Source organism: Lepisosteus platostomus, chromosome 10 (genome assembly GCF_059453375.1).
Source record: "Lepisosteus platostomus isolate fLepPlt1 chromosome 10, fLepPlt1.hap1, whole genome shotgun sequence".
Taxonomy (NCBI): Eukaryota; Metazoa; Chordata; class Actinopteri; order Semionotiformes; family Lepisosteidae; genus Lepisosteus; species Lepisosteus platostomus.
In genome coordinates, this window is record NC_142620.1 from 35,618,973 (window position 1) to 36,772,405 (window position 1,153,433).

Sequence of the window (1,153,433 nt, forward strand, 5' to 3'; positions counted from 1 at the left end):
GATGTTTTCTTTTGATAAGGGACAGCTCCCAAAGGGGGATGCACTTAGCTAAGCCTGGCTATCATGATCAATGGTCATCCATTGGCGCCTATCTGTCTAGGGAGCGCCAGATGGACATCTGGACTGCATTCCTAAGTGTCAGGAGTAAGTGACTCATATCTCACCTTGATCAACCAATCAGGGACTGGTAGGGCCGAGTAACCCACGTGGGACTTCCAGGGCAGGACGGCCCAGGAGCAGAAGGCTCCCAAGGGCAGGACATTCTCGCAGCGCGCCTCCTGACCATCCTGAGACTCAGCCCGGACAACCACGGAACGGCCAGTGTGTCTGAGTGCCAGAACTTTCCTTTGTTCTAAGAGTCTAGAGCGGAGGTTGCTAGAGAGTAACCAGAGGATCCACCCGAGGTTAGCACCAGCAGCAGGCCTCGTGAACAGGTCAGAACTGTGGACAGCTGAATCACTATTTAGAACTAGCTCTTCATCAGGAACGAACCGGTCCTCTTCCTGACTTATTGGGACCCACAGTCATCTTTTCTCCTGTGCGCAAACTTTGCTAGTTAAAGCCAACACTAACTAGCCGGTCAGTAAGCATCAGCAGCGCACTGTCGCAAGCCGCACAGCACAGCCTGGCACCGAGCCAGAGAGCGCAGATTGGACAGCAACAGCCTGCAACTGTTTCTTTGAGTCCGCAGGAGATCTGAATCCCCAGAGATTGGATGAGTATTCAACTTCAATGCATTACTGCTCGAGAATTCAATTGTTATCCCAACCAGTTGATATCAATTTAATTCCTAAGAGTTATGTACTTGTTTTGAGTATCTAATGTAGAAGTTATAACCAAGTGCATTTACGAAACGGTCTAAATGAATGATATACTGAACGTATGTCCTCTTGATGTGTAACACTTCGTAACTGACTGAATATATATCTTTTGTATTCTGATAACCCTCTCGATAAGATCTGTTAGGTTTACATGCATATTCTATGTATTAATAAATGTATCCTCGTGTATTAGTACCTGTGTGTGTGCGTTGTTTGAGTTATATCGCATGGTTGGATTCTAAAGCCATCAAAAGAATCATTTTGTGATTTACTGCTACAATTAATAATTGTCCCAGTAAATGCCCAAACCCTACAGAACTGGTGCCTTCAGAGAGCACACTACACCTACTAGAAAGATTTAAATGTCTTTACTGTGCTTATTTTAGTATTGAATATTTATATGGAATTTTACCACTGAAGGGAAATCTTAGTAGCTGAGCATAAAAAGAATAGGAGCATACTGTAACGTGTGTGAAGGCCATAAACGATATTAATTTTGGAATATAAACATACAGTATATGGCTGGTCTCGGTACTTTAAAGAAAACATACACACCAGTATTCCATTTCTCCCTAAACATTTTAAGCATCAAAGTCTTTAACTAACATGTGAAATAACGTGTATAAAAAGTAATAGTTTTAAGCTTTTTTGCGAATACACTCGATACCGGATTCAACAAGCATACTTTTAGAATTTGATGAATAGGGACTATAATGTGGAATCACGTATCTAAAGAAATTATTAACTATATAAATATATTCATGTACTGCAACACAAGAATAGTATATGCTGTACAAGGTCTGTTGATACTGTTTGTGTAGGGCTGTTTCACCACTGTTCATGTGACCTTGCAGGTGGTACTGTGGTTTACTTGCCCGACTAGGTTGGGTGTTAGAATCCAGCTGGTGGACAATTAATTGACTTTTTATATTTCTAAATGTCACAACATGTTCAAATTTAAAAGTCATTTTTTTAATAACAATGAATAGATGTAAATTGTAAATATGACATTTTCATTGGCGTTAATTTTTCAGTTGAGTTTATGGAGGATTTTCAGCTGTCACTGAGAGCAGACCCTCCCTCTTAGGCTGCACAAATGATCTTTTAGATTTTTATAGAGAAATGGAGGCTGTACAGTATGCGTTACAATATAAACATTTACTGTCAAACTTGAAATCAGCAATTGATTTAAAGACGATCTGTCAAAGTGCAATGAAACCTATTACTTGATTCTTATTGACGCCCGGTCCCGCCAGGGATTAAAAAAAAACATGCAATCTCGTATCTAAAGAAATAATAGTATAACTATGTTCATGCACAAACAGTAGCATGTTACATTATTAGTTTGGGTGTCTCCTCTTGCCAGAAAGCTCTAAATTGCATTTTTATTCTGTTATTTCTTTAGATACGTGATTGCATGATTTGTTTTTAAATCCCTGGTGGGACCGGGCGTCCATAAGAATCAAGTAATAGGTTTCATTGCGCTTTGACAGATCGCTTTGACAGAAACCAAATTTCCCAAATTTAATGTGTGCTTTTCTATATTTATTGTCAATTAATTGTCCATAATATTGCTATTGTATTTTTTCAAAGAAATGTTTGTTAAAATAAAAGTCACAGCACCAGCTAGATTTGAACACCCAACCTGTGGTTTACTAGACAGGAAACCTAGACCACAGTACCACCCGCAAGGTCACATGAGGAGTGGTGAAACAGCCCTACACAAACAGTATCAACAGACATTGTACAGTGTATACTATTCTTGTGTTGCAGTACATGAATATAATTATATTGTTATTAATTTCTTTAGATTCACGATTCAAAATTATATTCCCTATTAATCAAATTCTAAAAGTGTGCTTGTTGACTGGTATTGAGCGTATTCGCAGAAAAGCTTAAAACTACCACTTTTTATACACGTTATTTCACATGTTAATTAAAGACTTCGATGCTTAAAATGTTTAGGGAGAAATGGAATACTGGTGTGTATTTTTTCTTTAAAGTACCGAGACCAGCCATATACTGTATGTTTATGTTCCAAAATTAATATAGTTTATGGTCTTCACACGCGTTATGCTCCTATTCTTTTTATGCTGAGCTACTAAGTTTTCCCTTCAGTGGTAAAATTCCATATAAATATTCAATACTTAAACGGGGAGAGTAAATACATTAAATATACATATAAATACTGTATACAGTACAGTTTGCATACAGTAATATGTTTATGTTCCTAAATCAATATCTTTTATGAGCATGTGAAAGGCATGGTGAATCGGAGATTATCAAAAATGACTGTACTTTGCATGATTGGAAACAAATGCGTGACTGGATCAACAAAATCCTGTGGTGTTACTTTTACAAAGACGGTCAATGAAAAAAAGAATGTGGACCAGGGCAATACTCTGAGTTTACAGCTTGTCCAAGGTCATTCATTATTAATACTATTAGTAATATCTTCGGTAAAGACTTTGATGGCGATAGCTCAAACATGAGAGGTTGAGCTTTATTAGCTCCACCTTGCGGAAATTCTGGATACTATTATTTTACCTGCGTTATCGTGCGGTATCATGCGGTTCTATGCGAGAATATACGGTATTAATACGTAACTTGCGGTATACCGCATCAAGCGTACCGCAAAATAATGCGGTATCGCCTGCTTGTTTGAATGGCTGCATCTGTATATATATAAATTATTTTAATGTTGATTTAAGTGTCCTTTCATTTGGATTGCATGATTATTGTTATGATTTCTCTATTATTATCGAATCCCTCAACTCATTCATTTGTGATTATTTTGGAAATATTTTGACATGTTCCTTTTAACTCGAGAGTTTGTAATGTCTTGCACTCTGAATGAATTAAGCTTCGGTGCAGTACAAATAAATGTATTCCCCACAAGCTATACTGTAGTGGCTTTAAAACTGTAACACATCATGCTGTTTGCATGTGGCATGTCTTTGTTCAAGTTTTAAAACTACATTATGAAAAATTGAGTGTTAAGAAAAAACACGACATTTGATTGCTAGTTGCCTTATGTTAAATAGGAACAATGACAACAGAGCATGCTTCTAAAAATGTAAGCCATATGAATATAATTATATCAGTATTAATTTATTTAGAAACACAATTCCATATTATATTCCCTATTAATCAAATTCTAAAAAGTATGCATTTTCACTGCAATAACAAGCGCAAGTATTCATAGAAAAGGTTAAAGCATTTTAACTTTTTATGAAGTATATAAACTTAATATAGTCAAAAGGAGCACTTAAAACTTTTCTAAAATAACCACAGTATGTAACCGAATTAAAGACTTTGATTGTTAAAATGTTTATGAAGAAAGTGAAATACTGGTGTGTATTTTGTATTTAAAGTACCAATATCAGTCATATACAGTTTACATAATATGTTTATATTCCTAAATTAATATCATTTATGATCTTCAGACACGTTATGCTCCCGTCCTTTTAATGCCCAGCTACTAAAATTTCCCTTTAGTTGTAAAATTCTATATTAATATTCAATATTAAGCAGATTAAAACATGCACAGTAAAGATTAAATGAAGCAATCGTTTCACTAACAGCCAAGGCACCACAAGTGCCAATCAATTATTGTGGTATGTGCTAAATTGTAGATAATTTTGCACGGTACTGGGTTTACTGTGCATTTTGGATGGCTGCATCTGTATATAGTGAACACTAAAATATAGGCTACAGAAAAAAGACTATGTGGATTAATTAGGAAAAATAAATAAAACTGTAGATTTAATCAAACAGCATAATTAAAGTCATGTAAAATTATTTTAAAATCTACAAAAATGAAAAATACAAACTGGATTACTTTTTAATCTCTAACTATAATTTTAGCTGTGTTATGTTTTTAAAGTATTCTGCAATGACAAAAACATTTGGATGTTTCTGTTGTCACCACATAAGCTTTCAGGCATAATACAGTATGAAGACAATAAAATAAATTAAATCATTACCTGTTGCCAACAAACATATTTTTAAAGGTTATTTTTTAAAAAAAACAACAACAGCTACTTTTGAATGACTAGTGATTTTGATTCATATTTCTAAATTACATATAACAATTATTGCACAATAAACATTATTCTTACAATGAGTACATACAGAACAGCTGAAATTTTGTGTTTCTTTTCTTTTCAGCATGGAACAAACCTTAACTTGTTCCTTCACATTCAACTTTAACAATACATAAAATCTCTACTACATTATAGAAAAGTTCTTAAGAATGTTATTGTCCTTTATCAATCCATGTAAGTGGTTTTTGCAACGGGATTTGCACAATAATAGTCAATCCAAATCCTACAACTTGTAATCCTGGCTCTAAAACTGTGATTGTACTCTGCAGGAGCTCAAAGGAACAGTTTTTTTTCCTCCATAATCCCTGTACAGGGCCCACAGTCCTTTTCAGCACTCATTTACCATAGAGAAGCCCCATTTGGTGATGTTGTGCTTCGTCCTCCATTTGAGGTTCACAAGGATCCTCTCTTCCAGCTCCCTGGCACTCCTCTGATGTTACCGGTCCTTACAAGTCCTCCCTTACCTCCTCTGACACTTTCGCCTTCTGCCTATCCAGTAAAGTATCACCTGCTTCTACCTCTATCAGAAAATAAAGCTTCCTGTAGAAGTTGGACACTGCCTCTACTTTGGTGCCCTCGTTCAACACCTCCTCTCCATCTCTCTGTCATAAGCTGTGGATCAACCACTTTTTTCTGGGCTCCCCGCATCTGATTAAAGAAATAAGAGGAACAGGTTTCATTATTTTCATAATGTTTCCTTTGTGCCTTGAACAGGAAAGCATTGGTTTTCTCAATGTATAAGACTCTCCTTCAGGTCCCTTGCTCAGGTTCCATTCGCTGAGTTGAAGTAGGCGAATGCCACCTCTACATTGGTGCCCTCGTCTAGCACCTCATCTCCATCTCTCTGTCTCGGGCTGTGGATCACCCTCTTTTGTAGCTTAGAGGAACTGAAGTCATAACTCAACCTATTAAAATTGTTTCACCTATGATAGTAAAACTATAACATCAGAGCAAAGAAAAACTGAAGAAAAAATCTGTGGTGATGAAATGCCTGGAGAAGCTGGTGTTGTCACACATCAACTCCTCCATCACAGAGTCCCTGGACCCCTTGCAGTTCGCCTAACAGAACAACAGATCAGTAGATGATGCTGTCTCCCTGGCTCTGCATACAGCCTTGGAACACCTGGACACTAAGAACTCATATGTGAGAATGCTGTTTGTGGACTACAGTTCAGCATTCAATTCCATCATACCCAGTCAACTGGTGACAAAGCTCAGGGGATTAGGTCTGTGCAACTCTGTCTGCAACTGGCTGCTGGACTTTCTTATCGAGAGACCACAGGTGGTGCGGATAGGCAATAAAACATCAACACCACTCACACTGAGCACTGGAACCCCACAAGGCTGCTGTCTGAGTCCAAGGTTGTACTCCCTATTAACTCACGACTGCACAGCAAGACACAGCAACAACCGCATCATTAGGTTTGCAGATGACACCACTATAATAGGACTGATCAGTGATGATGACGAGTCCACTTACAGGGATGAAGTTATACAGCTGCTTAGGTGGTGTCATAGCAATAACCTGGACTTGAACATAAAGAAAATGAAAGAGCTAATACTGGACTTTCGGAGACACAGGCCATACACTCACAGCCCACTCAGTATTAATGGAACGGAAGTGGAAACAGGCACCAGCTTTAGGTTTTTGGGAATTCACATCTCTAAAGATCTAACCTGGACTGTGAACACTGACTCTATCATGAAGAAGGCTCAGCAGTGCCTTTATTTCTTGAGGTGCCTCAAGCGATGGGGGATGCCAATACATGTGTTGGTGAACTTCTACCGCTGCACCATCGAGAGCGTCCTCACCAACGGGATCACCGTGTGGTATGGCAACACCTCTTCGCGAGAAAGAAAGGCACTGCAGAGAATGGTCAATATGGCCCAGAAGATCATCGGCTGCGGTCTCACCGAGATTAAACAGCTCTATGAGGACCGCTGCCGTGGTAGAATTCTGGCCATCACAGAGGACAGTCACCACCCCGGGCATGAGCTCTTCACCCCACTGCCCTCAGGCAAGAGATATAAGAGCATACGGACACTTACCACTAGATTCTTCAATAGCTTCTATCCACAAGCAGTGAGACTGGCGAACACATTTAGCCATCCCCCTCGGACCACACCTACACCATCACCATCTACCTCTTTATGATTCTTATCTATTGCACATCTCCAGTAATTGTTTACACGTCTGTATTGTTTACATTCAAACTGTCTACATGTTTACTTGCACATTGTCTATTGTTTGTTTGTACATTGTCTTAATGCACTGTTTGCACTTTGTTTCGTTTTTTACACTTGTTTTACAATCGAGAGACTTTCTGTAAGTAAGAATTCCATTGTACCAGTACCGGTTACATATGGCAATAGTTAAAGTTCAAGTTCAAAGAAAAACACAAATATTTGTAAACTTTATTGTATGGACAATTTTTAAATGAATTTGTGAAATAATTCTTACTTCTATTGCTGTGATGACACACATGTAGATCAGGTGACATGGCATGTACAAGACCTTAGGCATATGTTGATGTTTCACTTCTTACCCTCGCTCTGATAGCTCCCTTACTTTACTTTATTGTACAAATTATAGATTAATTTACACCAAGCAACTGACCCATCAGCACTATTACCTAATCCTTTAGGCAATATCTCAAGTACTTTACTTTTTTCTTCCCAGCTCATCAAGGATCTAGATTGGTTAGCAACAAAGGACTTTTTATCCTTTCCAGGACCCATTTTAAAATATTTATTGTTATTTAACACTAATGATTATCACTTTAATTTAGGAAATCACTTTCACCAACACTTCTTTGCACAAATATCAATAACTATCAAATCCCAATGCAATAATGTACACTAACCTGCACAGAACACTTTAAGAATATGAGAGAAATTGAGGACATACCTATTTAAATGGTAGGCTAACTGAAAAATAACAAGATCAGATCATGTTGTTTTTCACTCTCTCCTCTTCTTGTGAAGATAACTATTGAGCCAGCACACATCGAACTTTCACAGATGTTTCTCAAACTCGCTTATAGTCAAATTTTCGCACAGGTAAAATGGTACACAGAAAATTCCATGAAGATACTCAAAACTGTGTAAGGTAATTTAACGTATAGAAATGGATTACTGTGCCTATATTGTGACTGTTCAATAAAATGTCAATCCATCTACACAAATGTAATTTTCTTGATAGTTTTGTCAAAACTATGTAGATATAAGTGACAGTATATCTGCATTGTCAGTTTACTGTGGAATAAGGTTTTCAAAAAGTATTAGTATTTTGGCTAATGCTTCTTTGCTTCCTGTACTGGCTTTATCCCTGACCTCTACAAGCGATACATTGATGACTGCGTCGGTACTGCTACATGCTCTAATAACCAGCTAGAGCAATTCCTGCGTCAATTCAATAACTCTCACACATCCCACAAATATAAAGTCAACATATCTTCCACCACTCTTCCATTCCCAGACATACATTTATTTGTTAACCATCCACGACTCTCATCCTCGGTCTATTACAAACCCAGAGATTCACACAGCAATCTCCTGTACAGCTCTTTTCATCCCATTCATCCAAAAACTCTCCCTTTTTTCACAGTTCCTCAGGCTACATTGACTCTGCAGTGACTAAGTGGATTTCCAGAACCAAGCACTCAAAATGTATTCTTTTTTCCATCAACAGAGGATGGGTGGGGTCAATGTTATCGAAAGGGCTCTCACCTGGGCCCAAAACAGCCCTCGAATCATCAACTCGACCAGGAACTCCCGGTCTCACAACTGCATTCCTTTGGTGCCTCCCTACCACTTTAACACACTTTCTATCCCCAGGACCATTATTAACAACTACCCCATTTTACAGAGTGACCCCTCCATCGCTACCCTTTTTTCTAACCACCCAATCTACGTAAACTTCTGGTTCACAGCTCCTTTGACCGCACTCAACAATCATCTCCACCAGGCACCTTCCCCTCCAACAAAACTCACGGTATCACCTGCAAATACATATCTAACAACACGCTCATTCAGGGCCCCTCAGGTGAATTCCGGATCACCCAGATGACATCCTGTACCTCCAGTAACCTCATTTACTGTATCTCCTGCAATAAATGACCAGCCATCTACGTTGGGGAAACCATAAGGAGACTAGGAGACCACTTCAGAGAACATGTAAGGGCTGTGAAGATTAAAGATTTCTCCAAGCCCATGGTTTCCCATTTCACCTCAGACTGCCATGATCACTCTGATCTCTCTGTCTTTGTTCTCAAAGAAGGGTTTCTTAACTTCCATAGCAGAAAAACAACAGAAACGAAACTTATCCTGAAACTAGGTTCACACCCCCCCTTTTCTCAATGATTTATTTCCGGGTAATTTTCATCTATTCTCATGCAGGTTTTGATTTCACACCTTTCTTCACTCCCTTCCTACTTTACACTTCCTGTCACCATCGCTAACCCCTCCTCTTAAGGGTGCTCCAGCCCTTCCTTGTTTTCTCCCATTGTCATCACCTGTTTCCTATTGAAGTGATTTTATTATTTTATAACTAAGCTTAAATAAGTTACTTTTTGAAAACTGTTTTCCTTATTATATTTATGAATATCTTTCTCCAATGAAATTGTACAGGATAATGTTTAAGCTATTCATTTTTTTCACAGAATAAGTACCAGCATTTTGTCTGTCTCATTCTCCAAAATACGTTTCTTGAAGGTTCATTAGAACAAATGGACAACATTCAATTCTTTGCTTTGCTGACTTGAGCTCACATTTCAAAATCTTGACAAGTCTCATAAAGCTATTCTGCAAATCTGGCCCTTCAGGCCTTTTCTTATATGGCAAGTCCAATTATCAGGTTGAAATGTCTCAGATGTTTTAAATTAGTTATCTGACTTTTGATAAGATCACAAAAAAGGAACATATGTCTTTTAATTGTAATTTGTTTTCCCTTAGATGCATCAGTTGTCTGAAGAATTTCTACCTTAACAATATTTGTTTATGTTATAGGATGATTTGCACATCTTAACAGTTATATTCTTGAGCATCTGTAGAGTATTATCAAAGATATACGGTACACATTAGAGGTGAATAGGGATAAATAAATACATTATTTTATTATTAGATTTTTGTAAATAATAATCTGATGTTAAACTAATTAAAATTTCTATATTGCATCATTTTAAAACAGAGAATTGCATGCACATACAGATGCAGCCATTCAAAATGGGTGAGGTATTTCGCTGCATACCGCGGTGGGCGTGTCAGAGTATCACGCAGTATCACGCGGTGTCACGTGTGTCACGTGACTAACTATCCGGCGTCGCCTTGTAAAACCGCCAGGGGGAGCTTAACCTCTCATGTACAGCATTTGAGCCTTTAATTTTGAACGGTGTATTACAGCATGTTAATCATCAGTCATTAAAATGTTGGTATATATTATGAAAGCAAGATTGCTCAGTTGGACAGAAGTACACAACCTACCTTCATCAGAAATATTTATGCATCAAAGCCTTTACTGAAGATATTACTAATAGTATTGATAATGGATGACTTTGGACAAGCTGTATACTCAAAGTATAATTTCTTTAGCACATTTGTACAAGCACTTGGAATCTGTCCAAGCCATACTTTGTCAGGCATTTTGTTTTACTTCAACGGGGCATAAAAACTTCCTTGCTTTTAACAGGGCGTTTCATAATTTCTAGCTACGAAAATGATTTAAAATGCGACACCTATCATTCAACTAGAGCTTAAAATATCACAAGGAAAAATACACACCGGTATTCCATTTCTCCCTAAACATTGTAAGCTTCGAAGTCTTTAACTAACGTGATACCGGAGTCAACAAGCATACTTTTAGAATTTGATTAAAAGGGAATATAATATGGAATCGCGTATCTAAAGAATTTAATAACGGTATGATTATATCCGTGTACTGCGGCAGGACTGTGTAAGGCTGTTTCGCCTACCTGATCATGCGAGCTGTCTTGTAGCCTACTGGTCTAGGTGCGTGACTACCAGCTGGCAGGTTGTGTGTTCGAATCCAGCTGGTGCTGGACTTTTACTTTAACAAACATTTTTTCGAAAAAATAGGTAAGCGATATTATGGACAATCAATTGACTTTTATATTTCAAAATATCGCAACATGATCGATATTTGCGATATTTTGAACATATCTTCCCTTCTGACAGCGGTTCCTGCTTCTATTGTGTGTGTGTGTGCAACAGTAATTTTTTATAGAGAAATGGAGGCTGGACAGTATGCGTTACAATATAAACATTTATATTGATTTAAATCGTGTTCTGATTTAAATCGCAAACGCGTGTTTAATTATGTGTTTTTTAATCATGATCAGGCTAATGCATTTCTACATTTTCTGTATGAACCAGCTTAGAGGTTCATACAGAAAGACAGCTTGTGTTTAAATTGAGTGTAAGGTAATTTATGCTTCTAAAGTCATGGTCAGTATTGTTGTACTGTGCTGTACTGTGTCACATTATTTTATAGAGTTTTTATTGCGTTATTAAATCCGGTGGCGCTGTGTTAGTTTCCTGACTCACATTATTTAAACTGCGACACTGATCATTCATCTCTAAATAAACTTTATTTTATATAGCGTTTTAAGCAAATAGATAATTAGATTGCTCATAAACCTAATCACTTTTTCTACATAAACACAGCATGATTGCTCTCTGAAAATGCTTTTCCTTTATTTTTAAAGTAGGCTCAGATTTCAACTATAGATCGTATTATTATAAACTTTCTTGGAAAAATGTATTTTATGTAAACCATGTTTGCTATTAATTCATTTAGGGCTAAAATACGTTCATTGTCTTCTAATCGAGTCGAGTTGACATTGGAAGCCTGCCACACCCGGACCGTTAAACCAACGCATTAGCACGTCAAAGCCCATTGAGCCAGTATTGGCTTTAGTATCCCCCCCCTTCTCCCCTCAATTCAATTCAGTTCAAGGTGTTTTATTTGCATGACAGATGGGTACAAGCAGTGTTGGGTACTGTATGTATATTGTAACGCTTACGGCAGACAGGCACTGTGTAGGAGCCGACGCACCAGAGCAGCGCCTGCAATTTTTATATTTATAACTTAGTTTTTAAAATTAGTCAAGCAATACGAAGCATCTCCTTTTACTTAGTGCCTGAGCATACTGCAACGCGTGTGAAGCCCATAAACGATATTAATTTTGGAACTTAAACATACAGTATATGGCTGGTCTCGGTACTTTAAAGAAAACATACACACCAGTATTCCATTTCTCCCTAAACATTTTAAGCATCGAAGTCTTTAACTAACGCGATACCGGAGTCAACAAGCATACTTTTAGAATTTGATTAAAAGGGAATATAATATGGAATCGCGTATCTCCAGAATTTAAAGACCAGACAATCGCAAACTCGTTTTCAATAAAATTATTTTATTAATTCAGCAGTTTGTGAGAGGGACATCCAGCAGGGAGAGACACACACACCGGTTTTCATTGACAACATTGTTTTTTTTTCAATTCCTCTTGTCTAACAGGAATGTTTTGTTTGTGGACAGACTGTTAGACAAGAGGAAAAGACCGCCTCCTCCTACGAAGCATTTCGTTGATCCGATCACGAATTCTTTTCCAGTCGTACGCAGCAAGGGTTGAGAATCTCCGATTCACCATCGTACTAATGGTTTCCCGGAGATTGGGTTAAAAAAAAGCAAAAAACATACTAACAACTGTGCCATCCTACTCCTTAGTTAATACATTTTATTATTCATGAACAGTTAACATTGTTAGCAAAATATTTTGAATTATATTTAACCCTATTTTTTCTTTAGTTTTGTATTTAACTTATTATATGATAGTCAGACTTAATGTATATTTGAACAATGAAAATATATTTTTACAAGATTTTACATTAAGCACTTAAAATTAATATGGTTAATAATAGTAAACTGTAACATGCTGTAACAAGATCGGTTACAAGAAGAAAATGCTTTCAGAGAAAATGTTTCAACCAAACCTGTTCCCACACACCCCGCCCCCACTACCATTAGAATATACACAAACATTTTAGCGTTTCATTCTGAGCAGAAGACCCTCACACCTGAAGAGTGCTGGCTGTGACGAATTAAACCGGTTTTACAGGTTTCAATCACAGACCATGTGACATGGGACTCAGTAAACTACAGTAACACCGTATTTGATAACGCTTTAAAAACGCTATAAAATAATGTGACTTGGCACAGAACAAGTTTACAACACAGTACAAAGATAAATGCTGACCATGACTTTAGAAGCATAAATTGCCTTACACTCAATTTAAACACAAGCTGTCTTTAGCCCTCTAAGCTGGCTAGGCTCAGAACACACAGCTTCATTAGCGAATACATATGCAGGACAACTAGAGAAGACGTTTTACAGAGGATGGATTTTTAGGAACATCCCATCAGACATCCCATCATATTCACAACGTGAAATCTAGAAAATAATATTACGTAACCAAAATCCGCAATATGGAAACAGAACCTGTGTAATTGTTGATAGATGATGTACTCGTAACATTTTTTCAAGACGAACTACAACATTTAAAAAATGACTTGTATGTACTTGATATCTCTAATCAATCCACGGGTCCCAGCACAAAACGAAAGTAAAACGCATACCGTTTCTCGCTTCTTATTGCTCAAAAGTAATTTGACCGTATGAAATGCATAATATAAACCTAGAAACATATACGTGAGCAGTACTTAAGCACTGTAGTATCGGTGTTAAGACATACCTCTCAAATACTGTAAATCAAGTTAAAAATATCTCAAGACCGATTCTGGTCGTAATGAAACCATGCAAGGGAGTTTTTATGTCCGTTGCAGTTCTTTTGCAACATGAATATAATTATATCGTTATTAATTTCTTGAGTTACGCGATTCCATATTATATTCCCTTTTAATCAAATTCTAAAAGTATGCTTGTTGACTCCGGTATCACGTTAGTTAAAGATTTCGAAGCTTACAATGTTTAGGGAGAAATGGAATACCGGTGTGTATTTTTTTCTTTAAAGTACCGAGACCAGCCATATACTGTATGTTTATGTTAAGATTTCCCTTCAGTGGTAAAATTAGATATGAATATTCAATACTTAAACGGGCACAGTTAAGACATTAAATATACATATACATATTGTATACTGTACAGTTTGCATACGGTAATATGTTTATGTTACGCGATTAAAAAATAAATAAATAAAACTGGAAGGTCCAGCACCACCATTATGTTTATATGGTTGTTTTTGTTGGTTGGTTGTTATTATGGTTATTAATAATACGATCTATAGTTGAAATCTGAGCCTAAATAAAAAGAAAAAGCAAGTGATTAGGTTTATGAGCAATCTAATTACTTATTCGTTTAAAACGCTATATAAAATAAAGTTTATTATTAATTTGCTGGACAGAGCGGTGAACATTATTATGCATAAGACAAAGATAACGATCCTGATCAGTTTAGAAATCTGTGTACGCTGTAAGGTTTTTACTTCTTAAACTTTTAAAATACACGTTTTGAATAGAAAGAAATCCTCTTCCTGGTAGTGTGTATAGCACGCCAGCACGTCTTTTTTCTTCAATCAGAGGGGTGTCAGATAGTGTCAGCCAATCACCATTCTGCGTTGGGTAGCAACGGGTGACTGTTCTCAGGCGGAAGATGTAAACAGCTTAATGTTCGTGTTAAATAATTATTTTTTAATTCAATTAAACGGGCACAGTTAAGACATCAAATATACATATACATACTGTATACAGTACAGTTTGCATACGCTAATATGTTTATGTTACGCGATTAAAAAATAAATAAATAAAAATGAAAAGTCCAACACCAGCTGGATTCGAACACACAACCTGCCAGCTGGTAGTCACGCACCTAGACCAGTAGGCTACAAGACAGCTCGCATGATCAGGTAGGCGAAACAGCCTTACACAGTCCTGCCGCAGTACACGGATATAATCATACCGTTATTAAATTCTTTAGATACGTGATTCCATATTATATTCCCTTTTAATCAAATTCTAAAAGTATGCTTGTTGACTCCGGTATCACGTTAGTTAAAGACTTCGAAGCTTACAATGTTTAGGGAGAAATGGAATACTGGTGTGTATTTTTTTCTTTAAAGTACCAAGACCAGCCATATACTGTATGTTTACGTTCCAAAATTAATATCGTTTATGGCCTTCACACGCGTTACAGTATGCTCCTATTCTTTTTATGCTCAGCTACTAAGATTTCCCTTCAGTGGTAAAATTCAATATCTACAACGGGCACAGTAAAGGCGTTTACAGTAAGTCTTTCTACGACAGACCAACGGACCACGAGTGCCCCTGTCGGTCAACCAATCACGCACCGCGGTATCGCGTGTCATCTTACCTGCGGTATCTGTACTGCGGTGTCTGTACCGCGCACTTTGAATGGCTGCATCTGTATTAGTGTCTAGATTTTGTGAGTTACAAGACAAGACAAATGGCACTCACCCGTACCAAACTTGTGTACTAATACAAAATCAACTAAGTGTGTAAAGTGTACCCAACAACCTAAACTAACCTTATATACAAAAGTTCACACAAAAACATAAGTGAACCAGGAATACAAATAAGGGAAAACAAGAGTAATCAACAGGAGCAGGGTACAAAAGAACACAAAAGTTGAACATGTAACACTGGGGCAAGGTAATGGCAAAACAAGAATGAACACACAAACAAACGAAAGTACAAAGAAACTAACAAAAAAACAACGAAACAACAAAGCCGAAGCTATACAAAAATACACACACACAAAGCAAAACAAAACAAACAAAGCCTAAGCAATAACCAGAAGCGAAGCGAAGCGAAGCGATAACCAAAACCAAACGGGACTGAAGTCAAACAAAAGGCCTCTCCTTACTAAAAACCTCCATGTTATATAGTGAATAAAATGTGTTCTGATTGGCTGAGAGCTAATTGATGATGACGTCATACTGAAAGTGTGGTGTAATGGTGGGCCAATGGGGAAGGGAGAACAATCAAGGGTCAGCAGTGTGGACATAACAGAAAAAACACACACAGAACACACACTGGGACGTAACATGATTAGACAACACTTTTCATAAAATTCAAGAAATCCAATGCTACTGTGGAGAAAAATAATGCAGACTACAAATATACTGATCTTGCATTTATTATTTTAATTGTTTAGTAACATTAAAGCAGAGAATCACAAAGGGTTGATTATCTCTCTTTAAAAAACATCTGCTATACAATACTTCAGAAAAGAGGGGTTTCCAGTCGAGGGGTAATGCTGGCACATTTAGTTGCTACTCCTCTCATCCTTTTCAGATTTCTTTTTTTTTTTCCTGTAACATGTATTTTTCTTTGCGACTACTAAATATTTTCATTCACTACTAATCTTGGCTAGATACAGATGCAGCCATTCAAAACGAGCAGGCGATACCGCATTATTTTGCAAGTTACTGTAAATTCTCGTATAGTACCTCAAGAAAAATAATAGTATCCGGATTTTCCGCAAGGTGGAGCTAATAAAGCTCAACCTCTTATGTTTGAGCTGTCGCCATCAAAGTCTTTAACGAAGATATTACTAATAGTATTAATAATGAATGACCTTGGACAAGCTGTAAACTCAAAGTATTGCCCTTTTTTTCATTGACCGTCTTCGTAAAAGTAACACCACAGCATTTCGCAATCACACATTTGTTTCCAATCATGCAAAGTACAGTAATTTTTTAGAATCTCCGATTCACCATGTCTTTCACATGCTCATAAAAGAGATTGATTTAGGAACATAAACATATTACTGTATGCAAACTGTACTGTATACAGTATGTATATGTATATTTAATGTCTATACCGTGCCCGTTTTAGTATTGAATATTTATATGGAATTTTACCACTGAAGGGAAATCTTAGTAGCTGAGCATAAAAAGAATAGGAGCATACTGTAACGAGTGTGAAGGCCATAAACGATATTAATTTTGGAACATAAACATACAGTATATGGCTGGTCTCAGTACTTTACAGAAAAAATACACACCAGTATTCCATTTCTCCCTAAACATTTTAAGCATCGTCTTTAACTAACGTGATACCGGAGTCAACAAGCATACTTTTAGAATTTGATTAAAAGGGAATATAATATGGAATCGCGTATCTAAAGAAATTAATAACGATATAATTATATTCATGTACCGCAACACAAGAATTGTACACGCTGTACGATGTCTGTTGATAATGTTTGTAGGGCTTTTTCAACACTCCTTATGTGACCTTTCCGGTGGCGCTGTAGGTTAGGTCCCACATCTCACGTTGGGTGTTTGAATCCAGCTGGAGCCATGCCTTTTTTTTTAACAAACATTTCTTTGAAAAAATAAAACGTTTCCCTGGGTCAGAGATTAAATAAAACTTCACTCGCACCAAACAAATGTATATTTCTAAATATCACAACATGATCAAATTTAAGTCACTTTAATAACAATGAATAGTCACCTAGGCATTACAATATAAACATTTATATTGATTTAAATCGCGTTTAAATCGCCTCTATTTAAAACTCATAAATAAAGCTGATACTGTTTAGACTTTTAATTATTTAAAACTGTATTACAGCAGCACAATGCACAATGCAACGTAAATCGATATCTTTGTCTTCTGTGTAATAATGTTCACCTCTCTGTTCAGCAAATTAACAATAGTAATAATAATGAACTTTATTGTATATGGCGCCTTTAAAGGTGGCTCCTCAAAGCACTTTACAGGATAAAAATAATAACAACAATACTGTTAGGCTGGGCAAACAATTTTTTTTTAAAGAAATACAAAATGAGAAATAATGATATGTTTCCGGCTTAGACATTAACGAAGAGCATAACACGGGGGCCGCGTAGCGGTCGGCTCTGGCTTTCCCATCTATACCAATGCACTGCAAGTACAAGCCCCCTCTCTGCGGGAGTGCTGGCTGTGACGAATTAACCCAGTACTGTACTTACTGGGTTTTGGAGGGGGGGAGAAGTGTCTTTCGCTGGAAATCTTGCCTCCTACTACTTTGAAAATACCTGTGAAACCGGTTTAATTCCATATTGAATTCCATATTAATTCCATATTTAATTCCTTCACTTCTGCATAAGCTTTCTGGAGGAACAGTGGATGGGATGCGGCTCTTTCTGGGAATACTACAAATTCACAGGTGCCTGACTTGATGGAATTCACATTATCATATTCACATATCACCCCCCCCCCCCCCCTCTCTCTCTCTTGCTTGCCCTCCCACCTGTGTATTGTCTGTTTACGGCAAGCGAGAGAGAGTGTGTTGTCCTTTGACAAAACAAGGCTCACCAGATAATGTGAATCGAAACCTGTTTTTCTAGCTTTTAAACTCGCGCGATGTGTAAGCAGGAACACATCATTATATCTTACACATGAAAAATACATAATATAGCTCCCAAACAAACTCAAATGTGTTTTTAATAAAATTATTTTATTCACTCATAATCTGACAATTTCAGGAAGACTAAGGAAGGACTAAGGAAATTGTCATCTGTTGTTGAAGCTCTGTGAGCTCGGTGACTTTGAGACCACTTGTTATCACAAGTTGTTTGAATCGCCACAATTCAAATAGAGAAAAAAGAGCTGACTGACAAGATTTAAGATGTGGCTGTCAATGTTGGATTAAAAAAAACACGTTGCTCAACGTTAGTTGCATTGCTTGAAAAATAATTTTATTTCGAGAGACTGGATAAGAAATTCAAGTGTTTTTTAACTTCCTGAAAAACAAGTAATAATTTAACAATATGTGCAAAAGTTTTATGATATGTCGCTGTTGTGAATGTCTGTGGAGTGTATCTTATTTGCCTGTCCTGGCTGTGCTCAATTCAATTCAATTCAAGGTGCTTTATTAGCATGACAGATGGGTACAATCAGTGTTGGGTATTTACTTTGTAATCTGTGGTCCTTTTAACTGTTTTTACATCTACTGTATTGCTTTGAGATGCCACTTGGTGATATATAAAATCAAGGCTTTAACTTGCTTTAACTCCACAAGTCTGAGTTCTTGTGTCCGTCCTATCCAAACCCGAAAGTATTACAATATGTATCTTTATAGCAGGTGGTGTACAGCTTTTTAGTATAGATTACACTTTTCTAAAATGTATTGAAAAATAAAAACGATTACAATCTAATCTTTCCACGTTTGATCCCAAGATCCCAAGAAAAATAAATCTAAACGGGGAGAAAGCTATGCTGAAAGTTTATTAAGATACTTAGAAGACATAAATATCAATTTATGTTGCATTTGTCTGATTGTGAATCAAAAAACACATATATTTAAACACGTCTTTGCTATTTAAATTAAAACGTGATTTAAATCAATATAAATATTTATATTGTAATGCATAGGTGACTATTCATTGTTATTAAAATGACTTAAATTCGATCATGTTGTGATATTTAGAAATATAAATTTGTTTGGTGCGAGTAAAGTTTTATTTAATCTCTGATCCAGGGAATTTTTTTATTTTTTCAAAGAAATGTTTGTTTAAAAAAAAAAGGCATGGCTCCAGCTGGATTCAAACACCCAACATGTGATGTGGGACTCAGGAACCTAACCCACAGCACCACCGGCAAGGTCACATAAGTAGTGTTGAAAAAGTCCTACAAACATTATCAACAGACATTGTACAGCGTGTACTATTCTTGTGTTGCGGTACATTAATATAATTATATCGTTATTAATTTCTTTAGATACGCGATTCCATATTATATTCCCTTTTAATCAAATTCTAAAAGTATGCTTGTTGACTCTGGTATCACGTTAGTTAAAGACTTTGATGCTTAAAATGTTTAGGGAGAAATGGAATACTGGTGTGTATGTTTTCTTTAAAGTACCGAGACCAGCCATATACTGTATGTTTATGTTCCAAAATTAATATTGTTTATGGCCTTCCCACGCTTTACAGTATGCTCCTATTCTTTTTATGCTCAGCTACTAAGATTTCCCTTCGGTGGTAAAATTCTATATAAATATTCAATACTAAAACAGGCACAGTAAAGACATTTAAATCTTTCTACAACCGACCAATGCACCACGAGTGCCCCTGTCAGTCAACCAATCACGTACCACAGTATTTTGCGTCATCGCGCAGCAAGATGCTCGAGGCCGTAGCCAATTACCTCCGGTACGTGTCTGTACCGCACACTTTGGATGGCTCCAACTGTAAGTTTCTGCAATTGGACTACCACCACTATTGTAATTTCTACTGCTGGCTGCCTACCTGCTGTGCAGCTGATTCAAGGAGCTCTTCAAACTATTTGGAATACTCCGTTAATCTTCAGTTTTACTGTTTTTGGTCACATCCTTCCAAATTTCACTATAATGCTTGTAAGGTACACTTTGTGCCAATTAAATGCATCTTATTTTATGTTTCCTAGAGAAATCTGCCTTTTAGTATTGCCAGTGTATTTGGACTGTGCAACTTACAAAATACATCCATTATAGCTCTAGACACTGTTTTCTGCTAAAATCTTTTAGCAACGTCGCTGTTTTTTCTGCTGCTAAAACATCCTGCTCTGGGTTTGATTGGAACAATTTTCACTGCCTTCTGTGACTGGAACACACTCTGCTCTCACTACAATCCCTGACTTTACCAAGCCTGTCCTAATCAGCCTTGTTCTAATCCGTAAACAGCAAGGTACTCTTATTAAATAACTTCATCGCAGACAAATAACTCAACTTACTGTGCTTGACTGAAACACAGACATAATGACATTCTCTTGTTTAACAAGTTTGTCCATCCAGCTTATGGTTTATTTGAGCAATCTTGCCCCTCTATTCATGGTGGGATCCTGATTGTTAATTAGAATTTTCATTTCTTTGTGTGTCCAGTTACTGTACCTTTGCATTCTTCTTTGGAGTGCCTTGTTTTAAATGTCTCTGATCCCCATTTAACAATCATTGCTACAGTTTACTGACCCCCAAAGGATAATGATGACTTTTCAGGTGGGTTTGTTGATTTACTTTCTATGCTTCAAATTTAATAAGATCATTATTATTGGTGATTTTAATATTCACGTTAATACAGAGATTTCCAATATCCAAAGCCACACTTTGGATTTTTTTCATTGCAAAATGACTCTTTTGTTTTCTACTTATCTTGAACTAGGCCCATCTGTTCTCTTTGATGTAGAATTCACTGTCTCGTAGTCTTCATCCTTATGCTCTGTAGGTTTTTGCAACTCCCAAGCAGTTGACCAGACTAGGTTTGCTGATTCTGCTCTGTCTTCATTCCCTTACTTTTCTATATCTGATACTCTGGAAGACAAAGTATACATGATTCATAGCTCTCTATTAACTATTCTTAATACCTTAGCTCCCCTTAAAACTTGAACCATCTCCAGTACTCACTCTGGTATTCTGACCAATGAAGGCAGTCTCCTGCAAACTAGAACATACAGTACATGGCATACAGCCTTAGAAGGAGCATTTGATTGGATACAAGGATGCAATGGAGTCTGCTAGATCCATCTACCTCTCCCATTTCATTGAGAAAAACCATAACAATCCTAGATGCCTGTTCTCCACCATTAGTAGACTGCTAAAGCCAAACTGCCCTACTACTTTATCTGCGTCATCATCCCAACTTTATAAGACTTTCTTAGAGTTTTTTTTTACTTCTATGATTGACAACACCTAAAGACAATGATGAATTCTTGAGCACTATGAATTCAAATACACTTTTGCTCTTGAAGACTGCACTTTAGGAGCCATGGATGTGAGCATATGAATATACATAGAATGTGTGTTTGTCTTCATATTTTCTTTTGCATTGCAGTGTAGAAGGAAACCAAACCTTTTATATGGAATTTTTTCTGTCATATTTTGTACGAGATGGAAAGGAATTGTACGTTGTTATCTGCTTTTTCATTTATATTGTAAGTTGAGCATAAACTGAGCATAAACTGCTCCAAATGAGCATAAACTGTGCCAAAATCAGTGTCCTTACCTGAGGGATTGAATGATCTTGATAATCAGCACTAGGTGTTTCTGAACATCATAGAGTAACATCATAAACCCATTTTATGCTATGGGCACTGAAACACATTCTCCAGATCGCATCACAAGTATTACATTACAAGCCTAATAAATAAATATATAGCCACAGTGATTACTGGAAACGTTAAAAAAGTGCTTTTATGACTACTAGGTATCACACAGAAAACAATACAAGGCAATATTAGGGCATAGATTAAAAATATACAATATACACTAATCCCTTATCAACTCCAAGGGTTCTGTTCTTGAAAAACCTCAGTTGGTTATTCACGTTTGGTAACCTTTAAACTAAAGTCAAAAATAATCCTATTAAAATCCTTCAAATATTTTTACATCATTTCATCCATCTGTTTTCTAAACACCTAATTCAACACAAAGAGCCAGATCTTATCCTGAAAAGAGATAGGTGCAGGGCATGACACACACTGAATAGGAAGTCCAGCAATTGCAGCGTACACAAAGACAAAAACATGCACACTTAATGCCAATTAATCTACCATTATGTCTTTGGATTGTGGGAGGAAACCAAAGCACCAGAACATATGAACTGTACACAAATAACACCCCAGGTCCGGAATTACAATGCAGCATTTCTAATTACTCTCTCACCTTGCCACACTTTTTTCATTTATAATAAAGCAAAACAATAACATCAAAATAAAAAGAAACAAAATATATTTTGAAAATAATATTATATAGATAGTGTTTAAATTGATTTCTGACATAGTATGTGTAGAAAACTTTAAGAAGGTGAGGTAAATCTCAGACATGTCTACAAAGGAGGCTGAGATAAAAAAAACAAGATTATACCCCATAGCTGCTCTCTCCTCCTCTCATGTAAAGAACCATCATGCCAGCACACATTACAGCTCACAGATGTCTCTCGACCTTGAAGATACTCAAAATTTTGGGGTATTTATACAGAACATTCATAGTCAAATACTCAAATTCATGTAAGGTAAATTTTGTTAATAGAAAGTGTATGGGTTTTGTGCATTTATTGGGACAATTATTAATTGTAGCAGTAAATCACAAAATGATTCAATGGCTAACAGAAAATTGACCTTGCACATACAACACACTCAGCAACGCACATACAGATACTAATACACAAGAATGCATTTATTGATACATAAAATATGCATATAAACCTAACAGATATAATAGTGGGTTTACAGAAAATAGACGTTATTCTATTACGAAGAGTTACAAATACCAAGAGATATATACATTCAGTATACCATTCATTTATACCATTTTGTTAATGAGCTGTTTGATTATGAGCTTTTTGATTACAATTTCTACACTACTTACTCAAAAGCAAGTACATCACTTATATTAATTAAATTGATATAGTTGTAACAGAAAGCATAAGGTTCTGGACCCCTAGATGAAGTTAAACAGATTAGTTTATTGCATGCAAGGAACAATAAAGCCGAAGTCTTGTTTCCCACAAGAAACAACAAAACCGAAATATTGTTCCATGTGCCGGTACAAACTTTTAGTTTATATAGTATTTTCTTTCTGCTTCTGACGTCACTCTGTATTATGGTAAAGAGGGGGAGGGGGGGGGGGGGTCATTGCATTTGGCCAGTTAAGAGACCCTGGCCAAATGGTCAGTTTAAGATTACATCCTCAGGGGGTTCCTAGCTTGCATCTGGAATCCTTATTAGTTAACCCCCTTTCCTGCCATAAATTCCAGCTTGTTGTTTAGAAGTCTAAACCTCATACAGAAAAGGATTTAATTTAAACCTGTTTTCACATCTTTCTTCAATATCAACTGGGATTGAAGTAACAATTGAATTCTCGAGCTGCAATGTAGAATGTTGAAAACTTATCCAATTTATGTGAATTCAGATCTCCTGTGGACAACAAAGGCACAGCAACAGGCTCTGGCCCAGTGTTAGTCAGTCCAGGTGCATCTGGAAGTATGGGAGAGGGAGGGAATGATTCTTGCTGCGGTGCAATGGCAGTGCCTCTCTGAGGACCTGGCTAATTAGCCCCGGCTGAACTAGCAGAGTTTGTGTACATGAAAAGTGAATGAAGCATGTGAGATTATGGTGTGCCCAGCGAGTGGTTTGTTTTGATCATACACTCTGTTGTAACAGAAAAATAAGTTCTGGATCCCGAGATGAAGTTAAACAGATGAGTTCTATTGCATGCAAGGAACAATAAAACCGAAGTCTTCTTCCCGCAAGGAACAACAAAACCAAAGTATTGTTCAAAGTGCCGGTACAAAACTTTAAGTTTATATAGTCCTTTCCTGCCGCTTCTGATGTAGCTCATTATTATGGTAATGAGGGGAGGTCACAGTGTTTTGGACATTTCACAGACACTGGCCAAATGGTCATTGTTAGTTTTCCGTCCCTGGGGGGTTTCCTAGCTGGCATCTGGAATCCTTATCAGTTATCCTCCTTTCCTGCCATAACTCTAGCCTGTCACTTAGAAGTCTAGTCCTCATGCAGAAAGGAATCAGTTAACCCCTTCTTCACATCTTATATCTTTCTTCACTCATACTCCGGTATAAAAATGGTCGCTATACAAATTTTCACTAATCGGATCATGAAGAATTAGTACATTGTAATTTGTTATAAGCATTGAATTTCGCTAATCCCAACTTTGAAGTTTGAAAGTGACCAATTTTGGCTGAGAATATTCTGCGAATATTTGAATTCAGTGCCACCAAACAGCTGTTTGTTTCTGTTTGGGCACAAGGCATTGTGGTTAAGAACACCCTGAAGCAGCAGTCTTTTGTTTAAACAGTGAAACCTTCAAAGTGTTTTTTTGTGTTTGTTTTGTAATTGCTGTTTAATATGGGGTCTTAAGGAAGAGAAAAAGATTCTTTAGCATAATAGTTAACAATAGTTAGCACATTGTTCTTGCGGATCATTTGGATAGAAATCTATTACAAAAGAATGAAAAAATTTAAATATGATATCATTCATTATTTTACAGCTATAGTTGGCTTATTTGGGTAGAACTGCATTGTTCACTAAGCTTGCTATAATGGTCTGTATGGTATTATATGTTTAGGGTGTTTTTTTAAGTGAACGTGTCTTCGGTTCGGAATGGGGTAGAATTTTCCCCATAAGAAATAATGGACTATTTATTTTCGATTTATGATCTCCTGCCTTCTGAACAGATTTTCCAAAACAAATTAGGTTTGGATACCGGGGAGTGTACTATGAATTAGTCCCTGAGGTATACTGTCTAATGTTTTCAATTATAAAAAAGTCTGAGATTGCCGAAAAAAAGGGGTTAGTTTTGAAAAGTTGTTTACCGCTTTGCAAAGTAGCTAATTTTGACAAACATAAACAGCTCATTTTGTTTGAAGAATTTAAAATCCGTCTGCTTGAATGTATTGTAGCTTATTTCATCAAAGAGTAAGTTAGCTTGTTCTTAAATGCGGCTGTGTTAGCAGTTGAGTTTGTGTTAACTCATAGGCATTTGTTTACTACTTCTCTTCAACCCAGCACTCAGGGAAATTCAGTAGTTCTGACACCCAGTGTGATATCCAATCTAAACATAATGTATGTTTCTTTGATGGTTTTGTTATGCAAAATGTTTTAGACCCAAGTGCTAACTTATTAGATCCTGATATCCTGAATGTTGTGACTTTCTAATTTAGCTGAAATAGAAAAAGAGGATATTCTGTAGTTAGTCTTATTGGAATTCAATTTATTATACTAACATCAACACAGGAGCAGGACTGCTGCAGTTCATAACCTCTCTTTAATTTACAAATATTCTGAACTCTGGAACACTGCTCCCTTTTGGATATAACACCTGTCTCAGTCTGTCCCGAGGATGTGGGCTGGGGCTGAAGTTATTGTCTCCCTTCCTCAATTTAACATCTAATATGCTCCCAGTACAACTGTGGGTTTAAGAGATCATTAATGTAAAGTGAATATACTGTGATATATAAAATTAATAAATGTCAACATAGTATACATATAATTTCATTTAATTTAAGAGAATTTAAATTATTTTAAGATTTTAATTATAAAAAATATGTTTATGTGGATGTAACCTGAAAAAAGCACATCACATTCACAACAAGCTATAATAATAATAAACATTTTCATAAAAAAATAGATCTGTTTGTTTGTTATTGTAAAATAATCCTTCTTTCTTTTTAAAAATAAATTTATATTTAACATAATATAATACTGTAATATATTACAGTCCAGTCAAGGTTTTTACCTCAACTCCATCAAGTATCTCTGGCATGATTTGAAACACGGTCCACAAATACTGTCCAAGAAACTAGAATGAGCTTTAACAAATCTACCAAGAGGAATGGGCAAACAACACTCCTAACCAGTGCATAAAGATGGTAGACACCTATTCCAAAAGACTTAAAGCTGTTATTGTGGCAAAAGGTAGCTCTACCAAATATTAGCAGTGTAGTGATTCATAGCCGTTCAGGGACGCCAAATATGTAAGAAAACTGGCTCTCTGAAGGCACCAGTTCTGTAGGGTTTGGGCATTTACTGAGACAATTATTAATTGTAGCAGTAAATCACAAAGTTGATTCTTTTGATGGCTTTAGAATCCAACCATGCGACATAACTCAAACAACGCGCACACACAGGTACTAATACACGAGGATACATTTATTAATACATAGAATATGCATTAAACCTAACAGATCTTATCGAGAGGGTTATCAGAATGCAAAAGGTATATATTCAGTCAGTTACAAAGAGTTACACATATCAAGAGGACATACGTTCAGTATATCATTCATTTAGACCGTTTCGTAAATGAACTTGGTTATAACTTCTACATTAGATACTCGAAACAATTACATAACCCTTAGGAATTAAATTGATATCAACTGGTTGGGATAACAATTGAATTCTCGAGCTGTAATGCATTGAAGTTGAATACTCATCCAATCTCTGGGGATTCAGATCTCCTGCGGGCACAAAGAAACAGTTGCAGGCTGTTGCTGTCCAATCCGCACTCTCTGGCTCGGTGCCAGGCTGTGCTGTGCGGCTTGCGACGGTGGGCTGCTGATGCTCATTGTTGGCTTTAACTAGCAAAGTTTGTGCACAGGAGAAAAGATGACTGTGGGTCCCAGCAAGTCAGGAAGAGGACCGGTTCGTTCCTGATGAAGAGCTAGTTCTGAATAGTGATTCAGCTGTCCACAGTTCCGACCTGTTCACGAGGCCTGCTGCTGGTTACTCTCTGGCAACCTCCACTCTAGACTCTTAGAACAAAGGAAAGTTCTGGCACTCGGACACACTGGCCGTTCCGTGGTTGTCCGGGCTGAGTCTCAGGATGGTCAGGAGGCGCGCTGCGAGGATGTCCTGCCCTTGGGAGCCTTCTGCTCCTGGGCCGTCCTGCCCTGGAATTCTCCTTTGAATTCCCTTTAGAACAGTCCACAGAATCCTCTCCAGAATCCCTTCTGAATCTTGTTGAATCTGAATCTTGTTGAATCTCTGTGTTGCCTGTTTTTACCTGGAGGAACTTCAGCTCATTGATTGGCTGAAAGTTCCATGGGCATCAGAGTCCCACGTGGGTTACTCGGCCCTACCAGTCCCTGATTGGTTGATCAAGGTGAGATATGAGTCACTTACTCCTGACACTTAGGAATGCAGTCCAGATGTCCAACTGGCACTCCCTAGACAGATAGGCGCCAGTGGATGACCATTGATCATGATAGCCAGGCTTAGCTAAGTGCATCCCCCTTTGGGAGCTGGTTTCTTATCACAAGAAAACATCTTAAATCAGCTTGCATGAATTCTTTCTCTGTGGCTGCACCACAGAGATGAACAGAGAAATTAGACCTAATTTGGGAAAGCTCAGAAACACTTAATTCTGCCTTATTAATAAGCCTCACCGCTACAGCAGTATAAAATTAATAAAAGTCTAAACAGTATACAACTTAAATTCATAGACCAGGATTTGAAACATTTTTTGGTGACAGCCCAAATGCTTCCGAGTGCCATGTTAAAAATTCACTTGCCCACCTGCGGTTTTACAAAGCAGTGCAGTCCTACAATATAATTTTTTTTAAGTGCAGTGTGGTACTGCATGAACACTGCATTCTGCTGAATTATTCGTTGTGCGTTCTGAATGGCTAGATTTGTAAATGGGATTAAGTTTGCATAGGTGACCTTCTTAAGTAACTACAGTCCTTGTTTCCTTTGCATTTTATTCCAACTAGCAATTGTTATAGACTAAAAGTACAGTATAAGTTTTATTTTTAAAATATATTTCTTTTGTCAGTAATGGTGTATAGAATGGTATATCCAGGAGTTATGTAGCAAATGGGGACATAGGCTCTCTCATGTTAGAAGGCAAATCTCAATAATAAACAATATATAATGATCAATATTTTATTTATAAGTGTAATACATATTAGGAGTCCTTTGCTTCCCCACAGTCCCACAATTCCTTGTTTACAACATTATTCAGATTCATTACAATGATTCCACTTCAGTTGGAAAAAGTTTTTGAAAAAAGCAGCATTTTCTAATTAAGTAAATGAGAAAATGTCAGTAATTAGATCTTTTAATGGAGAAAAAAATTACCCGCAGGCAAATGTCTGTTTCATACACAGGGCCAGAAGACCACTGCATTTAACACCTATTGCAAATGAAAGGCCTCTGTTCTTTTCTTTGTGCCTCCTGTTTAACTTCCACTGTAAGACCTCACTCTGTATCTGCTGTCAACAAGTCCATTTAATAACTTGTTATAGGTCTCAAAGAAGGCAGTGAGCATTTTATTCTGAAGTGTTATTGTTCTTTCAAGACATTTCACCATCTGCAGATATGTTTCAAAATATTATTTTACCTTAAGCAATGAGAAATCAAACAAGTGTGTTATCATGTAGTCCACTGCTCAAATTAGATAATAAAAAGACAAATGCCTACAAACTTTCACTTTAATTTGACAAATTTTCAACAAGCATACCCTCAATCTGAGGAAACTGAACATTCCGTTTTTCAAGTAAGATGAAAAACCAAAGCTCCTATCTGGTTTCACGTTGCTTTTGTTGTACCCTGAACATGTGCAGAAGCACTGACTCACATGACCTTGAAACATTTTGAAACAAAATTGTTTTTAGAAGACAAAGGCAATAGAGATGTTTAAGACTTGTTATGTATACATGTGTATGTGTACATATTTTTAAAACCAATGTCATTTATACAATTACTTTTGATAGACAAAATGAAACAAGGTCTTTGTCATATAAACACAGAAGAGAGCCATTAAACCCCTTTTCTGCTTTTCTCCAAAAGGTCATAATTGTGGTGGTAATACATACTTTTCCAACAAAATTATTTTTGGTGTGTATCCATGAATTTAGTACATTAGTTAATCCTTTTAATGAACCACCTTTGAAAAAATGTTGATCAACAAAAATCAAAACAAACATAATAGTATGTTTGTAAACAAAAATAATATGTATATCTTCATATTTATATTGATACAAATCTAGACAAAAATACTCCTTCATGTTATACCCATAATCACACAAGAACATATACATGAATTGATCAGTTCCAATTCAGGACATTTTAGATTTAAAAATAATATTTGGTATTTTGTCTGCTTCAAAGATGGAAGAATAATATTTTCTTAAAATATCTTTATGCATTCAGTGCCATTTAAGCAGTTTTTTGACAAATGCTCAAAGGACATTGCTCAAATGCAAAGATTCTGACATCCTCAGTAATAAGGTTACTCTAAAAGGTCACAGTATAGAGTTAGGAAACACACTGAGTAAATATGTCTGTGTAACAGATATAACATTGATTCAGAACATACCACTGTCAAACTCTGCTATGAAAGATGGGTAATTTCAGATTAGAAACATAACACAATATAAGAGAATATCCCACACTACCACCACAATGAGTCATTGCTATAATTCTGGAGGCCACAGTTCATAGAGAGATGACAAGAAAATAATACTGGTAATTTCTCTCGGCTTTAATCACAAGCTGCAATGGTTGAATTTCACCACCCTCAAATATATATATATATTTAGGTGTTCTTTGGTAAGTGTATGTCAACATCTATAAAGCCAACCAGTACACCCTCATAACTTAGTCCATCAGCAAAAAAAATCAACAAGTGCTTAATGGTTCATGACGCTACAATTTCTATTCCCTGCCAGTTGCTGAAATGCAGACTTTTTTACTGAATTATAATTAGCAAACTTCACATTGCTGTCTGTTTTTTCCCCCAACTTTTACAATGTGTAAAAGGTCATTAGCAGGTGCTTGTCTGGAAGGTCACAACTGCAGGGAGCTGGTGCCATGATGAGCTGCAGCTGTTAGCCACCCATTTAAATGTGCTCAAAAGCCCTCTTTAAAAGCAGACACATTTTTTTTCTAGAAAGCTCTTCTGCAACTGTAGGAGGCAGCCTGATTAAGCTTTGGAAACTGGTGGCTAGTGTCACCAAAGAAGCGGCTTTGACAATGTACATGGAGGTATTAATATATAGTGTCTTGCAAAGGTATTTAAAAGTTTTCAAATGTTTCTGGATTACAAGTGATACTTACATATCTTTTTCCAATCATTTTTAATGCAAATTCATTTGCTCAAACAGAAAATTTGTGAAGAGAAAATTATTTGTCAGCAAATATCTTAAAGAAAGTAAAAAACTGAAATATGCCACTTGCATAAGTATTCAGACCTCTGTACTCTGGTAGCTCTAAGTTTATAGAGGTGAAAGAAATTGCCCTAACAAGGAAATTGCCTTACCATTGGCTTTACCAATGTGCACCATTGAAATGACTGTCACATTTGCAAGATAAAAAATCCAGTCTGTTTAGGGATCATTGGTTAGGAAAGACCAATCTAAAGGAAATGCACAAAAATGAAGACTAAAGAACATTCTATCGAAGTTATAGATAATGAGATAAAAAATACATAGATTAGGAAATAGGTACAAAAATATCAGTGTTTGTCTCAATAATCAAGAAGTGGAGGCTGCATTACACCACCAAGATACTGTCTAGAAAAGGCCATTGCTCAAAAGTTAGCATCTTAACAAGAAAGAGACTTGTGAGGGAAGCCAATGAAATTACTTTGAAAGACCTACAGAGTTCAATGGCTGAGAGTGAAGCAAATACGTGTCAGTCTACTATATCAAGATCTCTGAATCACACTGGTCTATAGAGGAGAGTGACAAAAAAGATGATGTTGCTTGAAAAGAACCACCTCAAAGCCCATCTAGAGTTTGCCAGAATGATCCAACCAAGGTTTTTGGTCAAATGAGATCAAGATATAGCTTTTGGATAAACTTTAAACTGCTATGTGTGGAGCAAACCTAACACTGCCCATTCCCTAAGAAACATTATCCCTACACATGAAGTACTGTGGCAGTAACATCATGCTTTGGGGATGCTTTTCATCAGCTGGGATTGGAAATCTTGTTAGAAGTGAAGGAAAAATGTGTGGAGCAAAGTACATTGAAATACTGCAAAGGAACTTTTTTCAATCTGCTGAAAAACTAAAGCCTAGTAAAATATTTGTCTTTCAGCAGACAATGATCCCTAACACAGGGCCAAAGAAACATTGGAGTGGCTCAAAAATAAAAAGGTAAATATCCTTGAGTAGTCCAGTCAAGGTTTCGACCTCAACCTCATCAAGTATCTGTGGCACAATTTGAAACTTTGAAACTTGTGGTCCACAAACACTGTCCAAGAAACTTGAATGAGCTGGAGTAAATCTATCAAGAGGAATGGGTGAATATCACTCCTAACCAGTGTGCAAAACTGGTAGACACCTACTCCAAAAGACTTAAAGCTATTATTATGGCAAAAGGTGGCTCTACCAAATATTAATGTGTGGTGTCTGAATATATATGCATGCAGTATATTTTAGTTTTAAGATATCTGCTGACAAATGGATCACTGCTGACAGTGGATATAAAAAGTTTATACACCCTTACTGAAATTGCATGTTTTTGTGATATAAAGCCAGAAATCAAGATAAATCATGTCAGACATTTTTCCATCTTTAATGTGACCTTGCAAACAATAAAATTCAAGAGAAAAACAAACAGATAATTATTATGAAATATAATTGAAATGAAAAAGCCTACAACACCCTGGTTGCATAAGTGTGCACCCCCCCCCCCCAACTAATACTTTTTGCATTTATTACAACAGTACAGATGCAGCAATTCAAAATGCGCGGGCAATACCGCATTATTTTGCGGTGCGCTTTACGCGGTCTACCGCGAGTAACCGTAAATTCTCTTATAATACAGCAATTAAAATAATAGTATCCGGAATTTCCGCAAGGTGGAGCTAATAAAGCTCAACCTCTCATGTTTGAGCTGTCGCCATCAAAGTCTTTAATGAAGATATTACTAATAGTATTAATAATGAATGACCTTGGACAAGCTGTAAACTCAAAGTATTGCCCTGGTCCACATTCTTTTTTTCATTGACCGGCTTTGTAAAAGTAACACCACAGCATTTCGCAATCACGCATTTGTTTCCAATCATGCAAAGTACAGTAATTTTTGAGAATCCATTCACCATGCCTTTCACATGCTCATAAAAGAGATTGATTTAGGAACATAAACATATTACCGTATGCAAACTGTACTGTATACAGTATGCATATGTATATTTAATGTCTTAACTGTGCCCGTTTAAGTATTGAATATTTATATGGAATTTTACCACTGAAGGGAAATCTTAGTAGCTGAGCATAAAAAGAATAGGAGCATACTGTAACGCATGTGAAGGCCATAAACGATATTAATTTTGGAACTTAAACATACAGTATATGGCTGGTCTCGGTACTTTAAAGAAAATATACACACCAGTATTCCATTTCTCCCTAAACACTTTAAGCATCGAAGTCTTTAACTAACGTGATACCGGAGTCAACAAGCATACTTTTAGAATTTGATTAAAAGGGAATATAATATGGAATCGCGTACCTAAAGAAATTAATAACGATATAATTATATTCATGTACCGCAACTCAATAAAAGTACATGCTGTACATTGTCTGTTGCAACATAAATTGCAAAAATGCACTTGGAATCTGTCCAAGCCCTACTTTTTCAGGCATTTTCTTTTACTGCAACGTACATAAAAACTCCCTTGCTTTTAACAGAGCGTTTCATAATTTCTAACTACGAAAATTATTTAAACTGCGACACTTATCATTCAACCAGAGCTCGAAATATCACAAGGATCCTCTAGAGCACAGCAAAGACTGTATTAAAAGAATCACGTAATTAAAGAAATTAATAAGATATAATTATATTCGTGTACTGCGACAGGGCTGTATAGGGCTGTTTCACCTCTCTCTTCATGTGACTCTATTCAAAAGCCATTTAGCAAAGAGGGGATGAGAAGAGTGACAAACTAGTATACTTTAGATCTTTTTTTCTGAACAGGGGGAAATCTGATCATGTTTCTCTATAACAATAATAAAAAATATTATTTTACATATCACCTTTAAAAGTGGCATCTCAAAGCAATACAGTAGATGGAAAAACAGTTAAAAGGTCCAAAGTAAATACCAGACAAACGCAAACACGTTTTTAATAAAATGCTTTTATTCATTCAGCAGAGAGTGAGAGGGACATCCAGCAGAGAGAGACACACATACCGGTTTTCATTGACAAAAAGTAATTGTTTTTTTACATTCCTCTTGTCTAACAGGAATGTTTTGTTTGTGGAAAGACTGTCAGACTAGAGGAAAAGAGCGCCTCCTTCTACGAAGCATTTTGTTGATCCGACACAAATTATTTTCCATTCGCACGAAGTAAGGGTTGAGAATCTCCGATTCACCATGCTACTAATGGTTTCCCAGAGATTGCAAGGCAAGGCACTTTTGCCTCTGGACCCATCGAAATTTACAGACGTGGTCCACCCCCAGTAAATTTCAAAACTCACAAGATTTCGAAACAAGGGGGCGGCGTGGCGGTCGGCTCTTGCTTTCTCCGAAGTCGGGAGACATTAGAGGCTTGCCACACCCGGACTGTTAAACCAACGCATTAGCACGTCAAACCCCATTGAGGAGCCAGGAGCAATAATTTTTTTGTCCCTTGATTTACTGATCTGCATTAATTACAGAACTCGAGTTCCTGCTCTTTGCAGACGACCTGGTCCTGCTGTCACCCACAGAACAGAGGCTGTGGCAGAACCTGTCACTGCTGGAGCAGCACTGTCAGACCTGGGCGCTGACAGTCAATCTGGACAAGACCAGATTTATGGTTTTCCAAAAGGATATTAGAGAGTCACCTTCTCTAAACTCCTTCAAATCCAGACTCAAAACCCTCCTTTTCAGAAAAGCCTTTACTTAACTGGTTCCATTCTTCACCCCTCTGCTCTTCTTAATACCATCTTCCACGGTCTCCTCTATTGTTATTGTTGTATTGTTGTAATTATAATTGTGTCCTGTCTTGTGAAATTGTCTTATTTATTGTTGTAGTCTTCTTATTTATTGTTATTGTCATCCTGTAAAGCGCTTTGAGAAGCTACCTTTAAAGGCGCTATATAAAATAAAGTTTATTATTATTATTATTATAAAGTATTGGCTTTAGTATTAGTGTATCTTATTTTTAGTACTATATTTTTATATTATATTCCCTATTAATCAAACTCTTAAGAGCACTCTGCCAAAGTGCAATGAAATACAATATTGTTGTTGTTGCTGTTATTGTTGTTTTTATCCTGTAAAGCGTTTTGAGAAGCCACCTTTAAAGGCGATATATAAAAGCGCTGATTCTTAAGGAATGTGTTCCGCCGGGGAACAGGTATAACCTTGTTCATGAACAAACAGTGGCATGTTACATTATTAATTTGGGTGTCTCCTCTTGCCAGAAAGCTCTAAATTGCATTTTGAGTGCGGTTTTTGACTTTTTTTAAATTGCAACCCGTAAATAAAGCTGATACTGTTTAGACTTATATTAGGATTTAGACTTATATTAGGATTATATACTTTGTGAAAAGTGATAGTCTTTTAACCTTTTCTGTGAATTCGCTTGTAATCTAACAAATGCATACTTTTAGAATTTGATTAACAGGGAATATAATATGGAATTGCGTATCTAAACAAATTAATAACGATATAATTATATTCAAGTACTGTCTGGCGGAATAAACTGAAGAGATTAGTTAATGCGACACGGAATTACTTTCCACCCCCTCTACATTCTCAGAGTAGAACAGACTAACCTTCTAATGAAAGACGGTCCACCCCCCACGGACAGGAAAAGTGCCCACAGGCACTTAAACTTAATATGGTCAGTAACAGTAAACAGTAACATGGTCAGAAGGAGCACGTACAAACGTTTTCGAAATAACCACATGTAAGACTCTGATGCTTAAAATGTTAAGGGAGAAAGTGGAATACTGGTGTGTATACCAATACCAGCCATATACAGTCTGTAACGTAGGGATTTCTATATGTCTTTATTTAGTGGTTACATTAGTGACAAAGGCTAAACTTTTAGCTTCAGTAATGCGTAAATATCTCCCCTTTTTATAAAACGACATGGTTGAAAACTGTTCCAGAGCCACTGTTGTTTCATCAATGAAAAGTACATCATGAAATGCCTCTCCCTGTTCAATCCACTGGAAAAAAGAAAAGGAGCATAAAGCGTTTGATGGTCATAAACGATATTCATTTAGGAACAGCATCAGAGATATGTTTTTAACTGCACTGCATCGGAGAGAATACCATAGTGTGTGTTTTTTTTACTCCCCGGCGGAAACTGGCTTCCATAAGAATCAGTATGGCTCAGAGATTAAATATAACTTCACTCGCACCAAACAAATGTATATTTCTAAATATCACAACATGATCGAATTTAAGTCATTTTAATAACAATGAATAGTCACCTAGGCATTACAATATAAACATGTATATTGATTTAAATCGCATTTTGATTTAAATCGCAAAAGCGGGTTTAAATATATGTGTTTTTTGATTCACAATCAGACAAATGCAACATAAATTGATATCTTTGTCTTCTAAGTATCTTAATAAACTTTCAGCATAGCTTTCTCCCCGTTTAGATTTATTTTTCTTGGGATCTTGTGATCAAACGTGGAAAGATTAGATTGTAATCATTTTTATTTTTTAAATACATTTTAGAAAAGTGTAATCTATACTAAAAAGCTGTACACCACCTGCTATAAAGATACATATTGTAATACTTTCGGGTTCGGATAGGACAGACACAAGAACTCAGACTTGCGTAGTTAAAGCAAGTTAAAGCCTTGATTTTATATATCACCTTTAAAAGTGGCATCTCAAAGCAAAGTAAATACCCAACACTGATTGTACCCATCTGTCATGCTAATAAAGCACCTTGAATTGAATTGAGATAGAGAGATTTAAACTGCGACACTTATCAGTCAACCAGAGCTCGAAATATCACAAGGATCTCAAGAGCACAGCAAAGACTGTAATAAAAGTATACTAGTGACAAACTAGTATACTTTAGATCTTTTATCAGAACCGGGGCAAAACTGATAATGTTTCTCTATAACAATAATAAAAAACATTATTTTACATATCACCTTTATGTGATATCACCTTAAGGACAGCACATACAAGGGTTAATTGTACAATGGACTGCGCAAAGAAATTTAAAATAGTCTTCTTTAGGTGTGAGGGCAGGAGTGGATCGTAGAAGGCATAATCAGCAAATTAGGAAAACAGGACAGGCGAGACGTTTATCCAGAGAGCGAGTGATCAGAAAAAGGAACAGCTGTTACGCCCAGGTTTTACGCTCTCTCTCTGCTGAATGAATAAAAACATTTTATTAAAAACTCATTTGCGTTTGTCTGGGTATTTACTTTGTAATCTGTGGTTTACATCTACTGTATTGCTTTGAGATGCCACTTTTAAAGGTGATATGTAAAATAAAGTTTTTTATTATTGTTATAGAGAAACATTATCAGATTTTCCCTGGTTCAGAAAAAAGTCGATTAAAATCTTTAATCTTCCCACTTGTATGTCATCGGAAAACACAAGAAGTTTCTGCTTTGTGTAAGGATGGTATCAAAAAGTAATCTAAGTAGTGAGAAAGCTGTGCTCCTCAAAGCGCTTTACAGGATAAAAACAATAACAACAATAGTGTTAGGCTGGGCAAACAATTTTTTAGAAATACAAAATGAGATATAATGATGTGTTCCGGCTTAGACATTAACGAGTACAACCCCCCTCTCTGCGGGAGTGCTGGCCGTGACGAATTAAACCGGTTCCACAGGTATTTTCAAAGTAGAAGGGGGCGAGATTTCCAGCGAAAGACACCTCTCCCCTCCAAAACCAAGGAAGTACAGTACTTACTAGTTAAGAAAGCTAGGCTCCTCAATGAAATCGCTTTAACATGCTAATGCATTGGTGTAACAGTCCGGGCATGGCAAGCTTCTAATGTTAACTCAACTCGATTTGAAGACAATGAACATATTCTAGCCCTAAATGAATTAATAGCAAACATGGTTTACATAAAATACATTTTTCCAAGAAAGTTTATAATAATACGATCTATAGTTAAAATCTGAGCCTAAATAAAAAGAAAAAGCATTTTCAGAGAGCAATTATGCTGTGTTTATGTAGAATAAGTGATTAGGTTTATGAGCAATCTAATTACTTATTCGTTTAAAACGCTATATAAAATAAAGTTTATTATTAATTTGCTGGACAGAGTGGTGAACATTATTATGCATAAGATAAAGATAACGATCTGGATCAGTTTAGAAATCTGTGTATGCTGTAAGGTTTTTACTTCTTAAACTTTTAAAATATACATATCGAATAGAAAGAAATGCTCTTCCTGGTACAGTATGTACGTATAGCAAACCAGCACGTCTTTTTTCTCCAATCAGAGGGGTGTCAGATGGTGTCAGTCAATCACCATTCTGAAGCCTTACCATAATCTCTGGTATGGGGAAACCCCAGAATTCTGTCCCATAGTTTAGCCAGATGATAGATACTTTTATTGATCCCGTGAGGGAATTAAAGTAAATCATTTTCATTTTAGGAAATTATTAAACGCTCGGTTAAAAGCAAAGGAGATTGTCTGTTATAGTGGACATAAAAACAAGATTTCGCTGGCATTATATCCTAGAAGACACAGACCGGCGCCAGACTGGGAGAATGCCCGCAGCGTAAAAGAAAATGCCTGATGAACTAGGGATTGGACAGTTTCCAAGTGCTTGTACAATCGATGGAAATGTTCAAATAAATGTGCAAAAGAAATAAACAAAATAATCATTTATTTCTTTATCATATTGGCTAGCTAATGTCCTCTCTTTGCTAGTTAGTGGCTGTGTTTCTGCGTTGGGTAGCAACGGGTGACTGTTCTCAGGCGGAAGACGTAAACAGCTTAATTTTCGTGTTAAATAATTTTTTAAAATTAAAATTAATTCTATACAGCAATCGCATATTTGGGTACCGTTTCATAAAACTTTCATGCTTAAAATGTTTAGGGAGAAATGGAAGACTGGTGTGTATTTTTTCTTTAAACTACCAAGACCAGCCATACACAGTACAGTTTACGTACATACAGTAATGTTTATGTTCCTAAATTAATATCGTTTATGACCTTCAGATGCATTATGCTCCTCTTCTTTTTATGCTCAGCTACTAAAATTTCCCCTTAGTGGTAAAATTCCATATAAATATTCAAAACTAAGCGGATTAAAATGTGCACAGTAAAGACATTAAATGATTAAATCTTTTCACTACCAACCAATGCACCAAGAGTGCCCCTGTCGGTCATTTTGGCCAGCCAATCACAATGGCTTGTGGGTAGGTTACCGTACCGCGGGTTTGTACCGCACATTTTGAATGGCTGCATCTGTATGTCTTTGTGAATAAGTCTCTAGCAACTTTCCACACCTCAACTTTGCAATTTTATTCCACTCTTCCTTGCAAAAAAGTTCAAGCTCCTTCACATTGCCAGGGCATCTCATGTGCACAGCCCTCTTTAGATCATTCCACAGGTTTTCTATTGGATTGAGGTCTGGGCTCTGATTGGGCCATTCCAAGACTTTGATCTTCCTTTTCTGACGCCATTCCTTGGTTGACTTGGATGTTAGCTTTGGGTCGTTATCATGTTGGAAAGTGAAATTCCTCTTCATCTTCAGCTTTCTGACAGAGGCTAGCAGGTTGTGTGCCAAAATCTCTTGATATTTGAAGCTAGTCATTATCCCATCTATCTTAACTAGAGCCCCTATCCCAGCTGAAAAGAAGCAGCCCCAAAGATTGATGCTGCCACCACCATGTTTCACAGTAGGTATGGTGTTCTTTGGATGATGGTCTGTGTTCTCTTTGTGCCAAACATATCTTTTAGAATTAAGGCCAAAAAATTCAACCTTTGTCTCATCAGACCATAAGACATTTTCCCACATGGTTTGGGGTGATTAGGTGGGCATGGTTGTTCTTTTTTGTGAAAAATGGCTTCTGTCTTGCCACCCTACCCCATAGCCCAGATGTGTACAGAATATGGAAGATTGTTGTCAGATGCAAGGAGTGACCAATATCTGCCAGAAATTCCCGCAGCTCCTTTAATGTTTCTGTAGGCCTTTTGGTAGCCTACATGATAAGTTTTCTCCTTGTCCTGTCATCAACTTTGGAGGGTTGTCCTGATCTTGGCAATGTCCATGTGTCTCCACTTATTGATGATAGTCTTCACAGTGCTGCATATCCAATGCCTTTGATATTCTTTAATACCCTTCTCCTAATTGGTACCTTGCAACAATAAGATCCCATAGATGTTTTGTCAGCTCCTTGCGGACCATGGCTATCCCAGTAGGATGCAACCCAAAGGTTTCAAGGAAATCCTACAGGAACAGCTGATTTTTATTTGGGGTTAATCAGAATCACTTTCATTGATGGTAGGTGTATGCTACTTACCTTTGGACATGATTTTGAACTCTGAACACAGCTACAGCCCCCATTATAAAAGGGTGTACACACTTATGCAACCAGGGTGTTGTAGGTTTTTTAATTTCAATTATTTTTCATAATAATTATCTATTTGTTTTTCTCTTGAATTTTGTTGTTTGCAAAGTCACATTAAAGAAGGAAAAATGTCGGACATGATTTATCTTGATTTCTGGCTTTACATCACAAAAACCTGCAATTTCAATAAGGGTGTGTAGTTTTATATCCACTGTAACTCATTTTGTCTTTATTTTTAAAATTGTATCTGTCTGTGCATCATCTGTTTTGTGAGTTTGCAATAAAAATACTGATTGGAAAAATATGTGAAAGTATAATTTGTAATCCAGCTACATTTGAAAACCTTTCAAGTGTCTTAGTACTTTTGCAAGGTCCTTTGTGTGCTATGTAAGTGTTGTGGTCTCTTGGGAGGCGGCTGGGTTGGAATGCTGTCAGCTAGAAATTCCATGCTGTTGCACAAGTTTGACACAGACTTGCATGCTTTCCCCATGTCTTTCAGGGTTTTTGTCAGTTGCTGAGAGTTCCTCTCACCCCCCAAAGACATGCTGGCTATGTTTTATTTGCTGTTCTAAATAGTTTCTTTCTCACTGAACCTGTGATGGACTGGCATCCTGTCTAGGTGAAGAGTACTCATGTGGTCACAGTCTCATATTGCACTCTTTAACACTAGGATAGGTTGTAGCCTGCTGTACCCACACATGAATATCTATCTTTTTTATTAATGGATGGATTTTGACATTAGTAGACCTTACAAAGGTGAAAAATATGAAAGTTAAGTTTTCATCCAATAAGATTTTTTAGAAAAGAACAATAAATATTAGTAACAGCAATTGAACAATTTGAGTAGTGACTTACAATATAATGCAGTTGTAAATCTTATTGAAAACCAATTGCTCCAAATTCTAGTAAATTTTTACTTATGATATTTCCATGAATATGCCACCAATATACAATATTCAATTTTCGTGCTTTAACAGAATGTACTGTCATCATCCTCACATCAGCCTAACTTGACTATGATGTGATGTGAAACAAAATCGCTATTATGTAGCTACCTGAATAAAGCTCAATAGAAATTCAGTTCCTGTTGTTTTTCTTCTGTACTGAAGTGGAATCAGATTTTTGCTGTGGTATAAAAGAAAACCTGGTTCCGATTACTTTTAACACTGCCTTCAATTACATGTGTTCTGTTGTTTAAGCCAGTAGTGTAAAAAACATGAAAGCAGTGTAAACAATAATTGAGATGGAACTTACAAATAACAGACACTTTAGTTGTCTCTCTGTAGTAATGCGGTCACATACTTCGGACTCTGAGATGGTTCTCTCAGTATCCCAATAAAAAAAAGTCAGTATCATAGGTAACATTCACACACCTGAGCAAGACATGCAAAGCAGCAAATTATAACTGTAATAAAAGTTAAACTAACTTTTTTTGCATTGAAGATAATTAATGCATGCAAAATTATTGAAGCTACCATAATGCTAGAAAGAATGAAATAGGTATTTTTTTTTGGATCCTGGTGTTTCACTGCTTAATTGTGTAATTCCTTCATTGTGGAAGCTATAGTTGACTATTTTCAATTACAAATCCACTTGTTAACCAAATTAATATCTAAGCAATGCAAATTAAGAGTGTTGCTATAATATTGTTACTTTTAAATTAATGAGATGAGAATATTTTGAAGCTGTGCTTTATTTTCCAACAGATGTATGCCATTTCTTAGAGAAGACACTCTATGGTATAAATTATCAATAACTAGTTAGTATTCTGCAAATTTCATCTGAGTCTGGAATACAAATTACACTGATTATAAAGACAGCTCAGTTCAGTCCTTTGGTTGTAATTAGATTACCATTGGATTTTTGAGACTACCTTAAATAGATTATTATTTTTAATTATTGGAAACAATATGCATCAAAAATAATGATCACATTAATAACACTTAATCTAAATATGATTATTTTTTGTCTAAGTATTTGGTTAAGAAACCATGTCAAATATTCTGATCTGACTTTTAAAACAAAGTTCTCGTTTTACTGTACTTATTATTCAAAAGCTCAAACTCAAACGAATAATACATTTATCTTCTTTATGATTATTACTTAAATACAATTTGTGTAATATATTTATGTCTTCATTGTTTAGGGAGAAGGTGGTTGACTTTCCTTGTCTGGTGTTTATAAAAGCTAATCTAATGTAAATCTCTAATGAAAGAAAATAATATAAGTTAAAGTATAATATATTACAAACAGAAAAAGGAAATTTTTCCATGAACTTGGACAAACTAATGCCCACCAAATGTTCCTTCAAAGAAATATCTTCCCTTTAATCAGAAGTTCTCTGGAATTGCCTATTTAAAGCAGAGCAACCATATAACTCTATTTACCAGGAAATTTTGATTAGCAAAGATATGAATTGGTAAATATATATGTTTCAATTTAATTAATAATTAATAATAATAATTGCTTACACTTGTATAGCGCTTTTCTGGACACGCCACTCAAAGCGCTTTACAGGTAATGGGGACTCCCCTCCACCACCACCAATGTGCAGCATCCACCTGGATGATGAGACGGCAGCCATAGGCTGATAACATCAGCTATCAGTGGGGAGGAGAGCAGAGTAATGAAGCCATTTCATAGATGGGGATTATTAGGAGGCCATGATTGGTAAGGGCCAATGGGAAATTTGGCCAGGACGCCGGGGTTACACCCCTACTCTTTTCGAGAAACACCCTGGGATTTTTAATGACCACAGAGAGTCAGGACATCTGTTTTACGTCTCATCTGAAGGACGGCGCCTGTCTACAGTATAGTGTCCCTGTCACTGTACTGGGGCATTAGGACCCACATGGACCGTAGGGTGAGCGCCCCCTGCTGCCACCACTAACACCTCTTCCAGCAGCAACCTTAGTTTTTCCCAGGAGGTCTCCCATCCAGGTACTGACATACACAAGTCACAATTTTCCCCTAATGCTGGCCATATCACCCTGCAACTTCTAATTTAAGTGCAACGTCTAAGCCCTGTTCTGTTTCAAAATGTCCCAGTGAGCAGTGTTGTACAGTGCATACAAGTGACTACCAAAATAAAGGAAACACTTGAGTAACAAAAGGATACAAAGTATACTGAAAGCAGGTTCTCTCCATGAGACGCAGGTTATAAGTTAATTAAGCTATTAACATCCCATCATGCTTAGCATTGTCACGCCCTCTGCAGCCAGAGGGCGCTCCTATTCTGTCCTGAACCTAGTTTCCTGTGCGCTGCTCTTCTTCCAGTGTCTCTCTCTCTAGGGCTATATATTTCAGGGTCACTTATTCTCCTGTGCTCAGTATTGACGTTCGGATGTCCTGAGACCCGCATAGCACCAGGTCGCCGCTCTGTCTGTGGCCTGAGGGCATAAGTTTCTGTACGGCACTCCAGAACTTTTTGCACTGCTGAGCCTGGGCTAACTCCTTGTTCCGATGCTTCACATAGGGTCTTTTCCTCTCTGCTGCCATTCCACGGTTCGTCCCTTCCGACATCCGGGACAGAATGCTGAGCCATCTCTGACCCCGCGAGCGGTGCTTTTTGTCTTGCCGCAGTTTTTTCTTTTTGCTTTGTGTTTTTTTTTCAGTTCTTCTATTCTAATCGCGGGATGCTACTCCTGACTTCCGTGTCTGTTAGCAGGTCATTCTGTGTTATGCCATTCCGACATACACTTCTGGATACCTGTCTTTCCTCGGGTTGTCTCTCCCGGCATCCGTGATTGAATGTTGAGCTGGCTTTCCTATTTTTTTTTTATTTAACCACAATTGAAAGAAGTGCCACTAGAAATGCATTTATTTCCACAATTGGTGGAGGATGCGGGCAGCTGCTGCTCGGGTCTGAGAATTGTGGAAATTAAGCTTTTTTTTGTGGATTTCATTTTGCGTGTGTGATCTCTCTAAAAAAAACAAACAAACAAACAAACAATGGAACAGTTAATACAACAATTGTCCCAAGCCACCCTCACCCAGTTTCAGGGTTTAAAAGGACAACAAGAAGCTATTCATACGCAACAGGAGGCAAATAAGATTCAAACTGAAACTAATCAACAAATTGGGCTCCAAACGATGATGGAGCTTGATGATGTGCAAGCTTATTTAACCACATGTAGCTATGACGTCCTGGCCAAATCTCCCATTGGCCCTTATCAATAATGGCCATCTGTTCTCCTCCCCACTAATAGCTGATGTGTGGTGTGCGTTCTGGCACATTATGACTGCGGTCGCATCATCCGGGTAGATGCTGCACATTGATGGTGGTGGATGGGAGTCCCCATTACCTGTAAAGCGCTTTGAGTGGAATGTCCAGAAAAGCACCATATAAGTGTAAGCAATTATTATTATTATTATTATTATTTTGGCTTCCATGGCAAGAGGAAGAGATCTCAGAAACTTTGACAGAGGGGTGATTGTTGGGGCATGTTTGGCATGTAGATCAGATGGTTTTGAAGGATTGTCTGAACCTCCAGTCAATCATTTATAATTCTGGGAGAATAGGAAATGTGACCAAGCTTTAGACCAGACCCATACCATGTGTCCTAGGTTACTGAAACACCAAGAGAAAAATATAAAAAAGGTCTTGTGACATAGTGATATTCATCACACCTACTGTAAGTGACTGTTTTCTCTAAAAACACTTCCAGGTTAATGTGATAATTAAAACAATGCTTAACAACCCAAATTCAAGATAGTGGTGAGGTTGATCTGCATTAATTTTAAATCACAATAGCTTTTTTTTATTAGAATAGATTAGTTTATTAGGAATAAAATAATACAAAAAAATGTTTATGGAAAGAGATGAGGATTTTTTTTTCAAATAGAGATTTATAAAAGTGCAAGTTGTCAAGACATAGAACAATTAATAAAGTCAGATTCAAATTCAAGGCAAAGGGCATAACATAACATTATGTTAAATTCTCATCAAAATAAAAATATGCAATCACTATCAAACACATAGCCAAAGATTAAAGTAAATGCAAACTATTTAGAAGTGTACACACTAGTATGGTGTGTATGGTGTGTTATACTCTAGTGTTATAAGGGTTCAAATGCTTGATGCCAAACTACTATAATTATAACATAAGACTATCAGCCCATTCAGACCTGGTGTCCTTTAAAATGGAGATCACAAGTTAGAATACTTGTTTTCTCATTTTACAGCACATTGCATCACTGACTTCTAATTGGTTGATAAATTGGTCCAACATACCGATCAGGATCAAGCAATCGCATGTCGGTAAAGTTTTGAGAGCAATATTTCACATTCAGCATGTTAGGACAGTGTCCTTTGTTCCTGAGAAAGGAATATATTTTATATTTTTGTATGTGAATATTAACAGTGAAACCATAATATAATGCAATAAAAACAATATTTATCCTTATATTTATCTATTCAGGCACTACATGCAACATTTAAAACTAAAATTCTATGCTTGATTTTTTTTTAAATACTGTCCATTACAATGGACATTGAGTCTCAAGAGAGGCAATACAAGCTATGACTTGGAAGTATCTCTTAACATTCCTAAAACATTTAATACATTTTAATTAATTATGAAAAATTCATATTTAAAAATTAATAATTTCACATACAGAGTACACTGCTTAACATGTCCTGGAATGTCTGTCTGATAGACATCTTTGAGAAACTGAAAATTTAAATACTGGTGATGAGACTGTAGATAGTACCATATTTGAGGCACCTGGTAAGTGCAGAGTTGTAGAGACAGTCAAAGTAAAACGCAAATAATGTGGAATAATGTGAATGTATTCTATATTTTTATTATTTATATACAGTAAATTATTTTTCTCATTCATGAACCCTACATGGAATAAAGTAATCAAAAGAGTGCAGAAGACTCGTTTCGCAGCACCATTACTAATATAGTATTTTATATTATTAGAAGTATTAGTGACATTTTCATTAACAATTAAAAACTGAGAGAAAGGTATACAGATGCAGCCATTCAAAATGCGCAGGCGATACCGCATTATTTTCCGGTACGCTGTACGCAGTCTACCGCAAGCTACCGGTAAATACCGCGAGTTACCGGTAAATACCGCTAGTTACCGTAAATTCTCCTATAATATGACAAGCAAAATAATAGTATCCGGAATTTCCGCAAGGTGGAGCTAATAAAGCTCAACCTCTCATGTTTGAGCTGTGGCCATCAGTCTTTAACGAAGATATTACTAATAGTATTAATAATGAATGACCTTGGACAAGCTGTAAGTGTAAACTCAAAGTATTGCCCTGGTCAACATTCTTTTTTTCATTGACCGTCTTTGTAAAAGTAACACCACAGCATTTCGCAATCACGCATTTGTTTCCAATCATGCAAAGTACAGTGATTCACCATGCCTTTCACATGCTCATAAAAGAGATTGATTTAGGAACATAAACATATTACCGTATGCAAACTGTATTGTATACAGTATGTATATGTATATTTAATGTCTTAACTGTGCCCGTTTAAGTATTGAATATTCATATCAAATTTTACCACTGAAGGGAAATCTTAGTAGCTGAGCATAAAAAGAATAGGAGCATACTGTAACGCGTGTGAAGGCCATAAACGATATTAATTTTGGAACATAAACATGCAGTATATAGCTGGTCTTGGTACTTTAAAGAAAAAAATACACACCAGTATTCCATTTCTCCCTAAACATTTTAAGCTTCGAAGTCTTTAACTAACGTGATACCGGAGTCAACAAGCATACTTTTAGAATTTGATTAAAAGGGAATATAATATGGAATCGCGTATCTAAAGAATTTAATAACGGTATGAATATATTCGTGTGCTGCGACAGGGCTGTGTAGGGCTGTATCGCCTGCCTGTTCATGCAAGCTGTCTTGTAGCCTACTGGTCTAGGTGCGTGACTAACAACGCACAGGTTGTGTGTTCGAATCTAGCTGGTGCTGGACTTTTCTTTTAACAAACATTTCTTCGAAAAAATAGAATAGCGATATTATGGACAATCAATTGACTTTTATATTTCAAAATATCGCAACATGATCGATTCTAAGTCATTTTTGATAACAATGAATAGTCACCTTCTTCCCTTCTGGCAGTGGTTCCTGCTTCTATTGTGTGTGTGTGTGCAACAGAGTAAATTTTTATAGAGAAATGGAGGCTGGACAGTATGCGTTACAATATAAACATTTATATTGATTTAAATCGTGTTCTGATTTAAATCGCAAACGCGTGTTTAATTATGTGTTTTTTAATCATAATCAGGCTAATGCATTTCTACATTTTCTGTATGAACCAGCTTAGAGGTTCATACAGAAAGACAGCTTGTGTTTAAATTGAGTGTAAGGTAATTTATGCTTCTAAAGTCATGGTCAGCATTTATTATTGTACTGTGCTGTAAACTTTTTCTGTGACTAGTCACATTATTTTATAGCGTTTTTATTGCGTTATTAAATCCGGTGGCGCTGTGTGTTAGTTTCCTGACTCCCATGTCACATGGTCTGTGATTGAATCCCATGGAACTATGACTTTATTTTTTAACAACCATTTCTTTGAAAAAATGAAACGTTTCCCTTGGTCAGAGATTAAATAAAACCTCACTCGCACCAAACAAATTTATATTTCTAAATATCACGACATGATCGAATTTAAGTCTTTTTAATAACAATGAATAGTCACCTATGCGTTACAAAATATACATTTATATTGATTTGAATCGCGTTTTGATTTAAATCGTAAACGCGTGTTTAAATATATGTGTTTAAAGGCGATATACTGTATAAAAGCGCTGATTCCTATGGAGTGTGTTCCGCCGGGGATTCAAAAAAATTATTTGAAATAGGCTGATAAAGCTTAGACTACTGTAACTGTATTCTAGCCTGTATTACAACAGAACATTGGACAATGCAACGTAAATTGCAAAAATGCACTTGGAATCTGTCCAAGCCCTCCTACAAAAATTATTTAAACTGCGACACTGATCATTCATCTCTAAATAAACTTTATTTTATATAGCGTTTTAAGCGAATAGGTAATTAGATTGCTCATAAACCTAATCGCTTTTTCTACATAAACACAGCGTGATTGCTCTCTGAAAATGCTTTTCCTTAAAGCGATTCTATTGAGGGAGTAGCCCAGCTACCACTTAACACTGTACTTCCTACTTTGAATACCTGTGAGACCGGTTTAATTCATCACAGCCAGCACTCCGGGAGGGAGGGGGTTGAGTAGTGGAGGCAGGCGAGATTTCCAGCGAAAGACACCCCCCCCTCAAAAACCCAGTAAGCAGTAATGCTTTAAGTCGAAAATCGAGGTAGATTTTGAGAATGATAAAGAGGGTAAACTGGAATGGGAGGAGGGTTTGGTTTTGCATAAGGGGCAGAAGATTTCCCATGTAAGGATGGTATCAAAAGCAATCTAAAGTGGTGAGAAAGCTGTGCTCAATGTATTTAAGGGAGTTAAAAGTAAAAGGAGATGCTTCATATTGCTTGACTAATTTTAAAAACTAAGTTATACATACAGATGGTGCCGTGTTAGTGGCAGCCTGCTACAGCAGCTCTGTGTCTTTTTGTTGTCTTTTTGTTTCTTTCAGTTAGTTAATGCTAGTGTGTTAGTGTTTTTTCTTCATACCTTTGCCTGCAACTAGATTTGCGATCACAACATGATGGATACTAGGAAGCTGAGAAACTTTTTCTTGTTCTTTCTGATACTCGGACCTCTGTGGCTATCGAGTTGCAATGCCGATAGCCACAGAGGCATTGTCTACACGTGGGACCAGCTGATCGCGCTAGTGCGTCCGGCTCTACTCACTGGAGAGAAGCCATCGGTGCCGGAGGAGCTGAGGAGGAGAACCCGAGGCTGTAGGGCTGGTGCGACGCGAAAGGCGAAGAGAAGGAGATTTAAACCCTACCTTCCTTCGATCATCATGGGAAATGTGCGGTCCTTAGTGAACAAGATGGACGAACTGGGAGCATTGGTGAGAAGCCAGAGGGAGTATCGTGAATGCAGTATCATGTGTTTCACCGAGACGTGGCTGCAGGAACTTATTCCGGACTCGAACGTTACCATCGGCGGCTTTCAGACGGTGCGGGCGGACAGAAACACCGAGAGCGGTAAGAGGAAAGGAGGGGGGCTCGCGGTGCTTGTAAACAACAGATGGTGTAATCCTGGACATACTCATGTTAAGGAGCGCGTCTGTAACCCGGACATCGAACTGGTAGCCGTAGGACTGTGTCTGTACTATCTGCCACGGGAGTTTACATGCGCCATCTTTGTTGTTGTTTACATTCCACCTACGGCAAATGCAGAGGTAGCGTGTGACGTCATAAACACAGTCACAGCCAGGCTACAAACAAAGCACCCAAGCGCTTTTATAGCTATTTCAGGGGACTTTAACCACGTATCTATTTCCACCACTCTGCCTACTTTCCACCAGTTTGTTAAGTGCCCGACCAGAGAAAACAAAACACTGGACTTATTATATGCCAATGCTAAGGATGCATATAGTTCCACAGCCCTTCCCCCCCTTGGCAGATCAGATCACAACCTTGTCTTGCTTACACCACTATACAAGCCTATTGTCCAGCGCCAACCTGTGACCATGAGGACTGTGAGGAGATGGTCTCAGGAGGCTATGGAGGATCTACGTGGTGCTTTGGAGGCCACCGACTGGGATGTGCTGTGCGAACCACATGGGGACGACATAGACAGTGTCACTGACTATATTAACTTCTGCGTAGACAACACCATCCCCACCAAAGACGTACACTGCTTTTCAAATAACAAACCCTGGATCACCAGCGACCTGAAGGCTCTTCTGAATGACAAGAAGAGAGCCTTTAGGAGGGGAGATAAGGAAGAGGTCAAGCGTGTAGAGAGGGAGCTAAAGCAGAAGTTAAGAGAGAGCAAGGACGCCTACAGGAGGAAGGTAGAGGACAAGCTGCAAAGGAATAGGGTGAGAGATGTATGGAGCAGCATGAGAGAGATCACTGGCTTCAGACAGGCTGGGGGTGCAACAGAAGGGAACCTGGAGATGGCCAACTAGTTGAACCAGTTCTTTAACAGGTTTGATTCTGGGTCCTCTGTGGCGCAACACCCATCCCCCCACAGCCACACGCTCCTTAACCCTTCACAGCTGCAACTGCCCAACACCTCCTTCATCCCCCCACAAACATGGCCGCCTACAACCCCCGACGGCTACTCACCCACCCATCCCCCACAGCTGCCACTCTCCAACACCTCCGCCATTAACACCTCCAGCACTGAAAGCACTATGAGCATCATCCCCCAGGCCAGGCTGACCATCACAGCTGACCAGGTGAAGAAGGAGCTGAAGAGGCTGCACGAGGGTAAGGCCACAGGACCAGATAACATCTGTCCCAGAGTTCTGAGGGCCTGTGCTGATCAGCTGAGCGGAGTGCTCCAGCGACTGTTCAACCTGAGCCTGCGCTTGGAGAGAGTCCCTGTGCTCTGGAAGACATCATGCCTGGTCCCGGTACCAAAGAAAGGGCGCCCCTCTGTCCTCAACGACTACAGACCAGTTGCACTGACTTCTCACATCATGAAGACACTGGAGAGGCTGGTCTTATCCCACCTGAGACCCCTGGTCAGCTCATCAGTGGACACCCTACAGTTTGCCTACCAGCCCAGTGTTGGTGTGGAGGATGCGATCATCTACATGCTGCAAAGGGCCTACTCACACCTGGACAGGGTTGGCAACACTGTAAGGATCATGTTTTTCAACTTCTCCAGTGCCTTCAATACCATCCAGCCCTTACTTCTAAGGAGGAAGCTGGAGGAGATGCAAGTCGATGCCTCCACGACCTCGTGGATCACTGACTACCTGACAGGCAGACCACAGTCTGTGAGACTTCAGAACTGTGTGTCTGAACAGGTAGTGAGTAACACAGGGGCACCTCAAGGGACAGTTCTTTCTCCATTCCTCTTCACCCTCTATACTTCTGACTTTAAGTACAACTCAAAGTCATGCCACCTGCAGAAGTTCTCAGATGACTCTGCAATTGTGGGATGTATCAAGGGTGAGCAGGAGGAGGAGTACAGAGGAATGGTCAGCAGCTTTGTGGAGTGGTGTGGGGTGAACCACTTGGAACTGAATGTTACAAAGACAAAGGAACTGGTGGTAGATTTCAGGAGGAAAAAGGTCAAACCTACTCCTGTCTACATCCATGGGAGTGGCGTGGAGATGGTGGACTCGTACCAGTACCTGGGAGTGCACATCGACGATAGACTGGAATGGTCTAAGAACATCGAGGCCATCTATAAGAAGGGACAGAGCTGACTTTACTTCTTGAGAAGGCTCAGGTCCTTCAATGTGTGTAGTAAGATGGTACACATGTTTTATCAGTCGGTGGTAGCGAGTGCCATTTTCTACGCAGTGGTGTGCTGGGGCTCTGGGATTAGAGCAGTAGATTCCAAAAGACTGAACAAGCTCATCAGGAGAGCAAGCTCTGTCATTGGGTCTGACCTGGACCCCTTGGAGGTAGTGGCTGAGAGGAGAATGATGTTCAAACTAGAGGCCATCATGGACAACTTCTCCCATCCCCTCTATGACAGGCTTGCAGGAATGAAGAGCACGTTCAGCAATAGACTGATTCATTCATGGTGTGACTGGGAGTGCTACAGGAGGTCATTCTTGCCGTCTGCCATAAGACTGTACAACGCATCCACCTTGCGTCTTGGCAGAGGCAACATCGACAGTGACCTGTTTCTGGACTAAACGCATATACACATCTACTGCTACATCTGTTCTCTTTCTTTTTCTTTTTCCCGTTTACAACCACTTTTGTGCAATATATGCCAGGGACCTGTGCAATACATTTACATCTATATTTATATCTATATCTATATTACATCTATATTTATATTCATATGTGTGATACGTTTTTCTGTGTACTGTTCTGTTCTAGTTTGCTCTTGTGTGTCCGGACTGTGAGTAACTCTTGTATTGTATTGTATGTATTGTACTATTATTATATAATTCGTTACACTGTGGCTGTGTTGTGTGTGTTAAGCTGCTGTTGCACTGCAATTTCCCTCACGGGATCAATAAAGTATCTATCTATCTATCTTTATAAATGCAGACGCTCCCTCGGTGCGCTGCTCTGGTATGCCGGCTCTTACACAATGCCTGTCGGCAGTAAGCGTTACAATATACATACCCAACACTGCTTGTACCCATCTGTCATGCAAATAAAACACCTTGAATTGAGGGGAGAGGGGGGGAATACTAAAGCCAATACTGGCTCAATACCCTCAATGGGCTTTGACGTGCTAATGCGTTGGTTTAACAGTCCGGGTGTGGCAAGCTTCCAATGTCAACTTGACTCGATTGGAAGACAATGAACGTATTTTAGCCCTAAATGAATTAATAGCAAACATGGTTTACATAAAATACATTTTTCCAAGAAAGTTTATAATAATACGATCTATAGTTGAAATCTGAGCCTACTGTAAATATAAAGGAAAAGCATTTTCAAAGAGCAATCACGCTGTGTTTATGTAGAAAAAGCGATTAGGTTTATGAGCAATCTAATAACCTATTCGCTTAAAACGCTATATAAAATAAAGTTTATTTAGAGATGAATGATCAGTGTCGCAGTTTAAATAATTTTTGTAGGAGGGCTTGGACAGATTCCAAGTGCATTTTTGCAATTTACGTTGCATTGTCCAATGTTCTGTTGTAATACAGGCTAGAATACAGTTACAGTAGTCTAAGCTTTATCAGCCTATTTCAAATAATTTTTTTGAATCCCCGGCGGAACACACTCCATAGGAATCAGCGCTTTTATACAGTATATCGCCTTTAAACACATATATTTAAACACGCGTTTACGATTTAAATCAAAACGCGATTCAAATCAATATAAATGTATATTTTGTAACGCATAGGTGACTATTCATTGTTATTAAAAAGACTTAAATTCGATCATGTCGTGATATTTAGAAATATTAATTTGTTTGGTGCGAGTGAGGTTTTATTTAATCTCTGACCAAGGGAAACGTTTCATTTTTTCAAAGAAATGTTTGTTAAAAAATAAAGTCATAGTTCCATGGGATTCAATCACAGACCATGTGACATGGGAGTCAGGAAACTAACACACAGCGCCACCGGATTTAATAACGCAATAAAAACGCTATAAAATAATGTGACTAGTCACAGAAAAAGTTTACAGCACAGTACAATAATAAATGCTGACCATGACTTTAGAAGCATAAATTACTTTACACTCAATTTAAACACAAGCTGTCTTTCTGTATGAACCTCTAAGCTGGTTCATACAGAAAATGTAGAAATGCATTAGCCTGATTATGATTAAAAAACACATAATTAAACACGCATTTGCGATTTAAATCAGAACACGATTTAAATCAATATAAATGTTTATATTGTAACGCATACTGTCCAGCCTCCATTTCTCTATAAAAATTTACTCTGTTGCACACACACACACAATAGAAGCAGGAACCACTGCCAGAAGGGAAGAAGGTGACTATTCATTGTTATCAAAAATGACTTAGAATCGATCATGTTGCAATATTTTGAAATATAAAAGTCAATTGATTGTCCATAATATCGCTATTCTATTTTTTCGAAGAAATGTTTGTTAAAAGAAAAGTCCAGCACCAGCTAGATTCGAACACACAACCTGTGCGTTGTTAGTCACGCACCTAGACCAGTAGGCTACAAGACAGCTCGCATGAACAGGCAGGCGAAACAGCCCTACACAGCCCTGTCGCAGCACACGAATATATTCATACCGTTATTAAATTCTTTAGATACGCGATTCCATATTATATTCCCTTTTAATCAAATTCTAAAAGTATGCTTGTTGACTCCGGTATCACGTTAGTTAAAGACTTCGAAGCTTAAAATGTTTAGGGAGAAATGGAATACTGGTGTGTATTTTTTTCTTTAAAGTACCAAGACCAGCTATATACTGTATGTTTATGTTCCAAAATTAATATCGTTTATGGCCTTCACACGCGTTACAGTATGCTCCTATTCTTTTTATGCTCAGCTACTAAGATTTCCCTTCAGTGGTAAAATTCAATATCTACAACGGGCACAGTAAAGACGTTTACAGTAAGTCTTTCTACGACAGACCAACGGACCACGAGTGCCCCTGTCGGTCAACCAATCACGAACCGCGTCATCTTGCGTCATGATACACGATACCGCAGCCAATTACCTGCGGTACGTGTCTGTACCGCGCACTTTGAATGGCTGCATCTGTATACTGTGGATAAAATTCTTACTGAGCAGATAGGGATGAAATTCCAGATAAAAATGGAGAGAGCCAGGAACAGACAGGGAGAGAGGAACTAATGAAGATAATGAGGTCTAAGAAAACAGTGGCGTGTATGGAATTTGGGAAAGACTCCTATGCTGACATTAACAGAAAATACATAATCCAGTGGTGTCATCACCCATTCAGCCCTATCACTAATCCTTGCTACCAGTTGGGATGGAAAAATTAATTAATCAAGTGGTTTGACAGCCGATCTGTCCTACTGGCTTCTAACTTCGTATTTGTGGGAGAAGAGGATGAGGTTGACAGGTGGGACAAAAAAGAGAAAAATAAATATCTAGATCAAACAACCTAAAGTTGTCAGAAAATACAATGAAGCCCTGGCTGGGGTAAATAAACTCAATTAGCCTATCAGCCTGTACTGTGTCATAGAAATAAATGTTTCAGACGCTCACCCATATCTTTGATGTGGCGGTGGTAAACAGCTTTTTGGAGTACAGAAGAGATGCTGAAAAGATTGGTATCAACAAAAAATAGGACCTGGACCAATTTTTCTTCAGGGAGAAGGTGGTAGACTGCCATGTACAACTGCCTTGTGCAACCACAGGCCATGAAGAGAAAAGGGAGGCCAGGCCGTTTCTCAATGCTAACTCCACTTATTGAGCCTCAATTAAAAATTAGACCCACTGAGAGAAGGCCCTTACCATAGATCCAGCTAGACGTGGTGGATCATATGCCAAATGTTGAAGACAATGAAAAAGAATATAAGATGCAAGCCTCCAAAGTGCACTGGCAAAACGCCTTTTGATTGTGATCAATGTATGGTACTGTATATCTTTGTTTTGTTTTTTTTTAAATATTTTATTTTATAATGATATTGTAAATGTTTTTATTTAAACATTTTAATCAAAACAATACACACATGCATCATACATCATTACCTAGGTTTCACAGTTGTCCAGTCCCAATGTCCATTGTAATAGACAAAAAAAAGTAAAGAAAATAACTGGGGTACAATAATATGAAATGTTAATACATTGTTGCATATAATATAGGAATCATAAAACTTCCTAGGATGTTACTTCATTCACAGATTCAAATCTTCCCATGACTGGATTGGTTTATCATGATCATGGACCTACTGGGTGTAGTCTCAAGTTTTTGTATTAGTTCTCGGCTCTGCTTAAGGAGATGGAGGACTATCTCTAGCAGGATGAGTTCTCCTAACCTCAGGAAATAGATAATGATGGGTAGACATTGTAGCTAAGGATCTGGTGGTCTTTTGGCTGGAGATTTAGATCTGTTAATCATACAATTTTTGTCATCATCTGCTACTTCTACCATATATAAATTCTTGTAATCCAGGAGATAATCTATATATATATATAAAGACAAGCAACCCTAAGTCATTTGACTGCAAATATCAATCTAAGGCATGAGCAAGCAGTTTCATCAAATACAGTCCCCTGAGAACTTCACAAAAAGGGATACTATGGTTGGGTTGTAGTGCATAAACCCCTTATTACACCTAAAAATTCAACTTTGCAAGTAAAGTGGTACGAAGAACACAGTCAGTGGCCTCCTGAGCAGTGGAAAAAATTCATATGGTCAGAAAAGTCATCCTTCATCCTGTTCACTGTGCTCAACCATTGGATGAGAACATGTGTGACAGATGCCAAAAGAAGCCCACAGGATTGAGTGCTTATTTCCCAAGGTGAAGGGTGCTGGCAGCTATGTTATCAATCATATGCCCTGACTATCCCAGTCACCACACCTCTATTGCATTACCAGCAATAGAATGTGATTTTCCCTTCACTATGTTTAAGGTCATGTTGTTACAAATGTGAGATTAAATGTCACTCATAGCACTACTCCATAAACATTCCTTGTAAAAATTATGCAAGTACTGAGTGGGAAACTGTAATGGACACATGCCAGCACTTTAGCAGTCATTTGTTAGCAACAGAATTACAGACACTTCAAACTATATGTTTATAACAAGTTAATGTCAACCCAGACCAGGGAAGAAATACACAGATAACCAACTTGTTAAATAAAAATAGGACATGTAAAATAATGCTGTAGTGCATCTACAGTCATACAGTGGTGTGAAAAAGTGTTTGCCCCCTTCCTGATTTCTTATTTTTTTGCATGTTTGTCACACTGAAATGTTTCAGATCATCAAACAAATTGAAATATTAGACAAAGATAACACAAGTAAACACAAAATGCAGTTTTAAAAGAAGGTTTTTATTATTAAGGGAAAAAAAATCCAAACCTACATGGCCCTGTGTGAAAAAGTGATTGCCCCCCCTGTTAAAACATAAATCAACTGTGGTTTATCACAAAGCTTTAGAAATGCCTTTATAACCATTTCCAGACTGATAAATCTCAATGACTCTGTTTCTCACTTGTTCCTGAATTTCTTTGGATCGCAGCATGATGTCTAGCTTTTGAGAATCTTTTGGTCTACTTCACTTTGTCAGGCAGGTCCTATTTAAGTGATTTCTTGATTGAGAACAGGTGTGGAAGTAATCAGGCCTGGGTGTGGCTAGAGAAATTGAACTCAGCTTTCCAAAGATGTGATAAACCACAGTTGATTTATGTTTTAACAGGGGGGGCAATCACTTTTTCACACAGGGCCATGTAGGTTTGGATTTTGTTTCCCTTAATAATAAAAACCTTCATTTAAAAACTGCATTTTGTGTTTACTTGTGTTATCTTTGTCTAATATTTCAATTTGCTTGATGATCTGAAACATTTCAGTGTGACAAACATGCAAAAAAATAAGAAATCAGGAAGGGGGCAAATACTTTTTTACACCACTGTATATAATTAGTAAGTAAGACAGTAAAATATGCACTACACTGTAGTTTTCCAACATTCCAAACAATATCATCTTTATTTTTTAATAGCATTGCTGATGGCTATCTTATATCTCTCAGGAAAGGAGGGAAGAGCTTCAAACACTTTGCTATAATCACAGCAGTAATTCCATTATTAAGTAATTTATGACAGAAATAGAATCTCTGCGCAAACTAATTTTTAAGCAATCGTCTAGATTACACTGGACATGGACATTTATCTTAAGACTGCAAGACACAGAAAACAGTCTCCCTTAAAAACAGCATAGGGTTAAAGACATGCTAAGGATGTGAAATACAATGCCATTCAGAGGGACTCAGACCCTTGCACATTATTTACATTTTGTTGCTTTACTATGTTCCATCATAACACTTTTTATATGCACAACTGTACATTCAAAGCAATTTAAAAATAACATAAATACATAAATTAATTTAGGTGCACAAAATTACCTCACTGTCACGCCCTCTGCAGCCAGAGGGCACTCCTTCTCTTTCCTGTCTCTTGTTTCCGGTGTTTCTCTCTCTCTGGGGCTATATATTTCCGGGTCTTCCATTTGCCTTTGCTCAGCATTGACGTTCGGATTTCCTGAGACCCGCCTAGCACCAGATCGCCCTACGTCCGCTACCTGAGGGCATAGGTTTCTTTATGGCATTTCCTGAACAGCTGAGCCCGGGCTAGCCCCCGTCTCGCCGCTATGCATAGGGTCTTTACACTCTCCTGTCATTCCACGGTTCGTCCTTTCCGACATCCGTGACACTCACTGAGTCACACAATCACCTGCCTCTTTGAAGTTTCTATGCGATAGGCATACTGGTGTGGGTCCAATGTGGGTGAGATAGAGGCCTTGATGTATGACTAGTCTCTCGAAGCACTTTATAATGACCGGATTGTGTGCGACGGGGCGATAGTCATTGAGGCTGGATACTGGTGATTTCTTGGGGACCAGGGCGATGATGGTAGATTTGAATTATTTTGGGACAACAGCCTGAGCCAGGGAGACAGACAGTACCTGGTCGCCTGGGGGAGGCGATGCTTTCATGGACGGGGTTGTGTTAAGTGCCTTGAACTGGACATAGAAATCATTCAGCGCATTGGGCAGGGACACATTCCCCTCATCAACACCGTTGTTTCTTCTCTTGTAGTCGGTGATGATCTGTATGCCCTGCCACATCTGTCTGGGGTCTTTGTCCACATAAATGCTCCTGAATCATCAGGGCATTGGCTGATTTGGCTTTCCTGATGCCACTGGTTAAATTGGCCCTAGCTGCTTTGAGGTTAGGTTAGGTTATGTTGAATAATGACAGACTTAGTGATCACAATGTCATCTGCATACTTGCTGATGTAGCCAATGACAAATGATGTGTACTCCTCTAAGTCCAAACAGTCCCTATATGATGCAGCAGCTTTGAACATGTTCCAGTCAGTGTGATCATTATGTGTGATCATTACAAGGATTATGACAACTTTGAAAGAGCTACAAAGTAGCATGGCTGTATACATTGTAAGATGACCAGGGGAGGGTTACCCAGGACAGATATTTCAGGAACGACCTGCTGGTGTATTTGTCTTCACTGTATTTCATGCTGCTCTCCTCAAACTTGTTGCTCAGGCATGGTGGCCAGAAGAGAATAATTCCCTCTCCAGCAATGCCATGTTTCTGAAGCAGTTCCTCAGAATTGGTGTGTGCAAAGTGATAGGACTCTCACAGGGCGCTAGCGGACTTCAGGAACTCGGCCTGAGCTGTGCTGCCACCATCAGCTAAGAAACCTATAACGCTAGCATCACGGTCTCCAATGAACTTTTCAAACTCCTCTACAGTCTTGATCTCCACTGAAGCTGGGCCAGCCTGCTTTTTCAAGTGACTCACAATCCCATCTGCTGTGCGAAGCCCATCATATGCACCAGATTCCTCTCCACCTCTGAAGATCTTCAGTGTGGGGTATCCACTCACCCCAAACTTGTTACACACATTTGAATTGGCGGTACAGTCAATCCTTTCATACACCAACCTAATTCCTCTATCACCTCCAAAATGCTTCCACGCCGGTTCGCCGCTTCTGGGGAATTTATATATTGTTTCTTGATGAGACACACCTGTGTCTTGTTGTTTTTAGGAATAAGCCCTTTCCATATGGGGGTCAGCTGGTTTCTCTTGGTGGCCATCTTGCTCAGGTCTAAGTCGAGTATTTCTAGCAGGTCGATCCTGAAATACCTATGCTGGATGACCCTTCCCCTGGTCATCTTACAACTTGTATAAGTCAACAATATACCAGTCACTCTACAAAGCTGGCCCACAAGACAGAGTGGAAAATCCATTTCAAACCTTGCATGGAGTTTGCAACAAAGTAGCTGTGCAATCCTGTAAACAAGTGACAAAAGATAATGCAGTCCGATGAGATGAGACCAAAATTGGAGCTTTTACAATCAATTCAGATAAAATTACTGTGCCTAGATGTTATGGGGAATAATAAAACCCTTAGCGATTTAAAAAAAAAAGAGAGAGTGGCATGGCAATGTCTAATTTTCAGTTTTATTACTGGGCAGTAAATATTGACAATCTTTACATTAGCATCCAGCTCTTTGGATTCAAAGCTAAATTTCAGATAAAAATTGAAATTAATTCTTGAAAATCTTCATCCCTTCCTGCCTGGTTATGTTCCTCTTTACCTATGACTATTCCTCAGTTCACCAAGAACTCTGTAGTGCAACATACTCTTTATATTTAGATTCAGTTCATAAAGTGATTTGGCTTTATTTCTCTCTGTCTGCATTCCCCTGTTAATATCAATCATGGCTTTCCCTTTACCTCAATGACCAGACATTTCTTAAACGGTATACAAATGGGGTGGAGGCAATTCAATATCTGTTTGAAAAAACATTTCCATTTCATTTGAACAACTTAGAAATATAATATACCAAAATCTAACTTTTTTGCAATATTTGCAAATCAGGCACTTCATATGCACCCAGTGTACCCGGTTCTTTGCCTCCCACCAGAATTGACATAGATTCTCTTCTTTAACTCCTTGACCTTAGGTTTAATATCTAAGATATACAGTACAATTTAGCTTGGATTTACATCTCTTCTATCTGTGCTAGGCATGGTCTCATTCAGTTTAAAATTATACACGTTTATATATCTCAAAATCCAAGCCTGCTGAGAGTTTTCCTTACTTGGACAAGCCTCTGTCACTCTCATACATGATCTTGTCCTAGGCTGGTTAATTGCTGGTCCTCCATTTTTAACACTGTCTCTCATATTGCTTATTTTAGAATCATAATTACTTTATTTACATAGTATGTTGCATGTACAATCTGGTGTGGTGTTTTGGTGCAAAAACATAGATCAAACAATCAATAATACATATACACTTCACAGAAAGAACATGCACAGGTCCACAATTATATACACACTACATCCAAATCCCATCGGTTCTGGTTCAGTAGGGTGATGGCCTCAGAGAAAAGGCTGTTCATATGCTGAGTGGTTTTGAATTTAATAGACCGGTAGCATTGCTCCGAGGCAATTTTTTTAAACAGATGGTGTCCTGGATGAGAGAAGTCATCCACAATATTTTCTGCCCACATCTGAATTTATACAGGTATTTAACAGATGGCAAATGATAGCCAATAGCTCCCTCTGCGCAGCAAATATTGCATTGCCTTTAGAATGGACAGATGTGTTGCCAAACCAGTCATAAAATGTTATGGTGTGGTCCCTGGGATCTCGGGGCCATGGTGAATGACAAGCCAAGGTCCAAGCACAGAAGTCCTTGGGAAAGGTCGGTAGGAGCAAGGCTTTATGACAGATGATGAAGTAATGCAGGCTGATTGAATGTGGAGCTGTATGAATTAATGCAAGCCAGAAAATGCTGCCTTGATAATTAACAGTCCTAAAATATTTTACACTCTTTTATACTCCTTAAATTTTAAAAATAGCACATTTATCTTATTTAATCTTACTGCCTGTTTCTTATAAGATACAGTTAAAAGACTAAATCTCCAAAAAAACAAATTTCTTATATCTATTTAATTTTTCCTTAACTCTCCAAACACCTCCCATCTTAGATAATATATCCTACCTCTCACATTCACTGTAACAACAGTGAGAATAATTAATAACCATAAAAGACCATCAATCCAATAACAGTCAGTAATAATCCAATAATACTGTCGGTGTATATAGTATACATTATACTGTATATATACAATATACATAGTGTAGGTATGTTTTGTAAATGTCTGCAAATGTTGTTGATATGCTTTTGGCAACACATTTGTTATCAAATACTGATAATCACTCATGTCCGCAGCCATAGCATGTAATCAGCACATCAGAAGTCTTGTATAGGTTAAAAGTTTAGCTAACACATTGTCACAGATGTTGGAAAGGACGAACCGTGGAATGACAGAAAAGCGAAAAGACCCTATGCGTAGCGGTGAAACGGGGGTTAGCCAAGGCTCAGCTGTTCAGGAAATGCCGTATTGAAACCAATGCCCTCAGGTAGCAGACGTGGGGCGACCTGGTGCTAGGTGGGTTTCAGGACATCTGAACGTCAATGCTGAGCGAGTAGCTGAGCAGAAGCAGGAAATAAATAGGCTACACAACAAGACACACCAGAAAGACAAGAATAATCACAGGGAACTAGGAACAGGAGGAAAATAGAGTGCCCTCTAGGTGTACTGGGCGTGACAGTACCCCCTCCTTCAAGGGAGGCTCCTGACGCCCAAAAAAGAGCTGCACAGCACTGGGGGGAGGTAAAACCTCATTTAACTGAAAGGAAACCTCCGGGAGTCCACAGCTGAGAGCTACCCCCTCCTCCGGGGTATAAACCTTTATTAAGTAAAGGAAGGGGGGGGGGGCGGACTAGGCTCCAGAAGAGCAAGACAAAAAAAAAAACAGACAGAACAGACAAAAAATCACAAACAACAAAAATAAACCCTTACAGAACAGGGGAACAATTAACACATAAGGGCATGGAAGCCCAGACCAAAGGGCATGGAAGCCCGGAGCCAGGGAGACCAGAGGGCGTGGGAGCCCGGAACACGGAAGCAGCAGGGGGCGAGGGAGCCCGGAAGAGAGACAGCAGCATGGGGCGACGCAGCCCGGGACAAAGGCAAAACACGCAACGAATATAAACCTGGGAGACCAGGGAGACAAACTACAAAAAACAGATAGGAACAAAATGTTCAGAGACACAGGGAACAGGGGGACCAAATAGAAGGGGAAACCAGGAGGAGAAGAATCAAACCATCAGGCAAAAACAAGAATAAAAACAAAAAACCCGGGGGAAAATACCGCAGACTGGGCAATAGGCATGTTAACATTCTAACACTGATATTGGAGTGGACAACCCGAGGAAAGCCAGACTGTAGTCCACTCACAGGCACGGATGTCCAGAAAGATATCCAGCTAAAAGAATGCAGGAACGGCAAAAAGCTCACCAAACTAACGCTGATATCAGAGTGGACAACCCGAGAAAAGCCAGGCACAGGACCCGCTCACAGACACGGATGACCGGAGTTATATCCAGCAATAAGGATGGGAGAGCCAGCTCAACATTCAATCACCGATGCCGGGAGAGACAACCCAAGGAAAGACAGGTATTCAGGAGTGTATGTCAGGATGGCATAACACAGAATGACCTGCTCACAGACACAAAAGCCAGGAGTAGCATCCCACGATTAGAATAGAAGAACTGAAAAAAAAAGAAAAGAGAAAAACTAGAGAAAAGAAAAAAAACTGCAGAAAAAACAAAAGACGCCGCTCGCTGGGTCGAAAATGGCTCAGCATTCTGTCAGGGATGTCGGAAGGGATGGACCGAGGAATGACAGAAGAGCGTAAAGAACCTATGCGTAGCAGTGAAAAGGGGGTTAGCCCGGGAAATGCTGTTCAGGAAATGCCATATAGAAACCTATGCCTTCAGGTAGCGGATGTGGGGCGACCTGGTGCTAGGCAGGTTTCAGGACATCCGAACGTCAATGCTGAGCGAGTAGCAGAGCAGAAGCAGGAAATAAATAGGCTATACAACAAGACACACAAGAAAGACAAGAATAATCACAGGGAACTAGGAACAGGAGGAAAGTAGAGCGCCCTCTAGGTGTACTGGGTGTGACACACATGCTTCGCTGGCATTTTAACTCTCGATACCTGTTATTAAAATAAAAAAAATCACAGTTGTGGTTTGAAAGTGTGAGAGTGTTTGTAAAGCTGTTGGAAAAGGTTGATCATTGATTGCCTGAGAAAGGAACCTGTCTTGCATAAGAAGGCTTGACATTCCTACACTTACAGTAATACTAATATAAATAAGCATTGGAATTTAGTTGAGTTTCTATTTAAAAATAATTTGAGACCCTGTACTGCAATGGCCACAGTATGGACACCAAGATATTTTGCAGGAAGAGACATGGTGTTGCAGTATCAACTGCCATGGTTTACAAAGAGCGAACGAAAAGCAAATACAGTAGTCTTCATTTGAAAAGCCTGATTAAAGTGTATATTATACAGTATTATTGCTGTCTTTATACCTTCTATTATTAATATTTTTTTACAGCCTGTTCTTCAGGAAAACAATGCACACTAAAAATGATCATCCAAGACCATCACGATGGTAAGAAAGAAAACAGTAAGACGGATGAACAATAAGTATAGCATTTTTTCTTACATGTATTCTTTTATTTTTGATAGGCTGTGGGTTTGCTCTTGGGCTTTGGCAATGGTGCTAGTCTGTCAGAACAGGACTTGTGTGGAGATATTCCGGAAAATGTATTGTTGAGAATTATCAGAGACACTCTTAAAGATGCAGAAGCCGGCGACTACATGTCCCAACAGCCAAATGTCATGCTCACTCTCTCAAAACAGATAATTTCCTGAAGAGTTACTGAGCCTGCCTTGCAGGTTGCAGTACCCAGCTGAATGCATGTCTCTGATGGGGATCCCCAGACACTGGAGCAGGCAGTGGATTTAGTGGACAGACAGCATGCCACGGAGGCCTTGATTAGGGAAGAAAAAGGGGAATTTCAAAAAGAGGAGAGGAGAAACCCCAAGAGCTTTGAAACTGAAATGAAGTATCGGCCGATAAAGTACAGTGATTATCGATGTCCCTCACAATTTAAGAAAACCCCTTTGGGAAAGGTCGGATTCAAGGCCCCGACAATGGAAAAAAACCCACCGATGCTTTAATTGTCATGAAGAAGGGCATTTAGCCAGCCATTGTCCCAGTCTGTCTGAACCCATGCAAGTAGACCCCAGAAATGAAGCCAAGTGTAACTACCTTACGGCATGTGTCCCAACCTATGAGGATCCCCACTAAAATCAAGATAGGGGGAGAACCTGTCGAGGCCTTGTTGGACTCTCGAAGTACGGTGACCCCTACAATACTTCCCAAAGAAGCGGAGATCAAGGGAACGGAGGGGATACCTATTACTTGTATCCACAGAAATACAAAGGTATATCCATTGGCAGAAATTAGCATCTCTACAGAAAAGGGAACATACCGTTCAACTGTCGGAGCGGTTGAGCAGTTGCCTTACCCTGTGGTGTTGGGACGAGACTGTCCCCACTTCCTCCAAATTAGGAACACTGTCCAGGCAGCTAAGCGAAGGTCACCCCCTGTCCTGAAGGTATGCGCGATGCCACAATCGATTTCCCTGATGAGGCAGACCAACAGGAAGGAGGATTTGAACTTGGAGATGAAATAATAAATATGGATTTACCGGACTGGGAGCCACAAGAACATCGTGGTAAGTTTGGGATGGCCCAATTAGAAGATGGAAATTTGAGACATGCGTGGGGACATGTAAGGAAAATCGATGGAAAGTGGTGGAATAATCATAGTACCCTGAGTTACCCATATTTCAGGATTAAAAAAACAATCTCCTCTATCAGGTGCAGCAGAAGGGACAAAAGAAGTGGAACAACTCCTGTTTCCCCGGGCCTACCAGATGAAGCTCCTCAACTTGGCCCTTAGCCACCTCCTGGGGGGACACCTGGGAGTGAAGAAAACAGCCGAGAGACTGCTCACTTCATTCATTTAGCCAGGAATCTATAAGGCCATCGAGAAGTATTGTCGGGAATGCCCGGAGTGTCAGAAAACTGCCCCACAATCTTATTATAGGAACCCTTTGATCCCCCTCCCAATTATTGAAACCCCTTTTGAACAGACTGGGATGGATTTGGTGGGACCCCTGATCAAAACCATCAAAGGTAAACAGTATACAGATGCAGCCATTCAAAATGGGTGAGGTATTTCGCGGCATACCGCGGTGGGCGTGTCACAGTATCACGCGGTATCACGCGTGTCACGTGTGTCACGTGACTAACTATCCGGCGTCGCCTTGTAATACCGCCAGGGGGAGCTTAACCTCTCATGTACAGCATTTGAGCCTTTAATTTTGAACTGTGTATTACAGCATGTTAATCATCAGTCATTAAAATGTTGGTATATATTATGAAAGCAAGATTGCTCAGTTGGACAGAAGTACACAACCTACCTTCATCAGAAATATTTATCCATCAAAGCCTTTACTGAAGATATTACTAATAGTATTGATAATGGATGACTTTGGACAAGCTGTATACTCAAAGTATAATTTCTTTAGCACATTTGTACAAGCACTTGGAATCTGTCCAAGCCATACTTTGTCAGGCATTTTGTTTTACTTCAACGGGGCATAAAAACTTCCTTGCTTTTAACAGGGCGTTTCATAATTTCTAGCTACGAAAATGATTTAAAATGCGACACCTATCATTCAACTAGAGCTTAAAATATCACAAGGAAAAATACACACCGGTATTCCATTTCTCCCTAAACATTGTAAGCTTCGAAGTCTTTAACTAACGTGATACCGGAGTCAATAAGCATACTTTTAGAATTTGATTAAAAGGGAATATAATATGGAATCGCGTATCTAAAGAATTTAATAACGGTATGATTATATCCGTGTACTGCGGCAGGACTGTGTAAGGCTGTTTCGCCTACCTGATCATGCGAGCTGTCTTGTAGCCTACTGGTCTAGGTGCGTGACTACCAGCTGGCAGGTTGTGTGTTCGAATCCAGCTGGTGCTGGACTTTTCATTTTTATTTATTTATTTTTTAATCGCGTAACATAAACATATTACCGTATGCAAACTGTACTGTATACAGTATGTATATGTATATTTAATGTCTTAACTGTGCCCGTTTAATTGAATTTTAAAAAAATATTTAACACGAACATTAAGCTGCTTACATCTTCCGCCTGAGAACAGTCACCCGTTGCTACCCAACGCAGAATGGTGATTGGCTGACACCATCTGACACCCCTCTGATTGGAGAAAAAAGACATGCTGGTGTGCTATACCAGGAAGAGGATTTCTTTCAATTCTAAACGTGTATTTTAAAAGTTTAAGAAGTAAAAACCTTACAGCGTACACAGATTTCTAAACTGATCAGGATCGTTATCTTTGTCTCATGCATAATAATGTTCACCGCTCTGTCCAGCAAATTAATAATAAACTTTATTTTATATAGCTTTTTAAACGAATAAGTAATTAGATTGCTCATAAACCTAATCACTTGCTTTTTCTTTTTATTTAGGCTCAGATTTCAACTATAGATCGTATTATTAATAACCATAATAACAACCAACCAACAAAAACAACCATATAAACATAATACCAACCAAAAACATAGATAACAACCACAATACAAAATCAAATAATCAAACCATTTTACACTCGCAAAGTCCTCCAATTATCATAATCCCGCCCCTTATGCAAAACCAAACCTTCCTCCCATCCCAGTTTATCCTGTTTATCATAAACAAAATCCACCTCAATTTTCAACATAAAGCATTACACAAAATCAATACCTCAACACTCCATACTCAACAACGATAATTCACAAACAGCCAGAACATGTAACTACACATTCCCAAACATACCTACTTTCCATAGCCCCGCCCCTTATGCAAAACCAACATCCCTCCCCTGTTCTCTCTCTCCCCTGGCGGTTGTAATTGTTTTTATTTTCAAATAAATTTTAGCAAAGTCATGTATTTTAAAAATCTTAAGATTTTTCTATTTATGTCTTTATTTAGTGGTTTCATTCGTGACAAAGGCTAAACTTTCTTGGAAAAATGTCTTTTATGTAAACCATGTTTGCTATTAATTCATTCAGGGCTAAAATATGTTCATTGTCTTCTAATGAAAGAAGGGTTCCTTTCGCCGTAGTCGAGAGCCTAGCCTTTAACTAGTAAGTACTGTATTTACTGGGTTTTTGAGGGAGGGGGGGGGGGTGTCTTTCACTGGAAATCTCGCCTCCTACTTTGAAAATACCCGTGAAACTGGTTCAATTCGTCACAGCCAGCACTCCTGCAGAGAGTTGGGTTGTACTTGCAGTGTATACACTACACGCGTTATGCTCTTCGTTAATGTCTGTGAAGTTTTATTTAATCTCTGAGCCATACTGATTCTTCAGGAAGCACACCAGTATTCCACTTTCTCCCTAAACATTTTTAGGATCAGAGTCTTACATGTGGTTATTTCGAAAACGTTTGTACGTGCTCCTTCTTACCATGTTACTGTTTACCGTTACTGACCATATTAAGTTTAAGTGCCTGTGGGCACTTTTCCTGTCCGTGGGGGGTGGACCGTCTTTCATTAGAAGGTTAGTCTGTTCTACTCTGAGAATGTAGGGGGGGTGGGAAGTGCCCGTGGTCATTTAATTAGTATTAAAATCTTAGTTATCTTTCTAGTTCACAGGTTTGCATGCATAATTTAATTTTGAAAGCCACTGAGACATCAGGTACTACTGTTGTATTTATGAAAAAGAAACAAAACAAAAAACATACTAACAACTGTGCCATCCTACTCCTTAGTAAATACATTTTATTATTCATAAACAGTTAACATTGTTAGCAAAATATTTTGAATTATATTTAACCCTATTTTTTCTTTAGTTTTGTATTTAACTTATTATATGATAGTCAGACTTAATGTATATTAATGTATATTTGAACAATGAAAATATATTTTACAAGAATTTACATTAAGCACTTAAAATTAATATGGTTAATAATAGTAAACTGAACATGCTGTAACAAGATCGTTTAAACTTCGAAGAAAATCCTTTCAGAGAAAATGTTTCAGGTGTGAAGAACAAACCTGTTCCCACACACCCTGCCCCCACTACCATTAGAATATACACAAACATTTTAGCGTTTCATTCTGAGCAGAAGACCCTCACACCTGAAGAGTGCTGGCTGTGACGAATTAAACCGGTTTTACAGGTTTCAATCACAGATTGGGACTCAGTAAAGTAACACACAGCGCCACTGGATTTGATAATACTGTACCTAACCAAAATCCGCAATATGGAAAGAGAACCTGTGTAATTGTTGATAGATGATGTACTCGTAACATTTTTTCAAGACGAACTACAACATTTAAAAAATGACTTGTATGTACTTGATATCTCTAATCAATCCACGGGTTCCAGCACAAAACGAAACTAAAACGCATACCGTTTAGCGCTTCTTATTAGTTGCTCAAAAGTAATTTGACCGTATGAAATGCGTAATATAAACCTAGAAACATATACGTGAGCAGTACATAAGCACTGTAGTATCGGTGTTAAGACATACCTCTCAAATACTGTAAATCAAGTTAAAAATATCTCAAGACCGATTCTGGTCGTAATGAAACCATGTTTCGTGTATGTTTTCTTTTTCATCTTGAAATAACTCATTTCTAAATACCTTTTTCACTGTTAACATCTTGTAGCAACTTTGCGACAAAATATACACTCTGACAGTTCATCCTGCTACCAACATTAAATAAAACAAATCTTAAGATTTCTATATTTATGTCTTTATTTAGTGGTTTCATTCGAAGCTTACAATGTTTAGGGAGAAATGGAATACTGGTGCGTATTTTTTTCTTTAAAGTACCGAGACCAGCCATATACTGTATGTTTATGTTAAGATTTCCCTTCAGTGGTAAAATTAGATATGAATATTCAATACTTAAACGGGCACAGTTAAGACATTAAATATACATATACATATTGTATACAGTACAGTTTGCATACGGTAATATGTTTATGTTACGCGATTAAAAAATAAATAAATAAAACTGGAAGGTCCAGCACCACCATTATGTTTATATGGTTGTTTTTGTTGGTTGGTTGTTATTATGGTTATTAATAATACGATCTATAGTTGAAATCTGAGCCTAAATAAAAAGAAAAAGAAAGTGATTAGGTTTATGAGCAATCTAATTACTTATTCGTTTAAAAAGCTATATAAAATAAAGTTTATTATTAATTTGCTGGACAGAGCGGTGAACATTATTATGCATGAGACAAAGATAACGATCCTGATCAGTTTAGAAATCTGTGTACGCTGTAAGGTTTTTACTTCTTAAACTTTTAAAATACACGTTTAGAATTGAAAGAAATCCTCTTCCTGGTATAGCACACCAGCACGTCTTTTTTCTCCAATCAGAGGGGTGTCAGATGGTGTCAGCCAATCACCATTCTGCGTTGGGTAGCAACGGGTGACTATTCTCAGGCGGAAGATGTAAACAGCTTAATGTTCGTGTTAAATATTTTTTTTAAATTCAATTAAACGGGCACAGTTAAGACATTAAATATACATATACATACTGTATACAGTACAGTTTGCATACGGTAATATGTTTATGTTACGCGATTAAAAAATAAATAAATAAAAATGAAAAGTCCAGCACCAGCTGGATTCAAACACACAACCTGCCAGCTGGTAGTCACACACCTAGACCAGTAGGCTACAAGAGAGCTCGCATGATCAGGCAGGCGAAACAGCCCTACATAGCTCTGCCGCAGTACACGGATATAATCATACCGTTATTAAATTCTTTAGATACGCGATTCCATATTATATTCCCTTTTAATCAAATTCTAAAAGTATGCTTGTTGACTCCGGTATCACGTTAGTTAAAGACTTCGAAGCTTACAATGTTTAGGGAGCAATGGAATACTGGTGCGTATTTTTTTCTTTAAAGTACCAAGACCAGCCATATACTGTATGTTTACGTTCCAAAATTAATATTGTTTATGGCCTTCACACGCGTTACAGTATGCTCCTATTCTTTTTATGCTCAGCTACTAAGATTTCCCTTCAGTGGTAAAATTCAATATCTACAACGGGCACAGTAAAGACGTTTACAGTACAGTAAGTCTTTCTACGACAGACCAACGGACCACGAGTGCCCCTGTCGGTCAACCAATCACGCACCGCGGTATCGCGTGTCATCTTACCTGCGGTATCTGTACTGCGGTGTCTGTACCGCACACTTTGAATGGCTGCATCTGTATATTAGTAATAGTGGATTATGCCACAAGGTACCCTGAAGCCATTCTGTTGAGAGCGGCCAAAGCCAAAAACATAGCTAGGGAGCTAGTACATATTTTCACTAGGGTGGGAATTAAGCTGTTTACGTTCCTCCTCCTGACAATATAGTCACTTGTTGCTACGTAACACAGAAACACAGCCACAAGTAACTAGCAAAGAGAAGACATTAGCTAGCCAATATGATAAAGGAATAAATGATTTTCTTGTTTATTTCTTTTGCACATTTATTTGAACATTTGCATCGATTGTACAAGCACTTGGAAACTGTCCAATCCCTAGTTCGTCAGGCATTTTCTTTTATGCTCCGGGCATGCTCCCACTGGCGCCAGTCTGTGTCTTCTAGGATATAACCCCAGCGATTTCTTGTTAAAGTTGGGTTTCCAATAACGCTGCAGCAAACTCTTGTTTTTATGTCGACTATAACAGACATAATCTCCCTTGCTTTTAACCGAGCGTTTCATAATTTCTTAAAATGAAAATGATTTAAACTATGCGACAGAATTCTGGGGAGTGCGTATACCAGTGATTATGGCACAGCTTCAGAATGGTGATTGGCTGACACCATCTGACACTCCTCTGATTGGGGAAAAAAGACCTGCTGATCTGTTCTACATACCAGGTAGACAACAGAATATGATTTTTTTCTATTCAAAATGTGTATTTTAAATGTTTAATTAAGAAGTAAAAGCCTTACAGCGTACACAGATTTCTAAGCTGATCAGGAGGAAGAAAAATCACCCGTGTTTCGCGCATAAAAAGTGGTTATTAACTATCGAAACCTGTTTTAATTTTGCCTGGCAATCTACCTGAATGCCCAACTACAGTATCTGAGAAGAACCACAATTGAGTCCCCGTTACCCCCATTTTGATTTAAATCGCAAACGCGTGTTTAATTAAATGTCTTTTTTGATTCACAATCAGGCAAATGCAAGCTAAATCGTTATCTTTGTCTGTTAATAAGCTTCCAGCATAGCTTTCTCCCCGTTTAGATTTATTTTTCTTGGGATTTTGGGATCAAACATGGAAAGATTAGATTGTATTCATTTTTATTTTTTAAATACATTTAGAAAAGTGTAATCTATACTAAAAAGCTGTATTTATTTAATACCACTTGATACTTATATTAATGGAGTTTTGATGATACTGTTTAAACTTTATTTTAAATTATTTTAATTATTTTAAACTGTTTTATAGCAGTGTACACATGCTTAAAAGAGAAGAGAGAAAACGCAAGCCTTCTTCAGGTGTGAGGGTCTTCTGCTCAAAATGAAATGCTGAAATGTAATGTAATAATAATAATAATAATAATAATTGCTTACACTTATATAGCGCTTTTCTGGACACTCCACTCAAAGCGCTTTACAGGTAATGGGGTCTCCCCTCCACCACCACCAATGTGCAGCATCCACCTGGATGATGCGACGGCAGCCATAGTGCGCCAGAACGCTCACCACACATCAGCTATTAGTGGGGAGGAGAGCAGAGAGTAATGAAGCCAATTCATAGATGGGGATTATTAGGAGGCCATGATTGGTTAGGACCAATGGGAAATTTGGCCAGGACGCCGAATGTAGGCTCTGAACGGGTTCAACTATGATTTGGGCTTGATTGAGGTCACTGCCTTTCATCTAAAATCCTGATTGAATCCTTCTAAACTTAAAATTAGACACAAGAAGAGAAGAGGCTCTGGTGAAATTTCTCATTTTTTTTTATTTCTCTTTTTTTCTTGGAAAAATATCTTACCCACTGCAATCCGGGCACAGAAGGGTTAAAAAAAGTCAGACAGGCAGAGGGGAGGGTGAGTTGTGAAACTGTTACCTGGATAAAGAGGTATCCAGGTAACAGTGAAACTGGCGTACAGTCTGGGGAGATCGCCCGTTTTCCATGTAAATAGTTCCGTGGTTCCAATTCCCTTGGTGTTTCTCTCTTTTCTCTCTCTCTCACTCTGTCTTTCTCTCTCTCAGGCTCGCACTCTGGCTCGCGCGCGCTCTTGGCGGGTTTGTCTTGTGTCTCTCTCTTGTCTGTGCGCGGGAGTGCTGCTGGAAGGTGTTGACGGAGAAGAAATAAAGCACAGTTTTTAACTCCACAAGTCTGAGTCTCTGTGTTCGTCCTCACCGAATCTGAATTCATTACATTGGTGTCAGAAGCGGGAGGATGGACAGTGAATGGCCGATGATGTCGGACTCGGAGTAGCGCCAGTTCCCCCAGCAGCTGAGTGACCCCCTAAAGCGCCTTTTGGGGGCGAGCAGTAGCCGCCAGGAGCCGGGACGACCCCTCAGCACCGCCAGTGGCTACAGCCCTTATCAGGGCTACCCCACGGCAACCTACTCAGCGGAAGGGGGGCCCTTTCCCGGGTCGCCTCAGGCCGTGTGGTGGGAAGGTGACACCAGGCCAGCAGGGTCCAACCCGCCACGTTATAATGGGGAGGTCCCATTGCAAATGTTTGAGGCCCAGTTCCAGATGGCAGCCTGGACAAAGGGCTGGTCTCAGGTGGTGATGGCAGGCCACCTCACCGCGGTCCCGGAGGGAAGGCCTGCCAGGCATTGCTGGATGTACCCGGGGACCAGTGGTACTACTATGCAGTGTTCGCGTCGGCCCTCCGGAGGCGTTTCGGCGGGAGAGGGGAGGCACCCGGACTACTGCGGGCGAGGTTGGCCCAACGCCGCCGCCTAGCGGGAGAGCCACTGGGTCCAGTCGCCGCAAACGTGGCCTACTTGGCCAGCCAGGGTTACCCTACTCTCCTGGAGGAGGCCCGCTGGGAGACAGCGCTCCAGGCATTCCTCCAGGCCCTGGCACCGACTGAGGTATTGCGCCACGTGATGCTGGCTGTGTCGGACCCCTTGGAGCAGGCCCTAGCTCTGGCTGAGCAGGCTGATGCCGTATTCGATGAGACCGGTGGGCACCAACGGAGAGGCACTTCCTGCCGGGCAGTGGAAGCGGTGCACCGGGAATCAGATGGGGAGGAGGAGATGGCCAGCGCAGCGACGCCAGGGGAGCGATGATGGCGGGTCATCTGCCACCTCTGTGGGGAGATGGGGCACATCGCCCAGGAGTGCTGGGCGCTGGAGCCCCGGGGACCCTGGAGGCTGTCGGGAAACGGGAGCAGGGCGGCCTAAAGGGCCACCCTTGGGCGATGCTACCCCCACTCCAGAAAGCCAGAAGGAGCGCTTCACCCCACCTGCTGCTGTGGGAAGGGTTGGCCACAGCCGGGGCTTATTTCATCCATGGCTCATCGAGGACAGACCCTGCCAGGCCCTCGACACCAGTTCAACCATCATCCTGCCAGGCCTGGTGTCCTGCCGGGCACCGAGGCAGCCGGATCCCCAGGATGGGAAACCACCAGCAATTGACGGGGCAATTGGGTTGCAGCAAGTGGGTAGTTGCCTTGACTTGGTCCGGCGAGAATTGATGGTGCAGGGGGAATGAATCAGTCTCGCGGCGGGTGGGGCGGGAGGTGTCCTGTGCACGCGGGCTGACTGGAGCGTGAAGTGGAGGCCTTCCCCCCTTTAGGCCGTCCTGCTCCCATTTCCCGATGGCCTCCGGAATTCCCGAGGCTCAAGCGCCCAGCACTCCCGGGTGATGTGCCCCCTCTCCCCACAGTGGTGGCAGATGACCCGCTGTCTTCGCACCCCTGGCGTCGCTGCGCTGGCCGTCTCCTCCTCCCCATCTGATTCATTTTGCCCGGCAGGGAGCGCCCCTTCGTTGGTCCCCACCGGTCTCCTCGAATACGGCATCAGCCCACTCATCCAGAGCCAGGGCCTGCTCCAAGGAAACCGGCGCGGCCAGCATCACGTGGCTCTGCCTCAGATAGTTGGGCATTCAGGTAGATTGCCAGGCGAAAGGATTAGTAAATGTATTTTGTTAAAGCAGGTCAGTTTTTTGCGACACATAAAAGATATTATTATATAGGACGGACCCAGTGACACAGACACTTGTTGAATACAGACATATTCCTTCCTAAGTCTTCCTAAAATTGTTTAGCGGGGTGGGGGGCATTCGGGAATGTGAGTTATGTAAGTCAGATTATGAATCAATAAAAGCATTTTATTAAAAACACGTTTGCATTTCCTGCTTAGACATTGCACGACTTTAAAAGCTATAAAAACAGGTTTCGATAGTTAATAACCACTTTTTATGCACGGAACATGGGTGATTTTTCTTCCTCCTCATCAGTTTAGAAATCTGTGTATGCTGTAAGTTTTTACTTCTTAATTAAACGTTTAAAATACACGTTTCAAATAGATAAAATCATATGCTGTTGTCTTCCTGGTATGCAGAACAGATCAGCAGGTATTTTGTCCCCAATCAGAGGCACAGCACAATTCACACTCAACCACATCATGGATCTGCCACACACGCCTCAGGACGGTGATGTCGCTGCCTTTCATATGAATCCTTTCATATGGAAACATTTTGACACTGCACTTAACAATCTTAGGAAAATCACAAAACAAGCCTCTTAGCCTGGTTTTTGCCTAAAAAAATCATGCCAGAGAAAATGAAGTACTGTAGCATTAACTAGCAAAGGTGTTTTGCAGACGTAGGCATAGAACGTAATTCAGGCTTGATGAACTCTAATAATTAATAACCCTAATTAATCAAATCCCAGGTGTAAGTTCTTTAAGCCTGAATTACGTACTATGCCTACATCTGCGAAACACCTGATCATCTGCTCGTAAGATTTCAGTGCTTTGTGTATATTCTAATCGCAGTGGGGGCAGGGTGTGTGGGAACAGGTTTGGTTGAAATTGCATTGGGGATCTGTGTTCTTCACACCTGAAACATTTTCTCTGAAAGAGTTTTCCTCCCGGTTTAGCTGATCTTGTTACAGCATGTTACTGTTTACTGTTACTGACCATATTAAGTTTAAGTGCTTAATGCAATTTTTTTGATCACGCATGAATATTCTTATGTTTATATCTTCGCAAGAGAATCAGTGCAAATTGCAATACTAATTAAAGGAGTATATTGGATGAGTATAAATTCAATATTCTACATTACCGACCTTAAGAATTCAATTAAAATCAATTTAATTTGTATAAGTAATATATTTACCTATGACCACCGGGGGGTATCCTCAATGTGCAACACAACATATTTTTTAATCTTCACATTCAAATGTGAGTGAATAATTCCCTATAGTTGCTCTTTCTGTTGCTGCTGTGGATTATCCTAATGGAAGCCCAGTCAAAAAAATGACCAATTATAATCGATTACATAATGTTTCTGAATTGCAGAAAAGAAGAGTGGGATAAGCGATCTCAAAATAGAGTACGCTACATCAAGTCATTCTAATAATGCAAAGTATGCATAATAATGTAATAATTTGAATTTAATTTGTTTTTGAGTCTGTCAGATCCATGTAAGTAGTGAACAGTAGACATGAAACATTTTCAAGCTAGACCTGCAGACTACTTGAGATGTTTTTACTAGACGTTAACAGACTCATGTTTCATGCAATTGTATATATACCGTGTGGGTCGCCTGGCTAAAAATCAGTGCTGCCCATCCAAAGTGTGAAAGCAAAGGTACAGTACAAAAGACTGTTCAGGAATTATATGCAATCATCATTAAAACACATTGTTTTCTTTGTGGTTGCTCCTGTATTTCATTGAATAAGGGTATTGTGGACTCAAGCTATAGGTCCTTTGGACTGCAATCTCTCTCCCAGTCACAGCAGCAGGAGCAGAGATTTTAAAGTAACAGGATCCCTTTTATCAATATTTATTTGTTCCTTTTCATAAGTTTCAATGTTAAAATACATGTTATCATGTGTAGCGGCAAGGGTTATTAAAATACAGGAATTAAGTTTTCTGCTCCCTTGCCAGTCCCTCTCTCCTTCATCTCAGTGGTGCTTGATACAGAGAGGCCATTCCACTTGGTTCACAATTAAGGTGTTTTTCTAGCTGATAGATTGTCCAGCAACCTTAATAAATGTTCATCTCTGGCGCCTTGGAAGTCTGAGATTCCAAGGGAAAGTGTTATTCAAAGTTGGTTTACAACTCTAAGGTCAGAGGGCATGGTTACTCATCATCAGCCAATCAGGAACTGGTAGGGCAGGTTAACCCCACATGGGTCTGTGATGCCCATGAAACTTTCAACCAATGAGCGACCTGCATTTCCTCCAGGCAAAACAGGCAACACAGAGCACCTGTAGAACAGTTACCAAGGGCAGAACAGTTCCCGAAGCAGGACATTCTCGCAGCGCGCCTGCTGGACATTCAGCCTCAGGGCTCCTCCTGAACATCCTCAGACTCAGTCCACCACGTAACGACCTGTGTGTCAGAGTGCAGGATTTTCCTTTGTTCTAAGAGTCAAGGACAGAGGTTGCCGGCGCGTAATCAAAGGATCCACCCAAGGTTAGCATCAGCAGCAAGCCTCGTGAACAGGTCGGAACTGTGGACAGCTGAATCGGTATTCAGGACTAGCGCTTCATCAGGAATGAACCGGTCTTCTTCCTGAACTGCTGGGACCCGCAGTCACTTTTCTCCTATGCACAAACTTTGCTAGTTTCAGCCAACACTAACTAGCCAGTCTTCAGAGAGCATCAGCAGCGCATCGCTGCAAGCCACACCAAGCACTGCCTGACACAGAGCCAGAGAGCGCCGATTGGACAGCAACAAGCCTATCACTGCTTCTTTGTGTCTGCAGGAGATCTGAATCCCTACAGATTGGATGAGTATTCAACATTCTGCATTACCGCTCGAGAATTCAATTGTTATCCCAACCAGTTGATATCAATTTAATTCCTATGAGTGATGTACTTGTTTTGAGTATCTAGTGTAGAAATTGTAACCAAGTTCATTTACGAAACGGTCTAAATGAATAATATACTGAATGTATGTCCTCTTGGTATTGGTAACTCTTCATGACTGAAAATATGTCTTTGGTATTCTGCTAACCCTCATGATAAGATCTGTTATGTTTATATGCACATTTTATGTATTAATAAATGTATCTCGTGTATTAGTACCTGTGTGTGTGCATTGTTTGAGTTATCCCGCAAGGTTGGATTCTAATAGCCATCAGAAGAATCATTTTTGTGTGACTTACTGCCACAATTAATTGTCCCAGTTATGCACAACCCCTACATTTACTGGTGCCTCGTGAGAGGATACCTACACATGAGTGCCTCGTTTTCTTGTTTATAAGTTATTAATTATGTGTTCTTCAAAGCTAGTTAAATGTTTTCTAGTTATATTATTAATTTATTTCTAAATAGTAAAATAAGGTTTTGTTGGGGGCTGATAATATTAGAGTATGTGCAAATCAGGATCTGGAGGGGTGCCTTGAGGCGGAACGGTGGTTTTGTGGCTAAGGATCTACACCTGTGGCTGGAAGGTTGCCCGTTCAAATTCAGCAGCCGGCAGAGGAATCCTAATCTATTGGGTCCCTGAGCAAGGCCCTAAACCCCAGCTGCCCTAGGGGCACTGTATAAATGGCTGACCCTGCGCTCTGACCCCAAGCTTCTCTCCCTGTCTGTGTGTCTCCATATTTCCATGATTTTGGAGTGAAAGTGCCTAGGGCCTATGAACACCAAAATCCAGCCCTGGCCCTAGGCACTTTCACTCCAAAATGTGCAATAAGAAGGATAAACACCTATTGAATTACGTCGATTGACATGATGCACTTTAAACTTTTCTAATGCTAAACCACGTGATAGATGGAGCGAGTCGAGTGACCATCACTTCGATACTTCTGGTTTCTAGAGCAGCCGCTAGATAGCGTATGATTATTGATTTGGAGCACCTGGAGTCGATCGCAAGCATTTTGCTTCAACTCGTTTTTCATTACTTACTAGTGTTTCCCTCCTTCGTAGGCCCTAGGCACTGTGCCTACAGTGCCTAACGGGAAATCCGGTACTGTCTAGGCCACCTCAAAAGCTTGGCCCAACCCTGTGTACCTTATTTTTTTATTTTCATCTACCACTCCCAGCTATATATACAGTATATTATATTTATATTAGTAATGTTCAGAAGCTTATTTTTAATTAAAAATAAAAATATATAGAGGAGACAATTTGTGCCTTTTCTTTCCAGTTTGTAATTAACTTTTATAGCTACTAGTACAGTATATTCCATTGCAGCTACCTTATGTACAGCAGCTCCATACTTCTCACAAAGGCTAGGACTGTCAACATCCCACTGTGTAGAACAGAATAATGCTATGTAGAACAGAATAAAACAGAACAGTTCTGGGGGATGGGAAGGAATTTCCAGTTGCATGCAATGTTGTCATTGTTAAGGAACAAGTAATAGGTTTATTCCATGCTGAATAGAGAAGAGAGAAAAAACAATGTTTCGGCTGTGAAGCCTTCATCTTGTGTTTTCTCTCTTCTCTTTTCAGCATGAAATAAACCTATTACTCGTTCCTTTGCAGACTACTCATGCTGACGCACCTACCCACCTCAACTGTTGTCATTGTTGCTGTTTAACATAAGGCAACCAGCAATCAAATGTGGAAAATACATCTGTCCTGCATCAAAGTTTAACTCATTCATAGCGCCCTATGTTACAAGCTCCAAGCGTTTTGCAAACATTCCCGATACATAACCGTGTTATGTAATCTACATTGCTCTATTTTATACCGTGACAGGAGAATACACAGTATTAATTGTTGTTGCTGCTGGGCTTCGAGCTTTGAGTCATCTGCTTACTTCTTTGACTAGCTTGCAGAGAAAGTCATTGCCCTGCTTTTTGTCTATCACTTAATAAACTTAATTAACTTAATAAGGTCAATGTAGAACACATTATTTATTACTGTATATTTATTTTAGGGCTTTACATTTACATTTACAATGGAGAGCTCCCATTACCCCCCAGCGGGCCAGTAGGTGAGAAGACATTTTCATACTATTTTCATTTATTTTTTATTAAAATCGCAAATGCATGTTTAATTAAATGCTTTTATTGATTCACAATCCGACAATGCAAGACAGAACAAAAGCATCTGTGAAATCACATTCATGAATGTCCCTCACTGCGCTCAACAATCTTAGGAAGAACACAATACAGCCTGTTAATAAAATTGTTGCAACTTGGTTCTGTTAGCTCTTCCTCCCAGAACTTGTAAATCGCTTTGATGAGTTAAATTTGGCACTCCGAGATTCTGACTGATTTAATTCCCGTCATTTAGCTGAAATGGATAAAGCAATCATGCAGTAGTTATATGTATTTGAAGGCGCTCTATTTTATTAACAGACACTCTGATTCAAACATGTGTTGCACAGTGATATACTGTAGATGAGGGTAATATCATCCCCATTAAACAATGTGCTTATCGCGCAAATCCTGCTAAACTAGAAATTAGACACAAGGGGGGTATTATTGGACAATGTTGTGTGGCTCTGGTGGAATTTCTCTGTATACTGAAGATATATATTGGAGACACCTTGTGTATTGGCTCTTTTAACATTTGGAAGAACATTCCAGTGTTAATGCGACACAGACACATATTATTAATAACCTTTTAAATCTGAAGCTGTTAACACTACTTCACACCTGCATGTCAAGATCAAGGTTTCAAAATAAAAAAAAACATCAAACCTTAGATTGGATGAGAACGCCATGATTGTTTCATAAGGATGTGAAACATGACAATTTATTACAATTACCATCAGGAGTGAAACATCAATATAAATGTCATATTTACAATTTGTTGAAAATAAATTTCAGGTGTGAAGAATACAGGATCAGGTGTTTTGCAGACGTAGGGAAAGTACGTAATTCTGGCTTTATGAACTCACTCTTAATGGGCTAATCCTTCTCTTTGATGCATTCCATATAAATATTCAATACATAAACAGGCACAGTAAACACATTAAATATACATATACATACTGTATACAGTACAGTTTGTATACAGTTATATGTTTATGTTCCTAAATCAATATCTTTTATGAGCATGTGAAAGGCATGGTGAATCGGAGATTCTCAAAAATTACTGTACTTTGCATGATTGGAAACAAATGCGTGATTGGATCAACGAAATGCTGTGGTGTTACTTTTACAAAGATGGTCAATGAAAAAAAGAATGTGGACCAGGACAATACTTTGAGTTTACAGCTTGTCCAAGGTAATTCATTATAAATACTATTAGTAATATCTTCGGTAAAGACTTTGATGGCGACAGCTCAAACATGAGAGGTTGAGCTTTATTAGCTCCACCTTGCGGAAATTCCGGATACTATTATTTTACTTGCGGTATCATGCAGTACTATACGAGAATATACAGTAACTTGGGTTACACCGCGAGAAGCGCACTGCAAAATAATGCGGTATCACCCGCTTGTTTTGAATAGCTGCATCTGTACCAGCATTGAAGAGGATGATTCTGGCATTTGTGCTCAGCATGTGAGGCACTACCCAAGGAATAATTACTACTTTTCTCCTGAAAGGGAAGCTCATTTTGCTTTTCAATTGTAATATCTTTAGAATCTTCTTTAGCAAGATTCTAGCAATGACTGTTTTAAGAACACTAGACCCCCCAAGAACCAAATGTACTGGAAGACACCCTGCCAGATCAACTTTTTCACACAAGCATACTTTATGAGCTGTGATGTATGCTGATGTTCACATTAATTTTTAAGAGGTACATGAGTATGTCATCCATTGATTTTCCTTATTTTATTTTAATCACATTGCACATGAAGTATGTGTATATGTGGATAATGGGTCTCTACCCAGTGATTTTTTTTTACACTTCTGACTTTTTTACTTTTAAAAACCTATTACCTATATATAGGTCCTATGTGGAATATGTTTTGCTCACACTTCATAAAACAGTAATGACATATTGGGACTTTTTCATTAAAAAATAACATAAATGTCTCTTCCTTTTCTTCCATTTTGAAGTTTGCTTTTTTCCTTCTCTCTGGACTTTCTGCCATCATTTTTACTGAAGTACTTTTCTTTAGCAGCTAATGATCCGCTTGAAGGAGACCTTGCCCCTTATGCTAACTGACAGGAAGGCAGACACATTTTATTGGCTTCACAGAATGTGACTTCTTTCAGCAAGGAAGATGGCTCCCTGCCACATTAGAGCCTTTATCTCTTCTTATTTCTATATATTTCTTATTTCAGTCAGTTCAGACAGTTGTTTCCCTTAGAAAAAAAAATGGAGTTACTGTTTAATATTATTTTTATCCAGCCTAGATAAGAAGCTATGGTCTCTAATGTGTATCAATTATTGTGTAAGAACTCATTGTTCTACTATTTCACTTTGTCAAGGGAACGAATAAAACTAATATAAAATATACCATGTATAAAGTGTAGTATTTTTTTACATCTATCTACTACAGTCATGTATGTTTGATGTACCTTAGTATACTAAAGCAGTAGCCTAGTATAGTAAAGAAGAAAAAACATCTTATTTTTATATAACGGAAGTGTAAGACATTGTACATTTTACGTAGTTCAGGTGGGTAGCTGCGTCAGCAAGCGTAGTCTGCAAAGGAACAAATAATAGGTTTATTCCATGCTGAAAAGAGAAGAGAGAAAACAATGTTTCAGCTGTGAAGCCTTCTTCAAGTTTGAGATAGGTTGCTCACCCTGAAGAAGGCTTCACAGCCGAAATGTTGTGTTTTTTCTCTTCTCTTTTCAGCATGGAATAAACCTATTACTTGTTCCATTGTACATTTTACTGTCATGTGCAATAAAGCTGTAATATCAGAAAATGATCCCATAATTGGAGAATAACTGCATAATGTAGTACATACTCATGAAAATGTGTACACATTGTGTTTCACAAAGGATGTAATAAACAACAATCAAGTCAACTAGCACATGTGGTAACCTGTCCTAATTACATGTTGCTGAAAATCAGCATTAAGATAAAATGTACTGTAGATTATTTTAATGTGGATGGAAGTCTAAAAAAGCACATCATGTTTACAAAACATTTTCTGTATATACAGCTAAGTAATTTTGTTTAGTAAAACAGTCCTACTTTCTTTTTCATATTAATTTAATATTTAACTACTGTAATATAGAGTATAAAATTAATCAAAGTTGAAACAGTTTACTAATTAAATTCTATAATTGGAAAAAGATTGTCCCTACGATGCTGAACATTGACCAGGCATTGTTCAGTGACAGCCGAATACTTCCACATGCCACATTAAGCATTCACTGCTCCACATAGCAGTTTTACAAAGTAGTACAGTCCAACTACTGAGTATTTTAAAAAACGTGTGCTTAAACTGCAATGTATCACATTATCCGGCTTCATATCCAGGAAAAACCCGGTTTCAAATCCCAGTTAATGCTGAGGGACAATCTTTTTCCAGTTATAGAATTTAAGTTGAATACTGTTTAGACTTGTATTAATTTTAAACTGTATACTACAGAACTTTAAATATTAAAAAAGAGAGTAGGGCTGTTTTACAAAAACAACATTACTCACTTCAATATATGAAAAATAATGTATTATTCTACTGTGGCTTGTTGTAAACCAATATGCTTCTTTCATGCTTACATCCGCATTGAGATAATCTATATTTTGCCTTAATACAAATTTCAGCAATGAGAAATTAGGATAATTTAATTTTAAATGTACTGTAGTGGCTTGAAAGCCGTATGGTCTTATACATAATATATACCTAATCTACATACAGTAGATGGTAGTGGCAGCTAAATATAAAAAAAATACAAAGTACAAACAGTATTCCACCATCTCATAATAATTGTATGCATCACAATCTTTAACTTGGTAACTTGCAGTGGTTATTTTGGAAAAGTTTTAATGTGCTTGTTCTAACTGTATAAAGTGTATATACTTCATAAAAAACTACAGATGCAGCCATTCAAAATGGGTGAGGTATTTCGCGGCATACTGCGACACGCCCACCGGGGTATCACGCGGTTCACGTGTGTCACGTGACTAACTATCCGGCGTCGCCTTGTAAAACCGCCAGGGGGAGCTTAACCTCTCATGTACAGCATTCGAGCCTTTAATTTTGAACTGTGTATTACAGCATGTTAATCATCAGTCATTAAAATGTTGGTATATTTTATGAAAGCAAGATTGCTCAGTTGGACAAAAGTACACAACCTAACTTTATCAGAAATATTTATGCATCAAAGCCTTTACTGAAGATATTACTAATTGTATTAATAATGGATGACTTTGGACAAGCTGTATACTCAAAGTATAATTTCTTTAGCACATTTGTACAAGCACTTGGAATCTGTCCAAGCCATACTTTGTCAGGCATTTCGTTTTACTTCAACGGGCATAAAAACTTCCTTGCTTTTAACAGGGCGTTTCATAATTTCTAACTACGAAAATGATTTAAAATGCGACACCTATCATGAAAAGAAAAAAATACACACCAGTATTCCATTTCTCCCTAAACATTGTAAGCTTCGAAGTCTTTAACTAACGTGATACCGGAGTCAACAAGCATACTTTTAGAATTTGATTTAAAGGGAATATAATATGGAATCGCGTATCTCAAGAATTTAATAACGGTATGATTATATCCGTGTACTGCGGGAGGGCTGTTTCGCCTGCCTGCTTATGCGAGCTGTCTTGTAGCCTACTGGTCTAGTTGCGTGACTACCAACTGGCAGGTTGTGTGTTCGAATCCAGCCGGTGCTGGACCTTTCAGTTTTATTTATTTATTTTTTAATCGCGTAACATAAACATATTACCGTATGCAAACTGTACTGTATACAATATGTATATGTATATTTAATGTCTTAACTGTGCCCGTTTAAGTATTGAATATTCATATCTAATTTTACCACTGAAGGGAAATCTTAACATAAACATACAGTATATGGCTGGTCTCGGTACTTTAAAGAAAAAAATACACACCAGTATTCCATTTCTCCCTAAACATTGTAAGCTTCGAATGAAACCACTAAATAAAGACATAAATATAGAAATCTTAAGATTTGTTTTATTTAATGTTGGTAGCAGGATGAACTGTCAGAGTGTATATTTTGTCGCAAAGTTGCTACAAGATGTTAACAGTGAAAAAGGTATTTAGAAATGAGTTATTTCAAGATGAAAAAGAAAACATACACGAAACATGGTTTCATTACGACCAGAATCGGTCTTGAGATATTTTTAACTTGATTTACAGTATTTGAGAGGTATGTCTTAACACCGATACTACAGTGCTTAAGTACTGCTCACGTATATGTTTCTAGGTTTATATTATGCATTTCATACGGTCAAATTACTTTTGAGCAACTAATAAGAAGCGCGAAACGGTATGCGTTTTAGTTTCGTTTTGTGCTGGAACCCGTGGATTGATTAGAGATATCAAGTACATACAAGTCATTTTTTAAATGTTGTAGTTCGTCTTGAAAAAATGTTACGAGTACATCATCTATCAACAATTACACAGGTTCTGTTTCCATATTGCGGATTTTGGTTAGGTACAGTATTATCAAATCCAGTGGCGCTGTGTGTTACTTTACTGATTCCCAATCTGTGATTGAAACCTGTAAAACCGGTTTAATTCGTCACAGCCAGCACTCTTCAGGTGTGAGGGTCTTCTGCTCAGAATGAAACGCTAAAATGTTTGTGTATATTCTAATGGTAGTGGGGGCAGGGTGTGTGGGAACAGGTTTGTTCTTCACACCTGAAACATTTTCTCTGAAAGGATTTTCTTAGCAGTTTAACCGATCTTGTTACAGCATGTTACAGTTTACTATTATTAACCATAATAATTTTAAAGTGCTTAATGTAAAATCTTGTAAAAATATATTTTCATTGTTCAAATATACATTAAGTCTGACTATCATATAATAAGTTAAATACAAAACTAAAGAAAAAATAGGGTTAAATATAATTCAAAATATTTTGCTAACAATGTTAACTGTTTATGAATAATAAAATGTATTAACTAAGGAGTATGATGGCACAGTTGTTAGCATGTTTTTTGTTTTGTTTCTTTTTCATAAATACAACAGTAGTACCTGATGTCTCAGCGCCTTTCAAAATTAAATTATGCATGCAAACCTGTGAACTAGAAAGATAACTAAGATATCCATCCATTTATAATGGTGGCAAAGTGGTTAGCATTCCTATCTTGGAGCACTGGGGTCCTAGATTCAATTCCTGCCATCCTGTGTGTGTGGGGTTTGCATGTTCTCTCTGGGTTACATGGTTTTTCTCCGTATGTGTGATATGACTCCCTCTCGCACTCCAAAACATACTGGTAAGTTAATTGGTTTATGGGAAAACTGGCCCTGGTGTGTGTGTGTTTGTGTCTGTCTGTCCTGTGATGGACTGGCGCTATGTCCAGGGTGTATTCTGCCTTGTGTCCGTTGCTTACTGGGATAGGCTCCAAATCCTCAGTACTGGATAAAGAGATTAGAAATAGATGGACTATACACAGTGTTAGAAACCCACTATGAAATGGCAGCATCTCACTGAGAATAAAATATTTTATAGTGCTGGCCTTTCCACCTCTCTTGCACATCAGTATCCATACCTAGTTATTTAAACAAATTACCTCTAATTATAAACATCTTAATATGCTGGCTCTGTGGATCCGCATCAGCTATGTTTGCCCATTCCTTCAATTCATGTGCATCCAACACAAAGTTCAATACTAGTAACTGCACAAAATCTAAAATACAATCCTCATTTCAGTATCTATGTAAACATATAGTCTGTTAACTTCATCATCTTCATCAAAAGTATGCCTAACCCCATTAGGAAGTGTTCTTGTTATCAGTGTATTCCTTAGCTTTCCCAAAATTATCTTCTTCTTACCAACATCTCTAGTCTTTTATCCTGCAATAACTCAGCCAACACTTAAATCCCCAAAAGCTGCTTGTGTTAATTTCTTTAAATCACAAATATCATGTGTAAATACTGGCCATTTAATACTCTGCATTGTGGGATAATAGTTTATTTTAAAGGGAACTAGAGAAACTAAGAACTAGAGAAATTAAGAAAGGCTTTTTTTTCCTAGAATTAATAAATGCACATCCTGTTCACTGGGGAAATTAAATCCACACTGAGCAATCTTCAATATGTTCAGAATATGACAGCGAGAATCCTATCAGGGATGCATTACACCTGTTTTCAAGTCCTTGCACTGGTTACCTATCAGGTTTCGAGTCAACTTCAAATTCCTCATCCTCATTCTGTACCTACAGTATATGGCTTATTATCTGTCTACTCCCCCACCTTTGTCTGTCTGACTCTGGTCTTCTAGCTGTCCTCAAGAACATCTACATTCTGTGGGTGACAGGGTCTTCTCCAGCTGCACCCCAGAGCTCTCAATTTGTATTCCCAGTGATATCAGTCACGTACCCTGAGTGCATTTAAATCTAACCTCAGAACCTTTCTTTTCAGAAGACTTAGTGTCTGTATCTGCTTCATTTTCTAATTTTGGTCGCACCTCTAACTGCTTGTCTTTCTTATATGTATTTACTTTGTAATCTGTGGTCCTTTTATCTGTTTTTACATCTACCATATTGCTTTGAGATGCCACCTTTAATGGTAATATATAAAATAAAGTTTTTTATTATTGTTATAGGGAAACATGATCAGATTTTCCCTGGTTCAGAAAAAAAGATCTAAAGTATACTAGTTTGTCACTCTTCTCATTCCCTTTGCTAAATGACTTTTCATACTAATCTGATCAATCTAACTGCCAGTTTTCTGTGCTTTCTCTATCCTGCTAGATTTGCAATTATTCTGAAAATTTTCATCTTGAAATAACTCATTTCTAAATACCCTTTTCACTGTTAACATCTTGCAGCAACCCTGCGACAAAATATACACTTAGCTCAACCTGACAGTTCATCCTGCTACCAACATTAAATAAAACAAATCTTAAGATTTCTATATTTATGTCTTTATTTAGTGGTTTCATTAGTGACAAAGGCTAAACTTTCTTGGAAAAATGTCTTTTATGTGTTGCGGAAAAAACTGACTTGCTTTAACAAAATATGTTTACAAGTCCTTTCACCTGGCAGTTTACCTAAATGCCCAACTATCTGAGAAGCCCTCCATGAAACCATAGTTGCTATTAATTCATTTAGGGCTCACTGACAGAATTGCTGTTTTTTATGCATGCTAATTTCTGATTCCTCACTCTGTTTCATGTTTATAGATAAGACTATTGATCGCGAAGGGAAATTGATGTACATGTTTACATGTTCTTTTGTAACATAGACCTTTTTGTGATTTTTTTGTATATCTAAGCAAGTGTTCCTGCATCCCTCTTCTGCACTATAGGCATGGCTTTTATTCTGTTTGCTCCATTTCTAAAACGTTTTGCTCATGTGCATTTTTGTATTTTTTTACACCTCTAGCACTTTAACGTCCTGAATTTTCATTTGCCTTAATTTGTAGAATGAATTTGAGTTTTAGCCTTAAAAATCTTAAGTTTTCACTATCTTTTGTTTCTTGTCCTACAACTGTTATTATTGATCACCATGACTTCATTCAGCCTTTCCTGAACGTCTATGACAGGCAGAGAGAGTGCTGTTTCTGGTGCGATCTTTTGCAGCTGACATTTCACTGTTTTAAACGAACAAGAAATTAGATTGCTCATAAATCACTTATTCTATATAAATACAGCGTAATTGCCCTCCGAAAATCCTCTTTTTCTTGTTCGTTTTAGAGACCTTGATCGAAACTGATTTTAGATGTCAGAAAGGATTTATTTTCTCTGTATTTCCTACATTGCTGTGTCGAGATTTTAACTTTATTTTTAGGCTCAGATTTCAACTATAAATCATACACTAATTAATAGCAGTAAATACTGATGTTTTGCTCCCTCTTACCACAAAAATATATATGTTTTGTAGCTGGGATGAACTTTATTTCGCGTAGCTAATGCGATTTGGACACGAAGCGGTTAAAGATGGCGGCAAATCAGGCACCCAGAGGGGGGGGGGGGGGGGGCGTCTTCTCGCCTCCATAACTAAAATGCCAAATAGGAGTGGGTTAAGCGACATACACAGTCGTGTAACTGACAGTTTGAGGTAGCCTATCGTGTAAATTTCGCTTTGTTGCTGATAGGTTAAGCTTTCGAAACTCTGCCCCAAAGTCATGTGACTGATTTTTCGCCCTGTTTCGTTGGTTAAACGCAATGATCACAAGCACCACCATGGTAACTGGGATGTGTAGTTTTTAATTCAGTTTGAATTATAACTGTACGTACTGTCTTCATATTTGGCCAGGGCTTTAAAGAGAAGGCGCGCCAAAAAATTTCGGTGCCGTCGTCTCCGCTTTAAAGGTACCCCCGTGCTGGAAGAATTTGACCTCGGAACGTTTGCCCAGCGTACTTAACCTTAATATGGTCAGTAACGGTAAACAGTAACATGGTAAGAAGGAGCACGTACAAACGTTTTCGAAATAACCACATGTAAGACTCTGATCCTAAAAATGTTTAGGGAGAAAGTGGAATACTGGTGTGTATTTTTTCTTTAAACTACCAATACCAGCCATATACAGTCTGTAACGTAGGGATTTCTATATGTCTTTATTTAGTGTTTACATTAGCGACAAAGGCTAAACTTTTAGCTTCAGTAACGTGTACATATCTCCCCTTTTTATAAAACGACTTGGTTGAAAACTGTTCCAGAGCCACTGTTGTTTCATCAGTGAAAAGTACATCATGAAATGCCTCTCCCTGTTCAATCCACTGGAAAAAGAAAAGGAGCATAAAGCTTCTGATGGTCATAAACGATATTCATTTAGGAGCAGCATCAGAGGTATGTTTTTAACTGCACTGCATTGGAGAGAATACCATAGTGTGTTTTTTTTTTTACTCCCTGGCGGAAACTGGCTTCCAGAAGAATCAGTATGGCTCAGAGATTAAATAAAACTTCACAGACATTAACGAAGAGCATAACGCGTGTACTGTATACACTGCAAGTACAACCCAACTCTCTGCAGGAGTGCTGGCTGTGACGAATTGAACCGGTTTCACGGGTATTTTCAAAGTAGGAGGCGAGATTTCCAGCGAAAGACACCCCCCTCAAAAACCCAGTAAATACAGTACTTACTAGTTAAAGGCTAGGCTCCCGACTACGGCGAAAGGAACCCTTCTTTCATTAGAAGACAATGAACATAATTTAGCCCTGAATGAATTAATAGCAAACATAGTTTACATAAAAGACATTTTTCCAAGAAAGTTTAGCCTTTGTCACTAATGAAACCACTAAATAAAGACATATATAGAAAAATCTTAAGATTTTTAAAATACATGACTTTGCTAAAATTTATTTGAAAATAAAAACAATTACAACCGCCAGGGGAGAGAGAGAACAGGGGAGGGATGTTGGTTTTGCATAAGGGGCGGGGCTATGGAAAGTAGGTATGTTTGGGAATGTGTAGTTACATCTTCTGGCTGTTTGTGAATTATCGTTGTTGAGTATGGAGTGTTGAGGTATTGATTTTGTGTAATGCTTTATGTTGAAAATTGAGGTGGATTTTGTTTATTTTGTTTTTATACAGGATAAACTGGGATGGGAGGAAGGTTAGGTTTTGCATAAGGGGCGGGATTATGATAATTGGAGGACTTGCGAGTGTAAAATGGTTTGATTATTTGATTTTGTATTGTGGTTGTTATCTATGTTTTTGGTTGGTATTATGTTTATATGGTTGTTTTTGTTGGTTGGTTGTTATTATGGTTATTAATAATACGATCTATAGTTGAAATCTGAGCCTAAATAAAAAGAAAAAGCAAGTGATTAGGTTTATGAGCAATCTAATTACTTATTCGTTTAAAAAGCTATATAAAATAAAGTTTATTATTAATTTGCTGGACAGAGCGGTGAACATTATTATGCATAAGACAAAGATAACGATCCTGATCAGTTTAGAAATCTGTGTACGCTGTAAGGTTTTTATTTCTTAAACTTTTAAAATACACGTTTAGAATTGAAAGAAATCCTCTTCCTGGTATAGCAAACCAGCACGTCTTTTTTCTCCAATCAGAGGGGTGTCAGATGGTGTCAGCCAATCACCATTCTGCGTTGGGTAGCAACGGGTGACTGTTCTCAGGCGGAAGATGTAAACAGCTTAATGTTCGTGTTAAATATTTTTTTTAATTAAAATTCATTCTATACAGCAATCGCATATTTGGGTACCGTTTCATAAAACTTTCATGCTTAAAATGTTTAGGGAGAAATGGAAGACTGGGGTGTATTTTTTCTTTAAACTACCAAGACCAGCCATACACAGTACAGTTTACATACATACAGTAATGTTTTAAATTAATATCGTTTATGACCTTCAGATGCGTTATGCTCCTCTTCTTTTTATGCTCAGCTACTAAAATTTCCCTTTAGTGGTAAAATCCATATAAATATTCAAAACTAAGCGGATTAAAATGTGCACAGTAAAGACATTAAATGATTCAATCTTTGCACTACCAACCAATGCACCACGAGTGCCCCTGTCGGTCATTTTGGCCAGCCAATCACTTGCCCTGCGGTATGCTCCGGTGCCCCGCGGTGGCTTGTGGGTAGGTTACCGTACCGCGGGTTTTTACCGCGCATTTTGAATGGCTGCATCTGTATAATGTTTTATCCTTTTAAAAAAAAAGGTGTAATGCTGATTTAATTCCACACAATAGGGAATAAGCCTGCTGTAAGTCCTGTTGTTATTTTGTTCAGTTTGAAATATTTTTGAGTTGTGTGGAGTTCTCTGGTTAAGTTACCGGATATGTTTAAAGGGAGAACATGACTAGGACAGGGGGAGATCAGGAAGAGAGTGGTAAGAGAACACAGAGTAGTGAAGTAGTGATATCCATCTCCATCCAGTTCCCATCCATACCAGAAGAGTGTTTGACCACCATCTGTAATTAAATTTCACACATTCTGTACTGTAGTGGCTTTAAATCCATATGTTATCACACCATATATACAGTATGTTTACACAGTATATGGTCACACTGCAGTTCATTGACATGTACACTACTGTTTTGGTACATCTGTGGATCTGACTTCATTGGATTCACGTGTGTGGAATGTTGGAAGACGAGACCCAGTGGGGGGGGGGGGGGGTTGTTTTGATTATACTGCGAATGAGTCCCTGGGGCATACCGTCCAAGTTTCAGAATTATAAAAAATACATCTTTGTTGAGTTTGCACGAGAAACAAAAGGTACTTTTTGAGAAGTTGTGTACTGCTTGCAAAGTAGCTGATTTTGACAAACAGCTCATTTGCTTGAAGAATTTAAAATCTTTCTGTATTGTAGATTTCATTTAATTGAGCAGAAAGTAACCTTGCACTTACAAGTGGCTCTGTTAGCAGAGTTTGTGTTAACACACTGCACCCTTATGAATGAATTAATAAAAGCCCATATTCAGTTTCCCTTCCCCCTACTACGAGGTGATAATGCGCTAATGACTGGCATGAAACAATCCTTCCCCAGCTCTTTCCAAGCATCCTGGAGATGGTCTGGAGGTTCATTAATGTTATAATGTTATACTTAATATTAATATTATTAATATTTTATATGTACATTTATCAGAAATGTGAATATTGTTTGCATCGTATTTTATTGTGAGAGAATCACAATTATATTTGTCATTGCACTAACAGTTACAGCAGATATTTCACACCTGAAAACACAGGGTTTTTTATTATACTGGGAGTGTGAAAATTGAGTGAGCACTGGGGCGCACAGTGAGATAAACAACTAATGTGGATTTCGGTTTCACAAGGCAAGGTAAAATTATATCCAGCTGTGAATTAGTTATGTGACAATACCCGCATGAAGTTTTTCAGGAATGGGGGTTAGTGGGCAGTGTCCCTCAGTGTGTAGTGCCCATAGAGTGTAAGTTTTAATATAACAGTTTATTACTGTGATCTTGAAGTACATTTTTAAAAAATTTGTAATCACTATTTTTGCAAATACACTTTGTATTGTTATTAAGGTTGTGCCTGCTTGTTAGTTGGTGGGCAAACTTTTGAGGTGAAAATTCTATTCGTTTAAACAGTGAAATTTTAGATTTGCAGAAGATCTCACTAAAGACAGCACTAGCTGTGCTTGCCATAGAAGTTCAAGAAAGGGTGAATTAAGCCATGTCAAGTGCAATAATTCAATGATCAGTAATAACAGATTAAAATGTGCAAAGATTAATGTAAAGATTCTGGGAACTTCACAATTATAAAGCTTTGTAGGACAAATAAGAAAAGATAGAGATAACTTAACCTTTTCAAGGCTGAAGCTAAAATTCAGTCAATTCAAGACAAATTAAAATTTTGGACGTTTAAGTGTTAGAGATGTAAATAAATGGTTTAGATGTAAAAGTAAAAAGTTTTAGAAATGAGCAAACAGAAAAAAAAGTGAATCATGACCAGATATAGTGCAGATGAGGAATGCAGGAACACCTGCAAAAGCTTAGATATACAAAAAAAGCACAGAAATCTGTGTTTTGAACATGTGAACACTGTTGTTTACATGGATACATTTAATCTCATTTCTGTATTTTGATTGAAATGTATGAAACATAAATGTATTTTATATTTTGTGTAGTTGCTAGCATTGAACTGTGTATTGGATGCAAATAAATAGAAGGAATAGGCATGCGTACAGTAGCTGATACTGATCCATGGAGACAGTATCTTAAGATGTTTATATTTAAAGGCAATTTGTTTAAACAACAAATTAGCTATGGATACTGATGTGCCAGAGAGATGGAAAAGCTGTTTCCTTAAGCCAGCACTTTATATTTTACCTTAATACAAATTTCAGCAACGAGTAAATTTTTATTTTAAACATGTTTCACATATTGTATTGTATTAGCTTTAAAACCAAACAGTATCATACTGTATACAGAGTATATTAATACGGTATACAATCATGCTACTTTGACTTGTGTACAGATGCAGCCATTCAAAATGAGCGGGGTATGCCGCAGTAAAACGCGGTGGGAGTGTCGCGGTATAACACGTCATACCGTATAATACCGCAAGTAAGATAATAGTATCCAGAATTACCGCCAGGTGGAGCTAATAAAGCTGAACCTCTCATGTACAGCGTTTGAGCCGTCATCAGAAAATTCCCTGGTTTTGACTCCCGATCACTGCTGAGGGACAATCTTTATTCGATTAAGAATTTAAGTTGCATACTCTTTAGACTTCTAAATTTAAACTGTATTACAGCATGATAATCATGATACATTAAAATTGGTATATTTTATGAAAGCAAGATTGCTCAGTTGGACAAAAGTACACAACCTACCACCTTTATCATAAATATTTCAATTATGCAGAAATATCTTATGCATCAAAGTCTTTACTGATGATATTACTAATAGTAATAATAATGAATGACCTTGGACAAGCTGTAAACTCAAAGTATTACCCTGGCCACATTCTTTGTAGCCGTCTTTGTAAACGATAAGACTTTATTTTTTCATTGACAAAAAGTAACACCAAAGCATTTTGTTGATCCAATCACGCATTTGTTTCCAATCATACAAAGTAATTCTTGAGAATCTCTGTGCCCTTCACATGCTCATAAAAGATATTAATTTAGGAACATAAACATATTACTGTATGGAAACTGTACTCTATATGGCTCGTCTTGGTATTTTAAAGAAAAAATACACACCAGTTTTCCATTTCTCCCTAAACATTTTAAGCATCAAAGTCTTACATGTTGTTATTTCGGAAACGTTTTTACGTGCTCCTTGCTCCTTCTGACCACGTTACTGTATGATTATACAGTATACAGTACTTTATGAGAAAAGTGATAGTTTTAAGCTTTTCTGCGAATACGCTCGATACCGGAGTAAACAAGCACACTTTTAGAATTTGATTAATAGGGAATATAATATGGAATCGCGTATCTAAAGAAATTAATAACAATATAATTATATTCATGTACTGTAACACAAACAGTAGTATATACACATATCTATTGATATGTGTACGGCTGTTTCACTGCTTGTCAAGTGACCGTGTTAGTGGTGTGATGGTTTAAGTGCCTGACTTATAAGCAAGAGGTCGGCTGTTCAAATCCAGCTATCGCCATGAGTTTTCTTTTAACAAACATTTCTTTGAAAAACTAAAATAGCAATATTATGGACACTCTATTGACTTTTTTATATTTCTAAATATCACAATATGTTCGGATTTAAGTCATTTTTTAAGAACAACGAATAATCACCGTCTTTCCCTCTGAATCACTCCAGTAGCAGGAACCTGTATCATGTAGATCCCTTTAGATTTCCCTTCAGATTTAAAAGGTTATTAATAATATCTTCAGTGTCGCATCTTCCCAGTTTAGCTGATCTTTTGCTGCCTACGCATGCTTACACAGCTCCCTAGGTAAATTATTATACTTGACTGAGAAAGCTTTAGAGAAGTTCACATTTTTATTATTAACAAATTGTAAATACGATGTTTACATGGGAGTTATTAATTTTTTACTTGAGTGTATGGAGGAGTGTCAGCTGTCAATGAGAGCAGACCCCCCCTCTTAGGCTGGGCAAATGCTTATTTTAATTTTTAAAAAAGAAATAGAAAATTATATATAATGATATAAACATTTACTGCAATACAATACTGCAATGTTTCGGCTGTGAATCCTTCTTCAGGTGTGAGGGTCTTCAGCTCAAAATGACACGCTTGGAGTTTGTAATGTAGGGCGCTCTGAACAGATTAAACTTTAATGCAGGAAAAATGTATTTCCCAGAAGCTAAAGTATACTGATTCTTATGGAAGCCCGTTTCCGCCAGGGAGTAAAAAAAAACATGCTATGGTATTCTCTCTGATGCAGTGCAGTTAAAAAATATCTCTGATGCCGTTCCTAAATTAATATTGTTTATGACCATCAGACGCTTTATGCTCCTTTTCTTTTTTCCAATGGATTGAACAAGGAGAGGCATTTCATGAGAGAGACACAGAGACACACATACAAACTTTTTCGTTGACAAAAAATAACACCACACTCTCTTGTTTAAAGCACCACATCTCTTCCTGTTAAAAGGAGGAGGTACTTTACACTTTAACTCTTCAGTTCACAGAAAAATTTCACCAGAGCCTCTTCTCTTCTTGTGTCTAATTTTTAGTTTTGCAGGATTCAAGCAGGATTTCAGATGAAAGTCAGTTACCTCAAGCAAGCCCAAATCATAGTTGAACCCGTTCAGAGCCTACATTATATTTTAGTGTTTAATTTTGAGCTGAAGACCCTTACACCTGAAGAAGGCTTCACAGCCAAAACATTGCGTTTTCTCTCTTCTCTTTTGAGCATGTGTACGATGATGTAATACAGTTTAAAATAATTAAAAGTCTAAACAGTATCAACTTGAATTCTTATCTCTATTAATATAACTATCAAGTAGTATTAAATAAATACAGCTTTTTAGTATAGATTACACTTTTCTAAAATGTATTAAAAAAAACAATCAAATCTTGAAAAATAAATCTAGATGGTGAGAAAGCTATGCTGAAAGTTATTAGCTTAACATTGGAATGTTCTTCCAAATGTAAAAAGAGGCGATACTCAACATGTCTCCTTCATACAGTTTCAGTTTACAGACCGTACAAGATCATTTTTTATGAATAATGTCTTCCGTATCGCATTAAAATTGGAACACCTTTCACAGGTGTAAATCCACCTGTCTTCTAACCGGTTCATCCAGGACGGGTAACAGATTCACAATCCACCCTCCCCCCTGCCTGTCTGACTTTCTTTTTAACCCTTCTGTGCCCAAATTGTTTTTCGTGCACCAAAAGTGGTCATTAACTATCAAAACCTGTTTTTATCACTTTTAAAGATATGCAATTTCTAAGTTAAGCAGGAACACATCATTACATCTCATTTTGTTGTTTTTTAAAATTAAAAAATTAGATTGCCCAGCTTAAGGGGCCTTTATAATATTGTGGCATTATTACATACAGTAGGACGGACACAGTGACTCAGACATTCGTCGAATGAAATGGCACTGTAATTTTTTGTACAGCTGGTACAGCACCCCACCGCGGCAGCCCGCCAGCAGAGAGAGAGACACACACACACACACACTTTTTCATTGACAAAAAGTAACGCCACACTTTTGTTTAACAGGAATGTTTTGTTCTGAACAGACTGTTAAACTAGAGGATAAGAGTGCCTCCTCCCTTGAAGCATTTTGTTGATCCAATCACTAATTATTTTCCAATCGCACAAAGTAAGTGTTGAGAATTTCCGATTCACCATGCTACTAACGGTTTCCCGGAGATTGCAAGGCAACGCACTTTTGCCTCTGTACCCATTGAAGTTTACTGATGTGGTCCATCCCCAGTAAATTTCAAAAGTCACAAGATTTCGAAACACGAAGGCGGCATAGCAGTCGGCTCTGGCTTTCCCATCTATACCGATGCACTGCAAGTACAACCCCCACTCCTTCTCTTGACTGATGGGCAACAGTCTGGGAGAACTGTACGTTGCACTGGCATCTGTGAATTCCGCTGTGTAAATGGTGCTTCCTGAGGGGAGATAGACAGCGGGGACAGCATCAGCCAAGTCCAGGGCGGTGGTGAGCATAGAGGCCGGGATGGAGTGTCCTGAGGCGGTGTGTGTGGGGGGGCAGAGGGCTGTCTGAAGATACACCTGTCTCCGGCTTCTGCATCTTCAGGAGTGTCTCTAACCTCCCAATCCTCCCCAGTAATGAGTCGTACTGCTCCCGCTGCTGCCGAAAAGTCTCCATACAGGTGCTGCTTCTACAGGTTGGCACCCTGGCCAGTGGCCAAGAGCAGAGACCCACAGCCTGTGGCAAAATAACTGAATCGATGTAAGAAATAAAGTCACACAGTAGTATTCATCAGTTGAGGAACAGACTTCAAAATAAACTTTTCTTTTCTTCTGTCTTACCGCTTTCTTTTTTACTGTTCTTGTAGTCTTCAAAGATCATTTCGCGTGTGCGGTGTTTTCCTGAAGAACAGGCTGCGAAGAAATATTTATAATAGAATGTATAATTCAATACAGCAATAATACCTTGTAATATGCACTATAATCGCATATTTCAGATGAAGCCTGCTGTATTTGCTTACCCTTCGCACTTTGCAAGTCGGGGCGGCATAAGCACCACGTCTCTTCCCATAAAAGGTCTTTGTCTCCATGTTGTGGTCACTGTAGTGCAGGCTCGCAGATTTTTTTGTGATGGGAACTCAACCCAATCCCTTGATGTATATATATTATATTCTCATGTACGGGTAGAATGTGTTCATTGTCTTCCAATGAAAGACGGGTTCCTTTCGCCCAAGTCAGGAGACATCAGAAGCTTGCCACACCCGGACTGTTACAGTAATGCATTAGCTAGTTAAAGCAATTCTATTGAGAAGCCGGGCATGATAATTGTTTTCTTCCTTGATTTTCTGATCTGCAAGGCCATTTGGCCACAGTGAATGTGAATTCTGTCTGGCATGAAACACACGTTTGCGATTTTAATCAAGATCAGGGTAAGGGAGTCTTCTCTATGACACTCTCCCTTATAAAATTAACGTGAAACAAAACAAAATCTAAAAATAAGATACAATCTACAGACATTCACATAAATATCATAAAACATTTACATATATTGTTAAATTATTACTTTAAATATATACTTTAAGTTACTGAAACAACCTGTTAATAAAATTGTTGCAAATTTGTTCTTGTTTGGAGGGGGAGGGGTATTCTGACAACAATTGATTATAAGACGATCTGTCAAAGTGCAATGAAATACAATATTGTTGTTGTTATTGTTGTTGTTATCCTGTGAAGCACTTTGAGAAGCCACCTTTAAAGGCGCTATATAAAATAAAGTTTATTATTATTATTATTATTATTATTATTATTATTATTATTATTATTATTATTAATAATAATAATAAGCTGGACAGAGAGATGAACATTATTATGCAGAAGACAAAGATAACAATTTCCGTTGCATTGTCAGATTGTGAATCAATTGTAGTGGTTTGATGGGTTTACTGAGACAATTATTAATTGTAGCAGTAATCACGAGGTTGTTCGTTGGGGCTTTTAGAAAATCAATCGTCAGAACAACTAACAACGCACACACACGGGTTCAATACACGGGATACATTTATTAATATAAACTGTGCACCAAACATATACTAGTCTGCCTGGATACGAGCGGCAGACCTTACGGTGAGGGTTATCAATATACAAGGTATATAATCTCGAAGAGATGCAAACACAAAGAGATACACAACAGAGAATATATGTCAATATATATCGTTCGGTTACCAAATCGCTAATCAGTGTTATTACCCACTGTTACTCTAAACTCGGAAGTAAATACATTACTCATGAATTAAATTGATAACAACTTGTGTTGAGGTACAATTGAATTCTCGAGATGCAATGTAGAACATGGGGTTTACTTATCCACTGTGTTTGGATTTGGAATTTCCCGGCACGAACACCAAACCAGCTGACAGGCTCTGTTGCAGCCTCTGTTCCAGCGGTTGTCCAATGGGCGTTGTGTCGGCGTCCTCTGGCTACCAGCCAACCAGTCGAGGTGCAGCTCGGAGTAGGACGGGCGGAGGAATCTAACTGCGGCGCGCAGGGCAGTCGTTGCTCCGAGGGGATCTACCTCACTCTTTTGCCTGGGAAGAAACTGGTTCGTTCCCGGTCCAGCGCTGCTTCTGAATAAGCTATTCAGGTTGTCGACGAGGGTCCAACTGTAGGCTGCCGTTTATCAAGCGGAGCATTCACGTTGGTAGAATTCTGAGTACGTACGGGATCCTCGGCCTCGCGCTTAGAACAAAGTCCAAGTCCTTTTGCAGACAACAGCAGTTGTCACGTGATTGTCTCTGAGGATGCGCGAAAATGGCCAAGGAGAGCTCAGAACTGAGCTTGCGCTCCCTTTTTGATCAAGACCCAGATGTGTGCTGATTGGTTGAGAGTTTGGCGGGCATTTGAGACCCACGTGGTATTCAGTCCCTGATTGGTTGGTCAAGGTGAGATATAAGTCACTTACTCTTGACACTTAGGAATGCAGTCCAGATGTCCATTTGGCACTCCCTAGACTGATAGGCGCCAATGGATGACCATTGATCATGATAGCCAGGCTAGCTAATTGCATCCCCGTCTGGGAGCTTGGTTCTTATCACAAGAAACACTCTTAAATCAGCTTGCATGAATTCTTTCTCTGTGGCTGCACCACAGAGATGGAGGGTGAGATGGGGCCTCTTTTAGGAGTATACCAACGCTTAATTCTGTCTTATTTACAAGCATTGCAGCTACACAATAAAGACATTTAATTAAAAACGCGTTTGCGATTTAAATGGAAATGGGGGTAACGGGGACTCTTATTATTCTCTTATTATCAACAATCCTTCAATTGTGGTTCTTTTGGTTTCACGGAGGGCTTCTTAGATAGTTGGGCATTCAGGTCGATTGCCAGGCTAAAGGATTAGTAAATATATTTTGTTAAAGCAAGTCAGTTTTTTGCGACACATAAAAGACATATTGTGGCATTATTATAGTATATAGGACGGACACAGTGACTCAGACACCCGTTGAATGGAAAAGGGCACTTTAATTTTCTGTACAGCTGGTACAGCACCCAAACAAACGCAAACGTGTTTTTAATAAAATGCTTTATTAATTTATAATTTGATTTACATAACTCACATTCCCAAATGCCCCCCACACCGCTCAACAATCCTAGGAAGAACACGAAACAGCCTGTTAATAAAATTGTTGCAATTTAGTTCTGTAAGTTCTTCCTCCCAGAACTTGTAAATCGCATTGGTCAGTTCTTGCTTTGTACTGGGTTTAGCAGTTTTCCGAATATAGTCTTTCAGGTAATGCCATACCATCTCTATTTGATTTATTTCTATTGAGTTTTCACCCAGTTCACTCCTTCCGCTATAAGCCTCGCCTTTGCTGCTGTGTGTTTCAGATCGTTGTCCTGAAAGAAACGGCTCTTTTTACACTTGGAAAAACATTCCAATGTTAAGCTATTAACTTTCAGCATAGCTTTCTCACAATCTAGATTAATTTTTCATACCATCGTGAAACAAAGCAGGGGTGTATTGTACTTCCTCTTGGGATCAAACGTGGAAAGATTCTATTGTTTTTTTTAATACATTTTAGAAAAGTGTAATCTATACTTAAAAGCTGTATTTATTTAATACCACTTGATAGTTATATTAATAGAGATAAGAATTCAAGTCGATACTGTTTAGACTTTTAATTATTTTAAACTGTATTACAGCATCGTACACATGCTTAAAAGAGAAGAGAGAAAATGCAACATTTCGGCTGTGAAGCCTTCTTCAGGTGTGAGGGTCTTCAGCTCAAAATGAAATGCTAAAATGTAATGTAGGCTCTGAACGGGTTCAACTATGATTTGGGCTTGCTTTAGGTCACTGACTTTCATCTAAAATCCTGCTTAAATCCTGCTAAACTAAAAATTAGACACAAGAAGAGAAGAGACTCTGGTGAAATTTCTCTGTGAACTGAAGAGTTAAAGTGTAAAGTGTCTCCTCCTTTTAACGGGAAGAGACATGGTGCTTTAAACAAGAGAGTGTGGCATTACTTTTTGTCAATGAAAATGTTTGTGCGTGTCTCTCTCTCTGTGTCTCTCTCATGAAATGCCTCTCCCTGTTCAATCCATTGGAAAAAAGAAAAGGAGCATAAAGCGTCTGATGGTTGTAGCGGCAATGCTTGTTAATAATACAGAATTAAGCGTTGCTGTGCTTTCCCAAATGAGGCCCCATCTCTCTCTTCATCTCTGTGGTGCAGCCACAGAGAAGCTATTCATGCAGGCTGATTTAAAGATGTTTTCTTTTGATAAGGGACAGCTCCCAAATGGGGATGCACTTAGCTAAGCCTGGCTATCATGATCAATGGTCATCCATTGGCACCTATCTCTCTAGGGAGTGCCAGGTGGACATCTGGACTGCATTCCTTAGTGTCAGGAGTAAGTGACTCATCTCTCACCTTGATGAACCAATCAGGGACTGGCAGGGCGTGGTAACATCTGTGTCTTGGTCAAAAAGGTAGCGCAAGCTTCGGTCGGGGCTCTCCTTGGCCATTTTCGCACGCCCTCAGAAACCATCACGTGACAACCTGTGTTGTCTTCACTGGGACTTGGACTTTGTTCTAAGTGCAAGGCCAAGGATCCCGTACGTACTCAAGAATTCTGCAACGACAAACGTGAATGCTCCGCTTGATCAACGTAAGTCTACAGTTGCACCCTCGTCGACAACCTGAATAGCTTATTCAGAAGCAGCGCTGGACCGGGAACGGACCAGTTTCTTCCCGTGTAAAAGAGTGACTTGCGAGGACCCTAAGTCACACTCTGTGCATAGAGACTTTTTACTAGTCAGCCGGACTGCTGGTAGACCCCTTTGAGCAACTACTGCCCTGCGCTCCACAGTTAGATTCCTCCGTCCGTCCTACTCCGAGCTGCACCTCGAATGGTTGGCTGGTAGCCAGAGGACGCTGGGACAACACCTATTGGACAACCGAGCCTGTCAGCTGGTTTGGTGTTCGTGGCGGGAAATCCCAAATCCATACACAGTGGATAAGAAAACCCAATTTTCTAAGTTGTTATCAATTTAATTCATGAGTAATGTATTTACTTCCGAGTCTAGTGTAACAGTGGGTAATAACACTGATTAGCAATTTGGTATAGCCGAACAATATATTGAAATATATTCTCTGTTGTGTATCTCTTTGTGTTTGCATCTCTTTGAGATTATATACCTTGTATATTGATAACCCGCACAGTAAGGTCTGCCGTCTGTATCCAGGCAGACTGGTATATGTTTGGTGCACAATTTATGTTTAATAAATGTATCTCATGTATTGAATCTGTGTTTGTGTGTTGTTAGTCGTTCTGACGATTGATTTTCTAAAAGCCACAATGAACCACCTCATCCGTGTGTGTGTGTGTGTGTGTGTGTGTGTGTGAGTGTGTGAGTGAGTGTGTGTGAGTGTGTGAGTGAGTGTGAGTGAGAGTGAGAGTGAGAGTGAGAGTGAGAGTGAGAGTGAGAGTGAGAGTGAGAGTGAGAGTGAGAGTGAGAGTGAGAGTGAGATAAAAGCTGGTGCTTAATTTTCTACTTTGTCTATTTTTCCTTTGTCCTGCACAATCCCGTAAGCGCTACATTGGTGTAAGAAGTGGGCAGAATGGACAAGTCGTGGCAAGCGAACTCTTATTAAGAGCCAGCAGACCCTTAAGCGCCGAACCCAGGGGCAGCAAACACCCAGAGCCTGAGCAACTCCTGGGTGCAACAGGTGGCCACAGCCCTTACAAGGGTTACCCAGTAGTGGTCCCACCTGTGGACTGGAACTGGAATGATCCCCAGCTACTCCCGTCCAGCAGACGCCGCAGAGAGTGGATGCCCTTCCCACAGGGGCTGGCCAGCTGTTCACGTGCCACCAGTGCAGGTATGACTCGGTTGCTACGATGGGGAAGCACCGTGGGAGACGTACGAGGCGCAGTTCCAGCCCGTGGCCTGGGCAAATGGCTAGTTCTGGGTGGAGATGGCCGGCCACCTGGCAGCAGCGCTGAAAGGAGCTGCTTGTTAGGTGCTTTTGGATGTCCCGGAGGATAGGACAGGAGTGGGGTGACTATGTGGCACTGGCGGCGGCTCTCCTACTGCTCTTCAGCCTCGGGAAAGGCTGGCCCTGCAGTGGCGCCGACCAGGGGAGTGATGTCTTGTTCCTCACCCGCCAGGGATACTCAGCCTTCCCTGGGAAGGCTCCATGCCTTTCTCAAGGCCCTCTTGCTACGCGGGTCGAGGCCGTGTTCGGGGTGGCTATAAGCACCAGCAGACAAAGCGCGCCCTGCCGGCTGACCAAGGCAAAGACAGAGGAAACCATTGGGGGGGAAGAGGAGCCAGCCCAAGCAGCGACCCCCACGGAAAAGCCCTGCAACCTGTTTTGCTGATGCTGTGGGAAGTACCTCCACTGCTGAATTGAGGACCAACCCGCCTGGCCCTGCTCGACACCAGTTCTTCAATAACTCTACTCCGGCCTGGCGTCCTATCCAAAACCAAGGGCATCAACCCCCCAGGATGGGAGGCCTCTGGCCTGCGGCTGAGGACCGTGACGGGATAGCATACCACTGTCCAGGGTAAACAGACGCTTGCCGTCTGTCTGGGTACAGCAATGGTGCGCCACCCCAGCTACCTCGACCCCATCCAGGAGGACTGCATCCTGGGGCTGGACATGCTACAGCGAGTGGGGGCCAGTTTGGACTTGGGCCAGCAGGAGTTGGTGTGGCAAGGGGAGTGACTTCACCTGGTGGAGGGCAGGCACAGCGAAGGCTGAAGGACGTGGGCTTGCCGGAGCTGGGGGAAAAAGCAGCAGTGGTGGCGGCAGTCGCCAGGGCGGACTGGGCCTGCGAGCCAGGGAACAAGCATGCCAGATCCTGCTCCTGAGTCACCCATGGGTGTTGCATAGATGCAAGGTGCGCCGTTGAGGACCCTTACCGGCTTCAGGCGCTACTCGCCCAGAACGAGGACCCCTTTGCGGCAAGGGATGAGGACAGCAGCCGCACTACCCTTGTTCAGCACAACATCTACACCGGCGATGCTCGACCCATCCGCATCCCACTCTGATGCATGGCTCATGCAATGCGAGCTGCTGCCAAGGAAAAGATCTGGGAGATGGCCACAGCGGGGGTGTTTGAACCCTCTGTGAGCCCGTGGTTGACGCCAGCTATACTGGTCCAGAAAAAAGATGGCTCATGGAGGTTCTGTGTCAACTACCACAAGCTGAATGAGGTCACCCGGAAAGACTCCTACCCCCTGCCGAGGATAGACAACGCCTTAGATTACATCACCGGGCCAACCTGGTTCAGCTCCCTTGACCTCCGCTTGCTCCCGACGCTCGCCCGAAGACGGCCTTTTCCATTGGCCAGGACCTCTGGCAGTTCACTGTCATGCCCTTTGGCCTGTGTAATGCCCCGGTGACCTTTGAGAAACTGATGGAGAGGGTGCTGGCATCGGTCCCAAGGAACCAGTGTGTGGTGTACCTGGACGACCTGCTGGTCCATGCTCCAGACTTTGACCAGGCCTTGGTGAACCTCTGGATGGTGCTGGCCTGCATCCGCTGTGCTGGCCTTCATCTGTTATCAGGTCTGGTTGTGAAAACAGGGGAGAGTGGTGGTTCTACACCGAGACAGCCTGGCACACTTCCGGGTCCAGGAGTAGGAGCCCCTTGGGGAAACTCCGGAGAAGCAGCCAGGGCCGGGGCCAGCCGACAATGGGGTGACCGCGGGTTGCCAGCCACCACCGCAACGTAGTGGCCGCTCAGCCATTAGCTGACTATGAGTACAGCCTGAGGGGGGTGTTTGATGTCGGCGGGACGCCAGACACTTCAGGTGGGGGTAGTGTAGTTCCCTCACCTGGTGGAGAGGAGGAAGTACACCTAGGCACTGAGGGTACCGCAAAGCAGGCTGAGCGTCGTAGCCGTGGGGGAGTCCGATGTACAATGACCAGCAGCTGACCCTGCTCACGTAAATAGTCCTAGGTTAATTTTAAGTGTTTTTTGAAGCTTAGTATGTGTATAGAGTCTGTTAGCGGGTTACCACCCTAAACCTGTGTATGTGTTCCGTCAGTCCCCTAATGTGTCAGTGTGTGTGTGAGAGAGAGAGAGGAAAAAGCGTAAACGCTACAATATTTACAATTGACAACATAATTTTATTTACAATTGGTTTAATTTGTCACAGCACAAGAACAGAGAGTTCAAGCAGGCCTGAAAGAGAGATAAGAGCTGCACTGACCATGGCCATAAAATCATTTGTCCATGAACAAAGGCCTGGTGATTCTCAAGTCAGGAGAAGAGATTCCCCTGCTCCAGAGACAAGATCATAAATTAGGGATTATTACTTAGCAAAGAATGCAAGAAAGGATGTTTGTTAAGCTTCAGTTTTAAGAACCTGGGCAAACACATCTTAAAACCATCCATATATATTCAATATGTACCATGAACACAATGTTTTACCTTTCTGGTGATATTAAATGGGAAATCACTTTGTTATACTCAACTGCATTCAACTTCAAGAAACAAGGGATAGCCAAGCAAACATCCAAAGATATCACTTCTTATTATAATAAAACAGATGTAACAGTCAGGATTCTGATTGCAATAAGCATTATTGAAAGGATTTAAAATTTAGAGAACAGATTATTCTGATCCATCCACATTGATTGAGGGTTCAAGTTTGAAGAACCAAGTCACTCTTCTAGTGGTAAAATGAGGTACAACGCCCTCCTATTACTTATATGGCAAATCAGTGTTTTGATCCAATAAAACAACATATTTTATTCTTTACTGGTAAAAGACTGCATGAAGTACTGGATGTGTTGTTACATCCAATACTTCATTCCCTTACAAACGCATAAATGTCACAGTGAAGTGGCCCCTTAAACTAGAATTGTTCCTGCCTCATATACGACTCCACCACCTAGAAAATACATTTGGGGTCCTAGGCACCCTCTACTTTACCAGAGGTTCTGTTCGTCTCCCAGAATCACGAATTCACACACAGACCAGAGACAAGCATTACTATCATATTTGTTTCCTTTTTATTTTCTAAGTACATAAACATTTACTATTACCCCAAGACATGAAGAAAATGACATTCACAGCAACAAAAGGTAGTTCCAAGGGGCGTAATAGATTCCTGAGGGTCTGCTATCCTGTTGGGAGATGAGGACAGGGCTTTAGAAAATCTTGGTGGTATGAAGAAGAAACAGCCACACATAGAAGAGGGATGCCACACAGTCCAGTTTTCCCAGTCTCCTTTTAGGCTATATCAGGAGTCCTTCTGTAGGCTTCACTATGTTCCCCTTGGTTTGGTATCGACTCACCAGGCTGGTTTCTTTTCTTCTTTCCTCCAAGTATCAAATGTCTCTGCACAGTGCCTTGGTTTTGCTGCTAATATCTCCCTTGATCTGCAGTTCCTAGGCCAATCTCCTGTGTGGTATCAGAGGCTGCAGCTTTACTTGTGCTGTCTGTCTTGTGTCGAGAGGCTCGTCAGGAGGAGAGAGAGCCTTCCTCTGTTCAGGCTTTGGTTAGCCAACCCCCTTTAGGGGGTTTTCCATTGTCTCTGTCAGTTGCAAGTGTGGCTAGTAAATTATCAGGAGGAAGCTTGGGTCATTTGAGAACTGTGAGTGTGCAGATCTTAGGTGTCATTGGCCCTTATTACTTCTTTATTTGCTTTCTTGCTCCCACCCCCTCTGCCCAAGGTCTGGTTCAACGTTGTTCAGCGATCCCTTACATCTCCATGCATCAGGACCTAAAGTGTGGTACTTTCTTCCTGTCTGGACTACCTGGGTCCCTAAATTGTTACTAATTGTTCCCTGCCCCACTGTCTGCAATAGAAATACCAAAATTGAAAACTTTGGGGGAGGAAAACATTGACACAATCCTGGCCATCAACACAACCCAATTAATGACGTCTGTTCCTCCTTCAACGTCCCACATTCTTTGACACAAACAGAAAATATTCACCATAATTATTTCAGGAAGGAGAAGGCTATGCTTGGTTGAAATCAAAAGAAAAGGCAAAACATAGGTAGTTCAGAAATCTAAATATCAAACCTGTGTGTATTAAGAAGTTAAGAGTTTTCAAAGATCTGGTCATTTTATTCTGTCTCTTCTGATAGAAGCAATAAAAATTCCCGAAGGTAAGATGTGCAAATTAAAGAGATTTGTACTGGCCAACCAGTTTTAGTAACTGGAGAAGTGAAGGACCAGAAGTTATACATTTTTGAGAGATACTGGTGCTGCTCAGTCTTTTATTCTTGCAAATATTTTGTTTAGATCAGACTTATTGTGCCTCCTGTCTGTTATTGGAAGTCAAAGTGATGGAGTATGTGAAAGTGCCACTATGTATTGTGCATTAACAGTCTCATTCAATTACTGGCTTTGTTAAGGTACCGTAAAGGTGTAACCTAGCCTTCCTATTAAAGGGAAAGCTTTTATTCTGGAAATGACTTTGATGGTGGGAGGGTGTTGCCTGTTTTGGAAGTTTTAGATAAACCAGAACTCATGAGTCATTCGGATGAACTAGAACACATGTTTTCTGAAATGTTTTCTGCGTGTATGGTCACACGCTCACAGAATCATACCTGTTACCTATAAGATTTTGTGTATTTACTTTATGTTTTTGTTGCTATTTCTGTTAGAGAGGATAAGATATATGACAAGCTTGACTGACTGAATGGTTATTAGTAAGTTCCTTTAACTGCACATGCCTCCAACATTTCTGCTTTTGTACAAAATTGTGAGGTATACCTGTATGATGTTGTATTGTATTTTTCCATGTTCTAGAGTACTGGCATCAGCATATACACAATTTTTGTGTGGTATTTGAAAGACTTCAGAACAATTCTTTAACACTCAACTTGGTGAAGTATGAATTTAGAAAGGCAACTGTGACTTATCTGGGTAAACAGGTGGGTGCAGATCAAGTTCATCCTTTGATTCTAAAGTGGCCGCAATTGTTAATTTTCCTGTACCCAACACTAAACATGAACTCCGCATTTTTTCAGAAATGGCTGAATACTATCAGTATTTCTTTTTTAGTATTTTTGGGGTCTATTGAGTGTCAGTGCAGTTTTGAAACTTTGTAACAGCCCTGTGCTTGCTGCCCCAGGTTATATACTACTGTTTAAATTAGAGGTAGATGTTAGACTGGAATGGTCTAAGAACACCAAGGCCATCTATAAGAAGGGTCAAGTAAAACCGACTTCACTTCTTGAGGAGGCTCAGGTCCTTCAATGTGTATAGTAAGATGCTCCATATGTTCTATCAGTCGGTTGTGGCGAGCACCATTTTCTGCGCGGTGGTGTGCTGGGGCTCTGGGATTAGAGCAGGGGATGCTAACAGGCTGAACAAGCTCATCAAAAGAGCAAGTTCTGTCATTGGGTCTGACCTGGACCCCCTGGAGGTAGTGGCTGAGAGGAGAATGGTGTCCAAACTAGAGGCCATCATGGACAACGTCTCCCATCCCCTCTATGACATGCTTGTGAGATTGAAGAGCACATTCAGCAATAGGCTGATCCAACCGTGGTGCAACAGAGAACGCTACAGAAGGTCATTCTTGCCTTCTGCCATAAGACTGTACAACTCATCCACTATGTGTCTGGGCAGGGGCAACATTGACATTGACCTGTTTTTGGACTAAACATTAAACTCTCTGCTTAAATCTGGTTTTTCCTGTTTACAACTGTTTTTTGTGCAATATATGTTAGGGACCTGTACAATATATTTTTATATTTATAATGTGCAATACAACTTTTTGTGTGCTGTTCTGATTTTTGTATATTCTGTACTGTGAGCAACATTTTTTAGTGCACTTCTCACTGACTGTATTGTATGTATTGTATTGTTGTATTATTGTATTATTTCGTTATACTGTGCCATGTTGACCGTGCTAAGCTTTTGTTGCACTGCAATTTCCCTCACAGAATCAATAAAGTATCTATCTATTTAATCTATCTAGTGGTATAGTTGCTCCACAGTTCTGATACAGGAGAATAAAATGGAATTGATCACCCTGTTTTTTTTTTTAATCAATAAAAATCAGATAAATAAATTCTACCATAGAAAAAGAAACTTTTTTTACTTCGTTATAACAATTGTTTTATTATTGAGAGTGGGGGTGTTATGTCCTGCTGTCTTTGTTAATTGGAATAGACAGTCTTTTTTTGGGTTTTGGGTGGTTTTCCTTTGCAGGACTGTCTGGGACTGGCATGGTGAATGGTTGGCAAATCACTAAGTAGAGACATTGCTCCATACCCTGTCAGCAATTGATTAACAAGGGAGACCTGCAAGTTTAAAGGACGTCACCCGATGACCAACAAGAGGAGGGGGTGGAAGTCAGCTGTTGGGTCATGGCCTGCCAAGACTTTCAGGATTATTTTAGTTGTCAGGCATTGGTGTATGTTCTTAGGAACTTTATGAGGGTGTAATGTTGGAGCACTTGTCAAGTAATTGATTTGATTTTTTATTTCTTCTAGGTTCGTTTTTTCAGTGTAGTCAGTTGGTTGTATGGAAGATTTCTTTTGGGATTACCATAGTTGTTGTTTTTCAGGAAAGGGAGTTATATTGTGATATGTGTATAATTAGTAAAGGTTTCAATGATTATATGCTATACAATCATTTTATTTATTTAAATATTGTAGAGACTTTATTTCTTAAAAGTGGTGCAATGGCTGGGAAGTGAACTTGAGACCTTCTAGCTCATAGACAGCAATGCTACCACTGAAACCCATTATCACTCAGTTTGAGCAGTTTCTTTGGACAAACTTCTCATTTTCTATCTATGGTGTAGCTCAGAAGATGATCACTTGTCCTTCCTAAACACCAGACACAGACCAAGCATTGGTTGTTTCAACTTATTTAGCTGTCATCTGACAAATTCCACACATACTGTATTTAATGGTCATCATGTAGTAGATTCATTTAAACCACTTTCTTTTAAAAAAGACATAATTAAAATGTGCGTGTTGTCACAAAAAATTATTTATAGTTATAGTTCAATGTATTTTTAGTGTTATAGCTGGTTGATTCAGTTTGCATTTGCCGCTGGATATGGAGGAGCACAATGCTGCAAAATTATTATTATTATTATTTGCAGCAACAGATTTTTGTCATATCATTCCAGACAAGCTATCATTGCAATGCCAATGTTTTTACAAGGATTATTATCTGTACTACTCGCCTTCAGAGTTTTCGTAGTAACTGATATTAAAAAGATTCATTAATGACATTCATGTCACTTAGCGGTTATCAGTTCAATGATCAATTTTGGAAGGAAGTGTCGGACAATACCAGGGGGAGAAGTGCTTGAAATATTACCATTTGAATTCAAATCTGAGCTTCTTTAATTCAGTTAAGGGAGAGATTTATAATTAACCAAAATTGACCGATAAGGTAGCAGGTCATTGTCAAATTGATCTCAAAGAAACCTGATTTATTCCCAAGATGAAATCAAGTACTAAACAAATATTTCCTGCATGAAATAGTGAAGATATTATGTTTTTTAAATGCAGGATTGATTCAGTTAGAAAAGTGCATATGACAAAGGCAATCAACCATTATATTATTATTTTTTTGATGGGAATAACCCTTTTAGCATCTCCACATTTGAAGGGTAACTCTTTAATTTTTTTCCAGGAGTTATTAGCTTTTGGGAAGTAACATCCAAATACCTTTTACACCGTACCTCTAAGTACACTTTAATCCTGCTCAGAAAAAGAAATAAAAGGCTGAAGTATATCTTGGTTTCACAGAGTCCAAATCAACCTCATTTCAGATTTTTTTAAGTCTCCTTAAAACATCCATTGTGTTTTTTTGTGATTTGTTTTTTTTTGCTTATAATACACACTGTGAGCTTCCTGATTATAATGTCCTTGTTTCTTAAACTTATTTTGGACAAATAATTCAAAACATGCAAAATATACATACAATGTTTATTTTTTTCTTCCATCTTTTGTTCATACTTTGTTTACAATTGTAGCCACTTACATTGTGCCAGCAGAGACAGGATTTAAATACAAAAACATAATTATTTCATATCTAATTTAGTTTAATTATTATAAAAAAATAATAACAGAAAAAAATAAAGTTTTAAAAAGAAATATGGTTTTATATAAATTTACTTCAGAAGGTGAAATCAGGTCTTAATGGAGACATATTTTTTTTTCTGGTTAACCAGTATTTGTTAAACTATTGTACTGTATATTGAGAGTAACTGTTATCGTCTCCATTATATAATCTCATTCAAAATATCAATCTACTGTTCAGGCATTGAAGTTCTTTATTACACATCTTGTACTTGCTTTTTTATTAGCATCTAGAAGAATTACTAATATACTTATCCAGTATTCATAATACACAGTGGATAATCCAGTGCAGCCATATCACTCTGCATCTCACACGTAGCAACCCACTGAAGCTAAGCAGGTGTGAGCCTCTTCAGTACTTGGATGGGAACCTCCTGAGAAAAACTAAGGTTGCTGCTGGAAGAGGTGTTAGTGGGGCCAGCAGGGGGTGCTCACACTGCGGTCTATAGGGGGTCTTAATGCCCCAGTATAGTGCTAGGGACATTACACTGTAAAAAGGTGCTGTCCTTCAGATGAGATGTAAAACCGAGGTCCTGACTCTCTGTGGTCATTAAAAATCCCAGGGTGTTTCTCGAAAAGAGTAGGGGTGTAACCCTGGTGTCCTGGCCAAATTTACCATTGGCCCTTACCAATCATGGCCTCCTAATAATCCCCATCTATGAATTTGCTTCATTACTCTATTCTCCTCCTCACTGATAGCTGATGTGTGGTGAGCATTCTGGTGCCCTATGGCTGTCGTCACATCATCCAAGTGGATGCTGCACATTGGTGGTGGTGCAGGGGAGTCTCCATTACCTGTAAAGTGCTGTAAGTGGAGTGTCCAGAAAAGCGCTATATAACTGTAAGCGATTATTAATTATAATTTTTATTGTGGTGGAGACGGTGCGGTGCTTGTTCTATATAAATTTTATATTCTTCTTAAAAAGCTATGATTTATCCTTTTCAAAGAATACATAAGAACACATGCCGTTGTAAAAAAAAGGTGTAATGCTAATTTAATAACAACCAGTCGGCAAAAGATGTAGAATTTATGTCTATTAAACAGATACCTTAGACATGTAAAAGTGGTCCATAATTCATCTAGAATGAAATTCTAATATACATATATCGTTATATGTCAATTATACATCTATGATTATATGTTCATTATACATAAATGGTTGGAGTTCTATTATATGGATAAATTTAGAGGACTATTATACATATATGGTTAAAGGTCTATTATACATCAAAGATAGGCTTTATAGGTGTAGAAACTAGTCAATCAAGCCAATGATTTGGTTTAGAAATTTATTCTGAAAATATACAATAATTCACACCTGAAATATATCTAGTTCAAATTATACATTATATACAATATTGTTATCAACATATGGCTAATCATCATAAAAAACACGACTAGTTAAGTTCAGCATGTTCAGCCAATGAACATGCTCATATTTAACTCAAAACCACATTTTGATTCAAATATTAGTTTTAAAATTTACAACTTCTATATTTCCAAGAAAATATTATTACAATGTGAAATTCAGATGATTTTTACTGTTCGCCATTTGCAAAGCCCTGTCTAATTGTCCTAACAGTTAGAACCAGCAACTTATCATTTTCAGTGTCAAGACTTTCTGGCCCTCTGCCTTGCATACTCATTCTTCAAAAAACGCAATGTGCTCCTTTATATCTTTTTCTGTTGCTGTTGGGTGGGACTTCAGCACCGCAGCTAGGAGAAAATTTTATAATATTAGTACTCAGATAAATGATGATTAATCTCTTCTTGAATATAATCTCAAAAAAGAACCATTAAGGTTTACTAAACTCAAAGTTTAATCAATGTATTAAGTTCAGTTTGCATCATAGTAATTGAGCAATAAAGTCTGTCCTAATTAAAGAGTACCCAAAGTTTGAAAGCACAGCATAGAATAAGAGTACGTTTAATTGCTCTAGAAAGATTTGTGTCTCCCGGGCCGCTCTTTTGTCATTGATCTTTCCAGTTTGTGCCAGCGAAGTTGAATTCCATCATCAGTTTATTTGTCTTAAGTCTGAAAACCAAATTATCACTGAGCTTAGACATTTTTCAAGCCAGTTTCCACTCAACGTTTATTTACTCAAATATTTAGGATCGAATGTACTACTGTAATCCTTATATTTTAAAAGACAATTTTGCAGTTTTACACCTTGCAAATTCAGTAGTTAACACATAGGTATCTATAAGCTTAATTTAGTGGATATTTTAACTTGATCAAATTAAAAACCGATACCTTAACAGCACTGTGAACACACTCTGACATCACTGCCACCTACTCTCCGAAGTTGGTTTATCTAGAAATAATATTTTATTAGAAATGTAGCGGCAATGCTTATTAATAAGACAGCTTATTAATAAGATGTTGCTGTGCTTTCCCAAATGAGGTAACGAGTAACCCACGTGGGACTCTGATGTCCATGGAACTTTCAGCCAATGAACGAGCTGAAGTTCTTCCAGGTAAAAACAGGCAACACAGAGGGCCTGAGAAAATTCTGTGGACTTTTCTAAAGGGAATTCAAAGGAGAATTCCAGGGCAGGACGGCCCAGGAGCAGAAGGCTCCCAAGGGCAGGACATTCTCGCAGCGCGCCTCCTGACCATCCTGAGACTCAGCCCGGACAACCACGGAACGGCCAGTGTGTCCGAGTGCCAGAACTTTCCTTTGTTCTAAGAGTCGAGAGCGGAGGTTGCCAGAGAGTAACCAGAGGATCCACCCGAGGTTAGCATCAGCAGCAAGCCTCGTGAACAGGTCAGAACTGTGGACAGCTGAATCACTATTCAGAACTAGCTCTTCATCTGGAACGAATCGGTCCTCTTCCTGACTTGCTGGGACCCACAGTCATCTTTTCTCCTGTGCACAAACTTTGCTAAAAAGTCAACACTAACTAGCTGGTCAGTGAGCATCAGCAGCGCACCGTCGCAAGCAGCACAGCACAGCCTGGCACGGAGCCAGAGAACCCGCAAGAGATCTGAATCCCCAAAGATTGGATGAGTATTCAACTTCATTGCATTACTGCTCGAGAATTCAATTGTTATCCCAACCAGTTGATATCAATTTAATTCCTAAGAGTTATGTACTTGTTTTGAGTATCAAATGTAGAAGTTATAACCAAGTTCATTTACGAAACGGTCTAAATGAATGATATACTGAACATATGTCCTCTTGATATATGTAACTCTTTGTAACTGACTGAATATATACCTTTTGTATTCTGATAACCCTCTCGATAAGATCTGTTAGGTTTATATGCATATTCTATGTATTAATAAATGTATCCTCGTGTATTAGTACCTGTGTGTGTGCATTGTTTGAGTTATATCGCATGGTTGGATTCTAAAGCCATCAAAAGAATCAATTTTGTGATTTACTGCTACAATTAATAATTGTCCGAGTAAATGCCCAAACCCTACAGAACTGGTGCCTTCAGAGAGCACACTACAGAAATAATATTAGAAGCTATTTTTACTACTGGATCTTCATTAATCAACTAATCAGACATACACATTACACTTTCATTACACATTACACATACATATTACCATTCATTGAAACGAACACATTTTCACATATTAACTGCACTTTTCTTAGAGTACAAAGTGACCATATTTCAAAGTTCAAAAGTTGTAGTAACTTTTTAGAACATGGAACTTTATGTAAAACACTTTATTTTGGCATTAAAAGATAAGCAATATTATACATTATGAACTAAAAACAAGAAAGTATGCCAGAGATGGATCCTATTAATCAGATGTAGGCTGTCAAATTATGACCTACCTGTAACCTAGGATACTAGTAGTGAATATTTTCTACACCACAGAGAGAATATAATATCATACCACTGCAAGGACCTGCTCGTGTGTATAGAACTCTTCCATTATGCTCATCCTCTTGATGTGGAATTAGGACTCCAACAGTTCTGTACACCTTCCCACACTCCTCAATTCATCTCTTGATCTCTATCAGAAGACTCAATACCCACTTCTGAAATCATTCACATTTTGTATCAGCATTTGAAAGGAATTAGGTCTGGATTTTCTTACACTATTGTTATATTAGCATTACTGTAATGTTGCTAATGTGCTACATGCAATTTATAATCTTAAAAATGTAAAAGTCCCACATTTCTAGTTGATTTTGTGTGATCTTTACCTTCACACTATTTTTATGTGCAATTTCGTGGTTATTAACATACTATTTTTAATCAAAATAATATTAAGTAAGACCTGTATGTATTCAAATAATATTATTAATATTTATACTTACTCGCCAAAGAGGATTGCTGAGATTTTTGCAGATTTCTTCGTCGTTGAAAAATGTGACAGTATTTAACCAAAATGATGACCAATGAATATCAGCAATGCATTGTGGTATATAACCAGAAAAGATGCTGTGTTAGATACAGATGCAGCCATTCAAAGCGCGCGGTACAGACACGTACCAGAGGTAATTGGTTAAGGCCTCGTGCATCTTGACGCATGATGACGCAAAATAACGCGGTACGTGATTGGTTGACCGACAGGGGCACTCGTGGTCCGTTGGTCAGTCGTAGAAAGATTTACAGTAAATGTCTTTACTATGCCCGTTTTAGTATTGAATATTTATATGGAATTTTACCACTGAAGGGAAATCTTAGTACCTGAGCGTAAAAAGAATAGGAGCATACTGTGAAGGCCATAAACGATATTAATTTTGGAACTTAAACATACAGTATATGGCTGGTCTCGGAACATAAACATTACTGTATGTAAACTGTACTGTGCATGGCTGGTCTTGGTACTTTAAAGAAAACATACACACCAGTATTCCATTTCTCCCTAAACATTTTAAGCATCAAAGTCTTTAACTAACGTGATACCGGAGTCAACAAGCATACTTTTAGAATTTGATTAAAAGGGAATATAATATGGAATCGCGTATTTAAAGAAATTAATAACTATATAATTATATTCATGTACCGCAACACAAGAATAGTATACGCTGTAAATTGTCTGTTGATAATGTTTCTGTAGTGCTTTTTCAGCACTCAGCATGTGACCTTGCCGGTGGCGCTGTGGATTAGGTTCCTGACTCCCATGGCACATGGTCTGTGATTGAATCCCACTGTGGAACCATGACCTTTTTTTTAACAAACATTTCTTTGAAAAAATGAAACATTTCCCTTGGTCAGAGATTAAATAAAACCTCACTCGCACCAAACAAATTTATATTTCTAAATATCACAACATGATCGAATTTAAGTCATTTTAATAACAATGAATAGTCACCTAGGCGTTACAATATAAACATTTATATTGATTTAAATCGCATTTTGATTTAAATCACAAACGCGGATTTAAATATATGTGTTTTTTGATTCATAATCAGACAAATGCAATATAAATTGATATCTTTGTCTTCTAAGTATCTTAATAAACTTTCAGCATAGCTTTCTCCCCATCTAGATTTATTTTTCTTGGGATCTTGGGATCAAACGTGGAAAAATTAGATTGTAATCGTTTTTATTTTTTAAATACATTGCCGAGTTAAAGCAAGTTAAAGCTTTGATTTTATATATCACCTTTAAAAGTGGAATATCAATTGAATCAATTGAATTGAGGGAGAGAGGGGGAGGGCGAGTGAGAGAGCCAGGACAGACAGGCAAATAAGATACACTCCACAGACATTCACAACAGCGACATATCATAAAATGTTTGCACATATAGTTAAGTTATTACTTGGTTTTCAAAGTGCAATGAAATACAATATTGTTGTTGCTGTTATTGTTGTTTTTATCCTGTAAAGTGTTTTGAGAATCCACCTTTAAAGGCGATATATAAAAGCGCTGAATCTTATGGGTTCCGCCGGGGATTCAAAAAATTTATTTTTTTTAATCGCGTATCTAAGGAAATAGCAGTATAACTTTGTTCATGCACAAACAGTGGCATGTTACATTATTAATTTGTGTGTCTCGTCTTGCCAGAAAGCTCTAAATTGCATTTTGAGTGCGCTTTTTGACTTTTTCTAAATTGCAACCCATAAATAAAGCTGATACAGTTTAGACTTATTTTAAACTGTATTACAGCAGCACAATGGACAATGCAACGTAAATTGCAAAAATGCACTTGGAATCTGTCCAAGCCCTACTTTGTCAGGCATTTTCTTTTACTGCAACGGACATAAAAACTCCCTTGCTTTTAACAGAGCGTTTCATAATTTCTAACTAGGAAAATTATTTAAACTGTGACACTTATCATTCATTCCATTCCATTCCATTATTAGTCTTCCATTTCTCCCTTAACATTTTAAGCATGAAAGTTTTATGAAACGGTACCCAAATATGCGATTGCTGTATGGAATGAATTTTAATTTTTAAAAATTATTTAACACGAAAATTAAGCTGTTTACATCTTCCGCCTGAGAACAGTCACCCGTTGCTACCCAACGCAGAAACACAGCCACTATCTAGCAAAGAGAGGACATTAGCTAGCCAATATGATAAAGAAATAAATGATTATTTTATTTCTTTTGCACATTTATTTGAACATTTCCATCGATTGTACAAGCACTTGGAAACTGTCCATTCCCTAGTTCATCAGGCATTTTCTTTTACGCTGAGGGGATTCTCCTGGTCTGGCGCCGATCTGTGTCTTCTAGGATATGATGCCAGCGAACTCTTGTTTTTATGTCCACTATAACAGACAATCTCCTTTGCTTTAAACCGAGCGTCTAACCCCTCTGATTGGAGAAAAAAGACGTGCTAGTTTGCTATACTGTACATACTGTACCAGGAAGATGATTTCTTTCTATTCAAACGTGTATTTTAAAAGTTTAAGAAGTAAAAACTTTACAGCGTACACAGATTTCTAAACTGATCAGGATCGTTATCTTTGTCTTATCCATTATAATGTTCACCGCTCTGTCCAGCAAATTAATAATAAACTTTATTTTATATAGCGTTTTAAACAAATAAGTAATTTGATTGCTCATAAACCTAATCGCTTTTTCTACATAAACACAGCGTGATTGCTCTATGAAAATCTTTTTTCTTTATATTTAGGCTCAGATTTCAACTTAGATCGTATTATTATAAACTTTCTTGGAAAAATGTCTTTTATGTAAACCATGTTTGCCATTAATTCATGTAGGGCTAGAATATGTTTATTGTCTTCCAATCGAGTCAATTTGACATTAGAAGCTTGCCACGCCCGGACTGCTACACCAACGCATTAGCATGTTAAAGCGATTTCATTGAGGAGCCTAGCTTTCTTAACTAGTAAGTACTGTACTTACTGGGTTTTTGAGGGAGGGAGGTGTCTTTCGCTGGAAATCTCGCCCCCTTCTAGTTTGAAAATACCTGTGAAACCATTTCGTCACAGCCAGCACTCCCGCAGAGAAGGGGGTTGTACTTGATAATGTCTTAGCCGAAACACATCATTATATCTCATTTTGTATTTCTATTAAAAAATCGTTTGCCCTTCTTAACACTATTGCTGTTGTTTTTATCCTGTAAAGCGCTTTGAGGAGGACAGCTTTCTCACCACTTAGATTACTTTTTGATACCATCCTTACACAAAGCAGAAACTTCTTGTATTTTCTGATGACATACAAGTGGAAAGATTACAGATTTTAATTGTCTTTTTTCTGAACCAGGGAAAATCTGATCATGTTTCTCTAAAACAATAATAAAAAACTTTATTTTACATATCAGCTTTAAAAGTGGCATCTCAAAGCAATACAGTAGATGTAAACCACAGATTACAAAGTAAATACCCAGACAAACGCAAACGAATTTTTAATAAAATGCTTTTATTCATTCAGCAGAGAGAGAGCTAAAACCTGGGCGTAACAGCTGTTCCTTTTTTCTGCTCACTCGCTCTCTGGATAAACGTCTCACCTGTCCTGTTCTTTGTTTTCCTAATTTGCTTGTTTATGCCTTCTGCGATCCACTCCTGCCCTCACACCTAAAGAAGACTATATTAAATTTCTTTGCGCGGTCCATTGTGCAATTAACACTTGTATGTGCTGTCCTTAAGGTGATATCACATAAAGGTGATTTGTAAAATAATGTTTTTATTATTGTTATAGAGAAACATGATCAGATTTTCCCCGGTTCAGAAACAAATATCTAAAGTATACTAGTTTGTCACTAGTATGCTTTTAATAGAGTCTTTGCTGTGCTCTTGAGGATCCTTGTGATATTTCGAGCGCTGGTTGAATGATAAGTGTCGCAGTTTAAATAAATTTCATAGTTGGCAATTATGAAACGCTCTGTTAAAAGCAAGGGCTCTTTTATGTCCGTTGCAGTTTTTTTAAACTGAATCAGCGCTGAACTTGTTTGAATTGACTGAGTTCCGTTCTGTACCACACAATGTCTGTTTTTTTTGTGCTGTCCTTTGACAAAACAAGGCTCACAAGATAATGTGAATCGAAACCTGTTTTTCTGGCTTTTAAAGTCGTGTGATGTATAAGCGGGAACACATCATTATATCTTACATATGAAAAATACATAATATAGCTCCCAAACAAACGCAAACGTGTTTTTAATAAGATGCTTTTATTCGTTCATAATCCGACGATTTCAGGAAGACTGATGGAGGTCTGGCTTTTTTTCTGGAAAACCATACAGTAACTCTGGTCTTGTCCAGATTGACTGTCAGCGCTCAGGTCTGACAGTGCTGCTCCAGCAGTGCCAGGTTCTGCGGCAGCCTCTGTTCTGTGGGCGACAGCAGGACCAGGTCGTCTGCAAAGAGCAGGAACTCGATTTCTGTAATTAATGCAGATCAGTAAATCAAGGGACAAAACAGTTATTGCGCCCGGCTCCTCAATGGGCTTTGATGTGCTAATGCATTGGTTTAACAGTCCAGGTGTGGCAATGTTTTTAATTATTGTTATAGAGAAACATGATCAGATTTTCCCCGGTTTAGAAAAAAAGATCTAAAGTACTGTATATTAGTTTGTCACTCTTCTCATCCCCTCTTTGCTAAATGGCTTTTGAATAGAGTCACATGAAGAGAGAGGTGAAACTGCCCTACACAGCCCTGTCGCGGTACACGAATATAATTATATCTTATTAATTTCTTTAGATATGCGATTCTTTTTATACAGTCTTTGCTGTGCTCTAGAGGATCCTTGTGATATTCCCAGCTCTGGTTGAATGATAAGTGTCGCAGTTTAAATAATTTTCGTAGTTAGAAATTATGGAATGCTCTGTTAAAAGCAAGGGAGTTTTTATGTCCATTGCAGTTTTTTTGCAACATGAATATAATTATATCGTCATTAATTTCTTTAGATACGCGATTCCATATTATATTCCCTTTTAATCAAATTCTAAAAGTATGCTTGTTGACTCCGGTATCACGTTAGTTAAAGACTTCGATGCTTAAAATGTTTAGGGAGAAATGGAATACTGGTGTGTATGTTTTCTTTAAAGTACCCAGACCAGCCATATACTGTATGTTTAAGTTCCAAAATTAATATCGTTTATGGCCTTCACACGCGTTACAGTATGCTCCTATTCTTTTTATGCTCAGGTACTAAGATTTCCCTTCAGTGGTAAAATTCCATATAAATATTCAATACTAAAACGGGCACAGTAAAGACATTAAATATACATATATATACTGTATACAGTACAGTTTGCATACAGTAATATGTTTATGTTCCTAAATCAATCTCTTTTATGAGCATGTGAAAGGCATGGTGAATCGATTCTCAAAAATTACTGTACTTTGCATGATTGGAAACAAATGCGTGATTGTGAAATGCTGTGGTGTTACTTTTACAAAGACGGTCAATGAAAAAAAGAATGTGGACCAGGGCAATACTTTGAGTTTACAGCTTGTCCAAGCTCATTAATTATTAATACTATTAGTAATATCTTCATTAAAGACTTTGATGGCGACAGCTCAAACATGAGAGGTGGAGCTTTATTAGCTCCACCTTGCGGAAATTCCGGATACTATTATTTTGCTTGCGGTATTATAGGAGAATTTACAGTAACTAGCGGTATTTACCGTTAACTCGCGGTAGACTGCGTAAAGCGCACCGGAAAATAATGCGGTATCGCCCGCGCATTTTGAATGGCTGCATCTGTAAATTGTTGGCTGATTACTAGCTACTAGCATTATACTGGCTATAATAGTGGACTATTTTTATGTATTTGGCTATGAAAGAAACAAACCGAAAATAATGCTCTGATCGGCCTTTGAACCGCCTGGGTGGTTCAAAATGTCAAAATGTTTCCAAAACAACTACCTTTGATATTTTAGCTGCTTAGTTACATGATTCCATGTTATTATTACTATCAAATTATATTAAATCAGTACAACTTTTTTTTTTACAATAACAGGTGTTCTTACTACTATATGTATTCTTAGAAAAGGTTAAAACATTATACAGTAACTTTTTATGAAGTACAGTATATAAACTTTATAATGTTAGAATAAACACATTAAAACCATAACCCACTCTAAGTCACCATGTTAAAGACTTTGATGCATAAAATATTTATGAAGAAGGTAGAATACTGTTGTGTATGTTTTCCTATTTAGCTATCACTACCATCTACTGTGCATACATTAGATTACTGTATGTATTACATTACAGTACTGTTTTTGTGTTCTGCTACCAAAATTTGACTTTGGATTTTCATTATGTGAATGTAAACCTGAAAAATGTACCTCAACTTTATAAGCTACAGTATAATAACAGTTTAAAATTAACATTATTCTAAAGAGTTTACAGCTTAAATTCTATAATTAGAAAAAGATAGTCCCTCAGCATTGACCGGGATTCCAAACTGAGTGCTTTCTGGTGACAGCCCAAAAGCACCACATGCTCCGTTAAGCTTTTACAGCTCCACCTAGCGGTTTTACAAAGAACTAAAGCCACGTTACTGAAAATTTCTAAAACGCTGCTGTCGCCCGCAGTCAACCGCAATCTCGCCCAGTTCCATGCAGCCACTGAACTGCCAACTACTGCAGTATCCCTCGCATATTCTGAGTGGTTGAATCTGGACCGATTCTCTGAGTTCTTTCAAAAAATGGCATAATGTGATAGATCAATTAGCTACTAACAACAAAATGAGTTTGTAACCTTTCTTATATTCTTTTTTTTTTAAGTGTCACTTTGAATACTTTTTATTCATTAAAATTAAAATTGTATTTCTTAAGATTAAGGAAAAAAATAATTAACCAAATACTAAGTTATTTTATTTTGTTATTTATACCATTATGGTGTATTTAGAAAATAATGTTTATTTTGTCATGTGGCTTTTTAAAGCATTAGACTTAGTATGTAGTTTGGTAAAATAACTGCTCAACAAAATAATATTAGGATTACACAAATCTGACTTTTATGGTATTTTATTTATATTGGGAAGTATGTTTATGAATAAAGAGAGATGGTGCACAGCTTATCATTCAGCCTTATCATGTAAGTTGTTCTGGAGATTGAGGCATAAGTAAGCAGAATACAGATAGATACCATTTTATTAATTCACTGCAGATCGTTTCAGCCCTTTGGTGGCATGGAAATTGTATCACCCTTATTTCTTCATATTTCTCAAAAAATTAATGTGTACAGTACATAAAAATGTAATTAGGTCAAATTAATTATTAAAGTCCTTTTGAAATATTCCACATTAAACTCTTCACATTCTTGTCAGCTGTACGGGTAAGAAATAATACAAATTACGCAAGAGAGTAAGCACATTTCAAAATAAAATGCGTGAGCATGCAGGTCTGAGTTATGGGGGCACTTGTAGTTTAATTTATAGATTTCAAGCTGGCATGAGGCTGCATCTTCAGGGACAATATCTCCAATCAAGCAATATCCTCCTATAATAGGTTGAGTACATTGATAATAAATAGCCATCACCTTCATTATTACCAAGTCCTTGGGAAGCATGCATTTGTATGCCATAACAAGGGTGAAGGTGACTATAAAATGATTTAATACAGCTGAGAGCAGAAGGAAATTTACATTAAAGGGCAAGTAGCAGCATATTTTGAAGGGTAGATTGGGCATTCTCCACCAGCAATGGCTAAGGTGCTAGCGTATTTAAAGCTAAATTGTATACAAACTTTTTTCTTTCTGTATTCAATATTTCCTTGATATAACTTTTTTAATTCATGCATATATAAACCCCACCAACCTACATAGCATATTATTATGAACTGATAAGGGTGCCTATTTGTTTTAATATACCCCTATTATAACTAGAATATTACATTCTGAAAAAAAAATACGACAATAACAAATGAGGTGATTCTGACTTCTGATCATGACCTGGACCTGTTCACAGGACCTGATTCTTACATGAGAGCTTAATTCTTCCTCCTGCTTTACTATTTCCAAAAACAGTTAGAACCACTGATTCATAGACACCTTCAGTATCCACCATCAGTATCGGAGTAATATATCGATTGGACCGATTTAAAGTATTAGATTAGCATACTTCAGTGATATGGCACTTCCAAATTAGGAATTATGAGAAATTTTATGTAACAGAACAACGTCACTGCCCTGCCCTAAGTTTTGCAGATATCAGTTAACAGACAAAAGAGGATGAAAAGTTCTAAGAAAAAAGACTAGCCCCAAGCTCCCCTAATTAGACAAGCACATCCTTATTTATCCCCCCTCTAATCACAATGACAGTAAGGGAGAGAGATCTTCCTATGCTTATGACCTTATGCTTATGAGCTTAATTATCCTCAGATTTACTCAAACTCACAGAACATAGACTGTCCATCAACAGTATTCTGCTACACTACCCTACACTCACATGTTAAGCCATGTGCACAGAAAAAGATAGGGAGGGAAACAGGAAAAAAACCTACAAAAAGTCTGGTATTTTGGAATTTTGTCCTATGATCATTACAGTAATATTTAAGATCATTAGAGTAAATCTGTCATAAAGTTATGATAAATAATTATTGTAGAAAAAATGCACTTATCATTAACATTTTTACATGAGGGCCCTTTCAGAATGATTCGTTCTTAAAGTCTGAACTATGTAATGCAATTTGATCATTAAAACAAGGGTATTTGTCATCCCTCCTCTACAGAGTGCTACTACCTTTTTCTGTATCATTCTTAGTTTAGTAGTTTCACCTGTGTCTCATCCCCTTTGTCTTATTTAAGCCCGGCATCCCCGCAGTTCCGGGCTCAGCTTTGGAAGACGGACGTCCAAAAGCCTGCCTATCACTGGGCTCAGGAGTAGCCCGAGGGCATAGTCTTTATCAAGGCGTCCTGACCTCTGAGTCTGGGGCTTGGAGCACCTTGCCCTGTCCGTTATGGTTTTAACCTTCCATGTTCCTAGTTACTGTTTCCTGTTTTCTTCTCGGATGACCTCCTGGTACAGATGCAGCCATTCAAAATGGGTGAGGTATTTCGCGGCATACCGCGACACGCCCACCGGGGTATCACGCGGTTCACGTGTGTCACGTGACTAACTATCCGGCGTCGCCTTGTAAAACCGCCAGGGGGAGCTTAACCTCTCATGTACAGCATTTGAGCCTTTAATTTTGAACTGTGTATTACAGCATGTTAATCATCAGTCATTAAAATGTTGGTATATTTTATGAAAGCAAGATTGCTCAGTTGGACAAAAGTACACAACCTAACTTTATCAGAAATATTTATGCATCAAAGCCTTTACTGAAGATATTACTAATTGTATTAATAATGGATGACTTTGGACAAGCTGTATACTCAAAGTATAATTTCTTTAGCACATTTGTACAAGCACTTGGAATCTGTCCAAGCCATACTTTGTCAGGCATTTCGTTTTACTTCAATGGGCATAAAAACTTCCTTGCTTTTAACAGGGCGTTTCATAATTTCTAACTACGAAAATGATTTAAAATGCGACACCTATCATGAAAAGAAAAAAATACACACCAGTATTCCATTTCTCCCTAAACATTGTAAGCTTCGAAGTCTTTAACTAACGTGATACCGGAGTCAACAAGCATACTTTTAGAATTTGATTTAAAGGGAATATAATATGGAATCGCGTATCTCAAGAATTTAATAACGGTATGATTATATCCGTGTACTGCGGGAGGGCTGTTTCGCCTGCCTGCTTATGCGAGCTGTCTTGTAGCCTACTGGTCTAGTTGCGTGACTACCAACTGGCAGGTTGTGTGTTCGAATCCAGCTGGTGCTGGACCTTTCAGTTTTATTTATTTATTTTTTAATCGCGTAACATAAACATATTACCGTATGCAAACCGTACTGTATACAATATGTATATGTATATTTAATCTCTTAACTGTGCCCGTTTAAGTATTGAATATTCATATCTAATTTTACCACTGAAGGGAAATCTTAACATAAACATACAGTATATGGCTGGTCTCGGTACTTTAAAGAAAAAAATACACACCAGTATTCCATTTCTCCCTAAACATTGTAAGCTTCGAATGAAACCACTTAATAAAGACATAAATATAGAAATCTTAAGATTTGTTTTATTTAATGTTGGTAGCAGGATGAACTGTCAGAGTGTATATTTTGTCGCAAAGTTGCTACAAGATGTTAACAGTGAAAAAGGTATTTAGAAATGAGTTATTTCAAGATGAAAAAGAAAACATACACGAAACATGGTTTCATTACGACCAGAATCGGTCTTGAGATATTTTTAACTTGATTTACAGTATTTGAGAGGTATGTCTTAACACCGATACTACAGTGCTTAAGTACTGCTCACGTATATGTTTCTAGGTTTATATTATGCATTTCATACGGTCAAATTACTTTTGAGCAACTTATAAGAAGCGCGAAACGGTATGCGTTTTAGTTTCGTTTTGTGCTGGAACCCGTGGATTGATTAGAGATATCAAGTACATACAAGTCATTTTTTAAATGTTGTAGTTCGTCTTGAAAAAATGCTACGAGTACATCATCTATCAACAATTACACAGGTTCTGTTTCCATATTGCGGATTTTGGTTAGGTACAGTATTATCAAATCCAGTGGCGCTGTGTGTTACTTTACTGATTCCCAATCTGTGATTGAAACCTGTAAAACCGGTTTAATTCGTCACAGCCAGCACTCTTCAGGTGTGAGGGTCTTCTGCTCAGAATGAAACGCTAAAATGTTTGTGTATATTCTAATGGTAGTGGGGGCAGGGTGTGTGGGAACAGGTTTGTTCTTCACACCTGAAACATTTTCTCTGAAAGGATTTTCTTAGCAGTTTAACCGATCTTGTTACAGCATGTTACAGTTTACTATTATTAACCATAATAATTTTAAGTGCTTAATGTAAAATCTTGTAAAAATATATTTTCATTGTTCAAATATACATTAAGTCTGACTATCATATAATAAGTTAAATACAAAACTAAAGAAAAAATAGGGTTAAATATAATTCAAAATATTTTGCTAACAATGTTAACTGTTTATGAATAATAAAATGTATTAACTAAGGAGTAGGATGGCACAGTTGTTAGCATGTTTTTTGTTTTGTTTCTTTTTCATAAATACAACAGTAGTACCTGATGTCTCAGCGCCTTTCAAAATTAAATTATGCATGCAAACCTGTGAACTAGAAAGATAACTAAGATATACATCCATTTATAATGGTGGCAAAGTGGTTAGCATTGCTATCTTGGAGCACTGGGGTCCTAGATTCAATTCCTGCCATCCTGTGTGTGTGGGGTTTGCATGTTCTCTCTGGGTTACATGGTTTTTCTCCGTATGTGTGATATGACTCCCTCTCGCACTCCAAAACATACTGGTAAGTTAATTGGTTTATGGGAAAACTGGCCCTGGTGTGTGTGTGTTTGTGTCTGTCTGTCCTGTGATGGACTGGCGCTATGCCCAGGGTGTATTCTGCCTTGTGTCCGTTGCTTACTGGGATAGGCTCCAAATCCTCAGTACTGGATAAAGAGATTAGAAATAGATGGACTATACACAGTGTTAGAAACCCACTATGAAATGGCAGCATCCCACTGAGAATAAAATATTTTATAGTGCTGGCCTTTCCACCTCTCTTGCACATCAGTATCCATACCTAGTTATTTAAACAAATTACCTCTAATTATAAACATCTTAATATGCTGGCTCTGTGGATCCGCATCAGCTATGTTTGCCCATTCCTTCAATTCATGTGCATCCAACACAAAGTTCAATACTAGTAACTGCACAAAATCTAAAATACAATCCTCATTTCAGTATCTATGTAAACATATAGTCTGTTAACTTCATCATCTTCATCAAAAGTATGCCTAACCCCATTAGGAAGTGTTCTTGTTATCAGTGTATTCCTTAGCTTTCCCAAAATTATCTTCTTCTTACCAACATCTCTAGTCTTTTATCCTGCAATAACTCAGCCAACACTTAAATCCCCAAAAGCTGCTTGTGTTAATTTCTTTAAATCACAAATATCATGTGTAAATACTGGCCATTTAATACTCTGCATTGTGGGATAATAGTTTATTTTAAAGGGAACTAGAGAAACTAAGAACTAAAGAAATTAAGAAAGGCTTTTTTTTCCTAGAATTAATAAATGCACATCCTGTTCACTGGGGAAATTAAATCCACACTGAGCAATCTTCAATATGTTCATAATATGACAGCAAGAATCCTATCAGGGATGCATTACACCTGTTTTCAAGTCCTTGCACTGGTTACCTATCAGGTTTCGAGTCAACTTCAAATTCCTCATCCTCATTCTGTACCTACAGTATATGGCTTATTATCTGTCTACTCCCCCACCTTTGTCTGTCTGACTCTGGTCTTCTAGCTGTCCTCAAGAACATCTACATTCTGTGGGTGACAGGGTCTTCTCCAGCTGCACCCCAGAGCTCTCAATTTGTATTCCCAGTGATATCAGTCACGTACCCTGAGTGCATTTAAATCTAACCTCAGAACCTTTCTTTTCAGAAGACTTAGTGTCTGTATCTGCTTCATTTTCAAATTTTGGTCGCACCTCTAACTGCTTGTCTTTCTTATATGTATTTACTTTGTAATCTGTGGTCCTTTTATCTGTTTTTACATCTACCATATTGCTTTGAGATGCCACCTTTAATGGTAATATATAAAATAAAGTTTTTTATTATTGTTATAGGGAAACATGATCAGATTTTCCCTGGTTCAGAAAAAAAGATCTAAAGTGTACTAGTTTGTCACTCTTCTCATTCCCTTTGCTAAATGACTTTTCATACTAATCTGATCAATCTAACTGCCAGTTTTCTGTGCTTTCTCTATCCTGCTAGATTTGCAATTATTCTGAAAATTTTCATCTTGAAAAAACTCATTTCTAAATACCCTTTTCACTGTTAACATCTTGCAGCAACCCTGCGACAAAATATACACTTAGCTCAACCTGACAGTTCATCCTGCTACCAACATTAAATAAAACAAATCTTAAGATTTCTATATTTATGTCTTTATTTAGTGGTTTCATTAGTGACAAAGGCTAAACTTTCTTGGAAAAATGTCTTTTATGTGTTGCGGAAAAAACTGACTTGCTTTAACAAAATATGTTTACAAGTCCTTTCACCTGGCAGTTTACCTAAATGCCCAACTATCTGAGAAGCCCTCCATGAAACCATAGTTGCTATTAATTCATTTAGGGCTCACTGACAGAATTGCTGTTTTTTATGCATGCTAATTTCTGATTCCTCACTCTGTTTCATGTTTATAGATAAGACTATTGATCGCGAAGGGAAATTGATGTACATGTTTACATGTTCTTTTGTAACATAGACCTTTTTGTGATTTTTTTGTATATCTAAGCAAGTGTTCCTGCATCCCTCTTCTGCACTATAGGCATGGCTTTTATTCTGTTTGCTCCATTTCTAAAACGTTTTGCTCATGTGCATTTTTGTATTTTTTTACACCTCTAGCACTTTAACGTCCTGAATTTTCATTTGCCTTAATTTGTAGAATGAATTTGAGTTTTAGCCTTAAAAATCTTAAGTTTTCACTATCTTTTGTTTCTTGTCCTACAACTGTTATTATTGATCACCATGACTTCATTCAGCCTTTCCTGAACGTCTATGACAGGCAGAGAGAGTGCTGTTTCTGGTGCGATCTTTTGCAGCTGACATTTCACTGTTTTAAACGAACAAGAAATTAGATTGCTCATAAATCACTTATTCTATATAAATACAGCGTAATTGCCCTCCGAAAATCCTCTTTTTCTTGTTCGTTTTAGAGACCTTGATCGAAACTGATTTTAGATGTCAGAAAGGATTTATTTTCTCTGTATTTCCTACATTGCTTTGTCGAGATTTTAACTTTATTTTTAGGCTCAGATTTCAACTATAAATCATACACTAATTAATAGCAGTAAATACTGATGTTTTGCTCCCTCTTACCACAAAAATATATATGTTTTGTAGCTGGGATGAACTTTATTTCGTACGCGTAGCTACTGCGATTTGGACACGAAGCGGTTAAAGATGGCGGCAAATCAGGCACCCAGAGGGGGGGGGGGGGGGGCGTCTTCTCGCCTCCATAACTAAAATGCCAAATAGGAGTGGCTTAAGCGACATACACAGTCGTGTAACTGACAGTTTGAGGTAGCCTATCGTGTAAATTTCGCTTTGTTGCTGATAGGTTAAGCTTTCGAAACTCTGCCCCAAAGTCATGTGACTGATTTTTCGCCCTGTTTCGTTGGTTAAACGCAATGATCACAAGCACCACCATGGTAACTGGGATGTGTAGTTTTTAATTCAGTTTGAATTATAACTGTACGTACTGTCTTCATATTTGGCCAGGGCTTTAAAGAGAAGGCGCGCCAAAAAATTTCGGTGCCCTCGTCTCCGCTTTAAAGGTACCCCCGTGCTGGAAGAATTTGACCTCGGAACGTTTGCCCAGCGTACTTAAACTTAATATGGTCAGTAACGGTAAACAGTAACATGGTAAGAAGGAGCACGTACAAACGTTTTCGAAATAACCACATGTAAGACTCTGATCCTAAAAATGTTTAGGGAGAAAGTGGAATACTGGTGTGTATTTTTTCTTTAAACTACCAATACCAGCCATATACAGTCTGTAACGTAGGGATTTCTATATGTCTTTATTAAGTGTTTACATTAGCGACAAAGGCTAAACTTTTAGCTTCAGTAACGTGTACATATCTCCCCTTTTTATAAAACGACTTGGTTGAAAACTGTTCCAGAGCCACTGTTGTTTCATCAGTGAAAAGTACATCATGAAATGCCTCTCCCTGTTCAATCCACTGGAAAAAGAAAAGGAGCATAAAGCTTCTGATGGTCATAAACGATATTCATTTAGGAGCAGCATCAGAGGTATGTTTTTAACTGCACTGCATTGGAGAGAATACCATAGTGTGTTTTTTTTTTTACTCCCTGGCGGAAACTGGCTTCCAGAAGAATCAGTATGGCTCAGAGATTAAATAAAACTTCACAGACATTAACGAAGAGCATAACGCGTGTACTGTATACACTGCAAGTACAACACAACTCTCTGCAGGAGTGCTGGCTGTGACGAATTGAACCGGTTTCACGGGTATTTTCAAAGTAGGAGGCGAGATTTCCAGCGAAAGACACCCCCCCCCCCTCAAAAACCCAGTAAATACAGTACTTACTAGTTAAAGGCTAGGCTCCCGACTACGGCGAAAGGAACCCTTCTTTCATTAGAAGACAATGAACATATTTTAGCCCTGAATGAATTAATAGCAAACATAGTTTACATAAAAGACATTTTTCCAAGAAAGTTTAGCCTTTGTCACTAATGAAACCACTAAATAAAGACATATATAGAAAAATCTTAAGATTTTTAAAATACATGACTTTGCTAAAATTTATTTGAAAATAAAAACAATTACAACCGCCAGGGGAGAGAGAGAACAGGGGAGGGATGTTGGTTTTGCATAAGGGGCGGGGCTATGGAAAGTAGGTATGTTTGGGAATGTGTAGTTACATGTTCTGGCTGTTTGTGAATTATCGTTGTTGAGTATGGAGTGTTGAGGTATTGATTTTGTGTAATGCTTTATGTTGAAAATTGAGGTGGATTTTGTTTATGATAAACAGGATAAACTGGGATGGGAGGAAGGTTTGGTTTTGCATAAGGGGCGGGATTATGATAATTGGAGGACTTGCGAGTGTAAAATGGTTTGATTATTTGATTTTGTATTGTGGTTGTTATCTATGTTTTTGGTTGGTATTATGTTTATATGGTTGTTTTTGTTGGTTGGTTGTTATTATGGTTATTAATAATACGATCTATAGTTGAAATCTGAGCCTAAATAAAAAGAAAAAGCAAGTGATTAGGTTTATGAGCAATCTAATTACTTATTCGTTTAAAAAGCTATATAAAATAAAGTTTATTATTAATTTGCTGGACAGAGCGGTGAACATTATTATGCATAAGACAAAGATAACGATCCTGATCAGTTTAGAAATCTGTGTACGCTGTAAGGTTTTTATTTCTTAAACTTTTAAAATACACGTTTAGAATTGAAAGAAATCCTCTTCCTGGTATAGCAAACCAGCACGTCTTTTTTCTCCAATCAGAGGGGTGTCAGATGGTGTCAGCCAATCACCATTCTGCGTTGGGTAGCAACGGGTGACTGTTCTCAGGCGGAAGATGTAAACAGCTTAATGTTCGTGTTAAATATTTTTTTTAATTAAAATTCATTCTATACAGCAATCGCATATTTGGGTACCGTTTCATAAAACTTTCATGCTTAAAATGTTTAGGGAGAAATGGAAGACTGGTGTGTATTTTTTCTTTAAACTACCAAGACCAGCCATACACAGTACAGTTTACATACATACAGTAATGTTTTAAATTAATATCGTTTATGACCTTCAGATGCGTTATGCTCCTCTTCTTTTTATGCTCAGCTACTAAAATTTCCCTTTAGTGGTAAAATCCATATAAATATTCAAAACTAAGCGGATTAAAATGTGCACAGTAAAGACATTAAATGATTAAATCTTTGCACTACCAACCAATGCACCACGAGTGCCCCTGTCGGTCATTTTGGCCAGCCAATCACTTGCCCTGCGGTATGCTCCGGTGCCCCGCGGTGGCTTGTGGGTAGGTTACCGTACCGCGGGTTTTTACCGCGCATTTTGAATGGCTGCATCTGTACATTGGATATTGGACTGCGCTCTAACTACCCTTTTAGACTTTATTGGATTTTATTTACTTGTTGGCTCGGCATTCTCCGTGCACCGAATCACCACTGTCATTGCCCCCTGTCTGTTGACCTGACCTAACTTTGCTTGTCTTCCCTGGTGTGCTTTTCCAGACACTTCCGTATTATACTGTAATGCATAGAGTCTTTAACTACACACTCTATGGGAGTCAGATTCGGCTCTCATGACAGTATTAGGTTTTTAGTGAAAACCAAACTATACTGACAGAGGTTAGATCAAGAAGAAAAAAATAAGAATTTACAGAGTTCCAAAGGAGTATAACAGAGGATCAATAATTGAGCTTGTTGAAAAAAATCATTAAATAACAGTGGGGATCTCCCCCTGCCCCCTACACTGGATTTACAAATTGAAAGATCCACACAGACCAAGGTCCACTATAATCAGGTTTTGAGATATGAGACCAAAAAAGAAATCCTGACAAAAGCATGGGAGAAAAATGAAGCACTTTATGAAAATAAAAGGATATACTTCAATCATATCTATGTTCTCAGTGTTCCACTAAAAGTTCAAGAATATAGGGAAATAAAGAAAATATTAAAAGAAAAAAAACATAAAATTCAAACCACCCTTCCCAGCCATTGAGGGTATTTTTCAATACAACATAACACAGGACTTAACTTGCAGAGGCTTGTGTCTGACCGCAAGATCGAGCTGAGGTGGTCTATGTGCAAAAGCAAATTGGTAAGGGAGCCTGGCAGAAGGCGGAAAGGATGGAGAAACAGACCACACAGAAAATAACAGAGGAGCAGTAACAGCTGCAGGCTTTCTTCCACCATACTTCACCAGATGAGTAGGACTGTACTAATACCTCTGGATTAATTAAAATGACTCATAGCTAACTTTCTGCAAAAACTGCATCAGACTGAGAAAGACTCCTCCCCTTTCTTTTTTCTCATTTGCTTAAAGATGTCTGTTTACTTTATCTGCTCAAAATGAGGGATGTGTGTGTGTTATGTGTGTGTGTTTCAGTTTTCATACTTTCACTTTAGATAAAGAAAAATGCCTAGTGTAATACTGTAGAATAAATCAATCTAATCACAATCAAAATGTATAGTATGGGGCCCTCTTCATTTAGAATAGTTTTTTTTTTCATTATCTAATTGCCCAAGACTTCTGCTTGGACACAAGAGTTGGGATATATTTTGGACCCCTCACTTTGTTTATTGTTCACTGTTTTTTTTTTCCCAAGAAAGCACCAATCAGAGAGACACAGTGTTTGATCTTTGTGTTTTGTATTGAATTTTGTTTAGAATAACAGACTGGATTGATTTCATTTTCAATGATGTGAGAGAAGTAGGTGGATCTTGTAGACTCTATCGTATCTTTACAGATGCAGCCATTCCAAATGGGTGGGGTATTTCGTGGTATACCCTGGTGGGCGTGTCGCATCAAAACGCAGTATCACGCGTCATTTGACGTCATGCCGGAAAGTATCCGGAATCACCTTGTAAAACAGCCAGAAGGAGCCAATAAAGCTTAACCTCTCAAGTACAGCATTTGAGCTTTTAAATTTCAACTGTGTATTACAGCATGTTAATCATCAGTCATTAAAAAGTTGGTATATTTTATGAAAGCAAGATTGCTCAGTTAGACAAAAGTACACAACCTACCTTTATCAGAAATATTAATGCATCAAAGCCTTTACCGAAGATATTACTAATAGTATTAATAATGAATGACTTTGGACAAGCTGTAAACTCAAAGTATTACGCTGGTCCACATTCTTTCTAACAATCATTTTAAACTAAAATACTTTTAGTTTTTTCTTTGACAAACAGGACATTAGCTAGCCAATACGATTAAGGAATGATAAAGGAATGACTTTTTTTGCTAATTTCTTAAGCACATTTGTACAAGCACTTGGAATCTGTCCAAGCCCTACTTTGTTAGGCATTTTCTTTTACTGCAACGGACATAAAAACTCTAGCAACTCCTTGTTTTTAACAGAGCGTTTCATAATTTCATAATTGATTTTTCATAAAATCAACCCTTTCTTTTTCGTATACCAGATATTATGGAACCACTTCAGAAGGGTCTCAGCCAGTCAGATTCCAGGAATCGGTACTTTAAAGAAAAAATACACACCGGCATTCCATTTCTCCCTAAACATTTTAAGCATCAAAGTCTTTAACTAACGTGAAATAGCATGTAAAAAAGTGGTAGTTTTAAGCTTTTCTGCTAATATAATATGGAATCGCGTATCTAAAGAAATTAATAACGATATGATTATATTCGTGTACTGCAACATTTCTTTGAAAAAATAGAATAGCAATATTATGGACAATTAATTGACTTTTATATTTCTAAATATCACACTTTTTTTAACAAACATTTCTTTGAAAAAATGAAATGTTTCCCTTGGTCAGAGATTAAATAAAACCTCACTCGCACCAAACAAATTTATATTTCTAAATATCACAACATGATCGAATTTAAGTCATTTTAATAACAATGAATAGTCACCTAGGCGTTACAATATAAACATTTATATTGATTTAAATCGAGTTTTTATGTGTTTTTTGATTCACAATCAGACAAATGCAACATAAATTGATATCTTTGTCTTCTAAGTATCTTAAGAAACTTTCAGCATAGTTTCTCCCCATTTAGATTTATTTTTCTTGGGATCTTGGGATCAAACATGGAAAGATTAGATTGTAATCGTTTTTATTTTTTAAATACATTTTAGAAAAGTGTAATCTATACTAAAAAGCTATACACCACCTGCTATAAAGATACATATTGTAATACTTTCGGGCTCGGATAAGACGGACACAAGAACTCAGACTTGCGGAGTTAAATCTTAAAAAAACAACAACAAATCTCAATATCTTGTAGGAGTTATTCGTAATACAAACCAAAAATTGCCCGCAAACTCTCTCAAATTCCTCCAATTATCATAATCCTGCCCCTTATTCAAAACAAAACCCTCCTCCCATCCCAGTTTATCCTGTTTATCATAAACAAAATCCACCTCAATTTTCAACATAAAGCATTACACAAAATCAATACCTCAACACTCCATACTCAACAACGATAATTCACAAACAGCCAGAACATGTAACTCCACATTCCCAAATAGACCTAATTTCCATAGCCCCGCCCCTTATGCATAACCAACATCCCTCCCCTGTTCTCTCTCTCCGCTGGCGTTTGTAATCGTTTTTATTTTTAAATAAATTTTAGCAAAGTCATGTATTTTAAAAATCTTAAGATTTCTATATTTATGTCTTTATTTAGTGGTTTCATTAGTGACAAAGGCTTGGAAAAATGTATTTTATGTAAACCATGTTTGCTATTAATTCATTTAGGGCTAGAATATGTTCATTGTCTTCCAATGAAAGAAGGGTTCCTTTCACCGTAGTCGGGTTGACACTAGAAGCTTGCCACACTCGGACTGTTACACCAACGCATTAGCATGTTAAAGCGATTTCATTGAGGAGCCTAGGTTTCTAGTTTTGGAGGGGGTGAGGTGTCTTTTGCTGGAAATCTCGCCCCCTTCTACTTTGAAAATACCTTTGAAACCGGTTTAATTCATCACAGCCAGCATTCCCACAGAATGAGGGGTTGTACTTCCAGTGCATCGGTATAGATGGGAAAGCAAGAGCAGACCGCTATGCCGCCCACGTGTTATGCTCTTCGTTAATGTCTAAGCCGGAACACATAATTATATCTCATTTCGTATTTCTATAAAAACAAAAATCGTTTGCCCAGCCTAACACTATTGTTGTTATTGTTTTTAACCTGTAATGCGCTTTGAGGACCCACCTTTAAAGGCGCCATATACAATAAAGTTAATTATTATTATTATTGTTAATTTGCTGGACAGAGAGGTGAACATTATTACGCATAAGACAAAGATAGCGATTTACGTTGCATTGTGCATTGTGCTGCTGTAATACAGTTTTAAATAATTAAAAGTCTAAACAGTATCATCTTTATTTATCGGTTTTAAATAAAGGCGATTTAAACGCCATTTAAATCAATATAAATGTTTATATTGTAATGCATAGGTGACTATTCATTGTTATTAAAATGACTTAAATTCGATCATGTTGTGATATTTAGAAATATAAATTTGTTTGGTGCGGGGTGCGGAACCAGGGAACTATTTACATGGAAAACAGGCATTTCCAAGTGCTTGTACAATCGATGGAAATGTTCAAATAAATATGCAAAAGAAATAAAGAAAATCATAATTTATTTCTTTATCATATTGGCTAGCTAATGTCCTCTCTTTGCTAGTTAGTGGCTGTGTTTCTGCGTTGGGTAGCAACGGGTGACTATGTTCTCAGGCGGAAGATGTAAACAGCTTAATTTTCATGTTAAATCATTTTTTTAAATTAAAATTCATTCTATACAGCAATCGCATATTTGGGTACCGTTTCATAAAACTTTCATTCTTAAAATGTTAAGGGAGAAATGGAAGACTGGTGTGTATTTTTTCTTTAAACTACCAAGACCAGCCATACACAGTATAGTTTACATACAGTAATGTTTATGTTCCTAAATTAATATTGTTTATGACCTTCAGATGCGTTATGCTCCTCTTCTTTTTATGCTCAGCTACTAAAATTTCCATTTAGTGGTAAAATTTCATATAAATATTCAATACTAAGCGGATTTAAATGTGTACAGTAAAGAGATTAAATGATTAAATTTTTTCACTACCGACCAATGCACCACGAGTGCCCCTGTCGGTCATTTTGGCCAGCCAATCACTTACCGTGGTGCCCTGCGGTGGCTTTCCCGTACCGCGGGTTTGTACCGTGCATTTTGAATGGCTGCATTTGTATATTCAGACAAGTAATCTTTCCAAGCCTGACAATGTATGTTTAGGGCAGAAAGACGCCACCTCTGTTCAAGTTTCCGAAATACTACCTTCATTGATGACAGATTATCAGTGTACCAGGGGGCAGAGCGAGAAAAAGAGATGGTCCTAGATTTTAGAAGAGTGAGGGTGTTGAGGGTAGATAAAAATGCACTATTAAGCAAATTTATTTTGTCCTCTAAAGCAGTGGTTCTTAAAGTTCTATGGTCCGTGGACCACTTACACCAAGTCACAGATGAGGTGGACCACCTATGCCTACGTCCACTTCTTACCATGTAAAAATCATCACTTATTAATGTACTAAACATAACTAATATTGAATTAAATTTTATGAAAAGTACTAATATTTTTACAAACAAAACTGCATATTTTGCAAATGTTTTTATTTCTTAAAAAGTTAACATGAAGAATGGAGCTGCTTTTGTTGAGTAATCAGAGAAGTGATATCTGGATTCAAGCTGGGCAACTTTAGTCTCATGTCGGGCTCCACGTTCATTCGATTTCTCTTCTTTGTTTTCTGTCCAACAAGTGTAAAAAATCCAAGGTCACAAGTATAAGTTGTTGGAAACGGTAATAGATTATTCAGAGCTATGTCACTAAGTCCAACATACTCAGATCGTACATGGAGCCAAAAGTTTAACCAGCAAATAACAACTTCAGCGATCCATCCAATGACAGCTCCACAAGATTGTCCACCTCTATTGATTGAAGCTTGAGACTGGTTGCTTCAATTCGACCAATATTTGCAAATAGATTTCTTATCCATTCAAATCAAATCTTGAGCTCTGGAAAATACATCCCAAATTGCTCATGTAGTCTTCGCAGGTTTGAAATTATCAACAATCTGCTCATCGCTTTCTTACTCAGACATAAGTAGAAAGTCGCTAAGAGTTGTGAATGAGTGAAATTCTTGGCAATCGAGACAATCGCATTATAGCTCCAACATTATGCGCAAAGCCTTGACTTTATCATGGACATTTCTACTCTGCAAGGCCAGGTCTGTTCAGAATAGTAAAGATGTCAGCCAGATATGCCAGCTGAGCAAGCCAAGAAAAGTCATGCATGCATTCTGACAAGTGACATATCTGACTTTCAAAGCGCAGTTCAAAGAGACGAGTAAGTACCCTGCCCCGTGACAACCAATGGACTTCGGTATGGAAAAGCAATTTGGTGTGCTCATTTCCCATCTCTTCACATAAAGCTTTAAATATATGTGTGTTCAGAGGACATTCTTTAATAAAGTTTACAATTTACAGCCTCATTCAGAACTATTTTAAGTCCACCCTGCATCTTTTTTGCAGCTAGTTTCTCACAATGAATGCAACAATGTGTTGCTACTGCCAATGGTGCAACTTTTCTAATACATGCAGTCAGGCCTTTCATCCTACCAGTCATTGATGCAGCGTCATCAGTACTAATACCGATTCATCGTGTCCAGTCAACTTAATTACTTACAATGAAATTGTTTAGCAATTCAAAAATGTCCTCACCGGTTGTGTTGGTTGACAGACATCGGCAAAAAAGAAATTCATCATGTACTCCTCCTAAATACTCATACCTAACATATGCAAGACAATGAGCATTGACCACTGTATTGGTGAATTCATCCAGCTGAAGTACTGACTTTGGCGCAAGTGTGATATCAACTGGCATTCCATGTTTTCAGCCATGGCTATTATTCGACATTGAACAGTATAATTTGAAAGGGGAACCTTGTCGATCGCATTTTTTGGCTTTTCCCCCAACATGACATTTACCATTATTTATCAATCTCTCTTCTACAGAATGATCTTATGATCCCAGTCCGTGCTACCAACAGCGACACTCTGTAAGAAGTCTCTGTAGCTTTAACGTTTTCTCCACCAAAAGCATACAATGCATGATCTTCTTATTCTGTATCAACTCTTTGCATTTGTTCTCAAAGAACTGAAGAGGTTTTCCAATGCATTGGCTGTGTTTGGATTCAAAATGTAGTTTAAGCTTTGAGGGCTTCATTGCTTCATTGGCCATAGTTTTGTAACATAAAACACAATGAGGGTTGGGATCTTCCTTATCACTTGTCCAAAAAAATCTCATTCTCAAGTAGTCAGTGTTATACTTTCTTTTCACTTTATTCTTGCAGTTTTGGTTTCCAAGATGACGTTTTTTGTGAGTAGCACTATTTCTGTCCGCAACTTCGCTAATACTTTCTTTGTTGTCTTTATCCTGCCTGGAAGCACACGAAGACATCACATAAACCACACCTTCTGCTTTATTGCACATCACATTTATCAAGCTGTTGGAATTAGAATTACAGAATTCCTGATGTGGTTCTCAAATTACCTCACTCGCATTTTCACTTCTATCATACTCGCACTTACCCTGTCATTATCATCACTATATTTGCATTTCAGGGTCCCAGATTTAAGCCAGTGATCTACAATAACCCTTCTGCTTTGACTGCCTTTTTAAATTACACCTTGAACTTTCAAACTCAAAGTAAGATATTCAAAAGTAAGAACAAAACGGTACAAACAATAATAAGTGCAATGGTCGAACCACACTCGCATCAAAATGCAAACAGCTTAACCACGGAATCACAACAACTAGTGATGCATTGGTTGACTCACACCAGCTGGCAGGCTCAGGTTAAAAAACAAAGATATTAGATTGGGCTGGGCGGGTGCGGGTAGACATATGACCAAAAGCAAAATATTGCAGAAAAGCGATCATTTGTATCTTAAATTAAAGTGATTTTCAGGTTTACAATTTACATTTTACCATATTTAAGCCCTAAATGGTTGTTTCACAAGGCAAAGCGGGAGAAAACATAAGCAAATAGAAAACAGTGTATTGCAAAAAAAAGAACATAATGGCAACCTCATTAGAGCACATCAGGACACAACTCCGGAACAGTGAGATAAAAATAAAGAAGAGAGAGGGACAAAAGAGCCAGGTGGGAACGTTTGGTGACCTAGTCAGCACAACAGAAGAAAAAAGCACAGGTTACGTAATCTGCAGGAATTGTGAAGCACTTTACAAAAATGAATGTCTCAAGAGTAGGCTACTTTAGTCTGTTTAAAACAAGGAATCTGGATAGGCTTTTTCAATAAATGTTGATTGAATGAATGTTGTGAACATTGTTCAGTGTAATTTCTAATGGAGCAGGTTCGGACCGGCTTCAGGTCAGAAATTTAATCATTTTAAATCGGGTCTGGCGGGTGCGGGTAAAAAAAAAGCCTACCCGTGCATCACTAATGACAATAGGTTGCTGCACGGTGGCAAGGATGTCACCGCCAAACTGACTGTCTGGTTTTCAATGTGTGACATCAGTTCATTTGTGGTGAATAAAACTAAAAGATTGAAGTGACAGGCGCTGATGGGGGGAATGAAGAGGTGAGGTGGTCCGCCATAACTCAGACTTCATTAAAACACAAAGGCTACAGAAAGGTACAGACAAGGAGAATAAATGGAAACTTTGCCCTTTCGGCAGACCCTCAAGCCAGCCAAGCCTACGACTAGGCTGGTGTTTGTCCCATTACTGACATACACAGTCCCCTTAATGGTTGGTGAAGCCCTAACGCACAAGTCCCTCCTCCCACTATTTACAGCTTGCTGTTCTTAACAGTGCTCCTAGGGGGAGCCTTTGTAGCAACCACTACAATATTCAGGTCAATACAATACAATAGATCAGCCTGTGGACCACCTGGCGCACACTCACTTTGAGACATCACTTTGAGAACCACTGCTCTAAAGGATCAGAGCTGGAGAAACAAGATAAGGAGGGCAGAACAGAATACATGAACCTAGGCTGGTCAACTGGTCACCAGTTGCGCAAACGAAAATCATCTTGAGGAGGAAGTGTTAGAAACAGGTAATTCCTGATCAAAAAGAACAGCTAAGTGGGCAGAGAGGCCTAGTTCAAGGGAAGTTCAAGAGAGGTGAGAAACAAGAGTAATTTGCAACGATTAAGTCAAGGGTGTGTCCTTTGTTATGTGTTGGGCTGAGAACAAACTCAGTTAGATCAAAGCATTCCAAAAGAGCAAGAAAATCCTTAGCTAAACTGGAAAACCATGAGTCAATATGTATATTAAAGTCCCCAAGTATAAGGATCTTCTTAAATCTGAGGCATAAAAATGAAAGTAAATTGACAAACTCACCTAAAAAGACTTTATTAGGTTTGGGTGGTCTATAAACTCTGGCAATGATAGTAGAGTGGGTAAAAGAGACATTTAAAACAAGACATTCAAAAGAAGGTAGAAGAGGTACAGTAACAGGACTGTAAAGAAGATTATAAATGACAATAATACCCCCACTTTGCCTGAAAGACAAAAGAGGTCAAACAACCTGTACCCCGGAGGGACTAGTTGGTTGACCAGGATACCATAATTTTGTCTGTACCTGTGCCAGGGTTCAGTTAAGCAAAGAAAGTAAAGTCTGTAATAAAGTCACATATGAGAAGAGCCTTATTGTTCATGGAGCAGGTATTAAGTAGTGATGATCTGGTAAGTCTCAGGGAGCTGCGAGGCAGTGGAGTGGGTTCCAGGCATGGTAGAGGGAGTAAATGTTTGAGGTCTGCGCTAGTGCAGTGCAAGGATAGAGACTCCATAGGTGGAAGGCGAGAAACAGTGCCCTCTGCTGCAGTGAATTTAACGCATTCTTTGCAGGATCCAATATTAAGGCAGTAACCATACGTGTTTTTTTCTAAGAAATAATTCCATTTAGTTGCAGTAGCAGTGAGGAGTACCTTAGAATCAAGTTAGAGAAATCCGCAACAATGCTACAAAAACTGCAGTTTGGCAGTAGAAGCAGCAATCATAGTGGAAGTCCCGTTTGTAGATTGCAATGTGGAGTGGCTAAAATGAATAAAAATGAGGGTGACAGAGAAAAAAAAATGTAGATAATAAAGAAATAAAAAATTAAAACTGGTGAGACGAGCAGCGAACAAACGCGCCAGCGCTCCCTCTCAGCCGGAACTGCAGTAACATTATATATATTATATACACTTTTGTGAGAGTGTATGCATTCCTTGCAAATCAGTCACTGTACACATTTATAATGTACCCTGGTTCAACAAGGAAATTAAAACCCTGTGGATAAAAATCCACTGGGCTTTCAAAAAAGGAGTTGATGCCCACTTTAAAGCCAGTTAATATGAATTACAATATATAGTAAAGTGGGCCAAAACTGAATATAAGAACAAACTAGAAAATAAAATTATTACCGATAACAATTAATCACTGACTACAGTGTGAAACAAACTGCACCAGTTCTGCACCCTTTCTCCCATAGAAGCTCAATGAAATCTATAGCAGGTCAATGCACAAAATAACATGCAGTGGACTCATTAACCCATTAACCACCCTTTATCATTCAGAAGCATGATATATTTTTCCACTTACAGAACAGCAGGAAAGCATCTGGGCCCCACCTCGTATCAAAAGCTACACTGAAAGTTTTACATATATTTTCAATCTATCCCTTAAGCCCGTGGTTCTCAAACTATGGTAAGGAGCGCCCCCCAGGTGGTACGCCATATGACCCTGGAAATGTTTTGTGTGCACTGAAAAATTGGGACATATTATCATATTTTATTTTTTAATAAAAATAGTTTATGTGTCAAAAATGCAGCCTATGTACTATGATACAGCGCGTGCTAATACTTGAGTGGACACAAGAGATACTATGTAATTCTATAAAATTGTATAAGAATGAGTGCTATGAATAACTGACCAATTGTATTTAAAAAAAGTTATGTCCAGCAAATAGGAAGGTAGGAGAATGTGTGTGATTTTGGAATAATGCCAATCTTGTAAGCACAGGAAAGCGTGATAGATAACACAAAAATATTTAAGAACTGTTTGAGAAAAATACACAGAGCGTCTCTATGTTTCGTTCCCATGTGCATGCAGAAACATTAAAATGTCAGAGTCTGGGTATTGGTGAAAGAAGAGCTGTTTATTTCGTGTGCACACGGGAGAGCAGCTTGCTAAAGCTAGTCTCTCAAAAAGACATTGCTCAGCCCTTTTTATACACAATGACAGACAAACTTCCTACCTTTAACATAGATTACCTAATCCCTTAAACAAACTATTAGTTTTTTAGTCAAGCTTGGGTAGAGAAAAACAACTCCTTATTAAGACTTTCGTTATTGCTTACATTCGCAAAACAAGACATTTGACTTGCCTTTTTACTACATTTAAGACATGAGCTGTATTTGTCCAATGACCTATAGATGCCCCCTGGTATGTTTTCATTTGCCAGGGTTTTAAGCAGTTAGGAAGCTAAAAGATAAGCACTTATTTTTTTTTAAATGTATAACATTCCTTCAGTCCCTCCTTTAGAACATATATGGTTTTACACCACTTTGTTCTAAACAATGAGATTCTTGTCCTCCTCATGATTATATTGATTTATCCTAACAAAGTTAGTTACTTTGGTACATACAGCTTTAAGTGACAGTGAATACATAAAATAAAAAAAATATTATTAGTATTAGACCAATAAAGTGATCCTTCCCAGGCACCGAACACAGACTGTAGCCACTTTCCCACTCCCAAATCATCAGGAATATAGTTGTGATATTTTTGTCCTTCATCATGGATGTGCTGAGCCAAATCAGTGATATGTTCAAGTACAACATTCGGCCCCAATTACGGCCCTCCTTGAGAGGCTAACAGGTAGTCTAGAACCAGTCTGTTCTGTAAAGGTACAGTCCTGATGGCAACCAGCTACTCATTAACAGCAGTTAACCTGTCTGAGGTCTCATTGGCTATTTTTTCTAGGGTTTTTCTAGTTCTGTCTCGATAATGGCTCTAGGATGGACCCGAGAGTGATCAGGAGAGAAGGGGCTATGGCTCTGTATTTGGACTTGAGGAACCACAAACCCCAAATAGAAACTTCCCTTCCATTTAGTTGTCAGCCAGGGATATGCATTATTTCCACAGATGAAATAAGTACCATTAGGAGGTCTCATGGCTGCACCTGAAAACAGGAAAGTGGCACTAAAGTTAACCTCACTACCATTCCTTTGAATGATCCCTTTCTGACGCCACTGAATGGCCTGGTGGGAAAAATTTACGTTAATGGTGTGATTACAATGGCTAACTCCTAATGTCTGTGATTCGTTCCCTCCTATGTGATTGAAACATATTGATCCATTAAACATCCCAATTAATTTCAGATAACGTGGCTTTCTATTCCACCAACTATTATTTTGCCATTATTACAACCCCACCAGCGAGTATTACTAATGTCATTCATCCGTAAGATGGCTCCTAGCTAATCTGACAATGAAGTCAATAGGGAATAGGCATGAGAGGAAATCCCACCCTCATATATCTAGGAATTGCTAGGCACACCCAACAAAAGCTTCTATTTGAGTCTTTACCCAGCTGGTAGGAAAGAGCCAGGAAGGTGTTGACATTATGTTCCCCATCGTCCAGTAGATGCTCTGAACATTGTTGCAGGATCTCCCCGTAGAGGAGCGAGAGTAGGCAGGACATCAATAGCAGAGTTTTCATTGTCTCAATTCTTTTCAGGAGGAGCTGCTCGTCGACAGTGTGAAACGTGTATCCACCGGTCTCTGTCCTTGGCCTTCACTGCTGAGTTGGTGGTAAACAGCACCTGAAAGGGACCCTCCCACCTGGGCTGGAGTGTCTAGGACAGTGTTGTCTTGATCCAGACCCTCTCCCCGGGTATCAAGTCATGTCCACTGTAACGTTGCCATAGCCAAAATGTAATGTAGTGGCTCTCTGAAGGCTTCTGTAGGGTTTGGGCATTTACTGTGACAATTATTAATTGTAGCAGTAAATCACAAAATTGATTCTTTTGATGGCTTTAGAATCCAACCATGCGACATAACTCAAACAACGCATACACACAGGTACTAATACACGAAGATACATTTATTAATACATAGAATATGCATGTAAAACTAACAGATCTGTTACACACATCAAGAGGACATACGTTCAGTATATCATTCATTTAGACCGTTTCGTAAATGAACTTGGTTATAACTTCTACATTAGATACTCAAAACAAGTACATAACTCTTAGGAATTAAATTGATATCAACTGGTTGGGATAACAATTGAATTCTCGAGCTGTAATGCATTGAAGTTGAATACTCATCCAATCTTTGGGGATTCAGATCTCCTGCGGGCACAAAGAAACAGTTGCAGGCTGTTGCTGTCCAATCCGCGCTGTCTGGCTCGGTGCCAGGCTGTGCTGTGCGGCTTGCGACGGTGCGCTGCTGATGCTCACTGACCGGCTAGTTAGTGTTGGCTTTAACTAGCACAGTTTGTGCACAGGAGAAAAGATGACTGTGGGTCCCAGCAAGTCAGGAAGAGGACCGGTTCGTTCCTGATGAAGAGCTAGTTCTGAATAGTGATTCAGCTGCCCACAGTTCCGACTTGTTCACGAGGCCTGCTGCTGGTGCTAACCTCGGGTGGATCCTCTGGTTACTCTCTGGCAACCTCCGCTCTAGACTCTTAGAACAAAGGAAAGTTCTGGCACTCGGACACACTGGCCGTTCCGTGGTTGTCCGGGCTGAGTCTCAGGATGGTCAGGAGGCGCGCTGCGAGAATGTCCTGCCCTTGGGAGCCTTCTGCTCCTGGGCCGTCCTGCCCTGGAATTCTCCTTTGAATTCCCTTTAGAATAGTCCACAGAATTCTCCAGAAATCCTCCACTGAATCTTTTCTGAATCTCTCAGGCTCCTTGTGTTGCCTGTTTTTACCTGGAGGAACTTCAGCTCTTTCATTGGCTGAAAGTTCCATGGGCATCAGAGTCCCACGTGGGTTACTCGGCCCTACCAGTCCCTGATTGGTTGATCAAGGTGAGATATGAGTCACTTACTCCTGACACTTGGGAATGCAGTCCAGATGTCCATCTGGCACTCCCTAGACAGATAGGCGCCAATGGATGACCATTGATCATGATAGCCAGGCTTAGCTAAGTGCATCCCCCTTTGGGAGCTGTCCTTTATCAAAGGAACCTTAAATCAGCCTGCATGAATAGTTTCTCTGTGGCTGCACCACAGAGATGAACAGAGAGATGAGGCCTAATTTGGGAAAGCTCAGAAACACTTAATTCTTTCTTATTAATAAGCCTCGCCGCTACACCACCTTCAACAGGCCGTGTCTGTTGTCCAGCACTTGATCCCTGGCTTGTTGGACTGCCGCCGTCAAAAGCTTTACATACTGCAAAAGAGAATCTGTTAGTAAACTCATATTCCCCTTAGTCAGATCTGGGACGCAGACAGCTCATAGAACGCCCTGTGACAATTTCAGATGGGCTTAAGCCCACCATTCGATTGGCCCCTGCCTGTATGCTGCACAAGACCGGCTGGAGCACCTCCACCCGTGACAGTCCTTTGGACTGATTGCTTAATTATGAAACGTTCAGTTAAAAGCAAGGGAGATTGTCCGTTATAGTGGACATAAAAACAAGAGTTTGCTGCGGCGTTATTGGAAACCCAATTTTAACACAAATCGCCGGCATTATATCCTAGAAGACACAGACCGGCACCAGACCGGGAGAATGCCCAGAGCATAAAAGAAAATGCAGACGAACTAGGGATTGGATAGTTTCCAAGTGCTTGTACAATCGATGGAAATGTTCAAATAAATGTGCAAAAGAAATAAAAAAATAGTTTATTCTTTTATCATATTGGCTAGCTAATGTCCTCTCTTTGCTAGTTACCTGTGGCTGTGTTCCTGCGTTGCATAGCAACGAGTGACTATATTCTCAGGAGCAGGAACGTAAACAGCTTAATTTTTGTGTTAAATAATTTTTTTAAATTAAATTTCATTCTATACAGCAATCACATATTTGGGGACCGTTTCATAAAACTTTGATGCTTAAAATGTTTAGGGAGAAATGGAAGACTGGTGTGTATTTTTTCTTTAAACTACCAAGACCAGCCATATACAGTACAGTTTACATACAGTAATATGTTTATGTTCCTAAATTAATATCGTTTATGACCTTCAGATCCATTATTCTCCTCTTCTTTTTATGCTCAGCTACTAAAATTTCCCTTTAGTGGTAAAATTCCATATAAATATTCAATACTAAGCAGATTAAAACGTGCACAGTAAAGAGATTAAATGATTAAATCTTTTCACTACCGACCAATGCACCACGAGTGCCCCAGTCGGTCATTTTGGCCAGCCAATCACCTACCACGGTAGACTGCGGTGGCTTGTGGGTAGTTGTGAACGGTACGGGTTTGTACCGTGCATTTTGAATGGCTGCATTTGTATATTGACCTGTACCTGACTGCCCTGTAACAACAATTCAGCCAGCAGCCATATCACCCTGCAACTCACAATTGGCAACCCACTGAAGCTAAGCAGGTGTGAGCCTGGTCAGTACCTGGATGGGAGACCTCCTGGGAAAAACTAAGGTTGCTGCTGGAAGAGGTGTTAGTGGGGCCAGTGGGGGGCGCTCACCCTGCGGTCCATGTGGGTCCTAATGCCCCAGTATAGTGACGGGGACACTATACTGTAAACAGGCGCCGTCCTTCGGATGAGACGTAAAACCGAGGTCCTGACTCTCTGTGGTCATTAAAAATCCCAGGGCGCTTCTCGAAAAGAGTAGGGGTGTAACCCCGGTGTCCTGGCCAAATTTCCAATTGGCCCTTACTAATCATGGCCTCCTAATAATCCCCCTCTATGAATTGGCTACATTACTCTGCTCTCCTCCCCACTGATAGCTGATGTGTGGTGAGCGTTCTGGCGCACTATGGCTGCCGTCGCATCATCCAAGTGGATGCTGCACATTGGTGGTGGTGCAGGGGAGTCTCCATTACCTGTAAAGCGCTTTGAGTGGAGTGTCCAGAAAAAGCGCTATATAAGTGTAAGCAATTATTATTATTATTAATAATGATATTCCTTGCAAATGTTGTAGCGCATCCCATCCCAGTAAGTCCAGGGTATCTCCTACTCACATGGGCAACTGAAACTGTACATCATTTCCCATACAGATAGTAAGAGCATGTGTTTCTTTTAAGCTAACCCTTTGCCCCCCTACCCCGGTGGCCTCTAAATGCCTTACTGAATATTGCACTTGACATCACTTAGCCATTCTAGTTGATAAACATGATATCTGAGTGCTGGTATCCCACAGTAATGATACTGGAACATCATTAACACCAATTCCCTTTTTTTCCAAATTCTGTGTTAAGCTGAAAGAGGACACAAGGGGGCTGTCTTGTTTAAATCAAGTACCTCCCTCAATGGTCGTTTCTCTGCTTCTGTCATATTTTTCAACTGTGGCAAAATACTTTTCTGCCCCTCCTTTTCTACAGGATTGTAAGGGGGGTATCTTTCTAGTCTTTTTTTTTTTTTTTCCAGCCTCAGCTTTTTTCTTTGGACACTGCCTTGCCATGTGTCCCGGTTGCTTATAATAGAAGCATATGATCCCGTTTACCTCAGACCCACCTTGTCCTTTATTTGTAGCAATTATATTGCCTGCTCCCATCTGTGTAGCTCACACTTTAGCGAACATGTTTCTTTCAATTCTACGGGCTTCTCTACTGAGCATGTTAAAATCGCTCATCACTCTCTTTAAGGTCAGGGCGACTTAACATAATGGTCTTAGCGATATCAGGTTTCAACCCTCCCATGTAAATCTGTTTTATAATGAATGAGGTGTCCTCAATTACTTCCTTCTAATCTGCTAACCCAGAATATTTGATCCATAAAGTGATAAGATGTTCAATAAAATCTGATACATCCTCATTCTCTTTCTGCTGACAAGCAATCACTTTCTTCCAGTCAGCCTTAGGAGGATATTAATTTTTCAAAAATCTCCATATTACCTCCCACCCTGTTGCCTTACTGTTAATTACACATATCCCAAGCAACTGCCCAACCCGTCTCTTTCCAACTCTCCTTAAAATCATCGTTGCCTCTATGGGTTTTATGCCATACATTTTTTTTTTACTTTTGGAGAGCACTCCAGGTCTGTTGCATTCCTGCTTTAAGATGGGGAACTTCTTTGGCCCATCGATCAATATCTTCCGGTTTGGCTTTATATTCGGGTATCAGGACCTTCTCCTTTTTCTTACCCTCCTCTTCTGTATCACTATCCCTTTCGGGACTTTTTTGTCTACCCTTGGCTCCCTTTGAATTCACTTACCTCTAGCAGGATAAAGGTCCACCCCTTCTCTGTCCCTTTCATACCATGTATCATCCCAATCAGATCCCCGATCCCCGTACGGCCAGTTGGGATTTTTGTCCCAAGGGTTATCATTCCCTGCTTGCATCTGGATATGATTTGGGAGGCTTATTGCCCTCCCCCTCCTTTTTCTTTTCGTTCACTTTTTGAGCGTCTTTTGTCTCTACTTTGCTTTGCAGCTTATCTCTTTCTTCAGTCAGGGTATCAACCTATTCTACCATAGCTTTTAGTTTCTCAGTTAAGGACTTCTGTACCTTCTGCCCAGGACAAGAAGCTTTTCTCTGTGAACTCTATCAAGACATTTACAGATGCAGCCATTCAAAATGGGCAGGCGATACCGCATTATTTTCCGGTGCGCTGTACGCAGTCTACCGCGAGTTAAACTACGAAAATTGAATGATAAGTGCGACACTTATCATTCAACCAGAGCTCGAAATATCACAAGGTTCCTCTAGAGCACAGCAAAGACTGTATTAAAAGAATCGCGTATCTAAAGAAATTAATAAGATATAATTATATTTGTGTACTGCAACAGGGCTGTGTAGGGCTATTTCACCTCTCTCTTCATGTGACTCTATTCAAAAGCCATTTAGCAAAGAGGGGATAAGAAGAGTGACAAACTAGTATACAGTACAGTACTTTAGATCTTTTTTCTGAACTGGGGAAAATCTGATCATGTTTCTCTATAACAATAATAAAAAACATTGCCACACCCGGACTGTCTGCATTAATTACAGAAATCGAGTTCCTGCTCTTTGCAGACGACCTGGTCCTGCTGTCGCCCACAGAACAGAGGGTGTGGCAGAACCTGGCGCTGCTGGAGCAGCACTGTAAGACCTGAGCGCTGACAATCAATCTGGACAAGACCAGAGTTATGGTTTTCCAGAAAAAAAGACAGACCCCCATTAGTCTTCCTGAGATCGTCGGATTATGAACGAATAAAAGCATTTTATTAAAAACAAGTTTGCGTTTGTTTGGGAGCTATATTATGTATTTTTCATATGTAAGATATAATGATGTGTTCCCGCTTACACATCGCACGACTTTAAAAGCTAGAAAAACAGGTTTCGATTCACATTATCTGGTGAGCCTTGTTTTGTCAAAGGACAGCACACCAAAAAACAGACATTGTGTGGTACAGCACGGAGCTCAGTCAATTCAAACAAGTTCAGTTTTAAAAAAACTGCAACGGACATAAAAACTCCCTTACTTTTAACAGAGCGTTTCATAATTGCCAACTACAAAATTTATTTAAACTGCGACACTTATCATTCAACTTTAAATAAACTTTATTTTATATAGCATTTTAAACAAATAAGTAATTAGATTGCTCATAATCCTAATCGCTTTTTCTATATAAATGTACATTATCAGGCCTGGAGAGATTACTTATCTGATTATAAGGTTACTATAGAGTCTGCTAGATCCACCTACTTTTCGCACATCATTGAAAATCACCAAAACAATCCCAGACATCTTTTCTCCACCATCAACAGACTGCTCAAGCCAAACTCCCCTACCACATTACCTGCCTTATCACAACTTTGCAACACATTCTTAGATTTCTTTATTCTAAGATTGACAACATCCGGCATCACATTCTCTCCACTACGGATATAATTTCCATACCTCCTCCCTCCTCATCCAACTCCTCTGGTTCCCGTCTCTCCAGCTTCTCTCTTCTTGACCCAGCATCCCTAAACAAACTAGTTACGCGCATGAAACCCACCACATCTATTTTAGATCCAGTTCCCACCACTTTATTCCAGTCCTGTTTCTCTTCTCTCTGTCCCATTGTCCTCAATATAATACATGAATCCTTGAGCACCGGCATTGTACCAACGGTCCTCAAAACTGCTGCTATTACCCCCGTGCCAAAGAAGCCTAACATGGCTCTCGACAGTCTTAACAACTTTCTCCCCATTTCCAACTTACCCTTTCTCTCTAAAATTCTAGAACGTGCTGTCACACTTCAGTCACATAACCACCTCATGACAAACAACCTTTTCGAACCCCTCCAATCTGGCTTCCGTCAACTTCACAGCACAGAAACCGCCCTAGTCAAAGTCACCAACGATCTCCTAATAGCTTCTGATTCTGGTTCTCTTTCCATACTCATCCTTCTTGATCTCAGTGCTGCCTTTGACACTGTTGACCATAACATCTTACTTTCTCGTCTCGAGACTGTGTTTGGAGTCTCTGACACTGCCCTCAAATGGTTTAAGTCTTACCTCACTGATCGCTTTCACTTTGTCTCTCTCAATGGGTACAGGTCTGAAATTGGTCTTGTCAAGTCTGGTGTCCCCCAGGGCTCAATACTGGGCCCCTTGCTCTTCAGCATTTACATGTTCCCACTTGGTCAGCTTTTAAGATCACATGGCCTCAGCTTTCATTCATACTCAAATATACATCCATACCAAACCCGACACTGATGTGGCTGTCTCTATTCTATCTAATTGCATCTCTGACATAAAAATGTGGATGACTCAAAACTTCCTTCATCTTAACTGTGACAAGACTGAAGTCATGCTTATTGGTACCCCCCATCAACTTCTCTTTTCATTTTTCTTTCGAATTTCATTATTTTATTTGCTTTGGCAACACTGATTGTACCCATCGGTCATGCTAATAAAGCACCTTGAATTGAATTGAGAGAGTGAGAGAGAGTGAGAGAGGGGAGGGCTAGCGAGCAAACAAGCGAGAGAGAGAGAAACACCCAGGGGTGCAGAACCAGGGAACTATTTACATATTAAAACAATTTCCCAAATTTAATATGTGCTTTTCTATATTTATTATCAATTAATTGTCCATAATATTGCTATTCTTTTTTTTCAAAGAAATGTTTGTTAAAAGAAAAGTCACGGCGCCGGCTGGATTTGAACATACAACATGCAGGTTACAAGTCAGGAAAGTAGACCACAGTACCGGCAAGGTCACATGAGCAGAGGTGAAACAGCACTACACATACAGAATCAACAGACATTGTACAGCGTGTACTACTGTGTTGCAGCATATGAATAGAATTATATCATTATTAATTTCTTTAGATACGCGATTCCATATTATATTAGCAGAAAAGTTTAAAACTACAACTTTTTATACACGCTATTTCACGTTAGTTAAAGACTTCAATGCTTAAAATGTTTAGGGAGAAATGGAATACCATTGTGTATTTTTTCTTTAAAGTAACACCATCCCTTCCAAGAAGAATGGAAGTGGCAGCATTATCTAATGGTAATGCTTTTCAGGAACTGCGACTGAATAGAATGAGACTGCAGTTCACTAGGCTCTTCATCCAACTTGACAGAGCCTGAGCAACTCTGTAAGGAAGAATGGGCAAAACTCCCCAAATCCAAATGAGCATGGCTGATACAGACATACCATACCCCAGATGACTCAAAGCTGTAAAGGTTGTTCTACAGTATTGACTGTTTGGGGGTGAATACTTCTGTAAACAAGATATTTACATTTTTTTCCTTTTTCATAAACGTTTTTACACAATAAAGATATTTTCACCTTTTGAATTGTTGCACGTTGTGTGAATCAATGAAAAACAAATAATTTCACTGCTTTCAAAATTCTGGTCGCAACACAAAAATATTTACAATTACTCACTGGGGGTGAATACTTTCCAAAGACACTGTATATTGTTACAACTATTGTAAGTTACTATTGAAGTGTCTTGAAGAATCAACGATGAGTAACAGCTGGCTAATGTCAAAATTTCCAGTTCTTGGGAGCTTCAAAGCAGGGAGATGTAGGGTGCAAGGTTTAGTGATCAAAGCAATCGTAAAGTTGACCTTGGTTTACCTTAGATAATAATAAGTTCTTGGTGAATTATTAAATGTCAAGCAACAGTCCAGGAAGCAAGCACATTTTTGTCAACTCCTATTTATAACAATATTAAGTCTCTGCTTCACATTAATTGCAAAAGAAATAACACAATGATCACAATGTGTGGTTCCATTTTATGAATAAAATTTCAAAAATGTATGTTCTTCACTTAAGGATTTCTTAAAATGTAAATAAAAAGGGGATCTGGGAAATAATCCTTCACTTAGTGTATATACTTTTTTCTCTTCATGTCTTGAGTAAACCTATGAGATATGAGAATCATAGAAAATTCTGGAGTGAGAAATGATCTTATTCTTCTTTTTTTATTCCCCTCCACCATGCCCCCAACATCAGAGGGCATCTTTGATTTTAATACATTTGTTTCCTCCTTAATACAACTCATTTTCATTTCCTTAATACACCTCTTTCTCTTCCTTTACTTCCTTTACCAAACCATTTTAATTTCCTTCCACTCCATACAGTATGTTCTACACAGCACTTGATATTTACAACTTTGTGTCTTTCTTTTTCACAGGAACAATAAATTACATTAACTGCTCATAAGTGAGTGGTGCGGTGGCTCTGTGGCTAAAAATCTGCTGGAAGGTTGACAGTTCGTATCCCGCGGCTGGCAGAGGAATCCTACTCCGTTGGGCCTCTGAGCAAACCCCTTAACCCCAACTGCTCCAGGGGTGCCATATAAATGGGTGACTCTGCGCTCTGACCCCAAGCTTCTCTCCCTGTCTGTGTGTATCATGGAGAGCAAGTTGGGGTATGCGAAAAGACAAATTCCTAATACAAGATATTGTGTATGGCCAATAAAGTGATCTTAAAAAAAAATCTTAGAAAGTGACAATTAAACAATATCCTTTCTCTATCCTTGAGATCACCAAACTGTGTGTTTTTACAGGAAACAGATATATAGAATATATTATGTAGTTGTAAGGACAAATAGACAATTTTCACATTTTCTTATAGAACACCAAAGAATACACAAAACAGATACCTACAGCTATAACAGTTAATCATTATACATAGTGGTACAGATGAGAATGGAAGCAATGACGTCCACAGAGTTAAGACAACTTGAGCTGCAGCCAACTTACTATTATCCTTCTTCCACATCCTGCTAACTGATCCAATCTGCATTCCTCTCAACTGTATAAGAGGCTGAATATCTTATTATGTCGAGGGGGGTTCCAAATGTCCCCCTCAATTAGTTTCCCCCATTAATGTTGAAGGTAATTAATATACTTTTAAGCATTTGAAATGAGTGTTTCAAGGTGCCAGTAGTGTTTTACAAACAACTTGAACCTGTTTAGGTTTAAGTTTCTTGTAGATTTTGCATTAAAGACAAAGGCTTTCCCTAACACTAACTTCATTAGCTCTCAAACAATCGTGCATTTTGTTAGTTATTTTTATGTTATATGTCACGTTATTTACTCAAAATATTGAAGCTTGCATCTCTTACTACTGGAAAACATTACTCGATATCAGAAACAACTGCAGGGATTTTTCCTTCAGTTCGCTTGACCTGGATTACATCAGCTTGTCCATCCTCGACACCGAAGGCAGAGAGCCGGGCTGAAAATAAGACTTAAAGAACAGCAGAACAGACCACCTAGACCCAGTCTGCTAATATATGGTCCCTAGACAACAAACTGAACAAAATAAAACTCAGGCTCACTACTAGCCAGGAATTAAAAGACTGCTGCACTCTTGTGTTTACGGAAACATGGCTGGATGAATTTTTAACTCTCCGCTCGAAGAGAACAGCCACATCTGGTAACAATAAAGGAGGAGGCCTGTGTATTTATGTCAACCAAGGATGGTGCAGAGATGCTACAGAAATCTCGATACACTGCTCACCTGACTGCTCACCTGATTTTTTATGGTAAAATGCCGACCCTTCTATTTACCAAGGGAATTCATGTCAATCATTATTACTGCTGTGTACATACCTCCTAACTCTAAGGAAGCAGTCCAAATGCTATCCAAGGCTATTAGTAAACAAGAATCAGCACACCCTGATGATGTTTTTATTATTGTAGGCGATTTTAATCAGGGAAATCTAAAATCAGTCATGCCTAGCTACAACCAACATGTTGACTGCCCCACCAGGGGAAACAACACACTAGACCATGTTTATACTAACGTACTCGGTGCCTACAAAGAAGTACCTCACCCCCCTCTTGGACAGTCTGACTACAGCTCTCTGTTCCTATTCCCACCCTACAAACGACTTCTCAAATGCAGCAAGGCATCACTTATAACTGTAAAAACATGGACCAAAGAGGCAGAATCAATGCTTCAGGACTGATTTGAGTGCACAGACTGGAGTGTGTTCAAAGATGCAGCCTCCCACAGATCCCACACCAATATCAACATGTATGCATCATCAGTCACCAGCTACATCAGCATATATGCCAATGATGTTGCGAGCGTAAAAATTGTACCATGGGTAATTCCGTGCTGTACGAGGTTGTACCATCCATTTTGAATGGCTGCATCTGTACTTATACCACACATTAAAGCCAGCATTGCAAAAACACTTGATCCTCTCCAGTTTGCCTATCGCACAAACTGCTCCATGGAGGATGCAATCTCCATTGCTTTACACACCACACTAACCCACACCAACCACCTGGATAAATATACAAGAATGCTGTACATTGACTTTAGCTCCGCATTTAACACCATCATTCCCATAAAACTCACTACCAAACTCAGGGCTCTGGGTCAAGATACCACCCTCTGTAGCTGGATCCTAGGCTTCCTCACCAGCAGACCATCAGGATTGGCAGCCTCACCTCCAACACGCTCAACCAGGCTGTAATTGCAAAAAGGCAAATAACCCTTTTTTAAAAACTTTATGATAAGATCTCATAAACGTACTAGAAAACCATAGTTTATTCAAATACAGTTTTGGAATCAAGATAGCTTTAAAATTAATTAACATATTGAAATATGTACTTAGTCCCCCTTGATTGTACTCATTGTATAACTGAGTTCATTTTATCTTATCTGGCTTCACCCTTCTGCACTTTGCACTTCTTGAATGGCCTCTCTCCCCTCTCCCAGCTTTTGTCATTCTGTGCTATTTAATTTTAATTTTTACATACCCTTCTTCTGATCTGTATGTTTTGTCAGAGAGCAGCAGGATCAAACAAAATGGCAGGCTTTGTCTGGAACACATTCCTCATACACCTGTGGGAAATGGGGTGCAGCCCTAAGTAACTGACCAGTTGCTGAAAGAGGTTTATGGACTGTTCTGATCTTCTATTTGAGGAACAGAGAGCAGATCCTATGTGTGTAGCCTCACCAGAGGAGGAAGGAGAAACCTACCATGGGACCTGCGAAACAGTGGAATGTTGTGATGAGAATTTTTTTGGATGTGCTTTTTGTAGAATTAAGTTCGTTTGGAAGATTTTTGAGAATATTCACAGGGAGAGACATGGATTGTTGAGAAACTGAGTTTGTTAAAAGTCAAGAAGGAGATTGTTTTTGGAAAACTGGAAAGAAATTGTAAAAGTTAGGGAATAATACGTCTGTGGGAACTAAAAAATTAGCTTACCATTTTATTTTAGTGGTGTTGTTGTTCCTACACGGCAGACAAAAAAGTGCTATTTTTGTAGTTTATGTCTGTTGGTGTTGGTGTGTTTGTTGTCCTGGATCCACCTATTTTAAACATCCTGTTACAGCACATACAACAGGGTTTTACACTTGAGAACTACTAGTTGGCACTGAAGGCGGGCAGGTGAGGTCCACCCTCTTCAGGAGACTGAGAAAAAGAAAGATAGTCCAGACTACAGTGATTAATTGATCATCAGGCCTTTATTTCAGTACTGAAGTTAAAGCTGTGGCATTACGTGAGGTGAGGTGGAGCCCTGGTAGAAGGGCAACACCTCACCTTGGTAATCACAGCTGCCCTGGCTTCTAGATGATGAGCCACAGCTGTGCAGGTCCTATAAAGTCACACTTGATACCCCCTAAAAGGACAAGCAGGGACACACCTGGAAGGGGAGTTTTATACCGACAGTCCCAGAGGGGATTGCACCCATATAAGGCATTATTTTTCTTTTTTTTTTTTGGCTGTCCCATCATGTATGTTCACTGGGGCAGGCACACCTTTTTCACACAAAGAGTTCTTATTTTGTGTTTGCCTTATGTGCCCTGCTCTACAAGACTGGGCCCCGTTAAATAGGGTAAGTCCAGTCTGGTCACTGCTGTGCTAGCTGTTCTTTTTCCTGGCTGGACCCCATTAAATAGGGTAAGCCCAGCCTGGAGGTCACAAGACACAGAGGTACAATTTCTTTTTGCCTTTTTTATTTTTTTCACCCTTCTAGTGTTATTTTTGGTCCCTGCTGACATCACACCAGTGCTTCCGTCCCCTCACTTTTAACTGGTGCTTGCCGCAGCACTTCCTACTCTGCACTGTCACAAAGCACAGTAGTAGCACACAGGAGGGCAAGAGTTTCTCTGACAGTTCTTTTTTATAGCCTGTAACAAAAAAAAAACTGTTCCAAAACAGCATCTGAGTAGCCATTTCCTCCTGCTAAATGACGTCATCCTAGGGATAGGAGCAAACCTTATCCCCCTGTCTGTTACTGTAAAGCTCACAGTCTACAGTCTGATCCTCTGTATTTAGAAAATGACACGTACAGTAACATGTTGACCACACAATTTGTTCCTGTCAGCTATCTGCACTTATTGATATCACATCACAACAACATGTTTTTATCAAAACTTGCTAGTTAGAAGCAAATTTTGTAAGCTATAGGTTTACAGTTGTTGAGAGGGTCTCTGTGAACTTATTTTGCTGAAGCTGCAGTATTCTATAACATGACATTTAGAGCTAGATTTAACTGAAATGGAAGAATGCTGGACACAAGGGCTACTATGTAATTCTATACTGTGTTATATAGGAATGCTATAAACCTAAGTAACCAATTGTGTTAAAAGAAGTTATTTGGCAAATAGGGAAGAGGAAGATGTGTGTGATTCGGGAACACTGCCAATCTGATAAGCACAGGGAAGCGTGATAAATAACAGAAAAATATTTAAGGACTGTTCTAGTACTTTGAGAAAAATATACTGAACATCTCTGTGTTTCACTCCCATGGCCATGAATTAAAAACTTATTTTAGCTTCTGACATTGAATCCTGACAAATAAGAACTTTCTCTAATACAGTGGTCTGGTTACAGTTATGATATACAAAACATAAAAGCCAATCCTTAATCACAAAGGCTATTCAGTTAATTGTGCTACTTTTCAAAGTAATTTAATGCACCGAAATTAAATTATTGTAGGTATGGCATAGCAAAAAAACAGGATTTCAAGAGGTGATTACCTAATCATAACAGTTCTTTGCAGTTTTGCCTGGCATTTCACTTTTTTTCACCAAATTATTAAAAATCCATCCATCCAAGAAATAGCTAGAACATGACAGTCAATCATCAAATTAGGTAATTGAAAGAATAGTCCTTGATACCTACCTTTGGCAATTACCCCGTGAATTCCATCAAACTGTTGGACAAATAGATCCCCAGACTGTCGATGATTTTATGGCTACACTAGAGCGATATCTGTCAGGGGAGCAGAGACCAAAGGACATAGGGTTATCCAACACAAACCTCCACGCTCGGATCTTTATCATCGTAGCCATGAGAATGAAGATTGAGACCGAGTGGAATAGAAAAAAATGGACTGTAATATAGTCCATCAATCTGTAGAAACTCCTAGCAAGAGTCTAACAGATCAGAGAATAAGCCAGTCTCTGAGATAGTACTCCTGAACAGTAAAACAATAAGAGCACTGATAGACTGGGAGAGTTCAATGTGCCTGGTGTCACCTACCACAGTGAAACCTGCTCACATAGCCCTGGATCAGGAGTTTTGTGTCACCTGCATGCATGGGGACATAAAAAATCACCTCACACATGTTTGAATCTGAGACTCAGAGGGCAGAGTTTCGCTATCTGGGCAGCAGTCTTAACACAACTTCCCCATCCTCTTGTCCTGGGAATAAATTTCCCTTGTTTCAGCAAATTTTTAGGACTGGGGATCATACCACTAAAACTCGTTTTCTTCAATCGTGAGTATTAAAATAAAACTACAACCTCCCAAAAGCCATCTGCACATATAATCTGCACACTTGGAAAGACAATCGAGAAATGGGTTTCTACTCAAACATGCATGAAAAAATATCATCGTTATCAATGGCAGCTACATAGTTGGACTTAAGAATCAACCCCTTTGTTTATTATTAAACAACATTATTATTATATCAGCTGGACGGGGAAAGTAGAGAGAGAATTCTAGTGGCTCATAAACAGCAGCAACTCATTTTTCAAATTAGCACATTCTAATTTGTTATGGAGACACCTTGGGGTTTACAAAACCTGCGACAGGGCCCTTAAAGGTTCTTCCGCCTGGAAGTATACGCTGACATCAAACATTTTACTCTGGAATGCCCTGACTGCCAGATGTCCTACTCTAAACCAAATCTGCATGCACCGTTATGCCCACTACCTATCACAGAAGAACCTTTCTCATGCATAGCTATGAATATAGTAGGCCCCTCCCTAAAACATCTAGGGGGCATGAATTCATTCTCAGAATCCTGGACTATGCTGCAAGATACCCGGTAGCTATACCCCTACTTTGGTCACTTAGCATAGCCAAGTCAAGGATCCAATAAATTTGTTGGACTTCCCAATACTCATAGACCAGGGAACCACCTCTAACTCATGGTTTATAAAATAAGTCACCAACCTCCTTAACATCAGACTTCTGAGATTTGTATTATTGTACAGAAGGCAGCCTCTGAATAATTTCCAAGAACATTTAACTCAATGAGAAACCTCTCATTGAAGAACACCTCAATAAAGGGACAGCAACACTCTTATAATCAATAAGCACAACAACAGACTTTTTGCCCTGGAGACCAAGTGATGCTGCTGCTGTCCACGCCAGGTGCAAACTATATGCTTGCTGGCAGGATCTGTAAGAACTCTGTGAACAAATTGGTCTTGTAACTGTATTTCACACTTGTGCATGTGAGGTCATGGTGTATCCAGTGGGTGTTTTGTTTTGATTATACTATGAATTTGTCCCTGAGGCATATTGTCAAAGGTTTCAAAATTCTAAAAAATCAAACCTTTGTTGAGTTTGCATGGGAGAAAGGGGTACTTTTTGAGAAGTCGGGTACTGCTTGCAAAGTAGCTGATTTTGATTAACCTAAACAGCTAATTATGCTTGAATAACTTAAAGTATGTCTGCCTGACTGTATTGTAGCTTATTTCATTAAGCAGAATGTTACCTTTCTCTTAGAAGTGGCTGTGCGAGCAGATAAGTTTCATCCCTCCTCTAGGAAATTATAATAATTCAACAGCTCTGACACTTACTGCAATATCCTATCTAAACTTAAGCCCTGTTTTTTTTACGGCCTTTTTTAAGCTGAAACAGATAAAGAAGGCATTCTGTAGTTAATCTTTGATTAACTAATTCGAATTCGATATGTTATAAAACCACTGACAGATGTACAGATGTAGCCATTCAAAATGCACGGTAAAAGCCCGTACAGAGGGTTTCTATGCGCAGGCTACCATAGTACATGATTCACTGACCAAAGATGATCGACAGGTAGCACTTGTGATGCATTAGTTGTTAGTAAAACAATCTCTCTACTGTGCATGTTTAAATCCGTTTATTATGGAATTTTACAACTAAAGGGAAATTTTGGTAGCTGAGCATTAAAATAACAGGAGAATAAGGTCTCAGAATGTCATAAACAATACTAATTTAGAAATATAAATATATTATACAAACTGTATATGACTGGTAGTGGTAGTTAAAATAAAAATACACAACAGTATCCCACTTTCTTCATAAACATTTTATGCATCAAAGTCTTTCACTCGGTAAATTACTGTTGTTATTTTGGAAAAGATTTTACATGTTTGTTCTGAAAATATTTAGTTTATATACTTTATAAAAAACTATAATGTTTTATCCTTTTTTATGAATACTTGCTATCGTTATTTCAGTAAAAACATTGTACATTTTAGAATCCACTTAATAGGGAATATAATGTGGAATTGTATATCTAGTAAATATTCTATCTAGTAAATACATTATATTGACATTTTATTTTTATATATAACAACATATTCAATAAATAAATTGAAAATATGAATGAGCAAATGTGAATAATGTCAACAGTGGGAGTAAAAAACCGGTTCAACCAGTCAATTCAATTCAAAATACTGCATCCCAACGGGGCAATTCAGGATAACCCTTTACAACAAGTCTTAAAACGAAATAGTATGTATTACAATTATAATTATAAGCCTTCAAATCACAGGCATTTTAAAGATCAGGTTTTGTGAAAATTTCCACAGCTTTTATTTAACCAATATCTACTACCTGGTTGCACTTTTAGAAACCTTAGTTTGAATAAAGCGGATCCCAGGTGTAAGCGAGTTCATAACGTGAGAATGCATTATGCTACCTTTTTATGCATTGGCTGAAGTGTTCTGAAGTCTCTCAAAAACATGAAAATGTAACATATTATTGTATGGCACGATGGGCAACTGATTCTTTTAATTTTTAAAGAAAATCAAGAATCAGAAACAATAATGTGTCCCTGTGTAAAATGGGTTTAGATTGTTAAAAACCCTTTTTATGCAAGAAACACAGGTGCTTTTTCTTCCTCGTGATCAGCTTAGAATCTTTGTGTTAGCTATAAGTTTTTTGTTTACTTCTTAATTAAACATTTAAAACACTTTAATTTTGTAAACCCAACATGCATTTCGTACACAAAAAATCACATTCTCCCCTCTATTTGTGGTGTGAACCAGATCAGCAGGTCTTTTAGTAATAAGATGAATGAATGAACCTCCAGACCATCTCCAGGATACTCGGAAAGAAGGGATTGTTTCATGCCAGCCAGCTAGAGCATTATCACCTCGCAGTAGGGGGAAAGGAAGGGGGTTGTAATTTCCCTCTCCATACATACAAATTTCTATTAGTCACTGATACAGCTTTAGCTACAGATCCAGCCATTCAAAATGTGCGACATATGCTGCACTAAAATCCTGTGCGAACTACAAAGTACCACATGCTTTTTAAAAATAGGGTGAAATACCATGTAATACCACCAGGTGGAGATGGGCTTAGCTGAGGTGAGCTTAATGTCTCATGTGCAGCATTTTGGCTGTAGGCAGAAAATGCCCAGTTTCAAATCCCAGTCAATGCTGAGGGACAATCTTTTGCCAATTACAGAATATTAAACTGTATACTGTTCAGACTTATAATAATTTTAAACTGTGTATAACAGCATGTTAAACATTAAACTGATTAAAAAGTCGGTATATTTTATAAAAGCAGGATGCTTAGTTTGACAAAAGTACACAACCTTTCACCTTCTTCATACTGTAAATATTTTAATTAAGCATAAATATTCTATTCATCAAAGTCTTTAACTTGCACTTTAACTTACATTGGGTTGTGGTTTTAACATGCTTGCTGTAACATTATAAAACATACGTACTGTACTGCATAAAAAGTTATAATGTTTTATCCTTTTCTAAGAATACATGGTAAGAACACCACTTGCTGTTATTGTTAAAGTTGTACTGATTTAACATCTCTTGATAGTAATATTAAAATGGAGTCGTGTAACTAAGCAGCTAAAATATTACAAGGGGACATGTTGGAAATGTTTTTTTTGACATTATGTTCTTTTTTTAAAATATATATATATATTATTGTCCTTATAGTGGTAATAAGCAATGGATTGTCATGTAGTGTGCTGCACCCAGGCAGTTCAAAGCCCGATCAGAGAATGACTTTGTTTCTTACATAGCCAAATATATAAAAATAGTCCACTATTATAGCTTGTTGTTGGCTACGGTGTGAGTGTGTGTATCTGGATGAATTATAAGTGATGGTTTTGTGATTTAGGATTTCATCATGGAATCCTTTAACTTAAAGGAGGGAAAAGGGTTATTTATACATGTTGTGTAATGCCTCTTATATCTGTAAAAACATTCCAATTTAAATGCAATACGGAATATATTATTAATAATATTGGAACAAATTTGGGTTCTTGGGCTAGTGCTCTCGCTGCTCCTGTCCCGTTTCACCCTTCACTGCATGGACTGTGTGGTCTTCACTGTGGTGGAACACAGGTCTCCTGTGTTGCTCAACAGACGTATTGCCGGCTGATCTACAGAAGACCATCTTCCTTCCTTCAGCACCAGCGGCCAGCAACCCTGTTATGCACAGGGGAGCAGAGGCTGTAGTGTCAACACGCTGCAACAGACTTGTACCATCTGTATGCCAGCTGTTAGTTACAATTTTTTTAATGTATGACCATGGATGAGTTGTGAACTGAAGAGTTAGAGAATACACGTTGAGTCTTGTTGTTTCAGCTTGGAATGTAACCTTTACAGCGATCCTCTTGGCTATATTTTTTTATCTTTTAGATAGCCAGATGAGTAAAAATAGATTGGATTAATTAATGGAGTAAGAAAAGATATTTCACACATACTTTGAAAACATACGGCTTTGGAACAGCGGGAGGCGAGACCCGGCTGTGGAGAGGGGAGGAATTTTGATTTTCCTGCACAAACCATATTTTTTACAATACTATAATGAGTCCCCAAGGCATACCGTTCAAATTTCAGAATTATAAAAATAATCCTTTGCTGAGTTTGCACGAGAGACAAACAGTACCTTTTGAGAAGTTGTGTACTGCTTGCAAAGTACCTGATTTTGACTACTAGCTAATTTTGCTTGAAGAATTTAAAATCTGTCTGTACTGTAGCTTTATTTAAATGAGCAGAAAGTCACCTTGCTCTTACCAGCGGCTCTGTTAAGCAGAATTTGTGTTAACATACCATACCCTTTTGAATGAATTTTAATCAACTTTGTCTGTCCGGGGGGGTTGGGCAGAGTGATGGAGAGTGAAATAAATGACCACCGGCACATGTGAGGTGTGAGGTGATAATACGGAAAAGTTTTTAAAAATTTTTTTTGTTGGGAGTGTGAACATTGAGTGAGCACTGGGGTGCACAGTGGGATTAACACAGTGAGATTAGTGAGATGGATAATTTAAGTAATTATAGTAATTTAGTAATTATCCAGTAATTTAATTTTGTTTTAGGAGAAAAGATAAAATTGTATCCAGCTGTGAATCAGCTACGTGAACTTGCCCCCGTGAACATTTTGTGAAAGAGGTTTAGTGGGCAGCATTACTCACAGTGTAATGCCCATAAAGTGTTCATTTTAATACACTGTACAGTATAACAGTGTAAAGCAAGTACATTTTTTAAATGTTTGTAATCACTATTCTTGCAAGTACATTTTGTATTTAGTTTGTTTCTGCATGTTAGCTGGTGGGCAAATGTTCGAGGTGAAACTTCTTCCACAAGGAGTGTACCTTAAAAGCAGAGAAGACTGCACCAAACTTTTTAGGCTCTGTATGTCACTTAAGCCATTCCTCTTTGACACTTTCTTTAGTCATAAAGGTGGGAAGATGCCTCCCCCTTCCCCTTTCCCTCTACCTGCCTGACCTGTCCCCATTTTTAACCATTCTGTGTCCAAATTGCAGCAGGTGAGATAGAGTACGGAGAGACAAAAAAAGTGATTTTTAAATTATATTTTACCTTCATTTTATATTTGTATTATTTTACTTATTTTCTGATAGTCAGTTTTAATGTATATTTGTAGAAAGTACAAAGCCTGACTTTCTTGTTTAGATGTATATAAAATATTGAACTTAGTGTGACATAACATCCAGAAATACAATTGAAAATTGGTATTTGTGTAGATTAAACTTTTCTAAAATTTATTAAAAAATAAAAACTATTAAAATGTATAATCTTCCCACATGTAATGTCATTAGGAAGTACAATAAGCAACTGATTTGTTTAACGATGGTTTCAGACAGGGCAGTAAGCAAATGTAGCGGGAGAACAAAAGCTGGGAGAGAGGAGGAATGAGAGGTGGGAGTAGGGGATGGAAAGGGTGTCCAATCAGGAAGTGTGAAGTCAGGATAGGTGAAGAGAGGTGTGAAATGAAACCTACAATGAATAGAGAGAATTAAGAACAAAAGTAGTCTGTCGAAGGGGGAAGGTGTGATAGCTACAGGAAATTTTTAGTTTCTGTAGTCTTTCTGATGTATGAGTTAGTATGACTTCACACTTCCTGAAACACATTGTGTTTTCTTTTCTCTTTTCAGCATGGAATAACCCTATTACTTGTTCCTTTGCAGCCATTATGCCAACAAGCTGCTTGGCAACTTAGGCTATAGCTGAAAAAAGCAGGCAAAATGTTTCCATGTAATCAGTGAGTTATTGAGTCGTTGATGCAGATGTTCACAAAGAAAGTGGACTACTGTAATAATTTGAGCTATATGAATATAATTAAATCCTTAAATATCGTTATTGATTTCTTTAGATACATGATTCCATATTATATTCCGTATTAATCAAATTCTAAAAAGTATGTGTTTTTTACTGCAATTCATACGCAAGGTTTAAACATAAATTTTTATAAAGTATATCAACTTAATATAGTAAGAAGGAGCACATAAAATGAAAGACTTTCATACTTAAAATGTTTATGAAGAAAGTGGAATACTGGTGTGTATTTTTTATTTAAGCGACCAATACCAACCATATACAGCTTACATTTTATGTTTATATTCCAAAATTAATATCATTTATGACCTTCAGACACATTATGCTCCTCTTCTTTTTATAGATAGATAGATAGATACTTTATTGATCCCGTGAGGGAAATTGCAGTGCAACAGCAGCTTAACACACACAACACAGCCACAGTGTAACGAATTATATACTAATAGTACAATACATACAATACAATACAAGAGTTACTCACAGTCCGGACACACAAGAGGAAACTAGAACAGAACAGTACACAGAAAATCGTATCACACGTATGAATATAAATATAGATGTAGCCATAGATATAAATATAAATATAAATGTATTGCACAGGTCCCTGGCATATATTGCACAAAAGTGGTTGTAAACGGGAAAAAGAAAAAGAAAAAGAAAGAGAACAGATGTAGCAGTATATGTGTATATGCGTTTAGTCCAGAAACAGGTCACTGTCGCTGTTGCCTCTGCCAAGACGCAAGGTGGATGCGTTGTACAGTCTTATGGCAGACGGCAAGAATGACCTCCTGTAGCGCTCCCTGTCGCACCGTGGGTGAATCAGTCTATTGCTGAACGTGCTCTTCATTCCTGCAAGCCTGTCATAGAGGGGATGGGAGAAGTTGTCCATGATGGCCTCCAGTTTGGACATCATTCTCCTCTCAGCCACTACCTCCAAGGGGTCCAGGTCAGACCCAATGACAGAGCTCGCTCTCTGATGAGCTTGTTCAGCCTTTTGGAATCTAATGCTCTAATCCCAGAGCCCCAGCACACCACTGCGTAGAAAATGGCACTCGCTACCACCGACTGATAAAACATGTGTAGCATCTTACTACACACATTGAAGGACCTGAGCCTCCTCAAGAAGTAAAGTCGGCTCTGTCCGTTCTTATAGATGGCCTCGATGTTCTTAGACCATTCCAGTCTAAGAACTACCATTATGCTCAACTACCAAAATTAGTTGTAAAATTCCATATTAATATTTAATATGAAGCGGATTTAACCATGCACAGTAAACAGATAGCTGTTGTTTCATTAACAACAAATGCATCACATTTTGGCCAGCCAGTCACATACTGTAGTATTCTGTGCTAATCTGCAGATAACTTTGTGCACTATGGGTTTTTACTGCACATTTTGAATGGCTGTATCTGTAAGAAATTCCTGGTTTAAATTTCTGGTTTGAAGAGAAGAATGTGATTTTTTGTGTATTTTTTATTTGTTTTGTGGAGTCCATATACAGTGCAGTCCATAACAATTTGGACAGTGACAGGCACAATTTTTGCTCTTTTGGTTCTGTACTCCAGCACATTGGATTTGAAATAAAACATTGACTATGAGGTTAAAGTGCAGAAAATCAGCTTTAATTTGGGGGTATTTATGTTTGTACCATATAGGAATCACAGCACTTTTTATACATAGTTCCCCCCCATTTCATGGGACCAAAAGTAATTGGACACATTAACATAATCTTAAATTAAATTTGGGATGTTTGTCCTGCTGTAAAGTGAAGCACCGTTCAATGCGTTTTGAAGCATTTGGTTGGATCTAAGCAGATAAGGTGCTTCTGCACACTTCAGAACTCATTCTGCTGATGCTGTCTGCAGTCACATCATCAATAAAGACAAGTGAGCCAGTTCCACTGGCTGCCATACATGCCAAAGCCATGACACTACCTTCACCATGTTTCACAGATGAGGTGGTATGCTTTGGATCATGAGCAGTTCCATTTTTTCTCCATACGTTTCTCTTTCCATCACTCTGGTACAGGTTAATCTTTGTCTCATCTGTCCATAAGGCTTTTCCCCAGAACTCTAAGAAGGGTTTTTTCTTCATGATTGAAAGTATTCTTCGGTCATACATGTTACAGATTCGGTAAGAGAAACTGAAACCAGTGTATGAACCCACTTGCAGGAGCTGACAAAGCCTAGCCGTGATCCAAAGAAAGCCATAGTCGAAGAAACGAGCCTAGAGTCCAGGGGAAGCCAGAGATCCAAATAGGGAACGAGTTACCGAAGCCAAAGCGTGATCCGAAACCGTAGACAAAAGAGCAATCCGAGAGTCCAGGGGAAGCCAGAGATCCAAAACAGAGCGTGAGTACCAAAGCCAAGCCGTGATCTGAAAAAACGTCGTCAAAGGGGAAAAACCGTAATCCGAAAACCGAGAATGACACAAGGCAGAAGAAGGAGTAGCGCAACTAGGAAGCTTGAAAGGAAAACCAATACTGAGCGAGGAGGTAGGAAAAGAAAGGTGTTTAAGTACAGGATGAGACGGGGGTGTGGTGGTGAATAAGAAAACTGATAGGTAAACTGATGGAGTAAGGCTACGCCTTCTTCTGCCTCTTCCGTTGCCGGGAGGCAGGGATCGTAACAATACATTACTGTGATCTTCCGTGCTCTGCCAGGTCGTTTGCTATTGCTAAGCTTACCAGTGTGTTCAATGTACCAAACAGTTGAGTTTGACACACCTAATGTTTTGGCTATGTCTCTGATTTATTCTGATTTTTTCACCTCATGGTGGCCCGCTTTAATGGCATTAACACTGCTTTGGTCCTCATGTTGAGAGCCAACAGCAACAGACTCCAGATGCAAATCTAAACTCAACTCTAGAACTTTTGTTAGCTCACTTGAGCAGAACTAATGATGGCTAAGAAACAACTCAGCAGCCAATTGTCTAATTACTTTTGGTCCCCTAAAATGGGAGGACTATGTATAAAAAGGTCCCAATATAGACGTAAATACCCTTGAATTAAAGATGACATTCTGCACTTTAACCTCATAGTCATTGTTTCATTTCTAATCCAATGTGCTGGAGTACAGAGCCAAAACAGCAAAAATTGTGTCACTGTCCAAATACTTACAGACTGCACTATATTTGCATGCATGCTACATTTGGGGTGTTTTAGTTTGTAGTGGTCCTTGGTATTACAAGTATTATGGTACTACAGCCTGTAATACGGGTAATTGTGGTGTCTATTGTGGCTTTCAGTTTAGAAGATTATACTCTGCGCTCGACTTTGGAGCAGTCTGAGAAATGTCGCAAGGCAGATGTTTTATCGATAGTTTTAATCTCTCTGTTTACTGGGGACGTATCAGATGTTAAACTGAGGAAGGGATACACCCCCACACCCCAGACAGACAAAGGTGACAGAAATCCATTCAAAAGGGTGCAGTGTGCTAACACAAACTCTATGAGAGCCACTTGTGAGAACAAGGTGACTTTCTGCTCAATTACGTGATAGATACAGTACAGTCAGATCGATTTAAAATTATTTAGGCAAAATTAGCTGTTTGTCAAATTCACCTACTTTGTGCAGTATAGACCTTCTGAAAAGGTACCTTTTTTGTCTCGTGCAAACTCACAACAGGTTTATTTTTTATAATTTTGAAACTTGGATATGCCTCAGGGACTCATTCATAGTATAATCAAAATAACCCACCTGCCCCACCGAATCTCACCTCCAGCAGCTCCACACACTCAAATCCCGTGAAGTAAAATCCACAGATATACCGAAACAGTAAAGCACACAGGAATGAACAGCAGTGAGTTCATATACTGTATAAATGTACTGTACATACATTATGATACCATATTGTTTCAAAGCCACTGCAGTAAAGTGTGTGTGAAATATTTTTTTCTTAATCCAAATTTAAAGTTAAATTTCTCATTGCTGAAATTTGTCATGTCATGGCATGTCATTTGCCAAACTGCTTTATACCATACCATGTCGCGGGAAGCTGGAGTCTACCCAGCAAGTAACGAGCGCAAGGCAGGGTACACCCTGGGCAGGGCCAAGCCAATCACACATGGGGACAATTTGGAGGCCGAGGGGGGAAATTTGGCCCACTGGGATAACCCCCTACTCTTATCGAGAAATGCCCAGGGATTTTTAATGACCACTGAGAGTCGGGACTTCTATTTAACGTCTTATCTGAAAGATGGCACCCACTACAGCATAGTGTCCCTGCCACTACACTGGGGCATTAAGACTCACAAAGACCACAGGGTGGGCACCCCCTACTAGTCCCAGTAACACCACTTCCAGCAGCAACCATAGCTTCCCAGGAGGTCCATCCAGATACTGACCAGGCTCAACCCTGCTTAGCTTCTGTGGGTAGCCAATTGAGAGCTGCAGGGTGATATGGCGGCTGGCTTGCTGAAATTTATATTAAGACAAAATATAGATTGTTAATGTGGATTTAAACCTGAAAGAGGCACATCACATTTGCAACAAGCTATAATAACAAACTATTTTTACACATCCAGCTATGTAAAAAATATACCCGAAAGGTTCACTCTAAAGGTTAAATTCCAAGATGAAAAGACAAGACTCGATGTGTCTCCTCTATAACTCTTTAGTTTACAGAATAATTCCCACAGAGCCACACAACATCATGTAAACGTAGTAAACAACAGTCGCTGGCTCACTTAAAGGAGTAAAATATCTTCGCTGTCATGGTACGGTTTCATCAAATTGATAAGCTGCAATCTGGTTACTGGTAATTGTAAAAATAAGCCTTCTTCCCTCCTTTGTTTAACTTAAAGAATTCTGTGAAGAAAACTTAAATCACAAAACCATCACTTATAATAATTCATCCAGATACATACTCACGCTGAAGCCAATTATGCCAGAAACAACCTCCCAGTTAGTATTTGGACTGAACAGTACTGTACAGTACAATATATTGTTTTACAATTTAAATTTAAAGTTAATTTGTTGGCTGATTACTGGTTGCTGAAATTTGGATTAAGACAAAATACAGATTTTCTTAATTCGGATGTAACAAAACAAATCGCATTCACAACAAGCTATAATAGTGAACTATTTTTTATATTTGGCTTTCAAACAATCCAAAAGTAACTCTCTGATCGGGCTTTGAACCACTTGGGTGCAGTGCACTACATTACAGTCAATGAGCGTTCCATTGCCCATTTTCACTATACCACTATAAGTCAAAATGTTTCCAAAACATCCACTTGTGATATTTTAGCTGCTTAGTTACATGATTCCATATTTATGTTACTATCAAGTGGTATTAAATCAGTGCAACTTTTTTTTTACAATAACAGGTGTTCTTACTACTCTACATATTCTTAGAAAATTATAAAACATTATACTATACAGTAACTTTTTATGAAATACAGTACATAAAGCATCAGAACAAGCACGTTAAAGCCACAACCCACTGAAGGTTACCAAGTTAAAGACTTGTATGCATAATTAAAATATTTATGATGAAAGTGGAAGGTTGTGTACTTTTGTCCAACTGAGCAATCTTGCTTTTATAAAATATACCTACTTTTTAATCAGTTTAATGTGTAACATGCTGTAATACAAAGTTTAAAAATATTAAACAGTATACAACGTAAATTCTGTAATTGGAAAAAGATTGTCCCTTAGCAGTTACCATGGTTTAAAGCTGGTTTCTGGCGACAGCCCAAATGCCTCATATGAGATGTTATGCTTTCCTATCTCCACCTGGTGGTTTTACCAGGTATTTCACCTAATTTAAAGAAAAAATTGATATTATGTGGCACTGTGATTTAATGCAGCTTCCCTCTAGCATTTTGAATGGCTGAATCTGTATTTTCTACCAAAATTTACCTCTATGTGGATGTAAACCTGAAAGAGGCACATCACATTACAAGCTACAGTATAATAATAAACTCTTTTTTGTATATCCAACTAAGAAAACCAGCTTTTATGAAATATACCTAATTTTTAATTAGTTTAATGTTTTCTGGCGACAGCCCAAATGCTCCACACCCCACTTTAAGCTCTCACTGCTCCACCTGGCAGTTTCACGAAGTAATGCAATCACTACTAATATTTTAAACTGGGCATTTTGAATAAACTGCGGGCTCCCACAGACCATGAACCACAAAGTACTGCAGCATCCATCGCTCATTCTGAATGGCTGGATCTGTACACAGGAGCAGGACTTATGGCGGCTGCAGTTCATATCCTCTCATTAGCTGGCAAATGTACTGAACTCTTGACTCATTAACTTGTCTCAATTCTCAATTTAACATTTGTTATGTCCCCAGTACCGCTGTGGATTTAAGGGATTGTGAATATGGACTGAATATTTACCATACTGTACAACATAAAATTAATAAAAGTCAGTATAGTATAAACATTTGACGACATCATTAGGTAATTATTCTATTTAAGATTTAAAGTATAAAAATATTAGACATAGTGACTTTAAAATCCTTGTATTTAAGGACAGATGAAGACAAAACTTTTTAATGGTATGAATGAATTTGTTGAGTGCTGTAACTGACCTTACAGTAAGGTCGGTGAGACATAGTCACTGCCAGGAAGTTGTCCTGTGGGGTTCCTGTGAATTTGAGTTCCTAAGCTAAGGCTGCATTGGTGACTACTGGGAAACTGTATTGAACTGTATTGTATAGTGAAAATAAAAGCCCACACCCAGTTTACTTCCCACCTTCTGTAAGGAGAGAATGCTCAGTCGAGGTACGAAACAATCTTTGAAACAAACATAATGTTTGTTAAAGAAGTTCAAATAGGGAGCTGTGCTGCAAATGTTGGCTGCAATGGAATACATGATTTCATGGAAAAAAAAAAACTAAATTGTAATTTCTGTTTAAGGCCATTTTTAAATTCTCGTGCTCTTTTGGATTGCTGGTCTGGAGTTTAATTCATATTAGTTTTTTTTTTAATTAATAATATAAAATAGTGTGTATAATATCATACATAATATGAAATATTATATATTAAAATATATACATTTAAATGTAAAAATATTATTTTATATAATGTTAAATAATAAAATATTTTATTGTTATTTCTTACTTTAGTACTTGACATACTATGATATATAAAATTATCAAAAATTGAATATAGTTTATACATTTTATAAAAAATGTAAAAGCTTTAATTCAAACCTTGGATCTACTGAGTAGCAAGCAAGCATTTTACCACTGTACCAAAGCACCATTTCGGTTAAGGCTGTAAACATTCTTTGAATTGCCTAGTTACAGTATATTTTATTTTTTTACCCAAGTCTGCATGTGTGATATGGTAGTGTTTCCAAAGTTGTTTTACAGATATGTTCTCAAACTACTTAAGTAAACCATGCATTTAAAATGGCACTGTGTAATTTACAGTGCCATTTTAAATGCATGGTTCAACAAATGGGTTGAAACTTTAAGTTTTCTTTGAATTGCCTAGTTATTTAAAAAGGATTCAATGAAAAACTAATTAGAGCCATCTTCAGTTTAAAAATATTGAGCTACAGCTACAAAGTAATATGACAGTTGCTAGTTAAAGCCTTTATCAAGAAAATGTAAATCAGCCTAAATTATTACTTCATCATCTCTCAATAGCACTTAACCTCAGGACAGCAGGATTACAGCATATGTGTGGCATATGTACAGTTATTAACTATAACATATGTACCAATTCCTGACACGCAGCACACACAAATCACATGGAGTAATATCCACAGATATGCCAAAACAATAGTGTACGTTTTGAAAGCTACTACAATACAGTATGTCTGAAATCAAAATCTAAATCAAAACCTGTATATCTTAAGGTAAAAGCAGGAGAAGCCTCACTTTCTTCAGCACATTGTGCAATTAAATATGGTCCAAATGTATTATCTTTACGAGATAGTATGGTCTCTTGGAAAAGCAAATGGAACATATTTGCTTCACAGTGTGTTTTATAATTTTAAAACGTCAGTCACATGAATTGAATACATGAACATACACGTAAATTACCAATGTGCCACACACATGCATCACGCGAAGTAATATCCACAGATATGTAAAACAATAGTTTAGGGTTTTAAAGCCACTATAGTACAGGTCATCATCAAAATCTAAAGTAAAATTGTGTCCTAATTACTTTTATGCTGGAATCAGCCTTAAGACATAATATAGATCAGTGGTTCTCAAACTATGGTGGTATCCAGTGCCGCCAGGTGGTACGCCATATGATCCTGGAACTTTGTTGTGTGCACTGAACAATTGGGACGGGTTGAGTGGACACAAGGGCTATTATGTAATTCTATACCATTCTATAGGAATGCATGCTACGAATGTAAGTGACCAATTTGTATTTAAAAAAGTTATCTCCGACAAATAGGGAGGTAGGAGAATGTGTGTGATTTTGGAACAATGCCAATGTTGTAAGCACAGGAAAGGATAGAAATGCGTACTACAAACGCTGGCAATCTTGTGAGCACAGGAAAGCGTGATAGATAATAGAAAAATATTTAAGAACTGTTCTAGGTTAATTTGAGAAAAATACACCGAGCATCTCTGTGTTTTATATTTCGCTCCTATGCGCATGAAATAAAAACTTCTTTTAACTTCTGAGAAGGACTTCTGCAACGGAAACGGGAAAAAATGCAAACTTGCGGATTGCTAAAGCAGGTAAGCTCCATACTGTTTTTGAAGAACTTTGTTTACTGTTGGCAAAAGAGCTGACGTATTATATTTGGACAAAAAGTTGCTAAACAGCTCGACCTGCTGCCCCCTCCGAAAGACACAGTCACTCATAGAATTATTGATATGGCGGATGATATAAAAAATACGCTGATAGAGTGTGTTAAGATGAGCAGATGCTTTTCACTCCAATTAAATGAGTCTGTAGATGTCGTTGATTTGGCCAATTTGCTTGTTTACGTTAGATACCAGTTTGAGGGTACGTCCCATGAGGACTTTCTGTTCTGTAAGATGCCACCAACAAGAACTATAGGAGAGCACATATTTCAGCTTCTGAATGAATTTATCAAAGAGAACTGCATCAACTGGATAAAATGAGTTTGTACAGACGGTGCTAGAGCGATGACAAGGCGACACAGTGGTGTGGTTGCACGAATTAGAGAGGCTGCTGCAGATATTAAGTGGACGCACTGCAGCAACCACCGCGAGGCCTTGCCCGGCAAGAAAATACCTGAGGATTTAAAAATCTGTTAGACTCTGTTGTGAATTGTATCACGGCTCGACCAATGAATTCACATTTCTGCTTTGCTCGACTAAACAGGCTCACCCCTCTCACTGCAATTGAGCTTTTTTATTATTTTTAATTGTTGTTCCTGTTGTCATTCTGTAAAGTGCTTTGAGAAGCCACCTTTAAAGGCACTATATCAAATAAAGTTTATTATTATAATATTTATTATGTGTATGTGAGTGTGTGTGCGTACGCATGCTCATGTTGGTCATTGAGATTTTCTGGGGTTTCTATGAGAAGAGAACTTGGATGCTTTGGTTTGATCAGGAGTGGTACTTGGTCCAAAAAGTTTGAGAACCACTGATATAGATTACTTAAATGTGAATGTAAGCCTGAAAAAAAGCAAATTATGTTCACAACATGCTATAATAATATACTATTTTTTATATGTCTGACTGAGTAATTTAGCTATGTAAACAGCCCTACTTTCATTTTGTAAAACCAGTGTTTTGACCAGGAATCGAACCTTGGACCTTCTAAGTAGCAGGCAAGCATTTTACAAACTTTGAGCATTTCATTTTCCATTGCAATAGCAAAGACAGCAAAATGTAATTTAAAAAACTGAATGTTTCTAAAATAACCACAAGTAAACAAGTTAATGAAATTGCTGAAGATGTTTATATAAAAGTGGAATATGGTATCACTACCAGCTATATAAATATATTATGTATAGATCCATAAATTAATATAATTTATAATATAATATAATAAATAATTAGTTCAGAAACTATTTTTTTTCAGGTACCAAAATTCTTTAGTTCCACAGTCCTCATAGCAAGCTTTCATAGAAAAGGATAAAACATTATAGCATTTTATAAAGAATATAATGTGTACATAGTTAGAACAAGCATTTTCTATAATAACCACAGTAAGTGACCGAGTTAAAAGCTTTCATGCAGAAAATGTTTATGAAGAAGGTGGAATATTGGTGTATATTTCCTTTTTTTTAGCTACCACTACCAGGTATATACAGCATGTATAATATATTTATAATCTCAAATTTATTTACTTATTTATATACATAAATTTCTGCAATTTCCGTCACGGGATCAATAAAGTATCTATCTATATAGATGTAATGCTTCTGTTATTTTTATAATTGTCAGCTACCACCAGTTTTGTTTAGTTACAAGATTCCATATTAATATTCAAGATTAAGTGGCTTTAAAGATGATAAACAATAGGGAAATATATTAAATGAAGCAAATGTTTCACTAACATCTTATACACCACAAATGCCACCTATTGATTGTCTTTGGCGAGTGAATCACACAATGTACTGCGCTGTGTTACAGGCAGTGCTTTCTTAAGAAATTACAGATGCAGCCATTCAAAACAAGCGGAAGATACCGCGTTATTATGCAGTGCGCTTGTCACAGTGTAACTCAAGTTACCGTATAAAACCATATTAATACCGTATATTCTCGCATAATACCGCATGGTACCGCAAGTAAAATAATAGTATCTGGAATTTCCGCAAGGTGGAGCTAATAAAGCTCAACCTCTCATGTTTGAGCTTTCACCATCAAAGTCTTTACTGAAGATATTACTAATAGTATTAATAATGAATGACCTTGGACAAGCTGTAAACTCAAAGTATTACATTGGTCCACATTCTTTGCAACCTTCATTTTAAACTAAAAGACTTTATTTTTTCATTGACTAAAAGTAACACCACAGCATTTCGTTGATCTACCTAACAAGGTATTAGCTGGCCAATATGATAAAGGAATAAATGACTTTTTTTTGTTTATTTCTTTAGCACATTTATTTGAACATTTCCATCGATTGTACAAGCACTGAAAAACTGTCCAATCCCTAGTTCATTGGGCATTTTCTTTTACTATAACAGACATAAAAACTCCCTTGCTTTTAACAGAGCGTTTCATAATTTCTAACAATGAAAATGATTTAAACTGCGACACTTATCATTCGACCAGAGCTAAAAAAATCACAAGGATCCTCAAGAGCACAACAAAGACTGCAGAGAAAAAGATGTGTGTATCAGATACATGAGAATCCAAGCTTTTTTATCTACGCTTTCTTATCTACACTAAGAAGTAGTCTTTAAAATGTATCACACAGTAAAAAGTCAAAATTCTGGGGTGTGCCTATACCAGAGATTATGGTACAGCTTCAGAATGGTGATTGGCTGACACCATCTGACACCCCTCTGATTGGGGAAAAATACCTGCTGATCTGTTCTACATATCAGGAAGACAACAGAAGATGTTTCTATTTGAAACGTGTATTTTAAATGTTTAATTAACAAGTAAAAACCTTACAGCATACAGAGATTTCTAAGCTGATCAGGAGGAAGAAAAATCACCCATGTTTCGTGCATAAAAAGTGGTTATTTACTATCAAAACCTGTTTTATTTATTTTATTTTTATTTTATTTAGTTCCCGTCACCCCCATTTCCATTGAAATCGCAAACCTGTGTTTAATTAAATGTCTGACAATGCAACGTAAATCGTTATCTTTGACTTCTGCATAATAATGTTCACCTCTCTGTCCAGCAAATTAATAATAAACTTTATTTTATATATCACCTTTAAAGGTGGCTTCTCAAAGTGCTTTACAGGATAAAAACAACAATAACAACTACAATATTGTATTTTATTGCACTTTGACAGATTGTCTTTAAATCAATTGTAGTCAGAAAATCCCCACCTCCAAACAAGACATTGTTTATATTGTATATTGACATTTTTTATATTTCAAAATAACACATGTTCGTACTATATGTACTGTACACAGCAGTACCACAGGTTGAACTGTAGGGCGCAAATCCACCTGAGCCCAAAAGCCCAACATTAATGTGCATTCGCCTGGCCCTGCGCAGTTTTCATCACTCTCTGCAGGAGTGCTGACTGTTACAAATTAAACTGGTTCCACAGGTATTTTCAAAGTAGAAGGGGGCGAGTCTTTCAGCGAAAGACACCTCCCCCCACAGAAACAAGTTTTCTTAGAAAAAGAGATTCATAGCGCGAAGCTGTGTCAGTCTTCTGTGTAAAAAAAATGGTTTAAATATCATTGGTGTTGTTTTTAATAAGCTGCTGAGTAAAAGCATGGGGAATCTTCCTGCTGTCAGCAGTTTTGTGTATATAAAATTAGACTAATGGTCTAACAAAACCTACAGTATGCTTTAGAGTTGTTAAACTGTTTTTTTATTTTTCGGCACAGACAACTTTGCCTGCTACAGCGCCACAATTCACTCAACCACATCACAGATCAAGTCCCTGTGTATGAGATATTGCTGTTTGATCTTTGATCTGAGCTTTAATAGAGAGCTTATCTCTATTAATATAACTATTAAGTGGTATTAAATGCAACTTTTTTTTGTATAAATGACACTTTTCTAAAATTTATGTAAAAAAAAAAACGATTACGTTCTTTCCACATTTGATCCCATGGGGAAGTAGTATATGCTCCTGCTTTGTTTAACGATGGTATGAAAAATAAATCTAAATAGTGAGAAAGCTATGCTTAAAGTGAATTAAGGGACTTAGAATGCAAAGATAATGATTTAATTTGCGTTGGCAGATTGTGAACCAATAAATGGAATTTTAAAGACCACCAGTTGTGAGAATATTCACAGGTTGCACATAATACTATCAGTGAGCTAATTCTCTTTTTTTAAACCTCCGGTTATTCATCAACGCGTAATTATGCACTAGCTGGAATCCGAGGGGATTGCTGTGTACACATGTTGTGATATTTAGATATTTAGAAATAATGCCACTTCGCTGCAGTCCTGGAGGGGAAGGCCTGCCAGGCGTTGGTGGATGTACCCAGGGACCAGCGGTACAACTACGCAGCATTGGCGTCGGCCCTCCGGGGCGTTTCGGCGGAAGAGGGGAGGCGCCGGGACTGCTGCAGGCAAGATTGGCCCAACGCCACCGCCTAGGAGGAGAGCCACTGGGTCCGGTCGCCGCAGATGTGGCCTATTTAGCCCACCAGGGTTACCCTACTCTCCTGGAGGAGGCCCACCGGGAGACAGCGCTCCAGGCATTCCTCCGGGCCCTGGCACGGATGCCATATTCAAGATGACCGGTGGGCACCAACAGAGGGGTGCTCCCTGCCGGGGAGCGGAGGCGGCACACGGGTAATCAGATGGGGAGAAGGTGACGGCCAGTGCGGCGATGCCGGGTGAGCGACATTGGCAGGTCATCTGCCACCGCTGTGGGGAGAAGGGGCACATCGCCTTGGAGTGCCGGGCACTGGAGCCCCTGGGACTCCAGAGGCCATCAGGAAACGGGAGCAGGGCGGCCTAAAGGGGGGAAGGCCACCATTGAGCAACGCTACCCTCGCTACGGAAAGCCAGAAGGAGCGCTTCACCCCTCCTGCTGCCGTGGGAAGGGTTGGCCACAGCTGGGGCTTATTTCTTCCCTGCCTCATAGGACGCAGGCCCTGCCAGGCCCTCAATGACACCGGTTCAACCATCACCCTACTGCAGCCTGGTGTCCTGCCGGGCACCAAGACAGCCGGACCCCCAGGATGGGAAACCACCAGCCTGCACCTGAGGACAGTGATGTAGTATGCAGAGGTCCTTGGCAAGTGGGCACACACCATGCAGTTTGGGGCTGCGAGAGTGAAACACCTCTTCTACCTCGCCCCAGTCCAAGAAGACTGTATCCTGGGGTTGGACTGGTTGCAGCAGGTGGGTAGTTGCCTTGACTTGGGCCGGCTAGAGTTGGTGGGGCAGGGGGAACGAAGCAGTCTCGCGCTGTCCCGGGCGCGTGGGTTGACTGGAGCGAGAAGCGGAGGCGGCAGCGGCGGGCATCGCCAGGGTGTCAGGGCGAGTGTGCCAGAGCTGACTCCCGGGGCAGTTGATGGGGCGGCCGCTGTGGGGAATGCTGGGGCCAAACGTAACGGTGAGATAAGCTCGCTCTCACCCCAAGTCTGTGAAGGTGCTCTGTGCACTGTGGGAGGCCTTGGAGGTGAGGGACAGGGTGCTGGGCCGGGAGTGGTGGGTGCCATCTCCACCTGAGACCAGCCGTTTGCCCAGGCCGCAAGCCCGCCAAGAGCGAGAGAGAGAGAGAGAGAGAGAGAAACACTCTCTCCAGGGTGCGGAAACAGGGAACTATTTACATGGAAAAAGGGGCGATCTCCCCAGACTGTACACCAGTTTCACTGTTACCTGGAAACCTCTTGGGGGATATCCTCCATATCGTCTTGGGGGGAATATCCTCTTGGGGGATATTCTAACAACAAGTGATTATAAGACAATCTGTCAAAGTGCAATGAAATACAATACAGATGCAACCATTCAAAATGTGCGGTACAAACCCGCGGTACGGTTATCTACCCACAACCCCTACGGTGCCCCGCGGTAAGTGATCGGCTGGCCAAAATGACGGACAGGGGCACTCGTGGTGCATTGGTTGGTAGTGAAAAGATTTAATCATTTAATGTCTTTACTGTGCACATTTTAATACGCTTAGTTTTGAATATTTATATGGAATTTTACCACTAAAGGGAAATTTTAGTGGCTGAGCATAAAAAGAAGAGGAGCATAACGCATCTGAAGGTCATAAACGATATTAATTTAGGAACATAAACATTACTGTATGTACGTAAACTGTACTGTGTATGGCTGGTCTTGGTAGTTTAAAGAAAAAATACACACCAGTCTTCCATTTCTCCCTAAACATTTTAAGCATGAAAGTTTTATGAAACGGTACCCAAATATGCGATTGCTGTATAGAATGAATTTTAATTGTAAAAAATTATTTAACACGAAAATTAAGCTGTTTACATCTTCCGCTTGAGAACAGTCACCCGTTGCTACCCAACGCAGAAACACAGCCACTAACTAGCAAAGAGAGGACATTAGCTAGCCAATATGATAAAGAAATACATGATTATTTTCTTTATTTCTTTTGCACATTTATTTGAACATTTCCATCTATTGTACAAGCACTTGGAAACTTTCCAATCCCTATTTCATCAGGCATTTTCTTTTACGCTGCAGGCATTCTCCCGGTCTGGCGCCGGTCTGTGTCTTCTAGGATATAATGCCAGTGAACTCTTTTCCACTATAACAGACAATCTCCTTTGCTTTTAACCAAGCGTCTAACCCCTCTGATTGGAGAAAAAAGACGTGCTGGTTTGCTATACATACTGTACCAGGAAGATGATTTCTTTCTATTCGAAACGTGTATTTTAAAAGTTTAAGAAGTAAAAACCTTACAGCGTACACAGATTTCTAAACTGATCAGGATCGTTATCTTTGTCTTATCCATAATAATGTTCACCGGTCTGTCCAACAAATTAATAATAAACTTTATTTTATATAGCGTTTTAAACAAATAAGTAATTAGATTGCTCATAAACCTAATCACTTTTTCTACATAAACACAGCGTAATTGCTCTCTGAAAATGCCTTTTCTTTTTATTTAGGCAATTTACTTTGCATTGTGCTGCTGTAATACAGTTTAAAATAATTAAAACTCTAAACGGTATCAACTTTATTTATGGGTTGCAATTTAAAAAAAGTTAAAAACTGCACTCAAAATGCAATTTAGAGCTTTCTGGCAAGAGGAGACACCCAAATTAATAATGTAACATGCCACTTTTTGTGCATGAACAAGGTTATACTGCTATTTCCTTAGATACGCGATTAAAAAAAATAAATACATTTTTGAATCCCTGGCGGAACACATTCCATAAGAATCAGCGCTTTTATATATCGCCTTTAAAGGTGGCTTCTCAAAATGCCTTACAGGATAAAAACAGCAATAACAGCAACAACAACAATATTGTATTTCATTGCACTTTGAAAACCAAGTAATAACTGAACTATATGTGCAAACGTTTTATGATATGTCGCTTTTGTGAATGTCTGTGGAGTGTATCTTATTTGCCTGTCTGTCCTGGCTCTCTCGCTCGCCCTCCCCCCCTCTCTCCCTCAATTCAATTCAATTCAAGGTGCTTTATTAGCATGACAGACAGGTACAATCAGTGTTGGGTATTTACTTTGCTTTGAGATGGCACTTTTAAAGGTGAAATATAAAATCAAGGCTTTAACTTGCTTTAACTCCTCAAGTCTGAGTTCTCGTGTCTGTCCTATCCAAACTCGAAAGTATTACAATATGTATCTTTATAGCAGGTGGTGTACAGCTTTTTAGTATAGATTACACTTTTCTAAAATGTATTTAAAAAATAAAAACGATTACAATCTAATCTTTCCACGTTTGATCCCAAGATCCCAAGAAAAATAAATCTAAATGGGGAGAAAGCTATGCTGAAAGTTTATTAAGATACTTAGAAGACAAAGATATCAATTTATGTTGCATTTGTCTGATTGTGAATCAAAAAACACATAAAAACTCGATTTAAATCAATATAAATGTTTATATTGTAACGCCTAGGTGACTATTCATTGTTATTAAAATGACTTAAATTCGATCATGTTGTGATATTTAGAAATATACATTTGTTTGGTGCAAGTGAGGTTTTATTTAATCTCTGACCAAGGGAAACGTTTCATTTTTTCAAAGAAATGTTTGTTAAAGGAAATTCATGGCTCCAGCGGGATTCGATCACAGACCGTGTGACGTGGGAGTCAGGAACCTAACCCACTGCGCCACCGGCAAGGTCACGTGCACGGTTCTGAAAAAGCACTACAGAAACATTATCAACAGACAATGTACAGCGTGTACTATTCTTGTGTTGCGGTACATTAATATAATTATATCGTTATTAATTTCTTTAGATACGCGATTCCATATTATATTCCCTTTTAATCAAATTCTAAGAGTATGCTTGTTGACTCTGGTATCACGTTAGTTAAAGACTTCTATGCTTAAAATGTTTAGGGAGAAATGGAATACTGGTGTGTATGTTTTCTTTAAAGTACCGAGACCAGCCGTTCTTAGAACCTGGAGTATAGGTGATCAAAAAATTAAACCTGGAAAAAAAAAGGGACCACCTAGCCTGGCGAGGACAAAGATGTTTGGCCGACTGCAGGTACTCCAGGTTTTTGTGATCTGTGTAAATCAAAAAAGGGTGATGAGCACCCTCTAACCAGTGACTCCATTCCTCCAAAGCCAGCTTAATGGCCAAGAGCTCACGGTTACCCACGTCATAGTTCATTTGGGCAGGGGATAACTTCTTAGAGAAGAAGGCGCAGGGGTGAAGAATCTGTTTTTCTCCATGACGTTGAGAGAGAACAGCCCCCACACCATGGCCAGAGGCATCCACTTCGACTACAAAAGGCAAAGTTGGATCAGGGTGTTTTAGGATGGGGGCTGTTGTGAACAGGTGTTTCAGACGCTGAAATGCTTCTTCGGCTTGAGGGGTCCATTTGCCTTGTCTTGGTCCTTTACGGGTCAAGGAGGTTATGGGAGTGACCACCGAGCTGAAGTTTCGAATAAACTTCCTGTAAAAATTAGCAAAGCCGAGAAATCGTTGAATGTGTTTGAGGTTCTTGGGTGTGGGCCAATCAGTAATCGCCGAGACTTTGCTCGAATCCATTTCCACACCCTCTGGAGAGATGACATAACCTAAAAAATGAATCCTCGAAGCATGGAAGGTACACTTCTCCAGTTTGACATATAGTTTATTCTTGATGAGCCGGGAGAGTACTTCTCTGACATGGAGAACATGATCCTGGAAGGAATCAGAAAAAATTAGAATGTCATCTAGATAGACCAAGACAAATCTTTGTAGTAGATCACGAAAGATGTCATTAATAAAAGACTGAAACACCGCTGGGGCATTAACCAAACCAAAGGGCATGACCAAATATTCGTAATGTCCATGGGTAGTCATGAAAGCCGTCTTCCACTCGTCCCCTTCCCGAATGCGGATTAGATTATAGGCCCCTCGTAAATCCAGTTTGGTGAAGACTTTGGCTCCATGCACCGACTCAAGTGCTGCTGGAATTAGAGGCAAAGGGTACCGATTCTTGATTGTGATCTCATTGAGACCACGATAGTCGATGCAGGGACGAAGCCCACCATCCTTCTTTTCCACGAAAAAAAAACTGGCACATGCTGGTGAAGTGGATGGACGTATAAGTCCAGCTTTCAGAGAATCCTGTATGTAGACTTTCAGGGCCTCAGACTCAGAACTGGAGTGCGGAAAAATACGACCTTTAGGAGGGATAGTACCTGGCAAAAGGTCAATGGCACAATCATAAGGTCGATGAGGTGGGAGGGTCAAGGCCTTCTGCTCATTAAAGGCTTCCTGTAGATCGGAATATTGAGGGGGTATGGTAGGGACCCCTGAAGGGGACGTCGCCGTGAGTGCAATTCGTACTGGTAGACGACAGCAGTCTTTAATACATCTGGGTCCCCAAGCTAAAATTTCTTTTCGGGACCAAGAAATGTTAGGGTCATGCTGTTGTAGCCAAGGAAAGCCCAACACCAGAGGATGTGTTGGGGTCTCAAGGAGATAAAACCAGATGTCTTCCACATGGGTGGCGCCAATCTGCAAGCTTATAATTTCAGTTTGACATCTAATAAGACCTGGAGATACGGGGGAGCCGTCACTCGATTGAACACGAAGTGGTGTAGTTACCGGGGTCAAGGGTAATTTCCAAGTTTGAGCGATGGAGGCATCAATAAAGTTTCCTGCCGCCCCTGAGTCTATAAAAGCTAGAAGAGGTCTCCTTTCATTACCCCAGAATAGTGTAGAACGAATAAAAAATCCAGAGGAAAACTGAGGGGATTGAGAAATCTCACTCACCTTAGGAACTTGAGAAGGTGGGCTGTGCCTCAAGGATGAGTATGAGGCAGGGCAGGCCGCTTTAAAATGTCCTAATTTCCCACAGTACATTCCGCGACCCTCTCGTTGGCGCCTCTCTCGTTCTTCAGGGGTTAACTGGGTTCGGGCTACTTCCATAGGTTGGTCTGAGTCGAAAGATCTGATAGGAGAAAGCCGAGGAGCCTTTAATATTGAGATCCGAGATCTTTCAGCACTCCTTTGACGAATTCTGATATCCAATTCCAATACTCGTGAAATTACTTCTTCCAAGGTACTGCCCAATTGCGGCATATTTACCAGACGATCCTTTATTTCTTCACTGAGTCCTTGACGGAAAAAAAAAATAAGGACCTCGTCGTTCCAGTGAGTCTCCGCTGCTGCTACTTGAAAATCTATAGCATAGTCTTGTACAGACCGGCGGCCCTGGCAGATGGAGGAGAGGCGGAAGGCAGAGTCTTGACCAACTACAGGATAACAAAAAACCCCCTTAAATTTTCCTAAAAAGAGATCATAATCCTGAATTTCAGGAGCCTCGTGATCAAGCAGAGCAGTAGCCCATTCCAAAGCGCGGCCGGTTAGCAGTGAAACTACGAAGGCGATCTTGTCCTGAGGAGAAAAAAAAGTTTCCGGATGGAGCCTGAAAACCAACGCACACTGTGCTAAGAAGCCCCGACATTTCGTAGGGTTGCCGTCAAACCTGTCAGGTGGAGTTAGTGGAAGAGGTCGAGGGGCAGGTGTAGCAGCTGGCGGGGGTGGAGCCGAAGCGGCAGCTCCAGCGTTGCTTCCTAGATTGCCGATGGGCGGCATTGCAGACAGGTGTGCAGAGATCTGTTGGACAGAAGCCTGGAACTGGAGTAAGGCTTGTCCGTGCTGATCCAAAGCTGAGCGAATCTCCTGTTGCTCCGCTGGGTCCATGTTAAACGGCTCAGTATTCTGTTAGGGGTTCAGTAATAGGGACCGAACCAGTGAGTGAACCCACTTGCAGGAGCGAACAAAGCCAAGTCGTAATCCGAAAGCAAACCGTAGTCGTAGGAACGAGCCAAGAGTCCAGGGGAAGCAAGATATCCGAAAGGGAACGAGTACCGAAGCCGAAGCGTGATCCGAAGTCGTAGTCCGTAGAGCAATCCGAGAATCCAGAGGTAGCCAGTGATCCAAAATAGAGCGAAAGTACCAATCCAAGCCGAGATCCGAAAAGCCGAAGTCAAAAGGGAAAAACCGCAAACCGAAATCCAAGACAAACACAGAGTAGATGAAGCGCAACCAGGAAGCTCGAAAGGGAAAACCAATACTGAGCAACGAGGTAGGGAAGGACAGGTGTTTAAGTAGGATGAGACGGGGGTGTGGTGGTGAATGGGAGAACTAATAGGTGCACTGATGGATAGGGGCTACGCCTACTTCTGCCTCCTCCGTTGCCGGGAGGCAGGGATCGTAACAGGTTCCTTTCGCCAAAGTCGGGAGACATTAAAAGCTTGCCACACCCGGACTGTTACACCAACACATTAGCAAGTTAAAGCAATTCCATTGAGGAGCTGGGCACGTAATTGTTTTGTTCGTTGATTTTCTGATCATATATTGTATTAAAAAATGTCAATATACAATATAAACAATGTCTTGTTTGGAGGCGGGGATATTCTGACAACAATTGATTTCAAGACAATCTGTCAAAGTGCAATGAAATACAATATTGTTGTTATTGTTGTTTTTATCCTGTAAAGCGCTTTGAGAATCCACCTTTAAAAGCGCTATATAAAATAAAGTTTATTATTAATTTGCTGGACAGAGAGGTGAATTATTATGCAGAAGACAAAGATAACGATTTACGTTGCATTGTCAGACATTTAGTTAAACACAGGTTTGCGATTTAAATGGAAATGGGGGTGATGGGAACTCTTAATCTAAATAAAAATAAATAAAACAGGTTTCGATAGTTAATAACCAATTTTTATGCACGAAACACAGGTGATTTTTCTTCCTCCTGATCAGTTTAGAAATCTGTGTATGCTGTAAGGTTTTTACTTCTTAATTAAACATTTAAAATACATGTTTCGAATAGAAAAAATCATCTTCTGTTGTCTTCCTGGTATGTAGAACAGATCAGCAGGTCTTTTTTCCCCAATCAGAGGGGTGTCAGATGGTGTCAGCCAATCACCATTCTGAAGCCATACCATAATCTCTGGTATAGGCACACCCCAGAGTTCTGTCGCATAGTTTAAATCATTTTCATTTTTGGAAATTATGAAACGCTCGGTTAAAAGCAAGGGAGATTGTCTGTTATAGTGGGCATAAAAAAACAAGAGTTTGCTATGGTGTTATTGGAGACCCAATTTTAACAACAAATTGCCGGCATTATATCCTAGAAGACACAGACCGGCGCCAGTGGGAGCATGCCTGGAATGTAAAAGAAAATACTTGATGAACCAGGGATTGGACAGTTTCCAAGTGCTTGTACAATCGATGGAAATGTTCAAATAAATGTGCAAAAGAAATAAACAAAAATATCATTTAATCCTTTAACATTTTGGCTAGCTAATGTCCTCTGTTTGCTAGTTACTTGTGGCTGTGTTTCTGCGACTATATTCTCAGGTGGAGGAACGTAAACAGCTTAATTTTCGTGTTAAATAAATGTTTTAAATTAAAATTCATTCTATACAGCAATCACATATTTGGGGACCGTTTCATAAAACTTTGATGCTTAAAATGTTTAGGGAGAAATGGAAGACTGCTGTGTATTTTTTTCTTTAAACTACCAAGACCAGCTATATACAGTACAGTTTACATACAGTAATATGTTTATGTTCCTAAATTAATATCGTTTATAACCTTCAGATGCGTTATGCTCCTCTTCTTTTTATGCTCAGCTACTAAAATTTCCCCTTAGTGGTAAAATTTCATATAAATATTCATACTAAGCGGATTAAAATGTGCACAGTAAAGAGATTAAATGATTAAATCTTTTCACTACCAACCAATGCACCACGCACCCAATGCATCCTGTCTGTCATTTTGGCCAGCCAGTCATGTACTGCTGTACCGCACGGTGGCACACGTGTAGTTGCCCACAGTATGGGTTTGTACCGTGCATTTTGAATGGCTGCATCTGTATATGCATTCAGAGTGTTTCCATCTGTAAGTCATATTCTATTTAGTTAAGAAGGCAGCTTTCTCTTCTTTTAGCCTTAATTAAATGTTTGTTTAACCCATTGTGCCTAAATTATTACTCTTTTCACCAAAGTTGGGCCAGTGAACAGGGAACTCTAATTATCCCTGTAATAATACCAACCACTCAGGTATATTCTTGGTAGAATCTTTACAATTTGGGTAAATTATTATTACAATATTCATGATCATTATAATAATCAGTAATGAATTGATAATTATTTTAATTATTGATTTATCAGCTCAGTCAATTTCTAATATTCACTTTTTTTGTTACCCCCATTTGTAACAATATATTGACATTACAACAGATTGTTAAATAGACACATTTATACTTAAAAATAATTAATGCATCTTAAAGTTTTCCTGGTGTTTGTTCTCCCAGAAAACGAAAAATGTATAAAACTTGAAGAATTTAATTATCAATTTAATTATTTGCATGGGATATATTTTATCTGTTTTAAACATAAATTCCATATGAAAATGATTTAATAACATGTAAATGTTTTAACTAACGCTTTTACTATAGTAAATCACAATTAAATAAATTAACCAAAAATGAGAAAAATACAATGTAGTATGACATAAATTTAATAATTGTATAGTATAACATAGAAAAAAGTAGATTGTACTCTTTGTAAACTTGAAAACTGTTTTGAAACTTCAAATATGGGTCAAACAGTTAAGTAACCTTCCCAACCCTTTCCATTATAATCAGGGCAGGATTTACCTACAAAATAGATTTTATATTTAAGCAAGTGTTTTGTGAAAAAAAAAACAGCTTTGTGGAAATAAAATGCAGTCTTCTTGCACAGTAAAGTCTGAAAAGCATGCTGCATGTGTTAGCTTTTTTGAATCCTCCACTTCAGCTTGTCAGGGCTTTGATTTCTTGACATTTTCCTTTGCTGTGTTTTTGCTTCAATGCTCATCTCACACCATTGTCTTGTCCTTCTTGTATCTGTCTCCTGTCTCATCCAAAATGCACTCAGAGGCAACGCACTCTGCTCAGCTCATGTCTCCCATATAGGAGGACAGCAGCAAACTGCAGGCAATGGCATTAAATGCCTTCTTGATTAGCTATGCTAAAGAGCTGTTTTTGTTCCACTAAAAGATAGTACCCCAGCAAATACAATTGAAATAAAATGCATATGATTGAAGAGAAAAAGACTGATAATAAATAAAAATATTTTTTTCATAATATCCAAAAATACAGAACACAATATTCTTTAATTGTGGTAAATCAATCAAAATTTAGCTACTGTATAAGTCAACTATTATATAAATTGTATAAAAATAATAAACTATAAGTTAGTTACAACTCACTTGTAAATCTTTAATACACTACATAAGGCTTTTTGTATTTTTCATTTAGAACAAATCATATAATCAATATTAGGAATAGGAAATAAGGAATAAGGAGTGTCTGAAAATATAAATGTCACAATTCTGTTGATTAATCATGTTATTATTAATATTTATTTCTCAAAACTTTCTGGGTTTTGCAATATGTGCAAACAAATTTTGTACACAATAAATAAACACTACAGAATTCATTCACATCAAAGATTATTTTGTCTTCACTTTACATCATTGCATACTTTTATAGTTTTTCTTCATCCACCCATCTTAATTGTGTTTCCATATCCTTCACAGTACCAATGCAAAGAGAAACAAGCATAGGATGACCATCCTCTTTTCACAACACAAGGTGTTTTTAATCAAGATAAACGTCAATCAATAACTCAATTCATTATCTCACAGTCATCTCATTCTAAGCTTGAATGGAGAAGCAACTGTGTTGCCCAAATATTTTAGATATTAAGTAAAATGTAAATATTGAAATAACACACCACTCTATACAAAACACACAATCAGAAAACATTAGTGTCACATCATAATGTGACCTACCTGTAGAATGATATATTTTCTCAATGTACAAGGATGTATTTTCCAAGTACACTGTAAAATGCAAGTGTGAAATGAACTTGGCACCTCCTTTATAACATGTTTTTCTAAAAGCCATTAAAATGTCTAATTTAAAGTGTTTAGTTTCAAATGTTTAGTTTTCTCACATGATAAATTTGGCTAGCGTTTGTGTCTAGAAAACAAAAAACACTTTAGTTAATTATTTACCTCTGTGACATTAATTTGTGACTTCACCCCACCCCTCCCCAGAGGAAGCTCTCATTAAAGCTCTTCAAGACCTTAATAACATAATTAAAACATACAGATTTACAATTGCCTATTGACTCTTAATGCTTGGAGACCTTGTTCTGCATTGTTCTACCCTATTTTGCTTTTGATCATTCCATTAAAAAATTCTGCAAATAAAAGAACAGAAGAGCATTTAATTTAAATAATAAACAATATTTTATTTGACATACTCTTGAATCAATATTATGCCTTAATATCCGTATTAATTTCTATAAAATGAATGGCTGCTAGACAAAACATCCTTCCAACTAAATCATATTGGACATAGTGTAACAGGTTTGTTTTTCTTCCAAATACAAAGAATAACCAGCATATCGTTACTTTGATTTCTATATAGCAATGCTTATAAATATATGCTACCAACTGACAATAAGTTTATTTGATATTTTGAAAAACAGACCTCAATATGTAATGCAAATGAATGCTGTTTGTCATCTGGTATACTAGTAAGGTCTTTAATTTACTATAAAGGTTTTGTTACTCACATACAGTATAAACTTCACATACAATCTCAAAATTGGAATCCATCTAGGACATGATATTATTTGGGTATTTATATGCACAAGAAACAAGGATATCCATGTACAAAGTATATTGCTTCAGTTTAACACAACTCACAAAGATGGTTTGTTATTTTGTGACTGCGGATCTTTAGCATAAACTTTTCATTCTATCCAGATTTACCTAAGCTTTGAAATTCTTGTCACTGTCTTTAATATGCATCTTCCACTGACTAAAATGCACCTAGGGGAAATAGTGGAGGGAAATAATTCAGAATAACACATCTGGGATTCCGTTACAGCCCGTTAAACATTTGCTAATAAAATGTTGTTTTCCTTTTTTTCCCCTCAACGTTACCCACAAAGGGATTACACTTGGGATCTCTATTTTGTATCTTTGGAAAATACAAAAAAGGAATGTCTACAGGCAATACTGCAACAGAGCACTACTGTTTCAGTACATAATTTAAGCTTTGTAGGTCATTGCATGTTTATTTGCATAACCATAAATTAATGCTTCTGAAAAAAGTCTTTTGTTTAACACCTTGTTTTTTGGTCTGTCTATGTTTCTGTTGATGTTAACATGGATCCTTTCCCAATTCATAGCAGCTTATGTAAAGCATAAGATAATATATTTACATATCTTTAGTTTCTGTAACCCCAGACAGTGGAAATATTTTGTATGTAATAGAAATACACTGAACACCATTAAAAGTTTGTTGTATTTGACTTATTTGTATTTGTGTATTTGTGCAATTATTCAAGTTAAGATTATTTCATTAGGTTAGAATATGACATCTGTTATTATCATATTTTTAGTAGATTTTTTCATTTAAATATTATTCCAAATTTTAAAAAATCTTGCTTAAGAATTAAGAATATCTGGAAGGTCACTTGTAGATTCCCAATTTATGACTAACAGAGTTCATGATAATCACCAAAAATACATTAATAGAAGTGATTTTCGACAATGCCAAAACAAATAAATGTTCTTATAAACTGAACAAAGCAATACAGATTAGATGGAAGGTTTTCAGAATGTATTCCTTTACATTTCTGAATTACAAATCAAACTTATTATCATTTCAGTGGAAAGCCTTTGGAATACAAAAACTTGTCCAATTGTTTGTGGTTTTTTGGGATAGGAGGTCCCACAGGATCCCAGAAACACCAGGGGATTGATTCAAGTATATGGAATTCAGCATGCCAAAATTTAAATAGAGATAAAGTAGCATTATTCTGTGGTATATTATTAAAAATTACTATGTACATACAAAAGCTTATTGATCTACTGTATATCAGCTTTTGATAAAATACTTCCATGAAAATATAATAACTAAAATGTCAAAGTATATCATACAAAATTGGATTAGAAATACAATATAAACAAAAACATTTGTAAATCTGTACCTTAATATAAAGTTCTATTTTAAAAAAGATGCTTGCTTTTGATTGTTACAAGGAAACAATTAATGTCACTTCAATTATAACATTTGATAAGACCGTCTGAAGATATAAATTAGGAGACAATATGTTAAATATTACCTTTTTGAAACTGAATTACAGTAAATAATCTGCTCTGAATTAGCATTCTTCCTTTCTTAATATCTATCACCGAGTACCGAGAACAGTGAAAAACATGAGGAACAGAAGTACCAACATTCATATGTACAGTATAGTAGAACAAACGTGATTGTCTGAATAATAGGTTTCCATTAAATTACATTTTGATTACAGATCCATTACCTGTTTAAAGATACCCATTTCTGTTTTAAGCTTTCTTATTAGGTACAAATACAAAAAATATTATAATTATTAAAGAATTATATACTGTATATGTGGAATGAAGAGAAAGAACACCAGAAGCATATTTGCCATGTTTTCTATTTTTAGTTTTTTTCAAGCATTTAACACAATTTTGCCATCTATTAGAATATGATTGTTGTTCACCTCTTTAATATTAATATATAACAATTTGAGATAACTCAACTTTTCTAGAAAAGTCCCAAACAGTAAACTTTCTAAATATAGTGGCTGAAATTGTTCCAACCTATTTTTTGTCTGAAACAAATCCTCCAAGAGATATTTGTCTCACTTTATTTCAATTAAACTGCAATTATTTAATGTCGTTATATTATATCATATATGTTATAATATTGGTCATGATTTAAATGTAAATACATGTATTTCAGGGTGTAATACCACACGTTTGCAATGTAATTACAGTGTTAATACACTGTAAATAATTAAATTCAGTTCAAACATTATTGTCCCCCGGGTGATATTTGTCAAACACAACACTACAACTAAAACAGACAATTGTCACCAACAAAGAATTTAGTACTACAAAAGTTGTTATTGTACATTGATTAAAAGTGAGATTGCTGAAAGATTTCCTGTTACTCTTCTATTGTTGTTAGAGCAAAGGACACAGAGGCCTCTCCTAGATGGGAATATTTTTATTACTGCTGTATTGCTAACTATTAAACTCCCAGCCTCTCTTACCTACGATCTGAACCCTTACAGTGCCTTCTCTGTTTATCAAAACTCAAACACACATTGAAATCTACCTCACATGTCAAGAAGTTCACTCCCCATAATTTTCTATCCTTTATTTATTTAATTCTGTTGATCTATGATTTTGCACAATTGAAGTTGTTTTGCACATTACTTATTACCTGTTGTTGTTTTGCACATTGTCTGTCTTTCTTTTCTTAATCAGTTGTATTGTTGTTGTTTTTTACTACTTACCATCTAATAGCCAACTAAATAGTATTTTGTAATATCATATACCTGTGTGTTGAACTTGTACTTGAACTTGATCTTTAACACCTGTACTTTGAAGTGTATCCAAAAATGTTTGTAATAATCATTATTATATTATGGTGTTATTATAGACAACTTCTATAGGTTTGAATTAACAATTAAAAATATCCCGAATGTTATATTTAAAAATAGTATTTTAAACATATATTAAAGGAAAATCCAACATAATTATAGCATGGCCTGGCTATCAACATTTGCTAGCTGTGCTATAATGTGCAACACAACTCCTAAGACTCGAAGGGACATTCTACTCCATAAAATCATTTGTTCTGCATCATAAAGTATTAAAGCATTTTTTTACCAGAGCTATGCACAGTATGTAAGTGGAATAAACAGGTTTTTGGATTGCTAATGCGAATGATTTTCTTTAGGATATTAATCATCTCAATATTTTCTGTGGTCCTCTTTGGTCCAGAGGAAGAAATGCAGTTACCTTTACATTGCAGTATGTGAAATATCATTCATTCCTGGGGCTATTCTAGTTTCTCTGTATATCTTTCAGTATAGTTATACCTTTTTTGTAGTGTAATGACGAGAACTTTACTGAACATTCTACCATACATCAGGGTGCACTGCTTCATCACTTTATCTACAATAGAAGGAGTAATGAAGGTATCAACATAAACATATCCTGAACCATTTCATTATGGGCTGTCTGTTTTTGTTAGACAATCTGATAGGTGTCATTTTAAAAATACAGTATAAATTCAAACAGTGATGTTAACTTCTTATAATGAACTATATCTTTTATTAAAATAAGATTTAACAACAGTGTCAAGAGGCTAACTTGTTTAAACTATGTTGAAGCTCTATCATTAAAAGACTGCCTTTAAAATCTATAACACCTGGGTTCATAACAAATGAGTCAGCATTTAACAGAAAAGACAAAGCTTTCTATACTTAAAATAGCAAACCTGAAATAAACTGAAGACAGCTTTGCTCACAACATCCTCTCAGAAGGCAGGGGAAATTACAGAAATATAAGGAAAAAGGAAAAACAAAGTCTATTCAAGAAAAAAAAATATTATGGATTAAGCCCCAAAGAGATCTAATACTGTCTTTGAAAACTGAAAAACAGCATCTGGAGTCAGTGCAAGGACAATGATGTGAAAAATTTAAAATGCCTTCTTAGAGTGACTGGACGTCAGAGATGCCCTCATTTCAGATGTCTATGAAACCACCTACAGTATGCCTTTCCCTGCTGGGAAACAGCATTTGCTGTGCTGAAGGAAACACCTGCCACACATAAACAATCAAAAAACAAAAGTAAAACGAACTGTAACAGAGCCTCATGGGAATAAAGCAGCTTTGTTTGGCTTTCTTATCAATGAGGTTTGCAAATTATTCTTTTTACAATGCCTTACTGTTATTAAGTCATATGGAAAGCACCTTAAGCAGCAAACAAAGTTATGTTGTCTCTGTCATATAAGTCACTTAATTTGTTTATTCTATTTCATAGTTTATAACTATTTATAGTCCTCTTCTGAGGAGACAGAGAAAACATTGATGCATAATTGTTGTATGTGTTTTTTTATGGCAGAAGTCAGACTTAATGTGTTTCAATGTGGGATATTACATAAATAAAGCAAAAGGCCTAAAACACCTACCCTAGTAAAGAAATAGATTAAATATACGTGAACTACTCTGGAAGATAATGACTCCTACAGGTAGAGTGTCAACTAAAATAGAACACATTTAGTTATATCCACTGAATGTGGAAGATTCTGTCCAGCTTCATGCAAAATGACCAGCAACTGATTATTACTACAGGATGGTACAAATTCAAAAGGCCTATGAAATTTTATAGTATTTAAATTGATCTGTAAGCAGGTAATAACCATGTTTGTTACTTAAATTACATTTTTATTTTACATAATACATGATGATGTAGGGGTGGCATGGTGAGACAGTGATTAGCATTACTGCCTTGCAGGGTCACAGCCCTGGGTTCAGTTCTGAACCTGGGGTGCTATCTGCATGGAGTGTGTATGTTCTCCCAATGTTTGTGTGGGTTATGTGCGGGAGCTCCAGCTTCCTCCCTAGGTCCAAAGACATAATGGTAGGTTAATTGGTTTCTGGGAAAATTGGCCCTAGTGTGAATGTGTGTGTATCTGCGTTTGTGTGTGTGTCTGCCCTGTGATGGTCTGGCATCCAGACTAGGGTGTATCCTGCATTGCACCCATTGCTTGCCAGGATAGGTTCCGGCTCCCCCCATGGCCATGTATTGGATAAAGAGGTTAGAAAATTGATGGATAGACATGATGATATATATAGAATGAAAGATAAGAGGATGAAAAGGCGACTCAGTGCTGAAATCACTTTTTTGTGAATAGTTTAAAAAAGCATGGACAAATCAGTCAATGACCTAGTAATGGAGAAATGGAGAAACAACCTCAGTGTTTTGAGTTTCATTCTCAATAGCAAACTCTGGTTTGTAGTCCAGAGCCCTAACCCCAACCACGCGTCTGCCTAATAAAACTATATATATGGTTAAATTACATTACCTAGTTCACCTAAAATATCTCCACCCAGTCATTATGAGAAAGTTTCCTATTTCCTAGAAAGGTTTCTATCCCATAGAAGACTATAGTGCGAAGTAGAACTACACACTGGGCAGAATGTCTGTCCTCAAGGAGAGAGAGTATGCAAAGCCCACACAGAGAGAATGTCAAGATCAGAACTGAACCCAGGACCAAAGGCTATGAAGCAGCAATACCCACTGTCATGCTACCATACTGCCTGAAATATATCTCTGATCTCACAATTAGGAATAATATGCTAGCATATTTCCGTAATAGCAATTTTTCAGTCCCCTCAAAAAGCATGCTTTTTGAAGTCATATTGAGATGTGATTGTTTAATTGTACCACCTGAGGTTGTTGATTTTTGATTCTGAAATATTATGCTGTTTTGTAGCATTATTTGCTTCTGAGAGCAATTTAATACCTGTATGTTCTCAAGTGGGTATTCTCATTTCAAACCTTAATTAAAAGACTGTACTGAATGGCCTACATATGCCCTTAAGTAGCAAACTACATTCTTCTAGAATCTAATAAAATACAACTTGTCAAAAATAGTCTCTTATTAATAATTTAGTATTATTGTATTTTTTTCAGGCTACTTCCTAGAAGAACAAAGAGCTTACACTGATTTTTCCTTCATAAAAAGGATAGCTAAGAAGACCTTTGTAAGATTTGCAGTTCCTAAGGGTATGCAGCTGTGAGGCAAATTTATAAATGATTCTGAGCTGAATGCATTAAATATTGGTGGAATGTTCCTCTTAATATGAAACGCTAAATTATTATAAAAACAGGCCTTTTTAAGTATACATATTACCATCCTACTGTCCTTTCATTGACTTTTAGAAAATATAGTTTATCATTTAAGAATTCATTTTGCACAAATCAAAGCCAAATTACTGACAATCCAACGTCAATTTCTGATCATAACCCGTGTTTGGTGGCCATTCACTATCTATTCTGCAGGGTGTGATGAGTACCTGAAGAAACAAAGTTTTTAAAACCAAGGAGTCTTTTTGTTTATAATATTACCCAAAGAGCTAATAAGTCTAAATATTTCCAATATGATTTAGATATCTTAAGATTAAAGATATCTTAACATTACAATATCTTTGTGGTTTATTAGTATAGTTCTGAAACCCATACAAGAAGAAAAGGTGAAACACTAAAATAATCTGATCCGAACACACTGGTAAACTATTCATTTGAGCAATTTCCAGCTACTTTCATTTAATTATGTTTTTAGAGTTAAGCATGGTAAACTATTTTAGACTATTTTTTCAGTGTTCTTTTGAAATACCTATATAAATTAAAGGAAATATTAGAGAAACTGGCTTTCATTGTTTGATTTCTTTTAAATATAATTTATCTTTGCAATTGAATAAACACACAGGCCTCTATGTACAGCATACAAATTAACACATACTGAGAGTATAAATGAATTAAATGTATATTTGTTCTTTACCATTGGTGACTTACTGCAAGTTTTCATTTAATTGAATTGAATGTCAGCATTAATTTTTATTGCCCTAGTCCAGGGTGGAGCAAACTACGGCCCACGGGCCAGATCCGGCCCGCCAGCCACTTTTAACCGGCCATTGAGGTAAGAAATAAATGAATCAATATTTGCCATATTCCTCCTTATTTGGTGCTATTTTTTCTCACATTTCATTATTCTTCCCGTTAGATGGCGCATGAACATTATACCAATTTGATTCACCAGTTAGAATGGGTCCATCATACTGTGAACATTAAGTTGCAATTAGAAATTATATTAAACTATTTTGCAAATATTGTATTGCGTTACTGGGTTGTAGATCCCAGTCGTTTGATATTTAATTATACTAAGAATGATATTTATTTCCAGTTTTTTTTTTATGTAGTCTTTCTTAGGAATAGTCAATTTCTTATTGAGTATTGTTTCGTTGTAAAAGAAAAAAACACCCCTAAACCATAGTAAAGTTAAAAAATATGCAGCAAATAGCTTTCCTAGAATAGGTATATTAAGGATTTGCAAGTTTTTTTTTTTCCTTAACATCTTGTGACAGGGATTAAATTAGATCTGAGGTAGAACAGAATATTTCTGAATTAATTTTTCAGTTTATACTCTTACCTGAATGGGTCAGCATGAAATACGCTAAACAGCCAAGGTCTAAATGATTGTCTTGATAAGAAAAAAAGGAAAAAAATATATAGATATCAGATATCAGCTCTGAAATCCTTCTCACCAAAACTGCTCAGTGGGTAGTTAATAAAGGAAAAGCTCAGTTTTAAAATAGATGCACATTCAGGTTTCAAATAGAACTGAATTTTCTACTGGCTGGTTTATTGATTTGCACTTTGATGTGTCAGGAACTGTACAGGGAAGTGTAGTTGCATAAAACAGCATTCAGCTGGAAGGTGAATTTGAGGCTACTTACTGATATATGCAAGTTTTTCTAAAATGATCTATGCACAGTTCGTAAAATATAGTGTTGAAGCAATTAAAAAAAATGTTGGTTCTATGAACAAATTACATAATGTTCAATTGTCATTACTAGCTTTTTCTCTCACATACAATTTGTTTGTATACCTATCATGCTTGTGCTTGTAATGAATGTTAGCAATGTAAAATGGCAAGTATTGCAAGCAGTACATGAAATGCCAAATGCAAAGAGGAGGGCACAAAGCTCTATTCATCGTCCTGCCTTCTTTTAAAAACTGCCAGCCTATTATTCCTTAGGAAGCTATTCGTCCTTTAGTTATTCTATTACTTGATAAAGATAATTAATTAATTATGCCCTCACTCAAGTACAACAAGAATACCACTCATTTAGGTTACAAAGGAGAAACCAAAACCTTGCCAGTTCAAATGGACCCAAAAGAATGCATTCTGACAAGTTGTTGTCCTTCTGTAGATTGAATGTGGGGTCAGCACAGCAACATTTATGGAATGCCTGAGGGATAGATATTAAATTTGATCTGTCACTTCTGAAGATTGGACTGTTGATTTCATAGTCTCCAGTTCAGATGTTCTGTTGTTAGGGAATGACCCTACAGGCTTGACATAATGAAGAAAAATTACAAGCAAGGTCTTGTAAAAAATAACACCTGAATCAGCAACTAATTGCACGATATTATATTAACATCAAACCATTTAAGGTACCATACTATAATTATGTGAATTTAAAATTAGAATATTTGTTTTCTAACACTAGATCATGCAGGGAAGTTGTTTGAAATCACTAAGTTGAGTTCATGTATATTAAGATTTGAAAGCAAGCTTACAGAGGTGAAGAGAATAAAATTAAACCTCATAAAGCATATTATATAGATTTGCATGAAATCATATTGAGTATGATATACTGTATACTGCATGTACTATATATATGCAATATATTAAAATTTGAAGTAAGTTTTTTTTTATTTTTAAAAGATCCAATATAGTATTATCCACTTCTTTACAACACTTTCCTACAGAACATACAGCACTGAGAGTGTCAGGAATGGTGGAAAATCTTGGTCACAGTTAATTAGTAACATACTGTAACCAGAGATATGTGGAGTGCAGGGCTCAGTTTATGCTACAGACAAGAGCTTTACTTATTGAGATACTCAAGGGCTTATTATTATTACATTTTACCAATGCAGCATGTATACAATGATGATGAAGATTTATAAGTATGATCATGGTAAATAATAAAGATTAACTTAACAAAGCAGAAGAAATTAAAACAAATGTTACAGATTGGTTAATTACAAGGTCATTCTTTACTTCAGTCATCTGCAAACACTTGCTTCTGATTTATTTAATTTTCAAATGTCTTTTTTTCTGAAGGGGATAAATGTTGCAAAAAAAGCTTGTGAACTTCCAGAAAATATATAATTGATGACAGGAAATATGTTTTATTTTGAATTGTTCACCTCTCTTAAGTATTCTTTCTTATTAGCCGTGACTGAAAAATTAACCATTGTCAGTCATATTATTTAATAAGATGAAATTAAAATAAAAGTCATTTGGTATAGTGGTAGAAGGTGGCAGATTTACAGTACTTGTATCCTCATCCTATCCCTGCCAGCTGCTCTGTATATCAGAGAGGAATTGGTAAAGACTGAAAAATAATTAACAAACAATGATGTATTGTAAGAGCTCAGCATGATGTGTAACAGAATGCAACTTGTCAGCATTTAAAGTGTTGGCTGGCTTTTTTGTCCTATGAGCTGGTTCTCAGAGCACCACCCTAACGGAGAATGATTCAGTTTATCTAGGTATCTTATCACTGTGCAAATCAAATTTCTTGGCCCAGTCTAGTTTCTACACGTCAAACACCAAGTATTTGCTTCTGAATCATTTGAAGCTTTTCTTCACTGGTTGGGGTTCTACATTTAAATGTTTTATAATCCATTTCCTTGCATCAATTTTCTACAGAATTAGCTTTTCTTTACATTGATTGATTTCTAAAATTATGTCTTGTATTTAGAAGTGTGCCTCTCAATAAGGAGTTTGTAATTAATTTTAAAAAGGATATGAGCAGCAAGCACATAGTTTATATGACCACTGAAATGCAGCACCCACCTGGGTGACTTGTGGCTGCCCCTATGTAAATGCAATTCCGATACACTACAAATTATGTGGATAGATGAAAAAAATATTTTATCAGCTATATTAATTGAGACGTTTAGGGAGACAGATCAAGTCCTAAATTGTATGGCCAGGACACTGGGATTAACATACTTAGACAGTCTGTTGTTCTTATCTATGTTACGATGATTGGAATGAGATAGCATCTCAGTTAAATGTTTAATTAAAAGCATTGTAGCATAAAAAGGTACAAAGTGCAGTATATAATACTGACAAAGGTGTTGGTAAACAGTTTTAGTTTCAAGTAGGTATCTGCGTCAGCATGCGTAGGCTGCAAAGGTACAAGTAAATGTTTATTCCGTGCTAAATGAGAGGAAAAGAAACACAACGTTTTGGCTGTGGAGCCTTCTTCTCTTTTCAGCATGGAATAAAGTTTTTGTTTACCAGGAAGGGGAGGGGCATACGAGTTTTGCCTTTAAACCTGTGCTTTCAAGAAGGGAAAAGGTTGTCAATTTATTCACTTCCTCCAATGTTTTCTAGGGGAAGAGGGGGTGTGGTGGGTGCAGTAAGTGGAAAATACCTTGACCTGAAGAGTGCGCTGACCTGCTTTAAGTCTATGAATCGTAAATCTGAAATTTATGGGTCAAGATCAAGTTTGACATCAAGGTCTTGTCACACATGACTGGGCTATAGCTGCCCCATAATAAAACAGCAGGACATTGCATTAACTCAATGCATGTTATTTACATTTGATTTCAGCAATGACAGTAAAGGTGAAATTTGGCATCTTTTTTCCATATTGAAATCCAGTCCAGATGCCAAGAAATTTCCCAGTATATTAGACTTCCTCGTTCCATTCTAAAATCCTTCAGTTAACACAATGAAATGGACTTTTTTTCAAGAATAACGCCATGCAATTTCAAAAAGAGTTCATTAAGTTTTACTGTAGAATAAGTTGCAAGTTAGGATTAACAATTCATCTATAATGAAAATGAAAAACCATAGTTCTAAAAACACCCTAGTCCTTTTTTGTTTTGTTGTTAATAGATCTAATACACACTTTATGAGGAAAATAAGCAGATTCAGACAAGAAATCATGCATCACATGCAGAAAATATTTGAAATGATAAATGTTGATTTTAATCAATTAAATTAATGTATTTAATGTATTAGTCATGTCTTACCATTTTAAAAAGTATTTTGAAATTATAAAAAAAATGTTAAAATTAATTTTAAAATGGCTAAACCCTGCAACTAGGTGATCTAAATTTTCATTTCTGTAGCAAGCTTATCATATCATAGCATAGACAAATCTACCTAGTGAAATTCAAATAATGAAGCATGGCACTGTATAGCATTAGCTCAAAAAGGTGTCTCAAGTTATTTGTTGATAGTATATAATAATAAAAGAAATTAGACTAATCATTTGAGATAATGTGTAGACATGTAAACATTAACTTTTAAATATGTTTAATTTAGCATAATCATATTTCCATTACAAATTAAAAATAAACACCAACATATTTATATTATACACTAACTAATTTTAAATTAATTTAAATTAAGGTGCAGCACTTTAACTTCTTGCTCATGTTGTAAATATCAATTGGGTTACTTTTGTTTTTGTCTAAAGAAATAGCTTGTAATTTACTTGTTCAGCTACTTTTTCTTGAAAGATAATAACTTTTAAAAAAAACACACTTCAGAGTTTCAGAAGAATGTTTTACTCACTCAATTAATGCTAATTGTTTCAAATTTCAGAACTGTGCCTTGAAGCAGATTCTAAATATATTAGTCTACAATGACATTCCCCCAAAAATCTTTTTTTTTCTATACAGTCTTTTCCAGTTTCATAGGATATCATGTAAAAATTATTTCTGTCCAAAATGATTTTGCAATAAAACATTAATTTTGTTAAAATGAGCTACAAAACCTAAAGGTTTATAATGTAGATGGAGATAAGGAAAGAAGAAATAAATAACTCAACAGTTTAAAACAAAACTCAACAATATCTCATGGTCTATGACACTCAAAAAGACAAGAAAGCCTTCTGTGATGGGAAAAGATAAAACATCTCTTTCTTCAATATTTGTAACTGATGTCAGGGCTCCCTCTAGTATTGTACTCAAAGTGATACTGACTAAACAACCACATGTGAACAATTTGTTGTACAAAGAAACAATACTGTAAAATGTAAAAATACAAATCCTATATACTAGTACATTTGCACCAGTACAGCTTGCATCAGTAATGCAAAATATACAGACTTATTTCCTTCCTGTAACATGATTTCATAAAATCAACATAACACTGTATGAGAGTGATTTTTCACATTTAGAGTTTCACTTTTGTCTTGCAATTAATTTAGTATGGCAGTCTGAGTGAAAGTACAGACATAAAATGCCAGCAGCCATATCACCCTGCAACTCACAACTGGTAACCCACTGAAGCTAGGAGGTGTGAGCCTGGTTAGTACCTGGTTGGGAGACCTCCTGGGAAAAACTAAGGATACTGCTGGAAGAGGTGTTATAGGGGACAATAGGGGACACTCACACTGTGGTCTGTGTGGGTCCTAATGTTCCGGTATAGTGATGGGGACACTATACTAATAAAGGGTGCTGTCCTTTGGGTGAGATGTAAAACCGAGGTCCTGACTCTCTGTTGTCATTAAAAATCCCAGTATGTTTCTCAAAAAGGGTAGGTGTGTTACCCTGGTGTCCTGTCCAAATCCCCATTGGCCTTTACCAATCATGACCTCATAATTGAATTGGCTTCATCACTCTGTTCTTCTCCCCACTGATAGCTGATGTGATGTGGGTGACTGTGCGTACTATGGCTGCTGTTTGATCATCCAGGTAGATACTGCACATTGGTGGTGGAGGGGAGTCCCCATTACCTGTAAAGCACTTTGAGTGGAGTGTACAGAAAAGTGCTATATAAAGGTAAGCAATTATTATTATTATTATTATTATTATTATTATTATTAAAAATAATAGCCTATAGACAGATATAAAGATCATTTACATGGTGCTGTGGTCTGATGTACCACTTGCTATGACTTTGAAAACAAAGAAAATATCCATGCATTTTCTAATGTTTTTTATCCAATAGAGGGTTGTGGTGGAGCCAAAGACTACTGTGGCAAACAGTGGACACAAGGCAGGATACACCCTGGACAGAATGCCAGTCCATTGCAGGACACAGAAAGATACAAACACACCCATTGTCTTTGAACTGTATTTTAAGGGGAAAAACAGGGTAAGTAAAGTAGAGAAAAGAGCACCTGGACCGTATGGGGGAACCCAGGTGGCTGTTTGGGTTGGCTGACTCGGCAGCTTCTGAGGCATGAAAACATGAACACCCGTGGCACGCAGAGAGCTGGTTGAGAAGCATTGCCTCACAACCAGGCTAGGCCCTCAGGGGATAGAAAGGGAAGAGGAAGACTCCCCTGACTCCTTGAGGGTTGCTTTGAGGGAATGTCTCACAACTGGGATAAACCCTCAGGGGACTGAGGGAACGAGAATAGTTCCTATTGACCCACTGAGAGTCGGATGAGAGGTGCTGCATCTCGACTGGGAAAGAATCCCTCAAGGGGGAAGAGAAAGCACCCCTGACTCTAGGAATCACTTAAGAGGCACTGCTTAAAAAGCTGCTAGAGGAAGAAGCAAAAGAAGAACCCCGACTCGCTGAGAGTCACTTTGAGGCAGTGCCTTGCAACTGGGAGAAACCCTCAGGGGACCGAGGGAACAAGAATTAGTAAGTTAGAGTTCCCAAGCATAATGTGGCCAGGAGTCCCCTCTGGCTCACACTTGAGAACCTCCCCAAAAAGGGTCAACGTGGCGCTGCCATCCTGAGGTTGGGGAAGTGAGCTTTACTTTACTTAACCCCCAAAGATGGACCTCGGACCAACACTTTCCCTCCCAATGCCCGTGAAGACAAACAAAGTGTGTGTCAGTTCATAATTAAAACAAACAAGAGACATGAACAAGAACAGGAGAGGAAGGTGAAGAGACTATGTGTGAGCCTGACCGCAAAGTGGAGAGGAAAAAAACCCTACATGCCAATTTGGGGAAAAACTTCTGGTGGCCCAAGTGGAACAGACACCCCCACTCCAGGCATACTAGCAATAGATAATGAGTAGCTGAAATACCTGAGAGAGTGCTGTTGATGTAAAGGTGGAGTGCAGAGGTGAACAACTGGCCCGCTGTTTAAACAAGTTGAATATCCAGGATAGCTCGGGCAGTGGAGATGGCAGCTCCAATCCTGAAGGAACGAGGAGAGTAAACTAAGGGTTGAGACCAGTGTTGGAAATTGAAACTCAAAACTGAGGAGAAAACGTGGATCTGTGTACTGAAGTATCCACAACAGAGTGAATCAGGCTAGAAGAGCATAGAAAAAATAAGAGGCTGGGATACAAATCAAGTCACTCAATTCTGGAAAATGGAATATAGACAAACTGGTGAATTGCGGCTCTTAGTATCTGCAGCAGAAACACGTTGCATCCAGAAGAGCATCCTTGAAGGAATAAAATGGCCTTTTTAAAATTGTTCTCAGGAAAACAAAAACTGAGGATGTTGGAGGAGATAGTCTTCCTTGAAAGAACTCTTAGAGGTGCTGTCTCTGGATTCCACAAAAGTGCAAGATGGAGTGCTGGAATAGAAAGCAGTGAAGACATTAAAGAGACTGAAACATGAGGCAGAACTGAACCCCAGAGGTAAGATCCTGTTGCACTTGGAAAAGAGCGGGAGGGGCGAGGTTAAAATGGAAAGAAAGGGAGCCGGTGGAATGGGGGAAAGAGAGAGCATGCAATCCTAGCAGAAGAGTAGGCTGTGTGGGCAGATGGGGATAAAGCATGCAGTAACAGGTCCATTGAAGTTGGATGGAGATTTGATTCTAGACTACAACAGAATGCTGGACTCGGAACCTGAAGAGGAAAAGAGCTGAGATGGGCATGAGGATACCGGATTAGGGTAACTGAGAACAGTAAAAAGCGTTGGTTGAGCATTGGAAAAGCCAGGGATGATCCAGATGAGATGGTGAAGGAAACTTGAAACTAGGGGAAGAGGATCTTCCTTTATTGGAAATGGAAGTAGTGGATTTGATATCCGAAATAAGACTGATCACTGGTCCTGAGGTGTCACAGACATGGATGGCAGCAAGAATAGGGTAGAGCTCTAGAAGGGCTGATGATTATAGAAGGAGAGAGAGAAAACTACTGAGCACTGAATATTACTGAAAGACTGACAGAAGCATTAAAGAAAAGGGGGAGGTCATGCAGAGTAGAACACCAATTCTTGTAGAAGAAGACAGAATAGAGATCCACAGTCTGATATCCTTCCAAGCGTCAGCTGATATAGTAACGTGGGCATTGAGAAATGATAGTTGTAGAAAGCGAGAAGATGGGAAAAAGATTTGGCTTGAGCTATAATGGGAATATCATTTATATATCTTTTTTTGGCGCTGACTAGCATACCAAGTCAAAATAGAGATCATTTCAAAATCTAAAATGAAAATAGAGACAGTTGTCAGGAGAAAGGTGAGCTGTAAATTTAACCGTATCTAAAGTGATACGCCTTTTCTGCTGGAAAGCTTACGGAAAGCAATACCAAAAACCCACTGAAGCTAAGCAAGTGTGAGCCTGGTCAGTACCTGAATTTGAGACCTCCTAGGTAAAACTAAGGCTGCTACTGGAAGAGGTGTTAGTAGGGCTCACCCTGCGGTCCATGTGGGTCCTAATGCCCCAGTATAGTGACAGGGACACTATACTGTAAACAGGGGCCATCCTTCGGATGAGACGTAAAACCGAGGTCCTGACTCTCTGTGGTCATTAAAAATCCCAGGACATTTCTCGAAAAGAGTAGGGGTGTAACCCGGCATCCTGGCCAAAAGTTCCCATTGGCCCTTACCAATCATGGCCTCCTAATAATCCCCATCTATGAATTGGCTTCATTACTCTGCTATCCTCCCCACTAATAAATGATGTGTGGTGAGTGTTCTGGCGCACTATGGCTGCCGTCGCGTCATCCAGATGGATGCTGCACATTGGGGTTGTTGCAGGGGAGTCCCCATTACCTGTAAAGCACTTTGAGTGGAGTGTCCATGAGAGCGCTATGTAAGTGTAAGCAATTATTATTATTATTATTATTATTATTATTATTATTATTATTATTATTATTATTAAAAAGGGGGTGATGCAAAATGAAAGAGGAGACTCTAGGAAGGGAAAACCTTTCGGAACTCAGCTGTTAGAAGAAAGTTAATCATTTTGGAGCAGTGGGAAGGATCAATCTACAGAGAGCGAGAAGCTATGTTATGGATATTCAAATAGGGGCATGCCTTAGAACAGGAAGAGTGGATAAATTACAAATCGGTTCAAACTGAAAATTTAATTGGACAAAATAAAGAACCACCTTAACAAACAAAGACAAGCAGTAGCAGTCCACTCTTGGCGCCGCGGAGGGTAGAAAGAACAGATGGCATCCTTGAAAATAGAGAAATTCAGAATAAATTTGCCGAGAGTTAAACTTAAGAAGACGTGGATCCTATGATCTTGAGCAACTGGTGATCTCCAGATTCCACTACTCAGTAATTGCGATCAGAACCATCTAGTATGAGAAAAATGGAATTGACATCTTTACCTTCAAGGATCTGACAGTGAAACTTAAGGTGGCCTGAGAGCTGCATAGAGTATGAGTCTGAGGGTGTAGAAAAAAAAAATACTGAAGATGGGCGGGTGAGGCCCATGGGCGGTAGAGGCGGTGGAGCTTAATAAATGAATTTCGAGCTGAGCAGACAGGAGTTAATATTTGTTACAGAGCAAGAATGTGGCTCAAGAGTTTGAGAAAGCTGCTGGGAAATCTGCAGAGAAAAAACCTGCTAGAGCTGGGTAGCTGTGGAAGAGGAGAAGGCGGAACTGGAGAGTTCAGAAAAGAGAAGGGTCTGTCTGATTTGCAGAAGATGGACCTGCTGGTACTGCTGTAGAGAAAGAAGTATGGAGGATTGGTTGAGCTGAAACAGAATCGCATAAAAGCAGAAAAAAGGGGCTAAACGGGTAGAGCGAGGAGGAATAGGAATACATCTGTCGAACACTGATTTGAGGAGCCTTGGAAGAGGCCAGTCCTTGTAAAAGGCACATCAAAGGTGGTGCGGGGACGTTTTGAACGGCGTAATGTGGAAGGTTGGATGGGAGAGGCAGAAGCATCGGCAATGGGGGAGATAAGGATTGGGTTGAAAATTAGAAGGTTGAGATGGCGAAACAGTGGAAAACTGTTTGGTGTGGAGAATCTTCATGGTGCTGGAGGAGAGAAAGGCAGTCTGGAGATGATGGAGAATTAGGCCTGTGAGCCATTATACTGTAGGTCTACCGCTCAGAATTCAGGTAAGTTGAATTAAAAAACTCTAGATATGTGCGTTAGCAGGGTTAGGGTTTAACTAGGAAAGAGATAATTGAATGATAGAGGAAAGGGCGGAGTGCTCCTCCCCTAGAGCTCCACCTATCGGTATCTATGAGGAAACGAGCTTTCCTTAAATCCTTTAAGGAAACAAGCTTTCATTAAAGGATTAACCTCACTACAACATACTTCTACCATGACTAGAAGAAAACCACTATCCTGCAACCAAACTTCAATATCAAAATATCATTTGCTATTGAAAACCAGAAAACTGTTAGCAATTGTCCTCCAATTCACTTAATTACACTTCAGAAAAAACATTTGCATTTGTCATGGAAACAGATGTGGGCTCTTTAGATTTTATATGAATACAATAAAATGTCACACATTCTTACTTAATTATTTTTACTTAATTATTTGTTTAACAATATTATATTTTAATTTTTTTTAATTATGGAGAAAATAACATATTTGATCATTAATTCTAAGGAATGCATACTTCTGACATCTTAGAAGGAGTCATGTCATTTATCTGTAAATTGCTGTTTATTTCTGCCAAGAACAAGTATATCTTAAATGTCAGTTTTATTTTAAAATATGAATTTAACGATTCTAGTAAAAAGATTGGTATGTGAAAGCATTGGTTTTGGTAGAAGGCATTTTTTTTCCTGTGAGTTTACTTTATCTCATCAATACACATTTACATTTTGCTTTTATTTTAATTATTAGTAGTATCAGAAATGTCATTTTGATTTAAAATTTAGTTTCACAATTCTTGCAAGTAAATTACTTCAGAGACTGTGTGGTTTTATTGGTACAATACAACATGCTTCAGCTGTACTAATTTAGCCATTACTATACCTCATCTCTAAGAGGACATCACAATTTGGCCAGCAGCCATATCACCCTGCAACTCACAACTGGCAACCCACTGAAGCTAAGAAGTTGTGAGCCTAGTCACTACCTGGATGAGAGACCTCCTGGGAAAAACTAAGGTTGCTGCTGGAAGAGATGTTAGTGTGGCCAGCAGGGGGCGCTCATCCTGTGGTCTATGTGGGTTCTAATGCCGTAGTATAGTGACGGGGACACTATTATGTAAAAAGGCCATCGGATGAGATGTAAAACCGAGGTCCTGACTCTCTGTGTTCATTAAAAATCCCAAGGTGGTTCTTGAAAAAAGTAGGTGTGTAACCCTGGCATCCTGGCCAAATTTCCCATTGGACCTTACCAATCATGGCCTCCTAATAATTCTGATCTGATGTGTGGTGAGTGTTCTGGTGCACTATGGCCGCCGATGCATCATCCAGGTGGATGCTGCACATTGGTGGTGCAACATCCACATAACCAGTACTGACCATATTGAGAACAACCTATCCCACTTCAATTAAGGACAATTTAGAGTAGTGCATTAAACCTTACCTGCTTGCCTTTGAAAGGAACTGGAGCATGAGACATTGCCACCTGTTCTAATATTGTATAATGAGCTTTAGACTTGCTTGTACACTTTCAATGTAGACTTTTAGGTGTAGTGGCAATGCTTGTTAATAAGACAGAATTAAGTGTTGCGGTGCTTTCCCAAATGAGGCCTCATCTCTCCCTTCTTCTCTGTGGTGCAGCCACAGAGAAGCTATTCATGCAGGCTGATTTAAAGATGTTTTCTTTTGATAAGGGACAGCTCCCAAAGGGGGATGCACTTAGCTAAGCCTGGCTATCATGATCAATGGTCATCCATTGGCGCCTATCTGTCTAGGGAGTGCCAGATGGACATCTGGACTGCATTCCTAAGTGTCAGGAGTAAGTGACTCATATCTCACCTTGATCAACCAATCAGGGACTGGTAGGGCCGAGTAACCCACGTGGGACTCTGATGCCCATGGAACTTTCAGCCAATGAACGAACGCCCTGGAATTTTTAATGAACGAACCATTTTTGTAACTCATGGGCTACGAGCCTCAGGTTTCTATTTGTATTGATCTCAAAAGCCACGGGCAAATGTTAAAATCTGTGTCAAGACCAGTTTATTATTGTATACTGTAGTATACTGACTTGTATGCCCTGCTATTTACATTGGTGAGACAGGAAGAACACTGGCAGAGTGTTTCAGGGATCATGTTCCCATTTTACATGTAATGGCCACAATCTTTCTGATGTCTTCATCTTTGTCCTCACACAGGGGTTCTAGAACTTCTATTTCAGAAAGAAATCAGAAATGAAAATTATCCTTAGACATAGGTCAACTTTTCCCTTCTCTTAATGACAGACTCATCTCCTAAATCCATGGTTTTCAAACTATGGTACGCAGAGAGCCCCCAGGTGGTATGCCAGATGACCCTGGAAATGTGTTGTGTGCACTGAAAAATAGGGAAGGGTTTTCATATTTTCTATTTTAAGAAAATTAGTTTATGTGTCAAATACACAGACTAAGTACTACGATACAGTGTGTGCTAATACTTGAGTGGACACAAGAGCTACTATGTAATCGTATACCATTGTATAGGAATGCGTGCTACAGACAAAAGCGGACAATTGTATTTAATAAAATCCAGCAAATATGGAGGTAGGAGAATGTGCGTGATTTTGGAACAATGCCAATCTTGTAAGCACAGGAAAGCATATAAATGCGTGCTACAAATGTAAGTGACAAATTGTATTTAAAAAAAAGTTATCTCCAGCAAATAGGGAGGTAGGAGAATTTGCATGGTTTTGGAACACTGGCAATCTTGTGAGCACAGGAAAGCGTGATAGATAAAAAACTATTTAAGGACTGTTCGTAGAATAATTGATATGGCAGATTATGTCAAAAGTATGCTGATAGAATGCGTTAAGATGAGCAGATGCTTTTTACTGCAAGTAGATCTCTCTGTAGATGTCGTTGATTTGGCCAATTTGCTCATTTACAGATGCAGCCATTCAAAATGCGCGGGCGATACTGCATTATTTTCCGGTGCGCTTTACGCAGTCTACCGCGAGTTACCGGTAAATACCGCTAGTTACTGTAAATTCTCCTATAATACCGCAAGCAAAATAATAGTATCCGGAATTTCTGCAAGGTGGAGCTAATAAAGCTCAACCTCTCATGTTTGAGCTGTCGCCATCAAAGTCTTTAACCAAGATATTACTAATAGTATTAATAATGAATGACCTTGGACAAGCTGTAAACTCAAAGTATTGCCCTGGTCCACATTATTTTTTTCATTGACCGTCTTTGTAAAAGTAACACCACAGCATTTCGCAATCACGCATTTGTTTCCAATCATGCAAAGTACAGTGATTCACCATGCCTTTCACATGCTCATAAAAGAGATTGATTTAGGAACATAAAAATATTACCGTATGCAAACTGTACTGTATACAGTATGTATATGTACAGATGCAGCCATTCAAAGTCCGCGGTACAGACACGTACCGGAGGTAATTGGCTACGGCGTCGCGCATTTTGACGCAAGATGACGCAAGATGACGCGGGGTACCGCGGTACGTGATTGGTTGACCGACAGGGGCATTCGTGGTCTGTTGGTCTGTCGTAGAAAGATTTACTGTAAACGTCTTTACTGTGCCCGTTGTAGTATTAAATATTCATATGGAATTTTACCACTGAAGGGAAATCTTAGTAGCTGAGCATAAAAAGAATAGGAGCATACTGTAATGCGTGTGAAGGCCTTAAACGATATTAATTTTGGAACATAAACATACAGTATATGGCTGGTCTCTGTACTTTAAAGAAAACATACACGAAACATGGTTTCATTATGACCAGAATCGGTCAGATATTTTTTAACTTGATTTACAGTATTTGAGAGGTATGTCTTGACACCGATACTACGTAAATACTGCTCACGTATATGTTTCTAGGTTTATATTATGCATTTCATACGGTCAAATTACTTTTGAGCAACTGATAAGAAGCGCGAAACGGTATGCCCAGGGCGTTTTAGTTTCGTTTTGTGCGGGGACTCTGCTTTAACTATATCGCCGTGGATTGATTAGAGATATCAAGTACATACAAGTCATTTTTTAAATGTTGTAGTTCGTCTTGTAAAAATGTTATGTGTACATCATCTGTCAACAATTACACAGGTTCTGTTTCCATATTGCGGATTTTGGTTACGTAATATTATTTTCTAATTTCACGTTGTGAATATATGATTTGGGCAAACAGTGCCGCAAAGAAGTACATTATGGGTGGTTGTTTTTTTTTTTGCAGTTTTATCTAGAACAAGCGATGCTTAAACCTTTGTCTGATTCTTGTGAAACTATCCATACGACAGTTACCTAGGAGTTGACTTCAGTGATGTCACTGATGGGATGTTTCTAAAAATCCATCCACTGTAAAACGTCTTCTCCAGTTGTCCTGCATATATATTCGTTAATGAAGCTGTGTGTTCTGAGCCTGGTTCTCTACATTTTTTCTGTACAGTTTAATACTGTAAATCAAGTTAAAAAATATCTGACAGATTCTGGTCATAATGAAACCATGTTTCGTGTATGTTTTCTTTAAAGTACCGAGACCAGCCATATACTGTATGTTTATGTTCCAAAATTAATATCGTTTATGGCCTTCACACGCGTTACAGTATGCTCCTATTCCTTTGATGCTCAGCTACTAAGATTTCCCTTCAGTGGTAAAATTCCATATAAATATTCAATACTAAAATGGGCACAGTAAAGACGTTTACTGTAAATCTTTCTACGACAGACCAACGGACCACGAGTGTCCCTGTCGGTCAACCAATCACGTACCGCGGTACCGCGCGTCATCGTGCGTCACAATGCGCGACACCGTAGCCAATTACCTCCGGTACGTGTCTGTACCGCGCACTTTGAATAGCTGCATCTGTATGTGAGATATGAGTTTGAGGGTATTGATGTCCAATGAGGACTTTCTGTTCTGTAAGCTACTGCCAACAAGAACTACAGGAGAGCACATATTTCAGCTTCTGAAGGAATTTACTCTGTTGTGAATTGTATCAAGGCTCGACTAATGAATTCACATCTGCTTTGCTCGACTAAACAAGCTCAATCTTGTCACTGAAATGGTGCTTTTTTTTAAATTGTTGTTGTTCCTGTTGTCATTCTGTAAAGTGCTTTGAGAAGTCACGTTTAAAGCCGCTATGTCAGATAAGGTTTTTTATTATTATTAATTTTATTATATGTGTATGTGAATGTGTGTACACATGCAATCATGTTGGTCATTGAGATTTTCTGTGGCTCCTATGAGAAGATGACTTGTAGGTGGTACTTGGATGCTTTAGTTTGATCAGGCGTGGTACTTGGTCCAAAACGTTTGAGAACCACTGTCCTAAATCATTTCCATTCACGTGCAGATTTCGGCTTTCCACACTTATCCTCCTGTTCTCCTTCATTTGGACTGTCATTCTCACCTGCTTTATGTTGTTTAGACACTTGTTCTCACCATATTTCCCCTTGCCCCCATCACTTCTTATCTAGTCTTATCTAGTCTGTCTTTTGTTCTACTACGCCTTATTTATTAGTTACTTTCCCTCTCTCCCTCACACCTAAGGAAGGCTACACAGCCAAAACGCAGTGTTTCTTTTCTTTACCTTTCAGCATGGAATGAACCTGCCTCACTGACCTTAGTTGTAGACTCCTGTTCCAGTTTAAGATCTGTGTCTTTGTGGAGTTTGGATGGGATTTCTCAAGGTTGTATATTTTCCTCCAAGCACCATGCTAACTACATTTGATTGACTAATTTAAATGGTCCTTTTCCCCATCACCCTGCAATAGACAGGTTTCCAATTGCAGGAAAGAGTAGTCATTAGATCTCAAGCCTTGCTCTCTGTGCTTCTGAGATAGGCTTGTATCCTGTGGCTCCCATCAGAAAAAGAGGCTTTCTAATAATGAAAAATTGGGTAATGCTATACAGGTATCTGTTTTTATCTGTTTTGTTGTTTTAATCCTCTGATTATATTGTTTGAAAATAAATTTACTTTGACCAGAATTGTGCAAAAGTACATGTAGCTCAATGCAGATTAAAGAATTAAGAAGATATGAAACAGGCATAAACCCATCATGTTCTCGATGTAAAAGGTTTTGTGATATGCGTGATTCAAGCAATGGGGGAGGAGTCTTTGATTTATTTTAGAGCTTTTATTTTGCCTGTAAATGTAATTGGTTTATATACTTGTAAAGTAGATGTTTGAACCTTACACTCAGCCAACAGACCTGGCAACCTTGACTATGCCTGATCTTGGCTTCATCCATTTTTCACTAATTAATAGTGAATTGAAAGATTCAGAGTCTTTATGGGTACATTTGAATCTTTGGTAGAGAAATTCTTGTCAGAACAGATATGCAAATGTCAGAAATGTTTCTATAGTGCAAATGAATGTATTCAGAGTGCAGAAGGAAGTCTACTAGTTATCACACCACTATTTCCTTGTTTGCAAATTACAGAAGTCCCACAAACCCATCATTATGTTTTTGTTTTCCATGCTTAAAAGCATGACCCTGAGTAAAAAGGGAGTTAGAATCCCCTTTCTAACATACCACCTGTACATGTGCATGTTACCTCTTCTGACAATAGCCAGTGAATCAGGGTTTGTTAAATTGCACGTAAATCCAAGAAACTGTTCACTGGGTAATTGGAATTCAAAACTCTTTGTGAGGAGACAGATAAAACAAAGATTGATTGATTGCTCACATACGTATAAAGTGATACAATAATGCAAAAGTCCTTTGCATGCAACAACTGCTTTGGACAATATATTTCAAATCTAGGCAAGCTCCTTGTGCATATGTACCTCAAAATAAAAGTGATGTTGCATAACACACTTGTTTAGTTTGCTGATAAAAAATATTTTTGATACTGAAGTAAACCATAATCTTTTTTTTCTCTTTTGGATAGATAAAATAATTTTATGCAGCTTTATTTTGAAACTCAGTAGTAACTGTGGTAGTAAATGTCAGTAGTAACCGATCATGCGACAGATATAACTCTTATCACATTAGAATTCAAACAAGTGAAATTCCATCTCTGTAGAAAGGTACTTCTGGGAGTTTGAAATCATAGCTATTCCAGCAGAATGGCATTAAAATCAAAGACTAAATAAATAAAATAAACAGAAAGGCATGATCAATGGGAACATGCAGAGGAAATCATCAGATGGCACTATCAAATGTCACAATGCCATTTGGGTGGCACCATGATCAAATGTTACTGTGTCAAAACAGAGCCAAAGATTGATTGCTGCTAATAATAAGGGGAATAACTCATTCACATTACCCTTCAGAATCCCCAGCGGAGCTGCAGCTTTTCTTTTTTGTTGTTTAGTGGCCTCTAATCCCAATCACTTTACACAGCAATAGCTTCCATCTCATAATCCCTATGCATTCCAAACTACTGCCATCACTCCTGCAAAAATAGACCACCCATACATTTTCTTCTTTTTATATTCTAAAAGATTTGATTTTAGGTACAGGGAACATAGAAAGTTGTTTATTCAGACTAATCCTGTGTCTGAAATATGTAAATATGTGAGTTTACATCTGCTACCATCTGTACAGAGAATACAGTAACATTTTGATAATTTATCAATTATAAACATTATCAGAAAACATTTGGGATTTTATTAATTAGAAATTGTGGAAATAAACAATAAAACTCATACTTAAAATGGCTGCATTAACACAAATACATTTTCTTAAAGTGTCCTTCATAATTTTTGCTTTTGTCTTATCAACTCTTATATTATTTTCTGCCAAAATAAAGACTGGAAGCTACAGTACAAGGGTGAAAGCTACATGGATGTCTTTTTATCCTGTTATGTACTGTATGTTTGCAGTTTTTCTACAGGAAAGCACACTTCTGAATTATCTGTGACACAGCACTCACTGCAGTTTAGTGGCCATTTCAGTTAATTCTAATCTAGTATGCATTTAAGGGCTAAATGACATGAGTTCCTGATGAGTTCCATGAGTTTAGCCAGGCTTTTGCTCAAGATTTCACAGACATTACAGGCATTTATTGGCATTTAATTTGGCAGGCTCATCTGATGAATTGATGAACAAGGACATCTGATTAATGAGCCTAACAGAGATTCAGGTTATAGTAGATTAAAGGCTGACTTGACAATGAAAACAATGAAGTCGTGTGTTTGATTTCTTTTTAACCCATAGAGCAAATGGCTGATTATGTATACAAGAAAGTGATGGCATTTTGGACATATTGTACTTATTGCACTTACTACACTTACAAGTTATTGACTTTCAGACAGAGAAAATTCTCCTAAAATGATGTTAATGCTATTCATATGAGAATGTGAAATGAAAGAGGGCTTAGTTACTCACAGACAACATTTGATCTTGGTTGCTGATTGGACATCATATTTGCAAGAGGATTTCTGCTACCAATGTGTAGATGAAGAACAACAGTACTAAACAATCCAGGAAGTATTTGAGCGACTCTTAAACTGTAAAATTATACTGCAAAATTCTAACCAAAAGGCAGGGCTATTTGCAATGTTTTCTAAGTCTGCCCTTGGTATGTCGAGTGAAATCAAGAAATTTAGTGAATTCAGTGGTGAGTGAAATAAGAATAAATAAATGACATTTGATACAATAAGAATTTTTGTTCTAATAAAATCAATATATTAAAACTAATAAATTACATTGTCATCGATTTCAGAATAATACACATGTAAAATAGATTGTAGTGATAAGGCAAAGCACAATATTTTCAATTCACAATTGTGCTGTTCTTGTGTTTCAATTTTCATTTTCCCACATTCTGGTAATTTGCATTTCTGCCTTGCAGCTAGAGCCATAGGTTAAATTCCTGGTAGAATTTGTATGTTCTTCCTGTGTTTGCTTGGGTTTCTTCTAGGTGCTCCAGTTTCCTCCTACAATCCAAAAGAGATTTTTTTTTCTATCAAAATAAACTTTATTCCAAAGTTAAACATCTAAAAAAGGAAACACTTTCATAGTCTATACACTTTTTAGCAATCTGTCACACTACCATGAAATAAAGTCTCTGAAAAGGGTGATTGTCCTTTATCAATCATTGCAAGTGGATGATGGGGCTGGATTTGCGCAATTTAAAGAGTCCCTCCAAGCCCTACCACTTGCTTTTGCCCATTAGTCCCTGTATAGGGCCCAATGTCCTTTCCAGCACTCCCTCACTATGGAGAAGCCCCATCTGGCGATGTCAAGTTTCATCCTCCTTCTGTGGTCCGCAAGGATCTTCTCCTCCAGCTCCCTTGCTCCCCACTCTGCATTGTGCCGGATGAGAGCGTTTCTCACATTCCACAGTCCTTGTTTTGTTAGATACAACAGCAGCCACAGCAGGAACTGTGTCCCCTTGTCCAATCCAGTTGGTGCCAGCCCCAGCAGGATACACTGGTAACTGAGCACCGCTCCTGCTCCCAGGAATTGCATAATTTTGTCCATTCTGCCCCACACTGCTTTGCCAAAGGGGCAGCTCCACAACAAGTGCTCCTGGTAAATTAATTGGCTTGTGAAAAAGAAACAGCCAATGTGTGTGTGTGTGTGTGTGTGTGTGTGTGTGTGTGTCTATGTCTGTATGTGCTCTGTGATGGACTGGTGGCCTGTCCAGGGTGTATCCAGGGCGTAGCTGTGTATCCTACAGCTAGAGGGTGCTCCTACTCTGTCCTGTTCCTAGTTTCCCTTTGCTTTGCTTGTCTTTCCAGTGTGTCTTTCTGTGGAGCTATATATTTCCGGGTCACCCTTTCCTCCTCGCTCATCATTGATGGTTCAGATGTCTTGAGACCCGCCTAGGACCAGGTCCTCTCCTCCACAGCCTGAGGGCATAGGTTTCTACCCGACATCATCTGACCTCCTGAGCCCGGGCTATCCCCTGTTTTGCCGCTTTGCATAGGGTCTTTATCGCTCTCCTGGCCATTCCACGGCATGCCCTTTCCAACATCCGTGACACCTGTTGTTTGCTGGGATAGACTTCAGCTCCCCCCTTATCCCCTTTTCATTATTGGATAAAGTAATTGGAAAATTAATAGATGGATAAACTCTATGGATCAGCAATACTAAATTATCATCTAAATGAAACGTTTCTACATAAACTAGTTTTTTTGAGAACCTCCATACATCATAATAATAATCAATTTTATTTTATATAGGACATTTAAAGGTGGCTTCTCAAAGCACTTTACAGAATGACAACAACAATAAATAAAAAGAATACACAAGATAAAACACAATTACAATACACAGAGGAGACCATGGGTGGTGGTACTAAGTATAGTAAGAGCAGAGAGGTAAGGAATGGAACAAGTTAAGTAAAGACTCTTCTAAAGAAGAAGGTTTTGAGTTTGGGTTTGAAGGAGTTTAGAAATAATATAGAAGAGCGAAGGCTGAGAGGTGGGGAGTAATGTGATAATAGTTCAGACAGGTACTGAGGTGCCAAGCCATGCAGAGCCTTATAGGTGAGCATGAGGGTTTTAAAGTCCCCACAGAATTTGACAGGAAGCCAGTGCAAGGATTCCAGGATGGGACTAATGTGATCACTTGCACTAGACCTAGTCAGGATTCTGGCTGCCTAATTTTGGACATACTGCGGTTTGTTCAATGTAGATTTAGATAACCCAGCGAGTAGAGCATTACAGTAGTCAATTCAGGAGAACATTGTGTTAATCAGCTTTTCAGCCACAGTTAGTGATAACATAGGGCATAGTCTAATGATGTTTCTGAGGTGAAAAAAACATGTTTTGACAATATACTGCACATGTGGGTCGAATGTTTAACCAGAATCGAAACCCCAAGGTTTTTCCAATTAGGCTGAAGCTCAAGTACAGAACCATCTACAGATAGGGTTACAGGATTGGCTTTACAAAGTTGATGGGGGGTGCCAATAAGCATGACTTCAGTCTTGTCACAGTTAAGATTAAGGACATTTTGAATCATCCAAGTTTTTTATGTCAGAGATGTGATTAGAATAGAGTGTCAGGTTTGGTATGGATGTATCTTTGAATATAATCAGCATAGAAATGATAGCTGAAGATGAACAAGTGGAAACATGTAAATGCTGAAAAGCAAGGGGCCCCGTATTGAGCCCTGAGGAACACCAGACTTAACAAGACCAATTTCAGACCTATACCCATTAAGAGAGACAAAGTGACAGTGATCAGTGAGGTAAGACTTGAACCATTTGAGAGCAGTGTCAGAAATTCCAAACATTTCCTAAGATGTCATAGTCAACAGTGTCAAAAGCAGCACTGAGATCAAGAAGGATGAGTATAGAAAGAGAACCAAAATCATAAGCTATTAGAAAATCATTAGGGACTTTGACCAGGGCAGTTTGACAGAAGCCAGATTGGAGGGGTTTGAAAAGGTTTTTTGCCATGAGGTGGTTATGTAACTAAAATGTAACAGCACGTTCTAGAATTTTTGCAAGAAAGGGTAAGTTGGAGATGGGGTGAAAACTGTTTAGATTGTCCAAAGCCATGTTAGGCTTTTTTGACACGAGGGTAATGGCACCAGTTTTGAGGATCGTTGGTATAACGGCAGTGCTCAAGGATTCATTTACAATATTGAGGACAATGGGACAGAGAGAAGAGAAACTGAAATAATAATAATGTTTCTTTATTAGCCCTATACAATTTCTTGCATTAGGAATTCATCTTTTCACATACCCCAGCTTTTCTCCATGGAGACACAGACACACAGAAAGGGAGAGCAGCTTGGGGTCAGAGCACAGGGTCTGCCATTGTACGGCACTCCTGGAGCAGTTAGGGTTAAGGGCCTTGCTCAGGGACCCAACGGAGTAGGATTCCTCTGCCAGCCACAGGATTTGAACCAGCAACCTTCCAGTCACAGGCGCAGATCCTTAGCCACAGAGCCACTGCTCGGATCCAAAATAGATGTGGTGGGTTTCATCTGTGTAACTAGTTTATTGAGGGATGCTGAGAAGTTGGAGAAAAGGGAAACAGAAAAGTTGGATAAGAAGGGAGGAGGTATGGAAATAATATGCGCAGTGGAGAGAATCTGATGCCGGATGTTGTCTATCTTGGAGCTAAAGAAATCTAAGAATGTGTTGCAAAGTTGCAATGAGGCAGGTAATGTGGTGGGGCAGTTTGGCTTTGTCTGGGGTTGTTATGGTTATTTTCAATGATGTGAGAGAAGTAGGTGGCTCTAGCAGACTATTGTAACCTTATATTTAGACAAGAAATCTCTCCAAGCCTGATAATGTACATTTAGGCCAGAAAGACACCACCTAAGTTCAAGTTTGAGGGAGACTGCCTTCATAGATCGCAGATGGTCAGTGTACCAGAGGGCAAGGGCGAGTGAAGGAGATGGTTCGAGTTTTTAAAGGAGCAAAGGTGTCAAAGTTAGATAAAATGTTGAAAGCAGACTCTTTTGTTATTCATATTGGAGAAAGTTGAACTGCCAGCTGATGAGTCTGCAGGAGATGGATTCATGCAGCTCTTGCCTTCTTTTCTAGAGATTTTAATTTTATTTGTCCCACCTATGCATGTAACCATTTTTGCCTTGTAAACAGGTACCAAAGACATTGAAGCCCAAAGTCACCAAGACCAGCACTAGGTTTTGTTGGTAGGAGTTGTCATTTGTCATTTGGGAGCAAACATACTCATCTCCAGTCCCACTCACACATTTTCTAAAAGGGTTACATGTAACAACTTACAATTTATTATTTTGCTACATACTTTGAGATAGATCTTGGTGGGGGGGGGGGGGGGTGCAGTTTAGAAAATGTAGGTCGGTCAAATTAAAGTTTGATGCGAGGCCAATCCCTACCCTCCCAAACACTTGGTCTTCTGAAAGGTGAGTAATTTGTTTATTTTTGTAGATCTATTATTATTTTTTATGAAACTTGACTGAAGCTTCTGTATACTAAAATCTTAAAAGAGAGAGAGAGATCACTTTATTGGCCATATACAATTTCTTGTAATACGAATTTGTCTTTTCACATACACCAACTTGCTCTCCATGAGACACACAGACAGGGAGAGAAGCTTGGAGTCAGAATGCAGGGTCAGCCATTTATTTAACCAGCCATAGGTGCAGATCCTTAGCCACAGAGCCACCGCACTGCCCAACGTGTGTATACAAGTTCAAAATAATACAACTTTGTGTATATAGAAAGTGTTGGAGTCAATAAGATAGATCGGTTTATGTTAGAAAACGTTTGTTTTCAACTCAGCATTGTGGCATAACAGCTGATTTTGATTAGCAAAGGTGCACTGTTTTTTTAATATTGACTTTTTACAGCTGATTTTACAATTTTTAAGTAGTTTATCTCATTTTGTTTAAAAAAAATATTAATTTATTGATCAAATACAGTATGTTGCATCCTCTTAATGTAGGGTTTAAAAGTAAAAGAACATTAATGTACTAAAACATTAATTAATCTAAAATTACAAACAAGTAGTGAAATACACTACTGTCTTGACATAAGAGACCATCTTAATGCATGCTAGCAATTTAACTATGTTTAAGAAATATAATCAATGGTGTGTAAGTATAATAAGATTAAGTATAATGAAATTGTCTACCAATTCTTCTTGATTTTAGGGTGAAAGGGCAAATTATTGACTATACAAAGTTCTTTGTAATCTGTTATTCAATCTTGTCATATAGATTTAAACGGCTGAGCATTTAATTGATTTTAAGGTGAAAGGTGTAAAAAGATGGCTTAAAAGACAAAAAATGAGAACTGACTAATTCACTTTCAGAGTAATACATTTACATAAATACAACATTTTTAGTCACAATAACCATTTCAATCAAATTATCTATTTAAATTATATAGTTATAGTTTTAAATTATTATTATAGTTTTATTAAAATGTATTAACTTTGATATTTATCTCCATTCATTTGTATTAGTTATTACTTTTTGGAAGTAACCAATTATGGACTTATCAATATATCAGAAAACAAGGTTGCAAACAAGAAGAGGTCATTCAGCCTATCTGGCACTTTTAGTTGTGATTAAATGAACTGAATGTAAATACAATATTCTAGGTTACAAAACAGGCATGCATATTTGACTGTGAGTGCAATTTGATCAGAATTTGCTTCACCTTTAGATAGCTCCAATCCTTTTCAATTAGCCTATTTACACAAAAAAATAACATAATGTAACATAATTACATAATCTTATATTAATATCTTAAAACATACTGTATGCATTTACTTTTTGCAATTTATTTTTCCAGGAAACATGTTATGCAGAAAGGAAATTTGACAGCTGTTAACATTTGTTAACACATTAATGCAAACATAACTGAAACTGCAATCATTTCATTATGTCAGACATAGACAAATGCGTTTCAAAGGCCAAATTACTGTAAATTGTCTTCTTGTCTATAGATGTCTCGTCACAATAACTCTCATGTAAAAAGCTAAAATTACACCATAGGCTCATCACTGTAACCACAAAGCAATGAAAAAGTTAAACAATGGTCTCTGGCTACTATGAACTGACAAAATAGTTGTGGCGGTCTGAGGGGAAAAAAAACAATGGTGTTTTTACACATACATTACCAGTTTCTTCGTTACAGCTCAAATGGCATAACTGACTACAGAACCATTGAAGGATCACAATCTTTGAATTTATCTGGTGACAAGAAACAAAGCTTTGACAGTGCTGCAACTCATATGGTAACCACATAATACCTACAATTTAACAGTCAAATTTGCCATGACAATTACAAACAAAACTTTTGCAACACAAATAGAGAAAATCTATAATTACATCCTTTCAAAATTATGTTTGTTTCTTATATATCACATAATGACAGAAAAGAACAGAAAATTCTTGCACTAATTATTATACAAAAACAAGCAAGGGATATAATTTCATAGAATAATAAAAACTTGGGCTTTCTGGAAAAAGGGAAATAACATGATAGCATTAATAGCTGAGATAGGTTAGTGCATTTACCAAAAAGAAAACAAAGAAATAAAAATACTATTTACAAAATCAACTTTACTTATATTTCAATAAAACATTTCCTTGTTACTACCCTTAATACTATTCATCATAGAGCCCTATACTATACTGAATATTAGTGTTAAACATGTATGCCTTTCCTCATCTTCTTTGACAGCCTTGATTGTGGAATTTGTATGTTTTTCTTTTTTATGAATTTACATTTTCTGAAAATAAAGACCGATAATGTTATTCTATACAGGAAAAGCATTTGTTACTCCAATTTGTTTTTAACTCTTTTATTTTAGGAATGACTGCCCAGATAAACTGTACAGAAAGAGTCTGGATCCTGTTTATGATAAACCAAAGGTTTGCTGCATAGTTAGTGATGTTGTGAGTATTGTTGGGGTTGAACCTTGGAAAATAATGGTCTAAAGGACCATATTTATACTGCAGAGAACCAGTGATCTGCAGGATGTGGGGTTTGGCCTTCTCCTAGACTTTTGTTAAGAATACCATATAAGAAAGATTAATTATTGCCCATGGTACATTCAAGAAAACCTCTGCTCAGGATAACCTGTGGCAACCCATGCTTTTGCATGCCCTTGGCAAACAAAGACAAGGAAAAGCTGTATATTAATTAGCAAGGAATACCTTTGGGGAGGTAATGGTTACGGCAAATATTTCCCTGTTTTGCAATATTCCACAGGACTGCTAGCTACCGCACACAAATTTGTTGTATTTAGAGAAAACATAGCATTTAATATATAAGTAACTTCACCTAATTTATCAGACCATATTTACACGTGCTAACTGTACAACTCTCACTGAAAACTTTGATCATGGAAGTAAATATATAATAAATCAGGTATTAAAATGAACAAAGAATAATGTGTTCCTTCCCAATGAAATCCACTGAAATCATTAACTGCTTCCGAAGTTTTTACACACTGTAGATATCATTTAAAGTTTTAAAGTAAATGGATAACCATTTGATACAAATAGCACTAATATACTAATATTCTTTTTTGTTAACAGTTAACTCAAATTCTCATTTGATCATTTGAACATTGGCATTATCTGAGTAGTGACAGGTCTGATATGTGACAATCTTATTGTAGAGCTAACCTAATAAAACAGAATATTTTCAGTAGTTTTCAGTAGTTAGTGTAGTGTAGCATTCATTTCCTTTAATAATTTCTGTTTAGAAGACCACAGAGAAAATAGTCCTAGAGAAAAAGTAAGGTAGAACATTCTGAAGATGCTTGTCAATTGATCATAAGCTGACAGTAAATGCTGATTCTCTGGGTTCCCTCTATTTTTTTTTCTCACACTGTTCTAACAGTGTGACAAGCTGAATGGGTTTGTTTCTTATTATTTCTTTCTTTAAATTAGTATTAATCGGCTGTAAACATAAAATTAAGTTCTATACTTCCTGCTTTTTAATTTAAAAATTCAAAAGAATCACTAAATATCTGCATCTTTTGAAGGACATTATAAATAATCTTCTACAATTTTAGATGTTGAAAAGGCAAACTGGGGTAGGCAAATATAATGTAGAAAACATGAAGCTCACAGCTGAAGAAGGCTCCATGGCCGAAACGCTGTGTTTTCTTTCTTCTCTTTTCAGCATGAAATAAACCTATTATATTAATAATAATAAACTTTATTTTATATAGCGCCTTTAAAGGTGGCTTCTCAAAGCGCTTTACAGGATGACAATAACAATAAATAAGAAGAATACAACAATAAATAAGAAGAATACACAAGATAAGACACAATTATAATATACAATTACAACAATACAACAATTACAGTAGAGTAGACCGTGGATGGTGGTACTAAGAAGAGCAGAGGGGTGAAGAATGGAACCAGTTAAGTAAAGGCTTTTCTGAAGAAGAGGGTTTTGAGTCTGGATTTGAAGGACTTTAGAGAAGGTGACTCTCTGATATCTTTGGGCAAAGAGTTCCAGAGCTTGGGGGTATAACAGGAGAAGGCCCTGTCACCCATACAATGTAGACGGGCTTGGGGGACAGTAAGGAGGGCAGAATTTGAAGACCGGAGGTTGCGAGGTGGGGAGTAGGGCGATAATAGTTCAGACAGGTACTGAGGTGCCAAGCCATGCAGAGCCTTATAGGTGAGCATGAGGATTTTAAAGTCTACACAGAATTTGACCGGAAGCCAGTGCAAGGACTCCAGGATAGGAGTAATGTGAACACTCGCACTAGACCTGGTCAGGATTCTGGCTGCCTAATTTTGGACATACAGATGCAGCCATTCAAAATGGGTGAGGTATTTCGCGGCATACCGCGGTGGGCGTGTCACAGTATCACGCAGTATCACGCGGTATGTGAAGCTTACAATGTTTAGGGAGAAATGGAATACTGGTGCGTATTTTTTTCTTTAAAGTACCGAGACCAGCCATATACTATATGTTTATGTTAAGATTTCCCTTCAGTGGTAAAATTATAATTTGAATAATATGAATATTCAATACTTAAACGGGCACAGTTAAGACATTAAATATACATATACATATTGTATACAGTACAGTTTGCATACGGTAATATGTTTATGTTACGCGATTAAAAAATAAATAAATAAAACTGGAAGGTCCAGCACCACCATTATGTTTATATGGTTGTTTTTGTTGGTTGGTTGTTATTATGGTTATTAATAATATGATCTATAGTTGAAATCTGAGCCTAAATAAAAAGAAAAAGCAAGTGATTAGGTTTATGAGCAATCTAATTACTTATTCGTTTAAAAAGCTATATAAAATAAAGTTTATTATTAATTTGCTGGACAGAGCGGTGAACATTATTATGCATGAGACAAAGATAACGATCCTGATCAGTTTAGAAATCTGTGTACGCTGTAAGGTTTTTACTTCTTAAACTTTTAAAATACACGTTTAGAATTGAAAGAAATCCTCTTCCTGGTATAGCACACCAGCACGTCTTTTTTCTCCAATCAGAGGGGTGTCAGATGGTGTCAGCCAATCACCATTCTGCGTTGGGTAGCAACGGGTGACTGTTCTCAGGCGGAACATGTAAACAGCTTAATGTTCGTGTTAAATATTTTTTTTAAATTCAATTAAACGGGCACAGTTAAGACATTAAATATACATATACATACTGTATACAGTACAGTTTGCATACGGTAATATGTTTATGTTACGCGATTAAAAAATAAATAAATAAAAATAAAGTCCAGCACCAGCTGGATTCGAACACACAACCTGTCAGCTGGTAATCAGGCACCTAGACCAGTAGGCTACAAGACAGCTCGCATGATCAGGCAGGCGAAACAGCCTTACACAGTCCTGCCGCAGTACACAGATATAATCATACCGTTATTAAATTCTTTAGATACGCGATTCCATATTATATTCCCTTTTAATCAAATTCTAAAAGTATGCTTGTTGACTCCGGCATCACGTTAGTTAAAGACTTCGAAGCTTACAATGTTTAGGGAGAAATGGAATACCGGTGTGTATTTTTCCTTGTGATATTTTAAGCTCTAGTTGAATGATAGGTGTCGCATTTTAAATCATTTTCGTAGCTAGAAATTATGAAACGCCCTGTTAAAAGCAAGGAAGTTTTTATGCCCCGTTGAAGTAAAACAAAATGCCTGACAAAGTATGGCTTGGACAGATTCCAAGTGCTTGTACAAATGTGCTAAAGAAATTATACTTTGAGTTTACAGCTTGTCCAAAGTCATCCATTATCAATACTATTAGTAATATCTTCAGTAAAGGCTTTGATGCATAAATATTTCTGATGAAGGTAGGTTGTGTACTTCTGTCCAACTGAGCAATCTTGCTTTCATAATATATACCAACATTTTAATGACTGATGATTAACATGCTGTAATACACAGTTCAAAATTAAAGGCTCAAATGCTGTACATGAGAGGTTAAGCTCCCCCTGGCGGTTTTACAAGGCGACGCCGGATGACACATGCATCTGTACTGCGGTTTGTTCAGAGTAGATTTAGATACCCCAGCGAGTAGAGCATTACAGTAGTCAATTCGAGAGAATACAAATGTGCTGATTTAGCTTTTCAACCACAGTTAATGATAGCATAGGGCATAGTCTTGCGATATTTCTAAAGTGAAAAAAAGATGTTTTGACAGTATGCTGCACATGTGGGTCGAATGTTAAGCCAGAATCGAATATAACCCCAAGGTTTTTCAATTTTGATTGAAGCTCAAGTACAAAGCCATCTACAGATAGGGTTACAGGACTGGGTTTACGAAGTTGATGGGGGGTACCAATAAGCATGACTTCAGTCTTGTCGCAGTTAAGATAAAGGAAGTTTTGAGTCATAGAAATGTTTATGTCAGAGATGCAATTAAATAGAATAGGGACAGCCACATCAGTGTCAGGTTTGGTATGGATGTATATTTGAATATCGTTAGCGTAAAAATGAAAGCTGAGGCCATGTGATCTTAAAAGCTGACCAAGTGGGAAATGCTGAAGAGCAAGGGGCCCTGTATTGAGCCCTGAGGGACACCAGACTTAACAAGACCTGTTCTTACTTATTACTTGTTCCTTTGAAGCCTACACATGCTGACGCAGCTACCCACCTGAACTGAATATAATGTAGTACAGACACAATGCAAGAGCATATTTAAAATGTCAGTGCCAAGTGAAAATCTATGCTAACATTAAGTGCAAATTATATTTTGTTCCTACCACCCAAGATTGCAATATTGTGTACAAGAGCTGTTGACAATTAAGTTTTGTACAAATTAAAAGTCTTAACATATAACTTAGTAAGGTGATATTTCTGCTGATGTTTTTCTTTTTACACTTTTTTTATTAATTTCTTAAGGTTTTTAGAAATATTGTCATTGTTACATCCCAGTGTGTGGTCCATGTGTGTTTTGCTGCTATGTTCCACACTTCCTGACCTTGATTGTTCGCCCTCCTCCATTGGTCCATCATTACATCATTGTTTCTGTGTGATGTCATCATCAATCAGCTTCTCAGCCAATCAGAGTGCAGCTTATTTAGTATATTAGTTGGGAGTTTTTCTGAATAAAGGGGACTTTTGTTTGACTTTGGCCCCACTTGGCTCAGCTTTGCTTGTGGTTTTGCTTGTGGTTTTGCTTTGGCTTTGTTTCATTTCGCTTAAGGTGTGTGTGTGTTTTCGTATAGCTTTGGCTTTTTTGATTTGTTGGTTGATGTTTGTCTCCTTGTACTTTCGTTTGTTTGTGTGTTTATCCTTGTGTCGCATTTACCTTGCCTCAGATATGTATTGTGTCAACCTCTGTGTTCTTTTGTATCCTGTTACTTGTGTCCACTCTCATTTTCCCTTTGGTATTCATTGTTCACTTGTGTAATTGTGTGATCTCTTGTGTATTGGGTTAGTTTAGGTTGTTGGGTACATTTTGCACAAGTACTTGATTTTTGTATTTGTAACACTAGTTTAGTATGGGTGAGTGCCTTTTGTCTTATATGGTTTTGGGTAGTCAGTGAAGGCTAGCTAAGGCGTTTGAAGACGCCGAAGACCATGTGTTTCGGGTTTTCTTTTGTAGTTAGGTTAGTTTTCTCTCACTTTCTTTGCCAGCTCCATTTTTTTGTTTTCTTTTCTTCGGCACCACTATAGTTCCCTTCCCCTGTGTGTTATTGCGTCCTATTACGTACCGGTCACTTATTCACCTTAAAATAATCACTTTTTGCACTAACCCTTGTTATCACACTTCCTAAGTCCCTCACCCAAACCCACATGCATCTAAAAATATCCTAAATATTACACCCCTTTACCCCTAGATACTTGGGTTCGTAACAGTCATCATAACATAGAATCTCCCAGAATGTTAACACCCTGCAGTTAAATCTCGCTCTCTGCACCCTGGATGCCACAAAATAAATGGGAGCCTATGTCCCTATCCATAAAATGCACCCTAATCAGGAAAGACGTTTCTAACTGAAGTACCAGGAAACCCAAGTTCCCTAAAAACACAGAAAAGCATGCTCTCTCTAACAAGGTACAAATACTTAGCTCCAGTCAGGTTTGATTTGGATGATCAAGAAGAAGGAGCTCTCGCCTGGCTCAAGCTTCAGGTCCCAACTCCTCTGGATTCCTCTCTCTTCTCCCTGCTCTCCTTTTCCCCGGTTCTCCTTTGTGCTCTTAAGGTGAACTTATACTGTGTCTTTCTGCCCTGCTCCTTTGCAATCAAATCCACAATCCACAATCCACAATAAGATAATCGTACTGTTGTTTCTGCTCAAGGGACCCCCCCAGACCTTAGTAAACATCCTCTCTGCTTTGAAGTTAGAAGTATTTACTCTTCTCAGTGTCACAAACTTATCTAAAATCTTAAGAGACACTTCTCAAGTCACCCAAAGCTGTAACAGTTGTAGTAAACAGAGTAATAAGGGAGGAGCTTTGTTTTCTTGAATAATCTTTGTTTAAACACTACTTTAACATATGTTGAGTAATCAAAATTAACCTGAAAACAAGTCTCAATTCAACTTGTTAACAGTCAACAGCTGATACAAATTTGAAACATAACACCAAATGTGTGCATTTCACAGTAGTTATCAAGGTTCATGGAAAATGAAAATTATACATATTCACTATCCACAGAGAAAATGCAATTTCATGGAAAAATATTTCCTTTCAAAACAAATGTATACACACTGTTTGTGAATAAACCTTTATCAGCTTGTTTCATTTCATTAGATTTTCACCTCTATCTCTTCAATTTAGAATTGGGACTGAACTTGTCAGATTTTACACCTTCATATTTCTCTAACCTGAACAAGAGTGTTGTATAAATTGATGAACATCCTTTTCTTTTTCACTTCCTCAAAAAAGGGGTATTATGGTTATATACAGTTAATTTTGAATGGTAGTTATCAATAACAAAATAACTAAACTGTTGTTGTCACAGCAAGGTTGCCAGTTAGTGCCATTTCATTATATTTCTGATTTTGTGGATAATTAAGTTTTAACAATGCTATAAGTAAACAAAAATTCTACAAAAAAGAAGAAAACACAAATACTACAGCCCTAAAGGATTACATTTAAAACCTCAAGAAAAATTTCATCTTAATATAATGTTAGTTTAACCTGGAAACCTTTTATCATCAGTAAAATTATTTTGATTATATAAAAGGGTGTGCCACACCAGCAAGCACATAAAAAATAGTGAGGACACCTCTCCTTTCCTTCTCACTCCTCGGAAAATCAATACAATATTTCCTAACAACACTGATATTTTTTTAATGATGGTCCATATAACCACTTGGGTAACACTTTTAATAATCCTTGTTTCTTGTCTCCCTAGTGTAATAAGCAATTCACTTTGCTAATCAACACCTTTTGAACACAGGCAGGTTAAGGGAGTAATTCTCTTGAGTATCTTGTATTACAACGATTGTCTATTGTACCAGTTTATTTGCAACATATTTATAATTCCTAGACATTTTAGAAAACTGAATACTTAATTGGGCTTAGTATCAATTGTAAATGGTTATTGATGTCAAGGTACAGATTAGGCATAGGTACAGATGGGTTATATATTTTTCTTATGAACACAGAATGGAAGACATCTGATTTTCATGCAGCACTATCCTTTATAATTAATAATTTCAATCAATTTAAAACACTTGAAATTTGTATTAAAATATAAGGAAGAAAAAGTTTGGAAAAAAATTGGAAATGTGACATAATTTACCTTAACTGGGGTATTCTTGAAACTTCAGATTGAATGGAGAAAAAAATCTAAACAGTCAATTGCATACAACATGCTATACACAGAGCATAAGAACATAGAACAACGTATAATGGACTTGCTTTGAGTTTGTAACTCTAATCAAGTTACAAGTTAATTGCAACAGTGGATGATGCAAAGCATTTGTGCATTTTCATGATCGCTAAATTGACAGTATTCTTCCAGTTACAAGTAAGAGTAAAAGACTGAGAATGTAAAGATCTGCTTCTCTATGTATTTATGTTTTCTTTTTAACTTTGATTCCAATGTAATGTGCTTTTGTAACTGTTTTACATGTTAGTCTTAAAGTTTAAGCTATTCAATGTTATCCTCTTTAAGAGACAGACATGATAGAGGCTGCAGGCAGTAAGCATCCTTGTGGTTATTTTCTGAAGGATTTCAAAGCAAAATGCAATAATGGCAACTCTCTTTTATAAAGGTTAATCTGCTGAGTGAGTCAATCAGTCCTTTGTCCTGGTAGAATTGGATTTCAATTTGTTGTTTTTTTTTCTGGGTTTTTGAAGAAAAGCTAAGAAAGTCTTACTTTAGGGGAGTGTGGTGTAGACCTGCCTTTCCAAAGTATGAAAATAAGAACAAAGCCAAGAAGGCTAGAGGCAACCACCTGCTGCTAAGGTGAATCCTCCCTAATAAATAAAAGGAACAAATATAAGACATGACAAAGTTTAAAGAATGTCACTTTTGTTAAACTTTTTTTACAAAGAGAAATTGCCTCTCTCAGGGCTTTGAAAATCTTTAGACCTTGGAAGGCCTTTCCATCATCTTTTATATTAATTTTAGCTTTCTTCTAGTAGAAAAAAGTTGATTGTTTTATCTTTATTTACTGATGTGATTTCATTTAGGAATAAGCTTAAATTTAATGTATCACAACAATGAAAAATAAAATAGGGATTATGATAAAGTTATGATAAAGTTCAAAATATACATAGAAAAGATGTATGTATTTCAAACTAGCACCTAGTGGCAGCATGGTAAAAGGGTTTTCAAATATATAGTATCAAACAGCATGGACATACTGTAATATAATGATAATAAGAACAGAACTGCTCTCACTGCACAGTAAAGCATCACAAACCCATAAACACATTTTATTAATTTTAGCATTTTATTATTTGCTCCTATATTCCTATCTGTATTACAATCATTTGCTAGTTCATCACCAGAAATAACATGTAAAACAATTGTTCTTTGTACCTGTCCAAGTCAAATGTTCTGCTTGGATTTGCTATTCAAAAGAAATCAGTGAGTGGTTTAGTCTACCCCTAAATGTAAATGTCCAAAAAATTACTGCAATTAATAAAATGAATTCGAGAATTAATATGAGAATCAAAGCTTAAATTGCTGTGAGATATCTCCATGAAGGTTTTGCTCCTGCCAGTTGAAGTACTTCTTTGTGATGTAAAAGCTTACTGGTATTTTTCATGCCGAATTCAACAAGTTTACGCTGCTAGCAGCACTGAGCGTTGCGTCTGCTATCCTACAGTGTGCACCGAGGAACACAGTCCCTGGAGGCTCTGTTTACCAACCAAGTCAGATTTACTCTGTACACAGACAGGCAGCTCACCTTCCCCCAGAGGTTCTGATTTAGACATACATCCAAGCTATCTCAGCACCAGCCAGGAACTGCTCACGAGCTCCCCATCCGAAGGGCTTCTATGCAAATCACTGCACCAAAGCATGGATACAAGCCTGTTTGATATTCTGACAGCCCATAAGAACACTTCAAACAGAAACCATTTAATTCTCAACCGACAACATGGAGAACATTTCAATCATTGCCTTAACCCCCTCCAGGTTCAGACTAAAGAGTTTGTTCATTAACATTGCTGTGGAAAGAAGAGGTAAGCTTCTCAAATAGTTTTTCATCAGGGTATATTATAGAGGTTTAAAATTAATTTAGATAAAATAGTTTTGAAAATAAAGAGGGGACATAGAGGACCAAAATTTAATATTACCTGTTTTATTTTTTTTATTTTTTTTTTCTATAAACTGATAATTAGATTGATGTATAGTTCAAAATATTCTCTGTGGCTGGTTCAAGACAATGAAGTGTTGACAGAGGCTTAATGGTATTTTATGGTATGATTACAAGTAGAACATGTAGCAGCCGAAAGCATCCTTCAAACAGGAAGTTTGGAGAATATCAAAAATACATATTATCTTAAAATTATTTTACAGATTGTTTATTTTAAAGCATTGTTTCAAAAGAAAATGTTAATTTTAAAAGTATCAAATGTCATATAGACAAGTAACACATTTTGTTCTTTAAGAAACATTTCTTGTCTAAATGTTTTAATCACTTTTGGAAGATTTTCATATTGTATTAGTGGTCAAGGAAAGACTAAAAACTACAATCAGGGAAAAGTGCATTTTGTTCACCACAGTGGAGCTCTTGATTAATTTAAATATGGGATTATTTAACTTTTTAAAAGGAACAGCAAAGCATATGTTCAATGTAGGAAAATCAAGGAAGAATATAATATGTCATATTTCTATTTATATAGTAATTTAGCTTTTTTGATATTAGGTGGAAGAGAAACCAGTTTCAATAAATATGAATTAATCCCAACTCTTAATTTAATATACCATTCATTAAAACTCATAAATATAGTGTACACTCAAGGCAAGAGGCTCATCAGTCTAGAACAGTGGTTCTCAAGCTTTCTGGACCAAGTACCACTCCTGATAAAACCAAAGCATCCAAGTACCACCTACAAGTCATCTTCTCATAGGAACCACAGAAAATCTCAATGACCAACATGAGTGCGCACAATTACGGAACAGAAAGTCCACGTGGGACGTGCCCTCAAACTCATATCTAACGTAAATGAGCAAGTTGGCCAAATCAATGGCATCTACAGACTCATCTTGTAGTGAAAATCTTTCAATTGCAGTGAAAAGTATCTGCTCAACTCTATCAGCGTACTTTGACATCATCTGCCATATCAATAATTCTACAAGTGACTGTGTCATTCAAAAGGGGCAGCATGTTGAGCTGTTTAGCAGGTTTTTCTCCACACATAATACGTGTTATTTTTCTACCAACGGCAAACTAAATTTTTTCACAAATATTGTGGGGCTTACCTGCTTAAGCAATCTGAAAGCTTGCATTTTCCCCTGTTTCCATTTCAGGAGTCCCTCTCAGAAGTTAAAAGAAGTTTTGGTTTCATGTGCTTGGGAGTGAAACAGAGACACTCAGTGTATTATTCTCAAATTAACCTTGAACACTCCTTAAATATTTTTCTGTTATCTATCATGCTTGCCTGTGCTCACAAGATTGTCATTGTTCCAAAATCATGCACATTCTCCTACCTCCCTATTTTCTGAAGATAACCTTTTTTAAATACAATTGATCACTTACATTCATAGCATGAATTCCTATACAATGGTATAGAATTACATGGTAGCTCTTGTGTCTACTCAAATATTAAATTATTAGCCAAGCTGTATCATAGTATGTAGGCTGCGTATTTGACACATAAACTCATTTTATTAAAATAGAAAATATGTAAACCCGTCCCGATTTTTCAGTGCACCCCGGGCCGACACTTTGCTGAAACAAGGTTCTAGTCCCCATACAGACAACAGTGGCCATCATGTGATTGTTTAAGGGTGTGAAAATGGCCAGAGAGGCAGTTTCTGAGCTGTGCAGTCTTTTTAACCAGAACCAAGACAGGTGATGATTGGTCGAAAGTTTAGAGGGCATTTCAGACCCACATGGGGTTACCACACCCTGCAGGTTCCTGATAGGTTGGTCAAGGTGAGAGATGAGTAACAATTACCTTTGACATCTAGGACCGCAGTCTAGATGTTCCCAAGAATCTCACAGACAGATAAGCGCCAGGAATGGCCATTGATCATGATAGCCAAGCATGGCTGGGCGCATCCCCATTTGGGAGCTGCTCCTTATCTGAGAGAAAACACCTTAAATCAGAACTGTATGAATAACTTCTCTGTGGCTGCACCACAGAGATGAGAAAGAGAGATGGCGCCTCATTTAGGAAAGCACAGCAACACTTCATTCTGTCTTATTAATAAGCATTGCTGCTACATACCTGTACCACAGTTTGAAAACCACGGGTCTAGAACTTATCCCAGTTTCTGTAGTGTTAAGCAAACTGTAGGATGGGACATTAATCCATTGTAAGAATGTTGACAGGAATGCTGTTCTCCAGGTATACATCTGTATGTACTGAAGTAATAGGGTAAAAGTGCCTTGCAAAAAGATACAGCAACAGTGACCATAGCAATAACTCAAAGTAGCCCTCTACCTTACAGATACATCCCCAGAGCCACAACCACTACTTCTACCTCCTTTTATTTTGTTTAAAAAGTGTTATAGTCAAGAACTGATGGTATTTATTTAAATATTTGTTTAACCAAGTTGTAAACAGCAGCTTTTTTGACAGTTCCTAAGCGAGAGAGATCTAGTCCCTATTAATAAGCACAATAGTCCTTCATCTGTCACCAGCTCCATCCAAATCTAGACATGAAATCAATAGCATATAGTTGTCTGCATTGTAAACACTTTTAGTAAAACACAATAGTTTATTTACAAAACTGCAGCTGATTGTAAGGCTTCATTTAACAGATAGCAAAATCTCCCCTGAAATGCTGCAGTTTATAAAGTCAGAATATTTTTATAGTTTCAATTAAAGCTTTAGGTAACTGTAAAGTGTTAGTGGCACACTATGGCTGCCGTCGCATCATCCAGGTGGGTACTGCACATTGGTGGTGGTGGAGGAAAGTCCTCGTTGCCTGTAAAGCACTTTGAGTGGAGTGGCCAGAAAAGCACTTTATTATAATTATTTTAAATTGGCACTTTAAATACTTTTAGCTTCAACGCAGAAATGTTTGCTGAGACTGCATGTGGAGAGACCCCTGATCAAAAACTATTGTTATGTTAACCTTAGTTACTTAGGTAATTAAGTCATGGGTTAATGATTGTTAATGAGCAGTACGTAAACATATCATATCAGATTTTACCTTATTAGGTCTCGCCACAGAGAGACAACAAGAAGGGAAAAGGGGATGGGAGAGATGAGAGGAGTCCAGAGGATTTGGAACTTGCAGTTTGCACCAGGCGAGAACCCATGCTTCATGATCATTGTTCTTAATTAATTGTTCTCTAAAATTAGTAGCCTGACAGTCCATGCAGTATATCTTTTTCTTAAAAAAAAGTTGAATGTAAAAATTTAAATAAAGAAGGAGTTGAGTTGATTGCTGTTTTGATTTTATTTCTTTCTCATTTGAAAAGAAGTATCTCAGTTCACCCAAACACAAAATCAAAGAAATGGAAAGCTGTGTTCAAGTTCTCTGATACTAGCCCAGTAAAGCATAGCAAGCATTTTGATCAAAACTAATCTGCCTCCCTGTTCCTTTGTGGATTGTGGTACACAGGGAGAAACAGAGTTCATGCAGTAAGAGCACGTCCTGTTTTTTATCTGCTAACAGCAAGGAACCCCTGCAGTTTTGAAGCCAGACTTCCAAATAACTGGAATTACAAAAGACACTACAACTTCAGGTCTTTACACAGTTAATGAGATTCTAAGGCTTCATCAAGCTGTTCCTTGGCTACTCCTGTCTTGGCATTGTACATTTCTTGTGTGTGTAGATGAGTGAACACCACTTTCACTTCTCTGTTGGAAACCAGCTCAGGATGCCAATCACCTGGATGCAGCCTTAAATAAACTGTTTTATTTCAAAACAGTTGTGATGCCCATATACCCATATCTATTTGATTCCTTTGTTTATGTGGGAACACATGCTTTGCTTTTGTAAGAAAATGTCTTCTCTTACAGACAGTGGTAAGATATTTATACAATATATTGCAGAATCAAATAAAAATAAATCAAAAGTGCACATGTAAATAACCCCTCTGCTCTTGGATTATTTCAGGAAGACATTAATGATAAGAATTAAAGCATATAAATAGCACACAAAACACATAGTATATTCTGTCTCTGAGTTGATATATGTACATTGAAGTTAAAATATATTGTCAACTAGTTTGTTTCATTATATTATTGAAGTGAAGAAACATTTTTAACTAGTTGTGACATTAGCAAAAAATACTGCTTATAATCAAGCATAAGTTCAGTCTTCAGTCAGGGTGGGGGGTAATTCAATAGTTTTGGACAATCTGTACATTTTTTCAAAGTAGAGAAAGAGGTCAGGAACAAAGTCTTTATTATTGTACATTGTCACTTCTAGCAAAAATTGTGAGATTAGGGGTAGTATTTTTGGTGCTGTTACGATAGAATCATTATTTCACCATTGTTTGTTATCTCATGAATAGTAACCTAGCTATGATATAAGTGGCAAAAGAAAATTTGGAATGTGAAATTTGCATTCAACAGCATTCTGTAAATATTATTTTGAAGTTCAAAATACAACACCCGAGGTCAGCAGGTTAGGTTAATTAAGCATCCTAGGTCTGATGTCTGAGTGATTACTCTAAACAATACAAAACATATTTGTAGTACCAGTAGTAAAAAAACTTCCAGATTCTACTCCTTCATGTATTTTCCACATATACTGTAATGTTGTTCCAAAAAAGAGAAAGAATTGTTATTTTAAAAATGTTGAACAGTGTTTTCTGTTTCTTTTTTTTTATTTGACAGTTTCTTAACAACTGTATTATCTAAAGATTATCAATTTAATAATTGGTCTCTTACATTCGTAGCATGCATTCCTATGCTTTCCTGCACTTACAAGATTGCCATTGTTATAAAAAAGGCACATTCTCCTACCACCATATTTGCTGGAGAGCACACAATCCACTCATACCGACTCTCTGGTACACTTCTGGTTGACCACCCTGACCACAATGTACACCCTTTCCTGCATCGTTCCAAGTGTGGACTGACTAGCCCTGTCCTGCACCCTGGAGTAAAACACCGCTCCAGACCTTGGTGCTCCTCCCTTTCTTCACTAGGGACTCTGCATTGGTTCTGGCCTCCAGTAAACATAATATTTGTATGCAGTTTGTATTTTCTCCCTGTGATCATGTATGATTCATCTAGGTTTCCTCCAACAGTCATAGACATGCTGGTAGGTTTATTGCCTTCTGGGAAAAATGACCATGGTGTGAGCGTGTGTGTTTTTATCTGTGTGTACCCTGCGTCCCATCTATGGTGTATGCTTCCTTGCATCTGTTGTTTGCCAGCAAAGGCGCCTGTCAGCCAGTATTGATAAAAGGGTTAGAAAATAGGTGGATAGAAGCTACAATTTCTTACTTTCATACATTCAGAAGTGAAAGATACTAGGATTAAATAGCTATGGTTTACTATCTATGGCTCATTTTCTTTGTGCCCATAGCATCATTGTAACAGGTTTCACAAAACTTTTCTCTCACCCCACAGTGTTCAATAACTTTACGTACTTTATAACTATTTGCTTTATTACAGGTATTGATTATATACTGTAAATACATATATTATTGCTCCTATAAGACTGTTTTGTTGTATATACAGTACAATTGATTAAAAGCAAATTAATCAGTTTTGTTCAGGTTATATATTAAACAACATCAGTCTCAGTCATTCTAATCGTAGCAGATACTGTCAAAGTACTAATAACTTAAGAAACACTGAAAGATTTGTAATATGAATGAGCAGACAAACTGAAAATAAATTCTACTTTATTTTAAAAACATGGTATTTAGCTGTTAAATACTACTACTACTACTACTACTACTACTACTACTAATAATAATAATAATAATAATAATAATAATAATAATAGTGTTGTCTCACAATTTTTCCATTGTTTTACAAATGTGTTCTCTTAAAGCTGTTATAATAATGTAAATGGATATTTTCTCTCACTTGACCTATCTGGTTGAAAATGGTTAAATCAAAATAGATATATATATATAATTGCTTCAACAAACTGAATTAGTTACAGTAGTACCACAGTTTATACGATATAGGTAACTTGCTATATCACAAAACCATATAAAGTGTAATAATTTGCTATCTTATGAATTGGGTACTTCTCTAACCGACATTTAAAGTGATACTGTAGATTTAAATATGTGGTCTGCCAAGTCAAGAACATTTAAGATTAATTTGACACAAATTTCTTTCTAGTGAGAACCTGATGTCCACAATCAAAGGGAATGTTTCAGAGACAGAGGGTTGAGAGTTTCAGGGATGTACACCGTGATCTTGTTTCCCATTTATAACGTAGCCAAGAATAATGAAGTGGAGAATTGGGCCATTCACATCTGACCTGAGATTATCAATAGCCCACCACAGCAATGACAAAGAAAAAGCACAAGAGGCTTGAATGATATATGAAAGATCACAGAAGTGTTTAGTGCCAGGCTAAGCAGAAAAAAAATATCACAACGGTTGTCTCAAAGCCAGAGGGACTTCAAAACAATTTAGAAAAAGGACAGCCAATTTAAAATTACAGGTAAGCCAGACAAAAAAGTTTAAAGTGGCAGTGACCCAAATTTCTGAGCTCCACAAGGTGAGACACCTGTATTAGAGACTTTAGAAGATGCTCATTATATTTTTTCTGCTTTCCATAGATGAGAATCTGCTCCTTCAAATTTTAACACTTTTATAGCAAATGAAGAATATTTGAGCAATTTGAGGTTTTAAGAATGGTGCATGAATAAAAAAGCTAATGACTTTTGACCTGGAACACAAATGATACAGTTTTTGATACAATTTAAAATGCATATTGCTGGACATATTTTTGGATACACGTTCTATTTTTAAAAATAAGGCTGAAATTGAAATAAAAGTAATGTATAAGTAAAGACTAAAACTGTATATCAATTAAAATATAAAAAAAGAATTTGCGAGTATAGGCCATTTTAAACTTTGGAGGTGAGCATTATCCATTAAGGCCACTCCTAATGCAGTTTGGTGATCAGAATAAAGGAGCCTTTAAGAGCATCAGTGGTTCTGAATCATTCAGACTGAAGGGAAAAGATTATGAAGTCAGTGCTTTACATATGGGATGTGATTCAGAAGATAGGCTGTAAACGTCTCTACAGTATATACATAAGCAAGAGTACCTTCTGTCATGTACAGTTTTTTGCCTGTTCAGTGCAACACTATTTCATACAGAAATTGGTTTTACATAAAGGTAATCAATCATTTTGTTAGAGTAAAGGTATTGATGCACTTCATTTATGAAGCTCATCCACATAAGTCATCATATACTCAGTATTAACTTTTTATACCAAAGCACAGAGACACAATGAAACCCTGAGGCTAGAGTAAATGTTTTCAAAGGTCGTGGAAACTAAGGACATAATAAAAGTAATACAAATCACAAAGTATGAGGTTTTCTTTAGAAAGCAGGCTAAAAATCAGTCTGTCATCCATACGAAAAAGAAGATGAAAGCTACGTAAACTGTATGAAAAATGAGAAAGCATAATGATGAATTTGGACAGCCTTCCAAAGGCCTCCAAATTACTGCGGAGAAACCTGACAGCTCAACAAATGATTCCAATAAGATGTCTTCAGATGGCAATTTGGGTTTGTGCAGCATTCCATTAAGCCACTGTGAAAGATGTGGAAGAACAACCACAGGATGTTTTAAAACCACAATAATTCCATTTCAAGCTAACTAGTGTGGAACTATCTCTTGACACAGATAAAGCAGCGACAGTGTTTAAAAGTGGCACTTTGGCAAACTGGTAAAAATAGGTGAGTGAGTGTCATGCAACTTTATCATACCAAGATAGGTAACATGCATATATTGTAAATATATGCACAAATATACACATAAGCACATACTTGACCGTACATGCTCATACTGCGTATATATAAAACTCACGTATATAGTAAATCATTGTATATGAATGTGAATTCTGTTACTAGTATGCTGAGAATATGACTAAATATTAAGCCATTTAAAGAACATTTGTACAATGAAAATGTTTCCAGAATTGCTTTAAGAAAGTGCTGATGTGACATTAGAAAACTGTGAATTTCAGTCATTTCAGAAAATTGTATTCACTAAAGCTAGTCATCTTTCAGCCTAATGTTGTCCCTCATTTTTGTAGATGATTTCCTCAGCATTATGCTAAAAAAACAGTTTGTTCAGTTGCATAAACTGCACATAATGTCTTTTATTTAGTCTAGACCTCAAGTTTCAACAGGAATCCTGTAATAACCAGTCAGTTTTTCTAAATATTACATGCTTTCTTAAGAATATAAGAAAGGTAACAAACAAGGAGACCATTTGCCTATCCAGGTATCAATAAGTAATTGATTGGACGATTCCATCCAGATATTTTTTTGAAGTAGCCATGGTTTCTGATTCACAAGTATGGTTGGGTTGACCATTCTATACTCCCACAACCTTTTATGTAAACATTTGCCTCCTGTTTTATGCTTTAAATTCACATAGTTCCCACTTTAGTGCTCTGGTTAATATTCTCTGCTTACTTACGAAGAAGTCCATAGGTTTTATTTTGTCAATATCTATGCAGATTTTGAATACTTGGATTAGGTTCCCTCGAAGTCTTCTATATTTAAGACTTAACAGAACATTGTCTGGAAAATTAATAAAATGTGTCTAAGTACACCTGTGGTGAGACCCTTCAGGCTCAGTGCTTCACATTTTAAATTTGTAGTTTTTGTAGTTAACTAAATGTATGCAAAATAAACTCTGCACTTATCTAAATTAAAAGTAATTTTGCAAAGTATTTCGCCAAGTCCTGTTTGTTGTCTTTTTCCTAAAATGTATTTCACAGCTTCTACAGTGTTTGCTATTTCTCCTAGTTTGGTATTGTCTGTGACAATAGACTAGTTTTCTAAATATACTAGGATCTAGGTCTTTGACATCAATCTAAAACAACACTTACACTAATATATACACCCAAGGTACTCCAATAATTACATCACCTCAATTTGAGCATTTGCCACTCTATTTCTTATTATCCAGTTCTTAATCCAAGTACATGTATTACATAGAATGTGTAGAAATGTTCTGGCAATTTTAAAATTAGTCTTTTATAATGAATTGTATTTAAAGTCCACTTTAGTAATGCAATACTAATATGGAATTATTTGGTAAAATTTGGAAAATGTTGGTAGCTGAAAATAAAAAGACTTTCTCTAATAATAAAATATAACGTATTCTATGTTGGCATTTTTATTATTATTTTATATATAATATTTTAAATATTAAAATAGTATTAATCATGAACTAAGAACATGAATGAGTTAACAAACATGAATACTGTCAGTGATGGGAGTAAAAAACAGTTTACAACAACCCTCAAACCGAAACCATAACCAAGGTTTTTAAATATGTATTTTCTTTTAAATACTAACCATTAGAATCACTATATATAATATATTTTTATAATTTTGATCTGGAATAACAAAGTGGTATTAAAAAGACAGTTAACTAAAAACATATAAGATTAATGACTTTATGAAACAATTATGTTACATTTGCAGATTAACACTGTTTATACTTGAAAAACTGTATTTTTGCTCAAATATACCAGGACGTACAGTAAATACTAATGCAATATTCAATTGCAATTATTCAACAACCAAATGAGTACAGCAGCTCTGTGTTTGAATTTGAACATGTATCAAATTATAGCGACTGTTACTTCCATTGAATAAATTATATAGATTCATACAGGGATCCTTTAGACCAGTGGTTCTCAAACAAAGCATCCAAGTACCACCTACAAGTCATCATCTCATAGGAACCCCAGAAATTCTCAATGACAAACATGAGTGTGCATGCACACACTCACACATACATATAATAAATATTATAATAATAAACTTTGATATAGCGCCTTTAAATGTGGCTTCTCAAAGTGTTTTACAGAAAAAAACAGTAACAACAACAAATAAAAATAATAAAAAAGCACCATTTCAGTGAGAGGGGTGAGCCTGTTTAGTCGAGCAAAGCAGATGTGAATTCATTTTTCGAGCCTTGATACAATTCACAACAGAGTCTAACAGATTTTAAATCGTCAGGCATGTTCTTGATGGCAAAGCTCTCGCGGTGAATGTTGCAATGCGTCCATTAATTTCTGGAGCACCCTCTTTAATTCGTGCAACTACACCGCTATGTCGGCTTGTCATCGCTCTAGCACCATCTGTACAAACTCTGACACATTTTATCCAGTCGATGCCATTCTCTTCGATAAATTAATTCAGAAGCTGAAATATGTGCTCTCCTGTAGTTCCTGTTGGTAGCGGCTTACATAACAGAAAGTCCTCATGGGACGTACCCTCAAACTTGTATCTAACTTAAACGAGTGAATTGGCCAAATTGACTACAGACTCAGCTAATTGCAGTGAAAAACATCTGCTCATCTTAACGTGCTCTATCAGCGTACTTTTGATATCATTTCAATAATTCTATGAATGACAGTGTCTTTCAGGGGGGGAGCAGGTCGAGCTGTTTAGCAGCTTTTTCTCCACACAGAATACGTGTCAGCTCTTTTGCCAACGGTAAATAAGGTTCTTCAAAAATAGTGTAAATAATTTTTCTCAAATTAACTTAGAACAGTTCTTAAATATTTTTCTGTTATCTATCACGCTTTCCTGTGCTCACAAGATTACAAGGGTTAGTAGCACGTATTTCTATGCATTCCTGTGTTTACAACATTGGCATTGTTCCAAAATCACGCACATTCTCCTACCTCCCTATTTGCTGGAGATAGTTTTTTTTTAATACAAATGGTCACTTCGTCTGTAGCACGCATTCCTATAGAGTGGTATAGAATTACAGAGTATCTCTTGTGTCCACTGAAGTATTAGCGTGCACTGTATCGCAGTACGTAGGCTGCGTATTCGACACGTATTAAAATAGAAAATATGAAAACCGTCCCGATTTTTCAGTGCACACAACAAAGTTCTATGGATCATATGGCTTACCAGCTGGCGGACCAAAGTTTAAGAACCACTGCTTTAGACGAATGAGTGAAGACATCATTGTTTTGGTTTTATGTATAGGCTGCATTTGTGTCTGCAGAAGACCTATGGACTTTCACAAGCTACATATGTTGCTCCTCATCTAAGAGTTTTTTTTAAAGTAGTGGATCTTTTCCTTTTGAGGTTGTGAGTTAGTTACAGGTATGTTGAACTGTGATTGACAAAGGTATATAATGCTTACTACTGAGTGAGTAAATAGAAAAAGCACCATCTAATGTCTAATAGTGTTAGCAACTTTTTAAAAACAAAATTAGCATTAATGTAAGATGTTGGTACATGGGAGAGGTAAAAATTTTACAAGTAAAAATATATATAAATATGTGGCTCTAAAATGTAAACTTAGACTTCTGTTATAGATCTTTTCAGGTTATTTCAGTTTATCACTGCTCCTCTTACTTTACGATCCTTCGGAATTTTAAACAGCCATCACACCTTGCTACAACAAGGTTGGATGAGCCACATGTTTCGTCTTCAAGACATTCGGCAAGCTCCTGCTGTTTCAACACTTTAATTATCGAACCACAGCCATTAACAGGTAAATGTCCGATGCAATTTTCTAGTCTCAACTCCACTTACCTCTTATTAATAAATGTTATGAACAACAACAATAAATGAAACGGACAACAAAGAGGGATGTGTCAGTTTGCATTATCATTTATCTTTAACAGTCTCTCACAGGAAAAACTTCTATTTTTATCACTATACAATGGATCAGGTTGAGAAAGGAGAAATTAAGTTTGAGAGACTCAAAAAGGGTTTTTGTGCCAGATAAAATATGCTCACATACCAACTCTGGTATCCCTGTCATGTGTTGCAAACCAATTATTCCAATATTCAAAGGTATCAGCTGGCATATGTTGAAATAACTACACAACTTTGTTTTGATTTGAGAATTTAGTTGGTTTTCATGTAATAAAACTTCATATTTATATTTATAGATAAAAGTGTTATTGTGCTTCAAATGTTGAGCAATGCAACTGTCCACCTGCTATTTGTATGGACTGTTCAATATTATGTATGAAATTAACCACTGAATAACTGGGATATTTTTGTTATGCTCCAAAATAATAAAAATGTGAACATTGTGTGCCTCCTGACATATGAAAAGGTCATATCTTGTTGTAGTTCTGAGCCACCAACAATAATTATAATGGACAATGTATCTTGTAAAATTGCAGTGGTACAATTTTTTACTATTCATCTGTCTTTTTTATTAAGACAAAGTTTTATATACAGACACATTCTAGATAAAGGTAGCTACAGTATATAGCGTTTAACATTCAAGGATAGATTGAAATTAAAGTACTGAAAATGTAATATTGCCACTGATTGACATACAGTACTTTATGAGTCAGTTTTTGCCCTGTTATTTCTAATCCAAAATATTTCTAAATGAACACTTTAGTGTATCCCACTGGTGCTACAATGGGCATGATGCACAAAAATGTACAGTACATTAACCATACTGTCCCTTTCTTTTGCTAGAGGAATGTAGGTTTTTGTGGAACAGTCAGCCAAATGGTCAAAGTTTAGGGCCGCCTGTTTATGTTTTATGAAAAACTATGTAAAATGCAATATCCTTTGAAGAGGTGAAAACAATTAAAACTTAAATCTGTAATTGGGTTATTCAAAGGTACAACTACTGTAGATAACTGAGACCTTGGCTGGAGTAAAAACATGTGCAAGCCTCCAGGATCAGGATTTGGAACCTCTGCATTAGGCTACACTGAGATTACAGATATTTTAGATTTTGTTTGAGATTGGCAATCCAGTGTTTTGTGTGATGTTTTGGAGCACACAATTATTATAAAATGATGTAATATGTTATGCACTGCAGTATGCTTTTTGGTTTACACTGGATTCCCCCATTAAGTTACAGTGTGTTTTACATAAATATGTAGCTGTGCTAATGGCATGCTCATGATTTCAGCTCCATATGCCTACCTAGGGGGCACTGAAACATATTTATTCCAATAAAATTATGTTTTCTGTTAAAATACAACATTTTTGTGAAAGAAGCCTAAAGGTGTCTACCATCATTTCCCCATCTTTTTTTGTTCTTTATATAAATCCAAATATTAAAAGTGAAAAGGGTAGTATTCTGTTCATCCTCAGAAGTCAGCTTAGTGTTCTGAAAGATCACAGAATAAAATAAAACAAATTTCTGCCCTTAATTGTATGATGTATCAAATAATAATTTTAAGATTGTTCAAAAGCAATTATTTTCAACTAAACAAAAAAAACTCAAAGCCAAGTAGGAAACATTCCAGAAAAATGCAAAAGCTTAGAACAATGGAGATATTATTGTATCTGTCAAAGTAAATTTACTTTCTTGGATCTACTTCAGCAGCTGGGCAAAGGCTAAAATAAACTGTTACCATGTACATGGAAATTTTATACAGATTTCCTTAGGACAGGATAATTCCTGAAATAACAGAAAAAGAATATTCTAGGATTTACAGCTACAATATTAAACTATTTAAACTTTGAACTTCATAGCAATATTTATCTTTAACATTTTTAAACTTTTATATACAAAATTAAGTGATTGTTTAGTCTGTTACTGAGGTTTGCAGGTGGCTGCTTTAAAATGGCATGATAGCATTTCTCCACAGTATTACACTTCAGATTCCTTTGTTCACTTTTTTCCCCCATGGCATATCTAAGAATGTGTCAAATGGACTGCAGAGTATGGTTTATTATAATGAGAACTGTGTGCATGTTGTCATAGTGAAAATTACATCTATGATTCCAAATGAACACCTTCAGACTTTAATGTACAGATGCAGCCATTCAAAATGCATGTTACAAACCCAGGGTACGGTAAACTACCCACAAGCCACCGCAGGGCACCGCGGTAAGTGATTGGCTGGCCAAAATGACCAACAGGGGCACTCGTGGTGCATTGGTTGGTAGTGAAAAGATTTAATCATTTAATGTCTTTACTGTGCACATTTTAATCCGCTTAGTTTTGAATATTTATATGGAATTTTACCACTAAAGGGAAATTTTAGTAGCTGAGCATAAAAAGAAGAGGAGCATAACGCATCTGAAGGTCATAAACGATATTCATTTAGGAACATAAACATTACTGTATGTACGTAAACTGTACTGTGTATGGCTGGTCTTGGTACTTTAAAGAAAAAATACAAACTAGTCTTCCATTTCTCCCTAAACATTTTAAGCATGAAAGTTTTATGAAACAGTACCCAAATATGCGATTGCTGTATAGAATGAATTTTAATTTTAAAAAATTATTTATCACGAAAATTAAGCTGTTTACGTCTTCCGCCTGAGAACAGTCACCCGTTGCTACTCAACGCAGAAACACAGCCACTAACTAGCAAAAAGAGGACATTAGCTGGCCAATATGATCAAGAAATAAATGATTATTTTGTTTATTTCTTTTGCACATTTATTTGAACATTTCCATCGATTGTACAAGCACTTGGAAACTGTCCAATCCCTAGTTCATCAGGCATTTTCTTTTACGCTGCGGGCATTCTCCCGGTCTGGCGCCGGTCTGTGTCTTCTAGGATATAATGCCAGCGAACTCTTGTTTTTATGTCCACTATAACAGACAATCTCCTTTGCTTTTAACCGAGCGTTTAATAATTTCCTAAAATGAAAATGATTTACTTTATTTCCCTAACTGGATCAATAAAAGTATCTATCATCTATCTACATAAACTGTCGGACAGAATTCTGGGGTCTCCCCATACTAGAGATTATGGTAGGGCTTCAGAATGGTGATTGGCTGACACCATCTGACACCCCTCTGATTGGAGAAAAGACGTGCTGGTTTGCTATACATACTGTACCAGGAAGAGGATTTCTTTCTATTCGAAATGTGTATTTTAAAAGTTTAATTAAGAAGTAAAAACACAGATTTCTAAACTGATCAGGATCATTATCTTTGTCTTATGCATAATAATGTTCACCACTCTGTCCAGCAAATTAATAATAAACTTTATTTTATATAGCGTTTTAAACGAATAAGTAATTAGATTGCGCATAAACCTAATCACTTATTCTACATAAACACAGTGTAATTGCTCTCTGAAAATGCTTTTTCTTTTTATTTAGGCTCAGATTTCAGATCGTATTATTAATAACCATAATAACGACCAACCAACAAAAACAACCATATAAACATAATACCAACCGAAAACTTAGATAACAACCACAATACAAAATCAAACCATTAAACTCTCTCAAATTCCTCCAATTATCATAATCCCGCCCCTTATGCAAAACCAAACCCTCCTCCTATCCCAGTTTATCCTCTTTAATATAAACAAAATCCACCTCAATATTCAACATAAAGCATTACACAAAATCAATACCTCAACACTCCATACTCAACAACGATAATTCACAAACAGACAGAACATGTAACTCCACATTCCCAAATAAACCACATTTCCATAGCCCCGCCCCTTATGCAAAACCAACACCCCTCCCCTGTTGTCTCTCTCCGCTGGCGTTTTTAATCGTTTTTATTTTTAAATAAATTTTAGCAAAGTCATGTATTTTAAAAATCTTAAGCTTTCTATATTTATGTCTTTATTTAGTGGTTTCATTAGTGACAAAGGCTAAACTTTCTTGGAAAAATGTCTTTTATGTAAACCATGTTTGCTATTAATTCATTTAGGGCTAGAATATGTTCATTGTCTTCCAATGAAAGAAGGGTTCCTTTCGCCGTAGTCGTGTTGACATTAGAAGCTTGCCAAGCCCCGACTGTTACACCAACGCATTAGCATGTTAAAGCAATTTCATTGAGGAGCCTAACTTTCTTAACTAGTAAGTACTGTACTTACTGGGTGGTTTTAGAGGGGGGGAGGTGTCTTTCGCTGGAAATCTCGCCCGCTTCTACTTTGAAAATACCCGTGAAACCGGTTTAATTCGTCACAGCCAGCACTCCCGCAGAGAGGGGGGTTGTACTTGCAGTGCATCGGTATAGATGGGAAAGCCAGAGCCGACTGCTACGCCGCCCCCGTGTTATGCTGTTTGTTAATGTCCAAGCAGGAACACATCATTATATCTCATTTTGTATTTCTATTTTAAAAAACAATCGTTTGCCTAGCCTTACACTATTGTTGTTATTGTTTTTATCCTGTAAAGCGCTTTGAGGAGCCACCTTTAAAGGGGCCATATACAATAAAGTTAATTATTATTATTATTGTTAATTTGCTGGACAGAGAGGTGAACATTATTACGTAAAAGACAAAGATAGCGATTTACGTTGCATTGTGCATTGTGCTGTTGTAATACAGTTTTAAATAATTAAAAGTCTAAACGGTATCAGCTTTATTTATGGGTTTTAAATAAAGGCGATTTAAACGCGAATATAAATGTTTATAATGTAACGCTTAAGTGACTATTCATTGTTATTAAAATGACTTAAATTCGATCATGTTGTGATATTTAGAAATATACATTTGTTTGGTGCGAGTGAAGATTAATTTAATCTCTGAGCCACACTGATTCTTATGGAAGCCAGTTTCCGCCAGGGAGTGAAAAAAAAACACTATGGTATTCTCTCCTATGCAGTGCAGTTAAAAACATATCTCTGATGCTGTTCCTAAATGAATATCGTTTATGACCATCAGACGCTTTATGCTCGTTTTCTTTTTTCCAGTGGATTGAACAGGGAGAGGCATTTCATGATTTCTTTTCACTGATGAAACAACAGTGGCTCTGGAACAGTTTTCAACCATATCGTTTTATAAAAAGGGGAGATATGTGAACAAGCAAAGCCCAAAACAAACATGTATGCCATATGGCGTACGCGTTACTGAAGCTAAAAGTTTAGCCTTTGTCACTAATGTAACCACTAAATAAAGACATATAGAAATCCCTACGTTACAGACTGTATATGGCTGGTATTGGTAATTAAAAGAAAAAATACACACCAGTATTCCACTTTCTCCCTAAACATTTTAAGCATCAGAGTCTTACATGTGGTTATTTCGGAAACGTTTGTACGTGCTCCTTCTGACCGTGTTACTGTTTACTGTTAAACCATATTAAGTTTAAGTGCCTGTGGGCACTTTTCCTGTCCGTGGGGGGGGTGGGGGGTGGACCGTCTTTCATTAGAAGGTTAGTCTGTTCTACTCTGAGAATGTAGAGATGGTGGAAAGTGCCCGCGGTCATTTAATTAGTATTAAAAGTCGCACTGATTCCCTTGCGAAGATACGGACATAGGAATATTCGTGCGTGGTCAAAAAAATGGGATAAAAATGACAAAGTGAAGGCTGTAAAAAAAAAACAATGTACTTTATACACAAAGCAATTGTTCTCACAACTCTAGGAGGTTTCGCGAAAATGCTACAGGCGTGCCAAAATAGTTTTTTTAAATTCAAGGTGACTTTACCGCGGTTTTCATTTTCAGATTGTGAATCAAAAAAGGCATTCAATTAAACACCCGATTGCGATTTTAATCAATTACTGTATTGATTGAAACACACATTCTGTACAGATACAGTACAGTCACATTCTCCTGTCGTCCAGTGGTGTAAAATGAATTAGCAGGTGATTGAGATAACAATGCACCGCCCACCGAGTGGAATGTTCTCATTTGTTCTCAAGTGTAAAAAGAGGTGATAATTCTTAATAATTCTGTGTCGCATTAACTAACCTCTTCAGTTTATTCCGCCAGACAGTACATGAATATAATTATATTGTTATTCATTTGTTTAGATACGCAATTCCATATTATATTCCCTGTTAATCAAATTCTAAAAGTATGCATTTGTTAGATAACAAGCGAATTCACAGAAAAGGTTAAAAGACTATCACTTTTCACAAAGTATATAATCCTAATATGGTCAGAAGGAGCACGTAAAAACGTTTCCCAAATAACAACATGTAAGACTTTGATGCTTAAAATGTTTAGGGAGAAATGGAATACTGGTGTGTATTTTTTCTTTAAACTACCAAGACCAGCAATATACAGTACAGTTTACATACAGTAATATGTTTATGTTCTTAAATTAATATAGTTTATGAGCATGTGAAAGGCATGGTGAATCGGAGATTCTCAAGAATTACATTGTATGATTGGAAACGAATGCATGATCGGATTAACTAAATGCTGTGGTGTTACTTTTTGTCAATGAAAAAATAAACTATTTTCGTTTACAAAGACGGTTACAAAGAATGTGGACCAGGGTAATACTTTGAGCTTACAGCTTGTCCAAGGTCATTGATTATTAATACTATTAGTAATATCTTCGGTAAAGACTTTGATGCATAAAATATTCCTGCATAATTAAAATATTTATGATAAAGGTGGTAGGTTGTGTACTTTTGTCCAACAGAACAATCTTGCTTTTATAAAATATACCGCCTTTTTAATGTTTAATGATTAACATGCTGTAATACACTGTTTAAATTTAAAAGTCTAAAGAGAATACAACTTAAATTCTTAATTGAATAAAGATTGTCCCTCAGCAGTGGTCGGGATTCGAAACCGACGTTTTCTGGTGACAGCTCAAATGCTGTACAGGAGAGGTTAACCTTTATTAGCTCCACCTGGCGGTTTTACAAGGTGATTCTGGATACTATTGTAGCGGCGAGGCTTATTAATAAGAAAGAATTAAGTGTTCTGAGCTTTCCCAAATGGTCCCATCTCTGTTCATCTCTGTGGTGCAGCCACAGAGAAACTATTCATGCAGGCTGATTTAAGGTTTCCTTTGATAAGGTTTCCTAGGACAGCTCCCGAAGGGGGATGCACTTAGCTAAGCCTGGCTATCATGATCAATGGTCATCCATTGGCGCCTATCTGTCTAGGGAGTGCCAGATGGACATCTGGACTGCATTCCTAAGTGTCAGGAGTAAGTGACTCATATCTCACCTTGATCAACCAATCAGGGACTGGTAGGGCCGAGTAACCCACGTGGCACTCTGATGCCCATGGAACTTTCAGCCAATGAACGAGCTGAAGTTCCTCCAGGTAAAAACAGGCAACACAGAGAGCCTGTGGGTAGGATTCTGGAGGGGATTCTGTGGACTATTCTAAAGGGAATTCAAAGGAGAATTCCAGGGCAGGACGGCCCAGGAGCAGAAGGCTCCCAAGGGCAGGACATTCTCGCACCGCGCCTCCTGACCATCCTGAGACTCAGCCCGGACAACCACGGAACAGCCAGTGTGTCCGAGTGCCAGAACTTTCCTTTGTTCTAAGAGTCTAGAGCGGAGGTTGCCAGAGAGTAACCAGAGGATCCACCCGAGGTTAGCACCAGCAGCAAGCCTCGTGAACAGGTCGGAACTGTGGACAGCTGAATCACTATTCAGAACTAGCTCTTCATCAGGAGCGAACCGGTCCTCTTCCTGACTTGCTGGGACCCACAGTCATCTTTTCTCCTATGCACAAACTTTGCTAGTTAAAGCCAACACTGACTAGCCGGTCAGTGAGCATCAGCAGCGCACCGTTGCAAGCCGCACAGCACAGCCTGGCACTGAGCCAGAGAGCGCGGATTGGACAGCAACAGCCTGCAACTGTTTCAGAGAGCCCGCAGGAGATCTGAGTCCCCAGAGATTGGATGAGTATTCAACTTCAATGCATTACTGCTCGAGAATTCAATTGTTATCCCAACCAGTTGATATCAATTTAATTCCTAAGAGTTATGTACTTGTTTTGAGTATCTAATGTAGAAGTTATAACCAAGTTCATTTATGAAACGGTCTAAATGAATGATATACTTAACGTATGTCCTCTTGATATATGTGTAACACTTTATAACTGATTGAATATATATCTTTTGTATTCTGATAACCCTCTCGATAAGATCTGTTAGGCTTATATGCATATTCTATGTATTAATAAATGTATCCTCGTGTATTAGTACCTGTGTGTGTGCGTTGTTTGAGTTATATCGCATGGTTGGATTCTAAAGCCATCAAAAGAATCAATTTTGTGATTTACTGCTACAATTAATAATTGTCCCAGTAAATGCCCAAACCCTACAGAACTGGTGCCTTCAGAGAGCACATTACACTATTAACATAATCTAATTTGCATACGGCATGATGCGGTAAACTGCGACACGCCCACTGTGTTATACTGCAGCATACCCCCGCTTGTTTTGAATGGCTGCATCTGTACCTTCTTTTACTGCTCTCAGAATATTTTACCTAATGCTTTCAAAGCTTTAATATATAATGCAATTAATTTAAAGCAATCTACCATTGATATATAATGTTTAATGTTATTTTTGATGTTTTGATTCCTTACATTCCATTACAAAATAAAAACTACAATAACAGATTATATACTTTTATTATTATTTTATGCTCCTTGTCAGTCAGAACCACACTAATTGGTTCTATGCAGTGAAAGTGAAATTGGGCAATTGAAATAAAACCTGTCAAGTACTATCTTTTCACCTGTTGAATAGACCTCAGAAACCATTCCCACAGCACACATTTTTCATTGTTACAAATTCTATTATAACTTGCTAGCTGCTGATATACACAAATTGCTGTCATACATGTACACTTCTCAAAGCATATGTGGCAAATGTGAAATGACAATTATTATTTTTATTACTGTTAAAATCAAAATATTTCAATGCATAATATATTCACAAAAGACTACCATAGAATAGTGTAGTAAAATGACATGAAGTACACTAATTCAGATGTACTTTAGTAAAACATGTTGGCCTTAGAATGAAATGAATTGCCTGAAGATAAAATAGATTTCTAGCTTGGCTGTATGCCAAAAGAAGTGCAATGTAATGCATTTGACAAACTAAAATTCCATTAAACAGTAATGCAGCTAAAAAAATGTTAATTTAATCTCAAATGAGTAAAACAATTAGATAGTAAAGTCATACAATCATTGAGAATTTTATGAGCAAGGCTAAAATGTTATATTTTGACATAAATGAAGGATTTCTGTGTAATTTCATGAACCAGCTGCAGAAATGGCAGGATTCTGATAAACTAGATATTTGACAATACTGCTATGTGGCTAAAATCATTGCAAGGATACCAGGTCTTTAACTCAAAAATATGTTTCTGTTTCTGTTAGGAAGAGGGTTTTGAAAACCTTTATAGCAACTTTCTGGGAACTCTTCTGTTATGACTATGGAATTTTGAATAGCTTTTTCCATCTCTAGAAAGCTAAGAAAAGCCTTGTATTTCAAGTGAGGAGAACTGATATTTTAAAGTGAAGTACTGTTTAGTCAATTAAGATACTACTGGTATCTTCTATATCTACCTCCTGGTATCATAATATTCTATGACTTAACAAATGCTTGGTCTTGGATAAAACAACATTTGAATTCATGTTATGTCATGATTAACAACAATGAATTTAGTATGTGATGTTATGAAGCCAATAACTTTAATAAACATATTCTGGTTTGTTAATCAGAGAAACAGATTAAAAATGAGAATTGTTGCTCCTCCTCCACTCTGACTCTTCCCATTATGTACTGATTTTCAAATTCATGTTATATTCTATTCTTGTTCCCAACTTAATGCTACCCCCTGAGTTTTTGTTTATTCCAGCCTGATATATTTGACAATTTTCTTTTCTTCCACACCCAGATCTTGTATTGTTCAAGTGTTTCAGAAAAAGTGGTCCATTGTCATTAAAATTCCCAGGGCGTTTCTCAAAAAGAGCAGAGGTGTTAATTCCTGTGTGATGGCCAAATTTCTCCTGGCCTTTATCAATCATGGCCTCCTAATAATCCCCATCTATGAATTGATTTTATTACTCTGCTCTCCTCCCCACAATGAGCTGATATGTGCTGAGTGTACTTGCGTGCTTTGGTTACTGTCACATCATCCAGGTGGGGGCTACACTTTGGTGGTGGTGAAAGGGAGTCCATATTACCTGTAAAGTGCTTTAAGTGGAGTGTCCAGATATTCTCTCATTCAGGTGTGCTGTCTGAAATAAAACCAACTGGACCTTTGAAGAAGGAAAAATTGTGCAAGTGTGATACAGCATTGTTCTGAAATGTTGCTCTTCATCATCAACTAATTAACTAGCAATGGTAGTTTACTTAGAAATAATGAGACATTAACTGATTAGCTTTGAATCGAAGTATTTTTGGCACTCATGAATAACCAATGAAACAAAATAAAAAATCAATGAGGTACTAGATATGTAGAACTCAGTTGGATGAAAACTATGAGGTACTGTTTCTGTCCCACTGCCTTCATCCTTCTGGACAATGCATTATTGGTACAAGCTGCTGCTATCTTTCCCCTGGAGTAAAGAAAAAAAATCATTTCTTGCTATCACCTGCCTAGTTCTTTTATTCATTTACCTCAGGGATCTTGGTAGATGATTTCAACATTCACCTTTCCAATTGCAACTCCTCAGTTGAGCTGTTTTCTCTTCTGCTCTCTTTCATTTGCTTCATCTCCACCTCCCCCTACTCACAAAGCTGGATATCAATTGTATATTATCTTCTTCAGGCATATGTTCCTCATTTTATTGCCATGTTGACTATTTCAATCACTATTTCATCTCTTTACCTTTCTCCTTCTTACGTAACAATACGTATTTGTTCCTCAGTTGTCTCTCATTTTCACCATTTATCACAGTCCCTGTTCCCTCAGTATTCACCCAACTTACACCTTTTGACCAGTGTTTCTTTTAATGTTTTTACACATTGAGCAAACTGGATTGTCTCATACACACAAATGTCAAATATCTGAGCAACTTAAAAGGTGTCTAAATGTGTTTAACTTCAGCAAGGCCAAAAAGTAATGTAAAAACATTACATGAATATTTGATGTACTAAAATTATAATTTAAATTATAAAGTCATCATTACTTTTTTTTTACTTTCACATTACATAATAGCTATTTAAATTAAATTAATTTGGTAATGTTTGTTTAGACCCTGCATTTATCTACTATTGGGTTTGTAGAAGAATGTATTGCTTCATATTTTTTTATATTTACCCTCTAGCATATTTAGAAAAAATGACACACCACTGAATACTATGTTCAGAAAAATACTGAAATGAGCCTTAATCATTTACAAAGCTAAACAGAAAATAATATAATATGATTCAAAAATTGAAATTTAGTAATTTAGTTTCTTCCACATATAAAAACGCATGCAGTAGTTTGAGAAACAATATTACTTGTATGTGAAATTCCTAGAAGAGATATTGTATATTTCTATTGCACAGTAAAAAGCAGCAAAAAATAAGAAATAAATATTTTATAAGTACTGTAAGTACTCCTTACATTAAAATAGAATTCTGATTTTTATGTATAAACTCAAATCTCACCAACAGTAAAGGTGAAATATATATATTAAAAAACTTAGAAATAAGAATGAGACAGTAACATGATAATTTTAAAATTCTTATTTCTGAACACATCAAATCAAGGTTATCAACTAAAATGAAAGTGAAAGTAAAACTAAAAAAATACCAGCATAATAATAATAATTGCTTACACTTATATAGCGCTTTTCTGGACACTCCACTCAAAGCGCTTTACAGGTAATGGGGTCTCCCCTCCACCACCACCAATGCATAATATCCCATTTTGATATTTAACTACTGTACTTTTGCATATACTTTAATTCAAAGATGAAGACATAATAATGTTTACCTTACTAAAATTTAAAACAGACAAAAGTATATGTTCCTAGGTACATATACCTAGGCACTAGGTATTTGCAGTATGTATGATTATCTGAAGTTATTTGGGAATTTTTGGAAAATTGTATCCATATACTATAGCTAAAACAGAAAAATGTGCTTTTTACATCATTCAAATGCACATATACCAGTTTAACTGTTTACAATTGCTTAATATGTACTGTATAACATCTGACTTAGGTTTCTAAGTTCCTCCCTTTATCCTCTGAACTGAGTTTGCAGATTTTGAGTTTTTTCCTATGTTAACTCACTATGTTCAACGATCAATTCATCTGACTGATCTAAAGACTTAGTGAATCAAATGAAAAAATGTTCTGAACAATTGTGAAATGCTTTGTTTGATTTACTGAAATGTTTTGTAAAAAAATAATCATTTGTGAACTGCACATCTCTATTTGCCAGCACAATCTGTGGTTAAGTAATACTTTTACTTCCTAATCCATTGTGTGGCTTTGAATGTTTTGTGCTGAGGACCTTTAAAGTTGTATGATCAGGCATGCAAAGTAAAGCGAACACGGCTCTAAAACTATTGAAAACTGTGTTACCTCATGTTTTGTATCCCTCTGTATACTGACTTCAATTCCTAATGACTCCTCTACCTCCCATCCCATCCTTTTTTCCTTTGTCAGAAATACACTGTGCACAGTTAAAAAGAAATTGAAAAATCTAAATTTCCTTCTGCTTTGAATCTCTACTATTGTTTTTATTTCATTTCCTCAACACAGTACCTTGTCAAATGTTTATATTTTCAATATACTATCCAGTTTTCCACTACCAATCCTTGTAGACTTTCCCCCGCCTTTTCATTTTGCATCCCTTTTCCTTTATCCAATCCAATGTGTCTTTTTCTCCTCTAAAACATCAAAGTCTTGAACACTATCCCGCACCCACCATCTTCATCCTTAGCTTACTCTCTCCATCTTCTCCTACTTCCTACTTCTTGTACTTTCTGCACTGTTCCACCCTCCTTGTCTTCCTTCATAATAGTCCCTTGCATCTTCTCCTTACTGCAGGGACATAAACATACAGATGCAGCCATTCAAAATGGGTGGGGTATTTCGCGGTATACCCCGGTGGGCGTCTCGCAGTATCACGCAGTATCACAGGGTAAATCGCGAAAGTATCCGGCATCACCTTGTAAAACCACCAGGAGGAGCCAATAAAGCTTAACCTCTCATGTACAGCATTTGAGCTTTTAAATTTAAACTGTGTATTACAGCATGTTAATCATCAGTCATTAAAAAGTTGGTATATTTTATGAAAGCAAGATTGCTCAGTTGGACAAAAGTACACAACCTACCTTTATCAGAAATATTTATGCATCAAAGCCTTTACTGAAGATATTACTAATGGTATTAATAATGAATGACTTTGAACAAGCTGTAAACTCAAAGTATAATTTCTTTAGCACATTTGTACAAGCACTTGGAATCTGTCCAAGCCCTACTTTGTCAGGCATTTTCTTTTACTGCAACGGACATAAAAACTCCCTTGCTTTTAACAGAGCGTTTCATAATTTCTAACTATGAAAATTATTTAAACTGCGACACTTCATTCAACCAGAGCTCAAAATATCACAAGGATCCTCAAGAGCACAGTGAAGACTATATTAAAAGATACTTGTATCAGATACATGAGAATCCAGGCTTTTTTATCAAAGCTTTCTTTTCCGTATACCAGATATTATGGAACCACTTCAGAAGGGTGTCAGCCAGTCAGATTCCAGGAATTAAGGGACTTAAAAGTAAAAGGAGATGCTTCATATTGCTTGACTAATTTTAAAAACTAAGTTATAAATGCAAACGCTCTATCGGTGCCGTGCCGGGTCTAAATATCTAAATATACATTCGCCCCGGGCAGAGGCCGAAGAGCGCCCGGCTGGGGTGCGCGGGGAAGAGCAGGACAGGAGTGAAAGTGGTCAGGGCGGGGTTTAGGAAGGCCGCCGATCAGTACTCTTCTTTTTGGGTAGGATTTGCATAAACCTAACACCTGTCCTTAAATTTCATTATTTATTCCGTTGAGATTAGAGGAAGATTATGTTGACGTTTATAAAAAAATAGTTGCTGTGATGTATATACTGTACCAGCTAGTAGAAGCTTCTTTAATACACTTAATTATTTTTTCTTATTCTTATTTTAAATGTTTTCCAAATAGACATTCATTTTTATGCTAGTGAAACAGTCATGTATAACCCACTGGCAAGCTTATTTTACCAAGCATTACACAAATGTCAGATTATTTTTTAATATGATCATTTGGCTTTATAACACTCATTTATGTATTACAGTGAGAAAATAGGAAGATACAGAGTCTCAAGATTTAATTGTATTACTTTAGACATTGCATTGAAATATGGAAGTAATTTATTATCAGCTGTAGTTCTACAAAAAATACTACTGTACTCATTTTATTAAGTGAGGTACAGATGCAGCCATTCAAAATGCGCGGTAAAAACCTGCGGTACAGTAACCTACCCACAAGCCACCGCGGGGCACCGTAGGGTACCGCAGGGCAAGTGATTGGCTGGCCAAAATGATCGACAGGGGCACTCGTGGTGCATTGGTTGGTAGTGCAAAGTTTTAATCATTTAATGTCTTTACTGTGCACATTTTAATCCGCTTAGTTTTGAATATTTATATGGATTTTACCACTAAAGGGAAATTTTAGTAGCTGAGCATAAAAAGAAGAGGAGCATAACGCATCTGAAGGTCATAAACGATATTAATTTAGGAACATAAACATTACTGTATGTATGTAAACTGTACTGTGTATGGCTGGTCTTGGTAGTTTAAAGAAAAAATACACACCAGTCTTCCATTTCTCCCTAAACATTTTAAGCATGAAAGTTTTATGAAACGGTACCCAAATATGCGATTGCTGTATAGAATGAATTTTAATTTAAAAAAATTACTTAACACGAACATTAAGCTGTTTACATCTTCCGCCTGAGAACAGTCACCCGTTGCTACCCAATGCAGAATGGTGATTGGCTGACACCATCTGACACCCCTCTGATTGGAGAAAAAAGACGTGCTGGTTTGCTATACATACTGTACCAGGAAGAGGATTTCTTTCTATTCAAAACGTGTATTTTAAAAGTTTAAGAAGTAAAAACCTTACAGCGTACACAGATTTCTAAACTGATCAGGATCGTTATCTTTGTCTTATGCATAATAATGTTCACCGCTCTGTCCAGCAAATTAATAATAAACTTTATTTTATATAGCTTTATATAATTTATATAATTAGATTGCTCATAAACCTAATCACTTGCTTTTTCTTTTTATTTAGGCTCAGATTTCAACTATAGATCGAATTATTAATAACCATAATAACAACCAACCAACAAAAACAACCATATAAACATAATACCAACCAAAAACATAGATAACAACCACAATACAAAATCAAATAATCAAACCATTTTACTCTCACAAAGTCCTCCAATTATCATAATCCCGCCCCTTATCCAAAACCAAACCTTCCTCCCATCCCAGTTTATCCTGTTTATCATAAAAAAAATCCACCTCAATTTTCAACATAAAGCATTACACAAAATCAATACCTCAACACTCCATACTCAACAACGATAATTCACAAACAGCCAGAACATGTAACTACACATTCCCAAACAGACCTAATTTCCATAGCCCCGCCCCTTATGCAAAACCAACATCCCTCCCCTGTTCTCTCTCTCCCCTGGCGGTTGTAATTGTTTTTATTTTCATATAAATGTTAGCAAAGTCATGTATTTTAAAAATCTTAAGATTTTTATATTTATGTCTTTATTTAGTGGTTTCATTAGTGACAAAGGCTAAACTTTCTTGGAAAAATGTCTTTTATGTAAACCATGTTTGCTATTAATTCATTCAGGGCTAAAATATGTTCATTGTCTTCTAATGAAAGAAGGGTTCCTTTGCCGTAGTCGGGAGCCTAGCCTTTAACTAGTAAGTACTTTATTTACTGGGTTTTTGAGGGGAGGGGGTGTCTTTCGCTGGAAATCTCGCCTCCTACTTTGAAAATACCCGTGAAACCGGTTCAATTCGTCACAGCCAGCACTCCTGCAGAGAGGGGGGTTGTACTTGCAGTGTATACAGTACACGCGTTATGCTCTTCGTTAATGTCTGTGAAGTTTTATTTAATCTCTGAGCCATACTGATTCTTCTGGAAGCCAGTTTCCGCCAGGGAGTAAAAAAAAAAACACACTATGGTATTGTAACGCAACGGGGGCTCGGGCGGGCGCCCTTGCCGCATTAGGTCGGCCCCTGCACCGTCCGGGGCTCGAACCCGGGACTTCCGCGTCTCTCTGCAGCGACCTAGCCCCGTGAGCCAAAGAGAGAGATCTCTTCACAGCCCAGTAGCTGTGGTCCTGCTATCACAGGGAAGGGCGGTGACGTCACCCGCTCTGGTACGCCGGCTCTTACACACACTGCTTGTCGGCCGTAGGCGTTACACTCTCCCCCGCTTAAATCGCCGTCCCCGGCGAAGGGCTATCCCGCCCCGCTTCTGACACCAATGTAACGCAACGGGGGCTCGGGCAGGCGCCCTTGCCGCATTAGGTCGGCCCCTGCACCGTCCGGGGCTCGAACCCGGGACTTCCGCGTCTCTCTGCAGCGACCTAGCCCCGTGAGCCAAAGAGAGATCTCTTCACAGCCCAGTAGCTGTGGTCCTGCTATCACAGGGAAGGGCGGTGACGTCACCCGCTCTGGTACGCCGGCTCTTACACACACTGCTTGTCGGCCGTAGGCGTTACAGTATTCTCTCCAATGCAGTGCAGTTAAAAACATACCTCTGATGCTGCTCCTAAATGAATATCGTTTATGACCATCAGAAGCTTTATGCTCCTTTTCTTTTTTCCAGTGGATTGAACAGGGAGAGGCATTTCATTATGTACTTTTCACTGATGAAACAACAGTGGCTCTGGAACAGTATTCAACCAAGTCGTTTTATAAAAAGGGGAGATATGTACACGTTACTGAAGCTAAAAGTTTAGCCTTTGTCACTAATGTAACCACTAAATAAAGACATATAGAAATCCCTACGTTACAGACTGTATATGGCTGGTATTGGTAGTTTAAAGAAAAAATACACACCAGTATTCCACTTTCTCCCTAAACATTTTAAGCATCAGAGTCTTACATGTGGTTATTTCGAAAACGTTTGTACGGGCTCCTTCTGACCATGTTACTGTTTACTGTTACTGACCATATAAAGTTTAAGTGCCTGTGGGCACTTTTCCTGTCCGTGGGGGGTGGACCGTCTTTCATTAGAAGGTTAGTCTGTTCTACTCTGAGAATGTAGAGGGGGTGGAAAGTGCCCGCGGTCATTTAATTAGTATTAAAATCTTAGTTATCTTTCTAGTTCACAGGTTTGCATGCATAATTTAATTTTGAAAGCCACTGAGACATCAGGTACTACTGTTGTATTTATGAAAAAGAAACAAAACAAAAAACATACTAACAACTGTGCCATCCTACTCCTTAGTTAATACATTTTATTATTCATAAACAGTTAACATTGTTAGCAAAATATTTTGAATTATATTTAACCCTATTTTTTCTTTAGTTTTGTATTTAACTTATTATATGATAGTCAGACTTAATGTATATTAATGTATATTTGAACAATGAAAATATATTTTTACAAGATTTTACATTAAGCACTTAAAATTAATATGGTTAATAATAGTAAACTGTAACATGCTGTAACAAGATCGGTTAAACTGCGAAGAAAATCCTTTCAGAGAAAATGTTTCAGGTGTGAAGAACATAGATCTCCAATGCAATTTCAACCAAACCTGTTCCCACACACCCTGCCCCCACTACCTTTAGAATATACACAAACATTTAGCGTTTCATTCTGAGCAGAAGACCCTCACACCTGAAGAGTGCTGGCTGTGACGAATTAAACCGGTTTTACAGGTTTCAATCACAGACCATGTGACATGGGACTCAATAAAGTAACACACAGCGCCACTGGATTTGATAATACCTAACCAAAATTCGCAATATGGAAACAGAACCTGTGTAATTGTTGATAGATGATGTACTCGTAACATTTTTTCAAGACGAACTACAACATTTAAAAAATGACTTGTATGTACTTGATAGCTCTAATCAATCCACGGGTTCCAGCACAAAACGAAACTAAAACGCATACCGTTTCGCACTTCTTATTAGTTGCTCAAAAGTAAATTGACCGTATGAAATGCATAATATAAACCTAGAAACATATACTTAAGCACTGTAGTATCGGTGTTAAGACATACCTCTCAAATACTGTAAATCAAGTTAAAAATATCTCAAGACCGATTCTGGTCGTAATGAAACCATGTTTCGTGTATGTTTTCTTTTTCATCTTGAAATAACTCATTTCTAAATACCTTTTTCACTGTTAACATCTTGTAGCAACTTTGCGACAAAATATACACTCTGACAGTTCATCCTGCTACCAACATTAAATAAAACAAATCTTAAGATTTCTATATTTATGTCTTTATTTAGTGGTTTCATTCGAAGCTTACAATGTTTAGGGAGAAATGGAATACTGGTGTGTATTTTTTTCTTTAAAGTACCGAGACCAGCCATATACTGTATGTTTATGTTAAGATTTCCCTTCAGTGGTAAAATTAGATATGAATATTCAATACTTAAACGGGCACAGTTAAGACATTAAATATACATATACATATTGTATACAGTACAGTTTGCATACGGTAATATGTTTATGTTACGCGATTAAAAAATAAATAAATAAAACTGAAAGGTCCAGCACCAGCTAGATTCGAACACACAACCTGCCAGTTGGTAGTTACGCACCTAGACCAGTAGGCTACAAGACAGCTCGCATAAGCAGGCAGCCGAAACAGCCCTACACAGCCCTGCCGCAGTACACGGATATAATCATACTGTTATTAAATTCTTGAGATACGCGATTCCATATTATATTCCCTTTTAATCAAATTCTAAAAGTATGCTTGTTGACTCCGGTATCACGTTAGTTAAAGACTTCGAAGCTTTCAATGTTTAGGGAGAAATGGAATACTGGTGTGTATTTTTTTCTTTTCATGATAGGTGTCGCATTTTAAATCATTTTCGTAGTTAGAAATTATGAAACGCCCTGTTAAAAGCAAGGAAGTTTTTATGCCCGTTGAAGTAAAACAAAATGCCTGACAAAGTATGGCTTGGACAGATTCCAAGTGCTTGTACAAATGTGCTAAAGAAATTATACTTTGAGTATACAGCTTGTCCAAAGTCATCCATTATTAATACTATTAGTAATATCTTCAGTAAAGGCTTTGATGCATAAATATTTCTGATAAAGGTAGGTTGTGTACTTTTGTCCAACTGAGCAATCTTGCTTTCATAAAATATACCAACATTTTAATGACTGATGATTAACATGCTGTAATACACAGTTCAAAATTAAAGGCTCAAATGCTGTACATGAGAGGTTAAGCTCCCCCTGGCGGTTTTACAAGGCGACGCCGGATAGTTAGTCACGTGACACACGTGAACCGCGTGATACCCCGGTGGGCGTGTCGCGGTATGCCGCGAAATACCTCACCCATTTTGAATGGCTGCATCTGTACATGAAAAATACATTACTATTGCTACTCATATCCTCAGATATGGCCGAATAACAGTGATTAAGAAGTAAATGAAGAAGTAAAGTGATTAAGAACCCTATATCATACTGTGCCATAGAAAAGTATTTGTCCCCTATCAATAATGTTCCATTTTTTAATTACCATTTAGTGACTGAATATTTGTAATATAAGCTGTTTAAATGTTACACCTTTTAATAGGTGAAAGATGTTAAATGTCAGTTAAAGCCTCAAAGAAAAATTTAAAATGTAAATATGTTTATTGCATATTACTCAGCTCCTGGTTAGTCTGATGTACACTGTTGCAGCACAGAAAAGAAACACAGAATATGTGATGAAAGGAATGTAGCTTCCTATTGTGTTGCTAATCATTGTTTAGTCTGTTCAGCTGTGCTTTTTTAGAAATCAACAGTCTTTTGCTTCAAGAACTTGTCGGGTCACTCTTAGGGGACCAAGGAGGAATTTTTCACCATTTTTGTTTTTCTCATGAGCAACGGTTTTTGTGGAAACAGGTAGCCAATAAAAATAATTACATATTTATTCACTGCACTTATTAGTGTATAGTTTGGCTATTAAATCTGCACAAATTATAACTTAATAGTTTTAAACCTTGTTCTTACTTTTTCCACAGTATCCACATAAAATATATTAGTAAAAAAATGTCAAATAACTAAATACTAAATGCCATTTCTTTTTCTCTAGGCCTTGAGACCTTGCATGATGATCTACACTAGAACTACTATTAATAGAGTTGCAGAAATCAGTTGAAATGTCCTATAGGGAGATTGTGTGCACTTTGTTGGTTACCTTCCTACCTACCTATCCTGCTCTGTCTGTTTCCATTGCATTTATTTAAGTTATCAAACCAGATGAAATGAAATTTAGCCTTTGCCTTTTTCTTTTAATAACCTATATAGTTTGTGGGAGTTTATATTTAATGAATTGTGTTTCTTAACAAAACACACGTAGAACAAGAAAAAACATTTAACTTGTTACCCTACCTGAATAAAATCTTCCAAAAGTATTCTTCCTGATCTTTATTAAAAATTTCAAACTAATGTCTGGCATTGAGCTGTTCCTGTCTCCCTCTATTAATCGTAGCATGCCAACATTTCCTTTCAAGTCAAAACTTAAGAACTGCGTATTTGAACTTGCTTTTTATCTAGCATTCTTTTATCTGACTACGGAGTGTTTTTAATAAAGCACTGAGGGAGGCTTTGGCATGAGTGGTTCTCTATAAGTGAAGACTGTAACTTGCATGAACACCCCAAGAGAGTCATACCAGATTTAACTTACACAGCTCAATTGTATCAAGCATAATGTACACAACATATATGCTGAACCAATAAATTAGTCATTAAAAACACCAGTGTGGCTCATATAAATGTTTAAATACAGTATCCTATCCAGGCAAATGCTGACATTTTCTACTTCCTGGTGCTGCCAGGATCATTGTATGGTACAGTATGTTAAAGCAAACTGTTGTGACACTCTTCTGGGAAGAAGTCACAGAATATTTCTAATTAAGAGATGTGTCAATCTTATGGCATATACTGCAACTTTCTGTGGAACATGTAGCAATACATTTGAGTTTTTTTAATCATTCATGATGTAGTACCTGTACCTCACAATTTAAACACAAGTAATCTACAATCTACAAGTAACCTTTTCTGGAGCCAATCCATCAATTTTCTAATGTATTCTTCCAATTCAGGGTAGCTGGGGAGCCAGAACCTATTCCTACATGCAATGTTACACCCTAGATGGGATGTCAGTCCATTCTCATGAAGCAATAATAATTAACAATAATTAATAATAACATAATTTATATTTCACTAATATCTAAATTAAATTTTTCAGCATATCTTATTCTGGATCAAAGTACAATATATATCTGATCAAACTATAAACATTTACCATTCTAAAATGAATTGTCATTCTATTAGGACATATATACAGGATGTAAGACATGAGCAACTGTACTGATTAAATAACAGCTAACAGGCTGAAATTAGTCCACCTGTGCTAAACATTTGATGATGTATGCCTTTTGTGATTATGTAGTCTTAAAAATGTTGCTGTGCTGAAATGTCTGTCATTGATTTAACTGAAGTATGTTTACCATAGGAGATGTAAAGGAACAAGTAGAGGTTACTTCCACTCTTAAAGTAATCTGTTACACCACAGAAAACAGAAAAAAGAATAAATATGTTCTGAAGATGTAAAAAAGACTGAAACATTGTTTCTTCTCACTGAGGTGAAAGGATACCAAATTACAAATAGTAAACCCATTAACATGGGAAAAAAAATCACAGACAAAAGCCTGGGGGCAGAAATTATGTCCTGTACAGCTTTAGGTGTCCCATAGATTTTAACTTAAGTTTGTGACACTTGGAAGAGTAAATACTTCTTACTTCAAAGCAGAGAGAATGTTTGCTAAGGTCTGGGAGGTCCCTTGAGCAGAAACAATTGTAAAGTTTACCCATGATAGATAGATAGACTATTGATCCCCTAAGGGAAATTCAACTGCAACAGCAGCTTAACACAGACATCACAGCAACTGTGTAACGAATGAAACACTAATAATAATGCAATACATACAATACAAAAGAACAGTGAGAAGTGCACTTAGAAGAGTTACTCACAGTCCAGAACACACATAGAACAAACCAGAACAGAACAGTACAGAAAAAAAGTCGTATTGCACAATATAAATATAAATATAAATATAAATGTATTGCATTTATATATGCAAGTCCCTGGCATATATTGCACAAAAACGGTTGTAAACTGAAAAAAGAAAAAGAACAGATGTAGCAGCTTACTGTTCAGTCCAGAAACAGGTCACTGTCAATGTTGCCTCTGCCCAGACGCAAAGTGGATGCGTTGTACAGTCTTATGGCAGAAGGCAAGAATGACCTCTTGTAGCGCTCCCTGTCGCACCATGGATGGAACATATTTGAACCTTAATAGAGAGAGCATGCTATTCTGTTTTTATGGGAGCTTGGGTTTCCTGGGTAAAAGATGAGAGAGAGAGAGAGAGAGAGAGAGAAAGATCACTTCATTGGCCATATACAATTTCTTGTATTAGGAATTTGTCTTTTTCACATACCCCAACTTGCTCTCCATGAGACACACAGACAAGGGAGAGAAGCTTGGGATCAGAGCACACAATCAGCCATTTATACAGTGCCCCTGGAGCACTTGGGGTTAAGGGACTTGCATAGGAGCCTAACAGAGTAGGATTCCTGTGCCGGCCACAGGAAAAGAACTAGCAACCTTCCAGCCACAGGTGCAGATCCTTAGCCACAGAGCCACCGCACTGCCTAGTTTGTATCCCGCAGCCGGCAGAGGAATCCTACTCTCCTGGGCCCCTGAGCAAGTCCTTTAACTCCAACTGCTTCAGGGGCACCATATAAATGGCTGACCATGTGCCAAGCTTCTCTCCCTGTCTGTGTGTGTCTCATGGAGAGCAGTTAGAAACGTCTTTCCTCCTTAGGGTGCATTTTTATGGATAGGGATATAGGCTCCCGTTTATTTTGTGGCATCAGGTGCAGAGAGAGAGATTTAACTGTAGGTTGCATTGTATTAGTTAGAAGGCAGCTCATCTGTAATGTAGCCTCTGTAGGCATTAAGAGTTTAATTAGTTGAAGTAGGTAGCTGCATCAGCATGTGTAGGCTGCAAAGGAACAAGTAAAGGTTTATTCCATACTGAAAAGAGAAGAAACAGAACATTTCGGCTGTGGAGCCTTCTTCAGGTGAGACACCCTGACACAGCTTCCACAGCTCCACGGAATTTAGGTCAATTCCTGATTTTTACCATTTTTGTAACACCCCATTTGTAAAAAAATTAAACAAATAATATTAAACAAAATCCTGAAACAAATATAGAACATATGTTAGAGCAAGTGCTACGATGTGCTATGTTGTTAGCACTATAATTTCACAGCATTGATCAGAAATACTACAATACCTTAACTTATTACCGCAACTGAGATTAATCATTTGTTAAACATATTTGAAAACAAATACAATTTCGATTATTAAAACTGTGACCGTTACAGTAGTTACAGTACCAATGACAATAAGGATCTCAAGCAGTAATATTTAGGTCAGTGGGCCTAATGGGCCTAATCTAATGAAATCACTCTCAATTAAGGGAATCTCTGCTCCAAACGTTGGCATCCTCACTTCCATGTATACGAGTGCTGTGCAACATAACTCCCTCACTAATGTTCTTCGGGCCTTCCTTGTTTTTACATTCAACACAGGCTGTGTATGTTATGGAATATGTTGTCAATTGGTTATTAAGAGCTCAAATACAACACACCTCTAATGATAGCCCAACAAATGTCTCAAAGGATGAGTGAACTAGAGATGCATACCTGCCCTTTCTTATTCTCTCCACACATAAGGCAGTCAATCCTGAAATCTGAGACCTAAATATGCAACTGGCAATTGCAATTGTATGGACATACAGTAAAGTAAAAAATCTGTTTTACATTGATATCCCTTTCATTTTTAAAGATGGTAGTTGGTTTCTATGAAAATAGCATATTGTTTATTATTATTATTATTATTATAATTTATTTATTTGTTTGTTTGTTTTTGTTGTTGTTGTTGTTGTTGTTGTTGTTGTTGTTGTTATACCTGAAATGAAAAACCTTTTTCTTAAAATATCCACAAAATATAAAAGGTGAAGGGGCAGGAATGTTCTATTTCATGTCTCCCTACTAAGGTAGGGTAATTATACAGCAAATAACAGAAATTAAACACAAAACAAGCTGTAGACGTGCCACAGGTTACTAATTAAGTACAATCAAGGTTAAATCACTAATTAACAAACCTTGAAAATACTTCTCCCACCTCTAATTTAAAAGTACATAAGAGTATGTACCTGACAATGACTTTTTCCATAACTAATTTATTCAGAATAAATGTAAAGAATAACATATGGGTTTTTGTGAATTCTTAGAAAGTATTTAACCTTGGGGTTTTGGGTCACCATGAACCATGAAAGTAATATCTCAAAGACACCTTTTGGTATCATTTGCGGATATATTTAAAATATATCTACTGGTGTATAGAATTTAGCTTTATTCCTATTTTTGATATTGCCAATAACAATCACATGAAACAAGCAATTGAACATAAGAATATCAATACTGAACACTGATACTATAGATTACTATAGCAATATTCCTGCTATATTCTAAGAAATTTTCCCGTGAAGCATATTTTATGAGAAAAATGTGCTATATATCCTCAAATACATACAGTACAGTATTGCTGGCTCCATAACAATATAATGTAAATATGTTATTTTGAAATGTTAATTAATCACTGTAGCAGCTTTTAATATATTGTATTATGAACCACTATCATTAAGTATCAGGAAATATGTAGGAAACTTTTATCTGGTGCAAAAATACTTATTAATCACCCTGTTATTGGAAACAGAACTTTATTTGAATTAAAGGTAAGACAGACCATAAATATATTTTAGAAGTATCAAGCGCCAGGACAAAACATTTCAAATTTAATTAAATCTAAAAATCCTTAAACCCTGATAATATTTTAATCATATTAAAAACATTTCTTTTAAAAAACAAATGCATGCACTTATTTTTCACACAATGTTTATTTTTCATTATTTAGCTATAGAGCTAACAGTATAACAATGTACAGTAAGTCAACATAGTGTAGTATCCTCTCACGAGGCACCAGTAATGTAGGGGTTGTGCATTTACTGGGACAATTCTTAATAGTAGCAGTAAGTCACAAAATTATTCTTTTCATGGTATTAGAATTCAGCCTTGCGGGATAACTCAAACAACGCACACACACAGGTACTAATACACGAGAATACATTTATTAATAGATAAAATGTGCATATAACATAACAGATCTTATTGAGGGGGTTAGCAGAATACAAAAGGTATATTAATTCAGTCACGAAGAGTTACACATATCAAGAGGGACATACGCTCAGTATATCATTCATTTAGACCATTTTATAAATGAACTTGGTTACAACTTCTGCACTAGATACTCAAAACAAGTACATAACTCTTAGGAATTAAATTGATATCAACTGGTTGGGATAACAATTGAATTCTCGAGCGGTAATGCAAAATGTTGAATACTCATCAAATCTCTGGAGATTCAGATCTCCTGCAGACACAAGCAAAGAGGCAGGCTTGTTGCTGTCCAATCCGTGCTCTCAGGCTCGGTGCCAGGCAGTGCTTGGTGCAGCTTGCGACGTGGTGGAGATTCCTGCGGCGCTGCTGATGCTCTCTGAAAACCAGCTAGTTAGTGTTGGCTGAAACGAACAAGAGTTTGTGCACAGGAGAATTGTGACTGTGGGTCCCAGCAGGTCAAGAAGAAGACCGGTACGTTCCCGATGAAGCGCTAGTCCTGAATATTGATAAAGCTGTCCACAGTTCTGACCTGTTCACGAGGCTTGGTGCTGATGCTAACCTTGGGTGGATCCTTTGGTTACGCGCTGGCAACCTCCGCTCTCGACTCTTAGAACAAAGGAAAGTTCTGCACTCGGACACACTGGCTGTTACGTGGTGGTCCTGGTTGAGTCTGAGGATACTCAGGTGGAGCCCTGAGGCTGAATGTCCAGCAGGCGCGCTGAGAGAATGTCCTGCGCTTGGGAGCTGTGTTCCCTTGGGTACTGTTCTGCCCCCCAACTGTACTGCCCTGCAAACCGTTCTAAAGGCTCTCTGTGTTGCCTGTTTTTACCTGGAGGAACTGCAGGTCCTTCATTGGTTGAAAGTTTCATGGGCATCAGAGACCAAAGTGGAGTTAACCTGCCCTACCAGTTTGTGATTGGTTGATCAAGGTGAGAGATGAGTCACTTACTCCTGACACTTAGGAATGCAGTCCAGATGTCCATCTGGCACTCCCTAGACAGATAGGCGCCAATGGATGACCATTGATCATGATAGCCAGGCTTAGCTAAGTGCATCCCCATTTGGGAGCTGTCCCTTATCAAAAGAAAACACCGTAAATCAGCCTGCATGAATAGCTTCTCTGTGGCTGCACAACAGAGATGAAGAGAGAGATGGGGCCTCATTTGGGAAATCACAGCAACACTTAATTCTGTCTTATTAACAAGCATTGCCACTACAATAGTAATGAAGAATATCTTCTTCATTAATAACACAATTTGTAAAAAATAGCCAATTTACAAATTACCCCAATCTTTAAAAATGGAGGAATCACAAACAAGTGATAAATTGAAGGAATGCATTGATTATAAAGGTGGATCACTTTGCCCTTTAAGGTTGTGCCAAAGAACTTGGAAATTGATATTTCCAGTTTTATTATCTGTTTGTTTGTTCACATTCACAATGTTTTTGTCAAAGATATTGTTAAAAATAGGGGTTATGAAATAAGATAATAAGCAGGAAATTGACTGAGCTGATTAATCAATAAGTAAATGCAATAAGCATAACCCCCAACTTGTAAAGTTTTTGCCAAGAATATACCCGAGTGGTTGATATACAGTAGTTAGAATTATTTGTTCTCTGGTACAGCTTTAGTGAAAACAGATATAATTCAGCCACAGTTGGTTAAACAAATATTTATTAACAATGACAGTGACACATACTACACTACACACAACATAAACATACAACACAGAGGTTTCCCTATGTACAGTATAAATTTACAGACAAGGTGTCCGAGAGGCCTAACTTTGAAGCAGAAAAATCCCAGAATAAGGTAAAGTTGCCTTCTAAACTAAATAGAATACAAACTGTGATGAAATCTTTCTCTCCTCAAACCCAGATATCACAGAATAAATGGGAACCTATCTCCCTATTCTAAAATACATCCACAAATCAGGAAAGGCCATTTTTAGGGATTCTTTACTCGGGAAATTTGAGATCTGTAAAAACACAGCAAGCTCTCTTAGCAAGGTTCAAATACATGGCTTCATTGTGGTCTTTTCAGATGATCTTAACAAGGACATCTCGCCTGGCACATGTTTTATGTTCTGTGTCCTGTCTCCGCTCTTCTGTCAGTGTTCTGTTCTCCCTTATTTCTCTGTCTTTTATCCTACATGTTTCACACTGTTAATCATTTACCCAGAATTGTAAAATTTAATTAACTAAGGTAAACCAGAAGATTTTTTTAAGCGTGTGTCTTATACCCAGAACAATTAAGTAAACATCCTTTGTCTTGAAGCTCTAGGAAGTGGACATGTTAACACTAGCAAGGTGTAACTTCGTGTTCATGCGTGCAGGGACTGCTAGGAGTACCTTACCGGACGTAGGGTTTGTCACATTAAATGTCCAAATGAATGGGAGTGACCTGATGGAAAAAAAACAGGTGCCACCTTTGATTTTTCACTTTTTTTTCAAAAGCTGTTTGATATGATGGATTATTACTGGTTTAATAAAGCATGGAACTGATTGTTATGTCCCAGTGTGTGGTCTATGTGTGTTTGTTGTTATGTTCCACACTGCTCACCTTTATTGTTTCCCTCCCTTACTGGCCCACCATTACATCACTGTTCCATATGACATCATCATCAATCAGCTTCTCAGCCAATCAGAGTGCATCTTATTCAGTATATAACATGGAGGTTTTCAGACAGGAGAGGCCTTTCATTTGACTTTGTTCCCACTCGGCTTTGGTTATCGCTTCGCTTCTGATTTTTGCTTCGGCTTTGTTGGTTTGTTGTTTTGCTTTGTGTTTGTGTTTTCATATAGCTTCAGCTTTGTTGGTTTGTTGGTTTCTGTTTCTCTTTGTACTTTTGTTTTTGTTTTATCCTTGTTTCGCTATTACCTTGCCCTAACGTGTTATATGTTCAACCTTTGTGTTCTTTTGTACCCTGTTCCTGTTGATTACTCTAGTTTTCCCTTATTTGTATTCCTAGTTCACTTATGTTTTTGTGTGAACTTATGTGTATAAGGTTAGTTTAGGTTGTTGGGTACATTCTACACACTTAGTTGATTTTGTATTAGTAACACTAGTTTAGTACGGGTGGGTGCCATTTGTCTTGTATGGTTTTGGGTAGTCAGTGGAGGTTAGCTAGGGTGTTGAAGACACCGAAGACTGTGTATTTCGGGTTTTCTTTTGTAGTCAGATTAGCTTTCCCTCACTTTCCTAGCCAGCTCCATTTTGTTTGTTATTTTCTCTTCTTTGGCACCACTCTAGTTCCCTTACCCCGTGTGTTATTTTGTCTTATTTCATACCAGTCACATATTCAACTTAAAATCATCATTTTTGCACCCACCCTTGTTATCACGCTTCCTAGTCCCTCACCAGAACCCACCTGCTTCCAAAAAGTACCCTAAATGTTACACCCCTTTACCCCTAGACACTTGGGGTCGTTACACTGATAATACCAAACCTGAGCTATCTTCAAAATCCTGGGAAGCTTTGAAGAAAAGAAGGAAGTCATAAAGGTGTGTAGGGGTTTTGTGCATTTACTGGGACAATTATTTATTGTAGCAGTAAATCACAAAATGATTATTCGATGGCTATTAGAAAATCAACCTTGCGAAACAACTCAACAACGCACACACAGAGATACTAATACTCAAGAATACATTCATTAATACATAAAATGTGCATATAAACATAACAGATCTTATAGTGAGGGTTAGCAGAATACAAAAGTTATATATTCAATCACAAAGAGTTACAAATACCAAGAGATACATACATTCAGTATATCATTCATTTATACTGTTTTGATTATGAGCTTTTTGATTACATCTTTCTAAACTACTCAAAAGCAAGTACATCATTCATATGAATTAAGTTTGCATCAACTGGGATTGAGGTAACAATTGAATTCTTGAGCTGCAATGTAGAATGTTGAATACTCATACAATTTATGTGGATTCAGATCTCCCGCAGATACAAAGGAACACCAACAGGTTGTTGCTGCATCCAAACGGCATCCTCTGGCTCGGTACCAGCCAGTCCTTGTGCGGCTGGAGGTGTGGGAGAAGGAAAGAGAGATTCCTGCTGCGGCGCACTGGCAGTGCCTCTCTGAGGACCTGGCTAGTTAGTCCTGGCTGAACTAGCAGAGTTTGTGCACATGAAAAGTGACTTTGGGTCCGAGCAAGTCACACTCTTTAGATGGGAAGTAGACCAGTTCATTCCCGATGTAGCGCTAGTCCTTAATACTAAGATTCAGCTGTCGACAGTTCAGACCGTAGTTCACTCGTTGATCAGGCAAGCACTCATGGTGGGTTACCGGGGGTTCACGAGGCTAGCTGCTGGGCTAACCTCAGGCGGACTCTTAGAACAAGATAAATACCTGGCACTCAGACACACTGGCCATCACTTGATTGTCCAAGCTGAGTCTGAAAACATCCTGGAGGGGGGGCACCCTCTGGGCCCTGTGCTACCTCTTTTATCTAGAGGAACTACAGTCGTTCGTTGGTTGAAAGTTTCACGGGCATTCAAGACTCACGTGGGGTTACCCCACTCTACCAGTTCCTGATTGGCTGATCAAGGTGGAGGATGAGTAACAATGTTCTCTGACCTTAGGGTTGTAAACAACTTGGGATGAGACTCTCTCTTGGAATCTCCCAGACAGAAAAGAGCCAGAGATAACCATTCATCAAGGTGGCTGGTGAATCTCAGCCCTGGGAGCTGTTCCTTACCGAAAGATTGTCAGACAGAAAAATACCTTTAATCTGAACCACATGGAATGGCCTCTCTGTATCCAGCACCACAGAGATGAGGGAGAGAGACTGGTGGGGGGGGAGAGAGCAAACTTAATTCCTGTATTATTAATAAGCATTGCTGCTACAGGTGATAGGACTTCCAGTACTGGCAATGTGGTAGAACACCAGGAGAGCGTGGGAGTTCCTTCCAGTATGTAGTGTATTTAAGCCTTGGATACTTGCATACAGTATGAATAGAATCCACTCACCACTGGGTGGAGTGCCCTGAAAGGGACCTAAATTGAGGTGGCAGCACCATCTGGGCATGACAAGCATTACTGTCCTAATCCTGTGAACACTACCAAGAATATCCTCCTCCTCTGTTAAAGTATGTGGGGCAGGACTGGAGTCCATCTAAGCCTTCTCAGGAGTGGCTGAGTTGACACCAAGGGTCCTCTGCCTGAAGAAGAGGAAGAACAAGGTTCCGAAGTCCAAATCAGTACAGCTGTTGTCAGCTGTTGACTTGAAGAAAATCCAGAAGGAGCACAACCCAAACCCATTGTACCTCAGGTCAAGGAAGGTGAGTTTGACGAATGGCGAGTGTTCCTGAAATCATAAAAAGAAAGGGAGCTGAACAGAGCTGATGTCTCCTCCAGAAGCCTAGCCAAACTAATTTGTTACTAGTTTTCAAACTGGCTAAAATTACATATAGATGGATTGTTTTTTTTTTCATAATATTAAGTACTAACATTAAGTGCCATGAATCCATGTATTTGACTTGTATTTTTTATGTATTTTTGAAACATCAAAGGAAATAAGCATTGTAAATAATGTTATTGTTGAGTATATGTATAAATGTTATATACTTAAATGAGTTACAGTGTAATTATAAACCTCTTTATAAGCCTTACAATGTAATGAAATATAAAAAAAATGTGAAATATAGCTATTTATACAGCTAAATATATACAATATACAGCTAAATAACTGTAGACAAACTTGACACAGAGTTGAGTAAAGAGGTATACAGCTTTGCGGTGTCAATATAAACTGTATGAAAGGATGCACAGTATATATATATTGTACATATACATATATGTATAGGGGTATTCAGGTACACACCTAAAGAAAGCACCACAGCCAAAACGTTGTGTTTTCTCTCTTCTCTTTTCAGCATGGAATAAACCTATTATTTGTTCCTTTGCAGTATATAAAATCTAAGGTTACAATTTATAAAATAGTTTGTTGTGAGTGCTGAGGTTTAGAGGAAGCAGGGCCAGTCTCCTAGAGACTGTTAAAGTAAACTTTAACTTCTTTAGTTTAAGTTTTCCTTAAACTTGTTTACTTGTTTACACCTGTTCTAGGGGTCTTATTCAGGGGATCACCTTAGAGACCAGTGGCTCAACAATAACTGATCCTCCAAAATAGTGTTTGGAATGTCAACAGTTTCCAGAGGTGGAACATTGTGTAGATCACCCCAGAGACATGGAGGAGAGCAAAAGAAAACTGCAGAAACAAGTATTAATCTTAAAGCAGACATTGGATAACCCTTGAATAACTCTAAAAAAGCAAACAATCAAACATATTTTCAGATCCCATCTTTTTAAAGTAGTCTTTTAAAGTAGACTGCCAATGGAATTCTAACTTAAGCACCCCTGTAAGATTTTATTTTTTTCAGTCCTGCTTTGAATTTGGCATTTGGCCTTAGTTATTTACACAATTTTGTTCCATTTTCTCTTTCAAACAAATGTTTGAATTTTGCCCAGCTGAAACAAAGCCAACACTGCACAACATGAACTTTAAACGTTAAGCTGGCTTGTTAAATTATTTAGAAGAAAAGAGAGTTTCAACAACATTGCTTCAGAAATACATTAAATTTAATATCATGTTTCTTCACTCTTGTCTTTATTTTTGTTGTTTCTTCAACAATATGAACATTTAACAAATAATTTTTCCCTTGAAATTCTTGAGCAACAGTAATAATAAATGTTAACTTGAAAAAAGTACCGTGTAGATTTTTTTAATTACATTTCATTCAAGAGAGAAAAAGCACCACCAGAAATCTTGAACAAACTTTTTCTGATGACAAATAAAGATCCATACTGTGGGACAACTACAGGACCCATTCACTCCATTCCTTACCATGACTTGGACGAACATGTAAGCCTTTTCCTCCTTCAAGTCAGGTCTTTGACTTTCCCAGGAGTTCTCATTTAGATTGGTATCTTGATGACATAAACCCCTTACTGAGGATCAATTCTATGACCTTCAAGTGTAAAGGCAATAGTGTAAACCACTCACACATTAGAAACAGCAGTCTGCCCAGACATCTTCTGCCAGTCTGACTGTTTGAGTAGAACTAAAATTGTCTTTTACCAGACAAAACACTCAGGTTTTTGGCAAATTTTCTTATATCAAACTTGCAAACAGCCAAAGCTTTGAAGCAGAAGGATTATACTTGCATTGGTGCTTTTGGTGGTATTGTTATTAATTTTGAGGAAAGCTTTATGCCTCTTTAATCTTTATCTTATAATAAATTGTTCATTTTATGCAGTACCCAGGGAAAGACTTGTGTTTTATACGTTCCCTGAAAAGAATATTTAAATAAAAAAATTAAATACAGTTTAAATGATTAAATGAAGCAATCTGCTACTGATTTCATTGACTGTCTCTGCCTTATTTGTTTGAAATGCTTCCCCTGGTGGTGACCAGAGAGCTCTTTCCCAAATGTTTCTCCATAAACAGATTATTATTGCGTTTAGACCAAATTATTCAGTGAACTCTGACTGTGAGGGAGGCCCCCAATGCTTGCCCTCATATTGTTAATGCAAGATTGAGGAGGTGTGCCTCAGTAGCTAAAATGTTCATATCTTAGGGAATGATTAAACCATTATCATAACACTGCTAAGTTAAACAAAATAAAATGCAGAGTGTAATAAAAGTGGAAGTACACTAATTGTCATCTAATAGGGACACTCCCCAGTTGCAAAAAAGAAATAACTCATCAGAACTGTTGTGACTGAAGTTTATTTACCAATGCTCACAGATGGCTTGTCTTTTACTTCAGATACCACAAGGTATATTTGTTTGCTTTAAATAGGAATTCCCTAATAACCAGTAATTAGTTTTCAAAGGGATCAACAAGTTAGGCACTGTACTCTCACTGTTTAAAGAGTTTTGTCAAATTAGAACATAACATAGCAGCAACATACTGAGGCTATTTGAAACTGAGACTGCAAGAGGGTGCAAATGATGTATCTTTGTTAAAATAAAGACAGTCTCCATAACAGGAATTTGGCTTTGTCTCCCACCAGAAACACTTATCTTATCTTCACGACTGATCAGTTTTGTAAACAGAAAGTAGCCCAGGTCTCATTTGGGTGACCTGTGTTACAATTGCATATTTGTGAACTGCTCCATAGTTGGTTGAGGTTCTTAGCTTTCTTTTTAACTATACACTGTATCTAGAGCTGGGCAAGCACAGCTACCATAGCTAGCTAGTTTAAATCTTGGGAAACCACTGTTTCATCATAGAAAACAAAACAAAAAAAATAATATTTAAACCAATATTTAAACCCATTTAAAACATAGACTATCTTAATTGTGTACTTAAGTGTTTTAATAGATTCCTAATATCCAATTTTCTTTAAAAGCAGGTTTATTGTGTTATTTAACATGAACAGTCTGTATTTTAAACTCCTGGACAATGTGGTTAAATACCTTCTGGGGTTGAGTATTAAGAACAAAGCAAGCATTAGTTTTACAGTCATGAAAAACACTAACACTGATGGATGAAAATATTTTGCAGTACCAGGAAATTGTTGTTTTCTGGGATATTGAAGACATTGTGAAAATTCAAGATATCAGGAATGACCTGAAAGCAGGGTTAAAGCATATATGGCCTTGAGGCAGATTTACACGCTTGAGTGAGGCAAGATGGGTGACACAAAAAGTAAACAAATTCCCTCTTTTGTAGTTTAAAAGCAGTGCTCTGCAGAGAGATAGAATTGAGAATTTAGAGGGAATTGTTTTGCTTTTCAGATGTCTCACCTTGTATTATTCAAGTTAGTGTAAGTGTTAAACCACTTTTAAATTCACATTTTTGTTTATTGTGTTGAGAATCCCATCCTACAACCCTCACTCCAGAGGATTGCAGAGTATTTAATGTTTGATGTTTGTAAACATGATATAATCATATTTTTCATTTAAGTAATGAAAAGTGCAAGTAATACTGGAAATAATACGAAAACATAAAGAGAAAGACATTTTGTTATAGGATAAAGACAAGAGGTGAAGAAGTGAATATGTTTGTGATAGACCTCACCAGAGGTGACAAGCCCTTCAACACAAAGTATCATTAGCACCAGAAAGAGAGAAATGCAGGACTGAACTCTTGTAGAACATGTTAAATTTTAACCCATCTCAGTCCAAGCCATGATGGTACTTAAACTCCTTTATAAGCTTGATAAAAATAGTAAGATAAGAATGACATAACTGAAATCAATGGCATATTAACTGTCACGGTCAAAAAGCACCTGAGTTGTATATTTGAATCAGATAAATAAAAACACTATGTAATGTGCATTATTTGTGCTTAAATATTAACCATTTCAGTCCTTGAAACCAATTAGTATAATAATTCATTAGTTCTCAAAAAATGCCTGCACTGGTAAGGCTTAAAGAATTTAAAATGTAGTATTTCTCCAATGTTCCTTGCTCATGGCTAAAATAGACAACTTACTAATAAGTCAGGTGGGTAGCTGCGTCAGCATGCATAGGCTGCAAAGGAACAAGTAATAGGTTTATTCCATGCTGAAAAAAAGAACAGAGAAAACACAACATTTCGGCCATGGAGCCTTCTTCAGATGTGAGAAAGACAAGACAGTAAGCAAAGGTAATGTAGCGGGAGAACAAAGGCTGGGAGAGAGGAGGAGCGAGAGGTGGGAGCACGGGCAGAAAGAGAGGCCAATCTAGAGTTGTGAAGTCAGAATAGCTGGAGAGAGGTGTGAAATGAAACCTCCAAGGAATGGAGAAAATTTAGAAGAAATGTAGTCTGTCGTTAAGAGAAGGGGGAAGGTGTGATCCTAGCTGCAGGATAATTTTGGTTTCTGTAGTCTTTCTGATGTATGAGTTCAGAAAACCGTCTTTGAGAACACAGACAGAGAGATTAGAGTGGTCATGGCCATGAGAGGTGAATTGGGAAACAATGGGCTTGGAGAGATCTTTAATCTTCTTTTTTTTAGGATGGAATAAACCTATTACTTGTTCCAATTTACTAATAAGATTTCCATCATGCAAACAAGTGGATTAGGCTATCAGTACCTTTTTTGCAACAACAGGATATATTCATTGAGCTGTCTTTGCTTATAGTTGCAATTTGCTTCATTTAATAAAGTTTGCATACTTAGCTAGAAATATCTCACCAGCACTAAACCTTGATTTACAAAATGTAGAATTTTATCATATACCTGCATTTATTCTTTACAAGCACTTTTCTTAATAGAAAAGTCTCACACTAACATTTGACAAATATATTATTTCAAATCAAATAAACAAAAAAGTAACTTTATTTCACTTCTGTCACCTTATATCTATTAGTAGCTGGGAGATGCCCCTCTCTGGGTTACTGGGTAACTTGATCAAGAAATCATGTTATTTTTGTGGTGTTTTAGTTGGTCTTCACTTTATTGTTTGGTTCCGATCCACACTCAAATCCTGCCTCTTTACGTTGTTCCCTTCCAGGGAAGATTATCAAACCTATTCCATGCTGGACTTTCCTGTTTTATTCTCACACAAGCAAAAAACAACTCAATTAACAACACACTTTTAGCTCATCCAGACACAACCCACTCTTAACTAAATATTTCACATTCCATCTCTCATCACATATTAGCAAACAAGGGAGTACATTAGACAGTAAAGTTGGCACTCCAATACTCTCTTTCTCTTACCATACACTAGCCAACTGAGTGACTTAAGCGCAACAATGCAAACCATCTCTCCTCACACACTGTTCTTTCTCTGTCTCAATTCTTCTAACTGATCCCATTTGCCCAGAAAAAGTAACTGTATTCTTTGTTTCATATTTTCCTGTATTATAAGAGCTGCATGCAGACTGTGTTATGAAGCGTTCTTTCCCTATGCAGACAACATGATCCAGAGAAAAGTGAAGAAAACACAGAGAAAAAGTCATGCAGGATACGGGAATGAAAACAGGGGGGCGTGTCCATGGAGTGCTTGTGGTCGGGGGAGGTGAGACCGAGGCAAACAATCCGGGGATGAGTCCAAAGCGGAATCCAAAGACAGGGCAAAAGTCCAAAGCCAGTCGATCCATCTGGGACTGCCGATTAAAAACTAGAGCGGGTCAAGACCGGCAGGGGAAACAATCACGGGAACAGGAACAGAAACTTATAACCATAACGGAGCCAGGCACATCCAGGTCCCGGGCTCGCATGATGCAGGAACCAACGCAGAGCCCAGATTAGCGTTAGCATCTGGCTTTTAAGGGGGAACTGAAAAGGGGCTGGAACAAGGAACAGGTGTGGGGAATGAGGCAAACAAGGAAGGGCTGGAGGGCCCTTAAGAGGAGGGGTTTGCGTACCAATGTATTCCTGATGGTGGCCACATTTCTGCTTTCTTCTCTGTGATGAGAAAGACACTGCAACCTTACCAGGGAAATCCCCTCTCTGGCAAACAGGGTTCTTGCACAATCTACAGATGCAGCCATTCAAAATGCACGGTACAAACCGTACGGTAAACTACCCACAAGCCACCACAGGGCACCGTGGTAAGTGATTGGCTGGCCAAAATGACCGACAGGGACACTCGTGGTGCATTGGTTGGTAGTGAAAAGATTTAATCATTTAATGTCTTTACTGTGCACATTTTAATCCGCTTAGTATTGAATATTTATATGGAATTTTACCACTTAAGGGAAATTTTAGTAGCTTAGCATAAAAAGAAGAGGAGCATAACACATCTGAAGGTCACAAACGATATTAATTTAGGAACATAAACATTACTGTATGTACGTAAACTGTACCGTGTATGGCTGGTCTTGGTAGTTTAAAGAAAAAATACACACCAGTCTTCCATTTCTCCCTAAACATTTTAAGCATGAAAGTTTTATGAAACGGTACCCAAATATGCGATTGATGTATAGAATGAATTTGAATTTAAAAAAATTATTTAACATGAAAATTAAGCTGTTTACATCTTCCGCCTGAGAACAGTCACACGTTGCTACCCAACACAGAAACACAGCCACTAACTAGAAAAAAGAGGACATTAGCTAGCCAATATGATAAAGAAATAAATGATTATTTTGTTTATTTCTTTTGCACATTTATTTGAATATTTCCATTGATTGTACAAGCACTTGTACAAGCCAGCGAACTCTTATTTTTATGTCCACTATAACAGACAATCTCCTTTGCTTTTAACTGAGCGTTTAATAATTTCCTAAAATGAAAATGATTTACTTTATTTAGATTAAGAGTTCCCATCACCCCTATTCCCATTTAAATCACAAACCCGTGTTTAATTAAATGTCTTTTAACATAAATCGTTATCTTTGTCTTATGCATAATAATGTTCACCACTCTGTCCAGCAAATGAATAATAAACTTTATTATATATAGCGTTTTAAACGAATAAGTAATTAGATTGCCCATAAACCTAATCACTTATTCTACATAAACACAGCGTAATTGCTCTCTGAAAATGCTTTTTCTTTTTATTTAGGCTCAGATTTCAACTATAGATCGTACACTAATTCATTGTCACTAATTCATTGCGCTTTGACAGAAAACAAATTATATTGTTATTAATTTCTTTAGATACGTGATTCCACATTATATTCCCTATTAATCAAATTCTAAAAGTATGCTTGTTGACTTAAAACTACCACTTTTTATACATGTTATTTCACCTTAGTTAAAGACTGTGATGCTTAAAACGTTTAGGGAGAAATGGAATATTTATGTATTTTTTTCTTTAAAGTACCAAGACCAGCCATATACAGTTTACATACTGTATGTTTATGTTCCAAAACTAATATCGTTTGTTATCCCAAGTTGTTTGAATCGCCACAATTCAAATAGAGAAAAAAGAGCTGACTGACAAGATTTAAGATGGGGCTGTAAATGTTGGATTAAAAAAACATGTTGCCCGACATTAGTTGCATTGCTTGAAAAAATAAATTTATTTTGAGAGACTGGATAAGTAATTCAAGTGTTTTTTTAACTTCCTGAAAAACAAGTAATAATTTAACAATATGTGCAAACGTTTTAAGATATGTCGCTGTTGTGAATGTCTGTGGCTGTATGTTATTTGCCTGTCTGTCCTGGCTGTGCTCTCTCTCTCAATTCAGTTCAATTCAAGGTGCTTTAACTTTAACTTGCTTTAACTCCGCAAGTCTGAGTTCTTGTGTCCGTCCTATCCGAACCCGAAAGTATTACAATATGTATCTTTATAGCAGTTGGTGTACAGCTTTTAAGTATAGATTATACTTTTCTAAAATGTATTTAAAAAATAAAAACGATTACAATCTAATCTTTCCACTGGCTTCTAAATCTAATCTTTCTAGAGCGGCTTCTAAACTGTGAAAACATGTGTCTGTCTTTCCGTAGGGGGATGGGAATCTGATCTGCAAGGCCCTTTGGCTACAAAAGTAAAAAGAAGGCGCTCGCTCTGTCTCTCTCTTTTGATTATTTACATCCAATAATCAAAAATGACACAATAAACATCATAACCATAATAACGACCAACCAACAAAAACAACCATATAAACATAATACCAACCAAAAACATAGATAACAACCACAACAAAATCAAATATATCAAACCATTAAAGCAAAACCGTCCTCCAATTATCAACAAATCTCAATATCTTGTACGAATTATTCGTAATACAAACCAAAAATAGCCCGCAAACTCTCTCAAATTCCTCCAGTTATCATAATCCCGCGCCTTATGCAAAACCAAACCCTCCTCCCATCCCAGTTTATCCTCTTTATCATAAACAAAATCCACCTCAATTTTCAACATAAAGCATTACACAAAATCAATACCTCAACACTCCATACTCAACAACGATAATTCACAAACAGCCAGAACATGTAACTCCACATTCCCAAATAGACCTCATTTCCATAGCCCCGCCCCCTTATGCAAAACCAACATCCCTCCCCTGTTCTCTCTCTCTGCTGGCGTTTTTAATCTTTTTTATTTTAAAATAAATTTTAGCAGTCATGTATTTTAAAAATCTTAAGATTTCTATATTTATGTCTTTATTTAGTGGTTTCATTAGTGACAAAGGCTAAACTTTCTTGGAAAAATGTATTTTATGTAAACCATGTTTGCTATTAATTCATTTAGGGCTAGAATATGTTCATTGTCTTCCAATGAAAGAAGGGTTCCTTTTGCCGTAGTAGGGTTGACATTAGAAGCTTGCCACGCCCGAATTGTTACACCAACGCATTAGCATGTTAAAGCGATTTCATTGAGGAGCCTAGCTTTCTTAACTAGTAAGTACTGTACTTACTGGGTGGTTTTGGAGGGGGGGAGGTGTCTTTCGCTGGAAATCTCGCCCCCTTCTACTTTGAAAATACCTGTGAAACCGGTTTAATTCGTCATAGCCAACACTCCTGCAGAGAGGGGGGTTGTACTTACAGTGCATCTGTATACAGTAGATGGGAAAGCCAGAGCCGACCGCTACGCCGCCCATGTGTTATGCTCTTCGTTAATGTCTAAGCCGGAACACATCATTATATCTCATTTTGTATTTCTTTTAAAAAAATTGTTTGCCCAGCCTAACAGTATTGTTGTTATTGTTTTTATCCTGTAAAGCGCTTTGAGGAGCCACCTTTAAAGGCGCCATATACAATAAAGTTCATTATTATTACTATTGTTAATTTGCTGGACAGAGAGGTGAACATACGCAGAAGACAAAGATAGCGATTTATGTTGCATTGTGCATTGTGCTGCTGTAATACAGTTTTAAATAATTAAAAGTCTAAACAATATCAGCTTTATTTATGGGTTTTAAATAAAGGCGATTTAAACGTGATTAAAATCAATATAAATGTTTATATTGTAACGCCTACTGTAGGTGACTATTCATTGTTATTAAAATGACTTAAATTCAATCATGTTGTGATATTTAGAAATATAAATTTGTTTGGTGCAAGTGAAGTTTTATTTAATCTCTGAGCCAGGGAAACTTTTTATTTTTTCAAAGAAATGTTTGTTAAAAAAAAGTCATGGCTTCGGCCGGATTCTGCAACACAATTCTTGTGTTGCGGTACATGAGTATAATTATATCATTATTAATTTCTTTAGATACGCAATTCCATATTATATTCCCTTTTAATCAAATTCTAAAAGTATGCTTGTTGACTCCGGTATCACGTTAGTTAAAGACTTCGATGCTTAACATTTTTAGGGAGAAATGGAATACTGGTGTGTATGTTTAAGTACCGAGACCAGCCATATACTGTATGTTTATGTTCCAAAATGAATATTGTTTATGGCCTTCACACGCGTTACAGTATGCTCCTATTCTTTTTATGCTCAGCTACTACGATTTCCCTTCAGTGGTAAAATTCCATATAAATATTCAATAAGGGCACAGTAAAGACATTAAATATACATATACATACTGTATACAGAACAGTTTGCATACAGTAATATGTTTATGTTCCTAAATCAATCTCTTTTATGAGCATGTGAAAGGCATGGTGAATCGGAGATTCTCAAGAATTACTGTACTTTGCATGATTGGAAACAAATGCGTGATTGCAAAATGCTGTGGTGTTACTTTTACAAAGACGGTCAATGAAAAAAAGAATGTGGACCAGGGCAATACTTTGAGTTTACAGCTTGTCCAAGGTCATTCATTATTAATACTATTAGTAATATCTTGGTTAAAGACTTTGATGGCGACAGCTCAAACATGAGAGGTTGAGCTTTATTAGCTCCACCTTGCGGAAATTCCGGATACTTGCAGTACTATAGGAGAATTTACGGTAACTCGCGGTAGACTGCGTAAAGCGCACCACAAAATAATGCGGTATCGCCCACTTGTTTTGAGTGGCTGCATCTGTACCAGTACAAGATCTGCAACACACTTCAGTATAGCATTTGCTATGTGTTCCTTGAGCTACCTTATAGCCTAATAAGCCCCACAATTCTGTTAACTATCCCAATCTCTCTTAAATTCAAAGCCCAAAAGCTTAATTGGTATGACCAATATATAGTATTACAATATTGCTAAAGCAATGACAATAATTAAAGGATTTACAAACATTTAGTATAAAAAAAATTTTTTTAAAGGCTTGCTCTGTGACAGGAGTATTGGGCTTCCATCTGTGTTTCCTCCCCTTTCTCCTACACAGGATTGAGAACTGTGTCTCGAAGATATGGGAATTCTGGGATTAGATTTGTTAGGTTAAAAAACAATGTTTGTCTGATCCCAAAGTATTTTTGCACCACAGCAGAAAGTGAATCTCTGCCTCTGGTTCTCCCTGTTGGCAGTCGGGTAGCAGCCTGTCCTCTCTGTTCAGCCAGGACTGCTTGTGTCTCCCAATTTGTATGGCCTGGCCGTTGTTGTTTAGCCTATACTTAATTGGCATTAGTTTCTCCTTGTTTGTCATCCTACTGAAATACTCTGCTAGTGTATATTTAATTTTTAAGGCCTAGCAACATTCTAATTTTTGTGTTTATGTTTGTGTCTGTTTGAAAATGGGTGTTGTTTGACATGTGCTGTGATTTTGTAGACTTTGATTTGTGGTATTTTAAGTAGTGCTGCCCTGAAGCTGGTTGATGTCAGAGTGGCTCAAGCACAAGACTCTTCTCTAGGTTGAGCTCTTGCCCTAGTAGAGCCTTGAGGTGATAGAAATTCTGGTCACTGCATTTTAGTTGTAATCAATATTTTATTGCTCTTTTCTGTATATTATGGCATAGAAAGCCCTGCATCCCTAGTCCTTGGGTGCTCTCCTTCAGTTAGCCAGGTCAAAACTACCTGATGAACTGATCTTCAATCCAAGTTATGTGTAGATGGCTGTGTATTCCAAAGCATAATTATATTCATATTATTTAAGACGATCTTCAGACACTCAAAAGATCTAGTTGAACAAATAGTTGTAAAAAACACTTTGTTAAGCTGGAGTTACAGCTACTAAGATAAGCTACATCTAATAGGAAAGGAAAGCCATTTGTCCAAATAATCTTGATGTAAAATAAGTTATAAAAATGAAATGCAAACACATTTATTTCTTTCCCATGCTGCTGTATTTTCAAAAATCCCTTTATAGAAAATTTCTAAAGGAACAAAAATATTTAAGAACAAAACTAAAAAACGTAGACACAACACTTGCAGATGTTCATTCCTTCTGTACTAATGATGAAGTGTGTTAATTTGAGCTCACCAACACAGATAAATTATATGGCTTTCTGAAATGTAAACTAACTGTACATTATGTATTTGATGTAAAAAAAATCTATTTAAATTTGCACACAGACTGGATCATACCATATAATTCCATTTAATCAAATGTCATCAAGACTTAACAAACATTTGATTAACTTGGTCAATACTTTAGCTACATACAGTAACTCTGTAAAGAAACTATTTATGTAGCTGTGAATAACAGTGACATGAGCTTTACTAGTTTTACAAACAGTGAGCCAAATTTGCTTTCTTCTTTAAAACAAAATAAAGCAGCTCAGACAAGTGGCCCAGTAACCTTTGGGCATATGGATTCTAGATAGATACATCAGAATTCTCTGTGGATTTTCTGCAGCTCCACATGTTTTCCCAGCAAACCAGCTTTCGATCATGCTTGGTTTCAGATCAAAACAAGATGTTAATGAGTATGTCTAGAGAGCTATAACTTGGCTTGCCTTACGTTCTTCCTCTAAGCATAGCAGTATGTAATGTGCCTTAGACTAAGATTACTTGCAATTCACTACAGGGATGGCATTAAAATAAAATATGTAAGATATATTTTCCTGCAGACTACTTTAAATTAGCTTGTTCCGTGATACATTTTATATCAGTACAAACTACGTGACATGTATGCCAGTACACAGAACATAACAAACACATGGAAGGTGACAAGATAGCAGTGACAGGTTTTGATAACCTTAAAACAGCTAAATGAAGGAGGTACATAGATTGCCCAAGGCAGCATTTTGCATTTTGGTGAGTTATTTTTCCTGAGGGGTAGTTTCTATGTTGTAGCAGTTGCTATGAGGAAAATAAAGCCTCAAAGGAATATTCTGTTGCTGTAGCTAAAGTGGAAGGGAAGACTCTCCCAAAATTGAATGAGTGAACTGATTCATCTGTTTTATTTCTGTCATTGACCTTATCCATTGAGTCCAGTGCTTGTCCTTTAATGCTTGCACAAAAGACTGAATTTGTGGTTTAAAAAAGGAAATGCTTTGAGCAAAAGCAAGCCTTCCAGAAGCTCACTTCTTAATGTTCCCTTTGCCATGTCTCAGAAGTGCCACAGCAGAAGAGCAGGATTATCAAAAAATTAAATCAAAAATTAAAACGTCAGGGAGTCACAATGTCTGGCCTCAGTGACAGAACACTTTGTCAATATCTATCATTTTGTATGGCTTTAGGAGATAGGTTCTCTTGTTCAGTTTATGTGTGTGACTCTTTACAAAGTGAAAAGTGAAGTTCTTTTATATATTTTCAGAACTTATATACAATACAGTTATGAAAAACACAAATATAAAGAGCACTTGAAAGCAGTGCATTCGGTTTCCTTCCCTAATTAGATAGTTTATTACACATACCTAAGACTTCAATTTAAAATCATGTCAAAAACATATTTACATGATACAATATCTGGTGGCCTTTGCAGAGTTCTTATATAAAAAATAAAGCTTTTAGATAATTTACAAAAATATCCCCACACTCTTTAATCATTAATACATTGAAATTTATATGAGCATAATTTAATTTACTATGATCATGCTAAATTAAGTAAATAAGATTATTATTTTGATTTAAGTTAGATATTTGTGCACGCAGACATCCACATCCACAGCTATTTTTACTGAAAATTAACTTGTTTACAAAGATTTATAGAAATTGTAATTAAGAATCTAGGAATAAATCTAGGAATAGGGAAAAAAACAGTTATTCATGCTGCCACAAATATTCCCTGTAGTTGTCAGAGTTTAAAATGTGTTTTGGAAAATAATTGTTTGCCAATTAAAACAAAAATATTTTCATACATATCTCTATGACAGAAAAGCAGATGTATCCTTATATTAACTGCAAGTTAGCCACAGTCTCATTCATATTGAAAATGTTCTAACTAGCACATCAGATTTCTCAGAGAAATCACTTTCCAACTTTATGCATATAAAGAGAAAGAATAAAATATTTAATTAAATGTGCATGTGTTTTATCATTTAAAATGGGAAAAACAAAACAATTTTAGCAGAGTGGAATCTTGGAATGAAATTCAGAAGTTTTACAGAAAGTAAATTTTGTCTTTGTGAACAAATTAATTTTCAAAGACTATTGAAAACAATTATAGTCCAGCACAATTAATCTTAAATCTCATACATCAACTAAAAACTGGAAAACATATCTGTGTTATGGTACAAGCAGTTATGGTGCAATGTGGTAAGTGCAGCATTACCAAGTACGACATTGCTCACAGTACTGGGGCCCTGGATTCAATTCCGGACCTGAGCTACTATCTGCATGGATTTTGTATTTTGTGTTTTCCCATGTTTGCATGGGTTTCCTTTGGATTCTCTGGTTTCCTACCACTCCAAAGGCATACTGGTAGGTTAATTGGCCCTGGTTTGAGTGTTTTCATGTTTGTATCTGTTTGTGCCTTGCCATGGACTGCAGTCCTGTCTAGCGTGCATCCTGCCTGTATTGGATAAGCTGGTTAGAAAATAGGTAGGTCCCTTTTCAAGCCATAAAGACCCATGGGGAATGGGTGGCAAAGGCCACCATTTTTCCTTGACCATTCAACACTGGAGATGGAGGTGATGTTGTCAGCATCACGCTACGATAGGCCTATTACCCCCAGAAGGATTAACCCCTGGTACTCATTTGGAAAGCAGGCTGAGTGGACCTGGGAGCTGTCTGGTGGTTAGAAAATGGATGGATGTACATCTGTGTTATGTGTGTTTAAAAGTTGTAAGATACATGAGATGAAAGATAGTATGTTGTTAAATAAATAATATGTGCTCAGAACCAAGTGAATCTATGGTATTCCATGTAATGACAGATGTCTTTATGATTGAAATATTGGCGCAACGGTATGAATATTGTTTACTAATATTATCTCATATATATAATAGAAAGGCTAGAAAGGTAGAGGATAAATGGGGTAATTTCCGCTTTCATGTTAAGTTGTACATATTATGCATTTATTTGCCCTTGCAAACCATTTACCATTCTGTCACAACACATCACAAACTCATATAAAGGAATTATCTAAGAAGACTAATTAAAAAGCTGTTTTTGCTAGCTGTTAACTCCAAAGTCATGTAACAAAAGCTGCTATTGCTTAAACATTTAAGGCTTTAAGAGCTTTAAGGAATCTGTACTGTACCTTTCCAAATAATATGGAAGGAGCATAAGGATATCAAGGTTCAGGTCATTTTACTTTAATGGTACAATTGAGAATGTTGAAGAGATGAAATGTAACACAATTATTAAAATTAAGATTTTGTTAGGTCAACTGAACTTCAAGTTCAAGTTCACATTTATTTGTAATTCCAGCCATACAGATGCAGCCATTCAAAGTGTGCGGCACAGACACGTACCGGAGGTAATTGGCTACGGCCTCATGCATCGTGAAGCGCGATGACGCAAAATACCGCGGTACATGATTGGTTGACCGACAGGGGCACTCATGGTCCATTGGTCTGTCGTAGAAAGATTTAAATGTCTTTACTGTGCCCGTTTTAGTATTGAATATTTATATGGAATTTTACCACTGAAGGGAAATCTTAGTTGCTGAGCATAAAAAGAATTGGAGCATACTGTAACGCATATGATGGCCATAAACGATTTTAATTTTGGAACATAAACATACAGTATATGGCTGGTCTCGGTAGTTTAAAGAAAAAATACACACCAGTATTCCATTTCTCCCTAAACATTTTAAGCATCGAAGTCTTTAACTAACGTGATACCGGAGTCAACAAGCATACTTTTAAATTTGATTAAAAGGGAATATAATATGGAATCGCGTATCTAAAGAAATTAATAACGATATAATTATATTCATGTACTGCAACACAAGAATAGTACACGCTGTACATTGTCTGTTGATAATGTTTCTGTAGGGCTTTTTCAGCATTCCTCATATGACCTTGCCGGTGGCGCTTTCAGTTAGCTTCCTGACTCACACATCACACCTTGGGTGTTTGAATCCAGCTGGAACCATGACTTTTTATTTAACAAACATTTATTTGAAAAAATAAAACTTTTCCCTGGGTCAGAGATTAAATAAAACTTCACTCGCACCAAACAAATTTATATTTCTAAATATCACAACAGGATCGAATTTAAGTCATTTTAATAACAATGAATAGTCACCTATGCGTTACAAAATAAACATTTATATTGATTTAAATCGCAAACGCGTGTTTAAATATATGTGTTTTTTTATTCACAATCAGACAAATGCAACATAAATTGATATCTTTGTCTTCTAAGTATCTTAATAATCTTTCAGCATAGCTTTCTCCCCGTTTAGACTTATTTTTCTTGGGATCTTGGGATCAAACGTGGAAAGATAAGATTGTAATCGTTTTTATTTTTTAAATACATTTTAGAAAAGTGTAATCTATACTAAAAAGCTGTACACCACCTGCTTTAAAGATACATATTGTAATACTTTCGGGTTCGGATAGGACGGACACAAGAACTCAGACTTGTGGAGTTAAAGCAAGTTAAAGCCTTGATTTTATACATCACCTTTAAAAGTGGCATCTCAAAGCAATACAGTACATGTAAAAACAATTAAAAGGACCACAGATTACAAAGTAAATACCCAACACTGTTTGTACCCATCTGTCATGCTAATAAAGCACCTTGAATTGAATTGAATTGAGGGGGGGGGGGGGGGCGACATTCACGACAGACATTCACAACAGCGACATATCATAAAACGTTTGCACATTGTTAAATTATTACTTGTTTTTCAGGAAGTTAAAAAAACACTTGAATTACTTATCCAGTCTCTCGAAATAACATTATTTTTCAAGCAATGCAACTAACGTCGGGCAACGTGTTTTTTTTAATCCAACATTGACAGCCACATCTTAAATCTAGTCAGTCAGCTCTTTTTTCTCTATTTGAATTGTGGCGATTCAAACAACTTGGGATAACAAGTGGTCTCAAAGTCACCGAGCTCACAGAGCTTCAACAACAGATGACAATTCCCTTAGTCCTTCCTTAGTCTTCCTGAAATTGTCAGATTATGAGTGAATAAAAGCATTTTATTAAAAACATGTTTGCGTTTGTTTGGGAGCTATATTATGTATTTTTCATATGTAAGATATAATGATGTGTTCCTGCTTACACATCGCACGACTTTAAAAGCTAGAAAAACAGGTTTCGATTCACATTATCTGGCAAGCCTTGTTTTGTCAAAGGACAGCACATACAAGGGTTAATTGCACAATGGACCGCACAAAGAAATTTAAAATAGTCTTCTTTAGGTGTGAGGGCAGGAGTGGATCGCAGCAGGCATAATCAGCAAATTAGGAAAACAAAGAACAGGACAGGTGAGACGTGTATCCAGAGCGAGTGATCAGAAAAAGGAAACAGCTGTTACGCCCAGGTTTTCGACGCAATTGTTTTAACTTGCTAATGCATCAGACAGATTTCCTGGCGTATTGTGTTTTAAATAAAATAGGTGTGTCTTTCCCTGGTATTAGCTCATCGTTATGGTGTAAGTTTTATCTGTACCATACTATACAGTATATAGGTACAGACTTCAAGCTGCACCACTGTATCGCTTTAGTAAGGAGACGGACTATGGCCAAAATCACGAAGACTCTCTCACACCAAATAATGAAGATGAAAAGAAACAGGAAGTCAACACGGGACATTGTACAGCATTTGGCTTCGATGGACATCTTCGTTTGTGAAAGCTCAGTGAGACGACATTATAAAGGGGAGAGGAGGCAAAGAGAATCTAAACCGAGGACGATTCAAAGGTAAATAACTTTCTAAAAATACTTTTCTTGCATGTAAATACAACTACGCACATTATTTTTAAAACTAACTGTTGATCTCTTTTTTTTCCAAGTCCTATTGTGCGAGCTATCGACAGACTGACTGATGAAAATGATGAGCTACCGGCGATGCAAGTCCAAAGATGGCTATGGGCTGACCTCGGTGCGACCGTTAGTCCAACATCGATAATAAGAGTGCGCAGGAGGTTTAGATGGAGATACAGAAAAATCAACACATGCCCCATGATAAGGCTATAAAACAAAGAGGAAAGACTCAAATAAGCGCTCCAATGGATTGAACAGGGGGAGGCATTTCATGATGTACGTTTCACCGACAAAACAACAGTGGCTCTGGAACAGTTTTCAACAATGTCATTTTGTAAAAAGGGGAGATATGTGCACAAGCCAAAGCCCAAACATCCACTGAAGGTTCACGTCTGGGGGGGTATATCTAGAAGAGGCCCAGGACCACTTCTTATTTTCGAAGGAATTATGGATCGTGAATTCTTCGAGGAAGCCGTGGTGAAACAGCATGCCGCCCCATATATCAGGGAGCACTTTGGATCAAGGCACCGTCTCTTTCAAGACAACGATCCGAAACACACAGCAGCAAGGGCTATATTATGTATTTTTCATATGTAAGATATAATGATGTGTTCCTGCTTACACATCGCACGACTTTAAAAGCTAGAAAAACAGGTTTCGATTCACATTATCTGGCAAGCCTTGTTTTAACTTGAGGCTTGTAGCAGAAGGAGTGAACTGGGTGAAAACTCCAGCCGAATCCCCAGATCTAAATCCGATAGAGATGGTTTGACATTCGCTGAAAGACTGAAAGGCTGAAAGACTATGTTCGGAAAACTGCTAAGCCCGTCACAAAGCAGGAACTGATCGATGCAATCTATAAATTCTGTGAGGAAGAACTGACTGAACAAAATTGTAACAATTTTATTAACAGGCTGTTTCGTGTTCTTCCTAGGATTGTTGACCAGGGCGGGGGACATTCGGGAATGTGAGTCTGAGAAAGACAGTCTCACGTTTGTGGACAGTCTGTCCACAAACAAAATATTCCTGTTAGACAAGAGGAATGTAACAAAAACAATTACTTTTTGTCAATAAGAAAAGTGTGTGTGTGTCTCTTTCTGCTGGATGTCTCTCTCTCGCTCTGCTGAATGAATAAAAGCATTTTATTAAAAACACGTTTGCGTTTGTCTGGGTATTTACTTTGTAATCTGTGGTCCTTTTAACTGTTTATACATCTACTGTATTGCTTTGAGATGCCACTTTTAAAGGTGATATGTAAAATAAAGTTTTTTTATTATTGTTATAGAGAAACATGATCAGATTTTCCCTGGTTCAGAAAAAAAAGATCTAAAGTATACTAGTTTGTCACTCTTCTCATTCACTCTTTGCTAAATGGCTTTTCATACTAATCTGATCAATCTAACTGCCTGTTTCCTGTGCTTTCTCTATCCTTTAAAATAAACTATTATTCCACAATGCAGGATATTACATAGCAGGTATCACAGGCCAGTTCACAGGTTTGCATGCATAATTTAATTTTGAAAGCCACTGAGACATCAGGTACTACTGTTGTATTTATGAAAAAGAAACAAAACAAAAAGCATACTAATAACTGTGCCATCCTACTCCTTATACAATTGATTATTTATAAACAGTTAACATTGTTAGCAAAATATTTTGAATTATATTTTACCCTGTTTTTTCTTTGGTTTTGTATTTAACTTATTATATGATAGTCAGATTTAATGTATATTTGAACAATGAAAATATATTTTTACAAGATGCGGGGGAAAGTGCAACAACTTATTACAGTGCTAAATTCAATATTATTGATTACTAATAGTTTATGCTTACACCTAACTTTCTTAATTAGATGTATTTAAAACAGTGAACTACTGTAAGTGTAACATAACATTCAGAAATACAATTGAGAATAGTTTTGTGGTGTTTGTATAGATGAAACGTTCCTAAAACGTATAACGTAACAAAGTTAAAGACGATTAAAATCTGTAATCTTTCCACTTGTATGTCATCAGAATATAAAAGTTTCTGCTTTGTCTAAGGATGTTATCAAAAAGTAATCTAAGTGGTGAGAAAGCTGTGCTTAATGATAATTAAGGGACTTAATTAAGGGACTTAGAGATGCTTCATATTGCTTGACTAATTTTAAAAACTAAGTTATAAATCCAGACGCTCTCGGTGCCGCGCCGGGTCTAAATATCTAAATAAACCAGTGCGGCTGTCCCACAGTGAAGTGGGCGTACAGTCTGGGGAGGTATCCGTTTTCCTTGTAAATAGCTCCCTGCTTCTGCACCCCTGGGTCGTACTCTCTGTCTTTTCTTTCTCTCTCGGGCACGCGGGCGGTGTGTTGGCTTGCGCTGTTGGCGGGCGGGGGCGTGGGAGAGCCGGGCTAGCAGGTGGTGACGGAGAAGAAAAATAAAGGCTTTCACTTCCTTTAACTCCGCAAGTCTGAGTTCTTGTGTCCGTCCTATCCAAACCCGAAAGTATTACAATATGTATCTGTATAGCAGGTGGTGTACAGCTTTTTAGTACAGATTACACTTTTCTAAAACGTATTTAAAAAATAAAAAATACAATCTAATCTTTCCACGTTTGATCCCAAAATCCCAAGAAAAATAAATCTAAACGGGGAGAAAGCTATGCTGAAAGTTTATTAAGATACTTAGAAGACAAAGATACTGTATCAATTTATGTTGCATTTGTCTGATTATGATAAAAAAACACATATAATTAAACATGCGTTTGCGATTTAAATCAATATAAATTTTATATTGTAACGCATACTGTACAGCCTCCATTTCTCTATAAAAATATCGTGTGCGCATCCCAAGAGGGGGGGTCCACTGTCAGTGACAGCTGACAATCCTCCATACACCCATGTAAAAAAATAATAATGCCAATGTAAACGTCGTATTTACAATTTGTTGATAATAGAAATCAAAGTTCTCTAAAGCTTTATGATAGTTGACCCAGGCAGCAAAAGATCAGCTGCACTGGTAAGATGCGACACCGAAGATATGATTAATAACCTTTTAAATCTGAAGGGAGATCTAAAGGGATCCCCCCCCCACACACACACACAATAGAAGCAGGAAGCAGAAGCAGGGACCGTTGTCAGAAGGGAAGAAGGTGACTATTCATTGTTATCAAAAATGACTTAAATTCGATCATGTTGTGATATTTAGAAATATAAAAGTCAATTAATTGTCCATAATATTGCTATTCTATTTTTTCAAATATTTTTTTGTTAAAAGAAAAGTCACAGCACTAGCTGGATTTGAACACACAACCTGCAGGTTTAGGAATCAGGCACATAGACCAGTGGGCTATTAGGGAAGTCGCATGAAGAGAGAGGCGAAACAGCCCTACACAGCCCTGTCGCAGCACACGAATATAATCATATCATTATTAATTTCTTTAGATATGCGATTCCATATTATATTAGCAGAAAAGCTTAAAACTACCACTTTTTTACATGCTATTTCACGTTAGTTAATGCTTAAAATGTTTAGGGAGAAATGGAATACCGGTGTGTATTTCTTCTTTAAAGTACCGATTCCTGGAATCTGACACCCTTCTGAAGTGGTTCCATAATATCTGGTATATGGAAAAGAAAGCGTTGATAAAAAAAGCCTGGATTCTCATGTATCTGATACAAGTATATTTTAATACAGTCTTTGATGTGCTCTTGAGGATCCTTGTGATATTTTGAGCTCTGGTTGAATGAAGTGTCGCAGTTTAAATAATTTTCATAGTTAGAAATTATGAAACGCTCTGTTAAAAGCAAGGGAGTTTTTATGTCCTTTGCAGTAAAAGAAAATGCCTGACAAAGTAGGGCTTGGACAGATTCCAAGTTCTTGTACAAATGTGCTAAAGAAATTAGCAAAAAAAGTCATTCCTTTGTCATATTGGTTAGCTAATGTCCTGTCCTCGTTAGTTAGATCAACGAAATGCTTTGGTGTTTGTCAAAGAAAAAACTAAAAGTATTTTCATTTAAAATGACGGTTAGAAAGAATGTGGACCAGCGTAATACTTTGAGTTTACAGCTTGTCCAAAGTCATTCATTATTAATACTATTAGTAATATCTTCGGTAAAGGCTTTGATGCATAAATATTTCTGATAAAGGTAGGTTGTGTACTTTTGTCCAACTGAGCAATCTTGCTTTCATAAAATATACCAACTTTTTAATGACTGATGATTAACATGCTGTAATACACAGTTTAAATTTAAAAGCTCAAATGCTGTACATGAGAGGTTAAGCTTTATTGGCTCCTCCTGGCAGTTTTAAAAGGTGATTCTGGATACTTTCCGGCATGACGTCAAATGACGCGATATATCGCATGATACTGCGTTTTGATGCGACACGCCCACCGGGGTATACCGCGAAATACCCCACCCATTTTGAATGGCTGCATCTGTATACAAGTATACAGTGGAACGAAATATCGTTCTTCCTAGTCCATGGTTCAAATACAGACAGGTCTGACAGGACACTGACATAGACATTGCAGACAGGATACACATAGTGCAAAGTGTAGATAATGCAAATTACTAAGGTACATACATAATTCAATATGAACAAAACACTGGGGGAATTTAAACCCTGTTTCTGGAATTGAAATGCGTGCAAGTAGATTCCAGGGTGTTGAGGATCCTGACACGCCTGCAGGAAAAAGCTGTGGTCCGGTGGAGCTAGCCTGTACCCTGCGATATCTTTTGTTTACAGTAAGAGATAGGTTGTTGTTTGTGCACCAGTCCACTAGTTGCTCCACCTGCTTTCTGTATGGTGACTCATCATTGTTCTTAATGAGGCCCACCACTGTCGTGTCATCGGCAAACTTGATGATGCAGTTTGAACTGTGGCAGTACAGTCATGAATCATCAATGTGAACAGCAGTGGGCTGAGCACACAGCCCTGGGGGGTTCCGGTGCTCATTGTGATGGTGCTGGAGATGTTGTTTCCAATCCGGACTGTCTGAGGTCTCTTGGTCAGAAAGTCCAGAATCCAGTTACAGAGGGAAGTGTTAAGGTTCAGCATGCTTAATTTTTCTATCAGCTTCTGGGGGATGATTGTATTAAATGCTGAACTGAAGTAAATGAAAAGCATTCTTACATAAGAGTCTTTCTTATCCAGGTGGGACAGGGCCAGGTGAAGGCCAAGAGATACGGCATCATCAGTAGACTAGTTGGGGCAGTATAGAAACTGAAGGGGATCCAGAGGGGTAGGAAGTCTGGACTTTATGTGGTTTATGAGTAGCTTCTCTAAGCACTTCATGACAATTGGTGTGAGTTCCACAGGGAGGTAATCATTGAGGTAGGACACGGCTAACTTTTTGGCACTGGTATAATAGTGGTGGATTTGAAGCATACGGGGATGACCGCCTGGCACAAAGAGATATAAAAAATATAGGGTCCAGCAGCCTTACGTGGATTAACTTTGGCTAGTGTCATCCTTCCATCAGCTGTGGACAGGCAAAGCACCCAATCATCAGGAGGAAGTGTGGTTTTCCTCGCAGGCACAACATTGCTTCAAATTGTGCATAGAAGTTGTTCAGCACATCTGGGAGGGAGGCATCACCGTCACTGGCACACGGGTTAGTCCTGTAATCAGTAATAGCCTTGATGCCCTGCCACATGCACCGCGTGTCTCTGGTGTCCAGGAATTTGCCATGGATTTTCCGTGCGCTTTGCCTCCCTGATGGCACGGGACAGGTTGGCCCTCGCAGTCCTGATCTAAATACAACATCACGGGTTCTTAGCAGTGCACAGACATTTTGACATTTCAAAAGTTTCATATTCCCAAACCTATTTAGGTACATTGTTCTGCTGGCATGCTTTATATAATTAAATTTTTGAGTACATTTTACCATTTATCATTTTTAATTGCATAAATATAATACAAGTTCATATTTTGCTTTCTTATTCTTACTGTAGGTTACGCTTCAGTTTCATGGATGTGTGTAATGTATACTAAAATTACTGCATCATTATAGCAGCATATACAGTACACAGTACCAAGCACTACAAAAGTATTACCATAGGTCAATCACAAAGAGAAAAGTCGGAAGTTATAAAAAATTGTATATAATGTAATTATGTCTTATATATGGGATTATATATTATTTATATATAAACTGCAACAGATGTAAGAGATTTGCTCATTAAAAATTTAACATTTGCTATTAGTTTTCAGTAATAGTGTTATCTGCCCTAGGAAATCCAGAGGAAAGTCAATGATTGATTGTCAGCAGCAAATTAGCAAGCTGCTCAGACTCACATTTACATTAAGCCAGATAAGTAAACTTTGTTCTTGAAAGTCAGATAAGATCTACATACTTCATCAATCCCAGATAACATTTTCAGTGATAACAAGGATTTAGTGCCATTGCAAAAAGGTTAAGGTACTGCATATAGAAATTAGTTAAGGATCTTAAGGTTTAAACCACTTTAAAAAGCAAACTCCATTTGAAAGCCACCTCTCACTCTTTACAAGCAAATTTTAATATTATTTTAAGTAACACTATAATATTTTTATTTTGCTTTTTTATTGATTAATACTTACTACTTAATAAATAGAACTTTAAGTTATCTTAATACCAAAACAGTAAAGCTTCTCCTAATTAAAAGTAGTCACTCTCCCTATGGGAATATTGTCACCAAAAGCATTTCTTTATTGTTTATGTAAACAGTCATTCCCAGAAGCAAGGGCAGAGCCACTACAAACTGGTATTCTCAAAGTACAAACTAATTTCAAGTAATGTGCAGTTTACATCCAGAGGGCATTTCCAAACTCTCCCTACTTTGATTAACTACATTTCCCTACTTTCCCTACTTTGATCATGCATGTTTTAGTCTCATCTACATATTTAATGTAACAATTCATAATTTCAACTGAACAGTTATTGTCATTGAAGCCACAAAAAATACGGAAAAAACATGTTTTTACAGATAACTCCATTGGATAAGACAGGGTTTCAAATAAGCTACAGATTTTTTCCTACTCACAACATTTACATACATCTCTATACTTATAATAATAATAATTGCTTACACTTATATGGGGCTTTTCTCCACTCAAAGTGCTTTACAGGTAATGGAGACTCTCCTCCACCACCAATGTGCAGCATCCACCTGGAAGATGCGATGGCAGCCATAGTGTGCCAGAACGCTCTCCACACACCAGCTCTCAGTGGGGAGGAGAATGGAGTGATGAAGCCAATTCATAGAGGGGGATCATTAGGAGGCCATAATTAGTAAAGGCCAATGGGAAATTTGGCCATGACACTGGGGTTACACGACTACCCTTTTCGGAACACGCCATGGGATTTTTACTTCTGTTTAACATTCACACAAATAGATATAAATAACATAAAATCTTATTTATTCAACAAAAAACACAATATTAAAACAAATATTTCCCAACATAATCATACTATATATTGTTACAGCCATGGGTGACAATGGATGTGTCTCAAAGCAATCCTAAAGTTTACCTAGGTTCACCTTAATGCCAGCTCACATCACCATATTTCCACAGAAAAAGCCTCCAGTCTGTTTATTCATCTAATGCTGTCATGACGAGATACTGTAAAGGCGATTATCGATACCACCTACATACAATTAAACTGTCACTTACCTTGTTATCACCAGGTATTAAGCGATGTGTTCGTGTAGGCTAAGTATCCTTGTTTGCTTCCAAAGTTTATCCTGTTTCTCAAATCTGCTTTGCTTTTCAGGTTTTGGATTTCCCTTATGTTTGTCTGCTCTCTCCTTGCATCAACCCTGCCTGTTTAACAACGTCCTGGGCAGTTTTCTTATACTTTGAAACTTTGCCTGTTTTTCCAACCCTCCTTTGCATTCTCCCTGACACTTCATTCAGTCCCTCTCGGCACAACCCAGCCTGGATGACTGTGGCTTTGGTTTCTAAGTGTAATTTTTAGTTTCACTTTTGCCTGCTGGCTAGTTGCTTCAAGCAGAGCCTGCATGTGGATCCAGTCTTCTGTCTCCTGGCGACTGCTATCATTAGGTCAGTGTAACAGATTTCACCATTGATATCCTTGTTTTTCTGCATGATTACTTTGAAATGATTTTGTCATTTTATACCAACCCAATTTTGAAATTGCCAATTATTTTATCTCCCAGGTTTCAGTAATGACTCCTATACTGCAATGAAAAAGAGGAAGAGCCGACAAGCTCCTCTGACTCACCTACACATTGAGTCATTCCTGTTCTGACATGCTGCCTGATCAGGTAATGTGTAACAAAAGACTCGAATTCCTCTGCCGTAGTGGGCTAGCTTTGCCAATCTTTGATATTATGTGTCAGATTCTGTGACCTGTATACTTGAAGCAAATACACAATGACTGAAAACTACAGTATTCACAACTTCAAAATTCGTATTGGCTAAAGATTATACTCCTATCATGTGACAAGTCTGACATCAGTAAGGATAGAGGTGACTCGCCACAGACTTGGAGTGGTTTAATTTTTCACTGTGAAATGAGGTTTTATTCACTATCAAGAATTTTAAGTGATTTCCAAAATATTATTGTCTGTATAATTGTACTTGAAAATTAAACAGCCAGAACATGTTATTAACATGTTATTCGCTTTTGAAAGCATCTCAGAGAAGGACTTGGTTTTGTTGTCGGTAAGCATCTTAACTGCATCTTAACTGCCTGGTTGTATAGAGAGGGCTCACAAAGAAGCCCAGTTATAAGCTCAAAGAGGACCTTAGGCTTTTGTTTGGTTTATGTGGTTTATTTTTATATACATACTTACTTTATGGCTATTTTGTGTGCCTGTTTTACCTAGATTGGCCTACCAACATTAATGTTTATCACAAAATGTTCCAGGGTCTGTCACATCTATCCATACAAACACTATAGAAATTCTTAAACTAGACTAGACTAGAGAAAGTACATTTTCTTACATATGTTAACACATGCCTCCTATAGTTGTCAGGTTGTAATGATCCTTTTACTGTAGTATTTCTGTAGTTTAATTTGGATCAAAAGGCATGGAGATTGATGAGTAGGTCCAGTAGCACACCTTGGGCTCCATGCTCAAGAACACTACAGTGAGTCCAGTTCAGCTCTGTTTTAGCTCATTGCTCCTAGCTCAAGGCCCACTTCAGTTTCATAGCACATAAAATTAAATCGACAGCTTTAGAATTACGTGATGTTGGACTGGCTCTGTGCTCCAGAGCGGAAATGCAACCCTACTCTTGGGCTCATAAAGAAAGCCACATAGAGTATGCTGTGAGAAATATACCTATTTAAACTCACTATTTGAAATGTTTCTTTCTCATAATCCCTGACCTTAGCTGAAATACAAAAAAAAAATGTTTCATTAAGTTCTTAGACAATACAGTTAAAATGTTGGGCATTCTGGAAGACTTGCTTTATTACAGCAATCCTTGGAAAAGTTGGCCTGATGTAGATCTTTCATTCTATCATTCTATAGATTTCAGTATAGAAACTATAGTATTCTGTATAGCTGTAGTAAACATCATTTGCTGACTTGGTGAAGTGAATACATTAATTTGAAGTACTGGTTTGTCCTTTTTATCTATACAGATAAAAAGATACAGTTTAATCTGTATGTTTTTTGATAATTTATAGTTTAAGGTTATTTCTGACAGAACTTCATTACAATACAGGCACTGCATTCTGAGCAATCCAAGAAGGCAAAACCAAACCACAAACTAAGTGCTTAGCCCAGAGCAGGATTTTTCTGACAAAGTAAATTTTAAAAGCCACAGAAAACTTGCATTCTTTAGCTATCATGCTGCATTAGCTACAACACTTTGTAAAATTTACAAATATACATATTTGCCAAAATATAATTGGTATTGTTGTTTCAGTACGAAAAGCTATTTAAGCCACCTTTATAATAGCTACAGTCAATAAAATTTAAGATTTTCTGTTTACAATACTTAGAGGTAGGTTCACAACTATATGTCCATAAGGACATAAGAACACTGAGCAACTGATCTGAATGTGAACACCTGAAGAAGGCTTCACAGCCGAAACATTTTCTCTCTTCTCTTTTCAGCATGGAATAAACCTATGACGTATTCTTGATCTAAAGGTTGAGCAATTGATCTGAGGTTCTCATCTAGTAATTTCATGAAAGAACATATTGGCTTCAACAAGCTATTTAGTGGTTCCAAAATTAAAACAGTAAAAAGTAAAGAGTGCATCTCTTTTTTCAATTTAAAATTCTCTATCTTGTAGTTTCCACTTGTGTAGGGCAAGCAATGATAACCTTAACAGGAACAAAAAGCAGTGTAATTAAAGGACATGTTAACGGCCTTAATGACCATTCTGGCAAATCGAATTGATTCTGAGGTTTTTGTTTTTGTTGGAAAGCCTTATGGTGACTCTTGATGTGTCTTAAGCATAGTTCTTTAGTACAATAAAGTAAATATGTCCATCATCCTTGCAGCAAATGTAGCACATATCACATGGCGTTTAGAAATCCTGTAATGTAAAATTTAGAAAAAAAAGCTTGATGAAAGTGTGCATCAGTAAACATTCTACTGACCTGGTAAAAATACCCTGCTTGGAATTTTCAAATGATAATTCTTAATTTATTTGTACAAAACATCTCAGAACTTATGTTCCTGGAGTATATTATTTCCAATATTTTCCATTCAGAAAATAGTATTAGAAAAGAAAACATACCTCTAGTTTGCACAGTGTGCTTGAAGTGAGCATTTAAATGGTTCTTAATGTTGATAACATCTTGCCTTGGCTTGATTTTGCTATGTTTTACAGAATGGCTAAGAAACACATTACAGCACTTTGAGAGGCACTTTAGCTCTGGTAAATCGCCTCACTTCAATGCAGTACTATGTAACTGAAAATATATGTTTTAAATATATAATAAATTTATATGTATATTAAATATATATATTCAATTTTCTGTACAACACAATATTACATTAACATTCTATAAACAACCAATTATGTGCCAAAAAAACACTTAGCTTAGTGTTATAAATGACGTTTGTTGCAATAAGTGAGGTTTACTTTATGACAAATTATATTGTCTGTTGAAAGTTTCACTTCAATAAAACTTTGTAATAAAGTACAGCTCTAAACTTCTAAAACTTTTTTGAATAACTACCATAGTTGTTTTTAGAAGAGCATACCCTGAAAGTACATGGGCACATGCCCAAAAAAGTAGTTACTAATTTACTATATTTTGATTGTTTCTTAATATAGAAACAATGTTTACCTGTGTAACAACACAGAATACAAAGTTTTCTTATTACTATTTTAACAAACAAAATAAATAAACGTCATATACCTTACATATAATTGTACGCTTATGCAGAATTGTATCTTTGTGATGACTTTGACAGTACTGATAAACAGGCACTTCCGCAGCAGATGACACTAGAATTAATAACAGTCACTGTTAACCAGTTACATGACCCTATCTTGAACTGTACTAGGTGAGCCGCTCATTTGCTGTAATTGTGTTATTTTTTAAACAAAGGCCTGTTTTGCTTCCTTAAACTCTTCTTTATGTAATCTGTGTGCAGGAGTAATTTGCACACCTATTGAACAATGCTTATTGTTACACACTTTTTTATACATAGTGGTAATAAAATGTATAAAGTATATACTTCTGTACATTATGCACCTCCAGGTCAAGTGTCAACAAGCTTTACACTTCAGGGAAAAAAACAGACTCATCCAACATTAATCACATGTTAAAGGTTGTCTCAGTGTTCAAAATATATAGTAGGTAAGAAGGTTGTTTGACTTTAGGCATATTTACACTCAGGCATGTAAATCATTCCCATAGCCATGAATTAATATATGAAGATGCTCTAATTACTTTTGACTCTGACAACCTGAAACCTCCAAATGCCATTTAATTTATTACCAGACGTGATTTCTGACAGAACATGTAATGCTAAAGGTAATTCCATTTGATATCCATGCTCTCGTGTTTTACACAGACTGTTCCCAATTTCTTTATTCACCATAATTTCCCATTGAAGAAAATGTCAAATAAATAATTATTTTGTCAATAGGATATATAGTTTATCTTTCAATTCTTGATGAAAACATAAAAACCTAAGTATAGCCATTGTATATACTGTTACACATGTCTCCAAGTGAAGATTATTTATAGAAATACAGTTATTCTTCTAAATTAGTGGGCTCAGTACTCAGACCATTTTATACCTTTGTACTGCTAGCACTGTTTATCCTGAAGGACTTGAACTTTCACATAAACTGCAACATTAATAAACCAAAAAAAAATAATGTTGTTTTCCGATTTTGCATTGTATTATATTCCTTTACAACAAATATTTGTAATTTGTGTTAAATGTTTTGCATACAGAGCCCTGAATGATCTCAGGTGTTCATACGCACTCTTCTGGAGTAAAATTCTAATTTACTACAGAAATGATGGTGAATAACACTAATAAAAACTTTCAAAGTTATAATTTGATGGGACTGCCAACTGGACTATATTGTCCCTAACTGCAACAATTCCAGCAGCCATACCACCCTACAACTCATAACTGGTAACCCACTGCAGGTGTGAGCCTGGTCAATACTGTACCTGGATGGCAGACCTCTTGGTAAAAATTGAGGTAGCTGCTGGTAGAGGTGTTAGTGAGGATAGTAGGGAAGGGGACAGTATACTGTAAAAAAGGCCGTCCTTTGGATGATATGTAAAACCGAGGTTCTGACTCTCTGTGGTCATTAAAAAATCCAAGGGCATTTCTCAAAAACAGTAGGAGTGTTACCCTGGCATCCTAGTGAAATTTCCCATTGGCCTTTACCAACCATGACCTCCTAATAATCCCCAACCATGAATTAGCTTCACCACTGTGTTCTCCTCCCCACTGATACCTGGTATGTGGTGTGCGTACTGTGCACACTCTGGCTGCCGTCTCATCATCCAGGTGGGTGCTGCACATCAGTGGTTGTGGAGTGGTGGTGGAATTACCTGTAAAGCTCTTTGAGTGGAGTGTCCAGAAAAGCACTATATTAGTGTAAGGAGTTATTTCACGCATGAAAAGTGGTTATTAACAATCGAAACCTGTTTTATTTATTTTATTTTTATTAAGATTAAGAGTTCCCGTCACCCCCATTTCCATTTAAATCACAAACCCGTGTTTAATTAAATGTCTTTATACACAGCTGTATGAGCTCCACCAGTCAGAACAGGAGGCTTTACTGTACACAGAGAGGGGCAGGAGGGGGGAACAAGCTGTCCAGCTGTGTGGTTGAAGCTGATACCCTGGATTCTCTCCAGACACAGCTGTATGAGCTCCACCAGTCAGGACAGGAGGCTCTACTGTACACAGAGAGGGACGGGAGAGGGGAACAAGCTGTCCAGCATTGTGGAATGCTACAGAACCCTAAACAGACAATACACAGGGGGGAGGGCGAGCGAGAGAGTTAGATAGAGAGAAGGGGGGTGGGCGAGCGAGAGAGAGAGTTTTTTGCCCTCTGTCAAAAAAACCCAAATCACTCGGGGCAGAGACTCTGGGGGGATCATTGTGTGGTACAGAGCGGAGCTCAGTCACTCCATACAAGTAGTAAAGAGAGAAGAGTCACCAATAGATTTAAGGACGATCTGTCAAAGTGCAATGAAATACAATATTGTTGTTGTTGTTATTGTTGTTTTTTTCCTGTAAAGCGTTTTGAGAAGCACCTTTAAAGGCGCTATATAAAAGCCCTGATTCTTATGGAATGTGTTTTCTTTCTTCTTTTTTTCAGCATGGAATAAACCTATTACTTGATTCTTATGGATGCCTGGTTCCGCCGGGGATTCAAAAACATTTTTTTTAAATCGCGTATCTAAGGAAATAGCAGTATAATCTTATTCATGCACAAACAGTGGCATGTTACATTATTAATTTGGGTGTCTCCTCTTGCCAGAAAGCTCTAAATTGCATTTTGAGTGCAGTTTTTGACTTTTTCTAAATTGCAACCCATAAATAAAGCTGATACAGTTTAGACTTATTTTAAACTGTATTACAGCAGCACAATGGACAATGCAACGTAAATTGCAAAAATGCACTTGGAATCTGTCCAAGTCCTACTTTGTCAGGCATTTTCTTTTACTGTAACTGACATAAAAACTCCCTTGCTTTTAACAGAGCGTTTCATAATTTCTAACTACGAAAATTATTTAAACTGCGACACTTATCATTCAACCAGAGCTCAAAATATCACAAGGATCCTCAAGAGCACAGCAAAGACTGTATTAAAAGAATCGCGTATCTAAAGAAATTAATAACGATATAATTATATTCGTGTACTGCGACAGGGCTGTGTACGGCTGTTTCACCTCTCTCTTCATGTGACTCTCTTCAAAAGCCATTTAGCAAAGAGGGAATGAGAAGAGTGACAAACTAGTATACTTTAGATCTTTTTTTTCTGAACCAGGGAAAATCTGATTATGTTTCTCTATAACAATAATAAAAAACTTTATTTTATATAACAACTTTAAAATTGGCATCTCAAAGCAATACAGTAGATGTAAAAACAATTAAAAGGACCACAGATTACAAAGTAAATACCCAGACAAAAGCAAACGCGTTTTTAATAAAATGCTTTTATTACCCGGGCGTAACAATTGTTTCCTTTTTCTGATCACCTGCTGCCATCCACTCCTGCCCTCACACCTAAAGAAGAATACATTTGCGGTCTTTTCAAAGTAGGTGCTGTCATTTGACAAAACAAGGCTCGCCAGATAATGTGAATTGAAACCTGTTTTTCTAGCTTTTAAAGTCGTGCAATGTGTAAGCAGGAACACATCATTATATCTTACATATGAAAAATACATAATATAGCTCCCAAACAAACGCAAACGTGTTTTTAATAAAATGCTTTTATTCACTCATAATCTGACAATTTCAGGAAGACTAAGGAAGGACTAAGGGAATTATCATTTGTTGTTGAAGCTCTGTGAGCTCTGTGACTTTGAGACCACTTGTTATCCCAAGTTGTTTGAATCACCACAATTCAAATAGAGAAAAAAGAGCTGACTGACAAGATTTAAGATGTGGCTGTCAATGTTGGATTAAAAAAAAAACACTTTGCCCGACGTTAGTTGCATTGCTTGAAAAATAATTTTATTTCGGGAGACTGGATAAGTAATTCAAGTGTTTTATTAACTTCCTGAAAAACAAGTAATAATTTAACAATATGTGCAAAAGTTTTATGATATGTCGCTGTTGTGAATGTCTGTCGTGAATGTCGCCCTCCCCCCTCTCTCTCAATTCAATTCAATTCAAGGTGCTTTATTAGCATGACAGATGGGTACAATCAGTGTTGGGTATTTACTTTGTAATCTGTGCTCCTTTTAATTGTTTTTACACGCGTTTGCGATTTAAATCAAAACAGGATTTAAATCAATATAAATGTTTACATTGTAATGCATAGGTGACTATTCATTGTTATTAAAATGACTTAAATTCGATCAATTAAAGATCATGTTGTGATAATTAGAAATATAAATGTGTTTGGTGCGAGTGAAGTTTTATTTAATCTCTGACCCAGGGAAAAGTTTTATTTTTTCAAAGAAATGTTTGTTAAATAAAAAGTCATGGCTCAGGCTGGATTTGATGGATGTGTTGCCATACATGAATATAATTATATCATTATTAATTTCTTTAGATACACGATTCCATATCATATTACCTTTTAATCAAATTCTAAAAGTATGTTTGTTGACTCCGGTATCACGTTAGTTAAGACTTCTATGCTTAAAATGTTTAGGGAGAAATGGAATACTGATGTGTATTTTTTCTTTAAAGTACAGAGACCAGCCATATACTGTATGTTTATGTTCCAAAATTAATATCGTTTATGGCCTTCACATGCATTACAGTATGGTCCTATTCTTTTTATGCTCAGGTACTTAGATTTCCCTATAAATATTCAATACTTAAACGGGCACATTAAATATACATATACATACTGTATACAGTACAGTTTGCATACAGTAATATGTTTATGTTCCTAAATCAATCTCTTTTATGAGCATGTGAAAGGCATGGTGAATCGGAGATTCCCAAAAATGAACGTACTTTGCATGATTGGAAACAAATGCATGATTGCGAAATGCTGTGGCGTTACTTTTACAAAGACGGTCAATGAAAAAAAGAATGTGGACCAGGGGAATACTTTGAGTTTACAGCTTGTCCAAGGTCATTCATTATTAATACTTTCAGTAATATCTTCGTTAAAGACTTTGATGGCGACAGCTCAAACATGAGAGGTTGAGCTTTTTTAGCTCCACCTTGCGGAAATTCCGGATACTATTATTTTACTTGAGGTACTATACGAGAATTTACGGTAACTCGCAGTAGAATGCGTAAAGCGCACCGCAAAATAATGCAGTATCGCCTGCTCGTTTTGAATGGCTGCATCTGTATTTTCTCCAGCTCTTACCGCATCCCATAGGGTCTACTACGAGACCTGACAAGAATCCCAGTCAGTGTCCTTAACATCTGCCTTCTATGCCTATGCAAATTAGGAAGGTTTAAAAAATAATGCAGGTGTGCCCATGAGATTTTAAATTATAGACTATTCCACCTTTGGTCTTGACATTCAAGTACAGGAGACTGGTAAAGACATTCAATAATGTCTCATCTAATACAGAATTTCCAGGAAAATTGTATAATACATGTTTATTAGGCAGCCTATGTTTCACAGATTGAAAACTCAAGGGAAGTTTTTTGTATCACCAAAAGACAGAGCATGTTAGCATACCAGTCCGTTCTGCACTTCCTGACAGATTAATGTATACAAATAATAATAATAACTAATAAAGCAACAGAGTTACATTCTCATTTACTCTTTTTATAGTAATATTCCCTCCAAATCTCTATCTTGTAACAATCAGATAACAGCATCATATCCTTAACATTATTCTGTGCCTTATTTAAGCACTCAGTTACAGTTGCAGCCAGGTTATTATGGAAAAGTCACTTGAGGTGAGATTATTTATTCTCAATCTGATAATTGCACCTTTATTCGGCATATTCTGGGCGCCAAGAAAGAGTGGAGCACAACATCACCCCATGAAAAGAAAAACTGAAAAACAGAGAGAATTCTTATACACCAATGGGACGCTTCAGATCTTGAGCACATTCTTCCACATAGCAATATAAGCAGCCCATAAATGTTATTTCAAAATGGTTATTCAAACCTTCTTGCGAATATTATTTCAACAAGGTATCCAGAGAGAATGAACTCCGTATTGTCTGAGTTGTACTGTATTGCTACAATTAGCTTCCTAGCAGTGTCTCTCTCCCTTAAACAGGCCTCAACACAAAAAAATGCTTGCATACTTTTGTTACAGATGCAGCCATTCAAAACAAGATGGTTATGCAGCGGTAGGAGTGTCACAGTATACCGCGACGACCATATGCAAATTAGATTTGAATTAGATTATGTAAATAGTATCCGGAATTTCCTTGTAAAACTGCCAGGTGGAGCTGTCACCAGAAAACACCAGGTTTCGAATCCCGATCACTGCTGAGGGACAATCTTATTCAATTAAAAATTTAAGTTGTATACTCTTTAGACTTTTAAATTTAAACTGTGCATTTCAGCATGTTAATCATCATACATTAAAACGTTGGTATATTTTATGAAAGCAAGATTGCTCAGTTGGACAAAAGTACACAACCTACCTTTATCATAAATATTTTAATTATGCAGAAATATTTTATGCATAAAAGTCTTTACCGAAGATATCACTAATAGTATTAATAATGAATGACCTTGGACAAGCTGTAAACTCAAAGTATTACCATGGTCCACATTCTTTGTAATCGTCTTTGTAAATGAAAATACTTTATTTTTTTATTGACAAAAAGTAACACCACAGCATTTAGTTGATCCAATCACGTTTTCGTTTCCAATCATACAAAGTAAGTCTTGAGAATCTCCGATTCACCATGCCTTTCACACGCTCATAAAATATATTAATTTAGGAACATAAACATTATGTAAACTTTACTGTATATTGGTGGTCTTGGTAGTTTGAAGACTGACACAGCTTTGCATTGTGAATCTGTTTTTCTAAGAAAACATGTCAGTGGGGGAAGATGGACTTGCCCGTATTCTACTTTGAAAATACCTGTGAAACCAGTTTGTTTACAAACAATGTAGACAGAGAGAGAGAGAGAGAGAGAGAGAGAGAGAGAGAGAGATGCAATAACCGCGCAGCTGTAGGCGAATGCACAACATGCTCACGTGGATTTGTGCCCTACACCCTGCGGTACCGCTGTGTACATACAGTACGAACATGTTGTGATATTTAGAAATATAAAAAATGTCAATATAATGCCAATAATATTTGCAATAAGAGTTTTTCAAAGAAACGTTTATTTGTTAAAAGAAAACTGATGACGATAGCTGGGTTTGAACACTCGACCTCAGGGTTATAAGTCAGTCACTTAAGTCATATGACAAGCACATATCAATGGAAAGTCTTATACTATACAGAATAGATGTAACTGGGGCAAGTAAAATTTAGTTGCTAGTTCAGAGAAGCAGGCAATGGTATAGTTCAAAAAAGGTTTTTTGAACAAATAATACCATTCTGTTTCCATAAACTAAAAGCAGTGTCAGATATAGAAGGATGAAAATGATGATTGTTGCAAATAGGCCCATACATAGATGAATCAACTTAAAATGTTGTCAGAATTGCATTGAAATATTATGGGGATTCTAGTGTATTTTGTGAGGGAAATGGAACAAAATGAACCGGTCTATTTAGCACCAGTCTGTAAGTCTGTAATTTGCCTATACTAAAGCATCAAATGTGAAAGACCTAGACAGCCGTATATCCTTGCACCTTGAAGAGCAGACTTCTTGTTTCTAAGAGACTTGCCTGCCCAAATAAAGGCCAGTATCAACTGATGTAAACAATAATTTTGTTAAGAAAAGAGGGAGACATTGGAAGAGATATAATAAAATATGTTAAATGTTCATTTTAATAATATAAATTCTACCAACTAAGGAGAGTGGCAAATTGTTCCATCTCTGTAGTTCTAATTTAACTTGATGAATTGTATTTATGAGGGGTGGACAAAAAGTGGCTAATATTTACCCCAAGATAACAAAAGTCAGAGGCAAATGACTTGATATTGCTAGCAGCCATATCACTCTGCAACTCACAACTGGCAGCCCACTGAAGCTAAACAGTTGTGAGCCTTGTCAGTATCTGGATGGGAGACTCCTGGGAAAAACTAAGGTTGCTGCTGGAAGAGGTGTTAGTGGAGCCAGCAGGGGGCGCTCACCCTGCAGTCCATGTGGGTCCTAATGCCCCAGTATGGTGATGGGGACACTATACTGTAAACGGGCGACGTCCTTCGGATGAGACGTAAAACCGAGGTCCTGACTCTCTGTGGTCATTAAAAATCCCAGGGCGTTTCTCGAAAAGAGTAGGGGTGTAACCCCGGCGTCCTGGCCAAAGGCCAGGTTTCTTGCCAAGGCCAGATTTCTCTAGTAAACAGATGCTCAAACCTAACATGACCAATAGTCTTTTCTGCATCATAAGAGATTACAACTGTTTTTTAGGTTGAATGAGTTAACACTATGTTAAGAAGCAAATGAATATTTGAGTGTGAATGCCGACCTCTAATAAATCCAGTTTGGTCTGCCTATACCAGGCAGGCATAGCTCAAGTTGACAGGCCAGCACTTTGGCCAGAATTTTAACATCCACTTGACATTAGAGCTTTAATAATAATAATAATAATAATAATAATAATAATAATAATAATAATTCCTTATATAGTGCTTTTCTGGACACTGCGCTCAAAGATAATGATAATGGGGACTCCATTCCATCACCACTGATGTGCAGCTGGAGCAGGAGCAGCCATAGTGCTACAGTATGCTCACCACACATCAGCTATCAGTGGGGAGGAGACCAGAGTGATGGAGCCAATTCATAGGATTATTAGGATGCTATGATTGGTAAAGGCCAATGGGATATTTGGTCAGGATGCCGGGGTAACACCCCTTCTCTTTTCGAGAAATTCCCTGGGATTTGTAATGACCACAGAAAGTCAGGACCTCAGTTTTACATTTCATCCAAAGGACAGTGCCTTTTTACAATATAGTAATAGTCATAGTAATATAGTAATAGTCACTGTACTGGGGCATTAGGACCCACATAGACCTCAGGGTGAGTGCCCCACTAACACCATTGCAAGCAGCAGCCTTATTTTTTCCTAGACGCTCTCCCATCCAGGTACTCACGCCTGCTTAGCTTCAGTAGGTTCTTAATTGTGATCTTCAGGGTTACGGAGAGAATGAAATTTTACAGATTGCTAAAACCTTTTAAGGTTTTGCTGATCATTTTTACTTGGAAGACAACATTTCAGCAGATAGGTAATACTTTACTTTCAGGATCCCTTACTACTGGAACAGAAAGAAAAAAACAAGTTAAAGAGTATAAACCCTGACATATGTAGTAAGTTCTCTCTTATACAAAATAATAGTGGAATGATAAGGAATAACAGATCTTTTCTATGTAATTCAGGCCAGGAACAGAGATGTGCAGATACTTTTTGGTGGGCAGTGGCTCAAAAGGGGAGATGGGGCACTTTCCGGGGCAGGATTTGTTACATTAGAGTATCCTGGAGTGTCAGTGAGTATTAGTGTCTACTCTAATTTCTGTGTTTTTTTAATTTTACAGGAAGTTTTGATGTGATTTCAGAGGCATTATAATAATCACAGCTTTGGCAAAAAAAAAATGGTTGTCCGTAATTGCTGATTATGTTAGATTATCAGACAAGATATTACACCCCCTCTACTGAGCATATACTTTATTTTCCTGATCTACAGTAACAAGAGGACAGAGCAAATAAAATAATTACCATCTAATTACATGCAATACCAAATGCAATCTCTTTCCATCTTAAAAACAAGATTTCACATGGTAGCACATCAAATCAAATATTTATTTTCCCCAAAAAGTGTCTATTGTGGGACAAATATTCAGGAAACTGCTAGAAATAATCATCTGCCAGCATAAATAAAAAGATACAGATCATTTACTTGTCTTAAAAGCATTATTTCTATATTATTATTATTATGTACTGGATATTGTAACGGACACGGACTGGAATCCATGTCAGATCTTATAGAAGACCCTATGCGATGCGGTAAGAGCTGGAGAAAACAGGAGGCGTGGTAAAAAGGAACACACAGGGGTTTAATAGCGCACAAAATAATAGTGACAGTCCGGGAAGACAAAACGGCATCCAAATCCAAACGGGTCCAAGGGGAGGTCAAAGCACAGTCCAAGAGTCCATCAACTAGAAATCCATCCTGGGACAAGACAAAGTTAAAATCCCCGGGAGGGGGGAGCACACGGACAGACGAGACATGGAGGTCCAAGGGTGACGGGGCGAGATCCTCCAGACCCCGGGCTCAGGAAACGGGAGGTGTTGGGGATGAGGCCTATGCCCTCAGGAGACGGACGTAGGGTTTCCTGGTGCTAGGCGGGCCTCGCGACATTTTACCCTAATGATGAGCCCCGAGGACTGGAGGAGCTGGTCTTTAAATAATAACACTAAAAGGGTACACCTGGAGAGCTAAATCACACGAACAATAATGAGAGCAGTGGAGCGCCCTATAGGGAGGGATGTCGTGTGTGACAGTACCCCCCCCCCCCCCTTCAAGGGCGGCTCCTGACACCCTACACAATTAAAAATAAGGGCAATACTATCAACAAGAATATCACAAGCACAGACTATATAAAACCAGAGAAGGAAATTCAGAATCACTATATACACAAGAGATAAAACCGGAGAATACTATATACAAAACGGCAGGGCTGTCCACTCTCAAAATAGTTCTAGCAGGGAAAGAAAAAAAACAGAGAAACAAAACGGTCCAGGAAAAAAAAAAATCAAAGAATTTCTTTAAACAAAAAAAAATCCACAAAAAATACCTTGTCCAGCGAAACAGGAATGGATCTTGACAGGAACACAGGAAGGGCATCTTGGAAAGAAAAAGGTCCAGATGAGGGTCCGGGTGTTCCAGATTACCGCTCGCGGGGTCTAGAGTTGGCTCATCATTCTGTAACGGACACGGACTGGAATCCGTGTCAGATCTTATAGAAGACCCTATGCGATGCGGAAAGAGCTGGAGAAAACAGGAGGCGTGGTAAAAAGGAACACGCAGGGGTTTAATAGCGCACAAAATAATAGTAACAGTCCGTGAGACAGTGTACAGGGGAAGACAAAAAGGCATCCAAATCCAAACGGGTCCAAGGGGAGGTCAAAGCACAGTCCAAGAGTCCATCAACTAGAAATCCATCCTGGGACACGACAAAGTTAAAATCCCCGGGAGGGGGGAGCACACGGACAGATGAGACATGGAGGTCCAAGGGTGACGGGGCGAGATCCTCCAGACCCCGGGCTCAGGAAACGGGAGGTGTCGGGGATGAGGCCTATGCCCTCAGGAGACGGACGTAGGGTTTCCTGGTGCTAGGCGGGCCTCACAACATCTTACCCTAATGATGAGCCCCGAGGACTGGAGGAGCTGGTCTTTAAATAATAACACTAAAAGGGTACACCTGGAGAGCTAAATCACACGAACAATAATGAGAGCAGTGGAGCGCCCTCTAGGGAGGGATGTCGGGCGTGACAGATATCTCTTGAAATTGCTCAGTATACACTGCTAAAAGTTTAAAAATTATTTTATACATCAACAGCAATTTTTATAATTACATATTAAGCTATAAATTGAATTCCAATAGAATTATTTATTGGTTATGTCCTAAAAAAAACTTGGAAGAGATATCCAAAAATGATAGTAATGGAATTACTAATCATATAGCCTGTATGTTTTTTGTAAATATTAATCAAAACTTAAGTCATACAACATTTACTGATGTAATTATTCTTGTGAGGCAAGACTCTTCTGTTATTGAGGTGTACATAGAATGTAGCCTAAGGAACTGGCTTTTTTTGATTACCATTTACCTGTTCGTCTGCTGCTAGTTGTGACCCAGTTATGAAGCGATGTACTCCCTTTAGCTGCCTCCCTAAATTCTTTTTTCTGTAGGCATGCTCTCCTGTTTCTGTGACTGAAACATATATATATATACACAACAAAGAATATGCATGTTTGCTGTTTATATAAAAGACAAAAAACACTGGCTTGTCTACTCAGTTAACACAATTTTCTTAAGGAAAACTCAAATCGATCTAGCTAAGTAGCCATGCAGACAATAACATGGCGAGTTTGTCGGTTTGCAAACTTAGAATAGGTGAATGAAAATATTCTTTCTTACACACAAAATGCTCCATACGACACCCTTGGTGTGTTACTTTTGTACAGTCCTGCTGAAATATCTGTGTATCTTCTTACCGTTCAATAACGTTTAACACGACCACAGGTGTAGTAGCCTATGGTGCTTATCACTGCTTTTTTCTCTGCTTTTTACAATGAACAGGAGGCGGGCACTTGTGCTTTGGAAAAAGGCTAGAGAATATTTTGCTTCAATTAGTTCATAGTGATCAAAATGGATTTGTTAAGGATAGGCAAGCATTCCACAATATTAGAAGGGTACTCAACATTGTATATGAAAAGAAAGGGGTGCCTGACAATGCAATATTATCATTAGACAGAGAAAGCATTTGATTGGATCGAACATCAGTATCTGTTTGAGGTGCTATCCAGAATGGGGATTGGAAAAGGGTTTCTCAAATGGATTAACGTCATTTATGCCAACCAATCAACTGAAATTCTAACCAATGGTTTGATATCTACCCCTTTTAATCTCAGCAGAGGAACACGACAAGGATGTTTGTCGTCTTTGTTGTTTACACTAGGCATTGAACCATTGGTCATGGCGTATTCGCAAACATACCGGCATTAATGGTATAAATATAGGTAATGAACAGATGCAGCCATTCAAAATGCGCGGGCGAAACCGCATTATTTTCCGGTGCGCTTTTCGCAGTCTACCGCGAGTTACCGGTAAATACCGCTAGTTACCGTAAATTCTCCTATAGTACCTCAAGTAAAATAATAGTATCCGGAATTTCCGCAAGGTGGAGCTAATAAAGCTCAACCTCTCATGTTTGAGCTGTCGCCATCAAAGTCTTTAACGAAGATATTACTGATAGTATTAATAATGAATGACCTTGGACAAGCTGTAAACTCAAAGTATTGCCCTGGTCCACATTCTTTTTTTCATTGACCGTCTTTGTAAAAGTAACACCACAGCATTTCGCAATCACGCATTTGTTTCCAATCATGCAAAGTACAGTGATTCACCATGCTTTTCACATGCTCATAAGAGAGATTGATTTAGGAACATAAACATATTACCGTATGCAAACTCTACTGTATACAGTATGTATATGTATATTTAATGTCTTAACTGTGCCCCTTTTAAGTATTGAATATTTATATGGAATTTTACCACTGAAGGGAAATCTTAGTAGCTGAGCATAAAAAGAATAGGAGCATACTGTAACGTGTGTGAAGGCCATAAACGATATTAATTTTGGAACTTAAACATACAGTATATGGCTGGTCTTGGTACTTTAAAGAAAACATCCACACCAGTATTCCATTTCTCCCTAAACATTTTAAGCATCGAAGTCTTTAACTAACGTGATACCAGAGTCAACAAGCATACTTTTAGAATTTGATTAAAAGGGAATATTATATGGAATCACGTATCTAAAGAAATTAATAACGATATAATTATATTCATGTTGCAAAAAAACTGCAACGGACATAAAAACTTCCTTGCTTTTAACAGAGTGTTCCATAATTTCTAACTACGGAAATTATTTAAACTGCGACACTTATCATTCAACCAGAGCTCGAAATATCACAAGGGTCCTCTAGAGCACAGCAAAGACTGTATTAAAAGAATCGCGTATCTAAAGAAATTAATAAGATATAATTATATTTGTGTACTGCGACAGGGCTGTGTAGGGCTGTTTCACCTCTCTCTTCATGTGACTCTCTTCAAAAGCCATTTAGCAAAGAGGGGATGAGAAGAGTGACAAACAAGTGTAGCGGCAATGCTTGTTAATAAGACAGAATTAAGCGTTGGTATGCTCCTAAAAGAGGCTCCATCTCACCCTCCATCTCTGTGGTGCAGCCACAGAGAAAGAATTCATGCAAGCTGATTTAAGATGTTTTCTTGTGATAAGAAACAAACTCCCAGACGGGGATGCAATTAGCTAAGCCTGGCTATCATAATCAATGGTCATCCATTGGCGCCTATCAGTCTAGGGAGTACCGAATGGACATCTGGACTGCATTCCTAAGTGTCAAGAGTAAGTAACTTATATCTCACCTTGACCAACCAATCAGGGACTGGCAGGGCATGGTAATACCACGTGGGTCTCCAATGCCCGCCAAACTCTCAACCAATCAGCACACATCTGGGTCTTGATCAAAAAGGGAGCGCAAGCTCAGTTCTGGGCTCTCCTTGGCCATTTTCGCGCATCCTCAGAGACAATCACGTGACAACTGCTGTTGTCTGCAAAAGGACTTGGACTTTGTTCTAAGCGCGAGGCCGAGGATCCCGTACGTACTCAGAATTCTACCAACGTGAATGCTCCGCTTGATAAACGGCAGCCTACAGTTGGACCCTCGTCGACAACCTGAATAGCTTATTCAGAAGCAGCGCTGGACCGGGAACGAACCAAGTTCTTCCCAGGCAAAAGAGTGACTTGTGAGGACTCGCGGTCACACTGTGCATAGAGACATTCTACTGGCCAGCCGGACTGCTGGTAGGTCCCCTCGGAGCAACAACTGCCCTGCGCGCCGCAGTTAGATTCCTCCGCCCGTCCTACTCCGAGCTGCACCTCGACTGGTTGGCCGGTAGCCAGAGGACGCCGACACAACGCCCATTGGACAACCGCTGGAACAGAGGCTGCAACAGAGCCTGTCAGCTGGTTTGGTGTTCGTGCCGGGAATTTCCAAATCCAAACACAGTGGATAAGTAAACCCCATGTTCTACATTGCGTCTCGAGAATTCAATTGTACCTCAACACAAGTTGTTATCAATTTAATTCATGAGTAATGTATTTACTTCCGAGTTTAGAGTAACAGTGGGTAATAACACTGATTAGCGATTTGGTAACCGAACGATATATATTGACATATATTCTCTGTTGTGTATCTCTTTGTGTTTGCATCTCTTCGAGATTATATACCTTGTATATTGATAACCCTCAAAGTAAGGTCTGCCGCTCGTATCCAGGCAGACTAGTATATGTTTGGTGCACAGTTTATATTAATAAATGTATCCCGTGTATTGAACCCGTGTGTGTGCGTTGTTAGTTGTTCTGACGATTGATTTTCTAAAAGCCCCAACGAACAACCTCGTGATTACTGCTACAATTAATAATTGCCTCAGTAAACCCATCAAACCACTACATTTAATGGCGTCCCTGTCGGGCGAGTTTAGGATGAAATGAGAATCAATCGCACAGAATAACTGATGTTGCTGTGAGTTCAAGTTCAGCACAGCACCGCGGCTTCTATACGCGAATACCGGGTGTGCTGATAACTGCGTAAAGAAATCCCCCTGTTTTCTAGCATTTAGTGTAATGTGTGCTGATTGGAAATCCATCTGCTCGGGTGTTTAAATTCCATACTGCATTTTGGTAAAAGAAAAAAAAAAGTAATACTCTTAAAGTTTCTCTGACGTAATGACAATGGCTGCTAAAATGTCTGAAGTGGAGTCGCTTATAAGTACTATTTCTAGCGACGACAATCCTGGTTACTGGAGCGGTATCGAAAAGTTGAACTTTGATGATATTGAGAAGCTGCAAGTAGATTTAGTAGCTAAGGTAGCGAACCAGCTTAACACAGGAGGGTCCGTGAACGCAGTTCAGGTCCTATCGAGTTTCGCCTTAAATCTAGCTAAACAGCTGGAACTGTCTTTGTCCGAGCTGACAAAGTTTCAAAAGCTTCAGGGAAAGCTAGAAAGATATAAGGCGGAGCGAGTTGAGTTGTTGGATATAATCAGAGAAAAGAGAGTGAAAAATTAGGAAAGTGAAGACAGACTCAGGGAAGTTCTAGGTAAATTAGATGACCTGTCTGCTAGAGAAACTGCGGCTGAGGTAGCTAGGAGAGACCTGGAAGCGAGCTTGAAAGAAAAAGAAAAAGAAATCGAGAGTTTAAATGAACTAGATGCTGCTGTACTTGAAGCAAAACAGGCTAGATCCCACTTGTATGCCAGCCCACCTAGCAGCCCGGAGCGCTCACCCAGCGCGCCGGGAGGAGGTTTCTCCCGGCCAGGGTCTGTGGTCGGATCGGCATGGGGGAGATCGCCGAGTCCTGCGCGAGACGCAAGGGCGATGCAGTTCAGGCAGAGGCCCCCTGCTCCTGATCACGGCTGTCCCCCTGCCCGCATAAACCGTAAAAATTAACCTCCACTCCCTTAGGCAGTTAGCCAAAGATGTAGAAAGGTTTGACCCGTCAGTGTCAGGGAATAATGTGGAAACCTACATCGATGAGCTGAGATATACTTTGCAGTTTATGCCCAGAGCGTCCGAACAGGAAAAGGCTATGTTAGTAAGGAAAACTACTAGCCGAGCGGTCCACGAGTGGATGTCTAGACAAGGACCGGAGGTCTGTAATAGCTTTGAGGAGCTGTGTCAGGCAATGATCGGAGAATTTTCGGCTTTTATCGATCCCATAGCTGCCGTGGCCGCTGCGCACCATATTAAGCAGGAAAAAGCTGAAGCCCCTCGCGACTATTATGAGAGGCTTAGGCGCACTTATTTTGCAGGGCGGAATGAAGAGGGTTGCGAAGAGAACGTGAATTTCAAAGGTTTATTCATTGCTAATCTACAGATGCAGCCATTCAAAGTGAGCGGTACAGACACGTACCGCAGGTATGATGACACGGGGTACCGCGGTGCGTGATTGGTTGACCGACAGGGGCACTCGTGGTCCGTTGGTCTGTCGTAGAAAGACTTACTGTAAACGTCTTTACTGTGCCCGTTGTAGATATTGAATTTTACCACTGAAGGGAAATCTTAGTAGCTGAGCATAAAAAGAATAGGAGCATACTGTAACGTGTGAAGGCCATAGACGATATTAATTTTGGAACGTAAACATACAGTATATAGCTGGTCTTGGTACTTTAAAGAAAAAAATACACACCAGTATTCCATTTCTCCCTAAACATTGTAAGCTTCGAAGTCTTTAACTAACGTGATACCGGAGTCAACAAGCATACTTTTAGAATTTGATTAAAAGGGAATATAATATGGAATCGCGTATCTAAAGAATTTAATAACGGTATGATTATATCCGTGTACTGCGGCAGGGCTGTGTAGGGCTGTTTCACCTGCCTGATCATGCGAGCTGTCTTGTAGCCTACTGGTCTAGGTGCGTGACTACCAACTGGCAGGTTGTGTGTTCGAATTCAGCTGGTGCTGGACTTTTATTTTAACAAACATTTCTTTGAAAAAATAGGTAAGCGATATTATGGACAATCAATTGACTTTTATATTTCAAAATATCGCAAAATGATCGATATTTGCGATATTTTGAACATATCTTCCCTTCTGACAGCAGTTCCTGCTTCTATTGTGTGTGTGTGTGCAACAGTAAATTTTTATAGAGAAATGGAGGCTGGACAGTATGCGTTACAATATAAACATTTATATTGATTTAAATCGTGTTCTGATTTAAATCGCAAACGCGTGTTTAATTATGTGTTTTTTAATCATAATCAGGCTAATGCATTTCTACATTTTCTGTATGAACCAGCTTAGAGGTTCATAAGGAAAAACAGCTTGTGTTTAAATTGAGTGTAAGGTAATTTATGCTTCTAAAGTCATGGTCAGTATTATTGTACTGTGCTGTACTGTGTCACATTATTTTATAGCGTTTTTATTGCGTTATTAAATCCAGTGGCGCTGTGTTAGTTTCCTGACTCACATTATTTAAACTGCGACACTGATCATTCATCTCTAAATAAACTTTATTTTATATAGTGTTTTAAGCGAATAGGTCATTAGATTGCTCATAAACCTAATCACTTTTTCTACATAAACACAGCATGATTGCTCTCTGAAAATGCTTTTCCTTTATTTTTAAAGTTGGCTCAGATTTCAACTATAGATCGTATTATTATAAACTTTCTTGGAAAAATGTATTTTATGTAAACCATGTTTGCTATTAATTCATTTAGGGCTAAAATACGTTCATTGTCTTCCAATCGAGTCGAGTTGACATTGGAAGCCTGCCACACCCGGACTGTTAAACCAACGCATTAGCACGTCAAAGCCCATTGATCCAGTATTGGCTTTAGTATTTAGTATTTAGTATATTGTAACGCTTACGGCAGACAGGCACTGTGTAGGAGCCGACGCACCAGAGCAGCGCATCGAGGGAGCGTCTGCATTTATAACTTAGTTTTTAAAATTAGTCAAGCAATACGAAGCATCTCCTTTTACTTAGTGCCTGAGCATACTGCAACGAGTGTGAATCCCATAAACGATATTAATTTTGGAACTTAAACATACAGTGTATGGCTGGTCTCGGTACTTTAAAGAAAACATACACACCAGTATTCCATTTCTCCCTAAACATTTTAAGCATCGAAGTCTTTAACTAACGCGATACCGGAGTCAACAAGCATACTTTTAGAATTTGATTAAAAGGGAATATAATATGGAATCACGTATCTCAAGAATTTAAAGACCAGACAATCGCAAACTCGTTTTCAATAAAATTATTTTATTCATTCAGCAGTTTGTGAGAGGGACATCCAGCAGGGAGAGACACACACACCGGTTTTCATTGACAAAATTGTTTTTTTTCAATTCCTCTTGTCTAACAGGAATGTTTTGTTTGTGGACAGACTGTTAGACAAGAGGAAAAGACCGCCTCCTCCTACGAAGCATTTCGTTGATCCGATCACGAATTCTTTTCCCGTCGTACGCAGCAAGGGTTGAGAATCTCCGATTCACCATCGTACTAATGGTTTCCCGGAGATTGCAAGGCAAGGCACTTTTGCCTCTGGACCCATCGAAATTTACAGACGTGGTCCACCCCCAGTAAATTTCAAAAGTCACAAGATTTCGAAACACGAGGGCGGCGTAGCAGTCGGCTCTTGCTTTCCCGTTTATGCCGATGCACTGCAAGTACAACCCCCCCTCCATCTCCTGGGTGATGGGTAGCAGTTGGACATCTGGGAGAATTATTCGTCCCACTGGCATCTGTGAATTCCGCTGTGCTTCCTGGGGGGAGATAGCCGGCGGGGACAGCATCAACAGATTCCTGCGCGGTGGTGAACTGAGAGGCCGGGATGGAGTGTCCTGAGGCGGTGTGTGCTCTGCGGGGGGCAGAGCTTCCGCCAGGCATTGCAGCCTGCGCGGCGGGGAGGGGCACTTTTCGGGAGACAGCTGCTCAACTGTTTGACTGCTGGAACTCTAGCCTCCCAATCCTCCCCAGTAATGCATCGTAATGCTCCCGCTGCTGCCGAAATGTCTCCATACAGGTGCTGCTTCTACAGGTTGGCACCCTGGCCAGTGGCCGAGAGCAGAGACCCACGGCCTGTGGCAAAATAACATAATTCATGTAAGAAATAAAGTCACACAGTAGTATTCATCAGTCGCGGAACAGAAGTCAAAATAAACTTTTCTTTTTTTCCGTCTTACCGCTTTCTTTTTTACTGTCCTGGTGGTAGATCGTTTCGCCCGTGCGGTGTTTTCTTGAAGAACAGGCTACGAAGAAATAATTATAATTGAATTTAAAATTCAAAACGGCAATAATACCTTGTAATATGCGCTGTAATCGCGTATTTCAGATGAAGTCTGCTGTATTTGCTTACCCTTCGCTCTTTGGAAGCTGGGGCGGCAGAAGCACCCCGTCTCTTCCCGTAAAACGCCTTGGTCTCCATACTGTACTATGGTCGCTGTAGTGCAGGTTCGCAGTTTTTTTTTTTGTGATGGGAGCTCACCCAATCCCTTGGTGTCTTTTATGCGTCACACATACTGTATTTCAGCGCCATATATTTCATGGATATTATGGAATATAATGGATGGATATCTTAGTTATCTTTCTAGTTCACAGGTTTGCATGCATAATTTAATTTTGAAAGCCACTGAGACGTCAGGTACTACTGTTGTATTTATGAAAAAGAAACAAAACAAAAAACATACTAACAACTGTGCCATCCTACTCCTTAGTTAATACATTTTATTATTCATAAACAGTTAACATTGTTAGCAAAATATTTTGAATTATATTTAACCCTATTTTTTCTTTAGTTTTGTATTTAACTTATTATATGATAGTCAAACTTAATGTATATTTGAACAATGAAAATATATTTTTACAAGATTTTACATTAAGCACTTAAAATTAATATGGTTAATAATAGTAAACTGTAACAAGCTGTAACAAGATCGGTTAAACTGCGAAGAAAATGCTTTCAGAGAAAATGTTTCAGGTGTGAAGAACATAGATCTCCAATGCAATTTCAACCAAACCTGTTCCCACACACACCGCCCCCACTACCATTAGAATATACACAAACATTTTAGCGTTTCATTCTGAGCAGAAGACCCTCACATCTGAAGAGTGCTGGCTGTGACGAATTAAACTGGTTTTACAGGTTTCAATCACAGACCATGTGACATGGGACTCAGTAAACTACAGTAACACCGTATTTGATAACGCTATAAAAACGCTATAAAATAATGTGACTTGGCACAGAACAAGTTTACAGCACAGTACAAAAATAAATGCTGACCATGACTTTAGAAGCATAAATTGCCTTACACTCAATTTAAACACAAGCTGTCTTTAGCCCTCTAAGCTGGTTCATACAGAAATGTAGAGATCCAGGCTCAGAACACACAGCTTCATTAGCGAATACATATGCAGGACAACTAGAGAAGACGTTTTACAGAGGATGGATTTTTAGAAACATCCCATCAGACATCCCATCATATTCACAACGTGAAATCTAGAAAATAATATTACGTAACCAAAATCCGCAATATGGGAACAGAACCTGTGTAATTGTTGATAGATGAAGTACTCGTAACATTTTTTCAAGACGAACTACAACATTTAAAAAATGACATGTATGTACTTGATATCTCTAATCAATCCACGGGTCCCAGCACAAAACGAAAGTAAAACGCATACCGTTTCGCGCTTCTTATTAGTTGCTCAAAAGTAATTTGACCGTATGAAATGCATAATATAAACCTAGAAACATATACGTGAGCAGTACTTAAGCACTGTAGTATCGGTGTTAAGACATACCTCTCAAAAACTGTAAATCAAGTTAAAAATATCTCAAGACCGATTCTGGTCGTAATGAAACCATGCAAGGGAGTTTTTATGTCCGTTGCAGTTCTTTTGCAACATTAATATAATTATATCGTTATTAATTTCTTGAGATACGCGATTCCATATTATATTCCCTTTTAATCAAATTCTAAAAGTATGCTTGTTGACTCCGGTATCACGTTAGTTAAAGACTTCGAAGCTTATAATGTTTAGGGAGAAATGGAATACCGGTGTGTATTTTTTTCTTTAAAGTACCGAGACCAGCCATATACTGTATGTTTATGTTAAGATTTCCCTTCAGTGGTAAAATTAGATATGAATATTCAATACTTAAACGGGCACAGTTAAGACATTAAATATACATATACATATTGTATACAGTACAGTTTGCATACGGTAATATGTTTATGTTACGCGATTAAAAAATAAATAAATAAAACTGGAAGGTCCAGCACCACCATTATGTTTATATGGTTGTTTTTGTTGGTTGGTTGTTATTATGGTTATTAATAATACGCTCTATAGTTGAAATCTGAGCCTAAATAAAAAGAAGAAGCAAGTGATTAGGTTTATGAGCAATCTAATTACTTATTCGTTTAAAACGCTATATAAAATAAAGTTTATTATTAATTTGCTGGACAGAGCGGTGAACATTATTATGCATAAGACAAAGATAACGATCCTGATCAGTTTAGAAATCTGTGTACGCTGTAAGGTTTTTACTTCTTAAACTTTTAAAATACATGTTTTGAATAGAAAGAAATCCTCTTCCTGGTACAGTATGTATAGCAAACCAGCACGTCTTTTTTCTCCAATCAGAGGGGTGTCAGATGGTGTCAGCCAATCACCATTCTGCGTTGGGTAGCAACGGGTGACTGTTCTCAGGCGGAAGATGTAAACAGCTTAATGTTCGTGTTAAATAATTTTTTTAAATTCAATTAAACGGGCACAGTTAAGACATTAAATATACATATACATACTGTATACAGTACAGTTTGCATACGGTAATATGTTTATGTTACGCGATTAAAAAATAAATAAATAAAAATGAAAAGTCCAGCACCAGCTGGATTCGAACACACAACCTGCCAGCTGGTAGTCACGCACCTAGACCAGTAGGCTACAAGACAGCTCGCATGTTCAGGCAGGCGAAACAGCCCTACACAGCCCTGCCGCAGTACACGGATATAATCATACCGTTATTAAATTCTTTAGATACGCGATTCCATATTATATTCCCTTTTAATCAAATTCTAAAAGTATGCTTGTTGACTCCGGTATCATGTTAGTTAAAGACTTCGAAGCTTACAATGTTTAGGGAGAAATGGAATACCGGTGTGTATTTTTCCTTGTGATATTTTAAGCTCTAGTTGAATGATAGGTGTCGCATTTTTAATCATTTTCGTAGCTAGAAATTATGAAATGCCCTGTTAAAAGCAAGGAAGTTTTTATGCCCGTTGAAGTAAAACAAAATGCCTGACAAAGTTTGGCTTGGAAAGATTCCAAGTGCTTGTACAAATGTGCTAAAGAAATTATACTTTGAGTATACAGCTTGTCCAAAGTCATCCATTATTAATAATATTAGTAATATCTTCAGTAAAGGCTTTGATGCATAAATATTTCTGATAAAGGTAGGTTGTGTACTTTTGTCCAACTGAGCAATCTTGCTTTCATAAAATATACCAACATTTTAATGACTGATGATTAACATGCTGCAATACACAGTTCAAAATTAAAGGCTCAAATGCTGTACATGAGAGGTTAAGCTCCCCCTGGCGGTTTTACAAGGCGACGCCGGATAGTTAGTCACGTGACACACGTGAAATGCGTGATACCGCGACACGCCCACCGGGGTATGCCGCGAAATACCTCACCCATTTTGAATAGCTGCATCTGTACATCCCTCAGTCAGGAAAATGATTGTGATGCACACTGATGCAAAAGCGATGAAAATGGCTGACATTAGAAGGTTGGCTCAAAAAGCCTGGGGAGCTGAAGTCTCTGCTTCCTCAGAGCGAAAACCTTCTAAAATGGCCGTGTTCGCCACTAAAGCCAGCAGGGTTGACGACTCGCCTCAGCTCGAGGGAGCTGAGGTTCCTGAGCCCGCTAAGCCCTGGCGCAAAATAGGCAGGCAGGACCGCACTAAGCGTCAAAGCCGGCGTGAGCGCTACGGGGAAGGCAAGGGCTCAGGCAGAGCCTATCATAAGGCTGGACGAAGGGAGTCGACTGCAGCCCGCCTGGCCAGGCTTGAACAAGCCCTGCTTGAGAGATCAGGACAGGGTAAACCTTCCGCACCGAGTGCCGGAAGCGTGAATGAGCTTAGGGGGACCACGCCCCTTCTCACTTCTCGCCTTCTCACTGGAGGAGGCGGGGATCCATCCCAAGCCCCTCCCTCAGTCTATCTGATTGGGTGGGAGGGTTCCTGCCTGGAAGAAGGCTGTGACTCTGAGTTGGGCGCTGACCCCGCCCCTGAAGTCAAAGAAAAGGCAGGCTTCCAACAATTCTTAGGGAATCTCAGGCAGAAAGGCAAAGCAAGGCGTATTTATATCAAGGTTTCTCTTGAAAACGTCTTAGATAGAGAAGCACTGATTGACACTGGGGCTGAAATTAGTTTGATGTCAGCCGATCTACTCAGCGAGCTCAAACGAGTAGCGAAAGGAAAAGGCATCAGACTTAAGGTAGAACCGTGTAAGATAGATATTTCCAGCTATACCCAGGATCATGGCAGGATCACACACCGAGTGTGGGTGGCACTTAGGTTCGGGCCAATGAATGTGGTGCATCCTGTTTACAACTCTAGGTTTAAAACAGAGCCACTACTCATTGGCCAAGACCTGCTTGACAGGCTGGAGCCTCTGGTGGATTGCCAGCGTGGAAAATTGTGGGCTCAGGTCAAAAACCCTAAGCCTGTCGTACAGCAAAAAGGGGGGTTCAGTGGTTATGCTGTGATCACACAGTGCCCACTGAACACTATAGCTGAGTTGGAGGTTCCACCTGGTTCCTCTGGACGAGAAATAAATGTCTCTTCTTGCTTTCCAAAACTACAGGGAAGTCCTGCCCAGGCCAGCACTCCCACGGTCTCCCAACTACAGGAGCAGTGCTCCGAGCAGCTGCTTGACCCGCCAGGTAAAGCACACCCCTTTTTCATCCCTGAAGAAGAGTGGATCTCCCTGTCCGGTAATGAATGGGTGTCCTTTCTGTGCGCCCTGGTACCTCAGGGGGACCAGGACTACCACCCCATGGTGGTGGGAGGGGTCCAGGTGGCAGAAGTGCAGGTTGATGATGTAATTCTCAGCCTCAGCTCTGAGAAGTCCATAATCAGTGAAGGTCTGTTCAAGGACCTGTCGCGAAGCCGTCAGGTGACCCTGGTGACGCAGTCACAGGTTCTGTGGTGGGCACCCCCACCTCATAGGTCCATTTGGAGCAAAGGAAGCTGTGTAGCTTCCATCTCCATCGGAAAAAGGAAGTTTGCTCACTACTTCCAGGTAGCACCTCAGCTGACCCATTCGGTCTGTATTGGTGCAGACCTGTTGGTTCGACTGGGCGCCCAGCTGGACACAGTAAACAGTGTGCTGTGGACACGGGTGAACCCAGATGCCCACTCTCTAAGCGGCGACCCCGAGAACATTCGGTCAGGTCAGACGATTCCTCAGGCCTGCCAGGTAGTAAACAAATCGGACCTGATCGTTCCTGCATCAACAGCAGGGTTTCTGGTACGCCTTGTCCTAAAGAAGGGACAGAGAATGGACGCTGAGATGGTTTTCTTCCAACCATCAGCTCAGTTTATCAGACTGAACCTAGCAGTCTGTGGTACCCCCAGTCTGGAACGGAATGACTGAGCCATCTGCCTGTTGGTGCAGAACATAGCAAAACAAGATGTCAAAATCCCTGCTCGCATGGGACTGGTAATTGACAATGGTTTCTATGATTTCGAACTGGCAATCCCAGTACTGGGGCAGCTCCCTGGTCCCTTGGCCAGGGAGGGGGGAACCGAGCAGGTGTACTACACCTACCCCCGGCGGATGATTGCAATTATGCCAATTGAGGGATTCTGCAACCAGGAGGTGTGCAGAGTGGACCTTAGCGATAAGGATGAGATGGTTGTGTACACAGTACACGCAGGTGTTCCGACGGACCACTCAGCCGAGAGTGTGACCCGGGATACTGCCATGCCGTCAAAAGCGGGGTTCCTAGAGCAGGTACAGAAACAGGTTGGTAAGGCAGATGCCCTGGAAACGGAAAGCCAGCGTCAGCAGCTGCGTCAGATCTTCCAGGATTTCCAGGAAGTGTTTGCACGGGATGCCTATGACTGCGGGGTGACGGATTTGCACACAGTGCGCATTCCTACGGCCCCTGGCGCCCGCCCAACCTATGTCAGGCAGTATCGCATTCCCCTCACGGCATATGAGTCCATAAAGCAGACGTTGGATGCTCTACTAGAGCGTCAGATCATAAGGGAGTGTAACTCCACTTATAACTCCCCACTGTGGCCGGTGCTGAAACCCAATGGTAAGTGGCGTCTGACCATTGACTACCGGCAGCTGAATAAACAGGTTCCTTTGTCACGATGGCCAATGATCTACCTAGATCAGGAGTTAGCCAAGGTGACAACAGCGAAATATTTTACCACAGTGGATGTGGCCAATGGGTTCTGGACCCTTAAGGTAGAACCAGCAGACCAGTACAAACTGGCCTTTTCCTTTGGAAACAGGCACTTCACCTGGAATCGATGCCCCTTTGGGTATTCCAACTCCCCAGCGGAGTTCAACATATTTCTGCACAAAGCCATGAGTGATGCAGCCGCCAGGGGCAACCTGGTCTATGTGGACGATATTCTGATGCGGAGTCAGACCTGGGAAGAACACATGGCCGAGATCAGGCATGTGTTGACCCAGCTCTCCCGTGCAGGGGCCAAACTGTCTCTGGCTAAGGGACAGTGGTGTAGGACCCAAGTGGAGTACGTGGGACTATTGGTTGGAGCCCAAGGCATACAGCCACAGTCCAGCAGAGTCCAAGCTATCCAGAATATGAAGTCGCCCACTAACCTGTCTGAACTGTGCAGCTTTCTGGGAGTATGTAATTATTCCCGGCAGTTCATTGAGGATTACGCTGAAATAGCAAGGCCCCTCCACAAGCTGTTGCAGAAAGACGTGCCCTTTGAGTGGGGACCTTCCCCAGAGCTGTGATGGAGCTGAAGCGCAGACTCGGTAGTGCGCCGTGCTTGGCCTACCCTGACAAAAATAAGGTCTTCTACCTTGAAGCACGGTTCTCAGAGCACTGCCTTGGGGCTGCTCTGAGTCAGGAATATGACCAGGAGCGAAGGGTGGTGGCGTATGCCAGTCGAGCCCTGAGCCCAGTGGAGCAAAAGTTCTTGGACTGCGAGAAGGCCCTGTTGTCTACGGTCTGGTCGGTAGAACACTTCCGTAGTTATGTTGGGGGACAAAAGATCATCATCGAAACATGCCACCAACCTGTGACATTCCTGCATAGCCAGAGACTGAAAGCGGGCAGGGTGTCAAATAGCAGGATTGTGGCATGGATGATGGCCCTACAAGGCTATGAGATAGAGGTACGTTATGCACAGAGCAAGAAAATGTACCTGGGACAGGGCCTGGCTTTGGGCCAAGTGTGTCACGGCTGTAACACTGACATGGAAGCTCCAGAAATGATTCCCGCTGCTGAGCTACCGAACAATCATCGGTACTACGATGAGAACATGGGCCAGGGCTTACCCATGGCCTATGTTGACGGCTGCTCTTTTCGCCACGAACAGCAGGTGCTAGCAGGGGTAGGAGTAGTCTGGCAAGACAATACTCCCTGTGGGCCGACCCGCTATAAGCTAGGACCAAAGACTAGTCAGTATGCGGAAGTAGCTGGGGTGCTGATCACCCTCCAGCAGGCCCTGACAAATGGCCTTAAACAATTTGTCATCTGTAGTGACTCGAACTACGCCCGACATAGCTTCGTGTCCCATCTTCCGTATTGGAAGGGTAACGGCATGAAAAATGCCCGGGGCAAGGAAATAAAGAACAAAGAGTTTTCCTGGCCAGTGACAAGCTCACGACCGAGGCTGGAATGATGGTTTACTGGAGGAAGGTGAAGGGACACTCCCAGGTGAAGGGACCCGACAAAGACGGGAATGATGAGGCCGACCGGCTGGCCAAATCTGGCGCCTTAGAGGGTGATCCCTGGCAGTTCCAGCAGGAATGGCTACCCCCAGAAACCGTGGCTGAGGTCAAAGCGGTCACCCGAAGCAGGGCTAGACAGGATGTTGGAGCTGACCCTTAATCTGTAGTGCTTGGGTCACAGGGTTTTAACACCGATCTTGCGGAAATGCAGAAACAGGACCCAGCAATTGGGCAAATGTATCAGCATATCGCTGACCCAGTGCGTCAACCTCTTTCAGAGCAGGTGCTGAGCCAGTCTCCAGAGCTGAAGGAGCTGGCAGAGGTGAAAGACAACCTAAAAATTATAAAGGGGTTGTTGGTTTGTGTACCAGTTGCACAAGGTGTCCCAAAGAGGGTAGTTCCCCGCTGTCATCGGGGGGTCATGATCCAACACGCTCATGACGAACCCTGTGGGGGTCACCGGGGATCAAGGCCACGTACGACACTATCCAGCAGGTGGCATTCTGGCCTCACATGGGCCGAGACATCACTGCGTATGTAAAGGGGTGTCTGACGTGTAGCCAGTTCCAACCATCACGGCCCTTGCACCGTGCACCACTCCAGAAAAAGGGCATGACGAGGGAACAAATATTTCCTCACTGTTACGTGTGCATTCACAAAATGGATTGAGTGCCTCCCAGCACCCAACGACACAGCAGAGACAACTGCAGTGCTGTTGGTGAACCATGTGTTCAGTCGATGGGGACTGACCGTGGACTCGGATCGCGGAACCCATTTCACAGCTACAGTAATGGCAACCCTGTGGAATATGCTTGGGGTCAAGGCCCAGTTGCATATCTCTTACCACCCTCAATCCTCGGGCCAGGCAGAAAGGGCAAACCAAACGGTGGTTAGTATGCTCAAAAAGTTTGTCTCCACCAGCAGTAGGGACTGGGACATTAAGCTGCCCCTGGTTCTGATGGCCATCCGAGCCACGCCCAATTGCTCTACGGGGGTCCCACCTTTTGAGATGATGACAGGTCAGAAGATGACTCTTCCCCTACACTGTCTTTATGGGGGTGGAGGACCTGAGCACGACGGGGGCTGCTACGGCCCATCAGTATGTGTCAGACCTGCGAGCACATCTGCAGGCAACCTTTGCTTTTGCCCAGAACAATCTGGGAAGGAGTGCAGAGGGTAGGAAAGCATACTATGACCGAAAGGCAGTTAACCAGGAACTCCAAGTAGGAGACAAGGTCCTGTACTTCCAATTTGCCAAACCCACAGGGGTGGCCCGGAAGTTCTTACCCAGTTGGACAGGACCCCATGAGATTGTCGATAAGGTATCACCGGTAGCTTATCGAATTCGGATTGAGAAAGGAAGGCAATCTCTGGTCTACAAGTGGGTGCATCGCAACCACCTCTGGTTGTATCGTCCACCTCAAATGGCGCCGGAGGACACAGAATAGGGTTAAAAGTCCAAACCCGATCAAAGAGGGGGGTGCCCCTTTGTAGTTGCAGGTAGTTAGGTACTGTAGTGTAGGTCCTGCTAGGAAAATATATTCAAAAATATAGTGGAACTGTACCATGTGCCTCATCTGTGTTCCAGAATGGGAATCCTAAAACTGCCACGGCTGGTCCTGACAGTACTGTGGATCGCCTCGACACAGCCCCTTGAAGTTGTGGAACCCGGTCCTCCTACCTGCATAGTCCTGCAGGATGCTCCCGGATTGTTGCTAACAAATTGCAGAACATATACTCAGCGAATGTATGTACGGCTGGACCCACATGATGTGTTTCGGAAGCACATCAACATGAACAGTAGGGTGTCCTATCATGGTAGGCAGTGGGCTGGGGATACTGTATGGCATGCCCAGCTAGACACTATACACATGCTCCGCCAGCTGAGGAAGGCAACAGTCACCCAGGAGGAGATGACAGGCCTCAGCCGCCCCAAAAGGTTCTTGGGGGGTCTGATTGCTGCGGCCTCCGCCGTGGGTTCGCTATTTTCAGCGGGTCTGTTTGCTGCTAACACTGTCACCCTGACCACCCTGAGAAGGCAGGTGTCTGGGTTACGTAAGGAAATGCCAGAAATTTATGACAAGCTGTATCAACAGCAGCAGCGGCTGGAAAGCCTAGGGAAAACCTTACAGGGCACAATTTTAGCAGTAAACCTTCATGCAGCAGTGTTAAATAACACCCTCCACACCGTGGGCAGGATTGTCGACGTGTTACAGTGGGACTATGCTTATGTGCAACAGGTCAGAATGCTGATGCAGGATCTGCTTAGGGAGCTTAGTGCCACGGTAACTAGCCTAGCCATGGGACAGATTCCAACCTACTTGGTTCCACTGTCCTTAGTAGAAGAAGTACTGAAGACAACCACTTCCGAGATGGTGCAGCCATTGCAAGTACATCTTGCAATCTTGCATACAGTCTAGGCAGTGCCATTCCCATACATGTCAACCCCAAAGCCAAGGAAATAGGTTTCCTGTTGAACCTTCCCATCGTGAGTAGCAAGGATATCTATAGACTCAAGTCTATATCGAACGTTGGCTTCCTGAGGGGGGACATGCATGTGAAGTTGACCACCCCACCGCTCGTAGCTTACCAGGAGGATGATCCGAATTTGTACCTTGTTCCAAACCTGGAACTGTGTATATCAACCAAGGATATCCACTGGGTATGCCCAAGTAAGCCATTCCTTAGGGACACAACTCAGAGGTTGTGTGGTATCAGAAAGGGGGCTGCCACTGAAAAGTGTAAAGCCACAGTGACGAGTAAACGTGAGGTTAAAGAACCCCAGGTTGAGCAGGTGGGAAAGAATGGCTGGTCAGCACACCACAATTAATGGTTACAATAACCTATGACAAACATGATACAGCTACCGAAGTGCAGCTACCCAACCAAACAGTTTTTCTACAAGTTCCTGAAGGAGGTATAGTGCATCTCAACGATTTAGCACTGTATCACCTGGAGTCAGAACTGTATGAAACGGAACTCGAGATTGTGGACGCTTTCAGAGGACACAGCGTTGACTTGGATGAGAGAATCCTAGAGACAGTAAGTCTTGAGGGTGTACAGGTAGTCGAATTTGTTCTCAACGACACAAACTTAAAAACTACACTGGTAGGTCCCAAGCACAGTCGTTGTGGATCCTCTGGGGCGCTAGGAACAGTAAACGTGGTCATCTTGACACTGGTGCTGGGTAGCTGGATCATGGCTGGGGTAATGTGTTGGATGCTGTTCTCTTGTATCAAAGCCTTGCGGGGTAGTTTGAATGAGACAAAGGGAGCAATGGTTTATCACCGAAATCAGGTAACCACTCCCAAACGTCTGCCTGCTGCAGAGCTATCCGATACTGATAGTTAACTGCCAGAAGTTTAAGGTCTAGGGCTAATAATGACGCCCGATGCCTCATTTCTATGTACCTTATAACTGAGAGCAGGTATACGCAATGTTCTTTCCAACACTATTTCCTGTACAAATTCTCGAGGGGTAATGTGAATATTGGGTAGTAGAATCCACCGGGGTACAACAGACATCACTTAACTCTGTTTTTTGTAGCGGCAATGCTTGTTAATAAGACAGAATTAAGCGTTGGTATGCTCCTAAAAGAGGCCCCATCTCACCCTCCATTTCTGTGGTGCAGCCACAGAGAAAGAATTCATGCAAGCTGATTTAAGATGTTTTCTTGTGATAAGAAACAAACTCCCAGACGGGGATGCAATTAGCTAAGCCTGGCTATCATGATCAATGGTCATCCATTGGCGCCTATCAGTCTAGGGAGTACCGAATGGACATCTGGACTGCATTCCTAAGTGTCAAGAGTAAGTGACTTATATCTCACCTTGACCAACCAATAGGGACTGGCAGGGCGTGGTAATACCACGTGGGTCTCCAATGCCCGCCAAACTCTCAACCAGTCAGCACACATCTGGGTCTTGATCAAAAAGGGAGCGCAAGCTCAGTTCTGGGCTCTCCTTGGCCATTTTCACGCATCCTCAGAGACAATCACGTGACAACTGCTGTTGTCTGCAAAAGGACTTGGACTTTGTTCTAAGCGCGAGGCCGAGGATCCCGTACGTACTCAGAATTCTACCAACGTGAATGCTCCGCTTGATCAACGGCAGCCTACAGTTGGACCCTCGTCGACAACCTGAATAGCTTATTCAGAAGCAGCGCTGGACCGGGAACGAACCAAGTTCTTCCCAGGCAAAAGAGTGACTTGTGAGGACTCGCGGTCACACTCTGTGCATAGAGACATTCTACTGGCCAGCCAGACTGCTGGTAGATCCCCTCGGAGCAACGACTGCCCTGCGCGCCGCAGTTAGATTCCTCCGCCCGTCCTACTCCGAGCTGCACCTCGACTGGTTGGCCGGTAGCCAGAGGACGCCAACACAACGCCCATTGGACAACCGCTGGAACAGAAGCTGCAACAGAGCCTGTCAGCTGGTTTGGTGTTCGTGCCGGGAAATTCCAAATCCAAACACAGTGGATAAGTAAACCCCATGTTCTACATTGCGTGTCAAGAATTCAATTGTACCTCAACACAAGTTGTTATCAATTTAATTCACGAGTAATGTATTTACTTCCGAGTTTAGAGTAACAGTGGGTAATAACACTGATTAGCGATTTGGTAACCGAACGATATATATTGACATATATTCTCTGTTGTGTATCTCTTTGTGTTTGCATCTCTTCGAGATTATATACCTTGTATATTGATAACCCTCACAGTAAGGTCTGCCGCTCGTATCCAGGCAGACTAGTATATGTTTGGTGCACAGTTTATATTAATAAATGTATCAAATGTATTGAACCCGTGTGTGTGCGTTGTTAGTTGTTCTGACGATTGATTTTCTAAAAGCCCCAACGAACAACCTCGTGATTACTGCTACAATTAATAATTGTCTCAGTAAACCCATCAAACCACTACACAAGTATACAGTACTTTAGATATTTTTTTCTGAACCGGGGAAAATCTGATCATGTTTCTCTATTACAATAATAAAAACATTATTTTACATATCACCTTTATGGGATATCACCTTAAGGACACCACATACAAGGGTTAATTGCACAATGGACCGTGCAAAGAAATTTAAAATAGTCTTCTTTAGGTGTGAGGGCAGGAGTGGTTCGCAGAAGGCATAATCAGCAAATTAGGAAAACAAAGAACAGGACAGGTGAGTCGTTTATCGAGAGAGCGAGTGATCAGAAAAAGGAACAGCTGTTACGCCCACGTTTTACGCACTCTCTCTGCTGAATGAATAAAAGCATTTTGTTAAAAACGCGTTTGCGTTTGTCTGGGTATTTCCTTTGTAATCTGTGGTTTACATCTACTGTATTGCTTTGAGATGCCACTTTAAAAGGTGATATGTAAAATAAAGTTTTTTATTATTGTTATAGAGAAACATGATCAGATTTTCCCTGGTTCAGAAAAAAGACAATTAAAATCTGTAATCTTTCCACTTGTATGTCATCGAGTACAAGTCATCAAGTTTCTGCTTTGCGTAAGGATGGTATCAAAAAGTAATCTAAGTGGTGAGAAAGCTGTGCTCCTCAAAGCGCTTTACAGGATAAAAACAACAGCAATAGTGTTAAGCTGGGCAAACGATTTTTTTATAGAAATACAAAATGAGATATAACGATGTGTTCCGGCTAAGACATTAACGAGTACAACCCCCCTCTCTGCGGGAGTGCTGGCTGTGACGAATTAAACCGGTTTCACAGGTATTTTCAAAGTAGAAGGGGGCGAGATTTCCAGCGAATGACACCTCCCCCTCCAAAGCCAAGGAAATTCAGTACTTATTAGTTAAGAAAGCTAGGCTCCTCAATGAAATCACTTTAACATGCTAATGCGTTGGTGTAACAGTCCGGGCGTGGCAAGCTTCTAATGTCAACTCGACTCGATTGGAAGACAATGAACATATTCTAGCCCTAAATGAATTAATAGCAAACATGGTTTACATAAAAGACATTTTTACAAGAAAGTTTATAATAATACGATCTATAGTTGAAATCTGAGCCTAAATAAAAAGAAAAAGCATTTTCAGAGAGCAATCACGCTGTGTTTATATAGAAAAAGCGATTAGGTTTATGAGCAATCTAATTACTAATTCGTTTAAAACGCTATATAAAATAAAGTTTATTATTAATTTGCTGGACAGAGCGGTGAACATTATTGTGGATAAGACAAAGATAACGATCCTAATCGGTTTAGAAATCTGTGTACGCTGTTAGGTTTTTACTTCTTATTTACATACACGTTTTGAATAGAAAGAAATAATCTTCCTGGTACAGTATGTATAGCAAACCAGCACGTCTTTTTTCTCCAATCAGAGGGGTTAGACGCTCGGTTAAAAGCAAAGGAGATTGTCTGTTATAGTGGACATAAAAACAAGAGTTCGCTGGCATTATATCCTAGAAGACACAGATCGGCGCCAGACCAGGAGAATGCCCGCAGCGTAAAAGAAAATGCCTGATGAACTAGGGATTGGACAGTTTCCAAGTGCTTGTACAATCGATGGAAATGTTCAAATAAATGTGCAAAAGAAATAAAATAATCATTTATTTCTTTATCATATTGGCTAGCTAATGTCCTCTCTTTGCTAGTTAGTGGCTGTGTTTCTGCGTTGGGTAGCAACGGGTGACTGTTCTCAAGCGGAAGATGTAAACAGCTTAATTTTCGTGTTAAATAATTTTTTTAAATTAAAATTCATTCCATACAGCAATCGCATATTTGGGTACCGTTTCATAAAATTTTCATGCTTAAAATGTTTAGGGAGAAATGGAAGACTGATAATGAAATGGAATGGAATGAATGATAAGTGTCGCAGATTAAATAATTTTCGTAGTTAGAAATTATGAAACGCTCTGTTAAAAGCAAGGGAGTTTTTATGTCCGTTGCAGTAAAAGAAAATGCCTGACAAAGTAGGGCTTGGACAGATTCCAAGTGCATTTATGCAATTTACGTTGCATTGTCCATTGTGCTGCTGTAATACAGTTTAAAATAAGTCTAAACTGTATCAGCTTTATTTATGGGTTGCAATTTAGAAAAAGTCAAAAACCGCACTCAAAATGCAATTTAGAGCTTTCTGGCAAGAGGAGACACCCAAATTAATAATGTAACATGCCACTGTTTGTGCATGAACAAAGTTATACTGCTATTTCCTTAGATATGCGATTAAAAAAATATTTTTTTTGAATCCCCGGTGGAACACATTCCATAAGATTCAGCGCTTTTATATATCACCTTTAAAGGTGGCTTCTCAAAACGCTTTACAGGATAAAAACAACAATAACAGCAACAACAACAATATTGTATTTCATTGCATCTTGAAAACCAAGTAATAACTTAACTATATGTGCAAAAGTTTTATGATATGTCGCTGTTGTGAATGTCTGTGGAGTGTATCTTATTTGCCTGTCTGTCCTGGCTCTCTCGCTCGCCCTCCCCCCTCTTTCCCTCAATTCAATTCAATTCAAGGTGCTTTATTAGCATGACAGATGGGTACAATCGGTGTTGGGTATTTACTTTGCTTTGAGATGCCACTTTTAAAGGTGATATATAAAATCAAGGCTTTAACTTGCTTTAACTCCACAAGTCTGAGTTCTTGTGTCTGTCCTATCCGAACCCGAAAGTTTTACAATATGTATGTTTATAGCAGGTGGTGTACAACTTTTTAGCATAGATTACACTTTTCTAAAATGTATTTAAAAAATAAAAACGATTACAATCTAATCTTTCCACGTTTGATCCCAAGATCCCAAGAAAAATAAATCTAAACGGGGAGAAAGCTATGCTGAAAGTTTATTAAGATACTTAGAAGACAAAGATATCAATTTATGTTGCATTTGTCTGATTGTGAATAAAAAAACACATATATTTAAACCCGCGTTTGTGATTTAAATCAAAATGCGATTTAAATCAATATAAATGTTTATATTGTAACGCCTAGGTGACTATTCATTGTTATTAAAAAGACTTAAATTCGATCATGTTGTTTGGTGCGAGTGAGGTTTTATTTAATCTCTGACCAAGGGAAGCGTTTCATTTTTTCAAAGAAATGTTTGTTAAAAAAAAAAGTCATGGTTCCACAGTGGGATTCGATCACAGACCGTGTGACATGGGAGTCAGGAACCTAACCCACAGCACCACCGGCAAGGTCACATGCAGAGTGTTGAAAAAGCACTACAGAAACATTATCAACAGACAATGTACAGCGTGTACTATTCTTGTGTTGCGGTACATGAATATAATTATATCGTTATTCATTTCTTTAGATACGTGATTCTTTTTTCTTTAAAGTACCGAGACCAGCCATATACTGTATGTTTATGTTCCAAAATTAATATCTTTTATGGCCTTCACACGCGTTACAGTATGCTCCTATTCTTTTTATGCTCAGCTACTAAGATTTCCCTTCAGTGGTAAAATTCCATATAAATATTCAATACTACAACGGGCACAGTAAAGACGTTTACTGTAAATCTTTCTACGACAGACCAACGGACCACGAGTGCCCCTGTCGGTCAACCAATCACGTACCGCGGTACCGCGCGTCATTGTCATCGTGCGTCACAATGCACGAAACCATAGCCAATTACCTCCGGTACGTGTCACTTTGAATGGCTGCATCTGTAGTACATCGGACAGCATTATATGCTGATGACATAATTTTATTTCTTTCCAATGTAAATCTTTCAATACCCTCACTTTTAGATTTAATCAAAATATATGGGCTTTTTTCAGGATATAAGACAAATAACAATAAATCAGCTCTAATTTTCTTGAGAATGAGAGAAGTCATCTACCAATTCAAACCCCTTTTGTTGTATGCAAGGAGAGTTTTGCTTATTTAGGTACTAAGATTACCCTAGAGGTCAACAAAATAATCCCAGCAAATTATAATCAATAAATAGGGGGACCAAAATGCCCTATCAATGATTGGTAGAATAAATATAATTAAAATATCAGTTTTACCAAAGTTCCTGTATCTTTTTCAGTCAATCCCTCTCCACCCACAGCCTTCCTTTTTAATTTATTGAAGAAAGCATTCACAAATTATATTTGAAATAATAAAGGTCCTAAACTCAGATTGTCTTTACTATATTTACCATATGATAGGGGAGGGCTACAATTACCAAACCTAAAAACCTACTGGGCAGCACAAATTTATTTTAACACAGTTTCACCACCTGCTTGGATGCTGATTGAATCTCAATCAACAGCTAAGATCCAACTGAATCTATATCTTTTTCGTCTGATAATAAGAAATTGAAAAAACACAAAAAATCCTTTTTAAAAAAATACATTATCTGTTTGGCATGAGACCCTTTCACATCTAAGGGAGGCTTCACGGATATCTCAGTTTACTCCTATTTTTGGTAATGAAGATTTTTGTCCTGGGAGGCCTGATCCAAGATTTAAATTATGGTCAAATCTAGGTATCAGGCAGGTTTCAGATCTTTATAAAGATGGGTACTACATAATTTTTTTAGGGTCTAAGAAACACTTACAATAGTCCAAAAACCCACTTTTTTAAGTATCTACAACTGTGAAGTTATGTCCTGTCAAAGCAGAATCACTTATTGGACCAATCTCCATTATCCACCTTAGAGAATTATACTCCTTAAAATACTCAAAAGGAAGGGGACAGGTTTCATTGGTGTACAGGGTACTAGCTGAAAAATCTAAAGAACCGCTTGATTGTAGGCTTAAATCTTGGAAGAGGAACAGTGGAGGGAAACATGTTTGAAAGATCGGACTCAGACTGTTAATACTAGCTTAAAACTCTTACTGTATAAGTGGATAGGAAGATTATATATCACACCACATAAATCTATCAATTCAATCCTAATATTCCTGACTTCTGTATTAAATCCAAACATAACAAAGGCACATTATTTCACTGCATGTGGGAATGTCCGAAAGTTCAGGGTTTTTGGAAGAAGGTATTGCATATAGTTTCACAGATTGGTAAGAAATTGCCTCTAAACCCTAAATTATGCATTCTTAATATATATCCAGAAGAACTTAGGATGACTAAGGATGTTCATTGATAACCATCTGCCCTTTTAGAAGCAAAACGAGTGTTTGGACACAGGAAGAAAGTCCTTGTGTGTCACATTGGTTGAAGAAGATGAGTTCATGCTTTGCATTGGAAAAGATTACTCATCTCCTAAAATAAAAAATGGGAGAATTCAGAGAGATACGGGATTCATTTCTAAACTTTTTAGAGAATCATAGGGGTAACATCTAGAGAGAAGGGGAGTAAAGACTTAAATTAAGGGAACTGCTTAATAAAAGGTAACACATTAAAGTCTTGTATACAACACCTAATTATGTAAAAAAAACACCTATGTGACTTAATTTTTGAATCACTGCCATTGTATGAGCTTGTAGCGGCCAGGCTTATTAAAATACAGGAATTAAGTTTTCTGCTCCCTTGCCAGTCCCTCTCTCTTTCATCTCAGTGGTGCTTGATACAGAGGCCACTCCATTTGGTTCACAATTAAGGTGTTTTTCTAGCTGATAGAGTGTCCTGATAAGGAACAGCTCCCCAGTGCTGAGATTCTCCAGCAACCTTAACAAATGGTTATCTGGCGCCTTAATGTCTGGGAGATTCCAAGGGAGTCTGATTCAAAGTTTGTTTACAACTTTGAGGTCAGAGGGCATGGTTACTCATCATCAGCCAATCAGGAACTGGTAGGGCAGGTTAACCCCACATGGGTCTCTGATGCCCATGAAACTTTCAACCAATGAACGACCTGCATTTCCTCCAGGAAAAACAGGCAACACAGAGAGCCTGTAGAACAGTTCCGAAGGGCAGAACAGTTCCCAAGGGAACACAGTTCCCGAGCGCAGGACATTCTCGCAACACGCCTGCTGGACTTTCAGCCTTAGGGCTCCACCTAAGCATCCTCAGACTCAGCCCGGACCACCACGTAACGGCCAGTGTGTCCGAGTGCAGGACTTTCCTTTGTTCTAAGAGTCGAGGACAGAGGTTGCCAGCGCGTAACCAAAGGATCCACCCGAGGTTAGCATCAGCAGCAAGCCTCATGAACAGGTTGGAACTGTGGACAGCTGAATCGGTATTCAGAACTAGCGCTTCATCAGGAAGGAACCAGTCTTCTTCCTGACCTGCTGGGACCTGCAGTCACTTTTTCTCCTCTGCACAAACTTTGCTAGGAAGCCAGAACTAACTAGCCGGTCTTCAGAGATGCCACTGCTAGAGCATCGCAGTAGAAATCTCTCTCACCACGTCTCAAGCAACCTGCCTGGCACCGAGCCAGAGAGTGCCGATTGGACAGCAACAAGCCTGACACTGCTTCTTTGTCCGCAGGAGATCTGAATCCCCACAGATTGGATGAGTATTCAACTTTCTACATTACAGCTCGAGAATTCAATTGTTACCTAAACATGAGATGATATCAATTTAATTCCTATGAGTGATGTACTTGCTTTTGAGTATCTAATGTAGAAGTTGTAACCAAGTTCATTTACGAAACGGTCTAAATGAATTATATACTGAACGTATGTCCCTCTTGGTATTTGTAACTCTTCGTGATTGAATATATACCTTTTGTATTCTGCTAACCCTCACGATAAGATCTGTTATGTTTATATGAACATTTTATGTATTAATAAATGTATTTTCGGGTATTACTACCCGTGTGCGTGCGTTGTTTGAGTTATCCCGCAAGGTTGGATTCTAATACCATCACAAGAACCGTTTTGTGACTTACTCCTACAATTAATAATTGTCCCAGTTAAGCACAAACCCCTACATTACTGGTGCCTCGTGAGAGGACACTACAAGCTATTTGTAAATATGCAAACTGTCTGGATGTTTTACCAAATTCTTCCTTTTTATTGTTGTTTTCTTTTTTGTTGTTGTTTGTACATAATTAATATTTTCTCATTTCATATTTAATATGGAAAAACCAATAAAGATAGTGTTTAAAAAAAGTACAAGTCTTACTTTAAAATATGTTGATTGTGTGCTAGAATAAGACTATACATCTGAATTCTATTTTATTTAGTTTTTTCTGTTTTAGTCTCACCACTTATTGCCTTCAATATACAATATAGGTAAAGACACTGAATACTATTACAGTGTTTTCTTTCATATATACCCAAATGCAAGATTTCCAACTCATGCTTATTAAGAGAAGTACTGTATTCTCAGCACAGCTTCTTCACAACAAGATTCATGGATGAGCTAAGGTTTCTGTTAGTTGTGAAGGAAGATGGGTTTAAATTAAATCCTTTTCTGCATGAGGTTTAGACTTCTAAACAACAAGCTGGAGTTTATGGCAGGAAAGGGGGTTAACTGATAAGGATTCCAGATGTGAGCTAAAACCCCCTGGGGACGTAATCTTAAACTGACCATTTGGCCAGGGTCTCTTAACTGGCCAAATACCATGACCCCCCCTCTTTACCATAAGAACGAATGATGTCAGAGCAGCAAGGAAGGACTATATAAACCTAAAGTTTGTACCAGCACTTTAAAGCCGAAGTCTTGTTCCCCGCAAGAAACAACAAAACCGCAGTATTGTTCATTGTTCCTTGCATGCAATAAACTCATCTGTTTAACTTCGTCTCGGGATCCAGAACCTTATTCTTTCTGTTACAACAGTTGTATAATAATAATAATAATTACTTACACTTATATAGCGCTTTTTCTGGACACTCCACTCAAAGCGCTTTACAGGTAATGGGGACTCCCCCCCACCACCAATGTGCAGCATCCAACTGGATGATGCGACGGCAACCATAGTGCACCAGAACGCTCACCGCACATCAGCTATCAGTGGGGACGAGAGCAGAGTGATGAAGCCAATTCATAGATGGGGATTATTAGGAGGCTACAGATGCAGCCATTCAAAATGGGTGAGGTATTTCGCGGCATACCCCGGTGGGCGTGTCGCGGTATCACGCGGTATCACGCAGTTCACGTGTGTCACGTGGCTAACTATCTGGCGTCGCCTTGTAAAACCGCCAGGGGGAGCTTAACCTCTCATGCACAGCATTTGAGCCTTTAATTTTGAACTGTGTATTACAGCATGTTAATCATCAGTCATTAAAATGTTGGTATATTTTATGAAAGCAAGATTGCTCAGTTGGACAAAAGTACACAACCTACCTTTATCAGAAATATTTATGCATCAAAGCCTTTACTGAAGATATTACTAATAGTATTAATAATGGATGACTTTGGACAAGCTGTATACTCAAAGTATAATTTCTTTAGCACATTTGTACAAGCACTTGGAATCTGTCCAAGCCATACTTTGTCAGGCATTTTGTTTTACTTCAACGGGGCATAAAAACTTCCTTGCTTTTAACAGGGCGTTTCATAATTTCTAGCTACGAAAATGATTTAAAATGCGACACCTATCATTCAACTAGAGCTTAAAATATCACAAGGAAAAATACACACCGGTATTCCATTTCTCCCTAAACATTGTAAGCTTCGAAGTCTTTAACTAACGTGATACCGGAGTCAACAAGCATACTTTTAGAATTTGATTAAAAGGGAATATAATATGGAATCGCGTATCTAAAGAATTTAATAAGGGTATGATTATATCCGTGTACTGCGACAGGGCTGTGTAGGGCTGTTTCGCCTGCCTGTTCATGCGAGCTGTCTTGTAGCCTACTGGTCTAGGTGCGTGACTATCAACTGGCAGGTTGTGTGTTCGAATCCAGCTGGTGCTGGACTTTTATTTTAACAAACATTTCTTCAAAAAAATAGGTAAGCGATATTATGGACAATCAATTGAATTTTATATTTCAAAATATCGCAACATGATCGATATTTGCGATATTTTGAACATATCTTCCCTTCTGACAGCGGTTCCTGCTTCTATTGTGTGTGTGTGTGCAACAGTAAATTTTTATAGAGAAATGGAGGCTGGACAGTATGCGTTACAATATAAACATTTATATTGATTTAAATCGTGTTCTGATTTAAATCGCAAACGCGTGTTTAATTATGTGTTTTTTAATCATAATCAGGCTAATGCATTTCTACATTTTCTGTATGAACCAGCTTAGAGGTTCATAAGGAAAAACAGCTTGTGTTTAAATTGAGTGTAAGGTAATTTATGCTTCTAAAGTCATGGTCAGTATTATTGTACTATGCTGTACTGTGTCACATTATTTTATAGTGTTTTTATTGCGTTATTAAATCCGGTGGTGCTGTGTTAGTTTCCTGACTCACATTATTTAAACTGCGACACTGATCATTCATCTCTAAATAAACTTTATTTTATATAGCGTTTTAAGCGAATAGGTAATTAAATTGCTCATAAACCTAATCGCTTTTTTACATAAACAGAGCGTGATTGCTCTCTGAAAATGCTTTTCCTTTATTTTTAAAGTAGGCTCAGATTTCAACTATAGATCGTATTATTATAAACTTTCTTGGAAAAATGTATTTTATGTAAACCATGTTTGCTATTAATTCATTTAGGGCTAAAATACGTTCATTGTCTTCCAATCGAGTCGAGTTGACATTGGAAGCCTGCCACACCCGGACTGTTAAACCAACGCATTAGCACGTCAAAGCCCATTGATCCAGTATTGGCTTTAGTATTTAGTATTTAGTATATTGTAACGCTTACGGCAGACAGGCACTGTGTAGGAGCCGACGCACCAGAGCAGCGCACCGAGGGAGCGTCTGCATTTATAACTTAGTTTTTAAAATTAGTCAAGCAATACGAAGCATCTCCTTTTACTTAGTGCCTGAGCATACTGCAACGCGTGTGAAGCCCATAAACGATATTAATTTTGGAACTTAAACATACAGTATATGGCTGGTCTCGGTACTTTAAAGAAAACATACACACCAGTATTCCATTTCTCCCTAAACATTTTAAGCATCGAAGTCTTTAACTAACGCGATACCGGAGTCAACAAGCATACTTTTAGAATTTGATTAAAAGGGAATATAATATGGAATCACGTATCTCAAGAATTTAAAGACCAGACAATCGCAAACTCGTTTTCAATAAAATTATTTTATTCATTCAGCAGTTTGTGACAGGGACATCCAGCAGGGAGAGACACACACACCGGTTTTCATTGACAAAATTGTTTTTTTTCAATTCCTCTTGTCTAACAGGAATGTTTTTTTGGGGACAGACTGTTAGACAAGAGGAAAAGACCGCCTCCTCCTACGAAGCATTTCGTTGATCCGATCACAAATTCTTTTCCAGTCGTACGCAGCAAGGGTTGAGAATCTCCGATTCACCATCGTACTAATGGTTTCCCGGAGATTGCAAGGCAAGGCACTTTTGCCTCTGGACCCATCGAAATTTACAGACGTGGTCCACCCCCAGTAAATTTCAAAAGTCACAAGATTTCGAAACACGAGGGCGGCGTAGCGGTCGGCTCTTGCTTTCCCGTCTATGCCGATGCACTGCAAGTACAACCCCCCCTCCATCTCCTGGGTGATGGGTAGTAGTTGGACATCTGGGAGAATAATTCGTCCCACTGGCATCTGTGAATTCCGCTGTGCTTCCTGGGGGGAGATAGCCGGCGGGGACAGCATCAACAGATTCCTGCGCGGTGGTGAACCGGGATGGAGTGTCCTGAGGCGGTGTGTGCTCTGCGGGGGGCAGAGCTTCCGCCAGGCATTGCAGCCTGCGCGGCGGGGAGAGGCACTTTTCGGGAGACAGCTGCTCAACTGTTTGACTGCTGGAACTCTAGTCTCCCAATCCTCCCCAGTAATGCATCGTAATGCTCCCGCTGCTGCCGAAATGTCTCCATACAGGTGCTGCTTCTACAGGTTGGCACCCTGGCCAGTGGCCGAGAGCAGAGACCCACGGCCTGTGGCAAAATAACATAATTCATGTAAGAAATAAAGTCACACAGTAGTATTCATCAGTCGCGGAACAGAAGTCAAAATAAACTTTTCTTTTTTTCCATCTTACCGCTTTCTTTTTTACTGTCCTGGTGGTAGATCGTTTCGCCCGTGCGGTGTTTTCTTGAAGAACAGGCTACAAAGAAATAATTATAATTGAATTTAAAATTCAAAACGGCAATAATACCTTGTAATATGCGCTGTAATCACGTATTTCAGATGAAGTCTGCTGTATTTGCTTACCCTTCGCTCTTTGGAAGCTGGGGCGGCAGAAGCACCCCGTCTCTTCCCGTAAAACGCCTTGGTCTCCATACTGTACTATGGTCGCTGTAGTGCAGGTTCGCAGTTTTTTTTTTGTGATGGGAGCTCACCCAATCCCTTGGTGTCTTTTATGCGTCACACATACTGTATTTCAGCGCCATATATTTCATGGATATTATGAAATATAATGGATGGATATCTTAGTTATCTTTCTAGTTCACAGGTTTGCATGCATAATTTAATTTTGAAAGCCACTGAGACATCAGGTACTACTGTTGTATTTATGAAAAAAAACATACTAACAACTGTGCCATCCTACTCCTTAGTTAATACATTTTATTATTCATAAACAGTTAACATTGTTAGCAAAATATTTTGAATTATATTTAACCCTATTTTTTCTTTAGTTTTGTATTTAACTTATTATATGATAGTCAGACTTAATGTATATTTGAACAATGAAAATATATTTTTACAAGATTTTACATTAAGCACTTAAAATTAATATGGTTAATAATAGTAAACTGTAGCATGCTGTAACAAGATCGGTTAAACTGCGAAGAAAATGCTTTCAGAGAAAATGTTTCAGGTGTGAAGAACATAGATCTCCAATGCAATTTCAACCAAACCTGTTCCCACACACCCCGCCCCCACTACCATTAGAATATACACAAACATTTTAGCGTTTCATTCTGAGCAGAAGACCCTCACACCTGAAGAGTGCTGGCTGTGACGAATTAAACAGGCTTTACAGGTTTCAATCACAGACCATGTGACATGGGACTCAGTAAACTAAAACACAGCGCCACTGGATTTGATAATACCTAACCAAAATCCGCAATATGGAAACAGAACCTGTGTAATTGTTGATAGATGATGTACTCGTAACATTTTTTCAAGACGAACTACAACATTTAAAAAATGACTTGTATGTACTTGATATGTCTAATCAATCCACGGGTTCCAGCACAAAATGAAACTAAAACGCATACCGTTTCGCGCTTCTTATTAGTTGCTCAAAAGTAATTTGACCGTATGAAATGCATAATATAAACCTAGAAACATATACGTGAGCAGTACTTAAGCACTGTAGTATCGGTGTTAAGACATACCTCTCAAAAACTGTAAATCAAGTTAAAAATATCTCAAGACCGATTCTGGTCGTAATGAAACCATGTTTCGTGTGTTTTCTTTTTCATCTTGAAATAACTCATTTCTAAACCCGTTGTTTATTTATCCCGTATTAATAAATAATAAATTTATTTTATTATAAATATAATAAATATAATAAATTTAATATAACGTTTATGTTTATTTATTTATCCCCCGCCAGGGGAGAGAGAGAACAGGGGAGGGATGTTGGTTTTGCATAAGGGGCGGGGCTATGGAAATTAGGTCTGTTTGGGAATGTGTAGTTACATGTGCTGGCTGTTTGTGAATTATCGTTGTTGAGTATGGAGTGTTGAGGTATTGATTTTGTGTAATGCTTTATGTTGAAAATTGAGGTGGATTTTGTTTATGATAAACAGGATAAACTGGGATGGGAGGAAGGTTTGGTTTTGCATAAGGGGCGGGATTATGATAATTGGAGGACTTTGCGAGAATAAAATGGTTTGATATATTTGATTTTGTATTGTGGTTGTTATCTATGTTTTTGGTTGGTATTATGTTTATATGGTTGTTTTTGTTGGTTGGGTGTTATTATGGTTATTAATAATACGATCTATAGTTGAAATCTGAGCCTAAATAAAAAGAAAAAGCAAGTGATTAGGTTTATGAGCAATCTAATTACTTATTCGTTTAAAACGCTATATAAAATAAAGTTTATTATTAATTTGCTGGACAGGGTGGTGAACATTATTATGCATAAGACAAAGATAACGATCCTGATCAGTTTAGAAATCTGTGTACGCTGTAAGGTTTTTACTTCTTAAACTTTTAAAATACATGTTTTGAATAGAAAGAAATCCTCTTCCTGGTACAATATGTATAGCAAACCAGCACGTCTTTTTTCTCCAATCAGAGGGGTGTCAGATGGTGTCAGCCAATCACCATTCTGCGTTGGGTAGCAACGGGTGACTGTTCTCAGGCGGAAGATGTAAACAGCTTAATGTTCGTGTTAAATATTTTTTTTAAATTCAATTAAACGGGCACAGTTAAGACATTAAATATACATATACATACTGTATACAGTACAGTTTGCATACGGTAATATGTTTATGTTACGCGATTAAAAAATAAATAAATAAAAATGAAAAGTCCAGCACCAGCTGGATTTGGACACACAACCTGCCATTTGGTAGTCACGCACCTAGACCAGTAGGCTACAAGACAGCTCGCATGAACAGGCAGGCGAAACAGCCCCACACAGCTCTGTCGCAGCACACGGATGTAATCATACCGTTATTAAATTCTTGAGATACGTGATTCCATATTATATTCCCTTTTAATCAAATTCTAAAAGTATGCTTGTTGACTCCGGTATCACGTTAGTTAAAGACTTCGAAGCTTACAATGTTTAGGGAGAAATGGAATACTGGTGTGTATTTTTTTCTTTAAAGTACTGAGACCAGCTATATACTGTATGTTTACGTTCCAAAATTAATATCGTTTTTGGCCTTCACACGCGTTACGGTATGCTCCTATTCTTTTTATGCTCAGTGGTAAAATTCAATATCTACAACGGGCACAGTAAAGACGTTTACAGTAAGTCTTTCTACGACAGACCAACGGACCACGAGTGCCCCTGTCGGTCAACCAATCACGCACCGCAGTACCCCGTGTCATCTTACCTGCGGTATGTGTCTGTACCGCACACTTTGAATGGCTGCATCTGTATGATTGGTAAGAGCCAATGGGAAATTTGGCCAGGACACCAGGGTTACACCCCTACTCTTTTTGAGAAACGCCCTGGGATTTTTAGTGACCACAGAGAGTCAGGACCTCGGTTTTACATCTCATCCGAAGGTCACGCCCGTTTACAGTTTAGTGTCCCCATCACCATACTGGGGCATTAGGACCCACATGGACCGCAGGGTGAGCGCTCCCTGCTGGCTCCACTAACACCTCTTCCAGCAGCAACCATTTTCCCAGGAGTCTCCCATCCAGGTACTGACCAGGCTCACACCTGCTTAGCTTCAGTGGGCTGCCAGTTGTGAGTTGCAGAGTGATATGGCTGCTGGCCATACGTATTGTATTATAAGGGTGAGCTGCTTAAGCTGACTGAGAACGTGATGCACTGTGAAATTGTTGTCAGTACATCTGTAAAATAGCTAATAACACTTTTCTTATTCTTTAGTTATACAAAAAGCACCTCTGTTATACCACCGAAGAACTGCAGTCTCATCACTTCTTCGGTTCAATGCTTCAGTCTTCAGTTGAATGCTAAAGACACTCAGTATCTTTACAACCTGCATGCAAACTCAGTTCTAGAAAACAACATCATATTAAGTACTGTGGGGAGGATTCACCATTTCATATGACCTGATAGAATGGCAGTTAAGGTTACATTCAAATCCAGATCTAATACCAACCTGTTTGGTAATAAACTGCTTAAGTTTCCATTTTCTGACATTGGGAAGAGCATTAGAAAGTTTACCAAAAGAGCAAGACCATGACTTATTCTATACACACATCCCACTGAGAAAAGCATTCTTCCACCTTTCTTCAGCTTGTGTCCTCCGGATCATGTTACACTGTCAATTCTGTGGAAATCTGCAGTGTTGACTTTGCCAATTCAGTTGAGAATTTTGAGTACTTTTATCGGGCCATTTTATTGTCTTTTTATTCAATACAAAAATAAAGTTCTGTTACTTTAATTTGTCCATTTGAATCGCTTGTGAAGGTACTGTGTGTCTCAATTCTTCACCTACTGTATTTGCCAAGATTTTGGAGGACCTTCACAGCTCTAATGAGTATTTAAAATTTCCTTAAAAGGATTAAATGCAGTCTCAATAAAGCACTGTCTGAAACTTTGACACAAGGTTAATAATCTTTACCACACAATTCTCCAAAACTTAACATCTTCATGATTTAACCATCAGTGTAGCATACAATTCTATATTTTCTTCTGCCTAGCAGTGACACAGATATTGTCTTATAAACAGCATGCTTGGTTGTTTTGAAGAGTGAAGAATGTTTTTGAGAATAATAAACCTTTTTATAATGAGATGTCTGTTAATGAAGTGTCCGGTTCTAAGCCTAGCCACCACCATTATCACTGCTGTCTTGTGCCTAGTTGAATGTTCTAACCTTTTCAGAAATTCATAAGTGGTTTCTTAGAAAGTTCATTTTGAGATGAACAAAATAGTGTCCTGAATTATTCATGAGGCATTTTGTGCCTTTTTTATGTTGCCTTCCAGGCTTTCAGATCCACATTTCCATAACATGCCTTGAAGAAGTTCTTCACTGACATATAGATTAAAGATACACAACAATCAAGTATTTTAAGGTATCATGCTGATGAACTGCATGACCTAATGAAAGAAAAATAATGTAAAAAGGCTTGAGGTTCGTTGTGGAGGAATGCATGCTTAAATATGTAATCTTGATTAGATAAAGACGCTAATTAGACATGCCATCTCTGTGAAAGCAATTCCCAAGCATCCACTTCTGTTTTGTTCTATTATAACAACTTTCATTGGTAATTAATACCATTTTGTTTAGGTGAGAAGAAACAAATTCAATACTTCAATACTTCTTGTGCTCAAGTTTTTGAAGTTTTGAAGCTCACTCAACTCAAAGCAACCTGTACATAAGAAACCAATAAGTGCAACAGTATCTACAGTAATTTTCACATTCGCCAAATGAAATAAACTCATTCTTAGATATTTCTTGTTAATGGCATGATTTGTTGTTCTCTTCACATCCATAAAGCTAAAATGCTACTTTTAATTCCAAAAAGATCTATAAGGAATTTCATCTTAAAATAAAATGACTAAAAGTTTATTAGAATGTCACCCTAGAATTTTGTTTTGCTTAAACAGGGAAAAACATTGAGTAAAAAGAGTATAACATTGTAAAGTGTGTAAAAATCTTTACGAAACACTGTATGATTCTATATCCTCCTTCAGAAACACCTATGCAAACACTAAACTCAAAATATCAAGTAAGACAATTGACACTGCATATTTGTGATTAAAACATTACAGTTTTTAATTTAAAAAAATTGATCTAAATTTCAGTCTTAATGTATTTGTTTAAATCCTATTACTTCTGCCTAGCCTACTCACACCTTACATCATAGCTTTCTGCAACCATGGCTGCTGAGGCTCCTGTACATGCCATTGTGTCTCTCTGTGTTGACCCACCAGGTAGATACATTTGTTCTGACTAAACTATCCTATTCTCCTCCCCACATGTCCGGATGGTGCCCGGGCTGGGTACCGTCTGAGTTGGATGTTGCATCACTGCCATGGATCCAAGAGGGACATTGTGGATATAGCTATCGTTTAGGAGGATTTTGCTGGTCTACAGAGATCTGCATGAAGTACTGACATACAGAAGACATGATGGATGGATTAATACCTTTATTCATTTTTTCAATTGTATAATGTTAGCATGCCCAAAAGGGGTTGGGCAGCCAGTTGACCTTGGACCCCTAGAGGTTTTTTTTTCTCCTTACTTAGGAGTTTTTGGTTCCTCTCCCCCATTGTCTTCTGGTCTTTTCTGTTCTGTATTCACAAAATGTATGGTCACTTGCTTTGGTAAGCGCCTTGGGGCAACCTTGTTGTGAAAAGCACTATATAAAAATAAATTGAATTGAAATCCTCATAAAAAGCATAAGCATTCAAAAAATACTTAATCTGTTGAAATAGTGAAATATATCTCTTTATTTTATGCTTTTACTTTTGTTTTATTACAACTTTCCTTTGTTTTTTTAATGAAAGGTGCTGATATACTATTGAGAATCCTTATTGAAACAAATAAAAAAAGTGATAACATTATTCAAAATATGCATTATATGGTAATGGCTTCTACATAAAAAAAAATAAATCTTACTTGAATTGACTGCGTTACTCTGCTCTCCTCCCCACTGATAGCCAATGTGTGGTGAGCGTTCTGGCATACTATGGCTGCCGTTGTATCATCCAGGTGGATGCTGCACATTGGTGGTGGTGGAGGGGAGTCCCTATTACCTGTAAAGCGCTTTGAGTGGAATGTCCAGAAAAGTGCTATATAAGTGTAAACAATTATTATTATTATTATTAATACAGTATTATGTTTACATGCTACAATGTTTTTGCAGCAGTGTTGTGGCTTAATCAAATTAAATCAAAGTTTATTTATCAAATGCACAACAATACAGCGTGCAGCATTAGTTGCTGGCAATGAAATGTCTTTTCTGTGAGCTCACAAAAATCACAAGAATCACAAAAATCACAAAATTAAGCTTACGAAAATAAGGTTACGTGATAATATATAATAATGTAATAGAAATTGAATAAAACTCAATATGAAGAGAACTGCTATGTGTCCATGGTGTATGCAATATATTCTGTCCAAGTAGTGCAGTATGCTGAATACAATTAAAACTGTATGTCCATGTAGCCATTACAGGTGATTTGCTAAAGGAGCTGCAGGTTGGCTATTTAGCAGTCTTATTGCCTGGAGGTAGCAGCTGTTCCGTAATCTGTTGGACTATGACCGAATGCTTCGGTACTGTTTACCAGACAGTAGGAGAGAAAACACTTTTTGACTGGGATGACTGGGGTCCTTGAGAATGGACCTGGCCTTTTAAAGGCATCTAGCTGAGTAGATATCCTGGATGTTTGGTAGCTCACAGTCGGTAATGAGCTCCGCTGACTTCACCACCCTCTGCAGTACTTTGCGATCCCGTGCGGTGCAGCTCCCATACCAGGCAGTGATGCAACCAGTCAGAATGCTCTCAATAGTGCACCTGTAGAAGTTGGCCTAGATATGTGATGGCATGCCGAACTTCTTTAGCCTGCGGAGAAAGAACAGGTGCTGCCGTGCTGTCTTGACCACGGTGTTGGTGTGGTGGGTCCAGGTTAAATCCTCTGAAATGTTAACTCCAAAGGAACTTAAAGCTGCTGACCCTCTCCACTGCAGTCCCATTGATGTGAATAGGTGTGTGGTCTCCATACTGATGTTTCCTAGAGTCCACAATCATCTCCTTAGTCTTACTAATGTTCAGAGAGAGGTTGTTCTCCTGGCACCATACTGCCAGGGTTTCAACCTCCTCCCTGTATGCAGACTCCTCACCATCTGTGATCAGGCCAATGACTGTTGTATCGTCCGCAAACTTGATGATGGAGTTTGAGTTATGCCTGGTGACACAGTCATGGTTAAATAAGGAGTAGAGGACAGGACTAAGCACGCAGCCTTGGGGGGCTCCAGTGTTTAGAGTCAGGGTAGAGGATATGTTGGTGCCCACCTTCACCACCTGCAGACGTTCAGTCAAGAAGTGCAGGATCCAATTACAGAGGGAGGTGTTCAGTCCCAGGTCCTGGAGCTTGATGATGAGCTTTGAGGGCACTATGGTATTGAATGCTGAGCTGTAATCAACAAACAGCATTCTCACTTATGTTCCTTTCTTATTCAGGTGTGAGAGGGAGTATGGAGGGCAGTGGCAATAGCATCTTCTGTTGACCTGTTCTGGCGGTACGCAAATTGCAGTGGGTTTAGGGTGTCAGGCAGTGAGGAGGTGATGTATGCTTTGACCAACCTTCTCGAAGCACTTCATGATAACTGATGTGAGTGCAACAGGGCGGTAGTCATTTAGGCAGCTGACTCTGGATTTTTTAGGAACAGGGACAATGGTGGTTTTCTTAAAGCAGGAAGGAACTATAGACTGAGCTAGGGAGAGATTGAATATGTCCGAGAAGACATCTGCCAGCTGGTCTGCACATGCCTTCAGAACGCAGCCAGGGATGGCATCAGGGCCAGGAGCCTTGCGTGGATTGGTCTTTTTAAAAACTTTACACACATCCGCTCTGGATATGATCAGTGGGTTTCCGTCTTGGATTTCTGGAATCTTCCTGACTGGATTTGCGTTGCTGACCTCAAACCGAGCATAGAATGAATTAAGCTCATCAGGAAGAGAGGCAGACTGTTGTGTGATATAGCTGGGTTGCGTTTTGTAGTCTGTAATGGTGCGTATACCACTCCACATGGTCCGTGTGTTGCAGCCGTGATAATATGACTCTAGTTTTACTCTTTAGTTGTATTTAGCTCTTTTGATGGCTTTCCTGAGGTCGTTTCTGGATTTTTGGTATTTACCCATATCGCCAGAATTGAAAGCAGCTGTCCTAGCTTTCAGTTTGGCGCGTATCTCACCATTTACCCAAGGTTTCTGATTTGGATATGTGCGAACAGTAATCCTGGGAACCACGTCTTCAATACATTTACTAATGTAGCCAGTAACATAGTCCGTATACAGATTGATATTATTTTCGGCAGCTTCGCGGAAGATCTGCCAGTCAGTGGTAGCAAAACAGTGATTTAGTATAAAATCTGATTCATCCGACCAACGTTGAATGATTCTTAACGCTGGCCTCTCCTGTTTAAACTTCTGCTTGTAAACGGGAAGTAGCAGAATGGAGGCGTGATCAGATTTGCCGAAAGGAGGTCGGGGGAGGGCTTTGTAACCATCCTGGAAGGGAGTGTAAACATTGTCCAACTTGTTTGTTCCGCGCGTCGGGCAGTCGATGTGTTGATGTAGATTAGGCATGTTGAACCCTATGTCTATCTCTCTTGTGTGTAGTGGTTTGATGGGTTTACTGAGACAATTATTAATTGTAGCAGTAATCACGAGGTTGTTCGTTGGGGCTTTTAGAAAATCAATCGTCAGAACAACTAACAACGCACACACACGGGTTCAATACACGAGATACATTTATTAATATAAACTGTGCACCAAACATATACTAGTCTGCCTGGATACGAGCGGCAGACCTTACTGTGATGGTTATCAATATACAAGGTATATATTGTGTCGGCGTCCTCTGGCTACCGGCCAACCAGTCGAGGTGCAGCTCGGAGGAATCTAACTGCGGCGCGCAGGGCAGTCGTTGATCCGAGGGGATCTACCAGCAGTCCGGCTGGCTAGTAGAAAGTCTCTATGCACAGAGTGTGACTGCGAGTCCTCACAAGTCACTCTTTTGCCTGGGAAGAAACTGGTTCGTTCCCGGTCCAGCGCTGCTTCTGAATAAGCTATTCAGGTTGTCGACGAGGGTCCAACTGTAGGCTGCCGTTGATCAAGCGGAGCATTCACGTTGGTAGAATTCTGAGTACGTACGGGATCCTCGGCCTCGCGCTTAGAACAAAGTCCAAGTCCTTTTGCAAACAACAGCAGTTGTCACGTGATTGTCTCTGAGGATGCGCGAAAATGGCCAAGGAGAGCTCAGAACTGAGCTTGCGCTCCCTTTTTGATCAAGACCCAGATGTGTGCTGATTGGTTGAGAGTTTGGCGGGCATTGGAGACCCACGTGGTATTACCACGCCCTGCCAGTCCCTGATTGGTTGGTCAAGGTGAGATATAAGTCACTTACACTTGACACTTAGGAATGCAGTCCAGATGTCCATTCGGCACTCCCTAGACTGATAGGCGCCAATGGATGACCATTGATCATGATAGCCAGGCTTAGCTAATTGCATCCCCGTCTGGGAGCTTGTTTCTTATCAAAAGAAAACATCTTAAATCAGCCTGCATGAATTCTTTGCATGGAGGGTGAGATGGATGTTTCCTTTAGGAGTATACCAACGCTTAATTCTGTCTTATTAACAAGCATTGCCGCTACATGTGTATAAAAAAATAATTAATCCTTGAATATACTGAATGAGGGCATGAATAATGAATGTAATTTTGCCCACTTGGATAGAAATCTCTCCAAACATCTATTATTCCCATTTCCCCTATCAGTACATTAATGCTTTTATGCAATGACTTATCTCTCTGAGAAGATATATTTGTAGAATCAAGCCTGGGGTTAAGACGCACATTCCAATCACCTCCACAAATCAGTAGTCCTTGTGGATTAACCATCAAATCGAACGTTTTTTTTATAAAAATTAAAATCACTACCAGGTGGGGCATATACATTACAGTAATGTTAGTAATTCCCCTTCCATTTTTCCCCAATACTAATACATATCTTGCCTCCTTATCTTTAACTTCTGTAAGCAACTCAAATTGAACCTTTTGAGATATCAGTATAGCCACTCCTCTCCTATGGCCAGATTTATATAAGAAGAAATATATTTTTGAGAAACCCATTCTCCTCAATTTCTCATGTTCCAATACATTCAAATGTGTTTCTTGTAAAAAAGCAATATGAGCCCCTTCTTTCTTCATTTTAGCCAAAAGTTTACTTCTCTTAATAGGGTTAAGTATGCCATTAACATTAAATAAACTATTTTAAGGTCTTGCTTGGACATATTTTATGTAAGTGGTAGAACTTTCAAACTCTCTCCCATAAGACATATGTTTCATATTGTTAAACATCTTCTTCCCATCATTTTTGTCTAATAATGCATCACAACAAAAAAACACAATAAACAAAAACATTAACCAAACAATCTTAAACAAAACTGTATCCATCTCCATCTTGTTCACAGTACTTTCTTCCAACTTTGGAGTTCTTTTCAAATGAACCCTGTATGGGCTTCTCTTTTTTTCTTTAAAAAAAAAGGAATGTCAGTTAGGGAAGTCCTCCTTCTCCTTTGGAGGAGGGCCCTTAAGCAGGCGGTGCGATGGCAAAACCAAACATTTATTATAAAAAGAAAAAAATCACTCTAGTCTTAATCACCAGATATCTATCCCGACATTTACAAATTCTCTTAAAGATTGCAGAAAACTTATTTCAAAAAGAACTAGACAATTAAATCCCGACCGACTTTTAACAACTCATTTTCCATTTTCTTCAATCTTGCAAGGGGGATCTGTAATTTCTCCTTATATTGCTTTTTCGAGGACTGGTCTTTCACAGGGGCAACCCGTCTGCCAATCTTCTGCCAAGTAAACAGTCCCTCGATTTCTTCTTCCATTATAGGCACTGGCGGTATAACTTGAAGTCCCCGCTCTGCCATGTCCTTAGTGTCTTATGCTGCCGAATGGTATAGGCAGGTGCAGTCTTCATAAAACACCCGTATCCTTGCTGGAAATGGAGTCTGAAATTTTATTTTCTGAGATTTCAACAGCTTTTTTTACTTCAGAATATTCGATACATTTTTTGAGTACTGTTGGGGGTAATCATAAAATTGTTTGTTGTTATGAAAAAGTTATTTATTTTGCCAAGCTTTACGTAACACTTCTTCTTTCATCTTGTAGCTTAAAAGCTTGGCGACAATGGGGCGCGGTTTGGCGTCAGGGCCTTTTGGTCTCGGCACTAACGCGCTATGAGCCCTTTCAATTCCCAGTTCCACATCCTTCAGTAAATCAAGTTCCCCCCTCAGCAAATTTTCAAGGAAGGTGGAGCAGCCCTCTGATTCTTCGGGGATTACGTAAATCTAAATATTTTCTCTGCGCGATCTTCCTTCCTGGTCTGTTTTGTTTCCAATGTAATTTGTCGTTGCAAGAGTTTCTTTATCACAGTTTCTGTTGTTAAGACTCTTGTTTCCACTTCTTCGATCCGTCCCTCTGCCTTATCCAGTCTCAGCTCCTGTTTAATATCCGTAAGATGCTCTTTATTGTCCCGTCTGAAGTCTCTAAGTTCGTATAATATTTTCTGAAGACTGGCGTGTGCTCCATCTTGTTCAGAACACGCTGAGCTGCTCCGACTGCGGTCAGAAGTTCCGACATCTTCCATGGTCGGTAGTTTTCCCCTGCTTCTCCTGACAGCCCCTTCAGCCATAGTTATTATTTTTTCAAACATAATGTAGAAAAAAAAAGCTTTTTCAGGGCTTAATTACAAAATTGTCGGGCGGCGATCTGTATTATGCTGCTACTCCCGTCTGCATCCTAACCGGAACTCACTTAATTTTTTTTATTGATGGAGCCTTAATTTAAAACCAGAAGAACAATTTTTTACTCAATTTCTACTCAATCTAAGTAGTAATGAAACATTGTTGAAAGCCATGAATAACAACCTCTCTTCCAGGCTTTCATTTTTTGGTGTAATTTTAATATAAAGTGTAACGACCCCAAGTGTCTAGGGGTATCGGTTTAACATTTAGGATAATTCTTTTGGAAGCAGCTGGGTTTTGGTGAGGGACTAGGAAGCGTGCTAACAAGGGTAAGGAACTAGAGTGGTGCCAAAGGAAAGAAAATAACAAACAAAATGGAGCTGGCTAGGAAAGTAAGGGAAAGCTAATCTGACTACAAAAGAAAACCCGAAACGGTCTTCGGCGTCTTCAACACCCTAGCTAACCTGCACTGACTACCCAAAACCATTCAAGACAAAACGGCACTCACCCGTACTAAGTAAGTGTACTAATACAAAATCAACTAAGTGTGTAAAGTGTACCCAACAACCTAAACTAACCTTATATACAAAAGTTCACACAAAAACACAAGTGAACCAGGAATACAAATAAGGAAAAACAAGAGTAATCAACAGGAGCAGGGTACAAAAGAACACAAAAGTTGAACATGTAACACGTTAGGGCAAGGTAATGGCAAAACAAGGATAAACACACAAACAAACGAAAGTACAAAGAAACTAACAGAAAACCAACATAACAACAAAGCCGAAGCTATACGAAAATACACACACACAAAGCAAAACAAAACAAACCAACGAAGCCGAAGCAATAACCAAAAGCGAAGCGAAGCGAAGCAATAACCAAAACCAAACAGGACAAAAGTCAAATGAAAGGCATCTCCTTGCTGAAAACCTCCATGTTATATGCTGAATAAGATGTTATTGATTGGCTGAGAGCTAATTGATGATGATGTCATACTGAAAGTGTGGTGTAATGGTGGGCCAATGGGGAAGGGAGAAAAATCAAGGGTCGGCAGTGTGGACATAACAGAAAAAAACACACACACAGAACACACACTGGGACATAACATAAAGCCTCTTCTTTTTTAAAAAAAAAAGAAAAAATGCTTCAGGGAAGACAAAATTATAGGGGGATGGTTCTACATAATTTCAAGTGTCTGGGTGTGTGCTGCTCCAGTAATCAAAAGATGCAATGAGTGATGAAGAAAATATTTGAGAATTCACAACTTAACTGTATTTATCCTCCTTCCCTCAGTTTGTATACATCACAGTATGAATGTGTGATGTTATTACTGAACAGAGTTCGTAGCAAAAAGGTGTGTCACAAGTTGTGCATCACAGTGGGACACCCTGATGGTATGGAGCCCATATAAATGTTAAAAATAAAAAAGGATGTTAAAATGTTGAAGTGTAAAATAATGAAAGAGTACATTATATGTTAGCAAAACACGTGAAAAATGGTATGAAGATGGATTTTCAAGCCTTAGGGACTAAAACTTTAGGGGCTGAGTTGGTGGTTCTACCTTAAGTCCTAACACATTTTTATCAATAAAAATATATATCAAAAGATTATAAAAAGGTATAACATTGTTAGCACAAATCTTCTTTTTTTGACTTTTCACACCAGCAGAATGTAGTTTTTAAGGTTTTTTAAATGACACTTGACAGTTATCTACAATGAACATCTACAGTATGTTCAACAACTGTTTTGAGAACATCTTGAAAACAGGATTAGAGCTATATTTTTGTACTGTGGGAGTATTACAAAAGGACATCCAACAGTAGTTGTCACGCACAGTACACTGGCGCTCTATTTTTCTCCTGTTCCTAGTTCCCTGTGATTATTCATGTCTTTCTGGTGTGTCTTGTTGTGTAGCCTATTTACTTCCTGCTTCTGCTCTGCTACTCGCTCAGCATTGAGGTCCAGATGTCCTGAGACCTGCCTAGCACAGGGTAACTCCTGTCTATGGCCTGAGGGCATACGTTTCTATACGGCATTTCCTGAACAGCTGAGCCCGGGCTAACCCCCGTCTCGCCACTACCCATAGGGTCTATTTTCGCTCTCCTGCCATTCCACGGTTCGTCCTTTCAGACATCCGTGACAGTAGTTGGACACTACTTCAAGTCTTCTGCTAAAAAATGAATAAGCACATAAACGTTGCTTATGTTCTTATGTTGGACGTTTTTCAATATTAACCTGTTGTGTAGACAAAGGCATGACACATAAAATTTGCCAACACAAGCTAAACTGATTTTCTACAGACACACACAGGTTTTCAGGAGCACATAATATTTGGACTCCTTATGTGTGCGCTGCACAAATGCAACATTCAAACAGAACATCCCTTCCCTTCCTGTCTTAACCTAACCAACCAGCCTGAGATGTGGAAGCAAGTCACATAGTCAAACGGTTTGGTGGGGTGGAGGGACTGTCTGACTCTGAAGCTTCTTCATTGCCCATTGGCCCTATATCACTTGGCTAATTTGTCAGCCCAGGGAAATAAATAGTAGTAGACAGAGGGCTATGGATGTGTGCAAGGTAGCTTAACTTTGTGTACTCACTAAGCATGCCAGTAGGAGCCATCCTGCATCCTGAAAATCGCAGGTTGCTGAGTGACTTAAAGTGGAAAAGCCCAAAAGGTAGCTTATTAATGCAATGTAATTGTCGAGCACTGAGTCACCTCAATGCGTAGGGACCATACCCTGCATTTCTTATTAAAATGTTCCTTCGTGTTCTGCTGGCTCCACCATATGGTTTCTTCAACCATAGACTTTGTTTAACATTTTCTGCATCAAAGTCTTTAACTCAGTCACTTATTGTGGTAATTTTGCAAAACTTGGAAAAGTTTTGATGTGAACCTTCTAGGTACACTTAGTTGATATACTTTAGAAAAAGTTATAATGTTTTAACCTTTTCTATGAATATTTTCTGTTGTGATTTTTGTAAAAAGAGTTGTAGTACTTTTTTAAAATCCATATATATATATATATGGAATCATGTAAGTAAAGACATTTTGGTAGCTGAAGATAATAATAGTGTCCGAACATCATTAATGATTTTCTTTTTATGGATCTGAGTATTTATTTTTATATAGATGGTAGTACCATGTTCCACTTTCTTCATAAACATCTGTCTATAGACAAGCTGAAAGTCAAATAAGTCAGAATCTTGGAGTTCAATGAGTGAGCACATGGGTCTAAAATATTTCTAGAATATTTTGCGTAACAAGATGTTTAGATTGGATATCACGGTACTGTAGGTGTCAGAATTGTTGAGTTTTTATCAATTCCAGGGTAGAACACATTTTTATGTGTTAACACAAACTCATCTGCTAACATAGATGCTTGTAACTTTCTGCTCAATGAAATAGGCTACAATACAGTCAGTCAGGTAGATTTTAAATTCTTCAAGAAAAAATAGCTGGTTAAGTTTGTGAAAATCACCTACTTTACAACCTGAACACGACTAATCAAAAGATACTTTTTTCTCTCTTGCAAACTAAACAAGGGTTTGATTTTTTATAATCATAATTTCAAAACCTTTTTAGGTATGCCTCAGGGACTGATTCATAGTACAAACAAAACACCCGCTGGGCACACCATTTCAGATTTGTTTTTTAGATTGTATGGTCAACATAATTGCTGGTTCTACTATTTATTGTATAGTATTACAATAATAATAATAATAATAATAAAAAAAATAATAATAATTCCTTACAGTTATATAGTGCTTTTCTGGACACTCCACTCAAAGCGCTTTACAGGTAATGGGGACTCCCCTCCACCACCACCAATGTGCAGCATCCACCTGGATGATGCGACAGCAGCCATAGTGCGACAGAACGCTCACCACACATCAGCTATCAATGGGGAGGAAAGCAGAGTAATGAAGCTATTTCATAGATGGAGATTATTAGGAGGCCATGATTGGTAAGGGCCAATGGGAAATTTGGCCAGGATGCCAGGGTTACCCTTTTTGAGAAACGCCCTGGAATTTTTAATGACCTCAGAGGACCTCAGTTTTACAGTACGTCTCATCCGAAGGACAGCACCTGTTGAGAGTATAGTGTCCCTGTCACTATACTGGGGCATAAGGACCCAGATGGACTGCAGAGTGAACACCCATTGCTGGCCCCAACACCTCTTCCATTAGCAACCTTAGTTTTTCCAGGAGATCTCCCATCCAGGTACTGACCAGGCTCACACCTGCTTAGTTTCAGTGGGTTGCCAGCTGTGAGGTGCAGAGTAATATGGCTGCTGGCTGTATTGTTATACAGTATATGTGTGTTGTACCAGTGATGTGGCTGTTTGGGTGACTCACAGTTTCAGTCTTAGCATTTTCACGTTGAAAAAATGCATGTGCTGTGTTGATTTTAATGGTTTTACATAAATTGAATGTGCATTTTTATTTATTCGTGGAATAGTTTGTCTTACAAACTGTTAAGTCCCACTGTTAGACTACTGTAAATAATGCAATGAGGGAAAAAATTGATACAGAGGAGTGTACCTCCCAATTAAGATTTTTTGCAGTGAGGGTGTATATGTAACAGTGTGTAATGTAGTTTTAAAACAGCAGCCACGTGAATAGAACACGAGAACTAAGACTACAATTCCCAATGTGCCACACAAACGAATCATATTAATTCATATCCATAGATATACTGTACCAAAACTATAGCATACATATCAATGAACTGTAGTGTGATTGGTATACTGTAAAATATGCTGTGTATAGTATACAGCATGATACCGTATGGTAAGCCACCACAGTACAATATGTGTGAAATATATTTCTATAATGAAAACTTAAAATAAAAGTGTTTCCTGATTACTTGTTGCTGAAATTTGCATTAATACAAAATATAGATTATTTTAATGTGGATGTAAAACTGAACGAAGCACATCACAGTCACAACAAACTATAATATTACAACATTTTTAGTTAGCCAACTGAGTAATTTTGTGTTTGTAAAATAGCCCTACTTTATTTTTTTAATTAAATTAATGCTAAACATACTGTAATATATAGAATGAAACAAATAAAAGTCTAAACAGTATACAACCTAAATTATATAATTGGAAAAAAGAATGTCCCAGGGGGCTTAGCACTGACTGGAGTTCAAAACCAGGTATTTTTTGGCGACAGCCCAAGTGCTTCCACACATTATGTTAAGCATGCACTGCATGATGTGGTGGTTTTACAAAGTAGTGTAGTCCCTCAAAAGAATAAGCATGGTGTAGAATGCTGTAGTGAGGTGTTTACACCTCAATTTGATGCATTATCTGGCCTGTATTTTGAATGGCTGTATCTGTACTTCTGCTCTGCTGGATTCAACGCACATGATGTGAAAGCCTCTGGCCATTCTGTAGCTTCCAGTGCCTGTGAGAGAATGACCTCCACTTCTAGGGCCAAGGCATCACACATAATCATAGTGTAGCTCTCGGGATCAAAGTGTCCCAGTATGGTATGGAGGTGAGCTGGTGCTTCAGATCGTGTGGAAAAACATTTCTGTATATACAATTTCTGTAAATAAGATGGTTTTATTTTTTTGTTTTTAATTGTTTAAATTTAACTGATGTTGTATGGTCTCACTACAGGCAGCTCTCCAAACCCAACATATGTCTTTCTTCAGTAACTGGTGAAATGATGATGTTGTGATAGTGTACTGTCACACAAACAAGTAAACACTGGTGTGCATCATGAATCCTGTAAGGTCCTGGCTTTTGGTGTGCAGAGGTACTTGCAAGTAGCTCTGTGTTGGGTCTAACTTGCTTAACACTATGGGGCCATGAAAGTGTGTGGTGAACTCCTCCACAGTAGGCAAAGAGTACCCATCTGATATAATCTTATCTTAATGGCTATGTTGATGGCACGTACAGTAAGTCAACACATACTTGTAGCCTGTCTGAATTTTTCTTTACAATGACTAGGCAGGTTGGAGATCCAAGGGGAAGCATTGACGAGCTCAATGATTCCTGCCTCAAACAGACACTGGATCGCCACTGACACTTCCTCTTGCAGAGCCAGGGGAATGCAGCACAGGGGCTGAACTACAGATGGCACTGCTGGATTGACTGTAGGCAGCTCCTGTTGCCACATGATATCTAAAATTTCCTGACCTTGGTTGTCAGCCACAAAGAATCCCATATCTTCAAACAGTACTAACCCTAAAATATTCACTCTATTTCATGTCATATGGAAGTTTGTCTCTGCCAGGATCTTGTAATGTGGTGCACTGGCCACGGCAGGATCAGTATGATGTCAATGTGGGCTTGTCCGTATCTCCAGAGTGTGGTAAAGTACATGAGTGCTGTAAGGGCAATGACAACAAGAATTGCTGATATGTAGCATAATTAAGCAGAAACACCTTGTCCCCAGTGTCCAGGAGGGGGGAATGCAAACATCATCAAAATACACTTCACATGTTTTAAACCCAATATTCTTATCCTCCACTGTATGAATAGCAGCCAGTTCTGTTGTGTGAGATTCATACTGGGCTGGAGCAGAGTAACAGCAGCAAGTGAAAGAATGGAGTTTATTGCAATTTCTGCAGCGTATGTCAGGCTCAAGGCATTTGGGAGCTCTAGCTGCATGTCTGTGCCCCACAGTTGCCGCAACATAGTCAAGCAGTACAGCTGTGTTTGGTTAATACTAGACTTGGGGTCGGGGGCAGAAGATTGCAGCTGTTGCACTGGTATTTGCAGCATTGCACCTGTGAGCTGAGCAGCACACTAAGTGGCAGTTTCTATAAGACAAGTCTTACAAATTGTGCTCCTTAATGTGAGATCATCAGATACCTTTAACAGACAGTCACGTACTTGACTATTAGCTGTTTTCTCAGTGAGCTAATCGTTAATCATATTGTCATGCAGGGGCCTGAAGTTATAGGGCTAGGCGAGTTCTCACAGGGCAGATACTGTATATACTGTTGCATAGATTCACCCAAGAGCTGAGTTCTCTGGTGAAATATTAAAGGCTGCATTAGGACACCTGAAGCTGTGTTGTAGTGCTCCTTCAGTAAGTGAACAGCTGCAGCATATGAATCAGTAGACTCCAGCAACCTGAATACATGTTGTCTCTCAATCCCAAGGCAGTGTAGGAGCAGTCCACATTTGGCGTCGGTCAAACTCTCCAATCCTAATAAATACGTCTCAAAACTCTCAAACCAGTGGTCCCATGGGACTGCCAGGGAGTGGAAGGAATGCAGGGAGATTGGTCAAGGTAAATTCAGCCATGTTCATTACTAAATTTTGTGTAGACAAAGGCTTGACATATAAAAATAGCCGACACAAACTGAACTAGTTTATCTTTTACAGACACGCACTCAGGCCGGCACATAATATCTGCTCTCCATATGCGTGCCCTGCAGGCACCTGTACTGCACAGTAACTGTGCAAATGCAATATTGAAGCATAATATCATCATCAGGTTCAGCATGAAAAGAGCCTTTCTCTTCAGACTTAGCTCTAACAATGCACCAGCTGAAACTTTATGAAACTCCTTGTGCAAGCAATATCATCTGCCCCCAAATACTCTTCAGCAGGGTCATATAGGACATCACTGGCTTTCATTAAGGCTCTCGTTACATTTGGAAGTGTGACCTTTTATTAGGATATCATTAGCTTTTATTCAGCCCCTCATTTCACTTGGATCCTTGACCTTGCAGCTAGTGTTAGAGCACCTAACTGGAATCTCATTGTGCTGATTTCAGAGATTTGCTTCATGCACTTTTGAGTGCATCCCTAAAGAAATAGAAAAAAAAACTCTTAAAATTTATTTGATTTTTCAAATCAAATGTTCAAATGTTATTAACAATTACTGTAGATTTGCATTACATTTTACTATCAGTACTTTTTCAGTATGCATAAAATCCCAATGCCCGCATACCGTATAATCGGCTTCACTTAATCAGTGAAGGAATATGTTGTTTTTTTTTTCTGCACGGTATGTTTTTTTTGTCTCAAAAACCTGTTATAAAAGCTTTTTAGTATCTCGACAAAAAAAGATAAAAGATAGAAAAAACTCGTTCGGCCCCACATAAAACAATCAAATAGATATCATAAGTTTCAAGACTCTTTAGTATGTCGTTTTTACAACGACCTCACACTCAAAGCATTACTAAAATGACCACTTCTCCGTACATGTGCATCAACATTTATTAGCAAAGCGAACACTGCCCCCTCTCATACACATGCGAAGTTAAACCAGCAAAAAATGCATTTCGTAGAAAGCTCTGATTAAAGCAAAGCGCTGCCACCTCCTTTTAAACAGGCGAGTATGGCTTTAAGGAAAAAATACATAATTTGTATTCTAGGCCTAGGTCCCTCCTTCGACAATGATGTCAACAGAGGAGGAGTGGCCGGCAGTACTAAGGGGCTGAGTTCATCTAACACAACTGAGAATGCTAGAGCTTTACGCACAGAACCCTTGCAACATTTAATCAACAACTTCTGAGAGTGATGATACAGCTGCACCAAGGCGCTCTCACAGCCAGCTCCATCGGACGTCGTCAGCACTAACTACTGCTCATACATTTTGAAAAAAACAACAACATATGGCGTGCATTTATGTATGAAAAGAAAATACTCAACAGAAAAAAATAAAAAATCTATAATAATTTGCAGCAATTTTGAAACAGTAATTCCTGTATAAATCGGGGATGCAATTCCGATTTGCACGAGTAAAATCAACTGTTAGTTGTACCGACCGAGGGAGAGGACTATAATGAGTGATATCACTGTCTTGAACTAATAGCAAGAATACTTGAAGTCCCCTGTACTCAGTAGCGACTTGGAACACCGGTATCATTATTTGTACTTGGAATTGCATTACGTTTTAACAGGTTACCTGAAGAGGAGATATCCGTTTTTTTTTAAAGAACATTTACAGTGATATTTTTTTTGTAATTTTGGACTATAGACTTTTTAAATTATGTTTTTTTTTCAGTAGTGGGATTTAATTTGATTTATGTTTTGCTGTTGCTAGAGAGGAACATCAATTCCTCTTTTTTCGCTTCAGTCCCATGCGTGGTACAGAATGTTTTAAAGCACTGATGCCAGTACGTGCCAGGGATTTGAAAATAATTTACCGCTTTTGGTGAAAGGAATTCAAGGTAAGTGCAGTATTTTACATTCATTATATATTCTGTATGGGCACTATTGATCATACACGTAATTTGTGTGTTAAGAATTAATAACACTGGCAGTGAACCCAAGGCAGTTTTAGAAAATTAATAGCCTCGTATAAGGAAAGTTAATGCTGTTTTGCGCATCATCTAACAAGAACTCGAAGAGATGAAGTGTGCCGATTTTGAAGGCGATGCTGTGGAGTGGAGGCACTTGCATAAACGATATATACTTTTGAGGATAACAACATTAAAAATATGTACTAAAACAAAATTCCTAATCCGTATGTTAACGGATTTCTTGATTAGTTTATGGTTTGCAGTCTATGTATAAGATATCATCTATATATATATTACAGAAAACTGCAAATCTGTCTGCTGTTCTTTAGCATATCGTTCTTGCTGTTAGCACAGACGAGTCTCAAACTGACTGATAAAAGGGAAAGGTGTTTAGCGATCATGTACAATTTATCCGATATAACGTCAAAAAACAGCAGTAATAAAACTATTACAAAATTAACTACACTTTTAATAATGCTTGAGGTAAAGTGTACATTGAACTTTGCTGAAAGGACGGGGGAAATCATCAACTATCACTTGCGAAATTGTATGATTGCAGAAAATAGCGCTCTGGAAATGGTTAGTGACAAGACCGCTGGTACCAATGGTAGCAGCGTCAGTCTACAGTCTCAGCATGGGTCTCGTCCGATACCGGAATGATGTATTTAAAATAGCCTTTTCCGGCGGTTTATGCTAATATAAATATCTCAACTCGATCGTCAAATGAAAGCAAAATGAAGCAAAGAAGATGCTAAAAAAATAAAAGGCTAAACACACGTTGAAAAAAAAAACTATATTAAAATAGTCCAGATAAAAATAATTACTATTTTATCAATTTAAACATAGGAGATTTGGCTGTTTAAGAAATAAACAGCAGCAAAACGTGACCGGTGAAGCCGTTTAGCATTGCACATCGTCTACGGCGCAGTTGCTTGCTTCCAAATTTGCTTTGGGATTTATTGTGGTAATTCGGTTAGATTAGTTTAAGTGCCGGTTAATTTGGTACACGTTTTTTTTTTACAGTTATATACACGATGCATTTCCGATTGATAGACTTAGTGACTTAGATATGTCTTCAGTAGATAAACTGTACTTCCGAAACAGCAGTTCAAATGTAGTTATTTTAATAATCAGATTAAATTTGTAACCGAGTTTTACAAAACAATTTTCCACGTGGCTTTGTCTGATAATCAAGTGTATATATTAATTTGTAGATGCACTCAAATTGATAGAAATAGTCTCTTTGATATTATTGCAAATATAATTATAAAAAATAAAAGAGCAATAGTGATTATTCCTTTATTTTATTTTCTCTTTATTTACGGGGTACAGTTACAGTACTTCACTTCTGCGCGACTTGATGCCATGTAAATGCATATCAAAAGATGATTTCAAATTTAGGAGGATGGGAAGGCTTCTTGAATATGTTCCTCTGTAGTAGAAACAGGACGTGAACATTGTTTTATAAGTTTTTGTTAACTTTCGAAACATGCCTCTTGTCTGTTAAAATTGCCGATGTTATTAAACAGAGATTAATTGAAAAAATAAGAGGTAGCAATACATTTATATTTGTATAGTTTTTCTCTGTCCATTCATGTCTTTGGCAATTGACGTGCACTGTATGCCACGAGAACAGATGCCAGACAGAGGAGAAGACTCAACAATAAGGAAATTATTTTAAATTTTCATTTTGGACGCCTTCAGTTATGTCTTTATCTCATCTTTTGTAATTGTACCTTGATGTTTCTTTTTTGTACTTTGATGAAAGATATTTAATTTTTATACATAATACATGAAGAACATTTTACTGATGGGTTTATATTACCACACTGGAATACATAAACATAGATAACCCCACTTCTAGATAACATAGGCCTTAAAAAGCTCATGAATGCATTGATATTGCTATAATATACACTTATCTTGTGAAACTTAAGCAAACAACAGTTTCAATATCGCCTTTTCAGTTTAAGTGAAGTAAGCTCTTGGCCAAAAGAATTGGCCTTAAGAATTTGATGTCACCCCACTTTATGAATAAAGCACTACTAATATCTTTTCTTGGGAAATATTAATGAATTCTTGTTATTTTCTTATCGGTATGTATAAAGCACCTATAGAAAGACCTACAGTATCCACTGGATTAACACTTCTAAAGGAAAACCATCTCTATCTGTTATTAAGTTTGTCATTCATGCAAAATAGTAAGTAAATGAATCACGACATGTGGCACTTTAGTTTTTAATTATATGTATTTTTATTAAGTAAAGCACTGGCATGCAAGTTCCTTTATTTTATCATTACTGAGGCAGTAGTACAGTAGTTTATAGTTTGCAATATTTTTAAGAAAACTGTCAAACGGATTGCATTTTGCTACGCTGACATGGTTCCTCATAGATGCGATGATTCTGACATCCTCGAGAGTAAATTTTGGAGATTACATTTATGTGGACTGGGACTAGTTTATGAAAAACGGGTATATTTTAAGAGGGTACTAACACTCATTCTGCATGTATCTAACTATATGCTTTCTATTTGTAGACATATCTGTCTTTATTTGGAAGTAGGGCTCTAAAAAGGGGAATTTATATGTTTTTGACCTAAATATCCTTTTGTCCTTAGCAAATATATCTGGCAAGTTAATCAAGGAAGAAAGTTTTTTTTATCACTTGTTGCAATTCCTTTTAAAGTGTCATCTTAAGCCTTTTTTCCTCATGTAGCCTAAAACTCAAATCACTTTGCCATAAATACAGGGATAATTTAAATGCAGTGGAACACTGTCTCCACAGATTGGTTTCATACACCACAGCCCTTGCAGAAAGGAGATCAAAGATATGAAGCAGAAGTCTTTTACGTAGTGTATGTGCTGCTTCAATCTAGATCATACAAAAGTGGGGGAAGAGTTATGAGGATCAATAATTCTTGTTCTCTGTATCAAACATTTCTGTTAAAGGGATTTGGATGAGAATTGGAATGGAGAGGGGGGTTTGTGGGAAGAACACCATCGAAATACTAGCACAGTGTTTTCTGTCCCATATGGAATCACAGATTTTAGACCTCGAGGTGAAAAACAATTCCTTTCCAGAGGTGTTCCAGGGTTCCTTAGCCTCAAATGCATCTTCCTTTTGTTTCACTGAGTCTTTCATTCAGGCTTAGAAATGTGCCTATCCTCTGAAACATTGGTAATTTATGATTACTTGCAAGCAAATGACTGGATGTTGAAACATTCACAATAAATATTTTTCATTAAGAGGATTTCTATGATATTTCAGTGAAATGTTTGTCACTCTGAATAATTGTTTAATGTATATTATCCAAGTTTTTTGTGCAGGATATGTTGGAAAATATTTAGTTACCAAGTAAAACTAGATATTTTTAAAATATATGTCCGTAATGTATGTAATATGAAATATGGTTCAATGAACTATCAACAGTAATTCTTCATTGTTGGATTATGTGCTGTTTTATGGTTCAAAGATTAAATGTGGTTGAAATTATAGGAATATATTGGCGTCATGACATTTAGTCTTCGGTAGGAATCTTTTGTGGGCTGCTTGTAATGCATTTAATCTTAAATCATAGCAGTCTTCTTTAGAATGTCAGAATTTAATCGTGATCAGTTGGCTTCATTTTTTTTTCTTCAGGACCGATTTATTTGTTATGGGTGGATAGATCATTTTATTAGACTTACATGGTCTTAATGTTTGCATAAGAGGGTATGGTTAATATTATGCAATATCCTGAGATACATATCCTGCAATTTAAAACAATGTGATGTTTTCCGATATATTGTCTTATGGTGCATAAGAATGAGCATAGAAGAGTAATGTATTACCGCAGTTCTAAACCATGCAGTACCTTTAGTATTTCTTTGCCAGGTCCTTTGGACTGCCCTCTAGGGGCTAAATAAGTATTACTCTCGTATTGTGCCACTGATTGTTTCAAGCATTAGTGTAGTTGCCTATAGTCTTCTGGCTTTGGAATTATGCAGCACGGGACTAGTTGATACTGTATACTTAAATGTATTGATTTATTTTTAACAGCAATATAATTTTATTTTTTTTTGTTTCAGTAGTCATGGGTGAGGGACGTAATGCATAAAAAAGTGCTTTAAAATCAACACAGGAGTATTATTTGCACCTCTATAAAACATTTTTATTAGCAAATAATATCTAACAATATCTAACAACAAAGCAAAATATAAATTCAGTCTTCTACTGTATGGGAATTTATTATTATTCAGTTGTAAAGAATAAAGTGTTGCTGCCTGTAGCAGCCAACTAAAAATATATGCCTGTAAAGGTAAACATAAATTGGTCCCTCTGTACCTAAAGGTCATCAGACACTATTCTCCACCCCGAAGAAAAACAAAACATAAAGCTTAAGTGATGCATTGTAACAAAGGACATTTTGTCAGGTGGAGGCTATCATGAAGCCATGAGTGTTTCATTATTACTTTGCTTTATATATACGTGATTTCTAAGAGCATAAATAGACTGTTGGTGGGAAAAAAGATACCAAGAAGAGTACAAAAAAATCTTCTTTTCATACAGTACTTCAGAACAGAAAGGTGATGATGACCCTTATAAGGTTTAGATAAGATGTAGTTAATAGTTCAGGTGGGTAGCTGTGTCAGCATGCGTAGGTGGCAAAGGAACAAGTAATAGGTTTATTCCATGGTGAAAAGAAAAGAAAGGAAACACAACATTTTGGCTGTGGAGCCTTCTTCGGGTGCCTTCTTACACCCAAGAAGGCACCACAGCCAAAACGTTGTGTTTTCTTCTTCTCTTTTCACCATGGAATAAACTTATTATTTGTTCAGATGTAGTTAATGTAGATTATATACAAGATACATTGAGGAAAGAACATTAGTGTGTTTCATGGTTAAAAATGTACATGTATAAAAGCTGCGCAAATGAGCATTACTTTCATATTAAGTGGGTTTATGGTAGCAGCTTGAAATATTGTATCTGCCTTTCTGTAGTATAATGTACTTATTTTTAGCTATTCCTACACATTTCGCCAGGGATACAGAGCCAGGGAGCACACAGTTTTCATCCCCTGCTTACATTACATTCATGTTCCATGGAAGATAATTGATTTCAATCCCATGGTACAATATGTTTTCAATTCTTAAACCCTAAACCAGAGAACAGGAGAGGTTACACTTCTGTCTGGAGGAATAAAAGATTGCTGCATTCTGAGGCACACCAGCATTGGTGACATGAGGGTTTGGCAGCATCCACTGCATTATGGTCTTTATTCATCATCAGAGTACTTTGGCATGTGATAAGTTGGCAGCAGCCTCTCCAAGGACCATTGTGAGTTTTACAAATTTAAGAAGAATCATCCACTTGTCTTTCTTGATTGGTCGATAAAGAAACTGCAAGGTGGTAGATCCTAAAGAGGAATTAATGGATAATTTTAGTGGGCCTTTCTGTCAGACTGCCCAAGATCTGCCTTTCTGTTTCAAATTCGGTATGTGCTTGATGTGCTGTGAAGCAGGGTATATTTACAGTTGCTTGCTTCGAATCCCATGCAAGTCACATCAGTGCTACATTGCGGTCTCTCTCTTTGCTAATTGCCTTGTCAGTCTGCGAATCTCTGTAAGTAGATTATACTTCACCCTCCTCTGACAATGCACAGTTTGAAGCTTCTCCAGTTCTTGCCTGTGCTGTGTATATGCAGCCTCTTTTTAAAATTTATTGCCATTCTTCCTAACTGGGTGTAAGTTCATGAGACTTGTTTTCAAATCATAATACGTTTTATATGATTTTCAGTTCTGAAAAGACAAAGGCAGCTAAAAGTGGCATACCGTTTGTACTTACAATACAAAAAAAGAAGATTCTGCATTACTCATTTAGTTTTAGCAGCATACTGTTGTTGATGGCCTTTATCTATTTATAATGTCATAACTGTGAATGGTTAGGAAAAATGTCTTTGTTCAGGCAAATTCTTTTAGATTCTATTTGTGATCTGTAGAATGACCAATACATTTCAAAATTACAAAGCATAATATTGTTTTCTTTGCAAACCCATAATTCTGTAAAAAAGGAAAAAAAAAATTAAGTATTAATGTGCATTTTGATTATTAATATTATAATAATTACTAATATAATTAATGACCCATTCACATAACTTTTTCTGTATTGGATATTTAGTATGATTTTTTATTTGATTCCTACAATTAAAAATAGCTTTGTGTGATTATTATAACATTTAATTTGGATTTTTCAAAAGGACATTTTGTTTTTGTTTTTATATATGTGTATTTTTTAAAGGGTGTCTTGCATACATAATTTGTGTATACTTTGTGCTACATAGTAAACTACACCACCTGTAAAGTAAACCTTTTTAGATTTTTAGATACTTGCCTTATGTTAGATTTCTTTTATTTTATAAAACGTAAACCTGCTGTTATTTAAAGCATGGTGTACTTATGTCATTTTTGCTAAACAAGCAAAAAAATCTGTCCAATGCATGCCAGAAATCCAAACTTAAGTATCAGAAGGAAAGGTTGATTTTCTGCTGTATGTTTTCAATAGTAAAGATGGGCAGAAATATCTGTCACATCATCATGTAAACTGATCTGTGCACAGTAAAGCTCTTAGATAATGGCTCCAGAGAAAGAGTACTTATTATGTATGCAGAACAAAATCATCACTCTGTGACTCAAAATACAAAAATACTGAAAGCAGGGATGGTGGTTTTATTTAGTAATATTTTATTTTTAGAAACAGTCTTGCATGCGAAATGTATGCACAAATGTGACTTAAATAACTTATTAAATTTGAACATAAGATAGATAAAAATAATTTATCTTCAGACCTGGAGAATATTTTTCTCTGACTGAAGTGCACAGAAACACATATCTGTTACTTTACATGGCTATGAAATACAAGTCTCGCATCTCCCTTAACATCATCCACCATGGCTTGCAGTTCGGACATTCCCCACAAATAAGACTTTTTTTTGCAGTGCAAGTAGTTCAGTAGATAATTACCTACAGGGAAGAAGTAAGGTTAGTTTGAATCATCTCATTGTTAGTAAAAGAGTACAGTTTTCTTTTTCAGCATAATGTTCAATGTTTTCATGGTGAAATGAGTTTTTTAGTAATGCAGTTTGATATCTTTGCTTTTAAAGGTGGTATAAATTATTATTGTTGTTTCAATATAATATTTGATGCCATTCATTTACTCATTAAAGTGAAGAATTCTTAAAAAGAAAAAGGGTAACTTTTATAGTAGCACCAAGGCTATAAAACTGTTGTCTTGTAAAAAACATGAGTCAATAATTTGTTTAAAGAGAATACAAGCATTTTATGTTGTTTCTAAACTTTGAGTGAGAAAAATAAGCTTAAATAAGTCTTTAGTTGTACTCTATTCAATTAAAATTACTTTTTCAATGTGATTTTGTTATTTAGAACACTCGGCAAGAGTGAATTATAGATTTTGCTGTCTTAACATGGACTTACAGCTTTGCTAAGCAGCTTATACACAGACTAAATTAAAAAGGTGAAAACTTGATTTGTTATCTGCACAGTTATACGTCTATACTTAAAGAAACGGGAAACCCATATATTGATGAATATAATGTAAATACCAAAAAATGTTTGTTACAATGAACTATAATGAGCTTCATTTTAACTTTCAAAAAATATTTATACTGAGCATCAGAAGAAAATATTACATTATTTGTATTTATTTTTATTATATGATTCATATAATTTTAATATAAATTATCATTATTAAATGTTTATGACATTACATTTATTGATTGATCATGACTGTTATACACTCCAGTGAATTTGACAATTGTATAAGTACTAAATTAGTGAGAAGAATTGAATGGCAACAGGTGATGAGTTGATTTAACTGGTTGAATATGAAGCTTGGTGAAAATCAAGATAAATAACTTGAATCTAATATTCCCTGCTTATTAAGCAAACAATGATGGAATTAATGAGTACACTTGACACCATGCATGTTCATAGCTAGAAAATTATAATCTGGAAAGATGTTAAAGCCAAACACAGCCTGTCAATGAGAGGCCATGATCGTGAAGACCGCAGGGCAGAACACCTTGCCAAGATCAATGGAGAGGTCCAAGTGTGATGGTCTTGGCAGGAGTGCCTTGATACTGCAGCTCTCCACATATATTCACAACTACACTACACTTCACTGATCAAGTTCTGGAACTTCACTTGCTGTATTTTCTGTAGACTCCTGATGAGACCACATTCCACACAAAGCATGATCCTTATATTGTTGTTGTAACAATGACTTTCTTGGAAGATGAGAATGTGACAGTTATGCTACAGATGTTGTACTCTTTAGAATTGAATCCCATTATAATTGTGTGGCATGAGCAGGGTTGATGTGGCAATTGGGGCTTAGAGATAATAAGAGGAAGTACAGATTTCCCATAAAACGGCATCTGTAATATATGTATTATTTCCAACAGTTGGCAACACACATTAGCCTATGATTTTCACAGTAAGTAGGTCCACCATTGATAATCCTGTTCAATATAATGTCAGATGTCAAAAATGACTTAGTCATTTTCCTGATAATAAATTTGTCAATTTGTTGAATTTGTGATGGCTTTATTTTATGTTCAGTATACAAAGAATTATGATATAAAATTAACTGGATTATCACAATGATTTTGAGAACAGGGTTATTGGTATTTCTTTGTCTTGTCTCATAAAAACAGCTTTAATTAATTTTTCAGGTTTTCCACCAAATCTGTTCTTCTCTTTCTGGAAGAAAGAAACTGGAATGTAGGTTTAAATTCTGTTTGAACCACTGCACTTTTACCATTGAGCAAGATACTTCTCTCAGATGCTTCAGTAAAGAAATGCAAGGCTGTATTAGTTCATGCAAATGTATGTTGTAATTAACAATATCATAGAAAAATAAAGAGATGTTCATCATACAGGATAAAAAATTTGACACTTTATGGAATGGTACAATTTTGTAACAACGTTTTTCTTAATCACATGACATAATAAATTCAGTTTGTGTCATATCTCCTGTTGCTTTCAGTACAGTATCTCATAGAAATGTACAGTATCTCTTAGAAATGTGCAGTGCATAATTTCTTAATGCTGCTTCATAACCGCATGTGAGATAATACAATATATCTGTACTTTGAAGGCCACTCCACAACACTAAAACCACAGCAAGGAAATAATTATTTCAGTTACCAATTTTATAACTAAGATTTTTTAGTGGAAAGTACTATTTTTTTCTTTTTTAAATTGGAATACAGTGTATATACATTCGGTGTGTACTGAATGTTCTAAAAGAGCCAGACTTCCTAGCACCTACATGTAACTCATGGCCTTTCAGCAACTAAACTGTATTTGCCCAGGATCTAAGAAACTGGCATCCATGCATAATGGACTGGTTAGAAATTTGTATTTAACTTAGATCTTTTATAGCCATTCTCCAATATGTAGAAGTCAGTGCTCATTTGCCTGCAGTCTTCGAAGTGCTCTCTGACCTTAATCATGATGATGTCTGCTACTACTGAATGTTTTCTGTGTGTTATCTCCTTTCCCAGAGGAACAGGAAACTTTCAGAAGCCTCTGTATGGTTCCAGAGGCTTTTCTTGCACTTCCAAAAAGTAGAATGTTACCTTAGACTTGTTTTTGTTAAATTTTATTTAAAAAATATTTACTGTATCCAAGGTGTGAATTCAGGATTTTAACTGTGACTTTACTCTGTGTAATACTATTAAGATTTCTGGATAATATATTTTAAGAATTTAAGAAACAATACCCAATTGTACATCTTTCTGTTATTTTATGTTATTATTATTATTATGGGTGTATTAATAAATTTAGACTGTATATAAACATATTTTTTTTCAAAATATCCAGAATTAAAGAAAGTAAAAATATATATTTTTTACACATTTACAGAGGAATAATAAACAGTAACAAGAATAATATGGACATTTGGCAAGAGAGAATAATAACAACCCACCAGAACATATTTAATCCCATTTTATTTTTAAGATCACCTTTATGTTCTTTTTATGACCTATATTTGTAACATCAGAACAACAGTGGCTCAAGGCACAGAGTCATACTTAAGTCCAGATTAATCTGAGCGGTTAATGGACCATTTATCTTATATTAACAAACACAGAAAACAAAAATTGAGAGATATTTAAGACAAAGTGCATTTTCAAGTTTAATTGCTGTGATAGGAAGATTGGCTAGAGGCCTCATTTAAAAAAAAAAAATCATATTATAACCTGCTAACTGTCAAAAGCATTAACTGACATAAACATAGGCAGATATTGTGACCCTACTTGTGTGAAACGTAAAAAAAAACAAATTATGAGAGCTGTCACAAAAGAAAATTATGAATAATGAGAGATCAAATGGGTTAATTTTTAGTGTTCAGAATATGAAGTACTTTCTTTCTAAGTAAGGAAACAATTAATGAGTATTTACCAGTTTGGCTAAATATACAGACTACTTAATGTAAACATTCTAAGTGTGAGGGCTGTATTGTAGTTAATTTCCAAAACGTACTCTTAGATTATTTTTGTAGATGTCTTTTGAAGAATGCATAAAGAAACAGAACCACCAGTTTTCTGGACAATTAGTATTTGGGTGCATAACTAGTATTAATACATAGCCAGAATACAGTAAAATACATTTAAAAGCAGACATTAGGTAAGGCTGTGCTAATGCATTAGATTAACGTTTTTGACAAAGGTGTCAAACAGGCATCACAAAAGGTGACAAAACTCATAAAGCAAGGTGGGAGCTGATTTTATTTCTGTGACTCATTGCCACCAAAGTCACTTTTCTGTCTAGCTCCCGACCAGATTTTGTCTTATTCAGCACAGAAACTCCTTAGGTTCTCCTTAGGTTACTGAGAAAGAAAGAATGGGTGTTTGAGGGAAGGATTGAGCTAAGAATTGAATATAGTAACGATGCAGCCGATAGTGAATAACAGAGGGCAGCTGTGAGAAGCTACAGTATGTAGCTTTGTGACAGAAGATTCTGTTCACAGAGGAATTAAGTTGATGCTAACATACATTTTTTTTATTGTTGATCAAAGAAAGAATCAAATACTTTCTGTTGTTTGAGACATATACATTGTTTTTACTTTCTTTTTGATAAACGTAATACAATATAAACTTGTATATATAAAAATGTTGTAGTAATCAGTTACAAAAAATGCTGTTTTGTGAACCACACTTGTAATACCAGTCCATTTCAGCAGTCCTGCAGGTTCTATTAGAATCAATAAATGATTACTTATTATACATTGTTTTTATTATTATCATTTTTACAGCACTGTTTAAAAATAACTAGATATTAGGAACCTTGAGAGTGTGAATGCAACAAAAAATGTGGCCCACCATGGCTATAGTTCACTAATTCTTTTTTCCCCTTCTTTAAATCAGAACTACGGCCTTACGGAGAAGGCTCTCTCCACTTATGAATATGGACTTGGTGTCCGAAGCATACCTAGTGGTTTTGCTAGCCTGCATCATCTTGCAGTCCTGGGCTCAGGAGAAAGAATATACAATACGGGAGGAAATTCCTGAAAACATGCAGATTGGCAACCTGCGAAAGGACTTGGACTTGGCATTGGACCCTAACATCAAGCTTTCCTCCCCGCTCCAGTTTAAACCTGTGTATAAAACTGGAGATGTCCCTTTGGTGCGGGTCGAAGCTGACACTGGCAGGATCTTCACCACCTCCAACCGCATAGACCGTGAGAAGCTCTGTTCGGGATTATTCACTGAGAAACGCTGCTACTATGAGATAGAGGTAGCAGTACTCCCCGATGAGATCTTCAGGCTGGTGAAGATCCGTTTCCTGATTGAAGACATCAATGACAATGCTCCACTTTTCCAGTCTACTGTCATTAACATCTCCATCCCTGAGAACACTGCCATCAATTCACGCTACCCAGTTCCCTCTGCTGTAGACCCTGATATTGGCACTAATGGTATCCAGCATTACGAACTTGTAAAGGTAAGTGTATCAGTAGTACTAAAAATATTGTCAAATATTCAACTTCATGAAAATATACCATACTAGTTTTTCCCACTGATTAGAAAAAAATGCTATATTTCTCTAATCTATCATACTGTTTTGACGTAGTTTTATTTTGCTGGATTAGACTTTTCTCTGCGTTTGATACGATTATCCAACGTATATGTTTGTAAATTAGAAACATTTTTATGAAAAAATTAAAACAGAGCAATTATGTGTTTAATAAAATGGTAATCAGTATGCTTTCTTGAGATCAAGTTTTTTATGCAGTTACTGAAGTACTATATAATTAAAGTCAAGCTAATTTCCTTGTTAATTCATGAAATCAAAAGGTTTACATCAAATGATTTTTAAAGTGTTTCTTAAAATTATTCAATATAAAATAATAAAAAACATATCAATCATTAGTATTACATCTTAATGTATTTAGAAAATAAAACCCCTTAGAACTAATCAAAATAGGTCCTAAGGTGTCACTTGGGAAGCTTTTTGAACAGACTAGTTTGATAGGTTTTGTCCCCAAAAGCCTAGATGAAATCTCTGATTAAAAGCAGCTAATCTACAGACTTCTTTTGCCTTCTGGAGATTAGCAATCATGTTCTTATGCTGGAATTCTTGATCTCACGGTGGGCCTTTCAGCAAATGATGGCTTTGTATTGGGTTGGGGAGAGGGACTCAGTAAATGCACTTACGACACTCACTGTGCTCTAACTTCAGTGATACTACACTTTTATTCTATTAAAATGTGATAACAGCTTTTGTGACATCCATAATGATGGTACTTTGGTGCAAAGTTATCAATGTTTTATTTTAAAATCTGTCCACAGCAGAATGGTAATAATAATGCATCTTATTAAGTCTTAGGAAAAAGAGGGCAGTGATAAATGGTTTAAGGTAAGGCTCTAATTGCATTAGAATGGAATGAAAAATATTAATGGGTACCTTTTGCAGCACAAAATTAAAGAAGTGCATTTCTTTTCTTGTAGACTAATTTATGTCTTATGAAAAACTAGTGCAGTATTCTCTGTGGCTTAATTTAGCCAGATATAGCCTGAAAGTAAGATAATACAGATTAAACTTATATTACATGAATACCAAAATAAGAATGGTTACAAACATATGAATACCATTTGGCCCATCAAGATAATGTAGTTGCCAGGTGCTAATTGATCTTATGATCTCTTCTTTCTTGAAAGAAGGCTGGGTAGCTTCTGCAACACTGTGTAAAATAATTTCCCTTTATTTCTTCTTCTTGTCCTCTGGTTCATGTTTCTCTATTAATCCTCTATTAAGTCAATCAAGTTGTTTTATTCATAAAAAAGTATCAATTAAAAAATCAGTTTATAAATAGATGAAGCAAGCCCCTGTATTTTCTGTTCAGCACAAAAATCAGATTATAGATAACTGAAGTGCACATTATGGTGAAACATATACAAGTGTGTTGACTTTGCAGATCCATACTGTACAGATAAAACAAAAAAAACATGACTGCATATTTGTCTTGTTTAGTGCATAAGATCTAGGTTCTTGATCAAAATTATATACTTGGTGAAGTCTTCGAACAGAATATATGATTACTAATAAGTTCTCATACCCACCACATGCCAAAACACTACAACAAATTATAATATAGCACAGAAAATTTTGTTTTTCAAAATCATTCATTGTTTCCTTATTGTAAGCTGTGATGTGAGCAGTATTTTAAAGAGCAAAAGTTCATTTTCTTTGTATCCATGTACAAAGCCACCCAATTAGTGAATGGATCTTGAAAAGGTTGCTGCAGATGTCATTCTTGTGGTTTAGGTCACACTGCGCTGCATAAAATGAAAAAAAAAAACAAGACTGCCATTCGACTCTGATTAGTAATTTGTATATTTTTGTGGGAATAAACAGAATCCATCCCTTTAAGTCAATGACTTGATTACCAATTTGCATTTTAAAAAGCATTTTTATCTCTGCCAAAGATGTAAAGATTAAAGTTTAATCAAAGATTAAAATTAAATATATTTTAATTGATGTGTGTCTGACTAGAATTATTTTTGCCATCAAAATGACCAGCCTAATGCTCTTCTGCATTAAAGTGCGTAAACATCATGTTTTTAGAACTGAGTTGGCTACCATTTTCTACTGCTATATGTCAATAGAAGTTATGTAGTGCAACTAATTTTGAGTGTCCTGAAAGAATCAAATCACATTTGCACCATTTACTTTGAAAATGTAAAGTGAGCATTTTCTAATTAATATAAAGGCAAGGGGGAAGCGGACTGCTCAAAAGAGGATCTGCTTAGGTTGATAAAACTGGGATAAATTATTTTCACAAAGACATTGAAGAAGCCTCATTCCATAGAAACAGCAGGCCTGGAATACCTAAAGCGAAAATGTTACTTTCTCACAGGTTCTCTGTGAAATTCTTGCATAGTGATAATATTTTCTTCATTTGATAACAGCAAAGGGCGAAAGCACTTATTGTGGCTTAGCATAGGAAATTCATTTATATCAACAGATTTTGACAGTAACAGCCACAACCTACAGAAAAAGTGTGACAATATAACAGTTCTTGGAAAACAGAGCAATGAACTGCTCAACCCCTTATTTATTTGCATAACCCCGGCTTACACATAGAGGACACCTCTCAAAAAACACAAGGTCATCCTTTGGAAAGTAATACCATGCATGGCTAGAGAAGATCTTTCCATTACAAGAGATTTTATCACTTAAAAGACTTGCTTTGCAGGCTGCAGTCCAAAGCATGGCTCCACGGTCAAGGTCACACACATATTTTATTGACTTTTGGTAAGTTTAGGGTTCCACTAACCCTATTCTTTTAACAGTCTGACTAATTTATTGATTTATGAGGTTTCTTGCAATACAAACTTTAAAATTCATTAACATATTTGTCACACCCAATGTCACTTTATGAGTTTATTCAGCACAGTGAGTTTATGAAAAATAAATATTATTATACAGGAATTTAAGACGCATGTAGCACCTCTAACAAAGCACTTATGGATGCCTTTTCTGAAAAACAAAAAGGTTAAACTGATTAATGGATGCATTCGCGACATAGAAATCGATTCATGTATCATCCTGTTTTTACCCCTTTCTGGATCAGAGCTTAAGAAGTGTTTCAGCATTGTGAGAAACATCAGTTATTTTATTATATTTGGTTTTTCTCTAAATAACCATATTTATATGACATCAATGTAACAGTGAAATTCACTAAATTTATCTATTGTATTTTTGTTCAACAATGTAAATCATATGGAACCATTTGTTGCTTCTGTTGCTTCTGGTTTCCATGCTTCTTGCTGTTGTAAAAGGTCACAGAATTTGCTGATAATCAGATTTGTTTAAATGTCTTATTGGTGACATTAGCAGGACCTTCTACAGGTTAGTTCAGTAGCTTAACACCATTAGCTGTAGAAGGGTACAACATTTTCTTTGTAAAAAGCAGTTCTTTTCAGTTCAAATCTAGTTCACAATGAGGTAATACCTAGCACTTTCCTCATTATAACAAAGGTATAAATCACCACTGTATGTCAGTTTCTCATGTTCTTTTTCTGCTGCTTCTCAATCTTTCAAGATAATGCCGGAGTTGTTGAAAATTTATGGATTTCTTTTTGAATGGCACTAAACAGGTCAATCATTAGCTGGACCCTACATCAGTTCTTTAGGATTCATCCAAATGAGAAAAAATATGTTTTTTAAAACTTGTATTTGTTTGAACATATCTTGGTGCTGAAAAGAAATGCAGTTTAATTACAGGAACACTTTTAAGTACAGTGCCATATTAGGATCTTTACATATGTGGGTATCAGGTAAACAGCCATCTCTAAGCTCTAAATAGACTTTTTCCAGAGTCCTCCACTGTAAGTTCTTACTGGCTTCAAAATCCTAAAGTGTCTTTGTCTTACAAATCCACAAAGTTCCCAAAACTCAAAGACTTTCCATGGACTGGTCCCTCTATCACTTCCTTACTTTCTTCTACCTCTGGTACATTGCAAAATAGAGGCTCCACCTTCTTTATAGAGCTTCCTGGTTTTAAATGCGATCCAACCAATTGTCTTCCTCTGATTGGTCATGTGACTGAAGACAGTAAGTCATTTCCCATCAGCCTCAGCACAGTGTGGCTCGGACATAAACCTCCTTCTCACCTCTACCTACAACCCTTTTACAATAAATGAAGCATTGTCAAATTATTTACCCCCTTTCAAGGTCCCACTGTTGAATTACAGATAACTTAATTTCATAGAATGAATATTTTTAACCAAAAGTGATCATGTTGGACACTGTTATGGGTGAAAGAAGTTAAATATCAGCAAAAGCTGCAAAGCTCTTGCAAAGCACTTTATAAGAGAGCACAATGATACAGCAATAAAAACTGTTAACAAATAATATTCTTTGATATCAAGGTGAATGTAATGATTCTTCTTCATATAGTGCATAGATAGAAAAATGCCAGATATAAGTTGATTAAACAGGTCTTTAAATCTTATATTTTATATCTTTGTAATTTGTAAAACCTCTATGAGTAAACCAGCATTTTCAGCTGAAATTTTTGTTTTACTATAAATATGAATTTATATAAAAAATCTTATTTAAACTTGATACTTTTTTGCAGTGTTAGTGACCTTAGCAGACTAGACTGACAAGTATGTCATGTCTTAGCTGTAATACCCAGTAGATGGTAATTGATATTAGGTGCTTGTTTTAGGGTGATGGTTATTGCGTTGAAGGCTGAAGACATTTTCCTATTGGGATTACACATATGTTTGTTTATGGCTGACCTTCATAAGAGAAAAAGATATTACTACATTTTTTAAAAACCTGTGGCAATCTTGCAGTACATTTGAAATAATACCTTAGCATTTGACTTGCTTTTCAACACACTTGCACATACAAACTGCTGTTTAAATCCCCAATAGTCTCCTCTTCATTACAAAAACAACAGTAGAAAGTGAATTCAATTTAAATCTAAATTTGGATGAAACATGGAAAAACATACTCCAAAAGGGACAGCATTGAAATCTTTAATTAAAGTGTTGTGTTTCAGAAGCCTTGTTGGTTCACCAGGATTGGTAAATACTGCATTTATTTACAGCACTATATCGCTTTAAACTGTAGTATTTAGATCATAGAACTGTGTTTTTAGATATCAGCATGGTCTATAAATTATAAATAAATAATCAAACATTAATTGAACAGTTGTATAAAAGATAAAATGATGCACTATTAAGAAAGATACTTGTGAAAAATACAGAATACTTACTAATCCTAAACTTAGCACAGAGATATTTAGGGTTTGTGGAATGCGTGTATTTATAAAGAAATAACTGATAAAGTAAAACAAAAAAATTATAAATACTGTAAATATTTGATTAGATATTTCTGGTAATGTGGTTTGTTTTGTGCTGCTTTATTCTCCATATAATATTGAAAATATTAATTAAAGTAGTTTTGGAGACAAAACTGCATTAATTTTCTTTTTGGAAACCAACACAGTAAAATCATCAGGTCCTGAAAGAATTTTTTTAATTTTGTTCACTGAGCCATGACCATGGGATCCTTAAGATCCTAGAAATGAAAAAAAAAAAATCTCAAAACAGACAGACAGCATGAACATCAGGTTGAAGCTGGTATAAGAAGAGCTACTGTATATATAATCTAGAAACAGCAATGAGTGATATAAACAATTATATTCTGAACCCAGGTTTCAATTTTGATAATTAGTGGGGATTTCGTATTAGATACATAGGTTTGGATGTGTTACCTCTATACAACTGTATATATCAATAAAGTGGTTAGAATGATTGATTTAATGCTTGAGCAAATTACATTTTTGTCTGAATTAGAAAATTATAATTTGAACAATTTCAAACAACTGTTTCTTTCCATTTAAAACTTCCTTACACTCTGCATTTTTGTTTTGTTTCCTTTCATAGAGCGTCAGGGAATTTGGACTTGACATCATTGAGACTCCAGAAGGAGACAAGTGGCCACAGCTAATTGTCCAACAAAATCTTGACCGTGAGCAGAAAGACACATTTGTAATGAAGATTAAAGTAGTTGATGGAGGGAACCCACCAAAATCCAGCACTGCTATTCTTCAAGTTACAATCTCAGATGTCAATGATAACCAGCCTGTTTTCAAGGAGAATGACATAGAAGTGAATGTTCCTGAAAATGCCCCAGTTGGCACTTCTGTCATCCAAGTTCATGCCACAGATGCTGACCTTGGTTCCAACGCTCAAATACACTTTTCCTTCAGCAGTCAAATGACCAATACAGCTAGAAGATTGTTTTCAATTGATACTAATACCGGACTGATCATGGTTAAACAACCCTTAGACAGGGAGTTTAGTCCAGTACACAAACTTATAGTGTTGGCAAGTGATGGAAGTTCCACCCCTTCCAGAGCTACAGTGACAGTCAATATTACAGATATTAATGATAATGTCCCATCGATAGACACACGCTACATAATGAACCCTATTAATGGGACTGTCCTCTTATCTGAAAATGCTCCTATAAATACTAAAATTGCTCTAATTACAGTGACAGACAGAGATGCTGACTTGAATGGAAAAGTCACCTGTTATACTGACCATGATGTTCCCTTTCGGTTAAAGCCTGTTTTTGATAGTCAGTTCTTGTTAGAAACTGCAGCGCCTTTAGATTATGAGACAACCAGGGAATATGCAATTAAAATAGTTGCATCAGATTCTGGGAAGCCTCCCTTGAACACCTCAGCTATGGTCCTGATAAAAATTAAGGATGAAAATGACAACGCTCCAGTGTTTCCTCAGCCTGACATTCCACTGTCCATTCCAGAAAACAATGACCCAGGAGCACAGCTGATAAAAATCAGTGCTACTGATGCAGACAGCGGTCGAAATGCAGAGATTTCTTATTCTCTAGGCTCCGATGCCCCTCAGAATTTCAGCATAGATAGGCGATCAGGAATCCTATCTGTTGTGAGAAGGCTAGACAGGGAAAAGCAAGACAATTACTCCTTCACTGTTATAGCTAAGGATAATGGTTCTCCTCCATTACAGAACAATGTTACTGTCAAAGTGATGGTCCAAGACATTAATGACAATAGTCCAGCCTTTACTCATAACGAATACAATTTCTATGTGTCTGAAAACCTACCACTATATGGCACAGTAGGCTTGATCACAGTTACAGATGCAGATGCTGGTGAAAATGCTGTTATCAGCCTTTCCATATTACATGATAATGGCAACTTCATCATTGAACCTAAGACAGGTGTTATCAAACCAAATATCACATTCGACAGAGAGCAACAAAGTTCTTACACCTTTGTGGTAAAGGCAACAGATGGGGGTCGACCCCAGCGTTCTTCATTTGCAAAAGTGACCATAAATGTTGTCGATATAAATGATAACCGCCCGGTGTTTGTCATCCCTTCTTCCAATTACTCTTATGATTTGGTGCAAACTACCACCAGTCCTGGCTCTGTGGTAACAAGAGTCTTTGCCATTGACAATGACACGGGCATGAATGCTGAACTGCAGTACAGTATCATTGGTGTTTCCCCTAGAGGGCTGTTTTCCATTAATAATAAAACTGGTAACATTACACTGCAGGAAAAAATTCTTACAACAGATCAGGGACTGCATAGGCTGATAGTTAAAGTCAAAGACTCGGGTCAACCTGAGTCTTTGTATGCCATCGTCCTGGTCCATTTATTTGTAAATGAAACTATTTCAAATGCTACCTTTGTGCAGGAACAAGTGCGCAAAAGCATGGAGACCCCTTTGGATCGAAATGTGGGGGACAGTGAGTTAACACCCCAAGCCAGTGGCTACGTCATCGTAGTGATTGCCATTATTGCAGGCACTATGACTGTTATCCTAGTAATTTTCGTCACTGCCCTGGTGCGCTGCCGACAGACACCAAGGCACAAGGTAGTACAGAAGGGTAAGCAAAGTGGTGAGTGGGTATCCCCAAATCAGGAAAACAGACAGATCAAAAAGAAAAAGAAGAAGAAGAAGAGGTCCCCTAAGAATCTTCTTTTGAACTTTGTTACCATTGAGGAATCTAAGCCTGATGACCCCTCCCATGAGCACATAAATGGCACCTTGGACCTCCCAGTAGAGCTGGAAGAGCAGACTATGGGGAAGTATAACTGGGCCACCACACCTTCTACCTTTAAACCTGACAGTCCAGACTTGGCCAAGCACTACAAATCAGCCTCTTCACAGCCATCTTTCCAAATCAAACCAGAGACACCAGTGCCCCCTAAGAAGCACCATGTAATTCAGGAACTGCCGTTGGATAACACCTTTGTGGTGGGTTGCGACTCACTCTCCAAGTGTTCCTCTAGCAGCTCAGACCCCTACAGCGTATCAGAGTGCAGCTGCCAAGGAGGCTTCAAGACTCCAGGGACAATTCATACACGTCAGGTAATTCAGAGCTTCTAGTTGCTTACTAAATATCTTTTATTGATTCTTCAAGCCTTTCCCTTTCTACTCTGTATTTTGTATTTGGGAAAAGATGGAGGATTAGAATAATAACTTGAATCGTCCAGTTAGGTCTTCAAGAGTCCAGATTGAGAATGTAAGCTATAGTGCTATAGATTGAGAATTATGCAACCAATTTATTTCTTTACTCATCAGCTTTACTTTAATAAGGATTTAATCAGGATCTACTTTAATCCATAGGTGGCACTGTGGCACTTTTCCCTGCCTGCAGAATAAGAGAAAGAGAGTGGATCTAGGCTGCTATGTATTTGAGCCATATGGATTGCTAAAACTAAAAAAGCAGGAGCTTGTGGCATCCTTAACCACCTTGTGTGTACAAGAATCTAAGCAATCCAGGCAGGGTGCAAAGTAATAACACCTTTCAGGATACATTAAGTGGGTTGTAATGCTAATAGTGCACAGGAAAGCAGCATTATCAAAGAAAAGAGCTCAACCTCGAGGTCTAACATAGATAGGAATATATTAGAAACATACAAGAATGCTGCATCCTGACAAGAAGATTGCACCAACATACAGGCTTTTAGATTCTTTTGATTGACACTTTAAAACCAAGAATTGAGAGATTAGAGATTTTACTTGAATGTTTTTTTTAGTTTAACTGTTGTATTAATTAATTTAATTTAATTTCTTGTCTTCAAGTTTGTGTTGGACACCACATAATACTGAACTTGTACTGTCTACAAACAGATGCTTATATCACATTAACACTTACTATAGTCCAGACATTTTGTGAGTGAGAAATTCCTTAGAATACCAAAGCAACTGTGCAATACCTAGAATACCTATGCAACTTTCCCTTTCCCAAGTGAAGTACCAAATGTAGAGTGCCTAATAAACAAATGCAGGAAAAGGAAATAAATGTAAATTAGGGCAGAAGACAGGCTGCCAGCACTGCAGAGATGCACGCTTGCTTGCTTCTGTGTTTGGCAGTAACTGAATTGTGTTTGTTGTCATAGGTCATAGGGATCAATGTAATGGGAGATCTTGTAGTTCTGTGTTTGTGTTTAATAAACAGTGCAAAACTAACTTTTGTACATAGGTGTTGAAACACTCTTTATGGTGTATGGAATGGCAACTCACTGTAGGGGTGTGTAACATGTTTAATCTTGCTTGCAATTTTGAATTTAACTTGAAGGTCCTTACACTTAATAGATTTAATTGAAAATTGAAATTGGAAAATACATTTTTCAGAGTCAGTGATAATGCTGTAAAGAACAGATCCATGGGATATCATTTTGTATGAATAATAGACAGTAAATGTATAAGAGTCTTCAGTTCATATCACAGAATTTTATTTAATGTATTGCACTTAACAGAAGTCTTTTCTGTTTCTCTGCATGATCTAAACATTACATTTCACTGTATTGAACTGTATTGTATAATTCTCTATTTACAAATGCCTTCTGCATACATGTAGCTTTTTCACTTGCACCAGCACACTCATGCAAATGCATTTATATTGATGTGAGAGTTGTATACAGTTTAGCAAATGAAGTGCCATTATGTGTGTTAGTTCCTGTGTCATCAGAGAAACACAAATTATTTTTTTTGTTTAATTTGATCTCTCTTAAACTTCAAAAGAATTTCTGGGAAGTGATTTACTTTTTTCCAAACTCTATAATCACCATTACCAGACGCATTGAAAGTGTATTTGGTTTTTTATATTCTCTTTCTTCAACCACCTTTTATTTTTAAACCCAGATAGAAGCACTGTTTCGCTATTGTGCATTACTTCTAAGACTCTACAAGCCTGGTTATTAAGGAATGCAAAATACAGTTTACAATAATTGTATCCCGTGTTATCTTGTCAGAATGGCTTACAATTCTCCTTGGTTATCCATGCTGATGGTTGCTCAGGAGAATGAAAAAGTACCTCTTTTTTCCAGAAACTAAAATATGTATATTACATGGCATTGGAAAGAGGTGACATTAGGGGGCTGTGGAAGGAGTTCTAATATCCTCTTAAAAAGGTTGTTACTATAATGTAGTTAAAATATTTAATTGCCATTTTGGTGATTTATTATTTACTTTGTATCTCCTAAAAAAGATTGAAATCCTCTAAACTTAAGCATTTATATCTAATGGTATCAGTAATTGGAATATGTATAATTAAGTCTATAATACCCTGACTCCTGTAATGCAGTTTTGTAATTTTATATCAGCATTAAATCCTTTAACTTCACAATCAGTGCACTATATATTGCAGTTGTTTCTGCAAGGGCACAACTTTTGTATATCCATGTAGAGTCTGATGGCAGTCCCATCTGCCAGCAGCTTACTTTGGGTCTTAGCATTGCTACACAGGATTAGTAGAAAAAAATAATTTTGCACTCAACATTTCATAGACTGTAGCAAACAGTACTAGTGTAATTCCTAAGCACAATCTCCTGAGAAACAGGATATTGTTCTCTCATTTAGAAAAATTAAAACTGGTGCCTTTGTAGCTCATTCCAATAGTATATTAGATTCAGGTTTTACAGCTTTTCTTCCACTTGCCCTTCTTTGCCACCTCCTCTTGCTTTCAGAGCACGAGTGCATTTTTCTCCTCTATTACTCACTTCTAGATATTTTATGTCCTCACCATTCACTGCCTGGTTTTCATTTAATTGAGACCTTTTTATTGCCAGGCAATGATTAATTTCAGGTCTACTGTGGATCTGTGACTTAACTTATCATTGCAGTTTATTAATATTACACATGAATCCAACGTCCTATAGGAGTAACAACAAGAATGTTTTCAAGCTTGTAAACTACCTATGATTTGTTGTTTTCATACCACTGGGTATCTGTGTCCTGTGACATTTCAAACTGGATTACCTTAAATCAATTAAACAGTTCTCTTTTCTGATTATGTGTGTAAATTAGGAATTTTAAAGGTAAAACAAATTATGGAATCTATGAGATTTTGTGATTGGTAATAGCTTTTCAGTTGGCAATCATTGAATGAATTTGAAGAGACTTATGAGAGTTAATTTTCAGTGGGTTATGAAGAACAGAAATCGGAAACAACGCAGTCATGAATCACCAAAACAACCTATAAATCAGGATTTTATAGTCTTTTATTTTTGGTATTTTTTATGTATTCCCTTATATTGAAAAATACATTCTTGATTAAAAGGAATAAAGTGAAATATCCATATTAAGATTAAAGACACAATGTGAATCAACCATGAGTTAACCATTATGTTCTTGTGTCATATACTAGTGTTGAAACCTTACCTGTTTAAGGATCTCTATAGCCTGGCTTAATAAGCTTGTAAAATGCCAATTATGGACCCTAAAATTAGAACAAACCTATCTGAATTTCTGAATGACTGTTTTAAAGTTTGACATATTCTATTAATCAAATTTAGCTTAAAAACAATTAAACTTTAACCAAAAACATAATTGATTTAAAGCAAAGTAAGTCAGCAGGTCATGTCAGAATTGGAACATCTTTTGAATCAAGATTATAACTATAACGTCCAGTATATAGTTCCCATGAAGAAAATCATAACTTTTTGTTACATGTTTTGCTAGTTGGAATATATTATTAGAAGGGTTAGATATTATTCTTAAATGATACTTTTTCACATTTGGAAGTAGTAGTTCTAATATGTTGCCAAATTTACCTGTTAGTCTCTTTTCTTAAAAGACAAGAAAAGGATGGGGCACTTCTATTTTTTTAATTTGTCTTAACTTCTGTAAGTAAAGAACACTTTACTTCCAACTCATTGGTTGAATTCAAGGCTTGGGTAAATATGTTTTTGATTCTTTCTGAAACCAGATAATCTTCAGTCCATCAGCTGCTAAAGTGTCCGCTTTCAAGATGTAGTGCCTTGTGGGTTCTTACCATTAAATAAGGTACTGTATCTTGCTTGATTCACACAGGAATAAGTGAATGGTTAGTGCACCTGTGTAGTTCACTGTAATGTCTCACTAGACTTTTAATAGATTTGTGTGGTGTTTTGCAATGTGGAAAAAGTTCATGTCTGCTTTTTAAATGTATCATTTTTGTGGACACATTTTACCAATAGTAATAGGATAAGCATATGTCTTTCCAGATTTCCGTCAACAACCAGCAAAGGTGATTTGAAGTAAAATGGAATGTTAACGTGGAAGGTGGGATTGGAAGGTCCTTTTCATGTGTTCAGAAACCCAAGAGAAATTTGATTCAAGTATTTGGCTCCATACAGTGAGCCAACCTCATGACTATACCACCCAAACATTTGTTTTTAAATTGACAAGCCTCTGTTGTCTAAGGTTTGATATGATCATTTTTGATTCCATCCTTTTTCCAGGAAAGAGTAAGACGTAGTACAACTATCAAGCCCTTTGTGACTTGGTATTCTTTAATACAGAATTCCCTGAGACCCTAATTTTCTGTTCTTTACATTTAATCTACAATAATTAATTACAATATTCATAATTAGTTGAGACAGGTAAAAAAAAATATGTCTCTGTGTCTGTTCAAATTAGAGATTGCCAATACCCAGAGCACACTTGATGTCAGATTTAGGAATAACAAAAACGTGTAAGTACATCAAGAGACTGGACTAATAATAATAGTTCCTTACACTTATATAGTGCTTTTTGTACACTTCACTCAAAGTGCTTTACAGGTAGTGGGGACTCCACTCCACTACTACCAATGTGCAACACCCACCTGGATGATACGACAGCAGCACATAGTGTGCAAGTACACTCAACATACACAATCTATTAGGGGAGAGGAGAACAGAATGATGAAGCGAATTCATAGATGGGGATTATTAGGAGGTCATGATGGGTAAAGGCCAATGGGAAATTTGGTCAGGACACCAGGGTTACATGCCTGCTCTTTTTGAGTATTTTTAATGACCCCAGAGAGTCAGGATCTCAGTTTTACATCTGATCCGAAGTACGGCACCTTTTTACAGTATAGTGTCCTCGTCACTGTACTGGGGCATTAGGACCCACATAGACCGCAGGGTGAGAACCCCCTACTTGCCCCACTAACACCACTTCCAGCAGCAACCTTAGTTTTTCCCAGGTTTCCCGTCCAGGTACTGACCAGGTTCATACCTGCTTAGTTTCATTGGGTTGCCAGATGTGAGCTGCAAGGTGATGTGGCTGCTGGCTAAAAGGTTTAAGTGGATCCTGAACCTATAAAAATAAAATCTTAAAGTGAAATATTCTCTTAACTCTTAAGTGAGTCCATTTGATCATTTTATTTAGTCTTTAAAGCTGTAAAGTTTTTGTCTACTTCAAATCTGAAATACAGGAAGCTTGTGTACCCTCACTTTCCTACTCTACCTATGATCATGATGATTCAGATGCTGTAGTTATAGTTGTCAAATATTAATCAAGTGCCTTTGTAATAATACCAGTATTGTATTATATTGTATTATTTTCTGTAGTTCAATTTCAATATTCCAATGCCTTGAATTGGCCACTTTTCACATTTACAATTTGCTATGTTGAGATATAACCACCCTTTTTTTCAGTAATCAGATGTTATCATATCTGGGTATTCCAACTCTTTTCTCTCAATATCTGCTGTAACTCTGCCTGAATGTACTGCTTTTTTCTCTCCAAGTACAACTTTTATTGAGTATAAGATCACTGAATTACACTGTCCAGTATAACTACTCAATCACTATACAATGCATTTCCAATAGTCAAACAAATTTCTCAGCATTTTATTTTATATGCTGCTGTCAATGAACCTGTAATCTAAAAAAATTACAGGATTTTTACAGGTGCAAGTATCCCTGTAAACCACAGTTGAATATAATTCTTTAAAAGCATATAGTCTCAGAATAAATCAGATATTAGTATTGTCAATATGGGGCAGCATGGTGTCGCAGTAGTTAGCATTGCTGCCTTGCAGCACTGAGGTCCTGTGTTAAGTTCCTTAGGTAATATCTGCATTTAGTTTTTATATTCTCCCCATGTTCAGTCGGGTTTCCTCCGGGTGCTTCATTTTTTACTCCCAGAATCCAAAGACGTACTGGTAGGATAATTGGCTTATGGTAAAAATTGATCCTGGTGTGAGTGTGTGCATTTGTGTTTGTGTTTGTCCTGTGATGGACTGGTGTCCCATCCAGGTCTTATCCTGCCTTGCACCTGTTGCCTGAAGGGGTAGGCTTTATCGGATAAAGTGCTATGAAAATAAATGGATGGATTAAAGAATAAATGCATACAAGTTTGATTCTCAGTGGAGACAAACTTTTGGCTGTTTTGAGTACTAACAGAGTCATGGTTCATAATAGCGGAATTATGGAGTTATTTACTTTTCATGTAATTGCAATTCTAAATCTACAAAAATTAATAATTATCTTTAAAAGTTAGGAAAGGACCACTTCTCTTGTTTATTTTAAGAGAAATGATTGAACAACCATTTGGTTGTAGCAGTAACACATTGCAAAGTATATTACCATATTATACATACAGTCTCTGGAAGGCTGAAGGCATGGAACACGATACTGCAGACAATACAAATATTGTGTAGTTTATTATTACTTAAATGGCAGCTGGCAATGGAATTCTAAAATACTGTGACATATATTGAATTAAAGTGATGTAAGAAAAGTAAGTGTCACGACTATAGTCCCCCCTCCTTAAGGGTGCTCCAGCCCTTTCACTAAAGACTTCATTCTCTGCACCTGTTTCCCATTCCCTGCCCACCTTATAAGCCAGGCGCTGACGCTCTTCCGGGCTCTGCATCTGATTTCCATATCGTGCGAGTCCGGGACCAGGAAGCGCCTGGTCCCGTTAAGGTTTTAACCCCCCTGTTCCTGTTCCTTGTCCCTGTCTGCCGGTTCCGACCCGGCCTTCGTGGTTTTTAATTCCTTCGTCGGATGGATCTCCTGGTTTTGGACTTACCCTTGCGTTTTGGATACTCTATGGATTACTCTTGGATCGTTCGCCTCGGCCACACCTCCCCCGTGCACCAGCGCACCTTGGACACGCCCCCTGTCTTCTGCCCCGTTTTCCTGCATGACATTTCCCCAATGTTTCCCCACTCCGTCGGACTGTGTCGTCCGCATAGGGTCCGGAAAGAACTGTTCGTTACAGAATGCAGAGCCAACACCTGGACCCCGCGGACGGCACCCTGGCAGCCTGGATTCCATCGGTTTTTTTTTTCTCCCTTTTTTTTCTTAGGGCTTCGGAGCCGCCCTGAAAAGGAGGGGCGTACTGTCACGACTATAGTCCCCCCTCCTTAAGGGTGCTCCAGCCCTTTCACTAAAGACTTCATTCTCTGCACCTGTTTCCCATTCCCTGCCCACCTTATAAGCCAGGTGCTGACGCTCTTCCGGGCTCTGCATCTGATTTCCATATCGTGCGAGTCCGGGACCAGGAAGCGCCTGGTCCCGTTAAGGTTTTAACCCCCCTGTTCCTGTTCCTTGTCCCTGTCTGCCGGTTCCGACCCGGCCTTCGTGGTTTTTAATTCCTTCGTCGGATGGATCTCCTGGTTTTGGACTTACCCTTGCGTTTTGGATACTCTATGGATTACTCTTGGATCGTTCGCCTCGGCCACACCTCCCCCGTGCACCAGCGCACCTTGGACACGCCCCCTGTCTTCTGCCCCGTTTTCCTGCATGACATTTCCCCAATGTTTCCCCACTCCGTCGGACTGTGTCGTCCGCATAGGGTCCGGAAAGAACTGTTCGTTACAGTAAGATTCTATGGTTTTACATATTAAGTCATATCTGACCTTCACCTAGTCCTCACCAAGTCCTAAAAGTAGATAAACCAAACCTTATGTGACAAATAGCATACACAGATTTTATTTTGTCATTATTTTTTTAACAAAAAAAATCACCCAGCATTTAGAAGCCTGGTTTATGATAGAAAGGTATGCCACGGATCTGATGACATTATTTAGCACTGTTGTTCATATAACATAACCGTTTTATCAAAAACAGATGTGCTTTTGAGGCTACAACAGCCATATAACATGAAATGAATATAATACTACTTCAAGTGTATTAAAAGTATCTGCAGTTTTTATTATAAAATGTCACTAGAAGGAGCTAAACCAGTTGTCTCTTGTGATATTCTTAGAAAGACATCAAAAACATTTCTGCCTTGATGTTAGGCCTCAGTAAACTAAACATTTTTCATTTCCCAGACTTACAGTAGAAGTGCATGCAAGCTACGAATCCTATATAATCCTTCAATTCATAATACTTTGGATAAGCTGTTTTATTTGTATCATGTTTTCTATGCTGCAGTTTTATAAAGGTCATTGTTTGTGTCATATTAACCTCTCATTGCTACATTTGAATATTATTTAATGTTTATATCTTCCTTCAGACAACTTTTTCATCTCTACTGTAAATGCATTTATTTATAATCTGTATTATCCATTCTTTCAAATGTTACCCTGGAAAAGCAAACAAATGTTATGCCAGATGTATTGTCACAAACTGATTTCCTGGATTGCCTTTTTTTCCTCTCTGCCATCAGTGGCCTATTTCCAACTGACTTACTGTTCAGTTCATGCGAACAGTTCATAGTATTGCATTTTTTATCCCCCCCGCAAGCACATGAAAAACACGGAAATCGCAATATGTGTGCTTCACTGCACCTAGTGAAATCACAGCAAGTGTTGGCGCAAGTGCTTAGAATCCAAAGAGTCACTTTCTTTTATGAAGCTCATTAAGTATCCTGCAGATATGCTAATTCACTTTGGTAGACAACGGTTTGCATAGAACAGAACTTGTGCTGTTTAAGCTTCCTCTGTATGTTTATAAACAACCATTGCAAATGTCTTTTAAAATGTGTTAATGAAAAATATTATTTTATTGTAATAGAATTTGTTTACTTTTATAATTAAAATTATGGTTTAAGTATACTCCATATAGGTTGCTCTGTTATTTTCTTGACCAAGCCTAAAAAATGATCACTCGTTTGGGAACTACAGCATAGAACTATGGTAATACCAGATGATATATAGTTATACTATATATTATATTCAGAGGAATTGTGCCAAAATAGAAAAAAAAACATTTTTCATGATAACTGTACATCAATTATTCCATGTAAAGACTGCTTTAAAAATCACCCTTAATATTCAAGTGAGTTATCTTGGTTTCTGCCTTTTTTGCACTCCTGTAGTGATAAAGTTATTAATGTTCTGAGTTCTGTACGAATCTAGAAAGAAAGTATAACATTTTATAAACATTAGGCAGTAATGATAGTTTAAAGCAGAAGGGTGGGTGCTGCATTAGCGTGGTGGATATACAAAATAAAATTAACATCAGCTATGCATGCTTTTGAAAGAAAAATGTATTTTAGAGGTATTTATGTAGAAACGATTCTTCAACTCAAAGATTGTATATAGTTATGTTCTTTTATTGTACACATATATAAACTTAATATTAATAAGTACTCCAAATTCCATGATAAAGTACTACAACCTACCTATATCTATCTGTCTGTCTATATTACAGGAGACGGCACTGAAACCACCACTCTATGGCACACTCTATGGCACAGGTACATCATGCTCCCACAGGATAAAAATCAATCTCTAGCTGGCAATACCTAGAAAAAGGAAGGTACTGACTGAAGAGCTGAAAATACATTAGAAAAAAGGTTCTACAGCCTCAAACAAGACTCTAGATTTAATTCCCTAAATTTGTTAAGAAACCATACTGAAATAAACATTGTCTTGCTGCCTAATTGTTAAAGCATTGTTTAAACTCTTATATTAAATTTAGGATGTGTGTGTGTGTGTGTGTGGGGGGGGGGGGTATGTCTTCTTTGTCTTGTTTTGTTTCTATAAATACAAAAGAAGAGCTTCTGTTTTGAGTCTCAGGTATGCCAGTTTCAAATGCTGCTTCAATAGAGACTAATTGATATGTTAAAATCTCAGATGACAAGAAAAAATAAACCTAAATAACAATCATGTACTGTAAGTATGTGGGTATGTGTATTCTATCACAATCATATAAGTAACTTTCTTACACCATGAATTGGACCCTTAGATTGTCTAATGGTTACTTTGGTATCTACCATTTCATTCCCATTTCCATCCTCTTTATCGTCTTGCTATGAATCAGTGACCTATTTCATTAATGCTTAAGACTTTTTGTCCACTCACTGACTATCATAATTCCCCCTTCAGTGCACTCCCACTTTAAAGCACTGCTTGAGTAATAGTATAAAGTGTGGCTGACTTAATATGCATGACCTTCACAAGGGGGTGGGAATAATTTGGGTAACTGCTTCTAGGCTATAATGCTTCGCAGCTTCACTATTGGCTTTTACAGTATGTCAAAAGATACTTACTCTAGGAAATGTTATCTAGTAATTTTCACCGAGTTGCAGTCATAAATGGGCCAAGAGTCAACTGGTAAAAAAAACAACTGACATTAGTGTACAATGTTGAAGCAGAGGACTTAGTTTTATTGTGAGAGTGGTGCTTTTTTACTTGTCAGATGTTATACAGAAGACCAAAATGAAGTGTGTTCAATAAATTATAATTATAAGTAATAAAGTCTACTTAAGTAGGTGTGACTCCAAATTAAAATTGCAGTCTCTCTTTAGTAAGGCTTCTAGTGTTTTTATAGCTAAGGACCATACTCGGATGCACTTATTTATTTATTGTTATGTACTTATTAAAAAGATCAATTAAAAAAAAAAGTTGGAACACCTAAATCTTTCCACCAGAATCCATTGAAGTGTAAGTTTGTACTTATTGATACTTACTGATATATTGAGAGATGCAGGCATACATTTGTGATTTATATATTGGATTTAGCCTTAAACTTGCTTTACTCTATAAATCTTGAATCCCCATCTAAATGTACAATTTAGAAGTGGAAAATTGGACCATATATTTGTTTTAATAATTGGTAGTTAACTGAAATGTATTCATAACATATTTGCCTAGAACCAATACCCCAATACCTAGTTGACAACTAGTAACTTACTGCTGTATTATGCAAATTATGATGATTTTAATGCTAATGAGCATTGGTTCATACATTTGTGCAATCACAAATAACAGTGGCTTAAGTTTGCTTTAATGTTCACACCCTTGATAACAGTTTAATAGTTCCCTGTCAGATAAAATGTTTGAAAAAATATTCTCCACTAAAATTCAACCATGATAATAATCCTTCTTTCAAAATCCAATATGACAAATGCAGGAAAATTTCAGTGTAAAATATCAATCATTAGAATTGCCTGTTGTTTTTAAACAACAAAAAACTTCACTAAGTAAAAGAAGACTTTTCTTTTGCTGGACTTTTACATCATGTGGAATATCAGCGTAAAGAAATATATTCTCTGTGTTATTTTAAAGGTGATTTACCAATGTGTAAAAACAATGAAGTGTAAATACTAATGTTTTATGTATTTTTGGGTTCCTGAAACTCATTAAAGTCTTTTGCATTGTAATACACACTCCAAGAGTCTTTCTTACATTTCTGATATTCCAGTACATCATAATGTCAAAACTGAAATAATAATTTACTCAATGATTCACAAACAAACACACCCTGAATGTTCTGTTCACCAAACAAAACAAAATTAACATTTTGCATATTATTTAGAGTATTGTATTAACAGATAAGTTTGTGCTTCCAAGGGAGTGGTCTAAGTAACTAAAATTTTAATAATATCCATGCTTACAATTTTTATAGTTTTCCTCTGTTTATTGGAATGCCAACAGCTACATATAGTATTACAATCACACTTACCACGAAGAAGATTCTTTACCCATTAACTAATTATAGTTGCATTAATGGATTTATTGTTCTCACATTACTATAAGATAATTGTTTTTTAAAAAAGAAATTTTATGAGCATGTTATTTTTAAGCAGTGACAATTTCAAATGTTAACATGTTTGATCATGGAGTTATGCTTTAGTCTACCTTAAAATGAAAGAACATGATGTTGCAATGGAGACATCTTGAAAGAAATCATATGAATTACTTCATATCTTCAATATCTGCAAGACCATATCAATATACTTCTAAAGATAACAGTGGTTAACTTTTATTTTACAAATAAAAGATAATCAGGAACACATCATACAAATATTTTAACCAAAGGGAAAGAGAAAAGGGGAAATAATGTAACAGTTCTAACTCTGCTTAAGAAACAGCTAAGCAATGAGGACAAATAACAGTATTCAAAGTTGCTGTTATTTGTTGTATTTATTGAATGATGCATCTGTTTGTCTTCCATTGCATTTCATTGTGCTTTAATGTGTTTAATTTCAATGCTAAACAAAACGTCTTACATTTTGCTATTTTTTAATGGAGTTACATGATTTCTTTTGACCTCAGCAAAGGTTTTCAATGGCAACATCAACTTTTATACAATTAATAAAAGACAGAATAATGTTATAAACCATTGTATGTATTATACTAATTGTTTGACACTTACTTAAATAACATGCAAAAGAGCTACCTCAAAAACACTCGCATTTTTTTTATTCAACGCTAATTTCACGTTAATACAATGGCAGTGGAAGAGTATATATTAGAGGTGTGAAAACACAAAGAAATATTGGAAATAAACTACTGGACCTACAAAGTGACTTTAGATTGCAACACTAAACAGCTGATCAGCTCCCCTGGGGGAAAATGTCCTTGGTGATTAGAATATACTCATGTTATGTACACAGATTTATATTTTCATGTGAGTATATGTTGTGAGGCTTCTATAACTGCCATATAACAAACCAATCGCTAAACCAAACCAAACTTGTATAGCATGTGATTTATCTATTATCTTTATTTATAAATACATTAATTAAATTAGATCAAGTTACTTAATTCTTACAATATTGTATCTTTCCATACATGTTAAGTTTTTTTTATTATATATTTAACATTATTGTACACACAGCTATAATAGTATACTGAGATTCTGATCCTTGCATTAAAGCTGCTAAGATGTTTTTTTCTTCTTGTAAGACATTTTACTGTTAAAGCTTATGTGTTGCATTGTAGTCAGCTTTGACAAAAAAATGATCACATACCATAGAAATACCTTACTGAGTCATGCCTGCATTTGGCTGGGATGAAAGCACTTAAACTATCATGAGAGAATATTTAAATTGGTAGAATGAATTTGACTGGGGTGTCTGGAATTCTTCTGAAATTCCTCTGGTGCTCATTTGCAGCTACACATTTGGAGCTATAATTTTTTCAAGTATAGATCCTGGAGTACATATTGATAATTTAAAGCCAGCTAGTGTAGATGAGTGTGAATTTCCCCTGACTTTCATCAGGTTAAGGATGACATTAAAAGGTCATCTGCCTGTGTTACGTTAGGATGAAAAGCAAATGAGAAAAATGGTTTTGAACATTATATTCTTGACATTTTGATTCATAATTAATGAGATTTTTGTTTTCAATTGAGCTAGTGAATGTGGTGGTGTAGTATCTACTGGCATCTTTAATTACATTAGTACATAGATATATAGTAACTATCTGCAGTATACATCTTTACATAGTAGATAGCTGCGTCAGCATACATAGGCTGCAAAGGAACAAGTAAGGTTTATTCCATGTTGAAATGAGAAGAAAGGAAACACAACATTTCGGCTGTGGAGCCTACTTTGGGTGTGAAGACATAAACACGTGTTTCTTTTCATCTCTTTCAGCATGGAATAAACCTTTACTTGTTCCTTTAAATCTTTACTTATAGTACTTTTTATCTACCTCACATTTACATAGCTAAAGGCTATTTTAGTTTCTTGGAATCAGACAGCTGATAAGCAACCGACAAATACTAAGCATTATATATATTGAAAAGATTATATTTTCTTCTAAATGTAAAACTTTATCATTGGTTCTACAGAGACTAAACAAAGTTCCATCTATGCTGGTTTACAATAACAAAATACATATTCATAAAACCCTTCCTTTACAAGTTTCCAGTGTTAGGAAAATAATGTAGCTGTGGGTGTGTGGATGATCATTAAAAATTGGATTTGGCGTCAGAACTGGAATTAAACTCCATTACGCATTCAGGCACACTCTCACTACCAGTGAAAATATGCTGCTTTGCATTAATTAAAAACAAGAGCCATTAACCTGTAGTAACACAAATGTTACTAGAATAAAACAAAATCTTTGTTATTATTCTGTTTAACTCACAGTGTACTAGATATATCCTCACTTCAGGATTTGCTCTTTTGAATTTCCTGTGTAGTGTTACACTCAGAAAATTCAAATATTGGTATTTCCGTCTCTGTATAATAAGATTCATCAATTGAATCTATTTGTAAGGAAACATTAAATGTAAAGTAGAATCTCTTTGAAAGGAAACATGATATTTAACTGTAGTTATAAATAGTATAAATTATAGTATAAATATATAGTCTACATTGGTATGCTACCACTATACAACATTTTGCTCTTATGTGTTTACTACAGATGGGATTCTGCACAGGATGCAATGTAATTAAATATAGTTTAAATAATGTTGATACCAAGGGCATTCACATTATAATGATATAGTACTAAACATAATTGAAGAGTCTATGTGAAATTAATCAATTGAAATCTTAAACATAGCTGACTGGAATTATAAACTAATCACAAACAATTGTCATGCTGCTAATTGGAATGAAAATGTCTCAGTATTTTGTCAGACAATCATGGTTCAATATCTCTTTCACAGATAGTGACACTAGCTTTGCTAAACAGTTCTAGCTTAAATAAAGATAAGGGGATATTATACATTTATAGCAAGTAACCTGAACATCTATTTTCTGGAATGGTAATTGAAATCAAATACTTTAGCTTGAATTAGTTTTAAACGAGACTCACTATAGTTTCTAAAACTTTTATACAGTCATTTTCTGAAAGACACAAGACTATACTTTTAATTACACAATATACTTTCATAATATTTTAAAAACATTTTACTTTAATAACAACATTCAGCTTTTCTAAAGCAGTTGCCTCTTTTACTGCTACAGCCCACTTTTAGAGAACATTCAGGGACAAGGGAAAAGAAAAGTCAAAGTAAGTAAAATCGTTGTGCTGGATAATCCACATGTGGATCTTCCTAACTTTAGCTGAAGGGAGAACAACATTGACAAAACACATTGGATTGTTTTCGCTTAATTTCATCCACGGAGCATCTCTGTCATTGTGTGAACATTTAGAGAAAGGCTTCCCTGCAGAGCATGTTAGTACAGAATGATTAGCAGAGCATTTAGAAGCAGCCATGGCCTGGGAATAATGTGACCAAGCCCCCTAGCTTTGCTGGCAAATTTCAGCACAATTTGTGCATGTATTATGCAATGGTGTGTGAAAAGTGAATATGCTGAATTGCTGTACTCAAGACATTTCTCATCATAGTCATTGCCAAATCACTGCTAAACTAAATAATTCAATCATTTATTATGTGTGTATTCTTACCATGATAATCAAATTAACATGAAAGCCAAAACAACAAAAAGTTATTTTAAAATATGTTCAAGTCAGGAGATTTACTACAGGGAAGCTGTATACTTGAATCTCCATCTTGCTAGATGGAACATGTCTTACCTTTGAATTATAGGTGGTAAACATTTAATAAAAAATGAGGTGTATGTATTAAATTATACATATTCCCTCATTTGCAAAAACCATGCTTAAACTTTAACTGCTGGCATTTGTAATTATTAGGAGTGCTATTTGCAATGCAAACATTTTTTATATGAATTGTGCATAATTTATTTCTCTCTTATATAAGGAAATAAAACAGTTTTCTTATGAAAGCTGTATTTTTTTAATTTTGTATAATACTATAACAGCTTGCTTTATTTATCATAAAGTGTAAATGGGATATAATGAACAAAGAAAATTAAATGGTTTGTTTTGTGGTTTTCAAACACTTCAGAATTGTTCCTAAAACAATTTACTGAGCAGTTAAGAGAAAAAAAACAAAATGTTGCTACTAATAATTTGTACTATTTCAGTGATCCTATTTGTGTATTTCTGAATTTTCTCTAAACATTAATCTTCAGATATACAAATTTATTTGTTGTGCCTTAAATTATTTTCTTTTCATGCCCTTATGCCTGTGACATTTTCTCTTAATGTTTTCTTTAGGTTTCCTGTGGTGAAATAGTGTAACCATATCTATATTAGCCCTTATTAGGTGTTTTGCAGGAGTTTTCAAAGATTTTTTTTATTTTAAACCTTCTATAGAGCAAGATATTATTGCTGTTATAAATGATTTTAACACAATTTGTAGTTGTAGCTATAACATATTTTGAGGGAGAAAAGGACTTTAAAACATTATCTTTATACAAGAACCTTGTACCAATTAGAAAGTCACCAATGTGAGATTGAAAATTGAGCACTGTTTGACAGTAATCTATACAGTCAGTATAGCTTAGAAACAATTGCAAGCATTAAAAAGAGATCACACTTTAATTTAGAATAGAAAAAAATATTATTTGCTTTTAGTATCTCATTTAACACATCATTAGAGGCCATAGCAAGATTAAATGAAACAATGAGAATTAATTTGAGAGATTTTACCCATCTATGGAGAACTTAGGTCCCCCTAGTAGCATTAAATAGTTAACTGTTTAGTTTAGTTTTTGCTTTACATATCTTAAATTATTTCATTTTTTATTTTAGATGTTATGTTTTGATTAAAAGCAATTTTCTTTCTGGTTTACTTTCCATTGGATCTGGTGTTCTGTCACACTGATACATCCTCTGAATATTCTAAAACTTTTCTCAATTCACTTTATGTTATGACACTTAATGCTACAGCTTAGGCTTTTGAAAATAAAACTGCAGATAGTTACACATAAACATTATTAAATATAAACATTTTTTAACCAGAAAGACGATATGAGAACATAATTACCTTGACCTGACCGGAGAAAAAAAAAAGATAACACAATGGAATGGGGAAATGTTAACAAGTACTTGTGTTGGGAAGAAAGGATTTAATCAATTAAAAAGTTCCAGTCGTTGGATCAAGTTGAAATAATGTTGCCCAGAGTTGGTACTTGCACTAGGAAACTTTAATGAGGAATAAATGGTGGTAGTAACAGAACACCTATGAATTATTAACATTATTAGAATTATATAGAATTATTATAGATTGTCTATTACATAGCTTGATATTGCTTACTCATATATAGTGTCCCATTTTGTAATAAACTCTTTGAAGATTTGGAAAATTATGATTTATAAATTTGTATATAATAAACTTGGCATCTTCTTATTCAAATATGCATTAATAATAGTCAATGTAGTTATAATAATGCAAAACACTACAGACCTTGAATAATTTGTTGATCGTCATTAGATACTCTACATGTATTGTAAAACCTTATTGTGTCAATTATGCCTGGGGAACATTCAGACTTTTTCAGGAAAAGTTACTTTATGAAGCTTAACAAGGACCCCAGATATATCAGCAGCCACAATAGATGGTGCTTTAAATTGTGAAGGAAAAAATGTTCATTTGGAAAATTATCAGTTTGAATAAAAAATAACCAATATGTTTGTTTTGTTGCATCTGTCAAAAAAAATATTTTATAAACAATTTAAAATTATTGATACACAGACAACATCATGCACAAACCTTTGATGCTCAAGTTCAAGTTTCAGTCAGATTCTCTAATGTCCATTTTAGATGACTAGTTTGGCCATCAATGTACTCTTATGGGAATCTGTGAATTTAAAAAAAATGTGTGACTCATAAAACATCCTTTTCCTTTTAAAGAATTAAAAACAGTTTATCTGTTCATCTGTGGCTGCTAGGGCACAACAGAAAAGAAGCCAGGATGCACAGGAGCAAAACCTTGCATTGTAGCTTGTGAAGCAAGTTACTCACCATGGATGCTGCCGACCTAATCACAGTAATCCCATACAGAATTCTTGATTTACTTTTGCAAAAGAGATTGGAAGAGGATAAGAGCCCATGCCCATCTTGAAATCGCTGGTAATCTGGTTGGGATAGAGGACTCAAGGGTATTTATCCTGTCCTGACATTTGCTGAAGCAGATGGTTGAAAGGGGGGCAAGCATAAAAGAACTTCTCAAATCATCTGCAGAAAAAAAGAACAGTGGATGATAATCAATGTTGTTTATTTCACTGCTTGACTTCTTAAGTACTTTCAGCCAGATTATAGGCTTTCCAGAGGATAATCAGAGACAGCAGACAATTGCCTTTTTTCCTGAAACAATCCCCCCCTCACCCGAACATGTAAAACCGGTGGTATAAAGTGGATGCCAATTTATAATTCCTGATTATTCCAGTTCCAAAGCCTGCTAAAATTAACTGGGCAGGGTGCTAATCAGTAGGTTTCAGAGACACTGCTCCTTCATGAAGTAGATGCCCATAGTAAAAACTACTATCTGCAGACATAAATATTTACGAGAGAAGCTTTTAAATGTTCTATTTAGAGGAGTGAATGGTCTTAACTCTTTAGAAGATGTTTCACTTTTTAGACCTAAATGTGGTTTTGATCTTAAACAGGTATTGAGAGTATCACAGTAGGAGCAAATAGGAATGTTTTTTGTGACCTGCTACTATGCCTTGCACATGGTTTATTTGCACACTCAACAATCAATAATATATACAGTAATAATTCTAAATTAAATTCATTTTTCTGTTTCATTAAAGTAAACCAAACTAATGTAAATAAATATTTTTAAAATCTTACTAATTTAAAATCACACTGTTTTTAAAATACTCAATTTGCTTGTAATACATCATACATTTAGAAACAAGTAATAGGTTTATTCCATGCTGAAAAGACAACGTTTCGGCTGTGAAACCTTCTTCAGGTGTCAATCATACATTTATACAACCACATTCACACATACTGTATAAAAGATAATCCTAGCATAAATTGCATATAGGAACTCTAAACACGACAGCTCCCTTCTCCCTCCACTTTGTCAACTAAACACAGTTGGCCCCATTTTCAATCAGGATTGGACTTTTACAACCTAGAGATTTCTTTTTAATTACCTTGCTGCATTGAGTAGTGTCTGGAGGACTGTGTGGGTAGTGGAAAAGATTATCATTTCATTGCTTTCAACTACTTCATATCTATAGTTATCTAAGAATATACTTATGTTTTGTAAACAGATATATACACATTCTTGAACACATAAATAAAATTTGAAGAAAATGTATGCCTTATTTTCTTTTTACAACTAAACTTAAATATGAATGGACCCTAAATGGAATGGGTCATCCTAAAGCAGTTTCCTATTATGTTTTCATGCCATTTTGTTTTAGTTCAGTTATTTTATCGACAGAGCGCAGAGTTTATAGAATTAGATAATATTATAGTATTTTGTAATGTAATTTATATGTTTTTTTGTTTTTTTAATGCAGATTAGATTCAACATCTGCCAGCTTCGTAACAGTACCTTTAACTTACCATCAATATTACTGTCAGATGCCAATTTAGTGATGCCATTTTAAATTTGCTTTAGGACAATATATCCCTTATGTTAGTGCACTGGTTCTGGCTTCTGTAAAATATGGTTAAGATAATCTGTAAAGCCTTTCAGCCCTTTAACTTTAAGGAAAGAAAAATATGAAATAGGTCATATAGATTTAGTAGTCTACTCTAACTCTAGTAATAAACAATGCAAAGCAAAATTAATACAATTATGTTATTGGAATGTTTTAATTTGATATTAAATAAGTCAGGATAAAGTGCTTATTAAAAGTGTCCCAAATAACAGCATACTGACCTGTCATCTTAATTCAATTTGGGAAATTGTTTGCACCTCCTTTCAAAAGCTTTATTTATAGCTCTATCACAATGCAAGGATCACACTGTTAAACTGTAAATCCCTGTAGACTCTTTCATCGAAGTAAAATGTTTTAATAGCTAATGTAGATAGCATGACACACAGCACAGATCATTTCTCAAAGAAAATATTAAGTCTAATAGTTCCTCAGAATGACATCTTGATAGGAAGAATAATGTAAAAGAAATTTTAATAGTAATATACAGTAAGTATCATTTAAAGTAGAAAATTAAAATAATGCTATTTCTTAAACACATATCTATGGTTTTATTATTATTATTATTATTATTATTATTATTATTATTATTCTGTTCATCTTCCATTGTTTTCAATGGGAAAAAATATATAATTTTAATATTCTTCTCCTTACTGTCCAAGTAGGGAGTCAGCTTTTCAAACGTCAGAGGCAAAGTGCAGATGTGTCCATTTTTATCTTCTGTCTGACTGGAATCCTTGCTAGCATTTGTCTCTTTGACAAAGTGAAGAAAACCATCCTTTTTTCCATTTTACCGAATGTTGTAGATCATTGGCTTTGGCCAATTTTGCTAAACGTGAATAAATAAATGCTAAAACCCATTATATTTTGACAGCAATGGTTTCCTGTATCATGCTTTAAGGAGTTTATGCTGGCTTTTGTGATGCACTTTACTAAAGGGAGGACACAGCTCCCAGAGGTGCCAAACACAGAAAAGCAGACATAAAGACAAATCTTGTCAGCTTTGTGGAGATGAATACATGAAGTGATCGCTTAGCTCAGCATGCTGAAGACAAATTGACACAGCAGGTGTTCAGCAAGGCTTGTTCATGTGTGTGTTTGCAAAAAGGTGATATATTTTGTTAGATACCCTGGGAGCAAATTCACCATAACAATCTATTTGTAACCTTTCAGTTTTAGAGATCTGTCTGTCTAATTCATGGGTCAATATAAATCATGGTATTGAGTAGAAAACTATATGAATCCAATAAAAAAGTAATAGTATTTTACCTGTACTAATTGTTAGTAGTTATTTAAGTAGTTAGTTATTTACTATTGCTGCAATGTTGGTTACCCCATTGAGTGCTGGTTAGTATGTAGTAAGCATTCATCTCAGGTATTATCCTGTAATATTATTGTATCTATTAACAACTTGGCGTGTAACTTACGTAATTTTGCAGTTTGCATTTTTTTAAACTATTTAATTTGTGTAGAAGAGATATGAAAATGGTTTAACCATGATCTTGAATAATATGAATGCAGACTATCCATTGAAGATTATAGTACAGCTTCATAAAAGTAGCCTTAGCTAAAGTTAATTTTGATCCTTGTTTTCAATTGTTTTGCAGTTGTTTGCAACAACTTAGTGTCTTATGTAACTTCAGTCATAGCAAGTTTGTGACAGAAGAACCCCTTTTGATTACACTGTCTAATTCATGTATCATCTGTTTTAATTAAACTGGAAAGGCGTGCATTAAGCCAGGTACTTGTTGTTATTTATTACGCATCTGAAAAATGGAGTACTGCAAAATAGTAATTTTCACAAAAGATTTTTTTTTACTGCTGGTTTTATAGCCTTCAAAGTTAATCATACAAAATATTTTTCAGAACAAAAAGAGACAGAATATCCTCACAGGGATATACAGCATTTTGAACTGCTTACTATACATTGAAAAGAAGGGACACAGGGACTTAGCACATAAACATTTTAATTTATTATTCTCATATAATTCAATTATACCTAAATTGTTCTGGAGTTCACTGTATGGTCAGAAAAAGAAAATTCCAGTGAAGTAAAATTTCCTGCTGACGAAGACTCTGCATTCATTATGAGCTAAAGGCATATACCAGATGTGTCCAGCTGTGAGGAGTTGACAACACTTCACTGGCTTGTCATAATGCAAGAGCTAACTATGCATTAGGACTTTTTTTCTTTGGATAATGACTGCTTCTTACTGTGCCTCTGTAGTGGTGACCTGAATTAAACCCCAAATGCAAAGGAGAAGAAGGCAGAACTTGAATATGATTAAAAAAATCTTCTAGACCTTATATGTTAGTTTGCCATGGTTTCAGTTCAGTCATTCTCAAGAAAGAGACATTTGAAGAACAGAATTTATGTGTCAGAGGTAACGTTTATTAGCATAGTTTCAAATTAATGTTATTAAGTGAGAGAAGAACATGTTTTAAAGTGTTGGCATTTAAATCTGGGGTGTAAAATCAAGCTCTATGTTATAAATATAGATCTTGAAAAGGAAACTGCTATTTGTAAGGAATAAGAATAAAAATACTGAATAAATAATGAAATAAATAATGAAATTACTTAATTTGAATTGGTGGTGGTGAGGGGATTTAGGGAGATCAGGTTACACAAAGCCAACATAGAACCTAGCCATAACACTGTGGATAACACCCCTAAACTTTAATAACCAAATAGTCAAGATTCCTATTGTTTCATCTAAAGGAATACACCTTTGGGACACCATTATGTGGCATTGTTTTAGAAACATTCAATCAGAGGAAGACTTCCATTTACTGATCCATCAGCACCACATGCAGTGGAATAACCAGTGCCTCCACTTTCTTCTGCCTGAAGAAATTTGACATGGGGAAGCCGATACTTGTGAACCTCAACCACAGCAGCATAGAAAGTGTCCACACTAGTGGCATTACTTTATGGTGCAGGAATACTACCATATAGAACAAAAAATGTTCTACAAAGCATTGCAGGAACGGAACAGAGGATATGACATTCTATCAGTCAATGAGATTCACACCATCTGCTATTACAGTAAAACCCAATCCATTATTCAGGATCCCAATCATCCTGGCCACTATTCTCCCCCCTGCATTCTGGCAAGTGGTACTGTACCATTAAAACATGGAATACTAGACTTAACAGCTTGTACCCTATGGCAGTAGGCATAATTTACTGCTTTGTAATGTACAGATGCAGCCATATAAAGTGCGCAGCACAGACACGTAGCGGGGGTAATTGGCTACGTCCTCGCGCAATACCGCGGTATGTGATTGGTTGACCGACAGGGGCACTCGTGGTGCGTTGGTCGGTCTTAGAAAGATTTAAATGTCTTTACTGTGCCCCTTTTAGTATTGTTGTAACAGAAAGAATAAGGTTCTGGATCCCGAGATGAAGTAAAACAGATGAGTTTATTGCATGCAAGGAACAATAAAGCCGAAGTCTTGTTTCCCGCAAGAAACAACAAAACCGAAGTATTGTTCGATGTGCCGGTACAAACTTTTAGGTTATATAGTCCTTGCTTGCTGCTTCAGACTTCATTCGGTGTTATGGTAAGGGGGAGGTGGGGGGGTCATGGTATTTGGCCAGTTAAAAGACCCTGGCCAAATGGTCAGTTTAAGATTACGCCCCCAGGGGGTTCCTAGCTCGCATCTGGAATCCTTAGCAGTTAACCCCCTTTCCTGCCATAAACCCCTGTTGCTTAGAAGTCTAATTTTCAGGCAGAACTGTTAACCCTTTTTACATCTTGTCTCTTACTTCAGTATTGAACATTTATATGGAATTTTACCACTGAAGGGAAATCTTAGTAGCTGAGCATAAAAAAACTAGGACCACAACGCGTGTGAAGGTCATAAACGAAATTAATTTTGGAACATAAACATACAGTATTACAGTATATGGCTGGTCTCGGTACTAACGTGAAAAAGCGTGTATAAAAAGTGGTAGTTTTAAGCTTTTCTGCTAATATAATATGGAATCGCGTATCTAAAGAAATTAATAACGATGTAATTATATTCATATACTGCAACACAGTAGTACCCGCTGTACAATGTCTGTTGATTCCCGACTTCTAAACCACAGGTTGGGTGTTCAAATCCAGCCGGCGCCATTACTTTTCTTTTAACAAACATTTCTTTAAAAAAATAAAATAGCAATATTATGGACAATTAATTGACTTTTTATATTTCTAAATATCAGAACATGATCGAATTTAAGTCATTTTTAATAACAATGAATAGTCACCTTCTTTCCTTCTGACAACGATCCCTGCTTCTGCTTCCTGCTTCTATCGTGTGTGTGTGTGGGGGGGGGGATCCCTTTAGATCTCCCTTCAGATTTAAAAGATTATTAATCATATCTTCGGTGTCACATCTTCCCAGTGTAGCTGATCTTTTGCTGCCTGGGTGAACTATCACAAAGCTTTAGAGAACTTAACATTTCTTTTATCAACAAATTATAAATACGACGTTTACATTGGCATTATTAATTTTTCACTTGAGTGTATGGAGGATTGTCAGCTGTCACTGAGAGCAGACCCCCCCTCTTAGGCTGCGCAAACGATCTTTTAAATTTGTATAGAGAAATGGAGGCTGTACAGTATGCGTTACAATATAAACATTTATATTGATTTAAATCGCATTTTGATTTAAAATGATTGAAAAAAGTAAATTATGAAATAAAATGTGGCACTAGTAAAATAAATCAAACTAAAGTTCTAAAATAATGAGAAATAAAATTTAAAATATACTGAAAATGCTGATTGATGATTGATTTAAATCGCAAATGCGTGTTTAATTAAATATATTTTTTGATTCACAATCAGACAAATGCAACATCAATTGTTATCTTTGTCTTCTAAGTATCTTAATAAACTTTCAGCATAGCTTTCTCCCCATTTAGATTTATTTTTCTTGGGATTTTGGGATCAAACGTGGAAAGATTAGATTCTAATCGTTTTTATTTTTTAAGTGTAATCTATACTAAAAAGCTGTATTTATTTAATACCACTCGATACTTATATTAATGGAGTTTAGTTGATAATGTTTAAACTTTTATTTTATATTTTATTACAGCATTGTACACATGCTTAAAAGAGAAGAGAATAAAACGCAAGCCTTCTTCAGGTGTGAGGGTTTTTGCTCAGAATGAAACGCTAAAGATTTCAGTGCTTTGTGTATATTCTAATGGCAGTGGGGGCAGGGTGTGTGGGAACAGGTTTGGTTGAAATTGCATGGGAGATCTATGTTCTTCACACCTGAAACATTTTCCCTGAAAGCATTTTCTTCCCAGTTTAGCTGATCTTGTTACAGCATGTTACAGTTTACTATTATTAACCATATTAATTTTAAGTGCTTAATGCCACTTTTTGACCACGGATGAATATTCTTATGTCCATATCTTCGCAAGGGAATCAGTGTGAATTGTAATACTAATTAAATGACCGCGGGCACTTTCCACCCCCTCTGACAGAAGGAACTCCTATTCTTAGCTCAGCAGCTCATTACAATATAGGGTGTTCAAACCGTTTTTTTTTACACAGTGACACAGCGTTGCGTTGTGAATCTGTTTTTCCGTGTTTACAAAGAAAGTGGAATACAGTGATACTACCTGCTATATAGATACATATGTTTAGATATTTAGACCCGGCGTGGCACCGAGAGAGGGAGGAGGCGCGGAGCTCAGCAGTACAGAACGAACGTTCTGCTGCCTGGTGCGCTTAATGGCACTAATCGCGTCTGCATTTATAATTTAGTTTTTAAAATTAATCAAGCAATATAAAGCATCTCTTTTCACTTTTAAGTCCCTTAATTATCAGTAAGCACAGCTTTCTCACCACTTAGACTACTTTTTGATACCATCCTTAGACAAAGCAGAAACTTGTTGTGCTTTCTAATGACATTACAAGTGGAAAGATTACAGATTTTAATCTTTTAATCAGATTTTAATTTTGTTACGTTATACATTTTAGAATTCTCAATTGTATTTCTGAATGTTATGTTACACTTAGTTCACTGTTTTAAATACATCTAATTAAGAAAGTTAGGTGTTAGCATAAACTATTAGTAATCAATAATATTAAATTTAGCACTGTAATAAGTTGTTGCACTTTCCCCCGCAACTTGTAAAAATATATTTTGATTGTTCAAATATACATTACATCTGACGATCATATAAGTTAAATACAAAACTAAAGAAAAATAGGGTAAAATATAATTCAAAATATTTTGCTAACAATGTTAACTGTTTATAAATAATAAAATGTATTAACTAAGGAGTAGGATGGCACAGTTGTTAGTATGCTTTTTGTTTTGTTTCTTTTTCATAAATACAACAGTAGTACCTGATGTCTCAGTGGCTTTCAAAATTAAATTATGCATGCAAACCTGTGAAATAGAAAGATAACTTAAATATCCATCCATTTCTTATGGTGGTGAAGTGGTTAGCATTGCTATCTTGCAGCACTGGGGTCCTAGGTTCAATTCCTGACATCCTGTGTGTGTGGGGTTTGCATGTTCTCTCTGGGTTACATGGTTTTTCTCCATATGTGTGATATGACTCCCTCTCGCACTCCAAAACATACTGTTAATTGGTTAATTAATAAGTTAATTGGTTTATGGGAAAACTGGCCCTGGTGCATGTGTGTTTGTGTCTGTCTGTCCTGTGATGGACTGGTACTATGTCCAGGATGTATTCTGCTTTGTGTCCGTTGCTTACTGGGATAGGCTCCAAATCCTCTGTACTGGATAAAAAGATTAGAAAATGGATGGAAGTATAGGCACTGTGTGGATGGAACTATACACAGTGTTAGAAACCCACTATGAAATGGCAGCATCTCACTGAGAATAAAATATTTTATAGTGCTGGCTTAAGGAAACAGCCTTTCCACCTCTCTTGCACATCAGTATCCATACCTAGTTATTTAAACAAATTGCCTCTAATTATAAACATCTTAATAACTCTGTGACAAAATATACACTTAGCTCAACCTGACAGTTCATCCTACTACCAACATTGAATAAAAAAATCTTAAGATTTCTATATTTATGTCTTTATTTAGTGATTTCATTACTGACAAAGGCTAAACTTTCTTGGAAAAATGTATTTTATGTGTTGCGGAAAAACTGACTTGCTTTAACAAAATATATTTACAAATCCTTTCACCTGGCAATCTACCTGAATGCCCAACTATCTGAGGAGCCCTCCATGAAACCATGTTTGCTATTAATTCATTTAGGGCTCACTGGCAGAATTGCTGTTTTTTATGCATGCCAAAAAATGTTGATGCCGTTGTCTCCGCTTTAAAGGTACCCCCGTGCTGGAAGAATTTGACCTGGGAACGTTTGCCCATTGTACTAATATAGGCACATCCCGGAATTTTGACTTCACTGTGTAATGAAGAAATTTTAAAGACTACTTCTTAGCGTAGATAAAAAAGCTTGGATTACCATGGACAGTATCTTATACACATATCTTTTTCTGTTGTCTTTGTTGATCTCTTAAGGATCCTTGTGATATTTTGAGCTCTCGTTGAATGATAAAAGTGTCGCAGTTTAAATAATTTTCGTTGTTAGAAATTATGAAATGCTCTGTTAAAAGCAAGGGAGTTTTTGTATCTATTATAGTAAAAGAAAATGCTTGACAAACTAGGGATTGGACAGTTTTTCATTGCTTGTACAATCGATGGAAATGTTCAAATAAATGTGCTAAGGAAATAAACAAAAAAGTTATTCCTTTATCATATTGGCTAGCTAATGCACATCCTTGTTAGTTAGATCAACGAAATTCTGTGGTGGGTGTTACTTTTTGTCGATTAAAAAAAAAAGTATTTTCATTTAAAATGACGGTTGCAAATAGTGTGGACCAGCGTAATACTTTGAGTTTTACTGGTGGAGCTCATACAGCTGTGTCTGGATATCTTGTTCAAATATTCGGCTAGTGTGTATTGTCTGTTTAGGGTTCTGTAGCATTGCACACGGCTGGACAGCTTGTTCCCCCCTCCCGCTGAAGACTCGACCCCTTCTACTTTGAAAATACCTGTGAAACCGGTTTAATTCGTCACAGCCAGCACTCCCACAGAGAGTGATGAAAACCACATGTAAGACTTTGGTGCTTAAAATGTTTAGGGAGAAATGGAGTATTGGTGTGTATTTTTTCTTTAAAATACCAATAACAGCAACATACAGTTTACATAATATGTTTATGTTCCTAAATTAATATCGTTTATGACCTTTATGACCTTCGTTATGCTCCTCTGCGTTTTATGCTTAGCTACTAAAATTTCCCTTTAGTGGTAAAATTCCATATAAATATTCAATACTAAGCGGATTAAAATGTGCATAGTACAGAGATGAAATGATTAAATCTTTTTACTAACGACCAATACACCACATTGTCTTCCGTGTCGCATTAACATTGGGATGTTTTTTTTACAAGTGTCAAAAGAAGCGATACACAACCTGTCTCCTCTATAACTCTTCAGTTTACAGAGAAATTCTGCCAGAGCCTCACAACATTGTCCAATAATACTCTTCTTGTGTCTAATTTTTAGTTAAGCAGGATTTGAGCTACAGACCATAACAGACCAAAAACAGAATCCACCTGCGATTTGGGTGTTAACAAAACGTGTTTACAAAGAAAGTGAAATACAGTACTACTACCAGCTATATAGATACATAGACTTAGATATTTAGATAATAATAATATCATTATTAATTTCTTTAGATACGTGATTACATATTATATTCTCGATCGTAAAACAGATAATTCCGGTCCTGGAATCTGACTGGCTGACACCCTTCTGAAGCGGTACCATAATCTCTGGTATACAGACACCCCAGAAATTTGACTTTTACTGTGTGATAAATTTTAAAGACTACTTCTTGGCGTAGATAAGAAAGTGTAGATAAAAAAGTTTGGATTCTCATGTATCTGATACAAGTATCTTTTAATACAGTCTTTGTTGTGATCTTGAGGATCCTTGTGATATTTTGAGCTCTGGTTGAATGATAAGTGTCGCAGTTTGTTAGAAATTATGAAATGCTCTGTTAAAAGCAAGGGAGTTTTTATGTCCGTTATAGTAAAAGAAAATGCCTGACAAAGTAGGGTTTGGACAGTTTCCAATGTGCTAAAGAAATGAACAAACAAAGTTATTTATTCCTTTATCATATTGGCTAGCTAATGTCCTGTCCTCGTTAGTTAGATCAACGAAATGCTGTGGTGTTTGTCAATGAAAAAATAAAAGTCTTTTCGTTTGAAATGACGGTTAGAAAGAATGTGGACCCGCGTAATACTTTGAGTTTACAGCTTGTCCAAAGTCATTCATTATTAATACTATTAGTAATATCTTCGGTAAAGGCTTTGATGCATAAAATATTTCTACATATTTAAAATATTTATAATAAAGGTAGGTTGTGTACTTTTGCCCAACTGAGCAATCTTGCTTTCATAAAATATACCAACTTTTTAATGACTGATGATTAAGATGCTGTAATACACAGTTTAAATTTAAAAGTTCAAATGCTGTACATGAGAGGTTAAGCTTTATTGGCTCCTCCTGGCGGTTTTACAAGCTGATTCCGTATGACGTCAAATGACGCGTAACACCGCGTTATACTACGTGATACTGCATTTTGATGCAACACGCCCACCGCTGTGTACCGCGAAATACCCCACACGTTCTGAATGGCTGCATCCGTACTGTCTACATTGTGTTGTGTTATCTGTTGTACTGTGTTGTCTGCTGTACCGTGCATGTTCTGAGAGAACAGTTAGTAAGTAACACTAGTAAGAAGCTCATTGTACTCCTCTATCTAACCAAGCCCAAACTTGCTTAGCTTCTGAAATCTGTTGAGATCAGCCAGATTACAGTAGTAATGCTGTTGTTGGTACATATACGCAAAGATATACAGTGTCTGAATATTTCAAGCAATGACAAATGTCTAGTACCGAAGACCATGAAAATTAAAAAAAAATATCAAACAATATCCACACAAATGTAAACATTCCTCTTTTTGTCTTGAGTAAAATCAATGCCTTGCTGATTCTGGATCTTGGTGTTTCTCCTGTTTCTCAGTTTGGTCTGCCCTGCATAAACCTGGATGTGATCTAAACTTTCTGTCAATGCTACTCTGTATATTTTCTTGTCTTTCAATACCTTTGCCATGCTCTAGCTATGACTTTTTTACTTTTTTGTTCCCTCTCTTCCAGTAAGGCTTACAATCTTTGCCATTTATCCTCCATGTGTCAGATAACTTCAACACTCACATCACTGTTGGCAGTACACATAGACAGTTCAAGCAGACATGTATCATTCACTTATTCCTGTCCTTCTTCTGTAAATCCACATTTAATATGGAATATTAATATGGAACCATATAACTGCAAATGTTTGGTAGCTGAAAATAAAAAAAAAGTTTCTGAATGTAATAAATGATATTATTTATGGATATAAATAGAATATAATGATATAGCTGTGGTATAATATTCCACTTTCTTCATAAACATCTGCATTAAATTTTGGAAGGTTTTGACGTACTTGTTTTAACTACTTATTTTCGCTGTCGTTATTTTTGTAATGGAAATGAAATACTTGTAGGTTAAGTGAAACTCTTCTAGAAAAAGAAAATGTTTCAGTGGTAGACTTTTTGCCTGCCATCTAGAAGATCCTCGATTTGATTCCCAGGCAATGCACTAGTTGTACTTTTAACAAATATTCTTTCTCTAATAATGAACTAAAATAATGTGTAAATTTATATATTGAGATTTTTGTTATTTTATCTATCACAGTATGTTAAATATTAAAATAATATTAATAATAAATGAATAACACGAGTGAACATGAAGAAATACACAAAAGTAAATACTGTCAATGGTGGGAGTAAAAACCAGAGTATTCAATAATAAGTATAAACAATAATAAACTTTATTTTATATAGGAACTTTAAAGGTGGCTTTTCAAAGCACTTTACAGAATGACAACAAGAACAAAATACACAAGATATGTACAATGAAAATACACAATGAGAGGAGACAGTAGATGGGAGTACTGAATACAGTAGGAGCAAAGGGGTAAATAACAGAACCAGTTGATTTATAAATGCTCTTAATTAGAAATTGCAACTGAAGTTTTTTATGTGCATATTTGTTTTCTTTTTTAAATAAGAAAGTGATATTAAAAAGACAAACATACCCAATTTAAAGATCAAATAGTGGAGTCATAATTATAATATAGCATTCAAATATATAATAATATAGCAAAATCACAGAGCATGCCACACCCCGAAAAATAAGATGCTTTATCTCAAGAACGAAATGTTGTGGATGCCATTGTTTGCATATTTTCTCTTTCTTGCCTCAACTTGCTTACCTCGACTCGGTTTGAAAATGCATGGACTGGTGGATTTATACTTGAAATAAATTATAATTTAAATGCAATACAGAGTATATTATTAATAATATTAATAATGGCAGTGTTAGCAAATTTGAATACTGTCAATGGCAGGAGAAAAACAAGCCTTGAAACGAATTTGTATATATGTTTTATAATTATTATTATAGAAATTATCTAGAATAACATAGTGATATTAAAAAGACCATTGAAACATGCACTGAAATGTGTGAAAGGGTCTGTGTTTGATCCCAGCCAAAATGCAAATTGTACTTTTAACAAATAACTGCTTGGAGTGTTTAGTGCTTTCTTTGCACTTTGCCTCCTTGCAGTGGGTGGGAGGGTGTGATGGGGAGAGTTTAGGCTGCAATTGCAGTTTGCACTCTCTGGTTTTTGTCTGAAGAATGCTTTGGAACAATTTTCAATCATTTTATTTTCTTTGTCATTCAAATTTGAATTGCAATGGCAAATTAAACTAACTGTAAAACAAATTGACAGCTGGGTCAGCTACGGAGATTTAATAAATAATTTGAAATGTTATGTGCATTTTGAAATGACTAATGTATTTTAATAATTAAAGTCTTAAATACAATTATTAGCTAATTATAAAATATATGTATTATGATGTTTACATTGACATTTTTATTAATTTTATATATCATGGTATATTAAATATTTACTTTACATTCATGATCACTTAAGCCCATAGCAGTACTGAGGAGAGTATCAGATATCAGGGAGACAGCCCCATTCCCCCCCACTGGACGGAATGACAAAACAATTTTGAAGCATTAACTATCCATTCATTGCAAATGGTTCAATGAACTGCAGCAGCCACAAGTAAAAAATAAAAACAAATAAATCTTTTTTTCTCTTGATCAGGATGGTGGAGAAATTATATTGATTAAAAATTATACCTGTAACAAATTATGTCAAGTTTCACTCTTGTGTAACAATCATGATGTTTCCGAAATATGAAACATCTTAATTTTTGAAGAATTTACTGCCTATAAGTTTCTGACTGTCATTAACAATATTAGTTTATGTGGCAGTAAGGTTCTGAGTGTCATTAACTATATTAATGCATATAGATTTATTTAAATCTATATGTGGTAGGGTATTCCTCTTTCTTTGTACACATCTGCATCAAATTCTTTAACTTGTTCACTTGTGGTTATTTTGGAAACAATTTAACATGTTCATGTTTAAATGTTCACCTGCTACTCAGAATGTCCAAGGTTTCTGGACACAAATTTAGGTTTTCAAAGTTTTTTTCAAAATGAATGTAAGGCTGTTTTACAGAGCTAAATTACTGTGCCAGATATATAAAAAAGAATTAAAAAACAGTTTATTATTACAGCTGATAGCTTTAAAACCATATGGCAACATGCTGTATTTACTGTATATACAGTATATTTATATTGCTTACCTTCAATTAATCGTACACTATTGGTTCATCATATCTGTGGATATGACTTCATGTAATTTGTGTGTGTGGCAAACTTAGTCTTTGCTCACGTTTTAAAACTATAGTACACACACTACAGAAAAAATAATGTTTTTATAAAACAAGCCATGTGTTTTATATGCCAGCAGCCATGTCATCCTGCAACTTACATTTGGCAACCCACTGAAGCTAAACAGGTGTGAGCCTGGTCAGTACCTGGATGGGAGACCTCCTAGGAAAAACAAAGGTTGCTGCTGTAAGAGGTTTTAGTGGGGCCAGCCGGGGGGCCCTCACCATGTGGTCTGTGTGGGTCCTAATGCCCCAGTATAGAGATGGGGACCCTATATTGTAAAAAGGTGCCATCCTTTCAGATGAGACATAAAACTGAGGTTCTGACTCCCTGTGGTTATTAAGAATCCCAGGATGTTTGTTGAAAAGAGTAGGGGTGTAACCCCGGTGGCCTGGCCAAATTTCCCATTGGCCTTTACCAGTCATGGCCTCCTTATAATTAATCCCCATCTATGAATTGGATTCTTCACTTTGTTCTCCTCCCCACTGATAGCTGATGTGTGGAGAGCGTTCTGGAGTACTGTGGCTGCCATCACATTATCCAGGTGGATGCTGCACACTGGTGGTAATGGAGTGTCCAGTAAAGCTCTATATTCGGTAGGTGTAAGGAATTATTATTATTACTTCTGTCTTCTTGGGTATGGTATGGTTTCAACGTATTGATGAGCTGTTCTCTAGTTACTGGCAATTGTAAAGATAACCCTTCCCTCCTTTGTTTAACTGAAAGAATTCCATGAAGAATTCCTTAGTCATGAAGCCACGTGTGATAATTTATCCAGTCTTTGGACTGTGCAGTACTGTGCATTATATCATACTATGCAGTAATCAACTGTAGAGTGATATAAACAGTATATAAATATGTAGTATGCTCAGTACACTATGGTACTGTATGGTTTTTAAGCACAGTAGAGTATGTGTGACATAGATTGTTATAATCAAAATTTAAGGTAAAATTGTTTCCTTGTTACTCATTATTCATAATCCCAAACTTGTAAGTGCTTTTTACAGAATATACCCAAGCGGTTCGTATTATTAGAGGCATGTGAATTTTTTGTTCTCTAGCAGAGCTTTGTTGAGAGGAGTAATAACCCAGGCATACTTGGTTAAACAAATATTTATAACAATGATAAGTCACAAACTACACTACACACAACAAAACATATAACACACAAGTTATTTTATGTACAGATGCAACCATTCAAAACACTTGGGGTAGACCACGGTACAACGCGGTGGGCGTGTCGCATCAAAATGCAGTATGACGTGGCGTCATTTGACGTCATACCGGAAAGTTTCCGGAATCACCTTGTAAAACCGCCAGGAGGAGCCAATAAAGCTTATCCTCTCATGTACAGCATTTGAACTTTTAAATTTAAACTGTGTATTAAAGCTTGTTAATCATCAGTCATTAAAAAGTTGGTGTATTTTATGAAAGCAAGATTGCTCAGTTGGGCAAAAGTATACAACCTACCTTTATCATAAATATTTTAATTATGCAGAAATATTTTATGCATCAAAGCCTTTACCGAAGATATTACTAATAGTATTAATAATGAATGACCTTGGACAAGCTGTAAACTCAAAGTATTATGCTGGTTCATTCTTTTTAAACGAAAAGACTTTATTTTTTCATCAACAAAAAGTAACACCACAGCATTTCGTTGATCTAACTAACAAGGACAGGACATTAGCTAGCCAATATGATAAAGGAATAAATGACTTTTTTTGTTTATTTCTTTAGCACATTTATTTGAACATTTCCATCGATTGTACAAGCACTTGGAAACTGTCCAATCCCTAGTTCATCAGGCATTTTCTTTTACTATAACAGACATAAAAACTCCCTTGCTTTTAACAGAGCGTTTCATAATTTCTAATAACGAAAATGATTTAAACTGCTACACTTTTATCATTCAATGAGAGCTCAAAATATCACAAGGATCATCAAGAGAACAACAAAGACAACAGAAAAAGATATGTGTATCAGATACTGTACATGAGAATCCAAGCTTTTTTTATCTATGCTAAGAAGTAGTCTTTAAAATTTCTTCATCACAAAGTGAAGTCAAAATTCTAGGGTGTGCTTATTTAGAAAATATAGGACGTCTTCGAATGTGTATCAGGCAATCAGATTTCAGGACCGGAATTTTTTGTTTTATAATGGGGAATATAGTGTAAAATCCTGGGTTCGGTAAAATGTTTCAGGCATTCATGTCAAGGACAACAGAGCTTTCACTGGCCGATTATCAAACTTTATTGATAAAACAAAAACAAAACTAGCCGACCAAGCCAGAAGAAGAAAAAAGAATCAAGAATAACCGACACAGCGCGAGCCTGCATTCTCTCCTCAACCGTCCACACCACACTTTTCCCTGGGTCAGAGAGTAAATACAACTTCACTCGCACCAAAAAAAATTACCACACACTTAACACTGAACATGTTAACCCAAATATGTCTCACAATAGTATGGAATCGCGTATCTAAAGAAATTAATAATGATATTAATTTAAGGATCTAAATATCTAAAAATATGTATCAATATAGCAGGTAGTATTACTGTATTCCACTTTCTTTGTGGAATACAGTAATACTACGGAAAAACAGATTCACAACGCGAAGCTCTGTCACTCTTCTGTGTAAAAAAACGGTTTGAACAACCTACTTTTAACCATTTTAACCATCAAAGTCTTTCATGTGGTTGTTTCGGAAATGTTTTTACGTGCTCCTTCTGAGCATGTTACTGTTTACTGTTACTGACATATTACCTGCCCTGCCTGCGGGCACTTTTCCTGTCCATGGGGGAGGGTGGACTGTCTTTAATTAGAAGGTTAGCCTATTCTACTCTGAGAATGTAGAGGGGGTGGAAAGTGCCCGCGGTCATTTAATTAGTATTACAATTCACACTGATTCCCTTGCGAAGATATAGACATAAGAATATTCGTGCGTGGTAAAAAAATGGCATTAAGCACTTAAAATTAATATGGTCAGAAACAGTAAACAGGAACATGCTGTAACAAGATCGGTTAAACTGTGAAGAAAATGCTTTCAGAGAAAATGTTTCAGGTGTGAAGCACATAGATCCCCAATGCAATTTCAACCAAACCTGTTCCCACACACCCTGCCCCCACTGCCATTAGAATATACACAAAGCACTGAAATCTTTCAAGCTGATGATCAGGTGTTTCTATCAACACCTTCCAGCAGCACTCCTGTGCCCAGACGAGAGAGTGAGCCAGAGCATATGTACATGTTTACAATGCTGTAATACAGTTTAAAATAATTAAAAGTTTAAACAGTATCAACTAAACTCCATTAATATAAGTATCGAGTGGTATTAAATAAATCAAGCTTTTTAGTAAAGATTACACTTTTCTAAAATGTATTTAAAACATAAAAATGATTACAATCTAATCTTTCCACATTTGATCCCAAAATCCCAAGAAAAATAAATCTAAATGGGGAGAAAGCTATGCTGAAAGTTTATTAAGATACTTAGAAGACAAAGATAACGATTAACGTTGCATTTGTCTGATTGTGAATCAAAAAAGACATTTAAGGGGGGCTTGGCTATGCACTTTGAGGAGAAGGACGTGTATCTGTCAAGCTCCTCGCCGAATTTAGCAAAATATACCATTATAAAAATACAGTCTTTTAACACAAAATACCAACATAACACTTTTACAGTGTAATAATGTCACTTGCTGACTATTTCGGACAAACCCCACTTGCCCAAAACCAAATAAAAGCATCAAAAAAGAAGGCGAGCAAGATGGCGAATTCACTGGGGGAGACGGTACAGTTGAGATCAACCTAATCATAGAAAAAGTAACTTCAAACATTGCCGAAATATTAGATTCAAAACGCGCAACGATTCGAGAACCTGTTGCTGCTATATTCACTAAAATGGACATAGTGATTAAAAGAATAGATGAAGTGGAACAGTGAGTTTCGGACCTGGAAGATGGCAGTGTAATGGTGGGCAACAGGATACGGGTGCTTGAGACAGACCTGCACAAGGCATTGGATCGACTTGAAGACTTCGAAAATAGAAGCCGGCGGAAAAATGTGAGAATCCTCGGCCTAAGAGAAAACATAGAAGGAAACAACCCAGTTGGGTTTTTTGAGAGATGGATCCCTGAAACCCTTGGCAAGGAAATGAAGGGGGACAAAAAAGTTGGAACGTTGCCTTCGCACGCGACCCCAGTGCAAGTCGGGGGAGGGCGGAACACCTGCACCACGGGCCGTGCTGGTGAGGCTGCACAACTACCGGGATAAGCAGAAGGTAATGGAACGGCCAGGGCCAAGAAAGAAATCATTGTGGAGGGGAAAAGAGTCTCCTTCTTTCAAGACTTGTCAGTCGAGGTACAGAAAAAAAGGGCGAAAACAGCCAAAGTGAGAAGGAGGCTGCGTGATGCTGGACTGAGGTATTCGTTCCTGTATCCAGCGGTCATTAAAGTGTTTGATGCCTCAGGGGGATCCACTACTCTTTCCAGCTTAAAAGAAGCAGAGAACTTCCTTAAAAATATTCAACAGCAATCCTCCATGTCTGAATAGAATGTGAGAGGTCTGCTGCTAAACGAGAGCCTTGGCTCTTGTTTGTAGAACTGATCGAGCAGAGAACTGAGCGGTTATGCCTGTGCTTAGAACCTTTTCTGACGTTTTAAATGTTCTCTATTTTTAAGATTCTGTTATTAATGTAAATGTTGAGATTTAGATGATACTGTTTTGTATAGCAATTTAAGACGGTAACAAATTATTTTGGCGAGAAGTAGACAGTTTTTGTTTTAGTATAATAGTTGAACCCCCTATAAATGAGCGTACTTTATTGCTGACTGCCGCAGCTGCATGACTAGCGGCAACCTTTAGTTTAACTTCTCTGTTAACTACGCAGAGAAGCTAAACAATTTTGTTGGACCTTTTCTTAGTTTAGTTTGCAGATTGAGTCTAGCAATCTTGTTCTAAGACTGCTCTTTCTGTCTTTATCACCGTTAATCAATGTTCAGAAGATTAACAAAGTTCCTTTGTTTCTTTTTTAAATACCTGACAAGTGCTGTTACCTCATGTACTGTGTGGTCACAAACTGATTTTTTTTTTCTCTCTTCAAGACATTGTTTTTTTTTCATCTTCTCTTTTCTCTTTAAAATGTATGGAACGGGTATGTGCAGCTGCTCTAATTGCTATTCAATTCATTCAATTAAAAAAAACACCATGAATAATGTTGAGATACACACTTGGAATGTAAAAGGGGTGAATGTAAAAAGCGTAGTTAAAAGGAAAAAGATTCTGAACTTCCTGAATCTTATTTGAATAAGATTCAAATAGCATTTTTACAGGAAACTCACTTGAATGATCTGGAACATAAAAAAACTTAAAAGGGAATGGGTAGGTCAAGTTTATTGCTCATCATTTTCCACCAAAGAACGAGGCGTGGTTATTCTCATTCATAAGAATCTCCCATTTACAGTCAACTCAACTTATGTGGATAATGAAGGTAGAGTGGTAATAGTTAAAGGATTATTATATGGGGAAGAAGTGGTGATAGGATGTATATATGCCCCTAATGAGCAAAATGAACAATTCTTTATTGATGTGTTTGAACAACTCACTATTACGGATTGTAGCAATATTATCCCTGCAGGAGACTTTAATTTTTCTTTCTGTCCTAGGTTAGATAAGATGCCATCTGCTAATGTACCATCATCTAAAATATCCAAAGTAGTGACGAATTTATGCAGCGAAATAGATGTTATTGATATATGGAGATTCTTCAACCCAACTGCTAGGGGCTTCACATTTTACTCCTCACCGCATCAAACAGCTTCTTGTATTGACCACATCCTCCTATCCACCCATATGGCCCATCTAGTAACAGATAAAGGTATTGATCCAATTACTATATCAGATCATGCTGCTGTGACAATGAGTATGTCCTCTCCACGACCAGTGGAGCGCTCTCTTGTGTGGAGACTAAATCCATTTAATCTGGTGGATGATGAATTCAGAAAGTTCCTTAATGAACAAACAAAGCTATATTTACAGTGCAATGACATTGAAGAAACCGATCCTAGGGCAGTATGGGAGGCTTATGAAACTGACATGAGAGGTGTGATAATTTCTTATACCAGTAAAAAGAAAAAGGAACAAATCTTTTTGCAATTAGCACTTGAGAAAAAAAATTCAAAATTGGAAGAAGTGTTTTACACTGCTAAATCTGGGAAAATTCTAATTGAAATTAAAGAAGCTAGGTCACAACTTAATAACCTAGTTACAAAAAAAGCTGAAAGAGATGTTCTATATGCAAGACAGCGTCTATTTGAAAAGGGCAATAAACCAAACCTCCTCCTTGCAAGCTTGGCAAGGATGGTACCTTCCAAAAATTTTATTTCTGCCATTAAAGATGAGAATGGCCAGCGAACACTGGAAAATAAGAAAATAAATGGCATCTTTAAGAATTTTTTGAGAAGCTATATAGCTCAGAAACAGATAAAAAACTGCTTCCAGAGAGCACTTTTTTAAAAGGCGTAGACATTCCTCAAGTCAGTAATACACAGAAGGAACTTCTAAATAAACCTATCTCCAGTAAAGAGATTAAAACAGCTATCATATCACTACAGTCATGAAAGACACCAGGACCAGATGGCTACCCTGTAGAAGTTTTAAAAATAATGAAGGATCAGATCTGTGACATTTATCTCAAGGCCATCAATAAATCTATTAAAGAATCTTCTCTACCAGACTCTATGAATATTGCCAACACAACAGTAATTCACAAAAAAGGAAAAGATCCTGAAATATGTAGCTCATATAGACCCATAAGCTTACTAAATATTTATATAAAAGTGATAGCTAAAATACTGGCAACACGCTTAGAGAGAATAATGACTAGCATTATTGACCCAGACCAGACAGGCTTTGGACAAGGAAGAAACTCATTTAATAATACCAGGAGATTGTTTAACATAATGCACCATCTTGACCAGCTACAGGTTTCAAGCCTCCTTGTGTCAATGGATGGGGAGAAAGCCTTTGATAGAGTGGAGTGGGAATATATGTTTGATGTTATGAGGAGATTTAATCTAGGTAAAGACTTTATCAAATGGACTAAGTTATTATATAGTGCACCTAAAGCCACAATGCAAACTAACGGTTTCATCTCCCCCCATTCAGGCTGCACAGGGGCACACGGCAAGGGTGCCCCTTGTCACCCTTGCTATTTGCTATAGCAATTGAGCCATTGGCTATATACAGTGCCTTGCGAAAGTATTCGGCCCCCTTGAACTTTTCAACCTTTTGCCACATTTCAGGCTTCAAACATAAAGATATAATTTTTTTATTTTATGTGAAGAATCACCAACAAGTGGGACACAATTGTGAAGTGGAACGAAATCTATTGGATTTTTGAAACTTTTTTAACTAATAAAAAAATGAAAAGTGGGGCGTGCAAAATTATTCGGCCCCCTTGCGTTAATACTTTGTAGAGCCACCTTTTGCTGCGATTACAGCTGCAAGTCGCTTGGGGTATGTCTCTATCAGTTTTGCACATCGAGAGACTGAAATTCTTGCCCATTCTTCCTTGTAAAACAGCTCGAGCTCAGTGAGGTTGGATGGAGAGCGTTTGTGAACAGCAGTTTTCAGCTCTTTCCACAGATTCTCGATTGGATTCAGGTCTGGACTTTGACTTGGCCATTCAAACACCTGGATACGTTTATTTGTGAACCATTCCTTTGTAGATTTTGCTGTATGTTTGGGATCATTGTCTTGTTGGAAGATAAATCTCCGTCCCAGTTTCAGGTCTTTTGCAGACTCCAACAGGTTTTCATCCAGAATGGTCCTGTATTTGGCTGCATCCATCTTCCCCTCAATTTTAACCATCTTCCCTGTCCCTGCTGAAGAAAAGCAGGCCCAAACCATGATGCTGCCACCACCATGTTTGACAGTGGGGATGGTGTGTTGAGGGTGATGAGCTGTGTTGCTTTTACGCCAAACATATCGTTTTGCATTGTGGCCAAAAAGTTCGATTTTGGTTTCATCTGACCAGAGCACCTTCTTCCACATGTTTGGGGTGTCTCCCAGGTGGCTTGTGGCAAACTTTAGACGAGACTTTTTATGGATATCTTTGAGAAATGGCTTTCTTCTTGCCACTCTTCCATAAAGGCCAGATTTGTGCAGTGTAAGACTGATTGTTGTCCTATGGACAGACTCTCCCACCTCAGCTGTAGTTCTCTGCAGTTCATCCAGAGTGATCATGGGCCTCTTGGCTGCATCTCTGATCAGTCTTCTCCTTGTCTGAGCTGAAAGTTTAGAGGGACGGCCAGGTCTTGGTAGATTTGCAGTGGTCTGATACTCCTTCCATTTCAAGATGATCGCTTGCACAGTGCTCCTTGGGATGTTTGAAGCTTGGGAAATCTTTTTGTATCCAAATCCGGCTTTAAACTTCTCCACAACAGTATTACGGACCTGCCTGGTGTGTTCCTTGGTCTTCATGATGCTCTCTGCGCTTTCAACAGAACCTTGAGACTATCACAGAGCAGGTGCATTTATACAGAGACTTGATTACACACAGGTGGATTCTATTTATCACCATCAGTCATTTAGGACAACATTGGATCATTCAGAGATCCTCGCTGAACTTCTGGAGTGAGTTTGCTGCACTGAAAGTAAAGGGGCCGAATAATTTTGCACGCCCCACTTTTCATTTTTTTATTAGTTAAAAAAGTTTCAAAAATCCAATAGATTTCGTTCCACTTCACAATTGTGTCCCACTTGTTGGTGATTCTTCACATAAAATAAAAAATTTATATCTTTATGTTTGAAGCCTGAAATGTGGCAAAAGGTTGAAAAGTTCAAGGGGGCCGAATACTTTCGCAAGGCACTGTATATATAAGATGTAATCCAGACATCAAGGGGGTCCAACTGGGGGGAAGACATCACAAAATTATGCTGTATGCTGATGATGTTATAATGATAGTAACGGACCCTGTTCACTCCCTACCTGAAATTATTACTGGTATAAAAATGTTCTCAACCATATCAGGCTATAAGGTAAATTTCAGTAAATCTGAGATGATGCCTTTAGGGAACATGGGAAAAGGAGAACCGTCTATATTAAACCATTTCACTGGAATCCTAAGGGTATCACATATCTTGGGATTCAGGTGACCCCCAAAATCTCACATCTGTATTCTGTAAATATAAGACCTTTACTGATACACTTAAAGGACAACATGAACCGGTGGACAAATTTACCAATATCTTTCCTAGGCAGAATTAACCTGGTAAAGATGATAATATTACCTAAACTTCTCTATCCTCTATCTATGATATTCACTCCCATGACTAAAGCTGACATTAAGGATCTGAATAAAGCAATATCAACATTTGTATGGACAGGAAAAAAAACAAAAATTAAGTATAAGACTGCAGTTACCCAGGGATTACGGTGGATGTTTAAATATTAATGTCTCTGCTGTGATATTTAATAAACAGAAAAAAAAGACATTTAATTAAACACGCGTTTGCGATTTAAATCAAAATGGGGGTAACGGGGACTCCCTCTCTCTTATTATCAACACTACTTCAATTGTGGTTCTTCTCAGATACTGTAGTTGGGCATTCAGGTAGATTGCCAGGTGAAATAAAAACAGGTTTCGATAGTTAATAACCAATTTTTATGCGTGAAACACGGGTGATTTTTCTTCCTCCTTATCATCTTAGAAATCTGTGTATGCTGTAAGGTTTTTACTTCTTAATTAAACATTTAAAATACACGTTTCGAATAGAATTTTTTTTTTCTACAATCAGAGGGGTGTCAGATGGTGTCAGCCAATCACCATTCTGAAGCCTACCATAATCTCTGGTATAGGCACACCCCAGAATTTTGTTGCATAGTTTAAATCATTTTCATTTTAGGAAATTATGAAACGCTCGGTTAAAAGCAAGGGAGATTGTCTGTTATGGTGAACATAAAAACAAGAGTTTGCTGCGGCATTATTGGAAACCGAATTTTAAAAACAAATCGCCGGCATTATATCCTAGCAGACACAGACTGGCGCCAGTGGGAGCATGCCCGGAGTGTAAAAGAAAATGGCAGACGAACTAGGGATTGGACAGTTTCCAAGTGCTTGTACAATCGATGGAAGTGTTCAAATAAATGTGCAAAAGAAATAAACAAATCATTTATTCCTTTATCATATTGGCTAGCTAATGTCTTCTCTTTGCTAGTTACTTGTGGCTGTGTTTCTGCGTTGCATAGCAACGAGTGACTATATTGTCAGATGGAGGAACGTAAACAGCTTAATTTTCGTGTTAAATAAATTTTTAAAATTAAAATTCATTCTATACGGCAATTGATATTTGGGGACCGTTTCATAACACTTTCATGCTTAAAGTGTTTAGGGAGAAATGGAAGACTGGTGTGTATTTTTTCTTTAAACTACCAAGACCAGCCATATACAGTACAGTTTACATACAGTAATATGTTTATGTTACTAAATTAATATCATTTATGACCTTCAGATGCGTTATGCTCCTCTTCTTTTTATGCTCAGCTACTAAAATTTCCCTTTAGTGGTAAAATTTCATATAAATATCCAATACTAAGCGGATTAAAATGTGCACAGTAAAGAGACTAAATGATTAAATCTTTTCACTACCAACGAATGCACCACGCACCCAATGCACCCTGTCGGACATTTTGGCCAGCCAATCACGTACCGCGGTGGCGCACGCGTAGTTGCGTGCAGTACGGGTTTGTACCGTGCATTTTGAATGACTGCATCTGTACAGAATGTACAAACAAGGGGTTTCAGAGGCCTAACATTCTGGTCATCTAGAAAACCCCAGACTACTACTAAGCATTAATAGCCTCTGAAACGTTTTAGATCCTTCTCGAGAGATTATTCTACAATGTTATCCCTGAGCTGTTTTGAAAGGTTCTTGGTCTTCATGGTTCAAATCATACTTGAAATTCACTACCTCACTATACAAATATACATATACAAATAGGTGTATTTATTCTGAAAACATGGTATCCAGTATGTCTGGCCACTTACACAACCATCACTTGACATGATAATCTGTTTTTCTTTCATATCAATGATCAGTTTCTTTCTTATTATTTTTCATTTTGAATTTATTGAGTGGACTGTGTATATAACATATTGATTGCTACTTAAAATATGCAAGCTTTAAAGCAACAAAATACTAGAAATATGCAATTCTCTGAAAACCTTTGCAAGGCACAGCAGATGTCAGAATGTTTTTTAGAAAATCACATTATTTATTATTATTCAAATTTATGAAAGGATAAATCAAACATGTTAATGTGATAATAAATTCTACCATATATATATAGTTTTACTATTCACTCATTTGTGCACAAAATAACTTTCCCAAACAGCATTTGAGGTGAATGTTTAAGGAATTCCAATTAGTAGCCACAGCTTAAGAACAAGATAAAATATATGGTCACATACTGTAACCTCATCAGCCACCTGAAATGCCTAGGTTTGATTCCCAGCCAATGCCCACTTCCTTGAGGATAATCTCTGATAATAAAAATTTAATTCGTACACTTGTATATTTTTATTGGCATTTTAAATTATTTTATATACCACAATATTTTAACAATATGTTAAAATTAAAATAGGGAAAGCAAAATTACTCAACTGGATATGTAAAAATAGTTGTCGATGCAATGTTTTTTTTCAGGTTTATATACAGATACTGTCACTCAGAATGCATAATATTTCTTCCAAATGCCTTACCTGTAACGCAGCGTGTTGCATTATGTAATTCACTGGCCAAAGACGATCGATAAGTGGCACTTGTAGTGCATTAGATGTAAGTGAAATTATTGTTTCATTTTACTGTGAATGTTTAAATACGTTTGGAATATTAATATGGAATTTCACAAGTAAAGTTTGTGACACTTGGAAGAGTGAGAGGATGTTTGCTAAGGCCTGGGGTGTCCCTTGAGCAGAAACAATTGTTAAGTTTACCTTATTATACAGATGCAGCCATTCAAAGTGCGCGGTACAGACACGTACCGGAGGTAATTGGCTACGGCGTCTCGCATCGTGACGCGCGATGACGCAAAATACCGCGGTACGTGATTGGTTGACCGACAGGGGCACTCGTGGTCCGTTGGTCGGTCGTAGAAAGATTTACAGTAAATGTCTTTACTGTGCCTGTTTTAGCATTGAATATTTATATGGAATTTTACCACTGAAGGGAAATCTTAGTAGCTGAGCATAAAAAGAATAGGAGCATACTGTAACGCGTGTGAAGGCCATAAACGATATTAATTTTGGAATATAAACATACAGTATATGGCTGGTCTCGGTACTTTAAATAAAAAATACACACCAGTATTTCATTTCTCCCTAAACATTTTAAGCTTCGAAGTCTTTAACTAACGTGATACCGGAGTCAACAAGCATACTTTTAGAATTTGATTAAAAGGGAATATAATATGGAATCGCGTATCTAAAGAATTTAATAACGGTATGATTATATTCATGTGCTGCGACAGGGCTGTGTAGGGCTGTTTCGCCTGCCTGTTCATGTGAGCTGTCTTGTAGCCTACTGGTCTAGGTGCGTGACTAACAACGCACAGGTTGTGTGTTCGAATCCAGCTGGTGCTGGACTTTTCTTTTAACAAACATTTCTTCGAAAAAGTAGAATAGCGATATTATGGACAATCAATTGACTTTTATATTTCAAAATATCGCAACATGATCGATTCTAAGTCATTTTTGATAACAATGAATAGTCACCTTCTTCCTTTCTGGCAGCGGTTCCTGCTTCTATTGTGTGTGTGTGTGCAACAGAGTACATTTTTATAGAGAAATGGAGGCTGGACAGTATGCGTTACAATATAAACATTTATATTGATTTAAATCGTGTTCTGATTTTAATCGCAAACGCGTGTTTAATTATATGTGTTTTTTAATCATAATCAGGCTAATGCATTTCTACATTTTCTGTATGAACCAGCTTAGAGGTTCATACAGAAAGACAGCTTGTGTTTAAATTGAGTGTAAGGTAATTTATGCTTCTAAAGTCATGGTCAGCATTTATTATTGTACTGTGCTGTAAACTTTTTCTGTGCCTAGTCACATTATTTTACAGCGTTTTTATTGCGTTATTAAATCCGGTGGCGCTGTGTGTTAGTTTCCTGACTCCCATTATTTAAACTGCGACACTGATCATTCATCTCTAAATAAACTTTATTTTATATAGCGTTTTAAGCGAATAGGTAATTAGATTGCTCATAAACCTAATCGCTTTTTCTACATAAACACAGCGTGATTGCTCTCTGAAAATGCTTTTCCTTTATTTTTAAAGTAGGCTCAGATTTCAACTATAGATCGTATTATTATAAACTTTCTTGGAAAAATGTATTTTATGTAAACCATGTTTGCTATTAATTCATTTAGGGCTAAAATACGTTCATTGTCTTCCAATCGAGTCGAGTTGACATTGGAAGCCTGCCACACCCGGACTGTTAAACCAACGCATTAGCACGTCAAAGCCCATTGAGCCAGTATTGGCTTTAGTATTCCCCCCCTCTCCCCTCAATTCAATTCAATTCAAGGTGTTTTATTTGCATGACAGATGGGTACAAGCAGTGTTGGGTATGTATATTGTAATGCTTACGGCAGACAGGCACTGTGTAAGAGCCGGCGCACCAGAGCAGCGTACCGAGGGAGCGTCTGCATTTATAACTTAGTTTTTAAAATTAGTCAAGCAATATGAAGCATCTCCTTTTACTTAGTGCCTGAGCATAAAAAGAATAGGAGCATAACGAGTGTGAATCCCATAAACGATATTAATTTTGGAACTTAAACATACAGTATATGGCTGGTCTCGGTACTTTAAAGAAAACATACACACCAGTATTCCATTTCTCCCTAAACATTTTAAGCATCGAAGTCTTTAACTAACGCGATACCGGAGTCAACAAGCATACTTTTAGAATTTGATTAAAAGGGAATATAATATGGAATCGCGTATCTCAAGAAATTAATAACGATATCATTATATTCATGTTGCAAAAGAACTGCAACGGACATAAAAACTCCCTTGCTTTTAACAGAGCGTTCCATAATTTCTAACTACGAAAATGCCAGGTGAAAGGATTTGTAAACATATTTTGTTAAAGCAAGTCAGTTTTTTCCGCAACACATAAAAGACATTTTTCCAAGAAAGTTTAGCCTTTGTCACTAATGAAACCACTAAATAAAGACATAAATATAGAAATCTTAAGATTTGTTTTATTTAATGTTGGTAGCAGGATGAACTGTCAAGAGTGTATATTTTGTCGCAGAGTAACAGTGAAAAAGGTATTTAGAAATGAGTTATTTCAAGATGAAAATTTTCAGAATAATTGCAAATCTAGCAGGATAGAGAAAGCACAGAAAACTGGCAGTTAGATTGATCTGATTAGTATGAAAAGTCATTTAGCAAGGGGAATGAGAAGAGTGACAAACTAGTATACTTTAGATCTTTTTTTCTGAACCAGGGAAAATCTGATCATGTTTCCCTATAACAATAATAAAAAACTTTATTTGATATATCACCATTAAAGGTAGCATCTCAAAGCAATACAGTAGATGTAAAAACAGATAAAAGGACCACAGACTACAAAGTAAATGCATATAAGAAAGACAAGCAGTTAGAGGTGCTACCACAATTAGAAAATGAAGCAGATACAGACACTAAGTCTTCTGAAAAGAAAGGTTCTGAGGTTAGATTTAAACTGGCCCTGGTGTGTGTGTGTTTGTGTCTGTCTGTCCTGTGATGGACTGGCGCTATGTCCAGGGTGTATTCTGCCTTGTGTCCATCGCTTACTGGGATAGGCTCCAAATCCTCTGTACTGGATAAAGAGATTAGAAATGGATGGAAGTAAAGGCACTGTGTGGATGGAACTATACACAGTGTTAGAAACCCACTATGAAATGGCAGCATCTCACTGAGAATAAAACATTTTATAGTGCTGGCTTAAGGAAACAGCCTTTCCACCTCTCTTGCACATCAGTATCCATACCTAGTTATTTAAACAAATTGCCTCTAATTATAAACATCTTAATATGCTGGCTCTGTGGATCCGCATCAGCTATGTTTGCCCATTCCTTCAATTCATGTGCATCCAACACACAGTTCAACGCTAGCAACTACACAAAATCTAAAATATGAGCTCTACTTGCCACTTACAATACCAACAGTACCAGCTAACTTTAGTAGTGACATTTTCATGGATCTTTTTAACAATAAAATTTACAACATCAGACTTCAGACACAATTAAACAGGCCTCAAAAAAGTCTGGTACAAACATTTTCAGCATGGAATAAACCTTTACTTTAATGGTATAAACCTTAAATGGATTCATATTCTCAATAAGATTTGGTGCTCAGTAACATGACTTAGAAAATGACAGAAGACATACGTATCATGCTTATCCTTCTATTTTTCATAATCGTAAACTCCTTAAGGCAGTTACATTTTCTCTGTTCTGACCTGGAGTTACAGAGAAATTTAAATTCTAATAAGAGATTTGTAATGAGGAAAGTCATACCAATCACTCATACCAGGATTTGCAATTACAATACAAATACTTTCTTTCTGTATGTGTTTATTTTGCAGTTTGAGTCTATGGCATTCCTTTGGGGGTCTATACTCCAAGGCATGACTTTTTTATGGGAACATGACATTTTTGAAAATATTTGGGATAATAAAAGAAGATGCTTCATATTGCTTGACTAATTTTAAAAACCAAGTTATAAATGCAGACGCTACCTCGGTGCCGCGCCGGGTGTAAATATCAAAGTATACATTCCCAACAAGAATTGTACCCATCTGTCATGCAAATAAAACACCTTGAATTGAATTGAATTGAGGGAGAGAGGGGGGTAGTGGGACAGATATACTGTAGACAGACTCAAGGCAAATAAAATACTTATGGGTACGCAGGCATTCACGAAATGGAATACTGGTGTGTATGTTTTCTTTAAAGTACCGAGACCAGCCATATACTGTATGTTTAAGTTCCAAAATTAATATCGTTTATGGACTTCACACTCCCTGCCAGTTGGTAGTCACGCACCTAGACCAGTTGGCTACAAGACAGCTCGCATGAACAATCAGGCGAAACAGCCCTACACAGCCCTGTCGCAGCACACGAATACCGTTATTAAATTCTTTAGATACGCGATTCCATATTATATTAGCAGAAAAGCTTAAAACTACCACTTTTTCACACGCTATTTCACATGCTAGTTAAATACGTCGATGCTTAAAATCGTTAGGGAGAAATTGAATACCAGTGTGTATTTTTCCTTTAAAGTGCCGATTCCTGGAATCTGACTGGCTGACACCCCTCTGAAGTGGTTCCATAAAATATGGTATACGGAAAAGAAAGCGTTGATAAATACAAGTGTCTTTTAATACACTGTTTGCTGTGCTCTTGAGGATCCTTGTGATATTTTAAGCTCTAGTTGAATGATAGGTGTCGCATTTTAAATCATTTTCGTAGTTAGAAATTATGAAACCGCCCTGTTAAAAGCAAGGAAGTTTTTATGCCCGTTGAAGTAAAACAAAATGCCTGACAAAGTATGGCTTGGACAGATTCCAAGTGCTTGTACAAATGTGCTAAAGAAATTATACTTTGAGTATACAGCTTGTCCAAAGTCATCCATTATTAATACTATTAGTAATATCTTCAGTAAAGGCTTTGATGCATAAATATTTCTGATAAAGGTAGGTTGTGTACTTTTGTCCAACTGAGCAATCTTGCTTTCATAAAATATACCAACATTTTAATGACTGATGATTAACATGCTGTAAAACACAGTCCAAAATTAAAGGCTCAAATGCTGTACATGAGAGGTTAAGCTCCCCCTGGCGGTTTTACAAGTCGACGCCGGATAGTTAGCCATGTGAGACACGTGAACTGCGTGATACCGCGACACGCCCACCGGGGTATGCCGCAAAATACCTCACCCATTTTGAATGGCTGCATCTGTACCTAGGTAAGTTGTGAATTAATGATTATCAAGGAGCAGTTCAGAAACACATAATACAAGATCACATTAAGGGAACAGATAAAGGGAGAAAGAGAAGAAGGGAACAAGGAGAGAAGAGACAAGAGTCCAGAGGATCTGGATCTTGAAGTTTGAGCCAAACGAGAGCCCCTACTTCATGATCATCCAAATAAAGCCTGACTAGAGATAAGTACTTTATCTGAACCTTGCTAGAGAGAGCGTGCCATTATGTGTTTTTAGTTAGGAAACTTGGGATCCTGGGTAAAAGATATCTCAGTTAGAGATGTCTTTCCTCCTTAGGGTGCATTTTTATGGATAGGGATATAGGCTCCCATTTATTTTGTGGCATCCGGGGTGCAGAGAGAGAGATTTAACTGCAGTTGCATTGTATTTAGTTAGAAGGCAGCTTATCTCTTACAGTATGTGGCCTTTGTAGGCATTAAGAGTTTAATCTCTTAATGTCTTTGAGCATAGTGAATTTACTCATTAAGAAGGGAAGAAACCCAAACACTGCCTAGATCAGACTATCCCTCCAAACCAAGCAGCCAGGAAAACAAGAAACCATGAAGCCAATGGCAACTGTGAAAGAGTTACAGAATAAAGTGCCAGAGAGATAAAAATGTGTCCATGAATCAATAATTTTCTAGTCCCTCCAAATGAAATGTTAGTGGAACTGAAAAAAAAAAACATCTCAAATCTCACATGGGAATTGCATGTTTTTAATTCAAAATGTTTAATGGCAAGACAAGACAAAATTGGAATATTGTGAACTAAATGCAAAGCATTCAGTCTGATGCTAACATAGCATAGTGCATCACTCAATCAACAGCATCCCTACTTCAAGCATAAAGGTTGCAGTTTTAAGTTATAGTTTTGCTTCTCCTCCGAAGGAACTGGGAAACTTGACAAGACTGATGGGAACATAGAGCAAAGTACTGGCAAGTCATACAGGAAACCTGCTTCAGACATAAAACTGGGACAAAAATTCACCTTTCAGCATAATAATGATCCTAAGCACAAGGCCAAAGCTACACTGGAGAGCCTAAAGAGTAATAAACTGAAAATCCTTGATTTGCCCTGTCAGAGTCCTGACTTGAATCTGGCATGACTTGAAAATTGCTATGCATATGCAATCCCCAAGCAACTCAAGACCTTGAATGGATCTGCAAAAAAGAATGGTGCATAAACTGCACTGGTCTGAAAATGTATGCAATCAACATATTTCAGTTGTTTGTATCTGTTGTTTTTTTCTGACATTTACTGTAATGTATCCTATCCTTAGACGTCTTCAGTTTTAGCATTCAGATTTTGAATAAAATACCAATTTCACAAAATGGGGAACCTTAGGGTATGAATATTTTTGCAAAGCACTGTATATCTGTGCTTTGTCATCCATAGTGGAAAATGCATTTTAAAAGCATAGTGCCCTCAGCATCTTATCAAAACTCGCAGCTAAATGGTTATTTGTGTTTCTTTAGGTGACAGGCAAAGTGGGAATAAACAACACTGGATGTGTGAGTAACAAGCACAAGCAGGTGTGTCAGTAGCAGGCATAGAATCCAGACTGTGACTGAAATCAGATTTAGCAAATCTATCTTGTTGATCATGCATCTTTGCCCACTATTTTCATCTACAGAAGTAATAATAAGAAATGTCAATATTATTTTTCCTAACTTTAATTTATTTTTTTCCTGATAGTGATGAAGTGTTTCATGTTTAGACCACTTCACATTGTGCTTACAGGTAATTGGAAAGCTACCTGAGAATTTCTGTTTCCTCCTTGCTATCATTTTCGATTAATCAAAGCACATGGCCATGATAGTTAGCTTTTCTTCTTGCTTTCTGCACAAGTGTAACTTGCTGCTAAAATAATTTGATTTTAATTTAATAATTTTTCAGATAATCAGATATGATATTTTCTGATGTTTGATTACCAAGCTTGCAAATAATATTAAAATATTCAAGAGGATTTAGCTAATTATATAAGTGATAAACAACAGTTAATTATTTCAGCACTCACATTACACACAATAAGATGTTCACAGTTCTCTTTGGAAAAAAATGTTTTTCTATCATAAATGAAATTTTTCTTCATCTTTTCCTTCAAACGTCAAATGTCAAATTAATTTACACCCTCCTGAGGCAAAGACACTTTAAACAAAGCTTTATGATTTAGCACAATCCAGAAGAGAGGTGGCAAAAAGAAAAGAAAAAGAACGTGGAATGTGGCATGGTGAGTTGGGAAGTGGGGAGTGGGGGATGGGGGTGTACTGAGAGAATAATTCAGTTTGACGAAGACTTTCTGCCACTTTCCATAAACTTGGTGATTGACTGTCACTTGGAAATGAATTTAAATGTGTTAATCAGCAACTAGAAAAGAAGAGGGAGACAAACTTAATGCAAAAGCTTCAAAGCAGACTGAAATTGTGATTATCAATACCCCCACATTAATTTTTTTAAATAAATAAATACTGACGTCCTGAGTAGAACAGAGGAATGTTTGATTTGGACAAGATCCATTGAACTTACAGTAGAAACACGATTGCAGCATGTGTGCTTTACTTAATAATCCTATTGCACTGAGCATCAGGAACAATTTAAATGTGGGCTGAACATCAAAGATAAAAACAAACTTCCAGAGGACAAAACCCCAAAATAAAGTGTGTTTTTCTAGGTAAATCATCTTTTTTTTAGTTACAATCAGTGCACTTAGGTATTTAAATAATTTGTATAGAAACAAAAACTCCGTAAAACATCAGAAACACTTCATGAGTGTTTTCACTTACTAAAGATAGATAATACTTTATTAATCCCGTAGGGAAATTGATGTGTTACAGCAGTCCAGCCCAAGACAAGCAAAACAGACATCAGAATAGGTATAAAACAAAAGACAACAAAATAAATAAAAATAAATACATAGGTGTGTGCAAAATGTGCTGATCATAGTCACTGTAAAAACAATAAAATATGTGCAAAATGTGCATAGGTTTATACAGACTGATTGTCCAAAAAGTACAATGGAGTAAACATGCTGTCCATAGAGGAGCAAATGAAGGCCTAACAGTCCTAGCCTAGGGCAGCGTTATACACCCTGACAGCCGCTGGGAGGAAAGACCTGCGGAAATGTTCCCTTGAACACCGTAGCTGGAGCAGTCTATTGCTAAATGTGCTCCGCTGCCCAGTAACAGTCCCATGAAGCAAATGAGAGGTGTTGTTCATGATGGCTGTGAGCTTGGTCAGCATTCTCCTCTCAGCCACCACCTCCATGGGGTCAAGGCTCATCCCTAACACAGTGCCAGCCTTCTTGATAAGTTTATTGAGCCTATTTGCATCTTTTGTCATGATGCTGCTGCCCCAGCATACAACAATGTAGAAGATGGCCGCCACCACCACTGATTCATAAAAAATGTGTAGCAGTGTTCCACACACACCAAAGGACCTGAGTCTCCTAAGAAAATAAGAGTTGGCTCTGACCTTTCTTGTACAGGGCGTCAGTGTTACCAGACCCCTAAGTACTTGTAGGAATGTACTCAATGTACTATGTCCTCACCCTGGATGGAAACAGGGTTCAGCGCAGACTTATTCCTTCGAAAGTCAAAGATCATTTATTTGGTCTTGCTGGTGGAGATGGTTAAGATGACACCACTCCACAAAATTGGTAATAAGCTCCTATATTCCTCCTCCCTCCCCTCTCTAATACACCCCACAATTGCAGAGTCATCCGAAAACTTCTGCAGATGACATGTCTCAGAGTTGTACCTGAAGTCAGAGTTGTAAAAGGTGAACAGGAATGGAGCAAGGACAGTCCCCTGTGGAGCCCCAGAACTGCTAACAATCTGTTCGGACACACAGCTTTGTAGCCATACATATTGTGGGCTGCATGTCAGATTGTCTATAATCCAGGACAGCAGGGGAGTGTCCACCTGCGCCGCCCTTAGCTTATCTCTCAGTAAAGGTGGATGGATGGTGTTAAAGGCACTGGAGAAGTCAAAGAACATAACTCTCACAATGCTCCCGGTGAGAGTTAGCTCTGTGTAGCAGATAGATGACTGCATCCTCCACTCCCAGGTGTGACCGGTAGGCGAACTGCAGGGGGTCCAGTGCTGTACTCACCAGGGTTCTGAGGTGGTCCAGTACAAGCCTTTCCAGAGTTTTCATTAGGTGTGATGTAAGATAAAATAATTAGCAATTCTGTTGGAAGGAATTTTACACTAGAATTAATTACTGACATTGTGTTCAGATAATGATCGTCACTACTGGATTTTCCTTAGGTCGGATTCTATGCCGTGAGTTTTTACTATTTTTCAAAGAAATGTACCACTGTCCTGGTCAGCTAACCTAATTTATTGTAATATGAAATACTGTAGCTAGAAGGTGTACTCTTTGCCATTTGATTTCTGAATGGCACAAATAGAATAAGAAAATACATCTTTAGTGTGCTACTGAGTCCTACAAAACTAAGCTGCTTGCTGTAACACAGCTATTGATTATAACAAAACAAAAATGTATAAAAAATTATGAATGTCCACCTATCTGCATCAGCCTCTACATTGATGATAATAGTTTACATTTTTATGTATTTATTTTTATTTTCAAGGTCCATTTCAAGTGTGATTTGCTTTATTGATATACAGAAAATACTGGATTATATTTATATAAAAATATTAATTTTTAAGTCAGTTTGAATTTCACAGTGGTCCTACTTTTCATAATATATGGAAATTAATGTGTCTTAATTTAAGGGGTAGTAAGCTGTATGTTTTGTGATGTAGTACTGTAATTTGAGTCCACTGTATTACCAATATTTGTAAATACTGCAGTATTGCAATGATAATGTTCCTTTATTAGCCCTATACAATTTCTTGCATTAGGAATTTGTCTTTTCACATACCCCAGCTTTTCTCCATGAGACACAGACACATAGACAGGGAGAGAAGCTTGGGATCAGAGCATAGGGTCAGGCAATGTATGGCACCCCTGGAGCAGTTGGGGTTAAGGGCCTTGCTCAGGGGCCCAACAGAGTAGGATTCCTCTGCGGGCCGTGGGATTTGAACTGGCAACCTTCCAGTCATAGGCGCAGGTCCTTAGCCACAGAGCCACTGCTCCGCCCCAATGGAAATATCAACAAGTTGGTATGCGTTTTTATGCATATTGTTTCATGTTTCTAGGGCTTTACTTTGAATACAAATTTGTATTTGTGTGTATTCTGCTTCCCAGTAATTCTAGTAGGATTGCAAATGCTTCAGCAATAGAAGGCTAAGATACAAAATAACCTGTTAAGGTGGATTTTTCATGTTGAACATACTTTGAGAAAACAGCATTTTGCAGCACAATGAAGCTCATGAAGTAAAAACTGAGTTATAATGTTATATTTTAGTGCTCGTAGTAGTAGCCTCCCATTTATTTTAATAAAAAAATAAAACACTTTTTTAAGAGGAAAACAGCAAAGAATAAGAGCACTTTACATATATATAATTTTGTCATTCACTTCTATTACAATGGTTCTAACCTGCTACAATTTCACTGCAATTTACTATGTTCAGTTAAAGGTCTAACTGTAAGATCACATTAGTGATTAGTTTTTTTACATGTCATAAGTTAGCAAAACCCGTGAGATCTAAACAGTGCCACCATCTGATTTTTAGTTCTTTGGACACTGATGTTGGCTCTCTTTCCCTACACTATACATATAAACATATAATTATTAATACACCTATTAATGCTATTAATGTAATTAATACATTAATTAATGTAATTAATGTACTCTACGTACAGTACTGTAATGTACTGTAAGTGTGTAATGCATATTAATTGATTCGAAAAATCACTATTGATTTTTATATGTACTTTGGTTTTCAGTAAATATTTCAGGAAATATAAAGGTTTTACAGTGATTTGTTCAGTATAAGTGTAAAGGAATCACTGTTAGCTGTCTAAGTGTTATCAGAAAAATAATCCTTAACATAAGTAAAATAAACAGTAATATTGTTATATTGCTACAACACAACACTTTTTTGCATTTCTGCAAATCCTAAAAATATATATTATTCACCTTCACATTTTTGCCATGAAATGTGAATTTGCTTGCTGTTTGGGTTTTTTTTTTAATATATATTGCTTGTGACAGGCCAAACAGGCCCAAGGCAGCTCTACAGATCATTTTTAGAACTTTAATTCCACTGCTATCTTGAATCAGTGAGACATAATGTTTGTTCATTTAGCTCTAGAAAAAAAAGAATACCATCTCTTTTTTTTTCTTCTGTGCAATGGTTGTTTTAAACTTCAGAAAACAGCCAAAAACGTTTGCTTTAGTTATAGTTTAGTTTAGTCACAATTTGGTATGTTCAAGGGTACTAATTGTCTGATACCCAGTGAAGGGCTGTAGAAATTGAATGGGAATTTAGTAGAATTTAATGGGCCGTAGGGGACACTCATCCTGTGGTCTGTGTTGGTCTTAATGCCCCAGTAAAGTGACACAGAAACTATACTGGAAAATGGCACCATCCTTCAGGTGAGATGTAAAAACGAGATCATGTGATCATTAAAAATCCCAGGTGTTTCTCTAAAAGAGAAGGGGGTTATCTGTCCTGGCCAAATTTTCCATTGACCTTTACTAATCATGCCCTCCTAATAATCCCCATCTGTCGCATTATCCAGGTGGGTGCTGCATATTGGTGGTGAAAGGAATTATTATTATTATTATTATTATTAATAATAATAATAATAATAATAAAAATAATAATGATAATAATAATAATAATAAAAAAGCATTTTATCACAATACCTGTCCTTTTTTTCCTTTAGTCTCTAGCAGGTGAAATGGAGCAGCATTAAACATGCAAGCAATTAAATATTATGAAAGGCAGTAACATTTTAAATGCCTCAATGTACAGAAGTACACACTGAAACACATTCACCTCTTGTCACTGCTCCTTCTGTAAAAGAACAGCAATTAGAACTTACTGCAATATATTGGAGAAACAGCAAAATTTAAACTATTATAGATATTGTGAATAATTAATGACTAAATCAAAGTTTTAGCGCATTATACAAGATGCCCCTTGACATTTCCTATGCCTGACCCTTGTTTTCATACAGTAAATGTGAAAGATAACAACAGATTTTTTAAAGCAACAGAATAGATCAGAAGGGGTGAAATGCAAACTTAGATATCAGCAATATAATAACTGATAATTGTAGGGTTTGTTTTGTGTAAGTAGGCTTCTTATTTGCAGACACAAATAAGAAATTATTCAATTTTTGATCCATGTCCTCAGACTCCTAATTGGTGTCTAAATGCCTTAACAGGAGTTAGACTTCCATGTAAGAGCTGTACAGATGCCAGCTCAATTTTCATGTCTGCCTCCAGTTTCCATTGGTAGAATATATGCAGAGCATGTTAACCAGCCTGGGGATATAGTGCATTCCATCCAGGAGAGGCGCAAATATTACTTGTAAATGCTGTTTATTAGATGATGTTTATCAGATTGGAAGAGAAAGCAAGGCAAAAAGGATGTTATCCCGCTTTTGCTTTTCATCCATCCATGAATATCAAATTTATCAATTGTGTTTAAAGAGGCATGCCATGCTTGAAAGTGGAGACATTATGAGCCTCGTATAATCCTTTACAAGACTTAGCTATAAGTTGCCTGGAGGGATACAAGGAGACAGTGGAATCTGTCTTCTAGTTTAATGTTATCTACATTCCCCATCCTCCTGTTTAGGCTTATCGTGAAACAATTTTTTACCTTTTCTTGATAGTGAGGTGATTCAACAGAAATAGATTAATATTCTGCTTAATATAATCAAATAATGATATGAATATTGATCAAAATGAGTCTACTGAGTTACTGATCTCTTTCTAGAGTTACATGTCAAATAATAGTTGTTTTTTTGTGTGTTTTGATATGAGGTACGTAACCAATGTTTTAAAAGTGAATACACTTAAAAAAAGTTCACTGGAACAGTGTATTTGAGTTCTACAAAATTAACATTTAGTAAAGATTGTGCATGGAAGTTTTTGTATGTTCTGGTGCTAGTACAGTGGTATCATGATAATGCCACTGAAATAATAATAACAACAGATAAATTAGTAATACTATTATTTTTTTCATTTTGCCACTTGTTAAGTAGACATTAAGATGGGACTGAAAAAAGAAAAGAAAATTCATATTTTAGAATAAAAATGTGGCTGAGGTTTATACTATTAAAATGTTAGCTGTGATCTCCAGTGTTTGTCATGTATACCTAATAATGATATGCTTTGTTGTTTGAAAAGTCACATGACCAGGTGGCTCTACAAAGTATTAACGCAAGGGGGCCGAATAATTTTGCACGCCCCACTTTTCATTTTTTTATTAGTTAAAAAAGTTTCAAAAATCCAATAGATTTCGTTCCACTTCACAATTGTGTCCCACTTGTTGGTGATTCTTCACATAAAATAAAAAATTTATATCTTTATGTTTGAAGCCTGAAATGTGGCAAAAGGTTGAAAAGTTCAAGGGGGCCGAATACTTTCGCAAGGCACTGTATAATTATATTCATGTACCGCAACACAAGAATAGTACACGCTGTACATTGTCTGTTGATAATGTTTCTGTAGTGCTTTTTCAGCACTCTGTATGTGACCTTGCCGGTGACGCTGTGGGTTAGGTTCCTGACTCCCATATCACATGGTCTGTGATTGAATCCCACTGTGGAACCATGACTGTTTTTTTTAACAAACATTTCTTTGAAAAAATGAAACGTTTCCCTTGGTCAGAGATTAAATAAAACCTCACTCGCACCAAACAAATTTATATTTCTAAATATCACAACATGATCGAATTTAAGTCATTTTAATAACAATGAATAGTCACCTAGGTGTTACAATATAAACATTTATATTGATTTAAATCACGTTTTGATTTAAATCACAAACGCGAGTTTAAATATATGTGTTTTTTTGATTCACAATCAGACAAATGCAACATAAATTGATATCTTTGTCTTCTAAGTATCTTAATAAACTTTCAGCATAGCTTTCTCCCCGTTTAGATTTATTTTTCTTGGGATCTTGGGATCAAACGTGGAAAGATTAGATTGTAATCGTTTTTATTTTTTAAATACATTGCGGAGGAATCTCAAAGCAAAGTAAATACCCAACACCGATTGTACCCATCTGTCATGCTAATAAAGCACCTTGAATTGAATTGAGGGAGAGAGGGGGGAGGGCGAGCGAGAGAGCCAGGACAGACAGGCAAATAAGATACACTCCACAGACATTCACAACAGCGACATATCATAAAACGTTTGCACATATAGTTAAGTTATTACTTGGTTTTCAAAGTGCAATGAAATACAATATTGTTGTTGTTGCTATTGTTGTTTTTATCCTGTAAAGCGTTTTGAGAAGCCACCTTTAAAGGCGATATATAAAAGCGCTGAATCTTATGGAATGTGTTCTGCCGGGGATTCAAAAAAAATATTTTTTTTAATCGCGTATCTAAGGAAATAGCAGTATAACTTTGTTCATGCACAAACAGTGACATGTTAGATTATTAATTTGGGTGTCTCCTCTTGCCAGAAAGCCCTAAATTGCATTTTGAGTGCGGTTTTTGACTTTTTCTAAATTGCAACCCATAAATAAAGCTGATACAGTTTAGACTTATTTTAAACTGTATTACAGCAGCACAATGGACAATGCAACATAAATTGCAAAAATGCACTTGGAATCTGTCCAAGCCCTACTTTGTCAGGCATTTTCTTTTACTGCAACGGGCATAAAAACTCCCTTGCTTTTAACAGAGCGTTTCATAATTTCTAACTACGAAAATTATTTAAACTGCGACACTTATCATTCATTCCATTCCATTCCATTATCAGTCTTCCATTTCTCCCTAAACATTTTAAGCATGAAAGTTTTATGAAACGGTACCCAAATATGCGATTGCTGTATGGAATGAATTTTAATTTTAAAAAATTATTTAACACGAAAATTAAGCTGTTTACATCTTCCGCCTGAGAACAGTCACCCGTTGCTACCCAATGCAGAAACACAGCCACTAACTAGCAAAGAGAGGACATTAGCTAGCCAATATGATAAAGAAATAAATGATTATTTTATTTCTTTTGCACATTTATTTGAACATTTCCATTGATTGTACAAGCACTTGGAAACTGTCCAATCCCTAGTTCATCAGGCATTTTCTTTTACGCTGCGGGCATTCTCCTGGTCTTCTAGGATATAATGCCAGCGAACTCTTGTTTTTATGTCCACTATAACAGACAATCTCCTTTGCTTTTAACCGAGCGTCTAACCCCTCTGATTGGAGAAAAAAGACGTGCTGGTTTGCTATACATACTGTACCAGGAAGATGATTTCTTTCTATTCGAAACGTGTATTTTAAAAGTTTAAGAAGTAAAAACCTTACAGCGTACACAGATTTCTAAACTGATCAGGATCGTTATCTTTGTCTTATCCATAATAATGTTCACTGCTCTGTCCAGCAAATTAATAATAAACTTTATTTTATATAGCGTTTTAAACGAATAAGTAATGAGATTGCTCATAAACCTAATTGCTTTTTCTACATAAACACAGCGTGATTGCTCTCTGAAAATGCTTTTTCTTTTTATTTAGGCTCAGATTTCCACTATAGATCGTATTATTATAAACTTTCTTGGAAAAATGTATTTTATGTAAACCATGTTTGCTATTAATTAATTTAGGGCTAGAATATGTTCATTGTCTTCCAATCGAGTCGAGTTGACATTAGATGCTTGCCACGCCCGGACTGTTACACCAACGCATTAGCATGTTAAAGCGATTTCATTGAGGAGCCTAGCTTTCTTAACTAGTAAGTATTTAACTTCCTTGGCTTTGGAGGGGGAGGTGTCTTTCGCTGGAAATCTCGCCCCCTTCTACTTTGAAAATACCTTTGAAACCGGTTTAATCCGTCACAGCCAGCACTCCCGCAGAGAGGGGGGTTGTACTAGTTAATGTCTTAGCCGGAACACATCATTATATCTCATTTTGTACTTCTATAAAAAAATCGTTTGCCCAGCTTAACACTATTACTGTTGTTTTTATCCTGTAAAGCACTTTGAGGAGCACAGCTTTCTCACCACTTAGATTACTTTTTGATACCATCCTTACACAAAGCAGAAACTTCTTGTATTTTCCGATGACATACAAGTGGAAAGATTACAGATTTTAATCATCTTTTTTCTGAACCAGGGAAAATCTGATCATGTTTCTCTAACAATAATAAAAAACTTTATTTTACATATCACCTTTAAAAGTGGCATCTCAAAACAATACAGTAGATGTAAACCACAGATTACAAAGTAAATACCCAAACAAACGCAAACGCGTTTTTAATAAAATGCTTTTATTCATTCAGCAGAGAGAGCGTAAAACCTGGGTGTAACAGCTGTTCCTTTTTCTGATCACTCGCTCTCTGGATAAACGTCTCACCTGTCCTGTTCTTTGTTTTCCTAATTTGCTGATTATGCCTTCTGCGATCCACTCCTGCCCTCACACCTAAAGAAGACTATTTTAAATTTCTTTGCGCGGTCCATTGTGCAATTAACCCTTGTATGTGCTGTCCTTAAGGTGATATCACATAAAGGTGATATGTAAAATGATGTTTTTATTATTGTTATAGAGAAACATGATCAGATTTTCCCCGGTTCAGAAAAAAATATCTAAGGTATACTAGTTTGTCACTTGTATACTTTTAATACAGTCTTTGCTGTGCTCTAGAGGATCCTTGTGATATTTCGAGCTCTGGTTGAATGATAAGTGTCACAGTTTAAATAAATTTCGTAGTTGGCAATTATGAAATGCTCTGTTAAAAGCAAGGGAGTTTTTATGTCCGTTGCAGTTTTTTTTAAACTGAATCAGCGCTGAACTTGTTTGAATTGATTGAGCTCCGTTCTGTACCACACAATGATCCTCCCAGAGTCTCTGCCCCGGGTGATTTGTTTTTTTTTGACAGAGGGTAAAAAACTCTCCCTCTCGCTTGCCCACCCCCCTGTGTATTGTCTGTTTTTTTTGTGCTGTCCTTTGACAAAACAAGGCTCACCAGATAATGTGAATCGAAACCTGTTTTTCTAGCTTTTAAAGTCGTGCGATGTGTAAGCGTTAACACATCATTATATCTTACATATGAAAAATACATAATATAGCTCCCAAACAAATGCAAACGTGTTTTTAATAAGATGCTTTTATTCATTCATAATCCGACGATTTCAGGAAGACTAATGGAGGTCTGGCTTTTTTTCTGGAAAACCATAACTCTGGTCTTGTCCAGATTGACTGTCAGCGCTCAGGTCTGATAGTGCTGCTCCAGCAGTGCCAGGTTCTGCCGCAGCCTCTGTTCTGTGGGCGACAGCAGGCCAGGTCGTTTGCAAAGAGCAGGAACTCGATTTCTGTAATTAATGCAGATCAGTAAATCAAGGGACAAAACCTGCCTCCTCAATGGGCTTTGACATGCTAATGCGTTGGTTTAACAGTCTGAATCAGTCATTTTGATATTCGTTTTTTTTAACTAAAATATTGTCCTTATAGTGGCAATGGACAGCGGAAGGCTCATGAAATGTAATATAGCGCTCTGCACCCAGACGGTTCAAAGCCCGATCAGAGCATTATTGGTTTCTTATATTTCCAAATATATTAAAATAGTCCATTATTATAGCTTGTTGTGCCTTGATTTTATATATTACCTTTAAAAGTGGAATCTCAAAGCAAAGTAAATACCCAACACTGATTGTACCCATCTGTCATGCTAATAAAACACCTTGAATTGAATTGAATTGAGGGAGAGAGGGGGGGAGGGCAAGCGAGATAACCAGGACGTAAGGCAAATAAGATACACTCCACAGGCATTCACAACAGCGACATATGAAACGTTTGCACATATAGTTAAGTTATTACTTGGTTTTCAAAGTGCAATGAAATACAATATTGTTGTTGCTGTTCTTGTTGTTTTTATCCTGTAAAGCATTTTGAGAAGCCACCTTTAAAGGCGATATATACTGTAAAAGCGCTGATTCTTATGGAATGTGTTCCGCCGGGGATTCAAAAATTTTTTATTTTTTTTAATCGCGTATCTAAGGAAATCTCAGTATAACTTTGTTCATGCACAAACAGTGGCATGTTACATTATTAATTTGGGTGTCTTAATTCGATGTATTTAAAGCAGTGAACTACTGTAGGTGTAACATAACATTCAGAAATACAATCGAGAATAGTTTTGTGGTGTTTGTTTAGATGAAACGTTCCTAAAACGTATAACAAAAATTAAAGACGATTAAAATCTGTAATCTTTCCACTTGTACTGTATGTCAACTTGTACTGTTTTGTGTAAGGATGGTATCAAAAAGTAATCTTAAGTGGTGAGAAAGCTGTGCTTAATGTATTTAAGGGACTTAAAAGTAAAAGGAGATGCTTCTTATTGCTTGACTAATTTTAAAAACTAAATTATAAATGCAGACGCGATTAGTGCCATTAAGCGCACCAGGCAGCAGAACGTTCGTTCTGTACTGCTGAGCTCCGCGCCTCCTCCCTCTCTCGGTGCCACGCCGGGTGTAAATAACAAAATATACATTCGTCCCGGGCAGAGGCCGAAGAGCGCCCGGCTGGGGTGCGCGGGGAAGAGCAGGACAGGAGTGAAAGGCGGGGTTTAGGAAGGCGTACAGTCTGGGCAGGTATAGATTACACTTTTCTTAAACGTATTTGAAAAATAAAAACGATTACAATCTAATCCTTCCACGTTTGATCCCAAAATCCCAAGAAAAATAAATCTAAATGGGTAGAAAGCTATGCTGAAAGTTTATTAAGATACTTAGAAGACAAAGATACTGTATCAATTTATGTTGCATTAGTCTGATTATGATTAAAAAAACACATATAATTAAACACGCGTTTGGGATTTAAATCAAAACACGATTTAAATCAATATAAATGTTTATATTGTAATGCATACTGTCCAGCCTCCATTTCTCTATAAAAATGTACTCTATTACACACACACACAATAGAAGCAGGAAGCAGAAGCAGGGACCGTTGTCAGAAGGGAAGAAGGTGACTATTCATTGTTATCAAAAATGACTTAGAATCGATCATGTTGTGATATTTTGAAATATAAAAGTAAATTGATTGTCCATAATATCGCTATTCTATTTTTTCAAAGAAATGTTTGTTAAAAGAAAAGTCCAGCACCAGCTGGATTTGAACACACAACCCGTGAGTTGGTAATTGGGCACGTAGACCAGTGGGCTACAAGGGAAGTCGCATGAAGAAAGAGGCGAAACAGCCCTACACAGCCCTGTCGCAGTGCACAAATATAATCATATCGTTATTAAATTTTTTAGATACGCGATTCCATATTATATTAGCAGAAAAGCTTAAAACTACCACTTTTTCACACGCTATTTCACATGTTAGTTAAATACTTCGATGCTTAAAATGTTTAGGGAGAAATGGAATACCGGTGTGTATTTTTCCTTTAAAGTACCGATTCCTGGAATCTGACTGGCTGACACCCTTCTGAAGTGGTTCCATAACATCTTGTATATGGAAAAGAAACCGTTGATTTTATGAAAAATCAATTATGAAATTATGAAACGCTCTGTTAAAAGCAAGGGAGTTTTTATGTCCGTTGCAGTAAAAGAAAATGCCTGACAAAGTAGGGCTTTGACAGATTCCAAGTGCTTGTACAAATGTCCTAAATAAATTAGCAAAAAAAGTCATTCCTTTATCATTCTTTTATCGTATTGGCTAGCTAATGTCCTGTTTGTCAAAGAAAAAACTGAAAGTATTTTCGTTTAAAATGATTGTTAGAAAGAATGTGGACCAGCGCAATACTTTGAGTTTACAGCTTGTCCAAAGTCATTCATTATTAATACTATTAGTTATATCTTCGGTAAAGGCTTTGATGCATAAATATTTCTGATAAAGGTAGGTTGTGTACTTTTGTCCAACTGAGCAATCTTGCTTTCATAAAATATACCAACTTTTTAATGACTGATGATTAACATGCTGTAATACACAGTTTAATTTTAAAAGCTCAAATGCTGTACATGAGAGGTTAAGCTTTATTGGCTCCTCCTGGCGGATTTACAAGGTGATTCCGGATACTTTCCGGCATGACGTCAAATGACGCGATATACCGTGTGATACTGCGTTTTGATGCGACACACTCACCATGGTATACCGCGTAATACCCCACCCATTTTGAAAGGCTGCATCTGTACATATATGTATTTATCTGTTTGTATCAGTGTTAATTTTATATATCACAGTATTTAATTGTCCAATTCACATTCGTGTTCTTATAGTGAGGTACTGGGAACCCCATCCCCCCCAGATAGACAAAGGTGATAAAGGTGTTAAAAATTCAGAGAGGTGCCTGTGGCAGAGTTCAGCGCATTTTTAATTAATGAGAGGCTATAAACAGCAGCAGCACTTGTGTCGATGTTAGTGGTTTTATATTTAATATAACATTTATTATTAACAATAATAGTAATAAATAATATAATCAATCGAATTAAAAAAAGTTTAACTATAGAACGTCTACTTTTTCTGTTTCAGCTTAATGGGGCAAATGTCAATGTCTAAGTTTTTTTCCTTGGTTCACATGTGCTGCACTTGGGGTTGTTTTAGTTTGTAGTGGTTCTTTGTATTGCAGGTATTACGGTATTACAGTTTGTATTAAGGGTAATTGTGGTGTCCATCTTGGCTTTAAGTTTAGAGTATTTTACTCTGCGCCTGACTCAGAGCAGTCTGAGAAATGTCACAAGGCAGATGTTTTATCGATGGCAGCTTTAATCTGTTGGTTTACTGGGGACCTATCAGATGTTAAACTGAAGAAGGGATACAACTACCACGCCCCAAACAAAGGTGATAAAAGTGAAAAAATCAATTCAAAAAGGTGCAGTGTGTTAACATAAACTCTAACAGAGCCTACCTGCTCGATAACATGAGAGCTACAGTACAGTCAGTTAGATTTTAAATTCTTAAGGCAACATTTGCTGTTTGTCAAATTCACCTACTTTTTGTAGTACATGACTTCTGAAAAGGTACCTTTTTCTCTCATGTAAACTCATCAAAGATTTATTCTTGATATAATTCCAAAACTTGGACGATATGCTTTAGAGACTCATTCTAGTATAATCAAAATACCACCACCCCCGCCGGCTTTCGCCTCCCTCACCAGGCAGGTCTAAACCGCACTCCAGCAAAATATGAACAGTGTGTCACCTTCTGCAATGCTTCTAGTTTAGCAGGATTTACGCAATAAGTACATTGTTTAATGGGGGTGACATTATACATGTCTATATCGCTGTAAGACACAGGTTTGAGTCGGAGTGTCTGTTAATAAAACAGTCGGCATCTAGACAGTGTACATTAGTAAATAACAGAGTGAGTCACTGGCTCAGTTAAAGGTGTTACATGTCTGTCTTCACTGTCATGGAACGGTTTAAGCATATTGATAAGCTGTTCTCTGGTTATTGACAATTGTAAAAATAACCCTTTTCCCTCCTTTGTTTAACTTAAAGAATGTATCCAGATACACACACTTACGTCGGGGCCAGTTGTGCCAGACACAACCTCCCAGTAAGTGTTTGGAATGCGCAGTACTGTAAAGTACAATATATGGTTTAAAGTTTTAAATTTAAAGTTAAATTGTTGGCTGATTACTGGCTGCTGAAATTTGGATTAAGACAAGATTTGTTTTTTTTCAATTCAGATGTAAACCTGAAGGAAGCACATCGAGTTCACAACAAGCTATAATAGTGAACTATTTTTAAATATTCGGCTATGAAGAAACAAACCAAAAGTAATGCTCTGATCTGGCTTTGAACTGCCTGGGTGCAACGCACTACATTACAGTCCATTTTTTTTTAAATGAACTAATGTCGATTCCATATTAATACTACTATCAAGTGGTATTAAATCAGTACAACTTTTTTTTTACAATGACAAAGTGGTTTTCTTACTATGTATTCTTAGAAAAGGATCAAACATTATAACTTTTTTATGACGTACAGTATATAAACTTCATTATGTTAGAACAAGCACGTTAAAACTATACCCCACTTTAAGTCACCAAGTTAAAGACTTTGATGCATAAAATATTCATGAAGAACGTGGAATTCTGTTGTGTACTTTTTTATTTTTAGCTACCACTACCATCTACTGTGTGTACATTAGGTATATATTACGTTATACTGCTACTTTTATTTTTCTTTGTGTGGATGTAAACCTGAAAGACGCACATCACATTCACAAGCTACAGTAGAGTAAACTCTTTTTTTATATATCCAACTGAGCAATCTTGCTTTTATAAGATATACAATCTTTTTAATTATTTTAATATTTGACATGCTGTAATACACAGTTAGGTTAAAATTAATAAAAGTCTAAACAGTATTCAACTTACATTCTATAATTGGAAAAAGATTGTCCCTCATCATCGGCTGGGATTCCAGGCATTTTCTGGTGACAGCCCAAATGATAATATCACATTAAACTTTCACTGCTCCTTCTGGTGGATTTACAAAGTAGTGCAACCACCATGCAACTTTAAAAAAGCTGCGATCTCCCGCAGACTACGAACCGCAAAGTACTGCAGTGTCCCTCGCTCATTCTGAATGGCTGGATCTGTATATCTGTATATAATTATACATATTGCATGTAAATGTATAATATATATGCAATATATACAATACACTGTATGTAGTGGAATACGTTCTGAGCTTTGAATGTATGCCTCTCCCAGTTTACCCAAGTTTAGTCCTGCAATGTGTTAAGGAGTACATTTTTACCTGCTGCTAATTCTCAAAAGAAAATAAATAATCACTGTTTTTGTGCAGAAACATTAGATGGTACATATCAGAATGTCTAAGTAAGGAGGAAAAATAAACAAATGGAATTCAACACGGGACTTTCCTGTGCTTGATTGTATTCCACTTCATTTCATCCTTGATATATGCACATTCTCATTCTACACATAAATGAGAAACATATTTCTTGATAGCTTTACGTTCAGGATAATTGCATAAAAATGTTTGGGAAATGGTCTATGCAATTAACATGAATCTACTGTAATAACATCAGTATAGTATAATTGCTTCACATTACTGAGTCCAGGCAAACTGATTTTTATTGAGTTTTTTTGTCATAGCGGCATTTTCTCTTGTTCAGATTTTCTATGTTTTTGATTTTGCAAATCAAAAACAGTAGCTTTTCATAACCTGCCTATTTGAGTACTGTCATTGGTGATTATGGTTAACTGATGAGCAATATCGAATTTGTGGTTTGAAGAGCGTTCCAATAGATTAGTGTGAGCTAATTGCATTACCTGCTGAAGACGGATGGCGCCAGTTAAAATGCTGGCTAGTTTTCAAGCTGCATAGAAGTCAAGTGCAACTTTACAGCTTTTACATTATGTCCCAGTGTGGGTTCTGTAGTTTTGTATTAAGTGATTTCTGGCATTTATGGTTTGTTTTTTTTCCTTCATTATTAACTGATGTCATATAAAATACTTTAATGAGTGATCATAACATCATCATCATCACCATCATTATTATAAACCACAGCAACTATGGCTGTGGTTAAATATATGTTATAAATATATAAAGTGTTTATTCAAAAAAGAGTAACCAAGAGTAGAAAATATTTTGAAACCTTTTTTGAGACAATCATGACAAAACACACAGAAATACAATAGCATTTCACAGAGAACATAAATCTTCTTCCTTTTCCACATATGGGCCATCATTACTGATTTGAATTCCTGCTTTATATCTGGCTGATGTCTACTGGCAATCAATTACTGAGTTAAAGCTGGCACATATTACATGAGGAACATTATTCCTTATAATTATTATATCTTTTCCTGCTATTTCTATTAATAAAAACCAATGTGGTATGAATGTGATTCTTTACTTATAGCTATCAAAAAGCAAGTAAATTACCAGTAACAATAATAAATTTTCTGACCTCTGGGCTTTGAGATGATATTTCAAGTGTTACCACTCTAATGCATTGTTTTGAATTGTCCAGGAAAAATGTTTTGTGAGATCACATCAAAGGATAAGAAATAGGTTTCCATGGTGATAGTTTTTCTATTGATTCAGATCTTTATTAACTTGGCAAGCCAATGCCAATATAAAAGGGTGAAAGATAAACAGTAGTAAGGGACTTATGCAGGAGACTAAGATATCATCTGAAACCCTAGAGAGGCAAATTATTTCACACAAAGTCCTTCATAGGCAGTCTGGCAGCTGCTTGGTTGAGCAACAACTGCTTGATCTTAAAGATGGGGCAGCTGGGACCTTACTAGGAAAGTCAGCCAAGAGACTGGTAATTGGAGTAGTGGCAGAAGAAAGAGCAGTTGGCCCAATACACTTAAAATTACCACCATGCACTTTTGTATGCAACTGTTACAACCCCAAGTGTCTAGGGGGTACAGAGGTGTAACATTTAGGATAATTCTTTTGGAACCAGGTGGGTTCTGGTGAGGGACTAGGAAGCGCGATATCAAAGGTGGGTGCAAAAGTGATGATTAAGTTGAATAAGTCACTGGTAAGACACGATAACACACAGGGGTAAGGAACTAGAGTGGTGCCAAAGGAAAAGAAAATAAACAAAATGGAGCTGGCTAGGAAAGTGAGGGAAAGCTAATCTGACTACGAAAGAAAACCCGAAACACACGGTCTTCGGCGTCTTCAACACCCTAGCTAACCTCCACTGACTACCCAAAACCATACAAGACAAATGGCACTCACCCATACTAAACTAGTGTACTAATACTAAATAAACTAAGTGAGTAGAATGTACCCAACAACCTAAACTAACCTTATACACAAAAGTTCACACAAAAACACAAGTGAACTAGGAATACAAATAAGGGAAAACAAGAGTAATCAACAGGAACAGGGTACAAAAGAACACAAAGGTTGAACATGTAACATGTTAGGGCAAGGTAATGGCAAAACAAGGATAAACACAAACAAACGAAAATACAAAGAAAGAATAGAAACCAACAAAACAACAAAGCCGAAGCTATACGAAAATACACACACAGAACAAAACAAACCAACAAATCCGAAGCAAAAGCGAAACGAAACAAAGCGATAAGCAAAGCGAAATGAAGCAAAGCAAAACCAAACAGGACCGAAGTCAAACGAAAGGCCTCTTCCTTCAGAAAACCTCCATGTTATATGCTGAATAAGATCCACTCTGATTGGCTGAGAAGCTAATTGATCATGATGTCATACGGAACAGTGGTGTAATGGTGGGCCAATGGGGGAGGGAGAACAATCAAAGGTCAGCAGCGTGGAACATTACAAAAAAACATACACAGACCACACACTGGGATGTAACAGCAACTTTTGGTCTTAAGTTTACATTCACAATACCAGATTGTCAAGACAGCACATTATCATACATACAATTAGCAACATAATGACATTTTATGGAATTATATTTTTGGGTAGGGAAGAAATATCTAAATTTTTGATGCTGGGATGTATTCTATGAGTTATTGTCCCAACTGTGTTAAATGTTACTTCACTGAACCCGCAACTTTGGAATGAAATAGTACAAATGAATGAATAATAATAATAATAATTCCTTACACTTATATAGTGCTTTTCACTCAAAGCGCTTTACAGGTAATGGGGACTCCCCTCCACCACCACCAATGTGCAGCATCCACCTGGATGATGCTACGGCAGCCATAGTGCAACAGAATGCTCACCACACATCAGCTATCAATGGGGAGGAGAGCAGAGTAATGAAGCCATTTCATAGATGGAGATTATTAGGAGGACATGATTGGTAAGGGCCAATGGGAAATTTGGCCAGGATGCCGGGGTTACCCTACTCTTTTTGAGAAACGGCCTGGGATTTTTAATGACCTCAGAGAGTCAGGACCTCGGTTTTACATCTCATCCGAAGGACGGCACCTGTTTACAGTACAGGTCCCCATCACTTTACTGGGTCATTAGGACCCACATGGACTGCAGGGTGAGCGCCTCTTCCAGCAGCAACCTTAGTTTTTTTCCCAGGAGCTCTCCCATCCAGGTACTGACCAGGCTCACACCTGCTTAGCTTCAGTGGGTTGCCAGTTGTGAGTCGCAGGGTGATATGGCTGCTGGCCATATCATATCATAGAATGATCTATGATAGAAATTCTGAGTAATGTGGGGGGTCATTTAGTAACTGAATGATCAAGTTGAACAAAAAACAGCAGTGGAAATCAAAATTAATATGAACAATTCTGATGTCCAGGAGATTGATTTGCTTTTATATGTTATTGTTTTAGAATGTGCTAAACTCCATGGCATGGCAAATATGCACAAAAATTTTAATTACTAATGCAAATATATTTATATATTTTGAGTGCGCATTGGTAATCTATGAAAAATGTGTTATCAATTAATAATGAGATGGTTTATGTGACATTAAATGCAAAAATGCAAGGAGCCTGGAGTTGACAGGATCCGGGACTGTGGGATTTCATAGAGGGAAGTTAATATTGGTATGGTGGGATTGAGAACGTAATAGAAGGTGGGCAATTCATCATCATCTGCTTCTAAATGTACTGTCTTTTCAGTGGCTGTACTGTTGCTTCTTAGTAGAGTGGATACTAGCAGTGTTTTCTGTTCAAATTGGCTCTGTGGGAATAGTACCTATTGGGATTGTTAACCTTGTGCTGTTCAGCTAAAAAGCAAGTGAGTTCCATTAAAATAAATAATACATGAAGTGCAGTGATTGTTCTCCATTGATCAGCACTTGAATAAATTGAATTGCTATCACATCAACATAAACAGAAATGCTTAAACTGAATTGTACATATATTTTCAGTATATGTAATACAGTCGTGGTTTTCTCATCCAGTAGATGAGAATTGGATAGAATGGTTATATGTGATCCTAAACTGTAACTTACTGTAGGAAGTCCCAATGTTTTTTATATTTGTATTGTTTAAAATATAAAGACTCTATTTGTATTTTTTTAAAATAATTTAAAATAATTTTCAATCAACTGAATACAAAGCAGCATGCCAATGAACGATGAATGATGGCTTCTAATGTAAATAATTCATTAAAGATTGTCACAATAAAAATTGTAAGAAAAAGTTATTAGTACTGGTATTTTTTCCCATTTGCAACAGACATCTAAGAAATATCTAGTGTTGTATTGAGAGTTAAAATTAACTGTGGGTTCTCAGGTTATATTTAATTGCTGGCTTGATCTCTCTTGTCACTAAAGTTGTTATGTACATTTACAAATGCAGACATTTGTAAATTGAAATTTATTGTATAGGATTGGTAAAAAAAAGTTTCAAAGTAGTTACACAAATATGTACAGTCCACCTTACTCTTAATGTTTTTACAGTTATAGAGATCCAGCCATTCAAAATGAGTGACAAGTAATGCACCATACACACGGCTTTATGATGATTATTTTTTATTATTCTGAGACAGGACTGTCTCAGGACTGCATTTGTAAAACTGATTTAATATTAAAAATAAAGTAGGGGTATTTTACAAAGCAAAATTACTCAGATGGATATATAAAAGTATTATATTATTAAATTTATTATGAATGTACTTTTTTCAGGTTTACATCCGCATTAATACAATCTAATTCTAAGTAGGAAACAGTTTTTCCTTTTATTTTGATTACAAAAAATGCATTTCACACATTCTGTATTGTGGCGGCTTTGAAACCAAATTTAATCATACTGTATTTACTGTATATACAATATATTTTAAACAGTATACCAATCATATGGCAGTTAATTTACTTGTACACTATTGTTTTATCATATCTGTGGATATGACTTCATGTCATGCGGGAATTATAGTCTTTGTTCACATATTCGATTAATGTGGCTGACGTTTTAAAACTACTGTACACACTTTGAATGAAATATGGGTTTTTCCTCTGACCCTAACACATGGAGGAAGTATGTTCCATTTATAGAGACCATACTATGTCATAATAATTATGGAGCTAGACCACCTTTAATCGGAAAAACATATTCACTGAGTACCTCCACCAAAGGATTTCTGGCCTCTGTTGTTCAGTGTTGATTTACTGGCAAGGCTCAGTATGTCTCTTCTGTGCTGACTTTTGGATTGGATTATAATACTGTTAATGTGGCAGAGTTGCCCCTCTGAATTTGTGTCTGATACGTTTACAAAATTGTAAAAATATCTCGTAAGTTAAACCTTGAGTTTGCATGATTGAGAGGGGTTCATTTTAAAGAGTTGTGTGCTGCTTGTAAAGTATCTGATTTTCATAAAATTTAACAGCTATTTTTTTTTATTTATTTAAAAAAATGTCTGGCTGACCATACTATAACTTATTTGAAAGAGCAAAAGGTTACCTGACTCACAACCAGCTGTTTTAGCAGATGAGTTTGTGTAAGAATATGTTTACTACTTCCGTTCGACCCTCATCTCAGTTCTTCATTTTTTTAGCAGATGCACTGATCACTTACATTACAAGGTTATCTTTGAGGAAATATTTCTGTAAGCTGAAGACTTATAGTGGAAGCATTTATCTTGTGAACTGCCTACTTAGTTTTATCAAAGCTTATGTTTGTTGTTAATGGTGAGGGTGTTACATTCCGCTGTGTTTGTTAATTGGAATAGACAGTTTTGTTTGGGTTGTGGATGTTAAATAATAAGAATTCCTTATACATTTATATAGCACTTTTCTGGACACTCCACTCAAAGCACTTTACAGGTTATGGGGACTCCCCTCCAACACCACCTATGTGCATTGCCCACCTGGATGATGTGATGGCAGCCATAGTGTGCCAGTATACACACTACATGTCAGCTGTCAGTACGGAGGAGGACAGAGTGATGTAGACAATTCAGAGATGGGGATTGTTAGGAGGCCATGATTGGTAAAGGACGATGGGAACTTTGGCCTGGACGCTGCAGTAACATCCCTAATCTTTTCGAAAAATGCCCTGGGATTTTTTAATGGCCAGAGGCCTTAATGTCCAGAACTTGGTTTTATGTCTCATCCGAAGGACATGGCCATTTTACAGTATAGTGTCACTGTCACAGGCCCCACTAACATCACTTCCACCTGCTACCTTAGCTACAGGAGGTCTCCCATTTTTTATTTGGTTTCATTTTGTGGCATCAAACAGCTGGAGATTGTTGGTTGCATTATCTTGCAAATGTCCTCATCTTTGTGATATTGCACTCTTGGATTGGATCATTATAGCCTCCAAATTGCTTTCTCATTCTGTCTGGGGGATGGGGGATGGGGATCTTACTGTCTCCTGCCCTCTTCTTAAGTTTAATATCTGATATGTCCCCAGTACTGCTATGGACTTCAGAGATTTTGAATGTAAAGTGAATATTTAATATACTGTGATATATAAAATTAATAAAAACATGTATATAAATGTAATAAGATTTTACTATTAGAGAATGAGTTTATTTAAGATTTTAATTATACATTATATTAGACATTTCAAACTGAAAAGAATATATGCAATTTTAATATTAAATTTAATCTCCATAGCTGACCTAGTAGTCATTTTAAAATGTGGTTCAGGTCTCCTTGAAGTAGAGCAACACTTTATTTACATACAATGCCTTGTAAAAGTATTTAGACCCTATTGTGTCTCATTTTATGAAATTACAGAATATTTTATTCAGAACCTCATAAAACCAAATATATCTATCAGTCAGAGAAGATACAGTAAATGTTAGCACAAAGCTAAATAGGGAGACACTGAAATATGTTGATTGCATAAGTATTCTGTGGCCTCAATATTTAGTGTATGCACCTTTCGGAGCAATTAAGATCCTTTTTGGATAAGTCTCAGCCAAAACCATCATCTGGCAGATACACTCATTCTCTCTGGAGTTGCTTGGGGATCTCTTATTGTCAGCAGCTTTCACATCTTTCCAAATATTCTCAGGACGAAGACAGAACTTGACTGGTCCACTGAATGATATTCAATTTCTTATTAGTAAGCCACTTCAGTATAGCTCTGGCTTTGTGCTTTGGATCATTGTCCTGCTGCAAGGTGATTTTTTGTCTCAGTGTTAGGTGTAAACCATACTTTTCCTCCAAGATTTAGAAGTATTTTTCTCCATCTACATTTCCATCTGTCTTGACAATCTTCCCAGTTCCAGCTGAGGAAAGGCAGAACTATGACATAAAGCTACCACCACCACCACGCTTTACAATAGTGATGGTGTTGACTGTGTATAGTACTATTTTGGATATGCTTCAGATGTACATAAAGACCAATAATTTTCACTTGGCTGACCACAAAACCTTTTGATGCATTTTTTTTTGCAAAACCCATGAGGTATTTATATTTCAAGTTTCATACAAGCCCCTTTTGGGGAGTGGTTGTGTTATTGTGAACCTATATATATTTCCCATCTCAACCACTGAAATCTTGAAGTCTCCTGAAGTTACCATCTCTAACCATGCTCCTCCCTGCCCAGCTGCCAAGTTTAGATGTAATAGTTTAATTTTGATCTAGGGAGTGTCAAGGTGTCTTTCACTTGATTGACTTCATCATGCTCAAAGAGATATTATAGGTCATTGAAATGTTTTTATACCACTCTCCTGATTTGTGCTTTTATACATCTTTAACCCTGAGTTGTTTTGAAAGCTACTGGATTTTAACAGTTGTATCTTTATTAGAAATTCATTACCTGACTAAGTGACCCTACAAAGACATGTATTTAAGAAAAGAAACACAACGTTTTTGTGGCTGTGGAACCTTCTTCGGGTATTTTGTTTCTTCTCTTTTCAGCATGGAATAAACCTTTACTTGTTCCTTTGCAGCCAACGCTTGCTGAAGCAGCTACCTACATGAACTACTGAACTAATTGTCTTTAGAAAATTTTGTAAACCAAATTAATGTAGATTTGCCTCAACAATTAATATCATATTATTATCTATTTGCTTCTTTCTTTTTTTCTTGTTTTGTGTGTGTTAAGTGGGGTGCATATATAACAAATATAAATTGCTATTTCAAAGTGTCAAATGTAGTTCAAACTGATAGCTTTAAAGTAACAAAATGTAAAAAGTTTTCAAGGGTCTGAATACGTTCACAAGGCATGCAGTCTATGGGATTTCTGAAATGTATTTGAAAATTTAATAAATTTAGCTTCAGTTTTTTTCCCTCCATAAGTATGAATTAGTCTTGATTCTTTTGATAGTTTTGGAGTATTGTTCTGCTCTGCTTCTGTATTCCCAAGGTACCAGGCAATAGACTTGCTTTGTATTAAAGCATCTAGGACCACAGGCTGCGTCTCACTGCTTTTACGCTGCCTGTGGCGCCTGACTCTTCCTGAGCCAGAGCTGTGGGATTCACTGACTGACTCACGTCCCCAGTGACTAAATTTTTTTTGCATTAAGCATTTGCATGTACTTGCATTTAAGCAATTAAAGTCTAACCTATCATTTTGACAGGTGGCCTCTCTGTCCCTAAGTAGTCATTTAAAGCTTGTGTCTGCACCAAACCATCATGGGACTGAGTCTGCAACCTTCAATGTTCTGAATCGAGAATAATTAGGACATATAATTCTGTTATATTCTAATTCACCGTCTGTGTTTTCTAAATCCTATGTGAACACTTTAGCTCTTATTGAGTATGTATTTGCCAAAGCTCTGTCTTTCTTTGACTGCTTTTTCATAGCAATAACAAGAATAAAAGGGCATAAGATGCAGCCCTATTATTACTTAAAATAATGTTAAAAATACTTTTTCATTTATGCACTACAGTGTTTATTTGATTTTGTTTTATTTTAATTTACTGCAATGTTGTCATGTCTCTGTAATACCTTTGCAACAATAGCTATAAATATACTTCCATTAACAAATAACTTATTGTCGAATATTAAAACCCCATATATACAGTAGTTCACTTTTTGGATCTAAGATATTTTTAAAGGCTCAACTTAAACATATTTTGGAACAATTAATAAGATTAGCTTGTGATAAAATGCATTACTGTTAAAATGTAATATGGCTATAGATTGTCATTAATCCTTTGCACTTTTAGTCTACCAAGATAGTTGTGCCATATGTTATTTTTGTGTGTTCATGTAAGAAAAGTATTCTGCCTCTTTTGTCCTCTGAAGTATCAGAAAACTGATGTAAATGTAAAATGTTTTGTATCTGTCAAGTGGCTAACATTTTAAGGGGCAAAAAAAGTCCAAATAAGACCATATTAAAAGCACAGGGTATTTTTATATTAACTGGAAATGTATGATGGTATAGTTTGCTTTATATAAAAAAAAATCCTGGTTTTGTTCATAGTTCATATTTTACTATTTTACATTATTAGAAATCTAAATATGAAATCACAGAAAAACCTTGAGGTTTTAATTGTCTATCTCTAGCTCTGCACAAATTGTGTCTTGGACATCATGATGTAACAATTAACAAAAGAGCACATACTACCAAAGGCCTAGTAAGAAATAATGAGATCTGACAAGTGTCAGCTGTGTCTGTGAAACTGTTAAAAAGCCAGAATAAAATGTAAAATTCAATATGTCACTTAATTGGAAGTCACTGAAATTCTCCTATGTACCGCATAGTTTTGCACAGCTAACCCTATATTAACAAAGACGAGGTCTCACTCACTTAATTTTGCTGACACCAGAGCAACATAATGTCAACCTAAACCAACTCCCATATAAATGTATCAAAAATAATCCCAGTAGAGTTTCCACTGTAGTATGTAGCCTCTACTGTACATTCTGCACAAATGTTTACTTAATGAAAACGATTTGGAGTGTGCAATCAGGAGAGACAGAAACAGTTCACTTTAACTGAAAATTTACAGATACAGCCATTCAAAACAAGCGGGGTATGCTGCGGTATAACACGGTGGGCGTGTCGCAGTATACTGCATCATACTGTATGCAAATTAGATTATGTTAATAGTATCCGGAATCACCTTGTAAAACCGCCAGGTGGAGCTAATAAAGGTTAACCTCTCTTGTACAGCATTTGAGCTGTCACCAGAAAACGTTGGTTTCAAAATCCCGATCACTGCTGAGGGACAATCTTTATTCAATTAAGAATTTAAGTTGTATTCTCTTTAGACTTTTAAATTTAAACAGTGTATTACAGCATGTTAATCATTAAACATTAAAAAGGCGGTATATTTTATAAAAGCAAGATTGTTCTGTTGGACAAAAGTACACAACCTACCACCTTTATCATAAATATTTTAATTATGCAGGAATATTTTATGCATCAAAGTCTTTACCGAAGATATTACTAATAGTATTAATAATGAATGACCTTGGACAAGCTGTAAGCTCAAAGTATTACCCTGGTCCACATTCTTTGTAACCGTCTTTGTAAACGAAAATAGTTTATTTTTTCATTGACAAAAAGTAACACCACAGCATTTAGTTGATCCGATCACGCATTCGTTTCCAATCATACAAAGTAATTCCTGAGAATCTCCGATTCACCATGCCTTTCACATGCTCATAAACTATATTAATTTAGGAACATAAACCTATTACTGTATGTAAACTGTACTGTATATTGCTGGTCTTGGTAGTTTAAAGAAAAAATACACCACCAGTATTCCATTTCTCCCTAAACATTTTAAGCATCAAAGTCTTACATGTTGTTATTTGGGAAACGTTTTTACGTGCTCCTTCTGACCATATTAGGATTATATACTTTGTGAAAAGTGATAGTCCTTTAACCTTTTCTGTGAATTTGCTTGTTATCTAACAAATGCATACTTTTAGAATTTGATTAACAGGGAATATAATATGGAATTGCGTATCTAAACAAATGAATAACAATATAATTATATTCATGTACTGTCTGACGGAATAAACTGAAGAGGTTAGTTAATGCGACACGGAATTATTAAGAATTATCACCTCTTTTTACACTTGAGAACAAATGAGAACATTCCACTCGGTGGGCGGTGCATTGTTATCTCAATCACCTGCTAATTCGTTTTACACCACTGGACGACAGGAGAATGTGACTGTACTGTATCTGTACAGAATGTGTGTTTCAATCAATACAGTAATTGATTAAAATCGCAATCGCGTGTTTAATTAAATGCCTTTTTTGATTCACAATCTGAAAATGAAAACCGCGGTAAAGTCACCTTGAATTAAAAAAAAAACGATTTTGGCACGCCTGTAGAATTTTCACGAAACCTCCTAGAGTTGTGAGAACACTTGCTTTGTGTATAAAGTACATTGTGAATGTTTTCACAGCCTTCACTTTGTCATTTTTATGCCATTTTTTTGACCACGCACGAATATTCCTATGTCCGTATCTTCGCAAGGGAATCAGTGCGAATTTTAATACTAATTAAATGATCGCGGGCACTTTCCACCCCCTCTAACATTCTCAGAGTAGAACAGACTAACCTTCTAATGAAAGACGGTCCACCCCCCACCCCACCCCACGGACAGGAAAAGTGCCCACAGGCACTTAAACTTAATATGGTCAGTAACAGTAAACAGTAACATGGTCAGAAGGAGCACGTACAAACGTTTCCGAAATAACCACATGTAAAACTCTGATGCTTAAAATGTTTAGGGAGAAAGTGGAATACTGGTGTGTATTTTTTCTTTAAACTACCAATACCAACCATATACAGTCTGTAACGTAGGGATTTCTATATGTCTTTATTTAGTGGTTACATTAGTGACAAAGGCTAAACTTTTAGCTTCAGTAATGCGTACGCCATATGGCATACATGTTTGTTTTGGGTTTTGCTTGTTCACATATCTCCCCTTTTTATAAAACGACATGGTTGAAAACTGTTCCAGAGCCACTGTTGTTTCATCACTGAAAAGTACATCATGAAATGCCTCTCCCTGTTCAATCCACTGGAAAAAAGAAAAGGAGCATAAAGCGTCTGATGGTCATAAACGATATTCATTTAGGAACAGCATCAGAGATATGTTTTTAACTGCACTGCATCGGAGAGTGCTATAGTGTGTTTTTTTTTTACTCCCTGGCGGAAACTGGCTTCCATAAGAATCAGTCTGGCTCAGAGATTAAATAAAACTTCACTCGCACCAAACAAATGTATATTTCTAAATATCACAACATGATCGAATTAAGTCATTTTAATAACAATAAATAGTCACCTATGCGTTACAATATAAACATTTATATTGATTTAAATCGCATTTAAATCGCCTTTATTTAAAACCCATAAATAAAGCTGATAATGTTTAGACTTAATTATTTAAAACTGTATGACAGCAGCACAATGCACAATGCAACATAAATCGCTATCTTTGTCTTCTGTGTAATAATGTTCACCTCTCTGTCCAGCAAATTAACAATAGTAATAATAATGAACTTTATTGTATATGGCGCCTTTAAAGGTGGCTCCTCAAAGCGCTTTACAGGATAAAAACAATAACAACAATACTGTTAGGCTGGGCAAACGATTTTTTTTTAAGAAATACAAAATGAGATATAATGATGTGTCCCGGCTTAGACATTAACGAAGAGCATAACACGTGGGTGGCGTAGCGGTCGGCTCTGGCTTTCCCATCTACTGTATACCGATGCACTGCAAATACAACCACCCTCTCTGCGGGAGTGCTGGCTGTGACGAATTAAACCGGTTTCACAGGTATTTTCAAAGTAGAAGGGGGCGAGATTTCCAGCGAAAGACACCTCCCCCCCTCAAAAACCCAGTAAGTACAGTACTTACTAGTTAAGAAAGCTAGGCTCCTCAATGAAATCGCTTTAACATGCTAATGCGTTGGTGTAACAGTCCGGGCGTGGCAAGCTTCTAATGTCAACTCGACTGCGGCGAAAGGAACCCTTCTTTCATTGGAAGACAATGAACATATTCTAGCCCTAAATTAATTAATAGCAAACATGGTTTACATAAAATACATTTTTCCAAGAGCCTTTGTCACTAATGAAACCACTAAATAAAGACATAAATATAGAAATCTTAAGATTTTTAAAATACATGACTTTGCTAAAATGTATTTAAGAATAAAAATGATTACAAATGCCAGCGGAGAGAGAGAACAGGGAAGGGATGTTCGTTTTGCATAAGGGGCGGGGCTATGGAAATGAGGTCTATTTGGGAATGTGGAGTTACATGTTCTGGCTGTTTGTGAATTATCGTTGTTGAGTATGGAGTGTTGAGGTATTGATTTTGTGTAATGCTTTATGTTGAAAATTGAGGTGGATTTTGTTTATAATAAAGAGGATAAACTGGGATGGGAGGAGGGTTTGGTTTTGCATAAGGGGCGGGATTAAGATAATTGGAGGAATTTGAGAGAGATTAATGGTTGGATATATTTGATTTTGTATTGTGGTTGTTATCTATGTTTTTGGTTGGTATTATGTTTATATGGTTGTTTTTGTTGGTTGGTCGTTATTATGGTTATTAATAATACGATTTATAGTTGAAATCTGAGCCTAAATAAAAAGAAAAAGCATTTTCAGAGAGCAGTTACGCTGTGTTTATGTAGAATAAGTGATTAGGTTTATGAGCAATCTAATTACTTATTCGTTTAAAACGCTATATAAAATAAAGTTTGTTATTAATTTGCTGGACAGAGTGGTGAACATTATTATGCATAAGACAAAGATAACGATTTACGTTAAAAGACATTAATTAAACACGGGTTTGTGATTTAAATGGGAATGCGGATGACAGGAACTCTTAATCTAAATAAAAATAAAATAAATAAAACAGGTTTCGATAGTTAATAACCACTTTTTATGAACGAAACATGGGTGATTTTTCTTCCTCCTGATCAGTTTAGAAATCTGTGTACGCTGTAAGGTTTTTACTTCTTAATTAAACTTTTAAAATACAAGTTTCGAATAGAAATAAATCATCTTCCTGGTACAGTATGTATAGCAAACCAGCACGTCTTTTTTCTCCAATCAGAGGGGTGTCAGATGGTGTCAGCCAATCACCATTCTGAAGCCCTACCATAATCTCTAGTATAGGGAGACCCCAGAATTCTGTCCGATAGTTTATGTAGATAGATGATAGATACTTTTATTGATTCCGTGAGGGAAATAAAGTAAATCATTTTCATTTTAGGAAATTATTAAACACTCAGTTAAAAACAAAGGAGATTGTCTGTTATAGTGGACATAAAAACAAGAGTTCGCTGGCATTATATCCTAGAAGCCAGATCGGGAGAATGCCCACAGCGTAAAAGAAAATGCCTGATGAACTAGGGATTGGACAGTTTCCAAGTGCTTGTACAATCGATGGAAATGTTCAAATAAATGTGCAAAAGAAATAAACAAAATAATCATTTATTTCTTTATCATATTGGCCAGCTAATGTCCTCTTTTTGCTAGTTAGTGGCTGTGTTTCTGCGTTGGGTAGCAACGGGTGACTGTTCTCAGGCGGAAGACGTAAACAGCTTAATTTTCGTGAATAATTTTTTTAAATTAAAATTCATTCTATACAGCAATCGCATATTTGGGTACCGTTTCATAAAACTTTCATGCTTAAAATGTTTAGGGAGAAATGGAAGACTGGTGTGTATTTTTTCTTTAAACTACCTAGACCAGCCATACACAGTACAGTTTACGTACATACAGTAATCTTTATGTTCCTAAATTAATATTGTTTATGACCTTCAGATGCGTTATGCTCCTCTTCTTTTTATGCTCAGCTACTAAAATTTCCCTTAAGTGGTAAAATTCCATATAAATATTCAAAACTAAGCGGATTAAAATGTGCACAGTAAAGAGATTAAATGATCAAATCTTTTCACTACCAACCAATGCACCACGAGTGCCCCTGTCAGTCATTTTGGCCAGCCAATCACTTACCGCGGTGCCCTGCGGTGGCTTGTGGGTAGTTTACCATACCGCGGGTTTGTACCGTGCATTTTGAATGGCTGCATCTGTACATTGTCTAGAAGTTGAAAAGTGACCTATCTTAAAATAAGTTTTCCCATTAAAATCAGTTATCCCTGTCCCACTTCCAAAAATCTAAAGTAGGAGGTATAGACACATTAGATCTTTATTTTAAGTCAGTGTGATCCTATAACAATAAGTTTGCTTTTATAGAGAGATTGTGTGCAAATTACAGGTCCCTATTCCATATTGAAGTCAGTGTGATCCTATAACAATAAGTTTGCCTTTATAGAGAGATTGTGTGCAAGTTACAGGTCCCAATTCCATTTAATAATCCATTATACATGATTGTTCTTGGAAGTATGGCTTGTTTATTTTGAGGAATTCCAGGCATTACATGACCCAAAACAGACATGTGCATCATAAATAATAAAATACAGTTGAGGACAAAGTTAGTTAACATTTTCTGTTTTTAATCTATCTCTTAAATACCAAACAAGAATTTAGACAAACAAAAACACCTTTAAGCCCTTCTGCTCCACTTTTTAAATGCGAAAATTAAAAAACATAAAAAGTATATATATTTTCCCATGCAGTATATTAGCACTCTATGGTGAAAGTGTCTCACCAACTAAGTGCACAGACAAAGGGTTATGTTGACAAGTCAGAATTGTGTCATATTTGTGCAGACAATGCAAAATACTAATCTCTGCAGGTTTTATTATTACTAAAACAGAACCATAGGTATAAAGAGGTTTAAACATGTTTTTGCTTGTATGAATGTTCATCTTAGAATCTAAAATTTGGTAAATGCAGAACATTAGAACCTACATTTTGTTCTTGTCTGCAAACCTTGTAAATTTCAGCACTTTGGTGGCTTTGAAATTCAGGGGAGCTTGATTTCCACAGCTTCCAAATCCCTGATTTATTTTTATCTCTAATATACACAATATACACAAATAAAAACTCCTTCCTTGGCAGCTTGAAATATGAGTGGTTGCTTTATCCCATTTTGCACTACACAGATATCAATGCATAGTTGTATTATATTTAACATATTTAACAATTGACAAAGTTATTATATTTCCCTAAATTTTGAGCCTAACCTGGAGCCTAAGATAGCCACCCCTTAATTTGTAGCTAACACTTAAATCATTATGTATTATAAAGACCTAAGACTCAATCTATTTTCTAGTATGCCTATAAGCAAACATGGAGTCTTTTAAATCAGCCAAAATACCAAGATCTCTCACTCTAGATTGACGAAGTAACCTGCAGAAAATATTGCAGAATATGATTATATATACTGATGGAAAAAAGAAACACAGCACCTTTCTACACTCTGGTCCTCCCTTCTGCATGGACCAGACTGAAGTATGACTCATCCGTGCAGAGGACCTGATTCACTGCTGACAAGTCCATCGCAGCCTCTGTCTGGCCCAACTCAGTTGGGTGTGACATCTAGGAGGTGTGAGCAGAGGGCCTCTGACAGGTCGCCTTGCTCTAAGGCCAGCAGCATGGAGCCTCACTGTCCTGTCATTAATGCGGGCATTGTGTCTGCTGGCAGTTTCAGCAGCAGTATGGGTGGCAGATCTGAATCAATCTCTCAGATAGACAAGTTTGATGTGTCGGTCCTGCTCTGGTATGGTCACTCGAGAATGACCGGATCGTGGATGGTCATCTGTCCTGCCAGTCTGTTGAAACTTTCTCTGCAGTCGGGACACAGTGGAGTAGCTTACTCCATAGTGTCTGGCAACGCTGGCACATGACATGCCTGCCTGCAGCATGCCAATGGCCCTTTCCCTTACTTCTGGTGACATTCGAGGCATTATGGAATGCACAGAAAACTGACTAAGTGTGGCCTTTTTCTTGCAGTGACCTAAGCTTTGAATTAAGGCCTTTTTAAAAGTGACCTGATCAGGCATTGTTCCACCTGGACCTCGTTGGGTAAACGTGCACCTAATGAGCTTTCGTGTGATTGGTAAGTTGCAATGCCACACTGCACAAGCTGTATTGCTGGTCAGAGGGCTTAAAACAAATTGACAACTTTTTGTGCAAGAAAATAAGCTATAACTATAGGATTCTCATTCCAGAAAATGTTGTGTTTCTTTTTTCTATCAGTATATATTCCCTCTCTGTGGTTCAAAGCCTACAGAGGTTTTGAAAAGAAAGTACATCACGATTTGTATACATCAGTATATACACTGTAGAGTACTGTATATGCATTTCCAGATTCAGAAGCCTGATATATCCGGTGCTTATGTCAAATAAGAGGAAGTACTTGAAAAAGAAATAGCACTTAATAAATCTTTACCTCCAACACTTTTCATTATTCCTTGAATGTATAACATGCTTGCCATTCCAAAGGGTCATAAAACACTTTCCATACAGTTCTGGGTTCATTTCATCTACCATTAAAGTACAGAACCCATCTGGAAATTGCTTAACCAACTGGATTAAGGGGAGAATTTTGGTAGTCTGGTATCTACAAGCCAAGAGTGGAAATTAGTTAAACGCCCCTGGTTTATATTAATTGACCACACAGTCAGGACCTTATCCTAAACAGTCAGCCTAGTATCCCCAAGTTGCTGCACTGTAGCATTGGTTTAGAAATTCTGTTCTAGAGGAACCTGCTTGCCCACCATTATCAGAAAGTAACATGTCCTAGTACAAAAAGCAGGCCAAAACCCCTGGAGAATATTCCATTTGGCTAAAGATGCAGTATAATGCCTTTACTATGCATTTGAAGAAGAGTGGCATTTGATAAAGGTAAATACCTTTGGCACCATCTCTGAGAGGACTGTTGAACTGTATACTAGAAACTGTGTAACAGTTTTGGCTTTTTTCTTTCTGTGTCAATTAGTTGTGCATAATTATTGTCTATATTTCCTGACAGCAAATGAGTCCATAAATTCTCAAAGGCAGTCTTAAAGTTCTATCTTTTCAAGAAGCCTAAGAAGAATTAAATTAATAATAATAATATAAAAAAATGCTGTGGTAAATCTCAGTGCACATTCTGCAACAAACCAAAAGGTACAGTATGGTACTGAATGCTTTTTTAAATGGGGTGAAATACCTTGTAAAACCGCCAGGTGGAGATGGGAAAGCTTAACATCTCATGTGCAGCATTTGGGCTGTTGCCAGAAAATGCCCAGTTTTGAATCCCGGTCAATGCTGCGGGACAATCTTTTTCCACTTACAGAATTTAAGTTGTATACTGTTTAGACTTAAAAATTTTAAACTGTGTATTGGAGCATGTAAAACATAAAAGCAAGATCGCTCAGTTGGACATAATTACACAACCTTTTACTTTCTTCATAAATATTTTAATTATGCATAAATATGTTATACATCAAAGACTTTAATTTGGTAACTTACAATAACATGATTGTTCTAACATTATAAAGTTTATAAACTGTACTTAAAACGTTATAACGTTTTATCTTTTTCTAAGAATATGTAGTAAGAACACCACTTGCTGTTATTGTGGAAAAAAAAGTTGTACTGATTTAATACCACTTGACAGCAATATTAATATGGAATCGTGTACCTAAGCAGCTTAAATATCACAAGTAGACTATAAATGTCCTTTTAGCGGTATTGGGCAATTGCCTGTAATGTAGCGTGTGGTACAAAGCCCAATCTGAGAATTACTTTTTTTTGTTTCTTACATAGCCAAATATATAAAAATAGTTCACTATTATAGCTTATTGTGAACATGATGTGTCTCTTTTAAGTTTACACCCAAATTGGGAAAATCTAAATTTTGTCTTAATCTGAATCTGGCCAGTAATCAGCCAACAATTTAACTTTAAATTTAAAATTGTAAACCATATATTGTACTGTACACCACTGTGCCGTCCAAAGACTTACTCTGAAAGGTTATTTCTGGCAAAATTGGCTCCGGCATTAGTGTGTGTATCTGGATAAATTATTATATGTGATGGTTTTGTGATTAAGGGTTTTTTCACAGAATTCTTTAAGTTAAACAAAGGAGTGAAGAAGGGTTATTTTTATAATTGCCAGTGACTGGAGAACAGCTTATCAATATGTTGAAACCGTAGCATAACAGTGAAGAGGGACGTGTCACACCTTTAACTGAACCAGTTACTCACTCTGTTATTTACAGATGCAGCCATTCAAAATGTGCGGGCGATACCGCATTATTTTGCGGTACGCTGTACGCAGTCTACCGCAAGCTACCGGTAAATACCGCTAGTTACCGTAAATTCTCCTATAATACGACAAGCAAAATAATAGTATCCGGAATTTACGCAAGGTGGAGCTAATAAAGCTCAACCTCTCATGTTTGAGCTGTGGCCATCAAAGACTTTAACGAAGATATTACTAATAGTATTAATAATGAATGACCTTGGACAAGCTGTAAGTGTAAACTCAAAGTATTGCCCTGGTCAACATTCTTTTTTTCATTGACTGTCTTTGTAAAAGTAACACCACAGCATTTCGCAATCACGCATTTGTTTCCAATCATGCAAAGTACAGTAATTTTTGAGAATCTCCGATTCACCATGCCTTTCACATGCTCATAAAAGAGATTGATTTAGGAACATAAACATATTACCGTAAAAACTGTACTGTATACAGTATGTATATGTATATTTAATGTCTTAACTGTGCCCGTTTAAGTATTGAATATTCATATCTAATTTTACCACTGAAGGGAAATCTTAGTAGCTGAGCATAAAAAGAATAGGAGCATACTGGAATGCGTGTGAAGGCCATAAACGATATTAATTTTGGAACATAAACATACAGTATATGGCTGGTCTCGGTACTTTAAAGAAAACATACACGAAACATGGTTTCATTATGACCAGAATCGGTCTTGAGATATTTTTAACTTGATTTACAGTATTTGAGAGGTATGTCTTAACACCGATACTACAGTGCGTAAATACTGCTCACGTATATGTTTCTAGGTTTATATTATGCATTTCATACGGTCAAATTACTTTTGAGCAACTAATAAGAAGCGCGAAACGGTATGCATTTTAGTTTCGTTTTGTGCTGGGACTCTGCTTTTAACAATGTCGCCGTGGATTGATTAGAGATATCAAGTACATACAAGTCATTTTTTAAATGTTGTAGTTCGTCTTGTAAAAATGTTACGAGTACATCATCTATCAACAATTACACAGGTTCTGTTTCCATATTGCGGATTTTGGTTACGTAATATTATTTTCTAGATTTCACGTTGTGAATATATGATTTGGGCAAACAGAGCCGCAAAGAAGTACATTATGGGTTGTTGTTTATTTTTTTTTTGCAGTTTTATCTAGAACAAGCGATGCTTAAACCTTTGTCTGATTCTTGTGAAACTATCCACACGACAGTTACAGTACCTAGGAGTTGACTTCAGTGATGTCACTGATGGGATGTTTCTAAAAATCCATCCTCTGTAAAACGTCTTCTCTAGTTGTCCTGCATATGTATTCGCTAATGAAGCTGTGTGTTCTGAGCCTGGATCTCTACATTTCTGTATGAACCAGCTTAGAGGGCTAAAGACAGCTTGTGTTTAAATTGAGTGTAAGGCAATTTATGCTTCTAAAGTCATGGTCAGCATTTATTATTGTACTGTGCTGTAAACTTGTTCTGTGCCTAGTCACATTATTTTATAGCGTTTTTATAGCGTAATTAAATCCGGTGGCGCTGTGTGTTAGTTTCCTGACTCCCATGTCACATGGTCTGTGATTGAATCCCATGGAACTATGACTTTATTTTTTAACAAACATTTCTTTGAAAAAATGAAACGTTTCCCTTGGTCAGAGATTAAGGTCGCTGCCTTTCATCTAAAACCCTACTTGAATCCTTCTAAACTAAAAATCAGTGTTAGTGAGTTCTAAATAAAGAGGTATCCAGGTAACAGTGAAACGGGCAGACAGTCTGGGGAGATCGCCCGTTTTCCATGTAAATAGTTCCCTGGTTCCGCACCCCTTGGTGTTTCTCTCGCTCTCTCTCGGGTCACCTGATCATTAGCTTGAAAGATTTGAGTGCTTTGTGTATATTCTAATGGTAGTGGGGGCAGGGTGTGTGGGAACAGGTTTGGTTGAAATTGCATTGGAGATCTATGTTCTTCACACCTGAAACATTTTCTCTGAAAGCATTTTCTTCGCAGTTTAGCCGATCTTGTTACAGCATGTTACAGTTTACTATTATTAACCATATTAATTTTAAGTGCTTAATGCCATTTTTTGACCAGGCACGAATATTCTTAAGTCCATATCTTCGCAAGGGAATCAGTGCGAATTGCAATACTAATTAAATGACCGCAGGCACTTTCCACCCCCTCTGCCAGCAGGAACATTCCTATTCTTAGCTCAGCAGCTCATTACAAACCAGGTTTTTTTACACAGCGATACAGCTTTGCGTTGTGAATCTGTTTTTCCGTGTTTACAAAGAAAGTGGAATACAGTGATACTACCTGCTATACAGATACATATGTTTAGATATTTAGACCCTTAAATTAATATCATTATTAATAATAATGATTATAATGATAATAATGATAATCGGCCAGTGAAAGCTCTGTTGTCCTTCACATCAATGCCTGAAACATTTTTTTCATAATGTCGACATACACAGTTGTGTAACTGACAGTTTGAGGAAGCCTATCGTGTAAATTTCGCTTTGTTGCTGATAGGTTAAGCTTTCGAAACTCTGCCCCAAAGTCATGTGACTGATTTTTCGCCCTGTTTCGTTGGTTAAACGTAATGATCACAAGCACCACCATGGTAACTGGGATGTGTAGTTTTTAATTCCGTTTGAATTATAACTGTACGTACTGTCTTCATATTTGGCCAGGGCTTTAAAGAGAAGGCGCGCCAAAAAATTTCGGTGCCGTCGTCTCCACTTTAAAGGTACCCCCGTGCTGGAAGAATTTGACCTCGGAACGTTTGCCCAGCGTAGTTATAGTGGACATAAAAACAAGAGTTCGCTGGCATTATATAATTATACGAATTATACGAATTACACGAATATAATTATATCTTATTAATTTCTTGAGATACGCGATTCTTTTAATACAGTCTTTGCTGTGCTCTAGAGGATCCTTGTGATATTCGAGCTCTGGTTGAATGATAAGTGTCACAGTTTAAATAAATTTTGTAGTTGGCAATTATGAAACGCTCTGTTAAAAGCAAGGGAGTTTTTATGTCCGTTGCAGTTCTTTTGAAACTGAACTTGTTTGAATTGACTGAGCTCCGTGCTGTACCACACAATGTCTGTTTTTTTTTGTGCTGTCCTACTGTACTTCCTACTTTGAAAATACCCGTGAAACCGGTTTAATTCGTCACAGCCAGCCCTCCCGCAGAGAGGGGGGTTGTACTCGTTAATGTCTTAGCACAAAGCAGAAACTTCTTGGAAAGATTACAGATTTTAATCGTCTTTTTTCTGAACCAGGGAAAATCTGATCATGTTTCTCTATAACAATAATAAAAAACTTTATTTTACATATCACCTTTAAAAGTGGCATCTCAAAACAATACAGTAGATGTAAACCACAGATTACAAAGTAAATACCTAGACAAAAGCAAACGCGTTTTTAATAAGATGCTTTTATTCGTTCATAATCCGACGATCTCAGGAAGACTAATGGGGGTCTGGCTTTTTTTCTGGAAAACCATAACTCTGGTCTTGTCCAGATTGACTGTCAGCGCCCAGGTCTGACAGTGCTGCTCCAGCTTCTGTTCTGTGGGCGACAGCAAGACCAGTTCCTCTGCAAAGAGGAGGAACTCGATTTCTGTAATTAATGCAGATCAGTAAATCAAGGGACAAAACAGTTATTGCGCCCGGCTCCTCAATGGGCTTCGACGTGCTAATGCGTTGGTTTAACAGTCCGGGTGTGGCAATGTTTTTTATTATTGTTATAGAGAAACATGATCAGATTTTCCCCGGTTCAGAAAAAAAGATCTGAAGTACTGTACCGTATACTAGTTTGTCACTCTTCTCATCCCCTCTTTGCTAAATGGCTTTTAAATCGAGTCACATGAAGACAGAGGTGAAACAGCCCTACACAGCCCTGTCGCAGTACACAAATATAATTATATCTTATTAATTTCTTGAGATACGTGATTCTTTTAATACAGTCTTTGCTGTGCTCTAGAGGATCCTTGTGATATTTCGAGCTCTTGGTGAATGATAAGTGTCGCAGTTTAAATCATTTTCGTAGTTAGAAATTATGGAACGCTCTGTCAAAAGCAAAGGAGTTTTTATGTCCATTGCAGTTTTTTTGCAACATGAATATAATTATATCGTTATTAATTTCTTGAGATACGCGATTCCATATTATATTCCCTTTTAATCAAATTCTAAAAGTATGCTTGTTGACTCCGGTATCATGTTAGTTAAAGACTTCGATGCTTAAAATGTTTAGGGAGAAATGGAATACTGGTGTGTATGTTTTCTTTAAAGTATCGAGACCAGCCATATACTGTATGTTTAAGTTCCAAAATTAATATCGTTTATGGACTTCAGATGCGTTGAAGTATGCTCCTATTCTTTTTATGCTCAGGCACTAAGATTTCCCTTCAGATGTAAAATTCCATATAAATATTAAATACTACAATTGACACAGTAAAGACGTTTACTGTAAATCTTTCTACGACAGACCAACGGACCACGAGTGCCCCTGTCGGTCAACCAATCACGTACCGCGGTACCCCGCGTCATCTTGCGTCACGATGCGCGACGCCGTAGCCAATTACCTCCGGTACGTGTCTGTACCGCGCACTTTGAATGGCTGCATCTGTACTAATGTACACTGTCTTGATGCCGACGCAAGATATTTTGGACCAAAGCGCTTGCTTATTAAACTCCGAGATCCTGATTTGACTTTGTATTTCCCTCATTTCGCTGAAACATAAAAAGAAATCATGCAGTAGTTAAATTTAATGGAGGGTGCTCTGTTTTATTACCAGACACTCTGACTCACACCTGTGCCATACAGTGAAATAGACGTGGGTAATGTCACCCCCATTAAACAATGTGCTTATCGCGCAAATTCTGTTAAACTAGAAGCAATGCAGAAGGTGATATACTGCACATTATTCACTGAATCACAGTTCAGTTCAAAGAAGGAAGTCTGTGAAGCCCCCCTGTTTATTGGTACCAAACTTTGATAAGAAAGTCACGGTTCTATACAGATTAAAGAAAAGTGAATGCTGAAACTCCACCAGACATCATATGTCCTGTTTAACCATAATCAAGGACCGATTCGCTGTTCCCTTTTGTAACAGGGTTACTTCCTGGAAATTAGACACAAGAAGAGTATTATCAGACAATGTTGTGTGGCTCTGGTGGAATTTCTCTATAAACTAAAGAGTTATAGAGGAGACACATTGTGTATCGCCTCTTTTTCCACTTGTAAGAACATTCCAAAGTTAATGCGATATAGAATATATTAATAACCTTTTGTGGTAAATATTTGTGGTTATCAAAGGAAAGCAGTGATAATGAGGAAACCCAAGCATAAGTTGAAGAAAAAAAACTTGGTATCTTGAAAGTGATTATTAATTATAGTTCACTGTCCTTTCTCTGTCCTGTGGCTGTGGTCCAATAATGACTGTGTTGAAACAGCCAGAGTGTGCTGTATGCCTTGGAGACAGAAGAGGTGGCTCATCCCAGTCAATCATAAGGTTGTCTAAGAATGCACATGACATGATAATGATGCTGGCTCTTGATGGACTGGTATGCAAACCAAATGACAGACAAGCAAAGCATTGTTTTACAATTCCAAAACCTCGTTCCATGTGGCTTCTTGCGTTTTTATGACTCCTGTTATAACACTGCTCTTGTAATGTTTTAGGATTGTGCACAGGTGTCAGAAGATACTGTTGTAAAGGATAACCACGACTTAGAAAAACAACATGCCAGCGAGCTCTTCCCTACTTTGAAAGGAAGATGTTGAAACCGACTAAAAAAGAACTTAATTAGAAATGTAAGCTCCTACTGATACAGGAGGAGAAAAAAGCTTATTTCAAGAGAAAATTAAAGTTCTGAAACGAAAAACAAAAGAAAGTATTCCCTTAAAAAATAGCAATGCTTAGAAGGTTAGAGGAACAGTAAACACTTTTTTTTGCTACAGTTATTTTGTAAGCTTAATTTCCAGTTCTGTTAAAAATAAAACCTAACTTTACTGGTCATCAGTTGGTGTCTTTTGTAATGATTTAGCAATAGCGATGTGTCTTTTTGTTCGTCTGAGTGTCTCGTTAAACTAAATTAAAGCTGCATATATACGGTAGAGGTTTCACTGTGCATTTTGAATGGCTACATCTGTACTTTTGATTATCTTATGTGAAGAGATATAAGGAGTAATTCTGGATGGCACCAAATGAATGGGAAAGTATCTACCTACTCTAAAATGCACCTACTAATCAGGAGGGGACATTTTTCAACAAGGGATTCTTCACTCAGAAAATCCTTAACAAAGACAGAATAGAAAGCTCTCTTACCAAGGTTCAAATACTAAGCTCAAACCTGGTCTTTATGAATGAACTGGATCTCTCACCTGGTACATGCTTTATGTTCTGTCTCCCTGTCTCTACTCTTTCTTTCTGTTCTGTTCTTTGTTCCTTTCTTATGTGTGTCTCTGTCTTTCTTTTGATGAATATAAACATCACTTGATTTGAAGCACAAAGAAATTGTAATGTTAACACTGGCTAGACATTACCCATTGTCTCTAGATTCTTCGAGAAACTTTCAGTCACCTACTGTATTCTGAAACTATTCTGATGTTTTCAGGGGTTGCCGGGTCACAACCGACCAGGATCTCAATGTTTTACTACCAGAGAAAAGCTATCCAGAAGGTTGCTAATTCCTCACAGTTGAGACTCTTCAGACAGGAAATGAGCAGGCCATTTCCCCAAGGTAGTCCTCCACCTCCCCTGCACAGAATAAATTACAAATTAGAGAGTAAATTAGAGACAGGTTCAAAAAGGATGGAGGCTTCTTATAATTCTAGTTCCAAAGTAAACACTATGACCCTGCATCACATTTTGTCACATAATACATATGTATATATAGCATATGGTTATTCTTCTATGGAGAGATTCCAGAGCAGCAATATCTCTTCTATAATATGGTGACCAAAATTGTACAAAATATTCTAAATAAGGACTTACTAGTGTATTATATAATTTAATATAACATTTAAGTTCTGTGTCCTACACTATATATTTTAAGATGTTGTTTTCCTTTTTATTACTTTTCTTATTAGTCTAGAAGATGTAAATAAAATGACCGTCTCTTTAGTTGCCTGACCATTTGAAGGACGACAATTGGTCAGGTGACACTTAAAATAAGGAAGTACAGCCTTAACCTTTCTTACATGTTGCACCACAGTTGGAAGGAAGTTATGAAGTACTGTAACTGTGTGATGGTATTGTGGATATGTTGTGAGTTTTTGTGTGAGAGTTTCTGCTTGAGAGACTTCTTTTTTTCTGAGGATTTGTTTGGCTTGTTTTGTGGGGAGACAGTACCTTAGCTGACCGATTGTTGCTAGAGATGAACTGAAGAAGAAATTTGGTTAGAGCTTAGAAAGTGCAACCTTTATTTCCATTTTTCCTTACTATAATTAAAAATATTGTTTTGTTTTTAAGGCTGTGTCTTGTGTGTTTTTCTGAAACCCAGGTATTTAAAAATACCTGCTATGGCCCACACATTCTTTGATGTCCTGTATCACAGTATAGTTTGTTTTAGCTACATGCATGGAAAACTGTGCAGCTGTCTTCATTAATTTGCATTGCACAGAACAAAGTAATATTTGCATTATAAATTTAAGTCTACAAAACATGTAGGCCAATGTTATTCACTCCTTCTCTGACATGGATTAGACTGACAAAATGCCTTCTGTTAAGTTTGCTAATTACTCCTACCAAAATCGCTCTAGGTCCTCCAGAACCCCAAATCTTTTGTTTCTGTTAATGAATTGCTTTCTTGAGGTCAGACCTTACATGTCTGTATGGATTAAGGTCTGGAGAGTGAGAACGTCAGTAGGTCAGAACGAGTAGATGCTTATCAATTCCAAAACAAAATATACATGATGTTTCACAGTGAGGATGAGGGTTTTCCCAATATCAGTTTCACATTTTACTGTAAACATAATGCTGATGTTTAGATGAAAACTTCCAATTTTCATTTAATCTAACCATATATCTCATAATAACACACCTCCTTCTGTGGTTCACCCACAGAAGATGCTTCCTCCTTGCAACCCAGTCATAAATGTCTCTTCCATAGCACTTCCAAAGTGCACAGTTGAATTATCTTTATTGGATCTTATATAAAAAATAATTAGAGGTGTGAATAAATGTATTTTTTTTAATTACTAGAATTCATTCAATTTGTGAGAAATGTGACTTTACTTTGTGCAATGCTATTAAAATTACATTATACCATTTTTAGAATTTGTTTTTTTAACCAAAACATACTATCCAAACTGTAGCTTATTCTGTAATATTTCAGCAGGAGTAAGAATAAATATTGAGGGCACTGTACATAATGTTTAATGATTCAAATACATTCACTTAATTTTCTTTCTAAAGTTATTTATAGACACACTGTAAAGTATACTAATCAAATTTATTATATATTTTAAAATTGTGGTAGTATTTACAGGCAGTAATTTCAGTATATGCAGTCAAGGAAAAATACAGATGCTTAAAAGCTTTTCAAATATTTATACTAAAAAACATAATTTACATGATTTATACGTACTAGAAGACTTTTTCATTTCCAGCACTTTTGCCATTTTTGGGTAATTTCAATTTTCATTATATGGTTAATCACACCAAAGATTAAGTAGTTCTGAAATTATGCTCTCTTAATTTGTATGTATTTGGTTTAACATGCCTCAAGAATATATAAAGTAAATTTCTAAATTTATTCTAAATTCTAAATGTATGATGCTGTTAATTCTCTTAGTTAATTAGTAATTAGTTATCACTTGAACATCATTAGCAATAGGACAATGTCAGAGATAATATGTGCTGTATGGATATATGCCAGGATGCATATGGACATTTTTTGTTCTTTCAGCTACCATTATCCCATGCTTACTAAATAAAATCTGTCTTGGTTGGTAACTTATGTTTATATTTGATAAAATCTATACAATTAAACAGTATACAAACAATAATATACTAAATGCCTCAAACATGTTTAAAATACTTAAAAATAAAAGTAATGTGTGAGTAATGTACACTTGTGGGTACATTACTCACACATTTTCCATACCATTCACTACTCACCACTAACAGTCTTCCCTTTTACATTTTACATGAAATTTATAAACTAACTTACTGAATGACAGGTTTTCTATTGACAGGTATTCTTAAGTGCAGTTCTTTATTTGCACAATTTTTTTTATTTATGCAGTGTTTTTCAGGAATGTATCTGGGGCATAAATTGAAATCTGTATTTCAGATTTCATTGTCATGAAATTTGCCTCATGGAATGTTGTGAGATGAAGTAGTTTAAGATATTCTTACATGGGTCTAAAACCTTACATAAGCTGTTAAAGAACCGTTTTTTTTTTCCTTTTAATTAGCATGCTGCTGTTAAGGAGAATGACATTCCTATGTCAAAGGTTAATCAGAGATCATTACAGTCTTTTCAGGGAAAATTCTTCCAACATGGAAGTGAAATCCATTGCACCAGGAAGAAAAGAACAACTGGTTTAAAAAATACCTTTTTACCCAAGATCTTTTGATCTTATATCATCATAGCTGACCTACTGACATATTCTGCAGCATGAGGTTTTTCAACTTAAGAAGGCATTCCATTTTCAGTATAGCATCTGGCATGACTTTGCCTTTTTAACTATGGACTGTTTTTTTCTCTTCTGAATCCATATGAGCTCATTTCCATTATCCAAAATTACAAGAAGAAAAAACACTTAAGAAAAACTGAATGTTTTGAAAAACAAAATTGTTAAGGTATGCTGCATTTCACACATAAAGGTGCATACATTCCTAGTACTCTGTGTACAATTAAAGCAGATAAGACATTTTATAGATACAGCCTACTGTGGTACAGATGCAGTCATTCAAAGTGCGCGGCACAGACACGTACCTGAGGTAATTGGCTACGGCCTCACGCGTCACAATGCAAAATATCGCGGTACGTGATTGGTTGACCGGCAGGGGCACTCGTGGTGCATTGGTCGGTCGTAGAAAGATTTAAATGTCTTTACTGTGCCCGTTTAAGTATTGAATATTTATATGGAATTTTACCACTGAAGGGAAATCTTAGTAGCTGAGCATAAAAAGAATAGGAGCATACTGTAACGCGTGTGAAGGCCATAAACGATATTAATTTTGGAACATAAACATACAGTATATGGCTGGTCTCGGTACTTTAAAGAAAACATTCCATTTCTCCCTAAACATTTTAAGCATCGAAGTCTTTAACTAACGTGATACCGGAGTCAACAAGTATACTTTTAGAATTTGATTAAAAGGGAATATAATATGGAATCGCGTATCTAAAGAAATTAATAACGATATAATTATACTCATGTACCGCAACACAAGAATTGTTACATAATGTTTTGTAGGGCTTTTTCACCACTCCTCATATGACCTCGCTGGTGGCGCTGTGGGTTAGGTTCCTGACTCCAGCATCACATGCTGTGTGTTTGAATCCTGGTGGAGCTGGAGACTATTTTTTAACAAACATTTCTTTGAAAAAATAAAACATTTCCCTGGCTCAGAGATTAAATAAAACTTCACACGCACCAAACTAATTTATATTTCTAAATATCACAACATGATCGAATTTAAGTCATTTTAATTACAATGAATAGTCACCTAGGCGTTACAATATAAATATTTATATTGATTTAAAATCGCGTTTAAATCGCCTTTATTTAAAACCCATAAATAAAGCTGATACTGTTTAGACTTTTAATTATTTAAAACTGTATTACAGCAGCACAATGCACAATGCAACGTAAATCGCTATCTTTGTCTTCTGCGTAATAATGTTCACCTCTCTGTCCAGCAAATTAACAATAGTAATAATAATGAGCTTTATTGTATATGGCACTTTTAAAGCTGGCTCCTCAAAGCGCTTTACAGGATAAAAACAATAACAACAATACTGGGCTGGGCAAATTATTTTTTTTTTTAAAGAAATACAAAATGAGATATAATGATGTGTTCCGGCTTAGACATTAACGAAGAGCATAACACGTGGGCGGCCAGCGGGAGTGCTGGCTGTGACGAATTAAACCGGTTTCACAGGTATTTTCAAAGTAGAAGGGGGCAAAGTAGAAGGAATACAAATATATTATACAAACTGTACATGGCTGGTAGAGGTAGTTTAAATAAAAAATACACAACAGTATTCCACTTTCTTCATAAATATTTTATGCATCAAAGTCTTTCACTCAGTCACTTACTGTGGTTATTTTGAGAAAGTTTTGACGTGCTCGTTCTGATTATATTATGTTTATATACTTTATAAAAACCTGTAATGTTTTAACCTTTTCTGTTAATACTTGCGCTCGTTATTGCATTAAAAAAACGTGTATTTTTTATAATCCTCTTAATACGAAATATAATATGGGATCACATCTCTAAAGAAATTAGTGATAATATTTAATTTAAGGATCTAAATTTAGTAATAAAGCTCAAAGTATTACCATAGTCGACTTTCTTTGTAAACATCTGCATCAATTTGACTCATTCACTCGTGATTACTTGGAAACATTTTGCCCTTTTCAGCTAGAGCTTAAGTTGCTGATTGCTGCAATGGCATAATGGCTTTGGTGTGTGACTCGCATGCTGGAAGCAGGGCTTCGAATCCTGCTCAAAGCATGAGTTTTCCTTTAACAAATAAACATTTCTTTGAAAAAAACAAAAATAGTAAATATTATAGACACTATATTGATTTTTTTAGTATTTCAAAATATCACAAGATGTTCAAAGTTAAATGATTTATTAATAACAACTAATGATTTCACACTGCTTGTATTTTTAAATTGTATTTTGTTCGGGGTGATTTGAAACTGTTTTCACTACCTTCTTACATCTTATTTGTCACAAAGACTAGGAATGTTACAACCCGCTGTGGTTATTATGTAGAATAGACAGTATTGCTTCGGGGATGGGGATGGAAAACATTCACACTCTCATAGCGGTGTACTGGGGACCTCACCCTGGACAGACAAAGGTGATAAAGGTGTTCAGTGCGTTTTAAATTACTGAGAGGCTATGAACAGCAGCAGCATCTGTGTGGATGTTAGTGGTTTTATAAAAAATAATATAATATTCACAAGTGCAAAAACATTTCAAATAACAAAACTGTGAAAGAAGCAGACCTTAAATTTAGATTGGGTTTCTCCTTAGGTGTCCAAACAGTTCAGTGAAATAAACTTCAATACAATCAGGCAGACAGATTTTAAATTCTTCAAGCAAAATAAGCTCTTTAAGGTTTGTCAAAATCAGATTCTTTACAGTCAGTACACGACTTCCCAAAAGATACTGTACCCATTTCTCTCATCCAAACAAACGTTTGATTTTTTTAAAAATATCGAAACCTTGGATGGTATGACTCAGGGATTCATAGCGTAATCCAAACAAAAGAGCTGCTGGGCACACCATGATCTTGACATGCAGATGTGAAGTAGAGTTAACATTTTCTGTTTTAAGAGATTTTGGATTTGTGTTAAGATTTGTATCTGTTGGGACTGGAAATAGAATTGCGAATATAATTGATATTCTGCTGTTTAAAGTTTAAGCTTTTAAAGTCATACAATGTCTAAGTTAGGCAGGAACATGCCATTGTTTCTTACTTTTGAATTTCTTTAAAGATGTTTTAAAAAATCAGTTTCCCACTTTCACCTTGCCGTAAGGTATAGTGGGATTGTAGCATATTTGGGGACTCGTTGCTTGTAGTGGTCCTTTGTATTACAGGTATTACGGTACTGCAGTTTGTATTATGGGTGATTGTGGTGTCCATCGTTACTTTCAGTCTAGCGGATTTTATTCTGCGCTGGGCTTTGGAGTAGTCCACTTTCGTTGTAAACATCCGCATCAATTTGACTCATACATTTTAAAGGCTGCAATTTGTGAACATTTTCTAAACAACATCTAGTACCTGGTTCCATTTTTAAAAACCTTATTTTGAATAAAGCGAATCCCAGGTGTAAGCAAGTTCATAAAGCCAGAATGACTATCCCCACGCCTTGAAACACCTTATCATATACTGTAAAGCTTTCAGTTCTTTGTTTGTGTATATCCCAATGGCAGTGTATAGGCCAAGGTTTAGGCTGCAATTGAATTGGGGCTCTCCATTCTTCACACCTGAAACATTTTTTCTCTGAAAGCCTTTTTCTTCCCTCTTTAGTTGTCCTTTTGCAGCCTACGCATGTTGACGCTGCTCCCTACTTCAATTCTCGCTTCTTGACTGAGAAGGCTTTGGAGAACAAACCATGTTTATTTTCTTAATGATGCAAGTTTGAAGTGCAATGACAAAATAAACCAATTGTAAATATGACGTTTACATTGGCGATTTTATTAATTTTATATATCACAGTATATTTACTTGACATTAAAGATCACTTAATCGTATGGAGGAGAGTCAGATGTCAAGGAGATGTAAGGAGTTTGGCAGGATTTGTGCGATAAGCACATTGTTTAAAGGGGGTGACATTACCCACTTCTATTTCACTGTATGACACAGGTGTGAGTCGGAGTGTCTGGTAATAAAATAGAGCGCCCTCCATTAAATTTAAGTACTGCATGATTTATTTTTTTGTTTCAGCTAAATGAGGGAAATACAAAGTCAAATCAGGATCTCGCAGTTTAATAAGCGACTGGCTTACTTAAAGGTGTAACACGTCTTCACTGTCATGCTACGGTTTCAACATATTGATAAGCTGTTCTCCATTTGTAAAAATAGCCCTTTTCTTCTCCTTTAACTTAAAGAATTCCGTGAAGAAATCCTTAATCACAAAATCATCAACACTCCTCCAGATACACACACTCATTCCCTACCCAACAACCAGCTATAACAGTGGGCTTTTATTTATATTTGTCTATTTAAGAAACAAACTGAAAGTAAGTCTCTGATCAGGCTCTGAAATCAGTACAACTTTATTTTTTTTACAATAACAGCAAGTGGTGTTCTTACTACATTATGTATTCTTAGAAAAGGATAAAACATTATAAATTTTTATTAAGTACAGTATATAAGCTTTATAATGTTAGAACAACCACATTAAAACCACAAACCACTGTAAGTTACCAAGTTAAAGACTTATGTATGTATATATATATTATGTATACATAATTAAAATATTTACAGTATGAAGAAGGTGGAATGTTGTGTACTTTTGTCCAACTGAGCAATCTTGCTTTTAAAAAAATATTCTACTTTTTAATCAGTTTAATGTTTAACATGCTGTTATACACAGTTTAAAAATTTTAAAAGTCTATAAAGTGTACAACTTTAATTCTGTAATTGGCAAAAGATCGGCACTCAGCATTGACCAGGATTCGAAGCCAAGTGTTTTCTGGCGACAGCCCAAATGCTGCACATGAGACGTTAAGCTTTCCAAGCTCCACCTGGTGGTTTTACAAGGTATTTCACCCTATTTAAAAAAAAATGCAGTATTTTGTAGTACCTTGCAATTCCTTGTGGAACGTGGACTGCAATTTACTGCAGCATACCTTGCGCTTTTTGAATGGCTGGATCTGTATTTTTAATGAAGAAACAAGAAACTGGTCAGGCAATAAGGTAGTATACATATTTTGCGTTATTGGGTTTGAGTAGATTTGGCTTTTTTTGTCTTAAAATTAAAGAGAGGAAAGGCCTGTCAACTTGCTTTTGAAGTCACATCATCATGGAGGGAATGAAATCTGACTTTTAAAGCAATCTGAGTTGTAAAGACATGACCTGCTGTATGTAAAATATTTAATTAATTAATAAACAGTACAAATTCGTTCTCATTCCGGGCCTGTATTTTTTTGGCTTAAATAAAACTGCATGTGGATCACACTTTCCTTATCTTGCAAGATATTGACTACATTTTTTTGTCTTTTTTTACTTGATACTTTCACAAAAAAGTTCTGGGACAGATTCACACAGGAAATAAGTCTTAGGTTCAGATGTCCACTACAGTGCCCTGCCTGTGGCCTAGACAGTATTTCATGACAGAATGAATACTTGGCATTGTAAGCTCTTTTAGGGGCTGTATTATTTGAAGTGTGAGGGTATTAAGACTCCATTGCACATGAGTGGACCTAAAGGAAATTAATAAAGCATCATGGCTGGGAACAGGGCTGGCACTCCAATATCCGGATAGATAGCTGTGGATAAAAAGTGCATTGCATTTCAAGACCAGCAAGCCCGATTGTACAGAACTGTCAAGGTGTTTGCTCTTTATTCAGTCTCTCTGAAGGGGAAGAACTCATCTAATTAGGCTATCACTATGACAAATTGGATGTGATGAAGCAGATCAAATGTCCCATGAGAGTGATGCTAATCACTTGTTGAGTTAGGGGCAGTGATGTGTGTGTTAAGTCAGCAAGGGAAGATCTGGTAGAAGCTCAATGGCATGTTTAACGTCCCGCCCAATCCCTGTTCTCTTCCTCCTTTTTTGTTCAAATCAAGTTAACAGTGGCTGCTTTAGGCAACTCTTTCCTTGGCTTTCCAGCATAGAGAAACATTTCTTGATACCAAAGGCAGGAATACTAGTGGATAAAGAACTTTTAATAAGTAATTATTAATATGTCTGAAGGTCTGATAAAATATTATATCTTCTAAATTGATCAAACAATAGACAGATTGGCTTTTTTTCTATCCATCCATTTTCATTAATCACTTTAGCTTTAGAGGTTTGTGGTTAACCAGAGCGTAAATAGAAATCACAGGGTGCAAGGCTGGACTACACTGAGCATACCCACATGGGGAACAGTTCAGAGTTATCAATTTACCTGGACTAGGTGTCTTTAGACATGTCTTTGAGACAAGATCATAGAACCTAACTTCCAGATAATACCAGAATCAAATCCATAACACAAGAGTTATTGTATAACCATCATGTCAGTATGCCACTCTGGCTTCTTTATTGCATAATCAAAAGAACATAAATTACATAGTTTTAAGTACTACATTCCATAGTCTCCTCAGACATTTTATAAATATAATATAAAAATAATATAATTTATAATTAATAATTATTAAATGACTGGTACACAGAACTGTCTTGGAGTGTGGCCGCGGTTAATCTTATGTATTCTGGTTTTAATGTCACACAGTTTTTGGATTCTTGTTGCTAGCAGATTATTTTAATTAAGAACAGCTGTTACTGGCAGAGCTATTTGCCAGTGATACTGATAATCTGTAACCCAGTCTCCTACTAGCCAAAGAGGTTATGTTTCTGGAAATTAAAATATATAAATCTTTAATTTGTCCCTTTCTTTTCTTCTACATCAGGGAATGTAAACACCATTATGTTAAGAACAAGTCTTTAAAACATATCTGCTAAATTGCTAACTTTTCTTGATTTTATTTTAAGTTAATGTGAAAGTAAATGCCAATACTCTGTGAAGTCTAAACAATTCTAAATCTTAGTTACAAAAGAGATAGATCTTGGTAAAAGTATCATCCTTCTCAACACATACTGTATTGTTACAAATGGGTGATTACAAAACTGGTGAAAATCAGGAATTGACAGAGCAGTAAATAAATATTCTACTTGCTAACCATATACCTGAGCAGCTGGTTTAACTAGAGGCACATTAATTCTTTGTTCTCTGGCACAACTTTGATAAGAGTAATAGTCCAGGAACACTTGGTTAAATTAAATATTTATTACAATAAACTACACAAGACACAAAACATACAACATTCAATGTTGCATTATATACAGTTTTTACAGACAAGATGTTTCAGAGAGGCCAAACATTCTGGTCACCCATAAAACCCCAGACTTCTACTAAGCACACAATAGATGTGCTGCATTCTAACTAAATACAAAGCAACCTACAGTTAAATCTCTACCTCTGCACCCCGGATGCCACGAAATAAAAGGGAGTATATATCCCATATAATGCACCCTAATCAGGAAAGACGTTTCTCATAATGAATAATTATTGCTTACACTTATATAGCACTTTTCTGGACACTCCACTCAAAGCGCTTTACAGGTAATGGTGTCTCCCTTCCACCACCACCACTGTGCAGCATCAACCTGGATGATGTGACAGCAGCCCATAGTGCACCGGAACGCACTGGGGGAGGATGGGGAGGAGAGCAGAGTAATGAAGCTAATTCATAGATGGGGATTATTAGGAGGTCATGATTGGTAAGGGCCAATGGGAAATTTGGTCAGGATGACCAAATTTCATCAGAAATTTGATGAAATTCTTTTTTTTTTCTTTTCGAGAAACACCCTGGGTTTTTTAATGACCTCAGAGAGTCAGGACCTCGGTTTTACATCTCATTCAAAGGACAGCGCCTGTTTACAGTATAGTATCCCCGTCACTATACTGGGGCATTAGAACCCACATGGACCACTGCTGGCCCCAATAACATCTCTTCCAGCAGCAACCTTAGTTTTTCCCAGGAGGTCTCCCATCCAGGTACTGACCAGGCTCACACCTGCTTAGCTTCAGTGGGTTGCCAGTTGAGAGTTGCAGAGTGATATGGCTGCTGGCTGTATACCTAACTGAGGTATCTTTTACCCAGGAATCCCAAGTTCCCTAAAAACACAGAATAGCACACTCAAATAAGGTTCAAATACTTACCTCCAGTCATGTTTGATTTGGTTGATCAAGAAGTAGGGGCTCTCACCTGGCACAAGCTTCAAGTCCCAACTCCTCTGGACTCCTCTCCCTGTTCTCCTTCTTTCGTCCTTCTTCTCCTTCTTTTGTCCTATCTTTGTGCTCTTAATGTGATCTTATATTGTCTCTTTCTGTGCTACTCCTTGCCAATCATTAATCCACAACCTCCCTAGGTATACTAAGGTAAACTGTACCATTGTTTCTGCTCAAGGAACCCCCAGACCTCAGCAAACATCCTCTCTCCTTTGAAGTTAGAAGTGTTTACTCCCAGTGTCACAAACTTTAGCTAAAATGTATCTAAGGATACTTCTAAGTAACCTAAAGCTGTAACAGTATTTTTGTTATTTTACCCTTAACAACATTGACATATTTAGACAATTTCCACCTGGAATTTCCTCCCCCTTAAACATTTGTTATATCTCTGCAGCAGAACATAGCAGGAGCCTGGTTCAGGTCTTAAATTGAAGCTAACCCCCTTGGCTTTGAGTGTGAATAGTCAAATGTCTTTTATTTCTTAATGTGTCCACTCAGCAGACAAACATATGAAAAAAACAGCTGGCGAACATGTTTTTTTGGTCTTCAGAGGTCAGATTTTTCAACTATATGCATGTCAAGGGCCTGGGAATGATTTGAAAACCTTGTTCTAGGTGACTACTGGCTTAGATAAAAATCTGGGACAAATTGATCAATTAGAAAAAAATTCTACATCATGTTTTGTGAAGACTGGACCTGGAATGAAATTAATAAATTAATAAAAAATCATGAAAATATTGAAAATAAGAATAATAACCATTGCAATTGCTATAAAAACTTTTAGACACTGCTAGAGAGCCTTTATCTGCTGTTATGCAATGAAAAAAAACCTCAGAGTTGCCTTCTGGTGTGGAAAAAAAGGAGCGCTGATAAGAAACTGATAAAAAACTGATTGATTACCCCTTCTGAGTCAATGATTGACAGCTAAAATTGCAGCCTGAAGCTTCTAGAAGAAGTCTCACCCCCTAAGGGCTCTGAATGGCTGAAAATACAATGAATGACAGCGGTTTTTACCAATCAAATTGCCTTATTTCTAGCGGTCGTTCTTCAAACATTTACTACGTAATCAATAACGTTTACTAGTCTCTAGCTCTTGAGATAAACTAGTCTGGGTTATTTTGGATATATATCATGCTCCAGAATAAGGTAAAAACATGGGATATATATATATATTTGCTGGTTTTTGCTTTTGCGGTTTTGTTGGTAAAAATGTATGATATTGACATGCTGTGCTGGCCGTGTGGCTGGGTGTTTTTATTGGGATTCTGCTAGTTCATTAATTTATTGGTTTATTGCATAATAGTGTCATGTCTGTGGAAACAAACTTTATGGTTTTGTTGTGGTGATATTGGAGAATACGTGCATGTGAGAAAATTTGTGGGGCGGTTTCAAACAAACGTTGTTTATCTCGAGTTTATCTTAAAAATAAAAAGTGTCATCTGGGGAGACAGGAGTACCCCTCGGTGACCGCGATACGGAATAACAGGTCTGTCATATACCTTTGAATGACATAATGACATTTTAGGTATAAGTGCTGATGCAACCACTCAAAATTGCAAGATTGCATGTTAAAGTTTGATTTTTCCATGCCACAGTATGAATTATCACACTGCCCAAACAAAGAAAGTTATAGGTAGCACATGTGGTGCATTAGATGTTAGTGAAAATATTAGCTTCATAATCTGTTTTTATACTTTAAATTCACTTAATATGGAATATTAATATGGAATAATGTAACTAAAGAGAAATTTTGGTGGCTAAAGATAATAAGTTTCTAAACATCATTAACAATATTCATTTCTAAAAATATTAATATAGCTGGTAGTGGTACTATTTTCTACTTTCCTCATAAACATCTACATCAAATTCTTTAATTTTGTCACTTGTGGTTATTTTGGAAAAGGTTTGCGTTCTCATTTTAACTAAATTTTGCTGTCATTATTATTGTAATGCTTGCAATTTAGGTTGTCAAAAGTGACACTTTTGTTCTGTGGTAGGATGCTCGTATTTTACCTGGAAGGTCCAGGTTTTGATTTCCTGTCGATGCACAAGTTGTACTTTTAACAAATACAAAGACTACTAATAGTAGTAATAAATAACATGTATAATAATAATAATAATAATAATAATAATAAACTTTATTTGATATAGCGCCTTTAAAGGTGGCTTCTCAAAGCACTTTACAGAATGACAACAACAATAAATAAAAAGAATACACAAGATAAAACACAATTACAATATATAGAGGAGACCATGGATGGTGGTACTAAGAAAAGCAGAGGGGTGAAGAATGGAACCAGTTAAGTAACTGGTAAAAGTAAAAGAAAAGAGAAGAGAAACAGGACTGAAATAAAGTGGTGGGAATGGGATCTAAAATAGATGTGGTGGGTTTCATGCATGTAAGTAGTTTATTGAGGGATGCTGAGTCAAGAAGAGAGAAGCTGGAGAGAAGGGAACCAGAGAAGTTGGATGAGGAGGGAGGAATGGAAATTATATCCATAGTGGAGAGAATGTGATGCCGGATGTTGTCAATCTAAGAACTTAAGAAATCTAAGAATGTGTTGCAAAGTTGCGATGAGGCAGGCAATGTGGTGGGGCAGTTTGGCTTGAGCAGTCTGTTGATGGTGGAGAAATGATGTCTGGGTTTTTTTTGGTGATTTTCAATGATGTGAGAGAAGTAGGTGGATCTAGCAGACTCTATAGTAACCTTATTTTCAGACAAGTAATCTCTCCAAGCCTGATAATGTACATTTAGGCCAGAAGGACACCACCTACACTCAAGTTTGCGAGAGACTGCCTTAATGGATCGCAGATGGTCGTTGTACCGGGGGCAGGGCGAGAGACGGAGATGGTTCGAGTTTTTAAAGGAGCAAAGGTGTCAAGGGTAGATGAAAGAGCACTGACAAGTAATTGTATTTTGTCCTCTAGAGGGTCAGAGAAAGAGAAACAAGATAAGGAGGACAAAACAGAATTTACAAACCTTGGGTGATCAATTGACCGCCAGTTGCGGAAATTTACAGAGTGTGTGTGTGTGGGGGGGGTGTTAGAAACAGGTAATTCCAGATTGAAAAGAATAGCTTAGTGGTCAGAGAGCCCTAGGTCAAGGGGAGAGCAGTGGAAGACAAAAGAGTCATTTGCAATAATTAAATCTAAGGTGTGTCCTTTGTTATGTGTAGGGGTACAAACAAACTGAGTAAGATCAAAACGTCCCAATAGAGAAAGGAAGTCTTTAGCCAGACTGGTATAGTATGCTAAATATAAAAAAAATGTTAATAATAAATGAATAACATGAATGAGCAAATGTGTGGATACTGTCGATGCCAGGGATAGAAAACAGTTATAACTTACACTATATATAACATATTTTTATAATTATAATTTAAAATAACAATAAACTACAATTATTTAAGATTACTGATGTCATTAAAGAGTATATTCATCTTTTCCTCCTTTAATAACGTGAATGCTGGGACCCCTTCAAGAGTGAGGACTGTGAAAACTGGACAAGGGGTACTGAAAATGAAAGGTGAAAAAAGAGGGATTTTATATTATGAGAAATTCAGTGGGGACATACTGTGTTATAAGTTATACTGACATTTACATTCTTTAGCATGAATATACATTTGCAGATTTGTACAGTTTAAACTTGAAGAGCATGATTAGCTACAAATGGTTCAAAAAATAAAAACAGTAAAAACAGCAGGATCTGGGAGGAAAATTAATTGTTAAGCTAAGTAATGTCAAAATGAGTAAGAAAAGTAATTGAATTTTGTGAAGTAATATCCACAGAAATTTCTATATCAACTATTACTGTCATTCTTGCAGACTGCCTTCATCTAGATGCAATTTTTACACTTAATATTAATGTTTCCCTGTAGCAGGTAGCAACTAGTTCACTTTGCCTGCTAGGGTGTACTGGTTAAAATCAATCAGAGAGGAGTCAGGCTATAGAAACAGACAATGATCGTTCACAGATTCTGTATTAGCTTAGAAACTCCAGTTCCCTTAAAATACACTGGGCTTCACTGTTTGTTGTTTGTTTTTGTTATTAATTGTTGTCACTGGCGCACACAAAGAATGGATTCACACAGAACCATCTTTTAAAAGTTATTTTATTTTCCTAAAAAAATGAGTACTTGAGACTTTTTTCAAATATTTTCAAATATTTAAGATCATAGTTAGAAAAATATATTATACATAGTGGCTTTAAAACTTTAGTATTTAAAAGCAAATATACATGTTAAAAGCTCAACTGTGATTTATGTTTAAGTGCATTTTAAATTCCCTTGCTCTCTGGTGGTCAAATGTTCAAGTTCAAGTTTAAGTTTATTGTCATTACACTCATATACATGGTATATGATATAACAAAATGCTATTTAGCTAGCTCTCGGACATAAGTAGTACAAAGAGAAAACAACAACAACAACAACAACAACAATACAATTGTGTAGCAAAAGAAAGACAGAGACAACAGGCAATGTGCAAAAAAACAACAACAGGCAATGTGCAAAACAACAAAAAGTTAACAGGTTATGTGCAAAAATATGCATCAACAGAATAAAATAAAGGGATAGAAATTATGGGGAGTGAGCTTTTGACATGTACAGATGCAGCCATTCAAAGTGCGCAGAACAGACACGTACCGGAGGTAATTGGCTACGGCGTCGCGCATCCTGACGCAAGATGACGCGGGGTACCGCGGTAAGTGATTGGTTGACGGACAGGGGCACTCGTGGTTCGTTGGTCTGTTGTAGAAATATTTACAGTAAACGTCTTTACTGTGCCCGTTGTAGTATGAAGGGAAATCTAAGTGCCTGACCATAAAAAGAATAGGAGCATACTGCAACGCGTGTGAAGGCCATAAACGATATTAATTTTGGAACTTAAACATACAGTATATGGCTGGTCTTGGTACTTTAAAGTAAAAAATACACACCAGTATTCCATTTCTCTCTAAACATTTTAAGCATCGAAGTCTTTAACTAAAGAGATACCGGAGTCAACAAGCATACTTTTAGAATTTGATTAATAGGGAATATAATATGGAATCGCGTATCTAAAGAATTTAATAACGATATGATTATATTCGTGTACTGCGACAGGGCTGTGTAGGGCTGTTTTGCCTCCCTCTTCATGCGTCTTCCCTTGTAGCTTACTGGTCTACGTGCCCGACTACCAACTCACGGGTTGTGTGTTCAAATCCAGCTGGTGCTGGACTTTTCTTTTAACAAACATTTCTTCGAAAAAATAGAATAGCGATATTATGGACAATCAATTGACTTTTATATTTCAAAATATCACAACATGATCGATTCTAAGTCATTTTTGATAACAATCAACAAACAAACATTTCTTTGAAAAAATGACGTTTCCCTTGGTCAGAGATATAAATATATAATATATAAATAAATTAAATTTAACTAACATGTGAAATAACATGTGAAAAAGTGGTAGTTTTAAGCTTTTCTGCTAATATAATATGGAATCGCGTATCTAAAGAATTTAATAACGATATGATTATATTCGTGTACTGCGACAGGGCTGTATAGGGCTGTTTCGCCTCTCTCTTCATGAGACTGTACCAGGAAGAGGATTTCTTTCTATTCGAAACGTGTATTTTAAAATTTTAAGAATTAAAAACCTTACAGCATACACAGATTTCTAAACTGATCAGGATCGTTATCTTTGTCTTATGCATAATAATGTTCACCGCTCTGTCCAGCAAATTAATAATAAACTTTATTTTATATAGCATTTTAAACGAATAAGTAATTAGATTGCTCATAAACCTAATCACTTGCTTTTTCTTTTTATTTAGGCTCAGATTTCAACTATAGATCGTATTATTAATAACCATAATAACAACCAACCAACAAAAACAACCATATAAACATAATACCAACCAAAAACATAGATAACGACCACAATACAAAATCAAATATATCAAACCATTATACTCTCGCAAATTCCTCCAATTATCATAATCCCGCCCCTTATGCAAAACCAAACCCTCCTCCCATCCCAGTTTATCCTCTTTATCATAAACAAAATCCACCTCAATTTTCAACATTGCTGGGTTTTTGAGGGGGGGAGGTGTCTTTCGCTGGAAATCTCGCCTGCTTCTACTTTACGTGTACAACCCCGTCTCTGCCGGAGTGCTGGCTGTGACGAATTAAACCGGTTTCACAGGTATTTTCAAAGTAGGAAGTACAGTGTTAACTGGTAGCTGGGCTCCTCAATGAAATCGCTTTAACATGCTAATGCGTTGGTTTAACAGTCCGGGAGTGGCAAGCTTCCAATGTCAACTCCACTCGATTGGAAGACAATGAATGTATTTTAGCCCTAAATGAATTCATAGCAAACATGGTTTACATAAAATACATTTTTCCAAGAAAGTTTATAATAATACGATCTATAGTTGAAATCTGAGCCTAAATATAAAGGAAAAGCATTTTCAGAGAGCAATCACGCTGTGTTTATGTAGAAAAAGCGATTAGGTTTATGAGCAATCTAATTACCTATTCGCTTAAAACGCTATATAAAATAAAGTTTATTTAGAGATGAATGATCAGTGTCACAGTTTAAATAATTTTCGTAGGAGGGCTTGGACAGATTCCAAGTGCATTTTTGCAATTTACGTTGCATTGTCCAATGTGCTGTTGTAATACAGTTTAGAATACAGATAGTCTAAGCTTTATCAGCTTTATGGGTTGCAATTTAGAAAAAGTCAAAAACCACACTCAAAATGCAATTTAGAGCTTTCTGGCAAGAGGAGACACCCAAATTATAATGTAACATGCCACTGTTTGTGCTATACTGCAATTTTCCTTAGATACGCGATTAAAAAAAATAATTTTTTTGAATCCCTGGCGGAACACACTCCATAAGAATCAACGCTTTTATACAGTATATCGCCTTTAAACACATATATTTAAACACGCGTTTACGATTTAAATCAAAACGCGATTCAAATCAATATAAATGTTTATTTTGTAACGCATAGGTGACTATTCATTGTTATTAAAAAGACTTAAATTCGATCATGTGATATTTAGAAATATAAATTTGTTTGGTGCGAGTGAGGTTTAATTTACTCTCTGACCAAGGGAAACGTTTCATTTTTTCAAAGAAATGTTTGTTAAATAATAAAGTCATAGTTCCATGGGATTCAATCACAGACCATGTGACATGGGAGTCAGGAAACTAACACACAGCGCCACCAGATTTGATAACGCTATAAAAACGCTATAAAATAATGTGACTAGGCACAGAACAAGTTTACAGCACAGTACAATAATAAATACTGACCATGACTTTAGAAGCATAAATTACCTTACACTCAACTTAAACACAAGCTGTCTTTAGCCCTCTAAGCTGGTTCATACAGAAATGTAGAGATCCAGGCTCAGAACACACAGCTTAATTAGCGAATACATATGCAGGACAACTAGAGAAGACGTTTTACAGAGGATGGATTTTTAGAAACATCCCATCAGTGACATCACTGAAGTCAACTCCTAGGTACTGTAACTGTCGTGTGGATAGTTTCACAAGAATCAGACAAAGGTTTAAGCATCGCTTGTTCTAGATAAAACTGCAAAAAAAAAAACAACAACCCATAACGTACTTCTTTGCGGCTCTGTTTGCCCAAATCATATATTCACAACGTGAAATTTAGAAAATAATATTACGTAACCAAAATCCGCAATATGGAAACAGAACCTGTGTAATTGTTGATAGATTATGTACTCGTAACATTTTTACAAGACGAACTACAACATTTAAAAAATGACTTGTATGTACTTGATATCTCTAATCAATCCACGGCGACATTGTTAAAAGCAGAGTCCCAGCACAAAACGAAACTAAAACGCCCTGGGCATACCGTTTCGCGCTTCTTATTGGTTGCTCAAAAGTAATTTGACTGTATGAAATGCATAATATAAACCTAGAAACATATACGTGAGCAGTATTTACGTAGTATCAGTGTTAAGACATACCTCTCAAATACTGTAAATCAAGTTAAAAATATCTCAAGACCGATTCTGGTCATAATGAAACCATGTTTCGTGTATGTTTTCTTTAAAGTACCGAGGCCAGCCATATGCTGTATGTTTATGTTCCAAAATTAATATCGTTTATGGCCTTCACATGCGTTGCAGTATGCTCCTATTCTTTTTATGCCCAGGCACTAAGATTTCCCTTCAGTGGTCAAATTCCATATAAATATTCAATACTTAAACGGGCACAGTTAAGACATTAAATATACATATACATACTGTATACAGTACAGTTTGCATACGGTAATATGTTTATGTTCCTAAATCAATCTCTTTTATGAGCATGTGAAAGGCATGGTGAATCGATTCTCAAAAATTACTGTACTTTGCATGATTGGAAACAAATGCGTGATTGCGAAATGCTGTGGTGTTACTTTTACAAAGAGGGTCAATGAAAAAAAGAATGTGGACCAGGGCAATACTTTGAGTTTACACTTACAGCTTGTCCAAGGTCATTCATTATTAATACTATTAGTAATATCTTCGTTAAATACTTTGATGGCGACAGCTCAAACATGAGAGGTTGAGCTTTATTAGCTCCACCTTGCGGAAATTCCGGATACTATTATTTTGCTTGTCCGATTATAGGAGAATTTACGGTAACTAGCGGTATTTACCGGTAACTCGTGGTATTTACCGGTAACTTGCGGTAGACTGCGTACAGCGTACCGGAAAATAATGTGGTATCGCCCGCGCATTTTGAATGGCTGCATCTGTATGGTAGAGGTAGATTTTCAATGTGTGTTTGGGTTTTTGGTAAGAAAGAAAGGAAGAAGGCACTGTGAGGTTCAGATCATAGGTGAGAGGTGAGGTGAGAGTGAGAGAGGCTGGGAATTTAACAGTTTGATAGTACGGGGGTAAAAACTGTCTCTGAGTCTGGTAGTCCGGGCCCGAATGCTCCGGTACCGTTTTCCAGATGGTAGCAGATCATAAAGTCTGTAGCTGGGGTGTGTGGGGCCTTTGATTATGTTTAGAGCTTTCCTCAAGCACCGTCTGTCATAAATGTCCTGGATAGATGGGAGGGTAACCCCAGTGATGGACTGGGCAGTTTTCACCACCCTCTGTAGGGCTTTGTGGTCAGCAGCACTGCAGTTGCCATACCACACTGTGATGCAGCCTGTCAGTGTGCTTTCTGTAGTGCATCTGTAAAAGTTAGTGAGGATCTGGGGACATATCTTAGGAAGTACAGGCGCTGTTGCGCTTTCTTGATCAGGTGGTGTTGAGAGACCATGTGAGGTCCTCAGTGATATGGACACCAAGGAATTTAAAGTAACTGACCCTTTCCACTTCAGTCCTGTTGATGTGGATAGGGGCATGTCCGGTTTGCAGTTTCCTGAAATCAATGATCAGCTCCTTGGTTTTGCTGACCTTGAGGGTGAGGTTGTTGTCATCACACCATGTTGTAAGGAGATTGACCTCCTCCCTGTAGGCCCTCTCATCATTGTCTGTGATCAGACCTACAACTGTTGTGTCAACTTGATGATGGAGTTGGTGTTGTGTTTGGCCTTACAGTCGTGGGTATAGAGGGAGTAGAGCAATGGACTAAGCACACACCCCTGGGGGACCCCAGTGTTCAGAGTTAGTGTGCCGGAGGTGTGGTTTCCAAGCCTGACAGCCTGAGATCTGCCTGTCAGAAAGTCCCGAATCCAGTTCCGGAGGGTGGTGTTGAGACCCAGTGCACTGAGTTTCTTGACTAGTTTCTCTGGGATGATAGTGTTAAAAGCTGAGCTGAAGTCGATGAATAGTAGTCTTGTGTATATGTTCTTTTTTTCCAGATGGGATAGGGCCGTGTGTGTGGCAATGGAGACTGCGTCATCTGTGGATCTGTTGGACCGGTAGGCAAACTGGTACGGGTCCACTGTGTTTGGGATGGTGTCCTTAATGTGCTTCATGACCAGCCTCTCGAAACACTTCATGATGACAGGTGTTAGTGCCACTGGTCGGTAGTCATTAAGACATGTCACTGTGGTTTTTTCTTTGGTATTGGGATGATTGTGGTTGTCTTGAAGCAGGTGGGGACTACGGTTTGGGCCAGAGACATGTTAAAAATGTCTGTGAATACACCAGCCAGTTGATTGGTGCAGGCTCTGAGGACGCGAATGGGTTATGCCGTTGGGTCCTGCAGCCTTGCGTGTGTTCACTTTTAGCAGAGATCTCCTCACCTCATCTGCAGACAGTGAGAGCAGCTGGTCAGCTGCGGAGGGTGCAGTTCTGATGACTGGTTCTGTGTTGTTGGCTTCAAACCGAGCATAGAAGGTGTTGAGCTCGTTAGGCAGGGAGGCATCATGGGCAGGTGCACAGATGTTCTTCCTCTTGTAGTCTGCGAGGGCCTGTATACCTTGCCACATGCACCTTGGGTCTTTAGTGGTGAAGTGTTCCTCTAATTCCTGTTTGAGCGTGTTTTTTGCATGTTTAATACCATTGTTAAGATCGATCCTGGCTGACCTTAGGTCTGATTTATTGCCCCGATTTGAATGCTGCATCCCTTGCTTTGATAAGGGTGCGAACCTCACTGTTCATCCATGGTTTCTGGTTAGGAAAGGTTCTTATTTCTTTTGGGAGTGTGACATCATCAGCACATTTCCTGATATAGCTAGTGACTGACGATGCATATTCCTGTATGTCGGTGTATGATCCCTGTGTGGCTGCCTCTTTAAACACATTCCAGTCAGTGCATTCAAAACAGTCCTGCAGGACCGATTCAGCTCCTTCAGGCCACACTTTCACTGTCCAGAGCGCTGGTTTCACGCACCTGTGCAGCTGTCTGTATGCCGGGAGTAGAAACAGAGTGATGTGGTCTGAGTTTCCACAGTGGGGGAGGGGTACTGCCTTGTAAGCGTTCTGAATCTTGGTGTAAACATGGTCCAGAGTGTTTTCTCCTCTCGTTGGGAAGGAGACATGCTGATGGTATTTTGGGAGAATGGATTTGAGATTTGTTTGATTGAAGTCACCAGCGATGATAAAGGTTGTGTCGGGATGTGCAGATTCCTGTTTGTTAATTGAAGTGTGCAGTACCTCTAGCGCTTCTTTGCCATTAGCGTCAGGGGGGATGTAGACGGCGGTGATAATAACAGTTGTAAATTCCCTCGGCAGATAGAAGGGGCGGCACTTGATCATTAAAAATTCCAGAGCAGGTGAGCAGTGTTTCGTGATTGTAGATACATTGTTGCACAGCGCGTTGTTAATAAAAATGTACACTCCCCCACCCCTGGTTTTACCGGATTCTGTAGTTCTGTCCACGTGGAAGGCAGAAAATCCATCTAGGTGTATTGCCAAGTCCGTAATACTGTCTGTTTGCCATGTTTCAGTAAAAATAAAAGCTTAGCATTCTTTAATTTTTCGTTGTGTGGAGAGTCTCAGTCTGAGATCATCAAGTTTGTTGTCGAGGGATCGGACATTGGTGAGTAAAATGGTTGGTAAAGGATGTTTGTTCTGTTCTGTCTTTAGTCTTGTTTGTAGCCCAGCTCGCTTACTGCGTTTCCGTTTTCGTTCACATCGTTTGCGACGCTTCCTGGCTTGGTTACCTTGTTCAGGTGATATCGTGGTTTCCAGGCCTTGTCGGAGAAGTCTGTGCGAGCTGATGCAGTCCAGATCTTCCAGACTAAGTGATAGTCCTGCGGATCTTGTTCCGATGTCGAAAAGTGTTTGTGGATCATAAGTTATGTACGTGAACATTGTGGAGAGGGAAAATAAGGACTAAGAACAGTAACAAAAGAAAGAACGAAGAAAAAAAAAAAATTATAAAGATCCGTTTAAGAGAGCTCGCTGGGCTGCTGCCTGCGTGGGCACCGCCTCTAGGTCCTAAAGGTCAGCAATTAAAAAAACCAGTATAACTATTTTTCTTTAATCCCTCTCTGGTTGTATTCACACATTTTCTACACTCTGAGACAAAGTTAATCCTGAAAGATTTCACACTCTCTCTTTTGAGTGCAATATAAACCACAAAAGTGAATAAAACTGTAATTGATCTGGATAAAGTGTCAATAGCACCCATGGCCCTGACCCTCTTTAGATACTGTTTTAAATTCATCAAGCCAATATAGAAAGTAATAGAAAAACTGAACAAAGCAACAACCCCTGCTCTTTTCCTTGAATATATCATAAATCAATGCATAGATTAGGTTAGTTGTTGTTACTAGACTAATAGTAAATTTGCTGAATTTATCAACATGTTTTTCTTATTTAATTTAATATGCTAAATTAAATAACTACTACTGGGAGACCCATGTTAAATGTGTAAATTTATCAGAGATGAGGTCACAGTCATTGCTGAAATGGGACCCCAATTCACAGTCCTAAATGACACCAAGTTAAAGCAGTTAAAATTATTCAAACATGCTGGAAATGATTAGCATCTATAGAAAATGTTTAAGTATTTTATTTTACTTAGTTTTAACAATGTGCTCCATTTGTGCTGTACAAAGTAGTTTTGTGCAGCTTTCTTTGTGTGCTACTTTGTCCCAAGATAAAGTAACTTTTTATCAGCTCCACTACAGCACAGCAGAACCAAACTCTTTTTTTTACTATACATGTTTATATGCTTTTAAATACAGTATGTAATTTATGATTTTAAAGCCACTACAGTATGTGTATAATATATGTATGTATTCATGGTAAAAAGAAACGCAACACCTCCTCCTCCACACTCTGGCCCTCCCGTCTGCATGAAACAGGCTGAAGAGCGACTTATCCGTGAAAATAACTTAATGCCACTGCTGACAAGTCCATCGCAGCCTCTGTCTGGCCTAAGCTAGTCAGGTGTGACATCTAGGAGGCTTGAGAAGAGGGCTTCTGACAGGTCGCCCCTGCTCTAAGGCAAGCAGCATGGAGCCTCACTGTCCTGTCATTGATGCAAGCATTGTGTCTGCCGGCAGTTTCAGCAGCAGCACAGGTGGCAGATCTGAAACGATTTTTCAGATAGACCAGTCTGATGTGTCGGTCCTGCTCTGGTGTGGTCACTCGAGCGCAACCGGATCTTGGATGGTCATCTGTCCTGCCAGCCTGCCGAAACCTTCTCTACAGTCGGGACACAGTGGAGTAGCTTACTCCATAGTGTCTGGCAACGCTGGCACATGACATGCCTGCCTCAAAACAAGTTGACAACTTTTTGTGCAAGTAAATAAGCTATCACTATATCTCATTCCAGAAAATGTTGTGTTTTCTTTTTTCCATCAGTATACTGTATATATCCTGCTGAGTAATCTTGTGTTGCAAACACTTACTTTTATTTGTAATATTATTTTAATATTTAAAATACTGTGATATATACAATTAATAAAAATGTCAATATACAGATGCAGCCATTCAAAATGCGCGGGCGATACCGCATTATTTTCCAGTGCGCTGTATGCAGTCAACCGCGAGTTACCGGTAAATACCGCTAGTTACGGTAAATTCTCTTATAATACCGCAAGCAAAATAATAGTATCCGGAATTTACGCAAGGTGGAGCTAATAAAGCTCAACCTCTCATGTTCGAGCTGTCACCATCAAAGTCTTTAACGAAGATATTACTAATAGTATTAATAATGAATGACCTTGGACAAGCTGTAATATCAAAGTATTGCCCTGGTCCACATTCTTTTTTTCATTGACCGTCTTTGTAAAAGTAACACCACAGCATTTCGCAATCACACATTTGTTTCCAATCATGCAAAGTACAGTAATTTTTGAAAATCGATTCACCATGCCTTTCACATGCTCATAAAAGAGATTGATTTAGGAACATAAACATATTACCGTATGCAAACTGTACTGTATACAGTATGTATATGTATATTTAATGTCTTAACTGTGCCCGTTTAAGTATTGAATATTTATATGGAATTTGACCACTGAAGGGAAATCTTAGTGCCTGGGCATAAAAAGAATAGGAGCATACTGCAACGCATGTGAAGGCCATAAACGATATTAATTTTGGAACATAAACATACAGTATATGGCTGGCCTCGGTACTTTAAAGAAAACATACACACCAGTATTCCATTTCTCCCTAAACATTTTAAGCATCGAAGTCTTTAACGAGATACCGGAGTCAACAAGCATACTTTTAGAATTTGATTAAAAGGGAATATAATATGTAATCGCGTATCTAAAGAAATTAATAATGATATAATTATATTCATGTACCGCAACACAAGAATAGTACACGCTGTACATTGTCTGTTGATAATGTTTCTGTAGTGCTTTTTCAGCACTCTGCATGTGACCTTACACATCGCACGACTTTAAAAGCTAGAAAAACAGGTTTCGATTCACATTATCTGGTGAGCCTTGTTTTGTCAAAGGACAGCACAAAAAAACCTGTTTTTCTAGCTTTTAAAGTCATGCAATGTGTAAGCGGGAACACATCATTATATCTTACATATGAAAAATACATAATATAGCTCCCAAACAAACGCAAACGTGTTTTTAATAAGATGCTTTTATTCGTTCATAATCCGACGATTTCAGGAAGACTACTGGAGGTCTGGCTTTTTTTCTGGAAAACCATAACTCTGGTCTTGTCCAGATTGACTGTCAGCACTCAGGTCTGACAGTGCTACTCCAGCAGTGCCAGGTTCTGCCGCAGCCTCTGTTCTGTGGGCGACAGCAGGACCAGGTCGTCTGCAAAGAGCAGGAACTCAATTTCTGTAATTAATGCAGATCAGTAAATCAAGGGACAAAACAGTTATTGTGCCCGGCTCCTCAATGGGCTTTGACGTGCTAATGCGTTGGTTTAACGGTCCGGGTGTGGCAATGTTTTTTATTATTGTTTTTATTATTATTATTTTATTAATGTTTTAAAGTACTGTATACTAGTTTGTCACTCTTCTCATCCCCTTTAAAAAAAAGTTTATAATAATACGATCTATAGTTGAAATCTGAGCCTAAATATAAAGAAAAAGCATTTTTAGAGAGCAATCACGCTGTGTTTATGTAGAAAAAGCAATTAGGTTTATGAGCAATCTAATTACTTATTCGTTTAATAATAAACTTTATTTTATATAGCGTTTTAATTTGCTGGACAGAGCGGTGAACATTATTATGGATAAGACAAAGATAACGATCCTGATCAGTTTAGAAATCTGTGTACGCTGTAAGGTTTTTACTTCTTAAACTTTTAAAATACACGTTTCGAATAGAAAGAAATCATCTTCCTGGTACAATATGTACAGTATAGCAAACCAGCACGTCTTTTTTCTCCAATCAGAGGGGTTAGACGCTGGGGTTAGATCCCCGGTGGAACACATTCCATAAGATTCAGCGCTTTTATATATCGCCTTTAAAGGTGGCTTCTCAAAATGCTTTACAGGATAAAAACAACAATAACAGCAACAACAACAATATTGTATTTCATTGCACTTTGAAAACCAAGTAATAACTTAACTATATGTGCAAACGTTTTATAATAATAATAATAATAATTGCTTACACTTATATAGCGCTTTTCTGGACACTCCACTCAAAGCGCTGTACAGGTAATGGGGACTCCCCTCCACCACCACCAATGTGTAGCATCCACCTGGATGATGCGACGGCAGCCATAGTGCGCCAGAACGCTCACCACACATCAGCTATCAGTGGGGAGGAGAGCAGAGTAATGTAGCCAATTCATAGAGGGGAAGTATTAGGAGGCCATGATTGGTAAGGACCAATTGGAAATTTGGCCAGGACACCGGGGTTACACCCCTACTCTTTTCGAGAAGCGCCCTGGGATTTTTAATGACCACAGAGAGTCAGGACCTCGGTTTTACGTCTCATCCGAAGGACGGCGCCTGTTTACAGTATAGTGTCCCCATCACTATACTGGGGCATTAGGACCCACATGGACCACAGGGTGAGCGCCCCCTGCTGGCCCCACTAACACCTCTTCCAGCAGCAACCTTAGTTTTTCCCAGGAGGTCTCCCATCCAGGTACTGACCAGGCTCACACCTGCTTAGCTTCAGTGGGTTGCCAGTTGTGAGTTGCAGGGTGATATGGTTGCTGGTTTATGATATGTCGCTGTTGTGAATGTCTGTGGAGTGTATCTTAATTGCATGTCTATCCCTCAATTCAATTCAAGGTGTTTTATTAGCATGACAGAGGGGTACAATCGGTGTTGGGTATTTACTTTTCTTTGAGATTCCACTTTTAAAGGTGATATATAAAATCAAGGCTTTAACTTGCTTTAACTCCGCAATGTATTTAAAAAATAAAAACGATTACAATCTAATCTTTCCACGTTTGATCCCAAGATCCCAAGAAAAATAAATCTAAATGGAGAGAAAGCTATGCTGAAAGTTTATTAAAATACTTAGAAGACAAAGATATCAATTTATGTTGCATTTGTCTGATTGTGAATCAAAAAACACATATATTTAAACACGCGTTAACGATTTAAATCAAAACGCGATTCAAATCAATATAAATGTTTATTTTGTAACGCATAGGTGACTATTCATTGTTATTAAAATGACTTAAATTCGATCATGTTGTGATATTTAGAAATATACATTTGTTTTATTTAATCTCTGACCAAGGGAAACGTTTCATTTTTTCAAAGAAATGTTTGTTAAAAAAAAGGTCATGGTTCCACAGTGGGATTTGATCACAGACCATGTGACATGGGAGTCAGGAACCTAACCCACAGCGCCACCAGCAAGGTCACATGCTGAGTGCTGAAAAACCACTACAGAAACATTATCAACAGACAATGTACAGCGTGTACTATTCTTGTGTTGCGGTACATGAATATAATTATATCGTTATTAATTTCTTTAGATACGCGATTCCATATTATATTCCCTTTTAATCAAATTCTAAAAGTATGCTTGTTGACTCCGGTATCACGTTAGTTAAAGACTTCGATGCTTAAAATGTTTAGGGAGAAATGGAATACTGGTGTGTATGTTTTCTTTAAAGTACCGAGACCAGCCATATACTGTATGTTTAAGTTCCAAAATTAATATCGTTTATGGCCTTCACATGCGTTACAGTATGCTCCTATTCTTTTTATGCTCAGCTACTAAGATTTCCCTTCAGTTTTAAAATTCAATATCTACAACGGGCACAGTAAAGACGTTTACAGTAAGTCTTTCTACGACAGACCAACAGACCACGAGTGCCCCTGTCGGTCAACCAATCACGTACCGCGGTACCGCGCGTCATCATGCGTCACAAGGCGCGACGCCGTAGCCAATTACCTCCGGTATGTGTGTGTACCGCGCACTTTGAATGGCTGCATTTGTAGTATGCAAATGATTTTTTGTTAATGGAAAAAAAAAAACATAGGGCAGTATTCAAATCCAGGCTTTGCACGTTTCAGGCAAGAATTATTCCAATAAACCACCAATGCCTCATTCTGCTTAGGTTGCAATATGCAACTTTTCTTTTTACCCTGGTAATTTTCTGTGTTTATTTGCTTTTATTAAAATAGTACAACAATAGTATTTTAATGCAGAAAGTTGCTCATTCTACCTTTTTTAAATGTGTGGCTTGAAAGAAACTTGAAACGTTCTTTGCATTGCCTAGTTATTGAAAAAGGATACAGTGAGAAATGGCTTAGATTACATCTTCAGTTTAAAAAACATATTGACACAGCCATGAAGTCATATGACATGCTAGTAAAAGTCATTTAAAAATACAATTGTTAATATTCCTTTTTAAGGCTAAAATGGCAACACAAATGCATCAAAAATATTGATATTCAAATATTACTCTCTCATCCAGTAATTCAGTGCCTGAACTATCCAGACTGTGTTACTAACAGTCAAGGTCTTTTTGCATAGTCAAGTGATTATCAGAAATCTAAGGCACTATATCTTGGGAAAGAAAGCATCACAAACACTACATTTAATGCCATAATCTGGCACAAAGCACTAATAAATGCATTAATTGTTTTTGCTGTTTGTAGAGGGGCCAACTGCACAAATCTAATTTCCAACTGGATACAATTTGATCTAGGTTTGTGAAACTGAACACCCAGACCTTTGTCAACATATTTATTAAGTTGTCCGGTTAAATAATTTCAGTTTAATAAACAGTACTCTGGTGCTCATTGAATTCACCCTGAGTAATCAAAACACAACACCCCCTAGTCATACCATAATCTCTCAATTTGGGTGTGAAATAGGTTTACTATTGTTACTGTTCTTAACAACATTTTCAATAATATACTCTATGCACTTATTTTAGTGTAGTGTAATCTACATTAACTAACTAATATGATAACTAATTTGATCAAATTAGTTATCTCCAAATGAAAAAGGTGGTATATTTATTAGAAGTACAAATTGCAAATTGACTGGAATCACACTTGGACCTTTCCTCATGGTTGCTTTGAATTCTACCACTGTACCACCAATCCGTCATTCTGCTTAGATGAGCTAAATTTAAACTCCAAATTATGATTTTCCCATTCCACTATAAAGAAACATTATATAGTATAAGATATATACATTAACATATATAAACATAAATAATTAAAATAATGGATGTTTTAATTGCTTACAGAAAATGTATGAAATGAAACAATATGAATAAAAAACCCTGAATGAAAACTTGCATAGAATAACTGAGAAATACATTAAAAAAACATACTTATACTTATACTTAACATTTTATCATAATTATTGTGGTGTTACTGTAGTGAAAGTGTGGTTTCCTTAAAGGAAAAAAAAAACATTTATACAGTGCAGACATAAACACAACTTATAGTATGTGACTATCAAATAACTCATTAAAGTCACTACAAACTTCTTTTGTTTTTTATGTTTATGTATACTGTATTCGATTAAAAAATGAAAAATTATTTTAGCGTTACTGTACAGTATGATTAGCGCAGGAAAGCACTAATGAATTAATATACATTCATTTTTTTATGATTGAAATAAGTTTTACTGTATGTAAGATACACAACATTAAAGATTCACTGTACCACCTGACAGTACCACCTGTCAGAGTAGTGCAGTCCTGCATCAGATTATTTGAAAAAATATAAGTTATTGGGTGTTACCTTTCAGTGTAACAGGTTCTTGTGGTGCACAAAAAGAATTGTAAAAAATGTTACTGCATGGAATTCTGAGTGAACTGTGACAAGGTTTCTAAAATCCATTTGACTTACCACAGGGATGATATTTTTTGTTTTAAAAATAGCTGGAGATAGTATGGGCTGTGGATCTAATTTCTAAATGTTTTATCCTTCTACAGTATGACAGTATAATAACAAGCTTTAGAAAAAAAAAACAGAATAAATATATAAAGAAGAAGGTGATGATGAAGAATAATCACCACATATTTTATAAAAGGAGTCCATGGTAACAACTAATCTTTCTGTTTCTGTAACAGCTCTTGATTCTTCATTTAACAACTTTGTTTCTCTGTACCTTAATGAGCACTTAAGACCTACATTGTAAATCCTCACTCTTTGTCCCTACAGAACCTTAATGAGCACTTGAGCACTCCAGTCTCAGTTCTCTGCCACTAGTGTCTATCTAAATCCCCAAGACACAAGCATAGGTACCGTTCATTTCTCTGCTCCCTGGAGTTATTCTGAAATGAGATTTGTATATGCAGGTTGTTGTCCCATCCTCCAGAGAAGAAGAACAAGTGTTCGCTCTGTATTGTGAAATTGCCTGAGAGTCCAGGTCTCAAGAAAAGAGGTGAATGTTACAGCCAGAAACAAAACCAATCCAAAAATCAAACTACAGGCCTCCAGGCAGGTGTTAGACGAATACCCTCACTGTTTTTTTCTGTTTTTATAGGAACTCAGAAGTTTAAGGCACCAGTCAAGGCAGGCTGGCTTAATATATAGTATTCACCAATGTCTGCAATATGAATTTAATAAAACACTATTGTTTAAATGATATTCAACTTTTCATTTATCTTTCATTATTTGTGCTAATGTTCTTTGATATTTTATTGTCTGTTGTTTTTTTATCAAAATTGTTTTAATTAAAATAGACTAAATGAATGAAGCAGTATAACATTAGTCCTGCATGACCAAATGTTTGGCTGGGTGGAATCATGATTGTTAATGAGTTCACCTTTTCTTCTTTTTTAAAATCTTTCCTGGCTACAAACAACCGTCTGCAACTGCCCCATTTGGGAATAAGGATTAGGGTATTATTATCTAGGGAGGATTAGGGATTTGTCTCCAACACTGAGTGGAGCACAACATAACAGAAGTAAATCAGAACATGATGCTTCTACAAAGCCTTTATTGTTCTTTTTTTACACAAAATACATCCCACAGGAATAATGTAACACACACAGTTCTGTTATTATTATGGCATGTCAAGTTTTATGGATTATATAAAAAAAAAAGAATGGCTGGTAATAAATTGCTTACTATAAAAAGCCAAGTAAAAAGTAAATGCCATGACCAATGTGTCTGTATTCTAATGATAAACCGAACAAAGGGACAGCATTATAGAAAGGATGTCACAGACTGAAAAACAGATCTTTTACCCTTTCTTGATTAAACAGTCAATTGTTTTTTAAATTAGATGACAATATAGTTCTGTACAAAAATGAAAATGTCAGGTGAAATACAATTAGTTAAAAGACAATAAAACACAATGGCATACTATGACAAACCACTGCACTAATTGTCATGAAATAAGGCTAAACTAATTTTCTATTCATCGTTATATTTTACACACTCTCTTTCCATGGTATAAACATTTCTGAACTTTGCCCTTCCATGCCTTGGAAGCAGATGAAACAGCAGTAAATCTAGTCAAAACCTCTTTTCAAACTATTGGCATTTTGTTGCAGTTAGAGGAAGCATTTGAAATTCTTTGATTCAAAACTAGTTCTTCCCAAATACCACAAAAAAATGTTTTATTTTACACTAGTATTTGGAAAAACAAATACCTATGAAGTTAAGTTTCCAAGAGAAGCAATTGCTCAAAAATATGTAATACTTCCGTATTCCACTTCCCAGTATATCTAATAGTTTTTTCAAAAAGCATTGTGTTTACATTGTCATGGTTTAACATGAATCACTGTAACTGCCCAGTCACTTTGTATTTTTTTACACATTTTTTTTGTATGAACTGTACATACAGATGCAGCCATTCAAAATGAGCGAGATACGCTGCGGTACAAAGTGGTGGGTGTGTTGCATCAAAACGTCATATCACATTATTCTGCATGCAAATTCGATTATGTTAATAGTATCCAGAATCACCTTAACCTCTCATGTACAGTATTTGAGCTTTCACCAGAAACCACCCTGTTTCAAATGCCGATCACTGCTGAGGGACAATCTTTATCCAATTAAGAATTTAAGTTGTATTCTCTTTAGACTTTTTATTTTAAACTGTGTATTACAGCATGTTAATTATTAAACATTAAAAAGTTGGTATATTTTATAAAAGCAAGATTGCTCAGTTAGACAAAAGTATACAACCTACCAACTTTATCATAAATATTTTAATTTTTATTGGATCAAAGTCTTTACGGAAGATATTACTAATAGTATTAATAATGAATGACCTTGGACAGACTGTAAGCTCAAAGTTTTACCGTGGTCCACTTTCTTTGTAACCGTCTTTGTAAACGAAAATACTTTATTTTTTCATTGACAAAAGTAAAACCACAGCATTTAGTTGATCCGATCATGTATTCGTTTCCAATCATACAAAGTATGTTTTGAGAATCTCCGATTCACCATGCCTTTCACATGCTCATAGATGATATTAATTTAGGAACATAAACATATTACTGTATGTAAACTGTACTGTATATTGCTGGTCTTGGTAGTTTAAAGAAAAAATACACACCAGTATTCCATTTCTCCCTAAACATTTTAAGCATCAAAGTCTTACATGTTGTTATTTGGGAAATGTTTTTCCGTGCTCCTTCTGACCATATTAGGATTATATACTTTGTGAAAAGTGATAGTCTTTTAACCTTTTCTGTGAATTCACTTGTTATCTAACAAATTAATACTTTTAGAATTTGATTAACAGGGAATATAATATGGATTGCGTATCTAAACAAATTAATAACGATATAATTATATTCACGTACTGTTCACGAAACCTCCTAGAGTTGTGAGAACACTTGCTTTGTGTATAAAGTACATTGTGAATGTTTTCACAGCCTTCACTTTGTCGTTTTTATACCATTTTTTTGACCACGCACAAATATTCCTATGTCCGTATCTTCTCAAGGACTCAGTGCGAATTTTAATAATAAATAAATGACCGCGGGCACTTTCCACCCCCTCTACATTCTCAGAGTAAAGCAGACTAACCTTCTAATGAAAGACGGTCCACCCCCCCCCACAGACAAGAAAAGTGCCCACAGGCACTTAAACTTAATATGGTCAGTAACAGTAAGCAGTAACATGGTCCAAAGGAGCACGTACAAACGTTTCCGAAATAACCACATGTAAGACTCTTTAGGGGTTTAGGGAGAAAGTGGAATACTGGTGTGTATTTTTTCTTTAAACTACCAATACCAACCATATACAGTCTGTAATGTAGAGATTTCTATATGTCTTTATTTAGTGGTTACATTAGTGACAAAGGCTAAACTTTTAGCTTCAGTAATGCGTACGCCGTATGGCATACATGTTTGTTTTGGGTTTTGCTTGTTCACATATCTCCCCTTTTTATAAAACGACATGGTTGAAAACTGTTCCAGAGCCACTGTTGTTTCATCAGTGAAAAGTACATCATGAAATGCCTCTCCCTGTTCAATCCATTGGAAAAAAGAAAAGGAGCATAAAGCATCTGATGGTCATAAACGATATTCATTTAGGAACAGCATCAGAGATATGTTTTTAACTGCACTGCATCTGAGAGAATACCATAGTGTTTTTTTTTTTACTCCCTGGCTAAAACTGGCTTCCATAAGAATCAGTCTGGCTCAGAGATTAAATAAAACTTCACTCGCACCAAACAAATGTATATTTCTAAATATCTCAACATGATTGAATTTAAGTCATTTTAATAACAATGAATAGTCAATGAATTGATTTAAATCGCGTTAAAATCGCCTTTATTTAAAACCCCATAAATAAAGCTGATACTGTTTAGACTTTTAATTATTTAAAACTGTATTACAGCAGCACAATGCACAATGCAATGTAAATCGCTATCTTTGTCTTCTGTGTAATAATGTTCACCTCTCTGTCCAGCAAATTAACAATAGTAATAATAATGAACTTTATTGTATATGGAGCCTTTAAAGGTGGCTCCTCAAAGCGCTTTACAGGTGAAAAACAATAACAACAATACTGTTAGGCTGGGCAAACAATTTTTTTTTAAGAAATACAAAATGAGATATAATGATGTGTTCCGGCTTAGACATTAACGAGGAGCATAACACATGTGCGGCGTAGCGGTCGGCTCTGGCTACTGTATACCGATGCACTGCAGATACAACCCCCCTCTCTGCGGGAGTGCTGGCTGTGACGGATTAAACCGGTTTCACAGGTATTTTCAAAGTAGAAGGGGGCGAGATTTCCAGTGAAAGACACCCCCCCCCTCAAAAACCCAGTAAGTACAGTACTTACTAGTTAAGAAAGCTAGGCTCCTCAATGAAATCGCTTTAACATGCTAATGCATTGGTGTAACAGTCCGGGCGTGGCGAGCTTCTAATGTCAACTCGACTATGGCGAAAGGAACCTTTCTTTCATTGGAAGACAATGAACATATTCTAGCCCTAAATGAATTAATAGCAAACATGGTTTACATAAAATACATTTATCCAAGAAAGTTTAGCCTTTGTCACTAATGAAACCACTAAATAAAGATATAGAAATATAGAAATCTTAAGATTTTTAAAATACATGACTTTGCTAAAATTTATTTAAAAATAAAAACGATAACAAACGCCAGGGAAGAGAGAGAACAGGGGAGGGATGTTGGTTTTGCATAGGGGGCGGGGTTATGGAAATGAAGTTTATTTGGAAGTGTGGAGTTACTTGTTCTGGCTGTTTGTGAATTATTGTTGTTGAGTATGGAGTATTGAGGTATTGATTTTGTGTAATACTTTATGTTGAAAATTGAGGTGGATTTTGTTTATAATAAAGAGGATAAACTGGGATGGGAGGAGGGTTTGGTTTTGCATAAGGGGTGGGATTATGGTAATTGGAGGAATTTGAGAGAGTTTAATGGTTTGATATATTTGATTTTGTATTGTGGTTGTTATCTATGTTTTTGGTTGGTATTATGTTTATATGTTTTTTTTTTTGTTGGTTGGTCGTTATTATGGTTATTATTAATACGATCTATAGTTGAAATCTGAGCCTAAATAAAAAGAAAAAGCATTTTCAGAGAGCAATTACGCTGTGTTTTAAATGAGTAATTACTTATTCGTTTAAAACGCTATATAAAATAAAGTTTATTATTAATTTGCTGGACAGAGTGGTGAACATTATTATGCATAAGACAAAGATAACGATCCTGATCAGTTTAGAAATCTGTGTACGCTGTAAGGTTTTTACTTCTTAATTAAACTTTTAAAATACACGTTTCGAATAGAAAGAAATCCTCTTCCTGGTACAATATGTATAGCAAACCTGCACGTCTTTTTTCTCCAATAAGAGGGGTGTCAGATGGTGTCAGCCAATCACCATTCTGAAGCCCTACCATAATCTCTGGTATGGGGAGACTCCAGAATTCTGTCCGATAGTTTATGTAGATAGATGATAGATACTTTTATTGATCCCATGAGAGAAATAAAGTAAATCATTTTCATTTTAGGAAATTATTAAACGCTCGGTTAAAAGCAAAGGAGATTGGACATAAAAACAAGAGTTCGCTGGCATTATATCCTAGAAGACACAGACCGGTGCCAGACCGGGAGAATGCGCACAGCGTAAAAGAAAATGCCTGATGAACTAGGGATTGGACAGTTTCCAAGTTCTTGTTCAATCGATGGAAATGTTTATGTGCAAAAGAAATAAACAAAATAATCATTCATTTCTTTATCATATTGGCTAGCTAATGTCCTCTCTTTGCTAGTTAGTGGCAACGGGTGACTGTTCTCAGGCGGAAGATTTAAACAGCTTAATTTTTGAGTTAAATAATTGTTTTAAATTAAAATTCATTCTATACAGCAATCGCATATTTGGGTACCGTTTCATAAAACTTTCATGCTTAAAATGTTTAGGGAGAAATGGAAGACTGGTGTGTATTTTTTTCTTTAAACTACCAAGACCAGCCATACACAGAACAGTTTACGTACATAAAGTAATGTTTATGTTCCTAAATTAATATTGTTTATGACCTTCAGATGCGTTATGCTCCTCTTCTTTTTATGCTCAGCTACTAAAATTTCCATTTAGTGGTAAAATTCCATATAAATATTCAAAACTAAGCGGATTAAAATGTGCACAGTAAAGAGATTAAATGATCAAATCTTTTCACTACCAACCAATGCACCATGAGTGCCCCTGTCGGTCATTTTGGCCAGCCAATCACTTACCGTGGTGCCCTGCGGTGGCTTGTGGGTAGTTTACCGTACCGCGGGTTTGTACCGTGCATTTTGAATGGCTGCATCTGTATAATCGGCTAGTGTGTATTGTCTGTTTAGGGTTCTGTAGCACTCCAGTTTATGTTGTGTTTGTACTTGCAAGAATAGCGATTACCAACATTAAAAAACATACTTGCTATATTCTGTCCAACTGAGCAATCTTGCTTTTATAAAATATACTGACTTTTTCATGTTTAATGTCTAAGATGCTGTAATACAGTTTAAAATGATTTAAAGTCTAAACAGAACTTGAATTCTTATCTCTGTTAATAAAACTATCAAGTGGTATTAAATAAATACAACTTTTTAGTATAGATGCAAAGGAACAAGTAATAGGTTTATTCCATGCTGAAAAAAAGAAGAGAGAAAACACAACGTTTTGGCCGTGGAGCCTTCTTCAGGTGTGCTATTTTTAGTATAGATTACACTTTTCTAAACTTTATTAAAAAAATAAAAACGATTACAATCTAATCTTTCCACGTTTGATCCCAAGAGGAAGGACAATACACTCCTGCTTTGTTTAACTATGGTATGAAAAATAAATCCAAATGGTGAGAAAGCTATGCTTAAAGTTAATTTAGATACTTAGGAGAAAATGATAATGATTTACATTGCATTGTTAGATTGTGAATCAATAAAGGCATTTAATTAAACACGCATTTGCGATTCAAATCAAAATGAGGGTAATGGGGACTATTATTTCTCTATTATTATCAAAACTTGTTCAATTGTGGTTCTCTTGGAAACATTTTGACATTTTCCTTGTAACTACAATGCTGTCGATATTGTAGCAATAGACAAAATGAAATACTTGGAGTGTGTAATGTAGGGATTTCTATATGTATGTCTTTATCTAGTGGTTTCATTAGTGACAAAGGCTAAACCGGCTTGCCTGCCACACACACACCTCCGGACGGTGACGTCACTGCCTCTATATGAATCCTTTCATATGGAAACATTTTGACACTGCGCTTAAGCAATGTTAACAGCCTGTTTTTTGCCTAAAAAATCACGCCCGAGAAAGTGAAGTAGCATTAACTCTCAAAGATGTTTCGTAGACGTAGGCATGGTACATAATTCAGGCTTTATGAACTCTAATATTTAATAACCCTAATGAATCAAATCCCAGGTGTGAGTTCATAAAGCCTGAATTACGTACTGTGCTTACATCTGCGAAACACCTGATCATCTACTGTAAAGCTTTCAGTGCTTTTTACTGTATATATTCTAATCATAGTAGGGGCAGGGTGTGTGGGGACAGGTTTAGGCTGAAATTTAACTGGGGATCTGTATTCTTCACACCTGAAACACTTTCTCTGAGAGTGTTTTTTTTTTCCGTTTAGCTGATCTTTTGCCGCCTACACATGCTTACAGATGCAGCCATTCAAAGTGCGCGGTACAGACACGTACCGCAGGTAATTGGCTGCGGTATCGCGTATCATGACGCGGTGCGTGATTGGTTGACCGCAGGGGCACTCGTACAACACTGTACTTCCTACTTTGAATACCTGTGAGACCGGTTTAATTCGTCACAGCCAGCACTCCGGGAGGGAGGGGGTTGAGTAGTGGAGGCAGGCGAGATTTCCAGCGAAAGACACCTCCCCCTCAAAAACCCAGTAAGCAGTAATGCTTTAAGTCGAAAATCGAGGTAGATTTTGAGGATGATAAAGAGGGTAAACTGGGATGCGAGGAGGGTTTGGTTTTGCATAAGGGGCAGAAGATTTCCCCTGTAAGGATGGTATCAAAAGCAATCTTAAGTGGTGAGAAAGCTGTGCTCAATGTATTTAAGGGAGTTAAAAGTAAAAGGAGATGCTTCATATTGCTTGACTAATTTTAAAAACTAAGTTATAAATGCAAACGCTCTCTCGGTGCGCTGCTCTGGTACGCCGGGTCTTACACAGTGCCTGTCGGCAGTAAGCGTTACAATATACATACCCAACACTGCTTGTACCCATCTGTCATGCAAATAAAACACCTTCAGCGCTTTTATACAGTATATCGCCTTTAAACACATATATTTAAACACACGTTCACGATTTAAATCAAAACGCGATTCAAATCAATATAAATGTATATTTTGTAACGCATAGGTGACTATTCATTGTTATTAAAAAGACTTAAATTCGATCATGTCGTGATATTTAGAAATATAAATTTGTTTGGTGCGAGTGAGGTTTTATTTAATCTCTGACCAAGGGAAACGTTTCATTTTTTCAAAGAAATGTTTGTTAAAAAATAAAGTCATAGTTCCATGGGTTTCAATCACAGACTATGTGACATGGGAGTCAGGAAACTAACACACAGCGCCACCGGATTTAATAACGCAATAAAAACGCTATAAAATAATGTATCTGTCCCACTCAGAATATCCTCAGATCAGTTTGCTACCAGCAATCAAACAAAAAAATGGAAAGAATTGTCTCCTCCTGATTGGAACCTTTCTTACTGTCTTATAATTTATCAGGCTACCTTTTAATTTCCACTGAGAGAAGGAAGTCACTTGTCATGCAGCTATTTTATTCTTCATTGCACAATATGCTCTAAGTTAGCATATGAAACATGAACACTTATTGAAATAAATCAAGAATACGATTAACATGAATGTATAAACATCCAAACTATACTTTATCACATTTAATTATTGTTTACATCTTCCGCCTGAGAACAGTCACCCGTTGCTACCCAACGCAGAAACACAGCCACTAACTAGCAAAGAGAGGACATTAGCTAGCCAATATGATAAAGAAATAAATGATTATTTTGTATATTTCTTTTGCACATTTATTTGAACATTTCCATCGATTGTACAAGCACTTGGAAACTGTCCAATCCCTAGTTCATCAAGCATTTACCGGTCTGGCGCCGGTCTGTGACTTCTAGGATATAATGCCAGCAAACTCTTGTTTTTATGTCCACTATAACTACGCTGGGCAAACGTTCTGAGGACAAATTCTTCCAGCATGGGGGTACCTTTAAAGCGGAGACGACGGCACCGACATTTTTTGGCGCGCCTTCTCTTTAAAGCCCTGGCCAAATATGAAGACAATAAATAATTTCCTAAGATACGCGATTAAAAAATAAATAAATAAAAATTTGAATCTCCTGCTGAACACATTCCATAAGAATCAGCGGTTTTACAGTATATATCGCCTTTAAAGGTGGCTTCTCAAAACGCTTTACGGGATAAAAACAACCAGAACAGCAGCAACAACAATATTGTATTTCGTTGCACTTTGAAAACCAAGTAATAACTTAACTATACAGTACGTGCAAAGGTTTCGTATGTTGCTGTCGTGAATGCCTGCGTACCCATAAGTATCTTATTTGCCTTGAGTCTGTCTACAGTATATCTGTCCCACTACCCCCCTCTCTCCCTCAATTCAATTCAATTCAAGGTGTTTTATTTGCATGACAGATGGGTACAATTCTTGTTGGGAATGTATACTTTGATATTTACACCCGGCGCGGCACCGAGGGAGCGTCTGCATTTATAACTTGGTTTTTAAAATTAGTCAAGCAATATGAAGCATCTCCCTTTACTTTTAAGTCCCTTAAATACATTGAGCACAGTTTTCTCACCATCATTACACAAAGCAGAAACTGTCCGATGACTCACAGTACAAGTGGAGAGATTACAGATTTTAATCGTCTTTAATTTTGTCTTTAATTTTGCCTGTGGAGTGTATCTTATTAAGCTCTAAATTGCATTTTGAGCGCGGTTTTTGACTTTTTTTTAATTGCACTTTGGGCGCGGACAGCACATACAAGGGTTAATGAACTGCGCCAAGAAATTTAAAATAGTATTCTTTAGGTGTGAGGGTAGGAGTGGACCGCAGCAGGCATAATCAGCAAACCAGGAAAACAAAGAACAGGACAGGTGAGATGTGTATCCAGAAAGCGAGTGATCAGAAAAAGGAAATGGTGTAAATGTATTTAAGGGACTTAAAAGTAAAAGGAGATGCTTCATATTGCTTGACTAATTTTAAAAACTAAGTTATAAATGCAGACGCTCCCTCGGTGCGCTGCTCTGGTGCGCCGGCTCTTACACAGTGCCTGTCTGCCGTAAGCGTTACAATATACATACCCAACACTGCTTGTACCCATCTGTCATGCAAATAAAACACCTTGAATTGAATTGAATTGAGGGGAGAGGGGGGGGATACTAAAGCCAATACTGGCTCAATACCCTCAATGGGCTTTGACGTGCTAATGCGTTGGTTTAACAGTCCGGGTGTGGCAGGCTTCCAATGTCAACTCGACTCGATTGGAAGACAATGAACGTATTTTGTGATATTTAGAAATATAAATTTGTTTGGTGCGAGTGAGATTTTATTTAATCTCTGACCAAGGGAAACGTTTCATTTTTTCAAAGAAATGTTCCATGGGATTCAATCACAGACCATGTGACATGGGAGTCAGGAAACTAACACACAGCGCCACCAGATTTAATAACGCAATAAAAACGCTATAAAATAATGTGACTAGGCACAGAAAAAGTTTACAGCACAGTACAATAATAAATGCTGACCATGACTTTAGAAGCATAAATTACCTTACACTCAATTTAAACACAAGCTGTCTTTCTGTATGAACCTCTAAGCTGGTTCATACAGAAAATGTAGAAATGCATTAGCCTGATTATGATTAAAAAACACATATAATTAAACACGCGTTTGGGATTTAAATCAGAACACGATTTAAATCAATATAAATGTTTATATTGTAACGCATACTGTCCAGCCTCCATTTCTCTATAAAAATTTACTCTGTTGCACACACACACACAAAAGAAGCAGGAACCGCTGTCAGAAGGGAAGATATGTTCAAAATATCGCAAATATCGATCATGTTGCGATATTTTGAAATATAAAAGTCAATTGATTGTCCATAATATCGCTATTCTATTTTTTCGAAGAAATGTTTGTTGAAAGAAAAGTCCAGCACAGCTGGATTCGAACACACAACCTGCCAGTTGGTAGTCACGCACCTAGACCAGTAGGCTACAAGACAGCTCGCATGAACAGGCAGGCGAAACAGCCCTACACAGCCCTGTCGCAGCACACGAATACCGTTATTAAATTCTTTAGATACGCGATTCCATATTATATTAGCAGAAAAGCTTAAAACTACGACTTTTTCACACGCTATTTCACATGCTAGTTAAATACTTCGATGCTTAAAATCGTTAGGGAGAAATGGAATACCGGTGTGTATTTTTCCTTTAAAGTGCCGATTCCTGGAATCTGACTGGCTGATACCCCTCTGAAGTGGTTCCATAAAATCTGGAATACGGAAAAGAAAGCGTTGATAAATACAAGTGTCTTTTAATACACTCTTTGCTGTGCTCTTGAGGATCCTTGTGATATTTTAAGCTCTAGTTGAATGAAAGGTGTCGCATTTTAAATCATTTTTGTAGTTAGAAATTATGAAACGCCCTGTTAAAAGCAAGGAAGTTTTTATGCCCGTTGAAGTAAAACAAAATGCCTGACAAAGTATGGCTTGGACAGATTCCAAGTGCTTGTACAAATGTGCTAAAGAAATTATACTTTGAGTATACAGCTTGTCCAAAGTCATCCATTATTAATACTATTAGTAATATCTTCAGTAAAGGCTTTGATGCATAAATATTTCTGATAAAGGTAGGTTGTGTACTTTTGTCCAACTGAGCAATCTTGCTTTCATAAAATATACCAACATTTTAATGACTGATGATTAACATGCTGTAATACACAGTTCAAAATTAAAGGCTCAAATGCTGTGCATGAGAGGTTAAGCTCCCCCTGGCGGTTTTACAAGGCGACGCCAGATAGTTAGCCACGTGACACACGTGAACTGCGTGATACCGCGACACGCCCACCGGGGTATGCCGCGAAATACCTCACCCATTTTGAATGGCTGCATCTGTACATAGCTCCCTAGGTGAATTATCATACTTGACTAAGAAAGCTTTAGAGAACGTAACATTTTTATTATCAACAAATTGTAAATATGACGTTTACATTGACGTTATTAATTTTTCACTTTAGTGTATGGAGGAGTGTCAGCTGTCAATGAGAGCAGACCACCCCCCCCACCCCCTTAGGCTGGGCAAACGATTTTTTTAAGTTTAAAAAAAGAAATCAAAAGTGAGATATAATGATGTGTTCCTGCTTAACTTATACATTGCATGACTTTAAAAGCTATAAAAGCAGGTTTTGATAGGTTTTCAATTTATGCATGGAAAACGGGTGATTTTTTTTCCTCATCATCAGATCTTTCTTGAAAAAAAGTATTTTATGTGTTGCAAAAAACTGACTTGCTTTAACAAAATATAATTAATTACGCATCGTCGAAAAACCTGAGGTTTACAAAAAGAGAATTATCTCACTGATAGTTTTATGTAGAGGCTGCGAAAAGTTTCACAAGTCGAGGTCTTTAAAATGCGTTTTGTGATATTTAGAAATACCAACAAATTCAATATAGTGTCAATAATATTTATTATCAGTAATAATATCAGTAGCAGTTTGAAATTATTTGTTGTTATTAATAAATTACATGTTGTGATATTTAGAAATATAAAGAATGTCCATATAGTGTCCATAATATTTGCTATTTTAGTTTTTGAAAGAAATGTTTATTTGTTAAAAGGAAACTCATCACGACAACAGGGCTTGAACCGCAGACCTCAGATATATAAGGCACACGTTTAAGCCATCATGCCACAGATACAGTCGCATAGAAAGCAGTGAAACAGCAATACACATATCAATAGAAAGTCTTATACTACTGTTTGTGCTACAGTATATGAATATAATTATTAATTTGTTTAGATCTTGATTCCATATTATATTCCCTGTTAATCAAATTCTAAAAGTATGCTTTTGTTTTTATGCAGATAATGAGCAAATTCACAGAAAAGGTTAAAACATTGTCACTTTTCACAAAGTATATAAACTTAATATGGTCAGAAGGAGCACATAAAAATGTTTTCAAAATAAACACATGTAAGACTTTGAAGCTTAAAATGTTTAGGGAGAAAGTGGAATACTGGTGTGTATTTTTTCTTTAAAATACCAATACCAGCCATATACAGTTTACATAATATATTTATGTTCCTAAATGAATATCGTTTATGACCATCAGATGTGTTATGCTGCTCTTCTTTTTATGCTCAGCACTAAAATTCCCTTTAGTTGAAAAATTCCATATAAATATTCAATATTAAGTAGATTAAAACGTGCACAGTAAAGAGCTTAAATGATTACATCTTTTCACTAATGACCAATGCACCACGAGTGCCCCTGTTGGTCATTTTGGCCAGCCAATCACGTACCGCGGTACGCCGTGGTGGCTTGTGGGTAGTTGCATGCGGTACAGTTTTGTACCGCGCAGATTGAATGGCCTCGTCTGTATGCTTACAGTCTAAATATATGGTACACAGAAAATATTGGAAATGGAGGAAATAGCTGACCTTTGAGGCAAATAATGATTGAACAAGTTGATGAGAACATAGATGTGTCCGATCCAATGCCTATTGTTTATCACCCTCTGCTGTACAAAAGAGCAATATTAAGCTATGGTTCATGGCCTGGCCTAAAGTGAAAAAAGTTGATTGTCATATTGGTCACCCCACAGCCTTCCTTCCCTCTATTGTCCTTCAATTTAATTATCAAAATCTCTTCTCCTTCATTAACATTTCAGTTTGGGTGATTTTATGCACCTGAATTACAGGGTTGGGACATGAAGGGCATTAAGATTAAAGAAGCATAAAGCTTAAACATTCTAGATTGATTGGAGATATAAAAAAGGAAAATGGAAACAACATGCACATTGACAAGAGAGCATGGAAACATGCTCTCTTGTCATTAGTCAAAACTTATTGAGGGGAGATGAAAACTGTAAACATTCTTTAGTGGAAAAAAATCAGAGCCTGGAAAACAGTGGACACAGGAGAATCATACAAACTGAATGTGCCACTAAACTGTAAATATAAAAACATAATTTCATATTTTGTAGCCATGGCTTGACACTCAGCTTGTATTAGTTACCAAGTAAAAACCACATTATCTATTGTACTGTGGCATGCTATGACGCAGCCACATGATGTGGTTGGTCCATATTGAGCATATATAATTTAATAAATCAGGGAAAAGTGTTATGTATGAAAGGAATTGCTTTGGACTGTGTGCATTAAAGTTATAATTTTGAAACAATAATCACAAGCTGAAGTGTATAAGAGATAGAATTTTTTTTTTCTGAATACTTCTTTGTCTGAGTGTAATTGGATGGAACACTGAATATTCACTCCTAATCACATATTTCATTATGTGTGTGCTGAAATAAGAGTGGTAGCATTTTCAAGACAGAACATGACATATTAATAGGGGGTCCTTATGTATGACTGACTGCTACTTCAACACTAAGTGTGGAAACGAATGAGACAAGGTACTTATACCACACTGAGGAGTGATAGGAGGAAATCTGACTTATAATGATGAGTGGATGTCTTTTCCTTTCAAATTTGAATGTATCAGTCTGGCCTTATTAAATCCCAAATACATTACAAAGGCAAGATATAAAAATGCAAATCAATCATTCAAAACTCTTTTTTATGTTTTGACTTAAAGAAGAGACAGCAAGTGTCTGACATGCAGTAATAAACCTGGTAAAGATTACAGAGCAGACAGCAATTTGCATATACAGTTCAGAATTTAACTTACAAATTAAGATTGTACCTTTGTTCCCTAATTTAAACCTTTGCATTTCTTTGGCTACTTTAGGGTAAAGATTTGTTCAAAAACAAAATGGGCTGAAGTGCAAAGTGCAAAATGAGTATGACAAACAAATCTATGCTTGCTGTGATCAAGGCACAGCTTTTTAAAAAGCCTTTCAGACTGAAACTTGTAAATCATTTGTTAGGAACTATGTAGCTCTTCTTTAATACAACACCTGTGAGTTCTATTTGAAGTCAATAGATTTTTTCCTTCATGCAATTAAGGTAGGAAAGAGGAATTGTTTTGCCAGTTGATTTAAGGGAAACTTTTTTTATGTTGTGCAGATGTGCTTGTCCAGAGTGGAATTTAGCCAGGATATTGTGGTTCCTCTACTTTTATTGACAGTGCTATGGGATCTTTAATGGCTAAGTTGTCAGAAGCTCGTTTTAACATTTTATCTGCAATATGGCACCATCTCCATTCTAGTGTCCATGGTCACTAGAATGGAGTATATCACTGGGTATATCGCAAACTGTATTAATTGAGTACAACAGCATCCCACTTTCATTATAAATATTTTATGCATCAGTCTTTCACTCAGTCACATACTGTGGTTATTTTGAAAAGGTTCTGACATGCTCGTTCTGACACTATTAAGTTTATATACTTTATAAAAAGCTGTAATGTTTTAACCTTTTCTATGAATACTTGCGCTCATTATCATAGTAAAAAAAAGAGGGAATATAATACAGAATCACATTTCTAAAGAAATTAATAACTATATTAATTTAAGGATCTAAATGTAATATATTTTTATAGCTCAAAGTATTACTGTATTCCACTTTCTTTGTAAACATCTGCATTGACTTTTTAAACTCATTTCCTCATGATTATGTTTCAGCACTCTCATAGAATGACTGCTTGGGAAAGTGGATTAGGCACGTACAGATGCAGCCATTCAAAATGCACGTACCGCGGGTAATTGGCTATGTCCTCACGCATCAAAATATCGCGGTACATGATTGGTTGACCGACAGGGGCACTCATGGTGCGTTGGTCACTCGTAGAAAGATTTAAATGTCTTTACTGTTCCCATTTTAGCATTGAATATTTACATGGAATTTTACCACTGAAGGGAAATCTTAGTAGCTAAGCATAAAAAGAATAGGAGCATAACGAGTGTGAAGGCCATAAATGATATTAATTTTGGAACATAAACATACAGTATTACAGTAAATGGCTGGTCTCGGTACTTTAAAGAAAAAATACACACCAGTATTCCATTTCTCCCTAAACATTTTAAGCATCGAAGTCTAACTAACATGTGAAATAGCGTGTATAAAAAGTGGTAGTTTTAAGCTTTTCTGCTAATATAATATGGAGTCGTGTATCTAAAGAAATTAATAATGATATAATTATATTTGTGTACTGCAACACAGTAATACACGCTGTACAATGTCTGTTGATTCTGTATGTGTAGGGCTGTTTCAGCTCTGCTCATGCGACCTTCCCGGTAGCCTGCTGGTCTACGTGCTGGATTAGTAACCCACACGTTGTGTATTCAAATGAAGTCGGTGCAAACAAATATTTCTTTGAAAAAATAGAATAGCAATATTATGGACAATTAATTGACAATAAATATACAAAAGCACATATTAAATTTGGGAAATTGTTTTAATATGTATATAGTTCCCTTGTTCTGCACCCCTGGTTTCTCTCTCTCTCGCTCGTTCGCTCGCTTGGCTTTCAAAATTAAATTATGCATGCAAACCTGTGAACTGGCCTGTGATACTGGCCGTGTAATACTCTGCATTGTGGAATAATAGTTTATTTTAAAGGATAGAGAAAGTACAGAAAATAGACAGTTAGATTGATCAGATTAGCATAAAAAGCCATTTAGCAAAGAGGGATTGAGAAGAGTGACAAACTAGTATACTTTAGATCTTTTTTTTCTGAACCAGGGAAAATCTGATCATGTTTCTCTATAACAATAATAAAAAACTTTATTTTATATATCACCTTTAAAAGTGGCATCTAAAAGCAATAAAGTAGAACAGTTAAAAGGACCACAGATTACAAAGTAAATACCCAGACAAACGCAAACGCGTTTTTAATAAAATGCTTTTATTCATTCAGCAGAGAGAGAGAGACACATCCAGCAGAGAGAGAGACACACACATTGGTTTTTGACAATAAATATAGAAAAGCTTCTTTAAGCTTAATAAAGCTTTGCTTTATTAGCAGGGCTCGTCGTGTGTGTCTCTCTCTGGTCAGGGCGTGGGAGAGCTCGCTGGCAGGTGGTGACGGAAAGAAAGAAAATAAAGGCAGCTTTTAACTCCGCAAGTCACACACCAACATTTTAAGCACCAAAGTCTTTCATGTGGTTTTCATCACTCTCTGCGGGAGTGCTGGCTGTGACGAATTAAACCAGTTTCACAGGTATTTTCAAGTGGTCGAGTCTTCAGCGGGAGGGGGGAACAAGCTGCCCAGCCATGTGGAATGCCACAGAACCCCAAACAGACACTAGCCGAATATTTGACCAAGATATCCAGACACAGCTGTATGAGCTCCACCAGTAAAACTCAAAGTATTACGCTGGTCCAGACTATTTGCAATCGTCATTTTAAATGAAAAGGCTTTATTTTTTCATTGACAAAAAGTAAGTATTTCTTTAGCACATTTATTTGAACATTTCCATCGATTGTACAAGCACCGAAAAACTGTTCAATACCTAGTTCGTCGGGCATTTTCTTTTACTATAACAGATATAAAAACTCCCTTGCTTTTAACAGAGTGTTTCATAATTTCTAACAATGAAAATTATTTAAACTGCGACACTTTTATCATTCAACGAGAGCTCAAAATATCACAAGGATCCTCAAGAGATCAACAAAGACAACAGAAAAAGATATGTGTATAAGATCCTGTCCATGGGAATCCAAGCTTTTTTATCTACGCTAAGTAGTCTTTAAAATTTCTTCATTACACAGTGAAGTCAAAATTCCGGGATGTGCCTATATGTACGCTGGGCAAACGTTCCGAGGTAAAATTCTTCCAGCACGGGGGAAAGTGGAGGCGACGGCACCGAAATTTAAAATACATTTTTCAAAGAAAGTTTAGCCTTTGTCACTAATGAAACTAATAAATACAGACATAAATATAGAAATCTTAAGATTTTTAAAATACATGACTTTGGTAAAATGTATTTAAAAATAAAAATGATTACAAACGCCAGCGGAGAGAGAGAGTGCTTACTTTGTCAGCCCCCAGAAAAACGCAAACGCGTTTTTAATAAAATGCTTTTATTCGTTCTTAATCAGATGGTTAGAGTAAAGGGGGAGTGATAAGATTGAAGGTTCGGAAAAAGAAGTAAAAGAGGGAGAAGCTTAATTGACTAGAACAGGGGAGGGATGTTGGTTTTGCATAAAGGGCGGGACTATGGAAATTATGTCTATTTGGGAATGTGACGTTACGTGTTCTGGCTGTTTGTGTTGAGGTCTTGATTTTGTGTAATTCTTTATATGTTGAAAATTGAGATGGATTTTGTTTATGATAAAGAGGATAAACTGGGATGGGAAGAGGGTTTGGTTTTGCATAAGGAGCGGGATTATGATAGTTGGAAGAATTTGAGAGAGTTTGCAGGCTGTTTTTGGTTTGTATTACGAATAATTCGTATAAGATATTGAGATTTGTTGATAATTGGAGGAAGGTTTTGCTTTAATGGTTTGATATATTTGATTTTGTATTGTGGTTGTTATATATGTTTTTGGTTGGTATTATGTTTTTATGGTTGTTTTTGTTGGTTGTTCGTTATTATTGTTATTATGGTTATTGTGTCATTTTTGATAATTGGATGTAATCCAATCTCGTGTCAGCAGAGAGAGAGAAACACACACACATTTGTGAATGTGAGTCTGATTAAGAATGAATAAAAGCATTTTTACACCATCTGCTAGCCGGCTCTCCTGCGCCTTGACCAGACAGAGACACACGACCAGACCCCCGAGAGAGAGAGAGATGGCGAGAGTGTACCTTCTTTTTAGTTTTGTAGCCAAAGGGCCTTGCAGATCAGATCAGATTCCCTTCCCCCCACGGAAAGACAGACACATGTTTTCACAGTTTAGAAGTCGCTATTCAGACGCAGGCGAGCAGCCCCTAGATAAAACATCAACTTTATTTAAACTCCAACGAAAGTATTAATGGTTTTTAATTATCGTACTCTTATGGAACATGCCACCAGCCATCTGCATTGAACGATTAAAAATAAAAACGATTACAATTGGCACTCCTATAGCTTTTTCACGAAACCTCCTTTTTCACGAAACCTCCAACAGAGCTGTTCCACCAGTTTTTATCGGGCATCTCATATATCAGGCGTAAGCGATAAATATACAGTATTTAGCTGAAAAGCTGTACAACGCAACTCTAGGAGTTACTCTAGGAGGTATTGTGAAAAAGCACATTGTGCTGCTGTAATAGTTTAAAATAATTAAAAGTCTAAACAGTATCAGCTTATTTATGGGTTGTAATTTAAAAAAAAGTCCAAAACCGCACTCAAAATGCAATTTAGTGCTTTCTGGCAAGAGGAGACACCCAAATTAATAATGTAACATGCTACTGTTTGTGCATGAACATAGTTACTGTATACTGTTATTTCTTTAGATACGCAATTCCATGTTTTTTTTAATCCCTGGCGGAACCAGGAGTCCATAAAAATCGAATAATAGGTTTCATTGCGCTTTGACAGATCGTCTTTAAATCAATTGTTGATTTAAAGGTTGACAGTAAATGTGTATATTGTAACGCATACTGTACTGCCTCTATTTCTCTATAAAAATTTAAAAGATCGTTTGCGCAGCCTAAGAGGGGGGCGAATGCACTACAATAGATTACCATACTGTAGAGGAAAACAGTATAGGCATCATTGATATGAGGACTTTTGAAACCAAATTTCCCAATTTTAATATGTGCTTTTCTATATTTATTGTCAATTAATTGTCCATAATATTACTATTCTATTTTTTCAAAGAAATGTTTGTTAAAAGAAAAGGCATGGCGCTGGCTGGATTTGAACACTGGAACAGTCACATGAAGAGTGGTGAAACAGCGTATACTATTCTTGTGTTGCAGTACATGAATACAATTATATCGTTATTAATTTCTTTAGATACGCGATTTGACATTATATTTCCTATTAATCAAATTCTAAAAGTATGCTTGTTGACTCCGGTATCGAGCGTATTTGCAGAAAAGCTTAAAACTACCACTTTTTATACACACATTATTTCACATGTTAATTAAAGACTACGATGCTTAAAATGTTTAGGGAGAAATGGAATACTGGTGTGTATTTTTTCTTTTAAGTACCGAGACCAGCCATATACAGTTTACATACTGTAATACTGTATGTTTATGTTCCAAAATTAATATCGTTTATGGCCTTCACACGCGTTATGCTCCTACTCTTTTTTTGCTCAGCTACTAAGATTTCCCTTCAGTGGTAAAATTCCATATAAATATTCAATACTTAAACAGGCACAGTAAAAACATTAATTATACATATACATACTGTATACAGTACACTTTACATACAGTAATATGTTTATGTTCCTAAATCAATATCTTTTATGAGCATGTGAAAGGCATGGTGAATTGGAGATTCTCAAAAAATACTGTACTTTGCGTGATTGGAAACAAATGCGTGATTGGATCAATGAAATGCTGTGGTGTTACTTTTACAAAGACGGTCAATGAAAAAAAGAATGTGGACCAGGGCAATACTTTGAGTTTACAGCTTGTCCAAGGTCATTAATTATAAATACCATCTTCGGTAAAGACTTTGATGGCGACAGCTCAAACATGAGAGGTTGAGCTTTATTAGCTCCACCTTGCAGAAATTCCGGATACTATTATTTTACTTGCGGTACCACGTGGTATTATGCGGAACTATGCGACAATTTACAGTATTAATACTGTAACTTGCGGTACACCGCGTCAAGCGCACCGCAAAATAATGCGGTATCGCCCGCTTGTTTTGAATGGCTGCATCTGTACCTTTGAACCACCTGGCCAGTGTTCAATTCCCACTCAAGGCACATGTTTCTCTTCCAGCAAAAAGGTTATTTTTTTAAAGACAGTAGTAAGTATTATGTACATTATATTTAATTTTTATTTTTATATATCACAACGTGTTCAATAAATAAATTGAAAATATGAATGAGCAAATATGAATACTCGCAACAATGGGAGTAAAAAACAGTTAAACTGGTTCAATCCAATTAAAAAATACTGCATCCCAATGGGGCAATTCAAGACAAGCCTTTACAACAAGTCTGAAAACGAAATAGTATATTGTAGCGAATGTGGGTTCTTGGGTTTGTGCCCTCGCTGCTCTCGCCCCAGTTCGTCCTTCATCGCATGGGCTCAAACATGGGTCTCCAGCAGGGGTATTGTTGGTTGAGAAAAAAAAAACCTTCTCTACCTCAGGCGGCCAACATCCCTGTTATGTGCTGGGGAGGGCAGTGACATCACCGTGCTGCACCTGGCTTGTACCACAAGTATGCTGGCTGCTTCGTTACAATATATTACAATTATAATCAAGAATAAAAAAGCAAAGAAATGGCACTGAAACTGAACAATAAAAACATATCTGATCAATATTAACTATATTAAATTATTAATAATAACAATTTCATAGTGTATTTTAATCAGGGTCATTTGTCACTATTTTCACTTCACTTTCTTAAACTCCTATTTTTGAGACGGGATGCTTAAGATGTCAATAACTCTGCCAAAAAATGACACAGAACCTTCAAACCAAGGGCATTTTAAAGATTGCAATTTCTGAACATTTTCAGAACAACATCTAGTACTTGGTTCCATTTTAAAAAACCTTATTTTGAAAAAAGCGAATCATTACATTGGCGTTTTTATTCATTTATCACTTAAGCGTATTGAGGAGGGTCAGATGTCAAGGAGAGCTCCCCCACGGACAGACTGACAAAGCAGTTAGGAAGGGTTAACCAGCCATTGCCAAATGTGCAACTGAACTGCAGCAGCCACAAATAAATAAAAAATACAAAATAAACTTTTTTTTTCTCCTGATGGTAATTGTTACAAATTGTCACGTTTCACTTCCTTGCGTAACAATCTTGACATTCTCTGATTTTTTTATTTTGAAACTGTGATCTTGACATGCAGGTGTGAAGTAGAGTTAACAGCTTCAAATTTAAAAGGTTAGTAAAAATATATTTTGTATCGCATTAACATTGGAACGTTCTTACAAGTGTAAAAAGAGGCAGTATACAACATGTCTCCACTCTTCTTGTGTCTAGTTTCCAGGGAATAACTCTGTTACAAAAGGGAACAGCTACTCGGTCCTTGATTATGGTTAAACAGTACATACAATGTCTGGTGGAGTTTCAGTGTTCACTTTTCTGTAATCTGTACAGAACTCTGATGTCTCATCAATGTTTGGTACCAATAAACAGGGGGGGCTTCACATACTTCCTTCTTTAAACTAAACTGGTCTCCAGTAAATAATGTACAGTTTATCACCTTCTGCAATTCTTCTAGTTTAGCAGGATTTGTGCGATAAGCACATTGTTTATTGGTGATGACATTACGCATGTATATATCACTGTTCAACACAGGTTTGAGTCAGAGTGTCTGGTAATAAAACAGAGCGCCTTCCAGTACATATAACTACTGCATGTTTTCTTTATCCGTTTCAGCTAAATGAGGGGAATATAGAGTCAGAATCTTGGAGTTTAATAAGCAAGAGCTTATTCTTGTTTGCATAACAAGAACATTGGCATCTAGACAGTGTACATTAGTAAACAACATAGAGAGTGAAGGTGTAACCCACCTGTCTTCACTGTTATGGTGTGGTTTCAACATATGGATAAGATGTTCTCCGGTTATTGGCAATTGTAAAAATAACCCTTCTTCCCTTTTGTTTAACTTAAAGAATTCCATGAAGAAACCCTTAATCACAAAGCCATCACTTAATTTATCCAGATACCCAAATTCAAGCCGGGGCAAACAACAAGCTATAATAATGGACTATTTTTCTGTATACACTATATAAGAAACAAACCGTAAGTAATGTTCTGATCGCCCTTTGAACCATTGGGTGTTGCGTGCTACATTACAGTGCTTTTTCCATTACCACTTCAAGGACAATAAAAGTTTTTTAAAAAAGAAACGGATGTCAAAATGTTTCTGAAATGTCCACCTGTGATATTTTAGCTGCTTAGTAGTATTTTAGCTCAAGTAGTATTAAATCAGTACAACCTTTTTTTTTTACAAAAACAGCAAGTGGTGTTCTTACTATGTATTCTTAGAAAAGGATAAAGTGTTATAAGGTTTTATGAAGTACAGCATATAAACTATGATATTAGAACTAGCACATTAGAACCATAACCCTCTGGAGGTTACTAAGTTAAAGACTTTGATGCATAAAATATTTATGAAGAAAGTAGAATACTGTACATTTTCATATTTAGCTATCACTACCATCTACTGTGCATACATTCGATTACTGTATGTACAGTATTACATTACAGTACTGTTTTAGTTTTCTGCTACCAAAATTTACCTTTGGGTTTTCTCTGTGAATGTAAAGCTGAAAAAGGCACATCATGTTCACAACCTACAGCATAATAACAGTTTAAAATTTATAAAAGTCTAAATAGTGTACAGCTTAAATTCTATAATTAGAAAAAAGATTGTTCCTCAGCTTAGACCATGATTAGAAACCTGGCGTTTTCTGTTAATAGCCCAAATGCTCCTCACGTCCCGTTAAGCTTTCACAGCCTCACCTGGCGGTTTTACAAAGAGCTCTAGTCACTTTATTGAATATTTATAAAATGCTGCAGTCTACTGCAAATACTCCCAGTCTCATTTATATGAGATCAGTTAAACATTCTGATCATTCTGCTAACATATTTGTTTCTATCTGGCTTGATACTGTATATACAGTGCCTTGCAAACTAATTCAATCCCTTCCAAAGATGTCCCATTTTAATGAATTACAAATGCACATTGCTGTATAAACGTCTATTACTGATAACTTTACTGATACTTTACTACTATACTATTACTGATAAGTAATAACTTCTATTACTGATTCTGTAGTTATTTTTATATAACTTGTTAAGCACTTTTAAAATGCTTGTGAAGAATATTAAATGTCAACAACATAAAGTGTTACCGCTTATAATTTAAAAAAAATAATTAACAGAATTTTTTGTTCTGTGATATTGCTAAATAAAGGACATCATGGTGGTGGTTAGCATTGCTGTCTCTCAGTGCTGGGTCCCTGAGTTGAATTGTTGAGGTAGTCACTGTGTGGAGTTTGTATGTTCTGTGTTTGCATGGGTGTTCTCCAGGTGCTCATACTGTATATCCTCCTACAGTCAAAAGAGGGTACTGGTAGGTTATTTGGCTTCTGGGAAAATTGTTGTGAGTAGGTGGATCCTATCTTGTGCCCTTTACTTAATCATTTAAAACGTGTCACAGAGTGACAAAAAAGAGAAATGGGCAGTGGCTTGGTGCCTATGTTTTTTGGAGCTATGCGTGTAATGGCTAGTGCTTTTTGGGGGTAGGATGTGTATTGTTTCTCTTTTGTGTCTGTGTCGCACAATGGGACACTTTCTCTTCCTATGCCTGGAAGAGACAGGTAAAACAAAACATTATTTCAAACTGTCTGGAAGGGCTTTAAAGGCAAAGTTTGCATTCTTCGGTGTGGTGGAAGCTGTTGAAGATTTTGGATTGTGAAGGAGAAAAGGGACTATGTGGCCTGTTCCCTGTGGAACAGGAGTATGAGCACTTTATTGATCAATTGCTCAGGACCTCAGTTAAACATCTTATTTAAAGATGTTACCTCTACCGCATAGTGTCTACAGTCTTCATCTTAGGAAAATAGTTTGGAAATGATGTCCAGCCCATTTTAAGAGCATTCATAGACCGCAACATTATTTCCACAAAAAAAGTATACAATTCATTGGTAAGCTTAAATGCAAGTAACGAAAATCAGATGTAAAAAATGTATGATGTTGCTAAATTGCACAAATAAAATAATGACACAATAACACAGCTAGATTCTGTTTTAATTATATAATCTTACACTGTAGTAGGAGATCTCCAAGCCTGATGATAATTTCTGGAAAACTGATTGACTTGCCCCTTGAGACCAGGGTTTGGCAGCAGGCTGAAAACCTTGTGTCATAGAGTGTAACACTAGGTCTGATATCCTGGTGCTGCCAGTACCAATGCAGCTCCCTAAGCTAATCTCAGTAGTGCTGGCAATTATTGCAAACTCTGGTTTGTAGCTGAGCCAAAGAAAGTGGCCATGTCACATTAAAAAATATAGAAAATATACTGATTAACATTAAAAACACAATAATAGTTGAGGAGCTATTGGTTTTATAGCTTATTTATTGTCTCACGGTATATTTAAATTTGAAAAGTGTTAAAAAATCCATAACAACATTTACTAGTAATGTATGCACATTGACTGAAACCTCCTCATATTGCTGATTTTCTTGGCAGACAGTGGCATCTCAATTTAATTAAATGCAGGTAACTCTTTTCTTTTAAATATGTTAATACATTTAAACTAAGGCATCCAAAAAATAAGGATTAACCAAAGTTCACATTGATGTGGTCCTGTATATGCCTGTGGAAGTGAAAACCCTTTTAAATTAGACATTAAATCTTATTCAACATAGCAATGCTGTTTTTCCTACTATTGAAGGATAAATTAGGTGTTTAACACATGCATTCAGAAAAGGGGATTGCCTTATTCACTGTCAAAAGGAAAGCTCCTTCAAATCAGTGTTTATAATAGTATAGAAATCAGTTCTCAATTGCTCCTTGCTAGTGGGTTATGACTTAATCTTAAAGATTTTCAGAAAACACTGATGAAACAGGACATTATTGTTATACACTTTGGATAAATAGATTTCGAGAAAGCTGGATGTGATTTGCAAAACAATGGAGAAGTATACTTTTCTTTATAGAGAAGAGATAAACCTTTGCTCTCAGTGCTGTACAGCTGAGTTTTTTTTGTTGAGTTTATATTTTTGGGACCCTGTTGACCTACTGTACCTACTAAACAACTCTTGTAGTAGAATTTGTTGTGTTTGTTCTTGCATTATTTAGGTATTATTAATTATTTAGGGACAGTATAATATACAGTATTTTTTGTTCCCTTGTATATTTAATTATCTCCTTGATGTGATATATGTTCATATACAAGATATAGCACATGTGAAAAAAACTTTTAAATGTAATACAGCCTGTTCTGGTATTTTTACTGTCAATAAATTTTAATGGAAAAGTGTTACAATACTGTAGCTCTATTGAAACTGAACTGAAGTAAAAACGGGAGTTAAAAACTTATAGAGTAGTATACCTCTCACAGTATTCACGTCAGAGTGAAAATTACTTTGCAACCATGTAACATACTGTATGGCAGAAATCTTAGAATCTAATGAAAGGCAATTTCAATTCTGTTACATTTTGCCGTTCTAGAATTTTAATTTCAACTGACAGCTAAGATGTATTCGTTAACATCTAAGTACTAATCTATACAGTGATATACCTTGCAGGCACAGATATGTACTTTAATGAGATGCCAACATTTTACTAATCTGTAGGATACAATCAAACAGGCATATTACTGTAAACCTTCCTTAAGGTAACCAGAATTGCTGCTTTGAAAAACTATTTTGTCCACTGCCATATTACAGGTACATTAATATCCCTAAATTTTATATATCCAAACTTTTTTTTCCCAAGGCGCTCATGAATGCGGCATCTTTCACTGTCATTTTTCACTTCATCTAAGATATTCAGAGTCCTTGTTTTTTTATTTACTCAAACAGCTTACATCTTTAAACACTATTGAAAATCAGAACTGGGATTTATCATAAATTACCAATGTATGACAATACCAATGGGGCTCCCACTCAGAAAATATTCAGTTATGACCAGGGCAAAATGCTACCATAAGTAGGCCCAGGGCAAAAAAATACATTGCCCCTCTCCTGGTTATATTCAAAATACATTTGTACATTTAACCCCCACATATTTTCAAACAGCAAAATGTTAGCAGCTAATTATATCACACTTTCAAATTGTTTTTTTTCTCAATTCTAAGTTATTATACACTTTTGATGGAGTACTAATATAGCACAGTTGTCTTTCTATCAACATAAAAGTCATTGTAACAACACCTTTAATGCTCCAAAACGTTCTCTAGCCTAACATTAGGGAAATTTAATTAGTAGTGGTACTAATGAAGAGGTAAATCTGATACACATTAAACTTTACAATAATTGCAGAACAGTTGGACTAGAATTGTTTTATTCACTAAATTTTAAAGCAACAGTTTCTTTCTTTTCTTATGGAGAACTCTTCAACAACTTCAAAATCCAAGAACACTAAAAGTTAAAAGTTGTTCTCAATAATAATGCCAGTACATTTCCCTTTTCAACAAAGAAAAATATGGTTCTGCTGATAACCTAAAGCGTTTGTGTACATTCAAAAGTAATTATCCACATGTCCATGTTTTAAGCTTGTATCATTACTGACGTCACTGATTTTCAGAACGAAGTGCTAAGTGTTCTGCAGCTACACAAATATTCAAATATTTCATCTGTATATGAAATCCATTCTTTACTTCAATTCTTTGTGAACTTTGATCTTGTGATTAGATTATCACAGATGAGATAATGGCATAGTAATAATGCATGAAAATATTTTTAATTAAACTTAAAAATTATATTTTATTAGAAATATAAAAAATAACAATTAGCATACAGCCTAAACATTTGGGCTCTAGGAAGATGTTTTGTTTATCTACGCCTTAATTCCACCCCAGTCATGACATTATCCTTATTGGGGAGCTTTCTTCTTATGTCAGCAGCTTTGAATCATATGTTGACTGGAATTTACCTTTTGAGTGATAAAAAACAAAGTAAAGCAGTTGTCCACTCCTGAGTGCTTCCTATGATCTTTTCTTGCTGAATTTCAGTGATTCTGAATGGATAGACTTGGGGTAACAATTTTGGCTGCAGTGATAAAAACAGAAAAACCTACTGTATGTGCCTTTTATGCTTGTTAACACATGCTGACTATCAAATACTGTTATGTTGACATATGAAACAATATGTTGCATTTCCAAAATGGTTTAATATAATAGCTTGTATTTGTGGGTGTATATAAAGGATATTAGTGGTTTGCATTAGCTTTTTTTATTAAGAAAGCAGTGTAGATTTGATAAATTATTCAGCAAATGTTATAATTTATGTTCTTCTGTATTAATTTGCTGAATTTACCTAATGGATTTGGCACCTCTGTTTACATGTTCAATAAGATGCAGTAATGTTACCAACTGCTTAGAGATCAGTTAAATTCACTCCATATTTTCATTGTTGTGTTTTTAATTAAAAAGAGCCTCTTAAAGTTAGAACAATGTTTGTATTTATATACTCATTATGCAACTTCACAATAATACCAACATCATGTCTTCACTACTGAAAAAAAGGAGAAAGCTTATTATGCTTGTTAGCTTTCCTTGACTAATTTACAACTTCTTCCAGCTCTACAGGTGCTGCAGCTTTAAAGACTTAGGAACCTGCAGATAGTTTCATACAGTAGATAAGCGAAACAGAGTAATACAAAGTAAAAATACATTTCTGGGTGAATAAGAATTTTGAAATGAAAATGGTTTATACTTTTATATTTACTTGTGATTAATAACTACAGCAACAAAGCTCTCAATTGATTGTTGTAAACTCCAGCTACCCCACCTTATTTGTAGATCAAACTGTACTGGGTTCTTTGAAAAAATTAGAAACTATGCTGCTGAAAATATGTCAAACAGCCAAGGACTTTCACTGCAAGGACTGAGTCCCTTGCTGATGCTGACTACAGCTACAGTAAAGAGTCCTACAAAGGTGGACATCATTCTGAGTGGCAGAGCTTTTTCCTAGTGTAAAATCTGTTAACATTGCTGTAATTGACTTATTTCCCGTTCTTTATTTTTTGGTCACTTTGTTTACCACATCAGCCTCAGGCCAATTCTGTAGACAGCTTAGTTCTCTTTTTAGTGTCCTGCAATGGCATTAACGTAATAGATAAGTTAGCACAGTAATTACTAGTTTATATGGAAATACATGGGCAGTTTTTTTTTTCTGAAGACATATTAAAAACAGTAGGCATCTATCTACTGTATTTTCTAGACATGGTAGAAATGAGAAAGAGGTAAGAGCTACTTCAGAAAGCCTTACAGATGCAGCCATTCAAAATGGGTGAGGTATTTCGCGGCATACCGCGACACGCCCACCGGGGTATCACGCAGTATCACGTGTGTCACGTGACTAACTATCTGGCGTCGCCTTGTAAAACCGCCAGGGGGAGCTTAACCTCTCATGTACAGCATTTGAGCCTTTAATTTTGAACTGTGTATTACAGCATGTTAATCATCAGTCATTAAAATGTTGGTATATTTTATGAAAGCAAGATTGCTCAGTTGGACAAAAGTACACAACCTACCTTTATCAGAAATATTTATGCATCAAAGCCTTTACTGAAGATATTACTAATAGTATTAATAATGGATGACTTTGGACAAGCTGTATACTCAAAGTATAATTTCTTTAGCACATTTGTACAAGCCCTTGGAATCTGTCCAAGCCATACTTTGTCAGGCATTTTGTTTTACTTCAACGGGCATAAAAACTTCCTTGCTTTTACCAGGGCGTTTCATAATTTCTAACTACGAAAATGATTTAAAATGCGACACCTATCATTCAACTAGAGCTTAAAATATCACAAGGAAAATAACACACCGGTATTCCATTTCTCCCTAAACATTGTAAGCTTCGAAGTCTTTAACTAACGTGATACCGGAGTCAACAAGTATACTTTTAGAATTTGATTAAAAGGGAATATAATATGGAATCTCGTATCTCAAGAATTTAATAACGGTATGATTATATCCGTGTACTGCGGCAGGGCTATGTAGGGCTGTTTCGCCTGCCTGCTCATGTGAGCTGTCTTGTAGCCTACTGGTCTAGGTGCGTGACTACCAACTGGCAGGTTGTGTGTTCGAATCCAGCTGGTGCTGGACCTTCCAGTTTTATTTATTTATTTTTTAATCGCGTAACATAAACATATTACCTTATGCAAACTGTACTGTATACAATATGTATATGTATATTTAATGTCTTAACTGTGCCCGTTTAAGTATTGAATATTCATATCTAACTTTACCACTGAAGGGAAATCTTAACATAAACATACAGTATATGGCTGGTCTCGGTACTTTAAAGAAAAAAATACACACCAGTATTCCATTTCTCCCTAAACATTGTAAGCTTCGAAGTCTTTAACTAACGTGATACCGGAGTCAACAAGCATACTTTTAGAATTTGATTAAAAGGGAATATAATATGGAATCGCGTATCTCAAGAAATTAATAACGATATAATTATATTCATGTTGCAAAAGAACTGCAACGGACATAAAAACTCCCTTGCTTTTAACAGAGCGTTCCATAATTTCTAACTACGAAAATGCCAGGTGAAAGGATTTGTAAACATATTTTGTTAAAGCAAGTCAGTTTTTTCTGCAACACATAAAATACATTTTTCCAAGAAAGTTTAGCCTTTGTCACTAATGAAACCACTAAATAAAGACATAAATATAGAAATCTTAAGATTTGTTTTATTTAATGTTGGTACCAGGATGAACTGTCAGAGTGTATATTTTGTCGCAAAGTTGCTGCAAGATGTTAACAGTGAAAAAGGTATTTAGAAATGAGTTATTTCAGGATGAAAAAGAAAACATACACGAAACATGGTTTCATTACGACCAGAATCGGTCTTGAGATATTTTTAACTTGATTTACAGTATTTGAGAGGTATGTCTTAACACCGATACTACAGTGCTTAAGTACTGCTCACGTATATGTTTCTAGGTTTATATTATGCATTTCATACGGTCAAATTACTTTTGAGCAACTAATAAGAAGCGCGAAACGGTATGCGTTTTACTTTCGTTTTGTGCTGGGACCCGTGGATTGATTAGAGATATCAAGTACATACAAGTCATTTTTTAAATGTTGTAGTTCGTCTTGAAAAAATGTTACGAGTACATCATCTATCAACAATCACCCAGGTTCTGTTTCCATATTGCGGATTTTGGTTAGGTTTTATCAAATCCAGTGGCGCTGTTAGTTTACTGAGTCCCATGTCACATGGTCTGTGATTGAAACCTGTAAAACCGGTTTAATTCGTCACAGCCAGCACTCTTCAGGTGTGAGGGTCTTCTGCTCAGAATGAAACGCTAAAATGTTTGTATATATTCTAATGGTAGTGGGGGCAGGGTGTGTGGGAACAGGTTTGGTTGAAATTGCATTGGAGATCTATGTTCTTCACGCCTGAAACATTTTCTCTGAAAGCATTTTCTTCGCAGTTTAACCAATCTTGTTACAGCATGTTACAGTTTACTATTATTAACCATATTAATTTTAAGTGCTTAATGTAAAATCTTGTAAAAATATATTTTCATTGTTCAAATATACATTAAGTCTGACTATCATATAATAAGTTAAATACAAAACTAAAGAAAAAATAGGGTTAAATATAATTCAAAATATTTTGCTAACAATGTTAACTGTTTATGAATAATAAAATGTATTAACTAAGCAGTAGGATGGCACAGTTGTTAGTATGTTTTTTGTTTTGTTTCTTTTTCATAAATACAACAGTAGTACCTGATGTCTCAGTGGCTTTCAAAATTAAATTATGCAATAAATAACCGCATGTAAGACGCTGATGCTTAAAATGTTTAGGGAGAAAGTGGAATACTGGTGTGTATTTTTTCTTTAAACTACCAATACCAGCCATATACAGTCTGTAACGCAGGGATTTCTATATGTCTTTATTTAGTGGTTACATTAGTGACAAAGGCTAAACTTTTAGCTTCAGTAACGTGTACATATCTCCCCTTTTTATAAAACGACATGGTTGAAAACTGTTCCAGAGCCACTGTTGTTTCATCAGTGAAAAGTACATCATGAAATGCCTCTCCCTGTTCAATCCACTGGAAAAAAGAAAAGGAGCATAAAGCTTCTGATGGTCATAAACGATATTCATTTAGGAGCAGCATCAGAGAAATGTTTTTAACTGCACTGCATTGGAGAGAATACCATAGTGTGTTTTTTTTTTTACTCCCTGGCGGAAACTGGCTTCCAGAAGAATCAGTATGGCTCAGAGATTAAATAAAACTTCACTCGCACCAAACAAATGTATATTTCTAAATATCACAACATGATCGAATTTAAGTCATTTTAATAACAATGAATAGTCACCTATGCGTTACAATATAAACATTTATATTGATTTAAATCGCGTTTAAATCACCTTTATTTAAAACCCATAAATAAAGCTGATACTGTTTAGACTTTCAATTATTTAAAACTGTATTAAAGCAGCACGATACACAATGCAACGTAAATCGCTATCTTTGTCTTCTGTGTAATAATGTTCACCTGCAAATTTACAATAGTAATAATAATGAACTTTATCGTATATGGCGCCTTTAAAGGTGGCTCCTCAAAGCGCTTTACAGGTTAAAAACAATACTGTTAGGCTGGGAAAACGATTTTTTTTTAAGAAATACAAAATGAGATATAATGATATGTTCCGGCTTAGACATTAACGAAGAGCATAAAGCGTGTACTGTATACACTGCAAGTACAACCCCCCTCTCTGCAGGAGTGCTGGCTGTGACGAATTGAACCGGTTTCACGGGTATTTTCAAAGTAGGAGGCGAGATTTCCAGCGAAAGACACCTCCCCCCCCTAAAAAACCCAGTAAGTACAGTACTTACTAGTTAAAGGCTAGGCTCCCGACTACGGCGAAAGGAACCCTTCTTTCATTAGAAGACAATGAACATATTTTAGCCCTGAATGAATTAATAGCAAACATGGTTTACATAAAAGACATTTTTCCAAGAAAGATTAGCCTTTGTCACTAATGAAACCACTAAATAAAGACATAAATATAAAAATCTTAAGATTTTTAAAATACATGACTTTGCTAAAATTTATTTGAATATAAAAACAATTACAACCGCCAGGGGAGAGAGAGAACAGGGGAGGGATGTTGGTTTTGCATAAGGGGCGGGGCTATGGAAATTAGGTCTGTTTGGGAATGTGTAGTTACATGTTCTGGCTGTTTGTGAATTATCGTTGTTGAGTATGGAGTGTTGAGGTATTGATTTTGTGTAATGCATTACAGATGCAGCCATTCAAAATGGGTGAGGTATTTCACGGCATACCGCGACACGCCCACCGGGGTATCACGCAGTATCACGTGTGTCACGTGACTAGCTATCCGGCGTCGCCTTGTAAAACCGCCAGGGGGAGCTTAACCTCTCATGTACAGCATTCGAGCCTTTAATTTTGAACTGTGTATTACAGCATGTTAATCATCAGTCATTCAAATGTTGGTATATTTTATGAAAGCAAGATTGCTCAGTTGGACAAAAGTACACAACCTACCTTTATCAGAAATATTTATGCATCAAAGCCTTTACTGAAGATATTACTAATAGTATTAATAATGGATGACTTTGGACAAGCTGTATACTCAAAGTATAATTTGTTTAGCACATTTGTACAAGCACTTGGAATCTGTCCAAGCCATACTTTGTCAGGCATTTTGTTTTACTTCAACGGGCATAAAAACTTCCTTGCTTTTAACAGGGCGTTTCATAATTTCTAACTACGAAAATGATTTAAAATGCGACACCTATCATGAAAAGAAAAAAATACACACCAGTATTCCATTTCTCCCTAAACATTGTAAGCTTCGAAGTCTTTAACTAACGTGATACCGGAGTCAACAAGCATACTTTTAGAATTTGATTTAAAGGGAATATAATATGGAATCGCGTATCTCAAGAATTTAATAACGGTATGATTATATCCGTGTACTGCGGCAGGGCTATGTAGGGCTGTTTCGCCTGCCTGCATATGCGAGCTGTCTTGTAGCCTACTGGTCTAGTTGCGTGACTACCAACTTGCAGGTTGTGTGTTCAAATCCAGCTGGTGCTGGACCTTTCAGTTTTATTTATTTATTTTTTAATCGCGTAACATAAACATATTACCGTATGCAAACTGTACTGTATACAATATGTATATGTATATTTAATGTCTTAACTGTGCCCGTTTAAGTATTGAATATTCATATCTAATTTTACCATTGAAGGGAAATCTTAACATAAACATACAGTATATGGCTGGTCTCGGTACTTTAAAGAAAAAAATACACACCAGTATTCCATTTCTCCCTAAACATTGTAAGCTTCGAATGAAACCACTAAATAAAGACATAAATATAGAAATCTTAAGATTTGTTTTATTTAATGTTGGTAGCAGGATGAACTGTCAGAGTGTATATTTTGTCGCAAAGTTGCTACAAGATGTTAACAGTGAAAAAGGTATTTAGAAATGAGTTATTTCAAGATGAAAAAGAAAACATACACGAAACATGGTTTCATTACGACCAGAATCGGTCTTGAGATATTTTTAACTTGATTTACAGTATTTGAGAGGTATGTCTTAACACCGATACTACAGTGCTTAAGTACTGCTCACGTATATGTTTCTAGGTTTATATTATGCATTTCATATGGTCAAATTACTTTTGAGCAACTAATAAGAAGCGCGAAACGGTATGCGTTTTAGTTTCGTTTTGTGCTGGAACCCGTGGATTGATTAGAGATATCAAGTACATACAAGTCATTTTTTAAATGTTGTAGTTCGTCTTGAAAAAATGTTACGAGTACATCATCTATCAACAATTACACAGGTTCTGTTTCCATATTGCGGATTTTGGTTAGGTACAGTATTATCAAATCCAGTGGCGCTGTGTGTTACTTTACTGAGTCCCAATCTGTGATTGAAACCTGTAAAACCGGTTTAATTCGTCACAGCCAGCACTCTTCAGGTGTGAGGGTCTTCTGCTCAGAATGAAACGCTAAAATGTTTGTGTATATTCTAATGGTAGTGGGGGCAGGGTGTGTGGGAACAGGTTTGTTCTTCACACCTGAAACATTTTCTCTGAAAGGATTTTCTTAGCAGTTTAACCGATCTTGTTACAGCATGTTACAGTTTACTATTATTAACCATATTAATTTTAAGTGCTTAATGTAAAATCTTGTAAAAATATATTTTCATTGTTCAAATATACATTAAGTCTGACTATCATATAATAAGTTAAATACAAAACTAAAGAAAAAATAGGGTTAAATATAATTCAAAATATTTTGCTAACAATGTTAACTGTTTATGAATAATAAAATGTATTAACTAAGGAGTAGGATGGCACAGTTGTTAGTATGTTTTTTGTTTTGTTTCTTTTTCATAAATACAACAGTAGTACCTGATGTCTCAGTGGCTTTCAAAATTAAATTATGCATGCAAACCTGTGAACTAGAAAGATAACTAAGATTTTAATACTAATTAAATGACCGCGGGCACTTCCCACCCCCCCCTACATTCTCAGAGTAGAACAGACTAACCTTCTAATGAAAGACGGTCCACCCCCCACGGACAGGAAAAGTGCCCACAGGCACTTAAACTTAATATGGTCAGTAACGGTAAACAGTACCATGGTAAGAAGGAGCACGTACAAACGTTTTCGAATTAACCACATGTAAGACTCTGATCCTAAAAATGTTTAGGGAGAAAGTGGAATACTGGTGTGTGTTTTTTCTTTAAACTACCAATACCAGCCATATACAGTCTGTAACGTAGGGATTTCTATATGTCTTTATTTAGTGTTTACATTAGCGACAAAGGCTAAACTTTTAGCTTCAGTAACGTGTACATATCTCCCCTTTTTATAAAACGACTTGGTTGAAAACTGTTCCAGAGCCACTGTTGTTTCATCAGTGAAAAGTACATCATGAAATGCCTCTCCCTGTTCAATCCACTGGAAAAAAGAAAAGGAGCATAAAGCTTCTGATGGTCATAAACGATATTCATTTAGGAGCAGCATCAGAGGTATGTTTTTAACTGCACTGCATTGGAGAGAATACCATAGTGTGTTTTTTTTTTTTACTCCCTGGCGGAAACTGGCTTCCAGAAGAATCAGTATGGCTCAGAGATTAAATAAAACTTCACAGACATTAACGAAGAGCATAACGCGTGTACTGTATACACTGCAAGTACAACCCAACTCACGGGTATTTTCAAAGTAGGAGGCGAGATTTCCAGCGAAAGACACCCCCCCCCTCAAAAACCCAGTTAATACAGTACTTACTAGTTAAAGGCTAGGCTCCCGACTACGGCGAAAGGAACCCTTCTTTCATTAGAAGACAATGAACATATTTTAGCCCTGAATGAATTAATAGCAAACATAGTTTACATAAAAGACATTTTTCCAAGAAAGTTTAGCCTTTGTCACTAATGAAACCACTAAATAAAGACATATATAGAAAAATCTTAAGATTTTTAAAATACATGACTTTGCTAAAATTTATTTGAAAATAAAAACAATTACAACCGCCAGGGGAGAGAGAGAACAGGGGAGGGATGTTGGTTTTGCATAAGGGGCGGGGCTATGGAAAGTAGGTATGTTTGGGAATGTGTAGTTACATGTTCTGGCTGTTTGTGAATTATCGTTGTTGAGTATGGAGTGTTGAGGTATTGATTTTGTGTAATGCTTTATGTTGAAAATTGAGGTGGATTTTGTTTATGATAAACAGGATAAACTGGGATGGGAGGAAGGTTTGGTTTTGCATGAGGGGCGGGATTATGATAATTGGAGGACTTGCGAGTGTAAAATGGTTTGATTATTTGATTTTGTATTGTGGTTGTTATCTATGTTTTTGGTTGGTATTATGTTTATATGGTTGTTTTTGTTGGTAGGTTGTTATTATGGTTATTAATAATACGATCTATAGTTGAAATCTGAGCCTAAATAAAAAGAAAAAGCAAGTGATTAGGTTTATGAGCAATCTAATTACTTATTCGTTTAAAAAGCTATATAAAATAAAGTTTATTATTAATTTGCTGGACAGAGCGGTGAACATTATTATGCATAAGACAAAGATAACGATCCTGATCAGTTTAGAAATCTGTGTACGATGTAAGGTTTTTATTTCTTAAACTTTTAAAATACACGTTTAGAATTGAAAGAAATCCTCTTCCTGGTATAGCAAACCAGCACGTCTTTTTTCTCCAATCAGAGGGGTGTCAGATGGTGTCAGCCAATCACCATTCTGCGTTGGGTAGCAACGGGTGACTGTTCTCAGGCGGAAGATGTAAACAGCTTAATGTTCGTGTTAAATATTTTTTTTTAATTAAAATTCATTCTATACAGCAATCGCATATTTGGGTACCGTTTCATAAAACTTTCATGCTTAAAATGTTTAGGGAGAAATGGAAGACTGGTGTGTATTTTTTCTTTAAACTACCAAGACCAGCCATACACAGTACAGTTTACATACATACAGTAATGTTTTAAATTAATATCGTTTATGACCTTCAGATGCGTTATGCTCCTCTTCTTTTTATGCTCAGCTACTAAAATTTCCCTTTAGTGGTAAAATCCATATAAATATTCAAAACTAAGCGGATTAAAATGTGCACAGTAAAGACATTAAATGATTAAATCTTTGCACTACCAACCAATGCACCACGAGTGCCCCTGTCGGTCATTTTGGCCAGCCAATCACTTGCCCTGCGGTATGCTCCGGTGCCCCGCGGTGGCTTGTGGGTAGGTTACCGTACCGCGGGTTTTTACCGCGCATTTTGAATGGCTGCATCTGTATGTTGAAAATTGAGGTGGATTTTGTTTATGATAAACAGGATAAATTGGGATGGGAGGAAGGTTTGTTTTTGCATAAGGGGCGGGATTATGATAATTGGAGGACTTTGCGAGAGTAAAATGGTTTGATATATTTGATTTTGTATTGTGGTTGCTATCTATGTTTTTGGTTGGTATTATGTTTATATGGTTGTTTTTGTTGGTTGGTTGTTATCATGGTTATTAATAATACGATCTATAGTTGAAATCTGAGCCTAAATAAAAAGAAAAAGCAAGTGATTAGGTTTATGAGCAATCTAATTACTTATTCGTTTAAAACGCTATATAAAATAAGGTTATTATTAATTTGCTGGACAGAGCGGTGAACATTATTATGCATAAGACAAAGATAACGATCCTGATCAGTTTAGAAATCTGTGTACGCTGTAAGGTTTTTACTTCTTAAACTTTTAAAATACACATTTTGAATAGAAAGAAATCCTCTTCCTGGTACAGTATGTATAGCAAACCAGCACGTCTTTTTTCTCCAATCAGAGGGGTGTCAGATGGTGTCAGCCAATCACCATTCTGTGTTGGGTAGCAACGGGTGACTGTTCTCAGGCGGAAGATGTAAACAGCTGAATGTTCGTGTTAAATATTTTTTTTAAATTCAATTAAACGGGCACAGTTAAGACATTAAATATACATATACATACTGTATACAGTACAGTTTGCATACGGTAATATGTTTATGTTACGCGATTAAAAAATAAATAAATAAAAGTGAAAAGTCCAGCACCAGCTGGATTTGAACACACAACCTACCAGTTGGTAGTCATGCACCTAGACCAGTAGGCTACAAGACAGCTCGCATGAACAGGTAGGCGAAACAGCCCTACACAGCCCTGTCGCAGCACACGGATGTAATCATACCGTTATTAAATTCTTGAGATACGCGATTCCATATTATATTCCATTTTAATCAAATTCTAAAAGTATGCTTGTTGACTCCGGTATCACGTTAGTTAAAGACCTTGAAGCTTACAATGTTTAGGGAGAAATGGAATACTGGTGTGTATTTTTTTCTTTAAAGTACCAAGACCAGCTATATACTGTATGTTTATGTTCCAAAATTAATATCGTTTATGGCTTTCACACGCGTTACAGTATGCTCCTATTCTTTTTATGCTCAGCTACTAAGATTTCCCTTCAGTGGTAAAATTCAATATCTACAACGGGCACAGTAAAGACGTTTACAGTAAGTCTTTCTACGACAGACCAACGGACCACGAGTGCCCCTGTCGGTCAACCAATCACGTACCGCGGTATTTTGCGTCATCGCGCGTCACGATGCACGACGCCGTAGCCAATTACCTCCGGTACGTGTCTGTACCGCGCACTTTGAATGGCTGCATCTGTATACTCTTAAAGTGTATTAAATGAAATTAACATGTGATTTTGTTCATAGACTAAAAAATATATTTTTGAATGTCTAAGATATACAGCAGTTTAAGAACCTAGCAAATCAAAAGAGTTGTCATCTGTGATGGATGCCTTCACACAAAAACAATAAAAATACACAGAAACATTTTGAGCTAGGACTCAAAGTGATATCTTTAAATCTAACTTCTCTTACTTCCATATACTACGGCACTTCTGGCTTAGAGTCTCTTAGGCCCTTAGCTGATATTATTTTTTATCAAGATCACTTCTATTTTAGGAAGACATTGAAGCTCATGGAAATGCAGTATTTATAAAGCTTGATATAAAAAATAAATTAACAGACTCCTATTATACATATTTTTGTCATTTCTTATGAAAGAAAAGGTGTTATGGGGATGTCATGGACTATATTTTGATAGTACATACAGTACCTACTGTATATAGGCCCAGAAAACAACTGCATTGTATTTTTATACAAAAATTATTTATTTACATGTACATACATAAGACATGAGATTACTTGGGTTGTGGATGTTTGTTCTGTTTCTGACATGACTTGTAAAAGATTATGATGAAAGAATGTTTGGATGTCAGGCTCAACATGGTTACTATTAAGATGATATTGAATATGCCTTTAATGATTTCTGCTTGAGAAAGGTTTCAAATAGAGCACACAAACTGAGTTTATAGCTTGAAGATGCATCCTGAAGATGTCCTTTGTTTTTTTTTTGTTGTGTTTTATTTTAGTACCATAAAGAAAGAGGAAAAATATAAAGATACAGAATAGATATAAGATGCTGCTAAATGTAAAATTCTTCAGCAGAAAGTTTAGACTAAGATATGGCATTCGAGCTGTTGCTCAAAATCAAGCTGAATTTTAGTTTTAGTGAAAATGTGTGGGTTTTGCAGTGGGCTATGCCTTTTGCTGACTTTATCACCAAAATAAAAACACAAATGTATAAAGTACATATATTGCTTATATCCAAAGGGTTTATTTGTACTACTTTGTCATTGGTGTGTTGCTTTGCAGTTTGGACCAATGTCTTTTTCCTTATATAACAAACACATAGTGGCAGCAGAGGAGACCAGTCTTCTTAAATGATTTGGAAAGTAGGTCTAACAACCTGTGGCAGTGTGTGTACTCCCAAGCTAACCCAAAGGACTTAATCTTCTCCTTCAGAGAGAAGCCCAGACTCTATCACTGTAATATCCTTGGCTTCTTCCTTTGGAAACTTTGGGTTTAATCATGTAATGGTTTCTGAGACCAATAATTTAAATGGTCTTCAGCTAAGATTATATACATTTCTCCTCAACAAAAAAAAAACAGTTATTTTTAAACACACATTTTCACTAAAGAGCTAAACACTGTACTTACCTAATTTTCTCAGGTGTACCAATTAATGACCACATTTACAATTTATAGTATCTACAGATTCATAAAAACACATACTGCAAATACTAACATGTTATTTACAAGTAATTGAAGAAATACTTAAATGTAAAGCATAAAAAGTAAAACACCAATTAATACGTGAGTATACACTGAAAAAAACTTTCACATAAAACCTTTTGTAAAATTTGAGATAGCTATTACCCTGCACTTTATGCTTGAAAATGTTGTGCATTTTCTCTATAAATGAGAATACGTTCTTAAGAAAACAACATTTTATTTATACATCAGTGTACAAATAAGCATCTCTCTCTATTCTGTTCACATCAGATGTCAACCCATTTTATGATATTATTAAATGCCACAGGCACTGTGAGTCACAAAGATCTTAAAAACCTAATCATGATGAAGACATTCAATATGCATAGGGTTTTTTTTCCCAGTGCAAGAAAAACTGTTGTATTGCATTGCAATGCAGCTAAAAGGAAAAGAAAAAAAAGCTTCTAAAAAGGGATTGGCATCATTGGGAATGCAGCTTATCAATGTCAAGCACTTTAAAGAACTGGTCAATGGGAAAGAGACAGTATAAAGTCTCCTTGTGTCTAAAAAGAATGCTGTTTGTACTGGCTGCATTTTCTCCAGTGCCAGAGGTAGATTTTACTGAGGGAGTGAATGAGCTCTTGTTTCCATACTCAATAATGAGTCCGCAGCAGCAGCAGAGAGTCTGCTCCACCTGGCATATGCTGAAGAGGAAATGTTGATGTGTTCAAGAGACCATGCCTTTATATCTTCTACTGCTATGTATGTCAGACTTTACTTTCAAATACATTTTTTTTGTGTGTGTGGATGTACTGCAGTATAATCATTGTCTAAGATATAGCCCTACACAGTAATACTAAACTTTTTTAAAGGTTTAATATTATAATTTCTACATGGATACTTGAAAACTGAAATGTACTTAATCTTAAAGAGAATAAAAGCTAATCAGTAGTTAAAATACTATAACAGTAATATATTCAATGGTTAAACAAAATATAGTACTCTTTCATTTTCTTTGTTCTATACTTTATTAATTATAATGTGGACCTTAACAAAACAATTATAAAGTGTCTTACAGACATCCTGGTTTTGTTATGTGAAGCACTCACAATGTGATATTGATGCCTCACACTCTATCAAATAAGAAACTTAATCCAATTGGAATATGAATTAAAAGTAATGATAAAAGAGTTTCTTCCACTAACACCCTAATATAAGACCTTTAAAATGACTGTTCCTTTGAAATGTTTTAATTTGTTCCCCTCACATTTGTCTAAGGTACTGTTAAAAAAGTAATCAGTATTATGTTTTTTTAGGGCAGACATTATATTATTTGCATTTCTAATATAACAATGTTATTGATATTTAAATAGATTTAAATATGTGTATGTCAGCTTTAGAAAATATTTAAAACTTTATTTTCAAGTGAACTTCACACGATAAAGTTCAGAAAGTAAATTCCGCAGTCCTTATGTCAGATTTCAGATACTAAATACTCTGCGATACTGTGTTTTATCCTTCTGTGAGGTTATAACAAATAGCTGTGTTTTTTCATACCCTTATAATTTAAAATATTGTGTCCTTTTGCCTTTTAGCTTAAGGGTGACTACAGTGAGAAGCTCTCAAACTGTTAAGGTCCTGGTGTATGTAAAGTCAGCTCTGTTTTTAGATTTTTTTTTCTAATGAGTCTTTAATGATGACTTATCACAGTCTTTACAAAATGTCACTGTGTGGCTCCATGCACATGCACAAAGCTGTCATTTCTGAGATTTCTGAGAAGAATCCCTTTGTTACTGCAACAGAATCATATTAATCTTAGTTTTATCACTGCTGGCAAAATGATGATGGCAGGTCTCTGTCTGTAGCCTGCCTTGTAGCTGCCTGATTTCATTTGATTTGAGAAACTGAGCTTTAGCAAAGTTAGTAACTACCTTATAGGGGCAATTTTCAGAGAAGATGTATTAAAATATCAATTAGTACTTGTGATACAGTATTCTTTTTCTCATTCAGGCCAAGCTCGCCAGCTGTTTTACAGATTGCTGACTTTTGTTTAATGATTACTTAAGAAAATATGTCCTCATTTACATCAAACTGTCAGACCTAAAGTCTATTTAATAATACTAACAGGATTTTGTACCCTAGTAAAAAATAGGATTTTGTTTCTGGGGCTATTCAGGATTAATACAGTTTTTACACAACCTACTACTGTTGCTTTAAGTTTGTCCCTGTGACCCAGACCTCAGTTGTGCTTCATATCTGTTAAAGACTGATGTTGGAAATGCCAATTTTTCCATCAAACGCTCTTTATAAAAGTTTAAAAAAAGTTTTGAAACAGTTTGCTCTTGCATTTCTTTAAGCATTAATCCATTATTTTTTAAATACATCCCAGGTCACAAATTACACAGCTCTTACAAGCCATATTCACAGGAGACTTCATGGCTGTTGGGAATCCTGGAAAGAGATATCAATGTAAGAGTTCCACCTTTCACAAGAGAACTTTTACACAAGTCCTGATCATACTTCACTTTGCATCTTTGTCCCTTAAGAACTGAATGACATTTCACTAAGTTTGCATGAATGTTAATTAAGATCGACATATCCATAACTTTGCATTTGACCTCAAATTGCCATGAAACCAACTGTGGAATTTGGGACATAAAAAGCAAATTAACAAACCAAGTAACCAAGTCTTTGACCACAGTCAAAATTTTCTTGGTGGGTTGGTAAGATCATTTAGTTATAGAATACAAGAGGACTTCAGTTCCTATGGAGTGTTACTGTGACTTACTGTGGTGGAGACACCAGCTGACATGTTACTGCTTAATGTCTGCTTAATTGTTTGAACAATAGAGACAAGGACAGCAATCATAGAAGTGTCTCATTGATTCCACATTGTTAAACAATTTAAATTAGATTTTGTTCCTCAATTGACTGATACTACGACATGGATTTATATTTTCTCCTGGCTGGTGTTGTAATGTTTACAATATATAATTTCAGAAAAATGCTATGCATAAATATGGGCCAAACAATCTGATTGTTGTTCAAGAAACCACAGACCTACAGGGCACATATTTGTGAGCTTTTAAAAATTTAAGGACACATATTTTTTTATATATTTCAATCATGTGTTCCATTCTTTTACATGATCTAAAATCACTATCTTCTTCTGTTACTGGATTTCTAAGTAAATTATGCTTATACCTAAAAAATACCTGAAGAGAGATACAAAAAATTAAGAAAAAGGCAGATAAATATCATTTTATGATCAAATATCATTTTATTACATCCTTCATAAAATTCTTTCAAGAAAAAAAAAGTTCCTTTTTTCTAGTATTTTTTCTTTTTAAATCAACTTAGATCAATTTCAATTTGAGATTTTGATATTTATTTCTAATTAAAGATTAGCAGACTATATAATATACAAAACTAAAACTGTGTATATCTACAATTAGATTTAAAAACACAGTCAACTAGATTTCAATTTATCCTTTAAGCCTTGAATGTCAAAATTGTTAAACCTGTGAAAAAGGTTTTCTTAGTAAACAGAATTGCAAAAGCATTTAATGTATAAAATGTTTCAATGCAAATAAGTTATAGAATTGAAAAGACTGATGTTTATTTTATCATAAAAGCTAAAATTGCAAATACGTAATGTATATTTATTATTATTATTATTATTATTATTATTATTATTGAACTGTCTTTCTTTGTGGTATTATAGTGTGAGACAGTTAATGCAACTTTAATACAAAAAAGTAATTGAATATATCCTCAGTATAACTACAGATATCATTATTTAATTTACAATTAAAAGTAGACTAAACATGTACATATTAATAGTGGCTGAGTTGCATTTGATATAGGTATGACCTGCTTACAGACCCTTAGAGACTTGCATTGTGTGGCAGAGATGTAGTAATTTGTAGGAGGCATTCATCAGACTATCTCTGGGAATCTTGTTGTGTGCCATGTCGTATGCTATTTTGTCTAGGCTCTAGGAAAAGGGATTTACAGCTCATTAATATAATGTTAAAGCCAACTTTACACCATTTATCTCTAAACAAGTGGTGATCAAGAAGCTCAGTGCAAGTATAGAGTAGTCCTGCAGTTTGTGCGTATTTTTCTTTTTGCTAAGTGGTGATGAAATATAGATGTTGAAGTCTGGACAGTTCAGTGTTTCATCTTGCTTGGCGATACCATAAGGAAGCCATTAATAATGTCAGTGAGCATTAGAGATATCAGGAGAAGATAATTGGATGTGAAGGAACGACTGGCAGCACCTGCTTGTAGTCATTGCTGTATTCCAGCCTTTTTTTCAAGAGGAAATAATACTGAGCCCTGTTTTAGATTTAAGTGCTGCAGTAGTTGGAAGTAATGTTTTATTTAGAAAGTTGTTTTGATGGGTAGTTTTTCAGCAATTGTAAGCTGCCTAAAGCCTCTGATCACACAGTGATGTAGTACCCTATTTTGTATGGACATTAAAACATTATTGCAAAGACAGACACTTTATCTGGTTATGGGCATTCATTTCCTCCTTTGTGACAGGCATTATAGGGTTAAAGTCTCTTCAATACTATTCTTTTTGACTTACAAATCTTGGTTTGTAAGATTTTACGTGTTTTTTATTTGACACCAGTAAGCTTCCACACTTAGTCACTAGAAACACTAATTTCTCAAATCGCAGCATTTTCAATAGAGACAGGTAGCCTGTTTTATTGCCTTATGTTTTTGAGGAATGTATCCATCAAAAAGTTTTAAAAGAATTAATGTTGAGGTGACTGTGAGACATTTTGTAAAATATACCACTTCAGAATACAGCCTGCACCTAAGAAGTAGAAAGCAAGTGCTAATAGGTACATCTATAGTAATCCCTTGAAAATAGGTTCAACCTGAGCAAATCCCAAATGTGAGTTAACTTTTATATGTATATAAAAAAAAATTAGAACATGAGTTATATACTCAGGAGACTGGAAATAATGCTAGCAACCACACCTTTGACCAGACTTGTCATCTCTGTCTCCTCATACAGTATCTACCTGTGAATCTAAGAGTGTGGATTAAGCACCCTAGAAATTCACAGAGTTTAGCTCTGCAAACCCTCAGGCAATATATAAACTGCACATATAACTTTCTGGTTGACAAGTAGGTCAAAAAGAGTAGCATTGGAGAGACTGGGCAAAAAAATTATGAAGAAGAGAGAAATGCCTGAGTGCCTGTCAGCAAATGGTCAACAAAAACTGCATCTCTTGATAGTTGTCAGTGCTGCCTTCCAAGGACTCAACATAAAACCAGGGTGCTCTGGGATTAGTCTGGTGTGAAGCTTCAAATCTAGTGCCATTCAGCTCAACTATATGATGTGACATAGCTGCTCTATTGTAAAATTGTAAAAATGCAATCAGCTTTGTTCTGAGCCAGTCATCACAGAAAAAAAATCTCTAATTGCTAGTGTGTCCTTCATTTGAACCTTATCAGTCCTTGTTAATATCACCTCTAATGATGTATTCCTAGCTAGGCTAGTATTGCTGGAGTTCATTGCCTAGCACCCAAGTTAGCAGATTCTTTGCCCTTGAATTTTGTAGCTCCTGTCTGATAGTCAACTCAGCTGGAAAACAATTGATCTTGATTTGCATGCAGAGGGAGTAATGTGCCAAATTTGCAATTATGTTAACATTGCCTGTTTTGTTAGAATAATTATTTGATTGCTGGCTGAGTAAAATTAATATAAAACATCTGAATTACAAATGCACAGGACATTACTGTGGTAAAGTAATTTGTTATGGGATAGAGACTTTAGAATAGAGGAGTAATATACAGGGTGCGATTAGCTTCGGAGGAGAAATGTAAGATTTTTTTTACTCATTGAAATGTTTTGTTATTATAAAGAACAGCAACAACAAATATAAAAAGAAAAATCATCATCTTCATATCTGCAATTGTACAAATCATTTTTAAAGCATTGGAACTTAAGTAAAAGTGCTTTTAAAAACTTGTGCATAACGTGTTTCTAAGAGAGTTTCTTTTTACTCAAAAGAAAATGGATTGAATATTACACCTTACACAAGCCTGAAAACATACAGTATCGGATATTGGTGAAGAAAATCTACATGAGTGAGAGAATACAAAATAAGTAAAAAAGGAAGAGGGAATGTGAAAAAATATAAATAAATTATCTTTGTAATCAAACCAGGCTTACTATGACTAAGACTCCCTTTTTACTTGGAGAGAGGGTTGAGCACAGTTCTTGTAATTATGTGAGGTGTTTCTTCATGTGGGCCTGTTTCAGACACAGCTAATCATGGCTGGATGCAAAGGGGCTGGAGTGAATATGATAAAGCAGCAGTCCAAGTGGGTTTGGAGTCTGGTCTCCTGGGAACTGGCAGTTTAGGTCTCCATAGTGATTCAACTCTAAAGGCCATACATTAAATTCACAGCTTCCCTGGGGGCTATGAATTTTTAAACTCCTCAATAATAACGCACATTACTTGCACTGTACGTTTCCTGTAGTTCATTCAAATAGTTCATTTGCCAAGGGTGTCTCAGCTCATGAATAAAATGAATGTACCTTATTCTCTCTATAAACTGTACAGTATATTGCTCCTAGTAAGTCAAAAAGGATTGACCCTTGTGCCACTGTGGGGTTGGATGGTCAGCTTTTTACATTCTTGTCCTTGGGGTGGCAATTTGTTTAGGTGGTAGTGTATCTGCCTTCTATAAAAATATGTGAGCGATATTCTTTGATAGCAGACATTAACAGGATGACTGCAGAATCTTTTCCTCCCATGGAAACACTGCATCACTTATTCTTTCTTTGACTTGATCTGTCTAAAATAAAAGAAACTGTTAAAGTGAAAATGTTATTCATTTATATCTGTTTCCTCACCTTTCCTGTCTCCAGATCACTAACCATATTCATGCTTTTAGAATGATATAAGTATTTAATGTTTATAATATAATTTAATTAAATATTTTGTATCATATTATATTAGAATAAAATATTTAATTTTAATATTTCAATTAGCTTCTGTGTATTTTTTACCACTGATGCAGATAATGGTAATACTGCTAATGAAATAATAAATCAAAACATTTAAGAACAGTGTTTTTAATTGTAAATACCTTCAGTTAATTAAGAAACGATTTCCTTGTTTATTATTGTCTACACTCAATGGCAATACCTTCTGCAACATTTTACTGTTGCTGAGCAGTATGCTGTCTTACATTTGCAAGACATTGCTCTAGAACCCTTTCTCTGTTGTGTCTGACCCTAGCTGGAGTGAGAAAATAAAACAGATGGAAGCAAGGTTGATTTTACTCTCCTTGTGAGATGCACACACTGAACTCTGAAAATTTATTACAATGAGGTCAGGAATCTGTTTTACTCTTATCTGGGATAGGATTAACTTATTATGGAAGTGAGTATGTACAATGTACAACAATGTTGAGGAACAATGTGTGCTATTAATATACCACATTACCTTTTTCCTGCAGGGGCATTAATGCAGAACAACTCATTTAGACATCAGGCACAATAGAAGAAAATCAGGAGCAAAACGGCTCTTTAGCCTGTTGATTCATATGGAATAGAAAAAAGTGATTAAAAAGTCCTCTAGCTTCAAAACAAATGGCCCTTCACATAACAATTAAGCTTAAAGCTGTGTTAAACCCAAGGTGGCAGATTCTAGGATTTGTGCTACTATGCAACCAGGGCATTCAGCTCAGTGTGATCTTGTGAGACAAGGAAGACACCACCACCACCACCCTCCATTTTTTCTTGAGGAGATGCCCAGGGTGGCAGTGTTGGGCAGCACAACTGAGGACCTGCACTTTAGTTTGGACAAACAGGTAGCGAAATAGTAGAAAGCTGAAATTTAAAAGGTCATTTGAAGCCTCTGGGCCCCATCCTATACAGCAGCTGTCACTAGTGAGCACAGCATGCCCATGTCAAACATTAAAAGGTATGCTGGGCTACCAGCCTGCAATGCCATACGGGAGGACATATGATACATAGCACCATTATTGCCTTCTTGTAACAGTAAACTTCCTTAGCAATTTTTGCTTGACTGCATATTTCTTTCATGTGGGGTATATTGTTATTTGACATTATGTTTTGTGAATCTTCCTGTCTATAATGTCAGTAGTGTTGGTTTGTGAGAATATACACAGGTTAAAAAAAAAGTTTATAAAGTAGTAACCAAATGTACTTGGACACTGTAAATTTCCTAACATTTTCTGCAACTCTATTTCCACTGAGACTTCATTTGCATCATTTTGGAAGTCTGTGGAATTGAAGAAATTGCTGGGGAAGATTCCATTTCTAGCAAAGTGAGTTCCCTTCACCGCCTCCTCATCATTTCACTCACTGATACATGAGTGATTACATAGGCTATATTTACAAACATGCTATATTTGTGGACACAGCTTGTTGTTGTTTTTATCTATGGAGATAAAATTCATCACTACCAACAAAGGATCAGAGTGAATTGTAAACAAAAATGTAATACAAATACTATTACTATGTATTCAGCCCACCCGAATTTTAGTTGAGATAAATTCCAAAAAACAAACAGAAGAAATCACTAAAACTAAGCAGAATTATGCTTCAGATTGAAGAAATAATCTTTTAGTACAGTCTTTATGCCTGAAAGAAAAGCATTAGCTGAAGGGTTTACCCAATTACTAATTTATTAGTTTAATTTTGAAAACCACAAAAAAGATAAACATAGTGCAGTAGTTTCTGTTTATGCACTTATGTGTAAGGAAAAGCAATTCTAATAAAAATATGAAGAAAATAATAAAAGATGGACAACAACTGTGTCTATAGTGTACCAATGTGTCTATGTCTTAAAGTAAGTATTGTCATTGCACATTACTAACCACACTGTGTGCTTTTGGATCAGAAAACACAAAAGTTTAACTTTGGGTAATAATATATCCAAGCCTTTTTTTTAACTTGAGGGGCAGTTTGTGTGTGTTTGGTGGATAGGGACTTGATTTATTTTCCAGCTATAGTGAACTGTCCAAAATAGTGAGTTTACATCCTCAATTTAACTGTCTCATGGCATGGTCAATTCCTTATAATAAGGAATAAAATATATTAAATCCATATAAAATATATGAAATTGTTCACTTTATCAGATACAGTGTCTTGGGAGCCAGAGCTTATCTCGGCTAGCAAATTTCATTTTATTATTATATATAATATAATCAGAAGAAATAATTTTTATACCACACTTATCTGAACAACCCCTTATTTACAACCCAAAATACAAATGTAACTAAAATAAATGTGCTTAGCAGGGGATGTACTGTATGATAAGTGATGGCAAAATTGATTAAATTTTCATATCTAATATTACAGTTGAAAAAGTGTTACCTAGGCCCTTTTTTGACATGCCAACCCTTTCCTTCCCACAGTGCAATACAAATCTTCACAATCTTTTGAAACTACATAATAATTTTGAGTTTTTTTTTAAATTAGAATTGGAAGTGTAAGTACAGGCATTGAATTTCATTTGCAAATTAATTGCCTTAAACTTAATGTGTGTGGTTCCATGGCAATATTTTCATATCTTCACATGTTTTTCTATTTTGAAACATGGAAGTTCTAAGCTTTTGAAATTTGTGTTTGACAAAGTTGTTGAAGTCCAGAAATGCTAGTACCACAATTTAGCTTTTACCATTTAGTAGAATGCTTGTACCATTACCATGGTGGGCTTTTTCTTTGCATGGTTATGAGATTGTTACAGATGAACTCTTTCTCTAGAGCAAAGTAAGCTGTTTCATTATGTATGCTAAGATTAAACGTATAGTCATGTCACTAGGCTCTTAGGAATTTATGTCACTCTCAAGGTGAATCCCAAAGCCAGGGATTTGTGCTTTCATTATTTGGTCACTATGATGCCACAAACACATCACAGTGTTACTGTAATGTAATGGACTGTTACAGTGACCTACTTTTATCTGTGGGTAGATGAGTGAGGTTGGTTTTTGTAAATGTGTCACAGAAACCTTGTGAGTCTGGTCAAGCTGAGAGGGGAAGTACCAGGGTGAGTTCTGTCATCCTTGGCTGGAAAAGCTAAGAATTTTTTTTTCTTGTTTTTATGGGGAAGTGGCAGAGTTCTACAATAGCACCACAATTCTGCTTCATCACTTGGCAGCATAATAAAAAATAAAATGGTCATTTTAAATTCTAGAAATGAAAAACTTCCAGTTCTATTCATACAAATGTCATGACTACTGATATTATTATTTGTGACCTAAAAGCAATTGATTTACATTGATTATTTAACCTTATCTGGTCGTGTTAACAAGCCATTTACCCCCATCAGATTGATTCAGCAAAGTCATTTCTTTGGGGATTTATTAAAATCCAGGGTTGACTAGAACACACTGCATTTATAAAGCTATCTCTCAAAAGGTTTTTGATCCTGCTAATGAAAACTGATTGGAATTTCAACTACATATGCATCTTAAGTCTAGTAAATTTGATCTCAGATGGCCAATAAATCTTTTTTTTTTTAATTAAAGCCGGTCAATACATTCTTATATTTTTCTATATTTAAACGCAACTTAGACCTTGTAGTCTGGCAATATATTTTACTTTCAAGATGAACAATTGATTTATGATAATTGAATCTGAAAACAATTGTAAATACTGACTGTGTTTTTAAAGAATATTTGTCTCTTCTTTTAAGTAGTTTAATGTGCTGGGATAGTGTGAGATAGCATTTATCTGCGCAATGTACCATTGATATTTTCCATTGTGAATATAGACTTTTTACTATTTTGCTACTTTATTCGAGGTTCTAGGGAGGATTTACACAGTTATAAAAACAAAAGGGAAACAAAACCATTGACAACTCCACTGTGTATCTAAATAAAAAAAACAATAACCTCTTGATATCTATCATCCATTCTTGGTCCTTAGTACAAATAATGGTCAAAGAAGTTTCAGCCTACATGGCTGCTCTCTATAGAACTCTCTCAGGGAGTCTGAAAACACCAATTTCCAGTCAGGTATATATATATATTCCATCACTATCTTGTTAAGCGTCTATGTTCATATTTTCTTTTTAAGATACCTTTAAAGTATACAAGTATTGTCTACATAACAATGCTTCACTGTGCCCTGGAACATTGTGCTTTGACTTATTCTCAACATGTTTCCAGGAATAAGTCAAATCTGTTCTTCACATTTTTATGTCAAACACAACTTGTCCTGTGGGACTGTGTGTCAAAGTAAAGCATAGTGTTAACTCTTCTAGCCTTACTGAACTTGCTTGCCTGTGGTCTTCAATCTCAGTCTTCAGGAGATGCAATGGTTGCTGTTTCTCATTGTACTTGAGCTCTTTATTATCTTTTATTATCTTTATTATCTAAAGATGCAAAGGAACAAGTTATTCCATTATTATTAAGTTATTCCATGCCGAAAGGAGAAGAAAAGAAACACAACGTTTCAGCTGTGGAAACGTTTCGGTCTTCTTCGAGCCTACCACCCGAAGAAAGCTCCACAGCCAAAACCTTGTGTTTTCTCCTTTCAGCATGGAATAAACATTTACTTCTTCCTTCGCAGCCTACGCATGCTGACACAGGTACCTACTTGAACTTCATTATATAAAGATATTAGTGATCTGCCTAATTGATCTAAATTAACCCTTTCTAAATGTCTGTAGTAAATGATTTCAAGAGAAAAAAGTTTAAAATCCAATGTTAAAAAAAAAAGATTTACACCTTGGTTGTACCAATGACTTCAGCACCTAGAAAAAACTCTTTTACAGCAGTCTTCCATCCTCCAGTAGTGATACAGGAAAGAAGCGATAAGATTCTCTCTCTCATCCTAGCATTAATCCTAGCATCCTAGCATCAGCAGGGTCCGCTTGTCGGGACGCCTTGGAGGTGAGGGACAGTGAGCTGCGCCGGGGGTGGCAGGTGTCCTCCAACGGCGAGGTCACTGCTTGGCGGCCTCCACCACAAACTGCCACCTGACCTCGCCACTGAAGGGCACCCGCAGCAGCCCGTCCCTCACGCCCAAGTCAAGGCAACCACCCACTTGCTGCAACCAGTCCAACCCCAGGATACAGTCCTCGCAGACTGGGGCAAGGTAGAAGGGGTGTTTCACCCTCCCAGCCCCAAAGTGCACGGTGAGCGCCCTGTGGGTCCAGCTGCCTTGGTGCCGGCAGTACACCAGGCCGCAGCAGGGTGATGGTCAAACTGGTGTCAACGAGGGCCTGGCAGGGTCTGCCCTCGATGAGGCAGGGAAGGAATAAGCCCCGGCTGTGGCCACCTCTTCCCACAGCAGGCGGGGTGAAGCTCTCCTTCTGGCTTTCTGGAGCGGGGGTAGTGTCGCTCAAGGGCGGCCTTACCCCCTTTAGGCTGTCCCGCTCCCGTTTCCCGACGGCCCCCGGAGTCCCCGGGGCTGGGGGAACCGGCAGTTCTCTGAGTCCGACATCATCGGCCGTTCATTGTCCATCCTCCCGCTCTGACACCAATGTAATGAATTTGGGTTCGTTGAGGACGAACACAGAGACTCAGACTTGTGGAGTTAAAAACTGCTCTTTATTTCTTCTCCGTCACCACCCGCCAGCAGCACTCCTGCACCCAGACGAGAGAGAGACACAAGACAAACCCGCCAAGAGTGCGGGCTCGAGAGAGAGACAGAGAGAGAGAGAAAGAGAGAGAGAGACACCAAAGGGTGTCAAGGGGAGACACCAAGAAAACAGGCGATCTCCCCAGAAACGCCTGTTTCACTGTTACCTGGATACCTCTTGGGGGATATCCTCTATATCCTCTTGGGGGGAATATCCTCTTGGGGGATATTCTAACAACAAGTGATTATAAGACGATCTGTCAAAGTGCAATGAAATACAATATGCTAGACATTATGCTTCTCAAAGCACTTTACAGGATAACAACAATAACAACAACAATTTTACAAGTCCTGGGAGGAAGAATATCATCAATATTAATAATAATAATAATAATAATAATAATAATAATAATAATAATAATAATAATAAACTTTATTTTATATAACGCCTTTAAAGGTGGCTTTTTAAAAAAAAACTTTTTTTAAATGCATTTGCATTTGCACACAGAGCAGTGTTTACTTGAACATGGAGATGCCATACTGAATAATTCCTGCACACAACCATTGCAGCAGAATTAGCATCGTTTGCCAGGGCTATGATTCATTCAAGTGGTGGTGGATTTGGAGACAAAATGTATTTACATTGGGTTGCTGTAAGTGGAGCACTAATAACTACAGTAGAATATAATTTATTATTAGCACAATTTATTACAGTGCTAAATTTAATATTATTGATTACTAATAGTTTATGCTAACACCTAGCTTTCTTAACACGAGAACTACTACCGTAAGTACTGTACAGTAAGTACTTACTGTACTGTACTTAAGTACTACTACTGTAAGCAAAAAAAGGGGTTTTGGAGGGGGGAGGTGTCTTTCGCTGGAAGACTCGCCCCCTTCTACTTTGAAAATACCTGTGAAACTGGTTTAACTCATCACAGCCAGCACTCCCGCAGAGAGTGATGAAAACCATGCAGCGCCAGGCGAATACACATTAATATATTGGGCTGTTGGGTGGATTTGCACCCTACAGTTCAACCTGCGGTACCGCTGTGTACTGTACATACAGTACAAATGTGTTATTTTGAAATAAAAAAATGTCAATATACTGTAGGAGAAATTGAGTATTGGTGTGTAATTTTTCTTTAAAATACCAATAACAGCAACATACAGTTTACATAATATGTTTATGTTCCTAAATTAATATCATTTATGACCTTTATGACCTTCATTATGCTCCTCTGCGTTTTATGCTTGGCTACTAAAATTAGTGGTAAAATTCCATATAAATCTTCAATACTAAGCGGATTAAAATGTGCACAGTAAAGAGATTAAATGATTAAATCTTTTCACTAACGAACAATACACCACATTATCTTCCGTGTCGCATTAGCATTGGAATGTTTTTTTTACAAGTGTCAAAAGAAGCGATACACAACTGTCTCCTCTATAACTCTTCAGTTTACAGAGAAATTCTGCCAGAGCCTCACAACATTGTCCAATAATACTCTTCTTAATTTTTAGTTAAGCAGAATTTGAGCTGCAGACCATAACAGACCAAAAAACAGAATCCACCTGCGATTCGGGTGTTAACAAAACGTGTTTACAAAGAAAGTGAAATACAGTAATGCTACCAGCTATATAGATACATAGATTTAGATATTTAGATCCTTAAATTAATATCATTATTAATTTATTTAGATACGTAATTACATATTCTCGATTATAAAACAGATAATTCCGGTCCTGGTATCTGACTGGCTGACACCCTTCTGAAGCGGTACCATAATCTCTGGTATACGTATGCCCCAGAAATTTGACTTTTTACTGTGTGATAAATTTTAAAGACTACTTCTTAGCGTAGATAAGAAAGCGTAGATAACAAAGCTTGGATTCTCATGTATCTGATACAAGTATCATTTAATACAGTCTTTGTTGTGCTCTTGAGGATCCTTGTGAAATTTTGAGCTCTGGTTGAATGATAAGTGTTACAGTTTAAATAATTTTCGTTGTTAGATATTATGAAACATGGAAAAAAGCAAGGGAGTTTTTATGTCTGTTATACTAAAAGAAAATGCCCGACGAACTAGGTATTGGACAGTTTTTCAGTGCTTGTACAATCAATGGAAATGTTCAAATAAATGTGCTAAAGAAATAAACAAAAAAAGTAATTTATTCCTTTATCCTATTGGCTAGCTAATGTCCCGTCCTTGTTAGTTAGATCAATGAAATGCTGTGGTGTTACTTTTTGTCGATGAAAAAATAAAGTCTTTTCATTTAAAATGACGGTTACAAATAATGTGGACATAATACTTTGAGTTTACAGCTTGTCCAAGGTCATTCATTATTAATACTATTAGTAATATCTTCGGTAAAGGCTTTGATGCATAAAATATTTCTGCATAATTTAAATATTTATGATAAAGGTAGGTTGTGTACTTTTGCCCAACTGAGCAATCTTGCTCTCATAAAATACACCAACTTTTTTAATGACTGATGATTAACATGCTGTAATACAGTTTAAATTTAAAAGCTCAAATGTTGTACATGAGAGGTTAAGCTTCATTGGCTCCTCCTGGCGGTTTTACAAGGTGATTCAGGATACATTCCGATATGACGTCATATGACGCGTTACACTACGTCATACCGCATTAGGATGCGACACCCCCACCACATGGTACCGTGGTGTACCTCACTCGTTTTGAATGGCTGCATCTGTATACAGATGCAGCCATTCAAAATGGGTGAGGTATTTCACGGCATACCGCGACACGCCCACCGGGGTATCACGCGGTATCACGTGTGTCACGTGACTAGCTATCTGGCGTCGCCTTGTAAAACCGCCAGGGGGAGCTTAACCTCTCATGTACAGCATTCGAGCCTTTAATTTTGAACTGTGTATTACAGCATGTTAATCATCAGTCATTCAAATGTTGGTATATTTTATGAAAGCAAGATTGCTCAGTTGGACAAAAGTACACAACCTACCTTTATCAGAAATATTTATGCATCAAAGCCTTTACTGAAGATATTACTAATAGTATTAATAATGGATGACTTTGGACAAGCTGTATACTCAAAGTATAATTTCTTTAGCACATTTGTACAAGCACTTGGAATCTGTCCAAGCCATACTTTGTCAGGCATTTTGTTTTACTTCAACGGGGCATAAAAACTTCCTTGCTTTTAACAGGGCGTTTCATAATTTCTAGCTACGAGAATGATTTAAAATGCGACACCTATCATTCAACTAGAGCTTAAAATATCACAAAGAAAAATACACACCGGTATTCCATTTCTCCCTAAACATTGTAAGCTTCGAAGTCTTTAACTAACATGATACCGGATACGTCAACAAGCATACTTTTAGAATTTGATTAAAAGGGAATATAATATGGAATCGCGTATCTCAAGAATTTAATAATGGTATGATTATATCCGTGTACTGCGGCAGAACTGTGTAGGGCTGTTTCGCCTACCTGATCATGCGAGCTGTCTTGTAGTACGCCGGGCAAACGTCCCGAGATCGAATTCTTCCGCGACGGGGGTACCTTTAAAGCGGAGACGACGGCACTGAAAATTTTTGGCGCGCCCTCTCTTTAAAGCCCTGGCCAAATACGAAGACAGTACGTACAGTTATAATTCAAACGGAATTAAAAACTACACATCCCAGTTACCATGGTGGTGCTTGTGATCATTGCGTTTAACCAACGAAACAGGGCGAAAAATCAGTCACATGACTTTGGGGCAGAGTTTCGAAAGCTTAACCTATCAGCAACAAAGCGAAATTTACACGATAGGCTACCTCAAACTGTCAGTTACACGACTGTGTATGTCGCTTAAGCCACTCCTATTTGGCATTTTAGTTATGGAGGCGAGAAGACGCCCCCCCCCTCTGGGTGTCTGATTTGCCGCCATGTTTAACCGTCCGTGTCCGAATCGCAGTAGCTACGCGTACGAAATAAAGTTCATCCCAGCTACAAAACATATATATTTTTGTGGTAAGAGGGCGCAAAACATCAGTATTTACTGCTATTAATTACTGTACGATTTATAGTTGAAATCTGAGCCTAGATATAAAGTTAGATATAAAGTTAAAATCTCGACAAAGCAATGTAGGAAATACAGAGAAAAGAAATCCTTTCTGACATCTAAAATCAGTTTCGATCAAGGTCTCTAAAACGAACAAGAAAAAGAGGATTTTCGGAGGGTAATTACGCTGTGTTTATATAGGATAAGTGATCTATGCGCAATCTAATTTCTTGTTCGTTTAAAACAGTGAAATGTCAGCTGCAAAAGATCGCACCAGAAACAGCACTCTCTCTGCCTGTCATAGACGTTCAGAAAAGGCTGAATGAAGTCATGTCAAGAACAATAATTCGGTGTTCAATAATAACAGTTGTAGGACAAGAAACAAAAGATAATGAAAACTTCTTTAGGCTAAAACTCAAGTTCATTCTACAAATTAAGGCAAATGAAAATTCAGGATGTTAAAGTGCTAGAGGTGTAAAAAATACAAAAATGCACATGAGTAAAAAGTTTAAGAAATGGAGCAGGTGTTGCTTTGAAATAAGCAAACAGAAAAAAAGCCATGACTAAAGTGCAGAAGAGGGATGCAGGAACACTTGCTTAGATATACAAAAAAAATCACAAAAAGGTGTATGTTACAAAAGAACATGCAAACATGTTCATCATGTACATCAATTTCCCTTCATGATCAATAAAGTCTTATCTATAAACATGAAACAGAGTGAGGAATCAGAAAATTAGCATGCATAAAAAACAGCAATTTTGTCAATAAGCCCTAAATGAATTAATAGCAACCATGGTTTCATGGAGGGCTTCTCAGATAGTTGGGCATTCAGGTAGATTGCCAGGTGAAAGGATTTGTAAACATAATTTGTTAAAGCAAGTCAGTTTTTTCTGCAACACATAAAAGATTTTTTTCCAACAAAGTTTAGCCTTTGTCACTAATGAAACCACTAAATAAAGACATAAATATAGAAATCTTAAGATTTTGTTATTCAATGTTGGTAGCAGGATGAACTGTGCTAAGTGTATATTTTGTCGCAGCTTTGCTGCAAGATGTTAACAGTGAAAAAAGGTATTTAGAAATGAGTTATTTCAAGAAGAAAATGTTCAGAATAATTGCAAATCTAGCAGGATAGAGAAAGCACAGAAAACAGGCAGTTAGATTGATCAGATTAGTATGAAAAGTTATTTAGCAAAGGGAATGAGAAGAGTGACAAACTAGTATGCTTTAGATCTTTTTATCTGGACCAGGGAAAACTGATCATGTTTCTCTATAACAATAATAAAAAACGTTATTTTATATATCACCTTTAAAAGTGGCATCTCAAAGCAATACAGTAGATATAAAAACAGATTAAAGGACCACAGATTACAAAGTAAATACATATAAGAAAGACAAGCAGTTAGAGGTGCTACCAAAATTAGAAAATGAAGCAGATACAGACACTAAGTCTTCTGAAAAGAAAGGTTCTGAGGTTAGATTTAAATGCACTCAGGGTACGTGACTGATATCACTGGGAATACAAATTGAGAGCTCTGGGGTGCAGCTAGAGAAGACCCTGTCACCCACAGAATGTAGATGTTCTTGAGGACAGCTAGAAGACCAGAGTCAGACGGACAAAGGTGGGGAGTAGACAGATAATAAGCCATATACTGTAGGTACTGAATGAGGATGAGGATTTTGAAGTTGACTCGAAACCTGATAGGTAACCAATGCAAGGACTTGAAAACAGGTGTAATGCATCCCTGATAGGATTCTCGCTGTCATATTCTGAACATATTGAAGATTGCTCAGTGTGGATTTAATTTCCCCAGTGAACAGGATGTGCATTTATTAATTCTAGAAAAAAAAGCCTTTCTTGATTTCTCTAGTTCTTAGTTTCTCTAGTTCCCTTTAAAATAAACTATTATTCCACAATGCAGAGAATTATATGGACAGTATTTACACATGATATTTGTGATTTAAAGAAATGAACACAAGCAGCTTTTCGAGATTTAAGTGTTGGCTGAGTTATTGCAGGATAAAAAACAAGAGATATTGGTAAGAAGATAATTTTGGGATAGCTGAGGAATACACTGATAACAAGAACACTTCCTAATGGGGTTAGGCATACTTTTGATGAAGATGATGAAGTTAACAGACTGTATGTTTACATAGATACTGAAATGAGGATTGTATTTTAGATTTTGTGTAGTTGCTAGCATTGAACTGTGTGTTGGATGCACATGAATTGAAGGAATGGGCAAACATCGCTGATGCGGATCCACAGAGCCAGCATATTAAGATGTTTATAATTAGAGGCAATTTGTTTAAATAACTAGGTATGGATACTGATGTGCAAGAGAGGTGGAAAGGCTGTTTACTTAAGCCAGCACTATAAAATATTTTATTCTCAGTGAGATGCTGCCATTTCATAGTGGGTTTCTAACACTGTGTATAGTTCAATCCACACAGTGCCTTTACTTCCATCCATTTCTAATCTCTTTATCCAGTACAGAGGATTTGGAGCCTATCCCAGTAAGCAACGGACACAAGGCAGAATACACCCTGGACATAGCGCCAGTCCATCACAGGACAGACAGACACAAACACACACAAACCAGGGCCAGTTTTCCCATAAACCAATTAACTTACCAGTATGTTTTGGAGTGCGAGAGGGAGTCATATCACACATATGGAGAAAAACCATGTAACCCAGAGAGAACATGCAAACCCCACACACACAGGATGGGACCTGGGACCCCAGTGCTCCAAGATAGCAATGCTAACCACTTTGCCACCATTATAAATGGATGGATATCTTAGTTATCTTTCTAGTTCACAGGTTTGCATGCAAAATTTAATTTTGAAAGCCACTGAGACATCAGGTACTACTGTTGTATTTATGAAAAAGAAACAAAACAAAAAGCATACTAACAACTGTGCCATCCTACTCTTTAGTTAATACAATTTATTATTTATAAACAGTTAACATTGTTAGCAAAATATTTTGAATTATATTTAACCCTATTTTTTCTTTAGTTTGTATTTAACTTATTATATGATAGTCAGATTTAATGTATATTTGAACAATGAAAATATATTTTTACAAGATGCGGGGGAAAGTGCAACAAATTATTACAGTGCTAAATTTAATATTGATTGCTAATAGTTTATGCTAACACCTAACTTTCTTAATTAGATGTATTTAAAACAGTGAACTAAGTGTAACATACCATTCAGAAATACAATCGAGAATAGTTTTGTGGTGTTTGTATGGATGAAACGTTTCTAAAATGTATAATGTAACAAAATTAAAGACGATTAAAATCTGTAATCTTTCCACTTGTAATGTCATTAGACAGAACAAGAAGTTTCTGCTTTGTCTAAGGATGGTATCAAAAAGTAGTCTAGGTGCTGAGAAAGCTGTGCTTAATGATAATTAAGTGACTTAAAAGTAAAAAGAGATGGTTCATATTGCTTGATTAATTTTAAAAACGAAGTTATAAATGCAGACGCGATCACTGCCATAAGCGCTCCAGGCAGTAGAACGTTCGTTCTGTACTGCTGCGCTCCGCGCCTCCTCCCTCTCTCGGTGCAGCGCCCCTCTCTGACAGAGCGCAGTGGGCGGTACGCTATTTTCAGAGCCTCTGATTGGGAAAAAAAGACCTGCTGATCAGTTTCACACACCAGGAAGAGAAAAGAATGGGATTTTTTCTCTTCGAAACGTGTGTTGTCTTTATGAAATTAGTGTATTTTAAACGTTTAATTAAGAAGTAAAAACCTTACAGCGTACACAAAGATTCTGAGCTGATCACGAGGAAGAAAAATCACCCATTTTTCGTGCATAAAAAGTGTTTTTTAACTCTCGAAACCTGTTTTTATATGTTTTAAAGTCGTGCAATGTCTAAGTTAAGCAGGAACACATCATTATATCTCATTATTTATTTATTTTTTAAAACATTTAAAAATCGTTTGCCCAGCCTACTTGTAGCCTACTGGTCTAGGTGCGTGACTACCAACTGGCAGGTTGTGTGTTCGAATCCAGCTGGTGCTGGGCTTTTCATTTTTATTTATTTATTTTTTAATCGCGTAACATAAACATATTACCGTATGCAAACTGTACTGTATACAGTATGTATATGTATATTTAATGTCTTAACTGTGCCCGTTTAATTGAATTAAAAAAAATTATTTAACACGAACATTAAGCTGTTTACATCTTCCGCCTGAGAACAGTCACCCGTTGCTACCCAACGCAGAATGGTGATTGGCTGACACCATCTGACACCCCTCTGATTGGAGAAAAAAGACGTCCTGGTTTGCTATACCAGGAAGAGGATTTCTTTCTATTCAAAACGTGTATTTTAAAAGTTTAAGAAGTAAAAACCTTACAGCGTACACAGATTTCTAAACTGATCAGGATCGTTATCTTTGTCTTATGCATAATAATGTTCACCGCTCTGTTCAGCAAATTAATAATAAACTTTATTTTATATAGCGTTTTAAACGAATAAGTAATTAGATTGCTCATAAACCTAATCACTTGCTTTTTTCTTTTTATTTAGGCTCAGATTTCAACTATAGATCGTATTATTAATAACCATAATAACAACCAACCAACAAAAACAACCATATAAACATAATGGTGGTGCTGGACCTTCCAGTTTTATTTATTTATTTTTTAATCGCGTAACATAAACATATTACCGTATGCAAACTGTACTGTATACAATATGTATATGTATATTTAATGTCTTAACTGTGCCCGTTTAAGTATTGAATATTCATATCTAATTTTACCACTGAAGGGAAATCTTAACATAAACATACAGTATATGGCTGGTCTCGGTACTTTAAAGAAAAAAATACACACCAGTATTCCATTTCTCCCTAAACATTGTAAGCTTCGAATGAAACCACTAAATAAAGACATAAATATAGAAATCTTAAGATTTGTTTTATTTAATGTTGGAAGCAGGATGAACTGTCAGAGTGTATATTTTGTCGCAAAGTTGCTACAAGATGTTAACAGTGAAAAAGGTATTTAGAAATGAGTTATTTCAAGATGAAAAAGAAAACATACACGAAACATGGTTTCATTACGACCAGAATCGGTCTTGAGATATTTTTAACTTGATTTACAGTATTTGAGAGGTATGTCTTAACACCGATACTACAGTGCTTAAGTACTGCTCACGTATATGTTTCTAGGTTTATATTATGCATTTCATATGGTCAAATTACTTTTGAGCAACTAATAAGAAGCGCGAAACGGTATGCGTTTTAGTTTCGTTTTGTGCTGGAACCCGTGGATTGATTAGAGATATCAAGTACATACAAGTCATTTTTTAAATGTTGTAGTTCGTCTTGAAAAAATGTTACGAGTACATCATCTATCAACAATTACACAGGTTCTGTTTCCATATTGCAGATTTTGGTTAGGTACAGTATTATCAAATCCAGTGGCGCTGTGTGTTACTTTACTGAGTCCCAATCTGTGATTGAAACCTGTAAAACCGGTTTAATTCGTCACAGCCAGCACTCTTCAGGTGTGAGGGTCTTCTGCTCAGAATGAAACGCTAAAATGTTTGTGTATATTCTAATGGTAGTGGGGGCAGGGTGTGTGGGAACAGGTTTGTTCTTCACACCTGAAACATTTTCTCTTTAAGGATTTTCTTCGAAGTTTAACCGATCTTGTTACAGCATGTTACAGTTTACTATTATTAACCATATTAATTTTAAGTGCTTAATGTAAAATCTTGTAAAAATATATTTTCATTGTTCAAATATACATTAATATACATTAAGTCTGACTATCATATAATAAGTTAAATACAAAACTAAAGAAAAAATAGGGTTAAATATAATTCAAAATATTTTGCTAACAATGTTAACTGTTTATGAATAATAAAATGTATTAACTAAGGAGTAGGATGGCACAGTTGTTAGTATGTTTTTTGTTTTGTTTCTTTTTCATAAATACAACAGTAATACCTGATGTCTCAGTGGCTTTCAAAATTAAATTATGCATGCAAACCTGTGAACTAGAAAGATAACTAAGATTTTAATACTAATTAAATGACCGCGGGCACTTCCCACCCCCTCTACATTCTCAGAGTAGAACAGACAAACCTTCTAATGAAAGACGGTCCACCCCCCACGGACAGGAAAAGTGCCCACAGGCACTTAAACTTAATATGGTCAGTAACGGTAAACAGTAACATGGTAAGAAGGAGCACGTACAAACGTTTTCGAAATAACCACATGTAAGACTCTGATCCTAAAAATGTTTAGGGAGAAAGTGGAATACTGGTGTGTATTTTTTCTTTAAACTACCAATACCAGCCATATACAGTCTGTAACGTAGGGATTTCTATATGTCTTTATTTAGTGTTTACATTAGTGACAAAGGCTAAACTTTTAGCTTCAGTAACGTGTACATATCTCCCCTTTTTATAAAACAACTTGGTTGAAAACTGTTCCAGAGCCACTGTTGTTTCATTAGTGAAAAGTACATCATGAAATGCCTCTCCCTGTTCAATCCACTGGAAAAAAGAAAAGGAGCATAAAGCTTCTGATGGTCATAAACGATATTCATTTAGGAGCAGCATCAGAGGTATGTTTTTAACTGCACTGCATTGGAGAGAATACCATAGTGTGTTTTTTTTTTTTACTCCCTGGCGGAAACTGGCTTCCAGAAGAATCAGTATGGCTCAGAGATTAAATAAAACTTCACAGACATTAACGAAGAGCATAACGCGTGTACTGTATACACTGCAAGTACAACCCCCCTCTCTGCAGGAGTGCTGGCTGTGACGAATTGAACCGGTTTCACGGGTATTTTCAAAGTAGGAGGCGAGATTTCCAGCGAAAGACACCCCCCTCAAAAACCCAGTAAATACAGTACTTACTAGTTAAAGGCTAGGCTCCCGACTACGGCGAAAGGAACCCTTCTTTCATTAGAAGACAATGAACATATTTTAGCCCTGAATGAATTAATAGCAAACATGGTTTACATAAAAGACATTTTTCCAAGAAAGTTTAGCCTTTGTCACTAATGAAACCACTAAATAAAGACATAAATAGAAAAATCTTAAGATTTTTAAAATACATGACTTTGCTAAAATTTATTTGAAAATAAAAACAATTACAACCGCCAGGGGAGAGAGAGAACAGGGGAGGGATGTTGGTTTTGCATAAGGTGCGGGGCTATGGAAAGTAGGTATGTTTGGGAATGTTTAGTTACATGTTCTGGCTGTTTGTGAATTATCGTTGTTGAGTATGGAGTGTTGAGGTATTGATTTTGTGTAATGCTTTATGTTGAAAATTGAGGTGGATTTTGTTTATGATAAACAGGATAAACTGGGATGGGTGGAAGGTTTGGTTTTGCATAAGGGGCGGGATTATGATAATTGGAGGACTTTGCGAGTGTAAAATGGTTTGATTATTTGATTTTGTATTGTGGTTGTTATCTATGTTTTTGGTTGGTATTATGTTTATATGGTTGTTTTTGTTGGTTGGTTGTTATTATGGTTATTAATAATACGATCTATAGTTGAAATCTGAGCCTAAATAAAAAGAAAAAGCAAGTGATTAGGTTTATGAGCAATCTAATTACTTATTCGTTTAAAAAGCTATATAAAATAAAGTTTATTATTAATTTGCTGGACAGAGCGGTGAACATTATTATGCATAAGACAAAGATAACGATCCTGATCAGTTTAGAAATCTGTGTACGCTGTAAGGTTTTTACTTCTTAAACTTTTAAAATACACGTTTTGAATAGAAAGAAATCCTCTTCCTGGTATAGCAAACCAGCACGTCTTTTTTCTCCAATCAGAGGGGTGTCAGATGGTGTCAGCCAATCACCATTCTGCGTTGGGTAGCAACAGGTGACTGTTCTCAGGCGGAAGATGTAAACAGCTTAATGTTCGTGTTAAATAATTTTTTTTTTAATTCAATTAAACGGGCACAGTTAAGACATTAAATATACATATACATACTGTATAAAGTACAGTTTGCATACGGTAATATGTTTATGTTACGCGATTCAAAAATAAATAAATAAAAATGAAAAGTCCAGCACCAGCTGGATTCGAACACACAACCTGCCAGCTGGTAGTCACGCACCTAGACCAGTAGGCTACAAGACAGCTCGCATGATCAGGCAGGCGAAACAGCCCTACATAGCTCTGCCGCAGTACACGGATATAATCATACCGTTATTAAATTCTTTAGATACGCGATTCCATATTATATTCCCTTTTAATCAAATTTTAAAAGTATGCTTGTTGACTCCGGTATCACGTTAGTTAAAGACTTCGAAGCTTACAATGTTTAGGGAGAAATGGAATACTGGTGTGTATTTTTTTCTTTAAAGTACCAAGACCAGCTATATATTGTATGTTTACGTTCCAAAATTAATATAGTTTATGGCCTTCACACGCGTTACAGTATGCTCCTATTCTTTTTATGCTCAGCTACTAAGATTTCCCTTCAGTGGTAAAATTCAATATCTACAACGGGCACAGTAAAGACGTTTACAGTAAGTCTTTCTACGACAGACCAACGGACCACGAGTGCTCCTTTCGGTCAACCAATCACGCACCGCGGTATCGCGTGTCATCTTACCTGCGGTACGTGTCTGTACCGCTCACTTTGAATGGCTGCATCTGTATAGGATATATATATATATCAAAATCTATAATACAATTTTATGTAATTTAAATGTTAGAGGGAATTAAAAGGATGGTATTATCACAATCTCTTGCATTTACATATAATATAAAAAATGGGAATAGTTGTTAAATTTAGAAAAAAACAATAAATTTAGTGATAATCATTAAATATCACAGAGAGTGAAATGTATACTGTTTGGACACCTACAGATCTAGCCATTCAAAATGAGGTACACTGCTGTAAAATGCATTATACTGCATACGAATTAGATTATGTTAATTGTATCCAGAAGCAACTTGTAAGACCTTGTAAAACCGCCAGGTGGAGCTAATAAAGCTTAATGTCTCATGTACAGCATGTGAGCTGTCGCCAGAAAATGCCGGATTTCGAATTCCGGTCACTGCTGAGGAATTCTCTTTTTCAAAGTAAGAATTTAAGTTGTATACTCTTTAGACTTTTAATAATTTGAAACTGTGTATTACAGCAAGTTAATCATTAAGCATTAAAAAGTCGGCATATTTTATAAAAGCAAGATTGCTCAGTTGAACAAAAGTACACAGCCTTCCACCTTCATAATAAATATTTTTAATTAAGCAGAAATATTTTATGCATCATAGTCTTTACTAATATTACTAAAAGTATTAATAATGAATGACCTTGGACAGGCTGTAAGCTCAAAGTGTTACCGTATTCTTTGTAACAGTTTAACTGTTGCAACACGAAAATACTTTATTTTTCCATTGACAAAAAGTAACACCACAGCATTTCGTTGATCCGTTCACTTATTCGTTTCCAATCATACAAAGTAAGTTTTGAGAATCTCTGATTCACCATGCCTTTCACATGCTCATAAACTATATTAATTTAGGAACATAAACATACTTTATGTATGTTTATACATAAATACATAAGCATACATACATAAAATACAGAAGCACTACATTATTAATAATATCTTCCGTTAACATTGGAATGGTTTTTTATTTATAAGTATAAAAAGAGGCGATACACAACCTCTCTAACTCTTCAGTTTACAGAGAAATTCCGCCAGAGCCTCACAACATTGTCCAATAATACTCTTCTTGTGTCTAATTTTTAGTTTAGCAGGATTTGAGCTACAGTATATGAATATAATTATATAGTTCATTTCTTTAAATACACAATTCCATATTATATTCTGTATTAATCAAATTCTAAAAATGTCAATATAGTGTCCATAATATTTGCTATTTTAGTTTTTCAAAGAAATATTTATTTGTTAAAAGAAAATTCATGGGCTCTAACACCCGACTTCCAGCACGGAAAACACATGCCTAACCCATTATGCCACAGACATAATCACATGCAAGCAAATGAAACTGAGGCAGACATTTCCAAAGAAAGTGTACTACTGTGATAAATTGAGCTACAGTATATGAATATAATTATATCGTTATTAATTTCTTTAGATACGTGATTCCATATATTATATTCCCTATTAAATTCTATGGTTTTGTTTACTGCAATAACAAGCATATTCGCAGAAAAGGTTAAAACATAACTTTTTAAAAACTTTATTAGCTTGATTTAGTCAGAAAGAGCACGTAAAACCTTTTCCAAAATAACTACAGTATGTAACCCAATGCAAGACTTTGATGCTTAAAATGTTTAGGAAGAAAGTGAAATACTGGTGTGTATTTTTTATTTAAACTACCAATACCAGCCATATTCAGTTTACATAATATGTTTATGTTCCTAAATTAATACCGTTTATGACCTTCAGACGCGTTATGCTCCTTTTCTTTTTATGCTCAGCTACTAAAATTTCCCTTTAGTTGTAAAATTCCATATAAATATTCAATACTAAACGGATTAAAACATTCACAGTAAAGAGATTAAATGATTAAATTGTTTCACTATCAACCAATGCACCACGTGTGCCCCTGTCGGGCATTTTGGCCAGCCAAATCATGTACCGCAGTACAATGCAGTAATTGAATTTTGAATTGCTGCATCTGTGCAGTATATAAATAATATTTTTTTTTTAAGTTTACATCATTTATAGTAGATAAGTGTTGTTGATAATGATCTGAAAAAAGATTGAAAAAAACACATTCACTGTATTTTTAAAGAAAACTAGTCCAATTATTTTTTTAAAAATTAAATATTGAAATCTCTTAATATTGTATAGTAACTGTTTACCAGTTATTTAACATGTTTCATTTATGATGAAGATATACTGATGCATTTTGCCATTTTCAGTCAAGGTATTAAGAAAGCAGCACTGGGGATTTCTGCTGGTTTTGTTTGTGTCACCATCAGTTGGGTGATTAGATTTATTTTGCTATTTTAAAGAAGTTGGGAAAAGAACACACCATAATAAGATGCAGAGTTAATTTGGCAGTGGATGTAGATTCAAATAAAGTTATTTAAAAAAATGGAATGATTGGCATGTTTTCAACAGTAAAATGTGTTATTCTAAAAATCATAACACAGCATATTATAGAAAGCTTGGTTGATATATTTTTAAGTTAAAACAAAAGAAAAACACAAAGCAACACACAATAAAAAGAATTTGTCCTTTCAAATTAAAAAAAAAAATCACAATCACTTGAGAATGAATTCCTATTGGAATTTAAACTGCTATCACACAATGGTATGCAGTATAGTTCAAAATGTTCATCACTTAACAATAAATTAATTCAATTATAACCAATTGTATATAATAATAACCAAGTGTATTATATAAAAATAAAGACTATAGCAAACATATATATTGCTATTTATTCTAGTTCTAGTTTATTTCACCACAAGGCCTGTTTGTGGTTTCTATGTCATATTTGCATTAAGTATGGCACATTGTTTTTATTAACACCCAGTTCCCCCGATGTGAAGTTTCAAGTCATTTGATATAGCAGTTTGAACAATGTTGAACCTTGAATTTAAAAAAAAAATGTAATCAGACTTTTCAGTTAAATTAGTAACAACACTGCAACATTTGTTAATCATATTGTCATTAGAATGGTTCTTAGTGAGTTTGGAATTAATAAGCCAGTTTTTGAAAAACAGTTTTTGCACAGGATCAGTACAGTTCTTGCAGTACAGTGTACATATTGACAAGGGAACAAATAGTGACAACAATTCTAGTTAAAGCTGGAGCTGTATTTTGCCATATTGTAATTGCATTGTCCTTGGAAAGATACCTCCCAAATTTGTAGGTCATAGGTAAATTGTGTTTTATAGAAAAGGTGATAATGTTACAGGACATGTTTCACCAAGCTTGAGAAATGTGGCTGCACTGTGGATCAACACTGAAGCAGGTTTGCGTGTCATGAAACATTTCAAGTTACCATCTTGTCTTACTTGGTGTCCTACCCCAATTATTGACATAAATGTAATGCATTAAGTGTATAAATAGTACCTAGGATGAACTTTTTCAACTGTGTGATCTTCTAACAATAGTAGTTTTGAATGTCAGTGACAAGTAACAATCCTTAAATTCACATGGGCACAAAAGCACCAAATGAAGTTCATACTTAAATTGCTTGTCATGTTTCTTCTATCAATATATTACAAGACTGGCAAGATGGACTAATTACCTCAGTTAATCTGCTTGATTTCCTATTTGTGTTAATAAAACATTAAATAAAAAGAATTGTCAAAATCTATTTAATTCTGAATTATGAGTACATAACTCCTTTATTCTATAGATTTATTTTATTGACATTTTCCATTGACACAATGAAAAGCCCTTACAGTCAGGATTTGTATTTTTAATTGTGGGGCATCATTTAAAAAAAAATAATAATAATATATTTAAAATGAGCAACTGATTCACTTACATTGCAGCTAAAGTCCATGATTCTAATGTAGTAGAGATAAGAAATATACCCATTTGAACTATTAGTGTGAATGCATGTCTTAAGGCACATCAGTGTAAAGCAACATATTAAAGTAGAGCTGACAACCATTCACTGGATTGTGGTTTACAACAAGGAATTTATATTCAGGGCTTTACATCAAAAAGACAGTGGACCTGTATTAAAACAGCAGGAATACACCAGCTTGAGTTTTCTACTCTACTAATGGGTTATTAACTATTTATTTCCTTAATGAGGCAAATGTACATTTCAAAGAAATAAAATCTTCCTAACATTAATTGTTTAAATTAAGTAAAAGCAGCAAAGCAGCAAAGGGGAGCAAGCTTTTTTATATCCATTGCATTTTTATTGCAATAATAAAAGTGCAGTATAACTGCCATTAATTAATGGCAGTTATATTGCCCTTTTCATCTTATAGGATCCCAAAGTACTTTACATACAGTATATTGTATGACTGGACAAAATCCAACCACTATTGAAGTACAGCATTCACTTTGCTGAAACAAAGCATGGAAACAAAGTCGTCACACTATGCAAAAGAAAAGGTGGAGAAGTAAGAAATTACTTTGCCACTTGAATTTAAGGGGTTGTTAAAGGAAGCAACACTGTTAAAGGAAGCCACAGTGTAGAATTTAGGCATGACTCTTGGATTAATATCCCTATTCTTTTGAACAGTGGCATACTTTTTTATATTATCCATAGGGTATTGTGCTGTTGTGCAATTTTAACTTATTCTGACGATGTGATCTATTCAAACAAATATTTCTGGGTCTGTTTACGTCCACACTTTGCGATCGGGTACATAAATGTTTGCATTTATTACAGTATTTCAGTGGGTTCAGTGATTACCTAGGGGAGAGTGCAGGAGGGAGACACCATTCAAACAATGGATTGAAAACCAATTTTTCCTTAATCAGGAAAACATAATTCTATGACTGTAGTAACTTAAATGATAGCACCTGGTCTCAGTCACAAGTGGAATTTAAAATTAATTAGTTTGATTAAATGTCTTTGCCCTGCAATTATTGTGCAGGTGTTTCTAATGTGCAGGAGAAATGGCTTGCATGGTGGGATTGTATTTCACTGCAGATGAAGATATATGGCATGGACCTATATATATTTTTCGTATGCCATGAATTATTGTCATTTATAACCTGCTGTTAAAAAACCCATTTGGTACACAAATAGGTGATTCATCTTGAATAATATGAATAATGATCATCCTCCTTGTTTTAACCTTTTCTTGTCATTTGACTGGATCTGCTACTTTCCAATTTCTCATAAAAAAGAAAGTCTACTATTTTACCACATGTTTTTTTTTTGCTTTTATAATCCATTCACAGAAGCTGATTTAATACCTAAAGTAAGATCTGGGGTTTTAATACAGGAGCCATTTTGACAGTGTTTATTGTGGGGGAAAATGTTTTTTGTAAAAACTGTTTGGAGAAACACAATAGTAGTTTTATCTCTGTATTTTCTCATCTGTTCTAGTGCAGTAGTCAAAAGTATTGTTCAATGGAGATTACTTTTTAAGAAAGAAGATGGTGATAATGGTGATGATGTTGACAGGTTTATTATTTCTGTGGTGGAACAGCAGTTTTTAAAGGGAAACAAATTATATTTTCTATAAGGAGAACAAGAGCTATGCTTGTTCATAAAATAATATGACAATAACAGGTAAATTCTTACCCTTTACACAACTGCTTAAACTCTTGTATAGATGTATAGATACTGCCCACCAGTAAAGCTCTGTATTAAGGGTATGTATTAGAGACTTGAATATTTACATAAACTGTGAAATGCTGCACACACAAGCATTACATTTCATTTTATAATAAGTCTGGAGCTATTGAGATTTCCCAACACAGTTTTTATTTTATTTGTCACATTGCTTCAAGTTTAACACTTATATATGAATTGAATTGAAAGACCCATTACCTGGTTAATAGTAATAGAAAGCAAAAATACATATACAAGACTTTCTTTTATTATTTCCTCAAAGATTCAAAACCAATTTACACAACACTTTCATTTTGTTTGGGAAATCTTGTAAGGTTCACAATAATTGATTTAGAAATAGATATTTGTTGACTTTATTTATTGTTTTATAACAGCAATCAATTTACAGTAAAGCAACTACTGCTGTCACTACTGTACCTAATATTTATAATGATAATTCATTCTCGGTGCTATAAAACATTCTCTTTTTAGTTATTTATCAATGAAGAAACTATACTATGGATTTGGTATGCCTAGCTTGTGTCCATATTTGTGTGCTGTTATGAGATACAAATACTGAATTCTCCAGCAGGCTGTTTTTTTCTCCATTTAAAATGCTGCATTTAAAATGTGTAAACTTTTGTAAATAATTGTTATTTAATTCATAAAAAACAACTTGAGTTATGATGGATTGTTTCTGTTCTGTGAATTTAAAAACATCTTAGGAGAATGACGGTTTGTGGATATGCTATGATCAAAGTCATTTTTGTTTTTTTTATTTTTCTTTACACAGAAATGTGACTGATAGTGGTTTGAACTGATTAAAATTTCATATCTTAGTCTTCTAAAAAATAAGCTTTAGAGAGCATAATCCTTATTCACACTTCAATGTGTCAGCAGGGGTTGGCTTTAAGGTTCAAAAGTTAAAAACATATTATTAGGAGAGAAGGCATTGTCAGCTTTTAATTCGGAATTTTTTAATACATATATTAACTGTTATATTATGTGATATTTCTTATAAAATTATGCATTCATTTTGAGCAACTGATTCAAATCTATTGTGATCCTCGCTTTCTTGAGACCTGGCCTAGCCAGTGTGGTCTTACTGTTAACACTTAAAGAACAATATATCTGCCTTCAGATATAAGACAAAATGACAAAACTTTACAGTATCTGGCAGATCACGTGGTGTTATAATTCAAATGTCATAGTGAGAGAGGTTTGATAACTGTCGTCAAGAGAAGAAATGACTGGGGTCCTTTTTTTCACTTTTAGAATATTATAGCTGTCTGCGACCTTTCACCTTGTCAAGGCATAGTGCCAAAGAATGTGTTGTCCTTGCTTGAGGCCCAAGTTCTTGATCCCTGGGGCTCTAGTGCACAGGTACACTGCCACACATTATATCTCACATTTGAATAGTTGAAGGGATTTTCGCAGTGTTTCACTAGGAAACTGGGCTGACACTTTCTTAACTGAATTTACTATCGCATTTAAAGTGGAATGACATGCATCTGCATGACGAGCCAGTCTAAATTGTTTTGTAAGAACGGATTTATTAAAAAAAATGTATTTTTAATTAAAAATGTGTCCAATAACTGAAAAAGGTGCATTGCTGTGCATTGTATTTTTTCAAGTTTAATTCATTGAAATATTTAAATGACCAAATTTCCACTGGAAAGAAACAGTAATGATATCAATAAAAAGCTACATGAAATATGTACAGTAGCTAAGTGGGGCTTCCAAAATCTTAAAAAACCAACCAGGGTTTATTCATGTATACTATATACATAGGGCTATAAATTACGCTATTTTAATATTCTAATATTTAGATGTTTTACTTTTTTATTATAATCAGAACCACACTGTATGATGAAAGGGATACATGCACTCGGTATATACTGTAAGCAGCATACAGTAGAAAAACACATTTCAATAATTTTTGGTTTTTAATTTTTGCAGGGATATTTACAGGATGATTTGTCTTGCTGATTTAGTTTCTGAACCTAAAATTAGAAGCTTTTGTTTCAGAAAATAAACTCTCAGGCACTTCAGCTCAACCTGGTTGCAAGGGACAGCTCCACAAAACTCACTTTTCATTCTGTTGAAAGAATTCCTAATTGAATTTGAATATATAATTAAATAAAGCAATAAACCAATTAGAACCCTACTGCTACCAAAGATCCAATGCTCCCAAGCATCAAAAAACAATTATTATAAAGTTATCAGATCTGTGAGATGTCAGAAACAGTGATAAAAAGTCTGAAAGTATCCTTACATTTAACACGATGTGACAAGCAAATCCTGGCTGATGGCAAGTTCATCACTGAAAGCGTGTTCAAATTGGTTTATTGTATTGTATTAAATTCTGCATTTCTTTAATTATAGAATAATACTTAGTCATTAAAAATAAAGATATTGACTAAACTATTTGTGTGGGTTTGTGTGGGTTTCCTCTGGGTGCTCTGGTTACCTCCACAGTCCAAAGACATACTAGCAGGTTAATTTGATTCTGGGAATATTGGCCCTGGTGTGAGTGTGTGTGTTAGTGGGTCTTGTGATGGACTGGCATCCCACCTTGTGCCTGTTGCTTCCAGGGATAGGTTTTGGTTCCCCCTTGACTCAGTATTGATAAAGTGGTTAGAAAGTGGATAAATAGATGTCTGTTTCATTTTTGACAGACTTTTAAATCTGAAAGATCTTAGAAGGTAATGTATGTTTTGAACTCTACTGAAAAAAAACATTGCAACTATTTCTAATACTGCATTTTTCCTAGTCTGATGTGACTGAGAAGCCTGGAGGTGACTTTTTAGTAATATTTCAACTGCAGCCTAAACCATAAGTAGAGTAATTTAGTTAAATTTGGACAACTAATAGTTTATACAGATGTAGCCACTCAGAATGTATGATTAGACGTGTTATATCATATATATATATAACATGTTATATCGCAATATAATTCAGCTGTTATTCATTGGCTAAAGAACTTCTGTTAACACACCTGAATATAGCAGTATTTGCATGTACTCTGTTTGTGTGTCTTTCCTCACACAGTCAGTAGAGTAATTGGTTTCTGGGAAAAATGTAAGTGTGCGCTTAGTTTGTGTTTGTGTCTATCTGTGTGCTGTGATAGACTGGCACTCCATCGAGGGTGTATCTGGGCTTGCACTCATTGCTTGCTGGATTGGCCTTTGGCTCCCCTGCGATTGGTGGATTTATAATTGTAATAACGTTCCAATCTAAATGCAATATTGAATATACTGTCTTCAAAATTAGTTTACTTACTACATACAAATATTTTCAAATACTACTGAAGTCTGTATGTGTGATATGGTATTGTTTCCAAAATTGCTTTACAGATTTGTTATTAACTACTTTTGGTAAAATTAGTACATAGTGCCCATAAAAACATACTATATAATACAATTTCCTGGTATTTATCTATGTTTATATATTCACTTTACACAAAATAGTACAACAATGGTTTTAAGGCAGTACTTGTTCATTCTAACCTTTTTAAATGTGTGGCTCAACAGAAGGGTTGAACCTTTAAACGTACTTCGAAATGCCTAGTTATTTAAATAATTAAATGAAAAACTGATTAGATTTCAAATTTGTTTTAAATTTGTTTTATTTGACTATATACAGATGCAGCCATTCAAAATGCGCGGTAAAAACCCGCGGTACGGTAACCTACCCACAAGCCACCGAGGGGCACCGGAGGGTACCGCAGGGCAAGTGATTGGCTGGCCAAAATGACCGACAGGGGCACTCGTGGTGCATTGGTTGGTAGTGCAAAGATTTAATCATTTAATGTCTTTACTGTGCACATTTTAATCCGCTTAGTTTTGAATATTTATATGGATTTTACCACTAAAGGGAAATTTTAGTAGCTGAGCATAAAAAGAAGAGGAGCATAACGCATCTGAAGGTCATAAACGATATTAATTTAGGAACATAAACATTACTGTATGTATGTAAACTGTACTGTGTATGGCTGGTCTTGGTAGTTTAAAGAAAAAATACACACCAGTCTTCCATTTCTCCCTAAACATTTTAAGCATGAAAGTTTTATGAAACGGTACCCAAATATGCGATTGCTGTATAGAATGAATTTTAATTAAAAAAAATTATTTAACACGAACATTAAGCTGTTTACATCTTCCGCCTGAGAACAGTCACCCGTTGCTACCCAACGCAGAATGGTGATTGGCTGACACCATCTGACACCCCTCTGATTGGAGAAAAAAGACGTGCTGGTTTGCTATACCAGCAGGAAGAGGATTTCTTTCTATTCAAAACGTGTATTTTAAAAGTTTAAGAAGTAAAAACCTTACAGCGTACACAGATTTCTAAACTGATCAGGATCGTTATCTTTGTCTTATGCATAATAATGTTCACCGCTCTGTCCAGCAAATTAATAATAAACTTTATTTTATATAGCTTTTTAAACGAATAAGTAATTAGATTGCTCATAAACCTAATCACTTGCTTTTTCTTTTTATTTAGGCTCAGATTTCAACTATAGATCGTATTATTAATAACCATAATAACAACCAACCAACAAAAATAACCATATAAACATAATACCAACCAAAAACATAGATAACAACCACAATACAAAATCAAATAATCAAACCATTTTACACTCGCAAAGTCCTCCAATTATCATAATCCCGCCCCTTATGCAAAACCAAACCTTCCTCCCATCCCAGTTTATCCTGTTTATCATAAACAAAATCCACCTCAATTTTCAACATAAAGCATTACACAAAATCAATACCTCAACACTCCATACTCAACAACGATAATTCACAAACAGCCAGAACATGTAACTACACATTCCCAAACATACCTAATTTCCATAGCCCCGCCCCTTATGCAAAACCAACATCCCTCCCCTGTTCTCTCTCTCCCCTGGCGGTTGTAATTGTTTTTATTTTCAAATAAATTTTAGCAAAGTCATGTATTTTAAAAATCTTAAGATTTTTATATTTATGTCTTTATTTAGTGGTTTCATTAGTGACAAAGGCTAAACTTTCTTGGAAAAATGTCTTTTATGTAAACCATGTTTGCTATTAATTCATTCAGGGCTAAAATATGTTCATTGTCTTCTAATGAAAGAAGGGTTCCTTTCGCCGTAGTCGGGAGCCTAGCCTTTAACTAGTAAGTACTGTATTTACTGGGTTTTTGAGGGGGGGGGGGGTGTCTTTCGCTGGAAATCTCGCCTCCTACTTTGAAAATACCCGTGAAACCGGTTCAATTCGTCACAGCCAGCACTCCTGCAGAGTTGGGTTGTACTTGCAGTGTATACAGTACACGCGTTAAGCTCTTCGTTAATGTCTGTGAAGTTTTATTTAATCTCTGAGCCATACTGATTCTTCTGGAAGCCAGTTTCCGCCAGGGAGTAAAAAAAAAAAAACACTATGGTATTCTCTCCAATGCAGTGCAGTTAAAAACATACCTCTGATGCTGCTCCTAAATGAATATCGTTTATGACCATCAGAAGCTTTATGCTCCTTTTCTTTTTTCCAGTGGATTGAACAGGGAGAGGCATTTCATGATGTACTTTTCACTGATGAAACAACAGTGGCTCTGGAACAGTTTTCAACAAAGTCGTTTTATAAAAAGGGGAGATATGTACACGTTACTGAAGCTAAAAGTTTAGCCTTTGTCACTAATGTAAACACTAAATAAAGACATATAGAAATCCCTACGTTACAGACTGTATATGGCTGGTATTGGTAGTTTAAAGAAAAAATACACACCAGTATTCCACTTTCTCCCTAAACATTTTAAGCATCAGAGTCTTACATGTGGTTATTTCGAAAACGTTTGTACGTGCTCCTTCTTACCATGTTACTGTTTACTGTTACTGACCATATTAAGTTTAAGTGCCTGTGGGCACTTTTCCTGTCCGTGGGGGGTGGACCGTCTTTCATTAGAAGGTTAGTCTGTTCTACTCTGAGAATGTAGAGGGGGTGGAAAGTGCCCGCGGTCATTTAATTAGTATTAAAATCTTAGTTATCTTTCTAGTTCACAGGTTTGCATGCATAATTTAATTTTGAAAGCCACTGAGACATCAGGTACTACTGTTGTATTTATGAAAAGGAAACAAAACAAAAAACATACTAACAACTGTGCCATCCTACTCCTTAGTTAATACATTTTATTATTCATAAACAGTTAACATTGTTAGCAAAATATTTTGAATTATATTTAACCCTATTTTTTCTTTAGTTTTGTATTTAACTTATTATATGATAGTCAGACTTAATGTATATTAATGTATATTTGAACAATGAAAATATATTTTTACAAGATTTTACATTAAGCACTTAAAATTAATATGGTTAATAATAGTAAACTGTAACATGCTGTAACAAGATCGGTTAAACTGCGAAGAAAATCCTTTCAGAGAAAATGTTTCAGGTGTGAAGAACAAACCTGTTCCCACACACCCTGCCCCCACTACCATTAGAATATACACAAACATTTTAGCGTTTCATTCTGAGCAGAAGACCCTCACACCTGAAGAGTGCTGGCTGTGACGAATTAAACCGGTTTTACAGGTTTCAATCACAGACCATGTGACATGGGACTCAGTAAAGTAACACACAGCGCCACTGGATTTGATAATACTGTACCTAACCAAAATCCGCAATATGGAAACAGAACCTGTGTAATTGTTGATAGATGATGTACTCGTAACATTTTTTCAAGACGAACTACAACATTTAAAAAATGACTTGTATGTACTTGATATCTCTAATCAATCCACGGGTTCCAGCACAAAACGAAACTAAAACGCATACCGTTTCGCGCTTCTTATTAGTTGCTCAAAAGTAATTTGACCGTATGAAATGCATAATATAAACCTAGAAACATATACGTGAGCAGTACTTAAGCACTGTAGTATCGGTGTTAAGACATACCTCTCAAATACTGTAAATCAAGTTAAAAATATCTCAAGACCGATTCTGGTCGTAATGAAACCATGTTTCGTGTATGTTTTCTTTTTCATCTTGAAATAACTCATTTCTAAATACCTTTTTCACTGTTAACATCTTGTAGCAACTTTGCGACAAAATATACACTCTGACAGTTCATCCTGCTTCCAACATTAAATAAAACAAATCTTAAGATTTCTATATTTATGTCTTTATTTAGTGGTTTCATTCGAAGCTTACAATGTTTAGGGAGAAATGGAATACTGTTTTTTTCTTTAAAGTACCGAGACCAGCCATATACTGTATGTTTATGTTAAGATTTCCCTTCAGTGGTAAAATTAGATATGAATATTCAATACTTAAACGGGCACAGTTAAGACATTAAATATACATATACATATTGTATACAGTACAGTTTGCATACGGTAATATGTTTATGTTACGCGATTAAAAAATAAATAAATAAAACTGAAAGGTCCAGCACCAGCTGGATTCGAACACACAACCTGCCAGTTGGTAGTCACGCACCTAGACCAGTAGGCTACAAGACAGCTCGCATACGCAGGCAGGCGAAACAGCCCTAGACAGCCCTGCCGCAGTACACGGATATAATCATACCGTTATTAAATTCTTGAGATACGCGATTCCATATTATATTCCCTTTTAATCAAATTCTAAAAGTATGCTTGTTGACTCCGGTATCACGTTAGTTAAAGACTTCGAAGCTTACAATGTTTAGGGAGAAATGGAATACTGGTGTGTATTTTTTTCTTTTCATGATAGGTGTCGCATTTTAAATCATTTTCGTAGTTAGAAATTATGAAACGCCCTGTTAAATGCAAGGAAGTTTTTATGCCCGTTGAAGTAAAACAAAATGCCTGACAAAGTATGGCTTGGACAGATTCCAAGTGCTTGTACAAATGTGCTAAAGAATATTATACTTTGAGTATACAGCTTGTCCAAAGTCATCCATTATTAATACTATTAGTAATATCTTCAGTAAAGGCTCTGATGCATAAATATTTCTGATAAAGGTAGGTTGTGTACTTTTGTCCAACTGAGCAATCTTGCTTTCATAAAATATACCAACATTTGAATGACTGATGATTAACATGCTGTAATACACAGTTCAAAATTAAAGGCTCGAATGCTGTACATGAGAGGTTAAGCTCCCCCCTGGCGGTTTTACAAGGCGACGCCGGATAGTTAGTCACGTGACACACGTGATACCGCGTGATACCCCGGTGGGCGTGTCGCGGTATGCTGCGAAATACCTCACCCATTTTGAATGGCTGCATCTGTACTGCAAAGGGGGAAAAATCATACATAGCACCTTTTTCTCCCAATCAGGATTTTTTATCTCCTAATAAGAACATCATAAACACTCACAGTATGTGGGACTTTTATTACAACTCTTGTATAGGGCAGACTTTGTGAGGCAAATATTTGTAAATAGCATAAACCCTTGTTGTTGTGGCAAGATGTTACCTTCCAAAAATATTTTGCGTACAACACAATTGCTACTATTCCTAACAATGCAAATGTAAACATTTTCAATTAAATACTGCACTTAGTTTGGTATAGTGTAATTCACATGCATTTCATCATAATAAGTTATCTCCAAATCAAAATAGTGGTATATTTTTTAGAAGAATAGCTAGACTGGAATAAAACCCTGATCTTTTAATGTGGCAGGTGAGAATTCTACCACCACCAATCTGATCACACGCCACATGCTGGTTTTACAAAGTAGTGCAGCCCTTCATCAGATTATTTGAAAAAATAAAATGGTGTTGAATATTACCATACAGTAAAATATAGCATGTATTTTGTGGTAAGGTGCATTATACCTCAAGCATTCTGAGAGGCTGAATCGGTATCAAGACACAAAGCACTGATAACCACTTAGTCTGAAGCATGGAAACTTTCCCAGTTAATTAAAGACCACAGGGTTTTAGATGTGAGGTAAGACCAAACTGGTTTTGGATTTTACAAGCAAATCTTTTATATGCATTCTTTGTGTATTGCACTGCTCTGTATAATGGCTTCTGCAAAAAGAACATTGATAAACCCTTTAATTATCCTGTCACTTTAAAATTACATGCTACAAGTGCAGAAATCATTACAGCTGGCTTCTGTGAATTGTTTGTTTAATTTGCCCAATTTGTTAACCCTAATGAAATACTGAAAGGTTAGAATGAGTAGTAATTAACAGACATATGCCTAATGAAATTGGTAGTGGATGGTACGTTTTAGGGTTTAGTACATCTCATAAAGAGATTATTGGGATGGCATCACTGAGGGAAACAAATAACCCTTTGCCAACCAGTTATTGTTTTAAATAAGATAATGAAAGGGCAACAAGAGTAAGTGCATTAAAATGAGATTTATGTGAAAATGAATGGCATTGCTCTCACTTGCACTGGGATACATTTGCACTCCCAAACAACAAATGAATGGACTGTTTAAGGTTGTTTACTGAAGAATGGCAGAGAATAGCCTTGCCCCATAAAACATGAAATTATATATTATAATTATATATAAAATTATATATTTTAACAATCCTTTCTTAATTAGATCCTGAACTTTATACAATTTATTGCTTATAAGGTTTTGTTTCAAAGTATACATTTACAAAGAGAGAAAGGCAAAAAAAAGAAAAAATGATTTTAAAGGTAATCTGAATATTTTTGTAATTTACCCATAGTTAAGGTTGTTGTTGTTTTTATTACTATAATTATGCTTTTCTTATTCTCACATTCATGTTTATATAAATATATTCAACGTATACAAATATAAATCTGTACACATACATCCCTCAAATATAATAGTGCATTAAGTTTATAAGAGCCTGAAATATTCCTTTTAATTCCTTTTTTTACTGGATGTACAATCCCAGGGTGGAAGAGAAAAGCTGATAACTGGCATCTGGCCAACATATACTGAGAAGACTTTCAAAAGCAACTGACAAAAGGTCACTTTGATACTGACAACCAAACTGTTGGAATAAGAAACTAATAATGAACTAAAATAATTGCTTTACATTTTTGGAGAGAAATGAGACCCAAATGAGACTCTCCAGAGTACAAAATAATTAATAGAATAATTGATAAAACAACATTCTGGATTTACATTTTTACTTGCTATGCTAGGGACTGTTATAAAAAAATCTTTGCTTCACTTTATACGCATAATGCTCTGTAATGAATGTAGGACTGTGAACTTTAACCATAATATGAGACAAGAAACATAGAGGGACATAATTAAAACAAACACAACTAAATGTCCATAGTTAAAATTGCTTATTGAGTCATTTGAGTCAATGTTTTCATATTTGTTTTAAGTCAGTGTCCATGAATCCAATGTAGTAGTCCTCAGCCCACTATTGAAGTTCACGCTATTACTCATTAAATATTTTCATTTTTATTTTTACACTGTATTTGGGATTCTTTTTGGAGAATAAATGAGTTCTGACTCAGCTATAAAGTCTCTGTGTGTGGCAACACCCAGCTCATGGAGAGTAGACTAGAAAAAAGAAACTGCCATACAGGCTTTTAATAGTATATTTAATAAATATGGAAGTTTAATAAATTTTAATTAATTCGATTTTTATTTATTGTGTGTTTTTGACTAAATTGTAAAAGGCTGTAAGAACTATTCAATTGATCAAAAGTGAAATGTATAATATCAAATATGTTGTAAAACTTAAATTATTGGTGAGTTTTGCTAGATCCTTAGTTATAGTGCTTGAGTAAGACCTTTTTTAGAATATTGTATACAATTTAGTCACCATGTTTGAAAAAAGATATTGATATTCTGGAACCAGTCCAGAGAAATATGACCAAATACATTCCATGACTTAAAGAACTAAATATGTTTAGTGTTGTACAGAGGTGAATACAAAGATACCTGATTGAAGTATTTAAAATCCTCAAGCATGGTGACAAAGTTATCTCATTAGACTCCTTTAGTTTGTTTTTCATTGTTCTCAAGGACACAAGTAGAAATTATGGTGGAGTGTATTTTAACCTGAAAACAAGAGGCGCTTTTTTAAGCAATGGTTTGTGGGAGTCTGGAACAAGCAACAGCCATTTTGTCAAAGTTGATGCCCTGTTTTTTTCAAGAACCAGCTGGATGAGATCCACAGATCGATTAGGCACCGACTACCTAATGAGCCAAATGATACTGATGACCTTCTCTCTTTTGTAACCTTTTTTATTAAACTTTGTGTTGTGCTAATTTGAATTATGTTTCATGGTTCAATTATTTAGACCTACAGTGCATCAAGCCATAATCAATTAGAAACCTTCAATATGTGACTCACACACTATGTGTAACATACTGAATCTGAAAATTCATTGCAAAATTATCAATAGAAGAATGGTGGGTAAACAGGTTTCTTAGAGTGGCAAAATATAAAAAAATGCAATTTGATTCCATGAATCATTTCATCCAGTTGACAATGTTGATAAAATGTCTCGCTGCTCAAATTACTCCACAGGTGAAGGTGAGGTGAAGGTAGCACTGATATTTGTCTCTAATTCACCACATTCACCACATCAAAGACTACTTGCTTCAGCATATTCTGCCAGTATAATTTCAAAATCTATGTTCAACCAATTGTTTTATGTTTCTTTATTCAGTCTTTTGGTCTAAAATTTGGTTCATAACATTCTTACATTTGAAGTCTGTATTTTGTATATCATTGCAATATTTCTTCTCATATCTGTCCTTGATGCTTTCTTCTTACCTAGCATGTATGTGTGTCTTTATTTAAGTTATTCTTATTCCTTAAGAACAATAGTACAGATTAATTATTCTTTAGTAACAGGACAAATTGTATTCACTCACAGTTCTGCTCATTCTTCTCCAACCATTTTTTTAAAAGAAAGCATTGAGGTTTTAGATCAACCTCTAATTGCCTTTCATATTCTAGAAAAAAGCTGTCAAAGAGGGATACACCAATAATAAAAAGAACAGTATGTGATCAGTACAGTGTTTATACAATGCATTCACTGTAGCATTGTGTGTAGCACAAACAGGAAAATGATTTCTCCACCCATGAAACTCAATTGATGGAACACTGAGGTGGCTGCATGCTTCTTTTCACACCTTTATTTTTCACAGACTGTCATATATACTGATGTTACTATCACAGCTAGAAGCAAAACATAGCTCAACTTGAAAACATAAAAGGTGGATTCAGTTGTACATTTTGTTGCTTCCAACATACAGATCCAGTTTGACACACTTCCCAAACATCAGCTTTAGCAAAATGTCAAAAAAGCCTTAGATATTTTTCCTTATCTTGTCTTTTTGTTGTATCCTAGTCTATTGCCCCATTGAAAAGCTTCTCAAAGGCTTTTTTGATGGTGTTGATAGTGTTTTTTAAATAGATTAAATTGCTAGATGGGTGTGCTCTTAGAATAGGTAGACAGACAATATTTAAATTGTCCATTTAGAGAAAAACCTGCAATAGCCTCCTTTATGATCCAAGAAATCTAACATACTAGGCTTTATCCTTTCATGACTTTGATTAATTAACTTTACAAAGTGATTTTATTAAATTAGAGAGAGAAAACATTTAGCCCTTTCTCCCATCTAAAAACAGAGTTATGATTTTAGTTGTTTATGGTCAGGGATTTATTTTTCAAGTATGAATCCAAGTGTATATTCTTCACATTAAAGCAGATACTATTACAACCTAGTTTGTTATTATAGGCTATACTTTCTTGACCCCTTGCAGAGTTTCCCTTGTAAATCAGCCTGAAGTAAGCCTGAAAATAGAATAAGTGATAGGGGTTAACCAGAGGTAATTTTTCTTTTTCAGACTATTATGCTTATTATATCCAGAAAAACATAATAGCCTGAAAAGTAGCAACTTTTAGAATAATACTGTCTGAGAACCACACCATATTATTTTCAGAAGTGTTTGGTAACTGACGGGGCTTTTTAAAACCTATTTAGTTTGCATTAAATGATTGTCATTCTCTCAGCCTAACAGCAATGAATAAAAACAGCTTACCCCCTGCCAACAAAAGTATAATGCACTGCCGAAAAACTTTAATGTAGGTCAGGTAGTTCAGTGATTTAAGTCCAATTAGAAGTATGATTAACACTTTTTACATTTTTTTTTGTTTTCTAACAAATATTTAATGTTGATTTCAGTCTGGCATCCATGTTGCATGGCCCATATGAGCAAAAAGGACTGATAACTCAGTCAAGAGAACCTATCAGTATCTTCTTTTCTTCTGCTAAACCTAGCCAGTTAATGTAGCTGATGTAATTGAGCCGTAGGAAAAAGGGTTCAGCTCACTTAGCCTCTATTTTTTTATTGGTTTCCATGTAGTAAGTAATTATTGTTTTGTGGTCATACAAATTCTGCTCAGCTAACCCTCATGATGAAAAACAAGCAACCAAACCTCAACTACAACTTCACAGTCATATATCACGCTCTACATTTTTTCATGATTGCAGTATTGAATGAGTCTCTAAAAAAATCCTGGTATTCTAGCCAAAACAATTAAACTTTTTTTATTTGAAAGCCAGTTTTATGTGGTTAAATATAAGTTAAATAAATATACTGTCTCTGTTAAACACTCAACACAACCCTGGCTGTGGTGACATTTTAAATACACTGAGATGTTATGACAGCCTGTTCTTGACCATCATTTCACAAAATCCCACACATTGCACCTTGTTGACCACAACTACACTCAAAACCCGAAAGGCCAATCTAAGCCTGCAGTCATGAGTGAAGTGCAGCTAACCTGTTGCTCCTGTGTTTAGAAACTGTCAGTGCTTTTTTTTTCTTCTTAAAGATAAGTCAAGAGAACAGACTGTGAAAGAGTGGAAAGTAATTTGTCTGATAAAACAGACAACAACAACCACAAAAATATTACAATTTCATTAATGAGTGCTGTTTTTAATAAACTGATATACTCAATATACTATAGCACACAGGTATTACCTGTTAAAATAGAAAACAGAATAGCACAGTTAATTCAGCTTGTACATATATGTCATTTAACCAAAATGTAAATATACAAAAAAACTACATATAAAAGATAAGTCTTAAGTATTCTTTGAAAATATTAGCAGTCTCAGAGTTGTTGTCATTGCATTCTATCACAAATCCAGTTGACCTAAATGGCAAACACATTTTTTATATCCTTACAGAAGAAAATATGGGGTTATCAACCAATACTAACTTTTGTCTATGTACTGTATAATTGTGAGACCTGAAGTTTTTGTTATATTTCTGTTATGAACATAGGGAAATGAAGCTATACTGTGTGTATCTGGGTGAGAATAGGTTTATTCTTATTTTAAGCAAATTGAATGCTTGAATATGTAGCAAAAAGAACTGTACATAAATCAAGGGGATTTATGCTCTGATTTTACAGTGCTTTAGTAAATCCTTATTTGGAATATTGTGTTCAGTTTTAGTCAACATGCCAAAAAGCGATATTGTAAAATACATAATAAAATGGATTTCTGGTCTCAGGGAATTGCCGTGTACAGACTTGCTAAATCAAATAACTAAAACTATTCTTTATAGAACAAAGGAGATTGAGAGAAAATTTAATCCAAGTATATAACATTCTAAAAGGAATGGAAAGGTCAACTCTAGTTCAGACATAGAAGTGAAAAAAGGATGACTTTTAATTTGAAGAACAGGAAATACTGTGTGACTGGAACAATGACCGAACCAATCTGTTCACTGTTTCATATTTAAATAACATGATGTATGTGAAAATTTGCACTATTGTTATAAATTTATATAGTTATATTTCTGTTATGCATCAATATAAATTATATATCACACAATACATACAATATATATCACCTTGCAACTTACAAGATATATAATGCCTGATAGATCCGTATTGTTTAAGAGCTAGACATTATGTTCCTCAATGTGTAATATCTGTTCAGGAATGTGGAACTGGTGAATATAATGAATGAAGTGGATTTAAGATCCTGGTTCCCCCTTTCTGCTCCTAGATAGGATTTCTAAACGTAAGAGTGGTTTATACATTATGCAACATTATGCATTTACAAAGGATTATGCAAGTGTATACATTTATTGGAAAACAGAGTATTAGAATGCAAAGGAACAAGTAAAGGTTTATTCCATGCTGAAAACAGAAGAAAAGAAACATAACGTTTCGGCTGTGGAGCCTTCTTCAGGTTCACATTGTGTTTCTTTTCTTCTATTTTCAGCATAGAATAAACCGATACTTGTTCATTTGCAGTCTACGCGTGTTGACGCAGCTGCCTACTTGAACTACAGTATTAGAATGTACATTGATGCCAATAGATAGCACACATCAGAAAAATAATGTTAAATAATCCTATTATTGCTATTATTAATAATAATAATAATGATGATGATGATGATAATTGAGTCTGAAATTATCAAAGCCAGTGCATTTTCTTCTCAGTTTCTATTTTATCATATATACGTAGCTGAAGAAATTTTCAAACAAATTTACTTACCTTCAAATTTCTTTGGTTTTTTAGTGGGTTTAGTGTGTGTGGAAAGGGTCAGTGACCCATTTGACAGTAATAGCTTTCACATACACTGTGAGAAGTGTTCTCACTTCACCAGATGTGCTTTGACTACTAAGGCTGGATATTGTTAAATTTGAAGTTTTGTTCTCTAATTCTCCAGTAAATACCTTGGTATTTATTATGTATACAGTTTACTTTTGTTTTCTTTATCATATCAGTCATGTAATGTAAGGATACAAGTATAAACCTAGTTACATTGTGGATAATTAAAGTATTTAAAACTATAATATAAAAATAGCTTTACATGACATTGAATGGTATGTAAGTTAAATCAATAAATGTATAATAAATTATATCTTAGTATTTATAGCATTGTTTGTTAACTATATTATGGTATATACTGCATTTGATATTGTATCTAAAATATAAAAACTACTGTATATATGATGTTATCTTTATTCCCTGTTGTGTGCCCTTCTTTAAGCCAAAACTGATCAGTTGAAAGGGGTTCATATGAGGATTATATACAATTTACATTTTAAGCTTATTGAGTTTTTTTTCTTTTGCCTATTGTGAGATCTTCACTTATCCAATTCTTGATATCACTGATTTTGAATGTTTTGGGTCTCCCTCAGTCTTAAGATTCTCCTGCAATGTTTTGTAAAATACCTGCTGAACAGTAATTATCGCAGTATGAACTGATGATTGTGCAAAAATAAAAGGCTAAACTTTTATTTAAAAAAACAGCCTGTAGTGGCTTACTAAGTTTCAGAGGTTTAATTATAACATAACTGTATATAAACTATTAATTTAAAAAAGAACAAATACATTACAAAGTGTTCCCAAGTCTCAATACTGCATCTTATTTTACTAACAGTCCTATTGTCACTGGCACATGTGCAAACACAGGTCCCCATTTTTTAATATTAATCTAACTTTTGTCATACTGTGTTGTTTAAAATTAATACAAATGTCAGTATATAGTATATAAACAAAATATTTTTATTTGAGAAAGGTTACCTCTACTGGGCTGGGCATTGGCCAGAATTTGAACCCTGGCATTTCATGTGACAGACAAGAATTCTTCCACTAAACAACCAATGCTTCACAGTGATGAAGCTCGATATGTGACAATATGTTACAAAATGTCATTCTTTGAGTCATTTACAACTGCTAACCTGTTTTGTATGTGTTTATTTGCTTTTAAATATTATATGTTTTTAAAGACAAAATGTATTATATATTTTACAATCGAAACCTAAAATAAAATAATATTTTCTAATTATTAGTTATACACAAATACTAATAATTCTGTATACTGTATAATGAAAAAAAAATATTTTAGTGCTACTGTACAGTATGACTAGCTTAGGAAAGCACTAATACATTGCTGTACAGACACATTCGATGTTAAACATTCGCTGCACCACCTGACAATTTTACAAAGTAGTGCAGTCCTACAGCAGATTATATGAAAAATAAAAAGGTGTTGAGTGTTACCTTGCTGTGTAATGCAGCATGTTCTCTGTATGTTGTTTCTGAAGAAATCATAATTAAAAATGTAATTATGTATCTATGTCTTTTCATTCAAATCATTAATATACTTTTGAAGAACAGAAAATGAGTTTAGATAACAGATGTAGAATGAACAACTACATTTTCTTCTGTACTTAAGATTGTTTTGTTTGTAGAATGTTATGGATTTCTGAGAAAAAGAGCATTAAAGACATTCATACCTTGTTGGTCCAAATTTGTAAAGAAAAGAATCTCTGTGTTACATTGTTTTTATCCCAGACATTTAATATATTATATTATATACAATTTGTAGACATGCAAATATACAATATTATTATTATTATTATTATTATTATTATTATTATTGTTATTATTATTATTATTCAAATATAAAGAATTTGTATAATTTCAGAAAATAATGGTTAATCACCAAATTTATTTTTACAGCATTTTGTTTTAATTTCACTAAATATATGCCAGTGCATGTTCACAGACTTTTAAATAATACATAAGTCTGCCACCCACACTGAAATAAAACACTAGATACACCAAGAAACGTTCAGGTTGTAACAATGGCATCTTATTGAATTAAAATGCTTACAAATATACTGGAAGGGAAATCACAGATTAACTGAAGGTTGTCATCTATTATGCATGAGAAATAAAAAAAAAGACATGGATTAAATAGAAAAGCTTGTACAGCACCTCTGAAGCTTAGAAAAACAACTCATAAAGAGGCATTTATTTGGGTGTCGAGCAGAGAGACACATAATTAGCATAATAAACTGCATGGATACATCAATATTAGCACCTAACACCTTATCTTATCAAGAGCGTCCAATGCTTATATAAAGCTAGAATGGGAATGGAGAGGTGGAAAAACACAAAAGAATTGAGAAGTCAATTGAAAATGTTTTATACTTTATCAAATTAAATTGGTTTCCCTTTAATAAAAAATATTTTTGAGATTAGTGACAAAGCTTTGTCTCATCCATCGCTACGTTCCTTGAGCTGATTCTAATATGAATTGACTAAAAACTTGAAAGAGTGCATCATTTACTCCTTATAAGATACAAGACTTCTATATGTTACTCTCCTTTTGAAAGGATTGAGCTCAGACGTTTTTTATGTGATGTGTTGATTTGTTGATATGAAGGCTGGCTTCCTCTTCCCTTGAACTTCAAAGGGCACAGCCATCAGGTCACTTCTGCAATCTTTATTATTTATTTGTCTGAAATCATGTTTTCACACTTTTTCATTACATTTCACTATGCTTTACAGTTGCTTTATTATACTGAGTACAAAGAAAACAAAATTAGTGATTAAAAATGTAATGCTGTTATTTCTTTAGGAGCTATTATCTATTCCCATTGGATCAGATGCTATTTTGCTGCCTTGTGGGTGCCTTTTGTTCCCAATTTGGAGGCTTGTCATTGTTTATTGTTATTTTTAATGCCTAATTTGATATTCTGTACTGTTTTGTTGTCTTTATAGGGTGGGTGAGTTTTGCAACCTTTAATATGCATTGAAATTTGGTGGATTATAAGGCATTTTCAGATTTTTTGTTTTGCTAATGCTACATGTTGTAGCAAAAAAAGTGTATGTAAATAAGATTTTAATTTCTCTCACAAGCAGCAAATGCTACAATTAACATTTTTCTATCTCAAGTACCTATTCCTATTGTATTATTTAATGACATTGATGGGTTGAATTTTTGTTAGATGCAAAATTATTGGCAAAATTTTGACAATTTAGACTTTAAGTTTTAAGCTTTAAGTTTTACGTTTTAAGAACAGATATAGCAGACAACTGAACTAAACATTTAAAGCTGTCTAAGGTGAAAAGAACTATGAAAAGTAAAGTATTTCACTAAAAGTTCTATGTAGCGATTTTCTTTTCACTTCAATAATGGCAAAGAGACAGATGTCAAAATATTACAAAACAAAGCAATGAGTGTAGAATATCTTCTTTAAGATCTCAGATAAATACGGTACATGCTATTCTGGTGATTTGAAATCCTTTGATTACATGAAGAACACCATGGCTGCAGTCAAAGCTTATTTGGTTCATGACATCATTTCACACATAGAGCTTTACCAATGATCCTCATATACCATGATTTGCATCATTACCTACTAAACAAAATACAACTGCCAGTTGAAATCACTCAGTATGAGGCATTTATTTCTTTAGGAATGATATACAAGATTATATATATAAAGCTAGTACTACATCATGCCAGGTAACCTCAATAGCCTAATTTCTAGCAACTGCATGCCTTTCATTGGCAGAGAAGAATAACAAGGCAGAAAGCAAATTGGCACCCAATTGATTGGTACATCATTTGGTAGAACACCTGTAATCCTCATTTCTTTTCAAAGTCATAATGCATTTTGCTCTACCTTCCTGATATATTAGAAATACACTAGTAAACTACAGACTTGGGCAATCATTTTTTTAATCAAATTCATTTCAGACTGATAGCTTGATTATAGTATTGATTTTATAGCAACTGTTTGTGTGATGTCTTGCTTTTATTCATAAAAGTAGTCAAAATTGAAAATGAGTTAGGTGTGTTTACAGGGTCTTCAGTCTTGGCATTTGCTGCTAACAGGGCTAAAATATCTAACAACATCATAGTTTTTCAGTCACCAGCAGATATTGCACAAATCATCTACAAATCTGACATATATCCAATAATTTGGTTTGCAAATACTGCAATTTAGATACATGAAAATCACAACAAATAAACCATGGACTTAAAGTCTCTGCATTTGAAATCATTGTAATATTCTGTATTCCTATGTGTTGTCTCATTCAGAACCATCCTCAAGTAGCTGTACAGAGAAGAAAGCATAGGAGTTTTACTTCCATTATTTTAACAGGAAAATTGTTGATGTCATTGGTAATATAAGACTCAAATACAGAGATATGCTGCTTCCTTTAGCAATTGTCACCTTCACTTTGGACTCCAGAAGATGTGAGCAATGTTTACAGTTTCTAATGCAAGCTGTGACAAAGATCTTGTGCACTTTGCATTGCACACTTAATGAAGCAATAGAGTTTAAATTTTTAGTGTTCCCCTGTCAACCAGTTGCAGAATTCACAAGCAATTTATGTGCAAGTTTGGCATCAAAAGCCTTTCGTTTCCAGTGACTGTCACTTCAAAATTTATTTTGACACTGTTCATTGTAATTGTGCATTAAGCCTGGAGCACTTTCCAAACAGTTCTCTCTCTAGCCCAGCAGTTCTCGTTCCCACATAGTAGATATGATATAGATATAGATTTCATTATGTTACAGACAGTAAGATAGCATTCAAACCTGTCTTCAGAAATTAAAATAGGTTAAAAAGATTATATAGAAAATATTCTGTTTTAAAGAAAATTAAGCATAATTTAGAGCCCAGCTAAGTAATACAGATGCAGCCATTCAAAGTGCGCGGTACAAACCCCTACCGCAAACAATTCACTACGTCATACCGCGTCATACCGCGGTACGTGATTGGCTGGCCAAAATGACTGACAGGGGCACTCGTGGTGAGTTGGTCGGTCGTGGAAAGATTTAATCATTTAATGTCTTTACTGTGCACGTTTTAATCCGCTTAGTATTGAATATTTATATTTTACAACTAAAGGGAAATTTTAGTAGCTGGGCATAAAAAGAAGAGGAGCTAATGCATCTGAAGGTTATAAACGATATTAATTTAGGAACATAAACATATTATGGAACAAGTAATAGGTTTATTCCATGCTGAAAAAAAGAAGAAAGAAAACACAACATTTTGGCTGTGGAGCGTTCTTCAGGTTTGAGTGAGACAAGGCAGTAGGCAAAGGTAATGTAGCGGGAGAACAAAGGCTGGGAGGAGGAGTGAGAGGCAGGAGCAGGGGACAGAAAGAGAGGCCAATCAAGAGGTGTGAAGTCAGAATAGGTGTAGAGAGGTGTGAAATGAAACTTCCAATGAATGGGGAAAATTAGAAGAAGAGTAGTCTGTCGCTAAGAGAAGGTGGAAGGTGTGATCCTAGCTGCGGGATAAGTTTGGTTTTGGTGGTCTTTCTGATGTATGAGTTTGGAAAACCATCTTTGAGAACACAGACGGAGAGATTAGAGTGCTCGTGGCCGTCAGAGGTGAAATGAGAAACAATGGGCTTGGAGAGATCTTTAATCTTCACAGCCCTGACGTGTTTTCTGAAGCGGTCTCCGAGTCTCCTTCCTGTTTCTCCAATGTAGATGGCTGGGCATTTACTGCAAGAGGTACAGTAAATAAGGTTGCTGGAGGTTCAAGATGCCATCTGGGTGATCCGGAATTGTCCTGAGGGGCCTTGAATGAGTGTGGTGTTGGATGTATACTTGCAGGTGATACAGTGAGCTCTGTTGCAAGGGAAAGTGCCTGGTGTGGATGGTTGCTGAGGGCGGTCAAGGGAGCTGTGAACAAGAAGGTTGCGCAGATTAGGTGATCGGCGATATGAGATGATGGGGGGGTCAGAAAAGAGGTCCCCAATGGAGGGATCATCCTGTAGGATGGAATAGTTGTCATTAATAGTCCTGGGGATAGGAAGTGTGTTAGGGTGGTAGGGAAGCACCAAAGGAATGCGGTTGTTACGGCGGGAGTTCCTGATTGGGTTGATGGTCCGAGGGATGTTTTTGGCTTGGGCAAGGGCCCTGTCAATAACACTGCTGGGGTATCCTCTGTTGATGAAAAAGGAGTACATTTTGAGGGCTTGGTTCTCGAAGTCGATGTTGTCACTGCATAATCGTCATAGCCGAAGGAACTGTGAAAAAGGGAGAGAGTTTTTGGTGTGTTTGGGGTGAAATGAGCTATACAGGAGATAGCTGTGTGAATCCGTGGGTTTGTAATAAACTGAAGTGGAGAGTCGGGGGTAGTTGATGGAGAAGTTGATGTCTAGAAACAGAAGAGTAGTGGAAGATATGTTAACCATATATTTGAGGGATGGGTGGAAGTTGGTGAAATGGTGCAGGAAGCACTCAAGATGATCATTGGAGCATGTGGCAGCACCGACGCAGTCATCAATATATCACTTGTAAACTGTATATTGCTGGTATTGGTATTTTAAAGAAAAAATACACACTAGTATTTCATTTCTCCCTAAACATTATAAGCATCAAAGTCTTACATGTGGTTATTTCGGGAACGTTTTTACGTGCTCCTTCTGACCATATTACTTTATTTTTATATACTTTGTGAAAAGTGATCGTTTTGACCTTTTCTGCAAATATGCTCGTTATTGGAGGAAACAAAGTATACTTTCAGAATTTGATTAATAGGGAATATAATATGGAATTTCATATCTAAAGAAATTAATAACAATATAATTATATTCATGCACTGTAACACAAACAGTAGTATATGTGTACGGCTGTTCCACTGGTTGTCATGTGACTGTGTCAGTGGCGTGATGGTTTAAGTGACTGACTTATAAGTGAGAAGTCAGGTGTTCAAATCCAGCTGTCAACACGAGTTTCCTTTTAACAAACATTTCTTTGAAAAACTTAAGTGAAAAGAACATAATGAAATGCCTCTCCCTGTTCAATCTATTGCAAAAAAGAAAAGGAGCATAAAGCGTCTGATGGTCATAAACGATATTAATTTAGGAACAGCATCAGAGATATTTTTTTAACTGCACTGTATCGGAGAGAATACCATAGCGCGTTTTTTTCTTTTACTCCCTAGCGGGTTTTTTTTTTTTGCGCCCTGGCAGAAATGGGCTTCCATAAGAATCAGTATAGCTTCTGGGAAATACATTTTTCCTGCATTAAAATTTAACTCATTCAGAGCGCCCTACATTACAAACTCCAAGCGTTTTATTTTGGCTGTGTTTGTTTAACAGGCTGTGAAAACAGTAACAATGTACTTTGTACACACAGCAAGTGTTTTCATAACTCTAGGAGGTTTTGTGGAAAAGCCACAGACGTGCCAAAATCATTCTCGAACTTCAAGCTTACTTTACTCTGGTAAACACCTGATCATCAATTCTAAAGATTTCAGTGCTTGTGTATATTCTAATCGCAGTGGGAGCACGGTCTGTGGGGACAGGTTACTGTTTTCACAGCCTTCACTGCTGTTCACAAGCCAATAGCATTTAAACCACAGCATTTAAACCACACATTTCTTTTTTAAGCCATTTTTTTTACCACACTCGAATATTCTTTTGTTCATATCTTCGGAAGGGAAACACAGAAAGCCTTAAAACCAAATGTATTTTAAAGACCTCGACTTGTGAAAATGTTCACATCTTGCACATAAAATTTTCAGTGAGCTAATTCTCTCTTTTCATCAATGCGTAATTACGCACTAGCTGGAACCCGAGGGGATTGCTGTGTACACATGTTCACAACACGAGAAATACTGCTCAATACGGCTTTGTGCGAAAAACCTTTATATCACCATAGGAAGCATAACCTCCAATTATCCAGACTAGCACAAGAATAAAGCTTTGTTTGATTTCTGAAACCCTTTATGTCTTGTTTTCATTCAGGTAAGGGTCAATTATATACACGATACTGCTGACAGCAGGAAAATCCCTATACTTTACTCAGCAGCATCTTAAAAGTAGCACCCATGGTGTTCAAACTGATTTTTTTTACACCGAAGACTGACACCGGTTTGTTTACAATGTAGACACAGACTAAGACAGTGGAGTGAAATTTGGCACAGCCAGCACACCGGGGAGGGAGAGGATGCGAAAACCGCGCAGCGCTAGGCGAATACACAATATTAATGCAGGGCTTTTGGGCACATGTCGATTTGCGCCCTACAACCTGTGGTACCGCTGTGTACATACAGTACGAACATGTTGTGATATTTAGAAATATAAAAAATGTCAATATAATGCCAATAATATTTGCTGTTTTAGTTTTTCAAAGAAATGTTTATTTGTTAAAAGAAAACTAATGGCAACAGCTGGGTTTGAACACTCGACCTCAGGGTTATAAATTAGGCACTTAAGCTGTCATACCACTAAGGCAAGTCATGAGTCAATCACACAAATAGCAATGGAAAGCCTTATACTACTGTTTGTGCAACAGTACATGGATATAGTTATACCGTTATTAATTTATTTAGATACGCAAATCCATATTATATTTCCTATTAATCAAATTCTAAAAGTATGCTTTTGTTTACTCTGATAACAAGCGTATTCGCAGAAAAGGTTAAAACGATAATTTTTCACAAAGTAAACGTACAGTAATATGGTCAGAAGGAGCATGTAAAAAAACATTTCCGAAATAACCACATGTAAGACTTTGACGCTTAAAATATTTAGGAAGAAATGGAATACTGGTGTGTATTTTTCTTTAAACTACAAAGACCAGCCATATACAGTACAGTTTACATACAGCAATATGTTTATGTTCCTAAATTAATATATTTTATGAGCATGTGAAAGGCATGGTGAATCAGAGATTCTCTAGAATTACTTTGTATGATTGGAAACGAATGTGTGATCGGATCAACGAAATGCTGTGGTGTTACTTTTTGTCAATGAAAAAATAGTCTTTTCATTTACAAAGACGGTTACAAAGAATGTGACCAGGGTAATACTTTGAGTTTACAGCTTTTCCAAGGTCATTCATTATTAATACTATTAGTAATATCTTTGGTAAAGACTTTGATGCACAAGATATTTCTGCATAATTAAAATATATATGATAAAAGTATAAACAGGGGGCTTTACAGACTTCCTTCTTTGATCTCAACTGCGCTCCAGTAAATAATGTACAGTTCATCACCTACTGCAATGCTTCTAATTTAGCAGGATTTGCGCAATAAGCACATTGTTTAATGGGGATGACATTTCCCATGTCTATATCACTGTACGACACAGGTTTATACATTACATATAATTACTGCATTATTTCTTTATCCGTTTCAGCTAAATGAAGGGAATTAAATCAGTCAGAATCTCAGACTGACAATTGTAAAAATAACCCTTCTTCCCTCCTTTTGTTTAACTTAAAGAAGTAATCTCACTTTGTTAGTCTCACTGTACGCCCAAGTGCTCACTCAATGTTCACACTCATCACACCATTAAAATAAAAATAAATAAATAAAACTTATCACCTCACATCCGGGGGGGAAGTGCCATTGACAGACAAAGTTGATTAAAACTCATTCAAAGGATATGATGTTTTAACACAAACTCTGCTTAAGAGAGCCACTTGTAAGAGCAAGGTGACTTTTTGCTCAATTAAATAAAGCTACAGTACAGACAGATTTTAAATTCTTCAAGCAAAATTATCTGTTTGTCAAAATCTGGTACTTTGCTAGCAGTACACAACTTCTGAAAAAGTACCTTTTGTCTCTTCAACAACCTCAACAAAGGTTTACTTTTTATTATTCCTAAATTTGAATGGTATGCCTCATGGACTCATTATAGTATTGTAGTGAATATGGTTCGCGCAGGAAAATCAAAATACCACCCCCCTCCCAGCCGGGTCTGGCCTCCCACTGTTCCAAAGCCATATAGTTTCAAAGTATGTGTGAAATATCTTTTCTTACTCCAGTTATTAATCCAATGTATTTTTACTCATCCAGCTATGTAGAAAATATAGCCAAAAGGATCGCTGCAAAAGTTAAATTCCAAGTTGAAAAGACAAGACTCAACATTCTCTAACTCTTCAGTTCACAGCTTGTCCATCTTCATTCATTATTAATATTGTAATGAATGGCAGGCATACAGATGGTACAAGCCAGTTGCAGCATGGTGACAGTACGGCCCTCTGCTCCCCTGCGCATAACAGGGCTGCTGGCCGCTGGTGCTGAAGGAGGTCTTCTATAGCTCAGCTGGAAAAACCTCTGTTCAGCAATAAAGGAGACCCAGGTTTGAGCCCATGTGGTGAAGGGTGAACTGGGGCAGGAGCAATGAGGGTACAAGCCCAAAAATCGGAATTTGTTACAATGTTATTAATATATTCTGTATTGTATTTAAATTGGAATGTTTTTACAAATATAAGAAGAGGCAATACATATCGTGTAAATACAGATGCAGCCATTCAAAATGGGTGGGGTATTTCGCGGCATACCCTGGTGGGTGTGTTGCGGTATCACGCGGTATCACGCAGTATCACGCGGTTAATCGCGTCATTTGACGTCATGACGGAAACTATCCGGCGTCACCTTGTAAAACCGCCAGGGGGAGCTTAACCTCTCATGTACAGTATTTGAGCTTTTAATTTTGAACTGTGTATTACAGCATGTTAATCATCAGTCATTAAAATGTTGGTATATTTTGTGAAAGCAAGATTGCTCAGTTGGACAAAAGTACACAACCTACCTTTATCAGAAATATTTATGCATCAAAGCCTTTACCGAAGATATTACTAATAGTATTAATAATGAATGACTTTGGACAAGCTGTATACTCAAAGTATAATTTCTTTAGCACATTTGTACAAGCACTTGGAATCTGTCCAAGCCATACTTTGTCAGGCATTTTGTCTTACTTCAACGGGCATAAAAACTCCCTTGCTTTTAACAGGGCGTTTCATAATTTCTAACTACGAAAATGATTTAAAATGTGACACTTATCATTCAACTAGAGCTCGAAATATCACAAGGATCCTCAAGAGCACAGCAAAGACTGTATTAAAAGATACATGTATGAGATACATGAGAATCCAGGCTTTTATATCAACGCTTTCTTTTCCGTATACCAGATTTTATGGAACCGCTTCAGAAGGGTGTCAGCCAGTCAGATTCCAGGAATCGGTACTTTAAAGGAAAAATACACACCGGTATTCCATTTCTCCCTAAGCATCGAAGTATTTAACTAGCATGTGAAATAGCGTGTGAAAAAGTGGTAGTTTTAAGCTTTTCTGCTAATATAATATGGAATCGCATATCTAAAGAATTTAAGAACGATATGATTATATTTGTGTACTGCGACAGGGCTGTGTAGGGCTGTTTCGCCTCTCTCTTCATGCCACTTCCCTTGTAGCCTACTGGTCTACGTGCCCGATTACCAACTCACGGGTTGTGTGTTCAAATCCAGCTGGTGCTGGACTTTTCTTTTAACAAACATTTCTTTGAAAAAATAGAATAGCGATATTATGGACAATCAATTGACTTTTATATTTCAAAATATCACAACATGATCGATTCTAAGTCATTTTTGATAACAATGAATAGTCACCTTCTTCCCTTCTGACAACGGTCCCTGCTTCTGCTTCCTGCTTCTATTGTGTGTGTGTGTGTGATAGAGTAAATTTTTATAGAGAAATGGAGGCTGGACAGTATGCGTTACAATATAAACATTTATATTGATTTAAATCGTGTTTTGATTTAAATCGCAAACGCGTGTTTAATTATATGTGTTTTTTATCATAATCAGGCTAATGCAACATAAATTGATACAGTATCTTTGTCTTCTAAGTATCTTAATAAACTTTCAGCATAGCTTTCTACCCGTTTAGATTTATATTTCTTGGGATTTTGGGATCAAACGTGGAAGGATTAGATTGTAATTGGTTTTATTTTTCAAATACGTTTTAGAAAAGTGTAATCTATACCTGCCCAGACTGTACGCCTTCCTAAGCCCTGCCTTTCACTAGTGTCCTGCTCTTCCCCGCGCACCCCAGCCGGGCGCTCTTCGGCCTCTGCCCGGGACGAATGTATATTTTGATATTTACACCCGGCGCGGCACCGAGGGAGCGTCTGCATTTATAACTTAGTTTTTAAAATTAGTCAAGCAATATGAAGCTTCTCCTTTTACTTTTAAGTCCCTTAAATACATTGAGCACAGCTTTCTCACCACTTAAGATTACTTTTTGATACCATCCTTACACAAAGCAGAAACTTTCCGATGACATACAGTACAAGTGGAAAGATTACAGATTTTAATCGTCTTTAATTTTGTTACGTTATACATTTTAGGAACATTTCATCTAAACAAACACCACAAAACTATTCTCGATTGTATTTCTGAATGTTATGTTACACCTACAGTAGTTCACTGCTTTAAATACATCGAATTAAGAAAGTTAGGTGTAGCACTTTAGATCTTTTTTTCTGAACCAGGGAAAATCTGATCATGTTTCTCTATAACAATAATAAAAAACTTTATTTTACATATCACCTTTAAAAGTGGCATCTCAAAGCAATACAGTAGATGGAAAAACAGTTAAAGGTTAAACATTAGAGGCTTGCCACACCCGGACTGTTAAACCAACGCATTAGCACGTCAAAGCCCATTGAGGACCCGGGCGCAATAGTTGTTTTGTCCCTTGATTTACTGATCTGCATTAATTATGGAAATCGAGTTCCTGCTCTTTGCAGACGACCTGGTCTCGCTGTCGCCCACAAAACAGAGGCTGCGCCAGAACCTGGCACTGCTGGAGCAGCACTGTCAGACCTGGGCGCCGACAGTCAATCTGGACAAGACCAGAGTTATGGTTTTCCAGAAAAAAAGCCAGACCTCAGGGAAACAGGTACAAATTCACACTTAACAACACATTAACACCTAACAACGGGAGCAGGGACGAATTAGGCCAGTACCCAGTATTGTTAAACATACAGAAAAGAATATTAAAGTATTGAAGTATTGGCTTTAGTATTAGCCGTACAGAACATTAAAGTGCCCCTTTTCCATTCAGAGGGTGCCTGAGCCGCTGTGTCCTATCTTCTGACAGTCGCCCTTGTGAATGTCTGTAGAGTGTATCTTATTTTTAGTACTATATTTTTGCATTATATTCCCTATTAATCAAACTCTTAAGAGTATGTATCGGCTTGTCCCCTCCTCCCGCCCCTCTCTGTGTACAGTAGAGCCCCCTGTCCAGCCAGCACATGTCCACAGACATTCACAACAGCGACATATCATAAAACGTTTGCACATATAGATAAATTATTAGTTGTTTTTCAGGAAGTTAAAAAAAACACTTGAATTACTTATCCAGTCTCTCGAAATAAAGTTATTTTTCAAGCAATGCAACAAACGTCGGGCAATGTGTTTTTTTTTAATCCAACATTGACAGCCACATCTTAAATCTTGTCAGTCAGCTCTTTTTTCTCTATTTGAATTGTGGCTTACACATCGCATGACTAAAAGCTAGAAAGACAGGTTTCGATTCACATTAGCTGGCGAGCCTTGTTAACAAAAAAACAGACAATACCCAGGGAGGGGGAGGTCAAGCCAGAGAGAGAGTTTTTTACCCTCTGTCTAAAAACCCAAATAACCCGGGGCAGAGACTCCGGGGGGATCATTGCGTGGTACAGAGCGGAGCTCAGTCAATTCTTATGGAATGTGTTTTCTTTCTTCTTTTTTTCAGCATGGAATAAACCTGTTACTTGATTCATATGGATGCCCGGTTCTGCCGGGGATTCAAAACATTTTTTATTTGTTTTTAATCGGGTATCAAACGGAATAGGCAGTATTCATGCAGGTAGTTCATGCACAAACTGTGGCATGTTACATTGATTTGGGTGTATCCTCTTGCCAGAAAGCTCTAAATTGCATTTTGAGCACGTTTTTTGACTTTTTTTAAATTGCATTTTGAGCGCGGACAGCACATACAAGGGTTAATTGCACAATGAACTGCATGTAAAAAAAACAATTACTTTTTGTCAATGAAAACCAGTGTGTGTGTCTCTCTGCTGGATGTCCCTCTCACTCTCTGCTGAATGAATAAAAGCATTTTATTAAAAACGCTTTGCGTTTGTCTGGTATTTACTTTGGTCCCTTTTAACTGTTTTTCGATCTACTGTATTGCTTTGAGATGCAACTTTTAAAGGTGATATGTAAAATAATGTTTTTTATTATTGTTATAGAGAAACATGATCAGATTTTCCCTGGTTCAGAAAAAAAAGATCTAAAGTGCTACACCTAACTTTCTTAATTCGATGTATTTAAAGCAGTGAACTACTGTAGGTGTAACATAACATTCAGAAATACAATCGAGAATAGTTTTGTGGTGTTTGTTGAGATGAAACGTTCCTAAAACGTATAACAAAAATTAAAGACGATTAAAATCTGTAATCTTTCCACTTGTACTGTATGTCATCGGAAAGTTTCTGCTTTGTGTAAGGATGGTATCAAAAAGTAATCTTAAGTGATGAGAAAGCTGTGCTCAATGTATTTAAGGGACTTAAAAGTAAAAGGAGATGCTTCATATTGCTTGACTAATTTTAAAAACTAAGTTATAAATGCAGACGCTCCCTCGGTGCCGCGCCGGGTGTAAATATCAAAATATACATTCGTCCCGGGCAGAGGCCGAAGAGCGCCCGGCTGGGGTGCGCGGGGAAGAGCAGGACACTAGTGAAAGGCGGGGTTTAGGAAGGCGTACAGTCTGGGCAGGTATAGATTACACTTTTCTAAAACATATTTGAAAAATAAAAACGATTACAATCTAATCCTTCCACGTTTGATCCCAAAATCCCAAGAAATATAAATCTAAACGGGTAGAAAGCTATGCTGAAAGTTTATTAAGATACTTAGAAGACAAAGATACTGTATCAATTTATGTTGCATTAGCCTGATTATGATAAAAAAACACATATAATTAAACACGCGTTTGCGATTTAAATCAAAACACGATTTAAATCAATATAAATGTTTATATTGTAACGCATACTGTCCAGCCTCCATTTCTCTATAAAAATTTACTCTATTACACACACACACACAATAGAAGCAGGAAGCAGAAGCAGGGACCGTTGTCAGAAGGGAAGAAGGTGACTATTCATTGTTATCAAAAATGACTTAGAATCGATCATGTTGTGATATTTTGAAATATAAAAGTCAATTGATTGTCCATAATATCGCTATTCTATTTTTTCGAAGAAATGTTTGTTAAAAGAAAAGTCCAGCACCAGCTGGATTTGAACACACAACCCGTGAGTTGGTAATCGGGCACGTAGACCAGTAGGCTACAAGGGAAGTCGCATGAAGAGAGAGGCGAAACAGCCCTACACAGCCCTGTCGCAGTACACGAATATAATCATATCGTTATTAAATTCTTTAGATACGCGATTCCATATATATTCCCTTTTAATCAAATTCTAAAAGTATGCTTGTTGACTCCGGTATCTCTTTAGTTAAAGACTTCGATGCTTAAAATGTTTAGGGAGAAATGGAATACTGGTGTGTATTTTTTCTTTAAAGTACCAAGACCAGCCATATACTGTATGTTTATGTTCCAAAATTAATATCGTTTATGGCCTTCACACGCGTTACAGTATGCTCCTATTCTTTTTATGCTCAGCTACTAAGATTTCCCTTCAGTGGTAAAATTCAATATCTACAACGGGCACAGTAAAGACGTTTACTGTAAGTCTTTCTACGACAGACCAACGGACCACGAGTGCCCCTGTCGGTCAACCAATCACATACCGCGGTACCCCGCGTCATCTTGCGTCACGATGCGCGACGTCGTAGCCAATTACCTCCGGTACGTGTCTGTACCGGGCACTTTGAATGGCTGCATCTGTATAACCCTTTTCCCTCCTTTTACTTAAAGAATTGTGTGAAGAAATCCTAAATCATGAAACCATCACTTATAATAATTCATCCAGATACACACACTCACTCTGTAGCCAAGAGGAAACTATAATTGTGGACTATTTTTATATATTCAGCTATGTAAGAAACAAAGTAATTCTCTGATCAGGCTTTGAACCGCCTGGGTGCAGCCCACTACATTACAGTCCATTGCTTATTACCACTATAAGGACAATAATATATATTTTTAAAAAATCGAAGGTCAAATGTTTCCAAAATGTCCCCTTGTGATATTTTAACTGCTTAATTACACGACTCCATGTTAATATTACTATCAAAAGGTATTAAATCAGTACACCTTTTATGAAATCCAAGTGTCTTAAACATTTAATTAAAATGTAAGAATCTTACAGTGTACACAAAAAGATTCAAAGATGTTCACAAGGAAGAAAAACCATCCATTTATTTACAGCTTTTAAAGTCATGCAATGTTTGAGTTAGGCAGGAACACATCATTGTATCTTATTTTTATTTTGTTTTTTAAAAATTAAAATAATCATTTGCCCATTGTGTTGATAAACTGTTCCTCAATTACTGGCAAAAATTGTAAATTGTAAAAAATAATCCTTTCCCCCTTCCTCGTTTAATTTAATTTAATTTAATTTCCATGGAGAAATCCTGAAACACAAAACCATCACGTACAGTATAATAATTAATCCATCTGGTTCCCTGTTGAATGACGCTGACGGACCAGGTTCAATTCTAGACGTTGTATTATATAGTACAGTTTAAACTTTTGTTTTAATTTCCAAGTTAAATTATAGGCTGATTACTGGCTGCTTACATTTGGATTAAGACAAAATATAGATTTTCTCAATTCGGGTGTAAACCTGACAGAGACACATCATGTTCACAATAAGCTATAATAGTGGACTATTTTTTTTATGCATTCGGCTCAATGAGAAACAAACCGAAAGTAATGCTCTGATCTCGCTTTGAACCGCCTGGGTGCAACTTGCTACATAATGGTGCCCATTACCACTACAAAGACAATAGAAGTTTTTTTTTAAAAAAGAAACACGTCAAAAGGTTTCCAAAACGTCCGCATGTGATACTTTAGCTGCTTAGTTACGATTCCATATTAATATAACTTTCAAGTGATGTTAAATCACTAAAACATATTTTTACAATAACAGCAAGTGGTGTTCTTACTACATATTCTTAGAAAAGGATACCACGTTATAACTTTTTATGAAGTACAGAACATAAGCTTAATAATAGAACAACCAAGTTAAAACCAGAACCCATGTAAGTTACCAAGTTAAAGACTTTGATGCATAAAATATATATGCATAATTAAAATATTTATGATAAAAGTGGAAGGTTGTGTACTTTTGTCCAACTGAGCAATGTATCTTTTATAAAATATACTGACTTTTTAATGTTTAATGATTAAAATGCTGTAATACACAGTTTAAAATTATTAGTCTAAAGAGTATACAACTTCAATTCTTAATTGGAAAAAGATAGTTCCTCAGCAGTGACCGGTATTCGAAACCTGGCATTTTCTGGCGACAGCTCAAATGCTGTACATGAGACGATAAGCTTTATTAGCGGTTTTACAAGGTGCTTCCAGATACTATTTTCATATTTCAATTCGAATGCGGTATAATGCGGTATATTGCTCCACATCCACCGCGTTTTAACGCAGCGTACCTCAGGCTTTTTGAATGGCTGGATCTGTAGCTAGGCTTTAGCATCTAATAAAATATAATTAATAATTAAATTAAAATCTGAGATAAGCTTTGATTAAAAATTAAATAAAGGCAAGTTAGACATATTTCAATTTGTTCAATTTGCCAATTTGCATTTCTCTTATTATCTTGGAGAATAGTGTACAGGTAGACTTCAATTATTTGGAAATTTGGAATTTTTGGAAAGTGGGTATTGTTTAAATTATATTTGTTTAATAATTATAAGTTGCGCAGCTGTATCAAAATGCTAAAACAATAAGTGCTTTTGATTAATAATATTCATTTTTAAGCACCACATAGACTATACAATTTAATTAAGGACAGATGAAAAACTGAAATCTGCCAGATTACAACATATTGTTTTAGAGAATTATCAGTGGTACAATGATTTTAAAGCTGTTACATTAGTGTTTATTAAATGTTAAAGATTAAGTACGATATATGTAATAGGTGTTACACATTGTCTAAATTAAATGGATAATATATTAGTACTTTGTTGTCTTTACAAAGATAGCACTGCATGTTAAAAAGAATCAACAAAACACCCTGGTGATTTTTTCAAGAAACTGAGATTTTTGTTTTGACACCACAACTTAAATGTCTCACTTCAAAAGTCAGTGGAAACTAAAATGTTAACAACAAAACTAGAATTTTATTATTTTATTATAAAAAAATCACAGTTACTCAGACTGATATGCTGTATTATTAAGACGTTCTTCAATATACCTTTTTTTTTTTTTTGCTGTGTCCGATTTGCAAATAAGAATGGTAAAAGAAAGCTCACTAGTTCCTGTCAAAAGATCTGTTTATCTTTGCCTGTTATCAATGGATTACAGTCAGTTGAAGTAAAGTAGCAGTAATAGAACTAAATAGCACCAAACCTCTTGGGTTGGGGAAGAATTAATGGAATCTTGTAGGCATGTTCTCAGGTAATCAATATGGTTTACTTTTGCAACACAAACAGTGATTTTTAATTTACTGTAGCTTTTTTATGGGCCTGGGGGGGAACCTAAGAATAAAAGAATAGCCTTTGAATTTAGTAAGTTAATTCCTGCCTTGAGCTGATATGCCAACAAGACTCATGTAGAGTACTGTATGTTATTTTTTGGATTCGTGAGTAAAAAGCTTATTTTAATGATTTATTTAGCTGTAATAATTACGAGCTTTGAATCACATTCAGCACTATTGCAATTGAATAATAATAGGTAAAAATGTAAAAGAGCATTATTGACATGTAAACACCAATTTATTTTACTTAAACAACTGTTTCCATATATAATTGCTAGCTGCCTATGGGACTCAATATACTGACAACCATTTGTATGTCCAGTGCATTGCAATGTATTACTGTATGTAACTTGCCATCATGCTAATAGGAACGGGTACCTTGCCTATAGTTTTACAGAATTTTCTTAGCTACGTAATCACTTGCGTTACCAAAGTTTTAGTATTTTTTTGTGTATTGTATTTTATATCATCATCAGCTGTACTGTAGATGACTAGGAAGTGTCTCTAAGATTTCAGATAATGAGTGTAACACCTGGCAATGTAAACATTTGAAGCTTCAAAGAAAATAATATGTTTGCAGAGATTTAGGGGGCCCAGTTCCTGTGATCAAAGAAATCATAAAGTTTACCCTAGTTATGTTCTGGGTAAATGATTAAGTGTCAATCAGCAGTACAGAAAGACACCATATAAGATCAGATCAAGAGAGAGAAAAAAGAAGAGAAGAGAGCACAAAAAAGAGGAGACAGAAAGAAACAGAACTTTAAGCTTGTGCCTGGCAAGAGTCCCTTCTTCATGATCATCCAAATGTTTAATGTTTAAAGCTAAGTATTTGAACCTTGATTAAGAGATCCTGGATTTCCTGAATGAGTAATACCTCGGTTAAAAACGTCCATCCATGATGGATCCAGTTTAGAATAGTTTAGAATACAAAGACAGGCTCCCATTTATGTTGTAGCATCGGGTTTGCACAGAGAGATTTAACTGCAGGTTGTATTGCATTTAGTTTAGAAAGCAGCTTATTTCTTATTTTGGCCCCTATAGGCATTATTTGTCAGCAGTCTGGGGTTTTCTGAGTGGTCTAGATGCAGATCTCTGAAATACCTTCTTTATAAACTTATCAAGAGAAACTTGTATGTTTATGTTGTGTGTAGTGTGTCACTGTCATTGTTAATAAATATTTGTTTCACCAGGGGTGCCTGAATTATTATTCTTTTTACCAAAACCTCTTGGGAAAGAAAGGAGCTGGGAGGTTACTTTCAACGACACAAACCGGCACAAACATGCACTTCTATAGCACTCCTTGTCGCACCGCGGTTGGATCAGCGTATTGCTTGAACGTGCTCTTCATTCTCACAAGCATGTCATAGAGGGGATGGAAGACGTTGTCTATGATGGCCATTAATTTGGATCCCATTCTCCTCTCAGCCACAACCTCCAAATGGTCCAGATCAGACCCAATGACAGAACATGCTCTTTTGATGAGCTTGTTCAGCCTGTTAGCATCTCCTGATCTAATCCCAGAGCCCCAGCATACCACCACGTAGAAAATGACACTCGCTACAACTGACTGATAGAACAAATGAAGCATCATTATACAAGCCTATATCCATCTTGTTCGCTAGGGACCTCACATTTCACATAATAATCAAAGGAAGAGAGGGCTTAAATTTCCTTATCTTCGCTCTTCACATCACACCAGCCCTGTAAGCCATAAAAAGCCTCTATCAGTGACTAGAGGGTTTCTATAGTAATTGCAATAGCTATTTATAGCTTTTCTTTTAATACATTTTATCAATTTTATGGGTATGCAAGCAATAGCATTCCAAGTCTTGTCTTCAGAAAAAAATACGTAGAATCTTTTACATTTGTCCAAAATGTCTCAAATTTTTATCCAAGCTAGTAGACACACAAGGCAAGGTCTACAAGTGTTTCAGCTTTTTTTCAGGGCCACAATTTGAATAATTGAAAAGACAGAAAGAATATGTCTTGGGTTTTTTTCTGCCTGGTAAATGGGCACAGTAAGACATAAAGGAAATCTGATAGTTTACACTTAATGCCCAATTGGTTTAGCTTCCATTTAAGCCAAATACTAGGCCTCTACTGTCTATAGTTTCAGAGACATTACAAAATCATTGGAAATGGAAATGGAAATCATTCCAGGTGGAAATTTCCTCTGGAGGTCTGTGACACCAAGATATACTTAATAACTGTTTATATAAGCCTAAAGTGTTAGACCACAGTAGTATTTTTTAAATAATTATAATTTTTGGCACATTAACTTTTGTGATTTGTTATCACTTCTGAGATCACTTCTCCTGTGATCATAGACTTTGTCAGATCACTCATTGAGTTCGTTTTCAGGAAGTTTGTTGTATGAACTATTTTGTCACTAATTGCTAATGCTGATTCACTTGGTTTCTCCTGTGATCATCTTTCAGAAAGTACTGGGTGTCTTGGGTGTCAGATTGTTTTATAGATAAACACAGAGAAACACAGGGCAATGACTTGTATCTAATGAAACTGATTTGTATATGAATGATGGTGTATGAATGTATGTAATGAAATTGCCACCAGCTATCAACTCTCATTTCAATTGGCAAATCTCATGGTATCTTTTTCCCTTCCTTTTTTCATTGTTTCTTTAAGCAACAGTAATTTATAATATCTTGCACTGATGTCATAAATTGAAGCACAACCTAGAAAGTTGCATAAAGGTGTACTTTTAGATGGAACAAGGGCAAGTATTTGGTTGGATGCCAGCAGGGATGGGGGGAGGAGCCCGTCTCTACCTCCTTAGTTCCTTTCCTGATGTAGCTGAGGTGCCCTGGGTATGGGTGAGATTAGGTTTTGATCTTCTTCTTAACTTTTGATTTAAACTCCATTGATCATACAGAGTCCTATTGCAAAGCCTTTCTGTGAGATATACATTCGCACTGAAACTTGCTTCTTGAACAGTACTGTAATGTCAGTTAATTTCTTTCCTTTTTCTATGGCTTCATCACATTAAACAGTATATTAGCAGCAATGAAATGAAGTCTATTTTTCAAAAAGGAAAAAAAAACTGAGATGTAAGTACATTTTTGAGAAGAGGTAGAATAATTTATATTTTCAGTTATTTAAATTTAAAGAGAATTCAATTTTATATTACAGTAGATTCAATCTTGATAATATATATATCCAGACTTGGAACAGTGGAACAGTTTTAGACAGGTAGAATGGTTTTTCTTTTCATTTCCCTACCATGAGGTTTTGATGTTATTATTTTACCTGATTAGCCTGTAGCAAAGAATGTGCAGCTTTGTCACCTTTATGAGGCTTACAGCTGACTCTTGTGATCTCATCATAGTAAGTAAATCCCGTTTGTGACACCTGACCTTTATAGTTTTTGTGTTTTCAATGTCTTTTAAGGTTTCATCTTCTGTTTCTATTTTTCTCTAGTTTTACTAGATGCATTTTAAAGACATTTTCCGATTAGCCCATTGTGAGACATCTTAAAATGTATACGATTTTTTTATGGTATATACTATTTTTTCTAATGTTTGTGAAGGTTATGTGGTTTAGGTATAAGATAAATCTAACAATGAGGATATTTGTTAGAACACTTGGTGAAAATGGCAATTGATCTTTCAATTAAACCTAACCACAATGTATTCTAAAACCACAAATGCTCTAAAACTAACATTCAACAAATCGCATATGATTCATATGTTGTTTACCTAACTCAACTGGAATAGAAGAAAAGAAAAATGTGCTCATCATCTCTTTCAAATATAGTAGCAGTTAGGAACAAGGCAGGGTTATGCAGTTCACAAAATGACAATAAAAATAGATGTTAAAAATTAAAAAATAAACTGCTAACCTGTATTTCAAAAATATATTTGAAAGACAAGGTTCAAATGTGTATTCTTTCCAGAATAATACAAAGTCATTCTTATGTAAAGATATAAAGCTATACAATATTTACAACTATGTATTATATCTCCATTATGTTATATTTTAAAGAAAATACTGTAAAATGATGATTTAGATATATGTACAACAATGTAAACAAGTTTACACAATATTTCAGACAAACTTTGGAATATAACAAATGAAGTTTGGTGATTGCAATTTGGGTTGTGTTTGTTCATTCTGATGATGAATTGGCCTTTATATACCTGGTAATGCTCATGGGACTTTTTGCTATTAACAAAGAAGATTATGACTTTTCTTGCTTACAGGTATATCGTGTTTCATAAAGTAAAAAAGCTCTACATTTCTATTAGATCAGGGAAAGCTGTTTTAGTGTGTAAGGTCAAATACAAAAATGTAAAGTTTTAACATAGAAAAGGATCCATCCTGCCTAAACAGTGATAAAAAGGTTGCCAACATCACTTAGAAATGTTTTATAAATAGAACATATTAGAGTATTTATAGAATGACATAAATTGGATACTTATATACTTGTACTGTAGGTTAATTACTTGTTAGAAAGAAAACTTTACTCCTGAGGCCTCCAGCTTCAGGTTCCAGTTATAGCACTTTCCCAAACACAGGTTAAGCTCTATGAAAATGGGTTTTGACATGGGTAATGTCACTGGCCAACTGTGACCAAGATTCCCGAAGTTGATGAAGCGTATGTCTGGGTGAGTGAGGGCAGGGCAGGGTGTGTTTCAGTTGACTGGTACTCTTTCCACTCTATGACACAGTGGCTCTTGTGGCCTTAAGGGGGCTTGCAAGCCTTCCTTCCTTGTCTTGCTGTAGGTAAAGGATGCAACTTTCCTCCAATCCCTTGTATGAGGACATGGGGTACTTAGCTTTTAAGACAAATAGATACTTCTGGAGATTTTTATATCAGACACTAGAGAGATTTGGATTTAATGATAAATTTATAAATATAATTAAAATGATTTATTCAAATCCAACAGCAGAAATCTAGATCAATGGGAATCTTTCTGACAGATTCAGTTTAAAAAGAGATACAAAACAATAATGTCCCCTGTTACCTCTCCTGTTCTCTTTATATATATAGAACCCCTGGCAGAATGGATTAAGCGAGACCCAAAAATGAAGGGGATAAAATTCAAAGGACAAGAACACAAGATAGCATTGTATGCAGATGATGTCCTTTTGTATTTGGATGATATTAACAAATCATTTGCTGGGGTTATGGATCTCCTGGAGAAATTTGGTCAGATGTCAGGGTACAAACTAAATATAGAAAAAACAGAGGTTTGTGTCATAATTATAATCCAGCAGATCTATTAAAAAAAAAGGTTAAGCTAAATTGGCTATCAACATCTGTAAAATATTTGGGAGTACATTTATCAAAAGATTTTTCCAAATTGTTTAATTGAAATAAAACCCTTTAACTAATAAAATATGGAGTTTGTTACCCCTCTCATTTGCTACCATGATTTTTATACCTTTTCACATTTTTTATACCTTATTATGCCTTTTCCAATCTCTTCCAGAAGCGCTCCCTGCAACAATTTAATGAATTGGATAAATTGATTTCAAGATTTATTTGGAATGGAAAAAAAACAAGAGTTAAATTTAAATCACTGCAACAAACCAAGGAAAAGGGTGGTTTAGCCGTGCCATGTCTAAAATCATATTACCAAGAAGCTCAATTGAGGTATCTAATCTGTTGGTGTGATCCAGATTATAGTGCAAAATGGAATCAGATGGAATCTCTGATTACAGATGAATTTCTGATACAGGCAGTTTTGGGCGATAGATCACTGGGAGATGCTGTATATAAAACAGCTACAGTGCCTTGCGAAAGTATTCGGCCCCCTTGAACTTTTCAACCTTTTGCCACATTTCAGGCTTCAAACATAAAGATATAAATTTTTTATTTTATGTGAAGAATCACCAACAAGTGGGACACAATTGTGAAGTGGAACGAAATCTATTGGATTTTTGAAACTTTTTTAACTAATAAAAAAATGAAAAGTGGGGCGTGCAAAATTATTCGGCCCCCTTGCGTTAATACTTTGTAGAGCCACCTTTTGCTGCGATTACAGCTGCAAGTCGCTTGGGGTATGTCTCTATCAGTTTTGCACATCGAGAGACTGAAATTCTTGCCCATTCTTCCTTGCAAAACAGCTCGAGCTCAGTGAGGTTGGATGGAGAGCGTTTGTGAACAGCAGTTTTCAGCTCTTTCCACAGATTCTCGATTGGATTCAGGTCTGGACTTTGACTTGGCCATTCAAACACCTGGATACGTTTATTTGTGAACCATTCCTTTGTAGATTTTGCTGTATGTTTGGGATCATTGTCTTGTTGGAAGATAAATCTCCGTCCCAGTTTCAGGTCTTTTGCAGACTCCAACAGGTTTTCATCCAGAATGGTCCTGTATTTGGCTGCATCCATCTTCCCCTCAATTTTAACCATCTTCCCTGTCCCTGCTGAAGAAAAGCAGGCCCAAACCATGATGCTGCCACCACCATGTTTGACAGTGGGGATGGTGTGTTGAGGGTGATGAGCTGTGTTGCTTTTACGCCAAACATATCGTTTTGCATTGTGGCCAAAAAGTTCGATTTTGGTTTCATCTGACCAGAGCACCTTCTTCCACATGTTGGGGGTGTCTCCCAGGTGGCTTGTGGCAAACTTTAGACGAGACTTTTTATGGATATCTTTGAGAAATGGCTTTCTTCTTGCCACTCTTCCATAAAGGCCAGATTTGTGCAGTGTAAGACTGATTGTTGTCCTATGGACAGACTCTCCCACCTCAGCTGTAGTTCTCTGCAGTTCATCCAGAGTGATCATGGGCCTCTTGGCTGCATCTCTGATCAGTCTTCTCCTTGTCTGAGCTGAAAGTTTAGAGGGACGGCCAGGTCTTGGTAGATTTGCAGTGGTCTGATACTCCTTCCATTTCAAGATGATCGCTTGCACAGTGCTCCTTGGGATGTTTGAAGCTTGGGAAATCTTTTTGTATCCAAATCCGGCTTTAAACTTCTCCACAACAGTATTACGGACCTGCCTGGTGTGTTCCTTGGTCTTCATGATGCTCTCTGCGCTTTCAACAGAACCTTGAGACTATCACAGAGCAGGTGCATTTATACAGAGACTTGATTACACACAGGTGGATTCTATTTATCACCATCAGTCATTTAGGACAACATTGGATCATTCAGAGATCCTCGCTGAACTTCTGGAGTGAGTTTGCTGCACTGAAAGTAAAGGGGCCGAATAATTTTGCACGCCCCACTTTTCATTTTTTTATTAGTTAAAAAAGTTTCAAAAATCCAATAGATTTCGTTCCACTTCACAATTGTGTCCCACTTGTTGGTGATTCTTCACATAAAATAAAAAATTTATATCTTTATGTTTGAAGCCTGAAATGTGGCAAAAGGTTGAAAAGTTCAAGGGGGCCGAATACTTTCGCAAGGCACTGTATACCCTGGGCAATAGTACCAATTAAAATTTGGTTTAAAATAATAAAAACCTGTAACTTGGAGACAGATATTAATGTATTAAGGAGGATATCTTATGATTCAGATTTCCCTTCTAGAAAATCTGATACACATTTTAAAATCTGGACTATGAGAGGGATTACAGCAATATGTACCTTGATGAAACAAAATCACCTGAAAAACTTTGAAGATTTATCACAACATATAACCTAGAAAAAAAGACTTCTACAGATACCTCCAAATTAGGCAGTGTTTAAATAACTGGGTAAAACAGCGAAATACAAAGCACAGTAATAAATTGCTTGATCATTTCATAGCTTCGTACCAGAAATGTAACCAGAAAAAAAATAATATCAAAACTGTAAAATAGCATTGAAGATATGAAAAAAATAAATAAAGTGGGAAAAAGAAAATGATAAAACAATATCTGTAGAACAGTGGAAAAACATATGCAGATTTAATCAAAGGTCCACCAGATCATAAGTCTGCAGATATTTCTGTTGAAAAATTTGACTAATTTTTCATTCATCTTAACATTCAAGCAAAACAAAAATGAAGCAGTTTTGGAGGTTAGAGAACAATTAGCAACGCATTCACACATATTCTGGTCATGCCTGAAAATACAACAATATTGGAAAATCATACATTTTACACTTACTAATATTCTTACTAATATAGTAAACCTAGAAACCATTTGAATTCTGTTATGTATTTGAGTAATTTTACGTTTGACTACATGGAATTAAAAAAATAGATACTATATACCAGGAATTTTTAAGCTGCTAGTAAGAAAACTATCACAAAAATGGTTTACTAAAGAACCCCCAACACCAGAACAGTGGATCAATGTTGTGAAGGAGATTTATATAATAAAAAAGATCACCCTTTCTCTTAGGTTACAAGCAGAGAGGATTAGCAAATACTGGCAAACCTGGATTGGGTTTGTGGCCCATTGAGACCTGATTTTGTTCTGTGAAAGAGAATGAAACTATATTTTGTCTATATTGTTAGTTATTTGTTTTTGCCGATTATATTTCTTGATGTAACCTCCCATCCATACTGGCATAAGGTAAATAGTTAATTATATACAAATAATATAATCAAAAAATGAAAGATGAAAGTTGTAAATTATTTTACTTTGGACTGTATATGTTATATTTGTAAATTCTTTCATTGTTAAATAAAACATTAAAAAAGACATAATTATAATCCTTACCATAACCTAAATCATACCCCTAAACCTAACCCCAGGTTATTGCATAATACAGCTTGATCCATATAAGATCAGTTAAAATTATTGGAAGTAACTAATAATTCATATTTTTTTTAACATATAACATTTTATTTCCTATCTTCTCAAATATTAACATTTGTTTTTCCTCAAATGTGTTTTTTGCATATTTCAATTATATTAATTCATTTTAATTAATTGGAAATTAATTAGTTATTACTGTTGTCAACTATGTTACTTTCATGTATTTGTCTAAAATAAATAGCATTTTGTTTAATTAAAATTTTAATTGTATCTGTTTTTATTCCACAAAAATAGAAATATAATCTAATTTGCTCAAATTGATAAAAAATTAATATGACTTTTGGGAGAAAAGTAGTACCACAATGGGATTTTTGTGGTTTCATATTTAATAGATGTGTAACCAAAGTTCCTCTTTAGATAAAAAAAACAAACAAAATAAAAATGGGTCAAGGGACTTAGTGCTGTGACCCAAACACTTTTCATAATTATTCAGTATGTCCGTAACAGAATTGACAACAAATATTGTTTTCATTTATGATAGTATCAAGTAAGACAATTTGATTTTCCTATTAAAATGCACCAAATGCTTTGTCTATATATTTGAAGCCATGTTATCATAAAATAAAAAGCTTTTAAAAAAATATTATTATTTACTATTTACTATTATTATATGTTTCAAAATGTACTGCTATTGTAGAATCACCCAGAAATTTGGAAAGAGGAGCAATTGCATTCATGCCGCTGTTACCACTCCAAAATGTTGCCGACAGTTGACAGAAAGCCGTTAAATTGCTAGAGAGGTATCTTTGTCATGTAAATTTAGTCATTTTTTGTCAATAGACATCAGGAAAAAATGTTGTGAAACTTTTATATAAATATGCTGACAGAAAGGTTTTCTTCTGAAATTCTGAAAAAGCTTAAGATAGAAAAAAGTTTTTAACACTTCTTAAAAGTGTTTTAAAATACTTTCTTGATGGTTTGGCAACATTGGTACTGTTAATTGTAATAGGTTTGGTCAATTAATAAAGAAAAGCAGCAAAATCACTGAAGCAAATTAAATTAGCCTTAATGTCCTAAATGCTCTTGACAAACATAGGTTCTGTATTCCCAGGTGTAAACTTTTCAGACCTTCTCTGAACTTCACTGAACATCTATGTGAAGTGGGGCATCCCAACACATTGTGAATCTGTTACAGGGAATCAATTTGTGAACTGTAGACTGCAGTTTCACTTTGTTAATTTCTGTGAAAATCTTACCTGAGGTATTGAATGTGCCTTGATAACTGAAGGTAGTCATTCTCTACAGTATGTACAAAGGACTATGACTGTATTTAAGTTTGCAACCATCTGTGCCAATTGAATTAGTATGGTGACTCATAAGACAATGAATGTATGATAATTGGCAATTTAATAGTTTGGTGAAATTCTAATGAAAAAACGGCCATAGTTTATAAAGAGATAACATACTTTGGTATTAACTCACCTGACTGACAAAATAAAAGTCATGGCTGAGGACCATAACCCCATAACTTGCAAGGACCAGAGTTTTGGGCAGCCTGGGAGCATTTATACGTAGGGGAGTATGACATCAGAATTTGACCTCCTCCTGAACATCTGTTAGATAACATCATTTGTCATGGTGCAATGTCTTATTTCCGTCCTCCATTGTTTTCGTTCTGTCTCTATAGAGCATGTTCTGAATCTCCCTGAATGGCACAGATCTTTGGTTAATTGATGTTGTTTCTTAAATTGTTGTACAGCTTAAATTGTTTCATTCAAGGTTACTTCATTTCCATGCATACACATAGCTTAGAGAAAACACTGGTGCAAGCTAATAGCATAGGAACCCTGTCATCTCTTCATCTGTACGTCCCTATTAGTATGTCTCTATTAATTTTTTGTTAATCTTACGTAGTTTTTTTTCTATATGAAACACTCCATGATAACTGCTGTCATGGAGAATAATTTGATGAGGCAACATACTGATTCCTTTACTAATTAAAATGCTGTGGACAAGGGTTCTTACTACTATTTTCTATGCCATGTAGTGCTAGCTATTATGTTTGGTCAAATGACATATTTTTATGTTCTGTTTGTGTTAAGCGTGAACAGGTTAGAAGACATTTCTAACAAGGTTAATTTCACAAGATAAGTGATTTATCATGCTCCTAAGAATAGGAAGGTAAGCATTAATAGAATTTCTTTTGGTGACCATCAAACAAGCACATATACAAAGCTAGGTAACAATATAACTGCAATTACCAAAGCTTTCAGTAGATCCTAATTTGATGTTATGGTTGATACACTTTTTCTGGCGTGTTCTTTCAAAGGTTTTAAAAGTCCAAGCAGAGCCACAAGCCTCTTTTTGGTCTGCATAGTAAAAAATGGAAACATCTTGTGATTCTATCTTCAGTGGTCACTAGCTATTATTTGAAGTGCAAGAAAATAGCCTATAGCTCTTGCATGTTTATAATGCTGTCTATCTGTGATAACAGGCTTTTTATTTTTACTGAGTAATGGATGTCTAATTAGTTTAAGCAGGACTTTTGGGCTGTATATGTTATATGATGGTCTGCAAGTGAAGGGTAGTCACTGCTTTTAATCCCTCACCATGTTAGTAGTAGTAACATAAAATCTCTTCATCTCATCTCACTGAATACACCCTTTTCTGCAGATTTTAATGATTCTGGGAAGTCTTCAACATAGGAGCTTTGGATAAAGCTGGCTTGTTATGGAACTGGGTTGATGTTTTTTTATCTCTCTGTGCATATGATTTTGATGGCAGCCTTTTATCTGGTTAGGCAGGCTTTGTTTGGTCTTGATATCTCTTATTGCAGCCTGCATTCACTTTTTAGATTATTGGCAATGTATTTTAAATAAGTGGTGAAGCTTTACAACTGTATTCTATGCTTTTAAGTTGTGAAATGCAAGAGCTGTGTCTCTTATCCTTTTTGTTTGTAGACGTACTGCAAAAGTATGAATATGACACAACATTTACCATTAGCTATAATTGTAAACTTTTACTTTGTGATATAATAATGTATGATTGTGGCATATACTTGTTAATATATTTTTCGTATTTTATAGCTCTGACTGAATTGAACAAATATAAGATGTAACATGATTCATGCTTTGTTCGACATAAAATGCTCAGGCTCCAAAGTAGAAAAAATATTCAATATTTTAGCAAAATGTTTTTTAGTAAAAACTGAAGGGGACAGAATCACTGTAGACTGAAACTGCAGATGATTTCACAGATTAAGCATAATTATAAAGTCAAATATTTATCTTTAATCTTAGGTTGTGTTTCTAAAATATATGGGTGTGTGTGAGGATATTTGGAAAACATAAGATGCCAAAAAATTAGTTTTAACTTTTTAAGCCTATAAGTAAAAAGCATATCACTATAGTATTATACAGTACTGCACACTCATAGTTATACATTAAAGGTCATGCATTTTTAGTGTTCAAATGGAAATATTTTATTGCTAAACAATATATCTGGACATTGTATTTAAGTAGCATGTCATCATGGTCTGTCTTTAGGCTACACTAGAATAGCTAAAATTTTAGCATTGTGATACTGTATGTTTGCAGCAAAAATAGGTTAACTCACCTGTTATCTTTTTATAACATGCCTTGACAGCTTATTTTTTATTTTCCTTAATAAATCTTTTTTATGGTTTTGATATTGGAAAAACTCTTCATCTTCTCTTATAGTCCAAATTGTTTATATTTTCCCCCTTTCCCCCAAACAGAGTTTTCTGTATATCTTTTTAGACACTATTTAGACAGTTGTGTTTTTGGAGCAGCTTTTAATTAATAGCATTTAGAAAAGCTTGTCTTCAGAGGGAGCTGCCAGTTCATTTCTTAAACCAAAGCCCCTGAGTTTTAATCGTGTTTGTTTTGGCCAGGTTATGTTCTGTTGTCTTCATTAGCAGTCTGACAATCCTGTGAATGATATGAGACAAAGCTTCCAACTCAAGTACTGCTGTGGATCATGAGAAAATCTTTCTTTGTTTCCTTATTAAATACGTTTGCCATTCATTTCCATACATCCAAGCATCCTTACATGAAAGTCCACCCCCTAGTATTCTATGTGCCATTCAACCTCTGTTCATCTTGATTTCATTCTCCTTAGCTCTTTAAAACTTTTAATCATTTATATTAATTTCATGCAGTTTATGATTGCCACAAGGTGATTCCAACTCACCAAAGTTTAGCTTCCGTGCTTATTTTAATAACTTTAAACTTTCATTAATCTATAGTATATATCCATCTATTTTCTAACTGCTTTTTGCAATACAGGGTTACTGGAGCCTATCCCAGCAAGCAACGGGCACATGGCAAGATACACCCTGTATGGAATGCCTGTCCATCACACAGCATGCATAGAAAAAATACACACACTCGCACCAGGGCCAGTTTTTAATTAACCAATTAACCAAGTCAATTAACCTACCAGTGTGTCTTTGGACTGTGGGAGGAAATTAGAGCGCCCAAAGGAGACCCACAGAAACATGGGATAACACGCAAACTCTGTGCAGATAGCATGACTGCAAAGACAGCAATGTTAACCACTGCACGACTGTGCTGCCCATCTGTAGTGTACAAAATCTGCAATTTTAGTTGCTATATTTTTGTGCTACAAGCATAGTGGTACAGTGGTTAGGCTTGCTGCCTGGCAGCACTGGGCCCTGGGTTCAATTTTGAACCTGTTGTGCTATCTGCATGGAGTTTGTATGTTCTCCTTGTGTCGCTTGGGTTTCCTCTGGATGGTCTGGTTTCCTCTCTGTGTCAAAAGACATTCCCAGAAATTGGCCCGAGTGTGGGCGTGGGTGTGGGTGTTTGTGCCTGTTTGAGCCATGTGATAACTGGCAACCCATCTTTGGTGTATCCTGCCTTTTGCCCGTTGCTTGCCAGGATAGGCTTTACTTCCCCCATGACACTGTATTGTCTAAAGTGGTTAGAAAATGGATGGATGGATTTCTTTATCATGTTTCATTGATTGCATATGCAGTTTTAAGTTTTAAGTGGTTTCTGAATGTTTGGGTGTTATATTTGCAGATTAAAAAAAACAAAAATCTTTAAAAAACTGCATGCAGAATTTTTAATTTTGTGACATATAATAAATTGATACAGTAGGTCACATTAAGAGTGATTTTCTTACTTAAGGCTCAAGGTATGCAGCATGATATCTCTTTTACAACAATATAAACCCATCACATGGCATATTAATTTCATATAAAAAACAAGCTCATATTTCAATGAGAATTGGCTCTGGAGCACCTCTTTTTTAAATCTGGTTTTGCTCAAACAGCTGTCCAGCATAGTAAATAAAACATTAGCTTGAAACAACAAAAAATAGCCATATTTCATAGTACATTTCAGAAAGCAATTAATAAAATAAGAAAATTAAAGAGAAATGAACAAAACATTTAAGTGTAAATCCTCAAAAAGAGCCTAGGCCAAGAACAATAAAAAAAAATAGGTTAAGGCCAACACTTTTATACTACTTAAAGTAACTCTCCAGATTCCATGCATATTGCTGTGATTTATCACATACCAGGGACTTTTGACTGCTTCTTCATTATTCCAGTAGACTGTGCAGTCAATTTAGACGTCCTTGCGGTAGTTGAAATTAACCCACCAGCATGACATCAAACATGCATCTCAGCTTTTGTGTTTGTAATAAATGTCAAATAATGAAAAGGTAACAAGGGGCTAAACATGACAGCTGCTACATAGTAAGTTACCTGGCCAGCATGCTAAGTAAATTGGCACTGACTATCTTGCAGACGTTTGCATTTGTGAATGTGGTAGTAGTGGGTAAATATTTTGGTATCATTTGTTTTTTTTTTAAATCTCTTCAGTCTTTTCATTAATAATACAGTCAACAATAAAAGAGAACAATACAGAGAAATATAACATTCTAAGCATTATTTTAGGTCTGTTTAAGATTTCTTAGGTGTACAGAAATTAGTCTAAGAATTTTTGACATTTGTTTTAGTCACCAATTGTGAGAATATTGTTACAAAAATCACATCACACAAAAGAAACATTTATATGTTTATATATATAAACAAAGAATCATTATATTTTCTTGTTTTTCAATTTTCTGGAACTCTTTTATTATATATATAGTATTTAGCATCACTTTACTTATGTTTGCAACACTTTTTTAGCAGAGAACAACAAATACTTTTTCAGTATCATTAAAATGCACAGGTGGAGCTTTTTTACAAAGCTCCAACAGGCCTTCTGATGTTCTCAACAGTACAAGTGTTAATTATGTAAATTTTATTTTTATGTTGCATATATTGTTGCTGAAGGAATTACAAGAACACCTGGGATTTGAGTTTAAAATATGCTGTTGCTTGCTAATAAATAGAATGGATTATTTGAGAGGTGCTTAATGACAAGCACTATAACACAAATATCTGTTGGTCTATTCTAACAGCCTGTTAAAAATGCTTTCTTTAAATTTAGCAGTATTCCATTAAATCAACTAAAAAGGATGTATATACTGTATCCTCTGTTTCTGTAAGAATGTATGCAGGTCAAACTAAAAGAATGGCAAGCCATTGCTGGGTGACCTTCTACTTCATGTATTTAATGGATGCATTGTACCAGTGGTTTGGTATAATTATTTAATATCTATATATTTTATTAATTTTGGAAGGTCAGAAATAGCATATCATTCTTGTTTTTTTTTAGTTTTCTCAAATTAGTTGGTACTTTATTCTGTTATTAAACACTATCTTTAATTTGAACTAGGTGAAGTTCTTTCGTGTGTGATAAGACCTTTTTTCAGCAATTAGATTGCTGTTGACCATAGCATCAGCGATTAGATTTAGAATGCCCTTATCAATATTCAGGAGAAAAGGTCTGTTTGTTCTTATACATAAGCCACAGAAATACAAATCTTATATGACTAGAAGAACATTAATTGGCAATGGTACATTTTAAAATGTAGTGATGACACATCGCCTTTCACACTGCAAAAAACAATCACATCACTTAAGGCCTTTTTTAAGGTATTAAGGTATTTAAGGTATCACTTAAGCATTTCAGTCCTGAAAACAGGATTTTGTACTTTCTTTATTTGCCGAGCTAGAAATGCTATCTGGATCAATTGTCATATTGCAGGGCTTAGTTACAGTAACTGTAGATATTTGTGAAGTGTTAACACATTAAGGCACTATCAATGAAGACCGATGGCTTTAAATTAAATTAAACACTGAAAGTAATATTGACAAGGTAGAATGTGCATTTTACAAAAAAGCAGAAAGTAGTTTTAATTCTGTCTATCTATCCTTTGACAGAAATAAAATGAAAAATGCCACAATTAGCCCTTTTATGTGTGATTTTTGCTTCTAATTTCATATGTATAATATAGTCACTATTTTATTAAATGAATATTAATATAAATTTGCCTGCAAGAAATCTTTCCTGTGGCATTTTTCTTTCAAATTCTGACAGTGTTGTTTCATGTGTCTGAAAAAGAAGGTAATCTATTTGAACATCTGTATCCCTCTTGAGAAACTGAACTGTTCCTCCTTTACAAAAAAAAAGACAGTGTTTTCCAAACTTGAAACCTGACTGATCAAAGCTTCTTCTTTTCAGACCATCCATTTTTCTCTAAATTAGACAATTGGGAACTGGATATTAAAGAGCCTGGTTAAATGGTTTTGCTTTTTAACTAAATTGTAGGCAGTTATTCCAAATTAAACTAAACTGTGGGAGCACACTATGCAAAGATCTGCGTGTTTATTGAAAATAACAAAGGGTGATAAAAATTAAACCCCAAAATGGCAAAAAAAGTACCTAAAAATGTATGTACATTAATTTATCAAATTACCAAAAAGTGAAAAAATGTCAGAGAAGCTCACAATTTCTATCTGATTAGCATATTTAAGTTACAATGTTGTATGTTTGTCTGCTAAGATGCTTGTATCTGAGTCATAGTGATAGTTAAGCAGTTTGTACCATGCAGTCCTGAAATTTAGTCAGCACAGTACTAATAAAAAGTGCCAGCACCAATCCTAATGCAAATGCTTATTCCACAAATTATTGGGATTTATGTATTTTAACACATTTATCTCTTTTTACTCTTTAACAATAAGGGAAGAAAACAATCACAGCTTTTGTGTTTGTTAGTTTCCCTACATATTTTAAATTCATACTGAATATAATTTCCAATTAAGATATTTGGAGGGTACTATGCCTGTCAGTGATTTTGACTGTTATTAATTCCACAAGTGCCATGACTAACTATATTTGAAAAAACGGGCTTGGATTTTGTGATTGTAATGATACAAGCATGTTACAATAGAGAAAAGAACTTCGTCAATTTATTACTTTTTAGTAATTTACAATAGAATTTAAAGGTTAATTTACAATGAGGTTTTCAAAAAGTATATCATACAGATAATATAAAATGATAAAAAGTGGGTATATTGAATAATTTGAAATAATTCCAATAGATTTACATTATCATTTAGTACTAGAAATTGTCTTGTCCTATGAGGCATCATCAATATGGAATAGAATGTCCATTATGCTTAGTCTGTCTTAATAGTAGAACACTTTTCCCTTTAAGTAAATATTGCTAACAGTTTTAAAGTGTGGCCAATTCTGTATTGTAACAAGGATTTTTCTTAGTTCATAGTAGCAGCAATGGGAGTCCATTGCTGTTATCATAATTTGTCATTGAAATATATTTTGCTATGGTAAATTATCATGTTTTCAGGTAACTACAGAGAACACACTAACATTGAAAAGAAAGTTGGAAAAAATGTTCAAATAACAATAAATATTTGTTTTATTACAGATGTTAAATATTTATGGACTATGCAACTACATAATATATAGTCTTCTTAATTAATTCCATACCCTTAAATAATCTTTTAAGAAATTTGAATTTAATTAAAATAAAAAAAGGCTTTACAGTTTAACTAAAATTAAAAAATAATGATTTAATTTAGGAAGTAACAGGTGTATAGTGAATACAGTGCTATACAGGGGTACAGTGACATTGAAGAAAAAAACACTAGACTGATCTTTCAGGCATGAACTCACCATTTATTGCTAATAATTATGATCAGTCAAAGACAAATGTGTTTACTTCATTTGAAAACACACAGTACAGTGTTTACTAAGCTGTAAGTATATATTTTCAAATACATTCACTGTACACCTATAGCATTCAAAATGAAATATAACTTAATTGAGTCATTCAATGATTCGGCTCATGTCCACTGTTGTATAACGTCAACATGTTCTTTAATACTTGAAGCATTTTCTGCCTAACCTGGTTGCCTGAATTGTATTCAGGGTGTAAACAGAAATGTTTTATCTTGTGTTGCAGTCACAGCGTCGAGTGACCTTCCACCTCCCTGATGGTTCTCAGGAGAGCTGCAGTGACAGTGGCCTAGGAGACCATGAGCCCACAAGTAGTACCAGCACTGCCCACCCCCTACCACTGGGCTTCCCGCAGGAAGAGTACTATGAGCAGACCTCTCCCAATAGCCGCACAGAGGGCGATGGAAACTCTGACCCAGAGTCCAGTAAGTCTTACCTGCCCCTGCCAAAAATCCCTATTAAATATTATAGGTGATAACAAGCCAACTGCCAATGCCATCAGTAGCAAAACAAAGGCCACTGATTATATTTAAAATAAGTGGGGATTTTCAATTCATTTTTTTATTTTCCTATTTCTTTTTTCATTGTGTATGCCTTATCTATTCATTTAGTAATAAGGTGATTGTTGCTTATGATCAGTATTTATAAATGTATACAATTATTTTTTTTGAAAACATATGTCCATAAAAGGAGTGGTGCATTTCTTGATTCTAAATAAACATTTTTGCCACACACATACATTAATTAATTTACATTCTATTGCTTAAGGTAAACATATTCTTTTTTAATAAATCAAAACTAAGACTTCTTTCACAGAGTAATTTCCTTAGCGTTGGCCATAGTTAATGATTTTTATTTTATTTTGAAGCTGCTTTTCTCAACTATTCTAGTGCCTTGATTTAATTAGTATGAAGATGCTTTAGGTGGGAGAGTGCATTGGTTAACTGCCATTATCACAGTATGCTTAAATTAATCAGAAAACAAATGTCTCATATACTATATGTGGGAATACTCTTCTTCTCATCTCAATTTCTACACCTTATCTTTGTGAGAAAAGTGACTGACTGTTTCAGCTGTAAAATGGCAAATTAAAATAGGAACGCATTTAAAATCTGCATCATGTTTTATCACACGTCCTTGGGTGGTATTAGTCAATCGTCTTTACCATCTAGACATGGAAAAGTGCTTGTCAATTCTGTCAGTAGTTTTGTGACCTTATAATGAAAGGGGCTTTGTATCTTTTGTTCATCCCCTTGGTATATTATAGTTTAAAGAAAAATACATTAAAGCTATGGTAGGTGCTTTGATTTAGCGTCCATTTCTGCTAGGTAATCAAAAAGCAATGAAGGTCTGTGATCAGCATAGATCTCTTTATTCTGTGAGCTCTACTGATCCATGATTTCACTACAGTATTACATAGACTGTCTTCAGGCAACAAAAGATTTGTTTTTTAAGTAACAAATTTATGGGAAATAATTGCTTACTGGATGTTCTTATAATTCCAAATTAGAAGTGTCTAGTACTGGTACCATGGATGGATGTTTGCCCATTTATGCCTTCCAGCATGTAGGGGCAGCAACATCCTGTTGCTGTTAAAGTAACATTTGTTTTTTTATGGGACAGGACTGTTAGCCTTTTGCCCAGCCACCAACATGGAGGACCTGGCACCCAACATGGGACGAACCCACTACCCTGAGATTATGAGTCTCATGCTTTACAAACAGAGCTAGTCTGGGCTCTACTGGTACCATACCTGGGTAAAAACTCAAAACGTACCATTTTATTATGTCTAAAAAAATAATGAGAACATAAGGACACAACAAAGAGTGGGTGGTCCAAGAAACATTCCATCTGTCTGTACTCCTCTGTGGCTAACATTTTTATTACCAGTTTAATAACTTCCTTTGTTGTTGGCATTTGATAGCTTTGTGCCAGTAATTAAACTTTGATTTAAGTTTCCTGGGAAAGTGCTGTTAAGATAGCCTACCAAGCATATTAAATATCATAGTATAGTAATAGTAGTTCTCATTTTTTATAGTTTTTAAACCGTAAGCAGTACAATTAGAGAAGCCCTTTTTTGCATATTATTTAAGGATTAAACTCCAACCTAAATCTTTTTGTGATAAAATTTACTTAAATATAAATGCAGTATAACAAATCTTCTACTGATATGAATAATGCACTTATTAAAGGAGATCACCCTTTTGAAGGAGTCCTATTTCCTTGTTACAACTAGATCAAATATTAATGGTCCTAGAGTCCAGCCCACTGGCTCTGTTGGCAGTTTGGAAACAATACAAACAGTATTGTGTCGCATTTGATCAAAACACTATCTCTGGGAGCTATTTCAAGCACAAAGCTTAGTGTGCATTAACAGACAGAATATTTTGAAAAGGATATAATGAAAAAGAGTTAGTCACACAAACTCAGTGTAGCAGCAGAAGGATATATTATTAAACATGTTTATGAGCTATACAGATCCAGCCATTCAGAATGCGCGAGGGATACTGTTGTAGTTCACAGTTCAGTGGCTGTGCGAGACTGCACTAGTCTGCGGTAGCCTGCGGGAGTCCACAGCATTTTAGATATTTTCAGTAATGTGACTACAGTTCTTTGTAAAACTGAAAGGTGGAGCTGTGAAAGCTTAACTGGACGTGTGGAACATTTAGGCTGTTAACAGAAAATGCCTGGTTTTGAATCCCGGTAGGATTATAGAATTTAAACTGTACACTGTTTAGACTTTTATTAATTTTAAACTGTTATTATGCTGTAGCTTGTGAACGTGATATGCCCTTTTCAGCTTTACATTCACATAGAGAAAATCCAAAGGTAAATTTATATAGCAGAAAACAAAAACAGTACTGTAATGTACCCAACAGTATTCTACCCTCTTCATAAATATTTTATGCATCAAGGTCTTTAACTTGGTAACTTACAGTGGGTTACGATTTTAACGTGCTTGTTCTAATATTATAAAGTTTGTATACTGTACTTCATAAAAAGTTATAATGTTTTATCCTTTTCTAAGAAAACTTAGTAAGAACACCAGTTGCTGTAATTGTAAAAAACAAGTTGTACTTATTTAATACCACTTCATAGTTATATTAATATAGAATCGTGTAACTAAGCAGCTAAAATATCACAAATGGACATTTCGGAAACATTTTGACATCGGTTTCTTTTTAAAAAAAACTTTTATTTTCTTGTAGTGGTAATGGACAAAGCATTGTAAGGTAGCACACTGCACCCAATGGTTCAATGGTAAAAATAGTCCACTATTATAGCTTGTTGTTGGCTCTGCCGTGAATTTGTGTATTTGGATGAATTAAGTGATGGTTTTGTGATTAAGGATTTCTTTGCAGAATTCTTTAAGTTAAACAAAGGAGGGAAGAAGGGTTATTTTTATAATTGCCAGTAACTGGAGAGCAGCGTACCCCATATGTTGAAACTGCACCATAACAGTTAAGACAGATGGGTTACACCTTCAATTGAAACAGTCACTCTCTCTGTCTAGATGCCAATGTTCTTGATATGGGAACAAGAATAAACTCTTGCTTATTACACTTTGGTTTCTGACAGATTTGACCCTATATTCCTGTCATTTAGCTGAAACAGATAAAGAAATCGTGCAGTTATTCTAACAGACACTGACTCAAACCTGTGTCGTACAGTGATATAGACATGGGAAATGTCATCCCCATTAAACAATGTGCTTATTGCGCAAATCCTGCTAAACTAGAAGCGTTACAAAAGGTGATTTACTGTACATTATTTACTGGGAGGCAGTTTAGTTCAAAGAAGGAAGTCCGTGAAGTTCCCCTGTTTATTGGTATGAAACATGAGATGTCAAAGTTCTGTACAGAATACAGAAAAGTGAACGCTGACACTCCTCCATACACTTAAGTGAAGAATTAATAAATATGCCAATGTAAACGTCATATTTACAATTGGTTGAAAATAAAAAGTGTTGGAAAGTTTTCTAAAGCCTTCTCAGTCAAGAACGAGAATTCACGTAGGGAGCTGTGTCAGCATGCCTAGGCTGAAAAAGATCAACTAAAGAGGGAAAAAAAACGCTTTCAGAGAAAACAATGTTTCAGGTGTGAATTGGTTTCATTTCTCTGCTCTTCTCCCCACTGATAGCTGATGTGTGGTGAGTGTTCTGGCGCACTATGACTGCAGTCGCATCATCCAGGTGGATGATGCACATTGGTGGTAGTGGACGAGAGTCCCCATTACCTGTAAAGCGCTTTGAGTAGAGTGTCCAGAAAAGCGTTATAAAGTGTAAGCAATTTTAAATTATTTTTATTAAATAATACAGAGCCCCGATTCAATTGCAGCCTAAATTTTCCCCACACATCCTCCCCTTGCTGCGATTGGAATAAACACAAAAAAAGCACTGAAAATTTTACAGTATATGGTCAGGTGTTTTGCAGACATAGGGATAGTAATTCTAACTTTATGAACTCGCTTACACCTACAATTCCTTTTATTCAAAATAAGGTTTTCACTGGGCAGAGTGATGGAGACTGAAATAAATGACAAAAGCACTACCAGCTTTTTTCCCTTCCCTCTGGTGCGATATGATAATGCGCTGATTGGCAAAAAAACATTCCCTTTCATTTTTAATCATTCTGTGTCTGAATCAAAGCGAGTGAGAGAGAGTAGGAAGACACGTAGGTAAAAAGTGTATCCTGTCCTAATTTCAAATTATATTTTACCTTCATTTTTTTTCTTTATAAGTTTGGATTTGACTTATTTTTCTGATAATCAGATTCAACGTATATTTGAACAAAGCCTTGTAAATTAATGTTTTTACAAAATGTGGAAGAAGTGCAACAAATTATAGCATTGCGAATTTTAATATTATTGATTACTAATAGTTTATGCTAACACCTGACTTTCTTATTTAGATGTAAATAAAATATTGAGCTAAGTGTGACATTCAGAAAAAAACAATTTAACATTTAACAATTTAAAATGTTTAATTAAAAAGTGAAAAGAACTTACATCCCTCAACTCGTTCACTTGTGATTATTTTGGAAACATTTTTTACGTTCCTTTTAACTACATTGCTGTCGATACTGTTGCAATAGACAATGAAACGCTTGGAGTTTGTAATATGACGTTCAGAGACGTTATGCTCTTCTTATTTTTATGCTCAGCTACCAAAATTTCCATTTAGTTGTAAAATTCCATATTAATATTCAATATTAAGCTGATTTAAACATGCACAGTAAAGAGATTAAATGAAGCAATCTTTTCACTAACAACCAATGCACCACAAGTGCCACCTGTTGGTCATTTTGGCCAGCCAATCACATACTGCGGTATTCCACACTTTGATAAGAGTGAGCCTCAGCAAAAAAATTAATTATTTTGCACTACATTTTCATCTCCTAAAATTACCACTCTTTCTCACTTATTTTGTTTATTTTTAGGTAGTTCTACTGATCAGTGCTTTGTTTTCCTCATCTCTATATCATTAAGACGAAAAACGTAAAATATATTTAATATTTCTAAGATATTATTGAAATACATATTTAACCATAAATCCCATCATGCTCAATGTACTGTATCCACATTTTAGATAATAGCAACTTGAACTATAGAATACAACAGGTCATCAAAAATCTGTGGTTTTACGGTAAACAATAAAAAATAAGGATATATATTTGTTTGTTTTACCTTTGTTTTCTTTTGATCAGTGTAATACAGAAGTTAGTAGTTAAGATTATATGTCTAATCAATTTTAAAACATCATATGAATTATTTTATTAAAAATTGCCTTTCCACATTGCCCTGCAATGGACTAGTATCCCATTCAGAATAAGAGTGGGTTTGTGCTCTCAATTTTGCCTTGCACCCTGTGCATCCAGAATAGGCTCCAGTTTGGAGAATTTTGGATAATGATTGGATGATGATTATAAACAATTTGTCTATAACGTGATATAAAAACATTATACAGTTCCGTGCATATGGCTGTACACTTCTAATATATAATTTCCAATAAGAACATTATTCAACTTTTAATTTTTAAATAATTAAAATTATGTTTAAAATTTACTATAATGGAACATATAAAGGCCAAGGACAGCAAGACCTCCAGCTAGCATTAGTGCCAACATTATTGTGGAGAAATACTAGTTCTGACAAAAAAGAAAATTGCCTCTATTACACTCATTGAATTACTGTGACAGTTATGTTCCAGTTCTTTGGTTTAAGTTTATATAGTGTTCTCATCTATATATATTATTTTTCTTTGTTAAACACATTTTTTCAGAGATTAAGATAATGTGGCTACAAAGGATGCCATCTATCTTTGCTTGTGTGAATTTTAATGCTTACTATACATGTAGTTTCTCAGAGCCTGACAGTAGTCTTTTGGGTAGCCTGCCCTACATTAAGATAAGATCAGAATTTGTGAAAACCGAGGCCTGCAATGTGTTTCACTGGTTAGTGTTGTAACTCCCCATTTTGTAAACACTTTTGTCGCTATTTTAATTCACAGTAATACAATATATCCTTTACTTTTGAAATACTGACAGATATTACTGTATATGTAATATTAAACTAAGAGACCTCAAGACAATGTGTACTGTGGAGTAATGGCAGCTGATGGCCTCTCAAAAAACATTTTCTGCACCCCAAAAAAGTTGAGTGATAAAGCCTGACACTGTTGTATAGAGTTGAAACAACATATGGATTTTTTTATGTAGACAGTATCAAAGATGAGTGCATAAGAGATGTCAGGAGCCCAAGACTGATGAGATATGCTTTTATCAATGGGCAGCAGGCTGTTCTGGCAATGGCAATTCCTTATCTTGTCAACTTGCTTAAAAAAATGACAAATACTGAGAGACTGTCTCCATGCAGACATTTGAAAGGTGGTGTCATAAGGTTTGGAATGTCACTTTCTTTAAATAGCTACCTTCCAAAGGCAGAGAATAGTTGGCCTTCTCCTGACAATGATTTACTCTCACCTTTTTAAAAAAATCTTTATTAGACAACCTGCTTTTGAAATAAAGTTCATATGGCATTTCTCTTTCTATTATTTATGAGATAGGAGGCAATTCAGTTTAAAATACTTAAAATAAAATGCTCTCCTTCTTCCAACTTACTTTGTCAGACCATTATGGCTCTAAATTAATCTTCTTTTTAGCAATGAAGCATTCAGATTACTCGCTTCTTACTGGAGCCCAAACTGGAGACAATGGTGACGAATTAACATTATTAGAAAGTCAGTTCGTAGTGTATGATTTTCTTTTTTTCTTGATTTATACCCTTTAAATGTTTTCAAATATTGCTGGATTACAAATATTTTTTTACGTATCCAATCAGTATTTTTATTGCAAACTCACATGCTCTAATATAATTGTTTTAAAGACAAAATTAGTTATTTGTCAGCAGATACCTAAATGAAAGTCGAAAACTGAAATATGCTGCTTGCATAAGTATTCAGACTCCATACATGCTGAGACAGTTTTAAGTCTTTTGGGGTAAGTGTCTACCAGCTTTGCTCACTTGTTAGGAGGACAGGAAACACACAGGAAATTTCCAAGTGACTGTGAAGCTTGAGGCAATGTTGAGACAGGAAGAATGGAGTATTCTTTAGTTAAGAATCCCATCAATTTGCTTTATTTAAGGAAACATTTTTTTTACAATCCATTACAATAAATTTACTTTGCCATCACTAATGTGATTTTTATGAAATGATAATTTTATTGAATTTCAGTCTGTTCATCTGGTATATTCTAAAAATATATGTCCCTCATTCCTAGAAATAAAACAATAACAGCATTTTTTATATTTTATATTTGTCATCCAAGTCATGCATCACTGTTGTTGTAGTTATGGGCTCATCCAGCTAATCTCTTTTAATTGACAATTACCCTTTATATTCTATGTGAATATGGGTCAAGTACATTATTCTGGTTTTTGAAATAGTTTCACAAAGTCTTTCAGAATAAGTGTAGCATGCACCAATAAAATAAATAGTAATGTCCAGAAAATCTCAGGCATTAGAGAAATTAAGTTCTCACTCTCATTTGCAATGTCATGATAACTATATTAAGAAATCACCTTAGAGCTTTTGTCCTGCTGGAATATGCATTACAAAGCGAATTTTACTTAATTGTGTGCTTCATAATTGCATGAGTCAAGTAGTTTTATTCTTTTTGCCAAATATTTCAAGGAATTCATTAAATAATGGATAATTATAGACAATCTATCCTAAAAAGAAACTAGTAATTTGTTGATTTACATCTATATTGAACTCTTCAGTTCGCCTGTAGACAAAAGGATGAGAATAATCGATATTGCTGTGCTGAGTCAAACCTGTATTGTTACAATAATTTGCAGTCAAGATAGAAATTGTATGTGTGTGCGCGCTCATGGGTATCTCCAGAATTATCCAGCATTTTACTACAGTATGTTTTGTAATTTCTAGGATTATTTTAACAGAAAATATAACGCTTAAAGTTAGTGTCTTTTTTTAAAACCTTGCTTAAAACATTTTTGTCTGTTTAAGAAGCATATATTGTATATTTGGACTCCAAATTATGCTGCATAAAGATCAGTAAATCCTAAATTCACATTGAATATAAGAAGGCTAATTTAAAGCGGTTAAACATCTAGAAGCATCCAAGCATTAACAGTTATGAAACAATACACTACTGTACTTGTACACCAGAGAAATGCACAACTTTCATTAGTGCATTATGTATTTTTGCATTTCTTTACTTTTAGCAAGACTTCTGGATTTTTATACTAAAAGCTTGCTGCTAAATGTTGGAGAATTAGTCATTAAGAGAGTTGGAAAGAGACCTTAATCTATTGCATATGGTCGTCAATGACCAGCTGTGCCTCACTCTCCCAAGATCTAAATATGCTATTAGAAAAGTAGATCAATCCCTTTTATATACTGTGGGAATAATAAGATTATAGACTCAGGGAACCAGACAGAGTAAGAGTTTTAATGTTCACTTTCCCTAAGTGCTTTCTTAGGTAATTATTATGATTATCATTCCCCCACTGCTTCAGAAAAGTTCCAAACAGAATACTGTAGAGTGTTTAGATGTTTGGGAACCAGAATAAAGTGCTGTGGAAAAACATTAATATGCATGTGTATTTTATTTTTAGGGAGTGTTTCAAGGACTTTAAACAAACTAGAAAATATTTTTTTGAACATTGACATGAAGATCTGTCAGTATTCAGTGTACTATAATTTTTGAAGGGTACATATAACTAGAATTTTTTATTATACTGCAATTTTTAGAGTATCCATTATTTTATGCAATTAACTCTAAATTACTGTTGAGCTTAATTGCAGTGGTTTATATAAATCTCTTTTCTCCTTTAGAACATCTCTCAGGAAGTATTCCGTGACATTGACTGATGACTTCCTTTTCATATGAAATAGAATCCTTCCAACTCACAAGAAAATATTACAGAAATTAATAAGTGTTTAAAACTCATTAGTGTTAGACAAATTTCAATCCATTTAAAGATCTAAAGACAATGCCTGTGTTCATTTATTATTATCCTAAAAGCCTTGGACTAAATCTGCTAGAAAGTTAGATCATGTGATACCATGAAAACAGATATTTAACAGAATAAATTAAGCTCCTTTGTCAGACAAGCTTTTGTCAGTTAGAAATCTACGACTGATGCTAGGCAACTACTGAACTTTCATAGTGTTTACGTATGAATTGCTTGAACATTTGAGCTGTTTTAAAGAGTATAGCGTTGTTAAAATTATCAGTTTAAATAAAATGCATTTATCAACTCTAAGTACTATATGTACAATACTATTGGCAATAAATGCAATACAAGAGCTGCACTGCTTTGATTAAGATATTTTAGCCATTTAAATGAGATCATATGAACTTTCTTGATGTATTGATCGTTCTTCTAATTTATTTGCTTTTAGAGGACATGATATACACAGTGCCTTGAAAATGTAAGATGTCTCATTTTATTGAATTACTGTCATACCCAGGCTGGGCCTGACTTGAATCCTGCAGTTGCCAGTGGCAGCACCAACATTCTCTGGAGCTCTCAACCTGCCACTCGGGACACCTTTCAATCAGACCAACAATTTCCCAATGAAGCTCTCAATCTACAGTAGATCTCAATCAGTCTAATCTTGTTCCTTATTTAAGACAGTTCAACTAGGTGTATTGTTGCTCTATCATTTGAGTTCCTAGTATTAGCTTTTATTACTGATTTGGTAGTTATTTCTGTAGTTAAACTTATAAAGTACTTATTGCTTATAAAGATTAGTGAATGTTAACATTATAAAGTGTTACCATTTATAGCTTGAAATTAAATTCTCCACTATTACATCCATCTACAGTATTTTCTAACTGCTTCATCCAATTCAATGTCATGGGGGAACTGAGCCACCTCAGCAATCAACCTGGTACAGGGCAGGATACACTGGTGATGGGATGCCGGTCCATCATAGGGCACACACAAACACACAGACACACACACAACTCACTCTAGAGCAAATTGGGACTTGGAAGATTGCTTTGAGTGTGCAGTGATTTCCTGAAGAACAGTCTATGAAGTAATAATAAAAATAGAATATACTTAAAAATATACTTCAAAATATACTGCATACTGTAATCAGGTATTTCAAATGAAGCCTACTGTATCTGCATATCTTTCCTTCTTTGCCAGCCAAGGCAGTTGGTATTGAAGCACCACATACTGCAGGTTCACAGATTTTTTTAAGACAGGATTTGGTAGTTAATTAGCTATTGCTCTGTTGATTTGTGCTTTACAAATCAAGGACAATAAACAAGGTGAGTTTTTTTGGACTATGAGTTAACAAGTTCATGGAGGTTCATCTAAGGACAAAAGTTTGTGTAGCAGTTGTAAATGCTTTAACATAAACTATCTTTAACCAAGATTGTTAACTGTATATGGAAGCCTCCTGGTGCCAGGAGGGAAAAAAAATCTCTCAATTAGGACTTTAAAATCACTTAATTAGGACTTCGTGAGCTCCAATGGAATATGTGTTTTCTCCTGTGTAGGACTATTAATATTTAACACACTCAACATTTAATATTAACATGTTAAATTTAGCATCCCCTCCTATACGGCTGACATCATCAAGGACATATTTGCTATTAGTTGTTTTTTGTCACAGGCACACCTTTTTTAAAAGTATATTTTGTAAAACTTAAGAAAAAAATATGGGAGGTTTTCTACAAGCTGATAGAGGGAACTAACTATAGCACCAGCATACATACTTCAGACCACCACCTCATCACCTGGTTACAAAGTGCAGGAAAAATTAACTCAAATGACTACTGATTTTTTTTTTTTAATCTGGCCTCTTTTTCATTTTTTACTGTTACTTATGGCAAAGGAAAAAAAAATGTTTAAAAATATTTTACATTATAATTATAAAACATAGTATACACTGTAGCTTTAACAATTTAGCATTTAAAAGCAAATATTAATGGAAAATGATCAAATTGTGATTTCTTTCTTAAGGGCATTTTTTTTAATTCCTTTGCACTCTGGAGGTCAAATGACTGGTATAACTAGGTTTCTTTAATCCCCCAATGGCAGCGTTCACAAATTTTCTACTTTCTTAGAAGAAGTTGAACCTGAAAAATTTCAATGTGATTCCAGGTTTATTCCAATGTGAAAAGAAAAGCAACATAATGTTTTGATTATGGAGCCTTCTTCAGGTGAGTGAAGAAGGTGTGTGAAGAACATCTGGAGAAGGCTCCACAACTCTTTTCAGCATAGAATAAACTTTTACTTGTTCCAGTACAAGTCATGAAAGTGCGAAAACTGCTATTGACGTACCAGTGTCCCCACTGCTTCCTTAGATAGTGTTGCTAACATAGTCAAGCCTTGACCAAGCCACTATAGAAAGCATTGGTAAAACTTGATGAAGCATTAACCTTAACCTTTTTTGAGTATTCTCTTGTATCAACTTGTGGATTAGGTTAGTTGTTATTACTAGACTAATAGTTATTCGGTGGAGTGGTGGTTCTGTGGCTAAGGATCTGTGCCTGTGGCTGGAAGGTTGCCGGTTCAAATCCCACAGCTGGCAGAGGAATCCTACTCCATTGGGCCTCTGAGCAAGGCCCTTAACCCCAACTGCTCCAGGGGTGCTATACAATAGCTGACCCTGTGCTCTGACCCCAGGCTTCTTTTGCTGTCTATGTGTCTCATGGAGAGCAAGCTGGTGTATGTGAAAAGACAAATTCCTGATGCGAGAAATTGTATAGGGCTAATAAAGTGATGTGATGTTATGTTGTCTGAATTTGTCAACAGGTTTTTCTTATTTATGATTAAACTGATTTATATCTTATGATTAAACTGAATGTTGCTTCTGGGAAACCCTTACTAAAACAAGTTAATTTATCAGAGAACAGGCCACAGGCATTGTGGGAATGAACACAGTCCAGTGCAGGATCCTAATTCACAGTCAATAAACATCACCAAGTTAATGCATTTATATAAAGAAGAACAGGCTATTTTTTAAAGAGATGCAGGAAATGATACACTGCTATAGGAAATGCTTAGTTTAAGTATTTTTTTTAACTTAGTATTAGCAATGTGCTCCATTTGTACTGTAAAAAGTAGAATTTGTGATGTATTCGTTAGTTTTTTTTATATATATCCGGCTGAGTAATCTTGCTTTGTGGAACAGCCCTGCTTTTATTTTTAATATTAATACAATATTTAATATACCATGACATATAAAGTTTTTAAATAATGTCAATATAGTATACAAATTAAATTTTATTATTAGAGAAAGATTATCCCCAAGGAGCTGGGCTATTGTTACAAATGGGGGTTTATGAAAATGGTGAATTTCAGGAAGTGACCATGAATTTAAATCAATAAGTAAAATAATTATTCATAACCCACATCTTGGAAGTGATTTCTCCAGAATATATCTGAGCGGTTGGTATAATTAGAGGCACATGAATTCTAAATTCTCTGGCACAGCTTTGGTGAAAACAGTAATAATCCAGACACACTTGGTCAAACAAATATTTCTTACAATGACAAGACACAAACTACTCTACACACAACAAAACATACAACATGTTATTCTATGTACAGACAAGGTGTTTGAGAGTGCTAACATTCTAATTACCCAGAAAACCCCCAGATTTGTACCAAGTATGAAAGTCTTAAATAATAGCTATAGAGGCCATATCACAGATAAGCTGCCTTCTATATAAATGCAGTACAACCTGCAGTTAAATCTCTCTCTCTCTCTCTCTCTCTCTCTCTCTCTCTCTCTCTCTCTCTCTCTCTCTCTCTCTCTCTCTCTCTCTCTCTCTCTGTATCCTGGATGCCACAAAATAAATGGGTGCCTATCTCTCTATTCTAAAAATGCACCATAAGCAGGAAAGACCTGCTTCAGGAACCCAGGTTCCCTAAAAACACAGAATAGCTACTGTAGTTCTCTCTAGCAAGGTTCAAATACGTAGTTCCAGGCAGGTTTTGTTTGGATGATCCTGAAGTAGGTGCTCTCGCCTGGTACAAGCTTCAAATTCCAACTCCTCCTCTTTTCTTGTCCCTCTCTCCTTGTTGTTTTTCCCTCTCTGTGCTCTATATGTACTTATATTGTGTTTTTCTGTACTGCTCATTAACAATCATTAACCCACTACTTACCTAGGAGTATCAAGGTAAACTTTACAATAGTTTCTGATCAAGGGACCCCCACATCTCAACCAACATCCTCTCTGCTTTGAAGCTAGAAGTGTTTACTCTGCCAAGTGTCACAAACTTTATCTAAAATCTAAGATTTTACTAGGTCACTTCTCTTTTCTAGGTTACCTAAAGCTGTAACAGTATTTTTATGTTTATGTAACACATAAAATAGATTATATTTTCAATACATATGATGATTAGACTAAGAGAAACACGGATTAAATGAAGCTGCCTTTTCAGTAACATCTAATGCAACACAAGTGCCACCTATCGATCTGTTTGAACAGTGAAAGGCTAATTGCGGCATATGTGCCAAAACTGCGGCATACCTCTGTTACATTTACGCCAGATATGATGTGTATTATAGATGGCTGTAACTGTAATTATGTTTTCCAAAGGTAATAATGGAACATTTCTTAAAGAACAAGTGCATCTTTTGCAGTGATATTTGTCCTTAAGCCTCTTCAGAACTTTAGGAACATTATGCAAAAAAATCCATAAATAGGCTGCAAGTACAATTTCCTAAGAACAGTTTAAATGAGATTTCAATCAGTGGGTGATGTACTGATAAGGTGCTACAGTTTGCATTTGTCATTGTGTATTACATACATTAAATTCAGACAGAAACATTGAATGTTATTATTCATTTTTGTCTTGTGAGATAAGAGACAGACCACACCAAATTGGTTGCCCCTCACTGAAGGACTGCATCATGACTATTAATGTCCTGTAAAATAAAAAAAATAGTCCAAAAGCTCCACATCTGAGTAACTAAATATTTCTGATATTGCTCCTTGTTTATAAGGCTGAAAGACAGATTTTAAATATTAGCACCATACTGTAATAGAAGCAGCTTAAAAACACAAAAAAAAGCTGACATTTTTTTTTAGTCTTGTAATTGTCCATTTATCATTAGGTGTGGTCTTTAAATTATGATGTTTCTAAATACTGACCATAATGGCCATATACAAACCACTTATCTGGTATTGATCCACATCTGAGGATTCAAAAGATATGTATTAATCTTTGAGGTCTCCCTAGGGCTTTTCCAAATTTGTTGTAGCTGAGGTTCAGTGGGCTTGTCAAAGTGGAACACTTAAAGACATTTAATTTAATTTAGAGTTCCAGTGGCTGCACTGTAGATGCCCTTTTAGTAACTAAACTTTGAATTACATTATCTCTGGCATTTTAAGTTAGCTCTTAGATTGCTATGGAAAAGCACGTTATCCTATCATTGTAATTTTAATGCTGTGTTATTTTTGTATTTTTTTAACATATAGTGGTGTCAGGTTACAGATAACCGGACTCTTTTACCTTTAACCTGTAGTGAAATAAATGAAGCAACAAACATAAGAGGAGTTTTTAAATGCAAGTGTCATGGCTTTTAATAATAATAATAATAATAATAATAATAATAATAATTACAGTGATCCTTTATTTAATCAGAAAAGTCAGCTGAACCTGAACATGGTCAAGATGCTTACATGATTTGCAAAAATAAAGTAGTGAAAGACAGAAAAGTATGATCTATAAAATGTTTATAATAGGGCATGGCAATGTTAAACATTTCTAGTTTTAGGAAGACAGTATAATCATAGACAGTACAATGTAAAAAAAGATGTCTCAGACACAATAATGGACAGTTATATTTAACTCTACAGATTGTTACAGTAATTGGCAGTGGCCAATTAAAATAACTTTAATCCAAAGTCAGCAGTTGCTCTTAGGGAGAACAGTTTGATAAAAGTACTAGATCTTAAATTGTAGTATGATAAAATGATCTAATGGCCGAATGGTACAAGGGAAGAATGGGTTTAGAGTCAGTTCTGTACACATCATCATAGACTAGGAGAGACCTAGAGGAACACATAAAACAAAATTTATTGTGATAAAGGTGTCACGGAAGCCAGGTTGGTCTCCCATGGAGGGTGGTGCTTAGACCCTATGTAAGGCATTCCGGTAAAAGGACCATAGACAGGGTTCAGGGAAGACACACAGGGTTTATTGGTGCTCACAGTGAAGTAGGGAGTTCGTGCAGGAGTGCAGAGAAAATCTGAAGGCAAACATATCCAGGGACATTCTAGGGGAAGTCAGGAAGCAGTCCAAAAGTCCACAGCCGAGAAATCCATAAGGAGACACAGACGAACTGGAACACTGATGAGACGAGACGAGAATCCAGGAAATATGGGGCTCTCTTCCAAGGCCCGGGCTCAGTGGGTTGGGGTGTGTAAACAGGTCTATGCCCTCAGGCTTCCTCCCGAAGCCTGGTGGTAGGCGGGCCATCGGACTACCGAGTACCAAAGCTGAGCCCCGTAGGCAGGAAGGAGAAAACTTAAATAGGGAAACTAAAACAAAGAACCCCACAAGGCTGCTGTCTGAGTCCAATGTTGTACTCCCTGTTCACTCACGACTGCACAGCAAGACACAGCAACAACCGCATCATTAAGTTTGTGGATGACACCGCTATAATAGGCCTGATCAGCGATGATGATGAGTTGACTTATAGGGATGAAGTTGTACAGCTGCTTAGGTGGTGTCATAATAATAACCTCGACTTGAACGTAAATAAAACGAAAGAGCTAGTAGTGGACTTTCGGAGATACAGGCCACACACTCACAGCCCACTCAATATTGATGGATCCACAAGCAGAGCAATTGGTGAACACATTTAGCCATGCCCCTCGGACCACACCTATACCATCTACCTCATTATGATTTCTTATTTATTGCACATCTCCAGTCATTGTTTACACGTCCGCATTGTTTACGTTCAAACTATTTACTTGTACATTGTCTACTGTTTGTATATTGTCTTGTTGCACTGTCTGCACTTTGTGTTTTTACAATTGTTTTCACAATCGAGAGACTTTCTGTAAGTAAGAATTCCATTGTGCCAGTACATGTACAGGTTACATATGGCAATAAAGTTCAAGTTCAAGTTCAAGTGAGGAGGTTGAAGTGCCCTCTGGAGGAGAGGATGGTGACTGTGACAAAAGGAAACGAAATTTAAACTTTACTCTAATGTACAAATTAATTAACATTAGTTAAAAAAATTAATTTAAACCAGATGCTTATACATTTATAAACCAAAGATTGCTACAACGTCCATCCATCCATTTTCTTACTGGTTTAACCAATACAGAGTTTCAGGGGAGCTGGACGCTATACAAACAAACAATAAGCCCAAGGCAAGGATATACAGTACCATGCACTGGAGCTCAGACCATCCCAAGGCACACACAGAAACAAACACACACTCACATCAGGGCCATTTCCCCCATAATTTAAATAACCTGCAAGTACTGTATGTCGTTGTACTGTGCAAATAAACCAGAGCTCCAAAAGAAAACCCACATGAACCTAGGGAAAACATACAATCTCCATTCTTCTTCATGTTTCACTGTTCACTTTACACACAGGAGTCATTTTTAATGGAGACGTTTGAATGTATTTATTGAATAGCATAAATCTATTGTTACAAATGTGGGGGGATTATGAAAATTGTGAAAATCAGTATATGAACGAGCAGTTCAGTAAATAGGTAAAATAATTATTCATAACCCCCAACTTGTATGTGATTTCTAGCAATATACCCGAGTGGTTGGTTTAATTAGAGGTGATTGAATTCTTTGTTCTCTTTGATCATGAAGTAGGGGCTCTTGCCTGGCGCAAACTTCATGTCCCAAATCCAACTCCAGACTCCTTTCTCTTCTCTGCTTCTTGTTTCTTCTCTCTTCCTTTTTCTTGCCTCCCCCTCCTTGTTCTTAATGTGATCTTATATTATATGTTTATGAACTACTCTTTGACATTCATTAATCCAAAACTTATCTAGGTATACTAAGGAAAACTTTACAATTGTTTCTACTCAAGGGACCCCTCCAGACCTCAGACCTGAAGCTGCCAATCTGCCAAGTGTCATAAACTTTATCTAAAATCCAAGAGACACTTCTCAGTCATCTAAAGCTGTAACAGTATTATTTATTTATTTTTATCAAAGTTTTGTAGAATGCTTTTGAATTTTATTGAAGATATGTTGCAAACCAGTCATTACTGATGATTAATGCGTCTACTTGAATATGAAATTGTATTGTTGGTTAAGAGTAGAATATGAAAGTTGCTTGTAGTCTGAGAAAGGAATGGAGTATAGAAGAAGATAGAAAAAATTGAAAACATTTGTCACTTGCACTTAAACATAATGTCACTTGCATAAATTTGAGTCCTTATATATAGATGATATAGAAGGAATTTAGCAAGGTTTTGCTAATAAGGCTGTGTTTATATATGAAAATATAACTACCGTGTTCTGTGAAAACTGAATTACTTCGTGGACTGATAGTATTTTTTATTTTGCCATATTTTTCTGCAAAAAGGTTGCATAGGAAGGGAAAACATTGTGCTATAATTATTCTTAACTTTGTACTTTTAGTAATAATGCACCATAAACTTAATCCTTCTGATTTATGAGAAAATATCTTTAGTCCTATTTTTACATAGGGTTACTTCAATGGTGAATTTCAGGAAGTGACCATGAATTTAAATCAATAAGTAAAATAATTATTCATAACCCACATCTTGGAAGTGATTTCTCCAGAATATATCTGAGCGGTTGGTATAATTAGAGGCACATGAATTCTAAATTCTCTGGCACAGCTTTGGTGAAAACAGTAATAATCCAGACACACTTGGTCAAACAAATATTTCTTACAATGACAAGACACAAACTACTCTACACACAACAAAACATACAACATGTTATTCTATGTACAGACAAGGTGTTTGAGAGTGCTAACATTCTAATTACCCAGAAAACCCCCAGATTTGTACCAAGTATGAAAGTCTTAAATAATAGCTATAGAGGCCATATCACAGATAAGCTGCCTTCTATATAAATGCAGTACAACCTGCAGTTAAATCTCTCTCTCTCTCTCTCTCTCTCTCTCTCTCTCTCTCTCTCTCTCTCTCTCTCTCTCTCTCTCTCTCTCTCTCTCTCTCTCTCTCTCTGTATCCTGGATGCCACAAAATAAATGGGTGCCTATCTCTCTATTCTAAAAATGCACCATAAGCAGGAAAGACCTGCTTCAGGAACCCAGGTTCCCTAAAAACACAGAATAGCTACTGTAGTTCTCTCTAGCAAGGTTCAAATACGTAGTTCCAGGCAGGTTTTGTTTGGATGATCCTGAAGTAGGTGCTCTCGCCTGGTACAAGCTTCAAATTCCAACTCCTCCTCTTTTCTTGTCCCTCTCTCCTTGTTGTTTTTCCCTCTCTGTGCTCTATATGTACTTATATTGTGTTTTTCTGTACTGCTCATTAACAATCATTAACCCACTACTTACCTAGGAGTATCAAGGTAAACTTTACAATAGTTTCTGATCAAGGGACCCCCACATCTCAACCAACATCCTCTCTGCTTTGAAGCTAGAAGTGTTTACTCTGCCAAGTGTCACAAACTTTATCTAAAATCTAAGATTTTACTAGGTCACTTCTCTTTACTAGGTTACCTAAAGCTGTAACAGTATTTTTATGTTTATGTAACACATAAAATAGATTATATTTTCAATACATATGATGATTAGACTAAGAGAAACACGGATTAAATGAAGCTGCCTTTTCAGTAACATCTAATGCAACACAAGTGCCACCTATCGATCTGTTTGAACAGTGAAAGGCTAATTGCGGCATCTGGCCAAAACTGCGGCATACCTCTGTTACATTTACGCCAGATATGATGTGCATTATAGATGGCTGTAACTGTAATTATGTTTTCCAAAGGTAATAATGGAACATTTCTTAAAGAACAAGTGCATCTTTTGCAGTGATATTTGTCCTTAAGCCTCTTCAGAACTTTAGGAACATTATGCAAAAAAATCCATAAATGGGCTACAAGTACAATTTCCTAAGAACAGTTTAAATGAGATTTCAATCAGTGGGTGATGTACTGATAAGGTGCTACAGTTTGCATTTGTCATTGTGTATTACATACATAAAATTCAGACAGAAACATTGAATGTTATTATTAATGTTACTATTTTTACATAGGGTTACTTCAATGAGTGACAGTTACATGGATAAAAAAATCAAATTGACTAGAAAAATGTCAACTAAACAAAGTTATATTTCAACCTTAGGTTATGCACTAAAGAAAAAATGACTCATTGTTAATTTCCAGACATTCATTATAGCAAAGCAGCACTTATCCATTAAAGAACTTTTCGTGACACAAAATCAGAAAGGTTTACTGTTCCTCACTTTTGAGGTTTTATAACATAAAATGAAATTATAGAACAGAAAGTAAGCAAATTCAGCAGACTGCTTTTATTTTCATTTTTCAATTTCCTGGGCAAACTTTAAGTGATACTCGCTAGCATTGTAGATCCATTGGATTTGCTGGTACAATTCACCCACCAGTGTTTTACAAATTGTTAAAATTGAATAAAAGTACCAAATGATTGATTGTGCTTTCAGTTTTCAAAGCTGCTTAAGTGACACCTTCTTTAAAGTTCAACACCACTTTATAATTATTGTTTTCATAGTGAAAGCAATTACTCTGTGGAGTGCGCAGAAACTGGGATCATTTATTTAATAGATGACAGGGGAGTATGGTTTGCAGTCATTCACTATTAAGTTGAACCAGATCTATTTCATATATTTATATATTTTAACACTTTCCCTTTCCAAGGAAAGGGCTGCCTGGACACGTGGTCTCCTACTTCTATTATCTTCAACCTTATAGATCTTTGGTACAAAACAGTACAGTATCTGCTTTGTCCTAAGGTGGATAAAGATGCCTTATGAGACTGGTAACCTTGTTAAGGCTGCAGAACTAAATAAACAACATGATGCATTAAGCTATACAGTTTCCAAGTTAAAAAATTTCAGGTATATCCATTTTATCTATATTATATTTACGTTTTCTGATCTTTGTGCACTTCACATCTGGAACAAGGAATGTTGTAAAATTCTTAGTGGTGACCTGGTGTCCAGAATTTCTCTGTTTCTAATTGCCATGGCTCTTTTCACAAGAAGAGAAGCTGTTAATCTAAAAAGTATGATCATAAGATAGATATATTTTTTGGGAGTCAAGGAATGAGGATAAAACTTATTCTAAGACTTTTGTATTCATGTTGTGGTTACATTTAGAAAAGTATTAAGATTATAACATTTTTGCTTTAGGACCAACACTGCTGCTTTAAAGCTTTTTGGTTATGCATACATGAAGACTGTGATACCTTCTATGTGTAGTTTTCTTGCTCTCCTTGTCACCATGTACACATTTTTGGGTGTTCCAGTTTTGTTTTCCCACCGCATTCTTACAATTTCAATTGGTGCCTCTAAAATGTATGTGTGCCTTGCAATGAACTGGCATCTTGTCCACAGTGTATTCTGCTTCGCATCCTGTACTTAAGGGTAGCTGCAACTCTTCTCATAAATAATTATCATTCTGTTGAAATGTGTATAGTTATAGGTAAAAACAAATTGTTAAAACACTAAAATGAGAGTAATGAAGTACCATATTGATAACAATTTAAAATGATTTAGTTGATGATAAGACCTTTGATTCTGTCATGTCTAGTGTAGGTCATAGGTTTAATTATTTCTGTGATAAGTAATATACTACATGCAACCTAAGGGCATGTTGATTTTCCCAAGTGACTTTATTGACAAGGTGTTGACATAATGTAAGCTTAGTTCAAACTGGCATTTAATAATAGTTAAATAGGTTTTGTGTATGAGTGTTTCACATATCTAAATACCTCCAACCCCTAGAGCAGTAAAATGTATATAGTGATTCCTTGGCACACAGTACAATCCAAGGCATATATTTGGAGGACTTTTTTTCCTTTGAAAGATACAGTTATTCCATTTGCGAAATAATAATTTTATTATTGCAAAATAATAAAAATATTGTAATCACTTTAATTAAATAATTTATTTAATTAAGTAATTGTTACAGAACAATTTTATACAGAATAGCTTTCTTGAATGAAAGCATGTGGGCGTGTCACAATATATACCGCATATATATCACCCTGCAACTCACAACTGGCAACCCACTGAAGCTAAGCAGGTGTGAGCCTGGTCAGTACCTGGATGGGAGACCTCCTGGGAAAAACTAAGGTTGCTGCTGGAAGAGGTGTTAGTGGGGCCAGCGGGGGGCGCTCACCCTGCGGTCCATGTGGGTCCTAATGCCCCAGTATAGTGACGGGGACACTATACTGTAAACAGGTGCCGTCCTTCGGATGAGACGTAAAACCGAGGTCCTGACTCTCTGTGGTCATTAAAAATCCCAGGGCGCTTCTCGAAAAGAGTAGGGGTGTAACCCCGGTGTCCTGGCCAAATTTCCAATTGGCCCTTACTAGTCATGGCCTCCTAATAATCCCCCTCTATGAATTGGCTACATTACTCTGCTCTCCTCCCCACTGATAGCTAATGTGTGGTGAGCGTTCTGGCGCACTATGGCTGCCGTCGCATCATCCAGGTGGATGCTGCACATTGGTGGTGGTGGAGGGGAGTCCCCATTACCTGTAAAGCGCTTTGAGTGGAGTGTCCAGAAAAGCGCTATATAAGTGTAAGCAATTATTAATTATTATTATTATATATACCGTATGCAAATTATATTATGTTAATAGTATCCAGAATCACGTTGTAAAACCCCCAGGTGGAGCTAATAAAGCTTAACCTCTCCTGTACAGCATTTGAGCTGACACCAGAAAACACCTGGTTTCGAATCCTGATCACTGCTGAGGGGCAATCTTTATTCAGTTAAGAATCTAAGTTGTATACTCTTTAGACTTTTAAATTTAACCTGTGTATTACAGCATATTAATCATTATACATTAAAAAGTTGGTATATTTTATGAAAGCAAGATTGCTCAGTTGGACAAAAGTACACAACCTACCACCTTTATCATAATTATTTTAATTATTGATAATGAATGACCTTGGACAAACTGTAAACTTATTAAAAGTTTCACCCTAGTCCAGATTCCTTGTAATCATCTTTGTAAATGAAAAAACTTTAGTTTTTATTGACAAAACGTAACACCACAGCATTTCGTTGATCCGATCACGCATTCGTTTCCAATCATAAGTATCCCTTTCACATGCTCATAAAATATATTAATTTAGGAACATAAACATATTACTCTAATATAAAAAATGTCAATATACTGTAGTGTCCATAATATTTGCTATTTTAGTTTTTCAAATACATGTTTATTTGTTAACAGAAAACTCATAGCGATTGCTGGATTTGAACATCCAACCCCATGCTTATAAGTCAGTCACTTAAGCTATCACAACACCAATGCAGTCATATGACAAGCAGTGAAAGAGCAATACACATATCAATGGAAAGTTTTATATTACTGTTTGTGCTACAGTACCTGAATATAATTATATCGTTATTAATTTCTTTTGATACGTGATTCCATATTATATTCCCTATAAATCAAATTCTAAAAGTATGCTTTTGTTTACTCCGATAATGAGCATATTCGCAGAAAAGGTTAAAACGATCACTTTTCACAAAGTATATACAGATGCAGCCATTCAAAATGCACGATACAAACCCGTACTGTGGGCAACGACGCGTGCGCCACTGCGCCATACCACGGTACGTGATTAGCTGGCCAAAATGACCGACAGGGGCACTCGTGGTGCATTGGTCGGTAGTGAAAAGATTTAATCATTTAATCTCTTTACTGTGCACATTTTAATCCGCTTAGTATTTAATATTTATATGAAATTTTACCACTAAAGGGAAATTTTAGTAGCTGAGCATAGAAAGAAGAGGAGCATAACACATCTGAAGGTCATAAACGATATTAATATAGGAACATAAACATATTACTGTATTTCTCCCTAAACATTTTAAGCATCAAAGTTTTATGAAAAGGTCCCCAAATATGCAATTGCTGTATAGAATGAATTGTAATTTAAAAAATGTATTTAACTCGAAAATTAAGCTGTTTACGTTCCTCCGCCTGAGAATATAGTCACTCGTTGCTACGCAACGCAGAAACAGAGCCACAAGTTACTAGCAAAGAGAGTACATTAGCTAGCCAATATGATAAAGGAATAAATTATGTTTTTGTTTATTTCTTTTGCACATTTATTTGAACATTTCCATCGATTGTACAAGCACTTGGAAACTGTCCAATCCCTAGTTCGTAAGGGATTTTCTTTTACACTCCAGGCATGCTCTCAGTGGCGCCGGTCTGTTTCTTCTAGGATATAATGCCGGCAATTTGTTGTTAAAATTGGTTTTCCAATAACGCTGCAGCAAACTCTTGTTTTTATGTCCACTATAACAGACAATCTCCATTGCTTTTAACTGAGCGTTTCAGAATTTCCTAAAATGAAAATGATTTAAACTATGCGACAGAATTCTGGGGTGTCCCTATACCAGAGATTATGGCACAGCATCAGAATGGTGATTGGCTGACACCATCTGACACCCCTCTGATTGGGGAAAAAAGACCTGCTGATCTGTACTACATACCAGGAAGACAACAAATTATTTTTTCTATTCAAAAGGTGTATTTTAAATGTTTAATTAAGAAGTAAAAACCTTACAGCGAACACAGATTTCTAAGATGATCAGGAGGAAGAAAAATCACCTGTGTTTCGTGCATAAAAAGTGGTTATTAACTATCGAAACCTGTTTTTATTTTGCCTGGCAATCTACCTGAATGCCCAACTACAGTATCTGAGAAGAACCACAATTGAACTAGTGTTGATAATAACAGAGAGAGAGTCCCCGTTACCCCCATTTTGATTTAAATTACAAACGCGTGTTTAATTAAATGTCTTTTTTGATTCACAATCAGACAAATGCAACATAAATCATTATCTTTGTCTGCTTAATAAACTTTCAGCATAGCTTTCTCCCCGTTTAGATGTATTTTTCTTGGGATTTTGGGATCAAATGATTAGATTGTAATTGTTTTTATTTTTTAAATACATTTTAGAAAAGTGTAATCTACACTAAAAAGCTGTATTTATTTAATACCACTCGATACTTATATTAATGGAGTTTAGTTGATATTGTTTAAACTTTTAATTATTTTAAACTGTATTACAGCATTGTACACATGCTTAAAGAAGAGAGAAAATGCAAGCCTTCTTCAGGTGTGAGGGTCTTCTGCTCAAAATGAAACGCTAAAATGTAATGTAGGCTCTGAACGGGTTCAATTATGATTTGGGCTTGATTGAAGTTGGTGCCTTTCAACTAAAATCCTGCTTGAATCCTTCTAAACTAAAAATTAGACACAAGAAGAGAAGAGGCTCTGGTGAAATTTTTTCTTTTTTTTCCTGGAAAAATATCTTGCCCGCTGCAATCCGGACACAGAAGGGTTAAAAAAAGTCAGACAGGCAGGGGGGAGGGTGAGTTGTGAAACTGTTACCTAGATAAAGAGGTATCCAGGTAACAGTGAAATGGGCGTACAGTCTAGGGAGATCGTCCGTTTTCCATGTAAATAGTTCCCTGGTTCCGCACCCCTTGGTGTTACTCTCTCTCTTTTCTCTCTCGCTCTCTCTCTCCCTCTCTCACTCTCGGGCTTGTGCTCTGGCTCACTCGCGCTCTTGTCGGGCTTGTCTTGTGTCTCTCTCTAGTCTGGGAACGGGAGTGCTGCTGGAAGGTTTTGACAGAAACACCTGATCATCTGCTTGAAAGATTTCAGTGCTTTGTGTATATTCTAATCGCAGTCGGGGCAGGGTGTGTGGGAACATGTTTGGTTGAAATTGCATTGGGGATCTATATTCTTCACACCTGAAACATTTTCTCTGAAAGCATTTTCTTCCTAGTTTAGCCAATCTTTTTACAGCATGTTACTGTTTACTGTTACTGACCATATTAATTTTAAGTGCTTAATGCCATTTTTTTGACCACGCACGAATATTCTTATGTCTATATCTTCGTAAGGGAATCAGTGTGAATTCTAATACTAACTAAATGACCGCGGGAGCTTTCCACCCCCTCTACATTTTCAGAGTAGAATAGACTAACCTTCTAATTAAAGACAGTCCACCCTCCCCCATGGACAGGAAAAGTGCCCCCAGGCAGGGCAGGTAATTTGGTCAGGAACAGTAACAGTAACATGCTCAGAAGGAGCACGTAAAAATGTTTCCGAAATAACCACATGAAAGACTTTGATGGTTTAAATGTTTAGGGAGAAATGGAATACTGGTGTGTATTATTTCTTTAAACTACCAAGACCAGCAATATACAGTACAGTTTACAAAATATGTTTATGTTAAGAATGACAGCAGGAACATTCCTATTCTTAACTCAGCAGCTTATTAAAAACAGGGTGTTCAAACCGGTTTTTTTTACACAGAAGAGTGACACAGCGTCGCGAATCTGTTTTTCCATGTTTACAAAGAAAGTGCAATACAGTAATACTACCTGATATATAGATACATATTTTTAGATATTTAGATCCTTAAATTAATATCATTATTAATTTCTTTAGATATGCGATTCCATACTATATTCCCTATTATAAAACAGATAATTCTGGTCCTGAAATCTGATTGCCAGACACACATTCGAAGAAGTCCTATATTCTCTAATATACGCACAACCCGGAATTTTGACTTCACTGTGTGATGAAGAAATTTTAAAGACGACCTCTTAGCGTTGATAAAAAAGCTTGGATTCTCATGTATCTGATGCACATATCTTTTCCTGTTGTCTTTGCTGTGCTCTTGAGGATCCTTGTGATATTTTGAGCTCTCGTTGAATGATAAAAGTGTCACAGTTTAAATCGTTTTCGTTATTAGAAATTATGAAACGCTCTGTTAAAAGCAAGGGAGTTTTTATGTCTGTAGTAAAAGAAAATGTCAGACGAACTAGGGATTGGACAATTGATGGAAATGCTCAAATAAATATGAAATAAACAAAAAAAGTCATTTATTCCTTTATCATATTGGCTAGCTAATGTCCTGTCCTTGTTAGTTAGATCAACAAAATGCTGTGGTGTTACTTTTTGTCAATGAAAAAATAAAGTATTTTCGTTTAAAATGACAGTTACAAAGAATGTGGACCAGCGTAATATTTTGAGTTTACAGCTTGTCCAAGATCATTCATATTAATATTATTAGTAATATCTTTGGTAAAGGCTTTGATGCATAAAATATTTCTGCATAATTAAAATATTTATGATAAAGGTAGGTTGTGTACTTTTGCCCAACTGAGCAATCTTGCTTTCATAAAATATGCCAACTTTTTAATGACTGATGATTAACATGCTGTAATACACAGTTTAAATTTAAAAGCAATAAATGCGTTACATGAGAGGTTAAGTTTTATTGGCTCCTCCTGGCGGTTTTACAAGGTGATTCCGGATACTTTCCGGTATGACGTCAAATGACGCGTTACACCACGTCATACCGCGTTTTGATGCAACACTCCCACCGCATTGTACTGTGGTGTACCTCACGCGTTTTGAATGGCTGTATCTGTAAACGTACAGTAATATGGTCAGAATGAGCACGTAAAAACATTTCCGAAATAACCACATGTAAGACTTTGATGCTTAAAATATTTAGGGAGTATTGGAATACTAGTGTGTATTTTTTCTTTGAACTACCAATACCAGCAATATACAGTTTACGTAATATGTTTATGTTCCTAAATTAATATCATTTATGACCTTATTATGCTCTTCTTCCTTTTATGCTCAGCTACTAAAAATTCCCTTTAGTTGTAAAATTCCATATAAATATTCAATGCTAAGCTGAATAAAATGTGCACAGTAAAGTGTTAAGTTAAATGCTTAAATCTTTTCACTACCGACCAATGCACCACGAGTGCCCCTGTCGGTCATTTTGGCCAGCCAATCACGTACAACGGTACGGCGCGGTGGCTTATGCATAGTTGCATGCAGTATGGGTCTGTACCGCGAACTTTGAATGGCTACATATGTATAAATGAAGAAAATAAGTCCTAGCAGTGAGGAGAGGACAGTTGTGACAAAACACCAGCATTATATTCTTTAGAAAAAGGTAATTATAAAATGGACTTCTGCTGAATTATTTTCAGTTTGGCATGCGTACACTTGTTATTTTGTGATGGATTTGTGACCTGCTGTCTCAATCCTACTGCTATGAGTGATGCCGATTCTTATTGTAGTGATCTACCTAATTCAAGCACTGATTAATCAGAACACTTTTTGTTGTTTATTGTCTGACAAAAAAAATAAATAAACTTTTGTCACATATGCCTATCAAAAAACAGGAAACAATGTCAAACTGTCATGATGATCCTATACTATTTGCACTATGTAAGAAGTGTAAAGTGGGATAATAATAATAGTAATAATACTTTATTACAGTTATATAGCAGCTTTTCTGGACACTCCACTCAAAATGCTTTATAGATAATCGGGACCTTCACCACCCCCAATGTACAGCACCCACCTGGATGATCCAACGACAGCCATAGTGTGCATAGTACACTCACCACACGTTTGCTTTCAGCGTAGAGAAGAATAGAGTGAAGAAGCCAATTCATAGATGGGGATTATTAGGAAGCCATGATTGTTAAAGGCCAATGGGAAATTTGGCCATTGAGAAATGCCCTGGGATTTTTAATGACCACAGAGAGTCAGGACCTCGAAGGATGATGCCTTTTTTTTTCCTTTTTATTCTGTACACACAGTAAGCAACACACAACATAAACATACAACATACAAGTTACAATATTTACAAACAAGGTATGCATCTTGAAGGAATTTGCCTTTTTACATATAGTGTCCCCATCACCATACTGAGCCATTAGAACCCACAATGACTGGCCCCACCTGGCCCCACTAACACCACTTCCAGCAGCAACCTTACATTATTTCGAGGAGGTCTCCCATCCAGGTACTGACCAGGTGTGACTTGCAGTTCCGTGCGGGCTCGTGCCCTTGCAGTTTCACCCTGCTGGTTCATCCCTGGGCAAGAACCAAGGTCTCTGGCGTAATGCAACAGGGAACCAGCGGAATGAGCTAAAGGAGACCTCCCTCAGGTCAGGCGGCTGAGGTCCCTGCTACGTACAGGGAGGACGATGACATCACTGTGCACAAACTAGCTCCACTACACAGGCTCACACCTGCTTAGCTTCAGTGGGTTGTCAGTTGTGAACTGCAGAGTGATATGGCTGCTGGTATAGCAATTTGTATCATTTGGAATACTTATTTACATTTCTCTTCCTGTTTTTGTATCATTTGAGGTCAGAGTACTTCATGTGCTTCATTTAAAATACGTCCATCAATATTAGTTGGCCTTAAATCACTTTGCATTTGAAATATTCCATAACAAAATTCAATTTCATAATCATTTTCTGCTTGCACGACACACAAGAATAAGACACCATTGCTGTAAGTACAGTATTTACTTGTAGCAGAAATGCTTATTAATAACACAGAGTTGAGTACTGCTGTGCTTTTCCCAGTGATGCCCATCTCTCTCGTCTCTGTGGTCCAAGCCAAAGAGGAGCTATTAATGTTTGTGTAACCTCTTGACCAATCACTAACTGTATGTCCTCCCGTTAAAAGGCACTGCTCAAAGATTCAAGTTTACTCTTCTGTCACTCTCGCGCTCCTCCAGACTTGCTTGAGCAACTTGGCTGTCTGATAATCACGTGACTGCCAGTGCTGTTGTCTTGAGTGTTCGGGCTTTTTCCCAAGTGCTGAGCCAGAGAGAGCCCATATGTAAAGACAGAATTATGCCCAAAGTTAAGCCTGCAGTAAGACTTCGTGAACTGCTAGCTCCACCATTGTATCCGTTTGATCACTGGAGCAATACGGTTGGACTTCTGTCGACATCTGAATACTTTTATTCAGAGGTTGCCACTACTCCAGGAGCAAACCACGTTTCTCCCCCCAAAGAGTGATTTGCTCTTACCATGCAGTCACCAGTCACTGTGCACAGACTTCCACTAGTCCAGCTGGACGCTAACTAGCAGGTCCCTGGAGAGTAACAATGATCCAGCATGAAGCTGATAGAAGAACACTCTCTCCATCTCCCCATGACTCCGAGCCACACCAGGAATGGTGGGGTATCGAGCCAGAAGACCACAGTTTGGACACTGCTTCGACAGAACCTATCAGCTGTTCCTTTGCTGTCCATGCCGGGAGATACGAATCCATATACTGGATGAGTATAAATTCAATATTCTACTTTAACGACCTCGAGAATTGTGTTTACCTATGAATATCTAATGTGGAATCTGTATTAATGAGACTGATTAATGAGATAGTATAGCCAAATGGTATACTAAATGCGAATTGCTTGTCTTGTATCTCTTCATGATAGTGATATAATGTGATATATTCTGTATCTTGGTAACCTTCACAATATGATCTGCCGTTTGTATCCAGGCATACTGTCATATGTTTTTATATGCACAATTTTATTAATAAATGTGTTTCATGTATTTGAACTCATGTGGGTATTGCTGATTATTCTGACGATTCCTAATAGCCAAAGAACCACCATGTGAATTACTGTTACAATTAGGAAATTGTTCCAGTAAATTCACCAAACTCCTACATACTCACATACTCTTTTGATGGACACACAATTATATTGTCATTAAGATCCTACAACTGAGGTAGTAGATCTCAGATCACAAAGGATACTTTAAAAGCATTGTACTAGCAATCACAATCTCCAAGAATGGCAGATACTCTTTTTCTCCAGAGTATCATTTATAACATATATAATACATATATATATATATAACACCTATATATAACACCTATTCCAGTTTCACCAATTTGTAATTACTGAAAAGGTAATAATAATTGCTTACACTTATATAGCGCTTTTCTGGACACTCCACTCAAAACACTTTACAGGTAATGGGGACTCCCCTCCACCACCACCAATGTGCAGCATCCACCTGAATGATGTGACGTCAGCCATAGTGCACCAGAACGCTCACCACACATCAGCTATCAGTGGGGAGGAGAGCAGAGTAATGAAGCCAATTCATAGATGAGGATTATTAGGAGGCCATGATTGGTAAGGGCCAATGGGAAATATGGCCAGGACGCCTGGGTTACACTGCTACTCTTTTCAAGAAACGCCCTGGGATTTTTAATGACCACAGAGAGTCAGGACTTTGGTTTTACATCTCATCTGAAGGACTGCGCCTTTTTATAGTATAGTGTCCCCATCACTATACTGGGGCATCAGGACCCACATGGACCACAGAGTGGGCACCCCCTTCTAACACTAACACCTCTTCTAGCAGCAACCTTAGTTTTTCCCAGGAGGTCTCCCATCCAAGTACTGACCAGGCTCACACCTGCTTAGCTTCAGTGGGTTGTCAATTGTGAGTTGCAGGGTGATATGGCTGCTATCAATCTGCTGAAAAGCTGAAAAGGTGCTTAAAATAAATGGTAGTAGCAAACAGGTTAATAACTAAAGAATTACATTCTACATTGTCAAAACACCCTTCTAGTTATAATATTTTGTAGGATTTTGAACAGCTATTTTTACTGGCTTTATTCTCTGTAGTAACTTTTTAATTAAACTTTGTAGAAAGGCTAAAGTCACCTGTTTAAGGAACAGCAGATCCCTATCATTGATGGAACTTCATTCATAACGTCAAATCACCAAGTAATTGTTATCATGTATTGAGATGTGTCAGAGTCTTAACAACTATTTTCCTAGAAGTCAGAGATCATTCAGAGAGCAGACAGATTGGATATTCACTTCCTAATGATATAGCAGGCTGTCATATACAAAGATTCAGCCATTCAGAATGTGCAAAGCATAATGTGCCATACAGGCTGAGTTACAATGCTTTGTAATAGTCAACACCATTTTATTTATTTAAAATAATCTGATTCAGGACTGCACTTCTTTGTAAAACCATCAGGCAGTGCAGTGAATGTTTAACGTGGAGTGTGGAAGAATTCTGTGCTGTTATATGAAACACCTGGAATCAAATCCCAGCCAACGCCCACCCCCATGGGAATTAATCTTTGTCCACTAATAAAATATACTCTATTAACATATATAATATATTAGCATGTAATATTATAATTATATACCAGTATGTTAATTATTAAATTAATATTAAAAATAAAGGTAAGGTAAGGAAACAATCATTTTATTTTAGATACTGATTATGAAATTGTATTATACACATACTGTATTGGCTTTAAAACCACACAGTATCATATTGTATTTAAGAGCAAATGAACAAAAACAAAACAGTAAAAAATAAAAAAAGCTGGTTCACCTGTGCCACTGCAGTGCATCTGTAAAAAAGGAAGGAGCTGCACAGATGAAAATTTCTACAGCAAATTAGAGCACAATTTAAATACTAAATTGAAGTAAAAGGATTTAAACATTTCCTGCTTCTCTTTATCATTTCCTCAATCAGTTTTGAATACTTTTAGCCCATTCTTCTTTAGAAAAATGCTTTAACTTAGTGATGCTTAAGGACTGTGAATTGAGGCCCTGCACTAGATTGTTTCTTTGAATGCTTGTGACCTCATCCTCATAAATTACAGTAAGTCAGTTAAAAAATTAGCAGGGGTCTCCCAGAAGCAACTTTCAGCATAATAAATAAGAAAAACCTGTGGATAAATTTGGGCAATTACAGTGCCTTGCGAAAGTATTCGGCCCCCTTGAACTTTTCAACCTTTTGCCACATTTCAGGCTTCAAACATAAAGATATAAATTTTTTATTTTATGTGAAGAATCACCAACAAGTGGGACACAATTGTGAAGTGGAACGAAATCTATTGGATTTTTGAAACTTTTTTAACTAATAAAAAAGTGAAAAGTGGGGCGTGCAAAATTATTCGGCCCCCTTGCGTTAATACTTTGTAGAGCCACCTTTTGCTGCGATTACAGCTGCAAGTCGCTTGGGGTATGTCTCTATCAGTTTTGCACATCGAGAGACTGAAATTCTTGCCCATTCTTCCTTGCAAAACAGCTCGAGCTCAGTGAGGTTGGATGGAGAGCGTTTGTGAACAGCAGTTTTCAGCTCTTTCCACAGATTCTCGATTGGATTCAGGTCTGGACTTTGACTTGGCCATTCAAACACCTGGATACGTTTATTTGTGAACCATTCCTTTGTAGATTTTGCTGTATGTTTGGGATCATTGTCTTGTTGGAAGATAAATCTCCGTCCCAGTTTCAGGTCTTTTGCAGACTCCAACAGGTTTTCATCCAGAATGGTCCTGTATTTGGCTGCATCCATCTTCCCCTCAATTTTAACCATCTTCCCTGTCCCTGCTGAAGAAAAGCAGGCCCAAACCATGATGCTGCCACCACCATGTTTGACAGTGGGGATGGTGTGTTGAGGGTGATGAGCTGTGTTGCTTTTACGCCAAACATATCGTTTTGCATTGTGGCCAAAAAGTTCGATTTTGGTTTCATCTGACCAGAGCACCTTCTTCCACATGTTTGGGGTGTCTCCCAGGTGGCTTGTGGCAAACTTTAGACGAGACTTTTTATGGATATCTTTGAGAAATGGCTTTCTTCTTGCCACTCTTCCATAAAGGCCAGATTTGTGCAGTAAGACTGATTGTTGTCCTATGGACAGACTCTCCCACCTCAGCTGTAGTTCTCTGCAGTTCATCCAGAGTGATCATGGGCCTCTTGGCTGCATCTCTGATCAGTCTTCTCCTTGTCTGAGCTGAAAGTTTAGAGGGACGGCCAGGTCTTGGTAGATTTGCAGTGGTCTGATACTCCTTCCATTTCAAGATGATCGCTTGCACAGTGCTCCTTGGGATGTTTGAAGCTTGGGAAATCTTTTTGTATCCAAATCCGGCTTTAAACTTCTCCACAACAGTATTACGGACCTGCCTGGTGTGTTCCTTGGTCTTCATGATGCTCTCTGCGCTTTCAACAGAACCTTGAGACTATCACAGAGCAGGTGCATTTATACAGAGACTTGATTACACACAGGTGGATTCTATTTATCACCATCAGTCATTTAGGACAACATTGGATCATTCAGAGATCCTCGCTGAACTTCTGGAGTGAGTTTGCTGCACTGAAAGTAAAGGGGCCGAATACTTTTGCACGCCCCACTTTTCATTTTTTTATTAGTTAAAAAAGTTTCAAAAATCCAATAGATTTCGTTCCACTTCACAATTGTGTCCCACTTGTTGGTGATTCTTCACATAAAATAAAAAATTTATATCTTTATGTTTGAAGCCTGAAATGTGGCAAAAGGTTGAAAAGTTCAAGGGGGCCGAATACTTTCGCAAGGCACTGTAACTATTAGTCTGGTAACAACGACTAACCTAACCCACATGTGGATTTATGACAGATTACTGGAATTGCTGGTGTCAAACATTAGCAACAATATTTTAAGGAGGGGTGGACCATGTGTAGGTCAATAGAACTTTTATTCTCTTTCGTGGTTCATATTTCACTCAAACCAGAGAGTGTGAAATATTTCAGTTTCAATTTCTTCACAAGTGCAGCAAAAGTGTGAAAACTGACATAGGGGGATTAAAGATGGGGATCCCCATCTATGAATTGTCTTCATTACTCTGCTCTCCTCCCCACTGACAGTTGATGTTTGGTGAGTGTACTGGGGCACTATGGCTGCCGTTGCATTATCCAGGTGGATGCTGCACATTGATGGTGGTGGAGGGAGTCCCCATTACCTGTAAAGCACTTTGAGTGGAGTGTCCAGAAAAGCGCTATATAAGTGTAAGCAATTATTAATTATTTTTATAAAGAAAACTAGTTATACAAGTCATTTGACCACCAAAGAGTAAGCCAGCAGCTACAGTATATTATCCTTTCAACTCGAAACTGGAAACCCACTGAAGCTAAGAAAGTGGGAGTCTCGCCAATTGCTGGATGGGAGAACACCGACCAACGTCAAAATGAAATATCCACATTTACAGTATTAACACTTTATTCTTTTCCTGATCTTATGTAAAATGCTCCTTTAGGTCAGTGGTTACTACTGTATGCATAAAGCAGTTAGAAAATGGATGGATTGGTGGGTGCATAATTATAAAAATGTTCCAATTCAAATACAATATGGAAAACATTCTCTTCAAATGTTATGGAAGATTGATTTAAGGAAAATGCGAAAACAATTTTTGATTTGGTTTCATAGTATCACAAACGTTAAATGTTTGTTGTTTATTGTCCTTTTAATGACACTTAACCAACTGGAGATTGTTGGTCTGATTTGGCCAGTAGAACTTAGTTTCACACTCGCCATTGTTAGCATTCACACGTTTGTTCATTCATGTTACTTTCAGAGACATTACTACTCTAGATATTACTAGACATTAGCTACTGTCACTAATTGTACTTATTACATTTGATGAAGACTTATTATAAGAAGATATTGACATCAAAATACAATGAAGTTTAGGGAATGATAGAAAATATTAAATACACACATTTAGCATATAACATTTAAAGAAGTGAATAATAATTGTACCTGTATGCATTTCTTAGGTTTCTAGTCCAGAATCAGTAGACTTTCTTAATAGAAAGTTCACTAATACTTATTGTCTGTAATTTTTTCAATACCATATCAAGTACGAGTGGCAGCTTCCAGTGTTAACAAAACCCACATGAACAATTTGCCATTTCCCATTGTATGCCTTTCTTGTATTAGTGATTTTATTCCATTAGCCATTCTGTTATATCTTGAATGCCAAATAAAGCTTTGCTGCCAAAGTCATATTCATTTATCAAACATGTTTAACAGCTAAACAGGAGACAGTTCCACTTCACAGCTAAGCACTAGGAACACTGAATCTTAAATTACTTACAAACAGTTTTAATCTTTTTTATTGCAGTCACTCACACTGAGAAATGATTGATTAACAGAGTGATATCCTGGTTATTTCTAACTGTCCTTTATATACTGTTTATACACATATATCAGAACCATAAACAAAGGTAAAGGATATCAAGTTTTCCCTCTGTGGATGGGGTCATTGTCATCCTGGATGATTCTACTCTCATCAGGAGAAAAATGCTTCACCACAGGATGAATTTGATCGCTTAGAATGGAATTGTATTTATTGGCAATAACCTTGCCCTCTAAGAGGACCTAAACCATGTTGGGAAAATGCACCTTTCACCATAACAGGGCTGCATGAACCTTTCACCAATTTCACCAATTGGAAACAAGCACTCAAGCCTGTAGCATTCTTTTGTTGTGTGCCACACATGTTCTCATCTGCTTGTGAAGAACAGGGTAAAGAATAACTCATCATATCATGCCTTTTTTCCACCACTCAGTAGACCACTGCCTATGTCCTTTGCACCACTTTCTCTGCAAAGTGCATTTTAAGATGTAATAAGGGATTTATGCACTTCAACCTGACCATAGTATGCATCTCTGTGAAGTTTTTAATGGACTATACATGATGACTGTTCATGCCTTAGATTGGCTTCCAGAGTTGTTTGTCTTTTTTGGCGTGCATCTCAAACCAACACATAAACATCACAGCCGGGGAGTATGTGCTTCCATCCAGTTTCTCCTAGTTGTTTGTCTTTTTCTCAGACTTTCATGCCAACATCACCTTAGATGTTGTTCCTTGTGAACCTTTAGCAAGCTGAACAGTCTTCATCACTGAAGCTCCTGCCAAACATCCGCCAACAATCACCTTTCTCTCAAACAAAAAAAAATGCTTCTAGCCATGTGTCACAGGGCATCCAGTTTTAATAAGTAGGAAGAGGGTTGAGCCAGCAGAGGGAATAATTAAATAATTACTTAGGAATAATATACAGTGATGTGAAAAAGAAAGTACACCCCCTCTGATTGTAAAGCGTTACATATTTCACACCCTCTACTTCCAGAAGGCTCTCCTTCTCTGTCCTGTTCCTAGTTTCCCTGTGCCTTTCTTGTCCTTTCAGTGTTTCTTTGTGTGGGGCTATTTATTTCCAGGTCACCCTTTCCTCCTGGCTCAGCACTGAGGGTAGGGATGTCTTGAGACCCGCCTAGCAGCCGGTCGTCTCTTCCGTAGCCCCTGAGCCCGGGCTACCTCCATGTTGCCCCTTTTGCTGCTACACATACAGATGCAGCCATTCAAAATGGGTGGGGTATTTCGCGGCATACCCCGGTGGGTGTGTCGCGGTATCACGCAGAATCACGCAGTATCACGCGGTTAATCGCGTCATATGACGTCATGCCGGAAAGTATCCGGCATCACCTTGTAAAACCGCCAGGGTTTGAGCTTTTAAATTTGAACTGTGTATTACAGCATGTTAATCATCAGTCATTAAAATGTTGGTATATTTTATGAAAGCAAGATTGCTCAGTTGGACAAAAGTACACAACCTACCTTTATCAGAAATATTTATGCATCAAAGCCTTTACCGAATATATTACTAATAGTATTAATAATGAATGACTTTGGACAAGCTGTATACTCAAAGTATAATTTCTTTAGCACATTTGTACAAGCACTTGGAATCTGTCCAAGCCCTACTTTGTCAGGCATTTCTTTTACTTCAACGGGCATAAAAACTCCCTTGCTTTTAACAGGGCGTTTCATAATTTCTAACTACGAAAATGATTTAAAATGCGACACTTATCATTCAACTAGAGCTCAAAATATCACAAGGATCCTCAAGAGAACAGCAAAGACTGTATTAAAAGATACTTGTATGAGATACATGAGAATCCAGGCTTTTTTATCAACACTTTCTTTTCCATATACCAGATATTATTGAACCACTTCAGAAGGGTGTCAGCCAGTCAGATTCCAGGAATTTGTACTTTAAAGGAAAAATACACACCGGTATTCCATTTTTCCCTAACGATTTTAAGCATCGAAGTATTTAACTAGCATGTGAAATAGCGTTTGAAAAAGTGGTAGTTTTAAGCTTTTCTGCTAATATAATATGGAATCGCGTATCTAAAGAATTTAATAACGATATGATTATATTCGTGTACTGCGACAGGGCTGTGTAGGGCTGTTTCGCCTCTCTACATGCGCCTTCCCTTGTAGCCTACTGGTCTACGTGCCCCATTACCAACTCACGGGTTGTGTGTTCAAATCCAGCTGGTACTGGACTTCTCTTTTAACAAACATTTCTTCGAAAAAATAGAATAGCAATATTATGGACAATCAATTGACTTTTATATTTCAAAATATCACAACATGATCGATTCTAAGTCATTTTTGATAACAATGAATAGTCACCTTCTTCCCTTCTGACAACGGTCCCTGCTTCTGCTTCCTGCTTCTATTGTGTGTGTGTGGGGGGGGATCCCTTCAGATCTCCCTTCAGATTTAAAAGGTTATTAATCATATCTTCGGTGTCGCATCTTACCAGTGCAGCTGATCTTTTGCTGCCTGGGTGGGTCAGCTATCACAAAGCTTTAGAGAACCTAACATTTCTATTATCAACAAATTGTACATTTGTAATAGAGTACATTTTTATAGAAAAATGGAGGCTGGACAGTATGCGTTACAATATAAACATTTATATCGATTTAAATCGTGTTTTGATTTAAATCGCAAATGCGTGTTTAATTATATGTGTTTTTTTAATCATAATCAGACTAATGCAACATAAATTGATACAGTATCTTTGTCTTCTAAGTATCTTAATAAACTTTCAGCATAGCTTTCTACCCGTTTAGATTTATTTTTCTTGGGATTTTGGGATCAAACGTGGAAGGATTAGATTGTTATCGTTTTTATTTTTCAAATACGTTTGAGAAAAGTGTAATCTATACCTGCCCAGACTGTACGCCTTCCTAAACCCCGCCCTGACCACTTTCACTCCTGTCCTGCTCTTCCCCGTGCACCCCAGCCGGGCGCTCTTCGGCCTCTGCCTGGGACGAATGTATATTTTGATATTTACACCCGGCGCGGCACCGAGGGAGCGTCTGCATTTATAACTTAGTTTTTAAAATTAGTCAAGCAATATGAAGCATCTCCTTTTACTTTTAAGTCCCTTAAATACATTGAGCACAGCTTTCTCACCACTTAGATTACTTTTCGATACCATCCTTAGAAAAAGCAGAAACTTCTTGTATTTTCCGATGACATACAGTACAAGTGGAAAGATTACAGATTTTAACCGTCTTTAATTTTGTTACGTTATACGTTTTAGGAACGTTTCATCTAAACAAACACCACAAAACTATTCTCGATTGTATTTCTGAATGTTATGTTACACCTACAGTAGTTCACTGCTTTAAATACATCGAATTAAGAAAGTTAGGTGTAGCACTTTAGATCTTTTTTTTCTGAACCAGGGAAAATCTGATCATGTTTCTCTATAACAATAATAAAAAACATTATTTTACATATCACCTTTAAAAGTGGCATCTCAAAGCAATACAGTAGATCGAAAACCAGTTAAAAGGGACCAAAGTAAATACCAGACAAACGCAAAGCGTTTTTAATAAAATGCTTTTATTCATTCAGCAGAGAGAGAGGGAGACATCCAGCAGAGAGAGACACACACAGGTTTTCATTGACAAAGCGTATTTGTTTTTTTTACATTTTTTTTACATGTTTTGTTTGTGGACAGACTGTCCACAAACGTGAGACTGTCTTTCTCAGACTCACATTCCCGAATGTCCCCCGCCCCGGTCAACAATCCTAGGAAGAACATGAAACAGCCTGTTAATAAAATTGTTACAATTTTGTTGGGTCAGTTCTTCCTCCCAGAATTTATAGATCACATCGATCAGTTCCTGCTTTGTGACGGGCTTAGCAGTTTTCCGAACGTAGTCTTTCAACGAATGCCAAACCATCTCTATCGGATTTAGATCTGGGGATTCGGCTGGAGTTTTCACCCAGTTCACTCCTTCTGCTACAAGCCTCGCCCCTTGCTGCTGTGTGTTTCGGATCATTGTCTTGAAAGAGACGGTGCCTTGATCCAAACTGCTCCCTGATATATGGGGCAGCATGCTGTGTGACCACGACTTCCTCGAAGAATTCACGGTCCATAATTCCTTCGAAAATAAGAAGTGGTCCCGGGCCTCTTCTAGATACAGATGTAGCCATTCAAAATGCGCGGGCGATACCGCATTATTTTCCGGTATGCTGTACGCAGTTGTAGCGGCGAGGCTTATTAATAAGGCAGAATTAAGTGTTTCTGAGCTTCCCAAATGAGGCCCCATTTCTCTGTTCATCTCTGTGGTGCAGCCACAGAGAGACTATTCCCAGGGTGATTTAAGGTCCTAGGACAGCTCCCAAAGGGGGATGCACTTAGCTAAGCCTGGCTATCATGATCAATGGTCATCCATTGGCGCCTATCTGTCTAGGGAGTGCCAGTTGGACATCTGGACTGCATTACTAAGTGTCAGGAGTAAGTGACTCATATCTCACCTTGATCAACCAATCAGGGACTGGTAGGGCCAAGTAACCCACGTGGGACTCTGATGCCCATGGAACTTTCAGCCAATCAATGAGCTGAAGTTCCTCCAGGTAAAAACAGGCAGCACAGAGATTCAACAAGATTCAGTAAGATTCTGGAGAGGATTCTGTGGACTGTTCTAAAGGGAATTCAAAGGAGAATTCCAGGGCAGGACGGCCCAGGAGCAGAAGGCTCCCAAGGGCAGGACATCCTCGCAGCGCGCCTCCTGACCATCCTGAGACTCAGCCCGGACAACCACGGAACGGCCAGTGTGTCTGAGTCCCAGAACTTTCCTTTGTTCTAAGAGTCTAGAGTGGAGGTTGCCAGAGAGTAACCAGCAGCAGGCCTCGTGAACAGGTCAGAACTGTGGACAGCTGAATCGCTATTCAGAACTAGCTCTTCATCAGGAACGAACCGGTCCTCTTCCTGACTTGCTGGGACCCACAGTCATCTTTTCTCCTGTGCACAAACTTTGCTAGTTAAAGCCAACAATGAGCATCAGCAGCGCACTGTCGCAAGCCGCACAGCACAGCCTGGCACCGAGCCAGAGAGCGCGGATTGGACAGCAACAGCCTGCAACTGTTTCTTTGTGCCCGCAGGAGATCTGAATCCCCAGAGATTGGATGAGTATTCAACTTCAATGCATTACAGCTCGAGAATTCAATTGTTATCCCAACCAGTTGATATCAATTTAATTCCTAAGGGTTATGTACTTGTTTCGAGTATCTAATGTAGAAGTTATAACCAAGTTCATTTACGAAACGGTCTAAATGAATGATATACTGAACGTATGTCCTCTTGATATGTGTAACTCTTTGTAACTGACTGAATATATACCTTTTGTATTCTGATAACCCTCTGATAAGATCTGTTAGGTTTAATGCATATTCTATGTATTAATAAATGTATCCTCTTGTATTAGTACCTGTGTGTGCGCGTTGTTTGAGTTATGTCGCATGGTTGGATTCTAAAGCCATCAAAAGAATCAACTTTGTGATTTACTGCTACAATTAATAATTGTCTCAGTAAATGCCCAAACCCTACAGAACTGGTGCCTTCAGAGAGCCAGTTTTCTTACATATTTGGCGTCCCTGAACGGCTATGAATCACTACACAGTCTACCGCAAGTTACCGGTAAATACCGCGAGTTACCGGTAAATACCGCTAGTTACAGTAAATTCTCCTATAATACGACAAGCAAAATAATAGTATCCGGAATTTCTGCAAGGTGGAGCTAATAAAGCTCAACCTCTCATGTTTGAGCTGTCGACATCAAAGTCTTTAACGAAGATATTACTAATGGTATTAATAATGAATGACCTTGGACAAGCTGTAAGTGTAAACTCAAAGTATTGCCCTGGTCAACATTCTTTTTTTCATTGACCGTCTTTGTAAAAGTAACACCACAGCATTTCGCAATCACGCATTTGTTTCCAATCATGCAAAGTACAGTAATTTTTGAGAATCGATTCACCATGCCTTTCACATGCTCATAAAAGAGATTGATTTAGGAACATAAACATATTACCATATGAAAACTGTACTGTATACAGTATGTATATGTATATTTAATGTCTTGACTGTGCCCGTTTAAGTATTGAATATTCATATGGAATTTTACCACTGAAGGGAAATCCTAGTAGCTGAGCATAAAAAGAATAGGAGCATACTGCAACGCGTGTGAAGGCCATAAACGATATTAATTCTGGAACATAAACATACAGTATATGGCTGGTCTCGGTACTTAAAAGAAAACATACACGAAACATGGTTTCATTATGACCAGTTTCGGTCTTGAGATATTTTTAACTTGATTTACAGTATTTGAGAGGTATGTCTTAACACTGATACTACAGTACGTAAATACTGCTCACGTATATGTTTCTAGGTTTATATTATGCATTTCATACGGTCAAATTACTTTTGAGCAACCAATAAGAAGCGCGAAACGGTATGCCCAGGGCGTTTTAGTTTCGTTTTGTGCTGGGACTCTGCTTTAACAATGTCTCCGTGGATTGATTAGAGATATCAAGTACATACAAGTCATTTTTTAAATGTTGTAGTTCATCTTGTAAAAATGTTACGAGTACATCATCTATCAATAATTACACAGGTTCTGTTTCCATATTGCGGATTTTGGTTACGTAATATTATTTTCTAAATTTCACGTTGTGAATATATGATTTGGGCAAACAGAGTCGCAAAGAAGTACATTATGGGTTGTTGTTTTTTTTTTGCAGTTTTATCTAGAACAAGCGATGCTTAAACCTTTGTCTGATTCTTGTGAAACTATCCACACGACAGTTACAGTACCTAGGAGTTGACTTCAGTGATGTCACTGATGGGATGTTTCTAAAAATCCATCCTCTGTAAAACATCTTCTCTAGTTGTCATGCATATGTATTCGCTAATGAAGCTGTGTGTTCTGACCCTGGATCTCTACATTTCTGTATGAACCAGCTTAGAGGGCTAAAGACAGCTTGTGTTTAAATTGAGTGTAAGGTAATTTATGCTTCTAAAGTCATGGTCAAGCATTTATTATTGTACTGTGCTGTAAACTTGTTCTGTGCCTAGTCACATTATTTTATAGCGTTATCAAATCTGGTGGCACTGTGTGTTAGTTTCCTGACTCCCATGTCACATGGTCTGTGATTGAATCCCATGGAACTATTACTTTATTTTTTAACAAACATTTCTTTGAAAAAATGAAACGTTTCCCTTGGTCAGAGATTAAATAAAACCTCACTCGCACCAAACAAATTTATATTTCTAAATATCACAACATGATCGAATTTAAGTCTTTTTAATAACAATGAATAGTCACCTATGCATTACAAAATAAACATTTATATTGATTTGAATCGCGTTTTGATTTAAATCGTAAACGCGTGTTTAAATATATGTGTTTAAAGGCGATATACTATATAAAAGCGCTGATTCTTATGGAGTGTGTTCCGCCGGGGATTCAAAAAAATTATTTTTTTTAATCGCGTATCTAAGGAAAATTGCAGTATAACTTTGTTCATGCACAAACAGTGGCATGTTACATTATAATTTGGGTGTCTCCTCTTGCCAGAAAGCTCTAAATTGCATTTTGAGTGCGGTTTTTGACTTTTTCTAAATTGCAACCCATAAATAAAGCTGATAAAGCTTAGACTAACTGTATTCTAAACTGTATTACAACAGCACATTGGACAATGCAACGTAAATTGCAAAAATGCACTTGGAATCTGTCCAAGCCCTCCTACGAAAATTATTTAAACTGCGACACTGATCATTCATCTCTAAATAAACGTTATTTTATATAGCGTTTTAAGCGAATAGGTAATTAGATTGCTCATAAACCTAATCGCTTTTTCTACATAAACACAGCGTGATTGCTCTCTGAAAATGCTTTTCCTTTATATTTAGGCTCAGATTTCAACTATAGATCGTATTATTATAAACTTTCTTGGAAAAATGTATTTTATGTAAACCATGTTTGCTATTAATTCATTTAGGGCTAAAATACGTTCATTGTCTTCCAATCGAGTCGAGCTGACATTGGAAGCTTGCCACTCCCGGACTGTTACACCAACGCATTAGCATGTTAAAGCGATTTCATTGAGGAGCCTAGCTACCAGTTAACACTGTACTTCCTACTTTGAAAATACCTGTGAAACCGGTTTAATTCGTCACAGCCAGCACTCCGGCAGAGAGGGGGTTGTACTCGTAAAGTAGAAGCAGGCGAGATTTCCAGCGAAAGACCCCTCCCCCCCCCCCCCCTCAAAAACCCAGTAAGCAGTAATGCTTTATGTTGAAAATTGAGGTGGATTTTGTTTATGATAAAGAGGATAAACTGGGATGGGAGGAGGGTTTGGTTTTGCATAAGGGGAGGAATTTGCGAGAGTATAATGGTTTGATATATTTGATTTTGTATTGTGGTCGTTATCTATGTTTTTGGTTGGTATTATGTTTATATGGTTGTTTTTGTTGGTTGGTTGTTATTATGGTTATTAATAATACGATCTATAGTTGAAATCTGAGCCTAAATAAAAAGAAAAAGCAAGTGATTAGGTTTATGAGCAATCTAATTACTTATTCATTTAAAACGCTATATAAAATAAAGTTTATTATTAATTTGCTGGACAGAGCGGTGAACATTATTATGCATAAGACAAAGATAACGATCCTGATCAGTTTAGAAATCTGTGTACGCTGTAAGGTTTTTACTTCTTAAACTTTTAAAATACACGTTTCGAATAGAAAGAAATCCTCTTCACATGAAGAGAGAGGAGAAACAGCCCTACACAGCCCTGTCGCAGTACACGAATATAATCATATCATTATTAAATTCTTTAGATACGCGATTCCATATTATATTAGCAGAAAAGCTTAAAACTACCACTTTTTCACACGCTATTTCACGTTAGTTAAATTTAATTTATTTATATATTATATATTTATATCTCTGACCAAGGGAAACGTCTCATTTTTTCAAAGAAATGTTTGTTTGTTGATTGTTATAAAAAATGACTTAGAATCGATCATGTTGTGATATTTTGAAATATAAAAGTCAATTGATTGTCCATAATATCGCTATTCTATTTTTTCGAAGAAATGTTTGTTAAAAGAAAAGTCTAGCACCAGCTGGATTTGAACACACAACCCGTGAGTTGGTAGTCGGGCACGTAGACCGGTAGGCTACAAGGGAAGTCGCATGAAGAGAGAGGCGAAACAGCCCTACACAGCCCTGTCGCAGTACACGAATATAATCATATCATTATTAAATTCTTTAGATACGCGATTCCATATTATATTCCCTATTAATCAAATTCTAAAAGTATGCTTGTTGACTCGGGTATCTCTTTAGTTAAAGACTTTGATGCTTAAAATGTTTAGGGAGAAATGGAATACTGGTGTGTATTTTTTACTTTAAAGTACCGAGACCAGCCATATACTGTATGTTTAAGTTCCAAAATTAATATCGTTTATGGCCTTCACACGCGTTGCAGTATGCTCCTATTCTTTTTATGCTCAGGCACTAAGATTTTCCTTCAGTGGTAAAATTCCATATAAATATTAAATACTACAACGGGCACAGTAAAGACATTTACTGTAAATCTTTCTACGACAGACCAACGGACCACGAGTGCCCCTGTCGGTCAACCAATCACGTACCGCGCGTCATCTTACGTCACAATGCGTGAGGCCATAGCCAATTACCTCCGGTACATGTCTATACCGCGCACTTTGAATGGCTGCATCTATAGGGTCTCTACTGCTCTCCTGGTCATTCCGCGGGGTGCCCTTTCTGACATCCGTGACACATACTGTATTAAGACATATCTGACCTTCATCTAGTCCTCATAACTGGTGACATAACTGTGAATAATCATGCGTACAGTTCAAATTGTCTCACAAAGGTGAGTGAGTGGAATAAATGGTAATGTAATGTAACACTGTTCAACTCAGTTTTGCTGCATTTTTAATTTTGTAAGCAGAACGTAACTTCTAAACATATTCTTTTACAAGAATGTACTGTATATAGTTTATTAAATAGGATGCTATCACTTTATTGGATTTTGAAGAGATAGCACAATAGAAGGTTATGCATAAAAGGGAGATCCATTAGTACAAAATAATTTGTTTTATTTATGTTTTAATGGAAAGTAATTTTCATCAATGCTGTTAAAATACCTTTCACTTCAGTTTAATTAAACTGCTTCATATAAGTCTTTGATCCTACATTATTGAGTTGTGCAAGGAAAGACTTAAAGTTTTCTGCTTTTTATGAGGACAATTAAAAACAGAGTTGCAAATTTTAAATAACATTTACATTTTTGGATTATTTAATGTATGGTCTTTATTTGTAACAGTGTTACACCTCAGTTTTCACAGAATAACCACAATTACCAAATGATTGTGCTTTCACAGTGCTAAACTACTATGAATTGTCCCGAACTTTTTAGATAAACAGCAACCTACAAACCCCAGTATCTGCACTTATTTTAACTTCTGATAGTTATATAAAATGATCTTCCAATGAGCTTAATGAAGAAGTGGTACCTGGGAGCAAAACGTCAGAAAGTCCAGACATTCCAGCAATGCTGGAATCAGCATTCACATGGCTCATACTTAATGATGAGATGGAAACAACTTTTTGCAAAAATTAAAATGCAATTGGTAGGAGCTTAATAAAGTTTTCAACAACGGAGGATTTAGCATTTATCAAGAACACATTTGACAGATCTCATCATTCAACACAAAGATTTCCAAAGCATGAACATTGGACTGTCACCACAAAATGTCTAGCTAAATAGTGTGTGTATAAAATGTGTTCTAAACATAAAAAAACATTTATGGAGATTCTGTTTCACTGGACATGGAATAGCCAGAATATAAAAGAAAGGAACACATTTTGATATTAATTATACCTTTATTAATACTAATGCTTAATGTTTTTTGTTAAAGTGTGAAGAGTATCAGATAATGTGAAAACATTTTAGGATGAGCACCCTAATAATCTGGAAAAGTTGGCACGACTGTGTTCATTTAAATACAAAAAAGTAACTTCCTGAAAAAAAGTAAAAAAAAATAACACCACATCACATAACTTAGAACTTAAATGCCAAAGAGGAAGAACAGTGGTTGTATTTTTTAAGGTGTCTTTGATCTCTGAAAATATCAGTCTCATTCATACATTGTCAGATATTGCACAATTTTGCACTGGACCCCTTTTTTTCCCTGTTTACTGGAGAACTACTGGAAAAAACAAAGTCAGAGGCTCAATTTAAAAGAACAGGTATATCAATTGATTATAATGCTCTAACTAATCCTCTTCTATCTTTAGACTTAAATAGAAAAGAGAAAAATTATAATTGTATTCTGTATCTTTTTGTGGCATTAGACACTGACCAGTTCAAAGTTAAAAGTAACCTTCACCATTGTCTGATGGAGATTACTTTTGGTTGCTTCAAGCAGTTTTTTGCAGTCAGTAGTTTTAGACACTTGGCCTCATAGTCGCATCTCTCAACCATTTCCTCCTCTCTGGTTACAAAGATTCAAATCAAATCAAATCAAATCAAAGTTTATTTATCAAATGCACAACAATACAGCGTGCAGCTGTAGTTGCTGGCAATGAAATGTCTTTTCACAAGAATCACAGAAATCACAGAAATCACAGAAATCACAAAAATCACAAAAACACAAAAATCACAAAATTGAGGTTATGAAAATAAGGTTACATAATAATAGATGTAATAGAAATTGAATAAAACTCAATATGAGTAGAGCTGCTATGTGTCCATGGTGTATGCAATATATACAGTAAAAGTAGTGCGGTTATGCTGAATACAGTGAAAACTGTGTGTCCATGTAGCCATTACAGGTGATTTGCTAAAGGAGCTGCAGGTTGGCTATTTAGCAGTCTTATTGCCTGGCGGTAGAAGCTGTTCCGTAGTCTGTTGGACTTGGACCGAATGCTTTGGTAACTTTTACCGGACAGTAGGAGGGAAAACAGTTTGTGACTGGGATGACTGGGGTCCTGGTCTTCTTCAGACATCTAGCTGAGAAGATATCCTGGATGTTTGGTAGCTCACAGCCGGTAATGAGCTGCGCTGACTTCACCACCCTCTGCAGTACTTTGCGATCCCGGGCGGAGCAGTTCCCATACCAGGCAGTGATGCAACCAGCCAGGATGCTCTCAATAGTGCACCTGTAGAAGTTGGCCTGGATATGTGATGGCATGCCAAACGTCTTTAGCCTACAGAGAAAGAATAGGCGCTGCCGTGCTGTTTTGACCACGGTGTTGGTGTGGTGGGTCCAGGTTTAGTCCTCTGAGATGTTAACTCCCAGGAACTTAAAACTGCTGACCCTCTCCACTGCAGTCCCACTGATGTAGATAGGTGTGTGATCTCCTCCCCGGTGTTTTCTATAGTCCACAATCATCTCCTTAGTCTTACTGATGTTCAGAGAAAGGTTGTTCTCCTGGCACCATGCTGCCAGGTTTTCAACCTCCTCCCTGTATGCAGACTCTTCACCATCTGTAATCAGGCCGATGACTGTTGTATCGTCTGCAAACTTAATGATGGAGTTTGAGTTATGCCTGGTGACACAATCATGAGTAAATAAGGAGTAGAGGACAGGGCTAAGCACACAGCTTTGGGGGGCTCCAGTGTTTAGAGTTATGGTAGAGGATATGTTGGTGCCCACCCTCACCATCTGCAGACGTTCTGTCAAGAAGTCCAGGATCCAGTTACAGAGGGAGGTGTTCAGTTCCAGGTCCTGGAGCTTGATGACAAGCTTTGAGGGCACTATGGTATTGAATGCTGAGCTGTAATAAAAAAACAGTATTCTCACATATGTTCCTTTCTTATCCAGGTGTGAGAGGGCAGTATGGAGGGCAGTGGCAATAGCGTCTTCTGTTGACCTGTTTTGGCAATACACAAATTGCAGTGGGTCTAGGGTGTCAGGCAGTGAGGAGGTGATGTATGCTTTGACCAACAGCTCGAAGCACTTCATGATAACTGATGTGAGTGCAACAGGGCGGTAGTCATTTAGGCAGCTGACTCTGGGTTTCTTAGGAACAGGGACAATGGTGTTTTTTCTTAAAGCAGGAAGGAACTATAGACTGAGCTATGGAGAGATTGAATATGTTCGAGAAGACATCTGCCAGCTGGTCTGCACATGCCTTCAGAATGCGGCCAGGGATGGCATCAGGGCCAGGAGCCTTGCGTGGGTTGGTCTTTTTAAAAACTTTACACATATCTGCTCTGGATATGATCAGTGGGTTTCCGTCTTGGATTTCTGGAATCTTCCTGGCTGGATCTGCATTACTGACCTCAAACCAAGCATAGAATGAATTAAGCTCATCAGGACGAGAGGCAGACTGTTGTGCAATATAGCTGGGTTGCGTTTTGTAGTCTGTAATGGTGCGTATACCACTCCACAAGGTCCGTGTTTTGCAGCCGTGATAATATGACTAATTTTACTCTGTAGTTGTATTTAGCTATTTTGATAGCTTTCCTGAGGTCGTATCTGGATTTTTTGTATATATCCATATTGCCAGAATTGATAGCAGCTGTCCTAGCTTTCAGTTTGGCGCATATCTCGCCATTTACTCACGGTTTCTGATTTGGATTTGCGCGAACAGTAATACTGGGAACCACGTCTTCAGTGCATTTACTGATGTAGCCAGTAACATAGTCTGTATACAGATTGATATTATTTTTGGCAGCTTCGCAGAAGATCTGCCAGTCAGTGGTAGCAAAACAGTGATTTAGTATAAAATCTAATTCATCCGACCAACATTGAATGGTTCTTAACACTGGCCACTCCTGTTTAAGCTTCTGCTTGTAAACAGGAAGTAGCAGAATGGAGGCGTGATCAGATTTGCCGAAAGGAGGTTGGGGGAGGGCTTTGTAACCATCCTGGAAGGGAGTGTAAACATTGTCCAACGTGTTTGTTCTGCGTGTTGGGCAGTCGATGTGTTGATGTAGATTAGGCACTGTTTTCTACGAGTTTGCACCGTTGAAATCACCCACTATGATGAATGCCCCCTTAGGATGTGTTTTCCCGTGTCTATTAAGGTGAGGAGTGTAGTTCATCCAGTGCCTTTGTAAAATTTGCCTGCGGCAGGAATATACACCACTGTGAGAACTACCGATGTGAACTCCCCCGGGAGATAGAAAGGGCGACATTTTATTGTCAAATGTTCAAGATGTATAGAGCATGATGTTGAAATAATCTCCATGTCGGTGCACCTGGAATCGTTTACCATGAAGCATACCCTGATTGGAGGACAGCCTGATCTAGGTAGTATCTAGGATGCATGAGGCACCATTCATTTCATGACAATTGAGTAGACTGTGCTAACAGGGATATTATATACTTTATGTAATTTGTACCCTTCTCCTGATCTGTATCTTTCAATGACATTATCCTTGGCTTGCTTTCAAGGCTCCTTTATCTTTATGATTGAGACTTGAAATATTCTACCTGGAACCAAGGATCCTCACATAAACTGTTGTTTTTAATCGGAAATCTTTGCACTTAAATTAATTAGGTTGACCACGGCAAAAGGTATGAATATGTATGCAAACATAATATATATATATATAAATAACAAATATTTACTACCATGACTACGTGCTTTAAATGAAGAAAAAAGTGAACCCATGCAAGTGTCTGAATATGTTTACAAAATACAGTACTCTTCTTTTGTTCTTTCCTTTTGTATCATTAGGAATAAAAACAATAACAAATTAGACAATTAAGTTTATCTTGTCTTGAACTTTAGGTTTCCACTTTTAAATCAAGTGACAGATTGTTATATTACAATCTGAATATTTTAAGTCACTATTTTCTCTCTAAATATAAAACTTAAAATTTGAAAGATAGCCCAAAATCACTTTAAAGAAAATTTAGAAAATAGTGCATAGACAGCATATTCGATATGTACACAAAGACAACTATGTCAGCTTTAGACTCCTCAGGTTGTCTTCAGATTCTTGCCTTGTTGTTTTCTCTCATGTAAAATAATTAACAGACAACTACAGATGACCTTTTCTTATAAGGTCTTAGTTCATAAAAATCTACTGCTTTTCATTATTATTATTATTATTATTATTGCATTTCTACAAAAGTCTTTAGGTTATTTAATATATGTAAGTTACAGAGAGTTTCCTACATATTTCTGCTCGGATCAATTAAATTGGGACCAATAACCTATTAGTGCTGTTTAATGATAGCATCAAATGTGTTTCAGTTGATTTTGTCTTCAATTTGAGGTATATTTAACCAAAACTGAGTACTGTGTCTTTCCAACAACTAGTTATTACTTCATATGCAGTATTTGGTATAATATACTTTTCAGTGTTTGTAGAGTGGGTCTCCAAAAGGAAAACAGGAAAAACTGCAAGCCACATTAAAGCAATGTACAGATTCAGCCATTCAAAATGCATGGTATAAACCCATACCGCGGGCATCTACGCGTGCGCCAACGTGCCCTACCGCGGTTCGTGATTGGCTGGCTAAAATGACCGACAGGGGCACTTGTTGTGCATTGGTCAGTAGTGAAAAGATTTAATCATTTAATCTCTTTACTGTGCACATTTTAATCCGCTTAGTATTGAATATTTATATGGAATTTTACAACTAAAGGGAATTTTTCGTAGCTGAGCATAAAAGGAAGAAGAGCATAATGCATCTGAAGGTCATAAATGATGTTAATTTAGGAACATAAACATATTATGTAAACTGTATATTTCTGGTCTTGGTATTTTAAAGAAAAAATACACATCAGTATTCCAGTATAATAGGGAATATAATATGGAATCGCGTATCTAAAGAAATTAATAACGATATAATTATATTCATATACCATAGCACAAACAGTAGTATGGCTGTTTCACAGCTTGTCATGTGACTGTATCAGTGGCGTGATGGTTTAAGTGCCTGACTTATAAGTGAGAGGTCAGGTGTTCAAATCCAGCTATTGCCACGTGTTTTCTTTTAACAAACAATTCTTTGAAAAAAGAAAATAGCAATATTACGGACTTGACTGTTGACTTTTTATATTTCTAAATATCACAACATGTTCAAATCTAAGTCATTAATAACAGCGAATAGTTTCAAACTGCTACTGATTACATCAATATTTGAAAAAAGTTAATCCTGTTTTTTTATGGTCTGTAGCTCAAATCCTGCTTAACTAAAAATTAGACACAAGAAGAGTATTATTGGACAATGCTGTGAGGCTAAAGAAATCAATAACTATATTAATTAAAAGATCTTAATATATTTAACGCATACGCCTGACATTAGCGGGTGTGTCTGCTCGTGGTGACGTCACCGTCTTTCCCTCTGAATTTCTAGTAGGGACCTGTACCGTGTGGATCCCTTTAGATCTCCCTTCAGATTTAAAAGGTTATTAATAATATCTTCAGTGTTGCATTAACATTGGAATGTTGGCGAATAGTGATTACAAACATTAAAATCTACTTGCTTTATACTGTTCAACTGAACAATCTTGCTTTTATAAAATATGCCACCTTGTTTAATGTATACGATGCTGTAATACGCCCCTGCTTTGTTTCACGATGGTATGAAAAATAAATCTAGATGGTGAGAAAGCTAAGCTGAAAGTTAATAGCTTAACATTGGACAGTTCTTCAAAGTGTAAAAAGAGGCGATACGCAATGTGTCTTCTTCATACATTTTCAGTTTACAGACCGTACAAGATCATTTTTTATGAATAATGTCTTCCGTATCGCATTAAAATTGGAACGCTTTTCACAGGTGTAAATCCACCTATTTTCTAACTGGTTCATCCAGGTAACAGTTTCGGAACTTACCCTCCCCCCTGCCTATCTGACTTTCTTTTTAACCCTTCTGTGCCTGAATTGTTTTTTGTGCACAAAAAGTGGTCATTAACTATCAAAACCTGTTTTTATTGCTTTTAAAGTCATGCAATTTCTAAGTTAAGCGGGAACACATCATTACATCTCATTATTTATTTATTTTAAACGCAAAAATTTGATTGCCCAGCCAATGGGGCGTTTATAATATTGTGGCATTATTATATAGGACGGACACAGGACTTCCACCAGGTATTCTATATTCTATATTGATATGTGTATTGCTGTTTCAGTGCATGTCACATGACTTGCCTTGGTGGCATGACGGTTTAAGTCACTGACTTATAACCCTGAGGTCGGGTGTTCAAACCCAGCTGTCACCGTCAGTTTTCTTTTAACAAATAAACAAAATGTGTAGGTGGATGCTACACATTGGTGGTGGTGGAGGGGAGTCCCCATTACCTGTAAAGCGCTTTGAGTGGAGTGTCCAGAAAAGCGCTATATAAGTGTAAGCAATTATTATTATTATTATTTCTTTGAAAAACTAAAATAGCAAATATTATTGGCATTTTTTATATTTCTAAATATCACATGTTCGTACACAGCAGTACCACAGGGTGTAGGGCGCAAATTCACATGCACCCGAAAGCCCTACATTAATATTTTGTTTTTCTCTCTCTCTCTGCCAAATTTCACTCCACTGTCTGAGTCTGTGTACATTGTTTGTAAACACAATTTACACTCAACCACATCAAAGATCACAAATCAGTCCCAGTATATGGGATATTGCTGTTTGATCTTTGATCTGAGCTTTAATAGAGAGCTTATCTCTATTAATATAACTATTGAGTGGTATCAAATGCAACTTTTTTGGATAAATGACACTTTTCTAAATTTTATTTGAAAAATAAAAATGATGGTATGAAAAATAAATCTAAATAGTGAGAAAGCTATGCTTAAAGTGAATTAAGGGACTTAGAATGTAAATCATTATCAATGTAAATCATTATCTTTGCATTCTAAGTGAAACAGCCATACTACTGTTTGTGCTACAGTACATGAATATAATCATATCGTTATTAATTTCTTTAGATACGCGATTCCATATTATATTTCCTATTAATCAAATTCTAAAAGTATGCTTCTGTTTACTCCAGTATCGAGCGTATTCACAGAAAAGCTTAAAACTATCACTTTTCCGAAATAACCAAATGTAAGACTTTGATGCTTAAAATGTTTAGGGAGTACTGGTGTGTCTTTTTTCTTTAAAATACCAAGACCAGCTATATACAGTACAGTTTACATACAGTAATATGTTTATGTTTCTAAATTAATATCTTTTATGAGCATGTGAAAGGCATGGTGAATTGGAGAGTCTCAAGAATTACTTTGTATGATTGGAAACAAATGCGTGATTGGATCAACGAAATGCTGTGGTGTTACTTTTTGTCAATGAAAAAATAAAGTATTTTCGTTTACAAAGACGGTTACAAAGAATGTGGACCAGGGTAATACTTTGAGTTTACAGCTTGTCCAAGGTCATTCATTATTAATACTATTAGTAATATCTTTGGTAAAGACTTTGATGCATAAGATATTTCTGCATAATTAAAATATTTATGATAAAAGTGGTAGGTTGTGTACTTTTGTCCAACTGAGCAATCTTGCTTTCATAAAATATACCAATTTTAATGTATAATGATTAACATGCTGTAATACAGTTTAAATTTAAAAGTCTAAAGAGTGTACAACTTAAATTCTCAATTGAATAAAGATTGTCCCTCAGCAGTGATCGGGGGTCGAAACCGGGTGTTTTCTGGCAACAGCTCAACTGTACAGGAGAGGTTGAGCTTTATTAGCTCCACCCGGCGGTAATTCCGGATACTGTAATCTTACTTGAGGTATTATGCGGTATTATATGGTATGACGAGTTATGACGTGTTATACCGCAACACCCCCACCGTGTTTTACCGTGGCATACCCCGCTCGTTTTGAATGGCTGCATCTGTGTATCTTTTCTTTCATTTCAAGGGTAACAGAAAATCAAATAATACATTTTTTTCTATATTTATTTTCTATCACTTTCTAACAGCATATGAATTAATATTTAGAACAGCCATATTCTGACAGTGTCATTTTTTTTTTCAGAACAATGAGAGCTGTTATGTTTATGAATTAGATTACATATGATCCTGCCTTCTTCTTCTGAAGAAACATGCTTACCTTTTTGTGGTTTCTCATTAACAGACCATGGATTAAGGGGACATAAACCTTATGCAAATAACAAAATGAGAAAGATTTTCAATAAAATGTGGAAAGATACATCAAAGTGGAAATATTTTTTTCTTCCAAATATCTCTTAATTGTGGTGTAATGCTGTCACGCCACAACAATACTGTATTAATCTCATAGCATAATAAGACCTACTTATGACTCTTTAACTGGGTCTTCCATTTCAGTGAAGACTTGTGATTTACTGAGAGTCTTAATGAAATCTCTACATAATTAGGCAAAGGTGTTGAACCACTATTAACAATGTGAGTATAATAATGCAGATAGCAGTCACACCTGCACTGATAATAAGCCTGTGTGGGATGTGACAGCAAAACTAATTATATGTCATCTCAGCTTAGCAAACACCTTAGTTTCTGCCTATTTTTCTTGATCCATATTAAATAACTGCCTACACTGGTCTACATTATGATCAGGACAAAACTTGCATTAAAATGTATGATGATTGGAGTAGAGCACCAGGGGTGTTTTGTGAAAATGCACCATATCTTTAAAATCTCATACTGAAAGCTAATTTTAGTTTGCCCTCTCACTTGCTTTTGCAGTTTTCGTTTAGAGAATGAATGCAAGTCTTGTAGGTGATGCAGATTTTTTGTGTTTTTTTAAACAAGTCTGTCTCTGAATTGAACACACAGTTTAAGTTTATGTACAGATGTCGTAAGATTACCTTAACATATTTGCTTTATTCATTTTGTGACAGGCAACACTCTTTATAGATGTTGTACTGTAAGCCATTTTCAAAAACATAAAGCATAAAGCAAGCTGCATAATCTCCATCACTTCTTATTTACAATAAAAACCTTCCTCTTTGACAAACATAAATTGATTCTACCACCTTGTTTAATCTGAAAAGCTATTTGCATTCATTGGCACCACAAGGAAGACTTTTGGCATACATTGTAGTTTCAATTTATTTTGAATAATACTTTTCCACAGCTCAGACACGTCTAGGCTAACATCTCCACTTCTGTTATCACCTTCACAATTTTATTTTTCAGCCTCTTGCAAATAAAGATATATTCCGTAATTACGAAAATACAGTAGTATTGTAATGTAGCCGTACAGTTTGAAAACATTTTTGGCTAATTTTTCCAATTTAATGGATGCTAGTTTTTCTGATACCAAAGTCATACAGAGTACATATAGAGTACATGTACAGTGCTTGTAATTTGCACAAACTCTCACTCTTGTCAATGGCAAGACCAGCCGTTAGCAACAACAATGGAAAAGATTGTTTCACAAAGTTCACAATTTTGTGCTTAATTCAAAATTTGTAAAATAACTCTATACTGTCAATACATTTTAAAAATTGGGACTGGATTTTCATTAACAAGCTGTAACAGTTCATTAGAGTTAATAGTCAACACTGGTATATCATAGATGAAAATTTAAAATTTTCTCATGTAAAAAGCAATTGAAGTCACTTTCTCTTTCTTTACTTAGTCATCCTTCTATCAGAAGTCTGTTTTAATGTAGATAACTGTATTTCCATGCCTGAGCTGGATTATTATGTGAGCAAAGTACTGATCAGTCTCTGCACTGATTATTTTATACATGTGTTCATGGGACAAATAGATCACTCGATAGTGAGTGCACACACATGTAACATAGATACAGTTGCAAGAAAAAGTTTGTGAACCCTTTGGAATTACTTTGATTTCTACATTTATTACTCATAGAAATGTGGTCTGATCTTCAACTAAGTCACAATAATAGACAAACACAATCTGCTTAACCTAATAACAATACTAACAATTGTACTTCTTCTTGTCTATATTAACATATTGTTTAAACATTCACAGTCCAGACTGGAAAAAAAAAATATGTGGACCCTTGTATTTAGTAACTGGTAGAACCTATTTTAGCAGCAATAACCTCCTCCAAATGTTTTCTGTAGCTGCTGACGAGACATGCACAACAGTTAGGAGTAATGTTCCTCCTTACATTCCTCCTTACAAAACTGTTTCAGTTCATTGATATTTCTGGGATTCCTTGCATGAACTCTTTAGGTCATGCCACAGCTTCTCAATTTGGTTGAGGTGTGGACTCTGACTTGGCCATTTCAGAACACAATTTTCTTCTGTTTAAGCCATTCTGTTGTTGATTCACTCCTGTGTTTTGGGTCATTGTCTTGTTGCATCACCCAACGTTAAGCTTCAGGTGATGGACTGCTACCCTGCTACCCTGATATTCTCCTGTAAAATTTCTTGATACAATTTTGATTCCATTGTTTCCTATATGATAGCAAGCTGTCTAGGCCCTGAGGCAGTAAAGCAGCCCCCAACCATGATGTTCCCTCCACCATGTTTCACAATTGGGATGAGGTTTTGGTGTTGATGTGCAGTGTTTTTTTTACCTCCAAACATACCATTGCATGTTTCTGCCAAAGAGTTAAACTTTTGTCTCAACCGTCCACAGGACATTGTCCCAGAGGCATTGTGGAACATCCAGGTGGTCTTTTGCAAACTTGAGACATGCAGCAATATTTTTTTGGAGAGCGGTGGTTTTCTCTGTGGTGTCCTTCCATTAACACCATTCCTGATTGTATGTGGAGCACACCCAGGTGGTATACCAGATGACCCTGGAAATGTGTTGTGTGCACTGAAAAATTGGGAATAAAAAATTGAATAATTAAACATTATGTAAATTTCTCATCTGTAATTTACTTTTAGAAAATTTGAGATGGGTTTTCATATTTTCTATTTTAATAAAATATGTGTCAAATACAAACTAACCTATGTCGATACTGTGCGTGCTAATACTTGAGTGTTCATACTCCTCTTGAGCTTTCAGAGCTCAGCTCCACATTCGCCAACAGAAAAGGTGATTGAAAATGAATCATACACGTACAGGACAAAAACTGAACGACAACGTAGGTCGCGAAGCGAACTAGAGAAGTTAAGACATTCTCTCTCTTTATATCTTTAAAACATTTTTGGATATTTGGAAATTCCCCCCAGACGGAGATATAAGGATCAAAATAGAGGACATTGCTGAGAAAATCAGGACGTATGGTAACCCTATCGGGCACCGATACTAGCTGAACTTGACACAGACAGCACTGATAGTGTTAGCAAGCGTCGGAACAAGGTAGTATGATCCAAATTAAAGTATTAAAGTACTCAGTGCTATTTTTATTATACGTGTGTGAGAGTGTGCTCCAAAGGGTATACAAACTTTTTCTTGGAATTGTAGATGGAAGCCATGGAAATAAGTGATTTGCAAAATAGAAGGATTTGAGAAGACACCAGAGAGATAATAAATAAGGGATGTCCAATTAAATATTTTGACTACAATAATGTGACAGGGCCTTCTGAGGTCTTGACATAGGACATATAAACCTGACAGATGCATTCCCGCTACACAGGCAATTGTAGCATTCATCTTGCTTGCCCTGGTCAGATTCAGAGGCCTTGCTAGTGCTAATCATCTGCAAGATCTAAAGGCAGTCTAAAGCAACAAAGCATTAGCTGCTGTCTTCCAGTGCTTCTTTGTCAGCTCTCTTATATTTATTGTCTATTGCAGCAAACCTTTTTTTTGTATTCTGAGAGAACCCATAATCCCCATTAATAAGTCTGTTGCTGCACCATTGCCTGATACTCTCATGCATGTACATACATTTCTATTCATCTTTAACTCCTATTGGATTTACTAGTCAAACATCTGTCAGGCAGTTTCCCCACATCAAATTCAAAAATTAATTTTATGTAAATGTTTGTCACAATATGAAAGACCTAGTAGCATATGTGTCAGCTACACCCACCAGAACATTTTAAAGTCTAATAAAAAGAAATATAAAGATGCAGGAAAAGGAATATTTTCCATAATGCCAATTGATTAAATATTAGCTTAACAACAAAAAATATATATTTAGCAGCCTAAAGCATGACATTTGTTTTTAAAGAAGACAATCACAAGGAAAAATGTTTATAATAGAACCTATAGTCATATAGTGTGTCATTAAAAAGCCAAAGTAAAAATAAATCCTCTTGATCTATATCATTCCATTACAACATACACATCTTTGATGCTTTGTGTATTTAGATCCTTCCCATTGTGTATCATTTTGTGAAATTGTAAAAAGATGCATACTCATTTATTTAAACTTACTAATACTACAAATCAACTGAATTCAAAATCTTTATGCTTAAATTAATTAACTCTAAGGGTAAGATAATTTACAGTAAATGTCATCAAAATTCAGATACCAAAAACTTCATGATCAAATGACACAGAGCCTTGCAAACAAATGACACAGAGCCTTCAAACTACAGGCATTTTAAAGATTGGGACTTCTATTTAAAGAACTTCTAGTACCTGGTTGCATTTTTAGAAACCTTAGTTTTAATAAAGCAGATCCCAGGTGTAAGCGAGTTCATAACATGAGAATTACTATTCAAAAGTTACTCTATGGATGTGAAACATCTGACTATACAAAGCAGAATAACACAAACTCATTGCGTTCAACCTCTCTTTAATTTGTTAAACTGTTCCTGTATTTTCTGTTTTTACTCAGATAAGAATAAACTACATATGCAGTTCTTTTTACACAAGGAAAGATGTTCTGTGCTCAATAGCTTTTTCACCACAGCACACATTATCTTACATTTTTTGTTATGTTCAGTCGAATAATTCTGAAGTCTCTCAAAAACTTTAAAAAATGTAACATAATATTGTAGGTCATATCCCTACCTGTCCTGGATAAAGTGATTAGAAAATAGCTGGACTGATGGATACCTGTAAAAACATTCCAATTTAAATGCAATACAGAATATATTATTAATAACATTAATAATGAATGAACATGAACAAGTTAGGAAAAGTGAATACTGTCAATAGGAGAACAGTAATAGGAGGAGTAAAAAGCCTTACATCAAAATTGTACATATATTTTATCATTATAATCTAGAATAACAAAGTGGTATTAAAAAGGCCACTGAAATATGCACTGAAATGTGTGAAAGGGTCTGTGTTTAATCATGGACAAAATCCAAGTTATACTTTTAACAGATAGTCCCTCAGAGTGTTCAGTGCTTTCTTGTTGTGTTGCCTAACTGCAGAGGGGGGACGGTGTCAGGAAGGCTGCAATTGAATTGGCAACTCTCTGTTCTTGTCTGCGAAGACTTTGGAGTAGTTTAACACCATTTCTATTTTCTGCGTGATGCAAATCTGAAGTGCAATGGAAGATGAAACCCACTGTAAATAAAATGATGTTTTCAATTGAAAATATTATGACATTTACATTTTATATAATGCAGTACATTAAGTATTCACTTCACATTCACGATCACTTAAGTGTACTGAGGAGTATCTGATATGAAGGAGATGGCCCTACGACTCTGGAGAAATTAGGACACTGGAGAAATTATATTGATTAAATATCATAACTGTATCAAACTGTCAAGTTTCACTCTCTTGTGTAACAATCATTACGTTTCAGAAATATGACGTTTTTTAATTTTTGAAGTATTCACTGCTAATAAGTTTCTGAGCATCATTAATGATAGTAAATAATGGATATAGATATATTTATTTAGCTCGTTGTGGCAGGGTATTTTATTAATTTTATATATCACATTATTTTCTACTTTACATTCACGGTCTCATAGCGTTACTGGGAACTTATCAGATGTTAAGTTGGGGAAGGGAAGACAATAGCATCAGCCCCAATCTCCACCCTCTGGACAGACAAGGGTGATAAAGGTATTAAAAAGTCATTCAAAGCAGTGCAGTGTCACAGAGTTAAGTGCATTTGTAAATTAATGAGAAGCTATGAACTCCAGCAGCACTTGTGTCAGGTGCTGGTTTTAAAATAAATCTTATTCCAAAAAGATTAACTACAGAACATCTTCTTTTTCTATTTCAGCTAAATGAGACAAACAGAAAGTCAAATCAGTCAAGATCTGCTGTTAAACAAGGGTCAAAAACATTTTGCATAACAAAACTGTGAAAGAAGCAGACCTTAAGTTTAGATAAGATATCTCCATATTTTTTTTATAATTTCGAAACCTTAGGTGATAAGCCTCAGGGACTAATTCATAGTATAATCAAAACAAAACACCCACAAATGTGAAACTGTGCATGGGCTCAAATACTTTTGCCTTTGTCTTCTTTATCATTGGGAATAACAACATAAATAAGATAACAAATTAGAAAATCACTTCTTACTTATCTTATACCTTTGGTAATGTATTAATTTCAAAATAAATATTACTTCTTTTAATGGGAACATAAAATGTAAAATTTTTGGAAATTAAGAAAATAAATTGTACATAGTCTATATAGCTGCAAAATGTGCTTTACATTTGTCTTGAGACACCTATGAGACACCCTTGCCAGCTTTAGACTCCTGTGGTTGTTTTCAAATTTCTACCTTATTGTTTTCTCTCATGATTATCTTTGTGAATTAAATGCAATTTATACATATTGAGAGCTTTTGAACTTTTGATATTGTGTAATACTTTCATATGATCTTTATGGCTTTTCTAGCAAGACAGTAATTTAACCTTTCTGCATAACTCTGGCACAGTTTTGTGGTGGCATAATTTGGAGTAATGGAAAAAGGAACATTTTATTATGTCCTTGCCACTGTGCTATGCATGACTTGTCAGTCTCCAGGGGAGGCAGATGTTGACTCCAGGCATGACTGTTTGTTTATGGTAGTATGTTTGTAAGTTTAATGGACCACTGATTTTTTTGGCAGGTTATCATGCTAGGGGCAACAGGTGTGGGTGAGAGGTTGACCTGTGAATTTACTGATGTATGATAATTTATCATCAGTCTCTATGTTTTAAAATAATTCAAGCTTAAGTCAATAGTTAATTCTATGCAATTATGAGTGGTTTTAAAAAATACAAACTGGTTATGGTGACTTGAATTGTAACTGCAATTAATAAATATAAGTTGACAGGTGCTGTTGAACTGACAAAGAAGAAAAAGGGGCAGAAAAGGTATTTCTGTCCTTCACATGTATGCTGCGGTACAACGTTGTGGGTGTGTCGCAATAAATAGAGTCATAACGCATCATTTCGTGTTATAAGTTGTATACTCTTTAGACTTTTAAATTCAAACTGTGTATTACAGCATTTTAATCATTACACATTAAAATGTTGGTATATTTTATGAAAGCAAGATTGCTCAGTTGGACAGAAGTACACAACCTACCACCTTTATCATAAATATTTTAATTATGCAGAAATATTTTATGCATCAAAGTCTTTACCAAAGATATTACTAATAGTATTAATAATGAATGACCTTGGACAAGCTGTAAACTCAAAGTATTACCCTGGTCCACATTCTTTATAACCGTCTTTTAAACAAAAAGACTTTATTATTTAATTGACAAAAAGTAACACCACAGCATTTCATTGATCCGATAATGCATTCGTTTGCAATCATACAAAGTAAGTCTTGAGAATCTCCGATTCACCATGCCTTTCACCTGCTCATAAAATATATTAATTTAGGAACATAAACATATTACTGTATGTAAACTGTACTGTATATGGCTGGTCTTGGTAGTTTAAAGAAAAAATACACACCAGTATTCCATTCCTCCCTAAACTTTTTAAGCATCAAAGTCTTACATGTGGTTATTTCAGAAATGTTTTTACGTGCTCCTTCTGACCATATTATTGTACAGATGCAGCCATTCAAAGTGCGCGGTACACACACGTACCGGAGGTAATTGGCTACGGCGTCGCGCATTGTGACGCACGATGACGCGTGGTACCGCGGTACGTGATTGGTTGACCGACAGGGGCACTCGTGGTCCGTTGGTCTGTTGTAGAAAGATTTACAGTATACAGATTTCCATTTCTCCCTAAACATTTTAAGCATTGAAGTCTTTAACTAACGTGATACCAGAGTCAACAAGCATACTTTTAGAATTTGATTAAAAGGGAATATAATCTGGAATCACGTATCTAAAGAATTTAATAACGATATAATTATATTCATGTTGCAAAAAAACTGCAATGGACATAAAAACTCCCTTGCTTTTAACAGAGCGTTCCAAAATTTCTAACTACGAAAATTATTTAAACTGCGACACTTATCATTCAACCAGAGCTCGAAATATCACAAGGATCCCCAAGAGCACAGCAAAGACTGTATTAAAAGAATCGCGTATCTAAAGAAATTAATAAGATATAATTATATTCGTGTACTGCGACAGGGCTGTGTAGGGCTGTTTCACCTCTCTCTTCATGTGACTCTATTCAAAAGCCATTTAGCAAAGAGGGGATGAGAAGAGTGACAAACTAGTATACAGTACTTTAAAACATTAATAAAATAATAATAATAAAAACAATAATAAAAAAACATTGCCACACCTGGACCGTTAAACCAACGCATTAGCACGTCAAAGCCCATTGAGGAGCCGGGCGCAATAACTGTTTTGTCCCTTGATTTACTGATCTGCATTAATTACAGAAATCGAGTTCCTGCTCTTTGCAGACAACTTGGTCCTGCTGTCGCCCACAAAACAGAGGCTGCGGCAGAACCTGGCACTGCTGGAGCAGCACTGTCAGACCTGAGCGCTGACAGTCAATCTGGACAAGACCAGAGTTATGGTTTTCCAGAAAAAAAGCCAGACCTCCAGTAATCTTCCTGAAATCGTCGGATTATGAACGAATAAAAGCATCTTATTAAAAACACGTTTGCGTTTGCATAATATAGCTCCCAAACAAACGCAAGCGTGTTTTTAATAAGATGCTTTTATTCGTTCATAATCCGACGATTTCAGGAAGACTACTGGAGGTCTGGCTTTTTTTCTGGAAAACCATAACTCTGGTCTTGTCCAGATTGACTGTCAGCGCTCAGGTCTGACAGTGCTGCTCCAGCAGTGCCAGGTTCTGCCGCAGCCTCTGTTTTGTGGGCGACAGCAGGACCAAGTTGTCTGCAAAGAGCAGGAACTCGATTTCTGTAATTAATGCAGATCAGTAAATCAAGGGACAAAACAGTTATTGCGCCCGGCTCCTCAATGGGCTTTGACGTGCTAATGCGTTGGTTTAACGGTCCAGGTGTGGCAATGTTTTTTATTATTGTTTTTATTATTATTATTTTATTAATGTTTTAAAGTGCTGTATACTAGTTTGTCACTCTTCTCATCCCCTCTTTGCTAAATGGCTTTTGAATAGAGTCACATGAAGAGAGAGGTGAAACAGCCCTACACAGCCCTGTCGCAGTACACGAATATAGTTATATCTTATTAATTTCTTTAGATACGTGATTCTTTTAATATAGTCTTTGCTGTGCTCTAGAGGATCCTTGTGATATTTCGAGCTCTGGTTGAATGATAAGTGTCGCAGTTTAAATAATTTTCGTAGTTAGAAATTATGGAACGCTCTGTTAAAAGCAAGGGAGTTTTTATGTCCGTTGCAGTTTTTTTGCAACATGAATATAATTATATCGTTATTAATTTCTTTAGATACGCGATTCCATATTATATTCCCTTTTAATCAAATTCTAAAAGTATGCTTGTTGACTCTGGTATCACGTTAGTTAAAGACTTCGATGCTTAAAATGTTTAGGGAGAAATGGAATACTGGTTTGTATGTTTTCTTTAAAGTACCGAGACCAGCCATATACCGTATGTTTAAGTTCCAAAATTAATATAGTTTATGGCCTTCACACGCGTTGCAGTATGCTCCTATTCTTTTTATGCTCAGGTACTAAGATTTCCCTTCAGTGGTAAAATTCCATATAAATATTCAATACTTAAACGGGCACAGTTAAGACATTAAATATACATATACATACTGTATACAGTACAGTTTGCATACGGTAATATGTTTATGTTCCTAAATCAATCTCTTTTATGAGCATGTGAAAGGCATGGTGAATCGATTCTCAAAAATTACTGTACTTTGCATGATTGGAAACAAATGCGTGATTGCGAAAGCTGTGGTGTTACTTTTACAAAGACGGTCAATGAAAAAAAGAATGTGGACCAGGGCAATACTTTGAGTTTACAGCTTGTCCAAGGTCATTCATTATTAATACTATTAGTAATATCTTCGTTAAAGACTTTGATGGCGACAGCTCAAACATGAGAGGTTGAGCTTTATTAGCTCCACCTTGCTGAAATTCCGGATACTATTCTTTTGCTTGCGGTATTATAGGAGAATTTACTGTAACTAGCGGTATTTACCGGTAACTCGCGGTAGACTGCGTACAGCGCACCGGAAAATAATGCGGTATCGCCCGCACATTTTGAATGGCTGCATCTGTATGTTTATATACTTTGTGAACATTGATCGTTTTAAATTTTTCTGCTAATATGGTCGTTATCAGAGTAAACAAAAGCATACTTTTAGAATTTGATTAATAGGGAATATAATATGGATTCGCGTATCTAAATAAATTAATAACGGTATAACTATATTCATGTACTGTTGCACAAACAGTAGTATAAGACTTTCAATTGATATGTCTATTGCTGTTTCAGTGCTTGTCACATGACTTGCCTTGGTGGCGTGATAGCTTAAGTGACTGACTTATAACCCTGAGGTCGAGTGTTCAAACCCAGCTGTCGCCATCAGTTGTCTTTTAACAAATAAACATTTCTTTGAAAAACTAAAACAGCAAATATTATTGGCATTATATTGACATTTTTATATTTCTAAATAGCACAACATGTTCGGATTGTATGTACACAGCGGTACCGCAGGGTGTAGGGCGCAAATCCACGTGAGCCCAAAAGCCATACATTAATGTTGTGCATTCACGTGGTGCTGCGTGGTTTTCACATCTCTCTCTCTCTGCAGCAGTGCTGGCTATGCTGAATTTCACTCCACAAAGTCTGAGTCTCTGTGTCTACATTGTTTGTAAACAAACTGGTTTCACAGGTATTTTCAAAGTAGAACAGGGCAAATCTTCCAATGAAAGACAGTCCACCTTCCCCCCACCAACAAATGTTTTCTTAGAAAAACAGATGCACAACGCAAAGCTGTCAGTCTTCTGTGTAAAAAAAATCGGTTTGAACACCATGGGTGTTGTTTTTAAGATGCTGCTGAGTAAAGTATAGGAATTTTCCTGCTGTCAGCAGTATTGTGTATATAGTTGACCCTTACCTGAATGAAAACAGGACATGAAGAAAAGGTTTCAGAAATCAAACAAAGCTTTATTCCCGTGCTTACAGTCTGGGTAATTGGAGGCTGCACTGTTATGCTTCCTATGGTGATATACGGGTTTTTCGCATGTAGCTGTATTGAGCACTATTTCTTACATTGTGAACGTGTGTACACAGCAGTCCCCCCGGGTTCCAGTTAGTGCGTAATTACACATCGATGAAAAACCGGTGGTTTAAAAAAAGAGAATTAGCTCACTAATAGTTTTATCTGGAGGCTGTGAACATTTTCACAAGTCGTGGTCTTTAAAATGCATTTGGTTTGAAGGCTTTCTGTGTTTCCCTTGTGAAGATATGAACAAAAGAATATTCGAGCGTGGTAAAAAAATGGCTTAAAAACGACATGTTGAAGGCTGTGAAAACAGTCACAATGTACTTTGTACACACAGCAGGTGTTTTCGTAACTCTAGGAGGTTTCGTGAAAAAGCTACAGGCGTGCCAAAATCATTTTCTAACTTCAAGCTAACTTTACCCCAGTGTGGGCACCGCATTGTTCTCAATCACCTGCTAATTCGTTTCACACAACGGGAAGACAGGAGAATGTGATTGTACTGTATCTGTACGGAACGTGTGTTGCTTTTTCCAAATTAAAGTGTTTAAAATGTATAATTAAAAATTAAAAAAAAACTTGCATCTTACTCAAAGATTCTAAGATGATCACAAGGAAGTGTATTGCATGTCTAATGGTCTAACAAAAACTACATTATGCTTAAATGTTGTTAAACCGGTTTTTATTTTTCGGTACAGCCAGCCGGCCCGAACCACACAGACACCAGCTAGCCTGCTAGGGCGCCACGATTCATACTCAACCACATCACAGATAACAGATCAGTCCCAGTGAATGAGATATTGCTGTTTGATCTTTGATCTGAGGTTTAATAGAGAGCTTATCTCTATATAATATATCTATCGAGTGGTATTAAATGCAACTTTTTTGTATAAATGACACTTTTCTTAAATGTATTTAAAAAATAAAAACGATTACCCTCTAATCTTTCCATGTTTGATCCCATGAGGAAGTAGTATATGCTCCTGCTTTGTTTAATGATGGTATGAAAAATAAATCTAAATAGTGAGAAAGCTATGCTTAAAGTGAATTAAGGGACTTAGAATGCAAAGATGACGATTTACATTGCATTGTCAGATTGTGAATCAATAAAGGCATTTAATTAAACACACGTTTGCGATTTTAATCAAAATGGAGAAAATGGGGTTAGACCATTAGACATGCAATACACTTCCTCGTGATTATTTTGAATCATTGAGTAAGCTGCAAGTTTTTTTTTTAAACATAGCATTCAGAAATACAATCGAGAATAGTTTTGTGGTGTATGCATAGATTAAACTTTTCGAAAATGTATAACAAAAAGACGATTAAGATCTGTAATCTGTAATCTTTCCACGTGTAATGTCATTGGAAAGTACAACAAGTCTCTGCTTTGTCTAACGATGGTATCAAAAAAGAAACCTGTGCTTAATGATAATTAAGGGACTTAGAAGTCAAAGACAATGATTTACGTTGTTTAATTTTAAACACTAAGTTATGAACGCAGACGAAATGGGTGCTTTACAGCCATTGTGCAATACTGAGCTCCACGCTTCCTCCTTCCCGGTGCTACCTCCCCCTCCGACGCAGCGTAGTGGGAGGCACGCTGTTTTCAGAGCCTCTAATTGGGGAAAAAAGACCTGCTGATCTGTTCTACATACCAGGAAGACAACAGAATATTATTTTTTCTATTTGAAACTTATGTTGTTTTTATAAAATGTGTGTATTTTTTACATTTAATTAAGAAGTAAAAACCTTACAACGTACACAGAGATTCTAAGATGATCATGAGGAAGAAAAATCACTCATTTTTCATGCATAAAAAGTGGTTATTAACTATCAAAACCTGTTTTTATAGCTTTTAAAGTCGTGCAATGTCTTAGCAGGAACATATCATTATATCTCATTTTTTATTTATTTTTTAAGAATTAAAAAATCATTTGCCCAGCCTAATTTTAAAGACCTCTTCTTGTGAAAGTTTTCGCAGCCTGTACATAAAACTATGTACACAATACTGCTGACAGCAGGAAAATTCCTATTCTTTACTCAGCAGCTTATTAAAAACAGCATTCATGGTGTTCAAACTGATTTTTTTTTTACACAGAAGACTGACACAGCTTAGCGCTGTGAATGTGTTTTTCTAAGAAACATTTGTCAGTGCGAGGAAGGTGGACTGTCTTTCATTGGAAGACTTGCCCTATTCTACTTTGAAAATACCTGTGAAACCGGTTTGTTTACAAACAATTTAGACACAGAGACTCAGACTTTGTGGAGTGAAATTTGGCACAGCCAGCACTCCCACAGAGAGAGAGAGAGTTGCGAAAATCGCCAGATGAATGCGCAACATTAATGTATGGCTTGCGGGTTTGCGCTCTACACCCTGCGGTACCGCTGTGTACATATAGTAAGAACATGTTGTGATATTTAAAATATAAAAAATGTCAATATAATGCCAATTATATTTGCTATTTTAGTTTTTCAAAGACATTTTTATTTGTTAAAAGAAAACTCATGGTGACATCACGCCACCAAGGCAAGTCGTGTGACAAGTACTGAAACAGCAATACACATATCAATGGAATATACTACTACTACTTGTGCAACAGTACATGAATATAGTTATATTGTTATGAATTTATTTAGATATGCGAATTCATATTATATTCCCTATTAATCTAATTCTAAAAGTATGCTTTTGTTTAATCTGATAACGAGATTATTCACAGAAAAATTTAAAATGATCAATTTTCACAAAGTATGTAAACGTACAGTAATATGGTCAGAAGAAGCACGTAAAAACATTTCGAAATAACCACATGTATAACTTAAAATGTTTAAGGAGAAATGAAATACTGGTGTGTATTTTTTCTTCAAAATACCAATACCAGCAACATACAGTTTACATAATATGTATTATGTATTCCTAAATGAATATCGTTTATGGCCTTCATACGTGTTATGCTCCTATTCTTTTTATGTTCAGCTACTAAAATTTCCCTTTAGTAGTAAAATTCCATATAAATATTCAATACTAAGCAGATTAATATGTGCATAGTGAAGAGATTAAATGATTAAATCTTTTCGCTACAGACCAATGCACCACGAGTGCCCCTGTCGGTCATTTTGGTTAATCACGTACCACGGTACGCTGCGATAGTTTGTGGGTAGATGTGTGCGGTATCGGTTTGTACCATGAACTTTGAATGGCTGCATCTTTAGTTATCTAGATACTTAAAAAGCATCAGCTCAGGAAGATCACAATTCCTTCTTACCTTAAGTAGGAACATTGCATTTTTAAATGTGAATTTTTTTCTTGGGGCAAGGAAACAATAACAGGACTTTAACACAAAAAGCACCATTTTGAATACTTATTTATTGTAAATTTATTATAGTGTAATTATTGTAATGTTACATAGCAAGAAGAAAAATAACCAAGTCTGTTATAGATATTTATTATCTATATTTGTGCATAATCTTTACTGTAATGAATCACTAATGAGGAGGTATGGATCCTGTGCAGCCACAGGAGTAGCCGGTAGTCAAGGCAATAACCAGTCCGAATCGAGAGGCGAGATTGTGGTCAATGAGAGGAAGGAAGGTTGAAATCCAGGTCAGACACAGGTGGCAAACAATCCGAATCGAGAGGCGAGGAATGAAGTCAAAAAGTAAAAGGGGTAGTCCAAAATCCAGAGTGACGCACGGTTAAGAAACGCCAGGTAGAGCTCTCAGGGAGTTAACTCAATACCGAGCAGTGGGAAGCGGGATAGGATGATTTAAATAGAGCTGCTCACTGCACGGTAGAGCGTGTGCTGATGGATTAACACATGCGGCGGTGCTTGTTATTATTAACCCGCTGCTGGTAATGGTTAGCTCTCTTGCGAGATGATCTCTGCTGGCTGGTGGTCGTGACATTTACCTAACAACAGCATTGATGTAATCCTTGTGTAGCAGTAGTTAAATGATAATGTGAAATGATTAGCCAAGATTTTATTTATTTAGTTAATTACCTTATCAAGAACATGATTCTTTGGTTTCTGCTGAGGGACCAAAAATTCCCTGCCACCAAAAACGTTTCCTTGTCCTGAGGGAAAGGCAGCTTGATTAAGAAAGAAAGGACTTTATCATTCAACTTTTAAAAAAAGTTTGATCACAGTCTAAAATCAAAGTGATGTTCATGTGCACTGCCTATTTTTTCTCATTTTAACAAAATAGAACAAAATTAAATTATCACAACACATAGCACATTAGTTATCATTATTAAATATTACGTATCTGCTCACAAGCTGTGCAACCATGAAAGCATACTTAAACTACAAACTGTCAGTATACCAAAACTATCAAAGGTACTGAATTCATGCCTGAGCACCTGTTTTGTTTTCTCTGACATTGGTTCCAGGTGAAAGCTAATTTTATCCTAAAGCAGGGCAGCAGACTGGTAAGGCCTGGCTCCAAAATTTAGGGGCACCGTTAATCATTTTATGCAGAAAACAACATAGACTCTGATCTGCTTCCTTCACTTCACTGACTTTCTTTCTTTCTCTAGACAAAGGAAATCTGTCACTGTCATTTTTCTGGGGGCTGAAACTAGGACCTGAGTTTCTGAACTCTTTGCAAAGTGCATTTCATTCTTATATTTTTTTATTATTGTTTCTATCTTGCTTTAATGCCCATGGCTGCACCATACTAAAATACATTCCATCTGTTTTACCTTCAAAGCATCTGCCATGGCTGGCAGGGATGTCAACCTTACAAGTCAGAGAAACTCGGGACATCTGTCTTAACAGATTTAAAAATAGGGATGCATGCTATAGAACAGTCTCTCTTACACTCTCTAAACATATCTTTCACTCTGCCTTCCTCTCCCTCTCTCTCACTAAAGGTAAAAAGTGAATTAGCATTATCTGACTGTGGCACTGATTTCCAATCCTTTTTTTTTTCTTTGCAAATGTTCAGTTTACTTAGCCTTTAAGCAAACTCTGTCTTTGCATTGTAATTGTGTCACTTAACTGGACTCATTTCAGTAACCAGAGCTGCTATGACAAAGGTCTTAGCATAGGTGAATTTTGAAAAAAAGATACAGATCTTTTCATTTGCTTTTTGTTGTAGCTATTTTTTTTTTCAAATTAGTGTATTCAGATCAAGTAAATCTGTATTGCTGGCTGTTTTAAAAATGAAAGCTTTGAATTGTGATCTAGCCTTAAAAGTCTAGAACAGATTTTCCTATGAAACACTCAGCATCTCAGTTGATAAATTATCCACTTCATCATCTTAAATTCATTTTGTATTCACACAACTTTGTTCAAGTGGACATTTTACAGACAACTTCTGCCAACTTTTATATTGGGGGTTTTCAAATCTATTTCAAAGTGCCTTCACATTTTTTTTAATTTTCTGTTTATTTTTAAAATTTCTTCAGAATAAAAATGAACTGTAATTGCCTGAATGAAATGTAATCGGTATGTCAAAATTTTGACATGTTCACAAATATGCAGAGTTCTTAAAATGTTTTGGTTTGTGGGCACTTTCACAGTTTTTATTTTCCCCAGTTCCTTCGGCAGGATGATCTAATACAATGTCACTTAAGAGTTTTATTTTACTGTTGACATAATCTGTTTGAAAAAAAAGTATATTTGGAAGCTAACCAAGTGTCAGCCCAGAAGAATTCACTACCATGATCCTACTCTGCTCCCCTACCTGCTTAGGGTTTAATCTGTGTCAATGTTTTTATGATTTTAAAATATGCTATCTGCATCTGTTAGGACTTTAGTGGCAATGAAACACAGGTCTCTGTGAGAGTTTCTGCTTAATCCTCATGAATAAATGAGTTTACATTCATGAATAAATAAAAACCTTCTTGCTGTGTAATTGAGGTGTCTTGCCACTAACAAATGAGGATACAAGATGTAATTGAGATGTTTCCTACATAGAACCTGGTGTGATTTATACCAAATTAAAGTACTTAGTAAAATCACAAGAGAGTGTGTATGTGGGGTGGGGGCGGGGGGACAGTGTGCTTCATAGTGACTTTTTGTCCTTCATTCCATAATTTTGCTTTGAAATTAATAATTTAGAATTTATCTTCAAATTTGCAGTTGTTTATAGTTGTATCTCACAAATTAGCAGTTCTAAATAATGTATCTTAACAACAGGTTAATATATTTAATTTAAACATTTTGAATCATTTTCTCAAGTATATGGCATCGTGTTAAATACATTTCCTATAAGTTAGCTATATTTTATTTAAAAAGTAAGAAAAACAAAGACTGTAGAGAGTTTGCTTAAATGTGTGACAGTACCTATAGATATCAGATACTAAGTTTTAAGATGCGTTTTTGTTTAATCCAGTCCTTAATGCAAAAACATTATATCTGTAATATTAACTTTTAACGCACAGTGGTCAGGATGAAATATAAACAGAGTTTTTAAATTAATTGTGCAATAAATAATTCATAGCAATAGTTTCATGAAAAAAACTAATTCAATTCAAAATGTTTTATCATCCCCAGGGGGGCAATTTAAGCAGCGAGCAGTACAACATAAAACATACAACAATAAAAAAACATTTTTAAGAACTAAAAGGATATACATCGATAAAAACAGCCAACGGACCATAGAAGTAATTGAAAATAACAGTGTGTAGTATTTAAGAAGGTATTAAAGTACGTGCACATTTCTTTGGGGGGCTCTGTTCAATAGATATCATATTGATAAGACTTCATAACAGTCATTGTTTGCATGATGGCCTCTTGAACAAAGCTAAATTTACTTTTATTTGTCTTGCACAATGGACAGCAAAAACATTTCTGATTGCAAAAGCTAAAAAAACTGATGAAGGATATGAAATGGGTCTTCAATGAGCCTTCCTCAGGATCTTCTGGAAAAATCTATGACAGGGGTCTTTAAGGCTTACCAATAATTGTAGAGCTGAACGTTACATTTTGAAGTTGTTTCTTCTCTCTTTGACTGAGTGAAGTGAACTAAAAATAAAGTTAAATATTTAATAAATAAATATAAGGTTTTCTTAGACCATATAAGCACTGCTGGAATTTCTTCCTGAATTTTTTAAGAAAGAAATATCACCTGTTTTTTGTGAATTTAATGTTTTTAACTAAACCTGTTTTTATGGGTTTTAAAACAATGCAATGTCTATTTTAGGTACACACGTTATTGTTTCCTATTTGAATTTCTATAAAATTAAAAGAATCGGTTGCCCATCATGCCACACAATATTATGTTACATTTTTGTGTTTTTGAGAGACTTGCACCTCAGATCCACTTTATTCAAACTAAGGTTTCTAAAAAATAACCAGGTACTAGATATTGTTTAAATAAAAGCTGTGAAATGTTTCACAAATCGCGATCTTTACATCTTTAAGTTGCAGGCTCTGTCATTCACCTTTTTATTTTGTTATTAATATCACTTAACATTGAATATGTTATAATATATTTAAGAAAAACTAAAAAAATGTTAATATAGTGTGCATAATATTTACTTTTTTTTAAGTCTTTGTTAGAAGAAAAGCTTGTGCCCAAACTGGGTATTAAACTTGAATCATCTGGACAGAACCCCTATTAGCAAACACAGTGTACCAAAGGGCTGCTCAGAAACACAGCTGAGATGAACAGCTTATTGTTTAGAAACAAAAATGTTTCTAAAGTAATCAACGCATGAATGACTCAAATTAAAAATAAAACATGTTTAAAAAGAAAGTGGTTTACGGTACTACCAGCTATATAAATACATATATTTAGATCCTTAAACTAATATCATTATTAATTACTTTAGATAAGCCATTCCATATTATATTCCCTATTTAGCGGAAAAAGTATTACTTTTTTTACTGCGATAATGAGCGCAAGTATTCATAGAAAAGGTTAAAACATGGAATACAGAGGGAGTTTCAGAAATTAAACAGAGGTCTGGAACACCCCGTCTCAAAAATTGATGTTTAATATATTGAAGTTTGTGAAAACAGTGACAAATCACCCCGAATGAAATACAATTTTAAAATACAAGCAGTTTGAAATTATTAGTTGTTATTAATAAATCACTCAACTTTGAATGTGTTATGATATTTGGAAATACCAACAAATTCAATATAGTGTCGATAATATTAACTATTTTAGTTTTTCAAAGAAATGTTTATTTGTTAAAAGAAAACTAATAGACGAGAGCAGGTGTACCGCCCCCGCCCTCCAGCATGCAAGGCACACGCCTAAGCCATTACACCAAAGCGCTTAACATCTTGAACTATAGCTGAAAAGGGTAGACAAAAAGTTTCTAAGTAATCGTGGGTGAATGAGTCAAATTGATGCAGATGTTTACAAAGAAAGTGCAGAACTGGAATATTTTGAGTTATATGAATATAATTATATCGTTATTAATTTATATTGATATGCAATTCTATGTTATATTCTCTATTAAGAGGATTATAAAAAATACACGTTTTTTTTACTGGGATAACGAGCATAAGTATTCACAGAAAAGGTTAAAACAATATAGCTTTTTATAAAGTATATAAACTTAATATAGTTAGAAGGAGCATGTAAAAACTTTTCCAAAATAACCACAGTATGTAACCGAATGAAAAACTTCGATGCTTAAAATGTTTATGAAGAAAGGGGAATACTGGTGTGTATTTTTTATGTAAACTACCCATACCAGACATATATAGTTTACATAATATGTTCATATTCCTAAATTAATATCATTTATGACCTTTAGATGCATTATGTTCCTCTTCTTTTTATGCTCAGGTACTAAAATTTCCCTTTAGTTGTAAAATTCCATATTAATATTCAATATTAAGCAGAGTTAAACATGCACAGTACAGATTAAATGAAGCAATCATTTCACTAACAACCAATGCACCATGAGTGCTGCCTGTCTTTTATTTTGGCCAGCCAATCACGTATTGAGGTGTCACGCGCTAAACTGTAGATAATTCTGCACAGTATGGGGTTTTACCGCGCATTTTGAATGGCTGCATCTGTAATGATCTTCACAGTTGCTTTGATATTCATCAGTATATAAGACAAAAAGGTGGGGAGCCTCCTTTTTTTCCACAGCTTTGCGCTCAACCGGTAGAAGTACAAATGGAATCAGATGCCAACCCATTAATAAGTAAATTTTGAGTTCTGTTCTACAGAATACTAATGATCCACATGATAAGTTGATGATCTAATTTGAAACTTGTGATTATTTTTTCTTCCAAAATGTGTGGCTGCATAGTATTAAATGCTGATGAGAAAAGAGCACAGAGGAATCAAGCTGAATCATTTTTTCACTCTAAATGCTTATGAAGTACATCTAATTTTAGCATCACCAATCCCCCTTCCAGGATGGTAGAAAAACTGGAGGTTATCAAGATCTGACTTGGTTGCTACCACAATATGTGACTTAACTATTTTTTCAAGAGTTTTCATCACTAATGGAGTCAGAGATATTGGTTAATGAACAGGTACAACAGTAGAGTGCCTAAAGAAAGCTGGAAAAGGTGTTGGAAAAACTCCACTCATTTCTTCAGCACAATACTCTAGTGTTCTGCCACATATTCCATCTGGGCCATCTTGTTGACCTGAATCTTTTTTAAAATAGTTTACAATCATACAAGTTGATATATGCAGTGTTTTTCTAAGAAGCTGTTGGAAATCATTGAGTTGAGCTGTAAAATTATACTTTTTGAACTGAGTAAAAAACATATTTAACCCACAAGTTCTAAGATGAAATTGTGGCCCTCTCTGATATTGACCTTGCCCATAGTTTAATGTGGAGATTGCCTTGCATAAATTGCTCCTGAAATTCTCCTGTATTGCATGTTTCACTTTTGTATTTATTTGTTTTATTTCCTTGAGTGATCCACAGTAGAATAGCATCTTCTTTTTATTCAGCGTACTCTTGAGCTGTTTGGTCACCCATTATTCGGATAAATAGTGACACTCTTAGAGAAAATTTATATATCAAAACAGAAAGTGATATAAGAAGAAATCACGTAGACTTGTTAATTGAGATCTGAGCCTGGTGCAATAAAAGCATTCCAGATGGTGCAGTCAAGGCAGCCTTTCAATGTGTCAATACTCATCTTTAACCATACATTAACTCTTTCACAACTGCCTCTGCAGTTGGCATGTGGGTGTTACTGTGAGAAATAGAAATAAAATGTGTTTAAATTAATTAAATAAAGTGTGATTGACTACTGGCTTGTAGGCAGGAGCAATCAGGATGGTACTATGATCAGACGCCACTCCCTCTCTCCTTAATGGTGCTGTCTTTATTTCTACCAAGGTAGATTGGAGTTCCAAAACCATCATTAAACAAGAAAATCTGGTTGTTTAGTCACGTCTCTTTAAAACCTAGGATAGATGCTTCCCTATACTCTTGTTAATAATTGATGTTCACTTGCAGCTCATCCAGTTTGTTTGCAACTGCACACATTACCTAAAATCACAGATGTTAGAGTCCTTCTTCTCATTGATTGTTTCAGTTTTTGTATTTACCCATTTTTCTTTCCTCTTTCTTTTTACTTATTTTGTTGGTGCATCAATACTATTTGAGTGACTAGAGCCTCTAAATTGAATTTCCAAAGGTATATTCTAATATAGGCAGATCATGCCCATGCATTATATTGAAGACTTAGAATGAAATTGCTATTCATTGTAGGTGAGTGCTGACTGTGTTATACAACAAGCAGTAAATGAAAACAAATGGTGCTTTCACAAAAGAAAAAAAGGGCATTAGAACTTTTGATTTCTAAGACTGATAGACAACATTGCAAATGAGAACATAATGGACACTTAACAAACAATAACAAAAAGGAAAGAAAAACTAAAACAAAAGTAAAACAATTCACACTCTCAAGCCAACAGGTCACCACATGAGCAGTGCGCCGGATCATTAAAACTAGAATTTAAAGATGAAATTCAAATTCAAATTCAAAATATTTTTTTTCTAACTTCTGTTTTATTCTTGCCATACTCAAAGCATTTCTGTCATGTATTGTTTTAAGTGTTGAAGGATGGCAACTTTGGTGAAAAAAAAAAACTTGTAAGACTTTTTGCTGCACAATAACATAATCTTATTAAACCTCTGCAGCCTAAACAAGTGTAAGCGCTGGTCAAAGCTATTCACAAAGCAGAAGTCTACACATAAGGCACATCTCATAAACAGTTAACTAAAATATATAAATTGTTGTGGCAACAACAATTATTCGTAAGGAAAGGAATGTCTCCTGTTCTATTATCTAAAAAGTGGTAAATGAAAACAAGAAAAAAAATTTAACATTCTCAATAAAGAGTTCAATATTCAATATTTTCTATCTGTGTTTTCCCTGCAATGGACTGGCATCCTGTCCAGGGCATATCCTGCCTTGTACCTGTGGTTTTCCAGGATACACTCTAGTTCCCCCATGACCCCGTATTAGAAAAAGCAGTTTAAAAATGGATAGATTGATGAAAAATCCATTTGTGTTAGTGGCAATAAGACTAAATTCCCAAATTCCCAAAGGCCCAAGTATCCTTACATGTATCCAACATTAAGAGACAGATCCATCTCAGCCTTGGATTTTGCAGAAATGCAACATATTGCATTATATGTTGCATTACAACATTTTTCAAAATTATTTCACAAATTATTGGACATGCAGGTGATTTCCCATATCCTCTTAATCTAACAATTAAATTTGTTTTCACAGTAGCAAAACTATTTTCTAACTAACCACAAATTAATGAGATAGCACTGATCGCAATACTACATACTGTAAGATTACTAGGGACAGAGTTTTGGAAGTATGGTATTTTTCCATTTTATAGTACAGGTGCTTAATGTTAACACTGTTAAGAAAATTATCTATCATTCATCAAGGTAATGCATCATACCTGTATACCATGCCAGACTATAAAAGTCAAGCCCTACCTCAAGAATAACACGGAAGTGGATTTAATGTAAGCAAGGAGGGCATGTGGGTTTTACTGTGAGAAATAGAAATAAAATGTGATTAAGGAACTTAATTTGGATCATGGATTGGTTTACAACCTTTGGATATTACAGTATATTGTGAATGCTCATTTGATTTCCTGGTTGCTGATCACGGACTTTCTTACAAGTTTCGGATACTGGTTTGTAAACACTTGTTGGATTTACTGGTTGTTGATCATGGGATGCTTCATGTTCCTGGTTACTGGTTTCTGAATAAACATCTGTCTTTCTGGTTTAGGAAGTCAGGCTGTCTAGATTTTAGAAAAAAAAACAGTTTACAGTTAATGATAAAACATTTGAGAGAACTGTGTTATATCTATTACGAATATGCAGGGACTTCTCGAAAAGAGTAGGGGTGTAACCCCGGTGTCCTGGCCAAATTTCCCATGCCTCCTAATAATCCCCCTCTATGAATTGGCTACATTACTCTGCTCTCCTCCCCACTGATAGCTGATGTGTGGTGAGCGTTCTGGCGCACTATGGCTGCCGTCGCATCATCCAGGTGGATGCTGCACATTGATGGTGGTGGAGGGGAGTCCAAATTACCTGTAAAGCGCTTTGAGTGGAGTGTCCAGAAAAGCGCTATATAAGTGTAAGCAATTATTATTATTATTATTACATCCCTCGACAAAACCAAAAAGATTATCGTACTAGTTGGTGGATTCAGGGTGGGGTAGACATCACTACAGGAGATTAAATTCTTGAATAGGGGATACAGTACTTAACTAAAATAAAGTACTAAATCTTGAATAAATACACGTCATCCTAACCTCTCTCAGCCCCCTGTGGCTTTACAATACGCATTCAGCACAATGTGTGAATTTCATCATATCTTACCAGCAAAATCAAAATGCAGCACCAAAACTTAATATCATTAGAAACTATCAGCTTCACAACTATTTATTTCATAACTAGATACAGTAACACAATATCTCTGGTGATGCAGTTGAGAGATGTTCTAAATTCCACTAATAATTTACAATTTTTTTAGTAAAAGTACAATAAAAAATTCACAAAAACACATATAACCAAATGTATTTACTATGTAAACAGCAAAACATTACAGATGCAGCCATTCAAAATGCGCGGGCGATACCGCATTATTTTGTGGTGCGCTTTACGCAGTCTACCGCGAGTTGCCGTAAATTCTTCTATAATACCGCAAGTAAAATAATAGTATCCGGAATTTCCGCAAGGTGGAGCTAATAAAGCTTAACCTCTCATGTTTGAGCTGTCGCCATCAAAGTCTTTAATGAAGATATTACTAATAGTTTTAATAATGAATGACCTTGGACAAGCTGTAAACTCAAAGTATTGCCCTGGTCCACATTCTTTTTCTCATTGACCATCTTTGTAAAAGTAACACCACAGCATTTCGCAATCACGCATTTGTTTCCAATCATGCAAAGTACAGTAATTTTTGAGAATCGATTCACCATGCCTTTCACATGCTCATAAAAGAGAGTGATTTAGGAACATAAACATATTACCGTATGCAAACTGTACTGTATACAGTATGTATATGTATGTTTAATGTCTTAACTGTGCCCGTTTAAGTATTGAATATTTATATGGAATTTTACCACTGAAGGAAAATCTTAGTACCTGAGCATAAAAAGAATAGGAGCATACTACAACGCGTGTGAAGGCCATAAACTATATTAATTTTGGAACTTAAACATACAGTATATGGCTGGTCTCGGTACTTTAAAGAAAACATACAAACCAGTATTCCATTTCTCCCTAAACATTTTAAGAATCGAATTCTTTAACTAACGTGATACCGGAGTCAACAAGCATACTTTTAGAATTTGATTAAAAGGGAATATAATATGGAATCGCGTATCTAAAGAAATTAATAACGACATAATTATATTAATGTACCGCAACACAAGAATAGTACACACTGTACATTGTCTGTTGATAATGTTTCTGTAGTGCTTTTTCAGTGACCTTGCCGGTGGCACTGTGGGTTAGGTTCCTGACTCCCACGTTCCACGGTCTGTGATTGAATCCCGCTGGAGCCATGAATTTCCTTTAACAAACATTTCTTTGAAAAAATGAAACGTTTCCCTGAGTCAGAGATTAAATAAAACCTCACTCACACCAAACAAATTTATATTTCTAAATATCACAACATGATCGAATTTAAGTCATTTTAATAACAATGAATAGTCACCTAGGCGTTACAATATAAACATTTATATTGATTTAAATCGCGTTTTGAATCAGGTTTAAATATATGTGTTTTTTGATTCACAATCAGACAAATGCAACATAAATTGATATCTTTGTCTTCTAAGTATCTTAATAAACTTTCAGCATAGCTTTCTCCCCATTTAGATTTATTTTTCTTGGGATCTTGGGATCAAACGTGGAAAGATTAGATTGTAATCGTTTTTATTTTTTAAATACATTTTAGAAAAGTGTAATCTATACTAAAAAGCTGTACACCACCTGCTATAAAGATACATATTGTAATACTTTCGGGTTCGGATAGGACAGACACCAGAACTCAGACTTGCGAAGTTAAAGCAAGTTAAAGCCTTGATTTTATATATCACCTTTAAAAGTGGCATCTCAAAGCAAAGTAAATACCCAACACTGATTGTAACCATCTGTCATGCTAATAAAGCACCTTGAATTGAATTGAATTGAGGGAGAGAGGGGGGGAGGGTGAGCGAGAGAGCCAGGACAGAGAGGCAAATAAGATACACTCCACAGACATTCACAACAGCAACATATCATAAAACATTTGCACATATAGTTAAGTTATTACTTGGTTTTCAAAGTGCAATGAAATACAATATTGTTGTTGTTGCTGTTTTTATCCTGTGAAGCGTTTTGAGAAGCCACCTTTAAAGGCGATATATAAAAGTGCTGATTCTTATGGAATGTGTTCCGCCGGGGATTCAACATTTTTTTTATTTTTTTTAATCGTGTATCTAAGAAAATAGCAGTATAACCTTGTTCATGCACAAACAGTGGCATGTTACATTATTAATTTGGGTGTCTCCTCTTGCCAGAAAGCTCTAAGTTGCATTTTGAGTGCGGTTTTTGACTTTTTTTAAATTGCAACCCATAAATAAAGCTGATACTGTTTAGACTTTGAATTATTTAAACTGTATTACAGCAGCACAATGGACAATGCAGCGTAAATTGCAAAAATACACTTGGAATCTGTCCAAGCCCTGCTTTGTCAGGCATTTTCTTTTACTGCAACGGACATAAAAACTCCCTTGCTTTTAACAGAGCGTTTCATAATTTCTAACTACGAAAATTATTTAAACTGCGACACTTATCATTCAACCAGAGCTCGAAATATCACAAGGATCCCAAGAGCACAGCAAAGACTGTATTAAAAGAATCGCGTATCTAAAGAAATTAATAAGATATAATTATATTTGTGTACTGCGACAGGGCTGTGTAGGGCTGTTTCACCTCTCTCTTCATGTGACTCTATTCAAAAGCCATTTAGCAAAGAGGGGATGAGAAGAGTGACAAACTAGTATACTTTAGATCTTTTTTCTGAACCGGGGAAAATCTGATCATGTTTCTCTTTAACAATAATAAAAAACATTATTTTACATATCACCTCTAAAAGTGGCATCTCAAAGCAATACAGTAGATGGAAAAACAGTTAAAAGAACCAAAGTAAATACCAGACAAACGCAAACGCGTTTTTAATAAAATGCTTTTATTCATTCAGCAGAGAGTGAGAGGGACATCCAGCAGAGAGAGACACACACACCGGTTTTCATTGACAAAAAGTAATTGTTTTTTTACATTCCTCTTGTCTAACAGGAATGTTTTGTTTGTGGACAGACTGTTAGACTAGAGGAAAAGAGTGCCTCCTTCTATGAAGCATTTCGTTGATCCGATCACAAATTATTAGATTCACCATGCTACTAATGGTTTCCCGGAGATTGCAAGGCAAGGTACTTTTGCCTCTGGACCCATCGAAATTTACAGACGTGGTCCACCCCAGTAAATTTCAAAAGTCACAAGATTTCTAAACATGAGGGTGGCGTAGCGGTCGGCTCTTGCTTTCCCGTCTATGCCGATGCACTGCAAGTACAACCCCCCCTCCTTCTTTTGAGTGATGGGTAACAGTTGGATATCTGGGAGAATTATTTGTCCCACTGGCGTCTGTGAATTCCACTCTGTAAACGGTGCTTCCTGAGGGGAGATAGACGGCGGGGACAGCATCAACCAATTCCTGCGCAATGGTGAGCGGAGAGGCCGGGATGGAGTGTCCTGAGGCGGTGTGTGCTCTGCGTGGGGCAGAGCTTCCGCCAGGCATTGCAACCTGCGTGACGGGGAGAGGCACTTATCGGGAGACACCTGCTCAACTGTTTGACTGCCGGAACATACTGTCTCCTTCCTCTGCATTTTCAGGATTGTCTCTAGCCTCCCAATCCTCCCCAGTAATGTGTCGTACTGCTCCCGCTGCTGCCGAAAAGTCTCCACATACAGATGCAGCCATTCAAAATGCGCAGTAAAAACCCGCGGTACAGTAACCTACCCACAAGCCACTGCGGGGCACCGGAGGGTACCGCAGGGCAAGTGATTGGCTGGCCAAAATGACCGACAGGGGCACTCGTGGTGCATTGGTTGGTAGTGCAAAGATTTAATCATTTAATGTCTTTACTGTGCACATTTTAATCCGCTTACTTTTGAATATTTATATGGATTTTACCACTAAATGGAAATTTTAGTAGCTGAGCATAAAAAGAAGAGGAGCATAACGCATCTGAAGGTCATAAACGATATTAATTTAGGAACATAAACATTACTGTATGTATATAAACTGTACTGTGTATGGCTGGTCTTGGTAGTTTAAAGAAAAAATACACACCAGTCTTCCATTTCTCCCTAAACATTTTAAGCATGAAAGTTTTATGAAACGGTACCCAAATATGCGATTGCTGTATAGAATGAATTTTAATTTAAAAAAATTATTTAACACGAACATTAAGCTGTTTACATCTTCCGCCTGAGAACAGTCACCCGTTGCTACCCAACGCAGAATGGTGATTGGCTGACACCATCTGACACCCCTCTGATTGGAGAAAAAAGACGTGCTGGTTTGCTATACATACTGTACCAGGAAGAGGATTTCTTTCTATTCAAAACGTGTATTTTAAAAGTTTAAGAAGTAAAAACCTTACAGCGTACACAGATTTCTAAACTGATCAGGATCGTTATCTTTGTCTTATGCATAATAATGTTCACCGCTCTGTCCAGCAAATTAATAATAAACTTTATTTTATATAGCTTTTTAAACGAATAAGTAATTAGAATGCTCATAAACCTAATCACTTGCTTTTTCTTTTTATTTAGGCTCAGATTTCAACTATAGATCGTATTATTAATAACCATAATAACAACCAACCAACAAAAACAACCATATAAACATAATACCAACCAAAAACATAGATAACAACCACAATACAAAATCAAATAATCAAACCATTTTACTCTCGCAAAGTCCTCCAATTATCATAATCCCACCCCTTATGCAAAACCAAACCTTCCTCCCATCCCAGTTTATCCTGTTTATCATAAACAAAATCCACCTCAATTTTCAACATAAAGCATTACACAAAATCAATACCTCAACACTCCATACTCAACAACGATAATTCACAAACAGCCAGAACATGTAACTACACATTCCCAAACAGACCTAATTTCCATAGCCCCGCCCCTTATGCAAAACCAACATCCCTCCCCTGTTCTCTCTCTCCCCTGGCGGTTGTAATTGTTTTTATTTTCAAATAAATTTTAGCAAAGTCATGTATTTTAAAAATCTTAAGATTTTTATATTTATGTCTTTATTTAGTGGTTTCATTAGTGACAAAGGCTAAACTTTCTTGGAAAAATGTATTTTATGTAAACCATGTTTGCTATTAATTCATTCAGGGCTAAAATATGTTCATTGTCTTCTAATGAAAGAAGGGTTCCTTTCGCCGTAGTCGGGAGCCTAGCCTTTAACTAGTAAGTACTGTATTTACTGGGGTTTTTGAGGGGGGGGGGGTGTCTTTCGCTGGAAATCTCGCCTCCTACTTTGAAAATACCCGTGAAACCGGTTCAATTCGTCACAGCCAGCACTCCTGCAGAGAGGGGGGTTGTACTTGCAGTGTATACAGTACACGCGTTATGCTCTTCGTTAATGTCTGTGAAGTTTTATTTAATCTCTGAGCCATACTGATTCTTCTGGAAGCCAGTTTCCGCCAGGGAGTAAAAAAAAAAACACACTATGGTATTCTCTCCAATGCAGTGCAGTTAAAAACATACCTCTGATGCTGCTCCTAAATGAATATCGTTTATGACCATCAGAAGCTTTATGCTCCTTTTCTTTTTTCCAGTGGCTTGAACAGGGAGAGGCATTTCATGATGTACTTTTCACTGATGAAACAACAGTGGCTCTGGAACAGTTTTCAACCAAGTCGTTTTATAAAAAGGGGATATATGTACACGTTACTGAAGCTAAAAGTTTAGCCTTTGTCACTAATGTAACCACTAAATAAAGACATATAGAAATCCCTACGTTACAGACTGTATATGGCTGGTATTGGTAGTTTAAAGAAAAAATACACACCAGTATTCCACTTTCTCCCTAAACATTTTTAGGATCAGAGTCTTACATGTGGTTATTTCGAAAACGTTTGTACGTGCTCCTTCTGACCATGTTACTGTTAACTGTTACTGACCATATTAAGTTTAAGTGCCTGTGGGCACTTTTCCTGTCCGTGGGGGGTGGACCGTCTTTCATTAGAAGGTTAGTCTGTTCTACTCTGAGAATGTAGAGGGGGTGGGAAGTGCCCGCGGTCATTTAATTAGTATTAAAATCTTAGTTATCTTTCTAGTTCACAGGTTTGCATGCATAATTTAATTTTGAAAGCCACTGAGACATCAGGTACTACTGTTGTATTTATGAAAAAGAAACAAAACAAAAAACATACTAACAACTGTGCCATCCTACTCCTTAGTTAATACATTTTATTATTCATAAACAGTTAGCAAAATATTTTGAATTATATTTAACCCTATTTTTTCTTTAGTTTTGTATTTAACTTATTATATGATAGTCAGACTTAATGTATATTAATGTATATTTGAACAATGAAAATATATTTTTACAAGATTTTACATTAAGCACTTAAAATTAATATGGTTAATAATAGTAAACTGTAACATGCTGTAACAAGATCGGTTAAACTGCGAAGAAAATCCTTTCAGAGAAAATGTTTCAGGTGTGAAGAACATAGATCTCCAATGCAATTTCAACCAAACCTGTTCCCACACACCCTGCCCCCACAACCATTAGAATATACACAAACATTTTAGCGTTTCATTCTGAGCAGAAGACCCTCACACCTGAAGAGTGCTGGCTGTGACGAATTAAACCGGTTTTACAGGTTTCAATCACAGATCATGTGACATGGGACTCAGTAAAGTAACACACAGCGCCACTGGATTTGATAATACCTAACCAAAATCTGCAATATGGAAACAGAACCTGTGTGATTGTTGATAGATGATGTACTCGTAACATTTTTTCAAGACGAACTACAACATTTAAAAAATGACTTGTATGTACTTGATATCTCTAATCAATCCACGGGTTCCAGCACAAAACGAAACTAAAACGCATACCGTTTCGCGCTTCTTATTAGTTGCTCAAAAGTAATTTGACCGTATGAAATGCATAATATAAACCTAGAAACATATACGTGAGCAGTACTTAAGCACTGTAGTATCGGTGTTAAGACATACCTCTCAAATACTGTAAATCAAGTTAAAAATATCTCAAGACCGATTCTGGTCGTAATGAAACCATGTTTCGTGTATGTTTTCTTTTTCATCTTGAAATAACTCATTTCTAAATACCTTTTTCACTGTTAACATCTTGTAGCAACTTTGCGACAAAATATACACTCTGACAGTTCATCCTGCTACCAACATTAAATAAAACAAATCTGCCCTCACGGCAGGAGTGAATCGCAGAAGGCATAATCAGCAAATTAGGAAAACAAAGAACAGGACAGGTGAGACGTTTATCCAGAGAGCGAGTGATCAGAAAAAGGAACAGCTGTTACGCCCAGGTTTTACGCTCTCTCTCTGCTGAATGAATAAAAGCATTTTATTAAAAACGCGTTTGCGTTTGTCTGGGTATTTACTTTGTAATCTGTGGTTTACATCTACTGTATTGCTTTGAGATGCCACTTTTAAAGGTGATATGTAAAATAAAGTTTTTTATTATTGTTATAGAGAAACATGATCAGATTTTCCCTGATTCAGAAAAAAGACGATTAAAATCTGTAATCTTTTCACTTGTTTGTCATCGGAAAATACAAGAAGTTTCTGCTTTGTGTAAGGATGGTATCAAAAAGTAATCTAAGTGGTGAGAAGGCTGTGCTCCTCAAAGCGCTTTACAGGATAAAAACAATAACAACAATAGTGTTAGGCTGGGCAAATGATTTTTTTATAGAAATACAAAATGAGATATAATGATGTGTTCCGGCTAAGACATTAACGAGTACAACCCCCCTCTCTGCGGGAGTGCTGGCTGTGACGAATTAAACCGTTTTCACAGGTATTTTCAAAGTAGAAGGGGGTGAGATTTCCAGCGAAAGACACCCCCCCCCCCTCCAAAACCAAGGAAGTACAGTACTTACTGGCTAAGAAAGCTAGGCTCCTCAATGAAATCGCTTTAACATGCTAATGCATTGCTGTAACAGTCCGGGCGTGGCAAGCTTCTAATGTCAACTCGACTCGATTGGAAGACAATGAACATATTCTAGCCCTAAATGAATTAATAGCAAACATGGTTTACATAAATAGAAAGAAATCATCTTCCTGGTACAGTATGTATAGCAAACCAGCACGTCTTTTTTCTCCAATCAGAGGGGTTAGACACTCGGTTAAAAGCAAAGGAGATTGTATGTTATAGTGGACATAAAAACAATAGTTCGCTGGCATTATATCCTAGAAGACACAGATCGGCGCCAGACCAGGAGAATGCCCGCAGCGTACAAGAAAATGCCTGATGAACTAGGGATTGGACAGTTTCCAAGTGCTTGTACAGTCGATGGAAATGTTCAAATAAATGTGCAAAAGAAATAAACAAATTAATAATTTATTTCTTTATCATATTGGCTAGCTAATGTCCTCTCTTTGCTAGTTAGTCACTGTGTTTCTGCGTTGGGTAGCAACGGGTGACTGTTCTCAGGCGGATGATGTAGACAGCTTAATTTTCGTGTTAAATAATTTTTTTTTAAATAAAATTCATTCTATACAGCAATCGCATATTTGGGTACCGTTTCATAAAACTTTCATGCTTAAAATGTTTAGGGAGAAATGGAAGACTGGTGTGTATTTTTTCATTAAACTACCAAGACCAGCCATACACAGTACAGTTTACGTACATACAGTAATGTTTATGTTCCTAAATTAATATCGTTTATGACCTTCAGATGCGTTATGCTCCTCTTCTTTTTATGCTCAGCTACTAAAATTTCCCTTTAGTGGTAAAATTCCATATAAATATTCAAAACTAAGCGGATTCAAATGTGCACAGTAAAGACATTAAATGATTAAATCTTTTCACTACCAATGCACCATGAGTGCCCCTGTCGGTCATTTTGGCCAGCCAATCACTTACTGCGGTGCCCTACGGTGCCCTGCGGTGGCTTGTGGGTAGATTACCGTACCGCGAGTTTGTACCACGCATTTTGAATGGCTGCATCTGTATATTGATTTTTTAAAGAATTCTCCAATAAATAATTAGCAGTATTAAGGAAATTAACATGACCATCCGTCATACAGCACTGTTGCATTAGTTCTTCATTTGTCATTCTGAATTCAGTCCACAGAAAACAAGGCAAGATTTCAATTAAATGCAGGGATAATATTCCCTAATAGTTAACTGTCAACTGTCTTACCTTTACTTCCTAAAGGCTGGGTGTCTTGTACTATTCTTTTACATTACATATCACATATTTGCTTGGGGTTTAATTATTTCTGTTAAACTCAGTTGTTTGACTTTATATTGTGTGATAGCTGCTATTATAGCATCAGCTTGTCAAAATTTATTTAGTTCACAAAACTACTGTACATATAATATCCTTTTTAGAAATAAAGTGTCTGCATCAAATTGTCTTGTCATGCTCTAGAACTATAAGATCACTTTATTAGCCATATAAAATTTCTTGCATTAGGAATTTGTCTTTTCACAAACCTCAGCTTGCTCTTCAATCTCATTTTGAGATTGAAATCATAGAAAATTCAGTCCATCTCGCTAGTGTAGATGGTAGACATTTTATTGTGTCAAGGGCTTCTTTAAACATTTCTTCTGATATGACTAGTGAATCTGTTTTATAAGAGAGTAGTTTGGGCCATAGCTTTCTAAAATGTCAACTCTTAATCCTGAATATCGTTGCTGATGGTTTGTGTTTGAGGATAACTAATTTTACCAATTTTGAGTCAGTCATTTTTTTTTTACTCTGTAGTGTTTGTCCAGTGCTTGGCATAGTATTCACGATGGATAATAAATTTATTTTAATAATTGCTTACAAACATAAACTCTATTTTTCAGGTCCAATTGAATCATGAGTTAAGATTAACTCTAAAAACTGGAAGTGTCTACTTTTGACCTACTGGTTTTTGATGACATTCTTTGTTTCTGTTTTTGCTTTAACATTATTAAATATTCTAACCTCTGTTGTCTGGAAGTTTATATATGGAATTGTGACCTTAGTTCTTAATTAGCATGAAAGATCCTATTTAAGTGATTAAACAGTAATTAATTAATACAACAGCTTGAAGTTGAGATTCCCTCTGTCCCTTAGCTTGTTTTGTCTGGCTTGCAATTAATTTAGAGATTGAGTTTTAGCTATTTCACAGGCTTCTTAAGATAAGCAAAAAAAACGATGTCTTTCTGAATCTGTTGCTGAATACCTATGATCCTTTGTGAAGAACACTGTCCAGTGGGTCTGTCAAATAATAGAATATGCATCACATGTGCAAAGGGATTGTAATCGTGAAATGTGATGCCTAAAAGTTAGTCCTCCAAGGGACAACTGGTTTGCTATCAACCGGGCTGATTTGTTTTTGTACTGAGACTAGACTCAGTGACAATACACGATGTATTTATACATATTCAGTAAAATAATACATAATGCAAGACTTAAAAAATAATACTCCAGTGCAACGCATTGGAGTATTGGAGTACATAAATCATTCTGTTTCATTCACTATGTTTCTGGACATTTTCTCAACCTTTCTGTAAAACATAATAAAGAAATAAACCATGTACACACATATACCCCTATTAATTTAACCATTATACCACGTTTAAGAGATAGATTGGATTTTGGAAGGAAAAGTTTAATAGCAAGGAATCACTGGGTATCATAATAATGCACAAAAACGGTTTATGTTGAATGGATTTTTTTCAGAGGAAGGACATGCTTATTGAAGAAAAATATTATATTTCAAAATATAAAACAGCTTTTCTTGAAGGACCAGTTTATAAACACAGCACTAGAGGAATATAAAATATATATTATTGTCAACATAAAAAATACATTTTTTGTTTTAGCTATCATTTTGTTTCAAAACTACCACTTTTATCACTGTACTGTATCACAAGCTTTTTTTTCACTATTCTGTAAAGAGAAAGTATTTGTTGTCCCAAACATCAGTCTATAATGTGTTCTGCAAAGAACTGCAGGAAACCTTGGTTTTAAGGTTATCCAAAGACTATGTGAAAACGCAGAGATTTATTTAAAGACTCTGTCCAAATTAAGTACAAAAAATAGACTAATTTATAAAAGCTGAAAATAAATGATGGGCATATTCTGTGCTTTCATTTTGCCTTCCAAAATTTCAGTATAAAATAATACAAATCCCCATGAAAAACAGTTTTAAGCCTCCATCTTCCAGCTATTGAATTAGAAAAGACAAAAGTTGAGCTGTTTGATTGATGCTTGCCTGCCAAAGAGGCAGAAAGAGGATTTGGGGAGCTTTATTAAAGCCTGGTTGTACAGGAAGGCTAAGTATTAATTCTTAATATGGTCAAATGCAAGCTCGGGGCAGGTCTGTCGAGATTTCCTCTTCCTCCTTTAGATTACTACTTTTAAGAAGCTTGCTGTAAGAAGACTGGATAAAGGTTATAACTCCAGCTGAAACAGAGAGTGTGCTAAAATATTACATTTAACATATATTTGCATATTTGTCCTTCATTTTGATTTTGTTACATTTTCAAATTAAGATGCTTTTAAATGACTTAAAATTTCAGGCTCCTTTTATTGGTGTAATTAAATGATTATTTTCATTTACGTTTAATAAACTTTTCCTATCACATTTAAACCACTTAAATGAACAAAATAATATCAGCATCACTCCTTAATGCTGTATGCATATATGAATATTCCTACTGTAAAATTTAAGTAAAGTCCTGTATCAAAGCAATGGCTCTATTTTGACATTTTTGGCCCTTTGACAGTGAAGTAAATCTATAAATCAGCTCCTGTGTTGTTCACAAGTGTGCTGTTCAGATCTGGGTGAGAGGGGAGAATCTACAGTACTCTCTTTGAATTTCTTTGAAGTACAGGCCAAGAATTGAAACATTGTCATCTCATACTTTTCTGTTTCAAGGCTGTGTGCTATGTTATAGCAAACATAAATTTTAATTCATATTTTATTTTATGTATATTTGAGAGTTTTGTAATAAAAAAAATTGCCAGTGAATTTAACTTCTTCGTGTGCCTTCTGTAGAACTGTGCATGGTTATCCTAGTTACTTCAAAGCTAATAATTACCCAGAAGGACATATCAAATTACCTTTGGGATATTTTAACTTTATCTTAACTACTTGATTATTTTGTAACTCTGATACTCAGCAACAAAACCTGAAATTATATTTCAATAAGGCATCTTACTAAGGATTTCATCTAATTTGTAACATTAGCAGTTTAAATGAGTAAAAGTTTACCAATTAGTACTGTATCTTTGTTATTTTAAAACATGACAGACTTGTCCGATAGTGATCTCAAACACTCCCGTGGTACCTAAATCTCCATACCAATCTTTCTTCTATAATATAGTTTCAATATTCTGTGAAATACAGTATGTAGTTTAAATCATAATAGAATATTAAGTAATATTAAAACTTCTGCAGTGTTGTATTCTGGTCTCACCTACTTTTTTTCTATTCCAGAAGCTCATTCCACAAAATTGTCTCTGAATGTATCTTATTATTAAAACTACTATCCACAGAAATTGTCATGGAATTTATTAAGTTTCCTTTTGTTTTGATTATTGCAATATTTTCGAAAACTAAATGTTACACATTGTTAAACATCACACATTGTATTCCATTTCTGTTTTGATTGATTTAAGGCTATATAAACCTCTTTTAAAAAACAAACTGGTATTAGATTTTTCTTAATATTACTAGAGATTACTGTAAAATTATATGATGTAATACAGATCCAGCCATTCAGAATGCACGAGGGATATTGCAGTAGTTCCTGGTTGAGCGGTTGCGCTAGATTGTGGTAAACTGCGGGAGACCTAAGCATTTTAGAAATGTTCAGTAATGTGTCTACAGTTCTTTGTAAAACCTCCAGGTGGTGCTGTAAAAGCTTAATGGGGTGTGTGGTGCTTTTGGGCTGTCACCAGAAAATGCCCGGTCAATGCTGAGGGACAATGTTTTTCTAATTATAGAATTTAAGGCGTACTCTCTTTAGGCTTTTGTTAATTTTAAACTGTTATTATACTGTACTTGTGAATGTGATGTGTCTTTTTCAGGTTAACATTCACATAATGAAAATCCAAAGGTAAATTTTGGTAGCAGAAAACAAAAGTAGTACTGTAAAGTAATACATACAGTAATTTAATGTATGTACAGTAGGTGGTAGTGATAGCTAAATAAGTAAACATATATAGTACAACAGTATTCTACCCTCTTCATAAATATTTTATGCAAAGTCTTTAACATGGTGACTTATGGTTATAACATGCTTAGTCTGCATTATACATTTTATATACTGTACTTCATAAAAAGTTACAGTATAATGTTTTATCCTTTTCTAAGAATACTGTCATGATCGCTACTCCTCCTCTTAAGGGCGCTCCAGCCCTTCCTTGTTCTGCCCCATTACCTGCACCTGTTTCTGATTTCTGTTCCCCCTTAAAAGCCAGACAAAGACGTCACCCGAGGTTCCTCATAGAATCCCGTTACATGAGAGCCTGGGGTCCTGCTGCGTCTGGCTCCATTATGGTTTTAACCTTCTGTTCCTGATTCCCCTCCCTTCGCCGGTCCAGACCCGGCTCATGGTTTTAATCCCCTGGATGGATCTCCTGGCCTTGGATTTTGCTTCTGTCTTGGATTACCCGTTTGGATTTTCTCTTGGATCGTTCGCCCCAGACTCACTCCCCCTGGACATCTGCACCTCTTGGACACGCCCCCATGTCTCCATACCCTCTCCTGCATGACTTTTCCCCAGTGTTTCCTCACAATTCCAGATCATGTCGTCTGCATAGGGGCCGGAAAGAACTGTTCGTGACAAATACGTACTGTAGTAAGAACACCAGTTGCTGTTATTGTAAAAAAAACATACTGATTTAATATCACTTGATAATAATATTAATATGGAATTGCATAACTAAGTAGCTAAAATATCACAAGTGGTTGTTTTGGAAACATTTTGACATTCATTTTTTTTTTACTTTTATTGTCCTTCTAGTGATAATGGGCAATGGACTGGAATGTAACACGCTGCACCCAGATGGTTCAAAGCACAATCAGAGCATTACTTTTGGTTTGTTTCTTACATAGCTGAATACATAAAAACAGTCCACTTATGATGAACACAATGTGTCTCTTTCATGTTTACATCCGAATTGAGAAAATCTGTATTTTGTCTTAATCCAAATTCCAATAGCCAGTAATCAGCCAATGGTTTAACTTTAAACAGTATATTGTACAGTATAATACTGCGCAGTCCAAAGATTTACTCTGGGAGGTTATTTCTGGCAAAAGTTGCTGCGGAGTGAGTGTGTCTATCTGGATGAGTTATACGAATTTACATGATGGTTTCATGATTAAGGATTTCTTCACGGAAAGGAGGGAAGAAGGGTTGTTTTTACGATAGACAGTAATCGGAGAACAGCATATCAATATGCTGTATGTGTAGAAACAGTTATTATAACTTGTTTGTGAACATGATATGCCTCATTCACTGGTTTACATCCGCATTAACAACCTCTATATTTTGTACAAATGTCTGCAACAAGTAATTTAACTTTAAATTTGGATTAAGAAACATATTACACACAACTATATATATATAAATATTATATATTATATATTCATATTTATACAGTATATGATCACACTGCCGTTCATTGCCGTGTATGCTGCTGTTTCAGTATACAATATGTGGATCTGACTTCCTGTGATTGGCGTGTGTGAAACAGCGGGACTAGAGACCTGGTGGGGGCGAGACAGAGTAGCTGAGACATACCATCCAATGAATTTGATATTTTAGAATAAACCTTTGATGAGTTTGCTCGAAAAAAAAGGTACTTGAAAGGTAGGTGAATTTGACAAACAGCTTATTTAAAATCTATCTGACCGTACTTTAGATCTCATGTAATTGAGCAGAAAGTCACCTTGCTCTCACAAGCGGCTCTATTAGAGTTCGTGTTAACACACTGCACCCTTTTAAATGGATTTTAATGACCTTTATTAACTTTGTCTTTGTGGGGGGTGGGGGTTGGATGCCTTCCTCAGTTTAACATCTGATACGTCTCCAGGAAAGCGAGAAACTAACTGCTATCGATCAAACAGCTGTCTTGCAATATTTCTCAGAATGCTCCAAAGCCCAGCACAGAATAAAATCCGCTGAAAGCCACAATGGACTCCACAATTACCCACAATACAAACTGCAGTACCTGTATTACAAAGGACCACTACGAACGAGTTCCCAAATATGCTACAATCCCACTATGGTTACGGAAAGGTGAAAGTGGGAAGTTTATTTTTTAAAAGATTGTTTTAAAGAAAATAAAAAATATGAAACAATGACATGTTCCTGCTTAATGTAGACATTGCATGCCTACTCTAAAGCTTAAACTTTAAACAGTAGAACCTCAGTTGTATTCACCATTGTATTTCCAGTTCCAGCAAATGCAAATCTTTACACAAATCCAAAACCTTTTAAAACAAAAGCTGTTAACTCACACCTGCATGTCAAGATCACAGTGTGCCCAGCAGCTCTTTTGTTTGGATTACACTATGAATGAGTCCCTGTCACATATCATCTAAGGTTTCAACATTAAAAAAAACAACATTTGTTTGGATGAGAGAAACTTTTGAGAAGTTGTGTACTGACTGCAAAGAATCTGATTTTGATAAATCTTAAAGAGCTAATTTTTCTTGAAGAATTTAAAATCTGTCTGCCTGACTGTATTGAAGTTTATTTTATTGAACTGTTTCGGACACCTATGGATAAATCCAATCTAAATTTAGGGTCTGCTTCTTTCACGGTTTTGTTATACGAAACGTTTTTAAACTTGTGATTATTATTATATTATTTTTTAGAAAACCACTAACATCGACACAGGTGCTGCTGCTGTTCATTTCCTCTCAATAATCGTTATCTAGTACACGGCTATGAGAACGTGAATGTTTTCCATCCACATCCTCCGAGCAAAACTGTCTATTCTACATAACAAACACAGTGGGGTATAACACTCCTTGACTTTGTGATAAATAAGATGTTTGTTAAAGTACGGAGCTGTGTTACATAAGATAAATAGATGTGACTTTTTTGATCCCGAAGTGAAATTGATGAAAAGTGGCTGCAATGGAATATGTAAAAGTTTATTCCAAGCTGAAGAGAAAAAAACTCAACATGTCTTCCATATAACTCTTCAGCTTACAGATCGCATTAAAAGTAGAACGTTTTTACAAGTGTAAATTAACATGTCTATCTATTTTCTAACCACCTTATCCAGGACAGATAGCAGTCTAACCTACAGTATTTGGTTAATTTTTTTTACGATTTTGACAGACTTCAGAATGCTTCGACTGATGCATAAAAATTTAACAAAATTATCCCTTTATGAAGTCGCGTACACCTGGGATCCGCTTTATTCAAACTAAGGTTTCTAAAATGCAACCAGGTACTGGATATTGTTTAAATAAAAGCTGTGAAAATGTTCACAAATCACAATCTTTAAAATGTCTGTGGTTTGATGACTCATTTTTCACAAAGTTATTGACATCTGAAATATCGTGTCTCATAAATAGGCATTTTATTAAGTGAAGGTTATGAAAATTGAAGAAAACAGATGACTCTGAAAAAGATACAAGAAGTTTGATATTATTATTATCATTATTAAATTAATAATTAATAATTTTGTTTTAAGGCTTGTTGTAAAGGCTTGTGTTAAATTGCCCCACTGAATAAAGTGTTTTGAATTTAATTGAATTAAACCGATTGAACTGGTATTTACTCCCACTGATTGACATTATTCACGTTTGCTTATTTATGTTTTTATTTCATTATTAATATCACTTAACATTGAATATGTTATAATATATATAAAACAACAAATTGTTAATATAGTGTACATGATATTTACTCTTTTATTTTTTAAAAAGGAGCTTTTGTTTATAATGCTATATAAATATATAAAGTATATATATCAGCTATATAAATAAATATATTATATTAAGATCCTTAAATTAATATTATTAATTTCTTTAGATAAGCAATTCCATATTATATTCCCTATTTAGCGAATTTTTTAACTGTGATAAAGTATTCATAGAAAAGGTTAAAAGATATAGCTTTTTATAAAGTATATAAACTTTATATAGTCAGAATGAGCACATCAAAACTTTCCCACAATAACCACAATAAGTGACTTTGATGCATAAAATGTTTATGAAGAAAGTGGAATACTGTTGTGAATTTTTTGTTTAAACTACCACAACCAGCAATATTTAGTTTATATAATATATTTATGTATATTCCTAAATTAACATGTAATGGGTTTATTCCATGTTGAAAAGAGAAGAAAAGAAACACAACTTTTCGTCTGTGGAACCTTCTTCGGATATAAGAAAGATAGGGCCGTCAGCAAAGACATTATAGTATGGGAAAACAAAAGCCAGTAGAGAGGAGGAGATGGGAGCAGGGGAGAGGCAGAGTGGCCAATCAAGTGGTATGAAGTCGAGAGAGGTGAGTGTGTGAAACAAAACCTACAAATGAATAGAGAATTAAAAGAAAAGACTTCTGTCATTGAGAGAAGGGGGAAGGTGTGAACCAAGTTTCAGGATAATTTAAGTTTCTGATGTCTTTCTGCTATAGGAGTTAAGAAACCATTCTTTGAGAACACAGACGAAGAGATCAGTTTGATCATGGCTGTCAGAGGTGAAATGAGAAACTATGGGCTTGGGGAAATCTTTCATCTTCACAGCCCTCACATGTTCTCTGAAACAGTCTCTGAGTCTCCTCCCTGTTTCCCCAATGTAAACGGCTGGACATTTACTGCAAGAGATACAGTAAATAAGGGGACTCCCCTCCTCCACCACCAATGTGCAGCATCCTCCTGGATGATGCGACGGCAGCCATAGTGCACCAGAACGCTCACCACACATTAGCTATTAGTGTGGAGGTGAACAGAGTAATTCATAGATTGGGATTATTAGGAGGCCATGATTGGCAAGGGGCAAATGAAAATTTAGCCAGGATGCCAGGGTTACACCCCTACTCTTTTTTTATTTTTAGTGACCACAAAGAGTCAGGACCTTGGTTTTACATCTCATCTAAAGGACTACGCCTTTTTATAGTATAGTGTCCCCCTCACTATCTTGGGGTATTAGGACCCACATAGACTGCAGGGTGAGTGCTTCCTGTTGGCCCCACTAAAACCTCTTCCAGTAGCAACCTTAGTTTTTCTCAGAAGGTCTCCCATCCAGGTACCAACCAAGCTCACACCTGCTTAGCTTCAGTGGGTTGCTAGTTGCGAGTTGCAGGGTAATATGGCTGCTGGCTAATGAAAACAAGACACCCCAGATGGGACACAAACCCACAATCCCTGATTTATGAGACAGGTGCCTTATTTCTTAGCTCAAAGGGTAGAACAAATCTGTATCTATAATATTGCCATTAATGGTTGGGATTGTCTCTCCTATTATGGAGCAAGTTTAAAACATTAATGTTGTATCTGATAAGTCTATTTTCAATAAATATATAAATCAAGCTTTATTTTGTTCCCTGCAACATTAGAAGGATTACAAGAATTACTAAAAAGCAAAAATGCCATAGCTTACCGCTTGTTAAATCTTTTCTCTTCCAATGTGCTTTAGTTTTCACCATGAATGCATTTGCATTCAGATAAGAAAGGGATTTGAGTAAAGAGCTTGAATGCTTTCTTTGCTAGTTAAATGTTTAAAGAAGACATGCAATCTTAGTCGCTGTAGAGCTCATCAATATTAAATTGGTGCAAAAGAAAACGAGATGTTGCCATTTTTTTAAATCCTGGATTGAATGCATTAGCAGGAGCATCCACCTGTCACAATCAGAAATTGTGTAGAAACAAAACTTAAGTTTCTCAGAGTGATGTCAGCTTTGCTTAGAAATCTGTATTAAAAAAAAGGAAATAAAAACAAGAAACTAATAAAATGTTAATCACTATGTGCAAAATCTATATGTTAGCTGGAAAGAGATAAAAAAGTAGGCAGCCTACACAATACAGATTTCAAATTGCAAATTCCTGCATTTGAAAGGACTGAATTGTGAAGAATATGTAAACCTGAAGGATACATATTGGCCCATCTAATAATATCCAATAGATCAGTGACATGGCAAAGCTCTGATCTAATAGAATATGTCAACTTGTCTCAGGAGAGTTTTCCATACAAAGCTGTAGTGTGGCACTACTGAGACTTTGGATTCTACAATCTTAAGAGATACTAGAATTTATTTTACAAACCATATATTCCTACATCCCCATTGGGACTTTATATTTAGGGATCTCCTTTAACATTTGACAAAGTCTGCACAAGATTTAACTCACTCATTTCTAGTGACATTACACTCCCTTCCCCTAAAAGGCAACATAATAATTTGGATGGAAATTTCTGCTCTTTTGATTATGTCAAATACATTAAGATGCATTTAAGCAAGTATAATTTGAAGGAATTTCAGATTATTGCTTTTATGTAGACACAGTCAGAATAGATTCTGGTTGTGTTTATGTAGAATTAGTACAAGTCTAATTCAGGAGATGCAAGAAGTCCTTCTGAAAATAAGACCATGCAACATAGGAGATAACAGGATTCTGTTGAATCCACACTGAAATTTGATTTATTTATCCTTGACCTGAAATTCAGATTTTCTTTTTGAATTTGCATTGTAAAGAAGGGTCCATATTATAGAGTTGTGGGGGTTCCAAATTATACAATATATTTGAGTGCAAGAAATATAAACAACAGGTTATGAAAACTTTTTATATAGGATTTAGTATTTGTGTTTGAAATATTAATCTGTTCTTAGTTTATATTGTTTTTTTCTTTCATGCACACTTGCACACCCTCTGTATTTGTCCAGTGATAAAAGGCTAATTGGGTATAGTATATCATATGCAGAATTTAGTATTATGAGTAATAATCCCAAACAATAATCTTACTGCAAAGCAGTCATGATATAAATGCATTACTTTTTATATATTAATTTTCGCATTAAAACCATTAGAAATCAATGTGTAAAAAGGTACCTCAAACATCAAAACCTGGGAATGTTACACATATGTATAATAATAACAGATATATAATATGAGTGCAAATTCAATTTTTAGCATATAATCTAAATTTATCATGATAGTGATCTCTTAGATAATCTTAGAAGGCACATTTATGTTACCCTTTTACATTTTAGTTTACTTCTTAATATTGTTCGTCATCTTGAGTGAACTCACCATTTCCCTTTTGCCATTTCACTGGTCTCATAAACGTTCTATGATTCTGAATTGAGCTTGGAGCATTCCAGCACTTTGTATGACATTTTCCTGATTTCTTTATCTCCTATGGTCATATGCCGGGTTGTTAACTCCCACCATCTCTTATCCACTCTTTATATGTAAATTGATATGTAATCCTCTGGGCATTAGCACCTAGGACACAGATGATACCTGCAACATGCTGAATTGCAGATAAAGAAAATAATTGCAATTGTAGGGATTCATAGCCGTTCAGGGACGCCAAATATGTAATGTTAGTGGCTCTCTGAAGGCACCAGTTCTGTAGGGTTTGGGCATTTACTGAGACAATTATTAATTGTAGCAGTAAATCACAAAGTTGATTCTTTTGATGGCTTTACAGTCCAACCATGCGACATAACTCAAACAACGCACACACACAGGTACTAATACACGAGGATACATTTATTAATACATAGAATATGCCTTAAACTAACAGATCTTATCGAGAGGGTTATCAGAATACAAAAGATATATATTCAATCAGTTACGAAGTGTTACACATCAAGAGGACATACGTTCAGTATATCATAGTATATCAGGTGTGAGCCTGGTCAGTACCTGGATGGGAGACCTCCTGGGAAAAACTAAGGTTGCTGCTGGAAGAGGTGTTAGTGGGGCCAGCGGGGGGCGCTCACCCTGCGGTCCATGTGGGTCCTAATGCCCCAGTATAGTGACGGGGACACTATAATGTAAACAGGCGCCGTCCTTCGGATGAGACGTAAAACCGAGGTCCTGACTCTCTGTGGTCATTAAAAATCCCAGGGCGCTTCTCGAAAAGAGTAGGGGTGTAACCCCGGTGTCCTGGCCAAATTTCCAATTGGCCCTTACTAATCATGGCCTCCTAATAATCCCCCTCTATGAATTGGCTACATTACTCTGCTCTCCTCCCCACTGAGAGCTGGTGTGTGGTGAGCGTTCTGGCGCACTATGGCTGCCGTCGCATCATCCAGGTGGATGCTGCACATTGGTGGTGGTGGAGGGGAGTCCCCATTACCTGTAAAGCGCTTCGAGTGGAGTGTCCAGAAAAGCGCTATATAAGTGTAAGCAATTATTATTATTATTATCATTCATTAAGACCGTTTCGTAAAGTGAACTTGGTTACAACGTCTACATTAGATACTCAAAACAAGTACATAACTCTTAGGAATTAAATTGATATCAACTGGTTGGGATAACAATTGAATTCTCGAGCTGTAATGCATTGAAGTTGAATACTCATCCAATCTTTGGGGATTCAGATCTCCTGCGGGCACAAAGAAACAGTTGCAGGCTGTTGCTGTCCAATCCGCGCTCTCTGGCTCCGTGCCAGGCTGTGCTGTGCGGCTTGCGACGGTGCGCTGCTGATGCTCATTGTTGGCTTTAACTAGCAAAGTTTGTGCACAGGAGAAAAGATGACTGTGGGTCCCAGCAAGTCAGGAAGAAGACCGGTTCGTTCCTGATGAAGAGCTAGTTCTGAATAGTGATTCAGCTGTCCACAGTTCCGACCTGTTCACGAGGCCTGCTGCTGGTTACTCTCTAGCAACCTCCACTCTAGACTCTTAGAACAAAGGAAAGTTCTGGCACTCGGACACACTGGCCGTTCCGTGGTTGTCCGGGCTGAGTCTCAGGATGGTCAGGAGGCGCGCTGCGAGAATGTCCTGCCCTTGGGAGCCTTCTGCTCCTGGGCCGTCCTGCCCTGGAATTCTCCTTTGAATTCCCTTTAGAACAGTCCACAGAATTCTCCTGAATCCCTTCTGAATTTTGTTGAATCTCCCTTCTGAATCTGAATCTGAATCTCTCAGGCTCTCTGTGTTGCCTGTTTTTACCTGGAGGAACTTCAGCTCATTGATTGGCTGAAAGTTCCATGGGCATCAGAGTCCCACGTGGGTTACTCGGCCCTACCAGTCCCTGATTGGTTGATCAAGGTGAGATATGAGTCACTTACTCCTGACACTTAGTAATGCAGTCCAGATGTCCAACTGGCACTCCCTAGACCGATAGGCGCCAATGGATGACCGTTGATCATGATAGCCAGGCTTAGCTAAGTGCATCCCCGTCTGGGAGTTTGTTTCTTATCACAAGAAAACATCTTAAATCAGCTTGCATGAATTCTTTCTCTGTGGCTGCACCACAGAGATGAACAGAGAAATGGGACCTCATTTGGGAAGGCTCAGAACACTTAATTCTTTCTTATTAATAAGCCTCGCCGCTACACAATCAAGCCCAAAAGGGATGACTTGTAGACAAAACAGATTTATAGAAAATTAGTACTGCACTTACTTTTGGTCATTCATTCTTAAATTCTTAATATGAATCTTTCTCACTTATCCACTTTCTAATAATTTTCAGGATAATTTACCAGGATATGGGGCAATGTTGTAGGTATTACAGACCCAAGAGCATGGCACAGCAGACAAGAGAGAGTGACCAGCAAACTGCACCTTGGGCATAGATGGAGTTAACATACTATGAAAAAAATCATATCTAAATAAATACAACTAAATGCTGACTACATTGTTTAACATTTAATTTTCTTCATAATTTCAATAATTGCTAAAGTCGATATGTCATATATGAGACATAATAACTTAAATAACTTTTTTTCAGTCATGTTGTTTATTGCTTTTGATTTGTACCTTGCAAATGTTAGTAGAAATTAAGTTAAAATCTGCACGTCCAAACATCAAAACCTTTCTGAAAAGAACCACAGCAAGAGACCAAGTTCAAGAATTTGATGCAGAAAATGTTTATGAAGAAGGTGAAATAATGCTTTGTACCTTTTTTATTATTATTTTCAGCTACCACTACAGCTATATAAATGTATTCTATTTATATTCATAAATACATATTTCATAATGTTCAGAAGTGTTATTATACTTTGGTTATTTTTATTTTCAGATACCAAAATGTCCCATTTACTCACATGGTTCCATATTAAGTGGATTTAAAAAAGCAAGCTTCCAGTTTATGAATGTTATAGTATTGTACTTCAAAGTACCATACAATATGTGGTGGTCTAATGAGAGAACTTTCAATGTAATGCTCCATTGTATCTATGCTCTATTCATGGTATGCAATCTGCTTAGCAGAAAAAAATGTTATGTTTATATAATGTATTTATATGAATTTTAGATGTTTATACAATATATGTTATATTTTCAAGAAATATGAATATTATTTCTTATTATGTCTAAGAAAATATTATTGATTGAAGCTACCGCTTAACTAACATCTAACGCAACACAAGTGCCTCCTATTGATCTTCTTTGAGCAGTGAAGGGCTAAGTTCAGTATGCTTAATGTTCACAGAGTTTTAACATAATTATTTTTTGCTGCAAGAGATTTTCAGTTGAGCATTTTAGTCTTTGTGTTTGACTTCAGACCTACTGTATGTGAGCCATCTACAAGGAGACGCTCTAATGTGCACATACAAGGGAATTCAGCACTGAAATTTAATAATTAAGAATTCCTTACACTTTCCTTACAGTACTTTTCTGGATAAAGCACTCAAAGTGCTTTACAGTTAATGGAGACTCCCCACCACCACCACTGTGCAGTACCTACCTGGATGATGCGATGGCAGCCATAGTGCGCCAGTATGCTCACAGGACACCAGCTATCAGTGGGGAGGAGAACAGAGTGATGAAGCCAATTCATAGATGGGGATTATTAGGAGACCATGATTGGTAAAGCCAATGGAAATTTGGCCAGGATGCTGGGGTAACACCCCTTCTCTTTTCAAGAAATGCCCTGGGATTTTCAATGACCAAAGATAGTCAGGAACTCTATTTTATGTTTTATCTGAAGAATGGCACCTTTTTACAGTATAGTGTCCCCATCACAGCTTTATGTGGTGTGTGTGTAGTTTTTCACAGGAGGTTTTCCATCCAGGTACTGACCAAGTTCACACCTGCTTAGCTTCAGTGGGCTGTCAGTTGTGATTTGCAGAGTGATATGGCTGCTGGCTTAATCTAGGGCAGACATAATAATGTAGTGGAGTCATTGGAAAAAAACCACTAAAGATCTTATGAATAACATTTGACCCATCTAGCTTGTTTGGTTTCTAGATGATATGAGGATCTCATCCAACCATTTCATAGCTGGTAGCTTGTTTTACACAATATCTTTATGCAAACAAGCATATTCTACCTTCATTACTATATACTGTATATATTGTGCTCCTTAGGGTCCAGATGTATTCAGTAGTTTGTATTTCATGCCTGTTGGTTCCAAAGCACTTTCAATTGGGTATCTGAGTATCTGAATACTTGACTTTGGTCCCCTCATATTCTTCTTTGTAAGGCTAAGGAGATTCAGGTTTTTTAGCCTGCATAATCATGCACAATTATGCAGAGTCCCTGAAAAATGTAAGATGGCGGACTGGCTGATTTCAAACTATCACTATCTTGTGAACAAAACTGATTGACTTTACGAGTTTGATCACTCTAAAACATACTTTAGACTGCATGTTGCACCAATACTTCAATGTCCACAACACACAGTTCACTCACACTTATAGAGAAAAAAAAAACTAGTACCAATTTTTGAAAGCCTCCAAAACTGTTTCAGTTTTATACTACAATATACTATATTAACCAAAACATTAGTAGGTGGAAAAATAGACCTATAATATAAGTCATTCAGTTCCAACCTTCCAGGACTGGACTCTGAGCACACTCTCTAGATTAACAGACTCCTTCTGGCTCATCTACTACTTGATTTTGAGAGCAGTTTTATCTACCTCTATGAATTAACTAACATTTTGCACTTATGTCTGATGAGTATGCCATTTTAGTCATCTCTACTCAGTGTTTCAGACTCAGAGACAATATGATGGAATAATGGTATCTTACCTTAAAAGGTAAAAAGGGGTTAAATAAATTCTGAAGACAAGAAAAAGCATCTTATAAAATCATCATTTTTAAAATAATTATAATGCATCAAAGATGTGCTTTAAATATTTATTCAATTCAGTTGTTTTCAAAGTTTTTTGACGGTAAAGATCTTTAATTAGCAAGCATGTGTCAACATCGGTTTGATGTGATAGCAAACAGCACAGTGTTTGTCAAATACACTTCTGTTTGCCATTCCCTCCCAATCACTGACTCAAATCAACAATCAACATCAATTAAAAAATCATGTACCCAAAATCATAGGAATTATGAGAAAAACAGATATGAGCCTTGATATGAAAGGAATTGGATGGTATCTTATGTCTTAGATTCTGGTGGATTGTGTTATATAAAGTTTGTGTTAGTTGATTTGTACATCATGCATTATGTTGACTTATTGTCTGTACTATTCTTGTAATTTAGTTTTTTTAAATTATTTTGATTTTAACTTTGTTAAATATATTTAAATTTGATACCAGTTAATATTATTTGCAAAGAGAATACGGAAATTTGCACAGAGAATATGGAAAGTTTTCCTACATCGATCATGTACAGCAACTTTTTTCATTGAAAGTTAATGCCTAATTTCTTCTTAAAGATTGTGATTTTTCCACAAGCTTATTTTTTAAATTGTGCAGTAATTCTGAGTATTAAATTAATACAAATTATTTTACATAAACAAAAAATAAAAATATAAATTGTTTATTGATAGACCTAGGGATTGTCAAATAGTCAGCTGGTATATGCATTTGTGAATGGATAAACATGAAAGCAAACATGCTATAAGATCAATCACTTCAGAGGAAATGTCCTAGTTATCACTATTCTTTGACAGAATATACTGAGTTCTTCACCACACGACTTTTCCTTAATCAGCACTTGATTAGAACCAGTTGATAATTTTCCAGCTCCTACCAGTTTTACAAAATGAGCATTATGGTGAATATCAAACACACAACATGGGGGCAGTCCATTATCTGAAATAATCGAACTTATTTCCATGGGATATTTTAGATGTGTTGTGTTGTTGCTTAAATCTTCTTGTTTGCAGTAATGTGTTATATTCTTATTCTTCATAAGTTAAACAGTGATATCAATACAGAAACTGTTTCTGGACAAAGAAATGCAACTAATATGTTTATATAATTTGATAATATTCTTTAGTTTTTCTTTATAATGTGTGTATATATATGAGCATTGCACATAGAGGACTCTCCATGGGATTTAGCAATGCTTTTACATTTTACATTTTTTTTAGTAGCAAAGTTGTTAATGGTATCCATGCTTTTACTGTAGATATCACCTATTTTCTGAATATATAGCACACTATTTTTACTAGTTCTTTTCAGAGGTCCATTTATATTTTGCTTACACAAAAATAGTTCCTAATAATTAACCCAAAATGCGAGCAGTCACAATTAATTCTTTTTCTTGGCCCCTAACAAGCAAAAGCTGCAATGTACACTGTGTGACAGACTGAGAGGCAGAAGGCTGCATTTTGTAGCAATGTTGATATTTGTCTTGTAAGACTAAACTCTAAATCAGTTTGCATTGAAATAGAAATTTCCTATCTTGGAAAATGGTTTTAACAAACACCCTGCACAATTTGTTTTTCCCAGTAAATACAATATTGTAAAAGTAGAAATTACTTAACCAGGTAGATTATTTTATTCTGTTTTATTTTGGTTAGGTTGAGCTCAAACACGCTTTTCTGCTCTAGTAAGCAAGTGCAGTATTTCTGATGTTCCATGTTACTATGGCAACAGCTAACAGTGATGGTTGTTACAATTCTAGAAAGAAACAAACAGCAGTACGAAGAATGCATGATTAGTGTGGATTGTCCATTAATAAGGCCCTTCTAATTCTCTGAATTGTAGTTGTCTCTAATGCTTCCTTAAATGTTGCGTTAATTAAGGTAGTTGAAATATTCAAACACATGTACCATGACAATGATGCACTTTGGAACATTTAGAAGCGCTAAATGCACAAAGAAAGAGACAGGTTTCCTTGTACAATGATGATACATATCAGAGGATTCTAATATCTCTGGGGGATGCATACAAGCGTTCACTGACTACAAAGGTTTTAACACAGAGCTTAAGCACCTTTTGTTGTTGTGACCAGTCTTCTTGTGTAGTAAAAACTATTCCATAGAGGATAGATTTTGAAAACATTTTGAACTAACCTAAAATCCAGCCTGAACCTAAACATAGGAGTAATACAAGTCAGGATACATTATTTTTGGAAAACAAAAAGACCAATTATTTTTGGTAAATATAAATTATAATAATTCTCCAGTCAGAACTTTTTGCCAAGGTAGGTCCTTATCTTGGGATGAATATTGCAATTATTTGGAATACTCATTTATTAAGATTTTGTCTTAGCTAACTTAGTTTTATCAAATTGGATCTCCAATTTACTGAATTCAAATAAGAGCATTCAAACATAAGAAAGGCTTCAAATGAGAGGAGGCCATTGAGCTTATTTTATTGCTTGTAGGAAAATTTAGAATTTAATTATTCATTGTTAATTAGTTTAATCACTAATTTCATCCCTATGGATTTTCAGTTTCCCCCCAATGTTGCAGGTTAAAGTGGGGACATGCATCAGTGTACAGGCTGTAAAGATAAAAGAAGAGGTTAATTCCATGCTGAAAAGTAAAAAAATTGAGCAGGGTTTCAAAGCCTTTTATTGGCTTTGGACTGTCCACACTGTTGAAGGCAATCCATAAACATAATATTGTTTTCTCTTTTTTTCTTTTTGCTTTTCATCTTGGGATTAGTGTTTGTCTGTCCCTGTCCTTAATTATTTGTTTGGTCATGGAAATGTGGGAATAGTGTGAGCAAAGACTTCCAAATTAGGGTAACAAACAAGACTGGAAGAATGAGGGTTGTTTTGACTTCCATTAAAGAACTCAAAACGTCATCAGTATAGGCTTAGGAAAGATCACACCAACATACAATCTTCAGACTGTCAGTTTCACCAAACAAAAACGAAAGTGTTTTTTTCTTTTAAATGTCACTGTCATTCTGCGACATGAAAAGTGAAGTTTATTGTGTCCAACCTGTCATGCTTTGTATGTAAACAGCTTATCCTTCACTTTATTTAGGAAGGAAAAGGGAAGAGCTGACATTGGATTTTTTGCAACTATAGGCTTGATTTCTGTGGTGAGATTCAGAGCCTCAATAGTAATCCATCTTTCTATCTTGCCTTCAGATGATTTGCATAATGGTATTTCACAAAATGGGATTGATCCAGTTCTGTTTTTGATTTGCTTTGGAGGATGAGGTGTAGAAATAGGTTTACAGCGTATTTTACAGATCCACAAAAAATTGTTATCGTTAGATAGTTTCAGTGGAAATGACATTATTGTGAAACTTCAGACCTCATCCTAAAGTAGCTCCCCTTGACACAGCTGAAGTTGCAGTGCAGTTAACAGGATCATTTAATTGTGAAAACCATGTTTGATACAGACAAAATGTATTTGTATTGTCTAATATATACATACAATGATGTATAGATGACTATCACAGTACAAAGCATTTCTTGGTGAATGTAAGAAACAGTTTATTGTCTTTCTGACTTGTTCATAATGGTAACTCTGCTTTTATACTCTTCGGTCAAATATAATAAACTAGAAAGGATGGGTTTATTTCATTTCACTGTAAAAACATTCTCCACTTAAAAATATAAAGGCTAGGCTCTGCAATTGACAATGTGAATACCAGCATCTAGTACAGGTTTTACAATTGAATAGCTGGTAATTTTTTCCCCTCCTCTTAAACTTTGATATACTTTAATAGCTAAAGTAGCACAAAGAACTGAACAGGTCATATTTAAAATATGTAGATCTGTTTAAATTATTGAAATAAAAATCGGATGTGAAAACCATGGCTAGTTAATTTAATATTAATTGTTCCTAATCCTATCAATTAATCACACAGTTTTCATTAATATTTAAAACATTCTGGTGTAAAACCTTCTGACATTTTAATCTAACTGATCTTACTTGCTACATCTAAATTGAGTTATGAACTGAATCCTTTTATTCAAATGTGAATATTAATTTTACAATTATTTTGGAATGAGGCTCAGCGTGGTAATGCACACTGAATTTATATGTAAAGAAGCATCCATGGCAACTAGTTCACTTGGTGGCACATTTAAATTATTTCTGCAATAAAATTTGAAAATCTATTTGTAGTGAGCATTAGTTAAGCAATATATTGAATGAACAGTATATGAATCAATAATCTATTGTCAGACAAGAAAAAAGATGTAATCATTCTTTAACAGTGATTACAACGTATGCACATATATGTCACATTTCTAAAAGTCAGAAATTGACAAGATGTTTGAATGTTAACCTTATAAATGAAACCTTATAAAGGCTATTGCACTTAGAATGACATTTTGGAAATATTAATTCAAACATAAAGGAATATGAATGAATTAATAAATACTTTAATGAAAAAAAACATAATAATGTTCTTTTTTCATGTCATGCCTCTAAATCCATTAGAATATAGAAATCTAAATGATGCAAACATTTAAATTTTAAACTAAATAGTTACATTCATTTCTTTATTTCCTGTGTACTTAGGAAAATACAAAAAAACACTAGGAAGAGTAAATAAAAAGTTTGAACTATAGCTTAAAGATATGATAGGAAGCAATAAAAATGTTGGAACTTTTATCTTAAAATCAACATATATTGACTTAAACTGTATGTTTGCTGTTCCATGAAAGTCATTCATTTTCACAGAAATGGAGAATGCAGTTAGTCTAACTCACATCAGGCTCTGCAGGCCTGAAAATGTGTTTTTTCATCACTTTTTTAGTTTATTTTTCATATCACAATCTTTTTCCGTTACAGTGGAAATAAAACTCATTGATCATGAACAGAGCAGTTGGGCTTCCCTGATAAATGTCCAGAATGCCCCATACAGTTCATCACAGAACTCAGACAGAAGGCAGATGGCTGTCATAAATTAGAAGACCACAATAACAACACCTTCAGATTGGCGCTCCACATCCTTGTTTTATAATCATTAAGATGAAGGCACAAAAGTTGAAAATAAGCAGGGGAGAGTCTGAAGGACAGCACACATTAGGACATGTTTGTGTCACTTTCTGAATGCCCCCTGTAGGAGAACCAGAAGCATGGGATTTATAATGATAAATTAAATAAATCACAATGCCAAAGTTTGCTTCCAACATATGGACAAGAGCCTTAGTAGCATTTAGCTCTGTCAAAGCCTTCAAAAGCCCACCAGGAACAGAGAGTCAGACAGAAATGCATTTAAACTTACAAAAACTTTAAGGGTGGTCTCAGCAAAATTGTTTTCCTTTTCTTAGGTCATTTGCTGTGATAATATTGTGTCATTGTGCTGCTGTTTTAATGCTCTTGTCATCATTTGTTTATGAGAATGTAACCGGTTCATATGATACCTAGTGAAACCACCTACTGTATTTGAAAAGCATTTAGTACACCATTTTCGGCTTGCTGTTTTATATGATATATTTTTATATTATTAAGATATTATTATTTTTTTAAAACATTGAAGAAAACCTGGCTCCTTTATTTTGAGAAAGACCTTTCCATTTTTGTATGTCCTAGATTTTGTCATGTCCTTTCTAATTCTCAAAATTCCCCTCAAAACTCTGTTGAAATGATGCAATGTTATCAAAACTAAGCAATAGCTAATTATATTTGAATTATTTTTTGTTGCAAATTTTAGGAAACTTTTGTGTTAAGGTTAGAGTAGTCACCTCAGGAGGTGTATAGAGCAATAATATTAAAAAGGTATGGCAAGGCTTTTAGAGCTCAATACACACATCCAAAGTTCTTACTTCCGTTTTCTAGTGCCATTTGGTGAATTCATCTGAAGACTCCACTAATACACACAAAACCATGTTATTTGTACATTTTGTAAGATATTCATATGTTTAATTATGAAGTATATTCTCTTGTCAGGTAAACCTACTTTGAAATGGTGTTTAAGAAATACTATTATTATAATAAAGGCAGTTTCATCTAATAAAGGTGATCAGAATTGCATTTATTAAATGAAAATAATAAATAAGTGTCTGCAGAGATTAATTAATATGTCAATACAATTTGATGTGGTATTAAGAGGTAAATAATCATTTTTTATTTTACAATACAGATATTGAGATAACAAAATATTCATTATTTTGCAAAAACTAATTAAATATATAAATACATTTAATACCATCCACATATACCAGATTTAATACTCATCCCTATATTAATGTATCACTACACACTAGACATTTCAAGATTTTATCATATCTTGTACTGTAAACATAAACAGTTAAATGATTAGTGTAGATTGAAGAAATGTGAAACTAGCCATAAAACTAATGCCATGTTCCACAGAACCTTTTGGTAGCTCATAAAAAAATCTGTGAAAAAGAATTGATAAATTCTCTTTTAATTTATTTTGAGAAAATATTGTATAAATTATAATAAAATCTAATATTGAATTTAGCTGGGCTTCTTTAAAGCAAGTGGGGCTATAGCAGTATTTGCTGTATGAAATGATACGTAAAAAATGTCAACTGAATTGTCATTTGCATGTTTCAGAACAATACAAAAAGTGAAATAACTGGCCTGACTCAAAAGAACAGGATAGGAGCCCTGCTAGAGAATGACAAAGCCAGTCAGCAACAAGAGATTCTTTTTGTAACTGACACAAGTCTAATAAAAACAGTTGCCTGCTATCCTGTTCAATCACCTTACCTTCTTGTTTACAGAGATCTTACATAAAAAGCCTGTCAATATGTTTAAAATAAATATACACAGAGCAATTTCAGGAATTAGAACATGTCTATGTTATTATTTTATTATATTATACGTCTATATTGTATTTTCATTCAGTTATTAGATTTTTATCTAAGACTGGAAATTGCATGTATATACTGTAATAGAAATGCTAGTGTTCTCGTACTATATACATTTCCTGTGAAACAGCCAAACTACTTGCCCAAACCATTTCTATTTCAAGTACTTTTTTAAAATCTAAACTATTTTTCTCTCTGTAAGTACTGTGGCAAGCATAGGCTTCTCCAGAAATAACAGCTGTTTGCACTTACATAACGGCACTGAGATGTCAGATGAGTTCTTTGCTGGCTGGTGAAGCTGTCACAGCCCATTAATACAAGCCCCTTTCTGAGGTTTCTGGTCATATTTTCATTATAGTGCATTATACATGGAAGGACGGGGTTAACATACTAAAGTTCGTTAAGGGAATAAGGAATGTTGATTTATCATAAGATAATTGGCTTCAGCTCCTGCATCTAAGTACAATACTTAGTGATCAGCTTATAGCTCAGTGAAAATAACTTGTTTCTACAGTACTTTTTCAATGTTTTCTATATTTTTTATAAATATCTATAAAGTTAATTTGTGGAGATAATGGGTTTTGTGCTAGAGCTGAGAAATATTTTTTTATCTAATTACAATTGCCTCCCCCCATCATTTGTGATTCCAAGCATGCATATGAACATTTCTCTCGTCTTTATACCTATTGGGTACTTAGTAATACATTTGGGATAGACTGTACCTATTCATTTCATTAACAGTTCAACAGAATTAGTATAGTACAATTGAAATAAGCAAGTGGCATCAAATAATATGCAGATTGTATTGATGTTCAGTAAACTCTGCTTGTGTGAAAGGTAAAAGAAGATAGCCCCTCAAGGCTGGGAGGACTTGAGAAATAAGTCTTGAGAATTGAGTGGCTAAATACTGTTTTGAAAACAAATGTGGATTTTAAAAAAGAGAATATATGCCCTCTACTGGTCAGTCAAAACATGAGCTTTGTTTTTTTCCTTTAGTGCATATTTCTCTTCAATGTATATCTCCAGGGAATAATATTAATATTAATTATAATAATAATGTCCTTTTTATTTCTTCAAAATAAACTGAAAAGAAAAAGAACTCCCTGAAAACTAAAATTTTGATGACAATGAAACACACAAAAACAGGCTCTTTCATAAACAGTAATTCCACTTTATCCTTTTCAAACACTGAATTAGCCATAAAATACTTATTTTGCATTCTTTGGAGAGTCTGCATTCTACTGAAAAAATATCAACCCTTATTGCAGAAATCACTTAATCACTTAATCCCCAGTACAGCCCAATGAATGTTCCAACCACGCAAAAGACATTTAGAAATTTCAGACTGCATTATGCCACATGAGACATGTATACAGGCACAAATCACGCAGAAGACAATGTAATACATTTAATGTTAAACAACTTTTTTGTGTGGTGATAGACTGATGGAGGGATCACAGAGGCACTGTAGAATTTTTAGCAATGTTTATTGTTTTCTGTCAATAAAGAAGCAAGACAATTTACAGTAAAAAAACTGAGATTGTATTCTACATTTCATTATAATGAAATCATTTATAGAGATGAAAACAAGAAAAGGATAAATTGTATATGAATAACACATACAATGTACAGTATAAACCTGAATATATAGTTCAATCAGATGTAAAGTAAACTATGTCTAAAATTAAAAGTGCCTCATATACTAGTGCTTTTAACAATAGCAGAAGATTTTAATTGGATCAGTATGGTAATAGATAAATGCTGAACAAATACAAGAGCTGCAAAGCTAGCACATGTATGGTTCCCAAATTAGCATCCAATTTTCATGAATTCAGAATTAAAGTAACATCTAATTACATAATTAAATATTAGCATCTTAGCAGAATCCTCTTCCATTTCTTTCACATCTTTAAGGGCCAGCGCTGGTGCATGTCAGTGGTTAACATGCAGAAATAGCTGAGGCAATTCAAAGCCTAGGGCCAAGCTGAAAGAGCCAAAGCTAAAAAATGAAAAGATGCCATATGATAGTGACACTGATGTTGTTTTGATGTACTGTATGCTTTCACTCAAAGTAAAATGCTGATCAAGTAGAACTTAACACTGGATCTATTACAGAATGGAAATCTGTTTTGTTAAGTCTCAGCATACTGGCATATGTACTGTATATATATATAATCCACACTTTAAATGTGTCTATTGTGTCATTTTTTTAACATTCTACATTTAAGTAATTGTAATCACTTTCAAGGTTTTTATTTTCATACCTAGAGTGTTGCTAACTGTAGTATTGATTTCCCTGTCTGAACTTAGGTAATCAATAATGAATCTATACATCTTCTCATGTGAAGGCATGGGGCATGTTCAATTTTAAATTGTACTGTTCCATTGGTAACTAAACAGTCTATTAAATAACAATTAAAAATATTAAAAGGTAAGTGAATAAAATAAGATCCATTTGTGTGAAGACAATACTTTTTGCAAACTGTATATATATATGACTTCAAAGAGACTATACCTAATGAAGCAACAATAGTGTAAAGCAACTGCTGAAAAGGATTTAGGATTCATCAATTGATTTTTAAATTCTTTGCAGGTTGCCTTAAATTTGTGACATTCCTTTTGTAATAATCTGTGTAAATCTACAAGCAAGAACCAACCCGTTTGTCAACAGGGTGAAAATTGGCATCATGATTAAAGTGACAGACAGGGAATGTGAAAACATAAGCTTAGGACCTTCAGAATCCCATATCTCAGAGGTAATGACTTTCCACTGAAATCTCGGCAAACAACTCTTGTTGGGAAGTTAATATAATCCTTGGAAAATAGTCCCTGTTTTAATTGGCTTTAAATAATTGGATTGAGAAAGAAATGAGTTATTTTTTTATATTAACAACAGATAGCATTTGAAATCTATTTGAAATCTATTCACAAATAGACTAATTTTATTTGAATATGTAATATAATTTGCATTATCTTTATTGAGATAAAGGAACCATTAAAATTGCAAAACATGCTTCCATGTAGCTCAATTAATCTGCATTTTTATTTATTCTCATGGAACTAAAATCCATTTTACTAATGTGGTCATTGAAGTCATTCAGTAATAGGCATCACTGTAATTGTGTATTTTCATGGTGTAATACTTAATCAAGCAGTGGTTCCAAGGTATTTTCTTAGAAAGTCAATGCATTGAATGCTAACAGAGATTAGTTTCTAGGAAGCACATATACTTAAGTGTTTTTTAAAGTGAATTACTCAGTGCCTTGAGTCCCCACTATGCTTATTTTATTTCTCGTATCCAGATCCAGCAAGTTACTGTAATATATGTATATCACACCTTTACAGTTCTGGCTTTTTAGAAACAGAGGAAATATACATAACATTAATCCTCTAACAGGATGTGCTGTTATGGACTGTCACATCAATGGAAAGATTTTATGTGGAAAGATTGTGATAACACAAGTAATTAAAGACTAATGGAATTTATAAAGCAGGGTATTATGTATACTACATTTTGAAATATTACACATGCCTTAATTTGAACTCATGGAAAGGGACAGTTTTTTTTATTATTATGCATGCACAAACAAGCACATAAGCTGCAATACTGTATTTGTGGGGCATACAGAAAGAGGGACTAGGAATATGCTGGTTATATTACATTAAAGAAAAAAATGAGTATGATTTTATAATTCTCTATGGAAAAATAAATTTTCACATTTTTGCCTAGCATTTCAGAGTCTTTAAAACAATCAGATGCATTCAAACCTCTCTTCATGCTTATAATAACTGTGTTTGTCATTTACATGTTAGCCCTGGAGACATTTTGAAGAAAAGAGAGAGGTTAGAAAAAAAAGGCATAACTATGGAGATAGTAATGAATACTGTATGTTCAACAACAACTGTTCATAAACAGTTCTTCTTTGTGCTCTGTATTAAATTGCCATACCCTGTTAGTGTACGGAGGAACCAACCTCAGAAGGCATTCAGAGCTATCCAGTTTTGGCTGAATAATTAATGAGTTGATTAGAAGTTCAAGAGTTGACATAAAGTGGCCTGTTGGTTTCCTAACAAGGAATATATTATGCTATTGACTTAATTAAGAGACAATGCATAATTTTGTCTGCAGAGCACCAGGCCTGGATGGATGTAGAGTGATGTAAACTTGGTACCTTGAGTCTGTTTGGTGAATAATTAATTTGTATTGCTTGACCTTTCACGTTGGTAATTGATGAACTCTTGATGGCAGTGAGATTTCATGGCTGAACAGAACAGCATGTAACTCTGATTTATATCTCCATTGATCAAACCAAGGAAGAAGGAGGCTACCTAAAGGTTGTCTTAAAGCAGGAGACCCAAGATCAATGAGCAGAACCGTGTTGTCAACATTTCTTACCTTCGAAATCGAAACATTCCAACTTTTGAACACTTCTGGATTCTGATTCTTAACTTCCTTCAGCAGCCTGGTTAAAGCCCAAGCCAAACAAATCTTGGGCACCTGTTTTTTTTCAGCTGCTACAAAAAAGGGTCCTGGCTCCTTATTGCCCCCATTAAATGCAATGGATTCAAACAGTTATACAGTAAATTAGTTTGAAATTTTTCTCCCTTGACATTAGGAGAGCTGCACATTAATATTCTGCATGAAACACTCTTGGATGTTTGTAGATTTCAAAGCTCTTTCCCCCCTTTTCTACTCTATTCATTAATATTTACACTGTTCTCAATGTATGCATATCTTTTCTTTTTCTTTCCTTGCCCTTCACAGGCAGTGTCTTTCTCCCTTATAATACTTATGTAAAAAACATCCTCTGTCCATCTGTTCAGCTAATTTTGGATTCTTGTTCAAAACTAAGAAAACATCAAAGGATTGTTGTGAGCATGAATGTAAAGTTTATACATACATGGACTGACTACTGTTATGAATTAGTATTCATTTTGAAATAAACATTTTTTTAGAATTATCTAGTCAGTGCAGGCAACACTGTACACCTTGCATTCAAATAGGCAAACAAAAAATTCATTACACATTTAAGAGCAGTGTATTTAGAATTTTACTGTCTTCCTAAATTAACACCAATAACAATAAAATCTGTATTAATAACAAAGCAATCTCTTCATATACTGTAAGTGATTTCACAGAGATATGCCAACCTGTGCTACTATTTGGAGAATTTGTACTCCATAAATGTGTCTTCCCATTTTTTAAAGTAAAAAAACAAGTTGTCATCCTTCTTGAAGATGGCGATTTTTGCAGTCTTTGCTAATAAGAGCATCGAAAAGGCATGTGAAGACATAAGATAAGAATCAGCTTTTAAACCAGTTACAGTATTTTTCTAGAAATTGATAGTTTCATATTTCTGTTTTTCCTCCTTTGAGAGGATTTTTTTCAAAAATCAATTGTTTGGGTCTTTAAAATAGCACTCATCTTGTAAGGCACAGAAAAACAACATTGCAAAGCTTTACTGTTAGTTGGGCCTGGTTCTCTTTCTTAGCATGGGGTTTCCAGAAGTGTTGAAACATGAATATGGTAGCTGTCTCAGTGTAGTGAATGTTTCTTCAACCACCATGGAAGGAAAAACATTATTTAAGACTCTTGGTTTAAATGTTCATAATTAGTTGACCTTGGAGGAATGAATTGAAAGGTCAAACTGTATCAATTGTCTTTATTTCAAGGAGTTTTGTGCTTCATAAAAAGTAATCATGCAATGAGTAGTATTGAATACTGAGACATACTGAGACATAATGACATGAGTCCCAGCTCAAAAAAAAAAAGTATCAGTTATTGAGGGTGGTGCTAATGTAAGTGAACATTTTCTTTCTAATTAATTTGCGGTAAATAGTGATATTTCAAAGCAACAGTTTTTCAATCTAAAAAGGTCTAATACATTTTGAGTGTAATTGTGTTTTATGTTATATTCTAATTAGAACTAATATTGAAGCAGTTGATGGAATAACAGGAATATAGTTTTATAGACTATAAACCATACTACAGATGCAGCCAGTCAAAACGCATGGGGTATTTTGCGGTACACCGCGTGGGCGTGTCGCTTGAAAATGCAGTATCACGCGGTATAACGTGTCATTTGACATCATGCCGGAAAGTATCCGGAATCACCTTGTAAAACCACCAGGAGGAGCCAATAAAGCTTAACCTCTCATGTACAGCATTTGAGCTTTTAAATTTAAACTGTGTATTACAGCATGTTAATCATCAGTCATCAAAAAGTTGGTATATTTTATGAAAGCAAGATTGCTCAGTTGGGCAGAAGTACACAACCTCCCTTTATCATAAATATTTTAATTATGCAGAAATATTTTATGCATCAAAGCCTTTACCGAAGATATTACTAATAGTATTAATAATGAATGACCTTGGACAAGCTGTAAACTCAAAGTATTATGCTGGTCCACATTATCTGTAACCATCATTTTAAATGAAAATACTTTATTTTTTCATCGACAAAAAGTAACACCACAGAATTTCGTTGATTTAACTAACATGGACGGGACATTAGCTAGCCAATAGGATAAAGGAATAAATTATTTTTTTTGTTTATTTCTTTAGCACATTCATTTGAACATTTCCATCGATTGTACAAGCACTGAAAAACTGTCCAATCCCTAGCTCGTTGGGCATTTTCTTTAAGTATAACAGACATAAAAACTCCTTTGCTTTTAACAGAGCGTTTCATAATTTCTAACAACAAAAATTTAAACTGCGACACTTATCATTCAACCAGAGCTCAAAATATCACAAGGATCCTCAAGAGCACAACAAAGACTGTTTTAAAAGATACTTGTACCAGATACATGAGAATCCAAGCTTTTTTATCTATGCTAAGAAGTAGTCTTTAAAATTTATCACACAGTAAAAAGTCAAATTTCAGGGGCGTCCATATACCAGAGATTATGGTACCGCTTCAGAAGGGTGTCAGCCAGTCAGATTCCAGGACCGGAATCATCTGTTTTATAATCGAGAATATGTAATCACTTTTCTAAATAAATTAATAATGATATTAATTTAAGGATCTAAATATCGAAATCTATGTATCTATATAGATGGTAGTATTACTGTATTTCACTTTCTTTGTAAACACATTTTGTTAACACCTGAATTGCAGGTGGATTCTGTTTTTTGGTCTGTAGCTCAAATCCTGCTTAACTAAAAATTACACCCGAGAAGAGTATTATTGGACGATGTTGTGAGGGTCTGGTGGAATTTCTCTGTAAACCGAAGAGTTATAGAGGAGACAGGTTGTGTATCGGTTCTTGTGACACTTGTAAAAAAAACATTCCAATGTTAATGCGACACGGAAGATAATGTGGTGTATTGGTCAGTAGTGAAAATATTTAATAATTTAATCTCTTTACTGTGCACATTTTAATCCGCTTAGTATTGAATATTTATATGGTATTTTACAACTAAAGGGAAATTTTAGTAGCTAAGCATAAAACGCAGAGGAGCATAACGAAGGTCATAAAGGTCATAAACTATATTAATTTAGGGACATAAACATATTATATAAACTGTATGTTGCTGTTATTTGTATTTTAAAGAAAAAATACACACCAATACTCAATTTCTCCTACAGTATACTGACATTTTTTATATTTCAAAATGACAGATGTTCGTACTGTATGTACAGTACACAGCGGTACTGCAGGTTGAACTGTAGGGTGCAAATCCACCCGAGCCCAAAAGCCCAACATATTAATGTGCATTCGCCTGGCGCTGCGCGGTTTTCATCACTCTCTGCGGGAGTGCTGGCTGTGATGAATTAAACCGGTTTCACAGGTATTTGGAATCAATGGAAATGTTCAAATAAATGTGCAAAAGAAATAAAAAAATCAATTCTTCCTTTATCATATTGGCTAGCTAATGTCCTCTCTTTGCTAGTTACCTGTGGCTGTGTTTCTGCATTGCGTAGCAACGAGTGACTATATTGTATTACTGTGTTGCAGTATATGAATATAATTATATCGTTATTAATTTCTTTAGATACGCGATTCCACATTATATTAGCAGAAAAGCTTAAAACTACCACTTTTTATACATGATATTTCACATGTTAGTTAAAGACTTCGATGCTTAAAATGTTTAGGGAGAAATGGAATACTGGTGTGTATTTTTTCTTTAAATTACTGAGACCAGCCATATACTGTAATACTGTATATTTATGTTCCAAAATTAATATCGTCTATGGCCTTCACACGCGTTATGCTCCTATTCTTTTTATGCTCAGCTACTAAGATTTCCCTTCAGTGGTAAAATTCCATTTTCAATACTAAAATGGGCACAGTAAAGACATTTAAATTTTTCTACCCCTGTCGGTCAACCAATCATGTACCGCGGTATTGCGCGAGGACATAGCCAATAACCCGCGGTACGTGTCTGTGCCACGCACTTTGAATGGCTGCATCTGTACATACATATTTGTGTTTTCAAGATAACATTCAGTAATACAAAAATAAGACAGCAGAAGGTGTTGGGCAAAACAAAAAATGGGAAAAAATGTAATTACTTGATGATAGAAATAGTATATATACAAACACTGATAAAATCATTACGTTAAAACATTTAAAAGTTATTTTTTACATACTGTAGCATGTATCTTGGTGAAGAGAAAACACTCTACTGATTTAATATTGAAATTTTCAGTTTATAGATGTACTCTTTCTTGCTGTACTTTAAAATGCTTCATAACTTGCAGTTGCTGTAACGAACAGTTCTTTCCGGACCCTATGCGGACGACACAGTCCGACGGAGTGGGGAAACACTAGGGAAACGTCATGCAGGAAAACGGGGCTGAAGACAGGGGGGCGTGTCCAAGGTGTGCTGGTGCACGGGGGAGGTGTGGCCGAGGCGAACAATCCAAGAGTAATCCTTAGGGAAAATCCAAAACACACGAGTAAGTCCAAAACCAGGAGATCCATCAGAACAAGAATTAAAAACCACGAAGGCCGGGTCGGAACTGGCGGACGGGGAACAGGAACGGGAACCGAGGTTAAAACCTTAACGGGACCAGGCGCTTCCTGGTCCCGGACTCGCACGATACGGAAATCAGATGCAGAGCCCGGAAGAGCGTCAGCGCCTGGCTTATAAGGTGGGCAGGGAATAGGGCGCAGGTGCATGGAATGAAGTCTTTAGTGAAAGGGCTGGAACACCCTTAAGGAGGGGGGACTATAGTCGTGACAGTTGCATTATATGTCATGCAAAATTTATATTTATAATAATTTCATTTTTAATGAAATGTTTCATAATTTGTCAGCTGTAAAATTCACTGATGTTGCAGATTGTGGGTGCAACTATAGAACTATATATTAAAAGAGAAAATAAATCATGTTCTACATATTATGATGTATTTTGAATTATTGCTGACCATTAAATATCTTAATGATGGCATGCAAGATTTTTCTCTGGGATTGACATTACTAAACTTTTGCATCTTTAATTATTAGTTCTGTTACTCAAAAACATAGTAGAATACAATGCCTATCTGTAACAAAAGAGAACCATCCTATTTAGAAAGGAATTCCCTCAACCTCTTTTCTTTCCAATTAGTTTCATGGCAACCTTTGCTTGTATTTTTGAAGAGTTACTGTCAAGATACTTAAGTCCTCTTCAAATATGTTAGTATTGCGGAAGTCTTGCATTTAGCCCAGATGAATAATTCTTCTTCTGCTCTCTTAAGGCACTGTTTGATGTCTGTTTCTGGAATTTATTTTGTTAATGGATTGTAAGTAAGCAGATGAATGATCTATATAAAAGTTTTATTTTTTTACCTTTCCTACCTTTATTAAAATGAACATTCATAAAGTGCATTCTCTGCATACATACATTTCACAGTTAGCACTCTTGGTATTCTGTGGTTCACTGTGGGTTTCAGAGAATGAGAAAGATGGGTTTCAGAGAAAGAAAAGAAAGAAACAGAATTTTAAATCAGATGGCCTCCCCCAGTTAATATATTCAAATTAAGTATTATTGAAATTATCTAAGTACTGAAATGATGAATTAACAAATTACAGTTACAGAACAAAAGCTGGAATAGTTTTCATTTGAAATTAATGTATTAAGTTTAATAAATTTGATGATAAAAATATACTTATTCATCAATGATATCTTTAGCTTTATTAAACACTGATTCTTGCAGAAGTAATTGATATTGGCAGATATCAGATAAAGTTATTGCCACCACCTGCCTGAAATTGGTCACTTTAACTGGATAAACTTAGATAAGATTCCATTGATTATTAATAGGTGAGTATAGTTTAATTTATTAGTAAATTAAATAGTTAATTCACTTAGTGAAGTGTATTTATAACTGAGAAAGGGAAAAGCAGTTCTTTTCACATAGAGTATAGAACAAACTAGAGAAATGGTTTGATGAGATCCTTGGATAAATTAGCTATGAATTACCAAATAGACAAGATGGGCTGAATGTCTTCCTCGTATTTGTAAACAAATAACATTATTAACATTAACACCAAAAGAAAAACTTTCAAAAAGCCTGAAACAGCTGTAATGTTGCCATAGCAAAACTAAATGTAGTGCACTCTCTGAAGGCACCAGTTCTGTAGGGTTTGGGCATTTACTGAGACAATTATTAATTGTAGCAGTAAATCACAAAATTGATTCTTTTGATGGCTTTAGAATCCAACCATGCGACATAACTCAAACAACGCACACACACAGGTACTAATACACGAAGATACATTTATTAATACATAGAATATGCATATAAAACTAACAGATCTTATCGAGAGGGTTATCAGAATACAAAAGATATATTCAATCAGTTACAAAGTGTTACACATATCAAGAGGACATACGTTCAGTATATCATTCATTAAGACCGTTTCGTAAATGAACTTGGTTATAACTTCTACATTAGATACTCAAAACAAGTACATAACTCTTAGGAATTAAATTGATATCAAATGGTTGGAATAGCAATTGAATTCTCAAGCTGTAATGCATTGAAGTTGAATACTCATCCAATCTCTGGGGATTCAGATCTCCTGCGGGCACAAAGAAACAGTTGCAGGCTGTTGCTGTCCAATCCGCGCTCTCTGGCTCGGTGCCAGGCTGTGCTGTGCGGTTTGCGACGATGCGCTGCAGATGCTCACTGACCGGCTAGTTAGTGTTGGCTTTAACTAGCAAAGTTTGTGCACAGGAGAAAAGATAACTGTGGGTCCCAGCAAGTCAGGAAGAGGACCTGTTCGTTCCTGATGAAGAGCTAGTTCTGAATAGTGATTCAGCTGTCCACAGTTCTGACCTGTTCACGAGGCCTGCTGCTGGTGCTAACCTCGGGTGGATCCTCTGGTTACTCTCTGGCAACCTCCGCTCTAGACTCTTAGAACAAAGGAAAGTTCTGGCACTCTGACACACTGGCCGTTCCGTGATTGTCCGGGCTGAGTCTCAGGATGGTCAGGAGGCGCGCTGCGAGAATGTCCTGCCCTTGGGAGCCTTCTGCTCCTGGGCCGTCCTGCCCTGGAATTCTCCTTTGAATTCCCTTTAGAAAAGTCTCAGAAGTCTCTTCAGAATCTCACTGAATCTCCCAGGCTCTCTGTGTTGCCTGTTTTTACCTGGAGGAACTTCAGCTCTTTGATTGGCTGAAAGTTCCATGGGCATCAGAGTCCCACGTGGGTTACTCGGCCCTACCAGTCCCTGATTGGTTGATCAAGGTGAGATATGAGTCACTTACTCCTGACACTTAGGAATGCAGTCCAGATGTCCATCTGGCACTCCCTAGACAGATAGGTGCCAATGGATGACCATTGATCATGATAGCCAGGCTTAGCTAAGTGCATCCCCCTTTGGGAGCTGTCCTTATCAAAGGAACCTTAAATCAGCCTGCATGAATAGTTTCTCTGTGGCTGCACCACAGAGATGAACAGAGAAATGGGGCCTCATTTGGGAAAGCTCAGAAACACTTAATTCTGCCTTATTAATAAGCCTCGCAGCTACACAGCTGAAGGCTATCTTGCACAGAGTATTACAGGATGGCTTACTACACAGTAGATCAGACAGATAAATGAGAAATTGCTTTAACAGTTTGCAAGTCTCTAAATGGGATTTGGTGTAACTGTCGGAGATTTTCAACAAATTTTGAATGACTAAGCACTCTCACAATCAAAGGCTCCCTGGAAGAAAATTTGTTTTCTTTTTAATTTGACAATATTTATGCTATTGTATATCAGTGTAAGTATTTCTAAACACTAATCATAGGGTGAATTGTTGTTTCTACTCTATAGCTAAACTTAAAGCACCAAATTAAACAATTAATATCTATATTTTAGTGTAATTTTCTGATAAAGTAAAAATTAAAACATAATATCAATCTAATAATATTAAAACTGATGTGTCACAACGTCACATTTTGTGTTTTTCTGTACCACAACAATAATCATACAGTGCAATGTTGTATAAATTAGCTAACAACATTTTATTCATAAAGTACTTCCATCGTATTTATTATTCTAAAACACAATGTAGTGTAACAATAATAGGCATGATGTAAGAAAACGTTGTCTGTTTGTTTAAATAGGCCCTCAAAAAACATAAAAAAAAACAAAGTTGCACTACCTTAAAAATGAGTATTTCTCAGCTAAGCAAATAAAAGGTCTTGTCTGGCCAACTGGTGCAAAAACAAAGATACACAGTACTGTCTTCACCTTTGTGTTTACCAATAAAAATGAATGTGTATTAAATATTGACCTCATTACCCTTTTGCACTTCTTTGCTTCCAGTGTATTTGATAGATTATAGGTGAAGGGAAATGTCACTAATCAACATTTTCTGCAGCTAAAAGCTATTGACAAAATACACCACATAGTTAGATTCTCCATGCACCTGCTCCACTGTGCTCAGAGAATGAAAAACAGCTACCCACAGTATGAGCATTGACCTGATTGACATCTTATTGACTTTGTGGCTGCTTTGATTACGCTGCATGTCAATAGCAGTCTAATTTTACTTGCAGTATTTACAGTTGTTTACTTATCGCTTTGTGTAAATGTGAATAGATTTCTTCATTATTTGTATGAAGCAGTTTTGGCTTGTCTTAGTGAAAAACTAATTGTTTTTGAACTGAACTGTATCATATCACTAAATTTGATGTAAACAAGAAATTCATTGAGGAAATTGATTGACACATCTAAAATGTTAATAGTTAAATTAATCATTTTGATTTAATTGCACTGCATACCCTTATCTGAAACCTATGACACATTCATAAACTCATCATCACAATAGCAGTGACCACCTCCTATATCCAACTACACCACTTAGTTATTCAAAAGGTGCTAGAACCCTTCTCTTCACTCAGGCTGTAGTATTCCCCAGAATGTCCAATGCACACACAAACCAGCACCAGACAAGTATATTAGACAACTACAGTTCTAGTAATTTATCAAGTACAAAAGAACAAAATAGTATTCATAATGTACACACAGAATACATCAATGCTATAGTTCCCAGTAATCAAAACAAAACCCCTAAGGATCCTGCCTAGAAAGGCCACACTGTCCCATTTCACTCTGTTGAAAAGAACAGGACCACTCTTTTGAATCTGTCCAGTAACCTCCTTCTATCAGACACAAGAAAGAAACTGTACATAGTCCTTCAATTATCTCTAGTATCCCACCGCAGCCCAACCATCCCAAACAGTTTGAGCCATTATGATCCACCTATCCTGCCCTGCAACAAATAAAGGGCAGGGGAAGAATCCAGTGACCCAAGCCAAGCCCCACTAGCCAAGGCTTCTATATCATTTTTGGGCAGAGCTCCAGGGTTTGAACATAGGGGTAGGCTGATAAAAACAAATAAAGGTTATTTGAGGAACTGACTATCCAGATAACCAGATGCACTGTTCTTCCTTTGTCTTTTGTCTCTACTTTCTGTTCCACCACTCCAGGCCAACTTCTAGCCTGCCAGCACCTTTACAAAACTAACATGTTGTCACTGACTACAGATGCAGCCATTCAAAACAAGCGGGCAATACCGCATTATTTTCTGGTGTGCTTGATGCAGTATACCGCAAGTTACGGTATTAATACCGTATATTCTCGCATAGCGCCACATGAAACTGCATGATACTGCAAATAAAATAATAGTATCCTGAATTTTCGCAAGGTGGAGCTAATAAAGCTCAACCTCTCATGTTTGAGCTGTTGCCATCAAAGTCTTTACCGAAGATATTACTTATAGTATTTACAGTATAATGAATGACCTTGGACAAGCTGTAAACTCAAAGTATTGGCCTGGTCCACATTCACCATGCCTTTCAAATGCTCATAGAAGATATTGATTTAGAAACGTGTATATTGTACTGTATACAGTATGTCTATGTATATTTAATGTCTTTACTGTGCCCGTTTAAGTATTGAATATTTATATGGAATTTTACCATAACGTGTGTGAAATCCATAAACGATATTAGTTTTGGAACATAAACATACAGTATGTTAACTGAATATGGCTGGTCTCGGTACTTTAAAGAAAAAATACACACCAGTATTCCATTTCTCCCTAAACATTTTAAGCATCGCAGTCTTTAACTAACGTGAAATTAATAGGGAATATAATGTGGAATCGCGTATCTAAAGAAATCAATAACGATATAATTTGGTTTCTGTCAAATCGCAATGAAACCTATAACTTGATTCTTATGGACGCCGGGTCCCGCAAGTGATTAAAGAAAAACATGGATTCGCGTATCTAAAGAAATAACAGTATACAGTAACTATGTTCATGCACAAACAGTAGCATGTTACATTATAAATTTGGGGGTCTCCTCTTGCCAGAAAGCGCTAAATTGCATTTTGAGTGCGGTTTTTGACTTTTTTTTAATTACAACCCATACATAAGCTGATACTGTTTAGACTTTTAATTATTTTAAACTGTATTACAGCAGCACAATGTGCTTTTCACAAAACCTAGAGTAACGAAATGTCTTGTGTTGTACAGCTTTTCAGCTAAATATATTTATCGCTTGCACCTGACACTTGAGGTGCTCGACAAAAACCGGTTGAACAGCTCTGTTGGAGGTTTGCAGATCAGATCAGATTCCCTTCCCCCCACAACAAGACAGACTTATTAGTCACTATTCACTGCGACTCCAATTTCAGGCGTAAGTGATATATCCCAGTTTAGCCGATCTTGTTACAGCATGTTACAGTTTACTCTTATTAACCATATTAATTTTAAGTGCTTAATGCCATTTTTTGACCACGCACAAATCTTCTTATGTCAGCAGCATAATTGGCATTACTAATTTTTCACTTGAGTGTATGGAGGATTGTCACCTGTCACTGAGAGCAGTTAATTAAATGTATTTTTTGATTCACAATCAGACAAAGGTATCCAGGTAAAAGTGAAGGTAACAGCCGCAGACGTGGCCTACTTAGCCCGCCAGGGTTACCCTACTCTCCCGGAGGAGGCCCAACGGGAGATAGCGCTCCAGGCGTTCCTCTGGGCCCTGGCGCCGACTGAGGTGCAGTGCCACGTGATGCTGGCCGCGCCGGTCCTCTTGGAGCAGGCCCTGGCTCTGGCTGAGCAGGCTGATGCCGTATTCGAGGAGACCGGTGGGCACCAACGGAGGGGTGCACAGGGAATCAGATGGGGAGGGGGAGACGCCCAGCGCAGCGATGCTGGGGGAGCGACGATGGCTGGTCATCTGCCACCGCTGTAGGGAGAGGGGAAACATCGCACGGGAGTACCGGGCGCTGGAGCCCCCGGGACTCTGGAGGCCATCGGGAAATGGGAGCGGGGTGGCCTAGAGAGGGGAAGGCCCTCTTGGGGCTGCGAGGGTGAAACACCCCTTCTACAGTACCTTGACCCAGTCCGTGAGGACTGTATCCTGGGGTTGGACTGGTTGCAGCAGGTGGGTGGTTGCCTTGACTTGGGCCGGCGAGAGCTGGTGGGGCAGGGGGAACGAATCAGTTTCGCGATGGGAGGGGCGGGACGTGTCCGGGATGTGTGGGATGACCGGAGCAGGAAGCGGAGGTAGCAGCGGCGGGCGTCGCCTGGGCCTGCTGGAGCCGCAGGTGTCGGGGCGAGCGTACCAGAGCTGACTCCCAGTACGGTGAAATAAGCTTGCCCCTACCCTGTCTGTAAGGCACTCTGTGCACTGTGGGAGGCCTTGGAGGTGAGGGACGGGGTGCTGCGCCAGGGGTGGCAGGTGCCCTACAGTGGCGAGGTTACTGCTTGGCGGCCTCGGGCTGGCTGTGCAACGCTTGGAAAACTGCCCCACAGAGCGACCGCAACACCACAAACTGCCACCTGACCTCGCCGCTGGAGGGTATCTGCCACCCCCGGCGCAGCACCCCGTCCCTCACGCCCAAGTCAAGGCAACCACCCACCTACAGTCCACATGGACTGGGGCAAGGTAGAAGGGGTGTATCACCCTCGCAGCCCCAAAGTGCACGGTGAGTGCCCTGGGGGTCCGGCTGCCTCGGTGCCCGGCAGGACACCAGGCCGCAGCAGGGTGATGGTCGAACCAGTGTCGACGAGGGCCTGGCAGGGTCTGCCCTCTGTGAAGCAGGGAAGGAATAAGCCAACTCTTCCCACAGCAGGCAGAGTGAAGCGCTCCTTGCTTGGAATAGCAATAATATGGACAATCTATTGAAAATAAATATAGAAAAGCACATATTAAATTTGGCAAATTTAGTTTCAAAAGTCCTCATACAGATGCAGCCATTCAAAGTGCGCGGTACAGACACGTACCGGAGGTAATTGGCTACGGTGTCGCGCATTGTGACGCACGATGACGCGCGGTACCGCGGTACGTTATTGGTTGACCGACAGGGGCACTCGTGGTCCGTTGGTCTGTCGTAGAAAGATTTACAGTAAACGTCTTTATTGTGCCCGTTGTAGTATTGAATATTTATATGGAATTTTACCACTGAAGGGAAATCTTAGTAGCTGTACATAAAAAGAATAGGAGCATACTGTAACGCGTGTGAAGGCCATAAACGATATTAATTTTGGAACATAAACATACAGTATATGGCTGGTCTCGGTACTTTAAAGAAAACATACACAACAGTATTCCATTTCTCCCTAAACATTTTAAGCATCGAAGTCTTTAACTAACGAGATACCGGAGTCAACAAGCATACTTTTAGAATTTTATTAAAAGGGAATATAATATGGAATCGCGTATCTAAAGAAATTAATAACGATATAATTATATTCATGTACCGCAACACAAGAATAGTACACATTGTACATTGTCTGTTGATAATGTTTCTGTAGTGCTTTTTCAGCACTCTGCATGTGACCTTGCTGGTGGCACTGTGGGTTAGGTTCCTGACTCCCATGTCACATGGTTTGTGATTGAATCCCACTGTGGAAACATGACTTTTTTTAAAAAAAAAAACATTTCTTTGAAAAAATTAAACGTTTCCCTTGGTCAGAGATTAAATAAAACCTCACTCGCACCAAACAAATTTATATTTCTAAATATCACAACATGATCGAATTTAAGTCATTTTAATAACAATGAATAGTCACCTAGGCATTACAATATAAACATTTATATTGATTTAAATCTCGTTTTGATTTAAATCGCAAATGCGGGTTTAAATATATGTGTTTTTTGATTCACAATCAGACAAATGCAACATAAATTGATATCTTTGTCTTCTAAGTATCTTAATAAACTTTCAGCATAGCTTTCTCCCCGTTTAGATTTATTTTTCTTGGGATCTTGGGATCAAACGTGGAAAGATTAGATTGTAATCGTTTTTATTTTTTAAAAACATTGCGGAGTTAAAGCAAGTTAAAGCCATGATTTTATATATCACCTTTAAAAGTGGAATCTCAAAGCAAAGTAAATACCCAACACCGATTGCACCCATCTGTCATGTTAATAAAGCACCTTGAATTGAATTGAGGGAGAGAGGGGGGGAGGGCGAGCGAGAGAGCCAGGACAGACAGGCAAATAACATACACTCCACAGACATTTACAACAGCGACATATCATAAAACGTTTGCACATATAGTTAAGTTATTACTTGGTTTTCAAAGTGCAATGAAATACAATATTGTTGTTGTTGCTGTTATTGTTTTTTATCCTGTAAAGCGTTTTGAGAAGCCACCTTTAAAGGCGGTATATAAAAGCGCTGAATCTTATGGAATGTGTTCCGCCGGGGATTCAAAAAATTTATTTTTTTTAATCGCGTATCTAACGAAATAGCAGTATAACTTTGTTCATGCACAAACAGTGCCATGTTACATTATTAATTTGGGTGTCTCCTCTTGCCAGAAAGCTCTAAATTGCATTTTGAGTGTGGTTTTCGACTTTTTCTAAATTGTAACCCATAAATAAAGCTGATACAGTTTAGACTTATTTTAAACTGTATTACAGCAGCACAATGGACAATGTAACGTAAATTGCAAAAATGCACTTGGAATCTGTCCAAGCCCTACTTTGTCAGGCATTTTCTTTTACTGCAACGGACATAAAAACTCCCTTGCTTTTAACAGAGCGTTTCATAATTTCTAACTACAAAAATTATTTAAACTGCGACACTTATCATTCATTCCATTCCATTCCATTATCAGTCTTCCATTTCTCCCTAAACATTTTAAGCATGAAAGTTTTATGAAACGGTACCCAAATATGCGATTGCTGTATGGAATGAATTTTAATTTAAAAAAAATATTTAACACGAAAATTAAGCTGTTTACATCTTCCGCCTGAAAACAGTCACCCGTTGCTACCCAACGCAGAAACACAGCCACTAACTAGCAAAGAGAGGACATTAGCTAGCCAATATGATAAAGAAATAAATGATTATTTTATTTCTTTTGCACATTTATTTAAACATTTCCATCGATTGTACAAGCACTTGGAAACTGTCCAATCCCTAGTTCATCAGGCATTTTCTTTTACGCTGCGGGCATTCTCCTGGTCTGGCGCCGATCTGCGTCTTCTAGGATAGCGAACTCTTGTTTTTATGTCCACTATAACAGACAATCTCCTTTGCTTTTAACCGAGCGTCTAACCCCTCTGATTGGAGAAAAAAGACATGCTGGTTTGCTATACATACTGTACCAGGAAGATGATTTCTTTCTATTCAAAATGTGTATTTTACAGGTTTAAGAAGTAAAAACCTTACAGCGTACACAGATTTCTAAACTGATCAGGATCGTTATCTTTGTCTTATCCATAATAATGTTCACAGCTCTGTCCAGCAAATTAATAATAAACTTTATTTTATATAGCGTTTTAAACGAATAAGTAATTAGATTGCTCATAAACCTAATCGCTTTTTCTACATAAACACAGCGTGATTGCTCCCTGAAAATGCTTTTTCTTTTTATTAGCATGTTAAAGCGATTTCATTGAGGAGCCTAGCTTTCTTAACTAGTAAGTACTGAATTTCTTGGCTTTGGAGGGGGAGGTGTCTTTCGCTGGAAATCTCGCCCCCTTCTACTTTGAAAATACCTGTGAAACCGGTTTAATTCGTCACAGCCAGCACTCCCGCAGAGAAGGGGGTTGTACTCGTTAATGTCTTAGCCGGAACACATCATTATATCTCATTTTGTATTTCTATTAAAAAAGCGTTTGCCCAGCTTAACACTATTGCTGTTGTTTTTATCCTGTAAAGCGCTTTGAGGAGCACAGCTTTCTCACCACTTAGATTACCTTTTGATACCATCCTTACACAAAGCAGAAACTTCTTGTATTTTCCGATGACATACAAGTGGAAAGATTACAGATTTTAATTGTCTTTTTTTCTGAACCTTGGAAAATCTGATCATGTTTCTCTATAACAATAATAAAAAACTTTCTTTTACATATCACCTTTAAAAGTGGCATCTCAAAGCAATACAGTAGATGTAAACCACAGATTACAAAGTAAATACCCAGACAAACGCAAACGTGTTTTTAATAAAATGCTTTTATTCATTCAGCAGAGAGAGAGCGTAAAACCTGGGCGTAACAGCTGTTCCTATTTCTGATCACCCGCTCTCTGGATAAACGTCTCACCTGTCCTGTTCTTTGTTTTCCTAATTTGCTGATTATGCCTTCTGCGATCCACTCCTGCCCTCACACCTAAAGAAGACTATTTTAAATTTCTTTGTGCGGTCCATTGTGCAATTAACCTTTGTATGTGCTGTCCTTAAGGTGATATCACATAAAGGTGATATGTAAAATAATGTTTTTATTATTGTTATAGAGAAACATGATCAGATTTGTCACTAGTATACTTTTAATACAGTCTTTGCTGTGCTCTAGATGATCCTTGTGATATTTCGAGCTCTGGTTGAATGATATGTGTCGCAGTTTAAATAAATTTCGTAGTTGGAAATTATGAAACGCTCTGTTAAAAGCAAGAGAGTTTTTATGTCCGTTGCAGTTTTTTTTAAACTGAATCAGCGCTGAACTTGTTTGAATTGACTGAGCTCCGTTCTGTACCACACAATGATCCCCCCAGAGTCTCTGCCCTGGGTGATTTAGGTTTTTTTGACAGAGGGTAAAAAACTCTCCCTCTCGCTTGCCCTCCCCCCCCTGTGTATTGTCTGTTTTTTTTGTGCTGTCCTTTGACAAAACAAGGCTTACCAGATAATGTGAATCGAAACCTGTTTTTCTAGCTTTTAAAGTCGTGCGATGTGTAAGCGGGAACACATCATTATATCTTACATTGAAAAATACATAATATAGCTCCCAAACAAACGCAAACGTGTTTTTAATAAGATGCTTGTATTCGTTCATAATCCAACAATTTCGGGAAGACTAATGGAGGTCTGGCTTTTTTTCTGGAAAACCATAACTCTGGTCTTGTCCAGATTGACTGTCAGCACTCAGGTCTGACAGTGCTACTCCAGCAGTGCCAGGTTCTGCCGCAGCCTCTGTTCTGTGGGCGACAGCAGGACCAGGTTATCTGCAAAGAGCAGGAACTGGATTTCTGTAATTAATGCAGATCAGTAAATCAAGGGACAAAACAGTTATTGCGCCCGGCTCCTCAATGGGCTTTGACGTGCTAATGCGTTGGTTTAACGGTCCGGGTGTGGCAATGTTTTTTATTATTGTTATAGAGAAACATGATCAGATTTTCCCTGGTTCAGAAAAAAAGATCTAAAGTACTGTATACTAGTTTGTCACTCTTCTCATCCCCTCTTTGCTAAATGGCTTTTGAATAGACTCACTTGAAGAGAGAGGTGAAACAGCCCTACACAGCCCTGTCGCAGTACACGAATATAATTATATCTTATTAATTTCTTTAGATACGTGATTCTTTTAATACAGTCTTTGCTGTGCTCTAGAGGATCCTTGTGATATTTCGAGCTCTGGTTGAATGATAAGTGTCGCAGTTTAAATAATTTTCGTAGTCAGAAATTATGGAACGCTCTGTTAAAAGCAAGGGAGTTTTTTTGTCCGTTGCAGTTTGTTTGCAACATGAATATAATTATTGTCACGGACGTCCAAAGGGACTAACCGTGGGGAGCAGGAGAGCAGAAAAAGACCCATATGCGTAGCGGCGAGACGGGAAAAAGGCCCGGGCTCATAGTGCAAAGAGTTCAGGAATGCCGTATAGAAACCTATGCCCTCAGGGAGCGGACGTGGGGCGCCCTGGTGCTAGGCGGGTCTCAGGACATCCGAACGTCAATGCTGAGCGAGGACAGAGTGCAAGACCCGGAAATATATAGCCCAAGGGAAAGAGAGGGACAGGAAGGACAGCAGACCGGAAACTAGGGACAGGACAGAGAAGGAGCGCCCTCTGGCTGCAGAGGGCGTGACAATTATATCGTTATTAATTTCTTTAGATACGCGATTCCATATTATATTCCCTTTTAATCAACTTCTAAAAGTATGCTTGTTGACTCCCGTATCTCGTTAGTTAAAGACTTTGATGCTTAAAATGTTTAGGGAGAAATGGAATACTGGCGTGTATGTTTTCTTTAAAGTACCGAGACCAGCCATATACTGTATGTTTAAGTTCCAAAATTAATATCGTTTATGGCCTTCACACGCGTTATAGTGTGCTCCTATTCTTTTTATGCTCAGGTACTAAGATTTCCCTTCAGTGGTAAAATTCCATATAAATATTCAAAACTTAAACGGGCACAGTTAAGACATTAAATATACATATACATACTGTATACAGTACAGTTTGCATACGGTAATATGTTTATGTTCCTAAATCAATCTCTTTTATGAGCATGTGAATGGCATGGTGAATCGATTCTCAAAAAATACTGTACTTTGCATGATTGGAAACAAATGCGTGATTGCGAAATGCTGTGGTGTTACTTTTACAAAGACGGTCAATTAAAAAAATAATGTGGACCAGGGCAATACTTTGAGTTTACAGCTTGTCCAAGGTCATTCATTATTAATACTATTAGTAATATCTTCGTTAAAGACTTTGATGGCAACAGCTCAAACATGAGAGGTTGAGCTTTATTAGCTCCACCTTGCGGAAATTTCTGGATACTATTATTTTGCTTGCGGTATTATAGGAGAATTTACGGTAACTAGCGGTATTTACCGGTAACTCACGGTAAACTGTGTAAAGCGCACCGGATTATAATGCGGTATCGCCCGCGCATTTTGAATGGCTGCATCTGTATCAACGATGCCTGTACTGTGTTCCTCTACAGTATGCTAATCTATTGTAGTGCATTTGCCCCCCTCTTAGGCTGCGCAAACGATCTTTTAGATTTTTATAGAGAAATAGAGGCTGTACAGTATGCGTTACAATATAAACATTTACTGTCAACCTTTAAATCAACAACTGATTTAAAGACGATCTGTCAAAGCGCAATGAAACCTATTACTCGATTCTTATGGACTCCCGGTCCTGCCAGGAATTAAAAAATAACATGGAATCACGTATCTAAAGAAATAACAGTATACAGTAACTATGTTCATGCACAAACAGTAGCATGTTACATTATTAATTTGGGTGTCTCCTCTTGCCAGAAAGCGCTAAATTGTATTTTGAGTGCGGTTTTGGACTTTTTTTTTTAATTACAACTCATAAATAAGCTGATACTGTTTAGACTTTTTTTAAAACTATTACAGCAGCACAATGTGCTTTTTCACGCTTTTCAGCTAAATACTTTATATTTATCGCTTACGCTTGACATAAGAGGTGCCCGATAAAAACCAGTTGAACAGCTCTGTTGGAAGTATTGTGAAAAAGGAGGTTTCATGAAAAAGCTACAGGAGTGCCAATCGTAATCGTTTTTATTTTTAATCATTCAATGCAGATGGCTGGTGGCATGTTCCATAAGAGTACGGTAATTAAAAACCATAAATACCTAATACACCGGTTTGATGTTTTATCTAGGGGCTGCTCGCCTGTGTCTGAATAGCGGCTTCTAAACTGTGAAAACATGTGTCTGTCTTTCCGTAGGGGGAAGGGAAGCTGATCTGCAAGGCCCTTTGGCTACAAAAGTAAAAAGAAGGCGCTCTCTCTCTCTCTTGATTATTACATCCAATAATCAAAAATGACACAATAAACATAATAACCATAATAACGACCAACCAACAAAAACAGCCATATAAACATAATACCAACCAAAAACATAGATAACAACCACAATACAAAATCAAATATATCAAACCATTAAAGCAAAACCGTCCTCCAATTATCAACAAATCTCAATATCTTGTACGAATTATTCGTAATACAAACCAAAAATAGCCCGCAAACTCTCTCAAATTCCTCCAATTATCATAACCCCGCCCCTTATGCAGAACCAAACCCTCCTCCCATCCCAGTTTATCCTCTTTATCATAAACAAAATCCACCTCAATTTTCAACATAAAGCATTACACAAAATCAATACCTCAACACTCCATACTCAACAACGATAATTCACAGACAGAACACGTAACTCCACATGCCCAAATAGACCTCATTTCCATAGCCCTGCCCCTTATGCAAAACCAACATCCCTCCCCTGTTCTAGTCAATTAAGCTTCCCCCTCTTTCACTTCTTTTTCCTCACCTTCAACCTTATCGCTCCCCCTTCACTCTCACCATCTGATTATTTTCATGTATTTTAAAAATCTTAAGATTTCTATATTTATCTCTTTATTTAGTGGTTTCATTAGTGACAAAGGCTAAACTTTCTTGGAAAAATGTATTTTATGTAAACCATGTTTGCTATTAATTCATTTAGGGCTAGAATATGTTCATTGTCTTCCAATGAAAGAAGGGTTCCTTTCGCTGTAGTCAGGAGACATTAGAAGCTTGCCATGCCCGGACTGTTACACCAATGCATTAGCATGTTAAAGCGATTTCATTGAGGAGCCTCGCTTTCTTAACTAGTAAGTACTGTACTTACTGGGTTTTGGAGGGGGGGAGGTGTCTTTCACTGGAAATCTCGCCCCCTTCTACTTTGAAAATACCCGTGAAACCGGTTTAATTCGTCACAGCCAGCACTCCCGCAGAGAGGGGGGTTGTACTTGCAGTGCATCGGTATAGAAAGCAAAGCCAGAGCCGACTGCTACGCCACCCACGTGTTATGCTCTTCGTTAATGTCTAAGCCGGAACACATCATTATATCTCATTTTGTATTTCTTTAAAAAAAAATAGTTTGCCCAGCCTAACAGTATTGTTGTTATTGTTTTTATCCTGTAAAGCGCTTTGAGGGGCCTCCTTTAAAGTTCATTATTATTACTATTGTTAATTTGCTGGACTGAGAGGTGAACATTATTACGCAGAAGACAAAGATAGCGATTTACGTTGCATTGTGCATTGTGCTGCTGTAATACAGTTTTAAATAATTAAAAGTCTAAACACTATCAGCTTTATTTATGGGTTTTAAATAAAGGCGATTTAAACGCGATTTAAATCAATATAAATGTTTATATTGTAAGGCATAGGTGACTATTCATTGTTATTAAAATGACTTAAATTCGATCATGTTGTGATATTTAGAAATATAAATTTGTCTGGTGCGAGTGAAGTTTTATTTAATCTCTGACCCAGGGAAACATTTTATTTTTTAAAAGAAATGTTTGTTAAAAAAAAAGTCATGGCTCCAGCTGGATTCGAATACGCAACACGTGATGTGGGAGTCAGGAACCTAACCTACAGCGCCACCAGCAAGGTCACATGAGGAGTGTTGAAAAAGCCCTACATTATCAGGCATTATAACATTATCAACAGACATCGTACAGCGTGTACTATTCTTGTGTTGTGGTACATGAATATAATTATATCGTTATTAAATTCTTTAGATACGCGATTCCATATTATATTCCCTTTTAATCAAATTCTAAAAGTATGCTTGTTTACTCCGGTATCACGTTAGTTATAGACTTTGATGCTTAAAATGTTTAGGGAGAAATGGAATACTGGTGTGTATTTTTTCTTTAAAGTACCGAGACCAGCCATATACTGGATGTTTATGTTCCAAAATTAATATCGTTTATGGCCTTCACACGCGTTACAGTATGCACCTATTCTTTTTATGCTCAGCTACTAAGATCTCCCTTCAGTGGTAAAATTCCATATATATATTCAATACTAAAACAGGCACAGTCAAGACATTTAAATCTTTCTACGACTGACCAATGCACCACGAGTGCCCCTGTCGGCCATACCAATCATGTACCACGGTATTTTGCATTGTGACCCGTGAGGCCGTAGCCAATTACCTCCGGTATGTGTCTTTGCCGCGCACTTTGAATGGCTGCATCTGTATATGATAATTCATGTGTGTCTAGGCAAACAGCTTGTGACTTAATCTGTGGCCATTGTCACCTGCTTTACTGTTTGCACTGGGTGGGCAAAAAGAACTTGATAGGAGAGAGATAGAAAATAGAAAAAAACACCAAACTCTGACAAAACCAGTAACCATTATATGAATAAGAAAATATATTCCCTGAGCTGCTGCCCTTCTCCCTCTTTAATCATAATAAGACAGCTTTGAGTCACAAAAATCACTCAATTGTCCCTGATACACACTGTTGCCAATGAAATAAAAGTGTAGAGATAAAAGCAAGTCTACAAAGGCCGTTTTCTTGATTCTAATATGACCAAAAGCAAAGCACGTTTAAATGGAAAGAGGTGAGAACACTATTAGAGCACTCTGATCATCATATGCTGTGCTTTGAAGTATATTTTAGAACCCAAAGAAAACAAAAAGAATAAAACAGGTTTTAAAAGAAGTAGAATATGGTAGATATGGTATTGTGGAGAATGGATAGAAAGACTTTTAAATATATTCTCCTTGAAGCAGAGAACAGATTCATCCCTACAGGAACACAAGGCACAAGGTCAAGACCACAATGGCCCAATCGGTTAATAAATCAATTAACAAAGAGAGACTTTACGGAATGATTATAAAGAACTTGACACAGTTAAAGAGAAGCCATAAAATAATTTGCAAGCACATTTAAAATATGTGTTTGAAAAGTTAAGACAGAGATAAAAAATTGCAGTGAAGGCTAAAATAAATAATACAATCAAAGGGTAAACAATAATTATAATAGTATCAAAAAAGTAATAATGATCAACATTTAAATGATGAAATGGAAAAGACGTATTGAACAGATTTTATTCCTCATTGGTCTAACAAAGAAGGAATCAACAGTTTAGAATCTATCTGTGACATGTTGTGTATTAAACTATGCAGGGAGTATTGTTAGAAATATGTTATAGGCTTTTAAATTCAAATTTTAATTATAATGAAATCCAATACAATAAAATCAGGAAAATAATCTTAAAAATATTTTTTAAAGATTGAAAAATACCCACAGGAAAATCCCCAGTTGAAACTGAAATAATAGACATAGCTAACAGTTTGTCAAAATTTGATAGTGTTCTTTGAACAAGAAAAAGCAATAATGGTTGCAAACAAAGCATATGAAGTGCTTCACAGAAATAATTATTTAACTGTAGGCATTAGACAGAAAGATAAAGACAGAGATAGAAGTCATACAAGACACCACATGACTTTCAATTGAGATTTGGTTAGATGATACAAATAGAGAAATAGAGTACCACAGGGATTTGTATTAGAATAATTTATCTTCCTAATGTAATGCATCCCTTTAAAATGCACAAGGTGTCAGGCAGTATATCGCCATTTTTACTTTTCAAATAATCTGATGCAAGACTGCACTACTCTGTAAAACTACCAAGTGGCACAGTGAATCCTGAATGTACCGCAGCTGCAAAGACTGTCACATAAATCTTATTTTAATAATAAAAATTAAAATGTTTATTACCTCATTAGTGCTTCCCTGTGCAGTAACATTAACAGATTTTTTAATTACATGACAAATACAGAATTATTAGTACTTGTGTATAAATAGTAATTAGAAAACTGATCATTTTATTTTAGTTAAAAATTATTAATTAATTAGTGAGGTAAGACTTAAACTATTTAAACTATTTAAGGGCAGTTTCGGAAGCTCCAAACACAGTCACAAGATGAGAAACAAAGGTATCATGGTTAACGGTGTAAAAAGCAACAGTAAGAAGAATAAGAACAGAAAGAGAACCAGGATCAGAAGCCACTATGTAGTTTAGTGTAATGACTTTAACCAGGGCAGTTTCTGTACCGTGTATTTGTCTGAAACCAGATTGGAGGGGTCCAAAGAGATTATTTGCAATGAGATAACTCCACATTCCAAAATTCATAACAGTGTTGAGTTAAGGAACTGAATATCAGGATAGGTGCTCTTCTGGAACCACTCTGTTCTAGATTTGATACATCTCAGCCTGAGGCAAGCAGCTCAAACAGAGGAAAAGCTCAGAGGCAATAGTCTTTTTCAATTTTAAATATGTTATGTACATGGAAGCAACAAATAGTACAGTAGGTCACAGCCAATTATTTTAGAAGCAGTGTGGACCACTTTATCCATTTTTCTTTCCCTGCTGAATGACTAAGTTTCCAAACCAGAAAATCATAGAATGTGCTCTCAATTGTTACCCTGTAAAAATGGACCATGGCTTCATGAGACATACCAAACATACTGAGATGTCTTAGAAAATAGGGTCTCTGATGGGCTTTCTTCACTATGTGGTGTACATTGGTCTTGCATTTTAAGGTGGAAGAGATTGTTGTGCCATGAAATTTAAAGGTGTTTGTACCTTTCCACTAGCTGACTTCAATCACAAGAAGTTGTAGTTCTTTCCTGTCACATCTGAAATTAAAGATTACCTCTTTGGGTGTTTTTCAACATTGAACTGGACTGCAACAGCTCACAAAAGCAGTTACCTCCTTCCTACAGAGATCTGTTATTACTTCAGGGTAGTATCATCTGCAATCTTGATTAATGTAACAGATTCAGTATTAGATACTTCTCATCAGTATACAAGGAGTATAGAAGTGGTGATACACAGCTGCCTAGGGGGGCACCTGCATTTAAAATCAGTGGCTATAAGAGCTTTTGGTGTTCTTTTACAATTTGCCTCTTACTTGATAAAAAATGTATAACCCATGTCAATTGGCTTACAGAAAACCTCTTGGGGACTATTGTGTTGAAGGCTGAGCTGTAGCCTACAAACAAGACTTAAGTGTCATACTAGGAACCTCAAGGTACTGTTAGATGGAGTGGAGGCACAGATAGAGTGTGTCCTTAACAGACCTGCCACTTCTGTATGCGAAATGTTCCATGTCTAGCTGGATGATGGACAGACACTTACCAACTAGCTGCTCAAGCACTTTCATAACGGCTGATATGAGTGCTACTAGCCTGTAATCATTTAAAAATGTTTCACAAAGCAAAACTACTCAGCTGGATATGTAATAAATAGTTTATCGCATATTATGTTGTGAACATGATGTGTTTTTTTTTTTACATACACAAAAAATCTTTATATAATTAAATAATTAAAACAATTAATGAATATATTTAGTCTTAATGCTAATTATACAATCTTAATGATAGAAGGAAACTGAAATAAACATGAAAAAACAGTATGTCACCCTCTTCCTCTCTCTCTTGCCCTCTCTCTGGCTCACTCTTTCTGTCTCAAATACTTTTAATTAAGCATAGTTTAACTGCTGGAAAAATTATAAAAAAACTTGATTTGTTAAAGCTGGAGGTGGGATTGGATTTCTGCTTTTGGAAGCATGAAGGCTCCTCGCCCAATCCATTTCCAACTTTGCAGCTTACCCTTGGTCACTTCTTAAACCTTAGGGGATATATCACAATTGTTAGGACCAGCTGAAATGGCATTTGTATGTGAAATACCTTTAGAAAGTAACCACTTTCAACAGGTTACCTTTTTATCACAAGGCCCAAAGTTTATACTACTTACTGGGCTGGACAAATACTGTATGTCCTTGATGAAGCCTTTCATATACAAGAAGATGTTAAATTTAGTAAAAAATAATAAATATTTAAAATCCTACATAGGAGAAAAAAACTAAAGTAGGAGTTTATGAAGTCCTAAATAGGAGATAAAAAGTCCTATTTGGTAGAAAAGTTTCTTGCATATGATGTTTATTTTTTAATTTGTGGCATCAGGATGCTGCTGTACAGAGCTAGACTGCTTAAGTTAAAGCAAGTTTATGTTGCTATAGTGAAAGAACCAACCTCTATAGTTTACATTAACTAATGTAAGCTCACAGTACAAAAAAAACACCCCTGCACCCCAATTCCTGTTCTTGATGCATGAAGAAGCACAAACCAAAAGAACGACTATTATTACAGATCTCAATGTTTTTACTGTTTTATTTGTTGAACCATACAGATGCAGCCATTTTAAACAAGCTGGGTATGCTACAGTATAACACGGTGGGCGTGTCGCAGTATACTGCATTATACCGTATGCAAATTAGATTATGTTAATAGTATCCGGAATAACCTTGTAAAACCACCAGGTGGAGCTAATAAAGGTTTACCTCTCTTGTACAGCATTTGAGCTGTCACCAGAAAATGTCGGTTTCGAATCCCGATCACTGCTGAGGGCCAATCTTTATTCAATTAAGAATTTAAGTTGTATACTCTTTAGACTTTTAAATTTAAATAGTGTATTACAGCATGTTAATCATTAAACATTAAAAAGGCGGTATATTTTATAAAAGCAAGATTGTTCTGTTGGACAAAAGTACACAACCTACCTCCTTTATCATAAATATTTTAATTATGCAGGAATATTTTATGCATCAAAGTCTTTACCGAAGATATTACTAATAGTATTAATAATGAATGACCTTGGACAAGCTGTAAGCTCAAAGTATTACCCTGGTCCACATTCTTTGTAACCGTCTTTGTAAATGAAAATAGTTTATTTTTTCATTGACAAAAATTAACACCACAGCATTTAGTTGATCCGATCACGCATTCGCTCATAAAGGATATTAATTTAGGAACATAAACATATTACTGTATGTAAACTGTACTGTATATTGCTGGTCTTGGTAGTTTAAAGAAAAAATACACACCAGTATTCCATTTCTCCCTAAACATTTTAAGCATCAAAGTCTTACATGTTATTTGGGAAACGTTTTTACGTGCTCCTTCTGATCATATTAGGATTATATACTGTGTGCAAAGTAATAGTCTTTTAACCTTTTCTGTGAATTTGCTTGTTATCTAACAAATGCATACTTTTAGAATTTGATTAACAGGGAATATAATATGTTTGCGTATCTAAACAAATTAATAACGATATAATTATATTCATGTACTGTCTGGCGGAATAAATTGAAGAGGTTAGTTAATGCGACACGGAATTATTAAGAATTATCACCTCTTTTTACACTTGATGTTGCGTCCCAGTGTGTGTTCTGTGTGTGTTTTTTCTATGTTCCACACTGCTGACCCTTGATTGTTCTACCTTCCCCATAGGCCCACCATCACTCCACTGTTTCAGTATGATGTCATCATTAATTAGCTCTCAGCCAATCAGAACACATCTTATTCACTATTTAACATGGAGGTTTTCAGCAAAGAGAGGCCTTTCGTTTGACTTCGGTCCTGTTCGGTTTTGGTTTTCGCTTCGCTTCGCTTCGCTTCTTGTTATTGCTTCAGCTTCGTTTGTTGGTTTGTTTTGCTTTGTGTGTGTTTATTTTCGTATAGCTTCGGCTTTGTTGTTTTGTTGGTTTTCTGTTAGTTTCTTTGTACTTTCGTTTGTTTGTGTGTTCATCCTTGTTTTGCCATTACCTTGCCCCAGTGTTACATGTTCAACTTTTGTGTTCTTTTGTACCCTGCTCCTGTTTATTACTCTTGTTTTCCCTTATTCGTCTTCCTGGTTCACTTGTGTTTTTGTGTGAACTTTTGTATATAAGGTTAGTTTAGGTTGTTGGGTACACTTTACACAGTTAGTTGATTTTGTATTAGTACACTAGGTTAGTACGGGTGAGTGCCGTTTGTCTTGTATGGTTTTGGGTAGTCAGTGCAGGATAGCTAGGGTGTTGAAGACGCCGAAGACCGTGTGTTTCGGGTTTTCTTTTGTAGTCAGATTAGCTTTCCCTCACTGTCATAGCCAGCTCCATTTTGTTTGTTATTTTCTTTCCTTTGGCACCACTCTAGTTCCTTACTCTTGTTATCACGCTTCCTAGTCCCTCACCAAAACCCCCCTGCTTCCAAAACAATTATCCTAAATGTTACACCCCTTTTCCCCTAGACACTTGGGGTCTTAACACTTGAGAACAAATGAGAACATTCCACTCAGTGGGCAGTGCATTGTTATCACATTCACCTGCTAATTCGTTTTACACCACTGGTCAACAGGAGAATGTGACTGTACTGTATCTGTACAGAATGTGTGTTTCAATCAATACAGTAATTGATTAAAATCGCAATCACGTGTTTAATTAAATGCCTTTTTTGATTCATAATCTGAAAATGAAAACCGCGGTACAGTCACCTTGAATTAAAAAAAAACGATTTTGGCACGCCTGTAGCATTTTCACGAAACCTCCTAGAGTTGTGAGAACACTTGCTTTGTAAATAAAGTATATTGTGAATGTTTTCACAGCCTTCACTTTGTCATTTTTATGCCATTTTTTTGACCATGCACGAATATTCCTATGTCCTTATCTTCGCAAGGGAATCAGTGCGAATTTTAATACTAATTAAATGACCGCGGGCACTTTCCACCCCCTCTACATTCTCAGAGTAGAACAGCCTAACCTTCTAATGAAAGACGGTCCACCCCCTCCCCCACGGACAGGAAAAGTGCCCACAGGCACTTAAACTTAATATGGTCAGTAACAGTAAACAGTAACATGGTCAGAAGGAGCACGTACAAACATTTCCGAAATAACCACATGTAAGACTCTGATGCTTAAAATGTTTAGGAAGAAAGTGGAATACTGGTGTGTATTTTTTTTAAACTACCAATACCAGCCATATACAGTCTGTAATGTAGGGATTTCTATATGTCTTTATTTAGTGGTTACATTAGTGACAAAGGCTAAACTTTTACCTTCAGTAACACGTACGCCGTATGGCATACATGTTTGTTTTGGGTTTTGCTTGTTCACATATCTCCCCTTTTTATAAAACGACATGGTTGAAAACTGTTCCAGAGCCACTGTTGTTTCATCAGTGAAAAGTACATAATGAAATGCCTCTCCCTGTTCAATCCACTGGAAAAAAGAAAAGGAGCATAAAGCGTCTGATAGTCATAAACGATATTCATTTAGGAACAGCATCAGAGATATGTTTTTAACTGCACTGTTCACACTGAGAGAATACCATAGTGTGTTTTTTTTTTTACTCCCTGGCGGAAACTGGCTTCCATAAGAATCAGTATGGCTCAGAGATTAAATAAAACTCCACTTGCACCAAACAAATGTATATTTCTAAATATCACAACATAATCGAATTTAAGTCATTTTAATAACAATGAATAGTCACCTAGGCGTTACAATATAAACATATATATTGATTTAAATCGCGTTTAAATTGCCTTTATTTAAAACCCCATAAATAAAGCTGATATTGTTTAGACTTTTAATTATTTAAAACTGTATTACAGCAGCACAATGCACAATGCAACGTAAATCGCTATCTTTGTCTTCTGTGTAATAATGTTCACCTCTCTGTCCAGCAAATCAACAATAGTAATAATAATGAACTTTATTGTATATGGCGCCTTTAAAGGTGGCTCCTCAAAGCGATTTACAGGTTAAAAACAATAACAACAATATTGTAAGGCTGGGCAAACGATTTTTTTTTAAGAAATACAAAATGAGATATAATGATGTGTTCTGGCTTAGACATTAACGAAGAGCATAACACGTGGGCAGCGTAGCGGTCGGCTCTGGCTTTCCCACCTATACCGATGCACTGCAAGTACAACCCCCCTCTCTGCGGGAGTACTGGCTGTGACGAATTAAACCGGTTTCACAGGTATTTTCAAAGTAGAAGGGGGCGAGATTTCCAGCGAAAGACACCTCCCCCCCTCAAAAACTCCTCCTCAATGAAATCGCTTTAACATGCTAATGCGTTGGTGTAACAGTCCGGGCATGGCAAGCTTCTAATGTCAACTCGACTATGGCAAAAGGAACCCTTTTTTCATTGGAAGACAATGAACATATTCTTGCCCTAAATGAATTAATAGCAAACATGGTTTACATAAAATACATTTTTTCCAAGAAAGTTTAGCCTTTGTCACTAATGAAACCACTAAATAAAGAGATAAATATAGAAATCTTAAGATTTTTAAAATACATGACTTTGCTAAAATTTATTAAAAAATAAAAACGATTACAAACACCAGCATCTGTAGCTATTCATGTCCTTCAAGTTTAAACTGTGCATTAAATCTGCAAATGCCTATACAGTGCCTATAGAAAGTCTACACCCCTCTTGGACTTTTTCACACTTTATTTTGTCACAGTATGGAACCATGATGTATTTAACTGAGAATGTTTGCCAATCATCAACACAAAGTACTCTATAATGTCAAAGTGAAAAAAAATCAAGACATTTTACTAAATTAATTAAAAATAAAAAAACAGAAAATAATTGAATGCATAAGTATTCACCCCCTCTCTTCTCCAAGTCACATAATTACTTGACTGGAGTCCACCTGTGTGCAGTTGAGGTGTTTCACATGATTTCAGAATAAATACACCTGTGTCTGGGAGCTTCCCCACTTAGTGCATTTCCAAGGAAACACTACATCATGAAGACCAAGGAACATTCCAAGCAGATCCTAGACAAAGTTCTTGAAAAATACCAGTCAGAGCAAGGATATAAGGAAATTTCCAAGGCATTGAATATACCCTGAAGCACAGTGAAGTCCATCATTAAAAAAGTGAGAAAATCTGGAACAACTGTGAATCTGCCCCGAACTGCCATCTTCCAAAACTAAGTTTCCAGGCAAGCAGAGCCGTAGTCAAGGAGGCCACCAAGAGGCCTACGGCAACTCTAAAGGAGTTACAGAGATAGGAGAAACTGTACACGAGACAACAATAGCACACACACTTCATAAATCTGGCTTGTAAGGAAGGGTGGCAAGAAGAAAGCCTTTGTTGAAAAACACTCATATCACATCTCGGCTGGAGTTTGCCCAAAGGCGTGTGAGAGCCACAACAATTTGGTGGAAGATTCTATGGTCTGATGAGACCTAAATTGAACTTTATGTTTGGCGCAAACCAAACACAGCACATCACACTGAGAACACCATTGCTACAATGAAGCATGGTGGTGGCAGAATCATGCTTTGGGGATGCTTCTCTGCGGCAGGGACTGAAAACACAGATAGAAGGAAAAGCCCAGACCTCAATCCAGTTGAGCATCTGTGGAATGACTTAAAAATTGCTGTTCACAAACGGTTCCCATCCAAATTGATGGAGCTTGAGCAATTTTGCCAAGAATAAATGGTAAAAATTCCAGTGTCAAGATGCGCTGATTTTTTTTTCACTTTGACATTATAGAGTACTTTGTGTTGATGAGTGTCAAAAATTCTCAAGTCAAATACATCATGGTTCCATGCTGTAACACAATAAAATGTGAAAAAGTGTAGACTTACTATAGGCACTGTACATGCTTAAAATCATGATGGTCATGTAAAGTACAGTATAACTCATACTACAGCATGACCTGCCTTATTGAATTTGTCATGATATTAAATCCCTCTTTCTTCACATTTTGTCTATTGCCTCAACCTTTGCAGCTACCCGTTTGTCACTTCTTACTGTGCTGGGGATCCTAGTCTCCTCATTCTTAAAGGGGGAAGGGGAAGGAGGGGGATTCAAAGGAGATGTGAACATAATTTTGGTCTGGTTTCTTAACATGGCTAATCTTAAATGTTTCATGTTTATTGTCTTTTTAATGACACTTTGTTATTATAGATTATAATTATAAAAATATATTATACTAAGTGGCTTTAATGATTAGTATTTAAAAGTGTACACATGAAAAGTACGCATGAAACCTGCAATTTCCACTTAAGGGCACCTTAAAATGTTAATTCCCTTAGTCTCTGTACATCTTGGAGATTGGTGGTCTGATGGTCAAGTTTGATTGAACTGGTTTTCTACACTTCTATACTACGGAGATACATTCATGCTATTGTTTAAGTTATTATGAATATTATTAATGAATATGAATATTGTACTATTTAGCAAACAATTATATATAAAATGATAAAAATGTAAATATATTTTACATATTATAGTTTTTTTTTTATTATAGAAGGAGTCTTGAATATCCCTATGGGGCAATTTGTTAAAAGTACAACTTTTAACAATTGTATTGGCCAGGAACTGAACCTGGACTGCCCACACTGAATTACTAATGCATCACTCTGCCATTTTCTACAAGTGTATCATTCTGCATTACAACAATATTGCAAGCAAGGTTTCCTGGAAAATGAAGTTAAAACAAGTACAGATGCAGCCATTCAAAATGCGCGGGCGATACCGCATTATTTTCCGGTACGCTGTACGCAGTCTACCGCAAGTTACCGGTAAATACCGCGAGTTACCGGTAAATACCGCTAGTTACCGTAAATTCTCCTATAATACGACAAGCAAAATAATAGTATCCGGAATTTCCGCAAGGTGGAGCTAATAAAGCTCAACCTCTCATGTTTGAGCTGTCGCCATCAAAGTCTTTAACGAAGATATTACTAATAGTATTAATAATGAATGACCTTGGACAAGCTGTAAGTGTAAACTCAAAGTATTGCCCTGGTCAACATTCTTTTTTTCATTGACCGTCTTTGTAAAAGTAACACCACAGCATTTCGCAATCACGCATTTGTTTCCAATCATGCAAAGTACAGTAATTTTTGAGAATCGATTCACCATGCCTTTCACATGCTCATAAAAGAGATTGATTTAGGAACATAAACATATTACCGTATGAAAACTGTACTGTATACAGTATGTATATGTATATTTAATGTCTTAACTGTGCCCATTTAAGTATTGAATATTCATATCTAATTTTACCACTGAAGGGAAATCTTAGTAGCTGAGCATAAAAAGAATAGGAGCATACTGCAACGCGTGTGAAGGCCATAAACGATATTAATTTTGGAACATAAACATACAGTATATGGCTGGTCTCGGTACTTTAAAGAAAACATACATGAAACATGGTTTCATTATGACCAGAATCGGTCTTGAGATATTTTTAACTTGATTTACAGTATTTGAGAGGTATGTCTTAACACCGATACTACAGTACGTAAATACTGCTCAAGCATATGTTTCTAGGTTTATATTATGCATTTCATACGGTCAAATTACTTTTGAGCAACTAATAAGAAGCGCAAAACGGTATGCCCAGGGAGTTTTAGTTTCGCTTTGTGCTGGGACTCTGCTTTTAACAATGTCGCCGTGGATTGATTAGAGATATCAAGTACATACAAGTCATTTTTTAAATGTTGTAGTTCGTCTTGTAAAAATGTTACGAGTACATCATCTATCAACAATTACACAGGTTCTGTTTCCATATTGCGGATTTTGGTTGCGTAATATTATTTTCTAAATATCACGATGTGAATATATGATTTGGGCAAACAGAGCCGCAAAGAAGTACATTATGGGTTGTTGTTTTTTTTTGCAGTTTTATCTAGAACAAGCGATGCTTAAACCTTTGTCTGATTCTTGTGAAACTATCCACACGACAGTTACAGTACCTAGGAGTTGACTTCAGTGATGTCACTGATAGGATGTTTCTAAAAATCCATCCTCTGTAAAATGTCTTCTCTAGTTGTCCTGCATATGTATTTGTTAATGAAGCTGTGTGTTCTGAGCCTGGATCTCTACATTTCTGTATGAACCAGCTTAGAGGGCTAAAGACAGCTTGTGTTTAAATTGAGTGTAAGGTAATTTATGCTTCTAAAGTCATGGTCAGCATTTATTATTATACTGTGCTGTAAACTTGTTCTGTGCCTAGTCACATTATTTTATAGCGTTTTTATAGCGTTATCAAATCTGGTGGCGCTGTGTGTTAGTTTCCAGACTTCTATATCACATGGTCTGTGATTGAATCCCATGGAACTATGACTTTATTTTTTAACAAACATTTCTTTGAAAATATGAAACGTTTCCCTTGGTCAGAGATTAAATAAAACCTCACTCGCACCAAACAAATTTATATTTCTAAATATCACAACATGATCGAATTTAAGTCTTTTTAATAACAGTGAAATGTCACCTATGCGTTACAAAATAAACATTTATATTGATTTGAATCGCGTTTTGATTTAAATCGTAAACGCGTGTTTAAATATATGTGTTTAAAGGCGATATACTGTATAAAAGCGCTGATTCTTATGGAGTGTGTTCCGCCGGGGCTTCAAAAAAAAACTTTTTTTTAATCGCGTATCTAAAGAAAATTGCAGTATAACTTTGTACATGCACAAACAGTGGCATGTTACATTATAATTTGGGTGTCTCCTCTTGCCAGAAAGCTCTAAATTGCATTTTGAGTGCGGTTTTTGACTTTTTCTAAATTGCAACCCATAAATAAAGCTGATAAAGCTTAGACTAACTGTATTCTAAACTGTATTACAACAGAACATTGGACAATGTAACGTAAATTGCAAAAATGCACTTGGAATCTGTCCAAGCCCTCCTACGAAAAATATTTAAACTGCGACACTGATCATTCATCTCTAAATAAACTTTATTTTATATAGCGTTTTAAGTGAATAGGTAATTAGATTGCTCATAAACCTAATTGCTTTTTCTACATAAACACAGCGTGATTGCTCTCTGAAAATGCTTTTCCTTTATATTTAGGCTCAGATTTCAACTATAGATCGTATTATTATAAACTTTCTTGGAAAAATGTATTTTATGTAAACCATGTTTGCTATTAATTCATTTAGGGCTAAAATATGTTCATTGTCTTCCAATCGAGTCGAGTTGACATTGGAAGCTTGCCACTACCGGACTGTTAAACCAACGCATTAGCATGTTGAAGCAATTCCATTGAGGAGCCCAGCTACCAGTTAACACTGTACTTCCTACTTTGAAAATACCCGTGAAACCGGTTTAATTCGTCACAGCCAGCACTCCGGCAGAGAGGGGGTTGTACTCGTAAAGTAGGTGAGATTTCCAGCGAAAGACACTCCCCCCCCCCCTCAAAAACCCAGTAAGCAGTAATGCTTTATGTTGAAAATTGAGGTGGATTTTGTTTATGATAAAGAGGATAAACTGGGATGGGAGGAGGGTTTGGTTTTGCATAAGGGGCGGGATTATGATAATTGGAGGAATTTGCGAGAGTATAATGGTTTGATATATTTGATTTTGTATTGTGGTCGTTATCTATGTTTTTGGTTGGTATTATGTTTATATGGTTGTTTTTGTTGGTTGGTTGTTATTATGGTTATTAATAATACGATCTATAGTTGAAATCTGAGCCTAAATAAAAAGAAAAAGCAAGTGATTAGGTATATGAGCAATCTAATTACTTATTTGTTTAAAACGCTATATAAAATAAAGTTTATTATTAATTTGCTGGACAGAGCGGTGAACATTATTATGCATAAGACAAAGATAACGATCCTGATCAGTTTAGAAATCTGTGTACGCTGTAAGGTTTTTACTTCTTAAACTTTTAAAATACATGTTTCGAATAGAAAGAAATCCTCTTCCTGGTACAGTCGCATGAAGAGAGAGGCGAAACAGCCCTACACAGCCCTGTTGCAGTACACGAATATAATCATATCATTATTAAATTCTTTAGATACGCGATTCCATATTATATTAGCAGAAAAGCTTAAAACTACCACTTTTTCACACGCTATTTCACGTTAGTTAAATTTAATTTATTTGTATATTATATATTTATATCTCTGACCAAGGGAAACGTCTCATTTTTTCAAAGAAATGTTTGTTTGTTGATTGTTATCAAAAATGACTTAAAATCGATCATGTTGTGATATTTTGAAATATAAAAGTCAAGTGATTGTCCATAATATCGCTATTCTATTTTTTCGAAGAAATGTTTGTTAGAAGTCCAGCACCAGCTGGATTTCAACACACAACCCGTGAGTTGCTAGTCGGGCACATAGACCAGTAGGTTACAGGGGAGGTCGCATGAAGAGGGAGGCGAAACAGCCCTACACAGCCCTGTCGCAGTACACGAATATAATCATATTGTTATTAAATTCTTTAGATACGCGATTCCATATTATATTCCCTATTAATCAAATTCTAAAAGTATGCTTGTTGACTCCGGTATCTCTTTAGTTAAAGACTTCGATGCTTAAAATGTTTAGGGAGAAATGTAATACTGGTGTGTATTTTTTGCTTTAAAGTACCAAGACCAGCCATATACAGTACTGTATGTTTATGTTCCAAAATTAATATCGTTTATGGCCTTCACACGCGTTACAGTATGCTCCTATTCTTTTTATGCTCAGCTACTAAGATTTCCCTTCAGTGGTAAAATTCAATATCTATAACGGGCACAGTAAAGACGTTTACTGTACTGTTAATCTTTCTACGACAGACCAACGGACCACAAGTGCCCCTGTCGGTCAACCAATCACGTACCGCGGTACCCCGCGTCATCTTGCGTCATGATGCGCGACGCCGCAGCCAATTATCTCCGGTACGTGTCTGTACCGCTCACTTTGAATGGCTGCATCTGTATGTCAAAACATTTCCAAAATAACTACAGCAAGTGAGAGTTAAAGAATTCAATGCAGAAAATGTGTGGTTTACCTTATTGATTTAATTTCAGCTGTACCTACCAGCTTCATAAACATATTACTTTTATTTTAATAAACAAATATTGTTAGTATTGTTAGTGACATTTAGAAATGTTATTATATTTTGGTTTTTATTTTATTTTTAGCTATTAGAATGTCCCTTTTGTTTAATCAATCCATATTGATATTCCATTTTAGATTAATTAAAAGAAGTATTACAACAGATTAAATGAAGCTACCATTTCACAAACATCTAATGCACCAGACATTCCACCTATTGATCTTTTGCAAATGAAAAGCTAAATTTGGCATGCTGAAAAATACCTCAAATTGTGACACACATTCTGAAGGGCTGCATCTATATAACATTCTGAAATGTAAACAGGTCATGTATGCAGAAAATGTATATATATATACAATAAAGGAAGATATATTTATTCAAATTGTAAGACTAACAAACATTTTTGAGGTGGTTACACATATTCACAGAAATAGACAAACTTGACCAAATAATCAAATCTTCATATTTAAAGTTGGCATGTGTAGAGTGTTACCTACAGGTAGAAAAAAAAAACAAATTTTAAATATAAGATGGTAATCACTGAGCCCAAACAAGTTAAAAAAAATACATAGGCAGAGAAGAATATGAGGGAATTACTCAAAATATGAGAGAATGTGAGGGAAGTACTCAAAATCCCTGAAGGCACTGAGATGGAATTATTCAGCAATGGGAGTAAAACATGAAAAGGAGATCAGGAGGCACTTTTGATATTGTGGTGGTGTGGATGCCTTTCCCTCTCTTCTAAGGGTCTTTCAGCTCTTTTCTGAAATAACCATTTTATGATCATCCTATCTTCATTAGTTAAATTGCTAGGTCTAGAGAAACTAATCATACGATTGAATGCTTTGGTTTTCTAATGCATCTATCCCTGTTCTTTATCAGAAACACCTTTATCGTCTTAATTTTAAAGATTGTTAACAAACAATAACAAGATTCATGGTAGAATTAATTTTAAAGCAATACATTTTTTTGTTTTGTTTTGAATTTTGCTAATTAAACGTGAGAGAATAATTGTAACCTATTGCTGCAGCCCAATGTTTTGGGACATCCAGTACATCAATTCATTCACCTTTATCTTTAAACATAAAATGTACAGCTTAATCCTTCTTGGATATTATATATTCTGCCTCTATGCTCCACAAAAATTGAGACCTTTTTTATTCCCTAAAGGCCCTTAACAATTATTATTATTAATTTTCCATTTCCTTAAAACTAGCTGAATCATACCTTGTGACTTTCTATTTGCAGTCACTAAGGTTTCATTAGATTTTTTAAAAGCATAAATGGACAGTTAACACAGGTGTCTCTTGTTTTGTCCTTAGGGTATGCAGTGGCTTTGACACTTCTAGTTATAGGACTTTCCAATGTATGAGAATTAATGAATGTTTTTTTTTTTTCTGGCATTTAACCTTTAGAATTTATGTCTTTCCATGTGACCACACTGCACTAATGATCCCTGACATCACAGCTGTGATACATCAGGCAAATAATAAAAAAACACTTTAGGCGAAAGACAGCCAATATGTTTTTGGGATAGCCCATACATAGGCCTTGTGCCTTTCAAAGAAGAGTTTGTGATGTCCTGTTGAGTACTCTTCCATCATGACTTATTTTTCATCTTCTCTTTATTTGCAAACTTTTACCTTCCAGAGGAGGCCTTGTCCTCATCCTGATAAATTAGTGACAGCATGTGAAGCTGTCATTTAGCTCATTTGAATAATATTGGCCAGATATATTGTATTACACCAGCTGTAATTTAATAGAAACTCTAAACTTTAATAGCTCTTGAATATATTTCCCTCACAGTCATCTTTTATTTAAAAATAAATTTAATTTTAATTTATTGAAGATTCAGGGCTACATAAGAAAGAATGATCTCCTTTCAAAAATAATTTGTTTATGTTACTTTAAATGTTTTGTCTTTTGTATTCCGCTATTATATTTGTAGCATTCCAAGAAAGAGGATTAACAGCTCTTAAACAAAGGATTCTACTAATATAAAACACAAGAAAATAATGTCTGATTTTAACTCCACTGAGGGTAGGCCCTTCCATAATTATCTATGCTACTTCCAAAAATGTGACAACATTTTTCATGTTTCAGGATAACTGAATATTTAACACAGATATTACAATCTGATTAGAACAAGATATGTTTGGTTGATTGGAAGCTCATTGTCCATAATTCTCTAAGAAGCAATTCATTTTGTTCAGAGCAATATCAATTAAAAAAGAAAAAAAGTCCCCATTAAGCTACAGTTCATAAAAGTTGAGATTAGATGTGTTTAGTATAGCACCTCCTTTACTTTAAATTAAATTTACAAAGGAATAAGTTCAAAGATTTATTTTTCTCTAGGGGCACTGCATATTAAGACACTTTTAGATTTAATCTATTGTATATATATTATAATTAAGGAGCAAAGCTAGCCTCCAGGTTGCACTGTATGAACTTTCTCTGCCTTCTACATGTTTAACTGTATTTTAGGGCAAGATAGCAGCTTCTGTGTATGTTGCACTATTGAAAAACATTTTGCAAACTGAAAGCTAAGAAGAACAGTGTCATCACTAACTTTATGTGTAATAAACACAATATTGGCATTTCCTAATGGGGGACTGAGGTGAGGTACTGTGTTTGATCAGAATTTTATTAGAACAAAAAATATTTCCACCAGAATATATGTGCAGTGTCCAAGCATCACTGGACAAACAAATTCACAAAGCATCTTGAACCTGCTGTGAATGTTTACAGTCCTTTTGTTTTATGGTTAAAGCAAATCTGCCCTCATAACCTTTGACCACTTTGATAATTCATGTATTGAAAATAAGTAACAGCTCAGAATGTGAACAACATTTTGCTCCTATCACAGCAAGACATGCGTCTATCCCATGATAATTCTAAAATTACTGTATAGACACACAAGAGTGGCTCTGCACTGTACATACATTTATGATTTTTGTTTAATTTCTTCAATTAAGATTTAGAGTCATAGTGACAGATTTTGGCATTCCATACAGTACATGTAATTCTTCAGTATTTCAGCTAGATTACAGTCTTCACACGTCAATCTTGAATTGCCATAGTGGTATTTTTGTACCTTTTTTCAGCCCACGTTACATTAGGTCTAGTGAAAAAGACTAATATAAGTAGCTGCTATAAAGCAAGTAAAGTGCCAATATAAAGCAATTTGTCTTTCTCTTTCTTCACTGTCATTTTGCCTTTTATTTGTTTTATTTCTTTTCAAAAAGGACATAAATTTTGATTAAAAAAGAGACATCATAAATAGATGCAAAGACACAAGAAACAGTTGGAGGACTGTTATCTCTAAAGTAGGCAAAATTTCTTTATATATAGGTTCATCATCATTTACCATCAACATTTATTAAAGTGCCACCCCAATGATGTCTAGCAGATATTATGTGACAACTGCTCTACTACATCAGGGAGATATTAGGAGATAAATGAGAAATTTCTTCATGAATTCAATTAAAGGTTGAATTGAACTTTAATGACCAAGTAGTCAGGATTTCACCTTGACATCGCTACTGAAGGACAGTACTTCCTAGTATCCACAATTATCATACTGGGGATTATGGCTTTAGAGTTTGTGGACCATAAGGATTGCTTCTATCTTCTGATCCACTTCAGCACTTACCACATCCTAACCCTATCCCATTCTGACCACGCAAAATGCTTGGTTCTGAGATCTAATAAAATGAGGCTCCAAGGTAGTAAATAGGCTGCAGTTATACAGTGTCTTGCAAAAGTATTCACCCAATTTGAACTTTTTCAGATTTTATTGTGTTACAGCATGGAATCATGATATATTTATCATGAATTTTTGCCACTTATCAACACAAAATACTCTCCAATGTCAAAGTGAAAAAAAAACCAGACATACAGATGCAGCCATTCAAAACAAGCGGGCGATACTGCATTATAATGCGGTGCACTTGTCGCGGTATAACTCAAGTTACCATATAATACCGTATTAATACCGTATAGTCTCACATAATACCGCATGGTACCGCAAGTAAAATAATAGTATCCGGAATTTCTGCGAGGTGGAGCTAATAAAGCTCAACCTCTCATGTTTGAGCTGTTGCCATCAAAGTCTTTACCGAAGATATTACTAATAATATTAAGAATGAATGACCTTGGACAAGCTGTAAGCTCAGAGTATTGCCCTGGTCCACATTCTTTGTAACTGTCTTTGTAAACGAAAATATTTTATTTTTTATATAGCGCCTCATTGTGAACAATTTAGTATTGAATATTTATATGGAATTTTACCACTGAAGGGAAATTTTAGTAGCTGATCATAAAAAGAATAGGAGCATAATGCGTGTGAAGGCCATAAACGATATTAATTTTGGAACATAAACATACAGTATTATGTAAACTATGGCTGGTCTCGGTACTTTAAAGAAAAAATACACACCAGTATTCCATTTCTCCCTAAACATTTTAAGCATCAAAGTCTTTAACTAACGTGAAATAACATGTGTATAAAAAGTGCTAGTTTTAAGCTTTTCTGCAAATACGCTCGATACCGAAGTAAACAAGCACACTTTTATAATTCAAATTAATAGGGAATATAATATGGAATCGCGTATCTAAAGAAATTAATAACGATATAATTATATTCATGTACTGCAACACAAACTTGATACTGTATGTGTAAGGCTGTTTCACCACTCATCATATGACCGTGCGAGTGGCATGATGGTCTAGGTGCCTGACTTTTAAGTGAGAGGTCAGCTGTTCAAATCCAGCTAGCGCCACCAATTTTCTTTTAACAAACATTTCTTTGAAAAAATAAAATAGCAATATTATGGACAATCAATTGACTTTTAATATTTCTAAATATCACAACATGTTAGAATCTAAGTCATTTTTTAATAACAACGAATACTTATCACCATCTTTCCCTCTGAATCGCTCCAGAAGAAGGAACCGGTATCATGTGGGGATCCCTTTAGATCTCCCTTCAGATTTAAAATGTTATTAATAATATCTTCGGTGTGGCATCTTCCCAGTTTAGCTGATCTTTTGCTGCCTACGCATGCTTATACAGCTCCCTGGGTAAACGATCATACTTGACTGAGAAAGCTTTAGAGAACTTAACATTTTTATTATCCACAAATTGTAAATATGACGTTTACATTGACGTTATTAATTTTTCACTTGAGTGTATGGAGGAGTGTCAGCAGACCCACCCTCTTAAGCTGCGCAAACGATTTTTTAAATTTTTATAAAGAAATGGAGGCTGTATGCATTACAATATAAACATTTACTATCAAACTTTAAATCAACAATTGATTTAAAGACGATCTGTCAAAATGCAATGAAATACAATATTGTTGTTGTTATTGTTGTTTTTATCCTGTAAAGCACTTTGAGAAGCCACCTTTAAAGGCACTATATAAAGGCACTATATAAAGGTGCTGATTCTTATGGAATGTGTTTTCTTTCTTCTTTTTTTTAGCGTGGAATAAACCTATTACTTGATTCTTATGGAAGTCTGGTTCCTCCAGGGATTTAAAAAAAGCACTATGTCTCTTCCCGTTAAAAAGAGGAAACACTTTACACTTTAACTCTTCAGTTCACAGTGAAATTTCACCAGAGCCACTCACTAATAGTTTGTTAACACCTAACTTTCTTAACACACGGCGCCCCCCTGGGGGTTCCAGTTACTGCGTGATTATGCATCAGTGAAAAACCAGAGGTTTAAAAAAATAGAATTAGCTCACTGACACTTTTCAGTGAGGTTTTGTGAAAAAGCTACAGGTAAAGTCATCTATACAAAAAAGTTGCATTTAATACCATTCGAAAGCCGGCTGGCTGTGCCGAAAAATAGATAACCAGTTTAACAGCTCTGTTGTTTTTATCCCGTAAAGCGCTTTGAGAAGCCACCTTTAAAGGCGCTATACAAAGGTGCTATATAAAGGTGCTGATTCTTATGGAATGTGTTTTCTTTCTTCTTTTTTCAGCATTGAATAAACCTATTACTTGATTCTTATGGAAGCCTGGTTCTGCCAGGGATTTAAAAAAAGCACCACGTCTCTTCCCGTTAAAAAGAGAAAACACTTTACACTTTAACTCTTCAGTTCACAGCGAAATTTCACCAGAGCCACTCACTAATAGTTTACGCTAACACCTAACTTTCTTAACACACGGCACCCCCCCCCCACCCCGGGGGTTCCAGTTAGTGCGTGATTAGGCATCCGTGAAAAACCAGAGGTTTAAAAAAAGAGAATTAGCTCACTGATCTGCGCCTCAGGTACTGTGATATGGTAAAACTTTACAAAAACACGCCTGAAAAACACAATAGGCCAGGAAATGTGGGAGCTTTTGATAGAGATTTTCAAAGTATGTTTGTAAGATTGTTCCATTTTGGATGACCAATTCTTCTTGTTTTGATTTATTTAAATTGTTCTACTTCTCCCAGAGACAGTTCTGATTTAGTTTTACCATATCACAGTACCTGAGGCGCAGATCTGTGTTGTGTGGTTGTCTGTGTTTTTCATTTGAGACTTTTCGTAGTGCATTTCTGATGTTTTTGCACTCCGTATCAAACCACTTTTCTTTTGCTTTTGTTTTTTGGTAGTTTTTTTATTTAGTGGTTTTTCGAGCTTGGATTTTGATGCTAGTTTGTGAAATAGGTGATTTAGTTTTTGTGTGGCCAACTTTATGCCTAATTTGTTGGTTTGATACGGAGTGTTTAGGAATATGTCTAACAGTGTCTGAATTTCGTCATCGCCCAGTGCAGTTTGGTATCTGTCTAGGCTGTCTGTGACCCATCTGTATGCCTGGTTGAGGTCATACAGCAGGCTGGTGTGTCTCTGTGCTGGTGTGCTCTCTTCATGCAGAGTGTGATCTGGCTGTGGTCGGAGAGAGGACCTTTAAAGATGGCTTCTCAAAGTGCTTTACAGGATAAAAACAACAATAACAACAACAACAATAATGAATTTCATTGCAGTTTGACAGTCTATAAATCAATTGTTGTCAGAATATCCCTGCCTCCAAACAAGAACAAAATTGCGACAATTTTATTAACGGGCTGTTTCAGTAACTCAAAGTATTTATTTAAAGTAATAATTTAACAATACATGTAAATGTTTTATGATATGTCGCTGTTGTGAAAGTCTGTAGAGTGTATCTTATTTTTAGTTTTGTAGCCAAAGGGCCTTGCAGATCAGAATATCAAGGAACGAAGCAATTACAGCGACTGTCAGAAGATAGGACACAGTGACTCAGACACCCGTTGAATGGAAAGGGGCACTTTAATTTCCTGTACAGCTGGTACAGCACCCTACCACGCCCACTTGCCAGCAGAGGGAGACACACACACAGTTTTCCATTGTCAAAAAGTAATTGTAATTTTGTACATTTTTTTTTACATTCCTCTTGTTTATCAGGATTTACATGTTTTGTTTCTGGACAGACTGTTAAACTAGAGGAAAAGAGCACCTCCTTCTTCGAAGCATTTCGTTGATCCGATCATGAATTATTTTCCAGTCGCACAAAGTAAGTTTTGAGAATCTCCGATTCACCATGGTACTAATGGTTTCCCGGAGATTGCAAGGCAAGGCACTTTTGCCTCTGGACCCATCGAAATTTACCGATGTGGTCCACCCCCAGTAAATTTAAAAAGTCACAAGATTTCGAAACACAAGGTCAGCTCTCGCTTTCCCATCTATACCAGGAAATGTGTCTGATGCATTAGCAAGTTAAAAAAATTTGCATCGAAAAGCCGGGCGTAACAATTGTTTCCTTTTTCTGATCACTCACTGTTTGGATACTCGTCTCACCTGCCCTGCTGTTGTTTTATACAATAAAGTTAATTATTATTACTATTGTTAATTTGCTGGACAGAAAGGTGAACATTATTTCGCAGAAGACAAAGGTAGCAATTTACGTTGCATTGTGCCACGGAACCGGGCTTCCATAAGAATCAATTAATAGGTTTATAACATGCTGAAAAAAAGAAGAAAGAAAACACATTCCATAAGAATCAGCGCCTTTATATAGCACCTTTATATAGTGCCTTTGAAGCTGGCTTCTCAAAGCGCCTTAGAGGATAAAAACAATAGAGCTGTTAAACCAGTTTTTATCTATTTTTCTACTATTCTATTATCTATTATCCTTACAGGATAAAAACAACAATAACAACAACAATATTGTATTTCATTGCACTTTTACAGATCGTCTTTAAATCAATTGTTGATTTAAAGTTTGATAGTAAATGTTTATACTGTAACGCATACAGCCTCCATTTCTTTATAAAAATTTAAAAAATCATTTGCGCAGCCTAAGATGGGGGAGGTCTGCTCTCAGTGACAGCTGACACTCCTCCATACACTCAAGTGAAAAATGAATAACGCCTATGTAAACGTCATATTTACAATTTGTTGATAATAAAAATGTTAAGTTCTCTAAAGCTTTGTGACAGTTTACCCAGGGAGCTGTGTAAGCATGCGTGGGCAGCAAAAGATCAGCTAAACTGGGAAGATGCCACACCGAGAGATATTATTAATAACCTTTTAAATCTGAAGGGAGATCTAAAGTGATCCCCACATGATAGAAGCAGGAAGCAGAAGCAGAAGCAAGAACCGTTGTCAGAAGGAAAGATGGTGACTATTTGTTGATATTAAACAATTACTTAGATTTGACCATGTTCTGATATTTAGAAATATAAAAAGTCAATTAATTGTCCATAATATTGCTATTTTATTTTTTCAAAGAAATGTTTGTTAAAAGAAAATTGGTGGCGCTAGCTGGATTTGAACAGCCGACCTCTCGCTTAGAAGTCGGGCACCTAGACCATCACGCCACTTGCACAGTCACATGACAAGTGGTGAAACAGCCCTACACATAAAGTATCAACAAACATTGTACAGTGTATACTATTCTTGTGTTGCAGTACATGAATATAATTATATCCTTATTATTTATGATGTCTCTTTTTTAATCAAAATATATGATTAATGATTTATGATACACAATTCCATATTATATTCCCTATTAATCAAATCCTAAAAGTATGCTTGTTTACTCCGGTATCAAGCGTATTCGCAGAAAAGCTTAAAACTACCATTTTTTATACACATGTTAGTTCACATGTTAGCTAAAGACTTCTATGCTTAAAATGTTTAGGGAGAAATGAAATACTGGTGTGTATTTTTTCTTTAAAGTACCGAGACCAGCCATATACAGTTTACATATAATACTTTATGTTTATGTTCCAAAAGTAATATCGTTTATGACCTTCACACACGTTATGCTCCTATTCTTTTTATGCTACTAAAATTTCCCTTCAGTGGTAAAATTCCATATAAATATGCAATACTAAAACATGCACAGTAAAGACAGTACAGTTTGCATACAGTAATATGTTTATGTTCCTAAATCAATATCTTTTATGAGCATGTAAAAGGCATGGTGTATCGGAGATTCTCAAAAATTACTGGACTGTACTGTGATTGGATCAACGAAATACTGTGGTGTTACTTTTACAAAGACGGTCAATGAAAAAATAAAGTATTTTCACTTACAAAGACGGTTACAAAGAATGTGGACCAGGGCAATACTTTGAGTTTACAGCTTCTCCAAGGTCATTCATTATTAATACTATTAGTAATATCTTCGGTAAAGACAAACATGAGAGGTTGAGTTTTATTAGCTCCACCTTGCAGAAATTCCGGATACTATTATTTTACTTGCGGTACCATGCAGTATTATGCGAGAATAAACGGTATTAATAAGGTATTATACGGTAACTTGAGTTATACCGCGACAAGCGCACCGCATTATAATGCGGTATCGCCCGCTTGTTTTGAATGGCTGCATCTGTAGAATGAATTCCCTCACATTTGTTTTATGTTCTATTACTGCCAGTTTGTGCCATTAAAAGTAGTATTTGTTCCTGAGCTGTAGTCAGCTGTTGGATTGTGTCTGTTAGTATCTTGTTGGTTGTCAGGCAGTGGTGTATGTTTTTAGGGATGTTATAAGGTGAGTATTGTTGGAGAGCTGGGTAAGTATTTGATTTGCTTTATTTTATTTATTCCAGGTTAGTTTATTTAAGTGTATCTTGTTTATGTGCACAGAATACTTTGTTTGGCATTGCCATTGTTGTTGTTTTTCAGAAAAGTGCCCATACAGTGTTAGTTTTAATAAAACAGTGTGTTACTCTTATCTTTATCTATCAAGTGTGATTTTAACACTTTTGTAATTTAACATAACACTTTAAATTGTTATTCAATTTGTGTCTGGGTGTTCGTTATGTCCAGCTTTTATGTTTCTTCTAGCCCTAACTGTAGTGGGGATGTAACATATTTGTAACATATACTTCTGTTATTTTTATTTTTATGGTCTGGGATATTTGTGTAGCTGGACTTAGATCCATAAAGTATTATCATTAATGACGCTCAGAAACTATTTTTTTTTATTTTCAGATTCCAAAATGTCTTTAGTTAAATGATTCCATATTAATATTTCTTATTAAGTGTATTAAAAAAGTACACTTTTTACAACAATTACAACAGTAAGACGTCATAGAAAAAGATAAAACATTATAGCATTATACAGTATGTAAACTTTATATAGCTAGAACAAGCACATCAAAAGTTTTCCAAAATCACCACAACAACTAATAAGTTAAAGACTTTGATGCAGAAAATATTAATGAGGAAGTTGGAATACTGTTATTTTTAGCTACTACTACCAGCTATATATTTTATGTATAATATATTGATATTCATAAATTAATATTGTTTATTACAACCAAATACATTATACTTCTGTTATTTTTATTGCCACCCACCACAATTCCCTTTTAGTTACATTTACATTACATATTCCATATTAATATTCCATATTAAGTGGACTTAAATATGCAGAGTAAGGAAACAGATTAAATGAACCAATCTTTTCACTTTCATCTAATGTACCAGAAGTACCACCTATCAAATGTCTTTGGCCAGTAAACCACGTATAAAAGTGTACCGTGATGTACTGTAGTACCTCTAATGCAGCAATGAGTTTTAACATGTGTTCTGAGTGGCTGCATCTGTATAATGTTTTAGGTGGGGAAATTATGTCAGGAGTGATAACTGTCAGCTGAGGCTGATTGAAATAGGTTGTTGTAATCCCCCTAGAACCTTCATTATAAACTCTTTATATTCTTCATTATTATGATATTTAATTAGTTTGGGGTTTCTCTTAGTTATATAAAGATTTTTTTTTTAAATCCTATCCATCTGTTGTATTTTTGACACTTAGATACAGTGGGTGTTTCATTAAGACTTTCATTAGTGTCAAAGTACAGCTGAATCAGGTTTTAGTTATATTAGCATTAACATTTACTTTAAAGTCACTAATTCTCTTGAATGTCCTACTTAAAATGCAAAATTATTTTAAAAGTATGGAAAATGTTCAGTAGGTTTTAATTCAAGCAATGCTTGTTAATTTTTTTCCATAATTCAAAGTGTGTCTTTAATTCAGTATCATTCATAGATTTTGTAATCTAATCTGTCAAAGATAATTTAATGTAGCCTTTTCAGATAACAATGCGTTTGCTCCTTCAAATTTGCCACTAATTATAATGAATTAAAAACAGTCATCTGTTATCTGTCACCCATGTTGTGTGTGTCTGTTACTCTCAGGGTATATATAAGTATCATGGAGGTAAATCTGCAGATTAATAATCACATTTATTATTTAAATAATAATTTAAATAATCACATTTATTATTTATTATTTATTATTTAAATATTACAATGTTTATTAATGTTTTAAAAAGCTTAAGAGATATGTATTGAGAATTTTCTGAAAAGTTTTTCAGAAAAAAATAATGTAATGTTACAAAAAATATTAAATCTGTTTAAAGGGACTTTTATACTACATCAATAAAGATTAGTGCTGCGCTTAACAAGTTTTTTGTCCTTCCTATGTTTTAGTTGCGGCAATGATTTAAAAATATACAACACAGAAATGTATAACCTTGGATGTGCACCATTTAGATTTATATAAAACAGACATTATTATTGCTGCAATAAACAATATTGTAACTAATTCTATAATTAAGTAACATTTTTCCACTATGGTATGCTCTGTGTAATTTTGTTTTTATCTTCACGATATCCTTCTGAAGATATCTTCAGATATATTTACCAATATTTGTTATGTTGCTCATATAGGGCTGTACCAAGAAAAACTGTTGACAATGGACAATTCAGTATTTTAGTCCTTGATGTAGAAAAGATCGACATCTTTTCTAAAAATAACACCTGGTCACTGCTTAATTTGTAGTAAACCTGTGCGATTTTATAAAGTAATATGAACATTTCAGTAAGAGTTTTTTTTCACTTTAAGCAGTGATAGTTTTTTTTTTGCTTTTTTGTTTTCTGTTTTCTTTTTTAGTAGATTCTGTTTCCTGTTACATTAACTTAAAAGAGTTGTTTGCTTAAACAGTAAAAACTTACATGTCAGACTTTCTTGGGCATTGATGGAATCATAACATAAATTATAATTCTATATATACAGAGAAACATATAATCCCATTTGTTACACCTGCAGATTTACTCTCCTGCTCATTCTCTAAATCTGTGCTACTTTAAGTTTGTTTTCTTGCATCTGCATCTACATCTGTTTTTCTTAAAGAAGCTTAAACATTTCAAGATTGATTATTCATTGTTGATCAAGTTTTATCAGTCTTTTATTGTATCTGGTTTAACTTATGTTCTGGTCTGCTAGATGGGGAATGTGAAACTGAGGAATAAGAACAAACTAGGGTGTATTGTCAGACTACGTCAGAAAATCATTGGTGCTGATCTCTTGAACTGATAGATGTATTCCACATCTATCAGCTACAACTCTTGCATAAAAGCATATTCAATCCTACAGGACTTTTCACATCCTTTTTAATAAATTCCAATTATTCTGCTTTAGAAACCAAATACAGGTTCATCCCAATTAAAAAAACAGATTTACCTTATTTACCTTATTTAGATGTTTACCACAGGAAAACATCTAAAGCCTACCACTGTACGTAATTGGCTGGCCAAAATGACCGACAGGGGCACTTGTGGTACGTTGGTCGGTCGTGGAAAGATCTCATCATTTAATCTCTTTACTGTGCATGTTTAAATCTGCTTAATATGGAATATAAATATGGAATTTTACAACTAAAGGGAAATTTGGGTAGCTGAGCAGAAAAAATAAGAGGAGCATAACATCTCTGAATGTCATAAATGATATTAATTTAGGAATATACATATATTATACAAACTGTATATGGCTGGTAGTAGTACTTTAAATAAAAAATACACAACAGTATCCCACTTTCTTCATAAACATTTTATGCATCAAAGTCTTTCACTAGGTCACTTACTGTGGTTATTTTCGGAAAGTTCTGACAAGCTTGTTCTGACTATATTAAGTTTATATACTTTATAAGTATAAAGAAGCAGACCTTAAATTTAGATCTGTTTTCCCCATTGGTGTCTGAACAGTTCAATGAAATAAACTTCAATACACTCAAGCAGAAAGATTTTAAATTCTTCAAGCAAAATTAGCTCTTTAAGGTTTGTCAAATTCAGATTCTTTGCAATCAGTACACGACTTCTCAAAAGATACTGTACCCATACTGTACCCATATCTCTCATCCAAACATAGGTTTGATTTTTTTTTTAAATGTTGATACTTGTGATGGTATGCCTCAGGTGTAATCATGGTGTAATCCAAACAAAAGAGCTGCTGGGCACATCGTGATCTTGACACGTAGGTGTGAAATCGAGTTTACAGCTTTTGTTTTAAAAAATTTTGGATTTGTTTTAAGATTTGTATTACTTGGAACTGGAAATACAATGGTGAATATAATTGAGATTCTATTGTTTAAGATTTAAGTTTAAGCGTTTAAAGACATGCAATGTCAAAGTAAGGCAGGAACATGCCATTGTTTCTTACTTTTGATTTTCTTTAAAAATGTTTTAAAAATCAGCTTCCCACTTTCACCTTGCTGTAACTACAGATGCAGCCATTCAAAATGCACAGTACAAACCCATACCGCAGGTATCTACGCATGCGCCACCACGCCGTACCGCAGTACATGATTGGCTGGCCAAAATGACCGACAGGGGCACTCGTGGTGCATTGGTTGGTAGTGAAAAGATTTAATCATTTAATCTTTTTACTGTACACATTTTAATCCACTTAGTATTGAATATTTATGTGGAATTTTACCACTAAAGGGAAATTTTAGTAGCTGAGCATAAAAAGAATAGGAGCATAACGCATCTGAAGGTCATAAACGATATTAATTTAGGAACATAAACATATTATGTGAACTGTATATTCCTGGTATTGCTTTTTTAAAGATAAAAAACAAACCAGTATTCCATTTCTCCCTAAACATTTTAAGCATCAAAGTCTTAAATGTGGTTATTTTGAAACGTTTTTACGTGCTACTTCTGACTATATTCTATATTCTACAGTGCCTTGCGAAAGTATTCGGCCCCCTTGAACTTTTCAACCTTTTGCCACATTTCAGGCTTCAAACATAAAGATATAAATTTTTTATTTTATGTGAAGAATCACCAACAAGTGGGACACAATTGTGAAGTGGAACGAAATCTATTGGATTTTTGAAACTTTTTTAACTAAGAAAAAAATGAAAAGTGGGGCGTGCAAAATTATTCGGCCCCTTTACTTTCAGTGCAGCAAACTCACTCCAGAAGTTCAGCGAGGATCTCTGAATGATCCAATGTTGTCCTAAATGACTGATGGTGATAAATAGAATCCACCTGTGTGTAATCAAGTCTCTGTATAAATGCACCTGCTCTGTGATAGTCTCAAGGTTCTGTTGAAAGCGCAGAGAGCATCATGAAGACCAAGGAACACACCAGGCAGGTCCGTAATACTGTTGTGGAGAAGTTTAAAGCTGGATTTGGATACAAAAAGATTTCCCAAGCTTCAAACATCCCAAGGAGCACTGTGCAAGCGATCATCTTGAAATGGAAGGAGTATCAGACCACTGCAAATCTACCAAGACCTGGCCGTCCCTCTAAACTTTCAGCTCAGACAAGGAGAAGACTGATCAGAGATGCAGCCAAGAGGCCCATGATCACTCTGGATGAACTGCAGAGAACTACAGCTGAGGTGGGAGAGTCTGTCCATAGGACAACAATCAGTCTTACACTGCACAAATCTGGCCTTTATGGAAGAGTGGCAAGAAGAAAGCCATTTCTCAAAGATATCCATAAAAAGTCTCGTCTAAAGTTTGCCACAAGCCACCTGGGAGACACCCCAAACATGTGGAAGAAGGTGCTCTGGTCAGATGAAACCAAAATCGAACTTTTTGGCCACAATGCAAAACGATATGTTTGGCGTAAAAGCAACACAGCTCATCACCCTCAACACACCATCCCCACTGTCAAACATGGTGGTGGCAGCATCATGGTTTGGGCCTGCTTTTCTTCAGCAGGGACAGGGAAGATGGTTAAAATTGAGGGGAAGATGGATGCAGCCAAATACAGGACCATTCTGGATGAAAACCTGTTGGAGTCTGCAAAAGACCTGAAACTGGGACGGAGATTTATCTTCCAACAAGACAATGATCCCAAACATACAGCAAAATCTACAAAGGAATGGTTCACAAATAAACGTATCCAGGTGTTTGAATGGCCAAGTCAAAGTCCAGACCTGAATCCAATCGAGAATCTGTGGAAAGAGCTGAAAACTGCTGTTCACAAACGCTCTCCATCCAACCTCACTGAGCTCGAGCTGTTTTGCAAGGAAGAATGGGCAAGAATTTCAGTCTCTCAATGTGCAAAACTGATAGAGACATACCCCAAGCGACTTGCAGCTGTAATCGCAGCAAAAGGTGGCTCTACAAAGTATTAACGCAAGGGGGCCGAATAATTTTGCACGCCCCACTTTTCATTTTTTTATTAGTTAAAAAAGTTTCAAAAATCCAATAGATTTCGTTCCACTTCACAATTGTGTCCCACTTGTTGGTGATTCTTCACATAAAATAAAAAAAATTATATCTTTATGTTTGAAGCCTGAAATGTGGCAAAAGGTTGAAAAGTTCAAGGGGGCCGAATACTTTCGCAAGGCACTGTATATTCTATATTCTATATTGATATGTTGCTGTTTCAATGCATGTCAGTTTCAGTGCGACTGACTTGCCTTGGTGGCGTGACAGCTTAAGTGACTGATTTATAAGCCTGAGGTAGGGTATTCAAATCCAGCAATCACTATGAGTTTTCTTTTAACAAAGTTTCTTTGAAAAACTAAAATAGCAAATATTTTGGAAACTACAGTATATTGAAATGTTTTATATTTCTAAATATCACAACATATTCGTACTGTATGTACACAGCGGTACCGCAGGTTGTAGGGCGCAAATCCACGTGAGCCCGAAAGCCCTACATTAATGTTGTGCATTCACCTGGCGCTGCGTGGTTTTAATCTCTCTCTGTGGGAGTGCTGGCTGTACCGAATTAAACCAGTTTCACAGGTATTTTCAAACTAGAACAGGGCAAGTCTTCCAATGAAAGACACACACTCCACCTTCCCCCATGGACACATGTTTTCGAAAACCATGGGTTTTCAAAAACCATGGGTGCTGTTTTTAAGACACTGCTGAGTAAAGTATAGGAGTTTTCCTGCTGTCAGCATTATCGTGTATATAGTTGACCCTTACCTGAATGAAAACAGGATATAAAGAAAGGGTTTCAGAAATCAAACAAAGCTTTATTCCTGTGCTAATCTGGGTAATATGGGAGGCTACACTGTTATGTTTCCTATGGTGATATACAGGTTTTTTGCACACAGCCGTATTGAGCAGTATTTGTCGCTTTGTGAACATGTGTACACAGCGATCTCCTCGGATTCCAGCTAGGGCGTAATTACACATCGATGAAAAACCGGAGGTTTAAAAAAAGAGAATTAGCTCACTGATCTGCGCCTCAGGTACTGTGATATGGTAAAACTTTACAAAAACACGCCTGAAAATGTGCAAGCTGTGAACATTTTCACAAGTCATGGTCTTTAGAATGCACTTGGTTTAAAGGCTTCCTGTGTTTCCCTTCCGAAGATATAAAAAAAATTAGTTCTGAACAAGTTAAACTTTAATGCAGGAAAAATGTATTTCCCAGAAGCTATACTGATTCTTATGGAAGCCCGTTTCTGCCAGGGAGTAAAAAAAAAACGCACTATGGTATTCTCTACGATGCAGTGCAGTTAAAATAAATATATCTGATGCTGTTCCTAAATTAATGTCGTTTATGACCATCAGATGCTTTATGGTCCTTTTCTTTTTTCCAATGGATTGAACAGGGAGAGGTATTCCATGATGTACTTTTCACTGATGAAACAATAATGGCTCTTGAACAGTTTTCAATCATGTAATTTTATAAAAAGGGGAGATATGTAAACAAAACTCAAAACATCCACTGAAGGTTAGCCTATTATACTCTGAGAAGAGTAGAGGGGGTGGAAAGTGCCCGCGGTCAATTAATTAGTATTAAAATTTGCACTGATTTCCTTGATTCCGATCACGTATTCGTTTCCAATCATACAAATACATGCTCATAAACAATATTAATTTAGGAACATCAACATATCATCTATACTGTATATATATACATCATATTCTGTTGTCTTCCTGGTATGTAGAACAGATCAGCAGGTCTTTTATCCCCAATCAGAAACTCTGAAATCAGCATGCCACCCACTGTTTTGTGTCAGAGGGGGAGGTAGCACTGGGAAGGAGGAAGCGTGGAGCTCAGTAATGCACAATGGCTGTAAAGCACCAATTGCATCTGCGTTCATAACTTAGTGTTTAAAATTAAACAATGTAAATCATTTTCTTTGACTTCTAAGTCCCTTGATTATCATTAAGCACAGGTTTGTTTTTTGATACCATTGTTAGACAAAGCAGGAACTTATTTTACTTTCTAATGACATTACATGTGGAAAGATTACAGATTACAGATTTTAATCGTCTTTAATTTTGTTATACATTTTAGAAGTTTCATCTATACATACACCACAAAACTGTTTTCGATTGTATTTCTGAATGTTATGTATAAAAAAAACTTGCAGCTTACTCAATGATTCTAAGATGATCACGAGGAAGTGTAGGAAGTGTCTAATGGTCTAACCCCATTTTCCCCATTTTGATTAAAATCACAAACGCGTGTTTAATTAAATGCCTTTATTGATTCACAATCTGACAATGCAATGTAAATCATTATCTTTGCATTCTAAGTCCCTTAATTCAATTTAAGCATAGCTTTCTTACTATTTAGATATATTTTTCATACCAACGTTAAACAAAGCAGGAGCATATACTACTTCCTCATGAGATCAAACGTGGAAAGATTGGAGTAATCGTTTTTATTTTTAAAATAAATTTTAGAAGAGTGTCATTTATACAAAAAAGTTGCATTTAATACCACTTGATAGTTATATTAATAGAGATAAGCTCTCTATTAAAGCTCAGATCAAAGATCAAACAGCAATATCTCATACACTGGGACTGATTTGTGATCTGTGATGTGGTTGAGTGTGAAACAATGTAGACACAGACAGTGGAGGGAAATTTGGCACAGCCAGCACACTGCGGGGTGGAGAGAGAGAGAGAGATTAAAAAACCACGCAGTGCCAGGCGAATACAGAATATTAATGTAATGTAGGGCTTTCGGGCGCATGTGGATTTGTGCCCTCCACCCTGCGGTACCACTGTGTACATACAGTACGAACATGTTGTGATATTTAGAAATATAAAAAATGTCAATATAATGCCAATGATATTTACTATTTTCGTTTTTCAAAGAAATGTTTATTTGTTAAAAGAAAACTCATGGCAATAGCTGGGTTTGAACACCCGACCTCAGAGTTATAAATCAATCACTTAAACTGTCACGCCACCAAGGCCAGTCATGTGAGAGCCCCACACATAGCAATGGAAAGTCTTATACTACTGTTTGTGCAACAGTACATGGATATAGTTATACTGTTATTAATTTTAGATACGCAAATCCATATTATATTTCCTATTAATCAAATTCTAAAAGTGTGCTTTTGTTTCCGATAATGAGCATATTCGCAGAAAAGGTTAAAACGATCACTTTTCACAAAGTACATAAACGTACAATAATATGGTCAGAAGGAGCACGTAAAAACGTCTCCAAAATAACCACATGTAAGACTTTGTTGCTTAAAATGTTAAGGGAGAAATGGAATACTGGTGTGTAGTTTTTCTTTAAACTACCAAGACCAGCCATATACAGTACAGTTTACATACAGTAAAATGTTTATGTTCCTAAATTAACATATTTTATGAGAATGTGAAAGGCATGGTGAATCGGAGATTCTCAAGACTTACGTTGCATGATTAGAAACAAATGCGTGATCAGATCAACGAAATGCTGTGGTGTTACTTTTTGTCAATGAAAAAATAAAGTATTTTTGTTTACAAAGACGGTTACAAAGAATGTAGACCAGGGTAATACTTTACTCTTCGGTAAAGACTTTGATGCATAAGATATTTCTGCATAATTAAAATATTTATGATAAAGGTGGAAGGTTGTGTACTTTGGTCGAACTGAGCAATCTTGCTTTCATGAAATATACCAACTTTTAAATGTACAGATGAAGCCATTCAAAATGCGCGGTAAAAACCCGTGGTACAGTAACGTACCCACAAGCCACCGCAGGGCACCGCTGTAAGTGATTGGCTGGCCAAAATGACCGACAGGGGCACTCGTGGTGCATTGGTTGGTAGTGAAAAGATTTAATCATTTAATGTCTTTACTGTGCACATTTTAATCCGCTCAGTTTTGAATATTTATATGGATTTTACCACTAAAGGGAAATTTTAGTAGCTGAGCATAAAAAGAAGAGGAGCATAACGCATCTGAAGGTCATAAACGACATTAATTTAGGAACATAAACATTACTGTATGTACATAAACTGTACTGTGTATGGCTGGTTTTGGTAGTTTAAAGAAAAAATACACACCAGTCTTCCATTTCTCCCTAAACATTTTAAGCATGAAAGTTTTATGAAACGGTACCCAAATATGCGATTGCTGTATAGAATGAATTTTAATTTAAAAAAATTATTTAACACGAACATTAAGCTGTTTACATCTTCCGCCTGAGAACAGTCACCCGTTGCTACCCAACGCAGAAACACAGCCACTAACTAGCAAAGAGAGGACATTAGCTACCCAATATGATAAAGAAATAAATGATTATTTTGTTTATTTCTTTTGCACATTTATTTGAACATTTCCATCGATTGTACAAGCACTTGGAAACTGTCCAATCCCTAGTTCATCAGGCATTTTACCGGTCTGGCGCCGGTCTGTGTCTTCTAGGATATAATGCCAGCGAACTCTTGTTTTTATGTCCACTATAACAGACAATCTCCTTTGCTTTTAACCGAGCGTTTAATAATTTCCTAAAATGAAAATGATTTACTTTATTTCCCTCACGGGATCAATAAAAGTATCTATCAGCTGTCTAAACTATGGGACAGAATTCTGGGGTCTCCCCATACCAGAGATTATGGTAGGGCTTCAGAATGGTGATTGGCTGACACCATCTGACACCCCTCTGATTGGAGAAAAAAGACGTGCTGGTTTGCTATACATACTGTCCAGGAAGAGGATTTCTTTCTATTCGAAACGTGTATTTTAAAAGTTTAAGAAGTAAAAACCTTACAGCGTACACAGATTTCTAAACTGATCAGGATCATCTTTGTCTTATGCATAATAATGTTCCCCGCTCTGTCCAGCAAATTAATAATAAACTTTATTTTAAATAGCGTTTTAAACGAATAAGTAATTAGATTGCTCATAAACCTAATCACTTGCTTTTTCTTTTTATTTAGGCTCAGATTTCAACTATAGATCGTATTATTAATAACCATAATAACAACCAACCAACAAAAACAACCATATAAACATAATACCAACCAAAAACATAGATAACCACAATACAAAATCAAATAAATCAAACCATTATACTCTCGCAAATTCCACCAATTATCATAAATCCCGCCCCTTATGCAAAACCAAACCCTCCTCCCATCCCAGTTTATCCTCTTTATCATAAACAAAATCCACCTCAATTTTCAACATAAAGCATTACACAGAATCAATACCCCAACACTCCATACTCAACTACGATAATTCACAAACAGCCAGAACATGTAACTCCACATTCCCAAACAGACCTCATTTCCATAGCCCCGCCCCTTATGTAAAACCAACATCCCTCCCCTGTTCTCTCTCTCCCCTGGCCTTTGTAATCGTTTTTATTTTCAAATAAATTTTAGCAAAGTCATGTATTTTAAAAATCTTAAGATTTTTTTTATTTATGTCTTTATTTAGTGGTTTCATTATAATAATAATAATAATAATAAACTTTATTTTATATAGCGCCTTTAAAGGTGGCTTCTCAAAGCGCTTTACAGGATGACAATAACAATAAATAAGAAGATTACAACAATAAATAAGAAAAATTTCACAAGACAGGACACAATTATAATTACAGCAATACAACAATAACAATAGAGGAGACCGTGGAAGATGGTATTAAGAAGAGCAGAGGGGTGAAGAATGGAACCAGTTAAGTAAAGGCTTTTCTGAAAAGGAGGGTTTTGAGTCTGGATTTGAAGGAGTTTAGAGAAGGTGACTCTCTAATATCCTTGGGCAAGGAGTTCCAGAGCTTGGGGGCATAGCAGGAGAAGGCCCTGTCGCCCATACAATGTAGACGGGCTTGGGGGACAGTAAGGAGGGCAGAATTTGAAGAGCGGAGGTTGCGAGGTGGGGAGTAGGGCGATAAAAGTTCAGACAGGTATTGAGGTGCCAAGCCATGTAAAGCCTTGTAGGTGAGCATGAGGATTTTAAAGTCTACGCGGAATTTGACCGGAAGCCAGTGCAAGGACTCCAGGATAGGAGTAATGTGAACACTTGCACTAGATCTGGTCAGGATTCTGGCTGCTGAATTTTGGACATACTGCAGCTTGTTCAGAGTAGATTTAGATACCCCAGGGAGCAGAGCATTGCAGTAGTCAATTCGAGAGAATACAAATATGTTGATCAGCTCTTCAGCCACAGTTAATGATAGCATAGGGCGTAGTCTTGCGATATTTCTAAGGTGAAAAAAAGATGTTTTGACAGTATGCTGTACATGTGGGTCGAATGTTAAGCCAGAATCGAATATAACCCCAAGGTTTTTCAATTTTGATTGGAGCTCAAGTACAGAGCCATCTACAGACAGGGTTACAGGACTGGCTTTGCGAAGTTGATGGGGGGTACCAATAAGCATGACTTCAGTCTTGTCACAGTTAAGATGAAGGAAGTTTTGAGTCATCCAAATTTTTATGTCAGAGATGCAATTAGATAGAATAGAGACAGCCACATCAGTGTCGGGTTTGGTATGGATGTATATTTGAGTATCGTCAGCGTAAAAATGAAAGCTGAGGCCATGTGATCTTAAAAGCTGACCAAGTGGGAACATGTAAATGCTGAAGAGCAAGGGGCCCAGTATTGAGCCCTGAGGGACACCAGACTTGACAAGACCAATTTCAGACCTGTACCCATTGAGAGAGACAAAGTGACAGCGATCAGTGAGGTAAGACTTAAACCATTTGAGGGCAGTGTCAGAGACTCCAAACACAGTCTCGAGACGAGAAAGCAAGATGTTATGGTCAACAGTGTCAAAGGCAGCACTGAGATCAAGAAGGATGAGTATGGAAAGAGAACCAGAATCAGAAGCTATTAGGAGATCGTTGGTGACTTTGACTAGGGCGGTTTCTGTGCTGTGAAGTTGACGGAAGCCAGATTGGAGGGGTTCGAAAAGGTTGTTTGTCATGAGGTGGTTATGTAACTGAAGTGTGACAGCACGTTCTAGAATTTTAGAGAGAAAGGGTAAGTTGGAGATGGGGCGAAAGTTGTTAAGATTGTCGAGAGCCATGTTAGGCTTCTTTGGCACTGGGGTAATTGCAGCAGTTTTGAGGACCGTTGGTACAATGCCGGTGCTCAAGGATTCATGTATTATATTGAGGACAATGGGACAGAGAGAAGAGAAACAGGACTGGAATAAAGTGGTGGGAATGGGATCTAAAATAGATGTGGTGGGTTTCATGCGCGTAACTAGTTTGTTTAGGGATGCTGAGTCAAGAAGAGAGAAGCTGGAGAGACGGGAACCAGAGAAGTTGGATGAGGAGGGAGGAGGTGTGGAAATTATATCCGTAGTGGAGAGAATGTGATGCCGGATGTTGTCAATCTTAGAACTAAAGAAATCTAAGAATGTGTTGCAAAGTTGTGATGAGGCAGGTAATGTGGTGGGGCAGTTTGGCTTGAGCAGTCTGTTGATGGTGGAGAAAAGATGTCTGGGATTGTTTTGGTGATTTTCAATGATGTGAGAGAAGTAGGTGGATCTAGCAGACTCTATAGTAACCTTATAATCAGATAAGTACTCTCTCCAGGCCTGATAATGTACATTTAGGCCGGAAAGACGCCACCTACGCTCAAGTTTGCGAGAGGCTGCCTTCATGAAACGCAGATGGTCATTGTACCAGGGGGCAGGGCGAGAGAAGGAGATGGTTCGAGTTTTTAAAGGAGCAAAGGTGTCGAGGGTAGATAAAAGAGCATTGTCAAGTAACTGTATTCATTAGTGACAAAGGCTAAACTTTCTTGGAAAAATGTCTTTTATGTAAACCATGTTTGCTATTAATTCATTCAGGGCTAAAATATGTTCATTGTCTTCTAATGAAAGAAGGGTTCCTTTCGCCGTAGTCGGGTTGAAATTAGAAGCTTGCCACGCCCGGACTGTTACACCAACGCATTAGCATGTTAAAGCGATTTCATTGAGGAGCCTAGCCTTTAACTAGTAAGTACTGTACTTACTGGGTTTTTGAGGGGGGGGGGAGGTGTCTTTCGCTGGAAATCTTGCCTCCTACTTTGAAAATACCTGTGAAACCAGTTTAATCCGTCACAGCCAGCACTCCTGCAGAGAGGGGGTTGTACTTGCAGTGTATACAATAGATGGGAAAGCCAGAGCCGACCCCTACGCCGCCCACGTGTTATGCTCTTCATTAGTGTCTAAGCCGGAACACATCATTATATCTCATTTTGTATTTCTTAAAAAAAAAATTGTTTGCCCAGGCTAACAGTATTGTTGTTTTTGTTTTTAACCTGTAAAGCGCTTTGAGGAGCCACCTTTTAAGGCGCCATATACAATACAGTTCATTATTATCACTATTGTTAATTTCCTGGACAGAGAGGTGAACATTATTACACAGAAGACAAAGATAGCGATTTACGTTGCATTGTGCATTGTGCTGCTGTAATACAGTTTTAAATAATTAAAAGTCTAAACAGTATCAGCTTTATTTATGGGGTTTTAAATAAAGGCAATTTAAACGCGATTTAAATCAATATAAATGTTAATATTGTAACGCCTAGGTGACTATTCATTGTTATTAAAATGACTTAAATTCGATCATGTTGTGATATTTAGAAATATAAATTTGTTTGGTGCGAGTGAGGTTTTAATTAATCTCTGACTAAGGAAACGTTTCATTTTTTCAAAGAAATGTTTGTTAAAAATAAAGCCAGTGGGATTTGATCACAGACCGTGTGATGTGGGGGTCAGGAACCTAACCCACAGCGCCACCGGCAAAGTCACATGCAGAGTGCTGAAAAAACACTACAGAAACATTATCAAAAGACAATGTACAGCGTGTACTATTCTTGTGTTGCGGTACATGAATATAATTATATCATTATTAATTTCTTTAGATACGCGATTCTATATTATATTTCCTTTTAATCAAATTCTAAAAGTATGCTTGTTGACTCCGGTATCACGTTAGTTAAAGACTTCAATGCTTAATGTTTAGTGAGAAATGGAATACTGGTGTGTATGTTTTCTTTAAAGTACCGAGACCAGCCATATACTGTATGTTTAAGTTCCAAAATTAATATCGTTTATGGCCTTCACACGCGTTGCAGTATGCTCCTATTCTTTTTATGCTCAGCTACTAAGATTTCCCTTCAGTGGTAAAATTCCATATAAATATTCAATACTTAAACGGGCACAGTTAAGACATTAAATATACATATACATACTGTATACAGTACAGTTCGCATACGGTAATATGTTTATGTTCCTAAATCAATCTCTTTTATGAGCATGTGAAAGGCATGGTGAATCAATTCTCAAAAATTACTGTACTTTGCATGATTGGAAACAAATGCGTGATTGCGAAATGCTGTGGTGTTACTTTTACAAAGACGGTCAATGAAAAAAAGAACGTGGACAAAGGCAATACTTTGAGTTTACAGCTTGTCCAAGGTCATTCATTATTAATCCTATTAGTAATATCTTCGTTAAAGACTTTGATGGCGACAGCTCAAACATGAGAGGTTGAGCTTTACTAGATCCACCTTGCGGAAATTCCGGATACTATTATTTTGCTTGCGGTATTATAGGAGAATTTACGGTAACTCGCGGTAGACCGCGTGAAGCGCACCGCAAAATAATGCAGTATCGCCCGCGCATTTTGAATAGCTGCATCTGTATAATGATTAACATGCTGTAATACACAGTTTAAATGTAAAAGTCTAAAGAGTATACAACTTAAATTCTTAATTGAATAAACATTGTCCCTCAGCAGTGATTGGGATTCAAAACCTGGTGTTTTCTGGCAATAGCTCAAATGCTGTACATGAGAGGTTAAACTTTATTAGCTCCACCTGGCGGTGATTCTGGATACTATTATCTTACTGCTGTATGACGTGATATGACGCGATATGACGTGTTCTGATGTGACACGCCCACCGCATTTTACTGCGGCGTACCCCGCTCGTATTGAATGGCTGCATCTGTATAGTTAACTTTTTTAAATTTTGAAACCTTGGCTGGTATGGCTCACAGACTCATTCATAGAGTTATCCAAACAAAAGACCTGCTGGGCGCAGAAGTTAACAGCTTCAGATTTAAAAGGTTATTAATATCTTCCATATTCCATTAACATTGGAACATTCTAACAAGTGTTAAAAGGTGATACAGTCTATAACTTCAATTTAAAGAAAAATTCCAGCCACACAACATTGTCCAACATTGTCCTTCTTGTGTCTAATTTACAGGGAGTAACCCTGTTACAAAAGGGAACAGTGTATCGGTCATTGATTATGGTTAAACAGTACATACAATGTCTGGTGGAGTTTCAGCGTTCACTTTTCTGTGATCTGTACAGAACAGCGACATCTGCTCAGTGTTTGGTACCAATAAACAGGGGAGCTTCACGGACTCCCTTCTCTGGACTAAGCTTCGCTCCAGTAAATAATGTACAGTTTATCACCTTCTGCAATGCTTCTAGTTTCGCAGGATTTGCGCGATTAGCACATTGTTTAATGGGGATGACATTACCCACATCTATATCGCTGTACAACACAGGAGTCGGAGTGTCTGTTAATAAAACAGAGTGCCTTCCAATACATATAACTACTGCATGATTTATTTTTTCTGTTTCAGCTGAATGAAGGAAATACAAAGTCAAATCAGGATCTCGGAGTTTAATAAGCGAGTGCTTTGGTCTAAAATATTTCGCGTCAGCATCTAGACAGTGTACATTAGTAAACAAGAGAGTCACTGGCCCAGTTAAAGGTGTTACACGTCAGTCTTCACTGTTATGGTATGGTTTCAACATAATGATAAGCTTTTCTCTGGTTACCGGCAATTGTAATAATAACCCTTCTTCCCTCCTTTAACTTAAAGAATTCTGTGAAGAAATCCTTAATCACGAAACCATCACACATTCCAGATACACACACTCACGCTTTAGCCAACAACAAGCTATAATAGTGGACTATTTTTATATATTCGGCTACGTAAGAAACAAACTGAAAGTAATTCTCTGATCGGGTTTTGAACCACCTGGGTGCAGTTTGCTACATTAAAAGTCCATTGTCCATTACCACTAAAAAAGCAATAGTATTTAAATTGAAATGTTTCCAAAATGTCCACTTGTGATATTTTAGCTGCTTAGTTACACGTCTCCATATTAATGTTACTATCAAGTGGTATTAAATCTGTACAACTTTTATTTTTTTACAATTACAGCAAGTGGTGTTCTTACTACAGTAAGTTCTTAGAAAAGGATAAAAGGATAAAGGATAAAATGTTATAACTTTTTATTAAGTACAGTATATAAGCTTTATAATGTTAGAACAAGCATGTTAAAACCACAAACCACTGTAAGTTACCAAGTTAAAGACTTTGATGCATAAAATATTTATGCATAATTAAAATATTTACAGTATGAAGAAGGTGGAAGGTTGTGTACTTTTGTTTAATTGAGCAATCTTGTTTTTATAAAATATACCTACTTTTTAATCAGTTTAATGTTTAACATGCTGTAATACACAGTTAAAAATAATTAAAAGTCTAAACATTTTACAACTTAAATTCTTAAATTTGAAGCCGTTAAGCTTTCCCAGCTCCACCTGGTGGGTTAAAAAGTATTTCACCGTATTTAAAAAAAAACATGCAATAATTTGCGGTACTTTGCGGAACCTAGCGGTTCCTTGCGGAACGTGCACTGCGATTAACTGCAGCTCACCTTGTATATTTTGAATGGGTGGATCTGTACATAGCTTTGTGATTATGAATAAGTTTTTTTTCATTTGTTTCAATTTCCAACCGTGAATCAAAAATGAAAATATATATACAAATTACTTTACAATCCTGTAAAAGATATTAAAGTATTTAGATTAAAGTATTTAGAGAAGAACCTTCACTAAACTGCTCAGTATTCAACTATAAAGGATACTTTACCCTTAAAGTACTGCAGTACTTTTATACTGCAGGATTCTGTTGTTGTTTATTTTCTTGTGTTTTGACTTGGCACACACCATGCAAATGCTATTATGGAATCAATTAAAAATGACTGATCTATTGTTTTCATAAATTTAATGTCTGCTTCTCATTTGAAAATTACCCTGATTATTTTGTGAATCTTAATCTGTATGTGGTGACTGCAAGCTACAGCTATTCTCATTACCAGCTTGCTGTGCAATTTAGATGTTAGCCCTACAGAGTTGAGAATCTGAAATTTTGTCAGCCTCATGAAGTCTTATTATTGTTGTCCGTTCAATTGGGGATCCCATTAAGGAGAGCCCACCAGGAAAGCTATAATAACTGCAGTGTCTTCTTTCATAACTCTTGGAAAATCAAGTATCTTTTTTTTTTGGAGGTACTGTATCATGGCCAGTTGTTGACATAAAGGTTTCTACTATTCTGCTGCAATGCGGAACTTACTATACATACATCTGTATACATATTATATACACACCTAAGGGTTGCAAAATATGTCAATGTATATAAGGTTCAAACTTGCTGCTTATACTGTATTTCATTTTTGCCTTTGTCTGTACGCGGTATGCATGAATACATTAGAACCAGTAATCTTGGTGATATAAAACCATATAATTCTTCTGTCTTATTTTCTGTATTCTGTTCTTTCCTTTTATTGCATCATCCAACCATTATTACATTTAAAAAAGTAGTAATAAACTTAAAATGAAAAATATCTTCATTTTGCAATGCATCCCATTTCCACATCCAGGCATTAACCCATCATGCTTGGACAGATGCACTTGAATACAGATTCAGTGCATTTCACAGTACTGATAAACAGTGATGTAATTTTTGTTTTTATTCCTTTTTTAATTCCTGTGTTGTGAGATCTAGACAACAAATACTGTGCTTCATTTGATAAAATTATAAAATGAAACAATAAAGATAGGTAGTTCTTACTTCTAAACATTGTTTTCCTTTTTCTTTAAGCTAAGCATATTTTAAACTTGCAGATGACAGGATATATCAAAGTATAAAAAAAGATGTTATAAATTATTCAGTGGGAGGATTAGTGAAAAATGTATACTTGTCCCTTACCTTCAGTTACAAATGCACAGTCTACTGAGCTTAGAAATATTGAAAAGTTTGACAAAAATAACAAACCTAACCTCACTGGGTTTTGAGATTTCAAGTGTGATCCTTTATAGCTTATCCAAGACAGAGTTCATATGATGTCTAATACAGAGAATATTATACTGTCTTAATCAAACAGTGTTTATAAGATTTTTCTATAGGATTGCTGTAAAAAATCCCCATCTTAAAATACTGAGTTTAAGAGTTTTTTTTTCAAAAGATGTATTTTTGGTTTTTAGCATTTAGACCGTAATCTATGTAGATAAATGTAGCTCTAATATTGAAATCCTGCAGTTTCCACATAAAGTTCTATACTATAACAGTCTGTTTTATAAAGGCTCTGTTTTCATAAATGTGAGTAGCTTAAGCTATGCTGTATTTAAAATATACAGTGATGAAAAGTAGAAAAGCAGGTCTATACCTATCCAAATGGCACCAAAGTTTAGATACATGGGGCAGGGTTAAAACGTGGTACAAAATGGTCCTAAAACAGAATTATTTCCAATAAATACAATGATAAGTAGATGTGCCAAAGCTTCACTTTTAAATTAGATCTTTAAATATCTGTATTTAAATTAATAATTGTAGTCACAATACTTAAAACAGCATATGAGCCACTAAACTAAATTTGAATTTCACCTCTCCAAACTCTTAAGATGTCATAAGATATGATATGATATATGTAATCTCTAGAGTGTGATGTGCATAATAATTTATCCCTACTAATCCTGGGGAAAGTATTTAAAATGTAAAATAATTCAGACAAATGTTTAAGACACTCCAAGGCACAAAATACTTGCTTCTCCAAACAAATATATATATATTTTTATTGTGAAATATTGTACAAGGTACCCTGTCTTCTCTAATTCATTATTATGAACTCCAGCTTAGATGTCTCTGATTTACGCACAAAAACAGTTCTTAATTTTATCGGACAGTTGTAAATCAAATGTTGATAAAAGTTAATTTAGCACTACCCTTCAGAAGAAAGCTGTAAAAGGATTTTATTGTTCCCAAGGTCTTTAATTTACTAAGACAAAAGATGATACACATACAACTCATTTGCTTGTCTGGCATTTAGGAGTTTAAAGATCTTCTCCCCTGGGGCTATCATATTCAGTGACTATCAGGTTGATCTAGAGAGTAGTAACAATAATATATTACTTAAAGAAAAAGGACAATTCAGGGGAAAATGACTCTTAGATATATAGCTAATCTAGCTAGAGACTTTACTTCTTTGAAATCAATAAAGGAGCATGTTCTGTGTGGATGAGAGGACTGCATTGGGGCAACAAGCTTTGGAAATCAGGATATACTGACTTTTCACCCTTCTCCAACTGTAATGTCTAATTCTTATACAGTATGGAAATCTGTATCATCTGCATCACAGCACTTAAAATAAGCTTAATGTGTACCGGATATTAACAGCTGGCCCAACTGATAAAATACTTTTCATAGCATAATATTTTCTTGTTACTGTATATGAGATATAACTGGTTCTGTTTTACTTAAAATACATCAGACACAAATAGAACTTGATAAATGTATTTTAACATTTCTATGTTAAAACAATAGGGATCCTAAGTAAATGTAAATCCATGGCAAAAGTGTAAAACTATTATAAATTTGATAACTTCACTATGTTATTTTATAATGTATACTCATGTTAGACTCATGTCAAGAGTCATCATAATAGCTCTCACCAATGTACTGTAGTTGTTCAGAACCTGTCAATCTCCAGGTTTGTTGCTCAGCTACATTTAGTAGTCATAGTCATTTCTGAACATGGTGCCTACAGATACAGCCATCTAGAATCCATATCAATATATGCGTTAGCAGAAAGCAAACTGTAGCATGCTACAGTCTGGTCCAGCAAAAGGAATTCAGCCCTTAACTGCTCAAAGAAGATTAATAGGTGTCATTTGTGTTAGTTTAGATATTACTGAAATGATAGCTTCATTTAATGTATTTTTTTCTTAGTCTAATAATCATCTTTCTTGAAAATCAATTTCATATATACCATTTTAAAATGTAAAGTGGCTGTACAATTATTTTGTTTTTCTAAAAACATGATTACATCCCATGAATGGAGCCTCAATCAATTAGATTGAAAGCTCCAACATTTGACCAAGTACAGTATTATAACATTCATGTACTGGAGATCTACTTCTTTAAATTAATTTAATATGGAATCATGTAACTAAAGGAAAATTTTGGTCACTTAAAAAAAAAAAACCAAAATATAATAATGTTTATTAGTAGTAGCCCATTATTAGTAGTAGTATTGCAATATTCCACCTTTTCATAAACTTTTCTGCATTAAATTCTTTAACTTGGTCCCTTGCTGTGGTTATTCTAGGAAAGTTTAAAAATTCATTTTAGCTACATTAACTAGATTTCCCATGAACACTTGCAAGATTCAAGTTAAAAACAATAAACAACATATGACTGAACAAACTTATTTATAAATAAGTATTTATAAACCATGAAGGCTGGGAAGGACCTGCAGGACTAAGGAAACAGAACCATGAATTTCTAAGTTGAACATTCCCAATCATCCTTTTTCTGCTCTGCTTTCTCCAGTGCCACATGTTAATATGGAATTATCAACCTTCTCTGATTGATTAAAACTTCTTAATTACATATCTCCTCAAATCTTATTTTTTTTGCACATTTTAGAATTCACTAATATTAAGTAATTTAATTAATTTGAAATAAACTATTACTATTGTCAACTTTGTTACTTTAATGTATTTGCATAAAATAAATAATAATTTAATTATATGTATTTTGTGTCTGTAATACAAATAAGGAATATTATTTAATTTGCTGAAATTAATTCAAATTAATTTAATTTTATATGTGACTTTTGTGAGAAAAAATGTAGAAGAACAATGTTTTTTATTACTCATTTAATAGACTTATGGGGCTGTATTTCCATGCATTGTACAATATGTCTGTAACAGAGTTGGCAACAAATACTGTTTTAAACCAACATAGTAGCAAATAACTGGTTTTCCCATTATAACTGCACCAATTGCTTTTTTTCTATATATTTGAACCCATGTAATTATAAAACAAAAAGATTGTTTGAAAAAAATATTGTCTACTATTAATAATTTTCTACTCTACTTTTCACGTTACAAGTGGAATGTAATGTTTGAATCACCCAGGAGGAGGAGAGAGTTTGTGAGAGGTGTCTGTTGAAAATGTCAACAGTGAAAAATGTTGTGACACCATTTATAAAACAAAATTCAATGCAACTTCTTTAGGATAGACAAAACCATTTTAACACTTTTCAAAAGTGTTTTAAAATACTGACTTACTTGGTTTTGCAACATCAGTACCGTTAATTGTAATAGATTGTGAAAATCAGTGAAGATAAGCAGCAAAATCACTGTAGCACATCGAATAAACCTAAATGCCCTAAATGCCTTCTAAATATAATAGGTCAAAAGAAGGCCAAGAGCATGATGTATTGTGTGGCAAGCCCACTCCACAGTGAATTTACACTACTACTAAATCTCATTCTTAACTTTTCAAATCTGAACCGCTCTGTGACTTATTTAATCCTTATCACATTGTGATACTCATTCTGCCAGTCAGTTTTTGAACTGTAAACATAGGTAATCTTTCTGAAATTCAAAAATAAATGAAAGCTAGTACACTAGTCATGTTTGAAGATCATACCAATTTTTACAGGCCTAATAGAGACTGTAGAAACAGAAAATTACATTCAAAAAGACTTTGATAAAATTCAGATCTGGGCAAACAGCTGGCTGGTTAAGTTTAATGTAGATAAGAGCAGGGTTTTGAATGCAGGTGGTACAAATGTGAATTAAAAATACAAAATTACTGGTATAACACATGGATGACTCACAATATTAGACGATAATCATTAGAATCACTAGAGAATTGTATTAACAAATCTAGTTTATTATGTCGATGAAATATAGATATTTCACATTTAATTACATCATGAAACAAAATTACTGATTTTCGAAATACTGTATGTATACAATAATGATTAATTATTGTAAACAGTACATAGTGCTTACTGTATAAAATCAGTAATTTATTATCATTGTTACATTGTGATAAACTGCGATTGGTAGTGACATTGAAAAAGAGTTTATGTGCAATGTTGTTCAACTAATTGTTTGTCACTAGTGTATGATCAGCATATGAAAGCAATAATACTTACGGGCTAATAAACATTTAATTTTGTGCCCCAAATCAGAACATTCTGCTAGCTTTTTAAACCCCGTTCATTCCACACAATGCATTGTACTGTGGATATATTTTCAATAAAGTTTAAACTATTGTAACACATATGGCCGACAGGTACTGTGTAAGAGCTGGCTTACCATAGCCGTGACGTCGTCGCCCCTTCCCTGTAATAGCAGGACCACAGCCCCTGGGCTGTAGAGAGATCTTTCTTTAGCTCACCGGGCTGGGTCCCTGTTGAGTGACGTGAGAGTCCCGGGTTCGAGCCCCGACGGTGGGGGGCCGACCTAATGTGGCAAGGGAGCCCACCTGAACCCCCGTTGCGTTACACTATTAACATAGTTTAATATCTGATATGTCCCCAATACAGATAATAGGGTAGCTGTGCAGGTGCTAATCAATAGCAGTGCAACCTGGTTTTTAGTAGCAGTTAGTGACAGGGACAATTTTTTCCTGAATTTCATCAATTATTATGTCGAATTTCACATGGATGTGCTAATCTGCCTTTCAATCATGCTGTCCTGCAGGCCCCCCTCAGGCTTTATTATATACTGTAATGAGGAGACAGACAAAATGGAAATATTTACAATATTTTTGGATTGGGTGAATGACACGTATTTAGCATTTTACATTATTTAACAATACTTTTACATTTCTAAAACAATTTTCTTATGGGGTCTATATAAAATGGAACAGGAACCTCTCCTTCACAGAAAGTAGTTTTTTATTGCACGTGAGCCAAACACATGGTCAAAATAATTCCTGTGTGCCACATACATTAAAGAATTATTTGAAGTAATATCCACAGATATCCATACTGTTCATTAACTTTAGTATTAATGTTGTTCTTTCTGACTGTTTTAATCTAGATGCAATTATTTACACCAGTTTTGCAAGTGATCATTAAAATTATATTAAAATATTTTGAGCTTTGCATACTGTACCTCAACAATATAATGGGAAATTGCAATATTTAAAATGTAAATATATTGAACTAATTATAGTGTGACTTGTATCAGCTACAATGCAACTTACAATACAGAATAAAGTAATTCAAAACTTTTATTTCAGTCTTGCCTCTTTTTTGTTTTTTACATTTATTTAAATATGTTTTCAAATTATGCATAATATAATTTTATAATTAAAATCTTAAAATATATTTGTCATGATTGTTTTTTATACACCATTACTAATAATTCGGAATACTGTATGTAATTTAAAAAATGATGATTGCGTTAATAATTCTGTTAATGTTATACAGTATTGTGACATATCTCGTTTGGAGTTGTCATATCAACATCCTGTCTCAAAAATTTAATCATTGCTTTTAATGAAATTTCCTATTACTAGTATGTATATGATTAGTCCTGGAATGCACTAATAGGTTAATAAACATTTAATACCTGTACCAATTTGTCCTGCAACAGAGTATTAAAAAAATATGTTCAAATCTGATCACAGCCTGCATCTGCAGTATCTGTTTGAAAGAGGTCAGGGAACTTCATTTTGCAACTGTCATAGTGAGAGCTGGAGGGGTGCCCAGGTGAATTATTTTAAAATAAAACGATGGCTTAGCCACAATAGCACTCAGGTGCAAAAGTGGTGGTTTATTTTGACAGTGCTCCCCCCAAACCAACAAAACAATTATATATATATATATTGCATACACGACAAAATGCAACCAAAAAATTCAAAAAAACTTTCTCTGAGAGTGATAAGCCAGGATTCCCACCACATTTAGGTCCTATCAGCAAACTCCACTTGTCTAGCTAAGGAGCTTCCTAAAATAAGTGTAGCCCTGCCCCCTCGGAACCTACCATTTTCACATTAAAATTTTACAGCTCCATATCTCACAGTAAGCTTATCATTTGCCCCCCATAATAACCCATTCATATTTTTAAAAAATAGAATATACAGAATGTAAAAAAACACAAGCAAAACATTTGACTTCTTCCCATTGTATTTGTAAAATGTTACTTCCTATCCTGGAAGATATGCGCATGCACCACTCACCATTGACGCCGCAAAGCCAAGCTGAGACCAGGGTCCAGGTTTGGATCCCTGAGTCCACCATACACAGGAGTCAGACTAGTCAGGACACACCACGATAAACAACAAGGAAAAAGGAAGGCAGACAGACAGGGGGCTCTTTTTTAGACAGATAGGTACAAAAAAAACAAAAAAACATAACGTTATTCTCGAGTGTCTGTCTGATTTCTCTACGAATAACAGGAACTGTTTTAGAAGTAAAATACAGTTATGTTTTTGCATGTATGCACCCAAGTGTGCACCCTCGCAAGCTAGCTAGCTGACAGGCAAAGAGATGTATGGACACGTGAATAATTTAAGTGGGATAACGTTGTCATGGTGTGTAGTGTAATTAACTGTCTGCATAGATCCCTTTGTCATAGCAAGAGTAGATTAACTCATTAAAATAAACATTTTAGCAGTCCCCTGCAACTTTTAAATTAATTTGAATACATTCATCAGGACCCCCAGCAGCCATATCACCCTGCAGCTCTCAACTGTCTACACACTGAATCTAAGCAGGCTTGAGCCTGGTCAGTAGCTGGATAGGAGACCTCCTGTGAAGCTATGGTTGCTGCTGGAAGTGGTGTTAGTGGGACCAGCAGGGAGCGTCCACATCGTGGTTTGTGTGGGTCCTAATGCCCCGGTATAGTGGTGGGGACTTTTCAAATGAGATGTTAAATCTAGGTCCTGACTCTCAGTGGTCATTAAAGATCCCCAGGCATTTTTCGATAAGTTTAGGAAGTTAAAGATGCAGCCTTTCAAAATGGGTGGGGTATGTCGCGGTATCACGTGGTATCACGCAGTAACACGCGGTTAATCGCGTCATTTGACGTAATGCCGGAAACTATCCGGCGTCACCTTGTAAAACCGCCAGGGGGAGCTTAACCTCTCATGTACAGCATTTGAGCTTTTAATTTTGAACTGTGCATTACAGCATGTTAATCATCAGTCATTAAAATGTTGGTAAATTTTATGAAAGCAAGATTGCTCAGTTGGACAAAAGTACACAACCTACCTTTATCAGAAATATTTATGCATCAAAGCCTTTACCGAAGATATTACTAATAGTATTAATAATGAATGACTTTGGACAAGCTGTATACTCAAAGTATAATTTATTTAGCACATTTGTACAAGCACTTGGAATCTGTCCAAGCCATACTTTGTCAGGCATTTTGTTTTACTTCAACGGGCATAAAAACTCCCTTGCTTTTAACAGGGCGTTTCATAATTTCTAACTACGAAAATGATTTAAAATGCGACACTTATCATTCAACTAGAGCTCAAAATATCACAAGGATCCTCAAGAGCACAGCAAAGACTGTATTAAAAGATACTTGTATGAGATACATGAGAATCCAGGCTTTTTTATCAACGCTTTCTTTTCCGTATACCAGATTTTATGGAACCACTTCAGAAGGGTGTCAGCCAGTCAGATTCCAGGAATTGGTACTTTAAAGGAAAAATACACACCGGTATTCCATTTCTCCCTAACGATTTTAAGCATCGAAGTATTTAACTAGCATGTGAAATAGCGTGTGAAAAAGTGGTAGTTTTAAGCTTTTCTGCTAATATAATATGGAATCGCGTATCTAAAGAATTTAAGAACGATATGATTATATTTGTGTACTGCGACAGGGCTGTGTAGGGCTGTTTCGCCTCTCTCTTCATGTGACTTCCCTTGTAGCCTACTGGTCTACGTGCCCGATTACCAACTCATGGGTTGTGTGTTCAAATCCAGCTGGTGCTGGACTTTTCTTTTAACAAACATTTCTTTGAAAAAATAGAATAGCGATATTATGGACAATCAATTGACTTTTATATTTCAAAATATCGCAACATGATCGATTCTAAGTCATTTTTGATAACAATGAATAGTCACCTTCTTCCCTTCTGACAACGGTCCCTGCTTCTGCTTCCTGCTTCTACTGTGTGTGTGTAATAGAGTAACTTTTTATAGAGAAATGGAGGCTGGACAGTATGCGTTACAATATAAACTTTTATATTGATTTAAATCGTGTTTTGATTTAAATCGCAAATGCGTGTTTAATTATATGTGTTTTTTTAATCATAATCAGGCTAATGCAACATAAATTGATACAGTATCTTTGTCTTCTAAGTATCTTAATAAACTTTCAGCATAGCTTTCTACCCGTTTAGATTTATATTTCTTGGGATTTTGGGATCAAACGTGGAAGGATTAGATTGTAATCGTTTTTATTTTTCAAATACATTTTAGAAAAGTGTAATCTATACCTGCCCAGACTGTACGCCTTCCTAAACCCTGCCTTTCACTCCTGTCCTGCTCTTCCTCGCGCACCCCAGCCGGGCGCTCTTCGGCCTCTGCCTGGGACGAATGTATATTTTGATATTTACACCCGGCGCGGCACCGAGGGATTTATAACTGCATTTATAACTTAGTTTTTAAAATTAGTCAAGCAATATGAAGCATCTCCTTTTACTTTTAAGTCCCTTAAATACATTGAGCACAGCTTTCTCACCACTTTAGATTATTTTTTGATACCATCCTTACACAAAGCAGAAACTTTCCGATGACATACAGTACAAGTGGAAAGATTACAGATTTTAATCGTCTTTAATTTTGTTACGTTATACGTTTTAGGAACCTTTCATCTAAACAAACACCACAAAACTATTCTCGATTGTATTTCTGAATGTTATGTTACACCTACAGTAGTTCACTGCTTTAAATACATCGAATTAAGAAAGTTAGGTGTAGCACTTTAGATTTTTTTCTGAACCAGGGAAAATCTGATCATGTTTCTCTATAACAATAATAAAAAACTTTATTTTACATATCACCTTTAAAAGTGGCATCTCAAAGCAGTACAGTAGATGGAAAAACAGTTAAAGGTTAAACATTAGAGGCTTGCCACACCCGGACTGTTAAACCAACGCATTAGGACGTCAAAGCCCATTGAGGACCCGGGCGCAATAGTTGTTTTGTCCCTTGATTTACTGATCTGCATTAAATATGGAAATCGAGTTCCTGCTCTTTGCAGACGACCTGGTCCCGCTGTCGCCCACAGAACAGAGGCTGCGCCAGAACCTGGCACTGCTGGAGCAGCACTGTCAGACCTGGGCGCCGACCGTCAATCTGGACAAGACCAGAGTTATGGTTTTCCAGAAAAAAAGCCAGACTTCAGGGAGACGGGTACAAATTCACACTTAACAACACATTAACACCTAACAACAGGAGCAGGGATGAATTAGGCCAGTACCCACTATTGTTAAACATACAGAAAAGAATATTAAAGTATTGAATATTAGTATTGGCTTTAGTATTAGCCATACAGAACATTAAAGTGCCCCTTTTCCATTCAGCGGGTGCCTGAGCCGCTGTGTCCTATCTTCTGACAGTCGCCGTTGTGAATTTCTGTAGAGTGTATCTTATTTTTAGTACTATATTTTTGTATTATATTCCCTATTAATCAAACTCTAAGAGTATGTATCGGCTTGTCCCCTCCTCCCGCCCCTCTCTGTGTACAGTAGAGCCTCTTGTCCAGCCAGCACATGTCCACAGACATTCACAACAGCGCCATATCATAAAACGTTTGCACATGTAGTGGCGAGGCTTATTAATAAGGCAGAATTAAGTGTTTCTGAGCTTTCCCAAATTAGGCCCCATTTCTCTGTTCATCTCTGTGGTGCAGCCACAGAGAAACTATTCTGCAGGGTGATTTAAGGTCCTAGGACAGCTCCCAAAGAGGGATGCACTTAGCTAAGCCTGGCTATCATGATCAATGGTCATCCATTGGCGCCTATCTGTCTAGGGAGTGCCAGATGGACATCTGGACTGCATTCCTAAGTGTCAGGAGTAAGTGACTCATATCTCACCTTGATCAACCAATCAGGGACTGGTAGGGCCGAGTGACCCACGTGGGACTCTGATGCCCATGGAACTTTCAGCCAATCAATGAGCTGAAGTTCCTCCAGGTAAAAACAGGCAACACAGAGAGCCTGGGAGATTCAGTAAGATTCGAAGGGAAGATTCAGTAAGATTCTGAGGAGAGTTCTAAAGGGAATTCAAAGGAGGATTCCAGGGCAGGACGGCCCAGGAGCAGAAGGCTCCCAAGGGCAGGACATTCTCGCAGCGCGCCTCCTGACCATCCTGAGACTCAGCCCGGACAACCACGGAACGGCCAGTGTGTCCGAGTGCCAGAACTTTCCTTTGTTCTAAGAGTCTAGAGTGGAGGTTGCCAGAGAGTAACCAGCAGCAGGCCTCGTGAACAGGTCGGAACTGTGGACAGCTGAATCACTATTCAGAACTAGCTCTTCATCAGGAACGAACCGGTCCTCTTCCTGACTTGCTGGGACCCACAGTCATCTTTTCTCCTGTGCACAAACTTTGCTAACTAGCCGGTCAGTGAGCATCAGCAGCGCACCGTCACAAGCCGCACAGCACAGCCTGGCTCCGAGCCAGAGAGCGCGGATTGGACAGCAACAAGCCTGCAACTGTTTCTTAGTGCCCGCAGGAGATCTGAATCCCCAGAGATTGGATGAGTATTCAACTTCAATGCATTACAGCTCAAGAATTCAATTGTTATCCCAACCAGTTGATATCAATTTAATTCCTAAGAGTTATGTACTTGTTTTGAGTATCTAATGTAGAAGTTATAACCAAGTTCATTTATGAAACGGTCTTAATGAATGATATACTGAACGTATGTCCTCTTGATATATGTAACTCTTTGTAACTGATTGAATATATATCTTTTGTATTCTGATAACCCTCTCGATAAGATCTGTTAGGTTTACATGCATATTCTATGTATTAATAAATGTATCCTCGTGTATTAGTACCTGTGTGTGTGCGTTGTTTGAGTTATGTCGCATGGTTGGACTCTAAAGCCATCAAAAGAATCAACTTTGTGATTTACTGCTACAATTAATAATTGTCTCAGTAAATGCCCAAACCCTACAGAACTGGTGCCTTCAGAGAGCCACTATGATTACATATTTGGCGTCCCTGAGCCGGTTTTCTTACACACATATAGTTAAACTGTTAGTTCTTTATCAGGAAGTTAAAAAAAACACTTGAATTACTTATCCAGTCTCTCGAAATAAAGTTATTTTTCAAGCAATGCAACAAACGTCGGGCAATGTGTTTTTTTTAATCCAACATTGACAGCCACATCTTAAATCTTGTCAGTCAGCTCTTTTTTCTCTATTTGAATTGTGGCTTACACATCGCACGACTTTAAAAGCTAGAAAGACAGGTTTCGATTCACATTAGCTAGCGAGCCTTGTTAACAAAAAAACAGACAATACACAGAGAGGGGGAGGTCAAGCCAGAGAGAGAGTTTTTTACCCTCTGTCTAAAAACCCAAATAACTCGGGGCAGAGACTCTGGGGGGATCATTGCGTGGTACAGAGCGGAGCTCTGTCAATTCTTATGGAATGTGTTTGCTTTTTTCTTTTTTTCAGCATGGAATAAACCTGTTACTTGATTCATATGGATGCCCGGTTACGTTATACGTTTTAGGAACGTTTCATCTAAACAAACACCACAAAACTATTCTCGATTGTATTTATGAATGTTATGTTACACCTACAGTAGTTCACTGCTTTAAATACATCGAATTAAGACACCCAAATTAATAATGTAACATGCCACTGTTTGTTCATGAACAAAGTTATACTGAGATTTCCTTAGATACACGATTAAAAAAAAAATTAAAAAAAAATTGAATCCCCGGTGGAACATATTCCATAAGAATCAGCGCTTTTACAGTATATATCGCCTTTAAAGGTGGCTTCTCAAAAGGCTTTACAGGATAAAAACAACAAGAACAGCAACAACAACAATACTGTATTTCATTGCACTTTGAAAACCAAATAATAACTTAACTATATGTTCAAACATTTCATATGTTGCTGTTGTGAATGCCTGTGGAGTGTATCTTATTTGCCTTGCGTCCTGGTTATCTCGCTCACCCTCCCCCCCTCTCTCCCTCAATTCAATTCAATTCAAGGTGTTTTATTAGCATGACAGATGGGTACAAATATTTATTTTTTTAAATATCTCAAGACCGATACTGGTCATAATGAAACCATGTTTCGTGTATGTTTTCTTTAAAGTACCGAGACCAGCCATATACTGTATGTTTATGTTCCAAAATTAATATCGTTCATGGCCTTCACACACGTTGCAGTATGCTCCTATTCTTTTTATGCTCAGCTACTAAGATTTCCCTTCAGTGGTAAAATTCCATGTGAATATTCAATACTACAACGGGCACAGTAAAGACATTTACTGTAAATCTTTCTACGACAGACCAACGGACCACGAGTGCCCCTGTCGGTCAACCAATCACGTACCGCGGTACCCCGCGTCATCTTGCGTCACGATGCGCGACGCCGTAGCCAATTACCTCCGGTACGTGTCTGTACCACGCACTTTGAATGGCTGCATCTGTATTCTGGTGTCCACACCAAATTTCCGACAACAGCCTTCACCATGTTCTCCAAATTGTCCCCATGTATGATTGGCTTGAACTTGCCCTGCAATGGACTGGTGCCCCGTCCAGGGTGTACCTTGCCTTGCACTCGCTGCTTGCCAGGTCGGCTCCGGCTTCCCATGATACTGTATGGTATAAAGCGGTTTGGCGAATAACATGACATGACATTCATCAGGACTTTATCAAAATCATCTATGAAATAAATAAAATCAATGTTATTTTAGTAATTTACCAAAAAATATGTTTTCTGAAATAACCTTTTGTAATATGACCTAGCTTTATTTTTTACTTTTAAGGCCTACCATTTTTTGAAAGGTAGCAGCGGGGTTGGGAAGAGGTGGTAATCGACTGGTCTTTATCATTATCCAGTTGTGAACAGGATTTTAATTAATTCAGTCTGTGAAATATACAGTATATATATATATTATGTATAAATATTTGCAATTCATAACATTAACTTAGAGGAGACTTGGTATTCTTCAACAAAATATATTTTTTTCCTTTATGTACTACATTCCTTGTGAGATCGTAGAAGTACTGCTTTCCATTACTTGTCATCAAATCTAAGCTTTAAGTGGACTTCCACAGATACTTTTTGAGCCCTCTGCATCATCATCAACATTATCACTCATGATTGCTGATTGTTATCATGTTTTCAGCTCTCCCCTCTCTGCAGCATGCTACTGTATGTATTTTGGGTAAAGCTGATTGTGTTGGTGATTACATCTTCTTTTTCTGCTCTAAATAGCAGATGAGCTGTCTTTGTAAGAGGGTAGTAGCATGATGGAGAGTGGTGGATTGTGAGCAATAATAAATAGAGTGAAGTCAGAACCGCCAAAATCAGAAGCCAGAGAATTATACCCTGTTTATGTTCTGTAATATACAGTATTGCTTATAACAATAGACTGAGACACATTAATGTTGTAATCATACAGTTTGCAGTGATAAAGTGATCCAATTTGTATTATTTTTAATCATTTTCAAAACCAAAATACTCATAAAACCTCGATCAAAACAGTAAAAATACTTGACAAAACATTTTATTGTAATTATGTGCATATGAACACAATTTGGAAAAAAAATAAAAAGTCAACATGCAAATAAAATGACTTTTAGAAAAAGTAAAAACATTAAGGTGTTTTTTTAAGGGGGGAGAAATATAATATACTTTTGTTTGTGCCTCTTAATGGGATGGCTTGGGCTTGTTTTTTCTTACATAATTTATCAAACCTGGGTAGTATTTTTGAAATGTCAACGCGCATATTTTTCTCAACATTGACTCTTGATCTGTACTTTGATTTCATGACCACAAGTGGTGAAAACCCAGCCTCACAAAGTTAGGCAGAATTCGCAGAGCCCTGTTGCTTATTTCTGGGTACTCCTGCTTCACTAAGCTCCTAGGTACTCCAAGTCTGGGCACATTGTCCACAATTGTGCACGTGAAACTGAAATCCAAGTAACCGTTGTCATACATTCTATATTTGCGTTTCTGTTTCTCTTTAGAACTAGGCTCTGTGTCTTTCACTTCACATATTTTACTCAGATTTAAAAACATCTCCATTGCGATCATGTGACAAAAAACTCACAAAATAACCACTCATAGAAACATGTGAAAGACTGAAGCTGCATGGGGAGCTGTGGTTAACTGGTACGCTGCTTATCGACTGCCGACTCTCGTGTCCAGTGTCATGCGACACAACTTTGTACCTTCAAATCCGCTAGGTAGCACACGACTCATACATTCTGTGTACACAAACAGCTGGTTTTGCTCATAATAAAAATTTTAGTCAATCGGCGAAACCTAAGATGCCCCTGACCGACAATGGTGCCTCTGCAAGGCAGCGCGACTGGGAACCACTGTATAAACAGATTAGAAAAAAAGGCAGATATGGATGTAAAGTCTTTGTAACCTTTTAACCTTTCCTTTTGGTGCTTTAATTATTTTGTTGATTTACCTTAGCATTGTATTATATCTGAACACTGCATCATATTCGAATTTCTACTCTACCATTTTCATATCCATATGTATTAATAATTAATTTACAATTAAACTTGTATGTGTTTTATTGTTGGCACTCATTTTGAGATAGCATTAACTGGAATTAAGACAGATCAAAATAGGGTATGAATTGAGAGAAATATTAATATCATTTTACTCTAAGTTGTTTTTTAACTTTTAGAGTATTAATAATGAAATAGACAGGGCATCCTGATAAGTTGTATTGGAACATGTATTAAAACATGTATTTAATGCACTGGCTGTATTTATTTCACTGGCTATATAGGCTCAAGCTGGACAAGCCATCCTTGGCTTATCACACAACAGCAACCACTAGGACCCCACAGTATTCACCTGTGAACTTGTCATTAGTGGTCATTAGTGAGAACTACACCACTATTCCTTTGTAAATTAAAGCTTTTAATAAATTAAAACTCGTGAGATACCATGGACTTAGTTTTTTTCCAGAAAATGGAAAGGGCAAATTTTGGAGGTAAGTGTCTTCACTCACCTTGTTCCATAACAATTGCAATTGTGAATTGATTCTATTTCAAAACAGTTGGGCAAAATGTACAGCACAATGTTTAAGGTGAAAAATTCCAAATTTGGATGAAAATTTATTCTTAAATGTTTAATAAACACAGAATATCATGAGAAATGAAAAAAAAAAGACCCAGATAAAATATGAATCAATCTATATTTTAAGTATAAAAATACTGATTCGATACAGACCAAAACTCTATGGATCAACTGCAATGAACTGAAAGCAGCATACTATCTGGAGTTCGCCCCGTGATTAGCATGCAGCTCCATACTAAACTAGTGCACCAACTTAAGACTAACTGCAACAACCTTGGCCACTGAAAATAGACCGCTGCACCATACTAAACCTGTTCTGAAATGAAACAAACCAAATTGACAGCTGCTGTTCTCTCCATGTTACTGAAATAGGGGATTTACTTACAGATGCAGCCATTCAAAATGGGTGAGGTATTTCGCGGCATACCCCGGTGGGCGTGTCACAGTATCACGCAGTATCACGCGGTATCACGTGTGTCACGTGACTAACTATCCGGCGTCGCCTTGTAAAACCGCCAGGGGGAGCTTAACCTCTCATGTACAGCATTTGAGATTTTGAACTGTGTATTACAGCATGTTAATCATCAGTCATTAAAATGTTGGTATATATTATGAAAGCAAGATTGCTCAGTTGGACAGAAGTACACAACCTACCTTTATCAGAAATATTTATGCATCAAAGCCTTTACTGAAGATATTACTAATAGTATTGATAATGGATGACTTTGGACAAGCTGTATACTCAAAGTATAATTTCTTTAGCACATTTGTACAAGCACTTGGAATCTGTCCAAGCCATACTTTGTCAGGCATTTTGTTTTACTTCAACGGGGCATAAAAACTTCCTTGCTTTTAACAGGGCGTTTCATAATTTCTAGCTACGAAAATGATTTAAAATGCGACACCTATCATTCAACTAGAGCTTAAAATATCACAAGGAAAAATACACACCGGTATTCCATTTCTCCCTAAACATTGTAAGCTTCGAAGTCTTTAACTAACGTGATACCGGAGTCAACAAGCATACTTTTAGAATTTGATTAAAAGGGAATATAATATGGAATCGCGTATCTAAAGAATTTAATAACGGTATGATTATATCCGTGTACTGCGGCAGGACTGTGTAAGGCTGTTTCGCCTACCTGATCATGCGAGCTGTCTTGTAGCCTACTGGTCTAGGTGCGTGACTACCAGCTGGCAGGTTGTGTGTTCGAATCCAGCTGGTGCTGGACTCTTATTTTAACAAACATTTCTTCGAAAAAATAGAATAGCGATATTATGGACAATCAATTGACTTTTATATTTCAAAATATCGCAACATGATCGATATTTGCGATATTTTGAATATATCTTCCCTTCTGACAGTGGTTCCTGCTTCTATTGTGTGTGTGTGTGCAACAGTAAATTTTTATAGAGAAATGGAGGCTGGACAGTATGCGTTACAATATAAACATTTATATTGATTTAAATCGTGTTCTGATTTAAATCGCAAACGCGTGTTTAATTATGTGTTTTTTAATCATGATCAGGCTAATGCATTTCTACATTTTCTGTATGAACCAGCTTAGAGGTTCATACAGAAAGACAGCTTGTGTTTAAATTGAGTGTAAGGTAATTTATGCTTCTAAAGTCATGGTCAGTATTGTTGTACTGTGCTGTACTGTGTCACATTATTTTATAGCGTTTTTATTGCGTTATTAAATCCGGTGGCGCTGTGTTAGTTTCCTGACTCACATTATTTAAACTGCGACACTGATCATTCATCTCTAAATAAACTTTATTTTATATAGCGTTTTAAGCAAATAGGTAATTAGATTGCTCATAAACCTAATCAGTTTTTCTACATAAACACAGCGTGATTGCTCTCTGAAAATGCTTTTCCGTTATTTTTAAAGTAGGCTCAGATTTCAACTATAGATCGTATTATTATAAACTTTCTTGGAAAAATGTATTTTATGTAAACCATGTTTGCTATTAATTCATTTAGGGCTAAAATACGTTCATTGTCTTCTAATCGAGTCGAGTTGACATTGGAAGCCTGCCACACCCGGACCGTTAAACCAACGCATTAGCACGTCAAAGCCCATTGAGCCAGTATTGGCTTTAGTATCCCCCCCCTTCTCCCCTCAATTCAATTCAGTTCAAGGTGTTTTATTTGCATGACAGATGGGTACAAGCAGTGTTGGGTACTGTATGTATATTGTAACGCTTACGGCAGACAGGCACTGTGTAGGAGCCGATGCACCAGAGCAGCGCCTGCAATTTTTATATTTATAACTTAGTTTTTAAAATTAGTCAAGCAATACGAAGCATCTCCTTTTACTTAGTGCCTGAGCATACTGCAACGCGTGTGAAGCCCATAAACGATATTAATTTTGGAACTTAAACATACAGTATATGGCTGGTCTCGGTACTTTAAAGAAAAAATACACACCGGTATTCCATTTCTCCCTAAACATTTTAAGCATCGAAGTCTTTAACTAACGCGATACCGGAGTCAACAAGCATACTTTTAGAATTTGATTAAAAGGGAATATAATATGGAATCGCGTATCTAAAGAATTTAATAACGATATAATTATATTCATGTTGCAAAAGATCTGCAACGGACATAAAAACTCCCTTGCACGGTTTCATTACGACCAGAATCGGTCTTGAGATATTTTTAACTTGTATTTGAGAGGTATGTCTTAACACCGATACTACAGTGCTTAAGTACTGCTCACGTATATGTTTCTAGGTTTATATTATGCATTTCATACGGTCAAATTACTTTTGAGCAATAAGAAGCGAGAAACGGTATGCGTTTTACTTTCGTTTTGTGCTGGGATCCGTGGATTGATTAGAGATATCAAGTACATACAAGTCATTTTTTAAATGTTGTAGTTCGTCTTGAAAAAATGTTACGAGTACATCATCTATCAACAATTACACAGGTTCTGTTTCCATATTGCGGATTTTGGTTACGTAATATTATTTTCTAGATTTCACGTTGTGAATATGATGGGATGTCTGATGGGATGTTCCTAAAAATCCATCCTCTGTAAAACGTCTTCTCTAGTTGTCCTGCATATGTATTCGCTAATGAAGCTGTGTGTTCTGAGCCTAGCCAGCTTAGAGGGCTAAAGACAGCTTGTGTTTAAATTGAGTGTAAGGCAATTTATGCTTCTAAAGTCATGGTCAGCATTTATCTTTGTACTGTGTTGTAAACTTGTTCTGTGCCAATCACAAACTCGTTTTCAATAAAATTATTTTATTAATTCAGCAGTTTGTGAGAGGGACATCCAGCAGGGAGACACACACACACCGGTTTTCATTGACAACATTGTTTTTTTTTCAATTCCTCTTGTCTAACAGGAATGTTTTGTTTGTGGACAGACTGTTAGACAAGAGGAAAAGACCGCCTCCTCCTACGAAGCATTTCGTTGATCCGATCACGAATTATTTTCCAGTCGTACGCAGCAAAGGTTGAGAATCTCCGATTCACCATCGTACTAATGGTTTCCCGGAGATTGGGTTAAAAAAAAACAAAAAACATACTAACAACTGTGCCATCCTACTCCTTAGTTAATACATTTTATTATTCATGAACAGTTAACATTGTTAGCAAAATATTTTGAATTATATTTAACCCTATTTTTTCTTTAGTTTTGTATTTAACTTATATGATAGTCAGACTTAATGTATATTTGAACAATGAAAATATATTTTTACAAGATTTTACATTAAGCACTTAAAATTAATATGGTTAATAATAGTAAACTGTAACATGCTGTAACAAGATCGGTTACAAGAAGAAAATGCTTTCAGAGAAAATGTTTCAACCAAACCTGTTCCCACACACCCCGCCCCCACTACCATTAGAATATACACAAACATTTTAGCGTTTCATTCTGAGCAGAAGACCCTCACACCTGAAGAGTGCTGGCTGTGACGAATTAAACCGGTTTTACAGGTTTCAATCACAGACCATGTGACATGGGACTCAGTAAACTACGGTAACACCGTATTTGATAACGCTTTAAAAACGCTATAAAATAATGTGACTTGGCACAGAACAAGTTTACAACACAGTACAAAGATAAATGCTGACCATGACTTTAGAAGCATAAATTGCCTTACGCTCAATTTAAACACAAGCTGTCTTTAGCCCTCTAAGCTGGCTAGGCTCAGAACACACAGCTTCATTAGCGAATACATATGCAGGACAACTAGAGAAGACGTTTTACAGAGGATGGATTTTTAGGAACATCCCATCAGACATCCCATCATATTCACAACGTGAAATCTAGAAAATAATATTACGTAACCAAAATCCGCAATATGGAAACAGAACCTGTGTAATTGTTGATAGATGATGTACTCGTAACATTTTTTCAAGACGAACTACAACATTTAAAAAATGACTTGTATGTACTTGATATCTCTAATCAATCCACGGGTCCCAGCACAAAACGAAAGTAAAACGCATACCGTTTCTCGCTTCTTATTGCTCAAAAGTAATTTGACCGTATGAAATGCATAATATAAACCTAGAAACATATACGTGAGCAGTACTTAAGCACTGTAGTATCGGTGTTAAGACATACCTCTCAAATACTGTAAATCAAGTTAAAAATATCTCAAGACCGATTCTGGTCGTAATGAAACCATGCAAGGGAGTTTTTATGTCCGTTGCAGATCTTTTGCAACATGAATATAATTATATCGTTATTAAATTCTTTAGATACGCGATTCCATATTATATTCCCTTTTAATCAAATTCTAAAAGTATGCTTGTTGACTCCGGTATCGCGTTAGTTAAAGACTTCGATGCTTAAAATGTTTAGGGAGAAATGGAATACCGGTGTGTATTTTTTCTTTAAAGTACCGAGACCAGCCATATACTGTATGTTTATGTTAAGATTTCCCTTCAGTGGTAAAATTAGATATGAATATTCAATACTTAAACGGGCACAGTTAAGACATTAAATATACATATACATATTGTATACAGTACAGTTTGCATACGGTAATATGTTTATGTTACGCGATTAAAAAATAAATAAATAAAACTGGAAGGTCCAGCACCACCATTATGTTTATATGGTTGTTTTTGTTGGTTGGTTGTTATTATGGTTATTAATAATACGATCTATAGTTGAAATCTGAGCCTAAATAAAAAGAAAAAGCAAGTGATTAGGTTTATGAGCAATCTAATTACTTATTCGTTTAAAACGCTATATAAAATAAAGTTTATTATTAATTTGCTGGACAGAGCGGTGAACATTATTATGCATAAGACAAAGATAACGATCCTGATCAGTTTAGAAATCTGTGTACGCTGTAAGGTTTTTACTTCTTAAACTTTTAAAATACACGTTTTGAATAGAAAGAATTCCTCTTCCTGGTAGTGTGTATAGCACGCCAGCATGTCTTTTTTCTCCAATCAGAGGGGTGTCAGATGGTGTCAGCCAATCACCATTCTGCGTTGGGTAGCAACGGGTGACTGTTCTCAGGCGGAACATGTAAACAGCTTAATGTTCGTGTTAAATAATTTTTTTTAATTCAATTAAACGGGCACAGTTAAGACATCAAATATACATATACATACTGTATACAGTACAGTTTGCATACGCTAATATGTTTATGTTACGCGATTCAAAAATAAATACAACGGGCACAGTAAAGACGTTTACAGTAAGTCTTTCTACGACAGACCAACGGACCACGAGTGCCCCTGTCGGTCAACCAATCACGTACCGCGGTATCGCGTGTCATCATACCTGCGGTATCTGTACTGCGGTGTCTGTACCGCGCACTTTGAATGGCTGCATCTGTAAACCACCTATTTATATCACGTACTAAGCAAAACACCGATCACAAAGAACATTTCTGAATATAGTGGAAATAAAATCTTTGCTATGTAATAAATTTGTGCATCCGTCGAAATTATATTAGTATTTTAAAATTGCTTTACAATTTTACACCACATTTATTATTAATGAAGTTTATTAATACGTGTTTATTAATAAAGTGTAATTTTTAATAAAGAAGTTTAATGTCTGTCTTTATTAGTAACTGTACAGTATATAGAGCTTTTTTATGTGATAGTGAATTTTCAGATATCCTGGGAAGTGAAGAGAAATGAAAGTAAATACATATTTAGTTGACGTGTAAGTCTTAAATGTGTCCTGACACATTTGGGCGTCAATTGAATTCCAGGTTCATTGTATTTTATTGTGATGGGACTCTCTACTTTTGGTTCTCAGGGAAAGTGGGGATATTGGGGATTTGGGGGTAGAGGGAAGAATTTATGTAGGCAAATTGTAAGGGTACATTAAACTCATATCAGCATCTTTTTAAAAGTGATTATTTGTGACACTTCAGAATTCTTCAGAAAGCTGTCCCTTCTCTATCCCGTGGCTGCAATCTAATAATAACAATGTCGGAGCAGTCTGAATGTGCTGAATGTCTTGAAGATGGAACAGTTGCTTCATCCAGTTGAAAGCAAGGTTGTGTAGGACTGCACATGCCACAGTGATGGCACTGCTTCTTAATAGACTGGTACACAGACCAAATGAGAGTAATGCAAACTGTTTTAAAATTCCAAAGGCTCACAAGGTCAGAGAAACAGTGATAAGCTGAAATGACCTGAAATTACATTTTTAGAGCTACAAATACATATTTACTTGTGTAGATGAAATTCTCTCCCATAATGTTATTTCTGCTTAAAAATAAAATTGGTTACACTATTGGACATTAGCAGGTGTGTTTTGTAACTATTTAATAACTCTTACTAAATGTAAGAATATGTAGTACTTTGTCAGTCATTGTTCGACATACTTGTAACTAGCTCACAACCTCAAATGGAGAGGATACACAAATGAAGAAAAAAACTTAGATGAAGTTCAAGAGGTGTAGCCCCTAAAAGTGCAGACACAAATGTAGCCTGTACATACAACTAAAATAACTGTTTGCTTATATATGAAGGATCACCATATGAATCTATTTCATTTATCAATTAAATTAAAAGCCGCAATAATATGATACATGCTCAAATTCAAACCTGCAGCTGTTGTAGTCATTTGCTTCATGACTAATTGCAATATAGTATCATATTAGCAGTTACATACCTTCGTCTTGTATATATACTGTAGTAGTTCTGCATGCTAAGTGTGAAAGTTTGCTGCAATTGACCCCCTCAGTTTTGTGGCACTTTTGTTTTGTTCTGTGGTGTCCAATTAATGTTCTGAACACACTTTCCTGTCTTAAAAATGGTCTCATATCTTTACCAAAAATGTGCAACACCATCTGAAGCAGAAATAGATAGCTTCTTGCTCGCTCAGTGTATTGTACACATAAAGTGGGGGCTGGGGTTGTAGAAGGAAAAGTAAGGATGGATTGTCTCAGTTGCTTAATGGGAAGTATGTAATTGTACAGCATCAAATTGGATTAGAGAAACCCCTTATTTAAGATTTTCAAATTCTGTGTTAATCTTTCAAAAATATTCCCTTTCATTCTTGCTGGAAGGTTGAGAAATAGTTATCAGAATCCATTTCAAAGACATACTTACTATTCATTTGTGCTGTGCACAGTACAATTGTTCCACTTTATTAGGGGATATGAATACATTTATTCAAAGCTCATAATAGGTAGAATTAGTTATAGGATAAAGCATGATATTTAAAGCCTCCATAATAATATATTTTAGCCTCTAACTACATACATATATATTATTGTACAGAATGAGGTACTATCCCAAGTGCAACAGATACAGTAAATCCTGTAAAGAAGTGGAAAAGCTGCAAAAAGTAAGACTGGAAATTTATACAGAGATTTGGAAAACATTTGATAGTTCAGTGGTACTGAGTAGCAATGTGGCTTGAAAACATCTCAAATGTGAGAATTTGGTGTTTTAATTCTATTTCTCAAGAAAGCAATTCCAATATCAGAAATGTTTTGTTTTTTTTTCCGATGGATGAGAAATGAACATGAACAACAGTGAGCAATATAATTTTATGAGTATTAACTGTTATAAATGGATACAGCCGGGCGTGTGTGCAGTTGGATTAAGCCCAAATGCACAAAATCAGAAAGTGACCCAGTGATTGAGAATCGAGCTCTTAGGTTCGGTGAAAAAGTGAAACAACAAATATTTCTAAATGGAATAATTGATTACAGGCTGGTGGGGCATAGAAAGTGGAATGAGTGCAAAATGACAATCTGCAATGAAGCCAGCTATCTGCATCCAAGGCCAAATAGAAATGGAAAGGCTGGTATAACAAAGTGAAAACTGTCCACCTAAGTCCACAGGACTGAAATCAGGGAGCCCTGTCTATTGGGGTGTCACTATCTCAGCTTTGAAACTTATTCTGCTCCTGAAGTCTCCTGAAGAATGGAGGTCGCACAGTCCTGGCAGATAACCCACAAGAAGAGTCTGGGGTGCAGACAGGTGGAATGACACACTAACTTGAAGGATAGAATAAAGAAGAAAAAGGAAGATTCTAAGATTTAAAACAAATAGAAAACAATATCTGGTGGAGCCAAATAGCCCCAGCCATACAGTAAGAAAAGGCAAAAGGGAAAGGATGTCTTGGTCTAAAGGGTCTATTGCATACCAGGTGGGAAAAAGAGAGACTTGCAGGATACAACACAAACCTTCAGTTCCATTCCTATGGCCAAGCTGCTGAAGAAAGGGGTCACATGTCCAGAGCACAGACCATCCCATTAGCCTGGTATGCATGCTAGTGGACTGACAGTCTGATGCACTGGACAGGAACAAGCCACCATGCTAATCCCACAATGCTACTCTGAGTGGAGGGCTCCAACCATCAATGGCCAAGCAGGAAACTTCAGCACAAGGGTCCAGTTAGGGTACCTGGTTGTTGGTTGATTAAAGGTGCATGCCCTAATGGGGGGTTTCAGCCTGAGACAAGGTCAGGCATAGCGGTAAACTCGGTTTCCTGGGAAGGCTCTCTGTGACAGTAGCTTGGTTTAGGTCAGTTCCAGATAGCCTGATACACTTGGACCAACTGGGGGAAACATTTACTGAAGAAGGGTCATCCCCTTGCCTGTACTCTGATCCCCTCTCAGCTTCTGGAGCCTCAGGGCAACATAGCCGTAAGCTGAGCTCCCAGTTGGAGCCTGGGTGCACAGGAGTATGGAAAAGTAAAGGGTGGTCAAAGGTAGTCAAGGAATATAAAGAAAAAGGGATGCAAAAGTGACTAGGTGAACAAGACAGCCCAGGGACAAGAGTGCTACAAAGAGGGGAAAGTAAGGAAGAGCTCTGATGTGGTACCCACCTCAAATGAAAAACTGGAAGGCAGCAGGCATGACGGCAGCCAGAGAGAGGGACTACCATTTGGGCCCAATTGACAGCACAGGATTCGTGTTGCTTTGGTTGAGACTCGATTGCAGCAGGAAGGGAGCCTAGAGTCCTAGACAGAGAATACTGCCTGGAGTGAAGTCGTGGATTGAAAGGAAAGAGGGTTCAGTAGAGAAGGGCCTGGATTGCAAGTGAAGGCTTAAAGCTCCTGTGTGGAAGGAAGTCTGGCTGTGGGGTGAAGACTCAAATCAGCGTGTGGTGCCAGTTGAGGAGACAAAAGAGGCACTACTGCAGGACAATGTCCATGGAACTAGTGCTGCAGGACGAAGGTTGAAGACTGGAACAGAATTAGCAGTGATGTGGGTCAAAGGCAGGAGAAGCAGCACTGCAGGACGATGTCCAGGGAAGCAGTGCTGCTGCATAATGAGAACTGTAACTGAAGAAGCAGTGCTATGGGACAAAGCCAGGAAAAGCAACGTTGCAGGGTGAAGACTGAAAGGGAAATTTCCTGGTGAGCAGTGCAGGCTGATGACTGGCAAGTAAAGTACAGTAGGCTGATATCCAATGAGAAGTCCTGGGGTTTGTATGAGGACAGAAGAGAGGTATCGTGGGATTCAGGGTGACAGGCACTGCCCCGGAGAGAAGTTGAGTGATCGACAAAGGTGGGGGTCAGTGGAGCAGAGTCCAGGGTCCCAGAGCAGATGAGTTGACTGGATTCAGTGGGTGAGGATTCAGCCTGCAGGACCAGTAGGGAATAGAGTGTGAAAGGACAGTACTGCCCATGAGGGAGTGAGAGAAGAATAAAGAAAAAATTGAATAATTTAAATGCTAAGAGCAAATTAAGATGAAAGGGGATCCATGCAGAATGGCAACTATGGGCCAAGAGACGCTGAAGAACGGTGATCATAACTCTTACAATTCCCTATAATGGATCCAGAAAAACATGACATTTCCCCAAAATATTGTTTCAATTCATTGAGTTCACTTTAAACACAGCTCACTTTATTTGGTCAAATCTTATTAAAAGTTTTATTAATAGACATATATTTGTTGAGACTTTATATGTACTGTATTATATTTATATGTATATATTCCTTTTGGAATTCAGGTAGCACTGGCATAGCAGAATTGAATAAGAGTGAGCTAGAATGGTCTGCAGTGAGAGATAAAGAAAAAGTGAAATACTTTCCTGTTTCTTCAAAACTTGTTCAAATGCAAGATCTCTGTTTCACCACCTTGGAAAAGTGCAGTTCACAAGGTTCAGCTCACAATATATGTAACCTACAGTATAAAGGTTTTGCACAATGTCTTGCATTAAACATCTGGTTATTTATTTATTTCGTAAAACTGGGTCAATATGTAATGTACCATTGTTGCTGTTACTGTTGATAGTTTTAATTGGGGGAGGGTGATTGAACTGATATTAATGGTCATTGGAAAGCATCATTCCAAGTTTGCAAGGCTTCTTATGGATTATTAATTAGACTGTTCCCTCTGACATTTAGTAGCTGTCTACTTCATATATTTAGTAAAAGAAAGGTTAATGCCACAACCAACAACCAAAATTCATAAAAGAAGAATACTCAAGGTAGCTGTTGCTTCCCCATCATGACAAGATGCTCTCGGCACAGTGGATGGGGAAAAATATTTTATGATAACAATGCTTAGATCAGTGATAGTTTTAGCCTGTTCAAGGCTTGTTCCACATTCTCATCTAAAAAGCATGAAATTAATTACCATAACCAGCGATATTTATGTTTTTATATAAGTATATACTTATAATGCAAATTAACGTTAAGTGCACAATGAACATATTATTCATTATTTGTTAAATAAAAAAAAATATGTTTAGGTACAGTAACAGAAGCCTTTAGAAGAACTGCTGTATATTTCTAACACAAATTATTAACTCAGTTATTCTCTTGCTCTCAAAGTACATTATATGAGATATACATCTGGTTGAAAGAAGCATACTGTAATCGTTTGATTTTGGAAACCATATTAATTTTTTACAGACCTTACTCAAAACCTATATGCTGATTAAGTAAAAGGACAAAATAACGTTTGGCAGTCAATCATAGTCGGGCATTACCTACATGATTAAAGCTAACATAAACGTGACCATGAACACTTGTATCTGGCATTTTATCTGGTCAAAGATAATGATAAATGCAGAGAAACTACCATGTTTGCATGTCTGTGCTACTAAATGATCTAGACAATTTCCACAAAATATTCTTTGGCACAGTGTGTGGCATAAATTATACCAAATTAAAGTCTTGAATTTCTAAATCTCCCATAGCTAAAATAACATCAATTTCTTAAAGTGTGTAAGAGTGCTTGTTATGTAAATGCATTTGGATGCACTGCTGAATTATCTTACTTTCCCAGCATTAGTAGCCACAGGAAGGAGCTGTTTTAAGATATGGGCAAACCACAAAGTTTTTTTCTTTCATTTTGTAACTTTACTTTTTCTTTAAGATTGCAAATTGAAGTGAAGTGTAATATAAGCAAGGGTTTCTTTTATTAGGACATAATCACAAGGCAAAATTTTGAGTAATTCTGAAATTCTTTAGTAATGATAAATTTCAAAGGAAAAAAAGTCCTACATAATGTCAAATGTTAAAATACCACATAAGTTCAGTATACCTAAATAATTGTGATAATTTATAAATAGCACTACTACCAGAAGCCGTCTCAATTGTAGTAGGGGACTTCAACCACTGCAATCTGAGGAAAGTTCTGCAAAAATACATTCAGCATGTCACTGTACCAACAAGAGGAGGCAATATTTTAGACCACTGCTACACAACAATAAAAGGAGCATACAAAGCGCTTCCCAAACCGAGTTTCGGTAAGTCGGACCACATCGCTCTCCTGTTGCTTCCTGAGTACAAACAGAAGCTGAAGACCTCCCCCATTGCGAACAGGTCAGTGCGTTGTTGGTCTGAGGAGGCGGAAAGCAGGTTAATAGACTGCTTTGATAGTACAGACTGGGACGCATTCAGAGCTCCCGACACAGATTTAAATGAGTATACCGACGCGGTCACCAGCTATATTAAATACTGCACCGACGTTTGTGTACCAGAAATGAAAATTAGGTCATTTCCCAATCAGAAACCGTGGTTCAACCACGACATCCGCAATAAAATAAAAGTTAGATCCACTGCGTTCAAATCGGGGGACGAAGAGCTGTACAAGAAATCACGGTATGCATTAGAAGAAGCCATAAAACGCGCCAAACGGAGCTACAGAGTGCGGCTTGAAACGCTGTGCGCTGACACCAGGAGGCTGTGGCAGGGATTACAGTCAATCACAGGCTACAAGGGCTGCAGCCAGGAGATTGACACGAACTACACATCCCTGCCTGACGAGCTGAACCACTTCTATGCCCGCTTTGATGCTCTGAACACGGGCAATGCTGAGAAGACCCCAAGTGTGCAGGGCGAGTTTGTTCTGAAACTCTCAGAGCAGGACGTGCAGAAGACTCTGAGCAGGGTGAAAATCTGTAAGGCTGCAGGGCCTGATGGGATACCACCTCGCGTCCTGAGGACATGTGCAGCCCAGCTGACCACAGTGTTTACAGACATCTTTAACTCCTCCCTGTCACGGTCCATGGTCCCCACCTGCTTTAAAAAAACCACTATTGTTCCAACCCCCAAAAAGACAAAAGTGGCATGCCTGAATGATTACCGCCCAGTAGCATTAACATCTGTGGTGATGAAATGCCTGGAGAAGCTGGTGTTGTCACACATCAACTCCTCCATCACAGAGTCCCTGGACCCCTTGCAGTTCGCCTACCAGAGCAACAGATCAATGGATGATGCTGTCTCCCTGGCTCTGCATACAGCCTTGGAACACCTGGACACTAAGAACTCGTATGTGAGAATGATGTTTGTGGACTACAGTTCAGCATTCAATTCCATCATACCCAGTCAACTGGTGACAAAGCTCAGGGGATTAGGTCTGTGCAACTCTGTCTGCAACTGGCTGCTGGACTTTCTTATCTAGAGACCACAGGTGGTGCGGATAGGCAATAAAACATCAACACCACTCACCCTGAGCACTGGAACCCCACAAGGCTGCTGTCTGAGTCCAAGGTTGTACTCCCTATTTACTCACGACTGCACAGCAAGACACAGCAACAACCGCATCATTAAGTTTGCCGATGACACCACTATAATAGGACTGATCAGTAATGATGACGAGTCCACTTACAGGGATGAAGTTGTACAGCTGCTTAGGTGGTGTCATAGCAATAACCTGGACTTGAACATAAAGAAAACGAAAGAGCTAATAGTGGACTTTCGGAGACACAGGCCACACACTCACAGCCCACTCAGTATTGATGGAACGGAAGTGGAAACAGTCACCGGCTTTAGGTTTTTGGGAATTCACATCTCTAAAGATCTAACCTGGACTGTGAACACTGACTCTATCATGAAGAAGGCTCAGCAGCGCCTTTATTTCTTGAGGTGCCTCAAGCGATGGGGGATGCCAATACATGTGTTGGTGAACTTCTCCCGCTGCACTATCGAGAGCGTCCTCACCAACGGGATCACCGTGTGGTATGGCAACACCTCTTCGCGAGAAAGAAAGGCACTGCAGAGAATGGTCAATATGGCCCAGAAGATCATCGGCTGCGGTCTCACCGAGATTAAACAGCTCTATGAGGACCGCTGCCGTGGTAGAATTCTGGCCATCACAGAGGACAGTCACCACCCCGGGCATGAGCTCTTCACCCCACTGCCCTCAGGCAAGAGATATAAGAGCATACGGACACTTACCACTAGATTCTTCAATAGCTTCTATCCACAAGCAGTGAGACTGGCGAACACATTTAGCCATCCCCCTCGGACCACACCTACACCATCACCATCTACCTCATTGTAATTTATTTATTGTACGTCTCCAGTCATTGTTTACACGTCTGTATTGTTTACATTCAAACTGTCTGCATGTTTACTTGCACATTGTCTATTGTTTGTTTGTACATTGTCTTGATGCACTGTTTGCACTTTGTTTTGTTTTTTTTTACACTTGTTTTACAATTGAGAGACTTTCTGTAAGTAAGAATTCCATTGTACCAGCACCGGTTACATATGGCAATAAAGTTCAAGTCAAGTCACTCAAGTCAAGTTATATTGATTCTACTGCTGTTTACCAATGAGGTATTTTAACTTTTTATTGAGGGCTTAGAATATTACATTTTAGAAATGGGTAATAAAGCAATATTTAAAACAAACAATGAAAGAAAGATGACAGAAGTGCTTCACAAATATCTCCAGTAAATAACCCTAGGATTAGGTTCAGCATTAGGAGTATGGTAAAGATAAGTTATTGATATGCAAATAATCTACAAGTAAAGATTGTCATATATCACATATATGTGAATATACATGTGTGTTAATATATTATAAATAGATTATACATTTGCAGATTTGTTTAGTGGTTAGCATTACGCAGAGGCCCTGCGTTCAATTCCTTGGGTGCTATCTGCTTAGAATGTGTATGTTCTCCATGTGTGGGCTTCCTCCTGGGATTATCTCCCACAATCCAAAGACATACCGGTAGTTTATTTGGCCTCTGGGAAAATTGACTCTGGTGTAAGTGTGTGCTTGTCTGTATGTACCCTGTGATGGACTGGCGTCCTGCACAGAGTACATCCTACCTTGCACCTATTGTTTGCTGTTATAGGCTCTGGCTCCCCCAATACCCTGTATTGTATCAAGCAGTTAAAAAACTGATGGATGTAAATTAAATAAATTGTTACTCAAGTGAAACTATGCTGGTACTTCTGGTATTTTACTCTGAATCTGAGTTTTTTAGTTCTATAAACATGCATATAGGTCTTTGTTTGGCGTTATTAAATAATTTTTTAATGTATTTACAATGTCTTGTGCAAAAGATGGGATTATCAGTTGATCGCGATGTAATGAATTGATATTGATTTTACTTCCCCATATTGAATCTTTATGATTTGAACTAGACAGAAATAAATGAAAACAAAACAAAAATGTAATAGCATAATGAAGGTTACTTACAAGAATAGGGTTACTTTGTCATACTTGTTTGTTTGGCATTTAGCATTTTATTAGTTTGGTGATTTAATTTCATCATCTCTTTAAAATTCCTGTGTAACAAGATTCAAAACCATGGCTGTATTTTTTTAGCTGGGCATTTTGTGTAAAGAAGAACCTATATTCACTCATAAATGATGTCTTAATTTTCATTTGTGAAACCGAAGTCATGTCATTTTACTTTTTAAATAACATTTTAAGATTTATGCATCAAGTCCCTAGACCATATACTTCTTTGAGTAGGAAAAAAAAAATATATATATTTTTTTAATAATTATGTAATGATTTTACCCTATTCTGGACTATATTTTTAAAATTAATCTTTTCTTAGTTTTGAATTTCATAAAAGTAAAACCCTCAGTGAGGAAATTAACATTCATAGAGAATGAAATTCCATGTGAAGGAAGTGGGCTGTAGAGATAGGTTCGACATGTAATTCCTCACTCCCATTGGCTAATTAAGAGACATATAAATCAGCTAGGGGGAAAAGGGGTTTCAGTCTGTGTCCCCCCGCCAAAAAATACAGTGAGAGCTTCAGAAGAACTCTTACTGATATTGTATTCGGCTAGCTAGTAAGGCTTGTAGGCATGTAAAGCTCAGTGAGCTAGGGAGGGAGACTTGTAAACAGGAAATATGGGAGATACAGCTTAGCCCAGACTGAGGGGCATCACAGGTACAGTAGTTCATTTGTCAGGCTCAATGGGAATGAAGTAATCTGTTGAGGAAAAGGGTTAGCTGGGTAAATGGGGACTGATTAAAAGGTGTTAGCATCTGGGAAAGTGAGGTACTGATTGGCTAGTTAGCAGTGTATCTTCCCCCCAGAGCTGAGAGAGAGGAGCCTCAATGGAGCAGGTTGAGTCCCTTGTACTTCCAGTACCTGACCATCAGCAGACATATAGGCAGTCTCAAATTGGTGAATGAGAGACACAAAACCCAACAGACCAACTGTTGCTGTGTCAGAGATGCAAGTCTTGTTTAGAAGTGTCCCTAGCCAAAGATGATCAACCAGAAAGGCTGACAAAAAAATGACACTTGAGAACTATACGTTTACAGAAAATCCATCATGCAGATGCTCTGAATTTTAAAATGTACAATATAATGCCACAAAGCTTTCATTAGCAAAGGTGGAACGCTCTGAAGCACATGGCCATTTAACACAGATTAATTGAAAAATGGAAGAATAGAGTGTGGATACACACTGTATATAGCAAGTGTCATTTTTTCATCATAATGAGAATGAGGTATTGGTCTGTCACTCCTACCAGAGACTGTTCTGTTGCTGCTGATAAGAAATGGCTTCCTGCTCCTTGTAATGTGCCTTTGGGGTTAAACAGTTTCATTATTATTAATGACCACACATTTGCTTGTCCAGAGGTAAGGTTGTAGTAGTGGCTGGGGGAGGTTATATAAGATTATAAAGTCTAAGTAATTACAAACTAGATTATTTCCTTTCAAATTTCATTTATAAGATACTGTGAGAGCTGTTGTTAATCACAACCCTGGTTTTCTCCCTTTGCACTGCTTCCTTTCAACTAAAATGAAACAACAGGATCTAAATTGAGACTTTGAGAATTTCATGGCTGAGGGCATGCTCAAAACGATTGCTTCAGGTTAGGATCCATCAAGCCTGAAAAAAGAATACAGCCTTTTAATTCATAATAATGAATCTGATTTTCCTCTGGTAAAAATCCAAAGGTTCATATTTAATGTCTGCTTGGTAAAAAACAAAAGTATCCTCCCACGTAGACTGTGAAACAAGAAATTTAAAGCATAATAAGGGTCAGAATAACATTTGGAAATGTAAGGTAAATACAGCAATAAAAACCTATGATAGAAATAAAAAATTATGAAATGTAAATAATCTGTGCTTCAAATGTTTACAAATGAGCTGTATTATATTATACATATTATTATTATTATTATTATTATTATTATTATTATTATTATTATTATTATTATTATTATTATATTTTCCCCATTCTTTGTTGTAAGCAACTTAAAGTGACTTAAGTAAAGTGGTGACCTGCCTGCAGCTCAGATTTTTTTGAGAACCACTAATACCATTTCAGTTAGATTCCGATGCTTGTCTGCATTTTATTTTGCAAATGATGGATAGAACAGACTGAAGCCTGATGACTTCTTTATATATTTACAAAATATACTTTACTAGTCAAGTTATTGTTGAACCTCCAACCTTTTACAAGACATGGGTAAATCTTAGTAATTTCAATAAAAAATAAAACAAGCCATAGGCCACACTGTGTACAGTTTATGTGTTTAAATCTCATTAATGATGGAAAAAAGAAACGCAACATTTTCTGGAATGAGAAGACTATAGTTTTAGCTTATGTACCTTCACAAAAAGTTGTTAATTTGTTTTAAGCCTTCTGACCAGCAATACAGCTTGTGCAGTGAGGCATTGCAACTTGCCAATCACACGAAAGCTCATTAGGTGCACTTTTACCCAACGAGATCTAGGTGGAACAATGCCTGATCAAGTCACCTTAAAAAAGGCCTTAATTCAAAGCTTAGGTCACTTCAAGAAAAAGGCCACACTTAGTCAGTTTTCTGTGCATGAATGTCACCAGAAGCAAGGGATAGGGCCATTGGCATGCTGCAAGCAGGCATGTCATGTGCCAGCATTGCCAGACACTATGGAGTTAGCCACTTCACTGTGTCCCAACTGCAGAGAAGGTTTCAGCAGACCAGCAGGACAGATGACCGTCCAAGATCTGGTCGCTCTTGAGTGACCACACCAGAGCAGGACCGACACATCAGACTGGTCCATCTGAGAGATCGTTTCAGATCTGCTACCCGTACTCCTGCTGAAACTGCCGGCAGACACAATGCCCACATCAATGACAGGACAGTGAGGCTCTATGCTGCTGGCCTTAGAGCTAGGTGACCTATCAGAGGCCCCCTGCTCTCACCTGATTGGCCTGGGCCAGACAGAGGCTGCAATGGCATCAGGTCCTCTTCATGGATGAGTCATTCCTCAGCCTGTTCCATGCAGATGGGAGGACCAGAGTGTGGAGGAAGAGGTGTTGCGTTTCTTTCTTCCATCAGTATGTATATACATACTAGCTGGCACAGTTCATACTATGAGTGGACATCTTAACAGCTGCCACAGGGTGGTAATAACAAATCACTGAAGCTGCAGCAAGTTAATGGACCGGAATGCCATAATAATTGTCACCACAAATGTCATTTACAAATGTTCTTCATTACTACTGCAAATTAACATATATTCTAAGGCTTGTCAACATATATTAAATATAATCCTCTGCTTCCATGTCAAGAAAGCAAAGTAAAAAAATAGTTTTACAATAACTTGTATGTATCTTATCCTGGTAAGAATCATAAATAGATGGATTCTGTCCTGGAAGCCAAAGCAGGATTAAGACTAGTCATGGACACTCCTCCTGGACAGAATCCTCATTCAGTGCAGGACCACAGAATAAAGGGACATGATAGAATCAAATCTAGCAAATATGTCTTTGGAGGTTGGAATGAAGTACAGATGCAGCCATTCAAAATGGGTGAGGTATTTCGCGGCATACCGTGACACGCCCACCGGGGTATCACGCAGTTCACGTGTGTCACGTGACTAACTATCCGGCGTCGCCTTGTAAAACCGCCAGGGGGAGCTTAACCTCTCATGTACAGCATTTGAGCCTTTAATTTTGAACTGTGTATTACAGCATGTTAATCATCAGTCATTAAAATGTTGGTATATTTTATGAAAGCAAGATTGCTCAGTTGGACAAAAGTACACAACCTACCCTAATCAGAAATATTTATGCATCAAAGCCTTTACTGAATATATTACTAATAGTATTAATAATGGATGACTTTGGACAAGCTGTATACTCAAAGTCTAATTTCTTTAGCACATTTGTACAAGCACTTGGAATCTGTCCAAGCCATACTTTGTCAGGCATTTTGTTTTACTTCAACAGGCATAAAAACTTCCTTGCTTTTAACAGGGCGTTTCATAAATTCTAACTACGAAAATGATTTAAAATGCGACACCTATCATTCAGCTAGAGCTTAAAATATCACAAGGATCCTCAAGAGCACAGCAAAGAGTGTATTAAAAGACACTTGTATTTATCAACGCTTTCTTTTCCTTATACCAGATTTTATGGAACCACTTCAGAGGGGTGTCAACCTGTCAGATTCCAGGAATCGGCACTTTAAAGGAAAAATACACACCGGTATTCCATTTCTCCCTAAGGATTTTAAGCATCGAAGTATTTAACTAGCATGTGAAATAGCGTGTGAAAAAGTGGTAGTTTTAAGCTTTTCTGCTAATATAATATGGAATCGCGTATCTAAAGAATTTGTGTACTGCAACAGGGCTGTGTAGGGCTGTTTCGCCTGCCTGTTCATGCGAGCTGTCTTGTAGCCTACTGGTCTAGGTGCGTGACTACCAACTGGCAGGTTGTGTGTTTGAATCCAGCTGGTGCTGGACTTTTCATTTTTATTTATTTATTTTTTAATCGCGTAACATAAACATATTACCGTATGCAAACTGTACTGTATACAGTATGTATATGTATATTTAATGTCTTAACTGTGCCCGTTTAAGTATTGAATATTCATATCTAATTTTACCACTGAAGGGAAATCTTAGTAGCTGAGCATAAAAAAATAGGAGCATACTGTAACGCGTGTGAAGGCCATAAACGATATTAATTTTGGAACATAAACATACAGTATATGGCTGGTCTCGGTACTTTAAATAAAAAAATACACACCAGTATTCCATTTCTCCCTAAACATTGTAAGCTTCGAAGTCTTTAACTAACGTGATACCGGAGTCAACAAGCATACTTTTAGAATTTGATTAAAAGGGAATATAATATGGAATCGCGTATCTCAAGAAATTAATAACCGATACTACAGTGCTTAAGTACTGCTCACGTATATGTTTCTAGGTTTATATTATGCATTTCATATGGTCAAATTACTTTTGAGCAACTAATAAGAAGCGCGAAACGGTATGCATTTTAGTTTCGTTTTGTGCTGGGACCCGTGGATTGATTAGAGATATCAAGTACATACAAGTCATTTTTTAAATGTTGTAGTTCATCTTGAAAAAATGTTACGAGTACATCATCTATCAACAATTACACAGGTTCTGTTTCCATATTGCGGATTTTGGTTACGTAATATTATTTTCTAGATTTCACGTTGTGAATATATGATTTGGGCAAACAGAGCCGCAAAGAAGTACATTATTGGTTGTTGTTTTTTTTTTGCAGTTTTATCTAGAACAAGCGATGCTTAAACCTTTGTCTGATTCTTGTGAAACTATCCACACGACAGTTACAGTACCTAGGAGTTGACTTCAGTGATGTCACTGATGGGATGTTTCTAAAAATCCATCCTCTGTAAAACGTCTTCTCTAGTTGTCCTGGATATGTATTCGCTAATGAAGCTGTGTGTTCTGAGCCTGGATCTCTACATTTCTGTATGAACCAGCTTAGAGGGCTAAAGACAGCTTGTGTTTAAATTGAGTGTAAGGCAATTTATGCTTCTAAAGTCATGGTCAGCATTTATTTTTGTACTGTGCTGTAAACTTGTTCTGTGCCTAGTCACATTATTTTATAGCGTTTTTATAGCGTTATTAAATCCGGTGGCGCTGTGTGTTAGTTTACTGACTCCCATGTCACATGGTCTGTGATTGAAACCTGTAAAACAGGTTTAATTCGTCACAGACAGCACTCTTCAGGTGTGAGGGTCTTCTGCTCAAAATGAAACGCTAAAATGTTTGTGTATATTCTAATGGTAGTGGGGGCAGGGTGTGTGGGAACAGGTTTGGTTGAAATTGCATTGGAGATCTATGTTCTTCACACCTGAAACATTTTCTCTGAAAGCATTTTCTTCGCAGTTTAACCGATCTTGTTAGAGCATGTTACAGTTTACTATTATAAACCATATTAATTTTAAGTGCTTAATGTAAAATCTTGTAAAAATATATTTTCATTGTTCAAATATACATTAAGTCTGACTATCATATAATAAGTTAAATACAAAACTAAAGAAAAAATAGGGTTAAATATAATTCAAAATATTTTGCTAACAATGTTAACTGTTTATGAATAATAAAATGTAATAACTAAGGAGTAGGATGGCACAGTTGTTAGTATGTTTTTTGTTTTGTTTCTTTTTCATAAATACAACAGAAGTACCTGATGTCTCAGTGGCTTTCAAAATTAAATTATGCATGCAAACCTGTGAACTAGAAAGATAACTAAGATATCCATCCATTATATTCCATAATATCCATGAAATATATGGCGCTAAAATATGTGTGACGCAGTGGTGGCCTGACACGGTGAGGTGCCCTGGCAGCTGTATGATTTAGTGGTGGCCTGGCACGGTGTGGTGCGCTTGCAGCTATGTGACGCAGTGGTGGCCTGGCACGGTGAGGTGCGCTGGCACCTGTGTGATGCAGTGGTGGTCGGGTATGTAGAGGTGCACTGGCAGCTGTGTGTTGTGACGCAGTGGTGGCCTGGCACGGTGAGGTGCGCTGGCAGCTGTGTGATGCAGTGGTGGCCTGGCACGGTGAAGTGCGCTGGCAGGTGGGTGATGCAGTGGTGGCCTGGCACCGTGAGGTGCGCTGGCAGCTGTGTGGTGTGACGCAGTGGTGGCCTGGCACGGTGAAGTGCGCTGGCAGCTGTGTGGTGTGACGCAGTGGTGGCCTGGCACGGTGAAGTGCGCTGGCAGCTGTGTGGTGTGACGCAGTGGTGGCCTGGCATGGTGAGGTGCCCTGGCAGCTGTATGATGCAGTGGTGGCCTGGCACGGTGAGGTGCGCTTGCAGCTATGTGACGCAGTGGTGGCCTGGCATGGTGAGGTGCGCTGGCAGCTGTGTGATGCAGTGGTGGTCGGGTATGTAGAGGTGCACTGGCAGCTGTGTGGTGTGACGCAGTGGTGGCCTGGCACGGTGAAGTGCGCTGGCAGCTGTGTGGTGTGACGCAGTGGTGGCCTGGCACGGTGAGGTGCCCTGGCAGCTGTATGATGCAGTGGTGGCTTGGCACGGTGAGGTGCGCTGGCAGCTGTGTGATGCAGTGGTGGTCGGGTATGTAGAGGTGCACTGGCAGCTGTGTGTTGTGATGCAGTGGTGGCCTGGCACGGTGAGGTGCGCTGGCAGCTGTGTGATGCAGTGGTGGCCTGGCACGGTGAGATGCACTGACAGCTGTGTGGTGTGGCGCAGTTGTGGCCTGGCACGGTGAAGTGCGCTGGCAGCTGTGTGATGCAGTGGTGGCCTGGCACGGTGAAGTGCGCTGGCAGGTGGGTGATGCAGTGGTGGCCTGGCACCGTGTGGTGCGCTGGCAGCTGTGTGGTGTGACGCAGTGGTGGCCTGGCACGGTGAAGTGCGCTGGCAGCTGTGTGGTGTGACGCAGTGGTGGCCTGGTACAGTGAGGTGCGCAGTTCATTAACCCTTGTATGTGCTGTCCGCGCCCAAAATGCAATTTAAAAAAAGTCAAAAACCGTGCTCAAATGCAATTTTCAAAGTGCAATGAAATACAATATTGTTGTTGCTGCTGTTCTGGTTGTTTTTATCCCGTAAAGCGTTTTGAGAAGCCACCTTTAAAGGCGATATATGTTGTAGAACCGCTGATTCTTATGGAATGTGTTCCGCAGGAGATTCAAATTTTTATTTATTTTTTAATCGCGTATCTAAGAAATCTCAGTATAACTTTGTTCATGAACAAACAGTGACATGTTACATTATCATTGTTTTTTTTTAACAAGGCTCGCCAGCTAATGTGAATCGAAACCTGTCTTGCTAGCTTTTAAAGTCGTGCATGTGTAAACGACAATTGAAATAGAGAAAAAAAGACCTGACTGACAAGCCGATACATACTCTTAGAGTTTGATTTATAGGGAATATAATACAAAAATACAGTAAGGGACTTAAAAGTTAAAGGAGATGCTTCATATTGCTTGACTAATTTTAAAAACTAAGTTATAAATGCAGACGCTCCCTCGGTGCCGCGCCGGGTGTAAATATCAAAGTATACATTCCCAACAAGAATTGTACCCATCTGTCATGCAAATAAAACACCTTGAATTGAATTGAATTGAGGGAGATAGGGGGACAAATATACTGTAGACAGGACTCAAGGCAAATAAGATACTTATGGGTACGCAGGCATTCACGACAGCAACATACAAAACGTTTGCACGTACTGAGTTAAGTTATTACTTGGTTTTCAAAGTGCAATGAAATACAATATTGTTGTTGCTGCTGTTCTGGTTGTTTTTATCCCGTAAAGCGTTTTGAGAAGCCACCTTTAAAGTTGTAGAACCGCTGATTCTTATGGAATGTGTTCCGCAGGAGATTCAAATTTTTATTTATTTTTTAATCGGGGGGTTGTAAGGGGGGGTTGTACTTGCAGTGCATCGGCATAGACGGGAAAGCAAGAGCCGACCGCTACGCCGCCCTCGTGTTTCGAAATCTTGTGACTTTTGAAATTTACTGGGGGTGGACCACGTCTGTAAATTTCGATGGGTCCAGAGGCAAAAGTGCCTTGCCTTGCAATCTCCGGGAAACCATTAGTATGATGGTGAATCGAAGATTCTCAACCCTTGCTGCGTACGACTGGAAAATAATTCGTGATCGGATCAACGAAATGCTTCGTAGGAGGAGGCGGTCTTTTCCTCTTGTCTAACAGTCTGTCCACAAACAAAACATTCCTGTTAGACAAGAGGAATTGAAAAAAAACAATTTTGTCAATGAAAACCGGTGTGTGTGTCTCTCCCTGCTGGATGTCCCTCTCACAAACTGCTGAATGAATAAAATAATTTTATTGAAAACGAGTTTGCGATTGTCTGGTCTTTAAATTCTTGAGATACGCGATTCCATATTATATTCCCTTTTAATCAAATTCTAAAAGTATGCTTGTTGACTCCGGTATCGCGTTAAAGACTTCGATGCTTAAAATGTTTAGGGAGAAATGGAATACTGGTGTGTATGTTTTCTTTAAAGTACCGAGACCAGCCATATACTGTATGTTTAAGTTCCAAAATTAATATCGTTTATGGACTTCACACGCGTTGCAGTATGCTCAGGCACTAAGTAAAAGGAGATGCTTCATATTGCTTGACTAATTTTAAAAACTAAGTTATAAATGCAGACGCTCCCTCGGTGCGCTGCTCTGGTGCGTCGGCTCTTACACAGTGCCTGTCTGCCGTAAGCGTTACAATATACATACCCAACACTGCTTGTACCCATCTGTCATGCAAATAAAACACCTTGAATTGAATTGAATTGAGGGGAGAAGGGGGGAATACTAAAGCCAATACTGGCTCAATGGGCTTTGACGTGCTAATGCGTTGGTTTAACAGTCCGGGTGTGGCAGGCTTCCAATGTCAACTCGACTCGATTGGAAGACAATGAACATATTTTAGCCCTAAATGAATTAATAGCAAACATGGTTTACAAAAAATACATTTTTCCAAGAAAGTTTATAATAATACGATCTATAGTTGAAATCTGAGCCTACATTAAAAATAAAGGAAAAGCATTTTCAGAGAGCAATCACGCTGTGTTTATGTAGAAAAAGCGATTAGGTTTATGAGCAATCTAATTACCTATTCGCTTAAAACGCTATAAAAAATAAAGTTTATTTAGAGATGAATGATCAGTGTCGCAGTTTAAATAATGGGAGTCAGGAAACTAACACACAGCGCCACCGGATTTAATAACGCAATAAAAACGCTATAAAATAATGTGACTAGGCACAGAAAACGTTTACAGCACAGTACAATAATAAATACTTACCATGACTTTAGAAGCATAAATTACCTTACACTCAATTTAAACACAAGCTGTCTTTCTGTATGAACCTCTAAGCTGGTTCATACAGAAAATGTAGAAATGCATTAGCCTGATTATGATTAAAAAACACATAATTTAACACGCGTTTGCGATTTAAATCAGAACACGATTTAAATCAATATAAATGTTTATATTGTAACGCATACTGTCCAGCCTCCATTTCTCTATACAAATTTACTCTGTTGCACACACACACACAATAGAAGCAGGAACCGCTGTCAGAAGGGAAGATATGTTCAAAATATCGCAAATATCGATCATGTTGCGATATTTTGAAATATAAAAGTCAATTGATTGTCCATAATATTGCTATTCTATTTTTTCGAAGAAATGTTTGTTAAAATAAAAGTCCAGCACCAGCTGGATTCAAACACACAACCTGCCAGTTGGTAGTCACGCACCTAGACCAGTAGGCTACAAGACAGCTCGCATGAACAGGCAGGCGAAACAGCCCTACACAGCCCTGTCACAGTACACGGATATAATCATACCGTTATTAAATTCTTTAGATACGCGATTCCATATTATATTCCCTTTTAATCAAATTCTAAAAGTATGCTTGTTGACTCCGGTATCACGTTAGTTAAAGACTTCGAAGCTTACAATGTTTAGGGAGAAATGGAATACTGGTGTATTTTTTTCTTTAAAGTACCAAGACCAGCTATATACTGTATGTTTATGTTCCAAAATTAATATCGTTTATGGCCTTCACACGCGTTACAGTATGCTCCTATTCTTTTTATGCTCAGCTACTAAGATTTCCCTTCAGTGGTAAAATTCAATATCTACAACGGGCACAGTAAAGACGTTTACAGTAAGTCTTTCTACGACAGACCAACGGACCACGAGTGCCCCTGTCGGTCAACCAATCACGCACCGCGGTATTTTGCGTCATCGCGCGTCACGATGCACGACGCCGTAGCCAATTACCTCCGGTACGTGTCTGTACCGCGCACTTTGAATGGCTGCATCTGTAGAACCCCCAGTTAAACCTCATCCCAGAAGTTAAATGTTGTTTTTTATCCAAATTCTTAAGGTGAAAGCAATTCCTTTGTTGTAATAAATATTTTCTGGAATACATATTAGTCCCATTTCAAATCAGGTCAAAAACATGACTTAAGATGAAAGATGCAATTTATATCTGTGACAGAATTTTTATCTGTGACTTTCAACAGAAACAGTTCTGCACAATTAGTTGGTTATGATAGACCAACAGACATCCAATCAAAGCAAGGATAAATAAGAAAATAAGTTCTGCATACAATAAACATAGGGATCCTAGTTACTGAATTATATTTGCTCACTGCTAAGGGAGGAAAAAACAATTCTTGTGCGGAAATAAAAAACATACAGAATGAGCTACAGTATGCTGAGCCTTTCTAACCCTGTGTTTAAAATGCATCCTGACCCCATCAACACACTTATTTGCATAACCTAGTAAAGGTCACAGAGTGAATACTACATCAAATAAAAGGTTAGTATTCATCCTAATCTGCAACTGAAGAATTGGTTGGTTCTCGGTGTATAGTTGTAAGCAATTATCCTTTTAATTGGTTGTAATAGGTTCCCACATGTTCGTTAATGACTTCCTGGAATAATTACTCCACTTGTTCATCTGATGTAAATATCATACAAAATACACCTCAGATTGCCCATTGGTGGGTATTTCTGTCACTTGTCTGCTTTGCAATATTGCTCATACCACATCCAACTGACACAGCCTTGTTAACATTAATCAAAAGGTGGCTTTTGTACTCTAAGTTCTCCTTACTCAAGAGAGTGTTCAGTGTAATTAGCATCACTTATTAATATTTTCCTGCTGTTTAATGATACTATTCTTATTCTCCCTTTTATTCATTACTATTTTTTCCTTTTTTAAATATATATTCACTCAACTAGCATGAATGTTGTGATGTGCTAAAATTTATTATTTGTATCTAATGCTTTGTTAACACAAAAATTATGTGATCAGGAAAAGTTGAGGCTATTCACTATTATAAGATACATTGCAAGACAAGATGAAAATTAGTTTCTAGGTAGTGTGGAAAAAAGTGTAATTACCCATATTTCAGCAAATAGTTATTGAAAGGACACTTTGGACAATAAATACAAAGCCTCTAAAGCTAAAGGACCCTTTCATTCTCTTCCTAAGAGAATAAATCTGTTTGGGAAAAATTCCAAGGTAAGACAAATCAATTCAAATGTATTTTACACTCACACTCACACCAGGGCCAATTTTCCCAAATGCAGATTTATGTACCAATATGTCTTTGGACTGTGGGAGGAAACTGGAGAGCTTGGAAGATACTCATGCAAACATACAGATGCAGCCATTCAGAATGCCCTCCAGATAATGCAGCACATATAGCAATTTAACACAGCATTCGGTCCTGTTTGAAAATATTATTTTATCGAACTGCACTACTTTGTAAAACCGTCAGATGGAGTAGTGAATACTTAACGTGGCGTGTGGAATTTGAGTTGTCGCCGGAAAGTGCCTGGTTTAGAGTCCTGGTCAATGCTGAGAGACAATCTTTTCGCAATTATAGATTTTAAGTTGTATACTGTTTACACTTTTATTTATTGTATACTGTTACTTACAGTATGTAAAATATTAATTTAATATTGTTTTAATTTACAAAACAAAATTACTCAGTGTGATCTGTTAAAAATAGTTCATTATACAGATGCAGCCATTCAAAACGAGCGGGGTATGCCGCGGTAAAACACGGTAGGGGTGTCGCGGCATAACAGGTCTGATTGATTGATTTCTTTAGCCTCACAGCATTGTCCAATAATACTCTTCTTGTGTCTAATTTTTAGTTAAGCAGGATTTGAGCTACAGACCATAAAAGAAACAGGATTCACTTTTTTCACATATCAATGATATGAGTAGCAGTTTGAAACTATTTGTTGTTTTTAATAAATGACTTAGATTCTAACGTGTTGTGATATTTAGAAATATACAAAAGTCAATAAAGTGTCCATAATATTTCTATTTTAGTTTTTCAAAGAAATGTTTGTTAAAAGAAAACTCATGGCAATAGCTAGATTTGAACACCCAACCTCTCACTTATAAGTCAAACACTTAAGCCATCATGCCACAGACACAGTGACAGGTTAAGCACTGAAACAGCGATACACATATCAATACAAAGTTTTATACTACTGTTCGTGCTACAGTACATGAATATAATTATATCATTATTAATTTCTTTAGATACACAATTCCATATTATATTCCCTATTAATCAAATTCTAAAATAATGCTTTTGTTTACTCCGGTATCAAGCGTATTCGCAGAAAAGCTTAAAACTATCACTTTTCTCAAAAAGTACTGTACAGTATATATACATACAGTGACATGGTCAGAAGCAGCACGTAAAAACGTTTCCGAAATAACCACATGTGAGACTTTGATGCTTAAAATGTTTAGGGAGAAATGGAAAACTGGTGTGTATTTTTTCTTTAAACTACCAAGACCAGCCATATACAGTACATTTTACATACAGTAGTATGTTTATATTCCTAAATTAATATAGTTTATGACCTTCAGATGCGTTATGCTCCTCTTCTTTTTATGCTCAGCTACTAAAATTTCCCTTTAGTTGTAAAATTCCATATAAATATTCAATACTAAGCAGATTAAAACGTGCACAGTAAAGACATTAAATGATTAAATGTTTCCACAACTGATCAATGCACCACGAGTGCCACTGTCGGTCATTTTGGCCAGCCAATCACGTAGCGTATGACGCAGTATGACGTAGTGAGTTGGTACGGGTTTGTACCCCGCACTTTGAATGGCTGCATCTGTAGCTTGGCTTGTTGTTAACACGATGTGCTTCTTTCAGGTTTACTTCCGCATTTAGATCATTTATATTTTGCCTTAATGCACATTTCACAACTAATAAACAACAACTAATCAGCAAACAATTTAACTTTGAATTTTGAAAATGAAAAATATATTTCACTATTTTTTCCAGTACTGTAGTTTTACAACGTGAGCAAAGACTACATTCCCGATGTGCCACGTGTGAAAATCACCTGAAGTTATATCCACGGATATGCTGAACGGATTGTGTGTACAATTGACTGAGGGTGTATTATATAAATATACTTTATATACAATAAATACAGCATGATGCCGTATGGTTTTAAAGGCAATAAGAAACTTGTGCATATTAATTTAAGTGCATACTTAAATTAAGAAGCTTCATATTTAGGAAATGTCATGGTTGTTACACAAGAGAGTTAAACTTTTGTTATAGTTATGAGTTTTATTCAATATAATTTCTCTAGTATTCTTATTGGGACAATTTTTTTTATAATCAGAATATATTTTTGTAATCAAAATTTACAGTAAAATTGTTTCCTGATTACTTTTTGCTTAAATTGTGATTATAAAAATGTTTCACACATTTTGTACCATAGTGGCTTTAAAACCATACAGTATCATACTGTATACACAGTACATCTGTACGATATACGATCACACTGCAGTTCATTGACCTGTATGCCACTGTTTCAGTATACTGTATCTGTGGATATGACTTCACTTGATTCATGTGTGTGGCACATCAGGACACAAGAAAGCGCTGCTTAAAAAATCCTGATTGGGAGAAAATAGTCCTGTGTATGATTTTTTTCCTCATTGCAGTATAGAACCTAACAGTGTGATTTAACAATATGTAATACAAACTATTCCATGAATAAATAAAAATGCGTGTTTGATTTATTGTAACCCCAACAACCACATCACACAACACGTGTATAATAATTGCAATATTATGCGATAAGCAGAAGAACTGCAGATATATTTGCCATTGTATTAACAGTTACAACAGACACAAATCTTAACACAAATCCAAAACCTACTAAAACAGAAGCTATTGACTCTTCTTCACACCTGCGTGTCAAGATCCCAGTGTGCCAAGCAGGTGTTTTGTTTGGATTATACTATGAATGAGTTCCTGAAGGACACAGTCCAAGGTTTCTAAATTATATTAAAAAATCAAACCTTAGTTCATATTGGATGAGAGAAAGTGGTACCTTTTGAGAAGCTGAATACTGCTTGCAAAGTAGCTAATTTTGACAAACTCAAAGAGCTACTTTGGACTGAAGAATTTAAAATCTGTCTGCCAGACTATTGCATCTTATTTCATTGAGCTATTCTGACACCAATGGAGAAATCCAATCTAAACTTAAGGTCTGCTTCTTTCATGTTTTTGCTATGCGAAATGCTTTTGACCCTTGTTAAACTCCAAGATCCTGACTGATTTTACTTTCTATTTATCTCACTTAGCTGAAACAGAAAAAAGAAAATATTCTGTAGTTAATCTTTTTTTAATTTGATTTATAATAAAGCCACTAACATTGACACAGGTGCTGCTGTTCATAGCCTCTCATTAATTTACAAATATATTGAACACTTGTGATACTGCACCCCTTTGAATGACTTTTTAACACCTTTATCACCTCTGTCTGCCTGAGGTGGTGGGGGTTTGGGCTGTTGTAATTGTCTCCCCTTCCTCAGTTTAACATCTGATAAGTCCCTAGTACCACTATGAGAACGTGAATGTGAATTGAACATTTAAATACTGTGATATATAAAATTAAGAAAATACCTTGCTACAACCAGCTAAATCAATATATCTATATCAATAATTAATATTATAATATTTTAATGGTGCTCAGAAACGTATTGGTAGCAGTTTCTTCAAAAATTAGAATCTTCATATTTCAGAAGTGTCGTGTTTGTTACACAAGGAAGTGAAACATGACAATTTGTTACAGTTATTATCAGGAGAAAAAAAATGTTTATTTTTTGTATTTATTTGTGGCTGCTGCAGTTGCACACTTTGCAATTGCTGGATAGTTAACACTTCCAAATTACTTTGTCAGCCTGTCCAGGGGGTGGTGGGGTCGTCAACTTGACATCTGATGCTCCTCGGTACTCTTAAGTGATCATGAATGTCAAGTAAATATTTAATATACTGCAATATATAAAATTAATACAAAATGTCAATGTAAACACAATATTTACAATTGAGAACATCATTTTATTTACAATTGGTTTCATTTGCCATTGCATTTCACAAAAGAAAATACAAATGGTTGTAAACTGCTCCAAAGCCTTCTCAGACAAGAAAAGAGAGTGACAATTCAATTGCAGCCTAAACTTTCCCCCACACACCCTTCACCCATTGCAATTAGGCAACACACAACAAAGTATTGAACACTCCAAGGGACAATTTGTTAAAAGTATAACTTGCATTTTGGCTGAGATTAAATGCAGACCTTTTCACATGCTTCAGTGCATGTTTCAGTGGCCTTTTTAATACCAAATCAATTTTTTTTATTGTAGATTATAATTATAAAATATATAGTTCAAGTAGCTACTGTAGCTGTGTCAGCATGCATAGGCTGCACAGGAACAAGTAAAGGTTTATTCAAAGCGTGGAGCCCAGCCGAAACGTTGTGTTTCTTTTCTTCTCTTTTCAGCATGGAATAAACCTTAACTTGTTCCTTATAAAATATATACACAATTTCATTTTGAGGCTTGTTTTTACCTTTTTTTTTTACATTGACAGTATCTACTTTTGCAAATACAGTACGCTCATGTTCAATATTTGTCTTATTAATGATATCTTCCGTATTTCATTTAAATTGGAACATTTTTACAAATATAAATCCACCAGTCCATCTATTTTCTATCCATTTTATCAAGGACAGCAAGGGGTGCGACCTACAGTACTATGCTACATTTTTTATGTTTTTGAGAGACTTGAGAACACTTCGACTGATGTTAAAAATGTAACATAATGCATGCTGTGGTTCTGTGAAATTGAACACACAACATTGTTGTTGAGCCGAATGAGTTTGTGTTATTCTGCTCAAATGGTCAGGTGTTTCGCATACATACAGTAGCTTTTTAATAGTAATTCTTACATTATGAACTCACTTACACCTGGGATTCACTTTATTCAAAATAAGTTTTCTCAAAAAGGAACCAGGTGGTAGATGCTGTTTAAATAAAGGTTTTGAAATTTTTCAGAAATCCTAATATTTAAAATGCCTGTGATTTGAAGACTCTGTGTCATGTGTTTGCAAAGTTATTGACAAACTTGATATTAGTGTAAATGCTTGCTTTTTTTGGAAAAGTTGTAATCTGCCTTGAAAAATACATAGGTTGAAAGCATGTTCAATGCTTTTGCTACTGAAAATTTGGTAACACTTATTTCAAAGTATGTATCTACCACTGCATCATGGAGCAGTATGATGTAGTCATACTAGTCAAGATATTGCAAGACTTCAAATTCCATTTATACTTATTTTGTAACCTGCAACAGCTTAACCAAGTACTAATGACTGATTAATTAAATGATTGGTAGTCAGTTTGCATACATAAATGATTATGATTAATTGGTGTTAAGAACATGACTGCCATGTACTGACAGACTGGTATTTGCAGATCCCAGACTAAATATACCATATACTAAAACAAAAATGAGTTATAAGTATATACCAAGATGGTATATAGTATTCTACTAAAGCTGTACCCATAAAGTCAAGATAACTTCATTACGTTCTTGTACAAGTGACATTTCTGATAAAAAAGATAGTTTGTCTTTTTGCAGACAAAGCATAATTTCTTTTAAACAATACATTGAAGAACATTTTAAATATACATCAGAAATTCTACTTTCCTCTGGCTGACATAGGGAGTCAGAACTGTCAGAACAGATTAGAAATTGATATTGACTGTGCCTTCTGTGCTGTTTAACATGAAATATTACATGCAAAAATACTAGCACTCTTTACTGTTGACATAGCACAACAGAGAGCTCTTGCTGTGAGTTCATACATATCATACCAAGGAAAGCACTGCTGCATGAAATACCTCTTACATGTCGTATAATTAGAGGCAATTTAACCTTATTTTGTACTGATTATTTGTGCTCCATGCATACAGTTCTTGGTAGTGAAGGACAGTTTCTGCACAAATAAGGTTTTGCTTGAACATACACAATTAACATTTCTTTCGCAGTGCCCCACTCATAGTATTTCAAAACTAATTACATTTACCACTTCAAAACAAGCTTTTCATGAAAATATCTGCTGAAAAGCTTTCTTCTTTGCCAAAAAAACAAAATAATAAGTAAAAAAGATAAAAAAAATAAAAAGGTAAGAAACTGCAGTAATGGATACACATTACTAAAGAAGGTGAATCATTGTGAATGTAGAAATAATCTTTTTTTTTTCTTGTTTGATAAGTTGTTTACGGACAGTGAAGACCATGAGCAGTTTTGCACTACAAAAGGTCACTTACTTCATTATCACTATCCAATTAAAGAACAATTACATTATTATTTTATTATTTATATATTTTAATTTACTCTGAGCCTACATATATCAGGTATAAGATTAAATCTTATAAAATGAGCATTGCACCAGTAAATGTTTTTCATTAAATCCATTTTCATAAAGAAAATACCATATCTCCAAAAATCGTTTTGTAATTGTTTTTATCATGCAGCCATCACTACTACGTCCTGGAGCAGTTGTGTGCACATGGTTGCAATATAAATACAGTCCAGAAACACTGTTAATTTTCACATTACTAATTAATTAGACTTAATGAACGAACAATTAAATGTTATGTTTGTGAAATACATTATTATGTCAAGTGTTTACAGCATCACAACATTTAACTTCTTTACAACCAGAATGATTGAACAGTATATGTTCTGGTTGTTGTTAATGTCATTTTAAAAATAGAGGACTCAAAAGTTATCAGTTCCCTTTGGAAATGGAAAAAAAGAAGAAATTTTAGCAATTAATGTTAAAGGAGGAGCTATCTGTGTAACTATCAATGTATACCACACATGGGAAATCCCAACAGCTTTGTGCTTTTCTACAGAGAAACAACCAGAAAAGGAAGAAAGGAATTTGTGTCTTCATTTTTAAAAGACAGCTTTCAGTGCAGACTAGATTGCTACATTTTTAAAATTAGCTCCCTTACTGCTGGCACTTAAATGACCAAGGATTAAAGTAGGCCAGATGCAAAACAAGGAATATAGGGAAATCATAAAAGTAGTGTTAAATTATTGATAGCATTCTTATTTATGCAAATATGCAAAGTTATTTCTTTATGACAGCTTGAAGCAGAAGCCTAGCAGACCCAAGTGCCATTCCAACAGTGCTTCTCTTTTTTATTGGGTTACAAATATAGTACTATGGGCTTCCATCTATTTTTTTTTTCATTTGCACTTACCATTTTACATCCTAATTATCTTAGCTGACAGGTTTTATTGCAAAGGCTTAATTCTGAAGGCTTTCCCTATGCTCATTTAACTTCTGGTGTCAAGGGGAGATTATGGAGAGGGAGGAGATGTCTGACTGAAAATACATTCCTTCCAACTCCCACATTTGTTTCTTTTTCCTTGTGCTAACATTGCTGCAAACATGAACCATAATAAAAATCCCTTTCCTTCACATTATAACTATTCTCTTTACATATTTTCAATTAATATATACATTGTTTATAAGATAGATATATACTGTATAATCTTGATTACATTTAAATGACTTGACTGAACAAAGACTAAATCTGGCAGAGACAATACACTAGTACTTAAAAGAAGCAATTGTTTAAAATATTGCTAAGATGCTTGTTAAATAATTTAAGCCAAACCCAGATGTATACAATATCATTTTTAGAGATTTAATTAAGCTACTGGGAATTAACTTTATTTCTTAAGTAAACAGTAGAAGGCATTGGGAATTTAAATGCAAAAAGGCACAGTGTTTTTCCGATAATGGCATGAATTAAGCACTTATTTCAGTTTCTTATTTTTTAAAGTTAGAACTCTCCAGACTGTTTACTTCTTCTAATTTCTAAAGGTCAATTATAATTAACATACATTCTTTCTTCAATTTTAAAATTGATTTATTTAATACATGCACTTTCTTATCAGGCCTCCTATGATTTTAGAAGTTTTTTGCATTTTTTATAAGATTTGACTGTTTAATAAAAAACTGCAAACATTCTTCTTCTCCTTCATCTTCTTATAATCAAATTGAATTATAGATTGGCTACATAAAATAATCACAAATTTGTACAATAAAGAAACACAATGTCATAGATAACTATAGCATAGTTTATTATATACTTTATATTTAATTCTTCTCAATTATGTTTTACACTTTCATAAGACTGTCAACTCTGTGCTGTTCACATTAGTTTTATGTTACTTTGGTTAAGGCCACATGTGGAAGAAAGGAAAAATAAGCAGAAACCACCCTTTATATTCATAATACATTTAAGAAACAATTTAAGTAATTAACAGTGCCTTTCTCTTTTTTTAATTATAGCCATTGAAGTTAATCTGCAGAAAGCTCTTGCAGAGGCCTCCGAAACCTGCACTCAGGAGTGTCTCATTCTTGGCCACTCTGATAGCTGTTGGATGCCGCCAGCTCTTACCCAATTCCAGCAAACAACAAATCCAGCACTGCCCTCCTTTGGATTTCAGCAGGGGTGGGCCCGTGGAACCAAGCCTGATGGCCGTCACACTCTGAGCAGATCTGTCCCAAAAGAAGAGATTGATAAGGGTCAAGGGAGCAACAGGCCACAATTCTACAACACCCTGGAAAGACACTGTAGCAAAAAAGAAGACGCAGTCAAGGTCATCCCCCTGGCTAACTTCAATCCTTCGGGTCAGCATGCCCCTGCTTCTGGGGGAAACCCTACCTTTGTTCATGAGCATCAGTTATAAAGCCAAGCTTTGGGAAGCTACTACCTACAGACAAGTCCACAGTGAGCTTCAGTGACTTCTTCATGTCTGTGCCACATATATTTGTATGTCTGTGGTTAAACTGGCTTGCCAATATCTATATAAAAATGCATAATTCTAATAATTATAATTGTAATTCTGATATCATATTAATGATATTGTCATAAAAAATAATTTGTAGAAAGCAACAATAATACAAGAACATGACTTTTTGTTATATACAACTGTGAATGAATCCTGTACTATCTGTACATATAACGATAGTTGTATGCCAAAGTAGCTCCTAAAAGGAAAAGAAGAAAGGGGTGTTGTTTGGTTAGTTGATAAAGTAATGTAAATTTCTCTTGAAAGAAAAGAAAAGCTTGAAAAAAAAGTCAGGAGACGGGATGTTGACTGCAACCCACTTTCTAAAGCAGGAGTAGAAAACAACAGCAAAAAAACAATAGAACTAAAGAACTTATGAGGACTATCTAGAGCCCAAAAGGTCAGCTAAAATGTGTTGTGATCACATTGAGTATTCAATACAGTATGGCAAGTAGATCTCATTTGCAATCTCAGAATCTTGGTATGCATTGTCTTTGTTTGTGCCTGCAAAGTTTTATTCCTCTTCAGCAGCTGCACCAAGTTTTTAAGTTACTATACAAATGTTTATCATGTTTTAATATATTTAAAGAAAAAAAAATAATATTATCAATTGGAGGATAAAGTTATATTTTTTCCAGATCTTCTATATGTGAGCAATATCAGTTTGTCCATAGCCTCTTTATCATGCTTTCTATTGTAGAAGTATTTGTTTTTGAAAGTCTCATTAACTCACATGCCCCAAGATTAAGGAATAAAGAGTAATTAGTCTTTTTTACATTTTTTACTTTGCGGTATTAAACAAACCTGAAAGCTATGTGCATCATGACATGTAGTATGGAACCAATTATCTTAATCTCCCCTTTCGATAATTATTTTGGTCTGTAATAAACAGAAAAAGCATAGCCATGAAAGAATGCAGTTTAAAAATGAACTGATTCCCTATTATTTTTTTTATTTTACACTTAAATGATTTTTAAGGGAAAATTTTCCCTTATTGAAATATATTGCATATGAAATATATAAATCAGTTAAGAATTTTTAAGCCTCCAATAATACTGTCAGAGTATGACATAATATTGAATAAAAGAATAAAATTGCGTGCCTGAACTTACATCAAATAGAAATACACTATACTTAGATTCAGTTATAACTTTTGTATATACTTATGTTTTTTTAATTAAGATTAGTGCAGTGTTATGCTGATGTGCACCATTCCTCACAGAAAAAATAGGCAGTGCTTCATTTAACATAAGTGTCAGGTTCTACATAAATGGAGTACTGAAAAGTCATGTGTCAGTGTTCAATCTTCTAAGCATGGCTTAAATAATGGGAAATAACCCTGTTTCAGGAAACCTTGTAAAATACAATTATGGTTTCTCTCCTAGTTATGTAAAAAATGATCGTGTCGAAATCTTGTATTTGCCAGTAAGTATAAGCATTGTTGTCATTAGCTGATGCTTGCTGTCCATGTATAAACCTGTTTCAGTCGCGTGCTATGATGAGTGTCCCACTGATGTTTAGACAAATCTACATAAAAATCAGGTCATGTGATTGAGAAAATTTGTACTCAATAATGTTCTACCTGTATTTTCATTTTTTTTTAAAACACAACTCTTCCTCCTTAAATAAAATTAACAGTATCTTAGATATTAATTTGGTTTGCTTAGTATAGGGTTTTGTGGAATTCTGTGAGTTACATACTGTAAGTATTGTAGCATAATCCATTTTACAATAGTGGTGTGTACAGATAAGAAACAGGGAACGCATTGATTGTATTTTGTTGGTAAAGTGTATCATTTCCCCATATTCTGTAGTTTGTTCTTTTAATAAAATACCAAAGTTCATAGATAAGCTAAAAAAGAAAACAAAATGTTATTTTCCTTATCACTCACCATATCATAACAATATAATTTTTCATGTATCTATCTTCCCTTTATTTTGTTTCCAGTTTTACCATTACAGAGATCTACCATTAAAGAAAAAAGACAGACTCATAGAAAGCAAAGTGTTGGATACAAATTGCAAGTCTCTATAAAAAAAGAATGTTCAAAATATAAATCATCATTGCATTGCAATGATATAGAATACGTAATTGCAAGTGTAAATTAACAAACTACTGTTACAAAAAAAATGTTGAAAAGAATGATTTCTGAAATTAAGGATAGATTGATCTCACTGTACAAGTAGTTACTAAGATTGCTGGCCACACAGTCTGGTTATTCAATACAATTTTCTGATACTTTTTTCAGTAAAATGGTAAAATAGAACATCTTAATAGTAACTGATACTGAAAATAAAAGTGAGCTTTAGATAAATTTATAGTTCTTGTTTAAAAATGATAAACTATTTGTGTCATTGTCGTGGGAAAAATGCAGTATTAAGAAACAAGCAGAACAAATATTGAATCTATTTTACTAAAAGTTAACATTTAGAATGTTTTTAATGCTTCCAAACAATTCTTGATAACATTACTTAGTACATTTTGCTGACACTCAACGCTCACAGGTCAGTGATCCAAAAAATTACTTCATTATAAATTAAGTTAAGTGTCAGAGGAATTATATGTGCCATAAGAGTTTTACGTAGACACAGGATTGTTCTGTTGCTCGTTGAACCAAAAGATGACACAATTGCATTGGCGGCTATTCCCCAAACTAGCTTTATAATTGTTTAATACATTTAATTAAGGAGAATAATGATGGCAGAGCCAACACACAGAGAGTCTGACATCTGTACACCCAAACCAAGGCACAAGTATTCCTAAATAAAATACTGGGTTTTATCTGGATAATAATATTGTTTTTTTTATGGAAAACCCATTTTCCATAAATGCTAAACAGAATTAGGGATGGTATTTTTATTGTATATTACATTCTTGAAAACTTCAAAGATATTAGTATGACATTGTATTGAAATTTATGGACTATACTCTAGATATTTGTTTATGTTAAGAAGGTATACAATTTATGGACAATGATCCACTCATGCAATCCAGGGAGTGTGATTTTAAATGCCTCAACAGCACATTATGATAGACTGTTTATACCTCTTTGAAACAGATTTGAATAATGTTGAAAGAGTTTAATATTTTTAAAGACTTGTGTCAGCAAGAGAAAATGAATGCCTAGGTTTTTCAGTCATAGGGATGCTTGAGGGAGTGTAACATATGTACTATGTCTATTCACTTTAATGTTTTCAACGAGTTTTAAATGTCTAAACACTCAAATTTAGCTCTCCAACCCTCTGAAAAATAATGGGCTTTATAAAATGGTAATGCACTACCTGTAGAAGGTTATTAACTATCTTTTTATTTAATTCAAATGGCCATTTTTTTTCAAGGTCACTATTTAGAGGAGAAAAAGAATAGCTTTACACATCATTTCTCACGCAAAGTTGGAGTTAAAGTACTATATACTGTAATATTTTACTTCTGTCTACTTATCTTACGTCTTTCATGGACATAAAATGTGCTAATATAATATGCATATTAAAAGATTCTTGTTATGACACCCATCCTCTGATTATGGCAACTTTCTATTGATTGGTTACTACAAAAATATCTGAAGCCTATGTTATCTTCTTACCTAATGCAGAAAACATATAAGATCTGGTAAACGTATTTTAATAAAAATGTTTTAATGTACAGATGAAAAACTACTTTTATGGATGTGTTGACATTAATAACAAGGGGACGACTGAACAGGGCAACATCCAAGTGCCAAAGGACTCACTACATTGCCAAAAAGTTGGTTTTTATTTTAATTATTAGCTGGAATGTGTGGTGAAATGCATGACTATCTGTATTTGTCTGTTTTGTTTTATTAAATTAAGTTAGCAGTCCAATTTTTAACATACTAGATATTGCCAAATCTAGATAAGGCAGTTATTTTTGCTAAAGCATTTATATGTCTTTAATTTGACATTAGAAATTGTTGTAGAAATATTCTAGTGAAGAAATATTCTGCTAATTAGTTGTCCTACATTCCCATCTGCATGTGATAATTACCACCAGTGAGTGCTATTATTGCCCAATAAGTGTTCTGCAGCTATTCAAACCACTTGTCAGGTGGTGTGGTCATCACCCTTGGATTGTATTCTAGCTGTGTTCCTGTCATAAAGGAAGGAGTTCTCCCCAAAGAAACACAAGTAGGTGGAGCAATCTGTGTTCTGATTGCTGCTTTTGAATTTAAAAAGCCGGAGGCACAATACTTAACAGATACAAACTTAATTATTTTACTTAGAATGTCATTATTTTGATTACAAAAATTGTGATGTATGTCCTGTGTAATACTTACTTTATATATAGACAAATGGTATGTAAATCTCAAATCAGTTAAAAAATAATTTATACTTATATAAATGTTTACAAAGGGGAACACTAGCTGGTCAAGCCTGTCTTTTGTTCCAAAGCTCTAGATATTCTGCTTACCTGTAAAAATCTTGCATACACTGTTGAAATTCTAAAGAGACAATCTGTGTTTAAGAGCAAGACATTATATATATATAATTGCCTGAATATTCTGTATGTAGGCACCATGTATCATGTAAAAAATGTAAAAAAGCACTAATATATTATAACTGCTTGAATATCAATAGAACTTGCTATTTATAACAGTTGTTGGAGTTCACAATTACGTTGATAGAAACTTTCCTGGTGTGTCAGTAGGTTAAAGTTATTCATTTTGATACATAAATATTGTCATTACTAATTAAAATATCCCATCCACAAACAGTAAATTTAATGTGTAAAATCACCTAACCAGATTTATTTGGTATGATTTTTTCTTGTCATGACATTTTACTTGAACCATTAAATATTGTTATCTTAAAGTAAAAATTCTAAGTACTTTGTATTTTCTTTCATTTTATGCTTGTGTATTGTGCTCATCACTTACTACAAAATATTCAATAATGCCTCAGTATGACCTTCATTCTGGGAATTTTTGCATCTATACAATTAACCTCAGAACTATGGACAATATCTGCATTATATGCACATATGCATGCAGGCCACATATGCAATAAAGATTTTACATTTGAATCACATTCTAGACATTTAGGTCTTAAAACAACTTTTAGCCATTTTAATATAGTCTCTTACTTGTCTAAAATCAAATCCACACAATTCTATTAAAAGAGCTGATACATGGAATATTTACATAATGATTCAAGCGTTAGCTTGCCTTTCTGGATGCAGCAATTGTCATATATATTTTATTGCTCTTGAGACACCTAAAGATAAAACATTTATGTGTTTTTTTCTAGTTAGATTACATCTCACTTGCATCACAAGTACTAGGAAAAAAGAATTTATTTCATTGACTTGGATGCTAAATCATAGTATATTTTAGTAACATTTCATTTGCTCATCCAAAAGTGTGTAGGAAACTATCTGGGACTGAAAGTTGGCCATGATTCTGTATGTCATTTAAACATTAGATTGGCATTTCAAAGGATTTGACTTTACACCTAGCTTCATTATGTATTGAACATCAAAGGACGTTCATTAATTATAACTGCAAATATTCTTAAGCTTATCATCAGAAAAAATATGATAGCTTTCTCTAGCTTGTACACCGACATTTTAACAGACATGAAATAGGTCAATTCATTTTGCTTATATTGCCAAATACATTCAATGGAGCTTAAGTCATTTTTAAATGAAAAACATGAGAACGTAATGTTCTGTTGGAATGTTATCACATCAGGATGAGTCTGCAGGAATGGCAGCAAGTGATGTCAAACTGCTGTCAACTCCTTCCCAAACTGTTTTACTTGGTCTTTCCCATTGTGTTTGGTAAGGTATCATGACTCATGATCTCCCCAATTATGATCTATTGATCTATCATTTGACAGGCATTGTTTGGATGTAACATTTTGCTTAATTAGAAATTGCTGGCTGTCAGCACCTTTTGTCTGACTTAGTCCAGGTTCCAACATACTAGTGGCATGACAGCAGCATTCTCTTGATAGGTGGATATATAAGTTGTATTCTATGATTTTCTTTCTTAATTTTCCAAGGATTGACATTTACTGGATGAATCCCTATTTTTTTCATTCATTTCAATACCTTGTATTTTTAGAAACAAATATATTTATATCATAGTATTATGAAAATGTTATTGCTAAAATAAAATTATATAGGATGTCAAAAAAATAGCAAAGAGCTATATACAGAACAGACTAATGGGAGATCATACTGGCAGATTTTGAAACCTCATAAACAATAAACAGGTCGATCAGTGTAGAAACATTAAAAATATGGCATTTAATTATCAAATATAAAAAAATATACATCTATCCATTTTCTATTATCCAATACAGTGTTGAGGGGGAGCTGGAGCCTATCCTGGCAAGCAACAGGAGCTAGGCTGGGCTAATTCTAATTCCTGGGCTAATTTTATCAGAAGCCAATTGTAGCAGCATTGCTTGTTAATAAGACAAGATTAAGTGTTGCTGTGCTTTCCTAAGTGAGGCCTCATCTCTCTACCTCATCTCTGTGGTGCAACAACAGGGAAGCTTTTCATGAAGTTCTGATTTGAAGTGTTTTCTCTCCGATAAATGCCCCAAATGGGGATGTGCTCAGCAATACCTGGCTATCATGATCAGTGGCCATTCCTGGCACCTATCTGTCTATGGAATTCCTGGGAACCTCTGGATTGCGGTCCTAGATGTCAGAGGTCATTGTTACTCATCTCTCACCTTGACCAACCAATGAGGAACCTGCAGGGCATGGTAACCCCACGTGGGTCTGAAATGCCCGCTAAACTTTCGACCAACCATCGCACGTCTGTGTCTTGGTTAAAATGGGCTGCACAAACTCAGAGCTTGCTCTCCTCTGCCATTTTTACGTACCCTCAGAGATAATCATGTGACTGCCAGTGTTGTCTGCACTGGGACTTGGACTTTGTTCTGAGTGCTGAAGCCGAGGACCCCGTACGTACCCAGACGGAATTCTGCAACAACCAACATGAATGCTCCGCCTGATCAACGGAAGCCTACTGTTGGATCCCTGTCGACAATCTGGATAGTTCTATTCAGAAGTAGCACTGTACTGAGAACACACCAGTCTTCTTCACATCTAAAGAGTGACCCGCAGTCACCTCTGTGCATACAGACTCTCTACTAGTCAGCCAGACTACTAGTAGATCCCAGAGAGAGGTGACTGCACTCTGCGGCGCAGTTAGATTTCTCCCTCCTTCCAACTCAGAACCACACCATGATTGGTTGGCATTGAAACAGAACCATCCCTAGGACAACTATCGAACGCTGCAGTGATTGGATGCAGCCACCAGCTGGCCTCGGGTGTCCATGCCAGAAAACCCAAATCCAGTGGATAAGTAAACCCAATGTTCTAAACTGCATCTCAAGAATTCAGCTGTTACCTCAACACAAGTTGATATCAATTTAATTCATATGAGTAATGTATTTACTTTGAGTATCAAATGTGGAAGTGGTATTAATGAGACTGATACGGTATAGCCGAACGGTATACTGAAGTATATTCTCTGTTTTTTATCTCTTTGTGTTTTTGCATTTCTTTGTGATTATATACCTTGCATTTTGATAACCCTCACAGTAAGATCTGCCATCTGTTTCCAGGCAGACTGTTATATGTTTTATGCAAAATCTATGAATAATAAGTGCATCTCATATATTGAATCCGTGTGTGTGCGTTGCTGGTTGTTCTGACAATTGATTGTCTAAAAGAATTACCTCGTAGTTACTGCTACAATTAATAAATAGTCCCAGTAAATTCACAAAACTCCTACACAATTAACCTACCAGTATGTGTTTGGACTGTGAGAGGAAACCTGAGCACCCAAAGGAATTCCAGATGAACATGGGGAAAACATACAAAACCCAAGCAAATAGCACCCCAGGTCCAGAATTGATCCTAGGGACTGCATCACCTCACCACTCTTGAAATTACTATTTTAAAACTATTTTGTTAGCATGTTTTTGAGACTGGTGGCTTGAAAATGCATTGAACATGCCTTATATTAAAGTTATACTGAGTTTTGCCTCAATCTTCATCTGTTGTCTCTTGTATACATGTAAATCCAGTACCACATGATTAACAAATTAAGCACAGTCTATCCAATACTCTGTCATTAATGGCATGATATATCTAGTGCTTACACAGATATATGTGCTGGAGCAGCTGGGGTTAAGGGCCTTGCTCAGGGATCCAACGGAGTAGGATTCCTCTGTTGGCTGCGGGATACGAACCAGCAACCTTCCAGCCACAGGCACAGATCCTTAGCCACAGAGCCAACACACTGCCCCAAGAAAAGAAAGCTCAGGTTGGGAGCGGAATTCAAACTCCCAACCTCCAGCATGCGAGTCACATGCCAAAGCCATTAGGTCACAAGACTGTATCACTGTCAACCATGAATGATCACTTAATACAAAATGATGCCAAAGCATTAACTATCCAAATTCTGTACACTTTATTTTTCAAAATCATACTTGAATAAATAGAATGATGTCAAACACCTTTGAATCATTTCTCAAAAAGAGTAATAAGATGCACAAATTTTTATGCATCTTATATTTATTTAATTGATTTAATTGTAGGGGTTCCCAGTTAGTACAGAGATGCCATTGTTCTGGGTAGGTTGCTGTGGTAATGTCTAACACTACTACACACTAGAATATTACAAAGAAAACATTTTGGTTTTAGTATAGTGCCATGTTGAAAATTATAGGTTGTATGAAAACAATATGCAGGTTATGCAGAGCAAGACATAGGTCACCAATTGTATTGTACTGTATATGTTTGGCAGGAAAGCATATTTGTGGTCTAAGGTTCTTCTTAAAGTTGGAGCCTAAGCCTAGGTCAGCATGGATAGTAATACACTATGCATGAAGAGTATAGTATTGAGACTGAAAAAATTGGGGGTGAAGATGAGGTGCATAATATTAAAACACTTCGGAAAGGGATGTGCAATTTTGCATGTGACTGGTATTTCAGCTGCAGATTTCCTTAAACACTGCAAGCCAAGTGAGGTGTTATGGAATCAGTTGTCCAGTGTATTTCACCTCATGCACTGTAGTAGTAGTAGTAAGTAGTAAGTATTGGTGGTTTTGCATTTTTTGTATTTAAACTGTGGTGTAAATAATAGTCAGTTTTCATATTATTTTGGTGTGCAATTGTTTTCTGAGTGATAAACAATTTAAAAATAAAATTGAAATATATTTACCGAACAAAAGCAAGCACCAACACAAAAAATGATGTTGGAAAACATATATGTATATGGAAATGTGTGAAAAAATATTTTTTACAGATATTTGTTTTTGTCTTTATTTTTTCCATCCTATGCATTTCTAGTTTAACTTGGCTTCCTTAGATTAATAATAAAACAGAAAAGGATACATCAATATGTAGCGGCAATGCTTGTTAATAAGACAGAATTAAGTGTTGCTATGCTTTCCCAAATGAGGCCCCATCTCTCTCTTCATCTCTGTGGCTATTCATGCAGGCTGATTTAAATATGTTTTCTTTTGATAAGGCACAGATTCCAAATGGGGATGCACTTAGCTAAGCCTGGCTATCATGATCAATGGTCATCCATTGGCGCCTATCTGTCTAGGGAGTGCCAGATGGACATCTGGACTGCATTCCTAAGTGTCAGGAGTAAGTGACTCATATCTCACCTTGGTCAACCAATCAGGGACTGGTAGGGCCGAGTAACCCACGTGGGTCTCTGATGCCCATTAAACTTTCAGCCAATGAACAAGCTGAAGTTCCTCCAGGTAAAAACAGGCAACACAGAGCTTCTAAATAGGACAATTCCAGGGGTGCGAGACTATTCTAAAGAACTCCGGGGCAGGACGGCCCAGGAGCAGAAAGGCTCCCTAGGGCAGGACATTCTCACAGCACGCCTCCTGACCATCCTGAGACTCAGCCCGGACAACCATGTAACAGCCAGTGTGTCCGAGTGCCAGAACTTTCCTTTGTTCTAAGAGTTGAGAGCGGAGGTTGCCACGAGTAACCAAAGGATCCACCCGAGGTTAGCATCAGCAGCAAGCCTCATGAAAAGGTCAGAACTGTGGACAGCTGAATCAGTATTCAGAACTAGCTTCATCACGAACGAACTGGTCCTCTTCCTGACCCGCTGGGACCCACAGTAACTTTTCTCCTGTGCACAAACTTCACTAGTTAAAGCCAACACTAACTAGCAGGTCTTCAGAGAGCAGCGCAGAGCATCGCAGGATCTCCACCACATTGCAAGCCGCAACAGTACGGCCACTGCTTGGCACTGAGCCAGAGAGAGCGGATTGGACAGCAACAAGCCTGCAGTTGTTTCTTTGTGCCCGCAGGAGATCTGAATCCCCAGAGATTGAATGAGTATTCAACTTCACTGCATTACTGCTCGAGAATTCAATTGTTATCCCAACCAGTTGATATCAATTTAATTCCTAAGAGTTATGTACTTGTTTTGAGTATCTAATGTAGAAGTTGTAACCAAGTTCAATTACGAAACGGTCTAAATGAATGATATACTGAACGTATGTCCTCTTGATATGTGTAACTCTTCGTGACTGAATGAATATATGTCTTTTGTATTCTGATAACCCTCACGATAAGATCTTTTAGGTTTATATGCATATTTTATGTATTAATAAATGTATCCTCGTGTATTAGTACCTGTGTGTGTGTTGTTTGAGTTATACTGGATGGTCGGATTCTAAGGCCATTAAAAGAATCAATTTTGTGATTTACTGCCACAATTAATAATTGTCCCAGTAAATGCCCAAACCCCTACAGAACTGGTGCCTCGTGAGAGCACGCTACAAATACAAACAAGAATAACAAGCCACTGTGATAATACTGGCCTTAGAAGCAAGAAATTAAGATGTTATTGAACAAGGAAAAGAACTACATGGTAGAAGAAAACTCACCTGGATCATTAACTATCATGTTTTTTTGTTTGTTTCTAAGCATCTTTTGCACTTTGTTTTACCACTCAGAATTAAACAAAAAACACATTTTCGAAAACTAAAACAAGAATTGTGACACTTGGCACTTTAGGAGCAATAAAATGTTAATGATTCAAGCAAACTTATCAAGATTGTATCCTTTGTATCTCCCAAAGAAAATGTAATTACAATATTTTCTTAACTTTATGATTTGTAAAGTAGGTTACCCAATCAATTCAGCAGAGAGAGCCAAAACATCTGGGCAAAGCCATCTTTAAACACATCTAGCTTTGAGCAGAGCTGACTGCAGTAAATTATTAGTTCAATTAAAAAATACTATTGAAGAACAATAGCAAAATAATATACTTTGAACTTAATTAATTTTTAATGAAATGGTTTAAGGATTCTCAAGTCTTTGGTAATACACATGCAGTACATGTCAGTCCTGCATGTATACACAATTTATTGCCCAGATGTTTCATAAGTTCCAAAAGTGAGTTTTGTTGTGTTTGATGGATTGTTGAAGTGAATGTTCAGTAAATAACTCAAAGAACATGAAATAATCTCCAATACAATGATGGATTATAATTGTAATGAATTTCTCTAACAAACAATAACTATACTGAAACAGCAAGGCCTCTAATCTAATCATAAAATAATTTTGTAATCAAATGAATGCATATCTCATAATCTGTCACACCAATATTAGGAATATTAAACATTAAAATAGCAATGTCATTAGATAATTATCTTTGGTTAAAAATGTATTGACATTTAGCAAACTAGAAAGTTGGTATTCATAAGCCATGTTAACAAATATCAGTATTGAATGCACAATCACTATAAAAAGAGTCCTTCAATTAATTATACTGGAAGCAAAAGGGAGTTCTACAAAAGTAGTGGTGATTTGTGTTATTCCTTTCCACTTCTTTGTTAGAGTAGAAAACAACAGCCCTTTTTGCAAAATAAAATTCACTGAAAATAAAAATCTACCACTTTTGTTGCACAAATGATTAATTTTCCATAATATGTGAGAAGTACGTGTGAAATAACTGCATCCTCATATTCTAGTAAATAGCCTCAGTGGGTGTCAATTGTTTCTTATGTTATTGGTGGTTATTAATTGTATTTGGATTTTTGTTTTGGAATAGTGTTTTACTTTGTTGTGAGACTTGAAAAAGCCTGCTCTTTGGTAGGGTCTGTTAAAATATTTTCTACATGCAAAATCAAAGTATTCAAGAGATTTTGTTATTTGTCACCAAAATAGAACATCAGGAAAACACAATCTCGGTGTTATCTCTTATCTTATGTTTTTATTAAATAAACCTTTACAATTAGAAGTTGTATGTGTGTGGACTGGGCATTTCTTTATTGACTCTCCTACGGTTTTGTTTTCTTTCAAGCCAATGATGTTTAAAAGACTGCTATTTGCAACTTTTTCACAAATTTTAAATATGGTAATATGTATGACCTAATTCCATTTAAGAACGTTTAGAAACTTATTTTTCTAAACTCCCCTATAACAGCGCAGGAGACCCAAAGCAGTCTAATCTGTTAGTGTTCCGTTTGTGCCACTTTGTGCTGCTGAAAGTAGCTTTCAAACTGCTTTCATCCCCAAGAAATAGTGTTTTCTATTTTGGGTAAGCATGTGACTGTCTATTTAAGTACGTTTACAGCTAGTAACACTCTAATAGATCATGTGATTTTAATTACGTTTTGTGAAAATCTTCTCATTAATTTACCTAGAGTACCAGTATGTCTGTGGACCGTGGGAGCAGCCAGAGAAATTCAATGCAAATACAGAGAGAGCGTGGAATCTCCACACACAGAGCACCCCAGAAATTGAACTAAAATTACTTATACCGGTCATTTGACCACCAGAGAGTAAGGGAATTTAAAGATGCCCCTAAACAGAAATCACAACTGAGATTTTCCCATGCTTTTAAATACTAAAGCTACAGGCAAAGTAGCTACTGCCTGCTATCGGTAAATATTAATATTAATATTAAGTGTGAATAATTAAATCTAGATTAAGGCAGTCTGCAAGAACAGCTGTAATATTTGATGTATGGTTATCTGTGGATATTCATGGATTTCTTAAAATCAGCAACTTTCCTTATTCATTTTAACATTATTTAGCTCGACTTAAACATAACTGTTTCATGTCATAATTCATAATGTTACGTACGGGAAGTCAAAAATGTAATTTATGTGTCAATGTATTTTGCTTACATACTGTACATAAAAACTGCATTTTGTCCTTGGTGAGGCATGTAGAGGTTTGATGGGTTTACTGAGACAATTATTAATTGTAGCAGTAATCACGAGGTTGTTCGTTGGGGCTTTTAGAAAATCAATCTCACAACGCACACACATGGGTTCAATACACAAGATACATTTATTAATATAAATTGTGCACCAAACATATACTAGTCTGCCTGGATACGAGCGGCAGACCTTACTGTGAGGGTTATCAATATACAAGGTATATAATCTCGAAGAGATGCAAACACAAAGAGATACACAACAGAGAATATATGTCAATCGTTCGGTTACCAAATCGCTAATCAGTGTTATTACCCACTGTTACTCTAAACTCGGAAGTAAATACATTACTCATGAATTAAATTGATAACAACTTGTTTTGAGGTACAATTGAATTCTCGAGACGCAATGTAGAACATGGGGTTTACTGATCCACTGTGTATGGATTTGGAATTTCCCGGCACGAACACCAAACCAGCTGACAGGCTCTGTTGCAGCCTCTGTTCCAGCGGTTGTCCAATGGGTGTTGTCCCAGCGTCCTCTGGCTACCGGCCAACCAGTCGAGGTGCAGCTCGGAGTAGGATGGGCAGAGGAATCTAACTGCGGCGCGCAGGGCAGTCGTTGCTCCGAGGGGATCTACCAGCAGTCCGGCTGGCTAGTAGAAAGTCTCTATGCACAGAGTGTGACCGCGAGTCCTCACAAGTCACTCTTTTGCCTGGGAAGAAGCTGGTTCGTTCCCGGTCCAGGGCTGCTTCTGAATAAGCTATTCAGGTTGTCGAGGAGGGTCCAACTGTAGGCTGCAGTTGATCAAGCGGAGCATTCACGTTGGTAGAATTCTGAGTACATACGGGATCCTCGGCCTCGCGCTTAGAACAAAGTCCAAGTCCCTTTGCAGACAACAGCAGTTGTCACGTGATTGTCTCTGAGGATGCGCGAAAATGGCCAAGGAGAGCCCTGATCTGAGCTTGCGCTCCCTTTTTGACCAAGACACAGATGTGTGCTGATTGGTTGAGAGTTTGGCGGGCATTGGAGACCCACGTGGTATTACCACGCCCTGCCAGTCCCTGATTGGTTGGTCAAGGTGAGATATGAGTCACTTACTCTTGACACTTAGGAATGCAGTCCAGATGTCCATTCGGCACTCCCTAGACAGATAGGCGCCAATGGATGACCATTGATCATGATAGCCAGGCTTAGCTAAGTGCATCCCCGTCTGGGAGCTGTTCCTTATCAAAAGAAAACATCTTAAATCAGCCTGCATGAATACTTTCTCTGTGGCTGCACCACAGAAATGGAGGGTGAGATGGGGCCTCATTTAGGACAGCATACCAACGCTTAATTCTGTCTTATTAACAAGCATTGCCGCTACACGCATAAATGTCCTGTTCATTTTAAGAATCTAATATTTTAGATATTGAAAATTAATAAATGTCACTGTACAACATCTAAAAGTATTATAATTATTTGTATTCTTCTTTGTCCCCTCATGCCATAACTAGGAGTCAAAATGAATAATAAGGCCTTAGCAAGACCTGCAGAACAGCATGATCAAAAGAAAGATATTGTAAGCATGTCTGTGTGAAACACTATGTAATAAGAGATGAAATGTGGAGTCTAATTTGGAGATCTTTTAATACAGTCTTTGCTGTGCTCTTGAGGATCCTTGTGATATTTTGAGCTCTAGTTGAATGATAAGTGTCGCATTTTAAATCATTTTCGTAGTTAGAAATTATGAAACGCCCTGTTAAAAGCAAGGGAGTTTTTATGCCCGTTGAAGTAAAACAAAATGCCTGACAAAGTATGGCTTGGACAGATTTCAAGTGCTTGTAAAAATGTGCTAAAGAATATTATACTTTGAGTATACAGCTTGTCCAAAGTCATTCATTATTAATACTATTAGTAATATCTTCGGTAAAGGCTTTGATGCATAAATATTTCTGATAAAGGTAGGTTGTGTACTTTTGTCCAACTGAGCAATCTTGCTTTCATAAAATATACCAACATTTTAATGACTGATGATTAACATGCTGTAATACACAGTTCAAAATTAAAAGCTCAAATGCTGTACATGAGAGGTTAAGCTCCCCCTGGTGGTTTTACAAGGTGACACCGGATAGTTTCCTGCATGACGTCAAATGACGCGATTAACCGCGTGATACCGCGTGATACCGCAACACGCCCACCGGGGTATGCCGCGAAATACCCCACCCATTTTGAATGGCTGCATCTGTAGCTTGCATCTGGAATCCTTATCAGTTAACCGCCTTTCCTGCCATAAACTCCAGCTTGTGATTTTGAAGTCTAAACCTCATACAGAAAGGATTTAATTTAAACCCCCGTCTTCACATCTTTCTTCAAGCATATGAGCTGTCACCAGAAAACACCCAGTTTTGAATCCCAATCACTGCTGAGGGACAATCTTTATCCAGTTAAGAATTAAAGTTGTATAACTTTTAATTTAAAACTGTGTATTACAGCATGTTAATCATTAAACATGTGAAGTTCATATATTTTATGAAAGCAAGATTGCTTGGACAAAAGTACACAACCTAACCTTTATCAAAAATATTTTAATTATGCAGAAATATTTTATGCATCAAAGTCTTTATCGAAGATGTTACTAATAGTATTAATAATGAATGACCTTGGACAAGCTGTAAGCTCCAAGTATTATCCTGGTCCACTTTCTTTGTAACCGTCTTTGTAAACAAAAATACTATTTTTTAATTGACAAAAAGTAACACCACAGCATTTAGTTGATCCAATCACATATTCATACAAAGTAAGTTTTGAGAATCTCTGATTCACAAATGCCCATAAACGATATTAATTTAGGAACATAAACATATCATGTAAACTGTATATGGTTAGTATTGGTATTTTAAAGAAAAAATACACACCAGTATTCCACTTTCTCCCTAAACATTTTAAGCATCAGTCTTGCATGTGGTTATTTTGGAAATGCTTTTACATGCTCCTTCTGAACATATTAAGTTTTTATACTTTGTGAAAAGTGATAGTGTTTTAACCTTTTCTGTAAATTTGCTCGTTATTGGCGTAAACAATAGCTTACTTTTAGAATTTGTTTAACAGGGAATATAATATGGAATTGCGTATCTAAATAAATTAATAACGATATAATTATATTCATGTACTGTAGTATAAGATTTTCTATTGATATGTATATGGTTGTTTCACTGCTTTCCCCATGTCTGTGGCATGATAGCTTAAGCATCTGCCTTATGTCTGAGGTCTGCGGTTCAAGCCCTGCAGTCACCATTAGTTTTCTTCTAGTTTTATTTTTATGATATTTTATTATTTTTATTTGCTTTGGCAACACTGATCGTACCCATCGTTCATGCTAATAAAGCATCTTGAATTGAACTGAATTGAATTGAGAGAGAGAGAGCGCGCACGCCCCAGCCGGGTGCTCCTCGGCCGCAGTGCCAGGCAAATGCGCGACATCGGGTTTGCGCCTTACACCCTGCGGTACCACTGTGTAGGCAACTCAGGGGTAGCACTAGTTATCTGCAGATCTGGGTTGTCCTGGGGTGGCACCCTTTGAGTCTCAACAGGTGCAGTTGGAGGGAGACATTCTGTCTGTGGAAAAGCAGGTGTCAAATAAGCTTTCAGACGGTTGTGATGAACAACTTGGGTAGGTCCATCAGGGGAATCTTTCTGTCTAATGACATACAGCACCCCATCTCCATCAGCAGGACGTATTAACTGTATGATACAGTATGGCCCTTTCCACCGTGGTGCCAGTTTACACCGTAAATGAGCTGGATCATTCAACCAAACTAAGTCTCCCATGTGGTAAGGTGAGTACTTTACTTTTTTGTCATTTTGGGTCTTTTGTTGTAGATGTGCAGCTTCACAATGTTTCTGGCATGACTGATAAGCGTGCTGGAGTTTACAACAAACAGATGCAACATATTCGGCTGGTGTTCCTGGAGATGCAGATGATAGTTCAGCCATAGGAGAAAATAATAGATGAACTGGCAACTGAGCCTCACGACCATGCACCAGATAGAATGGTGTATACCCAGTGCTAGCATGTACACTTGTATTGTAGGCAAGCTGAATGGATCTCAGCAACATATCCCAAGCTTCATGTGTTTGATATAAACATTTGGCCAGTTGGTCCTTTAGGAACCAGTTAAATCTTTTAATTAACCCATTACCTGCTGAATGGTAGGAGGAAGTTCGGGTTTTGGTCACTCTTAACTTAGAGCACAGTTGTTTTTCTAAATCTGACTCAAACTTTCGACCTTGATCTGTGTAGAAATATTCTGGATCTCCATGCTCACTTATGTATTGTTATAAAAAAAAGTGAGCTACTGTGACTGCACGCTGGTCTTTCATGGGGTACAGGTTCACATACTTAGTTTAATAGTCCTGTATAACAAGAACATACCTGTACCCACTGGGTGAGATAGGGAGTTCAGTTATGTCTGCAGCCACTTTCTGGAATGGCCGACTAGCTTCAATTGTCTGCAGAGGAGCAAGGTTATGGGGTACTGGCATAGCTTTGGATTGACACGCTACACAATGGTGACAATAGCTCTCAATGTCCCTAGCCATAAAAGGCCAGTAGAACTGCTCTTGAGCTCGATGAAGTGTCTTTCTGTGACCAAGGTGGCCAACTGTTTGGTTTCCATGTAGGAGCTGTAGCACTTCCGGAACAAGCTTATCGGGAATTACAACGTGAAGAGTAGGCTCCTCCCCTGATTGATTACATGAACAGTGATAAATCAGGTCATTTACCAAATGCAATTTATAGCTACAACACTTTAAGTGCAGGTGAACATTTTTTCATTGCCCAAACTGGAGGTCTCTTTCCTATAGCTAACCACGATAGCACTGTGTGCAGTGTAACATCATCCTTTTGATATTGGAGCAAAACAAATGACAGAGCCTGTGACAAGTCAAGAACCGAGTTGACATTTACAGCAGGATGTATAGGTGGTTTTGTGCACTTTGCTTTGGAAGGTTCATTACAGTTTGTTCACTACAGGCCCTACTAGTGATGATGTCAGGTGGACGTCTCGACAGAGCATCAGCATTTCCATGCCTCCTACCATCTCGATGTTTGATGACCCAATCATACACATCAAGCTCTAAAGCCCAGCGTGTTCTCCGTCCTGTCGGGTCACGCTCTATAAGCAGTTTCTTCAAGCTCACTAAGGGACTGTGGCCAGTGACAATAATAAAAGAAGAGCCTGTTAAATAATGGGAGAAATGTCTGACTGACCATACTATTGTCCACCACTCTCGGTCAAAAGTGGAACAGTTGCGTTCTGTGGCAGTGAGGACATGACTGGCATAAGACTTTTTCAGTGCCCTGTTGTTCTTGTGCAAGGACTGAGCTTATAGTATCATGTGAGGCATCTGTGTAGAGGAAGAACGGCTTTGTGAAGTCTGGGTAAGTCAGTATTGGAGGTGAAGAGAGAACATTACGGAAATACTGAAAGGACCCTTTACATTGGGCTGTCCATGAAAAGGTGGCATGCTTTTGTGTCAGTTGGTGCAAAGGGGCTGCTTTGTCTGCAAATCCCTTAATAAAACACCGATAATATGAACAGAGACCTATAAAGGCTTGTACCTCTGTGGCTGTTGTAGGGCGAGGCCAATTCAGGACTTTATCTGTCAGTACTGTGTTGGGTTGAATGCCGTCTTTTGATACAATGTGTCCTAAAAATTGTACAGACTGTTTGAAAAGTTGGCATTTCTGAGGATGAAGTTTGAGGCCTGCCTTATGCAGCCTGCTGAAAACCTCAGTGAGGCTGTCCACATGGTCTTGGAGTTTCTTACTGAAAACAATGATGTCATCTAAATAAACTAAAGTTTTGGACCAATGGGGACTATGTAACACCAACTCCATTAATCATTGGAAAATTGGAGGTGCATTTGTCAGGCCCATCAGGATTACTTATAAAAATATTATATAAACAATCACCTGTAGAGAAGACTGTTTTGTCTTTGTCACTGTCTTCCATTTGAATCTGCCAGTACCCACTTGACATATCCAATGTACTAAACAATGTGGCTCCAGATAAAGCATCCAAACTATCATCCACACGTGGCAAGGGGCGTGCATCTTTGATTGTGACTGAATTTAAATGTCTATAGTTGATACAAAATACAAAATATGTATGTGCCATCCTTTTTGTGAACTAATAGTACAGGAGAGGCCCATGGGCTGTGGCTAGATTCAATCAGGTTGGCATCCAGTACTTGTTGCACTTGTTTATTTCATCCCTCACTAGAGGAGAGGTGCGATAAGCCTGTTGATGTATTGGGGATGCAGATGATGTCCGAATTTTGTGTTTGATCAAGTCCGTTTTGCGTAGATCAGTTGGGCTTGTACTGAAAATGCCGCAATTGTCACATAAGAGAACATTTACTTTTGACAGTTCTTCTGGGGTCAGAGTATTTTTGTCATGTGAACATCAGGTAAATTTTGATGACTAACTGTTGCTACACAGTCAATGGGGATGTAAAGTCAGAGGGCATGTTTTGCACAGAGTAGAACTGACCAATGTGTGTCTTCCGGGGTAGTACAATATCCTGGTGAGTGGGGTTAAGCAAGTGAATGAGTGTAAGTCCATTCTCAACCATGGAGAAACTGTGCGCAATTGCGAGGTTTCTCTCGGACTGCATGTCTGGCTCCAGAATTCCCTGGAACCCATGTAGTTTTGCTCCAATTTCAGTGGGGCATGTGACTGAGGCAGGAATAATAATCTCAGCTAGCAGGGGCAGTGATACAGGTGACAAAAGTGACACATTGCAGAAGAAGGGCAGTGCTTGTGAAGAAATAAGTAGGAGAATTGGTTCATTTCTGAACACAAAGGCACCTGTGGTAATATCAATAGAAGCACCATGTCTCATTAAAAAGTCCCATCCAAGTAAAGCATCTTGACTAGAGTCCCAAACAACATACACATTTATTCCATAAAGTTTGTGAGCCAAGGCGCAATGAAACAGTTAATGACCCTAATATATCAAGTTGCTCACCTGTAAGTGTATGTGCTATTTGAAAATGCTTCATCAAAGGGCAGTGTTTTATTGCTGGAATGTGCTGTCATAAGTTTTCACTAATTAATGACAAACCAGAGCCTGTGTCCAGGAAAATGCTTACTTCATGATCCTAAATGAATCCCCTTACATAAGGTGTCCATGCTGCATACTCCAGTGACAGTGATGACATTGACTTGTGGGACACTGACAATGAAGCTGAAGACTGGCCCCCATCTCCAGCTAACGCTCGTTTCCCTGCCTTTGGGGCTCTGTGAAATGTGCATGACGCACACATGATGGTGTTGGACTGGGAGAACGTTGGCTGGAGTCCTCTGTCTCTGTCGCTGTCTCTCTCATATCTGGAACTTGAGCTGGTTGTGTCATCTGAACAATGCTTGTACCTCTGCTGAGACATTGCAGACTCTTTTTCAAAGCTGTCAGACCTCCCCCGCTGATGATGGCCTGACACCTGCTGGAGCCAGCGTACAGGCTTGTCATAACAGGTCGACTTTGACTGATGCAGCAGCGTGAAGGAGATCTGCCTCTACTGTATAACTGATGAACAGTAGAATCTGTTTGATGTCAACAGTCACAGCAAGGACTGCAGTGGCTATCCCAGGGCCCCTCTAGGGACTGTTGTCTCCTACGTGCAGCAGATGAAGACTGGACCTCTGGGGAATGAGAATGGGTACATGCCTGGGTGTGAGTCAGTGATGTTACAGCTGACTGCAATCTGTCCACTTGAAGTGTAAGTTTGTCTAGCTGGACTGCTAGCTTGTCAGCACTGGTATTAGACAAGCTATGGACTGACGTGGAGAGAGCAGGCGGTCCAGCAATGAAACGCCTCAGGATTTCTCCTGAAATGGTAGTTTGCCCATAATCTGGGAAAGCTTGCAGTACAAGGCAACGCAACTCTGCTGTATGCACCTCCATAGGTTCATAAGGTTGACGCGGCTGTGCATTCAGATATGTTTGAAATGTCCTGAGTTCCTGTTTTTGTCGAAAAAAGGATTGTATGTGCTTGCAAGTGCTATCATAATCACATTTCACTGTATTTGGGAGACTGTCCCAATAACTAAATGCAGCACCTGCCAATCTAGATGGAAGAATTTTGGCTATTTGTGTTTTATCCATACCTGAAGTCTCACAGCACACTTGAAAACGTCTAACCCACTGTGAAAAACTTTCGGTTCCTTCACCAGTGAAATCCGCCCGCAAAACAGCTTTGAAGTGCACAACAGCAGTGAATGTGTCATCGTCAGACATGTCTGTAGACATATTCAATTTCAAAACTGCAACTTTCTCCTAACGGATTCACTCCAAGAATAGTAAACTCCAAGCCAAAAATAGTAAAATATCCAAAATGCGATCTTCGTTTTAAGGTGATATAGATAAAAACATATATCCTAAAGTTATAAAAATAATCAGTCAGATAATAATCCTCATCCTACTGAATACATGAAATGCCACAGCAGTGTAGTAAACACACGGTGCAGTCCCTTTGCGAATAGCGAATCATCCAAATGAAATGTCCAAACGGCAAGACACAATGCTGAAGTTTTTGTCCGTGAAGACCACACACACACAAAAATAAACCGTTGCTGCCACCAAATATATGTAAAATCCTGGGTTCGGTATAGGAAAAGGAAAACAGAGCTTTCACTGGCCGATTATCAAACTTTATTGATAAAACAAAAATAAAACTAAAAATAAAACTAGATGACCAAGCCAGAAGAAGAAAAAGAAAGAATAACGAACACAGCGCAAGCCTGCATTCTTTCCTCAACCGTCCACACCACACTTTTCCCTGGGTCAGAGATTAAATAAAACTTCACTCGCACCAAACAAATTACCACACACTGAACACTGAACATGTTAACCCAAATATCTCTCACACTACTGTTTGTGCTACAGTACCTGAATATAATTATATCGTCATTAATTTCTTTAGATACGCGATTCCATATTATATTCCCTAATAATCAAATTCTTAAAGTATGCTTTTGTTTACTCCGATAACGAGCATATTTGCAGAAAAGCTTAGAACTATCACTTTTCTCACAAAGTATATAAACGTACAGTAATATGGTCAGAAAGAGCACATAAAAACGTTTCCAAAATAACCACATGTAAGACTTTGATGCTTAAAATATTTAGAGAGGAATGGAATACTGGTGTGTATTTTTTCTTTAAACTACCAAGACCAGCCAAATACAGTACAGTTTACATACAGTAATATGTTTATGTTCCTAAATTAATATCTTTTATGAGCATGTGAAAGGCATGGTGAATCGAAGATTCTTAAGACTGACTTTGTATGATTGGAAACGAATGCGTGATCGGATCAATGAAATGGTGTGGTGTTACTTTTTGTCAATTAAAAAATAAAGTATTTTCGTTTACAAAGATGGTTACAAAGAATGTGGACCAGGGTAATACTTTGAGTTTACAGCTTGTCCAAGGTCATTCATTATTAACACTATTAGTAATATCTTTGGTAAAGATGCATAATTAAAATATTTATGATAAAGGTGGTAGGTTGTGTACTTTTGTCCAACTGAGCAATCTTGCTTTTATAAAATATACCAACTTTATAATGTATAATGATTAACATGCTGACGCTAACATGCTTAATTAAAGATTGTCCCTCAGCAGTGATCGGGATTGGAGTGTTTTCTGGTGACAGATCAACTGCTGTAAATGAGAGGTTAAGCTTTATTAGCTCCACCTGGCGGTTTTACAAGGTGATTCCGGATACTATTAACATAATCTAATTTGCATACAGTAAATTGACGTGTTATGCCGTATTTAGATGCAACACGCCCACCGCATTGTACCGTAGTGTACCCCGTTCGTTTGGAATGGTTGCATCTGTAGTTGCAAGAATACATACTTGCTTTATACTGTCCAACTGAGCAACTTGCTTTTATAAAATATACTGACTTTTCATGTTTAATGTGTAAGATGCTATAAGATGCCCCCCTCGTAGGCTGGGGAAGCCATTTTTTTTTAATTAAGGCAAATGAAAATTAAGGATTTTAATGTGTTAGAGGTGTAAAAAATACAAAAATGCACATGAGCAAAAAGTTTTAGAAATGGAGTTGGTGTTATTTTGAAATACGCAAACAGAAAAAAACCATGACTAGACATAGTGCAGAAGAGGGATGTAGGAATACTTGCTGAGTTATACAAAACAAATCACAGAAAGGTGTGTGTTACAAAAGAACATGCAAACATGAAATAGATTTGGCAGAGAGTGAGGAATCGAAAATTATCACGCATAAAAACGGCAGTAGTATAAAGCGACACCTTTCGTCAAACTTTTTGACAGGTGCCACATCCCCTTTTTCCGCCAATGGAAGTCCACGGTGGGCGGATGTCCAGCCCCCTTTTTTATCCAATGGTGCGTTGTTATGGTCAGATGTCCCGCCCCCTCCCTAGCCAATGGTGTGTCGTTAAGGGCCAGATGTCCCGCCTTCCCCCACCGAGCAGTCCTGAGCCTCAGGGCCCAAAAGCCCCATCCCACATGCCCTTGATTTATAAATAAGTTGATAAAAGTGAGTATTAGCAACAAGGGTTGGAAGGCGATCATGTCTGCCGCGAAGTTGAGTGCGCTCTATTATAACCCTAGGGAATCGAGGAGTTACAGCAGCATGGGGAGTCTGGTGAGGGCCGCAAGATCCCTGGGGTGTGAGTGGCACCAGCCGCGGCCGGTGGCCGAGTGGTTGGCCCTGACAGCATGTCTCAAAAAACCATCAAGGGCGTGTAAGCACTCACACACACACATTGACCGCGTAAAGTCTCACGGAAAGAACTTGCAGGACAAATAGCATCTGAAATGTGAACCACTTTATTTCATCAGTAGGTTTTCAAATACAGAAACACCACAGCATACACTTTTGAACTTTTCACACACGTAACAGACTCCTGTTTGCAATCACCAATTAAATGTTTGTGCGGAAAATTAGTTTGTTACATGTTACTATCACCCCAACATTGCTCAGAAACTTTGATGCATCTGAAAAATTGTTCATAATGCCCTTCCCCTCACCATGTCTAAAACCATGAGAACCGCACTGGGTGATTCGGTCTAACAGAGCAAAAATATTTGCCTGTGTGACCAGAGGGATGGTGTTACCACAGGTTCTATGCAAAACACATTGTATTTTGGAATACACACCGCTGAATCCACCAGGCTTCCGTTTCTGATCTGAAAACAGCAGAAGCGCAGTAATTTCGCTCATGTTCTTGACATACACATCTATCTGGCCAGCAGCCATATCACCCTGCAACTCACAACTGGCAACCCACTGAAGCTAAGCAGGTGTGAGCCTGGTCAGTACCTGGATGGGAGACCTCCTGGGGAAAACTAAGGTTGCTGCTGGAAGAGGTGTTAGTGGGACCAGCAGGGGGTGCTCACCCTGTAGTCCATGTGGGTCTTAATGCCCCAGTGTAGTGACGGGGACACTATACTGTAAACAGGCACTGTCCTTCGGATGAGACGTAAAACCGAGGTCCTGGCACTCTGTGGTCATTAAAATTCCCAGGGCGTTTCTCGAAAAGAGTAGGGGTGTAACCCCGGTGTCCTGGCCAAATTCCCCATTGGCCCTTACCAATCATGGCCTCCTAATAATCCCCATATATGAATTGGCTTCAATACTCTGCTCTCCTCCCCACTGATACCTGATGTGTGGTGAGCGTTCTGGCGCACTATGGCTGCCGTCGCATCATCCAGGTGGATGCTGCACATTGGTGGTGGTGGAGGGGAGTTCCCATTACCTGTAAAGCGCTTTGAGTGGAGTGTCCAGAAAAGCTCTATATAAGTGTAAGCAATTATTATTATTAATTATTATCTCTTTAACAAATTAAAGGACCTTAGCATTCGACTCATTGATCTTCATATCAAGCTTTGCAGAAAGAAGTGTGTAAAGCATTCTTTGTAAGAATTCAGGCGTATAGATTCGAAATTCTTCATTCTTCGGCCGATGGCACACCCGTGTCTGTAACAGAGTGAAAGCTCTATTCACATTGCATGTATTTCACAGCCCTGGTTTTACATGGATCTTTTTTCACTTCTGTAAAAATAAGTATAATGTTTCTTTTGCAATGCATCAAAAGTCATGTCTACTATTTTTCCATCTACCTGTTCAAGTAAGGAGAGTACATGCTCGTGTGGCATGTGGTCTTCAATTATGTTTCTCAGCAAGTGTATAATACTCCGCTCAGTATCATTTGTAATGGTGTATGCACCCAGGCCCCTGGCGATGTACAGAACAGCTGATAAAAATTCAAGCTAAACTGAGAGACTTATAAATTTCGAACACGGCAAACTTCACATCTTCAAACCCATCTGTGTAGCCGACAGCCAGGCATGTGTGACCAGGATGGTCAATCAAACAGGCCGGGCATTCATCAACCAGAACCCCCTTTAAACAGTGTTTGAAGATGCAACACACTACCGCCTTTACAATCTGGGCCATAACACCACGCACATTAGGGACATTGTTAGCTAAACTTGGTTGAGCATCATCATTATTAACATTTTGTTGAACACACAAGCATAGACATGAAACATTCAAGCTCGATGGTTGTTTGAAGATTGATGCGTTGACCTCTTCGTTATTCTATTAAAGGAAAAAAGAAAAGGAAGGCTTAACAAAATAAATATTTTACCTAAAATATTTACCATTTTAACGCCTCTTTTGAGTTAGAGTTTTTTGTTTCCTCCGTACCCGCCGCGGTTTAATATTTACCATTTGTAGCGACTCTTCATCATCAGTCATTGACAGTTCACCAACACCTGATTCGCCGTCCGAGCTCACATGACAGCCACTGTCACATGCTGCAGAGGACGGGATCGGCTGCTAAAAAGAAGACCAAGTGTTGAAAATGATGTACACTAAGTGCAGATTGAAATAAAAATTCCACAATCAGAAAATAATATTTTAGCAGCCTACCTCTTCACATTGCAAAGCAGAGGAATCCGATGTTTCGCCACTCAAAGAAGCCATCTTAATTGCAGTCAATATCGGGGGGCGGGGGGTCTGACAGCTCAAGTGACACGCTTCACCACTGTCAGGTCGGTGCATTTAAAAATAAATGCCAACGTCGTAACCGCGCCTACATAACTCAAGACAATTTTCAATTGGTTGTGATGTTTTAGAACGTCCCCCCATATCCCCACGCCCCCAAAACCACACGTGTTTTATCGAGAGCGAAAAGTAATCACTTATCAGCTTATTTTAATAACACATTCTCGACAGCTTTTCAAAAGTTTGAAATGAATTTCCACATACCGTGAATGTAAAAGTCTTTAAACCTAAGTATTAACATGCAACACAAACCTCAAATGATGGGGGGGGGGTTTGCAGAAAAGAAATTACATTGAACCAAAAATGTAAAACGGGGTCTGCTAAAATTGATCTTATAGCGAAAGTTTATAAAAGTTTTAAATTTTTAAACAGACACAATTAACACTGATAATAAACTAATGGTTATAGTGGTTATAGTTTTTCTTTTGTTTTAAATGTTGTTTTGTATATACGTTTTAGATCTATATTAATGTAAAGTTTTCTCATTTATAATTCACTACATGTATTTTATGCAAAATGTAAATAATAATAATAGCTTACACTTATATAGCGCTTTTCTGGACACTTTACAGGTCGATGCGACAGCAGCCATAGTGCGCCAGAACGCTCACCACAATCAGTGATCAGTGGGGAGGAGAGCAGAGTAATGAAGCCAATTTATAGAGGGGGATTGTTAGGAGGCCATGATTGATAAAGGCCAATGGGGAAATTTGGCCAGGATGCCGGGGTACACCCCTACTCTTTTCGAGAAACACCCTGGAATTTTTAATGACCACAGAGAGTCAGGACCTCGGTTTTACAGGACGGTGCCTGTTTACAGTATAGTGTCCCTGTCACTACACTGGGGCATTAGGACCCACATGAGCCACAGGGTGAGCACCCCCACTAACACCTCTTCCAGCAGCAACCTTAGTTTTTCTCCAGGAGGTCTCCCATCCAGGTACTGACCAGGCTCACACCTGCTTAGCTTCAGTGGGTTGCCAGTTGTGAGTTGCAGGGTGATATGGCTGCTGGCTAAGAAATAATGTTCTTAACTCTGTATTGTGGAAAAATAAAACTCTCAAAACATCAAGGAAGGTTTGTGAACACGCTGATATAAAGAAAAGATACATTTTCTTATAGCGAAAGTTTATACAAAATTTAAATTTTTTAACAGGCACAATTAACAGTGATAATAAACTAATGGTTATAGTGGTTATAGTTTTTCTTTTGTTTAAAATGTTGTTTTGTATATATGTTTTAGGTTTATATTAATGTAAAGTTTTCTAATTTATAATTCGCTACATGTATTTTATGCAAAATGTAAATAATGTTCTTAACTCTGTATTGTGGAAAAATAAAACCTTCAAAACATTGAGGAAGGGTTATGAACATGCCACTATAAAGAAAATCTACATTTTCTTATAGCGATACAGGTATGATATTGGATCAGTCACAAGCAGCAGTCCACATTTTCGCCGCATTTTAACAGCGATGCCATTTTGGCAGACACAGATGTATGACTTACAATAATATAGATTTTAACATTATAACAGTCTTTTCTAAAATGTTTTCTAAAAATGTTTCTTTTAAAATAATTTCTGCTACCCAACACGGTCACACCCCATGGTGCTGCATGAGGAGGAGATGGAGCAGAGGGCAGCTGAGAGCCCCAGAGGCACAGTCACACTGTACAGGTGAGAAGACAGTCCCTCAAATAAAAGAATAAAATAATTATTTACTCTACAGATGAGAAAGGTGGATAGTTCACGGTAACCAAATTCTAACCAGAATCTACAAAATAATCTTGTCTGGTGTTGTAAAATATGGAATTAGCATTTCTGTTTAAGAAATCAATAATGTTCTTCGGAAAGAACAAGGCTTCGGGTGAAAATCCATAGGAGGTGAAAAAGTCTGCTCCGTCATCATCTGGTATGTAAATAACGAGCCAGTGTTCGCCGGGGAGGTTGTGTGGGTGTGTATTAACTATTAAATTAAAAGGCCGCCGCTCCAGTCTCTCGATCGGCAGTGCATCGCTGGGGAACACACCTAGAAAACTGTCTCTGGTGAAGCGGTCTCGGGTTAGAATGTCTTCGAGCTGTTTGGTGTTCATCTTTATGTGTAGGTTGTGCAGCCCCCCGTGTTTTTACCTGAAGTCGTAAATGACTTGACGTCTCATATCAAGCTCTATCACGTTGTCAAACAGGGCGTACACGACCATGTTAACTGTAGTGGGTAGTGGTTGTGCGAAGCATATTTCAGATCTCAGATTACCCATTTTAATAAGTGAATAATGATCTGTGCACTCGTCGTCGAGGCTGAGATTGAAAGCAAACAAAGTGTAACCGCGCACATACTCCTCGCAGTCCACCAGAAGAGGTTTGTCTTTCAGATGCTTCCCGGCTGTTTCCACCAGATTAAAATATTCACGGACACAATGTCCATTCTGGAAGTCAGGCTGAAGCAGTTTAGTGGGGATTTGTTCACCGTCCGTGTATAGAGCCAAAAAGTTATTGTTGTAGTGTTTAAAATTGAAGGGGTTTTGTGTAAAACTGGCACTGAATTCTGCGTTTTCCACAAACCCCAAAATTACCACTTTGGGTAACTGCCCGAGAAAGAGGTTTTCTTGGTTACACACATGGCTCCCTGCAGGCAGACTGAAGACTTTCATCTGTACGCGGTCTATGGGGTATTTAGCGTTGGCTGTCGGGAGTGCTTTGGCGTGTCCCAGTCTGACCCCAGGTGACACTCTGACTCTTTCACAAAAAAAGATGCAGAGAGTACGCTCAGTTTGTGTTCTCTAACGTTGTTCATTAAGCAGAAAGCATCTCTGTTGCGCGTGAGTTTTATTTTCGGTTCAATGCCATTCAGTAGTAGTTTGTCTTGAAAAAACACGTCTGCGTGAATGTGACCCAAGAGCTGAAGTTTTCGGCTTTGCGTCATGTATGATGCTCTTTTTTGGAACCCCAGATTGGGTCCATCCAAAATTGTGGACTCGTGTTGCCTGGCTGCGTCTTTGTAAAAGAGCCAGGTTGAATACTGCATCTTCAGCGTCTCTTCACTGTAGTTCAGGACAGACTCTATAAAGGCCCTATATGGATAAAAGTTGTTGCTCTAGCTGATCAGCCCGTCTCCCACGGTGATGTCAACCTGGCTGAAGATGGCAGTGATGGGGTAATTCACCAGGCGCACATGGGCTGCCGCATCAATATCCCTGCCGTCAGCTTCCGTTATTTTACAGGTCAAATAGAGCAGCGTGTTGTGTAAATCTAAATAATCTTCTCCGTTGCCTGCTACGTAGAATTCCAGAGTTGCGTTTTCTGTTAGGGCCGTGAGGGGTGGAACTTCTATATAAAAGCTTTTCTCGATGCTTGTTTGTGTAGGTGCTAGTTGAAATATGTCCAGCTCCGACTGCGCATTCTGCAGACCCACCATGAACAAATTCCATATTTAAAATATGTCTCGTTTCATGTCTCGTTGATTGCGTCATGTCATGGCCCTCTTCTTGGTCGGTCTTCAGCTTTTATGAGATGACTGTCTTCTCTTAGCCGTTCTTTTATCAGGTTTTGGTGGCCCCCGATGATGAAATTATGACGTCTGTCTTTTTCTCCTGACACCACTATGGATGTATGCTAGACCCGAACCTTCCTGCTGATGTGCTGCCGCTTTAGACATGAACATGCTTGTAATGTTGCTAACCATGTCTTTGGCGATGTTTTTAACTGCCAATGCCATATGCGGCTTAGCTATTTCAAACCCTCAAAAAAAAAAAGGCACGGCTTTTCTAAATAGTGCTCTGAAAATACTGCCTATACCAGAGCCATACTGAACTGGTAGCCCCGAAAATCCTGGTAATCCGTAACCAGCCTGTTGTTTGTAGTATTTTGTAAACAAAGAAGGATCCCCGTAGCTCTTGATGACCGTCATCCTTTTAGATGTTTGTCGCTTTGACAGGTCTGAAATGCAGCTTGACAATGACCGTACCAAATGCAAATGACACGTGCTCGTTTTGATCCGTCTTTATTTCAATAGTGATGGTGTTAAAATGGTCGATGCTCACCGGCACGTAATGGGGCTTGTCATATAATACTGTGACGAATTCACCATCCACGCCTTTGAAGGGCGCACAGCGCAAAAGCGGTGCGTAGACGTCGCCTATTAATTGGTGTTCTATGATATCTGTGTATATATACATGGTGTTAAATCCACCAGTCATATCAATGGGGTACAGTGATTTTGTCAGATGGTTATGCACGTGCATAACAAGCCGGTTATCACCAACAGTCCTTACAGACCGGCTAATGGGGTTGTATTTAAAACTTACATTAGTTAACTTGGATTTTTCTTCAGCACATTTCATTTCATGCACGAGCTGCTCAATGTTATTGTAGTACCCTCTAGGTAAGGTACATGTCCATATAATCGTGAGCTCTTCGCTGACAAACAGAAAATCTTCATCTTGATCAAACGTGTTTAGCGTATGTGGATAGTGCAGCTTCACCAGACCCACTTCCCAGCTCCCGTCCAGGTCAATTGCCTTTGCCAGATGCTCTGTGAAGCACGCACTGGTGTTCTTTGGAAACATCTTTGAGAATGAATTACTGGCCAGCGTAACATAGAAGCCATTGGGGTTCATTTTTCAGCACCTATATATCTCTCTGACTTCTGAAGCCTTTACCCAACTATTGAATTTATTGCCCCAGCCATGTCACTTTACCAGAAGCTGTTTGTTTTTACTACGCCCCCTGGCTGCTTAAATCATTTGGATACCATAGACGCTTTCAGCATTGGGGTTTATCTTCTGTAGCTCTTCTGCATAGAAGGAGCCCTTAATATCATCACCTGCGTAGTCCTGCAGTTTGTAATAGGGTCTCAGAGCCGAGGTCCGCTCTTTGACAATGAAAATTTCATCTGTGAAGGTCTGTTCATACCCCTTCTCAAACACTCCCTTTATATTTTGGACACCCGCGCATGATCACCGGCATTACTTCTTGAGGAGGCTTAGGTCCTTCAATGTATGTAGTAAGATGCTACATATGTTCTATCAGTCGGTGGTAGCGAGCGCCATTTTCTACACAGTGGTATGCTGGGACCCTGGGATTAGAGCAGTGGATTATAAAAGGCTGAACAAGCTCATCAGGAGAGCAAGCTCTGTCATTAGGTCTGACCTGGACCCCTTGGAGGTAGTGGTTGAGAGGAGAATGGTGTCCAAACTAGAGGCCAGCATAGACAACATCTCCCATCCCCTCTATGACAGGCTTGTAGAAATTAAGAGCACGTTCAGCAATAGACTGATTCATCCACGGTGCGACAGGGAGCGCTACAGGAGGTCATTCTTGCCTTCTGGCATAAGACTGTACAACTCATCCGCCTTGCGTCTGGGCAGAGGCAACATTGACAGTGAGCTGTTTCTGGACTGAATGCATCTACACATCTACTGCTACATCTGTTCTCTTTCTTTTCTATTCCCATTTACAACCATTTTTTCTGCAATATATGCCAGTGACTCGTGCAATACATTTATATTTATACCTATATCTATATTTACATCTATATTTATATTCATATGTGTGATACAATATTTCTGCGTACTGCTCTGTTCTAGTTTGTTCTTTGTGTGTCCGGACTGTGAGTAACTCTTTTAGTGCACCCCTCACTGTACTGATTGTATTGTATGTATTGTACTATTATTCTTATTGTATCATTCGTTACACTGTGGCTGTGCTGTCTATGTAAAGCTGCTGTTGCACTGCAATTTCCCTCACGAGATCAATAAAGTATCTATCTATCTATTAAATGAAAACTTTTGACGGTTTTCTCTTAAAGTATTCGCCATAGACAGTTCTCCACACCTCAAGGTTGTTGTCGGTCGTAACAGAAGCTGGGGTTAGTTTAATAGTCGTGTTGGTAACTATGATTATAAGAGTAAATAAGATCAGATAGGACATCGATATAACGAAAGGTGTTTTTGTGTGTTAAGTACCGCCACATTTTAGTTTTAATAGTTCTGTTAAACCTCTCCACCACACTAGCCTTCACATCACTGGCCATAACGAAATGTTCAATATTCTCACGTTTGAGAAAAATTTGGAAGGTCCCGTTAAGAAATAATTTTCCCTCGTCCGTTGTAACTTTTTAGGAGTATGACCCTCTTGAAGTATATTTCGGAAAGCCCTTGTCACGACCCCTCTAGACTTGGTTTTCAGCAGCACTGCCCAGGCGTGTTTAGACAACATGTCTATACATTTTAAGATGTAACAGAAACCATCGTTGAACTGGCTGTACTCTCTCATGTCCACCAAGTCGGCCTGCCACTGCAAGTCCATTTCAGGTACCAGTGTCCTGTTTCTCTTAAAGCGCACACGTGCCGGCTTGTGCAGCGTATAAGCGAGCTGGCCGGACAACCACTTGGCCACCCGGCCGCCATAACTCCCCGATTCCCTAGGGTTATAATAGAGCACGCTCCACCCCACGGCAGACCTTTTCATCTTCCAACCCTCGCCGCTAATACGCGCTTTTATCCACTTATTTATAAATCGAGGGCATGCGGTGGCGGGGCTTTTGGACCTTGAGGCTCAGGACCGCTCGGTGGATGAAGGCGGGACATCTGTCCCTTAATGACACACCATTGGCTGGGGAGGGGGGCAGGACATCCGACCATAACAATGCACCATTGGCTGAAAAGGGGGGCGTGGCACCTGTCAAAACGTTTGACGAAAGGTGTCGCTTTATACTACTACAACATTTAAAACAAAAGAAAAACTATAACCACTATAACCATTAGTTTATTATCAGTGTTAATTGTGTCTGTTTAAAAATTTTAAGCTTTAATAAACTTTCACTATAAGATCAATTTTAGCGGACCCCGTTGACCAGCCCCACCCCTCCCCGTGACCCCGGGCGCCTAATTGTCAGCATATGTTTGTCTGATAAAACATACATTATCTCTACACCCCATAACCTTTAACGGCCGATCCAGTTCATCGTTGATTCCACCCCCCTCACGACTCCCAAAGATTTCTTCGTGAAAGCATTATAAGTATTTCTTTTTTTTTTGTTCGTGCTTAAAAGTTATCACTGCTAAACATGTCTTATTAAATTATTTTTAAAACTTTTATGACCTATCCACTAAAATATAAAGACCATCACCACAATGCTCTTCTCAAAAGATAAAATAAGTTTTACATTTTTTGTTCAATGTAATTTCTTTTCTGTGAAAACCCCCCATCATTTGAGGTTTGTGTTGCATGTTAATACTTAGGTTTAAAGACTTTTACGTTCACGGTACGTGGAAATTCATTTCAAACTTCTGAAAAGCTGTCGAGAATGTGTTATTAAAAATAAGCTGATAAGTGATTACTTTTCGCTCTTGATAAAACATGTGTGGTTTTGGGGGCGTGGGGATACTGTGGGACATTCTAAAACATTACAACCAATTGAAAACTGTCTTGAGTTATGTAGGCGCGGTTACGACGTTGGTGTTTATTCTTAAATGCACTGACTTGACAGTGGTGAAGCGTGTCACTTGAGCTGTCAGACCCCCCCCCCGATATTGACTGCAATGAAGATGGCTTCTTTGAGTGGCGAAACATCGGATTCCTCTGCTTTACAATGTGAAGAGGTAGGCTGCTAAAATATTATTTTCTGATTGTGGAATTGTTATTTCAATCTGCACTTAGTGTACATCATTTTCAACACTTGGTCTTCTTTTTAGCAGCCGATCCCGTCCTCTGCGGCATGTGACAGTGGCTGTCATGTGAGCTCGGATGGCGAATCAGGTGTTGGTGAACTGTCAACGACTGATGATGAAGAGTCGCTACAAATGGTAAATATTAAACCGCGGCGGGTGCGGAGGAAACAAAAAACTCTAATTCAAAAGAAGTGTTAAAATGGTAAATATTTTAGGTAAAAAGCATGCCTATTTATTTTGTTAAGCCTTCCTTTTCTTTTTTCCTTTAATAGAATAACGAAAAGGTCAACGTATCAATCTTCAAACGACCATCTAGCTTGAATGTTTCGTGTTTTGCTTGTGTGTTTGACAAAATGTTAATAATGATGATGCTCAACCAAGTTTAGCTAACAATGTCCCTAATGTGCGTGGTGTTATGGCCCAGATTGTAAAGGCGGTAGTGTGTTGTATCTTCAAACACTGTTTAAAGGGGGTTCTGATTGATGAATGCCGGCCTGTTTGATTGACCATCCCGGTCAATGGGGTCACACATGCCTGGCTGTCAGCTACACAGATGGGTTTGAAGATGTGAAGTTTGCTGTGTTAGAAATGTATAAGTCTCTCAGTTTAGCTTGAATTTTATCAGCTGTTCTGTACATCGCCAGGGGCCTGGGTGCATACACCATTACAAATGATACTGAGCGGAGTATAAAACACTTGCTGAGAAACATAATTGACGACCACATGCCACACGAGCATGTGCTCTCCTTACTTGAACAGGTAGATGGAAAAATAGTAGACGTGACTTTTGATGCATTGCAAAAGAAACATTATACTTATTTTTACAGAAGCGAAAAAAGATCTATGTAAAACCAGGGCTGTGAAATACACGCAATGAGTTTTCACTCCGTTACAGACACGGGTGTGCCATCGGCCGAAGAATGAAGAATTTTGAATGTATACACCTGAATTCTTACAAAGAATGCTTTACACACTTCTTTCTGCAAAGCTTGATATGAAGATCAATGAGTCGAATGCTAAGGTCCTTAAATTTGTTAAAGAGATAGATGTGTATGTCAAGAACATGAGCGAAATCACTGCGCTTCTGCTGTTTTCAGATCAGAAACGGAAGCCTAGTGATTCAGCGGTGTGTATTCCAAAATACAATGTGTTTTGCATAGAACCTGTGGTAACACCATCCCCCTGGTCACACAGGCAAATATTTTTGCTCTGTTAGACCGAATCGCCCAGTGCGGTTCTCATGGTTTTAGACATGGTGAAGGGAAGGGCATTATGAACGCTTTTTCAAATGCATCAAAGTTTTTGAGCAATGTTGGGGTGATAGTTACATGTAACAAACTAATTTTCCGCACAAACATTTAATTGGTGATTGCAAACAGGAGTCTGTAATGTGTGTGAAAAGTTCAAAAGTGTATGCTGTGGTGTTTCTGTATTTGAAAACCTACTGATGAAATAAAGTGGTTCACATTTCACATGCTATTTGTCCTGCAAGTTCTTTCCATGAGACTTTACGCGGTCAGTGTGTGTGTGTGAGTGCCTCACACCCTTGATGTTTTTTTTAGATATGCTGTCAGGGCCAAACACTCGGCCACCCGGCTGGTGCCAATCACACCCCAGGGATCTCGTGGCCCTCACCAGACTCCCCACGCTGCTGTAACTCCTCGATTTCCTAGGGTTATAATAGAGCACGCTCAACCCCGCGGCAGACATGATCGCCTTCCAATCCTCGTCGGTAATACTCGCTTTTATCCACTTATTTATAAATTGAGGGCATGCGGGGACGTGGCTTTTGGACCCTGAGGCTCAGGACTGTCGGTGGGGTAGGCGGGACATCCGGCCCTTAACGACACACCATTGGCTTGGGAAAAAAAATCACCCATATTTGGCACATAAAAAGTAGTTATTAACTATCAAAACCTGTTTTCACAGCTTTAAAAGTCATGCAATGTCTAAGTTAAGCAGGAAAACATCATTATATAAACATCATTATCATTATATTTCTTTTTTTAAAACTAAAAAAATCTTTTGCCCAGCCTAAGAGGGGGGTTCTGCTCTCATTGACAGCTGACACTCCTCCATACACTTAAGTGAAAAAATAATAACTCCAATTTAAACATCATTTTTACAATTTGTTAATAATAAAAATGTTAAGTTCTCTAATGTTTTCTCAGTCAAGTATGCTAATTCACCCAGGGAGCTGTGTAAGCATGTACAGTGCCTTGCGAAAGTATTCGGCCCCCTTGAACTTTTCAACCTTTTGCCACATTTCAGGCTTCAAACATAAAGATATACATTTTTTATTTTATGTGAAGAATCACCAACAAGTGGGACACAATTGTGAAGTGGAACGAAATCTATTGGATTTTTGAAACTTTTTTAACTAATAAAAAAATGAAAAGTGGGGCGTGCAAAATTATTCGGCCCCTTTACTTTCAGTGCAGCAAACTCACTCCAGAAGTTCAGCGAGGATCTCTGAATGATCCAATGTTGTCCTAAATGACTGATGGTGATAAATAGAATCCACCTGTGTGTAATCAAGTCTCTGTATAAATGCACCTGCTCTGTGATAGTCTCAAGGTTCTGTTGAAAGCGCAGAGAGCATCATGAAGACCAAGGAACACACCAGGCAGGTCCGTAATACTGTTGTGGAGAAGTTTAAAGCCGGATTTGGATACAAAAAGATTTCCCAAGCTTCAAACATCCCAAGGAGCACTGTGCAAGCGATCATCTTGAAATGGAAGGAGTATCAGACCACTGCAAATCTACCAAGACCTGGCCGTCCCTCTAAACTTTCAGCTCAGACAAGGAGAAGACTGATCAGAGATGCAGCCAAGAGGCCCATGATCACTCTGGATGAACTGCAGAGAACTACAGCTGAGGTGGGAGAGTCTGTCCATAGGACAACAATCAGTCTTACACTGCACAAATCTGGCCTTTATGGAAGAGTGGCAAGAAGAAAGCCATTTCTCAAAGATATCCATAAAAAGTCTCGTCTAAAGTTTGCCACAAGCCACCTGGGAGACACCCCAAACATGTGGAAGAAGGTGCTCTGGTCAGATGAAACCAAAATCGAACTTTTTGGCCACAATGCAAAACGATATGTTTGGCGTAAAAGCAACACAGCTCATCACCCTCAACACACCATCCCCACTGTCAAACATGGTGGTGGCAGCATCATGGTTTGGGCCTGCTTTTCTTCAGCAGGGAAAGGGAAGATGGTTAAAATTGAGGGGAAGATGGATGCAGCCAAATACAGGACCATTCTGGATGAAAACCTGTTGGAGTCTGCAAAAGACCTGAAACTGGGACGGAGATTTATCTTCCGACAAGACAATGATCCCAAACATACAGCAAAATCTACAAAGGAATGGTTCACAAATAAACGTATCCAGGTGTTTGAATGGCCAAGTCAAAGTCCAGACCTGAATCCAATCGAGAATCTGTGGAAAGAGCTGAAAACTGCTGTTCACAAACGCTCTCCATCCAACCTCACTGAGCTCGAGCTGTTTTGCAAGGAAGAATGGGCAAGATTTTCAGTCTCTCGATGTGCAAAACTGATAGAGACATACCCCAAGCGACTTGCAGCTGTAATTGCAGCAAAAGGTGGCTCTACAAAGTATTAACGCAAGGGGGCCGAATAATTTTGCACGCCCCACTTTTCATTTTTTTATTAGTTAAAAAAGTTTCAAAAATCCAATAGATTTCGTTCCACTTCACAATTGTGTCCCACTTGTTGGTGATTCTTCACATAAAATACAAAATTTATATCTTTATGTTTGAAGCCTGAAATGTGGCAAAAGGTTGAAAAGCTCAAGGGGGCCGAATACTTTCGCAAGGCACTGTATAGGCAGCAACAGATCAGCTAAACATGGAAGAAAACGCTTTCAGAGAAAACAATGTTTCAGGTGTGAAGAATACAGATCCCCAATTCAATTTCAGCCTAAACCTGTCCCCACACACCCTGATCCCCCTGCGATTAGAATATGCACAAAGCACTGAAAGCTTTTATAGAGAGTGTTTCGCAGACATAAGCATAATACATAATTCAGGCTTTATGAACTCACAACTGGGATTCTATTAATTTAAAAAAAAACTGCACCAGGTATTAGATCTTGTTTATATTATAGTTAAATCACTGGGCAGTGGTGGACGGTGTGCTATTTTGTCAGTAACCTGTTAATCTGCTTAATACCTGAAGAAAACATGATTTTATTTCTGTACGGAATGCGTGTTAAGTTTACAAAATTAAAGTGTTTCAAATGTTTAATTAAGGAGTAAAAAGAACTTATAGCTTACACAAAGACTCAAACTACATTATGGAAAAACGGGTGTTAAGAAGTTGTGGTGCTCTAGAAGTGCTGTCCTAAAGCTAGCCACTGCCCAGTGATAACGAGCGTATTCACAGAAAAGGTTAAAACAAAGTTTTTACAAAATATATAAACTTAATATAGTCAGAAGAAGCATGTAAAAATGTTTCCAAAATAACCACATGTAAGACTTTGATGCTTAAAATAGTTAGGAAGAAAGTGGAATACTGGTGTGTAACCAAGTGTTTTACACTCCAGACAGGCCCTCTGACCTTTCACAACCTTGTGTTGATTTGTGAATCTTTTCTGATCCTTTTCTTTTAGATCCCTAAATTAATATCGTTATTAATTTCTTTAGATAATTGATAACATATTATATTCTCTATTTAGCAGATTCTAAAAATTATTTCTGTATTTCTGGGAATACGCTAGTTATCAGAGTAAACAAAAGCCTACTTTTAGAACTTGATTAATAGGGAATATAATATATATAATATAATATATTGTAGTATTTTCGGGTTTGGCAAGGACGGGCACAGTGATTCAGACACTTCTCGTTTCTAATCTTTAGTTTAGCTGGATTTGCATGATAAGCACATTGTTTAATGGGGATGACATTACCTACGTCTATTATCACTGTACAACACTACTTCAGGTGGTAGCCACGTCAGCATGTGTAGTCTGCAAAGGAACAAGTAATAGGTGTCACGATCGCTACTCCCCCTCTTAAGGGCACTCCAGCCCTTCCTTGTTTTCCCCTATTGCTTACACCTGTTCCTTATCCCAGCCCCTCTTTAGTTCCACCTTAAAAGCCAGACACAGGTGTTTGCCTGAGGATCCCATTGAATCCCGTTTCGTGAGAGCCCGGGGTCCTGCCGCGTCTGGCTCCGTCATGATTTTAGTTTTCTTTTCCTGATTCCCTTCCCTGCCGGTTACGACCCAGTTCGTGTTTTTAGTTCCTTTGGATGGATCCCTCGGTCTTGGACTCTGCCACCCGTATTGGATTTCCCCTTTGGATATACGCTTGGATTGTTCGTCCCGGACTCACTTCCCCTTGACACCTGCTCACCTTGGACACGCCCCCCGTCTCCAGACCCTCTCCTGCATGATATTTTCCCTATTGTATCCTCACAATTCCGGATCATGTCTTCCACATAGGGCCCGGAAAGAACTGATCATGACAATAGGTTTATTCCATGCTGAAAAGAGAAGAGAGAAAACGCAAAGTTTCAGCTGTGAAGTCTTCTTCAGGTGTGAGGGTCTTCAGCTCAAAATGAAAAGCAGTTTGTAATGTAGGGTGCTCTGACTGAAAAATGTATACAGGAAAAATGTATTTCCCAGAAGCTATACTGATTCTCTCCGATGCAGTGGAGTTTAAAAAAAAGTGTATTTTTTCTTTAAACTGCCGATTCCAGCCATATACAGTTTACATGATATGTTTATGGTCCTAAATTAATATTGTTTATGACCATCAGACGCATTATGATCCTCTTCTTTTTATGCTCCCTTTAGCTTCTTTTTATGGTCAGCTACTAAAATTTGCCTTTGGTTTCCGTACCAGCTATGTAGTACTTGGCCTTGTGGAATTATAGTTTATTTTAAAGGGAACATAGAGAAAATAGGAACTAGGGAAATCAATAAATGCCCTTAGGCTAGGCAAACAATTTTTTTAATTTTTAGAAAATAAATTAATAATGATGTGTTACTGCTTAACTTAGACATTGCATGATTTTAAAAGCTATAAAAACAGGTTTCAATAGTTAATAACCACTTTTTGTGCGTGAAAAACGGGTGATCTTTCTTCCTCGTGGTCAGTCTAGAATCTTTGTGTACGCTGTAAGGCACAGAAGGGTTAAAAAAAGTCAGACAGGCAGGGGGGGGGGGGGTGAAACTGTTACCTGTCCTGGATAAAGCGATTAGAAAATAGGTGGATTTACACCTGTGAAAAGCGTTCCAATTTTAATGCGATACAGAAGCCATTATTTATAATAAATTATCTTGTATGGTCTGTAAACTGAAAATGTATAGAGGAGACACGTTGAGTATTGCCTCTTTTTACACTTGGAAGAACATTCCAGTGTTAATGCGACGCTGAAGATATTTTTAATAACCTTTTAAATCTGAAGCTGTTAACTCTACTTCAGACTTGCACACCACAACACCTGCATGTCAAGATCATGGTTCATCATGCGTGAATGATTCAAATTAAAAACAAAACGTGTTTACAAAGAAAGTGGAATACAGTAACCAGCTGGGGATTGAAACCCAGGCCTCCGATGTCACTGCTAGCTGTGTCAGCCAGTTGAGCCAAAGGGAGATCTCTTCTTTGTCCGACAGCTGAGGTCCCTGCTAGCTATTCAGATGGAAAGGCGGTGACGTCACCGCGCTGGCGAGCAGGCACAGCCTGTAATGTGGGGCGTATGCGTTAAATATATTTTGATCTTTAAACTAATATAGTTATTGATTTCTTAAGTCTCACAACATTGTCCAATAATACTCTTCTTGTGTCTAAATTTTAGTTAAGCAGAATTTGAGCTACAGACCATAAAAAACAGGATTCACTTTTTTCACATATTAAATATTCACATATTAAACTTAATATGGTCAGATGGGGCACTTAAAAACGTTTCCGAAATAACCACATGTAAGACTTTGATGCTTAAAATTGTAGTGTGCTCTCTGAAGGCACCAGTTCTGTAGGGTTTGGGCATTTACTGGGACAATTATTAATTGTAGCAGTAAATCACAAAATGATTTTTTTAATGGCCTTAGAATCCAACTATGCGATATAACTCAAACAACGCACACACACGGGTACTAATACACGAAGATACATTTATTAATACATAGAATATGCATGTAAACCTAACAGATCTTATCGTGAGGGTTATCAGAATACAAAAGGTATATATTCAGTCAGTTACAAAGAGTTACACATATCAAGAGGACATACGTTCAGTATATCATTCATTCAGACCGTTTCGTAAATGCACTTGGTTATAACTTCGACACTAGGTAGTCAAAACAAGTACATAACTCTTAGGAATTAAATTGATATCAAATGGTTGGGATAACAATTGAATTCTCGAGCTGTAATGCATTGAAGTTGAATACTCATCCAATCTCTGGGGATTCAGATCTCCTGCGGGCACAAAGAAACAGTTGCAGGCTGTTGCTGTCCAATCCGCGCTCTCTGGCTCGGTGCCGGGCTGTGCTGTGCGGCTTGCGACGGTGCATTGCTGATGCTCACTGACCGGCTAGTTAGTGTTGGCTTTAACTAGCAAAGTTGTGCACAGGAGAAAAGATGACTGTGGGTCCCAGCAGGTCAGGAAGAGCACCGGTTCGTTCCTGATGAAGCGCTAGTTCTGAATAGTGATTCAGCTGTCCACAGTTCCGACCTGTTCACGAGACTTGCTGCTGATGCTAACCTCAGGTGGATCCTCGGGTTACTCTCTGGCAACCTCCGCTCTAGACCCTTAGAACAGAGGAAAGTTCTGGCACTCGGACACACTGGCCATTCTGTGGTGGTCCGGGCTGAGTCTCAGGATGGTCAGGAGGCACGCTGTGAGAATGTTCTGCCCTTGGGAGCCTTTCTGCTCCTGGGCCGTCCTGCCCTGGAATTGTCTCGCACCCCTGGAATTCTCCTTTGAATTCTCTTTAGAAAAGTCCTTAGAATAGTCTTTGAGCTCTGTGTTGCCTGTTTTTACCTGGAGGAACTTCAGCTCGTTCATTAGCTGAAAGTTTCATGGGCATCAGAGTCCCACGTGGGTTACTCGGCCCTACCAGTCCCTGATTGGTTGATCAAGGTGAGATATGAGTCACTTACTCCTGACACCTAGGAATGCAGTCCAGATGTCCATCTGGCACTCCCTAGACAGATAGGCACCAATGGATGACCATTGATCATGATAGCCAGGCTTAGCTAAGTGCATCCCCATTTGGGAGCTGTCCCTTATCAAAAGAAAACATATTTAAATCAGCCTGCATGAATAGCTTCTCTGTGGCTGCACCACGGAAATGAAGAGAGAGATGGGGCCTCATTTTGGAAAGCACAGCAACACTTGATTCTGTCTTATTAATAAGCCTCGCCACAGTAATAATATCAGTAGCAGTTTGAGATTATTCGTTGTTATTAATAAATGATTTAGCTTCCAATATGTTTTGATATTTAGAAATATAAAATATATAAAAAATATAGTGTCCATAATATTTTCTATTTTAGAAAATGTTTTTCAAAGAAATGTTTATTTGTTAAAAGAGAACTAATGGCGACAGCTGGGGTTGAACACCAGACCTCAGGCTTATAAGGCACAAGCTTAAGCCATCACACCACAGACACAGTCACGTGAAAAGGAGTGAACCAGCCGTACACATATAGAAAGTCTTATACTACTACTTATACTTCAGTATATGAATATAATTATATAATTATTAATTTGTTTAGATATGCGATTCCATATTATATTCCCTATTAATCAAATTCTAAAAGTATGATTTTGTTTACTCCGATAACGAGCATATTCACAGAAAAGGTTAAAACATTATCACTTTTCACAAAGTATATAAACTTAATGTGGTCAGAAGGAGCATGTAAAAACGTTTCCGAAATAACCACATGTAAGACTTTGATGCTGTCACGCCCTCTGCAGCCAGGGGGCGCTCCTTCTCTGTCCTGTCCCTAGTTTCCGGTCTGCTGTCCTTCCTGTCCCTCTCTTTCCCTTGGGCTATATATTTCCGGGTCTTGCACTCTGTCCTCGCTCAGCATTGACGTTCGGATGTCCTGAGACCCGCCTAGCACCAGGGCGCCCCACGTCCGCTCCCTGAGGGCATAGGTTTCTATACGGCATTCCTGAACTCTTTGCACTAATGAGACCGGGCCTTTTTCCCGTCTCGCCGCTACGCATATGGGTCTTTTTCCGCTCTCCTGCTCCCCACGGTTAGTCCCTTTGGACGTCCGTGACAGATGCTTAAAATGTTTAGGGAGAAAGTGGAATACTGGTGTGTATTTTTTCTTTAAACTACCGATACCAGCCATATACAGTTTAATGATATGTTTATGTTCTTAAATGAATATTATTTATGAACATCAGATGCGTTATGCTCCTCTTCTTTTTATGCTCAGCTACTAAAATTCCCCTTTAGTTGTAAAATGTCTTATAAATATTCAATACTAAGCAGATTAAATGTGCACAACAAAGAGATTAACTGATTAAATCTTTTCACTGTTGACCAATCTACCGACCAATGCACCGTGATCCTGTCGATCATCTCGGTCAACCAATCACATTACGTGGTATGACGTAGGTAGTTGCGTGTAGTACGGGTTTGTACCGAGCACTTTGAATGGCTGCATCTGTACTACTGTTTGCCATGTTGTTGTGATATACTGCTGGACACCTTCTATAATTTAAATAACAGCATTTGTAGCAGGAGTAGTATAAAGCGACACCTCTCGTCAAACTTTTGACATGTGTCACGCCCCCTTTTCACCCAATGGGAGTCCGCGGTGGGTGGATGTCCCGCCCCCTTGCCAGCCAATGGTGGGTTGTTATGGGTGCATGTCCCGCCCCCACAGGAGCCAATGGTGCGTCGTGAAGAGTCGGAACTCCCGCCTCCCCCCTGCCGGTCGGTTCGGAGCCTCAGGGTCCAAAAGCCCCAGCCGCCGCACCCCTCGATTTATGTGTGTGAAAGTGTGTATTGGTTTGGTAGGGGACCATGTCTTCCGCGGGTTTGAGTGCGCTCTATTATAAACCTGGGGAATCGGGGAGTTATGGCAGCGTGGGGAGTCTGGTGAGGACCACAAGATCCTGGGGTGTGAGCGCCGCCTGCCGCGGCCGGGTGGTCAAGTGGTTGTCCAGCCGGACGACAAGCTGGTGCGCGTACGTTTTAAGAGAAACAGGACGTTGGTGTCCGAAATGGACTGGCAGTGGCAGGCTGACTTGGTGGACATGAGAGAACACTGCGAGTTCAATGACGGTTTCTGTTACATCTTAACATGTATAGACATGTTGTGTAAATACATTTGGGCCGTGCCGCTGAAAACCAAGTCTGGAGGGGCCGTGACAGGCGCCTTCCGAAATATACTGCAAGAAGGGCGTGCTCCTAAAAAACTACAAACGGATGAGGGTAAAGAATTTCTTAACAGGACCTTCAAAAATTTTCTCAAACGTGAGAATATTGAACATTTCGCTACGGCCAGCAATGTGAAGGCTAGCGTGGTCGAGAGGTTTAACAGAACTATTAAAACAAAAATGTGGAGGTACCTGACACACAAAAACACCTTTTGATATATCGACGTCCTATCAGATCTTATTTACTCTTATAACCATAGTTACCACACGACTATTAAACGAACCCCGGCTTCTGTTACATCTGACAACTCCCTTGAGGTGTGGAGAATGGTCTATGATGAACACTTTAAACAAAAACCATCAAAGTTTTCACTTAATGTGGGTAATCGTGTGTGGGTGTCCAAAATAAAGGGAATGTTTGAGAAGGGATATGAACAGACCTTCACAGATGAAATTTTCATTGTCAAAGCACGGACCTCGGCTCTGAGACCCTATTACAAACTGCAGGACTATGCAGGCGACGACATAAAGGGCTCCTTGTATGCAGAAGAGCTACAGAAGATAAACCCGATGTTGAGAAAGTCTACCGCATCCAAAAGATTTTAGCAGCCAGGGGTCGTGGCAAAAACAAACAGCTTTTGGTAATGTGGTGCGGCTGGAGTGATAAATTCAATAGTTGGGTAAAGGCGTCCAAGGTCCGAGACATATAGAGGTGGTGAAAAATGAACCCCAATTGCTTCTATGTAACGCTGGCCAGTAATTCATCCTCAAAGATGTTTCCAAAGAACACCAGCGCGTGCTTCACAGAACATCTGGCAAAGGTGATTGACCTGGACGGGAACTGGGAAGAGTGCCTGGTCGAGCTACACTATCCGCATACGCTAAACACGTTTGATGAAGACAAAGTTTTTCTGTTCGACAGCGAAGAGCTCAATACTATATTGACATGTACCTTACCGAGAGGGCACTACAGCAACATCGAGCAGCTCTTGCATGAAATGAAACGGGCTGCGGAAAAATCCAAGTTAACGACTGTAAGTCTTAAATACAACCCCATTAGCCGGTCGGTAAAGATTGTTAGTGATAACCGGTTTGTTATACATGTGCATAATCATCTGGCGAGGATGTTGGGTTTCAAATCGGGTGTCGGGAGTGTAAAATCACCGCACCCCGTCGATATGACTGGCCAGTTTAACACCATGTATACATACACCAATATCATAGAACACCAGTTAATAGGCGACGTCTACGCACCGCTTTTGCGTTGTGTGCCCTTCAGAGGCGTGGATGGTGAATTCTTCACAGTATTGTACGACAAACCCCATTATGTGCCGGTGAGCATCGATCATTTTAACAACATCACTATTGAAATAAAGACGGATCAAAACGAGCACGTTTCATTTGCATTTGGTAAGGTCATCAAGCTGCATTTCAGACCTGTGAAAGCGACAAACATCTAATAGGATGACGTTCATCAAGAGCTACGGGGATCCTTCTTTGTATACGCACTACTACAAACAACTGGCTGGTTATGGATTACCAGGATTTTCGGGGCTACCGGTTCAGTATAGCCGTGCCTTTTCTGAAACGAGGGTTTGAAATAGCTAAGCCGCACATGGCATTGGTGACTAAAAACATCGCCAAAGACGTAGTTAGCAACATTATAAGCGCGGTCATGTCTAAGGTGGCTGCACATCAGCAGGAAGGTTCGGGTCTAGCATACATCCGCAGGGGTGTCAAGAGAAAAAGACAGACGTCATCATCACACCGTCGGGGGCCTCCAAAACCTGATAAAAGAACGGCTAGGCGAAGACAGTCAACTCATAAAAGCTTCAGGTCGACCAAGAAGAGGGCCATGACATGACGCAATCAACGAGACATGAAACGAGACATATTTTAAATATTTCAGGTGGGTAGCTGCGTCAGCATGCGTAGGCTGCAAAGGAACAAGTAATAGGTTTATTCCATGCTGAAAAAAAGAAGAAAGAGAACACAATGTTTCGGCCGTGGAGCCTTCTTCAGGTGTGAGAGAGACAGGGCAGTAGGCAAAGGTAAAGTAGCGGGAGAACAAAGGTTGGGAGGGAGGAGGAGTGAGAGGCGGGAGCAGGGGACAGAAAGAGAGGCCAATCAAGAGGTGTGAAGTCAGAATGGGTGCAAAGAGGTGTGAAATGAAACTTCCAATGAATGGAGAAAATGTAAAAGAACAGTAGTCTGTCGTTAAGGGAAGGGAGAATGTGTGATCCTAGCTGCAGAATAATTTTGGTTTCGGTGCTCTTTCTGATGTATGAGTTCGGAAAACCGTCTTTGAGAACACAGACGGAGAGATTAGAGTGGTCGTGGCCGTCAGAGGTGAAATGAGAAACAATGGGCTTGGAGAGATCTTTAATCTTCACAGCCCTGACGTGTTCCCTGAAGCGGTCTCCGAGTCTCCTTCCTGTTTCTCCAATGTAGATGGATGGGCATTTACTGCAAGAGATACAGTAAATAAGGTTGCTGGAGGTACAAGATGCTGTCTGGGTGATCCAGAATTGTCCTGAGGGGCCTTGAATGAGTGTGGTGGTGGCTGTGTACTTGCAGGTGATACAGAGAACTCTGTTGCAAGGGAAAGTGCCTGGTGTGGATGGTTGTTGAGGGCGGTCAAGGGAGCTGTGAACAAGGAGGTTACACAGATTAGGTGGTCGGCGATATGAGATGATAGGGCGATCAGAAAAGAGGGCCCCAATGGAGGGATCATCCTGTAGGATGGAAAAGTTGTGGTTAATGGTCCTGGGGATAGGAAGTGTGTTAGGGTCCTATGGACAATGCAGCATTCAGCGGCAGTTTTACACAAAACCCCTTCAATTTTAAACACTACAACGTTAACTTTTTGGCTCTATATGTGGACGTTGAACAAATCCCCACTAAACCTCTTCAACCGGCCTTCCAGAATGGGAGAGCTGAAATACGCTTCGCACTACCGCTACCCACTACAGTTAACATGGTTGTGTACACACTGTTCGACAATGTAATAGAGCTTGATATGAGATGTCAAGTCATTTATGACTTCAGCTAAAAAGCACGGAAGGCCACACAACCTACACATAAAGATGAACACCAAACAGCTCGAAGACATTCTAACCCGAGACCGCCACACCAGAGACAGTTTTCTAGGCGTGTTCCCCAGTGATGCCCTACCGAGCAAGAGACTGGCACGGCGCCCTCCGAGTTTAATAGTTAATACCCACCCACACAACTGCCCCGGTGAACACTGGCTGTTTATTTACCCGATGACGAGGGAGCAGAATTTTTCAACTCCTACGGATTTTTTACCCAAAGCCTTGTTCTTTCCCAAGAACATTATTGATTTCTTAAACAGAAATGTTAATTCCATATTTTACAACAACAAATTATTTTGCAGTGACCTGCAGACTACATTGCGTCTTTTTCCTATACCATAGATGTAAAGGCTTATCTTTTAGAAATATTTTAGAACTTAATTCTACTAATGCAATCCAGAATGACCACATGGTTGAAATGTTTCTGAAAAACTGACGATGTGTGAGACGGAGACCCCTGTACCCTTTTAAGCTATCTGAAAATACGAATGTTCAATTATGCGGGTGTTTATGCCGACTTAAAACATGTCATAAATGTTAATCGACCATCTAAAATAAAAATGAAATCGAACCATTTCATTGTCTATGTGGTTATTATTTAAAAAAAGAACACAAAATATGAATTAAAGTCAATACAATATTTTTTATTATACATTCGCGGTTATATAAGGTTATATTGCTCAAGCTTTTTTTAATACGTTACATCCAAGCCATTTTATTACAAACATTTTTAACTATATTGCACACGCTTTTTAATATACATTTCAAGTAATTTATCACAAATAGAAAAAATGTTACAAAGTCAACCATGTGGGTCTAGGTATTAATGATCGTCTCCTTTCTGCGGTTATCTTAGAGACTGGGTAGGGTGTCGACATCTCTACTGGTTGTTTTGATCGACGCTGCACACCCCAGCGGGGAAGACTTGAGTTTTAAAAGTAGCTCTCGGTTACCAGCGCTGGCTAGCAAGGTGCCCGGTACGTTGATTTCTGCCATAGCCTCCATGAACACATCCCAACCTTTTGGCTTCTTGCCGACCGCAACTGCTTGCTGCTGCGTGAGAGCCCTGACAAGATCAATCATGTGAGAGTCCTCGACAGGTGCCCCCTTGTACACAAATTCCCCTTTTTCATTCCAGGCTATTAATGGTTCATTGCGGGCCATAGTCTTTAACAATATCTCGGCATGTCTCCGGAACCGCTGAGTCACGCTGTCCAAAATATACCCAAAGTCAGCGTTGCTCGATGCTGGCTTTTGTGCTAACGTGCGTGATAGCTCGGCGGGTTTATTTTCCGGTAGTACAACAGTTAAAGTCCCCTTTTCGGAAGTCTCCTGGCGTACTAATGTCAAATACCGTTGTAACACCTGACTGTACAATTTTACTTTTTCATATTCGGCCAGATCTGAGTCCTGAAGAATGTCTCTCACTTCATCATCCATCCGGTAGTTATTTTTCTTACATCGCTTTCGAGGCCAGACTACTCTCGGAGTCGATCGAGCCATTTCTGAGGTACCAGGTACATTTTTTCATCGTGCTCCATTATTGACGTTGTAAGAGAAAGACCCTTCCAACTCAAAGTCTTTAAAAACTTACGCTTTCTCTTCAGGGTCCCAAACTGCTTAGCAGATAACAGTATGTTCCCTTTCAAGGTATTCAAGGCGATTTCATCTATGGCCTGTACAAGATCATTTGAAGCCCCACAGAGAATAGCTTTCTGCTGATTGGGGGCGGCTTTTACCAGAAAATGTAAGAGAGTCAGGTTTCTCCGAACGCGTGAAGACATGACGACGGCCCGAAGGTGTTTTTTCGACTGAGTCTATGGTTGCGAGATCACCGACTTTTAGATTTTTTAAATAGATAAGCCGTGGGTACATCTGGGGGGAAAAGGCTGTAAAGTGGGGGGAAAAGTTCGCAAGTGCTAGTCATCTGGGGTGTCGGCATTTAAATCCACCAACAAGTAACCGAAATGTTTTTTAGTAGCGCCATCGAACGCTTCCCAAAAAAATTTGGCTTTACCGGGGTACATCTGCCGGGACAGGGTTTTAATCTGTAGTTTATCTCTAGGGTTTTTAAACAGCACCATGTACTTTGTATTTAACCCTATGGTTCTACTTTTCCGGCATTGACAAAACACATTTTGGACGATATACATGATGCTGAGGTTTCGGTGGTGTACGTATTTGGTAAAAGCTTTTTCTATCTCTTTTTTTTCACACGCGGACTCCATCAAACCATCAACTATAATCAAATTTACTCTATCCAGTGGCAGTAGCTGGTCATCGGAAAACGACGTCGGTAGTCCTTCTATAAACTGAATGTATGGAAATTTCACAAGCAACTCAGCGTATAGAGGTTGCCAGCAGCTGTAACACCAGACTATGTTTTTGGGTTTACGAGTCATAACGGTATCACAGTTCTCCAAGAGTTGTTTTATAAAATAACTTTTACTGCAATTCGAGGGTCCGGACAAAACGCATGAAAAAGGGTGTTTTAACCGGACATCCATCGTGTTAATATCCGTAGGGCAACAATGTCAAATTTTCTTGCAGCACCTGCTTGTAGTACACCACCTACTGGGTTTTCTTTAAGGTCCGGGTCTCAATGCGCCAATCCTTTTTAACACGCACAATCATCGTCTGTTGAATAGAAATGTGTTTAAATTCACGACACTCTGCATAAGGGTTAACGCCATAGTCAAAAAGTCCCACAGACTCTCAAAGTTAACTTTTTCACAATTGTTCACATTGAGCATAATACCTTTCACCTTTCAACAGGCTTTCCCACCAGACAGCATGTACCCGTACGACTTGGGTCCTGTTGATACAAACTCGGTGATGTGTTGTCCAGCATCGATTTCGCTGGTCAGCTCACCCAAATAGTCAACCAGCCCCGGATATCACTCACCCTCCCGGCTCACAAAGATAACGGAATCTGTGTCGTGGTACAGACAGCGGCCTTGCAAAGCATTTAGCAGGTTGTATAACTCCAAGCAGGCATAGCCTGTTGTAAAGCTAGCGATGAAAATGTAAGTGTTTGAATGGCTTGTATAGTGGTCTTTAGTGTGTTTCACGTAACACAGGCTGTGTTTTCATCGATAAACTTGCAGGCTGACACCTCATGATATGGCGTAAATATATACCTGAACAATTCATCGGGATTTCTCACAATGCTGGTCTCTGGTAAATTGTCTCTTTGGCCATACTTCCTTCTCTTAGAATTGCCACATCCAGCTGGCAGTAGTGTTTCAACTCTCTCTGTAAGTTAAACACACTCCCCTTGCATTCTTCATACCAAACCAAAACCTCGGCTTTCTCACTCGGCAGCATGTAGTTAACGCCATAAAGTTCTGGGGGCGGCATCGGGCCTACATAATTTTGGTTTTCTGAAGTGTTCATCAATTGTGGAAAATGACCCTTACCCCCGGGGAACCCTATGGCTGATGGCAGTTTGCTTAATTTCATAGGGAGAAAATTTAGAGAATCGATAAATCTGATGTTCAGAGGTTTTATGGTCATACACATTATCTTACCACCCTGATTAATTAGTTCAACGTCCATATTTTCATCTAACAACTGTCTGATTACTAGGTAATTGTCATATCCCTTGCCCATTGTGTGATATGAAAGTATGGTTTTTGAAACAACTATCGATAAATTTACACACAAAATCCTTTAGACAAGTTTCACCATAAAATTCCCAGCTTCGTTTATTGTTAATATGAAGGGCATGGATGTAATTTGGTATGTGTGTCCCCGTTTCTTGCATGCATTCAAAGTCGAAAAAAATGTACTTGTTTGAAATTTAGGGGTTGTCCAAAGGCGGTATGTAGCACAAATGTGTGTCAGGGGTGTCGATCACGTTGTTACAACACAAGCACAGTTTATCTTTACATTTGTGACTTGTGAGGATTTAAACCCCACATTTCTCACAAAAGACCCTGTGCTCACACTTACTAACACCCGTCGCTGCATTCTGAAAGTGTCTCGCCAAACACTGAAAGCTACGACAAAAGACCTTACAGGGCAATTCTGAATTTCTGCATCAATTTCACAACACTGGGGATCTAAACGGGTTTTGCAAGCTTTAACACAGGCGTGTGCATTCTTGTGACTATACGCCGCATGGCAGTTAGTGCAAAAATACGCCGCCCCCACAAAAGCTTTAATATTTAAAACCCCGTAAAAATGCTCTTCATGCAGTAGAACAAAAAGTATTTTAGAATTTGGTGCTGTGGGCCCCGTTGTAAAATATTTCCAATCACCCTGGTCGTGGAACAAAATTGACCACCTTAAAATGTTTTTCAAAAGCTGTAATGTCTGACAAACTAATTTTCCAATTTTCTGGAAAACCCAACTCTTTGTGAATTCGTTTAGCACCCTGTAACACTACCCCATCGGTACAATCTTCATTTAGCAATCTATACACTCTCCCGGCGAAACACGGATTACCCCCCGTGTAATGTAAGTCAATAAGATACACTTTTTTTGCACTTTTCGGCTCAATTACCCTGCTGTACAGAACGGATTTAAATCTTCTGCAGGTACCCCCCTGCATATTCCTAAGTACCGTCACCACTAATCGGAGGCTGTCATCGGTGTGAACTTCTGTGTGGCTCTGTAAGAGGTCTGAGATGTGGTTTAAAAAATCGCCAGCATTTAATTCTCTGGGGCATCTCCTGCATGAGAACAAGGGTTTGTTAAAACCACCCGAAGTCAAACGCAGCTGTACAAAATCATTCGCCCCGATGATTGGAGAAAGTTAATCCAATATTCTCTGGACTGCACCATGCACAGCGTCTATAGCCTGTACATACGAGGCTATTCTGTCAAGATTAACAAAACGAAATTCTTCATAGTGCTCTGTTGCTCTAAAATTATTATAAGACCGATTATAACTACAGATGCAGCCATTCAAAATGGGTGGGGTATTTCGCGGCATACCCCGGAGGGCGTGTCGCGGTATCACGCGGTATCACGCAGTATCACACGGTTAATTGCGTCATTTGACGTCATGCCGGAAACTATCCGGCGTCACCTTGTAAAACCACCAGGGGGAGCTTAACCTCTCATGTAATGAGAAAATGATTTAAAATGTGACACTTATCATTCAACTAGAGCTCAAAATATCACAAGGATCCTCAAGAGCACAGCAAAGACTGTATTAAAAGATACTTGTATGAGATACATGAGAATCCAGGCTTTTTTATCAACGCTTTCTTTTCCGTATACCAGATTTTATGGAACCACTTCAGAAGGGTGTCAGCCAGTCAGATTCCAGGAATCGGTACTTTAAAGGAAAAATACACACCGGTATTCCATTTCTCCCTAACGATTTTAAGCATCGAAGTATTTAACTAGCATGTGAAATAGCGTGTGAAAAAGTGGTAGTTTTAAGCTTTTCTGCTAATATAATATGGAATCGCGTATCTAAAGAATTTAATAACGATATGATTATATTCATGTACTGCGATAGGGCTGTGTAGGGCTGTTTCGCCTCTCTCTACGTGCGACTTCCCTTGTATCCTACTGGTCTACGTGCCCGATTACCAACTCACGGGTTGTGTGTTCAAATCCAGCTGGTGCTGGACTTTTCTTTTAACAAACATTTCTTCGAAAAAATAGAATAGCAATATTATGGACAATCAATTTACTTTTATATTTCAAAATATCACAACATGATCGATTCTAAGTCATTTTTGATAACAATGAATAGCCACCTTCTTCCCTTCTGACAACGGTCCCTGCTTCTGCTTCCTGCTTCTATTTTGTGTGTGTGTAATAGAGTAAATTTTTAAAGAGAAATGGAGGCTGGACAGTATGCGTTACAATATAAACATTTATATTGATTTAAATCGTGTTTTGATTTAAATCGCAAACGTGTGTTTAATTATATGTGTTTTTTTTTAATTGATACAGTATCTTTGTCTTCTAAGTATCTTAATAAACTTTCAGCATAGCTTTCTACCCGTTTAGATTTATATTTTTAGGAATTTTGGGATCAAACGTGGAAGGATTAGATTGTAATCGTTTTTATTTTTCAAATACGTTTTAGAAAAGTGTAATCTATACCTGCCCAGACTGTACACCTTCCTAAACCCCGCCTTTCACTCCTGTCCTGCTCTTCCCCGCGCACCCCAGCCGGGCGCTCTTCGGCCTCTGCCCGGGACGAATCTATATTTTGATATTTACACCCGGCGCGGCACCGAGGGATTTATAACTGCATTTATAACTTAGTTTTTAAAATTAGTCAAGCAATATGAAGCATCTCCTTTTACTTTTAAGTCCCTTAAATACATTGAGCACAGCTTTCTCACCACTTAAGATTACTTTTTGATACCATCCTTACACAAAGCAGAAACTTTCCGATGACATACAGTACAAGTGGAAAGATTACAGATTTTAATCGTCTTTAATTTTGTTAAGTTATACAATTTAGGAACGTTTCATCTAAACAAACACCACAAAACTATTCTCGATTGTATTTCTGAATGTTATGTTACACCTATAGTAGTTCACTGCTTTAAATACATCGAATTAAGAAAGTTAGGTGTAGCACTTTAGATCTTTTTTTTTGAACCAGGGAAAATCTGATCATGTTTCTCTATAACAATAATAAAAAAACTTTATTTTACATATCACCTTTAAAAGTGGCATCTCAAAGCAATACAGTAGATGGAAAAACAGTTAAAGGTTAAACATTAGAGGCTTGCCACACACGGACTGTTAAACCAACGCATTAGCACGTCAAAGCCCATTGAGGACCCGAGCGCAATAGTTGTTTTGTCCCTTGATTTACTGATCTGCATTAATTATGGAAATCAATTTTCTGCTCTTTGCAGACGACCGAGGAACAGAACAGAGGCTGCCCCAGAACCTGGCACTGCTGGAGCAGCACTGTCAGACCTGGGCGCCGACAGTCAATCTGGACAAGACCAGAGTTATGGTTTTCCAGAAAAAAAGCCAGACCTCAGGGAAACAGGTACAAATTCACACTTAACAACACATTAACACCTAACAACGGGAGTAGGGACGAATTAGGCCAGTACCCACTATTGTTAAACATACAGAAAAGAATATTAAAGTATTGAATATTAGTACTGGCTTTAGTATTAGCCATACAGAACATTAAAGTGCCCCTTTTCCATTCAGCGGGTGCCTGAGCCGCTGTGTCCTATCTTCTGACAGTCGCCGTTGTGAATGTCTGTAGAGTGTATCTTATTTTTATTACTATATTTTTGTATTATATTCCCTATTAATCAAACTCTAAGAGTATGTATCGGCTTGTCCCCTCCTCCCGCCCCTCTCTGTGTACAGTAGAGCCTCCTGTCCAGCCAGCACGTCCACAGACATTCACAACAGCGCCATATCATAAAACGTTTGCACATATAGTTAAATTCTTAGTTCTTTTTCAGGAAGTTAAAAAAAACACTTGAATTACTTATCCAGTCTCTTGAAATAAAGTTATTTTTCAAGCAATGCAACAAACGTCGGGCAATGTGTTTTTTTAATCCAACATTGACAGCCACATCTTAAATCTTGTCAGTCAGCTCTTTTTTCTCTATTTGAATTGTGGCTTACACATCGCACGACTTTAAAAGCTAGAAAGACAGGTTTCGATTCACATTAGCTGGCGAGCCTTGTTAACAAAAAAACAGACAATACACAGGGAGGGGGAGGTCAAGCCAGAGAGAGAGTTTTTTACCCTCTAAAAACCCAAATAACCCGGGGCAGAGACTCTGGGGGGATCATTGCGTGGTACAGGGCGGAGCTCAGTCAATTCTTATGGAATGTGTTTTTCTTTCTTCTTTTTTTCAGCATGGAATAAACCTGTTACTTGATTCATATGGATGCCCGGTTATGTTATACGTTTTAGGAACATTTCATCTAAACAAACACCACAAAACTATTCTCGATTGTATTTCTGAATGTTATGTTACACTTACAGTAGTTCACTGCTTTAAATACATCGAATTAAGACACCCAAATTAATAATGTAACATGCCACTGTTTGTTCATGAACAAAGTTATACTGAGATTTCCTTAGATACGCGATTAAAAAAAATTAAAAAAAAATTTGAATCCCCGGCGGAACACATTCCATAAGAATCAGCGCTTTTACAGTATATATCACCTTTAAAGGTGGCTTCTCAAAACGCTTTACAGGATAAAAACAACAAGAACAGCAACAACAACAACAATATTGTATTTCATTGCACTTTGAAAACCAAGTAATAACTTAACTATATGTGCAAACGTTTCATATGTTGCTGATGTGAATGCCATTGGAGCGTATCTTATTTGCCTTGCGTCCTGGTTATCTCGCTCGCCCTCCCCCCCTCTCTCCCTCAATTCAATTAAATTCAAGGTTTTTTATTAGCATGACAGATGGGTACAATCAGTGTTGGGTATTTACTTTGCTTTGAGATTCCACTTTTAAAGGTGATATATAAAATTTTGACTAAAATAAATTGATATCTTTGTCTTCTAAGTATCTTAATAAACTTTCAGCATAGCTTTCTCCCCGTTTAGATTTATTTTCCTTAACTAGTATACTTTAGATCTTTTTTTCTGAACCGGGGAAAATCTGATCATGTTTCTCTATAACAACAATAAAAAAACATTATTTTACATATCACCTTTATGTGATATCACCTTAAGGATGCTCAAAGAAATTTAAAATAGTCTTCTTTAGGTGTGAGGGTAGGAGTGGATCGCAGCAGGCATAATCGGCAAATTAGGAAAACAAAGAACTGGACAGGCGAGACGTTTATCCAGAGAGCGAGTGATCAGAAAAAGGAACAGCTGTTACACCCAGGTTTTACGCTCTCTCTCTGTTGAATGAATGAAAGCATTTTATAAAAAACGCGTTTGCGTTTGTCTGGGTATTTACTTTGTAATCTGTGGTTTACATCTACTGTATTGTTTTGAGATGCAACTTTTAAAGGTGATATGTAAAATAAAGTTTTTTATTATTGTTATAGAGAAACATGATCAGATTTTCCCTGGTTCAGAAAAAAGACAATTAAAATCTGTAATCTTTGCACTTGTATGTCATCGGAAAATACAATAAGTTTCTGCTTTGTGTAAGGATGGTGTCAAAAAGTAATCTAAGTGGTGAGAAAGCTGTGCTCCTCAAAGCGCTTTACAGGATAAAAACAATAACAACAATAGTGGCTGGGCAAACGATTTTTTTTTTATAGAAATACAAAATGAGATACTGTATAATGATGTGCATGAACAAAGTTATACTGCAATCTTCCTTAGATACGCGATTAAAAAAAAAATAATTTTTTGAATCCCCGGCGGAACACATTCCATAAGAATCAGCGCTTTTATACAGTATATCACCTTTAAACGCATATATTTAAACACGCGTTTACGATTTAAATCAAAACGCGATTCAAATCAATATAAATGTTTATTTTGTAACGCATAGGTGACTTTTCATTGTTATTAAAAAGACTTAAATTCGATCATGTTGTGATATTTAGAAATATAAATTTGTTTGGTGCGAGTGAGGTTTTATTTAATCTCTGACCAAGAGAAACACTTCATTTTTTCAAAGAAATGTTTGTTAAAAAATAAAGTCATAGTTCCATGGGATTCGATCACAGAGCATGTGACATGGAAGTCAGGAATCTAACCCACAGCGCCACCGGCACAGTCACATGCTGAGGGCTGAAAAAGCACAACAGAAACATTATCGACAGACAATGTACAGATTTGATAAAGCTATAAAATAATGTAATTAGGCACAGAAGAAGTTTACAGCACATTACAATAATAAATGCTGACCATGACTTTAGAAGCATAAATTACCTTACACTCAATTTAAACACAAGCTGTCTTTAGCCCTATAAGCTGGTTCATACAGAACCAGGCTCAGAACACACAGCTTCATTAGCGAATACATATGCAGGACAAGTGGAGAAGATGTTTTACAGTGGATGGATTTTTAGAAACATCCCATCAGTGACATCACTGAAGTCAACTCCTAGGTAACTGTCGTGTGGATAGTTTCACAAGAATCAGACAAAGGTTTAAGCATTGCTTGTTCTAGATAAAACTACAAAAAAAACAACAACCCATAATGTACTTCTTTGCGGCTCTGTTTGCCCAAATCATATATTGACAACGTGAAATTAGAAAATAATATTACGTAACCAAAATCCGCAATATGGAAACAGAACCTGTGTAATTGTTGACAGATGATGTACTCGTAACATTTTTACAAGACGAACTACAACATTTAAAAAATGACTTGTATGGACTTGATATCTATAATCAATCCACTGCACTGCATTAAAACAAAACGAAAACTAAAACGCCCTGGGCATACCATTTCGCGCTTCTTATCAGTTGCTCAAAAGTAATTTGACCGTATGAAATGCATAATATAACCCTAGAAACATATACGTGAGCAGTATTTCCGTAGTATCGGTGTCAAGACATACCTCTCAAATACTGTAAATCAAGCTAAAAATATCTCAAGACCGAAACTGGTCATAATGAAACCATGTTTCGTGTATGTTTTCTTTAAAGTACCGAGACCAGCCATATACTGTATGTTTATGTTTCAAAATTAATATCGTTCATGGCCTTCACACGCGTTGCAGTATGCTCCTATTCTTTTTATGCTCAGCTACTAAGATTTCCCTTCAGTGGTAAAATTCCATATGAATATTCAATACTACAAAGGGCACAGTAAAGACGTTTACTGTAAATCTTTCTACGACAGACCAATGGACCACGAGTGCCCCTGTCGGTCAACCAATCACGTACCGCGGTACCCCACGTCATCTTGCGTCACGATGCGCGACGCCGTAGCCAATTACCTCCGGTACGTGTCTGTACCCCGCACTTTGAATGGCTGCATCTGTACATATACGCTCTAGAAAAACTAAGGGGTCTCTATTCGCACCGACACCGTCACCAACCTGATTCACAACATTCATCACAACCGGTTCTTGGTTTTCAAAGTTACCGCCATCCTGTTCTGCTACAGCACCACGGTGCGCTAAGTTATTTTCCACCAAGACATTCTCATTGTTTGGTTCGGGCTGCCCTTGGGAAATCTGAGGCCTCTCTCTGAATCTTTTACGTCTCAACAAACATGCTTTCGCCAGTTTAATTATTTTATTTATGTACAAATGCTTGATGTTGGCAAGCGGTCGGTCTTTTAAACACTTTTTAGACCACATGCCTAGTCATTTATCACTAGGGATCTTCACCAATGAAGCATGAAATATCATCATCAGGTTGTGAAATCCTGAGTTTAGAGCTGCATCCTCTGTAGAAATTATATCTAAGAGGTTAGCAGCGAAAGCCTGGATCGGTTTTGGAAACAAGGAATGTACACCTGCTAAAGCCGCTCTTAGACGCTCTAAATCTAGTTTTTATCCACCTCCTTAGTGATCGCAGTTGATAGTAACTGTGTAATACAGCGCACTGAATCTAGCACATCACCCAACACCAAGTCTTTAGTCGCGTTATGATTTCTCTCCAAAGGTTTGACACGTTTGGCTTTGGGCAGCGTATTAACGGCCGTCTTCGACGCTGTCACCACCTTAGGGCCCGACGTTTCCTCCACACTTTTTTCACCGCTCGTCGATACAGCTGATGTGTGAATAAAAATAAAATACTTTTTAATACCACGCCACTGTACTATATCTCAAAATCAGAAAACTACACTATGATAAAAATAAAAATAAAAGACTTTTCAACACAACAATCAATGCAATCTAAACGGTCAAAATCAGAAAACTACGATAACTAGGATAAAAATGGCACGCATGTGGCGCATCCTTACACAAAGGGCTGCGGGTGAATGGAGCAAGTTACCCGGACATGTTGTTACACCAGTTTCCTTTAAGACTGTGGTGGCACTACTGGGTCAAGTGGTATGGTTAACAGCATATAGACACATGGCACAGACCAGTCGCTTTTAACTTTAAAGGCTAAGCAGTTTTAAAATAAGGCTTTTTTAATAACAAAAAACTACGTGAACTAGGATCTTTCACTGAATTAATATTCTAACAAAGAAGTAACTGTCGCAGTAAGTGGATAATAACATATCTTGACCACGCTTAAATTATATTAACCTTTGTTTGTTGATTTGAGACGTTTTGACAAGCCAACAGCGTTGGCTTGTGTTTTAGTTAAAGTCTTAGCGTTGCGTCGCAGTTTATTTTTTGAAAGTTCGGGTTCTGCACGGATAGGGAAAATACCATTAGTGAAAGAACTCAACACCCCAAATTACCAAAAAAAATAAAACGGTGGGAATTTTTATTGTAGACACCTTTAAATGTGCATGCTAAAAGAATGTTTTATAACACGACACAGACAATCCTTAATACCGACCTCTTCTCCCAGGCGATCTGGTAATATGCTCCGCACCCTCTGGTATAACGTGAACATCTGCATGTGTCTCCACAAGGTTTTGAGGGGGTAAACGAGGTTTTTTAAACGTGTATCAACTTGTCCCTTCACCAGCGTCTGTGAAATAGACACACACGTGTATTGATTTGGAGAAAGTACCCGTGTGTCTTTAAGACTCACATGGTCATAAAGCATTATTCAAAACATTGTCGTAATTACTCTCCAGCGTTGGCTTGTGCCGTAACTGGTCTTTTTACAGTTGTTGTTTTCGGTGCTAATGGAAATGATTGGATACACACAGTCACGGCCAGATTACGGAATAACTCCCTGGTAATTCCATTATAATAATTCAATATTGCATAGTATACAAATATTATACATGATTTGCAACTATAGCTAACAACACGTCAACATGAGACATGCACCGTGACGTTGTAATTTTATCTCACAATAAGCCAGATATACATACCGCTGTAATGCGGGAAGTCCTCGTCTTTGTTGATCAAATTGAGCAGTGTTAAATCTGTCAATAGACTGTCTTCAGACTGTTGAAATTGATCAGTGTGATCCATTCTGACAAGTTAGTCGATAACGCGAGACTGAAAGAATTGGAATCCAGCCAAAACTTTGCCTGCCACACAGCTGGTTCTTATACCCCACCTGATAAACATTCTCTTCTAAGAAACATGTTTCTCACGTGTCCCCCCCATAAAACCATTAACCTTAGGTATCACGGGGCTTGCACATGCTGGGCTGTAGAAATTATTTTAAGAAACATTTTAGAAAACGTTTTAGACCGTTATAATGTTAAAATCTATATTATTTTAAGACATACAACAGTGTCTAAATTTAATAACTGTTAAAATTAATAGCTGTGGTGATAATGTGCCCCGGTGTCTGTGTTTGATTCATCAACAGACCACTAAGAATATTATTGAGAAAAATGTTTTTTATTAACAGTATCGCTATAAGAAAATGTATCTATTCTTTATTGCAACGTGTTCACAAACCAACCTTGATGTTTTGAGGTTTTATTTTTTCACAATGTGATGTTAAGAACATTTTTGCATGAAATACATGTGGTGATTATAAATTAGAAAACTTTACATTAATATAGACCTAAAATGTATATACAAAACAGCATTTAAAACAACTGAAAAACTATAACTCCTATGTCCGTCTGTTTATTGTCACTGTTAATTGTACCTGCTTAAAATTAAAACATTTTATGAACTTTCGCTCTGAGGTCAATTTTAGCACACACTCCCCCCTTGCTATGAGGTCAATTTTAGCAACCCCCCCCCCCCCCCATGACTCCGGTGTGCACACGTGCTTGCTAGATAAAACCATACATTGTCTCTGCATTCCAGAGCCTTTAACTACCGTGACGCCTACTACCCTCACAACTCCCAAAGATCTCTAATACATGATTTTAAAACTTTAAGACAAACCTTAAAATATAAGAACAACACCCCATCATTTGTTGCCTGTTAATACTTTAAAGACTTTTACGTGTGCGGTGCATGGAAATTCATTTCAAACTTTTGAAAAAGCCGTTGCGAATGTGTTATTAAAAATAAGCTGTGTCTTATTACATTATTTTAAAACTTTAAGACCAACCCCACTTGTTTAAAAATGTATTTTCTGGGCAAACACATCATTTGTGTTTGTGTTGTGTGTTAATACTTTTAAAGTTTAAAACTTATAAACTGATAAGTGAATACTTTTCGCTCTCGATAAAACACATGGGGCTTTCAGGGGGGTCGTTCTAAAACACCACAACCAATTGAAAAATGTCTTGTGTTATAAAGGCATGGTTACACCATTGGCACATATTTTTTAACGCACCGGCTTGACAGGGGCGCAGCGCGTCCCTGGAGCTGTCAGACACCGCCCGGTGTTGGGAGCTGCGAAGATGGCTTCTTTGTGTGGAGAAAGATTGGGTTCCTCTGCTCTACAAATTGAAGAGGTAGGCTGCTAAAAGATTTGTTCTGATCGTGGACTTGTTGTTTCAATCGGCACTTAGCGTATGTCATTTTAATACTTGGTCTTCTTTTTAGCAAAACCCGACCCCGCCCTCTGCGACGTGTGACAGCGGCTGTCATGTGAGTTCAGATGGGGAACCTGGTAATGAAGAACTGCCTGGTGGTGGTGATGATAACTCCCTACAAATGGTAAATATTAACGAAAAACCCTAGCTCAAAAGAGGTGTTAAATGATAGATATTTTAGGTACAAAGCATGTCTATTTATTTTGTTAAGCCTTCCTTTTCTTTTTCCTTTAACAGAATAATGAGGAGGTCGACGCATCAATCTTCAAACTACCAGCGTGCCTGAATGTTTCGTGTCTATGCTTGTGTGTTCGTCCAAATGTTAATAAAGCTGATGCCAAACCAGGTTTAGCTAACAATGTCCCTAATGAGCCCGATGTTATGGCCCAGATTGTGAAAGCAGTAGCAAACACTGTTTAAAGGGGGTTCTGATTGATGAATGCCCGGCCTGTTTGATTGACCATCCCGGTCAGCTGGGTCACACATGCCTGTCTGTCGGCTATGGGTTTGAAGATGTGACGTTTGCCGCTTTAGAAATGTATAAGTCTCTCATTTTAGCCTGAATTTTATCAGTTGTTCTGTACATCGCCAGGTGTCTGGGTTCGTACACCATTACAAATGACACTGAGCAGGGCATAAAACACTTGCTGAAAAACATAATTGATGACCGCTCGCCATACGAGCATGTACACACCATACTTGAACAGCTGGATGAAAAATTAGTAGACGTGACTTTTGATGCCTTGCAAAAGAAACATTATACTTATTTTTACAGAAGCGAAAAAAGATCTGGAAGGGGATTATAAATGCTTTTTCAGATGCCTCAAAGTTTCTCAGCAATGTTGGGGTGGTGGTTACGTGTACCGAACTAATTTTCCACACCAACATTTAATCGTTGAATGCAAACAGGAGCCAGTAACGCATGTGTACTGCGATGTTTCTGTGTTTGAAACTCTATTGATGAAAACCTACTGTTGAAATAAAGCGGTTCACATTTCACATACTTGCAAACAGGAGTCTGTAACTTGTGTGAAAAGTGTGTACTACGATGTTTTGTTGCCTGAAAACCTATTGATGAAATAAAGTGGTTCGCCTTTCACATGCTTGCAAACTGGAGTCTGTAACATTTGTGAAATGTGTGTACTACAATGTTTTGGTGCTTAAAAACCTATTGATGAAATAAAGTGGTTCGCATTTCACATGCTTGCAAACAGGAGTCTGTAACATTTGTGAAAAGTGTGTACTACAATGTTTCTGTGTTTGAAAAGCTATTGATGAAATAAAGCGGTTCACATTTCACATGCTGTTTGTCCTGTGAGTTCTTTCCATGAGGCTTTACGCAGTCAGTGTGTGTATGCTTACAACCCTGATGCTTTTGAGACACGGCTTGTACAGTGTATAAGCTGCCTGGCCGAACAACCACTCGGCCACCCGGCCGTGGCTGGTGCCACTCACACCCCGGGATCTCGCGGCCCTCACCAGGCTCCCCACGCCGCCGTTACTCCCCGATTCCCTAGGTTTATAATAGAGCGCACTCAACCCCGCGGAAGACATCGTCCCCTTCCAAACCAATACACACTTTCACACACATAAATCGAGGGATGCGGCAGCTGGTGCTTTTGGACCCTGAGGCTCCGGACTGACCGGCAGGGGGAAGGCGGGAGTTCCGACCCTTAACGATGCACCATTGGCTCCTGAGGGGGCGGGACATGCACCCATAACAACCCACCATTGGCTGGCAAGGGGGCGGGACATCCACCCACCGCGGACACCCATTGGCTGAAAAAGTTTGACGAGAGGTGTCGCTTTATACGACTAACAGGCTTGCAGACATATTGATTATCTGAATCAGATGAATGAAGGTTGCGAGGTGGAAAGCAAATAGATAATAACTCAGAAAGTGACTGAGTTGTCAAGCCATGTAGAGCCTTATAGATGAACGTGAGCATTTTGTAGTCAACTCGAATAGGAGGCCAGTGCAAAGTCTAATATATGCGTAATGTGATTCCTTGCATGTGACCTGGTCAGCATTCTGGCTTTCAAATTCTGAACATTTGAACATTGAAGTTTGTTCAATGTGCATTTACTGTAGCTACACTAGCGAGTGGGATGTTGTAGTAATCTATTTTATATAAAAAAAAACAAATGTGTTAACCAACTTTTCTATAACAATCAAAGACAACACAGGACATAGTCTAGTGATATTTCTGAGATGGAAGAATTATGTTTTTACAATATTCTGCACATGATGGTCAAAGGTCAAGCAAGGATCGAATATCACTCCTAAATTCTTCAATTTGGATTGAAGTTCAAGCACAGTGCCGGCCATGGATAGGGTAACAACATTGGTTTTATTTAGGTGATTGGAGGTGCATAACCTCAGTCTTATCACAATTTAAAAAAGGAAAATGTATCAGAAATACAATTAGAGAATAGAGATTGTAACTTCAATGTTAGATTTTGTATAGACATAGAGTAATATCAGCATAGAAATGATCATTCAGATCATGACAGAATTGACCCAAAATAGTTGTGAACTGTCAAGACTCCCTAGAGCTGTAAGGCAATATCCCAGTGTCATAACAGCAAACTTATATTGCTGTGTGCTGACATTATAGATTTAATAATGAATGACCATGGACGAGCTGTAAAGTGAAGAAAGTTAGAGAAGACACTTTGAGTCTTGTCTTTTGAGCTTCGATTATAACCTTTACAGCAATCCTTTTGGGTGTATTTTTTACATAGCCAAATGAGTAAAAATAGATTTGATTAATAACTGGAGTTATTAAGATATTTCACACTCACTTTGAAATCATATGGCTTTGGAACAGCGGGAGGCGAGACCTGGCTGTTGGGAGGGGGGGCTGCGGGGGCGGTATTTTGACTTTCCTGTGCGAACCCTATTCACTACAATACTATTAATGAGTCCCTGAGGCATATTATTCAGTATTTATAAAATATAAACCTTTGTTGAGTTTGCACGAGAGACAAAAGGTACCTTTTGAGAAGTCGTGTACTGCTTTCAAAGTAGCTGATTTTGCTACTTTTGCTTGAAGAATTAAAAAATCTGTACTGTAGCTTTATTTAATTGAGCAAAAAGTCACCTTGCTCTTACAAGCGGCTCTGTTAAGCAAAGTTTGTGCTAACACACCACACCCTTTTGTATGAGTTTTAATCAACTTTGTAGGCATTGTGGGCATTGTTACTTACAGAGTAGTGCCCATAGAGTGTCAATTTTAATACACTGTACAGCATAACAGTATAAAGCAAGTATGTTTATTTTTAAATGTTTGTAATTGCTATTCTTGCAAGTACATTTTGTAGTCAGTTTGTTTCTGCATGTTAACTGGTGGGCAAATGTTTGAGATGAAAATTCTTCCACAAGGAGTGTACCTTTAAAGTGGAGAAGATTGCACCAAACTTTTTTCAGCTGTGTATGTCGCTTAAGCCATTTCTCTTTGGCACTTTAGTCATAGAGGTGGGAAGATGTCAACTTTAAGAAACTGAAAGAATGGAATTTTAGAAGGAATATTAACTGTTTCTGGAAGGAGTTTTTATGGAATTCTTCCCTGTCATTGCTTTAGTAATGTGGAAATATTTGTATTTCCAGGCTTTGACCATTGATGATGTCAGAATATTCTGCATCTATTTTCTTTGAAAAAAAGGACATGCTCTGAGCATTTGGCATTCAATATCAATTGGACAAAACTTATTTCACAAATCACAAATCAACCATCAAATAATTATATTCAGTACCATTCTACAGTATCTAATTGGTGATAAGTTTGGAACTCTACCAAGACATAAGGAATTGAAGGCCATCACACAAATGAAGAACAAGCGAGCAGCACGAGATTATGGAATTCCCGAAGAAATCTGATGCATGGTGAATAGGAACTAACACAATACCTCCACATTCTCATTTTGCAGATCTGGAAAGAAAAATATTATCCTAAATGATTTAGAAAATTGCATAATTGTGACAGTCTTCAAAAAGTTAGAAAGTTAGTCTGTGGAAGTTACAGGGAGTTTTCCCTGCTGACCAATGTGTGCACGATCATTATACAAACTCTCTGAATTAACTTATTGCTTTCGCTGAAGAACTTCACTGAGAATCCATGTATTTCTTTCAGACATTCAAGAGGTTTTTGATTATTTTGTATAATCGCCAGGAAAAATACCATGAACATTACCAACATCTCTAATTAGCATTTCTTCACAAACAAACGTGATTGAAACACATGGTGATCTGAAAGATGTTCCTGAAGCAACAACATTTATCAGCATTTTGTGCCTACTTCATGATGATATGCTTGGAGTAATCCTCATTAATGGATCCATTATACTGCCTGTTGAAGTCGAGACAGTTGTCACAAAATGTGTGTCATTGCCTCAACTGTACTGTATATTTAAATTTCTGAGTGCCATACACAATCTGATGACAGGTAACCTTGTTGCTGGAGTGTAGTTGAAGAAACTAATGGACAGTGAATTATTTAACCTCCAGCCACTCCTAAACTAAAACCATTCTCATCTCACTCATCAAGCTCCAGTAATCTGATGACGATAAACTACTGTATGTGTCTTGATAGAAATGGATGTCAGACAATTTTGAACATATTTAACATATTTAATGAAGTTTATGATAGATTGGGGCTTCAATTTCAAAAGCAAATTTCTTTATCGACAAATTCCAAATGTACCAGTCATATGACCTTTCGACTTGAATTATGTGTCTGAAAGCAGAGTACTTCACATAATGTTAGAGCTACAGTATCATTCACAGAAGGCTAATATTGACAAAGTAAAAAGTAGGTTCTCTTCTCCTGATTTAGCCAAAATAATCACACTGCAATATATATGATAAAGCAAACTTAAAGAAAAGCAATTGATATTGTTACAAAAAGGTGAGGAAAATAGATGGCAGGAAATAAAATAATTAAAATGAATATATTCAAATTAGGGTTATAGGGTGGTGCAGTGATTACCATTGCTAATGTACAGCATTGGGACTCTGAGTTCATGTCCTGGGGTGCTATTTACTTGAAGTTTGTATGTTCCCCTATGTTGGCATAGGTTTCCGCCAGGTGCTCCACTTTCCTCCACTGTCCACAGACATACTGGTAGGTTATAAGGCCTCTGGTAAACTTGGCCCTGGTGTGAGTGTGAGTGTATTTGTGTCCGTGTGTGCCCTGTGATGGACAGGAGTTCCTGCCTTCTACCTTTTGCTTGCAAGGAAATACTGCAACACCCTTGCAAACCTGTACTGGACAAAGAGGTTAGAAAAGAGATTGATGGATGGAATCCAAATAATACCCAAGGGGTAGATATGTTTTGAGACATGTGAGTCCTGGTAAAAACATTTTTTTCATTCACTGGTGCAGCTCTGGCTAGAATAACAAGTTCAAAACTTGGACAAATATTTCTTATCAAATAAAGTAAGACAAAACTAAATGACACAAAACATTACAAAACATACATTACTTATTCATTACAGTAAACAATTCACCTTAGAGACTTACAAAGTTCCAATTACTTAGCCAGAATATGGTCTCCTGAAGGAAAAGTGGTGGAACTATAGCCTAACATATTATTGTTAGCCTGCAAAATACAATGAAAATAACAATAAATTCACTACCATGAGAACTATTCTTATGCATGTGATGGTATATGCCATTGTATAGTTAATTTCTTTACACTGCTTTTAATTTTAAGTTAATAACTTTCCCAACAGAATAATTTTTGTTTTGTTTTTGTACAAGGAAACAATGTTGCCAGATACATACAGTATGGCCATGTTTTGTTGGCTACTGAAGTAAATCTAGATAATAATAATTTAAAAATTAAATATCATATTTCTACAGAAGTTTTGATTAAAATATTGTTATAAGCCTTCTAATAATAACATTAAGCAAGAAGATACACAAATCCCAGATTTATCTCCAAATAGCCATTGACATTAAAAAACACATAATCTAGTGAATGACAGATTTCTAAATGAGATTTCTAAAAATAATAGTTGTACATTGCCAAAAAATCTGGTTAATTAATTTATCAAACAGGTTCAGCCTTGTTTAGAGTGACATATTCCAAGAACATTTTTCTTTCCGTTTAAGAAAGATATGATTCATGAGAGTTGCTTACGTCCTGCTGAATACACAAAATGATTTTCAGATTGCCTAGTGGTAGGAAACATGTCCCAAAGCAATCAAGACTGGCTTTACACTGCCATCCCCTCAGGTTTGCTGTTCTCTTCTTTTACAAACCTAGTCATGCACTTATGACTAACCTGAAGGTCTTATTGTTTTTGTCTAACGGCAATTCTAAAACCTGGAGGCAATCAATTGTAATGTTCTGAAAAAAAATCTATGAAAATTACATTCTAATACAAACAATGTTTATACTGCAAATGAAAACAAAATACAAAAATTCAAAAAATAAATAATACCTAAAACTGCACACTGGTCACTACATTGTTTTTGGCTTATTTTTGTTAGAGAAAATATTTTATGGAAATAACATCCTGATAATCTTAATAAAGATTTTCTAGTATGCAATAAATATTTCTATAAAATTAACAATGAAACGTAAATACATTTAGTGGCCTTCCAGTAATTAAATAGCTTTATCATATTTACATAAATATTGCATCAGAAAATATTATAACATACATCAGTGTGAAGTCACTGGGTATTTCCATTAATCCAGAAGTGAAAGATAGGGGCAATAAAGAATTTGCACACTCTGGCAGTTTGAGCAGATGAGTGAGAGAGCTTTGCTTCATTGATCTGATCTCTTTGGGTGGGTCTCAACATACTTGGTTTCTTCTGAAATATTATTCCTCCATCTACTTCAGTCAAGGGCTATAATCTCTCAAGAGACAATACTATTACAACTGGGTGTGGGTTGTAATGAATTTCAGTTTCGGTGTTTACCTAGCTGTGAGTGATCTTACAGACAGGTAAACACAACTGATCAAAGGGAAATTTCCAGTGAATTATTCTGAGTAATCATTCTAAAGAATAAACATTCAGCACACTATAATACAGCATAAAAATACAGAGTAAAAAGGAGACCAGACAGAAAGGAGTTAAACTCTTAATGCCTACAGAGCCCACATAAGAGATGAGCTGCCTTCTAACTAAATACTATGCAACCTGCAGTTAAATTTCTCTTTTTCTGCACCCTGGATGCCACAAAATAAATGGGAGCCTGTATCCTTATCCATAAAAATGCACCCTAAACAGGAAAGACGTTTCTAACAAGATTCAAATACTTACCTCCAGTCAGGTTTGGTTTGGATGATCGTTAAGTAGGGGCCGTTGCCTGGCCCAAGCTTCAACTCCCAACTCCTCCAGAATTATTTCTGCTTGCCTGCTTCTTGTTTCTTCCATCTCTCTGTGCTCTTGATGTGATCTTATATTGCGTGTATCTGTACTGCTCCTTGACAATCATTAATCCGCAACTTACCTAGATATACAGATGTAGCCATTCAAAATGCATGGTACAAACCCGTACCGCACGCAACCACCCATAAGCCACCGCATGCTACTGCGGTAAGTGATGGGCTGGCCAAAATGACTGACAGGGGCACTCGTGGTGCATTGGTCGGTAGTGAAGAGATTTAATCATTTAATCTCTTTACTGTGCACATTTTAATCCGTTTAGTATTGAATATTTATATGAAATTTTACCACTGTAGTGTGCTCTCACGAGGCACCAGTTCTGTAGGGGTTTGGGCATTTACTGGGACAATTATTAATTGTAGCAGTAAGTCACAAAATTGATTCCTTTAATTGCCTTAGAATCCAACCATGCAGTATAACTCAAACAACGCACACATACAGGTACTAATACACAAGAATACATTTATTAATACATAAAATATGCATATAAACCTAACAGATCTTATCAAGAGGGTTATCAGAATACAAAAGATAAATATTCAATCAGTCACAAAGAGTTACACATATCAAGAGGACATACAGATGCAGCAATTCAAAGTACGTGGTACACACACGTACCAGAGGTAATTGGCTACGGCGTCGCGCATTGTGACGCACGATGACGCGCGGTACGTGATTGGTTGACAATCACCAGTCTTTCATTTCTCCCTAAACATTTTAAGCATCAATGTTTTATGAAACGGTCCCCAAATATGCGATTGCTGTACAGAATGAATTTTAATTAAAAAAAATTATTTAACACGAAAATTAAGCTGTGTATGTTCCTCCGCCTGAGAATATAGTCACTCGTTGCTACACAACGCAGAAACACAGCCAAAGGTAACTAGCAAAAAGAGAACATTAGCTAGACAATCTGATAAGGGAATACATTATTTTTTTATTTCTTTTGCACATTTATTTGAACATTTCCATTGATTGTACAAGCACTTGGAAACTTTCCAATCCCTAGTTCGTCTCCATTTTCTTTTACGCTCCCACTGGTGCCGGTCTGTGTCTTCTAGGATATAATGCCGGCGATTTATGTTAAAATTGGGTTTCCAATAACGCCGCAGCAAACTCTTGTTTTTATGTCCACTATAACGGACAATCTCCCTTGCTTTTAACCAAGCGTTTCATAATTTCCTAAAACAAAAATGCGACAGAATTCTGGGGTGTCCCTATACCAGAGATTACGGTACGGCTTCAGAATGGTGATTGGCTGAGACCATCTGACACCCCTCTGATTGGGGAAAAAAAACCTGCTGATCTGTTCTACATAGCAGGAAGACAACAGCATATGCTGCTTCTAATTAAAAAAGCATATTTTAAAAGTTTAATTAGGAAGTAAAAACCTTACAGCGTACACAGATTTCTAAACTGATCAGGAGGAAGAAAAATCACCCGTGTTTCGCGGATAAAAAGTGGATATTAACTATCGAAACCTGTTTTTATTTCACCTGGCAATCTACTTGAATGCCGAACTACAGTTTCTGAGAAGAGCCACAATTGAACTAGTGTTGATAATAAGAAAGAGAGTTCCTTTTACCCCCATTTTGATTTAATTCGCAAACGTGTGTTTAATTTAATGTATTTTTTGATTCACAATCAGACAAATGCAACATAAATTATTATCTTTGTCTTCTTAGTATCTTAATAAACTTTCAGCATAGCTTTCTCCCTGTTTAGATTTATTTTTCTTGGGATTTTGGGATCAAATGTGGAAAGATTAGATTGTAATCGTTTTTTTTATTTTTTAATACATTTTAGAAAAGTGTTATCTATACTAAAAAGCTGTATTTATTTAATACCACTCGATATTTATATTAACGGAGTGTAGTTTATACTGTTTAAACTTTTAATTATTTTAAAATGTATTACAGCATTGTACACATGCTTATAAGAGAAGAGAGAAAACGCAAGCCTTCTTCAGGTGTGAGGGTCTTCTGCTCAGAATGAAACGCTAAAATGTAATGTAGGCTCTGAATGGGTTCAATTATGATTTGGGCTTGATTGAGGTCGCTGCCTTTCATCTAAAATCCTGCTTGAATCCTTCTAAACAAAAAAATAGACACAAGAAGAGAAGAGGCTCTGGTGAAATTTCTCTTTTTTTAATTTTTCTTTTTTTCTGGAAAAATATCTTACCCGCTGCAATTCGGGCACAGAAGGATTTAAAAAAGTCAGACAGGCAGTGGGGAGAGTGAGTTCTAAATAAAGAGGTATCCAGGTAACAGTGAAACGGGCGGACAGTCTGGGGATATCGCCCTTTTTCCATGTAAATAGTTCCCTGGTTCCGCACCCCTTGGTGTTTCTCTCGCTCTCTCTCGGGCTGGCAGGCTTGTCTTGTGTCTCTCTCTCGTCTGGGCACAGGAGTGCTGCTGGAAGGTGTTGACGGAAACACCCGATCATCAGCTCGAAAGATTTCAGTGCTTTGTGTATATTCTAATGGCAGTGGGGGCAGGGTGTGTGGGAACAGGTTTGGTTGAAATTGCATTGGGGATCTATGTTCTTCACACCTGAAACATTTTCTCTGAAAGCACTTTCTTCCCAGTTTAGCCGATCTTGTTACAGCATGTTACAGTTTACCATTATTGACCATATTAATTTTAAGTGCTTAATGCCATTTTTTGGCCACCCACGAATATTCTTATGTCCATATCTTCGTAAGGGAATCAGTGCGAATTGTAATACTTATTAAACTTTCCACCCCCTCTGACAGCAGGAACATTCCTATTCTTAGCTCAGCAGCTTATTACAATATAGGGTGTTCAAACCGTTTTTTTTTACACAGTGACACAGCGTCACGTTGTGAATCTGTTTTTCCGTATTTACAAAGAAAGTGGAATACAGTGATACTATCTGCTATATAGATACATATTTTTAGATATTTAGACCCTTAAATTAATATAATTATTAATAATAATGATAATCGGCCAGTGAAAGCTCTGTTGCCCTTCACATGAATGCCTGAAACATTTTACAGAACCCAGGATTTTACACTATATTCCCCATTATAAAACGGATAATTCCGGTCCTGAAGTCTGATTGCCCAACATACATTCGAAGAAGTCCTATATTTTCTAACATAGGCACATCCTGGAATTTTGACTTCACTGTGTGATTAAGAACTTTTAGTGTAGCGTAGATAAAAAAGCTTGGATTCTCATCTATCTGTTACAAGTATCTTTTAAAACAGTCTTTGTTGTGCTCTTGAGGATCCTTGTGATATTTTGAGCTCTGGTTGAATGATAAATGTTGCAGTTTAAATAATTTTCGTTGTTAGAAATTATGAAACGCTCTGTTAAAAGCAAGGGAGTTTTTATGTCTGTTATACTAAAAGAAAATGCCCGACGAACTAGGGATTGGACAGTTTTTCAGTGCTTGTACAATCGATGGAAATGTTCAAATAAATGTGCTAAAAAAAAGAAATAAACAAAAAAAGGAATTTATTCCTTTATCCTATCGGCTAGCGTATTGTTAGTTAGATCAACGAAATGCTGTGGTGTTACTTTTTGTCGATGAAAAAATAAAGTATTTTCATTTAAAATGACGGTTACAAATAATGTGGACCAGCGTAATACTTTGAGTTTACAGCTTGTCCAAGGTCATTCATTATTAATACTTTTAGTAATATCTTCAGTAAAGGCTTTGATGCATAAAATATTTCTGCATAATTAAAATATTTATGATAAAGGTAGGTTGTATACTTTTGCCCATATGAGCAATCTTGCTTTCAAAAAATATACCAACTTTTTAATGACTGATGATTAACATGCTGTAATACACAGTTTAATTTAAAAGCTCAAATGTTGTACATGAGAGGTTAAGCTTTATTGGCTCCTACTGGCAGTTTTACAAGGTGATTCCGGATACTTTCCGGTAGGACGTCATATAACGCGTTACACTGCGTCATACCGCGTTATGATGCGACATGCCCACCGCATGGTACCGTGGTGTACCTCACTCGTTCTGAATGGCTGCATCTGTACTAAGGTAAACTTTACTATTGTTTCTCCTCAAGGGACTCCCAGACCTCAGCAAACATCCTCTCATCTTTGAAGCTTAAACTTTGAAGTGTTTACTCTGCCAGGTATCACACTGTAAAATCCAAGAGACACTTCTCAGTCAACTAAAGCTGTAACTATATATGAAGTTATATGTAATTTTATAGACTTCTATACTATACCAAGTCTGCTTAAATGTGCAATGCAGTTATTTGATTTAAGAAATGCATTTATCTATACAAATCCAGACATTGAGAATGCGCAGGGGATACTGCAGTTGTTTCCAGTTCAGGGGCTGAGGGGCACCACAGCATTTTAGAAATACTCGGTTATGAGGCTGCACTACTTTTTGAAACCGCCAGGCGGAGCAGAGAAAAGCTTAATGTGGCGTGTGGAGCACTTGGGCTGTTGCCAGAAAATCCCATTGACTGAGTTCGAATCCCAGTCAAGGACAATCTTTCTCCAATGATATAATTTAAGTTCTATACTGTTTAGACTTTTATTAATTTTAAACTGTATATTACAGCATTTAAAACATTTAACATGAAAAAGTAGGTATATTTTATAAAAGCCAGATTGCTCAATTGGAAATATAAAAAAAAGAGTTTATTATCATAGTGTAGCTTAAGAATGTGATGTGCCTCTTTCAGGTTTACATCCACATATAGAAAATTTAAAGATACATTTTGGTAGCTGAAAATAAAAACAGTAGTATAATGTAATACATGCAAAGGAACAAGTAATAGGTTTATTCCATGCTGAAAAAAAGAAGAAAGAGAACACAACGTTTCGGCCGTGGAGCCTTCTTCAGGTGTGAGAGAGACAGGGCAGTAGGCAAAGGTAAAGTAGCGGGAGAACAAAGGTTGAGAGGGAGGAGGAGTGAGAGGCGGGAGCAGGGGACAGAAAGAGAGGCCAATCAAGAGGTGTGAAGTCAGAATGGGTGCAGAGAGGTGTGAAATGAAACTTCCAATGAATGGAGAAAATTTAAAAGAACAGTAATCTGTCGTTAAGGGAAGGGAGAATGTGTGATCCTAGCTGCAGAATAATTTTAGTTTCGGTGGTCTTTCTGATGTATGAGTTCGGAAAACCGTCTTTGAGAACACAGACGGAGAGATTAGAGTGGTCGTGGCCGTCAGAGGTGAAATGAGAAACAATGGGCTTGGAGAGATCTTTAATCTTCACAGCCCTGATGTGTTCTCTGAAGCGGTCTCCGAGTCTCCTTCCTGTTTCCCCAATGTAGATGGCTGGGCATTTACTGCAAGAGATACAGTAAATAAGGTTGCTGGAGGTACAAGATGCTGTCTGGGTGATCCGGAATTGTCCTGAGGGGCCTTGAATGAGTGTGGTGGTGGCTGTGTACTTGCAGGTGATACAGCGAGCTCTTTTGCAAGGGAAAGTGCCTGGTGTGGATGGTTGCTGAGGGCGGTCAAGGGAGCTGTGGACAAGGAGGTTACGCAGATTAGGTGGTCGGCGATATGAGATGATAGGGCGATCAGAAAAGAGGGCCCCAATGGAGGGATCATCCTGTAGGATGGAAAAGTTCTGGTTAATGGTCCTGGGGATAGGAAGTGTGTTAGGGTGGTAAGGAAGCACCAAAGGAATGCGGTTGTTACGGCGGGAGTTCCTGATCGGGTTGATGGTCCGGGGGGTGTTTTTGGCTCGGGCAAGGGCCCTGTCAATCACCCTGCTGGGGTATCCTCTGTTGATAAAAAATGAGTACATTTCGAGGGCTTGGTTTTCGAAGTCGATGTCGTCACTGCATAATCGTCGTAACCTAAGGAACTGTGAAAAAGGAAGAGAGTTTTTAGTGTGGTTGGGGTGAAATGAGCTGTACAGGAGGTAGCTGTGTGAATCCGTGGGTTTGTAATAAACTGAAGTGGACAGTCGGGGGTAGTTGATAGACAAGTGGATGTCTAGAAACGGAAGAGTGGTGGAAGAAATGTTAACCGTATATTTGAGGGACGGGTGGAAGTTGGTGAAATGGTGCAGGAAGAATTCAAGCTGATCGTTGGAGCATGTGGCGGCACCGATGTAATGTAATACATATCTAATGTACACAAGGTAGATGGCAGTGGTAGCTAAATATAGAAAAATAAACAACAGTATTCCGCCTTCTTCATAAATATTTTATGCATCAAAGTCTTTAACTTGGTGACTTACAGTGGGTTATGGTTTTAACATGCTTGTTCTAACATTATAAAGTTTATATACTGTACTTCATAAAAAGTAGTAACGTTTTATCCTTTTCAAGAAACACCACTTGTTGTTATGGTAAAAAAATAAAAGTTGTACTGCTTTAATACCACTTGACAATAATATTAATATTGAATCGTGTAACTAAGCAGTGAAAATATCACAACTGGATGGTTTGGAAATATTTTGTTATTAGTTTATTTTAAAAAGAAACTGTGTTTCTTACATATCCGGATATATAAAAATAGTCCACTATTATAGCTTGTTGTGAACAAGATGTGCCTCTTTCAGGTTTACATCCAAATTGAGAAAATATATATTTTGTCCAAATGTCAGCACCCAGTAATCAGCCAACAATGTAACCGTATATTGTACTGTACAGTACTGCACAGTCCAAGACTTAATGGGAGGTTGATTCTGGCAAAATTGGCTCTGGCGATAGTGTGTGTATCTAGATGCATTATTATAAGTGATGGTTTTCTTGATGAAGGTTTTCTTCATGGAATTCTTTAAGTTAAACAAAGGAGGGAAGAAGGGTTATTTTTATAATTGCCAGTAACCGGAGAACAGCTTGTCAATATGTTGAAACCTTATCATGGCAGTGAAGACGTGTTACACCTTTAAGTGAGCCAGCGACTGTTGAGCCAGTGACGATATTGTGTGGCTCTGCGGGCATTTTTCTGTAAACTGAAGAGTTAAAGAGGAGACACATTGTGTATTGCCTCTTTTTATATATGTAAAAAATGCTCCAATTTAAATGTAATACAGAATATATTATTAATAATATTAATAATTAATGACCTTGGATGAACTGGAAACTGACGAGTTATAGAGAAGACACATCGAGTTTGGTCTTTTCAGCTTGGAATTTAACCTTTATAGTGATCCTTTTGGATATATTTTTTACATAGCTAGATGTGTAAAAATAGTTTTTTATTATAGATTGTTGAAAACACGATGTGCCTCTTTCAGGTCATTACACCCTTCCTTTGGATGAGATGTAAAACCGAGGTCCTGACTCTCTGAGGTAATTGAAAATCCCAGGGTATTTCTTGAAATGAGAAGGGGTGTTACCTCAGAATACTGACCAATGGGGTGGATGGGGTGTTATTTTGGTTATAATATGAGTCCCTGAGGCATATCATCCAAGTTTCAGAATGGTAAAAAATAAACCTTTCATGAGTTTGCGAGAGAGAAAAAGGTACCTTTTCCAGAAGTCAGAAGTACAAAGTAGGTGAGTTTGACAAAGCTAATGTTGCTTAAAGAATTTAAAATCTATCTGACTGACTTTGTAGTTCTTGTGTTATTGAGCAGAAAGTCACCTTGCTCTTACAAATGGCTCTATAAGACTTTGTGTTAACACACTGCACCCTTTTGAATAGATTTTTATCACCTTTATTACCTTTGTCTGTCTGGGGCATGGGGGTTGTATCCTTTCCTCAGTTTACCATCTGATACATCCCCAGTAAATCGAGAGACTAAAGCCTGCTATCGATAAAACCTTGTGAAATTTCTCAGACTGCTCCAGAGTCGGGCAGAGAGTCAAATCCTCTAAACTGAAAGCCACGATGGACACCACAATTACCCGTAATATAACCATTAGTACCTGTAATACAATGGACCACTACAAACTAAAACAACTTCCAGTTCAGTACGTGTGAAGCCAAGGAAAAAATATCGGCTCCACAAAACAAATCAAAGATGCACAAAAAATCACAGTCTTCTCTTTAATCCAGGAATTTGAACCAGGAATTACTTGGCTAATGCTGCATCAGTGACTATTGGGAATTTGTACTGATGGCGAGTGAAATTAAAGCCCACTTCCCTTCCCCTACTGTGAGGTGATAATACGCTAGCTGGCTGGCACGAAACAATCCCTTCTTTCCGAATATGCTGGAGATGGTCTGGAGGTTAATTCATTCGTTCTGTTATTAAAAGACCTGCTGATCTGCTTCACACCACAGGGAGAGGGGAGAATGTGATATTTTTGTGTGAGAAATCCGTGTTGCATTTACAAAAATTACAATGTTTTTAACGTTTAATTAAAAAGTAAACAAAAACTTACAGCGTACACAAAGATTCTAAGCTGATCACGGGGAAGAAAATTACCCATTTTTCACTCAAGTGTTTTTAACAATCTAAACCCATTTTGAATGGCTTTTAAAGTCATGCAAGGCTTAATTTTAGCAGGGACACGTTATTGTTTCTTATTTTTGATTTTCTTTAAAAAAATAAATAATCAGTTGCCCATCATACCATACAATATTATGTGACATTTTTTATGTTTTTGAGAGACTTCAGAACACTTCAACTGATTCATAAAAACGTAGCATAATGCATTCTTGCGTAATGAACTTGCTTACACCTGGGATCCACTTTATTCAAACTAAGTGTTACGCACCGCCCTTGTCTGTTCAGTCTTTCTGTGGTTTCAGTGCATTAGTTCAAGGCATTGAAATGAGTTTTATGAAAGTGTCTTTACATCGTATACATCTGCAATGAGACCTAGTTAAGGTACTTCCTTCGCTACCCATTAAAGAGGTAACCTTTATTTCAGGAAATGACCTGGCAGGGGTAGAGTACAGCCTATTGTTTTTTTTTTCCTTGCTTTAACAAACATGTTTGTTTTTATGGGTGGAGGGTGTTACGTCCCTGTGTGTGTCCGTATGTTTTGTTTTTTTTCCGCTTCCTGTATTCAGCTACCCCCCTCCCCCCATTGGTCCATCACTACACAATCTTTGCCATTGTGACATCATCTTCAACCACCTCTCGGCCAATCAGAACTCAATTTCTTCAGTACTTAACTTGGGGGTTTTCAGAACGAGGGGGCTTTTCACTGGACTCAGCTCCGTTTCGCTTTCATTTTGCTTCGGATTTGTTGGTTTGTGTTGGTCTTTTGTTTGTTTGTGTTATCCTTTATTTTGCTATTACCTTGGCCTAATGTGTTATATCAACCTCTGTGCTCTTTTGTACCCTATTCCTTGTCTACACTCGTTTGAATAAAATTGCTACCAGGTACTAGATATTGTTTACATAAAAGCTGTGAACATCTTTTCACATATCGCAATCTTTAAAATGCCTGTGATTTGAAGGCTCTGTGCCATTTTTTCAAAGTTTTTGACATCTGAAACATTGTATCTCATAAATAGGCATTTTAATAAGAAAGCGAAGGTTATGAAAACTGGAGAAAACAAATGACTCTGTAAAAGATACAAGAAGTTTGAAATTATTATTTATTATGAATAAATTAATACTGTTGATAAGATACATTATTATAGTTTCAGTGGTCTTTTTTAATACCATTTTGTTATTCTCAATTATAATAATAATATGTACAATTTCATTTTAAGGCTTTTTGTAAAGATTTTTGTTAAATTTCCCCACTAAATAAAGTGTTTTGAATGGAATTAAACTGGTTGACAATAATCATGTTTGCTCATTCACATTTTTATTTCATTATTAATATCACTTAACATTGAATATATTAAAAAAACAATAAACAATTGTTAGTACAGCGTACATAATATTTACTATTCTATATTTTAAAAAGGAGTCTTTTTAAATTCCATATTATAATGTTATTAATAATTAATATTGTTAATAGTGATCAGATATGTTATTATAGTTCAGTTTCAGTGGTGTTTTTTTAATATTGCTTTGTTATTCTTGATTATAATTGTAATATATACTATTTCATTATAAGACTTGTTGTAAAGTCTTGTCTTGAATTGCCCAATTGGGATTCAGTATTTTGAATTGAATTGAATTTAACTGGCTGAACTGTTTTTTACTGCTACTGTTGACAGTATTCACATTTTCAATTTATTTATTGAACACATTGTAATATCTAAAAATAAAATGTCAATACAATGTACATAATATTTACTTTTTTAAAAAAATGAGTCTTTAATTGTTAAAAGAAAAACACGTGCCTTGACAGGGAATCGAACACTGATCACTGAACACTGACCAAAACATCATTTAGAAACAGTGCTTAAACAGACAGGTTAAAATGTTTCCAACGTTATCACGAGCGAATTAGTTTCTAACATAGAAAGGGTAAAAACATTATAGCTTTTAACAAAATATATAAACTTAATATAGTCAGAACGAGCATGTCAAAACTTTTCCAAAATAACCACAGTAAGTGACTGAGTTAAAGACTTTGATGCATAAAATGCATAAAAGAAAGTGGAATACTGTTGTGTACTTTTTATTTAAGCTATCACTACCGGCCATATACAGTATGTATAATGTATTTATATTCCTAAATTAATATTGTTTATGAGGAAATGACATTCAGAGACATTATGCTCCTGTTATTTTTATGCTCAGATACCCAAATTTCCTATTAGTTGAAAAAATTTTGTATTTAAATACCATATTTACGGATTTAAAAATGCACAGTACAGAGATTAAATGAAGCAATCTTTTCACTAACAACTAATGCACTACATGTGCCACCTGTCAATCATTTTGGCCAGTGAATCATGTACTGCAACTGCCTATAGCTCAAATCCTGAAGTACGGTGTTTACCGTGCATTTTGAATGGCTACATCTGTATATCTTGATACAAATTGTCAGTGTCACTGATCAGAATAAGATCAACGGAAGGCAACAATTTATTGTGAAAAATAAGAAATTGTCTTTTTACAACTTGCATTTAATGGAATAATTTCTAAATTACTATAGTTACTAAATAAGCATGGATTTGTTTATTAGAATTAGCAATATTAGATTAATGTTAGATGCAATGTCCATTGCATTTTCATAAATTTTGATAAAGCACTGAATTAATTATTCATGTTTATGCCAAGAATCATATTATGAAGTTTAGGAATCAAGTAAAAACTACAGATAAAAATGTATGAAAGATATGTTTCTTGTATATATAACCTTCATACTGTTTCACATGATTGTACCGACATATTTTTAGACCCATCGCCTTTTGGTTATTTGTATTTCAAACGTTTATACTTTGCTATAATTGTCAGAGAAGACTTTTTTTCTACTGTAGTTAAAGGATTTTAAAATGATAAAAGCTAATAGCCATTACCATAGAATATTCAAGAAGACAAATTCCCCCTTAACCTTGCTGTTAATGAACAGGATAGATGGAATAGGATAGATGGCATTGATAAATAAAAAGATGAAGGTGTGTTACTAATGTCTATCAATATCATAAAGCATATCTGACAAAATGTGATGTGGTTTTCTATGGTTTACCAGTTTTAGTCTATTACTGCACTTGGCAATTGGCCAGTGCTTAAATTCATCACAATAGTGGTTTTTCTGACAGCAAAAATTGAAATCTATTTAACAAATAGAAAAGCTAATTAAATCAGTAGCTGCTATTCCATGGTATAGACTGCTGTCCCGAGCAGCAATGTAGCTGCCCCTGTGTTATGTTGGTCCACTCCTGCTTACTTATAAACGTTATTAAATTATACACATCTGGCAAAGTACCAATTCAATTTACAATAATCTAAATTAAAGAAATAATCTGAAAAGTAAAATAAAAGGTGTGCAACAATGGTCTTTACAGTTTTTCTGTTCATAAATATTATTGTTGATGTGTTGTGGATGTTTTAAGAGCTGAATATTTTTCGGAGTACCTGCATGAACCCAGTAATGGACATAGACCATGCTTTGTAGTGACCTGCGGCACATTTTTATCCACATTTGCTCAATCAAGTGGAGGATGATTGGTGACAATATGATGAAAAGTATATAGGTACAGATGCAGCCATTCAAAACGAGCGGGGTGTGCTGCTGTACAACGTGGTAGGCATGTCACAATGAAATGCATCTTAACGCGTCATTTTGCGATGTACCATATGCAAATTAGTTTATGTTAATAGTATCCGGAATCACCTTGTAAAACTGCCAGGTGGAGCTTATAAAGTTTAACCTCTCATATACAGCATTTGAGCTGTCACCAGAAAACACTCGGTTTCGAATCCCGATCACTGCTGAGGGACAATCTTTATCCAATTAAGAATTTAAGTTGTATACTCTTTAGACTTTTAAATTTAAACTGTGTATTACAGCATGTTAATCATTTTACATTAAAAAGTTGGTATATTTTATGAAAGCAAGATTGCTCAGTTGGACAAAAGAACACAACCTACCACCTTTATCATACATATTTTAATTATGCAGAAATATTTTATGCATCAAAGTCTTTACCGAAGATATTACTAATAGTATTAATAATGAATGACCTTGGACAAGCTGTTAGCTCAAAGTAATAACCTGGTCCACTTTCTTTGTAACCGTCTTTGTAAACGAAAATACTTTATTTTTTCATTGACACAAAGTAACACCACAGCATTTCGTTGATCTGATCACGCATTCCTTTCCAATCATACTGTTAAGGCTCCGGCCAGTAAAACCGAAACCAAATAATGAACCCACTTGCAGGAGCTAACAAAATACCCTGAACGAGATCTTAACTGTAAAAACGAAACCACGTCCAAAAGGGAAGCCAGTAAACCTAAAATCAGGGAGTGAGTACCAAAGCCAAATCGTAATCCAAAAACCGTGGTCGAAGGAGAAAACCAAAGTCCGTAACTAAAAGAGTAACAATAGGGTAGAAGGCGAAGCACAACAAAGAAGCTCAAATGGAAAACCAATACTTAGCGAGGAGGTAGGGAAAGACTAGTGAGACGGAGGTGTGGTGGTGAAAACGTACACTGATAGGTAGTCTAATGAACCATGCCTTTCACATGCTCATAAAAGATATTAATTTAGGAACTTAAATACATTACTGTATGTAAACTGTACTGTATATGGCTGGTCTTGGTAGTTTAAAGAAAAATACACGCCAGTATTCCATTTCTTCCTAAACATTTTAAGCATCAAAGTCTTACTTGTGGTTCTTTCGGAAATGTTTTTATGTGCTCCTTCTGACCATATTACTGTACGTTTATATACTTTGTGAAACGTGATCGTTTTAACCTTTTCTGCAAATATGTTTGTTATCGGAGTAAACAAAAGCATACTTTTAGAATTTGATTAATAGGAAATATAATATGGATTCGCGTATCTAAATAACTTTGAATGGCTGCATCTGTATTTGCTTTGTTATTGCTGTTTTCTAGGAACTACTGGTTCACTGTTCTTCCATGAATTTTGCGATGCCTGCATACCTGTTTTTATGGAGACACAGCTGGTTTAAGGGTGGATTAAGGGTCTGTCTAATGGTAAATATCTGTTTGTGTCACAATATTATAATCTTTGAGAGTATGTGTATGTTATGGCTGACATTAAACTATTAAGTGTCTCTTTGCATCTCTTTGCATCCCTTCTATCTTTCTCGAATGTTTTTCATGCTTTTTATGATAATTGTTTATATCAATTCTAAAGATAATATGGAAAATACATCTTAAATATTTTTTGATGTTACCCAGAAACCGGATGTTGTGTCTCCAAATTCTCCTAAGTTAATTTTGGGAGATTTTAAAACAAATACTTTGTACATATTATCAATATGTACTCTTCCTCTTCCAAATTAACAGAATTATTATCTTTTCTATGGGGCAATTCCAAATGCCTATTCATCCCTTGCCAAACTCTACTGGGTAACTCTGATAATAATGCAGTGCTTTTGCCATTTATCAGTCACTGATACAAAACAGAAATGAAAACAGTAAAATTAATAATAATAATAATTAATAATTGCTTACACTTATATAGCGCTTTTTCTGGACACTCCACTCAAAGCGCTTTACAGGTAATGGGGACTCCCCTCCGCCACCACCAATGTGCAGCATCCACCTGGATGATGCGACGGCAGCCATAGTGCGCCAGAACGCTCACCACACATCAGCTATCAGTGGGGAGGAGAGCAGAGTAATGAAGCCAATTCACAGAGGGGGATTGTTAGGAGGCCATGATTGATAACAGCCGATGGGGAAATTTGGCCAGGATGCCGGGGTTACACCCCTACTCTTTTCGAGAAACACCCTGGGATTTTTAATGACCACAGAGAGTCAGGACCTCGGTTTTACGTCTCATCCGAAGGACGGCGCCTGTTTACAGTATAGTGTCCCCGTCACTACACTGGGGCATTAGGACCCACATGAGCCGCAGGGTGAGCGCCCCCTGCTGGCCCCCCTAACGCCTCTTCCAGCAGCAACCTTAGTTTTTCCCAGGAGGTCTCCCATCCAGGTACTGACCAGGCTCACACCTGCTTAGCTTCAGTGGGTTTCACAGAGGGGGATTGTTACTGTTGGCTGGGCTGGGTAAAAAGAAAAATGGCTGGGTAAAAGAAAATATTGAACAGTTACAATACTGTTGTGAAAGACACCCAAAGTTCTTGATGGAATATAAGATGTTGCTTTCCGTGTAGACTCCATTATTCCAAAGAAATGCTTTAAAGGTTTTACCAATGACATGCCCTGGGTAACCAAGATTTAACCAAGCAAGTTTTCCTTAAAAATAAACTTTTTTTCTCAAGTGGACATAGAGCTAAGGATAGTAGTGCAGAAAGAGGTGAAAGGGAAATCAAGAAAATAAGAGTTAGAACAATATTGTGACTATGGTTGATACCAGGATGGAATGGCTGGGTATGGATTGCCAACAACTGGCAAAAATGACATAAATATTTTTTATCTGTTTTGAGTTAAATCCTGTTCTACCCTTAGTTAACAATGCCTGATTTCCCTTTGTCACAAAAGTTTATTAAGAATGACAAAACAGAGGTGTAATTTGAGTGACAGATTTTTTCAGTCTTGTGCAATCAGCTGTGTGACATTTTAGCCACAAATAATAGAAATAATCCCCTTCTGTAAAAGCAATTATTATTCCCTTAAAAAATGCCAAGTCAAACGGGCTTAACAACTACAGGCTTAACAATTTTCAATACAAACACACATTATGACTTCTTTATAAATTTACTGATGACACAATCTTGGTCATGTTATTGAAAAATCCAGACAATCATCATGAGCTCATTCTAAATGATAGTACTTAATGGTACAATTAGTTCTCTTTGGAGTTAAATGTTTTGGTAACAAAAGAACTAATCATCAATTTGAGGAAAAAATGCAACCCCCCTTCAACCTAGCCAAATCCAAGATGGCGCCTTAATAGTGGCAGCCTGTTACAGGAGTTCTGTGTCTTTTTGATGTCTTTTCGTTTCTTTTAGTTAGTGTTAGTGAGTTAGTGTTTTTCTTTCATATCTTTGCTGGCAACTAGATTTGCGAACACAACATGATGGATACTAGGGAGCTGAGATACTTTTTCTTGTTTTTTCTGCTACTCGGACCACTGTTTTTTTTTTTCGGGTTGCAAAGCCGATAGCTATAGAGGCATTGTTTACACATGTAACCAGCTGATTGTGCTAGCGCATCCGGCTCTACTCACCGGAAAGAAGCTGAGGAGGAAACGCTGAGGCTGTAGGGCTGGTGCGACGCGAAAGGTGAATAGAAGGAGATTTAAACCCTATCTTCCTTCGATCATTATGGGAAATGTGAGGTCTTTAGCGAACAAAGCATTGGTGAGTAGCCAGAGGGAGTATAGAGAATGCAGTATCATGTGTTTCACTGAGATATGGCTGCAGGAACTTATTCTGAACTCGAATGATACCATCAGCGGCTTTCAGAATGTGCGGGCGGACAGAAACACCACCGAGAGCGGTAAGAGGAAAGAAGGGGGGCTCGCGGTGCTTGTTAACCACAGATGGTGTAATCCTTGAAATATTCATGTTAAGGAGTGCTTCTGTAGCCCGGACATTGTACTGATTGTTATCGGACTGTGTCCATACTATCTGCCGCAGGAGTTTACATGTGCCATCTTTGTTATTGTTTACCTTCTGCCTCCGACAAACGCAGAGGCAGGATGTGACGTCACATACACAGTCGCAGCCAGGCTTCAAACAAAACACCCTAACGCTTTTATAGTTATTTCAGGGGACTTTTATCATGTCTCTATTTCCACCACTTTGCCTACTTTCCACCAGTTTGTTAAGTGCTCGACCAGAGAAAACAAAATACTGGACTTATTATATTCCAATGCTAAGGACGCATATAGTTCCACAGCCCGTCCCCCCCTTTGCAGATTAGATCACAACCTTGTCCTTCTTACAACACTATACAAGCCTATTGGCCAGGGCCAACCTGTGACCATGAGGACTGTGAGGAGATGGTCTCAGGAGGCTATGGAGAATCTACGTGGTGCTTTGGAGGCTACCAACTGGGATGTGCTGTGCAAGCCACATGGGGACGACATAGACAACATGGTGGACTGTGTTACTGACTACATTAATTTCTGCGTAGACAACACCAATTTCCACCAAAGACGTACACTGCTTCCCTAACAACAAACCCTGGATCACCAGTGACCTGAAGGCTCTTCTGAATGACAAGAAGAAAGCCTTTAGGAGAGGGGGCAGGGAAGAGTTTAAGCATGTATAATGCTGCAAAGGAATAGGGTGAGGATCGTTTGGAGCAGCATGAGAGAGATCACTGGCTTCAAACAGGCTTGGGGGTGTAACAGAGGGGAACCACATCTCCCATCCCCTCTATCCCTCTATGACATGCTTGTGAGAATGAAGAGCACATTCAGCAATAGGCTGATCCAACCACAGTGTGACAGGGAGCGCTACAGGAGGTCATTCTTGCCTTCTGCCATAAGACTACAACGCATCCACTTAGTGTCTAGGCAGTGGCAACATTGATATTGACCTTTTTGGACTAAGCGGTAAACTCTGCTTACATCTGGCTTTTGCCTTTTATAAATGTTTTTTGTGCAATATATGCCAGGGACTTGTGCAATATATTTATAATTATAATGTGCAATATAACTTTTTGTGTACTGTTCTGGTTTGATCTTTGTATATTCTGGACTGTGAGCAACTCTTCTTAGTGCTCTTCTCACTGACTGTACTGATTGTATTGTATGTATTGTGTGGTGGTATAATTGTATAATTTCGTTACAATGTTGCTGTGTTGACTGTGTCAAGCTGCTGTTGAACTGCTAACTCTAACTCTAACGGGATCAATAAAGTATCTATCTCAACTTAATGTTATTAATGGTCAGAATGCAGAGGTTGTCAATGACTACAAGATTCTGAGACTGGTCATAATAAAAAAACATCTTATAACACCGTTTAGAGAAAAAGACCAACAAAGAATGTCTTTATTAGAAAACTCAGCTTCTTTAAAGGAGACAAAACTATTTTAATACTTTTTTACACACCATTTATTGAAAGTGTTTTAATACTAAATGTAATTGTTGGTTTGGTAACATCAGCATTGCAAAATGTAATAGATTGAAAAAGTGAAGATAAGCAGAAAAATAATTGGGAGAAATGAGATCAAACTTAATATTCTCTGTGTTGTAAAGAGGAATAAGAGAATTAATGAGTTGTGGCTAGCTCCCTCCATTGTGAATTTAGCCTACTCCCATTTATATAGTAAATATTTAATCTTTTCAGCAATTTCATTTTCAAACAATGTAAAATAACTATCCTACCAGCGTCCTGAACTCTTTGTTAGCGTTGTTTGTTTTTGTTGTGTTGTTGTGCTTGACACTGCTGCAAAACATCTTTCCCCAGGGGATAATAAAGTTTGAAATGAAAAAAAACAAACTAAATTTAGCTAGATTGGCTTCATATTTGAAATAAAATAAACCAATGCATACAGCAGTGATTTCTTGAACAGACAACTATTATTCAAATATTTATTTATTTGTTTATAGGAAAACAATCAAAATGCTCAACTCTGGTAGCAAAATTCAAGGTCTGCAAAAATTCAAATTTAACCCAAATATGCAATATCAAATAAATTATTTTTGAATTCCACTCATTTAAACAAATCATGCAAAAGATTGATTCACAGACAAAAAATACAGGAAACCTGTTTAGCTGTCAGATAATTCAATAGCCTCAACATGCCTACTTTACGTTTACAGGGACTATGCAACACAACTTTATATTTTATTCTAGCTACATAAGTCACAGTGGTGTAAATATTATTGAATTGCTAAATCACTGCAATAAAATTATAAATATAAAATGTTATTTGAAAATTCACTAAGTGCTTGTTCATGTGTAGCAACAAATAGTAAACATGACCTGAAGACAGCAAGAGATAAAAAAAAAAAAATCCTACCAGCAACATCAGTTGCAACCTATGTATATTGTTACAGTTTGTAGCACTATTTTGTTAAGTTTTTGTTAAGTTTACAAATAAAAGAAGACCAAGACTACTGGGAGAAACCAAGCATACAGCCATTTCACAGCAGCACTGTGGATGATAAATATGTGTATTTTATATTTTAGACATGTTTCCCTATAGCAGTATAGGGAGAAGAAAAAGACTAGGTGATGTTTTACTAATAAGTAGTGTTGTCCCTAAACTGTTTCTAAAAGCCAGGTAGATTTCTAGTTTTTTGTACATTTTGCATAGCATTTGATGAAACATGGGATATCACAAAACAAACCTATGTCCGTATAAAAGTAATTAAAATAGCCTCTCAAATGAGCAATTCTGAATACTAATCGTTTGAGATTTTTTTACATCCTAAGAAAATGAAGACAAAGTTTAGACAAAGTAGTTATTTTTAAAGTGCTGCTGTTTCTAAACACTTTCTTCTGAAGTTTAAATTCAGAATACATTTTATACAAAAGAAAGTCAGCCTTTCCGATGTATTAAAGAGGTCACCTTTGAAACCAGTGGCAGACTAGCTTTAACCACAGCAGGTGGTTATATGATTTAGCTGATAACAAGAAGGAATGTAGTGAATAATATGGTGTCAAAGATGATAAATTCCTGACAGCACTCATTGAGCAGTGATTAATGAGTAAGACAGGTACAGTCTGACTTTAATAATGCAAATCTAGCATTGTGATAATGATGCTAAAATGTACCAGTAATTGGTAGCAGAGCACAACAAGCAGAACTGTCAGGTGTAAACAAGTAATTTGTTGTAAAATAACCATTTGTGTAGCTCAGGCCGGTGTCTTTTTATTAATGTTAAACAAGCATGTACTCCTTTGAAATATTCTTATTATTTATTTCTTCATTTATTTAATTCATAATGAAGTCAGAACTGCTGCAATATAATGAACTTGTGTCATGACTGATTACAATTATTTTTTATTTGTAGAATATGACATACTGTACTACCTGTTAGGAGACTGACTTACTATTGCTGTCTATTACAAGCAGTACTATTAATAATATTGTTAGCACTTTACAATGTTACAAGGTTGCAATATTAAGGGTTTTTAAATGCTCTATTGATGATGAACTGACAATGATTCATAGTTTATTAAAAATTAACAAAGTATTAGCAAAGGGTTAACAAAGGTGTTCTTAGGCCTTTATTAACTCTGATTTTCATGCTTTGTAAATGTTTTCTTAAAATAGATCTAACACAAACTCATACTTTATAAAGAGTGAACAACACATTAACAGATGTCAATTTTTGTTTTGCTAAACGTGAATTCTCTGCTCTGTGGAAGAGCAACACAAGCTGTCTCTGGCGCACTTGAGTGCTTTATAGAACGCCTTTTGAAGAGATCCACAGCTTACTCAACTACAGTATCACAATTGAAGGTATACTTGATATTTATGGGAAACATCTTGAAGAGAGTGTGTATGCAGCTCCAGGCTGTTGACTCCTTTCATCCAGGACAGTGGTAGAATTGCAGTATGTTCTTTTATGAATGGGCTGTTACAGTATTCTGTCACTTATAACTATCAACCACATACAGACTAAGACTTATGAACAACCTTCCTATTTACTAACCACACATTGGGTTGATATATATCATTAACAGGCATTTGCAAAGGCTTTATAACCCTTTAAACATTCTTTGCAGCACCTCATTTAAAGTGTGAACCCATTCATGCTTATTAATGCAAAATCATGTTGCAGTAAACTATTAATAGACATTAATAAAGCTCTTGTTCCCAGCGTGTTCATGTTTTTGCAGTACCCCGTGTAAAGTGTGAACCTATTCATGTTAATTAATGCAAATCATATTGCAGTAAACTTTATATTAATAGACATTAATAAAGCCTTTGTAAACCACACATTAAATGTGCCAATAATACAGGCCACATTTTCTAAACTTCTTTTAATGACAATAATTGTAACCACTGTATTAGTTATAAAACATTTAGCAAATACAAGTACAAAAACAGAATTCTTGGACAAATTAACTTTACAATATGTTAATGAAAATGTATTTTTCACAGACATTAAGTTTAAAAAAATCCCTATATTTTCAATAAGAGCACTGTTGCATGGTAACAAAGTAAACAGTACTATTAATATAGAAAATAGATACAATTAAATAAGAAAGTCGTATAACAAAATTATGTTGCTATACTGAAAGAACAGAAAAATCTTTCTACAGGGAAGGCGGGCTTAATACTTTCAACGCCATGAAAAACTTACAATGCTTCAGATTTCCTTTTGTTGCAACGAATGTACAGGTTATTTTTGTACATTGTTGCAACCAATGTACAGGTTATTTTTGTACAGATCTCAGAATTGGCATAAAATGAGAAATACTGTGAGAAACAATAACATGATAAATTAAAAATGTAAAAGACAATTAAATGCAGTGAAAGACCTTTAACGTTTGAACTAATTCAACACTTAACAGCAAGTATTCTTGTTCTTCAGAGGAAGCAACTTGCTACCATTTTCATTTGCTCAATTTTGTATTTTATTTCACTATCACTGCTGAACAGAGCATTGCAAAATCGAGCAGCTTTGTCCTTCCGGTATGAGACTGTAAAACCTCATTGTATTTCCCAGGTGCACTAATTGCTAGCTGTGCAATGGCAGCTGTTGAAATAATTGTGTACAGTTAATTATTAATATAGTTTATGAGCATGTGAAAAGCATGGTGAATCATAGATTCTCAAAACTTACTTTGTATGATTGGAAATGAATACATTATCGGATCAACGAAATGCTGTGGTGTTACTCTCTGTCAATGAAAACATCTTACAAAAACGCTTACAAAGAAAGTGGACCACGGCAATACTTTAAGCTTACAGCCTGTCCAAAGTCATTCATTATTAATACTATTAGTAATATCTTCCGTAAATACTTTGATGCATAAAATATTTCTGCATAATTAAAATATTTATGATAAAGGTGGTAGGTTGTGTACTTTTGTCCAACTGAGCAACCTTGCTTTTATAAAATATACCAACTTTTTATGTTTAATGGTTAACATGCTGTAATACACAGTTTAAAATTAATAAAAGTCTAAAGAGTATACAACATAAATTCATAATTGGAAAAAGATTGTCCTTTATCAGTGACCGGGATTTGAAACCATGCGTTTTTCTGGTGACAACTCAAATGCTGTACATGAGAGGTTAAGCTTTATTAGCTCCACCTGGCGGTGATTCCGGACACTATTATCATTACTGCGGTATGATATGGTGAGCCGCGTTATGACACATTGTGATGTGACTTGCCCACTGCGTTTTACCGCAGCATACCTCGCTCGCTTTGAATGGCTGCACCTGTACATACTGCATACATGCCATATAAGTATGCTGTTATCAATGGTCTATCAACATGCTTTTAGCTACACCATACGTGAAATAAATTTTTTTTTTCATCCTCTTGCATACATCTCGTTTATTGTATTGGTATGCACAACAAATTGGCAAGTAAATTGAAACAATAACACTTCCAAACGTAATTTAATTCATTTTAGATGCTTTTTTTGTGTTTTTAACTTGTTTGTGTTTTATTAATCGTTTCTCTGTATTTGTTTCTTTTAGGCGATATGACATCTTGAAGATGAAATTATTTAAAATGATAAGTGGCAGCCCAACAAATAAAAAAACTTTGAATTTGATGTAGTGGCTTCAACGAAGATATATTTTAAAAAGCAAAATTAAGTGCCAACTTTGCCAACACAATAGGCATTTGAAGGACAGGAGGATGAAAACTGATGCATATGCCTGGTAAGTGCATTTCATAAACAAAAGAAAGGTACATTCTGTATATGAAATTTATAGCATCCTATAATTGTTTCATTTCATTTTCTTTTAGCTTTCTCTTTGTATTCTGATGATGGGAAAATATATTTTCAGACAACTGGAACACTATTAAGACAAAATTATAAAGTTCTTAAATGTCTAACAATAATACGACATATTTGTTGAGAGCGGATTTTGCAATACAAAAAAACAGCTTACCGATTGACCCATTTCACACAGAAGAATCACTAGAATGATTCTTTAACAAAATGAAGGTAGAAGTGTAGAGCAAAGCTCCGCTTTTGTTATATGTCCTTGTTATATCATAGGTATTGTATTTGATGTATAAATTAACCTGTTTGCTTTTTCTCTTTTTTGTCAGTATCGAAGGGTGAGGTTTGCTGCAACATGGCAAAGGAAAAATGAGTTTTTAGAATTCTGGGGGTGAAGCCTGAAAGAAAAAAAAACAGTCCTGCATCTAGTGGAGAAAAGGTCACGAAGACATCTGATACCCCTCAACAGGAACAGGGTACAAAAGAACATAGAGGTTGATATAATATGTTAGGTTAGATATAAACACGAACAAACAAACAAAAGTTCGAGGAAAACACAAACCAGCTAACCAACAAACCATCAAAGCCATAGCTATATGAATACACACACGAAGCAAAACGAACGAAAATGAAGCCGAAGCAAAACCAAATGCGAAACGAAACCAAAACTAAGCCGAGCAGGACCGAAGTCAAACGAAAGGCCCCTTCCTTCTAAAAACCAAGTTATATACTGAATATGCTGAGTTCTGATTGGTCGAGAGTTAATTGAAGATGACATCATATGGAAACACTGGTGTAATGATGGACCAATGGGGGAGGGAGAACAATCAAGGTCATGAAGTGTGGAACATAGCAACAAAAACACATATGGGCCCAACACTGGGACATAACACCCCAACCCATGAAAACAAACATCTAATGTTTGTTAAAGCATGGGAAAAAAAAACAATCAATAGGCTATACTCTACTCCCCGCCAGGTCATTTCCTAAAATAAAATTTACCCCTTTAATGGGTAGCGAAGGACGTTCATTCAAATGTTCAGACAACAACGCGTTCAGGCACAGTTCTTAAATTCTTCTATTAACATTAAGTCACTCAATTAGTTAAAGTTGCTCACTTTACTGGCTACACACCATTTATCAAAGAGAATTCCCTTTTCTCTGGTGAATGCAACAAATGTTTGGCCTGACGCTTTATGATGATTTCGAAATCGTTGTCTATAAGCTTCAGGAACAAGGATCAAGAGTATCTTTATTAATTATATATAACTATCACAATATGTATATGTAAATACGAACATAATATTAATAATGCACTAATGAACATGGGGTGCTATCTGTGTGGAGTTTGCATTTTATGTGTGTGTTCACGTGGCTTTCCTCCCACACCCATTCACAGTCATAACATTCCAGTAGGTTAATTCACTTCTGGGAAAACTGGACCTGGTGTGCTTATTTCTGAATGGCTGCATCTGTATAACTAATTGCATTCATCAAAGTTTGTCAAGACGCTTTCTCGTGTACAGATGCAGCCATTCAAAATGCGTAGTAAAACCCTGTACTGAGTGAAATTATCTGCAATTTAGCGTGTTATGCCACAGTACGTGATTGGCTGTCCAAAATGACCGACAGTCGGCACTTGTGGTGCATTAATCTCTTTACTGTGCATGTTTAAATCCGCTTAGTATTGAATATTAATACAGATGCAGCCATTCAAAGTGAGCGGTACAGACACGTACCGCAGGTAAGATGACACGCGATACCGCGGTGCGTGATTGGTTGACCGACAGGGGCACTCGTGGTCCGTTGGTCTGTCGTAGAAAGACTTACTGTAAACGTCTTTACTGTGCCCGTTGTAGATATTGAATTTTACCACTGAAGGGAAATCTTAGTAGCTGAGCATAAAAAGAATAGGAGCATATTGTAACGCGTGTGAAGGCCATAAACGATATTAATTTTGGAACGTAAACATACAGTATATAGCTGGTCTTGGTACTTTAAAGAAAAATATACACACCAGTATTCCATTTCTCCCTAAACATTGTAAGCTTCGAAGTCTTTAACTAACGTGATACCGGAGTCAACAAGCATACTTTTAGAATTTGATTAAAAGGGAATATAATATGGAATCGCGTATCTAAAGAATTTAATAATGGTATGATTATATCCGTGTACTGCGGCAGAGCTATGTAGGGCTGTTTCGCCTGCCTGATCATGCGAGCTGTCTTGTAGCCTACTGGTCTAGGTGCGTGACTACCAACTGGCAGGTTGTGTGTTCGAATCCAGCTGGTGCTGGACTTTTCATTTTTATTTATTTATTTTTTAATCGCGTTACATAAACATATTACCGTATGCAAACTGTACTGTATACAGTATGTATATGTATATTTAATGTCTTAACTGTGCCCGTTTAATTGAATTAAAAAAAAAATATTTAACACGAACATTAAGCTGTTTACATCTTCCGCCTGAGAACAGTCACCCGTTGCTACCCAACGCAGAATGGTGATTGGCTGACACCATCAGACACCCCTCTGTTTGGAGAAAAAAGACGTGCTGGTTTGCTATACCAGGAAGAGGATTTCTTTCTATTCAAAATGTGTATTTTAAAAGTTTAAGAAGTAAAAACCTTACAGCGTACACAGATTTCTAAACTGATCAGGATCGTTATCTTTGTCTTATGCATAATAATGTTCACCGCTCTGTCCAGCAAATTAATAATAAACTTTATTTTATATAGCTTTTTAAACGAATAAGTAATTAGATTGCTCATAAACCTAATCACTTGCTTTTTCTTTTTATTTAGGCTCAGATTTCAACTATAGATCGTATTATTAATAACCATAATAACAACCAACCAACAAAAACAACCATATAAACATAATACCAACCAAAAACATAGATAACAACCACAATACAAAATCAAATAATCAAACCATTTTACACTCGCAAAGTCCTCCAATTATCATAATCCCGCCCCTTATGCAAAACCAAACCTTCCTCCCATCCCAGTTTATCCTGTTTATCATAAACAAAATCCACCTCAATTTTCAACATAAAGCATTACACAAAATCAAAACCTCAACACTCCATACTCAACAACGATAATTCACAAACAGCCAGAACATGTAACTACACATTCCCAAACATACCTACTTTCCATAGCCCCGCCCCTTATGCAAAACCAACATCCCTCCCCTGTTCTCTCTCTCCCCTGGCGGTTGTAATTGTTTTTATTTTCAAATAAATTTTAGCAAAGTCATGTATTTTTAAAATCTTAATATTTTTCTATTTATGTCTTTATTTAGTGGTTTCATTAGTGACAAAGGCTAAACTTTCTTGGAAAAATGTCTTTTATGTAAACCATGTTTGCTATTAATTCATTCAGGGCTAAAATATGTTCATTGTCTTCTAATGAAAGAAGGGTTCCTTTCGCCGTAGTCAGGAGCCTAGCCTTTAACTAGTAAGTACTGTATTTACTGGGTTTTTGAGGGGGGGTGTCTTTCGCTGGAAATCTCGCCTCCTACTTTGAAAATACCCGTGAAACCGGTTCAATTCGTCACAGCCAGCACTCCTGCAGAGAGTTGGGTTGTACTTGCAGTGTATACAGTACACGCGTTATGCTCTTCGTTAATGTCTGTGAAGTTTTATTTAATCTCTGAGCCATACTGATTCTTCTGGAAGCCAGTTTCCGCCAGGGAGTAAAAAAAAAAAACACACTATGGTATTCTCTCCAATGCAGTGCAGTTAAAAACATACCTCTGATGCTGCTCCTAAATGAATATCGTTTATGACCATCAGAAGCTTTATGCTCCTTTTCTTTTTTCCAGTGGATTGAACAGGGAGAGGCATTTCATGATGTACTTTTCACTGATGAAACAACAGTGGCTCTGGAACAGTTTTCAACCAAGTCGTTTTATAAAAAGGGGAGATATGTACACGTTACTGAAGCTAAAAGTTTAGCCTTTGTCACTAATGTAAACACTAAATAAAGACATATAGAAATCCCTACGTTACAGACTGTATATGGCTGGTATTGGTAGTTTAAAGAAAAAATACACACCAGTATTCCACTTTCTCCCTAAACATTTTTAGGATCAGAGTCTTACATGTGGTTATTTCGAAAACGTTTGTACGTGCTCCTTCTTACCATGTTACTGTTTACCGTTACTGACCATATTAAGTTTAAGTGCCTGTGGGCACTTTTCCTGTCCGTGGGGGGTGGACCGTCTTTCATTAGAAGGTTAGTCTGTTCTACTCTGAGAATGTAGAGGGGGTGGGAAGTGCCCGCGGTCATTTAATTAGTATTAAAATCTTAGTTATCTTTCTAGTTCACAGGTTTGCATGCATAATTTAATTTTGAAAGCCACTGAGACATCAGGTACTACTGTTGTATTTATGAAAAAGAAACAAAACAAAAAACATACTAACAACTGTGCCATCCTACTCCTTAGTTAATACATTTTATTATTCATAAACAGTTAACATTGTTAGCAAAATATTTTGAATTATATTTAACCCTATTTTTTCTTTAGTTTTGTATTTAACTTATTATATGATAGTCAGACTTAATGTATATTAATGTATATTTGAACAATGAAAATATATTTTTACAAGATTTTACATTAAGCACTTAAAATTAATATGGTTAATAATAGTAAACTGTAACATGCTGTAACAAGATCGGTTAAGCTGCGAAGAAAATCCTTTCAGAGAAAATTTTTCAGGTGTGAAGAACAAACCTGTTCCCACACACCCTGCCCCCACTTCCATTAGAATATACACAAACATTTTAGCGTTTCATTCTGAGCAGAAGACCCTCACACCTGAAGAGTGCTGGCTGTGACGAATTAAACCGGTTTTACAGGTTTCAATCACAGATTGGGACTCAGTAAAGTAACACACAGCGCCACTGGATTTGATAATACTGTACCTAACCAAAATCCGCAATATGGAAACAGAACCTGTGTAATTGTTGATAGATGATGTACTCGTAACATTTTTTCAAGACGAACTACAACATTTAAAAAATGACTTGTATGTACTTGATATCTCTAATCAATCCACGGGTTCCAGCACAAAACGAAACTAAAACGCATACCGTTTAGCGCTTCTTATTAGTTGCTCAAAAGTAATTTGACCGTATGAAATGCATAATATAAACCTAGAAACATATACTTGAGCAGTACTTAAGCACTGTAGTATCGGTGTTAAGACATACCTCTCAAATACTGTAAATCAAGTTAAAAATATCTCAAGACCGATTCTGGTCGTAATGAAACCATGTTTCGTGTATGTTTTCTTTTTCATCTTGAAATAACTCATTTCTAAATACCTTTTTCACTGTTAACATCTTGTAGCAACTTTGCGACAAAATATACACTCTGACAGTTCATCCTGCTACCAACATTAAATAAAACAAATCTTAAGATTTCTATATTTATGTCTTTATTTAGTGGTTTCATTCGAAGCTTACAATGTTTAGGGAGAAATGGAATACTGGTGTGTATTTTTTTCTTTAAAGTACCGAGACCAGCCATATACTGTATGTTTATGTTAAGATTTCCCTTCAGTGGTAAAATTAGATATGAATATTCAATACTTAAACGGGCACAGTTAAGACATTAAATATACATATACATATTGTATACAGTACAGTTTGCATACCGTAATATGTTTATGTTACGTGATTAAAAAATAAATAAATAAAACTGGAAGGTCCAGCACCACCATTATGTTTATATGGTTGTTTTTGTTGGTTGGTTGTTATTATGGTTATTAATAATATGATCTATAGTTGAAATCTGAGCCTAAATAAAAAGAAAAAGCAAGTGATTAGGTTTATGAGCAATCTAATTACTTATTCGTTTAAAACGCTATATAAAATAAAGTTTATTATTAATTTGCTGGACAGAGCGGTGAACATTATTATGCATAAGACAAAGATAACGATCCTGATCAGTTTAGAAATCTGTGTACGCTGTAAGGTTTTTACTTCTTAAACTTTTAAAATACACGTTTTGAATAGAAAGAAATCCTCTTCCTGGTATAGCAAACCAGCACGTCTTTTTTCTCCAATCAGAGGGGTATCAGATGGTGTCAGCCAATCACCATTCTGCGTTGGGTAGCAACGGGTGACTGTTCTCAGGCGGAAGATGTAAACAGCTTAATGTTCGTGTTAATTTTTTTTTTAATTCAATTAAACGGGCACAGTTAAGACATTAAATATACATATACATACTGTATACAGTACAGTTTGCATACAGTAATATGTTTATGTTACGCGATTAAAAAATAAATAAATAAAAATGAAAAGTCCAGCACCAGCTGGATTCGAACACACAACCTGCCGGTTGGTAATCACGCACATAGACCAGTAGGCTACAAGACAGCTCGCATGATCAGGTAGGCGAAACAGCCCTACATAGTTCTGCCGCAGTACACGGATATAATCATATTCTATCTAAATTCTTTAGATACGCGATTCCATATTATATTCCCTTTTAATCAAATTCTAAAAGTATGCTTGTTGACGTATCCGGTATCACGTTAGTTAAAGACTTCGAAGCTTACAATGTTTAGGGAGAAATGGAATACCGGTGTGTATTTTTCCTTGTGATATTTTAAGCTCTAGTTGAATGATAGGTGTCGCATTTAAATCATTCTCGTAGCTAGAAATTATGAAACGCCCTGTTAAAAGCAAGGAAGTTTTTATGCCCCGTTGAAGTAAAACAAAATGCCTGACAAAGTATGGCTTGGACAGATTCCAAGTGCTTGTACAAATGTGCTAAAGAAATTATACTTTGAGTATACAGCTTGTCCAAAGTCATCCATTATTAATACTATTAGTAATATCTTCAGTAAAGGCTTTGATGCATAAATATTTCTGATAAAGGTAGGTTGTGTACTTTTGTCCAACTGAGCAATCTTGCTTTCATAAAATATACCAACATTTGAATGACTGATGATTAACATGCTGTAATACACAGTTCAAAATTAAAGGCTCGAATGCTGTACATGAGAGGTTAAGCTCCCCCTGGCGGTTTTACAAGGCGACGCCGGATAGCTAGTCACGTGACACACGTGATACCGCGTGATACCCCGGTGGGCGTGTCGCGGTATGCCGTGAAATACCTCACCCATTTTGAATGGCTGCATCTGTATGGAATTTTACAACTAAGTTTTAGTAGCTGAGCATAAAAAGAAGAGGAAGGTCATAACATGTCTGAAGTTCATAAATGATATTAATTTAGGAATATAGACATATTATTTAAACTGTATATGGCTGGTATTAGTAGTTTAAAAAATAAAACCAGTATTCCACTTTGTTCCTAAACATTTTACGCATAAAAGTCTTACATGTGGTTACATACTGTGGTTATTTTGGAAAATATTTTATGTGCTCCTTCTGACTATATTAAGTTTATATACTTCATAGAAAGTTATAATGTTTTAACCTTTTCTATGAATACTTGCACTCGTTATAGCAGTAAAAAAACACATACTTTTTAGAATTAGATTAAAAGGGAATATAAATGGAATCGTGTATCTAAAGAAATTAATAACTATATAATTATATTCATATAGCTCAAATTATTACAGTACTACACTTTCTTTGTAAACATCTGCATCAATTTAACTCATTCACCTGCGATTACTTGGAAACTTGGAAACCTTTTCAGCTATAGTTTAAGCTTAAACTGGCTAATGGCTTTGGCATATGACTTGCATGCTGGAGGTCGGGTGTTCGAACCCAGCTCTTGCCATGAGTTTTCTTTTAACAAATAAACATTTCTTTAAAAAAACTAAAATAGTAAATATTATCAACACTATATTGAATTTGTTGGTATTTCTAAATATCACAACACGTTCAAAGTTAAGTGATTTGTTAATAACAACTAATCATTTCAAGCTGCTTGTATTTCAAAATTGTATTTTGGGGTGATGTGTCACTGTTTTCACAAACATTCTATTAAATTTCTATAAATACTTGTGCTTGTTATCGCAGTAAAAAACCTCATACTTTTTAGAATCTGCTGAACAGGTAATATTATATGGAATCGCTTATCTAAAGAAATGAATAACTATATTAATTTCAAGATCTAAATATATGTATTTATATAGCTGGTAGTATTACTATAATCCGCTTTCTTTGTAAACATTTTTTATTTTTAATTTGACTCATTCAAACATTTTTAAGCTGTTTGTCTCAGCTGTGTTTCTGAGCAGCCCATTGGTACAGTGGGTTTGCCTCTAGGGGTTCTGTCTAGATGATCTGAGTTCAACACCTGCTTAGGGTAAGTTTTTCTTCTTACAAATACTTAATAAAAATAAAATAGTATGTATTATGCACACTATATTTTTTTTTGTATATATATTATAACATATTCAATGTTAAGTTATATTAATAATGAAATAAAAACGTGAATGACCAAATGTGAATACTGTCAACAGTTCAACCAGTTTAATTCTAAACAATTTATTCAGTGGGGCAATTTAACAGACGCCTCAAGCCCTAAAACGAAATCATATATATTGTAATTAGAATCGAGAATAACAAAGTGGTATTAAAAATACCACTGAAACTATAATAATGTGTCTGGTCATTATTAACAGTATTAATTTAATAATAATAATAATAATAATAATAATAATAATAATAATATAATAATAATAATAAATTCAAGCTTCTTGTATCTTTTCCAGAGTAATTTTTTACTTCAGTTTTCATAAGCTTCAGTTATCAAAATTCCTATTTATGAGACAAAATGTTTCAGATGTCAATAACTTTGAGAACCAATGACAAATAGCCTGGAACCTACAAGTTTAAAGATAGCAATTTGGGAAGAATTTCACAGCTTTTATTTAAACAATATCTAGTACCTAGTTACAGTTTACCTAGTTACCTAGTTTGAATAAAGCGGATCCTAGGTGCAATTGACTTCATAACACAAGGCATTATGTTATATTTTTATGCATCAGTTGAAGCCTTCTGAAGTCTCTCAAAAATAAAAATGTAACATAATATTGTGTGGCATAATATTGTGTTTAAAGAAAATCAAAAATAAGAAAAAATAACATCTGCCTAGAACAGACATTGCATAATTTTAAAACTCATAAAACACGAGTTTAGTTAAAAACACTAAATAAACTAAAAGGTGATTTTCCTTGTGATCGGCTTAGAATCTTTGTGTAAGCTGTAAGTTTTTTTTTACATTTTAAGAAAAAAATGTTTACACCTTAATTTTGTAAATGCAACACATTTCATACAGATATAGTGCAATCACATTCTAAGGAGACCATTCTGCAGCTTGCAGTGTTTATTGCACTGAGCGTGTCTGCCTATAAAATCATTTCTTTTAACTTGAAATATTTTAATTATCATTAAACATAGCTTTCTCACCAGTTAGTTTTATATTTGAAACAATTTTTAAACAAAGCAGAGGCTTATTGTACTATCTAATGACGTTACACATGGAAAGATTATACATTTTAATCATTTGTAATTTAAAAAAATAAAGTTTCTTCTACACAGATATTACTTTTTTTGATTGTATTTCTGAATGTTATGTCACAGTTCAATATTTTATATACATCTAAATAAACTCAGGTGTCAGGTGCATGAACTATTAGTAATCAATAATTAGTATTAAAATTCACGCTGTAATAAATTGCTGCACTTCCACATCTTGTAAAAACATTGATTTTCAAGACTGTGTTCAAACATATGTTAAATCTGACTATAAAAAAACAGGGTTCACTTTTTTTCTCTCTCCCTACTCTTTCTCTCTCACCCGCTGCAATTCAGACACAGAATGGTTAAAAATGGGAAAAAGTCATGCAGGCAGAGGGAAGGGGGAGAGGGGAGGTGTCTTCCCACCTCCCTACTCTTTCTCTCTCACCCGCTGCAATTCAGACACAGAATGGTTAAAAATGGGAAAAAGTCATGCAGGCAGAGGGAAGGGGGAGAGGGGAGGTGTCTTCCCACCTCTATTACTATTAAAAGTACACTCCTTTTCACCTCAAACGTTTGTCCACCAGCTAATACACAGAAGCAAACTGAGTACTTGCAAGAATAGGAATTAACAAGATTAAACAAACATACTTGCTTTATACTGTTATACTATAGAGTTTATTAAAGCTAACATTCTATGAACACTACACTGTGAGTAACGTCGCCCACTAAACCTCTTTTCCACAAATTTCACAGGGGGAAGGTCACGTAGCTGATTCACAGCTGGATACAGTTTTATCTTGCCTCGTGAAAGCAAAAATTCAGATATTTGTCAACATATTTACTAAAACTATCCATCTCACTATGTTAATCTCACTGTCATACTCACTCAATGTTCACACTCCCAGTTAAATAAAAAAACGCATTTTCCACATTATCACCTCGCAAAAGTAGGGAAGGAAAAGTGCCGGCAGTCATTTAATTATTTCACTCTCCATCACTCTGCCCAACCCCCCTGTCAGACAAAGTTGATTAAAACTCATGCAATAGGGTGTGGTGTGTTAACACAAACTCTGCTTAACAGAGCCGCTTGTAAGAGCAAGGTGACTTTCTGCTCATTTACGTAAAACTACAGTACAGACAGATTTTAAATTCTTCAAGCAAAATTTGCTGTTTGTCAAAATCAGCTACTTTGCAAGCAGTACATAACTTCTCAAAAGGTACCTTTTGTCTCTCATGCACACTCAACAAAGGTTTATTTTTTATAATACCGAAATTTGAATGATATGCCTCAGGGACTTATTATACTATTTTAGCAAATACCATTCACGCAGGAAAATCAAAATATCGTCCCCCCTCCCAGCCGGGTCTCGCCTCCTGTTGTTCCAAAGCAGTATGGTTTCAAAGTAAGTGTGAAATATCTTTTCTTATTCCAGTTAAATCCAATCTATTTTTACTCGTCTGGCTATGTAAAAAATATAGCCAAAAGGATCACTGTAAAAGTTAAATTCCAGGCTGTAAAGACAAGACTCAACATGTCTTCTCTAACTCTTCAGTTTACAGCTCTTCCATGGTCATTCGTTATGAATATTGTAATTAACGGTAGGCATACAGATGGTACAAGCCGGCTACAATGCGGTGACAGTACAGCCCTCTACTCCCCTGCGTATAACAGGGATGTTGGCTGCATAGGCTGAAGAAGATCTTCTGTAGCTCTGCCAGCAAAACCTCTGTTGAATGACACAGGAGACCCGGTTTCGGGCCCATGTGGTGAAGGATGAACTGCGACAGGAGCAACCAAGAGCACAAGCCTGAATTCATTACAATATTATTTATGATGAAGGTGGAAGGTTGTATGCTTTTGTCCAACTGCGCAATCTTGCTTTTATAAAATATACTGACTTTTTAATGTTTAATTATTAACATGCTGTAATACACAGTTTTAAATTCATAAAAGTCTAAAGAGTATACAACTGAAATTCTTAATTGGAAAAAGATTGTCCCCCAGCATTGACCAGGATTTGAATTTCTGGCGACAGCTCAAATATTGTACATGAGACATTAAGCTTTATTAGCTCCACCTGATGGTTTTACAAGGTGCTTCCGGATACTATTATCCTATTTTATAAAAATGCGGTAGGATGCGGTATATTACACCACATCCACCGCATTTTAATGCAGTGTACCTCGCTCATTTTGAATGGCTGGATCTGTAACACCTATTTTAACTTAATTTTCCAATGTACCACTGGAGGGAGTGTTCCATCCTTTTTGTTGCATTGTCTCCTTGCAGTTGGGGAGGGGAGGAATGAATAAGCAATTTTTTCACTCTGCTTCTCGTCTATAGAAACATAAGCCCATGTGGAGCAGTGTACAACCATCTTTTTATTAAATGAACATAAATGTAAATAAAATGACTGTTAGGTCAGCTATATAGATTCAATTTAATTTAAAAATATGCTCTTTTTAGGTTTTAGAACAAACACATCATAGGATATTTACCTATATCATACAATTCATAAACACAAAATATTGAGAGACAACCTCTCCGTTCCTCAGGCTGTGAAAGCAGATCACTGTGTTGCAAACTTAATATCACCTTATCTTTCCTATTTCACTCATATTTCAAGATGACGATGTTTCATGGTGACATCTTACATGTGGTTCTCTTGTTTATGTTGTTTATTTTTATGTTATGTCTTGTTTTTTGTTGCTATCTACTGTATATTTTTAACCTCTCTCTGTCCCTGTCAGTTGTACCAGAGTGCTTCAAGAAAACCACAAAAAATACGTATGCGTCCATCACCTACGACTGGCAACCACTCCTGGACCTGAGATTTAGAGCCTCGGATATGATTTCAGTGGAATTGAAAGTACATGGCTTTGCTTTTCAAGCACAGAGCAAACAGGGACATGAACGCAACAGAAAGCGGGGTAAGAGAAGTGGCATGTTAGCACAGCTCCAGCAACGCTCCTGCCGGCCCCTGCTCCCCAATATTGTGCTTACACATGTGCAATTGCTGGACAGTAAGATCAATGAGCTTCACTGTCGCATCAATACTTGGCATGATTTGAAAAACTGCTGCATCTTCTGTTTCTCTGAAACTTGGCTGAAACCCAATGTTCCCAATTGTTAGGCCACGCCCCCAGAGGAATCAGCATTCCACCTCACATTCCAACACAGGTCCCAATTAGCCCTTTTTCCCAGCCTATTTAATGCTGCCTCACACTCTTCCCGATGTTCAGTATTAGGGTTTTCCTGGCTAGAGCTACTCCCAGTTTCATTGTTATTCACTACTTGTTTTTTGGCTTCCTGACCCTGGTTTGTTCTGCGTCTACGTCTCCTGGTTTCGGTTTTGGTACTTTTGCTCTCATTCTGGTTTTGACTCTCGGCTCCCTTACGGATTATGGCTCTGCCTCTGGTCATTTGTAATTTAGCACCAGCTAGTTTACCTACGGCTTTCTGACCTTGGATTGTTCTTTCGACTATGCCTTTTAGAGTTTGCCCTGGTTTTCTGCATAGGGTCCTCACTACTACTTCTTAACGGAATACTGAGCCTGCAACAGGGTAAATGGACCCTTCAAGCCTATGACACCTTCCAAGGTTTAAAGGACCTTTTTACCTCTGCCCCTCTTCTGAAATAACCGGATCCCACCCTCCCTTTTGTTGTTGAAGTTGACGCCTTGGGCTACGGTGTCGAGGCTGTTCTCGCTCAGCGTCAAGGGGACAAAGGCATCCTGCACCCTTGTGCTTTTTTTTCCAAAATATTGACTGCTGGTAAGATTAACTAAGATGTCAGAGATCGTGAACTCCTAGCCATCAAGTTGGCACTTGAACAATGGAGACACTGGTTGGAGGGGGCACAACAGTCTTTTCTTATTCTCACTGACCCCATAAGAACCTGTCTTACCTTCAGTCGGCTAAACGTCTTTGTCCCAGGCAAGTAAGGTGGTCTATATTTTCCTCTTACATTCAATTTCATTATCACCTACACCCCAGGTACCAAGAACCTCAAAGCAGATGCCTTCTCCACCTCCATGAACCTCCTAATGAGCAACAACCCCTGGAGCACATCGTCCCGCCCAGCAGGATTTTGGCTGCCATAAGTTGGGATATTGAACAAACTGTAAGACGCGCCCTGGAAGGCCACACCGTACCCCCACAGTGTCCCCTGGATAGACTTCATGTGATCAACTCAGTCAGGTCTGCAGTCTTTCAATGGGCACAGCATCCAGCATCAAACGCACTCTTGAGCTGGTTTCTAGTGACTTCTGGTGGTCTACCATTAAGAAGGATGTTGGTGACTACGTCCGTGTATGCACTATCTGTGCCTGAATCAAGACTCCTCACACTAAGACTCTTGGATTGCTTCAGCCTCTACCCAATCCAGACCGCCCCTGGAGCCACCTCTCGGTGGACTTTGTCACTGACCTCCCCATCAGCCAGGGTTGCACCACCATCCTAGTCATCATCGACCTGTTCTCAAAATCTGCTCAATTTGTTTTCCTGCCCTCTTTACCCACCGCCCAGGAACTGGCCAGCCTGTTCATTCAGCGTGTTTTCAGACTCCATGGAATCCCCAAGGACATAGTCTAGGATTGGGGACGTCAGTTTGTTTCCATGTTCTGGCGTGCCTTTTGTAAGCTCTTGGAGCCTCCGTTTCCTTGACCTCCGCATACCACCCACAAGCTAATGGGCAAACAGAACGTACCAATCAAGACCTTCAGACTTTTCTAAGAGCGTACATCTCTACCATGCAGGACAACTAGGTTTCCCTACTCCCCTGGGTGGAATATGCCCACAACTCCCTCTCTATCTCTGCTACTGGTACAGATGCTGCCATTCAAAACAAGCGGGCAATACCGCATTATTTTGCGATGCGCTTTACGCAGTCTACCGCTAGTTACCGTAAATTCTCCTATAGTACCGCAAGAAAAATAATAGTATCTGAAATTTCCGCAAGGTGGAGCTAATAAAGCTCAACCTCTCATGTTTGAGCTGTCGCCATCAAAGTCTTTAACGAAAATATGACTTATAGTATTAATAATGAATGACCTTGGACAAGCTGTAAACTCAAAGTATTGCCCTGGTCCACATTCTTTTTCTCATTGACTGTCTTTGTAAAAGTAACACCACAGCATTTTGCAATCACGCATTTGTTTCCAATCATGCAAAGTACAGTAATTTTTGAGAATCTCTGATTAACCATGCCTTTCACATGCTCATCAAAGAGATTGATTTAGGAACATAAACATATTACTGTATGCAAACTGTACTGTATACAGTATGTATATGTATATTTAATGTCTTTACTGTGCCCGTTTAAGTATTGAATATTTATATGGAATTTTACCACTGAAGGGAAATCTTAGTAGCTGAGCATAAAAAGAATAGAAGCATGTGAAGGCCATAAACGATATTAATTTGGGAACATAAACATACAGTATATGGCTGGTCTCGGTACTTTAAAGAAAACACACACCAAATTTCCATTTCTCCCTAAACATTTTAAGCATCGAAGTCTTTAACTAACGTGATACCGGAGTCAACAAGCATACTTTTAGAATTTGATCAAAAGGGAATATAATATGGAATCACGTATCTAAAGAAATTAATAACAATATAATTATATTCATGTACCGCAACACAAGAATTGTACACGCTGTACGATGTCTGTTGATAATGTTTTCTAGGGCGTTTTCAAAACCCCTCATGTAACCTCGCCGGTGGCACTGTGGGTTAAGTTCCTGACTCCCACGTCACACATTGCGTGTTTGAATCCCGCTGGAGCCATGCCTTTTTTTTTAACAAACATTTATTTGAAAAAATAAAACATTTCCTTGGCTCAGATAAAATAAAACTTCACTCGCACCAAACAAATTTATATTTCTAAATATCACAACATGATCGAATTTAAGTCATTTTAATAACAATGAATAGTCACCTATGTGTTACAATATAAACATTTATATTGATTTAAATCGCATTTAAATCGCCTTTATTTCAAACCCATAAATAAAGCTGATAGTGTTTAGACTTTTAATTATTTAAAACTGTATTACAGCAGCACAATGCCCAATGCAACGTAAATCGCTATCTTTGTCTTCTGCGTAATAATGTTCACCTCTCTGTCCAGCAAATTAACAATAATAATAATGAACTTTATTGAATATGGTGCCTTTAAAGGTGGCTCATCAAAGCGCTTTACAGGATAAAAACAATACTGTTAGGCTGGGCAAAATATTTTTTTTTTAAGAAATACAAAATGAGATATAATGATATGTTCTGGCTTAGACATTAATGAAGAGCATAACAAATGGGCGGCGTAGCGGTGGCTCTGGCTTTCCCATCTATACCGATGCACTGCAAGTACAACCCCCCTCTCTGCGGGAGTGCTGGCTGTGATGAATTAAACCGGTTTCACAGGTATTTTCAAAGTAGGAGGATGCGAGATTTCCAGCGAAAGACACCTACCCTCCTCCAAAACCCAGTAAGTACAGTACTTACTAGTTAAGAAAGCTAGGCTCCTCAGTGAAATCGCTTTAACATGCTAATGCGTTGGTGTAACAGTCCGGGTGAGGCAAGCTTCTAATGTCAACCCGACTACGGCGAAAGGAACCCTTCTTTCATTAGAAGACAATGAACATATTCTAGCCCTAAATGAATTAATAGCAAACATGGTTTACATAAAAGACATTTTACCAAGAAAGTTTAGCCTTTGTCACTAATGAAACCACTAAATAAAGACATAAATATAGAAATCTTTAGATTTTTAAAATACATGACTTTGCTAAAATTTATTTTAAAAAAAACGATTACAAACGCCAGCGGAGAGAGAGAACAGGGGAGGGGTGTTGGTTTTGCATAAGGGGCGGGGCTATGGAATGAGGTCTATTTGGGAATGTGGAGTTACATGTTGTGTGTTTTCATAAGGGACGGGATTATGATAATTGGAGGAATTTGAGAGAGTTTGCGGGCTATTTTTGGTTTGTATTACGAATAATTCGTACAAGATATTGAGATTTGTTGATAATTGGAGGGTGGTTTATTTTAATGGTTTGATATATTTGATTTTGTATTGTGGTTGTTACCTATGTTTTTGGTTGGGATTATGTTTATATGGTTGTTTTTGTTGGTTGGTCGTTATTATGGTTATTATATTTATTGTGTTATTTTTTATTATTGGATGTAATAATCAAAAGAGAGAGAGCGAGCGAGCGCCTTCTTTTTAGTTTTGTAGCCAAAGGGCCTTGCAGATCAGATTCCCTTCCCCCTACAGAAAGACAGACATGTTTTCACAGTTTAGAAGCCGCTCTTCAGACGCAGGCGAGCGAGCAGCCCCTAGATAAAACATAAACTTTATTTAAACTCCAACGAAAGTATTAATGGTTTTTAATTACCGTACTCTTATGGAACATGCCACCAGCCATCTGCATTGAACGATTAAAAATAAAAACGATTACTATTGGCACTCCTGAAGCTTTTTCACAAAACCTCCTTTTTCACGAAACTTCCAACAGAGCTGTTCAACCGGTTTTTATCGGGCACCTCTTATGTCAGGTGTAAGCGATAAATATACAGTATTTAGCTGAAAAGCTGTACAACGCAAGACATTTCGTTACTCTAGGAGGTTTCGTGAAAAAGCACATTGTGCTGCTGTAATAGTTTTAAAAAAAGTCTAAACAGCTTATTTATGAGTTGTAATTAAAAAAAAAGTCCAAAACTGCACTCAAAATGAAATTTAGTGCTTTCTGGCAAGAGGAGACCCCCAAATTAATAATGTAAAATGCTATTGTTTGTGCACAAACATAGTTACTGTATACTGTTATTTCTTTAGATACGTGATTCCATGTTATTTTTTAATCCCTGGCGGGGAGTCCATAAGAATCGAGTAATAGGTTTCATTTAAAAATTAACAGTAAATGTTTATATTGTAACGCATACTGTACAGCCTCTATTTCTCTTTAAAAAATAAAAATCCTTTCTGTTTTATAAAAAAAGATTGTTTGCACAGCCTAAGAGGGGGGCGAATGCACAAAAATAGATTAGCATACTGTAGAGGAACACAGTATAGGCATCGTTGATATGAGGACTTTTGAAATCAAATTTACCAAATTTAATATGTGCTTTTCTATATTTATTGTCAATTGATTGTCCATAATATTGCTATTCTAAACAAGGAGCGCTTCACCCTGCCTGCTGTGGGAAGAGTTGGCTTATTCCTTCCCTGCCTCACCGAGGCCAGACCCTGCCAGGCACTCGTCGACACTGGTTCGACCATCACCCTGCTGCGGCCTTGTGTCCTGCCAGGCACCAAGGCTGCCGGACCCCCAGGGCGCTCACCATGAACTTTGGAGCTGCGAGGCTGAAACACCCCTTCTACCTTGCCCCAGTCTGTGTGGACTGTATCCTGGGATTGGACTGATTGCAGCAGGTGGGTGGTTGCCTTGACTTGGGCGTGAGGGACGGGGTGCTGCGCCGGGGGTGGCGGGTAGCCTCCAGCGGCGAGGTCAGGTGGCAGTTTGTGGTGTTGCGGTCGCTCTGTGGGGCAGTTCTCCAAGTGGTGCACGGCCAGCCGGATGCTGCCAAGCAGTGACCTCGCCGCTGGAGGGTACCTGCCACCCCCGGCGCAGCAGCCCGTCCCTCACATCCCAGGCCTCCCACAGTGCACAGAGTGCCTTACAGACCAGGTAGGGGCAAGCTTATCTTACCGTACTGGAAGTGAGCTCTGGCACGCTCGCCACGACACCTGCGGCTCCGGCAGGCCAAGGCGACGCACGCCGCTGCCACCTCCGCTTCCCGCTCCGGTCATCCCACACACCCCGGACACCTCCCGCCCCGCCCACCGCGAAACTGATTAGTTCCCCCTGCCCCACAAACTCTCACCATCCCAAGTCAAGGCAACCAGCCACCTGCTGCAACCAATCCAACCCCAGAATACAGTCGTCACGGACTGGGGCAAGGTACTGTAGAAGAGGTGTTTCACACTCACAGCCCCAAAGTGCACGGTGAGCGCCCTGGGGGTCCGGCTGCCTTGGTGCCCGGCCGGATACCAGGTCTGGCAAGGTGATGGTCGAACCGGTGTCGACGAGGGCCTGGCAGGGTCTGCCCTCGATGAGGCAGGGAAGAAATAAGCCCCGGCTGTGGCCAACCCTTCCCATGGCAGCAGTTGGGGTGAAGCGCTCCTTTTGGCTTTCCGGAGTGGGGGTAGAGTCGCTCAAGGGCGGCCTTCCCCTCTTTAGGCCACCCAGCTCCCGTTTCCCGACGGCCTCCGGAGTCTCCGGGGCTCCAGCGCCTGGTACTCCCGTGCGATGTGTCCCCTCTCCCCACAGCGGTGGCAGATGACCAGCCGTCATCGCTCCCCCAGCATCGCCGCGCTGGGCGTCTCCTCCTCCCCATCTGATTCCCCGTGCGCCCCTCCATTGGTGCCCACCGGTCTCCTCGAATACGGCATCAGCCTGCTCAGCCAAAGCCAAGGCCTGCTCCAAGAGGACCGGCACAGCCAGCATCACGTGGCACTGCACCTCAGTCAGCGCCAGGGCCAAGAGGAACGCCTTGAGCGCTATCTCCCGGTGGGCCTCCTCCGGGAGAGTAGGGTAACCCTGGCAGGCTAAGTAGGCCACGTCTGCGGGTTTTACCTTCTCTGTTACCTGGATACCTCTTTATTTAGAAGTCACTCTTCCCCCTGCCTGTCTGGCTTCTTTTAATCCTTCTGTGCCCAGATTGCAGCGGGTAAGATATTTTTCCAAGAAAAAAAGAGAAATTAATAAAAAAAACTGGGATCTATCGCTTACGCCTGAAATTGGAGTCGCAGTGAATAGCGACTAATAAGTCTGTCTTTCTTTGGGGGCAAGGGAATCTGATCTGATCAAACCTCCAACAGAGCTGTTCAACCGGTTTTTGTCGGGCACCTCAAGTGTCAGGTGTAAGCGATTAATATATTTAGCTGAAAAGCTGTAAAACTCAAGACATTTCGTTACTCTAGGTTTCGTGAAAAAGCACATTGTGCTGCTGTAATACAGTTTAAAATAATTAAAACTCTAAACAATATCAGCTTATCTATGGGTTGTAATTTTAAAAAAGTAAAAAACCGCACGCAAAATGCAATTTAGCGCTTTCTGACAAGAGGAGACCCGCAAATTAATAATGTAACATGCTACTGTTTGTGCATGAACGTAGTTACTGTATACTGTTATTTCTTTAGATACGCGATTCCATGTTTTTCTTTAATCCCTGGCGCGACCAGGCTTCCATAAGAATCAAGTTATAGGTTTCATTGCGCTTTGACAGAAACCAAATTATATCGTTATTAATTTCTTTAGATACGCGGTTCCACATTATATTCCCTATTAATCAAATGTAAAAGTATGCTTGCTGATTGCAGTATCGAGCGTATTCGCAGAAAAGCTTAAAACTACCACTTTTTATACACATGTTATTTCATGTTAGTTAAAGACTGTGATGCTTAAAATGTTTAGGGAGAAATGAAATACTGGTGTGTATTTTTTCTTTAAAGTAACGAGACCAGCCATATACAGTTTACATACTGTATGTTTATGTTCCAAAACTAATATAGTTTGTTATCCCAAGTTGTTTGAATCACCACAATTCAAATAGAGAAAAAAGAGCTGACAAGATTTAAGATGTGGCTGTCGATGTTGGATTAAAAAAAACACGTTGCCCGACGTTAGTTGCATTGCTTGAAAAATAATTTTATTTCGAGAGACTGGATAAGTAATTCAAGTGTTTTTTTTTTACTTCCTGAAAAACAAGTAATAATTTAACAATATGTGCAAACGTTTTATGATATGTCGCTGTTGTGAATGTCTTTGGAGTGTATATTATTTGCCTGTCTTTCCTGGCTGTGCTCTCTCTCTCAATTCAATTCAATTCAAGGTGCCTTAACTTTAACTTGCTTTAACTCCGCAAGTCTGAGTTCTGAGTTCTGAAGTCTGAGTTCTTTTGTCCGTCCTATCTGAACCCGAAAGTATTACAATATGTATCTTTATAGCAGGTGGTGTACAGCTTTTTAGTATAGATTACACTTTTCTAAAATGTATTTAAAAAATTAAAATGATTACAATCTAATCTTTCCATGTTTGATCCCAAGATACCAAGATAAATAAATCTAAATGGGGAGAAAGCTATGCTGAAAGTTTATTAAGATACTTAGAAGACAAAGATATCAATTTATGTTGCATTTGTCTTATTGTGAATCAAAAAACACATATATTTAAACACGTTTGCAATTGAAATCAAAACGTGATTTAAATCAATATAAATGTTTATATTGTAACGCATAGGTGACTGTTCATTGTTATTAAAATGACTTAAATTCGATCATGTTGTGATATGTAGAAATATAAATTTGTTTGGTGCGAGTGAAGTTTTATTTAATCTCTGAGCTAGGGAAACATTATTATTTCAAAGAAATGTTTGTTAAAAACAGTCATGGCTCCAGAGGGATTCGAACACACAGCATGTGAAGTGGGAGTCAGGAACCTAACCCACAGTGCCACCAGCGTCACAGGAGGAGTGTTGAAAAAGCCCTACAAAACATTATCAACAGACATCTCACAGCACGTACAATTCTTGTGTTGCGGTACATGAATAAAATTATATTGTTTTTAATTTCTTTAGATACGCGATTCCATATTATATTCCCTTTTAATCAAATTCTAAAAGTATGCTTGTTGACTCCGATATCACGTTAGTTAAAGACTTCGATGCTTAAAATCTTTAGGGAGAAATGGAATACTGGTGTGTATGTTTTCTTTAAAGTACCGAGACCAGCCATATATTGTATGTTTATGTTCCAAAATGAATATCGTTTATGGCCTTCACACGCGTTACAGTATGCACCTATTCTTTTTATGCTCAGCTTCTAAGATTTCCCTTCAGTGGTAAAATTCCATATAAATATTCAATACTAAAATGGGCACAGTTAAGACATTTAAATCTTTCTACGACCGACCAATGCACCAGAGTGCCCCTGTTGGTAAACCAATCACGTACCGTGGTATTTTGCGTCAACACGCGAGGCCGTAGCCAATTACCTCCGGTACATGTCTGTGCCGCGCACTTTGAATGGCTGCATCTGTATGTCTCCATTTCAGTGTTCCCTTGGCTATCAATTCTCTTTCTTCCCAGATACCCTTACAGAGATCCAGGTGCCAACTGTACAAGATTTTGTATGCAACCTCCAGAAGATTTGGAAAATGGCTAAATTGGCTCTCCTTTGCACCAGTACCCGCCAAAGGACATCTGCGAATAAACATCACATTTCTGCATCCCAGCTCAGGTGTGGGCAACTGGTTTGGCTGTCTACCTGCAACCTTCTCCTTTGTTATCTCATCCCACAAACTTGCTCCTCGCTTTATTTTTCCCTTCTGTACAAAAGGCACAAATCACCCCAGTAACATATCGCTTAGCCTTCCCTCGCTCTTTGAAGATTCACCCCACTTTTCACATTTCCCTTCTCAAACCTTTCTGCAGATCTCCCCTTTCTAGACCCCAGCCCTGGCCCCAAACCCCCCCGATCATTGATGGACTCCCAGCATTCACTGTTAATATGATCCTGGATTCTCGCTGGTTCCGTGGCAAGTTACAATACCTCGTTGATAGGAGGGCTACGGACCCGAGGAGCCCTCCTGGGTTCCTGAAAAGGACATTTTGGACCCACAACTGATTGCCGATTTCCGCCAACGTCTCTCCATTGATCCTCTAGGGCGTTGGGAGCCGCCCCTGGGGAGGGGGGTCATTTTACGCCATGCCCCCGGAGGAATCGGCATTCCACCTTTCCAGCACAGTTCCCAATTAGCCCTTTTCCCCAGCCTATTAAATGCTGCCTCACAGTCTTCCCGGTGCTCAGTATTAGGGTTTTCCTGGCTAGAGCTACTCTCAGTCTCATTGTTATTCACTACATGGTTTTTGGCTCCCTGACCCTAGTTTGTTCTCCATCTACGTCTCCTGGTTTTGGTTTTGGTACTTTTGCTCTCGTTCTGGTTTTGACTCTCGGTTCCCTTACGGATTATGGCTCTGCCTTTGGTTATTTGTACTTTAGCACCAGCTAGTTTACCTACGGTTTTATGACTTCATATTGTTCTTTCGACTACACCTTTTGGGGTTTGCCCTGGTTTTCTGCATAGGGTCCTCACTACTAATTCTTAACACCAGTGCTGCTGTACAAACTGCTAGATTCTTGCTTTATAGAACAGACCGCACAGCTGATTCTACCAGCAAGGGGAAAAGAGGTGGAGTGTGTTTCATGATTAATTACCTTTGGTGCAATGATGTAAAACTAATCTACAGATCTTGCTAAACTAATCTGGAATACCTCACTATTTAAAATCGCCCTTTTTACCTACCAAGGGAATTTATGGTTATTATTATGTCCGCTGTGTACATTCACCAAACTGTATAAAAATCAAGGTACGAAGTAGAGAAAACTAATAAACTAGCAAAACAGGAATACAAGGACAAAATAGATAAACAGCTTGGGGGTGACTCAAGGTGCATGTGGCAAGGCTTGCAGGCTATCACAAATTATAAAGTGGTATTTCCTCCGCTGATGCTATACCAGATGAGCTGAATGCCTTTTACTCCCTCTTTGAGGCTCAGAATACTGAACCTGCTATCAAGGCTCACAGTGAACCGGGGTAGTTTGTGTTACAGTTCTCTTAGCATGAGATGTGTTGAGGTTAAGATAGTGAAAACCTGTAAAGCAGCTGGCCCAGATGATATCTCCCCTTATGCCCTTAAAACCTGTGTAGGGTTGTGTACTGGCAGTCAAACGCTTGAGCAGCTGTCTCCCGATGAATGCCTCCCCCCACCGCGCAGGTTGCAATGCCTAGCAGAAGCTCTGCCCCCCCCAGAGCACACACCGCCTCAGGACACTCCATCCCGGCTTCTCTGCTCACCACCGCCCAGGACCTGGCTGACGCTGTCCCCGCCATCTATCTCCCCTCAGGAAGCACCGTTTACACAGCAGAATTCACAGACGCCAGTGGAACGAACAATTCTCCCAAATATCCAACTGTTGCCCATCACTCAAGAGAAGGAGGGGGGGTTGTACTTGCAGTGCATTGGTATAGATGGGAAAGCCAGAATCAACCGCTACGCCACCCTCGTGTTTGGGGTGCTTATCATTCTCAGTGCATAACAAGGAAGATTAATAAACATAAACATAATCTCATGGTTAAATAGTCAAGTCTAGCCTTGTGTGAGTCTAGTCTCACAGAGCTTCAACAGCAGATGACAACTTGTGAGTTCGATTAAGAATGAATAAAAGCATTTCATTAATAACGCGTTTGCGTTTGTCTGGGTGCCGACTAAGTAAAAAACAATTACTTTTTGTCAATGAAGAACTGTGTGTGTGTCTCTCTCTCTCTGCTGGCGTTTGTAATCGTTTTTATTTTTAATATATTTTAGCAAAGTAATGTACCATAAAAGTATTGTGAGACATATTTGGGTTAGCATGTTCAGTGTTCAGTGTGTGGTAATTTGTTTGGTGCGAGTGAAGTTTTATTTAATCTCTGACCCAGGGAAAAGTGTGGTGTTGATGGCTGAGGAGAGAATGCAGGCTCGCGCTGTGTCCATTATTCTTTTTTTCTTTTTCTGGTTTGGTCGGATAGTTTTTGTTTTTGTTTTATCAATAAAGTTTGATAATTGGCCAGTGAAAGCTCTGTTCTCCTTCACATGAATGCCTGAAACATTGTACCGAACCCAGGATTTTACAGTATTTGTTCTTTAAAATACCAATAACAGCAACATACAGTTTACATAATATGTTGATGTTCCAAAATTAATATTTAATTTTATGACCTTTATGACCTTTGTTATGCTCTTCGTTAATGTTTTTATGCTCAGCTACTAAGATTTCTCTTCAGTGGTAAAATTCCATATAAATATTCAATACTTAAACGGGCACAGTAAAGACATTAAATATACATTTACATACTGTATACAGTACAGTTTGCATACAGTAATATGTTTATGTTCCTAAATCAATCTCTTTTATGAGCATGTGAAAGGCATGGTGAATCGGAGATTCTCAAAAATTACTGTACTTTGCATGATTGGAAACAAATGCGTGATAGCGAAATGCTGTGGTGTTACTTTTAAAAGACGGTCAATGAAAAAAAGAATGTGGACCAGGGCAATACTTTGAGTTTACAGCTTGTCCAAGGTTATTCATTATTAATACTATTAGTAATATCTTTGTTAAAGACTTTGATGGCGACAGCTCAAACATGAGAGGTTGAGCTTTATTAGCTCCACCTTGCGGAAATTCCAGATACTATTATTTTACTTGCGGTACCACGTGGTATTATGAGGTACTATATGAGAATTTACGGTAACTCGCGATAGGCTGTGTCAAGCACACCGCAAAATAATGCGGTATCGCCTGCTTGTTTTGAATGGCTGCATCTGTATATACAGACATTTGTAACCTCTCTCTGTCCCTGTCAGTTGTACAGAGTGCTTCAAGAAAAGCACTTTTTTTTTCAATGCCCAAGAAGACAAGGTTGTTTGAACATTTACTCCCCAGTGACACTCACTTCAGTCGACATGAAGTTCCTGGAAAGCCTTGAGTTGTCAAATACAAATTGCACTATCCCAGACTCTTTTGACCCACTTCAGTTTGCTTACCGCTCAAATAGGTCAGTTGATGATGCCATATCTCTAGCACTACATACTGCCCTATAACATTTAGACAGGCGGGGCATTTATGTTAGGATACTGTTTATAGATTACAGCTCGGCCTTCAACACAATTGTCCCCACCATGCTGGTCCCATAACTCAGGAATCTGGGAAGATGTAGCTCTATCTTAAACTGGATACTGGATTTCCTGACGGGCAGACCTCAGGTGGTGAAAATTGGCAACAATATCTCCTCCACAGTAATCCTAAACATTGGAGCTCCCCAAGGCTGCTGTCTCAGTCCTAAGCTGTATTTTCTCTACATTTGTATCTGTTGTAATTGTTAATTCAATGATTAATATAAATGTGATTCTACTGTTTATTGCCTGATATTTAAGTCATACACATGTGTTTTACCAGTATTGTGGTTGTTGGGGCTGTACAATCACAGGTTCTGTCTTAGCATTTTAACATTGAAAAAAACACGCATTAGCTGTGTTGATGTAGTGGTTTTATAATGAATCAAATAATTTTATAATGAATTTATAATGAATCACTTTTATTCATTACATAATTTGTCTTATGTATTGTTAAGTCACATTGTTAGATAATATTGTTTGACAAGGAAAAAAATCATACATAGGACTTTTTTCTCCAGAAGTTTTGGTCTCCTAATTAGAACTTCATAAACTCCAACAAGACTTACAATATTTTTGATGCTAACTCTTGTATAGGGCAGGGGACATCAAAAACATCTCTGTAAGTAGCATAAACCTTTGTTGTTGTGGCATGAGAGTATTTCTTTAATGTCAAATCATTTACAACAGGTATAATAAATCTATAAATTGCCCCTTCTTTCTTATACATACGTTTTATCTATCACCACAGTATACTTATTCTCCACAATATACAGTATGATATAATCCAATACTCCATTTTCACATTCTACAATGCAACTCTTCTTTTTGGTTATACATTGACATTTGGTTAATAAAACCGACAGATCTAAATTATCAAAGAAAAGAAAAAGTAAGTTACAAGGAAATGAACGACATACCTTGTAGGACATAAAACACGTGGGCGTTACACACACTAAATGTCTCTCCCCCTTGCTTAACAAAATATAACAGGTGGTTAAACACGGTACAATTCATTAAACATTACACTTATTCAGTACCATCATTAATTTAACATACAACCGCAATATTCTCAGAAATAACATTACCACACTAACCTGCAATAAAGACAAAAATAAAAAAAATGTTAGCATGCTAACCTTGATGACCATGTGTTGATAGACTAGCACACTACACCTCTATGGCACGCTAACATATCATAACAGACCCTTAAGGTTGGACATCCTAACATTCTAATTAATCAAATAAAACATCACTTGCAACCTAAAAGTGCAGCACATGCTTAATAAAGGAGTCACCAATATATCACACCACATTATTAACCGTTTAAAACAAAAATACATTGATTAAAATAAAACTACAGAATTTAATTGGAGAGAGACATGCATCTTACCCCATCAGCGTCCACAATGCATCTGAGAATTTACCCGAAGAACGTGATCCCTGTGGCACCCAGGATGTGCATGAATTAATGCCCCACCACCAACAACCAACAAGGTATGTCATAAACCCAGCTATGTACATAAAAAAGGGAACTAAATTTGGGGAAGTTCACCAAAATAAAATAATAAAATACCATAACAAACTAAAATGATTACATAAAGTAATCATGGCTCAACACACTTGGCTACATACTCCCCCCTGAACTTCACCAAGATTGCTATCCTGATCAATTAATTCTCCAATACTCCTACCATGTACAATACAGATGTTACCCAGCTTACCAGGCAAGTTAATTTAAAAGGTTGCGCAATCCCTCTAAAGCCCACTTACAAACATTCAAACAGATATATTTGAATATATCTGTTTTATATTATGTATCTTATTTAGTTCAATTAGGAACACTCTGGCCATCTGAAAACATCTGTTCATGCAGTACCCAACCCATACTATAATCTTAACTTCTGCTCTTATCCTAGTACAGATGCAGCCATTCAAAATGCACGGGCGATACCACATTATTTTGCAGTGCACTTTACGCAGTCTACCACAAGTTACCGTAAATTCTCCTATAATACCGCAAGCAAAATAATAGTATCCGGAATTTCCGCAAGGTGGAGCTAATAAAGCTCAACCTCTCATGTTTGAGCTGTCGCCATCAAAGTCTTTAACGAAGATATTACTAATAGTATTAATAACGAATGACTTTGGACAAGCTGTAAACACAAAGTATTGCCCTGGTCCACATTCTTTTTTTCATTGACTGTCTTTGTAAAAGTAACACCACAGCATTTCGCAATCACGCATTTGTTTCCAATCATGCAAAGTACAGTAATTTTTGAGAATCGATTCACCATGCCTTTCACATGCTCATAAAAGAGATTGATTTAGGAACATAAACATATTACCGTATGTAAACTGTACTGTATACAGTATGTATATGTATATTTAATGTCTTTACTGTGCCCGTTTAAATATTGAATATTTATATGGAATTTTACCACTGAAGGGAGATCTTAGTACCTGAGCATAAAAAGAATAGGAGCATACTGTAACGCGTGTGAAGACCATAAACGATATTAATTTTGGAACTTAAACATACAGTATATGGCTGGTCTCGGTACTTTAAAGAAAACATACACACCAGTATTCCATTTCTCCCTAAACATTTTAAGCATCGAAGTCTTTAACTAACGTGATACCGGAGTCAACAAGCATACTTTTAGAATTTGATTAAAAGGTAATATAATATGGAATCGCGTATCTAAAGAAATTAATAACGATATAATTATATTCATGTACCACAACACAAAAATAGAACACGCTGTACATTGTCTGTTGATAATGTTTCTGTAGTGCTTTTTCAGCACTCTGCATGTGATCCTGCCGGTGGTGCAGTGGGTTAGATTCCTGACTCCCATGTCACACGGTCTGTGATCGAATCCCGCTAGAGCCATGAATTTCCTTTAACAAATGTTTCTTTGAAAAAATGAAACGTTTCCCTGAGTCAGAGATTAAATAAAACCTCACTCACACCAAACAAATTTATATTTCTAAATATCAAAACATGATCAAATTTAAGTCATTTTAATAACAATGAATAGTCACCTAGGCGTTACAATATAAACATTTATATTGATTTAAATCGCGTTTTGATTTAAATCGCAAACGTGGGTTTAAATATATGTGTTTTTTGATTCACAATCAGACAAATGCAACATAAATTGATATCTTTGTCTTCTAAGTATCTTAATAAACTTTCAGCATAGCTTTCTCCCCGTTTAGATTTATTTTTCTTGGGATCTTGGGATCAAACGTGGAAAGATTAGATTGTAATCGTTTTTATTTTTTAAATACATTTTAGAAAAGTGTAATCTATACTAAAAAGCTGTACACCACCTGCTATAAAGATACATATTGTAATACTTTCGAGTTCGGATAGGACAGACACAAGAACTCAGACTTGCAGAGTTAAAGCAAGTTAAAGCCTTGATTTTATATATTACCTTTAAAAGTGGCATCTCAAAGCAAAGTAAATACCCAACACTGATTGTACCAATCTGTCATGCTAATAAAGCACCTTGAATTGAATTGAATTGAGGGAGAGAGGGGGGGAGGGCGAGCGAGAGAGCCAGGACAGACAGGCAAATAAGATACACTCCACAGACATTCACAACAGTGACATATCATAAAACCTTTGCACATACAGTTAAGTTATTACTTGGTTTTCAAAGTGCAATGAAATGCAATATTGTTGTTGTTGCTGTTATTGTGTTTTTATCCTGTAAGGCGTTTTGAGAAGCCACCTTTAAAGGCGATATATAAAAGCGCTGAAAGTGCCGGGGATTCAAATTTTTTTAAATTTTTTTTAATCACGTATCTAATAAAATAGCAGTATAACCTTGTTCATGCACAAACAGTGGCATGTTACATTATTAATTTCGGTGTCTTCTCTTGCCAGAAAGCTCTAAATTGCATTTTGAGTGCCGTTTTGTCCCTTGATTTACTGATCTGCATTAATTACAGAAATCCAGTTCCTGCTCTTTGCAGACGACCTGGTCCTGCTGTCGCCCACAGAACAGAGGCTGCGGCAGAACCTGGCACTGCTGGAGCAGCACTGTCAGACCTGGGTGCTGACAGTCAATCTGGACAAGACCAGAGTTATGGTTTTCCAGAAAAAAAGCCAGACCTCAGGGAAATAGGTACAAATACACACTTAACAACAACACATTAACACCTAACAACGGGAGCAGGGCCGAATTAGGCCAGTACCCACTATTGTTAAACATTCAGAAAAGAATATTAAAGTATTGGCTTTAGTATTAGCCATACAGAACATTAAAGTGCCACTTTCCATTCAGCGGGTGTCTGAGCCGCTGTGTCCTATCTTCTGACAGTCGCTGTTGTGAATGTCTGTAGAGTGCATCTTATTTTTAGTACTATATTTTTATATTATATTCCCTATTAATCAAACTCTAAGAGTATGTATCGGCTTGTCACTCATAATCCAACAATCCAAACAAGTTCAGTAGTAAAGAGAGAAAAGTCAACAACTGATTTAAGGACGATCTGTCAAAGTGCAATGAAATACAATATTGTTGCTGTTGCTGTTATTGTTGTTTTTATCCTGTAAAACGATCTTTTAAATTTTTTATAGAGAAATGGAGGCTGTACAGTATGCGTTACAATATAAACATTTATATTGATTTAAATCATGTTTTATTGTGTAGTTGCTAGCATTGAACTGTGTGTTGCATGTACATTAATTGAAGGAATGGGGCCATTTCATAGTGGGTTTCTAACACTGTGTATAGTTCCATCCACACAGTGTCTTTACTTCCATCCATTTTCTAATCTCTTTATCCAGTACAGAGGATTTGGAGCCTAACCCAGTAAGCAATGGACACAAGGCAGAATACACCCTGGACATAGCACCAGTCCATCACAGGACAGACAGAGCCAAACACACACACACACCAAGGCCAGTTTTCCCATAAAACAATTAACCTACCAGTAGGTTTTGGAGTGCGAGAGGGAGTCATATCACACATATGGAGAAAAACCATGTAATGCAGAGAGAACATGCAAACCCCACACACACAGGACAGCAGGAATTGAACCTAGGACCCCAGCGCTGCAAGATAGCAATGCTAACCACTTTGCCACCATTTGAAATGGATGAATATTTTAGTTATCTTTGTAGTTCACAGGTTTGCATGCATAATTTAATTTTGAAAGCCACTGAGACATCAGGTACTACTGTTGTATTTATGAAAAATAAACAAAACAAAAAGCATACTAACAACTGTGCCATCCTACTTCTTGGTTAATAAATTTTATTATTTATAAACAGTTAACGTTGTTAGCAAAATATTTTGAATGAAATTTTACCCTATTTTTTCATTAGTTTTGTATTTAACTTATTATATGATCGTCAGATTTATTGTATATTTGAACAATGAAAATATATTTTGACAAGATGCAAGGGAAAGTGCAACAACTTATTACAGTGCTAAATTCAATATTATTGATTACTAATAGTTTATGCTAACACCTAACTTTCTTAATTAGATGTATTTAAAACAGTGAACTAAGTGTAACATACCATTCAGAAATACAATCGAGAATAGTTTTGTGGTGTTTGTATAGATGAAACGTTTCTAAAATGTATAATGTAACAAAATTAAAGACGATTAAAATCTGTAATCTTTCCACTTGTAATGTCATTAGAAAGAACAACAAGTTTCTGCTTTGTCTAAGGATGGTATCAAAAAGTAGTCTAAGTGGTGAGAAAGCTGTGCTTAATGATAATTAAGGGACTTAAAAGTAAAAAGAGATGCTTCATATTGCTTGACTAATTCTAAAAACTAAGTTATAAATGCAGACGCTCTCTCGGTGCCGCGAGGGTCTAAATATCTAAATATCTAAACTACATATTGTAGCGCATTTGCCCGGGCAGAAGCCGAAGAGCGCCTGGCTGGGGTGCGCGGGGAGGGGCAGGACCAGAGTGAAAGTGGTAAGGGCGGGGCTTAGGAAGGCTGCTGACTAGTGCGGCTGTCCCACAGTGAAGCGGGTGTACAGTCTGGGGAAGTATCCGTTTTCCTTGTAAATAGTTCCCTGCTTCTGCACCCCTGGGTGTTACTCTATCTCTTTTCTCTCTCTCGGGCGCGCGGGCGGTGTGTTGGCTCACACTGTTGTCAGGCGGAGACTGTCTGTCATTTGTTGGGGGCGCGGGAGAGCCGGGCCGGCAGGTGGTGACGGAGAAGAAAAATAAAGGCAGCTTTAACTCCGCAAGTCTGAGTTCTTGAGTCCGTCCTATCCGAACCCGAACGTATTACAATATGTATCTCTATAGCAGTTGGTTTAAACAGTATCAAATAAACTCCATTAATATGAGTAGCGAGTGGTATTAAATAAATACAGCTTTTTAGTATAGATTACACTTTTCTAAAATGTATTTAAAAAATAAAAACGATTACAATCTAATCTAAATGGGGAGAAAGCTATGCTGAAAGTTTATTAAGATACTTAGAAGACAAATATATCAATTTATGTTGCATTTGTCTGATTGTGAATCAAAAAACACATATAATTAAACACGCATTTGAGATTTAAATCAAAACGCGATTTAAATCAATATAAATGTTTATATTGTAACGCATACTGTACAGCCTCCATTTCTCTATAAAAAATTCAAAGATCGTTTGCGCAGTCTAAGAGGGGGGGGTCTACACTCAGTGACAGCTGACAATCCTCCATACACCCAAGTGAAAAATTAATAATGCCAATGTAAACGTCGTATTTACAATTTGTTGATAATAGAAATGTTAAGTTCTCTAAAGCTTTGGGATAGTTTACCCAAGCAGCAAAAGATCAGCTACACCGGGAAGATGCGACACCGAAGATATGATTAATAACCTTTAAAATCTGAAGGGAGATCTAAAGGGATCCCTCCCCCACAGACACACACACACACACGATAGAAGCAGTAAGCAGAAGCAGGGACCGTTGTCAGAAGGAAAGAAGGTGACTATTCATTGTTATTAAAAACGACTTAAATTCGAACATGTTGAGATATTTAGAAATATAAAAAGTCAATTAATTGTCCATAATATTGCTATTCTATTTTTTCAAAGAAATGTTTGTTAAAAGAAAAGTCACAGAGCCAGATGGATTTGAACACACAAGCCGTGAGTTACTAGTCCAGCACGTAGACCAGCAGGCTACTGGGGAAGTCGCATGAGGGGAAGTGAAACAGCCCTACACAGCCCTGTCACAGTACACGGATATAATTATATCGTTATTAATTTCTTTAGATACGCGATTCCATATTAAATTAGCAGAAAAGCTTAAAACTACCACTTTTTTACACGCTATTTCACATGTTAGTTAAAGACTTCGATGCTTAAAATGTTTAGGGAGAAAGGGAATACCGGTGTGTATTTTTTCTTTAAAGTACCAAGACCAGCCATATACTGTATGTTTATGTTCCAAAATTAATATCGTTTATGGCCTTCACACGCGTTACAGTATGCTCCTATTCTTTTTATGCTCAGCTACTAAGATTTCCCTCCAGTGGTAAAATTCCATATAAATATTCAATACTAAAACGGGCACAGTAAAGACATTTAAATCTTTCTACGTCCAACCAACGCACCACGAGTGCCCCTGTCGGTCAACCAATCACGTACCGCGGTATTTTGCATCATCGTGTGTCACGATGCATGAGGACGTAGGCAATTACCCGCGGTACGTGTCTGTACCGTGCATTTTGAATGGCTGCATCTGTACATAGCTGGTAGTATTACTATATTTCACTTTCTTTGTTAACACCCGAATCGCAGGTGGACTCTGTTTTTTGTTGTGTAGCTCAAATCCTGCTAAACTAAAAATTAGACACAAGAAGTGTATTATTGGACAATGTTGTGAGGCTCTGGCGGAATTTCTCTGTAACTGGAGTTATGGAGGAGACACGTTGTGTGTTGCTTCTTTTTACACTTGTAAAAAAAAAATTCCAATGTTTAATTCGACTCAGAAGATATTATTAATAATGTTGCGCTTTCGGGCTTGTGGTTAATTGGTCATTAGTGAAAAGATTTAATCATTTAATCTCTTTACTGTGCACATTTTAATCTGCTTAGTATTGAATATTTATATGGAATTTTACCACTAAAGGGAAATTTTAGTAGCTAAGCATAAAAAGCAAAGGAACATAATGCATCTGAAGGTCATAAACTATATTAATTTAGGAACATAAACATATTATGTAAACTGTATGTTGCTGGTATTGTTATTTTAAAGAAAAAATACACACCAATATTTCACTTCTCCCTAAACATTTTAAGCATCAAAGTCTTACATGTGGTTGACCTTCTGACCATATCACTCTGTGTTGCTGTTTTAGTGCATGTCGCATGACAGCTTAAGTGACTGATTTACAGTATAAGCGTGAGGTCGGGTGTTCAAATCAAGCAATCTCTATGAGTTTTCTTTTAACAAAATCATTTCTTTGAAAAACTAAAATAGCAAATATTATGGACACTACAGTATATTGACATTTTTTATATTTCAAAAATAACACAACATGTTTGTACTGTATTTACATAGTGATACCGCAGGTTGAACTGTAGGGCGCAAATCCACCTGAGCCCAAAAGCCCAACATTAATGTGCATTCGTCTGGCGCTAAGCTGTTTTCATCACTCTCTGCGGGAGTGCTGGCTGTGATGAATTAAACCAGTTTCACAGGTATATTCAAAGTAGAAGGGGGCGAGTCTTCCACGGAAAGACACCTAACCCCCACAGAAACATGTTTTCTTAGAAAAAGAGATTCACAGCACGAAGCTGTGTCAATCTTCTGTGTAAAAAAAATCAGTTTAAACACCATTGGTGCTGTTTTTAATAAGCTGCTGAGTAAAAGCATGCGAATCTTCCTGCTGTCAGCAGTATTGTGTATATAAAATAAAAAAAAACTTGCAGCTTACTCAAAGATTATAAGATGATCACGAGGAAGTGTATTGCATGTCTAATGGTCTAACAAAAACTACAGTATGCTTAAGAGTTGTTAAACCAGTTTTTATTTTTCGGCACAGACAACTTTGCTAGAGCGCCACAATTCACACTCAACCACATCACAGATCAGTCCCTGTGTATGAGATATTACTGTTTGATCTTTGATCTGAGCTTTAATAGAGAGCTTATCTCTATTAATATAACTATCAAGTGGTATTAAATTGAACTTTTTTTGTATAAATGTCAATTTTATTTAAAAAATAAATATGATTACTCTAACCTTTCCACGTTTGGTCCCATGAGGAAGTAGTATACGCTCCTTCTTTGTTTAATGATGGTATGAAAAATAAATCTAAATAGGGAGAAAGCTATGCTTAAAGTGAATTAAGGGACTTAGAATGCAAAGATAATGATTTACATTGCGTTGTCAGATTGTGAACCAATTAATATATTTTAAAGACCACGAGTTGTGAAAATGTTCACAGCTTGCACATAAAACTATCAGTGAACTAATTCTCTTTTTTTAAACCTCCGGTTTTTCATCGACGCTTAATTAACACATTAATATGTTGGGCTTTTGGGCTCAGGTGGATTTGCGCCATACAGTTCAACCTGTGGTACCGCTGTGTACTGTGCATACAGTACAAACATGTGTTATTTTGAAATATAAAAAATGTCAATATACTGTAGTGTCCGTAATATTTGCTATTTTAGTTTTTCAAAGAAGTGTTTTTGTTAAAAGAAAACCCATAGCGATTGCTGGATTTGAACACCCAACCTCAGTTTTTTACTGTAAATGAGTCACTTAAGCCGTGACGCCACGTGACACTGCAATACAGATATTACAGTAATATGGTCGGAAGGTCAACCACATGTAAGACTTTGGTGCTTAAAATGTTTAGGGAGAAATTGAGTATTGGTGTGTATTTTTTCTTTAAAATATCAATAACAGCAACATATAGTTTACATAATATGTTTATGTTCCTAAATTAATATCATTTATGACCCTTATGACCTTCGTTATGCTCCTCTGCGTTTTATGCTTAGCTACTAGAATTTCCCTTTAGTGGTAAAATTCCATATAAATATTCAATACTAAGTGGATTAAAATGTGCACAGTAAAGAGATTAAATGATTAAATCTTTTCACTTATGACCAATACACCACATTATCTTCCGTGTCGCATTAACATTGGAATGTTTTTTTATGTGTCAAAAGAAGCGATACACAACCATTCTCCTCTATAACTCTTCAGTTTACAGAGAAATTCCGCCAGAGCCTCACAACATTGTCCAATAATACACTTCTTGTGTCTAATTTTTAGTTTAGCAGGATTTGAGCTACACAACAAAAAACAGAATCCACCTGCGATTCGGGTGTTAACAAAGAAAGTGAAATACAGTAATACCTGCTATGTACAGATGCAGCTATTCAAAATGCACGGTACAGACACGTACAGCGGGTAATTGCCTACGTCCTCACGCATCGTGACACACGATGACGCAAAATACCGCGGTGCGTGATTGGTTGACCGACAGGGGCACTAATGGTCCGTTTTGCGGAATTGAAGCATTGAAGTCTTTAACTAACGTGATACCGGAGTCAACAAGCATACTTTTAGAATATGATTAAAAGGAAATATAATATGGAATCGCGTATCTAAAGAAATTAATAACGATATAATTATATTCATGTACTGCAACACAAGAATAGTACACGCTGTACGATGTCTGTTGATAATGTTTGTAGGGCTTTTTCAACACTCCTCATGCGACCTTGCCGGTGGCGCTGTGACTCTTGACTCACACATCACACGTTGCGTGTTTGAATCCAGCTGGAGCCATTACTTTTTTTTTTAACAAACATTTCTTTGAAAAAAAAAACTTTTCCCTGAATCAGAGATTAAATAAATCTTCACTCGCACCAAACAAATTTATATTTCTAAATATCACAACATGATCAAATTTAAGTCATATTAATAACAATGAATAGTCACCTATGCGTAACAATATAAACATTTATATTGATTTAAATCGCATTTAAATCGCCTTTATTTCAAACCCATAAATAAAGCTGATAGTGTTTAGACTTTTAATTATTTAAAACTGTATTACAGCAGCACAATGTACAATGCAACGTAAATCGCTATCTTTGTCTTCTGCATAATAATGTTCACCTCTCTGTCCAGCAAATTAACAATAGTAATAATAATGAACTTTATTGTATATGGCGCCTTTAAAGGTGGCTCCTCAAAGTGCTCAGGCTCAGGCTTTCCCATCTATACCTATGCACTACAAGTACAACCCCCCTCTCTGCGGGAGTGTTGGCTGTGACGAATTAAACCGGTTTCACAGGTATTTTCAAAATAGAAGGGGGCGAGATTTCCAGCGAAAGACACCTCCCCCCCTCCAAAACCCAGTAAGTACAGTACTTACTAGTTAAGAAAGCTAGGCTCCTCAATGAAATCGCTTTAACATGCTAATGTGTTGGTGTAACAGTCCGAGCGTGGCAAGCTTCTAATGTCTCCCGACTACGGCGAAAGGAACCCTTCTTTCATTGGAAGACAATGAACATATTCTAGCACTAAATGAATTAATAGCAAACATGGTTTACATAAAATACATTTTTCCAAAAAAGTTTAGCCTTTGTCACTAATGAAACCACTAAATAAAGACATAAATATAGAAATCTTAAGATTTTTAAAATACATAACTTTGCTCAAATTTATTTAAAAATAAAAACGATTACAAACGCCAGCAGAGAGAGAGAACAGAGGAGGGATGTTGGTTTTGCATAAGGGGCAGGGCTATGGAAATAAGGTCTATTTGGGAATGTGGAGCTACATGTTCTGGTTGTTTGTGAATTATCGTTGTTGAGTGTGGAGTGTTGAGGTATTGATTTTGTGTAATGCTTTATGTTGAAAATTGAGGTGGATTTTGTTTATGATAAAGAGGATAAACTGGGATGGGAGGAGGGTTTGGTTTTGCATAAGGGGCGGGATTATGATAACGATGAATTTGAGAGAGTTTGCGGGCTATTTTTGGTTTGTATTACGAATAATTCGTACAAGATATTGAGATTTGTTGATAATTGGAGGATGGTTTTGCTTTAATGGTTTGATATATTTGATTTTGTATTGTGGTTGTTATCCATGTTTTTGGTTAGTATTATGTTTATATGGTTGTTTTTGTTGGTTGGTCGTTATTATGGTTATTATGTTTATTGTGTCATTTTTGATTATTGGATGTAATAATCAAAAGAGAGAGAGAGAGAGCAAGCGCCTTCTTTTTACTTTTGTAGCCAAAGGGCCTTGCAGATCAGATTCCCTTTCCCCTACGGAAAGACAGACACATGTTTTCACAGTTTAGAAGCCGCTCTTCAGACGCAGGCGAGCAGCCCCTAGATAAAACATCAACTTTATTTAAACTCCAACGAAAGTATTAATGGTTTTTAATTACCGTACTCTTATGGAACATGCCACCAGCCATCTGCATTAAACGATTAAAAATAAAAACGATTACAATTGGCACTCCTGTAGCTTTTTCATGAAACCTCCTTTTTCACGAAACTTTCAACAGAGCTGTTCAACCGGTTTTTATCGGGCACCTCTTATGTCAGGGGGGGTCTGCTCTCACAATCCTCCATATACTCAAGTGAAAAATTAATAACGCCAATGTAAACGTCGTATTTACAATTTGTTGATAATAAAAATGTTAAGTTCTCTAAAGCTTTGTGAAAGTTTACCCAGTTTACCCATTGTTATTAAAAATGACTTGGATTCGAACATGTTGTGATATTTAGAAATATAAAAGTAAATTAATTGTCCATTTCTATATTTATGTCTTTATTTAGTGGTTTCATTAGTGACAAAGGCTAAATGTCTTTGCTGTCTTGCTGATAGGTTAAGCTTTCGAAACTCAGCCCCAAAGTCATGTGACTGATTTTTCGCCCTGTTTCATTGGTTAAATGCAATGATCACAAGCACCAACATGGTAACTGGGATGTGTAGTTTTTAATTCAGTTTGAATTATAACTGTACGTACTGTCTTCATATTTGGCCAGGGCTTTAAAGAGAGGGCGCACCAAAAATATTCGGTGCCGTCGTCTCCGCTTCAAAGGTACCCCCGTGCTGGAAGAATTTCACCTCGGAACGTTTGCCCAGTGTACATATAGGCACATCCCGGGATTTTGACTTCACTGTGTAATGAAGAAATATTAAAGACTACTTAGCGTGGATAAAAAAATTGGATTCCCATTGCAGTATCTTATACAGTACACATATCTTTTTCTATTGTCTTTGTTGATCTCTTGAGGATCCTTGTGATATTTTGAGCTCTCTTGAATGATTTAGTGGTTTCATTAGTGACAAAGGCTAAATGTCTTTGCTGTCTTGCTGATAGGTTAAGCTTTCGAAACTCAGCCCCAAAGTCATGTGACTGATTTTTCGCCCTGTTTCATTGGTTAAATGCAATGATCACAAGCACCAACATGGTAACTGGGATGTGTAGTTTTTAATTCAGTTTGAATTATAACTGTACGTACTGTCTTCATATTTGGCCAGGGCTTTAAAGAGAGGGCGCACCAAAAATATTCGGTGCCGTCGTCTCCGCTTCAAAGGTACCCCCGTGCTGGAAGAATTTCACCTCGGAACGTTTGCCCAGTGTACATATAGGCACATCCCGGGATTTTGACTTCACTGTGTAATGAAGAAATATTAAAGACTACTTAGCGTGGATAAAAAAATTGGATTCCCATTGCAGTATCTTATACAGTACACATATCTTTTTCTATTGTCTTTGTTGATCTCTTGAGGATCCTTGTGATATTTTGAGCTCTCTTGAATGATAAAAGTGTCGCAGTTTAAATAACTTTTGTTGTTAGAAATTATGCTCTGTTGAAAGGAAGGGAGTTTTTGTATCTGTTTTAGTAAAAGAAAATGCCTGACGAACTAGGAATTGAACAGTTTTTCAGTGCTTGTACAATCAATGGAAATGTTCAAATAAATGTGCTAAAGAAATAAACAAAAAAGTTATTCCTTTATCATAAATACTATTAGTAATATCTTCGGTAAAGACTTTGATGGCGACAGCTCAAACATGCCCCCCCCCCCTTCCTCTCTCGATTCATTTCAATTTAAGGTGCTTTATTAGCATGACAGATGGGTACAATCAGTGTTGGGTATTTACTTTGTAATCTGTATTGCTTTGAGATGCCACTTTTAAAGGTAATATATAAAATCAAGGCTTTAACTTGCTTTAACTCCGCAAGTCTGAGTTCTTGTGTCCGTCCTATCCGAGCCCGAAAGTATTACAATATGTATCTTTATAGCAGGTGGTGTACAGCTTTTTAGTATAGATTACAATTTTCTAAAATGTATTTAAAAAATCAAAACGATTACAATCTAATCTTTCCACGTTTGATCCCAAGATCCCAAGAAAAATAAATCTAAATGGGGAGAAAGCTATGCTGAAAGTTTATTAAGATACTTAGAAGACAAAGATATCAATTTATGTTGCATTTGTCTGATTGTGAATCAAAAAACACATATATTTAAACACGCGTTTGCGATTTAAATCAAAATGCGATTTAAATCAATAGAAATGTTTATATTGTAACGCATAGGTGACTATTCATTGCTATTAAAATGACTTAAATTTGATCATATTGTGATATTTAGAAATATAAAAATCAATTAATTGTCCATAATATTGCTATTTTTTTTTCAAATAAATGTTTGTTAAAAGAAAAGCCAGCTGGATTTGAACACATAACCTGTAGGTTTAGTAGTCAGGCACATAGACCAGTGGGCTACTAGGGAAGTCACATGAAGAGAAAGGCGAAACAGCCCTACACAGCCCTGTCACAGTACACGAATATAATCATATCGTTATTAATTTCATTAGATACGCGATTCCATATTATATTAGCAGAAAAGCTTAAAACTACCACTTTTTTACACGCTATTTCACATGTTAGTTAAAGACTTCGATGCTTAAAATATTTTACGAGAAATGGAATACCGGTGTGTATTTTTTCTTTAAAGTACCGATTCCTGGAATCTGACTGGCTGACACCCTTCTGAAACAGTTCCATAATATCTGGTATACGGAAAAGAAAGCATTGATAAAAAAGCCTGGATTCTCATGTATCTGATACAAGTATCTTTTAATACAGTCTTTGATGTGCTCTTGAGGATCCTTGTGATATTTTGAGCTCTGGTTGAATGATAAGTGTCGCAGTTTAAATAATTTTCGTAGTTAGAAATTATGAAACTCTCTGTTAAAAGCAAGGGAGTTTTTATGTCCGTTGCAGTAAAAGAAAATGCCTGACAAAGTATGGCTTGGACAGATTCCAAGTGCTTGTACAAATGTGCTAAAGAAATTAGCAAAAAAAGTAATTCCTTTATCGTATTGGCTAGCTAATGTCCTGTCCTCGTTAGTTAGATCCACAAAATGCTGTGGTGTTTGTCAAAGAAAAAACTAAAAGTATTTTCGTTTAAAATGACGGTTAGAAAGAATGTGGACCAGCGTAATACTTTGAGTTTTCAGCTTGTCCAAAGTCATTCATTATTAATACTATTTGTAATATCTTCGGTAAAGGCTTTGATGCATAAATATTTCTGATAAAGGTAGGTTGTGTACTTTTGTCCAACTGAGCAATCTTGCTTTCATAAAATATATCAACTTTTTAATGACTTATGATTAACATGCTGTAATAGACAGTTTAAATTTAAAAGCCAAAATGCTGTACATGAGAGGTTAAGCTTTATTGGCTCCTCCTGGCGGTTTTACAAGGTGATTCCGGATACTTTCTGGCATGACGTCAAATGACGCGATATACCGCGTGATACTGCGTTTTGATGCGATATGCCCACCGGGGTATACCGCGAAATACCCCACCCATTTTGAATGGCTGCATCTGTATATTGTGTAATCTATCTACATTTGATCATCTTAGTCATCTATAAAAAAGTGGCATATCTCTTCAAGAGAATTGTGTTGGTCATATTAAATTGGTTGTCCTGTTTTTTTTAGCAGCAATACGGTATATTGTGCGACTACTGAAAAAGGCATTAAAAATCCATTAGTATGAGAGCATATGTGTCCCTGCCACCCCAAATATAAAGTCCTGGATATTCCACTGCTGACAGCTGCTTCAATGATAGCCAATTGGGCCATTGTTTCTGGATCAATTTAAGTACATGATAAAGACACCTTAGCAATATTTTGAGCAGGTGGCATCTAAATCAAAAGATAATGCTTTTACAATAAATGTAATACACATTTTTATAAATAGATAGTAGAATTTGTCTTACATACAGTATGTTTAAGAAACATTGTTACTTAAATTAGCATTAAGACACAATATAATATTTATTTTAATGTAACAATAGGTTTATTCCATGCTGAAAAAAGAAGAAAGAAAACAACGTTTTGGCTATGGAGACTTCTTCTGTTGTAAAAACTACAAACATTGGTTAGTGATGAGTTTATTTGACTGAAAGTTTAATTTCAGTTTCATTTTCCATTACACTGCAAATAAACTATATATTATATATAATATATAAACAACAAATCATTAAAATTGCTGATATTATAATTACTTGCAGAGGAACTGAAACCAAACAACCAGAAGTGTTTAAAAAACAAAAAGATATAAATAAAACACTGAATGAAACCTCACACACAAAATTAGTGAGAAACATAAAAAACAACACATTATAAGTTAAAAACATTTTGTTTGAAATATTACAGCACTGTGCTGAAAGTGTAGTTAATGCACCTTAAAGATAATTGCTGGTGCTCAATAAATCTTTATGGGACTGGATAAAAGCAGGATCTGCAAAGCAAAGACAATAACTGAACAGACATTTGTATTTTCTTAAACTGGTTTATTTTTCTATTATACATTTCTGTTTTGCAATCCAGTACTGTTTACGTAAAAAACAATAACAAAACTTGGAATCACCACATTGTTCTCTATATTGTAGTGATTCTCCATTAATTCCCCTTGCTATTTCACAAAGCAAGTTTACTCAGTTAAATGGATACCTTTAGAAATCCTTGACAGAAGTCTGGATTTTTTTCTCAACAAAGCAAGAATGAATTGTATCTGTTTAAGTAACTACAGATACAGACTTGAAGAAGCCCAAGGTGTCAGGCGACATACAGCAGTAAGAAGTAAAGTCCACATCATGGCGAACAGCACCATTTTTATTTATTTTTTTGATAATCTGATGCAGGACTGCATAATACTGTATGCAAACTGTACTAGTGACTAACATTCAACAATTCATTTATCACATTGTTGTGAGAGAATGTTGCTGCTAAAACTATAAATGATATTCTGCATAGTATGCCACAATACAGTATAACAGTAATATAGTGACACTCCCATTTTTTATATAGAATTATTGTTTTTAATTACAGACCATATACAGTTATTAGTAATGGTGCATATAAATAATTATAAAACAGATACATTTTACACATACTGTACTGTAGAGGCTTTAAAACCGTACGCTATTGTTTCGGCATATCTGATAAATATTACTTCATGTTATTCATGTTTGTGGCACATTGGGAATTGTAGTCTTTGATCATTTATTATTTACTGTAAATTAAATATGATCCATTTTAAAGGGACCATACCATCTCATAATGATAGAAATGGACCACCTTTAATTACACAAACAGTGTACTGTAGAAAGTAACACTTGTACTTATTTTTCTAGAGATTGTAAGATTACCAGGGGAAGGGTCATTCATAACTGGTGAACAAGACGCTTTGTGTACTTGATAAAGACCTGAGCAAGATGGCCGCCAAGGAGACCCAGCTGACCTGCTTTTGGAAAAGGCCTATTCAGCGAAACAATGAGACACAGTTGAGCCGCATCAGGAAACAAAATATAAATGCCCCGGAAACAGTGAGCCAAGGTGGAAGCCAATTAGGGGAATGCATTTTGGAGGAAAAGGAGGATTAGGATTGTGTTTAAAGGGATTAAGGAATAATGGACTAATGAAAGCACTATGGATTAAAGTTTGCGGATTGTGACTTGTGACTTGGATACGGAATGGATTGTGGACATACGGACTTTGGAATTTGGATTGTTTAAGGATACAGAAAACGGATTACGGAATGGGATTGGAAAACAAACGGACAAAAGTAATGGAGAAGATCAGGGTGGTGTGAGTAACATCTCTTTTACACCAGCTTTTCCTCTGGTGATACCACAATTGGTGGAGAATGCGGGCATTCGTTGCTCGGGTCTTAGAATTGTGGAAATTAAGCATTTTTATTTGTGGGTTTCTTTTTGCGTGTGTGATCCCTCTAAAAAACAAACAAACAATGGAGCAGTTAATACAACAATTGTCCCAAGCCACCCTCACCCAGTTTCAGGCTTTAAAAGGACAGCAAGAAGCTATCCAAGTGCAACAGGAGGCAAATAAGATTCAAACTGAAACTAATCAATTAATTATAGAGGAACAGAAATTGGTGAGGGAAGAATTACAAAGATTAGGGGAGGAACTCAGACAGACTCCAGTAATGGGGAGAGACACCTGCAATGCTGAATGAATTTGGCTCCAAAAGATGATGGAACTTTATGATGTGGAAGCTTATTTAAGCATGGCCTAGAGAGCAATGAGCAGGGAGAGTAGCGACTTATTAAATTGGAGAAGCCCAAAAGGCGTATTATGATTGAAATGAAAAAGATGCAGAGAACTATGAGACTCTGAAAAAGGAGATTTTGGCAAGATTAGGGCAACAATGGAAATACAAGCGGTCCAGTTTAACAATTGGAGATATCAAATAGACAAGCCTACTAGGTCTCAAATGTTTTACCTGGTACATCTGGCAAAGAAATGGCTCCAGCCAGAAGAATTAAACTCAGGACAAGTGGTAGAAAGGGTGGTGTTGAATCATGTTGTGAGGAGTCTGCCTGTTCACTTGATAAGGAAAGTGAGTGATGGGGATCCCCAGAGTCTGGATCAGGCAGTGGACTTAATGGACAGACAGCATGCCACGGAGGCCTTGATTAGGGAAGAAAAAGGGGAATTTCAAAAAGAGGAGAGGAGAAACCCCAAGAGTTTTGAAACTGAAATGAAGTATCGGCCGATAAAGTACAGTGATTATCGAGGTCCTCCACAGTTTAAGAAACCCTTCGGGAAAGGTCTGATTCAAGGCCCCGACCATGGAAAGAAACTCAGCGATGCTTTAATTGTCATGAAGAAGGGCATTTAGCCAGCCATTGTCCCAGCCTGTCTGAACCCATGCAAGTAGACTCCAGAGATGAAGCCAAGTGTAACTACCTTACGGCACGTGTCCCAACCTGTGAGGATCCCCACCTCACTAAAATCAAGATAGGGGAAGAACCCGTCGAGTCCTTGTTAGACTCTGGAAGTATGGTGACTCTGGCGACCCTTACAATACTTCTAGAAGATCAGGGGAACGGAGGGGATACCTATTACTTGTATCCACGGAGACACAAAGGTATATCCGTAGGCAGAAATTAGCATCTCTATGGAAAAGGGAACATACCGTCCAACTGTTGGAGTGGTTGAGCAGCTGCCTTACCCTGTGGTGTTGGGATGAGACTGTCCCCACTTCCTCCAGATTTGGAACACTGTCCAGGCAGCTAGGCGAAGGTCACCCCCCTGTCCTGAAGGCATGGGCGATGCCACAATCGATTTCCCTGAAGAGGCGGACTAACAGGATGGAGGATATGAACTTGGAGATGAATTCATAAATATGGATTTACCGGACTGGGAGCCACCAGAACATTGTGGTAAGTTTGGGATGGCCCAATTAGAAGCTGGAAATTTGAGACACGCGTGGGGAGATGTAAGGAAAATCGATGGAAAGTGGTATAATAATCATAGTACCCTGAGTTACCCATATTTCATGATAAAAAACAATATATATCTCATGTTTGCTGTTTGAGAAGTTCCCCAGGCCTCGACCGGATTTTCCCCATTGAGTTACTATACTCTCGGAAGCCACGAGGCTTATTAGACTTGGTCAAAGAATCTTGGGAGCATCATCCTTCCCCTTTACAGACCATCATTGAACATGTGGAACAAATGAGAGAAAGAATAAACATTATTGTTCCCATTGTGAAGGAAAACCTGGAGAAAGCCCAGGCTCAACAAAAACAGATTTATAATAGGGGAGTATTTCAAGAGAATTTCAGCCTTGGGATAAAGTATTGATCTTAAGTCCGGCCCCAGAATGTAAATTCTTGACCTCCTATCAGGGACCTTATGAGGTGGTGGAAAAAGTGGGTCCAGTCAACTATAAGGTCAGGCAACATGACAAAAGACGGCAGCATCAAATCTATTATGTCAGTTTATAGAAGAAATGGCATGGTACCAAAGTTCTGATCACCCATTTCTCCACTGACCCTTTGGAAGAAGAAACAGGTGCTGTAGCCGTGGGAGACCTGGCTCTGGCTCAGAAGCAGGAATTACAAGAATTCCTGTTGCAAAACAAGATGTTTTTTCACGTACACATGGTTGAACCCATCTCATACGACATAAGATTATCACGGAAACAGGGAAGAGGGTAAAACTACCCTCCTGTCGAATACTGGAAGCCAAAGGAAAGGCAGAAAAACACTTTACATTCTACATTAGAAAAAGAATGTCTAGCAATAAAATGGGCCCTTGACTATTTAAGGTATTATTTATTAGAAAGACGGTTTATATTGTACACAGATCATGGGCCATTAACCTGGATGCTATAAAATATGGACAAAAATGATGGAATTACACGATGGGGTCTTAGTCTTCAAAGGTTTCAATTCCAAACGATATATAGACCCGGAAGAAAACAAGGTAATGTAGATGCCCTCTCTCGAATGCACTGTTTATTTTTATCTAGACTGCATGAGGACGGGGCTGATCTCAGGAGGAGGGAATGTAAGATTACCAGGGGAAGGGTCATTCATAACCAGTATTTCTGGAACGAGATGCTCTATTTATTATTTATGTACTATTATCTATTTATTTACTTGGTATAGACCTGAGCAATATGGCCGCCAAGGAGAACCAGCTGACCTGCTTTTGGAAAAGGCCTATTCAGCAAAACAATGAGACACAGGAGAGCCGCATTAGGAAACAAAATATAAATGCCCCGAAAGCGGTGTTCCAGGGCGGAAGCCGATAAGTGAATTTGGATTGTTTAAGGATACAGAAAACGGATTACGGATTAGGATTGGAAAACAAAAGGACAAAAGTAACGGAGAAGATCAGTGTGATGTGAGTAACATCTCTTTTACACCAGCTTCTCTCCCGGCAACACCACAAAATGTACAGTAACTGTTAATATGCCACAGATATGCTGTGATCCTGCAGTCCTGTGGTTAGATGTTATTGAGAGATGAAGAAGTAATAAAGCAGGCTGATTTATTATAAAACAACTAACTTTGACATAAAACATGCATTTATTTTTCAATGTGAAAATGTTAAGACTGAAGCTGGGGGTAGTATGCTCAACCAACAACATATGTGTAGGATTTGCAATATTTGATGATGTAGAATTTAAATTATATTCATCATTGTTAACATTTACAGCAGAAACAAATTTTAAAACAAATCTGAAATCTTTTAAAAAGAAGATTACTACTTTATTTCGCACCTGCATTTGAAAGCATGGTTTTTGTTTTGTCTATACTGAGTGTGTGAAGATTCAGTGAGCAGCAGGGCGCTATTTAACACAGTGTGATTACTAAGCCAGATAATTTTTGGAAATATGTTGACTTAAGTCTGTATTTTCGATTTCACGAGGCAATATCAAATTACTTCCAGTTGGAAATTAACTATGTGAAGTAATATTTTGTTGTTGAGATACAGTGTATAGTGCCTTATTATTCACCTTATTGGAAGTCAGCTGTTGTCTTTTGTCTTCTGAAAATATTAGAATCATGTAGGTTGTTTGTCAGTGTTATATGATTTATATGTTTTTAGGGATGTTTTGGAGGGGAGGAGAGATGATGCCCATAGAGTGTTAGTTTTAATGCAACACTGTACTGTGGCTTGAAAATACATTTTTTAAACTATTAGAATTGCAATTCTTGAAAATACACTTTTTATTGCTATTCCATTTGTGTTTGCATGTCTGTCAGATCTGGCTTTTATGTTGTTTCCCACTTTCTCCTAGATGTATTTGTAGTGGGGATGTATCACATAAATAATGGTAACTTCCACTGCTCAGTACATGTTTATTGGGTCCACTTGGAGAACCTTTATGCAAAGTTGTGATTTTTTGTTTTGCGAAGACCATGAGCCATAGAACAACATAAGACACAGAGTGATTGTCCTAGTATTGCCAATCGGACATCCTCTCGATAAGCCCATAATTATGGGGAATCAAGATGGAGAAACGTTTAAAGTTCTGTCAGTAAGATCTGTTGGTTTTCTCCAAAATTGGAGGTCTTAAAATTACAAGTCTTAAGTACTGGAATATATTTTAAGTAAAAGCAGAAATTTCTTACATCTCCCTCCCCTTTATTGATCTCTCCACATGGTGAGGTCACTTGATGAAAGCAATTATTGTGGACAATATTTTTAAGGAGGGGTATTGTTACAGGTATAGGTGACAAGGAAGTATCTCTAAGAGTCTAGATAAAGTGTGTAACACCAGGTAGTGTAAGAATTTCCAGATTCACAGCAAAGGGGGTGTTTGATTAAACATAGGGGGTCGAGATTCTGTGGTCAAACTAATTATAAAGTTTACCTTGGTTTACCTTAGTTAATTGTTCTGGGTAAATGATGAAGTGTTAATCAACACTCCAAAAAGATGACATGTAAGATGAGATCAAGACAAAGAAAGGAAAGACTAAAGACCACACAAAGGGAGAGGTAAAACAGGAGGACAGATTTTAAAGCATGTGCTAGGTGAGAGGTCCTTGTTCATGATTATCCAAAAAGACTTGATTAGAATCTTGCTAAGAAAACTTGCTATTCTGTAGTTTTTAGGGAACATAGATTTCCTGAGTGAAGAATTCCTCTGTTAAAAACTGCCTCTCCTGCATAGTGGGTGCATTTTGAAATAGGGAGTTTGGTTTCCATTTATTTTGTGGTATCCAGGTTTTCAGAGAGATTTAGCTGCAGGTTGTATTTTATTTAGTTTAGAAGGTAACTCAACTCGTTTTAGGTCTTTGTAGGCATTACGTGTCGACTACTTGGCAACTTTCTGGTCCAGACGTATGTCTCTGAAATGACTTTTCTGTAAACTTCTACTGTACATTGAGTAACTTGTGTGTTGTATGTTTATGCTGTGTGTAGTGTAGTTTGTGTCATATTGTCAATACATATTTGTTTAACCAAATGAGCCTAAATTATTACTCTTTTCACCAAAACTGTGACAAAGAATAAAGAATTAATGTGTCTCTAACTAACCAACTACTATGGAATATTCTTGGAGTAATTCTTACAAATTGGGGTTATTTATTTTAGTTATTGAGTACGCAGCTTGGTCAATTCCTGTTATTCATCATTTGTAACAATATTTTTGTACAGGAAACGTTTGTTATGTTTCATATTTCATATTTTATATTTAAAATTTAGAAAAGTTAAAATGTTAGTTTTAGTTAAAGATAGCACTTAATAATTATTAAACACAAAAAATAATTAAGCTCCATGAAATGGAAGCATTTGATCTTAAAATATTGAATCCTTTAGAACAGTTGAATGGATGAAATGTACAGTGCCTTGCGAAAGTATTCGGCCCCCTTGAACTTTTCAACCTTTTGCCACATTTCAGGCTTCAAACATAAAGATATAAATTTTTTATTTTATGTGAAGAATCACCAACAAGTGGGACACAATTGTGAAGTGGAACGAAATCTATTGGATTTTTGAAACTTTTTTAACTAATAAAAAAATGAAAAGTGGGGCGTATAGTAAAGGCACTGTATAACTGCATTTATTAAAACAATAACTTTTCCACCATTTGTTACCATAACAATTTGTTCAAGCTATCTGGCACAGGTATGATTCCATTGTATAAGACCTGAGGCACAACGCTAGGGTTCTATTAATGTGTTTTGTGTAGGAATAACTCACAGTATGCAAGCTTTGACAGGAAAACATATACTGACCTTCAATTAGACTGCAGGTTGACAATTTAGGGAAAGAAAAATCAATACCTCAATTTCTCTTTTTGTTGTACTGGGATTGTAATGTTTGCTCAGATAAAGGATGGCAACCAAGGAGCCTTATGTATCCTCTCAACATTCATTGATATAGCTATTGTCTCAAGAGGTCAGCCACAGGGCATTTCATCTTGCTGATGAGTTTCTATGATTTGATTTTGACAGTCCTTCAACTACATCTCTTTGCATGTCTCCAGCACACACACAATGATCCTGCAATGGTGTGGCTGAATCTGGAAGTGTTGATACAGGTTTATTCTGCTACATGGTTGCTTAGGGACGCACAGAGTGCTCATAAACTGTGCTAAGAAGAAAACAGATAGGTGTTCTGAAAGGTCACATATAAACAGGTTTTCAATGGACAGAATGATAGTGTAACGATGACGGATACAAAAACTCAGACTTGCGGAGTTTATTGCCTTTATTTTCTTCTCCGTCTCCCACCGCCTGCGTGCCGGCTCTCCAGCGCCCTGACCAGAGAGATCTCTGTGATTAAATTAATTCCCATTACATTACCATTCCCACTGTGCATAACAAGGAAGATTAATAAACATAAGGTTGTTTAATAACAATCTATTGTATATCTCATGGCTAAATAGTCAAGTCTACCCAAAAGAGAAAACATCGACTTTATTTAGACCCAAGCAAAAGTATTAATGGTTTTTAACTACCATACTTTAATGGTACATGACTTTGGTAGACCCTTCTACTTTGAAAATACCTGTGAAACTGGTTTAATTCGTCACAGCCAACACTCTCGCAGAGAGTGATGAAAACCGCACTGCGCCACTCCTATTTGGCATTTTAGTTATGGAGGCGGAAAGACACCCTTCCCACCTCTGGGTACCTGTTTGAGTCGCAGTAGGTAGAGACACGAAAAAAAGTCCATCCCAGCTACAATAAATATATATTTTTGTGGTAAGAGGGAGCAAAACATCAGTATTTACTGCTAGTAATTAGTGTACATATTATAGTTGAAATCCTGAGCCTAAATATAAAGTTAAAATCTCGACAAACAAAGCAATGTAGGCAATGTGCACACAGAAATACACAGAAAATAAATCCGTTCTGACATCTCAAATCAGTTTCGATCAAGGTCTCCAAAGCGAACAAGAAAAAGAGCATTTTCAGAGAGCAATTACGCTGTGTTTATGTAGAATAAGTGATTAGATTTATGAGCAATCTAATTTCTTATTTCTGAACATTATTAGGCAGAAGACAAAGCTAGCGATCTATGTTGCATTGTGCATTGTGCTGCTGTAATACTGTTTAAAATAATTAAAAGTCTAAACAGTATCAGCTTTATTTATGGGTTGTAATTTTAAAAAAGTCAAAAACCGCACTCAAAATGTAATTTAGAGCTTTCTGGTAAGAGGAGACAAGCAAGCGAATAATGTAACATGCTACTGTTTGTGCATGAACATAGTTATTACTATAATTTCTTTAGATACATGATTGCATGTTTTTTTTTTATCCCTGGCGGGACCGGGCGTCCATAAGAATCAAGTTATAGGTTTCATTGCGCATTGACAGAAACCAAATTTAATATGTGCTTTTCTATATTTATTGTCAATTAATTGTCCATGAAGTTGCTATTCTATTTTTTCAAAGAAATGTTTGTTAAAATTCAAAAAAAAGTCACGGCACAGGCTCGATTTGAACATGTGGTTTAGGAGTCTGGGACATAGACCACAGGACCACCCGCAAGGTTACATGAGGAGTGGTGAAACAGACCTACACAAACAGTATCAACAGACATTGTACAGGGTATATTATTCTTGTGTTGCAGTACATGAATATAATTATATCGTTCTTCATTTCTTTAGATAAACGATTCCACATAATATATTCCTTATTAATCAAATTCTAAAAGTATGCTTGTTTGCTCCGGTATGGACTAAAGATTGTGTGTTCAAATCCAGCTGGTGCCATGACTTTTAACAAACATTTCTTTAAAAAAATTAAATAGCAATATTATGGACAATTAATTGACTTTTTATATTTTTAAATATCACAACATGTTCGAATTTAAGTCATTTTTAATAACAATGAATAGTCACCTTCTTTCCTTCTGACAACGGTCCCTGCTTCTGCTTACTGCTTCTATTGTGTGTGTGTGTGGGGATCCCTTTAGATCTCCCTTCAGATTTTAAAGGTTATTAATCATATCTTCGGTATCGCATCTTCCCAGTGTAGCTGATCTTTTGCTGCCTGGGTAAACTATCCCAAAGCTTTAGAGAACTTAACATTTCTATTATCAACAAATTGTAAATACAACGTTTACATTGGCATTATTAATTTTTCACTTGAGTGTATGGAGGATTGTCAGCTGTCACTGAGAACAGACCCCCCCTCTTAGGCTGCGCAAATGATCTTTTAAATTTTTATAGAAATGGAGGCTGTACAGTACGAGTTACAATATAAACATTTATATTGATTTAAATCGCATTTTGATTTAAATCGCAAACACGTGTTTAACTATATGTATTTTTTTATTCACAATCAGACAAATGCAACATAAATTGTTATATTTGTCTTCTTAGTATCTTAATAAACTTTCAGCATAGCTTTCTCCCCGTTTAGATTTATTTTTCTTGGGATTTTGGGATCAAACATGGAAAGATTAGATTGTAATCGTACTGTTTAAACTTTTATTTTAAATTGTATTACAGCATTGTACACATGCTTAAAAGAGAAGAGAGAAAATGCAAGCCTTTTTCAGGTGTGAGGGTTTCTGCTCAGAATGAAACGCTAAAATGTAATGTAAGCTCTGAATGGGTTCAATTCAGTGTGAATTGTAATACTAATTAAATGACCGCGGGCACTTTTCACCCCCTCTGACAGCAGGAACTCATATTCTTAGCTCAGCAGCTCATTACAATATAGAGTGTTCAAACCGTTTTTTTTTACACAGTGACACAGCGTCGCGTTGTGAATCTGTTTATCCGTATTTACAAAGAAAGTGGAATACAGTGATACTACCTGCTATATAGATACATATGTTTAGATATTTAGACCCGGCACGGCACTGAGAGAAGGAGGAGGCGCGGAGCTCAGCAGGACAGAACGATCGTTTTGCTGCCTGGAGCGCTTAATGGCACCAATTGTGTCTGCATTTATAACTTAGTTTTTAAAATTAATCAAGCAATATGAAGCATCTCTTTTTACTTTTAAGTCCCTTAATTATCATTAAGCACAGCTTTCTCACCACTTAGACTACTTTTTGATACCATCCTTAGACAAAGCAGAAACTTCTTCTACTTTCTAATGACATTACAAGTGGAAAGATTACAGATTTTAATCGTCTTTAATTTTGTTACGTTATACATTTTAGAAACGTTTCATCTATACAAACACCACAAAACTATTCTCGATTTTATTTCTGAATGTTATGTTACACTTAGTTCACTGTTTTAAATACATCTAATTAAGAAAGTTAGGTGTAAGCATAAACTATTAGTAATCAATAATATTAAATTAAGCACTGTAATAAGTTATTGCACTTTTCCCCGCATCTTGTAAAAATATATTTTCACTGGTCAAATATACATTAAATCTGAAGATCATATAATAAGTTAAATACAAAACTAAAGGAAAAATAGGGTAAAATATCATTCAAAATATTTTGCTCACAATGTTAACTGTTTATAAATAATAAAATGTATTAACCAAGGAGTAGGATGGCACAGTTGTTAGTATGCTTTTTGTTTTGTTTCTTTTTCATAAATACAACAGTAGTACCTGATGTCTCAGTGGCTTTCAAAATTAAATTATGCATGCAAACCTGTGAACTAGAAAGATAACTAAAATATACATCCATTTCAAATGGTGGCAAAGTGGTTAGCATTGCTATCTTGCAGCGCTGGGGTCCTAGGTTCAATTCCTGCCGTCCTGTGTGTGTGGGGTTTGCAAGTTCTCTCTGGGTTACATGGTTTTTCTCCATATGTGTGATATGACTCCCTCTCGCACTCCAAAACATACTGGTAAGTTAATTGGTTTATGGGAAAACTGGCCCTGGTGCATGTGTGTTTGTGTCTGTCTGTCCTGTGATGGACTGGTACTATGTCCAGGGTGTATTCTGCTTTGTGTCCGTTGCTTACTGGGATAGGCTCCAAATCCTCTGTACTGGATAAAAAGATTAGAAAATGGATGGAAGTATAGGCACTGTGTGGATGGAACTATACACAGTGTTAGAAACCCACTATGAAATGGCAGCATCTCACTGAGAATAAAATATTTTATAGTGCTGGCTTAAGGAAACAGCCTTTCCACCTCTCTTGCACATCAGTATCCATACCTAGTTATTTAAACAAATTGCCTCTAATTATAAACATATTAATATGCTGGCTCTGTGGATCAGCATCAGCTATGTTTGCCCATTCCTTCAATTCATGTGCATCCAACACACAGTTCAATGCTAGCAACTACACAAAATCTAAAATACAATCCTCATTTCAGTATCTATGTAAACATACAGTCTGTTAACTTCATCATCTTCATCAAAAGTATGCCTAACCCCATTAGGAAGTGTTCTTGTTATCAGTGTATTCCTCAACTTTCCCAAAATTATATTTTTCTTACCAACATCTCTAGTCTTTTATCCTGCAATAACTCAGCCAACACTCAAATCCCCAAAAGCTGCTTATGTTAATTTCTTTAAATCACAAATATCATATGTAAATACTGGCCATGTAATACTCTGCATTGTGAAATAATAGTTTATTTTAAAGGGAACTAGAGAAACTAGGAACTAGAGAAATCAAGAAAGGCTTTTTTTTTCTAGAATTAATAAATGCACATCCTGTTCACTGGGGAAATTAAATCCACACTGAGCAATCTTCAATATGTTCAGAATATGACAGCGAGAATCCTAACAGGGATGCATTACACCTGTCTTCAAGTCCTTGCACTGGCTTCCTCAGGTTTTGAGTCAACTTCAAAATCCTCATCCTCATTCATTACCTACTGTATATGGCTTATTATCTGTCTACTCCCCACCTTTGTCCATCTGGTCTTCTAGCTGTTGTCAAGAACATCTACATACTGTGGGTGAGAGGACCTTCTCTAGCTGCACCCCAGAGCTCTCGATTTGTATCCCCAGTGATATCAGTCACGTACCCTTTCTTTTCAGAAGACTTAGTGTCTGTATCTGCTTCATTTTCTAATTTTGGTAGCACCTCTAACTGCTTGTCTTTCTTATATGTATTTACTTTGTAATCTGTGGTCCTTTTAACTGTTTTTACATCTACTGGATTGCTTTGAGATGCCATTTTTAAAGGTGATATATAAAATTAAGTTTTTTATTATTGTTATAGAGAAACATGATCAGATTTTCCCTGGTTCAGAAAAAAAGATCTAAAGTATACTAGTTTGTCACTCTTCTCATTCCCTCTTTGCTAAATGGCTTTTCATACTAATCTGATCAATCTAACTGCCTATTTTCTGTGCTTTCTCTATCCTGCTAGATTTGCAATTATTCTGACAATTTTCTTTTTGAAATAACTCATTGCTAAATACCTTTTTTCTCTGTTAACATCTTGCAGCAACTCTGCAACAAAATATACACTTAGCTCAACCTGACAGTTCATCCTACTACCAATATTGAATAAAAAAAATCTTAAGATTTCTATATTTATGTCTTTATTTAGTGGTTTCATTAGTGACAAAGGCTAAACTTTCTTGGAAAAATTTATTTTATGTGTTGCGAAAAAACTGACTTGCTTTAACAAAATATATTTACAAATCCTTTCACCTGGCAATCTACCTGAATGCCCAACTATCTGAGAAGCCCTCCATGAAACCATGTTTGCTATTAATTCATTTAGGGCTCACTGACAGAATTGCTGTTTTTTATGCATGCCAAAAAATTTCGGTGCCGTCGTCTCTGCTTTAAAGGTACCCCCGTGCTGAAAGAATTTGACCTCGGAACGTTTGCCCAGCGTACTAATATAGGCACATCCCGGAGTTTTGACTTCACTGTGTAATGAAGAAATTTTAAAGACTACTTCTTAGAGTAGATAAAAAAGCTTGGATTCCCATGGACATTATCTTATACACATATCTTTTTCTGTTGTCTTTGTTGATCTCTTGAGGATCCTTGTGATATTTTGAGCTCTCGTTGAATGATAAAAGTGTCGCAGTTTAAATAATTTTCGTTGTTAGAAATTATGAAACACTCTATTAAAAGCAAGGGAGTTTTTATATCTGTTATAGTAAATGAAAATGCCCAAAGAACTAGGAATTTAACAGTTTTTCAGTGTTTGTACAATCGATGTAAATGTTAAAATAAATGTGCTAAAGAAATAAACAAAAAAGTAAGTTATTCCTTTATCATATTGGCTAGCTAATGTCCCATCCTTGTTAGTTAGATCAACGAAATGCTGTGGTGGGTGTTACTTTTTGTCGATGAAAAAATAAAGTCTTTTCATTTAATGACGGTTCTCAACACTTACAAATGATGGTTGCAAATAGTGTGGACCAGCGTAATACTTTGAGTTTTACTGGTGGAGCTCATACAGCTGTGTCTGGATATCTTGTTCAAATATTCGGCTAGTGTGTATTGTCTGTTAAGGGTTCTGCAGCATAAATGCAGACGCAATTGGTGCCATTAAGCGCTCCAGGCAGCAGAACATTCGTTGTGTACTGCTGTGCCCCCACGCCTCCTCCCTCTCTTGGTGCTGCGCCGGGTCTCAATATCTAAACATATGTATGTATATAGCAGGTATTATGATTGCATTCCACTTTCTTTGTAAACACGGAAAAACAGATTCACAAGGCGACGCTGTGTCACTGTGTAAAAAAAAATAGTTTGAACACCCTATCTTGTAATTAGCTACTGGGCTAAGAATAGGAGTTCCTGCTGTCAGAGGGGGTGGAAAGTGCCCACGGTCATTTAATTAGTATTACAGTTCGCACTGAATTGAACCCATTCAGAGCCTACATTACATTTTAGCGTTTCATTCTGAGCAGAAACCCTCACACCTGTAGAAGGCTTGCGTTTTCTCTCTTCTATTTTAAGCATGTGTATAATGCTGTAATACAATTTAAAATAAAAGTTTAAACAGTATCAACTAAACTCCATTAATATGAGTATCGAGTGGTATTAAATAAATACAGCTTTTTAGTATAGATTACACTTTTCTAAAATGTATTTAAAAAATAAAAACAATTACAATCTAATCTTTCCATGTTTGATCCCAAAATCCCAAGAAAAATAAATCTAAACGGGGAGAAAGCTATGCTGAAAGTTTATTAAGATACTAAGAAGACAAATATAACAATTTATGTTGCATTTGTCTGATTGTGAATCCAAAAATACATATAATTAAACACGTGTTTGCGATTTAAATCAAAATGCGATTTAAATCAATATAAATGTTTACATTGTAACTCGTACTGTACAGCCTCCATTTCTATAAAAATTTAAAAGATCATTTACGCAGCCTAAGAGGGGGGGTCTGCTCTCAGTGACAGCTGACAATCCTCCATACACTCAAGTGAAAAATTAATAATGCCAATGTAAACGTCGTATTTACAATTGGTTGATAATAGAAATGTTAAGTTCTCTAAAGGTTTGTGATATTTTACCCAGGCAGCAAAAGATCAGCTACACTGGGAAGATGCAACACCGAAGGTATGATTAATAACCTTTTAAATCTGAAGGGAGATCTAAAGGGATCCCCCACACACACACACACGATAGAAGCAGGAAGCGGAAGCAGCGACAGTTGTCAGAAGGAAAGAAGGTGACTATTCATTGTTATTAAAAATGTTGTGATATTTAGAAATATAAAAAGTCAATTAATTGTCCATAATATTGCTATTTAATTTTTTTAAAGAAATGTTTGTTAAAAGTCATGGCGCCGATTGCATTTGAACACACAACCTCTGGTTCAGAAGTTGGGAATGTAGACCACAGTACCACCCACAAGGTCATCTGAAGTGAGGTGAAACAGCCCTACACATACAGAATCAACAAACGTTGTACTACTGTGTTGCAGTATATGGAAATGATTGTATCGTTATTAATTTCTTTAGATACGCGATTCCATATTATATTAGCAGGAAAGCTTAAAACTACCACTTTTTATACACTTTATTTCACATGTTAGTTAAAGACTTAAAATGTTTAGGGAGAAATGGAATACTGGTGTGTATTTTTTCTTTAAAGTAAAAGAGTAAAGTAAAGTAAAGACATTAAATATACTTATACATACTGTATACAGTATAGTTTTGCATACAGCAACATGTTTATGTTCCTAAATCAGTATCTTTTATGAGCATGTGAAAGGCATGGTGAATCAGAGCTTCTCAAAAATGACTGTACTTTGCATGATTGGAAACAAATGCGTGATTGGATCAATGAAATGTTCTGGTGTTACTTTTACAAAGACGTTCAATGAAAAAAAGACTGTGGACCAGGGCAATACTTTGAGTTTACAGGTTGTCCAAGGTCATTCATTATAAATACTATTAGTAATATCTTCGGTAAAGACTTTGATGGCGACAGCTCAAACATGAGAGGTTGAGTTTTATAAGCTCCACTTTGCGGAAATTCTGGATACTATTATTTTAATTGCGGTATCATGCGGTTCTATGCGAGAATATACAGTATTAATACTGTAACTTGCGGTATACTGCGTCAAGCGCACCACAAAATAATCCGGTATCGCCTGCTTGTTTTGAATGGCTGCATCTGTAAGTGTTGAGAATCTCCGATTCACCATGCTATTAATGGTTTCTCGGAGATTGCAAGGCAAGGCACTTTTGCCTCTGGACCCATCGAAATTTACCGATGTGGTCCACCCCCAGTACATTTCAAAAGTCACAAGATTTCAAAACACGAGGGTGGCATAGCGGTCGGCTCTCGCTTTCCCATCTATACCAATGCACTGCAAGTACAACCCCCCCTCTTTCTCTTGAGTGATGGGCAACAGTTGGGTATCTGGGAGAATTGTTTGTTCCACTGGCATCTGTGAATTCTGCTGTGTAAACAGTGCTTCCTGAGGGGAGATAGGCGGTGGGGAAGCATCAGCCAAGTTCTGGGCGAAGGTGAGCAGAGAGGCCGGGATGGAGTGTCCTGAGGCAGTGCGTGCTCTGTGGGGGGCAGAGCTTCCGCCAGGCATTGCTACCTGTGCGGCGGGGAGAGGCACTTATCGGGAGACAGCTGCTCTAGTGTTCGACTGCTGGTACACACTGTCTCCGGCTTCTGGATCTTCAGGAGTGTCTCTAACCTCCCAATCCTCCCCAGTAATGCGTCGTACTGCTCCTGCTGCTGCCGAAAAGTCTCCATACAGGTGCTGCTTCTACAGGTGGGCACCCTGGCCAGTGGCTGAGAGCAGAGACCCACAGCCTGTGGCAAAATAACATAATTAATGTAAGAAAAGTCACACAGTAGTATTCATCAGTTACGGAACAGACGTCAAAATAAACTTTTACCGCTTACCAGCAGTCCCAGGTTCTGCTGCAGCCCCTGTTCTGTGGGCGACAGCAGGACCAGGTCATCTGCATAGAGCAGGAACTTGATTTCTGTGTCGTGTAGTGTGAGACCAGGAGCCGCAGACTGTTCCAACATTCCTGCTAATTCGTTGATATAGACAGTGCTGGGCTCAGGCTGCTGGCCTGCAGGCCTGGGCTCAGGCTGCAGCCCTGTCTCACCCCACGGCCCCACGGCCAGTTGTGGTGATGTAATTAATAAATTTTTAATAACCAGTGAAATCCAGGAAACACTCAAAGTCCTTTTTGAACTTTGGAAGGGAAACACAGAAAGCCTTAAAACCTGTTAAGTTCCCTAAAGCTTTCTCAGTCAAGTATGAAAGTTTACCCACACACCCTCCCCACACACCCTGCCCCCTGACCCTGTTTTGCATCAGGGAAGACGAATATGATCCTATTTCCCTTTGAAACTCTTCAAAAAAGACACACTCACCAGAGCTTGCACAACTATAACTAAAACAACTAAGACCTCTTCACTGCGTGAAAATATAACCTTTATAGGTTTATGCAGGTAAATAATTGCTATGCTATCTATCAATGTTAGATTAACAAAAAACACATTGCCCGACATTAGAAAGCATCTTGCATTACATTGCTTGAAAAATAATTGCGAGAGACTGGATAAGTAATTTAAGTGTTTTTTTTACTTCCTGAAAAACAAGCCAAGCTATGAGTCATCTTTACGAGGCATGTTAAGAGAAGAAATCATGTTTTTGGATGTTGATGTAATGTGATTGGAAGACAGCAAGTGAGGTAAAAAATATGTCTTTTTCACATTATCTGGTGAGCCTTGTTTTGTCAAAGAACCAGAGATCCTCTCGCTTACAAAGGACAGCACAGACTTTCAAAAGGCCCAAGGAATAATTGCACTATGAACCGCACAAAGAAATGTAAAATAGTCTTCTTTAGGTGTGAGGGCAGGAGTGGATCTCAGCAGGAATACACAGCAAATAACAAAAAACAAAGAGCAGGGCAGGTGAGTCGAGTATCCAAACAGTGAGTGATCAGAAAAAGGAAGCAATTGTTACGCCTGGCTTTTCGACGCAATTTATTTTAACTTGCTAATGCATCAGACACATTTCCTGACGTATTGTGTTTTAAATAAGATAGGAGTGTGTTTCCCAGGTATTAGCTCATCAGTATAGTGCAAGTTTATCTATACCATACTGCATACAGGTACAGACTTCAAGGTGCACCACTGTATCACTTTGGTAAGGAGACGGACTATGGCCAAAATCACGAATTTTGACAATGAAAAACTGTGTGTGTGTCTCTCTCTCTAATGACGCGCGGGCGAGGTGGGGTGCTGTACCAGCTGTTCAGAAAATTAAAGTGCCCATTTCCATTCAACAGGTGTCCATTCGCTGTGTCCTATCTTCTGACAGTCGCTGTTGTGAATGTCTGTAGAGTGTATCTTATTTTTAGTATTATATTTTTATATTATATTCCCTATTAATCAAACTCTAAAAGTATGCTTTTAAATGCGCAGTGACATGGTCAGAAGGAGCAAGGGGCACTTAAAACATTTCCAAAATAACCACATGTAAGACATGTAAGAAATGTTTAGGGAGAAATGGAATACAGGTGTGTATTTTTTCTTTAAAATACAGAACCAAGACCAGCCATACACACCTTTATATAGCACCTTTAAAGGTGGCTTCTCAAAGCGCTTTACGGGATAAAAACAACAGAGCTGTTCAACCGTTTTTTATCAGGCACCTCAAATGTCAGGCATAAGCGATAAATATATTTAGCTGAAAAGCTGTACAACGCAAGAAATTTCATTACTCTAGGAGGTTTCGTGAAAAAGCTACAGACGTGCCAATTGTAATCGTTTTTATTTTTAAATACATTTTAGCAAAGTCATCTATACAAAAAGTTGCATTTAATACCACTCGACAGCCGGCTGGCTGCGCTGAAAAATAGATAAAAACTAGTTTAACAGCTCTGTTGTTTTTATCCCGTAAAGCGCTTTGAGAAACCACCTTTAAAGGCGCTATATACAATAAAGTTCATTATTATTACTATTGTTAATTTGCTGGACAGAGAGGTGAACATTATTACGCAGAAGACAAAGGTAGCGATTTACGTGGCATTGTGCATTGTGCTGCTGTAATACAGTTTAAAATAATTAAAAGTCTAAACAGTATCAGCTTTATTTATGGGTTGTAATTTAAAAAAAGTCAAAAACCGCACTGCAAAAACCGCAGTATAGTTCTACTGTTATTTCTTTAGATATGCGATTCCATGTTATTTTTTTAGCCCTGGCTGAACCGGGCTTCCATAAGAATCAAGTAATAGGTTTATTCTATGCTGAAAAAAAGAAGAAAGAAAACACATTCCATAAGAATCAACGCCTTTATATAGCGCGTTTAAAGGTGACAAGAACAGGAAGCTACATATGTCAAGTGGACCAGTATAGCCACCAATTTAGTGCAGGGCTGTAGTACAAAGCAAACCAAAACTATATATATTCTTTAATATCCAAGTATTAAGTATTCAAATTCCCTAAATACATTGACAAAATGAACACAGTGGTCTTCTCCAGAAACAACATTGAAACACAAACCAGAGCACACAAGTGAAAACAGTGGAAGTACACTAAAATCTCAGAACAGAAGGCACCACTTTAGATCCCATAAAGCATTTAAGGATCTCATAACAGATCCTCCCTAGGTGTAGTGTGTGACCACTGTGTAGTGTGTGTAAGCCATTGTGGTGTAACACTCTCATAATTTTCTGTGTTCAAGTCTTAAAAGATTCAGTATTTTTCTTCCAATCTGTCAGCGCACAATATTCTATTAATTTCCACATTCCTCTTGTCTAGAATGATCTATACTATGACATTAAGACTCATATTGTCACTGAACAATATTCTAGTTCAGTTAAATCTTTTGACAGGTTATCAGGAATAGCGTCATACTCACATTAGACACTGCAACCATTAACTCTACACGCAGGCGACCTCAATTCTCGACTCTTAGAACAAAGGAAAGTCCTGGCACACGGACCCACTGGCCGTTACGTGATTGTCCGAGACGAGTCTGAGAATGTCCTGGAGGAGCCCACATGTAACCAAAGGATCCGCCCGAGGTTAGCCCAGCAGCAAGCCTCGTGAACTGCTGGTACCCCACTGCGAACGCTCGCCTGATCAACGAGTGAATTACAGTAGGAATTGTCTACAGCTGAATCTCAGGATTCAGGACTAGATACATCGGGAATGAACCGGTCTTCTTCCCGTCTAAAGAGTGTGATTTGCTTGGACCCGCAGTCGCTTTCCATGTGCACAATCTCTGCTAGTAAAACCAACACTAACTAGGAATCTCTCCCTCCTTCTCCCCCACCTCACGCCGAACCAGGACTGCCTGGCAACAGGCCAGAGGATGCCGACTGGACACAGCAACAGCCTGCTCCTGTTCCTTTGTTTCAGCGGGAGATCTGAATCCACACAGATTGGGTGAGTATTCAACATTCTGCATTACAGCTTGAGAATTCAATTGTTACCTCAACCTGAGTTGATATCAGTTTAATTCCTATGAGTGATGTACTTGCCTTTGAGTATCTAGTGTAAACGTTGTAATCAAAGTTCATTTACAAAACGGTATAAATGAATGGTATACTGAATGTATGTCCCTCTTGGTTTGTAACTCTTCGTGATTGAATATACAGATGCAGCCATTCAAAGTGCACTGTACACACCAGTTTGTCATAGCGCGTCATAACGCGTCATACTGCGGTACGTTTTTGGCTGGCCAAAATGACCGACAGGGGCACTCGATATTAAGGTCATATAACGATATTAATTTAGGAACATAAACATATAATGTAAACTGTAAATTGCAGGTCTTGGTATTTTAACGAAAAAATACACGCCAGTGTTCAATTTCTCCCTAAACATTGTAAGCATCAAAGTCTTACAGATGCAGCCATTCAAAGTGAGCGGCACAGACACGTACCGCAGGTAAGATGACACGGGGTACCGCGGTGCGTGATTGGTTGACCGACAGGGGCACTCGTGGTCCGTTGGTCTGTCGTAGAAAGACTTACTGTAAACGTCTTTACTGTGCCCGTTGTAGATATTGAATTTTACCACTGAAGGGAAATCTTAGTAGCTGAGCATAAAAAGAATAGGAGCATACTGTAACGCGTGTGAAGGCCATAAACGATATTAATTTTGGAACATAAACATACAATATATAGCTGGTCTTGGTACAGATGCAGCCATTCAAAATGCGCGGTAAACACCCGCGGTACGGTAACCTACCCACAAGCCACCGCGGGGTACCGGAGCATACCGCAGGGCAAGTGATTGGCTGGCCAAAATGACCGACAGGGGCACTCGTGGTGCATTGGTTGGTAGTGCAAAGATTTAATCATTTAATGTCTTTACTGTGCACATTTTAATCCGCTTAGTTTTGAATATTTATATGGATTTTACCACTAAAGGGAAATTTTAGTAGCTGAGCATAAAAAGAAGAGGAGCATAACGCATCTGAAGGTCATAAACGATATTAATTTAAAACATTACTGTATGTATGTAAACTGTACTGTGTATGGCTGGTCTTGGTAGTTTAAAGAAAAAATACACACCAGTCTTCCATTTCTCCCTAAACATTTTAAGCATGAAAGTTTTATGAAACGGTACCCAAATATGCGATTGCTGTATAGAATGAATTTTAATTAAAAAAAATATTTAACACGAACATTAAGCTGTTTACATCTTCCGCCTGAGAACAGTCACCCGTTGCTACCCAACGCAGAATGGTGATTGGCTGACACCATCTGACACCCCTCTGATTGGAGAAAAAAGACGTGCTGGTTTGCTATACCAGGAAGAGGATTTCTTTCAATTCTAAACGTGTATTTTAAAAGTTTAAGAAGTAAAAACCTTACAGCGTACACAGATTTCTAAACTGATCAGGATCGTTATCTTTGTCTTATGCATAATAATGTTCACCGCTCTGTCCAGCAAATTAATAATAAACTTTATTTTATATAGCTTTTTAAACGAATAAGTAATTAGATTGCTCATAAACCTAATCACTTGCTTTTTCTTTTTATTTAGGCTCAGATTTCAACTATAGATCGTATTATTAATAACCATAATAACAACCAACCAACAAAAACAACCATATAAACATAATACCAACCAAAAACATAGATAACAACCACAATACAAAATCAAATAATCAAACCATTTTACACTCGCAAAGTCCTCCAATTATCATAATCCCGCCCCTTATGCAAAACCAAACCTTCCTCCCATCCCAGTTTATCCTGTTTATCATAAACAAAATCCACCTCAATTTTCAACATAAAGCATTACAAAAAATCAATACCTCAACACTCCATACTCAACAACGATAATTCACAAACAGCCAGAACATGTAACTACACATTCCCAAACAGACCTAATTTCCATAGCCCCGCCCCTTATGCAAAACCAACATCCCTCCCCTGTTCTCTCTCTCCCCTGGCGGTTGTAATTGTTTTTATTTTCAAATAAATTTTAGCAAAGTCATGTATTTTAAAAATCTTAAGATTTTTCTATTTATGTCTTTATTTAGTGGTTTCATTAGTGACAAAGGCTAAACTTTCTTGGAAAAATGTCTTTTATGTAAACCATGTTTGCTATTAATTCATTCAGGGCTAAAATATGTTCATTGTCTTCTAATGAAAGAAGGGTTCCTTTCGCCGTAGTCGGGAGCCTAGCCTTTAACTAGTAAGTACTGTATTTACTGGGTTTTTGAGGGGGGGGTGTCTTTCGCTGGAAATCTCGCCTCCTACTTTGAAAATACCCGTGAAACCGGTTCGTCACAGCCAGCACTCCTGCAGAGAGTTGGGTTGTACTTGCAGTGTATACAGTACACGCGTTATGCTCTTCGTTAATGTCTGTGAAGTTTTATTTAATCTCTGAGCCATACTGATTCTTCTGGAAGCCAGTTTCCGCCAGGGAGTAAAAAAAAAAAACACACTATGGTATTCTCTCCAATGCAGTGCAGTTAAAAACATACCTCTGATGCTGCTCCTAAATGAATATCGTTTATGACCATCAGAAGCTTTATGCTCCTTTTCTTTTTTCCAGTGGATTGAACAGGGAGAGGCATTTCATGATGTACTTTTCACTGATGAAACAGTGGCTCTGGAACAGTTTTCAACCAAGTCGTTTTATTAAAAGGGGAGATATGTACACGTTACTGAAGCTAAAAGTTTAGCCTTTGTCACTAATGTAAACACTAAATAAAGACATATAGAAATCCAATTTTTAGGATCAGAGTCTTACATGTGGTTATTTCGAAAACGTTTGTACGTGCTCCTTCTTACCATGTTACTGTTTACCGTTCCTGACCATATTAAGTTTAAGTGCCTGTGGGCACTTTTCCTGTCCGTGGGGGGTGGACCGTCTTTCATTAGAAGGTTAGTCTGTTCTACTCTGAGAATGTAGAGGCGGTGGGAAGTGCCCGCGGTCATTTAATTAGTATTAAAATCTTAGTTATCTTTCTAGTTCACAGGTTTGCATGCATAATTTAATTTTGAAAGCCACTGAGACATCAGGTACTACTGTTGTATTTATGAAAAAGAAACAAAACAAAAAACATACTAACAACTGTGCCATCCTACTCCTTAGTTAATACATTTTATTCATAAACAGTTAACATTGTTAGCAAAATATTTTGAATTATATTTAACCGTATTTTTTCTTTAGTTTTGTATTTAACTTATTATATGATAGTCAGACTTAATGTATATTTGAACAATGAAAATATATTTTTACAATATTTTACATTAAGCACTTAAAATTAATATGGTTAATAATAGTAAACTGTAACATGCTGTTACAAGATCGGTTAACTGCGAGGAAAATCCTTTCAGAGAAAATGTTTCAGGTGTGAAGAACAAACCTGTTCCCACACACCCTGCCCCCACTACCATTAGAATATACACAAACATTTTAGCGTTTCATTCTGAGCAGAAGACCCTCACACCTGAAGAGTGCTGGCTGTGACGAATTAAACCGGTTTTACAGGTTTCAATCACAGATTGGGACTCAGTAAAGTAACACACATCGCCACTGGATTTGATAATACTGTACCTAACCAAAATCCGCAATATGGAAACAGAACCTAATTGTTGATAGATGATGTACTCGTAACATTTTTTCAAGACGAACTACAACATTTAAAAAATGACTTGTATGTACTTGATATCTCTAATCAATCCACGGGTTCCAGCACAAAACGAAAGTAAAACGCATACCGTTTCGCGCTTCTTATTAGTTGCTCAAAAGTAATTTGACCGTATGAAATGCATAATATAAACCTAGAAACATATACGTGAGCAGTACTTAAGCACTGTAGTATCGGTGTTAAGACATACCTCTCAAATACTGTAAATCAAGTTAAAAATATCTCAAGACCGATTCTGGTCGTAATGAAACCATGTTTCGTGTATGTTTTCTTTTTCATCTTGAAATAACTCATTTCTAAATACCTTTTTCACTGTTAACATCTTGTAGCAACTTTGCGACAAAATATACACTCTGACAGTTCATCCTGCTACCAACATTAAATAAAACAAATCTTAAGATTTCTATATTTATGTCTTTATTTAGTGGTTTCATTCGAAGCTTACAATGTTTAGGGAGAAATGGAATACTGGTGTGTGTTTTTTTCTTTAAAGTACCGAGACCAGCCATATACTGTATGTTTATGTTAAGATTTCCCTTCAGATGTAAAATTAGATATGAATATTCAATACTTAAACGGGCACAGTTAAGACATTAAATATACATATACATATTGTATACAGTACAGTTTGCATACGGTAATATGTTTATGTTACGCGATTAAAAAATAAATAACACTGAAAGGTCCAGCACTAGCTGGATTCGAACAAACAACCTGCCAGTTGGTAGTCACACACATAGACCAGTAGGCTACAAGACAGCTCGCATAAGCAGGCAGGCGAAACAGCCCTGCCGCAGTACACGGATATAATCATACCGTTATTAAATTCTTGAGATACGCGATTCCATATTATATTCCCTTTTAATCAAATTCTAAAAGTATGCTTGTTGACTCCGGTATCACGTTAGTTAAAGACTTCAAAGCTTACAATGTTTAGGGAGAAATGGAATACTGGTGTGTATTTTTTTCTTTTCACCTTTTCAGGTGTCGCATTTTAAATCATTTTCGTAGTTAGAAATTATGAAACGCCCTGTTAAAAGCAAGGAAGTTTTTATGCCCGTTGAAGTAAAACAAAATGCCTGACAAAGTATGGCTTGGACAGATTCCAAGTGCTTGTACAAATGTGCTAAAGAAATTATACTTTGAGTATACAGCTTGTCCAAAGTCATCCATTATTAATACTATTAGTAATATCTTCAGTAAAGGCTTTGATGCATAAATATTTCTGATAAAGGTAGGTTGTGTACTTTTGTCCAACTGAGCAATCTTGCTTTCATAAAATATACCAACATTTGAATGACTGATGATTAACATGCTGTAATACACAGATCAAATTTAAAGGCTCGAATGCTGTACATGAGAGGTTAAGCTCCCCCTGGCGGTTTTACAAGGCGACGCCGGATAGCTAGTCACGTGACACACGTGATACCGCGTGATACCCCGGTGGGCGTGTCGCGGTATGCCGTGAAATACCTTACCCATTTTGAATGGCTGCATCTGTACTTTAAAGAAAAAAATACACACCAGTATTCCATTTCTCCCTAAACATTGTAAGCTTCAAAGTCTTTAACTAACGTGATACCGGAGTCAACAAGCATACTTTTAGAATTTGATTAAAAGGGAATATAATATGGAATCGCGTATCTAAAGAATTTAATAACGGTATGATTATATCCGTGTACTGCGACAGGGATGTATAGGGCTGTTTCGCCTGCCTGTTCATGCGAGCTGTCTTGTAGCCTACTGGTCTAGGTGCGTGACTACCAACTGGCAGGTTGTGTGTTCGAATCCAGCTGGACTTTTCTTTTAACAAACATTTCTTCAAAAAAATAGGTAAGCGATATTATGGACAATCAATTGACTTTTATATTTCAAAATATCGCAACATGATCGATATTTGCGATATTTTGAACATATCTTCCCTTCTGACAGCGGTTCCTGCTTCTAGTGTGTGTGTGTGTGCAACAGAATACATTTTTATAGAGAAATGGAGGCTGGACAGTATGCGTTACAATATAAACATTTATATTGATTTAAATTGTGTTCTGATTTAAATCGCAAACGAGTGTTTAATTATGTGTTTTTTAATCATAATCAGGCTAATGCATTTCTACATTTTCTGTATGAACCAGCTTAGAGGTTCACACAGAAAGACAGCTTGTGTTTAAATTGAGTGTAAGGTAATTTATGCTTCTAAAGTCATGGTCAGCATTTATTATTGTACTGTGCTGTAAACTTTTTCTGTGCCTAGTCACATCATTTTATAGCGTTTTTATTGCGTTATTAAATCCGGTGGCGCTGTGTGTTAGTTTCCTGACTCCCATTATTTAAACTGCGACACTGATCATTCATCTCTAAATAAATATATAGCGTTTTAAGCCAATAGGTAATTAGATTGCTCATAAACCTAATCGCTTTTTCTACATAAACACAGCGTGATTGCTCTCTGAAAATGCTTTTCCTTAAAGCGATTCTATTGAGGGAGTAGCCCAGCTACCACTTAACACTGTACTTCCTACTTTGAATACCTGTGAGACCGGTTTAATTCGTCACAGCCAGCACTCCGGGAGTTCATATTTCTGACTAATTTTAAAAACTAAGTTATAAATGCAAACGCTTCCTCGGTGCGCTGCTCTGGTACACCGGGTCTTACACAGTGCCTGTTGGCAGTAAGCGTTACAATATACATACCCAACACTGCTTGTACCCATCTGTCATGCAAATAAAACACCTTGAATTGAATTGAATTGAATTGAGGGAGAGAGGGGGGTAGTGGGACAGATATACTGTAGACAGACTCAAGGCAAATAAGATACTTATGGGTACGCAGGCATTCACGACAGCAACATACGAAACGTTTGCACGTACTGTATAGTTAAGTTATTACTTGGTTTTCAAAGTGCAATGAAATACAATATTGTTGTTGCTGATGTTCTGGTTGTTTTTATCCCGTAAAGCGTTTTGAGAAGCCACCTTTAAAGGCGATATATACTGTAAAACCGCTGATTCTTATGGAATGTGTTCCGCAGGAGATTCAAATTTTTATTTATTTATTTTTTAATCGAGTATCTTAGGAAATTATTTATTGTCTTCATATTTGGCCAGGGCTTTAAAGAGAAGGCGCGCCAAAAAATGTCGGTGCCGTCGTCTCCGCTTTAAAGGTACCCCCGTGCTGGAAGAATTTGACCTCAGAATGTTTGCCCAGCGTAGTTATAGTGGACATAAAAACAAGAGTTCACTGGCATTATATCCTAGAAGACACAGACTGGCGCCAGACCGGTAAATGCTTGATGAACTAGGGATTGGACAGTTTCCAAGTGCTTGTATAATCGATGGAAATGTTCAAATAAATGTGCAAAAGAAATAAACAAAATAATCATTTATTTCTTTATCATATTGGCTAGCTAATGTCCTCTCTTTGCTAGTTAGTGGCTGTGTTTCTGCGTTGGGTAGCAACGGGTGACTGTTCTCAGGCGGAAGATGTAAACAATAATTAAATGTGATAAAGTATAGTTTGGATGTTTATACATTCATGTTAATCGTATTCTTGATTTATTTCAATAAGTGTTCATGTTTCATTTGCTAACTTAGAGCATATTGTGCAATGAAGAATAAAATAGCTGCATGACAAGTGACTTCCTTCTCTCAGTGGAAATTAAAAGGTAGCATGATAAATTATAAGACAGTAAGAAAGGTTCCAATCAGGAGGAGACAATTCTTTCCATTTTTTTTGTTTGATTGCTGGTAGCAAACTTATCTGAGGATATTCTGAGTGGGACAGATACATTATTTTATAGCGTTTTTATTGCGTTATTAAATCCGGTGGCGCTGTGTGTTAGTTTCCTGACTCCCATGTCACATGGTCTGTGATTGAAACCCATGGAACTATGACTTTATTTTTTAACAAACATTTCTTTGGAAAAATGAAACGTTTCCGGTGTACCAGAGCAGCGCACCGAGGAAGCGTTTGCATTTATAACTTAGTTTTTAAAATTAGTCAGAAATATGAACTCCCGGAGTGCTGGCTGTGACGAATTAAACCGGTCTCACAGGTATTCAAAGTAGGAAGTACAGTGTTAAGTGGTAGCTGGGCTACTCCCTCAATAGAATCGCTTTAAGGAAAAGCATTTTCAGAGAGCAATCACGCTGTGTTTATGTAGAAAAAGCGATTAGGTTTATGAGCAATCTAATTACCTATTGGCTTAAAACGCTATATAAAATAAAGTTTATTTAAAGATGAATGATAGGTGAGTATTCATTGTTATTAAAAAGACTTAAATTCGATCATGTCGTGATATTTAGAAATATAAATTTGTTTGGTGCGAGTGAGGTGCTAAAGAAATTATGCTTTGAGTATACAGCTTGTCCAAAGTCATCCATTATTAATACTATTAGTAATATCTTCAGTAAAGGCTTTGATGCATAAATATTTCTGATAAAGGTAGGTTGTGTACTTTTGTCCAACTGAGCAATCTTGCTTTCATAAAATATACCAACATTTGAATGACTGATGATTAACATGCTGTAATACACAGTTCAAAATTAAAGGCTCAAATGCTGTAAATGAGAGGTTAAGCTCCCCCTGGCGGTTTTACAAGGCGACGCCGGATAGTTTCCGGCAGAGCGTCAAATGATACGTGACACCACGTGATACCGCGTGACACCGCGACACGCCCACCGGGGTATGCTGCGAAATACCTCACCCATTTTGAATGGCTGCATCTGTACATGTGATTATTTCGGAAACGTTTTTATGTGCTATTTCTGCCCATGTTACTGTGCATTTATATATAGTACTTTGTGAGAAAAGTGATAGTTTTAAGCTTTTCTGCGAATATGCTTGATATTGGAGTAAACAGAAACATACTTTTAGAATTTGATTAATAGGGAATATAATATGGAATCACGTATCTAAAGAAATTAATAACGATATAATGATATTTATGTACTGTAACACAAACAGTAGTATATACACATATCTATTGATATGTATATGGCTGTTTCACTACTTGTCACATGACTGTGTCAGTGGTGTGATGGTTAAAGTGACTGACTTTTAATGCTGAGCTCGGGTGTTCAAATCCTGCTATCGCCACGAGTTTTCTTTTAAGAAATAAACATTTCTTTAAAAAACTCAAATAGCAATAGCAAAATAGCTAGGTGCTAGGCGGGTCTCAGGACATCCGAACGTCAATGCTGAGCCAGGACAGAGTGTAAGACCCGGAAATATATAGCCCAAGGAAGAGAGGGACAGGAAGGACAGCAGACCGGAAACTAGGGACAGGACAGAGAAGGAGCACCCTCTGGTGGCAGAGGGCGTGACACTAGCAATATTATGGACACTCTATTGACTTTTTTATATTTCTAAATATCACAACATGTTCGAATCTAAGTCATTTATTAATAACAAATAGTTTCAAACTGCTACTGATATCATTATCATCAATATGTGAAAAAAGTGAATCCTGTTTTTTTTTTTATGGTCTGTAGCTCAAATCCTGCTTAACTAAAAATTAGACACAAGAAGAGTTTTATTGGACAATGTTGTGATGCTAAAGAAATCAATAATGATATTCAAAGATCTAAATATATTTAACACATAAGCCTGACGTTAGAGGGTGTGTCTGCTCGCCTGCGCAGATACTTCAGACAAGACAATAAAAAGCAGCTTACGGATATTAAACAGGAGCCGAGCAAGGTTAATAAGAGACTGGATAAGGCAGAGGGACGGATCGAAGAAGTGGAAACAAGGGTTTTAACAACAGAAACTGTGATAAAGAAACTCCTGCAATGACAAATAGCTTTGGAAACTAAATTAACAGACCAGGAAGGAAGATCGCGCAGAGAAAACATTCGTAATTACAGAATCCCCGAAGCATCGCACCTTCCTTGAAAATCTGCTAAGGGGGGAACTTGATTTACCGAAGGACGTGGAACTGGGAATTGAAAGGGCGCATAGAGCGTTAGCGCCGAGACCTAAAGGCTCGGACTCCAAACCGCGCTCCATTGTTGCCAAGTTTTTAAGCTACAAGATGAAAGAGGAAGCGTTGCATAAAGCTTGACAAAAGAAATAACTTTTCCATAATAACAAACGATTTTATGTAGATCATGATTACCCACCGACAGTACTAAAAAAACATATTGAATATGCTGAAATCTCAGAAAATAAAATTTCAGACTCCATTTCAAGCGAAGTTGTGGGTGTTTTATGAAGACGGCACCTGCCTATACCATTCGGCAGCAGAAGCCACAAAGGACATGGCAGAGCGGGGACTTAAAGTACAAGTTATACAGCCAGCACATACACTGGAAGAAGAAATCGAGCGACTGCTTACTTGGCAGAAGGCTAGCAGACCAGTCCTCGAAACAGCAATATAAGGAGGAATTACAGAGTTTCAGAAGACCCCCCTCGCAAGATTAAAGTAAATGGATACAGTGAGTTGTTAAAAGTTGGTCGGAATTTAAAAGTTTAGTTTAAAAAAAATGTTTCCTGCAATGTTTTAAGAGAATTTGTCAATGTCAGGATAGATACCTGGTGATTATGACTATAGTGACTTTTTAGTTATCTGGTTACTCTCTTTTTTTTCTTTTTTATAATATAAGTTTGGATTTGCCACCGTGCTCCCTGCTTAAGGCCCCTCCTCCAGAGAAGAAGGATGACTTCCCTAACAGACTTTCCTTTTTTTAAAAAAAAAGCAAAAAAGAGAAGCCCACACAGGGCTTTTCGTTTGAAAAGGACCCCACAGTAGGAAGATAGTACTGTGAACGAGACTGAGATAGATAGTTTTGTTTAAGATTGTTTGGTTAATGTTTTTGTTTACTGTGTTTTTTGTTTGTGGTACATTATTAGGAAAAAATGATGGGAAGAGTATGTTTAACAATATGAAACATATGTTCTATGGGAGAGGTTTTGAAAGTTTTACCATTTACATAAAATATGTCCAAGAAAGACCTTAAAATAGTTACATTTAATGTTAATGGAGTACTTAGCCCTATTAAGAGAAGTACGATTTTGTCTAAAATGAAGAATGAAGGGGCTCATATTGCTTTTTTACAAGAAACACATTTGAGTGTATTGGAACATGAAAAATTAAGGAGAATGGGTTACTCAAAAATCTATTTCTCCTCATATAAATCTGGCCATAGGAGAGGAGTGGCTATACTGATATCTCAAAAGGTTCAATTTGAGTTGCTTACAGATGTTAAAGATAAGGAGGGGAGGTAAGTATTAGTATTGAGAAAAATGGAAGGGGAATTACTAACATTACTTAATGTATATGCTCCACCTGGTAGTGATTTTAATTTTTATTAAAAAATGGTTGATTTGATGGTTAATGCACAAGGGATACTGATATGTGGAGGTGTGGAATGTGCGTCTTAACCCCAGGCTTGATTCTACAAATACATCTTCTCAGAGAGATAAGTCACTGTATAAAAAGATTAATGTACTGATGGGGGAAATGGGAATAATAGATCTTTTCTATCCAAGTGGGTGGGATTACATTCACTATTCCATCACTCATTCAGTATATTCAAGGATTGATTATTTTTTTATACACAAGAGAGATAGACATAGGATTCAAGAGTGCAATATTGATAGAATTGATTTTTCAGACCATGCTCCAATGTCATTGTCTTTACGTTTAAGTAATAATTGGGGAGATACAACATGGAGGACGAACTCCAGTCTTTTGAATGATCCACAATGTAAAACACAGATAAAACAAGAAATAAAAATATTTTTGGAGGAGAATGATAATGGGGAAGTGGGACCAGAGATGATATGGAACACATTAAAGGCAGTTATAAGGGGGGAAATTAATGCTCTTAGCAGTCATAAGAAGAAGGTAAAGCAGTTACAATTATCTAATCTGAATATAAAGTTAAAAGAGTGTTAGGAATCCCTGGTGAGAAGATACAAGGATCCTGTGCAGACGCAGGCACAGGTAATAGATGAGGCAGGGGAACAATCCAAAACGAGAGGCAAGGTCGTGGTCAAAAGGCGAAAGGCAAATCGTAATCCAGGGAGATCTCCGGTAGCAAACAGTCCGAGGCGAGAGGCGAGGTGCAAAGTCGAAAAGGCAGAAGGGGAGTCCCAAAACCAGAATAGACGAGGTACGGGAAAAAACGCCAGGTAGAGCTCTCAAGGAGTAGACTCAATACCGAGCAGCGGGAAGCAGGTGAAGATGGTATAAATAGCACTGCGCACCGCACGGTGGAGTGTGAGCAGGTGGTTTAACTCGTGCGGCGGCGTTTGTTAATAATCACCCGCTGCTGTGGCTGATTAGCTTGCTTACGAGTTGGTCTTGACTGCCTGGTGGTCGTGACAAAGAGTTGGAGAAAAAACAAAGAAAAACAGGATTAAACAATCATGCAAGAAATAAAGCTTAGAAACAAAATAGATGTCTTATATACACAGGAACTTGAAAATATATATATATTTACTAGGCAAAAATATTATGAATCAGGGTCAAAATCACTAAAGCTTTTGGCAAGAAAATTAAAAAAAACAGACCGATAATACAATATATAAAATAAGGGACCAGAACTGTAATGGTGTATTATATAAATGGGAAGAAATTCAAAACACTTTTACAAATGATTACAGAAAATTATATACACAACCCCATTCAGAAAGTGAAGAAAAGATGGATACTTTTCTGGAATCTCTCAGTTTACCAACTCTTACGGAAGATCAAAATAATAAATTAAAAACGACAATAACACCAGAAGAATTGAATTCAGTGATTACAAGCCTCAGAGCTAATAAATTACCTGGAACTGATGGTTTTAATTCGGAATGGTATAAAACCTCCTGAGCTGAATTAATACCAAATCTTCTTTCTGCTTGTAACTCGGCATTAATTGAGGGAAAAATGCCCCCGTCATGGAAAGGCTATCATCTCAGTTTTCCATGAGGAGAAAGATAGATTAGATTGTGGATTATTCAGACCAATCTCAGTCCTTAATGTGGATTATAAAATTTATACAGCAATTCTGGCTAAAATAATTGAAAAGATTCTCCCTCATTTGATACACTATGATCAAACAGGGTTTAATCAAAATAGACAAACCCATGATAACATCCGACAAGACTGCCCTTTATCTCCATTGCTTTTTGCTTTATATATAGAGCCACTAGCCCAGTGGATATGACAAAATAACAAAATAAAAGGTATTTCTATACTAGGGAATGAGCACAAAATAGCACTGTACGCAGATGACGTTTTATTATATCTGGAGGATCCCACTAGTTCATTTCTAGAAGTAATGAAACTCTTAGATAGCTTTGGCTTGCTGGCAGGCTATAAGTTAAATGTTAAAAAAACACAAATTCTAACTTTTAATTACAACCCTCCCGATTTATTAAAAGGCAAATACCACCTTAAGTGGGACCAAAGTTCAATTAGATATTTAGGAGTCTATTTACCAAAATATATTTCGGTATTAGCAATAATTAATTATGGACCCCTTATAACTAAAATTAAAGCAGATATATTGAAATGGAACCTAATCCCCTTTATGAGTTTCAGTTCTAGAATTGAATCTGCAAAAATGAATCTACTGCCTCGATTTCTCTTCCTATTTCAAGCTCTCCCAGTAGAAATCTCTGCAAAACAATTTTCAGAATGGGATAAGATGATTTCTAGTTTATTGGCAGTGGAGAAAACCTAGAATTAGATTCAAAACATTGCAACTTTCAAAAGATAAAGGGGGTATGGCTTTACTAAATTTGAAAGATTATTATCATGCATCTCAAGTTAAACCTCTCATTAATTCCTGTAATCCAGAATATCAAGCCAGATGGAAAGATATTGAATTATCCCTTGTAAATAGCCCCCCAATTCAGGCACTATTAGGTAATAGGAATTTAGACAAAATTACTGAAACAATATTCAATCCATGGATAAAGTTTCAATTAAGGACATGGAATATGATCACAAAAGAGTATAATTTAGGTGAGGCAGTAAAGATACTCAGATGGTGCACCTATGATACGGAGTTTAAACCAAATAAATTGAATAATAGATTTAAAATTTGGACTACAAAAGGAATAACTGCATTTTGTAATATAATGGATAAGAATCAGTTACAAAGTTTTCAGTATTTGAAGGAGAAACATAATTTGGAGAATTCAGATTTTTATAGATATATTCAAATGCTCCACTATTTTAATAAGGAGATTATAAGGGGATATTTAGATATTGTTAATGATGGGGTAGTGAAAATAGTTACAAAAGCCTACAAATCAGAATAAGGTAAAGGTATTATATCTAGATTATATAAAGGTTTTATGGAAAATAAATCATATTCTGCAGAGTATATAAAAAATAAATGGTTGAAAGAAAGTGAAGTTAGAATGAAGAGTGGCTTAAGATTTGTGAATTTCAATGGAGATGTACTAACTCGCATTTATGGAGAGAGTTTTGCTGGAAAAACATTGTACAATTTTTCATTACTTCGAGTCAGAAGGCGCACCATACGGAGGAAAACTCCAAGTGTTGGAGACAGTGTGGAAACCAAGGTGATCATTGGCATATAATCTGAAACTGCCCTAAAATAAGGCTTTTCTGGAAGGAGTTACATGAGGCCCTGGAAACTATGTTTGAAAGGAATGTACCCTTTACATTTGAGGCTTTATATTTTGGTAAACTGGATTTTGTTTGGAGGGGAAGTGATGAATATTTGTTTGGAATCCTTATATCAGCAGGGAAGAAAGCTATAATAAGAAAGTGGCTTCTCACAGATCTACCAACAAAGAATGATTGGATTGAATTAATAAAGGAAATATATATAATGGAAAAATAACATTTTCACTAAAATTACAAATGAAAAGGATTGTCAAATATTGGTCTAGATGGGTTCAGTACATTAAACCTTTAAGGTCAGATTTTGGTGAGATACAAAATAACTGAAATTTAATAAGATACATTTATATAGTCACCTCCCTTTTCATATTCATAAATGTATACATCTTCCTTCTTTTGAATGTATATAGTTTTGTTAACAAGTTATATAATTGTAAAAAATAAGGGAACAAACAGGAATTTGTGCCTGTGATGTAAGGCTGAATAATGGTTGTTCATATGTAAAATGTTTTTGTTTTGTTCTCTAAAATAAAAAAAAAAATGAAATTGGAATGCTTTTCACAGGTGTAAATCCACCTATTTTCTAACCACTTTATCCAGGACTGGTAACAATTTCACAACTCACCCTCCCCCTGCCTGTCTTTTTAACCCGTCTGTGCTCGAATTGCAGCGGGTAAGAAATACATTTTTCCAAGAAAGATCTGATGACGAGGAAGAAAAATCACCCATTTTTCGTGCACAAAAAGTGGTTATTAACTATCGAAACCTGTTTTTATCGGTTTTAAAGTCATGACATTTCTAAGTTAAGCAGGAACACATTACATTTCATTTTTTATTTTTTTAAAATAAAAAAATTAAATTGCCCAACCCAACTGGGGCGTTTATAATATTGTGGCATTATTATATAGGATGGACACAGTGACTCAGGCACTCGTTGAATGAGAAATGGTGCTTTATTTTTCAGTACAGCTGAGTACAGAGAGACACACACACACACTTTTTCATTGACAAAAAGTAACGCCACACTGTCTTGTTTAACGCACACAGGCAGCTGAAGCACCACGTCTCTTTCTGTAAAAAGTCTTTGTCTCTATACTATATACTCGCTGATTTTTTTTGTAATTTGAACTCCTTGTGTATTTATATTTTATTCTCATGTACGAGTAGAATAGGTTCATTGTCTTCCAATGAAAGACAGGTTCCTTTCGGCCAAGACAGTCTGGGGACAGTAGAAACTTGCCACACCCGGACTGTTACTGTAAGCACTTTGCACTTAGTTTAAACTATTGAGTGAAACAGGTTTAATACAGGTGGGTAGCCGCATACAGTATGTGTAGGCTGTGAAGTAACAAGTAATAGGTTTATTAAGTGCAGAAAAGAGAAGAAAGACAACACAACATTTTGGTCATTTCAGGCTGCGCCGTTCTGCTTCCTATGGTGATATACGGGTTTTTCGCACGAAGCCATATTGAGCAGTATTTCTCGTGTTGCGAACATGTGTACACAGCGGTCCTCCTGGGTTCCAATTAGTGCGTAATTACGCATCGATGAAAAAAGAGAATTAGCTCACTGATAGTTTTATGTGGAGGCTGTGAATATTTCCACATGTCGTGGTCTTTAAAATACATTTGGTTTGAAGGCTTTCTGTGTTTCCCTATCAAAGATATGGACAGAAGAACATTCGAGCGTGGTAAAAAAAATTGCTTAAAAACGACATAATGAAGGCTGTGAAAACAACCACGAGTACTTTGTACACACAGCAAGTGTTTTCGTAACTCTAGGAGGTTTCGTGAAAAAGCTGCAGGTGTGCCAATTGTAATTGTTTTTATTTTTAAATACATTTTAGAAAAGTTTCATCTATACAAAAAAGTTGTGTTTAATACCATTCGATATTAATATATTAATAGAGATAAGCTCTCTATTAAAGCTCAGATCAAAGATCAAGCACAGATCAAACAGGAAGATCACACACTTTAACTGATCTGTGATCTGTGATGTGATTGAATGTGAATTGTGGTGCTTTAGCAGGGCTGGGTGTGCTGAAAAAAAAAAACGGTTCAACAACTTTTAAGAATACTGTAGTTTTTGTTAACACAATTATATCAGTGAAAAAAACACGGGCATTTCCCACCCTACACTCTCAGAGTAGAATAGAATTTATTATTAGCACAATTTATTACAGTGCTAAATTTAATATTACTAATAGTTTATGCTAACACCTAACTTTCCTAATTAGATGTATTTAAAACAATGAACTAAGTGTAACATAGCATTCAGAAATAGAATCGAGAATAGTTTTGTGGTGTATGTATAGATGAAACTTTTCTTAAATGTATAACAAAATTAAAGACGATATAAATCCACCTGTAATGTCATTAGAAAATACAATAAGTTCCTGCTTTGTTTAACAATGGTATCAAAAAGTAGTCTGAGTGCTGAGAAACCTGTGCTTAATGATAATCAAGGGACTTAGGAGTAAAAGAAAATGATCTACATTGTTTAATTTTAAACACTAAGTTATGAATGCAGCCGTAATTGGTGCTTTACGGCCATTGTGCAATACTGAGCTCAGCGCCTCCTTCCTCTCTCGGTGCCGCCTCCCCCTCTGATGTAGCGCAGTGGGCGGCACGCTGTTTTCAGAGCCTGTGATTGAGGAAAAAAAGACCTGCTGATCTGTTCTACATACAAGGAAGACAACAGAATATGATTTTTTCTATCCGAAACGTATATTTTAAACATTTAATTAAGAAGTAAAAGCCTTACGGTGTAAACAGAGATTTTAAGCTGATCAGGAGGAAAAAAAAATCACCCTTTTTTCACGCATAAAAAGTGGTTATTAACGATCGAAACCTGTTTTTATAGCTTTTAAAGTCATGCAATGTCTAAGCAGGAACACATAATTGAATCTTGTTTTTGCTTTATTTTTTAAGAATTAAAAAAACAACCTAATTTTAAAGACCTCTACTTGTGAAAGTAACTGCACCCTGTACATAAAACTATATACACAATACTGCTGACAGCAGGAACATTCCTATTCTTTACTCAGAAGCTTATTAAAAACAGCAGCCATGGTGTTCAAACCATTTTTTTTTACACAGAAGAGTGACACAGCTTCACGTTGTGAATGTTTTTCCATGTTTAGAATGCAAGTGAAATACAATAATACTACCTGCTATATAGATACATATATTTAAATATTTAGATCCTTTAATTAATATCATTATTAATTTCTTTAGATACGTGATTCCATACTATATTCCCTATTATAAAACGGATAATTCCGGTCCTGAAATCTGATTCTCTGATATATGCACACCCCGGAATTTTGACTTTTTACTGTGTGATAAAGAAATTTTAAAGACTACTTCTTATCATAAAAAAGCTTGTATTCTCATGTATCTGATACATGTATTTTTTTCTGCTGTCTTAGTTGCGGCCTTGAGGATCCTTGTGATATTTTGAGCTCTCGTTGAATGATAAGTGTTGCATAGTTTAAATCATTTTCATTCTAATTCAAATTAGGAAACGCTCCCGCAGCGAAAAAAAAAATGCCTGACGAACTAGGGATTGTACAATTTTTCAGTGCTTGTATGATCGATGGAAATGTTCAATGATTAAATGTTCAATGTATAATGATTAACATGCTGTAATACACAGTTTAAATTTAAAAGTCTAAAGAGTATCCAACTTAAATTCTTAATTAAATAAAGATTGTCCCTCAGCAGTAATAGGGATTCAAAACTGAATGTTTTCTGGTGACAGCTCAAATCCTGTACATGAGAGGTTAAGCTTTATTAGGTCCACCTGCTGGTTTTACAAGGTGATTCCTGATACTATTAACATAATCTAATTTGCATACGGTGAATTGCGTAATACTGCGACACGCCCCCCGCGTTGTACCGCAGTACACCCTGCTTGTTTTGAATGGCTGCATCTGTACATGCCTGCCACACTTGTTGTCTAAAATGTATGATTTAAAGTTTTTCAAAAAGCACCAAGTTAGAGGGTGAGCCCAAATGAAAAAACAGAATTTTGCTCAAGGTATAGCCTGCAGCAGGACCTTGTGACCAGCTTGCTATCACCATAAACCCACTTGATCACCGGAACAATACAGTTGGACTTTTTGTCGACACGCCTGAATATGGCATTATTCAGCAGTAGCCACTATGCATGCAACTAAATGTTGTGACGCTGAGGTGGCGCTGAGGGTTAGGTTCCTGACTCCCACGTCACACATTGCATGTTTGAATCCAGCTGGAGCCATTACTTTTTTTTTAACAAACATTTCTTTGAAAAAATAAAACGTTTCCCTGGGTCAGAGATTAAATAAAACTTCACTCGCGCCAAACAAATTTATATTTCTAAATATCACAACATGATCGAATTTAAGTCATTTTAATAACAATGAATAGTCACCTATGCATTACAATATAAACATTTATATTGATTTTAATCACGTTTAAATCGCCTTTATTTAAAACCCATAAAGCTGATACTGTTTAGACTTTGAATTATTTAAAACTGTATTACAGCAGCACAATGCAACGTAAATTGCTATCTTTGTCTTCTGCGTAATAATGTTCACCTCTCTGTCCAGCAAATTAACAATAGTAATAATAATGAACTTTATTGTATATGGTGCCTTTAAAGGTGGGTCCTCAAAGCGCTTTACAGGATAAAAACAATAACAACAATACTGTTAGGCTGGGCAAACGATTTTTTTTTAAAGAAATACAAAATGAGATATAATGATGTGTTCCAGCTTAGACATTAACGAAGAGCATAACACGTGGGCAGCGTAGCAATCGGCACTGGCTTTCCCATCTATACCGATGCACTGCAAGTACAACCCCCCTCTCTGCGGGAGTGCTGGCTGTGACAAATTAAACCAGTTTCACAGGTATTTTCAAAGTAGAAGGGGGCGAGATTTCCAGCGAAAGACACCTCCCCCCCTCAAAAACTCCTCCTCAATGAAATCGCTTTAACATGCTAATGCATTGGTGGCAAGCTTCTAATGTCAACCCGACTACGGCGAAAGGAACCCTTCTTTCATTGGAAGACAATGAACATATTCTAGCCCTAAATGAATTAATAGGACACATGGTTTATATAAAATACATTTTTCCAAGAAAGTTTAGCCTTTGTCACTAATGAAACCACTAAATAAAGACATAAATATAGAAATCTTAAGATTTTTAAAATACATGACTTTGCTAAAATTTATTTAAAAATAAAATCTATTACAAATGCCAGCGGAGAGAGAGAACAGGGGAGGGATGTTGGTTTTGCATAAGGGGCAGGGCTATGGACATGAGGTCTATTTGGGAATGTGGAGTTAAATGTTCTGGCTGTTTGTGAATTATTGTTGTTGAGTATGGAGTGTTGAGGTATTGATTTTGTGTAATGCTTTATGTTGAAAATCGAGGTGTATTTTGTTTATGATAAAGAGGATAAACTGGGATGGGAGGAGGGTTTGGTTTTGCATAAGGGGCGGGATTATGATAATTTTACCAATTTTTAGAGAGTTTGCGGGCTATTTTTGGTTTGTATTACGAATAATTCGTACAAGATATTGAGATTTGTTGATAATTGGAGGATGGTTTTGCTTTAATGGTTTGATATATTTGATTTTGTATTGTGGTTGTTTTTGTAGCCAAAGGGCCTTGCAGATCAGATTCCCTTCCCCCTACGGAAAGACAGACACATGTTTTCACAGTTTAGAAGCCGCTCTTCAGACGCAGGCGAGCAGCCCCTAGATAAAACATTTACTTTATTTAAACTCAAATGAAAGTATTAATGTTTTTTTATTACTGTACTCTTATGGAACATGCCACCAGCCATCTGCATTGCACGATTAAAAATAAAAACGATTATGATTGGCACTCCTGTAGCTTTTTCACGAAACCTCCTTTTTCACGAAACTTCCAACAGAGCTGTTCAAACGTTTTTTATCGGGCACCTCTTATGTCAGGCGTAAGCGATAAATATAAAGTATTTAGCTGAAAAGCTGTACAACGCAAGATATTTCGTTACTCTAGGAGGTTTCGTGAAAAAGCACATTGTGCTGCTATAATAGTTTTAAAAAAAGTCTAAACAGTATCAACTTATTTATGAGTTGTAATTTAAAAAAAAGTCAAAAACCGCACTCAAAATGCAATTTAGCGCTTTCTGGCAAGAGGAGACCCCCAAATTAATAATGTAACATGCTGATGTTTGTGCATGAACATAGTTACTGTTGTAGCGGCAATGCTTGTTAATAAGGCAGAATTAAGTATTTCTGTGCTTTCCCAAATGAGGCCCCATCTCCCTCTTCATCTCTGTGGTGCAGCCACAGAGAAGCTATTCATGCAGGCTGATTTAATCAATTTTGTGATTTACGGCTACAATTAATAATTGTCCCCGTAAATGCCCAATCCTTCAGAGAGCACACTACATGCCTTCAGAGAGCACACTACACTGTATACTGTAATTTTTTTAGATACGCGATTCCGTGTTTTTCTTTAATCCCTGGCGGGACCGGGCGTCCATAAGAATCAAGTTATAGGTTTCATTGCGCTTTGACAGAAACCAAATTATATCGTTATTAATTTCTTTAGATACGCAATTCCACATAATATTCCCTATTAATCAAATTCTAAAAGTATGCTTGATGACTCCGGTATCGAGCGTATTCGCAGAAAAGCTTAAAACTACCACTTTTTATACACATGTTATTTCACGTTAGTTAAAGACTGCTGTAGTGTGCTCTCTGAAGGCACTAGTTGTGTAGGGTTTGGGCATTTACTGGGACATGATTCTTTTAATGGCCTTAGAATCCAACCATGCGATATAACTCAAACAACCCATACACACAGGTACTAATACACGAGGATACATTTATTAATACATAGAATATGCATTTAAACCCAACAGATCTTATCGAGAGGGTTATCAGAATACAAAAGGTATATATTCAGTTACGAAGTGTTACATATATCAAGAGGACATACGTTCAGTATATCATTCATTTAGACCGTTTCATAAAGTGAACTTGGTTACAACTTCTACATTAGATACTGAAAACAAATCCATAACTCTTAGGAATTAAATTGATATCAACTGGTTGGGATAACAATTGAATTTTCGAGCTGTAATGCATTGAAGTTGAATACTCATCCAATCTCTGGGGATTCAGATCTCTTGCGGGCACAAAGAAACAGTTGCAGGCTGTTGCTGTCCAATCCGCGCTCTCTGGCTCAGTGCCAGGCTGTGCTGTGCGGCTTGCGATGTTGCGCTGCTGATGCTCTGCGCTGACCGGCTAGTTAGTGTTGGCTTTAACTAGCAAAGTTTGTGCACAGGAGAAAAGATGACTGTGGGTCCCAGCAAGTCAGGAAGAGGACTGGTTCGTTCCTGATGAAGCACTAGTTCTGAATAGTGATTCAGCTGTCCACAGTTCCGACCTGTTCACGAGGCTTGCTGCTGATGCTAACCTCGGGTGGATCCTCTGGTTACTCTCTGGCAACCTCCGCTCTAGACTCTTAGAAAAGAGGAAAGTTCTGGCATTCGGACACACTGGCCGTTCCGTGGTTGTCCAGGCTGAGTCTCAGGATGGTCAGGAGGTGCGCTGCGAGAATGTCCTGCCCTTGGGAGCCTTCTGCTCCTGGGCCATCCTGCCCTGGAATTGTCCTTCACCCCTGGAATTCTCCTTAGAATTCTCCTTAGAAAAGTCCTTCGAATAGTCTTGGAGCTCTGTGTTGCTGATTTTTACCTGGAAGAACTTTGGCTCGTTCATTGGCTGAAAGTTTCATGGGCATCAGAATTCCACGTGGGTTACTCGGCCCTACCAGTCCCTGATTGGTTGATCAAGGTGAGATATGAGTCACTTACTCCTGACACTTAGGAATGCAGTCCAGATGTCCATCTAGCACTCCCTAGACAGATAGGCGCCAATGGATGACCATTGATCATGATAGCCAGGCTTAGCTAAGTGCATCCCACTTTGGGAACTGTCCCTTATCAAAAGAAAACATCTTTAAATCAGCCTGCATGAATAGCTTCTCTGTGGCTGCACCACAGAGATGAAGAGAGAGATGGGGCCTCATTTGGGAAAGCACAGCAACACTTAATTCTGTCTTATTAATAAGCACTGCCGCTACACTGCGATGCTTAAAATGTTTAGGGAGAAATGTTATACTGGTGTGTATTTTTTCTTTAAAGTACCGAGACCAGCCATATACAGTTTACATACTGTATGTTTATGTTCCAAAACTAGTATCGTTTATGGATTTCACACACGTTATGGTAAAATTCCATATAAATTTTCAATACTTAAACGGGCACAGTTAAGACATTAAATATACATAGACATACTGTATACAGTACAGTATACATGTTCCTAAATCAATATCTTCTATGAGCATGTGAAAGGCATGGTGAATGTGGACCAGGGCAATACTTTGAGTTTACAGCTTGTCCAAGGTCATTCATTATACTGTAAATACTATTAGTAATAACTTCTGTAAAGACTTTGATGGCGACAGCTCAAACATGAGAAGTTGAGCTTTATTAGCTCCACCTTGCGGAAATTCAGGATACTATTATTTTATTTGCGGTATCATGCGGCGCTATGCGAGAATATAGGGTATTAATACCGTGACTTGCGGTACTGCGTCAAGCACACCAGAAAATAATGCGGTATCGCCCGCTTGTTTTGAATGGCTGCATCTGTAGCTCCTGTACAGTTTTTTTTTCCAGACCACAATAATTCTTAAAATCCTTGATTTTCCAGTGTTGTTTCATTGATTGTCCCCTCTCCTTTGCTTTCCAGTTTTTGTGGATTTGTGTGTACCTATTGTTTCATAAACTGTTTTCATACAGTTGGGATCAAACACATCTGTAATACTAAACACCATCCATTTTTAATTATCTCCGGCAAGCTCACACTCCTCAGCACACTACAGTCCTAGATCATAACACATGCATATAAAGTTGCATTGGGTGTTGCAAAATTAAGAGTATGATTTGAACAATCAAATAATCTAGATATTTTTTAATTCTTAACTATTCCTAGACATTGATCCAAACTAGTAGCAACATGGTTTTTAAAGCTGTAGCTTAATGCCATATCACCCTGCAACTCACAACTAGCAAACCACAGAAACTAAGCAGGTGTGAGCCTGGTCAGTGCCTGGAAGGGAGATCTCCAGTAGGGGCCAGAAGGGGGTGCTCATTCTGTGGTCTGTGTTGGTCCTAGTGCACCAGTATTGTGACAGGGATGCTATACTGTAAAAAGGTGCTGTCTTTCGGATGAGACTCTCTGTGGTCATTAAAATTCCCAGGGTGTTTCTTGAAAAGAGTAGGCATGTTACTGATAATAATGTATGTTGACTCATTTCTTTTTTTTTCTTGACTGTGGAATATAAAGTAAGACAATGGGTGCTTATTTGCTCAGCTGTGAGGCAGTCAAAATGGGCAAAATTCTAGATGGCCATACATGTGTCCTGTTTAAAACTAGCTGAATCATTTTTAGTGAAGTCATTATTGACGACACATCAAAGGTCTTCATAATGATGGCACAGAGGAAAAATTGTCCTAAAGGGTGGATACAAGTATTATACATATGACAAAAAATTAAACAGATACTGTACAAATCTAAAAATTAGAGAAAGGAAGAAAGATAAAGTTTCATAACTGTGAGAAGGTACCTACAGTAGGTACTTATTTCAGAGACTGGATGGATTAGCTTCAATGCACTATTTGAAATATAGAAAAGGGTTCTGATTCATTTAAGATCTGTTTTAGGGAGTATTTAAGTCCTGACTAGGGTCTTATATATTGTAAGAAACAGCTTTCCTCTTTATCTTGTACTATTTTTGTGCCTCATTTACAGAATATAGTTATTTTATATGTGTAAATCTCAGGAAACACACCTGGTACTCACAGTTTTGAATTTATGTATGAAATATTTGTAAATGTTGTATGTTAGTGTTTTTGTAAAAAAAAAAACAGTATTGTGCCACTGCTTGATATCCCAAGATATTTATATTTTTTTCTGCTTAAGTCCTGCTGCTGTACCTTGTCTTCTTTTAAATGCCTCTGTTCCCCATTCTTCTATTATTATTACCCCCCCCCACCACCACCCAAGCCTAACAATGCCTTTTTAGGTGAGTTTGCTGATTTACTTTCTTTTTTTATGTTTCAGATTCAAGAAGATCCTTATTCTTGATGATTTTAATATCCAAGTTGATTCACAGCTTTCCATTTTAGCTAAAGATTTTTCTAGCATTGTTGGAATACATTGATCTCAGCCAGTTTGTTCTAAGCCCAAATCACAACAAAGGTCGCACCTTGGATTTAGTAATTGCAAACTCCTCTAGTATGTCTCACTTACTGTATCTTATCTTGAACTATGCCTCTCTGACCTTAGATATATTCTCTTCCATCTAGAATTTCTTGTTTCACACTTTTCACCCTCATGCTCTATCACAGCTGGTGATCAGTTGACCAGATTAGGTTTGCTAATTCTGCTCTGTTCTTATTATTTTGCTTCTCTAATTCTGATTCATTAGAGGACAAAGTAATGTTCCTCTTAAAACATCATCCACCTCCTTTACTTGCTCTGCCCCATGGTTTGCTTACCAGCTGTGCTCAGTCATGGCTCCTGCAAGCTAGAATGTAGGTGGCATCTTTCTGTGTGTATGTACACATGACCTAAACATTTTCAGTCTTGGAAGGAGCACTTGACAGAGTACAAGGATTCAACAGAGCCCAAGAGATTCAACAATTTCTCCCATATCATTTAGAACAACTATAACAATACTATACACCTGTTCTCCACCATCAACATGGTGCTAAAGCCAAACTGACCCTCCACATTACCTGACTGATCCCAACTTTACAACACATCCTTAGAGTTTTTTGCTCTAAGATTGACAACATTCCGCATTACAGATGCAGCCATTCAAAGTGCGCGGTACAGACACGTACCGGAGGTAATTGGCTACGGCGTTGCGCATTGTGACGCACGATGACGCGCGGTACCGCGGTACGTGATTGGTTGACTCGTGGACCGTTGGTCTGTCGTAGAAAGATTTACAGTAAACATCTTTACTGTGCCCGTTGTAGTATTGAATATTCATATGGAATTTTACCACTGAAGGGAAATCTTAGTAGCTGAGCATAAAAAGAATAGGAGCATACTGTAACGCGTGTGAAGGCCATAAATGATATTAATTTTGGAACATAAACATACAGTATATGGCTGGTCTTGGTACTTTAAAGAAAAAATACACACCAGTATTCCATTTCTCCCTAAACATTTTAAGCATCGAAGTCTTTAACTAACGAGATACCGGAGTCAATAAGCATACTTTTAGAAATTGATTAAAAGGGAATATAATATGGAATCGCGTATCTAAAGAAATTAATAACGATATAATTATATTAATGTACCGCAACACAAGAATACTACACGCTGTACATTGTCTGTTGATAATGTTTCTGTAGTGCTTTTTCAGCACTCTCCATGTGACCTTGCTGGTGACGCTGTGGGTTAGGTTCCTGGTTCCTGACTCCCATGTCACACGGTCTGTGATCAAATCCCACTGGAACCATGACTTTTTTTTTAACTAGCATTTCTTTGAAAAAATGAAATGTTTCCCTTGGTCAGAGATTAAATAAAACCTCACTCGCACCAAACAAATTTATATTTCTAAATATCACAACATGATCGAATTTAAGTCATTTTAATAACAATGAATAGTCACCTATGTGTTACAAAATAAACATTTATATTGATTTGAATCGCGTTTTGATTTAAATCGTAAACGCGTGTTTAAATATATGTGTTTAAAGGCGATATATAAAAGCGCTGATTCTTATGGAATGTGTTCCGCAGGGTATTGAAAAAAAAAATGTAATCACGTATCTAAGGAAAATAGCAGTATAACTTTGTTCATGCACAAACAGTGGTATGTTACATTATTAATTTGGGTGTCTCCTCTTGCCAGAAAGCTCTAAATTGCATTTTGAGTGCGTTTTTTGACTTTTTCTAATTTGCAACCCATAAATAAAGCTGATACAGTTTAGACTTATTTTAAACTGTATTACAGCAGCACAATGGACAATGCAACGTAAATTGCAAAAATGCACTTGGAATCTGTCCAAGCCCTACTTTGTCAGGCATTTTCTTTTACTGCAAAGGACATAAAAACTCCCTTGCTTTTAACAGAGCGTTTCATAATTTCTAACTACGAAAATTATTTAAACTGCGACACTTATCATTCATTCCATTTCATTCCATTATCAGTCTTCCATTTCTCCCTAAACATTTTAAGCATGAAAGTTTTATGAAACGGTACCCAAATATGCGATTGCTGTAAAGAATGAATTTTAATTAAAAAAAATTAACACGAAAATTAAGCTGGAAATCTCGCCCCCTTCTACTTTGAAAATACCTGTGAAACCGGTTTAATTCGTCACAGCCAGCACTCCCGCAGAGAGGGGGGTTGTACTCATTAATGTCCTAGCCGGAACACATCATTATATCTAATTTTGTATTTCTATAAAGAAATCGTTTGCCCAGCCACTATTGTTGTTATTGTTTTTATCCTGTAAAGCGCTTTGAGGAGCACAGCTTTCTCACCACTTAGATTACTTTTTGATACCATCCTTACACAAAGCAAAAACTTCTTGTTTTTCTGATGACATACAAGTGGAAAGATTACAGATTTTAATTTTAATTGGCATCTATGTGATATCACCTTAAGGATAGCACATACAAGGGTTAATTGCACAATAAACCGCGCCAAGAAATTTAAAATAGTCTTCTTTAGGTGTGAGGGTAGGAGTGGATTGCAGCAGGCATAATCAGCAAACCAGGAAAACAAAGAACAGGACAGGTGAGACGTGTATCCAGAAAGTGAGTGATCAGAAAAAGGAAATGGTGTAACGCCCAGGTTTTCGACGCAATTATTTTAACTTGCTAATGCATCAGACACATTTCCTGGCGTATTGTGTTTTAAATAAAATAGGAGTGTCTTTCCCTGGTATTAGCTCATTGGTATGGTGTAAGTTTTATCTGTACCATACCATACAGTATATAGGTACAGAATTCAAGCTGCAACACTGTATCGCTTTGGTAAGGAGACGGACAATGGCCAAAATCACGAAGACTTTCTCACACCAAATAATGAAGATGAAAAGAAACGGGAAGTCAACACGGGACATTGTACAGCATTTGGCTTCGATGGACATCTTCGTTTCTGAAAGCACAGTGAGACGACATTATAAAGGGGAGAGGAGGCAAAGAGAATCTAAACCGAGGACGATTCAAAGGTAAATACATTTCTAAAAATACCTTTCTTGCATGTTAATACAACTACGCACATTATTTTTAAAACTAACTGTTGATCTCTTTTTTTTCAAGTCCTATTGTGCGAGCTATCGACAAACTGACTGATGAAAATAATGAGCTACTGGCGATGCAAGTCCAAAGACGGTTATGGGCTGACCTCGGTGCGACCGTTAGCCCGACATCGATAAGAAGAGTATGCAGGAGGCTTGGATGGAGATACAGAAAAACCAATACATGCCCCATGATAAGGCTAAAAAACAAAGAGGAAAGACTCAAACAAGCGCTCCAATGGATTGAACAGGGGGAGGCATTTCAGGATGTACCTTTCACCGACGAAACAGCAGTGGCTCTGGAACAGTTTTCAACAATGTCATTTTGCAAAAAGGGGAGATATGTGGACAAGCCAAAGCCCAAACATCCACTGAAGGTTCACGTCTGGGGGGGTATATCTAGAAGAGGCCCGGGACCACTTCTTATTTTCGAAGGAATTATGGACCGTGAATTCTTCGAGGAAGTCGTGGTCACACAGCATGCCGCCTCATATATCAGGGAGCAGTTTGGATCAAGGCACCGTCTCTTTCAAGACAACGATCTGAAACACACAGCAGCAAGGGCGAGGCTTGTAGCAGAAGGAGTGAACTGGGTGAAAACTGCAGCTCAATCCCCAGATCTAAATCCGATAGAGATGGTTTGGCATTCGTTGAAAGACTACGTTCGGAAAACTGCTAAGCCCGTCACAAAGCAGGAACTGATCGATGCGATCTATAAATTCTGGGAGGAAGAACTGACCGAACAAAATTGTAACAATTTTATTAACACGCTGTTTCGTGTTCTTCCTAGGATTGTTGACTGGGGCGGGGTACATGCGGGAATGTGAGTCTGAGAAAGACAGTCTCACGTTTGTGGACAGTCTGTCCACAAACAAAACATTCCTGTTAGACAAGTGGAATGTAAAAAAAACAATTACTTTTTGTCAATGAAAACCTGTGTGTGTGTCTCTCTCTACTGGATGTCTCTCTCTCTGCTGAATGAATAAAAGCATTTTATTAAAAACGCGTTTGCGTTTGTCTGGTATTTACTTTGGTCCCTTTAACTGTTTTTCCATCTACTGTATTGCTTTGAGATGCCACTTTTAAAGGTGATATGTAAAATAAAGTTTTTTATTATTGTTATAGAGAAACATGATCAGATTTTCCCTGGTTCAGAAAAAAAGATCTAAAGTGCTACACCTAACTTTCTTAATTCGATGTATTTAAAGCAGTGAACTACTGTAGGAGTAACATAACATTCAGAAATACAATCGAGAATAGTTTTGTGGTGTTTGTATAGATGAAATGTTCCTAAAACGTATAACGTAACAAAATTAAAGACGATTAAAATCTGTAATCTTTCCACTTGTACTGTATGTCATCGGAAAATACAAGAAGTTTCTGCTTTGTGTAAGGATGGTATCAAAAAGTAATCTAAGTGGTGAGAAAGCTGTGCTCAATGTATTTAAGGGACTTAAAAGTAAAAGGAGATGCTTCATATTGCTTGACTAATTTTAAAAACAAAGTTATAAATGCAGACGCTCCCTCGGTGCCGCGCCGGGTGTAAATATCTAAATATACATTCGTCCTGGGCAGAGGCCGAAGAGCGCCCGGCTGGGGTGCGCGGGGAAGAGCAGGACAGGAGTGAAAGTGGTCAGGGCGGGGTTTAGGAAGGCGTACAGTCTGGGCAGGTATAGATTACACTTTTCTAAAACGTATTTGAAAAATAAAAACGATTACAATCTAATCCTTCCACATTTGATCCCAAAATCCCAAGAAAAATAAATCTAAATGGGGAGAAAGCTATGCTGAAAGTTTATTAAGATACTTAGGAGACAAAGATACTGTATCAATTTATGTTGCATTTGTCTGATTATGATTAAAAAAACACATATAATTAAACACGTGTTTGCGATTTAAATCAAAACACGATTTAAATCAATATAAAGGTTTATATTGTAACGCATACTGTCCAGCCTCCATTTCTCTATAAAAAATTCACTCTATTACAAATTTACAATTTGTTGATAATAGAAATGTTAGGTTTTCTAAAGCTGTGTGATAGTTGACCCACCCAGGCAGCAAAAGATCAGCTGCACTGGTAAGATGCGACACCGAAGATATGATTAATAACCTTTTAAATCTGAAGGCAGATCTGAAGGGATCCCCCACCCACACACACACACAATAGAAGCAGGAAGCAGAAGCAGGGACCGTTGTCAGAAGGGAAGAAGGTGACTATTCATTGTTATCAAAAATGACTTAGATTCGATCATGTTGTGATATTTTGAAATATAAAAGTCAATTGATTGTCCATAATATTGCTATTCTATTTTTTCGAAGAAATGTTTGTTAAAAGAAAAGTCCAGCACCAGCTGGATTTGAACACACAACCCATGAGTTGGTAATCAGGCACGTAGACCAGTGGGCTACAAGGGAAGTCGCATGAAGAGAGAGGCGAAACAGCCCTACACAGCCCTGTCGCAGTACACGAATATAATCATATCGTTATTAATTTCTTTAGATACGCGATTCCATATTATATTAGCAGAAAAGCTTAAAACTACCACTTTTTCACACGCTATTTCACATGTTAGTTAAGTACTTCGATGCTTAAAATGTTTAGGGAGAAATGGAATACCGGTGTGTATTTTTTCTTTAAAGTACAGATTCCTGGAATCTGACTGGCTGACACCCTTCTGAAGTGGTTCCATAATATCTGGTATACGGAAAAGAAAGCGTTGCTAAAAAAGCTTGGATTCTTATGGATCTGATACAAGTATCTTTTAATACAGTCTTTGCTGTGCTCTTGAGGATCCTTGTGATATTTTGAGCTCTGGTTGAATGATAAGTGTCGCAGTTTAAATAATTTTCGTAGTTAGAATTTATGAAACGTCCTGTTAAAAGCAAGGGAGTTTTTATGTCCGTTGAAGTAAAAGAAAATGCCTGACAAAGGAGGACTTGGACAGATTCCAAGTGCTTGTACAAATGTACTAAAGAAATTATACTTTGAGTATACAGCTTGACCAAAGTCATTCATTATTAATACTATTAGTAATATCTTTGGTAAAGGCTTTGATGCACAAATATTTCTGATAAAGGTAGGTTGTGTACTTTTGTCCAACTGAGCAATCTTGCTTTCAAAAAATATACCAACATTTTAATGACTGATGATTAACATGCTGTAATACACAGTTCAAATTTAAAAGCTCAAATGCTGTACATGAGAGGTTAAGCTTTATTGGCTCCCCCTGGCGGTTTTACAAGGTGATGCCGGATACTTTCCGGCATGACGTCAAATGACGCAATTAACCCCGTGATACTGCGTGCATCTGTACATTCTCTCCACAATGCATGCTACTACCACACATCCTCCCTGCATGTTTACTTTTTCTGGTTCCTTCCTTTCTAGTTTCTCTCAATTTGACGTCACATTCCTTAGTAAATTGATATCATGTATAAAATTCACCATCTGATTATTAGATCCTATTCCCACTGCTTTATTTCAATCCTGTTTTTCAACTCCCTGATATGTTGTCCTCAATATAATTAATGAGTCCTAGAGTACTGATGTGCAATGGCCTTTAAAACAGCTGCAGTAACCTCAGTGCCAAAAAACACAAAACAAATATGACTTTGGATAACCTAAGCAATTTTGCCCTATATCCAACCTATTTTACATTTTTTTATGTGCTGTTATAATTCAGTTTAATAACACTTTCATTGCAAATAACCTTTTGGGCCCTTCCAATCAGGTTTCCAACACTTACACGGCAGAGAAACCGCACTGGTTAAAGTCACTAACTTACACTGAAGACCAATACATTTTACATTCTCATCTTCAGATCATAATTGGAGTGTCTGCCATTGCTTTTAAATGACTCAACATTTACCTTACTGGTCTCTGACAATTTGACTTTCTTGGGGATTTTAGTTCTGAAGTTGGATTTGTTAAGTAGGGTGTTCGTGAGTGCTCAATACTAGGCCACCTACTATTCAGCCTTTACAAACTTTGTCAGCTAATAAGATCACATGGTCTAAATTATCATTTTTAAGCTGATAATACTCACATTTATATCCATTTTAAACCTGACACTTAAGTTGCTGTCTCTGCACTACCTTTATGCAACTCTGACATAAATACCCTGAAGACTCAAAATTTCCTTAATTGAAAATGCGTCAAAGTCATGTTTTTTGGTATGCCCCATCAACTATTTAAAGTCAATGCAGTGTGCCTTTATTTTTTATTTATCTGGTTCTACAACTGCCTCATTGCTTTCCTACTGTATTCCAAACACTTATTGTATTTTTGTAATTTTGCTCTCTCCTTTCACTGTGTGCTTTTTTTTCTTATTGTGAAGCACTTTGAAAAGCCACTTTTAAAGGTAATATATAAAAGAATAATAAAATATGTTTATTATTATTCTTTCCTAACTATAGGGAATATAGTAACTATAGGGGATGTATTGATGTTATTTTTTATAATTTTCCTTAGGTAAACTGATGTCAAAACCTGATTTGATTTTCATATTCTAGAATTTTAACCCCATTTATGGGGGATGCTACTCTAAAGAATAACCAGTTGTCATTATATTTTATTGTTACTGTTATTTTGCATTTAATCATGTTTTTGGGTTTAATATTTGTTAGCAAGACAAATGATAATATATTATTTTATCCATTTGATTTGTTCCCTACACCAGAAGGACCTAAAATATTTCTTACATGCTGCTTTGATTGCAATTGTTTTCTGATATTCTTTTTCAGGAAATTCAGAAAATACATTAATATATTTGGAGCTAAGGAGGTATCTAATGTGTAACTGCATGTTGTTATAGTGTGTGTAAGTCTTGGATATGTGCATTAATTTGGTGATCATTAATTTAGATTTAATCATATGCACCATAAATCCCTGCTTGTAAGATACAACTTACAAAACATATATAAAACAAAACAAATGTACTGTTCCATTTATAAGGAGCCTTTATATTTTATTTAGCTTGTTATGGTAAATTGAAAATAGTAATTCCATCTTTATTATGTCTTTTTTCCTTTTGGTTATAGTTTCATGTGGTTTCAACACGCGATATCTGTGCTTGATAATATTGAATCATGGGTAAACAGCAGCGCAGTATAGTAAACATTCATTAGAAACATCTGCAATGGTATTCCTATGGACCAGTGTTGTAAAATACAGTGAATGTATGTTAAACCATAGGAAACTGATGAAAAAACGAAACCATGTAAAAGTCATTGCTTTGGATAAAAGCATCGTTGAAATAAATTAATCATAAAATTACAGAAATATAGTTGATGTACAAGGGTACCTTGACATGTATAATACACTTACACTTTCACTCTAAATCAGTGGACTAAGAAAACAAATTCAGTGGATTGGACTCAAGTAGGATACTATTTTAAAATATGCGTATTATGATTAATCTGTTTTGACATTTGATATATATATACTTCCATTGTCCATTTCAATATCCATAATGTACAGCACTTTCAAGCAGTTAAGTATGTAAATGCACATCTTGTGCTTCAGAATGTATTTTTTACTTTTTTCTGCCTAAAGTTACATACAATTTCAATTTCCATTGCTGTAAATATTTAATGATATGCTTTCTTAAACCCTTAATACATAATGCAAGCTTTTCTCCACTAATATAAAGATCGTGTTCTGCTGCAGTCAACATCACTTAACAAAGTTGTATGAAATATCCTTTGGCTCTTTTATATCTTAAATAGTTCTTTACTATTGCCATTCGAACTCTAGAAGTATCCTATGATTAAAGTGCACAGTACATTTACATTTGCACTAGAATACACTAAATAATACAGAGAACATGCCATTAAGGATAAATGACTGAAGACATCATAACCATTTCTTTTAAAGATATGTATATCGATATTGGATGTTGACTCACAAATTTGACAGTTAATTTTTTAACCTGGTGTTTTGGTAGTGAATCTTTCATTATTTCAAACGAAAAAGGAAATCATTTTGTTAATGCTATCAGATCAAGTTTTACAATATCCTATTGGAACATAGTTTTATTTGGTTATGTTAGCTATGAATGGATGAATTGGTGATGATTCCTAATACATAAAACATTAAGAGAAATCAAATGTTGTAAAAATTCAGAACACTTGCATAAGCAATACCTTCAATTTCAAAGTCATTCCAATTTTCCATAGTAGTCTGTTGCATCTCACCATAGCACTGTGATTGAAGTTATTGAGAATTAGAAATAACCTTGAAGTGCATATCTTGGGAAATTAGTGTATCAGAAGAATAAAGTATGAATTTGGTGAAGTGACAGCCAAGTTAGCTTAAACTAAAAAGATAAAAATACAAGTAGGAATGCGAAATAGAAGAGTGGTGTGCCAACTGTCTGAATGACATTTGTAATCTGACAGCTCCATTCCAGTGGTCTGTGCCCAGAATTAAATGGAGTCCACAACATAAGGCTAATGCTGAACATGCTAATATTCAATGGTTGCTGCCAAAGGCAAAAGTCAAATAGTGAGGTTGGAAAACTGCAACTAAAGGTTTAACACATTATGGGTTTCTTTGTTAGTATTATTAGCTCAGTATTGGTTCAATACCAGTAGGGCTGGACCAGGGAGATCACAATTACAATTAAATAACCCATGTTTTATTTTATGGACAGACAAAAAAAATAATTATGACTTTCATTATTTCAATTTTTTGAAAAAATATACTAATTATGACATAAGTCAATCATATTTTTCTTTAAAAAAACAGAGAAAATCATGAAGGCATTCTCAAATGTAAAAAACAAAATACAAGACAATGGGGTTTGGGAATACAAATAAAATAAGTTGGTATTCATTTTTAAGAAATACTTCACTATTGTGGTTGCCTAGGCCTTTTGATTATATTTTGCAAAATGTTGCAACATTTTGCTGTGTCTTTAATACCTGATCAACTTTTCAATTCACTAGTGATTCATGACGTTCTTTTTTGTTCAATGGATTTTTATTTTTTTAATTTAGATTGCGCCATGAGCCATCCTTATCATCCAAAAGAAACAAAATCAGATGATGAAAATTTCATCTGAAAAACAGAAGAAAAAGGTCTTTAATTAGGTTATAGATGAGTAGAACTCATCATAAAACACCGTTTCGTTTTTCTATCCATTTTTCAATGATGTACCTCAAGGTTGTTTCTTGCCATTTATTTTTGTTACAATTATATAAACTATTACATAGATGTACCAACCTTTCAATACTAAACAGAATATAAACATTGTATCTAGACATGGACAGTACCCTTGAGAATTAAATACATTTTAAAATCTTAAGAAGCTGTTTCATTACATTTAAGAAAGCTTCCATCCTTTTGCACAACTTACAAGTGCCCTGAAAAACAGATTCACATTCAGTTCCCTGTATTACACTACTTAAAATATTAACATTGTAAAGAAATATTATGCATTTGTAGCATTAATTACAGAACAAGGCCATAGTTATGTTGAAGAGTTTTGTCTGTGAAAAGTGTGAATTGGCTCAGTTATTTGGATCTACTATTGATTGATTTGATATAAAAAACAAAATGCTCTCAAAATCACAGAACCATTTGTTAATATCTTAAAATATTATACTCTCATTTAAATAATTAAAACACTTTCACTTTAATTACAACAGGAGCATTCTGTCATTCTGTATTAAATAAACTGGAATGTAGAGTCTGGAGAAACAATATCTAATTTATTTTCCACCTAATCAAGGGGGGGGGGGGGTGTAAATAATGGTAAATAATTTCCAGTCTTAATAGATATAATTCTATTGACAATACATTTAATATACAGCAAAATGGTTTTCCAACATGCCTGCTTTCTCATTATTTTGGTGGTGGCAGTTATTTAATCATGAAGGAGTATATGCATGGTGGGTAACTTCAATGGGCAACAGATACACTGGGGATAAATCGAAGAGCTACAGAATTTAAGGAAGCAAATGTCTGGGTCAAGTCAATAAAGGCAAGGAATACTTCTTAGCTTGATATTTTTTGTATGTACAGTACCTATCAACAATGTATTTGACCAAAAATGCAGATCGGTTTATATATAATATCATTATATCAGTTATAAAATACATCATAATATATAATATCAGTTATATTAAATAGTTAGTTATTTACAAATACAAGAAAGACAAATTATATATTAGAGTGGTCTACATATTAATTCACTAATCAGAATGATTGAAATGTACTGATTCAGAGCCCCTTGCAGTTTGTGGTAGTTAAAACAACAACTGGACCCTTTGTTCTTTAATAAGGATAAGTTCAACTGGTCTGCAGCTTTGGTCCAGACATTTTTTAGTTACAATTGAGCTCAGAGCTGGGGATAATCTCCACATAGTACCATATTAGCTAGTATGCAACTTAGTACACCACTGCGTGCTAAATTCGAAGGTTTGATGTAACTGACCCTGAAAGTCTTTATCGTTTGTTTGGAGGCGGGGAGCTTCTTGAAGAACTGTAGTCAGGAGTTAAAAAGATCTTAGCTTTTTGTTTTGGTTTATTTGATATTGGTATTTTAAGTTTCCCTGCATTGCAATGTTGGTCTTGAACCATCTATTGTTGATATGCTGTTATGACATGCCAACAGGTATGTCACAATATGTTATTTCAAAACTGTTTTCCATTAATTGTTGTAAATTCTTTGTGGATTGTTATATTAGTTAATGTGTAAAACTCTAGTTAAAGTAACAGTAATATTCTGTTACATAGATTCATCTTTGTTTTCAATTAGCTTGCAACAATAGCCCTTTGTAGCCTGATGTTGTCAGATCTAAAAAAAATAATCACAATTGGTTGTGGTTGGTACTTGGCTGGGAAATCTCATATACTGTACTCTTATATAGAGACTTTTAATTTAATGTCTCAAATCTCCTAATCCTAATCTTTCTTATGATTAAGTATGTATAACCAAACACTTTCTACATATTTATTTACACAATCACAATGTTTTGTTATGCATGCAGTGCCCCCTCAAAGGAACAAACTCACTATTCACTTCATATTTGTGATCATGAGGTAAGATATAAGATATGAAAGACAAGAACATGTTGTTTTTAGTTAATTCTGTGAATACATTTAATCATCATATTAGAATAAAATACATGCTTTAAACCAGGGATTTCAAGTGTAGCGGCGAGGCTTATTAATAAGGCAGAATTAAGTGTTTCTGAGCTTCCCAAATGAGGCCCCATTTCTCTGTTCATCTCTGTGGTGCAGCCACCCTGTGTGTTATCGTGTCTTACCTTTCAATTTAAAATAATCACTTTTGCACCCACTTTTGTTATCACGCTTCCTAGTCCCTCACCAGAACCCACCTGCTTCCAAAAGAATTATCCTAAATGTTACACCCCTTTACCCCTAGACACTTGGGGTCGTAAGAAGAGTACATGCCATCCATTGTGAAATCACTTATCAGCTGAGAGAATCTTGTGAAAGGCACACTTATGTATCAGCAGAGACTAGCAGAAGCAAATACCGGTGAAGCAGCAGGGCAGGACTTTGGACTCACTGTAGGCTGCAGAAGCCTTGAGAGAAGAAAATGTGTGTAGGATCCCAGGGAGGATTTGATGGAAAGGTTTTCTAATTGACAGGTGTAGCATATGATGCATGGTAGAACTGGAAGAGTGGAGTGGGCTCACTAGTGGTGTATAAGACTACAGGGAGATTTCATGTATAGTCATGCCAAGGGTGAGAAAAAAGTGAGAAATTGTGGTAATAGATTTTTTAGTGCAGCTTAAGGTATAATGTGAGTAACAAAATAGTGTATAACTCAATAACACAGTGTAGAGAGTAAGTGTGAAATAAATATTAGAAATTCTATATGAACATAGATAAAATTACAAAAAGACTCAATTTGCTCTTCATTCTTCTGTCCATCCATGCTATCAAACATACATTACGTGACATGATGATGTCTTCCTTTCTCCAGTTTTCCGGAAAAAAAAACCCACCTGCTGTCTTTAGCCCCTCATGCATGTCATACTATGCACGGTGTACATATTAGAGATCCACTCTACACTCTGAAGGGAATAATATGTATATTAGAAACTTAGAAAATTCAATTTTTGTGATAAATCCGGTAAACGTTCTTTGCATCAACTATTCCAGATTTATTTAGTCACTTTTTGTGTAACTTTTATTATTTTAAGTAAACTCTTGAAAGTGTAGTTAGGTTTCTTCTATTCTCGTTTATGCATTTGAATGGACATTCTTTTAATTTATGATTGCTTTTTTCATTTGATCTGAGGACTGGTTTATGTAGTGCAAAAGTACTCCCAGCTTTCCTGCTGTAATTGCTGCAGAAGTTGCTTCCAGAAACACTCAGGGGAGTCAATTTATGCAATCATCACTATGTAGTGTCAAAACATATTATTACACTTAAAATTAAATGTTAAAGATTTTTAAGCTTTGTTGCCTTGAACATGCAGCTAGGAGCTGTCTGTAAGTGCAGAGGAATTTAATAAATGGTTCACTCTGATAAGAGATGTCACAAAGCTGTGTCCAAGATTAACCATTTAATGACATATAGTGCAGATGGTCTCCATCAAGTCTAGTCTGTTTCTTTCCAAAACCACAGGTCCACGGTCACTGTTCACCACCCAAATGAAGATCCACCAATGGGGGATTTGCAGAGTGGGTACCAGAACTATATCTGATAGCATCCTGAACAATCATCAGCAGTGCACCTGCTGCACTGCACCTTAAAAGCTAGCACCCAACTCATTTTTGTTGGTTAACTCACTGGCTTATCATCTCTCTCCAACTTAACTAGTAATATACATTTTACAACCATGTGACTACAAGCAGTCTGCGTCACGATTAACAATTTTCACAGTCAGACACCAGGCCAAGAGAGTAAGTCACTAAAATACAAAATTCTGCACAAGACATTCTATTCCGAAACAGAAGAAATCTTGTGTTTAATAATTAATAATAATTATAATTGCTTACACTTATATAGCGCTTGGTTAACCGCTAGCTTCTTATCTCTCCAATTGAACTGGTAATCTGACTTTTCCAACCATGTGACTGCAAGCAATCCAAGTCAGGACTTCAAAGTTTCTCCAAGATGCCAGGCCAAGAGAGTGAGTCAGTAAAGTACATAATTCTGTCCAATATATTCTCTCTGAAAAGAAGAAAACTTGAGTCCACAAACTCACTGTTATTTATGTATAAAATTAAACAATTGGAATTTCTTTTTGTCAACATTTTGAATATCCAAGCCTATTCTTGGATACGCCAGCTATAATTTTGTTCAGAATAATAATAATAATTGCTTACATTTATATAGCGCTTTTCTGGACACTCCACTCAAAGCGCTTTACAGGTAATGGGGACTTAAACTTAAAGCCTGGTGTGATCATATTGCTTATGTCTTGGATAGTAGGGAACTAGGCATCACCTGATTCATAAAGGTTTGTTAGGGCGAGGGGAGCTGTGACGCTTCTCAGGAGCTGATCCTGCATTGCTGTGGAGTGCAAGGAGATAGTCCGCTGGCTGGAGAGGGTGAAACAGCATATCCGAATTTGCTTCCCTGGTCCAATTGAACTCTTTGCTACTTCTTCTCCTTTGTGTGCCAGCTTTCTTGGTTCTTAACATCCATTCCTCTTGGGCCTACCTTCACTGGACTAAGTTCCAGTTAACTGTAATTCAGGGCATAACTACTTGGCTTGCATTATTTATTAGCCACAGTCAAAGACATACCAAAGTCTTGCCCGCCAGGGCTCTGGATGACCAATTCAAGTCTGAGATTTGCATATCTAGGAATCTTTTTTTGCTCCTATCAGGAGTGAGAGAATAAAATGTCCAGTGTTTGAAAAAAATCGTAACTTCTTCTGAGTAATACACACAAGTATGATTATTAAATTTGTGAACTTATGCTCTGCCAATTAATTTGATAACAAGCGCAGCCAATTTCTTCCTGAAATAATTATGGTGCTTTATTTTGTATTTTAATTGTGTATTTTGGGCTTACCATTTTGTAAATAATTAAAGTATGTAATGTGGTAACACATCCATTCCCTCATACAGTCTTTTATCAATAAGGAATGAAGTATGCTATTTGAATGGGTCAAAATACTAATTTGCAATACAGACAATGGGAAGGGGTTGTACCTCATTTTTCCACTAGAGTGGTGACACAGTTTTCAGGACTCTCAATTGATATGGATGGATCAGAAGCATCTATTTTCTAAATTCTAAATCATTTCAGTAATTCTTATTGCAATCAGAATTCGGAGTGTTCTATCTGTTTCATTATAAAATACTCTTTAATTCATGGGATATCTATGGGCATTTGCTCAGATATCCCTTGTTGATTGAGGTTTAATGCAGTTGGGTATGTTTTCTTTGAGTGTAACAATGTGATTTCTTAATTTAATATCAGTATAAAGGTAAAACATGGTGTTTGTGGTACATAGGAATATATGGATGATTTTAAGGTATACTTGTACAGTTTCCTGCATTTTTTGCTAAGTGGCCCCAAATTTATAGTTTTGTCTCTGGTGTTTAGGAATCTCTTCTCTTGACCTGAGAATGACCTGGTCTTATGGCGATCTCTGTGCAACTCTTATATCTTCCTGAGAGAGAGGTTCATAGTTCTTCTATCCATTGGGGCACTGCAAGGAATGCAAAAAAAAAACATTATTCAGCCATGTTCTAAGTAGGACATGGATGCATACTTAATTGCTAGCAAGAAATGAGTAGACACACCCTTAAATGAAAAAGTATGACTAGTATATTTGCTCTTCCAATTTACTGCAACATTTAGAAATTAAAAACCTCTGAATGCCATAAACGATAATAATTTAAGAATATAAATATATAATCAAACTGTATATGGATGGTAGTTGTAATTTAAATAAAATGTAAACAAAAAATACACAACAGTATTCTGCTTTCTTCATAAACATTGTATGCATCAAAGTCTTTCACTTGGTCAATTACTTTATATTTTGGGAAAGTTATAACATGCTCATTCTTGTCTCTAAAAACAGTTTGGGACAGTGGATTAGATGCTTGCCTATGAACGCAGAGGTCAGTGTTTGATTCCTAGTAAAGGCATGTGTTTTTCTTTCAACAAAAAATAGTTTCTTTTTTAAATAAAGTAGTAATTATGTACATTATATTGACATTTTATTTTCATACATCAAAACGTGTTCAATAAATACATTGAAAATATGAATGAGCAAATGTGAATACTGTTAACAGTGGGAGTAAAAAACAATTCAACTGGTTCAAGTCAATTCATTCAAAAAATACTGCATCCCAATGGGGCAATTAAAGACAAGCCTTAAAGTGTTAAAACGAAATAGTATATATTACAATTATAATCAAGAACAACAAAGTGATATTAAAACACCACTGAAACTGAACTATAATAATGCATCTGATCACTATTAACAATGTTAAATTATTAATAATAATAATTTCAGACTTTTATTTTATTATTTTTTCAGTAATTTATCACTGTTTTCATGACCTATGCTTTCTTTTTAAAACTCCTATTTTTGAGAAAGAATGCTTCAGATGTCAATAATTCTGCCAACAAATGACTCAGAGTCTTCAAATTACAGGCATGTTAAAGATCCCAGGTGTAAGCAAGCTTATAACGCAAGAAGGCATTATGCTACATTTTTGTGCATCAGTTGAAACATTCAGAAGTCTCTTAAAAAACTTAAAAATGTAACATAATATTGTATGACACGATGGGCAACTGATTCTTTCTATTTTAAAGAAAATCAAAAATAAGAAACTTAAATTAGACATTGCATGACTTTAAAATCCATAAAAAATGGGTTAAGATAGTTAAAAACACGTTTTATGCACGAAAAAAGGGTTATTTTTCTTCCTCGTGATCAGCTTAGAATCTTTGTGTAACCTGTAAGTTTTTTTTTTACTTTTTAATTTAAACATTTACTTTTTTTCTGTCTGTCTCACTTGCTGCTATTCAGACACAGAATGATTAAAAATGGGAACAAGTTAGGCAGCCAGAGGGAATGGGGTGGGGCGGTCGTCGTCCCACCTCTATGACTAAAGTGCCAAAGGCTAAAGCATGATACAGAGCCAAAAAAGTTTGGTGCCGTCTTCTCTGCTTTAATGGTACCTTCCTCATGGAAGAATTTTCACTTAGAAAGTTAGCCCACCAACTCACACACAGACACAAACTGAATAACAATACAAAATGTATTTACAAGAAAAGCTATTACAAACGTTTAAAAAAATGTACTTGCAAGATCATAGTAATACACTGTAGCGGCAATGCTTGTTAATAAGACAGAATTAAGCGTTGGTATGCTCCTAAAGGAGGCCCCATCTCACCCTCCATCTCTGTGGTGCAGCCACAGAGAAAGAATTCATGCAGGCTGATTTAAGATGTTTTCTTTTGATAAGAAACAAGCTCCCAGACGGGGATGCAATTAGCTAAGCTAATGGTCATCCATTGGCGCCTATCAGTCTAGGGAGTGCCGAATGGACATCTGGACGGCATTCCTAAGTGTCAAGAGTAAGTGACTTATATCTCACCTTGACCAACCAATCAGGGACTGGCAGGGCGTGGTAATACCACGTGGGTCTCCAATGCCCGCCAAACTCTCAACCAATCAGCACACATCTGGGTCTTGATCAAAAAGGGAGCGCAAGCTCAGTTCTGGGCTCTCCTTGGCCATTTTCGCGCATCCTCAGAGACAATCACGTAACAACTGCTGTTGTCTGCAAAAGGACTTGGACTTTGTTCTAAGCGCGAGGCCGAGGATCCCGTACGTACTCAGAATTCTACCAACGTGAATGCTCCGCTTGATCAACTGCAGCCTACAGTTGGACCCTCGTCGACAACCTGAATAGCTTATTCAGAAGCACCGCTGGACCGGGAACGAACCAGCTTCTTCCCAGGCAAAAGAGTGACTTGTGAGGACTCGCGGTCACACTCTGTGCATAGAGACTTTCTACTAGCCAGCCGGACTGCTGGTAGATCCCCTCGGAGCAACGACTGCCCTGCGCGCCGCAGTTAGATTCCTCCGCCCGTCCTACTCCGAGCTGCACCTCGACTGGTTGGCCGGTAGCCAGAGGACACCGACACAATGCCCATTGGACAACCGCTGGAACAGAGGCTGCAACAGAGCCTGTCAGCTGGTTTGGTGTTCATGCCGGGAAATTCCAAATCCATACACAGTGGATAAGTAAACCCCATGTTCTACATTGCGTCTCGAGAATTCAATTGTACCTCAACACAAGTTGTTATCAATTTAATTCATGAGTAATGTATTTACTTCCGAGTTTAGAGTAACAGTGGGTAATAACACTGATTAGCGATTTGGTAACCGAACGATATATATTGACATATATTCTCTGTTGTGTATCTCTTTGTGTTTGCATCTCTTCGAGATTATATACCTTGTATATTGATAACCCTCACAGTAAGGTCTGCCGCTCGTATCCAGGCAGACTAGTATATGTTTGGTGCACAGTTTATATTAATAAATGTATCTCGTGTATTGAACCCGTGTGTGTGCGTTGTTAGTTGTTCTGACGATTGATTTTCTGAAAGCCCCAACGAACAACCTCGTGATTACTGCTACAATTAATAATTGTCCCAGTAAACCCATCAAACCACTACAACACTATACTATTATATTAAAATGAATACTCTATGGGCACTACACTGCGAGGGACGCTGCCCACTAACCTCCTTTCCCAAAAACTTAAGGGGGCCAGCAGTGGCTAATTCACAGCTGGATACAATTCTGTCTTACCTCATGAAACAGAAAATCCAGACATTTGTCAACATATTTACTAAAATTATCCATTTTAGTAATCTAACTGTGCGCCCCGGTGCTCACTCCCAGTATAATAAAAACCCAGTGTTTTCAGGTGTGAAATATCTGCTGTAACTGTTAATACAATGACAAATATAATTGCAATTCTCTCACTATAAAATACTATGCAAACTATATTCACATTTCTGATAATTGTACATATCAAATATTAATATTAATATGAATAATAATTTAATAACACTAATGAACCTCCTGACCATCTCCAAGATGTCATGAAATAGCTTGGGAGAGAATGTTTCTTGCCAGCCAGCGCAGCTGGTAGTGCTGGTGGTCATTTCTTTCACTCTCCATCACTCTGTCCAACCCCCAACCTCCCAACAAAGGTAAAAAAGGTGATAATAACTAATTCAAAAGGGTGTGGTCTGCTTAACAGAGCCACTTGTAAAAGCAAGGTGGCTTTCTGCTCAATTAAATAAAGCTACAGTACAGACAGATTTTAATTTCTTCAAGCAAAATTAGCTGTTTTTCAAAATCAGCTACTTTGTAAGCAGTACACGATTTCTCAAAAGGTACCATTTGTCTCTCGTGCAAACTCAACAAAGGTTTTTGTTTTTATAATTCCAAAATGTGGACGATATTCCTCAGGGACTCATTCATAGTATAATACAAATAACCCTCCCCCGCCAAGTCTTGCCTCCCGCTGTTTCACACATGCAAATCCCCTGAAGTCAGATCCACAGATCCACTGTACTGCACAGGTAATCAATGGCCGTTTGATCGTATACTGTATAAATTTGCTGTTGATACTCTACAGTATGATACTGTAGAGTATCACAGTACTTAGAGTATGATGGTTTCAAAACCACTACAATATAGTTAGTGTGAAATATTTTTCTTAAAGTTAATATTCTCATTGCTGAAATTTGTATTATGACAAAATATATATGTTCTTAATGCGGTTGTAAACCAGTGAAAGAGGCACATCATTTTCTCAACAAGCTTTAATAGTGCGCTGTTTTTATATATTAAGCTTTGTAAAAAACAAACCGAAAGTAATGTTCTGATTGGGTTCTTTGAACCACCTGGGTACAGCCCGCTAGATTACAGTCCATGAGTCTTCCATTTTCCATTGCCAGTATAAGGACAATAAAAGTTTTTGTTAAAAAAAATGAATGCCAAAATGTTTCCAGAACAACCACTTGTGATATTTTAGCTGCTTAGTTACACGATTCCATACTAATTTTACTATCAAGTGGTACTAAATCAGTACAACACTTTTTTACAAAAACAGCAAGTGGTGTTCTTACTGATAAAACATAAATCCATTTCTTCTTCTTCTTCTTCTTTTTCACAGCCTTAGTCCCAGACTGTCCTGGGGTCAGCTGCTTTGGTTGCTCTTCTCCATTTGTCTCTGTCGAGCACATCTTCCTCACTCACTTCACATACCTCCATATCTTTTCTCACACAATCTATCCATCTCTTTCTAGGCCTGCCTCTTCCTCTGTTACCTTCCACCTCAAATTCCATTACCCTCTTTGTTACTTCCTCAACGTCCCTCCTCATGATATGTCCATACCACCGTAACCTCGCTTCTCGCATCTTCTCAACCACATCCACCACCCTACATCGTCTACGGATTTCTTCATTTCTGATCTTATCCTTCATTGAAATCTGCAGAATCCATCTCAACATCCTCATTTCAGTTCTTCTCATCAAGTTCTCTTCCCTCTTTCCAACTGCCAAGCATTCAGCTCCATATAGTAATACAGGTCTAATCACAGTCTTGTACATTTTGCACTTTAACTTTCTGGGAATTTTCCTGTCACAGATTATTCCAGTTATTTCTCTCCACTTGTTCCATCCAGCTTTCACTCTTTGTTTTACTGCCTCCAGTGTTTCTCCTCCCTTTACCAGTTTTCCCTCGGGAGGGGGATCAGAATACCTCCTGGGTATCCCTGCCTGTCGTAAGAGGCGACTAAAAGGGTTGTGTCAGGAAGGGCATCCGACGTAAAACCATCTTGCCAAAACCATGGTTGCAAAAAACATAAATCAATTTATCCATTATAAATCACCATGTTAAATCCATCCATTTATCCACCATAAATCAACATGTTAAAGACTTTGATACATAAAATGTTTATGAAGTGGGTGGGATACTGTTGTAAATGTTTTCAAATTTAGCTATCACTACCATCTACTGTGTGTACACTAGGTATGTATTACTGTACATTACAGTACTGATATTATTTTCTGCTACCAACATTAACCTTTGCATTTTCTCTATGTGGATGTGAACCTGAAAGAGGCACATCACATACACAAGCTCCAGTAAAAAATTTAAAGTGTACAATTTAAATTCTTTAATTAGAAAAAGATTGTCTCTCAGCATTGACTGGGATTCAAAGCTGAGCATTTTCTGCCCCAAATGCTGCAGAAAACATTAAGTCAGAGACATTAAGCTTTCTGACATTAAGGCTCCACCTGGCCATTTTACAAGGTATTTCACCCTATTTCAAAAAGCATACGGTACCTTGCGGTTCCTTGCAGAGGGAAGTGTCCTTCAGTTATTTTTTTTTTCTAGTTTTCCAAAGTTAGGTTAGCATTTCTGCGGTTAGACTGGTGTTAATAGCACAATATAAACATAAGAGGTTGCAAATGAGGAGGCCTGTCAACCCAACTAACTAAACTTTGCTAGTTAGTAACTTGTTAGTAGGCAGGATATTGGCTTCAACAATGTGGTTGGTAAGCTTGTTTCATACTTGTTTCATACTTCCACCAACCTTTAAGTAAAAAAGAGTTGCCAGCAGCCATATCAATTTATGACTGACAACCCACTGAAGCTAAGCAGGTGTGAGCCTGGTCAGTACCAGGATGGGATACCTACAGATGCAGCCATTCGAAACACGTGGAGTTTTTGACTTTTTAAAAATTACAACCCATACACAAGCTGATACTGTTTAGACTTTTAATTATTTTAAACTGTATTACAGCAGCACAATGTGCTTTTTCACGAAACCTAGAGTAACTAAATGTCTCGTGTTGTACAGCTTTTAAGCTAAATATATTTATTGCTTACACCTGACACTTGAGGTGCCTGACAAAAACCGGTTGAACAGCTCTGTTGGAGGTTTGCAGATCAGATCAGATTCTCTTCCCCTAACAGAAAGACAGACTTATTAGTCACTATTCACCACGCGGCGAGCAGCTCCAATTTCAGGCGTAAGCAATAGATCCCAATTTAGCCGATCTTGTTACAGCATGTTACAGTTTACTATTATTAACCATATTCATTTTAAGTGCTCAATGCCATTTTTTGACCACGCACGAATATACTTAATATCTTCACAAGGGAATCAGTGCGAATTGTAATACTAATTAAATGACCGCGGGCACTTTCAACGCCCTCTGACAGCAGGAACATAACCCATTCTCAGCTCAACAGCTCATTACAATATAGGGTGTTCGAATCTTTTGCTGCCTTTTGCTGCCTCACAAAGCTTTAGAGAACTTAACATTTCTATTATCAACAAATTGTAAATACGACGTTTACATTGGCATTATTAATTTTCACTTGAGTGTATGGAGGATTGTCAGCTGTCACTGAGAGCAGTTAATTAAATGTATTTTTTTATTCACAATCAGACAAATGCAACATAAATTCTTATCTTTGTCTTCTAAGTATCTTAATAAACTTTCAGCATAGCTTTCTCCCCGTTTAGATTTATTTTTCTTGGGATTTTGGGATCAAACGTGGAAAGATGGTAATCGTTTTTATTTTTTAAATACATTTTAGAAAAGTGTAATCTATACTAAAAAGCTGTATTTATTTAATACCACTCGATACTTAAATTAATGGAGTTTAGTTGATACTGTTTAAACTTTTAATTATTTTAAATTGTATCACAGCATTGTACACATCCTTAAAAGAGGAGAAAACGCAAGCCTTCTTCAGGTGTGAGGGTCTTCTACTCAGAATGAAACACTAAAATGTAATGTAGGCTCTGAATAGGTTCAATTATGATTTGGGCTTGATTAAGGTCGCTGCCTTTCATCTAAAATCCTGCTTGAATCCTTCTAAACTAAAAATTAGACACGAGAAGGGGCTCTGGTGAAATTTCTCTTTTTTTAATTTCTCTTTTTATCTTACCTGCTGCGGGCACAGAAGGATTAAAGAAGCCAGATAGGCAGGGGGAAGAGTGAGTTCTAAATAAAGAGGTATCCAGGTAACAGTGAAGGTAACAGCCGCAGTGAAGGTAACAAACGTGGCCTACTTAGCCCGCCAGGGTTACCCTACTCTCCCGGAGGAGGCCCACCGGGAGACAGCGCTCCAGGCAACCACCCACCTGCTCTAACCGGTCCAACCCCAGGATACAGTCCTCACGGACTGGGGCAAGGTAGAAGGGGTGTTTCATCCTCGCAGCCCCAAAGTGCACGGTGAGCGCCCTGGGGGTCCGGCTGCCTCGGTGCCCAGCAGGACACCAGGCCACAGCAGGGTGATGGTCGAACCGGTGTTGACGAGGGTCTGGCAGGGTCTGCCCTCGGTGAGGCAGGGAAAGAATAAGGCAACTCTTCCCATAGCAGGCGGGGTGAAGCGCTCCTTGCTTAGAATAGCAATATTATGGACAATCAATTGACAATAAATATAGAAAAGCACATATTAAATTTGGGAAAATTGGTTTCAAAAGTCCTCATATCAACAATGCCTATACTGTTTTCCTCTACAGTATGCTAATCTATTGTAGTGCATTCGCCCCCCTCTTAGGCTGCGCAAACGATCTTTTAGATTTTTATAGAGAAATAGAGGCTGTACAGTATGCGTTACAATATAAACATTTACTGTCAAATTTTAAATCAACAATTGATTTAAAGATGATCTGTAAAAGCGCAATGAAACCTATTACTCGATTCTTATGGACTCCCGGTTCCGCCAGGGATTTAAAAAAAACATTGAATCGCGTATCTAAAGAAATAACAGTATACAGTAACTATGTTCATGCATAAACAGTAGCATGTTACATTATTAATGTGGGTGTCTCCTCTTGCCAGAAAGCGCTAAATTGCATTTTGAGTGTAAGAATAAGAATCAAGTACTGCAATAGATTTATTCCATACTTAAAAAAAAGAAGAAATAAAGCACATTCCATAAGAATCAGCGCCTTTATGTAGCACCTTTAAAGGTTGCTTCTTAAAACACTTTACAGGATAAAAACAACAATAACAACAACAACAATATTGTATTTCATTGCACTTTGACAGATCGTCTTTAAATCAACTGTTGATTTGAAGTTTGATAGTAAATGTTTATATTGTAACGCATACAGCCTCCATTTCTTAATAAAAATGTAAAAAATAATTTGCGCAGCCTAAGAGTCTGCTCTCACAATCCTACATACACTGAAGTGAAAAATTAATAACGCCAATGTAAATGTCGTATTTACAATTTGTTGAAAATAAAAATGTTAAGTTCTCTAAAGCTTTGTGATAGTTTACCCAGTTTACCCATTGTTATTAAAAATGACTTGGATTCAAACATGTTGTGATATTTAGAAATATAAAAGTCAATTAATTGTCCATTTCTATATTTATGTCTTTATTTAGTGGTTTCATTAGTGACAAAGGCTAAACTTTCTTGGAAAAATGTTTTTGCTGTCTTGTTGATATGTTAAGCTTTCGAAACTCAGCCCCAAAGTACATGTGACTGATTTTTCACCCTGTTTCGTTGGTTAAACGCAATGATCATAAGCACCACCATGGTAACTGGGATGTGTAGTTTTTAATTCAGTTTGAATTATAACTGTACGTACTGTCTTCATATTTGGCCAGGGCTTTAAAGAAAGGGCGCACCAAAAATATTTGGTGCTGTCGTCTCCGCTTTAAAGGTACCCCTGTGCTGGTAGAATTTTAATTCAGAACGTTTGCCCAGCGTACATAGGCACATCCTGGAATTTTGACTTCACTGTGTAATGAAGAAATTTTAAAGAGTACTTAGCGTGGATAAAAAAGCTTGGATTCCCTTGGACAGTATCTTATACAGTACACATATCTTTTTCTGTTGTCTTTGCTGATCTTTTGAGGATCCTGCTTCTGCACCACTGGGTCTCTCTCTCTCTCTCTCTCTCTCTCTCTCGTAGACCAGAAGGCTATTGGGGAAATCACATGAAGAGAGGCGAAACAGCCCTACACAGCCCTGTCGCAGTACACGAATATAATTATATTGTTATTAATTTCATATTATATTAGCAGAAAAGCTTAAGACTACCACTTTTTATACACGCTATTTCACATGTTAGTTAAAAACTTCGATGCTGGTGTGTATTTTTTCTTTTAAGTACCGAGACCAGCCATATACTGTAATACTGTATGTTTATGTTCCAAAATTAATATAATTTATGGCCTTCACATGCGTTATACTCCTATTCTTTTTATGCTCAGCTACTAAGATTTCCCTTCAGTCGTAAAATTCCATATAAATATTCAATACTAAAACGGGCACAGTAAAGACATTTAAATCTATCTATGACCGACCAACGCACCACGAGTGCCCCTGTCGATCAACCAATCACGTACCACGGTATTTTGCGTCATTGCGTGTCAAGATGCGCGAGGCTGTAGCCAATTACCCCTGGTACGTGTCTGTGCCGTGCACTTTGAATGGCTGCATCTGTATAGGGAAAAGCTAAGGTTGCTGCTGAATGTGGTGTTAGTGGGACCAATACGGGGTGCTCACCCTGCTGTCTTTGTGATGCCCACTATACTGTAAAATGGCACCATCCTTTGGATGAGATGTAAAACTGAGGTCCTGATTCTTTGTGGTCATTTGCCTTAAGCAATCAAGGCCTCCTAATAATCCCTGTCTATGCTATGTCAGCTTGGATGAGTTTCCCAATGATTTTGAATTGTTATATCAGATTCCCACATCTCTGTCTCTATTCAATACTAAAAAAGGTTAATTTCCTTCAGAATGCTAATGTAGTGTAGGACATTACTTTAAGTCCAGGCATATATCTGCTTGCTCTTCTCTTGACCGATGCCATAGCAACAATATCTTATCTATAATGTGGAAACCAAAATTGTACATGATATTCTAAATTTTAACAAAATAATGTTCCTTGTTTTATAATCTTTAATCTAGACAACTACTGTTAATATTTTAACATTCTAAATGTATGGCCTTTCTTTCTAGTTTTTGCACGTGTCTCATTTGATACAAAAAAGATGCAAACATGCTCAAGCTTCTTCTTCTTCTTCTTTTTCACAGCCTTAGTCCCAGACTCTCCTGGGGTCAGCTGCTTTGGTTGCTCTTCTCCACTTGTCTCTGTCGAGCACATCTTCCTCACTCACTTCACATACCTCCATAACTTTTCTCACACAATCTATCCATCTCTTTCTAGGCCTGCCTCTTCCTCTGTTACCTTCCACCTCAAATTCCATTACCCTCTTTGTTACTTCCTCAACGTCCCTCCTCATGATATGTCCATACCACCGTAACCTCGCCTCTCGCATCTTCTCAACCACATCCACCACCCTACATCGTCTACGGATTTCTTCATTTCTGATCTTATCCTTCATTGAAATCTGCAGAATCCATCTCAACATCCTCATTTCAGTTCTTCTCATCAAGTTCTCTTCCCTCTTTCCAACTACCAAGCATTCAACTCCATATAGTAGTACAGGTCTAATCACAGTCTTGTACATTTTGCACTTTAACTTTCTAGGAATTATTATTCCAGTTTTTTCTCTCCACTTGTTCCATCCAGCTTTCACTCTTTGTTTTACTGCCTCCAGTGTTTCTCCTCCTTTTACCAGTTTTGATCCAAGGTATTTAAAGCCATCAACTTGTTTCAGTTTTCCTCCATTTGTCTCCTCAACATTGGTCATAGTATCTCCTCTTCTCTCCATTACCATTATTTCAGATTTTTCTGCATTCATTTTCCGTCCACCCTTTTCCAGACTCCTCTGCCATTTGAACACTTTCTCCTGTAGTTCTGCTTCTGAATCTGCCATCAGTGCCACATCATCAGCAAAGATGAGTTCCCAAGGCACTTCTGTTGTTACCTCCTCTGTCAGTGTGTCAATAATGTTTATGAAAAGGAAATGACTTAGTGCTGATCCTTGGTGTACTCCAACTGTGATTTCAAACTCTTTTGTCTCTCCCCGTGTGTTATCATCTTCGTAGTTGCATCTCTATAGGTTGCTTGAACTAACTTCAACATGCTTTCTGGTACTCCTTTTTTCCTCAAGCACCAATACACCACCTCTCTGGGCAAACGGTCATATGCCTTCTCCATGTCCAGAAAGGCCACATACAGCTTTTTCCCTTTCTCTAGTGTCTTCTCCTGTAACTGTCTCATTACAAAAATGGCATCTGTTGTGCTTTTCCCCGCTGAGAATCCAAATTGTGAGTTGTGGATCCTGACTATCTTCCTGAGTCTCTTGTCCAGAATTTTTTTCCAGGATTTTCAATCCATGTTCCAGAAGTTTTATTCCTCTATAGTTTTTACACTCCATTGGGTCTCCTTTCTCCTTGTAGATGGTAACCATACTGCCTTTTGTCCATTCTTCTGGAATTCTCTCTTCCTTTGCAATATTGTTTAGCAATCTCGTCAGCCACTGAATCCCCTCTTCATCGAGGTTCTTAAAGTGTTCTGCTGCTATTCCTGATGGTCCAGTTGCTTTGCCCACTTTCATCTCTTTGATAGCTTCTGTCACTTCCTTTACTGAAATTTCTTGGATTGGTCCATATACTACGTCTGCCTCCACTAGGTTCTCCCTCTCATTTTCTACATTTAACAGAGTTTTGAAGTACTCCAGCCATCTTTGCTTGATCTGTTCTTCTTTAATCAAGACTCTGCCTTCTCCATCATTGAGTACTGCCACCCGGATAATATCTTTTTTCTGTCTCGCTCTATGTTTAGCAATCTTGTAGATTTGGTCCTCTCCTTCCTTTGTTTCTCATACCATTCTTTCCAGGCTCTTTCCTTTGCTCTTGCTACACTTCTTTTTGCTACCTTCTTTAGTCTCTTATATTCTTGTAATTCTCCAGTGCCATCTTTCAGTGCCTTGTATGCTTTTTTCTTTTCCTTCAGTGTTTCCTGAACTTCCATATCCCACCACCACTCTTCATTTTCCTTCGGTCTGCCTCCTCTTGTCTTTCCACAAACCCTGTTAGCAGCCTCTTCTAGGATGTGGCTCATCTCAGTCCACTCTTCTTCAACTGAAGGCTCCTCTGTTTCCTCTGTGTTGTTTTTCATTTCTCTCACCAGCCTGTTGAAATCTACTTTGTTTTCTCTCAGTTTCCACACTTTTGTTCGTGCTGGGTGTTTCCTCTGCCTTATTCTTCGCTCCTTCAATATTGTGATGTCCATCACGAGTAGCCTGTGTTGTCTGGTAACAGCCTCATAGGGCAGGACTTTAGCATCTTGGACTTTCGCTCTATCAATTCTTCTCACTAATATGTAATCTATTTGGGTATCATGGCCTCCACTCCTGTATGTCACCTTTTGCTCATAATTCTTCGTGAACCCTGTGTTCACTGCAAACAATTCAAGAGCTTGGAGTGTTTCTAGTAGCCTTCCTCCTTCTTCATTTCTCTCTCCTAGCCCTCTCTGACCATGTTCATCTGGATAATCTGGGCATTTCTCTCCTAAATGTGCATTGAAGTCTCCTCCAATTACCACCATTTCATTTCCTGGGATTCTGCTAACCACTTCTTCGAGATCTTCCAAAAAGCTATCCTTTTCCTCCTGTGGTCTTCCTACCTGTGGTGCATATACAGAGATGATATTCCATAACCCACTCTCAAAAGCCACCTGTACATTGATAATCCTGCCTGAGTGTCTAACCACCCTCACTATCTTGTCTGCTAGGTCTTTGCACACTATCACACCCACTCCATTCATTTTTGTACTCTTTCCAGCGTATAGAATCTTGTATCCCTCTCCTAGGTGTCTTGAGCTGTTTCCTTTCCACTTGGTTTCTTGCACACACAAGATCTCCACTTTTCTCCTTGCCATGGTTTCAACCAATTCTCTCCCTCTCCCTGTCATGGTACCAACATTCCAACTCCCCACTCTCATTGACTTAACATTCCTTCCAGGCCCCTTCACCTTGTTTCTTTTCTGTAGCCCCCACTCTACAGTTTTCCCCACAGTAGCATCATTTCCATTAGTACCCTGTTGGGACACAGCACTAATGGCGGACGTTGTTAACCCGGGCCCCAACTGATCCGGTATGTGCTTTGTGTTCTTTGCAACCATGGTTTTGGCAAGATGGTTTTACGTCGCATGCCCTTCCTGACACAACCCTTTTAGTCGCCTCTTACAACAGGCAGGGATACCCAGGAGGTATTCTGATCCCCCTCCCGAGGGATTGCAAACATGCTCAAGCAATGTTAAATAAAAGTTCTATTGAACTAATGCACAATTTGTGAAGTTTCTGTTTTTCTGTGTTTCTGATTTTCAACTGTTTAAATTGTTTTGCCTTTTTTTTTTGGTTGTAGGTATCATCATATACAATAGTACCAAACTGATCAATGACTTGGCTCTTCAGTGGAGAGTTATTTTGTAAATGGTTTTGTGTGTTAGGGAAGATTTACAAATGGTTGTATTGGAGATCAAACAGTTTATTAAGGGTTTTCCTATAAAGTAATGATATATCATAAATTTGGGAATGGCAGAGTTTACAGAACTATAGCCTCTTGTCTCTCCTATTAGGATTTATTTTTACATCAAAGACTTCCTTGGAATTTATCTCTGTAGAGGGTTAAGTCTTCTTAAACATTATACCCTACAACATTATTCTTTGAATGCTCAGGGCTTGACATTGAGCCTTACTCAAAACAGCCTTTCATTTTTTATCAGAAGACTCTTTAGGTCATGTAGACTGCATTATAGCATTTATAGTTGAATGAGGGAATATGAAGGGAATACAATGTGCAAAAGAACTTAGTGACTGTTATTGAAGTAAGAAGTATGAATATATATATATAACTCTAGTTAAAAGAGCAGTTTTAACAAATTTCAGTAATACATTGGTGAGACCAGAATTTGTGGGAGGATTTAATGAAACATTATAAATGACAAATTAAGTGCTTAATTATGGGGCCAAAAAACATAGTCAACATAGTGGCGACAGTCATTATTTAAGTGGATGCTAAATTACAGCAGTGACAGGAATAAATAGACAGTGGTCACAAATCAAATGAGAAGTAAAATTTAAAGTTAGCACTAGGTTTCCAGCTCCCCACCCCCCCAGCTGTTGAATGGATAACTTCATATATCACTTCTCTTTCCATATGGATTTAGAAATACTAACACACAGTCTAGTGCAAAATCTTAATGTTGAAGAAAAAAGACTCGTATAACTAATAAAAAGAGGCACATTCATTTTTATAATGGAGATGTGGGATCAAAGAGAATCAGGAATGTGTCTATCTGTTCAAGACATTGTTTACCTGTTTGTTTAAAAGTCTTAAGGTTGTTCATTGTGATAACATGTAAAAACAAGTAAGTCCGAAATGATTTTTAAAGGGTTTGTCCAAAGGAGGTAAGTCAGTTTTCTGCAGATAAGGATTAATCATCTTTTTTTATCCTTCCTGTGCCTCAATGTCATCCAAAATAACTAGTAGATAACATTGATATTAAGAAACATTGTCTACATTCAGTGTTGTCCCAAAATATTTACCCATTGCAGTGATATTCCATTTTGTTCAATTCCAAATGACATTCATTTTTAAGGCAAATATTTTTAATCAAAACCCAAATGGTTGAATCAAAGAATTTTACGGGTGAAATAATTTTTCAGCAAAAACTGCAAAGAAAAATCAATTGCAATATAATTTCTATTGCTAGGGATAGAAATAGATTGATGGACAGCTTGAACTAATGGCTGTTAAGACAAGGCAAACACAATTTGTGAAACTGAAGATCACATTCACTTTCACAACTACCAATAGTTTAACTGAACACAACACCCAAAGCTTGTTAACACCATTGCTGATGGGTTAACACATATCAATTCAAGTACATTAACATATATCATACATGAACCAAACCCTCATGATCAAGAACTAAGGATTTTCCCACCCAAGCCAGACAAAAGCCTTTTTTGATATTCAATTAAAGAATGACACGAGGAGAGTTCCAGTAGCTGTGTATATATTATGGTGGAAATGATTAATGTTATAACAGAGCTAAATAAAAAGCATATCTAATCATGGAGTAATTTATCATTTGTTCACTGCTGACAGTAAAACAGAAAAATGGGATGATTACACAATGTGTATAATCTTATTATCTTTTATCAACAGGGATATATTAGGCCAATTTTGGAGGAAAGAAGATACAGTTTTCTCAATGGCTCTATGTATTATATCAAGCTGAAGAGGACCTAATATGGGCTAAATTTCACATACAACACAAAAGGAATTCCACTGGTCAGGTGATTCACCCTATATCTTTAAATTACTGTATGCCTTGTACCTATAGGATACATCTATACAGTTACCTCTGCAGAAGAAAGACTAAGAAAAGGAAGAGAGTGGGGAAACCACACAAAATTTACCTGATCAAATCAAATACTTTGTTATTCAGGACAGAATTTATGAAAAGTAGAGTTAATCTGTATAACTTCAGATAGTAATATATCACTTGTACAAATCTAATATATCTAACTTGTATGTGTGCAAAGCATACACTGTCGCTGTCTCAAATATTGTAATTACCTGACTTGATTGTGACTAAAGTGATAAATTTGTCCAGATGCGTACGGATGCATCCATGTACTATTTCTTCCAAATACCTCAAAAGTAATACGGCACATTGTGTTATGTAATTTCAATGGTCAAAGACAATTGATAGGTGGCAATTGTGGTGCATTAGATGATAATGAAATGATTGCTTCATTTACTTTCTCTACTGTGGATGTGTAAATCCACTTAATACGGGATATTAATATGGAAGTTTACAGCCAAAGGGTAGTTTTGTTAGCTGAAAATAAAAACAGAAGTAGAATGTAATATATACCTAATGTACCTAATGTAATGCAAATTTCAGTAAATCAGGAAACAATTTAACTTTTTTTTTAAAATAAATTATGAAAAATATATTTCAAAATACTGTACTGTAGTGCCTTTAAAGCCATACGGTCTCATATGTAATTTATACCTAAGGTATGTGCTGTAGATGGTAGTGGTAGCCAAATAATAAAAAAGTACACAACAGTATTCCACTCTTCATAAGCATTTTATGCATCAAAGTCTTTAGCTCAGTATCTTATGGTGATTATTTTTGGAAAAGTTTTGATGTGCTAACTATATAAAGTTTTTATACTTCATAAAAAGTTATAATGCTTTATCCTTTTTTAAGAATACATAATAAGAACTCTTGATGTTATTGTTGTAAAAAAGCTGTAATACTGATTTAAATACCAGATGATAGGGAATATTAATATGGAATCATGTGACTAAAGTACGGAAGCGCATTGCTGCCACCAAGTTAAAAAAAAACGTAATTACAAGATACGAAATTATCTCATAATTATGAGTTAACAGATTCTCTTGTAATTACGAGATAGCAATGATCATATGTGTGTATGAACAACCAATAAAACCTTCTTGATCAATAAGTCAATAATTTTATCTGATAAAATAGCAATGTTTTAAAAAATATACAAAACACAAATATGTGCCTTTAATTGGGTTAAACTGGGGAGTAGAGAGCAAATGAAGGTTTATTGCAAAGGTTAATTGCTTGCAAAAAGTAAAGAGAAGAGACAACTTTTGTTGTCTTAATAATATATGAAGGCTTAATAGCTAAAACATTTTTTTATCCTTCTACTGTCCATCTTGTTCATTTTTTTGTAGCAGCCATGTATGTGAAATTGTTACATTTGTTTCTTTTTTACAATAAAAATCTCCATTTATCTGGAGGTGGGCTAATTTCCAGACAACCTCATTCAGGTTTCAGTGCTCTCTTGAGCTCTTGTACATACAAATAGGTTCATTAAAGTTATATAAGCAGTAACTATATTAGCACTTGCTAGCCTCAAGGTTAACATTTATTGTATGGATGTAGAAAATTATGCACTTATGAGAAATATTTATATGCTAAAATCACCAATATGTTATGCTGCAAAATTTCATTTACCTAAATTGGATATTATCATCAACTTTAATTGTCTCATTTCAAATGTCCTGATGCCAGATTTGTTAATACCTTCACTGTATAAAAAATTAAAGCTGTTGCTCAGACATTTACTGTACATGTAGAAATTTAGGAGGCTGACAATAGGGCTACATGTAAGTTTCAATGCTCCAATTACTATTGTTGAAGACACTTTAACACCACATTCTTACTTTTCTGTTTGACCTCTGTTATTATTAGGCACATCTGATATAAAATAACCTAAAATAAGATAAAAAGTATAATAATAATTTGCTATTTGCTTTGTTTTAATAAAAGTCACTAAATTGAGTTGACTTGATTTTTACAGTAACTATTTTTATTATTTTAGCGTAGGTTTGCATTTGTAGGAGCAAGACTACTACCAGGTTTCAAATTAAGTTCAAAGTAACATCTTACTTTCTCATCTTGAGACTGTGTTTGGAGCTTCTGACACTGCCCTCAAATGGTTCAAATCTCACCTCACTGATCGCTATCACTTTGTCCCTCTAAATAGGTACAGGTCTGAAAACGGTCTTGTTAAGTCTGGTGTCCCTCAGGGATCAATACTGGCCCCTTGCTCTTCAGCATTTACATGGTCCCTCTTGGTCAGCTTTTAAGATCACATGGCCTCAGCTTTCATTTCTATGCTGACGATACTCAAATATACATCCATACCAAACCTGACACTGATGTGGCTCCCTCTATTCTATCTAATTGCATCTCTGACATAAAAATTTGGATGACTCAAAACTTTCTTCATCTTAACTGCGACAAGACTGAAGTCATGCTTATTGGTACCCCCCATCAACTTAGTAAAGGCAGTCCTGTAACCCTTTCTGTAGTTGGCTCTGTACTTGAGCTTCAATCAAAATTGAAAAACCTTGGGGTTATATTCGATTCTGGCTTAACATTCGACCCACATGTGCAGCATACTGTCATAACATATTTTTTTCACCTTAGAAATATCGCAAGACTACGCCCTATGCTATCATTAACTTTGGCTGAAAAGCTGATCAACACATATGTATTCTATCGAATTGATTACTGTGATGCTCTACTTGCTGGGGTATCTAAATCTACTCTGAACAAACTGCAGTATGTCCAAAATTCAGCAGCCAGAATCCTGACCAGGTCTAGCGCAAGTGTTCACATTACTCCTGTCCTGGAGTCCTTGCACTGGCTTCCGGTCAAATTCCATGTAGACTTTAAAATCCTCATGCTCACCTATAAGGCTTTGCATGGCTTGGCACCTCAGTACCTGTCTGAACTATTATCGCCCTACTCCCCACCTTGCAACCTTCGCTCTTCAAATTCTGCCCTCCTTACTGTCCCCCAAGCCCATCTACATTGTATCGGTGACAGGGCCTTCTCCTGTTATGCCCCCAAGCTCTGGAACTCTTTGCCCAAGGATATCAGAGAGTCACCTTCTCTAAACTCCTTTAAATCCAGACTCAAAACCCTCTTATTCAGAAAAGCCTTTACTTCACTGGTTCCATTCTTCACCCCTCTGCTCTTCTTAGTACTACCATCCACGGTCTCCTCTATATATTGTAATTGTCTTATCTTGTGTATTCTCCATTTTTAGTGTTATATTCTTGTTATTAATTGTTATTGTCATCCTGTAAAGCACTTTGAGAAGCCACCTTTAAATGCGCTGTGTTGAGGAAGAGTAGAATGACTCTTCTTTTGCTTTGAACAGAAAATATCTCTGGCACTCCTGTAACTCCTTTAAGTCTGTTTCATAAGAAAGCTAGGGAAAAGTGACTGTGTTGGGTTTCTGACACAAAGCAAGATATCATAAATCCAATCCTGTGGCAGCTCCCCCTAGATCGGTAGCATGGCATTGGAGGACCTATGCACAAAAAAAAAACACTTTTTATAGGGTCTTTACTCCCTATGTGCTGTATCTTGAATATAATAAATCTGTGGGGAATTGTGAAACTGGATCTGATACCTGACCAACCCTGATATAAAAACCTTTCCAACCCTAACTTGGGGCATATCTGTTCTTGCCTCACCAGATCCCCCAGTAAATCAAACTTTGAAGATGACAGGGTTATAGCTGTACTTGTAGTTTCTAACACTAATGTATAAGGAAAATATCATACTTTCTTTCCTTTAACCAAATAGAAAAGCAAATTCACTTTTCCCCTTTTCACCTACAGGAAGCAAACCTGCTTCTCCCTTCTTACTTAATCTTTCTTTCCCTTATCTAATTGTAACCCTGTTCTCCCTGTATTTAGCCTCTGTGATTACAGACTTGAGTTCATTCTCTATGTGTAGACAAAAGACTGATTGCACACAGCTGCAGCATACTTTTTCAGTCTCATGTGATTACTATATTTTTTCTAGGACTGGTCTCCAAGTTTCATACCCACAGCTCAAACATATGCAGACTGCTCAAGCAGCTGCTCTGTTACAGATCCATTATGACACTAACATTGATGAACTTCCCCCATCAACAAAACTTAGTCTGCAGCTCTAAGAAGGAGACATAGAGATGCAGCCATTCAAAATGTGCGGTAAAACCCCATACTATGTGAAATTATCTACAGTTTAGTGTGTTATACTGCAGTACATGATTGGCTGGCCAAAATGACCAACAGGCGGCACTCATGGTGCATTGGTTGTTAGTGAAATGATTGCTTCATTTAATCTCTTTACTGCGGATGTTTAAATCCGCTTCATATTGAATATTAATATGGAATTTTACAACTAAAGGGAAATTGTAGTAGCTGAGAATAAAAAAGAGTGGAGCATCATGTGTCTGAAGTTCATAAACGGTATTAATTTAGGAATATAAACATATTATGTAAACTGTATATGGCTGGTATTGGTATTAAATACCAATTAAATAAAAATACAGACCAGTATTCCACTTTCTTCATAAACATTTTAAGCATCAAAGTCTTTCATTCAGTTACATACCGTGGTTATTTTGTTACCGTGGTAAGTTTTTACGTGCTCCTTCTGACTATATTAAGTTTATATACGTCATAAAAAGTTATAATGTTTTAACCTTTTCTATACTTGTGCTCATTATCACAGTAAAAAAATGCATACATTTTACAATTTGATTAATAGGGAATATAAAATGGAATCGCATATCTAAAGAAATTAATAACTGTAGTTATTATTATAGAAGTACACTTTCTTTGTAAACATCTGCATCAATTTGACTCATTCACCCCAGATTATTTGGAAACGTTTTGCTTGCCCTTTTCAGTTATAGCTTAAGTTGTCGAATGGCGCATTGGTGTAATGGTTTTGGCATATGACTCGCATGCTGGAGGTTTGAACCCAGCTCTCGTCATGAGTTTTCTTTTAACAAATAAACATTTCTTTGAAAAACTAAAATAGTAAATATTATCAACATCATATTGAATTTGTTGGTTTTTCTAAATATTTTCACAAACTTCAACTTATTAAACATATATTTTTGAGTCAGGGTGTTCCAGACCTCGTATTCCATGTTTTAACCTTTTCTATGAATACTTACGCTCATTATCACAGTAATAAAAAACTCAAACTTTTTATAGTCTGCTACATAGGGAACAAAATATGGAATTACTTATCTAAAGAAATTAATTTAAGGATCTAAATATATGTATTTATATACCTGGTAATATTACTGTAATCCTCTTTCTTTGTAAACATGTTTTATTTTTAATTTGACTCATTCATGCATGATTACTTTAGATTTAGATAGATACATTTTAATTAAACATTTTAAATAGTGTTTGTCTCAGCTGTGTTTCCGTTGGTACAGCGGGTTTTCTGATAGGAGTTCTGTTTCGACAATCTGAGTTCAATACCTGATTTGGGCACAAGTTTTTCTTCTAACAAAGACTTTTTAAAAAATAAAATAGTAAATATTATGTACATTATATTAACATTTTTTGTCTATTTTTATATATTGTAACATATTCAATATGCAACAGATGTTGCATTTATAGAAACCATAGTTTGAATAAAGCGGATCCCAGATGAAAGTGACTTCATAACGCGAAAAGGCATTATGCTATTTTTTTATGCATCAGTTGAAGCCTTCTGAAGTCTTTCAAAAACATACAATTTGTAACATAATATTGTGTGGCATGATGGGCAACTGATACTTTTAATTTTAAAGAAAATCAAAAATAGGAAACAATAATGTGTGTGATTAAAAAAGACTGCATGGTTTTAAAACCCATAAAAACGGGTTTCGTTAAAAACATGAAATCCAAGAAAAAATCCAAGATTTTTCTTCCTTGTGATCAGCTTAGAATCTTTGTGTGAGTTGTAATTTTTTTAAAACTTTTTAATTAAACATTTTAAACACTTTAATTTTGTAAATGCAACACGCATTCCATACAGAAACAGTATAATCACATTCTCCAGTCTTCCTGTGGCGTGAAGCAATTTAGCAGGTGATTGAGAAAACAGCGTATTGCCCACTGAGCTCCATCAGAGAAGAGGTGGTGCTGTAAGGAGACCATTCTGCAGCTTGCAGTGTTTATGGCACTGAGCTTGTCTGCCTTTTAAAGCTTAATAATGGAATATAAATCATTTATTTTAACTAGAAATATTTCAATTAACAAATAAACATAGCTTTCTCACCAGTTAGTTTTATATTTCAAACCATCGTTAAACAAAGCAGGGGCTTATTGTAATTTCTAATGACATTGCACATGGAAACATACATTAATTGATTGTTTTTTTAAAAGTTATTTTAGAAAAGTTTCATCTAAACAATTATCACAGACTATTTTCAATTTTATTTCTGAATGTTATGTCACAGTTCAATATTTTATATAGATCTAAATTTAGGCATCAGGTGCAATAATTAGTATTAACATTTGCACTGTGATAAATTCTTTCACTTCCACATCTTGTAAAAACATTAATTTGCAAGATTATTTTCAAACATACATTAAATCTGACTATCAAAAAACTAGGATTCACTTTTTTTCTATCTCTCCCTACTCTCTCTCACCAGCTGTGATTCAGACACAGAATGGTTAAAAATGGGAACAGGTGAGGCAGCCAGAGGGAAGGGGGAGGGGGAAGGCGTCTTCCCACCTCTATGACTAAAATGCCAAAGAGAAATGGCTTAAGCGACATACAGAGCCAAAAACATTTGGTGCTGTCTTCTCCGCTTCAGAGGTACACTCCTTGTGGAAGAATGTTCATCTCGAATGTTTGCCCACCAGCTAACACTCAGAAGCAAACTGAATACAAAATGTACTTGGAAGAATAGCGATTACAAACATTAAAAAATCATACTTGCTCTATACTGTTATACTGTACAGTGTATTAAAACTGTGTATTATGGTCACTACGCTGCCCACTAAACCTCTTTCCCACAATTTCATGGGAACAAGGTCACATAGCTGATTCACAGCTGGATACAAATTTATCTTGCAAAAATTCAGATAATTGTCAACATATTTACTAAAACTATCCATCTCAGTAATCTCACTGTGTTAGTCTCACTGTACACCCCAGTTCTCACTCAATGTTCACACTCCCAGTAAAATAAAAAAACCTGTTTCCTGCATTGTCACCTTGCACCGGGGGGAAGGAAAAATGCTTGTGGTCAATTTTTTTACTGACAGACAAAGTTGATTAAAACTCATTCAAAGGGTGTGATATGTTAACATAAACTCTGCTTAACAGAGCCGCTTGTAAGAGCAAGGTGACTTTCTGCTCAATTAAATAAAGCTACAGTACAGACAGATTTTAAATTCTTCAAGCAACATTAGCTGTTTGTCAAAATCTGCTACTTTGCAAGTAGTACACGACTTCTCAAAAAGTACCTTTTGTCTTTCGTGCAAACTCAACAAAGGTTTATTTTTTATAATTCCAAAATTTGAACAATATGCCTCAGGGACTGCCCGCCGCTGCCACCTCCGCTTCCCGCTCCAGTCAACCCACATGCCCCGGACACCTCCCACCACACCCACAGCTAGACTGATTAATTCCCCCTGCCCCACCAACTCTCCCCGGCCCAAGTCAAGGCAACCACCCACCTGCTGCAACCACTCCAACCCCAGGATACAGTCCTCGCGGACTGGGGCGAGGTAGAAGGGGTGTTTCACCCTCGCAGCCCCAAACTGCACAGTGAGCGCCCGCTTGCCGAGGACATCTCCGTACTGCACCGTCATCGTCCTCAGGTGCAGGCTGGTGGTTTTCCATCCTCCCATCCCAAGATTTTGTTTAGTTCTAAGATTGACAACATCCGGCATCACATTCTCTCCACTACGCATATCATTTCCATACCTCCTCCCTCCTCATCCAAATTATCTGGTTCCCTTCCCTCCAGCTTCTCTCTTCTTGACTCAGCATCCCTCAACAAACTAGTTACATGCATGAAACCCACCACATCTATCTTAGATCCCATTCCCACCACTTTATTCCAGTCCTGTTTCTCTTCTCTCTGCCCCATTGTCCTCAATATTTTACATGAATCCATGAGCACTGGTGTTGTACCAACGGTCCTCAAAACTGCTGCCATTACTCCCGTGCCAAAAAAGCCTAACATGGCTCTCGACAATCTTAACAATTTTCACCCCATCTCCAACTTACCCTTTCTTTCTAAAATTGTGGAACGTGATGTCACACTTCAGTTACATAACCACCTCATGACAAACAACTTTTTTGAACCTCTCCAATCTGGCTTCCGTCAACTTCTGAGCAAAGAAACGGCCCTGGTCAAAGACACCAACAATCTTCTAATAGCTTCTGATTCTGGTTCTCTTTCTATACTCATCCTTCTTGATCTCAGTGCTGCTGTTGACACTGTTGACCATAAGATCTTACTCTCTCTTCTTGAGACTGTGTTTGGAGTTTCTGACACTGCCCTCAAATGGTTCAAATCTTATCTCCCTGATCGCTGTCACTTTGTCTCTCTTAATGGTGTAGTGATTCATAGCCGGTTCAGGGACGCCAAATATGTAATCATAGTGGCTCTCTGAAGGCACCAGTTCTGTAGGGTTTGGGCATTTACTGAGACAATTATTAATTGTCTCAGTAAATCACAAAGTTGATTCTTTTGATGGCTTTAGAATCCAACCATGCGACATAACTCAAACAACGCGCACACACAGGTACTAATACACGAGGATACATTTATTAATACATAGAATATGCATATAAACCTAACAGATCTTATCGAGAGGGTTATCAGAATACAAAAGATATATATTCAATCAGTTACAAAGTGTTACACATCAAGAGGACATACGTTCAGTATATCATTCATTAAGACCGTTTCGTAAAGTGAACTTGGTTACAACTTCTACATTAGATACTCAAACAAGTACATAACTCTTAGGAATTAAATTGATATCAACTGGTTGGGATAACAATTGAATTCTCGAGCTGTAATGCATTGAAGTTGAATACTCATCCAATCTCTGGGGATTCAGATCTCCTGCGGGCACAAAGAAACAGTTGCAGGCTGTTGCTGTCCAATCCGCGCTCTCTGGCTCGGTGCCAGGCTGTGATGTGCGGCTTGCGACGGTGCGCTGCTGATGCTCACTGTTGGCTTTAACTAGCAAAGTTTGTGCACAGGAGAAAAGATGACTGTGGGTCCCAGCAAGTCAGGAAGAGGACCAGTTCGTTATGATGAAGAGCTAGTTCTGAATAGTGATTCAGCTGTCCACAGTTCCGACCTGTTCACGAGGCCTGCTGCTGGTTACTCTCTGGCAACCTCCACTCTAGACTCTTAGAACAAAGGAAAGTTCTGGCACTCGGACACACTGGCCGTTCCGTGGTTGTCCGGGCTGAGTCTCAGGATGGTCAGGAGGCGCGCTGCGAGAATGTCCTGCCCTTGGGATTCTCCTTTGAATTCCTTCTGAATCTTGTCTGAATCTTGTTGAATCTGAATCTGAATCTGAATCTTGTCTGAATCTTCCAGGCTCTCTGTGTTGCCTGTTTTTACCTGGAGGAACTTCAGCTCATTGATTGGCTGAAAGTTCCATGGGCATCAGAGTCCCACGTGGGTTACTCGGCCCTACCAGTCCCTGATTGGTTGATCAAGGTGAGATATGAGTCACTTAGTCCTGACACTTAGGAATGCAATCCAGATGTCCAACTCGCACTCCCTAGACAGATAGGCACCAATGGATGACCATTGATCATGATAGCCAGGCTTAGCTAAGTGCATCCCCCTTTGGGAGCTGTCCTTGGACCTTAAATCACCTTGCATGAATGGTTTCTCTTTGGCTGCACCACAGAGATGAACAGAGAAATGAGGCCTAATTTGGGAAAGCTCAGAAACACTTAATTCTGCCTTATTAATAAGGCTCACCGCTACATATCCCCCCTTTTTGAAGGCCACGAGGTCCTGAGGCGTTGTTGCCTTCAAAACAAAACAGAGTTAAGTGATGTCCCTTGCCATTAGAACATTAACCTTAAATGTCTACATTACTCCTCGAGAATTCATACCGGAACCAGCATTGGATACAAACAGGATGAATAACATCTGGAGTATGTATAAACACGGTAGGAGACATTATCTCAGTCTAGGAATTACACATCAGGAAGTTCACTGTCAATATCTGATACCTCTGTGGTAGATATTTGGGGAGAAGTCACTTCCTTTCTTTTGACATGCTACCTTTGACTCATTCATGCTACCCAGAGTACATCTTGATGTGAGAGTACATCATTCAGAGTACACTGTCAGTCATGATCCAGCTACCTGGCAGTAGTGTTACAATAACAACAGTTCCTGTTCCCAGCCCCCGATAAACCACAACACCTGTGTTGGGTATCTGCTAGGGTGGTTTGGAGGTTTGTTCCATTAAAGCAAACTAACTACCTGTACCTCTTCAGGGCTTACTGTTTCTTGGATTTCTATCCAATTCCTTAGTGTGGCACCTGAAGGCATCCATGACCTCAAGTTTGGTCTTATATTGTCTGGTTCCAGACCGTACAGTGTTAAGTTACCATGCTGTACTATGGCCTCCTCGGGAACTTACAGGAAAACTGTTTGATTAGGTAGCTGCATTGTGGTAGCTGTATCATGCCCGTCACAAGTCATAGTGTCAGTTAAATGTGGTGTGCTGACCAGCCATTTACTTCCCACCTGCTCTTCATGGGGTTCATTAACCTCCCTCTGCTCGTTAGTAGCTTTACACCCTTCATTGGTGAATCGTTTAGACACAGCCAATGGATAGCTTTGGTAGCCATACCCATCTCAAGATTTGGAACCGAATTCAATCTTGGATTGCCTTCTGGGTGAGCTATGAGCGATGGGGTTAATGTCACACACTCCTCTACTGAGAAGAGTGGAATCAAGTGGGTTGGGATTTGTGCCGTGGTTAGACTGGCTACAGTGGCACTAAACTCCCTTAACAGGTCTTGTGTCAACATTCTGGCCTGTTGCACACAAGCATAAACCCACTGTATAACACCAACAATCATGTCCACTGGTTGGGGAATAAGATTTAACCCTGTTGCATAGGAAATTGCCTGTAGGGTATTCCCTAAGCTTTCCAACTTTTGCTGCTGTCGATACAGTCTGTCACTACCCTCTGGCATCTCTGACCCCTGCCTTCTTGGGGCAGTCAGGGTGAGAGTGCCAGTAGCACACAAACCTACCAGAAATAGCAAATGCACAACAGTGGTGGCAGCAATCAGTCCTCCCAAAAGTCTTTTCGGGTGGCTGATCCCAGTCATCTCCTTCTGAGTGACTGTTGCCTTTCTAAGCTGGCGCAGCGTGTACATGGTGTCTTTCTCAGTATGCCCTGTGGCATCTTGGGCACCAACATCCTGGAAATCTGTGGAGATCTGACGCAGCGGCTGATGCTGCTCCTCCGTTTCCAGGGCATCTGCTTTTTCGATTTGTTCATGCCTGTGCTCTAGGAACCCTGCAGGGAGTGGTGCAGCGGTGGAGCATGCCTGACCCTCGGCTGAGTGGTCATCTGGAGCACCTGAGTGATCTGGGATTGTTATCCTATTCTCACTGTTCAGGTCCACCCTGCACACTTCCTGATTGAGGAATCCCTCTATCGGCATGTTTACAATCTTTCGCTGGGGGTAGGTGTAGGACACCTGCTCGCTCCCCCCTTCCCTCGCTAGGGGTTCAGGGAGCTGGCCCAGCACTGGGATAGCTAGTTCACTGTCTTTGAACTCACTATCACTCACCAGGCCCATGTCAGTGCAGGCGGGGATTCTGACACCTCTCTTTGCAATGTCCTGCACTGGCAGGCGGGTGACTTTACCATCCAGCTCCAGTCTGGCTGAACCACTGTTGGTCAGACTCAGACTGACAGACTGAGCTGGTGGCTGTAAGAAAACCGGCTCGGCTTTCATTCCCTGTCCCTTCTGGGGGACTGGGTGTGTTGGAAACCCTGCCGTTGAGGCAGGAACAATCAGGTCAGTCTCACTCACTACCTGGTAGTCGTGAGAAATAATGTTACCTGACTGCAGGTTCCCTGGGTCAAAGCAGAGGGAATCGGCATCTGGGATCAGGTGTGTCCACAGCGCAGTAGTCTCAGCGTCCAGCTGGACCTCCTGTCTAACCTGTGAATGTTGCACTAGGGGCACCTGGCGGTGGCCCTGTGACAGCTGCTCAAGCAGATCCTCACTAATAGAGGACCTCTCAGGGCTAAGGGTGAGGGCTACATCACCAACCTGCTCTCCTGCCATCTGGATCCCTTCCACCACTGCAGGGTGGTGGTCCTGACCCCTCTTGGGTGCCAGGGTGTACAGGGAAAGCTCCTTTTCATCGCCAGGTGGGGAGATCTGCTCCTCTTTAGGGATGTAAAAGGTGTGTGCTTTACCTGGTGGATCAGGCGGCTGCTCGGAGCAGCGCTCCTGTGGCAGGGAGGCTGTTGGGACCTCAGCCGGGACAGGACTTCCCTGTATATCTGGGGAACAAGGAAATATTTTTATTTCTTGTCCAGAGGGAACAGAAGGAATCTCCGCATAGGCTTCTGTGTTCGGTGGGCACTGTGTGAGCACAGTCTGCCTCTTGGCCCCCCTTTCCTTCTGTACAGAAGGCTTAGGAGCCTTGACCTGTTTCCACACTTTGCCTTTCTGGTGATTCACCAAAGGTTCCTCTCTGAGTCGCATGCCCTTTTCTTTTTCTACCCGTTTGAGCTTGCCGTGTGACTTCAAACACCTTTCAACCTCAGTGTCAATCAGTGTCTCACTGGGTAAGACATCTCCCATGGCAGCCTTGAAGTAAAAGCTTCTTGCTTTTCCTCTGCGTTTTACTGCCTGCTCTGTGACTTCAGGGGTGGAGTCAGCACTCACTTGGGAGTGGCTGACCTTATCCAGGCAGGAACCCTTCCGCTCAATCAGATAGACTGAGGGAGGGAGAGGGGGCGGGTCTCCGCCTCCTCCAGTGGAGAGTATCAGCTCATTCACGCTTCCGGCAGCCTTGGGGAGCGGTTGTCCCTGTCCTAATAAAGCTTGTTCCAGCCTGGCCAGGCGGGCGGCTACTGAATCCTTTTGTTCAGCCTTTTCTAGCCCTTTCCCTCCCCCGGTGTTCTCATGGCACTTAGGACGCTGGGTGCGGTCCTGTGTGAGTGCTTTGGAACGGGGCTTAGCCAGCTCAGGAGCCTGTGCTCCTTCGAGCAGGGGGGAATTAACCCTGCTGGCTCTGACGGCGAACGCAGTCGCTTTAGCAACTTTTTGCTCAGAGCGACTTTGGACATCATACTCCCAGGCTTTCTGCACGAATCTCTTAATATCAGTCATTTTCATGGTCTGTGCATCTGTATGCATTAAGATCATCTTTCTGACTGACGGGTGGAGATTCGCAATGAATAAACCCTTGAAATGTGTGTTCTCTTCGCAACCCTCATCATTTCGCCCTGCAAAATAAGTTCGTCTAAGTCTCTCGTAATATTCGCGAGGGGACTCTGCTCTCTCGTGCTTAATGTTAAGAGCGGCGGCTATCGCAGCAGTCGGGTCAATAAACGCACTGTATTCTTCGATAAGTGCTTGACAAAGCTGCTCAAAATCATTACAGACTTCTTTCATCTGCCTAGCCATCCACTCACGTACAGCTCTGCTGGTAGTTTTTCTAACCAGAAACACTTTCTCCTGTTCTGTGGCGTTTGGCAGGTACTGCAGGTTATACCTGAGGTCCTGAATATAACTCTCGATATTATTCTCTGACACTGCGGGGTCAAATCTCTCTATGTCCTTCGCTAGCTCTCTCAGAGAATGGAGATTCATTCTACTAGCTTCTCCGCTGACGGAGATATGGAAGAGATCGTGGTCAGACTTGTCGCTGCTAGAGAGAGTGCTTAATAGCGACTCGAATTCAGACCTTTTAGCAACCATCGTTAAACTTAAAGAGTATTACTTTTAAGTACGAAATCACAGTTTTACCACAGAAAACCACAAGATCAAGTATGCAATCAACCCGGTAGATTGCAAAAGATCACAAAACAATCAAGCACTGCTTAAAGAGCAAGGGGAACTTTTTTCCTTTCGGCTTTCAGCACACTGTATTGTCGTGTATGAAACCCGCGGCGTTTTATATTGAATTATTCCGCTTGGTTGACTCATTTCAGTCTTGCCACGCCCGTGCCAGGGACGCCAAATACATGTAGTGATTCATAGCCGGTTCAGGGACGCCAAATATGTAATCATAGTGGCTCTCTGAAGGCACCAGTTCTGTAGGGTTTGGGCATTTACTGAGACAATTATTAATTGTCTCAGTAAATCACAAAGTTGATTCTTTTGATGGCTTTAGAATCCAACCATGCGACATAACTCAAACAACGCGCACACACAGGTACTAATACACGAGGATACATTTATTAATACATAGAATATGCATATAAACCTAACAGATCTTATCGAGAGGGTTATCAGAATACAAAAGATATATATTCAATCAGTTACAAAGTGTTACACATCAAGAGGACATACGTTCAGTATATCATTCATTAAGACCGTTTCGTAAAGTGAACTTGGTTACAACTTCTACATTAGATACTCAAACAAGTACATAACTCTTAGGAATTAAATTGATATCAACTGGTTGGGATAACAATTGAATTCTCGAGCTGTAATGCATTGAAGTTGAATACTCATCCAATCTCTGGGGATTCAGATCTCCTGCGGGCACAAAGAAACAGTTGCAGGCTGTTGCTGTCCAATCCGCGCTCTCTGGCTCGGTGCCAGGCTGTGATGTGCGGCTTGCGACGGTGCGCTGCTGATGCTCACTGTTGGCTTTAACTAGCAAAGTTTGTGCACAGGAGAAAAGATGACTGTGGGTCCCAGCAAGTCAGGAAGAGGACCAGTTCGTTATGATGAAGAGCTAGTTCTGAATAGTGATTCAGCTGTCCACAGTTCCGACCTGTTCACGAGGCCTGCTGCTGGTTACTCTCTGGCAACCTCCACTCTAGACTCTTAGAACAAAGGAAAGTTCTGGCACTCGGACACACTGGCCGTTCCGTGGTTGTCCGGGCTGAGTCTCAGGATGGTCAGGAGGCGCGCTGCGAGAATGTCCTGCCCTTGGGATTCTCCTTTGAATTCCTTCTGAATCTTGTCTGAATCTTGTTGAATCTGAATCTGAATCTGAATCTTGTCTGAATCTTCCAGGCTCTCTGTGTTGCCTGTTTTTACCTGGAGGAACTTCAGCTCATTGATTGGCTGAAAGTTCCATGGGCATCAGAGTCCCACGTGGGTTACTCGGCCCTACCAGTCCCTGATTGGTTGATCAAGGTGAGATATGAGTCACTTAGTCCTGACACTTAGGAATGCAATCCAGATGTCCAACTCGCACTCCCTAGACAGATAGGCACCAATGGATGACCATTGATCATGATAGCCAGGCTTAGCTAAGTGCATCCCCCTTTGGGAGCTGTCCTTGGACCTTAAATCACCTTGCATGAATGGTTTCTCTTTGGCTGCACCACAGAGATGAACAGAGAAATGAGGCCTAATTTGGGAAAGCTCAGAAACACTTAATTCTGCCTTATTAATAAGCCTCACCGCTACAATGGGTACAGGTCTGAAATTGGTCTTGTTAAGTCTGGTGTCCCTCAGGGCTCAATACTGGGCCCCTTGCTCTTCAGCATTTACATGGTCCCTCTTGGTCAGCTTTTAAGATCACATGGCCTCAGCTTTCATTTTTACGCTTACGATACTCAAATATACTGTACATCCATACCAAACCTGACACTGATGTGGCTCCCTCTATTCTATCTAATTGCATCTCTGACATAAAAATTTGGATGACTCAAAACTTCCTTCATCTCAACTGCGATAAGACTGAAGTCATGCTTATTGGTACCCCCCATCAACTTCATAAAGCCAGTCCTGTAACCCTTTCTGTAGTTGGCTCTGTACTTGAGCTTCAATCAAAATTGAAAAACCTTGGGGTTATATTCGATTCTGGCTTAACATTCGACCCACATGTGCAGCATACTGAACATATTTTTTTCACCTTAGAAATATCGCAAGACTACGCCCTATGCTATCAATAACTGTGGCTGAAAAGCTGATCAACACATTTGTATTCTCTCGAATTGACTACTGTAATGCTCTACTCGCAGGGGTATCAAAATCTACTCTGAACAAACTGCAGGATGTCCAAAATTCAGCAGCCAGAATCCTGACCAGGTCTAGCGCAAGTGTTCACATTACTCCTGTCCTGGAGTCCTTGCACTGGCTTCCGGTCAAATTCCGTGTAGACTCACCTATAAGGCTCTGCATGGCTTGGCACCTCAGTACCTGTCTGAACTATTATCGCCCTACTCCCCACCTCGCAACCTCCGCTCTTCAAATTCTGCCCTCCTTACTGTCCCCTAAGCCATCTACATTGTATGGGTGACAGGACCTTCTCCTGTTATGCCCCCAAGCTCTGGAACTCTTTGCCCAAGGATATCAGAGAGTCACCCTCTATAAACTCCTTCAAATCCAGACTCAAAACCCTCTTCTTCAGAAAAGCCTTTACTTAACTGGTTCCATTCTTCACCCCTCTGCTCTTCTTAGTACCACCATCCACGGTCTCCCCAATATATTGTTATTGTGCCTTATCTTGTGTATTCTCCTTATTTATTGTTATACTCTTCTTATTTATTGTTATTGTCATCCTGTAAAGCCACCTTTAAAGGTGCTATATAAAATAAAGTTTATTATTATTATTATCCTGGGGGTCCGGCTGCCTCGGTGCCCAGCAGGACACCAGGCCGCAGTGGGGTGATGGTCGAACCGGTGTCAGCAAGGGCCTGGCAGGGTCTGCCCTCGATGAGGCAGGGAAGAAATAAGCCCGGGCTGTGGCCAACCCTTCCCACGGCAGCAGGCAGGGTGAAGCGCTCCTTCTGGCTTTCCGGACCGGGGGTAGCATTGCTCAAGGGTGGCCTTCCCCCCTTTAGGCCACCCCACTCCCGTTTTCCGATGGCCTCCAGAGTCCCTGGGGCTCCAGCGCCTGGCACTCCTGGGCGAGTGGCCCGCCGTCGTTGCTGCACTGGCCATCTCCTCCTCCCATCTGATTCCCCGTGTGCCGCCTCTGCTGCCCAACAAGGAGCACCCGTCCGTTTGTGCCCACCAGTCTCCTCGAATACGGCATCAGCCTGCTCAGCCAGAGCCAGGGCCTGCTCCAAGGGGACCGGCGTGGGCAGCATCACGTGGCCCTGCACCACAGTCGGTGCCAGGGCCCAGAGGAACTCCTGGAGCACTATCTCCCGGTGGGCCTCCTCCAGGAGAGTAGGGTAACCCTGGCGGGCTAAGTAGGCCACATCTGCGGCGACCGGACCCAGTGGCTCTCTTGCTAGGTGGCGGAGTTGGGCTTATCTCGCTCGCAGCAGTCCCAGTGCCTCCCCTCTCCCACTGATACGCCTCCAGAGGGCCGACACCAACGCCGTGTAGTTGTACCGCTGGTCCCTGGGTACATCCAGCAACACCTGGCCGGCCATCCCCTCCAGGACCGCGGCGAGGTGGCATTATTTCAAAATATCTAAGTATCACAACATGTGTACACAGCGATCCCCTTGGATTCCAGCTAGTGCGTAATTAGGTTTAAAAAAAGAGAATTAGCTCACTGATAGTTTTATGTGCAAGCTGTGAACATTTTCACAACTCGTGGTCTTTAAAATGCATTTATTGGTTCACAATCTGACAACGCAATGTAAATCATTATCTTTGCATTCTAAGTCCCTTAATTCACTTTAAGCATAGCTTTCTCACTATTAAGATTTATTTTTCATACCATCAAAAAACAAAGAAGGAGCGTATACTACTTCCTCATGGGATCAAATGTGGAAAGGTTAGAGTAATAGTTTTTATTTTTTAATTTTTTTTTAGAAAATTGTCATTTATACAAAAAAAGTTGCATTTAATACCACTTGATAGTTATATTAATAGAGATAAGCTCTCTATTAAAGCTCAGATCAAAGATCAAACAGCAATATCTCATACAGAGGGACTGATCTGTGATGTGGTTGAGTGTGAATTGTGGTGCTCTAGCAAAGTTGTTTGTGCCGAAAAATAAAAACCGGTTTAACGACTCTTAAACATACAGTAGTTTTTGTTAGACCATTAGACATGCAATACACTTCCTCGTGATCATCTTAGAATCTTTGATTAAGCTGCAAGTTTTTCTTAATTTTATATACACAATACTGCTGATAGCAAGAAGATTCCCATGCTTTTACTCAGCAGCTTATTAAAAACAGCACCAATTTTGTTTAAACCAAATTTTTTTACACAGAAGACTGACACAGCTTTGCGCTGTTAATCTCTTTTTCTAAGAAAACCTGTTTCCATGGGGGGAGGTGTCTTTCGCTTGAAGACTCTCCCCCTTCTACTTTGAAAATACCTGTGAAAACGGTTTAATTTGTCACAGCCAGCACTCCCGCAGAGAGTGATGAAAACTGCACAGTGCCAGGCGAATGCACATTAATGTTGGGCTTTTGGGCTCAGGTGGATTTGCGCCCTACAGTTCAACCTGCGGTACTGCTGTGTACATACAGTACGAACATGTTGTATTATTTTGAAATATAAAAAATGTCAATATACTGTAGTGTCCATGATATCTGCTATATTAGTTTTTCAAAGAAGTGTTTTTGTTAAAAGAAAACTCATAGCGATTGTGGATTTGAACACCCAACCTCACGCTTATACTGTAAATCACTGACTTAAGCTGTCACGCCACCAAAGCAAGTCATGTGACATGCACTGAAACAGCAATACAGATAGTCAGAAGAACTACATGTAGACTTTGATGCTTACAATGTTTAGGGAGAAATGGAATGTTGGTGTGTATTTTTTCTTTAAAATACCAATACCAGCAACATACAGTTTACATAATATGTTTATATTCCTAAATTAATATCGTTTATGACTTTCACATGCTTCATGCTCCTCTTCTTTTTATGCTTAGCAACAAAAAATTCCCTTTAGTGGTAAAATTCCATTTAAATATTCAATACTAAGAAGATTAAAATGTGCACAGTAAAGAGATTCAGGTTTTTAACAAAACGTGTTTACCAAGAAAGTGAAATACAGTAATACTACCAGCTATATAGATACATAGATTCTGATATTTAGATCCTTAAATTAATATAATTATTAATTTATTTAGATACGTGATTCCATATTATATTCCCGATTATAAAACAGATAATTCAGGTCCTGGAATCTGATTGGTTGACACCCTTCTGAAGCCATGCCATAATCTCTGGTATACGCACACCCCAGAATTTTGACTTTTTACTGTGTGATAAAGACATTCTTAATGTAGATCAAAAAGCCTAGATAAAAAGGCTTGGATTCTCATGTATCTGATACACATATCTTTTTCTGTTGCCTTTGTTGCACGCTTGAGGATCCTTGTGATATTTTGAGCTCTCGTTGAATGATACTGTAAGTGTCAAAGTTTAAATCATTTTCATTGTTAGAAATTATGAAACGCTCTGTTAAAAGCAAGGGAGTTTTTATGTCTGTTATAGTAAAAGAAAATGCCTGAGGAACTAGGAATTGGACAGTTTTTCAGTGCTTGTACAATCAATGGAAATGTTCGAATAAGTGTGCAAAAGAAATAAACAAAAAAAGTAATTTATTCCTTTATCATATTGGCTAGCTAATGTCCTCTCTTTTCTAGTTACTTGTGGCTGTGTTTCTGTATTGCATAGCAGCGAGGGACTATATTCTCAGGCGGAGGAACGTAAACGGCTTAATTTTGAGGTAAAATATTTTTAAATATTTTTTTAATTAAAATTCATTCTATACAGCAATCACATATTTGGGGACCGTTTTATAAAACTTTGATGCTTAAAATGTTTAGGGAGAAATGGAATACTGGTGTGTATTTTTTCTTTAAAGTACCGAGACCAGCCATATATACAGTTTACATAATATGTTTATGTTCCAAAATTAATATCATTTATGACCTTCACATATATAAATATTTTTAAATATTTTTTTAATTAAAATTCATTCTATACAGCAATCACATATTTGGGGACGGTTTTATAAAACTTTGATGCTTAAAATGTTTAGGGAGAAATGGAATACTGGTGTGTATTTTTTTCTTTAAAGGACCGAGACCAGCCATATATACAGTTTACATAATATGTTTATGTTCCAAAATTAATATCATTTATGACCTTCACATGTGTTATGCTCCTATTCCTTTTATGCTCAGCTACTAAAATTTCCCTTCAGTGGTAAAATTCCGTATCAGTATTCAATACTAAGCAGATTAAAACGTGCACAGTAAAGATGTTAAAAGATTAAATCTTTCCACGACCGACCAACGCACCACGAGTGCCCCTGTCGGTCATTTCGGCCAGTCAATCACATACCGCGGTATGACGCGTTATGACGTAGGGAAATGCCTGCAGTATGTGTTTGTGCCCCGCACTTTGAATGGCTGCATCTGTATGTATTATAACAATCCCAGTATAGCAGGTGGAAAATGGTAGCTTTTTGGTTGCTAGGGGGATATTTCAAATGCAATATTTCAAAGTCATAAGGGAGCTAAATAGACAAGTTATACAGATTGTTAGTTATACACTCAAAAATAATAAACATCCTGTTGCAATAGTGAATGAAATGATGGTTACATGCTGCAAGTGGTTCATGATTGGCAGTCATATTTCAATCTAAGTTATTGGTTTATCACAACGTTTTTACATTTTATTTCCTTTGTGCTAGGTACTACTTCTGTACAAATTCACTCTTTTGGGAAAAAGTAACTTCACCCAGTACACAGGCGATGAATTGGAATTATGCCAGTTTTTTGCAACCTCTTTACCAAAATTGTGTTTTTAATGTTTAAACATAATAAAAAATGATGTTTTTATTTGCCTATTTTCCTGTACTTTTTCAAAATTGCTCCCCATGGTCTGTGACAAAAATACTCCTAAAAATGATGGGGTGCTACTTTGTAGTTTAGCATTATATCTCATTAGATACTTTTAAAGTCACTCTACATAGATTGGTAACAGGTAGCTAGAAGAATGTGGGTGAAAAATTAAGGTTGTATTTTTTTTTTGTATTGTCATGGCAGTGTGAATGGATTTAGGCAGTTAAATCAGTCTGTCAGTATGGAATTGTTTTGAAGAAATTTACAAAAAGTATCTTCTTTCAACACTATTAATTTTATAGTGAAAAAAACTATATGACTAACAGAAAAAGTGAAAAATCTAGAACCACAAAGTAAAGATAGCATGACAAATTAGGCACATGTAATTTATCTTTAAGGAGTAAAGTCTGCTTATTTTATTAAATCCTCTCAATATTCTATTATTATTCTATTTTTCTCTGAACATCATAGAAGTCAAAAGGCAGAATAACATAATGTAAAATGGCATGAAAATATATATATACTTATTTAAAAAAATACTGTGTACTCTGCTGCTAGCCTTTTAAAATTATTGTTTAAAAATGCAAATTCCAGATGGAGTGTCTTTGTCTGCAACATATATACTTTTTTCCTATGTACCATACATTAAGTCAGAAAAGCATTTATACAAGTGTGAATCTTAAGTATAAAAATAACCTAATGTTTGATATATTTAAATGTTCTGAGTTTCATATGTGAAAGTAGACATTGGTAGTTTTCTTGAAGCTTGAAATAAACTACACCTCTAGAGATTATTTTAAGCATAACATGTTGTAGTTAAAAAAAAGGAATATTCCTTTCCTGATAGTAGCTAAATCCTGAGTGTTTCGGGCTACTTGAACAGTTCATTTGACAGCCATTATATTTGAGATTCCAGACAGTATTTTTAGCTACAGAGCACTTCAAGTGAATAAAAGTAACTGTGATAGAAAGACAGTGGCAAGATGCAAAATTGTTCAGTACCTTGGAGAGTTCCAATCTCAAAATAAATGTCAGATTGAAAACAGCTTTGAGATGTCTCAGATTTCTCAACCGTGATCTTGTGCAGCAGGGGATGGAATCACACTCTGCAATAGTGAAAAGAACTTGCCTCCTCTGAGGAAAACACTAAGCCTGACAGGTTTCTGTTGGTTAGTGCCTGACTGTGTTCAGCTACCACTGCTGCTCAAAAAACCCATGTAGAAGCCATCGATGATACTTCCTTGACCTTAGGCTGTACATTGCCTTTTTCTAGCAATTTTGTAGAATGAAATTTTACACTATGCCACCACTGGGGAATGGTTGTACTAGTGGTGCTTTTACTCAGAAGCCATAAAAATCCCTATCTTGCTTCTGTGATCCAAGCAACTTCCCAGCATGCCAATTTATTCAACTGTAAAAATTGTCAACTTAAATGGGACTTATGATAAATTGCTTCCATTGAACTATTCAGGATTGATAAAATCCTAACATTTTTTTTAAATCATGGCATTTGTTCAATTTATTCATTCTTATAATCAAGAGAATTAGGAATATTATTATTAGTAGTAGTAGTGGTAATAAATTGAGTAGAACCAGTGGAAATAGTAATAGATTAGTAGAAACTGTAATTATATAATTGAAAAAAATAGTTTTATTTTTGTTATCTGTGGTTAAGATTCTATCCTTCTAACTATTCACAGTCGCTTAAAGGCCTTTCCCCTAAAATAAAGCTGTTATTTCTCACACATTGAGAAATAAAGGGGGTTTTGCTATGTTAGCATTGTCTAAGACTTCACATTCTCTTAAACGCTCTTAAAAAAATAACAGAGCTTTGAGTTTCTAATTATAAGAAGGGCATGACAACTGACTTAAACAAAACTTAAACAAAATCTTCTTTAAAGCATTTGTTCTTCATGTACTTACCATATTTACCTTTTCGAACCTCTCCAATCTGATTTCCGACAACTTCACAGCACAGAAACTCCCCTGGTCAAAGTCACTAACAATCTTCTAATAGCTTCTGATTCTGGTTCTCTTTCTATCCTCATTCTTCTTGATCTCAGTGCTGCTTTTGACACTGTTAACCATGATATCTTACTTTTACCATCTTGAGTCTGTTTGGAGTTCCTGACACTTCTCTCAAATGGTTCAAGTCTTACCTCACTGATTGCTGTCACTTTGTCACTCTTGGCGGATTGAGGTCTGAAATTGGACTCAATAAGTCTGGTGTTTCTCAGGGCTCAATGCTGGGCCCCTTACTTTTCAGCATTTACATGTTTTCACTTGGTCAGCTTTTAAAATCACATGGCCTCAACTATTATTTCTATGCTAATGGAACTCAAATATACATCCATACCAAACCTGACACTGATGTGGCTGTCTCTATTCTAATTGCACCTCCAACATAAAAACATGGAAGACTCAATATTTTCTTCATCCAAACTGTGACAACACTAAAGTCATATTTATTTGCACCCTTCATCAACTTTGATGCTGTAAAGCCAATGCTGTAAACCTATCTGTGGATGGTACTGTACTTGAGCTTCAGTCTAAATTGAAAAACTTGGGGTGATATTTGATTCAGGCTTGACATTCGACCCACATGTGCAACATGTTATTAAAACATCTTTCTTTCACCTCAGAAATATCGCTAGACTACGTCCTATGTTATCATTAACTGTTGCTGAAAAAAAAGCTGATCAATGCATTTATTTTCTCCTGAATTGACTACTGTAACACTCTACTCACTGGGGTTTCTAAATCCACATTGAACAAACTCCAGTATGTCCATAGTTCTGCAGCCAGAAGAGCCTTCATACTTAACTTGTTCTGTTCTTAACCTTTCTTCTCCTACTTTATTTAGTACCGCCATCTACTGTCTCCTGTATCTGTGTATTCTTGTCTTGCATATCTTGTGTTTTTTTTTGTTGTTGTTGTCATTCTATAAAGCGCTTTGAGAAGCCACCTTTAAAGGTCCTATATAAAAAAAAATTATTATGTTTATCACTAGTTCTATACTCAACAATTTAAGTGTGCAAGCATGATATATGACATTTGAATATCTTCAGCACTCTAAACAGCTAATAAGCTTTGAAGCTTCTTTTACAAAGCACAGAAAAGAGATGTTTGCAGTTAAAATACAGAAACATTAGAAGAAACTAGCGTACTAACACTAATGACTACTGGATACATGTCTGGGGGGAAGAAATGTCTTCCTACAAATATCTAAGTATTGCAGTGGGTGGTCTGTAGTCATTTTATTCTATCTATTCTGTTTTTCATAGGATGTTTCAGATATCAGATGAAAGAATCTGCTGCTAGCTTTTTATAATTATTGCCTTAAAAATGCAAATTCCAGATGGAGTGTCTTTGTCTGCAACATATATACTTATTTTTTTGGTAGCCAGATATAGTAAACTTAATATCTGTTCGAAGAATAATTTAACCTCATACTGTAAACTTCAAAGTAAAACAGCAAATTAATTAAGTTTCAATTACTATGAAATAAATGTTCAATCAGTCAATACCATTTACATTTTACCATTTTTTTACTGACTGAAGTAGATGAAGGGAATGTTCCACAGGCTATTCTTGAGGCATAGACCAATGACAAAAAACATACTACATTATAAGAAAAAAGAGAAAATAGTTCAGGACAACATTAGTAGTTTAAGGTGACAGTTGTTTTTTGCAGTTGCTAGGTTCTGCATTTGTCCACAAGTGTTAAGACAATTCAAATAGAACAGATGCATACTGATTTTGACATCTTTACTGGAATCTCTAATGTTTCTTTTTTATATTTTACAATGTTCTTATCATGTTTTGTAACATCAGAATGTTCCACATATGAGCTACAGATGGATAAATTGTACTTTTCAACTTGAATTTCAATTTTTCACAACATCTTTCTAACTAGGATATTATTAAAGGCATACTTATTATATAGTGCAAGGGGATAGAAATACAGCCAAACCATAAGATTGAAATCATTGTATCACTCCAAGAATGATTATATAGCAGTAACAATTTACTGGTTCAGATTATAGATTATACAATAAGTAGAGGGAATAATTAAAGTGGAAAAGATTGGCTGTGACAGAAGCTAAGTCATAAAAACACACAATGCCTGTAATGGTTGTAGCTGCCTTGTGCCCTGCTGTACTGTATGCCTGATGTCTCTGAAACATTGACTGATATTGATGCCAAAAGAGAACATGAAGAAGAGCTATCAAATTATGCAGGTGGACTTAAAAAACCTCAAAAAACCTTGATGGTCTAAGTTTGAAGATATTGGTTTTAAATATGACTAACTCTTCCCACATGTGTTCAAACAGGTTCATATCAAGTGCTCAAAAAGATCATATTGGAAAATTAGCTATAAGTTCTGCTACATATGTTACATTATCTTTGGAAGGAGGACTTGTTGACAGTGCTATCTTGCACAGCAACAAGTGCATGGCAGCAATAGAACTGAACATTAACTACTCACTGTATGCCTCCTCCATCAAATCTATCTCATTCAACACTACATATCTGGTCATCTGAGTCCATCTCTCCAAAGATCAAGCCTACAACTCATAGACATCTTTGGAAAGCTTTATCACCAAATATCCCAGTGCCAACAATGCCAGCTTGTGACCAATTGAAACTGCCATTTTTTTATGATGAATATTATGAAACTGTCTTGCTGTTGTTAACATTCTGTACCAGAACAAGGATGAACATTAGAGCTACCCTGTGTGCTGACACAATCTAATGATAGAGTTTATATTGGATGAGTAGATTTTTTAATAGAAAATATGTTCATTTTTGTTGTCTACAGCACTCCCAGAAATGCCTGGTTCCTCTCCATAGTTACCGCTTGTAGAATGTAGAACTTTCTGCCATCTTCATACCAAATCCAATTCCACAAAATTAATGCACGGTTATGTTTATTGACAAAATATTTTTCCAAACACCAATATATGCTAACAAGAGTTATTGGGTGATCTCTCTTCAGAGGATATTTTTGTGTGGTTTTGTCTCAGTATAGTTGACATTCCCAAAATGTTACAATATTTGGCAAAATTTACTGCAGAAAATACCATCGCTTCAGATTAGGGTAAGAGAGCATAAGGCTATGAAAAAATAATTTTGCAGACATGTTTAACCATTAAGGTCTGAAATTGTATTTATTGTATGTGAAGCTGTTCTACACCTGCCTAAGAAAAGTTTTGGGTGCGTGTAGATAGGTACTTAATGTATTCTGCCCAAAAAACTGCATAATATGGTACAAACAGAATAGTTTCCCATACAGATGCAGCCATTCAAAATGAGTGGGGTATGCTGCGGTACAACTTCGCATCATACCGCGCTGTACCGTATACAAATTAGATTATGTTAATAGGATCTGGAATCACCTTGTAAAACCGACAGGTGGAGCTAATAAAGTTTAACAACTCATGTACAGCATTTGAGCTGTCACCAGAATTTTGAATCCCGATTACTGCTGAGGGATGATCTTTATTCAATTTGTATATTTGTATAAAGTTGTATACTCTTTAGACTTTTACATTTAAACAGTGTTTTAATCATTATACCTTAAAAGGTCAAATGTTTATTTGTTAAAAGAAAACTCATGGTGATAGCTGGGTTTGAACACCCGAACTCAGGGTTATAAGTCAATCACTTAAGCTATCACTCCACCAAGGCAAGTCATGTGACAAGCACTGAAACAGCAATACACATATCAACGGAAAGTCTTATACTACTGTTTGTGCAATAGTACATGAATATAGTTATACCATTATTAATTTATTTAGATACGCGAATCCATATTATATTCCCTATTAATCTAATTCTAAAAGTATTTTGTTTAATCCGATAACAAGCATATTTGCAGAAAAGGTTCAAACTTTCAATTTTCACAAAGTATATAAACGCACAGTAATATGGTCAGAAGGAGCAGAAAAACGTTTCAAAATAACCACGTTAGACTTTGATGCTTAAAATGTTCAGGGAGAAATGGAATACTGGTGTGTATTTTTTCTTTAAAATACCAATACCAGCAATATACCAGCAATTTAAATATTCAATACTTAGCAGATTGAATGAAATGTGCACAGTAAAAAGATTAAATGATTACATCTTTTCACTACCGACCAATGCACCACGAGCGCCCCTTTCACTAGAACATGTGCAGTAACTGTGCATTATTTGTAAATGGCAAATCATGGAAAGTCTATCACATGCACGCTGATGAATTAAGTGTAATCAAGTTTTAGGTACTCTTCAGGTCAGAATGTTGGAAACAGCTTCAGAAATCCAAGAAACACAATTAGTACAGGTCTGCAATTATAACATTTAGATGTCAGTGATAGTGCATTTTCAGGAAACCCCTATATAACAATGCATATAACCTATGACTTTCATTTACTTTAGGGGCCCAGTGGAAAAAAAACGTTTTGTAACACTTAGAAAATTAAATTGTTCACTCTTTTAGGAATGTTTTTGTTATACTGCAGGCCAAGGTGAGCTGTCAGATTGCAATTCAAGTGCAGAACTTCAGGATTCTCTGGGAGTTTCTGGAATGCTGAGTTAGTAGAGAGAAGAGAGACTGGAGAGGTGTTGGCAGGCTGGCTGGAATGTCTGAGAGAAGATAAGAGAAGCAGGCAGCTGGGTAGGCTGGCAGGCAGCAGGGTAGCTGAGCAGAGGCAGCTTAGAGAGGCAGACATATGGGTCAGCTGCCTGAAGTAGCCTGAGGAGGAGAAGTCTCTTCCTTGTCTGCTTGATGTGATTCGCTGGATTGATGCTTTGAGGTTGAATTACTAAGCAGTCGGAATGCAAACACAGAGTAAGTCCATCTGACAGCTTAAAGGAAAGCTCAGAGCACTGGTTTAGAATAGAGTTGAGACTAAAATAGGCTGATTAATCAGGATGGTTGATTACTGGATTGGCAGCCTGATTGGAAAATTGCCATTTGAACAGACTAGTGGCCCAATCTGATTATCAAAGGATCGGTTGATGGGAGAGCATTTGTGGGAATGTCTCCCATAGCAACAACAGGCTGTGAGCTGCTCCCAGCCTGGGATGTAAAAATCTCCCATTCCCATCTTTGATTTTTTATTTAATGTTTGGTCTCACCAAAAATGGATCTTAGCATGTTATTCCCCATTAGAGATCACTATTCAATCACTTTAAACCACTGAAGTGAGGCTTGGCAATTGTTTTTTTGCCATTTGTGATACAGAACTGTGTTGCTGCTTCATCTTCACGAATAAAAGAACAAGTTGAAGAAAAAAAATATATGGAAAAATTAACAAGAGTTTTTAAGTAGATATTGTACTGTGGCTCATTTGAATTTTTTTGTGCCAACTCAAAGAAGTATTGTACCTCTTCAATCTCTACCACTCCACACTTCATGAAAAATAACCACTACACCAGAATAACCATGTCTGCCTTTCTCTTTTGGCTTGACATCTTCAATGGTGCACACATTTTAGCAGCAAGCTGGAGGCAGCAGTGATGGTGACAGTTTCCTTCCCCCACACACACACCTGACTTCTAAAAGTGTAGTGTCTGCAGTTGACCTTCGTCCCAGTTCTGTTGCATTCACAGTCCCAGCAATCTGGGCACCTGGGGTGCTCTTGTTCTTCCACACAGAACCATATTCCCTTCCTTTCATATTCCTGCCTCCCTTTGTTGGCTCCTATATATCTAGCTCTAGATCCCTGACCCTTCACCTGGGCTGCCACCCACCTCCATCAATGCCACCATCAAGTACCTCTCACCTCCATCACTGAACCCGTACTTTCTTTTCAGACCAGTACGCATCTTTATCAATAGAATCATCAAACATTTCTAACCCTGTCCAGTTATGCCTTCTTTCCCTGCACCGATTTTTTATCCTTTATTCTTTTTTTATTCTGCCCTTCACTTATTTCAGGATTAGTCCTTTAACTCACCTGAACATACAGTATTTGGCTTAATCACACACCATTATTGATTTCTCTCTAGTTTTCATTTTCTCCTGCCGCAGTATAAACATGTCTATTCCCTAGTACCAACTTTAGTCTGTTGTACACAGTCATTTTCCAGGGTGTACCTTCTGCTGTCTGTCCTGACTGTGTGTGCTCAGCCCAGTCTCTGGAGTACACCACCCTGATAGTGTGTGCCCTGTTTAGCCCAGTCTCTTGCTTGCCTCCAGTAGACCACCTTGATGTCATGTGCCCTGTCCTGCCCTGCACCAGGTACAGACCATCTTTTCCTGACTTGCATGCCCTGTGTCATTCCAGCTTTCTCAACACTTGATGGAGTCTGCCTCAGCCTGTCAGCCCCTCCACCTGTTCTTTGTCCTGACCTGCTCCCAATCTGTTCTGGTTTTGGTCCAGTTAGTGCACTCTTCAACCTGGTCAGTTCACTCTGATAGTGTTCGCTTAGCTAAGTTCATCAAGTACCATCACCTCCATCTCTGAACCCATAATTAGCTTGATATCTACTCTATCTAATCAGCCTGATAGTGTGCACCCTGCGCTCCAGGTGTAGACCACAAAGTCCTGCCCTGTCCCTGAATCTCTTCCCTGCTTTTGTTCCTTCACTGCAGAATACATTCCCCTTGGATTTTGATGCCCTTGCTCTTGGGTCTGTAATGCCTCCTTTCCCTTCGTGTTGTTCTGTTGGGTGGTGTGGCATACAATTAAGATTCTCTAAGTATCTCTGTAGCATGACTGTTCCCAGACGTCACACCACATAAACTATTTGTGCCCAATTCTTAATATGGACTGCTTTCCCTGTTGCTCAAATCAAATTGTGGCTATCCCTTTCCAGAAATGCAGGAATTCTAACTCCAGCTTACATATTTTCTGAAGTCATATTTCAGTATCTCTTCCTCTTTATGCTGCTTCACATTCTCAAATCACTGCTAAAGAGCATCATACATTGAATGTTCCATTTACTCATTACTTCAAATGAGTCACCACAAAAAGTCATCAAGTATTTTATTGTTACAGGGTTCACAGAAAAGAAGTATTTGTTCCCCTTTTTCACTCTCAATCAAAAGTTATATTTCATCGCAGCACGTACCAAACATTTTGTCGTTTTTATCAATTTATCAATCCTACATGTTTCCTTGGGACCTTTCATTTCCCTTTTATTTATCATATCTGCTAATCATACTCTTCGTATTCTATCTTCTGCATTATGGGGTCTATCTTGTTTCTTTTGGTGGTTTTAACAGTCCTGTTCTTATGAACTGCTTGTACAGATGCAGTGAGGTGTAAGGCTGTATACCACAAGAACCACAGTGTGGCAGACACCTCCACGTAAGGTCTTTCTATCTTTTCAAATTATATGTTTTAGGATTGCCAGGTGCTGCAGTAAATCTTTAATGTATCCTGTTCTATTTTTATTTTTTCAATTGGATACGGTATACAGAATTACAGTATTAGTAATTATATTTAAACAGTAATTACAAAACAGATAATATTATTTTACATTTTGATTGTTAAATATACACACAGTGGCTTTAAACTTATATTGTATTTAAAAGCAAATGAGCACATAAAAACAAAAAAGAGGTTAATAGAGACCTAAGTGACATTCATAGAATGGCTTATGATTACATACTGTAAGTTACATTGGAGCTGATATAGTAGAAGTCTGCTCTATATAACGGGTTTTTCTTTAACACATTTTAACAAATTAAAGAAACAACAAGGTAATGCATTTTAAAGAAAGCCCCACCAACAAGACTATTTTCATAAATGCATTACTCTGTTGGATACAGCAGAAACTTGTGTGCTGTCCTGGTATTGTTTTTGTTTTTGTTTTGCATTCTTGTATTTCATTACATTCACTTCTGTGCAAACTGACCAAGTTTCTTCTCCCTTCACGTGACATGTTTCTCGCCATTTTCTGTGTAATTCCAAATTCATGTGTATTTTATGCAAACATAGTCTCTCAAGAAGGGGGTAGATTAAGCACACAGTCAGACAGAACAAAGGATGATGACCTTTATAAATGAATTATTCATGACAAGTATGAAATGTATATGCGGGTTTGTAAGAACCCGTTAGGCTTCAAGATCTACAAAGCTAAGATGGGGGTGGCACAAGTGGTGCAGTTTTGCAGGAACTACTCCTGGTGAGATGCTGGAGGAACCAAGCCTGGAGTCATCCCACAATGCCCAAAGCCTCCAGGTGCCACAAGCTCTTACCCCATGCAGAGAAATAGAGCAGCATTGGGTCAGATGTTCTCTGGCTAAGAAGGATAAAAAGTGGCTCCAGTTCAATCAGGTGATGATGATGTGATTCTCAAAACATTAGCCAAGGAAGACATGGACAGATGACTGCAGACAATGTCTACATTCATAGTCAACATTGCCGCTGAGACGTTGGGCACAGTGGAGAAGAAGACCCCAGTGACCCTTATACAATGAATAGGGGAGTTGCCAAAATACACCAGCTAAGACAGGAGCTGAGGATTTTTAAAAGACTATTTAAAGATGGAAGTGAAGAAGAGAGAGGTACACCATATACTCATGAAAAAAACGTATGTCTATGCATAGGGGGAAATGGCATAGGAAATGGAGGAAAGAGAGGGCCAGAAAGCGACCTGCTTTCATTGTGAGTCTGTTTGGATTTGTTGAGATGGTCTCTATGAACTTTGTACATACTTTTTCTGCTTAAGCTGCAGTATTTTACAAGGTGGACTTACAAAACTGGTTTGAACTGGAATGGAAGAATACTGGACAAAAGGGCTGCTATGTAATTCTATACTGTGTTATATAGGAACGCGTACTATGAAACTATCCAATTGTATTAAAATAAGTTATTTTTGCCAACTAGGGGAGAGAAAGATAAATGTGATCTTGGAATACTGCTAATCAGATACACACAGGGAAGTGTGATAGATAACATAAAATATGTAAGGACTGTTCTAATTTCACATGGAGCAAAATACACTGAGCACTAATTTTAACTTCTGAGATGGACTCCTGATGGTCTTTTAAGGGGAAGTGGAAAAATTTCTCCAACATTGGGTAGCAGTGCAGGGGCTAACTCACATGTTCTAAAGAAGACATTGGTTCTTATCTCCAGAATACCTGCTGCTATGAAAAATGAGAGGTAGATCTTGGGGACAGTAAATCCAGCAAGACCAGGCATTGACATTGATCAAAAAACTAAAACAAGTGGAATACCTTACAAGAAAAGCCCAAAACATCTCTTTCGGCTTTAGAAGATTTTGAAGGCAAATGGGCAAAGTGGCAGAACAGTGGAGGGTGGCAGATTGTGCCCACGGTATATTCCTAAAAAGGAGAACTCAAAGAGCATTGAACAGTTCAGGATAAAGTATCTCCTTATATTGATATATCAGTGCAGAAGGATGGGATCCCAAAAGTGCAGAGTTGTTTGGAGTACACAGGCATGGTTACAAACCAGGACCCTTATTTTGGACTATTATAACAGTTTCAGCCTGAGAGTTATCTCTGGGGCACTGGCTGGAGAAGGGAATCATTACTGGCTGTAGCATTTTAGTGATTCTTTTTGTCTTAGCCATGATCATGCTGGTCAAGTCGGCTGAAGTGCAGTGCAGAGGCTGTTTGACCAAGTCTGACCAAATGCAACAGCCACCAGTCGAGTTTTTATGGATGACCTGACTATAACAACTTCGTTAGTGCCAAGGAGCAGGTGAATCCAACACAGTCTAGAGAGGTTAACAAATTTGGCTCAGAGTAGTTTTAAGCCTGCAAAATCAAAATCTCTGGTTTTGAAGAGGGTCAAGGTTTTTAACACATTCCGCTTCTCCATGGATGATATATTGATCCTTCTATTACAGAGAAGACAGTCAAAAGCCTAGGCAAATTGTTTGATAGCAGCCTGAGGGACACCGCAGCCATCAAGACCACTAGCCAATGGTATGAGGCATGGTTGGCAGCAGGGAACCAGTCAGGATTACCTGGCAAATTAAAGACTTGCATTTACCAGAATGGGATCTTACCTAGGGTCTTCTGGCCTCTCTTAATCTACGAAGTCTAAATGTCGATAGTATAGATCTTGGATTGGAAGATTAGCCAGTACCTCCGCAGGTGGCTGGGCTTCCCATAAAGCCTCAGCAGCATAGCTTTTTATGGGCAGGAGAACAAGCTGAGCTGAGTCATTCAGCAACCTGAATGAAGAGTCCGTTTAGCATTAAAGAAAGGACTGTGAGGAAGTGGTGAGCACAGGAAGCAGTTGAGCAGGCTGAAGCATGGTTGAGACACAATGTGCTGATGGGGGCTGTGGCTTCAGGATGAGCAGATATCGTTTCCAATTTTCTTATTAAGGCTCAAGACGCAAACAGGCGAAAGTGGTTCAAAAGGCAGTGCAGGCGGGGGTGGAAGAGGTGCTCATCCACAGGATGGTGGGGATGCATCAGCGAGGAGCACTGATAGGTGGGAGCAAGTGATAGACCTCATGATTTCATGGTCTGAGCTTTGGCAGGCAGAGCCACATCATATACAGATGCAGCCATTCAAAGTGCGCGGTACACACACGTACCGGAGGTAATTGGCTACGGCGTCTCGCATCGTGACGCGCGATGACGCAAAATACCGCGGTACTTGATTGGTTGACCGACAGGGGCACTCGTGGTCCGTTGGTCGGTCGTAGAAAGATTTACAGTAAATGTCTTTACTGTGCCTGTTTTAGCATTGAATATTTATATGGAATTTTACCACTGAAGGGAAATCTTAGTAGCTGAGCATAAAAAGAATAGGAGCATACTGTAACGCGTGTGAAGGCCATAAACGATATTAATTTTGGAACATAAACATACAGTATATAGCTGGTCTTGGTACTTTAAAGGAAAAATACACACCGGTATTCCATTTCTCCCTAAACATTGTAAGCTTCGAAGTCTTTAACTAACGTGATACCGGAGTCAACAAGCATACTTTTAGAATTTGATTAAAAGGGAATATAATATGGAATCGCGTATCTAAAGAATTTAATAACGGTATGATTATATCCGTGTACTGCGACAGGGCTGTGTAGGGCTGTTTCGCCTCCCTATTCATGCGAGTTCCCCTGTAGCCTACTGGTCTAGGTGCGTGACTACCAACTGGCAGGTTGTGTGTTCAAATCCAGCTAGTGCTGGACTCTTCTTTTAACAAACATTTCTTCGAAAAAATAGGTAATCGATATTATGGACAATCAATTGACTTTTATATTTCAACATATCGCAACATGATCGATATTTGCGATATTTTGAACATATCTTCCCTTCTGACAGCGGTTCCTGCTTCTATTGTTTGTGTGTGTGCAACAGAGTAAATTTTTATAGAGAAATGGAGGCTGGACAGTATGCGTTAAAATATAAACATTTATATTGATTTAAATCGTGTTCTGATTTAAATCGCAAACGCGTGTTTAATTATGTGTTTTTTAATCATAATCAGGCTAATGCATTTCTATGTTTTCTGTATGAACCAGCTAAGAGGTTCATACAGAAAGACAGCTTGTGTTTAAATTGAGTGTAAGGTAATTTATGCTTCTAAAGTCATGGTCAGCATTTATTATTGTACTGTGCTGTAAACTTTTTCTGTGCCTAGTCACATTATTTTATAGCGTTTTTATTGCGTTATTAAATCCGGTGGCTCTGTGTGTTAGATTCCTGACTCCCATGTCACATGGTCTGTGATTGAATCCCATGGAACTATGACTTTATTTTTTAACAAACATTTCTTTGAAAAAATTAAACGTTTCCCTTGGTCAGAGATTAAATAAAACCTCACTCGCACCAAACAAATTTATATTTCTAAATATCACGACATGATCGAATTTAAGTCTTTTTAATAACAATGAATAGTCACCTATGCGTTACAAAATATACATTTATATTGATTTGAATCGCGTTTTGATTTAAATCGTAAACGCGTGTTTAAATACAGATGCAGCCATTCAAAATGAGCGGTAAAAACCCGCGGTGCAGTAACCAACCTGCAGGGCACCGTAGGGCACCGCAGGGCAAGTGATTGGCTGGCCAAAATGACCGAGAGGGGTACTCGTGGTGCATTGGTTGGCAGTGAAAAGATTTAATCATTTAATGTCTTTACTGTGCACACTTCAATCCGCTTAGTTTTGAATATTTATATGGAATTTTACCACTAAAGGGAAATTTTAGTAGCTGAGCATAAAAAGAATAGGAGCATACTGTAACGCGTGTGAAGGCCATAAACGATATTAATTTTGGAACATAAACATACAGTATATAGCTGGTCTTGGTACTTTAAAGAAAAACATACACACCAGTATTCCATTTCTCCCTAAACATTGTAAGCTTCGAAGTCTTTAACTAACGTGATACCGGAGTCAACAAGCATACTTTTAGAATTTGATTAAAAGGGAATATAATATGGAATCGCATATCTCAAGAATTTAATAACGGTATGATTATATCCGTGTGCTGTGACAGGGCTGTGTAGGGCTGTTTCGCCTGCCTGCTTATGTGAGCTGTCTTGTAGCCTACTGGTCTAGGTGCGTGACTACCAACTGGCAGGTTGTGTGTTCGAATCCAGCTGGTGCTGGACTTTTCTTTTAACAAACATTTCTTCGAAAAAATAGGTAAGCGATATTATGGACAATCAATTGACTTTTATATTTCAAAATATCATTCATCTCTAAATAAACTTTATTTTATATAGCGTTTTAAGCAAATAGGTAATTAGATTGCTCATAAACCTAATCGCTTTTTCTACATAAACACAGCGTGATTGCTCTCTGAAAATGCTTTTCCTTTATTTTTAAAGTAGGCTCAGACTTCAACTATAGATCGTATTATTATAAACTTTCTTGGAAAAATGTATTTTATGTAAACCATGTTTGCTATTAATTCATTTAGGGCTAAAATACATTCATTGTCTTCCAATCGAGTTGAGTTGACATTGGAAGCCTGCCACACCCGGACTGTTAAACCAACGCATTAGCACGTCAAAGCCCATTGAGCCAGTATTGGCTTTAGTATTCCCCCCCTCTCCCCTCAATTCAATTCAATTCAAGGTGTTTTATTTGCATGACAGATGGGTATAAGCAGTGTTGGGTATGTATATTGTAACGCTTACGGCAGACAGGCACTGTGTAAGAGCCGGCGCACCAGAGCAGCGCACCGAGGGAGCGTCTGCATTTATAACTTAGTTTTTAAAATTAGTCAAGCAATATGAAGCATCTCCTTTTACTTAGGGCCTGAGCATAAAAAGAATAGGAGCATACTGCAACGCGTGTGAAGTCCATAAACGATATTAATTTTGGAACTTAAACATACAGTATATGGCTGGTCTCGGTACTACACACCAGTATTCCATTTCTCCCTAAACATTTTAAGCATCGAAGTCTTTAACTAACGCGATACCGGAGTCAACAAGCATACTTTTAGAATTTGATTAAAAGGGAATATAATATGGAATCGCGTATCTCAAGAAATTAATAACGATATAATTATATTCATGTTGCAAAAGAACTGCAACGGACATAAAAACTCCCTTGCTTTTAACAGAGCGTTCCATAATTTCTAACTACGAAAATGCCAGGTGAAAGGATTTGTAAACATATTTTGTTAAAGCAATTCAGTTTTTTCCGCAACACATAAAATAAATTTTTTCAAGAAAGTTTAGCCTTTGTCACTAATGAAACCACTAAATAAAGACATAAATATAGAAATCTTAAGATTTGTTTTATTTAATGTTGGTAGGAGGATGAACTGTCAGAGTGTATATTTTGTTGCAGAGTTGCTGCAAGATGTTAACAGTGAAAAAGGTATTTAGAAATGAGTTATTTCAAGATGAAAATTTTCAGAATAATTGCAAATCTAGCAGGATAGAGAAAGCACATAAAACTGGCAGTTAGATTGATCAGATTAGTATGAAAAGTCATTTAGCAAAGGGAATGAGAAGAGTGACAAACTAGTATACTTTAGATCTTTTTTTCTGAACCAGGGAAAATCTGATCATGTTTCCCTATAACAATAATAAAAAACTTTATTTGATATATCACCATTAAAGGTTGCATCTCAAAGCAATACAGTAGATGTAAAAACAGATAAAAGGACCACAGACTACAAAGTAAATGCATATAAGAAAGACAAGCAGTTAGAGGTGCTACCAAAATTAGAAAATGAAGCAGATACAGACACTAAGTCTTCTGAAAAGAAAGGTTCTGAGGTTAGATTTAAACTGGCCCTGGTGTGTGTGTGTGTTTGTGTCTGTCTGTCCTGTGATGGACTGGCGCTATGTCCAGGGTGTATTCTGCCTTGTGTCCGTCACTTACTGGGATAGGCTCCAAATCCTCTGTACTGGATAAAGAGATTAGAAATGGATGGAAGTAAAGGCACTGTGTGGATGGAACTATACACAGTGTTAGAAACCCACTATGAAATGGCAGCATCTCACTGAGAATAAAATATTTTATAGTGCTGGCTTAAGGAAACAGCCTTTCCACCTCTCTTGCACATCAGTATCCATACCTAGTTATTTAAACAAATTGCCTCTAATTATAAACATCTTAATATGCTGGCTCTGTGGATCCGCATCAGCTATGTTTGCCCATTCCTTCAATTCATGTGCATCCAACACACAGTTCAAAGCTAGCAACTACACAAAATCTAAAATATGAGCTCTACTTGCCACTTACAATACCAAAAGTACCAGCTAACTTTAGTAGTGACATTTTCATGGATCTTTTTAACAATAAAATTTACAACATCAGACTTCAGACACAATTAAACAGGCCTCAAAAAAGTCTGGTACAAACATTTGCAGCATGGAATAAACCTTTACTTTAATGGTATAAACCTTAAATGGATTCATATTCTCAATAAGATTTGTTGCTCAGTAACATGACTTAGAAAATGACAGAAGACATACGTATCATGCTTATCCTTCTATTTTTCATAATCGTAAACTCCTTAAGACAGTTACATTTTCTCTGTTCTGACCTGGAGTTACAGAGAAATTTAAATTCTAATAAGAGATTTGTAATGAGGAAAGTCATACCAATCACTCATACCAGGATTTGCAATTACAATACAAATACTTTCTTTCTGTATGTGTTTATTTTGCAGTTTGAGTCTATGGCATTCCTTTGGGGGTCTATACTCCAAGGCATGACTTTTTTATGTATAAACATCAGTATTTACTGCTATTAATTACTGTACGATTTATAGTTGAAATCTGAGCCTAGATATAAAGTTAGATATAAAGTTAAAATCTCGACAAAGCAATGTAGGAAATACAGAGAAAATAAATCCTTTCTGACATCTAAAATCAGTTTCGATCAAGGTCTCTAAAACGAACAAGAAAAAGAGGATTTTAGGAGGGCAATTACACTGTGTTTATATAGAATAAGTGATTTATGAGCAATCTAATTTCTTGTTTGTTTAAAACAGTGAAATGTCAGCTGCAAAAGATCGCACCAGAAACAGCACTCTTTCTGCCTGTCATAGACGTTCAGGAAAGGCTGAATGAAGTCATGTCAAGTACAATAATTCGGAGATCAATAATAACAGTTGTAGGACAGTATATAAGGAGGATAAGGATTTTGAAGTTGACTCGAAATCTGATAGGTAACCAGTGCAAGGACTTGAAAACAGGTGTAATGCATCCCTGATAGGATTCTTGCTGTCATATTCTGAACATATTGAAGATTGCTCAGTGTGGATTTAATTTCCCCAGTGAACAGGATGTGCATTTATTAATTCTAGAAAAAAAGCCTTTCTTGATTTCTCTAGTTCTTAGTTTCTGCACATGAATTGAAGGAATGGGCAAACATAGCTGATGCGGATCCACAGAGCCAGCATATTAAGATGTTTATAATTAGAGGCAATTTGTTTAAATAACTAGGTATGGATACTGATGTGCAAGAGAGGTGGAAAGGCTGTTTCCTTAAGCCAGCACTATAAAATATTTTATTCTCAGTGAGATGCTGCCATTTCATAGTGGGTTTCTAACACTGTGTATAGTTCCATCCACACAGTGCCTTTACTTCCATTTCTAATCTCTTTATCCAGTACAGAGGATTTGGAGCCTATCCCAGTAAGCAACGGACACAAGGCAGAATACACCCTGGACATAGCGCCAGTCCATCACAGGACAGACAGACACAAACACACACACACACCAGGGCCAGTTTTCCCATAAACCAATTAACTTACCAGTATGTTTTGGAGTGCGAGAGGGAGTCATATCACACATATGGAGAAAAACCATGTAACCCAGAGAGAACATGTAAACCCCACACACATAGGATGGCAGGAATTGAACCTAGGACCCCAGTGCTGCAAGATAGCAATGCTAACCACTTTGCCACCATTATAAATGGATGGATGTCTTAGTTTTCTTTCTAGTTCACAGGTTTGCATGCATAATTTAATTTTGAAAGCCACTGAGACATCAGGTACTACTGTTGTATTTATGAAAAAGAAACAAAACAAAAAACATACTAACAACTGTGCCATCCAACTCCTTAGTTAATACATTTTATTATTCATAAACAGTTAACATTATTAGCAAAATATTTTGATTTATATTTAACCCTATTTTTTCTTTAGTTTTGTATTTAACTTATTATATGATAGTCAGATTTAATGTATATTTGAACAATGAAAATATATTTTTACAAGATTTTACATTAAGCACTTAAAATTAATATGGTTAATAATAGTAAACTGTAACATGCTGTAACAAGATCGGTTAAACTGCGAAGAAAATGCTTTCAGAGAAAATGTTTCAGGTGTGAAGAACATAGATCTCCAATGCAATTTCAACCAAACCTGTTCCCACACACCCTGCCCCCACTACCATTAGAATATACACAAAGCACTCAAATCTTTCGAGCTAATGATCAGGTGACCCGAGAGAGAGCGAGAGAAACACCAAGGAGTGCGGAACTATTTACATGGAAAACGGGCGATCTCCCCAGACTGTCCACCCGTTTCACTGTTACCTGGATACCTCTTTATTTAGAACTCACTAACATTGATTTTTAGTTTAGAAGGATTCAAGTAGGGTTTTAGATGAAAGGCAGCGACCTTAATCAAGCCCAAATCATAATTGAACCCATTCAGAGCCTACATTACATTTTAGCGTTTCATTCTGAGCAGAAGACCCTCACACCTGAAGAAGGGGGAGGTGTTTTTCGCTAGAAATCTCGCCTGCTTCTACTTTACAACCGGAGTGCTGGCTGTGACGAATTAAACCGGTTTTACAGGTTTCAATCACAGACCATGTGACATGGGAGTCAGGAAACTAACACACAGCGCCACCGGATTCGATAACGCTATAAAAACGCTATAAAATAATGTGACTTGGCACAGAACAAGTTTACAGCACAGTACAATAATAAATGCTGACCATGACTTTAGAAGCATAAATTGCCTTACACTCAATTTAAACACAAGCTGTCTTTAGCCCTCTAAGCTGGTTCATACAGAAATGTAAAGATCCAGGCTCAGAACACACAGCTTCATTAGCGAATACATATGCAGGACAACTAGAGAAGACGTTTTACAGAGGATGGATTTTTAGAAACATCCCATCAGTGACATCACTGAAGTCAACTCCTAGGTACTGTAACTGTCGTGTGGATAGTTTCACAAGAATCAGACAAAGGTTTAAGCATCGCTTGTTCTAGATAAAACTGCAAAAAAAAACAACAACCTATAATGTACTTCTTTGCGGCTCTGTTTGCCCAAATCATATATTCACGACGTGAAATCTAGAAAATAATATTACGTAACCAAAATCCGCAATATGGAAACAGAACCTGTGTAATTGTTGATAGATGATGTACTCGTAACATTTTTTCCAGACGAACCACAACATTTAAAAAATGACTTGTATGTACTTGATATCTCTAATCAATCCACGGGTTCCAGCACAAAACGAAACTAAAACGCATATCGTTTAGCGCTTCTTATTAGTTGCTCAAAAGTAATTTGACCGTATGAAATGCATAATATAAACCTAGAAACATATACGTGAGCAGTACTTAAGCACTGTAGTATCGGTGTTAAGACATACCTCTCAAATACTGTAAATCAAGTTAAAAATATCTCAAGACCGATTCTGGTCATAATGAAACCATGTTTCGTGTATGTTTTTTTTAAAGTACCGAGACCAGCCATATACTGTATGTTTATGTTCCAAAATTAATATCGTTTATGGCCTTCACACGCGTTGAAGTATGCTCCTATTCTTTTTATGCTCAGCTACTAAGATTTCCCTTCAGTGGTAAAATTAGATATGAATATTCAATACTTAAACGGGCACAGTTAAGACATTAAATATACATATACATACTGTATACAGTACAGTTTGCATACGGTAATATGTTTATGTTCCTAAATCAATCTCTTTTATAAGCATGTGAAAGGCATGGTGAATCACTGTACTTTGCATGATTGGAAACAAATGCGTGATTGCGAAATGCTGTGGTGTTACTTTTACAAAGACGGTCAATGAAAAAAAGAATGTTGACCAGGGCAATACTTTGAGTTTACACTTACAGCTTGTCCAAGGTCATTCATTATTAATACTATTAGTAATATCTTCGTTAAAGACTTTGATGGCGACAGCTCAAAACATGAGAGGTTGAGCTTTATTAGCTCCACCTTGCAGAAATTCTGGATACTATTATTTTGCTTGCTGTACTATAGGAGAATTTACGGTAACTCGCGGTATTTACCCGTAACTCGCGGTAGACTGCGTACAGCGTACCGCAAAATAATGCGGTATCGCCCGCGCATTTTGAATGGCTGCATCTGTATATGTGTTTAAAGGCGATATACTGTATAAAAGCGCTGATTCCTATGGGGTGTGTTCCGCCGGGGATTCAAAAAATTTATTTTAAATAAGCTGATAAAGCTTAGACTAACTGTATTCTAGCCTGTATTACAACAGAACATTGGACAATGCAACGTAAATTGCAAAAATGCACTTGGAATCTGTCCAAGCCCTCCTACAAAAATTATTTAAACTGCGACACTGATCATTCATCTCTAAATAAACTTTAATTTATACAGTGTTTTAAGCGAATAGGTTATTAGATTGCTCATAAACCTAATCGCTTTTTCTACATAAACACAGCGTGATTGCTCTCTGAAAATGCTTTTCCTTTATATTTAGGTTCAGATTTCAACTATAGATCGTATTATTATAAACTTTCTTGGAAAAATGTATTTTATGTAAACCATGTTTGCTATTAATTCATTTAGGGCTAAAATACGTTCATTGTCTTCCAATCGAGTCGAGTTGACATTGGAAGCTTGCCACTCCCGGACTGTTAAACCAACGCATTAGCATGTTAAAGCGATTCTATTGAGGGAGGAGCCCAGCTACCACTTAACACTGTACTTCCTACTTTGAAAATACCTGTGAAACCGGTTTAATTCCAGCGAAAGACACCTCCCCCTCAAAAACCCAGTAAGCAGTAATGCTTTATGTTGAAAATCGAGGTAGATTTTGAGGATGATAAAGAGGATAAACTGGAATGGGAGGAGGGTTTGGTTTTGCATAAGGGGCGGGATTATTATAATTGGAGGAATTTGCGAGAGTATAATGGTTTGATATATTTTATTTTGAATTGTGGTCGTTATCTATGTTTTTGGTTGGTATATATATATGGTTGTTTTTGTTGGTTGGTTGTTATTATGGTTATTTATAATACGATCTATAGTTGAAATCTGAGCCTAAATAAAAAGAAAAAGCAAGTGATTAGGTTTATGAGCAATCTAATTACTTATTCGTTTAAAACGCTATATAAAATAAAGTTTATTATTAATTTGCTAGACAGAGCGGTGAACATTATTATGCATAAGACAAAGATAACAAAATCTGTGTACGCTGTAAGGTTTTTACTTCTTAAACTTTTAAAATACACGTTTCGAACAGAAAGAAATCCTCTACAGTACTGTATGTATAGCAAACCAGCACATCTTTTTTCTCCAATCAGAGGGGTGTCAGATGGTGTCAGCCAATCACCATTCTGAAGCCCTACCATAATCTCTGGTATGGGGAGACCCCAGAATTCTGTCCCATAGTTTAGACAGATGATAGATACTTTTATTGATCCCGTGAGGGAAATAAAGTAAATCATTTTCATTTTAGGAGTATATTTTTTATTTTAGTTATAGTGGACATAAAAACAAGAGTTCGCTGGCATTATAAAATTATACGAATTACACGAATATAATTATATCTTATTAATTTCTTGAGATACGCGATTCTTTTCATACAGTCTTTGCTGTGCTCTAGAGGATCCTTGTGATATTTCGAGCTCTGGTTGAATGATAAGTGTCGCAGTTTAAATCATTTTCGTAGTTAGAAATTATGGAACGCTCTGTTAAAAGTTTTTATGTCCGTTGCAGTTCTTTTGCAACATGAATATAATTATATCGTTATTAATTTATTGAGATACGCGATTCCATATTATATTCCCTTTTAATCAAATTCTAAAAGTATGCTTGTTGACTCCGGTATCATGTTAGTTAAAGACTTTGATGCTTAAAATGTTTAGGGAGAAATGGAATACTGGTGTGTATGTTTTCTTTAAAGTACCGAGACCAGCCATATACTGTATGTTTAAGTTCCAAAATTAATATAGTTTATGGACTTCACACGCTTTGCAGTATGCTCCTATTCTTTTTATGCTCAGGCACTAAGATTTCCCTTCTGCTTCCCTTCTGCTCTGTGTAAGGATGGTATCAAAAGCAATCTTAAGTGGTGAGAAAGCTGTGCTCAATGTATTTAAGGGACTTAAAAGTAAAAGGAGAAGCTTCATATTGCTTGACTAATTTTAAAAACTAAGTTATAAATGCAGACGCTCCCTCGGTGCGCTGCTCTGGTACGCCGGCTCTTACACAGTGCCTGTCGGCCGTAAGCGTTACAATATACATACCCAACACTTGTACCCATCTGTCATGCAAATAAAACACCTTGAATTGAATTGAATTGAGGGGAGAGGGGGGGAATACTAAAGCCAATACTGGCTCAATACCCTCAATGGGCTTTGACGTGCTAATGCGTTGGTTTAACAGTCCGGGTGTGGCAAGCTTCCAATGTCTACTCGACTAGATTGGAAGACAATGAACGTATTTTAGCCCTAAATGAATTAATAGCAAACATGGTTTACATAAAATACATTTTTCCAAGAAAGTTTATAATAATATGATCTATAGTTGAAATCTGAGCCTAAATATAAAGGAAAAGCATTTTCAGAGAGCAATCACGCTGTGTTTATGTAGAAAAAGCGATTAGGTTTATGAGCAATATAATAACCTATTCGCTTAAAACGCTATATAAAATAAAGTTTATTTAGAGATGAATGATCAGTGTCGCAGTTTAAATAATTTTTGTAGGAGGGCTTGGACAGATTCCAAGTGCATTTTTTCAATTTACGTTGCATTGTCCAATGTTCTGTTGTAATACAGGCTAGAATACAGTTAGTCTAAGCTTTATCTGCTTATTTAAAATAAATTTTTTGAATCCCCGGCGGAACACACTCCATAGGAATCAGCGCTTTTATACAGTATATCGCCTTTAAACACATATATTTAAACATGCGTTTACGATTTAAATCAAAACGCGATTCAAATCAATATAAATGTATATTTTGTAACGCATAGGTGACTATTCATTGTTATTAAAAAGACTTAAATTCGATCATGTCGTGATATTTAGAAATATAAATTTGTTTGGTGCGAGTGAGGTTTTATTTAATCTCTGACCAAGGGAAACGTTTCATTTTTTCAAAGAAATGTTTGTTAAAAAATAAAGTCATAGATCCATGGGATTCAATCACAGACCATGTGACATGGGAGTCAGGAAACTAACACACAGCGCCACCGGATTTAATAACGCAATAAAAACGCTATAAAATAATGTGACTAGGCACAGAAAAAGTTTACAGCACAGTACAATAATAAATGCTGACCATGACTTTAGAAGCATAAATTACCTTACACTCAATTTAAACACAAGCTGTCTTTCTGTATGAACCTCTAAGCTGGTTCATACAGAAAATGTAGAAATGCATTAGCCTGATTATGATTAAAAAACACATAATTAAACCCGTTTGCGATTTAAATCAGAACACGATTTAAATCAATATAAATGTTTATATTGTAACGCATACTGTCCAGCCTCCATTTCTCTATAAAAATTTCCTCTGTTGCACACACACACAATAGAAGCAGGAACCGCTGTCAGAAGGGAAGAAGGTGACTGTTCATTGTTATCAAAAATGACTTAGAATCGATCATGTTGCGATATTTTGAAATATAAAAGTCAATTGATTGTCCATAATATCGCTATTCAATTTTTTCGAAGAAATGTTTGTTAAAAGAAAAGTCCAGCACCAGCTGGATTCAAACACACAACCTGTGCGTTGTTAGTCACGCACCTAGACCAGTAGGCTACAGGGGAACTCGCATGAATAGGGGGGCGAAACAGCCCTACACAGCCCTGTCGCAGTACACGAATATAATCATACCGTTATTAAATTCTTTAGATACGCGATTCCATATTATATTCCCTATTAATCAAATTCTAAAAGTATGCTTGTTGACTCCGGTATCACGTTAGTTAAAGACTTCGAAGCTTAAAATTTTTAGGGAGAAATGGAATACTGGTGTGTATTTTTTTCTTTAAAGTACCAAGACCAGCTATATACTGTATGTTTATGTTCCAAAATTAATATCGTTTATGGCCTTCACACGCGTTACAGTATGCTCCTATTCTTTTTATGCTCAGCTACTAAGATTTCCCTTCAGTGGTAAAATTCAATATCTACAACGGGCACAGTAAAGACATTTACAGTAAGTCTTTCTACGACAGACCAACGGACCACGAGTGCCCCTGTCGGTCAACCAATCACGTACCGTGGTACCCAGCGTCATCTTGCGTCATGATACGCGACACCGCAGCCAATTACCTGCGGTACGTGTCTGTACCGCGCACTTTGAATGGCTGCATCTGTATAAGCTTTAAATTGTTCAGTATACTGTTTTTACTTTATATTTTTTGTTATTCCTGGCCTGTCATTCCATAGAAAACAATTGTCATTCCTTGTCTTTCCACATTTAGTTTGTACATTAGGGAATTTACTAGATACTCTGTTTTTGGTTTTAAGGTTGGAGTCAGGGATAATAATCTTTGAGCTGTTTTTCTTTCTGTTCCATTATAGCCTATGGATAGTCCTTCTCCATTGTAGCCTATGGGCATTCCATTTTGTCATTCATTTTAGTTTGGCCCCCAAAAAAACAAAACAAAACATTAGGGCAGACACCTATTGAATACAACACAATACACAATAATTAATCTACTGCCAGATCCAGCTGCAATCACCCCATTAGCGAAAGTACAAATACACTGCCAGACAAGAAAAAATAGTGCATACATAACTACATATTTTACGGAACTACATGATGGCAAATTGCTCCAAAGCTGTAGTAGCTTTTTTATTAAAGCCAAGTGTTTACAGAGATGGTTATTCAGCGTGTATTATAGGTACATGTTTAATAAAAACAAGTGTTTTCAATTAATTTAAAATTACTTTTTTAACATTCAGTTTTCTAAGTTTTAAATCTTTTAACAGTCCAATATATTTTCCCTGTGAAGGAAATATCTTTCTTCACAGCTTTTTGCTTTTTCAGATGCAAATGAACCCAGGCCAAGTTTCCTAGGTTCCCATTGCCTGCTGATTGTTCCTAGGTGTACTCCCTGCTGTTTGGTAAACACTGGAAGTACATCTCCATCAATTATAAACTATTGTTTTCTTCCTGGTAGCCCCTGCTCCTTGGATTGTGTGTGTGTGCTTTGCCCAAAATCAAGACATTTGACTAGTTTTTTAAAACCCAGTTCATTCCACATATTGTTTTGTAGATATCTGATTAATTTTAATAAAATGTTCTCAGTCTAATTTATTTTTAATATTCATAATAATATTTAATATTTAATATCCCCAATACAGATGCTTAAAACGCTTTAGAAAACTTTTTATGTGTGAAACTTGGGTACTTTTTCTTTTCCACTTGGAAACACAAGCTTTTCTTGCAGGTGTAGCGGCAATGCTTGTTAATAAGACAGAATTAAGTGATGCTGTGCTTTGAGGCCCCAAATGAGGCCCCATCTCTCTCTTCATCTCTGTGGTGCAGCCACAGAGAAGCTATTCATGCAGGCTGATTTAAAGATGTTTTCTTTTGATAAGGTATAGCTCCCAAATGGGGATGCACTTAGTTAAGCCTGGCTATCATGATCAGTGGTCATCCATTGGCGCCTATCTGTCTAGGGAGTGCCAGAAGGACATCTGGACTGCATTCCTAAGTGACTCATATCTCACCTTGATCAATCAATCAGGGATTGGTAGGGCCGAGTAACCCACGAGGGTCTCTGATGCCCATGAAACTTTCAGCCAATGAACGAGCTGAAGTTCCTCCAGGTAAAAACAGGCAACACAGAGAGCCTCAGGAGAAATTCTAAGGAGAATCTCTAAGGAGAATTCCAGGGGTGCGAGACAATTCCAGGGCAGGACGGCCCAGGAGCAGAAAGGCTCCCAAGGGCAGGACATTCTCGCAGCGCGCCTCCTGACCATCCTGAGACTCAGCCCGGACAACCACGGAACGGCCAGTGTGTCTGAGTGCCAGAACTTTCCTTTGTTCTAAGAGTCGAGACCGGAGGTTGCCAGAAAGTAACCAAAAGATCCACCCGAGGTTAGCATCAGCAGCAAACCTCGTGAACAGGTCAGAACTGTGGAAAGCTGAATCAGTATTCAGAACTAGCGCTTCATCAGGAACGAACCTGTCCTCCTCTTGACCTGCTGGGACCCACAGTCATCTTTTCTCCTGTGCACAACTTTGCTAGTTAAAGCCAGCACTAACTAGCCGGTCTTCAGAGAGCATCAGTGGCGCACCGTCGCAAGCCGCACTGCACAACCTGGCATGGAGCCAGGGAGCGCGGATTGGACAGCAACAATCCTGCAACTGTTTCTTTGTCCCCACAGGAGATCTGAATCCCCAGAGATTGGATGAGTATTCAACTTCACTGCATTACAGCTTGAGAATTAAATTGTTATCCCAACCAGTTGATATCAATTTAATTCCTAAGAGTTATGTACTTGTTTTGAGTATCTAATGTAGAAGTTGTAACCAAGTTCAATTACGAAACGGTCTAAATGAATGATATACTGAACGTATGTCCTCTTGATATGTGTATAAGTGTATTATTACCCGTGTGTGTGCGTTGTTTGAGTTATACTGCATGGTTGGATTCTAAAGCCATTAAAAGAATCATTTCGTGATTTACTGCCACAATTAATAATTGTCCCAGTAAATGCCCAAACCCCTACAGAACTGGTGCCTCGTGAGAGCACACTACACAGGGATTCATTTTTCTGTTTGTCTACCTGTCTTTAGTCATAGTTCAGACATTCTAAATGGTTAAAGATGGTGCAAGTCCTTTTATTTTTAAATTGTCTATTTAAACAGAGCAAGAATCATCTCCTTCACAGCACATTATTTTTAATTTGGGGCATGAGCTGATTTACAATAATTATTTTCCTGACATGTCACACATTTTAAAGAAATCCATCATGTAATATCCACAAATTGTCACACCTGACCAGTGCAGTAGCTCACAGTACGCAGTATCCTCAGGACACAGTAACACCTTAGATGCCAGAACACCACAGGGAGAGGCACTGGAAGACTCTTCCTGAACACCCTGGAAGACCACAAGTGCCCTTGCCCTATACAGCCCCAGTGCCTGTGCAGCCCAATACCCTTTCTTCAGGAACGGTGAAAGAAGAGCAAGTGCAAGTGGACAGGACCCAGATTACCTCTGCATGCAGTGAGGAGTGCTTAAATCAAAAGACATGTCCTTACCCCAAGCAATGATTTACGCTACTGGCCACACTTGACTGGGGAACTATAAGTCAGACCTTTGAAGCATTTATTGACTAATGTGGCAGGGAACTTCTTGGACCTTTAAGCTGCCCGGGACCTGGGCATCCCACTGGTCCCCTGCTGTTAGTGCAGGGCTTGGATGAGAGTCCTCTAGGTTTGAATGGAGGAATGGAGACATATTCTAGTGGGAGCCTTGCACCTCTTTACAGACCACAGGAACCTGGAGTACTTCCAGAAAGCCAAACTCAACCCTCAACAGGAGTGCTGGGATCTGTTCTTTTAACAGTTTGACTTCACTCAAGAATGGGAAAGCCAATGCCTTTTTGAGGATCTACACTCCGGACAAGGAATCAGAATCAGCAACAATCATTCCACAACACTGGATCATGGGGGCTACCCTGCTAGAAATGGCTGTGTTTGCAGTACTTCCTTTAGCCCAACTCTCCATAACGCTCTGCTGGGAAAATAACTTATGCCCCAACAACATAGGCAAGAGATCCTAAAGTCGGCCATTCATCTAGATTTGCAGGAAACTTCTGGTGGCCATCCATGAGGGCAAATGTGAACATCTATGTGGAAGAGCACTCCACTTGCACACGGGTTAAGTATTCCCACATAGCCCTGAGCTGAAGATTTATTACATCACTGGAAAAGTGCTCAGATATTGAGCTTCCACAAAAAAGTGCTGCAGTCCACTTTGTTCTGAGAAACACGTCAGCCCAAAAACTTGTAAATCAGAAACATTCTAAGACCTGAAACCTGAGACCTAGAACATGAAACCCAAAACCTGCCTGAAATTTCCTGACAACTAGCACCAGTCCAGTCTGGTCTTCCAGCAAATACCTGCCAGTCTGCAAATTCTACAGTTATTTCCCTCTGTCTGTCATAACTAACACTGATCTCCTTGGGCTGTCTCCAGTGAGTTCCTTGCACCTTCAATCTTGGCTTCCTCTGCCAGCTGCCCACAATTGCTGAGTACCTGCAGTTGGATGCCTGAAAGAAACGGTGGCTGTCTGCTTAAACAAGCTGCTTCAGCCACCTTCATCTAGATGCCATTATTACAAAGAAAATTATCATATGCAATAAAGTCATTCAGGTCACCACTCAAAACTTTTTTAACCTTGCCTCTTTTTTACGTTTATTTGCTTTTAAATAAGATGTTTTAAAGTGACTACATATGCATGTAATATAATTTTATGTTTAAAATCTAAAATAAAATTATCTGATTTCTAATTACTATTAACACATGTTTACTAATAGTTCTGTATACTGTGCATAACTAAAAAAATCTAATTCAGTCAGTGTTATACAGTTTTGTAACATATCTCATTTGGAGGTAGTAATGTGAAAACAACATCCTCTTTCAGCAATGAGACGCTGTATTTAATTAAATTGTGTGTCGTTAGTAATCATACAGTATGCACCACCTAGTAGTTTTCACTGTAGTGCGGCCCTGCATCAGATTACTTGAAAAAATAAAAATATACTGATACTATAATAAACCAGCTGACACCTTGCACATTGTAGATGATTACATCTGTATGTATATAAGTTAGAAGCAATCCTCTGCTAGCCATTGATTGAATACATATAGATAATTGCCATTCATAATATTACAATTATCCTATTTTCAATACTGTTTCGGCAAATAAATTTGGAAGAACTGAGATCAGAACTGCAAGCTCATTGGGGTTTATTGTCCTTTAATTGTTAACAGGTGTGTATGCTAATCATGGAGCGGAGGTAAACATCAACAGAGATAGCGTAGGTAGAAAGTTTTTTTTTTTGTAAACAAGTTATAAGTTATATTTATTGTTATAAGTAAATAACAATAAATGAAAAACATTTAAAAATTCTATAATTACTAAAAACTACTACAAATGGTGACCACACTTCATTTACTCTGGCACTATTCATCACTTTTCCAAGGGAAGTACAGATGGTGCCATGACAAGGTCTTGATGACACTTTCAGACATGAAGAAGGAGGAATTAAAGAAATGGTAATCTCATGGAGCATCTACTAACACAATTGTATGTGAAGGGAGGTGAGAAGCGGAGAAGGTCAAGGAAAATCAAAGATTCTATCTGGCATAGAGTTGTAGTGTGCTCTCACGAGGCACCAGTTCTGTAGGGGTTTGGGCATTTACGGGGACAATTATTAATTGGAGCAGTAAATCACAAAATGATTCTTTTAATGGCTTTAGAATCCAACCATGCAATATAACTCAAACAACGCACACACACAGGTACTAATACACGAGGATACATTTATTAATACATAAAATATGCATATAAACCTAACAGATCTTATCGTGAGGGTTATCAGAATACAAGAGATATATATTCAGTCAGTTACGAAGAGTTACATATATCAAGAGGACATACGTTCAGTATATCATTCAATTAGACCGTTTCGTAAGTGAACTTGGTTACAACTTCTACAGTAGATAGTCAAAACAAGTACATAACTCTTAGGAATTAAATTCATATCAACTGGTTGGGATAACAATTGAATTCTCGAGCTGTAATGCAGTGAAGTTGAATACTCATCCAATCTTTGGTGATTCAGATCTCCTGCGGGCACAAAGAAACAGTTGCAGCCTTGTTGCTGTCCAATCCGCGCTCTCTGGCTCCCTGCCAGGCTCTGCTGTGCGGCTTGCGACGGTGCGCTGCTGATGCTCTCTGAAGACCGGCTAGTTAGTTTTGGCTGAAACTAGCAAGAGTTTGTGCACAGGAGAAAAGATGACTGTGGGTCCCAGCAGGTTAGGAAGAAGACCGGTTCGTTCCTGATGAAGCGCTAGTCCTGAATACTGATTCAGCTGTCCACAGTTCCGACCTGTTCACGAGGCTTGCTACTGATGCTAACCTCGGGTGGATCCTTTGGTTACTCATGGCAACCTCCGCTCTCAACTCTTAGAACAAAGCAAAGTTCTGGCACTCAGACACACTGGCCGTTCTGTGGTTGTCCGGGCTGGGTCTCAGGATGGTCAGGAGGTGCGCTGCGAGAATGTCCTGCCCTTGGGAGCCTTTCTGCTCCTGGGCTGTCCTGCCCTGGAATTGTCTCGCACCCCTGGAATTCTCCTTAGAGATTCTCCTTAGAATTTCTCCTGAGGCTCTCTGTGTTGCCTGTTTTTACCTGGAGGAACTTCAGCTCATTCATTGGCTGAAAGTTTCATGGGCATCAGAGACCCTCGTGGGTTACTCGGCCCTACCAGTCCCTGATTGATTGATCAAGGTGAGATATGAGTCACTTAGGAATGCAATGCAATGCAATGCAACACTTAATTCTGTGTGGCATTACACACCAGTAATCCATTTCTCCCTAAACATTTTAAGCATCGAAGTCTTTAACTAACATGATACCGGAGTCAACAAGCATACTTTTAGAATTTGATTAAAAGGGAATATAATATGGAATCGCGTATCTAAAGAAATTAATAACGATATAATTATATTCATGTACCGCAACACAAGAATAGTACACGCTGTACATTGTCTGTTGATAATGTTTCTGTAGTGCTTTTTAAGCACTCTGCATGTGACCTTGCCGGTGGCGCTGTGGGTTAGGTTCCTGATTCCTACGTCACGTGGTCTGTGATTGAATCCCGCTGAAGCCAAGAATTTTTTTTCAACAAACATTTCTTTGAAAAAATGAAATGAGTCAGAGATTAAATAAAACCTCACTCGCACCAAACAAATTTATATTTCTAAATATCACAACATGATCGAATTTAAGTCATTTTAATAACAATGAATACTCACCTAGGCGTTACAAAGTAAACATTTATATTGATTCAAATCGCAAACGCTGGTTTAAATATATGTGTTTTTTGATTCACAATCAGACAAATGCAACATAAATTGATATCTTTGTCTTCTAAGTATCTTAATAAACTTTCAGCATAGCTTACTCCCTGTTTGGATTTATTTTTCTTGGGATCTTGGGATCAAATGTGGAAAGATTAGATTGTAATCGTTTTTATTTTTTAAATACATTTTAGAAAAGTGTAATTCTGTACTAAAAAGCTGTACACCACCTGCTATAAAGATACATATTGTAATACTTTCGGGTTCGGATAGGACAGACACGAGAACTCAGACTTGCGGAGTTAAAGCAAGTTAAAGCCTTGATTTTATATATCACCTTTAAAAGTGGCATCTCAAAGCAAAGTAAATACCCAACACTGACTGTACCCATCTGTCATGCTAATAAAGCACCTTGAACTGAATTGAGAGAGAGACAGAGAGAGCGAGAGAGCACAGCCAGGACAGACAGGCATCGCGTATCTAAGGAAATAGCAGTAAAACCTTGTTCATGCACAAACAGTAGCATGTTACATTATTAATTTGGGTGTCTCCTCTTGCCAGAAAGCTCTAAATTGCATTTTGAGTGCTGTTTTTGACTTTTTTTAAAATTGCAACCCGTAAATAAAGCTGATACTGTTTAGACTTATATTAGGATTTAGACTTATATTAGGATTATATACTTTGTGAAAAGTGATAGTCTTTTAAACTTTTCTGTGAATTCGGTTGTTATCTAACAAATGCATACTTTTAGAATTTGATTAACAGGGAATATAATATGGAATTGCGTATCTAAACAAATTAATAACGATATAATTATATTCATGTACTGTCTGATGGAATAAACTGAAGAGGTTAGTTAATGCGACACGGAATTATTAAGAATTATCACCTCTTTTTACAATTTAGAACAAATGAGAACATTCCACTCAGTGGGCGGTGCATTGTTATCTCAATCACCTGCTAATTTGTTTTACACCACTGGACGACAGGAGAATGTGACTGTACTGTATCTGTACAGAATGTGTGTTTCAATCAATACAGTAATTGATTAAAATCGCAATCGCGTGTTTAATTAAATGCCTTTTTGATTCACAATCTGAAAATGAAAACCCCGGTAAAGTCACCTTGAATAAAAAAAAAAACGATTTTGGCACGCCTGTAGCATTTTCACAAAACCTCCTAGAGTTGTGAGAACGCTTGCTTTGTGTATAAAGTACATTGTGAATGTTTTCACAGCCTACACTTTGTCAATTTTATGCCATTTTTTTACCACACACAAATATTCCTATGTCCGTATCTTCGCAAGGGAATCAGTGCGAATTTTAATACTAATTAAAGGACCGCGGGCACTTTCCACCCCTTCAACATTCTCAGAGTAGAACAGACTAACCTTCTAATGAAAGACAGTCCACCCCCCATGGACAGGAAAAGTGCCCACAGGCACTTAAACTTAATATGGTCAGTAACAGTTAACAGTAAAATGGTCAGAAGGAGCACGTACAAACGTTTACGAAATAACCACATGTAAGACTCTGATGCTTAAAATGTTTAGGGAGAAAGTGGAATACTGGTGTGTATTTTTTCTTTGAACTACCAATACCAGCCATGTACAGTCTGTAACGTAGGGATTTCTATATGTCTTTATTTAGTGGTTACATTAGTGACAAAGGCTAAACTTTTAGCTTCAGTAATGCGTACATATCTCCCCTTTTTATAAAACGACATGGTTGAAAACTGTTCCAGAGCCACTGTTGTTTCATCAGTGAAAAGTACATCATGAAATGCCTGTTCTCCCTGTTCAATCCACTGGAAAAAAGAAAAGGAGCATAAAGCGTCTGATGGTCATAAACGATATTCATTTAGGAACAGCATCAAAGATATGTTTTTAACTGCACTGCATCAGAGAGAATACCAGAGTGTGATTTTTTTACTCCCTGGCGGAAACTGGCTTCCATTAGAATCAGTATGGCTCAGAGATTAAATAAAACTTCACTCGCACCAAACAAATGTATATTTCTAAATATCACAACATGATCGAATATAAGTCATTTTAGTAACAATGAATAGTCACCTAGGCGTTACAATATAAACATTTATATTGATTTAAATCACGTTTTGATTTAAATCGCAAACGCGGGTTTAAATATATGTGTTTTTTGATTCACAATCAGACAAATGCAAAATAAATTGATATCTTTGTCTTCTAAGTATCTTAATAAACTTTCAGCATAGCTTTCTCCCCGTTTAGATTTATTTTTCTTGGGATCTTGGGATCAAACGTGGAAAGATTAGATTGTAATCATTTTTATTTTATAAATACATTTTAGGAAAGTGTAATCTATACTAAAAAGCTGTACACCACCTGCTATAAAGATACATATTGTAATACTTTCGGGTTCGGATAGGACAGACACAAGAACTCAGACTTGCAGAGTTAAAGCAAGTTAAAGCCTTGATTTTATATATCACCTTTAAAAGTGGCATCTCAAAGCAAAGTAAATACCCAACACTGATTGTACCCATCTGTCATGCTAATAAAGCACCTTGAATTGAATTGAGAGAGAGGGGGGGGAGGGCGAGCCAGGACAGACAGGCAAATAAGATACACCCCACAGACATTCACAACAGCGACATATCATAAAACGTTTGCACATATAGTTAAATTATTATTTGTTTTTCAGGAAGTTAAAAAAACACTTGAATTACTTATCCAGTCTCTCAAAATAAAATTATTTTTCAAGCAATGCAACTAACGTCGGGCAACGTGTTTTTTTTAATCCAACATTGACAGCCACGTCTTAAATCTTGTCAGTCAGCTCTTTTTTCTCTATTTGAATTGTGGCGATTCAAACAACCTGGGATAACAAGTGGTCTCAAAGTCACCGAGCTCACAGAGCTTCAACAACAGATGACAATTCCCTTAGTCCTTCCTTAGTCTTCCTGAAATTGCAAAATTATCAGTGAATAAAAGCATTTTTTAATTATTTGTTTAATTTAAAAACTCCCTTGCTTTTAACGGAGCGTTTCATAATTTCTAACTACGAAAATTATTTAAACTGCGAAACTTATCATTCAACCAGAGCTCGAAATATCACAAAATTCCTCAAGAGCACAGCAAAGACTGTATTAAAAGTATACTAGTGACAAACTAGTATACTTTAGATCTTTTTTTCTGAACCGGGGAAAATCTGATCATGTTTCTCTATAACAATAATAAAAAACATTATTTTACATATCACCTTTATGTGATATCACCTTAAGGACAGCACATACAATGAGTTAATTGCACAATAGACCACGCAAAGAAATTTAAAATAGTCTTCTTTAGGTGTGAGGGCAGGAGTGGATCGCAGAAGGCATAATCAGCAAATTAGGAAAACAAAGAACAGGACAGGCGAGACGTTTATCCAGAGAGCGAGTGATCAGAAAAAGGAACAGCTGTTACGCCCAGGTTTTACGCTCTCTCTCTCTGCTGAATGAATAAAAGCATTTATTAAAAACACGTTTCCGTTTGTCTGGGTATTTACTTTGTATTCTGTGGTTTACATCTACTGTATTGCTTTGAGATGCCACTTTTAAAGGTGATATGTAAAATAAAGTTTTCTATTATTGTTATAGAGAAACATGATCAGATTTTCCCTGGTTCAGAAAAAAGACGATTAAAATCTGTAATCTTTCCACTTGTATGTCATCAGAAAATACAAGAAGTTTCTGCTTTGTGTAAGGATGGTATCAAAAAGTAATCTAAGTGGTGAGAAAGCTGTGCTCCTCAAAGCGCTTTACAGGATAAAAACAACAGCAATAATGTAAAGCTGGGCAAACAATTTTTTTATAGAAATACAAAATTAGATATAATGATGTGTTCCGGCTAAGACATTAACGAATACAACCCCCCTCTCTGTGGGAGTGCTGACTGTGATGAATTAAACCGGTTTCACAGGTATTTTCAAAGTAGAAGGGGGCGAGATTTCCAGCGAAAGACACCTCCCCCCCTCAAAAACCCAGTAAGTATAGTACTTACTAGTTAAGAAAGCTAGGCTCCTCAATGAAATCGCTTTAACATGCTAATGCGTTGGTGTAACAGTCCGGGCGTGGCAAGCTTCTAATGTCAACTCAACTCGATTGGAAGACAATGAACATATTCTAGCCCTAAATGAATTAATAGCAAACAAGGTTTACATAAAATACATTTTTCCAAGAAAGTTTATAATAATACGATCTATAGTTGAAATCTGAGCCTAAATATAAAGAAAAAGCATTTTCAGAGAGCAATCACGCTGTGTTTATGTAGAAAAAGCGATTAGGTTTATGAGCAATCTAATTACTTATTCGTTTAAAACGCTATATAAAATAAAGTTTATTATTAATTTGCTGGACAGAGCGGTGAACATTATTATGCATAAGACAAACATAACGATCCTGATCAGTTTAGAAATCTGTATACGCTGTAAGGTTTTTACTTCTTAAACTTTTAAAATACACGTTTCAAATAGAAAGAAATCATCTTCCTGGTACAGTATGTACAGTATAGCAAACCAGCACGTACAGTGCCTTGCGAAAGTATTCGGCCCCCTTGATCTTTTCAACCTTTTGCCACATTTCAGGCTTCAAACATAAAGATATAAATTTTTTATTTTATGTGAAGAATCACCAACAAGTGGGACACAATTGTGAAGTGGAACGAAATCTATTGGATTTTTGAAACTTTTTTAACTAATAAAAAAATGAAAAGTGGGGCGTGCAAAATTATTCGGCCCCTTTACTTTCAGTGCAGCAAACTCACTCCAGAAGTTCAGCGAGGATCTCTGAATGATCCAATGTTGTCCTAAATGACTGATGGTGATAAATAGAATCCACCTGTGTGTAATCAAGTCTCTGTATAAATGCACCTGCTCTGTGATAGTCTCAAGGTTCTGTTGAAAGCGCAGAGAGCATCATGAAGACCAAGGAACACACCAGGCAGGTCCGTAATACTGTTGTGGAGAAGTTTAAAGCCGGATTTGGATACAAAAAGATTTCCCAAGCTTCAAACATCCCAAGGAGCACTGTGCAAGCGATCATCTTGAAATGGAAGGAGTATCAGACCACTGCAAATCTACCAAGACCTGGCCGTCCCTCTAAACTTTCAGCTCAGACAAGGAGAAGACTGATCAGAGATGCAGCCAAGAGGCCCATGATCACTCTGGATGAACTGCAGAGAACTACAGCTGAGGTGGGAGAGTCTGTCCATAGGACAACAATCAGTCTTACACTGCACAAATCTGGCCTTTATGGAAGAGTGGCAAGAAGAAAGCCATTTCTCAAAGATATCCATAAAAAGTCTCGTCTAAAGTTTGCCACAAGCCACCTGGGAGACACCCCAAACATGTGGAAGAAGGTGCTCTGGTCAGATGAAACCAAAATCGAACTTTTTGGCCACAATGCAAAACGATATGTTTGGCGTAAAAGCAACACAGCTCATCACCCTCAACACACCATCCACACTGTCAAACATGGTGGTGGCAGCATCATGGTTTGGGCCTGCTTTTCTTCAGCAGGGACAGGGAAGATGGTTAAAATTGAGGGGAAGATGGATGCAGCCAAATACAGGACCATTCTGGATGAAAACCTGTTGGAGTCTGCAAAAGACCTGAAACTGGGACAGAGATTTATCTTCCAACAAGACAATGATCCCAAACATACAGCAAAATCTACAAAGGAATGGTTCACAAATAAACGTATCCAGGTGTTTGAATGGCCAAGTCAAAGTCCAGACCTGAATCCAATCGAGAATCTGTGGAAAGAGCTGAAAACTGCTGTTCACAAACGCTCTCCATCCAACCTCACTGAGCTCGAGCTGTTTTGCAAGGAAGAATGGGCAAGAATTTCAGTCTCTCGATGTGCAAAACTGATAGAGACATACCCCAAGCGACTTGCAGCTATAATCGCAGCAAAAGGTGGCTCTACAAAGTATTAACGCAAGGGGGCCGAATAATTTTGCACGCCCCACTTTTCATTTTTTTATTAGTTAAAAAAGTTTCAAAAATCCAATAGATTTCGTTCCACTTCACAATTGTGTCCCACTTGTTGGTGATTCTTCACATAAAATAAAAAAATTATATCTTTATGTTTGAAGCCTGAAATGTGGCAAAAGGTTGAAAAGTTCAAGGGGGCCGAATACTTTCGCAAGGCACTGTATTTTTTCTCCAATCAGAGGGGTTAGACGCTTGGTTAAAAGCAAAGGAGATTGTCTGTTATAGTGGACATAAAAACAAGAGTTCACTGGCATTATATCCTAGAAGACACAGATCGGCGCCAGACCAGGAGAATGCCCGCATCGTAAAAGAAAATGCCTGATGAGCTAGGGATTGGACAGTTTCCAAGTGCTTGTACAATCGATGGAAATGTTCAAATAAATGTGCAAAAGAAATAAAATAATCATTTATTTCTTTATCATATTGGCTAGCTAATGTCCTCTCTTTGCTAGTTAGTGGCTGTGTTTCTGCATTGGGTAGCAACAGGTGACTGTTCTCAGGCAGAAGATGTAAACAGATTAATTTTCATGTTAAATACTTTTTTAAAATTAAAATTCATTCTATACAGCAATCGCATATTTGGGTACCGTTTCATAAAACTTTCATGCTTAAAATGTTTAGGGAGAAATGGAAGACTGGTGTGTATTTTTTCTTTAAACTACCAAGACCAGCCATACACAGTACAGTTTATGTACATACAGTAATGTTTATGTTCCTATATTAATATAGTTTATGACCTTCAGATGCGTTATGCTCCTTCACTAAGCGGATTAAAATGTGCACAGTAAAGACATTAAATGATTAAATCTTTTCACTACCAACCAATGCACCACGAGTGCTCCTGTCGGTCATTTTGGCCAGCCAATCACTTACTGCGGTGCCCTGCCGTGCCCTGTGGTGCCCCACGGTGGCTTGTGGGTAGTTTACTGTACCGCGGGTTTGTACCACGCACTTTGAATGGCTGCATCTGTATCTCACCTTGATCATCAGCCAATCAGGAACTGGTAGGGCTCAGTAACCCATGTGGGTATCTGATGCCCATGAAACTTTCAGCCAATGAACGAGCTGAAGTTCCTCCAGGTAAAAACAGGCAACACACGGAGAATCTCTAAGTAGAATTCCAGGGGTGCGAGACAATTCCAGGGCAGGACAGCCCAGGAGCAGAAAGGCTCCCAAGGGCAGGACATTCTCGCAGCGCACCTCCTGACCATCCTGAGACCCAGCCCGGACAACCACGGAATGGCCAGTGTGTCTGAGTGCCAGAACCTTGCTTTGTTCTAAGAGTTGAGAGCGGAGGTTGCCACGAGTAACCAAAGGATCCACCCGAGGTTAGCATCAGTAGCAAGCCTCGTGAACAGGTCGGAACTGTGGACAGCTGAATCAGTATTCAGGACTAGCGCTTCATCAGGAACAAACCGGTCTTCTTCCTAACCTGCTGGGACCCACAGTCATCTTTTCTCCTGTGCACAAACTCTTGCTAGTTTCAGCCAAAACTAACTAGCCGGTCTTCAGAGAGCATCAGCAGCGCACCATCGCAAGCCGCACAGCACAGCCTGGCAGGGAGCCAGAGAGCGCGGATTGGACAGCAACAAACCTGCAACTGTTTCTTTGTCCACACTGGATATCTGAATCCCCAGAGATTGGATGAGTATTCAACTTCACTGCATTACAGTTTGAGAATTCAATTGTTATCCCAAACAGTTGATATCAATTTAATTCCTAAGAGTTATGTACTTGTTTTGAGTATCTAGTGTAGAACTTGTGACCAAGTTCATTTACGAAACGGTCTAACTGAATGAATATATATCTTTTGTATTCGGATAACCCTCACGATAAGATCTGTTAGGTTTACATGCATATTCTATGTATTAATAAATGTATCCTCGTGTATTAGTACCTGTGTGTGTGCGTTGTTTGAGTTATATCGCATGGTTGGATTCTAAGGCCATTAAAATAATCATTTTGTGATTTACTGCTCCAATTAATAATTGTCCCAGTAAATGCCCAAACCCCTACAGAACTGGTGCCTCGTGAGAGCACACTTCATTAATTTGGCGCCCCTGATTGGACCTGGAAAGATTGAAATGAGTCAACCAAGTGGAATAATTCATATATGACTCATATACGGTTCATATACGGTTTCATACACGACAATACAGTGTGCTGAAAGCTGAAGTAAAAAAGTTCCTCTTGCTCGTTAAGCGGTGCTTGATTGTTTTGTGATCTTTTGCTATCTACCGGGTTGATTGCATACTTGATCTTGTTGTTTTCTGTGGTAAAACTGTGATTTCGTACTTAAAAGTAATACTCTTTAAGTTTAACGATGGGTGCTATAAGGTCTGAGTTCGAGTCGCTATTAAGCACTCTCTCTAGCAGCGACAAGTCTGACCACGATCTCCCCCATATCTCCGTCAGTGGAGAAGCTGGAAGGATAAACCTCTATTCTCTGAGAGAGCTAGCAAAGGACATGGAGAGATGTCAGAGAATAATATCGAGAGTTATATTCAGGACCTCAGGTATACCCTGCATTACCTGCCAAATGCCACAGAACAGGAGAAAGTGTTTCTGGTCAGGAAAACTACCAGCAGAGCTGTACATGAGTGGATGGCTCAGCAGATGAAGAAAGTCTGTAATGATTTTGAACAGCTGTGTCAAGCACTTATCCAAGAATACAGTGCGCTTATTGACCCGTCTGCCGTGATAGCCGCCGCCCTTAACATTAAGCACGAGAGAGCCGAGTCCCCTCGCCAATATTACGAGAGACTTAGACGAACTTATTTTGCAGGGTGATATGATGAGGGTTGCGAAGAGAACACAAATTTCAAGGGTTTATTCATTGCAAATCTCCACCCATCAGTCAGAAAGATGATCGTAATGCATAAAGATGCACAGATCATGAAAATGACTGATATTAGGAGATTCGCGCAGAAAGCCTGGGAATATGATGTCCAAAGTCTCTCCGAACAAAAAGCTGTTAAAGCGACTGCGTTCGCTGTCAGAGCCAGCAGGGTGAATCCCATCCTGCTCGAAGGAGCACAGACTCCTGAGCTGGCTAAGCCCCGTTCCAAAGCAGGCACACAGGACTGCACCTAGCGTCCTAAGTCCTATGAGAACACCGGGGAAGGGAAAGGGCTCGAAAAGGCTAAAAAAAAAGGATTCAGTAGCCGCCTGCCTGGCCAGGCTTGAACAAGCTTTATTAGGACAGAGACAACCACTCCCCAAGGCTGCCGGAAGTGTGAATGAGCTGATACTCTCCACTGGAGGAGGCGGAGACCCGCCCCCTCGCCCTCCCTCAGTCTATCTGATTGAGCGGAAGGGTTCCTGCCTGGATGAGGTCAGCCACTCCCAAGCGAGTGCTGAATCCACCCCTGAAGTCACAGAGCAGGCAGTAAAACACAGGAAAAGCAGGAAGCTTTTATCTCAAGGCTGCCATGGGAGATGTCTTATCCAGTGAGACACTGATTGACACTGAGGTTTGAAAGGTGTTTGATGTCATATGGCATGCTCAAATGGGTAGAAAAAGAAAAGGGCATGCGACTCAGAGTGGAACCTTTGGTGGATCACCAGAAAGGCAAAGTGTGAAAACAGTTCAAGGACCCTTCTGTACAGAAAGAAAGGGGGGCCAAAAGGCAGACTGTGCTCACACAGTGCCCACCGAACACAGAAGCCCATGCAGAGATTCCTTCTGTTCCCTCTGGACAAGAAATAAAGATATTTCCTTGTTCCCCGAATATACAGGGTAGTCCTGTCCTGGCCGAGGTCCCAACAGCCTCCATGCCACAGGAGCGGTGCTCCAAGCAGCCGCCTGATCCACAAGTTAAAGCACACCCCTTTTACATCCCTAAAGAGGAGCAGATCTCCCCACCTGGCGATGAAAAAGAGCTTTCCCTGTGCACCCTGGCACCCAAGAGGGGTCAGGACCACCACCCTGCAGTGGTGGAAGGGATCCAGATGGCAGGAGAGCAGGTTGGTGATGTAGCCCTCACCCTTAGCCCTGAGAGGTCCTCTATTAGTGAGGATCTGCTTGAACAGCTGTCACAGGGCCACTGCCAGGTGCCCCTGGTGCAACATTCACAGGTTAGACAGGAGGTCCAGCTGGACCCTGAGGCTGTGGACACACCTGATCCCAGATGCCAATTCCCTCTGCTGTGACCCAGGGAACCTGTAGTCAGGTAACATTATTTCTCACAACTACCAGGTAGTGAGTGAGATTGACCTGATTGTTCATGCCTCAACGGCAGGGTTTCCAACACACCCAATCCCCAGGAAGGGACAGGGAATGAAAGCCGAGATGGTTTTCTCACAGCCACCAGCTCAGTTTGTCAGTCTGAGTCTGACCAACAGTGGTTCACCCAGACTGGAGCTGGATTGTCAAGCCACCCGCCTGTTAGTGCAGAACACAGAAAAGGGGGGCGTCAGAATCCCCGCCCGCACTGACATGGGCCTGGTGGGTGATAGTGAGTTCAAAGACTGTGAATTAGCTATCCCAGTGCTGGGGCAGCTCCCTGAACCCCTAGAGAGGGAAGGGGGGAGCGAGCAGGTGTCCTACAACTACCCCCAGCCAAAGATTGTAAACATGCCGATAGAGGGATTCCTCAATCAGGAAGTGTACAGGGTGGACCTGAACAGTGAGAATGGGGTAACAATCCCAGATCACTCAGGTACTCCAGATGACCACTCAGCCGAGGGTCAGGCATGCTCCACCACTGCACCACCCCTGCAGGGTTCCTAGAGCACAGGCATGAACAAATCGAAAAAGCAGATACCCTGGAAACGGAGGAGCAGCATCAGCAGCTGCGTCAGATCTCCCCAGATTTCCACATGGCATACTGAGACACCTTGTACAAGCTGCGCCAGCTTAGAAAGGCAACAGTCACTCAGAAGGAGATGACTGGGATCAGCCACCCTATAAGACTTTTGGGAGGACTGATTGCTGCCGCCACTGTTGTGCATTTGCTATTTCTGGTAGGTTTGTGTGCTACTGGCACTCTCACCCTGACTGCCCCAAGAAGGCAGGTGTCAGAGATGCCAGAGGGTAGTGACCAATGAAGGGTGTAAAGCTACTAACGAGCAGAGGGAGGTTAATGAACCACATGAAGAGCAGGTGGGAAGTAAATGGCTGGTCAGCACACCACATTTAACTGTCACTATGACTTGTGACAGGCATAATACAGCTTCCGCAATGCAACTGCCTAATCAAACAGTTTTCCTGCAAGTTCCCGAGGAGGCCGTAGCACAGCTTGGTGACTTAACACTGTACGGTCTGGAACCAGACAATATAAGACCAAACTTGAGGTTGTGGATGCCTTCAGGTGCCACACTATTGAATTGGATAGAAATCCAAGAGACAGTAAGCCTTGAAGGGGTACAGGTACAGGTAGTTAGTTTGCTTTAATGGAACAAACCTCCAAACCACCCTAGCAGATACCCAACACAGGTGTCGTGGTTCATCGGGGGGCTGGGAACAGGAACCGTTGTTATTGTAACACTTCTGCCGGGTAGCTGGATCATGACTGGATGTACTCTGAATGCTGTACTCTTACACCAAGATGTACTCCGGGTAGCATCAATGAGTCAAAGGTAGCATGTCAAAAGAAAGGAAGTAACTTCTTCCCAAATATCTGCCTACAGAGGTATCAGATACTGACAGTGAACTTCCCGATGTGTAATGCCTAGACTGAGATGAGGTCTCCTGCTGTGTTTATACATACTTCAGATGTTATTCATTCTGTTTGTTCCCAATGCTGGTTCCTGTATGAATTCTTGAGGAGTAATGTAGACATTTAAGGTTAATGTTCTAATGACAAGGGACATCACTTAACTCTGTTTTGTTTTGAAGGCAACAACGCCTCAGGACCTCGTGACCTTCAAAAAGGGGGGATATGTAGCGGCGAGGCTTATTAATAAGGCAGAATTAAGTGTTGCTGTGCTTTCCTAAATGAGGCTTCATCTCTCTCTTCATCTCTGTGGTGCAGCCACAGAGAAGCTATTCATGCAGGCTGATTTAAAGATGTTTTCTTTTGATAAGGGACAACTCCCAAATGGGGATGCACTTAGCTAAGCCTGGCTATCATGATCAATGGTCATCCATTGGCGCCTATCTGTCTAGGGAGTGCCAGATGGACATCTGGACTGCATTCCTAAGTGTCAGGAGTAAGTGACTCATATCTCACCTTGATCATCAGCCAATCAGGAACTGGTAGGGCCGAGTAACCCACATGGGTCTCTGATGCCCATGAACCTTTCAGCCAAGGAACAAGCTGAGGTTCCTCCAGTTAAAAACAAGGAACTTTGTGCCAGAACTTTGCTTTGTTCTAAGAGTCGAGAGCGGAGGTTTCCACGAGTAACCAAAGGATCCACTCAAGGTTAGCATCAGCAGCAAGCCTCGTGAACAGGTCGGAACTGTGGACAGCTGAATCACTATTCAGAACTAATGCTTCATCAGGAATGAACCAGTCTTCTTCCTAACCTGCTGGGACCCACAGTCATCTTTTCTCCTGTGCACAAACTCTTGCTAGTTTCAGCCAAAACAAACTAGCCGGTCTTCGGAGAGCGCGGATTGGACAGCAACAAGCCTGCAACTGCTTCTTTGTGTCTGCAGGAGATCTGAATCCCCAGAGATTGGGTGAATATTCAACTTCACTGCATTACTTCTAGAGAATTCAATTGTTATCCCAACCAGTTGATATCAATTTAATTCCTAAGAGTTATGTACTTGTTTTGAGTATCTAGTGTAGAACTTGTGACCAAGTTCATTTACGAAACGGTCTAACTGAATGAATATATATCTTTTGTATTTGGATAACCCTCACAATAAGATCTGTTAGGTTTACATGCATATTCTATGTATTAATAAATGTATCCTCGTGTATTAGTACCTGTGTGTGTGCGTTGTTTGAGTTATTTGTTTGAGTTATACAAACATGGTTGGATTCTAAGACCATTAAAAGAATCATTTTGTGATTTACTGCCACAATTAATAATTGTCCCAGTAAATGCCCAAACCCCTACAGAACTGGTGCCTTGTGAGAGAACACTTCATTAATTTGGCGCCCCTGGTTGGACCTGGAAAGATTGAAATGAGTCAACCAAGTGGAATAATTCATATAAAACGCCGTGGGTTTCATACACGACAATAGGGACAATGGGAAGTAGCAGAATGGAGGCGTCGCGCAGCTGATATGTTGATGTATATTAGGCATTGTTTTTTTCAAGTTCACACCGTTGAAATCACCTGCTATGATGAATGTCCCCTCAGGATGTGTATTCTTGTGTCTGTTAAGATGACTGTGTAATTCATCCAGTGCCCTTGTGAAATTTGCCTGTGGCGGAATATACCACTGTGAGAACTACCGACATGAACTCCCTCAATGGATAGAAAGGGTGACATTTTATTGTCAGATGTTCAGGGTGTGTAGAGCATGATGTTGAAATAATCTCCACGTCTGTGCACCAGGATATGTTTACTATGAAACATACCCCACTCCCTTTGCTCGAGTCCATAGTTCTGTCCTGCTCTGAATAGAAAATCCTCCCGGGCTTGATAGCAGAGTCCGGAACATTAGCAAGAAGTATACTCGGGAGTGGGGGACAATTGCTGCACTGCCTTAATCTAGCCAGAACACCTGCTCGTTTACCCCTCTTCCTACGATGCCCTCTTCTTCCAAATACAGGTACAGGTGAGACAGCACAGTCCAGATAATCAACAGTAATTATTGGTGTAAATTTAATTTTGCCAATATTCGATCTTAGGTCTAAATGTCTTGTCTGTCATATGTAATCACCTAGCAAACAGTATGTGCAGTTAGCACTGCAAAAAATAAAAAATAAAATAAACAAGGATGAATGGGAGCTAGCATGATGGCAGCCTTCCCTGTCGGCGCCATATTTTGCGATATACTAAAGATATATATCAGTAGATATGCTGTATATATAAGAAGCATATAAGGAATTTATTGTACTATTTACTCTTTATACATGTAATGTAAACTCTCTTTAACTGGAAACAAAATATTCTGGGACCCATGGTTGATTTTCATGTAAAATCAAATTTATCTAAGTCAAGCCACCCTGGAATAGGATGTAATTTAGTTTGTGCTTCTAGCAGAATTTTTAAAAAGTTGCAGACCTTTAAGAAAACATAGGTTGCTGCTGATGTTTATAGTTCTGAGGTATCAGTATGTGGTAATATTCTCTCCAGACTAGACTTTTTAAATTAATTCCCTAGTAGTGGAGACTGGGACACTATCAAGTGAGAGGAATCATTATTTATTTGAGACCTGCTTCACTTCAATTTCTTACTTTTCCTATTGTGTAGTTGGGATGCTTGTAAATAATGGTGTAGGGGTTCTGTGAATTTACTGGGACAATTTATTAATTGTAGCAGTAAACCACTAGGTGATTCTTTTATAGCTATTAGAAAATCAACCATCAGGAACAGTCAGCAACGCACACACGGATTCAAATACACAAGATACATTTATGAATATATAAATTGTGCATATAAAGCATAGAAAAGTCTGCCTGGATACAGATGGCAGGTCTTACTGTGAGGGTTAACAAGATACAAGATATATATGATCACAAAGAAATCTAAAACAAGGAATATGCATTCAGTAAACCCTTCAGCTATACTGTTTCATTAATCAGTCTCATTAATATTATTTCTACATTAGCTACTCATAAGTAAATGTGTTACTCATACAAATTAAATAGATATCAACCCTTGTTGAGATACAATTGAATTCTCAATCAGCAATGTAGAATATTGGGTTCCAGATATGGATTTGTATTTCCCGGGGCACGGACACAAAGACCACCTGGCAGGTTCTGTTGCAGCGACATCCAATTGGTACGATTCTTGCTCAGTGCCAACCCAGTCCTGGTGATCCGATCACGTATTTGTTTCCAATCATACAATGTAAGTTTTGAGAATCTCCGATTCACCATGCATTTCACATGCTCATAAACGATATTAATTTAGGAACATAAACATATTATGTAAACTGTATATTGCTGGTATTGGTAGTTTAAAGCAAAAATACACACCAGTATTCCATGTCTCCCTAAACATTTTTAGCATCAAAGTCTTACATGTTTATGTTTATGTTCCTAACTTACAGATGCAGCCATTCAAAACGAGCGGGTGATACCGCATTATTTTGCGGTGCGCTTTACGCAGTCTACCGCGAGTTACCGTAAATTCTCCTATAATACCGCAAGTAAAATTAGAGTATCTGGAATTTCCGCAAGGTGGAGCTAATAAAGCTCAACCTCTCATATTTGAGCTGTCGCCATCAAAGTCTTTAACGAAGATATTACTAATAGTATTAATAATGAATAACCTTGGACAAGCTGTAAACTCAAAGTATTGCCCTGGTCCACATTCTTTTTTTCATTGACCGTCTTTGTAAAAGTAACACCACAGCATTTCGCAATCACGCATTTGTTTCCAATCATGCAAAGTACAGTAATTTTTGAGAATCGATTCACCATGCCTTTCACATGCTCATAAAAGAAATTGATTTAGGAACATAAACATATTACCATATGCAAACTGTACTGTATACAGTATGTATATGTATATTTAATGTCTTAACTGTGCCCATTTAAGTATTGAATATTCATATGGAATTTTACCACTGAAGGGAAATCTTAGTAGCTGAGCATAAAAAGAATAGGAGCATACTTCAACGCGTGTGAAGGCCATAAACGATATTAATTTTGGAACATAAACATACAGTATATGGCTGGTCTCGGTACTTTAAAGAAAACATACACGAAACATGGTTTCATTATGACCAGAATCGGTCTTGAGATATTTTTAACTTGATTTATAGTATTTGAGAGGTATGTCTTAACACCGATACTACGTAAATACTGCTCACGTATATGTTTCTAGGTTTATATTATGCATTTCATACGGTCAAATTACTTTTGAGCAACTAATAAGAAGCGTGAAACGGTATGCCCAAAGCGTTTTAGTTTCGTTTTGTGCTGGGACTCTGCTTTAACAATGTCGCCGTGGATTGATTAGAGATATCAAGTACATACAAGTCATTTTTTAAATGTTGTAGTTCGTCTTGTAAAAATGTTACGAGTTTCTAAAAATCCATCCTCTGTAAAACGTCTTCTCTAGTTGTCCTGCATATGTATTCGTTAATGAAGCTGTGTGTTCTGAGCCTGGATCTCTACATTTCTGTATGAACCAGCTTAGAGGGCTAAAGACAGCTTGTGTTTAAATTGAGTGTAAGGTAATTTATGCTTCTAAAGTCATGGTCAGCATTTATTATTGTACTGTGCTGTAAACTTGTTCTGTGCCTAGTCACATTATTTTATAGCGTTTTTATAGCGTTATCAAATCTGGTGGCGCTGTGTGTTAGTTTCCTGACTCCCATGTCACATGGTCTGTGATTGAATCCCATGGAACTATGACTTTATTTTTTAACAAACATTTCTTTGAAAAAATGAAACGTTTCCCTTGGTCAGAGATTAAATAAAACCTCACTCGCACCAAACAAATTTATATTTCTAAATATCACAACATGATCGAATTTAAGTCTTTTTAATAACAATGAATAGTCACCTATGCTTTACAAAATAAACATTTATATTGATTTAAATCGCGTTTTGATTTAAATCACAAACGCGGGTTTAAATATATGTGTTTTTTGATTCACAATCAGACAAATGCAACATAAATTGATATCTTTGTCTTCTAAGTATCTTAATAAACTTTCAGCATAGCTTTCTCCCCGTTTAGATTTACTTTTCTTGGGATCCTGGGATCAAACGTGGAAAGATTAGATTGTAATCGTTTTTATTTTTTAAATACATTTTAGAAAAGTGTAATCTATACTAAAAAGCTGTACACCACCTGCTATAAAGATACATATTGTAATACTTTCGGGTTCGGATAGGACAGACACAAGAACTCAGACTTGCGGAGTTAAAGCAAGTTAAAGCCTTGATTTTATATATCACCTTTAAGAGTGGCATCTCAAAGCAAAGTAAATACTCAACACTGATTGTACCCATCTGTCGTGCTAATAAAGCACCTTGAATTGAATTGAGAGAGAGAGAGAGAGAGAGAGAGAGAGAGAGAGAGAGAGAGAGAGCCAGGACAGACAGGCATCGCGTATCTAAGAAAATAGCAGTATAACCTTGTTCATGCACAAACAGTGGCATGTTACATTATTAATTGCATTTTGAGTGCTGTTTTTGACTTTTTTTAAATTGCAACCCGTAAATAAAGCTGATACTGTTTAGACTTATATTAGGATTTAGACTTATATTAGGATTATATACTTTGTGAAAAGTGATAGTCTTTTAACCTTTTCTGTGAATTAGCTTGTTATCTAACAAATGCATACTTTTAGAATTTGATTAACAGGGAATATTATATGGAATTGCGTATCTAAACAAATTAATAACAATATAATTATATTCATGTACTGTCTGCCGGAATAAACTGAAGAGGTTAGTTAATGCGACACGGAATTATTAAGAATTATCACCTCTTTTTACAATTTAGAACAAATGAGAACATTCCACTCAGTGGGTGGTGCATTGTTATATCAATCACCTGCTAATTCGTTTTACACCACTGGATGACATGAGAATGTGACTGTACTGTATCTGTACAGAATGTGTTTCAATCAATACAGTAATTGATTAAAATCGCAATCGCGTGTTTAATTAAATGCCTTTTGATTCACAATCTGAAAATGAAAACCGCGGTGAAGTCACCTTGAATTAAAAAAAAAAAACGATTTTGGCACGCCTGTAGCATTTTCACGAAACCTCCTAGAGTTGTAAGAACACTTGCTTTGTGTATAAAGTACATTGTGAATGTTTTCACTGCCTTCACTTTGTCGTTTTTATGCCATTTTTTTGACCACACATGAATATTCCTATGTCCGTATCTTCGCAAGGGAATCAGTGCGACTTTTAATACTAATTAAATGACCGCGGGCACTTTCCACCCCCTCTACATTCTCAGAGTAGAACAGACTAACCTTCTAATGAAAGACGATCCACCCCCCACAGACAGGAAAAGTGCCCACAGGCACTTAAACATAATATGGTCAGTAACAGTAAACAGTAACATAGTCAGAAGAAGCACGTACAAACGTTTCCGAAATAACCACATGTAAGACTCTGATGCTTAAAATGTTTAGGGAGAAAGTGGAATACTGGTGTGTATTTTTTCTTAGAACTACCAATACCAGCCATATACAGTCTGTAACGTAGGGATTTCTATATGTCTTTATTTAGTGGTTACATTAGTGACAAAGGCTAAACTTTTAGCTTCAGTAACACGTACATATCTCTACTTTTTATAAAACGAAATGGTTGAAAACTGTTCCAGAGCCACTGTTGTTTCATCAGTGAAAAGTACATCATGAAATGCCTCTCCCTGTTCAATCCACTGGAAAAAAGAAAAGGAGCATAAAGCGTCTGATGGTCATAAACAATATTCATTTAGGAACAGCATCAGAGATATGTTTTTAACTGCACTGCATCGGAAAGAATACCATAGTGTGTTTTTTTTACTCCCTGGCGGAAACTGGCTTCCATAAGAATCAGTATGGCTCAGAGATTAAATAAAACTTCACTCGTACCAAACAAATTTATATTTCTAAATATCACAACATGATCGAATTTAAGTCATTTTAATAACAATGAATAGTCACCTAGGCGTTACAATATAAACATTTATATTGATTTAAATCGCGTTTAAATTGCCTTTATTTAAAACCCATAAATAAAGCTGATACTGTTTGGACTTTTAATTATTTAAAACTGTATTACAGCAGCACAATGCACAATGCAACGTAAATCGCTATCTTTGTCTTCTGTGTAATAATGTTAAACTCTCTGTCCAGCAAATTAAGAATAGTAATAATAATGAACTTTATTGTATATGGCGCCTTTAAAGGTGGCTCCTCAAAGCGCTTTACAGGTTAAAAACAATAACAACAATACTGTTAGGCTGGGCAAACTATTTTTTTTAAGAAATACAAAATGAGATATAATGATATGTTCCGGCTTAGACATTAACAAAGAGCATAACACGTGGCGGTGTAGCGGTCGGCTCTGGCTTTCCCATCTACTATATTACCGATGCACTGCAAATACAACCCCCCTCTCTGCAGGAGTGCTGGCTGTGACAAATTAAACCGGTTTCACAGGTATTTTCAAAGTATAAGGGGGCGAGATTTCCAGCGAAAGACACCTCCCCCCTTCAAAAACCCAGTAAGTACAGTACTTACTAGTTAAGAAAGCTAGGCTCCTCAATGAAATCGCTTTAACATGCTAATATGTTGGTGTAACAGTCCAGGCGTGGGAAGCTTCTAATGTCAACTCGACTACGGCGAAAGGAACCCTTCTTTTATTGGAAGACAATGAACATATTCTAGACCTAAATGAATTAATAGCAAACATGGTTTACATAAAATACATTTTTCCAAGAAAGGTTATAATAATAGATCTATAGTTGAAATCTGAGCCTAAATAAAAAGAAAAAGCATTTTCAGAGAGCAATTACGCTGTGTTTATGTAGAATAAGTGATTAGGTTTGTGAGCAACCTAATTACTTATTCGTTTAAAACGCTATATAAAATAAAGTTTTTATTAATTTACTGGACAGAGCGGTAAACATTATTATGTATAAGACAAAGATAACGATCCTGATCAGTTTAGAAATCTGTGTACGCTGTAAGGTTTTTACTTCTTAAACTTTTAAAATACACGTTTTGAATAGAAATAAATCCTCTTCCTGGTACAGTATGTATAGCAAACCAGCACGTCTTTTTTCTCCAATCAGAGGGGTGTCAGATGGTGTCAGCCAATCACCATTCTGAAGCCCTACCATAATCTCTGGTATGGGGAGACCCCAGAATTCTGTCCCATAGTTTAAATAGATGATAGATACTTTTATTGATCCTGTGAGGGAAATAAAGTAAATCATTTTCATTTTAGGAAATTATTAAACGCTCGGTTAAAAGCAAAGGAGATTGTCTGTTATAGTGGACATAAAAACAAGAGTTCGCTGGCATTATTTCCTAGAATACACAGACCCGTGCCAGACCGGGAGAATGCCTGCAGCGTAAAAGAAAATGCCTGATGAACTAGGGATTGGACAGTTTCCAAGTGCTTGTACAATCGATGGAAATGTTCAAATAAATGTGCAAAAGAAATAAACAAAATAATCATTTATTTCTTTATCATATTGGCTAGCTAATGTCCTCTCTTTGCTAGTTAGTGGCTGTGTTTCTGCGTTGGGTAGCAACGGGTGACTGTTCTCAGGCGGAAGATGTAAACAGCTTAATTTTCGTGTTTAATAATTTTTTTAAATTAAAATTCATTCTATACAGTAATCGCATATTTGGGTACCGTTTCATAAAACTTTCATGCTTAAAATGTTAAGGGAGAAATGGAAGACTGGTGTGTATTTTTTCTTTAAACTACGAAGACCAGCCATACACAGTACAGTTTACGTACATACAGTAATGTTTATGTTCCTAAATTAATATCGTTTATGACCTTCAGATGCGTTATGCTCCTCTTCTTTTTATGCTCAGCTACTAAAATTTCCCTTTAGTGGTAAAATTCCATATAAATATTCAAAACTAAGCGGATTAAAATGTGCACAGTAAAGACATTAAATGATTAAATCTTTTCACTACCAACCAATGCACCACGAGTGCCCCTGTCGGTCATTTTGGCCAGCCAATCAATTACCGCGGTGCCCTGTGGTGCCCTGCGGTGGCTTGTGGGTAGTTTACCGTACCGCGGGTTTTTACCGCGCATTTTGAATTGCTGCATCTGTAATATAGTTTATGACCTTCAGACACATTATGCTCCTCTTCTTTTTATGCTCAGCTACTAATATTTCCCTTTAGTTTTAAAATTCCATATAAATATTCAATATTAAGCGTATTAAAACATGGACACTAAAGAGATTTAATGATTAAATAATTTCACTAACAACCAATGCACCACGAGTGCCCCTGTCGGTCATTTTGGCCAGCCAATCATGTACTGCGGTACAACGCAGCAAACTGTGGGTAATTTCACGTGGTACAGGGTTGTACCGTGCATATTGAATGGCTGCATCTGTATGGTAAAATGATGGAATGTGGTTGCATTACAACACCAGAAAATGCTTGTCTTAGAAGTATACTTTCTTTGAAAAAACTTTCAAATATTTTGTCCAGGTCACTATATCATTCAGTTGGGGTAGTTTTTTAAAACTGTTCGCTTACCTTTTAGTGACATCACACAACAACATTTGAAGCAACTGATTTTCCTAAATAGCTCCCATTTCCCCATCTTCGTTCACAAGTGTAATAATTAGGTGTGTGGGTACCTTTCATATTCCGTTGTATCCTTTAACATGCTGTAGTCTACGAAATGACTTCACAGGTGTAAGAAATCAATCCCATTCATCTACCTCCAGCATAGGCCCTGTTTAGCAGACTGATGGGTAGAAGATTGTTTCTTGTGGCAATATGCAACCTTGCACCCTAAAATCCCATTTGTATCTCTTATTCAAGCTATATCAATAAAATGAATTCAGTTAGTAATGGCCTTTACACAGGATACTATTTTGAAAATACAATTTAATCATTTTAAGCAAAAACACAATAGAAAATCAGTGAGTCTTTTAAAAATAGGATTGGTTCTAAGAGATCAGAATTTTGTCATATTCAATTTAATTTTTAAGTCTCAACATTTTTATATGATCCTTATTTTGTACAGTATATAAAACAGAGAAACATGTTCAGAAGGGAAAAGAAAATACAGTTTATTTTGATAAGTGATCTTCAGTGGAACCAGAATCAAGCTGTAATAACCTTTGAATGATGCAGCAAGTAAACAAATGCCACAACGATGAGTCCCAGTTTAAGACTGTAAGATTTATAAAAATCCATATGGGGGATTAAAGGAATTTATTCTATATGCATTTTGAATGAAATAATAGCAATGTACTGGACAGAAACCAATGTCCTCCATGTTACTGGAAGCCCTTAGCACAGAAAGTAGAAATCATTTAGTGCATCAAACTCCTACGAGCACAGTTAAAATGACACATATCTGTTTAAAATAGAATAATCTTCTCTGTATTGAAGTATCATCCTGAGCACAATCCATTGCCTTGTCATCTCAAATGGAACTTCAGCAAACAGCTTGCAGTCAATCTATTGATTTGGGTCACTGCAATAAAGAGAAGAACCATATAGCTTTCAACATGATCTAATTTACTTCCCACCCAACTGGTGCTGGTGCATAATGCCAGCAATATCTGGCATTGGGCAAATATCAGGTGAGTTAAAAATATTCTTTTGCTAAGAATAACATTTTGGAAGAAGACATTTACATGCACGGGGGCTTCCAACACAATAAGGTCATTTTCATATCTTAGACCTACAGTCTAAGCCTAAATTTGGTTTGAGTCTTTGAAAAGTTTTTTATCATGCACCATACTTATGTTGAAAGCTTTAAACAAAAATATTTAACAAGAAATATAAAGAAAATCATTGCATTTGATTTCCACTTTTTACCCCAAAAATACCACAATGCAACTTAAACATTGCCCTTTAAATGTATTGACCCCCTTCCATGATATTCAATTTTGTGTTAAATTTCAGTTTCTTTGTAGTTATACTACTATTCACCCATAAGTGTTGTGTGAGTACTCAAATCTAGATTAAAATTATTGTAAGAAAAGTGTACTGAATATAGGAAAACCTTAGTATTTGTGAGGATTAGGTACCTTGAGTTTTCTGCTAATGGTAAATTTTCAATTATGGGACTCAATACCTAATGGGGAAAATAAGGTACTATGCAGTTGTATGCAAAAATGTGGGCACCCCTGGCCAAATTACATGTTTTGTAAACCTAAACTTGAATATTTCTGCAAATTGTAATGCACAGTTACTAATAATTTGCTGTATTTAACAGATTGAAAACAATAAAACAGTAAATGTGACATGTGCAAAAGTGTGGACACTCTATCAGTCAGTACTTAGTAACACCCCCTTTGGCAGAAATCACAGCCTCCAAATGTTTCTTGTATCCAGCTAACAGTCTTTCTATTCTTGCTTTAGGAATTTTTTCCTACTCTTCCATGCAGAACAATTCTATTTCAGAAATATTCTTAGGTCGTCTTGCATGCACTGCATGTTTGAGATCTACCCACAGATTTTCAATAAGTCTGGGGACTGTGAAGGCCATTCCAAAACTGTAATCTTTCATTTCTTGAAGTAGTTCATGTTTGATTTTGAGGGATGTTGTGGATCATTGTCATGTTGTAATACCTAACCTCTTTTCAGCTTAAGTTTTTTCACTGACTGTGGAACATTAGCTTCCAGGATTTGTTGATACTTAGTAGAATCCATTCTTCCCCCTACTCGCACAATATTTCCTGTGCCACTGGCTGCCACACAACCCCAAATCATATTACAGATGCAGCCATTCAAAACGCATGGGGTATTTCGCGATACACCGCGGTGGGCATGAAAACGCAGTATCACGCAGTGTAACGCATCATTTGACGTCATGCCGGAAAGTATCCAGAATCACCTTGTAAAACCGCCAGGAGGAGCCAATAAAGCTTAACCTCTCATGTACAGCATTTGAGCTTTTAAATTTAAACTGTGTATTACAGCATGTTAATCATCAGTCATTAAAAAGTTGGTATATTTTATGAAAGCAAGAATGCTCAGTTGGACAAAAGTACACAACCTACCTTTATCATAAATATTTATGCATAAAGGCTTTACCGAAGATATTACTAATAGTATTAATAATTAATGACTTTGGACAAGTTGTAAACTCAAAGTATTATGCTGGTCCACATTATTTCTAACCGTCATTTTAAACTAAAATACTTTTATTTTTTTCTTTGACGAACACCACAGCATTTTGTTGATCTAACTAATGAGGACAGGACATTAGCTAGCCAATATGATAAAGGAATAAATTACTTTTTTTGCTCATTTCTTTAGCACACTTGTACAAGCACTTGGAATCTGTCCAAGCCCTACTTTGTCAGGCATTTTCTTTTAATGTAACGGACATAAAAACTCCGTTGCTTTTAACAGAGCGCCTCATAATTTCTAACAACGAAAATTATTTAAACTGCGACACTTATCATTCAACCAGAGCTCAAAATATCACAAGGATCCTCAAGAGCACAGCAAAGACTGTATTAAAAGATACTTGTATCAGATCCATAAGAATCCAAGCTTTTTTAGCAACGCTTTCTTTTCCGTATACCAGATATTATGGAACCACTTCAGAAGGGTGTCAGCCAGTCAGATTCCAGGAATCGGTACTTTAAAGAAAAAATACACACCAGTATTCCATTTCTCCCAAAACATTTTAAACATCAAAGTCTTTAACTAACGTGAAATAGCGTGTATAAAAAGTAGTAGTTTTAAGCTTTTCTGCTAATATAATATGGAATCGCGTATCTAAAGAAATTAATA

General features: G+C 37.1%; 1 protein-coding gene and 1 long non-coding RNA gene across 4 annotated transcripts; one reads left to right on the forward strand and one right to left on the reverse strand.

The window, feature by feature from the left end:
* Positions 1-272,845: 272,845 nt before the first annotated feature.
* Positions 272,846-301,075, reverse strand: LOC148653663 (uncharacterized). The gene is made up of 2 exons (XR_015941728.1): positions 299,846-301,075; positions 272,846-274,538 (listed from the first exon to the last, which is right to left on the reverse strand). It is a non-coding gene; the product is annotated as an uncharacterized LOC148653663 (long non-coding RNA).
* Positions 301,076-367,087: 66,012 nt separating this feature from the next.
* On the forward strand, positions 367,088-871,289 carry pcdh11 (protocadherin 11). 3 transcript variants are annotated; one of them, XM_088648932.1, is made up of 5 exons: positions 367,088-367,788; positions 379,291-379,867; positions 385,831-388,317; positions 635,491-635,689; positions 865,950-871,289. In XM_088648932.1, exons 2-5 carry the CDS (start codon positions 379,325-379,327, stop codon positions 866,348-866,350), a joined length of 3,630 nt encoding a protein of 1,209 aa, XP_088505058.1. In that variant the 5' UTR covers positions 367,088-367,788; positions 379,291-379,324; the 3' UTR covers positions 866,351-871,289. The 3 variants fall into 3 exon arrangements, with proteins under 3 accessions (XP_088505058.1, XP_088505059.1, XP_088505060.1); XM_088648933.1 differs by lacking the exon at positions 865,950-871,289 and adding an exon at positions 692,330-692,494; XM_088648934.1 differs by lacking the exons at positions 635,491-635,689; positions 865,950-871,289 and adding an exon at positions 397,815-399,772.
* Positions 871,290-1,153,433: the final 282,144 nt, after the last annotated feature.

Bases quoted from the DNA above. Each gene is read 5' to 3' on its own strand.
- pcdh11 (XM_088648932.1), top strand. From the start codon at position 379,325: ATGAATATGGACTTGGTGTCCGAAGCATACCTAGTGGTTTTGCTAGCC. The intron at 388,318-635,490 runs GTAATTCAGAGC...CTTGTGTTGCAG, and splicing joins GGACAATTCATACACGTCAG to TCACAGCGTCGAGTGACCTT. The intron at 635,690-865,949 runs GTAAGTCTTACC...TTTTAATTATAG, and splicing joins AAACTCTGACCCAGAGTCCA to CCATTGAAGTTAATCTGCAG.